This window comes from Argiope bruennichi, chromosome 4 (assembly GCF_947563725.1).
Source record: "Argiope bruennichi chromosome 4, qqArgBrue1.1, whole genome shotgun sequence".
In the NCBI taxonomy this organism is placed as follows: domain Eukaryota; kingdom Metazoa; phylum Arthropoda; class Arachnida; order Araneae; family Araneidae; genus Argiope; species Argiope bruennichi.
In genome coordinates this window covers 28,172,188-29,194,693 of record NC_079154.1, presented here as the reverse complement: position 1 = coordinate 29,194,693, position 1,022,506 = coordinate 28,172,188, and the positions used below count along the sequence as shown (strand labels likewise).

Here is a 1,022,506-nt window from a genome sequence, read left to right as displayed (position 1 = left end):
CTATTTTACTGTGCATTAGTACCTTTTTCCTTCTTATCAGTAATGTTTACGTCTCATAAAACCGCGCGTCTTCATTGTTAAATATAAACATCTCCTCCTTTCATCTTTCCTTTCACCCCTATTTTGACGAATTAAACCCATCCTAACGCATGCGTAAAAGCGCGGAGGGTTTTACAATCCGTTGCTGAACAGTAGAAAGTATAAAGATCTAAATAACAAAATTTGGTATACAAGTTTAGGATCTATAATGTATATCCGTATCAAATATGTAACTAAATTCTTTAAGGGTTTTTATTGTCTTGATTTGTACGTTATCATTCACGAAAACGCTGTAACTCAAAAACGTAATGAATTAAATAAATGAAAATAAAACTAGGTGTGATATTTTCTGATTATAACTATAGATCTGTATCAAATATGCCCAAAATTAGTCCAACGTAAGAAATAAAGATCGTTCAAAATACATATTTGAATTTCTTCTCTATATTAGAAGCATGCGAAAATGGAAATATGAGATCTTGTGGTATGTGGACCTTGCTCAATCTCCAAATTTTTATACGGAGTATCAATGGGATAAAACCTTCATTAGAGAATGCGAAAATGTTTCAGGGAGCGGAGAGATCACATTCGCTAAGTTTTCTCTTCGCCTTCAAATGTTTTGATATAATGCTTCTCCTATTAGCACAAAGTATTGTACGATATCTTCACGATGTTAGCCGATATTCTGAATGCAGGCCAACATCGCATAGATATCGTAACAATGCGGCTGAATTTTTTGTTAATAGGGTCCTATCGAAGAAAATTAGTGTATGTGATATCAGCCATACCATAAATCAAAATAAATGAAACTAGAAATTAAATAGAATTTCATTCGTAAGAAGAAGAAAAAAATGTATGTATGTAATGTTTTTTCTGTGAAAATTAATTCATTCTAAACATTGATTTTAAAAATTACATTTCAAATTATAAATCTTATAAAGAATGTGTACAAAAGATAGGAAGGAGAAATTTCTCTAATTGTTTGTCTCTTAAATTTTTTATTAGCTGAAAAGTGTTTTATGGGCATATGAAATACGATAAGACAGGCTTTGACAATGAGCCTTTGAACAAATAAATTTTTTGATGATTGAGTGCTCACTTATGAGTGACGGTGCATCCAGTTATGTATAGAGTGGTAATTGAGTTGATGAATATCAAATAAAATGTGTTATTTTATTTTTGTACTTTTTCTTATTACCATTGTGTTCAATCTTTTTTTTAACTTCGGAATAGTTTGATAATATTATATATTTGTAAAGCTTGTATGGATAATTATGTATAGTAAATGCAAATCTAGTTTAGAGCGATAGGTGAAGGTAATACATGTCATCATTTAGTTTTATCTGTCCGCTTACTCCGTAATAGAGATGCATAATCCCTGATTTTTTTGAATAACAAATAATATTGCTATTGTTATTTTTAAATATGCGTTCCAAATATCTGTTATTTCAATCATATTATTAATTAAAAATTATTACTTAATAGTAAATATAAAATTTATTAATTGTGATTAATACAATTTACTAATTTAAATAACGTGTGATTGAATTAATTTATATGTTTCAGCTTACTTCTTAAATTTTATTTTTTTTCTCAAAACTATTTATTTAATTTATTTATTAGAGTGAACCATTTTCTGGAAAAGGTGAGTTAAAAATATATGTTATTTCTTTAAAATGTTTACTTTAGTCCTATATTCTACCAATAGATGGCGTCAACAGTAAACAGAATACATGTAATCAAAATCAATCATGTCACGAGCAATTAAAAAATGATCTGTATGGAATAGTGCATCATCAAATACGAATATCGGTCACTCCCGTAAAGTGGAGCGGTGACTTCGCACTTTCCAGTGAAGCCTCGCACTTTCCGGTGAAATCACTGCTCCGATAAATTTCAGTGATATGCAATTCAATGATACGATACGATAATTCCAATAACCGGTCCGTTCACATTTCAATCCAATCACAGATTTCTTTCGAGAGCTTCCATTGGACAGATCGTATAGATTGTTACTTTCCAGTGAAGTCACCGCTCCTGCAAATTTCAGTGATATCGTATCGATTTTTACTTTCTATCGTGATCCAAAACCTGTAAGCGAAATATCACCAGTAAGATCGTATTAAGGATTTGAATCACACCCATCTTTGAAAAGTATTGATCAATTATATTTGTGACTTTTTGATATTGGTTACGTAATAACCGCTCTTAAAATATTCGTCATCGATACTCCGTAATGCAGAGGTTCTCAAAAAATAATATTGTGTACCATCCTAAATGAAGTGTTTATATTCAAAGAAGAAGAGACACTAATATATTTCTGCAAGAATGTGTCAGCGTGAAATATGGCTCCCTACTCCAAAAGCGAGGTCAAATTATTAAATAAGAAAATGCCTAGAGTCACCCACCTACCGTCCTACCACCAACTTTAGAAAGCCCCAAACAAGTGAGATTATTTAAAAAATTATTTAACTTGATGTTTTCATTTGATTGAAAAAAGCCGTGCAATCAAATTTATTCAAATTAATGACAAGTATTGTTAACGTTAATTTCGGAACTTTATTTTATGAAAAATCCTGATTAATTAGGAAATGCAAATTTTAAAAAAATGTGTTGTTTCATAATTTTAGTGATATTATCGATCCTATTACTAAATATCATTTAGATTATGTTAAGAAAAGTTTTGTTATTACTTTTATTATCCTATTTAAAATTATTATTGAATTTCCCTTTCTTATATTCTTTTATGCGTCATATTTGTAGTTAAAGGATTTGCTATTTTAGTTTGTCAAAATTTGCTACTTGAAATTACCTATATTCACAAAAAAAATTATTTTGAAAATTTAGAGGGGGAGAAAGAGGCCTAAGATTTACTTTGCCTACACGCCTTGAGGTGGCTTAAATCCGATTCCGTTCAAAAAAGCATGTCAAATCGAATTTCTTCCCTTGCATATTCTTCTTAATTTTAACTGTAACTTTAGTTGTATTATGACGCTTTTCTCTGTTATGAAGTGAAATGCATTAAATTTAAAATTTAATTGTCAAATCTTTCACATTTCTGATTAATTTTAATTTTTTATCACATTTATTTGTATATTGATAGAAAATTTGTAAATCTGAAATTTAGCATGCCATTTGTTTTGTCTGTGAATTAGTTATAAATTGTAATGAAGTTATCTTTATAGTTTGTTATGGCTTGTGAAGTGTGCCACAAATCATATGTTTTGAACAACGAAGGTGATCAGTTTGATTCGGATGCAAAACCGCATGTCTGTATCACTTGCGGGCAGAGTTTTTCTTTGAAAATTCAACTCAAACGCCATACTTTGCTGCATGCTAATGGTGCGCCTTATGTATGTATTAACTGTTCAAAAGACAACGAAAGTGATGAATCCAAAACATACAATCTTAGATTAGCAAAGAAAAATGATGGATATGTGTGTGATATGTGTAACGAATGTTTTAGTTCCAAAAGGTTGCTATTCAGACATACTGCAAAGGAACATTCTTTCTTGAAAACTTTCCCCTGTGATGACTGTCCAGAATGCTTTGAAAACTCCACAGAATTAAAAAAGCATGCGGCAACACACAAAGTAAAAAATACTAATAAAAGGAATGCTAATAAAATGGATATCTCTGTTGATGATTCTTCTGAGCAAAGTGTATCTAAAACTTTTTCATCTAAAAAGTTATCATGCCATATTTGTAACAAAAGTTTTGCTTATCAGGCTTGTTTGGACAAACATATAAAGAAATCCAATTGTAAAGCCACTTTTCCTTCATTATCAAAAACAATTAAAAAACCAAATCTTGAAGTTCAAGAGTCTGAAACTCATGATAAAAAACATGTTTGTAGTATTTGTGGTAAAAACTTTGCTCGTAAAAGTGCTTTAGAAGGACATGAAGCTATCCATTTAGCAGAATCTTATGACAGCCCATATGAAGAATTTTCTGATGATAATTCTTTTCATGAGGAAGAATGTGATGAATATATATCACAACCTAAAAAACCTCGCCTTTCAAAAATTAATATACAACAATCGTATACATGTGGCAATTGTAATTTTGTCTGTTTTTCAAAACAGACACTTACAAAGCATATGAAAAATCATAAAGATGAAGAAGGCTTGTCTGATAGAGGTGACGAAGATACCGAAAATGATGATGACAGTTTACAAAAATTTACTAAATGTGATGAGAAATTCTGTTCCTCAGAAGAATTGCAAGAACATAATATTGTTCATATGAAGAAAGAAAATGAAAAGAAACCTAAATTTGAGGTGGAAGAACCAGGAGAATACTCTTGTGAAATTTGTGACAAAATATTTCATTCTAAACGGCGCCTTAAGAAGCATCTATTATTCCATGTGGCTAGAAAAATCAATGATGATGATGATAGTGAAAAACTGGCTATTGGTGTTGAAAGAAAACAACGAAGTAAAGATTTTGCTTGTGAAATTTGTGGCAAGCGTTTTGCTGGTGAAACATGTTTAAAGAAGCATATTATGAAACATGAAAATGGAGAAATTACAGAAAAGAAATCAAAGCGATCTAAAAAGGAAAAAATTATCCAAACATTGATATGTGAATTTTGTAATGAAGAATTTACTGGTAGGCGAGGTGCTTATGTTAAGCATGTACATTCTCATACTCCAGAAGTATGTGGAATATGTGATGCAAGATTTGTTGATCGACAGGGATTGAGAGAGCACTGTAAAATTCATATAGGAACTGAGGAAGGGCGAATGTTTGTGGAATGTAGTCAAAAAGCCCTAGATGCCAAAAATGGACTCTTGCCACCAGAGCCTAAAGTTGAATATATATACTTGGTTTTACGTTGAATTACATTTTTAACCTTATGCAATAGTTCAAACAATTAGTTACTAATCAATATGGTTTTGCATTAAAAAGAAGTGTGAATGTTTTTATTCATTCAGTGCATTTTTAACAAGTAAAAGCACAAGATTCTCGGATTAGTTTCCTTGTACATTTGACAATGATCTTTTTATATGCTTGTTGTGCGTATATAAATTAGTATAGTTTGCTTTACATTTCACTGTTGAAAACATGATTTTTATTACTGTGGATTCAGCAGTATATATGATTATTGTTTGAGATTTTTTTTTAATAAGGAATTTCATTTAAACAAAATTTATTTCATTACTGTAGAAGCCAAGAAGAAGATTTAAATTTACTTTCTTTACATGAATAATATGTATAATCAATGAAGTCTTACTTATGACATTTTATTTTTAGAAAACAGTTCAAAAATAAGCTCATGATTGTTTGTTTGTGTGAGTGTATATTTCCCTTAATTTGATTTTTTTTTTTAATTTCAACATTAAGTTATTAAGAATTTGAATAATTTATGCTTTTGTTCAATCAACTATAAATTTTTATATAATTGAATTTAGAAATCTGCTTGTAATTAATAATAGTAATAATCAATCACTAAATTTAGTAAATATGTAGTTAGACCCCAAAATCATTCATTTATTCTAAGCCTAATTATTATGATAAAATAATTATTTTAACCTTTTATTCAACATTTTTGTCTTAATTTAAAAGCTGAGCTGCCACGTATTATAGAGAAGTAATAATTCTTCAGTGAAAAATAAAATGAGACTCAAATATTATTATCAAAAATAGATAATGTTTACCACATATATTTTTATTCTTATTGTTTTGTTTGTTCTCATTTTTATTCTATTTCAGAATATAAGTTACTTTTCTCTTTAGTTAATGACTCTTTTTGAGCTAACTGTGCAATTACACTACTTTATAGCTGTGACAATCCTTCCTATTTGAATAATGTATTTTTTTCTTCAATCATATTTATAGTTAATTTTAAAATGAGTTTCTTAAGGAGACTTTAATTTTTCTGTATTATTGGGATTCCATCACATAATTTTCTATGAAAATTATATTTAATATATATATATATATTTCCTTTCTATTTTAGCTATAAGATAAATAGCTATTTCAAATGTTCAGTATTGTTTTTTAAAAAAATTGGAGTAATTGGGTGCAAGGTAGGAAAACTAATTCACAAGTAAAATACAAGATGAGACGAAAGGATTCTTGTATTGACTATGATTGTTTAAACTTTAGAAAATTGTTTTGCTGTTATTAACAGAACAGTAAATACAAATACTGATGCTGTTTTGTAACAGAGCTGTCACAAAGTTGTGCAAGCTTTGTCAGCAACTCTGATAACAGAAGTATTCCAAATTTATAGATTATAATAATGACAACCTATAAAAACTTTTACCTTTAAAAAGAAAAATTTCAATTTAAACATTTCTTTCCTGATTAATTAATAATGTCAGTTACTTCTCTGTCACTTTAACTTTAGAAGCAAGTGTAAAATTCTGCTAATTTTGTGATGAGCAAACATATATATGTAAATAGGGAAACTATAAATCTTATAATTCATCTTGGAAATTTTGATATTAAAACTTCTTCAGATAGTTGATTATTTCAAATCACTCATCATAGTATATGCTATAATATTGTAAATAATATATATTTCTAGATTAATACTTGCATTGAATAATGATATTTTATGCAAAAATTTTATGATGACACTGATATCATTTCATATGTTCCTAAGCATTTATTGGGATTAAATTAAAGGGTATGATACTGTCACCAAACTGTAAATTTTTTATGGTTTTTAAATTGCCAAATATGGTAAACTAACTGTATTCTTTAATTAATGATAAGTTTTCTATTATTTGATATGTGTGGTGGTAAATTTGTACTGTGTTCTTTAATTTTACCATTTATTGGTTTTAAATTTTAAAATATTTATTTTATTGTCATATAATTAGGTTACTTTCAAATAAACACATTTTTTTTAAAATTGAACTTATTTTTCTGGTGCCTAAAATGCAATATTCTGAAACATGTTTATTAAATTTTTTTACTAGAACATATTTGGTCATAATAATCAAAAATGTATTATGATATTTATATTGTATATTGTTAAGAGTGTTGAAATTGTAAAATAGACTTTTCTTGTTTAATGTTATTAAAAATTGGAAAACAATGCTTTATCAATCAACTGAAACTAGTAAGTGGCTTATTTAAAAAAATGTTTTATATCTTAAATGTCTGCTTTTTAAAAAAATTTGTTTTTAAATGTTTTTTTTTAAAATTTTATTTTTATTTCTTGAATAAATCATAGAGAAACTGCCCTTAAAAGTCATATTTTGTTTTAAGTGTGGTTTATAGCTAAGAAACAATTTGTTGTTAATCAGTAACACTATCTTTAGTTGAATTAAAAGAAAAATTGTGAACAAGGTTGTGGATTTAAGTTACCTTAATTTTCAAGTAGCTAGTTTTAATTTTATACGGTATGGTATTCTTAATCATACAAACAAAACAAAATAGACTTGTAGTACCAAATGAAAATATCAATGTATTTTTTTATTAGCACTCATACTGTCATGAATAAGTTACAATTGATTTAATGACATTTTAAGTATGTGCCTTATTTACATCAAGAGACTAGAATTTCAATTCATTCTCGCAATATTTTAGAAGGCAAAAATCAGGTTTGCTGTTTAAAGGCAACACTAAGTATTTAAAAGTTCAATATGTAGTATACACCTTATTAAAAGAAGATAGATTTTGTAATATTTTGTTTTAAATAAATATATATTGAAAGCTGCGAAGGATCAAAATCTCTTCTCATTGTTATGAATGCCATTAATAATGCAAATTTAAAATTGTTTGTCAGAATTTTATTGACAGTTATTCATTTAGTATATTTTCTGCTCATACTTTTTTTTTTTTTTTTTTTTGTCTTGCTTACTTTTCATTTCTTTTTCTTTTTTTTTTTGTCTTATATTACTTTTTTTTTTTTTTGGAACAAAAAAATTACCATCTTATTTTCACAATAAATATCAATAATTTGAAACAATATCAAAATATCTTAAATTATTTATATATGTTTATCACTTACAGTGTTTTTTTTTTTTTTTTTTTTTTTTTGTAGCCCTCTTTTGTTTGTAGAAAAAAATTTTTCAAGACACTAAAATTAGAAAATAATCTAGAACAGGAATCCTTTATTAGTGATAAAACTTTTATAATTTTTAACCATTTTCTCAGCAAAATTTTTATGATTTTTAAATCAAAATTGTTTGAATTGTATTTGTTCATTAATATTGCAAATTGGGGAGGGGGGGAAAAACCCTTTATTGTTGAGGTATTTTAGTTCTCAGAAAACCTTATAATATACAATTTAAAAAACCCTATATTAATAAAATTGATTTTTTTTTTCTATTTAGCGTGTAGAAGTTAATTTTTCTAAATTTTTTTATAATGTATTTGTCATGCCCTTATCATAATTTTATCTTTCTATAAAAAATACTGTAAAGATTGAAAATTGCCAGATTATTTGATTATTATTGTTCAATATTAATATAATTCACCTCCCTGAAAGGGTTTTGCTTATCTATTCAGAAATTTTACTAAATTATTAATTGAATATGATTGTTTATTTGTTAATATTGAAATGCTTGCATTGGTTTGTAAACTCTAACCATAAATACTGGTAAAGAATATAATCTTTGCATTAGTGTGCCAGATGACAAATTGTTAAAAATATTATCATTTTGTTATAATAAAGTATCTTATATGGAATTTTTACCAGATTAGTTGTATTATCATCAAATTTTTGTGATATGATTTAATTATTGTAAAGTTGCTCTTTTTACTGTTTTTTATTAAGATTTATGTAATAATAATAAAAAAGTTTGAATTTAAAAAATTTTATAATTTTATAACATATTTGTAATAATGTATGATTAGTTTAGTGTAAGAAAAGAACATATTAGTTGAGGAAACTATCAATATGAAAATGATGTATCACAACAATGTTAAACACAAATTATTAATCGTGTTTTAATACACATGTTTAAAAAAAATTTTAAAGGTTAAGTTAAGATTATTTTTCATGTCTGTTTGATATCAGCTGTATGTTGTGCACAAAAATTACTTAGTTTATGTGTGATGTCTTGTTCTTGTATCTGTCTGTCTATTGAAAATTTTAAATAAAAGTTATTCGGGTTTTTTTTCCCCTTCCTTTATCCTGAAATTTTGTGTGTGTGAAAGACTGCATATAACATATTTTTTCTAATATTGAATAATTATGTTATAAAGAAAATCTGATAAACCAAGTAAATTTTATCTTCAAATAAAGCATATAAAATTAATATGAAGTTTATAATATGAACCTAATGTATGTATATCATAGCATTTTATATTGTTGCTTAATTAAAAGAGCAATAAAAACTTTTTATTGCAGCATCTTCAGTCGTACATTATTAGCAGAGCAAGCAAAAACATTGTTCTTTCATATTTATCATGTTTTGATGTACAATCAATGTCCTTAATGTATGACGGTAAACCATATCGGTTTTGCAGAAGGAAAAGTTTATTTCCTTTTGCATAGTTTAACCTAATATTGAAATAAAATTGTTTGTTTTTATTTGGACTCTTTTATTTTATTTTTAAATTTTGGTCTTCCGGTTGGCTGTTATCATTATCATCACTGCCATATGCCATTAAAGACCTGTCATTTAATTTAAACAGGGTCGTTAGACAACCAACAGAAAATCGGACAAAGTCAGAAAAATTTAATCTGAAACTAGAATTTCTTAAAAAAGAATCCTTGTCTTATTTTTTTGTCTTTTTTCACGAGTCATATGAAACAATTTAGGCAACCAATGAAAATCAGTCTTTTGCGGATATTCATTAACGAAGACCATCCGCATTTCTGCGCAAGCGTCAGTTAAAGACAGTTTACATTTAAAATTTTGAGGGACCGAAAGTTCTTTGACATAGGATCATCAGTGCCGTTTTTGAGAAGTTCTTTCGATTTTGAAATTTTATGTATCTAGTTTTCAATGCTTCACCTTGTGCTGGCTGTTTTAAATCAACTACACTTTTTATTAGTTATCTTTTATATTATATAGATTTACTTCTAAAAATAGAAAAAAAAATTACTTCCATCCATGAAAATTTACTTTTTCACCACAATTTCTTGCATGATTTATGATATTTCAGTCATATTATAATTTAGGTATTTAATTTATCGTTTTTATATCGGTTCTCGATTGAGATTCGGTTCAGCATTCGCGCTCTTAGAGGAAATAATTTAGAAACTGTGAAGTTTCTATGTGTTATATTAGCATTCAAAACAGCAGTGGAAAAATTATCACCATATCTAATTTATTGCGGACAAGCAGTATCCGGAAGTTAATGCCCATGACATGATAAATGTCACTGATATCAAAATGAAAACGACAAAAAAAAAATTATTATGACTTTACACGTCTTTTCCTTTCTCATCACGTACAAAGTATAGAGTAAGTATTGTAATCGTCAAAAAATTCGAACTCCAGATTTTGGTAAATCATGCTTAACTCTCCAGCTGCTTTTCCCGCGGATTGGCAATCAGTCCATTTTCTACTGCATCCCGCATTTTTCACAGTTTAAAGTGTTTATTTTTACGATTACAGATTTTTATTACATCTTATTATCGTGTAACATATAGTATAAGTTCACTTTATGTGAAAATATTTGAATTTATTTGCAAACAAGGCCTCTAAACAGTGATTTTAAAAATTTCGCAGCCAGAGGGTTAACACATCCCTGAATTCGAAAATGACATTTTTGGAAATGTCTGTCTGTCTGTCTATTTATGATAAAGATAACTCAAAAATTCTTTGAACTGATGTTGTCTATGATAACTGCTGAGCAATGAAATTTGTTTTACAGTCTTTACACCAAATTTATGGATTTCTGTAGATTTTTGTTCAAGCAAAGTGTGCTTGACCCGCTATTCCAATACAAGTTAACACGATAACTGCAAAACGAAGAGAGCTAGATATATAAAATTTGGTACAAAGTTTTAATATCTACGATGCAAACACCTAAAAAATTTTGCTGCAAATCAACATGGGGATAACCGTCTGTCAGTCGATGCTTTCAGAAACACTTAAACGCAATGACTTAAATATATCAAATTTACTATGGGATTTTGTGACTACATGGGCAGTTCTTCAATCAATTGGTAAAAACGTGTTTGAAATACAAATTCGATTTACCGATGCATAAAGTTCTCATACCTTTCACATACCAGGGAGTAATCGCCAAGGATCACACGATAAATTTAGTAGAGATGCTAAATTCACGCCAAAGTTTAATATTTCGTAACTATAGTGCGCCAATGCCATACAAGGCGTTTTCTAAGACAATACTTTTATTAGAGAATATACGAGAAAGTTGTGGGGAAAGCACTCCCACTGGTTGTGATAATGGTATCGTTTGGTGAAATATAAACTACAAAAAATAATAACGGAAAATGCAGACGCTTAAAAAAAAGTGAGACAATGAAATCGGAAAGTTTTGCTGCTCAGAGGCGGCTGCAGAGATTGGCCGACGGGGGGGGGGGAGCAAGCGCAATTTCTCTAATTTGGCTGCAAAATAACTCCTATAATTAATTTTACATCTAATTAAAGAAAATTAAGTACTATTGTGCTTCTTTTTCATTCAGATGTTGGCTTTTTCTTTCATTGTTAAAAATTTACAAAAGTATTTGTAAAAAAAAAAAAAAATCAGTTTTTTTACTGACCATCAGAAGCTTGTCAATATTTGAGTCTATTTTTTAATGAGATTGAATTTCTCTGGGTAGTGCGTACTGGGTAGTATGCTGGGCAAATGCGTACAACCATTTGCGTACAGATCATAAAAGGACAATAAATCATGCGTAGCTCTTTGAAAAAAAGGGGGTAGGGAGTGATTAGTCTAGGTTTCCTAAAACATATGTTTTCTGTTGGGAAAAGTATTTGGCGAAAAAATGTATTGATATTTTAACTACATTTTGATACTTAAAACACAAGGAAAAGACTTTTGTCTCTATGTCTGTATACTGGCTCTGTACACACCAGGTCGTCTGCCTATCAAATTTGGCAAATATATACTTTGGATGGTAGGAAAGTGATTTTTTGAATTTTTAATTAGAATTTTAATTAATCAAAAATTAAGAGAAATATTGACTTTTTTCCGTGATAACTTTCTAAAAATTTACAGTAAAAAATAGTTTTTACTTGCAAATCATATCAATTCTCTGCATTATTCATTCACAGTCAAAGTATGCTAAATATAGTTCTGAAATGAAAATCAATAAAGTTTAAAAGAAAATCTGAAACAGAAACACCTGAACTTAACTATTACCATAAAAAAAGATTCCAATTGTTTTAAGATAAGTGGATTATTTAAATGTACATTTCAGCTAATTAATAACACACAAGTCAATAAGAGAATTTAACAGTTGATAAATTTGCTACTATTTGAAATTAAATCTGTTCAAAGCTTTTGATAAATCTGGTAATCAAATAAGTAATTCATAAACACATGAAATAAATAACTTAAGAAGCCTGATATAGTTATAAAAATACATTTTATCTTATATTTAAAAATCTAGTATTCTTGTTTATATGAAAACTTTATCTTTTCATACGTAAATATAAACGGAAGATCTTGACTATAAAACATACATGCTATCTAAGATCTGTATTCTTTTTACAGAATAAAAATACGCAAGGACTGATAAACCAATAAAATGAATGTTGTTTTAAAAATTTTAAGTTAATTTACATTAGAGATAACATTATTTTTTGTATTAATATTTTTAAATACACTGAATTGCATATTTCTTTCTCCCAAATATACGTGTGTTAAATTTAGTATCTCTACATCCAATGGTTGATATTTTAAATAGATTGATAGACGCATATATATACATTCATTTTTATTCTTGGAAGAAAATCTAATTTTGTTAATTAAAACTTCTAGATTAAAGTCTGAATATTCCACACTTTAATTTTTGAATAATTTTAAACGAAAAATTTGGAAATACCTGTGAAATTTAAAGTATATGCTTCCGTGTTTAAAGTCAAATTTTTCCATTCCCTCCCCTCCCCCCTCCTTTGTGTGTGTGTGCGCGCGTATGTTATCAGGTATTTTGTTATTTAAGTTCCTAAATCAGTCCTTATTTTATTTTATGAATTAAAAATAAAATTCGGGATATTTTAATGGAACATTACAATTGAAAATGGAATAATAATACGTAAGAAAGCATTTTTTAAACTTTTCCCGAATTTACTATTTATTTGATTTTTATAATATCGCAATGTATTGAATATTATTTAAAAATATTCTTAGTGTGATTTCTTTTATCTTTTGTGACATTGTTAAAATTTAGATAATTTTGAAACGCTGTATTCTCTTATTTTTCCATTGACGATGTAAATTTTGAAAGTAGAATGCATAAGAGGCTTATAAAGAATACATATGATAAATATTAATCGCAAAATGCATATGCAGGTAAGTTAACATAATATTCTAATTGGATGAAGAAGTATTTAAATATGACGAGTCTGATTAAATGACAAATCTTAACAAAGAGAGATTAGTTAAAAAAAAGCAACAAAGAATACTACACTCAGCTCTTGATAATTTTTAGTAGTTGTAGAAAGGTATTTAGTTTTATACTTTCATTTATGACAGACGGCCCTGCAGTCAATTTATTCAAGTCATAATCAAGTATTTATTAAATTAATTTTCGAATTTTATTCTAGTAATACTCCTAATTACCATTTACAAGTTATTCGTTATGCTGTTTTATAATTCTAAAAAATTTGAGGCTTTACAGTTTAAAAAAATATATTTCCTCCTTTTACAATATTGTTTAGAGTGTTATAGAAAGTTGTCTTTTGTTTTCGATATTTTGCTTAAAATTAATTTTACGTTTTGACTGTGCACTTTTTTTATTTGTACAATATTGAAATGGACTTCTTAGAAAGGGACATAATATTGAGACTTCAGTTTTCAAAATTTATTACTTAAAATTGCTGAATAAAAATTAAATTAAAATCAATTAAAAAATTTGGAGAGAAAAAGAGCTTTGAGATTTGCATTATCTCAGGGCCCCTGGAAGGTTTAAAACGGCCATGAATTCTTCTGAAATAAGAAATAATTACATTGATTAAAATATGGAAAAAACGCATAGCTAATCAGTAAACATTTCAATTAAGGTGTAGATGTATATTGTTGAAGAGTGTATTACCACAACTTCATTCAAAACTATTTTTAATGATTTATTGTAAATATAAGAACGATCTTCAATAAAATTAAAGTTACTGAAGAACATATACTACATATATTAATGTAAAAATCAGTTTTCATAATTCTATTTTATTTTTTAACAGTAGATTTGGATTATGGTTTAATAAATAGTGCAACTAGAAGAAAATTAAATTTGAATTCAGCTAATATCTCCTACAAATGTTCGCAGATACAAATGATCAGTTAGCAAAATATTAATATACTTCTGATTTAGTAAGTTGCTTATTTTATGCACCGTATACTTACAATATTTCATATACAAAATGCCAAGTCATACAATGAACAAATAATTTATCTTTATCAGAGTACAGATTTAAAAAAAAAAAAATGTAACAATATTTAAATTATATCTACGATGACAAACAGAAAATTTTAAATTTGTAATGGCTTTCTACTCTGGAAACTGATTTTTTAAAAATTGATATAGCATGGAAACTTAACATCCGTAATTGGAAGCTTTTCTTACTACTTACGGAATTTCAAGAATTGCTTTTGCAAGTTTTCCCTCCTTACAAATCATTCCAATACCACTAACCTCATTTAATTGTACTTTAAATTTAAGAAACAACTTTTTTAAGTGCTTATATTTAAATAACATATTTTAATGTTCGAAAGTATTGAATTAAACAAACGAATGAAGAAGAAATAAATCAAATATTAATGAAACGCAAAGTCTTTCGTTTAATTCAAAACGTTATATTTATGTAAAGTAATGCATTTATATCTGAAATCTAGAAAAAATGATTATTATTTCGAAGTGGGTATACTATTTATATGAGCAGAAATATCATTCCTCAATGTTTTTATCTTACATTTTTAAATAAATACATTGAAAAGCAATCCATCTTTCATAAAAAGCAAAGTGGAAATTACTCCTATAGTATTAAAACGCATGAAATTATATTAATGAACGTATCGTTAAGTATTCGAAATTGTGTCAAACATCAGGCTAACTCTCGCCAAATATAACACTTTTAGATAACGTTTAAGATGTTGTAACCTCTTCTAGAACTGATTTTGATCAGTAACACAACCGCATTGTAAACGAGACAACTGATTGACAGTTTTATGATTCGTACGCAAAAGTCATACAATCTTTCTCTGATATCTAATTTTAGAAAAAGTAGGGTTATATTTCATTCTAGATTGAAGCATATAGATAGAAACACAGATTGCGCCAGAAGGACGTGTCATGCTAAATGAACATATGCATGCTCTCCTCATTTTATATCAGGAGCTATATAAAATGAAAGTTGGATCTAAATTCAAAGGGTTTTATAAAATACACTTCTAGATTGAATTCATTCTAGATTGAAGCATATAGATAGAAACACGGATTGCGCCAGAAGGACGTGTCATGCTAAATGAACATGTGCATGCTCTCCTCATTTTATATCAGGAGCTATATAAAATGAAAGTTGGATCTAAATTCAAAAGGTTTTATAAAATATACTTCTAGATTGAATTCATTCTAGATTGAAGCATATAGATAGAAACACAGATTGCGCCAGAAGGACGTGTCATGCTAAATGAACATGTGCATGCTCTCATCATTTTATATCAGGAGCTATATAAAATGAAAGTTGGATCTAAATTCAAAAGGTTTTATAAAATATACTTCTAGATTGAATTCATTCTAGATTGAAGCATATAGATAGAAACACAGATTGCGCCAGAAGGACGTGTCATGCTAAATGAACATATGCATGCTCTCATCATTTTATATCATGAGCTATATAAAATGAAAGTTGGATCTAAATTCAAAAGGTTTTATAAAATATACTTCTAGATTGAATTCATTCTTGATTGAAGCATATAGATAGAAACACAGATTGCGCCAGAAGGACGTGTCATGCTAAATGAACATGTGCATGCTCTCATCATTTTATATCAGGAGCTATATAAAATGAAAGTTGGGTCTAAATTCAAAAGGTTTTATAAAATATACTTCTAGATTGAATTCATTCTAGATTGAAGCATATAGATAGAAACACAGATTGCGCCAGAAGGACGTGTCATGCTAAATTAACATGTGCATGCTCTCATCATTTTATATCAGGAGCTATATAAAATGAAAGTTGGATCTAAATTCAAAAGGTTTTATAAAATATACTTCTAGATTGATTTCATTCTAGATTGAAGCATATAGATAGAAACACAGATTGCGCCAGAAGGACGTGTCATGCTAAATGAACATATGCATGCTCTCATCATTTTATATCATGAGCTATATAAAATGAAAGTTGGATCTAAATTCAAAAGGTTTTATAAAATATACTTCTAGATTGATTTCATTCTAGATTGAAGCATATAGATAGAAACACAGATTGCGCCAGAAGGACGTGTCATGCTAAATGAACATATGCATGCTCTCATCATTTTATATCATGAGCTATATAAAATGAAAGTTGGATCTAAATTCAAAAGGTTTTATAAAATATACTTTTTAGAAATCCAGAATAATAAATAAAAAAATATATATTCGATGTTCTCGGTAAAAATCGATTTTTTAGCTAATCTTCTACCTAAAATAATTTTTAAAATGTTTGAAGACGGTAAATTATTCACAAATATTCAAAAGGACTGTAATTTCTCTGTTTGTTTGATTTTCATACTTTCAAACCATAAACCTTGACGAGAACACAACGTCGTTATACACATCACTCTCGTTGTTGTAGATACGCTGTTGCAACAACGCTTGTCAACATAATGATAGAGACGGAATTCAGATGTAGTATATTATAATAAAAAAAATTGTTTTTAACCCATTGCATTCTTTTTTCCTACGCTATGGAAAGTTGTTCGTTTAATTTCGTTGTCTCTGTTAGATGAGAACTGTCATCGCTCACATCAACTAAGAAGTAAAGATAAATTATAAATTAGTTGGATTTTAATTGCCACAGAAGCAAGTACATATAAATTTCAATTTTAGTGCGAGTTACTTTTTTTAATTAAACCGTTATAATATTAAGATAGAAAATGTTAATAAGAATTATTTCGATAAAGAAAATAAGGAATCTGATTATTCTTCAATACGATTTATTGGTAGAAAACTCGACACTAAAAACGATTTTGTATTTATTCGTATTTGTCATCTGATGATCTGAAGAAAAAAAAAAAAAAACAAAGAAGAAGAAGAAGAAACTGAAAAAAATAATTCGATTGAACGAAAAAGAATCTGTAGTCCTGCTAAATGGGATCAAAATGTGTAAAAGCATAGAAGAACAAAAGGTTTAAGATACAGAAATAGAAGTGTATATTTAATACCTGAAAAAACATTTGTAGATTTGCCATGCTGATGTCACCTGAAGTGCAATAAAAAATTATTTCTGATGGAAGAAAAGCTGTCATAGAGGCATATAATCAGTTATAAACTCAACTTGTGACAAAAGAAAAGAAGAAAAATATGATGGACTTGTTGAAATTCATTTATCCTATTAAATATGATTATGATAAAACTTATTTTAAAGACAAATCGACATGACCAGAATTCAAATACAGCTAACGAAGAAGACATTATTTATATTATAAATGAATCAATTAAAAAAACAAATACTCGTAATATATGTAACAGTAACGGAGCAGTTATTATTCATTTTTGCTAAGATCTTTAATAAAATATATATTTATATAATGAAGTTTTTCCGTAGTAAAAAAATAATTCGAAGGCTAAACTTGAATTAATAATTTTCTTTCACTTCCCAAATCGATTTACTTCCTTAATCAAGCAAAAATTGTAGTAATAATTACAATTACTCCAAAGATATTCTATCTTATACTTTCTATAAGTCGCTAGATAAAAGATGCATCTACAGATAAGTCGTTAAATAAAGATGCAGTCTACATTGTATTTTTGAATTTATAATTTAAAAGGAATTTTAAAATGCAATAAATACTATTTTATCATTTTTCTCAATTTCTTGTTTTATGAAGTTAATCAGTTTGGCAAGTGAATCATTCATTTATTTTTTGTCATCAATTGCACTTCTTTACAGTAATAATTACAGCCTGATAAATTAGATTGAAAAAAAAACACACAGGTACTTTGCTATTAAATTTGTTTAATTTACAATTATACAATTTTTTTACACCAGGGATTTAATGAATTAATTTGGCTACAGCAAAGTAACACTACTTAGCATGCATATGCACAAGAGTGTCTAAAAATAGAGTGCCTTATTAAATTTAGTATAACCATTAACTAGATTTTAGTCAGACAATTCTAATTGTAATAAATTTACCACTTCGTTATCGAGGAAGTAACAATTAGATGAATAAGATGACGATTAATTTTTGAGCTTGAATTTGAGTGATAGGAAAAACAACTTTATCGCCCTTTTGATGTATAATGCAAGGTGGTCAAAATTAAAACACCCCTACTCTGAGCTCTTTATACAGCGAGCTACTCAGTGTAAGTAAAGGGTCCAAGATTATTGAGCATACTATTCAAGACATGGGGAGACGGACGAAAAAAAATAGTTCTAGAAATATCTATAGATGACTCTGCACAACAAAAAAAATATGTTGAAAAAACTTAAAATACATATTTGTAACACATATTTAAACGTATTAAGCATTCAGTCACAAGGACCTTATCGATGCCAGAGAAACTGCTCAATATGGTTCCCTTCTTCCAGATATAAATCTGCATTCTGTGGACAACTGTTCTATCGGTGTTTCTGGAACTAATTTTTTTTGTCGGGTAACCGGCTGCCAATGTCTTGAATAGTATGTTCAACAATTTTGGAACCTTTACACTAAGTAGTTCACTGTGTAGAGATCTCAGAGTAAAGATGTTTTAATTTTGGCCACCTTTTTCAAAAGCTTTAATTTCTCTTAGTGTGGCTGGTTATTCCACTGGCAAATAATCGGAGTACTAGATTAAAACATGTTTTCCCCCTCCATAACCTAAGATAACACTTTATCTGAATGACAAAAATTAGTCGATAAAAATGCAACCTCTTATTCACTTGCCATTTTATTGATTATTTTGCTAAATATAATACAAATTATAAGCTGAATGAACGACATTTAAATCAGATGACTGAAAATGTGCTGGTATCCATCGCATTGAATTCTTAGTCAACCGATCAAAATTTTTTTGGCAAAATGCGATATCTTAATCACATGTCACCTTGTCAATTACATTGTCAAAAGTAGTGCAAATTAAAAGCTTAATGAACGACATTTAATCAGATGTGTGGGAATCTGTGGATATTGTGTTCGGCATTCATCATATTCAGTTCTAAGTTGGCCGTCCAAAAATTGTCGGCAGAATGCGATATCTTGCCACATCGGATATATTGGATATATTGCCACAGTAGTGCAAATTATAACCTTGTTGAACGACATTTCAATGAAATGTCTGAAAATCTGTAGACTTAACATCTGCGGCACTCATAGTCAGCCGATCAAAAATTATCCATCAAGTGGGCATATCACCTTATCGATATCTTATTCATTTGTTACCTTGTCGATTATATTGCCAAAAGTAGTGCACATTATAAGCTGAATCAACGACATTTGAATCAGATGACTGAAAATCTACTAACTTAACGTCGACATCCGTCTTTGTCTGTCAAATATTGTTTGCAAAATACGGCATCTTATTGGCCTGACATCCTATCGATTATTTTACCGAATATAATCAAACCGCTTAGTCGTTATTTTTTTATTAACCGTTATTTATGGATATTTCGACAGTTTACAAAATATTAAGGTAGTTTTTAATAAACATGTCCGATAAAGCATAGTTCTCTGCAACCATCCTGAAGTGATGAAGACTTTTACCAACGAAACTCTCACTCTCTCGCCGACGGACAGGCAATTACCCCCTCCCCCCTACTACCGTCGCCTCTGTTTTTGCTAATGATACTATCTGTTTAAAATAAAAAGGAAAAACCAATGAATCCATTGCCCACCCATTTTCACCAATTCTTATTTCACATGAAAGCCAATGACCTCTAGATGTGTGATCAGGGGTCACCTGCTCTCCCTTCCTTTTTTGAGAGAAATCGAAAAGAAAAAGAACGTTGCTTAACTATACATTGTCTACAGAGAAATTCCACGACAGACTTCATCAATCTCAGACTCGGCCAATTTCGAAATCTAATTTCATATGAAATCTCATGACCTCGAGACATGTCACAATGATCAATGTTTAGGTGAGATGACCCTTGATAACATATCTAGGAATTACGACTTTCATATGAAATAAAAAGTAGCGCGATTTGTACAGTGGGTGAAGTTGAACGACTCTGTTGTGTGTTTTTTTCATGTAAATAATATACAACGAATATTTTTTTTGAGATTTTTTTTTTTTTTCAAAAATCGGGCTGATGGAGGGCAGATGACTTTGTATGCGTATTTTTGTGCCACAAACTTTCGAATGAAACAAAAGTTGGCGTAATTTATGCCGTGTTTATAGCTGGGGAACTGCTCTTTCGGTTTTACTAATTATTTTAAACATGTAGTTTCCGGAGGCTGCTAGTTACAATTTAAATCATATAAAAATTGCTAAAGATTTACACTCTTTATTTGCTAAGCTTCCAATTCCTTAGAATCTTGTGAAATTACTATGTGATACTATTACGCTTCGTTTGCTTTCATCATTTTAAAAGGAATCATTATTCTAAAAGGAAAGCAAAAGTGCATTAATTACTAAAAGTAAATATAAATTATTTGAAATTGTATAATTTGTTGTAATTTTTTTTTTTTGTCTATTATTAAAAACTACAACGTCTGTCATATGGCGCCATCTACATTTAAGTAAAGTACTAATAATACAATAGATATTATATTATTAGGATCATTTTGGTAAAAAAGAAAAGAAAACACGATAAATCTGCCCGATAGTTTTTTTTTAAAATTCAAATACAAGAATTTTGACTTATATATTTAATGTCCCTCGTGTTATGAAAATGAAAGTGTGAATTCTGCATAATTAATAATCAAAAACTAGATGTAAAATATCTAGTTTACAGATCCAGAATTGGTTTTTTGTATATAAATATTATACCAAAATTAATTTGTTTTTCTATTCCTTGAATATCTTTTGTTGAATTAGGAAATATCTGATATTGTTGCTAATAGTCTCTTTAAGAATTTTTTCTTTGTTTCTCTTATGTATACCCTTTCTTTCCTGAGCATTGAGAAACATGAATATGGATCTTATCTTTGCTAAATTGTGGAATCTACAAAGAATCAGATATATATATATACATTATTATAATTATTATTTTCTTTTAACATTTTTTTATTCTATGTATCTTCGAAATACTCCTTATGCTAAACAAAATGTACCTAATTTTTAAAAATATTTAACGCAATAAATTAATTTAAATTTGTTGATGCAATAGAAGTGTGTATTTCTTCTGTATTTTTTTTTTAAATGTGACATTTTTCTAATATATTTTTTATGTATATGAAATCGATTATCACAATTTAAAAATTTACAAAATTTATTCATGTCATTCTTTTTTTTTTTTTTTTTTTTTTTAAAAATCTCTTGTTTATTTATGTCATCTATCTCTCTTTTTTTAAAAAAGGCATTTTCCTTTTTATACAATAAAGAAAAGAAGTTGATGATAAAGACAAAATTTCCACTTTCCTTTATGCAATATAAATGGATTAAGCCTTCTGCTAATGTGCAAGTAATTTTTTACAGTGGTTGGCAGAATAAATATTAATGCAATTTTGCTGTCACGTTTTTTTAAAGCTTTTTTTTATTTTGGTACAATACTCCTTTTAGTTTAAAGGTGCATGACATTATTGCTAATATTTTCTTTCAGCTATTTTTCATTTTTTATTTGTAAATTATTTTTTTCCATTAGTGGAATTATTATTTAGATTTGATTTGGGTGTGAGTAAATAAAATGAATAGGAAAGGTTTTTTTAGAAACAATCAAATTACTTCATTCTTAAGTATTCTATCAAGTATATGAGATTTTGTACTGTATCTTTTGTAAATAAATCTGTGACAAACAGTTTTGAAATATCATTAACAAACTAGATGCTTGGTTAGATTTGCACACATCTTTTAGTATTGCATATTGTGTTTAGTATATTTGTCAACCCCCCCCCCCCTTTTTTTTTTTGTAATGAAGTTTATTTGAAACCTGTTAATTGAAAATAACTTTTTTTTTTCTGGGAATTGAATTTTGTTTATTATATAAAAATTTTACTTAAGAAGAGTAGAAAGTGAGATTATTTTAAAGATTTTAGACATGTCCTTAAAAAAGTTGAGGGAATTTTTTTTGAAAAATTAGGCAAAGTTGTGAAAAATCAAATAGCAGAAATGATGGCCACTCTGCTAAAGGGAATCAAGAATACTTATATTTACATAAAATTATATTTTAATGTGAGTTTTGAAGATAAAATTTTATTTAATAACTTTTTAGTATTTTAATTGTTCTTTTTTATCTCAAATTATCCAATTATTACACATGAAAAAAAAAACTTCCTTTTCAGTATTGGGAGTCCGTTTCAGAAAGAAATATGCTTGAATGTTAAACACATAAAATGGAATTTCCATTTATATTCTTAGGAGAAAAGATTGTAATTCGTTAAAATTTATCAATTATCAATAAAAAAAAAATTCAAATTTGAGCTAAGTTTTATTCACCATCTAAAGCACATTACATTTGAGAAAAATTTCTTTCTAATGGGATTTTTTTTTCTCAAATTTTTTTAAAAATTTAATTTTTTTAAAACAAATTTAAACTTAATAATTTGTCTTTTATTATCTTTACTGTTGATCAATTTTAGTCAAGACAATGATATAAAAAACTAATTCAGAACTCAAATATAGAAAAATAAACTTTTAGTATTTCTATATCTATTTCCACAAACCTATATAAATGCATATATTTTAGAAACTAAAACTAAAATAGAAACTAAACATAGATAAAAACTAAAAAAACATAGATATAAATAGAAACTAAAACTTTAAATTAATTTGAAAGCTTGCAGAAAATATCAATCCTTCACTACTCTTCTCTTAATTACTTAGCTAACATTCGAAAGACCACAAAACACTGATAATAATTGCTTGAAAAAAATAATAACTAATAAAAAAACTGAATATGTAAAACATGATGTTTTCCTAGCTTTTAATTAAAAATTTTAAAAAGCCCGATTTTTCTCCATTAAATCACTGAATATTTTTAAATTAAATTTTATAAAAGTATTTTTTTTACAGAGAGTTAGCTACATAAAAGTTGAATTTTTAAATTTTATATACTTCTAGTGCAAATATTTTCGTATATTGATTTAGAAAATTAGATTTAATTTGTCTTTTCCCTGTTTTTATTTTATATTCAGTTAAATGTCAAACATCTTTATTGATTCAGTTACAGTCTATAGTTCTGCAACAGAAACATAGATGGCGCCATAGATTTTTTGGGGGGTAGCTTCTCTTCTTTTTTTAATTTAGAGAAATTGAAAAAAACGCGGTGTAAAATACAATTTATAATCAAAATTTATTTATTTTCATTAAATTAATAAGGGAAAGAATACAAATTCATCATTAAAGGTGTTAGAAAAAAAAAAGCGCTTTAGGAATTATGTCACAAATGACGTTGAAACAGCCAACCAATGAGGAGCTTGGAAGCTTCTATGGTACGGATGAATGTAAGCATAGCTAATATACGCACGCCCGGTTGCAGACATCTGTCATCTGCCAGTGACCTTTAATTCTCAAAGGTCATGATGGAAATGGTTGACTTGAAATGACTCAAATGGAAATTGTTGATCCTGATGACTCTTATAAAGAAATTGGAATTTTTAAAAGTTCTTTTCCACTTAAAATACTACATGCTTACACGGAAAATTTTTGTGCATATTTAATAACAGTGGCGAAGCAAGTATTATTTTTGCCACAACAAAAAATAATATTTTAGAATTTACTACGTGTTTTTGAAGCTGAAATTCAAAAAATGAGACCGAAAAGGACGAGGTATATATCAAATATATTGAGCGTTATTTACCCTGGCTATAATATTATTTACGAAAAGAAACCCTGTGCAAAGGAAACTCAGTTTACAGGAACTTAAAATCAAAGACAAAAGTGGTTTTCCAAATAGGCAGTCGCTTAGGGTCGCAGGCAGGTTGATTAGAAAATGTCATTTCACAAGTTGTTAAATAAATAAGTTTGTAAAAATACTAATTCTACGAATCATAGAAAAAAAAAAAAAAAAGGAACCAGAATATGCTTTTACATTGGATTACTAGAAAATATATTATTAATAATAATATTTTGGGATTTTAATTATTTATTTAATTAGCTATGCTATTCTCCACATAGATCCTGTAAAATAACATTTTTAACACTATATTTTTTGAAGTTTATATATTCCTCTAATCTATCTTAATATTTACAAGCATTTATTTTAAATAAGATAATCGTTAACTGTAATTAATCAATTATATCTAATTAATGATTTATGCTAATACAAATGACTAATGCAAATGTACTAATGTAAATGATAACTAATAATTTTGGGTAATATTTCAAAAATTAAACTAAAATAAAGTTAAAAATGTCTTGAAATGTGAAACTAAATTTGACCAGAGGGGCCTCATACTGGGCACTTCCCAAATCAACAACTAATCAATGATAATTCAAGTTAAAAATATAGAAATATCCTTTTTAGTATATAATTATTATGGACATTTAATAATGTAAGTCATTTTAATTTAAGTTAAACTGGTTGATAAATTTGAATTGAATTTATTTGTTACCTCCTTTACCTATATTTTGGATAATGCAATTGTATTTCAGATCTTTTCTAAACCTTTTTAGCTTAAGATGATTTACAATACTGCTACGATTTTGTTTGGCATTCAGAATATTGACCAACATCGTTCAGATAACACACATTGAGTGCTAATAGTGTAGTACAAAAATATATGGAAATGTGCATTATGTCATTTACCGACACTGAGGTCTTTCGAAGCATGCTACTTACTATTGATTTCAGTTATCATTAGTATATCAAATTTGTATCTTAAATGCAGTAATATTGAAATCAAAGAGATGAAATTAGAATTGTTGAGCATATGAAAATAAATAACCTGGGAAACCTGTCCCTAAATTATGGGACAGTGAGTGCTCCCTTTTTAGCAACAAGAGTACTGTTGCAACTGTCTAAGGATGAAGAGAAGAACTTTCCCTTAGCTGCACCAATTCTTAGACAGAACTTCTACATGGATGACGTTCCTTTGCGGCGCATCTTCTTTAGAGGAAGTTAAGGAACTGAAGAGTCAACTTTCTGGTATATTGGCGAAAGGAGGAATGCAGCTTCATAAGTGGTCCAGCAGCCACTTAGAACTGGCTTCAAATATCGATGGAGGATATGACTTTGAAAATCTCATCGAGACAAAGACGTTAGGAGTGTCCTGGAAATCACTAGAGGACTGTTTTGTTTTCAGAGTTGCAGTCGATTTAAAGAATTCTTACAACAAGAGATGTGTTATTTCAACTATTGCTAGACTTTTCGACCCACTGGGACTACTTGGTCCAGTAGTCGCAAAAGCCAAAATCTTCATGCAGAGCCTTTGGAGTCTTAAAATTGACTGGATGGATGAGTTGCCACCTGAAAGAGCCAACGAATGGCACCAGTTCCTTGAAGATTTCAAGAGTATAAACAGTATCTGTATTGAAAGGTGTATTGTGCATCCGCATGCGACGAGGATTGAATTACACGGTTTTGCCGACGCTTCAGAAAAGTGTTACGGGGCAGTGATATACTGTCGTTCTTATTCGTCAAACGGCATACCAACGGTGAAACTTGTGACGAGCAAAAGCAGAGTTGCACCCGTGAAAAGTGTCACAATACCGCGGCTTGAGCTGTGTGCCGCCGTCCTCTTGTCAAAGCTGATGAAACGAGTTGTGATTGCTTTACAAGTTGATTCACCTCCAACGTACCTTTGGAGTGATTCAACAATCGTTTTAGCATGGATCCAAAAGGACCCTAACATGCTAAAGACCTTTGTGGGAAATCGAGTTTCCACCATTTAACAGCTGACCTCTGCAGAACTGTGGCATCATGTTCCCTCGTCTCAGAACCCGGCTGACCTCATTTCCAGAGGTCTCGACCCGTCAAGCCTGCATCATAGTTCATTATGGTGGACTGGACCTCCATTCTTGTCCACTGAGGACATGTCTTCCAGTGAGCCACCACCAGTGAGTTCCATTGAAGAGTTCCAATCCGAGTTTAAGACCAACCAGAGACTGATACAACATGAACTAGAAAGTTTTAAATTTAGTGACTCTAATAACTTTGTTTATCTTAATGCTAAAGTGAACAATTTTGTGCATGATATAATTGGTTTAAGTAATAATTATTGTCGTTTAATTAGGATATTTATATTTACAGATTCTTGAACAATTGTAGAGTTAATTTTCCTAAGGATTTTGGAATCTTAAAAGCTATTGAATTAAAGGAATCTGAAATGAGGCTCCTTAAAATTGTTCAAGAGGAAGACTTTCACAAAGAAATCAAGTCTCTCAAGGTATCGGGTTTTATCAATACTGACAGTCAGGTAAAAAATTTATTTCTCTTTTTGGATGAAAATGGCATTTTGAGAATTGGTGGAAGACTTACCCACAGTGATTTAGATTTTGATAGTAAATTTCCAATTCTTTTATCTAAAAATCATAGATTGTCTTATTTAATTGTAAAACATTTTCATCTAAAAAATTTGCATGCTTCACCACAATTATTGTTATATCTCATACGTCAAAAATATTGGATTATAAGTTGTCGTGATTTGTGTAAAAAAATTGTTCATTCATGTATTGTGTGTTTTAAGGCTAAACCTGTTACGTTAGACCAGATAATGGGAGATTCGCCGAGAGATCGAGTAACACCTAACTATCCATTCAATGTGAGTGGAGTTGATTTTTGTGGACCATTCTTCATAAAATATCGCAATCAGAGGAAAGATATTTTAAACAAAGTATATGTGTGTATTTTTATATGCTTTGTAACCAAAGCAATTCATCTAGAGATTGTGAGTGACTTAACGAGTGAAGCTTTTATTGCTACACTAAAAAGATTTTTTGCAAGGAGAGGCAAATCATCCAAAATTTATTCGGATAATGCTCAAACTTTTATTGGAGCGAATAGGGAAATTAAGAGATTACTTGAGATTGTAATTGATCAAGATAAAATTCTTGCTGAGTATTTACTCTCAGAAGGAGTTGAATGGAAATTCATTCCACCCCGTTCACCCAATTTTGGAGGCCTTTGGGAGGCTGGAGTGAAGTCCTTTAAGTACCATCTGAAACGGGTAGTAGGTAACGCTAGGTTAACTTATGAGGAATTTTTGACAGTCACAAATCAAATAGAAGGAATTCTAAATTCCAGACCATTATCACCATTGTCCTCAGATATAAATGATTTAAAGGTCTTGACCCCGGCACATTTTTTAATAGGCAGGCCTATCAATGCAATAATTGAACCAGATATTACGAGTATAGATACTAATAGGTTAAAATTGTGGCAAAGAGTAAAGAAAATTGTCCAACTTATTTGGAAACGTTGGCATATTATCTATTTAAGCCATTTACAAAATCGCACGAAATGGCAAATAATTAAAACCAATGTCAAGATAGGTGATTTGGTACTGTTGAAAGAGGAAAATTTACCGAGTACCAAATGGGTCATTGGTCGTATTTTGAATATTTACCTCGGTAAGGATGGTAACGTAAGAGTTTGTGATGTGAAAACACAAATTGGTGTTTTCAAAAGAGCTATTTCAAAATTGTGTAAATTACCTATGGATAATAGAATTTAATCAGTGTAATATTGTATAGTGATTTAATGTAATTTGTATTATATTATAATTATTTTTTTTTGTGTGTGTGATATATTTTGTATTGATGTTCATTGTTATTATTTTGAAATATAATATTTCAAGGCGGGCGGTATGTTGCGACGCCAACGCCAACGCCACCTTGTGAGTTTTTTGTAGCTATCGGCAGAGAGGGTGTTTAATAAACAGTGTATTGTGAGCGTTGAGTGAGAGAAAACAGACAATTCGGTTGAAATCAAAAATTTGGTTTAAGCCAAATTTCATTTGTGTAATTCAAAGCGTTTTTGGGTTATAATATTCACAAATGGACAAAGAGACAGACAGACGTAATTCCAAAAATGCGCTTTTTAGATGCAGAGAGGTTGGATACGAAGATTCGTCAAAACTTCTAGTTTGAATATTTTGCCGATTACTGTACTTTCTCTTTGTATATTTCGTGTATGAGAACGTAAAAAAAGTGAAATGATTATACAAAATACAACATATTAGAATTGGCTTTATTACAAAATATTAAGTCACATCTTTTTTTCGAGACATTATAAAGTAAGAGATAAGTGTGAAAACTATTGCTGCTCCTATGACGCTTCCTACTATTATTGGTATCATTGCTGTCCTTTCTGTAAATTGAAAAAGATATGTTAGTTTATTGCATGATAATGGAGAAAATATTTCTCTAGTAAGTACATATAAAAAATGCATGGAAATATATTTCTTGCATAATGGTACTCAAAATCTGAAATTACATTTCGATATTTGGTTAGTGATCTCAGTCAAATGACTTGTATACAAAGCGTATTCTTTGTTAAAAAAAATAATTTTATATAGTAAAGCAATTAGATTACGAAGAAGACATACCTTCTAACTTGCAGTTTCCATCAACTGGTATGTATTTCTCAGCGCATAAACAAGTTTGCTTAAAACACAATGCATTGTCATATCGGCACTGTTGGCTGAAAGTGCAGTTCTTCTCAGTCAGGTTCAAAGCTGAAAATGAATTGATAGCTGTAAATAATTGAGCTTCTACCATGGAATACAGAAGAAATACCAATGTTATTATTATTATTTGGTATTATAAGCAGTTACAAAATGGGTGGTATAAATTTTTTTTTAATGTCGGTGAAATCTAAGAATTGTACATTTACCACATCATGAAAATAGATATCAAATGACTCGCTTCTGACGACTGAATTGATGATATTTAGAGATACTTTAGATTAGATACTTTTAGATGAACAGTCTCATTCTGTCATTTGAAATGGGCTTAAAGACATTGAGTTTTAGCTATTTTGCGAGAGGAACAAGAACATCAAAAACTTCCATATTATACCAGCGAGAAGACATTTGGCATAAACGAATTTAAAGAATGACATCTAATACTTGGAATTTCTTGGGGTATAATTGGCTTGCCATACTTAGATATCGACCGACTTTAGCTAATTGTCTGTTTGACATCTGTAATGATAAAAGAATCCCTTTCAAGAAATCTAACTATTGATGATTTCGAAAATCTGCGCCATAACCTTCTGTATTTAGGAGATATTCATTTAAATATAACGACAATATATATGGATGGATATCTTGAATGAATTTTAGTTTCGAGACCAGGATTTTTTAGTTTTGATGTCGAGATTAGGCAACTGGTGATTCTTTGAACAGTTGTCGAGTTCTCGCATTCTTGTCAGGCGTATTTGGTGTTCTTGAAGAACTTATAAAAGAAATCTGTTTTTGAAGACTTCGAACTTAAAAATTATGCTCCTTGCCACTAAGCCTAATCTCATCTCATCTGAAAATTCTCCATAGCAATAGCAAATTTTTGCATTGTAATAGTCTACTGTAGTTCTAAATATACTATTGACAAGTTCTAATATTTATCGTAAGTTAATGCGAAGTTCCATTTTATTAATTCTAACTGGTGAGGTGCAAAAGTTACTTTTATCCGATATCTGTTACTGAAATTTTTCAGTGAATGTATGTTTTAAAAACCATTTGCGTATCACTAATTTTGCTTCCGATGAAACGAGATAGATTTGAGAGTATGCCGATTTTTCACCTGTGGCATCAAAGTTGAATTATCTGGACGTTTCAGTTATAGTGCTTTATCTTTCCCCGAGCTCGGTTGAAGAAATAAGCTTTTATTTTTTTTAAAAACTTGATCCAAAGAAACAAAAAAAGGACTAAAGATGGTACTCATGTCGCGTGTATTATTGAACGATTTCCACCATTTTTGAAAACAAGTATGCAGATATGGATAGTGCAATTCAATAATGCATTTTCTTTCAGTGGTAGCAGAAGGGACAGTATCAAATATCCTGCTCTTGTCGCCTACCTTCACGCTGAAATTCCTTCTTATATTCCGAATATATACTTAACAGAACATCCTGCCTCTCATGCACAAAATAGAACATATTATAATCTGTTTATCCGTGTGATTACTCCTAATAGCTACTCTAGATAAAACGCAATTTAAATATCTTCATTTTATAGAATTCCTGTGAGTTCACTTATTTGGATTCTTCTCTTTATTCAGTAATGCCAAAATTCTATGCCCAAATTCTACAATTAGAGTAATATTGGCACCACAAATGACAATACAAATGGCTCATAATAAATCAATTTTTCAAAAAATCATAATAAAGCGAATAAGATTCAATTTTTATCAGATAAAAAATTACACGTCGACCGTTTCAAATTAAGATTTGGATTGAACACATTTAATAAAGAAAGTCGAATGTACTTAACTGGTTAAAAGATATCTGATAGTATTATTAAATGAGTAAAATAACATTTTGTCTTCATTTTTAAAAAACTCCTTTAAATTTCAGTTTTGCATTTTGTGTGCCCGATATACTGAAACCAGTTTTTTTTTTTTTTTTTTTTTGATGATCTGCAATTAAGCATTTTGCTAATTCAGTTTATTTATATGCGCTATTTAAAACAACTTAAATAAAGATTAAATTAAAATAGATAAAAAAAAATTGGTTTTGAAATTTTGAAGGAGAAAAGGGGTTCCAAGATCTGCATTGCATTAAAGGCTTAAGGTTCTTAAAAGATAAATTCACCCCTGGCTTATATTTTGAATAATGTTATCTCCTGATACTATCTCTGATCACCAAGCATTGCGTGTATCATGCATGCGATAATTTACTTAATTTGACGATGATAATTTATTTAATTTTTATTTTAATTTAAACCAAATAAAAATATGTGTGCTGATGTGATTGTATAGTTTTCCTATTTAGAATAAATGAGGAAATAAATTTTTGATTTGAAGAAATTTAAGTGACCTTTAGAATTTTCATCTTAGAAACATATGTATTTCTGAATATTCACTTTTTTTTTATTTTTTAAAATTGTTAATATGGGTTTTGTTTTACTTATTTTGGCCGGAATGTTTAATATTTTGCCGAGAAAAAAAAAAGGGAGTTTTATGCTATTTGTTTAAACTCCTTCAATGTAAAAAAAAAAAAAAAAAAACCCTATTTATTAACATGTTTTAAGTATTGGATTGTGGAATAAACATTTGGGACAAAAGAACACTTTTGATTTAAAACTTGACTCACATTTCAATGTTGAATAGATTAATTGCCCCGTATATACACTGGATGCTTCAAAAAAGTGGTATAAGATTTTATTTTTCGGCATATTGCACCCAGACATATATTTTCAGTTACAAAATTTCATTAAATAAAGTGAACAATGGCATTAAAACATTTTGAGTTCAATGCATATTGATTATAAAAATTTAAAAATTAAATTTTGATATGTTTACCATAATGTAAATGTTTCAATTAATAAAATGTTTATCTTACATTCATTAATGTAAAGTTTCACATTTCATCAACAAAATTGCAAAAATATGCTTATTTTTAAATTTAGAGAAATAAATCACAAATTTACTCGAGGATAATTAAATGTTAGACATTGACATTTTACTTATTTTTCAAGTTAGCCTCATGCTAATGCATGAATAATCAGTGCAGAACTCAACATTCCAAAACATACAATATATTGAATATTTCAACGTAATAAATGAACATTTATATAGTACAAGTTAAAAAAACTACTTAAAAAACGATGTACTTAAAACTACAGTACACTCCCGATTATCCGCGGAATTGGGTGGCGCGGCCGCCGCGGATAACAAAAATCGCGGATAATCCGAAAAAAAGCTAAAAACGTGTATAGCAAAAGAGAAAACAAAAATTCCAACTTCGAAAAATCGTTTTATATACAATAAAACGTAAAATAAACAGCAGGAAATGTTTAACTAACGCTTAATATTTTAGTATATCACTCAAAACTAACCTAAAATGCATTTTGTTAATGAAAACAGAAAAGTGCTTTGTACTTACGACAGGCGTCAAGGATACACAGAAAAATTAATACATACGTACTTTTTTAATACTGTAATGTATTATGTAATTACAAAAGCATAACTGTAAAACTACACCTTCTTGAAGAAATCAGTCATTTGTGTTTGCTTCTTGCTTTGGGAGCATTTTCTCTTTGTTAGGAAACAAAAAAAAAAAAAAAAAATTACTTAGTGGGGTAGGCGCGGATAACCCGCCCGCGGATAATCGGGAGTCTACTGTATAAGCATATACAAAAAAATATATAACTAACATAAATACAATTTACTTACAAAAGCATGCAACTAACCTAAAAATAATTTAAAACATCCGTTGATAATGGTTGTCATGGCAACAATCAGAACACAATGCGCATGGGTGAATTTTGTTCGCCAGTTACGGTAAGGTAAATGCGTGAATTGTTCTACGCCAGTTGGGGTAACGCTATGCAGATTATACATTTTTAATTTCCTTTATTCTGTGTTATTTTAATTCAAAAGCACTTCAGAATGAATCTGAAACATGGATTAATTAACAATGTTTCATTTTAAATGCATAAAACATTAAGAAAATAAACAGAATCGTTTGAAATAATCCGCCGAAAAATGTTAACCCTAGCCTTATTACTGTTGGGGAAAAAAAAAAAAAAAACTGAAGTCTTACTCATTTGGCGGTTTTGGAAGATTCTTTTTGGCGGAAAAGTTGGCGGTGGGGAAAATGGAAGATTTTTTTGGCGGGAAAGTTAGTTTTTAACTAATAATTAAAATTCTAATTAAAATTTCAAAAAAAGGGACCCCAGGTGCACATTCCCGACCTCTAAGGTATACATGTACCAAATTTGGTAGCTGTATGTCAAATGACCTGGCCTGTAGAGCGCCAACACACACACACACACACACATTGAGCTTTCTTATAAGTATAGATAAGTGAAGTCGATGAACTGATAAAACAGTTTCATACGACTACACGATCGAAGACCAGATTTTATGATTGGGCGCTCCTTGGGTAAAATCGAATCGTCCTTTTCTGAAAAATATAATATGAACAGAAGAATATGGGTTTGATCGTGAAAGAAACATTCATCTTGCTTTGTTTAGTTAGTTATCGATTAAATTAGTTTTGATTGAGAACTAAGGGATTAATTGGCTTTGGTAGTATATGCTATACAGTTCTTTGTCAACAAATTCAAAAAGCTTATCTCCAAAAGTCTAATCGATGATTCCATACCCGTAAATATTGTTAAAAGAATGCACTTATACAAAGTGTCGAAAGTGCTAATTTTGAACAAGCCTTTAAACACTTTTAATTTATGTATTATCTTATCATTTTTTAAAAAACTGAATGAAAGTTAATAAATGCTTTAGTATGTTCTGACTCAGCTCTTTTAATAATCTTTCGCAATTAGGGTAAATCCCGAGCAATTATCCCTGAAAATTGCAGCGAACTTCTCCCTCAAACACTGATCAGAGGAACAGAAAAATTGTCTAAGTCAATAAATTAGCCTTTTAATATGTCAGCAAATTTTACATATAGAAGCAAGAAACTTTATATCCTTATAGATGAGTACAAGAAAAACATTTTACTCCTTGACTTTTAAACTTTACATGTATTTGATTGTATAAAATTTTTATTTATCTTACTTTTTCATTTCACTTTTAACAGAAACCAAATTGTTGTTATGAACTTAGGTATTAAATGAAACTTTGCAATTAATAACATGTGTCCGATTGCAACAGTTAAAGAAATAAACGACGCTGGTTTTTCTTTATACTCTACATACTTTTAAGATGTAAAAACTATTTTTGTACTGAAATTGCCGATCTAATAATAGAACACTCTGCATGGAGCAGTTAGAACCCATTTAGTGGAAGAAGGATTATGGTTTTAGATTAGTTTAGTTATATTAAAGTCCCGTTTAAAGCAACACTGGGGCTATTTTGGGACGGACCTCGTAATTTTGAACCGCGGTCAGATGACGAGGACGACACCTGAGCTGGCACCCCCCCCCTCTCCACACCACGCCACACCAGCGGAGGACGTTTGGTCATGACGAATTTAACGTGCAACAGACCCCCTTACACGACGGTTCTTCGGTGGAGTCGGGACACGAACCTGAAACCCTCCGGTTCCGAAGCCGAGACCTTACCACCAGGCCAGGCGCGGAAGGATTATGGAGAAACCATATTGTATAAATAGTGCGAAAAAAAATGGTATAAAAGTGATATAGAAGTTTGGAGCAAACAGTCGGTATAAATAGCACGAACAGTGAATATAATAATTTTCCTTTCGCCATTTTATCCTTTTTTGAGCACTATACATTAAAAAGTAACGAACGAAACATTGGATAATTTCTTGGTGCTCTCCTGCTACATGCTAAAAAAAAAAAAAAAAAGTAAAGTATATAATTTTATTATTCAACAAAAAAATTTGCGAAGCATAAAATTTAGGGGAAAAAAATGAATATAAATTAATTATTCATCAAAAAATTTGCTTAGAATAAATAATATTTTGAAGAAAAAAAAGTAATGAAATCTTTCAATTTAAAAAGTATTCTGCTTATATAAATAAAGATATCGATGTTTTCATATTGCCCAAAATAAAGACTTTGTGAAAGTATAATTGGTATTTCTTGTTCTTTACTGCATTATTTGGTCTTTCAAAGGAAAAGATCTTTTTATTTTCTTTCGTAGAAGCAATCAGTCTGGCCAAATTATCAAATAGACAAAATAAGCAACTGGCTAAGGGCCAAGAAACATTTGGGAAACCCAAAATTTCGGATGCATTTCTTTTTGCAATATTTTCAGAGTAAATACATATTATGCTCTCATTAAATTTACAAAGCCCAGAAAGTCGAGTTGATTCAAATTAAAATAAAGTATCGTTTAAATGTTAGAGATTTTTTATAATATTTATATCAATTATCTTTTAAAAATTTTATATTATGCTGTTTAAAAACTTTGAAAAAGATACATTGCCTGATATTTAAAAGAAATCTTCGATTCTAACATTTAATAGAAATTATATTGTGTACTTCCTTCAAAACTGTTTTTGAATTCAAACCAATTTTTTTATGTGAAATATTTAAAATCAGCTCTCTGGAAAGAAACCGCCAATTAAAAGTTTTGTCATTTTATTAAAATTTGCTACCCCAAACTGCTTTTATAAAGAATCTGGTGAAAGGAGTTAGAGAGGGGAGGATGGCAGCTCCAGAAACTTGCATCGAACTAAGTTCTCCTAGAAGTTTTAATCCTGCTCTGATTTAGAACTTCATTATCATTCTCCAATTGTCCTGCCCTCATTTAGAAATTCATTATCATTCTTTAATTGTTTTGCCCTGATTTCATTATCATTCTTTAATTATCTTGCCCTGATTTCATTATCATTCTCTAATTGTTCTGCCCTGATTTAGAACTTCATTATCATTCTCCAGTTGTCCTCCCCTCATTTAGAAATTCATTATCATTCTTTAATTGTTTTGCCCTGATTTCATTATCATTCTTTAATTATCTTGCCCTGATTTCATTATCATTCTCTAATTGTTCTGCCCTGATTTAGAACTTCATTATCATTCTCCAGTTGTCCTCCCCTCATTTAGAATTTCATTATCATTCTCTAATTGTCTTTCCCTGATTTCATAATCATTCTCTAATTGTTCTTTGATTTAGAACTTCATTATCATTCTCCAATAGTCCTGCCCTAATTTAGAACTTCATTATCATTCTCTAATTGTCTTGCCCTGATTTCATTATCATTCTCTAATTGTTCTTTGATTTAGAACTTCATTATCATTCTCCAATCGTCCTGCCCTAATTTAGAACTTCATTATCATTCTCCAATCGTCCTGCCCTAATTTAGAACTTCATTATCATTCTCCAATCGTCCTGCCCTAATTTAGAACTTCATTATCATTCTCTAATTGATAATCGATTCTAAATATTTTTAATTTAATCTGTCTTAAATCATATTCTACATTTTTATCTAAAAGAGAAACCAGTGGGATTGATCTCCCCGGAATTTTATCGCGCACTCTCTAAAAATGATTATCCGCCACCCTACTCCAGCATAAAATGGTCAAATTCATGAACTTCACGAATACTCTGATAGTAATTTTCACTCAAGAGAGTTGTGGGCTTCTAAGTTTAATAATAATAATAATAAACAGTACTTGTATATTAACTGCATGTCATTGGCAAACAATAGCTATGAAAGGTCGACTTTAGTGTGCAATCTTTGGCTGTTTCTTTGGGGATACCGTTATTATAAAAGCACCAGAAAATCGAATATGTGTTTTAAAATCTTTATCTCCCACGGACAGAAACTAAAATTTAACCAAGAATTATAATTGTAGTCTGAAGATCTCATACCAAATTTCATATATTTAAATCATAGTGTTTCTGAGGTAACTTTATCATGCGTGTATATGCATGAGAAAGTACAACTTGGCGAACCATCAACCAATGTCGGATTTGATTCAAAATTTGATATACATTTTCTCTTTAGAGGCCAAATTGGTGTGCCAAATTTGATCCAACTCTCCGTTTTGGTAGCTATTATGTTACTATTATGTTAGTCTATGTTCCAAATTTCATTCATCTATTTCAAAGTGTATTTATGTTATCGTATTTACAGACAGACAGAAATAATTCCAAAAATGTGCTTTTTCGGATTCATTGAAGTCTGAAATGTGAAGGTACATCAGAATTTCGAATTCAAATTTTTTAACGATTACAATACTTTTTCTTTATATGCTCCGTGAACGAGAAGATAAACAAGAGAAGAAAAGCTATATAAAAGTAAAATTGAATATTCGTAATCTGGTCACCTATTAATGGAATTCAAAAGAAAACATGTTTGGACATATTTTATTTTGCACACGAGCGCTCCTGTTTTCCTTCATTTTTCTGTATATTCTAAGATGCCATCTGCAAAGTTACATAATAGCCATTGGTAGATTATCCATGCTGCTAGCTTACTCGACGGTAAATGGGCCCCTTACCAGAGTCGGATTCTGAAATAAGCCAAATAAACAACTGCTTACGGGCTCCACAACAATAGGGGTCCTGAAATTTTGAGATAATCTTTTACTATATTTTCTGATTATTTTAATTTCATGCTTTCATTTAATCTACAAATAAACTCAAATACAACTACAAATGACTCAAAATAAAATCGAGTACCAAATAAATGTTAAAACGTTATTTTAATATTCTTAACTAATTATCTTTTACAAGTTTTATATTAAAGATTTTGAAAAATATATATTGCTTCATATTTGAAAAAAATGCCCGATTTTATTGTTAAATATTATTAAATCTTGAAGTATTAAATCTTAAAGTAATTGGTCTTTACACGATTTGTGTTATTATTATAATTAATTTTAATTTCCCGTTACATTTTCTATTATTTCCCGTGCAAACAAGAATAAGATAAATATAAACTTTAATGGTACCTCAGAACAATCAAAAAATTCAATTTGGGCTCGATGGCCATATTATAAAAGATAAGGCATGAAATACTTATGAAAATATAATCATTGAATAAATAAGCAACAAAGTTCTAACAATAATAATAATAAAAAAAAACTAACTATTTATTGAAACCGAAATATTTGGAAAGAAAATATAACAGAATTCAATGAAAATTAAAAGTGGTGAAATTTGGGCAATAATAAAATATCAATAATGCATTTTACTGTAAAAATTAACATAAAAGATACACATTTTTTGACATTAATTTTCAGTAACATCGTCGACAGATAGTTTATTGTTTATTTATTTAAAAATCTAGCAATTTTTTACCAATGTTTTCAATTTCTAAATTTGATCCCAACGATTTTCACTTACCCGTACGCGAAGCACAGAGAAAATATTGTAATCATCAAGAAAATCGAGCTCGAGATTTTGGCGGAGCTCTAAGTTTCAGAACTTTCCGAATTCGAAAAACACATTTTTTGCATTATGTCTGACTGTCTGACTGTCCGTCTTTCTATTTATGACAAAGATAACACAAAAACGCTTTGAGTAATGGTGTTAAAATTTCGTATATGGCCTTTACACCAAATTTATAGATTTCTATCGATTTTTTCAATGAAATCCATTTGAAGGAATAAAGAGAGCTAGATGGATAAAATTTGGTAAACTTATTCAATATCTAGTTAAGTAAGTGTACATACCTATCAGATTTAGAATCAAATCCATCAAGGGGTTGGCTTCCTATCAGTCTGCACTTTCATAAGCAAGCAAACGCAATAGCACAAAAATGTAGTGACTTAAATATATGAAATTTGCTATATGCTTTTGAGGCAACAAATGTAGTTTTATATTAATTTTTTTGTTTCAATCCGTCAAAAACAACTAGTATAAAGCATTAATTCCATTTTCGAGTACCGATTGTTAAATGACAGGTTCACAATTTAATACGAGTGGTACACCTTTACTTGAGAGCACGCGAGAAAATTTTGGGAGACTATTCTAACAGGCTAAAAATAAGTTTTTCATAAGGAGAAAATGGGGAAATGTTTTTCTTCCACTTTTATAAAAAAAAAAAAAGGGAGACCTATCCCGTTGTCATGGCAACCGTCTTCCCCGGTCAAAGGTCAATGCACGCAAGGGTTTCCCTATCGAAAATAAGATTTTTTTTTTTATAATCTATGCGATTAAAGTTAAAAGATGATTCAGAGGGAGATAATTTTTCAATTCCTACTTTTAGTTCACACTCTCCCTATATATATTTATATATCTTGTTCAAATTTTCAATCATTAATGAAATATTTTTTATTCATCCACTCAAGTTCAAATACATATTTTTAAACTTGTAGTGGATGACACTTGATATTAATACAGTTTTTTCAAATATTAATTCATTAATTATTAACATTAATTAATTTTTAAAATTTTAAATAGAGTTTTAGCAGTTTGCAATGAAAATTGAAATCAACAGGCAGTAGCTCAATCGGTAAAATGCAAGGATTTCTGTATTTTTCACGTGAAGGTGAAGAATGCGATTTTTTTTTCTTCTATTACTTGTTAAATGAAAGTTCATGTAATCTGTGATTGGTTCTATTGAAATTCGAAGGCGTGGCAAGGTTAAACGTTTTATAAATTTCATATTTACTACAGCGCTATACCAGATTTTATCGATTTAAAGGAGTTATTGATTGAAAGACCGCATCTAAAAATATTACTTTCGGGAAGCAATAGCGATCTACTCACGGAAGTATATTGATTTAAATTGCGCAGTTATGTATGTTGACGGTTATGAGTATTTTGCGGTTCTACGCAGTGAAGAAAATCAGACTTTTTTTTTTTTTTTTTTTTTTTTTAACATACTGGTTAGTTTAATGTTAACTATTTCAACGCATTTTTAAAATGTGAATATTTTATTTTATCAACTTTCTGAAAATGTATTCGTTTTTATTTACTATAATGATTCCAGGATGCACGAAATCCATATTCTTGTATACAAAAATATTGCAATAGATTTTGGGTGGTCATATATATTATAATAACAAAGTTAACATAATGTAACGTAAGAATATGGATGATCAATTATACAAGATAAAGGATTAATATTACTCTGATATTTTATAATTTATAGTTTTTAAATTTTTTTACAAACATTTCTTTGACAACTTGGAAAATAAAGTTCTTTTATTGGCCTGTTGCGGCTCTCTCTCTCTCAGCCTAATGCCCATAGGCAGTTGCCTACTCTGCCTAGTCGAATATTCATTGCTCATTATATTTGAATTGAAAATATAATTATATAAATAAAAGTGATACCTGCAAATAGTTTGCATGCTACAGAAAATGTGTTTTGCGAACTCAGAGTTCTGAAATATAAAGTTTCGACAAAATCTAGCCTTTATTTTTTTCGATTGCATTATTTTTTTTATATCTCGTATACGAAAAGGTAAAAATTAATATAGATTTTTAATAAAATAATTTTAATTTATTAAGAATAATAAAAAAAAATTAAATTGTATACTGCGAATAGCACTCCAGACAAATAAATAAAATGGTTTAAAGTGTCTATCATACCTTCAGTCAGCCAGAATATATCATGGAAGATAAATTAATCAGTTCAATGTATGAAAACATAGATTTAAATTAATAAAAAAACTATTCCATTAATTATATGGGAAACACTATTAAAATCTGTGACAAAGATTACTGAAAAGTGTTTTGATCTATAGTGATGAAATTTGGTAAAAAGTCTTTGTAACAAATTTGTAGATTTTTTTATCATTTTTTTAGATACATTCATAGAAAGACTGTCTGTCCGACTGTTCAACTATAAGCTAACCTGCAACTACAAAACTAACAGATATTTGTTGATAAAATTTAGTACACAGATTTAACATTTAAAGTGAAGATCCCATGAAATTTGAACCAAATAGATCAAGGGGTTGACTTTCTGTCGACCTGCAGTTTTACAAACATGTAAAAGCGATAATTCAAAAGAGCGATGCCCCTTGGTGACGTAGCAGTAAAGTCTCGGCTTCGGGGTCGGAGGTTTCAAAGTTCGGGACCCGATTCCACTAAAGATTCGTCATGTGCTTGGTCTGGTACATGTTAAATTTGACATCGTGAGCCAAATGTTCTTTCATAGAAGCAGTGTAGAAAACTGGAGAAGAGAGGGAGTGTCCGCTCAGGTATTGTCCTTGTTATCTAACCGGGGCTCAAATGTACGAGGTATTCCCAAAACAGCCCTCGTGTTGTTACCAAAAAGGACGATAAGATAAATAAACTAATTTATATATAAAAAAAAACCCGATGATTTAAATGTACGAAAGTTGGTATGTGATTACTGGTGGTTCTGCGTCAAATTTGGACTTCAATCGGTTAGAAACAGCGCGTCTGAAACACAAATTTCATTTTCGGATACCTATTGCTAAAGGCCAGGGATTCACACGATAAATTTAGTCAAAATACTAACTTCATGCCTAAGATCAATATTTTATAATTATCTTTGGTCAATGTCCTGCAAGACATTCGTGTACTTTCCCAAGCCTCACATTTTTATGCGGAAGAACTTTTATTAAATAGCCTGAGAGAAAATTTTGGGGAGACCATTTCCACGGTTGCAAATAATTTTTCATAAGGAAAAAATGAAGGAAAATGTTTTTGCTTTTTTTCGTTGTAATAAAAGAGATCTATTCTGCTGTCATGGCAACCATCTTCCTCATCCAGAGGTCAATGTACATACGTGCTTCCACATCAAAATAAGCATATTTTTATAAATTATTTATAATTCGTTTAATGTCAAAAAAATGATTGAGCAAGACAATTGAATGAAAGCATAGGTAATCTGTGATTGGTTCCACTGAGATTTAGGGGCGTGTCCAGCACCCACGTTTTATTAAATGTCATGTTTACGACGTAGTGGAATACCAGATTTTATCGATTTAATTTTTAGGTCATTATCGATTGCCGGCTGCATCTAAAAATATTACTTCTGGGAAGTAATAGCGCGCGATCAATTCTCGGAAAGATGGTACTTTAAATTTTGCAATAATATTTGGTGGCCGATGTAAATAATTTGCGGTTCTAAGCGGTGAAAACTATCGAGTGTTATTTTTAACTAACCGGTCAATTTAGTTTAACAATTACAACACATTTTTAAAGTGTTAATGTTTTATTTTATTAACTTTCTGAAAATATATTCGTTTCTATTTACTGTAAGGATTCCAGAGTGCACGGCAGCCATTTTCTTGTTTACAAAAATGTAGAAGTAGATTTTGAGCGTTCATAAATTTTCTAATAACATTACTAACATAATATAACTTAAGAATCTGATCAATTGTATTTGATGAAGGATTAATATTTCTCTGATATTTTAGAATTCAGAGATTTTGCATTTTTTATGAACATTTTTTTGGAAACTAGGAAAATAAAGTTCATTTATTGGCTGTTATTGCTTTCTCTCAGCCTAGCGGCCCCAGGCAATTGCCTCGTCTGCCTAGGCGGAATTCCATGAATTGATTATTTATGAATTGGAAATCTAAATATCTAAATAAAATAAAATTCGCAAATAGTTTGCATGCATATAGAAAGGTGTTAATAATTTTTTCTTAATAGTTAATAATATAATTTTTTATTAAGTAAAAATTATTTTTCATATTTTGAATTTTATTTTCCATGATGTATTTCGGATTATCAAAGGTATGGTAGATATTTTAAATTATTTTTTTAATTTCCCTGGGGTATACTACTCGTAGCGCTAAGTGTTGTATTATTGTAATTATTATTAATTAATTTTATTAACAAATTAAAATTATTTGTTTTTAAATTTTGAATTAATTTTTATTTTCTTATATACAAAGGATATTGGAAATATTATCATCGCCAAAAAATTTAAATTCGAAATTTTGAAGAAAAATAAATAAATAAAATAAAAATAATAAATAAATTTAAAAAATGGCGTTATATCTATTTGCCCATCTGTTTATCTGAGATAAAGATAATCAAAATCAGTTTGAGATAGATTGATGAAATTTTGCATATGATCTTTACATCAAATTTGTAGATTTTTAACAAATTTTGAGCGAAATTCTTTGGAAGGATGTCTGGCTGTCCGAATACGGGTAAGAAAATCATTACAAAACGGAGTGAGATCAATAAAATCTGGCAAAGAAATTAAACATTTAAAGTGTGACACCTGCCAAATTTGAAATCAAATACATAAGGGGGTTGATTTGCCGATCTGTGGTTTCACAAACCTGTAAAGGGAATAATTTAAAAACTCAATGAAAGAAATTTGGATTTTTAGATTTAGTGACATGAATGGTGGTTCTATATCAAATTTTCGAAAACAACGCCGTCTCAAACAGAAATTCGATTTGCGTATACCTGTTGCTGAATGCCCGGGTATAATCGCCAAGATGCAGTAAAACTGTTAAAATCGTGCCAAAAAATCAATATTTCGCAACTGTTGTTCGCCAATGCCGTGCAAGGCATTCGCGGCTTTACCCGAGGTCCATGATTTTTTGCTATGGGAAGAGGATGACGCATTTATTAGAAAGTATGCGAGTGGGTTTTAGGGGGACTACACTTGCCGGCTTAATTTTAATTTTGTATTATCCTTTTAATTTTTATTTTGTTTATTTCTCTTTTAGATTCAATTACTAGCTTATGGAAGAAATTTGTTTTCGATAGTTTTTGATAATTGATTGTTGCTGCTAGTAATTCTTCTTCAAATCGATGAGATTTAAGAGGGGCTTGATGCCAATAATGCGTATTTTTAATTAATACGATAAGAGGATTTTTTATAGTATAATTATAATTTTATTAAATTATTATTTTAATATGAAAAAAGTATTATATATGTCTTTTAAAAATACGTTTATTTACTCGTGAGTTTTCATTTCGATCGTTTGAATCGTTCGAAATGAATGCCTGAAGGTCAAACAATCTGGTCTACAAGCTTACGAGGAGGGAAATATGCAAAGCAAAGTTATTTTCTTTTTCAATTTTTAATTAGAATTTTAATTAATAAAAAATCAAGAGAAATTTTTGCGCTTTTCCATTGTAACTTCTACAGATATTACCGCACAAAAATGATTTTTAAGTAACCATCACTTAAAAAAAATATTTTTGTAAAGATATCAATATTTTAATCTGTAAGTTTTTCTATTTTTAATGAAGTAAAGAAACTTTTTTACCATAATTTTGAACAATTTATTTCGCACAAAATAAAAATAAAATTCAAGCTGCATAAGCACGTTAAACGTGCGTTTAAAAGATTAGCTTTTATCAATATGTTTCAATTATACTAACAAAAAGCTCAAATTAAAAGAATAAATTAACTTCTACCTGCTAATAAAAAGGAAATGAAATAAATGTGAAATATGATATTTTCTAAAAAATAAATGCAAAAAAAAGTTTTCTGTGATCTTTTAAATACATATATATTAATGCCATAATTTAGTCGTATTTAAGGTAAACATAGTTTACTATATGAAGGATAATCATTCCAAACAGGGCCCAACAGCTAATTTCTGAAACTTGATAATAAAAAATGTTTTAAATGAGGTAAATAATAATGCTTTATGTAATTTGAATGTCCTGAGGAATTACGGATTTAAAAATTTGTATAAAAATATTTTGTCCTGCGTCATATTTAATAAAATATTATTTAGGCACTAATATTTTAAATAAAAAAAAGTTCCACTATTTTGTGATTAAAACTGATTGAGTTATGAAAATTTAAATGTCTCTATTCTATAAAAACGCTCACTTTTAGACCTTTTGAATAAAATAAGCCAATTAACAAACCCGTAGTACCCCAAGGCTGATTGGCTTAAAATAATGAAATTATTTATTATCCTAACATAATGTTATTAAAAACATTTTAACTCGGTCAGATTTGACCGCAGGAGATTGAAACGTTAGATGGTCAAGATTATTTTAATGAATATGATTTATAGATTCGACGGACTGTATAAAATTTAGACTTCAAAATTGTTTTCAGCAGTACAGTATTGCTTTCGTAAAATATTAAGTAAAACTGAATTTTATGATGAATCAGAAAATTTTATTGAATAATTCTTTGAAATACTATATTATATAAAAAAATATTTTTTATATAAATTATATAAAAAATATTCTTTACAGTTATTACCCCAATGCTGATATATTCAATTTTCTGTTGTCACAATTTTTTTTAAAGCATGTTTAATTTCAATTTCTTTTCTTTTTTTTTTTTTTTTTTTTTGCATTTATTGACTTTTTATCCCTTCCGCTTCGATTTCAAATTCAAATTTTACGGCAAGTAGTGAGAAATTGGAGCGATGAAGAATGCCACAAATACAGTGTAGTAAAGCATAATATATAACTATCAAAATGTGACGCTTAAAAATATTTTGCTGAAGACTCCATTAAGTGATCAAGATACATAAATATTTACTTGAAAATTTTAGAAATCATTACTTCTGAAGAACCAGTTGGTCTCCGAAGGTGGTTAGTTGCTAATTATATTTTTATTTTTTCCACATAAGATATTTGCACTAGAACTCAGCCAGCAACAATTGATCTGATGTCATAACTGTATCCTTTGTAATGTTACAAATACTTAAATTTTTATTAGTGAACCAGCCGCTTTTAGCGACTAATTGGTTTACTGGAAACATTTGTTATGTTTAATTTCAATTTAATCTCTAATGCAATTGACTTCCTCAATAAATTATTCTTAAACATCAAGTTATGCCCCCACAATTAATTAATCAATTGTCCAATTGTTCGTATGGCGCCGAGTAACATGACATCATAATGTCTTAAAAATTAAGTGTCTTAGTAATTAATTGTTTAATTAATTAAGGCAATTAAAGGTGTGTTATTTTAATAGCCTTATATCTTATTTATTTATTTATTGTATGGATGAAGCTTCCTAATGGAGTCGAGCAACATGACATCATAGTGTTTTTAAAAACTTAAATGCCTGGTTGATGAACTTGTGAGTTGGTTGATAAAGTGGTTCTGGACTTAAGATGATGTCAAATTGCTTGTCATCTTTTGCAATATTATGAAAAAATAATATTGTTAAAACGTCATTTAAAATGTGGTGTAAAAATTAATTTTGTGCCTTAATATTTTTGAGTGTTATCGCAGGAAAATGACAAAATCTCGTTTAATATTTTATTAATTAATTTTTTTAATTCGCTTTGAGGAATACATTCTCAATTCTCTTAATAAATATTTATGTAAGTCAAATGTAGCAATTTTGGGTTAAAGAGTCCATCAGCTGTCTTTCAAGCACAACAAAAACATGCATCTTCTTTTATTATTAGTAGAAATAAAAAAAGACCAGAAAATATTTTTAAACTGAAAATTGTCAGGTGTATTTGCTAGTAAGTAATACAGCAAATAAGAATTATTATCAAAGTTATTGTAATCTATTCCTAAACTAAAAATCTTTATATATTAATGTTTACAGCATTCGCTCACTATATAGAAGAAAGAAATACTGAATACAATTTTTAGATGAAATCTTAAATAAGTCTATAGTTCACCGTATTTTGAGAAATTTGACAAAGTGAGATCTGTTTACGAGTCTCAATATTTTTGCTTTTTTATATACAAAGTAAGCAAACAGAAATTTCTACAAACGTCAAAAAATTTGAACACAAGATTTTGGTGAATTTCTACGTTTCAGATTTCCTGAATCTGAAAAATATATTTTTGGCATTATGTCTGTCTGTCTCTCTGTGAATATGATAATTAAAAAAAAAAAAAAAAACTTTTTAAGTTAGACGGATAAAATTAGGTGCATGGTCTTTACTCCAAATTTGTAGATTTCTATCAAATTTGAAAAGAAATCCATCCAGAAGAAGTCTTATCTGTGAGGGTGTTCAAATATAATTTAATATAACAACTACCAAACAAATAGAGCTAGATAGATAAAATTTGGAGCATAGATTTAACATTGAAAATTTAAATATCTACTAAATTTGATATAAAATACATCTAGAGGTTGTCCATCTGTCGATCTGTATTTTCACAAGCGGGTAAACACAATAATTCAAAAAAGCAACGACGTGAGTACTGTTATTTTGAATTTAGTATATGAGCATTTGATTACAATTGTAGTTCTATAGCAAATATTTTGGTTTAAATCACTCGGAAAAATGGTTCCAAAAATAAGTATTCGGTGGTTTTACGGGCCGCGGTGGCCTGGTGGTAAGGTCTCGGCTTCGGAACCGGAGGGTTTCAGGTTCGTGACCCGATTCCATCGAAGAACCGTCGTATAAGGGAGCATGTTGCACGTTAAATCCGTCATGACCAAACGTCCTCCCGCTGGTGTGGTGTGGAGAGGGAAGTGCCAGCTCAGGTGACCGCGGTTCAAAATTACGAAGTCCGTCCCAAAATAGCCCTAGTGTTGCTTCAAACGGGACGTTAATATAACTAACTAAACTCGGTGGTTTTACTTTTTCGTCGACATAGTATAGAGAAAGTATTATAATCGTCAAAAAATTCGAACTCGAGATTTTGACGAATCACCACGTCTTAGACCTCCCAGAGTTTGAGAAATACATTGTTGGAAAATGTCCATCCGTCTCTCTGAGGCAAAGACAACTCAAAAACGATTTGAGTTAGACAGATAAAATTTGGTATACGATCTTAATACCAAATTTGTAGATTTTCACCAAATTTTGAACGAAATCCGCGCAGAGGAAGTCTATCTGTCCATATATAAGTTAACAAGATAACTACAACACGAAGGGAGAAGAGGTAAAATTCGATACACAGATTTAACATCTACAGTGTATCTACATATCAAAGTTTGAGCCAGAATGATTGATCGTCTATCGATCTGTTCCTTCAGAAACATGTAAACGTAATAATTCAAAGTTGCAATGACTTAAATATAACAAATTCATTACGTGATTTTGTGACTACAAGTGCAGTATTGTGCCAAATGTTTCTGTCAATCGGTTGGGAAGTCAGCCATCTAACTCTCCGACCCGCCACGAAGGCACACGGATTCAAACCATAAAAATTGAATGACCGGACCGCCGCAACAGCAACATTGGCGGGAACTGTGGTTGAGTCCTAAGACCTGTCACCGGTCAGGGTACAATCCTCCCCGAAGGAAGTATGTCCGTCATCGATGAGAGGAGTCAGTTCCCCCACCTATTAGTGTACCCTCCAGGGTGGCGAGATCCAACCACCATGCCGGAAGCATCTGATCCTCATTTCGAGGTGCCCCGGGGGGATCAATCGGTTGGGAAGAATGCATCTAAAACATAAATTCGATGTTCAAATTTCGGATTTCGATTTTTCATGTTTAAAAAAACCACTTGCCGCTAAAAAAAATCGCCAAGGTTATGACATGATAGATTCAGTAAAAGTACTGCATTCGTGCCAAAGGTTAATATTTCGTAACTGTCATACGCCAATGCCATGCAGGGTGTTATCTGGGATAATATCTTTATTAGCATATGCCAGAAAGTTTTTGGGAGACTATATTATTGTATTTATCATAATCTATCATCCATATCCTAGCAATTAATCGCCAAATATTTCATTTTAATTGGCTCTTACAAATAATAATATACAAGTATTAAAGAATATGCGAGAAAGTTTCGAGGAAATCACTCTCGCTTGTTAAAGAATACTTTTCGCACAATATCAACAATTTAAAATTCCAGAAGTGCATTAAATGCAGTTTTCTACACAAAGGAGAATGCGATAAAAAATGTTGCATCATATGATATACGAAACTGCATAATATAGTATACAAACCACAAATCAACAACTACTGAATTGCATGAATTTAAATTTGATTGAAGCATATTTTAATATTTATGAGGGTAGATAAGCCCCCTTGAAGATTTTAATTTTGACTTGGTCCACTTCATTGCAAAATTAGTATTTAATAATTCTCCTTGGAAATTTTCATGTAAAAGGTTTAACCGCTGTTTTACATTTTCTTTCTTTCTTTTTTTTTTTTTTTTTTTTTTTTCAACGGCATAACCATGATTATCTGAATCAAACAAAAGGCTTGAGTATACGAGTTCCCCTTTTCACAATTATTTTTGCTTTACCAACCTTTGTTTTGACAGTCAAATTATATGAAATTTTCCCCTTTTGCAGTCCACAGTCTTGCACAGAGCTTTTGCGCCTGTCACATAAAACTCACTGCCATTTTGTTTATTTAGTTGAGAAAAAACACATGGGACTCACGCCACAAGTCTCCTGCTTTTCTTTCTTTCACATTCACATGTTGTGGCCATTATTATCTGACGCAAAGGGGGAGGGCCGGATTAAGCTCTCTAGTGGCCTTGGGGCGGTGGAAATCCTGCTCTCCCCCTAAAGGGGGAAAGGGGGATTTCCGCTTTCCCTCTTCCCTACTTCCAAAGGGAGATACGTTATTATTGATTTTAATTTCTATGCAAGCAGTTTTAAGTAGCAAATTTTATTAAATTGAAATAATAAAGGATTAAATTGAGGATCATTTTCAAGAGAATTGATTTTAGTGCCATTGCGTATTAAAAAAATGCAAAATTAAAATGTAAAAATAATTTTACAAAATAAAAGTGAATAAGAAAAGATTTTTTATTACAATCTAAACTCTATTTAACTATAGGATCAGTTATTTTTTTTAATTATAAAGACCTTTATTAGAATTGTTAAGTAACGTTTTAATAAAAAATTTACAAAAGACAATTAATCACAAATGATATTATAATAATGTTCCAAAATTTAGACGATACTCGATTTTAGTGTGAATAAGTACGAATGCAGGGCTTTTGTAAATGCAATTAATATATAAAATCTTATTTTTCTGAAAATACTGCTAAAAGTCTCCAGGCTTTAGGACTCGCCAAAGCTGCAGTTGCCTTTTTATTTTCTTGTATACGTAATATAGAGAAAGTATAATACTCGCCAAAAAATTTGAACTCGAGATTTTGACGAACTCCACGTTTTAAAATTCCCAGAGTTCAAAAAACATATTTTTGGAAAATGTCCGTTTGTCTGTCTATGACAAAACTAACTCAAAAATGCTTTCAACTAGACTGTTGAAATTCGGTATGCGGTCTTTAAACCAAATTTGCAGATTTTTGTCAAATTTTGAGTAAAATCTGTTCAGAGGAACTCCATCTGCCCGGCTGTTCAAATAAAAGCCTAATACGCTAATTATTGAACCAAAAGAGCTAGACAGGTAAAATTTGGTACATAGATTTAACATTTATAATGCATACAACTGTGAAACGTCTGTCGGTCCGTTCTTTCAGAAACATGTAAATACGATAATTCAAAAACTCAATGACGTAAATATATCAAATTTGGAATGGGATTTTATGACTACAAATGCAATTTTTTTCAAATTTTTGTTTGAATATGTTGAGAAAAACGTGACCTAAACACAAATTCGATTTTTGGATACTTTTAATGCATGTGAGGGATTAATTGATAAAAAAAAATTCTCCAAAGATGTCACGATAGATAGATTCAGTAAAATGTTGAATTCACGCCGAAAGCTAATATTTCGTAATTATTGTACGTCAATGGCTCGTAAAGTTATCTTTGGTATGATAAATTTATTAGAGAGAATGCGAGAATGTTTCGGTGAGAGAAAGATAATAGAATAGACAAACCACTCCCACTGGTTTGTCTATTTAATGACCCGCCTCTGGTTAAGATTTACCCAAACCATGTAATCCTAAATAACGTAATAATCTAACAAAAATCAAAGAACCAGTATTTATTCTTTCTTTAAAAAACGTAAATCTATAAAAATTGTAATCCGAAGATTACCTCTCTATGCAAACATAGTTGAAGTCCTAATACACTTTTTATATTGCAAATAAAATAGCATAATGCTTCGAGTCTAAAGTTTGACCAAATAATAAAGAATAATATAATAATATCTTAGTAATTTATGAAGTCTAAACATGCAGTTCATGTTATACACTTCACTTACAAGTACAAAGAGGGATTTCTTACTTTATTATATTTTTTAAAAATTTTATAGATTATATTTTTAATCTATTGTAGTAATGAATATAACTAGTTTAAGATTCAAACTTCAAAAATATCAATTTGTGGAAAATTTCTCGTAATTTATCTTCGCTTTGAGAGCAACTAAAATTCAGTTCATCATCGATATCTTTTTGAATTTTAATGCTATTCAAGAAGAATTCTCATATAAATTGTTCGAAACATTTGGTTTTAAAACTACAAAAGTAAATGCATATAATACATACTGGAACCAACACATGATTCTTTTATCTCTAAAATTATTCTTGCATTAAGAATTAAAATAAATAAATTATTTTAAAACAAGTGGATTAAAAAATCTATTTCTATTACACTTTAAATCACAAAATATAAAAGTTTGAGTTTGAAATGACTTTATTAACCATGCGAGAACTAAATTTGGATTACTCGATATTTCTCGGACTTATGGTAAATTGTCGACTTCAAGACAAGAGGGATTTAGGTTCGAAACCCTATTCCATGAAAGACCTTCAATTGCGCTAGCGAACATTAACTCTTAGATCAAACATCTTACAATTTTTGAGGAAATCTGAATTAGAAAGGATGGGTGTGAAGTCATTGTTCAAACACGATTCAAAGTTTCGAGGTGTTCTCCAAAATAACTTTTTTTATTACTTCATAGCGGCATCCACAGAATTTCAAGAGGCATTGAAACCTGACATCTTTTTTAAAAAAATAAACAAATCTATTTAATTGAAAGATTCTCCATATTTAAATCCAGTATTTCATGATGTGAAAGTGTTGTTATTTATTTTCACTATTTTACTTAACATTACTTTTAAAAAAATCGAAATTTAAATTTAATAGTCGAGATAATGAAACCAACTCGTTTGGAGTTTAATGTTCTGTTATATCATTTTGTCAAAATGTGCTAATTTAAATTACTTTTATGCAGAGATTAAAGTTAAAATAAATATTTTTTTTTAAGTAAATGAAGAGAAAAATATGAGAGCCTTCGTATCCCATATCTATATATTTCTACATGGTTTCATACAATAATGATTGTTCCACCTGACATTTCTTAAGATACACTGATGTCCAAAATTAAAGTCTCAAACACAAAAACTATAATAATTGAATAAATATTTGGTTTATCTCAATGAAATTTGTCAGAGAGATATAACACTATGGGGGTAAGCGCATAGCAACATAACAATATGGAAAAGAATTGATTGTTTGTTAAGGTACAGGCTGTATCAAAAATGGTGAAATCATGATGCTTCATATCTCGGGAAATGTCCATCTAATATGAAATGCGGGCACCGAGCACTATTATAGAAACTTCATATCTTTCTGTTAATGAGAGTATCGAGAAATGCATGCAATAATAAATCTTATTCCTATAAAGAAATAGAATTTAAAGCATGGAGGGTCCTGAGAAGGTAGGAGATGTCGCACAAAGGTTTTTCGCAGAGAATCCTAAACATGTTTTGTGGGATTGAGATCTAGGAATTTCGCAAACTGACAAATGCCTTCTTTAAAAAAAAAAAAAAAAGAAAAAGTCATCAGGCCAGCAATAGGGATTTTGTGTGACCTTGCATTTTTGTTCATAAAAAAAGAAAAATATCCGGGCTTGCAGTCCCCGAAAAATCTCACCCAGATTTCAAGAATATCATTCTTATAGCTGTGAGCAGCGACAACTATCCGCGCCAAAGATGTACAGCGGAGTGCGACTGCCCAAAATGATGCTGCTCCCAATAAGAATTCTTCTACCACTAAAATGATCGATTTTCCTCGCGTTAGAGGGATGACAGCGAGATCCACGTTCTCTCCAGATAAAGATTCTCGAGAATCATTTTGTATGCTGAATCTCGATTCATCAATGAAAAGCATACGCTTTATTCTTGGCGTGTTCAATTCCACAACAAATGAGCTTTATTGTGAGATGTGCTCAGAGGGAGGTATTGTACTGGATACCGGGTACAAAAAGTCCTCTTTGCTAAGTATCTGTTCACTATTTGTCTGGAAACTCTTTTTCCAGACTTAGAAGCAAGGTCACGAGAAAACTCCTAACCATTGTTTCTCTATAGTGCACTTAATGCCAAGTATCAATTCTGTGCTGATATCGTCGTCCTTGGACGGTCTTGGCTGGGCCTCCTAATAACAGTACCACTCGTTTGGAATTGATTCTACAATCTGAATACCAGCTTTGATGCCACTGAATACCATCAAATCGCCTCCACTTGAAACTGCCTGGTTTTCAGCCTGCGATGGCCCTTCATATTTTTGAAGAGATAAACTATTATGAGACTCATTCTCACTTGTGGAGTTTAACGCTGTATTCTCAATATTGCAATCAAAAAGATTGTCAAATTTCATGTTAGGCTACAAAACTTGTACTAAACACTATTTATTCAGAATTGGATGCTAAAATTTTAGCTACCCGTTCTTCAAGTCCCACGGAGGGGCACCTCGTAATTGAGGATGATAAACTTCCGGTATGGTGGTTGGTTCTCTGAAACCTTGTAAGCCAACCACGAAAAGATGGGGGTTGGCTAGCTCCCAACGATGATGGGACATACTTCCTTAGGGAAGGGTTGTATCGTGGCCGGTGATGGCCCCTAGGACTCACTCACAGTTCCCGCCAGTGTTGCTGTTGTGGCGATCCGGTCATTCAAGTTTTCCCATGTGCCTTCGGGTGGGGTATGGTGGGATATCCATTCTTCAAAATATATACAATATAAACTATTTCAGTTTTGCTGGTGTTAGTTTTTAATTATTATGAAAAAAGGGGTTTTGGGCTCCATAATAAGTTTTAATTTTGAGTTCTGTATTGTTACATTCATGTGCAAAATTTAACTCGCTGCTTCATAAAGCGTTTCTAATCAAAGCATGTGCAGGTAATGCCATATGTTCGCCAAAGTATCATCTTAATATTTATTATTTTTATATATCAATGAAAATAAATGAATGTTACCTGGCAAACAATAGCTGGCGTCAAATTTGGCTGTTGCATTCACAAAGACTGGCATGTCTTCCGGACAGTTGCAGTATCCATTTGTACATAATGAACCATTTATTCTTGATGTGCAATCTGTTATTGTGGTGCAGGTTATATTTACCAGTTCATCTGCAACTGAAAATATGCTTAAATATTATCTCATAAAATTGCAGGAAAACCAATCTATATTCATCTCTGCAGTGCACAGTTATATTTATTTTGGCTTTTCTTAAGAATAAAGTGTGTTCTCCAAAGTTGGATTTTTTTTTTTGGTGATTTCTCGTCATATATAACAATATAATAAATTTTATTACAACCCCCAAACTTAATAATTTCTTGGGACCAACTAAAATGACGGAACTTTGGCGAATTTTTGGACTGCACTGTTGGCGAGCGTAATTGTAGCATATTTTTATTTTATAAGTTTACCTTATTTAAATAATCATAAATTTTAATCTTAACATTCTCATTTAAACTATTATCAAGGTTTATATCTCATTCTTAACTTATGTAATTCACTCATATCTCAAACTAAAACTATGTTTGTTTTGATTATGTTGAAAAATTTAAAAAACACGTGGTTATTGGTGCTTTCTGTCTTCTTTAACTTTTTGAAAGGAATTTTTGTCTTAACTTGCGATTCTCATTTTCAAATTTAAAATTTTGCAGGAAACCTTTTTTTTAAAAAAATAAATAAATAAAAGATAATATGACTGGTTATGAGGAATCAGTTATTTTCCTATTTCACAGAGTTTGCAGTGGAAAAAAAAAAAAAAAAAAAAAAAAAAGGATGAAAAGACATAAATTTACGATTTTCATGAAGATATCTTATTTATTACGATTTGACTTAATTCAAATAAAAAAAAATTTCAAAAATCACAGATTTTCACAAACACTAACAAAAAATAAATCAAACTGTGAGAAAATGAAACCAGTTCCAAAAATTCATAAAAGAAGACTGAATAAAGATTTAAACAAAAATGTTTCTGAATTTTAAAAGAAAAACAGAACGCAGGCTCTACAGATATTTGTGATTTTATTTTTCTGCTTTCGATTATTTTTTTTTTAAGTTTATAAAGTATCGTTTATCGTGTGATTCATGAAAGAACACATATATTTTTAAGAAACTTATTCCCATATTATTGAAGAGCATTATAAACCCTATTAGGTTGAATAGCACATCAGATTTCTTCAATTCAGTTACTATAAGAATAAAAGGGTAAATTAACAGGATCAAAATAAGAATGGCTTAAAGCAAGTAAGATTTTCTCATTCACATGAAGGGTAATTGGTCTAATTCCGCTCGATCTATTGCCATCATTCTTTTTAGTTTTATTAGACCCCCCCCCCCCGACTTTTTTTTTTTTTTGATAAAATGCAAACTAACACTCAAATTGTCAAGTGGTCGTATTAGAAGTAATAGCCATCCTATTAGCCCAAAATGGCCAACATTGTTACGATATCTACACGATGTTGGCTGGCATTCAAAATGTCGACATCGTAGAGATATCGTGCAATATCTTGTACTAATAGGGATATTACCTCCAGATATCTTATATAAAAAATTGATATTAAAAATATTTTGAAATTGATACTAAAATTATACTTACTTTCACCAGGAACATTTTTCAGCTCAGTAAATCCAAAAAACACTGACCAACCTTGCCCTTCCACTTGGAGAAGTAAAATGAAGAGTATTGCAAGACAATTTATTCCATAAAAATTTATAATTTTCATTTTTCAAACCATTTGATGGATCTGAGGAAAGGAAATACATGATTTATCATTAACAACAATTTATTTGAAATGTAAATAATAGTTTATTAGAGCTTTGATAAGCTGATTGAAATTTTATGTGCTGAAAGTGGCCTTATTTTGGATGGCTGAAATGAAAAAGATCTCCTGGATAAGTCTCAGTAATCAGCAGCTTATTTTAAAAATAATGTCCGATCGCCAAAATTGAATTTTTTTGGTGATTTCTTGATAAATGTGGTAATTCTAACATTTTTCATACCAACCCTAAAAGGCATTTGTTATCATTTCTTGTAACCATTTAGGATGGCGTACTTTCGGCGAGTTTTTGGATGGTTGTAAGTCTTACCTAACCTGATCCAGGTAATAGGCAATGGAATCAAAGTTACAGTGTACCGCTGATTCAATAAGAATCTTAATCCGCTTTAGAAATTTTCCAATAAAATATTTTTTTCAAATTTCATTGGAAAAAAGAGAGCAATTTTCCAGGACTTTTTTGTGGGCAAAGGGTCAAAATAATTTTAAGCTTTAAATTCTGACAAACTTATATCTCATACAACTTTAGAAGCCTTTCACTGTTCTATTTATTATATTATGTATTTCCCTAATTTTCCGTTTATATCTTTAGATATCCAATTACATCACAGGAAACAATGGTAGTATTTAAAAATGCGCGTACTTAAAAAATTTCCCATCGTTGTTTGATACCGAAGTTGAATCTTAATTGTAAGTACAAAACAAAGTTTAAAGATAATTTTTTATGCATTGTATTATAACCTATTCAACATAGAAAAATAAATCGAATCTTCAGTTCTTGATCTTCAACCATGAAAAAAAAATTATGTTGAAATATTTGTAACAATAATAGAATGAGTTTCACTTCAATAATGAAATATATTGTTATAAAATGCACTTAAAAATTCGCTTACTTTTTAACTCATTCACTGCCATGCAAATTTAGAACGTCTTGCCTTGGTTGTCAAAGCCGATCTAAAATTGCAGCCCACACTACGGGATATCTCGTGGTCGGCAGTTTTGGTGCACACGCTTACTAAGAGATATCTCATAGTAATGAATGAAGTGAATGAGGTAAAGGAGTTAAATTCAGCGCAAGGATTTAAAATAAAATCGCTCAGAGGTACACAAAATATACGTATGTGCCAAATTTCATAGTTCGAAGTCAAAGAATCTGGTCTATTAAGCACCAATACACACAAAAATTTTCATTATTATCAGGAAAATATTTATTATAACTATGCGACATGTAAATTTTTAAACATTAATATTTAAGCAGGCGTTCGGTATTTTTAAATATATTGTAATAACTAAATGAAGGCACCTGAAGCATAAAAGAATTGAGTATTCATGCTTGACAAGATTTTAATACTCTACTATAAATCACAAATTTTCTTATTTTGACGAATTTATTTAGTTAGCATTCTTTTAATTTTTTTACATGCGTCTAATCCCCCCCCCTTGTAGCCCCATCATAGGCAATTTCCACGAGTGCCGAGAAAAAGTCGGAAGTCCTTTATTGATTTTTGGCCAGCCAATGGCGGATTTCACATTATAAAACATTTGATTCATTTCACCATGACAAGACATTTAATTGTAATTTTGTTAATACTGATAAAAGCAGACATTTGACTGCAATTTTTTAATGCTGATAAGATTAGACATTTGATTGTATTTTTATTAATATTGATAAAAGCAGACATTTGATTGTAATTTTGTTAATACTGATAAAAGCCGACATTTGATTGTATTTTTTTAATGCTGATAAAAGCAGACATTTGATTGTAATTGTGTTAATACTGCTAAAAGCAGACATTTGATTGTAATTTTTTTAAATGCTGATAAAAGCAGACAATTGATTGTAATTTTTAATGCTGATAAAAGCAGGCAATTAATCGTATTTTCAATATTAATTAAAACAGACATTTAATTCCAATTCTATTCTATGAATACTGATAATTGATTTCACGAATGCTAATAACAGATTTTATAAATAATTTTCAATTTTTTAGGGGAGAGAGAGGAAGGAACTTGAGGCAAATAATTGCAGAATTAATAGTATTAAATTACTATTAATTCTAATTTTAAATATTCAATTAATAGTTGAAATCATCTATATCTACAATCTTCAAAATAGTAGTTTCACACTGTGTATATCAAGCCACGTGTATAAAACAAGTGAAATATTCTCTTAAATTTTAGAAACTCTTATTTATCTTTTAGGCAGTTTAGAAAACGAGCACAAGATAAAATTTCAGCTAGATTTAAAAATATGAAACTCTACTTTATTCTATATAACTTTTTAAATTTGGAAATCTAACTACAAATTGAATTTGAAATAAAAATGGAGAACAAATTGAATTTGTAATCAAAGAATATTATTGAAATACTAACCGCCTTTGTTCTCTCCATATTATTGATTATAATGTTTATATGAAATGTTATTTTTTATTTAATAAGATTGAAAAACATGAATTTAATCAGCTTACAAATCAATGCGCAAATGCAAATAAAAATAAATTTTAAAAATTAAAATGAAATCTACGATCGCAAATTTCAAGTTATCATGTGAGAACATTATTATTTTTTAAGTCAATTTTTTGTCTTAATTAATTTAAGTCATTAGCCAGTTTAAACCGGTTTGAAACAATCACGGGACTTCCTATCGGTCTCTATTCCCCCCCCTCTCTCTATATATATAATTTTTTTAAATTTTCATTTTCAATTTTTCTAGCTGGCAAACAAAATTTTGGAGCCCGACTGATTTTGAGATGAAATAACAGCTATGATGTCATAGTTCTACGTTAACCTTTTAAAAACGCATCTGCTGTCAAAGAAGCATACGTAATAATAATGCAATACTGGTAAAAGCGGGTAAAAATGTATGCTATTAAAAGATGATGATGAAAATTGCCATTTTTCCTTCATTCATTACCTACTCGATTTCGAGTTTCAAAACCTCCTAATCAAAACAACATCATGTTCTCACATGATAAAAAATGTATACTGCATTAAAAGCAAGTGTAAAAGTAAATATTAAACACTTGTAATAATTACACCTAAATATATAAAACTTAGTGATTTTTTTAAAAAAAATTCTTTATCAGAATTTGAATTTAAAAAAATAAGCTACATTTTGAAGTTTCCGAAAATTATCATTTTGATAACTTTCGAAAATATTATAGCACAAAAATAAACGCTACACATTTTTGAATTTAATATATATATATATATATATATATATATATATATATATATATATATATATATATATATATATATATATATATATATATATATATATATATATATATATATATTCTGTGATGGCAGTTCAGTTGCTATAAAATTCTTTAATCTAGATTTAAATAATTTTTAATGTATTTTTAAATACGTTTTGTAATAATATTTTTATTATTGCGAATGAAATAATAAAATTAAAACGCTTTTTTACGTTCTTTTTACAAACGTTTTTAATAAAATTTTTGAATATTGTGTCATTTATAGTTAATGTTTAACTTCAGACGTAAGCAATGATAAAGTTTTAAATTAATTTGCACATTTTAAACATTAATTAAATACATTTAATATTCTTATTAATCATTATATATTTTATATTTAATATATTTTAACACATTTAGTATATTTTAATTAAACATCAGTTTGCACATTTAATATTTTTAGCCACTTATATTATTGCTCTTTTAGCTTGACGCTTTTTTAAAAATTGAAATATGCTGATTCATTTTTTTTATTGAATCCTAGAAATTTTATTGAATAACCCTATGTTACGTAAATCATAAAAAATATACAGTAATACGCACAAAATTTCAATGTTAAATGATTCTTCTTCCTGCTCTTGTATTTTTTACGACTTGCTTCGATTCAGCACGTATGTAATTGGATTAGTTGGAATTTAATCGCATTTCTTTCAAAACTAAATTTCAAATTTTATGTGAAATGAATAGGAAGTAGATAGAAGTATATGGCAATGGTCTGGGAAAGATATCTTAAATATTACGAATTCCATGCTGTTAAATTATTAAAACTTCTTTTTCAGAGAAAACTTTAATATTTTGCTACCTTCAAAAGATTCAACTGAAATTTTAAGTTAATCAATATTCTGGTAAATTAGCTGGTCGCCAAAAGCGATTAGGTATAAATAAAGGAGATCTGCAAAATTGACTGTTTTTATTATATTTATGTACGCATTAGAGATGTCAGAATTTTTCTGATATTCTTAAAGTATACGTTGGCTTCGAATTTTGAATTCCTTTTTTTTTTTTTTTTTTTTTTTCATATACGTAGAATAGAGAAAGTGTTCTAATCAACAAAAAATTCGAACTCGAGGTTTTGAGGAATTTTCATATTTTAGACCTCCCTGAAATCTAAAAATACATTTTTTAGAAAATGTCCATCTGTCTATCTGTGACAAAGATAACTCAAAACACTTTGATCTAAACGGATGAAATTTGGCATATGACTTTACAATAAATTTGTAAATTTCTGTCAAATTTTGAGCACAATCTGGTGAGTGGAAGTGGTCTGGCTGTTCGAATATATGTTAACACGATAAATACAAAATGACGAGAGCTAGATTGATGAAATTTGATACACAGATTTAACCCTTATAGCGTAGATACTTATCAAATTTTTGAGCTAAATACAATAAAGAGTTGATCGTTTGTCGGTCTGTACTTTCAGAAACGTGTAAATGCGATAACTTGAATCCGGAATGACTTAAATAAGTCAAATTTAGTTTGGAAATTTATGACTACAAGTGTAGTTTTGTGTTATTTTTTCTTTTGGTAAAAACGCCTTTAAAATATAGATTCGATTTTCAGATACTATTAACCACATGCCAGAGATTAATCGCCAAGGTTGGCACGATAGATTCAGTAAAAAGGCTAAATTTACACCAAAGGTTAATATGTTGTAACTATTGCATGCCAATGCCATGCGAGGCATTCTCTGAGATAACATCTTTATTAGAGAGTATGCGAGAAAGTTTGGGGAGACTACATTTGCTGATTTACCTGGCTAATATCTGAATTAGGTAAATTCCTACTTTCAAATTTACTTAAATTTTGAAAACTTATTTTTTTCTTTGAATAGGATCTTTTCGAAAATCATACATTTCAAAAGTTAATTTTTGGGAATTTTTTAATAAAAAACGGATGTTATAACTTAATTCGAAAATGGATTAACTAATAAGAGGGATAGTGCTTTATGGGATATGCTTCTGTGGAATAGAACAAATTCAAATTTTTATGCATATTCTTTAATGATCGATAATATTGTTGTTTACTTGAGGAAATGCGCATTTATCCCCGACAGAAATATCGATCGTATCAGACGAATTCATTTCCTGGATTTTCAACCAATCTACAGGTAGAAATTGTTTATCCCAACTTCTGAATCCTTCTTAACGGGAGCAAGGGAAACTATTTGAATAAACTAGATCCTTATGTGTATCACGGATGAATGAATTCCATACAAATATATATATATATTTTACTGTAGATGGATGAAACCAGAGAGAAAATATTTCTATTAGATTTTTTGATATATTTTAAATATATGTACCATAAGCATTCCAAAAATATGATAAAAGCGATCTGCAAGCGAACGTGTTCGTGTACATTGTACTCTGAAAGAGAAAGTGTTGGACTTTGCAGTTTCAAAAATTTTGGAGTAAACATATTTTAGAAAGTGACAACGCACACTTAGGAGAGATTCGTTAAAATATTTAATTAAAAATTAACCGAAATAAATTTTTAATTAAAAATTTGTCGGGATAATTTCGGAATATATTGCAGCACAGGAACAATTTTTGTGCCACCTTAAATTTCTGTAAATTATCATTCCAGTAATATGTGTTTGGATTTCGAGCGAAATTTCTCTAATTTTTAACAAATTTTATGATGACGATTTCTTTTTTTAATAATATTAACTATTTTCATAATTCAAACCAATTTCGTTGTTAAGTCAAATCATTCAAGCACATTTTTTTTATTACGAAAATTAGAAAAATTCCAAAATTTCACTATCGTTTTCAAAGAAAATGAGCAGTGTGCAAACGATATTACTGGTAAATAAGCTTATTATAAAAGGTGGCTAAAAATATTCTAAACAATTTTCACGATTCAAGGAAAGGTACAGTAGTGACCGAAATTGTAAAAACCTTTTTGAAAAAGTGCATTTTAAAGATTTGATGTTCCTATAGCAGCAATAGTATTTGCAGGAATAGCTTAAAGCTATATATCTTTTAAAAAGATTATTTAACCAAAAATATAATGCATTTAGTTATTTTCAATTACCATTACTTTTTAAAGTTAAAACTAAATAACCCAATAAAGAAGCACACCTTTCTTAGACTAATAATTCATAGCTTTTCTTTATTTAAATGTAGATAATGAACATGAGTTTTAAAAATCTGATAAAGTGACATTTTGCAATCAGTAGAAATCAGCAATTAGTGACATGCTTTGGAACTTTTCTTTTATTTTCGTCAGATAATAACCCCGAACTTGGAATCTCTAGGCTTCTCTTAATTAAATAGGTATACATGGAACGATTTATTAAGAAAAAAATAAGCATGTTTAAGTAATTTACATACAGTACACAAAATAACACTACAACAACTATACCAATACAATACAATTATGAAACCATGTTTTGGAACTGTCAGGCTGTAATCCTTTCATTTTGTGTGTGTATGTATTTGCTATCAAGTTGGTCAGTACCTTTTTGTTTTCATCTATTTTGTAAGTTGTCAAATTGTATAAAATAAAAGAAATTACACAGACAGTTGACTTGTCACCCTAAAAACGATGTAAAAGTTTTATATTGCATAAATAAGGCTTTAGTTATAAAGAAGTTAAGCGGAAAATTGGTTAAAATCAAACTAGATTTGGAATTTCTAAATTTTTGAAGAAGTTTTAAGGAATTCAGTCACTAGAAAACAAAACTGATAAAAGCAGGAAAAAGAACAAAACACCATGTGGAGACAGAATAATGAAAAGACTATGTGCCTTGAGATAGAAGAAGACAATCAACTGGGAGTCTACAAAGTCAAATGGCGCAATGCAATGTGATTTTAAATGATAGGACCATTAGATTCATTTTGCAGGAATCTGGTATAAATGCAAGAATTCTATGAAAAAAGCAATTTTTAAATCCAGAATAATAGTTGAAAAGATTAAATTGAAATTTTCCTGTTAAATGGGCAGCAGAACAATGAGACTATGAGAAATTAGAACGAAATTTACTATTTCATAACAATGGAAAAAGTAAGGAAAATATCGATAAAAAAAATCTTTCTGATTGCCTTATACCTATTTTATATACCCATTTAGTGTTATGAACAGTGGCTGCATGAAAGCAAATTCCTTGAGCAGAAGCAGCATGATTACTGGGAATATAAATACCCAAAATACGTAAATAAAAAACTCATTACTAAATTGCTGCCTTCCATACATGATCTTTTCCTAGAAATTGAAGAATTTACATTTCATCGGGGTTCAGCTTCGTGTCATATTGCACTCTATGCAAAAACCGGTTTTAAGTAACCACAGCTCACTACCAGAATAACCTTGACCTTAACTTCATCGAACATGTATTGAACAGACTAAAGAAACCTGCTACACAAAATCAGTCCAACAATAAAAATCCCTTTAAATGAAACAATAATTTAATCTTAGTATTGCATTGTAACAACTGAGGAATTAAAAGCATTGGGGAACTCCGTGGAATCAGATTGCAAGGCTGTAATTGATGCTAATTTATTTATATTTATATTGCAAATTTTTACATATACTATTATTTTTAAGTTTCTTTTTTCTCATTTACAATTGTTATTACAATGCAAATATCCATTATAAAAATTATTTTATTAAATTCGTATCAAGAAAATGATATATAAATTTATTGTCTCTAAGGTATGTAACTATGTTCGAGGTGAATTTTTTGAAAAACGTTCGAAAACTGTTATGTTTTTGAATATTTGTATAAAAAAAATTGAAAAAAAAATCAATGAAACCAAAACATATGAGTTAGGTCTAAAAATTTTTTAAAAATTCGAAAAAAAGGGTTTTTTTTTTTTTTTTTTTTTTTTTTTTTTTTTTTTGGCTAAAAGGAGGTATAAAGAAAAATCTTCAAGTTTAGAGATTTATCAAGTGATTTGTCTTAATTTCAGAAGATAGCTTAAGGAATATATTATCTAGTTCCTCAACTAAAAAAATAAGCTGTATTTTTATCTTATCTTTAAATACTTGTGTTCTACTGATAAATTACACGAAATTTTCAATTTTTTTTTTCATATTGCGAAACAGTAAAACAACCAAAAATATTTTTAATGAATAGATTACTTATTGTCTATTTAAGAAATTGCAGAACATATTGAGAAATACTCTATAATATTCTAAATTTGAGAAAATAGCATCCAAAGATCTAAAACAGCATTATAACGTATGTAATTGCAAATATAAAAATCAGGGAAACTCTCCCCCCCCCAAAAAAAAAATGGATTTTGAAAAAAAATTCTAACGGTTTTATAAAGAAACCTGTTCAAACATTAAGAATCTATACTTATAATAAAGCTCAATGTGTGTGTGTGTGTTGGCGCTCTACAGGCCAGGTCATTTGACATACAGCTATCAAATTTGGTACATGTATACCTTAGAGGTCGGGAATGTGCACCTGGGGTCCCTTTTTTTGAAATTTTAATTAGAATTTTAATTATTAATTAAAAACTAACTTTCCCGCCAAAAGAATCTTCCATTTTCCCCACCGCCAACTTTTCCGCCAAAAAAATCTTCCATTATCCCCAGCGCCAAACGAGAAAGGCTTCCGTTGTTTTTTTCTCCCAACAGTAATGAGGCTAGGGTTAAAATTTTTCGGCGGATTATTTCAATCGGTTCTGCTTATTTTCTTAATGTTTGATGCATTTAAAATTAAACATTGTTAATGAATCAATCTTTCAGATTCATTCTGAAGTACTTTTGAATTAAAATAAAACAGAATAAAGGAAATTAAAAATTTCTAATCCGCATAGCGTTACCCCAACTGGCGTAGAAAAAATCACGTATTTGCGTTACGTAACCGGCGAAGAAAATTCACGCATGCGCATTCTGTTCTGATTGTTGCCATGACAACATGTATATGCTTATAGTTTTAAGTACAACGTTTTTTAAGTAGTTTTTTTAAAACCTGTTTTCAACCGTTTATTTTAAACGATTCGTTTTATTTTCTTAGTGTTTGATGCATTTAAATTTAAACATTGTTAATGAATCGATCTGCTCATAATGAATCTAAGAAAATTTTGTTGACCAACTCTTGAGATATTACATAAATTTAAAAAAATATTCTTTAGTGCCCATAAAGTTTAAAACGCTGAGTGACTCTATTTTCAGTAATCAGATTATAAAAAATGCTTTGTTTCAGTAAAAAATATTATTATATTAATTGAAGATAAATTCTTTCCACTTTAATTTAAAGCATAAATTCTACGGGTGCTAACAGAAAATGAGAGAGATACATATTACGTTATGACTGAAGGCCTTTATAATATTATGAATGAATTATATGATAATCAAAATTTGAAGTTTTAAAATATTTTGATGAAGAAGCTATTAAAGTAGAAATTGCATAAAATATTTAATTATTAAAATTTTAACGAACATTAAGATTGGCGAACCGGCTGGTCGCCAAAGGCGGCTAGTATTAAATAAAATTCACAGTTTCAAAAAAAAAAAAAAAGACTTTTTAACGTAATTACTTGTTCCCATTATTTACAACTGATTGTTATAAGCCATCAAGCCAAGATAACTAAGCCAACTTATTATAAAATTGCTGTTATAAACTATAAAAAATTATCTTAAATAATTATCTTAAAAATGTACTTTTATTAAAGTTTTTCAGAATTTCGCCTAGCAGTTTTGTCTTAGAGAACAGAAGAAAAAGAACGGATATGAAATAATAGCACGTATATGCGGAAATAAATTAACATAAGAGTATTCGATTTTCTTTTTATCCATTTACTTGGATTGAAGATTTTAAAAGCCTACCTTTACTCAAATAATCTGATGCATTTGTAACAAGTGTTCCAATGGGTCATGTCTATTTAAAACAAAAATGACTTTCTCATTCTCCCCTTGTTTCTCTGTGTAATAAACGTAATGGTATTTTAATTATGAGCATATCCGTGTGGATATCCTGTTTTTATGCAACTAAATTTCCTTTTTAAAGGATGTTGAATTCATGTTATTTATTTTTGATAGTTTTAACAATGTTTTAAATTATTTATTTTTTAATATGCAATCTATATTCAACTGTGATTGGTCCAGTATTGCCAAGTATGGCCCTTGTCCCATAAAATAATTATAGACTTAGCTCAAACTATAGTAAAATAAAAACATTAAACATGATGTTAAATTATCATCTATAATTGGAATTTTTTAAAATCTAATTCGAAATATGATTGTTTCTGAATCGTTTTCATTAATTTAATTTCTCTGTCTCATAAAAAATATTTAATTCTTTTTGTCATGTATGCGATTTTTTCCCCCTCTTTTTTTACATCTCAACTCTAAAAGAAGAAAGTATCTTTTCCCCATCAGAATGCAAACGATTATTAAAAAAAGATGCAAAAGAATTCTAATAAAATTGCCGTTCAATTAAGAATTCCTTTTGTAGAAGTTAAGTTATTTGCGAAGTAAAAAAAAAAAAAAAAAAAACTAATTTTTTTAGCCAATAAAATTATTTTTTAAATAAACTATTCTGTTTTTTTTTTCATTCATATTCTGTCATTATTTATGTTTTTTTAATCGTTTATTCGAATTTCAATCTATCAAAAATTTTGATGTTATTTACGGCAACCATATTTTGAATGTTAGCTATAGAATATTTTCTAAAGCTCTTAATTTGTTCGAGGACTTTACTGAGAAACAAAGTTTTCTATTAAAAATGAAATAAAAGTAGTTTTACGCCTTAAAATGTTTTTGATTATATTACATTATATGTGATTTATAACGCTTAAAATTTTATTGTACAATTGTTGTATTGTACGTAGCTTGTTAATTAAAATAGCTTCTCGATTCGTTTTAAGATTGTAAAATATTTTAATTACAATTATTATTTATTGATTAAAATTAATTATTGTTTATTTAGTAATTATGCACTTTATTAAAAGTGTGACAGATAATTTTTTAATTAAGCTTTATTTTATCTTATAGACCTCATTTTTTTACCCTTTTTATCTTAAAGCAAGAATTAAGTTAGATTAATTTTTTTTTAAATTTTTATTCCATGAAATGTGAGCTAGTGAAGTTTCATTTATTTTATTCTATTATGTCATCTATGTTATAGTAAATTAAACTTCATAAAAACCGTTTTCAAAACCACATCTTTATTGGTAAAAGTACAGTTTCCCCCCATTTGGTTATTTTTGTGTTGTTTTTTAATCTTTAAATTATAATTTATTGTTATAAATGTTATAGTCTTATAAAGGTGTTTTAAATTAAAGCCTTATCGCAATATTTCTATGTAGAATTAAAATTTAATTAAATTATTCAATTAATTTATAACTGTGTTTTGAAATAGTTAAAATTGTGTATTGTTATAAAGAATACATTAGCGTTCGAAATTTCAAAATTCATGTACAACAGGTAAAAAGTGAAAAGATGATTGCAAAATTATAAACATTAAGCAAGTTAAATAAAAGTGAGTAAAAAAATACTATACTTCGGATGTTATTTGATTTGAAACGAAAAGAAAAATAAAAAATAAAATTCTACATCAGAATTTTTTAAAAAGCTTCACCCACGCCTAACCTATTTTTTTTTTTTTTTTTGAGTGTCAAAAATTCTCGTGACCCATTTCCACCATTGCTACTCCAAAATCAGAAATTAAATAAATAAATAAAATAAAAAAAGAACGCATCAATTCATCATCATTAAAAGAATCTTTTGGCGGAATGATACTCTAGCCTGATTTTTTGGAACTTCTGAATAAAATGGCGGACTGTATTAAATATGCCATTCTAGCAATACTAAATAGGATTTCATTTTAATTTAGGTTTAGATTTTTCGGGGGGTTGAGTTAAACGTGGATAATAGAATTGGTGACTTTTCAGTGATAATTCTAACGTTTTAATTGTTTCAAGGTCTTAATTATTTAAAGGTTTTAATTGTTTAATGGTTTAAAATGTTTATAATTTATAAGTTCCATAATTGCTTTGTATTGCATAGAAACTTAAATAGATATATATGTAGTTACTATTGAAACACCTATTCATAAGTTTATTGAATTGAAATCTCCTTGAGGACTGCATACATTAACTGAATTATTTGTTTAGAATTCCTATTATTAAAAATTATTTGTTTATTTTTAATGAAATAAAAAAAATTGTGCGTCAGTATGTATAGGGCTATAGGCTCTCTATAGGAACAACATTTCATTTAGAGTTATCAAATTTAGCACAAATATACTTTAGAGAATGGGAATGGGGATTTCAATTCAAGCAATTTTTAAAAATTTTAATTGCAATTATGGGTTGCAAAGTTGAAAAATTACGTTGACTCCAAATTGTTATTGAGTCCTTAAAATTGAGCTTCTTTAATAATTGCATAAAAAACACCTCCTTATGAGAAATTGCCTTTTCTCTCTTGGCAATAATTAAATTCTTTGTATATCTTTATGTTTGTAAAATTATTAGTTAAATTTAAATCCAATGTAAATGGACAGGTACAAAGTTTTTAATATCGAAGAGACTTCAGGAACTTCTAATCTTTTGTCTCAAATCATATTTTCACCGATCAAAAGCAATAAGAATAGGATAACCGAGCTTTTAATACCTAAACAATTAATTAACTTAAAATACTGTCTTCAAATTTTAATTATTGACAGCTTTGACTCATATTACTTGCAGGTTTTGCTTGCAATTTGCACAAAGCAATTCTGTTTTTTTATGTATTTATTTACATAATTTTTTAAATCTAACTTTAAACACTCAATAGATTTGCTTTGCGTCTTTCATGCATCGGTAGAGTGCTGTTAAATTTATATAACTAAAGTACGTAATTTATTACGTTCAAACTCGATTCATGCATATTAGAATTCATTTGGAAACTAAAAACACATCTTGTGTAATACTAACTCCCAAATAATTCAAAATAGTAATAAATTTCCCAAATAAGTGAAGTCTAATTAGATATTGTTTGTATCAGGTTCCCGAGATTAGCACTTTTCGATGCTGGCACATCGTTAAGGAGTGATACGCAGAGAGATGAGCGGTTATTACCCTTCCCAATTCCGCGCATAATCTTTCACTCTACTGCTAAATGTACACATCTCCCCCTTTTACCTTTCCTCACAATACTTTTTTGACGACATAAACTCTTCCTGATGCATGCGCAAAAACGTTGAGAGTTTCAGATTCCGAGAATGTTTTGCTTTACAACGGGACGTTTAGTTATATTAATGTCCCATTGTAAAGCAACACTAGGGCTATTTTGGGACGAACTTCGTAATTTTGAACCGCGGTCAAACGCCGAAGACGACACCTGAGCTGGCACTCCCTTCTCCACACCACACCAGCGGGAGAACGTTTGGCTCTGACGGATTTAACGTGCAACAGACCCCCTTACACGACGGTTCTTCGGTGGAATCGGGTCTCGAACATGAAATCCTACGGCTCACGAGCCGAGCCCTTACCATTAGGCCACCGCGACCCACAGTAATAGACAATAACAGATTTCCGATTAGGCTACGACCTAAGTAAGCTATGCTGAAGGGATTACAGCTGGTCGATTCAAAAAATATTAATAAGCCTACATTCCAAATAAATAAATTTGTAAAAATACAAATCTTATAAGTTATAAAATACTTGGATTATATCAACGCTTTGACAAGTATTCAAATATCTGTTTTATTACGTTCACTTAGTTATTACAGTATTTAAAATCCTTGGAAATTTGTTTAAACGATGTTGTGATAAATGCGCAATCTTGAATCGCAATTAAATCGGATTTCGAAATAGACAACTGCCTAGGTCAGAGAAGGAGCCACAAGTAGGTCGATTGAAAAGATATTTTTTCCTAGTTGCCTAATAAATAAATTTGTAAAAAAAACTGCAAATTATTAAAATGAATTAGCATTTTATCACGTATGATTCCTTAGATTCCCATACATCTCATTATATTCACTTAGTTATTAAAACATTAATAAGCACCACACACCTTCAATGATTTTGTATGCAAGCATGGATGACAGAAAGTCTACATTAATAAGGAATAAATGAAAACAAAGGCATTTTTACAAAATTAATAAAATGACTGAAAATAAATTATTAACATGTTAAAAATATCGAAATGTGTCCACTTCACTAAAACAGGTGGTCTCATAATGTACATTGTTGCAAAATATCTACATCCACCACTGATCATTGTTACTAATAATAAAGATGAATATGAGTGCCTGTATGTGTTAGCATTCAATAGGTCACACCGAGTACCTACCTACTACCAAATATGGCCCATATATATCTTGGAGGGAGGGAATGTGTACCTGAGAGAATTCTTTTAAAATTTTAACTAATTAAAAATGAGAGTGAATTTGGTGTTTTCGAAACAATCTCCGAAAATACTACTGCAAAATAAAAAATAAAAATTGTTTTTATATACCTTTTCAAAAATTTATTCCTTTGATATCAATTTAAGAAACGTGTATATTTTTCCTGATTTTTAGCATTTTTTTAAAAATATTTTGTGGCCTAATTTCTAATAATAGAAATTCACCGTTTGACCTAAAATTTAAACTGTCTTCATTGTTTCATTAAATATTTAATAGCGTTGTTTTCTTCCATCGTTGGAAGTGAATGAAGAAGAATTCTATTTATTATCGCTGTAGTTTAAAACGTGAATAAAAAAATTATAGTATCTCGAAATTTAAAACATAAATGAATCGGACGTTTACATTTCCAATTTTGCTATGATGTCATGAGACTGGTCTCCAATAGGAAAATGCCTGTCAGTTTGACAGAATCATGGGCATGAAGTTATATCTAAATAATTTAATTGAAAGTGAACATATCCAATACTTCCGGTGGGCTAACTAATCGCCAAAAGCAACTACAAAATATACAAAAACATATAAATTTTCACGAAGTTACAAGAAAAAGTAATCATCAACCTGTTTATTAAATTAAAAAGTGGTTGAAATGTGAAACATAATTGAATGGTTAATAAAAAAAATAGAGGTCTCATAATGTGTTCGATTTGCGACCACTAAATGTCCTCTGATATTAGAAAAAGATTCTCAATAAGAGACTCAATAAGTTTCTCAAATTGTATGTATATGAAAATATTTTTTCTTCCACTTCAATTATTTTTCGAGGATTACGCGCCCTTTTCCCCATCAATTATAGGTGCGGTTTGCCATATGACGGATTTAGGTTAAGTGACGTAGTTCCACTTCTGTTAAGCTGAGGCTGAAGTTGTCAGTTCCTTCTGCAACATCTACTTTGATTGCGGAATCGTTCTGCTAGAATGTGTGTATTTCCTACCAATTATTTAATCTTGGAGTTATATTTTAAAATAGAGCAACGACTATTTTGCTAAATAACATTAAAATTAAGAGATGAGTTGTCAGAGAATTTTATAAATGAAGTTTAGATTTATGTAAAAAAAAAAAAAAAAACATAATTTATATCTATAGTTGATAAATTAATGAATTCAAAGAAGTGTTCAATTTTTTTTCATTTTACTTTTGTTTTTAAAGTTTGTAAAAGTTGAGAATCATAATTTTCTTATTTATCAATGAGATAAAATTTTATTTAAAAATATTATATACAAATTTGCTGAAAACGATTTTTTTTTATTATAATGAACAAGTAATAAAACAAAAAATTATTAATTACCGTAGATATTTCAGAGCTTATTTGTCAATTTCTTTAAGTATACAATTCATAATTTAAATCTCAGTAAATTATAGAAAAGTCACTTTTTTTCAGTTTAAAATTTTGCTACTTTTCTTAGAAATATATTTATTAAAATATTAGATTTATTTGAAAAAAACTTCTAGCTTTCCACAGCAAAAATTTAAAAATATATATACATCTCATTTTCATTTTAATTTATCCTTTCCAGTAGAAAATGCTAATCGAAATAGTTGATTACACCTATTTTATTTCTGATATAAATAAAAAATATTTTTCTTTAAAAAATTAATTTAATTGGACAAGAATGAAAATATTTCAAGTCATTAATTTAAAAAATTGAATAATTCTTAAATTATTGTGAACTCGGAATGATTTTAAAAAAATTTTAGTTAATTAAAAATTTAGCGAAAACTTTCAGAAATATTACAGCACAAAAAGTTTAATATTATCTTAACATTTAAAAAATGATGTTTTCAGTGATGTTAATTTATTTGTTGTGCCGGTTTTTATCCATTTTTAGTTAATTAAAAAATTATTTTTAAGCTTATTTTATAAATTTTATTTTGAAGTAAAATTTATGTCGCTTTCATTGTTGGCTCTAGTTATTCATACGGATTTTTTTTTTTTTTATCATTGCTATTGATGAAAATATGAAAACTCGGCTCCTTTTTCGATGAAGAGTTGGTCACAGTACAAGCCATGTTGTTTATAAAAATTTAATTTCTTTTTTTCTTATAATTAAAATTTACTTCCAAAACCAAGGTATAATGAAAAAATTTTATAGTGCACCTATTTTTAAACACTGCTGTCTTTCTTGTGATATAATGGATTGTAGAAGAATATAAACAGAGAACTAGAGAAAAGCAAAGCACAAAGCATAAAACGATGTGAAGCTTCTAAAACAGTATGAGTTATATAGTATTAAGACGTAATTGCAAAAAAAGAAAAAGTTTTTAATTAAAAATATCCATCAGTCATTAATCTAGACAGACCAGTTGATCATTAAAAGCAGATAGTTTAAATTAAATGAAAAAAAAAATATATATAATAAAATGAAATCGACTATTGCAAATTTCAAGTTATCATGTGAGAACATTATTATTTTTTAAGTTATTATTTGTCTTAATTAATTTAAATCATTAACCAGTTTAAACCGGTTTGAAACAATCACGAGACTTTTCCATCGATCTCTATTCCTCTTTCTCTCTCTCTCTTTATATATATATATATATATATATATATATATATATATATATATAAATATAAGTTTTGAAGCTCGACCGAAAAAAAAACAAAAAAAAAAAAAAAAACATCGTTTTTCTAAATATCGACGAATACGTAGTCTGAGAGTCTGGTGGCAAACCGGTTTAAACTGGTTAATGAGTTAAATTAATTAAAACAATTCGTAAGAATTCAGAGAATGTATAATTTGGAAATCAAGTTGTAACTTTAGTTGGCGATAAATTGCCAAGTGTGACAACCTTCTGCATTATTTTCTAATAACCTTATTTTAATTAGTTGAAATTATCCCTGAACCAATAATCTTTATGATTAAACAAACAATATTTTAACTTGTTTGGTTTATTAAAAAAAAAAAAAAAACACTTTGCGCGAGTTAGGCAACAACACTGTGATTTCCAAGGAAAATACTACAACAGCAGACGATAGATAATGGAAAAACTATACTGTGACAGCCGACTCTAAAATAAAACTACATTAGCAGACGATAGATATTTCAAAAGCTATACTGTGAAAGCTGACTCCAAAATAAAAAGGGTATAATTTGTTGCCTACATATTTTGAGGCTTCAACAATTTGTTGCCATCAAATCGCTTCAAAAGCCTCAAGCCAAAACAACATCTTTATGTTTTATCATGTTCTCACATGATAAAAAGAAGTCATGAGAAGTTGTAAAATTTTTAAGTATTCATTTGCTTTTCAAATTAGAAAGATTACAAATAGCGAAAATAAAATAAATCTATGAAGTATTTTAAGAAGCATTTATATCAATAAATTTACAGGAAATTCGAGTCTAGTTCAACAAGGAATGATAATGTTTTAAATTTAATTCTTGGATCATTCTATCATTTTTAAATGCTTATCCGATTGATAACATACATACACATAAAAAAATTGTATTTCATTTGGCGCCAACGCACGTGTGTCTAAAAGCGATAACTAAACAATGAAAAATGCTACTGCAAGATATACTTTAAAAAAATTTTTTTTAATTTTAAATTATTGATAAAGCTGCTTGGAATAAAATTAAGCAAATTCTAAAGAGAAGTAAAAATTTTTTTGTTTCAATAATATGCTCCAAAACCAATAAGTTATAATGCTAAAACTCCGATTAATGTTTAATTGAAAATCTAATATAAATTTTTGAAAAGCTTTCTTAAAGCCAGTACCTATTACCCAAGAAGTAACGTCCAAATTTTATAGCTTTCTAAATTTTAACCAAATTTTATTTTATACCAAGAAGTACGTCCATAATTTTATAGCTTTAGATCTAATAGTCTGCCTAGTAGAGTGTTTTGAATTGTGTACCACTCATATCGTATGGCGTAACAGGCACTTTGCAAATGATATTCAGCCTATAGGCATCATCAAATTAAAATTTTTTAAAATTTATTCAAGGCAAATTTTTAAAATAAACTAAAATAAAGATATATATAATATATCTTATTGCAATTTTGCAAAGGAAAATCCTTATGCTATTGATTTGTAACGGGAAAAAAAACTAAATAGCTAAGAAACACAAAGTACTCATTTTTTGCTTGTCCAATCAATTCATTTAAAAAAAATAAAAACTTCCCAATAAAGAATTATATAACTTCTTTATTATATTAGATCGAAATACCAATTTTATTAAAATATTTGTACTATGTGAGAAAATGAATTATAAAGACATGTATTAAAACCTAAAAATTAGACAAAAAAGATAACTTTCAATTTAAAAAAAAAGTGATAAAAATTTCATTTCTGGGCAAATTTTTTTTGAATAATTATTTTAAAAAATATATCGCTTAATTACTTCATTCGATGTCAAATAATCTTAATTCGTATAGAAATCAAACAATAGTTCTGAAAACTTTTCTGTTTTAAGAATTTTAATTTCTCAATAATTTGTGCCATATGCATTAAATATGCTGTATGAAATATATTAACTGCTTAAGGTGAATAATATAGCCAACAACTATTAGAGAAATTTTTGATTGTTAAAGGAATATTGGCTTGGCTAGTTTTAATTTATTAATGTGGAATGCTTAATTATTTCAAAATTTCACGCTTGTTGCTTGATAAAGGAATGAAAATCGAAATTTATACAAAAAACAATTACTTCATTCTATGCTATTATAAGCGTTTGGGGTTAAATGTATGTGTATAACCAAACTGAACAGCAAAATTAACATATGAGAAAAATTGCAAAATATCTACGCCATTATACATATTAGGTGAAAGAATGAAGGAATAAAATGATTAGGAATAAAATGGAATTAGGAATAAATTATTAATAATTAATTAAAATTAGGAATAAAATGACAGCTTACAAATTAAAATAATTAAGAAAGGAACTAAGAAAATCAAATCAATTGAATAAACAAAGTATGAAGAAAAGTATTTAAAATGTGATTTAGAAAGAGCTAACTGTCATAATTTTCAAAATAAAAATTTTAAGGAAAAATTAAAGGTATTTATGTTTTCAGATTTGCGGAATCAAAATGTTCTAAAAGAAAAAAAAATTCGAGTTATAGTAATTACGAATTTAAAATGAAAGTAAAATTTTGCTATTTGAAATCAAAGCAAATGTTTATTATATAGAACGTCAATTTAAAGCTGATTTGAGAAAATATTGTAATAAAAAGCTTATCTAATGAAATTAAACAGTACTTTATTCTATGAATTGGAACTTATTTTAAGAGGTGTATAACATCAAACTAAGGGTAAATGAAAATTTGCTTTGAAGTTAATGTATTTAATATATAAAAAAAGTAAACTTAACAAAACATAAAATTATTAAAATATCGTTGAATACAAGAAAAAAAACTGCAACTGCAAATAATAAAACAACATTTTAAACATTTTCTTTTAAACTAGAAATAAACTATACAACAATAAAATTAATATTTATTGAAAAGATAATTTTTCGAATTTAAAAATGGTGTGAAAGAATCATTTTTTGCAAAATAATATTTTCGAATGATACAGTGGAAAAACGCCAACAAACTTTTTTATTAATTGAAAATTTAACTAACATTTGGGCTTTGAAAAGTTAACAGTGATTTTTATTTCGATTTTGAAATGACCACGTGCCGAATTTCATCAATATTGCACGAAAACTGTAGATTTACATATGAAGCACACACGTACACAGATACTCTGCTTTATATATATATTTATATATATACATACAGAGAGAGACACATGAAATACATCTTATATATGAAATAAAATATAATGAACTTCTAAAAAAAGGAATTAATCATGCATAACATTTTTTACCGTGAAGTTACTTGAAAGTCCGAGGTTTTTTCATGCATGCAAGTAAAAATGAATTTTTAAAATAACACATGAAATAACTAAGGAAAATGATAGACTATAAAATTACCGTTAAAACTCCATTGCTTGTACGTAATTCTGTTTATTCACCTTTATAAGAGCAATCATCAGTAGAGTCATACATATTTTTAATCTATCACTGAATGATGTTTTTCTCTAATCTCTAACCCGATAAGAAATGAAAAAAAAAATCAATACAAAATTCGATTGTTGTTTAGTGATCTGTTTCCATTTTGTGTGATAATGTAAAAGTTATATTTTTTTCACTTAAAGGCTTATCGTAGCAAAATCCAAAAGAACATTTTAGTACTCAAAGGCAATTATTCTATAAAGCAAAATCAAAGAATCGAATAAGTTAATACTGTCTTGTTCATGTCATTTTTTTATATCTTCTGCAAAAGATTTTTAATAACGGTAAAGTTGAGAAATCGTTTAGTTTTACCTACAGTTTAATATGTATTATATATACAATGGCTCAAAAAATTGAGAATACACCTTACTTTTACTTGATAAATGCGGCTTTCAATATAAATAACAAATTACCGGGAAGTGCAAACATGTTTTTATTTTTACACATAACAAATGGTTTAATTTAGTGTAAAAATAAAGAAAAATCAACGAAATTCTTCTAAGTTGAAAAGTTTCAGAAGCATTTTAAATAAACATAGGTAGAATTTTGCCTCAAAAAATTGAGAATACACCAATGAAATTTTTGCAATACCACGCATAAAAACAAAGTGTCACTATTATGTTGCATGTCTTTTCTCTTATAATGGTCTCTAAACGTCATGGTACCGATTCGACCCATTTTTGGTGTTATCTGAAGATATTTTGACCATTCTTCTTGCGCCACTTGTTTTAAATGGGTTTTGTTTCTAATTTTGTGTTTTTGAACCCCTTTTTCGAGTATAGCCTTCGAATATTCAATGACATTGAAGTCGGGGTACTGTGGTGGTGTGTGTAACTGCTGTTTACAACGAAAAAAACACCATATTTTGATATTACGTGCATTTTGTTTGAGGTCGTTGTCCTGCTGGAAAAAAAAATTTCCATCTAAATCCAAATTTTTAACACTTCTATTCAGTTTGCTGTGACCATATGGTTCATCCAACTTGTTGCAGAAGCTTTTCAAACCATAGACAGAAGTGTAAGTGCTGAAACTGTGCGAAATGCCATTAGACAAGCTGGATATAAAAGTCGCATTGTTAGAGAGAAACCGTTCATCAGCTTGCAAATTCAAAAAAACATTTGAAATTTGCAAAAACTCATCAAGTGAAGACCAATAACCTTTGGAAAAAAGCTATGTTTAATAATGAAAGAAAACTCAACATTTTTGGCAGTGACAGCCATCGTACTGTACGGATAAAGCCTAATACTGCTTTGGGTCCAAAAAATTTTCGTCCTACAGTTAAACATGATCCGTACATGTTACGTCCTACAGTTAAATCTGTAATGATTTGAGGTAACATGGTTTCATCCGGGGTAGGAAATTTAATTTTTATAGATGGCATTATAAACGATATGATTTACTTGGATATACTTCGCAGCAATCAAAAGGAAAGTGCTAAAAAATTAGGTTTAGATGGTAATTTCATTTTCCCGTAGCGCAATGACCCCAAACAGAATACACGTAACTTCAAAATACGGTGTCTTTTTCATTGTAAATAGCATTTACACACATCATCACAATACTCTGACATCAATATCATTGAATATCTGTGGACTACACTCGAAGCAGTGGTCCAAAAATACAAAATTAGAAACAAAACCCATTTAAAACAAGTGGTGCAAGAAGAATGGTCAAAATATCTTCAGATAACACCAAAAATGGGTCGAATCGGTGCCATGACGTTTAGAGACCGTTATAAGAGAAAAGACATGCAACATAATAGTGACACTTTATTTCTATGCCTGATATTGCAAAAATTTCATTGGTGTATTCTAAATTTTTTGAGGTAAATTTCTACCTATGTTTATTTAAAATGCTTCTGAAACTTTTCAATTTAGAAGAATTTCGTTGATTTTTCTTTTTTTTTTACTCTAAATTAAACCATTTGTTATGTGTAAAAATAAAAACATGTTTGTACTTCCCAATAATATGTTATTTATATTGAAAATCGGATTTATCAACTAAAAGTAAGGTGTACTCTCAATTTTTTGAGCCACTGTACCTGTATATGCTTGTATATGATTTAACCCTTTTATATGCTATAATGTGTATATTCATGCGTCGAATTACAGGGTTTTCATGGTAATTAAGTTAAATTAACAGCAATTTAAAACGAAAAAAAAAACCCACTTCGACTTACTTAAAAATCTCATATGTTAGATTTTATATTTTTATACGGATTGAAATAATAATAAGCGTCCCAAATCGGACTGGCCATCTAATTAGAGGATTAAATGTATTCATCGATCAGGACAGTATCATCGAATGAGGGTTCTTAAGTATCTGCCACTAGGAAAAATAATTTCATGTTTCGTGACACCAAGGAAGGAAAATTATTAAAAAAATGAAAGGACGAATGATATATAAAAGTTATTTTACCAATGAATTTTACTAAAATGCTTTCATGAAAAGATTATTCTTTAATCACTTTTTTTTTGGAAAGCTAATTAAAAATTTTGCTAGTCTTTATAATACATTTTTTATAAACTATGATAACGTCTTGTTTATATAAAGGTGTCCCAAAGTTTACGCAAGATTTGAATTTGCCACTATTCGTGCAGTAAAGTGTTGACAACCTTATTAAAAAAAACCATTTGACAGCTGATAGTTGCGGTTAGTAAAAATGGAGCGTTACACGATAGAATAAAAGGCTAACGCAAGATTTGAATCAAATTAAAAAAAACCCACAGTTTTTATTTTATATTTTTATTGGATCGTAAAGTATACAGGATAGGGCTATGTATGGAATAACACATAAGGCAAATGAGCTCCACGGCTTTGCTGGTATAAACGAACTCTTTTGTCGAAATATTCCACGACCATTTTGCCTAAATGTGATTGAATTTCGTTGCTAGTGCGTGTTGGCAGATACTTTTGACTTCAAATAAAACCATAAAAAGAAATCCAATGGTATTAAATCACATGATCTAGAAGACCAATTCTCAAATCTTCGAACTGTGGCTACCAGACTTTCATTATTTTTGAAATACTGTTCAACAATGAAAACACGCTGTTCTATCGCATAACGTTCCATTTTTACTACCCTAAACTATCAGCTGTCAAATGGAATTTTTAATAGGATTGCAAACTCTGTACTGCACAAACGGTGACAAATTCAAATCTTGTATTAATTTTGAGACGCCTTTTAGTATATAACTACCTTTGACGTTAGGCCTTTGCCAGGAATTGGTATTTCATTTCAACTAAATCGTTTATGCATAATTTGATGATCGTAATTCTTTCAACAATTTTTTTTAACTATCAAATTGGTCTAGAACATTAAAGCTATTTTACACCCATTTTGTTTATGTGTACATAACACTTTCTCACTCAGTCACTAACTCACTTCACACAGTCAAGCCTCATGACATCATATTTCCATTAAATTAAGGTGTCGTGGTTATTTATCTTCAAATTGCATGCTGTCTTTAATGCTGTTGTCACTTTCCTTTCTCACTCTTCATGTACAATGAGTACAAAAAGAAAAGAAAAAAGAATGTCTCTTCTTCAATTTTCAAAAGTGGGAGAAAATTATGTGATTAAATATTTGATGAAAACTACGAAAAGGCTCGAATGCCATTGCAATAATGAAATGTTAAGCAAAAAAAAAAAAAAAAAAATAGATTTAAAGAAAAATTTCATGACAGTTAAATTGATTTCATTAAAAGGATTTTTTCTTGAATCATAAAATCTTGCACAAATCAATTTTGGGAAATTATATTTTCGGAAGCTATTGCTGAAAAACTTAAAAGACCTCAATTTTAAATTATTAAAAATTATAGTTAAAATTAATTAGTTAAAAGTATAATAAAAATAGATGTGAGGTACTCTGAGCTATTTTTTATTGTAATTTTTCCATTCTCCAAAATATGTTTGTGCCAAATTTGCTAGCTCTCCATCAAACAATCTGCGCGCCATGTCTGTTTACACATTAATAAATTCAAACTGACACACTTTCACCTTTGTTATTATTAATAATATTAGACTGTTTTCTGCTACTGCTAAATGATATAGTTTCTAAATGATATAGTTTTTTTTTTTTTTTTGTTTAAAAAATTATGTCTCTAATTTTTATTAAATTGCTTGAAAGGGTCTAAATTATGCAAAAGCCATACTTTAAGAGTATTTTAGATATAATTTTAGAAGCACAGATTTAATATAGATGAATTAATTTACATAATTTTCAACAATGGATTTTATTGTTGCATTGGAATTGTAATCATTGTTCTTGCTTCATCAAATATTTAAGCGAGTGATTTTTTTCACTATTGAAAGCTAAAGAAAAAGCTTTCTGCTTAATTTCTGCGTAATTTACTAGATGAATAAACAGCAAGAGAGATTTCCCCAAAGCGTTCTCGCATATACTCTAATAAAAGTGCTATTTCCAAAGAATAGCACCTAATTGGCATACAATAATCACGGAATATTAACCTTTGGTGTGAATTTAACCTTTTTACTGAATCTTTCGTGCGATCCTTGTCGAATTTTTTATTGGTTAATCTCTGGGATGCTATTAATAGTATCCGAACATCGAATTTCTGAGTTAAAGGCATTTTGTCCAACCAATGAAAACAAAAATTTGCCACAAAGCTACAATTCTAGTCACAAAATCCCGTACCAAATTTAATATATTTAAGTTATTGCGTTTTTTAGTTATCACATTTGCATGTTTTTTGAAAGTACAGATCGATAGGCAATCAAACTCTTATTGGATTTGGCTCAAAAGTTGGCGGATGTTTACACTATAGATGCTAAATACGTGTACCAAATTTTATCTATCTAGCTCTCTTCATTTTGAAGTTATCTTGTTTACTTATATTCAGACAGCCGTGCAGACAGACTCCCACGGAACCGATAATATTCAAAATTTGATACAAACCTACAAATTTAATGTGTAAATCACTTACCAAATTTCCTCCATCTAACTCAAATAATTTTTGAGTTATCGTTGTCACAGACAGACGAACATTTTGAACTCAGGCAGGTTCTGAAACGTGGATGTTCATCAAAATCTCGAGTTCTAATTCTTTGACAATTACACTATAATACGTATACGAGAAAGTAAAAAAGTGAAGTCACAATATCTCGAAATTTGAAACAAATGAACCGGATGTTTGAGCTTTTTATAGTGTTATGATGTCATGGAACCAGTCTCCTTTAGGAAAATGTATGCACATATTGAATAGATCATATATAAGACTATTAAAATACATGGCTTAAATATCCAACAATTTTGTTGCAACGGAAAACGAACAAACTTGATTTTTTTCGTAGTTCCCTGTAATTCCTTTTTTTTTATTTGCTTTTATTTTTTTTATATGATGCATCTGTTCATTTCCGCTCTGGTGGCGCCAGAAGGGATCATTATTATTATTGTTTTTTTTTTTTTGGAATTTACTAGTTACCGGTTAGAACTCCTAAAGGAGTGCTTTTATTTTTAATAATCTGCATTAAAAATGTTAAAATGTTAAAGAAAACGTCCTCACTGCTATTGTCATGTGGTCAGTAGAGAAGTTATTGGATATTTTTAGTGTTGGCAAGCTCTATCCCGGACACTTTGGTTCGAACTTTATTCAGCAGAAAGGTATGTGGATTCTTTTTTGTTGATCAGTAGTAATTAAAGAACATCAAATCCGCAATAAATTTGATGCCAAAAATAAGTTATTGATGGAATAGTCGGCGTGGTCATGTTTAAGACCTTTAATTAAATTAATTATAACCAACATCCCTTTAAAATCAGTTGATCGCCAAAGGCGGCTAGAGAGAAATAAGAGAGTAAACTTATAGTTCTGAGACAGCCGCATAATAGAAGAGCAAGATAATTATGTTTCTAATAGCACTCTATAGCGTGGGAATTCACTCCATCGGGAAAGTTCATATACACAATACACAAAACAAATATAATTATTGGAAAACCCTTACAATTTGGTGAGTAAATTATAAGTGTTGAGAACATCATGAGCATGAAAATTATTCGTAAGAGATTTAATGGAATTTAAACACAGCCAACATTCCCCGTGGACCAACGGGTCGCCAAACGTGTAATTTATTTTTCAACTGATACGCAACAATGAATTTCTGTGAACTCATTTTAATTCCCATTTTACTGTTTTAAAGCTGATGTTTATTCTCTGTACTTGAACCAGCATTTTGAGGTACCCAGTGGGAACCGTTTCTCCGAAATCTATTCTAATAAAAGTATCATTCTCCTACGCTCCCCGTATAAAACTGTGGAGTTAGAGCAAGCCCAAGTGTTCAGAATTTTATTTTTACATCTGATAGTGCTTCTTCGTATAGTAAAGAAAACAGACACCTGGCATTTAATTGCATGCCATTAGCGATTGATCTTTGGCGCACAACTGTTGTTTTTACTGGCGAATCTAACGTGCGATGTTTCCCAGATTTTTTGTTACGATTCATCTCTGGCACAGGTAACAAAAAATCGAATAAGAATTTGAATCGGCTTCCCCCCCCCTCCCCCCGGAAGATTGAAATGTTGATCTTTAGCAGACGAATTTAGTATTTTTACTGAATCTATCGGGTCATTCTTGGCGATTAATCCCTGGCATTTAACAAAGGGTACCCAAAAATCGAATTTGTGTTTTAGAAGCTTCATTTATAAAAGATAGAAATGGAAATTTGATCCAAAACTGTAATTGTAGTCACAAGGTAATATACCAAATTTCATTTATTTAAATCGTCATTGCTTTATAAGTTATTACGCTTACATGATTGTGAAAGACAAAAAGTTCTAAATCTAAAGTTTAAATTGATTTACCCTTTGGATGCTAAAACTCTATATCAAGTTTATTTGGTTAATTTGATTTAATCAAGTTTATTTGTATCAAGTTTATTTGATTAATAATAGAAATCTACAAATTCGAAAAATCCCGAATAGAATTTTATTAGGCTAATTCAAATCGTTTTCGAGTTATGTTTGTCATGTTCCCTGACATTCCAAAATGTGTTTTTCGGACGAAAGGAGGTCTGAAACTTGAAGATGTATCAAAAGCTCGAGTTTGAATATTTTGATAATTAGAATACTTTCTCTTTATATACTTCGTATGGAGAAAATAACCACTGGCAGTGGTTTCCCCAAAACTTTCTCGCACACTCTCTAATAAAGATGTAATCGTAGTCAATGCCGGGTATGGCATTGGCATACAATGGTTACGAAATATTAATCTTTTGCGTGAATTTAGGATTTTTATTGAATCTATAGTGTGATCATTGATGAGTGTTTTGGTTACTAATCCCTGGTATGCATCAAAAGTGTCCAAAAATCGAATTTGACTTTCAAACTGTTCTTTTCAACCGACTGAAACAAAAATTTGACATTAAACTACCCTTAACCCTTTCTAGGGCCGTGAGAAGTATGCTTCCCACCAAATTTATCAATCTTTGTATGAATTGATGTAGGTTGGCATAAGTTCTGACAAATTTTTTTCAGTAAGTCAGAAACTTAGATGCTTTAGTTCTTTATTTTACACAAAATGATGCGTCTTGATTTGATAATTATTAATTAACCAAATTAATTAACTAATCAAATTAAATTTATCTAATAAGCTAAATGAATCCCTTTTCTTATTCTAATTCCAAGCCTAAAAATATTCTAACATAATATGACTAGAAAAAAATTGCCCTTTCAAGGGTTAAAGTTACAAAATGATGTACCAAATTTGATATATTTAAATCTTTACATTTTTTTGAGTTATCGCATTTATGTTTCTGAAAGTCTATACCAACAGATGATAAATACCTTGTTAATTTCGCTCCAACTTTGACAGGTGTCTACAGATATTAATACTATGTATTTAATTTTATACACTTAGCTCTTTTTGTTTTAAAGTTAACGTGCACATTTATATTCGAACAGTCGGGCAGACAGACTTCCTCAAAATTTTGCTCAAAAAATTGCAGGCAAAATTTTGCTCAAAATTTAATAGAATTCTTTAAATTTGGTTTGGTTTTAAGCCTGTATACCAAATTTTATCAGCCTGTCTCAAAGCGTTTTTCAGTTATCTTTGTCACAATTAGACAGACGGACATTTTCCAAACATGTATTTTTCGAACTCAGGGAGATCTAAAACGTGGAGATTCGTCAAAATCTGGAGTCCGAATTTTTTGATATTACTAGACTATATCTATACTTCCTATAGGAGTAATAATTACTATAGGAGTATAATTACTATACTTTATCTATACTTCCTATAGAAGAAAGTAACAACGGGTACGCCAAATCTATAAATTCAGTGTAAGGATCACTCATCAAATTTTATCCGTCTTGTTCAAATTGTTTTCGAGTTATGTTCGTCATGTTCACAGACATTCCAAAAAGAGTTTTTTTCGGACCAAAGGAAATCTGAAAATCGATGACGTATCAAAATCTTGAGTTTGAATATTTTGATAAGTACAGTACTTTCACTGTGTTTACTTCATATGGAGAAAATAAAAATGAATTTGAAACTCTCTAAAGGTAAGAAAGAGATTTTTTTAAATTAGATTTCCTCAATCGATGTAAGACATATTAAGATCTACTAGAACAAAAAATAAATAAATAAAAAATACAAGTTTTATGTTCAGCATCAAATACAAGCATAGTAATTGAATTGCACAAAAGTCACTTGAAACATAATTAAGATTAATAACAATACTCAAACTAATTATATATGAATGACCGCACTATCAAGAGTAAATAATGTTTTTGAGCTATTTATCAATTATTTTTATTCTTTGTCATATAATTCCTTCCATATTTGTTGGGGGGGGTAGTATGTATCCAGCATTCATTGAATTTCTGATGAACACACTATTTACAGATCCTTTTTGTAAACGAATACAGAGCAGAATTTTTTTAAAAAATTTACCACATTCGCTCTTTATTTGATCAAAATGGTCTATCAAAATGCATTTGAGTCAGTTCAGACTTGCAAGACATTGGATTTAAAAAATTTTATTTTCGGTATATGTATACATTACAAATTTGGATTTGATTGTAACATTTTTTAATATCGTCAAACTGTACGTAAAGAATTTAATTTTGGTCTCAATTATGGTTAATTTTTTATAAAATTTATCTGTATTTCCACTTATAAAAAAGACTAGTCGCCTTAGGCGACCAGTTGGTTGCTTCGTCGGGAATATTGGTTATATTTTCTTCAGATAAATCGTTTAGATATAACTTCATGCCTATGATTTCGCCAAATTATTTGATATTAAAGTCATGTTATTTTAATTGTCTTATTTATTCTGTGTATTGTGTGCATGAACTTTTCTAAAAGAGAAGTTCCATAATATCATAGCCCTGTTAAAAAACGTAAATGTGGGGTTAATCTATTTTCTAAATTTTGCGGTATTGTAACTTCATTTTTTTTTTTTTTTTAGTTATCTCGTAAACTACGTATTTATTAAGCAAAATACTTCTTTAGCTTACAATAATGGAAAAAAAATCACGAATCACGCAATCTGACACTTGCTGGAAATAATGAAAAATTTTTGAACTTCAAGGCAACAATGTAATCTACTATTGGAATTAGGTAAAACATAATTTTAAAAAGTGTCGAAATTCAACAAAAATTTCCACGACTATTCAGCTGGTTTCATTATATATATATTTAAATTTTGAAGCGCGGGGGAAGACTATAATATTTTCGAAAGTTACCGCGGAAATACGCCAAAAATCAACTTAATCAATAAGTAAATTATAATTATAATTTTAAAAAAATCGATCTGAGATGCTCATTAAAACTCTTCTAAGCATAATTGTACCAAATTTGGTAGTTTTGGTAGTTGTGCATGTTGGCGCACTACAGGTCAATCATGTGACCTGTAGTGCGCCAACATGCACACATTCGTCTTTATTATTAGTATTGATTAGTCGATGACTATGTGCGTTGGCGTTTTACAGGTCATACCATTTAATACAGAGCTAACAGATATAGTTTTGAAAATGGAAATGTTCTCCTGAGAGATTATTTTAAAATTTTAATTAGAATTCTATTTAAAAAATAAATTTTGATACCGAATGTTTTGAAATTTTGATGCTTTTTCGTGATAATTTCCGGAAATATTTCCAAGCAAAAATGATTTTAAAGTCCAGAAAAATTAAACTTTTCAATGATGCCAATTTAGTTCCTTTAAAAATTTTTTAGTATAGATTTAATTAGCTTTTAAACATATTGCATGAAGTTTTATCAAAACAATTGAACTGAAATGAAATATAATCACTATTTCTGGAGAACCAACTTGTCGCCAAAGGACACTAGTTTTTAATAATTTGCCTAAAAAAGTTTTGTGTTACTCTTTCAATAACGAAGTAAATATGATGAAATAAGTAGTTCCAAACACATAAACCTAAGACTACGTCTGATTAGTAAGTCCCTTTTATGACAGTCTTTACTCTTGATCGACAAATTAATAATTTTTTTACCTCCCCCCTTTTTTTATAAGAAAAACTATTTATTACAATAGTTTTCATGACATGACTTCAGGAAAATATTTGCAGATCTTTATTAATCATGTGTGTGTGCGTAAAATAGGCTGCCTCTCAGATTTTGAATTATATTTTGCGATATCTTTTTATTTTATATTTTTTTTTCTAAATAATTTTCCATGTGTTGCGTAATAAACATAATTTTTTTTTATTAAAATGCATTTTTTAAATGAACCTTGTTAATCCGGAGTGTTTGTTAATCTTTGCTCAGAATATGACGTCTGACATATTATTAAAAGTATACTGTGTTGAAAAAAGACAACTGTTGGAGCCTTAACATAAATAATCAAAAAAAAAAAATAAATAAATAAACTGATTATATATTCTCTTTTATACAACATATAAAGTTTTAATTCCACTATTAATTAAAAAAAGAAAAACGATAATATTTTTTTACCTCCCTGAATCGAAAAATCATCAGATAGATTCTTAATTTGCATCATGAAACATTATCCTCTAAATTTTATTGAAAGAAGAATAATTGCAAACAATAATTAATTTCTTCAAATATGTTTAAATTTCAGACGATTAATTCTTAATTCTTGTCGCTTAATACAAACCTAACCTTCATAAAACTTCAAAACTTTACAACAATATTCAGGTATTCAGGGGGGGGGCATATAATTAACGCATATAATTTTGGACACAATTATTTAAATTCAATAATTAATTGCCTATATGATACGAAATGAAAGTATTACTAATTTATTACTTTGCAAAATAACTGCCATTTTTATTAAAGCCTTTATCTTGTGCTAAATCTGTTTGAAACCTCCGGTTTCATAGAGCACTATTAGCCCACATGAAGTCAAATTTTTGACCACCTATGAACTTCTTTATGGGCCCAAGATATGAAAATAGGAAAATATTAAGGGCTTTATGACGGGTGTTCCAAAACATTCCAATTATATCTTTGCAGCTTTACTTCCTTTCGGAAAATTTTTTAAAAAAATCAAATATTCTATTAAAAAGTTTTTTTAATCATTTTTAATTATTTATTATTATATTTCATAGCTTTTCCTATATTTGTAATGAAATAATAAATTTTCAATAATCAAAAAGCGAACATTAGCCCAAACACAAACACTAAAAGATAAATGCTTTTCATGCGGTTTCCCGCCATTTTCTTACCCAAAGACAAAAATAAAAGTTTTGACCACCTAGGAACGTTTTCATGGGCCCAAATATATGAAAATATAAAAGGCTTTATGGCGGTTGTTCCAAAACATTCGAATCATATCATTGCAGCATTACTTCCTTTTGGGAAAAAAAATTTCAAAAATAAATAGATAAATCAAAAATTTCATTTTTTAAAAATGTTCAACTCATTTTTAATTATTTATTATTACGTTTCATAACTTTTCCCATATTTGTAATGAAATAGTAAATTATGAATAATCAAAAATAAACATTTGTTCAAACTCCAAAACTAAACGATAAATTCTTTTCAAGGGGTTTCCCGCCATTTTCTTACCCAAAGACAAAAATAAAACTTTTGAACATAGGAACGTCTTCATGGGCCCAAAGATATGAAAATGTAAAAGGCTTTATGGCGGTTGATCCAAAACATTCGAATCATATTCTTGTAGAGTTACTTCCTTTAAAAAAATATATATATTTTTAAAAAAAATTTTAAATAATTTTTAATTATTATGTTTCATAACTTTTCCCATATTTGTAATGAAATAGTAAATTATGAATAGTCAAAAATGAACATTCGATCAAACGCCAAATGATAAATGCTTTTCATGTAGTTTCCCGCCATTTTCTTTCTCAAATACAAGAAATAAAATACTCATGATTTCTTTCGCCACATCCCTTCAAAAACAGCTTTCTCTGAATTCTTTGAAATCGAAATAACAACTTTTTTTACCTCTCTCTAGCGCAGATAATCTTCCTTAGCAACTGTTGCTTTGAAAGCTTATTTTCGTTCGAAAAATCGATAATTGCGCAACGAAAGAGAGAGACACGCTCACAACTCCCGCCATTTTCTGATGTATTTTTAGAACAAGTCCTTGTTTGCAGCGTCGCACAGAGCTGTCTGAGCAGGATGAGTGGGAGAGCCAATGGCGATGCTTTTTCCAGGAATTCTCTTCACTCCGCAGCCGGGGCTGCAGAGGATCTCACAATTAGGGGATTTTCGAATATTCCGGCGATTTCTCAGGAATTCTCTTCACTCCGCAGCCCGGGGCTGCAGAGGATCTCATGACATTTAGGGGTTTTTCGAATGTTCCAGCGTCTCTTAATACTTTTTTCTTTGAAACAATATTATTATTTAATGTGCCAATTCGGTATATTTAATTGTCTCGTTTAATTTGTTAACAGAATAAAATACAGATTAAACATTCTATGAATTAATACTAATAAAATAAAGTTTAAAATTATTATTTTTTTCATTTAAGGATTTGAAGCAAACACTTTAGTTAAAGAAATTTCAGTTTAAAAAAATTAATATTTAAAAAAAATTTTCTGAATTCGAAATATGTGAAGAAAAAAATATTATAATCGTCAAAAAAAAATCGTTTGGTTGGTTGGTTGACTTTGCGCATGAGCCATTTTTGACATAACTGCGCCAAGCAAATGGTTTTATAGCGTGCCAAATTGAAAAATGAGTCATTATATAAAATAATAGCAAATAAATCGGATTAAAATGCATAAATGTTGCAGATAAAACAATTTAACCATAAAATTTATTGATTAAAACATTTTAAAATAAGAAAAGTCTTGAAACAAAAGTAAAACTCTGGGGATAATATAGTACTCTGTTATTGATGTTTTTAATCCAAATAAAAGGAAAACAATGTTCAAAATTGTTAAATTCTCTCTTAATGTTAAATGCAATTAAAAAGCCATTTTCTTTTAAAAACTTAAAAATATTTGGATAGCATTTCTTACCCAACAGTCACAAAATTTTCTTTCCTGATTTTGAAAAACATAATTTTGGAATTTTGTCAGCCTATGAACACAATAATTCAAAAACTCTTTAAGTTAAATGGATGAAATTTGGAACATAATTTCTACTTTCAAATCAAATTTTCTATCAAGTTTTGATAAATCCATAAGAAATTTGTCTTTCCGGCTATCTGAATATAAGTTAACACGATAATTAAAACAGGAAGAGAGCTATAAAGATAATATTTGGTACACATATTTAACGCCTTAAATGTCGCTATATTATATATTTGGAACTAATCTGACTAAAGATTGATCATCTATTGATCTATAGTTTGACAAACATGCAAGGACAATAACTCAAAAGCGCAATGGCATATATATGAATTTTGTACGGGATATTGTCACTATATCCAAAATCAGATCTTTTAATCTATCGGGAAAAAGACGAAACATTACACATTTGGTTTTCAGGTACTTTTACACTAACCAAATCCCAGTAATTGAGCGCAAAAAATAATGCATGCTAATAGGTTTTTTTTTTTTTTTTTTCTTTTTTTGTAATAATTACTTGTCATTGGCATGTGGTTACAAATACATTTAAAAAGTATGACAGAAAGTTTCAAGGAGACCACTCTTGCTTTTTTCTATTCAGAACATTTAGGTAATAGGTATGCAGCATTACCAAAAAAATTATACTCGAATGTGTTGTTACTGATCACATATGAATCGCAAAAAAGTTTATATATATTTTTGTATTATTCTACATTTTGTATAAATAATTTGAGTGATAAGAGCCTATACTTTAGATCCTAAAACTGTGAACTAATTTCAACTACCTAAGTTGTTAGGTTTTTGAATTATCACGTTTATATATATTCAAAAGTGCAGATTGACAGACGGTCAATCCTTCGATGGATTTGATACCAAATTCGATAGGATTTACTTGATCGATGTTAATTTTGTGTACTACATTTTATCTATCTAGCTCTTTACTTTTGTGGTATCGTGCTCACTTGCATTCGAATAATCAATCAGAGAGACTCCATTTGAATGGATCTCGTTCAAAATTTTAACAAGAATATATAAATTTGGTGCATAATCAAAGACGAGGTGAGCAAATAATTTCTTTTTGGGTTTTGTTTTGTTGGCTTATTTTCAGCCAAATTGCGCCAAGCATATGGTAAAAACATGCACTAGATTGACAAAAACTTAGGAATAAAAGTAGCAGCATGTAAGGTGAGATAAAATTGCATAACTTTCACGGATATAATGATAAAAGGATAAAATTTAAATATTATAGTTAATTTAGAAAACGAAAAAATTATTTTAAAATAGAAGTATTACTACAAAAACAATGATAAAATGTTGTTTTCGTAAAAATTTCACTCATATAGAAAACAAAATTGGAAAACATTAAATACAATTAAAAAAGTAAATAGCTTTTAAAATTTTTTTAAAAAAGTCTTAAGTTACCAAGTCTTATAATGTTAATGATAATGAATTGAGGGCGATGAGAATTAAAAATAGGGCTGCCGATTAAAAAGTGTTTTACATTAAAAAATGCATGTGAGGCACGCTGACACTCTTTCACCAAAAATAAGATGTCTATGTGTAAAACGTGTGTGTCCTGTAAGAAGACGAGTCAATTTGACTTCGAACTCTTGTTATAGGATGTATAGGACACAAAATAGTGGAAAGTTTGATATAACACAATTTATTAATAATCTACAGGTCCCATTTTTCTGCCAAGCTGAAAAAAGACAGGAGAGAATAGCTTTCTTGATATCATAATAAGGGATGCTTTGTAACAAACAAGGGAAGCATGTTTTGCAGCGGAATCTACTCCTTCATTTGCAGAAGTGCCCACATGACTCGGAACGTCCATTTCGCAGGAGGTACAAAGTGAATAAAATTCTGATAACAATTGGATGTATCTTCAGACAGTAAAGAGAAAGTACTTCTAAAGCACATCAAAAAAAGTTATCAGTCAAACAATAACATTTTATTGAGTAGAAGATGATATTCTCTGAAGGACATAGAAAATTGCCAGCAAATTAGAAGTAAATACTGACAACAGTTCAGAAAGAACTATGATACTAAGATGTATCATAGTGGAAGATACATCTGTGTATCGGATGAAATTATGATATCACAACCTACATGACTGCCCGGTTTTGAGCCGTTTGTGAAAATAGATGTAAAACTAGAATAATAATGGTAGAGAAAAAGTTATTCTAAAACCACAGGCTCTTATCGAATCCTAAAAGGGGTTAAAAAATGAAAATTCCAGGGTTTCCCAGGGCTCAAAGTAAAATAAATCAAAAGATTTTATACTAATATTGCCAAAATCCGAGTCATTCAGATGCATTTTAGCTCTCTCACTAAATGGGGAGAATCGAACATCCTACAATCTACGAAGAGTAGTTGTCACTGTCCTTTTAAATGTGGGATGCTTAGAGACAGACTTTATTCGAAAATGATATAGAGCAGACAATTTCTTACGCCTTAACCCAAGGATAGTTGATGCAAATAATATATTAATTCTCAACTGCAGAAGACAAAGTAAGAAGGTTCGATAACACCCCAAGATGTTCTGGAGAGATCCTTCAAATTGTTAAAAATTTCTCTCACTTCCTCTGCAAATGTAAGACGTAAGAAAGGACTCTTGATCGAATATTACTCCCAAAAACTGTATATCATTCACCATAGGAATATGAATATTTTTAATGTGAATATTATGATTCAGGTGAATATTTCTTTTGCATACAATGACTTACTTCTCTAGAGAAATGGTGTATCCATTGTTATTGCATCAAGTCACCAATTTATTTATTCCGTTTTGCAATTGCCGCTCTATTACTTTCATATTACTCCCTTAGCATGAGATCTATAAATCATTAATGTAAAGACTACTATGTACTAATGAAGACAAATGATCGAGAATTTGGCTCATATGGACAATAAAAATTGTGACACTGAGGGCTCTTTCTTATGGTATGCCTTCAAATTGGAAAAAAAAGGGGAAAAAAATGAAGAGAATAAAAATGGCCAACACGAACTCTAAAAGTGTTCTGTGATAAAAAGTGTTGTAAAAATATGAGCAAATTTCCCCTCAAACCAGAGTTAAAAAGTGTGAAAAGTATTCCATAACTTCAAATACGGTCATATGCTTTTCCTATTTTAAAAAAATACGGAGACTTCTTTTTAACAAACGCTTTGCACATCTGCTTTTCCAGTAGGACGAGGTTGTTAGATGTAGAGCTACATGAGAACTACTCAGCAACGGAAAGATGCCTCCTAATTTCTCTAATTCGTGCGTGCAATCGGCCTGTAATTCAGAGGGTTTTCAGGATCTTTATCAGGTTTTATGATTGAAATCACAATAGCTCCCATGCCATTATAAAGGATATTTCTGCTCAGTCCAGATTCTATTGAATAATAGTTAACAAATTGGAAAGGGAAGTGATATCCAAATGGTGAAACATGTTATACGTGATTCCATCAGCGCCGGAACTTGTATCATGTACTTGAGACAAAGCAGTTTCCATTCCCGGGATCTTATATTCATAATTGTTTGGGAAGGTATTTTGGGCTGTAAAATATAAAAGCAGCCGCTTCGTGCGATTCTTAATTGCCAAGAAATCAGGACTATAAGAATCAGTAGCGGAAATTTGTGCGAATGCTTGGAGAAGGATATTGGCTATATCTAATGGGGCAGAGTGCCTCTTATTTCCTATACTTAAAACAGGAAAGGAAGATTCAGTATAAATACCATTAGCGGCCTTTTGCACAGAGTTTTACCGGAAGTAAAGTATGTAATAGAGGAGAAAAAAGAGGAGTACTCCTTCTGACAGCGATGGCGAATGCCGCACGCAGGAGTTTTTGGTTTGTTTAAAAGCAACTTCTGTCGAGTACCTTCTAAGATTTTCTTCGGGTAGATTAAGACTGTGGAAGGTACGTGCGGATTCATGGAAGTACGTTTTCTCATCATTATTGAGGAGGCAAAGAGAGCTATTGGAAATAAACTATTCAATTTGTCATCCATTTTAATTTGAACTATCCTATTTCTTTGAGGGGGCAATTAAATAATTCACTTCAGGTTATAAGTATAATTTAAGAATGCATCCGAAATGATAAGAACAAGGATGGTAGACAAATATTTCAGTTTTTTCTATTTCTTGGACTTGCATTTTAGAATATATTTCAACAAGCAAATCACCAGAGCTCATTTTATCGATTGGAGTAAAAGTCAATGGTTGTTGTAAAAGTCTTCTGCACAAGAATAAGTGATGCAGAATTAAAAGTTTCATTTTTTCGGAGACACGTTTAACAACAACAACAAAACAAAAAAATCACGATTCGAGTTATTTTTACATCATTTAGTTAATTGTGATGCCCACTAAAGGAAGAATTTTTTTTTTTTTTTTTTTTTTTTTTTTTTTTTTTTACTCATATGACATGGAAAGCAGATTTAGGCTCGACGACACAGCTCACCATGGAGCCCAATAAGGAAAGGCAACCACTGGTTCTAGCCAATCCTTGCTTCGGCGCTCACCTTAGTGCTATCTAGAACTTATATTCTAAAAATCATCTCTTGAGGCAGTGACCACCCTTAAAACTAAGCACAAGAAACAGCCCCTTCGCTTGAACCTTAGAACATTAGCTCTTTGTATTAAATCTGTTTGTTGGTTGATTTGATTTGCTGAAGATTTGCTGTACAAGAGCCAGTATTGGTTGATCTGTGCGATGCATATGATTAAAGGAGGTAGTAATATTTAAAAGTTCTGGATAAGAGTGTAGTCATTAATATACTTAAAATCAATAAAAATGCGATACGAACGTCAAAATTATATTAAATCTGATTGTCAAATTTTTTGTATCTTTTGCTTGCCAGATATCTAATAGTTTTTGACGAGTCAAACATCATATAGAAAATGACATTTTTGGGTGTACCATTTTTCTGTCTTGTTTAATGAATAATAATCTTAAGTTTACCATCTAAGTACTTAAGGCATCATTATACTATTTTAAGTGTTGTAATGTATTCATTCATAATAAACCCTGAGGGAACATAAACTTTCATGACAAATTTAGTTAATTTTTTTCAGACTGCGGGGCTGAATCAAGTGGTGCAGTGCATGGAGAAAAAATTCGATTTACCATTATTAGCCATCATGTATGGGAAATGTTTCCAGAATTTCTCTTGCCAACTCTTGGGGGCAGTCGTCTGTTGATACAGCAGGATAAATATCTTAGAGGCACTTTTGGTCAGTTCTCAACTTATCTATTTATCGCTCCTCTACTATCTATTTCATTATATTCAAGTATTGAGTAAATCTTGAGAACTTCTTAAATAGTTTTATGCTGTAACATGAGATAATAGATATAAATAAAATAGATCCACAAGTTGGATCGTCAAGGGTAACCATAATTTTCTTAAATGGAAACTCGTGTATACGAAATGAACAAATCGATGCTCTTATTTGGAGGTTTTAAAGCATTTGCAAATAATGAAATCGATCCATTAGAAGCGCCAATATTTTTCGAAGTATTATCAAATCAAGAACCTTACTTTTTTTTCTCATCTTTTTGCAACTTTCTTTCGTAAATTTTATTACTGATGATGCTATGTCTTTCTGGAGCCACTTTCTGGAGTTACGTCTTCAAAATATGTTGAAACGTGTTCTTACACAAAATTTATATGTTCTTCTTGCTTCGTAATACTAATAGATTTACCGCTTACAATTTCATTACTAATTGTTTCGTCCTTTTGACAATTTGTATAGAATGCAAATATTTCTGAGGTATCAGTTGAAATAATATTTTGACAGTGTTACACCTTCGCGAAAAACATTCGATTTAAGTATTATCACTAACTGATATTTTTGGGATTATAACACTTAAATCTTGCAAAGGACCATTTTCAAGATGAGCTCTTACTATACTGGTCAAGAGCTCATGCCCAATGCCTAAAAATAAGGGTAGATTCCCAAGCAGTTATCTTCAAGATAATGGGGATGCGAGGTATCTTATAACTGAGTTACTTGGACCTCATTGACGGTAACTATGATGTATACATCAAAGTTTGATTTGTTATTTAGGGGCTTGCATGCAGTGATTTAGGAGAAGACATGCTACCTTCACTCTTTTGGTTCAGCAAAGTAGTCTAAAAAGCTAAAAAAAAAAAAAAAAAAATATGGATTAGATGTCTAAATTCCGATTTCTCGCGCATATTTTTCTGCTATTCACAACAAGATTTTGTTTTATGATCAATTTAAATTAATATTAAATAAAATGCAAGGTTAAATTTTAGATGAATTTATATAAGTGATGAAAACACAACAGCAATAAAAGAACAAACGTTATGTACAATATTTACATATATTTTATTTTTCCCATCATTTACAAATTAAGTTCGTTTGAACCCGAACTGTTCGCCACTTCTTGTCTCGCAAAATCTCTTAGGCGATTTAGCTGTTTGAAAACGGTGGTGTTAATGGCATAGGAGATCAATCTTAGGATAAACCTGACGATCCTATCATCTCATTTGGAAATGAGATAAGTGATAAGTCTTTTGGAAGATCTGGAAAATCTATGGTTGTGTCATCTAGGTCATAATGTCATTGACCAGAAGATGGTCAAAAATGGTTCTGTCGAAGGATATCTCTAGTAGTTTTCACCATGGTAAAGGAGTAGTGTACTTCGCTTTTATCCTCCGATAATATCTTTGGTCTGTTATCCAAACAACTTGTTCAGGTTTAAGTTCTTGCATATTGATTCTTTTGATTGGATCCATCTTTTAGTTATTGGATTCGTATTTTTCTGCCTTTAGAACTTTGAGCATTTTGTCATAGGTAGGTAGATTTTTAGTTTACTATCCAATCGGAATTCAACAGAAATGAATCCATTTTTTAAAGCTGCTATTCTCAAACCCCCCCATCCTTAGATAAGGATTTCCATCTAATGATTTTTTTAAATGATTCTTGTAATTTTTAACCCTGGATTCTTTGGAATTTGATGCTATAAGATATCAAAACTATACTTTTTCGAAAACAGTCTGTAATCTGTGTATCTGCCTCCGCAAAACTTCGGAAAAACTTACATCTGCAATAATTTCAAATTATTTCTAGGATGCCATGACAAAAAAATGAGGATCATGTAATTGATGACGGTTTGTGCTTTCTGATTTCCAAGCAGAGACACTTCAAAGAATCTTGAATAATTATCTGTAACTATGATATAATATTTGTTGCTACTATTATATTTCTACCCATTTTGTAATCTGACCAGCAGGAATTTAATATTCTTTGCCAGATTAAGAGAGCTACTTCTACTTGTTCTTCTGTTAATTTTTCTTGTTTTGTTCTTTTTTGTATAATTAAAATCTACCCTTGTTCTTGTTAAAAGCCATAACTATATTTTGAGCTCTGAATATTTAAGAGGAGGAATTAATTCATACTACCATAATAATCTGTGAGTATGATATATTATTTGCACTTTTGATTTCAACACATCTACACCTATTCTCTGCCTGAGTGTCCTGAAATTCGGACTTTATTATAGGTTCTTCGTAATAAACTCTGTGTTTTACTCTTTCTTCATAATAAACTTTGTGTTTTACTGTTTCTTCGTAATAAACACTGTGTGTTACTGCATGAATCAGAAAATACCATATTTTCAATTTCAGTAGAGACCAGAGCACCAAACATTTTCGTTCTTGTATGCCTTTTGGCTATACCTAGATGCAGGGTGGGGGTGGGGTGCGGCGATTCTATGCACCGATGCCTCAGTTTTGAGAGAGGTTTCAATATGATCAAGAACTAAAAGAATGTTCTGAATAATAATAGTGGGATGGAAAGAAAAGAGGAAAAATCGACTGGTTTGGAAATGATCTTTACAGATACATTATATTCTAGAGCAAGTGTGCATTAGAATGAAATATATCGATAGTCGATTATAAATATAAGGTAAGTAGATTTACCTTATCTCATAAGTTAGAATGTATATAATATCTTGAAAATTCATTCTATAAAATGTTTAGTATTGTTAGATCTAATTATGTTCATATCAAGGATATATCCTTCTGTGTTTTAAAAAAGAAAATTAGCCAGAAAGAGAAAAAAGAAAAACTAAGTTTCAAGAAGTCACAAATAGGTCTGTTTTCTTGTCTAAAATGTAATTCTGTTAATGAAATTGCTTCTAAACCAGAATTTAGAATTCAAGCTTTAACTGGAGAAGAAAGTTCCGCACAAATTGCATATCTTGCAATAAAAATGCAGAAAATGTAAAATTTGGTGAAGAACAATATGTTTTTTCAAATATGATAGAATCAGAAAATAACGACTAAAATGATATTAGCAAATATGATCAAGTGATTATAAGTAGTCCAGGTTTATGACCAGTATTATAACTGACAAGTTTAGAATGTTTTGTGTTAAATTTGGGCCTGTACAATACAAAGAAATTTTTGCTAAGAATACCGAAGTTAGATGTTTTTACACTATGTATTACGTTTTAAAAATTGTCAAATTGTGAAACCCAGCCTCGTAGCTGATCAATTTATTCAAATACGCAGGATTAGTTTTTTTTTATTATTATTATTATTTTTGCCATGTACTATTTTCCAAAAGAAAAGGAAATGAACAATCTAAACGATATATAGGTACTATAATAACTGGAAAAAGCTTTCAACTGTAATTCAAGATCATGAGCGTTCTATTTTCCACTTTAGTTCGTTTAATTAAAGTGGAAAAGAATTACTAAAATGAATAAATTTATAGTAGACTATTGATAAAACAAATTAAGCTACTATAAATAAGGAAACGGAAGAGTTTAAATTACTATTTCAAAGAATTATAGATCCGATTCTATTTTTAGCTTGCAATAATCTTCCACTTCGAGGAGCCTATGAAATTATAGGAGCGCCTAATAATGTTAATATTTTAAATTTAATCGAATTATTAAATAAATACGAATCTGTGCTAATGGATAATATAAATAGAATAAAAATTTCAAAAAATAGAATTGTGCATCATTTAGCGCACAGATCACAAGAAATTTTTTTTCTGCATTAGGAAATGTTCTTAACCAAATTAAAAATGATATAAAAGCAGCCATGTATTATAGTATCCAAATGGATTGTACTTTTGATATTTCCCATAAAAAACAAACTTCAAGGAAATTTTATAAATTTTTATACTCTATAAAAGGAAATTTTTGTTTTATCTTTATTTGATTTTGAGAGGGAAATAACTATAACATGTTTCCAGTTTTTGGGAAATACTGGTAATTTTCATTCATAATATATTGGATGCGATGTTTATGTCTGAAAGGGCCACTCCACCTTCTTTTGACCTATGTGTTGGAAATGGTTGGACCCTATGGAAAATGGAATTTCCAATTTTTGTTAACGAAATTATTGAGGAATTATAGATAGTTGAGAATAGGAGACTACTCTGTAGGAAGGGAATTTCTTTCATGTGTTAATTTTTAACTCCCTTTGAAAATTGACTGGATATTTGTAAGAAATAAAATATTCAGATCGAGTGTGTTTAATTTCAGGGAATTTTTGCCTAATCTTGTACCTTGGGAAACAGAATACAAGGACAGATGAATATTATCACTTTTCAAAACAATTAATTCCTTAATTGGAGAAAATTTTCTTCCCAAACCAAATTGTCTAAGAATGAATTTGATAGAAAGGGTAATGCCTCTTTCCTGTGAACAAGATTTCTCTGTTTCTGCTCATATGATAGAAATTGGGGTAAGGAACAGAGCGAACGAAACAAGTGAACAAAAAACTTTGAGACAACAACAGCAAAATTATGATGTATTTCTTCACGTTTCTTCCATAAGGATGCGGTTTGTGCATCATATTCAAGAATACTGCTAGCGCAAAAATTTGCTAATCGTGGCAGATGAATGGCATTTGCATCTTCTTTGGTACTCTCTGAAACACGGGCTTTCTTTTTTCTTATCTAAATTGTTTAAATGGTAGTTAAGTGATAAATTTGATGAAAAAATAGCCCTAAAATTTTAAGCTTAGTTTAGTTTTATTAACGTCCCGTTTTAAAGCAACACTATGGCTATTTTGGGACGAACCTTGTAATTTTGAGCCTCGGTCAGATGACGAGGACGTCATCTGAGCTGGAAGCCCCCTCTCCAAACTTCCACATCACACCAGCGGGAGGAGGTTTGACCTTTACGGATTTAACATGCACCAGACCCCATTTCACGATAGTTCTTCGGTGGAAATGGATCTCAAACCTGAAACCCTCCGGTTCCGAAGCCGAGACTTTACCACCAGGCCACCGCGGCCCTGGTAAATATCATGTTAAAATATCACCTGGTAAAATATCATGTTAATCCATATTTAATGGATTAACATGATATTTTTGGGGTTTAATCAAAAATACTTTTACATGCGGTTATTACAAGCACCCATACTTGTGTTAAAGTTATACCCTCAGGGGCACACCTTCTTCAGATGTGACGGCTTTCACGATTCCAAAGTCCTCGGTGTATAGGTTCCAGTTAACACTAAAGTATACTCCAGTTCTGGGAGTGACCAGAGCTGGTGGCTGCCTTCCCACGCTGGGCTCTGTGGTTGGTGGACAGTAGAAGCCCGAATCTCTTGCAATATCATATGAGGACCAAACCTAAATCTAACTTCAGTGGGCATCAAAAAGCTTTCACTTTTTCTAATTAATATAAGTTTGATTACTTTTTTGTAATCAAGAGAACTGAAAAAGATTTTAAAAAATTTTCACACTATTTTCACTTTTTTCGTACAGAAGGTCATCTCTGCAATTTTCATTTTTTTTTTCCGAATTACTCAAAAGATATTATTACGTGTGGCGAATTGTTCAATGTACTTCTAGAGAAATTTTCAAATGAATTGAAAAATCAAGAAGTGACACGCAAATAAAAATTCTGGAGGTGGGTTTGGAGCAAATTCTTTATAAAAAAGATTTATTTTACTTTATCTTCACCTTTCATTCCCCTAAACTGCCAGATTTTGTATATGCCGGCTATATTAAACAACCTATCAGAACTTACATCCGATTCCCTTAAGGTGATTCCAGCGTCAACGTTTTGGCCACTTCAAAGCTAATTGCCGCCGGGAGTAAGTAACATGCGCCCGCTGAGCTGAAAAAGGACTTGATAGAAATGCTCCGTACAAGAAAAGTGTGTCAATTGCGGTGATGAGCATACATCTTTTTCCCCATCATGCAAGCATTGAAAACTGAAGAAAAAATAATAACCGCACTTAAATTCAAAGAAGACATCCCTTATCCAGCAGTTAGACGTAAAGTTCTAGCTCAAACATCTACGCCTGGATTATGTTAAGCCTTCACTTTGCAAAAAATATTTCTACAAACACTTAATGATCAGATTGTATTAAAAATATGTATCAAACAAAACCACTTATAAAATTATCAGATTCCGATGCTGAACAAGCAACATCTAGTGCTCTTGAAACTTTCAAATCGGACTCGCTTAAGCCAAAACCTAAATCAAATACAGTACACTCCCGATTATCCGCGGAATTGGGTGGCGCGACCGCCGCGGATAACAAAAATCGCGGATAATCCGAAAAAAGCTAAAAACGGGTATAGCAAAAAAGAAAACAGTCATTCCAACTTTGAAAAATCGTTTTATGTACAATAAAACGTAAAATAAACAGCAGGAAATGTTTAACTAAAGCTTCATATTTTAGTATATCACTCAAAACTAACTTAAAATCCATTTTGTTAATGAAAACAGAAAAGTGCTTTGTATTTACGAGAGGCGTCAAGGATACACAGAAAAATTAATACATGTGTACTGTTTTAATACTGTAATGTATTACGTAATTACAAAAGCATAACTGTAAAACTGCACCCTTTTGAAAAAATCAGTCAAAAAAAAAAAAAATACTTTGTGCGGCAGGCGCGGATAACCCGCACCGCGGATAATCGGGAGTCTACTGTAGATCAGTTAAACTGAAACTTGCGAAACGTGACATTTCGCTTTATGACCTCCCATTAAAATTGAAAAAATGGACTTCAAAAAATTCCTTTGCTCTTGGGCTCAAAGCATATGCAACTTATCATTTTCAATGCTCATGATGCTTATATCTTTCCTGAAACGTAGTCTCTTTGAGTTCGTTCTTACAAATTATTCAGTTATCATAAGTGAGTTTTATTGAAAGATTTTAAGGAATTTTTATATTAATGGCTGATTGAATATATTTTTATATTTTTTCAGAGATCAATACTAGAAACATGGTAATGGATGTATTTTTTTTACATTGAAGTTATTCAAACAAGTTGCATTAAATTCAATTTCTCTGCAAAATAATAAGCATCTTCGTCAAAGCAAGAAAATAGTCATATTAATAATATTAAAAATGGGAAAGCTGTTTAATTCTCAAAAATTGTATATTTTTTTAACAAGAAAATATCAGAAATCACCGAAGTTTGTTCAAATCTGAAATACATTATTTCATTTTATTCCAAGTAGAAAAATAGTCCTTAAGCTATCATTCCAAGTAGTGACCTTCCTATCAAGCGAGTTGCAAAACATTCTATATCCTGAGAATGGCAATTTTATTTTTTACCATAACTGGTTATAATAATTTTATTCAAATGCAAATATTTTAAAAATAAGGCTAGATGAATAAATTGGATTTTATTGAAGATTTGTTTAACTCAAAACATTCTATGAATTTGATAACTAAATCAAAGGAATATTATCTCTCCCAAAAAGTAACTACAAAAACTAACAGTCCTTATAAATTGGAATCGAAACAAGTTAGAGCAAAAATAAACAATAAAGAGATATTAAATGCATCAAAATATTGGTTCGAATAGAACAAAAACTAAGACTGTATGTTTTTGTATCATACCACTTTATATCAACTTCAAAATCATTTTGCTTTATTGAGGTTAAAGAACTTAGTGCTACAATTTGAGGTAACATTTTCTTTGATCGAACTAATCACATAATTTTAATAAGCTGTTTTTCTACTTAAAAATGTATTTCTGAGAAAAATATTAAATTTTTAAAGATAAATAAACTATAAAAGATTTTACTGCTACTTCATTACTAAAGTAATTATTTTTACTCTAATTCATTGCATATTATTATTCTATTTCATTAAAAAATGCTTAGGTGAATATATAGGCAAATTTCTATTATTTCTGCTGTTTTAAAAATATACTTTTTAAATCCTGCATTTCTAAAACAACAAATTATTTTTCTTCTTAAGTATCTAGAACCCTTTTTAAGGTACAAAATTGTGCAAGAAACGAGGCCTTATTGAAAGTTAATTGTGTGGAATTAGTCAATTTATTTACTGATAATTAAGATATTTTTTATTAATTTATATGGTTGTATCAAAGAAATTAGTGTTTAAGGCCAGAACATATGTTCTGTCATAGCGCACAAATTCAGTATTCTATCTAATACTATTCAAATTTCATATGTAAAAAATGCCCTCTTTAGACATGTATTTTCTTTAATTATTTGCTGATTTTTTTTAATAAAATATACATTAGGAATCAGAAATAATAAGATATTTTTAGCGTAACAATACACTATTGATTACATAATTAGAATTCATAAGATTTAAACTATTTGTTAAAAAATATTCATCATAAGAATATAATAAAATAGACTTTTTGTCAAAGTAATGCATTGCTTAAAAAAGTGTTGAATCTTAAAAATATATTATTTAGCTGCCACAAATCTATATAACATCAATCATTCATGATTCTTCATAACATAAGAAATTTTATATTTGAAAAAAAAATAGTAATTGAGATTGTCCCTTACTATAATTATTACTATTTATTTAAATATCAAAATGCAACTTCCTATATAATTGAGGTACTGGTCTTTTTTTTCGAAGTAATAAATAAAATTTAATTTTTAATAATTTAAAAGTAAAGTTCAACAAAATCCAATTTTCGAAGAAATTCCCTTATGCATAATTTTTTTAAAAATCAATTCCGTTTACATTATTAGTCTTATTTAAACGAATGTTAATTAAGGCAATTTTATTTTGCTAAAATTATGGAAGCTATTAAGATTAACATTTTCGTACTATTATACTTATCACAATTATAAATATTTGTTATTTTAAAATTTAGTTTATCTACAGTTTTTAGTGCCTACATTTCAAAGATTATTTTACATTCTTTGTTTATTGTATTTCAATTAGTAAAGTAATTAAATAAAATTTTTTAAGACTGTATAAGTTACAGTCTTGCATAGTAAAATGTCCAAACAGACCAAGTACTGCTGAAGGAAAAGTTACTTTTCTGTCAGTGCAAATACATTGATAAAAATTTTACAATCTATTTTTTTATGTAATGACTAATTATTGAAGGCCAGCCTCTCATCCCTTCAGTGGGTCGATAAACTGAGGACTAAGCATGCTTGGGAACTAAACACTGGGGATTCCGCGTTAAGCCCCGTTCCAATGACCAGTCGCCTTACAAACGGGGCACGCATTCCCTCCTTGACCCTCTCGTGCAGTTTCCTGAGGTTCTTTGATGCCTGTCCAGTTTACCGACAATTGTTGGTAAACTGTACCCCGTCTGAAGAATCACGGGTCGTTGGAATACGGTTATAGGCTGACGACCTAACCGGGACATATGCCTTGCACCCCAGAGCCCTCAGTCAAGAAAGCAGATATAGGCACTGTAGACCTTGGCCCGCATGGGGCTGTCCTGCCACTGAGTTCAGTTTTTTTTTTAATTATAGAAGGTGTAATGCATATATAAATTAAAATTTCTAATGCATACTAGATAAAATTTCACATTTAACACATTTTTGAAATGTTGTCAATCATATATTTGTAATATTTGGGTGTTAACAGGAAAAACAAACCAGTCATCTATACATAGTATAAAATGAAATCTTCTGAAAGCGTCTGTATGTTTAAACCATAAAAACTCAAGCAACACTTAACTAATTTTGGAGATATTTGTACCATTTTGTAGGGCATTTATTGGGGAAGGTTTTAGTATATTGGAAGTCATATCAAAATAAAAAAAGGAGTTTTACAATTGCGATTTTAATTATTTTCCCACTACGATCCACTTCTTTCCGACTACAACCTTGATCGGTGCAGCAGTTTCTGTGCTTTGCACTTATCCGCGCGTGAGCGGAAATTTCAAATTTCGCATGTACAAATAGCAAGAGCTGTGGCATTTATTTATATGCGATACATTTCTTTGTTTACGGCTGATTTTAAACAGCGTTTCAAATCTCATTATCCCCAACAGAAGGAAATTCAACCTTGACCGGAGCATATTAAATGCCAAAACATTTCGTTTGTTGCGCGTAATGAAAATATAGAGGAAAGAAACGTTAGGTTAGTGAATATCAGAGAATGTACACATTTTCTTCAAAGGAGAGTTCTTCTGCTGAGCGAACTGTCTGCTGTCTAACTGTCTTTCTTTAAATCGCACTGTAATTGAATTACAGACAGAATGAATCTCGCCTGTCTGCTGACAAAGAAAGACATTTAAATTTGAGACACAGGAGAAGAAGTGAATGAACAAACGTTCCTGATATTTGGTCCGAAAAGGAGTACACCGATCTAAATTTCGATCCATGTGTGGAATACAGAAATGATGCCTCGGTTTCAGTAGGAACAATGTCTATAGTCTGCCCATATTGTTCAGCTTTAGGAGCAGCTTTGATATACAGTCATTTTCGCCAAAAAATAAGTTATCGCCACATTTTAGCGAAATGGCTGAATGTGGCGAGAACGGCAGAAATAGGGTAAAGGTAGTAAAAGTGACACCGAAAAATTGCCAACCTCGCAAGGCGCAAAATGACTGTATATCAAAGCTTAGCCCAGTTTTAAAATGGAAAGATGAATCAAAAGGCATGTGTTGTTTACAAGAGAAAATTGAAACCATTTTAATAATCTACATATGAAACAGCATTGATATACAGTCATTTTCACCCAAAAAGTTTATTCTTAAATTTTTGAGAAATGGCTTAATGTGGCGTGAACGGCAGCAATAGCGTTTCCAATCTTAAGGTTCCGAGGAACGCTGCAACAAATTAACGAAAATATAGAAAAAAAGTCAATAAATGCAGTAAAATGAAATGCATGCAAAAAAATTTAATCAAAAATAATGAAAGTTATCAGAAGAAGTATGTGCAGCAGGAAAAAAAATCAAGGGAAATGAACAGGAAAGATCGAAATACAGTAGCATATACTAACATAAACAAGTAATATATAAGACAAAAAATTTTTAAGTCATTTCCTACTTAGGTCAACAAATGTTTTTTATTTTAGTTACTTTTTTTTAAAAATAATTACAAATTTGGTGACAAACTGGCGACCATTTGGTGACATGGCGACGGATGTGGCGACTTTGGCGGCCAAATAGAAATTACTGGACAAATTTAATTAATTAATTAATATTTGAAAAAAACTGTATTAACATCAAGTGTCATCCACTACAAGTTTTAAAAAATGTATTTGAACTTGAGTGGACAAATAAAAAGTATTTTATTAACGATTGAAAATTTGAACAAGATATATATAGAGAGAGTGTGAGCTAATGGTAGGAATTGAAGAAAAAAATGGCGACCATGTAACCCCAAACAAAGCGCCACCGAAAAATTGCTCACCTCGCAAGGCGCCAAATGACTGTATATCAAAGCTTAGCCCTAAATATGTATGAATATGTGCTATAAAAATGGTTTTATAGTTATTTTTGATGATTTCTAAATATCTTTTTGATCCCGCATAACATTCCCATGTCATATCGGATGTTATCTAGACTTAAGTCTAAAGCTATTTTTTCCTCTTAGACGTTATTCCACGGGCAACGCTGTGCGAGTACTTCTAGTATATATATATATATATATATATATATATATATATATATATATATATATATATATATATATATATAACCAATCTAAAGTAAGAAAAAGTTTGAAAACGAAACTAAAATGAAAACGAAACAAAACAGTTTCGAAATCGCAACTAAAATTTATTACCTATTTAAATTAAAACCAAAAAGGAACTTCATAGTATTTAGAGAGCGCAATTGCAGCTACTTCTAAAACACAGATGAATTGATACAAAAGTATTAGAATCAAGTTAATAGGAAAAACAAAAATCAAATAAAAATTAAACCAAAAAAATTATTTAAAAAATATTAAAAAAGAATCCGGCCTGAAGACTTTTTCAAGGGTCACCCTCAGGCAGGGATTCAAATAAAGGGATTTTTTCTGTGAGGACATACAGACATAAATATATATATATATATATATATATATATATATATATTGTTCCGTTTTTCCCCCTTGAAGACAGTATTTTTCAAATTATAAAAATTGTTATGCAATTATTCAATCTACATTATGATTTATATATTGGAAGCATTTTCTGCGATTGAAATATTTATTGATTATCTCAAGATATATTAGAAAACATGAATGGTGTTCGAATTTATAATGTGCAACGATTCATATTTGTCGAAAATTCATATTCACTTTAAAAAAGAAGAGACATTTCCTCTTGATATATTCTTGAGATGGATTCATCAGGCTCATAAACATATTTTAATTTTTGCAACATGTTTCTTGACATCAGTCTTAGTTTCATCCGGCTTACAAAAAAAAGAATAATTTCGGAAAGAATACTGTTGTATCTTGTTTTCAAATGTTCTTTTCGCTTTTCAGATTTTTCGTTAAAACAGTGGCATCTGATTACATTCTTAAAACTATTACAATATTGTCGATATTGATTTTTATTATATATCTGATGATGGCTTTATTTTTGACGTTTCAAAAATTTTAATAGCTTTATTAATATAAAAAGTCACTACAAAACAACGGAGATAAAAAAAAAAAATGCAGACATATTGAACACCAAATCAAGAAAAAAAATTTATAGGATGTTTCTCGCGTCCTTAAAAGGGCTTAATCAGTTTTACTATGAGGAAAAGATGATTATTCCATGAAAAATAACCCATAACCATCAATCATCTCTTATCAAACCGAGAAATAGGCGTTCTTTATAATTACTCTTTATGCTCTCCAAGCTTTTCTGCCAAAGGTAATTAAGTTCCAGTAAACCTACAAAGTGAGCACAAACAGCACTAGTTAAAGAGTGAGCGTAAATGCGACTGAGCGCAAGTTCTACTATCCCACTCCAAAAATTCCTCCGAATCATTCTCCAATAAAACTACTCTTTTAATGGGTACCTTCCTTTCTGGGAATTTTAGCAGCATTCGGTCTAATATTTGAAATATAAAGACTATTTTTAATAAATTTCATCTTGCCTATTTCGGTGTTCAGGAAGCCTTTTTGACACCGAACATTCCCATTAAATAGCGCGGTTATAACTCTGTTCGGAAAGATGTAGTCACAGGATTTCACAGTTCTGGTGGTGTCTGTATCTTCACATCAAATATCTTTATTCGAGCACAACACTCCCTTTATATACTTCTCTGCAGTCTGTGGCTGTGAAAGATAATACACAAAGAATGGCCACAGTGTGTTGTATTTACTTACTGTCTCATGATGTCATTCGACAACAAGATTTGACTCATGATGTCATTTGATAACTTAAGGAACCAGCTTCCTAACCTTTTGTTATACTCGAAGATTCTAACGGACACAGTATCTTGTGGATCTTGGAATAATACAACTCCCGTGGATGACAGATCAAAAAGTTTATGTCAAATAACTATATCTTTCTGACCAGTAATGATGAAAAATACACGTCTATGAGCCCACAAGTAGCTTTCATAGTCTTGATTGGACCATATGTTTCCTTGACTTACTGCCTTTTCTACCTTTACCATTAGTGATAATCTGTATAATAGCGATCATTTTCCTATTATTATCTCATTCTGATAGCGGCTATGCGATTCATTGTCCTCCACGTATCCTATATTCCAAGGGGCAGATGTTTCCTCACAGTTGGCAGATAACACCGCGATTATGGTTAGTGCTTTCGACATCAAGGATGCAGTACAATATGTCATTAACAGAATAATAAGCACCTCAAAAGCAACCATCCCGAAGAAGCTTCTAAGAAAATTTTGTAGGCCATGGTAGATTGAAACATATTGCAACAGTTACAAGAACAACAACAAAAAAGACTTCCGAACATATTTAGAAGGTAGCCGACGATGGAAAACCTTGTTTCTTTTAAACGAGCCAAAACACTAGCTCGTAGCATTCCTCGTCTTACTCAGAGGAAACTCTTGATTAATTACGTATCATCCATCTCAGCTTCTACTTTCAGTAAAACTTTGTGGAAAAGGGTAAAATCAGCTAATGGGATTTATGGCAATTCTTACATTAGCATTTTAAAAATAGGAAATGGGATACATTTTACCCCATTAGATGCAGCCAATTATACTAGGCCAAGCATTCGCACAGGTTTCATTGCTTCTTATAGTTCTGAATTTCTGAAAATTAAGAATCATGCGGAAGGATTGCCTTCGCATTTTAATGAATGAAGTAATTTTCCATACAATTGCCGGTTTAGGATGTTTTAATTGTAAACATATTTGTCTCAAGCACACGATACTACTCCAGGATCATATTAAATCTCATTAACATGCTTCGACGTTTGAATACCACTTTCTTTTCTAATTTGTTAGAGTTATTCAACAATATAAGTACTCTTCACAATGGCAATTGCCCTGACGATCTGTTTATGAAAGAATTTAGAACGCATGGCTAGTGCCTGTCTCGTCTAAGAATTTTTTTAAAAAAATCACAAGATGTGTCTTCCTTTTGCAAAGTGGTTTATATAGAGGTCGTTCTACTTCTTATAACTTCACTTTATTGGAACCCAAATGTGCAATGCATTTGTAAGGAGATATCACCTTCTATCTATTTTCTTTGATATAGAAAAGGTATGTGACAGTGCATCCTACTATAGCATACTTTTGATATTTTTTAAACTTGATTTCAGAAAACATTTGCCCTTATTTTTAACTAACTTTTTGTTCTGTCGAACATTTTTAATTAGAATAGGCAATTCGTATTGAAATCGATTTATCCAAGCGCAGGAGATTCTTTTCACTGTCACCTTTTTTTAAAGTTCATTTGAGTCAAGTTTTATCTCTTTTACCATCATCTGTTCATGGAACTCTCTATGTTGATGATCTGAAAATCTCATGCTAAAGTAGCGATGGCATCATAGAGCAACAATTATAAAATGCAGCTAATAAGATGGTAGCTTGGTACAACAATAACTGGCACACAATCTCTCCTGAGAAGAGTAGGTGCATTCCCTTCTGCCGGAAGGAAAACATTCGCCTGGATTCGAATATTTATATTGAAATATATCTATTCCTATGGTGAGTGAAATATCTTTTTTGGGAGTAAATTTCGGTCGCAATCTGACTTTCCACCGTTATATTTTACACTTGCGGAAGAAGTATGTGAAAACATTAAATATGTTGAAGGTACTCTCGAGAACATCTTGGGATGCCGGTCGAACCTCCCTACTCCGTATTTATCAAGCAATCATTCTTTTCTGCTTTAATTATGGATGCATGGCTCTGCCGGCATTTATGTATTGCTTTTCGAATCTGTTCAGGTGCGTTTCGTACTTCTCCAATTGAGAGCTTCATTATCTGTCACTAACTACCCTTAATTCAGGTGCAAGAAATTATCCGCTTTGTATCATTTCCGAATAATGTCTGTGTCAAAGCACACTGTTCATCTAATTGCAGTGCCATTTGGTCTTCGCAGATTGTATGATGCCCATTCGTTTCATTCCTTCCATTTAATCAGTGTCAAAATGCTCTGGCATGACTGGGACCAGAAAAGGGCTCACGGTAAAGTCATTGAATTTTTTACTTTCCTCTCTGGGATATTCCGCTTTTTTATTTTTTGAATCCATTCACAGGATTCGATAAATCCTCAACTGCACCGGCTGTCTTCCAACAGCTGTTACTACATTGTAGCTGTCGGTATTCATAGTGCAACCATTTTTCATGGATGTCTCGAAATCAGATAGCCATATTGATCGGGGCATCACACTTCCATCCGATGCACTGACTCACGATCTTCACAATTGTTGTTTCGTATATGCATGTTCCCTATGCTGTTTATGTCAATTTTCTGACTCTTCAGGAAATTTCACCTTCTACTCAGCGTAAATTTATTATTTATACGGACAGCCAGAATGCGGTAGATTCAGCAGTAAAATTAGCAACTAATTTTTTGTCTCAAAGACGTCCTTATTGCGATGTTAAAAGGTTCTGACTAAACACATTTTTTTTCCTACTTAATAACTATGCGGGATCTGCAGACTTAAATAAACTGCATTCTATCAAGCCGACTATTGGATTGTGGTCATTATTCCTATACGTGAGGTTGACCTGAAATTGACTCGCCTCTTTATAGGGTATACTCGCTACACGCACAGGCGTCTCATTTTTGGCGAGGTTAAAATGTCCTACATATCTTATGAACTTTTACTGTGAATCATATTTTAATTGAAGGAATTGAATGCCCTTCTTTTATTTCTCATCGTGTTTGCTTTTTGCAATCATACAGTACTGTGCAAATTAATTGGGACAAACACAAAAATTTTCACAAATGTTGTTTAATTAGTATAGGTTAACTTACATGCACGGTATAACAATCTAATACAAAATAGGTCCTCCTCTAGCTTGAATGAGATCCTGTACATGGTTAGGCATGGATTCCACTAAATTAGAACATAAATTTTTGATCTCGTCATCACGAAACCAAACTTTTATAGCATTCTCAATCATTGTTTTCTTTGTTGAGCAGTCCATTTTACTCAGATGTCTCTTTACAATGCCCTACAAATTTTCGATAGGATTTACATCAGGAGAATTACCAAGCCAATCCAAAACCATTATTTTCTGTTTTTGAAAAAAATTCGTTGTTAGCTTAGAAGGATGGCATGGAGCAAGATCTTGTTGAAAGATACCAACACTACCAGCGAACCTTTGCATCATAGGCACAATTTTACTTTCTATTATAGAAATGTATTGTTTAGAATTCCTCATCCCTTCAACTAGTACTAAGCTGCCAGGTCTTTCAGAAGTAAAATAACCGTAAAACATCTGTTTCTGAGGGTGCTTAACTGTTTGAATAAGATGTTGTTCCCTGATGGCTTCTCCACCACTTCGCCTGACAAATCTTGGTCGAAACCCTTGCACAAGAAAATGTGTTTTGTCGCTGAATACAACCTTCTTCCAATCTTGTTCAGTCCAGGATTGATATTTCCTATCCCAACCCAAATGTTTTTTCTTCATTGCAGGTGTTAATAACTGTTTTTCTATAGGTTTTCTTGCAAATCTCCCAACTTCACTAAGCCTTCATCAAACTGTCGATGAATCCACGCTCACACCAGTAGCTAATAATTCTCTCTGAAGATCTCTACTTGTTTTGAAAGGATGCATTGTACTATTTCGTACAAGAAATTTGTCTGTTCGAAGTGTGGTCTTACGTTTGCGTCCACATTTACTGTTTCATTTTGGAGACACTGCCCCAAAATTCTTTTGCTGATTAATAATCCTAGAAACACTGAATTTTCATTCACACAAGCGACCACTTTTTACAGCAACTGAAGAGAAAAATTTTCCAACATGTCATGATCACGTGGTCAAACCGGTTTAGACTAGTCAAGGGCAGTCGCACGTTCTAAGAAAATGCGGTTGAAAACGGTTTGAGGCATAAAATCCCCGAGAAAGGAACAATTTTCTTAAAAAATCTGTTTGTCCCAATTAATTTGCACAGTACTGTAATTATACGACTTGTTGGGGAAATAATACCACCCAAATATTTTTAAATTTTCTAAAGCTATGAACTTTGATACTTACATTTAGTATGTTCAATAATTGTTTTATCTCTGGGGTCAATATTTTCTATAATTGATCTTGCATTTTTCAGTTATTTAACTTTTTTTAATGAAATTTTGAAATTTTATTGGTACAGTGTCGTATAAATTTTTATTTCTGTCAATTTACTTTTATATTTCATTATGTTTATTTATTATCTAAACTTGTACGTTATCACTACTCTTAAATTTTATCATTTGCAAATATGGTCACATAAGCTCAGAAAACACGCACTCTCTATAAGCGTCTCCGGAAATCCTTAAAAGATATTAACTGATCAGCTCTAAATGACGCATTTGAAAGTGGCCACCAAGAATAAGTAAGACCGAATTATCCTTCTTAGAGAAAGAACCATCGTTCCGTCACTGTATCCACTGGGTCAACTTTGAAAGAACAGTGGACGCAATTCTGGATTCTAAATATGATCTTCATATCAAAAATCTAGAATATATTAACGAACAGGAAAAAAGATAGCAACATTGGCACACAGAAACTATTTCAAAAAAATTATCCGTTTTGATGGACCTCAGAATGCAGTTTCATTCTGTGATAAAAAAGAAAATTTATTAGAATTGCCAAGCAATCTCATGAAATCAATTCTGGGACAAAACTAAAAATTTTGAAAGTTAAACATCCATTAAAAAGACCATAATAATAATTTGTTCTGCGTTAGAGCGGGTTCCTCAAAAAAGCTAACAAATCAGAGAAACAGTCCCAATCACAATTCTCATCAAATATTTGTACATCAGACTAATTTTTTCCTCCTCTTGTTCAAGGTAAAATATAGGAACAAAATATTAGGGCTATGTTGGGACGGTCCTAGTAATTTTTAACCACAGTCGAATGATGAAGACGACACTTGAGATGCCATCTTTTCTCCAAACTTCTGCAAGGAGCTGATGTAAGGACATTTGGACCATGTAATCATATTTAAGTTTCAACAGGCCCGCAAATATTATGGATTTTTAGTGGATTCACAGAAACTCTGAGTGATTGGAGAATACAAGATAACACGATAATTAACGAATTAAAAGAGTTCGATAAATAAAATTTTAAACACAAAATTAGAAACTAAAGTGTAATTCTTTATAAAATTTTGAATCAAATCTGTGAAATAGGAGTCGATGGATTTGGTTTGCAACAGGCCAATGGCAGGACAAGTGACCACTAGGAATTAGGCATGCATCAGACCCATTTACACGGCAATTTTCGGTGGAATCGGTTGTCGTACCTGAACCTGCGGTTCCAAAGCTGAGGGCTTACCATCAAGGCAACGCGGCTTTGGGATTTGGATAATCAAAGCATGTTTCGATTATACAGGAATGACTGCAGAATTTACAAAAATGATCTACAAATAGTCTACTTTGTACTTTGGATCATAAATATGACGATTGCTTTGGAGCTTGTTATAATGCTATGTGTTTGAATAAGTATAGTTGGAGAGCTTGTCTAGTGCATTAAAAACTAACTTGACATTAATGAAAAACTTGAATTAAACTCTTGAGTTACGAATTATGTAGTTAATTTTATTCCATTATTATCTATTTGCCTTTCTTTATATGGAATCTTAAACAACTGTGGTATTTTTTGTTTTATCCAGTCAGATTTTTCTTCTTTTTTTACGAAAATAAAATTTACGCTGTTGAAGATTGTGGAATAGACATATAGGTTTAATTTGGTAGAATCTAAACTGAGGTGCATTTAGAGATTATCTCAGTCATTTTTCCAGTGATTTGTCCAAGTGAAATTTGCTAATACGATTAATCATTCTATAATTTATATATATAATGTTAATTGTTTTTAAAATGCGTTTTGAGTTATCTAAGATGACCAGGTATTGATAATAGGGTTATGACCGCTTTCAAAGATCGACTCATATTATCAGGTAGAATGTTTGATTGAAAATGTCGGCTGAACAAAATTAAAAATGCATTGTGTTTTTATGGAAATACGTGTTGGGACACTAGATGAGCGAAATTTGAATTATGTAAGCAATTCACAAAAGTTATTACTTCATGTTGAAGAGAAGGCTGCTCCCCATAGAGGGTGGTGAAGATTAAAATCTCCGAAAATGAAGGTGGGGTAAGCTAGAAATTCTTGAACATATTTAGTTTGATTCAATATCAAATCCTTGAGGTGCATATAAGTTTGAAATAATGAGTTTGGTGTCCAAGTAATAAACCTCAATTGCCCAAAGTTCTATGACTAAATTAATGGGAATGATCCTATCTGACATGCTGAAGATTTACAAACTGAGAGTACATCCCCCTTGCGATACTACCTGTGGAATCGGAAAAAATTATTATAAAGAAAGAGGACTCGAGTCCGAAAAGAAAGTCTCTTCGAAATTCCAAAAAGGAGCCTTAAAAAAATAGAGGAACAATCAACCAATTTTTTCTTCTTTTTATCCTACTACAATTCAAAAGAAAAAATGGCAGAAAGATAAAAGCAAGCAATTATATTTTGGAGCTCACAAGAACTCAAAAGAGCGAAAAACTGTCAACCAATCAATGTCTGCCTCATTGCTACCACCAACATCCCATTGCACAAGAAACACAATAGTTTCAGGCGGCTCCAAAAATTATTGAGTGGTTATGGATTGAAGGGAATTTGGTTAATGAGCTTTCCAAACTTCTGGAAAAATGCTTCTATCACTTTTTAGAATAAGTTAGTCATTATTTGGACATGTTATTCCATTTTAAAACTGATTTTTCTACATTTTAACTTTTTAACCGGATTGAACGTAGAAAGTCGTCCTGAAGAATGACTTCTATAAAGACTCGAACGTAGAAAGTCGTACTTTTATTACTACTCGAAAATCGGCAGAAAAGTAATAAATCGTTTTCTAAAAATTATCCTAAGATCGTCTGCGATGTAAAAATTATTAGTGCTTTCTCCTTCTATGATAATGGCCATTTTATGAAGATTCAGATGCTGGGTATTTAACGGTCAATGGGTTAATCAAATTTTGTCCGAAATTTAGCTTCCAAATTACTAGAATTTGCATGATTTCTACAGCATTTATACATGCGAAATTTTCCATCTTTTGATAAATTTACCTTGCTTCATAGAAGGTTGATAATAGCGACTTGTCAATTTATGTATGAGTTTTTTTTTTCATTGTGAAGAGGATAATCGTTTGATATGATTGTGTGGATGCCTTGACAGTTCATGCATTTTTCCGGACTTTAAATTCACCCATCGACATTAGTTGAGGGGGGACCCAACACCATTTTGCTCTGTTCGTAACAGTCCTATGTCTGTTTTAACTATTCTTGGGGAGTGTTCACGATTTTATTTGAAGCGTCTTGAATATTTAATTTTCAGAAATCTCACCCTGATTTCGGCGAGTTGCTTTCCAAAACTCAGCAAGTAAATCTTTTAAGTTTTCGAAAAAAATATTGGTTTTTATAATAATTTATAAACATTAGCCGCGCTTTTTAGTACAGTATCATACCTTACATCATTGTTGCGCTTTTTCGTGATTCACATTTTTACGCTTTTAGACATTTGGATTTTGTAGACATTCCAGGTTTTGATTTTATTATAAGTTGATACAAATGCTTTATTTTCATGAATGTGGTGCAGCTTATCCAAAGATGGCTTTTGTGCCATAAAAATCAAACTCATCTCAACTCAACTCCGGTTCTTAACAAGGGCAATCGGGTATGATTCCACAAGGGCTGCACTGTTGCATTCTTCTCACAAACTCTAGTATTAGTTAGAAACTAATATACTTCCCATATTTCCCATGCGGATCTGTAAAATGGTAAATTTTTTGGTAGATAAATAACTTAAACAAATCCGGCAAGGATGTGTTGATAGTTGTAACTAAATGGCTACAATTTCTGCTTTTATTGTGGTCTAACGAAATGCCTCATCTAAACAATTTCTGTTTTGTTCTTTGCAAGTCCTGACAAGGAACTAATAATGGAATGTTGTCACGTAGATGAAGTTATTGTAGATAAACCGTGTGTTAACTAAAGTCAAACATAACACTCGCTAATATCAACTCGAGACTTTATTCAAGGAACGAAACATTACACCTGTTTTAATCCACAAGACGAAATGACTTGAATCTTAAAGATTTAGAAAAATACAGAAATTATAAGAACGTTCTAGAATAAACGAGAAATAACAGAAAATAAATCAATAACAAAACAATTTTTAGGCAAATTGCCTGCAGTCAGGTACAAACTTGTGAACTGTCGCTTCCTATTCATATCGAGGTTTCATTTATTTTTTCTAAACTCAGAATTTGACATGCATGCTCAGAGGTCATAAATATTATCTATCCTTTTCCAGTAAATTGAATATTAGAAATATTTTTATATCGATTAACATTTGTTTCATATAACTTCGCAGAACTATTGGGTTTAAACGCCGTAGTTTTAAATTTAGGCTTTATGGCTGACAGCAGAATTAATTTCTTCATATTGATTTTAATTCAAATGCAAGACAAGTTTATTTATTTGCTTATTAGTTTGTTAACAATTTTTTTTTCTTAGAAAAATGTGCTCATTAGTGAACTATTATAAGTCATACTAAGGCCATTATACACTTTTTTAACGATCACCTTGATGTGATTCAGTTCAACCCAAAGAATTAATGTACTATAATAAAGAGATCTTATAATAAATAACTCAAAAGAAAATATTATGAAGGGGGCTGGATAACCATTCGTAACACAAATTGCAAACCGACTGAATTCACCAAGCTTGAAATGCAAATTTAGCAAAAAAAAAAAAAAAAAAAATGAATACAAACCACACTTATTGGTTTCGGAAGTTTTTTTCTCAATATCCTTTTTAAATTATTTCCCCATACATATAATGAAAATACAAATACAAAGTCTGTGATCATGATACTTAATGTTGGCACATTATTTAAAAAAAAAAAAAAACGTTATGCATAATATTTATACATATACATATTTTGTAAAAAATTTCACAATAAATGAATTTTTTACATAATTCTGTTGCTGTAGAAGAAAGTGATGCTAACAAATTGTTGTTTTAAAGATTATACGAATAAAAAGAAATTGAAACCGGAAGTTGACGAATCTGGACTCGTTCTACTTACACAAACTGTAAACGTTTCAAAATGTATTCTTTGTAAAACTCGCATTTTTTTCATATTAATTACTTTAAGAAATTTTATAATAAAATAATTGCATTAGTTCAGTTTTATTTTTTGAATAAAAGTGTAATTAGTTTTAAATTTTTACAGCAGTTACTTCTTATCACAACACATCATTAGACTCGTACTATTTTGGATTTTCTTTCTTTTGTCATCGAACCCGTTCATACTCTCACAGCATACACGAACGAATTATTGTGATGGAGATGGACAACTAAGGATTGTTTAGTTACACTCTGGAGACGTTTATCAATTTTTTTTCCAAGATGAATTTTGGCGAAAACGTCAAGAATAACTTATGGGCTAAATACTTGGGAATAAATTCTGAAAATATAGATAGTAAGATATTTGTTTTTGATATTTATATTTTATGTAACATATGCAATATTCTGTGTCCTTTTTCTTAATGTTTCAGTATATACAACACAAAATGTAAACAAATTGTGCCTTTTTCAAAAATATGTGAATTACAGTTCTTTTAAAAAAAAGAGTTTATGAGGAAAATATTTTTCTGACATAACATTTAATTGAGTATAAAATGAAAATTACATTTTTAGAATCTGTTCAAGTTTATTATATGACCTTTCTAATACAGAAGAATCCTGTATTCAATTCTTTTTGCTGTTTATTTTAAATTTTGATGCCAGCAAACATTTTAAAATTTAATACTGTAGTTTTTAAATATATTTTCGGATACTAAGAATCTCGATATTGCGCAATACTAAGTGGTCCCTATGACATATATAATAATCATGACATCCGCGTTATTTCTTAAATATTAATTACTTATATGTATCTTTCAGAACTTTGTTGTTATTAATAATAGTTATCCTGTTTAAAACTATGTTTTAATTTTTTCTGCTGTTGTGATGTAGATCTGTTATTTCAAATTGAAAGTGACATAAATTATTTTCACAAATACATATATCCAATCTTCAAATTGCATTTTTAAAATGTTGTGATTTATATTTAATTAATTTTTAGTTTTTATGCTAAAAATAAGATTTTGTAATGGAAAAATGTTTAATTTTTCGTAAATAATATCTTAATAGCCATTGAATTTTGGTAATGTGAAGAAAGTAGGGCATTGAATTATTTATTCAGTTCTATAACTTGGTTTTCTTTTAATTTGCTTCTTTGATTAATATGTATTTACTCTTTTTTTCATTATTTGATAATTTTAAGGAAAATATATTTCTTGAAAAAATTTTTGAAATTTTGATGACATACATGCAATTATATTAACTTATGGATGCTTCTCTGTTATGAGTTAAGAAATATTATTATGCTGAAATTTTTAAAATTTTTATTAATAAAATTAATAAATAAGTTATTAATTAATTTTATTAAGAAGAAATTACATTTTAGTGTTCAACTTTTTTTTAAATATAAAAAAATTATGTTAATACATTTTTCTTTTTAATTTAAACATTTTTATCCACCGTTCTATAGTTTCAAAGTCTCACTTTATCATTTTCTTGTAAATTGTAGTGAATTTCAAAATATATTAAATATTTGAAGGTATAAATAACTATATTAACTTTAAACTTTGCTCATAAATGTTATTTTTAAGATTTTTTTTTTTTTTTTTTTTTTGATTTTTCAATCATTTAGACTGACTTTTATATTCTGTTTAAGATTTTTTGGCCCTTCCTGCAGAAATTGATCCAGAAGAAAAGAAAGACACAAAATTGCCTGTAGTTGGTATGTGCTTATACAAACAATTTTCATTGAACATTTATTATATCGTAAGCCTTTTGTTAAAGTTAGTTTTAAATCTTGGTTATCCTTTTCATACAAATATTAAAAGTGTAAAGTAATGTGATGATATTATAAGGAAGAAGTGCTGAATTAAATTATATTTGTTTGTATGCAAATATTATTTTAGAAATGTAATTTTTTTTTTCTAAATACGATCCAAAAGACATTTTTGGATTGTATTTAGGATCGTATATAATGCGGCTTTAATGAAATGTTGCTACTACATAAAGATTTTCATTAATATCAGTTTATGTATTTCTTTTTAGATATAGAACTCTATGGATCCTGTCCAAGATATGCGGAAATACACCTTGTTAGATGTAAAACATGTCATGCCATTTTACTTCCACCTGCTTTGTTAAAACATATTGGTATGCAAAAATATTTTGATTTTGAATTAAAAATTACAATTTAAAAGTACTAAATAATGTTTGAAATTTTAAGTTATAAAATGATTTTACGTATCATTTACTGATTAAAAAATATTACACAGGGGGAAAAAAAAGGATTCACCCTGATTTATTTTGAAATTGCTCATCCTACATGAAAACTAAAAGTAATAATGAATACTAAAAGATGCTGTGCCTAAATTTTTTTGGGGGGTTATCAATATATTTAAAATTATACAAGCTTTGAAATTTCCTATGGCAACACTTTTTTGATGTAATAAATAGATTTCACATGGAAAAAATATCCAGAGTACAAATCTTGATTTTTATATAATGATAACATCAAGAAGTATTGAAAATTTTCTGTTAAGGGGTTGTTTCCATATTTAAATTTGTAAGATTTGGATATTCTCTAGATAAAGTAATATTTTTTATCATGCTTTTAAAGTTTCAGTCCACATGGTCATTTGCAGTTTCATTCTTGACAAAATACTTGCAGCATAAATTTTAGGAGAATTTTGATTTTTTTTTCTGGAAAGAAATATTCAAGAGCATTGAAAGTTATGCTTAAATTGTGTCTAGGCCTGATTCTCTTATATGGTAGGGTGAAAGGAAGTTTCCAAAATTACAAACTAAACAAGGCAGACCTACCAAATAAAGATGGCAAGGAAAGATATAAGAAAACCGAACTGAGAACCACCAACCCAGATTCTCAACTTCATGTTTATCTGGAATAGAAGATATTATCTTAGCTAAGGAACCTAGAAGTTTTGATAGAACTTACAGAAATACTTACAGAATTTCCCAAACTTATAGAAGCAGGTAAACTAGTAAAGAAAACCAGTAACAAGGAAGAAAAGAAGCTAATAATCCTGAATGCTGTCGTGGGCTAAATCTAGTCTCTTTTCCTCTCCATTCACAGTAAATTTCCTCATCCCTGATTGGCTAACAACGAACAAAAGATAATCCAACATGTTCATCTGAAATTCCAGGAAAATGTTCCAGCCTCACCCACTCCTACTCCCCTGAGATCCTGTTCTGTGATTGGCTAATATATGTCTCCCTCACACTTTCACCCTGTCTCAAGCACTTCAACTAGCAGACTTCATTTCAGTCCAATTCTTTTCCATTCATCACGCATCCCACAGTTCATGCCACTGTATTAAGTCATGCTACTGCATCAGCACATTGTCATTAAGGAGATAGTCCTCTGTTCCGAGGTGCGGTGCTCCAATAATCATATTGTAAATTTAAATTTCTCCGGTATGCTGAAAACATCAATTTTTTTCTCGGTTAAAGAAATAAAATTAAATATATTACTTATTATTTAATTATAGTTACAATATTATTTAATTATGATCTAATTATTAATTATAATTACAAATTTACTGTTAAATATAATTATAATTTAGTTTAAATAATTATAATTATGGCAAATTAAACTTATGAAACTTGAGACTTGTTTTTTAAAGTGCACTACATTTCTTGCACATCAGTGCATTTAAACAAACACAAATGGCCCTTTTCTTATTAAAAAATATGGAGTTTGCTATCCATAAATTAAGAGAAATAATTTATCAGGATACTTGTAAAATTAAATAGTGTAATCCTATAATGTAATAATTACAAAATAAAATGTCCTTTTTCCTGGAATTAGATATATTCTATGAGTGACTTTTTATGAACTGATGAGTTAGAATTCTAGCTTATTACAAGTGCAGAAACTCTCTTTCACATGTAAAAGTAGTGACTCTTAATAAAATGATATGGCAATGGATTTTTTTTTTTTTTTTTTTTAAATTTTTGATATCATATTCTTTGCCACTGGCAAATTAAAAAAAAAAAATTGTTACAACAATGCTGAAAATATTTGTTTCAAGGAATGCATGATCAGCAGCATTTCAATACCAAATACAAAGCTGTAAATATTTTTAAATTTGTGAATGTGCCCCCAAATGCATCGCTTCAGTAGTAATACAGAAAATTTCTGAAGTAACGGGAATACTACTTTTAGGAATGAGCTGAAATTTTGCATGTTCCCATAAAATGTCCTTCAGTGAATGTCAAAATTGAAGTCTGTTGCAATTAAAAAAATGTTTAACTCTGTATCATTTTGGAATTTTTTTTTATATATTAAAATTTATTTTTTCATATTAAATATAAATACCAAATGTGTATATTTTATATTTTTATGAGATAAAGAATTTCGGTCAATTAATATAAGTTCTGAACTTATGAATAAAAGTTCAAAATTTAATTTCAACTTTAAAAAGTCAAAATTTTATTAGCTCATAATTTTAAAATAAATAGACGTAAACTAATAAAACTTGGTTTCCAGAAATAAATTTGGATGTAGTTTTTAAAATTTGATGAGAAAAATGAGTTTGTTATTGGAAATCTTATAATTTAACCTTATTTCAATATTTTGACAGAACCTCACAGAAATTTTTAATTCTAAAATCTTGAAGAATATGTTCAACTTTTTCATGACATCTTTTTTTAGGATTGTACAATGAATGATGTCAGTATAAATCTGGGTGGCTCCTTTTTTTTCCCTTTTTGTTACTGTAAATTTATATGTCTGGTGATTGGTGAACCAAGTTTTTCAGAATTTTATTTATTAGTCTTTTGAAGATTTAAAGTTAACTATTTATTTGTACTTTTGAAGAATAAACATTGACTTGTTTCCTTGTTGTTTTTGTTTTAATATCAAATTTTAGTTTGAGGTAAAATATATTTATTGATGTTTTATATTTTTTCCATGGAACTATTAAAATTGTCTGTTGAAAACATCCTGGTTTGATTTGTTATGATTTATAATCGCTTGTAATTTTCTACCTGAAAACAATATAGCTAAATCTAGAACATAAATTCCTGTTATCACTGAAATAATCTTTGGTATTTTATGATTATCAATCCACTATTCCAAATATTGGCCATCTGTATGTAAAAATATGTTTGTGTAGTTTAAAAATTTTTTTGTCTCTGAGCATCTCTTATTGCTCATCTATATCTATACTTATAATTGTGTGTGTGTGTGTTGGTGCTCTACAGGCCAGACCATTTGACTTACAGCTACCAAATTTGGTACATGTATACCTTGGTGGTCAGGAAGTGCAGCTGGGGTCCCTTTTTAAAAATTTTTAATTATTAATTAAAAACTAACTTTCCCGCTAAAACATCATCATTTCCCAATGCCAAATGAGTAAGGTTTCAGTTTTTTTAAGCCTAACCTAACCTTCAGTTTTTTTAAGCCTAAACATGTTAAGCCTAACCTAATGAGGTTAGGCTTAACATGTTTTTGACCGATTATTTCAAAAGATTCTGTTTATTTTTTTAATGTTTGATGCATTTAAAATTAAACATTGTTAATTAATTTCTTTTTTTTTTCAATTTATTCTGAAGTATTTATGAATTAAAACAGAATAAAGGAAATTAAAAATTTCTAATCTGCATAGCATTACCCCAACTCATTTACATTACCATAACTGACATAAAAAATTCATGCATTTGCATTACCATAACTGGCGTTGAAAATTCACGCATGCACATTGTGTTCTGATTATTGACAACTATTTTCAACGGATTCAGGCTTGGTTTAAAGTATTTTTAGGTTAGTTATGTGCTTTTGTAATTAAATTGTATGTATTTTAGATATATATTTATTATATGCTTATAGCTATAAGTACATCGTTTTTATAAGTAGTTTTTTTTAAACCTTTGGCCGATTATTTTAAACGATTGTGTATTTTCTTAGTGTTTGATGTATTTAAAATTAAACATTGTTAATTAATCGATCTGCTCATGATGAATCTGAGAAAATTTTGTAGGAAACTTCTTGAGGTATTACATAAATACCTCAAGAAGCTGAATAACTATTCTTTAGTGCCCATAAAGTTTTAATTCTCAGTGACTCTGTTTTCAATAATCATATTATAAAAGAAATGCTTTGTTTCAGTAAAAAATATTATCACATTAATTGCAGTTTAATCATTTCCACTTTAATTTAAAGCATAAATTCTATGGAGCTAACAGAAAATTAGAGTGATACATATTAAGTTATGGCTGAAGGTCTTTATAATATTATGAGTGAATAACATGACAATGAAAATTTGAAGTTTTAAAACATTTTGATGAAGAAGCTATTAAAATAGGAGTTACATAAAATATTTAATTATTAAAATTTTAATGAGCATTAAGATTGGCGAACTGGCAATAAAATTTAAAGAGAAAATGCCATTTGATTATGAAATATGTTCTCTTTAGAAATATTTAATTTGCGTAAGGGGCCTTCTTATTTATATATGTGTAATTTTTGCATTTTTCAGTTGCAACCCAATTTTTTTATCTTTTAAATGGGTATGCTCCAGATATAAAATTTCAGTCAAATTAATTCAAAATAAATGGAGATATACAAGAAGAAAAATATTTAGGGGCTGTTTCAAAGTATGCAAACATGGCAAATAGATGCTTATTTGCTTTCTTTCTTCTCCTTATTAATGTTTTCTAAAAAAAAAAAGATTACTTCTTTGTGTAGTTTATCTTGAATAATAATGAAATATGAATTAAAAATTGATACTTTTATTTACATATTTAATTGCAAAATGGTGGATTTTTGAAGCACTAAAATTGGCTAAAATTAAAACGTTTGGAGCTGCTGAAAAATAGACAATTTCTGAAAAATTTTTTATAATTAAAACATAAATGGCATAATGCTGTTGGTTTGTGTGCTCAAGTGTCTACAAATGATATTTTAAAGCATTTTGCAGAATTTTACATTATACACACGACAAATTACTTTTGCATTTTATTCAATAATGCTCTATTATTCATACACTAAACACTATATAATTTCATACTTCGTGCTAAATTTTATTTCTGTGCTTTTTTTTAATAAATTGACTCCTTCATTTCTCAAATAAGGACTTCCCACAAAAATGTAAAAAGAAAAAAAAATCTTAGATATATATCTCCCCCTCACCTTTATATTTTTTAAAAAGATTGTTTTAGTCTACAGCATCATTAAAAAAAGCATGCTTTGTTTCCCATTCCATTCTAATAGGTTTTATTATCTTTATTTTTGCTGGTGAATCCTTTTATAAGTTTGAGAGGAAAAAATCATTCTACTTTGAAAGTTTTATGTGTTACTGTTTATCTTAAAAACTATTTGGTAGGGTCAAATAAAATTTTTCTTTATCAAATTCTTTATAAAAAACAACTTACAAATTTAAAAAGTAATAAAATATTTGTTCATATTTTTAAAATTAGATCATATTAATATTGCTTATTGAGTATTAGAATGTTTAATAAAAATTATTGTTAAGGATTCGTTATATCTTGATTCAAAAATTTTAGTTATTTATAATTCTTTGAAATTACAAACTATTGCATGTCATCAAGCTATTTTAATTTTGATAACTTGAGTATATATTTGAAAAAATTGAGTTTGTGTAAATTTAAATATGGAGACAGCCCCTTTATATGAAAAATATTTCAGATATGTATATAGAATAAAATTTTACAGTAACAAGCATTTACATTTATACTGTGAAATAATTAATTTCTAAATAATGAGCAGCAACCTGATACTTTTTGAAGGACTGAACAACTAATTATATATGCTTTCAGTAATGTTTGAGGTTAATGAAATTTATAGTTCTATCAATCAATAGAACTGTCAGCTTAATTTGGTGTTCTCAGTTTAAAATTGTGACTCAATACCAATTCTATTCTAGTAAGTGGAACTAGCATGTAGTGTAATATTGACTTTTAAACTGCATTTTAATAAGACTTTTTGAATAGAATTTTTTTTTCCTTATAAGGTAGGGTAATTCTTTTTATACAGTATTTTATTTGTGTTGCATTTACTAGTGTACTAAATCTTTGTTAATTTATCAGGAATCTGAAATTTATCAACAGCTTTCATTAAAGTATTTTGTATAGAATTTGGCATTATCAAGAAGCTATATAAAAACACAACTTTGCAGAAATTTTGCACTGAAAGAATATTTGCATAATTCCAAGTAATAAGTGCACATATAAAATTGTTAATGTCTGAGAAATTTATGCTTATAAATTTATCTGATTTATTATACTTTTATTATAAATTCAGTATTATTCATTAGAAAGTATCTCGTCCTATCATTATTTTTAAGGCTTTATTGATTCGGAATTTTCATACTTTTGCTTGATTATAAAAAAAATTATTCCAGAACTGTGAATATTTTGAAAATTCTTTTCTGTAAAGGCAGATTGTTTTGTCATGTCCCCCCCCCCCGAGGTGTTTTTTTAAAATCCCCATTTGGATTTAATAGTAAACACTTCAAGCTGACCCTTACAGTTTTTTTTTTTTTTTTTTGATAATACAACCTTTTTTTATGATGTATTATTCATTTTCTGTGTGTCAATCTTGCTGTCATAAATTTTTCCATTTTTTTTATAGTTTTCTTTTGTTTTGATTAGTAAATAGTAGATATCTGACCCTGACAATATGTGTGTGTGTAAACATAATTTTTGAAGCAAAATCATGGCTGAAGACAGAGAAAATACTTTGAATTATTAACTTCATTTTATTCCATCCCGGGAGGCATGATTTATGTACAAGCATAAGCAACGAGCATGTCAACACAAAATGACACAATAGCAGAATGAGGAAAAGCTTAAAAAGGGAAGTAATTATTTTTCCCAGTGTTTCTTTACTATGAGATTCTGATAGGAATTTCTTTACATGTGTGGATTTAGATAAGGGAAACATAGGGATCTTTTTAAAAAGAATTTGCTTGGCTGATAATTTTTCATCCCTTCACTCGGTACAAACATGAATTGCAATAATCATTTTATAATGCTCCTCTTGAATTAATTAAATGGAAAAACTGGAATGAGATCAATAAGAGAATATTTTAGAATGAAGTTAATATGGGCTGAACTACGATAAAACTCCGGAAAACAATTAGAATTGAAATTAGACCCCCAAATATCATATATATATGTAATATAAACACACACACATGCACTGAGTGGCCAAATTATTATGGCCATGCCCTCAATACTACATTAAGCCACATTTTGCCCTTAATGCATAGATTCTTCTTTTCATGGACTCTGTGAGATGTTGGTAGGTGGTATGAAGAATTTGAAACCATATCTAATGAGCTGCACTTTCTGATTCCTTAAGATTTGATGGTACTGGATCCAACTGTTTGGTGTTCTGTTTGATCTTATCTTACAGATTCTCAGTTGGATTGACATTTGATGATTGTGCTGGCCAGCTCAGCCAGGTAAAGTCTTTCATGTTGTTAGAACCATTTGCAAACAATGCCAGCTTTATGATGGGGAACATTGACTTTGCTGGAAGCATCCATACTTGTTATGGCACACCATTAACATTTCAGGGTGTACTTGATATGTGATAAGTACTCTTTGGCATTTAGAAGTTCTTTCACGATAATTGAATGGTCCATACAATGCCAAGAAAACATCCCCCAAACCATTATATTAATTCCACCAGCTTGAAGTGTTGTAGAAATGGAGTTGGTTTCTTGCTTTTATGTTCTTTTCTCCATATTTAAGCCCTGCCATCTGCTTGATGTAGTTGAAAACAGGATTTATTGGACCACTACACCATTTGTTTGTGAACTGGAGATGTCTGCTCTGGTTCAAGGCAAACAGTAGAGGCTTTTGAATAGGTTATCGACTTACATAGCCTATGCAATATAATATGTGGTAAACAGTTCATTCAGAAACTTTCTAAGTTGCTTCATGATTAAGATTTCCTGCACTTTGATGTACTGTGTAGCTCTTCTGCTGGACTAGGTAACTCTTGTAAGTTCCTTTTCAGATCAAGCATTTAGTAGACTGTGATGACCACATATCTGATGTTGAGACTTGATTTTTTTGCTCAAAAATCCACTCTCTGTGAGCATTAATAACTGTTGCTGTCGATCACTTCACAATTGCAATTGTTTTGCTGATACTAATTTTGAGGCTACAAGTGCAATCATTTGACATTCAAACTAAGCCAAATCATTTTTCCCCATTTCTTTGCAAACAGTGCAGTGCAGTGCAGTTGATGTTTCACTTGTCTTGAATTTAGTTTTTTATACCTATTGTCCTTCCTAGCAACAGCAATGTGAACTTATGGTCAATTTGATTATACCTGTCAAGAGTTCATAATAATTTGGCTACTCAGTATATATATATATATATTTACATACACTCACACAGTGATTCTTCAAGAGTCTAAAGTTATTTAGTTTATTAGTTTATTCAAAAGATAAATGTGCTGTATGTATAAATGTTATAAAAAAAAGCTATTAACATCTGAAAATGCCTGTCATGTCTAAAACATTGCAGAGAAATTGGAAGTAAATGGATTATGTGATTACACAGATTTACCAGCTTATCACAACATAGAAAAATTGTGAAAACAAAATGTAAATTTATCTAACTGATGAATGTTATGAAAGAAAACCAAAGCATTAAGTAAAAGGCAATCTTTTTTCAACTTCTTAATTTTCATATCTTTTTGTTAGTTATTTTATTGAACTTATTTGAAATGGAAATGATTATTCGAATGCTTTTTCCATTTCTTTGTAACTCTTTTGGGATCAGCTCCTTTGTTTCTGCACTAGTATAAAATATACTACATATATCTCTTTGTTAAAATATATTGCTGTATAAATGCTTCAAAAGTTTAGGAAGTTTATCTCGAAACAGATGACAGAATATTGCTTGAAAAGTAGAATGGAAGTTTGGCGTATGAGAACTGAAGTTAGAGTAACATGGTGCTTTTTATTTGATTTATTTTTATCTTTTAAATTGAAATTCTTTGTTTATCTTTGCAAAGAGTGCTTAATAAAATATTAAATAATTCCCCTGAAAAAAAATCCTGAATTTTCTTTGATTGAAATTGTGTATCAAAAAAAGTGGGATGGAGGGTGCGATACTGCATTTTGTAAAAATTATATAAATTACAATCTACAAAATGATATATAATATATGGTCAAAAATATCTGTGTGCTTTCCTTACTTAGTTGTAATGCCCTTTTTAATTGATGTTTAGAATAATAACATATTTCATGAGACAATAGTTATAGAGAATGCCTGTTGAGGATCATCTGTATTGAATGCATTCTATCTAATTTGATCAGATAAGCGTAATAGAGCAGTTTTGCTTGGTCTGTATGACCTGAGTCTTTTCTCCCCTCTTTTGATGTAAGTATAGAGGTTTATGCTAGCCTTTTTAGACAATTCACTACAGGCTTCACAATCGCTATAGGTGTGCTTCGATCAATTCTTATTTCAATATCTTGTATTATGCCCACTCAATAGTTTTTATACAATATTGACTTATCCATTATGATTGATAATATAGCATCGATTCATTTTTTTGTTTTCATTTTTCTGTTCTTTTAATAGCAGCTAAACTAATTTTGTCATTTTTAATTTCAGTTGTGTTATGTATAAATGTAAATGAAACTGATTAATATATATTTCACTGATTATTTAAACTATCTGCAATATTCTTACATTATTGAAAGATATTCATTTTCAGATACTTTGGCATGCAAGGGAAGATTTTTTAAAATTTTGGATTCTAACTTTGAGTGGGATCATGTGCATGAATTTTGGGTGTTGGGAAAACATGTACATCTGAATCATTGAGTTTTTCATAAATATAAATAGCTAAAAAATTTTCAAAGTGTCATGTTGTTTTGAAACATCTAATTAAAATGTTATGAATTAAAGCATTTGATTATACTTCGTTATTTGCCATTGACTCTGGTTTATTCTCTTATTTCACTTTGCCACATGTATTTACATTTCAAATCGTGAAAATATTTTTGTTCATTGATAAATTCATAAAAAAAAATTTCACCTTTGAAATAGATCTGAAGGACCGAAAGTTAAGAAGATTTGAAGAAAATTATAAATCAATTTTACTTATTCTTAAGCAGTGTGTGGTATTGAATATCAATTGTCATTTTTATAATCTTTCTTTAGAGAAAAGACATGGAACCAAAGAAGAAATTACTTCTAAACCATCAAGCAGTTGTTCTAATGCTTCCTCTTCTCGTACTTGCTATGTTACTACTACCCCTTCCAGGAATAAAGAAACCACTTGGAAAATGAGCAAAGACACTTCTTGTGGTGCTGTTCTGCCATCCTCTGTGAATGTAAATACATCAGCAAACATAGTAAGAGTAAAATCTCAAAAACCAAATTTAAAGGTGGAGACTGCACCATACCATAAACATTCAAAGTCACGTTTATTGACTTTAAAGAAAAATAACATTGAACCAGAGCTTTCTGTAATGAAACTTCCAGCCGTGACTTCTAATATTCCGTCTGCATCTATTTTGCAACATACATCAAACAGTTCTCTGTGGAATGATTTTTCTCCATCTGTTGAAAATAAATTTGGTAAAGATTCTGTTCAATCTCCTCAATCTAATTCAACATCATCTATAACACCAGATTCACCAGATTCTCCATTGGCAGGAAAAGAGGCGCCCTTGATACAAAAACTGGTTTTAAGACGAGGTAATTTTAAATGCATATTTTTTTTAAGTTAGTCAATGCATGAAGAAAGGTAAGCACAAGTACTGAAATTGTTATTTTGAACAGCATGTTCATTGTTCAAAAGTCTTTTTTTTTCTTTTCATAATTTTAATAAATTATTGTATTTATTTTCATTAGATGTTTTTGTTGTCTGCATACTGAAAAGATTTTCTTCAAATCTGTGAATATAAGTTCGAGAATATTGAGTATCTGATGGTTTGTTGCAATATAGATTCAAAATCAAGGAACTGTATCTCTGATATTGGTTGCTGTTTGTTGGCCTTCAGTTAAATAGATTTGATGTGATTTGAATGCAGAATTTGAAAGGCAGCATGATTGCCAGGAAGATTCATGAATTTTCTTCTGACCTTGATAGACAAAATAAAATGGTTTGCTTTCTGCAGATTTATATATTTTGCTTCAAACAAATAGAAATTGAATAAATGGGGCCTGTTGACTGCAATGTTTAAATTTCATGTTCCATTCATCTAGTTTTGAAATATGACTACATTCTTATGGAGACTTATAATGTATTCTATAACTTGATCTTCTGTCTACATTGATTTGAAGAAGCTGATATGTTAATGATCTTTTATTAATATTATGGAACTGATATTTAATATCTGCAGTCTAATCATACCGGTTTGCAGACTAAAGATTGTCAAATAATTAGCATTAGGTCAATCTCATCAGTTGACTTTTCCTTATCAAGATAATTCAGGTAATATATTTAGATTAATTATCTTTTAATAAGTTTTTAATTTTGCATTTATTTTATTTCTAAATATGAGGTATCCTTTTAAATATAAAAAAATTATTATTCATAGCAAAAAGCTAGAGTAAAATTTATCTTTATAATATTTTATTTTGCAAACTTTTTTAAAAGTAAAACTACCTTTGCAGCGTTCTTAATCTAAGATAATTTTTTATAATTGGATTATGATAATTTAATTTAAAAAAATTATGTGGCAAAGTAATGAAAAATTGCATAAGCTAATTTTTTAATTTTTGTGCATTGTACTGTGTTTTCAAAATAGCTTATTTATCAAAATTTGCATATATACTTATTTTACTTCCTTTTCAAAATTGATTTTTTTTTTAAATTTGATTTTGCTTAAATTAAGAAAAAGTATCATGCTTTTCTGTTTTCAATGACAAGACGACATAGGCTGATATTAGTCTTTTCTTCAGAATTAGAACATCACAGATTCAGAGCTTACTTTCCTTGATGGTTTACTGCGCAGAAGTGTAATACATGTTAAATTTATTCAGTTTAAATATTCTCTTATTCGTCCATCAGTGTTTTAGATATTTGGAATGAGGGGAGCTTGAGTGTTGTAGATATTTGGAATGAGGGGAGCTTGATATTTGGAAGGAGGGGAGCTTGAGTGTTGTAGATATTTGGAACGAGGGGAGCTTGAGTGTTGTAGATATTTGGAACGAGGGGAGCTTGAGTGTTGTAGGTATTTGGAACAAAGAGAATTTGGGTGTAGTAGATGTTTGGAACAAGAAGACCTCAGGTGTTGTAGGTATTTGGAACAAAGAGAACTTGGGTGTTGTAGGTATTTGGAACAAAGAGAACTTGGGTGTTGTAGGTATTTGGAACAAAGAACTTGGATATTGTAGATATGTGGAACAAGGAGAGCTCAAGGGTTGTCCACATCTGATTGCATATAAAACTTATGAAATGTAATCCAAAATAGCCTTTGTTCAAATGAGGCATGATGAACTAAATAATAGAAAAGCCGTTTATTTTCTTGTGCTCTCAAAAGTTCTCAGTTTCAGAAAAATTTGATATTTTATTACCTAATTTTTCATTGCCTGGTTGGCAAAGCTAGTTTATCATCTAGTGATTCAGAGTTTTTTTTAAATTTATTAATTTTACAGTTAAAAAGTGGTTAATTATGAATCTGGAATTGAATTTGAAGTTCCCATAAATTATTTAGATTGCTTGATTTGCATTTGACATTATAACAGTAATTAGAACTACTGTTTGAATCATGCAAATATTAAAGGGTCGATCAAGTAATTAAAATATATCATTTTCAGGCTTCATATCAATGACATCTGAATAGTATGCTAAAATTTTAGATGCTACAAATTGTGATTGAAATGTCATTTGAATGTTTTCAAAAGTTGGAGTTTATATTTTGTTTCTCTGTATTAAGGATAATTCAAAATTCTAAATTTTTATATATTTCTTCCAGAATATTTTTTTTTTTTTTTTGTTTTTTTTTTTTTTTTTTTTTTTTTTGTTCTACATTTGTTTGTATAACTTTTAATAATGAGGTTTATACGTATTTTGTCAGGTAAGTTTACTGTGCTGTAGCACTTATATCATTTTTTTTTTTTTAAAGATATAGCAAGAAAAGAAAGGGGGGAAGGACAAGAAGACTATGTACAAGTGAGGGAAAAAATCTTTGAAACTAGATTTATCCTTTAGTTAGAAGCTTTAAGAGATAATGACTGCTAATTGCGTACTTCAAATGTAGTTTTTAAAATATTCCTTTAGAAATTGGGGATAATAAAATAACTGAGAGCCCCCATTTTTCATAAATTAGTTTAATCTGTCATCCTCTGGGAATTTTTTATGAGATAAATTTTATTCTTATTGTTATATGGATATTTTCATTTGAAATGCTTTTCATGTATTTCACTTGAAGATTTTCTGGAACTGTATTCTTCAGTTCTCTAGATCTCTGTATTCCTCAATCCTCTATATCTCGGTATTCCCTCCTCTTTTTAGTTTTTGTCTTTATTTCCAGTATATTCAATAAAATATTGTCTGAAATTATTTCTTTTGCTCAGTTGCTTCATTCCTAATATATTTTAATCTATTTGTATTTGTTTACTTCTTATTAATTCTATTAAATTGTTTTTTTGTGAGTTTTAGTCTTCAGTTTATACACTTTTGTAATTTTTCTGGTTATTTATATATTTATTTGTTGAGTAGCTTAAAATCGATCAATATCTCATAGAAATTTATCTCTATGAAGTTCATTTATTGTTTATTGTACAATTTCCATGAGAGTTTTAAGGTTTTATCAGCTTCTTGTTGCATTTTAATTCACAATGGAATACATAATTGATTTTATTGCCCATGGCATTTTAAACGTGTCTTTAATTAAACAGAAAATATTGAATTTTGAAGGAACTTGTGATATTGCATAATATGTCTATTGAACTTTTTTTCAGTGTAACCTTTTTCTATTTACTGTTGTATGAAATTTCAGATATTTAATTTTCTCATTTGATAGCAAATATTTTCTCGAAAGATTCCACTCTATCGGATGTATTTTTTAAATGCTATAGAAGTGATTAGATAAATATACATTGTGCATATGTATCTTGCATATTTATGTTTTGAGTTTTTATTGACAGAAATGACTTTAATGAAGTAAATTATGCTATCTCTTTAAGCTGTGATTTTTATTTCATTAATTTTTTAATATTAGAATGGTATAAACTGTAATGATGCTTACTTAAAAGGTAAGATTTTCATCACTTTTTTAAAAAATCGTGTGATGCAATTATATTTATCAAATATATATTTTAGAGCTATGTTTTGTTTTTAAAAGCTCTTTTTGCAACCACCATATAACCTTCTTATGTCAAATTGTGGTATATTTCAGTTATGCATGTTTATTAAACCTTATTTTGCATTTAAAATTTTTGTTCCATATTTTCCTGAAGTATTTATTTCTGTTATCTTTATTTTGAACCTCAAATTAGGTTTAATTTTTTTTCGTTTAATAGTTTTACAGACGAATGAGGATCCTGCAGTAAGAAGACAATCTGCAGAAGGTAATTTATTTTTTCTTGCGATATGTTTTGGGAACAAAACAGCACATCATTTCCTGCTTTCAGTGCTACATTTATTACCTCAAAATTAGATTTACATTAAATTAAAATTGAGCTAATTTAAAAGGCTCAACTCTCAAACTGGCATTTGTATATGAAAATAAAATCTTAAATCTGTAACATAACTCAAGTGATCGTTAAATGCAGTTACGTATTCATATTTATATTGCAATGAATGGTTAGAAGTTAATCGCTGTGAAAAATTATATTAAATCATTACATTATCTTTTTTTTAAAATTGATATGCATAATCATTTTAATGCATTAAAATTTACTTTGTCTTGTAGCTGGCATAATTGCAATGCTACATTTGCAATTTCTGAGAGTTCAAATAGTATGTTTCTTTTTTGTATTTTGATACGTTAAATTGAATGAATGTACTGATGAATTTTGTAACTGCTATGGACTACTTGTTAAATTAACTGAATTATTTTTATAGGACATAACAATAGATTATAGTTAAACATCTTCTATATATAAACAATTTTTTGCTGTAACTTTTATTGAAACAAGACTATTTTCAGTGTAATTAGCTTTGTAAAAATGTTAAGTTAAGGCATGATAAAAAATAGGTCCTTTTTTCAGTCATCACAAGCATGAATCATTAATTTTTTAAAAACTAAAACCTGTTTTTTAGCCTTATTTCTTTTTATTTATAATTTCCTTTTGTATTTATATGTTACCTTATTTATTCATTTCCCTGTTCTGTTATACTTCATCCCTGAAATATATTTTTTCCCATCTCCTCTACAAAAAAAAAAAAAAAAAAAAAAAAAAAAGTTTTAGATTTTGTTTGAATTGATGGATCTATCTTGGATAGAATTATAAAGAGAAATTTTCAGAAGAAGAAAAAGAGAGTGTCCTTCTTGGTTCTTATTTAAAAAGAAAAGAGAGAGAAAAAAGCCAAATCTGAATTGGTATTCCTTGTGAATTTTTAAATAACAATAGTTTGCAGTGCAAGAACTCTTCCATTTTCCTAAACAGTTTGTGCAGTTCTGTTGGAATTTGTTTATTAATTCATTTTGTATTCACATTTTTAGAACTGTCTTCATCCCTAAAATTAGTAATGATTCTGTATTTTGATTTCCTTTTCTGGTGTCTTTTGCTTCTCTTCAAATGTATTCCTATTTCTTATGTAGTTTTTGAGTTTCTTGTTATGGAATATTTCCACTTGTGGATTTTAACTTTTAAAAAATTTAGTTAACTTTTTAATTAAGGGAATAGTGGACTCAATACATATATATATATTGCAAATTAGTTAAATACATTATTATTAAAAGAAATTTTTACTTAATTGTTTTTATTATGAAATAATTTTTCTTATAAAAATGTTAGGGAAAAAGTGATTGAATGCTATGTAGACTGTTCTAAAAAGAATGATCATAAATTAATTAAAAAAAAATAGTTACTCATATTCATCCTCTAAATATTACATGCTGTGCACATGTTCAATCCCTATAAGCAATAATCACTATATAGATTTCTGGTGATAATTATTGTTAAAGCAAAACCATAATTTCAATGCCGTGAATTGTTGTTGCATAAATTTTTGGAATTGGTGAAAATGAAGCAGTGTGTACTTGGTCATCTGTCAAATCTATAACAATGATGTGATAATCACAAAACATGAGTAAATTTATTTTTCACTTAACCTGCTATGTATGTAATATTAAATTTTTCTTGAATTTTTATGATCTTTGAAAAATTCGATAATTTTTTTTATTGATGAACAACCCTTGAATTATGTAATTTAATTTAAATCATTTGTATTTTTCTGAATCAAATTTGATTCTTAATCCATTGAACTGAAGTGATGAGTCCAGTTTGTCATGAATTTTTTTTACATACTGACAATTATGAGCTAGCTGCATTTGCCAGAAATTTATTGAACATTGATGATTTTTATGAAAAATTTTATTTATGAAAAAATATTTTAATGAAGAAAAGTCCTGTAAATGTATATTTAAAAAAATAAAACAAAGAAAATTTAATTGTTCTCTTGAGCAATGCTGAAAATAAATGACAATCTAAAATGTTAATTATCTATTAGAAATTGAAACTTAAATGTATCTTTGATTTATTTTAATGTATAATAAGAATTCTTGCTGTTAATTTTTTTAAAAAAATTGTTTACTTTGAGCATTTTCAGTGTATTTGAATTTGAAAAAAAAAGTTTTTTGATAATCACTAAAAATATACTTACTCCCTTGAACCTATTATTTATTTTATTTAAGTATTCTTATTTAATGTTATTTTATTCACATATAAACATATATTTGTCAGATGAAAGTATAAATGAAATTTTAAGTTTTGGTCTTTTTGCTAGTATTAAAGTCCACCTTCCCCTTAATACTGTTTCTATATTTGAAGAATTTATATTACTTTAATTTGCATTATTATGTAGTAACAAATTGTTTTGTGAAATATGTATGAAAAACTTATATTACTTCAGTTTGTATTGCATTGTATCAAATTGTTTCGATTTTTTTTTTATAGGCACGAAAGGCATGGCTCGGAATAAAAAGGATGCAACCAAACAGCCGTATTTTATGGTGGTTAAAAATAAAGAACATTGCCAAAATCTAATGGCCACCCAACAAAATATGCGAATGCAACCTAGTGTGGGGCATCAGGAAACGTAAGTACTGTAGATATACAAAGTTCCCTGATGAAGTTGAGATTTTTTGTTCCATTCCTTCCCATGATCCTTGGTTCCATTTAATGCTCAAGATCCTTCTTGTGGTGCTATGTAAATAAATAATATAAATAAATTAAATTCTGTTAGATGTCAATAAATTTTTTTTTTAATAATGGGATTCTAAGCTGTGATTATTTTTGCTTTCTCATATTTTTCAAAGAGAAAATATTGTGATCATCAAAAAATTAAAACTCAAGATTTTGTTGAATCTCCATTTGTGAATTTGAAAATCACATTTTTAGAATAATGCCGTATAACTGAAAAGTGCTTTGAGCTAGATAGATGAAACTTGTTTTCTAGTTTGTTCCAGATTTGTATATTTCTGCCATATTTTGAATAAATTTCATTCCAAGGAAATGTCTGTCTGATTGTATAAATTTAAGTTTATTCGTTTACCATGAATCGGAGAGAGCTAGATGGTTAAAATTTGGTACACAGATTTAACATCTGAAAAGTAGATACTGTCAAATTTGGAACTAAATACATCTAGAAATTGACTGTGTTTCAGTCTGTACTTTCATATGCATGTAAATGCTATTATTTTTAATACATTACTTGACTTATGATTTTGTAATTACAATTGTAGTTCTGTGTCAAAATTTAGTTCCAATCGGTCAAAAAAAAAAAAAAAAAGGCATACGAAGTTACAATTTGATTTTCTGGTACTTGTAGCCATATCCTGGCATTTAATTTCCAAATATTCTCAATAATAGACTTTTTAGTAGTTATTGTTTGCCAATGGCATATGGTTAATAATACACAAATACATTTATTAGTGATTATGCAAGGAAATTTCAGGAAGATAACTTCTGCTGGTTATTTTAGGACAAATGTGTATGATGCATGAAAATTGCAAATGTTTGTATACAATGATTTATTTCTATTTTTCAACATAATAAATCATTATTTTATGGTTCAGCCATAATTTTTATTTTGAATTGTGCCTTTTAGAAACTTGATTCCAAAGTGGAATTTATTTCTCATAAATTATAAAAATTGTTTATTTTTGGTATTTATTTTCGCTGATATCCAGCAGTTATTATACAAATATTTAATTGGGATATTTTTTTCCCTTCACTTTTCTCATAGTCACTGCATAGAATTTAGTTTCAAGTTTGGATTTTATATCCTGAAATAAAGGACTTGTTAGAAATATTTAGATACATTTAAAGAAATTCACAAAAACTGAAATTTATGTGCATTCTTGATTTTTTGATATAATGAAAAGTCAAAATATTAGATAATAAGTTGGTTTAAATATTTTTAGTTCTGATAACAACTGATTTCATAGTATAATTAATTCAGTAAACAACTTAACTAACTTCAGTTCATTTTCAGTTTAGAAAAAAAAAAAAAAAATGCTTAAATTTACACAGCACTGAATATGCATCCTTTTTTTTATGTATATCTGTATGTTTAGTTTAAGAACTAATGCATATATTTTTTATTTTTTTTTCAATTTTTAATGTATCTATGGACAGCCCCTGTAAAGATAAATTTATTTTATTGAGAATGGCAAATATATTTACTAAACAGGCTAACATTATAATCATATTTCGCTACATAGTCTTATGCTATATTCATGACCTTGTAAAAAAACATTTAATTTAAAGAGCCAGTTCAATATTTTTCCTGTTTGCAACCATCTGAATTTTGGATGTAAAAGGAGGATCTTGTGCCTGCTAAATAGTCGTTTGCATAAAGAAAATAATCTTGAATTTAGTTGTTTTACTCATACAAAATTTATTGTTTTTGCAGCATCACATAACAGGCCTTTAAATATAATTGGTATGCTTTTTATCAAAAGTGCAAAATATTGTAGTTATGTGTGTGCTTGATGTGTGGCGTGTTTGCAATTATTCAAGATACTGCAACTTTGTCAGTGCACAATAACTTTGCCTTATCTATTTAAATATGTGCATATAAATCTAGCAGAATTCAACTTTTTTTGCATATTATTAATTAGTTCAATTTTTTTTTTTTTTTTTGGTAATTTGTTTTGAAAAGGACATACACATGCAAAAGGACATGATGCATCTTTTTCAACTGTAATTTCTTAACATAGTAAATCAAGACAATCAAAATGGCTAAAGCAGTAATATCTGTAGATCCATTAAATTGTATAGTGAATTAAAAGGTGAAAATTTTAATCAAGGCATTAAATCTTCGTAAAATTGCATCATTTTCTCAATATATAACACGGTAATATTGTCAGACATTTGCAAGTTATCAATTTTCCTTATATATTTCTACCATATCTTTAATGCAAAACTTTATCAACTTTTTGGTTGTTAGAAAATATGTATTTGAAAAAGCCCCCTCCTGCTGTTTTTGCTATTGAATTTACTTTGTCTGCATTCAAAATATTTGTTGTTTTTACTGATAGGATCAGGATTGATTAACTCCATATCCTGTTTCAATTTTAAATGATTTAATTTAGTATTCAAAGTAATTTTTTCCACATACTAAACACAATCAAATTGGGTTACTTTTCATTACTTATCCATGTAAAACCTGTCATCTTCTTAACCTTTCAATGGCAAATGGCTGAGGTCGTACTTTTACCTTGTTTTACTGGCAGACAAACACTCTGTATTGGAAATTGAAGGCATGGTATATGGATCATTAGTGCAACTTTTTGATGCATGGATTCAGAAGCATCATCTGTTGTTGGGGTTATCACCATTAATGTTATCTCTTCTTGCTCTGTTAATTTTCTGTTTCTTAACTACTCATCCCTTCTTAGAAGTAACATGAAAAGAATTGACAATATATGTTATATGTGTTAAACCAGCAGAAAATTTCTATGTTGCTATCTTTTTTTATTGAAAATTTTCTCTGCTTAATTTTACCCTTTTTATTATTTAAAAAAAAGAAAAGAAAGTAAATAAGGAATAAATGAATGAAAAGAAGAAATGAAACATAAGGGGAATAAGCTGTAATGGAAACCCAGAATAAAAATGATAAAAAAGCCAATATTATTAATTCAAAATGTTTTTTAAGCTAAAAATATAAAAAGGGCGGACAATCTTGTTTATCCAATGAAAGGGATAAATTTAATATAATTTAATTTTTACTAATTATATATTATATTAAATAATATTTTACTAATTATGACTATTAAGATCAGCATATTGTATGAAAAGGTAGTCTTATTAATTGTTTTAGCAAAAATTTTATCAAATCAAACAATATATATGTTACTACCAATGTAAGCTAGCATTCTATAAAATGCCAAAAATTGGCCAGCAATGTAGGAATCAGTTAAACATTTCTCATATTGCTTAGCCATTCTGTAGAATTCCAGATGTCAAATTAACAAAATACGAAATGCATTTCTGATATAAGCAGAAGAGCCTGTTTCAAAAAGCATGAGTGAAACTATTTTTGATGGTGGATTAAAGATCATGATGGCATGCTTAACAAAAGGATTTCCCCAGCTACTTGTCATATATGTTTAAAATAAATCATTGATTCACCTGCTTATAAAAAATCCTGTAAAAAGTTTCATATCTTTTTATGGCCATACTAATAAAGATCATGAAGTAAATATTTTGTATATATTGTCCCCCCCCCTTCATACTTTGCCTAAATAACATTTGCTGTTTTATAGAATGCCTAAGTATTGCATACCTTGGGAAAGTATATCTTAATTCTCATATTTCATACTTTGTCTAAAAGTGGCAGTATTTTATAAAATTAGATTTTTTATAGAATGCCAGTGTTTCAGGCATTGCGGATTACATATATAGATATATTTGTCATTTAGAGTATTTTTCTGTTTAAATGTATATACTTCCCTCTAAATGGTTTCGAAATCAATCGTGTTGCAGCTGAAATGAATTTATTGCATAATAGGTTCTAATAAAAATGATTATAAGATATCTGGACTTACTGCTCATTACACAAAATTCTGCACGTTTTTAATTTAATCAATATGATGGTATACTTTTAAAACAGAATATAAATAGGAGAGAAAACTCTATAATTAAATGATTATTCTCATGATATAAGATCATAAAATTTTGTTTTCATCAAGCTACTTATGAGAATTATTATCAATTAGAATGACAAGAAATTATCTAAGAGTTGAACACCATTTGCATATATTTATGCGATTTAAAGATGTAGCTTAAACACATTTTGCAATTTTTAAAAAAAATTTTTTTTTTTTCAATTGATGAAAAATGCTACCAAAAGTTTTAGTTTTAATTTGTTATATTTTTAGCATAGTAATATTTTTATAATTAAAAAATTTGTCTTGCAGAGTAAAATCTCATATAGAGTTAACATGTGACTAAAAATTACTGAGATATGCTTTCTTATTAAATTCAATGTAAAAGATGGTTTATAAAGTAGTTTTTTTCCCCCCTTATAAATTTAAGAAAAAGCATAATTATCTGAAAGGAATAGAAATAACAAATCATTATTCATTTTCAGTTTTAAAGAAAAAATTATGATGTATATGATCATCATAATAATGGTTTTAATCAAATTTAAGTACATTAAAGAATAGAAGAACTAAATTCTTTGGAACTGAATCTAATAAGAAAAGGCAAATAAGACAAACTATAGTCTAAATATCATTTTTTTTTGTCAATTTTTCAGTTTATTTGACTTAAAAGTAAAGCTGTTTTGAATCAAATAAGTTATCAGATGGTTTTGAATATGTCAACAATGTTCAATTTTTAAATGGCAGTTTTTTGATGATTTTTAATCAATGTAATAGTTATGTAACAAAATCTAAAACCTGATTTTATAATGGTAACAGTCTTATATAGCTGCATAAATGAAGATATGAGCTGATATTTTCTGTATTTTAGTGCTATGAGCTGTTTTTTTTTTTTTTTTTTTTTTTGCTTTATCTGTGGTAGTCGTAAAAGACATTAATTTGGACTGTTTGAGTTTTTTAATATTTTACACCTCTAAAGCATTATAGCTACATTAAAAATAGCATAACCAGCTATGTTTGTTTTAATTCTGTTTGTTTGTTTTTCTATTATTAAACAAATTTTAATAATAATCAAATAAGTATTAAACAAATTTTTAGATGAAAGAAATTATGAAGGGGAAAATAAGGTAGTGTTTTTAAACCCCCAACTCCCCGTTTAGTATGTAGAAATTTTTTTATTTATTAAACTAATTTTTTATTAAAATAAATCATCAGAGAAATAATTTTAAATACTGTGTTTTGTGAACCTCTGACTTCCGATACAAATGAGATGATTGAATTACTGTGCAATCTTGGTTTCTGAGGTTTAATGAAGATAAAAGTTGTCAGAGATTAAATTCTCTAATTATTAAAATTAGTTACTAATAAATTTTAATTATATAAGTCACTCCATAAAAATCTGTTGATATTTTAGTTATATAATTCAGGAGGAGGATGGAGATAAAGAAAAGAGAAAAATATAATGAAATAAAATATTTCAATATATTAGTGAAACTTTTTATTTATGTTATTGCCTAAACTTGGTGAAATAAAATGAGATAGTAAAAGTGATCATATGGATTGAATTAAATACTTGCATTTATTTAATGTTGTAACAAATGTATCTGGCTATATTTTTTGTGCTATATGTGCTTTTGGATTCACATGGGTTCTTCTATGACCCCCTTTCATTTAGCAGATTATGTCAAATTACCCCATATACATACGATAAATATTATGCATTCTTGCAAGGATCAAAAGTGAATAAAATAAAAATGTTTTTCTTATGTATTTCATAAGAGCAAATGGTCCACAACTATGTTGGCCTTGAAGATAATTAGCATATTTATTATAAAGTAGTTATAAGTACTTTTGAATTTAAGAGAACGATTTTAATTACTTGAAATATTGTATCAATTTTAAGAATTTTAATCTTATTTTAATAATAATGTAACACAATCCGTTTCTTTGTAGATGGTGTATAGCTTACAGAAACGGTTCGGATAATCATGCAACTGCCTAGAGACACCATAACTTTGGGAGGGGGGACCTCCAAGGATAAGAGTCTTTTTGCTTTATTTTTGGAGCAATTTAGTAAAATGTTTCATTTAATTTACAAGAGTTGTGGACTTGAAATTGCTCAACTGAATATCTGTCTGACTGAAACAAACTATCATTTATATTTCAAAGTAGTATTCTTAGGTTTTAATTTTTCAAATCTTCTTGCTGAAATTACTGTCGAATTTGTTTTGCAGTTACTTAATTGACTTGCGACTTTATCAAACTTTGTTTTAAAATGTTTGAATTGTATATTCAAAAGCTTCATTATTTTTCCATTTTCTTGAAATTATTTTTGAACATAGTTTGTTTTTACGCATGTAAAAAGTGACTCTCTTGAAATTTTTGTTTTGTAATTGCTTTATTTTATGATAATATTTTTTACTAAAAGTTTATACAGGAATTTAATTAGAAGCTGCAAAAAAATAATAAATAAATAAATAAAAAATTGATGTTTAGTTTCGAGAGGCACCTCCCCTTCCCTGAAGGTTGCTTTGCTTGTAGATCTTTACAGGGCATGATCCAGTCCTGTTCCAAAGACAAACATTGTGAATTGTTAATGATCAGTGTTTATTGAATTTTTAATAATAAATATAAATGTGAATTTTCCTGTTTTTATTCATATGAATATTTAGCAAAATAAATTATAAGAATTTATATTACACATTCCAAAAAGTTTGCTATACTTTTGAAGGAGAGCAGAGAAAGTGGCAAGGCATTAGTTAGTCATCTGGTTCTTTAATTTTTCTGTAATCTGAACTTGACATTTACATGTTTTGTATGCAAATGACTGACTAATAATTTTGAATATTTGATAGTGTCCTTGCTGTCTTTGAAATACTTCATTTGTGTTGTTTAGGCTAGAAATTGTTATTTTAGTGGTAGTTACTATCTGTAGTATAGTGAATAAAATTTCTGAAATACTGTAAATTCTTAAAATTTCCATTCAAGTAAATTATTTACAATCAGTATTTATTTCTTTGAAATGCAACTATGCAAAGAGAACATATTTTATTCTCTTTGCCGTTAGTACACTTTTACATACAGTTATGTAATAAACATATGCATAATAATACTGCATGCTATATTCTTATTGATATTTAAATATAAGAGATGCTGAAAATAATTTGCTGAAATATTTACACACTCTAATTTAACAAATTCAACTATGAAAATAAAGAAATGTAACAATATTTAAAATAAACTGTTAATTTGGCAATTATTGATATTTAAGTCAAAAGCTCTTGAATTTTGCAACTCTCTACTGAATTGGCAACCACCACTGATAACTGTCATAATTTATCTCTAATGCTGGGAATTAAATCTAATATTTTTTAACATTTCTAATATTTTTTTTAAGAGTATTGACATTTCAATGGTCTGAGTTTTATGTGTGAGAATTCTGATTCTTTTGTTTTCAAGTCGACAGTAATTTTTTACAGAGCATAGAGTGCATGTTAAAATCATTGTGAGGGCAAAAGCACTGTCAGCAAATTATAATAGAAACAATATCAACTACTTAAAGACAATATAAAAATGTTGTAATCAACATATTTAAACATTTAAAATTTTCTGTAAACTTTTGGAATAATTTCAGTTTTGTGTAGTAATTTATGTTTAAAAAAACGATTACAACCAAGAACTTTAATGTGAGCATGTAAAAAACTATAAAAGTTAATATTAACTTTATTAAAAGCATATTTAAAAAATGTAATATTAAATTTTACGATAAGTGCAGCCAGTTATGTTTTTTCTCAATCGAATATTTTATGAAAAATAAATTGATTATTCATAAAGGTTTAATATGCATATTAGCAAAAGTTGTGATATTAATTTTAAACCATTATGTACTTTAGTATATGTATAAATGTATGCAATTTCATATAACTATTAAATTAAAAATAACTAATTTGGAACATGGCATGTTTTGTTTTGTTTTCCCTTTCCTTCCTTAATTGACTTAAAGCATAGTGGTACGGTTTAAATATTTCACATCAAGTATGGGAATTTCCTGTAATTATATTTGTGAAAATAAATGTTTTCTATTCCATCACTGACCTTAATTTCGTATTTACAGTATTAAAATACATAATTTAAATGCTTATTTAGTGAATTATTTTACTTTTTGAAACTGAGAAATACAAAGCAACATTTAACCTAAATTGCATCCATTAAGTATATTGAGCTACCGTCAATAGTATGCATGGCATAAACTAAATGCTGGAATTCATTTGATAAACTGCAGTTTGATTTTTTCTTCTATTTTTTTGCTAACTACGACTGACATAATTTAGTACTCCTACTGTGCCATAATAATAATAGCAGTTAATAAATTAATTTTTCTAATAGAGGGAATGCAGCATTTGCTAACAAAATTAGATTGAATTAAATATTTTACTCCTAATTTTGAATTTGAATATTGAAATAGTTTATTAATTTCCACTTATTTCATTTCAAGATTTTAAATTTGTACTTAGGATCTCTTGGCTATGAAGCTTTGTTTTCTTATTCTTTTATGGCAGAAATAGTTGGTGCCTGAAATTCATTTTATTGAATTTCCTTTTTTTATTTCTAATAGAATTCAGAAATTTCAATGGCATGAGTTACTGATTTTATGATCCCTCCTTTACTAAAAGGAATACATCTTATGTTTTTTCTCTATAATATTTGCATTTACATCTCCATTTTATTTATTTTTTTCAAAGAATCAACATTAGCACAAAATTCACCTTGACAATTGTCTAAAGCTCATTTCCAAATTTTTTATATAGTTCTGTTACCTGTAACTTGTTTTGCACTTAGCATAATTGCACCTTTTCTACAACTATTCTTTTGATATGATAGCCCAAGAACTGGACAGTCATAACTTGATTTATACTTGATAGATTTCTCTCTCTTTCATCTTACTTTTACAATGGGCTGATATCCAAATGAAATAAAACAATTGATTTCGATCAGCTAATGAAATTAAAAAAGTATTTATAATTATATTAACTTAAAAATGGAATGATGTGTCAAAACTAATGACAGATGTCATGGAATATTTTGATTTGAAGGTTTTGCAATTTTGCACTACAATGATTCCGTTAAACCAATAATTTCCATTTAAATCTTCTTTTGCTAATATCATTCTTGGACAGATGGAGTCAGAAATAGCTTTCTGCAGTGTTTCTTGAGTAATTTATGTATAGAGCAAGATCATGTATGAAATAAAAATTCATCATTTTCTGTTGGGGAGATTTGTCTTCCTTAATATTATGTAATATTTTTTTAAGTCAGTGCACATATTTATTCAGTATTTATAAGGATTTTTTAATCCCCTGTTTAATGTTGGATTCTGTTTCTAAAAATATTTATTGACTGAAATTCTTCTATGTATGAGCAAACTTACTTGCTCAAGTTTAGTTAAATATGAAATATTTTGAAGTATACTTAAAAATACTTTTAAAATTTAATGATTAATATTAATAAGATTTATCTCCATTATTATGTAGTATTGCTCTATTTTCTGAATGAATACACATTATCAATACATATTTAACCCTCTGAGCACCCAATTGTTTTCATTTAACAGTTTTAAGAATTGATAATTAGCTGTTAAAGTGAAGTTATATTTTTATATTTAATCAAATATCTAAAATCTTGAATATTTTATTCCTGGAATTTTAAGAATATATGTGTGTAAATATGAATAGTCGACTTTTGAAATGAACATAGAAATCCAAAAAAAACTGGTTGTGCTCCTTAGAGGATTATTCATGTATTGTATAAAATATGTAAATGTTTGTAAATAAATGTTAAGTATATAGGACTGTATTGATTTTTAAGAAAAACACTTTATTTAAGAAAAATCGATTTTTTTAATATCAATTTTTGAATAAAGTCAACTAATGAAAATAAATCATGGCCCACAATCCAGTGAGTCAAGACGCACAATTAATTGTTATTTTTAAGGCTTAACAAGCATGTACTTAGAACTTATATCATTTCTACATTGGTTGGTACATATTCTGTCCATTGGATGCATAAAAGTTTTGTAAAATTTTGTCCATTTTATATCAAGCATTTAAACTGACATTTTTATGAATTTCATGTTTAATTTTAAATTTGTATTATTATTTCAGTCAATAAAATTTTTTTTTCTGATTATAGTATTTTTTATTCTATAGAAGTCCATGTAATATTTATTGTTCATTAAGGATATTTAATATGACATTTTATACATATAACTAATATACAACAAGTTTGAAACAGGTGAACAAATTTCATTTCTTTTGTTTTGGTATGTTATGTTTACATAAACTAAATTTTTTTCCTTTATTTTTAAAAAAAAATATTCATAATATTTAAATTTTAAAGCTCATATATAAAAGTATTTTATTTAAATCATCTTATTGCATCTGATAATTTTTATAATTGTATTAAGTAAACACTTATATTTTGACAAATCACCTTAATTTTTTTTTTTTTTTTTTTTTTTGAAAAAGTCCAAATTACCATGAAAAATTAATTGTTGGTTTACATGTAATGTTATGATGAATAATAAATTGAGAGCACTAATTATCAGTTTATAGGATAGTTTGATTTGAATGCCATGTTCCAATCTGATGCATTTAGTCATCAGTTAATAATTTATTATAAATAGTAAAATCATTATGGGAACAAAAATAGAAAAATATTATAAAGAAACAAAAGTCTAAAAATCAAAATTAAATAACAAATACTTAGAATAAAAGTTGTTAGTTTACCTGTCGTTTAATGAGTTTCTAAAGTTTGCTGCTTATCGAGCTTGATTGAATTTTCTGAAAACCATTGAGAATTAGTCCTGATTATGCCTTAAAATGTTTTTTCTTTATATGCTTTTGTGTAAAATGTGTTTTACATTTTCAAAAATCTAATTTTCTAAACTCTATATCATTAAAAAAATGCTTTAATTTAATTTCATATTTTAATTAACTTATTTTTAATCATAAAGATTTTTAGTAGTAGATAGTTCCGCTGATGCTTGAGAAGTATTTAAATTTTTATTCTATGATCAAACATTTGATGCTTATTGAACTTGATCATTCATTTGATGTTAAAAAAAAATCTTTTATCATCAACAAGAAACAGCCACAACAGTATATTCCAGTTGGATTTGGCCATAGTGCAATGGAATTTCTTCAGGGAGTGAAATATCAGTCTCGACAATATCTGCATATGTGAATTGCAATGCTGATGGGAATATATATCAGTGAAATGATAATGTTATTACTCAGATATATTTTATATTATATGATTGGAATATATGCTGTTCTTTTTTTTAAAACTCGCACAGTTTAATATTTTTTATTCATATCTTTTTTATTTTCAAATGTATAGTTTTTGGAATTGTTTAAAAAGTTTACCTAATTTAAACTCCTAAATACATTTTTTTTGTTGAATTATGTTGTTTTGGGATAGAATATTTTATTAGTAGTTTTTTATTCTGTAATTGTATTTTACATATTTGTTTCCAATAATTTTAATTTTTCGAATTTCTCAAAAAATTATTAATTTAAACTTTGCAATGTACTTAAATATTGAAAGCGTAATTGAAAATTTGATTAATGTTGAGAAACAAAACATTTTGTTTCATGTTGGTAATTCTTTCAACAAGTTTATATCGGTGATAATACGTAAAGGCAATTTTTCTTCCATTTAACCTTTTTATTAACTTAACTGTTTGAAAGTTAGAATACCTTTTTGAAGTTTATTATGTATTATTACTCTTGCATTAATGTCTGTTTACTTTGCAACTCTTGTTATTCATATTTTACACATTTTGAAATTGCTGTTTTTAATATCTTTTTCATCCCTGAAATTATAAATTACATTTAAGCTTTTTTAGTTGCAATAAATTAATTTACAATATAAGTTAAAATTCTGTTGTTCTGGCTTATCCCCACCGGTCGATGGTAACATCAATCCAGGTCCATGAGCTAAAACATGACATTATAGGGTTTTAAAAAGCAGCTTCAAGAGGTCAAGGATATAGAGGCAGCAAAGGCTGACTTTGCCTTATGCCTGCATTGCATTTAGCTGAGCATAATGGAATGGTCTTCACACCTTGGGTGACCCTACCAGGAGAATACTCTCCCAATATACTTTGCCCATTCCGCCCAGGAGCACTTCCTTGCCACGATGAGACAGCAATGCAGGACTTTAGGGGAGAGTTAAAATTCTAATTGCATAGTAAAATTAAATCATCCATTAATACATCTAAAATAGAAGGAAAAATTTAAAAAGAAATTTATTTTATTCATATAAGGAATAAAAGTGTTCATAACTTCAGACCTTAGATTTTGAATTAGGGACTTAAGGAACTAGTTAATTTTGGATGTGAAAAGCCTTAATATATTGTTTTTTAATCTTTTGTGAAAAATGAGAGAAGCTAATATTTTTGAAATCGGCAGTAAAGAATAACTTTTTAAAAATCGTTCCATTATTGAAGAAATAAAATGTTATGATGTGCTGACATTTCTTAAGCGAAATGCCACTGTAACATTATATCAAAGATTTTTATTATATAATATAGGCATGTAATTTTTTGAATATATATTTATTGTATATGAAGGGAGTTCGGCATTATAAACTGAAAATTATTTTTATTTTGAGGAGTTTTGATTGGTCAGTATGTTAAGAGAGGGTGTTTTTGATATATAATTCAAATGCATTTATAATGAAATTGTTGATATACCAAGAATTATTGATCTATCTTGGTTAACATATTTCAATAATGAAAATTATTTTTGCCTCGTACCGTACTCAAAATATAAACTGTACAAAAAAAAGTTATTGTAAATTTATTTTTGAAAAAGTTGTGAAATTATGATAAATTATTACTTATTATTATTTTTTTTTTATTTGTATTTGAGCAAAACTTTCTCTGAATTTCGTTGTAAAAGAAATATATATTACTAAGCAAATTTCATTGTTAGAATACTGCAGCATGAATAATGCTTAGGATATTGTAGCATTTTTCATGCTACAATATTCTTTTCTAATATCTCGATTATTAAAATTTTAAATGTTTCTTTTCCATATTTTTTAAAATGTTATTAGAAAAATTTTTAATCCTAAAAATTAAGAATTTTTTTTATTATTATTATACAGGTATTTCATGCACTTAATTTAGTTCATTTATTTTAATATGATTGTAAAGTTTATATTGAAATACATAAACTGTTGATTTTCCTTGAAATTTCATTACTGTACTTTTCTCTTCTTGAATTGTTGAATTTTTCATGGGTGGTTTTGTTAATGGTTTCAAGTGTAAAATATTATATAAAGATAAGTTCTTTTCATTCAAAAATAAATACTTTTAAAATCTTTTTCCATCATTCTACTTAATATTCGAAATTCAATTAGAATAAATTCTTATTTGAAATTATTCTGTTATTCAAAATTCTTTTCTTCATGATCTAAACTTATTAACCTTGTGTATTGTTTTAAATTCTAAAAATAATTTTTTAAACATCATATATGGTTATATAATGTTATTCTGCTCTCATTCTTTTCTTCATTTTTTTTTCTGATATAAACATTGGCAACAACCTGTTATATTTGGACTTTGGATTAGTCTTTAAACAACTACAAAGTAAAATATGCTCCAACTCCCTGAAAGTTAGAAATGTAGACTTTTTTTGTTCCATGAGAAGGCTATTTGTTTTAACAACGTTTAAGTGAAAATGTCTTTCTCTAACCATTGCCCTTGCTAATAAATATTTATCCCTAACCTTCTTTTAATAAAAAAAGTAGTAGGTAAATATTTTAAGGTTTTCCATTTAGCTGATTGATTGGATGAATGTGCGGGAATTTATTTGGCAAACTAAAATTTTCCAAATATTTGTATCCTGTGAGCTGTTATCTTCTCAAGTGTATGAATTCATAACATTAATTAATGTTGTCAAATAAGTAACATAATAGGATTCAAAATTATGAAAAATTTTATGTAATTTTGGCAGGATGAATGAAATGAAAGGAATTTTCTTAAATATTGAATGCCATCAAATTTCTTTAAACACATGAGGTAAACAATGCTTTTAAATTATTATAAAGAATTAGAAACTGGATTTATCTTATTTATTATTTATTTCAATTTTAGTATTAAAAATTATGTAAAGAGAGAGAAAGATATATAAAAAAGTAAGTTTTAATTATTAAATTGTTTTCAATTAGTTTTCTGTGTGTATTCAGTTTTAAAAAAATTGGTTAATGTTTTTTAATGCTCCATCAACTAATTTAACTTTAAATCATTTTTAAAATTAGTTCTGTTAAAGGATTACATATTTTAATGATAATGACAAACTTTGAAGCTAATAAATATTGTTAAATTTATTAATGGAATATCATATTTGTAATATTAGTTAAAAATTCAAGAGAATATATTGATTATAGAAAATAATAATGCATATTGAAAGTGCTTGCTAATTTAAAAACTTAAATTAAGGGAAAAATTAAAACATTGCATATTTTATGTTAAAGTTAATAACATTAAAAAATCAGAAATAAATTAAATTTTAATTTTGTTATAAATTTCCAATTTTATAAATTAAAATGGAATGTATTTATTTAATTGAATGCGAGAATTTGTTTAAAATATAATTTCATCTTCAACTGTAATAGAATCAGTAACATTGATTAGCTATACTTTTCAATCACAACTTCCTTAATGAGAGATTCTGAATTATTATTTCTTTTAGATATCACTATATTTGTTTAGAATTGAGTGGGAAAAATAGTTACAGAAAAAAAAATTAATGTTATTTTAATTATTCCTTAACTTTTTCCAATTTATACATCAAGAGAAGACTTTAAATCTGCCAATTAATTAATTGTTCCTTCTTTTATCCCTGTTTTTAATATGAAATTATGGATAATTAAATATAATCATATTTTTAGTCTTATTTTTCACAGTTATATTTGATTTAAAAATAATAATCTAACTATTATAATATCTTTATAGGACATTACATATCATCTCGTATTTAAATAATTCTGCTGGGGGGGGGGGGGAGGAATCAATTTCATAATTGTATTTTTTTTTTTTTTTTTTTTTTTTTTTTGCAAATTTATTTTCTATTTATGTTTATTTTATCTTTCTTTCTCCATATGTACTATGAAATTTGAGTTGTATTATGCTTCTTTAAACAAAAATGTTTGCTTTTTTAGGAATAAGGTCGAACAGAAAACGAGACATTTGGAAAATATAAGAGATAAATTGATAACAAAGCTTCTTCGGGAATTACAATATGTGAAACAAAAGCTAAATGAATCAAATTCTACAAACACAGAACTTCGAAAGGAAATTCTGGTTTGCAAGTAATATAATCATTATGTTTTCAAATGACAAAATTTTCTTAACATCATATGATATTTCACAGTAATATTAAATGCGAATAGTATTCAATCTAAAACTCGCCATAAAAAAAATTTTAATGACAAATTTTATTAAAAGCATTTTGATAGCTTTTAATGAAATTTTCTAATTTCTTAGAGAATTTGATGATTATAATATTTAACTATTTTAAAGACTTATGGACATTTGTTTGTGTGAGACTTTTCATGCATTATAAAAATATAAAACAAATAAGAATTTCATTGATCTCATACATTGTCCATGCAAGAGGAAGTGTACAATATATGTAGTATAATAATAATAATAAAAAATTAATGATTATATGTCTAACTTCTTTATCCATTGCAATTATAAATATTAGCAATTTGAATGGACTTTCTTTATATTTTATCAAATAATGTAAAAATAATTCTTTTCAAGCTTCTTGAAAATAGGAATAGTTTGTTCTGCCATAAACTTCAGATGAATCAAATATGAAAGTGTCTGAATAGAAGTTAGAACATTTTATTTCTGTATGTAAAACTAGACACCCTGTAGGGTTAATGGATATATTATCTTCCTTTTTTAAAAGAACTTTTCAATGATTTGAATTAGGTCATCAAATCTTCATTTGTAATTTGTTTTGAGAAATGTAATCTGATCAGTTCCTAGGTTGTACAAAAGAACTGCATTATGTGCTTTACTTTATTGGAACCATTTTAGGAATCGGGTGTGGGGGGTCTCTTAAAGGCAGCTAATTGAGTTATCATGTTTTCACCCCTGATAATGATGTGTGTGCTTAGCTGATCTTAGTTACTTCACTGAAGTTATATTATAAAGAGGAAGAAATGGAATTAATTATAATGATTATATTAATATTAGTTTATAATTTTAAAAGGCAGTAGAAATTTGAATTCCAGAGTAAAGAATGCATGCAGATCTTGAAATAAGTTTCTAATAATATGCTTTTAAAAAATGGCAGATTTTGGTGTCTTTTAATGTATAGAGTAGATTTTAAGATTTCTGTTGAAAATGAGGTAATTACATAGTGCTTAATATCAAAAATATTGCACTGAATAATATTCTCTTGCAGTATTTTTGCAGGAAGAAAAGAATGGCTAAGTTTTATGCTGCAAAAATATATATATATTTCATTTATTTATTAGAATAGATATTTATTCAAGATTATTTTCCTTATAACATTCCTTCCTTTTATTTTCCTTATCCATTCTTATTGTTATGCATTTTGAAATCTTAAATACAATATTTAATGCTCGATTTGTGGGGAAAAACTGAACATATTTTATAGAAGATTTAGTTATTGTCATTCTCATTTGCTTTTTGTAAGTATAATACAGAATTGCCTTTAATTGATTGTGAATAATGTATATTAAATTTTATTATATTCAAATTAATTAATTTTACTATACATCATCAGTCCTTTTTTCATTGTTTTTATCATTTTTAGAAATGTCTTTTAATTTAAAAAGTTATTAAAATTTTTATATTATATATATTAATGTGCTTAATATTTTTGATATCAATTCATTATCCCTTGAATATTCACTGTGAAGTAATTATAATAATATCTTCTAACTATACTTATTAGCATTTCAAATACTCAAATATATTTATAATCAAACTGAAGGTATAAAAATGATTTAATATTCTTTATGACTGGATGCAGGAATATTTTCCATGTATTTAAATTGTTGTCATCTTCTTTTTGTCATCATATATCAAAAATATAATTTGTAATTTTTTTTAGAAAATGATTTTACTTACTAATTACCATTAATTATTTGCATGCCTGGACTAATGTAAGTTTTAAATATTGTCTAAAAGAATTAATAATCAAACCTAGGTATATTAAAATGATGCTTTATCTTTGACTAAATATTTCAGAGAGAGAAATTTTAATATTGAAAATAATACCAATGATATAATAATAAATTATTATTAGTTATTTTATAAATTAATGTATCCATAATTTTCAAAAATTATTTTAAAACAAGTGTTTTCTAAACAGTGTTTAATTTTTACCACCTTTGCTATTCCAATTTTTTCTAAAATACTACATATAAAATTTCGAAAAGTATTTTTTGTAAGATAGTTTTTATATTGATTGTTAAAATATAAATATTGATATTATAAAAAGAAATAAAACATATTGTAAGTTGCCTAAAAATTGCATGAACAAATTTTTCCAATCATAATATTAATTGAGTGATAATATATTAATAATTAATGGGATAGATGAATGTATTGGTGACTATGTAAATTTTCTGAAATCATTTAATTTAGCCCATTTTATTTCTAGTTTGATTTTCACCTAACACTTAAATTTTTTGACAACTTTTAAAAATTATGATTAAATACCTGTAATAGACAAATTAAAAGTAATAATAAGTGAAAATAAGATTAAAGTTCTCTGAATTTTTAGTTCTCAGGAGTGTATATTTATCTTCTAACAATCAAAATTCATTTAATAGATTATGAATACTTATCTTACCTTTCACATAATTGCTTGTGTAACAGTAGAATTAGAACTGGCTACAAGCACTGAATGGCATTTTTTGCACAATGAGCCAGATCGACTTCTGAAAAATTGTTTTTGTGGCCCACCTAATGTACATATTAACAGTTGTAAGACATTTAAATTAATATAGCCTTAATGCTTTGAAAATTTGAAATTTAAAAATTCTCTGGGAAACCAAAGCAATAAATATCAATTATTACTTTTTTTTAAAAAGTTAAACATGATTATCATTCCTGACAAACTAATTGCTCTTCAAATACAACTAGTATTAAATTATACTTTAATTCCCATTACATGGCATTTTTATCAACTTATGCTTATGCTAACACAACATCAACAGATGATATGATAAGTGATATTATCTTTATTATTATTATTGCTTCAAATTTTTCTTAAAAATGCTGATATACGAGAAGGATTCAAGATAATTAAAGATATGTAAATACTTCATCCTTGGCAATGCCAAATATTATTAACGTATGACTTTTTTTTTTACATTTTTGCAGAGAACAGGCCGAAATAGGCAATTCAAAAGAAGAGGAAAATAAAAGACTGAAGTATGCATATAATATTCTGATATTCATATCTAATATTCTGTTTTGTATGTAATATATTCCTTACAATGTTTTAATTTTATGTTAATGACCATAATATTTTGAAGTATGAAATCTGAATTTTAGACAAGTATGTTAAGGATCATAATATTTTGACGTATGAAATCTGAATTTTAGACAAGAGGTGGAAGAATTAAAGATGACAGCAGAAGAGAATAAAATGCTTGCTGAACAAAATAAAAGATATATGGAAGAAATACAAAGACTGAAAGCACAAGTTGAATTTTTTACCAACAGTTTGTTAGAGCATGCCCAAATGTATTCAAACTACGCAAATCGTAGTTATGTAAGTACTTTCAGTATTTCAGTTCAGCTTATTTGTAATGTATTGCTAATAATTTATCTTGTAAATCTGAATGCAATAAATGTTTCAATCACTTATTGAAGTCTTATAAAATCTTTATGTTTTTGACTTGAAATGTCATTTTCTATCAATATGTATTAAATTAGGGTGAACGACATTATATGACTCTTCGCTTCTGTCATGCTTGATGAGCATATCTAATATATTTTTCGAAGAATTCTTATGGAGTATGCAAATGTATTGTACAACCAGCAAAATGAGACTATTTAAATTAATTACTCTCTAAAATATTTTCCATAACTGTGCCTAGTTTTTTTTTTAATACAGATTTATAATCAAATATTGAAATGCATATTTTCAATTTTGAATTAACTGCTTATTCTTTGTATTTGGCAATCAGCCCCCTCCCTCTTAATATTGAATAGATTTTATTTTGATTTGGAGTTTCTTAAATATGTGCACATCACTTAAAAAGTATGAATAAAAAACACGTAATCAAGTTGAAGCATAAAAAAAGAAAGTAAAAGTGAAAAATGGATTGTAATAATTATTGCTTAAGTATTATAATTTCTGTCTGATTCCCTTTCTAATCTTTTGCAATAAAAAAATAGCAAAATATCTCGTTCTTTTTTTAAAAAAATAAGAGATTGGTAAAATTAATATTAAATTGTAAATATCAGAAAAATTAAATTATCAGGGTTCATTATTTGCAAAGAGCTTGAAGAAATATCATAAACCACCAATAGGGTGTAAACAATTTTCAGAAATTCCTAACTAAATTTTTTGTTTTAGAACAATTGAAGTTGGTAAAAAATGAATGATTTTATTTCTCTCTAATATGCAATATAAAATCTGGTAGATATTTTGCAGAATAAAATATAAAAATGCAACAAATAAATACATATATATAATGTTTATTATTTAAAATTTTTATTATTTTCTCTGTTATTGTTACAAATGTTAAATAATTTCAGAATTCTGAAAAGCTTGTACAACAGTTGCAAATTGTTGAGGAACAAAAACTCCAATATCAGAGACGATTGGAAGAAATGGAAAACGAATTAAGGGAATTCAAAAATTCTGCACAGATTGAAAAGGAAACTGTGGATAATGTGAGAAACTTGTTAAAAAAATTTCCAAGAGTTTATTTGATGTTTAATTTTTGATATAAATTGCTGTATAAAATAGCATAGGAGTATTATAAACCAAAAGAGTGTTTTCCTTCTTGATATTAAATTAATTTTCATATTACACTTAATGTTATCATATTCAGTGCAGCACAGGATGGTAACTTAACCATAAATTGATATATATCTAATGCTTTTTTTTCTTTTTACTTAGCAATAAATACTTTTATTTGATAATCATTAATGATCCATCATTATTGTTCATCTGTTCAAATCTGCACTAATTATCATATTGTGAAAAAGAAAAAAAAAACATGCATGAGAAAAATATTGAAAATTTTTATCGTAAAAAAAAATATTTTTAAAGGATAAACTATTTTTTTTAAAAATCTTGTACAGTAATTGAATATTTTATTAAATCGAGAATATGTTATTATTTCTCAAATATTTTTTCTCAAGTATGAGAATATCTATTTTAAAAATGTAGATATGAATAAGAAGAATTTATTGAGGAGAAATTTAAATATAAATCAAATATAATAATATAAATTATTATATTTGATTAAAACTACCTTCCCTTAAATTGAATTCATTTAAATATTTTCCAAAAGAAAGAAAAGTGTTTTTGTTTGCTTCTATATACAATTAATTCATTTTGTATGCTATTCATACACTTTACACTAAAAAAATATATATAATATCTAAATACTCTAAAAGTAAATGTAATTAAAAAAGTTAAAATGCAAATGGCATTTTTGAAATAATATCACATCTAAAGAAATCTAATAGTGTAGATTCAAAATCCAATATCAGCAACAAATTTTCATTGATATCTATTGTAAATAGAAAATAATGTTTTATCTTTCTTTTTTTTTTTAATCCATGTCTTTGAAAATAAAATTACTTCAACTTTCACTATTCCAACTTTATTAGTTATTTCATTGAATATTGCAAGACCCATAAAAATACTGAATTGATTTACTATTAGTTATTAACTGTTAATTAAGGTGATTAAATTTTGAAAATAAATTATCTAATATATTTTCATTTTTCTTTTTCAGAAACTTCAAAAATTTGCTTTACTTTTTGCTGAAATGCAGGAAAAATTCAGATTAATTAAGGCACAAAATAAGAATTTGCATGTGCACAATAAGCTATTGGAGTAAATATGAGTTTTTTTTATATATATATTTGGATACAAACTTAAAAAAATAAGGCTTGTTTTCTCAAGTTATTATTTTATACTCACATTTAAATAAAATGAGCATTCAATCTCTTCACGCTTTATGTTTATTTAGAATTGTCAGTTTTTAATTTATCTATGTTTCAAGATCCATCAACCATTTGAGATCATATATATATTTATATCATACAGTTATTTTCAAATATAAATTTGAAAATAACTGTATCTATAATAAAAGGAAAAAAACAAAAAACTCTTTTTTTATTCAGGTTTTTGCTTTTACACGTTTAACTTTCTGTGTATGTTTTATCATATATCTATGTATAATTAATACTTATTTGAATCTGACGATTTGAAATAGTCTGTAGTTATATTTAGATTTTTTTAAAATTTAGTTATATTATTTTTTAGTCAAAAACAGGGGGGACGATGGTATGGTATTCTGTTCTTAATTGTGTATTTATTGGTGAAGAGCATTATAAAAATTGCTTATTTTTAATAATTTTTATATAATGGCCTTAAAAATGTTTTGGCGAGGTGCTTGTTTTTCTTTTTGAAGGTTATAGAAAGCTATCAATATATGTAATCATCAACTACTATCTGTAATGTTGTGTGCAGTTAAAGGTATATCTCGCTTTTGGTCTATGCAATTATCAGTAACAAAATCCTAATTTGGTTTTAATGTCTATAAACATGTATAGATTTTTTTTTAATGTTTAAATTTACTTATCAGTACTTGAATAAACCTAAGCGTTAACAAATAGCAAAGACCAATGTGCTGAGATCTGTAATTATTATTGTTTTATATTATTTTCCTTCATTATATTCTTCTTTTAAAACTAAATTAAAGATTATTGTTCATATTTCTTTTCAGCTTTATGTTTGGTATAACAATTTTTTCTGTTAGGGGATCACTAGTTGTTTTAGTTCAATTTTAGTAATTTATTAGATAAGATGCAATTACAAGGAAACAAAATTTCTAATGTTATATATTCACACCTAAAATGTACTACAGGTAAAAAAAAATTTAAAAAAAGTTCTTAAGCTTTCTATTAATATATGAGAGATTTCTATTATAACTTCTGTAAATGAAGCTGTAAAAATCTTATCTGAGAATAAAATTAGCACAATTTTTAAATTCTAGATTTTTTTTTCCCTTTTTTTTTTTTTTTTTTTCCTTCTTTTTCAAAAAAATTGATATGTTGATGAAAGGTCTATGTTTCCCCGTCCCCTCATAATAGAGTTATATGTTGTCTAATAAAATAATTTTAGATTTGCTCTTAAAAATGCTTATTTTTTAAGATAAAATTTGATTACTGACTCTTTTGTGGTAAATACAATATTCTTATTTTACTCATTTAAATTATTCCTTTTAAAATTAAGAAATTAAATTATCCTAGTTTGTTTATTGTAAAATTTTAATTTTGCTTATGCTTAATTGCCGTTAATCATTGAATTACTACTATTTCTACATTGAATTTCTACCATTTAAATCTATATTTTATTATTTTAGGATGTTTTTGACAAATTTTCCCCTCTTCAGAGATTTTAAACAATTCATTAAAAAAATTACTATAATTCAAGAATATGTTTGTTAATATTTTAAAAAAAAAATATTTCAGGAATCATCTTCCCCAAGAGGCTCTTTATGAAGTGGAAAGTCAGTATGCAGCATATTCTAGGCAGACAGAATTATATGAATTATATCCTGAGATGATAACAAATCCAACAGATATTGAAGAACCTTCAGTTCCAATTACTGAAAAATTGATTTCGGATATTCAAAATAACTATCTAAATTATCAACAACAGGTAATATGATTTCTTATAATGTACTCAGGTTTGGCAACAAATCTGTTTTGTTTTTTCCTTCTCTCTCTGTGTGTTTGTAATATAATTTTGCAGATGCTTGGTATAAAAGAAAAGTTTGGAATTTAATTTCAATTAATTATGAGAAAGCATGGGAAATTATAAAGCATGAGAAAAATGCCACTAATTTTTTTTAAATGCATGTTAGAAATAATTAAAGTAGGATTTGACTCTGACAGTAAAAGAAAAATTCTAATATAAAATGATATGGGTTAATTTAAGATAAAAATTGGAAAAAATAATTAGGATTTAAATTAAGATGTTTCATTACACACATATATAACACTGGAATTTTCCCAAATTAAAACTACAGATGTCTCAAGTTACATTATTAATAATTAATATTCTAATAATCTTAGATTTTAGTAAAAATGCATTTTATTTATATTTGAATTATTTAAAAAATATATATAAAACACAAAAATAATCTCTTGCAACCATTTTGGGAAAAAAAATTCTTATCTTGATAGTGAACAAATTCTTGTCTACAAAAGTTTAAAGGCTATTAAAATATTCATACTATTCTGTTTTTTGTGTGTGTTTTTATTAAATATTCTAAATTAGTAAAATTTATTCTAAATTAAAAAAAATATTGATAATTATGCAATATTACAGTACTTTATATGAATGTAATTAACAATAAAACTAACATTCTGTTCTAATAATTTTATTTGCAAGTTTAAGCATAAAAGTAATATAGTGTAGTAAACAGATATGGAAAAAAGTATTGTTTCAATTGGATGAACAATACCTGTTCAGTCATTGGAGTCTCTGCATCAAGGAAATAAAGATGAGGCAAAGAAATCTGAGGAATAGTTTGTACCTCATCCAGCCAGGACAGAAATGCCTCTTGAATGTCCGGGGGTAGTGGTTCATCCCATTTCAGCTCCCGTTCCCAGGCGTTCTGTAGTAACAACTTCATTCTAACAGTAAAAGGGGTTATCATCCCCAATGGATCAAACAGCATCCCACAGATGCTCAGAACCAATCGCTTTGAAAGATTACTGTCCTTCATCTTAGAAATTTGATGAATGTCTATGGTAAATTTATCGTTGATATTGTTCCAAATGAGTCCAATAATTTTTAATGGCACACCTAATTCTTCGGATGTTTCACGACGGTCAACATTAGCTTGTTTCCTAGCTTCATTTAGAAGTGGGGAGTTCGTAGCCCATCTTCGAAGATTCATGCTGGCCTGACTTAGAATGTAAATCATTTCTTTGCTCAATTTTATAGCTTCGGAAACGCTTGACGTGCCAGCTGCTAGGTCATCTACGTGCAAATAGCTCAACATTTTACATGCTTCATATTCACTTCCGAATTTTTCTAAATGCAGTTTAATAACTGCGGCAAGTAAGAATGGGCTGCATTTCACTCTAAAGGTGACTCTTTTATATTGGAATGTTTCAATATTGTGAGGGCTGAAACCGAGATTAGTTAAATCCCCTTTCATCCATAAGAATTTTATAAACTGCCTGTCTTCCTCGGCGATCCCTACTTCTAAAAAAGCGCGCTGAATATCTGCACTAAATGCAATTTTGTGTAACCTAAACTGTAACAAGATTTCAAGTAAATCGGGATTTAAGTTCGGCCCGCTCTCTAAACAATCGTTTAATGATAACGTGCCTTTTCCCTTTGATGATGCGTCAAAGACAATCCTAACCTTTGTACTATCCTTCCGTTCTCGCACTACAGCATGATGTGGAAGAAAATAACCTGTGTTTATATTTTGGTCTAAATTCAAATCTACTCGTTCTATAATATCTTCTCTTAGGTGTTCCTTATTGATGCCATCGTATTTAACAAATAATTCTTTGCTTTTATCTAATGTTTCATTTAAACCGAATAAACGACGTTTTGCAATTTCATAATTACAGCATAATGCCTTATTATCCTCCTTCCATAACAAATGAGTTTCGTATCTTTTGTCTTTATACTTCGTATTTTGTTGAAACGATTTTAAAGTTTCTTTATCTGAAAGAGACACTTCTTTATCCGCATTTATCCCAATCGTTTCCAATAACCACAAATCTTTTACCCTATCAAAGCTCGATTCCCTTCCCTTGACGATCAAATGGTTTGCAGATATCTCCTTACAGTCAATTCCCATCTCCTTTCCCAGTAGTAAATATCCGAAAATACTATCAGCTGCAATCAATCTTTTACTAATCCTTATATTCCTTTCCCCTAAAATCTCTGAAATATAATCTGAACCAATCAAGACATCAATCCTCAGAAGTACTAACATCTGCTAACTCAATTCCCTTTTCCAACGCTATGTTTCTAACAAACTGCGATGAAGTATGAATTTTCGCCGAGGTAATCGACTCGAAAACAACCGCTTGTATTTCAACACACCGAGTCGGGTGTTGTACATTCCTTAACGTAATCTCCACTATATCGTAAACACGACGCTCAGCGGTTTCACTTCCGAAAGTGTGAATAGTTAGAACTTCCCTGCCCACTGTTTTCAATCCCAATTCCTCGACCACCCCTCTCAAGATGAAGGATTTATTGGCCCCGCAATCCAACATGCAACGCAGGTGCCTCCTACTCCCCCTGCGTCCGTTCACCACAGCTGAGAATGTTTGTAATAAAACCGATCCAGGGACCCTATTTTTACTTTTATTTTGTTCGCTGTTGAAAGATATCATGGTAGAAGCGGTATTATTTTCTTTGGGGATAAAAGTCCCTTTTCCGACTGGAGGGGAGATATTCTTAGGTTCGGTATCGGGGTACGGTGTTTCGCAAATTAAGGAATTATGCGAAAAAGAACCACAGAGCTTACATTGATAGTTACTATTACAGAATTTTCTTATGTAATTCTGAAAACATATAAAGCATTTTGCCTTAGCCATTAACGATTTTTTCTTTTTATTAATATCAACTGAGCAATCATAGCTCATGTGTTTTTTCAGTACAAAAGATACATTTTTGATTACTCATTCTGTCATCGGAAGAAGGATAATAGTTTCTTTTTGGATTAAATTTACGATTCGATTCAGATTTATGGTGAAATGAATCAGCGTGTGTTGTTAAGGCATTCGTATGGGAAGAATATCTATTTTTGTAACCTTGATCAGGTTTGCTTCTAAATGAATACACCTTTAAATTAGAAATTTTAGGGTTTTCTAATAATAAAGAAGCTTCCCTGCACTCTACTTCTGTTCTTAAGAATCCTACTAAATTAGTGATATCAAATAATTCACCTGCCCTACGGTGACGATTATAGTTTAAATTTAATTCTTCAGGTAGCTTTTGTAATATTACAGGGCACAATAGGTTACTGTAAGTACCTGTAGCTACATTTAATGATTGCAACGATCTTATTTGAGTTTTTGTTGCATCATACATTTTTCTTAAGCCTGTTACATTTGAGCAAGTTTTTACTGGATCAATCAATAAAAGTTTATGTATGTGAGAAGTTATGATTATACCTGTTCGACCAAATCTTTCTTTTAATAACTGTATCGACGCATCATAATTTTGCTCAGTTAATGAAAATCCCGATACAGCATTTAAGGTTTAATAAGTAATTTTCTCAATTTTTGTTAATGAATCATTTTTATGAATTGCGACTTCAAAGGAATTCCAAAAATCTATAAATTGACTGCAATCGCCCTCAAAAGTTTGTATATTTAATTTCGGTAAATTAACACTTTGATTTCTTAAGGGTAACTACATTTTCCGCATTATTTGTTACTGGACTGTTCTCCTTACTTGTGGAATATCCCTCAAATTTTCTATTTCTCTTTCTAACTTAGATGTTACTTCGATTGCTCTGTCTTTGTAATCTTCGCATCGTTCAATTTCTCCTTCCATTTCGCTTAAATCTATAATTAATTGAATACTGTCATCCAAGCTAATTAAATCCTTCAATTTTTCCGTGAGCTGAGCATTTAAACTCACAAACTCATTAAGTTTTGTTTCTTTCATATATTCATAACTAATTTCTTTGCTTAAGGAATTTTTTATTTTTGTGAAGATAGTACGTAGTCCTTTCGTTTTTTCCTTTAATCTATTAATATCCATTTTAAACTAAATAATTCAAAAAGCTTAGAACAAATAATAAATGTGCCCACCTCTGGTTTCAGCTCCTCACTGCGCTTCCTCCAAATTGTCGTGCTTTCCAAAACAATTCCAAATTTTAACATATCACGTCCAGGGTACACCACATTCAGTCAGTGCATGACAATTCCATTAATGACGAAGGAGGAGTTGAAACTTCCATAGGTTTTATTTTCACACATGTATGGACACGAACATTTCTAAGCTACCACACAAACACATCACAACACAAAGATGAGAGAGAGAGAAAGAGTGTACATGTCACAACACAAAGACGAGAGAGAGAGAAAGAGTGTACATGTCACAACACAAAGACGAGAGAGAGAGAAAGAGTGTACATGCCGCCGTGTCGGGGTCTCGAATACATCTGGTTAGGGGAACAGAATTTCCCCTTTTCTCCACCGGAGGGAATCAAAACTCTAACAATACCTTTTACCTTTACATAGTTTTTTTTATGAAAGTGTAACTGTTATAATTTGCAGTTTTTTATGAAAATTTTCAAAAAATTAGTCATTATTTAATTATATTTTTTAAAAAAACTTTTTTATATATTTTGTTGTTTTTATAGTGCTTTTGAAGTAAGTTATTTCAAATTATTTGTATAAGAGTAGTAGTAGATAAACCTTGTTTCTAAAGATCTGGGATTAAGAATTTGATATTTTCCAAGAAATTTTAATTTGTGTGGATTTTTTCTTAGAAAGACAATTGACTGAAAATATACTGAGTTCATTATTCCTGATTATTTTTTTTTTAAATCCAGAAAACTAAAATTTTTAATTTACTTCTCAAATTAATGACTTTTTATTTTACATCTTCAAGACTATTTAGTTATCAATCATTTGTTCATTTAATGTTAAGCATGTCTTTTAAAATTTATTTAAGTTTTCTTATTTAGAAATGATCTGCTGCAAAATAATCTTTTGTAAATATTTGTAATTATTTTTTGTATAAATAAAAATATTTTGAGATATGTAAAATTTTAAAAATATTTTGTAAAATGATGCTTTTATTTTTATAGACCTATGTAGTATTATGAATTTATTACAATTGAAGTGTTGAAATTGATCCTGAAAGATAAGAAAGAAAGGATTTTTAGCAAAATATATGAAAAGTTTTGATATTCTGTGCTTTAATCTACTAGCTATTAATCTTATGCATTTCCTTGTACTAGAAAAAATAAACTTTTCATTTTAAATTGATTATTACTGACTTCCGTTGGCATTCACTGAAAAGTAATTTGTTCCCAAATATCAAGATATATGATATATTAATGCTGCATTTAGAGGTTCCTCTAGCAGCCGAATATTAGTCTGACTTTTTAAAATTGTTTCTTAAATAATTGATTATTATGTATGGGAATGGCTTTGCATAAGTCAATTAAAATAATACTCAGAATATTTTTTAAAGTTTTTTTTCCCTTTTTGTGATTTTTTTTCTCTTGAAACTGATTGCTCAATTTTTATTTTCAGTGATAAAAAAATGTATGGTTATTAAACTGAATATTTATTTTATAGGAAGAAGATGATAGCGATGAAATATTTCAACAAACAATGAATGAAGACATTTCTTGAGCAAAAATGACCATTCCCATGTGGATTTTGTTGAAGAGATATAAAAGGCAATAAGATTTGCATTAAAAATATTGGCTTCTTTTATATGTTGACAAATGTTTGGTTAAAAAAAATTCTGAAATTAATGTTTTATTTACAAAATTAGATCTCTTTATGAGATGCAAAACACTCCTCTTATTTATCAGGTGTAGAATTTCTTTATTGCTCTATTTATTAGTGATATTTGCTGTTGTGATATTGTTTGTGAATTGTGTGATTTTCTTTGTTACATAATTTATATTAATCATGACTATACATATTTAACCAACGTGATGAAAACACTCCAATGTTCAAATGGTTTAATTAAACTGCATTTGGGTTAATTCATATAACTATGTGTAAGGTCCTACTTATTGACAGTGGGAAAAATGTCTTAATATCTTCTTTTCTATGTGTTAAAACCTAAGAGGAATGAGAGTTGATTGCTCTAAATAGTTTGTGTTGTGGTTTTTAACTGAGAATTCTGTGCATCTGGGTTTGTGCACACATATTGCAATTTCTCAAGGAGATTAGTTGCAAGAAAGCACTTTTTAAATGTGCTTCAAAAAGAACAGTTTGTTGTCCTTTGATGATCTTTCTTACTTGGAAGTTCCTTGAAAGATAAGCAAAATGGCAGCTGTTCATTTATATTTGTGTCGACGATTAATCTCATTATTTGGATATCCTTTTCAGGAACCATGTAGATTATTTAGATTGCAAATTTACTTTGTAGGGATAGTTGTATATTTTAATTTTTTCTTTCTTTGGTACATAAGATTCACATTTTGTGTGTGAAAATTTTAAGTAATCATTTAGCCACTTTATGTTGATAATATATATATATTCGTAGATAGATGCAATGTGGTGTTTTTATTTTTAAATTTTTCTGATTGAGGCTATTTTTATATGTTTTTTTTTTTTTTTTTTTTTTTTTTTGTATGCTTAATAAAATAATAATAATGTGGTGTTAGCAATTGAAATGGTAAGATTCAGTGATCCAGTTATGTATAACACTGGCTCGTGCTGACTGAAAGCAAAATCATTATTTTATTCGTATATGCATTAATGTGACTTCTTATAATCCTGCTTTATATATGTGATGTTATATAAATATATATATATGTGTGTGTGTATTGTGAAGGCTATATATTACATGTATGTGTATGTACACATATATATGCACCCTTTTATATAGTTTTCATGTTTTCTTCCTGCTTGTAAACTCACCAATGAATAATTTGAATGCTTAATTGGATTTTTTAATACAAGTAGCCTCTAGTACTTTTTCTCTTACAAAAATTAAAAAGTTACTGCTAGGGTTTTTTTTTTTTTTTTTTTTTTTATCATTTAGCTTGTAAATATGCATATTTTGACATTCAGTGAAGATTGTGTAACTGTGTTTAATTCAATTAATATATATATCATTTGTAAAAAAAAATTATTAAAAATTGTTTTATCACGTCAGATTTGGTTTTTAAATATTTTAGTTTAATCATGAAGATAAATAATGGTGGCTTATCCATCTGAGCTGCTCTTGATCTTTGTACCTCATTTCTATTAAAACTGTTTATGAAAAAAGTTTATATTTAAATGGGGAAAAAAATTAAACTTTTTTAGAATATTTGAATTTTAAACCTGCAAATGTTGGTTGAATAATGTTGGCACTTGCCAGTGATAATGAAATGAAAATTGGCTATTTTCCATGTTTAAACATGTCTAAAAATTCTACTGAGTGACAATTTATTGAATTTTTCTGAATAGATGACAAAGTGTGATGAACTTTGGGTAGAACTTTAAACAAGAAAGACAGTCTTTTATGTCTACTAATCAACTGTGATTTATTTATATTATAGGAATGCAAATGAAAAATTTTATCCAGACTCAAAGCTAATTATATATAATTGTATTAAAATCGGTTTTGTTACATGAAAAGCTATGTTTATTGTAATTTTATTTTTATTTAGCATTAATATTTCTGGTTTTTATTTATTTGAAAAATTAGATAAAACAATGTTCAGAAGAATGTTTCTCTAAAAATTGTAAAACATTTTGATATCATATGAATTGCTGCTTGAGAGATAATACTTGACATCTGTGATTTGCCTAAATCTCCGTTACAAATCTAAAGAGATGAAGAAAGCAAAGTAAGGGTCTGCAATTATTGCACAATTCATGTTGAAAGGAGATATAATGTTATAGTCATCACAGTATGATAAGAAAATATATTTGAATTGTTGGGTTGAAGTTTTTAGTTCAGTTCCAAGTAATGGAGCTATAATTCAGAATTAATTTGCTGGTAGTTTGGTTGAAGTTCATTTTCAATTTTTTAAACAAATGTAAAATTTAAATTTCATTTTTTTTAAATTTGAAATATAGATTTTGAAAAAAAAATAATGTTCTTAATTCATGCAGTTAATTTAATACTCCATATAAAGAACAACATTTGATAATTTTGAATGTAGAAGAATATTGGAATTCCGAACTTATGTATTGATAAGGCTGAAATTAACATTGAATGGGCAGACTGGCCTGTCTCTGAAAGTTCTTAAATTAGTCAAAAAAAGAAATGTTCAGTGCCATTTCTAGCATATTTCCTTTAGTAGCACAGATTTGAAAAGTGTCTGCTATCTATTGAAATCTGATATTGCTATATATGAACATGCAATATCACAGTAACAATCTTGATTCTTTTTAGTATTTAAAGGGGTTGATTTTTTTTTTTCCTTCTCTTTTCTTCAAAAAGTTTAATCTTCATATTTTGATTTTTTTTTAATTTTTTTTTTTTTAAATTACTTCCTTGAAGATTTCTTTAAATGATGATTATCTATAATAATAGTAAAATTCTCTTCTCATAAATTACTTTTGAATCTTTAATAGTTTTAACAAAAACAATTATATATTTTATAAATGAAAATTTATTACCAAAGCAGTTTAAATTTTAAAAATAATTAAGTACTAAATAAATATCAAAGAGAGAGCGAAAGCTGTATTGCATGCATTTTTTTTTTTTCGATAATTTACTGACTTATTTGTGAAAGGCCAATTCTCTTTCCTTGATATCAGCCCCTTGTTGGATATAGGTTTTCTAGCCTGTAATATGAAGAGATGGACTATAAAATTCCAACCAATATATCAGAGAGAAAGCTTATTAAGAAGTGTGAATTATTTGATATCTTAGTCCTCCCCCTTCATTTATTGAAAAGTTTGAAAAATTCACTAAAGATCTTTTTAAAAAAATAAGAAGAGATGAAAGAAATTATTAGATTTTAAATCTTTTGGAGAATTGACATTCCAGCATTTTAAAATAAGTTATATAAATTATTTTTTTAATACATCTCTTAATTTGATTAAGTTTTTAATATAGAAGAGGGTACTGACAGTACACCAGTTCCTCTCTCATTGCTAAGATTTTTGCAGTAGTAAATCACTATAGCAACCATTTATTGACAATATCTTCATTGTACAAGTTGCTGCATACAGTGCATCTTGCATATCTATTATCCAGAAACTTTATCAAACTGCTTTTAAGCAAAAATCCCATGTATTGCAGCAAACTTTTGATTCAGGACTGAAAAAGATGAATCAAGGTTTCTTAGCAATGATCGTTTTATGCGTTATATCCTAGTGTTATTGTGGAAATCTGTATTTGCTAAGTTATTAATAAACGTTGCTTGTTGTATATTCAGAAGGAAATAAATCCTTCAAAACTTGTGTATTACATTCTAATATGTAAATGTGTCATGGAGTGTATTTCAAGCATAATTTACTTTATACATTTACACTGGGATGGATCACAAGTGACGATTCAAATTCCAGTGGTTTATACTAAATGTAGTTATAAATATATTAAAGGAGATATATGTGTATTCATATAAAATTAACCATTAAATTTATACTAAGCAAATCGATATGAATCTCAAATTTGCTATGAACCATTCTAATGAGTGTTCATATATTAAGGCAGTAGGTTGCCAAAGAATTGCTGCAATGAGCATTAATGCATTGGAAATATTCAGGAATACAATTTACTTTCTGGATAAATCTTGAAGCTTAAATATTTTTTTACCTATAAGTTCTCAGCCATTTTCAGAAATTGGAAATTTAAATTTTTATAGTCCAAAAAAACTGACAATTTTTTAATTTTTTATAGTATTTTAGTATAAAGTATCTTGATGAGCTGCTAATAAAGTAAGCTGCATGATTTGAAGATTTCAATTCTGAATGCTGAGTAATATTCTTAGTAGTATGCATATGAATTTTGTCCTACAAAGTTGGCACTCAATCTTAATGTGTAGTTGTTAATGTTATATCATTTTGACAGGACACATCTTAATGTATCCATTTATGTCATCACAACTTTTTTCTCCTTTTGACGAGTTACATAGTACATAGATTTTGCATTATCTATATTACATTGTATTTCTTTAAATTTGGTCATTTTGTTTATATAAATGCAGTTGTTTTTATTTTTATGAAAGAATCATGATTTTAGAATTTTCAAACTTAAATTGGCAAATAAAAAAAAATAAAAGTTCTTTGTTCTGTTGATTTTCATGATTCATGCATATTAAAATATTTATTAAATGCTTCTGGTAATTTCAATAAAAGTGATTTTTGATTTAAATCATATTTTCTCTTTATATTGCAAATTTTTTTTTGTAAATATATCAGTAAATAAATTTGTGTCCCTTTAAGCTGTGTTTGTTTTTTAATTGAATGGTTTATTGGTTTGAATAAAAGAATATTGAAGAATTCAATCATTTAAATTTCTGAATTTTTCACAGTATGAGAATGTCAACTTTGTCAGATTTAATATTTATCAAAAAGGCAAACTATTAATTTGATAATTGAAACTACTTTCCAAAATCTTAACTGTTCAGACCCGAGTTTTATTACAAATCTTTGCAGTTCTTTTTTAATAAAAGCATAGAAGATGTTGAGAAGAAAAGAAATTTAATTTTTTAAAGGGAAGGGGAACTTGTTTTATGAGATTAAATTTTTAATTAAATGAGTTTTAATTAACATGTCTAACTCCCTAATTGCGACCCAATAGCTAATTTCCAAATTTTTAGATAAGCATATAGTTACAATTAGAAAAATGCTTTAGAGTTACATTGTATGTTGCCTTAATCAATGGAATATGAAATCTAGGTTTTTATTCAGTCCTATTAGTCATATTTAATAAAATATTTGGCATACTAATATTAAAAAAAAAAAAAAAAAAAAAAAAAAAAAACTACTCTTTAGTAGTCAAAACCTACCAAATTACAAAGCTCTGAATATTGTAATTTTAAATGACTTTAATGGTTCTTCAAGTAAGATCATCTAATGGATTCCATTTCCTCAAAGAGACTGTTGATTGGTTTCAAATAATGAAATTTTAAACTTAAGCCCAGTCAGCTTTGATTGCAAGAGAAAAGAACTTTTTAGTTTAAGCCTTTAAAATCATATGTCTACTCTTGGCTATGATATAAATTCTTTGTATAGTTATTTGCTATTAAGTTGATGAATACAAAGAATTTGTAATAATATTTAAGTGTAGTAAGCTTCTTAAAATATTTGTTGAATAACGTTCCAATATGAAAGTTATGAAAAGGAGTTAACGTAAAATTGAAAGCAGCATTTACTTTTTGAACATTTACTTTGATATAGAGAAAGTGATAAAATGTTTTAAAATATTGATACTTTTAATTCTAATAGCAATAATTAGAAATTTTCAGCAAAAGTGAATAAAAAAAAATGGAAATCTATAAAATCAATCAACATAACACCTATGTATTAACTTAAGTGACTACAAAGAGATAACATTATTAGAGTGCAAAAAATATTTACTAAATATCATTAAAAGACTAGAAAAAATTATATATATATATATATATATATATATTTCAGAAATACAATTATTAAAGCATTATACCATCAGAAAATATAAATCTACAATAGTGGCCAAAATTTTGTAAATGTAATGGCTTATTACAGCAGTAGTAATTCCAGTAATACTGTAAAGTTATATTTTAATTTAACCAAGAATGTGATTCATAAATTTATATTTGCTTAGTAATATTTTTTAAAGTTAAAGCAAAATAATCAGAAGAAAGAAGTGTACCCTGTTTTAATTGATAAAAGATAGCTTTTCTTTATTTGAGTGTAGGCAAAGCATGATTAGACAGGCAATAAATAGTATTTTATTAGTAGAATTCAGTATTGTATTTTAAAGCATAAAGGAGGGATTTTTTTTTAATTCTTTTATTCTATGAGTTATCAAAATGTAAATAAAAATGGCACAGAAAATTGACTTATCAACAAAAAAATAGTATAATTTTACTATTGGATGAACAAATCATCAATTATAATAAAAGAAATTGATAGAAATTTAACTGAAGGTGATATTTTTAAAAGAGTGTAAGGAAACTCATTCATTTAAAAATCACAATAGTAAATGTTGATAGAATAATTAAGGCATATCTAGGTTGTAAAAGAAAATTATATACAAGCATACAAAATGAAATGGTGCAGTGCAATGTAAAGTTGAGTGCATGGACCATTCAACTTAAATTTTGAAAATTTGGTCTAAATGCAAAAATTTCATGAAAAAAGCCATTTTTAATCCCAAAGCAAGTGTAAAAAAGATTAAGCTGAGCTAAAAACCCAGTTTGCATATGTAGTCTCAAAATGATGCGACTGATTTGGAATGATGAAACCAAAATGGTAGTGATGGCATGAAATACATAAGAAGATTTCTATCTTGAATGCATTATACTTGCTGTTAAAATTAATATTATGATCTGGAAATTTATGGCAACAATAGGTGTGGGCAGCATTTGTGGATTAATAAAATTATAAATGGCCAGAAATATATTTAAAAAAATACATCATTACGAAACTGCCTTTACTTTATCCTTTCCCAGATAATGAAAAAAAAAAAATTACGTTGATAGTATTCTGCTCTATATCATTTTGTCATCGGATTACAAAGAATCATATTCCACTACTGGATTGGTCTGGGAACAGGGCAGATTTCACTTTAACTGAAAATCTATAGAGCAGGCTAAAGAAACAACAGGATGGAGAGCACAGAACCCAATCCAATACACAAGAGCAATTCAACTGAAGCAATAATCTAATCAGGATATCACACAATAACAGATAAGGAATTAGACATTGGTGAACTTCATGGAATGGTATTTCTAGGTGTAATTGATGTTAAAGGTTACTCGACTAAGTATTAACTGCCATAGGTGAGAATTTCTATGTTCATTATTTCTATGTTCTTCCTTATACCAGTGTTGGTTAAATTATTTTGTAAATCAGATATAATTTTATATATACACATAAATTAATAAAATCGTTCTTATGAGCCATCAAATCTCAAAAATACACAATTTTGGCCATTACTATATGTTTAACAGCTTAAAATTCGAATAGACACCCTGTATATATAATATGTAATTTATACTAAATGACAATGCAGGAATATAAAAAGTAACTGAACACAATTTAATCTTTGAATAGCTGCATTAGTATTTTGATATTATTATTAAAATAGTAATACAAACTTATGTTATTTTTTGCTTTATTAAGGCATTACTGCATTTACAAATTATTATTCAACTGAATAAAGTATAAAATTCGTTTTGATTTTTTTATTGAATAAAAATTGTGAATTTTGATTTCAGATTATATAAATGTTTTAGTAGGATAAGATAAGCATTTTGTTGTTAAAATCTAAACTAGAGTAATTTCTTAAATATATAAAGGTTCGTTTCTAATCAGCTTTATATATATAGTTTCAAAATATATCAATTCATAGAATTAAATAGTAAAAATTAGTTAATAGTCTAGTTACTGTTATGTAAAGTATGTAACTAGCAGTCTCATTAGGAATTCTATAGTATTTTAAATTAAGTATCAAAGATTTCTTCCCAGAAAGTTGTAATGTTATTTATTTTATCCATCTTCCCAAATGTGATATTATATTTGGGAAAATATTCAGAATAATTTCTTTCAATTCATTAAGGGAAACATTATTTTCAAATCAAGACATTAAAATAAATAATTTTATTATTAAAAATATATACAAATTATATAAAATTTATACATCTAAAATATATTAAAATTTTATAGAACATTGGCTATCTAAAAACTTTTCTTCTTCTCCACGAATGTTCAAAATCTCAGCATCTAATTTTGGGCCCTTTCTTGCCTGAATACAAACAAAGTAGAAAAATAAAAAAAAAATTAGCAATTTAATTAGAAAGGTTTAATATAAATAAAGTGGAGGGAAATAAAAGTAAACAATACTTACCTTCATCATAGAAGTACGTTCAAAACTGGATCCTTTGCATACTCTGGAAAAAGAAATGTATATAAACTTGTATCTCTATGTTTCATTTATTTAGGATAAATATTTCTAATAATTAATATAAGAGTGATTTATTTACCTGCAGACATGGGTAGGCAGCTTTGTGAAAGCGAACGTTCGATGTTTGCAATCTTTACAAGCAAAGAAACGTTTCACAGCTTTGTGGCATTTTAAAGGATGTTGTTCACTTTTACATTTCTCAGTTGCAGAATGAGCAGTATATTTGCACTAAAAGTTAACAATTAATTTATGAATTTTCAATTAACAAATAAAAAATAAGTATGCCATCAAGGTTCTTTTAAAATTATATACATTTAAGAGATGATCGCAAACTCATTTCAAAACTTGAAAAATTGTTTTATATAAATTTACATAATTTCAGTAAAATTAAAATGTATTTTTTAGCATATTTCACTATTTTCACTCACTGATTTCTTTCTTTTATCAAAACCCTTTTTTAATTAAGTTTTGTTTGCTTAGGGTGGTGGGAATTAAATTCTCAAAATTACTCCATATGTGCTTTATATATTATTATGCCGACAACTGAAAATTTTAAACTATCAAAAAGGCATTTTGATGTAGAATCCTAGATTTTTACTTACATCCTCAAATATTAGATTACAATGTGATATATATACATTGTGATGAAACCATTACTTAAAAATAGAACAAAAAAATATGAAAATAAATTTTTTAAAATTTATACTGCAGCTTTTTTATGAGGTCCCATTTTTATTTCCCTCAAAAGGACTATAGTCAGGTGAAATGTTCTTGCCACTCATTCATATCAATATAACAATTTTGATGTCTTTTATAAGTTTAGCAGCAAGGCAGAATTCCATGAACTTTCGGGGTGGGGAGAGAAGACGACAGTTTGGCCGAACAGATAATGAGTGTGTTTTTATAAATTTACACTAGAAGAAACATATATGTTTTAAAACACTCAATCATCATTCTTGCATGAAAGTAGTTAACTTGCTTTATTTCCTTCTTCTTATTTCGCATAAGAAGGAAAATCAACCAAATGTTTTTGAAACAAATTCTTGCAAGTAAGAATTGAAAGGGTTCTTCAGTTTGAATTCTTGTCAGAGAAGTAAGAGAAACCAATTGTCTTTAAAGCTTTTTTTTTTAATTTTTATTTTGAGATTTGTGAAGACTGAATTATTCTCAGCATAGGAAGAAAACTCGGTCAATCACCGTCGAACTTTGGAAAATAATCTTTGATGTAGATAGTTAAAAAGAATTTTGGTAAAGTTTTGAAAGTCATCATCCAGTCCTATGACAAAAAATAGTATTTTAACTCTACAAATCTGTAGTATTCTGTGGAGATGATTTTTTTCATTGTACATTTTGTAAATAAGTCATTACTATTCAAGATTTAAATTATTCTTATTTTTTTATTTTTATTTACATATGATTAGCTGTAAATAAATATTCAAAAAGAACAAAATTTCGTCCAAGCTCATTGAAAATTACTGTCACAAATCATGACCAACTTGATTATGACATTACAACATATTAATTGATGATGAATATTTTGTGGAATACTTAATGGATCATATTTTTTTTTTTTCTTGTTAAGCTCTCAATAAATAATTCATGATCATCGGCAATTCATTAACTTGAAAACTTAATCAGCATTAATGAAAATAAATTATATTTTATAATCTGCACATCTGATTATCAATGTCCTAATATATTCTATAATCTAAAATAATATTACAAAGATAAGTATAGTTTGAAAAATTAATTCAGGGAAGTAATTGCCAATACATTTAAATTAAATTCATACCCTTTGTCTCCTCATGCTTAGTTAAACTTACCTTTTACAAAAAATTATAATTTCATTTGATCAATGCACCAAATTTCATAAAGGAAATTTCGAAAAAAAAATCAATATACTGAAAAAGCAAAAGTTATTAAAATTATCTGTCATCTCTTATTTGTTTTTTTTTTTCTTTCCTTACTAAAAACATTTATTAAGCATTTGATTATTAATAAGAAAGAAAATTTGATTTAGCATAGAAATGCTTTCTATCTTAACAACTTATAGCAGTGTGGTAATTTTTTTTAACTTAAAAGAGATTCTTTTAATACTTTAGATAATAGCTAGTTTCCTTTGAGGAGGTAAGGGGAGGTTTGAAAAGGTAATTTCCTTTTGAGTATTAAAGCTATGACAAAATAATAAAGTAAATGAAGATACTTTTTTTAATGTTACTAGTGCACTATTTAAATATGAAATAACAAGACTTACTTTCCTACACGACACAACATCACAAACAATTTCTAAAGTCGATGCCATTTTTTCTTCCATTCGTTCCTTTTTCTCTAATGCATTAAAATAAGCAGCTTCTTTTTCCATCTCAGCCTGAAATATAAAGGAATTACTCAAAAAAATATGACAACAGTGATTATTTATGCTAAGTTAATTATATAAAAACTAATTATTAATCTTTTAATTAGTATGTGCAAAACTTCTTATGTTTTGCAATCCCATAGGTTACTAGAAAATATTTATTTAAAATTGAAGCATTTCAGTTTTATTGATTTATTCTCTTCCAACAGAATATGAACATTTGACAAGTGGCAGTTTGTCATCTCAGAAATTAACGGTGCTGCAAAAATATTTATCAAGAAATTATACTTTATTATAAGTAACCTAAATTTTCAAATTCAAAATGGACATAAATTTTATTATTACCAAGCATCGCTATATCTATTACATTCCTCAAATGTTTGTCAGAAATTCTGAGCTTTTTAATTTTCTAAATGATGACAAATCACTCGCTCGTCAACAGTCCATATACGATCTCTACCATAAATTATACTTGGGAAACAAAATAATGCATCTAAATATCCATGTTCAGAATAAATTTGGCATAAAATTTTCATTGACATTAGGCTTTCCTGAATGAAGACTTTTGAACAATATTTAAATTTTGAATAGATTGGCCTGTATTTTTTACATTCCGTAAATGTTGCAAAAATAAATTTATTGAAGATTTGCAACATTTATCATTTTCTTTAATTGTTCATTTGAGCCAATCTATCTGTCACTGTACTGATTTTATCATAATCAGTTTACAGACTCCAAAGCAGACTAAAGCCCCATAGGATAATAAGGTGTTTTCTAAAACATTGTAGTCCCATATCTGCAGAAAGAACTACATCCTAGTAACAGTTGACAAAAATAAAAAAAAATTTCTGAGTAATCCACTACTTGACCAATAATTCTCTTATTCATTTGCCGTTCAATGAACTTTTTCCCCCCCTTTTGCCATAGGAAAGTTAGAATCAATAAATATATATATATTTTTTAAGGAATACATTTATTGATTCAATAACATAAAACATAAGTCTTCCTGATATTTAAAGCTGCTTTCCATTGGAATTATATGACTATCTCTAGTGAATTGTAATTAGCTATTGGGACACAATAAGAGTGGATACCCTGTATAAATCTTTAATTCCACTGTTTGAAAATATTTGTTTATATAGATTAATATATTAACAAATATTTTCAAAACTGCTGTGCATTCTAATATAATGAATTATGATTTCAAGTTTTATATTGAAATATTACTGATCAATATAAAATTCATTTAAAAATCCATTAAAAAAATGTTTTTTTTTCATTGTAAACCTAATAATCTTCTATAGCACTTACCATTTCTACTTCATACATGTGGCTTGATTTACGATTTAAAATTTCTTTCACTTTTTCTGAATTCATATCTAAAGTTCCAAGTTGGGTTGTTACAACAGATGATTTTTCAGTTTTGGATTGATTACCATCTATAAATGTAAAATTAAATGTAAAATTATTAATAATTTAGCACTTTAAACAGTAAACAAGAAAGAAACATTTAAAGTAACTGTAATCAAAATTGGAAACAATAATAATATGTCGAAAACTTCAGTTCAGAGTTAAACAATAATAAAATATATTTAATGTAATATATTGTATGTATTTGACCATTGATTAAGCATTAAATTTGACAATAAAGCTGTAAAGAGCAAATTCAATTACATATCAGACTCAGAAATAAAAAATAACATTGAATATCATATTATTAAGGTGAGATCTGATTTTTGAAGTTTAGTAGTATATTTTAGGTTTGGCTTATATCAAGTAATTTTAGAAGGTTGGAGAATTTACAAATTTAACAACATATTGTCTAACGTTTTTGAGAATTTTGATGATAAAAAGAAAGAAAGAAAGAAAAAAGAAAATGGATCATGGCTTTTACTACTTGTAGATATAGCAGAAATAATTACATAATGAATAATATAGAACTATAATGAAATACCTGAAAATGCCAAGGATTTTGAAATGGAGATAATTGAACTTAAAATATTCAAAGTAAAAGTGTCCTTCTATTTAATCCAGTTATCGATCATTACAAACCATTCTTTTAATGCAATCAATCTTCAGTTATTTTTATCCTTTTTAACAAAAGTAATTTATATCCTTCTGTCGAAAAATTACATGCAAGGCGAAATTTAGAGAAAATAAATATGGATATAACAATTGTACAGTGTTTCTCCAAAAATCGGGCATAATTAAGTCAGCAGGAGTGATCTTGCTGAAACTTTCTTGCATACTCTCTAATAAAGGTTGTTTAGAGTTGTGAATACCGTGAGTATTCAGATTTTATTTGCACATTTCTCCCCATAAAAGATTTTTGTTTCATAATATAGAAATAATAATAATAATAAAAAAAAAAAAATCCATTTTCATTTTTTTTTTTTTTTTGATTAACTGAAACCGAAATTTTATACAGAATTATAATTTACTGACAAGATCACATATCAAATTTCATCCATTTACATTCTGTATTTTATTTATCATGCTTTTATGTATATGAAAACTCAGACTAACAGACGCTTGACCTTTCAGCAGAATTTGCTTAAAATCTGATAGGAATCTACTCTCTGAATGTTAAAACTATGTATAAAATTTCATCCACCAAGCTGTCTATATTTGGTAATTATCCTATCTATCTGTATTCAGATACTTACACAAATTTCCTATAAATAGATTTTATTCAACATTTGATAGAATTTTATAAATTTATTTTAAAAGCCACATGCCAAATTTCAAAAATCATTTAAAGCATTTTTTTTTTTTTTAAGTTATCATATTTACAGAGAGATAGATATAATTTCAAAAATTTGTTGTACAGACTCGAGCATAATTTTGAGTTTGAATTTTCGATAATCATAATACTTTGTCCTAGTCTACAAAGTATACAAGAAATTATAAATAAGCCTTAGCATGACTTTTCAGGAAATTATCGATAAAAATCCTAGTTAAGATCATCAGTTATATTCAACAACAAAATTTTTACAGGATGGTCAATCAAAGCAAATACAATACTATGCAAATTTGATGCATAATGAACATGACTATAGTTTTTATATTAAATAGATTCAAAGAAATAATATTCTAATTCTCAGAACAGGTGAGTGCAAAGTGAATCAAGCGATTACACTGAGTACAAGAAAGGATTTGCACAACTTGCAAAGTAAGAATTTTTTTCTATAAAGAGAGAATAAATTGAATCTTCAAAAGATTTGAAAATGGCCATCAATTAATTATAATGTCAGATGACATATTAGATGGGTAAAATGCTACTAAATATAAATGCATATTAGATCAATAATCATTATTTCATTAGTTGGAAGACATCATCTATAAGCAGAACAAAATGTTCAGTTGTTTGCATGGTTAATATTTAATAATTTGTCCTTGTAATAGCACCACTGTCAGACATATCACCAGAAGAATTCACATCATGACACTAAACAATGCCTTCTTCAGTGATATGAACTGTAATTCTTTTATGTAAATCTAGTTTTCAGTATTAATATAAACTATACATGAATAAATATGCACGTAAAGGAGATTAATATATATTTTCAGTAAAATATTTAACAAAATCAACATTAAGCTAAATTTTTGGAGAAACATAGTATCTGATTGTAATTTGTCACTCTAACTTTGACAATAGAAAAATATGCAGTTCATTAAATCACAACAGCAACATGGTTAAACTCCATATGAATTTTATACAAAGCTGCCATTGAAATTTACAAATATGACACCATCACAACAACCTTTATCAATAGGGTCCATCCCCCTTTTATTTTGAGATTTTCAATCCAACCGATAGAAAGTTGCTAAACATACTGTTATGAATCTGTAATACTGTTTTCTCTTCCAAGTTAGCGTCAAGGTTAGAAAAGATTTCAAAGGCATGCCAGGTCAATGACCTCTAATTTTGAAGATGTTTAGTGACAAAACAAAAATTGTAGGCTTGCAAGAAAACCTATTTAAACTCAAGATGCTGAAACAATTCAGTTAATTCTCTGTTTTGAGTAATGATCAATCACACCGTGAGACAGTTGTTATTCATGCAGCAATTTACTCACTGTTTGTGTGGTTATTTCTACAGGTGTTCTTTGTATTTATCTCAGCTATATTTCATTACATGAACCTTATTTTTCTAGTGGAATAAAGCATCGTTCTCTACTATCCAATAAGCTGGATTTCTGTCATCCACAAATAATTTTCGTAACACTGATATCAAAAGTGCATTTCTTCAATGTACAGTCTGTGATTTATTTGCCAAAGTCAGAGGTCATGACCTGGCATCCATTAAGAATCACTATAAATATCTTTCCAATCATGACATTAGTTTGGCAGGAGAACAATATTACATATTCATGACAAGTGTGCTATATATAAACACAACTTTTATGAGTAAAGAATATTTATAGCAGTTGATTAATAATCAACTGTATCAATGCTTAAAAAGAAAGTTAAATAAATTCAAATATAACATTAATTTACTATACCAAATTTTTCTTGCAAAATTTATCATGCTTTCGTTATTTTTTCTCTTCTAAAATAACAAATGTTTATTAACAAATCAATCGTATAATATCATCTGAATCTAATGATACTAACATTATATTGCACAACTGTCACAACTAAATATTATATATATATATATATTGAAAAATATTCACCTTTCTTTTCTTCAAGGCAACGATCAAGAACAACCTTAACTTTATCTGCAGATTCTTCAGAGACTTTCGTAGAATTGGGATCCTTATTTTTTAAAGGTCCTTTTTTTTTAATTAACTGAATAGCTTTCAACTAAAGAAATAGTAAAAATTGTGTTAAAATAAATTTTTCATTTCTAATTATAGTCATATAATGTTTTCATTTCTAATTATAGTCATATAATGTTTTCATTTCTAATTATAGTCATATAATGTTTTCATTTCTATTTTATTCTATATCCAGTGTTCTAATAATTTCTATTCCATAATATAGCCAGTGTATATTTTTAAACAGCTTCTAATCTGAATCATAAGTAAAAAAGGTTTGCTGTATTCACTTTAAAAACTTATTTTTCGGATTTTAAAACTATTAGATCATAATAATTAAGTTCTTAAAGGAGTGTTAAAAATATATTATTTAATACTGAAAACCAATTTTGAAAAAAAAAAAAAAAAAAAGAAAAAAAAAAAGAATGATAATTACAATTTTAAATAATGTTTAAAGAGTTTGATTTGAATTTTGAAAATTTCAAGAGCTGTTTCATCTAATAACAGAATAAATTCAGTATATCAATATAATACTAAATAAATTTCATTTAAAAATAATCATATTTATCCTGAAAGAAAATTGAATGTATCTAAACAATTTATCTCACTCTTTATGTTGTCAAATTATTTTAGAATAACATTCATAATACTTGACAACAATATCATTTTAAATGGGCAATAAAAATTTTAGAAATTCTCTGAAACTACGTTAATTAACAATTCTTTTTAGGAGATATTTTATCAAAATGTTGAAACTTTTTTTTCTAATATAATTTATAAACAACTCAGCCAAAATTTCAGATTTATAAGTCTATTAGAAATAAAAATATTGATCATTAGCAATAAGTCGTTCAATCACGGAGGCACTTTGTACTAAATATAATTTTTAATAAATTCACTCTTACTTTAGCAATATCTGAAGGACTGCTGCGTTTTGGCGATATAAAATCTAAAGTTACTTCTTGACCAGGATGCAAACCTCTTCCAATCTGGGGCATCAAATTTTTAAGAATTAATTGATCTTTCTGTTTATTTGGACCATTCACATTCATTCGACTTTGATATAATTTCAGTTGCTCTTTAGGAGTTATTACTTTCACAACTTGTTCTTCTAAAGGCAAAAGAAAAAATTTTGTTATGCATTTTAAAACAAAACACATGCACAGATGCTAAATTACTTTGGAGGAAAAATATAAAACTCCCAAATTAATGCCATAATCACTTTTTATTTATTCAATTATTACATAATAAGAAGATAAGTCTTGGAAACTAAAGATAGTAAGTTTATTCAATTTCAAATAAGGTCGATTTTTAAAATAAGAAGCAAGTTTAATTAGTTTACATAAAAAAGCAGAATATCAAAATCAATTATATATGATACAGTAAATGATCAAAATGAAACACATGAAGAAAAATTTCTCAAACAAGACAGAAAAAATATAGAATAATTGATTAATTCCACCATTTGTTTAAGTTTTCTTGATTATTAAGTCACTGATTAGTGTGTCTACTTTCATTACATTCATACTCTAATAAAGTCTGCAACAAATAAAAATATTGACAAAAATCTGCAGTTAAATTATCTTAAAAAATGTATTTTTAAATCAAAACATTTCAGAACCGTCTCTCCTTTTAAATAAAAAAAGATTTAGACAAGAGGGGGGTGGGGGTATATCATTTTAAAGGAAAGAATAACCTTACAATGTAGAGAACTGAACAAGGCTGATGTAAATTTTACACCAGAATTTAAGATGAAAATTGAAATAAAAAAAATTAAACAAAATAGTTATTAATATATTTTTAAGAATATATTAGTATTATAGGCAATGTTTAAGGTGGAAAGAAGTTTCCATTTCGACTAATCATAGTTTAAAAATCAGGCTCATACTAATTTGCTAATACTAATCAGGCAATTTTCAAGGTAGGTTAAGAATACTAAAATAAATATCAAGAAGAATAAAAAATGAAGATAGATATCTGTAATAAATAGTGTGTGTGCGCGTGCATGCATGCATGTGTATGTATGTCTCTACAGGCCAGATTACAGTACACGCCCGATTATCCGCGGAATTGGGTGACGCGGCCGCCGCGGATATCAAAAATCGCGGAAAATCCGAAAAAAGAAAAAAAAAAAAAAATGGGTATAGCAAAAGAGAAAAAAGTCATTCCAACTTTGAAAAATCGTTTTATGTACAATAAAACGTAAAATAAAGAGCAGTAAATGTTTAACTAATGCTTAATATTTTAGTATATCACTCAAAACTAACCTAAAATGCATTTTGTTAATGAAAACAGAAAAGTGCTTTGTACTTACGAGAGGCGTCAAGGATACACAGAAAAATTAATACATATGTACTGTTTTAATACTGTGATGTATTATGTAATTACAAAAGCATTACTGTAAAACTGCACCTTTTTAAAGAAATCAATCAAAAAAAAAACTTCGTGCGGCAGGCACGGATAATCGGGAGTCTACTGTATTTGATTCATATATACGAAATTTGGTGCATGCATATTTTGGAGGATAATAATAAGCAATCAGAAACTTCTGAAAATATTATTGCACAATAATACATTTTACACCATTCCAAAATTTAAAAAATTGTCTTTTTAATTATAACAATTTTAAAATGTTTACATTTCTCCTGAATTGCGGCAATTTTTTTAAAATAATTTTTTACCTCACTTCCAACAATAGATTACATTTCTATTCTGAAATTCAAATTGTTTTCATTGTATAAAATAAAATGTTTGATTGCATGATTTTCTTCCCTTGTCAAAAGCTAAAGATTCAATTTAATATTTGTGTAGCTTATAAGATGAAAAAGTGAAGCTACAATACTGTAAAATTTAGAAGATTGCTGAATGGAATATTTCATTTTTAAGAGCACTATGACGTTATAAAACTAGTCTCCATTAAAAAGTTTCATGTATACATTAATCAGAACTTAAATAAGACAATTAAAATAGAATGGCTTTAATGTCTATTCAGATTGGAAGAATTATGGACAAGAAATTATATCTAAATGATTTATATGAAATTAAATATAACTAATATTCCCAGTGAACTAGCTGGTTTTCTGAGAAGCTAGTAGTTCATAAAACATTAATAATGATTGATTAAACAATGTGTGCATAATGTCACTTATGTTTAAACTAGACAAGTAAGTGCTTAACAACAGTTATAAGATTCAGTTTCATAAATCTTAAGTACAAACAATACAGAGTGAAGCATGCATTCATTTAGAAGTATTTCATGATACAAACACTGGTACTGGCATGTTTGACTATTTCAGAATTTCTAAACAATTCCATCCATTTTCTATTACATCTTTGATCTTAATAATTGCACCATGATTCTCTTACTAACTTGAAGTCAAATACCTTTCCTAAAATGTATATGTTTTTCAGTATTATTATTTTATCATCATGTCAAATATTCCTTTTTTATTGCTATATGCAAATTGCTTATTAAACCTGCTTTGTAAACCATATCAGATTAATTTATACTTTTATTATTAACATTCAAATGATATCTCATATACAAAACTGACTTATTTTGATATTTCAATTCTTGTCTTACAATTTGTTAGAACCCATTAGAATCCTCTTATATATAAATGTAACAAAATCAAAATATTTCAAATTCCACAATTTAACTATATAGCAAAATATAAATTTTATTTGGATGTTATGTGAATTTTAACATTGTAAAAGAAAGGTAAAGATTATGGACCGATGTGCGAAATAGAGTTTTAAAAAGCACAGACCTTTCTTGGGTTTTTCTTTCATCAGATGGTGCAGAAGATTACGTGATCCTGCTGTTGGTATGGTGAGTTTTTCATTTCTAAAAAAAATGGGAAATTACATAACAATGCTTGAATAGCTTTAAAAAATAGTTTTAAAATAAATAGTTTTTAATTAAAAAAAAAGAAAAAAGAATTAATAAAAATGAAACCTACATAAACTCAGAATTTTTTTCAGCAACTTTTAAAATATCAGGGCCATATATATCTGAAAGTTTTTTTGCAGATTTTTCCTTTTCAACAGATTCAAGAGCTTCTGCTTTTCTTTTAAGATTAAGGCTTGACAATGTCAGCTTGTCTTTAGTCTTCAGCTTGTTTGATGACTTTCTAAAAAAGAGCAGAGTTTACATTAGAATTGAATTATTTCTACATTTATTTAACTTTTAAGATCTTTAAATTTGCTGAAATTTTTATGTATATATAAGATTTTAATTATATATCATATTAAAGAATAAAAAGATTTTAAAATTATTTTTAGATAATCCAACATATATTTTAAAATGGAACAGTCAAGGAACTATTATCATATTTTCTTCCAAAAAAGTTGATAGAAAATTTAAACCTTGATAATACACCAAACAGAATCGTTTGGAAAATATCTTGCATTTATCTTATCCATTAAATTAAAAAAAAAATTTTTTTTAATTTAAAGTAGTCTCATATTGCAATTATCATATGCAATTTCAATTACCACAAGTTTAAAAGTTCCATATACCAAATCTATTTTAATCAATTTGTAATACTAATACACTGAGAAAATTCAAGAGAAAAATTATTATTAAATGTAATAATTGAAAAAAAAAAAACGTAGACACTTCTATAAATGAGATTTCAAAAAAATTTGATAAAAATGGAAAAGTTTATTTCTATGCATAAATTAAAAGCATAAAAATAAATAAAAATTACGACTTACTTTTCAACAGCAGCAGTAAATGACTGCCCTCCATAAAATACATTCTGCCCTTTCAAAACTTTGTTTTTTAAACTGGGCTCTCTGCCAGAGAAGCTTTGAAAAGAAGAAAAAAAAAAAAGAGTGTAAAATAAAATATGATTGTAACAATAAAGAAATAAAATTTTAGTTTTTTTTTTAAATTATTATTATTAATATGCTTATTTTAAACTAATTGAACAATATGGTTTTAAAATAAAAATCAAATTTCTCTTTTTGTTAACTGACTCAAGATGTTGTTAGCTCTTTTCTCTTTGTTTACAGTGAAAACTAAATATTCTATACCATTTTTATGTGAAATTTTAAAATGTAACATGATATAAAAATTCTGAGACTAAATGCTTGCTTTAAAATCTGAAAATCTTAAATATTTTTCATAATATATAGATAAATTCATATAATACTATATTACAAATTATAAGTAGATAAATGATTTATTAATTAATTAAAATAAAATCTAATTTTGTGGTTACTAATTCTGAAAAAATAATCAAAATTTTCTGTTTTATCTTTCAGAGCTCTTGTTTAGTTAAATACTCCTTTTTTTTTTTCTTAGCAAATGTATTTAGTTTAGCATTCTAATTTTGAATAAATAAAAGGGCTATTTTGAGAGTTATCTTTCAGATGATTATCAACCTTGTTACATTTATTATATATATAAGTTTATGATTTTATACTTGAAATTTATTAAAATAAAATTTTCGTACAATGAATTAATGTGTTAAACTCTTCAACAAAATAAAAATGCAAAAATGAGTATATTTAAATAAAAATATATAACAGTTATTGACATGACTTTATCTTTATTATTTGGAATATCCATTACCTTATACCATAGAAATAATAAAGGCAATAAAAAAATTTTTGGCAAGAAATGGATTATTAAAATTTTTAATGTTATTAAATGCTTACGAAGATTGCAGCTCACTACGTTTGCTACTGAATTTCCTGTATTCTTTCTTGATATGAAATGTGCAGTACTCGCACTGAAACCTGAAAAAATAAAAAAATAGGACCATTTAAATTTTTTTCTTTAAAATAGAAATACCTGTATCAGCACACAGTTTTTGATGCTAATCAATATTTTATTTATGTACAAGAAAAATAAAAATATTAATGATATATATTAGTTTATTACCAGCTAATTATAAGTGAATGAACAAAAACAAACAGTATCTTTGTAAACTATATGAAATATTTCATCCATTTTAGCATGCCTTCTTCAATTGTAAAAGCATATTCAAGATTGATAATTTTTTTTTTTTTTAAGTAAAAATGTCCCAAAGAGATGTTTAGTATTTCACAATACAATATTTAAAAAAAAAAAAAAAAGTAGCCCACAATGCTTTGAAAATTATCAGAAAAAGAAAGAATAATGGTTTCAAGATGACCAAATTAGAACTTCACAAACTAATGCTTCATGGTTAATGTATTAAAACATAAAAACTTTCAAGGAGAAAGAAAAGAGAGAATGATTTTAAATTAAGAATACCATTAAAAAACTAGTCATAAACATTTTTTTAAAATTAAAAATAAGTATTTAGAAAGTAATACTCAAATCATAAGTAATTTTGCTGTATAAAAAAATTAGAGGAAATGATATTATATTTCATTAAAATATATTTTATAAAATTGGCAAAATGTATTGAATATGTGTTGGTAAAATAGATTTAATTTTTTTTACATATATCATGCAATAAATTTTTAATTGATAATATACAAAATAATAATGAAAAACAAATAAACAGTGAACACTTACATATTTACTGCTACATTGCAAGGGGTTCCATCTTTTCTTTTGCTTTTACAAAATCCTAGATCCTTAGATTTTCCCATCATCATACATTTACCTGGTTGATCGACAGCAAGACATAATTCATTATGGTTCTGAAATTTAAAATAATTCTCAAAGTCTTTCTTCAAACAGTAGGAAAAATAATTTTTATAACAATATTATGTTTTACAGTTTCAAACTAAAGATTTTTTTAAAAAATGAAATAAACTTCTATCCACATTTAAAGCGAAACAACTAACATACAGAATGAGAATAGATAGAATTTACATACATGGATAAAGTTTGCTAATGATGACAACAATATATTCATTATATATATATATATTGTTTATAAAAGATTTATTGTTGTAAACCTGTCAGAAATGTTTTTTTTTTTTTTTCATTATCATTCTTAAAGTTATAAATGCTTTCACAATAAATTCTTAAGTATCTGGAAAATGCTTTCATAATTAAAAGGTAGTGACATAGAAGAAAGCACACATTCCATGGATACACAATATCAATAAATGATTAAATTAAAAGTGCAATTCAAGCTTACATCTTTCTTTGGCATTATAGATGGGTTGAGAATTCCAATAACAGTTCCAACAGTTGTTTTCCAGAGTTCTGTATGTGCTGTTTTAAAAAGGAAGACACTGACAGGTTTTTCAACATCATGTAAATCTGACATTTTCCATATAGAATATGTTTTACCCTGAAACAAAGTTTTATTGACTCTGTAATTATAAGAATAGATTAAATAGCTACGTATCAAAAATGGTTAAAATAATAATAAATGTAAAAAGACATATATTAATACACCTATTTTTTTTTAAAACTATTATTCAGCATTTAGAAATCTTCTGAAAATACAAACATTATTACAGCATAGAATAATGTTACTGAAATAAATGAATAAAATCAAATTTGAAGTTTCCATTGGAGCCAATAAAGAATAATTTTTTAATGATTGTATGCAAAAGTATTACAAAAAAATTGCATCAAAATATACTTAAAAAAAATATTAAAAGTTTTAAAAAGTTTTAATAATAAAGTTAATCAGATTCAAAATTATAATTTATCAAGCAAAAAGATAATTTTATAATTTCTTTAACCTATAATTCCAAAACTAATCATTCTGATAATTTAAATCTCGAATTTGAATAATGCTTTTTCGAAATAAACAAGTCTATGTTTTATCAATCTATGCATTTTTTTTTATTATTTAGTCTATTAATAAAATAATAAAGTGCATGAATTAATATATAATAATTACTAATATATAATTATCTAATTACAAAATAAAAGAATATAATTTATGTGTTTAGTCTATAGTGAACAAGTCTGCATATTTTTCTATTATTTGGAAATACTATCCATTTTAAAATGAAATGCAAATAAATAAGTTAATTTCTACTACATTGAGCATGAAAAGAAAATGATTCTAGTTTGTCCAAATTGAGTTGAAAATCTTTCTAAAATCTAATATGAAATGAAACCAATGAAATAATTATACTTCAATTTAAGACAGACTTTCATTAAACATTTTATTAAAAATTGAGTTTTTAAAAATGATTTAGAATGAAATTTGTTGCTTACATTAGCTGATGTTTTAGGAGGAATTTTTTGGATAATAACACCCATTGTCACCCAATCTCCTTCAATATCACCATTTTTTATGAAATTATGGATGAAAGACATTTTAATCATCCTTCTACCATCCATTCTTTGTTGCAAAGTAGTAAAAGATACAAGAGGATTTCTAAAAATAAAGATTCCTTTTACATGTTAACATTTTATATACATATTATATATATATATATATATATATAAACTGAAAATAAATGCAAATTTAAAGAATTAAGAAAAGGTGCATATTTCTGAAACCATTTCCACTAAGAAAAATTAATTTTTTTTTTTTTTTTTTACACTGTAGAGGACAGACTTTTTAAACTAGAACAATCAATTTTGGCACAGATATAAACTATAAGTATGAATGCTCATCTTAGTGATTTTTTTAAAATTTTTAATTAGAATCTTAATTAAACATTAGCAAGAGTTTACCCTTTTTGCCTCATAATTTCTGAAAATATTACTGCACACAACTGATATACGCATCATTTTAAAACATTGTTTTTTTAATGATATTAATTTAAAATCATGAAAAATTTTCCTGAATTTCAGAAAATTTTAAACAAATGTGATTACAAATGCTTTCAAGCACAGAGGAAAAAGAAAGAGAAAAGCCTCCAAAATTGTCTTTTGGCATACCTTTGTAAAGATAATTGACATTTTCATATGAAAGAAAAAGTTCAAAAATATTTGCTCTTTGATTTCATATTTCACTTAACCAAAGAAAGACAGAAAAAAAAAAAATAGTTTTATAGGACCATATGTTAGATACGTAAACTAAACAATTATGTTTTGATTAATGATATAAAAAATAATTCTATTTAATATTATATTTATAAAAGCATTTTAAGAGTTTTAAAGGAATTTGAATGAGTACCACAGTTATATAGTTAAATGCAAAATGTGCGGTATTTTTAAATACTAAGTATAGTGTGGCGAATTGGGATGAAAAAGGATAGAACCTGGGACCTTGTGGTTTGCAGCCAAGTAACATGACCACAATACAAAAGCAATTGCTTGTACAGCATAGCTGTTAACTGGCTTATAAGCTTTCACTACAATAGCTACATGTTTTTAGAAATATATGTTGTCTGGTTTTAACTTTTAAGGGAGATAGATAAAAGAAGGTAAAAAGATTTATTATATTTAGACTAATATAAAATAATATTTTATTCAATCATCAAAGAGAAAACCAACAAAAAAAATATTTGTAAAGCAGATGGACTAGATAGAAATGACACTTTGAATTTTTAACTTCGTTTTATTCCATCCCAGGAGGCATGATTTATGTACAAGCAGCACGGACAAAACACACCCGTTCACAGAGCAATACAAGAGCAGATTAGCATAAAAGAGAGGGAAAATAATTTTTCCAGTGCTTATATACTGTGAGATTTTGATAGGGATTTCTTTACACCTGTTGATTTCGTTAGGGGAATTGAGGTATCTTTAAAAAAGAATGTGTTGGTGGACAGTTTTTTATCTCTTTACTCAGAATGTGGGAACTGCTGACCTAAGCATTTTTACAAAGCTTCAGTTGAATTAATTAAGTAGAAAAAGTGGAATGGGATCAGAAAATAAAAGAATATTTTAGAATGAAGTTAATATAGGCTAATTAAAAATAAAACTTTCCAAATTAATTAGAATTGAAATTAGAGTTTAAAATATCATTACATATATATACATATACTTACATGACTCTGATGCCAGAGTAGCTGTCTACAATAAATGAGTTATCCTTTGCTATGCTATTAGCATTATTTTTAGATTTATTTTTATCAGTCCCTGAAAATACAGAAACATATAAGAGCAAAATTTTTTTTTAAATAATTTTGCATTAAAAATTATTTATTGATTTTAGTTTTAGAAGATAAATTTTTAAGAAGCTTCAAGTTTGTATTTATGAGCCAGAAAATTATGTACATTTTCTTTAAGACAAAAGAAAGGGGGATGCAGTTTGGGGATGGAAAACTTAAAATGAATAAAATTCTTTAAAAGGAGAAGAAAAAATTAAAGTAATCAGCCTAACACTGTTACACTGTTTAAATACAAAAATATTGATTTTAACATCCTACTTTTATGAATAAATTAATACAAAAGGCAAAATAAAAATGGGCTTGTAGCCATCTCCAAAATAATTTTGTTTCATATGAGTTTGGAGAATTTCTAAAGACAGAAGAAATAGGCTCACTAAATATACAAATATATCACAAAATTGTCTTTGGATAAATGTACATAACTTTGATATTTTAATGGAACTTAATACAATGGAAACAAAGAGAAGTGAATTAAAGTCATAACTTACTGAACAAAATTGTCATCATGCAATTAGACATCTTGAATTTAGTTAATATATTTTAGTAATTGAACTTCATATATATAAAGAAAGAGGATCAAGAAACACATTAATTTTTAAGCTTATTTTTTAAAATAGTGATTTATTAGAAAGGCTTAATGTGCTTGAAACTACTATAAAGAAGTAAATTCATATACTACATTCAAAATCCATAAATGTTTTAAACAAATTTTTCAGATTACTTATACAAAATTTCATAATAAAGTAAACAATTTTGCGAATGATTTTTTTAATTCAATTCAAATGCTAAGGTAAAGTTAAACAAAAGAAAAAGTAAATTAGATATAAATTTCTAATGAAATGTATTTTTATTTTATTAATATGGCATATTTCATTACATATTCATAAACTTTGAGATATGCTATAATATAAAACTGTGGCCATAGATTTAAATCTATCTTGCAATATCTTCATTATTTATTATCATTTTTTTAATGATATTAGAATGAATTTAGAGTGAAAAAGTATATAACTTTATATTTTAGAACATTTCTGAGATTTTTTAAAAGAAAAATACAATCATCAAAATTGAAAAGCAAGCTTTAAAAAGTATACTGATTCCTCAAGTTCTGTAAAAGAAAGAATATCATCACTTTTGTCAATATATACTTTATTTCTATCAGTTTGTGTATAAACAAAATTAAAATATAAATTTTTGCATTTAAAGATTGAATTTCTGCAATTTAAACAGAAAATGATAAAATTCGAGTTCAAAAATTCTTGGATTATACAGTGAAATTACTCCCCAAAAGTAATATTGTTAAAAAATTACTCAGTAACCGTTTTTAATATATAATTAGCAGATATACAAGAAAAAATATGATTTGCAGTAAAGGTATTTTTTTTTTTAAGCTGCAGCCAAACAAGTGTAATTTTTTTCTTGGAATAATTTTTGCATTGAAATTTAAAGTTTCAATACAAAATGTATAAAAAATACATATTAACAAGTAAATAGATTGCATTATTTACTACCTCTAAGTAGACTGCAAATTAAAATCTGCAAATTTAAAAAAAATTATAACAAAAACATATGACAATAGATTTGTTCATGCAAATAATAGCTTACGTTTAAATATTGAGGGGGGGGAGGAGAGAAAAAAAGAGAAGGAAAATTGAGATAAAGAAAAACACCAAAAATATTACATTATAATAGATTCCACTGAACATCAGAATAATTATAAAAATATTATAGTTAATTCATAAATATGCATTTAACATAATTCTCAAAGCACAACATACATGTTGAAACTGAAAATGTTGTAGGTTTAGAATGCAGATCTGATAGACTTAATTTTTTTTCAATTGTTTTCTTTATGTTTTGTCCAGTTTTTGTCAAATATTCTTTACTTTCTTCATCGGAACTATCAGTTTCACCAGTATGAACAACACTATCTTTTAAAGGAAACATTTTCAATGAAGGCTTATTGAAACTTGTATCCTTTTTAGGATTTTCAATTATTTTTGGAGTAAGAAAGTCTTCCTGAAACATATCCTTCAATTTTAGTTGAGGCGGTTGAATGCCAATGTGTTTAGTAACTGCTGAATTATTTTCGGTTGTATTGGCAGTTACTTGTGGAACAGAAGTTCCTTCCTCAAATGTTTCATCATCATCCAGTAATTCCATAAGGGAATCAAGGTCCATTTCTAAAAGTATAAAAAATACACTTTTTAAAAAACATGCAATGTGAAATTTTATTTCTAAATTTATATAAAAGTTCAAATTTAATCATGAAAAAAGTATATTAAAAAGGAAAAATGATTAGAACCAAGCAGTAAATAGGTTTAAAATTTGCAATTTGAACCTATTATCATTATCAAATAATATTTTAGAATAACAACTTTTTAAACTAAAGATTGAAATACAATAATTTTGATGTATATTTTCAATACAATTTGACTGAATCAGATTCTTCAACATTTGCAACCAATAAATAATCAGAGGTACAAATACATTAAATTAAAAACTATTTATATTTCATTAAAATGTCTTTTGCTATTCTGTTCGCCAATACAATAAGGGTTTTGAAAACATTCTTTAAATGTAAGAATAAAATTATGCATCTTTTCAACACTGAAATGCCTTCATAAATAAGAAAAATATTAATATAGGTTATATCCAATCAAAATATTTTTTGCAGCAGAACTTTATGTATATACTACAAAACTTTAGTGGAATCGTTCAATCATAGTATAATTGAATTTGAAAATTCACCAATTAAAAATCATTTTCAGATTAGATATAAAATATATTGCGTTGATATTTACACATTTGTGGACAGCAGATAAAAAACAAACAAAGAAAGAAAAACAGAATAAACTTGTAGGCCATTATTTAAAGTAAACAGCATGTTTTTAAAAATTAAAACATTACCATGTATTTAATTATATAATTAAATAAATTATAATATGGTTTAAAAATTTAAATGTTACAACATTCATGTTATTCAGTATCAGAAATAAAAACAAATGCTTTCACATCCTAGAAAATGTTTCATTCCTTTGTTGTAGGATAATGGTTATATTAATAGAGTTTCCAAATTTCTTTTAGAATTTTTTTTTTTTTTTACAATGTACAATTTTATTTTTTAAAAATATCTAGGAACATACCAGCAAACTTATCCATAAATAGAGAAAATAGAACTAAGTAATGTTTTAAGAAGTATATGCTATTTTCTTATTAATCAAATCAAAGTAAAATGCCTTGATGATGCTTATATACATATATAAAATTCATGTAAGAAATATCATACCTTCTGAATTGTCCATTTCAAAAATATTTTATATAAAATGTTCAAGGAGCCTAGAAATAATACGGAATAAATAGAATCTCCTAGAATAAAGGAAGAAAATAATTCTTTACAATTTAGCTTACGTCAATAAGAAACAAAGAAAAAGATTCAAATATGGAAAAATTCATTAAAAATTATACATTACCGATTAGACTTTAAAAATTTATAATCTCGTGGCTTTATTTTCAAAAATAATATAATACACAATTTTTGAAGACAATAATATAATGTGCTGTTTAAGCAAATGTTTAAAAACATTTAGAATCATCACAAAAGTATTTTAAAGTTTTATTTTTTTATTGCATACTTTATATATATCAGGGGAAAAAATATATATTGAATTAAACACAGATGAAGCAAACGAAATATAGCGCTTTTTAATAAATTACATCGGAGATTTTCACGGCTTTATTTAACATTTATTCCAGAAATAAAATTTATAAATATTCATTTTTACCGTATGAAAAGATATTAATCTATAGGATCTTGCCTCCGTCTGCTACAATAAAATGCAGAAGAAACCCAAATAAGCGCGCCGCCAAATGTTGCTATTGCCATTATTTTTACAAAAAGCTATTAACAAGTTTTCAGTGTTACTCTCATAAAGATCTTAAATTCACTTTCATATATCGAGTAATTACTTCTTTGTAATGATAAAATTCAACTATAATAGAAAAGTCGATTATATCGCTATTTATGATTATTTGGAGTACATTTAGCACAAACTTAATTCTGAATTATTACTTCTCTATAGTTATAACTTTAGCCGTAACTGTATAAAACGTGTTTGTTTACCTTTTCGGCATTCTGAAATAAGTGAATTAGATCTAAGAAAATATTTTGTTTGTGGATTTGCATAGGAATTCTATTAAAAATATGTATTGCTGCATTATCCAGTCATAGAATTTTCAATACAAATTGGTATTTACGACTTCGAAACTATGACTTACAAATAAGAATAATTCGACCTAAATAATTTGACATTAAGAATTTCTGCATCGAATAATTTAAGAGTTTACTTAATTTGAATAAATATTTTTGATAATGACTTTTCCTGTTAGCCACAAAACCATATTTGTTTTGGATCATGGTCCAAATTTTCTTGGATCATGTTACCAAAATATGGAATTTGATATATTCACCAAAACAAGACAACCCGGTATTATACCTCTTGCTCCATTATCAAAATCACTCTGGACATGCTCGGTCGAAGCTGCTATTGAATATTGTAGAATTGTATGGGATATATTTCCAACTGAAAAGCTGGTAAATGTATAATTCTAATTATCTAAAACAAATGTAATGTATATAATATTGATGTACTATCTATAATTTGGTTTTAATTTTTTGGTGCAAACACTTTGACTAAACTGCTCCATGCATATGGTTAAATTCAAATAGTATGTGTTAAAAAGAAAAAATAGTTAGACTCCTAAAGAATTGATATATGTAAAAAAAGAAATAAAAATAAAATTGGTCAGTATGAACAGAAGAAAACATTGAATTCAAATTGGAAATGTCAAATGCAAATAAAAAAGCAAATAACCTTAAAAAATTATTTTGGTATTTCTCATTCACCAAGTCTTATTAGGTTGAAGTGATAAATGAAAATAATGACCATATAGATAATTTTTAAAAAAAAGATATTCAAGCAAAATGTGATTAGTAGTAAAATCAGTTCTTTCTTGTTATGCCTTTGAATGAAGCTAGTATTTCTTATATAGAGGTATATAAGTTTTGGCATCAGTCTCATAAAAAGTGTTATCTCATGTGTAAATGACTGAATCTAAACCAATTGTAGATTTAACAGATGCAAATTTTTTCTTATTTTACAGATCCCATATTTCTTAGTAAGTAGAATTAAGGAATAAATAAAAAATATTTTAAAACGAATATTTAGAAATTCATAGATAACAAAAGACAGTGCAAATTTTGAAGCTATGTCTACTGTTTCATTTTCAGAAATGACCTCATGATCTGAAACTCAGTAAAAAAATGACATTCTATCAATTATAATATAATATAGTTAATTTTTTATTCATTTATTGCAGATTCGTTTTATAGTTAGTGATTCTGAATCGCTAACTTTAAACACTTGGGCACAAGATCAACAAAATTTGAGTCATGTAAGTATTAGTTTTTATTTGGTTATTAAAAAATTTTAATTGTATATCTAAAGTTTTGTTGTAATATGATATTTATTTAAATAGATGTAACTCAAAATTGTGTAAGTTGAAAACTTCTGATATCTGGTTTTAATCATTTACAATTTTTCCTGCTGCTAAGAAATATTTTTTGCAATACCATATTTAGAGCAGATTATAATAATTAATAATATGTAATTTATTATTAGCATACTTTTTCAAATTTTGTGTTTCTAATATTTTTACAGTTAATGGGTGCTTTAGCTCAAGTTGGACCACCTGAAAATGCAGGAAATAAAGATTGTAATGTGATGCATGGTTTAAATGCTGCTATAGAAGCTTTATGTGAGTGCAGTGAAATTCAGCATGAAAAGCGAACATCAATGACTGAAAGTGCTGGAAAAGTTGTTAACAGAGGACGAGTTATTTGCTTTACTAATGTTAAGAGGTATAATATATAACTTTTTATTTCTTAGAAATAACCCTTGTTAATTGTTTGTTTTTAAAAATACTTTCAAAATTATGTTTCAGAAATAGTTTATTTCTTTTAAAAAAAGCTATAATTATTGAAAATTTTGCTTAAATTGACAAATTATGGTTTGGGGATTTCTCTCTCCCTCATTTTTCAAAGGCGAGAGAAAGAAATAGAATTTCTTTTGACATAGAATATTTATTTTTCTTACAATAAAATTGAGTATTTATTATTTGCTCTATTGCTAAATTATTTTAGGAAAATTAATTTTTAAGAAGCTTTAAAAAGTTTTGTACATATGCAAGGGTGTTTACTAAAATATGTTTGTACATTATGCTTCAATTCTGAATAATTCAAAATTATTATTGGAATAACTCCATTCTGGGTAAACTCTTATGTTGCAAGTTAATTTCTTGTATTTCTATATCCTTGTTCTTCTCTTTTTTTTTTTTTTTTTTTTTTTTTTTCCCCATATGAGAAAATGTCATTATCATGGTTTCATAAATATTACTCTTCAAAATGATTGTATAAGTTTTTTATAGATTTTAACTTATGAAAAAATGATTTAACTTTATGAAAAAGTTGCTTTAATATATTGGTTAAATTTTCATGCCATTTTCTTTCAATTATAATTTTAATGAAAAATTCATTCAAAATTTTTAAAAAATATACCAATTTAAACTTTTTGGAATTACTTAACATGAGGTATGAGTTATGATAAATATACTCTACTTAGATAATTGAATCTATCTTTCCCTTGCCCTTCCCTTCTCAAATGCTGAGTTTCTGTAAATCAAAGCAATAGAGTTGTGTCGTAATACTACTAATTATTTAAAATTTTCTATGATAAATTAGTTTAAAACACTTAAATATTACTTTACTTCAAACATTCTTTAAATTTGTATGATATAATAATCATCCTATTCTAATTTTTTCTTGCATCTAAATATATGTGTGTATATATTTATTATTTTCAAATTTTAGTACCATGCTTTTTTTTTTTTTTTTTTTTGTATATCAAATAATTCTTTCTATAGAAAACTATATATCCACAGTAGGTATATAATAAATATATAATTTAATTTATTTCAATCAAATGTAGAATTGCATTTTTATATAGGGTATAAAAAAACAGGTTATATGTTTGATTAAATTCTGAAGAAAAGAAAAAATATTTTTATCATAATATTTTCTTATGCATTTAAAAATTCTGCAACTTAACGGTAGTATTGTAGTCAATGGATGCTATATAAAATAGAAAGAAAAACTGTCACAATTATTAAAAGAAAATTATTTTCTCTATTGCAGTGATCTGGAAGTAAATTCTCTTGTAGAATGTTTTCAAAGTGCTTTAGTGGAACACAATAAACTTGCATCAAGTTCAGATAGGTATTGTGAGTTTAATTTTATTTATATTTCATATTTCTACATTTTTTTTTTCTGTCACATGCACATCTCAGAAACAAAGGTGAAAGTTTTTATTTAATTTTAACAAATAACAAAATGAAGAAGTAAATATTTATACCTTTCAGATTCTTTTAGCAGGGTGCGTAGCATCATAAAAAGTGTTTAAATTTGAGAATCATTTTAAAAGTGCTGAAATTTTAACAAAGGTCCTTAGAAAATGCTTAATTTTCTTGAAAAGTGCAAAGAAAACTTTTTGAGGAGTGCCAACACATATTAAAATAAAATTGAGTATCGTTTTCTTCCCACCCCCTCTTTCTTCAACAATGTTGATTGTTGTTTATTGAAATATTGGGAAGGTTATCTGAAGAGACAATAGAAAATGTGTACTGTGTCATACTTGTTGCGACTTTAAAAAATGTTCGACCTTCAGTAGAATTCAAAGACGGTAAAGTATTGCTTTAGTTAAGTCTGATAAACGTATGCTTAACTTTTTTATGTATTATTAAAGAAAAATACGCAGATTTGCCCATTAGACTAAAGATATGAATACAGCGAGATGAATTTGGTGCCCCAAAGAAATCTGAAAACACTTGCAATGAAGCTTCTTTAGTCCGTTACATATTTGATCATTGTTCTCATTAATATTTTGTTTTGGAGCAATGTACTGTACAACTTATTAAAGAATATACTATACAATGTATATTGAATTCTTACTCATTGTGTTAGTCGCTGCGTAAAATTCGAATATGATAGTATCTTAACTTGAAACCATAGATTTTCAATGATCATGATTTCTTTCATGGTGTTTTTTTTTTTTTTTTTTTTTTTTTTAATGTCCTCATCTATTTAAAAATTGTTATTTGTTGGACCATTCTTGACAAATTTTAGTTTTAGTATGTATACAAAAATCTAACTACATGTGTAGATTTTCAAAACTTTTATTCTTTAAGGCTCAGATTCTATTATATTTAACGATTTTTGCTTTTTCTCTTTTTGTAACTGTTACAGAAGTTTACATATATTGTTTTCAATTGAAATCTCTCCTCTTAGAGTTTTGTCCTAATTGATAAATCATTGAAGTTAGGAACTTGAAATGTGTCAGGAAGTTGTTTCTGGAATATTAAAATCTGACTAACATATTTTCAAAAGATGTATTTTTGAAATTTTAATTAGAAGTTTAATTAAAAAGCAGGATTTATTTCCGCCTTATCATCAAAGTATATTATTGAATAAAAAATATTTTTACACTGTTTTAAAGGTTTACAAAGGTTGTTTGAATACCAAGTTCGAATGAGTGAATGCTTTTTCTTCCTTCCTTTTTTTTAATTTCAATAATTTTTGGAGAAAATTAATCTTGAACTCAATTTATAACAATGATTCTTTTAAAATAAAATTCAAAATAATGTTATTTCTTCATTGAATTTTTTTAGTCACTTTAAGCATATTAATGTTATAATTTTTTTTAAGACTTTCTTTTCTTGCTTTTCAAATTCAATTCATAATTTTGAAACAAAATTAAAAACTTTAAAGCAATTCTTTGAATAAGATTCTTTACTTGATAAGTGTTGTGAAATTTTAAGGCAATGCAGTATTTAGTCTCACACTAGCTAAAAAATTACTATTTAAAAAAATGCATCAACTCCTTTTTTTTTTTTTTTTTTTTTTTTAAATTTTCATTTTATTTATAACTACAGAGCTGTTTTTTGTCTTCGCGAATTTGTTTCCATTATTTATGAAAAATAGGAATTGTGAAATCATTTTCATTTCTTCCTAAAATATATAAGACCATTTTTCTTACCTTTTTAAAATTAAAATAATAAAATTTTATCTATTTTTGCATGGAGGTTAAAAGTAGGTTTTTCTTAAATTTTCGAAATGCGAAACATTAGAAATAAGAAGTGATAAAACAATTTTTTATTATTATTTTGTATTTAAAAACTAGATCTGAAAAACTTAGTTAGAACATTACATTGTTCTATCATCAATTTCTGGCAGTTTTGCCAATCTTATGATGGAAGCCGTCCTGGTGTATTTTAGCTCTTAGCTTTATAGCAGCTTAGCTAAACTGCCAAATATAGTGAGTTAGAGCAGGAGGAAATTTTAATTTAGATCCCAGCCATGTCGAATTTCATTTGTTGCAGAATATATAAAAATCAAATACAAAATTTTTGGTCATGCTGTGCATTTTAATCAATGCCAATGTAAATTCACAAATGATGTATGCATCCAAATTAATTGGTAATTTTTTAATTAAAAAAATGTTGAAAAAGAAGCCAGATTTTTATTGTTAGCCTTATAAAAGAGTAAAAAAATTTAACTGATTGATTCAATCTTGATTTAATTTTTTGCTAAAGATAAAACTATGATAATTTTTGTTTTTGTCAAAACCAAATAAGTTTAACAATAGATGCTTCTGCAGTGTTGCAGAAATAAATATTAAAATTATTATGTTATTGCAGAAATAACTTAAAATTTCAAAAATACACATTTAAAATTAATTTAAAAAATTCAATAAAAATAAAACTTTATAAAACAGAAAACATCCTATACTTAGAAAATAAGCTGGCTCACATATGCATGAATGTAAAGGGTGCTTAATTTTTTTTGGGTAAGGTGCTTAAAAAGTACATAAAAGTGCTTAATTTTTGAAGCATTCTTTCACTATCCACTCTGTTTAAAAATTAGAATAATTTTCCAAAATAAAATAAATTCATGTGACATCTCAGTCACATGACGAAACTTATGTCATTTAAATATATAGTTAAATATTGCATTATACATGTGCCTTCCATCTCACATTCTATGCTCTGTATTATATTTTATACAAACTTTATGAATAGAAACATTGTATCATTTTTTTAGCATTTAGTTGCTTTAATGCAGCAGAGAAAGATGATTACTGTAGGAAAATATGTTTCAAAATTTTATTTTACAACCTTAAATTGTTAGAAGAATGGAAATTTTGAGGGAAATTTTTTTTAGTCTGTTTCATACTGTGTTCTTTTAAACATGAAGAATTTTGTATGTATTTATCAATAAACTTATAAATTATTAATCACCAGTATAATTTAGATTAAATTTATTCTAATACATGGCAAACTAATTCTAATACATGGACTTACTAACAAACATGATTGATATTAATGTAAACAAAAAATGATACAAAATAATTAAGCCAAAATTTAAGAATTATGGATATTTTTTAAATATATAATTGCAAATCTCTTATTATAAGTTAAAGCATTTCTTTTACATTTATATTATCATATGAGAACATGATATTGCTTTGGTATAGGGTTTTTGAAGCTTCAAAATGCATAGGCTGAAAAATAAAGAGTATAATTTGTTGTAATTCATAAATTGTAGGAATTTTTTTTTCTTATCAAAGACCATAAATATAAGAAAATATTTCAAATCTCGAATATTTCAGATTAGTTTCTGAATATATTAGCTTTATTAAAAATATCTTTGCAAAATGATCATGGTGTAAAGTTTTTTTTTTTTTTTTTTTCTTTTTTTTTCTTTTCTCTTTTTTTTTTTTTTTTTTTTTTTTCCCTCAAAAAGATTTTGATGCTTTAATTTATTAATGCATTTCGTGGAAGGAGCAATGATTTAAACTTTCAGTTATTTGCAACAGTAGATCTCAATTTTTTCGAAACTATAAATAAAGACATGTTATTTGTTTCAGAGTTTAAAATATTTAAACTATGATATACATATCAATTTGTGAAAAAAAAAAAAACCTTCTCTGCTTCCTAGTGGTTCATATAGTGTTTTCAAACTGAATGTTGCCATTCATTGTCAGATTTGGGCTCTGTTTTTATAGCAAAATAGATCTCATTTAGACACACATCATGTAAGGAACTTTCATATTACAGGGGGCCATTTCAAAACTAAACATTATTATTATTATTAATTATTTAAGTTTCGCTTTCTCTTATTTGCTAGTGTACTAGTATCAATAGGATTGGAAAGTTTTTTATTGATGTGGGTTGATAATACATTTTAGTATAATGATGGAATAATAAAGACTGTATGGACTATTGAATAGGTTCAGTTTTTGAGTTTAAGGAGTTTATATTTTCCTTGTGAATAGAGTAGGCCAAATAATTGGATAAAAAAAAATAGTTCATTGAATGTGTGTAAATAAGATTTGATAAGTTAATATATTAAAAATAACATGAATGCTTTTCTTTTATAGTTTAATGGCTGTTCAACATTGTGAATTAATTTTGATGCATGTCTATCCTGTGAATAAAGAAAGTTGTATAGCTTCTCAAAACAAAAAGGTGGTAAGTACATTAAAAAGTTAATTTATTATTACTTAATTATTAATACAATTATTACTGAATTGTTTGCCACACATAAATTTAATAAAGATATTTGGGTTTTCATTTGTTCATAGAATGATTGGGTTGTTATTCTGCTGATTTAGTTAATAAAGAATATAAAAAAGAAATTATAATATGATATTTTGATGCAATGCACTTTCATAGGTCTGTCAATATAAATATAATAGCGTGGTGTTGAATTTCAAAAATTTGAGTTATTGTAAAAATAATGTAATTTAATGTATATGTAACATCTTATATTGATAGTACAATCAATATTTAAGGAATAAAAGCCACGTTCAAGGTTTTTGTGACACCCTGTATACATGATTGTTTTTTAAATTCATCTCTAATATATAAGTTATCATTTTTTTAAGGCATGGATCTTAATTTATAATTTTTTTCAAATTGTTAATAATAGTTTCTCTCTGTATCTCAGAGATAAACTTTTTTAAATCCAATTTTGCTGGTTTTGATGTTTTTATTATGTTTGTGCTATCTCAGGAACATTTTCTTTTGAGTTAAATTTTGCGTCTAAATTGAAGGAGAGGAAGAAAAATAAACGGAATTTAGCAAGCAATACATATGCTTTAAAAATTCAGTTGCCTTTCCTGTAAAATATTAAAATTGTTTCTTAGGATAGTTTACCTCTGATATACAAAATTTTGCTTAGAAATAAAATTTATTTTAGATTCTTACTACAATAAAGTAAAAAGATGGTGTGATATTTGCAAAGAGATTACAAGTAACTGTATTTTGATTTTAGCAAAATGTTTTTTTGTTATTATTATTCTGACATTAGAATTAATTTAATTTAATGTGTTGATGAGCTTGAAAATTGATATACCTAAAGCTGAGAATTTCATCTGTATTTCTTGATTATTTTTAAATATACCTGGATTATTTTTATCATAGTTAATTTTGCTGCTGAATATGTTTGAAATTTTCTTTGGAATTGTATTGATGCATTTAAACACACTTAAAATTTTATTTATTTTAAATCTATTCAATGATTCAGATATTTAAATTTGAAATTATGTAATCAAAAGTTCAGTTTTTTAAAAATATTTGCTATGAAATATGGTAATATCTATTTAAATAATTTAAAATTTTCTTGATTTAATTAAATTATTGTTGTTATCTTTTTCTTTGTAATCCATAATTCCAACATACCAAAAATTCCATTAATCTATATATTTGAAAGACTCACCTTATGAAGAGTCCATGATAATTTTCAAGGATTAATGCAATTATAATTATAGTTAAATGTTTTAATATTCGTTTTTAAAGTTCATAATGTGAATGTATCTACAGAATTTAAATGGCAGAATTTGTTGATATGTATCTGCTTGTGCAGCCAAAGATATTCATTCATTTAGAAATTTCCATTTGCTTTATCAGTTTGAAAAATTAAATTTGTTTTCTGTAAAGTTTTAAAGAATGCAAGTACTGATATTTTTCTTGTTATTTCATCATATTTCAAGATTATGAAGTCTATCCAATGGATTGAACAGATTACTTACTAAATTGAATAGAAATAAATATTTGAAAAAGAATTTTAATTGCAAAGAGACTGACATTTCAAATTATAAGATGATGAGACAAATTGTGTTCAGTTGATACAAATGCTTTAAAAAAATAAAAACATTGGGCATAAACATTTATTAGAATATATGTTCAAGCTTCAGATTATATATATATATATATATGCATTTAAGATTTTTTCAATGATTTACTGATGATGTCATTTTCTTTATATTCATTTTAGATATCTCCTATTCTGAGTATAGAAATTCATAATGTCAAATCTGGTCGTAATTTAGCAGCAAAGCTTGGAATTTTAGTTCAACAGCACTACAACTTAGCATCAACAACAGTTACCGGCATACCAATGAAGGTATTGTCTGTTATTATGATTTTGTCACTTATATTTATATGATTTTTTTTTTTTTATTCTAACCATCTTTATTTTTATTAAAGGAAGAACAAAACGCCAGCTCATCTGCAAATTATGATGTAGAACTACTGCATCCTGTTGCTGCTCATGCAGAAGTTTTTAAGACAGGTATACAATTTATCAAAAGTTTTTAAGAGCTGATGAAAAAAATATATTCTTAATCAATTTTAAATCACATTTATATAATTATTTTATAGATTCCACTAACTTCTTGTAAATTTTTTAGTATTTGTGATTACAGTTTACCATATCTCCCAAGTTTTCAAAGCAAATTTTGTGCTTATCTCACTATTTTATTGTTTGAACGCAAAACATATTTTCTTTTCTTTTTTAAGACATGATTTTCATGCTAACTTCTATCTGCATTTAATTTTTTAAATGTTCTAAGATACTAATACAATAATGTAATTGTTTGTATATGAGAAAGAAAATCATTAAAAAGAGATAGTCAATTTATTATTTAAGGCATTAACACAATATGCTATATGCATACAATAATCTTTATATGTATTCTTTCCATTAGTCTTATATGAAAGTTTATAGAGAGGAATATCAGTGTAATTGTCGTCCAACAGCAATTCAAAATTATGTAACCCAAAATCTTCCTGTGTACTTCAAAATAATATTAATAAAATTATATGTGTTTATATTATTTTAGTTTTCTTCGAATTAAAAAATTTGATTATTTTTATAAAAATAGTGAGCATTTTTTTCGAATCTAATGGTGTTAAATTTAGTTTTTAATAATTTTCCTTTTAAATTTATATATTTTGTTACTAAATGAAGAATTTTATGTATGATAATCTAAAATATCTTATCCATGCATTACATAAAATATTTTATCCATACACTGCTGCCTTTGTCTTTGTAGATTTTCGAATGTCCTTCGATTCAAAATTTGATTGTAATGATCTTTGTAAAGTTATATAAACAATCAATGAAAATATTCGAAAGTATCTTACGAATTCAATATGCGACTTTTACTTTCATAGGTGTTGTTAATGCTGAAGGAGTCCATATCACTACTGTAAAAGAAGGACAATTATATGAAACCGTTACATTAAAGTGGTGTACTCCTCGTTCTAGTTCTGTTGGTAAGTTATTTTACACAATTAACTATATTTCTTTGCTAGAATTTTTTTTATATATATTGATAACTTTACTTCTGATTGTGTAACTTTTATTTAAAATATTATTTTCTTTCTGTTAACAGAACTACAGTATTGCACTTCTTCTTTTCGCATAACCCCTGTGGATGTGAATAACAGACCATCATCGTGTTTGACAAATTTCCTTTTGAATGGTAAGAATTTCTCAAAATAAAGGTTAGGGACCTTTCTTGATCATTCTGATAGAAAAGAAATTTCATACTATGTATCTGTCCAGTTGGGATCAAATAGCATAAATTGTTTGAAACATAAACTGTAACTTGCACATTTTTTTGTCAGTTCTGCTATATTAATGAAGAAGAAAAAAAGAGTTAGTGGAAGCATCCTTAATGAAGGCTGTTTAATTAAAATTTATCTAAAACTTCATTGTATCTATTTTTTTTTTTTTTTTTTTTTCATTACTAGAAGTTAGATCCATCTTGTCGAGTCTCATCTTGTTAACAATATCTCAGATCTGATTATCACGCATTAACTAACAAAATTTGCAATAGAAAATTTCATACAAATTAATAATTGTTGTAAGAAGTAAATATATATATATATATATATTACTTGTAATATATTTAGATGTAAATTTATAGTAACATTAAAGGTAAGCAATAAAGACCCATATTCTATGAACTAAAAAATTTCATTATAAGCAACATTCTACTTCTCTATCCATAATGCCCACTCACTTAAATCAAAACTATTCTCTAAAATTGAATTTAACAAATAGGACCACTAATAGAAAAAAATGCAATGCCAAATAAGAAAAAAATATTAATATATAACCTCTAGTTAGTCTGTGAAGTCAGAATGTAATGAATTGATATAAATATTTTTTTTAAAAAATTGCAGACCTCAGCTCATGCACTTTTGTTACAATCTATCATTAATAAATGATAATTAAATCTGAAGTTTTTGATTCCATAACTAATTTTGATCTGTACTTAGCTTTATTTGCAAACTGACGAATCAGCCAATTTAAACATTAAAAAAATTATTTGAGTTTTTTGACACTGAAATAGAAATTGGGATGTTCATATCTGATAATGATGCAAAACAAATAAGCATAAATATTTTCAACTCTATAATGAATGATCCAGCTGTGTCTGACAGCTGTCAGACACAGCTGGATCATTCATTATAGAAGTGGAATATCACTGGAGAAATATTCATATGCATGTATATTTTTTGATTTTCATTCACAGAAACTTTTTGAAACCAAAAGAGTTACAAACTGAAAAATCTAATGAAGCTTGTGATAATTTTATTAGCAGGTTTATTGCATAATTCATCGTTATCATTATATGTATGAGCTTACAATCACACTCTTTACTTTTATAAAAAAAACATGTATTATATTTCTTTATCATATTAGTATTTGTTACCTTGAAATATTTGAGTATGTTATATTTTGAGAATATATATTTTGAATAGTTTATTTTATATTCTATTTGCACTTTATAATATGTAAGTTTTTTATAATTAAATCATATTATTTTGATATAGTGTACCGAATTAATCCAGTGTTCATAAAAAAATTAAATAATAAATTATTATTGCTAAAGATAAAATTATTTTATAAATTTTCTATTTGAGAATATTTGATGTTTCAGTATTCTTAGGTACACTTGCAAATGTTCTCATAAGAGTTTTATTTTAGATTTGTTAATACCATTTAGTTAGAAATAATAAAAAGTGAATCTTTAAAAGGTCATTATAGTAGTGCCTTAATTAATTAAGTAGAAGAAAAATGTTAAGTATTAAAATCTTTCAGGATAATTGCTGTACGGATTTTCTAAATATTGTTGTATTTTTGGATTTACTAAAATTTATTTGAGGCATGTTTTGTATCAAGAGCTTATTTTAATGATCTAACTTAGACAAGTGAATAATATTTTCTTTGTGTATAGTTATAAATTTGTTATAGAAGCACTGAAAACCAAATCTTGATCTTAAATCTCACTTTTTTATATATAAATTCAAATTATGGCTTAAAATTGATCAAATATATGATCTCAAAATGAAAATTTTTTTGATTTTCCGTGGGAATAAAATTATCTTGGTTTGAAAAAAGAAAGAAGCATACAGATTATTTTATATCAAATTCTGTTTTTGCTTTGTAAACTTTTTGACTTATTAAAATGCATTTATTATAAATGGTTATTTTTTAAAAGAATTTTTTAATCATTATAGTTGTTTCTCATATATTATTCATTTTATAAAGGTTAACAAATAATAATAAAAAAAAATTCTTTCTTATTATGAATGATTAATTTTTAACTGATATATTCTCACATTTGTGTCTTTAACATGTTCTTTCATATAATGCATTCATTTAGGTCGAGCTGTGATGTTGGAAATGCCAAGAAAATCTGGTTCCAAGGTACTATCTCATATGTTGGCCAGTCATGGGGGAGAAATTTTTATACATACTTTAGGCACTGGAAGGTCTATTTTAGAAGATCCACCTTCTATTAGTGAAGGTTGTGGAGGCAGAGTAACTGATTACCGAATTAATGTAAGTTTTGCATATTTTTTAACTGCAGGCAATTTTTATCAATCATATTTAGTTATTTATTGAATTGTCAAAATTCTTCTATTTATCTTTGTTTAAATCCTTTATTATAAAAACTTACTTCTTTCCTTTGAAATTCTACATTTTTCAAAATGTTCCTAAATGTCAGCATTAATGATTTTTTTTTTTTTAAAGATCACAGCTAACTTTTCATCTATTTTGCTTTGTAAAGCTATTCTACAAATTGGTGTTGCTTTTCCACTAATTTATTACAGTATAATGCCAGAATTATTAAGCATTTTAAAAAAACCTTATTACTTCTAAATTATCAAAACTTTACTCAAACATTAATAGTTGTAGTAAGATAAAATTTATGGAATTCTTTGTAGGTATTTTAACCCAGTTATTGTTCTGTAATATTATTAACTGATATCAATGTTATTCTTTAAAATCAAAATATAAATTAATATATTGTACTTAATCTTCAAATTAAAGTCTGGTGTTGAGTTCAGTCAACTTTGCTTTGATTAGAATCATCTATTTCACATGACTGCATGCTGCTTAGTGATTTACTTATTTAAAAATTACATTTCAAAAATATTATTTTTAATTTTCTTACTTGATTATTTGTATTCTATTGACATTCTGTTTTCTTCTGGTTGTTTCAAAACTAAAACGGTTATATATATATATATATATATATATATATATATATATATATATATATGTAACAAATTCGAATCCTGTCGGCTTTTTAATATGTAATATTATTTGTTGTTAAGCATGATGCAGTTATGACCAGCAGTGAAGAGACTTTTTATCTTTTTAAATTTCTTTTTAATCCATCGGGAAAGCATAATTATTTACAAGCAGAGACGCGGACAAGACGTCCGCCACAGAGCAGTACAATAGCCGAAGTGGGGAAAAAGGCCGAAATAAATTATCCCTCGCCTTATATAACCTTAGATTTTGAAAGGGAAAATATTTCTTCATAGTATTAATATATTAATAAGATTCTTATAGGGATTTCTGACACATGTCAATCACATGTAAGGGAAACACAGGGATCTTTTAAGAAAGAATGTGCTTACTGAACATTTTTACCCCTTCACGCCGAGCGTGTGAAAGTATCGGCATTTAGCTGACTAAGCAATTTTATGAAGCTTCTCTTGAATTAATTAAGTAGAGAAAGTGGAATTGGATCATGAAATAAAAGAATATTTTAGAATGAAGTTACTATGGGCTAAATTAAGATAAAATCTTGGAAATTAATTAAATTGAAATTAAGAGTTTAAAATATCATTACATATATATATTATAGTAGGAAGTTTAGTATAATTTGCTATAGTATCATCTGTAGTTTTTTTTATTATTATTATTTCACAGAAATAAATTTTATTTTCTCTTTCTATGAAGGCAAAATATGCATATAATTTCTGTTGTAGGATTTTGGTGATTTCATGAAACAGAACAGATTAGTTCCACATTATCCCAAAAAAGAAAGAATTGAAATACCTATAGAAGCAGGTAAATATAATTTTATAATATAAAATAATTTAGTTTCTATTTCAGTCACATATGTCATAATTAAGCCTTTATTTCTTTCTTATACTATTTTCAGCCAAGAAGAAATTAACTAGATTAACCCAATACTGGCCTTTGGTTTTCAGTCATACTACTATCTTTAATAATGCATCAGTAAGTTTATCATACTTATATAAATTTTTTCAGTGTTTTGCCTCATGCATAATAATTATGTTATATCTATAATATAATTTTAACTGAATTGTTCTATTTTATAAAATGTATTATTTAACACTATTGATAAATAAAGTAAAATATTGCTGTGATACAATGTATTGGCACTTTCATATCTAAGCATACTTAATATTATAATTTATTATGATGCAAACCAACTAATACAATAACATTTAGTTGAAAAATTCCCTATTTGTTTGATAACCGTGATATTCTATGTTGGTGACTATTGACTTCAAATAAAATCAATGTATAAAATGAAGGCTTACAGGTTTTTTTGTTTGTTTAGCTTATCTTAAACATTTTTTTTATAAATATATGGTGTCTTTTGCTTTATGTATTATCTTATAATTCAAATTATTTTTTTTCATTTAGCAAATAGGGCCATTACTACAATTGATAACTAAAGAAACTTTAGATACAAATGATGTTACAGAGTGCAAGAAATCAATTTATAATTTAGTGAGTTCTGAGAATAAAGGTTTGCCTCTAAATGTTCCAACAACAAGTACAAGAGGGAAAGGTCCAAAGAGGTAATAAATCTTTAAAATTAATTTAGATAGTTATTTTGGTAATTTGTCTATATTTTATCATTACCGAACAGGGTTCGTTTTTCTTTCTATTAAGAAATCAACTTTGAAATGAAACTAATATGAGTTAGTTGTAAGTTTAAGGTTATTTTTTATTTATTTATTTTTATTTTATTTATTTATTTACTTCATATTTTTCTATATCTATGTTTAGTTAATAAATTATTTTTCATGGAAGAAATGAATAATTATGTAATTTTAAAACTGATTTTTTTCACTTGTTGGTAAAATAAAAATATTAAAACTTATTAATGCTAATTTTTGTAAATTCTTTCACAAGTTTAATATTTTAAATATATTATATTATCTCTGCCTGGCTGTATATATTCTAATTTATTTTGTGAAGAATTAAAGTCATCACTCTTTAAATAAGTAGATGATTTGAAGTTATTTTTATCTTATGAGGCCTTAAGAATATGTCATATGAAGGCCTTAAAAAATTCCTGTATTATTACAGAAACTTTAGCGAATTTATGTATGTACTTTTCCTTATACAAAGGAGTTATAATTAAAAAAAGAAAATGCTGAGGTAACTATAATAATAATTTTTAAAAAATGATGAAGAATATATTTAAAATATTTAGCTTGCTAAAACCTAAATCAATTTAAAATATGAATTTTAATGAAATCTCTTTTAAATCATGTTACAACTAATATGAAAGTAAAGTAAATCTTTATTCCTTAAAAAATTATTTTTTTAAAAAATAGGCGTAAAATCGATTTAAAAACCATTTTTAAATATAATAAAATATTGAGAAAATAAAGATTGCTTTCAATTTCTTGTTATTTCTCAAAAATAAATCAAAAAGATAAAATTAAATATTTCAAAATGATAATGCTTTTGCTACAGAATTTGGTTATTGGCTGGTTGGCTATTGGTATATACCAACTGAAACCATTTTAGAAATTAGATCCTTCATATTGACATGTTACACAACATAGCAAATTAGCAAGCTCTCAAATTAGGGTTATATGGTTTGTAATTGTGCATAACATGACCTTACCTTTGTTCAAGTTATTTGCCAAACAAGGTAATGCACGTTCTGTTTGGAATAAATGGCTCTTTTTATTTTAAAAATTTTTGTCATTTAGTTTCGCTGCATATTCTTCTATATGCTGTCCACTTTAATGCAAATTTAAATAAATTTACTAATATTATTCTGTTCTTTAGTTATGTTACAACTCCTATTTTGATCTCTCCACATTTTTTAAATATTTATCGATGGTCTTTATTAGACAAAACCAGAATAGTAAGTTTCTATTGATTTGACCATGGAAATGAAATTTAAATTGTTCTCAAATGAAAATATTGGCATCAATGAATCAAGTAAGGGAGATAAAAAAATGACCCTAATGTTATGACGAAAAGTATTATAACTAAAATTTATGTTCAGATGGAAAAGATGCCAACTAAGAATTTTTAAAAATGGTCTTATCACATATAATATTCTTTATAGCTAAAATTTAGAAACTCTTCTGTTGTAGACTATTTTACTTAACAGAAAGAATTTTAAGAGACCTGCTGCAAATATACTAGGCAAAAAATTATGGTTGAAGAAAAACTGGGACCAGGAAATGGATGTTGAAATATTTACTTATCTGAAAACCCATTACCAAGCAAGATGTTAATACCCTGAGCATCAGTCATATATATAGTATTGCAAGAAAAAAAAATATTATATATATATATATATATATATATATATATATATATATATTTGACGTCAACAAGATGACGAAGAATATACATATACACACTCACACAAAGATATACATGTATATTTGTGTAGTGTGTGTGTCCTAATAATTTGAACTCTGTCTTTACTTCAGAACTGCGCAAGTTTTTAGTTTCCTCACAGAATCAAAATGCTTGTAAATTCCTTCTAAAACTATATAAGATCGAAGTTCTTTTTCATGCTCTGTCTTTCATCATTTCTGCTTACCTTTTCAATTTGCTGTTCTTACTGTGGCTTAGATAAAGAAAACTTGATGAAGACTTAAAATTGAACTATATAATGATATTATAAAGGGGAGGGGAAAGCTTTAAAAAAACTACTGTTTCTTCAATCCAAATTTTATATATGTATAAAACTATATATATATACATAATATATACACTTATATATATACTTTTGATATTTAATTTTGATTTATTTCATCGCAAAACGTATAATTTGTAAAGTTAGAAATGATATTAAAAAGACATCTATTCACGTTGCACAACAAGAACAAAGTGTAACTTTATTATGAGATTCCGATAAGGATTTTGTTGACGTGTTGACATAGGAAGGAAAATCTGAAGTATCTTCGAAACACCTGCATAGGCTCCAGGGATTCTTATTCCTTTGCATGTGGGGGGGGAGAAATTTTTTTAGAGTATGTGTTAGCAGTAATTAAGTTAAAAAATGGGTTTTGGATTAGGAAATAAAATTTTAGAATAAATTAGTATTGATTAATTTAAAATAAATAAAATAGGAATTTATTTCAGAATTAAATTAAATTAAAGAGATATCATAATATTTATTTATATAAATTATACTGCACTATTGATCTTACTGTATATTTTATAATAAATAATTAGTTAAGTTCCATTATAACTGCATTCTTCAAAAATATTTTTGTCAACTTTATTTTTATTTTCCTAGAGAAGAGCATTATAGATTAGCATGGAATGAATTGGAAGCTTTTGTTCGCTGCCATTGTACTACTGCTGAACATCAGAGTGTCCTTGAATGTTTACTTGAGTGTCGAAAACCTAATACAGATGGCGAAGGAAGTACTTCCATTGCCAGTGTCAAAGTTCAACTTGGTGCTCAGAGTCCTTCTCATTCTCCTAGTAAAAGAAATGGGAAAGATGATAAGGAATTTTCTAAATCATTTGATTCTGATGATGGAAAAGATTCTGATAGGTAAAGTCTATGGTCTTGTAAATTATTAACAGTTGCATTTTGGTACTTAAAGTACACTTAAGTAAAGTACTTAAGAGAAATATGATTTGTACATATTGGATATTGCAGTATGACTCATTAAAAAACTATTATTATTGACTTAAATTGACAAAAATTAATTATTTGACTCATTAAAAAAAGAGTTGATTAAAATTAAACAAAAAGAATTGCTTTGGTGTACCTATTTTGGATTAGGAAAAAATTTCCATTTTGTTGCTCAAAAAAAATTAGAAAAAAAGATTAAACTGAAATATGAAATGCAGAAATTTTAGTTTTCATTCTTAAAATTTTTTGGAAAAACATTTTTTTTCCTTCAAAACTTAATAAATTATGTGAATTCAATGAGTGACATCAATTCTCATTAAAATAACAATAGTTTGTCCTGTTCAATAGTGCACTGAACTTTTTCTATTATAATTAGAAATAATGCTATGGTGAATAACATGATAAAACACCCAGAAGTTACAAAATAAAAAATTGTCTCCATTAAATTTTGAATTTCAGGCTTTGAGGTGCATTGTGGATTACTTAATGCCAAATCTCATGACTGTAGATGGGATTGATTTATCTGAACATTGCAGCCATGCAAGCATTTCTTATTATACATTCATATTCATAAATTAAGGATAAAGCAAGTTCAGGAAAAGAAAGAGTCAAAAGCAAAACAAATGTGACTTATTTGTAAAGCCTATTTTTAAACAAAAGATAAAGAGCAAAAAATATGTTATATGTTTGATATCATTAATAAAAATTGCGATTTTTTTGCTCCCTGGAGCAAATTACAAAAAAAAAAAAAAAAAAAAAAAAAAAAAATACCTATTTACAAAAATCAATGTTAAATGCTTGGTATGTTGGTTAATACATAGTATGTCTTCTAGAGGATGAAATACAGTCCGTACGATGCCTAGACATGCAGACTATCAAATTATCGATCTGATCTTGAAGAATATTACACAACTCATCAAGCAATGCTCTCCGGGCTGCAACTCATCGGCCAAGCATGTCCCACACATGCTCTACTGGATTCAAGTCTGATGAAAATGCTGGCCAGTTCATACAGGTGATATCCTTCGATCAAAGGCATTGTTTACGATGTTTGCACAGTAAGGACGGGCATTGTCATCCATAAACACGAATTCTTCGCCCATGACGACCTGAAACAAATGTACATGTTGTTCCAGAATGGCGTCCCGATGGATTTGGCCTGTCATGGTTCCAATTTGAACATGCAGATCAGTTCTGCAACCCAGAATAATTCCTCCTGAAACGAGCAATCCTGCACCACTTTAACGGTGTCATTCAATAATGTTCTCTTGGTGGTAACGAGTACCTGGCGCTCTCCATATGAATCAAACTCCAAGCTAAACCTAGACTCATCGGAAAACATCACACAAGCCCACTGTTGCAGTGCCCACAATGCATGCTCTCTACTCCAAGCTAACCACAGGCGACAGTGAGTTGCAGTAAGTGGAACACATCTGACAGGCCTATGAGCATATAGACCAATCTGCCCTAAGCGTCTGTACACAGTCTGCCTTGAAACTGTCGTACTAGTGGCTGAAAAGAGTTGATGAGACAGGTCTGGTGCTGTGCTCCGTCTGTTTCTTTTGACAGTAAATACTGGTCCTCATTCGGCTTTGTAGCTCAGGGGGTGACCTGTGCTGTAACGTCTACTCACATTACTATCATCCTGGAATATTTGCCAAAGCCTGGAGATGACACTCTGGGCGATTCCAAGTTCCTAGGATACTTCCACCTGGGTACGCCCACATTCCAGGCAACTGATAATTCTACCGCGTAAAAAAATCATCCAAATGCGTTCCTTTGTGTCATAAATATGCGATTATTGCACTGAAAGGCTTATTAAATGCTTGCGAACAATGTGACTTCTTTGCCTGTATTCCTTATACATCACTCTCGTCATTGTGACATGCTATTGGTGTCATCTGGTAGCTTCCTGCAATTTGCATATGATTTTTGAAGATGTGTGTAGTCATTTTACGGGTAATATATGTATTTTAGAGTTCGATTTCTGTGTGACTCTGAATTATCCTTAATTTATGGACATGAGTGTAGTTTAAGTATTTAATGTACATTATATTACATCTATTTTTTATGTATATATATATTTTTAATATTTATACCATTTTATTAGGAAGAGAAGCTTTGATGATTCTGGTGACTCATTTAATAAATTCCGTCCTGCCAAAAAGTTGAAACTGAGTGCAGATGCTATTAAATCATCTGGAAACAAATCGCTTTTATCTCTGTGGACTGACAGAATAACTTCTGAACATGAAAAACGATTTGTAGAATTTACTGGTAGAGTTAATGGAAATGGACCTGCAAAATTATATCCAAATTTGAAATCTGAAGCGTAAGTAAAATAATATATATAAGTGTAAGTTGTCTAGATTATTTTAATGCTTCCTTTTCCTCTCTAAATGTGAAGTTAAAATCTTCATTTTTTTTTTTTTAATACTCTAAATTTTTGATAAAAATTCGGATGATCGATTTCTTGATTTGAATTTCTTAACTTTTACTGCTTGTTTTAAAGCATTCATTTCTGAAATATATATATAAGTTAGTGAATTCTAAGATCTTTGCTAATTTGAATTTTTCCCTTGTAAAAGCTCTTTTTGAAATCATTCATATTTCTTTAAGCCTTGGAATTCCAATATTATGCAAGCAATTAGTTCTATCACAAGTTTTTGTTTTAAAGTTGAATAAAAAGAAAATTTTTAAATTTTTCCATTTTAAGGTTATTAATTGATTGTTAGATGTATGAGATTTTATACTTTATCCCAAAACTTTTATTTATAAATAGTTTATGGAAATAAAGAAGATTATCATTTTTTATAGAAAATCAAAACAAAAAAATCACACACATACAAAATATAAATTCTAATCATGTTAATAGCAAATTTCTAAACTGTTAGAAGTAGCCGTATATTTCCACTTTGAAAAAATGCTCTAAATAGTTTAAATAATTATATTGTATAATGTTTGAGTCAATAGGTTACTTAATGAAGAAATTATGGAAATTAAATTTTTACGCAGTCTACTGGTTCTGTTAATTGTATTTAATAAATTACTCTTGAAGTACTAGCATCTTAAACAAAACATTTCATCTTTAGCATCAAAACTGACTGAATTATGAAGCTTTGGACTTCAATATTGTAGACCAATCATTGACTGTCTGGAGAGAAGTATGATACATTAAATTAAACTTTCTATGAAGCTGCTTTTGAAGTGATCTAAAATCATATAAAATAGTGATATTCAAAGTTTCATTTCTAGGTCAGTTTTATTCACAAAAGTATGAAATATTTTTGGTTTATAATATTAGTTTGTCAAGAATATTTTTCTAAATGTGAAACCTACAGTAACTGCATGGACTTTTTTAATCTCGGATATGCTGTCATCCTAACCTTCTTTAAGATTGGTAATTCAAGACTAATCCGCAAATATTTCCTTTTCGGAGAGCCTCCACCAAACATGCAGTCATTGTAGAGACATTTTAACTATATGACATGTTTTAATAGAATGTTCAGGTGGGATTTTGTAATATTTTAAGCATTTTAACTTGGATATTTGTGATCTGCCATACCTAATTTGTCAAAAAGCACATATCAACATACATGATATTTCATTTTATTCTCTTATACTTTTTTTTACTTCCTTTCCTGATTTTAGTCCATCTTTATGGATTTTAAAAGATGCATTTATTGACTCAAACAATATAAAATACAATTCTTTACTTCATGTGAAGCTTTTTTTTTTTTTTTTTTTCCAATTGGAAATAAGTGCCTACATCTAAGAATTTAGTATACCAAGAATTTAGTAATTTGGCTCTGCACAAACAAGATATAAAATACTGGCTTTGTTAAATATGCTGTTTAGATTTCTGTGAATGTAGTAAATTATTGGTGGAAGGTGCACATTTTATTTATCTATTAACAGTTTCATTTATCCTCTTTTTCTTCCTTCCTTTCTTTTTTTTTTAGTGTAATACAGTTTTTTATTATTATTATTATCTTGTAAGGCTTCCTTTTAAATAAAGCCTTAGATTTTTTTCTTTCATGCACTTTGATTTTGTTTCCTTCTGTTTTTCAAAGATTAAAATGTGCTCTCCCATGAAAGTGCAGAAAATTTAACCCTTTATAGTCATATGTTTACTCATAACTCCCAAAACTTTTTTACTATTCCAGTTATAAATTTTGTCTCAAACACCACAGCTAAGAATTATATTGTTATTACAATACAATAAGTCACTAAGCTTTGGAGTTACTTAAAATGCAAAATAATATTATAAAATTGTTTGTGTAATTGTACATTTTCAATTCTTAAAATATTTTATTAAAATAATATTCATAAATGACAAAAACAAAGTTACCAAATGAAGTACAATGTAAAGTTGAAAGTAGCAATGAGGAATTTGTCATAAGATATAAAACTCTGATTTTGATATAAAATGTGATAATGTTTGTGATAATGTAAATGTGATAAAATTTTTATGCTAGTAATTCTGATAGTGATATATCTTTAATGAAGTTATATGTGATGAAATTAGAAATTCTTAATGATAGTGAAATAAGTGAAAATGTGAATTGTGAAAATCAATAAATCTATCCAGCATGGCACTTATATATAAACTTAATATGACTACAAAGGGTTAATTAGTATCTGATTTTAATGATCATTAGTTCTTACTTCATTTATTTTGCATCTCTGTCAATCTCTAAAATAGTTTCTCTTTCTTTCTTTCTCTCACTATTTTCTTGTATCACAGGAATGGTGATGGTTGATCTCATCTTGAAATAGAATTTGTTGGTAAGATGACATTAAACTAAGATTTTGTGTTGCATGGCTGTGTCATTCATAAAAACAATTGCAATCATATTTGCTTATTATTTAATGATTTTTTTTCTTTATTATAGAGGAAAATGAAAATCTTTGACTGTTTTGGTTCCAGAAATCATCATTAAATTGTTACTCATTTTTTATTGATGTGTCATTTGTTATTTAACTCACATCACCTCATTGTACAGAGTTTTATGTAATAAAATGTATTTTTGGAAAGAAAAAAAAAGAATCGACATCTTTTAGTTTTTCTATAATATGCTCTTTTTAAATTTGCTTAATGTTGAAGCTACAAATAAACTTCAGATTAGAACTTTTTCCTGCATTAAACATGATTTATTTAGCATAAAAAATTTAAATATTTAATATATAGTTTAACAATTGTTCAATCATTCTATTTAGGTTTGGGGAGATCTCACACCTGCAATTCTTCTAGATTATATTATGAAATAATTAATTTACTTATCCAAATTCAGATCATTCAAATTGCTTTCCATTGAATTTGTGACTTTTAAAGTTTCTATATCTGTAACCTGGGCTTCAATTTGTGGAATTTTTAATCATATAATCAGATAGTTAATTCGTCTATCTGAAATTCTTATGATTCAATGTTTTATTGGAATTTGTCAAAAGAATCTTGTAGTCATAAGCTGTGTTGGATATTGAAGATTTTTTTTTTATAAAGAAGTGTAAATTTGAAAGTATCTATGGCAAGCTGGCCATATATAGAGTCTCCTTATTGAATTTTGATGTATTATGTTAAAATCTGTTTTTAAAATATTAATTAAATTCCAAAAAAAAACAACTTTTCTTATATAAAACTTGTGAAAAGAAATAATGCTGTGTTATCAAAATCTGTACTGTTTTCAGTTTTAAAACTTTACTATCAAAAACACAGAAAATATAAAAATACTAAGTTTTTAAAAATATGAATTTAGAAATGTATTTTTGTTAAACAATGGTGCTTTCTTTAAATCATTATCCCAATCTTTTTTTGTCAGAAACTCATTGAAATAGTAATCAAAATAAATTTATTAGTTTACCCTAGAAAATTTTTATTTCTGATTTAATTTAGAATGTTTCTTTTATATAATGCATGTTTCTGTGATGGGACTTGCAAGAAATATAAAATATAAAAGTTCCGATTTTAAAATAACACACTTTAATTCAGGAAGAACAATTCAACGGAGCAGTTCACCAGATGTGAAAATCACAAAAATTTTATCCTCTATAATATACAGTGTAGCTTAAAATATCGTACCCAAACTTTACCTGTTAGTCATTCACTAAATAACATGTGTGTGTGTGTGTGTGTGTGTGTGTGTGTGTGTGTGTGTGTGTGTGTGTGTGTGTGTGTGTGTGTGTGTGTGTGTGTGTGTGTGTGTGTGTGTGTGTGTGTGTGTGTGTGTGTGTGTGTGTGTCTGTGTCTGTGTGTGTGTGTGTGTTGTTAAATGTTGCGATGGGAAACGCAATTACTGATAGTGTAAGCGATGTTGATATTTACTAACAGGTTCATGTTCTCAAATTATATAAGGTTTATATTGTATAAAACAAATTGATTAACAAATTTAAAATTCTTCGCTTTTTTACTATCTTTTAGGCAGAGGGGCTGACATATTTGAAATTTTCTAGAGCAAAACCACAGAATCGAATTATGAAATAGGCAAAGAGAGCATCTGCCCATCTGAAATTTCAATATATATGGGAGAGCTGCTAACAGATCTTATATCCTGTATGACGTCATGTTGCGTCATTAATCATATGATGCTTTCCCGCCATTATTTCAGACGAGAGTTGGACAGTGCGTCTGTAAGACGTGCAGCTCAATCTCATATATCTTTTTATGTTCTATGTTAGTAATGTTTTGTCCTTTAATCTTAATAAATATATTTCACATAATGCTGGTCGTGGCCTTTTTCCACATATATGTATATAATTTTAAGTATATTAATTTTAAGCTTCCGTTTAATTTGCAGGGGTCATATACTGAAACTGAACCAAATTAAAACCAAGTGTCATTTAAATGTTTGGGCATTATTCTATTGTTCTTAGTTAATAATATTTTACAAACTTTATATTATATTTAAAACAATGTGGAAAATTCAGATGTTTTATAATGGAAAAAAAAATGCTCGATTTCTTAGTTAATAATACCTCGTTTGTGTTCAAAAGTTTTTTTTCATTTCATTTAAAATTTCTTTTAATCTTGATTTTTTTTAATTCGAAATACTGAAACCAACTCTAACCAATGGGATCCATTATTAAATATTTTATCAATTTGCTACATAAAACTACTTTTATAAAGAAATAAATCTTGGAGACATATTTTGTGTTGAATATTATAGAGAGAATAAAGGGGACCTCCGAACCTTGCTTTAACTGAAAACCCATAGAGAGCTTAATTCAGTCCCAACCTAAAGAGATGCTCTGACTCTACCTTACTGAATGGTCGCGCCACCGTGATAAATAGCATCGCTCTATGTGATCAACGCATAATAGCATATGTATAATATAGTATATATAATATGTATAATAATATATTTATAATAGCATATGTACTAACCAGTCATCGGTAAAGGGCCCAGAGGGACCCAAAATTTTTGTACCCACTGGGGAAGCGAGTGTCAACCAAAACAAGCTTTTTATGGCCATATCTAAGGTATCCCAAGCTGAAACTTCTTACGATATAAATTAAATCTAATTAAGAATAAAATTAATTTTCCAAATAAGCATAAAGCACTTATTTTACAGTTTTTAATAACCAGAAAAAACTGTTAATCTGATCGACAAAGCTCAAAATCCCTAATTCGATCTTTTTACTCCTTTATTAACTCCAAAGAGTAACACTACTAATTAAACTTATATAGGATTTAAAAAACTATTTGAGGGAGGGGAGGATTTGGACCTTCCAATCAATAGGCTGGTTGTGCTTTTCTATATTTTATTTGGAAACTTATTTGAAAGAAATGTTTTAATTTGTCATGGCTTGGCGTAATATGTTCAAACATGACTGCTGTACCTTATTAATATCAAATTAACTTTTCTAAAAGATAAACCAATCCTAAATGTTGTTATTGGAAATCCATCCAGTGAGTATATAGTGAAAAATCCAATAGGCTCAACAACAACGCTATGTTTTACAAGATAACACAGTCAGAATGTAAACAAAAACTAATTGCAGAAATCATCAGCACATTATTAAGCAATCTAATAAAGAACCAAAAAATTACAAGAAGGGCACATTGTGGAGATCAGCTTTCCAAAATGAATTCGCAAAACTGCTATTTTGACTGAGCTCCTATTTCTCGGATTTTTATACTCTTCATGATAAGGCAAAATGCTTCTAAAAGGATGTAGTATCTTTGCTAATCGAGATATCGTCAAAATTCTACTAGTTTCGAATACTTTCGTTTTTGTCGCTAAATATATTGCAAATTAATATATCGCAGAACTTCTGGAATTCTACCTTTCAAGAGAATTAGTTACCATCAACTGGAGCTTCCATCATCACTCTTCTATTTACAATATGAAACATCTTAAGATATGAAAAGCCCAATATCGTTTTGTAGCAGGACGATTTTTTCCAAAATGGTCGATTAGTAGAATTTAGTTCCTTTTCCAGAAGAGGTCTAATAACTGAATTTTCCAACTGTTCTTTTTGGATTTGACTTGAAGATCAAGGATCCGCAGCTGTCATTGTTGAAATTTATACGGAAATATTCTTTTCTGTTCCAAACCTTTTCTCATCATTCGAGTAATGTTTACAAGATTTTTGAGAGAAGGCACCTGCATTTCTTGTACAAGGTCCCTGTGTTCTGGGTCTCGAAATAATATTCTTGAAATTTTGAGGTACAAGCAGTTATCTGGCCTTCAGACTTTTTAAAATTCAAGTCATCTCAAGATAGCATGTTCAGCTCGGAGAGAAAATTGTCGTCCATAAAAGTAATGGATGAAAATGGAAATACACTGTAGACTTAACAATGGCTAATAACTTTCGACATGTAAGACATAGCACGGTTTTATTTTCGATTATTACATATTAAACTATTCCTTCATTACTGACATCCATCTCTGAGATGAAGTCTTTGCCAGTCCAGGATGGATCCAAATAGGAGAAGTTTTCAAAGCCTCAAATTCAATATCAAGAATCACTGATATCACTTTTCAAAGTAGAGAGTAATTGCTCTTTTTTTTTAATGTTATTTAATTTCCTGTAGTCAACACAGAATCGAATCGATCCATCTTTTTTCTTATCAAGTGCAATATAGGAACCCCAAGGTTTTGACGATTCTCTGATTATTCCAGTATCCATATCTTTAACTAAATGATCAGTTTTTTTACAAGGGTCAAACGTATACAATATTGCTTGTTTGGCGGATGATTATCTGTTCAGTGGCGGATTTTGATAATATGAGGCCACAGGCTCTAAAATATGAGCCCCACCTCAGTGAATTCTTTTGATGACAAGAAAGTAGCATGGATAAACTCATTAAACCTATTCAACCTTATCTTCATCCTTGTTTTATGATATCATTATATAATTGATAATTAGTTCCTAGTGCATTTATACCTTTTATTTCTAATTTGTACAGAGAATGTGCCTTTTAACAGGACAATTTATATACTATGTCATTTTTTAAATATTTCTACACCAACGAATTTTGAATATATATATATATATGTATATACTTAAAAGCAACAGTCAAGGAGTTCTTTAATAGCTTTTATTCTTCATCATTTAAAATAAATAGTTCAATTTTTATGTCAAGATTATTTGTCCAAACCCTGGTGAGCACGTTGTAGCATTCGAATTTGAAGGCAGAAAATAAGAGTTCCGCAAGAAAAATAAGAATTTGTACAGCTGTGAAATTACAAATACTGTTGAGACTCTACCTGAATTTCATTTCATTCAGTCGTTTCTCCGCTAATAAGATTCAAAGATATGGGATCATAATGTGAAATAATCCACTCGTTATTAATCTGACTCCATTTTATTATCTCTCTAACTATAAACAATTCTATTTACATGCTATATATAATTTTAAAAATGCTTGCTTTTTTAGTTGCCATATACAAAAACATACATTGGTTTCGCGCGCAGTTAATTCTGATTTTAGAGTTGTAAAAGCAAGTTATAACTCTAGTATGATTAAAGTTAAAATTAGTTTTTTAGCCAAAGGCGCTCGTAACATCCTCCCACCTTTTGATTTTTAAATTAGGAGGTTACAAAATCAAAATTAACAAAATATTGCATTCAAAATATTTAGAAATCAAAACATGAAATGCACATATTTGAAAAGTACATAATAAAGTTCAAAAGTTAGTTAAAACGTGAAGGTTTAACCACTATTCTTCCACTTCTAGTTTTTGTTTCATAGTCGTTATTTTCCGAGCTCGGGATTTCGATTTCTTCATACGAAGCAACCGGTTCGTTTTTTCTCGCACCCACAGGATCGTCATGGTCTAATTCCAAGGGGTATAAACGTTGCACTGGACGCACAAGTTCCCCACTCGCTGTTTTTAGCTTCACTACTCGGATGCAGCCATCTTTCCCAGGAAACACTTCGATTACCAATCCCAAAGGCCAGTCTAGTCGCTTTTTGATATCACTTTCAATTATAACAATATCCCCCACTTGCACTTGTCTAGATTCCTTTCCTTTTGGCTTCTTCTGGATTAACAAGCTTAGATATTCTTTTCGAAATCTTTTCCTCAAGTCCTCTCGTAATTTTTGTTGATACTGATATCGTTTGGAGATATTTACTTTATCCAAAGTATCCAAATCGGGAACTCCTACCTTTGTAGTCTCTTGAATGAACATTGAGGGAGTCAGTGGAATTAAATCATTCGGATCTTCCGATAGATAATTCAGAGGTCTAGAATTGATGTTGGCTTCTACGTCACAAAGAATAGTGAACATTTCTTCGTAATGAAGCGGTGCCTTTCCTAAAACTCTTCTTAAAAGCTTCTTCACCATCTTAATCATGCTCTCAAAAACTCCGCCCCACCAAGCAGCTGTTGGGGGGTTAAATTTCCACTGAATTCTTAAGACGGAGGCGTCATTGACAATCTTGTCCCAATCAAGAGAACCCATCAAATTATTTGTTCCAGTAAAATTTGTTCCATTATCGCTGTATATAGTCCTAGGTCGCCCTCGTCTTGCGACGAATCTTCTAAAACCTAGAAGGAATCCATTAGTTGAAAGACTCTGTATTAATTCCAAATGAATGGCCCTATATACAGCGCAAGTAAAAAGCAAGATCCAGGCCTTTTTCCCATCCTTTAAATGAAGCGGCCCTGCTAAATCCACTCCAGTGACTTCGAATATCAAGGCTTCCCGTACACGATCTTCCGGTAGGGGCGCAGGAATTGATTCAATTTTCTTGCTCGTATATCTTTTGCATCTTATACACCTTGAGAGCACTTTCTGGACAGTTTTTCGGCCCTGCAGAATCCAAAATGTTTGACGGATATCTGTTAGGACAACTTGAACTCCAGCATGGGAAGAGATCAAATGATGTTCGAAAATCAATCTCTCCACTAATGGGTGCTTACAAGGCAATACTAGAGGGTATCTAAAATTTTCTTCATCATCTCGTCTAGTAATTTTAGTTTTCAATCTAATTAGTCCATCAGAATCATTAAACACACAGAGTGATTTAAGTTTTGATCTTGCATCTTCGTTATTAAAGGTTTCTTGTTGCACGATTTGTATCACCTTTCTTTCGGCGGCATCTAGTTCTGTAACAGTTAAAAGATCTTTCATCTTGTTAATTGGATTTCGGCAATTTTGTACAAATCGTAGCATCCATGCTATCATTCGCACAATTTTGGAATATCTTGAGAACTTGTACAAATACCAGGATTTATTCAGATCTGTAGAGTTGACCAGAGTTACGACCCTCTTTTTCCTTTCCCGGAAAACCTCTTCAAAATTGTATTCAGAGTCTGTCGCTGGCCATTCTTCTTCTGGAAGTTTCAACCACTGTGGACCCTCCCACCATCTCGATTTCAAAAATCCTTGGATTGAGCAACCACGGGAAGGGAGATCAGCAGGATTGCAAGTGCCTGGGAGATGCTTCCAAGCATCCTTTGAAGAAAGACTTCTTATTTCTTCTGCTCTGTTATTCACGAACGTACCCCAATGATCTTCTTTTCGAATCCAATAAAGAGCAACAGAAGAATCTGTCCAATAAAAAGTAGGTACGTCTCTCAAAGACATAGAATTTTTAATATCTGAAGTTAACCTAGCTCCAATGCAGCATGCTAGTAATTCTAGACGAGGTATTGTAATAACCTTTAAAGGTGCTACTCTACTTTTTGCCTCTATAAAATATATTTTGACTTCCTCTCCCAAGGTATTTCTCAAAAATACGACAGTACTGTATGCAACTTTGCTGGCATCACAAAAGGTATGAAGACTTAGTCCTTCTGTGCAGCCATTGATCTTTACACACCTAGGGATCTTAACTTCAGACAGCAATTTCAAATCAACAATCAAAGTTTTGAATTTTTTCTGAATGTCATCTGGTAGAATTTCATCCCACCCTAAGTTTCTTTTCCAAATATTTTGCACTAAGAGTTTTAAACATATTGTCACAGGACATAAAAATCCAAGTGGATCAAATATCTTTTGAGACGTTGACAGAATATTTCTTTTACTGCAAACATCAAAATTAAATTCTGTATTTTGTAAATCACAGAAAAGGAAATCTTCATTTGTATTCCATAACAGTCCAAGTACTGAGGTTGGAACAGTTGGCTCGTCCCGACTTAGGTCCCTTGTATATTCCCAACCTCGAAGATCAAAACAAGCCTTGGAAAGCAACAGCTTTGCTTCTTGAATGAATCGGGTAAGATCATCTTCATTGCGCACGGATGCTCACACAGTTATCTACATAAAAGGAATTCTTCAATATTTCGGAGGTTTCAGGAAAGCACTCTTTACTTTCCTCTAGATGATTCATCAAAACCGCTGCCAAGAGGAAAGGACTACAAGTGAGGCCAAAAACAAGACGGCGGTGACGAAGTATCTCAAATTTTCTTGTTTCGTAATCTTTCCACCAAAGAAATCGCAAAACATCTTGATCCTCTTTTGCAATTGAGATTTGAAGAAAGGCTTTTTTAATATCAGAAATTACCCCAATGTTATTTTGTCTGAATTTTCTTAAAATGGGTGGAATTTGCTCTATTAAATTTGGTCCCTTTTCCAGACAGTCATTTAAGGACGGAACTTTCTTAACTCGACAAGAAGCGTCAAACACTGGACGTACTTTGGTTGATGAGTTTTCCTTAAAAACACCTCGGTGCGGCAAATAATAACTTGGATTTCCTTCCTCTATTTTGGGCACTTTCTCTATTATATTTTCCTCAAGCCATTCTTCAAAAACAGCTTCATATTCTGCATATTTCTTTTCACCTTTTAACTTTTGTGAAGTACGGATACAACGTTGTTCAGCTGTGGATCTATTGTCTTGTAGAATTTCTTTTGCTTCTATCCAAGGTAGCTTAACTATGTATCTGCCATTTTCATCTCTATCCACTGTTTTCATAAAATGATCCATTGCGTTTCTTTTCATTTCTTCTTTAGATTTAGTTTCAACTGGATCCATAATACCTAAAGTTTCTAATTTCCAAAGATCAGCGATAGAGCTATTTTGTATTAGCATTGAAGTCACCAGTTGAGCGGAAGTATTTTCCTCTTTTCCTCCAAAAACTTTACCCATGATCAGCCAGCCTAATTTTGTTTCATATGCTACTAATCCACATTTCAGAGCATATATATTTCCTGAGAATAACTGTCCGCAAAAGTCAGCCCCTATCAGCAATTCAATGTCAGGACAATCATTGCCTTGATCAGAGAGTATTATATTCTTTTTCTTCAACTCCTTTTGCCAATTTCCTTTTTGGATCCGATGTATTTTTCCGCATATATTTGGTTGATCGAGGACTTGCATATCGTAAGTGAATCCCGTATTCAAATTCTGAAGGGTTATTTCATATAGTCCATGATCTTGTTTTTCTAACGTAGATCCACCAAATACCGAATGTATGATATTTTTAACTTCAATGGGCCTCAGATTCATTTCTTTAATTGTTTTCTTTAATAAATATGATCGCTGCGAACCACTGTCAATAAGAGCTCGTACTCTGCGTGTTTTGCCTTCTGCTTTAATATTAACTTGCAATGTTTGAAGGAGAACTTCTTCAGCAGAACACTGATTGGATAAATTGACATTTAGATTCTCTTCCACCTCAGGTGTTTTGACTTTTGGTTTGTTTGTTGGCAGTTCTGGACACATCAACGTCCAATGCCTCTTATTACAAAGCAGGCACTGTACATTTGACTTGCAAATTCTTGATCTATGGCCAGGCTTTAAACAAGTGAAGCAGCATTTTTTATTTTTCAAAATCTTTTGTTTCTTTTCAAAATCAAATTTTTTGGCATAGTAACATTCTTTGCTTTCATGAGGTTTTCCACAAAAAACGCAGATGGTAGTATGTTTTCTTTTTTCTGTACCTCCTGAAAACAAATCTGTAGCAGTAGCCACAGAATCAGAATTCCTCTCCTTACACACCTTAGGTGCAAATCCTGATTTCGCTAAGCGAATTCTTTCCTCACCTTCTATTTCTGTTTTCAGAAAGAGTAATAAGTTTTTCAGTTTTTCTGAATAAGCATTGCTTTCCGGGTCATGATTTGCTATTATAATTGGATTACGCAGCCATACCCTGAAAATATCTTCAGGTATGCAGGATTCCACCAGGGGGGAAAGCATTGCTGAATACTTGTCTGATGTTAAACCAATTGATTCTAGAGCTCTTAAGTAAGTTTCTAATTTATCATAAATTTGCGACGTGCTTAATTTCCTTTTAGCTTCTGAAGCATTTATTATAACTAATTTTAGTAGCTCACGAACGTAGTATTCAATAAGCAACTCATCCTTTCCGAAACGCGATTTTAAACTTTCTATTGCCTTGCAATAATTCGCATTTGTTGGAGGATAACTGTCTATAATTTCCCGAGCTCTAGTTCCTTCACTTACACATTGGATCAAATATTGAAATTTGTCTTCATTTTCTAATTTATCATCATCATGAATTCGCTTAAATTGACTCCAGAAAGCCAGCCAATTCTTAATTTCACCGTTAAATTTAACGAGTTCTATTTTAGGTAACTTAAGTTTTCGTTTAATTCTAGGAGAAACAGAACCAACGCTTTCCTTTTCAGCGTAAGAGAGTTTAGTCAAATATATGTCCACATTTACTTTCGCATCAATCATTTTTGTGCTGTATTCTTCGATTTTCATATACTCATCTTCATACTTTTCGGTATCCGAATTTTCCAGAAGAAAACTACATATTTCATTATCTAATTTGGCCAAATCCGAATAAATTCGTTCCAAATTGCCGAAAAGTGATTTAATTTCTTTTTCCTTAGGTTCATCGACCTTTAATCTTTCAATTAAAACATTATACGTTTTCGTAAAGTTAGATCTAATAGGTGATCGCTTCTTAACGGACATCTCCATTTTTATTTCACTACTTAATTCTTATTGCAAATAAAAACAGACGTACCGTATTTTTAGCAATCACGTCCGGGTTCACCACAATGTTGAGACTCTACCTGAATTTCATTTCATTCAGTCGTTTCTCCGCTAATAAGATTCAAAGATATGGGATCATAATGTGAAATAATCCACTCGTTATTAATCTGACTCCATTTTATTATCTCTCTAACTATAAACAATTCTATTTACATGCTATATATAATTTTAAAAATGCTTGCTTTTTTAGTTGCCATATACAAAAACATACATTGGTTTCGCACGCAGTTAATTCTGATTTTAGAGTTGTAAAAGCAAGTTATAACTCTAGTATGATTAAAGTGAAAATTAGTTTTTTAGCCAAAGGCGCTCGTAACAAATACAGTGAAATCAGAGCACGATCGAGTAAGAAATTATTAAATTATATATCTTCGCTCCGTTTCTTTATCTTGGATACATATGTATATAATCGAACATATAAAAATAAGATATAATTTTTTACTGCCCTTCATTTTTATTTTTTACGCTACAGTTTAAAAAATAAAGTAAAAGAATAAATTGACAGTGATTTCCTTTAATCGGATGGACATATAAATGTACAGGAACTCGAATTTTATATAAAATAAGAACAGAAATTTAAAAAATATTCTTAATAAATATATCTTTTTTTATTATTATTATTTATTTTTAAAAAAAATGGAAACATTCAATTTAGTAAACGAGAATGGTCTCCCGAAACTTTCTGAAAACTTTCATCACTGCAACAGGAAAGAATGAGTTATGGTACTAAATGTTAACACATTGTAAAACTATTTTAATTTTCGTGCTTATCTGCGAATACGTTATCTTCCAAATTATCAATTGCGTTTAGAAATTTAGCTCTTTTCCAATGAAAAAAACCCAAAGCTGCATTTAATGAATTCAGTTTTATTATAATATTTCTGAAACATTCTTGCTCCACTTTTAATATGATATTCATTTCATATATATATGTTAAATTAATTCAATTTAGCTAGGACAAACTTTAGCTTCTGTGATGGATTCTTTTCTTATTGATTATTGTTTATTCCGCATTCGTTTTTGATGCATTTTTTCTTAAAAGTCACATAAAACTACTCTTAGTTTTACTGTGACATTTATTCTCCTTTCCTAATTACGCATTTTTGTTATTCCTGTAGAAAAGGATAATAGCAACAAATTGGGTCTAATAGGTTTCTTCTTTTTCTTCTACTTCTTTTTTCTCTCCCTTCCCCCCCCCATATCATTGCTGTTTAACTATTTAATAATAGATGGCAGCACCATTTCTGATTTTGCTTGAAATTTTATCATACTATAACATGATTTCTTGAGTAATTTGTTTATTTTCAAAGAAATATTTCATTTCATTTTCTTTAGAATCTGAACCTACTAAAAATTCTTTGTTAGAAAATGTGAAATCAAACCTGAATATGCATTTCGTTCTACAATTGTCTTATAATTACAACAATAACAATGCACTTATTGGAAGCAATTGACCGCATCCGTAGCGGGGATAATCAAAACATGGAAACAGCTGTTCTGATTTGATCTGTTTTTCGGTAGGCAGAGATTTTGAAACCAATGTAGTTGATGAGTTGCTACAGTACGTTAAGAAATTTTGCTGCTGGTAGACCGTTGTACAAATAAGATGTTTTCGAGAAACTACTTAATTTTACACATTGTTTTAAGCGTTTTTGTTTGTAATATACTTTGTGCTGAAGAAGGCGGTGAAAAACTTTCTGAAACTCAAGATTGTGGTTGTGGAGCAACTTCACGAAACGCTGAACTTTCAAATAAAGAAGATTGTGCCAATAAACCTGATGGTGAAAAGCATAGTGATAGTAGCCCTGTTGAAAAATATTTAGAAAAGAATCAAAATCTTGGGGATGAGGAGGAAGTTCATGGAACAGAGAGTGTATTAATCAAAGGTGGTCAGTTTAAAATGGGAACGGATAAACCCGTTTTTGTTGCCGACGGTGAAGGGCCAGCTCGCAAGGTGTTTGTTGATGATTTTTATTTGGATGTTCATGAAGTAAGCAACAAAGATTTCGAAGATTTCGTGAAGATTACAGGATATGTTACTGAGGTAATTCCTTTTATTTTAAGTACTGTTAATTTTTATAGAAGATTGTCTTTTATCTAGTATTATTATTGTGTATTTTTATAGAATCTTTATTTAAAAATGTTAATTTAAATGAAAATCTAAATATAAAAGAGAAAAAGTTTATATGAACAAACAAACAAAAAAAAAAATGCAGAAAAATAGCATTATTCTTTAACATGAAGTAGTAAATCATTTCAAATTTGCTTTTTATTTTAAATCTATTAATTGCAAATATGTGGAATAAATAGACTTTTTTCCTTGTATTTATGAAATTCTTGTTTTTCAAAATAAAACAGATTCCTGATTTTTTTAAGAAAATAAAGCTACTTTATTTGCTTAGTCATTTATTGCAATCCTGTTGCCTTGCAAAAAATATCTGCCTCATTCATTTATTTTTGATGAGGATGACATGCATAAACATAAAAATGTTCAAAAGCTAAAAAATTTGTTTGCATCATAACTTAAATTTTCAAACTATAAAGAAATAAACTTGTAGACTATTTTATTATATTTCTTTTTTGAAAAAATATTTCATAGACTTCTATATATAATTATATGATTGGTTAAAACAGAATTTATATCTATTACATAATTTTAGCATTTTTATAATCTATTTGTAATGTCTTGTAAACTTCTATGTATAAATAGGAATATGAAGAAATTATATTTTTATCTTTAACACAGTTCTTTCTAAATAATACTTGATAAATTAAATTAGAATTTTTTTGAGTTTCAGTTATAAATTCTCTAAGTAGTACTTGAATATAAACTTAATATGAGTGATTTGTCTTTCCTTGTAAATTCAATTATTCTAATATAAAAGTTTTTTTAGGCTGAAAAATTTGGTGATTCATTTGTTTTGGATGTTCTTCTAAGTGAAAAAGTCAGAGAAACAATAACACAAGCAGTAAGTCTCAAAATTCTTATTTATGTTTTGTAGTTTATGATTAATTATCTGCTAAATGTAATAAATTAGAAATTTATATTTTAGGAATTATTATTGAGCTATATATTTAGATTCCATTTAATAGAATTTTGTTCTTTACTTTAAAATTCAAAACTTATTTTAAATTTAGAATATTTTTTACAACTTATTATTTTAATAAATTTTTATATTTACAACATATTTAATAATTAAAAATCATTAATTTCTAATGGGTTTTTTTCTGTTGCTTTCTAATATTCTTGTACACTCAATTTTTCTTTATTTAGCTATATATTTCGCTTTTTATCATTTTAGCACGATAAGGCTTGGAACATAAAAAGTTTACTGAGATTTTTATTACTTGATAATGTTTATGGAAATATGGATTCATTTATTTTATGATTACTGATAAGAAATATGTAGGTTGGTGTATGTGAATTCCATGAAATCTTAGTTTAATAATAGATATTTCTAAACATTTTTTTTTTTTTAATGTTTCTTGCAGGTAGCTGCTGCACCCTGGTGGTTGCCTGTGAAAGGAGCTGACTGGCGCCATCCAGAGGGTCCAGATTCAAGTATAACTGAACGGTAATTATAATGTCATTAAGTTTTGCACATGCTATTAAAAAAAATGTAAATACTGATATAAACTATTTTCAATCTATTTTCATGGAATGTAAATAGTTTATAGTTTTCCATAGAAATGTTATATTGTAATAAATATAAATAAATTATTCATTGCAATCTTTTATATTTTTATATTAAATTGCTCTATTTTATTTATTTAAGAAATTTAACTGCTTGAAATATTAAAAAAACTAAATATTTTAGTAAAACTATATAGATATTTAAAATATTTAGTAAAACTATTTGTAGGATTACAGAGAAATACCATCCATTTATTTATACTAATTCAACTGTATTTTGAATTTGTGATAAATTCAATATTTAATGTTTCATTCATAGCTCTTAGACATCTTTTTATCAGATACATATGTAGAGTTATCAAACTTTTTTATTTATAAACATAATTAAAGTGATTACTTATTCAAAAATATATATCAAATATTCTTAAGCATCTGATGTGTTCTGTCAATTCTTTATTGGAACAAAATTATTGCATGCTCCTGAAAATAGAAAATTATGTGTTAATAACATTATGATTATGTTTTATTGGATTAAATGAGACAAGAATTATTGTTTAAAAAAAATCTTTATATTTTATTCATAGCAATAACTTTTTTTTGTTTGATCTTATTTCAAATCAGTGTTTTATTTTAGTTGAGGCAAGTCATAATTGTAAATCCCAAATAAATAACAATAATAATAGAATAATTTAGAAAATGATATGAATCCTATTTTAGTAAAAGTAATTCATTATTTTTATTTTTAAAGAATGGACCATCCAGTTATTCATGTTTCATGGAATGATGCTGTTGCATACTGTAAATGGAAAGGAAAACGACTCCCAACTGAAGCTGAATGGGAATATGCATGTAGATCAGGTCTCCAAGATCGGTAAATTAGTAGTTTGTTGAAAATAGCTAGTTAAATTTTTAAGTTAACAGAAACATTCTAAAATTTAATGCTATTTATTTATACTAATTTATTTTGCTAGCTTAGCTTATATTATTGCACAAGAAATTTCTGCATTCTATCTTTTTTATTTGGTTGTTTATTAGCAAAGTTGCACCAAAATATACGCCAATCTTAATTATGTCTTAAAGTTGGCAATAATGATTTCCATGATATGAGGTTGCAGTACTTATCACTTTTGGTATATAATTTGGCTTCCTAATGAATTGATCAAAAAAGGTACTTAAATTGAAATATTATTTTTAAAAATGTTTAATATTTATTGACCATTCATTCATTAAATATTTGGATATTCATCAACAGATTTCCATCAAAATAAAATGCATTGATAGTCAAAGAATCTTATTTAAAAAACAGAAGATGAAGGTCTAGAATCAAATTAACAAGAATTTTTTTTATCGCATTCTGTGTTGTTTATGTAATAAATTGTGTTTCTTTTGTTAGTGTAAATAAAAAACTATTTTTTTGGTTATGCAAAACTGTGTAGTAGATCAGATTTTAAAACATATAATAGTATTCTTTTCATGGCTGGAGTAGGTTTCAATTACATTTCTTAAGATATATGAAAAGATTTTAATTTTTGTAGGGTTAAAAGTTAAAGGATATATCATTAGAAACTCATTTAAATGCATTGTTTTGCCATTTGTTGAATCAGTTTTTTAAAAATATCTAAATACTAATATTAACAAAGTTTAATGATATTCATTCAACAATTGATTTCTCAAAATATGAGTTTGCATTTCTGCATGCATTAAACATACTAAATTTATTAACTAAGAGATTATGAATTATCCCCCCCCACCCTATAAATTTAAGCTTGTATTTGGCATTACTTCCTGATAGAATTTCTAGAAAGACAATTTAAGAAGGTTATTAATTTTTTAATTAGCAGCTTTATAGCTATCATCTAAGAAATGGAATTTTGAATACTAATAATAATTTGGCCTAAAATGCTCTTAAATTTTAGAAGGTGATTTAAATAAGTTAGAAATTGTTGACTACTTGATGCACAAAATGCATCTTTCAGTCATTTATCTAAGAAAATTTCTGTGAATGTTAAACATTTTTCATTATAATTATTAGTTTAATCTAGATTAAGTTATTTCATTGTCTGGAGAATTTTGATGATGTTTATGTTAGTATAAACCAGTTGCTTTGATGAGCAGAAATTAGGCAAGTTTTTTCTCCCTAGACTTTCCTGCATTTAATTATACATCCCTTTTAATATGTTAAATTTTTGTTACCAGTCGAACATCTTCACATTAGTGTACATGGAAATCTACAGATTGGACTGCTTGCTTGAATGTATTCTGTTCATCATCTCATGTCATGGTTTAAAATTATTGAATGTATACAAAATTAACCTTTACTGGTTTAAAATGTAATGTTAATTAAACAAAAAATCTGGCCAGTGTTACTTTTTTTTTTTTTTGGTACTTAATGAAAATATCTTGTAGAATAATATCATATTTAGATATTATTTCAAAATTTTCTGAACCAAAAAAAAAAAAAAAACTGATTTTGATGATATGTGGTTATACATGGTTATGTTACACATGTATGTTGAAATCTGATATGCATGGTTGTGATACATATATTGTGATATGTGATATGCAGAAATAAGATAGACATTTTTTTGTATGATATAATTTTGTAAATATCTTATTCCTTTAATAAGTTGTATCAATTCAATTATTGTGAATTAATGGATTATATTCCACTCTACATTTTTTAACAAATTCAAATTTTTGTGATCAAAATCTAACCCATGATACTATTTCCCAATTTTATGTTTTGTGTATTTATGAATGTATAACAAGTTAATCATCTTTATCTAAATAGTAAGTAAAATTGTAGAGATTTTGAAAAATTATTAGAAAAATGAATAATAAACCATACTTAAGCTTTTTGAAATATAATATTACTGAGTCATTGAATATAAAATTATTTGAAATTTTTTTTATTATTATTAACATATTAACTTATTGTTTTAGTTACCCCATATCTTTATAGTTTGATATTAACTTTACAAAATCGTTTTAATTACTTCTGTTTTTCAGTTTATTCCCTTGGGGCAATAAGCAGATGCCACATGGTAAGCATTACATGAATATTTGGCAAGGTACGTTTCCTCAGAACAATACCAAGGAAGATGGGTACATTAGTACAGCTCCAGTAAGACTTTATCTTTTCTCTTAAATACATAATTTAAGTATATTGTTCGAAGAAAAATGAGTCTTAATGAGATTTTTTAAATTTCATTGGTAGGTAACTGAGTTTCCTGCCACAAGTTTTGGCTTGAAAAATATAGTTGGAAATGTTTGGGAATGGACTAGTGATTGGTGGACTACTAAACATTCTATTGAAGAACAACACAATCCAGTAAATATTTTCTGTAGTTATTAATTGAATTCAAATTGTCAAAATTATATGTATGCTATCTAGATTATAACAATAATAATTTTTTTTTCGTTCTCAGTTTAAAGTTTTATGTACAATTGATTCATTTGTATTTGTAATAATTGCAAGATTGAAATAATAATCCATGTGTTGAGATTTTCCAGTGTATATAAAATTTATAGATTTCCATTTTATCTGAAAGTCCATTTTTTTAAAAAGAAATGAGATATCACATAATCTTAGATTAATTTAGTGTAAACTTTTTATTTAAATCTATTTATAATATTTTACATCTTAAAAATGTTAAATGCTTTATTCAATTTAGAGTTGGCCAGTAAGAGAAATTGAGTAACAATTAATTATGAAATATTGAATAAGAAAAAAATGGACTTGCACTATTTTCAAAATAAACAACCCACTTTAGAGAAATAATCTTGAAAATTCAAAGCCCCTCCCAAATTTTGATTCTGCCATAATTGATGGCTTATGTGCTAATTTTATGAATATATAGTATTTTAAAGTAAGTTTTGTTCAGAAAAGTCAGATATTTGATTTGTGAATATATTAACCCATTATCTCTGTATAGTAATTTGATCAAGAGTACAAAGTTTATAGATTCTGTTGTTTGGTTCAGTTTTGAACTGGTAATATTCAAATAATTGAGACTAATGTATTGCGAAAATGTTAGTAGAAAGATGCTTCATATTTGGATTAATATATTTTTTTATGTTAATTGTAATGTCAAATGATGATGAATTCTCTTTATCTTGTTTTAGAAAGGTCCTAAGTCAGGCAGTGATAAAGTGAAAAAAGGTGGATCCTTCATGTGTCATAAAGTAAGTGCTGCTTATTAATTAGACATTATTACTGTCTATATGGTTCACTCAAATGATTGGTTGTGTTTAATTTTAATTAAATCTCATACATAAAAAAATATTTATGATCGCTCCAAAAAAATATTTTTAAGCATCAAATGGTAATATATATTTAAGTCATATTATTTTAATAGCCTTGTGCTGCTGTGTTTACTGTGTACATAAACTTCTTAATTGAATCATGCTTCATTATTATAAATTTGTTATGCCTGAAATTATTAACAAATTTGTTATTATAGTGCTATTACAAATGTAAATGCCTGAATAATTTATCTTCAAATTGCCTTCTGTGGTATTGTAACTTATTCCTGATGAAAATTACATACATATTAGATAGAATCATTCTTCCCCAGCTTACTACAATGGAAGAATGTTGAGTTTTTTTTTATTTGATGGAACAATAAAAATGATTTGAATTTCAAAGCAACAATGAAAAGTAAGGTTGGATATTGGTTGCAAAGTAATTAAAAATTTGCAAAGAATTCAGGAAAAATTAAATGAAAAATTCAAGAAAAAATTAACAACTAAAATTGGTATCAATAAAAATTAATTTTTTAAATAAAATAATTTTTTTTTGCAGTAATATTTTTAGAAACTTTCATGGAAAAATGCCAAGAACTCACTTAATTTTTTAAAAATTACAGTACTAACGAAACAATTTTTTTTAAAGAATCAAAAGAGCCCCTTCCATTCACCCCCAACATATATATCTGCTAAATTTCATAGCTTTTCATAGCTTTTTTTTTGAAATTTAAGCTGTGAAATAATAATAAAGGAGATATACATTCTTCTTTATTATTTGTAGTGATTATTTATTTGTTGTAATTCAGAATAAAGGAAAAGATTGATTTTTTTTTTTTAATTATCCAATAGAAACTAATTATTTTCCTGTTCATATCAAAGAACCATATTAAGAACTTAAAGGAGTAATGCCAATTGTAAAAATTTGTTATTTGAAAACTGAGAATAACAAATACAGATGCAGAATGTTTATTACATGTATCAAAGATTTATCTATTTATTTTTAGAACTAAATATGAATTGAATTTACATGGTTTACTATTCAGTTTTTAAATTTTGCTTGTATTAATGAATTCTTAAAAAGAAAAATCAGTCAGTTTCAATTTATTTTGTCACCCTGAAGTTTTATATTTTATGCATGAAATACCCTATATTTTTATACATGAAAGTAATTGTTATTTTTTATACCATTTAAGTAAGAATGATATTATTTTATCTAACCTTTTTTTAAAATCAGAATTAAAAATATTAATATGGTGGTGGATTTTGTGTATTTTTATGACATAACATGTTGAAAATTATCTTTTTAAATTCTATGCAATGAGGTTTTGCATATTGTACTATTCTTTATTTTTTAAAAAAAAAAATAGTTAACTGTTATTTTAAGTGACAAATATTTCAAAATTTTGTCTTACTATATATTAAATGTATGAAAGTTCATAAATTAATTATTTAAAAAGAAGTTAATAAATATTGTAACCTTGACTTGAAGAAAGGGGGGAAAGTGTTCCCCCTTTTCTTTTATACAGTTAAATTTATTTATTAATAGATAGATTCTTATCTACTGACAAACTATATTTACCATATTATGCAAAATTGAATTTTGGCTTCATAAAATGTTACTGAAGGCATTTGGAAATTGTTTTTTCAACACATGCAAATACTAACAGTGAATGTTAGTTTTAAGCATTAGTTTTAATCATTTTGAGAAATAAAATTTTAGATTTGTGGAATAGCCTTGATATGGGCAACTTTATGATTATGATTTTAGAATTATGATTCAGATTTATGAGTATTTACATAGGTAAAGAGTTGAGGCAATAGAATATTTGAAGCAAATAAGTAATTCTTGTTTAGATGATTTATAGGTCTCCAATGAATTCTCATCTCATAATATAATAATATAGAATTCCAAAATGAAGATTTTGTTCTTAATGTATCCTTTTATATAATGGTATGTTCTGTTATGCATAGTTGTGAAATAAACTATTATTACTGGTATTGATTATCTTCAATTAGATTACTTGTTAAATTTTTATATACTGTCAATTTTGCATTTATCACTAAGCAAAGTATGATCTTTCAGCAAGATAATGGTTGATAACATATTACATAAATGACTCAAGAGAAGTTACATTTTTTGAAGAAAGAAATGCTTTCTATTCCCATTATGCAGTTGGATATAGCCCTCTCACATTATAAATATTTTCTGAGCATTTCTAGATAGCAAGATGTAAAAGTTCCAATATTTAAAAAAAAACCCTGAAAAGTGTTTTAGAATGAGAGTTCAAAAGTTGCTTCAATACAGTGTAAATGTCGTACAAATTATTTTAAGCTAAATGAACGACTAATTTTGTGCTTTGTTTTTGCTATTAAAAATGATATTGCTTATTTCTTAATTTTTTTACTTAATTAAAATGTTTTGATATCAATTTTTTCCATAATATAAGGACATAAAGGCATTAGTAGTGTTTTTTTTTCACAAACTATTATTCCTATTTCTATTCAAATTGTGTCTTTGCATTTTTTTACTTTATGACAGTTAATTTGATGTAAAATATGTTTTTTTATATCAAACTTATATTTATTTTATTTTTCTTTCAGAGTTATTGTTACAGATTCCGTTGTGCAGCTAGAAGTGAAAATACTCCCGACACAACTGCTGGAAATTTAGGATTTCGATGTGCTGCAGCAAAATCTTAGCAATTCTTTACAAAGATTTTGATGTTTTACTGTTAATTTTGTATTTTTTACAGAAACTTAATAAATCTCTAGTAGCATAGCATGCACACTGGTTAATTATCACACATTTCATTTTTTTCGGTGTGGTGAAATATTTCTGTATCAGTGATAATATGTCTTCCTATAATTATTTAATCAAGAATTTGCTTTATTACTTACTGTTGTCTTTTATAATCATTTTATATGATAAAACTTTTTTTTTTTCGTTTAAGTTAAATGATTAGAAACGTTTTATATAAATTTCATGTTAAACTTTTTTTTAATATCTGTTCACTGATTATTTATGGTTTAGTTCCTTTCTTTAGTAAAACATTCATAAAATATTAAAAACTCCTTTTTTTATTTTATTTATTTTAGTATTTTTTCATTATGTAAAAATTTTATTTAAAAAATTACAGAGATTTTTTAAAAAATTAAATTTATTTGTAATTTAATTTGATGATGTTGCCTCTGAAGCCAAGAGAGTTCTTAGGGAATGCCATCAAGCTTTAGTGTATTTGTTACTTTTTAAAGCATATGATTAGAAACAAAAATGAAATCATATTCCCTCTCATGTTCTCGAAGCAAGAATGGCAAGATTGGTACAAATTACAGCTTATGGAAATGTATTCTGTTGAAATATTGTAAAGAGGAAGAGTTCTTTAGGTTATGTGATCATATATGGAGTTTGAATCTATATTATTTACATTAAATAACAACTTTTACTTGAGTATAATTTATCATATTTACTATTTATTTTAATTTTGAGTATTATTTTTACTATAGATTATCTTTGCTTCCAATCTGGATATTGTTCCAAATTGTGCATATTAATTTATTTTTGTAAAATGTTTCCATTTGAAGAATAACAGAAAATGGTATATAGAATTGGTATTCAAGTTTTTGGAAGTCAAGAGATATTTTTCAATTTTGTAATAACGTTTATGGTTATGTAATACCTTTTGTTTAGTATGTTATAAAATAGTATTAATTACTTGATTAATATTTTTAGGGTTTTTTTTATTGTACTTATTTTTTTTAAAAAATTTAAAAGTTTTGTTGTGATATTAACACTTCCTCTTCCTATTGCTCTTTATTTTCTTTTTCTATAAATAACCTTGAACAAAATGATGTTCCTATTTAATAAGAGGTATACTTACTCATGCATAATTGAAAATTACAGTAATTATTGCTTTATATAATGCCAATTAGGAATTGTGAACAACTTGCTTTTTTTTTCTCTCTATATCATTTAAGATGATTATTCATTTATTTTGAACATTTTAATTTGGGTATGAGTTGTTGTTTCAATTCAAATAAGAATTCATAGAGTTTTAGGGATGTTTGTGTCTTTGAATTAAACAATAGTATTTATGTTTGAATTAATTTTAATTTGTTTGATAATTTTATACATATATATTGCATGGGCATATTCTCTTAACAGTACAATTATGAATACAATTATATATTATTACAACAGTGCCAGTAACAATTGTGAATTTAATTCTTTTTAATGATCTAATTTATCCCTCAATTAATTCTTTATTGGTGGTTTAATCTCTTCTTTTTTTAACTCCCTGTGTATTAGATAAATTGGTTATTAAAAATAAAGGAAAGCACTGACTTCTTTTTCCAAATACTTGAAAAGGGGGAAAGTATTTTTCTATTTATTTGTCAACATCTCTCTTGTAAAAATACATATAATTTTCCTCTAACCCAGAGTTTCTTTTCATGCTACATGTAACACTAATAGTACATTACATTATTCTTTATGATACAGTTTTTAAACAAAACTTAAATGGAATATAAAATATTGTCTGTTTCAGTAATTTGTTTTATCTTTATAATTCAGATTAATTACCTAATTTTTATAGCACTATGTAATATGTTTCATATGGTGAAAAAAATTTATTTATGAATATTATTGCATAATATAAATTTATTTAATTTTAAACATTCCATTTAGAATGCATTGATTTTTTATAGAGAAAATGTCTTAATAATAGTGCACATATTTTTATTTATGTAGTAAAAATTCGAGAACCTCTGTTCTAATTACAAAAAGTGTGTAATTAGAAATACCTTATTGTTTTGTTTGGTTCTTATCAAGACTAAAAAATATTATATTTAATAAGAGGTAACAGTTTTGAGTTTATTAATCTCTATTTTATATATCTTAATTTTTCTGCCAAACTTTATAAAAAAAAATAAGAAGACTCTGAAAAAATATTAATTAAATTATTTCTGTAAAATAAAGGACCCAATGATTTATTATTGAGATATCCTTACTAAATAATAAAAATTCATTTCTTATAATAAATATATTCACTCCATCAATTACTTTTATTAATATTTGATTAACCAGCTTAAAAGTTGGATTTCACAATGAAATTTGAAATACTATATAAGGAGTTTTGCTAGTTAAAAAAATAAGTTGTAGACCACATTTTTAAAATACTTCCTAAATAACGTGATTGTAAAATTTTATTTTCTGAAAAATTTGCCTAAAGGTATCAATTTTACATTTGATTTATCTTATGATTAACAATTGATGTGAAATTTTAGAAAAACACTCGATTCTCAATCCATTTTTGATAAAAATTCATAATAGAACAATATATTTAGCCCACTCATAAATTACCTTTTTAAAAAATGATAATAATTGCATATTGATAATAAGAAACAGAATATTTTGATGTATTTATTTATAGTAAAACAAAATAAAAACTCATTTATATTTTTCAATATGTACATAATAGTTTTTTTATTATATTGAATCTTGAAATTTTTGTTATATTTTCATTTGATATGATATGGAAAAATTAAATATCAATCAGTAACAATAATATTTCTACCATTAAGATTTTTTAATAAGAATATCAGTTATCTTGGTCTATTTGTATATACTGAAAGTTTTCATTGTTACACAACTGCACAGTGTCTTTTGAAAATATCACTTTTTTATACTTCATAATGTTCATACTACTTGTTTACTTTTGTAAATGTTGATTTCTATTTTACATATATATTATAATAAAGTTTGTTGAATTTTTAGTATGTGCTTTATTTTGAAGTTATAAAACTTCTTATATGTATGATTGATTTTTTTTCCCTCATAAGGATATATTATATAGTTCTTTTTCATGGAATTCATAGTTATTTAAATCCTGTTGTGAGATTTCAATAAACAGAAGTACTTCAAATTTACTTATTTTAATATGTACACAAGTATAAATGAATTTAAATATGTGAAAGCAAAAAGTTGCTGTTAACTCCCTATGCATGAAATTTTTAATACATCTCGTAAATGTATCATAAATATTCACAAAATAGGATATCTGATACAGATGCCTCATGAATATGACTTTAAAATTGAGATTATCATCAAAAATATTGTACTTGTGTATTAGAATATAATATAAAAAGGTATGTTTTTCTATTTCTTAATACTGTATACTTTTCTAAAATTATCTTTAGTTTTGTAATGAAAAATATGATTATTTTTTTTACTTAAAAAAATGGCCTTTCTTATTTGGAAAACTACAGCACATTTATAGAATTTTATTCCCAGAGGGGTATTCATAAATAGGCAATGTTTTAGTTCATTTATGATAAAATATTTTGTGAATGCATTGTCATTGTTAACTATCTATTATTTCATTTAAAAATAAACTAATGTGCTAATAATTAACTTTAATGTCAGAATTAAAGTTAAAGGAAAGGAAATTAGTTATTAAAAGTATGTAATTAATATATTAAAATACTTTCAAAATAGACAAATTTTGCAAAGTGGTTGAGTTTTTATATGATTAAATCTGGAATGAAAGGTCTAATTACCTTATAGAATGTGTTAAAATTGAAGAGAAAATTAATTAAATAAGACTTTTTTTTTAGATACTTATGTAAAAAATGCCATATTTTAAATGTTATTTGAAAATGTCAAAACAAAATACAAGTTGAAGTATTATGTTCAAATTTATTGGCATCATCCCACAATTCAAAGGACAAAAAACAGTGGGTAGAGTAAAAAAATACTTTTCACTAATGGGCTGATTAACCAGAGTCACAACCCATTCCATGAAATAATAACAACCATCTTGTCTTTTCAGTAAGTGTATACATGCCACAAGTTGCTAAAAAACAATAACAAAAGTCAATAGCAAAAGAAATCATTTGTATAACATATCAAAGAACTTAATTATATTTAGAAGCTTTTGAAAAGGAATCAGTTATAATTAAAAGTTTTTTTCCCCTTTTTAATTCACTGAAGAGGACAGCTTCATAATAAGAATATGCCATAAAAATATTAATTCAAAGAAATACAATTTAGCTTTGTTCTTTACAAATTAAAATTCAACTGCATTATTATATGTAATTTTTTTTTATCTGATCCTTTTCAAAAAGTTTCTTTGATAGATTAATTCATGGTTTATTTTCTTTAGATATAAATTTTATTTGAAAATACAGAATATTGCACACAAAAATAAATGTTTAAAGAAATAATGAAAAATGTATAATGTTTTAAAAACTAAATCCAGTTGAATATTTTATGATTAACTAACACTTTGTATTTTATTTTACAGTGCAGAAAAAGTCTATTGCTTCTGCATTTTATTTGCTGCAAAGGTAAAATTAAATATTTACTTTTGATTTTTCTATTACTATTCATAATTTAAAATTTTGTGTTTATTAGTAAATATCACTACATTTGTTTGCTTCAGACATCTAATTTATTTTTCAATTTAAAAAAAAATTTTAAACAGGAAAAAATATGATAGTTTGTTACTATTAAAAGTATTTTTAAAATATTTGTGAAGTGAAATCAAACTTCAAAGCAAAATTAAAATTAATAATCCTTCTGACATGTCAACTTATAGGTTGTCCAGTGAAATTATGTAAACTTATTGCAGATTTTATATTTAATTTAAACTACGGTGATCACTGACTATATTTAACAAAAAAAAAAATAATTTTAATATTAGATATTTGAGTTAATATTTTGTTTAAAATATTAATTTAAAATCAGTTATGTGATAATGAATAAATTAAATAACTAATTTTATTGGATTAGATAAATCTTTAGTACCAGTATTTTCACTTCAGGATGAAAATATTCGTATATTTAATTTTTTTTAAAAAGTGACACATTTACACTTTTAAATTTTTAAATCTGCATTCTATATGTACAATAATTTACAATGAACAGAAGCACAAATCAAATTATCAAAGTGAAAAGCTATATTTTGTTATACGACCAAAATAAAACTTTCATGAGAAATCATAATTTGAAATTATTCACACATGTTACAGCCTCACATTTACATTTAAGGCATTTGGCAGGAAAATACAACATAAAGAGTTCCTAGAGATCTAAGATCAATAAAGTATCCAAAAAGAGCACTTTAACTTTATAGATTACTTCACTATTTCAACAGTAAACAATATACACACACATATTTAATTCACCTCTTTCTTTACAAATGCCTTCTCTTTGTTTAAGAGATGGATAAATTTTTCCATCTTCTGTTAAATTAAGTTAGAAGTAGGGTAGTAGTTATTGAACAACAATTTATATTTGATGAAGTTCACAATTATAAAGAAATAAACCATTTATATAGTGTTTTGTTTGAAAGTAGTAGTTGCATGTTATTGCATAACTTGTTCACAAAATGCAGGAAACATCTGGTGTTAGTTTAAGTAAGACATAGAAGACAATGAGTTTCACATATATTTATTCAAACAGTACATGCAGGTCTTATATGTCTATAAAATGTGAAATCAAATGCATAAAAGAAATGTGTTGTAATATTTGAAAAAAAAAAATCCCCTTCTTCAGCATTAAATATAGCTGTTTAATCTTTAAAATAGCAAAAATCTATAAATACTTTTTTTTTTCTCTCATTAGTCAATTTATATTCATTCTTTGTTTATTTCGATAAAATAATATTAATTCATAAAATAAATTTTCCAGTTTATAAGTATTTATACATTTCAGTACTCTTCTCATAAAAGTTGCCCATTCTTCTTACAAAGCTGATACTTTATTTTGTATATTTGTAATAAAACTGATATTTTTATTGCTTAATTTAGCTGCAAATTATCATACTCAACTAAAGAAAGTAATAAATAATACTGACATGAAATGTTATTAAATAGTACATAATTTTTATTACACTTTTTCTACAAATCATGCATAAACTTAAATGATGTACTTATCCATGTTTAATCAGTTGTGTATTCTTTGATGGCCAACTAAATAGTGCCTTACATGAGGAAAACGTTGCAAAAGTTAAGGAATCGTATTTTGAATGTCAAAATTATTCGAAAATGTTGATAAAAATTTTTTTAAATGATGGAACAGACTAGAGAGGAATCATCTCATAAATTAAGAAAAGAAAGGGATTCTACTTGTGTAAAAAATGTAAACTATCTTTAGACTAGAAAGTAGATAAGAAATTTTAATTCCCCAATATATTTTCATAAACTAGATGCAAACATTGATTTAATAAAGTTTTGCTAAACAGAATAAAAAAAAAAGCATCTTGGATTCTCTTAAAGATTTCAAATAATATGGAAAAAATATAAAAGAAAATAATTATGATACTACAATATAAATATGATTATATGAAGCTATTTGTCTTCAAAATATTTCAGCTTAGAAAGATAGATATATATATCTTTCTAAAACATTATATGTAATGTTATTGAATATTTTTTAATGTTAATAATTTGAAAAAAAATTTACTTATTTGTGTAATAATAAATGTATGCATGTGATAATAAATAGCATATTTATCTACTAAAGAATAACATGTGAATGCAATAACACAACCTCTTCATTCATTAAGTATCATTTAACATACTAAAAACCTATTGGCCCCAACAGTTAAAAAGTAACAATTCCATACTTTCTGTTTAATTGTAGAAGGAAAATGGCACACCTTTAAGATACACCAGAAAAATGCAAATATATTCCCAATAATGACAAGCAAACTGTGTATCATCTTATTAATGAAATTTTAGATTCCCCTTTACAGCTCGCAGGGGAGGAAAAGCAAGTAATATATTATTTCCAAAATTAAGTACATACGTATACATCTCATAAATTTCTTCTTGTGATGTCTTCTAAGATCCATTGTCCCCTGTCTTTGGAGACAGATCCATTTCTGCCAGAAACTGTTGTTTGAAGATTGCCAATTTTGAACATCTGATTATATCAAATGAATAAAAATTCCTACTCCCAAACACTGTACTAGTACAGAGGAGCCGAAATGTGCATATTATTGGCAAAGGTGGCACGGAGTTTTAAATAGAAAGTGTTTGATGAGTTCATAAGTAGGTCGGTCACTCAGAACAGTTTCTGGATAGTGTTCAAATTCTGTTCATGCAAAGTATACAAGTGCCTCAGAAAAGAGAACTCACGATGAAGAAGTTCAAACTTAGAAAACACAGTCTGAGGAGCAAAAAACTAGAGATATAATTTATATATATATTTATTTATGTTTATATGTACACACACACTTCATAGATCAACGTAAGTTTAGATTCACAATTAGTATACAAAATGGCTTGATCACAAAATGCAGGAGATGACTCAATGTTTTCTCCATAAAAATTTTCGCATAGGAAAATTGAAAAAGTATTCACACTACTGCAGTCCAAACGTATGATTGTACAGAAATGTACCACAGTGTGCACTTCATATAATGAAATGCAATGGAATGGAGAAGCACTTTTAATTTAAGATTCAATGTCTTCAGCACAATGATGCTTCACCACCACCTATCGTATATGCTACAGTCTCTAGTTTGCCTGCTAAATGCTGCGACTGACACCCAGGGTCTGTGTCCAAAGCTTCCAAAATCTGAAAAATAAAAGAGTATAATTACCACTTTGCCATGAAAATGTTGTGATAAAGATGTTTGTAAAACATTTCTAATTACTTAAAAAACATTATTTTATGATTTTCAAATTGTAAGAGATAAATAAATATAGATTCTCAACCTTGGATGGGCACAATAGTTCCAAAAATTGCACTTCTTTTGTATTTTATTTTGAAATGTACCAAATAACTATGGTTCATCTAATAGTTTTTCTCTTGCAATTAATTAATACCTCATTTGCTAATTAAATATTTGCAAATTGGTAAAATTATTTTTAATACATAAATTAGAATGCATAACTTCTGTATAATAGAAAAAAGCTCATATGTTGAAAAAGTTTAAGATGCTCAGTTGAATGCCTATTTTGAAAATTCCTGATAATATTCACCATCATAATCAAAAGTATAAATTAAACAGTTTTATTATTTCAATACATATAATATTTTCCTAAATTCTAAAAGTTATATCTTGCATATTCACAAAACAAATTTGAAGGAAATGTACACTAAAGTTTCTGGAATTTTTACTCTTCACTAGACGAAACTTGGGAATAGAGAGAATGCAATGCATAATTCTTAAATCTCAAAAAAAACTGCATACATTGAAAAAAAATATTAAAATAAAATTTTTAAAAAACATACTTGATTTCCATATCTTGAGACGTATATATACAATTCTTTTAAGGCATTTACGCTATCCACTTCTCCAGCATGAGCCTGAAATGATAACTTTCAAATGAGATCTCAAAATATTAAGCAAGTAAAAATAATTACATGCTATTAATATTATAATATAATAAAAGCTAATAATTATTTGCTCCTTCACCAACTTATTAAAAGGCAGTAATACCCACTTTGATATAACGTAAAGTTTAAATTGTAAGGAATATTAGATATATCAACAAAACCATACTAACAGTTATTGCTGCACTGTATTTATGCACTATTTATTAAAACTACCAATATAAAATAAAACCTTGATTCCATTTAAATATAATAAAATAAATAAGGCATTTTTTTGTGTCCCTTATAAATTTAAAATAATATGTAAAGCTTAAAATGTTACAAATAAAATTTATTTAATTAATATATATGCTTCATTTTATACTCTACAACATACTAAAACTCTTTTTATCCATTTGTGCTGGGAATTAGTAATTAATATATTCCCCAAGATATATATGGAATATTAAAAAAAAATGTATAAATTGAGTTACAAAAGTATTAGACATGGATATGTTATACTAACTAACATGAAATAAATTTGCACTTGACAAAATAAATATACTACAAATTAAATGATATCCAAGATATTAAGCTTTGGACACCTTATAATGTTAATTAGTTTAGTCATTACTATTTTTTAAAAATATGGAATCTATTCCCCTTTTTTTTTTTTAACTTTCCTAGCATTCATGATTTATAACTCACATTATCTCAAACTTTTTTCCTTACCATTGATAACATCTGCAGTGACACGCACATCTCCTGCTCAGTAACGGCAGGTAAGTTGGCAACATCTTGGTAAAACCTGTTCACCATTTTTCTGTAGGTAGGAATGTCTCTTGCAAAAAGAAGTTTGTTGGAGGGAGAATCCTATATTAAATATATAAAATATAGTATTTTTATATAGATCTAACAGAATATAGGCAAAAGACTCTGAAATAGAATGATTTAACTTTTTTACAAAACAAAAAGATTTCTAATAGATGATAGCTATACTAACCTTTCCCAGTCTATGTTCAGAAGTAGAACAAGAGTCCATAAAAGTTTGAGCAATTACAGACAAACAAGAGTCCACTATAGGGGTCTTTTCAATGTCAAACACAAAATCTGGATTCTTTACTAAATTTACCCAAAACCTAAGAGGCAAACTGAAAGGAAATAAAATATTTATGAGTAAGTAATCTTATAAATTGCAAAGCACAATAAACATTTCAAAAATTTGGTTAAATCCACAGAAATGCATTAATTCAAATTTCTTTACATACCTGTTACTTTTCCATGCATGTACTACTTCTGGGTCAGAAATTCCATATCTAGCAGCAGCTTCGTCAAAGAGATCAAATAACCACTTAACTGCAGGAGGCAAGGACTCTTTAGCAGATAAAATCGTGGTCAGAAAATCATCCACAAATTTTTGAATTGTTCCCTTTAAAAAATAAACAAAGTGTAATTAGATTTTACTAAAGAACATTAATTTTAGAGACATAATTAAAAATTGGCATTTTTTTTAAACTAAAGAATAAAGAAGTAAAATTGAGAACACTATTTGATTTTCACTTTTTCGTCTAAAATGATTCTATTCAATTATTATCTTTTTTTCTTTCATAAGTAATTTCATATGTAAAGAACTAAAATATAAAGAATTTATTTAAATATTTCTTTTTTTATTTTTATCAGAAGCAAGTATTTTGAAGACCTTCATGATACTGTTTTGACAAAATAAATGTTGACATATAAATAAAAAAATAATTCTAGCTATAATGATAAGTTCTTTAAGAGTTCTGAGAAATAAAATTATAAATGTATTTACATATTTTTTAGTTGTCATAATGTATAGAACATATTTATTTAACAAACTGGAAACTACCAATTTTTAAAACAATAGCTTACTTTTGTTGAAAGTAGCCGAGTTAAGAATATCTCAGGTATTGCCTTATGACTGTGATCTTTCTGAAAGTCATGATGGTCATCCATATTCTTGACTAGATGCCAATAGCGAAGCCTTGGTCCATCTTCTATGCAGTTCCCTAAATGAGGTGAACCAGAGATGAGAGGTCCATTAAATGTAGAACCTAGAATAATATAAATGATGATTTCTATTATGGGAACGCAGCTTAAATGTAACAATCTTATAACTTTAAACAAGTAATTCTTGTATGTATATAAATATAAATTTATTTTGTGTATTGGGAAATGGCTGTAATGATTTGGATCAAGTATTATATTTAGATAAGGTTTTGCTTTTTAAGTTTATCTATATAGGTGTCTTTCCTGGGGGGGGGGATGCAATTTTACACACACACATACAAAAAATAATTTTTTTATAGCTAACTATTAGAGCCTTTTTTTTTATTTGCTCTCATGCTGATATAACGCCATCTCGGACCCAATTTCACCATGGTAAAACTGAATGTAAGTTAAAAAATATTTAAATAACCAGTTCATATGTAGGAAAGATTAAAAAAGATTCATATGTAATCAGTATGTGATTCTTATCTAAATATTTTCTCTAAAAAAACACTATTTTACAAAAAATTGTGGAGCGAAGTTTGGTTTTCCAGATATTGAATATAAAAACAATTATTAAATTATTTAATTTTAACGCAAAAATCTTTATTTAATATTTCCAAGTTCTAATGAAAGAAGACTCAATCATACATTCAGTATTTTGTTTTGAATAATCTGTTGCACTCAGTCATATGATACAATTTATACTTCTTTATGAGAATTTCTTTGATTAAAGAAATGTAAAGGGATATTCAGGAATTTTTTTGCATATTTATAGAGGGACTTTTTCATAATCACAGGCATAGGAAGAAAACTGATACTCTCTATTAAAGTTCTATTGCATTATAGAAATGATAAAATTTCATTGTAGTCAATAATCAAGATTCAGTAAGAAGCATTGACTTACGAAGGCAGTTCATCATGTCTTTTCTTCTTGCTACTAAGCACATGACTGCAGATTCTCGAATTCCATAATGAGCTAATGTGTTGATTCTCTTCCAGCCATTGACTACTTTTGTGGTGAGATCCTCATCAGCTAAAATAAGGTGGCCTCCACGACCATGCCTCCATTCTAAAAAAAGAAAAAAAGGAATTTAATCTTATGATTCTAAACAGCAAATGAAGGTATTTCAGTACTTTGAAAAGCATGCTTACCAAGATCTACATCATATATGGATGGTCTTTGAGAAAATGGAGTGTTTTTGTAAAGGTAATCCAGAATTTTTGCTTTAACTTGGCTTATGGTATCACAGTCATTTACCTTACACTGTATCTTTTCATCTTGATCTTCATGTATTACTTGTATGGTCTGAAATATAATGTAATGATTATTCTAAAATACTGCAAATATTTATAGACAATCAAGAACGTTTTTTTTTTTGTTATTATATATAATTCTTAGCAATTTGTATATTAATACAATCAATGATTTTATTGTTCTAAAATGTAAGTAATATGATTATGTAGTACTGATTTATTCTTACCACTGAAGAATATTCTATTTGCTCCCTAAGTAATCTTTCTTCAGACAAAGAATATCTTGCATCATGTGTGATAGCATCTACAGGTCCTTTTTCTACTTGATGTTTAATTGCACTGAATAAAAGAAATAGGGATCCTCCAGCTTGATCCTTCAAAGAGAGGGACAGAAAATTAATAAAATCAAATATAACTTACTTAATTTATTCATATCCACAAAGAAAAATGATGATTAATTGTAATAACTTACAAAAAAAAAAGAATAAAACTTATACAATTCTTATTTAAAAATAGAATAAAGTTTATTATATATACCTTTATATAATTATACATGCATAGTGCCATCCAGTTTGTCAGCATTTTTTCAACTACTGATTCAGTTCTGAGCAAAATAAATGAATATATATAAGTAATAGTGAAAAAAGAATTAAATAAATACATTTTTAAAGGCATATTAATAATTTAAACACTAAGAATTCACTGACCTGCGAAGCATGAGTTGTGGATGCTTGGTACCCACATATTTGTCGATTAAACGCAGTAGTAGTTCTTTCAAAATGCTAAAAATGCACAAAACACAAAATAATTAGGAAAGATATTTTTAATAAGTAATTTTTTTAAACATCGTCATCATTAGATAGCATCAAATTTTTGGTAATATTGATTATTTCTATAGAACATGCAACAGCGATGAAAATTTATTAATTATATTTTATTATGAAGAGTTTTAAAGAGTGGCTCGACAAAATAAAACACAGCTGCACAAATTAACATATGTAATAAGATATAAACATTACCAATTACTAATAGCAAAAATAAATTATTAGATGAAAATTCTTTAATAAATTAACTAATATTTATAAAAGTTCAAAACCTTGTTAGAATGCAACTGAAATTACTTTAGAGATAATAAGAATACGTTTCAATCAAATTCTTACCTTGTGGCATATTCCATTTTTTCCAAGAATATTATCATCAATAAAGATGCAACGTTTACTCTAAAAAGAATTATAAAAACATTTTAGAACTGCATTTATTGCATTGATATTTTAAATAAGCCATTAAAAATTACATTTTATATTAATTATTTTATAGTTTTAAAATTGAACAAATACTTAAATACTTCCTTTTAAATACTCTGATATTTAAAATTTCTATGTCTTAACAATATGAACAATCTAGAACATTAATTTTTCAGAAGCTTTATTTTAGTACAACAGAAATCCAGGCTAATTTTGTTTTGAAGCTTTAATAAAGTTAAATATGCACAATGGATAGTTTTTAAGCTAAGGAAGTACTTACTTATCTCTAATGCTGAATGACTTTTGTTCTTCTAAAGTCTCGATGAATACAAGCAAAAAATTTCTGTTACACAGAAGTTGTTCAAATTGAGCCATCGCAATTTCATACATATTCTGTGGTCCATTTATTTGCTATGAATTTTTTAAAAAAGCACCAATTAATAATAGTTTTTTTTTAGATTTTATAAATTCAATCTAATATATAAAAAAAACATACTGCACAAGATAATAATAGTATATAGTTAGATAGGTCATAATTTGGTTAAATATTTCATTCAATACTAATCTACATACATATTTTTAGAATGCATGCAATAATTGTGTAAGCACTAAAAGTTTACATAATAGTAATAGTTGATATTGATTTAAAAAATTCCCTTGTTCAATATTAAATTTTTAACTTTTATTTAAAAAAATGTAATTATAATCTGAATAATTACTTTGCATTCTTCGATGACTGGATTATCTGTGACACCAGGGAAAAAGACTTTCATTACGAAAGTTCGATGATCTAGTGTTGGTACTCCTGTTGCTTGTATATCATTATTTAAATCTGACATATCTGTCTGAAGTTCAGCAAAGGCTATAAAATATAAAGATGCAATCAATGTTTATACAATTATGAAACGAGCTGTTGTATTAAACAACATATAAAGGATTATTGGAATAAGAATTTTAGTAAAGTGTTTACAAAAATCATGATTAATAAATTAAAGATTTAAAGATATATAAATTTTAAGTCATATGAATATAGAATTTTGTTTACTATTTAGAGTTTAAGTATAATCGCAAATTATCTTTTACCTTGTTTGCACTCTGAGCGTACACTGTTTTCTAAAGTATCCATTTGCAGTTGTATCCTTTTGTATTCTCGTTCTGCTTGAGAACTTTTATGCCTCAGAGCAGCCAAAATTATCAGACTCAATACGATTAGAATAGCTGCTGCAGCAGCAATGCCTCCAATAGCTTCAGGTGGAAACTCATAAGTTTTAGCCACTTCATAGCGCAAATAGCCAATCTGGTAGCGGAGGTTTGTTCCAGCACGTACCTACATCAAAATATATTTTCATGTAATAACATATAGAATATGATAAGGATGACAAGTGTTTAAATTATCTTTAAGTAATATATCCATATATGGTCTATAGATTACGATGCATACGTTTTAGGGGAATAAAAATTCAGTTAATAATGACATTATTTCCAATTCTGTTGTTCAATTCTAATTTTGAATTTATAGGTTTTCTGTAATATGACTTTAAATATTGAGCATAATTTTTGATAAAGTAAAAAGAATGTTAAAAAAAATTACTAATTTAACAAATTTATTCACAGAATGAATTTTTCCTAGTATTTTATATAATCCACAGAAAAGATTCATTTTAAGAGAAAAATATTTAAAATATTTCTATTGTAGAAATATGCAATATTTCTATTGCAGCTTTTCTCTGATAGAATTAAATTTTCTGAATATAATTTATAAATAAAATATAAAAAAATGGAGTATAAATTTATTAAAATCAAAAAATTTAGCAAAGTATTAAATTAAAGACAGAATTGATATTAAATTTTTAATTTAATGTCAACATCACAATATCAGAAAGAAAAATATTACAGAATTATCTTGATAGAATAATCAATTTTAACATGATAGTTCTCATAATGAATTTATAAATATACGCTTAATAGCTGATATATTGCAACAGTTCATAGACTATGTGTGTTTCACTTATAATTAGTTAACAAGAATAATATTGCAACAAATAGCTTACAAATTTTAAAGCAGTTGATTAATTCATATTCGCATAAAATAATATTTCTAATACTTACAACTACCAATGGTAGACTGTTCTCAGTTTTTCGGCCCATTTCATCAGTGCCTGGAGGTTGAACTTCAGGAGGCAAACATACTAACTGTGTCATGCTGAGAGATGTTAAATTGCAGGGACGAGTTCCAATGGTAACATTAATTTCTCCTTCAGTACTGGCAAGTCTCATGTTTTCACCCTTTAATAAGAACCATGTAATTTTAATAAACAATTTTAAAATAATAAGAGAATAATGAATAATAATTTTTCCAATTAATAAAAATTAAATTCTTTGCCAAGTATTTAGCAAAATAGCTTTAAACCAAATTCAGCTCTCAAAATCTTTCCTGTTATGAACATTCATGAAAGATTTCTTCACAAAATGTTTCATGTTTTTTTATGAAAAATGAACTTTTAAAAAAAATTATTGTAACTGGTTTCATAAAGTTAAAATTTTCATTCATGCCATTGACATTTATTGGCAAATTTAAAATTTATCATGTTTTTTTTATGAACACTGAACATTTTTTTAATTATTGTAGCTGGCTTCATAAAGTTAACATTTTCATTCATGCCACTGACATTTGTTGGCAGATTCTGCATAAAAATTTGTGTTTTAATCCTAATTCAAAGGCATGACAAATGTTATTTTTAAAAAAGACAGACATCAATTTTGATAAACTAATTATAATTCTTGATTTTAATTTTTCATTCTGGCTATTTACTTTTTGAAATGAGAAAAAAGGCAGTAAAAGAAGAACATATTGAATTGTAAGACAGTCTTTAAAACCATACCTATATAATTCTGCATGTATAAACAATAACATAATAGATATAATGAATGATAAATGGAAACTCACTTCAATGACTAAAGATTCTCCTTTATATAATTTTACTCCATCTTTACTGAGCACATAAAACTTAGGGTCAGGAACGTAAATTATTTCATTAGGCAATGTGGGAAAGTAGTTCTGCATTTCTCGGACAGGCTGAACATCATCCATGATAAATCCAATCTTCAAACGCATTTCATCATAGCTTCGCCAATGCTGACTGCGCAACTTCAGTGAATCAGGACGCACAGCAGGAGAAGGGCACAACATGGTTGATGCATTGGTAACATGGCATACCTAAGCAAAGCAAATTTAGAATTTACATTATGAAAACTGTGCAAAGTATATTTTTGATTTGGCAAAAAAGTCATGAAGTATGTTTGCTATATTACATTAAACAAAACATTAAAGTTGTGTTGGATTAAAAAGCTAATAGCACAATTTTGTGTTAATACATGTAAAATGAAATTCAGTAAAATTTGGGTATACTTAAATAAGAGAAAAAATTTCATGAAGTTGAAAATGAGAAAAAAATATATATGAAGTTGCTTCTCTAAATCATATGCTTAATGACAGGTGGTTGTTTTGGAGGAAAAAATTCAGACACCAGCCATTATAATTTGGACATTCCAATAGAATACAGTGAATTACCTTCAACAATTGGGCCAAGAAAATATTGGTATGTGAGAGAGTGAATAAACATCATATGTCTAAAATACAATGAATTTTCAATTGGTTAGAGAAAATTCATTACTAGCTTTATGATTCTACTAATAAGGTTTTACAATTTATTAACTTGATACTAGTATTTATTTCAATGGTTGTCCATTTTATAGGTTTGTTCACCTTCTTACAACCAATTATTCCAATATCAAAAAAATTCAACAGTAATATTTTAAAATTCAAAGGAATGAAGTGAATCAAAAATAATATATTTTGGAGGCCTGAAAAAAATCTTGCAAAATCTATGTAAATGATATACTTTTATTAATTTATAGCAGTGTTGTCAAGAACTGTTTTCGGAACGGAATGAAGAAGTGGAAAAGTGTTTGGAAAAACAATAGTAAAATATATGTGTATATATAAATAGAATAATATATCTATAGATGGAAATAAAATATGAATTGTATTTCTTTTGTCTCATTTGAATATTTTAATGGAAACACAATAAATGAAAATACAAATGACAGTTTTTTAAACATACCGTTTCATTAACCACATTATGTTCGTTGAAAACGACCATTCTAGGCTGTTGAACTGATGTCAGATTTGTGCCCATCACCTTTACATAACGACCACCACTAAAAAGAATGTAAAATTGCTCTGTTATTAATTATATTCAATGCCACAACAATATGAAAGATAACATGATTTTCTAAGCTAAAAAATGCATATAAGAAATAACAAATGTAATTTCGAAGAAAAATTGCAATAAGTATGATGGTTAAAATTCTAGAATACGGCCATTCATAGTTTTTAAATTACATAGAAACACATTAACATTACATTATTTTTAAGAAACATAATTTTTCTTAAAATAATGAATACAATTAAAAAAATAATAAAAATCAAATATTTGAATTTAATGAATTTAAGTTTTAATTACCTCATAAAACTCTTTAATGGGTGGATGTAGCGCAATGTAGGATCAGCAGTGTAGGTGAAAGGATTGGGATAAGTAATGTTAGCACCGTCTATTCTTAGAATAAGTTGAGACACCTCATAAGAAGGCACTGGAGATCGAGTTGTTCTACAACTAATTTGACTACTGCTTGCTAAGGACCTGAAATTGTTAAAAAAAAAATTTACTATAAGATATAATTTTAATATCAATTGCTGCTATAAATCATATATTTAAAAAAGGAAATGCTTTTTAAAAGATATTTTATTAAACAACTTTTAATATGTGAAATTTTACTTTAAATAAGGAACAAAAGATTAAATGATAAGCCAAACATACATTATAAAAATATAACAAATATCAGCCTTTATTTATCAGAAATTATGGAAATATTTTACAGTTATTCTGATTCTACTAATTTATTTCCGACTTCAATTATTCTATAAATATTTGGAATGAAGTTTCAAAATCAAATCAAATCAAATTTTTATCATCTAAAAAGATTATACCTCTCAACTCTACAAGGCAAATCATCCAGCATTATTTCAACGTGACTTCCAATATTCAGATTGGATCCCTTAAGATACAATCTAGTTCCTCCAGATTGTGGACCAACATTTGGATATACACCTGTTAATTCCACAGCCTGAAATATTCAGAAAAATAGAAATTAAAAAGACGATTCATTTTAAAAACACTTTTACTTGATAATAATTCATACAGCAAACAAAAATAAATGAAAAGTACCTTATAATGGAATTTTTCTTGAGCTCGTGTGACACCTGCTCTATTTCCAACAACAACTACAGCAGGCATAGGGCCACTCAAGTTTACACCAGTTCGACAAACGATTCTAAATTTTAAAAAAATATATTTATATATATTCTAACAGTACATACATAAAAAAATTATACATATAATAATTTTAATGTGAACTACAAAACACCGACATTTAATGAAACAATTTTTCAAAAATTGAAAATTTTTCTAACTTTAAATAAAATTCAATAGGCTTACCTAACCGAGATACTGTATTCTACTGGAATACATGGAATGCCACCAATAGTAACCTTATCCTGTATCTCTTCTTCACTAGACCCCAAGTTGCTGCCTTCAATTGTTACAAGAGTTCCACCTTCCAAGGGACCACTCAGGGGATGTATCTGAAATACATATGAATAAAAATATTGGATTCCATAAGAATTTTAAAAAATGGTTTTAAAATTATTTTTATGAATAAATTTGAAAACAAAAATGATAGTTTCTAAGTTGCTATCAAACGAACAAAAATTCTTTGTCACTGAAAATCCAAATGCAAAATTATTTCAAAAGTTTGATTTACCAAGTTAGGAATGATGATTTGGGAGGGGGGAAAATAAAAGGGACAATGATAATACTGCAGGCTAAGATTAGCCTACTTTTATTTTTTTTTTAAATATGTTCTTAGTTATAGCAATTATGATAACATGTAAACAAATAAATGTATATAATATTGTTGCAACATTTGTAGGTATAAAATTATTCAAGTAATAAGAAAAATTATGAATGCAACTAAAATAATGAAAAATAAAATTGCAAAATATACTTTAAAATATTTTGAAAATTTTATAAAAATAGAGAACACGCTGTTTAAAGTAATAAAACTGGTATGAATGAATAACTTACTTTAAAGTGTAAAAATAGTTTCTGTGTAATGTGTCCCAAAATTATTGAAAAAAAAAATGTTATGATTTATTCATTTTTAATTAATAATCTATTACAAATTTTAAACAATAAATAATCTCATAAAACAATTACTGAAAAAGTAACTACATGTTAATTTGTTAATGTAAAATTTAATCAACAGTACTATAAAGCATTTTGAATGATTTTTTGTATCCTGCAGGCCTTATGAAGTAATCAAACAATTACGAAATAGTATCACATTAACATTTGACAGTTTGAAGTATTTAATATTGTTGAAAAAATTACCCAGTCAATATGAGGAGGTGGGCAGGATGTGGCTACTGGATCAATACAACTCTCACTGTAGCTGCAAGATGTGCCACACCAAGCACACTGATACTTCCGTTCTCTTGTCATGCAGAGAGAACAATCTGCTCTGCCCCCATGGCTTCCCAATAGGTGACATTTATACAAGGTCACTAAAAAATAATAAATAAAATTAATGATTACCCAATACATGTATAAAAAAACATATTGAATCAAGAAGCTACATGCAAAAAGCTAAATATCATAAAAATTATTTTTATAGAGAAAATGAATATAGTAGAGTTCTCAAGTGATTATATGTTAATGTATAAAATGCATTTGGTAAACTATTTTTTAAAGTTACTTCATAAAATATAATAATGATATATTACTAGAAAGCAAAATTGTATCGAAACTATTATAATTTTTCTTATATTTTCAATTCAGTTATTACAGCTTCTCAAAAATATATCCTAACTTTCCATTAACCTAAATTTTGTTGAACAGAAAATTAATCTTGCAGTGAATTATAACTAATAAACAGAATCAAGCATTTAAACAGTTCAGCATTTCTGATACAGATTAATATATATTATATATATATATATATTACCATTTGTTTTATCAATGAAAGTATCCCCATTCCACAAAACAGTTAAAGATGCTTGCACTTGTCCAATTTCAGCTTCATAAGTATACTATGGAAGAAAAAAAATCATTAAAGAAAAAATCCTTATTTTTATCTCAATTATAAGAAAGAATTACTATTTAACAACAATGAAATTTAGTATAAAAAAAGTACTATCATTATATTATGCATTAGAACATACCATATTTTCTGCACATATTACAGTGTTGTCTCTAACACGAGCAAAAACTCTTTCTTTAGCTCCTTCAATTTCAACAACGCATTGAAATCCTTCCTATAATATAAATGAAAAGAACTTGTAACATGAATATTGGAAGGGTTGAAATTCATTCGTACAAAATTTAAATCCACAATTATGAGATATTTTGATAAAGTATAGAAAGTCAAATTTACATTTCATTCCAAATAAACTGTAGAATGATACACAAATACATACCAAGGGTGTTAATAAATTCTTGACACCTATGGATATTTCTTTGCGTACACCATTAGGTAGTAAAATTTCATCATCTATGTTGAAACTGGGACAATGCTGTCTTCCTTTGATTAATGAATTCTGAGGATTCTGAAAACAAAAATAGAATTAATAAAGTTTGTATTCCAAAACTGATACAAAATGTATCATATAATCTAAAAATTTTGTAATTTTGATTTTTAAAAAAATTTAAAATATAATTTTCTAAAAGTAACAAGGTTCCTTCCCCACCCCCAGTATTATAAAAAAAATATGTGAATTCCACTCATAATATCCAAATCAAAATGTCGCAAATTATTAATGATGATCAAAAGATTTACTTCTTTTCAATGTTTTAACTTTGTCATACATGAACTCTACTGTTTTAAATAGCTAGTGTTATAATTTATAATTGTTCACTCCAAAAACGTATATTTAAATATAAAATACATTTACATATAAAAATAATAAGTATTCAATACATTTTTAAACAGTAATTGTATTGTCCAACAATTGTTGTTCAGTCACTATAATTACACCTTTATTTTAAATATAATTTCACAAGAATACGAAAAATGCACTATTTAAAATCTAAGTTGTAATAAATTTGTTTGTTATAGTAAAAAGTACCAAATTTTGTTAACTTACACTTTCTCCAACAATAACTCTTCGAGAACATGTTGTTGCATTACTTGTACAAGTATTTTCATGTACACACCAACTGCAAGCCCAAGTACTTGTCACACAAGCCTTACACCTGCATTAAAATAACAATGATAAATATGTCAAATAAATATTATATATATTAATTCAAACTAATAATAAACTTATAATGAAATTAAAAAAACTTACGTTTTATGTACTTCACAATCGTAAAATACAAATGGCCGATGAATAAAATCTGTTTCAGTTTCACTGGATCGAACTGCTAAGTTAACAATTACATGATCTAAAAAAAATATATTAAAATATTAAAAAATGGTTCTAAAATAACTTATTAGAATACATCCTTTAGAAGCAAATGAAACAATTACAGTTTAAATTAAATAGTGAAAGAAGCTTCTTACCATCATTTGGTAAAATAGGTGGTCGAGCTGTTACAAGAGGTGTCATACAAGCTAACCCACTATGTGTTACTCTAGCTTGAATAGGTGCACTTTCACCAAAAACACATAAGTAATGAGCACCATAAGGTAACTGTGGCAACTGATGAATCACTAGCTCTACCTGAAAAATTAAAAATGAAACATAAGTTCCATAAATAAATCTGAAATATGATAGAAAAATTTTGATTCCAACATGAATTGGAATTTAATCACTTTGTCAGTTACTACTATTATTATTGACACACAAAATTAAAAGAAGTAATTACATAAATCAATATGTGTGAAATTCAAGCACAGCAGATGGAAAACATTGTGACTTGGCTCATTTTTTTAAAAACAATTACTTGACTGTGGTACTCAGAACACATTTTAATTGAAATTCAAATAAAATAGGATTAGAATATGGAGAAAAAATCAAACTTACTACAGACATGCTGTTATAAGGCAGCTGATCAGGTCTTACAGCCTGAAAATCTATACATTGTTTAGTTTCCAAGGACAGCCATCGTGGGGAACTACGATCACTAAAGGACCAAGTAGCATTCTGGCAGGCAGCTTTGATTGTACACCTATGATGAGAAATTCAATTAAAATTGTAAACTAGCAACAACAGAGGAATGAATAGTTTATATTTATGAAGAAAATATTCATAATCCTTGTCTAAAGCAATTATGGGATTTATTGATGCATAAGCTAAAAGTTAACAATCATTTTAAATAAAACCACCATACCTTCTTTCTAGAGAGCACCATCCACAATAAGGATTTCTTGCTTGAAGACATTTATCACAGGTATTATATTGTTGACAGGCCTCTATACGTATTTTGCTAATCTGAAATTAATATTGGAAATTAATATTCAATTTATCATGCAAATCTAATATATTTCAATTTTACATAGTAGAATTTCAATTAGCCATACTGATTGGAACTTTAATCACATCGGGTAATAGAAAACATGATAAACAAAGAGTTCTTTTGTTTATATAAAGTTTTCATAAATGGTTTATTTGAAATTATAAAAAGGAATCCACAAGTACAATCACAAATTAGCATTTTAACAAACTCTTTTATTCATTATTAATAAAAGAGTTTAAGAGGATTCGCGATGTTGCTGTGTTATTTACTATTATTTTTCAGGTGACTTTTAAGGAATGCTCCCTTTCTAAAAAAACTCCCCTCCTTCGTTTAACTTTGACACACTTAAAGATCTATCCCCCCCGAAAATGCCTAGAACTGGATCACAGCACTGTTAAAATATTTAAGAATGGAAATGTGCTTTTTTAAAAAATTCTTTTTAAATAACTTCGTGATTTATAAAAGATCATTTATTTTTAATGTTCTTTAAAAAGACTTTCCGTCTTCAAAATCTGTCCCAATGCCAATTTTGATATTCTTTCTGAAAGATTCGTTGACTTTATAAAGGAATGAAAAACATATTACGATTTTCAACCAATCACCTCGATTGATAGAAGCCCGGGTAATCGAGGCTCTACAATATCAATTATTTTTTAGATATGTACGTAAGTGAAATATAAAAACATGTAAATTCAACATAAAATATTATAAACTCTAGACTCATATTATTTCATCAGTTAATTAAAGTTCAGATACATTAGGGCAATTAACAACAGTTTCAAAAAAACATTAATGCGACAAAATATGGTCGTGATGTGTTGATTAAAAAATTTTAAGTTAATTATGACAAGGAAGAGGAAAAAATTATATGCATTTGGCACTATACACTTAATATATCAATATCATTTAAAAACATACAATTTTTTTTATAAACTTTTTTTTTAGAGATAGCTGAATAATTTTCACCAACCTTATATGGCGAAGCAGCATATACATATTGTTGAGTGGGATCTAACGCAACATCAGCTATTATTGGATTCCCAGAGTCCACCACCACTTCTTCAAATTCTTCTGCCTCCATACTATTTGTTATGAGTAGCTGAAAATTTAAGGAATGCAAATTGAGATTTTTGAAATATTTGAACAAAAGGAATCTTTATGCCACAATGTCAAAACAATTATCATTTATTTGCCTTACAAATCTATTTGTACAGAAACTTATGCTATATAATATATCGAAACATATGGGAACTAATGTTAATAAAAAATGTCTAAATTGAATATTTTTAAAATTATAAGTATTTATGCATAGTTACATATTTTTTGATGAAATGTTATAGTTTGATATTAATTAATCTTTAAAGAGAAAGATGTATAAATATGTTTTCCATCCTCGAAATGCAACAATAAGAACAATCAAATAGTACGTAATGCAGGAATATAATACGAATGTATAGTTGTTTCTATCGTTAGAATCCGAAATTTTCTAGGAAGTACAATAAAAATAACTCTCCTTAAAACTTAGATTTTTATAGTTCTAATAGTTAAAAAGAGCGAAGGAGGAAATTGTTTTATCCTTAAACATATTTATATAATAATACCATAATTTTTTTGATAAAATTTCATTTATATAATGGATAATAATTTGCAAAAACATTGACAACGATACATGGAGAGAGAATGCTATTTGCATTTATTTTCAACTCTCTTTCCGAAATTGCGCAGATATAAAACACTTTGTAAAAAACAATTTTTTACTGAAATACATATATCACTTCCTTTATTTAAATTTTAAATTCGATTTTTTTTTTAATATAGGCATTATTTCCTTATAACCCCGTAATTTAATAAAAGAAACGAATTCTCAATAAAACTCATTCTTTTTAATAGCGCTTGGAAAATAAATAAAGTTTAGATTTAAAATAAAATAAGAACAAAGTTGAAAAAAAAAAAACAATATGATTTTAACTTTCAAATATGCGCAAACATAATCCTTAAAAAAAAAAAAAAAAAAAAGAGCAAATAAAAGTTTTTATTTTTTTGGGAACAAAGTTAACGGAACATGAAACAAACGATTTTCATATATCTAAAAATTTCTATCGCATTTCATACAATCATACTATTTATTGATTAAAAATTAAACCCATGGTCACAGTCTGATTCAGGATGGCGAAATAATGGATTGCACCAAGCCTCTTCTCCAAACTGTATGATAAATAACTTTGAGGAAGGAGTCCAGTTCAGAGAATAACGGATTAAAATTAAAATACCATCCTAAGATATCCTAGCTGTGTCTTCAAAATAGAATGACAATTCAAATGTGTTAAGCCAACTAATGATCAATTTAATGTAAAAGTTAAGGAAAATGATAGAACATGATAAACATTTTGTTCTGAAACAAGTAACAATGAAATATGTCACATATATCAAAATCGAATTTTAACTATTAAATTAATTGCATATCGAGGAGATGGAATCGCAGTTTAACTACGCACATTATGGCAACCACAAGCTTCGCAGACGATGCAACTATAAAAAAAATATTCTACATAATTTGGAACTGAACATTGACCTCCATTTATTAGATATGATATATAGAGAGATTTTTCTTATTAGAAATTCTGTGTATATAAAAAAAGATTTATTTAGAATGTTAGTCAATTAAATACAGATATTCATAAATATAAAATCTTTAATGCAAAAAAGAGAAATAATAGTTACAAATGATATAGTGAAATAGATTTTTTTTTTTTTTAAAAAAAAAGCACTTTACCTTTTTCAATGCACCATCACCAGTTCCAGAAAAAGCAACAGTATGCTGCCCTGTAACAGCCAGAGCAACGCCGGTCAAAGTGGTATTAGAATACACAATAGCAGCCATAGAAGATATTGGAACTGAACCATTCAACTTGACGGTTTCATTGCAAAAGTTCAGTATATTTCCGGCTTTCTGTGAAACAAATAAAAAAACCTATCAGAATGGGAGAAAAATAAAATAATGAAATCAAAAATAAATAAACAAAAACATAAATAAATAAATAATAAAATAAAATAAATATTCAAAATAAATCAATAAATAAATGATGAAATAAAAATAAACAGTAAAATAAATGAATGAATAAATGATAAAATAAAATAAATTGCAAAGATTTTTATAAAAAAGTAAATTTTTTCGCATTTCAAAATGGCTCAAATCTATAGGTCTGTTATATTATTCTAATAAATTATGTCTAAATCTAATATTTAAATATCCTTTTTTAAAAAGAAATTTTTCTTTGGTATGCAATACGCTTAGAACATTAATGTTTAGAATGTCTTAATGGTAATCATTCGGTACGAAACTATTTTGTAGCTTATGAGTAATTAGCGCTAGATAGTTAATATAAATTAAACTCTGATCAATTTCCTTCAGATAAACACCAAACATCTTTATTTTCCTACCAACAACTTTGTAAGATATTATTGGCCAGAAATGGAAATGCTAAATGATGGAAATTTAAGCAACTTGCATCCGATTATATGTATATATTTTTCCTTCGGTATGTGTGTCGAAATGCATTTTAAAGCGTAGATTCATCATTTTAAGAAACACACAATATGCTAAATAACAAATTTTCATTAATAATGTAGTTATTATAGGATAAACATTCATCATTTTAATAAATATACGGGAACAATTGTAACTATTGAAACTTATATTTTATAGCAATAAAATACCATTTTAACTATCACGCGTGTGAAATCAATTGAGTAATTGTTTGCAAGAAATAAAAATTGTTTTATAAGGCGGTATCACATAAAAGATTACTCTTACTTAACAAATTACATTCTCTTTAAAAATGCATCTTTAAACGAAGCGAATCATTAAATAAAATGTTATTTACATAAAATGCTGTTGTATTAATGTTCCATTATTTAATTCATTAAATAGGATAAGACTATTAAAACATTCAGATGGATGACTTTCTTGCTCTATTCGTGTAACATTTGGGGGGGGGGGAGATTATTGGACGTCTCCCATATCTAATGCATTTTTTTACTATACGATCCAAATAAAACAACATATTAAGATAAAATTACGTATATACGTATATTAAGACGAAATTACGTATAAATATAACTTGAGATGCAATAAAATGGTAAAAGGCAAATCTCGATATTTCCAAATTGAGACCTATTTATTTAAATAATAAATTCTAGGTATAAGTCGCGCTGGCAATATTACTATTGTGAAAATCTTTTGTTCAATTTAACCATTTCAGTACAATCATCATTGTAGAATAAAGATCCTAGACTCCAATAATAGGGATAGCAATTCAGGAAATATAGAAGAAAAATAATCAATTTAAGCCAGGTCAGCTTTATCGAGATTTATCACAGTTATCCATCACAGTAAAACAATTTCCATCCATTTGCCATGGAGCGCCGTCTGCCGAAGAATAGGCAGATGAATTTCTACCATTGAAACTAGCACTCGTCATTATGATTCAGTTTCCGGTGCAGCAGCGCTGCCCACCCCAACGATCCTAATCACCTTTACAATAAATACCTTTATTACATTATGCGTAATATTTCTGTCGTTCCTCGTGCATCTAACAAGGGATGAGTAAACCCGGTTCTTATCCATTCCAAGAGAAAAGGCCTTTTGGTCCAGGAACAAAGACAGAGAGACGAGGCAAACTTCCGTGGAAGACAAAGGACCGATTTAATAAACGATGGAAAGTTGACTCGCGTTGAACAAAAATGGATGTTTGTTTGCAAGATACGATTGTTTTTGAAAACAATTTACTCCTTTGTCACAAAGCCATCGGCAGTTGGATGGAAAAAAACATTCCTGTTTAACTAAGCAGAATAATTTGTTCCATAACTCATTTCGGAATTTTGAACTTCGATGCAGCTATTTTCTTGAATTATGCCCTTTTGTGTAAATTCTCCAGTGCTTTTGGTAAATGCTTATTTAAAGATCCATACATTCTGTCTGCAGGCCATGTAAAGTATTATTTAACTGTAATTTTAGTTGTCTTTGTATACATTTACGCTATATTCTGAAAATGAATGTTGTTTCGGAAATGCGTTCTTAACGATTTACAATACTCTTAAAAATATAAGCGACTGCAAATTTTAATAAAATAAGAATTTTTATTTCTAACACGAACACAGAATTTTTACTTAAGTCTTTCGTTAGAGAAAATTTCATATAATAAATCACATACTGAAATGTAAATACGCTTGGATTTCAATGGCATTTCATTTAAAACAAAGTAACTGATAAAATAAAGATTATCAATCAATTTTTTAAAAAAAAAAATTGCTTACTTACAGAAACATGATTTTACAAATTACAAAATAAAAATCATCCAACTGTCATTTAAAATAATAATAGCAAATAAATAAATAGTAAATATAAATAAAAAATAAAATTAATCTGGTAATTTTCTTAAAAATTGGTACAATTAATAAATATTTCAGATTTCCTTCTGACAGAATCAAATTTGCATTAAAACCTGGCATATAATAGATATATTACAAAAAAGGATTAAGGAGATAATCGAAATCCTTTTTTTCGGCTTTGTCGATTTAATTATTCTGACTATTAACTAATAACTACTTTGACTATTCTTCGCAGAATAATTCTGTAACAGTTCCCTGAAAGCTCTTACAGTGCTATTCTGTTGCAAAACGATAAATTTAAAAGAGAAGAAATCCACAGAAATGTTGCATATACACTATAAAATATATTATAAAATGCTGTGACTTCCTATTTCACAAAAGCAATAATTTGTTACATGGATTTTAAAGAATTATTATGTGAAATAAACAATGAGATGTAACAAAATCTCCATAAATTTCAAGAGAAATTGATAAAGCAAATGATATTAGTACGACAGCCAGCGGAATACTGTTTACTATTCTGCAGTTACAAATTAATCCTATTCTCAAAATTCGTTTTCCGCATACAATAGTTTAAAACATCGATATTTTAGAGTACGAATACTATAATCTTGAAAACAAAAAGAGCTTTAATTCTCATAGGCGAAAAGCAGCTGGGAATAACAAATAAATATTTATTCCGCTACAAAAAACAATCTGGTTAAAATAATTTTATTGAAATTCAATAAAATGTTGTAGTATTATTTACTCTTTTTAGTTTCAAACATCTGATATCAGGCACATTAATAATCAGGAGTCATAAAAATATCGGAACAAATTTCAATACTTATTATTTTAAATATTTTGCTATTCCTTTTATAATGTTAATTTTTTTTCATAAATTTTTGACAGTTACAAATTTTGTTCAACGTAATTAGCTTCAAAAATATTAAATAATAACCACGATTGTTCATAAATATTATCTTTAAATAATAAGTTAAGTTTATATGCTAAATCTTACATCGATTTGTATTAATCAATTTTCCAAAAATAATTTCTAAGATGTGTTTATTAATATAAGATATTTAATTACGGAAGACTTATGAAATGATAGAAACTAACTGGACTTTATTTACATTCAATTCAAGGTGCAGCATATGTCATTCTGGGTTTGATATAAAGCTTCCGAATAAAATGTAGGTCCATTTTATACGTTATATTTGTTTATTTTATATAAATATCTGTTGATAAAGTTATATAAAATACATAAAGGGTTTAAAGGAGAAAATAGTATTTTGTGCATTATAATTTTCAAATCCCTTCAGTATACTTTATGTTAGTGCGATTTCATCTGCAAAATCTGTCTTACAGACAGATAAAAAATAATACGGGAATCATTTCGATTATATAAAATTTTTATATTTTAATAATTTTTATATATTTTTATATTTTATAGGTATTAATAATTACCTCAGAAGTTCTCAATTTTAAATTAATATTCATACTAAAAAAATACTAAGCTTTGTGTCAATAAGACAGATAACAGTATATCAATGACAGATCATACAATATTTGTGGATAAATACTACTTCTATTGCTGTTGTTATTATTAATAATAATAATCTGTGAAAAATGAAGACAGAATTTTTTCTCACTCAAATGAAATGTAATTTACAATCCATTATCCCCCTAATTAAATAAGTATAATAACATAATTAAATAAAAATTATTAAACTTCTTGCACATATGCAAGAAATAGAAGAAAAAAAATAATGTGACACTTCATCCGTCAAAATAATGGAAATTAATATTTAATCATCTTACCAATATTTATTATGTAACTTCAAGCAGTTACGGTTAATTTTGACTTTAAAAAATATACTGAATGTCGAATGTATACATTTTGAAATAACAAATATCGATAAAGTACTATCAAAAAATACACTAAGTCTTAAAATTCAGAAAGATCTATATTAAAAAGTGCAGAAAGCTATTAGTCAAAACTATTAGAAATTTGCTGTTTCTATTCTATCTGAAAGACATATGCTGATTGTAAAGCAGTTCGTTAATTTGATATTTATTAAAAAACTGGCAATATACTACCAATTAGAAAAAAAATAATCTAACATCAAATAGGAATGAAATTAGATTTTTTTTAATGTTAAATGAGTAGACAATTTCCATTAAGTCAATGAGTATCATAGAGATCAGCTAGCTCTATGATGAGAATAATCCTACAATACTAACAAATGAAATAGAATTTTTGTTTGAAACATGAACATCATGAAAAACAGCAAATTTATAAGATCATTTGCTATCATTAGGATTAGCCAATTTTAGCTTAAAAGAATTCTTAAAACATCACTATCATAAACACAATATATCTACATCATAAAACATTCTGCATATATTTTAAGAAATTATGAAATCGATTTATTACGGCATTTATTAATATTGGATTAAATTAATACGGGTGGGGGTGATGGGGGGGGAGAAGGGGGAAAAGAAATCGTTTGAAATAAACCATTTAAAAAAAAAAAAAGGATTATATGAAAATTGTTTGGCAATATACTGTTCTGAGTTGTAATAAATGAATTCTTTTAAAAAATCAAAAGATAAATTCTAAAATGGAAAAGTAATCCAGAAAATTCAGTAAATGAAATTTATGGCGAACACAATAAATACTATTTTCTGTAGAATCGAGAGGTCAGTTACATTTCAATTTCTTCACAAAAGAAATTGAAATAAAATATAAAATTACTGAAAAGTGATCAACAACTGTTAATTAAAATATGTTAATTACACTGACAATAATCCAACTAAATAATTTATATATTTCTTCGTCAATTCTGTCTATAAAAAATACCAATCCACTTCTAAGATTGGTCACGAGCTCAAGCCTATCTAAAGAAATAAATTATATAAAACTAAAATTCACACGGTATTCTTTAAATTTGGTGCATATCATTTCCAAAATAGTCTTTATATTTCTTACAACAAGAATCACCTATTAAATCAATTGATATTTCTAATAAAATCATTTACATTTATTTTCTATAAGCAATTCACTTTCATTATTAACCTGATATTCCAATAAACTTTTTCCTCAAAGAAAATACATAAAATAAAATCATTGTCTTGCAATTTCAGCAGAAACGGTTCGCGAGTGACGCCATTGTTGAAGTGTTAACTAAATGTCGTAACTGATTATGACATTTAATGATAGGGACGCTGCGTAAATGAACGAGGAAGAATGAGGGTGATTCACTTCCTGGGAGATGGTGAAATTGTTACATGGATGATTAAGAAAACGATGAAGGATCGGAAGATGAGGAGGTAGAAAGCGCTGGAAACGTTCCGCTTCGGGCACAGAACAGAAATGCAACCAGTTAGAATGAATTCTGCCATATTTCGATTTAAAACAGATACGAGTAGCATGAAGAAACAAATCATAGAGACAATTTAACAAATACAACTTATGTTTATTTAAATGGAAGAATAATTTAAGTGTATGCTGTCTGGATATATGGAATTAATCAATCTGAGCTTTGAAGTATAATTCTTCCTGATTAACGAATTCTCTTTTATTGTTTCGTATCGATACGTGCATGCATTTGATTGTAATTTTCCTGTTTTTCTTTTTTGTTAAAAATGAACTGCCTCATTGAAAGAAAGAAATTGATCGACTCTCAGCTTAGCGAAATAATCGGTGAAGAGGCGAATATTCATCAAAAATCAATATTCAGGTTGTTGTTTTTTAACCTTTTAAAACGCCATATAATGTTAAAATATTTTTAGGCGTGAAATTAGAATAAGAAAAAGGATTCATTTAGCTTATTAGATAAATTTAATTTGATTAATTCATTAATTTGGTTAATTAATAATTAAGTAACAAATCAAGACACATCATTTTGTGTGAGATAAAGAACTGAAGCATCTAAGTTTTTGACTTACTAAAAAAAATCTGTCAGAACTTATGCCAACCTACATAATTTCATACAAAGATTGATAAATTTGGTGGGAAGCATACTTCCCACGGCCCTAGAAAGGATTAAAGCAACTTGATAAGTATGAAAAGAAAATCTTGAAAATTCAACATTTTGATTTTTATATTTATTTTTCAGCTTTAAGTTTAAAATTTAGTTTAAGCGTAAGATAAGCATTAATTATCCTAATACGATAATATATCTAAATAGGATAAAATATCTTAATAGGATAATATATCCTAATAGGGTAATATATCCTAATAGGACAATATATCCTAACAGAATTTTATTCCAATATCCATTCACATAGTATACTTTTCTTCATCTTTTAATAATTCAAATAATTCCTTGAAACTTCGCTTTAAATTTTACATCTAATAATTTTGAGAATGCTTATAAAAGTAAAGAACATTTTTTAGAAAATTTACAAAACAACTGATAGATGTACACACCTTGCATAAAAATTTCAAGATAGCGCTTACATTTTTTTTTATATATATATATACAGAGAAATAAGTTCAAATAATGATACTTCGTAATTACATTACGTACACAATTCAAAAGGAGATTTCGGAATAATATTAAAAGTTTGTTTCTTTTAAAATTCTTTAAGAAGAGAAAAAATTGAAATTCGGATCCCACACTCAGTTAAGCTAAACAGTCTTTCTTCTGGTGATTATAACAACTGAAGAAATGCTAATATCAAAATAAAACAGAAATTAATTGTATGAAGTGTAAATTAATCATCAATAATTCTCAAGCACTCTACATCTCCTTACTTACATTTTTGCGAAGATCTCCATTAATCCTAATAATCGGATCAAATAAAATGAGTATACTCTTTAAAAAAAAAAAAAAAAAAAAAAAAGGGAACAGCGAAGGAGATGGCTTTTTTACACATTAAAAAAAGTATGTTTGATGCGGGGTGATTCTTTCCAACAGCGAAAAAAGTACAAGCAAATGGATTTGTTGTTCAGTAATAAAAACACGAAGCAGTCACAGATTCAATTTCGAGTATGTTTTTCGATTACAGCATTTTTCTCAGTCAGCCAGCGTGGAGGAAAGAACGAGTGGCAAAAAAATGAGGGAATAAAAAAGAACAACGGCTGCAGAACTTTCTCAGTAGAGATAATGAAGACGAAGCAGATATATCATCAAAATCAGCTTTATCATGATGATCTCGCTTTACAGCTGGTAAAGTAACGAACGACAGAGCAGTCAGTATATGCTAAGTACTAACGCATCTACCTTTTCCTCTTCATTATCATAATAGTCTAATCGAAAAGAAGAAGTTAAAAATGAGGAGAGACATTCTCCATGCCATAACGGTGAGAATCTTTGAACCAAATCTTTTCCAGAAGTGCAAATGCACGCATGCGTAGAAATAAAAATAAGTAAACGAAAGAAAAAGAACAAATATCACAGGAAACGTTCTTTTCTCAACACACACATAACGTGTGTACGGTAAAAATCCGATCACATTAGCTTTTCAAATGAGATTCAAAATATCTGAGGTATATATAATACGTGCAGAGAAAACAAAACGCGTAACAGCTGCTCTACGCATTTCATCCGTTTTAAACTGCAGAACCACCAAACAGATTGCCTTAAAAACGATATATTCTGACGGAAGAAGGGGGGAGGAATCTTATATTTACCTGTTATAATAATGCATACTAGAAGGGCGGGGAGGGAGGCATGCATGTGGACTAAATTAAATAAAAAGGTCTCCCGTTTCGTTTTTATCCGAGATGCGTTTTTAAAATGAAATTCTAAGCAATTGTTGTTTCAGGTGTATAAACATTTTAGGAACTAAGTTTCTTTAAACGTTCTTCACAACGAATACTGCGCCGCAAATTTCTTTTCTTTAGTCATTTTGCTAAACGCTCTTTAGAAAAAAAAATTTATTTTAAGTTTAAGAACTGGTATTGCGCATTACAAATTATGGTAAAAATCATTATAGTTTTATTAAAACGAATTAGCTGAGAAATCATCGTATCATTTAAATGTTTCACTAGCTTAAGTTTTTTTTTTTTTTTTCAGAATATTTTTAACAAAATTTTTGACTGCCAACTTTCAACTACAAGAAAAAGAAATTCAGTGAATTAACGAAAAATTTAGCAAGAAGTAATTTAAAAACTTTAATATTGCTAAAAGCAACAGTAATGACGGCATTACCTTAGAAATAGCATTTCTGTTTAAGTTTCTTTAGTAAAATAATACTATCTTTCAGTATTTGAAATGTCTCAATTTTTAGCATGCAATTATTTAAAACGAGTATTAGAAGAAACTTGGTAGTTTTACAAGATATCAATTTTATCGCACAGTAGTTATTAAAATTGTTAAGTGTCTTGGCTCATCATATAAATCAGCTACTTTTTAAGGATGGACTTAAAAATGATTAAATGTTCAGATTGGTATTTATGCCTGAAATGTTTAATAGGTATTAATTACACCAGATTAAGTCAAGCAACATATATGTGTATTTTATATTGAATTTATTCAATTCATTTTATCAATTATTAGTTAACACTATGTCGACCGCATGTCTGATCGGAATTGTTTTGTTTGGCGCCGATAGGATTTCTGCCGCTGGCAGTTTTTAGTCATTTTCGGGAAATTTCGTAGAATAAATAATTAAGTAAATAAAATAATAATAATTTTCATGATATAAATAAAAATTAAAAAAAAACTCGAAAATAAATAAAAATTTGCGTACCACCAATGTGGTGTCATCGGCATTTGCTCGATAATTTTAGCAAGATATGAACGTGGTTTCATAGTGTTAATATTAGAAGTTTTCCAAGAGAAATTACAATTTTTACAGTACAAGAAAATTGCAGTTTTTCAAATTAGTTCTACAATTACTACCTGATAGAATTTAATACAAATATTCGCGTTTTTTAAGAAATAAAATTTTAAATTAACAAACTTATGGAAGAAATTGTATTGAAAAGAATAAATCCATGTTAACTTACCCCAGGTTCTGGACACTGATTAATACTCCCAGCAATGTAATCCATGTCTCTGGTCAAAACACTTCCATTGTAGCACATGTGAATATTTTCAGTGAATCTTTGTTCAATCTCTGCCAGAGAATAAACACATACAGCAGAATGGGCTGAAGGTCGGGTCGTGTGATCTTTACTTGCTGCAAATACTCCAATCAGGACGTCAGATCCTGGGTCAATGTGTAAATCGGCTGCCAAATCTCCCCCCGCCCTTATCACACTGGCATCCTGTAAAAGATTGAAATCCGTACCATCTTCACCCAAGCACTGCAACGTCACTTCCGTGTAAGTGTCGTATCCCACATCGGATACACATACCCGGGAGAGTCTTGTTATGTAGCCCCACTCTTCCAGAGCTCGAAGATGAGATTTACGCTGCACAGTTGCATAGTACACGTAATCTCCAGAATGGAATCCGTAAATATAGTTCACCAGATAGTAGTCCCGTAAGTGGAAGCTGACATCAACGCGCGCAATGGACGAGAAGGAGCGTTCGATGATGGTAAATAGCTTGTTGGGTTCAAGACTCCGACTGCATATTGCCGGAACGACATCTCTGTAAGGCCCCAGCCGACTGTTTGTAGTAGCCACGTACAAAACCCGGGAGGGCAACAATCCCGAGTACCGCGCGGGACCGATGAAGGCATAAGTTGAAGAGTTTTCATCGTTGGCTGCTACGGGAACAGGAAGTAATTGCTCGTAGTTGCCAATGTCTTGAAGAGAGTGCCTCCTGCATGCTCCTTGGTGCACGCTCCCGCATGCAATGAGCATGCCAGCTTCATGGTCTATGACTAGCACTTTATTGACATTATTTGCAGTGGACAGCTGCTGGTCAGAGCAACCGGTGGGAAAGCATTGAATGCTGTCCTCAACGGGTCCAGTTCTGACGTTGGATTCAACGTCTAGGCTAGAATTAAACTGGTAGAGCCAATTTGTGGCCCCTACATACACTCGTCCAGTTTGATAGTCCACAACAACATGGGTAAAGTTGATAGAGTCATTATAGGTCCGATAGGATGCCACGACAGATCCTTCATGTTGGGCATGGCAGATGCTAGTTGCCCATGCTGCCAGCAGCACGGTGTGAAAGACATTGATGAAGAAAGGTTGACCACTGGTTTTGACTGTTCTCCTCTTTCTTTTCTTCCTCTCATCTGAAGAGCAGGGGCATTCCTGCACCAGTCCGTCGTCCTCCTCCTCGGACGGGAAGTAAGTAATCGAAGACATCTCAGACTGGATCCTCTTAGGATCTCAGTTTCCTCCAATGTTTAAGATCTCTTCCCATTTCCTGAATTGCACCACATATTTAGCTCATACCTGAAAGAATAAAATCTGAAGGTTAATAACATAAATCATTATTGTGAAAATGAAAATAACGATAGATAATTTATTTGTATAAAATACCACTTGTTTGTGTTTTTAGATAAATGTCTTTTCATGTGAAATTGTACAGATATTTGAACATCATATGTTATCATTACTTCAAAAGAAAACATGTATGTAGTTACACTCATCAGTTAAAAGAATTACAATTTTTATTTCATACTTCGCATAGTGATTAAAAATTTGGAGAAACTGAACAACTACTAAAGAATAATTTGATTTATATTTGTCACATACACACACACACACAAAAGTAAATAATTTACTGCATTCGATACTGAGAATACCCCTTCCCCCCCCCCAAGTTTTTTAACTATCAGTCTATTAAAAATGGAAGCGGTATATTTGTATACAAATTAGAATAAATTCTTTCGTAGTTTCAGTATAAAATACAGAAAAATATATATTTATTAATATATCTATATATTTATTAATAAATATATATATATATATATTTATTTATTAACGTAATGAAATGAAACCATTAACGCGTGTTTCAAAAAATTTATACTCAGAACGAAATTTTAATTACATGTCACATAAACAAAATTATTTAAGTTACTTTAAGCTTATGAAGTTTTATGATAGACACGAAATTATTCACACAATTATTACTTTAAAATGCTCGGTCTTTTGAAGTGTCGCGTCTGAAAGATGAGCAACATTTTTGAAACAACATTTTCGGCTATTTTAAAGTGGCAAAAATGTAATAAGTGAAATGTCTTTTGATCTCTGTCTAATTTTTACATTAAAACATCAAACGTATTTTGTTTTAATTAGAGAAGATGGATATTATAGAAAATAATTTAGCGCTCTTCATAATATTAGTTTTAAAAACAAAATCACCATTATTAACATTCCATCAACAAAACAATACTGAATAAATGAATCTTAAAAAATAAACGGACAGAAAAAGAATAATAATGTTCTATGAAATGGAAGATAAAAGAACTCGCTGTTAATGCGAGACGAAACTTTTATTCACTTAATATTTTTTTTTCTAAGAATGTGATACTAAATACACAAAGCAAAAGAAAATTTTTAGTTCATATGTATATATATCCCAGTGAAAAATCTTACTTGACTTTATTAAATATATTCCCTGTGTGAAAATTAGAAAAATCTAATAATCAACCCAATACATTCCACGCAGAATTGATTTGACAACAGAAGGACAATACTCTCTAATTACATGCATAATCTCATTAGAAAGCGCATTTAGTCGTAGTGTATCCGAGATCGTTTGTTAATACCACAAAGATAAATAATTGCATTTTCACGATTAAGATAAAGCGTTTTGGCATCAGTTCAATTTCTCCATTATCGTCTGCAAACCAGTTGTAATACACGGTTTCTCTGGAATTAAGTTTCTCGTCTGTTGTTGCATTAATAACATCAAGAAGTGAAGCGATTATTGTGGCTGCATAACAGGAGCCTCCGTCAGCCTACATTGCGAGGGTTTTTAAATTGACCCGAACAACCCGTTCTGCGCTTTTAATTAAACGGATGTAAACACAAAAGTTAATTGCGATGCGCGCTTGCTAAAAGCTCCATTATGCAGATAATGAGGGTAGTGACGGATTACGCGTAGTAGACATGGTTTGAAAACGCATCCGCTTGCATATCTAGAATGCCTTCTCTATCAATTAATCACTCAGAAGTAATTAAACGAACTTGAAAGTTTTCACACCTCAACAGATCTGTTGTGCTTTTGTCATAACATCTGTTCAGAGCAAACATGGTTCTAAATGGAAAAAGTTACAAAAGGGTTACGTTGAATTCATTTCGAAGTCTGGGAGAGTAAGACACGACCTTTTCTCGCAACAAAACAAATAAGTGAAGTCATGTATAAAAAGTAGAAATATACAGGGCATTCGGAGCATCACATTCAGAAAATTTTCATATTATATATATATATATATATATATATATATATATATATATATATATATATATATATATATATATATATATATATATATATATATATATATATATATATATATATATATATAATTTAAATCTTAATTAATTTCCAAATTTTTTAATCTTAATTTAGTTCATATTAACTTCATTCTAAAATTTTTCTTATTTCCTGAGCAATTCCACCTTTTTATTTAATTAATTCTACACGCGCTCTAGAAAACTGATGGTCTCAGGATTTTCTCACTCTCCGAGTGAAGGGATAAAAATCCCTAATACTTAAAACATTGGCAAGAGGAGGCCAATTTTTAAAGATACTTAAATTTCCCTTTCCTAAGAAATCCCAATCAAAATTTCATAGTAAAACCACTGAAAATTTTGCACTTGTATAGCGATGTAAACGGACATCAGTTTTATCATCTCTTCTTAAACATAATATACATCCTGTGTTGAAATAAATCGAAGTTTTAAAATTTCAAAAGTTTCTACTATTCAGCTACTCAGCTGCTAAAATATGTTTACATATAAATATATATTACATGTTAATTTTAAACTAATTAAAGAGCAAAAAAAAAAATTCTAATATTTATTAAAATTAAAAAAATGCACCGAGTAGATTTGAAATATATTCATATCAGTATACGGTAAAACTAGTAATATGTAAAAAAAATCACTAAAAATCAAATCACCGAGCTACCGTTCCAGAATATCTCCAATGCTGCTACAATTTCATAACATATCATTAATTTTCATAACATATCAACTCTGCCTAGCTCTAGGCCATTGGTGCATTTGAATGACAAATAACCGAGAATAGTAAATGGAATATAAATGTAAGTTACAAAATAGTCACCATTGGCCTAAGCACCAATTCTTCCTGTCGAAGGTTATCGCCTATTAATGATATGTAGTTCAATACTCCTACATCATCAGTGTTTATAACTTCCGGGGAACCGAAAAACTGCTAACTTAACCGCTTAACTTCTCATCCACGTACTCGTGGTCCTTCCCATCTCCACAAAAACATACATGCTAATATAATAAACTCCAAAAAGTTTTGTATTTCATCGTTAGGTCTAAGCTATTTCGGCCTTATGTTTCCATACGGGCTAAGGGTTTATAATATTTTTCATTGAGTTTTTAATAGTACATGATAAATGTATACCTAACTATTTTTTCCTTAGAAATTCATATTGAACAAACAATTATATTGAAGGAAATATTGTTTTTAATCATAACGAAAGAATTATTTAAATGTATTAATAATTACTACTCAGTGAAAAATTAAAGGCGATGGGAACAGTATATCAAGGCTTAAAGAAATTTTACATAAGAAAATAATTTTTTTAACAAACGTTTTTTGCAAAAACAAACATGAATGAAAACTTGATGTTATCAACATTTGACTATCTTACGAGACTTCATGAAATGCAAGAACAAATATGCTTACCAAACACTTGAAGTAACTCTGACTCGAATTTTATTTCTAGATATCGTTTCATAAATGTACATTTTAATAAATGTATATGTATGTAGTTTAATAAATGTATGGCAGTACATTTGTATTGTACTGCCATGCTATATTTACATATTACATATTTTGAAACTAAAAGATTCTTAAATAATGCCAGAAAAAAAAACGAATAGAAAATTTAATAGCTCAGAGAGTTGAAAATTGATTGCGAAAGATTGTCGAAGTTAGAACTCAGTGTAAGAAATATAATAAAAGTTTAAACTGCTGGTGCATAAAGAATTGATTAAAATTACAGATATTTCACTAAAACGACGAGTAAAATTTTTGCCTTAAAGAATCATAGTAAAATGTCGACTAAAAGACTCTAAATCGAATATAATCTAGTTTTACAATAAACAATAGATAATTATTAAAAAAATTACTATAATAAGCACTTATAAAAAGCACTATAATGGAATAATACATAACAGAAATGCATATTAATGATTAAAATATAGATCTCCATTTGTTAATGGCAAATTCCCAATGAGGCAGACTGTGTAGCTCGTTAGGGCTACAAACAGGTCCAATTCCAATGTGTTTCATTATGTTCACTTAGATATTGGAATATTCATAAAACCGAACATTTGCTCTAATAATATAAGGTGCAAATGCAGATGCCAAACATTCCGAAATTATAAAAAAAAAAAAAAAATATATTCACAAAATTAATATAATAAAAAAATTTAAAGAATCACTAACATTTTTTAGAAAAATGTGCTGAAATATTTTTTTAAAAAAACTTCACTGTTTTAAAAAAATGGAGTATACCGCCATTCATACGATTCTAATAAAAGAAAGGGGAATGTGAGGCATGAACAACTCATGTCGACAAATAGAAATTATTGTTCGATCAAATGTTACAGCATGCGTGACTGATAACAAGGCGCGAATGTTCGATGTCGCGCGAAATGAAAACACACGCACACATAATAAAAATAATAATATGAATTACTTCGTCTGTTCAGACCAGCAACTAGACGGTGTGACAGCGATAGTTTTTGTCTTCCGAATCGCGACAATAAGTCAGTTAGAAAATGATACAATAGATAGCTCCAGACAGACCTTATGAAAGAAATAAGGGAATAGAAGTGAACCTTTTGACAGATGGACACCCCATTCACGGGCATAGGGGCAGCAAACGATAATACTAATAATAAATAAAACAGGACGAGAGGGGAAAAGAAAACCACCTTGTGCAAAAAAAAGGAAGAGAGGGGGATAGCAAAATATGCAGCTGTTGTTAGGGATGACCCAAGCGTAGTGCATCCTTCAAACTATTAAAGTCAAACCGAAATGGTAGGCTGCGCAGTCACACAATATAATAATCGCTTTGTGATCCTCGTGTTTTTGTTTCGGAGACGTCGAATGAAGGCACCGCTCTTTTCACGTGTTGCGGGGGGAGAGCAAAAAATAAATAATGCGAGAGCTGAAAAGTGATGGTAAGGAATATAATGAAACAGATACCAGTTCTTTTCGGCCAAATGTGAATGGCTGTTGGAATCATTGCAGCTGGATGAGAAGAGAGCAAAATGGCGAAGTTAACGAACTGCAGGCTAAGTCAGGAAAAAGGACGGAAGATCCTTTTATTTTCTTCCACTTTTTTCTTTTTTTTCTTTACTTTTAAAGATACGTTGCCGACCGAGCCCACAGCAAGTACCATTTGAAGAAGACGGTGGCGAAAGGAATTGCCGAGGTGCTGTTGTCCCTTAATGACTGCCCATGAACAAAGCGAAGACAAGATCCCTGCACAAAAGGTGCAAGCTAAAAGTCGTGACAGCTGTGGAAAATGGCGATTAAAATTCTTGTTCGAACAGGATGCTGTGGTTGGCATTAGAAGCGGTGAAAAAAAAAAGGACCCAGAGACATGTGAGAAAAATAATAATCACAAGAAGTAATAAAACGGCGGTGATGGTTACGGAACATGGTAAAAATGATGGTCATATTCATTAACTTCTTTCGTTCCCTGAACCGGTAATTGTTCCGGTATTGATTGTTGATGTACTATCAATCTCACTTTGTTAAAAGAGTGTCAGAATTTTTAAGCTATTTCTAATATATTTATTTGCTGAGAAGCAATTTTACCGTTACAGTGTTTTGTATACTGATCGCAGTAAAATGCTTTGTAAAGATCAATTTCAAATGATTAAGACAGTTTGGCGATTTTACAACTGCTCATAGCTGTAGCATCATATTAAACAGGCAAAAACCACATTCTTTTTTTTTTAATGGCCTTTCCTAAGCTTTCTTCCATGCTCTTTAATGAAAGGTGCTGTATTCGCTCCCCACACCCGCATAAAAATATGGATTTTGAACATAGCCCTTAACACCATGAGTGCTCAAATTTTCAGTTTCAGAGTATGATGCATGAGAGTTTCGAGCTTCATAGAAAAGAAAACCGAATGTAATTTTGAATTCATTTTTTTTTCTTCGGTCGATTGAAATGAAAATTTGACATAGAACCACAATTTCAATCACAAGGTCGCATCTTTTTTTTTTTTTTTTTTTTTTTCATTCATTTAAATCATTTCGTTTTTTAGTTATCGATTTTTATATGTATACGAAAGTACAGTCCGAAGACGGTCAATTCTTTAACAAACTTAATTCAAAATTTGATAAGGATCTTTAAATCAGAGAACTAAATTTTATTCATCTAGCTCTTTACGTTTCGGAATTATCTTGTTCACCTGTCCTCGGCCTGACAGACAAGGCCACATACCAAATTTCATCCATTAAGTTCAAATCATTTTTGAAGTATCGCTATCATAGAAAACTGACATCATTTTTTTTTTTTAAAAATGTGTTTTTCGGACTTGGTAAGATTTAGAAATTTGTCAAAATCTCGAGTCATCTTTTTTTTTTCTATGGCGATTGCAATACTTTCTCTCAATATACAAAGAAAGTAAGAAATAAAATTACAAAAAAGAATAATAATTCATTCATATTTCAGAGTATTATATTTATTTAATGTCTCAAGCGAGATCAACTTTTCGTGACGCACAACTTACTTTTATCTCCGGCCAACCATAGCACGAAGTTGATACAATCAATATAGGTTTGAAGCACGAGCCCCAAAAGAAGATCAAGGTAAACGTGAAGGCCAAAGAGTAAAAAAAGAAATTTACGACTTTTGTTGAATGGATTCATTTTTATGAGTCTAAATTAGAATGCATGAAAGAAAAAGTGGCTTACTATAAAAGAAGAACAGTGATTCATACATGTGTTAGCATGTTAATACAAACAGTACTTTAACCAATATTAACATAGATATTATTGTCTCGGACAAATGTATGAATTAATTCAGAAAATAGGACAGAATAACTGTTCTTTGTATCGAACAGAGTGTAACTAATTTTATAAGTGAAGGTAACGTAATAAAGTTATCAAAAGAAAATCAAAGAAGAATTGTCTTTTGAGTTCTTGTAAAATGAATTTAGAAAAATATTTTTTGAACTTTATAAGTGCTTCTTTCATTTGTTTAGCAGAGATTGGCTATTTATTTTTATTGCCGAAATATTGTATTCATATTTATTTATTCCCTAAAAAGTTATAAAAAATACTTCATTCATTGTAATCATATCGAAATTTGGTATGAAGAAAGTAATGCAAATACGTGTACTTGAGAGAAAATCTTTACGATGATTAACAAATTTCAGAATAATATGAAACTCATTATTCTTGCACCGACAGATTTAAAGCTGTTTCTTTATTTAAAAAAAGAAGAGAGACAGAGATTACTCAATTAGGCAAATTATTATCGATTTCCAATGAAACTTTAAATTTTGCAAGTAATTAACAAATTAATAATATTAAGATTAATAACATTAATAGACAAATAGTCTATACTTATTCGAATTAAAACTGATTTAATTTCAATAAGAAATAATTTTACTAAAATACAATACTAGAGATGTGATCAAGGTTTTGATATAACAAATGGAGAGTATGCAATTCTGTAGCGTTTCCAAATACGAAATTTCAAAAAAATTTCTCAATTAAAAAAAATGTATAAAACCCTTGGTGACAAGCGCTTTATTTTGTGTTTATGAGCATAGGTTCCAAAAGCACGAAGTATACGACAAAACTAAGTACTTTCCAAGAAATCTTTAGGAATCATTTGTCGGTAAGAATAAAAAAATAATAATAAACAACTAAATAAAATCACATAACAACGAGCGCTTTCACAGCATTCTACATTTTTTTTCTTTAGCATTCGTCTTTTGTCAGCTCTATCCAATTCACCAGACTTCATAATGGAATAATCAAAATGGATGAATGGATAGATATGACTCCAGGCTCTCTCTTTCTTTCTCTTTTTTTTTCTTCTTTCGACTCTTTTTTTTTCCGAATAGGATGGTCATTTTAAGCGTAAATGAGTACAGTGAACACATATGGAATGAAAGCACTTGAGTAGGCGATCCTTGCAAGACCTGGTGTTAGCCTAGCACAAATGTGCTGTTCCATTCGAATGCATAATGGTGGTTGCAACAGAGAAAGTTCTAAAAGAAAGTTTGGAAACTTTTTTTTAAAGATGTCAAATGTTTCATGTGATTTCAAAAAAGCGTCTGAAGGGTTTCATTATAATGATACTGATCTTGAATTAACCGGATAAAAAATGATCAAGTATTGGAATGTCAAACTTTATAATCAATAAAAACACACTTTTAGTGTAAATTAAAAAAAGGATTCTTTTATTTTAACTATATTCTATTCTCTAGATTGTAATTTAGAATTCATATGATAAATACTTAATTAAAATTTTCACAAATAAATGAAAATATTTTTTTTCACAAATTCTTCATCAGATGGCGTCACTCGTACGGAATTAAAATTTAATGAAATTAATCAATTAACAGATAACTAAGTTGTAATGTATTGTCATCAAAATCAAAAAGGGGGCAAAATTTTAAAATTTTAGCATAACAGGAATAAATGGAATATATATTACATAATTCAAATATAAGTCAAATTAAATAAAAATGTGTACAAAAATTTATCTTAAATATCATTTTTTAATAAAACACAAGCGCAGATCTTTTAGGCCCTATTATTATTAAAATTAAATTCTTATGTACACTGAGGAATAAGAATTTTAGTAATTAATAATTTAGAAACATCCTACTGATCAGTACGAAGTGTTTTAGTTTATGCATTTACAATATACCCGATATTCCATTTTAGATAGGGTATATATATCTTTCGTTTTGAGTAGAACCGGTGGCATCAACAAAATTGTGTGAGTAACAAATAAAGAACTATCATATATTTCTTCTAACTACCTGCCTTAAAACATCATCACATGGAAAAAAAGAAATAGAAAAAAAAAGCTTTCTATAATTTTAAATATTTTTATAAATTATAGAAATACATGCAGTAATAAAATGAAGAATCGGAAATTTATTTTCAATTAATCGCACTTGAGCTTTTAAAAATTCACATAGGTTACTGACAATCTTGTTAATTTGTTGCACGCAGTGGTGCAAAGGCATATCATATTACATGACAATATCATATTCATGTTAATATTGAAAAATTTCTTAAAATTAAAGAGAAAAGTGCCTGCAATTAAAATTAATACCATTGGAAAGTTTATTTTCTTTAGATTTTAAAATGTATTAAAAAATCTGAGCGATAATTTGTCCTGAAGCTACAGAGGTAAATGCTAAATATTTCTATTAATTTTTGATAAAATAAAAATTAAATATTGAAAAAATTTGTTTAGTGAATACCTTTTACTTAGAAAGTTAATTCATTTGAGAACTTCATTGATGAGAAATGCATTTAATAAAAAAGCAATAAAAATGTATCACTTTTTAAAATCTTCGCATATAATAAATGTAAAGTGGTTTATATTTTGAAGTTCTACCAGACACTTGTATTCATACTCTTCATTAAATTTATCAACCTATATGTTGAAATTATTCTGTAAACTAAATTTTTTCTTCCCCATTCAGAACATTCCCCCTTCCTGCCATTTTTCAGCATAAACCTTCTAGCTTTCTATTGCTTCGTTTCATTTTTTTACTCAGTTTTTCTTCATTCGAGTTGATAGTTTCAAATGAATCAATGTCCATAAATATAAAAATAATAATAATGATTTCATTTTGACAGATTCTTTTAATTATAAGTGGTTAATCACATTTAGATACATTTTTCACACTTGAAAATACTGAATAGTTAAAAAAAAATTTGATAATGGTTATAAAAGATATCTTGGGGAGACTAATTTCGGTTCGGTGACCTGCATTCAGTGGTAGATTTCCTTTTCCTTTCATTAAATGATCACAACATTGAATGAATTTTTAAAATGATCACAACATTTCAAAATATGGCTATCGAATTCATACCCAAACTCAATTTCCCAAAAATATTCAATATTCAAGATAACACTTGATAAGCTAGGATTTGTTTATACAAATTTCTAAAAAATGGATTTTTATTCATTTTATGTATTATTAATAAACTGCGGAATCAACTTATGGCGCAGTTTTGTACACAGATTAAAAGTGCGGTAGGATCCCTAATAGCACACAAATGCTGCACAACATTGTATGACATTAATCAATATTCGCAATATTGTATAATGTTGTGGAATATTGATTAATATCATATAATATCGCACAATATTGTACAATATTGCACAACAGACTGTGCTACCTGGAAAATGACTTAAGAAAACAAACTGAAAGAAAAAAACTGTGACTCGCATAATGAATATATTCATTCCCAAATAATGCCATCTTAAATGACACGATATTTTTTTTTTTTTTTTTTTTGCTTTAACACCTCCAAAATTAAAACTTCATTCAAATAAAATAAAATAAAAACACAGACGCACTTTTTGAAAGTCACAGCTTCTTGCATATCAAGATGTAATTGCACAGAACTGGCATTCGTTCACTATCTTCAGCTACACGCCCTATTCCTGGCAGTTCTTCCATTTTTTTTTGTCTACAATTCGTTTTTTCTTCTTTCATTTTTAGGTCTATCATAATGATTGCTTTTTCTAGGTAAACTTGGAAATCAGAGCACAGTGAACAGAGACAGAAGTTGTGGGCCTACCAGAGGGCGGATTAATGGTCGCTCTAAGTTTCCGAACAATAACGAACAAAAGAAGCTATTCTGATATAATCATAGGTTGAGAGTGAAAGAAAGGGACCATTAGGGTCTCTTGTGGGGTGTCAAACGGAATTCTGTGGTTCCACCACAAAAATTCTTTTTTCGGTTTCTCTTTCCAAAACTCACCTCAAAAATGAATCAAAGGAAATTATCTGCAGACAAAGAAGGCTTTGTTTTTCTTTCGTTGACTTTGAGAACAATCAAAAATGGAGATAGAAGGATATATGGGAATTCCCCATAAGTTTCAATAATCATAAGCAGAGAATACTGGATGATAGCTGGCAGAGAGAGATATCACAATTCTAAGTTTAAATTTATACGTAAAGGAATTTGGATTTCATTGCTTTAAAAAAGTGAATCAATTTTGCGTTTTATTCAGATGTAGGGGCCATTTCCCAAGTACCATTTTGACATGTAATTGCTTTTGTCAAACATTGAAAAAAAATTAATTTTTTAAATTTACAATAAATTAACCAGTTAACTGTTTTTGACGAGTATATTCGTCATGGAAAAAAAAGCATTCTGCGTTATGACGAGTTTATTCAATGACAACTATTATATTTATAAAATATATATATATATATATATATATATATATATATATATATATATATATATATATATGTTTATGAAAATTTAAATGCGCATTTTCCGAAGAGGTCGAAATAGTTCAACTGGTTAATAGAATGAAAATCAGAAGCAAAATATAAAAAAAGGCAAAATAATATATTTTACCATTACTTTTGATGTTTCATTTTCATACTGATTCATTGGTCATAATAAAGTGACCATCAATATTACATTTGGAAAGGATAACTCTTTCAAAGATCAATTCATTTTTAAATTGTATCTAATCAACCTTCTTTTTTAATATTAATCATACATTGATGCAAGAGAGCGGAACAATCGGGAACATGTAATCCAAATTTGGAACACTTTTTTCTTCAAGGATAAGAGGGAAAAAATCTGGGCAGTCTAATTGCCTTAATTGAATTAAAAACGCACATTCTGCAAGTAGCTACTGTAGAAGCCGAACGTATCAAGGATAACTAGATTCGAAAACGTTCGAAAGACTAGTCTTAAGAAAGATTTGTGATTTCTTTTCCAATTGAAGATGGTATTTTAACATAATTATGTTCATGGAAAAGCATACTATCTGCATCTTATGACATGTGTTTCTCGAAAATCATTCAAAACACTCTACGGATAGATTGTTTGATCTAGAGTTATTTTAATGGACAATAGTTACTTATTAAAAATAATTTTATAAAAAGAATTTTAAAATTTTAACTATATATTTAATTAATTAAGAAATATTAACATTTTTTTTTCAGGAACTTCGGAATATATTCAGCGGCGGATTTCAGTATTCTAAGGTTCGTGACAATGCGCATCATGAAACCATTTTTTTAAAAACCAATGTAATTTATTTTTGGATAATCTTTTATTTTACTAATTTAACTTTGTAAAAATGTATACGTTATTGTTTATTTATGTATGTATTTATTACAATTCACGAATATGAGGAATCTACATTTGTCTGAAATCAGTTTTAAGCAGAAGTTCAATATATAGGTTCAGTAATAGCAAAATAAACGTAGCGAAACAGAATTAGCTGATTAATTATGCTTGATTAGGGGAACCTGATTAATTACGCTTCACAAAATGCCAGTATCATCTTAATATTTCCTAATTCATAGAATTTGAATCGATTGCAAATTAATTTATTAGCAATAAGCTGATAACTTCTTTTTAAATCAGTTTTGCAAATCCCTTTAAGTGCAGCTGTTTTAGGCATTTGCCTATTTGGAATTCCGCAAATAAAAATATTATTGCACAAAAAAATAATTTTATACCATTCTGAAATTTAAAAAGATTTTTTTTTTCAATTATACCAATTTTAATTCCGCATATATTTTCTTTAAAATGTGAATAGTTTTTTTTTAAATATTTGTTTTAATCGAAATTTTGTAGAATACCTTTTTCTTTATACAACCACCTGCAACAAAATTGCAAGTTCTGAATAATCCAAATAAATATTTTAATATCTTTCGTGCGATCAAGCCACACAAAATAATAGATTTTTAATTTTTTACTAATATTTTAAATTTCAAAATATCAATTTTTTTTTCAACATGATAACATTTTCTGAGTAGCATTCTTTCTGTTAACGAAGTTAACATTTGATGCGTAACAACCGTTACCATAAAATGCAACGACTGATCCAATCAATCCTAAAATAATATCGTATTGCGCTGTTAGGAACTGAAAGCTCGATATTTCTTCCCCCGCCTTCCCAGGAATGTGTTTAACGGAAAGCGATTATCATTCCATAGTAGACAACATGGATCCATTGCTTTGGCATTTTGAAGGGAACGCGCATTTCTGATGGAATGATGTATATTGCAAGTCAGAATAGAGTGGCAGTCACTTCATATACATCCCAATCTTGAGGGGGGAGGGTCGGGCACTGTCACGCTTATGGGTGTCCTGTCATTAAGTACCTGTCGGAGCAGCACTTTTCTTCCAGGGATATTAATAACCAACTGCTTTACTTGCGGGAGTCTTGCCCTAAATGAATACGCTTCGCGAAACAGAAATAAACATGTTTCGAGCGCCGAGTCCATTAATCAAAAATTATTGATCCGAGCAAGATTATGGAATGCTGGCTGCCGAGAGGAAATATATGCACTCGTGAACGGGAAATAAAGACGAGAGGCAAACGCAAGACCTTCGAATGCTCGGGCTGCGCATGCTGTCATGATGGATGAACTGCTGCAGAAGATGTATGGAAAGAATTGTGCGACTGAATCTTTCATCCCCGTCTGGCCAGCCGGAGAAAATAATAAAATAAAGGGGAGGGGGGAGAGTAAATAAGAAGAGAAAAAATCGTGATGCGTGAGTATTTAAGTATTTCAATAATCGTTGTGTTGCATTAAGGTCGTTTATAAACAAAGAGTTCGGCTGTGAGCGTCGTGGTGAGAAAGAAAAAGCTTTCGTTCCGGAGCAAAAGAATGCAGTTTGTGTGGACATCAGAGAAGAACCTCTTATGAAAAAAAACTGAAATGGAACAAATGGGTTTCTTTTTTGCTGCGCTTATTTTTCGTAAGATAGAAATCTGATCTTGACATTTCAGTGTTTCAATTCTCATTCCCCTTCCCACATTCCCACTTCTGTCGCATATCCCGTTTAAATACTTCATCCGCGTTCAGAGACAGATTGCTGATTTTGAACCCCTGCTATCAAATTTGTTAACTGAGCAGCAGTTAATGCAAGAAAACTATTGCAAAAAGTTTGACACAGAGAAAATGGCAGATAATATATCTCAAGCAGTTATAACGCAATTTAATCCAGATAAATGGCTTTTTTTTCCCTCTCTGTCACGCAGAGTGTAGAAAAGCTGTAAGGAGGAATACATACCACAATTAAAATTAATCTCGTTTTAAATGATCTACAAAGTAATTAAATAAATTCTTCGGATCTTCTTCATGTATGCTTTCACGAATCTAAAAAAATGCCTAATGAGTAATTTTTAAATAGGCATTTCGGATGAAGAAATTTGCGGATTTTGAAAGCTAAATGCTATTTCTTTTTTTCAGTTCTTGTGTATACATAGCGTAATAAGTTTTAAAAAAAATGAGTAAAATTAAAAAATAAGAATAATAATTTACTTTTTGTTTCAACTAACAGAACTTTTACATTTTATGTTAAAAAAGGCAGCTAATACAAAATGTTGAGGAACTTAATATATAAAAATATACATCAGATACATTACATTCTCAAGTATCCGGGTCACGTTTATCCGGATTCCGTACTGGCAGGAAGGCAGGCGTTGCATTGGCAACATTGGCAATTCATTGGAAGTGAGCGTCTGCTACGATCCTCCTACATGTCGTGTGCAAAATACAAATTGTGACAGGAACAGAGCAGTGTCTTGCTCGTTGTTCATTATTTCGTCAGTGTGTAATGGGCCACAATTGTTGCCGCTGTTCCTCACTATAACAAAGACTATGGAGGAAAAATTACGCGTTATAAAGCGACTAAACTCTGGTGTAACAGCAAAAACCGCAACTGCTTCTACGATTCACCGAGCCGCGTTCACATTCTACTTGGCTTGAGTAAATGGAGGACTTAGCACTCATTAAGAAGCCAGTACTTATAAGCTGTATTGTAACAGTGAGTTTTGGTATAAAAATTCTGTCTTCTGGTATTGGTGGGCAAAGAAATGAGCTCATAAAACTCCGGCCTATCCGGCTTTTTTTTTTATCCGGCTTACCCTTCCGCCACATTAGGCCAAATATTCGGGAGTGTACTGTAATTAAAAAGTAGATATTCAATTCCAGCGCACTTTTTCAGTTATGGAAAAACTCTGAGAAAATAAAACAATAACTAGTAATTGATTTTTCTTTATTAATTTTTACATAGTTCTAAAGAGGCACAAAGAAAGATAGCAAGGAATATATTCCATTGTTGGGACAGTTAATGGTATTCTAAAATATACACCGCACCCGCATTTAATTCTATGACAACGTTCCCATCTGCTTACCCAGATCTTTTCTATCAATAGGTCCATCTTCAAGACTGGGCGTACACATGTGAATATTTTCCAAGATTTTCAACAACACAAACCATATTGACAATTTTTCAAAACATTCGAATAATACTGCTTTTTCCCATCGCTTGCTGGATGCATGTTAGGTGTGGTGCAAAAATCTTCCCCTGTGTTTTCTTTTTTTTCCAAGGCTCCCATTGTTGTTAATACGGCTAGCCATCCAGTGCTGGTTTATAAAAGGTTCACAGATATTTTTTTCCTCTTCCATTCCATAGATCGTATTTATTTTTTCCCCTCCGCGCGGCTTAACAGTCCAACATTCAAAAGCGACACTTTTAAGGCGTTTTAAGAGATTCTGTCAAAGAGATTCGAGAATTCTGAAGAAGCTTTGTGGGCTTATATTTCACGCTTCGAATCTAAGTGAGGGTCTTCTTCCCTCTTTAAGCCTATTATTTATTATTATTCACTTCGAGGCACATGTTTTTCCTCTGAACTCGCGCGCGGATAAGATAAACAAAAAAATAGTTATAAAAAAATCATCTGAATGAAAAAATGTAGTTTGAAAAGAGATGTAAAGAAAAGCTAGTTATTCCAACCAATTGGAAAATGTAAATGGATTTTTCATTTTTCTTTCACTTATAAAATGGAAAGATTAGGTTGAAATGTGGTGCGAAAAAAAAAAAAATATTTTGCTATAGCGAATTAGAATTTGTTTTGAAAGACATCAAAGGATTCTATTTGGGGTTTGAAGTAGCGGCAGGAGTAAGATAAATATCACGCAGGAAATGCTTATCAAATAAACCATAACTTAAAATATTCCAAAAAGAAATATTAAAAATTGAATGCATGCAAATGAAATTCAATGTACTTGGTGGCAGAATTGGAGAAAAATGATTCCATAACGTTTATGTTTATAATAATATTTTATAATAACTCCATTAAATATACAAATATAAATGCATTTAATATTTAATAATATATTTTATCTAAAACTGTTTTCTTTTTCATTCTTGAAAACAAAAATTTAACTCTGTTTATTAAAAAAAAAAAGAAGAAAAAAAAGGAACGATTTTTATATTTATTATGGGCACTCGTCATTCCTAAATTTAAAAAAATAATCTTTACAATATTTTGTAATTCGATTCTTAATTGTTTTTGACATAAAGATTTTTATATCTTTCATGGCAATATCAAATCAATTAATAAAAAAGATTTTAAAAAGAAAGAACAATGATCGCGATATGACAAAACTTCATTCCTAATATAAAATGTCGGATTAAAAAATTTAGAAATTTTTAATGTCGTAATTAAGCTAAATCATGGGAAATACAAATTACTCTTTCTCAAACACTAAATCCATTTTTAAGCAAACAAGTATTTAAATAGAATTAAACTTTTTTTGAAATCTATTTCAAACGTATTGACTATTTTACTCCGATTTCAGTCTTCAATTCAAATTGTAAGGATTTCAATTTCTATAATGAAAAATTTAAAAGTTTTTTTTAAAAAAATTGAAAGTTTGGTTCACGTAATCTGTTACAAAATCCATTCCATTTCATTTTAAGCGACTTGAAAATTGTCGTAAACCACGCAATTTATTTCGGTTCTAAGCGAAATTGCTTCACGCAATAAATTCATTTCAGTTTGTGCTCTAAAATATGAATACCATAAAAGTGTTTAGCAGTTTCTAAACAAATTTAATTTACAAAGTCTGGAAGTAAAGTCATTAATTGAATTTGTAACAGAAAAATAAGGGTAGCATGAAAGCATACGGTAAAATTTATGATTAGAAAGTACGGCAAAAGACAGAATCTAAAATGGAATTCAAAAGTAGAAAAGACAGGCGGGGGAGGGGGCGACTTGAAATCAAATATCATGTACTTTCCCAATCCATATTTATAAAAAGAAGTGTCTATGTATCTGCCGCGTTCAGACGAATATACTTCACTAATAATTAAGAAATTTGGCCCACAAGTGATCACAATGGTGAATGAATGTCCCTCGAAATTCAAATTTTAAAATAAAACAGAAAAATTTCTGTCTCCGTTATTTTGTAAGAATTTTCGTATTTATTTGCAAAATTGATTTTTACTTTTTTGATGGGGGGGGGGATTTAATGTATCGCTGCGCAGAACAAACAACTGTCGTTCAAATAAAATTTCTTTTAATATCTGTTGTTGTTTCTTATGGCACTTGCTATAGAGAAGCCTGATGACGAAGTCAGCGATTTTAAGCCGAGAGAGCGTCTCTTGTTTCAGTAGCGCTATCTAGGGCCAAGAGTACGTCTTAGTTACTCACACACACACGTTCGCTTGTACAACCCCTTTTTACAGGGGGGTTCTTTCACATACTTCACAGATAGAACACAGGGAAGAGAACAACCATACTCCAACCAGGACTCGAACACAGGACGCCCAGATCACGGGAAAGAAGCGACCCCTAGACCAAGTCGCCGGCTCTTTTAATATCTAATGTAATTTATTGAATTTTGAGAAATTATCAACATATAAGTAGTTTTTGAAAAACTTTAAAATTAAATTAATTACTTGAAAAATTTTAAAGAATTAAAACTAAAAATCCTCTATCTGAAATTTTGATTTCGGTTTTCTTTTATTTATTTTTTTTAGTTAATAACTGAAGTATTTTTGCTTAATTTAAACTATGAACGGTGAAAATGTACATTTTTTACTTTATTATTTTCCTGATAAGATCTAAGATTTTCTTTACAGGTCTACAGTAACAATAAATAAATAAATAAAGTAGCGGAAGTTCGCTGGACTTTAACTGAATTAACTTATCTACTGCCTTTATAATTTTTATATGGTTAAGAACCAAATGAGAATTAATGCTCTAGGAATCATCGTAAGAACAACTCCGTGCGGACGCTACTAGTTTATTAGATCCAAATAGGCATCCACACAAATAAAAAATAAAAAAATCTGATTCCTCCACACACACACACACATAAAAACGCATGAAACACAATGGTTGATTTGAGAATTTTGCGGTACTAGACAACGCGTGCACTCCTTTTTTAATAAGATGGTTAGTTTCGTTTCCCGTTTTAGCATAATTTTTACATGCTAATGAATTATTTTAGGTTAATATATATTTTATTTTATTAACTATATGGATACGTATTAGCCTTTATTTATCTTATATGACACCAGATATCCACGCACCCATATTTTGTACACAATATTATCGAAGCAAATACGTGGTTTTATAAATATTCTAATAACTACATGAATTTGATGAAATATGTAAAAGCCTGTTTACTTATACTTCATAGAATATTAAAATTATTCTAATATTTCTACCACTCATAGAATCTGTATTTTTTTTACTGCCCTATTTGTCAACTCGGAAAATAAAAGCTTTTGAATCAACCTGCTAACGGTCCTTTTTCGGTCTAATGGCGCAAGATGGCCGTCGAATTTTCCTAGCAGAAAATCACTCAACTGACAAAGTAGGACTACAATATTAAAAATTCTAGAAAATTATAAAAACTGTTTTTTCAGTTAAAGCGTTTTTAAATTTGGTATCAGTTAAAGCGTTTTTAAATTTGGTATCAGTTAAAGCGTTTTTAAATTTGGTATCAGTTAAAGCGTTTTTAAATTTTATCTAGGTATCGGATGACGTCGGTCGATTATGTAAACAGAAATCGCAATAATAATGATTATTTCGAAACAAAAATTTAAGAAGTTGTAATTACTAAATGAAATTAACGTAGTAGGTAAACTACGTAAAATTAACTAATTATGTCTTCCAAAATATTTTTCAAGAGAAACTATTGCTAAAACAGGAGAATAATTTTTAAATAGTGAATTCCTTCGGATTGCAGAATTTTTTTTTTTTTTTTCTAAGGTGAATACTCTGTCCATCAATATCAATTTTATAGATACTTTTAATTTAATGCATATTTTATCAAAAATTTGAAAATATTTCTTCCCGAAAGAATCAAATTCTTTTCCTGAATCTTATCCCTATAGGCCAATGCAGTCAGAAACAATTCCAAATTAATAGTGACCAAATCGCTCGTGAATATGTTTCTACGTGTCTTGTGATTTATTTTGAACTAGTCGCCTCGGCTGACCAACAAGCTCGCAGGCAATATTGAAAATATTTAGCATCAAATATATATTTTAGATATAACTTCATGTCCATGAATCTGCCAAATCATCAGATTTTAAAGTCATGTTATTTTTATTGTTTTACTTTTTTGTTTTTTATTGTGTGTATGGACCTATCCAGTGGAGAACTGTCCATAACATCATAGTGCTATTGAAAATGTAAAATCCGATTCATTTACCTTCTGAATTTCTTGATATTGTTACTCCAGTCTTTTTATTCGTGCAATAAACTGCAGATATATTAAACAGAATCTTTCTTCTTTAGCTTTCAACAACGGAAGAGAGTCACGCGATTTGAACAAACAATGAAAACGGATAAAATGTCAAGACAAAAAAATGTAATTCATTGTTCAAAATTGGGCAAAAAATATTTTTTTTAAAAATTGCCAAAAGTTAGGAAAAATTTGCACGGCTATTAAATTGGTATCATGACAAAGACGATTTTTGTATTTTTAAACGACGTAAAATTCATTTTGTATAATCATATTTTTGGAAGGTATAGTGGAAAAACACTAAAATTCAGCTTAATTTTTAATTAATAAAAATTTTTAAAAATCGCTCTGCGATGCACATTTCCATCCTCAAAGTATATATATAATAATTTGGTAGCTGTAGATCAAATGATCTGGCATATAGTGTGTCAATACAAACACACAAATTCGTTTTTGTTAATAGAAATACAGAATGAGGATGCAGATTACATAGAAAGCCTATAATTGATTTTAATACAAAACTTCGTTGAAATGCAGTATTACTTCACTTTTAATTTTTTGAAGGAAGCAACGAATAGTAGTTGTAAATCGTGGACCATTGAAAATCACTTAAATTTAATACGAGGAGGCCGACAAAAAGTACAATAAATTTAATGTACTGTAAACTTAAATACAGGATTATACTGTATAATACTTACATTAAAATATGCTAGATTCCTATTCCTTTATGCCTATTTCAATAAATTGTGGTTTTATGCCTATGCGAGAATTATGTGGAGCAAAGAAGTTGTGTATGTGTAAAGAAGGTGGTTTTAAGCCTTTGTGCCCATTTCAATAGGCATAAAGGCACACCACATAACCTTCCCCTCGCTGCAATTGATTGTTTTTAGCTCAATGGAGCCGATGGATTTTGTCATCTAAATTTGTAAAAAAAACAATTCTATATTTGTTAAATTAAATCTATTCTTATAAATTAAAAAGGTACAATAAAAAATTATATGAACTGTATTTCAAACCATAATTTACAGTGACGACAATGAAAATTTTATTACAAAATGTGATTTCAAGCAGTTAATATTAATATTAACAAAAATTGTCATATTAAATTAAAATTTCAAGAAAACAAAAATTTTCGCTATTTTTGCAATGCGTTACACTCCTGCCGTTTCCGAACAAAATTCTGTATTGATTTTAACACACGAGATAAACAATTCTCAAAGGAATATTTCATTCAAAACACTGTGGGAAAAAAAACAGAAAGGAAAATAATAAAATATATACATTTAAGGAAAAATACCTATAAGCATTTTGTAACACAAGAATTTTATTTCCACGCTGATGCACCAATCGCATAGAAATTCACGAAAGACAAGAAAAGAGAAGACATTAAGCTAACATAAGTTAGAAGAAATTTCTTGCCGATGTGGCGAAAATTCTCTTCGAACAATTTCTAATAAAAAATAAAATATAAATATAAAAAAACAGAAAAGGGATGAAGAAGCGATCGTATTTAATTCCCCAGAAGAATTTTATTTACATTTCTCGCTGCAAATAATACGGAAAAGTTTCAGGCTATGGAAAAAGCTCAGTTCACCATAATGTTTGTTTTCTTCACAAAATGAAACAATGTCATAAGAAACCGTCAGTTAACTTCGCACGCCCCATTCCATTCTGTTGCAGCAATGATCTTCGACTCCAGTTTTAACTTTTTCGGTCGGCTGTGATTTTAACAAAAAAATAGAATAAAAGCAAAATAAATTTGATCCCCTTATTTTTTTTTCCTATCTTTTCTTTCTTTTGTTTTGTTTTCCATACCCAAGAGAGAGAAAAAGAGAGCGCGCATGTGTGCATGCATGGACATTCGAATCCATCATTTGGCGAAGTTTCAGCCAACATCCACCTATCAGAGGTAGAAAACGCCGAAGGAAAAATAAAATAAAATAAAAAAACTTTAAAAGTTGTATTACTTTTTTTATTATTTTTATTTTGGCTTCAAAAGGAAGATAACCGAATTACCATCTGCTTTGAAATGCATGGAGAAAAAAAAAAAAAAAAGAATTCGGAGGAATCTCTGAGCAGTAGTATGGGGAATGGAGGTAGAGTTGAAAATAAAAGTTTTTAGAAGACTGAAATTTTCTCTCTCTCTCTCCCTTTCTCTTAAAAAAAAATTGTCATCAGATTAAAATATAAAGCTTGCAGAAAACGGCGCAGGACGGACTGATTGATTGATTACAGCTGGACCCAAATAATTTTTTTTAAAATAATTTCTTTCCCCAAAATTTTATTCCGTTTTTCTCTTTTAACTTCAGAAGATCTTGATAAAGCGATTTGGTTAAGTGAATATGTAAAGAGGGCGCCTGCTCAACGCAAGAAAAAGTTCCAAAAACCGTTGATAAAAGAATACATTAAATGCAGGATATCATGAACTCGCATTAAAGATGTAACACGATAATGATAAAGATTTGATTAGAATATTTAACTCTTCTTTCTATGCAAACGAAACTAGTCAAGCAAGGGGGAAAATAGCTCTTCAAGAAAAGGCGGTAAGTTAGCGTCTTCCGAGAAGGCTGCCTTTTATTGATCATTCAAAAGGAAAGGAAAGTTGCTTTCAATGCAAAGTGCAAAGAGTTTTTTCCCGATTTAAATTATTGATGAACCAACGGTGTTGCACTGGTAAGGAGACTCTAGACATATACTGTTTCAAAATCGAATAAATTATTTATCGTGATGCTATAAATTAAATTATCCTAGTTTTAACTACATTGCTACGCAGAGCTCTCATCGCTTAGAAGAATTCTTCTCTTAGTTACTTTTTTGTCTTTGTTTTCCCTGGGATTACTGCAATGTAAGGAAAAAAATATATGTTGAAATTTTATGTCGTTCCATAAATTTAAAATAATACTAAATACCATGATATAATTTTAGGACAAATTTCTGAAAAAATTAATTATGAATAACTCTCCTTCTTTTATCAGGAATAATTTATATTTATGAATATTCTCATTCTAATTGAATAATTATTATATACTTATGTTCTAGCTATTTTGTTACAACGTTTATAATCACACTTATATCCAGTGCAACATCTTGGAAATATAGATGCTTAAAGTTACCCCAGTCAATGACTAAATGGGGTTTATGTACATCGGTTATTTGTAATATTTTGATAATGCATTTTATATACACTTAGTTATTGACTAAGGATATTAACCAGTCAACTATTTCGAGCTCTTCGAAAAATGCATATCTAAAATGTGTCGCAAAAATCTAGCGATGACGAGTATAGTCGTCAAACACAAGAGTATGTGTAATATGAAATTATATTGTAATGAAATGACTTTTATTTTTTTTTATTTCAGTAATCACATTTATTTATTTATTTAAACTAAAATACATATTTTTGCATATGAAAGAAAAGAAACATTAAAAAAAACTGGATGACTAATACAACACAGCGATACATTTAAGAAAACCATTCATATTATATGAGGAAATTTTTTATAATAGTTATTAATAATCTTTTATTTGTTCTTTTGATTTCGACTTTCGATAAAATATTTTAAATATCTTGAAATTTACGAACATGTTTGAGTTTTTACTATAATTGTAATTCAAACTGCAAATTGTCACTATTTAATTTTCCTGACGAATAAAATCGTCATAACGTAAAATGTTGTACTTTTTCCATGACGAGTATATTCGTTCAAACAGTTAATTGGTTAAATAAATTATCATTATAATTCTCGACACCCTTCTTCCTCGGTAGCGGCTAGGGGTCTGCCGTTCTCCTTCAACCCGTTTCCTTTCGTCCACTCCCCACATTCCTTCACCCCTTGTTCTACACTAAAAAGTCTGACACTGGGGATGGTGAAAGTTCTTTGAACTCAGCTGCTGTTGAGGTTCTTCACACCAGCAATAAAAAAAAGCATGTTTTATCTTTTTTAAGAACTAAATTTATGAAAAATCTCCATAGATCCGTTATTTATTTTATACTTGTCAATCGTCTTAAAGTGCGGATAGTTATTACAAAATATTCCAAAGTTTAAGAACATGTTCTTTATGTTCTTTTCAAAGTAAAACATATTATAAATGCACACATTTCTTTATTTTTTTAAAGCAAATGGTCAAGGGAAAAGCAAAGCTACCTCAAACTCTTTTAGATGAATGATAACGGAAATACCTGATAAATAATCCTAGACATTACCACAAAACAGTCTGAAAATTCACAATACCCTCAAGACAGCCTACTAGGAATTTTAAAAGACCTGCACTCATCCCGATAGGTCCTTTGACACTACATTACAATAACCGAATCAGCTTCTTAGATCTCGAACATAGTGCACTCCAACCAAATTATCCTATTATAGAATTCTCTTTAAAAGCGTTCTGACGAAATTAGGGCATTATTCACGACAAGTGAACCCCGTCCATCGAACTAGGAGTATTTCTTTATGTACGTCTTCACCTTTCATCATTTATTTACAAACTACACTTTAAATTTTCGTCTCCCTCCACCCCCCGTCCCTTTAAATGGATTCTAAACGGTGCTTCACACTATGCACTCGACAAGGCAGCTTCCACATTAGGAAAAGGGGGGTTATGTTAGTCCCTTAAATCTCAGCCTCCGACCCATTCATCCTTTCATTGTGTGTAAAACGCTTTCAAGCTCCTTTGTGCCGACCCGTGACAGGACAGCGCCGCTTCACAATGAGAAAAGAAGCCTATAGATTTATGCCGGTTGAAGCTTTGGAGGCTTCATTGATTAGGTTTCCCTTATAGCAGCTGGGACCTATAGGCCTCTAATGGGTCCCACGGATGATATTGTTTCACCGTTAGCAATGAAAAATATATCAGAGTTGATAGGGTTACATTGCAAATTACGTTTAAACATGTCGGCTAGCAACAATGAGTAAATAAATATGATAATCCATGCACAGATAAGGAAATATATACAAAACAGAGCTCGATTACTTTGACGTTGGTATAGAATAACATATATCGGCAGCGTCTCACCCGAGAAAGTTCCCCAGATTTAGATCGTCAATTATTTTAAAATACAAGAACTTATTAGAGATTTTGATACAAATGTAAGCAGAAGTGATGGAAACTCCATTGCTTTCACGACCTCAACGTCATTACTATGGGTTTCGATCAGATCAGTAAACTAATTCTTCGGGTCTCAAATGATACCAGAAAATACTCTAATTTTAATAAATGCATACAAGACTATAATTTCAAACAAAGACCCTTTAAATACATTTTTATTTTATTTTAATATAATACTGTATTTGATACGCCCTTTTCTTTTAATATTAGCAGTACAAGGAGGCGAACTCAAATCAAACAATCAGTCCAACACATAACGGTATAGATATATATAAATGTATAAATCAAGCATTATATACATTATTTTTTCAACGCTGTTATTGCAATAAAGTCAGTACAATAATAATAATAATAATAAAAGGTGTACATGCTGCGAATTTCATTAAAAATATTTCCAGTTCTAATTTTGATACGGAAAATTTCATCCAGGCTTTGAGTATTTTGTATGGCCCTTCTTCTAGTTCATTTTCATTAACATTTCGTCCATTTGAAATACAGGGATATTTTTTGCTCGTGTCATTGTCGGCGAATCTCACGCAATTCTTTAAAAAAAAAAAAAACAAATATTGACAAATTTGCAATCAATTGATTGAGCTGTAAAGACGAGATTTGTATTGAAAGATTAAATTCTAGATATCCAGTGATTCGGATGGGATTAACAATTTAGGAATTTTTAAATTTTTAAAACAAAATTTAAGATAGAAAAGAAACGCAAGAATAGTGTTTTTTAAATTTAGAAAGTATTAAAAAGGTTTCCGCGACCTAAAACTATTTAAGTTTTGCAAAAAGTTTTAATAACCAAATTTCAAAACTGAAATATAAAATATATCATAAAACTAATCATAATACTTTTTTGTATTTCTTTCAGAATACATTAAAAATATTTTACAATTGAACAAAATAGAATATAACTTTTTTAACATTAAAAATATATTAGTTACGTCCAATTCATCGTGAATTTGTTGTATCAAAATAAGAGCTCTCTTTAATTAAATTTAAAATGCATAAATTGTTTAGATAAAAGAAAAATACTATTTTCATCCGTTTTTATCGCAATGAAATTTACGCTATGAACTATCGTATTTAAATAAATAATATATAAATATAAATAATAAATTATATAACACCTCTTTAGATATATACTTTAGATTATACCATGAGAATTAATACAAAAATGTTTTCAGATAAAAACTGGAAAGAAAAATGCTTAAAAATATTAATGGCAACATTCCGAGGAGGCAGTGACCTAAGATACCAGGATCGAAAAGGTCCACAGTTACGTCAATCACGAAAAGGTATTAATTAGCCTAGTTGCCAAATAAATAATTTCTAAAAAAAAAAAAAGATTATACGAATTATAAAACATTTGGATGCTATAAACGCTTCAAGTATAACAGGTGATTCTGTTGTCAGCAGTTTTACAGCGCTGATTTAGCTATTGCAGTATTCGTAAACGCTAAAAGTCAGTTTAAATAATATTATGTACAAAAGCAAAATGCCCCAATCAACATTATAAATAAATAAAAATCTATACATTTTCAGAAAGTTACGAAAATAAAAATTGAACTAAAATCATTGGAATGTGTATTAAGCTAAAAATATGCTGAAACGAGAAACTAAATTGACCAATTTAATAAGAGAAAGCATTATGTGCACTGCTGCAAAATGCCCAAATTCGCTATATAAGAGTATGAAGATGAAGCATCTACTAAGACATAATAAGTTTATTGAGAAAACATTGTTAGCTAGTTATATGCATTGTTTTTTTTGTTTTGTTTTTAAATTGCTGCGGTTTCCCCCCCCCCCGCCACTTTTTGCCGGAAAAATAGTTTTGATGTTAGTCGGTAAATATCCGAACTCGATGATAAACAAATTTAGAATTTTCACTCCCAGATTACACCTAGGTGGTTTATTTTCGCCAAAGGAATTTCGGGGACAAAATAAATTTACTTACCGGGATTATATAAAACACATTCGGAAGCATCTTAGACAAACCATTCACTATACACACCATAGATAGACCACGGTATTACAATCCTTACAAGTGTTCAATAAAAAGAATAATACTCAAACGAAAACAGATACAAGCCCTTTTTCAAAAAGATAATTGTGTTCAAAATTCTTGGGGTATTTTTTAAGCTCTATAGAAATTGCACTGGTAAGACCACGACATGCTAAAAATTATGATAGACCTGCAGAATGGGAGGGACCATATAACACTTATCACCCTAAGCAGATGCAGGAACTAAAAAAAACGGCCTTCCTGTTGTTCCAGTGAAGCTCCCTGCCATTAGCACAGCACAAGATAAAAGGAAAGAGTGGGGGATGCCACTGATTAGAGCCCCAAGATCGTGACATGACGGTTATGGATGACCTTTCTCAGTGTGTGGGCCGCTCCCCTAGACCCACGGGGGATACTAGGGGTAGTCCTGACAAAGAATTCCAGATGCTCGCAGACGACTAAACGGCGTGACCCTCGGTTAATAAGGTAAAAAGAAAGGGGAAGGGGCTAGACACTTAGACCCCGAGGCTCCTGAATGGACATGAAATATACCACTTAGTGGTAAATGAGCATTTTTACTGCCCATATTTCGGTGGTGATGGTCAATGACAATGACAGGAGTGGTTTAGGACAGATAATGAAATAACATGAGAAGGGAGTGTAAATTTTCCGATGGTTTCAAACTTGGTCAGTAATTTACTGTCAGCTGTTGATTGTGGGAATATGATGCGTTATATCTAGTTTCAACTGTTAACCGGCAGAGTTGTTATTTTAGTTTTTTTGTCTAAATAAAGAAAGGATACACAGATTATTTCCGTTCAAGATAATTAGGTTTACAGGAAATTATTGCAATATGATTACCTATAATATTGTAAATGCATATTTTAATCACTGTCGTTCTATCTTCACTCTCTTGATAAAACAGTCAAATTTTACAACTGTCATTCTACTAGTTAAACAATATATGTTATAATTTTCAATATACTGTTTATGTCTCTTTTATGTTTCAGTATGATAGTATCCAAACTTTTTTCTATCAAACAATGAAATTTTGTCATTATATTTTTATTTTATATTTTGTCATTATATCATTATTTTAACTAATCTAAATCAACAAAAACATATTAAAAATCAAACTCTTAACTTAGCACCGACTTTCTTTTTAGCAATAATAATGATAGGAGTTAATGTTAATTTTGTAAACTTTGTTTAAATCCAATATCTTTTCCTTTTGAAACACTACCCTATTTTGGAATGATATTCATAATTTTGAGTTTTAGTCACACATTCAGGACGAAAAAAATTTCCAAACTTCCATCAACAAACGCAGCCGTACAAATTTAATGCAACTAGATTTGAATATTCGGTGACTATTTCTGAAATAAATTTTTTAATAAAATCTCGTTTAGCAAAATATTTTTTTCTATATTAAAGTCGTTTTTTTCTGAAATCAAAGTTTATTTTTCACTTTCCAGCGTCTCACTTCGAATAAAAAAAATATCTGTGATCACATGTTAAAAAACAAATTTAAAAAGTTAGCATAAATGGAATGCTAAATTTTAAAAAAAAATCAACCACGTTAACTAAAATTTTTAATAAAATATTCAAATAAAAATCCATTTTTCAATTATTTTTGCTTCTAAGTATCGAAGAATTTAATGCACGAAATATTACTGTTCCTCTCTTTCTCTATAAGACAATCCATGTCCCTTTTTCATAAATCTAAAAATAATATCTAAACAAAATAATATATTCTTTTTAAGACAAAAAAAAAAAATTCAACTATATTTTTCTCTGAAATGCAATTATGATTTTTATATAACAAAATATATTTTGTCTAGAGAATCGAGTATAAAATTTTTCTCACACCTTGCATTTCTTTACAAATTATATCGAATGGTTAGAAAAATAAGCAATACTCGACATTACAATTCGCGACATTTTACAATAGTCGCGACACTACTAGACAAGGACAGAAACTGTTTTATTTGTTAGTGAAAGTAGAACCAGACGGATTTCGCAGGATAGGAATACCGAGGAACTTGCACACGTGATGCGCTTCGGCTATTTTATAACTGGTAAGCTGCTTAACTCGCCGTGAAAATCCGTTGTCCCCTCTGCTAAGACAATAAACATAAGCTTCCGATACTACGTTTCAAACATCACGAATCATGTCCAGAAGTGAGGGAAAAATAAAAATAATATTTATAACCGTGTATCCGGTTTAGGTTCAGGGGGGGGATAGGATACCTGACTCAAATGCTAAGAAAAACAAAGGCATGTTTAGTCTATAATGCGATTTTAAAATAAACTGAATAAACCTTGAATTTTATAAATAAAAAAGAAACAAAACATTGGATTATTCAGAATATACGAAAGGAAATGCGAATTTAATTTCCATTTTATAGGAAGATTATTATTATTTTTTTTACAAACTTACGTATCATTTTTATTATTGAATCGTTCATGATAAACAATAATAATACAGCATATTTTTTATGTTATTATATTCCAAAGCCCTCACCATTTATCCCTCTTCTTTTTAAAACATATTAAATTTAATATTCAAGTAAGTGTACAAGAAAGACGAAACTAAATGATACTATTTACAGAACTTTCTAATTGATAACTAATCATACATGAACAGTCTTATTTTCGATCAGGTAACTGTCCAGAATTACTGGACTAAAGGCATCTCGACATTATTGGCTTCGTTGATAAATAAATTGGTAAAATCCAAATTTCTATTCATTAAAAATATTAAACGCATGCCTTTATATAGCATCAAAAAAATCAATTTAATAATAAATTTAAATTAATTATTAACGCATTGTTCAATTAACAATGCCTAGGATCTGAAAATACCTCAATTTGCCAATGTTAATAAAAAGTTAGAAATGTTTCTAATGTATATATAATATGCAAATATTATATTTAACTGAATATACAATTATTAAAATGGTCTGACAATCAAAAATGTTGAAAACATCATATTTCTAAGGAGTTCCTCTGTTAATAACAGTTTTATTATTATTATTTATAATGAGGAATGGATACAAATTTATTCACATAACGCTTTCTTCAAAGGATGGATCGTGATTCCAGGTGAGATCTTGAAAACTTTCATACCCCGTTCTTCATTAAGTTTCTTTGGTAAACAAAAACAGTTTTTAAAAATCATATAGATATAATACATTTCCCCAAAATTCAATAAATAATTGAAATTAAATTTAATATCATTATATAATACTTTACTTTGTTATTTATTAACCAGCTTTAGGTCACGAAGAATTTTTCACACACACACACATAGAGAAAAAGAGAGACAAAAAAAAAAAAAATCTAAGAAGAATAATCTTACATCAAGGTCTAACGATGGATGACTTTCACAAGTGGATGCCCACCATTTCATTATCTATCGGTATCTACTAACTACATTATTCACTGCAAATGTGAAACAAAAGCACCTTTTTATTTCTGCATGGTGAAACACTTCATATAAATACATGATTATAAGGGGAAATTATTGTCCAGATCCGTAGTGGCCTCTCTATTTTAGCTTAGTTTCGTTTAATTAATGTTATGATATGAAGCAAGAAGAGACTGTTACACAAGAACTATCTAACTCAAACTACTTTGATTCATGATTAAATGTCTAAAGAAATAACTATATCAGCAAACTGCAGGTTCGCCATACACACAAATCAATCTTCCGATAAAATAGCGGTATTAACAATGGTTTTCCTGCACTAAAAATATTCAGTTTGAAAATAAATCAAGCGAATACTAGAGATCATAAGTCCTGAACCTGCTAAAAAGATCTTGCTACACAGTTCTTTCAATGAGTCATAACACCTGAATTCTAAGATGCCCCTGGCTGAGAAGCACAATCGTACCGGCAGAATCAGAACTTAAGAGGAAGAAGGTTAATCCATCTCATTCGGAATGTTTTATCGTAGAAAAGAGAAACAAGTGCAAAAGCGGGACTTCAAGCCGCTGACTTGACTGGTAACTAGCAAGAAAACGAAAATGAATATCAATATGAAAAGATTAGTATTTGTTAAACCTCCTTTGGTGCCATTTATAGGTATGAGATCGTAACGATATGCTAGACATTTACAGTGGAAAAACAAATTTCTGCTTTGTCAAATACATTGTATACGTTATTGCCAAGATATAAATAAAATATTGCTTACATCAGCAATACATCGACTGCCTGCTAATGAAAATTGCAGAATATTGATAATGCAAATTTAGTAAGATTTCCCAGCTGCATATTTGCGAAAAATCAAATAAGATAATCGGAAAAAAAAAACATTAACTAATACAATGACATAATTCATATCCACACAATATCATGAAGAAGTATCCTCTGCATTCCAATAAAGTGTATACTTACGAATAACCAGAAGTAGATTTAGGCATTTTGTGGTCTGAAGAAGTGCGAATTATAAGGTCCCTCTTCTAATAAACTGATCCCATTCAGTTTCACATTTCAACGCATTTTTAAATTAATCAATAAGATGTATTTTATGTCATTCTTTTATTCTAGTAGCTTTGTGAAAATGTGAAATATTTTTATTTATCATTACTGACCAACAGCCAAGTTTGTATAATATTATTTAAACAGTGGCCCAATGTACCAAACACCAAAGTCAACCTAATAAAACAAATGACCAATTATACTTAATAACATGTTAATCATTATATTACTTCATAATTCCTAGAATGTCATTTTTACATATTGATCTAATAAAGCTTATTAATAATATTTTAATCGACCCGTCTCTGGAAATCTTCAACATCTTCGACATAAATAGGTGCTTAGATTGATTAATTAAAAATCCGCCACTGCATATAACTACTTAAAATTAAATGAGCATGGCTGCAGAAAAACAATTGTACCAATGAATTGTACTATGAAATCTCAGTAGACCACAGACAATTATAAAAATCATTGAAAAATGTAAAATGCATACTATAATATTATAATTCATGTTATATATTACTTTTTTCTTCTTCAGAATATGTCGTTGATCTTCCAAACAAGAAGTTGATTTTAATTCCCTTTCAATAACTAATAATACAGAATTTTTAATTGAAAACCATTACTTCAATCATTTATTCTGTTGTTGCAGAATTTGCTTAGTGAATTTAAAATAAATCGAATGTTCAGATGTATTAATTATTTTATAAGAAATTTATTACTTTTAATTAGAGATGGGCTTTTCTATCTTCGTGGCCATCTCTCCTCTTTTATAATTCTTACAGACAGTAAAATTTAATTTAAACAATGATTAAGTTATCACTTTTTCAGCAGTATTATTGCGCACGATGCCACGCTATTATTAATACGCACAGAGAAATAAATTTCAGACGTGGAAGATAGTCCATCTATAGTCCATCTATAAATATAGTTGAGCTCCAATCACATCGCAATTCATACGTTAGACACAAAGAATTTACATATGTACAAACAATGTATGTATGTATTTACATATGTTATTTTTTTTATGTCTAAAACAGAAAGAATTTGATGTCGAAAAATTTTGGTTTCGAAATTGATATGTCTTAACTTCCGTTGCACAGCAATGAAACAGAGATAATACAATTATTACTGAGTATAAAGATTCTTTTTTAAAAAAAATTTAGAACATACACAACATATCACGTAAAAGTACATATGTTATGAATTAATTAATTTGTAAAATGTTTTATATATCACTTCCTTCTTCACTAATTATTCCAAAAGCAAACGACAATTACGGTTTCTGTAATTGCATTTTAAATAGATTTACAAGGAATTTACGGTGTATATCAACCTAATAATAATAACCTTATTTTTTTTCTCTCTTTTTCATTTTGAATATTTTTAAAAATTATTTTCTATAATTCGTAATTTTATTTCTTAATAAAAAAAATATAAATGTATCGCTACTCGATATTCAAGTTTTTGGCAATATCTGAATCACTCACTACAACTCCAGGATTCCTATCTTCACACATCTGCAGTTCCAAAATTCTTACAGCAATTTACTGAAATTAAGTTAATGGAACCCACGTTTGTTCTTTGACCCCTTACAATCCATCCTGCCGGGGCATAGTAACCAGTCATGCTTTCCTCTAATTCTACTGTGGTTCCTGTTCGCAATCGCCGCATCTCAAGTCGCCTTCTTAGTTTTTACTTTAAGAATATCATAGTTTATATCAGATAATAACATAATCTTCCCTTTCTTGACGTGAAAAAATAATTTGTTGCTTAGAATCATAGAAATAAAATTACGTACTTCGGGCAATACCCTAGTTATGGGACTTTTCTATAAAAGTTCAAATTAAACATGATCATTCTGTTGGATTAAGAATTTTGTAATTCTTATTTTAATTTTCTATGTAACTATGCGTCAGTATTTTGTTTGATTTATATCAACTTATCACCCAATATTCTATTGACGAGTAAAAATATCAAGCGGTAGTTTATTGAAAAATCAAAGGCTCACCAAAAAACAATCCGCCGCTTAGTCCTATTTTTTAGATGGAAATAGATTTTTTTTTTCCTTATTGACATTTTAAAATAACCTACTACTTAAAAAAGGCAGAAGAAAAACGATGAAAAATAGACCAAAAAAATTATAATAGAAATCTCAAATCTCGAAAACTTATTCTCCAAAATATATTGAAGCGACATATAAAACCGGAAATCACAAAAATAAACTGAAATTCAAATCTAGCAAACTGAGATAACTGAATGATTAATGAAAATTAATAATCGGACGTAGTGATGAATTTTAAAACTGTCAAATTGTTAATACTATGATTTGGAAGAGAAACGCCCTGAATTTTTGAAAGCTTAACATATGTGTACATCATTTCTTTGATTAATTTTATATAATAGAAAACTCAATTTAAATATATATATATATCTTTCATAAATAATATATAAACAATAAATTCACTGATTATTTCCAATAATTAAAGACATGTAATAAAAATAATAAATGATAGTTTCTATATATTTAGTGATTCTGTATAGCTAGTTATGAGAGATATCTTTACTGGAAATAATTTACTAGTTTATAAACTGAATTTAAGAAATAGATTTAAAAGTAGAAAATGTTCGGTCAACAATGCAAATTTTAGTATTAAAAGAACAATAATCATTTAATGTACCTTTTGGATAAATATTTACAGTTTTATAATGTTATATATTTTTTTAAAAAAAATTCTCAACACTCAACAGCGTTACCCATTGCACCTTAGAATTATATATATATAAAAAAAACCTTACTATCTTAAGAGATAGCTCAGTAATATAATATTTAATGTAAAAGCAAAACAAAATACTTAACATCTGCGACACGTGTTTAGAAAGGAGAGAATTGTGATTCCGAAAATTACAAGCTTTATTGATCTGTTAACTATACGATGTGTCTCCATCTAAGGCCAACATGCTGGTGTTTCTCTTTTCTAAACAGTGACGAAGAATTTTAGCATCATATAATTAAATAATAGTGAACCTCTCCCGTTTTCCATAATGAGTTCCATTTCGTTTCCATCTCGTATGCTAATGCGAGTAACTATAATTTGTCTCTCGACCAGTATATTATTAAACGTTCGTTTACATCAGTGGTGTTTTATGCACATGCATTAAATCTTCGCTGCTCGTCGTGACTCAATAGTAGATGCATGGTTTCATTTTTTTCCCCTGAAGCAAGCGAAACTCCATTCCAGAACAAAGCAAATCAGTAAATTATTAGTTAACTCACTGTTGAAAATGTGAGCAGAAAATAGCGATACAATGTTTAAGAAACAATGCAATTGGAACAATTTATCTAACCATTCGACAAGTGGATTTCTTTGTATCTTTATTACATGTAATTCTTTTTCAAGAACTAAGTAAATTTATACAATAGACTAATATTTAATTACAAAACAACTATTTTGAATTCCAATTATTGATGCTTTCTAAAATAGTTATTCCACGTACACGCATCATTGAATTTTAGATAAGACCGTCAGCAAACTTGTTTATCAACATCTGCTTTTAGAAAGTCAGAATTTATTTTATTTTCAAACATTTATAATAGCAGTTAATTTAGATTATTTAGATAACCGGAAGAATGTCTTCCAATTATTTTCGTCGTTTATAATACATGCTTTTATGTACGAATTATATTCAATGATGACAGTTCGTGTAATTTTTCTGAAATCTTGTTTACAGTTTCAGTTCAAGCTAAATCAAGCTAAATATCCTTTATTATTATAACAAAACAAAAAAATATTTCAAGTTTGTAATTTGAAATTTCATCTATTTATTTAATAGAATATATTGATGATAATTTTCAAAAGCATTAACACTACAGCCAGATATACAAAACAGCGAAAAGGTCACATTTTATAACATCAAAAAGGGAAAATAGAGAAATTGTTATATTTTCCTGTCTGTATTAATCACTTATTAAAACAATATTTGTTTAGGTGGAAATAAAAATAACGCATATTTAAATGCAGGGGGAAACTCAACTACTCATTTGTCACGTGTCAACAAAATGTACAAAATTATGAGATTTCTTCATGTTCTTAACTAATTCAGTAAAGAAAAATGCAAAGAAATATGTCATTAGATGTGAAAATTATATTATACATAATCTCAAACATTTTAATAAAATTTTAAAAATTTAATAATAAACATCCACTTTAAATCGCAATTTTAAAAAATAAATACTGCTGATTCAATAGTTTGTCTAAACTTTTAGCTGTGAATAATTTATACTCATAGACTGCAATTCGACATATAAAAAACATTCTTTTCAGAACATTTACTGTGAATATGTATCCAAACATAAGTAATAAATGTTCAGCAAAAGCTCTTACTAAATAGTATGAAAAAAAATAATGTCAAAGAATGTTTCCATTGTATAAAATATTTATTACAAAAAAAACTTGTGCATTAAGATTACAATGAATTAACTACATGACTAATTTTTAATATGCTAACATAATTAAGTACTGTTAAAAACTATGTAAATTAAATGATAGTTTTGACATGAAATGTTATAGAATATTACTAAATATAGATTGAATCTGTTAACACGACAGTTTACAAGTTTTTCGTAAATTGTATTATGTTGTTTATACGCAAAATATTTATAATGACTACAGAGACAATTGTAAATTTTGATACATCGTTTCTGTCAATTTTTCAAATTATGATACAATGACAAAAAGTGAACTTTTCACAAGATATAAATCTTTCGTTATACCAGAAAATATGGGAAGATCATGAGCTTGTATTTTATAATGACGAACTTATCCCTAATTCTCACTGAAAATTGTTAAAATTAAATTCCACGGTATTATATACTATGTTTATAAGTCGCTAGTGTATTTTTTTATAATTATTTTTGTAAATTTTATTACAATGGCACTTAGTAATAGAAGATACAATCAAAAACAGGCGGAACATTTTCAACGGAAACAAATAAATTGGTGGTTAATTTTTATGTCAGATTCGTCTAAAACAGAAATTAAAAAAAAAAAAATAATAATAATAAAATTGTAGTAGATACAAATTTCGAAGAATTTATAAAAATTTCGATAAACAATAATTAAAATTTGACCTCATATCAACTAAAACTTATTTTACAAATTCTTTATAATAATCTTCAGAAATTATTAACCATAAAAATATGAGCAGCGTTTCCGATAAGCAGCAACAATAACAACAAAAAAGAGCGAACACATCGCAGAGCAAACAAAAACAAATAGTGAAGTTTACTCACCCACAGGTTTGCCGGTCCGCGAACCGAAATATAAGGACGGAACCAATACGATGGGAGAAACGATTTGGCACACGAGATAAATATAAACACGCTTTAAATCCACAACATGAAATCACGCCGTTTTGATTTTTATAAATAAGAATATTTAATTATTGCAGAGGAGCCGTGAGCGCGATCGTAAAAGCAGAGAACGCATCCATCAAAAACACTACAAACAGAGAGAACGAAAGAACAAATTCCAAGGCACAAGTTTTCATTCGGGCATCCACACACGTTCGCGAACCAAGCAACAACTGGTGATATCCCCGACCCTGCGGCTTCTTTCCGACTTTGCGCGAGGGGGAAGGGTAATTTGCACCCCCCACCCCGCCAGTGCATTTGCGCCACCTCTTCGCCCCCCACACTAGACACCCCATCAAAAGAAGTTCCACTCGCTTTTCTCCCCCCTCTTCTTGTGTGCTGGCTGCTTACTTTTCCACTCGCCTCTCTATTCTCCGTCGTCTACTACCCCCCCCCACGAGTCTCTTGTTTCTGAATGGTTGAAAAACCTTCATCCATGTGACGTATTCGCGAACAATGGGACGGGCCAATCATAATGGCTCAAGCGATCAACTTGCTGAAATGATAATAATAATAAACAAAACCAAAATGAATGAAAAAAAAAAAAAAAAGAGGAAGAGAGGTGCGGGACGAAACTGAAGAAATGAAATAAATAAACAAGAGCGGAAGAAGAGTTCCTTTTCTGTTGTAGAAATATTTCTACGTCTGTAGCTGGCTCGGACACAATCAAACAAGTTTTTAGGAAAGGTAATTATTATAGAATTGTGAATAGCAAGAGAGGGCAGCCAACATATTCCCCCTCCCCAATTTCCAACAAACCTTTTATATTCTTTGCTACCAAGCCTTGGAAGTGAAGCTAATGGATTCTTTTTTTTATTTATTATTCTTTAATTTTTTTATGTGTGACTTTCTTCTCCGATTTCTTTCTATTCCTATTTTGTTTTCGTTACTGAATTTGAAGAGTGACTGAAGTCGCATTGTAAACGATTTTAACAGAATGTACGAACAGAGCGGGGGTAGGAGGGGTGCAAAAGATTTCTTAACTAAATGCATCAGAGAGCCTGGTGCAAATGAGGGGAAGAACCTCTCGGGACTACCCACCCGCCCTCCTTATTTTTTTTCGCCTTGCTCGGCATTTCTTTATTGCTACTTTTTTTTATTCTTTCGCCTTACGTCCGTATATGTGAAGGGATTTAGATGTTAAAAGCTATTTAAGTGGCGGCCCTATTTTATTTTTTATTTTTTTAATCGCAGCAGCTTCGACCAGAAAGTGGTTAAGGCGCAGAGTGCCAGCGATTAAGACAGATTGACAGCACTGATTAATCACCGTTTACAAACCGAATATAAAGAACATTTCTACTGCGAAAAATGGGAATGAGGAGACAAGGAGGTGTAATGAAAAGAGAATCTAACTGCTGCTTCAGTGCTTATTTTTATTCTCTCTATGTATTCCATCCGTACTGTGGCGTCAATTATGTTGGAGAATGACGGGTTCTGTGTCACTTGTTGCTTAAGAAGAGCAGCACATCAAGCGTTGTGAAGTGACAGGAACATAGGAGGGGAATTAAGCAAGCTTTCGAGTTTGCGGCCACGTTTTCCCATTCGGTATTAAATGGGATGTTTGGTGCTGATTGACAGTTAGAGGGGTGGAAAGCTTACCTCGGATACCTTCTTATTTTCGCGGAATAATCCCCCTTGATGGAGATTTTTGACGATTCCCGTTTAATCCCTTAATTAATAAGGGGTACAAGGACACACAACCAAAAAAATGGTGCATTTCATTTCTAATTGCGACAGATGTGAATATGAATGGGAGAAAAAGAAGAAAAAAAATCTTGGTAAAATTTTCCTCAATTAATGTCAAAGTTTACTTTCAAATGACTAATCCTCGTTTTTCTTTCGGAAACGGATGCGTTTGTCAAATATGGAATTACCGATAAGACCATGAGGTGATGCACTTGATCACGTGGGACAAAACGACGTTTGTAAGCTTATTAACCGCAGATTACTCACCGAAATACTTCAATTATTTATTCAGCGATGGTGCCTTTGTTTATTGATTCAAATAACGGATCTTGCTTATGTATAGAGATTCTGTGAACTTAACAACGAGGTCAAGCAATACTTTCAAAGCAATCAAGATTTAAAAAAAAAAATTGATAGAATAAAATGAACATCCTTTATATAAACTGCGCAAAATAAAGTTTTTTGTTTTACAGTAAAAAGTAAATGAATGGATTATAAATTAAAACACATCCTTCGATTAGAAAAAATGAAATAGTGCATTATTATTGTCATGATAAACATTGACAAAAGAAATGATCGTATAGCAATCCATTATACTGATATTCATTTTTAACCAGTTAATTATTTCTATCTCTTCGGAAAATACGTATCTAAATTGTTATGTATATCATGTCATGTATAAATATATATCATATAAATATAATAATTAATTAATTATAAATAAAATAATTAAACAATTGTTATATAAATTTAATAATTGCCATAGAATAAACTCGTCATAACGCAAAATGTTGTACTTTTTCCATGACGAGTATACTCGTCAAAAACAGTTAATTGGTTAACTTAGATACGTTTGAAACATTTTCTTCAGAAGAAATATTGGTAGTTTCAACTTTTATGGATACAGTATCATTCATTAATTTTACATTCAGTTTAATTTACCGTACAGTTTTTTTCAATACTGTTTAATTTACCGTGAAACAATTTTTTGGAATCGATTTATTTTTTTTAATATTGAAGAATCTTTAGAAATTAAAATTTCCTATCTGGCTTTTTACTGAAATTTTCATTTGGACTTGTTGAGTTTTATCAATTTATCTTATCCCATAGGAATGAATCCTGTAATTTCAGATGGCAAATATGACAACCGAGTAAAAAAATTCCAAATTTCCATGCCACCAACAGTTTCAAAATATCGACAGACACAACGAATCTATCTCTAACACCAGATCTTGATATTGTGAACTTAATCACCAACTGACTATGCCTTTCAGTTAACTATGGATTCTAAAATTTTTGTACATGAATTATTTATTAATGCAGGGCTTTAATTATGCGTTCCATTTCATGATACCTGTTTCGCTTTAACTAAAATTACAGAAAGAAAAAATGGAAAGTTTGTGATAGTTTAATGTATACATAATTAAGCAAAAAGGACAGCATAATGTATCAGGAATTTGAAGTTTTGATTGCTTGATGGCAGAATTCAAAATTTAGTGGCCCATGCATGAAAAATCTGATTTTGCATCCTAAAAAGTCCAACGTCAAAAAACGATTAAATAAATTAGATTTGGACATATCTGAAGCCAGTTTTGATGGTTTGGTATGGAAAATCAATGACAGAAAGCTAATTTCACATTTAATTCTAAAAACCAAAATCGTAAAGTCTGTTCTCACAAGTTCACTGTACATAATGTGAAAATAATATTACACATTAAATCAATATAGCATTCATAATTATAGACTTTGATTGAGTTAAGTTCACAGTATCGAAAAAGTTACGTGATGCCATTCGGGTTTTCATATAAAAAATTCTGCGAAATGAAACTTTAATAACAGTAATGACGTAGCAAGTAACCCCGCTCAGAATATGGTGCTGTTTTTTTCACCCTTCCCCCTAAATGTTTGATTTTAAAAATTAACTAAAATTAAAGTTTTTTCTTCATTGCACATCTGTACTCCCCATTACGCCACAGAGTATTATCCCGCTTTCAAATTCCCGTCGTTTACATTTTTTTGGGATCCACATAGGTTAAGTTTAAGTGGCAATTATTCTAATTACATCTCATTGTTTACATTTTCCCTAGTTAAAGCTATTATTTCTTCTAGACGTGTCTTGAAAAATGTGGGAGAATCATTCTATCATAAATAAACCAGCAGATGTAGACACCCCCAAAACTTTCTCGCATACTCTTCTAATAATTTTGTCATCCAGAGAACGTCTAGCATGGCATTGGCGTACAATAGTTACGAAATAGGAACTTTTGGCACGAATTTAGCATTTTTACTGAATTTATCATGTCATCCTTAGCAGTTTTTTTTTTTTTTTTTTTGGCGATTAATACCTGACATGCAGCCAATCGTATCCAAAAATCGAATTTATGCTTTAGACACGGTTTTCTAAATCAATTAGAATGAAAGATTTGACACAGAATTGCATTAGGTAGTCACAAAATCTCATGGCGAATTTGATATATTTAAGTCATTCTGTTTTTGAATTATGGTCTTTAAGTATTTCTGAAAGTAAAGACCGACAGACAATCAACCCGTAATTAGATTTGGCGAAACATTTGATAGATATCTACAGATTTTTATCCATCTAGCTCTCTTCGTTTTGTAGTTATCGTGTTGAATTATATTAGAACAGCTGGACAGACGAACTTCTTCTGAACATATTTCACTCAAAATTTGATAAAAATCTCGAAATCTTCAACCGTTTAAGCTCAAAGCGTTTTTTAGTAATCTTTGTAGCAGACAAACAGACGGACATTTTCCAAAAATGTGTTTTCCGAGCTCATGTAAGTCTAAAACACGGAAATTCGTCAAAATTCCGATTTCGAATTTTTTGACGATTACTCTACTTTCTCTATACTATGTTTACGAGAAAATAAAAATCTAGGTTATTTAATTTCCTAGAATTCCTGCTTTAAGACGCGTAGGAGCACATCAGTTATTCGACTACATGTAGTTTTTTTTTCGAAGTGTCAATTTGAATTGCCATTGGCAATAAGTTGATTTGCTTGTTTATATTTTATGAACTTGCAATATATTTTGATATTCAGGACCATTTTATTAAAAAATCCTGATCTAAAAAAATGAAAGAATAAGGTTCTTATTTTTATCCTCATACTTTGCGAGAAGTGAAATGATTAATTTTACTCTTAATATTTTTTCTATATATTTAAGTTGGGGAATAGAAAGTCAATTCCCATTTTGTTAATCATATCTTTCTTTTCTTTTCTTTCTCTTACTTTCCCATTTGGGTACTACAAATTCAGAAAATATAGTAATTGTACCAAAATTCGACATCGAAATTTTCATGAATCTTCTAGGATATCCATTTCCCAAACATTTTAATAAAAGAAATATTTTTTGGAATTATCTGTTATTATAATTCGGACTTATTATTTTATACCGATTTAATCACTAGAATTATTGATATAGATCACATTTTGGCATAAATTTATAATCGGACTGAGAGTCTGCCGGAATGTATTATTGTGTACGTGAGCATAATGACTCAAAATTACAAAAAGCTTGATGCATGAATTTTAATATGAGATCTTTAAATTAAAACTGATTAACAGGGAAATCGGTAGAAGGGAGGAGAGGTATTGTTTCAAAATGCGTGTTTGTATCACTCGCTATACTGGCGTTCTCGGATTCGAAAACCTTCGCGCTTTTGCGTGTGCCTCAAAGTGCGTTTATTTAATCAAAATAGGGGTGAGAGGAAAGATGAAAGGAGGAGATGTTTACATTTAACAAAAACATCAACCCTTTTCGGGTAGGCGGGTCGTTGTGGAGCAGATCAAGACCAATAAGATGAAATCGGATTATACACGAAAAAAGCATAAAAACTGCGTATAGCTCGTAATATTGTCGGGAAAAAAATTATAATTTATAATAAAAAATTTGGAACAATTTATCAATATGCAAGTTTGATCTAAAATAAAATAGTACGATCAAAAACAACATAATATTCACATATACGTGGGAAAAAAAAGCTGAACAAAAAAGTATCTAATGGGGCAGAATAGAGATCAAAGAATGACAAAAAAAAAAAAAAAAATGAAATATGCGCATTTTTTAACTCTCACCCCTTAACGAGACAAAATCTTCGAAAAGTGATAGTCTCGGGATACTGAACGAATAGTAGGTACGTTGAAACTAAACTTAAAACACGCCTTTAAAACACATTATAATTTATGAGACATTCGAGGAAAAACAATTCTGCTAGTTAATATCCTGTTCCATGAGAAATATTTTGAATTATGCCTCTTCAAATTTTGATTCATGTTGCTTGTGTCCAAATCTAGCACAAGGAAGGAAGTTTTTTCCAAAAATGTTTGAATTAATGTTAAGTTCTTAAGGAATATTTCAAATACATAAGGATGGACATTTTATTTGGTAGTATAAAGAAAATCTGACAACAAAATTTTTCAATGGGCTCACTCTTGAAATGACTTTATAGCGAGTAAACTGAAAATCACAGAAAATCCAATTGTTTGAAAAAGTCGATAATCCTTACAAAACAGAAAAAAAGAAAAACTTCTGCTGATTAATATCCTGTTTCATGAGAAATATTTTGAATTAAGCCTCTTCAAATTTCGATTCATACTGCTTGCGTCCAAATCTAGCAGAAGAAAGCAAGTTTTTTTCAAAACTTTTCGATTTAAGGTTAAGATCCGTATGAATATTTCAAACACATAAGGATGGATGTTTCTATTGGTAGAGTAAAGAAAACCTGTCAGTAATACTTTTCAATGCACTCAGTCTTTAAGTGATTTTATAGCGGATAAACTGGAAACCACAGAAAATCCAATCGTTTGAAAAAGTCGATAATTCTTACAAAAAGGGGGAGGGGAGAATCATGATTATAAAAGTCGAAAAACATCTGTGGACATTGTGTCTGGTGACTTCTGCTTGTGTGGGCCGGCTTTGGTTCAAGAAAATTGAATTGATGCATATCCATTTATTTAAGTTTTCTTACCTAAACACTCTTGTCCTGATGTCCATCCTTTCAGAAGACGCTCTTTTTCCCAAAGGCAGGAGGTGAGGTGATGGATGTGCCCCATCCAAAGTGAATGGTGGATGATTCCGTAATGGAGTTTTCGTTGCAGGGAAGGTTTTTTTTTCTGCTTTGTTTTGCTTCTGCAGTTCTGACCGTGAGACCGAAGTTCTTGTTTTGGTGACAAAAGGGAGATCATTAGGTGGTTTCAATCCTGATGGATTCCCAAGAAAGTGAGCCCCGGAATTCCATCAATTGAAACGTTCCCAGGTAACTTACTGGCATTGATGGATGGCGGATGTTTCAGATCTATGTTTGGAACTGGTATTGATTGTGTAAAACTTGTAGCAATGGACCATGTCTTGCATCCACAACAAGAATGCTCAGCCAGAGAGTCCCAAACTAATTGGATTTGAAGCTTCACTGACTATGGGACTGTTTATTCTTTCGACTGAATTGTTTAAACTGTATGCTTATTTAAGAAAGTACAATATTGAATCAGCATCCACAAATTAACGTTACTAATTGTGCGTGTATCCGTAAATTATTTGTTCCTTCGCTAATGTCTTTTAAATAACGTAGTTTGGCAACTAACCCTTTCAAATGATTATTTGGTTTACATTCTTATATTACTAACATTAAGCATTATTTACTTATGATTAGTGAATCAATCACACTTATACACTCACATCTTTATTTCGTAATCACTTTATTTGAACATCCACCTTTTTACTACTTTTTCATATTGTAGAGAAAGTATAATAACCGTCAAAAATTTCGAACTCGTGATTTTGACGAATCTCCACATTTTAGACCTCTTCTTCCACATTTTAGAAAACATATTTTTGGAAAATGTCCGTCTATCTGCATGGCTGTGACAAAGATAACTTAAAAACGCTTTGATATAGGTGATTGAAATTTACTATACAGCCTTAATATTAAATTAGTAGATTTCTATCACATTTTGAGCAAATTCCGAGCAGAGATAGTATGTCTGTCCGGTTGTTCGAATATAAGTTAACACTATAACTTCAAAACTGAGGGAGCTATATAGATAAAATTCGATACATAGAATTAACATCTATAGTGTAGACCTTTCAAATTTTGTGCCGAATCCAACAAAGGATTGACCGTCTGTTAGAAAGCATGTAAATGTGTCATTTCAGAAATATGTAAACGTGATATTTCAAAGACGCTCTGACTTAAAATATATCGAATTTGGTATGGGATTTTGTGACAGCAATTGTCATTTTATATTATGTATAGTTTTGTGTCAAAATTTTGTTTCAATCGGTTGGGAAGAAGACGTCTAAAACGGGTTCGATTTTCGGATTCTAATAACCGCATGCTAGGGATTACACGATAGTCAAATTGTCAAAAAACTCGCCAACGATGACAGATAGATTCAGTAAAAATACTATATCCATCTCAAAGGTTAATATTTCGTAACTATTGTCAGCCAATGCCATGCAAGGCGCTGTCTGGCATGACAAGTTTATTAGAAAGTATGCGAGAAAGCGTTGGAACCATGCCCATTATCTTTTCATAAATTTTCTTTAAATAAATAGAAATTAAAGTTATTAATAAGTTATTGTTTCTTCATGCTGCATATAGAATTAATTCGCTTTTTTTAAAAGTAAAAATAACTTGCAAATATAATTATTAGTTCATTTCTACTAACCTGAAGATATGATAGGTCGAAATAACCGAAAGCAACTTTGGCGAGTAGATATTTTCAGAATGTCCATAAATGTCGTAATAAAAGATGGCTAGAATTTGATACGAACCAGTGACGGTTCTTATCAATTTTTTTCTCTTTTCTACGCTTCTTTTTTCTCTCTCTCTCTATCTCTATTAGTCCAAATTTGTGTGGGAAAATATTTATAAAGACCAAATTTTAATCGCACATGATAATATCTATGAAACAAAAAAAAAACATTAAATAATGATGCTATAAAATTAAATCACAATTATAAATTTGATATTCAATAAAGCAAATAACACTGACATTTACCAGCGCTGCTTAACCTTTATTTCACTTTTCGTAACTGATAAAAGGTATCAAAAAGAACTGCCCAAGAAAAGTATTTATGGGGATTAAATATATATATATATATATTATTTTCTCGTATACGAAATGTACAAAGAGAAAGTATTGCAAAGTAAATTTTAAAAAAATTAAAAATTTTAACAAATCTCTACGTTGCAGATTTTCCAGAGTCTGAAAAACACATTTTCAAAATGATGCCTGTCTATGAGCAACGCTTTGAGCTAAATTGCTTATTAGATATATTTCTATCAAATCTTGCTTGAATTCTGACGAAGTTTGTTCCTGCGACTACCGAATACGAATGAATACAATAATTACACAACGAAAAAGAGCCAGATGAATAAAATTTTATCGAAAGATTATAATCAAAATTATAGATCGGCGTTAAATTTGGAAACAAATCCGTCATGGGATTGACCGTCTGTCACTCTGTATTTTTTACATGCATGTAAATGTGATAACTTAAAAATGCAGTGACTTAGATAAATCAAATTTGGTATGTGGTTTATAGATCTATGTCAAATTTTTATTCCAGTCATTTGGAAAAAGTCATCGAATAAGTATTCGATTATCTGGCATCTTTGTCAACGATTAATCGCTAAAGATATCATGTAAGATTCAGCAAAAACATTGGATATCGTCAAAGATCGATTTTTTTATAGTTATTGCTCGCCAAGGGCATGCAATTAATAAACAAATACGGGCTTTCTTCAGTGTACTATGAAGAACACAACTCTTGCGTGTGCAAAAAAAAAAAAACTTTAAAAAAAATGGTGCTTACTACCTTACCCAAGATTCCTAATTTTATGCGGAGGAAGAAATTATTACAAAGTATGCGAGAAAATTTCGGGGGGACTGTATCCGCTGCTTTGTTATCTGTTTACAGTGATTCTATGTATTTTATAAAGTTACAAATAGCCATATGAAGCAATGATGCCCAAAAACTGCTATAATGGTCAATCTTTGCAAGCATGATCAGGTAGGGAACGCTTTCTATGAAAATGAACCACAGTTGCAACTGAATAGGTTAACTTAAGGCGACAGTCTTTTCGTTCAAGAATTTATACTTTTCACAAATAAAAAGAAACCAAGGATGTGTTGGGAATGGGACAAGGTGATAAAAATTATTAACGCTTTTGTAGAAAGACGGCGACAGTCAGAAATGTCTTACAGGCCTTTGCTGATAGCATTAGGTTTGATATTCTCCCTCTGATTCTACAAAAGTACTAATGTTCAGAGCATCGAGATGCATTTAATTAGATGGAATTATACTTCTAACTCTGCATTATTGTTATAATTAAGATTGCTTTCTGGATTTGTATTGTAATCAAGTCAATCGCCTAAATATTTAGTGTATTTAGAAATATTTGATTAATAACAATTAACAAGTAATCTTGCCCCATTTTAATGAATTAATTTACAATAAAATCATTTTGGCATTCTGTGTTGTAATATAATATTAAAGAATTTAATATACGCAAGTATAATGAAACTTTCTGAGAAAAAAAAACTTTTTCTGATTTATAAATTTAAAGAATATATATCTTTTTAAATATATGCTTCGAAAAGTACATTTTCTTCTTTCTTAAAATAGGCATGTGAATTCTTCAGTTAGATTGAAATAAATGTTATTTTAACAAACGATTTAAACAAACAAAAGGACCAATCGATGTGTATATTTCGCACGCAAATACTACTACTGCTATTAATATATAATAAAGTGTGTCCTAAAATTAACTCAAGACTTGGTCACCATTCATGCAGTAAAGTGTTAGCAACCCTATTAAAAAATATTTCACAGCTGATAGTTTAAGGTTAGTAAAAATGGAGAGGTACACGATAGAACAACATGCTTTTCCAGTTGAACAATATTTCAAAAATAATGAAAGTCTGACAATCATTGTCCAAAAATTTGAGAATTGGCCTCCTAGATCGTATGATGTAGCACCATTGGATTTCTTTTTATGGGGTTATTTGAAGTCAAAAGTCTATGTCAACAAGCCCAAAGGCACGTGTGCATTGAAGGAGGAAATTTAACGCTGCAGCAACGAAATTCAGCCAAATTATGTATAATGTTGAAGGAAAATTTCGATAAAAAGAGTGCGTATATGCCAGCCGTGGAGGCCATTTGCCCCATGTTTTATTCTATACATAATCTTATTCTGTGTACCTTACGATTCAATAAAAATATAACAATTTAAAGAAAATGTTGTTTTTTTTTAAATTTTAATTCACATCTTGTGTTAACACGTTGTTCTATCGTGTAATCTCCATTTTTACTAAGCCTACAACACATCAGCTGTCAAATGGTTTTTTTTAGAATAAGGTTGGCAACACTTCACTGCACGAATGGTGGCAAATTCAAATCTAGCGTTAATTTTAGGACACCCTTTAATAATATATTTTTAGCATCAAATCATTGCGATTATGATGGAGTTTATTTAAATATCTCATAATACTTTTCTCATTAAAATACCATGCAGAATTTTAAATTATATAAATATGGAAGTAATAAAAAAAAAGCCGAATGCAAAAGAAAAGCGTAAATAAGTATAATGTCGGAAATTTTTAGATTAAAATTTATATTATGCATTTTCTTTTCTATTAAATTCGCGAAATTGATGAGCTTCATTTAATGAAACTGTGGCAAGTAAATGAAATCAAATCAATGAATAATAAGCGCAAACGATTTCAAAACCAATTTTCTTTCATTAAGTAAATTCATTAACTTTTGTAAGGTTACAGTGGTGGCGGAGGCTGAGTCAGCAGATGAAATTTCACCTGCTCATTGCCAGAAAACGATTACTTGTCTGAAATCGTTTAAGCGCGGCATTTTAAATTATTTACTTCCGCAATAGAAGTAAGTGGAATGAAGGAAAAACTTCAAAAAACGCCAAATTCTACATTAAAGTCCCAAAAAATCACGACTCTCGTAAATAACAAACTACGCGTCACCAACATTTCCGATTTGATATTTCCTCTCCCCCTCCTTCAATCCCCCCCCCCCTTTCCCGTCTCATTTCAAATTCCCCAGACTCGAGTCTCTTCGGAAAACAAGTTGAAAGGCCAGGCGGAAATTACGATAATACACCGAACCTTGCCGTAAGATGTGCAGAAGAAAAAGTGGAAAAATAAAATAAAACCCCAGCTGACTAAATGTAGTTTTTACCAAACCATAGGAGCCCCGCTGCACATTAGAAGGTCGTGACCCGAAGAGGGGGGTAGGGAGGGGTCAAGAAAAATCACGGGCACTTAAAAGGCCAGAGTCACGTGAAAACGACCCAGCTTGCACATCGCGTTGCCATTTTCAGAGTATCAATAAACGTCGTAATAAAAGATGGCCAAGCTTTTGATATGGTACAACGCTCGACGTCGCAGCAGATGAAGCGAGCTTCGGATAGGTTTTAGAGAAATCTTCCTTTTTTTTCAATCACAGCTGAATGCGTTTCGTTCTTTCGTGTTTATCGAAGGCAGATTTTTTTCCCAATCTCTTAAAAGGTTTCCAATTGTCAGATTACGTAAGCTTCATTCTTTCGTGATCTTTTCGGCAGATTTCCATAAAACGGCTGGAATACATTCTTTTTTTTTTTTTTTTTTTTTTCGTAGTTGGATTTTCTTTTTATCCTAACCTTCTGAAACAAAAGCATACCGTGGGAAATCAAACAGGCGTCTGCTTATCTCATAGTTTGTAGCGGCTCTAAATAAGTAAAGAAACTGAATCGCTTTTGATTAGGTTTTGTTCTTTTCTTGGAGAGCTGTGGTGCCAGTGAAACAAATTGAACTCATCCATTTGGATGCACTAAGCGCAGATAAAGAAGTATTTATCGAATTATCAGGGACAAAGGAAGTTCGCAGGCCCCATTGGAATAGTCTCCTTGGTTGGACTTCAGCAATATACACCTTTTATTCTTTAGTTCATTAAAGGTAGAATAGAGATATGAGGGCGGTTTTGAGACACTTTTTTGCAGTTATATTTATAATAATGACAATAAAAACAGCAAAGAAGCTAGTAATATTCGAACTGATGGAGCAAGATATACAACATAGATTCGAACAGTAAAACTTATTATCCAAGTTTTTATTAAACAAGATCTCTATTATCTAAATATAAAGACTAGAGCAAAGTTTTATCGTTTTTTAATTAAATCGGCTAATTTTCCAAAAAGGGTCTCAAAGTTGGCTTGGCTTCTAGGTCGTTATTGAGAGATGGTCTTTTATAACTTCAGAAGTTTCTTAGAAAAAAAAAACAGTTAAATTCTTAGCATTTCAGTAATAAAGCGAGCAAATGACATTCAATTTCACACACACACACAAATAGCACCTTAATTTTGTCGAAAATTTTATTAACTTTCGAGAGGGGGAATATTCTTAAAGAACACCTGGGAAAATGTAGAAGAAATAAGAAAAAATAGAAACCTAACATGACTTCGGAATTTGCAAAAATTTTAATGCATGAGAGAATTTGTGAACTTATTTTAATAATTTCAAAGAAACAAATTTGGGAAAATCTAATCAACGGAAAAGAAATTACGTTTTTCGATACAGACTCGTTAACTGTATTTTCGATTATCCGTCATGATTATGTTCCCAAACAGATTGGATAATCGCGATGCTAATGTAATTGAAGCACTTTTGAAATTATCCTTTTTGCAATATAATTAATTTTCAAATTGTATCTTCTCAGTATTGCTTTTTTATTATTTCAATTTCTTGTATATTCACGAGAGAATTTGTAAAAAATTGCGTATATATCATGGAATTAATAAACAAATTTTTTTAATATAAAATCTGACAAGATCAATTTCTGAGGCTTGGACTAGAAGGAAAAAGTAACACTAATTCGGGTCAGATTTGTATTGCTTGTCTCAGTACATAGAAGTAATGAAAAAAAAAAAAAAAATGTATAAATTGCAATTATGAATAGAAAATTTTGTCTTTTTAAAATTGTTCTTACATTCAGACACTTTCCGAATAACATGAAATTTTTTTTTAATTCATGTTAATATTCTGCCATTAACTTTTAATTAATGTCAGAATATTAATTTCTGAATAACCGTAAACGGTTATTCAGGAGATATCCGTTGGTTCGTACGGAAGATTTACATGTTTAATATGGGAATTGTAAACATGCTGTCATACACAGATTTCTGGGTAAAATTGAAATAAATTAATTGATATAGATTTTTAAGAAATGATTAAAGAATTTCTAAGAAAATGTGAATATATTATACATATCTACTTAGTATATATACTCAAAAATATTTACTATAATTTTAAACCAATTGTCAATTAAAAGTTTAATTAGTTCCAATAATGACCAAAACATTAAAAAGCTTCTTAGCCGGGTTTTAGAGAATAAAACTCAAACTGAGCTCTTTTCATATCTTTCTAATAAATTTGATAATGATGAAATCTAACATCTTTTCTAAAATATTTAGATGATAATCCACTTATAGACTGCGAAATGATCCAATCAACGGTACAGGACGAAGATTTAATCCAAACAAAGAGCATGTGAGGTACAAACATGTAATAAAAACTTAAAATATATGAATTTTTAATATCTATAAGTAAAAAAAAAAACAAATTCAAAAATTTTAATTAGAAACGCGCTTTACAAATGCGCATCAGCCTTCATTATAAAACTGGTATAGGAATGGAAAGAATAGTTGCGCGAAAAGGGAGTGAACTATGAAGACAGTTTAAGGAAAAAATAAGAATGTAGATGAAAATGCAAATTTATCAATTAATTTCTTAAATTAACAGAATTATAGCAATAATTAACTGTTTTGATATGATATTTTCAATAAATATTTTTGTTTTTCAGACGACAAAACCCCAAAATATAAATAATCTCACTATTCTTCACTATATTCTCATCTGGAACAGTGATAATCGAAATAAAAAATTCACCTCTTCTGAAGCGCTAAAAATGCTTAACAAATGGATATATGTACCAACGCGTTTCTTACGTATGATCATCAGAATCCTAGGATGACATCATCACTCGACGAATCTCAAGAAATCGTAAATGTAAACCAACACTTGAAGTATAAGAATTCTACGAATTTTTACCACCAGTCATTGCAGGGGTGCACGACCCAAAGCCACAATAGCGAGACTGCTTGATCCTTGGTTCTTTCCGAGATGACTGACTGTCTTGGATCACTGTAATGCCAGTCCACGATGAGCTTGAACAAGTGCGAGCGCATTTTAAATGCCTTGCACAAAAAATAAAGTAACATATTTTTTTTCTCTCTCTCCCTGATGGAAGAAGAAACCTGTTCTTTTTTCCGTCTTACACATCACTCAGCTATTCCTTCTTTTCAATGTCTATCAGGTAAAAGAAAGTGGGGGTTGAATATTTTTCAGAGAGTTCCGTTTCTTTTCTTCCCTTTCTTCTCGACTGAGAAAAGAGATTAGGCATCCGACGGGGGGGGGGGGAGAAGGGGCAAAATCCAAGAGGGGGGCAGAAAGCCCCTCAGGTAGACACCGCGAAACAGATAGGGGCTGGTGATCGGAGGCATAATGACTGCCTCCAGGTAATTCGAGAAAAGCCTTAAACGTGCCTTTGGGACAGATCCTTCAAAACAGATAAGGAAAAAAAAAAAAAAAAAAAGAGAGAGAGAGAAAAAATTCCTCAACAAAAAGAGGAGGGGGGTTGAGGAAATGTCCCTCCCCAAACGGATGCGTAATGTCGGTTCTAAGACGTAACTATAATGACAAGAAAAATATCAATACCATAGTTAATAGCTTACTGAGTAGACAAGTGTTTGGTGATTGCGCTTATCTGATAAATACATACATCCAGAATTTGAAGTAATGCAGGTACTAATTCGCCAGCTTCTGTTTTACTGCGACTGGTAAGAAAGTATCTCATAATTGAGTGCGGTTCTTTGTGATGTAATAGATCCATACCTGCAATTCCTAGTTGCGAAAAATGAGTAACAACAACTAACAACAAATTTTTCAGTAACTTAATCGATTTTGTGCCTTTTTTACCTTGAAGCAAATAACTTGCATTGTTTTTCTGCATTTATGAAGCTTTTTATTTTTTATTTTTGATCGTTATTTTACCATTATACAAATATTATGCTATGTTTGCTCCAAATCAATGAATTATCTTAATCACTGATAAGGTATTCAAATGACCAATTTTAAAATTTAATTTTATTGTTGCTTTAACTTCTCTATGAGGATTTTGCTCAAACATTTGCCAAGGTAACACCATATGCACTCAAAATTTTTAGGAAGTAATCCTGAAAAATAAATGACAAAACCAGCATGCATAAAAATAGTATACAAAGAATACACAAATACAAAAGCAAAATTTCAGCAATATGCTAAATTTTAGATTTAAAAATTCACAGAGACTCAGTTATTAGAGAAAAAATTTCTTCGAAAATCATCAATGCAAAACAAAAAGTATTCAAAATGAGTGATGTAATTTATTGACTAGTAACTATTGATCCCGGAATAGAATAGCTGCTATTTCGATAAAATGCGATAATTCCAAGAATATGATAAATGTACAGAAAGAATCACCATTGTGTCGGCTATGACAACATCTACTCAATTGCTTAAAATTTCTGAATCATCATATTTCATTTCCGTTCCTGCGATACAACAAACAACTGTTAATTACCAAAATCAACTTCAAGCAAATTTTGTCTCTTCCATTAGGCACTTTTTTATCGCACCGTGTCACGCAAGTACTCTGGCGATTATCATAAAAAAGCAATTTCACTTACTTCCAAACCTTCCATACTGTCAAATATGCCATATATATATCGTGGGACACATGCATGTAAATAGGATACTAGATACTGTGAAAAAAGTTTCATATAAATTAGATCAAGTGTCGCTACTTTTAGTTAGAAGGTAAGGCACAGTGCCTAAAAAAAAGTGCATAGTTTCCTTCTTGGGGAGGGGAAGTGGAGTTCAAAGGTGATGCCATATTCTGAAGATTTCATAGGAGGACCTGGGAGCTCACAAAGGGAAGACGGGACTATTAGACTGAGACAAGCTTAAAGGCCTTACTATACTTTTTATTTGTATTTTCACCTGAAGTCGAGGATGGCCAAAAGAGAGAAAGACGCTGCCTGAAAGATAAAAGTAAGAGATAAAGGCTCTGGGAACATCTGTCCGAAGCTGGAGATAAGATCCTCTTCTCTTTTTATTACGGTGCTTTCTTTTTTTTATTCTATTTGTGTATGCCTTCCTTCCCCAGTCACACAGGTAATAGAAGCCGGAAAACCCCTTTTGCTCTTGGGACAATAGGAAGGTGAGGTGAAGACGATTCACACTCTGTAGGGTGGTGTGGTAGGACGCACCCACCTGCGACTCGAGGATCCAACCCCCTTTCATGCCCCCCTTTTTTTTTCATTCTTTCGAAAATCGCATAACCAACCGTCCATACAACGCAATGTCTTCTTGCGCACAAATGAGCAATGTTGGCAGATGTTTGTGTGAGAAACTGCAGGAGGATGAAGGGGGAGTCATTGCTAGCCTTTTCTGCAAGGTACGGAATGGTGTTCTTTGTGCAAAGGGAATGTGATATATCTTGTGGTTTGCCATAGAGGTATAGTTTTTAGTTTGTTGAGTTGTGAGAATCTGTGTTCGGCTGAAGAGATATGTAATTTGTATTTTTAAATTATACAGTAAACAAAAAATACTATGAATAGACGAGTTCAGTTTTTTCAACAAGTATTTTGTTGGTGAGCGCTGTTTTATTATATACATGGACAATTGATAAAGCCTTTAGCTGCCAGTTATAAAATTCTATTGCAATAACATTGATAACTGAAATAAAAAAAAATGCACATTTTAAATTTTTACATGAAGTTTAAAATGTGCTATTTATTATATGCACCTTTGATTTTCAATAAATGAAAGATAAAGGTGGTTGATTGACTAGTTTGATATTTCAATAACTGACAGCAATTAATTTTTCAATAACTACAGAAAATCAAAATAAGGAAAACATTGTGCCAAAATTTTAAAGAAGAAAATAGGAATAGTTAAATAATCTTCATCATATTCAACATTAAATATATTATAAATATAATTTTACTTCATTAAAAAGCAATGAGTTAAAAAAGAATTCCTTTATAATAAACATGTCGCACATATATGGAATATACGCACAATATATGTATTTTATATAAACTTATAAAAACATTTATATAAATTAGCAATTTCGATTTTTCAAAAAATATCAGCAAAGAATTTTTTTTAACGATAGCAGAAAATCGGAATAAGAATAACAATTTTTGGAAGAAATTTTTTATAAGGAAAAAAATATCAGTTATTTTTTTTTTTATCATAACGGTAAATGCGTTATAAACATAATTCCACTTCAATAAAAAGCAACAAATAATTAAATTAAAAGAACATTTTTATAGTCGATATCTCATTCAGTAAAATGTACAATTAACAAAAAATTGTAGTATGTAGTTATGCTTCTCTTCATAAATTGAATGGATATAATAAATAACATAATTAAGATTTATAATCTTAATGATTTAGATTATTTTTGATAATTGTTGATTCATTCCAGAATTAAAACCTCCATTATAATCCATTTTACAATTTTAAAATTAAAAAAAACATCATATTTCATTTTCTGTATAACCAATATTTTTTCAATAATTTTACAGCCGCACGTTGGACAAATCATAACATTAACTTTCCAATAACATCTCATTTTGATTCATCTCGATTAAAATGTGTCTATTTTTAGAAGATATTTTTCCTCATCAAAACCTTTTTCCCTCACTTCCGTCAATATTAAAAATCGTGAAGGGACTCAAAAAGGATGAAATAAAGAGTGAGAGAGAGAGAGACAGAAAAAAAAAACTAAGACAAACTTCTTATTCATTAAATTCGTCGAAACGGAAACGGGGTAAGAAAAGCACTTTTTGCTAGTGGGAAGAGAGAGGGAGATAAGAGACCGAGAAAGAAAAAAAAAAGATATGATTAAATATTTTTAAATGACGTCTAATTTCTTTCTCGTACTGGGGTGCAAGCGTATAAACACTGTTAATATAAAAAAAAAGCGAAAAAATATATGTATAAAAAAAAGAGAGAAAGAGAGAATCTTTGTGCAAAGCAAATAAATTTCTTCACAAAAAAAAAAAAAAAAAAAAAAAATTAAAAAAAAAAAAAGCACTGCAAGCATTTTGAATGAATTGCATTCGGGGGAATTCCTAAGCAAATGTTGAAATAATTCCCCCCCCCCTCGCGCACAGCTCTACGGAGTAGCGCCCTCATAAGAGTATGAGTTACATTAACAATTTCAGCTTTGGTGTAGAAAGTTTGGAATACATCACGACAAACAAACAGAGCCAGCCGTATTATATATGAAGGAATTATGCACGCTGTCATCTCGGTTCCATGTTTATTTGGGAAAACTCTTATCAGAAGATATTTGGACAGGAAGAAATAAAACTGTGGTAACAGATACGCTGTAATAGGTATACTTAGTTCTCATCACATCGTCTAGATAAGATTCTCTTTAATGTAAACTAATAAAAGACGCGAATGTAAACATCTTTCCGCAATGTAACTCCGCACGAGAGATAGATGTGCTATAAAAAATATTCCGTGTGTGTATTTTTAGCGTGACTAAACAAATCTGGATAAATATGTTGGCTATTTGTCAGCCGGCATGATATTTATTTCAATGATGGATGAAAATGTATGACGGTGTAAATGACAAAAATGTATACATTTAAGAGAATGTTATTCATACTTTGTTATTGTTTGTAAGATTTATCAGAAATGCGATATTAAAGATGAATTCATAGAATATAAATGATAGATGATTAGTAAAATTGTGTACAAGGCACAACTGTTTGACTAACAGCAACAATTTTGAGTACAAATTTATATTGGAAGATAGCAATGGGCACCTTGGTGGGAGACTTTTAAAATATGAATAAATTAAAAAGATTTTTTTGTGCTTTTCACATTATGGTTTAAAAAAACATAATAGCACAAAAATAATTTTTACACCATTTTAAAATTTTAAAAATATTTTTTTATTGATGTAATTTCGTTGCGTACTTTTCTCCCCCCCCCCTCAAACTTGACAATTTCAAACGAATTTCATTATTTTATCAAATATTTAACAATGTGATTTTGCATCATTGCTGAAAACTGGAAGAGAAAGGCCCAGTTTATCATCTGCGTTGTTTATATGAGAAAAATAGGAAAGTGAAGTTTCAGTGCCTCCAAATAAAATGTGTGTTTAAAGATAGACTTACGGGACAATTATATTATCATTGGCACGGTAGTACTAAGGGAATCGACTCCAATAAGAATGTTCATGTACACAATACACAGTAAGTTTATCAAAATCACATGGCTTTAATGATTATCCCAATTTAGTACTTAAAAATTAAAAATATGTTGTTGTGGTAATCATGAACGTCAAGTTATGCATGGAGAAGTTTATATGAAATGAAATGCAATGAATATTCTCGGTGAACTAGCTAGTGAGTTAAGTGATTAGGATTGATATCGATAAATCATTATGACTTATAAGTTGGTCTATCTAGCTGGTTGCCAAAGACGGCAAGTAATTTTAATGAAATTTGGTTTAGTTGTAATAAGGTCTCATTTTGAAGCAACACTAGAGCCCGGACAAACCTCAGAATTCTGAATTGTAGTTGATGACAATGAAAGACGACATCCAAACTAACTACCCTTACAAAACTTTCATGCCACACCAGCAGGAAGATCTTCGACTCTCGGCGGATTAAATGTACTCCAGACACTATGAACACGTGCCGCAAAATTTCTAAAGCCGCCAGCACTGACTGTCTCTCAAGGTGTTTGTGAATGCGATAGCTCCACAATGCATCGAATCAATGGGGAAAATTTGGTGCGTCGCTTTAATCACAATTGGAGTGACTATATGTGCACTTTGACCCCAAATTGACAAATTTTGATCGGTCGAAGTGACTGCATGTTCATATGAACATTATAAATTAAAAAAAAATAAAAAAAAAAAACAAACGAGATCAGTAAAATTTAGGATGGATTGATTCCAGAATTCTGAATATATACTTAATTTTGAACCTAATTAGACTAAGGAAAGTGGTAATTCCATACTGCACATTTAATCGTCTTCAATATGGTAAAGAACTAAAAACAAAAAGAAGGCATATTCGAGTTATATAGAGGAAAGAGCACTCTCCTTGATTTTCTAAGCAAATAACACGATAAAAAAATAAAAGCAAGCCTAACCTAAAAATATTAATGATATCATAGTACTTTTTGTCCATGTTTACATTCGATATAACTTCCTTCCAAGGATTCTAATGCATGTTTCTCTCCTCCCCCCCAATTAATAGATGAGGATTTCCAACAAGGCTGCAAGCTACTTAGGGGCGCTAGTTTGATAGCGGACCGCAAGCAGACGATAAAAAACTTTATTTTTCTTGCTGCTAAATGAGCAAGTTTGTAAAGAAATGCAAATTTTAGGAATGATAAAATATTAGGATTATATTAACTCTTTATCAAGTATAAATGACCAGATTCCGTTATGTTTTCATTGTATTCACGTATTTATTAAAATAATTATAAATAACGAACTTCTACTTTAACAATATTGTGTATGAATATGGAAGCAATTTGGAATCATAATAGACAGATAGAAACAAATATATTTTCACAATCAATAAACTAAAAAAAATCAACCTAAAATATATCATTAACAAATTGAAAATGCTTGGGAAAAGAAGCTAAATTGATTACCTTCTTAAAAGAGGGGCCTTATGATATGCACTGCCTAGGGCCGCAAAATAACTAGATACTCCGCTATTCCTTACAATATTCATTTTCTTTGCTATTCTCAATGAAACAATTTCTTGCTCTTCATTTTCCTCAAGGCAACAAAAACTAATGTAAATACTGATTAAAAATGTCAGATAAACCCTTCACCAAATTACATCATGCCATGTACTGAATCTCAAACTTTCGCAGACAGCCTTATGCAAAGATTATTCGACATTTCAACCCATTGTCTCTCAACAGATCTTAAATGTTTCATCTTGCGCGTGTCTCGTTAACTCCAACAACGATAGGCAACTTTTGATAACTGTGGCTCCTAAAAATCTGCGATAACATTCAATAAAAAATTTTTTATTTTGTTTTCTTCTCTTTTTCGCATAACACGAGGGCAGAATTCGTAAACAAATCCAGCAGGCCTGGGTTGTTAGACTACGCAACGGAGTGACAGATGGTTAATAACCGAGAGTTCTTTTTCGGGGTAGTATTGTAGAGGGAGGCAGACGTGGACACATGTCAGGATCAATTCATTTTATTTGATATGAGTGATGGATGGGATAGTTGGATCACTTATGCTTCACTCGCAATGATTTTTCAGGATGGTTTATTTGAAATGAGGCCGAAATGAAAGCATAAATCAGCGGCATTCAGCCTTTTAGCATTTAGGACTTCACCATTACACGTCAACCGCAACCGTGTCTCCATTTCAATGAGTTTTGGTATTTTAAATAATATCAAACTGAGTGCAGTGCTGCGTTACTAATATGTATCCATGTATTTTAAATTCTAGGATTTTATTAATATGATCATGTTTTTAAACTGCTATAATCTAGATATATAAAATGCTAATGTACGTGGCACAGAAAGCGCTCTTATTACTTATTGCTAAATGGTAATAGTGAAATATGAATAATTCACTAATTGAATGTTTCAGATAATTTCATTGAATGTTTTTATATTTGATTTTGGTTCAATATTTTGCTAATGGAGCTGCAAAATAGAACTAGAAATACTTAGGAGAAAGCTGGTCTTCCATTAAATCAAGAGAAATCAAAATATTAAAGAAATAGGTAATAAGGAAATTTAACAAGCACTAAAATAAGCGTAACAGTCATTAAACGGGTAATCAGAATTTAGATTAATATTCCATATTAATCGTTGAAAAAGTCAGTCAATAAGATGATCACCAAAGGAGGATAGTATTTTTTAAATTGCATAATGTGTAATGAAAAAAAAAAAAAATCGCGCAATCTGCTTTACAGAGCAGATTATGATACCTAAAATTACCAAAGTCAGCAATATTTACTTTCAGATAGTATGCGCTCACTTAGAAAGGGTTTTCTAAATTTTGTTTAGATTTTTGATTAATTAAAAATTAACTGAAATATTAAAGTTTTCCGGAATAATTTCAGAACATATAATCACACAAAACATTTTAAGACTACTTTAAATTTTAAAATATTAGCTTTTTATTGATTAAAGTTTTATTTCTTTCAGATTTCTCTCTACTTAGTAAAAAAGAAAAAAGTATATTTTACAAAGACACTTTACATTGTTTAAATATTGCATTTATAAGCACGCGTTATTTAGTATATTTTCTTATAAGAACAATATATGTGCACTGATTAAAAGTAAATTTTTAAAAATAATATTAGCACACGAACCAAGCCAAAAATTATATCATGGTACGATATATTGGCCAGTGATTCGAATAACTTTTTCTTTTCATTATTCAAAATGTTGCATTTATTTATTATTAGATTTATTAATTTTTAAATTGAAAATTCTTTAATTATAATTACTTTGCATTATGAGAATTTACATTTTTACTTTCTTTGTAAACAGAGAATTCAAAGAGGAAGAGCCCTAATAATCAAAAATATTCTATCCCCCCACGATAATTTGATGGAATCGCTCCGTTTTATTCCTCTTTAAGTTAGGGAAGTCATCCATCTGACTCTCCGACCCGCCACGAAGGCACACGGATTTAAACCATAAAACTGAATGACCGGACCGTCGCAACAGCAACACTGGCGGAAACTGTGGTTGAGTTCTAACCGATACGGTACAACCCTCCCCGGAGGAAGTGCGTCCCGTCATCGATGGGAGGAGTCAGATCCACCACCTATTTGTGCACCCTCCAGGGTGGAGAGATCCAACCACCATGCCGGAAGCATCTCATCCTCATTTCGAGGTGCCCCCGGGGATTCCTTAAGTTAGGGAAGAAAAAAATTATCTTAAATTTGTTCCTTTGTCTAATTGTAATGATTACAGAAATAGACATATGAACCAGCTCTCTGCTTGCGAACGCAATAAGTTAAAAAAGGAAAACACATTTTGATGTGAAATACGGGTATTATGCAGAAAAAAAAAATGTCGAACAAAATCTGTCAATGAGAAGTCTGTCTGATTATATCTTCTTGTATATATCATGATTACTTCGACCCATCCTGAGGCACACGGATAACTGTGAATGACCAACCCGCCGAGACAGCATTGGCGGGAACTGAGGTTAAAACTTAAGGGACATCATCGGCCACGATACAATCCCCCCCCGTAGGAAATGTGTTCTGTCACTGGTAGGAGGTAATCAATCCCACACCATTTCTGTACCCATCCCCATCTCATCCTCATTTCGAGGTGCCCCCGGGGATTCCTTAAGTTAGGGAAGAAAAAAATTATCTTAAATTTGTTCCTTTGTCTAATTGTAATGATTACAGAAATAGACATATGAACCAGCTCTCTGCTTGCGAACGCAATAAGTTAAAAAAGGAAAACACATTTTGATGTGAAATACGGGTATTATGCAGAAAAAAAAAATGTCGAACAAAATCTGTCAATGAGAAGTCTGTCTGATTATACCTTCTTGTATATATCATGATTACTTCGACCCATCCTGAGGCACAAGGATAACTGTGAATGACCAACCCGCCGAGACAGCATTGGCGGGAACTGAGGTTAAAACTTAAGGGACATCATCGGCCACGATACAATCCCCCCCCCGTAGGAAATGTGTTCTGTCACTGGTAGGAGGTAATCAATCCCACACCATTTCTGTACCCATCCGCAAACCAACCCCCCAACCTGAAGCTTCTCATACTCATATCTTAGGTGGCCCCCGATGGGTCATGCTTGTTCGTATGAACACACTAAATCAAAAACATAATAGGCTATATAAAAAGTTCAATTTAAGTATAAAATTACATCGATGTTATTTTATCAATACAATGCTACTAAATATCAAAACATGCAAATTCGAGTTTTGCCGACATTTATATAAATTTTAAATTTTATTCATCATAAATGGAGGTTAAAGCGATATATATTTTAAATTTTTTTTTTAAACAAAACTTTTTTAAAACTTTTTCACTGATAATTACTTTTAACACTGTTAATTTTTCGTGATTTATTTTTATTTCCGAAAGTCTTTACAATCGTCTCAAATTTGAAAATATTCAAGGTAAAGAAATTCATGAAAATCAATGCCAAATAAAATTAAACTTCAAATTATTTTTTAATAATGCTGATTTTTTTCACTGTTTATAAATATTTAAAAAATATATACAAAATCTGAAATGAAGATTTAAATATTGTTCCACCAAACTGACCAAAACTCTTCACCAGGATTCTAGTTACGGTCAAAATTCAACTTAAGAGTATACGATTTAAATTATATTTATAATGAGCATTTTATTTGTTTCAAGCAAAATTGAATCAAAACATGTTGATCGTTTATTAGAATTAAGTTTATATTCTTTAAAATCGAAGTCCTTGAAATAAATGATATTTTAAAATCCATTTTATAAATTTGATTTCGGAGTGTTTTTATAATATAAATTTTCTTTAAAGAAAGTTGTAGATTGCTGTTTTGAAATTAACAAAATCACTTAGGTAATGAAAAATCTAATCTTTTTCCAGTCGAATAATTTTGTATCTGTAATGAAAAGAAAATTTTGTGCCTAAAAACTACGGTTTATTTATGACGTTTAATTTAAAATTTAATCGATTGCAGTCTCGTATATTGAATAAAGGTGTTTTGCTTATTTTAGTAGATGCGAAATATGCTACTCTCTCACTTCCAATTAATATTCAGACGGAGTTCAACGGGAAAATTACAATGATGTTTTGTCTACCACATTTCAAACGCAAAGGCTTTAATAGCTGTGGTTTTGAAAAACTGGATTTTTATAATGGGAATTATGTTTAAGTTGTTGGAATAATTGCATATGAAAGCATGCAATAACATTCAGGATTCAAAATTGGGGAAACTTTTTTGCACCTTGTCTCAGTATTTAAAAACTCCCATAAACTTAGCATCTGTTATTTATTTTTGATATAAAATTGTATATTAAAGCATCGAATTTAAAGGTTCCGAGTACTTTAAAAACATTTAAAATGTGAGAAACAATTCTGTTTAGAAAATATTTTTGCGTTTGGAAAATCGGAGAAAAAATCCCCCCCTCCTTCCCCCCACTCACCAAACCGAAATGGTGCAATGAATCTATAATTAAGGAAAGTAAACTTTATTTGGATAAACATTTATTTAAACCTTTATTTATTATGCTGGTAGAAATTTAAATTACTTGTAATAAACAACTTCAAAGAATTCCAAAAATAAAAACTATTCGGGCTGTTATATATTTTGTAATAATAACAATAAAATAAAAATAACGGAAAGTGTAGTAGTTTCAATCAACAAAGCCACGATTTTAAGAAAACGTAATCAAACCGTGGCGGGATAACAAAATTGCAATTTTTTTAAAAACGACGTGAGGAAAGTACAGCTAAATATTTCATATCCAGCATCCAATCAATCGACAATTTAAAAATAGTGATACTTTTAAAGGTATAAAATTAAATCTAAAATTTAGGTATATGAAGAAAAAAATGTGCAATTTGTTATTTAGATAGAAGGCACAGCCTTGCGTAAATGCAGAAAACTCTGTTCCTGTTTCTTCTCTCCTCTTAATGACATTGAAATAATTGAGCATACATAAGAAAAGAAGAAAGATAATGGTGAAGAAGGTAAAGATGAAGATGAGTGGACACGTAGAAGAAAATTATATGAAAGGAAATACGTGAAAAAATGCAATAACAACGTATATTGGTCACCGTTTGGAGTCTACTGATGTATAATGGATCCGTTAAGTTTTGACCTGGGCTTCGACCTGGCATCGGGAAAGTCAGGTTCTAAATGCAATTCCATCAAAAATTCATCGTATATGGGAGTCTGGTGTAATATGACATCAATGATCAAATGTCTTTCTCCTGGAGCGGGATGGCAATTTGCAGAAGGGAATACTGGATCCAAGTATCGTCCTTATCATCTGAACAAGGTTTAAAATGAAAAGATTCGCCTCCAAGCAGCCGCCGTGTTGGGACACAGGATGTTGATAAAAAAAAACAGTCACACCAAACCAGATCTGATTGTTACTTTTGCGCTAAAACATGCTTGAAAGAACACAGACAAGAACTCAAAATCAGAAGTATTCTGGGCAGATCTGATGTTCTTTAGAAAGCTATGTTCCTTATGAGCTCTTCAGAGAAAAATTTCGCAGCAAACTAAAATCTCATGCTGGATGAATCTCTGAGCATCGCCGCGGGATATCAGACTAGTACAAGAGAGATCATGACTCATACAACAGAGGTACCCAATTTTTATGACCTCCTACCGTACCTAGCATTATTTCACTTAAAAGCTATTACCCTCCTACATCGGCCCCCTAAGCATGCACAAAACAAGGCAAATGCGTCTAGAAAACAACTCCCTCGTCTCATAAAGATTAGATGCCCGACCAAGATAAACACCAGGACCCGACTTCCAATATATCGATTGCCACCTGCCCAAACGCAAATCTCGCGACAATAAAACTAAAACCTCCGCTTGATTCGGGAGTCGCAAATTACAATCGGCACAATTACGAGTGCGTGTAATGACGATTCCCTGACGCTGGGAAGGGATTCCAGTTTTCATTTTCAAGCGTCAGGGGCTGAGAGAGGGGGGGATGTTAAAGTTCGTTATCGCTGACATTGGTGAGGCTTAATTGTTCAGAAAATGCAAATCAGATTTAAACTTATCGTAGAAAGGGGATATAGGGAAGGGGTGTGCATAAATGAGGGGGATGGTGTAAACTGTCTCGGAAAGTTACCGTCCCTCTACCTTCCCACCTGCTAAACTGGAGGAATTTTTCCGATTAACTTACCTTTACTATTTGTTCGGAGGACGAAGAGTTTGAAGCATGTTTGGTTAAGACAAAAGGAACAGAGCTGAGGGTTTTGCTTTTGTTCTGAATAGAAAATGGAGATTTAATCGAAGTAATATTCGGGTAACTTCAAAGTAGTTCTTATTTCTTTGCTTTATTTCAGTATCTTTTATTTTTTAATTAACGGTTTAGAGGAAATAAAAAGCTGCGGTATTTGGAATCCCTTGTAATCAGTTTTAATCATCGAAATGAGTATTTAATAATACATCTCTGACATTTTTGATACCTCTTTGTCAATTTTTTTTAAACAGTTTTTTTTTTATTTCGATTCGGAAATGAAAACAATTAAAGTGAAAGTAACTCTGGAAAATGTAACACTGACTAGTTTCTGATTTGCAATAATTAAGCAATAATAATTATTGCGATTCCATATCCAAAATTTCTGAAAATAAATATCCGACATATTGTCGAATAATTCAGAAATGCGCGCATATATGCATGGACATTTAAAAAAAATCATTAATACGACAAAAAAAAAATGAAATGCTAACAAATACTTTATTAATGAGCAAATTTTTAATTATTTGTGATGATCATATTTTCAAACAATTTCACTCAGCAACAAATAAATATAAAGAGTGCGGTTTTGAAAATAATTATTCACTATATCATTTCATAATATTATTACTCAGCATTTTATTTGCTCGATTTTTAAAAAAAAATAATTGCTTAATTTAGACTACGTTTTAGGAGGTGTAGGGGTGCCAGCAATTCTGGGGACGACGACGGCTGAGGGACGAAATTTTTCTTAACTAATAAAATTTCAGTTTAATAAAGACAATGGCTTTTCACTTAACTCTTCCAGCATTCTGTTTGAATCTTAATATATAGTCTCAACAGGCATTGGACAGGAGCTGAAAACAGGTAGATAAAAATTCATGGTAGGTAAAGAATTTTGATAAAATATCATGAATGAAAGATTCAAGAAATTTTCGACAAAATCTTGATCAGTGAAGTTTTATAGATTTTTCTGACCCCCAAACTTCACTGATATTTTTGTTCAAAGTAATTAAATAATATTTTATAGTCTGCGCAGCATACACTTACAAAAGTGCTCAACAGTTATCATAATATTACTCAAATAATTAAATGGGCTTGCAAAAATGGGTCCATGAAAAAAAGTAAAACGAATTTAACCTAGTATGGTCAAGAATAGGTTATTCAATTTTGCTTTTTGTTTTAGTTTGAATACTTCAACTGCATTATTGCTTCATCATATACAGCAAGATTCAAATTATTAACGATGATATTTCTTCGGATATAACTTTTTCAGCATGCAATAAGTGTATTTAATACATGCTTTTTTGGGCAATGATTTTTTTCCCTAATAAAATGATCTTCCCAAAATTCCTTATAAATTTATTAAAAATATTCATCCTAAATATATTTATCCTAATAAATTTGATAAATAAGTAAATTATGTGAAAGGCGATTCTTGAAATTCGAACATAAATCTTCAAAATTAAATTAAATACAGCATGTAATCAGTTCATTTATTGCTAAATGAGTAATGTTCATTTTTAATTAAATGTTAATGTTAAATGAACTGATTACATGCTGAAATGTAAGATTATCAGGAAGAATAACTATTTGTTTATAGAATTGTTGCTCATGGTTCGTGAAACATTTGCCAAACGCCCGCCAACTTTGATAGAAAAAAATGAACTGAAATTTGCTGAAAAAAAATAATAATTTTCGCTTTTTTAGGGCTGAGATACAAATTTTTCACTTTGGCAACTTATCACTTGAAACAAATTCAAATTTGTCGATCATAATGAACTTTTACGAATACTCAGTCAAAATTCAAAAAAGTTAGAGAATCTCAGTTAAAAGAACCTGGAAATTTAGAATTTTGAAAGATAAAAAGCTCAGAATTCCGGATAATTCCGAAACACAGTCACTCCTGTTAGAGTTTTCTTTTAGATGAAGAGAATCAAAAAGCAAAAACACAACAATCACTTTTTAATTCATTTTATTCCTTTCAATTATTTTCACTTCAAATTATGTCAGTTTTTTTAAGGTGGATCGACAATTAAAGTGAGAGAAGAACATCACTATGAAAATTATCTCAAACGCACCAACAATTTTACAAGGAATTTCATAACCACATCGAATCTTCATTTCAAAACAAACTGCATGCTTTTATATAGTATATTTTTCTTTTCGTAGCAACATTTAAAATTCATTCATGCGAACGACTAATTTTATGTACATATCATTAAATATGTATACAATGCATAATTTCAAAAGATGATGATTATTAATAAAAAACATTTATAATAATTTAATGAATTTGTTTATGAATAAATCAAACTATCAGCTTACAGATTTAACTCCAATGCGCTAAGATTTTTCACAGAAATTTTAAAATCAATGCAAATAGAAGTGATTGAGTTGAAGGTTTAGTGAGAATTTAACAGTAAATATTTAAATATTTTCAACTATAAAATCCCTCCAATAATATGTGTAAGCTGGATCATTTATTAAACTAACCCACCGCGCATTTATTGGCAGTTTGTGAATTATTGAGACAGAAATAGTTTATCACTTTCTCTTCGAAAAACATCTCTAATGACTTAGACCATTTAATTTCCTTGACTTCTATTAAAACATTTATTTCGAACGGGAGTGAATAATTCTTCTATTAGGAAAGCTCAATTACTGGAATGACTTCATTTAGGAATTTGCGTGAGTTTAAGTATTTTGCATAGCTCCAAGCTTTGGCGTTCGGTAAATAATTGAGTGGTCGCCAGGAATGAAATGGTTTGTAAAAATATGCTCAAAGCCTGTCAGGTTGGCAGCTATTTTCATTCCGAAAGGTATTATTTATCGCACTAGAGGTAAATGGTATTATTAGATTTTTAAAGAAACGTGTCTTCTGGTGTCGTGCAGACTCAATCGAAAAGTTGCAACCGTCACTAGGGACACTTAAAAAACAAAAGGAGCAATATGTTGCGAAATTCTAAATGAACCTTAGAAAATGCATGATATTTGGCAATTATATCAATAAATATGTTTTATTCATTTTCTGTAAATTAGAAAAAACTTTACTCATGATTTCATTCTTATTTCTAAAAGTTAGCAATCCCTGATAAATAGACAATAAAATCCTTCCGTTAATTTAAGTAGATTTTTAAAAAAAGCTTATTAAGGTTATACTTTTGATAGGATATCGCAATCGGAAAGCGCAAAAGTTCGTCAACCAAAATTATCTTTTTAACCTCCCCCTTATATTATTTGTAAGCGTGGCCTTTTGTGATTTTCACTTGGTGGCAAAATGCCTCATATCATCACCTAATCCAATGAAAAATACAATCATATGTCGAAATGCTCTATGGTTCTGTAGTTGATTGCTGTAAGTGAAAATAGTCTTACATTAGGCTTAGACAAACAACCTTTTGCACTTTGAGTGACGATATATACAATGAATAATGGTTGCATATTACAACTAAATAATCACAATGAAGCGAAATATGCATAAGCGATGAAAAAAACACTATTAAACTAATTTAATAATTTACTGCAATATGATAATTTATTAAGGAATATTTTGAACTTAAATCTCATAAATGACTGGTTCCTGAGAAATCATTTAAATTTTTCACAAATAGCTGATTTACAGACTATCGAAATCATATAAAAGCATTCATTTAATTTTCTCTAGGAACAAATGATTTATGGACACCTGTTTTAATATTCATTTCAAGATATTATAATACAGGGCAACCTAATTTTATGTAAAATCAAAAACTCGTAACAAACAATACCTATAATAATAAGACAACCATATTCAGAAGAAATTTGTTTATAATTCTGAATTTTCAGAATCGATTGGAAGTTTTCCATATGCTCAGTTTATCAGCAAAAAGAAAGATAAATAATACTACTTCACTGTATTGCAAAACATGAATACAATACAAAAGTCGAGAAGAATCAATCTCATAAAAGGTTTTCAGCATTCGATTCGAAATTATGAGACATGCAAGAAGAATGTTTTTACATCTAATTGCTGGAAATGTAAATTTTGTATGAATAGCTTCAATAATAACATGAGTTAAGCATGATTACTGGAACCTATTTCTAAATAAAACATATCCATAAAGTGCATAAACTGGCATGTTATAATAGTATGAAAACTGGTTTGCTGTTTGTTATTTTCTAGTATAAGCGGGCCTTTCATGTATATACCATGAGTTTATTTTGATAATCTTTTTTTAACAAGACACTGTCGTGAACAATTTATTTGAAAAAAAAATTATTTGCAGTAGATCCTTTTACGGCGGAAGTAACACATGGGAACCTAAGCATATACATACGAAACAACAAAACGGAAAGAAATACGATCAATCTATTCAAAGCTCCATGCATGACACGTGGCTCAAAAAGGAAGTAAAAAAAAAAAAAAATCCAATTATGACAAGCAGTGTTATTCTTTTACTACTGAACAAGAAAGGGACCATTTTCCATCCCCTCAAGATCCACCGAAGGAAGATTTCCCCTCATTCTGGATGCCAGCACGAACATGCCTCGCTGAACAAGACGTCAGATTAAAACAATACATCAACCACTGCTCTCCAAAAATAAATTAATTTCTCAGTCCAGTGGCCCAAAAGTCAACAAGCATTTCCCACTCTTCTGCATCCCCAACTCACACGCACACTCCACTTTTTCACCAAACCCTTCGCAACACATCCGTCCCCCCACCCCTCTGGGGCTGAGAACTGAAGTGAATGCTGCCTACAGGAAGCAATTGGCATCTCATTATTTGGGCACTCCCCGCACGAACTGTGTCTTACCCCCTTTTATTCATTCAATCTATCTATATACGTATAAATATACAGTGGGGGCCCCACCAAGACTGCCAGATCTGCTTCCATTGTGGAAGCCCCGGTCAGCACAGAGGCCAAATATTGTGATATTCAGTAGCCCCCGAGGAGGGGCGAATGGAGGTATCGTCTGTTTTGACTTGTGTGTGAGGGGGGAAACTTATTACAGGGTGATAGATGATATAAGGGAAGATATGCAGAGAAGTGCCAAGCGATAAAAATGCCGCCAAAAAGTTATGTGTATTTGGATGGTAGAAACGTGCTTCTCCCACCGGTCGTCACGGTTATGTCCCAAGAGTTGTTGAGATTGCGACCACAAATCAATTCGGAAAAGAACAGGAGTGCTGAAAGTTGCTCAGATTTAACCAAGGGAATTTGAGGCTCAGATCAGGAAACTAGATAGAGTAAAGTGTGGAATAAAAAAAGAGATCATATTTAAGATGAAGTTTCTTTTTTTTCTTTTCTTTATTTTTTTTCAGTAGAAATGTTGGAAATGTTCTTTTTTTTTTAATTATTATCTTTAACAACTTATATTTGAACAAGATATGACTTTGAACGATCTACTCAGAACGTTAGTTAAAATTGTAAATAGAAAATATCAAGATTTTCGGAGTAGGAGAGAATTACTTTATTTTTTATTCGTATTTTCTACTTTGTTAAATAGGAGCCAGAAATATTACTTGAATAAAAAAGCAAAGTCATAGCTTTAACTTTACATGAAATATTATCTCTTTTGGTTCATTTGATATCCAAAGGATGGGAATTTGAAATGAAAATAAGAAATAATTTTCAAATACATGCATTCAACATGGAACATAAAATTTTCCTCAGAATAAATTGCTTAAACTTATTTCAGTGTTGTTAATGTCCTATTTTTTAGTTAATTGGACCTCGTAATTCTGACCGTGGATCAGACGAGAAGAATGATACTTGAGTCGGTACCTCGCTTTCCAAGATTTCACATTACATTAACTTAAGGGCTATGACAAAATTAAGGTGCACGTTCTAGCCCACCAAATGGCTAATTTTTTCGACGGAATTGTGCCCTTACCTCATAGTCTTTTGATTCTGAAGTTGATATTTAATCATTTGGACAATGCAATCTTTTGGAATCGGAATTAGAAAACGAAAATACCAAAAATTTATACAGAAATTAGGAACGATTTATAAAAAAATTTAAAATTTTGTATATTATTTAATAATTAATTGTTGCATGTTTTTCTGATTCAGTAATAGTTATTGATTCTTTAATGGTTATTTATAATTTTATAATATATATATATATATATATATATATATATATATATATATATATATATGAATAATAACGCCAAATTGTTCCAATTTTAACTGACTGATACATTTTAAAAATGAAATCACTTGATTAAACTTAAATTTATTCTAAAAATAAATTAATTATATCATATTTAAAACCATTAATTACTAGAAATTAGACCATTCAGAAGTTTTCGCTTCTTAATTTCACTAATTTGAATGCTCAAGAATATTTTTTTAATGATTAAAAGAGTTAAACACAGCGCAACTACAAAGCATGTTCTGAAAATGAATAGAACTAAAAGATGACATTTATAATACATTTTATATGCATTAGAATTTCATACTGAACCAGATTTTGTCATTCTAAGCATCTAATTTCTCGAAACAAAAATTTACAAATAGAATTGAATAATTAAAAAATAAATAAATAAACTTCCTATAACAGGATTCTGTGCTTTTCTTGTTTTCTAGTAAATAAGCATGCAAAAAGTATGACATTAAATCAATTATTTTCCTATCAAAACTGGTCAATATTTCTGAATGAAATAAACAATTAATGAAATAAACTAAAAAATATTTTATGAGCTTACTGGTCACTATACTGTAAACTAAAAATGTGTACTATAGTGGTTACATAACTCTACTACCTGCTCTTTTGATACAACATATGGTGTTACATTTTTAATATCAAGGTATATTTCCCATGATTCTTCTTGGGAGTAATTATTAGATTGTATTCTAAGTGAGCGTCCTGTATTTTCTTGTTCGTGTTTGTTTTGTCTTGTGAAATGTGGAACTTAGAAAATAATTAAATAACTGTTCCTGAAACTCGTCTATTATTTTCATCTACTCATAAGGAAGTTATAAAGAGTCTCGCCCTTCTACAGTATCTGTTTTTTTTTCTCTTCTTTTGTTAATCATTTCATAAATCAATAAACTCGCTTATGTATTTTGAATCAATAAGAAAAACAGATCCTAATGATAATAGTAATTTTCCCTTAGAAGATATATTTTTATGAAAACATTTTTGGCAAACAGAAAACTTTATAAACAGTACTAATTAGTTCGGATTTGAAACACGAGCCTAGTTATAGTATGAAACCTAACTAAATAAACTTTAAAGGAAACTACACAAAAATATAACATCCGTGTTCATTCACGCAATTCTTCCCCAAAATCGCTGAAAAGTCACAAACTATTTAGTTTTTTTGTCCAGCTTTCCAATTTGTCCGTAAGTACCGGGGACATTCCTCCATCCAAAGAAAAGAAGGACCGCCGTCTTCTTTTCTGTTTACGTCTGAGCATGGTGCGGTGCGGGAGGACTATTTCAACAGCAATGGTGGGAAGGTGAAAATTCCATACATAACAAACGCTGCCCTTGTTGTCGAGAGAGCTGCTCTTCTACCCTCCCACTATTCCATAACCAGAATTCGATGATCGAATCGCCCCCTCCTAGCAGTTTTCCCTCGTGATTGCCATGGGTGCTAGCTGTCTGAAGGGGGAACCCCTCGTTTCATAAAATACTGCATCCCCACCCCCATTGCTCATCGGATCCAGAGGAAAGGCACCACGCGGACGTCAAAAGACCAAGATTGAGAGGCGATTCAAGAAAGGGCAGAACAGTGGAATGAGTCTCTGCATCGAAGGCACAGAATGAGGGATGGGAACATCAAGCCAGGAGCTGAATGCAGAATAATAGGCAATAAGATTTCAGATGGTCAAAGTATCATTCACTGTCTGTCTGTCTTCCCAACCAGTAGGGCGGAGAAATGAATGGTGGAGTAGTAGCTAAATATGATTTGTAAAGAATGGCAAGGTTCTAATATTGATCACTTTTCTAATCCTTTGTTTTTAGGAAGAACAGATTAACTGATTCGAGATAATTTGTTCCCAGTCTTTTTTTTATATAATTATAATTTGTATCTTATTGACTATTGTGTTATTATTTCCAGAAAACATCTGCATTGCTGCTTATTTTACACTTTTGTTATTGAGTTTATTGTTGTTTTCTTTAGATTGATATCCATCTCATTCACGATTTTACCTAGATTTTCCCATTGCTTTTTGTTTTCTAATCAATATTGATAAACGAATGAACACCATTACCTCAAATTCAGTTCATTCACTTCATTTTAACTGTTGGATAATATCACTATATTGAATGTACTTTGTTTGAAGTGGCTGATAAACGAAAAATATTTTATTAATTATATAAAATAGATGTGAGAAAAAAGAAAATAAAAAATATTCATCAATTTAGTTTCTAATTAAAAAAACAAAACAAGGATATTATTTAGTTTACAAATGTTTATAAGATCAAAATAAAATGTACCACATTATACTAAAGCAGAAGCGAAAAATGGAGGAGAGAGCCACATTATAATTTCTTATGTTAAGCAAGATAACTATAAAATGTTCTATTTTAAGTTCAGGCCACAAAAAATAAATAAATATTCTAGTCAGTAACAATATTAGATAAATAAATCTGAATTTCATTCTAAAATTTGTGGTGCCATATTTCATTTCCCTATTTCTTTCTTTTATTGAATTTTAACATTAGAAGAAAAAAATTGGCAACAAAAGTTGCAATAAAAAGACGTTTATTGTCAACATTGTATCTTAAATATTGTGAAAAAAATCATGGGTTATCATAATTAATTTTTGTGTAATTTTGTTCATTCGACTTTCATTCCCTTTGAAAGTAATATATATATATATATCGGTATAAATTATTCTTTTGTCGAATATTTCAGAATGGAAATAAAACATTTGAAAATAAACAGAGGCTAACAAGGATAGAGTACCCGAGGTCCGAAGATAAAAGTGGAGATTTACTTAAGTAACCTAAATGAAAAACCACTGATATTTAAAAATATGTGCAATGAAGTGAAACAGAGGAAACAATTCACTTTCACGTATGCCTGCACAACACTACTTCAATTTTGGTATCTTAAGCATATTTTGTAGGAGGAGGAAAAAATGTTAAAAAATAGCTAATAATAAGATTTAAATAAGCCTTTTAAAGCATAAATTCAATTAACATGCTAAGCAGCGACGATGGCATGCTTTTATTTTTGAAGGAAAAAAAATCTATAATATCGGTATAACTTATTATTTCATTGAATTTGATATACTTTACAGCGGAAACAAAATCTTTAGAAATAAACAGAGTCTGGAAAAAGAATAGAGTATCCGAAGTCCGAAGATGGAAGGGATTTACTTAAATAACAAATGGAAAATCCCAAGTATTTAAAAATATGTGCAATTATGTGAAGCAGTGGAAACAATTCATACGCATGTATGCATTCAAGTCAAATTCACAGCACTATTTCAATTTTAGTACCTTAAACATATCTTGCAGAATGTAAAAAAATAGCTAATAATATTTTAACAATAACCTGTCACATAAAATGAATTATTGCCTTTAAAATTGCTATCATTTACTCTATTACCGAAATCTTGAATTTGAATCTTGATATTGATTTGCTATAAATTCAATCATCTAAAAACTGAATTCCTTTTAAAGTTAAAATATAGTAAATAAAATTTAATTGCCATAAATAAACTTTGGTAGAGAATGGCCTAAAAGTTTTTGTAAATAATATAAATGATAAATCAAAGAGAGTAGTGAATTATGAACTAGGAAGTCAGTCTTCAGTTAATTTTAAATTTTAATAACATTATTCAAAAAAAGTTACGACATCTTTGACACACATTAATCAGCGCATAAATAACGTAGAGCTAATAAAGTGTTATTTTAATTATTTTTTGCTTAATGAAGGACAACAGATGCTTAACAACAGATTTGTGAAATGCCCTGAACTCTAAACGACAAGATTGTTTTTCAATGTTCAAAATGATGCCAGTATTTAATGACAACATTAAAAATTAATCTTTGATTTGAAAAATTGTTGATTTCTTCTAAATTGCTTTTACGAACAGCAAGAAATAAGATAGTAAAAAAAAAATTGTAAATTCTTTCATTCAATATAAAAATATGCACAAAAAAATAATAATTTCTGCTATTATTTTCTACACCAATAAGCAAAACTAAAATATTTACCAATAATTGGACAAGCAAAATAATAATAACAATGAAAAACTTTTTTCAGCATTCACATAAATGTATTTTTAAAATATGAGGAAAGGGAAGTGGTAATACAAGTTTTAAACAATAGTTTAAGATGAAAACATAGTTCATTGCAAAAGAAAGAGCAATATATTCAAAGACATCAAAATGGATTACATGATTATATTATAAACAATATATTTTTTCTGTATACCTATCATTATTTTGAGTTTTGTTTTCATTAAACAGAGATAATTGTAAAAATATTTTCATTTTTTTTCATATAAAATAATATATATATAATGCATCAAGTACAAAAAAAAAAAATACTTTAAAAAAGAAAGCAATCATAACTAGCAAGTGAATCTTAAAGTTAACAATATTATTGCATCGTGCTTCACAAATCAAAACACCCCATTTAAAATAAATAAATACATTAATTTAATGGCGCAAACAACTTCACACGCACATCAGTTTCAATCTTGTAATTATGCATTCTACCACAGATGATGAAAGTTATTATTTTATGAAATAACAACTGCTCCCATTTCAGTTACAACTTTAAAATACGCCATCAATAGTTCAATAGAACCATTTCGTCAATTATTATTACATTTCATTGTGCAAGATTATTTGTTGTGACAGTAAAGATGTGTTCTCCACGGCTAGTATTTTACGAAATGATTTAATGACTATTTCTGAATCCTTTTATTATTGACTTCCGTGATACCAATGGGGTTAGCAGATATGCTCTTTGCCCACAGATCCAAATGCATGGTCACGAAATACTACGAATAGTAGATAGGTAGGTATGTAAAGGATCTTCAGCGTGAGCGAAAGCGATGTTGTAAATTCATAATATGATATATATCTCTGATGGTTTTTCGAGATGCTATAAATATACTTCATTTTATCAAACTAAAATAACGTGAGCACAGAAGATGGTAGAACTCTCGTTAAAAGGCTGGCATCAATCATATGTTTAGTATTTCGATATCCTATGAAAAAGTTTGATTTTTATACAGAAAGATTACGATTTAATATAGAACAAGAAGTTATAGAAAAATGTCAATAAATTGGATGTCAATATTTCGAATGATGAAAACTACAACCAGCTAGGATTATTGTAAGCACGTAATTTGCAATCAGCTAGGATTACTGAAAAAAAAATAATAGAAAATTTGTTACGAAATTGAAAAGCAAGACATTTTCATCTCTTTCTCATGTATAAAATATAAATAAAATAACATACTGTAATTGAGTTTCGTGAATATGATGAATTTTGACGTTTCAGAACTTGAAAGAAAAAATTTTTGGAATTAAATTCCCTCATTTGTTTGCGTGTATATTAACATAAGAACTTAAAAAATGCTTCGAATGAAATGAATGAAATTTGGTATGGAAATCTGGTATTGACTTTTTAAAAATGTACATTCATTAACGTTCTGAAAAAAAAAAATTTAGCTAAAAAAAAAGTGGAGGTCAGAACAAATCACAGAAATGTAAGTAAGCTAAAAGAAATATTCTAATTATATTGTAATTTTAATCACATGATAATTTAATTTTTGATAAATATTCAGAAATGATTTTTCTTATAGTTTGATTGTGCATTGACTTCATATCGTAATGTTTCCGGCCAAATTGATCAAGAAAATTTTGAAAAAAAAATGGCATTTAATCCACGTTATTAAAATACATTTTCCATAGAAACACAACTTCGATTAAAAGAAGCTTTATTTTTAATACTTACTATATTTGATAGTTAATAATATTGATAGTTAATAAAAGATCTCATAATTCTCATCAGTATAATTATGAGATCAGCTTTTATTCTTCTTTCAAGTTCACTTCTCTACGGTGTGAGTAAAAATTAAATTAAAATCAATACAATTAAATGAGAATTAAATCCTGAAAGCTTTAAAATATGACATTGTCATTGAAATGATTGCAAAACTGAATTTTCGTAACCTTTTCCTATAGAACACAATAACAAAGATGAAAGACGCAGAGTTAAATAAAAGCATGTGAAAAGGATAATGCATAAAAGATTCCCAATCAAATACAAAACAATGGCAAAGAAAAAAACCCCGCAAAACAGTGGTAGAGATAATATGACGTGACAAGTGTAAAACTTACATCACTTTTCACCCAAAAAACTTCTCATTGCTCTTCCTCCCCTTGTTCCAGACTTCCCTGGAGTGCCCTGAAACCACCCAACCTATGTCTGCAGAAACTCCTATCTAGCCCAGGCATGGACCTACGGGTCATTGGTCAAGCTGGTGTTTTACCACCCCCTGGGTTTGATCGTAATTTCCTAATGATAAATGGTTCGATATCGCGTCCCACATTCACCTTTAATGAAAAGTGAATGGGGACGTTTTCATTCTCATCTCCCTTTTTTTTTTTTTTTTTCGTCTCCAGAAGTCAATCGAGTTGAGTCATAATGAAGTCTTTGGCACCCGCATGCGGAGAATGAGGTCTCCGCATTTCGATTATATATATATATATATATATATATATATATATATATAAAGCGGAAAAAAGCATTTTTTTTTTTTAATGTTGGGTGTATGTACTTCGCAGTACGGATCGGAATGATATCTTTGTTATTGGAAAAATTAAGCTATACACGATATCAATACACTCGAAAAAATACCAAATAAATGTTTTCAGTTTAAAAAAACAACAATAATACGGAGAACTTTTTCATATATTTTCTTTAATACATGCTTCCTGCCTTTTGTAGTTTGGGATCGGACTTTACATATAAGTTGATCAAGTTCCACACCATGCCCTTTTCCAATAACTTTAGCTTTTCATGCCTGATTTTCGAATTTTTAATATTTTAAATAAAAATGTCACTTGTATATATATATGTGTGTGTGTGTGTGTGTGTAACAGAATATATTTCTCTGTGCGTAAGCATAATTTTGCAGATGTATGGTCGTAAAGAAGAAACTTTCGAAAATTTAACTTCGATTTATTTTACCACGGGAATCATAATTTATACAAAAGAGAAGCAATGTTAAATTCAATTTTGTTTACATCGCGTTACAAGAGCAAAGTGATAGAAATTTTCCCCTTCAGGAATTTTACTATGAGATTCTGATAGAGTTTCTTTGCCACGTGTCGATGTTGGTAAGGGAATCTTGGGTATCTCTAAAAGATATGTGCAAGTGTTAGGGACTTTTATCCCTTCGCTCGGAGCGCGAGGAAATGCATAAGTCAGATATTTTTTAGAGTCCGTGTTAAAAATAATTAAGGAAACAATAGAACATTTTAGAATGAATATAATATGAGCTAAATCAAGATAAAAATTTGGATATTAATTTAGATTTAAATTAGATTCGAAAATATCATTATACACACCCGCGAGCACAATATAAGCAGCGAAACAAGTGATATAACGAAATTCCCATCAATCTTAGCTGAACTTTTTAGCGACGAAACTTGTGCTTTCGAAATTTTTCTGAGATATAAAAAGAAATTCTTATTTGTTCGGTATTAGCGAATATGCTGTGTCAAAAATTATAAGCATAAATTTTTAATAGCTAGTATTTGTCTTAGTTCTAACAATCAAAATTTTAAATTTCTTGTCTTTACATTTTCATATTTTCGCGCTTCCTTTTTTTTTTTTTTTTTTTTTCTGTTTAATGTCCAGAGATAGAGAATTATTGTCCTATTTTCCAGTAAGAGCATGTACCACAGCTCAGTTCTGTGGTAAATGGGTAACTGGCTATAATTAAAGCAAAATAATAAAAGTGCATGCACCCTGATTCCTTTTAATATGGACTATTCAGTAGTCACAAATGACTAGTAAAATATTTCAAAAGAAATCCACCATTTTCCATAGTATTCTTACAATGTACGAAAGTATTTGACTTTATCTTGTAGTATTACCAAATCTTACCTTATCTTCATTAAAAAATAAGATCGTTTTAAATTTTAAAAGTTGAATTTCCACACGTAAAAATGACCCACTAAGATTCTCCAAACCCTTTACGGCACAAAACAGTCGAGACTTTTTAAAACATCAACAAACTTTTCCATAATTGAGGTTCTGAGAAATTTATGCTCCTCTTTCGGCACAAAGTCAGAAGAACTCTTACACCTACCCAATCATTAAAAAAAGTTATTCATATGGTGAGCATTATTTTAAGACATTTTCGAATAACTGTTATGACGTGAATACTCTGAAAAGCTTTTGTGTCAACAGAATAATAACTCTCCCCCCCCCGAAAAAAAGGGTGGAAAGTCATTGTAAGCAAGAATTATATCTAAAAGCAAATTTACTTACCCGATATGGCACTCCAAGTAAAGTACGATACACTCCTAATAAACAACACCTCTGAACCCTGGAAAGAGAAAGAAAGCAAATATAATTATTTTCTGAAACTCAAACGCCATTGCTTCAAATTATCGTAGAAATTACCATAATTTAACTAAACATTCAAAACATTACCCAAGGCAATTACTCCTCCGCTAATAAAAATGCCCACCAAATTCATTTTTTTCTCCCATCTTTTCTCATTCCAAAGAACAGAAAGAGAAAGAGAGAGAGAGAGTACTGTGAAATTTATTTTTAACCCCTCGAAGCTTTCACAACTTTAAAAGCAACATAATGAAAGGAAGAAAAAGAAGCGTTTTGGTGAATGAAATGTACAAGAATAAACACGAAAACGAAAAGAGATGAAGACGTTTTGTGAGGGTGACTTTTCCCGAAGAGGTCGTCGTTTCGCACGACCCGATTCTGTACTTTGGCTTACTCACTAATTACCTTTGAAATGGCTCTAATTTTTGGAAAACATTTTGCGCTTTTGTGAAGGTAGACTGCATCTGAGCTTAAAAAATAATAATAATATACATATTTTTTTTCAAAAAATCTGCGACGATGTGCCGCCGCGGGGGATACAAACAAGTCGGGCCTGTTATTAGGGACCAAGATCTTCCAGACAACGAAATATGTCGGCGATTATTATTTTTTTGAAAAAAGGAGTTTCGTGAAAGTGGTTTCTCAGAGAGCTTTATTCAAATAAGCGTGGGTGCTCACACTGTTTGAAGTTTAAATAGCTGAAAGTTGTGGAATGGATTTCGGACATCGGTACTGTTAGAAGATCGTGACTGCTGTGTTTTCATAAGTTCTATTTGCTTTATGCTGTATTTTTATTTGCTTGAATAAATAATGACACATTATTATTATTATTATTATTTTTCATTTACGGCTTTTAAGTTTCTGCCAAGAATTTTTTCATACCTAAGATATCATCATTGAGTTTGAGTCAATACATCTGATGCTGTAAAAAATTACTATATTGCTGTATAATACTTAATTGCTGTATAAACTTACATATTATAAGCTCATATGATATTCTTCTTTTATTAATCTCACTTATAACGTGAATATTAAACAAATATACATTTTCAGCAAATTTGGACACAAATTTTATGCGTCTTTGCTATTAAGAGATTGTAAAATCAAAACAATGCTGCGTATTTGAGGAAAGCATGCATTACTTATCGAAGTATGGGATATATTTATTGAAAGATTATAAAAGAAAAAAATTGATAAAAAAGTTTTATCTTCACAAAAATATTAATCAAAATTCTTATTATTGCATCTAGCAAAAAAAAAAAAAAAAAGTCTTAATTTAATTTTATTTTTGTGCGAGAAATTAATCAGTTAATTATTTAATTAAGATTTGAGTAAAACAGAATATAACAGCATTCTAAGCCAGTTAAAAAAATTTAAAGCAATATTTGATTAAAATAATTAACAAGCTGTGATCAAATTATTCATCCTCCAGAATATTATATATATATATATTGCGAAATCGATTACAAATTAACGGAATAAAGTGTGAAATGATAGAATCGCTTTTTTTTTTGGTGTTTTCAACTTCAAGTTCGCAATTGCAAATATATGTAAATACATTACAAGAAATCCAATTTAATCGTGTCCCAGTAGCTCATTTCTAAGCCATTAGAGAAAGGCATATTAATTCCAATAGGAAAAATGCTTTAAACATCAACAAAAAAAAAAAAAAAAAATTATATTTCATGTGATTTTGGCAAAAAACCCACTGCCGAATTTTTTTTTAAAGCAGTCTTCCAGCTCTTTTAATCGTATCAAGCAAAGAATTCTCGGCACATTAATATTAAAGCGTTAAACTTTATTATTTTAGACGACTGAATAATTGCCTCGGTCGTTGATTGGAAGATCTTCCTTAAAGCAGTCAATGAAATGATCTAAAATCGTCAATATTCCTTGTAAAATTGAGAATTATGGTTCAAATAAAAAGAAACTACAAATAAATATTTATCAAATGTAATTTATATTAAAAGTAAAAATAATACATAAAACATCAAAAACTACCAACACTTTATGTAAGGTTCCCCAAAACGTTAGTTAATTTAAACTCCCAATTAAGTTTATATTTCAATATATTTAATAAAAGTTTGTAAAAAATTGCTTTTCAACTATATTGCACCTTCAACTCTCCAGAAAAATTTTATTGCATTGTTTTCGATCAAGCAATTTGACGTTGTCTACGACTCTCTAATTTCTGATGAGACTCACCATTAAGTGATTTAACACCAATAACCACAATTCATACGGCTGAAATAATTTTTAATCAAAAGTTCATCCACTTTATTAAAGTCAATGTTATAAACGAAAATAATAAAATTATTAATAATAACGTAATAATGTACTTACTACCATATTATCATAATCGATAATGGCTACCAAACTACATCTTATGATATGAGCAAAGATTCTAACAATCGATTCGCTTTGTCTCAATAATTGATATTTCATCCGTGGAAATTTTCTTTTAATCGATAATAGCTGCCAAACTGTATCACATAATATGAACACAGAATCCAACAATCGACGCGCACCATCTCAATAATTGATATTTCATCGCTAAAATTTCACTAAAAAATGGCAATGGTCATAATTGAGCCAGGTGTTCTTTAGTCTTGTTCTAGATAGTGTGGTTAAAGGTGGGACATGTAAAAGGCCACAAAGTATCTGTCGGCAACTAATGTCCATAAAATTGAATCTTAAACCAGTATTTACGGGACGTTTCTGATACAAAACTGGTCGTAAATCTCTGGACTCTGCACTCGGACGCAGCAGATGGAATTTCACCTGTCGGTTTATTGTAATGGGACTGGAAAACCTTCCATAAAAGTAAAAATCAGTTAACGACAGAGCGGCGGACAGGTTTGGGCGAGAACAACCAGATGTTTGTCACGTAACGTAGCGTCCTTCTTGGCCTTTAAATATCTTGAGAACATTTTACAACTGCGTGGTCTAACGTTAGGACGCTCTCTAAAACTCAGGGACAGATGGCTGATTAGATTTTATGCAAGTTTTATTGAACAAATAACTTCACGGATGCATCCTGTTTGAAGGAACAGCTTCAAAGATGAAATACGTGCAGAAGGTTTGAATGATATTGCTAGAAATGCACAGTGATTTCGCAGCAACTGAAAAAAAAAAAAAAAATGCAGATATTGGTTGCATTACATTCATCCTTTCTATCTTTGAAGAGTTTTAATAAGCTTATTCAAACTATTTGCAGATGCACATTTTTATTGATTGAACGAAGCATTTATGTAGGGTACACAAAAACATTGAAAGTTGGTGCTAGCAAATAGGCCATAGTACAAAATGCGATAACACCATTTTTCAGCGAATTCTTTCATATATATATAATTACCGCGATAATTTTCGCAGAACTGATGAATAGTATTTGTGTGTATATATAAAAAATTAGCATGTGTTTGCTTTCAAATTTTAAAAGATCTTACATTTGTATGAACTTGTAAATAAATATATAGTATTTGCAGCAGGTACAGATCTACGAAGTGATAGAAACGTCCGACTGACGAAGCTTTGTCGGCTTTAAAATATAAGTACGTATTTGAAAGATGATTCTTCATGTAAATCCGGCTTCAATGTGATTAAGTTTATCGTAATCTCCTATCACGCTAAATCCAACGTCTAGCATTTTAAATCAAACATCTAAATCACACACCATTTATTCTTTTCAAAATTCTTCGGAGAAGTCTCATTGTTATAGAAATTAATAAAATATGAAAAACTATTTGCTTTTTTAAAAACGAAACTGAATCTAAGAATATTGAATGGTAAATAATATAAAATAAGATAAACTAAATCCGGATGTTGGATTAGCCTGGTAAAGAGATACCACATACTTCATGGTATTAAAGATTTAAATAAAGCACATCTTTCATGTATTGAGATAAAAAGAATTCCAATGTCTATGTGAATCTTTTATAAAAGATTGCGATAAGATAAGTTGATACTCTCGATTGATATTTTTGACGTCAGATTGTTTGCTAAGCGAGTGCGATAAATTTGTTGGGATAGAGATTTCAACGGAAGAGCATCTTTCATATATTTAGATAAAAGATTTCAAGGAATACTGGTTAATCTTATCTCTTTGAAATACTTATAGCATTTGCAGGTATAAAAAGCGAAATATAGATCAAACTAATGGAAAATTCCGAGTCTATACTCTGCACTTGACCATTGAACTTGAATCACCTCTGATGACCAATGGTCAATCCATTCCGATCCCTCCCAAATAGCCAAAGAATGTCCTTTATAGAAGGAAAAGGGAGGGTTGCTTATAATGAAAGTTGGGGGGGGGGGTGACTGAGAAACCCAGAAAGGGCAATCTCTCAGTCAGGGCAGCTGTTGACGATAGGACTTAGCTTAGCCGCTTCCCTCTTTGCCAACCCCTCTATGTGTTTGTGTTTGCGCTTTTGTGGGATTTTTGGGCCCTCCTCTCTTTAGGCTCGGATCACTACTCAAAGCAGACAGCTGTGAATATCGCCTTCAATGGGTTGGTTAGCCTTTTTCACTACATCCTCCCCTTCCTTAAAGGAAAAGCGTAACGGATTATATCTATGTCGCAACGTCCCTCCGACCGCCTACGATGGGATAAATAACAAATACAAATCCATAGAAATTATGACAGCAGGGCGGAGGTGTTGAGATCGCAACCATTGTTGGACAGCCTCTTATTAACTTGAAAGGCGAGGTTGGTTATAGCCAAAACCTTCCCATCCATCCAAGAGTATTTATTATGATGGGTTTAAACCATAATTTTTCATCCGTGTGCCATTTGTCGCTTTTCTTGTGGCCCGCAGATAAATAGTCCACATTTAGCAAGATACTTTGTAAGCAAAACGATTACAAGCAAGGAAAGAACCGAGTCTTTTAGAGTAGTTGAGTTAATTAACTCTGGGTACAAATACCGAGTTCTTCCCAATCCAGCCTACGCATCTGTAAATAAGCTACATATATATCGGACAATGGTTGTTTAAAAAATACTACTAGCTGTAGTGAAATTTAATGGTTAAATATACTTTTCTAATGAATAACTATAAGTTTAAATGAATTTTCATAATTTGGAAATGTATCCAATGGGGAAAAAAATCACCTCATGCATAAGAAAATAATCATATACGTTTATAGCAAAAACTGGCATTTGTTTTTTTTTTTTTTTTTTTTTTTGTTTTTTGAGTACATCAGGTCAATTTAAAAGCACCAGGATGTTTATAAGATAAGAAAAATTTCATATGCTTTGTCCATATTAATTATGGACAAAGCATATGAAATTCACTGACACTAATTCAATGTCAAAGCATTGAATGACACCGTCTAACAGCATGCATATTTTGATATATGAGTGAAATAAATTTCCTTAAAATACGCTTAAAAACAATTCTTAGCAATTAGTAAATAATTTCAAAACCATTTTTAATAATTTGGTAATTAAAAATAAAGATGACAATTATAGTTATTATAAAAATAGTGAAAACTGTGAAAATGCCTAGTTTAAAATCCAACAATTGATATATTGATTATGAAGGATTTTACCGCCCCCCCCACCTGCCGAAGCAGTCAAAGAAATTTAAATGACTGTCATCGCAGTGGGAACGGAAATTAAAAAGAATCCTAATGCCATCACTCTTCTTGTATATATATATATATATATATACTACAAAAGTACTCTTCTCGTTAGACATATATTCTGTCATTGTAATGTATGTAAATGGACTCTACATCATTGTTAGATCCAGCAGGGAAACGAGAATCAACTATTAAACTTGCTTCTCATCTTCATATCTAGGATGCCGCCAGATGGGCTGATTAATATGTTAAATGCAAAAATTCAATGACAAAAACATTGCTTGATGCATCGGGTCTCCGCGATATGTCATAAAATTTCCAGTAAAATTCAAAAATTGCCATTTCGCTGCAACACTATTATAATATTGGAACACAAAACAGGTAAAATTATAACAATGCGAACAGGCTATTAACCAGTTAACTGCGGAATTTATTTTTTAAAGTTTCCACAAATCCTCCTTTTTAGAGTCAAACCGTGACGTACATGGCTGTCGTATGCAATACAAATGGTTGCATAATAAATTTAAAAAATCCTACTAAAGCGAATACGATTTTATTTTATTTTTATTTTTATTAGATAAAAATGAAACCGCTTCAAAACGAAGATTTGGATTGACATGTCGAACGAAATTAAATGGTGAAGTACGCAGAAGCGCTACATTAGTTAGTTCACTTTTAAAAGAAAAGTCGAGTTAGGAAATAAATATATAGATAAAGACTAAGAAATAAGTAAATGGAAGACTTGTTATATAAAAAAAATACTGATTTTTGTACCAAATTCAATTCAAAAAGAAGAGGCAGAGGTATTGAATGCATACAGAAAATAAATAAATAAATACTTTTGCTATAAAATATTTCCGTTTTCAATTATATTTCCAATCAGTTTGAGTTTTGCACTTCGTTTTAAAGCTAAATATATGATATTAAAATTACGTTTCCCTGAACGCATCAGACGTCTATCCCTTTCTGAATCAATAATAACCCATGCATTTAGCGTACAAAATTTGGAATGAATGTACAACGAAACATGAATAATCTCCTATTCATAAAATAAAAGATTATACGATACGAATAACTTTTTTTATACATCCTCTTTTAAAAACTTTAACAGCAACAACAACAACAAAAAAAAAAAAAAAGTAAAAAAAAAAAAAAAAGTCCTCCCTTTCAGTTTTAAAAGCAAAAATTTGCAGCATTTCCTCTTCCAATAAATTCGAACAGAAACGAAATATAGAAATCCAAACATGTGTCAGGCAACTATAAAAACAATACTGAAAAAAGAAAAAAAAAAAAAAAATCGGAAATGAAAAAAAGGAGAACAGAACAATTCGAACTTCGAATGCACAGTTGGACGCGCACACTTATTCTAATCGCTGGTTTACCAAGGCGGGAAGGAACAAAGTGGAAAAATTCTATAACGCGTCGCCGAAGCGGATCTCTGCGATTGGTTAAACCGTGTTTAATGCGAGGAGAACAAAGGAAATAAAAAGCAACGGCGCGAAAAAAAAAAGTATGCTGGAATAACTAACTATCGGGTGTAAGAAACGCAGATGTCAGAGAAATCGGAGATTTACTAAGACAGAGATATAACCAACAAACAAGATTTTTTGGCGTTAGACACAACGGAAAAGAGGGAGGGGTGGGAATCAGACATGGTTTGGTGCAGGAACGATTAGAGATGCAGTTCGAGATCGTCTGCTACTTCTACTGTTTTGTTTTGCTCATATCTTTTTCCGTGCAATAAAAAAATACGAGACTGACTGAAAAAAAAAAAAGAAATTTAGAGTACTCACTGAATCGGAAAGAAACAGTATTGATTTTTCTTACCCGGGTTCTTTTCATTCTTTGTTATTTCGTTTCATATTTTCTTTTCGTTAAATGTACATTTTATTTTTTCTTTCCTGATTTTCTATTCTGTTTTATCTGAGTTTAGGAAAAATAAAAAAATAGGTGATGGTGGATTTTTTTTTGCGGTTGTTTCAACAAGATATGCCGCTATTTCAGCAGAGATTTATTGGTCTCAAGCAATAACAATTTGCGCCGGTTCCTAAAAAGATTTCGATATAAGTTCCAAAAACAAAATTTGTCAGCCAGAACTATAACTTTTAATAGCTATGAAGCAAATGAATATATTTACTTTCTCGTATATATAGTATAGAAAAAGAAAGTATAGTAATCGTCAAATTATTCGAACCCGAGGTTCTGATGAATCTCCACGTTCTCCCTGAAGTGAAAAAATACATTTTTTGAAAAATGGCCGTTTGTCGGTCAGATTGTGACAAAGATAATTCAAAAATGATTTGATCTACATGGATGAAATTTCGTAGATGGTATTTATATCAAATTTCTATATTTTTTTTCATTTTGAGTAAAGTTCTCTCAGAGGAAGTTTGTCTATCCGGCTGTTCGAATATGATTTAACGCGATAACTACAAAACGAAAAGAGCTAGATAGATAAAATACGATACTCAAAATCAACATCTATAGCCTAAACACTTTTCAAATTTCCAATAAGAGATTAACCGTTTGTCTGACTGTACTTTTAGAAACATGTAAATATGACAACTCAAAGACGCATTGACTTAAATACATCAAATTAAATACGGGATTTTGTGACTACAATTGCAGTTCTGCGTCAAATTTTTATTTCACTCAGTTGAGTAAAACGCAATCGGCTGGGTCTAAAATACAAACTCACTTTTTTGGATACTATTAACCGTATGCCAGGGATTAATCGCCAACTAACTCGTGAAGGATTGCACGACAGATTCAGTAAAAATACTAAATTCATCCAAAGGTTAATATTTTGTAACAATTGTACGCCAATGCCATGCAAGGCGTTCTCTGGGATAACACCTTTATTAGAATAGCGAGAAAGTTTTGGGGAAACTACTACTGCTGGTTTTCCGATATTTTTTATTTTACGGAATGAGAAAATTATGAATGAATTTGTTTTATAGGAAAACTATGAATAATGGTTGTCCTAGTAAATTGATTAAAATAGGTGATAAAAAAACATTGAATCTAAAATACAGTACTTGGGGTGTGTAAAAATACTTGCAGCCGATTGCATGTGCCGAGTATTCTTCAGTGGATAAGGATAAAAGATTCAGATATTTGCATGGATTTGAAGACACATTAAAAATTTTTTTAACTAACTTTTAGATGTAGCACCATACAATGATTTATTAACCTTTTTTGTTTGATATTTTGATAATTATATGTAATAATTTCATTTCCAGTTATTAAGACATATACAAATAGAGAGAGTTTTAAGAATTTCTATTAAATTAAAGAATTAAAATCAACTTTTATAAGAAATATATTATTCGACTAATGGCAAGAATACAACATCCATTAACATTACGATTGCTAAGGGGGAAAAAAAAGCCCATCAGCAACAAACGTCACTCTCATTTCATTTAGAACAAAATCCCTTCTCTTCTCAAACGACAACACCGAATGTAGCCCCATCCCGTTGAAATAGGCCACCCATTACGTTTCACTCCAAACATCTTCGGAACATGCTTCCTTTGAACGTCGGAAGCGAGATAACGGGCCAGAAATCTCGCTGATTCCTGCAAAAGATTCAGAAAACCGGAATCGTCAAAACCGTTTTAAAACCCCACGAGGAGAAGGACTGACAGAGAAGAGAGAGAGTGAGAGAGAAAGAGAACGAATCACCGAAATAGAACCATCCCAACCATTCTTTTGTCGATCGGCGTGTCATTAGCGCGTAATCTGATATGTCGAATTCCTCTTTTCCTACTAATGCGGCATTAAGCAGTAAAGGAACTTAAGCCGAAGGTCTTAATGCCCTAATGACAATGAATTGCTCAGTTTTACTCGGATTACTTTGGCTCGTCAGTGTTTAAAGGTACTCCACCCACAAGCGAAGGCTTAATGGAATCGACTGAAGCCACCCTCCCGATGATTCCCGAATCTGATTCAAAGGGGGTTAGGGTGGGAAAGCAGCCGAATTTTGTTACTAGTTTGGTTTTCTTGATGAATAGGCAGGAAATAGACTCTTGATAAAGGTAGAGATCAGCCATTCTCATGTAAACAGACGAGAAGAACGGAAAAATCGTTTTCTATTACGTAACAAAAGATCCGATGATGAATGGGACCGGGTACAATGATATCGAAATTACTAGATCTAATTCATTGATAATAAGGCCTGGATTTCTTTCTTTCATTATCTGAGTAGATATAGGAAGATGGATAATGATCAGGAGAAAACAAGCTCCGATTCGGGATTAAGTATTTTTGATGTATTATTACATAAAGTATACTTAATGTAATACATAAAGTATACATGATGCTATATATTACATAATTTAAGTAATACATAAAGAAAAGAGGAGGATTACTTATTTATTTCTTTTCATTCTCTCTAAATTAACTAGATTAGATTATTTGTACAAGAGCATTTACAAACATTTGAAAAAGAAGCTAGGAATTTGCATCTATTTATAAGTAATGTTTTCAATTGATGGGGAAAAAAAATGTCTTTCTTAGTTTTACATATCACAAAAAAAAAAAAAAAAAAAAAAAAAAGGAGCCGAAAATAATATTTAAGAAATAGCTTTTCATGCATCCAACTTGACTTACAACCTCACAACCTCAAAGCTTTAAAGCAGTTTTTTTTTTCAAACACATTTGTTTTTACAAAGTGAATTAAAAGAGTTTAAAAGAACTAGTCGCTTTTGGCGATCAGCTTGTTCGTCCAGATTATTGACTTCTTAGCAATGAAACGATTAATATGAAATATATTAAAAAATTAACCATGTTATTGGATATGATTGAAAGACGAAATTATTTGATATTTGATACAAAAGAAATAGCAGGAACGAGTACATATAAAAAAATGTATATACTATGAAATAAAAGTGGAAAAGAAAGGATTAGTTAGATGATAATTTCCAAAGAAGACACATTTTAATAATAAAGATAATAGTTTGGGAAAATATGAACACTTCCCATAAGCGAGTCATTGCCATTTTTCAACTGGCGAGGATTAGACCTAAGCTCGATTAAACTTTAAGACTTATTTAAAAGACTATTTCTATCCTCTTCTTTTACATATTCTGACTGAATAGAATTTTTGGTAACACAGCAAGCCTACCTTCGAGAAATTCTAATAAAATTTTGCATTAATTATTGAAGAGAAGTGTTGAACTAAGTGCTGTTTTATAACGTTCAATGAAGTAGTATGAGACATTTGTATGACGCTTTGTTTACATTTACTATTGCCATTCGACAATAAATAAAAAGAACGATTTCTGTGCTATATACATTAGCGTTTTATATATAGCGTTGTTGTGAAAGTATTATTATTATGTACAATGAATGTATTTCAACATGCTACCTGCAGCATATTTTCAATAATGCATAAACAAATAATATTTTCTGTAATGTTTCAGTAAATGTTTCCCAAAAAGATAAAAGCATATGTGAATTTTTTTTTTCACCCTTAATCAATGCTCATCATTTTTTTTTCGTTGACATCAAAGAATTACCAGAAACATTTGTCTTACGAAAAAATAAATGAAATAAGAAACTGATTAGCGATATATATATATAAAGTTTAACGCAATAAACGAGTCAAGATTGACATTTTATTTCACGGTCAGTCCGACTGACTGGCTGCGAGAAAAGCTATTAAGGGCAAACATGACAAGCAATTTCCTCGGTACTTGTTGTACCCAGGTTTTTGCAGGGAAGAGGCAAAGCCAGGCAGCGAAAGTAGATTTTTACTGCAGTTTCTTCTAGTTCCTCTTTTATGAGCGTCATTTTGTTACTTCCGATGAGAATCCCTCCGCCTTATTGCCGGGCTCTTTTAACGGAAATCATTACTAGAAAACAATTTGTCTCGAATCAGTCGAAATCCGAAACACGGCGAGACTGAGAGCTAAGTAGCAGAAACAAATCGCCCAAACTAAGGTTCGAGTTGCAGAAAATCACACGTCCCGCATCTGACCGTGATAAATTGGGGAAAGGTTTCGATTGTTTAGGGAGAGTTCGAATTTCACGTAATGAAGTCTTGAAAAAGGGGGTGGACGTTATAATGGAAGGCACGACAAATAGGTTTTGGAAGTAGGGGCTTCATAAGAGGTGAAAGCGATGTCACTTAGTATTTAGGAAAAGTCACTCGTAAATTACTTATATTCTTAATTTATTCTCTAGAATGAGGAATAACTATTTTGAAACAGGAATCCAAGATATTTTGATTTCCACTACTAGGCTGTCCTTATTTACATAAATCTCAATATTACTTTTATGCCAAAAGTATTAAATTACATCGTGTTGCTATTTAATCATGGCGTATAACTATGAATTCATACATTAAAAGAATTTTAATTTCACACAGATTGATCGGAATTAGGGAATTTCTTTTCAGATATTGTATTTCTATTCAGATTCACTATATGTATACGCAAAAATAATAGCTACAGAAGCCCCAAATCTCGAGGTAAACATTCTAGAACTTACAGAAACAAATGCTGCAATAATAATAATAATCTAAAAATGAATTATAAGAGAATATAAGCAAGAATTGCCTAGAGTAAATACAATTCACTCTTCATTAAATAATAAATTATTCTTTGCATATTAATAACGAATTTTCTGCGTCTTAGCCTCAGATATTAGCAATTGAACACTTAGATGTCATTTAAATTAATGCACATAAAATAAAGAGATTCTAGGTAAAAACTGTAATTTTTATCAGTTTTTTTTGTGTGTCATTTTTTTACAATCACTAAGAAATCGAGCAATGTCTTGATCAGTGTTTTCTTTTTTTAGCAATTTCTGAACTGTGGTACCACAATTCCAAAATCTTATACTAAAAAATAATATAATATTCCGAGAAACTAATAATAATATATTAATATTAATAATATTAAAAAAACTAAAAAAACCTACTTTTTAATCTAGAGCTTATTTGTTCCTGAAACTCATTATCAGGAGAAAAATGTATTTTAATTAAATTTTTTATGATAATTAAGTTTTTAAAATATTAAAACAATGCACTGTCATCGAGAGCACACAGGCATACAACATTTCGAAACTCTAGTATCAAGAAATGAGTCAAAATTTGATTTCATGACTCCATTCTTACAAGCATGAAACTAATCAAAACGAATAATAATAATAATAATGAAAAGCACAGTGTGATCGGTTGATGAACATAAATAAACTAAAAATGATGCTCTTTGCCTACATTATTATCCAACTAATTATAGATTTAACTTTGGCATTATAATAAGCTGTAATAGTGTAATCACTAAGTGGTTAATTCGTTCTGGTGATTCAAAAATAAATAAATAAATATTAAAAAATACAAAATTTCTTTAGTTTCTTTCTTTTTTCCTAACAATTTCCAAATCTTAACTATAGCTCTTGGTGATATTGTTCCTACTTCACGTAACCCTCTGAAATATTGTTCTCGTCTAATAGTTTATCTTTTTTAACAATGGTGCAAACAGATGGTGCTAAAGACACAAATTTTCAAATTTTATATATTAGTTCTTTTCATATTTTTATTTTCTATGGTATTTATCTACATATACGTTCTTATCCTGAACATTCAAATTTCTATAAAAGTATTCATTATTGGATTTGTTTCCAATTGGAATTCTTCAATTAAACGTATTATATTGTTCTTGTTACTTATCTACGTATTATATCAAATTAACTTCAAATATGTTGATAGATAGAAGGCAGTAGAATTAAGAACAGCGATCTTATGTTTTGTGAAAATTATTAGTTAATGATATTGAGACAGCGAAATCTCTTAAAAATGTCGCTTTCTAGTATTTTTTTGGGGGGAGGGGGCAAGATGGTGATTTATAAATATTTATTTCAATGTTTGAAATAATTCTTCATAATATGGCAGATATTGGATAGTGCGCAATCGACGACTATAAAAGAAAATTTAAAAAAATATATATTTAACTTCGCAATTATTTAACTAGAATCCAAAATACATCAGAGCACTCACAATTAATAATATTTTTTATAACAAAATTATAATTTGAACATTCGTTTTCTAACTTCTTTAAAAAAATGAATGATTAAGAAGATATGTCAATAAAGATAATCATTTAAATTTTCACCAACTGCTATAAATTATCTAAAACTACTCAATTGATGAGAATTATATTTTATTTTATGTTTTGTGATTGTAATAAAAGTAAGGAAATTTAAATAAATCGTGTATAATGTATATTATTTATTTATTAAAAAAACTTGAAATATTTAAAATTTTAAAATATAATAAATTCCACTAAATATTGTTTACGTTTATCAAAGTAATAATAATTTACAATGATAATGATTTCAAACAAAAAAAAATTCAATAATACATTGTTTTTGTAGAGTTTCTCAGAATGCATGCTAAAACTTTTACTATAATAAACTATTACTAAAAAAACTGAAATCAGCAAAAATTAATGACAGCAACGACGTGCTTTATATAATTTCAACTAAGACGAATGAAATGATTCTAATTTAGCCTCATGCAATGCGCAAATGATTTCATCTAAGCAAGATTTTCAATCAGTAGGCTCTACTTTTTTTAAAGTATTAGTAAACTCATTTTTGAATTACATTTCACAAGCGCAATATAGTTCATTCTGTTCAGACACTAGATAATTAAAAAATTTCATGATAAACCAACTGGTTTAACAAAAACATGAAGTATTCTTTCTGGCACGTTATCATTAATTGTGCTTAGAAATTAATTACCGTGTCCCAAATTGATTTTTATCATTTATTTCTTTATATTCTGACAGACTGCATTTCGCTCACTGCAAACATTTTTAATTAGAAAAATTCTATCTTTTTTTTTTTCTTTTCTTTTCGTTCTAGAGTTTTCAAATTAAATTTCTCTGTCTGAGATTAAAAGTAATCTAGGTAATCTATATTTTTGTTTTGAAACGTGGTCTTCATTAAGCCAGGTAAATCCATGTAGGTATTTTTCGTTTTATAACAAAAGTTTTTCTTTTGAGGTTTTTAGATTCGATATTAACTTGTTTTTCGAACTGGAAAGGCTTGGACAGAATTTTCTACAAACACAAAAATGTGCTTTTTAAATTATTTCTAGTTAAGTGAATCAGCGCTTTTATTTATTCATTCAAACTAGATTTTGCCTGCGGCCTCTAACAAACTTTATTTTCATTAAATAGCACGCAATTTTCTTCAGAAAAAAAATAAAGTACTAAACAAAAATGGAATAGAGTATTTCATGTCCAGGGTTAATAATTTGGGTAGCTCTATTTATTCGGTTATGGTGAATTCTTTTGATCAAAGTTTCGTTTAATACTGGAAATCGGAGAATGATTCAATTCTAAAAAATATTTTTATTTGATTGGACAAGATTATTTCTTCAAACAATTTGGCTTAAATCTGCCGTAGGGATTATGAATAATAACCAAATAAAATAAAGCACAATCTTTAAGGTAGAAGGCATTTGAATTCAATAATAAACGTATTTGATAAATGCAAAGTATTGTAATGCAAAGTATAATGCAAAGATAAATGCAAAGTATTTCAAAATGCATTTTGGATGTATGCAACGCTGAAATTTGAATAATCAATGAATAACTGGTAAAAAAAAGCAACAATAAATTATAGAATAGAGGCAAACTTCATAAAAGATTGAAAGTAATCCTTTCTCGGCTTCCTATGTATGTTCTTTCACGATATGGTTCGTTTTGGGTTTCCTTTCATAGCATTTTAAAATGAAACGCACGTGTCTTATGGATCTTAAATATTAATCAGATGTGCAGTTTAGGCGTCAACATTGCATATCGAATGTTATTTATCATATCGTTTTTCAGTTATTTTGTTCGCATACACATTAACATAAAACGAAATTCTTATTGGTAAGCCAGAAGCCTATTCTATTTATTAGGAGATATAAGGACTCCTCACGCCATTTTCGATATTTCTTTTTATAATTTCATGAATGTTGAGACTACGAGAATGAAAAAAAAAATGCAATTGATGTGTGTTTTCCAATATTATGTCACACATTTAAGTTATAAAACGGTCAAAGTTTAATAGAAAACGGATTCGATAAAAAAAAATAGCCCTAAACTGCAATTATAAAGCTATAAAAAACCCTTTTAGTTCAAAGTTTTTTTTTCTTTATGAAGAAATGGCAATTAGTCCAAATGGAATTATCTTTCTATTTTCAACAGCAAGGGAGTCATGGAAAAATGAAAATTTACCCTTCCATTGCCAATTTTCTGAGATGAATAGTCCCTATACGAACTCTGCCGAGATCTTCAACCTCCTACAACATAATCATCACCGCTTCAAATCCGATCAAAAGTACTCAACCTTATTCACAAATATTACATGAGTAAAGCATTATACGTTATATAAATAGTATATATATTATAAATTAAAGAGATGTAAAAATAAACAGCAGAGCGATGCAGTCAACGCATTGATTGTATCACCAGAGAATGAAATCACAGTAGGCGACTTCAAAAAATATCTAACTTTAGAACGAAAGCTGGATTAGGGTCTTAGGGACGATCGGTGTAGATCTGCAGAAATGATCTAAAGTCATATTATACGAACCCTTGCAAAAGGGAATATATCTTTGAGGAATTTACCGAACAAACAATCTTCTCATTGACGAGAATGGTTTAAAACTTAGCAAATGTCTATAATTCTAGTGATGAGGCCAAAGTGCCCAATTTCTTCTATCTAGTTCATTCTGAGATATCGCTTTCACATATACACGGACAGGGAAATCGATAGATTTCCTTTTCACGGATTTCGTTGAAAATCAGATTTACAAATTGCATTCGTCTAGCTCATTCCAGTTTTCAGTTATCATGTTCACAAGCGAACATAATTCTAAAAATGTCTTTTTTTTTAATCAAAAAGGTTTAAAACTTGGAAATACATTAAATAATTCATGTTGAGTATTTTAACATGTACTATATTCTCGAGTATTGTAATCATCTACGAATAAGAGAAAGTTTAAAAACTATATTATAATTATACTTTCATATCATTTATTATCAGAAATACTATCATTACTTTATAACAAAGACTTATTAATACCTAATTATTAATGTTGTCATTTTTAATTATAAGCACATTTTGTTATGCCTCTATAGTTATAAAGAAAAAAAAAAAAGAAATATTTACTTAAAATATTCATAAATGATCCATTCTTTAAACCTTTGACTGGGCAATTTGCATACACAGTTTTTCTATAAAAAAAATATGATAAATGTTCTGTCTTTCCAGTCAATTTTACTTTAATAAATCTGATATCATCTATCCACTAAAAATATATCAGTTTACAACTATAAACCCTAATATATCAAACGCATGCCTAAAATTAGTAATGGGATACGAATACCACCTCTGGATCTATGCAGGAAACTTCATTTTTTTTTTAGTCCCAGAGCTGTCACAACTAAAGCGTTAAATACAAAAAGACGAAATATGTAATATAAATAAATGCAAGCAGCGCGCAGAATGCAGAGTTGTCAAAGAACCCCAGAAAAATTCCTTGCGGATGACAGACGGGCCAGACAGACAGACAAGCGCGAAGGAGGGCAAAATGTGCGAGGATGTGTGTGACATCCTCTGTCAGACTGTCGGAACCGGCCCAGTTCCGCACCGTTGATCAATCCAATATAATGAGGAAAGAAGAAGGTGCCCCCGTATGCGGTGGTGGTTCGATTTTTGATTCCACCTCCTCCCCTGTGGAGGGAGATGCGATCGTTTAGTTATGTAGTAATATTTGAGCGCTGGAGAGAGAAAAAGTACTTCGATGATTCAGATCATCAATTCATTCCTTTCATTAGTTTTTTTTTTCTTTTTCTTCTCCCGTTTGAAGTAAGTATTTCGATTGATTCTGGTGTCTGTCTGTAACCAGGATCATCAAGGAAAAAAAGATTTGGTCCTTCAATCGTGATATGAGGAACGTTCAGAACAAAATCGATTTATTTATTGTAGGGAAACTGTCACATATCCGCTATATGAAGCGAATAAATTCTGTTTTTTTTTTTTAAATGTCATCATAATTATCCATTGGTATTAAGTAAATTTAATTTTAAACAGAGTATACATCACGATACGATTATATTTACTAAATTAACATCATATTTTGGTGAGATTCAAATGTTAATTAATGTTCCTTTTAAAGTAACGCTAGAGCTATTTCGGAACGATCGAAGTCAGATGACGAGGATGACAGATGAGTTAGCACACATATCCCTTTTCGCAGCAACCCGGAGGGAACAATGGCATATTTAGGTATTTTGTGATTCTAAGCAGTTCACATGATGAAACCTTTCTTTTAATAAAATATCTCATTAATTTTCAAGTTTAGTACATTTTTAACATATTAATGATTTATTTTAGGTTAATATTTTTATTTGATCAATTTTGTCAAAATATATCGGTTCTTATCTATTAAGACTCCAGACTGCCCAACAACCACGATTATACGCTATGTTTATTCAAACTTATGTTTGATTTCACAAATATTCTAAATGAACATAATGAAACAAATAGGAATCTGATAGATTACGTTTGATAAAGAGCCAATATTATAATAACGTTTTATCATTTATAGATTTTTTTTTTTTTTTTTTTTTTGCAAAAACAAACAATTTACAAATCGTGGTTCTCTCTCAGCTTAGTGATCCTAGGCAGCTGTCTTATCTGCGTAGTTCGAAATCTGTCACTAAGCAGAAGGTCATTTGCCCTTATAGATTCAGCATACATCCAATTCGCTTACGCGGCGGTTCTTCAGTGGAATCGGGTTTGGAACCCTACAGCCCTGATACCAACACCTTATCAACATACCATCACGGCCTACAAAGTGATTGTTTGGTTAGTTAACAATAAATGTCGCAATTTTGAACAAAGGTAGATGAATCGAGGGACATCTGAATGACCACTCATTTTCCAAACTTTCACACCACAGCAACCAGTTTGTTGTTTGATATATGATAGACTTAATATGTTATAAACGATGAGTCTACGATGGAATCGGATCTCAGATCCACGTACCTTCAGTTATGAAGTCAAAATCTTGTTACAGGTTACAGCAGCTTCGAGATTGTATGATGTAATATGATAATAGGTATTATTTTCTTTGCTTCCTTACGATGTAAATAACTGTGTAATAAGATCTTGATTTCCGAGTTCAAAACCCGATTCCACCAAAGATCTGACATACATACATGATTGGAGCATGTTAATTCGGTTATGAGGATCAAATATCTGCCCACTGGTGTGATATCGAAATGTCAGATGAATGGGAATGTGTACGCCCCACTCTGGGGGAGTCCTTATCATCTGACCATTGCTCAAAATGATGAGGTTCTTCCCAAATCAGATTTAGTGCGCTTTCAAAAAGCAATGATAATAAAAATGAGCGAAGAATATCGAAGTGAAATTAATATAACAGAGCGAAGCTTCAAACTTTTTTTTTTTTATTTTAAAAATAATCAATCACATTTATTTGGTATTAGTGATAAGTTTTAAAATCAAAGTGAAAGATTATACAAATTAGAAGAAATAAGTTTTTAATTTAGATGCTTGCTAGCAACGATGTTGAATAGAAATTTTTTTTTAAAATTCAATTTGGGGAAATAAAAAAAAAATCTACCTATAAAATATATTTTGGAGATAAGTATTAAAAATATACATAAGATTATTATTGTTAAAAAGTTATTTTTAAAAAGTTTGAATTTTCTTGTATTAAATTTCTGATATTAATTTCAAATTCTGGCGTCATTTAAATTAATTTGCGTAGTATAACTACTACAAAAGTTACATTAAAAAATAATTGCAAACATTTTTATTTCCTGCTTCATTGATTCGATTATAGATGTTTGCTATTTCCATGGATCACAGCGTAATTTAATTTTGATCTGGAATGAAATTTACAAAAATCATTTTCAAATAGTAAGTGAATTTTTGTTTGGAAAAAGACATTTAATATGCCATTGACCTGAAATCTAATACTAGATAAAGTGTTAGGTAGACATTACAACTGCAAAAAAATTGTTTGCAGTTTATGAATTACATCAGTGAATTTTTAATTTGATTATCCCTTTTTATGAACAAATAAATTGTTTGAAATTTTTAGTTAGAAAATAATTCCCATTTCAAGCTCTTTCGTTGCCGACTTATAATTAATTTAAGAAATATTCTTAAAATATTATAGTTTTAACAAAATTTTTATTTCTAAATAATAAAATACTTCTCAAATGTTTTAAAAATAGTATAGATAAAAGGTTTTTTCCATTTACATTATGGTTAATTAAATTTTGTAACATATTGTAGATGCACAATTCTTACACAGATACAAAAAATAAATAAATAACAGATATGAACAGGAAATACAAATTTCTCATAGACAACCTTTTCAAGTTTTTTCGTTGCCGACCTATAGCTAATTAAAAAAAAAAAAAAATTCTTAAAATATTATAGTTTTAACAAAATTTTTAGATTTAAAAATAATTTTTATTTGTGCATTACAAAATGCCTTTCACAAATGTTTTAAAAATAGTAAAGGAAAAAAGATTTTTGCATTTGCATTTTGTTTAATTAAATTTTTGAACATAGATGCACAATTCTTACACAGACGAAAATTTTTTTAATATACATAAACAGGGAATGCAAACCTTTCATAAATAATTTAATCATACCAGACATCTTGAAATAAAGATAAGAAAAATTACAAGTAAATGCTGTTAAAGAGTGAATCAACTGATGTTCTGTAAAACTGTTTATAGCATAAAGCATTTGTTAGGCAGAGAAAACTATTTTATGACAACCTCTGTATCAGCATTTTGTGAAATATCTCACATCTATAAGCAACAGGTAACACAACGAAAAACTAGATAAGTTCTTGCACAGTCACTGAATCATAAAATATTTTTCAACTCTCAGTGGGATTTAACGCAGGCAAGGTGATAGAAAAATTCATTCTGCGCAGCATTGTTATACATAGTGAATATATGTCCAGACATTATGAATATATGTCCAGACAATGTCAATATATGTCCAGGCATTGTGAATACATATGTCCAGACAATGTGAATATATGTCCAGACATTCTGAATATATGTCCAGAATATTGGTGCTTCCGATATAATATCGTTTTCAAATATACTAAAAATAAAAAAATAAAAAGCACTATTGAAAAATGGAAGTTTTTAAATGATTAAAAAATTAGAATAGTAGAAAAGAATTTTTAAAAAACACTAATTTCTAAATTGTTTGAAAAAAAAAAGAATGAATTTAAATAATAAGTATTCCATGAAATAAAAACAGCAGTTTAATTCTACTATTTTAACCACAATTAATTTTAACTATTTAATTAATTATTCAACACAGATATAATGAACATCACTTACAAACAAAAAAAAGCTTGCAAATTAATTGATTGTACGCGAAGGCTTTAATATATCAATTACACAGAAGATTTTAATATACAAACTAGTTATTTTAATAATTAACTGAACAATTTTTCTTTTTACATTTTGAAACTTTTCCCAAACATATTTCCCTAGAATTCTTCAGCCTTTCTGATGAATCGTATTTACACTGACATATGAAAAAAAATATAATTTAGATCAAATTCTTTTTAATACGTCCCATTACCATCGAGCCAACATATAATATTAAAAAAATAATCATAAGGGCTCCATGGCACGAAACAGAAATATAGGAGGAGAAAAAAGAAGGACTTCCACTAAAATTATTAACATATGAATTAAAATGGCTCTCCTAACTATTCTTTTGTCTGCATCTTTAATTATCAAGTTCTCGAAGCTAAAAATACGGCAAGTTGCGAGAGGCTGCAAAACTTACAGTGCCAAGGGCATGCCTCGGTTAATTAGAGAGCCACGGGAAAGGATAAAAAAATTCAAAGGAGGAAAAAGACAAAAAAAAAAAAAAAAAAAAAAAAATTAATGTTTTCCTTATTTTTATTACATCATTTTTTTTCTTAGTTGCCACTGTGCTACAATTTAGCGCAACACGAGCTTGAAAAAAATTAATCACTCGATTTACACGCGAGGAATAAAATAACGAAGACGACGACACCGTTAGCTGCTTTAACTAGTTGAACTTGTGCAACGCAACTGCTTCATTTCTTTTCTAATAATTAATGAAAGGAAAGCTCGTGTATCACTTCCAAAGAGATTTTATTTGAGATACCATGAAGACTTTTACTGGCACTTGTTCTTGAAATTCTGTTGAAACAGACCATTTAGATAGGTGTGACATTAAAATTTTTTATTTTAACCAGGGAGGATGCGCATCGGGCCTCTCAGACTGAAAGGCTAACAAAACAAATATAGCATAGATAAAAAGGCTCTCAGCGGAAAAATTCCTGCATTAGGGACCTTTAGTGATTGATCACAGGTATTTTAAAGATCTCCTTCCTTTTTTAATTTAGAAATCACATGTTTAGGTCTTTGAAGTACTCGCGTTTTTATGACGGGTTGCAGATGATACTGATTATCATTCTCATACATAAAAAGACCTTATAGTAACTTTAGGGTGAGTTTCGATTAAAAAGCTAAACTACAATGCATATTAAAGAAATCTGCAAAATAACTATTGCTTCACATGCTAATGTTTAAATGACGCCCTATTTAATATACCTTTTATATTTACGGGTCATTTGTAGGAAAAAAAATATTGCTGGTCACAAAAAAAATAAAATAAAAATAAAAAAAAAATAAAAAAAAAAATTTAAAATTTTCAATTATTATTTATTTATTTATTTTTTGCTGAAAATCTATATGTCGAATTTTTTCTGAAATCTCCAAGTTCGTGAAATTAGGGTTTGGCTGCATCTGACATTAGATAAATTTAATGAAGTAACAGCTCTCTAATATACAACAAACTTCTGGAAAAATCGGTGTCTAATCTGAGATTTGTTTCACCATATCACTATGGTTCATGATCATAGACAGAAAAGCTTATTAATTATTAATGCTCAAACATTGTTTTCCATAAATGTGAAAAGCATTTTTGAATATACCAACTGATGAAAAAAATTAAGAAATTATTTCATCATATTCCAAGAACAAATTTGAAAATATTCAGTAATCAAAGAGCTACAAGTTCTGTGCTTTTCGCTACTTTATAAATTAAATAAATATTTGCAACCCTTTAGATTTTTAAATTAAGTAAACTGGACACAAAAATGGATCAACTCTTTCAACTCAGTGTATGCATTATAAGCGTGCAAATATGGAAGTTTAAAATTCATACACCATGTTGAAAACTCCAAGATTCTTTTAATCACAAAACAAGAAGTTTTCAGTTAAAGTTCCAGTTATATAATAATAAGTATAAATGAAGTACTGCTTATACTACATTATTCAAGCGATCGTGGATACCAGGATGCTGAAATAAATATAAGACACTTACGTTTAAAGGTATGAAATTTAACAAGCGTAATTTAATTAGAAAGTTTCATAGAATTACTTAGCTTTTATTGTCAGAAGCATATAAAAAAAATTCCAAGCTTTTAAGAATTCATAATTAAGTGTTTAAGTTTAAATTAATTCATATGATTTTTTTTTATTCTATTCGTATGGATCCAGTTACCAAAGAATCGTTTGATGAATGAATTGTGTAAAGTTTGTTTGACAATTTAAAAATGCACGTCATTATTCAAGTTCCTTGTGAAAGGCTTCTTTAACTGTGAAAACTTTAGTTTACCAAGAATTGAATAAAAATGATGATTTTTGAAAAATTTATTCAATTAGGTATAAGATTTATTCAAAAGATTTAGCCGTCTTATTGGCGAACTGCATTTTAAATGCACTCTAGTTTCGTTCCACATTATTTAATAAGAGCACAATACGCTGTTCAATTAATGCAATATTCAGTTGATAATAATAACTCAATTAGATTCGAGAAAAAGGTAATGGAACTAAGTACCAGAACAATTTAATGAAATATATTTTCCCAAGTGTTGAAACATTTCAAAGGAAAGCCAAGAGAATCCAAATGGCAGCAAAAGTAGGACACTTTTTAAATATTAAAGGGCCATTGGATAATTAAGTATTCAGTGGGCTCTGGCTGAAAATATATCTCAGTTAAAGAAATGTTAATTTCTGCGGTTATACAAGAATCCAATTAAGAAAGGATGTAAAATTTCACTAAATATTTAACTGCTTTTTTAATATTTAAAACTTAAAATAAACAGAGAATTCCGAGAAACTTAGTTTCCTTTGAAGTAATCACAAATGATACGATCATATTTCGATATGGTTATCGAAGAGGATAAAAATGTTATGCATCTATAATTATCCTTCACTTTGAACAGCAACGCCTCTGCGATTTTAATTATTGTTTTCGGCCTCGTTATGATCACGCATTTTCAATCACAGGAAATTTGTTTTTGTAAGCCAAATAAGATATTTAATTAAATCTCAACATAATTGCAATAAGAAGCATATGATCCTCTTTTCCAGAATTCCGTCTCCTTGAAATAAAGCTAACATTAAGCACAAAATAACAAATTATTAGTATGACGATGTAGCGATGTAGTATTGAGCTCTTCATAAATTCATTGGATCTGACTTCGATGCTTCATATTCTCCTTTTCATTATGTTAATATTTCTAAGCCAATTATCAATTATCAACGAGTTGAGAGCATGCGATGAAAATAAATATGTTCTAAACGCCCACTGCCAGTCTTAGCACCATTTGTAATACTGTCAAACGGATTTATCAGCAGTATCTGGGTGATAAGAGTCAACAATTAGAATAATTCAAATACTTCTACATTTGTATAAATTAATTTAAATTATTACATTTTGATGCATGTCGTTATTTATGTAACAGCAATTCAAAACCCAGTTCTGTGACGTATACAATAAGAAGAAGAAAAAGGGGGAGGGAATGAGAATATATCCGCCCAATTGCCAACTGGTAATCTTTGCACCGTTTGTAATACTATCTATCTATCTTATTACCAACACCTGGACAAAAACGGTCAACATTTTGAACGTCTCTGAATGAATGAAAGAATGGAAAAAATTCTTCAGCTGCATGAACTAATTTCAGTTAATAATTCTACAGTGCATCGTATAGGCATGTGGCTACACGTTTTTTATTTCCGTTATATAAGATTCATATGACTATTCTAAAAGGCGACAATGAGTGTTTAGAAATCCTTTTTTAAATTCTTTTTCATAAACATTAGTAGAGAAGTAATATATATAGTAATATATAGTAATAATGGAACTAGAATTAGATTTAAACTGGAAGCTTAGAAAAATATCAAAATGTCTGTTGTATGAATAGTTCTATCATTAAAAATACTATTAAAATATTATTTGAATCGTAAAAAATATACTGGTGAAAAGGAACTTTAATTTGTTTATTTATGTTGCAGAATTGTTATAAAATGACTTGTATCAAGGAGATATTGTTTAACTCATAATACAGCCATTGATACATTTCAATTTTTTAAAAAAACTGACAAAAAAGTGATAATTTTTTTTAAATTGATTTTTTTTGTATTATATGTAACTATTCATAACACATGTATTTTTTTGTAAAAACATAAACAGTTATGCATTCTAGGGTTAAGCTTTGATATGTGCTCTTATTTGTTTATATAATATTATTCAAAGTATGTTACTATTTCAGTGACATTCTATATACAATGGAAAAGAAGGGGAACTATAAAAGTATCAGTTTCAACTTGCCAAAATCCTCTTCTGTTTAGAACCAAATAGCTTACTCGACTAGCCAGTTTCTTACTAATTTCCAGGCCCGCCGATTCGCTACTAGAGATGACACGAAGACGGAAGAGATAAGAGCTCGAAGCTCTTCTTCCCATGGGGATGGATCTATTTATTTACACAGACTCAAGAAATGTTTTGTGGGGGCAATCGGAGAAGATGAAGGGAGCTTGATTTGTTGCAGATCACACATTCGTCTGTCATTTGTGAGTGGGGTGGTCCGCATCGAACGTGATGGCGGATAAGTCGACGAAGAGATGTAGGCTTCGTTTGAAGCAGACATATGGGACACCACTTACATATTTGTAGATATGTGTGAAATGTGCCGTCACGGGCTCTACATCTGGCGTGGATTGCGAGAGGGAGAGAGAACATTATTTACAGTTGCACATTTTTTTTCTTTTCTTTTGGGATTCGTGATAGTTGCCAAATGTAATGCTACTGGGGACTTTTAAAAATATATTTTGGTTACTGAAATTTTAAGAATGATTTTTTTTCCTATGAGAAACAGTCAAAACTTAAATATGTTTGAAACAAATAATCAAAGTTTCTTCAGGATTTGGAAATGAAAAACAATACTGTTATACATCTTGACCATATATATTTTTTTAAAAAACCTTGTTATTGGGAAAATAACATATTTTTTTTATTATTATTCGTTTTACTATAAGAAAATTAAGCAACTACTATTGCATATTTTCTTTTTCTTTTCTTTTGGTATTTGTGATAGTTGCCAAATGTAATACTACTGGGGATATTTAAAAATTTATTTTGGTTACTGGAATTTTAAAAATGATTTGTTTTTTTTTAAATGAAAAACAGTCCAAGATTAAATATTTTGAAACAAATAATCAAACTTTCTTTAGGATTTGGAATTTAAAAACAATATTGTTATACATCTTGACCATATATTTAAAAAATTAACTTATAACTGGATAAATAACACATTTAAAAAAATTATTATGCACCTTACTATAACCAAATTATACAATTACGTAATAAAATGATAAAATTTTAGGCACATGTTTAATGAAATCGATTTGAATATCGTTTAATTATATTAAAATCTCGTCTTCAAGCAATATGTGCACTGTTTTGGGAAGGACCACATAATTTTAAGCTGTATTCAGATGTCGAGGACACTTGAATATGCACTTTTCTACTACATTACGCCAATGAGAGAATGATGATTCATATGGCAATTTAATTTGAATTTAACCTACATAGATCATGGATTTTCTTCGAAATAAGGCTTTGAAAATATGGGACTGATCTGATTCAAAAATTATCATGTGACTGGGGCATTTCGATCCAGAAATTTTCAGAAGACGATGAAAAACTTTATTTATTTCTAAAGCATTAGAGATTGGATTTTAAAAATCTGAGAAATGTAAAAGCTAGGCTTAAAAAAATCTGCCATGGATAAAAACAATATTCTCTATCATAAACATACTCTAATAAAGCTAAAAAATGTTTCGAAACATTTATCTATACAAAACCTGTTATGTACTTTCGAATGAAATAATCGATATAATTAAATAATGACTTTTTACACCCTTTTTTATAATAAAGTTTTGACTTTCCGAAAAATACTTCAGGGAAAGGATTGATGATTAAAATTCTTGTATCATCTTTCGATAAATTAAATGCATTGAAAGAGTTATTATTAGAGAAGAGGATGACAAAATGAGTTATCTCTTTCAAGACCTTATTCCTACTCAATGCGTGGGTTGTCTTAAGTATTGATCGATTCCAAAACTTTATTGCAATAATTATACAGCTCTAGCAATTTACCCGGGATTTCCATCGGGTATTAAACCTCCTTATATTTTCCAGGTACTTAAACTGCTACTTTCTACGATCTCGAAATAATTCATGGGGCTTCAAAAATTACGATGATTATGTATTAAGCACAGTGAATATATTAAATAATTATTCACACGTTAACTATCATAAATCAGTTTTAACAGCATCCCGTAAATTATGGTGGATGCAGTGATACGGAATGAAGATAACTACAGAAATGATAGTAGTAAATATTTAAAATTTAGAATGAATTATTAGGATAAATGGGATTTGAACGAAAGCTAATATAAATAAATATAAGAATAAAAAATATCATAGTAATAATAATATTCTATGCCAATTGTCCAAATATTTTACTTACGATCACATCACATTAATAGCAAATAATCTCCCTATAAATTCACTGCAAGTGAGATGACAAAATAGTATCGTTAGAAGTTAAACGCAATTAATTTTTTAAATAATTAAAGTCACTTAGATAAAATACAAAACATTCGTAACTTTATAAAAAACATTCGTCAAAATCTGTTTAATTAGTAAAAATTGTTCTTGTTTAGTTTCAATGTTCATAAAATATGCTAACTTTTTAAAAATAAACTATGGGTCCGGTGTCAGATTAATTTCATATTTCCCGAGAAGGATATAGCTTTGACAATTCCGTTCCAAAATTAAAAATTTGGAAGATTTACTGTTTAAATTAGCTAATTTCCTCTTAAGTTTCAATAGTTGAGGATGGTTAAATACTGGCAGTTTAAATAGAGTTGTAGAGGGACTACACTCTTTATAACTTCATTATGAGGTACATGAAAATAATAGACGAGTTATTTAATTGTTTTCTAAGATCCACATATCACAAGACAAAACAAGCACGGATACGAAAACACAAGATATTCATTTGGAATACAACCTAATAATGACTCCCCAAGAAGGATCGTGGGAAATATACCTTAATGTTAATAAGGTAACGCCATCTGTTGTATCAAAAGAGAAGGTAGTAGAGTTATGTAACCGCTACAAAGTAAAAGAAATAATATATTGCTTAAAGAGAGCAAAGTATATTTGAATCATAACTTTTATCTGCAGAAGAATGCAGTTTGACGTTAAATTGGATTTAAAAAAATGTTGAGGTGATATCTAAAACTAGAGTTAGAGATATCACTTCATATTCAAATATTTCATTTTGGAAATAAAGAAAGATTTTCACACCGTTGATCACTAGATTGCAAATAATAAACACATCGATAACTTAAAAGCGAATAACTCGACAACAAAAGATTACAAGCATACGGCTGGCTCATAATTTAAAATTAAACGTCGATGTTAGTTCTCCTCAGAACGAGCCACTGCGCACCTGAGCCCATTAGGCCAATATAATGCGGCGGCAAATTAATAACGGCCTATTTTCTATTGAAAGTTTCTCTCCACAAAATCTCTTGTCTTGTCGCTAATTAATATCGAGACGCGTAATTGCCCGCCTTCAAAATTAAAAACTGTTTAATAAGTTTGTGCAACCTATGCTTGTGTGTCGCTAAAACAAACTCCCATTTAATTAAGTAACGTATTCGAGATACAACGCGATCCTCGGGTCATAGGTGGTCTAAGTCTGTTGAAGGTTCTTTTTGTTTACCCAAAATATGAAATTTCTTTCACAGCGTTAGAGATTGCTCTCTTTGATTCAATCTTCATTTGGTTTTCACGTTCGCATTACTACGTTGATGAAATTAATTTGTTTATTCTGTTTCGTTTTCGAGTTTTAAAATGATGTAATAACGGCAATAAGAAGACTTGCGTCACTAGTGAAAACAATATTTTTAGCGGAGAAATTTCAAAGGCTCCGTATCAAAGTTAAAGCAATTTTGAAAGAAGAAAATAAAGCTTTATTTAAAAGACTATTATCGTTATTAAACAATTAAAAACGGGCGTTGTCGTCTTTTGTAGTTCTAGGGCAGAAAATTGCGCACTGCCTGGTATTGTTCACACGACAGATACACATATTTTTGTCACGCCTTTGCTTACTACTAAACGCTCAGTAATTTAATACAAATAAATCAGGCAAACATTCATTTTAAAGCTTATTAAAATCTCAAAAATGAGATGCAGCTTTTGAGAACTTTATTTGAGGCCAATTTTCTTCAAAAAATCTTTCATTACAAGAAGTTTTTGAAGGAAATAACAGTTACAATCTTATGTTATGTAAGCAAATCTTGTATGAATTCCCTATAGCAATGAATTCCCTATATGCCTCTTACAAAAGTGTTTTAATATATTTGTATTAAGCCAGCGATTCACGGATTTTTTCAAAATCCTTTTCGATTCAGCTTTTCATATCAATGTATCACATATGCAATCAATAACTTTCGTCTTTTTTTTTTTAAAATTTCTGTTTTTCTCACACATACAAAAAATCATCATAAAAATACTTTCTCCACTATATATATGCATTTATCTGCTTTTTTAAGAGTAAATTTTTATTAATAGATAACATCCTTATTTGTTTTGGTTTCAATAATTATTCTTTTGGAATATTTTGTGTATTGTCTTATATTATTTCTTTCTTTTCGACATCGTACCTTTACAGGTAAAATATAACAAGAAACGCACCCTTGGCTTTAAATCACTGACTTCTAAAATCAGTGGGCTTGTCTATGACAAGCGCCATTAGAAACAACAACACAACAATAACAGGTAAATCTATTCAACATGTACCTCAAAAGGCAATATTATCAAAGGTAGTGACTGTCATCCGAGAATTTTGACAACGGCATAGAAAAACAAAACTTTTTCATAATATTATGTTGCAAGTTGTTTTAAAATGCAAATATGGCTTAAATGTTTTGTATCCAATTTTATACTACCTATATACATGAATTATGTGACATTTTTATCCTTGTTTTTCTATTTATATCAATCATCTTTTGATATACATCACATACCAAGAAGAACGAAAACAACTTTCGATTTCAAATCAGAGTATTCCCACGGGAGAGGAATAAACAAACCATAACGCTACTTAGTAAACCACATTCTCAACTAGGAACTCCCAGTCTAATCAATTTTCAAAATCTGTCACCACAAAACAGAAACCCAATATTCGTCCCAAATATCGCCCACCAAGAACCTTTTAGGCAACGCAATTCTATACCAAGTCACCGAACCAAGACAGACAAGAGGACAAGACAACCAAACAGTCTTCCTTGGACAGAAAAGTAACCTGAAACGAGAGAAACGAATGAGGTGGCGTTTGGGGGGGGGGGTTCCGCAGCTTCGGCAAACGATAAGGGAGGGGGGCAAAGGTCGTCGCCCACCCACAGAGATGAGGGCGTAGGGTCGGGTGCCTTTTTTCTCGTTTTGGGCGTATTTCCCCAAGTGTTTTTCGGAAGCCACGTGTGTGCGCTTTGTTATTAATAAGGAGAGAAGAGGTATTCCTTGCCCCCTCTTGGTATTGGGCCTTACACTTTTTAAGGTTTGGAAAAGTGAAAAATGAATTTTTGGGAGACAGCGTTTTACTCGTTCTGAAGAGATTCGCCTTGTGCGGCGCTACCGAAAGTTTCAGACCACGCCTCAAACCTGACAGTTGGTAAAAGATGGGTGTCAAAGGCACGCTCTTCCGCTATCTTTCACTTACATAAGTAAGTAGCTGAATTATCTCAAACTGTTTCATACTTCAAAGATGCAAGCGCTTGATTTGAATTTCAATTAGTTCCAAGTCTCAAACCATAAATATCAGCATCAAATTAAAGAATTCGTAGGAGCAGACACAATTTTAAACTATTGGGTTGCTTTTTCATGCAGTTTATAGCTATATAACTTCAATGAAGAATCAAGGAGCGAGGCAAATGCAATGAATTAAGTACTGTATTAAGCATTTTAGCTTTTTCTTGATACAATTTTCAACTTCTTGAAGCATTTATAACGTGAACTTGTTGCTTTGCTCGCATTATTAACAACATTCCATTTCAATCGGTATTTTGCTTTTGAATATCTAGGGACAATCTTTTGTCTTTGTTTTTAAAATGAAGACAGGCTGAATTTTGACCTTCTGTGATTTCAGAAATAAATATCCAATTTCATCAAAATTACTTTACCATTTGGATCAACTGACTTGAAATGACATTTGGTTCATTTCGATGTTATATATATATAAAAAAAAAAAAAAATGAGAAAAATTAAGTGACCCACATGTGATTGTTCATTTCATGTCTTCACAACGTAAAATGTTTGGCTTTTAGTTTTCGTTTATCACTAAGAGAATAGTATACTTTGAAATAGTATCGATTTCCGTTGACTGATTTGATCCAAAATTTGTTCCACCTCTACTGATTTAATGTAAAAACAACATGTTAAATCTTTCATTTGTCTAGATCGTTGTGTTTTAAAACTATTGTGTATACATACAGAGGTTTTTTTTTTTTTTTCCATTGAAGCATTGCGTATTAAATGTGATGCAAATATAAAATTTAGATGTGAAGATTATATATCAATGTTCAATGGAACCATTTCTTTCCATTTTTTGAGTATTCCTGTTCAAATGCAGAGAGCCAGACATAATTTTAAAATAAAATTGGATACTTGGAACTTAAGATACATCAACATTTCAAATATGAGAAATGTTGATGAACGATTTCGTAATAACGAAATAACAATTTCGTAAATAACGATTTCGTATATGAGAAAGTAAAAATATTTAATGTAATTTTCCGCAACAACCATATATATATATATATATATATATATATATATATATATATATATATATATATATATATATATATATATATATATATATATATATATATATATATATATATATATATATATATACACTCATGCATAGATGGCAGAATAATCATTAAAAACCAATATGGTCAAAAGAAATAATGGGGTGGATGGTAAATCGAATCTTCAGATATTTTAGTTCAAAATCGTGCAAGTTCAAACCAGTTGATTTGAAATAGGAAATTGATTTGAATGCGGAAATGATATCATCATTTCACTGTTCAATCCATCATTTACCGCCAGTATGGATTTACTGAATTGTTTGTAAAAGTCTGGATATTTAGATTATAGATGGTTCGGCCGAGAATGCTTTTAAAAACAAGAAATCTAATTCTATTGTTTTCCAATGCAAATCGTTTCGTACATCTAACCGGAATTGACACAAATATCAGTTGGTTTTAGTAAATTATATATTTCTTTAAGAAAATTCTCTAATCAAAGAATCAAAAATCAACCATGGTATAAACACACATTTTAAATTTGATAAAGAGAAGACAGCTACTCATGAGAAGAAATAAATTAAAAACAAAGGAGGGCACGAGCATAAGTTATCAGGTAAAACCATCAAAATGTCAATCGGATTCATACTTTGAAGTATCGATCGGGAGATTTCGTGAATATAATTTAAAACTAATAATTATTTAAATTCAAAAGTTCAATGACCGTTCACTTTTGCTACAGATTTCATGATATATATATAAAAAAAGCAGTTATAAATGTGAAACGGAAGTGATATGATTTGAATTAAATTGGTGCAAAAATAAATGCGTTTTTTTTTTCTCACAGTGAATTAAAGCAGAAATATTTAAACAAGGAATGAACTTTAATCAATGATATATTTTTCATTTTGTTATGTAACAATTTGTCATTTGCAACTTCTTTATTCCAAATTCATTGAATTTCTGGTCATAATCAGCAAAAAACTGAAGCTATCTATAGCATCTTTGTCATTGTTAATTTTACCAATCAAAGTGATTTCCGAAAAAAAAAAAATCATAAAACAAAATTCGACTTTTTAGAGTTTGGGCATCTTGATGTAACATCACTTTATTCAATAACTTTTTACGAGTAACTAAAAATGAGTATAATTTTCCATTCTCAGAATGAAATATGATTTCTAAAAGATTTGTTAAATTATGATAATTTTCTATGATTTCCTTACCTAATTTCTTTAGATTTTTAACAGCAAGCCTTGGAATCCATTGAAAATACCCAATAATTTAGTAAATATACCAAATGAATGGCATAATGTATCTTGAAAGATACATTAATTTATGCTTTTCAACATTAATTTATGCTGCCTCATAATGATTTCACCAGAATCACAAAACTGACATTTATAATCTGGCATACAAATTATTTTTTATTGCCTTTTATCATTTGATTTAAAAGTGGTTCACTATCTATATATTAGAGATGCAAACCTCAAACTTCATATGCTGTGTTCATAGAAATTGTTTAAACTCAAATATCGATTTTTTTTAAAAAAAATCTCGGCTTTTACGAATGTATGTTGATGGTTAAGATATGAAATGAAATTTCTCTAATGCCATATACTGAAATATGGGATCCAAATCGGTGGTATGCCGAAGTATAACGATCTAAATTATGGTAACCATTTTTTCATAATCCACTTCAGTTGGCCAACCGAAACCCCGTCACCTTTAAGTGAAAATCAAAATTAAGATAATTGGTAAATTAGTTGTAATATGTCAATTTATAATCATTAATGCCATAAACTTCAACTAAATCTTTGGATTCATTGATAGTTTTCTTTTTTGAGTGTATGAAAAAAAAAAATGTTGAAAATTTTATTTTTCTTATATTATGTTAAAATGAAGTAAGACTAAAGTGAAGAATAACTTCTGTTAAAAGTAAGGCTAAAGTACTTGACAATTAAAATCAAATGAACGACAAATAAAAATTATTCTAAAAGAAATTCTTAAAGATTCTCTCAAGATAAAGAAAGATAAAGAAATTCTTAATTATTCTAAAAGAATGTGAAAGCTGGAACAGTTTTTACACCAACCTAATACATATAAGAATAATTTGATAATAATATTAAACTATCTATCTAAACTAATATATCTATAGTACCATTTTCAAAAAAAAAAAAAAATGCTATTGTTGAGTTACTTTTAGAGAAACACATTTATTAAAATTTATACCTTATATTTATTAAATTTTACAGCTTATTTATTTTAAAAGTTCATTTTAAATTCTAGAGTTATTTTTACATATACTTTTCTATTTTTATCCTGATGTCCTTTAACAAACAAGTCAAAATTTAATCTGAGATGTTGTTTTAATTCAATTTGATGTTTTGAAACATCAAATAATTCCTTAGAGGCAAGAAAATGCATTTATTTTTCCTCCTTTAAAAAAATTACAAACAGATTATTATTTGAGCTTTTTAAAATTAGTTAATAAAAAAATTTCAATATAATGAAAAATGCTCTTAATATTAAACTACGTATATTTGAAAATATAGTGAAAAAATATTTTAACTAAAAAGGATTTTCTCCTTTGATGGCAGGTAGAATTTTTTTATGAGATATAAAAACAGAAAAAGCTATATAACATCATTTTTTAGTTTAAAATATTTGCTTTTAATAAGCAACTTATGTTCTGTTACATTATATCGTATCTCTTCTTATATTATAAGAATTGAAAAAGTTGGTTATTTCAATGCATATATTTCATTGGAAGATCACCGTTTCCCATATAGCTGTTTCTCTTTAAAATATATATTGTTCTTTTGAAGATCTTGAGAGTGATCTTTTTAATGATTGTACGCCATTAAGGGTACGAAGGCCCTACGAAGAAAGATGTGGTGTTATTTCTCCTCCTAATTCCGCAAATAATCTGAGTCATCCTATTGGTAAAAGAGAACCGCGGTGTCCTGAAGGTCTCGGCTACGGAATCGTAGGATACCAGGTTCCAGACCCGAATCGTGTAAGAGGGTTTGGTGCACGTTAAGTCCATCGGGGCCAAATATCCTCCCATTGGTGTGGTGCGGAAGTTTGCTCAGATGTCGTCCTCGGCATCTGACCGTGGTTCAAAATCCAACGAGGTCCGTCCCCAAATAGCCCTACCGTTGCTTTAAAATGGGATGTTAATATAACTAAACCAAACCTAAACCCTACTATTAAAAGTAAACATCTCTTCTTTGCCTTTTTTCTCTAATCCCTTTTTTTTTTTGATAAAATAAACGTTTCCTGACGTATGCGCAAAAGCGGAGAGGGCTTAAGAATCCACAAATGAACAAAATTATATAATTCTATACGAAAATAAGAAATAAAATATATAAAATAAAAATGGCATTTAGAATGATATTAAAATATTAAAGATTGATAAAATATTAACGAAAAAAAAAAACAATAAATTTTGAAACTTACGACTCTGTAAATTTTTCTAAATGGGCAGGCAACTGACGTGAATAAAAGCTGAAAATATCACAATCCAGCATTTAAAAAAAAAAGTCATTACATCTATCCCATCTACCTTCAACGATTTCGTAAAATAATGAGTATGCCACAAGAAAAAAGAAATTGGATATTGCCTAATGTTTGAAATGAATTACAAAAGTACGATGCCCAAAATAAAAGGTAAAGGGAAAAAAAAAAAAAAAAAAAAAAGAGAGAGAGAGAGAGAGAAAGAAAAGATTTAGTTTGAAGGCAAAGAACTTTTTGCGAAGGATATGGTTCGAAAAAAGAATGAAGTACAGAGAGAAAAGAAAATGAAAGAAGAGAAGAGAGCGAGAGAGAGAGAGAAAAAAAAAATAGAGCTCTTGTCACAACACAGCTTATTCGAGGTCGCAGAATCGACCGCGTTAGTAATTCTCACATTTTCAATTGACTTTCTTCGTCCCAGCGGGACATTTCAGGAAAACGCCCCGTGAAAAATCACAGCATTAGAGCTATCCGAATCATTTTTCACTCACTTTATTTTTCTCCGCGCAGCATGGACTTTCCGGAAGTTACAAGAATTTATCCATTGCCTGCCTGTGGACGGTCTCATCGATTCGCCGCGTGGGATTGCAATGAAAGTTCCAGCTTTCGAAGAACCCCCTGTGCGACGCAGCTCATTTTTATTATGGAGTTGCATAATCGCAAATACGTACTCGATCAACAGAGATGTGCAGGAAAGCATGAACACAGAGATTGGTCTCAATGACATATGCCAATTTGATGACCACACATAAATAGCTGGCATGCCAATTTAATCACCACATAAAATACTAAGTGAATGGAAAGATAGGATTGAAATATTGTGCTTGTTTTGTTCATTATATTTGTTCATTATACATAATGCAAGACAGGAATTCGAAACTTCTAGTTCAAAACATTATAACATTTTTATGTTTTACGCATAATTCCTTTTATCTCTGCCATTTTGATTGCACAAATCGTTGCATGTAGTGCGAAATAATTTTTACATTGCTGATTTGCATAGTAGATTATTTTGCTGTATCAAACAAAGAAAAATTGTTGTTATAAAGAATGTCTCTAAAGGCATTATCGTGTTAAAAAATCACGTGTTCTGAAATGATATAAAACATTACTTAATTATAAATTTAAAAATCTAAAATTTACTTTTACGTTTTTCTTTTGAGAGCAATTCTTATTCCCTTTGATTATTCATAATCTTGCTATTTTGCTGCAGTTATTTTTTTAAAGAAAAAAACTTTGTTTCAAATTTGTACATTAGATTTTTAAAAAATATATAAAAATGGGTTTTCTTCGATAATATGCTTCGAAATTAGAAGAGAAAAACTTAAAAATTTCAATAAATTTTTAATCAATTAAAATTTATTTAAAATTTTGGCAAGACTTTTTTTTAGTTAGCACGTACTACCTAAAAATATCTACATACCACATTTGGTCCAAAGTTTCGTCCAATAGAAAATTTTGAAACTTTTTTTTATCATAAAATTTACATATAGTATTTCAGATAATAAACATTATTATGTTCAAAGCTTGATAGTTTTCTTGTGTATCTTAAGAAAGCTATGAGATCTTAGAAGTTTCATACGATTTGAGATAAAATCAATATCTTATACATAAAGTCCTCCAGGCGAAATCTTTATATAGTCGCCTGAAACAGCAATACCTTTCTTTTCGTAGAAAGCAGGACATACTGAAACTTTTGGTGCTTTACTAGTTATATTAATTTTTATTTTATTATATTTTAGTAATAAATATAATAACATTTTATTTAGTGATATCCCATTTTGAAGCCATACAAAGACTAGTTTTGAAGTGGTCCTCTTAAACCTGAGCCAAGATCAGATAACGAAAATTGCATTTTAAACTATAATTCCATCTTCAAATTTCACCTTCGGACGTAAGTAAGGACTTTAACCTTCGAGGTATTTAACCTGCCAGTATGTTAGAAGGACATTTTGCGAAATCTAGCATCGAATCCACGAAACTACAATTCTGAAACCAAGATACTAGTGATTATGATCCTTTGGAATGAGAAAGGTAATATACAGGTTGATCAGGAAAGTCCTTTGAAATCCTTTAAATTCACAATGGAGCTTCGTATAGCCAGAAAAGTAACGCGTACCTATAGTAAAGTGACTATATTGAATTAACTGAGACAGTTTACAGCACTCCTACTAGCGAAATATGGAAGTTACAAAAAATAACTTGAAAAATAAAAGGAATCGGCCAAGTTATCCGGTTATAAAAATGCACGCTATACCATAATTAAAACACATGGGAAAGTTTCATGGAGTTATCTGTAAAATTGGCGGAGATATTTGCGTTATATATGAAACATTCCTGTGACCTGAAAAAGTGTTCATCCTAAAATTAAAAAATGTATCCCCCGGTATTATACAAATTTTCTGAATCAAGCGACGACAAAGTAAAATTTAAGCACTCAAGAAAAAAAAAGACTAAAATTAAGCACTTTCTCATTTGTAATCAAGAAAGAAAGAAAAAAAAATAATAATGATAATAACGAAAGATTCTGAAAATGCATTTGCAGGAGGGGGTGGGGAGGTGGTATCTGAGAATACATTTTTAATTTTAGTCATTTCAGCAAAAGAAAAGTAACTCAAGGTACATGTTACTTTCCTGGATATATTAGACGCCATTCTCAATTTAAAAGATGAAATCACCAATTAAAATACCAATCACCAATCAGATATCAGAATAATATTTACAAATCATATATCAGAATAAATATTTGTATTTTTGACGTCTTTTGAACTTTCAACATACAGAGAAATGCGATATTGCATTCAATATATTCAGCATTTGGAAATCTAGATTAAATAAATTAATATTTGTGTATTTTTACAAATGTCGAATTCAAAGAGGGATGGTTTATTTATTAATATTTTCAGCTTTAAATGAAGATAAAAGATTGCTTTAATGTTCAGTTTTAATTAATTACTGTTTAAAATGGATTTGGAAAAGGAATTCTTTGAAAACAGTTCTTCGGAAATGTTAGAGTCATATGCGTAATAGATTAAATAAATATACAGAAAAAAGAGATAACTATTAGTCAACAAATCAAAGATATTCAACAAGCTCTTACATTTTCTCGTATTTCATGGGATATAATCAGTAAATCGTTTATATTTAATATGTCATTCGTTAAGATACAGCTAACATATTTTATTATCCCTATCTTTTGTTTCAGAAAAAAGTTATATATATATATATATATATATATATATTGTAACTGAAATTTTGGAGTTTAACATATAGTCTTCAGTATCAGTTTTTTACTGCTTTAAAATATGAATAATTTAGTATAAATATGTAATGCAAAATGAAGGGTACGTTGAATGTGAGATTGCAATGTAAAAAATGAAAACTATTTAATTTTAAATATTTGTAGTTGCTCGATTCTCAAAATTCATTTCTCCAGGGAATAATACACATTATCTCGCATTCTTATCACGTAAATTGTTCAGAAGTTTCTTTATTCTTTAAGGCATGATGCCGTAGAAAACTATCATATCTAATTATTCATTTTTAAACATCAACAAAATCAAGCATGAATTACAAGTAGAACATACCACATATCTCCTACTAATAATAACTTGCTTTTAATAACTTCCGATTTCTACGCTAAAGAAGTGTACCTTAACACGCATCGCTCTTTAACTAACCTGCCGCCAGCATTTTATTTCTCGAGCCATAAGGGATTTCTTCTTTCCTCTGTTCTTTTTTTTCTTTTTCTAAATCTCTTTTTATTAAGAAATAAGAAGACGGTGCTGTACAAGGACCAGATAAAATGAAAACTTTTCTGCTACGTCGCAATAACTGGCGATACATATTTTTCCTTTGTTCAACTTGGTGCTTTATAGATATCTAGATATTTTCTTTCGGTGCACTGGTAAACGTTCCACAATATATGACTTTATAGAAATTGAAACTTCCCTGCCCTCCCACCACATTTTTTTATTATTATTATTTAGTTCCTTTTCCACTGTGTTCTCTCCCGTTGCACCCCGTGTCTGTTTATTTTAACCCAAGGCATGAGATTTAATGAAACTTTTTTAGCGCAGGTTTACGAAATGAACTGTATAACGGTGAGGTATATTAGAAAAGGCATTCTGGGGCTTCAAAAAAAGATGAGAAGAAAAACTATGATGCGTCGTTCTTGTGCTTAAACTTTCAAAAATGTCACGCGGGAGAAAAACAAATTTCCAGTTCACTCACCTTCGAGGTATTGAAAGAGCGCGAAGGGGTAATATCAACTCTTTAAAAAGTCTAGGACGTATTATTTTCCCCAGAAAAAAAAAAAAAAAAAAAAAAATTGGCACGGAAGGATAATATCGACACCGGCGGATTTAAAATAGCCATTTTTCATAAAGTGGTAAAATAAAAAAAAAAAAAATAATAATAAAAAATGGTAGAAAGCAAGGTGTCAAATTCTAGATAACAGAAAACAGTCAGTTTTTGTTAACGTTATATACATTAAACTAACGTTTAACTTAGTACCCTTCAAATTATTCTTAAAATAATTTTAGAAAATTTAGTTTGAACTAATTGAATAAATAATTAAGTTATCATTCCTAAATAATTTTATCACAAATCCAACAAATCTAAAAAATTATTTAAAAAAAACATTCGATAAAGACAATTGATATTACATTTTTTATTAGAATTTCAACAACCCAGAAAAAAAATCTTTGAAGTACTGGTTGAAATTAAAATAACTATGTATATAAATTAAAACTTAAGAAAAAAGTCCTAGATTATCCTAGTTAAAGTCAGAATTACTAGTTTGTACTTTGGTGTTAGTGAAAATATATATTCAAGGATATTAAGAGACAAATATAAAATGAGTAACTTCTGTAAATAGTTATGTATATTTCATAAAGATGTTTCATAAGCTATAGAATTATTTATAATTTTATCTTTTCACTTAAACTAATATGATATGATTTACAGTGATATGTTTGAACACGAAATTCTATATAACTTAGGTCAACAACATTATTAAGGAAAAATTCATACGATGGGCGGATGCTAAAAATAGCAGAAAACAATGCTTTATTCTATATGAAAATATGAAATATATGAATCAAAATACAGAGAAAGAGTAAACAGACCACTTGCAGAAACCCATATTACACAAGCAACAAATCATTATTAAATAACTACAACAGCTTAAAGCATCAGAAAGAACTCGCTAGAGATCAACACTTTTGAGAGATTTCATTCGACTACTACTTGGGGTCTGCCTCTCGATTTATATAATATGTGATAAAGCAAAGTGGCTTCTAGTAAGATATCGTATCTTCGCTTCTAATCGATATATCGTCTAAATTTCTCTACTTTCAGGAACTTTCATTTTTGTCGACAAATTCATCAAAGAATGGTCGCTAAGTTTATCGTCAAAGCTGCGAGGACCGTAGATCTAGTATCCCTTTATAAACCATTAAAATACCTGCAAAACTTTCTTCCGCGCCTTGAAGCTAACAGAGCAAGAAAGTAATATTACGAATTATATTCCCTTTTGAAACTATCGGATGAGTAATATGGATATATCTCCTAATTTCAAATTTTGAAAAGAAAACAAAAACCATATCCGAGACGTTACACTTTCTTCAAGCTTACAATCCACACCAGCGGAGGATATTGACTATCGAGAGATTTAACAAGCATGAGGCCGATATGTACGGTGAATTTTTCTTGAAATCGAGTATGGAACCAAAACTATTCCTCAAGATTATTATGGAAAACCTGAAGTTCATAAAATCGTTGCTCAAATTGTCAATAACAACAAATGTTGAAAGTATGGCTAAAGCTATTTGAAAAATCCTTATTTCTAAAAATGTTTTCACTATGATTCCAATGTAAAATGCAAACATTTTTTTTATCGAATTTCTGTGCGTCGAACTTTCTTTTTAGCACTCAGATTTTCAAAGGAAAAACAGTTTTTTTGTACATAAAATAAAATTTCCATATACCAAACAAATCTTTTCACATAAAAAGTTGTGTATAAGCATTGAAGTGAAAATACGACTATGAATTTTATTCATAATAAAGAAGAATATAAATTAAATATGAAAAATAAAAGAAAAATGTTCGAAATGATTCTTTTTGAAATAGAAAATTCTTAGTAGACTGAACGGCAATTTAGAGAAAGGCGATATATATATATATACTCAAAAGTGAATTCATAATGCTGTTCAAGGCTTCTGGTCTATTAATTCCTTCTATAATTTGAACGTTTTTTTTTCTGTAAATTTTTGTTATAATAAAAATGGTTTTGAAATGGAAATTTCTACATCTAAAACTGAATTCAGCTTCATAAAAATGGGATGAATATTAATTAGAATTTTTTTAAAAAATGATGTTATTGGTATGTTTTTTATAATAAATTTAAAAATTAACAGCACAATTATTTTTCATAAGAAATTATGTAATAATTTTTTTTCTTATGGGCATTTTTTTATATCAAGCATTTTATATCAATTATTTGACATCGGAACTTCGATATATTAAATAAGATCGACAGTATTTAAAAGTGATAACTTAAAACTGAATTAAATTTTAGAAAGCAATGAATATTTTGAGTAATGAAGTTTGTATTTAAAAACAGAGTTGTTTAATATCACAGAAAAGCTAAGAAAGTAATTCACATTATTCGCAGGGAATGTGGTCGTTCATCGCTTTCTTCTGGTATCAAATTGAGTTATCACTGAAAATAGTTATGCACTTAAATTAAAACTTAACAGGTTTATGCAATAAAATCTAACCTGCCTCCTTAAATAAAACTTTATTTGACGTCTAATGTAAGGTTAGGTTCAAACTTTATTTACTTTTTTTCAACTTGCACAAACGAACATGTCAGATTAGACCCTTCACGAACGGCATTGTTCGCCGAATTTTATTAATCGCACGGTACTAAATAGTCATTAAAACAAAACAGTTCCATATATTTCAATTATGAATTCGGGGCAGAGATAATTCGTGTTCGTACAACTCGCATTAAACAAACGGCGGATCGATAAAAGTGGAAGAGAGTTAACGATTGCACCCACCCCCTAATCTTTATTCAGGTTCAAAAGACTTAACGCTCGACTAAGCTATTCCGGCTAATTAATTGAGGTAGAAATACACAATCCATTCCTATTCAAAGGCATTAAAGCGATTTCCAAGTTAATTAAAGAGTTGGGGAACTCGAATAAATATTAGTTCCGAGTTTAAATTCAGCCTTTTATTAAACGTCGTGAACAGAGGTCATAAATTACAGTCTGCTCACAATGTGGTCACCGATTGAAAAAGATTTTGACGCATTTCTGCGGAAACTTGCCTTTCATTAATGAGACGGTGATGACTTGGTGTTTTATTTTTAATTTTTTTCCTTTCACTTTCTCCTGTGTAAATGGAAATTTTAATATAGCGCGAGGGATTATTCCAAAGTACCAGTCTTTCAAACTACTCACAAAGATTTTCCACTCTTTAATTGTTATTTCTAAATAGTCAAGTGATGATGGATGGAGTAAGAGCATGAATGATGCGTAACAAGTAGAAAAAAACTGTCTTAGCATGATGAATTTTAAATACAGTATCCGAAATAAGATGCAGCATTCAAAAGTAAAAGATTTGAACAGAACTGTATCTAGTTCAAATGACGGTAGCATTTAAAAAGGGCAATTCAATGCGAGCAATCTTTAATGGCTCTGGAAATGTGTACTTGTAATTGATCTCTTCGTAGATCTTTTAATAACATATCAGATGTAATTAAAATTGCTGAAAAGACGCGCTGTTTTAAATACAGTACACTCCCGAGTATTCGGCTTAATGTGGTGGAAGGACAGATCGGAAAACAAAAATGCCATATAAGCTGGAGTTCTATGAACTCATTTATTTGCTCACCAATACAAGAAGACAAAGTTTTTACACCAAAACTCATTGTTATAGAACGTATTTTTTCACTTCTTACCGAGTTATAAGATCTCCATTTATCTCAAGCCAAGTAAAATGTGAACGTAGGCGCTGCCCTGTGAATCATAGAAGCGTGTCGAGTTAAAATAGAAGGCTCTATACTGGTAGCTTATATACGTTTATATACTGCACTGCAAGAATTTATTAGAGAAAAAGTATGTTAAAGAATATAAACTGTTCACATTTTAACATGAATTCTGAACACTTCACTATAGTATAATTTTAAAAAATTAAGCTTACCTCAAGAACAATTTACGAATCCTGTACGTACTGTACAGTTATAATCAGGAACAGCGGTAACAACTGAGGTCCGTAGCACGCTGACGAAACAATGAACAAGAGCAGAACGCTGCTCTTCTGTCACAATTTGTAATTCGTACACGACTCGTAAGAGGATCATAGCAGACGGCCACTTCCAATGCCTTGGTAATGTTACCAATAAAATGCCTTGCCTCCCTCAATTAATTGCGATAAAGAAAACTAGGCCGGATAGTACGGAAGTCGCGAATCGGATATTCGGGAGTGTACTGTAATCCAAAAAGATACGAGAGTATTTTTAAGATACGATCTATATTATCTTAGAGATCGTTTTGATATCATTTTGTGTCATGTTAATATTACACAGTTATGATTTCATTTTTTTTTCTCCTAAAAATGCAATACTTGTAAAATAGATTTATCATATCTTATCATTTATCATAGATTTATCATGTAAAATAGATTTATCATGTCAGATATATTTCAATATCATGTATAAGTATTATATCATCGTTATCCTAAAAAATATATTCTTAAAGCTAAATCCAGGAAACAGTATTCGGAAGTTAAATATTTAAAGAGAAAACATTTCTGATATGTAATATATTTTCAAGAAAGCTACACCAATCTCCCCCTTTTTTTCTGTCTATTTTGTCCATACATTCAGATATTTTATGCCCCAAATACCAGGAACCGACAATTACGTCAGGAGGGCGTCCTACTTGTCGGAAACTTTCATCGCGTGGAGCCGAAGAACAACTCGGAAAAAGTCGGAAGTCAAACACGAAGTAATGCATCTTGCCTCAAATTCACCAAACAAATCGCTTTTGCCCCCTCTTATCCTTTCTCTCCAAAAAGAACCCAGGGAAATAATATCAATAATAATAAAAATAGCGAAAAGGTCGCCAAGAGAAAGAACTGGATCCAGAAATTTATGTTTCCTCCTTTCTCCTTTAAACTTCTGGACTTTTCCGAGGGACCTCCCAGAGAAACACGGCAATATATTTTCCGATTTCAGTTCAACGGATTTTGGAATATATACACTCCTCCCGAGGAACAAGGGATAAAAAATAATGCAGCACACACACACACACAGATGGAAAAAAAGGGAAAAAAAATCCATACGAAATAAGTAAATAAATATACATACACGGTCGCTCCACGGTAAAGGAGAAGTTGAAAGAACACTAATAATAATAATAAAAAAAAAGACAGCACAACAAATGAATAAATAAATAAATAAAAAAAAATACAGGACGTATCAGGTTCAGAGTTTGAAGTTTTGAAATCATTTGAAAACAGGAATTTATTATTATTTATTTATTGTTCGTGCTTTTATGTATATGTGTATATATTTTTTTTTCTTCTCCTTTTTCTCGTTTTCGTCGAAACCCTTTGGGGATGCCCATAAAATATGCAACATCCGGAACTGAAATAAAACTCTTCTGTGTGTAGGGTTTTCATTTTGTTCTTTTGTAAAGAAAACTCCTCGCCCTCCCCTCTCTCCCTTCCTATCCCCCGCTGCTCTTTCAATCACGATTTGATAAACATGAACTTTTCTTGTGTTGTGAAAGCCGTCGGGACACACAGGGAAATTTGTATTCAATTCTTTTATTTTAATGCTTATTTTGTGTGATTTCATAAAAGCAGCCTAAAGGAATAAATAATATCGCAGTGCATTGAAAAAAAAAATTGAAGTCACTTTTAAAATTTGTAGAGTTTAATAGAAATAAAGCAATATCATTTTTTCGAATTAAAAGTCAATTCGGAAGAAGTTGCGTTAAATGACTTCCTTATTGCATCTGTAAAAAGTTGTAAACTACTCAGATAACAGTAATAAGTTATTTTCTATGTATTAAAGAAACAATTTGAGATGGTGAGATGCATTTTATGGAACGATTCATTTAGAAGCTTTAGTTTGTAAAGATATCACATATTAATTTTCAATATCTAGATGGATATCTAGGAAATATATCCATCTTTTCTTTACTTACAAGAAAGTAATAAATAATCCACAGTTAGTTTAGTGTAATAAAAAAAATACGTTACTTTGAATTTTATAAATCAATGATTTAATGTACATATGTTATACATCTATTTAAGGCCATTTATCAATCATGATCTGATATATATTGGTACTGGTTTAAATGATATTGAGAGCAAATATTTTATGTCAACGACACAAAAATCAGGACTTATGATATGCCCATGGTTAATTGCAATTTTCATGGGCCAAATTTGTTTCAAGTTACAAACAAGATGCTAAAAATATAATTATATTTTTAATATACAATGTGTGTTTTACTGGGATTTCGACATAATGTTTGCAATAATTCTGTTGAATGATAAATGCCGTTTACGCACTTCCGTTCAAAATCCGTAAACGAAAAGAGAACGGGAAAACAGCAAAATACAAAATAATTTTATAAAAATGAGATTCGGACTATTAGATCGAACCAAGACTAAAGTTTTATCATGAAAATCGCAACTTGCAGATGTTTTAGTTATGATTCCTCTGCCTTAGTTGCATACTGAACAATTTATAAATTATCAAGCAATTAATAACTTTTAGAATATTAGCCTAAAACTTAAACTGTTAAAAAATCCAATGTTTTGAAATATATTAAAGTACTTTTTAGTAATAAAATGAAAGCCATGATATTTATTTTTGTTCGAGGAGTTATTATAACATTCACTTTGTTTATTCACAATCTTACTATTTTACTGCACATGATTATATATATAAGAAATGTTACAAAATGAAGCTTAAAACTAATTAAAAAGATTTATTAAAATTAAAGGAAAAAAATTGAACTAAAAATAGATATTTCTGAAAAATTACTTTTTTGGATGTCAAGGATGTGTAAGAATTGTCTCTTTACTATAATATTCTCCGAAGCAAATGAGGAAAAATGTTATGATTTCAATAAAGCGTTAATTAATTAAAACCCTCATTAAAATCAAAGGATCAACCTATACTAAACATACCTATACTAAAAGTCTTATTATAATTACAATTAAAAGGATTCTTGTACAGATTTTGGGTAAATAAAAAATAAAATACATGTAACTGAAAATAGAAGAAGCAATATAAGGCAGGTAATTACGTTGCAAAGTAGATTTTTTTTTTCAAAAACATGAAATAATTTTTTTATTAATGCTTTTACATTTTACAGGATATTTTTAATTTTACAATATGTTTGCAATGGTACAGAATATTATAAAAAATTATTATATTATCAATTTTATAACAATTTTGCTCCCCATTTTCATAGACGATATATCACTAAACTGAGATGAATTTTTTAGAAAAAATCTTTTATACTTTATCGACAACCATTTTTTATATTGTAAGAATGTTCAAGAAATACAAATGAGAAATTTCAAATTATGGTTTACTTTTAGTTTGAACATACACTCAATATCTAAATTTATTCCTAAAATATATTAAATTAAATTTTGGAATCCGAGAATTTTAGCTCCTTCTTCTTTATTCTACAGCTTATTTTTTCCCTCCTGCAGAAGCTACTGGAGAAAAAATGAAAAAGGTCAAAGCACAGCTTAAGGTGACGTGTTAATGAAGTGATATTTAATTGACGTTTGTCATGTGATTCTAACGCCATATCAATCGATCTATCAATTCGGTTTCGTATACATACTTTCTCAACACTAACATTAAGAAATAATTGGTTGGTTATTCGAGTTTTCTTCCATAAAAAGCGATCTATCAATTCGCTTTCATATCCATACTTTCTCAACACTAAGATTAAGAAACTAGTTGTTTGTTTATTCGAGTTTTCTAACACAAAAGACATTTTTGTTTAAACTGCATTACATAGACATAAGAATAATAAGAAAGAACTGGTCGCACTTTTAAATAACTTAATATACTTCTACTTATAAATGAACTTGAATTAAAACATGCATGACAAGAGTTTATTAAAAGTGTGAAGCTGAGGGTAAAGTTATGCAATAATGCGCGCATTTATACGAACTTTACAACAGCCCTGTCGAGTTTTTGCAGCAAAATACCACCAACACAGTTAAAGCCATTTTTTTTATGTAAATCTACTTAAATTAGAAAAGCCCATAAAAATGCAGAGAAATAGCATATAAAATGTTCCATCTTCATATAATTTACCCCCCAAAGAAGCATTGAAAAATGCCTCAAAAACTTCACTAGCGTTAAAGTTGTCAAGTTTCGTTATGATTCGAGGCTCATCCCGAAAACGGACCCGTACTTCATTTATAAATGAACCAGCTCATTCTTCCCAGGAAAAATAATAATAATAATAACAGGAAGAAAAAAAAATAGACAACACAGACATACAAAGAGAGTAAGTATTAAAAATGCAATTCCGCCTTCACTTTAATACGCTTTCTACTTTCCAGCAAAACTTTCCAAGAGGAACTAACTTGAAAGCTTTCCCCCTTGAAGCCGACTTTCTCGCAACACAAAACATCTCCATTTTCGCATCAATTTTTAGGCCTGGAACAGACTTTTTTTTTATATAACTAGAGCGACGTCATTCTAAGTTAAGAAGAAAACTCGCAAGAATATAAATGACCCGTTTTAAGCGCGGAACAAAAGAGGGAAAGCACATCATCTTGCTAGCAGGAGGAAAAACAAAACTTCGCGTGCAGGGTTTTGGTATTTATTAGAGTGGCTTTTGTGGCACACCACTTAAAGATAAACTCTGCTGTGAAAGGAATGGTTCTGTGGTGGTCTTCGTGGTAGATTAGACACAAGTGCGTTGACATGAGTTTATAACGCCACGGCGAGAAACCTTGTCGCAGTAACTGGAGATGCAACAACTTTGCTCTAATAAACAGTTCCACGTGATGATACGGTTATGTTTCTTTGTATGAAGAAAATTATCTCTAGTAGTGAGTGGTGAAAATTTGTTACATGAATTAAGTCAGTTTAAGTTAAAGTAGAAAACTTAATAAAACGTTTTCTTTGAGCTTTTTAGCATTTTATGTAACTATTACGTTTCGCTAGTTTAAGCAAAAGAAAATAATGTATGAAAGCAGTTAACTATAATATTTTCATTGCAAGAGTTTTAAAATGTTTAGTTCTAAATTCCTTCGCTTAGGAGAAATGTTTGATCATCTACTGCTTTAATCTACAGACAGATTTTTTTTTCATCTAAAAATATAATTCAGCATCATGCTGGCAACATCCTGTAACTGGGTATTCTGATGGTATCGCGACAGCTAGAGAATAACACGGTAATCTGACAGTATAGCGCTCATATAAAATGGATTTAAAAACTTGAATTTGGTACAATTTTTTCTACAGCGTGACTAAACAGGCCAGTTAAAGAGTTTTAACATAATTTAAAACAAATGATGATGAATATAGAAGCTCTCGCAAAATTATGTTTCCATTCAAAAACAATTTCCTATTAGAAGCAAACATGAAAACGAAAGTTCTTTGAGAAAACGAAAACATTGTACAAATTAGTTTCATATAAGCAAAAATATTCTTTCCTTGGTAGGTGATTGTTCGATAAACACGAATATCAAATAAGGTCCAAATTTTAACTTATTCAGCTTCAAATAACCCAAATTCGTAATATATAATTTGAACCAAAACATTATTGCAAATTTAAGTTAAACGTTAACAAAATATTAAATGTCCTTCATTTCGTAATAAAAGGGTATCACTCATTTGAATTTATATTAAAAAAATCATATTGGAGTTGTATTGCAAAAATCATTAGTTAATTTTTTTATACTTCTGTTTTAATGATACTATTTCGCAATTCCATTAGCATCTATATTTCAGCATTTTTTTTTCGGCTCTCAACTCTAAATACTAGTTTAAGGGGGGGGGGGGAGATTTGGCGCCGTTAGTTGATTGGAACGCAAATGGAAGTCACAGTAGTGGAAAAGCAGTCATTTTGGCTTTCTGAACTAGCACGGATAGCCTTAATCAAAATTGTAGAGCCAATATTGAAAACCAAAAACATCATTTACTACTTGATTAGGTTTAGCCCACAAAGCTGCAGTTAAATGTATTGGCACCGGTCTCTAATTTCGAATTTCAAAAATGAAAACTGCGAAATATGGTATACTTTACCACAACACCATAACAATTTGCAGACGTCTGACTTCAAATTGTCGAATTATCTCATTATTATTCGTAGAAAATTTAGAAATCGACGAATAATAATTGTGCAAAATTAAACACATTAAACATATATTTATCAGAGACGAATATAGTCTTTAGTATCCATTTTCAATTTATTACAATACATCATTAATAAAATTAAATAGGTCTCAATATGTGCGACTAAATACTGTCTGCTAACTAATTGCTTACAAGATATTTTTTATGAACTATTCTGCGTTAGAGGGAAAAGTCCTCTTAATTAAGAAGCTTAGATGCTTAAGTTAATCTATTTAGTACTTTAAAACTTGCAAGTAATTAGAGTGTTATCTCTTTAATAGTTGTGCATCACAATTCTTTTATACAATTACGGGCAAGTTAAATGATTTAATCGCAGGACTAAATCTCGTTTGTTGCATCATAATTGTTACTTAATAGTTGTGTTTAATGCCGTGGTAGTAACCAAAGTAATTTGAATTTTTAGGAGTCTATTTCATGCGAAAAGCAAATTACTTAACTGAATAGATTTTCTCTGCTCTCAACTAAATGTTTTACTAGAATTTTAGCAACATTTACTTAATCTTTTCATTACAGAGACTGCATTCAGTGCAAAAATGAGAAATTTAAGTAATTATTTAATGTAAATTCTCGAAACCCATAAGAATTTCAGTCTATTTAAATAGTTAGAATTTCGAAAATTTAGTTAAAATTCAGCAAATACACGATGCCACAAACATATTGGAATTTAACCCCGAAAGTTATATAATTGCAAATCTTGCAATATGTTTTGAGAAATGTCTTTTTCTCTTGTGCTACGTAATGTAATTGATTAAAATGTATTAAATTGAATTTAAATTTTGAAATACAATCAAATCATGAGGATGATATCTGAGTCATCACTATCTCCCTGGGTTTTAGTTCAGTGGAAAGACGTTTGACAATCGGCTTTTAATTTTACGTGATCTAGGCTCACTTACACAGTTGACTTTTAGTGGAATCGGATTTCAAACCTGGGACTCTCCATTCAAATCCCGAATCCAATTAGGTAAAATAGACAACTGTGTAGAAACCCAGAAACTTTTGGAGCCAAATTGTCCTCATTTTTTTTTTGTATATAATTCTGAAAATTATATTGTTTCATAATTTATAGAATGCCCAATCCTATTATTAAATAATATTTAGAATGCGTTGAAATAGTTTAATTTAATATTAGTTTTAAATTTGAATTTCGATTTTCTTAGGAAGGTGGGGGGGTGGGGGACGTCTGATACCTTAAAACCAATTTTTTTGAAAGTGACCTGCCATTAAATACTTTGTCAAATCAATTTGCCAAAATTTGTTTCTTAAAACTATTTATAAAAAGATTAAATTAAAGTTCATAAAAACATATTTTGGTTTGCATGATGGGGAAAAATTGGAGACCTCAAAATTACACTGCATTGGAACTTCTAGTGGGATTAATACAGGCAAGTTTTCAGTCCATAAATTTAAACCTTAATATTGACTTTGTGGTAATTGACTTTTAATCGACTTTGTGGTCTATTTGAAGAGGGAAAATTTTACTTTTTCCAACTTTTTACTTTATTTATTAAGTACTTTTTTCCAGTTGGCAAGTTAGTTGATTTCACATGCATTAAATAATTGGGTAAATATATTATTGCAAACCAAGGAATGAAAAGAATGGCATAAGTATTTTAGAGTAAAACAAATTACATTTCTTTAATCTAGCAGTAAGGAAAAAAAATGAACAACTGTTTTGACATTTATTATGAACTAATGCCTTAAATCAAACCAAACTAGTATTTTTTTCGAAAACAGAATAAACCAGAGGAAGAATATGTTATATAAACCAATATTAAACGCTGCTATAATAAATTGAAATGATGAAAGAGAATAGTGACTGTTAATAGATAAAAACAGCGAAGATTCTTGTCCGGAAGACTGGGAAGTATGTTCCCCTGCACTAACTCGCCACGTCCAACATTTTTTCGCCTTCATTACATGGCCAACACAAACGAGAAAAGTTTGACCAAGATTTGCGACACAACCACGAAGTAACGTAACTAACATCCCTACTAAAAAAAAAGAGAGGGAAGAATGCTTCGATAAAAGAGCAACCGATAACAGCGCCAACTGGTGTCGTTTATTGGTTGTTTCTCCACAACATGTATCACAACAACTAGCTTTCATTTTTTTACCCCTCCCTCTCTTGCTGTCCCTTTTTCTAAGATAGCTACCAACCAACCTATACCTAAGAAGGGAGGACCAAGCAAAAATTTCGCATCCTCCAAGCTAAAAATGGGTCAATCAATTTTTTGGTTTCCGTTTTGTTTTCGCCCTCCCTACTCCCGTTTTCTTTTCGGGTTCCAGCGGTATTGTGAGCCGATGTAGCGAAAGTAATTAGTATTGATCGAAACCAGCGAGGCCGGCTCGCGTAAATCATTAATTAACGGCATGCGGATAGGGAGGGAAGAGGTGTTCGCTGGTGAAATTCCAAATAGGCGCCATGTTTGGGTCTTTTCCCGAATTGACCAGTTCATTTTACAATAAAATCACTCAATATATAGATGGTGCAAAGATAATAATTTGAATAACAATAGAAGCAATGCAGCAGAATTTTTGTTAAAATTTTTCTATATTTTATTTGGATTAAAAGTCGGCGATTTCGATGCAGCAAGTCTGTTTCTTTTTGCGAAGTTCAAGAAGCTTGTGATGATTTTCTACTTAATGAATTCTTAATGTGAGTATTTTTTAAAGATATAAACAAATATGCATTCTACATCTTGTGATTTTAAAACTTCACTTTATTCCATCCCGGGAGGCATAATTTATGTACAAGAAGCGATGACGAACTGGCGTCCGTTCACAAACGATACAAGAGCATAAGAGAGCAAAAAAGGGCAGAAATATTTATCCCTATGATTATAAACTGTGAAATTCTGATAGGGATTTTTTTTACACGTGTCGATTTAGGTAAGGGGAAATAGGTATCTTTTAAAAAGAATGTGCTTCGCTTGACAAATTTTTATCCCATTATTCGGAGCCTGTGAAAGTGCAGATTTAAGCATTTTTACAGAGCTTCTGTTGAATTAATTAAATAAAAAAAAGGTCAGGCAATAAGAGAACATTTTAGAATGAAGTTAATATTGGTTAAATTAAGATAAAAATTAGGAAATGAATTAAGTTTAAATTATATATATATATATATATATATATATATATATATATATATATATATAGAGAGAGAGAGAGAGAGAGAGAGAGAGCACTAATAGGTAGTTGATAGATGATTTTTGTAAAATTCAACAAATATAAGAAACTTTTCCACAACATGATTAATTTTCTATTGTTAATACATTTTTACATTGAATATTTTTCTGCGAATGGAGAACACATACAATGTGAGCAAACAATATGTTAAGGTTCAATTGATGCGATGAATTAAAGAAACGCAAACTTTTGGTAATGGAATATTTTACTTTTAAAAAAAGAAAAGAAAAGAATAGGAGGCAAAAACAGAACAAGAAACTAGATATATTTTAAAAAAACAGTGCCAGAAAAGTAGACTAAAATAACTAATGTAATAAATGTAATAATAAATAAAATGTAATAAATAAATAAAAATGAATGTTATGAAAATAGATATCTTAAAAACAGAAATAACGCTGTAAGACGAATATGCAAGACCAAGGAGAAGAAAAAACAAGGTGCAAGGATTATAAGGATGAAGATAAAGATGAAGAAAGAGAATTTTTAAGCGATGATAAGAAATACGAGCTTTTAAATACCAAACATTGGTAAGTAAATAAATTCTTATCGAATTCATAAGCCTCATCATATACAAAACAGAAAATTCTTATAAACACTTCAGATATAAGCATATAAACTGCAGGTAAGTCCTAACATCAATGAAGCCATTACTGCTTATAAATATTTTCTTCATAAAAAAAGGCATCAATTTTGAACAGAACATATTTCTTTACTTGAAATAATCAGTTTGTTTAACAAAAAGGGTAAATATATTGCACATACATAACCTATTTTCATATAAACACATATGTTGGTTCAGAAGGTATATTTAAACGAATTGTAAAACAATATTACAATAAACGGGAAAATAACATTTTAAATTGTTTCTTATTTATCTCTTGTTTCAGCTTTCTAACCGTATAAACCTGTGATTAAATACAGTTCCCTGTTTTATAAAATGAATCTGACACAGATGAACCTCATATCACATATATTATATTTCATGAATCACGTATTTTTTTATACCCATGATAGAATGATAAGTTATTTTCGCAGAATGCGGTTACTTTCAGAAATATTAGAATCGTGGTTAAAAGATATAAGGGGTCTGAGCATCATAAAGAAATTCAATGAATGCCATTCGCAAGACAAGATCAGAGAAGAGGAAAATATTGAACACTTCTTGTGATTAGAGGGAACTTAACAATTAGAGGTATTTACTCAAAGATAGAATTTATTTTAATGCCCTTGAATTATTTCTGCTTTTATTTCCCAATGGTACTTTATATAATGTTAGAAAAAATTTACATTATTTGTTTGACTGATTTTTATTTTAAGAAGAAAATAATCTTTTATTTACCGAATTATTTTATAATTAATTTTTTAATTTTAGTTTTGCATTATTAAATGCATTATAGTGCAGAATAATCTTATGAAAGAAGAATTTTTTTTAATTAATTAAAAACGATTTATAAATTAAGATTTTTAATTTCTGTTTTTAACTGATATCTACTACTTACTGTTAAGCTCATTATATCTTTTTTTGAATATCATTAAAAAAGTGGTAATATTACGAAGATATCAGAAGGATTTAAACGATATTTTTCAGTGCCATTAGAGTATAAAGGATTAAACTGCATATCATTTAACTTTTATGAAACAATTATTGTATAGTTCAAAATTTGATTTGAAATTTCACTCAATATGTGATTAAACTATTAAAGTGTGAAGCCAGAAATTCCGAATAGTTCTGGAAACCAGATCTGAGATACCATTTCAATTACGAGATGGAATTATAATAAAGGGATATTTAACTAATTCTATATATAGATTGATAAGTTAGATTAACATTTCGGTCTGAAGCAATATGAGGCCTTTCAGGAACTAACCTTATAATTTCAAATCATTGTCAGATATTATATTTCTCAACAGATTTACGTATTATGATGGCATCTAACAACCGATAAAAATTTTATATACGTCAGGTGCACATAAATATTAAATTATTGACAGAATAGAGATAGGTATATATCCTCCAACTACAAAAGTACTGCATATAAAGAGTGCATAAGTAGGTTTTGTGCAATTGAATAGAGAATTGGTTCTTGTGTCAATGATTTTTCATTAGAATGATATGGATTGATAAAGGAAATAAACAGTAACATATTTAAAATCTCAGAGAAAAAAAATTAGAATTAAATCTATACAGATCATTAACCGTAATGAATTCTAAATAATGAAAAAATCCACTTAAGGAAAGAGAGAAACAAAGAAAATATTTTCTACAAATTGCACAAATATTGCAAACTACTAAATCAATCAAAATTCCACTATTGGTAATTTTTTAAAAAAAATGTTGGTATAAGAAACTTCATTCAAAATCAGCTACAAAGACAAAACTATACTTTGTGGCGCAGGGAGGAGATACCCTGAGTTTCAAAAGATACGCGTTGAAAAAGCCATGAGAAAACATCGGAACAGACGAGCCAAAGGGAAGATATAAAATAAGGCTTTACAATTCTGGAATTCAAATGGCGGAACATTTACCACTGGGTCCCAGTTCGCATCTCTTTTTACTATTCCTATCATTTGGGTGCTATCTGAAAAATCTTATTTTGGAAGCTGTGGGTCGTTGAGAGGCAATCAATTTTTTTCCCTCTCCCCCCTTTTCCACTTGAGAACACTCTTCGGACGCTAGGAAAGCGAAAAATCTAATCATGACAAGGGGGAGGAGGGTTGTGTGTCTGTCTCAGGGGAAGATGGGGATTGGAATGGGGACTTCTCTTTACAGGATCGGAGCTGGGGACACATACACAGACGTGGCGGAATGTTGCCGGCCTCGATAACTGAACAATTTTTTTTTGAGAAGTTAATTAGTGTACAGGCATACACAGGTCAGTCGTCAACATCTCAGCACTCAAGGGAAGCATCGATGATACCTTTGGAATGATGAATCAGTGCAATCACTATCCATTCTCAACAGTTATTAGCACTGATGATGTAGTTGGAAGTATCAGATAATGGTTCTATTGAAAAATATTTTCCTAGCTTTTCCATATCAATAAATGAAAGCAAGAATGTGCTGCATATATTATTTCTTTTCTATTTCTTTTTTTATATATATAAAGGCCACATCCGTTGTGAAAAGTTTCGCCGTTGGAGATTTTATTATTATTATTATTTATTTATTTATTTATTTTTCATTGTTTTAACGATGCAAAAGTTAACGATGCAACAAATCAAAATTTATCTAATATATTATAAATCATCGATAAAACAAATTGTATGTTTAATGTTTTTAAACATAACAAATTTATAAGTTTAATTTGATATATTCTTATCAGCAATAGAATATAAATAGTATATTATTTTGTATTAAATTAAACAATATTAGTTGAATTGATCAATGAATTTCCATTTTCTGTTGTGTTAGCTGTCTAGTGAAATTTTCATGAAAATACTATGTAGATTTCCAGAAGAAAAATAATTTTAATTTCAAAAAATATAATTTATTTTTAAATGTTGATAAAGTTTTTAAATTACAGCTTTTTAAAATGCTTTTCAAAAATTTAACAATAATTAAAAGCAATTAGTTTTGATATTAATTTTGTAACACTCATTAAAACAAATACTAAAATAGAAATAGCAATGGCTAAAAACTCAAACCATAATGCAAAACTCAACCATGAAACCTGCTTTATATTTCATTCACTATTAAACTTCAGACATAATACATTAAATAAATAACAATAAAACAGATTTATATTTCAAAAAATATTAACTTAAAAAATAATGAATTAAATTGTAAAGTTCAAATGAATTTTAGAATTTAATAACTAACCCAATGCTTTTCATGCTTTGGCAAATATTGTTGCAAGATTCTCTTTCCCAAAAATAACAAAAGACTAACTAACAGTTCAAAGCATATTACGTAAAACAGCAAATCAACAACTATAGACACCGAAATATTTTCATTGCTTTTATTAATTTGGAAAGGTAAAGATTTTGTTATCTATTGTTCTTAAACAAGAACAAATATATGAGGAAATGTACGATATTCCATATTTTTTTTCTTCTGAATTTCGCATAAATAAAACTTTAAAAAAATGAACAATTTACTATATATAAGAGTATTTTGTAATAAATATATTAAACGATATAATTACTCCGGCTGAACAAAAGGTATTTATCAATAAATAGCAAGCAATTCTTATTTGCATAATTATACTTTAAAATGGTTGATATTAAGGCTAAGAATAGGAAACCTATTCTCTTAAATTTCCTGGCTTTTTGGAAAAATGGAAACAAACTTCTTAGACGTTTTTCCTTCCGTATGGGGGCATTAAATTTCCACCAATTACTACTGAAATCCTTTTTCCTTGTTGGCTATATCTCAAATTTTATGTTGCAACACAGTACACAGTCCGAAATTTTATACGACCGTAGGAGGTAGGTCTAGACAAATCATGCCTGCACACACCTAAACTAACCCTCAAGTCTCTCTGGTTTCCAATAGTGCAGCTAGGAGATCATTAAAAATCACAAATGAGCCGCGGAAGGTCAGGAGGTTCCAATAACAGAAAAAATTTCCCCCGGTTTTCTTTCTTCCATACATCCGTTGTTGAACAGGAAAAGACCCTTTGAGCAAAGAACAGCAAAGAGAACTAACTCTGTAACGCTCAAAAATGATGAAGTGGGTGCTTACAAAAAGTGTAATAATTGTGATGGATGGCGGAAAATGGGATATATTTCAGTTTACCACACAGAACTTGACACTACGTTTTTTGGGGGGTGATGTATGAGAAGTATGAATGGTGGATTCCTCACGGCCTTTGATAAATCAACCGCGGAGCTGAATCACACTCGGGTATGACAAATACGACTGCCTTCATTTCGTATGCTTTGGGAAACGTGTTAATGGGATGTCACTGGCATAATAAATTAAATTACTGGACTGTAGATGATTGCCAAACAACAAAACAAAGATTTTAAATGCATAAATTTTTTTTGTTATTTAAAGATATTCAAAGAAATCATTTTAAATGTATGGTTTGAATGTCAAGAAATTAACGTCATCAATCTGGTTTAGGTTAGTTTTACGAAATAAATCTCTGCCATATTATTTTCACTATAATTAAAGTACAAGATTGAAAATGAAAGAGTAGCAATAAACATATATATCTTAAAATTTAGCATTAAATTCTTGGAAAGCTTTTTAAATTATGATTGAGGTTAATAAATAAGAATTTCCATCAACAAATAATTATATCTGTCAGATTCTTCATCATATTAACCACAAATAATTCGGAAAAAAAGATTATGATTAAAAACATTTAACTAAAATTCTCAGTGTTAATATAAATGAACAAATACCTGTTTTGTTTTACTGCTTACATAAGCTTTTTGGGTGATAGAAATGTTTTTTCTTTGAAATTCATTTGTGGTTAAAATGTTTGAAAAGCATTAATCTGTAAGTAACACATTCTAGTACAAAAAAATATTAAATTTTGATCATCATTTAGGTTTTTTTTGGGAAAGAAAAGGGATTCTAAATTATAAAGAATTTAAGATTAGTAAGATAGAAAAGATAGATTGGTTATAGATAAATATAACGTAATAAATACCACAAGTAAATTCAGAATTTTATATATATTAAGAATGATAGGATTTTTCAATTTCCATCGTAGTTTATATAGATGTTTTTACAAATGCAAAATAAATAAATAAAATTTTCCTTTTCAAATAACTATTTTTATAACTGCAGGTAGATTTAATTTAAAATATTATGTACTAATTCTATCTGCATTTGCATATTTGCAAAATCTAAAAAAATATATTAGTTTTAGGGAGAATTGCATTAGACTGAGAAAAAGCATTTAATAAAAAATGAAATGACCATCGCTTCTTGATCACATTCTTAAACTTATTTTCCAAGCAATAAATTTAATCATTAAATTCTGAAGGAAAACAGAGCAAACTTATACAATTAAAAATTAATGCAAAATCAAATGTACCGCAAATGTAGCAAGAAATAATAATATTAAAGCTCTGACATAAGGATACAAGGTGCATGTAACAAGCATATATCTCATAGAAGGAAGAAAAAAATTATTTCATAAATATATAAAGTTACTTTATCTTTTTAGAAAATTTCTCAAAAGAATTTGCAAGATGGCTCCGAATTTTTCACTACTCAACGAAATAACAGTTTTTTTTTATAAAATAGAAGCACGCAAAAACACATCTTTTGCAAGTTAACACATTGATACAGGTCACGTAAGAAAAGAATTTCATTTTGGGAACTTTTAGGCAATATTTTAACAATTTTTATAAAAGTTTTTAATAGCCTCGTTTGCAAAATAGAAACTTCCTGAACTATTCATATTTCTAAATATAATTTTTTATTTCAGTTCCTGAAAAATGCAATTGATTATAAAAGCATTATTAAAATGTATAGTATTAATGTGACTTTAATATACTAGAAAGACAAGCAGAAGACATAAGGAAGAAAAGATGCAAACAGAAAATTATTTTGAATCATATAACTGTATTTTAGTGATGGTAATTATTTTAGAACCAGTAATTGTATTTTATATATGAATAAATGTTTATTAATATTGTAAATTCAATACTTGTTATCAATATTTAAATATTTTGCAAGGGGAATGAATATTTATTACTTTTTAGGTAATTCCATATGCCTATTATGAAAGGGAATCAAATTGAAAGTATATATTATAGAATACTTTAACTCTTCGCCTAATCAGTGGATAATTAGAAACGCAAAAAATTAATTAAAGTGCAAATTAATTAAAGTAATAGCAATTAATTTACAATGGATATTTGAGGTAAACATAAGGTACTCGTAAGAATAATAAAAGAATTGTAACATTAAGAATTTGTATAGAAATATTAAAAATTTGTATCAGTAAAATGTTTAAATTTATTTTTATGAGAATTCTTAATAGTGATTTACTGTTTTCCGCTAATTCCACAACTATTCCTCCAGCCCATTAAAAAAAGGCAATGGCATTTTCAAGTAGATAAAATAATTAAAAAAATTGATAAGATTCCACCGGAGAAAGCACGCAAAAGTTTCTGATTTTTTTAAATAATAAATTCAATAAAAACAGTTTTTTAAAAGACATCTTTTATTGTAAATAAACATTGTTTACTCTCCTTCTTTTCCTCATTTAATATTCAACCAATCCCAAGCAATTGTGATATGATGTCATACGATACTTCATTGTGTGACGTCCTATGTTTCCCATCATAGAGAACCATTAAGATGTGATCTATATACTTCTAACTAAGTACATGTAACTATCTTCATGCGTGTGCATTATAATTGTCTTAGGTTTTTTGTGTGTGTCCAAAATTAACGTTGATTACTTCAAGATCTTCCTCATCTCTGCATACTACATTCTACTGACTTCCCTTCATTTTTATTAGTTCATTAAAAAGTAGAAATTATTTTTATCTAATAAAAATATTCAACTTTTTTAAATAATTAATTTACTTTCCTGATAAATATTATAGAATTAAGAAATTATATCCACCACCAGGTGGCGCTCCTAGAATGTTGACAAAAATTATATAAATAACTCGACTCGAAAATATTAAATAGAGTAAAAAAAGTGCTCAAAATTTCAAAACTTTAACACATTAAGAAATGAGTAAGAAATCAAATATCATCTTTGCAATTAAGAAACAAGACAAGTTAAATAAAAATACACACATACACACACAAAAAAAAAAGAAAAAAAAAGAATAGAGACTTTGTTGTTATAACTCATAAAAACACCCTTACAAAGCCTCAGTTCAAGTACAACTCAGCATAATGTTTTGAACTGCTCTAGTTTAATACAGACGCCATGCAATTCAAAAGAACTAAACCTGATCACCACTGAATGAAGATTAAGAGCCATGCAGGTCAAGATTACCATTTTCAAGTTCTCTGCCATTCACCGAGTGAATGGAGGTTGTTTCTACCACAGAACTCAACGAGATTCTACTCGAGTTGCCTAACATCTAGCTGACAAATGATTCAAACGGAATACCATTTCCTACTCTACGGTCTGACGTTTCTCAAATCAACCCACCCTAGTGGTCATCAGCACATGAAACACCCCGACAAAAGGGAGTGAGAATTGTGGGAGGAGGCATATCGCTAGGAATTCTCGGTGGTAATTTGGTGGCCTGAGGCCATCGACTTTTTTTTCTTTTATCAATTCGGCGAGAGGAGAATTGGTAAGAGATCCTTTATCTGGCTCATGTGGACGGAATCAGTTTATATATGTGTGTGTTTTGTATGGAAGGCAGCGGGGATGGGTTTAGAGAGGAATAATATTTGCGCTGTGTGAGTCAGTGGGCACCCACCCGCTAAACAAACACTTAAATTGTCTTGGCATGCGCTGCGTGATATTTTACGCCAAGTTGCAAGCCATTGCCATCAAGTGGGTAGAATTGACTAGTGAAATAAGAGAAATCCGTGTTTAAATAATGGGACAAAAATCCAATTTAGTTTTGCCATTTATGGTTGATTTAATAAATAATTTTTAATCTTTAAGTCAAAGAAAGTAATAAAGCCACAAATTCTTATATAGAAATGAGGAATTTTATAAAATAATAGGATGGGACTATGAGAATCAAAATAATGAGATGACTCTATAAAAATTCATTTAGTTTTGGCATTTATGAATGATTTAATAAATAATTTTTAATCTTTAATTCAAAGAGGCAAATAAATTCAGAAATTCTTGCATAGAAGCGAGGAATTTTTCAAAATAATATGATTTGACTATGAGAATCAAAATAATGAGATGGCTCTATAAAAATTAATTCAATTTTGGTGTTTATGTTTAATTGAATAAGTTTTTTTTAATCGTTTAATTCAAAGAAAGTAATAAATCCAGAAATTTCTGTATAAAAGAGAGAAATTTTTCAAAATAATATGATGGGACTATGAGGTAAGAGCAAAATTTAAGAATTTGTGAGTGATTCTAATTTTACTTATAAATATTTCTTGAAATCATTAAAAATATAAATTATAAAATAATAAAAAAATGATGACAGAAATATAAATTATATTCCTATATGAAAGATATAAAAAAATTATATATTTTTTATTAATAAAATAATTATAATATACTTATTTCTAGTGCAAACATTGATTGATTATTATTGTCTGAAGACATGGTATCTCACCGAATCTTCATTCATGGAAGAGCTGATAATCATCAGAATGAATTTTAAAATAAACCAGTTATATGATATAGAATTGTTATAAATGTAATCTTTAATTTTTTTTTTTTTTTTTGGAAAGGGGCCTCCCTTTTTATTTGATTCTAAATCAGTTTATTTGGTTCTAAATCGATGCTCTTGTGATCTGTCTTATGGCATGCGTAACAGTTTAAATTTCAGTCGATAAGGGTAATAAATACGGCATTAGTCTGTCAAAGTGAATACAACCTTATTTGGAAAAACACAGGAAGTTGAAGCTAAGTTAGGAACGCAAGAGGCAAACAGTTTTGATGTGGCTATTGAAATGGAACAGGAGACAGAATAAAATTCTATGGATGTAAAAGAACTATAAAGCAGCGATTGTCCTGATCAGAGAATTCAAAATAGAGTTTTTACACATAAGCATCATCGATATCATATTGTTAGAATGGTTGTAATTATTATATTGATATTGTATTGAAAACATTCAGACACATTTTTTTTTTTAAAAAAAGCAAGTTATATTTATCAAGAGTAATAGAAACAAGCAACTGGAAATAAGTGTTTTGATATCTTTCATATAGGACTTTCAAAAGACTGCCGATCTAAGTATCGTTTGGAGATTTGAGGCTATATTTAACATTGAAAATTATAATTTTACAACTATTTAATTCAAAGATTCTCAAACTTTTAACATTATGACAAACTTATCGAAAATTGAATCTGACAACCCACTTCATTTTCAGCACATTGTATCTTTTCAGAAACGAACTATTCTACAGTTTCTCAACGAAAATGATTTTAAATGCCAAAAAAGAACTTTGGTGAAGAAAAAAGACCCATTAATTATTAAATATAATTTTAAATCGCATTTTTTGCAGATTTTCAAAAGATACAAGTATTTTCAAAATCTTAGTATTATTCATCAAAAAATGACTTTCTGATTTGTGTCGCGACCAAAATTTGATATCCGTGATCTAAAGGCTTTATAATCCTCGAATTTACATTTATTAAAATTAATTAATTGCAATATATTTTTGTTAATTCTCACATTAAAATTAATTTCATCGAGCTACAAGTATCATGTTGGAAATAAAATTCAGTTATATGAAAAAGGGAAACATCTGTATATAATCAAATTATATCAATAATTCAAACTAATTCAGATTAATCACTTTAATATTAAAGGACAAACCGCATAATACTAAATTGTTAAGTTGACGATGTCATCCTCAGATTCAAATCGAGACACAGTTTAAACCAAACCAAAGGATCGTCAGCATACTGCCAGAGAGTTAAGAAGGCCGGCTTAGTTAAATAAAATTCCAATTTTGCAGCTACGGAATGACTATTTTGGGAAGGACTCATCATTTGAATCTGAGGACGACACCGTTTAAACTTTCTCTTCACACTAGTGTGGGATCATTATTAACTCTAGATCTTCTGCGAAATCGTACATTGAACCCGTTATCCTCTGATGTCGAAACCAAAACTCTGTCATGAGATCGCACGACCGGCCTAAAAAGTCCTTTTTTCCGAGCGAGAAAAAAGCAGACAGAATTTGGAGTTATTTTCAATTTAACGAATTATGCAGATTTATGTTTTATACATGTGGAGTAAATGGCTAAATGAATAATCAATTATGCAGCGGAGATACAAGAATAATTAAAACTGGAATGCCAAAAAATATATGTTAATAGGTAGACGATGTAAAATGAACTTAAGAAAATTTCTCGTCAACTAATTAAAGCCTCTCCAAAGAACCGTAAAAAATGCGGTGCTTAAAAAGCGTGTTAAATTTTATTACTCCCGAATAATCATTAGCATGATGTAATATGAATACTCTTTAAGGATCTCATGTAAAATGATACCAGTCATAGAATCCTTCTGATCTCATCGGAACATTAAAAAATGTGACATTTCAAGTTTTTTTTATGTTTTGTTTCAGAACAGAAGAGAAAAAAAGAATATGTAGTTATCTTTACCATCTTTTTGCTAAATAAATTAACAAACACAATAAAGGAGAGAGAAAAAAAACTGCAAACATCAAAAAAAGTCGCAGTCTCACTACAATCAAGAGGACATTTAACGTTGAGAATGAAAAAAAAGAAAAGAAAAAGATGCTAAGAATTTTAATTCAGTATGTCGCCTTTGCCAAAGCAAGTGCTCCCAATCGGGAACGGCGGAAGGGTGGGAGATGGAGGAGGGCACAAAAGAATATGCCGCGCACATTCATTAACTTGTTTTTACGCTAAATAAAAAGTAATTTATAAAAATGCCAAGGGGAAAAAATATAAAAAAAAATTTACAAGACGAAGGAATGAAAAAACTATATATCACCCACTTTGCATGAAAAAAAAAAGGTTGAAAAGAAAGAAACAGAAAAAAAAAATGTAGTAAGAAAAATAAATAAAATCAACCGTAACTTTATACACGAAGAAAACGAAAAGAAATTATTTGTTCGTACGAAAAGAATTTCCTTTTTTTTTCTTTCCCGTAACTATCTCCCCCGTTACCTTTAAAGTTATCCGCCTTAAAAATGTATACATCACTGAATGGAAATTCCAACTTGAATTTTTTTCTCCAGTTCCTGCAGAACTAAGAAAACGCGTAAATGCTACTTTTTGACCCTTACTCCTCATCACAAAAGGACTTAGTCGGCATTAAATTAACTTAGTTTCGTAATTAACAATTAGGAAGGTAGTAATAATGAAAAAAAAGATGAAAAAAAAAAGGAATAAAAGAAGTTCTTTCTAGAGAAGTGGAGTTAGGAGTAAAACTCCTGGCTTAAAAAGTTAAATTCCGATCAATGGAATTTTCATTACAGATACTTCTTTTTAATTGAAATAAATGAAATTTGGCCATCTTTTGGAGAGATATATCTCGGTATTTCAAGTCTAGGGGATAAGGTTTTGGTGAAAGCGGTGAATTGGTTGGTTGCATTCGAAATTAAATTACTTTGAAAGAATGCTTCGAGCTCTAAATAACTGATGAAAAATAAAAGGAGAATTTTTGCATAAGAAATGGAATGTTGGTAAATATTTTTTAAAAAAGAATCTTAAGCTCTTCAATGTTGCTTTAAAATGCAAATCTTTATGCAGCTATTTTTTAATTTTTTTTAATTATTTTTTTTATACAAAACTAAATAGTTATTTGCTTGCATTATTGTAATGTTATGATTTAGAAATGATCTCAAAAGTATTTCTTCAAGTTCTTTTTTCTATTTTTGATAATTACACATAAGTATATATAGTTTGGGATTAAAAAGAAACAGTACATGCAAAGGATCCGTAAAACTGAGATTTCTGTCTCCAAAATTGATATAGATTATATTGTACTTCACATTTTTAAAAATTAAGTCGAAGAATTTTTGAGACATATAGTATTTCCTTTAATTCAAATTTTATAAAAGATATTTATTGGAAAATGACTTTTCCATAATTTAAGAAATTACTTCAAGAGAGAAAAATTTAAAAACATAAATCCATTTTTAAGCACTTTATAAATAATGCATAAAAATATATAGATAGGAGGAAGCAATTATTGCAAAAATGCAAAGGAACCAGAAAATTTCAGAAGCATGTGCGAAACTTCTAACCTATTTAATTTTTCAGATTTTTTAAGATTTTAAAACATGATTATACGTGTGGACTTATTTGCATAATTTCAAATGAGGAATTGCGGAAAATTTTTATGATATCTGAGCTGATTCTAGTCCTTAATTACAATGACATTAAATAAAAGCATCTTTCAAATTAAAATAAAGTTGATAATTATTAAGCTTTTTTTTCATTCATAATTACTAAAAACACAGTTTATTCTTAGAAAGCACATTTTTAACGGACTTCCACAGCAGAAAATTTCAAAGTTTTGTCTTAAATGTAGAATATTCATTTGTTCCTTGGTAATTGAAAGATTATATTTCTTCCAATGTTTCAAATCACCATTATTTAATTTATAGTCCAAAAATATTTATACGGCATCACAAAGAAAAATGGAACAATTCATGCAGAGAAGACAGTTTCAACAACATAAACTGAAATAAGCTTTGAATTGTTTCTATTCAGTTTTTAAAAAAATGCAACAACAACAAAAAAAAGATGGCATCTTTTATCTCAAGAAATAATATATTTATAAAAAGCAGGATTAAAGAAAAAAGGAACTACTCCCTGCTTGCAATAAATAATGCGGAAAGAATACACGCAAGAAAAGTGTATAAAACGGAGAGCATAAAAATGAATATATTGCGTATCCCAGCGTTCGAAAGCAAACGATATTACGTTTTCCTTCGGAATTATAAATAGAATTATAGCCGTGCATTTTTATATGAATCGAAAGCTCAGGCGTTCATCCATACCTAAACCAGTATTTCTTTTCACTTGAATTAACAAATATTTTTATAAGACAACACGCCTAATAAATTCCTGGAATTTCTAGAGAGCTCCTTTTCTCCATGAAGGAATTCGTTCACTTCATTCTTTTATATTTTACTCTGTGGCAGCTGAAGTAAGATGCCCCCTTCCCCTTTCTTTACCTTTTTGCTTCTTTTTTTCAGAAAAGCGGCTTTTGCAGGTTTTCGTTTCCAGCACTTTTGGCGGATTTTCACCTTCACCGCCAGCGGATTAGCGGTTATGCGGTGACAGAGCGGAAGAATATAGTTCCAGTAAAAAAAAGGTCTAAGGGTTTTCGGTGGTAAATATTGGGTCCTAACGCACTTGACAGTTTTCTTAAGCGTTCACTTTTTTTTGTGTGTGTGTGTGCTTTTACATGATGTGGGAAAGGGCGGAGGGGGGGGGATTGACCCATCTGTGTGATTTATTTTTATTTTTTTTTCCAAAAATTTTTATATTTTATCCATTCTTTAAGATTGTTTATATTATAAAATATAATAGTAAAACCCTTGGTCCAATATATTTTGAATTAATCATGCGATTATTTATTATCTTAATATAGTTACAGATACCATTTTTTCTCAGGTGATGCAAGTCATGTGAGCTGTGTTATGTTTGGAAATTATCTCGGATCTTGCAAATAGAATAAGTACGTGGTTACAATTCAGTATGAGAAGACAGATGGCATGTCCGATATGTAACCGTGATAGTTGACAAGGCAGATAAGGCAATTATTTAGGTCCAGTGGTCTGAGAAGGATCACAAGCAAATCGTTTAAATAATATTAGCTTTCCTACCTTTTATAACTTTCAAATTTTATGAATTATAAAATATTTATATAAAATTTACATTTAATTTAAGTAACTCGAGTGAAACAATATTAGAGCAAAACGAACCCTTAGCGAAATATTATTGTCCAGGTACTTATTATTTCATTATTTTACTTATTTATTACAATTTTCATAAGCGCCAAGAGCCTGCTTAAATATAATTGTGCTATAAATAGGAATATCGCGCAGTCATGAGTCACAATTAATAAATGAATCAAAACTATACATTTTCATAAATTTACTTAAATAAATATTTTCAATCTAAAATGTATCATCAACATGTAAATTAATTGTAGATGTAACAACATGTAAATTTAAAAAAAAAAGAATTGAAGTGAGAAACTAAATTGACCAGTTTGTCAAAAGAGGGGCTTCATAATATGCACTACTAAGTGTCGTAAAATGCCTTAATCTGTCCCTGATCTATAACGTCACAAGAACTGATTCTAGAATTCTTTTCCCAGAACTCGCAAGGATTCCCGTATTCAAATCTGCTCTGCCCTTCATTTCCACCTTAAAACGCTTGAGCTAAACAACAATTATTGGTTCTTTCCTACCTATTTTTTAAGGAATTATTTGGGTTTACGCAATGTGAGAGCATTTGCGCACACAGTTCAATTATATTATCCGTGTATTTTAATTACATGTTTTTAGATGTAATTCTAATAAAACACGCCATATAAATAAAACTACTAAAGACGGAAACACCAGAACACACTATGTTTTAAGCAACATATATTTAACATACGTTTCATATTAAATTATGCTAAAACAGAGTAGTTAAGAGCAAGCAAGATTTAATAAACGCAAAAGAAATCATTAATTAGAACCATATAATTATTGCAATTGCCTCTCGTTATATTTATCAAATATTTTAAAGACTTGTTTAGAAGAAAGGACTGCCACTTCGTATTAAATTAAAATTTCTTAAAATTCATGTTTTCTTTAAATTTAAATATTACTTTGAATCGGTGTAAAAAAATTAGAAGATAACTGCTCAAAGCAACAATTAATACTGAAAAAAATGATCAATGTAAATGATTAAAAATGGTAATAAAATGGGTGAGATATTCTGTTTAGCTTTTAGAATAGAAAGTTTCAATACAAATATGCTATTTCCAAGATAGTTTTTATATGATATTATCATTCTTCTTATCAAGAAATCTTTTAATTACGATTAATTCAAAAGAAAGTATAAAAAAAAACTTTTTGTCAATCGACAATGTGCTTATTATTTTCCAATTTTTTTAAATACTATTCGGTCAAAACTGAATAAATCACCAAATTTCACCGCATAGTAATAATCTTTTGCTATGACATCTTAACAATAACCTTTCTATGAAGTCTTAACCAATAATAACAATATGTTTATTTCATATTCAAGAGGTTATGTTAATGCTTCGTGCAACATTTTAACTCTTGAACTGTTTTATTTTTTCTTGCTATTTAATCATATGACTTCATCTGTTTAGAAAATTGCTGTAGCATTGATTATACTGAAAGCCTGAAATATTGATATTGTTATTGAAAAATCCGAATCTGTCCATGGGTTATACCATGAAAAATGGAGCAGGCTCAGTAAAGAATGATGATGTTTTATTCTACAAGAAATAACAAAACACAGATGGATGCACAAAACAGTATTTAAAGAAATTAACAACACACATGCAACAACTCATTAATTAAAAACCTCAACTACACAAAGCGTACAGAAAGAACTCTATAGAGATCTACACTCCAAACGGCTCAACTCAACGGTCTTGCTCAACAAATTCGAGTTCACTCCGACTGATTGAATAGATTACTCGACTTTTTATAGTTCCCGCAACAAGGCATCGAATGTTCTACAGCAAACATGGTATTTCAAGTCCAAATGGAGCTATAGTCAACATTCTCGAATACTCTAGGTTCTTCAACTTTATTACCAAAATCGGGAAATTTATCGCCAAGTTGACAAATGGTCGGTCAATTTGTTGCCAGACGGGAGTTATTCACCGAGCATCTATTAGCAGTCTTTACCATATATGTAAAATTATCTTCCTTACCAAGTGACTTACTGCACCGGGAAGCAATACTAGAAGTTTGTAACAATATGCAGGATGAGTTAAGACTTAATCTGCCAAATGAAGGATGGCGATAGAAGAACCCATTGGATCATGCAAACGCTATGGCAACGTTGTTTTTTTTACCAATTGCGAACTGTAACAGATAAAATAATTGCACAACCAATCGAAAAAAAATTCTAATCTAGTAAAAGTTTCTGACATACTTAAACGTAAAATAAGTACATAGTTTAAAAGAGTAGGAAAAAATCCTGTAAGATTACACTATTTTCATCACGATACCAAGATTTAAAGCCAAACTACAACGCCGAAATATATTAGTAGAACTAGAATATATTCAAAAATACTATAATGTGACACCCATAAATGGGCATGGCTTTTAAATTTGCAGAAAAAAATCACAATAAAAATTAATGATTCATTAATATAAATTGAAGCTAACATGAAACATATACCCAAATGAAGTCTCATTGCAACATATTTCTATTCAGCATGAGATTACTCGAAATGAATGCTTTAATTCGATTCGTTGGAATTCAATCATGAAAAAGATCTATGTTCCTTTAAGATGGCATAAATAAATGGCTGATGTAATTGAAATCCATACTGCCCAATTAATCATTTACAGAACGGAAAATGTATCAAATGTGAAATGAATGTGGTTCACTCAAAACACCTTGTAACGATTCATCATAGAATATAACTGCGTTATCTAAGATTACCATTTTCTTTGCAAACAGATCTTACAAAATAAAGATTTATTTTCAGTATCCATTCTTCTTCGAAATTCAAGCGCCAGAGTTCATTTTAACGCCAGCTACAATCAATTCAGTTCTATTGTGTAACGGAAATACTTTAAGTTTTCACAAGGAAAAAAAACTTGTGGGCTTTCATTTTCATGCGCTGGCGGATCCAGACAAAGGTTATTGAAGAACTACACAGGATGTGTTCGGTTCTCTGCCGATTAGAAACCTGAGACACGTAAATGACACACATTCGCATCCGAATCACAGACGGGTAATAAGGCATTAAGAGCTTAGAACCCCATATCATTTCACACCCATTTGGATAAACGCTAGTGGTCATGATTCTAAGCGCGTAGCAGGGATTTAATTCTAGAGCTGAAATTAAATCAGCGAATTTGGCTCGAGTGCCATCAATCTTGCCAAATAAGCTGGATTTGGGAATTAAAAGGACACATTTAGGCATGATTTGATATTGGCGACAGAGTTCATATAGATATGGAAAATGACTTCTTTGTTTTTGAATATCCCTTTTATACCAAAATTCGACTGGTGATTAATTAAGCAGTGCCATTGTTAGCGTACACATATAATCAATAGATGGGCAATTAAATAATAATTAAGATTAGTAGAGCTCAGTGACACTATTCTATAGAAAGCTACACAATATCAGTATATAAAAGAACATAAATCATTTCTGGTTTCATTATTCCTTAAACTAATGTGATATAGTTCATTAGTGAAAGGTAAGGTTAAAGTAACGTAAAATTTAGAAATTAATAAAATTATTTTGTATAAGAATATTTGGGTTTTAATAATATTAATTTATTTGAAATTAAATCCATAGGATGACTTGTTCAGCTTTAATTTTATCAATACGATGTTTGAAGTAGTAATACGAGCCAATTATAGAATGGCATTCTTAATTTTAACAAACAGAATTCTTATCTTTGCTATTGTTACGTCATAAGGACGTCATTTGAGCCAGTAAACCCATCTCTGTACTCCTATATCATACCTGTGAGAGAATGTTTGACCTCGAACACAAATTAAAACCTTAAAATCAGTATACATCCGGAATCTTCCATTGAATCATGTTTGAACCTGGAATCCTTCAAATAAAATTCCAAAAAAGATTACCACCATATCAACTCAACCTCTTCATACATAGTGAATGAAGTTATAACATATACATTATAGCGATTGTCACAAAATTTTTTAGTATTTTGAATGCAGTCATAAAACTGACAAATTTGAATGTTAACATCTATATAAGAAATTTTACGTAGCACAAATAGCAACAAGCAAATACAATTTGAAACAGATTTTTTTTTAAATATACAATACTCAAAGGCACTTTTTGTTTTTGCTCAAGTGGCAGGAAAAAAAAAATAGCAAAGCAAGAAAATAGAAAAAATAATAATAAAAAAAAATACGGGAAAAAACAAGCAACATTAATAACAACAAAACACAAACGTAATCTAGACTGTAATTTTATTTTTAATCACTTTGTCTACAATTTCATGGCTAACTCATGTATCTAATTACATACTTAAACCAGTAATATATTAGGTTAATATATTTAAATCTTTAATTAAGTCAAAATATCAATTTATTTAAAACACAAAATTATTCTGAGGATGAATTTATTATCTCAGATATCTTTAACTTTCTTAAATAGATTGAATGGCAATAAATCTCAAAATAGGACTGGTATCTCACTAAAATATTAAATAAATTCTTTATCAAAGCTAGTATTCTGATATTAAAATTATTTAAAATGTTAAAGTTTATTCAATTAATTCAGAATGTATATCGTATTTAATATTATTAAATAATATTCTTTAGTTTTGTCTATTAGAAGAATAGTAACATTACTTATAGTTGAATATTAAAAATAATCAGTTCAAATAAAAAAAAACATTCTTTAAAAACCTAGCATTATTAAAAAAAAGTTGTGGATAATTTTTTTTCTACTTGTCTTTGGCACGAATCAATTCCATTTCATCAGCGAAAAGACATTAGCAAGGTAATCATGAGTTTAAAAAAAAATGCATGTTTTTTTAAGCCTTTTTCATTGTAGCAGTTCAGCACTTTTTTGAACATCATCAGCAAGACCAAGTGATTAAATGGAAACCTCTCAAAGCACTACTCAAAAGAATCAGCTCATTTTTGCACGTTTCTCTGTCATCAGAAAAGCATTCGTCTCTCGCTTACCTAACCCTTTCTGTCAAGAGGCCAATTCCTCGAGATTCATTATAACAATGCCCTGGAGGAAAGGGAATTACTTCACAATGAAACATAATCTAACTAGAAAGCATACAATTGCAACTCTCTCTCTCGACATAAAAAAAAAACAAAAAACTAAAGCTTACAATATTTCTTATAATTAGAATTGTAGAAAAAATTTATAAAAATAAATGAACAAGTCAAACAATGAGTTCGAAAATGCTATTTTGATTAACTCGCTTTTGTTAAAATCGCATTGCTTGTTACAATATTATTATATTAAAATGGCATCATCTATTATTGCCTTTGATATGACTAAACAAATGAGCAGTGCATACGGCAGAACTGGGGAATGATTTTCATATTAAAAACTATTAACTGTATTGTTTATAGAAGATTATCGTTTAGTCATATTATTCATGAAAGTAATTTTACAAATCTAGGTACAACAATTAACTGCATTTATGAAATCGAAAACCAATTATAATTTTATAGTGTTTTTTAATGAAATTCTTTTTTGAAAAATATATTCCCTATGATAATTTGTAACTGAAAATTGAAACAACTGGAATACACTATACAACAGACAAATTATAAAATTTTAATTAATTTGGAAATATGTAACATCAGAATTTTTTTAGATTATATTTTGCAAAAATTACTATATTTCAAAATGGGTAATTTGAAATTAATTCAGTAACTGCATCTAAATGAAATTTCATGATTTACGTTCAGAATTCTTAATGAACTAAAAGGATTTAATTTCTGTCATAAAGTAATAAATATGAGTTTTTCTGTTAACTCATTTTGTTAGTAATGTAATTTAACAAGTAAGTTAACAGTAAGTAGCAAGTAAATTAACTGAATGTTTTTTTTAGCTACTACATAATTTAAAATAGCGATAGCTCGTTTAAAATAATGCAAGCTGACAATGAACTTGTTACAAATTATTTGTGTCTAAAGTTTAGTTGCTCTGATTGAAGGAAAGCATAGCCAAAGAGCTGACTCAAAATTCCAGTGAGAAATGAAAATTGATCCTATCTGGGCACGGATGGCTATAATGGTAATCTAAACGCATGAAGGCAACTATTCTTATTGCTTAGGACACAAATATTTTGGTGTAGCTTTGATTATGATTCAAATGTAATATAGCAATAATTGATCAACATTTTATTTCAATTTCACTGAAAGATACAGAAAAAGAACGTATATTATTTATTAAATAAGCCATTCTTTAACGAAGTTGATAATTTATAAGATAGTATAGTTCGAAGACTGCTAATATCTATAACGTAATTATGGCAGTACAGACCAATAAAAGTAGCAATAGTTGCATTTCGTTTATATTTTGTAGTTAATATACAAAAAAAAAAAAAAATCAATATTTTGAGCTGAGACAAAAGACGTTTAAAATTAAAATTCACGATTATTGACTGATAGGATCTTATTTAATTCCATAGTTGGTCTAGTGTGTTAATCTTCTCCATGTTGCTTATATTTTAAAAAAAGGATATATACAGAGAGATATAGAGAGAATTCATAGATTATTTAAGCGTTATTCCAGCAGGAAAACATGAGTAACGTACTTTTACTGTTGTTCTTTGCATTATAAGATCTAATCCGCTGTTGATTATCCCTTCATATTTCGGCATTGTGTATTCCCACCTTCAAACTTTTTTTTTTGAGAAAAACTGAGTGAGAAGTGTCAGAAATTGTTCCCTTTTCGAAATAGTAAAAGGTTACGAATCTCTAGTCACCCATTCGCACTACATGTTGCTTCTGGTGCACGCGGCCACAGGTAAGTATAGGTGAAATACAGCACCCAGGAGGATCTCTTATCTAGGGCACAGAGCATCCGATAATTTCACGTAAGCCCTTCCATACTCATAAATCTGTCCCATAAAAAGCACTAAGAGTACAAGCGCGTGTCCGTAGAGGTTCCAATACATAAATCCGAGTTTCGATAGAAATAAAAGCTGTGATTGCTTTCCAATAGTTCTTTCCGGTCAAAACGAAGAGTTGAACCCCCAGGGTAAAATTCTGTAGACCTACGTTTCAAAAGCAGAAACCTATTTATTAAAGTCTGATGTTTTCCATTGATGGGAAGCGTTTTTTCTGTCAAATCGTCTCTTTTGTTTTATGAAGAGTAATAATAATAAAAAATAGTCGGAGAGTTATTACATTTCCTTAGAATACAACTCGCACAATCTTTCTATTCCATTAGGGAATTCCAAAGGGAACAGTTTTCATGGCTTTTTATAATGCATTTAGCCTCGTATTTTAAATTAAAATTTCCAATTTTTTATTACTACATTTAAAAGTGATTAAAATATATTTGTAAAATTTTAATGAGTTAAAAATAGTTCTTCTTTAATAAATTTCAAAAACAAACAAACAAACAACTATAGTCTTATAAGTAACCTATGATAAGATTCAATTTCCTGTATTGGAAAAAGGCAGACAATTTTTATAGTTAGGTTTAGTCAAATCCTTTCATACAGAAGGAGAATAATATAATTTTTTTTATTGTATTTGAATATTCGACTGTTATTTTAAACTTTCAGTTGCTTTTCAGGGAATAGCTATTTTCAAAAAGATGTATAACTAATTGATCATGTATCGTTATCTTATTGAGAGTCTATGATATAGTTGGGTTACTTTTACAATAAAACGACTCAAATGTTTGCAGTTTGTTTTAGTTTAGTCCCAAAGAATGCTGTATAAAAGTTTTCTAAGACAATTGCACAAAGATTGTTTGTGCAAAACAGAGTTGAATATTCTCCAACGTTTTCACTTCTAAGATAACATGAAAATGCACTTTTTTTTTTCTTTTTTTTTTTGAGTTTCAGTAAGAAATCTCTATTTTTTTCCTTCAAAAAACAAACGTACTTTTCTTGCTTACGTAAGAACAAAGATAAGTTACTCATCCCACGAGAGTTTTCGCTTTAAAAGTTAATGAAATGCAAACAAAACAGCTGCTTAGATTTTTTTTTCTTCTTTTTTTTTTTTACAAATCAAACTCAAAACTGATGTCGTCAGGGATTCATTTCCCTTTCTCTTGCACTTATACACACAATTTTTTGTTTTAGAAAGAAACTTTTATTCTTCCTATGCATGAGCAAAACAAAACAAAGGGGAAAAAGGGGGGGGAAGGGGGATAATAAATAAAGGTCCTAACTGTAACGCTTTTCTCATGTCCTGAAAACACATCCTTTCTTTTATTTTCCCCTCTTGGCATTAGGGCTGTGCATGGAAAAAAATAAGCAAGCGGAATATCCCATTTTTGGGGAAGTATTTCACAGCGGCCCAACTGAAATTCGTCGAACCGTTATCCGCCCAGAGGACTTGAGGAGAAAGAACGGAACCAAATTTATATACCCATTCGATTTTGTTTGGTGTATATAAAGATATAAATTCCGTGGTCTTTCAGGAAAGGGAGGTAAAAAGCCGATTTTGATGCTGGACAATTCCAAGGCGGAAATGGGTTAGAAAATTGTTTGCGGATAGTCTCTTTATTCTATATAGAAATAGTCCTTTAGATATATAGAAGTTAAAAGAATGAAATATAATGACTTTTAGTTTACAGATTGTGTCGATTATTAATTTGAATTGATATTATTATTATATTACAAAATATTATATTGTTCAGTAAGACTAAAATTAAAATAAATGGTGACATTTTATTAATTGCAGTTCTGTTTGCATTGGATTGAAGTATCTTTATTGTAATAAAGAGAAAATAAAATATGCAAATTTATAATTCTTTCTTTAATTCAAGAAAGTGATATTCTTCGAATGTAAACTTGAATTTTTTTTAATTGTCTGTTACATATCCTACTGTCATTAAATCCTAAACTATATGCAATTACTACAAAAATATTTGTCATCTGCAATGTAGCAAGATCGGGAGTAAAATTATTTGCCAAATCATTTCGAAAATCATTTTTGTACTTGAAAAAAATGAGTTCATTTCGTATTTCATTGAAAAATTTGATGCTAAAAGGACATTTAATAAGTTCTATAAGATGGTGATGAAGATATGGGAGTTCTGTATTGCAATAGTTTGTGAATTGATAATCATCTATATTTCCTTGAGAGATATTCTATAGACTGAAATCTGAAATAAATTTTAATGAAATTATTCTAAATAACAACAACATATGTGGAATTGCAAATATCTTGTTTATAAAATCTAGATTTCATATTTAATAACTTTGTTTGGTGCCTTTATTTTCTTGATTAAGAATGAGTACAAGTTTCATAATTCTAATTTTGGGAAATCGAAATTTTTAAAGAACGATAAATTTGTTTAATATTATAACTATTTTGAACAATGTCTCTAATGCATAGATTTGAAAATGATATATTATTAATTTAATGGATATACCATTCGATTTAAAATGTCTTTCTTTGGAGAATATTTCATATTTATCAGACAAAGTCACATGAACAATACGAAAGTATTTCTAGAAGAATCTCTAATTAAAGTTATTTCGTGCAAATGAGCTAACAGAGTGTTTCTTGGTACGTTACATAATGAAAATTAGTTTCCTAACATTGAGAATTTCTGTTTAAGAATTTTATAGCTAAAATTATTCAGAAAATTAACACAAAATAAAAACGATTAAACATAGCTTAAAATATGCTGTCTTCCTCTCTATTTAAAGTACCACATACTGCGTTGCAAATTCATGAAATGTGACGCACCAGACCCAAAACTCATAAAATGCACCCAAGGAAAGCACGAAGGCAAAAACAACTGCAGCAGTAGCGACTTCTTGAAGGCAGCAAGCGAAGCCGTTCTGTGATAAAACTGGCTAAAAGCCTACTTGTAGAGCTCGAAATGTGATCGTTACGGCAGCGGAGAAAAGGATGAGAACGAAAGCATTTCTACACCGCAATTGCCGATTTAAATGGTCGGATAAATGTGACGCATGAATGCCGCTAAAAAGTCCCCCCTTTATATATATAGCCCATTGCCTCAACCGAAATGAAGCGTTTTAGATAGATAGATAGCGGTTGAGAACTGTCTAAAGAGTCCTTTTATTGACCCTTTCTACCAAGAAGAGAGGCCCCTTTTCTTCCTTTTAATACCAAACGATACGATCGTAAATGCCGTTCATACCGAAATAAAAGTAAACTGAGCAATTTTATTATTATTATTTCTCTTCCTTACCCTTGAATGGCGAATAAAACAATAACGAAAGCGATGGCAGCTAGATTGAGGTGCATTTCTCTGGCACCCGTGAAGTTCAGCACAAAACGGGCCAGAATTAGAAACAGATTGGGCGTGGAAATGGGTTTTTATTAAAATTTGAAGCCCTTTACAGTAATTGACAGTTATGATTTCGATTCATCAGTGGCGTTTATTTATTTTTTTCATATTATCGAATATATTTTCTTCCTTTCAAGTCCATTTGCCTTAGATTTCACGAGTTAAAAATAATCTTATGGACACATATTAGTTTCGTAAATTTTTGAAGGAAATAATTCATAAAGTTTCTAACACTTTCACTTTTTCAGGTAAGTTTTGAAAATTATTAGATATTAGTGGGAATATGATTCAATGGCGAAAATAAAACTAGACTATTTTTAATAAAAAGGAGAGTTCTCAGTTTTAGTTTTTTAGGATATTTGCGCAATAGCGAAGTAGCCAGTGTCTAGTTTCATAGTATAAAGAAAAGAATCAAGTAAAGGTTTGGACTCTTCTCATTAACGGACTACTTCCAAATATATCTACAATTTTAGTAGCTAAAGCATCTACCAAATTTTAATTTTATTGCTTATAATGTTTATGATTAACAGATGTGGACAAACAAAAATAAATAAATAAAAAAGCAGACATATTATGATTTAATTTCATAATATGTCCACACTCAACACATTGAGAAATTTACATACACATTTAATCTATAATCTACAATATAGATATAAAAATCATGAATTAAAATTAATTTATATAGCTTGATACGTTTTTATGATGCAGTGCTCAAATACGCTTGAATATACAGATAGACAGAGAGATTGACCGATTTAATGTAATCTATAATAATCTATAATTTGAAATAAATCTGAAACTTTAGTGTTTAGACAGTATAAGATCTTTAACCTGCCCTGCTCGGACTGTTTTGAATTATTGGTTGATAAACAAACCAAAAGACAAGCAGATATTTCTAAAAATGAACTTTGTGGACTGAAATTGGTCTCAAATGTGGAGTTCCATCAAAATTTCGAGGCCATATTTAATAAAATAGAATGATTTTAAATACTTAATACTAAACACTTTATTCTATTATTGATATTAAAAAAAGGCGATTTTAACAATGTCAGAACAATAGTCTAATCAAAATAATAATAAGTAGAATAAAAATATATTAATAATAATGAGAAAGTTCTTAGCTTTGAAGAATGATGACAATTAAAATCATCAAAAGAAAAAATAATAACCAGACATTTAACCATCCAGTCATGCGAAAGAATTTCATGGTCTACTAAGCGCATATACAAATTAACTTTTATTTTTTCTTTAAACTAGTAAGTAATCATGTGCATGAAGCATTAAATACATAGAAGACAGTTCACGTTAATCTGAGACGTTTCAACAGTTTAGTTGAACATCGAAAGGTAAGAGTTTAATAGAATTATAAGGATAATTATAGCTACAAAATAGAATGGTGATAGTAGTGGTATATATTTTAATATTTAACTGGTTCAGTAAAAATCTATTCCTTTATGGCATGATTCACAACCAAAAGATAATAGAATCAGAAGGCGAACTGAAAAGTCCAACATTTTTTTAGTCGGTCACACAAATGTGAATTTATATACATAGATGAGATAAATATTAAATTGTTTGATCACGCAACAAATAACCAGATTATTCACAACGTGATTTCAAGTCATGTTTTTCCCTCACGTGCTACGTCAATTTAAAAAAAGTCAGCTGATAAAAAAAGGGGGTACGAAAAGAAGAGAAAATAATCGTATACAAAAGATATGGTTTGAAAATTGTTACAAAATCGCCGTGCTCTTCATAATTTGGGTTATCAAGGAACAAGATAATAATAATTTTAATACTGATGTACATAATATTACAGAAAATAGTATTATCATTACACATACTAGAAATGAATGTTTTTTCAATACTCAGAAATATTTTTGAAAGTAGAAAATATTTTTGAAAGAAAAAAAAATATTTTTTAGTAGAAAATATTTTTGAAAGTATTATATTAAAGAATAAAATAATAATAATTTTAATATTGATGGTTATAACATTATAGAAAACAATATTATCATTACACATACTAGATATGAATGCCTTTTAGTATGCAGAAATATTATTTTTTTGCAGAAAATATTTTTCAAAGTATTATTTATAATGACAGTTCAAATAATATCTCAAAAATTACATTTTGTTACATAAAGTATTTCTTAAGTGTTTGAAGTAACATTATGAAATGCTTGAAGTAAGCTGGTGGGTAACAAGTCTCTGTGAATGCACATAAATAATAAATAAACTATTTATTCTAAAAAAATTTTTTGTTCTGAAAGTTCCCTTTTAAATGAAACTAAAAGGAGGGTAAGCACTAAACGAAAGGAAGGAAGGTATGATGGGGGACTAATTGTCTTTTATGACTCAGTCTATTTCATAAGTTTTGAAAAATAAAAACTTTAATAAGGAATGATATTTTTATTCCCAAACAAACATTTGTATGTCCACCAAATAATAGTAAAAAGTCATGCTTTTTTTAAGATACTGTTTTATCACTGGCATTATGAAATGCGCTTATGTTTCAAATGAATGCTCCCAAATAAAACTAATGATAATGCAGATGTTTATAGATCAAAATCACTTTCCAACCAATCACATTTGATAAGTATTTCGCAAATACTTATACTAAAATAATATTATCATGCAATGCAATCATCCAGTCAATAAATCTTCTAAAAGTCAATGCAGCACTCTTCCGTAATTTCATTTAGATTAACCAAGTATAACGAATATTTTTCGATTATCGGAGTCTTAAATAACACTGTTTCCAATAATTAAATATAAAATGCTCGAGAAACAACAAATATAAATTTCATTATCACTGCTCTGCTCCATAAAATGCACTCTTTAAATCTAAAAGCCTGACAACTTCAACCGCTATTAGTTACGCTCTCCAAACCAAGGTAAACCACACGAAACGCTCCTTTAAGCCCTTCTTCCTTCCAACATAAAATGAATATGATCAAAACTCACCCACCCAGATACAAGTTTGAAGGCAGTTAGAAAATTAACCCTTTATCTAGCCCCCAGGCTCATAAAAGGCAGACCCAGTTTCAATCAACACAGACCCTAAGTGCCTTAAGGACTCTATGATGTGCTAACCTGCGAAGATTAACTTCGCTCTGGGAAGAAGAAACAAAGGTGGGGGTGGGAATGGATCGCTCCCCCACACAATATGTGAAAAGTTGCAAGGGTTTATATAAGGCAGTGCCGATATATATTTTGTTGGCGTCGTAAATGACGAGCAGTTTACGATGTCTGGCGATAAAGTTAGGTGTAAAAGGAGCCTGTTATGACGGTTCTTATGTCCAGGAACAGTGGGCTGAATACGTTTGGCGCTGGATATGAGCTAATAGAACACGGTAGCTGGTGTATAAACTCGATATGACCCCTGCTTTTATTCTCGACTTAAGTTTAGTGTGAAATGCACAAAGTGAAAACTTGCTGTGGTTTTTATATGGACTGCTTTGAGAAAAACAAACAAACAAACTCCCAGTTTTATATTAAAGCTGCTTTTCAAATTATATCATAATTTATCAAATTTTCTGAGGAGAAAAACTAAGATAATATAAAAATCCCAAAACGCAAAGGTCTAATAAACTTAATTGGTACAGCTTCCATTCCACACAACACTAAAAGAATATAATAATTTTTTTTTCGTCAATAAAAAATTTATATGAAAATTCTATATGCATAAAATGTTTAAAATGCAGGACAGTCGATTTAAGTCATACACTTTATTTCAACATATGCACCCACTTTTATATAAATTTATTTTGCTATTTATCTCAAATTTTTATATTACGCTTATTTTGATAAAAATATAAATATTGTTTTTAAATGCACTGTTTTTACATCATAAATATGTAATTGTATGAAAGTATAAATAAAAAAACAAAATACCTTATATAATTCTTAAAAAAGAATTTTTTTTTTACATAAATATAAATCATGAAGATTGCAGTGAAATGTCTTAGAAATAATATTGATATTTAGAAAATATATTTATTTGTATTACTCACAGAAAATAAATGCGTTCTGAAAATAAGGCAATCGTACTAAGATAACATTGATTCTTTATGTAGAATAAAGACGCAGAACCCTAGCAAGAACAATTTTAAATTTTTCAATGCAGTTCCCCCTGAATATCAACAAACAAACAAAGGAATATGCCGATTACTTTATACTAAACAAGCCAGCTAACATATAAACAGTTTTATGTAAACAACCAGAAGACCAACTTTCAAAAAATGACTTGTTCCAGTGTTCTTCGGTGGCTCCATTTCGGCTCTTTATTGAAGGAGGCTTTTGGGCATTAACCTTCATAACCAAAGAGCTGATAAATGAGCAAGGAGCTAGTAACTTAATGCTCCCTTCAATGATTGGTAATAAAGTTTTCCAATCCGTTTGTTTTGCGGCATCTTGCGAAGAAATCCACAAAATACCTCATTTCCTAAGTAATCATGCAAACGTGAAGGCATTCGGGATATTCTAATTTTGCAAAGGCTATACGGTTTTTTTTTTTTTTTTTCCTTTCCCTTTTTATGTAAGTGTTTTCTGTCCTGGCACAATATAAAGCAACGTTTCTTTGTATTAACTGGGGAAAAATAACTAGATGCCTTGCTATATACTTGAGTATATTATCCTTTTTCTGAAATACTTAACCATTTCTGAGTAAGCTTAAAATTTTATATAAAATAAATTTTTATTAAAAGTTGAATGTAAGTATACCTTATAACCTGACCCCGAACCGATCAGAAGGGAAGAATGTTATTTCCCACTGAGTATGGCTTTAAATATATTATTTAATTTACATTTTAATTTTGCTACCAGCAAATGACTAAAATATATACTAATTCAGTTCGAAGCAGTTAATTTGAGAATACGCGTGAAAATTTGAAAATAATCAGACATTGTGACCGAAAAAGAATGATTTTTAATTAAAAAATTATATAAATTTGCTAGAAACGTTGAAGTTTTATTCCGAATATTGCTTTACCGGTAAGATATTTTTTTATAACGTTGTCATATGCTTCTATGATACACTCAGAACACATGCATTTGATAGAGATCAATAATCCAGAGATTCCGAATTCAAACTTCACCCTTTTTTCTTTCTTTTTTTTTTCTTCTTTAACACCGCCTTATTTATCAATTTATACAGTCAATAATGAATTTAGTCCAGATAAATTCAGCGTGTTTTTATTACAATCTATAATATGAAATACCCCCCCCCCCCAAAAAAAAAGAAACAAATAAGCGAACAAAAACGGAGAGAGAAAATAAAGAAACGAAAAATCAGAATAGTAACTTACTGAATGCTCAATGAACAGTAGATTTCAAATTTGTAAATTGGGTTCTAGAGTTCACTTTTTTAAAGTTAAGTATCTTATTTTTTCTTTAAAATAATTAATTTTATTAATTTCTAAAGATGTTTAAGGAAGCAAGGAAAAATATGACAAATTATTTTGGAAGAGAATCATTGACACTGTTACTTAATTACTTATGACCTGAACAACAAGGAATTAAAAATTATTATAGACAATCAAATCTTAATTAAATTTGTAATAATATGATTCGTAAAATTAATTACAGTGTACCAAAAATGAATTGAAATCTATTCCTGGGAAGTCAAATCATAAAGCATATACTTCATTTTTTAAAAATTTTCTTACAAATTAATGAAATAAAAACAAAATCTAAAATTTTTGCTCTTTGAAGTCATGTCTTACTAATGTTTAAATTATGTTTTATTTAAAAAAAAAAAAAAGCGTAATACTTCACGTTTCTGTAAATTTCAATCTCATAAGAAAGAATCCATCAGTCATTAAATGCAGAGGAATTCCTCATTCTTAACGTATACATTTGTCACTCCCTTTGGAACTCATTAAGTTTAAAAGTCTAAAAGAAGATAAAATTCTTTTTCTTTTTACTCATAAAGAAAATTTGCTTGGGTGATCCTTAAACAAGCATGCAAAGCTAATAAATTCGCATGCATGTTTGAAACAGAATATTTATTCATGACCAAGCTTCTTAAAGAAAACCAGGCCCAAGTAATCCTATAATCTTCGGGAAAGTTACCCTCCTTTTATTTTAAAAGGAAAACATTACTATTGCATTCACCCCAATAGAAATTCCTTCAAAGGCTCATAACTTCATTGCACAATTTGAAGCAAAATGGAAATCGGGAATGAAGTATTTTCTTACAGGGTATATATTTGGGGATTAGCCAAAGATTTCTCTTCCCCTTTTCGAGCAAGTAAGGTCAAAGATATGCAAAAGCGTGACTTAAAAGAAAAGGGCACCTCAGATAATTTTTAAGTTATGACTTGTATGCTTCTTTCTTTCTCTGACAAAGAAACATTCTTTACAATTTTCTAGTCTCCACCAGAAAGAAAAACCTACTGTGAAAACCATTCGCCACGTTATGGAAGCAGCAGATGGAAAAACAATAAAAGCCAGGTGCCAATAAGACCAGGGTTGAACCTCCTGAAAATCTGGCCATTACTCATTTCCGAAAGTACGCCATTTTCTCAAGCGAAAATCATTAGTACCTATTTGGTATCATAAACACCAGGATTAGGCTTAGTAAATGACAGACAACTCACACAATAATCTGAGACAAGGAAAGGGGGGCGGGCAAGCCTCTTTTTTCTTGTGTGTGTGTTCTCTTTCCATTATGTGACGGACACAAAAAAATATATTGACTCGTGCTTTATATACGTATATATATATAATCAGGTATTCTCAACACGGTCTTGTTTGCGCTATTTAACACTATTTCAACCCGGTACGCGGAGGGGTTTTTTCATTTTTCTTGTGTAAAGTCTTAACGTTTTACTTGTAATAATAGGAATGATCACTGGCCACGCAAGCTTCAAGAAAGAACTTCATTTCCATATTTTGTTACTTAGCCTTCGGGTTCTTGGGCTATAATTTAACCACCACTGGGATCATAAATAATGGATATTATCCAATTTCTAGCCTTTCTTTTTAAGCCGGCGGGGACCGGTTTTAAGGTGAATATGAATGCAACACGCGTATCGGTTGGACAAGACCCCAAAAGCGCACGAAGAATTTTCTTCTGTTATAATAATTTGCTGCGGAACCTGTTATTGGAACTCAATGATATCCCCACCTCCAGACGTTTAAGGGTAATCTTCATATTGCCTGGTGGTTATCAAATGCAACAAGCTAGCTTAGGTGGCCTACTTTTGTGTGTACTCTGATAATAAGGGTACGAAAGCCCGTAGGCGGAGATTCATAAAGGGTGTTTATGAGGGGTTGAATGCACTGTTAATTTTTTTATTAGCTACTTCACCCTGGGTTTATTAAGATGCTTTTGTGTACTTACATAGTGGTCAAAAGCTTTTCAAAAATGTAGGTCTTGAGGTATCTAAAACGGTTAAAGCAAAGAGGACAACGAAAATAATAATAATAATAAAAATAAATTGACTAATTTGTATCCTAAATTCAAAGAATACTTGCTAACAGAAGGCGACTTTTAAAATAGAAATTTCATTCTATAAAATATTCTATTGTAGATTTTATTGATAATAAGTACACAAGAAAAATCAAAGTTATGAAAACTAATCTATGAAAAACAGCAATTTAACTACGTGTCAATTATGTTTTATTTATAACTATTTTCAATATTACTGTTGCAAAATAGCTTTATTGCTTTTAAATACAAATTGCTATTTCCTACTGAATATACCGCTCACGAATGCAATTCTTTTTCATTTCAGTTTAATTTTTTAGAGTAGGTGGGTTAAAAATTATACCACCTGTTGCTTACTTTTTATGCATTGTGGGATGTAATTTAATTCACCTCGAAAAGTTGAACTTACTCATAGTCATAAAATACTATACTTTATTTAAAGTTTTTCATTTTGTTAGTAATGTTGTGAACCAATGATAAATGCATATAATAAATAAGTGAAAATAAATATTTAAGGAAGTTGAATCGCTTTATTTAGTTGTTGATACTGCTGCGATTAAGGTTGGCTAATTATGGGGTGGAATGAATTTTGTCTTTCATAACGGTATAGTATAGAGGTATAATGTTTCTTTTCTTAAAATTTATTATAAGCGAATAAATTATTTATAATGAAATAAAACATATTATTTGATGTATCATATTAATTTTGAAGCTGGATTGTATGTATCCTACCATGAAATTTTTAAATATATACTATTTTAATTAATTTTTTAAATTAAAAAATACATTATTTACTGTTTATATAAAGATTTGTGTCCCTTAGATTCAGCATACAAAACATAAAGAGGCGAACATTGCAATTTAAAAATTATATTGAATCTTTGTTATGAATTGAAAGAGAATTAAAGATTTTTAATTGAAATGTTATAATGTTTTTCTTTTTCTTTTTTCTAATTTCAAGCAATATTTTAAGCTAAATAATTAAAATAAAGAAGTTTTCAATTATATTATTCTAAAAAATTCTGAGAAAATTGAGTTTTAATTTCTCTACAATCATGAACCTCTAAGAGAAATTGGTAAGAAATAATTAAAATTATTTAGCAGAATTTTTTCTGCATTAAAATAAAATTTAATCGAAATCTTAACGTATTTAATAAGAATGGGCTTATTTTATTTTTCCTTTCAATAGAAATTAAAGCATTTTAGAGCCATTATTTTCATTTCATAACCATATAATATTTTAATAGAGAAAATAAATTCAGAATCAGCATCAATGGATAGGATTATTTGATTTTCCTCGCATATAGTTTGAAATAAAATATTATAAATTTTATCTTATTTTTCAGAAGTCTCCATCTTTTGTATTTTTATTTCTTGAACGAATGAACAGATTTTTCAAATAGTTTTCAGAAAAACAATGAAAAACATTGAGCTTCAAGTACCCATTTAAAACAACCCTTTATTTCACACCTTTGTGGACACCACTATTTAAAACGAACTTTTTTCAAATTTGCATTCATTCTCTGAAAGTATTAATTTTGCCCTTCGGAAACGAAAACATAACTCTCAAAATGGAAGAAAATATTTTTCCAAGAAGAATAGAAAACGAAAATTCCCCATTGATGGAATTAATTGAATATGAATTCCTTCCCTACTTGAGAAACAATGATGTATTCCGATTCTCCGACTGGGAAATCCAATTCCTTTCAAGTGGACCTTTTCCATTAGAACCCATACGCCTAATTAGGTTCACAACGAAATTAGAGCTTGTTAACGACCCCTAATTAAATCAAATTAGGCGCGATTTACTGCTGTCCGAGAGCCGCTGCTCTTCATTGTATAAATTCTGCACGTCTCGGCCGGAAGCAAAAAGAGCGGGAAAAGAACAAAGAAATCAAGTTTCTTTGTTCTAACTTTAGGATACCATATTGTATTCCTTTTATTCTTCTTGAATACGAATAGTCCGCTGTGGAATAATATTTAGTTCGTTGAAGTACATAACGTATTTTTATTGAAGAAAATAACTGAAACGAATTAGGAGGACGAACGTCGAGTTTTTGGTTTTCAGTAAGAACAATTTTCCGATTTGTTCTTTTATTTTGTTATGATGCATTAAAATAAGAAAACTGTACATGAATAAATAGCATAAATTTATTGTTATATGATACGCGTAAAATGGGGTATGCTAAATTAATCATGGAATCCAATGCAAATCTTGTTAGAGGATTGATTGATTGTGCTGAAATGGTACAACGTCGAATTTGACTAAGTTGCAGTAAATAAATAATGTAACCAGCTTGACTACATTACGTTGACATCATGAAATGATACCGTTGGAGTAAATATGTCATTAATTCCTTTATTTTGTGTGAATGAATATTCGAGACATATACACAAAAAGCCACCTAACTGCAGTGAAGACAAGAAAATTTTTTTATGAACGACTTTTCATTATTCGTATTCAGAATTTTAATGTAAATAGAAAGCAAAAGGGTACTTAATGAACATTTGATTGTTATACAATTTATCGCTGAAACATAATGTCAGTTACCAGCAAATGAGAAAAAAGCTAAACTAAATAAAAATTGTAAATTTTTTTCAACTAGAATTTCTTTTCCGCAATTCATATATAATTTTAAAGATAATTTCAAAACCAAACGACATACTCAACAGCATTGTATTTCAAGAAATACTCTCTATAATTTTTATGAGTTGGGCAATTTGTTTTGTAAGCCCACCAAGAAGTAAAAACTAGCTATTGGAAACGATATATGAATTATAAACTACGCTTATATGACGTGAATGAAAAAACGCTATTAGGTCATAATAACGTTTTTATCATACAAATTAACGTACATCAGGCGATCCAACATGGATATTTAATGGACCTCGGATGGTTTGTACTTTTAAAAAAATTGTTTTTCAATTTTAATTTTATAAAATATAGAACAGTAATTTTTTCAGTGTAAAATGTAAACACACACATATATATAATGTGTATAAACACAAATTCAAAAACTAAAAATAATCACAAAATTCATAAACTAAATTTTTAAACATGTAATTAATAGAAATCCTGACGATAAAAAGATACAATTTTCACCGCCTTCTAAACTTTTTTTTCTTCATTTTTCAATAGGCATAGATAAAATTCTTTCAATTACTATGAAATAAATCTTATACAAGATTATTTGCAAAAATTAAAATTATTATAATGTTTTTAATTAGCTAAATTCATTTTTAGCCTTTTCTACATAGGAGTATATTTTTAAGAAAAATAATACAAAATAATAACGAAAATAATTTTTTATAATAAAAAGTGCCATATTTTTCTTTTATTATTTATTGTTTTTCCTTTTGAATTTTTTTAGATGTTCAAGTTACATGATATTCAGTATTTTTTCAAATTTTTATTCTACGAGTAATAAAATGAAAATAAGCTCACTGTAATTATTAAACTTAAGTTCACATATTTTGTTGATTATTTGGAGTGATTTTATTCAGAATTCTTTTTACTGAGCGTACAGATTTACGGTCAAGAACACGATCACAATACATATTCGATTTTCAATAAGATAACAAATACCTGGTGAAATAAATATTTTATGCAGTTTTATAGTGAAGAAAACTAATTTTCATCATGTAAAAGATTTAGCTGGGGGGGGGGGAGCTTTTACTTACAGCTCAAATTTCTATGATTTTCGTTCCCATGAACGTCTCAGTTCCCTTAAACAAGCGATTATCTGTTTTGAAGTCCATGGATAGTTACCCTATAACGAACTTCATATTTTCTTTGCACTTAAGCTTTTATTTGGTTTTATTTTTTAAAATAAGATAAAAAGTAAGCAAGAAAAAAAAAACACTCCGTATAAGACATCAAAGATAATGTGAGTATGGCATTCCTTAAGACTAGAGCTAACTCTATTACTTTATATCTCAATGCATCTATGTCACTTATCTATTAAATCTGAGGCAAAAGATACCAAATAACATTTTATCTTTCTAAATTGCAAGACATTTTTATTTAACTGAAAAGTGAGCCATTCCACAATAGAAGAGGCTTGTTTCTTTATTGAGTCATACGTTAATAAATTACGTTTAATCGACTTTATCTTCACGTAACTGCGGCTCGTTACGTCATTCCCCATTGTTGCCACCTCTCCCCCCAAATTCCCTTCACGTGATTTACTTTCTCGTTCCGAAAAAATTATGGCACCTTGGGGATTTCACTAGATGGCGCTTTAGTCTGTCCATTCACAAACTGATGTTACTCGGACACCTGTATTTGATATATGTCAGGCTTCGTTGAAAATGTGGTCAAGTAGTCGTATTTGCAATTGTAATCAAAAGGTGAATTTGGCATATGCCTTAATTCATCTTAAGAATTGATTCCCAAAAATGTTTTTGTAAAGGCAATGTCTTTAAAAGAAGTGAAGTTGACTTCATTAAAAAAACAATTAAAAAGAGAACTAAAAATTATTAATTGATGCTTATTTAATTTAAGTTTTGGTTCAGATATACATAAAAATTTAGAATTCAATAATAAAAGTTTAAAATTAAGTTTTCATTATATATATTTATAAACAATGTTTTTGTATATTTTCAGAATACCATCTTTTGCATATTCACGCACAGTTTCTTCATTTTATAAAATACTAGCCGCCTTTGGCGACCAGCCGGCTCGCCAATCTTAATGTTCGTTAAAATTTTAATAATTAAATATTTTATGCAATTTCTACTTTAATAGCTTCTTCATCAAAATATTTTAAAACTTCAAGTTTTGATTATCATATAATTCATTCATAATATTATAAAGGCCTTCAGTCATAACGTAATATGTATCTCTCTCATTTTCTGTTAGCACCCGTAGAATTTATGCTTTAAATTAAAGTGGAAAGAATTAATCTTCAATTAATATAATAATATTTTTTACTGAAAAAAAGCATTTTTTTATAATCTGATTACTGAAAATAGAGTCACTCAGCGTTTAAACTTTATGGGCACTAAAGAATATCTTTTTTAATTTATGTAATATCTCAAGAGTTGGTCAACAAAATTTTCTTAGATTCATTATGAGCAGATCGATTCATTAACAATGTTTAAATTTAAATGCATCAAACACTAAGAAAATAAAACGAATCGTTTAAAATAAACAGTTGAAAACAGGTTTTAAAAAAACTACTTAAAAAACGATGTACTTAAAACTATAAGCATATACAAAAAATATATAAATAACATAAATACAATTTACTTACAAAAGCATGCAACTAACCCAAAAATAATTTAAATCCTCCATTGATAACGTTGTCATGGCAACAATCAGAACAGAATGCGCATGCGTGAATTTTTTTCGCCGGTTACGTAACGCAAATACGTTATTTTTTCTACGCCAGTTGGGGTAACGCTATGCGGATTAGAAATTTTTGATTTCCTTTATTCTGTTTTATTTTAATTCAAAAGTACTTCAGAATGAATCTGAAAGATCGATTCATTAACAATGTTTAATTTTAAATGCATCAAACATTAAGAAAATAAACAGAACCGATTGTAATAATCCGCCGAAAAATTTTAACCCTAGCCTCATTACTGTTGGGAGAAAAAAAAAGTGAAGCCTTTCTCGTTTGGCGGTGGGGAAAATGGAAGATTTTTTTGGCGGAAAAGTTGGCGGTGGGGAAAATGGAAGATTTTTTTGGCGGGAAAGTTAGTTTTTAATTAATAATTAAAATTCTAATTAAAAATTCGAAAAAAGGAACTCCAGGTGCACATTCCCAACCTCCAAGGTATACATGTACCAAATTTGGTAGCTGTATGTCAAACGGTCTGGCCTGTAGAGCGCCAACACACACACACACACACACATTGAGCTTTATTATAAGTATAGATGATTATTTCAGTTGGATTAATAATAAATTTCTATTCCGAAAAAGTTTATTTACATTTTGTTTATTTATAATTCTATTATTACATTCAAACCATAACTCATATATTTTTCAATGAATGCATGAATTAATGATGTACATCATATATAAGTACTAAATAGATCATATACGTACAATGCCAATGAAGATTTATTGATGCAAATATTGTTGTAATAATATTTCTTTCATATATTGATTTTTTTATTAAATTTTATTTATAAGTACTTGTAAATTTCAGTGGTATTATTATTATTATTAATGATAGCTTATAAAGTTGCGAAGGTTAAAAAATATGGAGAATAAATAAAAATGATACTTAAATCACTATTTTATTTTAAAAACATTAGAAACTTTTACAGACAAAATTCTAATTCACGAACACTAGGCGAATTCTAATAAAAAAATTGGGTTTTGAAATGCTATAATATTAGTTTATATACGATTTTTTTTTTCTGGATTTGCTATTCAATTCAAATAACGAAAAGGTATGTATTGTAAGTTTATTTTATCTCTTCTGCCAAAGATATAAGTTAATAAAAAGTTATTGCAGGAAAACAACTACAAAAAGATCTTGTATAAGAAAATATATTAATCCTTTTTAAAGTTTTTGATGTCATTTAAATTTTAAAAATACTATAGATGATTTTTCTAAAATATTCAAGAAGAAATATTTCGCGGATGTTTATAATATATAATATAAGGTGAAAATCAATGTTAAAATAATTTTAATACATTTGCCATACACGTATAATATATGTTGTAAAACCTATTTTGATTTCAGCACGTTTTTTAACTAAAGCCTATTTCATTTTTCATTTCAAATTTGTTTCTATAACGAAATAAAACGACTTATATATAAATCAGAAGGAAATTTTGCAAAACGTTTTCTATTCAAATGTCTTCGCAGAATTAATAAGCAAATGCATGAATTCAAGAAACAACCTTATTTTCTCTTATTTCAAATTTCAATATTTGATAAAGATTTCAAAACTGAACATCGTACGTTACACCGATAACTATTTCATAAAATTTCCAAGTGAAATTTTCACGAAATCCACTTGCTTTGGTCACAGGATGAAACTGCATCTTTGAGCATTATATTTTGCGAACAGGAAGCAATCTCATTTGAAACTATCACAGTGATTATTGGATTTTATTCTGCAGCGATACAGTGAAAATTGACTATATAAGCTAGTAAAATAACGGGAACTTCTTTTAGAGGTGGAAAGCGAAATATAAATAACTAAATTGAAAAATTTTGCAGTATTTCATAAATACATGGCATGTTTTGTGAAGAGGGAAAAAAAAAAAAGAATCAAATATTTTTCAGCATTCCCAAGACGTATCAATTCTCTAAAAATAGGAATAAAGTTGTGAAAAGGATAAGAAAATGTATCAAAATGATGGAATATATCAATCTAACGTTGAAATATCATCTAAATGTTGCATTGAAAATCAAATATGGAAAAGGTGGCTCTTGAGAAAAATCGTGAATTCAATTTGATGAGTAGAGTAGAATGGAATTACTTACACTAGGCATAAAGGGCTTGAATTTTCTTCGAAAATGTCTGAAAAGAAAAGAAATGTAATATTAGTTACGACTGCATGAAGAAAAACGAATGAATAAAGATATAAAAAATTTCAATTCTTTTTAGTATAGAGTTGCTTATTGCTAAGAATACAATTTCTACAACTCTCCGGATATTTCTTTAACTAAAAATACTCTTTTCATATGCTTATTAAGAAAGAAATTAAAAAAACAACAACTAATCAATAAAATGAATTTACTAAATTCAAATAACAGAAAGTGAGTAAAATATTTTCTTGTATTTTTGTGAAATAAAGTACAAAATCATTATAATTATTTTGTTAAAAAAGAATATGTTGAATAAAACGAAGAAAAACACTTAAAAAATTTTGTTGAAAAAAATGCCTTGTTATTGTAAAATTATTCGTTTTGAAATTACTTAAGATAATCTTCAAAGAAAGAAAATGCAAGAGAAAGCTTCTTTGAATAAAAAAGAGAATTTTTTTTTTCAGAATGTAATTAATATAATAATAAGAATGTATTTTGCAAAAAGAAGCGATTACAAATTCACAAAGAACAATATTAATTCAACAACAAAAACTAACTCTTAAAATCGAACGTTCTTTCCGCAACTTCTTTATTAAAGGAGAATATTTATAAACTATATCACAACAAATATGTAGTAATAAATAATGGGCGCGTTCCTAAATAAATTTATATTAATCTGAAAAATGTGTTTAATAAGTTAGTTTAAAAAATATTACAAATTAAATAAATATATTTTATTGAATTAGAATGTTTTTGCGGTATATTATTCTATAGATATGACCTTTTAAACGATAGTTAAATTCACGATATTTTGTTTGTAACAGAACAATCTAAAAGACACAGAACATATCATAGAACATAGGAATAAAATAGTAAAAAGAATAATAGGATATTTTACCTTTAAACGATCTAGGTAAATATTAGTAATATCATATTATTCAGAAATATAAAATAAATTGTTCAAACTTACCGAAACTAAATTTTAAATAAAAATCTCAAATCAGCTAAAAATGCATCCGAACGAAATTTTTTTTAGAATACTTAAATATATTTCCTAAACAACTTAATCCGCATGAAACAAGAAAACGAATTTTAAATTAAATCTGAACAAGCATTTAGAGTTGCCAACTCGTTTTTTATAACAGAAATAGTTTAAAAAAATCTATGCATAAGCAAACAAACAGACGATAATGCCAGAAACAGATATCTTTTAATCGTCCTATTTTTAATTCCACAAAGTAATTATACACATTACATTAATATTCTAAAATTTTGTTCATTCCGAAAAATATAAAATGATAAATTAAAAAAATAATAAAAAAGAAACAAAAGCAATAAATTTTTTTAAAGAACTAATATACTTTATATAATAAAAACTTTCATATTTTATTGGTCGAAAAAAACTTTCATCGGAATTCATCTTTGTTTTATAATAAGATCAATAAAATGTTTTTGATAAAAAGCGAAGCCATATATATATATATATAGAATAAAGAAACATTGTCTGTGACCGTAACTTCAACACTCGAGATAATTAAAACTATCAAGTATCCAAGGCAACTAATTTAAACTAAGTCAGAACGAGAAAATTCTTAATGATCTCCCAACAGAAAATGCACTTCTTTCTTGAAGCAATCCATTCTCGGGATACCATTTATACTTCTAGCAACTTCAACAAAAGTTGCAAAGTTCAAATCTCAGTAATCCCGCACTGTACCACTCCGGTACACACAGTTTGTATTATTCGTTAGACAAAAATAAGGGCGGGGGAGAGCGAGCACAAAACAACAACAAACAAAAAACAACAACAGAATCAAAAGAGCCACGGGGCGGTATTTCCCTTCTTTTCCTCCAACTAAAACTGAAGTCGCGAATGCAGTTTTAGTTCTGAATAATTTATAACATCTTTTAAAGGAACGAAACTCCTTCTGAATGATTAATGCGCGCGCGTATCGTTTGGTCCTGTTTTTATTTATTTATTTTTTTCGTATTTATTCATTTATTTATTTACTAGCTTGCTTATTTTTATATTTTTATTTATTATTACGTTCTTTTTGGTTTGGTTCCAAATCTAGCCAAAACCAGAGAAGACGGATTACGTTCGTTGTTTCGCAGACGCAGACTGCTTAATTATATAAGTTTTCTCCCGAAAATTAAGTATTTACGGGTGGCAGCAGGGAAAGCCGAGTCTCGGGAGGAAAAGAAACGACATGAAAAATGTATCCTAAAACGGCGATAATGTAAATATGAGCGTGCATGATGTTTTCTTCTTGCAGATGAGTAATTCGTATTGAGGGACATCCAGTCAACTGAATTTTGAGTGACCTTTTCTGGCACGAGACAACTTGGGAGCACGTACATTCGTGCCGATCGATTTTGTGGAAGAGTTTACCTCTGAAGAAGCTCTAGATATTTTATAAGAGTCATAATACAAACAACGTAAGCTATATACACAATTTGCTGAAATATAATGTTGCCAGTTAACCAGAATAAGTTAAGATTCTTGGTTGCAGTTTGATATTTTAGGTAAAATTAAATTTGGGAAGTAAACAAAATAAATGTATTAGAATTCACTATTTCTATTTGAAACAGGAGAATCTTACTTTAACATCTAGATATTCTCGGTTTTTTTAAACAAATTCATATTATTTCTCCATAAATTTAAAACCACAGGAGTAAATTTAATAATTGCGCTACAAAATTGTACTAAATGAGCCAACAGAAGAAATTCATATGATCATTAATTCGAACTTTTTTTGATACACAAAAACAGTGACATTTAAGCACAAAATTTGTGAATCTACCTAAACTGCCATGTTTTCTTTTTCTTTTTATTTCTGAATTTCAAACTTTTGTTTAGATCACTCACGATTTTTTATCCAAATCTATTTCTCAATTTATATTAAATACTTTTAACACTTAACCTAAAAAAATAATTGTTTCTTCTTTTTAATTACAAAAAATATATATATACTCAATGTATAATAACAGATAAAGAGTGAAAAATGAATTGAATGTAACAACTCAGTCATTAATTTATATTTTTATTTAAAAAAACCATTTTAGCTAATATGTTATTTCATAATAAAATAAAAAAAAAACTGCTTTAACAAAATCTGATTCAAATGCTTTATTCAGTTAATAGTAGCTGAATTCTTTAACTAAAATTATCAGACTGCCTGGATTCATAAGGGATGGTCCCAATTTTCGATTCTTACTTATGGGTCAAAAAAGATCCCTAAATTTTGAATTGAATGCAAGGAATTGTACACATTTCCACTTTTCAATAAATAGGTAATAAAGAAATTAGTTAAACTAAATTATAAATAATCCTTCAGAGAAATGGCAAATGGTCAGGCAATGAGCTACGACATTTGGTACATAGTTACTTCTTACGTAGTACAAGATCAAAAAGAAAAATTTATCCAAAGTCTTGATTAGGTTTTTAATTAAAAATTAATCAAAATAATAATATTTTTTCTTCAGTAACTTCTTTGCATATTATTGAACAAAAAACATTTTTAGATAGCTTAAAAATTCAAAAGATAACTTTATGATTATCCCAATTTTTTCTCTACTTTTAATAAATTTAAAAAAATCATTTTTAGAAAAATTTACAATACTTTTAAATTGTCTTAGTTATTAGATTTATACTGACGGAATGATATATATATATCTTTTTTGTGCCGATGTTACCAATGCTGTATAAATAAGAACAAATTTTAAGAATAAAATAAAAACAGATGAATCAAGTCTAAAATATTATCATGTTTAAATGATATATATCGCATATGATGTTTCGAATATCCTTTGAATTTTTTTAAAGATAATTAATTTTTTTTCATTGTTTCTGTTTTTTAAATTATTTTTACTTTTGCCTAAATCATCCACATAAAAGTTCAGAAAATCTGGTCACTTGAGTTCAAATTAATAAAAATATTAAAAATAAATAAATAAATAAAAGAACTGAAATCTATTTTTCACAATAACATGAAATGAACAAAACAATTAATGGCAAAATAATGCTAAAAGTGACTTATCAATAATTTTCTTTCCTCAGCAGAAATGCATTGAAGAAAAATATTTGTTGTTTAAAACTTTAAGAGTTTTATTTATCTACAAACCAAATGGTTCTCCCATCGTTAGGGAAGTTCACTTGAATCTAATTTATTCCTATGGTTATCACCGGATAAAACCATTTAAAACGAATCCCCGCAATTCACTCGCAGTGGAAAACAAAGAACCACTTTAATTTACAGCCTTGAACGCGAACGTTAGCACGGAAAAAATTCGAGCGATAGATGCGACTCAGACAATACTCACGGCGGCCATTTTAACCCGGCAATAATTTTAAATGACAAAGTGGCAACAGGCTGTTAAATAAAGGATCGCGAGTCAGAACAAATGTTTATTTAGCCCTAATGTTATAAAGTGTTATTACAGTCTGTGTAATAAATTTTGAAAGGGTTTGATGGCAGAACAAAGAAATAAAACTGCTAAACGAGAAGTTATTTCTCATGCAAATGAAGCATATTTTTATTTCATGTAGAACTACACAGCCATTTAAAGTACACTGAAGGCTCATCTTTTAGCGTGCAGCAAAAATTTTGAAACAACCCGTGCTAAGAGCGATAAAAATGAATATTCTCACAGCAATAAAAAAAAAAAATCTTTAAAATATATAAAATTTATTTTTATTTTCAGAGAAAACTAATTTTTGAAATTCGAAGACGTATGTGTTAGCTTATTTTATATTTTAGTCTGAATAGTTGATCTATAGTTATGTATGCACAGTTATAATTTGAGAGGTTTTGTCAATGGTGCGGAAAAAAAAATCTATTTAACATTTAACTTAAGAGATGTTTATTCGCAATAAACGCATTATAATCGTCTGAAATTATATTTATTCCATTTAAAGAAAAAAAAGAAAAATTGTCATCAATTAATCTTTATCAACGCGTATTTCGATACAGGAAATCATTTCATAAAATATATTCATTTGTTAAATCTTATTAAAAATTTTGTTTTTCATAAAAAATAGAAAAATAAAATAAAAATTTTTAAGAACACAATTTTATATGAGTTCTAAATTAAAGCACAATTTTTTTAATTAAAAAAAAATGCTGTAAAAGCACGAGGAACTCATGAAAATGCTTCAAACAAAATAAAGTTTAACCAACTTAATTATATATTTTAGCTTTTAATGAATGCTTAAGATTTTTTTTCTATTAATATTCGCTGAAATTGAATTTCTTTATGCATTTATTATATTCAGCTTTTTATAGTTTTGTTCTTCAAAAAATTTTACCTTTTTTTATAATTTTTGTAATTTACCAATAAAAACTTATTTCGTTTAAAAACCTTTCGTTTTTATTGCTAAATATTTTTATTGACTTAAATATATTTCATAGTTCATAATTGCCATATCACGTAATATAAATATCGTTTTTTCTAGAATTCTCTACCTGCTCGAGGCATTTAAGTATATGAAATTTTATTTAAAATCAATTAATCAAATGATGACGAAATTCTGAAAACATTACAATATTGTACTGTCATTAGAACACACAATGGCTCAAAATTCAAGTTTCTTGTACAAAAAGAATCGAGTGAAAAACTTGTTACAACATTCCATTTTCACAAACACAAAATAAGTCACTTAAATAAAATCATGTAAAAATGGAAACGCATTACATTGCGCACATCGTATTACAACGCACATTGCTCCATAAACTGTATATATATTTATATATATTATATAAATATATTTTTATACATTATATATAAATACATATATAAACACATATAATTTATTATAATTAATTTCTCACAAGAGAAGCTTTTTTAATTGTGTGTCGTGAAAACTTTCACAACTCTTTTTTTTTTATATTCCATTGATCAATACTTGTTGCCACAAAATAATTTTCAAAAAAATGGATTCCCCGAGGCATTTTTTTTTCGTGGTAATTCAGTAAACTGAGCTTCTTTTGTGATTTTTTAATTAAGCGCTGCAATTTGTTATCTACTTTCAACAATAAAGTTGCAGAACAATTTTTTTGGATAAAAATGAAGTCAGGTGTCAAAGAAAGAGACCTCGTAAAAAAAAAAAAAATGTTTAACCCTGATTAAGATGAATTTCGCCCTAATACGGCAAAACAAAGACAGAAATAAAATTGCCTAAATATTCATTACAGAGCACTGGTAAGATTTCAGCACATAGTAATTAGTAATTTAGATCCCAAAATTTAAACATATGAATAAATAAAGGACAAACGATATTTTAAAGTATTTTATTAAAATAGTACCACAATAAATTGCTTATCTTCGTTGTAATAATAATTTTTTTCTTTCTTTTTTGAGAAGTTTGTAGGTATATGCAGAAAAATATGTAGAAATTTTAATTTTATTTCGAAGAAAAAATTGTATGTCGATTGACATGACTTTCGATTTTGGATTACTAATTAAATTATTGTGAAATAAACTGCATTCCAAATTAATGATGTCATTTGAGAATATCGGAGTAACTTGTTTGAAACAATCAGCAGTTGTCACTTCATTTCCTCCCCTCCCGTCCAATTTATATTTTCAAAATTGCAGAGAAATAAAAAATGTGTACTTGGGAAAAAAATAAGGCCGACTGAAAATATCCTGTGATATTCGTTTTAATAATTTTTAAAAAATAAAGCCAAGTTTTTTATTGCTTTATTTTTAGTGTAATCTATTTATATAGAATTTTTAATTTTTCTTTTATCAATAGGGAAATAAATTTGAATAAAAAAAAAAAAGAAGATCTATGCTGAAACCAGAATCAGATAGTAGTAATAATAATAATAATAAAATAACCTGCCTGTATAGATTTTTAGATTTGGTTGGAATATTTTTTAGACTTTAGGTTTAAAAAAAAAACAAAAAACCCTAGCTTTATTCAATTCTTTGCGAGGGTCAGAGACTTTTGTAATGGTCCCCAGGCCGCATGTGTTGCCTGTCTGACCATCTGTACGCCACTGTACAGAATCAGGAATAAAGTTTCCGACCTCGGGTCCTTTAGATGCGGTATTCAGTCGGTCCGGTCTGGTAAAGGTGGTACAGTTTGGAACACACACACATACACAGATGACTTTTAAAAATATCCCATACACTAAGTTTCGAATTCATAAGTTTGTAAAATATGCAAGTCAAAGACTTAAAATAATGCTTTTATTTTAATTTTTTTTTTTTTTTTTTGAGACCGTCTGGAACATTTTCAGAAAAAAGATTTTGGTGCCAGGCCTCCATCTGAAGTGCCAAATTTAAACAAGGAATGAAAATTGACACATAGTGCACCCCATTTATAGAAAGGAACCACTTCTTTGTTATCTTTACACAAGTGTGGTGTGTTCGATGCTCCCCACATCTGCTTTGTTTATCGACAACAACGAAGGTAAAGTGGGTTGATAAACCAAACCACATGGTCTTCTTCAAACAAAGGGGGCACTTAAATAAACTTGCTTCGACATTCTGCCAGCAGAAAGATTGACAGGACGTCCAAGACAGATCCCAATCTTTTAAACAAAATAGGCAGTAATATGGATCTTAATTAATTTTATCAAATGCAAAATAGTAGGAAAATATGCTTAGAAAAATAAAAAGATGACAATATTATTTTCTTTAAAAGTCTTGGATAAAAACAAAACAAGATCGTCAACTATTTATACCATAGAAGACTGTTTCTATTTATTTTTGGAGAAGTCAGCAATTTGATTGTTTGCATTTTCTCTGTTCTGGATTTGTTCCTGTGTGCATGTATTATGGAAGAAAAAAAAAACAACATTAGTCAATTTTTTTTAATATTTATAATTAATGCTTAAAAAGGTCTTTAACATGTACAAGATAGCATCTCATTATTTGAATGATAGTTTGACGACTGCCGTATCACTATCCACTATGTAATCTGGTCGGCAAGAATTTAATATTTCGTTTCTAATTCGAAAGCACTACTTCTACTTGTTCTGTTAATTTTTCCTGTTCTGTTCTTTTTTGTATAAAATAATTCTACCCTTGTTCTTGTTAAAATTCCGTAGCGAAACTTGAAGCTCTGAACATTTTAAGCGAAAGAATCAATAGTGAATATTTATGAAATATAGTGAGCTAAAAAAAAAAAAAAAAAAAAAAAAAATGTCCTTTACTTAAAAACGATTTTTGCCTTGACAACAAACATTCAGTCGTACAATATTATTAAAGATATTATTTTTAAGTTTATCTACAAATTAAAATATAGTGCCCTGATAAGAATACTTCGAAAATAAAATTTTAATCTGGGTTTAGCAATTTTCTGAAAAATATTCGATTTATGTTTTATTTAGGAAACCGCTTAGCATAACTGTTAGTGTGACATTTAAATTGTTCTACAACAGTTGGTAGAGAATTTGAAAGAAAATAGATTTCATGATGCGGTATTTATAATAATAAAAGATTGAAAAGTAGATAATAATTGGACAAATTTCTAATTTTTTGATTATTTATAAAAATATGCTATTAAAATATGACTTCAACAAATTTATTTATTTAATAACTCCAATAACTGGTTAGAAACAGCATTTTTATACTTTCAATAATATTACACACTTTACATTTAAAACAAATCACAAATGCATATAATTCTCTGACAGCCAAACCTATTATGTTTTTATTAATTCTACATTAATAATGAACTGCCATTACACATCGGCAATTAGTAAAATTATAAGATGCAAAAAATTCGAATTAAATAATAATTCAGAAGAAACTGGATGACCAAAAAAAATCAAATCTGTACGAATATTGTTTATAAGATTACAAAAAGAAGAGGTTCTTTTCGTATATCAAACATTTCAAATAAGAATGAACCGCAAAAATCCTTCTTATTGCATTTCTATATTATTCAACAGTTTCACACCAGTTTTTTTAGATATCAAGTACATCTAGCCACAAAAGCAAATTTACCGACAAAAATGTCTCTGCTGCTCCAAAGTGACGAAACACAATGACGCTTTTTATTAGTATTATAAAATACATTTTTAAAGCAGCAAGCCAGCACCTGACAGAAAAGAATGAACAAACAAAAAACGACTAACGCAAACGATAAATAAAAGTATAACTCCTCTAAACAGGACTACAGCAAAATCGCGTGATGACATTCTCTGTTGATTGATTGGATGGAAGGCCCGATATATTGGAGGGGGAGGGGGGAGAATAGCGGGCCGCGAGAGGTATGGTCCTGGAGCAATGAAAACGACAAGGAGGATAGGGAGGACGTAGAACATGTCATAGCTGAAATTTCTTGAGGAAAATTTCGTCAGTGAGCGATGAGTTAACTTTTATCACCTGCGAAAAGTGTCATAATCCCCCTGCCACCCCTCCCCTACGTCTTAAAGTGAGAGAGATCTCGAAGTTGTCAGTGACGTCGCACCAAGTGGGCTGAGATGGAGAAGGCTGCTGCTGTAAGAATACGAAATTAAAAAGCGGTGATGGGAAGGACGAAATTAACATACAAGAAACAAAGTAGAGATTCTGAATGACATATCGATATTTTTTTTTTTTTTTTGCAAGCTTGTAACTTAATTAATCAGCAACCTTTTTGTGAATTTGCGTGTTTACAAAATGGAATGATGGCATCTCGTTTAAAATCTTAAGATCGTATATCTGTAATTTCTCAACTCGCATATCAAATTCATTAAAATAAAGAACAAAAGTCATTTTTTTAAAATGTTGATATCAAAGCTTAGATGAAATCACATTAATTGTGATTTTATAAAAAAAATTAATGGAACTGACTTATGTGGAAGATTTAAATTTATTCTAATAATAAAGATGAATGTGTATCTACATGTGTGGGGGTTGGAGCTCTACAAACTAGATCATTTGACCTAAAACTACAAAATTTGGCATAGATATAATTTGGTAAGTAAAAATATGCAACTCTGTACGATTTTTTGAAATTTTAATTAATTAAAAATTAAGAGAATATTAATGTTTTTCCACGATATTATTTCAAATTTTCCACAAATTAATTTTTTGGCCATTTCAAACTAATTTTTACACCATTAAAAATTTTTTAAATGTATTTTTAATTATTATAATTTACATTTATGGTATTTACGCCACTTTTTAAAAAGAAATATCATGCAGGAGCAGAAAAATAATGTCTTACCCCGGGTGCTACTGATATTCGTTACGACGACGCCCTCTCCCTAATATTGCCCGAGTGAGCAAATGATATGCATACTAAATGCACAACTTAAATACACTTATAAAGGGCCTCATATTTCAAATAGTTTAAGACCCATCAAGTCTAAATTCCGTACTGGAATGCAGCAGTGCTTAAATGATATTCGCTGCATAGATTTCAAATATTTTTACTTTATCGTATGCGTAGTCTAGAGAGAGCATTCTAATCATCAAAAAATTCGAACATGAGATTTTGACGAATTTCGACGCTTTAGAAATTCCTAAGTTCGAAAAACACATTTCGGGGAAATGTCTGTCTGTCTGTTTGTGACAAATATAACTCAAAAATGCTTTGAACTACACAGTTGAAATTCAGTATACGGTATTTACACAAAATTTGCAGATTTCTATCAATTTTGAGTAAAATCTGATCAGAGGAAGTCCCTTTGTTCAAATGTAAGTTAACACGATAATTACAAAACAAAGGTACACATATTTAACATCTATAGTATAGAAATTCATCAAATTTTGAGTCAAATACACAAAGGAATCGACCATCTGTTGTTCTGTATGTTCAGAAACATTAAAAAGCCATAAATCAAATATACAATGACTTAAGTATATTAGATTTTCTATGGGATTTTGTCACAACAAATGCAGTTTTATGTGAAATTTTGGCTTCAATTGGTTGAGAAAAACGTGTCAAAAACACAAATTTGGTTTTGGGGTGCTATTAAGCGCATGTAAAGAATTAAAAGATAAAAATACCGCCAAGAATGGCACGAAAAATTCAATTAAAAAGCTAAATTCATGTGAAAAATTAATATTTTTTGACTATTGTACGCCAATACCATGTAAGGCGTTATCAGGGATGACACCTTTAGGAGCGAATATGCGAGAAAGTTTTAGGGAGACTACTCGGCTAGTTTTACATCAGAATAAATCACAAACATCATTTATTGTTCAGAGTTATAATGAAGATTATTGTCGTAACGGGAGTAGCATTGTTTTCCATCTCTCTTCACATATGACTTTACAAATATGAAATAAACATAATAATATTTTGTATTCCTCAGCACCCCCTTCCTTCTTCTAACAGTGGCCACAGGATGTCTATCCCTCCCCTTCAATTTCCTTCTACCAATTTGTAATGCCACTCATAATGCACATGAACATTCTAATTTTTCTGTAAGTCGCAACCTCACAAAAGTTGTTGGCATTCAAAACATGTTTTTCAAACGAACTTCTGCACGCATGCTATTTACCTAATTTTGCCTGATTATCATAAAATGATTCAAAATGGAAAAGAGAAAGAATTATTAAACTTAAAAGTATAACATAATTTTTCAGAAATACATGACGTCGTGTTGCCATTTGAATATTTTCAAATTCAGAGAGGAATATAATTTTATGAAAGTAATTTATAATGTTCAAATAGTCTCTTGTCTGTTTTTCGAAACATTAATATTAACCATTATAAATCATGGCAATCATATCGTAAGGACAAAGTAGTTATCAAACATTAATAGTAATTGTCAAAAATATGGTAAATTTTTAAAAAATAATATTTTTTGTTTATTAGTTAAGAAAACAATTGAAATAAGTGAACACAAAATAAATTATTATTCAATCATAGATTATCCTTCGAAGCGCTCATTTTGTTGATTTTTCTCGAAAAAATTGGAAAAATTTATTATCAAATAATGTCAGTATTGAATCAATAACACTGTAGCACGTTATAATCAAAATTGATTTCCAGAAGAACAATATACAACTTGATAATAAAATAAGTGCATTTTATGTAAATCATACTTGTAAGATTTTGATAATAAAGATATTTTAATGGAATCTCTCCGAATGTCACGATGAAGTCACATAGCAAATATAATTACACATGCTATCTAATGTTAACTACGCATTGTCTTATTTTGCACTGTAACTTATGCCCTGCTTTTTCCTCCCACCACATGCGCATTGAATACGATAATTAAAATGGCATCTCTATTTTGATATTTTTTATACTATATTTATATAACGTTAGTCGTCTTTGGCGGGAATATTGGCTGCGTTTAATTTAAACCAAACTTCTTACGCATAGCTTGATACCCATGATCCCTTTAAGAAACTATTTTTAAGCATCCTGTTGTGATTGACTTTAAAACTGTGTTATTTTAAAAGTCTTCCTCATCTTCTGTTCAATGCTTTGATGAATTTTTCTAAACCAATGATGGCGTGAATATAGAGGAGGGGGTGTCTTGGGAAGCGCCTAGACTCAAGGTCTTTGATCTTCCACTTGGATCAGTGACATGATATATGACTTGAGCCTACGTTAATTATGGTACAATTGTTAAATTATGGTAAAAGTTTTATACTTATTTTGAATTTCATCATTACATTGTGATAGTATAAATAAAGTAAAGAGAGAAGAAGTAGAAAAATAATTATTTAAACTTATTTATTCTAATGATAATCTTAATTGTTTCCATCGGCCATTCAGTCTTTCTTCACTGTTAGTCATATTGCCGTGTCCAAGGGGGTACAGGGATCAGATATTGATTACCTAATAAAAAGGATGCATAGCCTTCTGCTTCTGTTACTATGTGAGACGTAAACTGATATTTCTCATACCGAAATAATAATGCTTACATTCACTTTTTGATAGAATTTGTTGCCAATTTTAGATGAAATTTCTAAATTGTGTTTAATTTTAGATACTTTAAGATGTTTTGATTCCTTATATACCATAGCATCCTATTGATATCACCTGCGATTTTGATCTGGATGAATCTTTTTAAAGTAATAAAACCTATGATGTTACAACGTCTTTAAAAACACAGTAATCTAGGATATTTATCTTCTAATTACCCGTTGTCTTTTGCAGAACTGTAACTTTATTACGTTATCCCTCAATTTAACTATCAAATAACTAACTGAATTTTTCTTTCTTTCTATTTTTTTTATCTTTCAACAATTAAGAAAAATTATGATTAAGACTTGATGAAATAATGAAAACAAGTTGAATTTCTTTGTTACAATAAAAATATAGTTAAAAATTGTAAAAAAAAAAAAAAAAATTCTTTTTTGAAAATTGTTAAAATGTAGATTGTAGTAAGATATAGATTGCTTGTTAACAAAAAATGGCATTATTAAAATGAAGGTAATTTTAAAGTAAAGGTAATTTTTAAAAAATTAGCGATATTAATACATAATATAATTTAACATAATGTTATAGATATCATATTAGTATATATATATATATATATATATATATATATATATATATATAAGCATTATTTTATATGAAGCAGAATGTAGGTGTGACAAGCAGTAAAGAGACTTTGCATTTTTAAGTTCGTTTTATTCTCTTTCGGGAGGCAGGCATGATTATTTACAAAAAGGCGTGGACAAGGCACGTCCGCCATAGCGCGTTGCAAAAGCAGAAGTCGGGAAGAAAAGCGAAATAAATTATCCTTCGTCTTATTTAACATGAGATATGGATAGGGAAAATATTTTTTTTACAGTGCTAATATATTATTAAGATTCTGATAGGGATTTCTGACGCATGTCAATCACAAGTAAGGGAAACACAGGGATCTTTTAAAAAGAATGTGCTTACTGGACATTTTTCTAGCCCTTCGCGCGGAGCGTGAGAATGTGTCGGCGTTTAGCCGATTCAGGGATTTTATAAAGCTTCTGTTGAATTAATTAAGAAGAAAGAGAAAGTGGAATTGGATCAAGAAATAAGAGAATGAACTTACTATGGGTAAAATTAAAATAAAACTTTGTAAATTAATTAGAAATGAAATCAGAGTTTAAAATATCATTATATATAATATTAAGATAATGTTAATTATCATTTGCATTATTTTAATTATTTATTTTTAGAACTTAAAGAAGTAAAACGACAAAACTTTTAATAATTTTTCTTAATTAAAATTTTATTTAAAATTTCAAAAACAGAAAAAAAAAATGCTCCAATGTGCACATTTCTGACTCCAAAATTTATTTGCATTAGATTCAGCAGCTTTGTGTCAAATAGTCTGGTCTGCAGTATGTCAACAGACTGACATATTTTCCTTTTTTATTAACAGAGATTTTTGTCGGTCATAAAGTTTATCACAATACACAGTATTACGAAAGAAAACAATTCGATAAAATGTATCCTCGGTGCACAGCTTTTCCTACAAAAATATTGGCTTCAAAAAACTTTTTAACACGCCAATCCCTTATCTCTTTATCGTTCTGTCTTATATTTTATTTTCTGCACAGACAGTGTTAGCACTAACCTGAGTTGATGCAGCGGAAAGCAGTCGACGCGAAAGGGTATCATGCTACAGACGGGAGGGCAGAGCGGCCGACCCTGGGGCACTAATGGAACGTTTTCCAGCGCGAGGAGAGAAATCTGTGGTCGTGTCTGCTTGAACTTTCCTAACTCTAACCGACACTGACAGATGGGGGCACCCGGATTATTATCTTGCGTCGGCGCATCATAATCAGCGGTGTTGAGGAATTTTCGAACGCTGTCATTTAGAACCTAAGGCGTTCGTTCGAACTCAGCTCCCCCCCCCCCTTTCGACCGTGGTATGCCTCGTAATCTTACTAAACGGACGGACATGACTTGGAGTATAAACTAAAAAACTAAAATGATGGAATATCGGTTTCAACAGGCTGTCATACTTTTCGGATTATATATATATATATATATATATATATATATATATATATATATATATATATATATATATATATATATATATATATATATATATATATATAAATCTCGATATTTATCTAAAACATCGTATTGAAAAAAATAAATATATGCAGCAAGGTGGTTGTTACGTTATTTACAGAAATGATGTTTAATGAAACGCTAAATGAAAACTAGATTGAAGAAATTAAATTGAATAAAAGAAAGCATGTGTAATAAATCGATACATTTATTTTTGATGGTGGTAAGATATCTTTGTGTAATTGAATATTTATCAAATTTAAATACTCACATTCCTACTCAATGGATATATCGCCTATCAAGAATATTCATCGAGATATTATTAATATGATAATGATTATAAGAGTGCATACATCTGTAAACTACAAAATGCACGATGAAAGTGACATTCAAAATACTCTACAGATAGACCCATTATGTCAAGAACTAAAAAAATAAGTATAAGTCAGGTATTTACATTTTAGATAATATTCATTAATTAAGAAAGGGGTTTTCAAATTTTAATAAGATTATTTAATTTAAACCCAATCGAACTTTTTTAATGCTTTCCTTAACGAAATTTTTTTTAATATTTTCCTTCTAGAACTTTAGAGCATATTATCACAAAATAAATAAATAATCATTTATAAAAGAAGCTAAAACAAGTAAAGATTGCCCCAACCATTATTTCCCTTTTCAATTTTATTAGAAAATAATTTGATTTGTTTTAAAAAGTTTAAATAAAAACTAAATTTTCCATAAAAAAATTAAAGCACATTTTATAACAATGGTTTTATTGTTTGGTTTATTATGTCTTTACTCTTACATACTGCGATTTAGTTAATATATTTTTATTCACACGAATAAGTTCAGTTTAGTTTAGTTATATTTATGTCCTGTTTTAAGGCAATACTAGGGCTATTTTGAGACGGACCTCGTAAATTTGAACCACGATCAGATAACGAGGACTACACCTGAGCTGACATCCCCTCCCCAAACTTCTACACCACATCAGTGCGAGGACGCTTGACCAAGACGGTTTTAATCGAATAAAATTTTGAAAATAATAATATAATGTTATATATAAAGCAGTTTTGTAAATAATAATAGGACAACACCTGAGTTGTCACCCCCTCTCCGAACTTTTAAACCACACCAGCGGGGGGACTTTTGGCCCAAACGGATTTACACGAATAAAATTTTGCAAATAGTAATGTGATATTATGTATAAAGCAATCCGTATTAAAAGAAAATTTATTTCTCCATAAATATCACGTTTAAAAATCCATGAAATATATATAAAATATATTAATATACCACAAAGAAATATCCGAAATAAACTATGAAGAAATTGCCAAGTCTAAATAATATATCTACCTACTTATAAAACAGTTTTTAGGTAAGAATTTCAGTAAAAACATTCTATTTTAAGAAGAATACTATTTGGAAATATAGAAGCGATGAATTTTCGAGTTTTTCCGAGACACTGGCAGCAAAAATACTTTTTATCTAACTCCAGAACTACTAGACAGAATAATTGTGTGAAGAATGTGGCTTTCATCTTTTTTTATTTCATTCTTAATATACTTTAATGCTCAGAAAATCTTTCGGGAACAAACAATAATATTTACAACAAGCTGCTATTTTCTCTCAAATGCACGAGCAGTGCTACTAAGTGAAAATGGTAGACAAATAAAAAGTAACAGCACACTTTCAAAAAAAAAAAAAAAAAAAAAAGTAAATTCTGAAGCTAAGCTTCGAGCTGAGGCAAACTAAAAAGTTTAGATATAGGGAAAGTATTCATGAAACTTGTTATTTTACAGTTTTTGAGAGAAATCTGGAACAAAAACACTTCCAAAACTATTTCCAAGAAATAAAAACATCGAAAATAAAAACGCTGAAAATAACTCATCGGAAAAAAAAAAGCTAGGAGACGAAAATCCTCAACCATGCTCGCACGATTGCTTTTAAAAATACTCTCTTAGCTTTTTTTTTTTTTTTTTCCTTGGCTTTATTCGAGACATAGTCTGCGAAAACAATTTACATATCACTGGCCAAAAACATTCAAGATAAAATAATTTTTTTTTTCAGAATATAAAGGTGAAAAGCAGAGGTTATTCCATGCAGTTTAGATATTTTAAAATGCATAAAATGCAGGTTTCGATATACATTCAGAGGAAGATTAGATTTCATGTACATATACGTAAAGAAATAACATTTCAGTTCTGATATATATTATTACGTTTATTTGTATATTATTTCAACTTCGGATTCAAAACGAAATTCAATGTGGCGTTATATAAGGCAAGATTATGCATATAATTTTAGAATAATTTAGAGAAATATTCGATTTTTAATGCTAATAATTTGAATGCCTAATTCCCGTCGTGTCAGATAGTGTTGTACAAAATAATTTGTTTTCTGACAGTCAAAAAGATTTTTTTTTTTTTTGCGCTATATTTTATGTGCAGAAAATTCATGCGTAATAAATAAATGATAAAAATATAACGATAATTGATAAAACATTAGATTAGTTAAAAGCTTATAAAAGAATGATTATGAATATAATTTTCGAAATATTTTTTAAAAATATTCAATTTTTTATGCTAACAATTTAAATGCTTAGTTCTCGTCGTGTCAAATATTGTTGTACAAAATAATTTGTTTTCTGATAGTCAAAAAGATTTTTTTTTTTTGCGCTATATTTTATGTGCAGAAAATTTATGTGTAATAAATAAATGATAAAAATATAACGATAATTGATAAAATATTAGATTAGTTAAAAGCTTACAAAAGAATGATTATGAATATAATTTTCGAAATATTTTTTAAAAATATTCAATTTTTTATGCTAACAATTTAAATGCTTAGTTCTCGTCGTGTCAAATATTGTTGTACAAAATAAATATTTTTTCTGACAGTCGAAAAGATTTATTTTGTTGCGCTATATTTTATGTGCAGAAAATTCATGTGTAATAAATAAATGATAAAAATATCACGATAATTGAAAAAATATTAGATTAGTTAAAAGTTTATAAAAGAATTATTATGAATATAATTTTCGAAATAATTTTAAAAAATATTCAATTTTTAATGCTAGCAATTTAAATGCTTAGTTCTCGTCCTGTCAGATATTGTTGTACAAAATAAATTTTTTTCTGACAGTTCAAAAAGATTTATTTTGTTGCGCTATATTTTATGTGCAGAAAATTCATGTGTAATAAATAAATCATACAAATATAGCGATAATTGATAATAAGACAAAATAAGAATAAAAGAATAATAAAAGAAAGAATAAAAGAAAGAATAAAAGAATAATATAAGAAAATAAGAATAAGAATAAAAGACAAAACTTTTGTAAGTTTGGAGATAAAAAAAAAAAAAAAAAAAAAAAAAAAAACCTGTCGGTTATCAGAAGGCGAAGATAGATTCCGCTTTTCTCCAGATAAAAAGAAAAAAATTGCCCCTTCCACCCTTTCCTATTTTATTAGAAAATAATTTGGTTTATTTTAAAAGGCTAAATAGAAACAAAAACAAATGAGTTCACACTCTCGCTTCCATGATAAAGATAATAACAAAATATACATTGAAAAGATTTAAAGCATGCACAGCTATGCACACGATTTTCGAATTGCATGGTTAATAGATTAAATGCATAGATTTATTGATAATTTTTGCTTACGTTATCAAAACAATAAAACTTTCTGCTCTTTTATTTTAATTTAATTAGTTTTCTTCAAGCTATTAAATTTTAGTCCACATGCGATTATATAATTCAAAGCAAGAAAAGGAAGTGCGCGTATAATTTTTTATTATTATTATTTATTTAATGTAGCAATATAAATCATGTTGAAGTTAGAAGTTGAGAATTTAATTTCAGCTCTATCTTCCAAGTAACTGCAGCTATAAAAAATTTTCAGTATAAAAGTTGTTCGAAGTAATGAAACGTTAGTACATTTCACCTAATACATTTATTTTTATATCTTCAGTCATAAGGAAGTATGGGGAAATGATAATCTCTTTCCTCTTTGTGCTGATCGGTCCATCTACTAATTCTTTTAAGATTTTAACATAACTTAAAATAAAAAGTTACTTAAATTATCGTTTCTACAAGATTTTTCCGAAGTTGTGGCATGAGAGCTATTTCAATTGCTAATCTTCTTATCTGGAATCTGCCAAAAATCTAAAATTTTCAATCTTGTCTGTCTCACACATTTCTGCTGAGGTATACCACTAGTTATGTGTGATCAAAATCAATTTTGTAAATGTATTTTGTACCTATGTCGGCTAGTACAAAAATATCTTGAGAAAATAAACAAAATCCATTTTTTTTCACACTATTTCTTTTAGATGCTTATGACTGATATCTTTGAGATCTTATCCAAAGACAACTTAAAAAAAATATATTTTAAAGTAAAATATATATATATATATATATGCACTTATGCATTTGCGCCATTATTTTTCGTTATTGATTATTTCTAAATATAACTAATTTTGATTTTAAACAACAACAACAAATACACCAAAAAAAAACCAGAATATTCAAGCACATAAAATTTATCAGAAATTTCAATAAACATATTATCAAATACATTCTTTTACAGGGTAAATTTTCTTATGTTTCTTTTTTTTTTTTTTCAAAGTTTTTTCTACAGTTTGATTTCTTACATGAACAAAAAAAAAAAAAAAAGAATTAGTCGAAAGAACAAATTCAGAGCCTTAAAAGAAATTCGGTTGTAAAGCCATAAATATAACTGCATGTTTTGAAAAATATATGTGGCAGCGGACGAGGTGGAATCTAAACATTCTGTCTTTATTTTTTGCGTCCTTGGGAGAAATATATTCATTTATACGGCGCTTTGTAGGCGACATTGAAGTTGGCCAATGACAGCTGTCAGAACAAGTCATATTTCTCTCCCGTTCGACCCGAATTGGTCACGAATTTCGTTATTCTGTAACTCGGCGAAACGAGCTGCGCGTGCACTTCTTTTCTTCCGATTTACTTGCATTTTGTTAGGATGCTACCGTTTCACTTCACTTACAGGATTTCCTTATCGTTTTCATCTTTCCTTTCCTTTTCTTTTTTCTTTCTTTCTTTTTCTTTTCTTTTCTTTTTTTTCTTTTCTCTTCTTTCTTTTTTTGAAGGGAAAAATAGCTAAGTATAAATATTGTGCACTTTTTATGTGAAACTTTGATGATTGTAGTTTTGAAGAATGTCACTAACGTTAAAAGTTGAATAAAATTTAGTTCATGAGATTTTTTTTCTATAACAGACATATCTTGTATTAACCAAAGACTTGTAATATTCTTTCTTTTCTTTTCGTGCGTTCTTTTCTTTCCCCCTTCTTTTTTGAAGGGAGGGGGGGGGGGCTTAGCAAAAATATTGTGATTTTTTTTTATGTGAAGTTTTGACGATCGTAGTTCTGAAGATTGCCATTAACTTTAAGAACAGAATAAAATTTAGTTTATGATATTTTTTTTTTCTATAACAGACATATCTTGTATTAACCAAAGACTCATATTATTCTTTCTTTTTTTTTTTTGAAGAGAGGGAGAACTTAGCATAAATATTGTGCACTTTTTATGTGAAGTTTTGACAATCGTAGTTTTGAAAATTGTCATTAACGTTAAAAATAAAATAAAATTTATTTTCAGAATTTTTTTTTAATAATAGATATCTTGTATTAGCCAAGCAGTTGCATTATTATTGCTTTTATTTTTTTCTTCCTTTTTTGAAGAGGGGGGGGGACTTAGCACAAATATTGTACACTTTTTATGTAAAGTTTTGATGCTCATAGTTTTGAAAATTGTTATTAAACTTAAAAATAAAATAAAATTTAGCTTACGAGATTTTTTTTCTATAATAGAATATCTTGTATTAATCGGAGACTTGTACTATGCTTTCTTTCTTTGAAAGTACGCACCAACAAACGATCTTGATGAATTTGGTTCTAAATTTGATACAGATCAATATAACAAATTTTATTCGTTCAAGATCTTTTCGTTTCGTAGTTATCGTGTTAACTTGTATTCGGACAACAGACAATTCTCTGAATGAATTTCGTTCAAAATTTGATAGAAACCTACAAATTTGAAGTAAAGGTCATAAATGTCAAATTTCATTCGTCTAAATCAAAGTGTTTCTTCAGCTATCATATTCAGAGACAGATGGATATAGTTCCAAAAAATATGTTTTCAAAATCTCGAGTTCCAATTATTTGGCGTTTGTAATACTTTTTCTTTGTATAAGAAAGAAAGAAAAAAAAAAAAAGATACCATGTTTTACTTGAAGTCGCACTAGAGCTGCTGATGTTTCAAACCGATCTGATCAACCGCTTTTCCAACAATTTATGATTAGAATCCCAATTTTCCAAAAATATTTATTAAAGAACATAAACGTTTTTCATGGTTCGCTTGACGAGAAAAGCATCCAGCCATCTTTTCACGGAGTCATAAAATGTAATTGTGAAATATAGATACAATACAATCTTTTATTCCGTTTGTGACCGAAAAAGATGTGAAAAATATCCTCACCGCAATAAAACCATCCCATGCTTTTATTACCCATTTTTGTTTCATACAACAATTGCTCATATCTGCATTCGCTGAAAACGGTAGCTTTATTAACAGATAACCGAATACATATTCAAGACATAACAGAAAACAATTGCAATCATTTCTGAGATGAATACTTCGTTTACGACACACGCTTTGTAGATTTTATATAATCTTTATAACGATAACAATATCCCACTGCATAAAAATGCTTTATCTTTATATAATAAAAGATAATATAGTTCTCAGATAGTTAAAGTTTATGAGTACATCATTGTCAAAAGAAAATAGTCACTTCGTTGTAATTGTGGGAAGTATCAATGAAATTGTGGTGTTGTTCTGATTTAATAATATATACATATAACATCCCAAAGAAAAGAAACATATCCAGAATAGTAAAATTGCAAAATTTCGATATTTAATTTTTCTTTTTAAAACTCACACCATCTTCTGCTTCATGCAAGCAATAAAATTAAAGAGAAATATAAGATATGAAGGACTATATTAGAAACTGGATGACTATATTTGCAGTTTTTAGTACTTTATCCAAATTTTCTTATTCCTCTTTACATGTCAAGAGTACTAAGATAAGGCATAAATAAGTCTGGGTTTATTGTCATTGAGATTGATTCTAACTCATGTTGCATAAAGAGTAATTGGTTGAACTTCAAGCAGCGAAAAAACAAAGAAATCAGTTTCGTTTTAGAGACTTCCTACCTTTCCCAACTAAGACACAGGTGATCATTTTTTTTTAACAAATTATTCATTGGGATCTATCTGAGTACTTGGGAGTTTCCTGGTTTTCCTCCAAGTGTTCAACTTTCGCTTTTTCTAAGTCTTGCTGGAAGACAGACTAATTCCATATTTTTACGGAAGAATTTAAAATTCCATTCATGGGTTATACGGTCAACATTTCAGCAGGCTCAATGACGAATAAAAATGGCTTATTCTACATGAAAACGCATTAAAAAAACACAGTCGAAATGTGCATAAGAACAGTACTTATAATAAACAGCAGCATATACCTACTAAGCAATCATAACAGCACAAGGCACTCAGAGAGAACTCACTCTACTATTCAGCTCAATAACTCTCTCCACTACAGATTAATTTCAGCTGTATCTTTTTTTATAGTTTCTATGACATGACAAGGAAGTTTCTAGATGGATGTCGGATCTTCGCTCGTAACCGAGATATCACCAGAATTCTCGAATATTCTAGATCCTTCATTTATGTCGCCAAGTCCCAAATGTTCACCAGGCTTGACGCCATGGTTAAATGCCCGGCATCCATTTGAGCTATCTGTAAAAGTTTCTTTCTTACCATGAAAGTGCCCGCGTAGGGAAGCAATACTACAAATTAATGACAATACATTAGAACTGAGTTGAACTTCTTTGTGAAGTGATCTAAAATAAGGTTAAAAGTAGATATCAGGATATTCCTAATAGAAGATATCAGGCTTTTCCAAACAGAAGATATGACGAGTTTTTGAATCATTAATTGGCTGGATCGAATAGGATTAAACCCAAACATCGATACCCAAAAAAATGTACCATTAGGCTATTGTGATCTCACTCTGGTATTACTTTTCAGTTTTCCATTCACTTTGCCCCAATTTTACTCCTCTTTCCTATTTTAAGACCCTGTAGTTACAGGGGGAAAAGGCAAAAATGGGCAAAATGGGGCAGGTGGTAACACTCAAAGAGGACAATAAGTCTTATCATTTAATCGAATGTTTTTAAAGAAAGAAAAACTAACTTGTTTCTTCCTCTATATTTCTGTTCCCTTCACCACAATTTCAAAGTTAAAATATATGGACAATAGTAAGGATTTGGATATATTTGTATTATAATCAAAATAGAAAAAAAAATTAATCCTAATGTGAAATTTATAAACAAAGTTCAGAAAATTTCTGCCTTAACAAAATCTGAAAACCATTAACACCTGGATTCCAAGAAATACGTCCGAATTCAGCCCACACGTGCAACAATTCTCCATCCCAAGCTGGGGCCGAAGAAATCGAAGAATAAAGCATCAGATATATTCCCGGTATAAAAATGTAACGTTAACTCTCGCCGAACGGTTTGTATCAAACCTCGCTATATGCCACAGGAAATGAATACCCCGTACCCCATCTTCCGACAAAAGTTGTTGAAGGCCTTCACAGAAAATGAAAAGCGCAGGAATTTGAAAAGAAATTTCTCTCTCGGAAAAGGAATAAGCATCTCCGGAGAGAGAAGATATTATATATATATAGATATATATACCGGAACAGGAAATGTGACCTCTACATATTTGATGGCATTCATAAATATAGCACTTGCCACGGAATTGAGCTAGGATTTCACGTGCAAAAAGGACTTTAAAAGAAAAAAAGGGAGAAAATGTATATGTTTCCATCGAAGAAGCCATAAGAAAAAGCACTCCTTCCCCACCAGAATGTGTTTTTATGTGCATAAGGGTATCTCTTCTTGTGTGCGTTTCTTGAAAGGCGGGGAATGTGAGAAAATAAATGTGCAAAAGGAATGGTCAAAATTTCTTGCATACTGGCTTTATTTTCTTTGGCTTTAAATTCAGGGATGGATTCAGCCACGTAAGAGTTCTGAAGCAGTACAAGTTCTCAGAAATCAGATATTTGTTTATACATTTTTAGTTTAATATTGATGTGAGTAATTTTTACCCAACAAACAAATTAAATTTATTTGCAGGCCACTTTGAAGATGGTACCACACATACAAAAATATTTACATCTAAAAATAATTTTAAACAAAATGTAAAAAATTACAGAGCTCTTGAACGCAATCTAAATACTTTAATGCAAAATTTTTCACTTGTGGAATAATCACCAATCAGAAAAATAATGGATCACAATCTGACAAATGAAAATGAATTTTTGTTTGTTCTTATTTTATGCACCACCGTACCTTTCATCTGATTGCGACAAAACTTTGCCGACTTATTGCTTGCACTTATGCGAAGGCTGTAGGCTTAGTATAATTATTATATCTAACATATAAAAATGAATGTTTCTTCGTATTTTATGCGGTACCGTACCGTATTAAGTAACATAAGACAGTACACCGCCAGTTGTATGTTGAATGCTCACGAGTCGGACAGTCAAGAAACTTATTTGTTTTTGTCGAAGAGGGAAAAAGAAAAAATATTGTCTACCCTAAAGCCGTTGAATAACAAATTTAAAAAAAAAGAATAAGTATTATTTATACTTCACTTTTATATAACATTCAATTTCAATGAATGTATTCATTGTCGACAAGAGCATAAACATCACTCTCTCTATCATTCCTAATTAAACAAAATAGCTATTTCAAAATTTCCAACGATATATACAAAATTATTTCTTCTGCGGCAGAAATGCACCGGGTACAGCTAACGATCTATAAAATTAGAATGAAAGCAGTTAAAAAAAATCCTAAAATTAATATTTTGAAAGTTAAATAATTTTGATTAGTTTTCTTGATTTGAAAAGTTCAAGCACACGACGCTTGTAAATGACCATTGGGGACATAATAGAGAGTTGTCACCTCAAAACTTTCTCGCATACTCTCTAATAAACTTATCAATGCAGAAAACGCCTTAAATGGCACTGGCGTACAATAGTTACGAAATATTTACTTTTGGCGTGAATTTAACATTTTTATCGAATCTACCGCACTATCCTTGGCGAGTTTTTGGTGGTTAAGTTACGAAATATTTACTTTTGGCGTGAATTTAACATTTTTATCGAATCTACCGCACTATCCTTGGCGAGTTTTTGGCGGTTAATCTCTGGCATGCTGTTGATACTATCCGAAAATCTAATTTGTATTTTGGACGTGTTTTTCCCTATCGATTGAAATAAAAATACAGGAAAGAAAAATGAAAGCACGATATTAGATTGCCCAATAATATCGCAAAAATGAAATAAAAATATTTTTCATTATTCAAGTCTCTAAGGCAATTTTCTACATTGCTTAGTTCATAATACGGTTCTATTATAATCTAATACAAATAAATTCATAATTCTTTAAAGTGGAAAGAAACTCAAGTAAGGATCAGCAAAATTTTAGCTGTGAAAATCAGAACTTCATGTATACTTTCATTCATGATTTTACAGAGAGGAAAAGAAACTTTCTTGGCTTTATTTTGATCAGCAGTTTTTCTACAGCGATCGGCAGTTAGGAAATAATTAAGGAAATAAAGCATTATTTAATGATATATAAAAGAAAAATTCAATGAAATGCAAATAACTGGAAACTTTTAAGAAAATTGAGCTATTTTTGAACTCATAAATTATAAAGATTGAAAGTAAAATGGCTTATTAAAAATTCTATAATTTTCCATTACGCTTGATATACGCATTACAGAAGCAATGACTGAAAAAAGTTATTTAATGCATATCCAATCAGAATACTGATCTTAAACAATTTTCATATACGAGTTTTTCAGAATCTATATCGCTGTCAAAAGAAAAAATTTTCTAGAAATATGTATTTCCTTATTTGTCGACTTTTTTTGTTCTCGCTTATATGATGTTATCTAAACAGAAGAATATTATAATCATCAAAAACTTCGATTTCGAGATTTTGACGAATTCACTATATTATGGACTTTCCCGAATTGGAAATGGAAAGGAAAAATATGGAATTAGGTTTGTCTGCCTAGATTTGTAAATTACTCAAAAAACGGTAAGAGACAAATGAAACTTTGTGTGTCGTCCTGATATCCAAATTCTTGATTTGCACAGTAATTTGGACGAAATCTGATAATGGATAGTCAATCTGTCCATCCGTTTACATACGCCTGAGCACGATAGAAACGCAAGGATCTAAGTGGATAAATTGTTTTATTGTCTTATCATCAAATTTGCAGATCTGGTTCAAATATTTTTTTAGATCAAATTTCTTACCTAATTGACTATTGGAACTATTGACTATCTATCTATTTATCACCTGACTATCTATTGGAACTATTGACTACCTATTGACTATCTATCTATTTATCACCTGACTATCTATTGGAACTATTGACTATCTATCTATTTATCCCCTGACTATCTATTGGAACTATTGACTACCTATTGACTATCTATCTATTTATAACCTGACTATCTATTGGAACTATTGATTACCTATTGACTATCTATCTATTTATCACCTGACTATCTATTGGAACTATTGACTATCTATTTATCCCCTGACTATCTATTGGAACTATTGACTACCTATTCACTATCTATCTATTTATCACCTGACTATCTATTGGAACTATTGACTACCTATTGACTATCTATCTATTTATCACCTGACTATCTATTGGAACTATTGACTATCTATCTATTTATCCCCTGACTATCTATTGGAACTATTGACTATCTATTCACTATCTATTTATCACCTGACTGTCTATTGGAACTATTGACTACCTATTGACTATCTATCTATTTATCGCCTGATTATCTATTGGTCCATTAATTCACGTTCATTAAAAAGAGGAGATTCAAAAACATAACAAATAAAATTTGAAGCATGATCTTGACCACAAAGTTGTAATTGTACAACCAAATTTTGAATTCAGTCAGATAAAAAAAAAGATGTCCAAAATAGATTTTAAGAAGCTTAACTTGAAATCCGTCATATTCTTCAAATGTACAAAACAATGTAAAGAAGAACACTTCCATTGGTTTGTATTTATAATAGAATCTTTCTATATTGAACAAAAATCTTTCTATACTGATTCTTGGGGAAGACATGAATTGATATTTAGAAATTTCGAAATGTAGAAACTCGTATCAAAATTCTACATATCAAATCTCTCTCTACATACGTAGCGATTTTCAGTTTATGAAAGTTCGATATATGAGGGTTCAATTCCAATAGCGAACATCATAAATAAAACATAACTGTAGCATCTACAGAACTCCTTGCACGACTCCAATCTCTTATTATTCTCCATCCAGTCGGTTTACGATGTAACAATGTATCTCGTGAGTGTCATAAATTAAGAAGGGAAACACTATATAGCAGTTCATAATTCTTTCACGGTTACGGTTATGTTTCGACGAAATACAAAAGAAATTTTCATCGGAAGGAAACAGATGCGACGTCTGAGAAATCGTCACGTTTCATCGCGATATTTAATTGCTTCTAGTTTTATTACACGATCATTCTTCTAGCAGCTTCCCATATCATTTTTTTTAATGCGTATAACTGCAGATCTCAAAAAAAAAGGAAGAAATGGGTCCCGAATAATTAAAAAAATCTATTTGATCTTCATTAAAAAAAGTATACAGTTGTTTTTTTTCTTTTCAAGATATTAAAAAATGAAAAAAAAAAAGGAAAGAAAAGAGGATAGTTAATAAACAATATTTTGACAGTCGCATCTGAGTCTTGTTAATTAATTTTTTTTTTCAGATTCCAATTAAGAATAATGTACTTTTTGTGTAAAGTATTTGTTTTGTTTAAGTTATTTCTTTCCCTCCTACACCCCTCTTTCGAAAGCTCTCAGAGAAGTAGATAATAAAAAGTTTTTAACACTGGAAAAGGATTACGTTTTTCTGGAGCCCAGGATTTGGAAACCAGTTAAGTAGCTCATTCTTTAAATGGGTATATATATGAAATAATAAAAATTAAGTGGACTTGGAAAACAAAGAGTTACCTTTTTTTCTGACGGATAATTACCTGCTATTAAGAAGGGTGATAAAAGTTGCTCTCTTTAATAAAAATGCGTCTGAAAGGGAACCTGAGTTGAGATGAGAAAAATATTTATTGTGCAAACAAAACATTACAATGAAATATTATATTCTTTTTTTTTTCCTACGGTTTTTTTTTGCTATAATTATAAACGTAGATAAGTAGAAATGCCACACTGAGAAAGCTAGAAACGCAATAGCATTCAACAAAGTATAGGTAATATTCAACGATGATTTTTTTTTTGTAATTGAAACTGGATATTAAATATAGAGAAATTGCAGAAAATTAAAATTATTGTAGAATTATTGTAGCGTTTATAATGTATATTGTAGCTATTGTAGCGTTTATAATGATTTCCGAAACATATTTTTTTTATAAATTCTTTACCCATAACGTGAAGTGAAAAAACCATGCTAAGAAAACAAAAGTACAATGTTTTTCATGGAGGCAAAATTACAATTGATGGACTATTTTTTATAATTCTGTTGTTGTTTCTAATGGTACTTGTCATAGACAAGCCCACTGACTTTAAGGGGTCATTAGTGGTTTTAAGCCAAGGGTACGTCTCTTGTTTTTTCAGTAGCGCCATCTAGGGCCAAGAATAGAACTTTACTACATACACGTCAAAACCCTTTTTACAGGGGGGGGGAGGAATCATTCATGCATTTCATTCACTCATTTTAATTTAGACCTGAATCAGAGAACGATCACCCCTGATCCAGTACCCCCAGTGGTATTACACTAGTACTATTATTTTGAACCCCAGTGGTATTACCAGTAGTAAATTTAGATAATTTTCATATTGCTAAGAAAGATTTATTACGATTTCCGTAGGGATTTAAAATTATCAACCATGATTAATCCAGTTTAAAGAACAATCTATCACAGAGAAATAACTTGTTATTAACTATAACTAAGAATCTATTACAGAGAACTATTAAATTAACATTCCCTCTCATTCAGATATTTAAAATTATTATTTTTAATTCGATAATTCAATCTTTTAAACATTTCTAACAACACAAATAAGTAATACTAATAAAATACTCTGCACGAGTAACATACAAAACAATTTATTAGAATAAGATTCATCAAGTTTTGTTTTATTATGAACAAAAATTCAATCAATTATTCAATTTCAATTCAATTCAATTTAACGTTACAAGTGCTTATAATAAATTGATAGTATATAGACGAAAATAAAAATTTCTTTACTGAAGTAGAATCATTCATTTAAGAGATAGATACTTTTTATTAAGCGAACATTTAAATAAATACTTTTTAACGAACATTTTCATTTATGCTTTTTTAAAACAATATAAAAACAAAATGAATATACAGGGTGTTTATAAAGTCCCGGACCCATTTTGATGTTTAATAACTCATAAAATAATAAAGATAGATTTAAATTAATAACATAAATGGTTAAATAGACTCAAAAAGTTTCATGACCCTTGTCAATGAACTTCCACGTGTGCCCACTTCGTCGCACGGAGAATATCAAGTCGATAGTCAATTTCACGCCAGGTAGCGACAAGCATGTCGGCATCCACAGAGCCATTTGCGCACATTATGGCGATTAACAATGCCAGAAACATGAAAGGATGCTTCATCGGAGAACATTATGCTCTTCAGAAAATCAGCAGCATCTTCTATCCTCCTTAGCATATCTGTTGCAAAGGCCATCCTCCAAGGCCTATCGTTCGGTTCCAAAACTTGAACAATTTGAACTTTGTATGCATGCAATTAATGCATGTCTTAATTTTTTCTTAATAACCTTGTACACCGTCAAAATTGGCATATCCAATTCTGTTGCCGCTGATCTCACAGATATTCTAGGATTGTGTAAAAATGTCTCTCTGACACGCTCAACATCAAAATCACTTGTGCAAGGACGTCTGGAACGTTTCTTATCTGCGATACTTCCAATTTCTAGAAAATTCTTTTTCCACCGCAAGATGCTGTTTTTGGATGGAGGATCTTTTTGGTAGATTCGTCTGAAATGTCTCTGTGCTTGCACTATCGATTTCATTTCTATGAACCACCATAAAATCTGTGCTTTCTCTTGTGGTGTATGCATTCTCCTTAATATCCGCTCGAATAAAACATCACATACAAAAGTACTACATAGAACAAACACATCAAAAGTAAACATAATATTGCAATAGTTGCCAAAAACAAAAGAGAGAAAAATGCAATTAATAAGCAGACAATATTTAGAAAAGTACAGATATTTAGACTGGAAAATGAAATTATCTGAAATTAACCACATGTACAGACGATATTTACAAAAGTAAAAATGTTCAAACCTGAAAAGGAAAATATATGAGTTATTCCATCAATAAATGCCATAAGTTTGTTTATATCTTTATTATTTTACGAGTTATTAAACATCAAAATGGGTCCGGGACTTTATAAACACCCTGTATAATATTGCAATAACATGTCGTTTCGAAGATATCTGAAGATATTGGGGGTAAACGTCGTTTTGAATCTTACACTAGCGATGAAAATGACACTCGAAATCATGGATTTTCATGCCTCTACAAATCGAAGATACTTCAGGTTTCCGAAGTCACTCAATCAAGTTTTGAAGAATCTTCTGCCTTCGAAGTAAAGATTGTAAATAGGCCAGAGCGATTCCAGAACAGAAGCACATTAATAATTCTTAGAGAAAAACGAAAAAAAAAAAAAATCAAATAAAAGACTAGATTTTATTTATTAGGAATTGATTTCACATGCACTTCTATGCAATATGCTTTCTTTTCGATTAGCTAAGATTTATGACAGTGTACAAACATTTTTACTATCGATTTGCAAATTATCTAGCTTTGGAATTGAAAGATCGCCAGTTGTTTCTTATGAGAAAAATTTGTGACTTATGCTATTATAGCACTTCTAAAATATTAGAAAAATTTATTGGTCACAATTTTTACAGTTAGTTTATCTTTTTTAAGTTTTGTTGAACATTCGATTTGAAAAAAAATGTCACATTGCAAATAATCCGTAATGATAGTTTTTTAATTTAAATTTTGATTCAAGTCGAAATATTCAAGCACCAAGTAAAGCTGAGACATAAATATGAAATTTAACATTTTTAACAAAAGGAGTAACCGAATAAAACAATTAATAAAATAAATTAGCCTAAAAAATTCTGGAAAATAAGTGCCAAGACGATTTCATTAGATATGTATAAGACATTAGTTCAAATAAATCAATAATTTAAATAAAAACAAACAGCAACAATGACAACAAAAAAACTGAATCAATCTGATTAACAGCTTCAAGATAATTTAAAGGAAAAAAAAAAACAATTACTGTGTACTACTAAAAAAATTTCATTACAAAAATTTCAGATTTTTTTTTTGATAACTGCATTGAAATACTACTTATATGTAGTTGGTAAAAAAAAAATTTCAAATAAGAAATTGCTTTTTTTTTTTTTTTTTTTACATTTGCATTGAAATACTACTTACATGTACATTCTTTGGGACTTTAAAATCTAATAATTACTAATCTCCTTGTTAGTAGAATAGTTTAGAGGATAAAGTCAATTAATAATACTTTGGTGCGTGGTTTAACACGCATTGCCAAATTTACAGTGAATCACTCGTATCCGTTGGAGAGCAAAGTTCATCTCCAAAGGTATGATTGATGCTTATCGCCAGTTGGCGAAACAAACAGTCATTTATCGCCTGTTTGGCCGCTGCAATACCTATGAAAAATATCTACTTAATATAAAATAATTAACGAATATAAAGTAGGAATGCATATAATATGATATTAGGATCTCTGTTAATGAAATAATTTTCTTAAAAAATGTCTATGCAAATAATCTCACAGAAAAATTCAGCCCAATCTACAAGAGAAGCATTAAAATTACTAAAAAAAAAAAAAAAAAAAAAAAAGTGGTGTAACCAAGCAATAACAGCTCATGGTTGGAAAAACAACAGAAATTGAAGGAATAGTCTCCAGTGCGAAAAATGGATCCAAACAAATCCATCCATTCATTACCATTTACACGCGCATAAACAGAAGCAACAGTGCAAAGTGTATTAAAAGAAAATGTTATTTCAATGCTTTTAAGCTATCCCGGAGAAAAAAAAAATAACATGAACGCCGTCCGTAACTCTATAGAGTATTTTGGTAGATTCACTCATTGTTGGAGGCAGTTATTTTAATAGACGGGCTATGGAACCCGCAGCAAAAGAATCTTAGAAGCAAGCAGGGCGGGAGATTTTTCCATGAATATGTTTATGGTAATTGAAGAGAACTTTGGAACGGGAAGGGACTGCGTGCCCTGGTGCGCAAGAGGAGGAAGTTCGCTCTCTTCTGTTGGTTTTGGGGATTGAAATTTAAATGAAGGTGCGTCGAGTGTAAAAAGGGTTTTGTTTCAAAATAATTCCTCCGGTAAGCCGAGGGAGAATATTCAAGATATACATTCATATGTTTGTCTTAAGGGCGGTAGGCGTTTTTCCTCGCCTCGCTCATTTGCATTGAAAAGTGGGAAAGAGCAAACATTCGGCTTTCCATTTGTGTGGACCTTTTTCTTTCTTCTTCGTCATAATGTTATCTTTCTGATTTCTTAAGATTCATAAGGTAAACAAGGTTGTGGCCTTATAAAGTAGTTAAAGTGAATGGTCTTGATTTCCGAATGGTTTTGCCTTCCCTCTAGAGATGGAAGTTATCTATCAGGATTTTATTATAAAAGTGCGGAAATTTAAATAGCTCCAAAAGAGAAATAACTCCTTTTCATGAATCTATAATTGTGCAACTTTAAAATGAAAAATAGGATTGAATGACGCTCTTAGAAACGGAGTAAAAAAAAAAATAAGGATTTCTAAAAGACTCATGAAAGAGGATCGATTTTCAGAAAATGGAAGGTATGGATATATAATGCACGAAAGAAAAAAGTTTGCGCAGTTCAAAGGAGCGTATAAAGTTCAAGATGTGAAGTTTGAACCGAAATTAAAGTAGACAGAATTACATATGGCTCTTCAGAATTCTTTGAGACGGAATCAAAACACAAAACAAAAAAGAAATTTAACGAATATTGATTTTCATTTGGCGATTCTTTTTCTTAAAAGAAATACGATGCGTCAGTGAGATAATACGTTTAATGGCAGTACATTAAATAATGTTTTATAACCACGAAATGCTTTTAAAAGAATGTATTTAAGAAACGACTAAATAACAGCGGAAAAGAAACTGATAAATAAAAGAAGGTATATTATGTGACGCAATTTTTATTTGAAGTTAAATAACTAATAGATTATTTACTGTTGGTAGAAGGTCTCAAGAGGCAAATACTCAGCTATCTGCAAGTAACTAAATTTTCGCCAGAAAATTTTTTATGACTCAAAATTCATTGAAAATGGCGTTGTTAGTTTTAATGAAAAGATTTTTATGTTCTAATATATAATATTTCATTTTATTTCACCTCCCCCCCCCCAATTTTCAGACTCATAAAATTTGTATTTTCCTTAATTTTCTTTAATTAATAAAAATTTGATTCAGTGAAAAGCGTTTTTCCCCTCCGAATTTGTTATTTTGAATTGTTAAATTTGTTTCATAATTTTAAATATGCAAAGCGTTTCAGTCATTAGTTTTTTCAGTCAATTTCGTTACAAAGGAACTATTGCAAACAAGTCTTTATTCATCAGCGAATTGCAAATAAGATCTCAAGGAATCTCTCTCAAAATATGGTATCTTGAACATGAATTATGTATGGCTCATTCAATTCTTGTATTTCTGAACAAAAGAATACAGTAAATAATGCTACTTTTTAAATATGAAAAGTTTTTTTTTTTTGTCAATTTTGAAAATAAAATTCCAAAATTTGTTATCTTGGACATGAATTATGTATGGTTAATTGAATTCTTGTATTTTTAAACAAAAGAGTATAATAAATAACACGACCTATTAAATATGCAAAGCTTTAATCTTTCAGTCAATTTCATTGCAAAAGAGCTATTCCAAATAAGTCTTATTTAGACGTGAACTGCAAATAAAATCTCAATAACATGGGTTATGTATGGTTCATTCAGTTTTTGTAATTTTTTTAATAAAAGAGTACAATAACACAAATAACACGGCCTTTAAAGTATACGTTTTTTTAATGTACAAATAATAATAAAATGTACAAATAACACGACCTTTTAAACTTGCAACGCTTTAATTTTTCAGTCAAATTCATCGCAAAGGAACTTTTCCAAACAAGTTTTATTTACCAGCGAACTGAAAATAAGATCTCAAAATTTGATATCTTGAACATGGATTACATATGGATCATTCAGTTTTTGTAATTTTTTTAACAAAGGAGTACAGTAAATAACACAGCCTTTTAAATATGCAAAACTTTAATTTTTCGCTCAATTTTGTTTCAAAGGAGCTATTCAAAACAAATGTTATTTACCAGTGAATTGCAAATAAAATCTCAAAATTTGAAATCTTGAACATAAATTATGTATGGTTCATTCAGTTCTTGTATTTTTTTTTTAATATAAGAGTATCGTAAATAAGATGACCTTCAATTTTCTTTGACCTACCAGTTTTTCTTCAAGAGAACTTTATGAGTCACGCATTAGAAATTAGTTAGATAAAACACAGTACTATCATTTAGTTTCTAAATAAATAAAAATTTTAACAAAATAAATAAATAAATAAAATTCGAATGGAGGAGTTGATTGAAAAAAAAAGTTTTATAAAAAGGAATATAGTTTTCGTATATATCGATACAAAATAGTAATATTAAATAAAAGCGTCGTACGAAACGAAATTATTTTGATAAAGATGAATTTTTCAAATATATACTTCTATTTCTGAAAAAAAAAATGGAAATCTTGGTAACAAACTAATACAATTTATTTATTTTTTGCCTTGTAGTCAGAATATTAAATTAAAACATATGTAGAAAAAAAGTTGTTTACTTTCATTCCGAAAAAAAAAATGGTGATAGTATTTTCAGAACTAACAGCAGCAAAAAGATAAAAACAGCACAGAATGAAACGAAATTGAATTATGCTGCCTAAATTTTAACCTAACTTAATTTTTCGCAGTAGGATATTCAACGACTTAGCCATTAAGGTGACAGATAAATTTCTCAAAATGACAAACCCTTAAATAGGACTTTCGGTAATGACCAAAGATGAGACGAAGGTTTAGAAAAATTCACTTTAATGAGCAAAATTTGACTGCATTCTTCATTTAATACTTACTGTCATCCGAGGAATGAAAGGATGGCTAGTTATATCCAAGGCTCACACCATTTGCATAAAACTTTCCAAGCTTCATCTAGGATGCTTCCCATGCTAACGTCAGGTCTCTGACCGGGTCACGAGGTTTTAACTTTTCCTCGTTTCTTCGCATACAAATCCAACCACCCATAAGAGAGATTAAAGATGGGGGGGGGGGGCTTTGTGGGTTTTTGCATTTTCACTTTTAAGAGATCAGTAGGGGTGGAGTAGGAGGGATGGAATCAATTTTTTGGGGCTTAATCCGTAATTATCCTCGACTTGCCAGCCATCAGCCCTGACCCCCCATTATGGTGGAGTGTTCTTTTCGCTTCTACCCTTCAGAAGCTTCAGCGTGTCAAATCCTGTTTTTTAAAGGCTTTGGGGTCGGGATGTTTATCTTTAAGCTTTTGGGAAGGGAGAATCTTTCTTCCAAAGTGTTTTCTTTTTAGTACTTTTTTTTCTTCTTCTCTTCCTTATTTAACGATTCAATTTTTTTATGTCCTCTCTTTAACTCCTGGATAGGTTAGCTGAGGCAGTAAGGATGGATCTTCTTTTTTATTATTTTTTAAGTTTTTTTTCTTTTGTTTCTTAACTTTAGATTTCTTGCGGCCACCCCCTCCCTTTCCTTCCCCCCCACCCCATAATCCCCAGAAGAATTTTTTCCTAAGCTGAAAAACCACTAATGAACCAGCCGAAGCAGGTACCTGTCAGGTTTTTTATTCGCGACATTGTGACCTATAAGAAGAGAAGAATGGGAAGACTTAGAAGATAAAAAAATAATAATAATAAAAAATGCATGAGGTGGAGGAGAAGTTAGCAACAGATAAAAAGTTTACCTTTAATTATTTTAACATCCTGGGATTCACAGGTAAATGATTCGATCTGACGTGAAGAGGTGTTGCTCTGTCTTGATATAATTCGTTAAAGTCAACATGGATTTAAGAAATATACGTGCTTGATTTTAGACGAAAGGGAAGATATAGCTGATTTGAATTGTTTGACTAAAGCTCCATTTTAGAGAAACGTACGGGTTGTTGAATTTAATATATTTTGGAGCATTGATCATATAATCCAACAGATCCAACCCTCAATTTTCCGATACCTTTTCCAATAAATATACAGTCATAATATTGTGTTCCCTGTTTGAAGGCATTTGCACCTTAAAATAATGAACGGAATAAAACCTAATTTCATTTGCACATTGTGGAAGGTGTGAAGGCATTTGCACCTTAAAATGATGAACGGAATGAAACCAAATTTATTTCATTTGCTCATTCTTAAGGTGTGAAGGCATTTGCACCTTAAAATAATGGACGGAATGAAACCAAATTTCATTTGCACATTGTGAAAGCTGTGAAGACATTTGTACCTTAAAATAACGAACGGAATGAAATCTCATTCACATTGTGGAAGGTTTGATGACATTTGTACCTTAAAATAATGAACGGAATGAAACCAAATTTCATTTGCACACTGTAGAAGGTGTGAAGACATTTGTACCTTAAAAACGAACGGAATGAAACTAAATTTCATTTGCACATTGTTTAAGGTGTGAAGGCATTTGCACCTTAAAATAATGGACGGAATGAAACCAAATTTCATTCACACATTGTGGAAGGTGTGAAGGCATTTGCACCTTAAAATAATGAGCGGAATGAAACCAAATTTCATTTGCACATTGTGGAAGTCATGAAAAAAATGAATTCTACACACACATATACACAAAATTGCCAATAGAAGAAAGAGATTTTTGGCGCTGAAAACGGATCATAATGAATGCACGGAAAATGGAAAGTGTAAAGTTTTATAAATCTTCGATACATAAAAAATTTATTCTTAGAAATGAATTCCATGCAGTATGAAATTCACACATACACACAACCCATCTATTAATTAGCATTAGGAACCATAGGTCCGCGTACAATATCCACTTACCTTTTCCATGCAACCACAAGTTCCAGAATAATTTCAAAATTTTCTGTTGAACTCACCATCATGAATTTGGTATAATTTAATTCGTTAGCTTCAGCGGCTGATGCCTTCAAATTGAGAAGGTTATTCCATGGCCATCCAGTACAAATACGAAGGTTTCATAAATGTTTTCTATAAGTTGCATTAAACTAAAATCATTAGAAAGCAAAGCAAAGCAGATGTGGATGATGGATTGATTAAATACAGGCTGATTTCTAATGCATTAAACAGAAAACATCAGAAAGTAAATACATTAAATTGTAGATGATGGATTGATATACCACGCATAAACAGATTATTCATTATATTTATATGCTGAAAATAATTGTGGATGCTGCAAATTCTCATGCTTAAACAGGATCCGCCTTTGCATCTGAGTCAGCATTAATAATTTATTAAAAAATATTGATTTAAATATGCAAACCATCTTTGGCGACCACCCTGTACGCCCAAATTATTAACATTTTAAGCAGCAAAATATTATCGATTAATCTTTTTTTATTTCTATGCATCCATATGGAATTTTGATGGAGAGTGAAAAAGTTCAGGACACTCCAGACTGGAGCTACTGCCTCATTTTTTTAAAGATTTTTTAAAAAATGGATTTTCTATATTTTAAGAATTACCATCCTCTTTTTAACTATGTAAAATTTACTGATATTTTTTAACATAATTTCATACAAAATCCATTTATTGATATCTTATAACGCATACGAGAAAAGAGTAGTGAGTGCTATTATAATATTTACTTAAAAGTGCTTTTAAAAACATTTAAATGAAAACATTGTATAGAAATAAAATTAATAGCTTAAAGTAGGAAAAGTTTATTTTTTGTATTTTTAATTTGAAAAATACCTTTTATGCCGCAAAGTTACTAAAAAAATAATTACATAAATTTTTAATTAAAAATGCAACTAAAATTTTGAAAGTTTATTTACATGGTAGATCCACATCTGCAGTCTTGCCTATAGAGCATTTTACACTTTTTTTAATCATGCATGTCACGCCTTACATGTCGCAATTTACTATTAGTATGTTGGCTTACAAACATTAGAATCAAAAGTGCAAATATCATTTCAGAAAGAAAAATTATTCAGATTTTTTACAAAACAAAATTTGGTGAAAATTTCAATGTCTCCGCCACAGAGTTACAAGAAAATACATATACTTATATTATATATATATAATCCTTAGAATTTTTTTTTTATCCTTTCAGTTTTTGCCAAAATACGTAATGGGATTTTCTCATGTGTTATATTAGGAATAGATTTCACAAGAGGGCTTTTTAATTCTTCAAATTGATTTACTTGACAACTGACGGGGAAACAAAGTGTCCCTTGCCCGGTGATTAATCAGAGCCCAAACGGGACACGCATGAACCAGGGTGGAACAGAAAATTAGGACATCAGGCCCATGTTTTCAAAATGCCCAGTCGTCCGAAAATCAAATCACACCACCCATTTGGCTGATTGCGTTTTATTTTATTCTCGCTGACCCTATCAACTGCAGGAGGGGGCTAAAAGACGTAGTTCCGAGGGCGGGACATTCCCTGTGGGGTGGGGTCCCAATCTCTGCAACTGCAGCAAGTCAACCCTCCTGGAAGTCGCCCCTTGAGCAAGATGGATGGTCCGTTGCAAAGTACGCGGGTGCAAGCTCCACTGTCGAATTAAAATCTAGTTAAGAGCTTCTAATGAGAGACCTTTCACATTCCCTCCACCCCCTTTGAGTAGAGAGCAGAGGTTGCCGCCCCCTTATGTTATCATCCCTCACCCACCCGGCGTCACTCCCTTGGTGGATGGGAACTTCTGGAGAGCACTCTCTGAAGTAGGTTAAGGGTTTCATTTTTTTGTGAAGGAGATTTGAAATGGCGTAAAGTTTTTATTGGAAATGACGCTTTGATTCTGAAAATTTGTAAATGAAACAATCGACAAGAGGTTATTAATTTAAAAGAATAATGTTAGTTTCTTGTTTGAATCCATCAAATCAATTTTTGCAACTGTTGACAGAAAATGCGAATTGTCGTCTTTTGTTATTCGACTAATTATGATGAATTCTCGTCTTTTGACAGTTTACACGGCGATTTGTAAAAATAATAAATAATAAAATCAGATATTTGTTTTGAATTTGAAATAGTTATGATAACTAAATTTATTATACATGTTAATAGAAACTATTATTATTATTATATTTATTTAGAGTAATTATTGCAGAAAACCAAGGTATTTAAGAGATACAATGGATTGACCTCAATTGCATTGGGACGATATTATTTAATTCATCATTATTATTCTTTAAGAGCAAATAATGGCCGTTGAAGTTAACATAGCCAACACAAACATAGCCGAAAGTAATCCCACCAATGGATATTTTTCTTCCTCTTATGTTTTAGGAAAAAATCCATGAAATTAAAGAACTTTTTCTTTACATATTAAATCTTATTACATTAAATACCGATATCAGGAGTTAAAAACTATATTTAAAAATCTTCGCTGATAAGCATTCAGGCATGTAGTTTACTGAAATTATTAAAAGCAACAATAAAAAAATTATTTGTATCATATTAAGAACTATTTAACAGAGCATTAAGAATGTGTTTTCGTCCTCGCCATCAATTTGGGTTGCCTTTAAAAAGAATCAAAAGAAACACCTAGAAATGTCTGATTTAATATAATGTAGAAATGTACGAAAAAATTGAAATATCTTATTTATTGCCTTTTTTTTAAATGTTATTTCTCAAAACTAAACTCTTGCTTTTGCTATAAATTTGATGCCCTTAATCTTTAATAAATTTCCATGTGAGGATTTTATGAAAAATTGCAGCAATGCGCGAATTCTTCACTGCAAGGTTGAAGTCTTTGTAAGAAAACAACATTTACAGAATTATCATTAAACATAAGCTTCTTTTATTGATGGCAAGCGCTACTTTGACCAAAAATAACAAATTTCTATCCTGTTCAGTGTCAAAATCAAGATCTCGACATTTCGAGATTCAGTTCTTATCTGTAACTACAGAAAAGTTTTATATCCCCCCCCCCCCCCTGAAGATTCTAGTTCTTTTACAGAACCTCAAAATAAGTTGTTTCCTCACAAGTGGTCCAACTTCACCTTTGAAAGAAGCGGAGGGGGTTGAGGGGGGGGGAGTCAATATCGACGATTCACGGTGCAAGCGATAATGCCCCTTTGCTTTATATATATATATATTTATTTATATACGTTTTATGTGTGCCTTCTTCACATTTTGTTCTGATGTCCATTTTATATGGATAGGACTCGAGAAATGTATTTTTAAAAAGAATATTTTTTTTAATGAAGTCTATAATTTCTGTATTTTATGCGCTTCTGTACCAACTAAATTTTATTTTACAATTATAGGGTAGCGAAAATCTTTTCCTCTAGGAAAATAATTTAAAGGAAGAATTGTTGAAAAAGTTCTGTGATAAGCAGGTTGAATCTCAACACAATATTTACATCTGCCTCTTACTTTTCATGCTTCACTTTTTAAGGATGGACAGTTTCAACAATACTCAAGACAAGATTTCTATTTCTTTCCCCTTTAAATATTTTAAACAGTTTTCGGAATCGAATTCTTAGTATAGCAGATTTAATTAATTTAATCTGTTACTCTCAAGAAAGTGCAAAGAAAGAATTTTTTTTTAAATTCAAAAAAAAAAAAAAAAAAAAAAATCTTAGCTCAACACAAAATTAAAACTGAATTCGGGAATTAAATCGACTACACTAGGAAAGTTGAAAAAAAAAAATCTTCAAAATAATAGATTAAGTAATATTTTATTTATTTTAAAATTTATTATATTTTATTTGTAATTCTAAGAATATTTTGTCTCTTACTAATTGGTATAATACTGACTCATAAATTGAGCCAGTGGCCAGGATTTCCAGATTGCCCCGAATTTCACTAACGAGTAAATAATTGACACAAAAAAGAATTGGGTTAGATTTAGTTTTTTTTAAAATTAGGTTTCGCAAAATTCCCTTTTTTTTTTTTTTAATATATATATTTTACGGTTATTCTTTCATGAAATACAGGTTGTCAAAAAAATAGCATTATCTATTATGAGGTACCAGTAGTTAAAAATAATTAGAGGAACAAGACCAAATTTCAACTATAGAATGTCATGAGAAAATGAATTCTGTAACATGCATTTAGTAACAAAAGTTACCGATACCAGATATTTTGGCGCAACCCGATTGAATGGCTAACCCGATTTGAATAAATCGGGTTAGTAATTACAATGAAGGCATTTAAAATTGATAATGCAAAATTTCATGATCGTTTGAATAGTAAAAACTGCACTTACAAAAATGAGTGGTAAATACTATAAAACTTGCAAAAAAAAAAAAAAAAAAATAATTTTTTAATAATCCGCCATTAAGAACACCTGGTCTACCTGCAACATTTTTAGTTCTATTAAATCAGACGCTCTTGTTTTATTTCATTTCTAGTTCATTCATCTTTCCATGTCTTCCAATATCTGCAACGAAATTTGGTTTTATTCCGTTCATAAATTTTAGTAGCAAATGTCTTTAATGAAAAAAAAAAAAAAAAAAAAAAAAAAAACTATTTATAGCCACCCTGCATTTGAATGCACCAGAAAGAAGAAAAAGTTAGTGATAGAGTATAATATATATAATTTATCTTCTGTATCTTTGTTTGTAAAAAATATATATAAAGTTATTAATTACTAGACACTGTAACATTCCCCGTTTCCCAGTACTGATAAGACATTTACAGCCAGCAGTGTCGTCGTTGTTACTTACTAAACTCCTCGAGATAGCCAGATGGTGGTTCTTTTCACCTGGGTGGTCCCGCATCTGTTCATTAGCTACTACAATGAAAGACCACATGTGGAATTCCTCGTCCAAGAGGCATTGATAGTACCTTCAAAGAGAAAGGAGTGTCCAAACATCTGGAGGCTAGATGTTTCTCTTTGTGAAAGGACCTTCCCACGACCCACTGGCGCCGCTGAGAGCATATTGCTGAACCCCGATTGGCCGAAAGAGAGCTCAAATGACCAATATAAATTAAGAGGTGGAGATTGTCGCCGAAATAAAATACGGTGATTTTTTTTTAAGGGAGAGAAGAAACGAATTGCAGGAGACTGTTGGACTACGCCCACGAGATCAGAGTCCGAGAACCAACTGAGTTTCAAGAAAGCCTTCGACTTTGACTGTTGTATCTCTTACTACAGGTGTAAATAACTATTTATTTAACCAAGATTAGAACAAGTTGTTCTTTTGTATATATAGGGCTGTAAAATAAAGAATTGTTTGGAAATTCTGCTTCGTTATTTGATCAGTCTAGATCACCTTTGGCGATCTGTTTGTTCTCTCTAATTACTGGCTTTTCCCACGCTGCCAAGTTATTAATGTGGTATCCACTTATCTAAAATCTCATCTTGTTATTTCAAAATATTGAAAAATAAGAATTTCATGAAATGAATTTCCTGCAAATCACTGCGCATGCAATTTAAAAAGTGTATATGTTACGGTAAATAGGATGAATTCGTCGATTATGTATAATTACTGGTGATTATTCAAAAATTGATAATAAATTTCACTGGTGATTTTAAATAATCATCGGTAATTATATATAATAACCAGTTTATTATATTTACCATAACATATATGTTATGAATTAAAAGCGGAAAATAAAATCCCCCTTTTTAGGTATTATTGTCCAAAGAGAGCAATTTTTTATCTGAATTTTAACGTTGGTGGAAGAGACCACCGTTGAATGGTTTCAGGATATATAAAAATTATTTGAGTTTCACTACAACAATAAAAACATTGCTACAGATTGTGTATCAAATTAAATTTAAAAAAAATTTAAATAATGAAAAATAATACGGAAATGAAATTGGTAGTATTGAAACATTTTTTTTAGTTGTAAAATAAAGTGGAAAATATTTTTGGAAAAATGTAGTTGAAAAATGCTAAAACCTGCTTAATTTTTAATTACATATTTTAATTATTTTTTAGATATTTTTTAGTCTTTTGTATTTCAGAGCACATGGGCCTAATTTCATCGTTCAAACAAAAACTGTAGAAATATATTTAAAAAAAAAAAACTTTAAAATATTTTTTCAACTTATTTAAATTTTGTCGCTCGGGAATTTATTCTATTTTATAACTTTTCAATTAATTTTTTTCCCATTTTGTCTAGTATCCTCCTTTGTCTTCTTAACTAGGTCTGGTATCGTGGTACCTTTTGCAAAACTAGACAAAAAAGAAGAAATGACCATTTCTACACACTTATCTCAAAACAACATGAACATTACACCACTCTGTAAAACCCACGCATTCAACAGTTGATTCATTTTGGCCCGACAAATGCCGATCCACGTGAAAGCAACATCCAAATTTTGCCATCCAATTCCAGAGAGCACTGAACGATAGAAATATACCTTCCTTTAATTCCAGCAGCGGCAAACACGCTATATTTCACTCATTTTTATGAGCACCGATCCGGCTGACAAACGGTTCCCGGACACGAATTTCGCGTGCGAGGGGGCCATAACGTGCGCCTAACACTCATCGATTCTGCCGGATACTATCAGATGCTGCTAAGTGATTTCGCAGTCACAGCCTGCGCTTTTAACTGCTCGTTTAACAGATCGCAGGATGGATAGCTTTTTTTTTGTTTTGTTTTTGTTGCTGAAACCTGCGTTATCGGACGCCATGGGCTTCAGGAAGAATAGAAACGCGAGATATAGCGTCATAATTTAGCGGTTTGTTTGGAGAAAGGGAGGGAAAACTTGGGATTGATAATTAATTTGGATTTGGAACGGCGGTGGACGCTTTTGTGTGGTTCGAGAATCGTTCATTCGATTGGACAGAAGGGTTGAAAGGTTTCCGGATTTAACCGTTTGGTTTTCATTGCTAGAATAGTTATTTACAGCGTGTTTCTCCATTTAGATAAGCAGCGATACAGTTTGAGGTGAAGGAAAGTAATTGAAAAAGAAGGATGAGATGGAAAAAGACGATGCCTTTTGTATTTTGGAATTGTTTAAGAGTATACGTAATGGCATTCTGTAAAGGTATACTTTGATTAGGTCAGGGACTCCCAAACTCTTAAACATTTTGAGGTGAAAAAAAATAATGCCTTTTATTTATTTTATTTGAAATTCTGTCTAGGCCAGGTATTTTCAAACTCTTGAACAATGTGAAGTGGAAAAGGTGATACCGTTTATTAATTTATTGAAATTCCTACGTATATATATACTGTCTGAACCAGGAGTTCCCCCAATTTTTGCGATCTCACAAGATTGCGAGGTTAAAAAGAAAGATGATGTCTTATTTTTTTAGAATTCTCGATAGATATATTCTGCCCAGGCAAGGACTCCCAAACTCTTAAACATTGTGAAGTGAAAAAGGTGATGCCTTTTATTTTCTTGGAATTCCCTATGGATATATTTTGTCTAGGCCAGGGATTCCCAAATTCTTCAACACTGCAAGGTGAAAAAAGATGCTGCCTTTAATTTCTTTGGAACTGTCGATAGATATATTTTGTCTAGGCCAGGGATACCTAAACTCTTAAACACTGAGAGGGGGAAAAGATGAGACCTTTTATTTTTTAGGAATTCTGCATGGATATATTCTGTTTAGGTGTAGGGGGTCCCAAATTTTTAAATATTGAGAGTAGAAAAAAAGTAATTCTTTTTATTTTTTGGAATTCTTTATGAGTCATGCAATGGAATTCTTTGCTGATATATTATATCTAGGCCAGAGATTGCAAAACGTTTCAACATTACGACCCACTTCCTCCTCAAAGAGTTTAATTTCATGAGAAACGAACAGTATACGCACTTATTTTATGGACTAAAAAAAAAAAACTTTTATTTTGAAAAAAAAAAAAAACTTCGCTATTAAATATGAGTTAAGACAATTCGAATACAGAAATAACAATGAACTGCTTTAGAATTAACAAGTACCAAACTGAATGAAGCATTCATAGCGAAAGGGAGTTTCTGATTAGGCTTACGAGGTCGGAAAATAAAATATGAAAATGTAACCTTAAGAAAAGCATAGTTTGAAGTAACAGACGACACGTTAAATGTATCGTGTGCAAAAGACCACTTCTTTATATACGTCATCCGCTCTTTGAAAAGATACTTGTTTTGTATTGTTACGAAATTTCCGGGTTCGTTTGGATAGTGGGAGTTATAAGGTGTGGAGAACGCTCAATCACTAGGCAGCAGTAGAAAATAAAACAACGACGTTTATTGACACGAAGACACACAGGACAGCACAAAGACGACAACTATATACAGCACAGAAGACGATGATCTTCAGCCGAGACGTGCAGCATGCAACAATATACACAGCAGCATACAACAGTATACACAGCAGCTCTACTCCGTCGCTGCTCCGCTAGTCCCTGTAAGACGAGTTCTTCTCCGTCGCTTCCGACTACTCTTCGACTCCACTGGTCCACGACTCAATTCTCCACTGGTTTGCAACTCAATTCACCGTCAGTTCACAACTACGACTCCGATCTGGTTCACCACGACGACTACTCTTTTGCTTCCGACTACTCTTTGACTCCACTGGTTCGCAACCCAATTCACCACTGCCCGGCAGCTGCGGGTGCTTCCTTTTATAGGTCTCAGGAGGCGGGGATAGAAGCCTCTCAACCAATCAGGAACGTTCGAGGCATATCTCCATTCCTACTGGACGGATCGGGAAAAATTCTCGATGTTTCGGGTATAATCTATTTTGGTGCCAAAGCCGCCAAGTTTGTCGCCAAGCTCTGGGATCTCCTATGGAACCCACTATGCTGGAAAGCCGCATCGCAGGTTCGTAACAGTATCTTCATCTATCATTATTCGACAGGAATTGTCCGTGCACTGCACTATTTTGTCTTGTTGCTGCTACATGGCTTGATGAAGATTTTAAACCCACATCACATTTTCGAAAATTATCGAAAAATGCATCTTTCCTATAACCCATAGTATAAGGACGCCCTGGTCTATGTAACTGCTTAAGATTGCTAAGGTTTAAAAGGCATGCAAGAAATTCGATAAAAATATTTTACTAGCCAAGCTGCCAAACAAATAAATTTAAATCAGGTTCTCCTATTTATTTTACTATGTTTTTTAATTACTGCAGTACATATATGTACCGAATGTACCCTTAAATATAATTATGTGTGAATATGGGTTCCGCGCTGTCACGAGCCATAATACATAAATGAAAAACACATGCATTTCCCAAAGTTACTAAAAAGGAATTAATATAAAATAAATCATTGACATTTTGTTACGTTTAAATATTTAGAAATTTGAAAACAAAATCGACCAGTTAATTAAGAAAAGGAGTCTTTTATACACTGCCTAGGATCACAAAATCTTAAACATGCGAGAAACTTATTTCTTGGAAATTACAATCCGTTTCGAATTTTATTTGATGCAAACTTTTACATCAACATAGTTTTCCAACATGTGAAAAACACGCGGGCTTTTTTTCTCCAAGCAACGATGGGTTATTAAAAAACCCAAGAATAGTGAACAAAATGAATTTATGTATAAAAGTTATGTGCAAATATGGTTATTTTTTGACATAATGTGATATTTGTTATATTGATGAACCGATTAGGCATTTGTTATTCCTCATATTGGAGGTTTCGGATCTCATCGAAGAACATTGCCGCCATTTCAAAGATCAGATTGCTGCTGGGGACTTCAGTATCCTTCATTATTTCGAATCATTTGATCAAATTGGAGAAAAAGATCTTCTCTTGCAATAGAGTTGTGTCCTATGTCCCTTCATCTAGAGCGAATCTTGAAGCCGTGTGGTTTTCATCACTTCCTTGACTTGAAGAACTGGTTGGTGGGAAGCCAAAGCGTCCATACTAATAAGGAACTTCAAAGAAGGTTAGGACACATATCATATCACTGGTGACAACATTCTTCGAAGAGGGAATCAGAAACCTGTCATATTCCCTGATATGACAAATGCGTGAATAGTCGCGGCGATTATGTCAAAAATAACCATGCCTGCACATAACTTTTGGAGATAAATTCAATTTGTTCTCCACTCTTGTCTTTTTTTTATAGATCATAGGAGGGTTTTTTAGCGGCTCTTATATCACAGAGCTGATAATGATAGTAAGATTAAGCTAATTTGAATAGAGCGAAAGGTCTCTGAATCGCAGCTGACTCTTACCATCGTTTTTTTAAACGGCCTTTGAATCACAAAACTGATAATGATAGTGTGATTAAACTAATTTGATTGGAGCAGAAATGACTCTGAATCAGAGCTGACTCTGACCATCGGAGGGTTTTTTAAAACTGCTTTTGTATCACCGAACTGATAATGATAGTGTAATAAAGCTAATTTGAATAGAACGAAAGGTCTCTGAATCGGAGCTGACTCTGACCATCATTTTTTTAAACAGCCCTTGAATCCCAAAACTGATAATAATAGTGTGATTAAACTAATTTGACTGGAGCAGAAAGGACTGTGAATCAGAGCTGACTCTGAACATCGGAGGTTTTTTTAATTGCTTTTGTATTAAAGAACTGATAATGATGGTGTAATTAAGTACTTTGAATAAAACGAAAGGTCTCTGAATCGGAGCTGACTCTGACCATCATTTTTTTAAACAGCCCTTGAATCCCAAAACTGATATTGATAATATGATTAAACTAATTTGACTGGAACTGAAAGGATTCTGAATCGGAGCTGACACTGACCATCGGAGGTTTTTTTTAAAACTATTTTTGTATCACAGAACTGATAATAATAGTGTAATAAAGCTAATTTGAATGGAGCAGAAAGGACTATGAATTCTGTCCCAGAATAATTAATTCCTTATTATTCTTACCATCTGACAATTTTTCAAAGTACCAGGTCCGTCTCAAAATATTATTCAGTGAATTACTCGTCATTATAAATCAATTAATTGTATTATCAATTTCAATACAATTTCAATACAATTAATTAATGTGTGGAAAACTTTGTGTGTTTTTATTTTTCCGCTTCTTCTATCTTTTCTGGCGAGGATAGAAAAAGGACTTTCATTTGAAATACTTCATCACAAATTTGGAGAATATTATTTAAAATCGAATTTTATTTCAGTTATTTTTATTTAAAATCATACTTTCCTAGATTTCTTCCCCCTCATTCTGTTCCCCGAACGTCTTTTGGGTCTCAAGGGGAACATTTAAGAACGCTGCTCCTAAGGGAAACACTTATGCATAGTGAATGGGTGAAGCACCCCTTCGATCGTACCGAAAATATCAAACCCTATACTCCCAGGTTAATCTTTGCCGCACGAAATAGACATGGCACTTTCCTTTTTCCTATTCCTACCAGCAATTCAACTTCAGCTGGATTGAAAACTGCTTCCCATAAACACAGTCTTCCACTGCATTCCCCCCTCCACCCCAACAACTGCTACACTGTTTAAGCCTTTCTGCTCGCCAGCGTATGGCCCCGAAAACCGTTTTTCCGTGTCGACAATTTCCATACGTTTTTATCCCAGCCCACGGAAAAAGATGAGAAGTGGAAATTGCGTTGCAAGCCCCCTCGGGCCGGGAGGGAATCTGCAATGCAAATTGCGGAGAGTCGCGGGTGGTAACGTGTCAGGCCACTTCATGGCTGGCCGACCCCCGCACGTACTTGTAAGTCACTCTCGTGCGGAAAATTTTATTGATGTCATAAACTAGACACTTGTGGACAAGCGGAGTGGCACTGACCTTATAAAGGAACGTCAAGGCGCGAGAAGTGGCGAGGGAGAGAAAAGGATGCAGCTGCACAAGGAAGAAGAGAACGCAACAGGAAGCAAAAGTCGGCTCTTCGAAATAAGCTGATGAGGGGTTGTAATGTCTGATGTTGTGGGTGAAGTTCGTAGAAAACATCAAGGGCAATAAAGGTGACAAAAAGGGGCGAAATCCTGTAAAACTTATTTACTTCCTCGTGTCGGTAGTTCAGAGAAAGTATAATAATCGCCAAAAAGATTTTGACGAATTTTTGATTCGAGATTTTGACGAATCTCCACTTTTTAGATCTCTCTGAGTTCGAAAAACGCATATTTGGAAAACGTCCCGTCTGTCTGTCTATGACAATGACAGTTCAAAAACGCTGTGAGCTGGACAGCTGAAATTCGGTATACGGTCCTTAGACCAAATTTGTAGATTTATATATAAAACTTCGTCTAAATCCTGTCCAGAGGAATTCCGTCGGTCTTGCTGTTCGAAAATATGTTAACACGATAATTACAAATCGTAGAGAGCAATATAGATAAGATTCTGTACACAGATTTAACATCTATAATCTAGACATTTGACAAATTTTGTAACCTAACCCAACAATGGTATTATCAATCGGTCTTTACTTTCAGAAACATGTAAATATAATTCAAAGGCTCAACTATTTAAATACATCAAATTTGGTATAGTATTTTGTACCAAAAATAGTTTTGTGTCAAATTTTTGTTTCAATCGGTTGAGAAAAACGCATCTATAAACACAAATTCGATTTTCTGACACTATGAACCGTATGTTGGGGATTGTTCGGCATATAACTCGCCAAGAATAATACGATAGATGCAATAAAAATGCCAAATTCACGCCAAAACAATATTTCTTGACTACTGTACACCAATGCCATGTAAGACGTTCTCTGGCATGACAAGCTTTTAGAGAGTGTGCGAGAAAGTTTTCGAAAAATCACTCCAGTGGTGTTTTTTTTTTTTTCGGATTTATTTCCATAGCACATTTTGTTATATAATAAAGCAGTTGAAAACTTTCAATCTTTTGCTCAAACAAAATTAAGGAAGCTACACCAGCATTTTTCTCCGCTTTTATCGTTTCTAGATGGATTTATTCCTTTGTTCCATTTTAGAAGGCTATAGTGGAGCCATGGCATTTAGTATCTGGTTACAGGTCATTAAGACTGGAACCACTTATTATGTAATCTCATTGCTAAACCATTACTCTATTCACTTATTATGTCCGGCGGTTAAGAACCTTGTGTTCAATCACTCCATGACACTCCCCTCAAATTGACAAATTAAGACTGACCTTGGTATCAAAGCTTTGGATTCGAGACTGGAGGGCCATGGATTCAAAATGCGATTCCATGATAGATTTGCCACCTATGCGAACTTGGTAAATATTAAATCTATCGAGGTTCAAACGTTTTAATGTTGATGTGGTGTGAAAATTTGGAGAGCAATTAGTTTAAATTATATCCCATTTTAATTAGTTTTAGCAATTAGTTAATTTATATCCCATTTCAAAAATACAAATGATTTGTATTTTTGATGGATCTCGGAATTCCAAACCGTGGTTGAATAACATCTGAGTCAGTACTACTCTCTTTACACTTTAATGCCACACTACAAGAGGACATTTGGCTTCAATGGTTTTAACGTGCATTAGATCCATTTATACAACAGTTCTTTGGTGGAATAGATTAGCGAAATGCAATCCTATAAAACAGGAGCCTTATCACTAGGCCATCATAGCAAAAATGGCGAGACTCCTGGCTTGTGTGTAATCTTTGTCTTCAAAACAAAGTTTAAAATTACAAGGTCTATTTCAAAATCATCCTTAGAAAATAGAAGCCTTAAGTTTTAAGGATGAGATATTAAGTTTAAAATATTAAATTCAGGTCTAGATAGTCTCAAGTTCCATATTCAATCACAAACAAAAACAATTAACATGGTTTGCTGATCATTTGTCCACTGAATGAATCTTCCTTTATATTGCTGCTTATGGAAGTCTGAAAAAGAAGGGGGGGGGGTGACGGATTCCAGCTCAAGGGTCTTTCTTATCATCTGATTATGATTAAAGAAGACAAAATCTATCCCAAACTGGCAGATTTGTAGCTCTTAAACGGTACAATAATACTAACTAAACTAAAGTAAACTAAAATAAAATTTCCGATGTATTATCCGACCTTAAATTGATAGGAGTGTTTTTGTAGAGAACCGAATTCAAGATTGAAATGACCAACGAACGTCCGAAATGTGACACGGATTCTTTCCAATAATTTGCTAAACAGAGAAAATCTTCAGCTTTTCTTTTTAGAGATCTTTGTATAAGCAACATATTTAAAATGTTAACATTATTCTGCTAAAGAAAATCAATAAGCAGAGCATTAAATCACCTTTTTTTTTCCATTGGTGAGATGAATTGAAATGTTAAAGAATTTTCATTTTCAGAGCTTTAAAAATAAAATAAATGAAAGCGGCGCGACATTTTTTTTTTTTTCAGTTTTAGTTTTCGAAAATAGAGCGAGCACACACGTCCATAGCCGAAAAAGGATTAAATTTAACTTGTATTGGAAATAAGCAAACGTGACGTAACCGAGGAAACAGAAATTCGAAGATACGGTATTTGGTAAATATTTTTTTTTTAATTTTAATTTATATAAAAAGAAATACAATTTTTGTAGCTAGTTAATACTAAAAAATACAAAAAAGATATTTAAGCCGGAAGCTTAATATTACCAAACATTAAATAAAACTGGTATTAAAAACTTTAAAAAATTCTTTCGAGCGCATGCAGCGCAAAAGATCTTATTAATAGAACGCCCGTAGGAGTATATAATTAGTACATACTCCTACAAATATAGTACGATTATATACTCCTAGCCCGTATTAATATTGTTACGAATCTGTGATACGGCTTTCCAGCATAGTTGGTTCCATAAGAGGTCCAGAGCTTGGCGACCATTTGGTGAATTGGCGACGAATTTGGCGACTTCGGCGCCAAAATAGATCATACCCGAAACATCGAAAATTTTCCCGATCCGTGCAGTAGGAACGGAGATACGCCTCGAACATTCCTGATTGGTTGAGAGGCTTCTAGCCCCGCCTCCTGAGACCTATAAAAGGAAGCAGCCGCAGCTGCCGGGCAGTCGCAAACCAGAGCGGTGAATTAAGGAGAAGTCGGAAGCGACATAGCGGAGCAGAGTAGAGTGAACCAGAGTCGTCGTTGTGAATTGAGTCGTGGACCAGTAAAGTCGAAGAGTAGTCGGAAGCGACGGTGAAGAACTCGTCTTCCATGGACTAGCGGAGCAGCGACGGAGTAGAGCTGCTGTGTATACTGTTGTATGCTGCACGTCTCGGCTGAAGATAATCGCCTTCTGTGCTGTATATAGTTGTCGTCTTTCTGCTGTCCTGTGTGTCTTCGTGTAAATAAACGTCTTTGTTTTATTTTCTACTGCCGCCTGGTGATTGAGCGTTTTTCACACCATATAAACCCCACTATCCAAACGAACCCCGGGAAATTCTGTAACAATATTTATATACGGCAACTAGTAGGACTGCGAAGTCTGCTGAGAACGGTTTGGTCCATAATTTATTTAGGAATTTTAATATTCGGGATTGGGGGTGTTCTCTTTTCAACTTTTTCGTGTTCTAACATAAGACACCTATTGTGATTCATAGCATAGAGAAGGGGAGGGGGGGGGTGAAGAGTAAGCAATTTAGGCGCCTTCCTTTTTCGGAGTATTCGTACGAAAATTTCATAAAAACTAAAATTTTTGTGACAAGACAGCATATCAAATTTTATTTATCTAGCTCATGAAGTTTTAAAATTTGCTTACCCATGCATAAAAGGATAGGCAGATAATCAATCTTTGGTTAGACTTATTTCAATGTATAATACAGATTTTTCTTTAGAATGATAAAACTATATACTAATTAATATGCTAATAAACTATATGCCAATTTGTTTTTATTTATTTATTTCAGATTATCACGTCACATGCGAATTGAAAGGTTGATTTTCCGTAAATGAATTTCAGCCAAAATTTGGCAGAAATCCACAACTTTGATATGGCAACTTAATAAATTTTATTATCTAACTTTACCCCTGTAAAAAGGCGCCGAGGGCACGTGTCCTGCCCGCCTTACCATAATTATTCCAATATCGAGAATGGATTATGTGCCGGTGCAGGGCAAATTAGGTCACGTACACAAACCACAAAAGAGCATTTAACGAATAATTAAAAACAGAAATGAACTAAGTATTTGGTGAAAAATATAAACTGTTTAGCTATCTTATTGTGAAAAGATAATTAATTATTCTATTCCATAAATGCTTTTTCATTCAAATTCTACAAAACTGACCCATATTTAAATAATCATATATATATAAATGCGTACTATCCCAAATGAATAAACAAATTTAATAGAACAAAAATGTAGGTTCTCAAAAGTTGTATTAGAAATAAATAAATCATTGTTCTTAAGATACGCACAAAAGTATATGAGGGTATACAATATAAAAAGTGAAAATACATACCTTTGGACGATATAAAAACGATGTTTTAGTTCATAATATTGGTTTCACTCGCAATTGATGTAAGATACACAAAGCAGATGGATTTTACTAATCTTGCTGAAAGAAGAAAAAAAATAAATGAATAAATAAAAATCAAAGGAATAAAAAATAAATGAATAAATAAAAATAAAAAAAAATGGAAAGTGATCGAGCTTCTAGTCAGAATTATCTTAGCATGATAATATATTAGGCTTGATTCGTCTGTCTTTATAATATTTTTAAAAATTTACTCTTAACTCATTGTGTACGAACATTGTACTGTACATTATGTGGCAGCGATAACATGCACACGAAATTGATATTTAATATTGTCACAAAGCATGTGCGTATATAAATTCAATAACTAAAAAAAAAGTATTGCTGTACTACAGACTTAAAATATTTCTTTAAAAATTTAATAAAAATTTGAGAAAAAATTATAGTGAAATTAAACTGAAATCACTAAAAGGCTTCTTTGTTTTAATGTTAAGGCGGCGTAAAAATAACTCTGTACAATGATATGCTTTAAGGTCATTGAGAAAAAATTTCTATGACTAATTTTAAAATAAAATTCTAACAAAAAGTTTGAAAAACCTCTTGAACATTTGGTCCTTAAAGTCATGTTTAATCTGAAACAATACTATACATACGGTGGTACTTTTAGTGAATTCGAGATTCATTTTTAGAACCTTCCTTCCATAAAAGTGAGCCATTTCCATTAACACTTATTTTGCTAAGTGACCCTGGTATAGTGAGGATATGTGGCGCCTGGAGCGAACATTTTTTCATCGCCTTGTCGTCATAACGGCTTAGCAAATGCTAGAGTATTCTCTAGATTTGATTTTAAGAACTTTCATAAACGCAGCAATGTTTTGTCTCTACAACATTCCCTTTCTGCACCACTGTAAATCTAATAATATAAATTCAATGATAATATAAATGCAGTGGTGTAAGAAAGGTAATTAGCAGATGGAACTAACTTTTCATCGTCCATACAATTCTTGTCCAGACGCAAATAAATATGATATCTCTTAAATATTCTTGATCGATTAGTTTAGTTTAGTTATATTAATGTCCCTTGTAGAGCAACACTAGAGGACAACACATGACCCGGCACCTCCCTCTAAACACCACACCACACCAGTGGGAGGACGTTTGGCCCTGACGGATTTAACGTCCAACAGACCCCCTTACAAGACGGTACTGGAATCGCGTCTCGGACCTGAAACCCTATGGCTCACGAGCCGAGACCTTACCATCCCCCCCCCCCTATTTTTGATCGAAATAGGCTCGAATAATTTATTTTTTACAAAGTTTTAAATAATTTATTTTCACAATACCTAATTTGTACCTGAAACTAGTTACTTAATAGCCTGGGAAAAGGAGAGATAAAAAAAGTATAGGGAATCGGGGATATGTGGGGCATGACGCATGTTACCCCAATGGCATTTTTGAAAATTTTTCTCGTTTTTTTTCTTTCCTTTTCTTTTTTGTTTCTTTCTGAGCCAAGTATAATGAGAAGGAAAAAATAATATCTTCACCCGCTTTCCATTTATCTCTATTATATCATTACTCGAAAAAAAAAATCATGTAATTCCGTAACCCGCCACTTGTATTATCGCCACTGCCCGAATTCCTTCTTATTTCACTAGATAAATGCAACTAGCTTTAAAAAGGCAATTATGCGATAAAAAAAAAAGAGCAAAAGTTTCAATTTCTTTCTAATAAACAGAACCAACAGAATCACTTTCTACTTAATCAATAAAAACCCACTTCCTGCAACAATCATTTAGGCTAGTAGAAGGAAGTGAACATCTCCCGGATTTAAATGGAGGTAGCACCGATTGGGCATTCCCCCACCCCTACCACCAATCCTTTAAAAGCGCAGCAGCACTTTCAAATTCAACATCAGTATTAAACGTAAACTCACTTATATATTTTTTTATTATTCACCCCCCTTCCCCTTCTTTATAGCTTCCCATTAGCGTAACGGAGTTGTAAGCGAGTGAGTGATGAAAGCGCCATCTGTGGGAACACTTTGAAAATTGAAGTGACGCAGACCGTAAAAAAAAATGGTATTCCCGAGATTCACCGTAGTCCTTATTTTGGTAAATCCAGATTTCTAACACATTTTCATACAAGGACTGACTAAAGCTGGCGTGAAGAAATAAAAAGCTCGCCAAAAGCCAAGTAGTCGAAAATGTGATATTAGCGCCGTTATGGGCTTCATGTTTATTTAGTTTATGTGGTTAAGTGAGCGGAATCTTTTCCTCTTCGATATATTTATTCTCTCTGTACAGATTTTTTCCTTCCGAACTGCTCAGAAATCGCTTTACTTCTTTAAGCTTGATATAAAAAAATCGTACATGCGCGTAATCATTCTTGGATAAACATGTCAAAGAGATTAAAATGGCAGAATCATTATGTTAAAGAAACTGGAGCATTTTTTAAATTGCTTCATAGAAACTAAGTTCATATAAAACTAAAATTTTAAAGTACGAGTTTGTTAATAAGTAACTGACAGCTGTCAGTCTCCAAAGAGCAAAAAGCAGTAAAAACATACTAAAAAGTTGAGTAAATGCACATAATGCTTCAATGTTCTTGTATAATTTCAAATTATTTTCTCCTTTATGATTAGCGTCGTTCAGTAGAATACAGAAGAGATTTATTAACTTTTTTTAAGTGTTTGGGTTTAACATTTGAAACAGACGTGCATTTTTCATGTCCTGATTGCTTTTAATTTTTTAAAAAGTTCCCATTACGTTATTTGAGTAAATGAATGTATTACTCAAAAGTTAACCATTTTATAGAATCGAATCAAAAATTGATATACGGGAACAATTTGATACTGTAAATACATGCCATATTACATTAATATAGATCCTTATGTTTTTAAGTTATAGCTTTCACAAACAAATGAATGCAGAGCAGAGATAGAACAGCCCAATATTTTACGTCAAATTTAAAATCCCAATGACAAAATGATATTTCAAGCTAATTCATTGCGTTTTTAATTTATTTCCTTCATATTCAATTGGACAAAGAGATAAACTTCCCCCTATAAATTTTGTCAACAACTTGATACAGATTTATATGTTGGTTCGTGTACCATATGTCATTTATCTAATCGTTGCTACGTTTTTCTATTTTTCCGATAGACAGACAGACGCAATTCCAGAAAATAGACATATTTGGATTAATAGATAGGGCCATCAACAATTGGATTCCATGGTAAACTGCTAATATATGGGATTTTCCACTCACGCACACATTACAATCTCTCTCTCTCTCTCTCTCTCTATATATATATATATATATATATATATATAAGTAACAAAAAATAACTCACAAAATAAAAGGGATTGGCTAAAAATTCCAATTAAAAAAAAACATATGATATATCTGTATAAAAACACAGGAAACACTTTCATGGAGTTATCTGTAAAAATGGCAAGGTTTGTTTGGTTTAGTTATATTAACGTCCCGTTTCAAGCAACACTTGGTCTATTTTGGGACAGACCTCGTAAATTTGAACAGTGGTCAGATGACGAGGACGACACCTGAGCTGGCACCCCTTCTCCACACCACAACACACCAGCGGGAGAAAGTTTGGTCAGGACGGATTTAACGTGCAACAGACCCCCTTACACGATGGTTTTTCGGTGGAATTCGGTCTCGAATCTGAAACCCTCCGGTTCCGAAGCCGGGACCTTACCACCAGGCCACCGCGGCCCCCGTAAAAATGGCAAGGATATTTCTGATTAAAATTATGAATTTCCCGGTTTTACGGTTGCGGTGGCTTGGTAGCAGAATCTTATCGACCGAGCAGAAGCATTTTGGATTCAAAATTAAATTCCGGAGTAGATTTGTTGTCTATACGGACAAGGCATTAATCGAATTTGTTTGATTTGCTATTAAACACGTTCGGTTTCAATAGAATTTTTCATCAATCCTTAAGTTGATGTGATGGGGATATATGATGAGGAGAATGCAGCGCGAAGGTTGTTCTCATCCCCTGACTAGGACTCGAAATTATTTTCCTCCATTAACAATAGATCTAACACGATCCGTTAATCTTCCGTTTGCGTAATCTCTGTATTAATGCTTTAGGTTTACTGCTGCTAGTGCCTGTTGTTATTATAGAGTAAAATTACTAATATTACAGCATTGCATATACATAACAGTTTGCATCGTTGAAAAGATTGTGGGCTTATTTTTAAACGCAGCTACCAAACAGAGATTTTTTTTAAATTCATACTGAAAGTGAATAGTTATAATTAAAGTGAATAATTAAGAACAAATGTAACATAAATAATAGATTTTAACCCTTTCTAGGGCCGTGGGAAGTATGCTTCCCACCAAATTTATCAATCTTTGTATGAAATTATGTAGGTTGGCATAAGTTCTGACAAATTTTTTTAGAAAGACAGAAACTTAGATGCTTCAATTCTTTATCTCACACAAAATGATGTGTCTTAATTTGTTACTTAATTATTAATTAACCAAATTAATTAATTAATCAAATTAAATTTATCTAATAAGCTAAATGAATCCCTTTCCTTATTCTAATTTCAAGTCTAAAAATATTTTAACATAATATGACTAGAAAAAAATGGCCCTTTAAAGGATTAACTCGTTATGTATCAAGAGTTTATTTGTATAAATGAAACACAATGTACAAGAAAACAGAAATTAACCTAGTCTCCCTCCGAAACAGATGATACTAAGCACGAGTTAACTCGTCATCCGTTCTCAGTATTTCATATATATTCCGAATTCAAAGATAAAAGGTTAGATGTTGCTTGTCCTTCCCTACTCCAGTGAACTTGCTGCTGATTCCTTAATCGATCAGCAATATGTTAGAGTTACAAAGCCATCTAGTCTTTTTTTCTTCTACAAGTTTTTTTTTGACAGTGATATTATATTTGTTCAAATTGAAAGAAAATTTACGCATATTTTGATATCAGTACTTGCGGAACAACATTACTGCTTCATAGAGGGTATCTCTTCCTATTTTATGGTAGTTTAAATTCTAAGAACCAATTTTCAACATAAAGATTTAAATAGGGTAATGTACTTCAAAATGTTCATCTTCCGATTCTATTCAACAAATAGAAGCATCATATAACGATGCAAATGATCCAAATAAAAGATCTTATGTATTCAGGATCTAATGAGTTCATTTTCTTAACGAAAGTTGGAATGATTTTTTCCGATCATAAATCCCGAACCCCCACATACACACACAAAAAAATTTAGTCAGCAAAATATGGAAGCGGAAGCAATTTTTGGTAAAGCGAAACAGCAACTTCCTCCTGGAAATGCTGAGTAGATTTTTACGCAGAAACCATAAGATTTCAGAAGGGTAAAAAAATGGGAAACCGATTACTGCATTTAGCATTTTCTATACATGAATTCAAATTTTATTCAAATATTCAGAGCGAATGTTTCGCTATAACTTTTATCCCATTTAGTGTTTTTTTCTTTCTTGTGGGCTTCGGGGTAGAGGGGACACAACTGGATCGTAAACGGTAAAAGAGTACTCCAAGGAAAGTTCCCGCCGAAAAATTCGAATTAACCCCATTCTTTGCCACCCTTGAGGCCATTTCGAGGCAGTGACACAGTCCTCGAAAAAAGGGTCCTCTTCTCAAATTAGAGTTCTTAATAGGTCCAATAATTCATGCGCAGTTTTCGCAGCAGAGCATTTGCTCGCCTCGTCAGCTTTAACGGTCATATTTTTGGCGCAGAAACGAGTTTCTTGGCGGAACTTTTCACCAATTAAGAGTCGGAGAATGGTCGTAGCGTCAACTCGAATGCCACCATAGAAGACACAGTTAACATCAAGCAGTAAGGATGGGAAGAGATAAACGAGAAGGGCAATGGAAAGGGTTCCAAATTTATGTTAGTGGAATGGCAACGGTGGATATAAAAATGACGCGAGTAATTTCCCCTTTGAAAATGCCTGCATTCTTTCGGCTTTTCAATAAAGAAATCTTTAAATAGACCGTGTTGATGAAACTATAAAGGTCTGGGCCACTTTCTTTATGGTGCTTAATAACAGATTACAAATTGACTTTCTTTTTTTTAAATTGAATCTGATAAATAAGTGAAAAAATAACGAAAAATGGCAGACGCTCCATTATATAGGCGGATTGTGCAAGGCAGGACATAATCAAGCTTCAAATCTGATTTTCGATTCCCTTAGATTATTCTTATTTTTAATATTTTAATACAATTTTACTCTTTTTCTACACTTTTCAAGAGACCAGAAGAATAATGGCGCAAGCCAGAAGAAATTATAATTCCAAAGAGCTACTTACATTCATTAGCCCTTAAATTTAATTTGAGGATATCTACAGAAGTTTCTTAAACGATAGGAAAATGTTAAAAATTGTTAAATATTTGCGGAGTTATATTGCTTCCTTAGAATAAAAGAATTACAAAATGTTAAAAATTCTGTCAACAATTCGGTATTTCATTTTAGGAACATCAACATGTTCAGAGGAATAAAAATATTATCATCCTGCTGTAACGGGATATAATACGATATTAGGTCGACCAATCTGCGTTTATATATCAAAGCTTCAAGCAAAGTTAACGTTTCACAATAATTTGGTTCATCGTTCGCAGTGCAAAAGGTCGTCGTTTGGTTGATATTCCTCAATCAGTAAATTAATGTGAACAATTTTGAAAAAAAAATTAAAAGAAAAAAAAAAAAGAATTTAATCAAGACAGAACTCTGACCTACACCTTAAACCCCGTTCCGACGGCCCCTGTGCGCATCTTGAGACAGGCACATTTTCCTCTCTTTCTCGTGGTTTTCTGGGTTCTTTGGTGTTTGTTCATTTTAAAGACAATTTGCGGAAAGCTCCCGATCGACGTCCACCGGCGAGGGTGGTCATACAATGAGTCACACGGCAGAATTACAATTATACCCGTAAAAGACAGCAGGCTGTCGGACCAGGGTTTTACAAAGAAATCACCTTGACAACCACTTGGGTTGCGAAACTTAAAGATAAGGTACTAATATAAGCTATGCCAAAAGTTTGAAATATATTTTCTAGGATTTGGCTGGTTATTGTACTTTTAATATTTTAATGAATTAACATTCTAAAGGTATATTACTCCCATTATACTTAATCAAATCACAAAACCTATTTTTTCAACCCTTTCCCTTCTCTTATGAGTATACTGAAAAGTCGAAAGGAAAATCCTTTTCCTGTTATTGTTTATGATATTTGAAAACATTACCAGGGAAACGATTTCAAAAAATCATGAGTTTAAATTATTAAAAAATAAGTCTAAAGTGGGTGTATTTCCAGGTATGGCTTATTTTCCTCTAATACTTTCCAAAAGTTGACTTAAAAATTCCATTTGATTCAAACGATTTTCTCTATATACAAACAAATTATAATTTTTTCCGAAACATATCATTCTCCTCAAATCTAAATCGACTTTTATTTATCGTTTTCCGAAATGCTAACATCGTTTGCACGATTAGTTCTTCCAAAACGCAAATAAAACAAATAAAATAAAAGTTCATAAAAATGTTTCGTACAAAAGAGCAAAACATAATATAATTTGGGAAGTGTATTATAGCATATTTTATTCGCTTAAAATTTATCGATCACGCATGCGTGACTAATAAATAGCATGTATCATTCCTTAACTGTAACCTTGAATTTTATGAAAGTCGATTTCCTCTAGCAACTGCCGGTAATAACGATGTGTTTACTGCCCTAATGATATGATACTCAGTAATTTTTTTTCAGAATACAACAATAATTTTATAACTTTTTCAGACCAATTTTTAAAGAATTCTTTAACTTATAAGCGATAACGTGTATTCGCACACCCGGTAGTTTCTTTTGTTGTATTTGAAACAGAAACAAAAAGATCAGATATGTCGTATAATGGATAGTTTCAAAATAAGAGTTTTAGAACGTTTGCCATCTGACTTATGACGTCATATGATTAGAGCGTAGTTCTGCGTTGGAGCCGAATCACTAGAGTTCAAAGAGTAATAATGAATTAAATATAAAGAAAACTTTTGATTTAAAAGAAATGGAACCATCTCAGCACCATAATGATGCTAGAGTTTTTCTTTATTACATATTTCAATAAAAGTGCGAGGATTTAACAATGAAGTTGTTTCTAAACTACACATGAAGTCATGTAAGATTTGTTAATCTATATCTATACTTATAATAAAGCTCAATGTGTGTGTGTGTGTGTGTGTGTGTTGGCGCTCTACAGGCCAGACCGTTTGACATACAGCTACCAAATTTGGTACATGTATACCTTGGAGGTTGGGAATGTGCACCTGGGGTTTCTTTTTTCGAATTTTTAATTAGAATTTTAATTATTAATTAAAAACTGACTTTCCCGCCAAAAAAATCTTCCATTTTCCCCACCGCCAACTTTTCCGCCAAAAAAATCTTCCATTATCCCCAGCGCCAAACGAGAAAGGCTTCAGTTTTTTTTTCTCCCAACAGTAATGAGGCTAGGGTTAAAATTTTGCGGCGGATTATTTCAATCGGTTCTGTTTATTTTCTTAATGTTTGATGCATTTAAAATTAAACATTGTTAATGAATCAATCTTTCAGATTCATTCTGAAGTACTTTTGAATTAAAATAAAACAGAATAAAGGAAATTAAAAATTTCTAATCCGCATAGCGTTACCCCAACTGGCGTAGAAAAAATCACGCATTTGCGTTACGTAACCGGCGAAGAAAATTCACGCATGCGCATTCTGTTCTGATTGTTGCCATGACAACGTTATCAATGGATGATTTAAATTATTTTTGGGTTAGTTGCATGCTTTTGTAAGTAAATTGTATTTATGTTAGTTATATATTTTTTGTATATGCTTATAGTTTTAAGTACATCGTTTTTTAAGTAGTTTTTTTAAAACCTGTTTTCAACCGTTTATTTTAAACGATTCGTTTTATTTTCTTAGTGTTTGATGCATTTAAATTTAAACATTGTTAATTAATCGATCTGCTCATAATGAATCTAAGAAAATTTTGTTGACGAACTCTTGGGATATTACATAAATTTAAAAAGATATTCTTTAGTGCCCATAAAGTTTAAACGCTGAGTGACTCTATTTTCAGTAATCAGATGATAAAAAAATGCTTTGTTTCAGTAAAAAATATTATTATATTAATTGAAGATAAATTCTTTCCACTTTAATTTAAAGCATAAATTCTACGGGTGCTAACAGAAAATGAGAGAGATACATATTACGTTATGACTGAAGGCCTTTATAATATTATGAATGAATTATATGATAATCAAAATTTGAAGTTTTAAAATATTTTGATGAAGAAGCTATTAAAGTAGAAATTGCATAAAATATTTAATTATTAAAATTTTAACGAACATTAAGATTGGCGAACCGGCTGGTCGCCAAAGGCGGCTAGTCATTTATAAAACAATTTCGAAACGATTGTGACATTAATACAGACGCCACTGAAACCGCCACCAAAAGATTTTACAATCTCGTATATGAAATATTCATTGCAGAATATTGTCATTATCGAAATATTCGATCTCCGAGATTAAAAAAAAAAAATCTAAGATTTAAAATTTATTTGCCAATTAGACTCGTTCTTAATTCCCGCGCCTTCAAAAAAAATCTGTTTGTAAGAGACCATGATAATGCAAAAGCTAAATGATGAATTTTAATTTATAATTTTACAACTATGAATATATAATCTGCGTCTAATATTAGATTATACAATCTACGGTTACCTAATCAGTATGTTCATTTGTTTCTGTGCATGCGTGAACAGAATAACTAAAAAATAAAATTAATTTAATAAAAAAAATTGAAATTTTATTTTTTTTAAATCATGTGGACAGATAACAGACATAATCGACAGAAAAACATCATGTTCTCTCATGACTCATATTTCGCAATCACCAACATTTAGAAAAGCGATGGTTTTTTATCATCTCAAAAAACAATCGAGTTCTGAATTATTATTATTTTCCCCCTCGAGACCAGAATTTTTTTTTCTTTTTCTTTTTTGTGATAAACCAGTTTTAAACAACCACGTGATTATCAGATTAATCATGCGTCGATATTAAGAAAAAAGATGTTTGTTTTTCCCATCTCAAAATCGTTCGAGCTTCAAAACTTTTTTTGCCAACTAGAAAAACTAAAAAATAAAAAAATATACATATTATATTATATAGATAAATATAACTTTCCATACTTCATCTCGCTGTTTCGCGTTCAATTTCATTTTCTTCTCTGTGCTTCTTCGGACAATAACTTCTTACAACCCTGTCCTTTATTGGCCAAACAGGAGAATCGGGCGAATGGTGGGCATTCGCTCCAAGTTGCAACTTTTTTTAAGCGATAAGCCGCCACATATGACTATTATCATTTTCTAATAACCCTAAAAGTGAACAATTGATGCCTCAAATGCGATAAATCGCCAATTTATCTGCCCGTACATTTTGAGGCTTTAAAAACCCCCAAACAAAAACAGCATCATGTTCTCGTAGGATAACTTGATAAAAGAAATTTCACCTGAGTTCCTGACACAAAATCACATATAAAATATAAAATGTTCGCTCCGATCGGTCAAGGAAATGGTGGACAAATTGTATATTCGATTATACCCATTAATGGTATAATGAAAGCTTAATGTAAAATGCGCAGTATTGCCCAACTATATATTGGTGAATGCTCCATATGAAATAATTCTGAATTGTAGTAAAGTCTGGTTTATTAACTGGTGAATTATTTGCTTTGAGGATTATACTCTGTTCTTAATTCCAATATAAGGTTTAAAAAATTCATTCATTAATTAGAATGTTTAATAAGTCATAACTGCGTATGCCGGTTTCTTACTGAAAATAAAACTCTTCAAAAGTTTTTTTTTTGTGTTGATTTCAGTTCATTTTTTATTTTCGGTCATTTTGATTACTAACCGTTATTATCACAGATAATCGAGATGTATTTTTGTCCGGATTTTTATAATGAGAAAAGCACAATAAACAAAATACATCTCCCTAATTAAAGTCATCAAAACAAACACCCATAGCACCATATAACGACATACGAACCTAAAAAAGCACCAAATTAAGTATATTTAATTTGCCACTGCTTTGTCTCGGCTACATTAGTAGTTTGAAAAACAATAATACATCCAGCTAATAGCAGAAACAAATCTCACTCAACGGCAGAAGGGGACGATACATTCCCTAAAAGGATCAAAACCTTCCTCTCGAATTTCTGAGGAGGAAAAAAAGTAACATTTACAAGATTTGGCTAATAATATCTTTAAAATATTTTTTAAAGACTTCGCCTTAATGAATGTATCTCCCCCTTTTCCCCAGTATGACGAAAATTCAAATATCATAATACCTCACCAGCATGTTTTACTCCTCCTCCACCCCCACTCCCCTTAAACTTGCTCGTTAAGTATCGCTGCACCTCTCCCCCCCCCTCCAGTCCAACTTTCTTTAAAGCGTTCGCACTGCCATCTGTTGTTGTGCCGAAACGTCAATTAAGGACTTATATCCAATTAGCGGTCTAAGAAGGTGGGGTGGGTGCTACCTCTCCCCTATTATCATCTTCAATAAGTAGCAGGTTGTACCTCCGTCGACTATCAACGTTGCAGGAAAAGGAAGGCAGAAAAGAAATGGTGAAGTAATTAAATTGGAAGCTAAATATTGTCATTAAATTGTCGTTGGAAGATTTTCATGATAGTCAAACACATTCTCTTGTTAGGTTGCGTCTTCTTTTTTTTTTCTTTCCAGACGTTGTTGGATTTTTATGTCCATACTTCCCCAAGTGTCTTAGATGTTTCCTAATGTGTTTGGGGGTAATGTGAGGACGGTTATTAGGGTATATTTTCCATGTTCTGATCGCAAAATATTTCACCGCTGCTTTATTATTTTTGTTAATGTGATTATTATTGATACAAGTGCCAGTAATGGGAGAGGTGCAATACCATTAACTTCTTTTATTTGGTAGTTAGTTATTAGGAGGATTACTGGCCTCATTGGTTTAATTATTTGATTTCATTGAATGATAGTAATTACAGATGCACAAAAACATTTATTAGTAAAGAAAGTGAATAAGTTGCAACAACGACTGCGAAAATCAATTTACACTTCTGATATTCATATTGGATGTTTTATTAGGGATCGAGTAATAATTTAAAAATGCTCCCTTCTGATTTATTATTTTGAAGAAACTGATAAAAGTTAAAAAAAAATATATGAATAATATATTAATTCTGCAAATTGGGAATAAATATTTAAAGAAAAATGAAGAAAATGAGGAATCCAGCCTGAAGACTTCATCAAGAGGTTACCCTCAGGTAGGGGAATTCAAATCAGGGATGTTTTTCTGTTGGGGTCTGAATTTTGTCCAAAATTATTAACCCCTCTTGACCCGAAATTCCCAAGTAACGCTTGATAAAGTCCTCAGGACGAATTCATCATATTTTCTTCATTTTTAAAAAAATTTGTAACTTAATATTTACTTCCAATTTGGTTAAGTTTATTTGTGTTTTAGATGTAATAGCATTGGTGTCTCTGAATATAATGTATCTTATTTTTGATAGTTTTTGACTCACAAAATATTTACTTTGTAAGTTAGTTTCTTAAATATTGTTTTAATTTTATAGTTTGTAGTTTCTCATATTAAACATGCAGAGTTTCTCTTTCGCAAAGTGAAATATTTCAGATACGAATTTAGACGCAATCCATTAAAAATAAATACAGTACACTTCCGAATATCCGGTTCGCGACTATCCGCCTTCCGTACTATCCGGCCTAGTTTTTCAAAAACTAAAAACTGTATATTTTGACTCTTATCTTAAGGTTACCTTTTCATATCTGTGTATCATTTACTAGAGTAAAATAAAATCTGTGCGAGTTAATATTCATTCTTAAGAATTAGGCTTACGATTTGCGTTAATGCCTCGTTTGTTTCCTGTATTAAGGTAGGCATTACAGAATATATGTTAAAATGGGAACAGTCTATATGCTTTGACTTACTTTTTCTCTAATAAAAGTCTTGAAATATACAATGCAGTACATAAACATATATAAACTATCATTTCCGATCCTTCTATTTTAACACGACACGTTACCGGCAACTGCTTCTATGTTTCACCGGGCGGCGGTCACGTTCATATTGCACGTGGCTGAGATAAATGGAGGGCTTAGTACTCAATAAGAAGTGAGAAAATACGTAATATAACAGTGAGTTTTGGATAAAAACTCTTTGTCTTCTTGTATTGGTGGGCAAAGAAATGAATTCATAGAACTCCAGCCTATCCGGTTTTTTGTTATTCGGCCTACCTTTCCTCCACATTAGGCCGGATACTCGGGAATGTATTGTACTTAACATGTTATTTAGTAAAAATAAAGAAAGCTACTGGATGATTGTACTAAGTATAAAATAAATAATGATTATATAATTTTTAAGCGAAACTTTTCTTTGAAATAGTTATTTTTATAATCGGATGCTTGATGTATTTAAAAAGAAATTGAAATTTGACCAGCAATATAAGCATACCAATAGAATATAAAAAAAACCAAGGAAGTAAAAGTTAACCCTTAAAGATAATTTCTGTTGAAAAGACTATAGATAGTCCTTGGCGAAGTCTTCTTATGATTTTGATTGTTGCTATTTCTTTCATATACTGTGTTTATAAATATGGATACATATATAGCCAGAAAATTTAACTGCAGAGGCCTCGGAAGAAATGGTCACATATTTGAAATCCAATTTCGCAAATGACCAGCAGTGTACTGTAAATTCAAGTTGATATCACTTCCCTAACCCACTCATTCAGTGAGATTATGAAAACTGATCGACATGTAACATGAGGTTTGTCACCGAGATTCATGTAAAATGGATCTCATAAAACCTCCACATGCAGTGGGTACAGCCATTCACACAGTAGGTTATACATCATTTGTTAGAAATAACATGGTCAAAATTTGCTCTAGTGTTAGAATCCAAGTAATTTGATTTGCTGATTTGAGTGAAGTATCGCGGAGTGCTTGAACTCGAGGCTCTTAATCTCCGGACATAAAAGGTAAATACAGCACTGGCATGGCAATGAGAAATTTGTCAGAATACTAATCATCCCATAGGCTTAGAAAGGGTAAATATACTCGTGATCGTCCCCATTTAGAAATGAATTAATTTAATTAAGTTTTTCTGCAACAGCTGAATTATAAGAGAGAGAGAGAGAGAGAGAGAGAGAGAGTAATCTATTACAGAAAACGATAAACGATACGAGAAAAGTAATTCATAAACAATATAAAGCAATTTATTAATGTAAAAGGATGTTAACGTTAATCACTTAATACAAAAATAATATAAGCACACTTCAAATATGTATCAACAATAGAATTCAACAACTAACCAGTGATGGCTTTAATTTGGCATCTCCTATTTCTACAATGTCAATTTATATAATTAGATAAGCGCCAAAACTCCAACGGAAACTTTCTTTTTAAACAGAATACCGATCGAGGCGAGTGGCCATTGAATTTTTCATTTCTGCCACTTCTGAAACCCAACAACAACAACTACCGAGAGAAACCGAGTCAAATAAACTCGAAGATGGTCCAAGTCTCTCTATTCCGAGATAAGAGACATCGAATCGAGTTTCAGTCATGAATGGGGGATAAAAAAAGAAGCCAAGTCGGCAGTCACTTAATCAAAAGAGACGCTTCAGCACCGATTGGAAGAGGATGAAGCGAAATAAAAAAAAAATATAAAAAGTCGCCAGTGACACAGCCAAAGCGAGGGAGAGCGTTGTGTTCTTGTTTACAGAAGTAGCTGTTGCGGTGACCGGCAAATAGTCGCCCACGCGACTGCCCCTGACGTGAGACGTGAGAGGCCTAGACGACGACCAGCGCTCTCTGGAAGCTGGAGAAAGCATTCGGCAGTTCATGGTCGGTTAGGCACAGCCGTGAGATACTTATCGGGTGCCGTTTTTGCCTGTGGATTGGATTACGATGTCTGACTGTAAATAATGAGAAGAAACTTGGTTGGTTTAAATATTACAATTGTAAGAATAGGTGGTTAAATATTGATGATTCTAGCAAATGATATTTGAGTTAAAGGCAGTGGTGTACCAACAACCGAAAAGAAGGAAACGGGAGCATTGATGGACAAGGCGGTAGTCTTGGGAAGGCGCTTAAGACCGCTTCTTTCAAAACAAACATGATTAGAATGTGAAATTGAAGAAGGCAAAGGGGGCTTCCGTGGCCAAGGTGGTAATCTAGGGAAAGGCTCTTCTATTTTCGTATAATTCATAATTAAGTACAGCTTTTTTTACTGCACAAATATTTACTCAAAAATTATCAAGATCAGATCAGACTATACAGAGGAATTCCGTCTGACCAGCTGTTCGAATTTAAGTTAATACGATAATTACAAAACAAAGAAAGCTAGACAGATAAGATTTGGTACACAGATTTAACATCTATACTATAGACACTTGTCAAATTTTAAGCCAAAACCAACAAAGTGTTGACTGCCGATCAGTCCGTATTTTCAGAAACAAATAAACGCGATACCTAAATATATCAAATTTGATATGAGGTTTTGTGGTGTTTTGCAAAGTGCAGTTTTGTATCTTGTTTCAATCGGTTGGGAAAAACGTGTCTAAAACACAAATTCGAATTCGGATACTATTAATTCACGCCAGAGATTAATCGCCAAATAACTCGCCAAGAATGATACAATAGATTCAGTAAAAATGCTAAATTAAAGCCAAAAGTTAATATTCGTAATTATTGTACGCGTTCTCTGGCCTGACAAGTTTATTTGAGGATATGTGAGAAAGTCTTGGAGAAACCACTCCCTCTGTCTTTCTGCATAATGCGAGGTATTTTTTATTACTACTTACTATTTTTATTATAAGTATTGTGGCGGTTTGTTAGGAGTGAGGATAAAACCTGGGACCTTGTGGTTCGCAACCCAGTAACATGACCACGATACAAAAGCAATTGCTCTGGTGCGTAGCTTATAACTGGCTTATAAGCTTTCGCCACAGACTCTCCCTTAAGTGAGTCGGAGGTGAGACGAACGATATGGCTGTTGAGTGGTGATGTATTAGCTGTTGATTCTAATACGCCTGTACCCAGTTGAGTAGCGTCAAGCGTTATGGCGAGCGTGTGTGGGTGAGTGGTTGCTGTTGCTGCGTCAAGTGAGTCTGACGACTGTGGGTTGCTGCAGCCTTTTCGTGTTGCTGCGTCAAGTGAATCTGACGACTTTGGGTTGCGGATAGATGGCGCCACAACAGCTGTACGAAGGTTGAAGGTTCATCGTCCGAGGTCACCAATGTAACGGATTGCGACGAGCGAGGATAGAACCTGGGACCTTGTGGTTCGCAGCCCAGTAACATGACCGCGATACAAAATCAATTGCTCTGGTGCGTAGCTGTTAACTGGCTTATAAGCTTTCACCACAGTATCTTAACATTTGAAACTTAGGTATCTTATTAGTTTTTTAATTAGTTATTTTTCTAATTATTTAATCAGAAAAAAAAACTTCATAGCCAGATGGCAGCATCACTGATAGCATGTATAATAATAATGAAGAAATAAAATGTTTTCTATGAAATTTGAAGACACTTTATTTCAATTTCTCCGCACTTTTTAAAAAGTGATCGCAAGTATTATATCAACTCGCTGAATGCATCAATAACTCTATCAGATTATGAGCACATTCATCGCTTCCATTCTTCGCAATAGTAAACATACATTTATAGCTACGATTTCGTTCATACCAATTTATTTTTGGAATTCTTGTAGTCAGTGCTGTTATTGAAAGCTGCTCCGTAAAAGATTAAGTGGAATTATTCATTCTAAATATATTCAGCTCTTTCACGTTTCGACTGCATTAAGAATGCCAAAAGGAACTAAAAATAAAAATACCTCTCTTAACATTTACAGACGTCCTATTAATCCCAAACGATTTTTAAAGAATATATTCATTTATCAGTTATCTGATCGCATAGAACCGATTGCACTTTTGCATAATTTTTCATTAAGTTAACAGTGAAGCATTAAGAATTAAGATTAACCCCTTACCTGCCGAGGATAACTTGCGAGATTCGGTCCCCCAGTGCCACGTATATATATACGTATATATTTGCGAGACGTATATATACGCCAGGGGCAGTTAACACATTGACTTAGGGAGACGTATACATACGCCCGCGGCAGGCAAGGGGTTAACTGTAAAGTTATTTTTTCAATTACACCATCGAATCAGCGTGAATGGTTTCCCCAAAGCTTTCTCGCATACTCTCTAACAAGTGTGTTACCCCATAGAATATCTTGCATGGCATTAGCGTACAATAGTTACGAAATGTCATGAATTTCGCATTTTTACTGAATCAATCGCATAATTCTTGGCGAGTTTTTTGGCGATTAATTCCTGGCATGCGGTCAGAAGTATCCAAAAGTCAAATTTATGTTTTAAGCTCGTTTTCCCCAACCGATTAAAACAAACATTTTTCACAAATCTACATTTGTACTCACAAAATCTCATAACAAATTTGATATATTTAAATCATTTTTATCGTGTGTCCATGGTTTCTCAAAATAGAGACCGGCAGATGGCCAATCTCTTGTTGAATTTGGCTTAACATTTGATATATGTCTATACGATAGATCTTAAATTTGTGGACCGAATTTTATCTATCTAGCTCTCTTCGCTTTGTAGCTGCCGTGTTAAGGAATATTTGGACAGACAGACAGACAGATTTCCTCTAAACGGATTTTATTCAAAATTTGATTGATATCTACTAATTTTTTGTAAATACCGTATACCAAATTTCATTCGTCTAACTCAAAGTGTTTTTGAAGTATCTCTGTCAGAGACAAACAGACGGGCATTTTCCTAAAATAAGATTTTGAACTCAGGGAGGTTTAAAATGTGGAGGTTTGCTAAAATCTCGAGTTCGAATTTTTTTCACGATTACTATACTTTCTCTATATTTCGTATACTTGAAAGTGAAAAGTCTTTGTCACATACAAATAGACGGACATTTTACTAAATTGCGTTTTTCGAACTCAGGGTGGTCTAAAAAGTGGAGATACATTAAAATCTCGAATTCGAATATTTTGAAGATTACAACATTTTCTTTATACTTCGTGTACTTTATACTATCGGGCACATATTTATAAAAAATGAGCGTCAGTGTAATGACAGCAAGTTAAACTGAATTAAATAGAAGTTTATTGATTTTTTAGGAATTTACTTTTTCTCTATGGATTGCTATGTTCTTTACTCTGAGAATTGATACATTCTTTGTTCTAAAATGATTTTGAAGCTACACGTGAAATATTTTGGAACGAATCTCGTTCATTTGATGATGATAAAGAAGATGATATTTGAAGGAGCACACTGATCTCCAAATTTCTGCCCCCCAAGGTAATGACTATGTTCCACTATCATCTTTAGATTTAACTTCACCAATATATAAGGTATATGACAAAAGGGAGAAGTCCTGATCTCAGGACTTTAACGGTCTCCAATTACTATTACAGTACTGCACTCTAACAACTATCAAATTCGTCGTCTTAGTCAAGAACAATCAAATGGGGGGGGGGAGACCAAATTAATATATTTCCAACAACATCGTTTCTGTCAGTACCAAACTAGATTAAGCTATATGTCCTAAAAACATACTACAAATGACAGAACCAAAATGGATTCATCGACACAAATTTGGTTGCAGTCAATAAGGAGCCTGTAATTGTTATCATTTAATGTAACAAATTAGATTAAAGAAATAATGATACGGTTAAATCTTATGTGAAATGTTGGATCCTTAATGCTAAAAGACTCAGAACTAACTTAAAGTATAATAAAAATTTACCTTCTGTAAGAAGGCGGTGTTAAAATTTAGTAAAGACATCCTTCTTACTAAAAAAGAAAAATAATATGCATTTCACTTTAGAAAACCCTCGACAGTTTTACTGAAAACGAGGTGCATTTCTGGGAGAAAATACCTTCTTTTCCACCATTAAGACGACATTAAAATCCATCCACACAGTTCACGATTCCGCACACACGCACGCACCACAAGAGCCCCTTTGGAAATAACTGTTTGAATGGGAACCCAGAACTCACACACAGAAAAAAAGCAAGAGCGAGTGAGAGAGAGAGACATACATAAATAAAGTGAATGAATGTGCAGTTATCCTGAGGGCACAAAAGGAGCAGCGAAAAGACAGGGATCTCGAGGGGTGCACCGAGCAAGAAAATCGTCTGCGGCAAGTTCGAGCAGAGGCGGCAACAGCAGGTACGTGCCAGTGATGCTCATGCACTGAGAAATCATTCCTGCAGTATTACGAGACCCAGTGGGCACATTCTGGCTGTACTTTTCTTCGATAAACATAAATCATAATACCCCGGAAGCTATTTTAATGGATGATATTGTTCCCGGAAGGATGAAATGCTGTTTCCATGAATCATCAAAAGAAGTTGGACAGTTCTCTCTCTGTCCTAGAGTACTGCAGGGCGAAAAAAAAATGCCCGAAAGGAGTGCCAAGGGATTGGTGTCGAAGATAAGGCATCGTTAATTAGTATTTTTGAGAGAATTGAATCGTTATCCGTGGGCTGATCCCGTTAATTGCTTAATCGATATGAGAACTTTTTTTTTTAAATGAAGGCGAAAGATTTGGGTTATTTCCCACCGCACCCATTATTTTCTTTTAGAGATAATGGTAAGGTATGGATAATCTTAAATGTATATGTGATGTCTATATAAATGGAAGTTTAAGATGCCAGACGGCGTGTGTGTGAGATCACACCAGTGCCAAATTTATCGCCAATGTTTATTTAGGTGATATCCTTAGATTTTTTGGGTATCTACCTTTTAAATAAAATAACAATATTTTAAAACTTCAAAGGGCAAAAACAGGCATAAGCTATTAAGACGTCTAGAATTTTAAAGTAAACTGGAACACAACTAAAAAAATAATAATTTACATTTTTTCTTCCTTGAACATATCAAGAACATTTATTTTATAAAAATGTCGTTTGCAATTACAATCAAACAGAAACAACCATTAATGTAATAACCTATTAATAGCTAAAGATTCATCAAACAGGTATATAAAAAACATATCTGTTGGTCATTGGCATGCCTTGTCTAGCTATTATCCATGTCATTGTCCCGTTTGCTATCATGCGTGCTATTTGCTATCAAGTAATCCTAAGTGGTATCAAAGGACTAGTCTGACATTCTCTTATGTTCTACACCATGCCAGTAGAGTACTACACTTTACATTGTTTCATCCTCCATTTATGTTCTCTCCATGCCATCTTAATTCCAAGCCCCTCAGGATCTTCCAAGCATAGAATATATCACACATTTTCCCATATTCTTTACACACTGAAGCTTCTTCTATCCATCCGTTAACACCGATAGGTTAATCCAAATGGCACTATGAGAATGGACTGATTGATATTTAAAAGAGTTAGTTATTTATAGCACGCCAATTCTGATATGTTTTCTCATTGATAATCAATTTTGGAATGTCACCACTCCAATGGCATGGCTTGAAGTGATCGCGAATGTCCGGCATTAAACACAGATTTTTAAATGAAATTTAATAAATCATTTCCTAAATTTTATTTTAATTGCTAAAAGGTTAATGTAAATTAATCTCAGTAGTTCTGAATTTATTTAGTGAATGATATCGGTATTAAAGCTGATTTGAATAATGTTAATGAATTACTAAAAGTGATGAGAACGAAGCTAAGGCTAACGTAAACACTCCTAGTACTAAAATTAACGTAAACAATGCTAATATTAAAATTAATGTAAACTTTGCTATTGTTAAAGCTAATTCAAACTATGCTAATACTAAAGCTAATGTAAATGACGTTGATACTAAATCTAATGAGAATAATACTAATACCAAGGCTAATTATCATAAATGCTGCTAATGTCATAGCTAATATGAACTAGGAGATGAATAATGTATGTATTTAGGGTATTAACATTTTCTATTAAAAGTTTCGTAGCAATACTGTGATTTAATGCAAAATTAAATAATAATATACTTAAAGAATATTATACCTACACAAAAAACATAGTAGAAGCAACATGGCAAAATTTTTATTTCTTTAAAGATTTGATAGCCAATATTAAAGAAGCCATACACAGGAGGGTCGATCACAGTTGAACAAACTTTCATAAAAAGTACCTACGGAGACGAAAGTGCTAAAAATGAAGGGAAATAAAAACTTCCTCGATGCATTCCCTCCAGTCTCGCCAAGTATTCGAGATAAAATTCGGCGAATCGTGAAAAGTCTTAATCCCAGTTTCTTACACTTCACTCAGACACATCGATAAGCTCTTTTCTATTTTACTCCAAGGGGAAAAAGAGAAGAAGGAGGGGAAAAAAGGGGGAAAGTGGCGGCATGCTATTGGACGTGTTACTACAAAATATCTAACACCAACTAAACTATTCATTCAAGCAAGACTCATGGTCACTTGAAGACTCCATTTAAGTTTATAAGATGCTGACTCCATTTTAGGATATAAGATGCTGAAGCCTTTTTCTACCCATCCGCTCGCACTGATCAGTTAATAGGTGCACGAACCAATTGATATTTAAAAGAGTTAATTATCCATACAACGCCACTTCTGACATGTTTTCTCAATGATAATCAACTTTGGAATGTCATTACTCCACTGGTTTAGCTTGAAGTGATCTTGACTGCCCGATAGCCGGAACATCAGGTAAACTATTCGTTCAAGCAAGACTCATGATCACTTGAAGATTCCATTTTATGTTACAGGAAGCTGTGGTCAAATTCCTAGAATTCTGATAGAACGAACTGTAACCGATTAAATTTGCTTTTGATCTTTAAGAAAACATTCTGTCTTTACTAATAACAAGCAAGAATGGTTTCCACGAAGTTTGTACAATCTACTAAATGAATTAGTGTATTATTAACCGAATATCATTAGTGAAAAATAGTTATGAAAGAGTTTGCGCGCTATCTTAGTCGATTAACAAATGGTTATTACACAAGTACTACAAAACTGAATATGCTTTTTCCCCAACCATGCCTTTTGGATATCTCTTTTCCAATCAATTGAAACTAAAATTTGATTTAAAAAAATGCAATTGTAGTCACAAAATAATATATCAAATTTCATATATTTAAATTATAAAGTTTTTGAGTTATCGAGTTTAAATATTTGTGAAAGTACAGACTGATAACCGATCAATCCCTTTACGGATTTGGTACCAAATCTGATAGATACCTACACATTAGATAATAAAAATCTATTGCCAAACGATAGACTTCTTGTGAATAAATTTCATTCAAAAATTTATAGAAATCTACCACGGAGCGACTTTTTAGAAATATTAATTAAAAATTAAGTGAAAATTTTGGCATTTTTTGGCGTTAGGTTTCAAATATCTGATTTTATATCCAAACTTGTAATTATCTTAATCGATAAAATTGAAATAAAAATGGAAAAATATTTTAATTTCATTTATTAGAAGGATAATCTTTATTAATCAAATATAATGATTAAGATTCCGGATAAGGTTAGTAAAACACACATTTAATAAACTGCAACATTAAGGCTGAAAACAGTTCTATGAACCACAGTTTAATTTTAAAATACTGAGCCAGTAATGCAAATTACAAGTGTGTAAAATTATGAATATACTATATAAAAAATTATTCTAGCTATCTAACTTCGAAATCTCTTCAAATATCAGTCCCAGAAAAATAAAAGAAAGTGAAGCATTTAGTTATGATCCAAAAATGATAGTAATATTAAAAAATAAAATGAATCTATAGCTTCAACCAAAATTAAAACGTTCTGTAAAGGAAATGTTATCTACACATATATATTATAAATATGTGTAGATAACGTTCTTTAAAGTACATGGCAAATAACCACAAAGTATGGCGAAGCGGCAGTTAAAATACAACCACAGTAGGATAGTTCTATACAAAACGTGACATACTACTTTTCTGGAAAGGAAGTTAATTCAATATGACAATGCAGCCGGGAATACATTTTGTCTGGCACTTGGCCATTTGTCAAGCTTCTAGATAGGGCTGTTATACTTCTTATTTCGTTGACCCGCTGCGAAAAAAAAAAAAAAAGAATAATAAGGGTGTAAGGCAAAGAAAAAAAAATCTTCTTACTAAAAATTACGTCAATAAATTTGAAACCAAGCACTTCGGCTTCGTTCTTCGTCTATGGCAAGATATCTTTCGCCACGTGTCAGTTTGTGTTGTTATCTCGGATTTTTTTTTTTCAGTCTTGTGGTATATTGTTTTGTTCTTTTTCCTCAGTAGAATATGATCTGAAATGCAAGAGCAGTACATCTATTCTGGATCATTTCGTTTTTGTAGCTTGCTTCTCCTAATTTGTTACCATTGCTCAGCGGGAAAAGAAAGAAAATGGTCGAATTGTTCTGAAGAACAAAAATGGCTTTCTTTGTCTGGTATTCGCCCAGGTGGAATAAATCTTGGGAAAAACCTTGTATGTCTGCGTATCATGTCTATCCGAGATCGAATTATGGCAAAGAAAAGCTCAAGTTCATTGGTTACTTTCGTTACGTAATGAAGATGACGGCAATAATGTTGCCATTTTTGTAGAAATAGCAATAAAATAAAAAGGAAAATGGCAGAGCTGAGAAGAATAAAAATTCTGAAGATTTTCGACCAAAATAACACCGGTTTCATGTTAAAAGCGCAGGAATCATTTTTATACGTTGAACGTAATTCCAATTCCTTCTCAAACCTAGAAGTAGTATAAAATAGTTTCAAAAATCTCTAAATGAAACAATCTCATATATTAAGAACTGAAGCTTCATTTCATTGTTTTTAAATATTACTATTGATATCTATCCGGTTAAAAAAAATCATTCGTTAAAAAATTCGTCTGCAACATAAAATCGGATTAAAAAATCGTCTGCGACACTAAATCGGATAAAAAAAATCGTCTGCAATGCAAAAGTGAATATAAACAATAATTTGTTCTCTCAAAATTTTTATTCGTCTTTTTTTCCTTGTTCATGTTACGTTTAATGTTTGTTTAGAATTTTAGAATTATCAAAGAACAAGAGTTTACAATTGTTAATAGAATCACACTTCCTTTATAATATTTGCCTTTGTACGCTTTTTCGTATTTACATGTTTGTTCCAATCACAGACAAAAATAAAAATGGCAGTTGACTACGAAGAAAGAGCTGTTAACTGTCCGCTTGATGTTTTTAAAGTTTTTCGTTATTGTAAATAGTATTCACTGGCGTTACAGCGGCGATTTAAGATACGAGTTTATATTTAAAACTACTTCCATTAACATAAATATTGGTAGACATTTGCTAGAGCATATAACCTTTTGAACCTCAAAAGACCAACAATTTATTGTGTCTGCTTTAATAATTATTCATGATTTCTTAATGAAATTAGTTATTTCAATTATTTTTCCAAAACCGAAAATCAACTGTTTGTTGAAATAAATATGCTGTCAGCAACTTTTTAAAAATAATAATTTTTTTTATATTAACATTAAAATAAGTAAGAATTTATTATTGGTAAATTATTAAAAAATTTTAATTTGGGGGATATACACATGTTCCTGAATCGTGTTTCAGCTCATTTCTCTCAGTTTATACCGCATGATGGCGCTTTTCTTCCTACTGGTGTGTGTAAGCTTGTCCTTGATGTGGAGAGTGTTTTTTTGTTATATAACTTCAAAAAGTCATTTATAAATTACGGCAAAAATTCGTGACCGATGCTTTTTTAGATTTTCAAAAAATACAACTGACCGTTTATTCAAAATAATTAATGCTTGAGTAAACATTGATTAATTCTCCAGTCTATTCTTAAAACTTGTTTATAACATCATTCATTTTCACGATATTTCGTTTTGTTATTATGTTTTTAAAAGTTTGCATTTTTTTTTATCAATAGGATTAACAAATAACTGAAAATTCTTTTTTTCGTTTATTAAATATTTTGTAAATTATTTTATTGAATGTTCTTATTGAATTTCCGACTGATAAAAAAAGTTGATATAAGTAGCTGTAAACAATTTATATGAATGTTCTTATTGAAATTCTGATTGATATAAATAATTGATATAAGTAGCTAAAAAAAATTAGATTTTTTAAAGTAAAAAAACACTAAAGTGTAGTGAGTGATATTAGTGTAAATGAAAAAGCATAAACACGCCTTTTTATAAAAAAGAATTGCATTTCTATTCTAAACCGAATTTTGATAGAAGTTAAAAAAGGTTTTTGATTCATTAAAAAAAATCTTTCATTTTTTTAGGAATGTTTACTTATAACAACTGTTAAGAATTTTTGAAAAAATTAACAGTTTCTTTTTAGCACTTGGAATCAGATGCTAAAATTCGCGACAACTGAATACTAACGAAACTTAACTGTAGTTAGGAAAAAAAAAAAAAATTCTTGCCTTAAAAAGTGAACTTTCTGAGAAAGAAAAGACAGCCTGTGTGCTGGTATCTAATCGTTTCAGGAAAAAAAAAGTTAACACGAAATCCATGAAGGATAATTATAGCTCAGAAAAATGGTCCTAAGTGAGATGTCATTTATTCAGATGTAGGTATTTCCATAAATTTCTCTGAATTCATGAATTGCAAAAGATAACTTTTGAAGACTCAATTAAGGTCTAGTTTTCTCTATTTTTGGTATTAAATTTTTTTTAAAGCAGATTATCCATGAATTAATAATCACAGGATAAATAATGCTTTCACGAAAAATGTGGAACCAATGATAAGATAAAAACTAGATTTTATTCAACAGTTCCAAAAATATTATATGTAATAAAGTACAGTACGTATTTGTTCATTGTACACTGTTATAATAGTCATTAATTCTCGATCAGTATCGCAATATGAATTTAAATTACTGAATATTTTTATTTGCATGTGAGCAATTTTTTTTTCTGTTTGTGTATATTCTTGTTTCCCCCCCCTTTTGATTTGCATTTGCTCCTATATCTTTTCTATTTGAATTTTATTTTTACTATCGATGGGTATTGGTTTACGTTTGTAAGCTTTGTGTTTTTGACACAAAAGGAATTTATACCAAGAACTTCAAAAAAAAAAAAAAAAAAAAAAAAACATCGCACCACTTTTTTTTTCCCATTCAGTTCCTTATTAAAGAACCAAGCAAAAATTTTGCTATTATCACGGAAAGGAATAAGATTTTTCGAATTTATGAATTTATCGATATAAATCATTCACACACATTTTTTTAAAAAAATTATGTTTTTAATGAATTTTTGAACCCCAGTGATTCATTGGAGAATCTCTTATGTAATCAAATTCTAAATAATTTTGAATCCGTTTACTAATATGTAGTTTCGAGGGAAAATATTTTTTTATTCCAATAATTATTTTTATATTCTTTTTGTCTGCTCTTTGAATGATTACTTATTAAAAAAAACAAAAAAACTTATGAATAGTTATCCAATAATGTGAATTTTTGTAGACTTTTATTATTTCATTATCTTTTAATTATTACATTTTTTTTAAAAAAAAACTTATGAATATTTATCCAGTAATGTGAATTTTTGTAGACTTTTATTATTTCATTATTTTTTAATTATTACATTTTTTTTAAAAAAAACTTATGAATAGTTACCCAATAATGTGAATTTTTGTAGACTTTCATTATTTCACTATCTTTTAATTATTACATTTTTTTAAAAAAACTTATGAATAGTTACCCAATAACGGAAATTTTTGTAGACTTTCATTATTTCACTATCTTTTAATTATTACTTAAAAAAAAAAACTTAAGAATGTTACCCAATAATGATTTTTGGAGACTTTCATTATTTTTATAGTATTACTTTTTAAAAAATAATTATGAATTGTTATCCAATAATATGAATTTTTGTAAACTTTCATTATTTCATTATCTTTGTAGTATTACTTTTAAAAAAACCTTTGAATAATTACCCAATAATGTGAATTTTTGTAGACTTTTATTATCTTTGCAGTATTACTTTTTTAAAAATAATTATGAATTGTTACCTAATAATGTGGATTTTTGTATACTCTCATTATGTATGTGAATTAATTTTAAATAAGTAATAAAAGAATATTAAAACAGCCTATACTGATATTGTTTTACAATAAAGCTGATTTCCAATATGAAGAACCAAACATACTAGAATATTTAAATAAAAGTAAACATTTTCTATTTAAGCTAAGAGATAAATAAATTTGTATGTAGACTTTACTAAAGAGAACATTAATAATACTTAGTAACTGCATCCATTGGATTTCTAATTTCAAATAATTTAAATGGAATGAATGGCATGAAAAGACGGAAAATAAATAAACAGACAAAACAAACTTCGGAATGAAGGAAAATACTGAAAAATTGTCTTAGTAAGAAGCACTTAGAATCTCGAGGTTTCCGATTTGCTTGAAAACAAATTTTCGTCCGGCGCTTACGGAATAATTAACGTACAAAAACTCAGAAACGGAATTTAAATATCGTCAAACGATATATCGATTTTAGCATCGCGTCGACGAAAAGAAACGGTTTTTATTCATTCATTTTCTTAAGCGGTTATTTTACCAATATGCCTTGCATCACACGGTACTCTGATTCTCCAAAGTCCATTTTTTAACCACCCATCTTTCTAATTCCTCGGCTCTCATTACCAATATTAGTTAAACAGATAATTAGGATAAAAGTCTCTGCCTGCCTTTTGCCTTTATTTATTTTTTTAATTATATTTTCAATCGCATTTTTCGGTTAAAGGGGGATGGCGCCTGCCCTAAAAGAAACAAATTCTGCTGCAGCAAAAGTTGTATTTTTGAGACGCAAATTAATAGGCAATTAAGAAAAGAGCCGGGAAGTTCCTCCGGGTTTTAACCACTGCCGCGCAATTAGACAGGAATTTTAAGGGGTTTTCGCGCTGCGATGTCAGAAGTAGTGCCGTAACTTCTTGTTGTTTTTGAAATGGCGCACTTTCCCACCGACGGGTATGAAGACAAATTATTTCACGGACGGATTTTCAGTTTCGGGGTGTTGTAGATACCGGCACGGGAGCGTCAAGAATGACATCAAAAAGCCATCTTGGGAGATTTCTGCCGCCCTGTGGTAGTGGGATAAGTTCCCAGATTTCTTATTAGGAATTGCAGGGTTGCGATATATGGAAGGCAAGAAGAACTGACGGATTTATGGAAGATGTAGCCAAGAATTTAGGTTTATAAAAATTACAAGAATAAAACTAAGAATTAATTCCTTGGGGGAGGGGAATTCAAAATTTAAAATCATGATGACTACCTTCAGTATCTCAGCATTCAAGCAGTTCTTGTGGTTGTGTTATAAAGAAAGGAAAGACTATGATATTTGTGGGATTGATACAGTATTATAAGTTCCAACCCCTTATCTAGTTTTTAATATCTCGTATACGTAGTATTGAGTAAATATAGTAATCGTTAGAAAATCCGAACTGGAGATTTTGGCGAATCTAAACATTTTGGACGTCTCTATTCGAAAAGCACGTCTCTATTGGAAAAATGTTCGTCTATCTGTCTATCTACGAAAAAGATAACTCAAAAACACGTTCAGCTAGACGGTTGAAATTTGGTATACGGTCTTTACATCAAATTTGCAGATTTCCATCAAATTTTGAGTAAAATTTGTTCTAAGAAATTCCGTCTATCTGGCTGTTCGAATATAATACGATAACTACGAAACCAAGAGAGCCTAGATAAATAAAATCGGTACACAGATTTAACATCTACAGTGTAGACAGTCTATGTTTGAATGAAATCCAACAAGGGGTTGACCGTCTGTCAATCTGTACTTTCAGAAACATATAAAAGCGATAATTCAAAAACGCAATGGTATAAATATATCAGATTTGGTACGGGATTTTGAGGCTACCAGTGCAGTTTTGTACCAAATTTTTGTTTCAATCGGTTGAGAAAAACGTGTCTAAAGCACAAATTTCGGATACTAGAAACCACATATTAATCACCAAAATTCTCGCCAAGGATGACACGACAAATTCAGCAAAGACGTTAAATTCGCCCTGAAGGTTTATATTTCATAATTATTTTGTGCCAATGTCATGAGAGATGTTCTTTGCGATAATATCTTTATTAGAGAGAATGCGAGAAAGTTTTGGGGAAACCACTTCCACAGTTTTTTTTTTTTAAATATTTTAATAAAGCTATCGATGTGATAGTCCTTACGAATAAATATTTTGTTCATTACCTTCAAGTATGCCATTGTTTGAGCCATTGAGTAAATCTACATTGTTTATCACTTTAAACATTTGCGGTGGAAAGACGTATCATGCACGTCGATATGTTTTTGTCGCCAAAGGCGTGAATCGCCAAAGGACAGGACAGAATCGCCAAAGGCGTGCTACTCACGTCATCGGGCATTGTCACAGAAGTAAAAATGGTGTTCGCGACCCGCCGGTTGAGATTGATTACCGGAGCACAGTTTACAAATGAGCAATCTTAGGTTGAATTTAATTCATTTAGAAGACATAATTCTTTGCTTGATTTTTATAAAGTATCAGATGCTGTTGTTGTGTTGTGACTTATGGCACTTTACAACCCCACCGACAAATCTGTCAGCGATTTAGGCCGAGTGAGCGTCTCTTGTTTTTTCAGTAGCGTCAATTAGGGCTAAGAGGACAACTTAGTTACTTCATGGATCACATTCACTTGCACAACCCCTTTTTACAGGTGGCCACAATCACACACCTCACATATACAACACAGAAGAGGAACAACCATGCCCGAAACGAGGTTCGAACCCGGGACACCCAGATCATTGGGAAAGACGCGCTACCCCTATGTCAGGACGCCGGTAAGTATCAGATACTTTATATGGTCATACTGCAAGTTACAGAGGACTGCTTTGGCAAGCGCATTTGTGAATTTCTTGCCACTACAAGTGGTTAAGATACCTTAAATGGTTAAGACCTAGTACACTTTATTCCTAATAATGATGATAGCTCATTAAGAAAATAAAAGAGGGGTGGGTGGAGAGCGGGTAGAGAACCTTAATGAAAGTTCTGCTTCACTTATAAAAATTATTCAAAAAAGGCATAACATCTTTCCAAGAAAAAGTCACGATGTCTTCCGAATAGAATTTTGTCATTCTTCAGATCGAATAATGTTTCCTTTATGTAATAATTACTATGAATATTTTTTAGCATCTTTTTGTATATGTTCATCCATTTTATAGTTAAATGAATCGTATTTGTTTACTTTCTGGTGTTCCAATATTAACAAAAATCGACATTTTCAATGTAAAGGCTATATACCAAATTCCGATTATGTCATAATACCATACCTACATATCAGTAAATACAGTTTTTTTTTTTTTTTTTTTTTTGAATAAAGGATGTTTAGGAAGCTGAGATTTATTAAAATCTCGTGGGTGATGATTTCAATACTTTTGGTTTTATGCAAGAAAATAACAATCAGTTTACGAAGCAGTTTCCTATTGTCAAAAACAGCTGAAGAATATGGAGTGACCTCATCAATAGTTATGACTTCATACGATTGTCTGTGCATTATATTAGAAAGATAGCTGCACAGTGAAATAAATCTCGTTATAAGGCTTTAATACATCGTATTACCAATTAATATTGTATGAGACAGTATTAGGTGGTAGATTGCTATGCTAAAAGCTATAAATATCTTTTATTTCTTTTGTAACATACCCCCCTATCCACATTAAAGATAGGAATGTGTGCAGCTAGTTTAGTTTAGTTATATTAACGTCCCGTTGTAAAGCAACACTAGGGCTATTTTGGGACGGACCTCGTCATTTTGAACCGCGGTCAGATGGCGAGGACGACACCTGAGCTGGCACACTCCTCTCCATGCCACACCACACCAGCGGGAGGACGTATGGCATGACGGATTTAACGTGCAACAGGCCCCCTTACACGACGGTTCTTCGGTGGAATCGGGTCTCGAACCTGAAATCCTACGGCTCACAAGCCGAGACCTTACCACCAGGCCACCGCGGCCCAGGAATATGTGCAACACAAGAACGAACAGCGTCACAGCGTGGCGTAAACTTTAATGAGAGAGTCTGAGCTGTGAAACGAACATGTACCTAAATTTCGAATATTAAAAACTGATAATCGGACTATTTACCTGTTTTAAGTGTTCTGTGTTTGTAAATGTCTAGTATTAATGTATCATTATTTTACAAGAGCTAACGGGTGTTATATTAGTCTTCTTTTTAAACAGATTCTATTCGGAATACAACTCATTTCGTAGTTCTCAACTTCACAGAAAAATAATCGAAAAGTCTTTGTAACTCTCCTAACTCGCTACTTAATGCAAATACAATTATTACAAATTCCTAGTTCCTAAATGAGATAAAATTACTTTAAAGCCACTTAGTGATAATGAAACCGATGATTAAATTAATAAAACTCCTTAAACCAAAATCTTTTCTCCATTACAATCGCAAACATTTAAGGATGAAAGGAAAGTTGATTGTCTGAATTAACTAGAGGAAAGGATCGATGACAATTATTTCAAACAAAAGGAGATGGGAAAAAAAAAAAGGTTAAATAATACGAAAATCTAGCAGGGCTTTCAAAAGAAATGTGAATTTGCTTTTATTTCTTTCGATTGATAGTTGTATACTAATGATTTTCAACTAAAAAGCAACACATTATATATTTTTGACATAAAATAATTCTCAATAATAATAATAATGATTATTCCCAAACTCGAAATCTTGAAATGATATATTTTCTGTCTGGAACTGGTAAAATTTTTTTGATTTGAAATGTAAACAAGAAAATATATTCGGCAAATTATATTAAAAAATTATTTCGTCACCATTTTTTCTTTGTTCCAACTTCTAGATGGAAACATATTTTACTTTCACGTGTATATACTATAGAGAAAGTATAGAAACCGTTAAAAAATTCGAACTCCAGATTTTGACGAATTTTCACGTTTTAGATTTCCCTGATAAATCAAAAATACTCTGAGCTAGACGGTTGAAATTTGGTATACGGTATTTATATCAAATTTTCAGATTTCTATCAAATTTTAAGTAAAATCTGTTCAGAAGAAGTACGGCTATCTGATTTTGCAACCTTGACAATGAATAAATGAATAACAACACCATCTAACTGGTTTGAAGTTTCCAGCAACATTCATCTTGATGATTATCCGGGCACTTGATTTTGCAGATTTGACGTAGCTAAACAAAATAACAACCAGTGAAAATTAATCTGATACTGGTAGTACTTCTAAATTTATGATTTTTAATTATTTCGAGACAAATGTCAAGTCAAATGAAATATGGGATAACTAAGGCTGTTAATTTTCTATAAAAAAAATCCAGTTTAATTCCAGAAACCAGTTCAAATGCATCTTTAGATCAATAGAATTTTGAAATGATTTAATTTCCAAATGTGGATATTCTTCTTATAGTTAAATATGTCATTGGATATCAATGTAAATGCTACTTTAAAGTCTTACTTATTGTCTGATTACTCACAGTGTTTCATTCTGTGTCTAAAAAATAGATATTTTGCAGTCGTGCCCAATGTCTTATTGCTTTCTCTCTGTTAAGTAACTCTCTGAAATTAGTAATGAAATACTGATAATTTCATTACTGATATCTGCTCTTCAGTAATACCTGTATCAAATACTAGGATCATTCTAATATTCTCACAAAATATCAGTCCAGAAACCAGCCGAATTACAACTTCTCTCGCATGTATTTCGAAATTTTCTTCTGATGCAGGTGCTCTGTTCAGATGTTGAATAGCCAAATATGTCACTGGAGCCCAATGTGATGACCTTTTTAATTACATTGCTCATTGTATTCCAATTTTTGTGCAAAAACGAGACATCTTTTTGACGTGTCCAACATTTGTTTGGTTGGTCTTTGCTAAAATACAACCTTTCTAAGAAATATCGATTTCAATTCTGATATCTGCTCGACTGTAAAACTGTATCGAATAACTAAGAACATACTAACTTTCTCAGATAATGTTAGTTTAATTCCAGAAACTAGCTCTAATGCAACTAATGTAGAGTGAATTTGAAATATTTCTCTGATACAGGTACGTACTTCATTTATATGTTGAATTATTAAAATATGTCACTGATATCCCATACAATAGCCTGTCCAACTGTATTCAGCATGCCCTTTTGTGTCCAATGACCAGGCATTTTGCTGTCGTGTCCAACGTTTGATTGGTTATCCTATGCTAAAATACAGCCTTTCTAAGAAATGTCGATTTCAGTTCTGATATCTGTTCGATTGTACTCACTGTAAAATACTGCTGGAGGATCCCCCTCCCAGTGGAGTTGGATTCGGAATAATTATTCCTCAGCCGAGGGGATAATTCGGGGTATAATAATTACCGGGGTTCGTGTGAATGCCTGTAGACGGATGTATTAGCCAGAAATCGATTACCAGTTATTATCGGAATGGATGAATGTCTCTAGTCTGCCTATGACGTGAATAATATTAATCTATTTACTTCGCTACGAAAATCAATACTTTGATTGTTAATTAGTAGCATTTTTGCTCCCACCAGTATACAGGGGTGGAGGAGCAAATGTCTCTCTTTGCGAGCAGTATTATTAATCTCGATTAATTTTTCGCCATTTTTACCGATCTGAAGGAAGGAAATTTTGCTTTGGAGCGAGTGTTTGGTTTGAGGTGAGAGTGGCATGAGTCTGGTCACGACTTACAAGGAGAAGATAATTTGCTTTTAATAATCATGTTATACGTGCAAAAAAGAAGGAGAGTGGTCATTGCCAGGTGGATGAAAGCATCAGTGTCAGCAAGAAATTAATGAAGCTATGCCACTTTGCCACTGTCTAAAACCTGCTTTTAGACTTCAATTATTGTTATGAATGATGCTGTTTATTATTTTTTTTCTCGTGGTTAACTATTATGTCTAAAAATACAGCAGACAAAGATTAATGCCTCTGAAGCTGCAAACTACTTTAAAATTGAAAATGAATGGATGATAGGTTTTCTTTATTCGAAAAAAGTAATAAAAACATTTTAATTCATTAATTTATTTGTGAATGCGCACAGTTAACCCAAAATGTTATATGAAGCTAATATTTGACAACGAATTCTGAAACCATCTGCGCTTTTGCGCATGCGTTAGGATGGGTTTAATTCGTCAAAATAGGGGTGAATGGGAAGATGAAAGGAGGAGATGTTTACATTTAACAATAAAGTAAACTCGGATTAATTATCTAATGGAGGAAATTTAAAGTCAAAGGTGAACCTTCCGCGTCTCACTCATTAATGAGAAGGAATCGTCAAAAACAGGTAATCTCAGAATATTGAAACGAGCTGTATTCATATCTATTATTTGTTCCAATGAATTTTTAATAGAAGGACCGAAGATTCCCTTTAAAAAAATCGATGAATAGCAACACAATCGGAAAACTTGAGTTAGTTCTAATTCCATTAGTAAGGGTGGTGTTTACATTTTATGTCTGATGATATTTAAATTAAATTCCGCAGGTAAGCAAAGTATTGAAGTTTGAAGAAGTCCATTAAAATTTCATTTTAAGTCAGCTAGTCAATATAATGAAGTTTTGTTTTTAATTATTAGACGCGTTAAACTTGACATTACGTCCCGAAGAACTTGGAAACTACCTCATTACCACATTTTAAGTTAAACTTTATAGATAATTAAACCGTGGTTAAATAAAGATTGACTAACAAACTTCCAAACATTTTCTTCAACATAAATACGAATAGTAATTTAAAACAAACCATTTTATAAAAGGAGTTGTTTTGAACTTTTTTTTTAGCAATTGTATTTAAAATGAAAATTATTTAGTATGCTTAGTTGGCTGACGATTTTAAGGCTTTCAAACTTTTGTAAAAATCACTGAAAAATAAATGTTTGGAATTCAAAATTAAATATGCATAGATATATATCAGTGCAATAGTTAATTTGCTTTATCAGCTTCTTTTTTTCAGCTAAATCATTATGGAAATTTGATTAGTATTGAACTATACAGTTCGCTTTAACTTGACCTTTATGATGGTAAAGTCCAATTTTTATCTACTTAGCGCTTATTAGTGGAAAAACCTCGTTAATTTTAACCGTGGGCAGTTGCTGAGAAAGGTAAGTTGGTATCCTATACTCAAATGTTAACCAGCTGGAGTAGAATTCCCAAAACTTTCTTGTGTACGCTCTAATAAACTTGCCATGACAGAGAACGCCTTATATCTCATTAGCGTATAAGAATTACGAAATATAAGTTTTTGGCATCAATTTAGCATTCTTACAGAATATATCGTGTCATCCTTGACGAGTTATTTTGTGACTAATTCCTGATAGGCGTTAATAGTATCCAAAAATCGAATTTGTATTTATAAATTTCTGACTCAACCAATTGAAACAAAAAAATGACACAAGCCTACACTTGTAGTCATAAAATTCCATACCAAATTTGATATATTTAACTCATTGCGTCTTTCAGTTACCGCGCTAGCAAGTTTCAGAAAGTACAGATGGACAGACGGTCAGCCCCTGTTGGATTTAGATCAAAATTTGAGAAGTGTCTACACTATAGATGTTGAAACTGTGTACCGAACTTTATATCTCTCTCTTAGTTTTTTAATTATCGTGTTAACTTATATTCGAACATGACAGACGGACTTCCTCAGAACAGATTTTGCTCGAAATTTGATAGAGCTCGAAGTATGTGTTTTTTCGAAATCATGGAAGAGGTCTGAAAAGTGGAGTTTCGTCGAAATCTCGAGTTCGAATTTTTTGACGATCCCTATATTTTCTTTGTACTACTTATACACGAAAGTAAAAAAGAGAAAATTTAACCTGTGATCCAAATAATATGGGAGAAGTGAATAATTGCAACAGATTGTAGAGAGAATGGGAAAAGTCGAGGATTGAATTAACAGAACAGAAATAGAGCCCGAAAGACCGATTCCTTATTTAAATCATCTCATTCATTTGTCCAACCTTGAATTTTTCAAAGTTTCAAGACTTTTTTTTCCAACATGAAGTACTTTTTTGTCCACCAAAAGAACTGTCTTTTGAAATCTAAACGACGTTCTACCACCGACAAAGCCTTATGGCACTTCCCATCATCAATTGTCTGCAGATAATAGATAATGAATATGAAAATGGTATTTATTACCATCATTGCCTAATAAATCAACTCAATTCAAATCGAATGCTTCAACTCTAAACAAGCTTCATATTTTTCAGCATGAAATTCCACAGTTGTAATGATGACAGTATCCAAAAGAGTGAATCATGAGTATATTGATCTCTTCGCATAACAACAAAGGGGTGGTTGAACAATCTCACCATTCAAAAAGATACGCACCATTGCCTCTGAATATAAGTTCATATTTACACTTAATCTATCCAATTGCAAGCTTCTATATTTTCAAATGGAATCTTTTTATTTTTTATTTTCCAATCTCAGTTTGGCAACAGCATGACTTCACATTCGAATCCGAAGGCCGTGCGTGAGGTCCACCACCAAATGATTCGACGAAAAGCAATAATTTATACGCTCTCATCACCTTCGGGAGGAAGGTAAAAACGAATCAGAATGAATCTCGCCCATAAATTTGGAGGCTATTGTTTCAGAAATAATGACAGGTGGGCAGGCGGACAACTGTGAAAGGAGACACGAGAAGAGAAGGGAGGGACGCCGACACGGAAATAGGCGGTTCACAGGTGCTCAAATCACACCTACGAAGATTCGGGAAAATTAAGAATTAAGAAATGGGAAGGTTTCACTCACTCCAGTAGGAAGGAAGTCGCGTCATTAAGTCAGTATGATGATACAACTTGAAGCGCAGATGACGATTTGAGATAAATTCTGAAGGGAATAGCACTATAATAGAACAATGTTCAGGTTTCATATACCATTCTGAATCGAAGCATTGTGGTTTAATATTTCTAGTGTGCAAATTGAAGATATGAAACCATAAAAATTCAATGTCACGTTGAAGTACACAAAGGAATTTGTATTCTTTTTCTTTTTTTGTTTATTATCAACTGAATGTGATGTCTTTAGCGCATTATATTTTAAATTAATCAAACGCAATTCGGAAAAATACATAATAATACTCAGCTTTCAAAGTTTTCAAGAATCCAGAGATATAGTAATGTAAATAGCGGGAAGAAATTTATCTAGATAAACCAGCGGAAGTGGTCTCCGCAAAACATTCTCATACACTCATAATAAACTTGTCACGTCAGAAAACGCTTTGCATGGCAGTGGCGTGCAATAGCTACGAAATATTAACCTTTGGTGTGGATATAATACTTTTGCTGAATCTAACATGTGATCCTTGGCGAGATATTTGGCGATGAATTCCCTGGCATGCGGTTAATGGTATTTGAAAATCGAATTTGTGCTTTAGATACGTTTCTCTCAACCGATTGAAACAAACATTTGACACAAAACTGCATTTGTAGTCACAAATATCAAATTTGAGGTATTTAAGTCACTGCATTATTTAAATTATAGAGTTTACATGTTTCTGAAAGTACAGACCGACAGACGCCCATAGTTGGATTTGGCTGAAAATTTGGTAGATGTCTACACTATAAATATTAAATCTGTGTACCAAATTTTATCTATCTAATTCATTTCGTTTTGTAGTTATAGTGTTAACTTATATTCGGACAGACAGACTTCCTCAGCACAGATTTTGCTCAAAATTTGATAGAAACCTGCAACTTTGTCGCTAAGAACATATAACAAATTTCAACCGTCCAACGCAAAGTGTTTTTGAGTTATCTTTGTCACAGACAGACAGACAGACGGACATTATTCAAAAATATGTTAAAAATGTGATTCATCAAAATTACTCTTTAGTACTTATGCGAGGAAGTAAAAATAGTGTAAATGATTTCCCCGCATCTTTCTTGCATACTCTCCCAATATACATCTTATTTCCCTTTCTTCGCATAAAATTGGGAACCGTGGGTAAGACATTGTCTAAAAATGGTGAACAATAGTTACGAAATATAAATCTTTAGAGTGAAGCCATCATTCTTAATGAGCTTTTCGAGAGAATATGTATTTTGGAATTACAATGCATTATTACTAGTTTATTTAACTTATTAATTTTCTTAAATTTTTATCCACTATGCACCACATGGTAAAGGATAAGAAAAAAACAATTTCGGTATTTTATAATATTTATAAAAATGAGTTCTAAATTAAAGAATAAGAAATGAAATAAGCGTATTTGCAACTCAATGCAACTTTCTTGCATACTTCAAGAAATGTCTTACTCCCCTTCCAGCAAGTAAAATAATAAAGTTTTGGTAAGAGCAACGAACACATTGCATAGCATTGGTCAACAATAGTTACGAAATATAGATCATTAGCTTGAATCAAGCAGTTTTACTGAATGTGTCGAGAGAGTATTATTTTAGATGCCTTTTCGTCTTTGGACAATATTCCAAAGTTTGTCTTTAGATGCCGTCCAATTGACACCAAAATCTGATTCGAAACAACAGTTATAGTCACCAGATAACATACCAGATTTTATTGATTTAAGTCATCATGCTTATGAATTATTGCGTTTACATGTAAAAGTGCAGTCCGACAGACATTCAACCCTTTGACGTATTTGAAATTTGAAAAGTATTTCTATGTTAGTTATTAAACCTGCATTTGCCTACTTATCGAATTCGCTTGTACTCGAACAACTAAATAGACTCAGAACGAGTTTTTTTTTCAAAATCTGATAAAAATCTATACATTTGAGCGTAATTCCATATACCAAATTTCAACCATCTAGATGAAATCAGTCTTTAGTTACCGCATTCACAGACAGAGAAAGAGACAAACTTCCGTTGAATAGATTTTGTCCTTAGTTTGATAGGAACCTACAAATTTAGTCGGTATTCCGTATAGCAAAACCATCCAGCCGAAAACATTTTTAGTTTAGCTTTCTCACAGACTGACAAACAGAAAGAATTCCAAAAGTTTGTTTTTCGAATTCAGAGAGGCCTAAAATGTGACGATTCCTCAAAACCTCGATTTATAATTTTGACGAATATAATAATTTCTGGTACTTTTCCGTTAGACGGGCACAAGCGAAAAATCGCCAAATAATGTAGAATTCCGCCACATTTCTTACGCCAAATTTGCGTTTGGTTCACAATTGCCGACATTTTGCGCCCGGCTAACGAGAAAGTACCTAATTTCTCTACATTTCGTATATGAAAAAGTAAAAAAGGAGAAATTTTTCATAAAAGAATCTATTATTAGAGTATTTAGCTTTTTTTCGATTATATAATGCTTCCTATGTCAATTGAGTTAATTTACCTATAAAAATCAAAAGAACGTTAATACATATATAAAATAAAGAAGTGTTTTCGAGGTAATTTAATGATCATTCTGATTAATATAGACAATTTTAGCATATTTAATCTGAAAATAAATGTTTTAAGAAAGTAATGACAGGATGTCGCAGACATATTGCTTAACTGTGCATGTCATCTAACCTCTAAATGGCCATTTTTTAATTCTGTTCCGTGACATACACTGTCAGCTCCTGTCAAATACATAAAAGATTCCAAAATAAAATTGGTGTATCAAATCGAAATCCAACCCCATGGGCATGAATTGAATCCTGTTATGTCGTTCCTTCATTTTTAATTTTATGCTAAAATGAATCATATTATAACAACTTCATTTTGATTGCGAGTGGTCTAGTGTTTCAAATCATGTTATGGTTGAATAACAAATCGGAAATGGAGGAATATGGGTTCTGTCATCTATTTGTGTTTTTATACAGCACTATGCAAATGCAAGCAAACTAATTTGATCTTTAGCAATAAACTGCTCATTAAGACCAAACTGGCTTCTGGAGGCTTATTTTTAACTGAAACACTAACTTTTCCACTGAAAAGCGTCTAGGAGGGAACTCTACTTCCCCGTCCAATCCTCCCATCGGAGAGTCCACGAGTACGTGGATAAGAAGTTGCCTTATTAGTAAGGAAGTAATCGCTTACCTTGTGGGTATTATGATTTCGATAGTGGAAAGTACTTCCTACGGGAAAGGTTGAAACATGAGCAGTGATTGCCAGTAGGACTCAACCATCAGCTTCCGCTTTTACTATCGCGATGACAATCCTGTTGATTTTTTTTTCAGCTATGACGAAACATATATCCTACGGGAGAGATAGGACCATGGTTGGTGTAGATCGTTACAACGCCACTCACAGGTTTTGCCACGCTGTTACGATAGCAGCCCTTCCGATTTCTTTGGTTACTGAGAGGGGAGGGACAACTTCAATTTGTTTATCTATCTATACTGAAGTAAAGTCAGACATCGGCCCCAAGTGTTCTAGATGGTTTTAAAAACATAAGTTACTGAGCCTTTAGCTATAGAGAACCATAATGGAATCAGCTAGATCAAATGGGATCAAAATCGCCACAATCTGATTAATTATTTTAAGAAGATTTTCGATTATGTTCATTTGATAAGCATAGATTTAAAACATGTTAAATCTGTACATTTTTGGAGAGTGAAACTCTTGGACCTTTGATTGATGTATCGTCTTATTGAACAGACATACTTATTGAACAGACTACTACAGAATATTTAGAAAAACAAAATACCCTATCAACAGCCTTCAAATGCCTCAGGAATGGGATAAAATTCTAAGAAGTCACTCACAATTGCCACTCAAAACGGCTGGAGTCAATATCTTTCAAATAAAGACAAAACTAACAATCGTTGCTAAGGTTGAGCTATTCAATTGTATCTGAATGTAATTTTATTCACTTTAATATCCGAACCACAGCACGTTTTCAGTTTACTCCCATTGAAAATTCACACGACCCCTCTTCCCCCGCCCTTCGAAGAACAGTCTTTAATTATGAATCCAATTCTTTCTTGTGGCGTACGACAATTGTCTGTGGCTAGACTCGATGAGTCATGTAAAAAGCGCACTGAAACGCCACAAAATTGTTTTTAATTCGTTCCGTGGCAGTAACAGTCACTACACCCTCAAATTACCACACACCCTCTGAGGAAGGACGTTCAATAGGTTTGGTAAAAAGAAAGAGAAAAAAAAGTCTATCCCCACGACACTAGAAAACCAATCAATGCCAGGGTAAAGGATGGCAGGGGTGGCCCAGACTCAGAGTGTGAGATTGGAATGCAATTTATTCCGAAGGGTGAGAAGACGAGAGAGGTCTCCACCTCGTAACCTGGTCACGTAATTTTTAGGTGCTCGCCCCTTTCCGAGCACAACACCCCCTTAGACTTTTTCCTTCTTTTATTTTTGCCACTTTCCGACGTCGTTCGAAAATTGAGATGTCACCACGACGCACGAACGCTTTCGTGACACAGCGCACACACGCGCGCGTGCATGTCAGGACGTGAAAGTCATGAAGACGGAAAGAAAAGTGGGGGGGGGAGGACAGCGGTGTTGGGGGGGGGGCTTATGCAGAAAATCTGTATTTATTAAACATACCCTTCTTCCCTCCCCCCTTTTACCATCCGAAGAAAAAAGTAGGCGGGCCGCCACGTTCTGAAAGGAAGTAAGGTACCTGCCGGATGTGTGCAGCTAGCAGTTAATGCATCGTATGGATACATTTATACATAACCATCGGTTTCTGAGTGACCTACCATGCAGATTAGTTCGAGGCATAAAATATGCACGAAATGTGGCGAAAAGAGAGGGTGAAGTTGCGTTTGGAAGAAAGCTACTGAAACCGAAGATTAAATTATAAAAGGAAGTCAGTTTGAATGAAAAAATAATGGAAAATAACACATTTCTCTGTAAGAGCGATGGTTTGTCTGAAGAGAATAATTCGTTCTCTTCTCGTTTTCTTTATTAGCTAAATTCTATTAATTACATTTGTTACCATATAAAAAAAATCTGTCTGGTTGGTATAGATTCAGTTTCGAGATTCGAAAATACCTGGTTGGATAATAGACTTAATCGAAGAATCATTAGATATTAGTGAAATATGCCTTCAAGGTTCCAAATGTTATCTAATAGGTGTGATAAGAGAGAGTAGAGTACCAAAAAAAAGCATTATTTTCTTCCAATGATCATGGTTAAAAAGTTGCTCCAACGATCCACTCATATAACTTCAAGTTGTAATCAAATAAAAACTGAAGGCACAGATTATTCTAAATTTCCACTTTTGAGATGAAGGAATACTTATCATTATCATTTGATTCAGCACTGTGATCTGTCAAATGCGAGTCGTGGTTCCATGATGAGGAAGATTTCGGATTTTTAGAAATGATTCCGGTCACACGTTGGGTATGACAAAGTCTTCATATGAAGTGGAATAGAACCTGCTGTTCTCTATTTGTGGTGTTTATTATAAGCTTATTATAGTCTAACATTCTAGTTATATTATAAACTAATTACTCAACTCTAATAAAGGTCAAAGAGTTTGAATAAGGCCCAATCTTAATACCCAGACACTGTAACGAAAACAAATGCTACCTATAACTTCCAAGGGGGAAATATAATATGTTAACCATTCTGTGAGGAAACAATTTTTGCTTTGTCCATTTTGCAAAATGATAAAGGCAATTGAGAAAATTTGCTTCTGCAATGCAATTTCCGCTGTAAATATATTTGAAATATTATTAAAATCTTTTTAAGACAACTGTTTAGCAAAACGGTATATAAAGGACGTACAGAACTATGTACAGATAAATCGAGCTATAATAGAGCATCTATTCCGCTTAGTCATCAATATTTCAATCACATATTGATAATGGTATGGTATGGTATTTAATAATTGGCGTTTAACAATTAGAGACATTATAGGACAAAGTTCTTTATCTTACAACTTTAATTGCGGCAATAAATCATGTGTTACGCACAATTTTAATGTTGCATCCGGCATTTCCATTATTGCTTGTGAATTTTTGAGAAAAGGAATCAACAGATTTATAAGCTCCATATTCACCAGACATGGCACCATTCGACTTTTATTTCCACGGTTGAAAGTACTTCTCCTTAATCTCCGTTTTGAGTTTATGGATGCCATAAAAGTGAATTTGCTTAGAACCGTCAAGAGTTTTCACGAAAACAATTTAAAACATATTTTAATGAGAGGAAAAATGTTATCAGAAATGAACTGCAATTGGCGGCAAGATTCTTTTGAAAGATATATAATAAATATCGAACAATAAATTGAGAACTTTGGTTTTCTGTCACCATTCCCCATAAACAATATCAATCAGAGAAGTATATATGTTACTATTTTTATGACTAATCGGTTGTCACAATAATCATAGTATATATATTTATTATTATTATTATTACTAGTATTTAAAAAAAATAAAATGAACTTACCAGTCTGAAGATTCTCTATTATTTTCCTAAAATAAAGAGAGAAAAAAAGATTATTAGTAAAGTAGATTTAAATAATTTTTATATGACATATTATTTTTAAAGTTGAAAGTCAGAAGAAAAACATTAGTTTTTTTTACGCAGTGTGGAGTATTAAATATATAATATATTTCATTTATTTCGTTAATAATGGTAAATGCATTATTTTGCCTCTACAGGTTATATAAGGCACATTACTCAAAAAATCCAGCCCAGTGAAGCAGCTCCATATTATTCAATGTGACATCGATTTTATTTAGCTAATATTTTATGCTGCGATTAGCTTTTTTTCGTTTTCAATAGATTCGCTTCTATTAATTTAACTCACACTAACTTTAAAAAAAAAAGCTCATGCAATTTTATCAAGATGAAAGAAAAAAGGTCATATTGATTTGAAACGAATTTACGAATTTTAAAATAGCGAAAAATTCCTCGATAATGATTTTTAAAATTTTAATTTGAAAAGTTCAAGTATTATATTTATCAAACGAAATGAATGCATAGAATTAAATTAATCTGACAATAATGTAAAAAATATTGAGATCCTCGAGGCCCATGTGGTTACGAATTATTAAACGCTTACGTTGTCTTAAATAGACAAATGCAGTCCCAAAGCCAGAGTAAGCTTATAACTGAACGGAGTTATATAATGGCAAACCAAGCACCATTTTATGGATTTTGGGTTCACAGTTGAAAATTTCTTTTGTAAAGTTTGCCGTGCAGATTAAAACGAACTGCAATTTGTTGAACCGCAGCCAAATTAAAATGAAATTATTAAGTAATTAATTATTGCATTATACGGATTTTTTTGTGTGTGTTTGTGTGTGTGTGTGTGTGTCCTGCGTAGCAAAAACAGCTGTATCTTAAAAAGAGGAATATAAAGTTATTTCTCTATTGCATTAATTTTGTGAAAATTAATTATTGCATTATATATTTTTTTCCCTGAACTGCCCTGCAAAAGCAACCATATCCTAAAAAGAGAAATACAAATAATGATATCCTATTGCCTTAATTTTGTGAAAATTAATTATTGCATTACATACTTTTTCCCTGAACTGCCCTGAAAAAGCAACTATATCCTAAAAAGAGAGATACAAAAAACGGTACCTATTGCCTTAATTTTGGGGAAATTAATTATTGCATTACATATTTTTTCCCTGAACTGCCCTGAAAAAGCAACCATATCCTAAAAAGAGAGATACAAAAAACGGTACCTATTGCCTTAATTTTGGGGAAATTAATTATTGCATTACATATTTTTTCCCTGAACTGCCCTGAAAAAGCAACCATATCCTAAAAAGAGAGATACAAAAAACGGTACCTATTGCCTTAATTTTGGGGAAATTAATTATTGCATTACATATTTTTTCCCTGAACTGCCCTGAAAAAGCAACCATATCCTAAAAAGAGAGATACAAAAAATGGTACCTATTGCCTTAATTTTGGGGAAATTAATTATTGCATTACATATTTTTTCCCTGAACTGCCCTGAAAAAGCAACCATATCCTAAAAAGAGAGATACAAAAAACGGTACCTATTGCCTTAATTTTGGGGAAATTAATTATTGCATTACATATTTTTTCCCTGAACTGCCCTGAAAAAGCAACCATATCCTAAAAAGAGAGATACAAAAAACGGTACCTATTGCCTTAATTTTGGGGAAATTAATTATTGCATTACATATTTTTTCCCTGAACTGCCCTGAAAAAGCAACCATATCCTAAAAAGAGAGATACAAAAAACGGTACCTATTGCCTTAATTTTGGGGAAATTAATTATTGCATTACATATTTTTTCCCTGAACTGCCCTGAAAAAGCAACCATATCCTAAAAAGAGAGATACAAAAAACGGTACCTATTGCCTTAATTTTGGGGAAATTAATTATTGCATTACATATTTTTTCCCTGAACTGCCCTGAAAAAGCAACCATATCCTAAAAAGAGAGATACAAAAAACGGTACCTATTGCCTTAATTTTGGGGAAATTAATTATTGCATTACATATTTTTTCCCTGAACTGCCCTGAAAAAGCAACCATATCCTAAAAAGAGAGATACAAAAAACGGTACCTATTGCCTTAATTTTGGGGAAATTAATTATTGCATTACATATTTTTTCCCTGAACTGCCCTGAAAAAGCAACCATATCCTAAAAAGAGAGATACAAAAAACGGTACCTATTGCCTTAATTTTGGGGAAATTAATTATTGCATTACATATTTTTCCCCTGAACTGCCCTGAAAAAGCAACCATATCCTAAAAAGAGAGATACAAAAAACGGTACCTATTGCCTTAATTTTGGGGAAATTAATTATTGCATTACATATTTTTTCCCTGAACTGCCCTGAAAAAGCAACCATATCCTAAAAAGAGAGATACAAAAAACGGTACCTATTGCCTTAATTTTGGGGAAATTAATTATTGCATTTTATGTTTCTTTCCGTGAACTGCGCTGCAAAAGCAACCATATCTTAAGAAGAGAAATACAAAATTGATGCACTATTGCAGTAATTTTGGGAAAATTCATTATAGCATTACATATTTTTTCTATATTAATCAGAAACAACAGTTGCAAATCAGAATTTAGGGATTTGTTCCCAAGTGAATAAGCTTTGATAAAATTCTGTATTAACTTTGAATGAGACAATTATATATATATATATATATATATATATATATATATATATATATATATATATATATATATATATATATATACTACCAGCTTCAGATAATGGATTAGAAATGAAAATAATCTATAAAGATATCATTTAAAAACAACTTTGGGGAGGAAGTTTTGAAATAGCAAATACATCGAGTCTATAATCTAAAACAGAGAACAAGGGAAATGATAATAAAATATAATTATAAATAGGAAGAATATAATCAATAATTTCAATGACAGCAAACTCATTTTGGTTATTATGTGCATTCACGGATGATTATTTACCAAATAATTTTCCCAGAAATGAATACTTCATAGCGTGCTTCAGATGATAATATAATAAAAGAAACAGGAAAACAATCAGTTTACTGTGAATGGACAGAAAACATGGCATCATTTTCCTGGTTTGTATTAAGAATTTAAATTGATAAACTTTTATCCAAATAATATATGACTCTCAATATTTTTAATAAAAGCACAGATCACGAACCCCAAACATAGTAATTGTGAAGATAGAATTTCAAAAGACCTAAAATGATTTCCGAAAAATACACCCGATAATGATAAGCATGGAAGATATGTAATTATTTACACGCATGTGCATTATAAAATAATCAGATAATAGCACTCATATTCAATTCATGTAAAAAGTTCCAAAAAGAATTCTCCGTTTTATCATAATACAACAGATTCTCTAAATGATCTCCAGTATCGATTTATACACATTCTATAATCGGAATCGATCTTCGATTGCTATGCTTTAATATTTATTCCTTTGTGATAGCTTTGAAGCAATCGCACGCGAGGAATATTTCGCCAAAATTTTCTATCATCAACGAATTACGAAAATTCAAGTCGATCCCATTCAGATTTGCATTTATCAAGGTAATGGATTTCCAAATAATCAAAAATCAAGAATGAACGTGAGGTATTATTACAAAAAGACGTGATAAGCTGTCCTCGGATAATGTTTACACTACCAGGTTATCAATTCTGGGGATCTTCCCACAACAAAAGCACCAAACTACACGGAATGTTTTTGGAATTGGCGCAAATTCAACAACGGAGTTTTTTCTTGCGCATTGTACCAATAAGTTCGGATGATAAATTGGCATAATTTTTGAATCTCCCGCAGGTCCTCGTGAATGCAAATAGAATAATGAAAAACGAAACCACAGAGGAAAAAGTTCCAAAAAAGGAGATGATAGATTAAAGATAGCGAGATTTCCATATTTCAAAGTTTCTGCCTTTTTTTCTTTCTTTCTTTTTGTTTAATGATAAAGAGTCGCTGCTTGCATGTTTTAAACAGTAATTCTAAAGAGAAGATATTGCTTAGAACATTTGAATATGGGTTCAACAAAAAGAGAATAAGAAATTCATGAAAATAAATCTTGTAACTGATTAAAAATGCTAATCAAGTCAATTCATTTAGTAAAATTTAATCTACTTAAAAAGTATTTTATTACAATAAAATACTAAAAGCGTTTATTTTTAACCATTTTTAACTAAAATAATAAAGATTCTTATTTGGTAAAATTATCTATGAATTAATTTAACATCAATTAATTATAATATTTTGTTATCTAAGAGAATCTAATTAGAATGACGAACAATTCTGATTTCAAGCATTTTTTAAAAGAAAATAAGTAGCAAAAATTGGCAAAGCATATTTTTACCACAATTTCTAATTAAAATACCTGATTGAAAAGTCATTTGATTATCATGGTTAACGAAAACATTACAAATTCATTCTTTTTTTAAAAAATTATCATTGAATTAATTCAATAGCAATTAATTATAGTGTATTTTATGCAGAAGACATTAACTTAGAATTATGAATGATATAAATTTCAAACTATTTTTTAAATAATAAGCAATAAAAATTCCAAAGCCAATTTTATTACACATTTTCATCAAAATAATTAATTGAAAAAGCGTTTGATCTTTTTAAAAAGATATTTAGCCCGTCGTTCTGATTAAGTTAATTATTAATCTAATTAATAAATATTACATTCTGATACCTCATATACTATCAATTAAGCTCTTTTTGGTTGTGTTTTATCCAAAGAAAATGAGTTTAATATTTGCCTTTTTTTTGCTTATATTTTCGCCTTTTAAAATTTATTTGGAACATAGAAACTTGAAATATGTGAAAGTTGACTTTGGTATGACATTTCAACATTAATTAATTAAGATGCTTTTAGTTGTCTTTTTACTTTCTCATATGCGTAATATACAGAAGGTACAGTATAGTAAATATAAAAATTCGAACTCGAGATTTTGACGAATCTCCGCTCTGACGTTTTAAACCTTCCTAAGTCCAAAAAACACATTTTGGGAAAATCTCCATCCGTCTGTGACAAAAATAATTAAAAAACGCTTTGATCTTGGCAGATGAACTTTGGTATATTATCTTGATATCAAATTTGTGCAAAATCCACTCAGAGGAAGTCTGTCTGTCCGGCTGTTCGAATATAATTTAACACGATGACTACAAAACAAAGAGAGCTAGATAGATAAAATATGATACACAGAATTAACATCTATAGTCTAGACACCTTTCAAATTTTGAACAAAATTCAACAAATGATTGACCGTCTGTCGGTCTATTCTTTCAGAAGCATGTCAACTCGATAATTTAAAGACATAATGACTTAAATATAGTAACTCAAGGACGTAATGAAATATATCGAACTTAGTATGAGATTTTGTGATTACAAGTATGATTCTAACTTTTATTTCAATCGATTTTGAAAAACGCGTCTAAAAATTCATCATAAATTCAATTTTCGAATACTATTAACAGCAAGCCAGGAATTAATCGCCAAAATAATTCGCCAAAGATGACACAATAGATTCAGTAAACATGATATATTCACGCAAAAGTTTAATATTTAGGAGGTTGACTGTCTGTACTTTGAGAATCATGTGAACGCGATAATGCAATGACTTAAATATATCAAATTTGGCGTGGGATTTGGTGACGACAAATGTAATTTTGCGTCAAATCTTTGTTTCAATCGGTTGAGAGAAACGTGTCTAAAGCACACATTCGATTTTCTGATGCTATTAATCGCATGCCAGGAATTACTCGCCAAATATCTCGCCAAGGATCACGCGTTAGATTCAGTAAAAGTACTATATTTAAGCCAAAAGTTAATATCTAGCAACTATTGTACGCCAATGCCAAATATGTAAGGCTTTCTTTGAGGTAGCATCGTTATTAGTGAAATTAGGGAAGACCACGCCCACTGGTTTGCTTTTATAATAATTGTAATGAATAAATATTATTTTCTAATCATTTTTTTTCCGTCCTTGATTAAGGAGGGACAAAAATGAATATGGTAGTACATATTTAAGAATAATTCATGCAGAACTATAAAAACATTTTAATTATATTCGGATCCTTTATAAATAAGTTAATTCCATTAAAAAAACTTGAAAATCTTTGCATTCTGCTTTCACACTCACCCCCCCCCCTCCCCGTCTCCTTTGCAAAGAAGCAACTCATTTCTCAGTTATATATGAGAGAAGCACTACCTCCAAAAAGACGAACTTCCACCAATCCGCCAAAACGCATCTATTTGTTCATCAGAATCTCATAAACTTTCATCAGAAACTTGATAATGGAAAGCTGCACCTGAATGAAACTTCTTTCAAAGGAAACCCCCGAGGTACGGTAAATGATTAATAGGCTTAATTTATAACAACACAATACCCCCAACTTCCAGCCCTCTGGTGAACACGGGATCTCCCCCTCAGATAAATGGATTTGCTCAGGTGAAAGAACAAAAAAAAAAAAAAAAAAAAAAAAAGGCATCAACAAATTACTATCAATACGCGTGCCTTCTTCATCTGCGTTATCGTTAGCAAGGATTATAAATAAAATTTGGAAGTGGAATATTTTTCTTTCTCGTAAGGGAAACATAGATCTACGGCGCAGTATTTCAAAAGTCCGGATCCGTCTTGGCACCCGCCTTCCGGTTAGCTATAAATTCCTCAAAAATATCCCCCCCCCCCAAGTTAGGTTTGGGTGTGGTGTTTAGATAAAAAGAACGCGTAATTGCATTTCTCTGTTGGCAGAAAGTGAACCTCAAAGGAAAGCAAAGAATTGAGCAAGAAGAGCCGAAACGGTGACTGAAAGCAGAACACATTGCAATATAGTTGTTAAAGCTGTCAAATATAGCCTGGGATATTTGAAGTTTTGTATATATATTTAAGAGGAGGGTGGGGATTCGAACCTTTTCCTCGAAATGTATTATGCTTAATTTGTCTATCTATTTTTAATTTTTAAAATTTACTCATAATCACAAAAGAATTAATGAGCATACAAAATTACTTTAATAACAAGGTTTAATTCAGCCTATCTTTATTTTATTTTTAAAATTTACTCTTAATTGCAAAGCAATTAATGAGCATACAAAATTACTTTAATAACAAGGCTTAGTTTGTCTATCTTTGGTTTTAAAATTTACTCGTAATTAACTGCAAAAGAATTAACGAACATACAAAATTAATTTAATAACAAGGCTTAATTTGTCTATCTTTATTTTATTTTTAAAATTTACTCTTAATTACAAAAGAATTAATCAGCATACAAAATCAAAATTAATTTAATAACAAGGCTTAATTTGCCTATGTTTACTTTATTTTTAAAATTTACTTGTAATTACAAAAGAATTAATGAGAATACAAAACTTAATAACAAGGCTTCATTTGTCTGTATTTTATTTTTCAAATTTACTCGTAATTAGAAAAGAATTAATGCGTATACAAAATTAATTTAATAACAGGGTTATTTTGTTTATCTTTATTTTATTTTTTAAAATTTACACGTAATTACAAAAGAATTAATGAACAGATAAAGTTAATTTAATAACAAGGGTTAATTTGTCTATCTTTATTTAAAATTTACTCTTAATTACAAAAGAATTAATGAGCATACAAAATTACTTTAATAATAAGGCGTAATTCGTCTATCTTTTAAAATTTACTCGTAATTAATTGCAAAAGAATTGATGAACATATAAAATTAATTTAATAATAAGGCCTAATTTTTCTGTTTTATTTACTCATAATTACAGAAGAAATAATGAGCATACAAAATTAATTTAATAACAAGGCTTAATTTGTCTATCTTTATTTCATTTTTAAAATTTACTCGTAATTACAAAAGAATTCATGAGCATACAAATTTAATTTAATAACGTCGCAACGTGGGTGAACATAAATCTAGTGATTAAAAGAATGAAAAGTGTTGCTGCAATATTTATTAAAATATTTTTAATAATTTATTTTAAAAACGCAAGAATTTATTTTAAAGAAGTAAAAATAATTGGCATCACCAAGGAAAAGTTTTTTTTCCCCAGTTTTAAAGTTGTGTAAAAAAGGGTTTTGTGTAAAAGTGTTTTTTAAAGAGGGGAAAAAACAAACAATACTAAACTTTTAAATTAACTATTTAATTAAAATTCTGTAAACTCTTTTCTTAACGAGAAATAATTGAAGAAGAAGAACCGAGAAGTAACCCAAGAAGTAACTACAGGCCGAATTTGATCTCTCTAGCTTCAACTTCAACGATTTGTCAGATACAACATTTTTCATCACTCGTGTTGGCTTGGAAACATTATCAAGTCAATTATTTTGAGCGGATTGAAACGAAATCAATTTTTAGGAATTTCAATTAATTACTTAATGTAAATAGTTACTCATTGTATCTTGATTCACATAGACTTTATTTATCAATTTTAATCATGATTCTCTTGCAGATAATAGATCAATTTTTATTGAATTGTTTAAATTTACGCCAACCCTCGGATATTTAAATAAACTTAATATAAATAAAAGGCATTATGGCTATGTTTGATCAAACATTTTCTCTTAACAACTGAGAAAACTTCAAACAAATTTTACACACTTATTATGTCTGAGAAAAAATACTGTCAGAGTTTCAAAAAATAAAAATTAATTAAATATTCCATTAAGTAGAAATTAACAAAAAATGTGTCTTTTCATGAGCTACTCTGCTACTGTTTTTTAAAACATCTCTTTTATTTTAATATATCTTTTGACAATGGTTTTATTGCTCTTAAAGTAATTATTAAACTACGTATAAAACTAACTTTAAGTTATTCGCTCAAAGAGAGACAATCTTTCTTAAACTACAACATTCTTTGACAAAATTTGCAGATATAATATAATAAATATTAATAACTTAGGGGGAAAATCAGCTGTGGAGTTTTTTTTAAACACCATCTGGTTCAACTATATTCTAATTTTAACTAGAAGCGGACAATAGAAGGATTTTGTACATGGTTATATTTTATACAAAGGACAAACTTTAATTTAAAAAATATTTTATATGAAAGAATTTTAATCCCTAGCAACACCAGGTTTATCAACAAGTTAATAATGAAACATCTTTTCATTATAATATATTCACTATATTGTAGGGTGTCAATTTATTTAATAGAAGACATATTTTCTTATTTATATACTTGCTTTTGCTTTTAATGCAAGTCACCATCTCTCACTCTCTCTCTTTTTTTCTCAATCTATATTTCAGCAGTCGAAAATGATCGGTTTAAACTAAAATTCACGAATCAGATTACGATAAAAAATCCTGCATTATATGAAATTAATAATAAATACAAACACAAATATAAAAAAAAATCAATAATACACATAAAAATTGTGTAGCACTTCTTTGGAATTCCAAAATAAATAAATGAATAACAGGAAGGATGGCGATAACGTTTGTGTATTTTATTCTGGGACATATTTTATCATTCTGAATAGTGATCAAATGACGAAAGAGACAACTGATCCAGTACCTCCTCCCCCCCCCTCATCTCCAAACATTCATATCATGCTAACAGTAAGTCGTTTAATTCTTCACATATATATGCAGCAGATCTTTCTTAGAATTTGATCTAAATTAGTGAAATTTATCACGAAGCTGATTTTCTCCCGCTAGTTTACCACCCTTATTCAAATGTGAGATGATAAATCGACAAAAGATTTTATATATCTATTGTTACTGTTTAACGCAAACAGCAACAATAGATAGAGAAATCTTCTATGACTGAATTAGCTAGTCTCAAGCCCATGTTTAACTCAGATCTTTTATCGGACTCCAACGTTTGTGTTCAATTCTTTTACACCATTTCGTCAATAATATATATATATAAAAAAATCACTTGGACAAGTACAAGTATCTTAATTATCCCTTGTGGCTTTATAGAGATAAAAATGAAATAGAGCGTTTAATCTCTATAGATATTAAAGTAAATCGCATATTAATATATTATCCACATTTAAATTCCTTAGAAATCTATGGAGTCATCAAAAATATTCAAATTGTATTCATTTTTAAATAGGCTGACATTTCATTTAAAAGAACCCTATTTTTTCATGTTCAGTTAGATTAACGTCGTGAAAGAAGCATCTACTTTTAATGGCTTAAACCCAAAATACATTCACTTGAAAAACAGCAAATGCTATTACTACGTACCACCAAAGCCATGAGAAAAGCCTATGAGAATCTCACCAAAGTGTGGGGTTCTTTCTCAGATTTACGGCGAGCAATTTCCCAATTAGGTTTTCCGAAGGCCCAACCTGGCAAAGATAGGCAGAACCATCCACCTCTCCTGCTTTCTTAATGTGCTGCGACTGAAATTTGATTAATGGCCTTAATTTATACCATCGCTGTTCAACTCTTCTTATTTGCGGAACTCGATATGTTTCGATAGATAATGCATTCAATGCCAGATGGAAGACAAAAGGCAAATTACAAGCAACATTAAGCAGAGGCTAGGAGGTCTACAGCTCCATCTTGTTATCGCTGGCGGGTCTTATAAATAAGCCAGGGCCAGAAAGATTCGTTTCGATTATTTTTTTCACTCACTCTCTTCTTATTTATTCGGGAACGGCAAGTAAAAATCTTTTGAATTAAGTTGCCCGTCGGGAGTTTGAGAGGGAATTGTTCTTCTTATCTACCGTCGAAGTTTCTTTTCTTTTAGTGTTCCATTTTTCTTCTTTTTTTTTTGGTGAGTCGTAGAGGTGAGGGTGGGAGAAGGTTTTGGGCAATCTGCTCGAGTTTTTCTCTCTCTTCTTTCTTTTTCTTTCATACTTGGCCCTCTTTTTTCTTTTATTTGGCTTCTTCTTTCGGACCAACTCCTGAAGGATCAAGGTTTGTAATTTGGTGACCAATTAGGTGATATGGAATCGAGTGTAGCAAGATTGAGGAGTGAGTGGCTGAGGAGAAAATTCAACTTGCAGCGGGATTGAAAAGCACAATCAATTTTTTTTCTCTCTTCTCCCCCTTTTTTTTTTTTGTTCTGGTTTTCTTTTTTTCGGATTGTAAGATGGAAGAAGTTTCGACTGCAGTTCACTTTATTTGCCAGTAGACATAAAACATTCACTTACAGTGTCGGGTAATCGAGTGATACAGGATCTCTTCCGAGTAATTGCCATATTCTCTTCTATTCTACGCCTTGGATCGGATTTACCGAGTGGTCGGAATTACAGAGTCACAACTCGTAGGGATGAAAAATAAAACAAGATAGGCATAGATATGGTATAGGTATATGTATAGGCATCGGTTCGTGGCATAGGTATTATTTAGATTTAGTGTGATGCTCGTGAATTATGAATGGTATGGAAGAAAAAGAATGCAAAAATAAGTGGCGTATAAAACTACAATGCTTTTATTCAACATTCAACTTAATCGAATCACTTTTAAAAAATCATATAGAGTCTGCTGATCGACTGACGTAGAATCTGTTCCAAGTAATTGCCATATTCCCTTCTATTTTTCGGATTTACCGAGTAGTCAGAAATAAAGTGTCCTAACTCGTAAGGATGAAAAATAAAGCAATCTGGACCAAATGTTCCTGGCATAGGTATTATTTAGACTTAATGCGAGGCTCATGAATTATGGTAGGTATTAGTATTATATGAATTATGGTAAGTATATTCGCTTCTATTCTACACGTTGCTTCGGAATTACTGAATGACTGAAGTATTTCATTTCATACCATTGTGGAGACAAAAATAATTATAAAAAAACCTGTATCCTGAAAAGATGAATTTTTAGACAGTAATTCTCAAAAATGGCTAATATATTTAACGGCTGGTGTGGTCTTCCAGAAACATTCTAACACACTCTTCAATAAAGGTCTCATATCCTTTCCTCCACGTAAAATTGTCGATCTTGAGTAGCCTCGTTGATCAGGAGCTTTTGTTAATCCGGATGTCCTACATTCTGATGTCTACCCCAATATTGAGAGAGAGATTATGTATTTAGCATCTTAAATCCTTAATTAAAGTATGTTAAAAAAATGATGGTATATTCCCTTTTATTCCAATAAATAATTATTATTTAAATATTCAAAAGTGCAAACAGGTAAGATCTTAATTCCAATATAAATAAAAAAAGAACAGACGATATTTTTTCCTAACATAATTGAAAAAACAAGCGATAAATTCTTAATTTATATCATAAAACGTTATCCTTTATATTTAATTTAAAGAAGAATAATTTCAAACGATAATTGTTCAAATATGTTTAAAACACAAACTATAGATTTTTAGTTCTTGCCACTCATACAATTTTTTTTAGCATTTGTTTGAAAACTCAAAATTTTTTAATAACATATTTTAAACTTTTATTTTAAAGTGTTACCTAATATTAAACCACTTGTTACCTAATATTAAAGTAAATTGCATAATTCAGTATTTATTTCACAATAAATATTGAATTATGTGATGTCTATAAAGTTTATCCATTGTTGCTTCAATATAAAATTATTCTGTGGTTTTTAGCTAAGGATAAGGGATTTTAAAAATTAATTTAAATGATAATGAATTAACCTTTGCCTTTTATCTTGCCAAAGGGAATTTTTTAAAATTTTCTTCTTTTTTCCCATGGATACATTTCCCTATACATGTTATGAAATAACGGAAGGTAGCCAAATCAGGCACGTTTTTACCCGCTTATATAAATAATCAAATAATCCAGCAATTCTGACGTCATAACCGCCAGCTCGTCAGAGCCAGTCTATTAAGATATTTTCATTTATTAAACATTGTTGGTAACTACATGTGATAACTGACAAAATATAGAATTATATATACGTAATATAGAAACATAAATATAGAAATATAAATTAAATAGAAACTAGAATAATATAGAAACATAAGAAGGGACTTTTAAAACAGTTACCTCCAGAATGATAATTTTTCAGAAAATCAGCTCTGAGAGGGATGCAAAGTAAAGAATTCATTATTAACTAGGTGTTGCCCAAGAGGAATTTTACATTTCGTTCGTGGGGAGGGAGGCATTTCTGCAGAAGATATTGAAAAAGGAAAAAAAAGCGTGATAAAAAATTCTAGAGATATGGACAAAACCGTGTGAATTCCACAACAGAAGAAAATAAGAAAGAGTCAGAATATAACATAGAAGCACGCTCTTCAAATGAAAATTTTTCTTCGGCGCGTTTGTAAAAGGAGAGGGTTACATTTTTTTCCCCACCTTTTCTGCCCCGTGTTCTCTCTCTGCCTTCCAGCTCATAATGCAAAGCATACCGTGAATATACAAATATTGCGTCGCTGCAGTCCCCCGTGCTAACGGCAATTGGTCATACACAGAAGCACCACTGCAACTCAACTCAACAATATAAGGAGGTTGTTTACAGAAACGTTATTCAAACACATATAGCAACGCAACCGGAAAGAATGAAGTCTTTGCTGCAAGGAAAAAAAAAAGAAGTAGCTCATATTTTTAGGAATAAATTCCGCACATTCTACAAGCACTTTGAAAAATGTATACACATATATACTCTGCAAAAAAGAAAAAAAAAAGTATATACATGTATTCGCACAAAAGGAAAGCAAGAAAAGAAACGGATGAAATAAAATGCATGCGCTGAAGTTCCAGATGAAATAAAGAAGAAAATAAAATAAAAATTCTATGTCATATATATTTAGGTGGAAGGTAGGGTGGCGGGTAGGTCCAAAGTCCGTTTCGTCTTCTCTGTGAAGAACTGATCCATAAAATCTTCTTTAAAAAAAAACCCGGAAAAGAAACGGAAATTTTCTTCTTCTCTAAGGGACTCCTTACACAGATATTCTCGAAGCATGAAGTAACTGAAATTATTGATTGTGTCTTTATCAAGAAAAATAGGAAAGGAATTTTTAGAACCGATACGAATGCATGAATATATATTTCTTCCTCTTTGGAGTGTAAGCGGCATTTATCATGAAAAAGAACACGCGATTTTTGTTTCGCTTACGACAGCAGAAGACAGGAATTCGATGTGTAAACATGAAAGAACTCTCATTATTTTTTGGGGTCTTCCAACATTCTTCTTGTTTATTTGTGTGTTTATTTTTTTTTTCTCTCTTTCAAATGTTTGCTTTCGTTTTTGATTTTCTGAGCAGCGTTTTAAAACACATTGCGCAAATAAAATGCGAACTTTTATCGAACAGAGAAAAAACTCGATGATCTTCGGAAAAAATTTTAAAAAATAGAGATAGCAATTAAAATGCACTTAATAACATCATAAAAAATGCCACAAATCTATTTTAATTGCTCAAGTGTGTATCCAATAGTACAACGAAAAACAATGGCGGATTTTGACATTTTTGCGTCCATGAAAATGGAGTTGATAAAGTTCCTCGTATAGCAAACTCGGGTAATTTTTTTTAGGTAGATTCCTATAGGAAGACTACCTATTGCAATGGTTCTCATGACAAGACTTCAGGAAAATTTCTTCAGTTCTTCACCGATCATGGTCCCCAGAATCCAATCTTGTAAACAGGGTACCAAGAGTAATTTTGCTTGGATTTTAACTGGCTTGGAATATATTGTTAGAAATGTAAAAATCTTGGACGAGTTCGTAAGATAAAAAAGCAAATCCAATTAATCAAATTAGCGCCTCATTAAGACGAACAACTTTTTTATTGAAAGCTTTTCTATAACTGCAATATCTTGGAAGTTAGGGACTGGAAAGTGATTTTCACGCTCTAATTTTGACTGTTTCTAACATCAACAATTTATGTTCTAGGTAGCAACTCAAATTTAAAGGAATCTATTTTTGCCTTCCAGCTTGCCAATAGGAATTTTTTAAAATTATATTTTAATAACTTTGTTAGACTGTGTCTGCTAATTTTTGTGTCTTAAAACTCATGATTTTTATTGTTCAGCTACGGTGTTATGGCAGGATCTTAAATGTTTTGTATCAGTATTTGTACAATAATGTTGAAAGCATAGGCAGAAAGAATAATCAAACTACCATTTAAAAAATATTTTTTTCTATGCGTCATGTGTTCTTAAGAACAGATTCATTTCATGATTTTTGAAAGAAATCATTAAGAAAAACAGTATCGATTTCTTCATAAAAATATTTTTATGAGTAAAAAAAGAATGAGATTCTTTGTTTTAACGAAAACAACAAACGATACTTTAAAAAATATGCTATTTCCTGTTCTAGTTTCTCTGGTGTTGCTTAGTTCAGAACTGGCTGGTTTTTTTCTAAAGATATTTAATCAAATAAGATGAAAACAGATGTAAAAAATATTACCGTAATTTTATTGGAAAAAAGTTTATAAATTTTAAAACCGGTAATATACTTAAATTATACTTCTAATCATAATCCTTATATTAATAAAAATTCTTCTGATCTTCTGGATCTTAGTAAATTTGTTCTTCACTATTTTAATGTTACTGACTAGCTAATTTTTCTTTATTACCGAGCAGTAATATAAACTAAAAGGTTTCTTTATAATACTCTCTCTCTCTCACACACACACACACACACACACACACACACAAAAAAAAATCAAAAACACAAGACGATTCGAATTAAATGAAACAAAAAAAAATCATAGTGCAAAATTCTGTAATTGATTTATTTAGCCGAAACAAACTTATTCTGAAATCGCAATCACATGAATTTCTTTCTGGCAACAGAGAAAATTGTTTCAGTATAGAATTTGCCATTAAAGATCATTAGGAAAAAGCATTTGTCATCGTCAATATTAAAATGGCGTCATCCATGCAGGAAAAAATCATTCTATGTTTGGGAATATGACAAAATATTTTCGTTTATCGTCGTTTAAAGGCATTTCCGCACGACATCTTTTAAAGAACCACAGAATCTTCACAACATATAACGGTGAGTGAAGTAGTTTCAAGAATTGACTGCTTATGTAAGAAAACCAGAATACGCAGATTCAAATGACATGCCATTACTTTCTTGGCCGCTGAGATCTGATTTAAACACTTCAGATTTTTTTTCTATGGGCTTTTGCTAAAGGCCAAGTTTTCTTGCCACTACGTTCCAGGACTTAAGCAGATGAAGTAGCGGATAACTGACTTATAAACAGTATGGCGAGTATTGCAAGAACTGGAACATCGAATTGACATTTGCCGGAGAGGTACACATAGAACAGCTATAGACGCTTGAATAACTTTTGTTGCACGGGGAATTTGATTTACCAAAATAAATTAACTATAACATTCACAGGTATGCTTTACTTTTTGTTCCATTCTATTTGAATCGAGCAGTATAAATGACAAAAAAAAAAATGAGGAAACAGTAACATCTAGAGTAATTTGTATCAACAGGAACAACTGTAAAGGCAAAACAATACGTCTATCACCCTCGCAAGAAATAGTGGTAATTAAAAATTTCGCTAGTTATTTGTTACGCAAGCTACGAAATACAACAAAATTACGCCATTCTAAGGTTCAAAATCGTTCCAGCAATTGTTTGGTTGGAGAAACAAGGAATCTCTAATTTTGCTCCGATACATTTTATCTTCCTAAAAATTGAATAGAGGGTCCATTACCTAGGCCAAAGTTTTTTCAAAGGATAGGAACTATTTTAACATCCTTAGGAATTTGACTTAAAATCCTTTGCTTTTTTTTCCAAATGTAGCTGGTCGAAATCTTAGAGAAGCCTTGAGTCCACTGGGCCATGAATATACACATAAATCCAGCGAGGTAAAAATGAACACTGCTGCAGCACACACCCACACACTCTTTCTCTTTCACATACACGCACACATCGTATTCAGGTGGGCATGTGTGTGTGTTGAAGGGGCGAGTATAGAATGGTGGAAAGTTATTTGCTAAAAATAACCGCTCAGTATTTTTTTGTACCCTTCCCCCTCCCTCCCCCTCTTTGCTTTCGCCCTCGCTTTTTCTGTAAGGTTATGCAAGCTGAGCTTTAAGAAGTTTCTCTTTCTAAATTTTTTTTTCCTTCTTCTGGTCCTGCTTGGTCTTTGCATTTCCTCTCCAATTCGGGTTGGGTAAAAAAAAAAAAAAAAAAAAAAAAAGCCTTTTTTTTTCTTTTCTTTTGCTCTCTTCTCTCTTTCTCTCCAGTATTTGTTTCTTTTTTGTTCTTTATTTTTATCATTTTCTCGGTTGCTTCCCTCTCTGTCTTTGCAGCATCATCAATCGACTTTTAGAAAACCTCTTTTCTATAGATTGCAGATAATGCATGGTAGCCTCGGCCCTCTGATCGGCCATTCATCACTGTCACCGAGGCCCCGCCTACTCGAATAAGGTGCCCCTGCCGCAGTGGGGTGGAGAGGAAAATGGAACATGGCGGCTGCTGCACGCGCGCACATGCATCCCCATTTCGACGGGCTCTTCTCTGTATTGTGATTTTCAGTGTTCGCGACAAACGATTAGTCCAATAAAAAAGAATGTGCCCGTGTAAGGATGAATTTGTATGGTTGCATTAAAGACCAGCATCCCATTATCTAGATGATCCTCCTATTCAATTAGGGTAATGTAAAATGGCAAGAGAAGAAGAATCGGAGACTTATTCATCAAGCCTAAGTCATTGTATCTTATGTACTACAATTTAAATGGCGGCATAGCTTTCTGATGAAATTCAACGTATTCAACTCTTCCAAAGTTCTGGCCATTACCAAACGACTTTTTAACAGGACAAGATTTATTTTCAAGACACCCTCGAGCAGTCACAACAATGTTGCACTTGTCCCGTGTAAATTGGTAGGATGTTTGGGAAAAAAATTATTTATCGTCCCAAACACACTACAATTTAAATGAATGTGTAGATTTCTGCTGATTTTCAGAACACCCTCGAGCAGTCACAACAATGTTTCACATGTCCCGTGTAAATTGGTAGAATGTTTGGGAAAAAAATTATTTATCGTCCCAAACACACTACAATTTAAATGAATGTGTAGATTTCTGCTGATTTTCAGAACACCCTCGAGCAGTCACAACAATGTTTCACATGTCCCGTGTAAATTGGTAGAATGTTTGGGAAAAAAATTATTTATCGTCCCAAACACACTACAATTTAAATGAATGTGTAGATTTCTGCTGATTTTCAGAACACCCTCGAGCAGTCACAACAATGTTTCACTTGTCCCGTGTAAATTGGTGGGATGTTTGGGAAAAAAAATTATATATCGTCCCAAACACACTACAATTTAAATGAATGTGTAGATTTCTGCTGATTTTCAGAACACCCTCGAGCAGTCACAACAATGTTTCACTTGTCCCGTGTAAATTGGTAGAATGTTTGGGAAAAAAATTATTTATCGTCCCAAACACACTACAATTTAAATGAATGTGTAGATTTCTGCTGATTTTCAGAGAATTCAAATTCACCTCTTCTAATCACTATTAAACAACTTTACAATAAGGTTACTTTTACTTTTAGAGTATCCAAAGCATTCGCCACAACAATGAGGTACCTGCTCAGGAAGTGCTTCATTTGCTTAGGGAACTTTCCTTCTTTATAATAACCTTTGATTTGCAACATCTGTTTGGCCTTGTCTGTAAAAGTATTATTAAATATGTGAACGAATTAATGATACTTAAATTGTGAATTAATGAATATTATTGGAACTATTTTTTTTTCTTTCTCAAAATTTAAATATTCCGTTTAATTAGAAAAATAATATTTGTCTATGTTACGCTTCGTTATACATGTGAATATGTAAGCACTTATTGATAAGAGGCATCTAAGCTTTTTTTAGCCCAGAGGTGTCAGATACTGCCACCAGTTCCGCGTAATAGAAAAATTATATTTAAGGAAGAATTATCATTAATCCCGAATAAATATAATATAATAATAAAATATAATATAAAATATATATAATATAAAATATATATAATATAAAATAAAATATAATATAATTCCCTCTCTTAAAGAATAGTGTTTATGCCTCAGATGATATTACTTTTTAATAAAGATAATGTCAAATGCCAGATTATTAGACTTTAAAAAATGAATCGTTGTGTGTTTCAGATCAAAGGTGTTATATTTTAAATATTTAAATTTTAATGGCAACGTTGTATTTCTAACAATAAAAATAAGGAAATTTACCTCTTCCACAATTCAGACAACAACTAAATGTCTAAATAAAATATTTTATTATCACTTTAACAAAGGAACCTATAAAATAATAATTTATGTATCTATTATAAGAATTCAGAATTTATTTATGAAATTCTGTGTTTATTGCCAAGATTATTCAATTAAGTTACCCCCCCCCCATCCCTGAAATAAGAAATACATTGACAGACAGTCAAAGTTGTTATGTATACAATAATTTACATGGCGCCATTTTTTTCGAACTAGATTTATGGAATTTATCCTTTTTATACACATTGCATAGACATTTCTATAAACATTACAAAAATAAAGCTTTTCGATATAAGAATTTTGAACATATTAGTTCGATTAAAATGTACGTATTTCGTTTAAAATGTCCATTAAAATGGACCTTATTCGATAAAAAAAAACTTATGTTTCAAATAGAATATCAGAAGGCCAAAATAAATTTTAATTTCTACAGCAGCAAACGTAAAATAACGCAGATAAAAAAATTATTCTAAAAGCTTAAAAAAAAAAATCATTATTATCTTAGTTGAAAGATAATTTAATAATTTTTAACGTGGCGTTTTTAGTCAGATTGAATATATAAGCTTAATGAATTAAATGCAAACGATTTGTAAGTTATACTTTTAATAAGAAGTAACTTATATAAGTCAAAACTTACATGCAACTAATATAAGAATCCAAAATAATATAAACATGTTCAAAAATATTATTCGCCATATTCAAATTAAATATATGATGCAAAATTGTTATGTGTTGAATATTTATATAAGAATTGTTTAAAGTTTTCAAAATTCTGTGGCGAAAAAATATCACAGACGAGTTATAATGCGCAAAACTTTATTAAAAATAACTGCTATGTTAAATAAATGTTAAAGACGCTTAAATCATGATTGCTAATCGAATAACATTATCAACAATATGAAATATCTTCTTTATAATGAACTTCAAAAAATGATAGATATTATCAATATTTGTTCTATTATTTCATTAAAATTTGTTTAATAAATTAGAGAGCAGCAAATCAAAATTAGAAAAATGCATTTGAAAAATTAAATTCATGTATTTATATAAAAAAATATTTCAAAACTTCATGTGTATTATTTGTATGTTTAACTAAATGATTTAATAAAGAAAAAAAAATATATGTTTTAGGAAACCAGTTAAAAGTAATGAGCTATGATTTTGATAGTACAAGTTAAACTTCGATACAGAACATATTATTACTTTCTCTTGTGTTAGTTTTTGTTACAATTTTTATTTTAAATTATTTATCAAAACTCTATTACAGCCTACCTTTTCTTATATAAACCTACATATTATTTAGAATGAAGAAATGGTAAGTGCTATCATATTTAAAAGCGGAGAAAAAAGGGTTAAACCTAATGGGATTTTAAGAGAACGTTTTAAAAGCATTTTCTGTCCAGACATCAGCGCTAAATGACAAGATTATCGAAATGACTTAATGAATGCAAATAAATAAACATGTATCGTCATTATAATATAAACAAAACAAGCTTGCTAAGCCTAATGGGATTTTGGAAAGAACATTTTAAAAGCATTTCAAATGTATGACGTGGGCCAGAAATGACAAGATTAACGGAGCGACAATATTCGTAGCTCTTTTGTGGTAATACGGGGATCATCATAATATGTGCTTGCATTGGATCAAAATTCCCACTTCTTCTACAATATCTGGGAATAAAACAAAATAAAATAAGTTCCATTCGAGACTGTAATAAAAGATAACAAGGCAGTGAAAGTAGTATTCGCGGAATAAGTAGCTTATCTCCGAACTACTTTCAGCGTTTCATTTTTGTTGTTCGTTTCGCAAAACCGCTTTGAGATAGATGAATGAAGTGGTAAAATTCAAAATTTCTTTTCCTTGTTTAATGTAGATGACCAGTTACAGTGAACATGGAGATTTAGTTCCTTTTTTTTTTCCCCTCTTCATATATTCTTTTTTTTTTTTTTTTTTGCCTCAGATAAGTGTATTAAAAATCGTTTGCTTTTTTTTTTATATTTTCGCGCGCTTTTTCTTTTCACTGTAATTCCCTCATTTCGTCTCGTGCAGAGATTTGATCGCAAACGATTTTTTTTAAACTTTTTTTTCTTTTTCCATTTTAAGAGTTGAAAGACTCGTTAGCCATAGGAATGGGGAAAAAAAAAAAGCCGAAGAAAAATCAACGCCAATAAATCAAACGTGTTCTCATCTGTTTGCCTTAGCGATTGCGACGGAGACACTGACTTTTTTGGCCGCTTTCCCAATGAGCAGGATAGGATGCCAGCGAAAAATTGCAATTGGGGGGTAATTGTGATAAGCGAAACGGAATGACAAAAATCTCGGATAGTTTAATTTTCTTCCCTCCCCTATGTAAGTCCATAAAAAAAAAGATTTTATTTCTTTTTCTTCTTTTAATTCGTGGACTTCTTCGCTTTACTAGGCATTTGGTAATTAATTAAGCAGAGTCCGCTAAAAATGCTAACTCATTCCGCTTTTTATATGCCGAAACATGATGATTATTTCAAAGTAGATTTACTCTAAGGCATTTTTTTTAGAGATTTGGAATGAAAAATAACGTATTAAAAATATTCATAATTTTTAAAGCATTGCTTTTTGCGATTTACACTTTTTATTGAAAGGGGAAAAACTGTTAAAGATTTTTTTTAAAATGATTCTGTCCACGTGACTTCAGGATTACATGCTGATTTAACTGCGCATGTCATCTAAGATACAAGGATATGCTGTCTTACTTTTCGCAGTGACGTAATGCCCCGTTCCTTTCTGCAATACTCAAATGCTCAATATATTCTAAGACTAAACCGATTCAGTGTATTCAACATATATCACTTATTGTAGCTAAAAATTCTATTACATAACTCAATATTTAAATTTATTTTTATTTTATTGGTAAGACAATAATAAAAATATGAGTTTTGACATGAAAGGCATTTATTTGAATTCCAGAGTACCACAGATGAACACACAGAATTGTAGTAATGAGAAGTCAATACCTAACGGCAACTCATTTTTTTAGCAATATTTCATATTATGTGCATATACTAACATTATATGTAAACATCCAATTTCGAAACTGTTTATAACTCTTATTATTCAGAGTTATATATGCTTGTAATGTTTATGCATGGATCGTGCTTTCTTATATTACAGAAATCATCATTACAGAAATCATGTATTACAGAAATATTTACAGAAATCATGGATATTTTTGTAAAGATATCAGTTGTCGGGTATCTCGAAGATTAGGGTTTAATAATACACTTTTAGAAGAAAATTTTGGCCGAATATCAATTCCCATTATAGCGCCCTCTACCTCATCCATATGGTATTTCTAGTAATATTTTCTTATGTAATTTTGACTTGGTATTCTATTCTCTGCTTACCCAAAAACTCTGTATGTTGAATTTTAAATCTGTACAAAGTAATATCTAGAATTTATACCATAGATGAGATTCATGAAAAGCGCTCAGGTCGAGTTTAATTTTTCAGATAAATGAGGGCCAGAGCACACTATAAAACTAAAATATGATTCTACAGATGGCGCTGTCAAAATATCACTTGCGCATAGGGAAAAGCAAGATTGTTTCTTGATGGAAAAGAACAAAAAAAAAAAAAAAAAAAAAAAAAATGGAGGAAACGATGGTTTGTTAGCGTGGCATCAGAATTTTGATTACAAAGGACTGAAATGAAACCGATTTTTGTTCAATTATGATAAACGCCGTATATGTTCGATTTTCTTTTTAGATTTGAATTTTTTTAATGCTAATTTGTGCATTTGTATAAATATCTTGTTTTTTTTTTCGCTTTTTTTTTTTTTTTTTTTGAAAACATTACGAGACGCAAGATACAGGAAAAAAAATTCATTTGTAAGAAAAGACTGTAATAAACAATAATGTAATAAAAATACTACGACTCGTTAAAAAACAGTATATATCAATATAAAAGTGTTATACAAACTGGGGTTACTGCAAAATCGTGTCTTCACGAAATTTAACAAATTCGTTTGACGATTCAATGTTTTTTTTTTTTAATCACATAAAATTTCTTCAATGCAATTGAAATTTTGTTTAATTCCTTTTCTCGTAATTACAAAATATTTCACACCAGAACCTATTATATTTAAAATATTTAGCTTTTTCTCAGTAGAGCGGCGACCTTTCGTCGAATTTGGAATTATCATTTTATTTTTCAAGTGAATCTGGGTCTGAGGTGTTAATTTCTAAAGAAGCGATTCATTATGTAAGCTCATCGAAATTCAGTTCTTTACTAAACGAATCTGACATTTCATTGACGTCATTGCAACAATGTTTGAAATATAAATGGCTCTCGCGATTGGCGAGATTGATAAATTCTTTCAAAGAGAAATTAGATCAGTTTCTGGCGCCGTTTCCAGGTTATTTTTGAAAAAGAATGGACAAATCATTCGTTAATTTTTGAATTTTACATTTGAATTATATTCTAAATTGGAAAATACTCGAAGCGGGGAGAAAAAATAAAGGTTTGTCATACTCTGTTGTCATAGAAGTTGAAGTATTATTAAATAACCATTTATGAATGATTGTATGTCTATACAAACTGACTTTTTTTTTTATCTCGTTTTAATGAAATGTAGTACATGGAGTTAGCAAGAAGAAAGAAAAGTTATTGTCGAATTTTCAGTGCCTAAAAATTAATTAAAATTTCTGTTAATTAAAAATTAAGCAACTTCTTGATATATATCATATGCATCTATTGGAAACAGAATCTCACTAAACTGATTTTTTTACACTCTTAAAACTAGAAAAAAATGTCTTAATTGATACCAAATTCATTGCTAAACAGTTTTTATTGTTATCATGCAATCCAGATTAACTTCATTGTTCAACAAACCATTTAATCGTATGCTTTTATTAATATTAAGATACGAATTTTCTATATTTTATTTCCGTTTTTATTTCGTAGTATATATGGTATCATTAAAGTATATAATTCATGGAATTCCTAGTTATTTCATAAATTAATTGTTCTTTGATCTAATATCTATTTAATTCATGAAATAATTGATCATATTCTAGGAAATAGCTAATTTCAGCTATAATATATGCTCATTTTAGTTGGCATTTGCTCTAAACTGATTCCCTTAAATCCATCTTTTAAATTAATGCATCTCATATTAATAATTTAATAGCCCAGAAAGCAACATTTCAGCGAATAAACTGGTAGCCAAAGGCATGCCATTTCTGTGGTTAGTTATTTTTTACACATTGCGTATGGGGCACGAGATTTCTGGTTTTCAGCAGGTTGAAAATTAGGACCGGTTCAAGTGATATCTCGTTTTCATGTTTTTTCGTCTAAATCGATGCATAACCAACCAGAGGCAAATATTTAACACATTAAGGACCGCAAAGAAATCTGTAAGACATACGACTGGGACAGCACGTTTTTGGGAAAACTTGTATGATCTAAAATGACCATAACTTTGTTTCTTATGAAACAGCAACAGAACACGAGAAAACTCGTGAACGGTCCGTAACAGATTGGACGCGAAATATAAAAAAATTCGTGAGCAGTCCTTAATGTCTTAAAACAAGATACTGCTACAAATAGTTTTTACAATAGAAAGATAGAAAAATAGATACTACAATAGAAATTTTTTTGATTATGTCCTTTTATTGATCTGAATGAATGGACAAAACTGACTATATTTATTCCGACATCAGAAATCGACAGGAAGACTGGGAAATACTTTTAAACACAGATCAGGAAACAAGAATGATATTTTCGAACCCAATTTGGGGTTTTTTAAAAGAAAACAAATGGCCAAACCGCGGTGGCTCATAATTTCATGATGTCCCATAAATACGGAAGGAAAGTCTCATGAAAGAGATAATGGATTGCAAAAGGGTCGTAAAAGTTTATAGATATTTTCGATTCGCTTCCATATCCATAATGTCATAATGACTGCCCAACAATATGGCGGCCTCCATAAACTCCAAGACGTTAAAATTTAACTGCAGTAGCTTAAATCACAACAGAGTAGCTGCTCTTCACCAGACCCAAGAGACTTGGTCAGAGACCCTCTAGGAGGACTTTTTATGGAAGGTCCTTTTTTGATAAAAAGCAGTCTAAAAATATCTTTGAATTCTAGACAAATAAAAGATGCACCGTTGTATATACATAAATTCGTTTGGTATCTGTCCAAATTTCTGATAAGAGACTACTTTTGTCAGCATGGATGCTAACATGATTTTTATTTGTTGCCACCAGATGTTTCTAAACTTTTCTTGATATTCGTTACAGTTCGTTTTTTGATTGATGCTAATGGTTGAGGGAATTGATATATGTCATAAACAGTGCAAACGACTTAGCGAAAAGAATTTATTAAGTACTGTACAAGTAAAGTACAAGGAAAAAATAAAGAAAGTCTTCTAAGTATAAAAGACGATGATTCGATGAGGCTTGCAAAATTTCGATAAAAATATCAGAATCTAGTTATCGTAACTTATGTTAACTCTATAGATCACAGAGTATAATGGAATTGAATCATACGAGTTCACACTTAAATGTCATATTCCAGTGTCATTATTTTAATATATACATAGGTGATCACATGACTTCTTAACATTGTTATGACTCGGCCTTTATATTTTGTTTGCAAACGTTCTTTGAGGAGACAAATTGTGCTATCGTGGTTTTTTTTTTTTGCTTATAAAATAAAAATGTTTTTCAAACTTCCATTTGGAGAAATGTTCTAAATGCTGTAAAGAGTTATATTTTATGTTATTTCAACTAATAAATATATTGTAGAAAAAAATTACAAAATCTAAATTGATATAGTCCACTCCAATTAAGCAAAAGAAGTTTCAATTGCTTTCTAAACAAAAAAAAAGTAGTATTTTAACCCATTCGCTGCCATTTACGAGATATCTCGTAGGAAACTGCAGTAAAAGTAAGCGTCTGTAAATTTCTCTGGCAGTGAATGGGTTCAGCAAAAGGTCTCTTCTTTAACCGAATCGTAAAGTCTCGAATATAATTATTTTAAGCGATTTATGAACATTTCAATTGTCACCAAGAGTAAGATCCTTCCATCATGCTGATTGACTCAAAATAATTACATTCAAAACTTCGTAAAATGGTCAGATTTAAATTGCAGAAGAACAGAGCTTTTTAGTTAATATGTTGCAATATCAAGAATATTTTATAAAATATAACTAATACAATCAGCAATAGGATATAACTATATAAAAATCAGATTTCTTAATTTATTCAGCAGGTACATTTATTGATTCAAACAACATAAAATGCAATTCTTGATATTATTTGATATATTTTTCAAACTGGAACACGATGATTTAAAATTAATTATTGAGAAATGATTAGAATGAATACATTGCATATTTATTAATCAAACAAGAAACAAATTATTCAATAAATAATTTTAATATAATGAAATAAATTATAAATTGAAAAAATGTCAATACAATTTTGATTACAATTCCCTAATTACGAAAACGTGCACGCTATTGTCAATAAAAAACAACGTTAAACGTATCCAACACATTTTGAGTATCAATAAAAAAACTTTAATTAGAGTTCTAGAATTATGTTATTAAATCATCTATAAAGCAGAGAATAAACAATTAATGTAAATAACAAACTAATTGTTCTAAACGTATCGAGCAATGGCTGTATGTTGCTCAGATGTATTTCAAATTTAAATTGGAGTAGATTATTAAACATTTGTTTTGCGAACATGACTACATTAAAAATAACAATAGAATGTACATATAACTGCAATAAAACTACGTTAGCTTATTAAGAGAAATATAATAGTTAAGACAAATAGAATAGTTACTAGAGAGAATGAATTATTTGATTTTATTATTCTAATTAAAATTCTCCCAAATCGTTCTTCCAAGAATATTCAGACATTATTCTCTTTTAATTACATTTTCAAAATAATAAAATACGAGAAAGTTACGCCATCTTGCACTTTTTAATTTAATAGTTTTATTTGTTTTTTTTTTCTTCGCACAGGTAATTTCCATATTCCTTAATGACACAAGCGGAAGCATCCGGGAATTCACGTAGGGGATATTAAAACTATTGAATATATTTTTCTCTTCTTTTTTCTTTTAAAGAAATCTTGAAGAAAATTAATAAAAAAAAAGTTGGATCAAAAGAAGGAACTTTATTTGTGCTTCAACTTTAAAAGAAAAAAAAAATACTGAGTCTTGAATGTTTTCTTTTGTTATTTAAACAGCAAGTTAAAAAAAAACTATATTCATCCGCTCATGACAGTGACGAAACTGATAATAATAATATTAATAATAATATTCGAATTCAGAAGCAACGAAAGTAAAATAAAAAGATACGAGGCCAAACATTTTTTTTATGTCCAAAAAATGGGATTTTTGTCTTTACGCCTACAAATGCCGCTGGCGATAGGAAAAAAGACAACAGTAAAAGAAAAAAAAATTAATAACCGTTTGGAAGAATAGAAAAATCGAGCTTGAGTAGCAACAGAAAAAAAAATGGCGAAAAAGAGAATTAATAAAATAAGGAAAGGTATAGAAGATATAAGGAAAGAGAGGTGTAAAACAAAAAAGTAAAAGTTTTCCATCTTCTTTAGTTTTTCAAGGTTGAAAATATGTATAACAAACGAAAAGAGATAAAAAAAAAAAAATGGGTGAGTTGAGGGAGTTGGAAAGGATGGGGAAAGGGGGAACTGAACTGTCAAAAATGATTGATATCCATCCAATTTTCACCCGTTTTTTTTGTTTTTTTTGTTTTTTTTTCACCTGCTTCATTCGTTACAATTTATCCGAAAAATTACAATAATGAAAAAGAACGAAAACGAAAACGTTATGATGTGTTTGCAGATGTTAAAATAATAATCTCTAGGTTCTGTAACGTAGCTTAAAATATGAATACATTTTCGAATGAATTGTTCTGTTCTCCCTCAAATCGTGTAATGATCGAATATAACTATAAGTTTTGTTTCTGCGCCATGTGATAGTAATATTTCAAAAGTCTTTCCTATAAGTATCAATCATATTCCGAAATAATTCATTTTATTTCAAAAAGAAAGTTCTTTTCAATTCGTTGGGTTATTTTTTTGCCAAATAAACCATGGCAAAGAACAAGAACAATGAATTCATTTCATGTTGTTTACGATTTCCGATTCGATCCATCATTTTATCGTTTTCAAATAGAACGTACTTGTTTCAGTTCTTTTGTTATATGCTTTATAGTGCTGAAGTTTGTTATGATATTGTAATCCAGTTTTATGTCCAATGTCTAGATTTAAAAGTTCGTTCACAATTACTTTTATTTGTGTTATTTTTTTTATACGCACGCATTAAATGAATTCGTATAATATATTTCGTTCTTCATATGTAGTAAGGAATTAAAAACAACAATAATATTTTAAAAAGAATAAAGTTTAATAAACGACATTTTTATGGATTGAAAATATACTTTTAGAACACATTTTTTTTTGTATTATTGAAATCGCACTGAAATTCATTATTTGCTTGCGCAACACAATTACTTCGGTTACGATTTCAATTATTAAATTGATTAGATTTTGCCAAATATTATTACATTCTGTATAGTTATAAAACAGTAATTCTTCTTTTTCTAATACAATTTCAAACAAAGAAAAAAAAACGTTCGTCCGCCATCTTGAACTGCGAACCATGCAAAATTTTAATGAAACGTGGAAAAAAACCTCCATAAAAGCTTAATCTGTGTCATAATTTGCACTAAACTAAAATCAAAACTCAAACAAACATAAAATGTAAAGCATCAACTTTCATTTTTCGAACGCATTTTTAGGCTTAATCTATACCCAAAAATTGTAACCAACTTTCTTTACTTACTAGATTGCGAACAAAAAACGATGAAATATTTTATAAATATAAATGAAATAAATTTAAAAAAAAGAAAATATAAAAAAAAAAGAATTGGAGTAAAATTTATTGGTTTATATTAAAAAAAAAAATAGTTGCCAAATATTTAAAATGCAATCCTTCATAAAAAAAATCTTCGATCCTTTTCTTCCATACTTATGAACTCTCAAATGTTTATATTTATGACAGAGAATCTGCTGCTTATGGCATAATCAAAGAGTTCCAAAATTTAGGTCTCTGTAATGGCAATGTTTCCTTTCAATATTCCATTAGAGCGTTAAAGTAGATAGAAGTTTTTATAAAATGGGTTTGAGATCGAGTCAGTTTACTCATTTTTATAAAAATGATAGCATTCGGGCGTCTCATTGTCTTGGCTAATACGCTTCTGTCTCGTCATTTTTTTACGGCATATCGATTTTTTTTGTTTGTTTTTTGTTTAACGAACTGGCATGGAACATTTTTTGAACGACTTTAGTCGAACGAATCAGCAGAAAAGTATTTTCGAATCAAATGCTTTCCTGAATATTTTATTTTTTTCAAAAGTAAATGTATATGTACATGTCTGTGTGGTTAAACTTCTAATACTTTAAAATAAAAATTATGTTTATTTATAAGAAAAGCATATTAATTACGATAAAATAAGATTTCCTTTAAATATTTTTTTTAAAAAATATTTTTTTTAAATATATCCTATTATGATATTTTCTTGTAGTTCTTTTTCACAGACTAGATGCAATTAAGATTATTTTACAAATTGATCTTTAGCTCTAATATACTAAAAATTAATATTATTACTTGGCACTGATAAGATTTACGGTTAAAGAACACTTTCTAGATATAAATCAAAATTCCAAAATGGAAAGGGGAAAATAGAAATATAATAAAACTGTTTGCAATATATTTTTTTCTCATTTTTTTATGGTATATCGAATTTTTTTTATAAAACGAACTCGTATGAACTCGTTTTTTTGAACAAATTTAGTCAAATGAATCAGTAGAAAAGTTTTTTTTTTATTAAATGGTTTCTTGTATGGCTTTTTTAAAAAAAAATAAATATGTATGCGTATGTTTGCTTGCTTAAATACCGTAAAATTACATTTATATTTATTTTGAAAAAAAACGTATTAATCGTTATAATATAAGATTTTTTTTAAATTTTTTAAGCAATAATATTTTTAAAAGCGTATACTATTGTGATTTTCTCGTAGTTCTTTTTCACAGTCTGGATTGAGTGTATGCAATTAAGACTATTTAATCTGTATCTCCGAATATATAAAAAATTATTATTATCACTAACGTAGAACTGATAGGATTTACGGATATACAACATTTTCTCAATGTAAATCTGAACTTCAAAACGGAAAGAGGTGGGATAATTAGCAAAAATTATAATAAAACAGTCTGTAATAAAAAATTTAATTCTAATTAATATAATTAAAGCAACTTATTTTTAGTGAATGTTAATATCTCGGTTTCGTTCATGTACTCATAAGGTTTCAGATATTTGTTGTAGTATATACTATACACATGATGAACGAAAGCAAGATATGGTCATTGATTAAAGATGATTTTAATCGTTTTCTCTGCGATTAAGACATTCGTCGCGAACTATTTAAGAATATTTTGTGTCGGATTTCATTATGAACAACGTCAACAACAAAATATTCTTTTAAACATCGACTATGAGCGATTCCATGAACAATTTTTCACTCTTAAATAGTATCAGGAAAGATTAAACAATGATTTTAATGATCATACATACTTAAGGAATAATATGAGAAGAAAAAAAAAAATCCCAAAGACTGTAAAACATTTTGTTGAAATATAATATTCATCAGAAATATTCTCTGGCCATTAAGACATTCGTCGCGAAATGTTTAAGAATATTTTTATTCAGATTTCATTTTTATGAACATCGTCTATAATAACATATTCTTTTAAATATCGACCACTAATAATTTTTCACGCATAAATGAACTAGGAAGTATTAAGCAATGATTTAACGCTCATACATATTTAAGGAACGGAAAGAGATTTAAAAAATTTCACAATGACTATAAAACGTTCTGTTGAAATATAATATTCATTAGAAATATTCTCTGGCCATAAAGACATTCGTCGCGAAATGTTTAAGAATATTTTGTGTCGGAATTCCTTCTTGCGAACATCGTCAACAATAATACATTCTTTTAAAAGTTGACCATGAACGATTCCATGAACAATTTTTCATGCTCAAATAGTACCACGAGAAATTAATCAATGATTTAACGATCATACATACTAACGGACCCGAATGAAATAAAAGAAATTCACACTTTATGTTGAAATATTCATCAGAAATGTTCTCTGACCATTAAGACATTCGTCCTGAAATGTTTAAGAATATTTTGAGTCGGATTTCATTCTTACGAATTATCAACAGCAAAATTTTCTTTTAAACGTCTACCATGAATGATTCCATGATCAATTTTCCACGCTTAAATAGTACCAGGAAAGATTAATCAACGATTTAGCGATCATATATATTTAAGGACCAAAATGAGATGAAAAAAAAAAAAAAAATTCACGACGGCTTTAAACGGTCTTTTGAAATATAGTATTCCTCAGAAATACCTTTCATTTTTATTTATCTTCAGCCATTCTAAATACATCGGGCATAACCACTTTCCAACAGAACAATAAATCCTCACCTTTCCAACTTTTCTTCGAAATCTCTTATTTCAAAATTACTCAGGTATATAATTGCTTCTTTTAAGGAACCGACATAATTAATTGAATCACGCAAATATCTATTTAAAAGCATCTCAATTCAAATGAAGAAAAGAAAATTAATCAAAGCCTTGTCAAAAAGCTGTTCTTCCTTTTTCTCACCTTCTATTATATTTATCGAAACACCACATCAATAAAATTAACGGATGAACAGTTTTTAAGAACAAAGATTGATATTTATTATTTTTTTTTTCTAACACCCCACCAACACTTCTTCCTTGTTGGGAGTCTCCCGATTGCTTCCTAAGAGGCTTTGATCGATTTTTATTATGATTTTTTTTTCTTTCTCTATAACAAAGGGGCTGTTGACAGCGCCGTCGACATGATTCGAATTAGGAAAAAATGAAACCTCTCCCCCCTCAAAAAAAGGTTCGAAGCGGAGGGGTGAGTCACTTTTGCGTCGTTACCACTTCGGACGGATTTTTAATGTTACTAACCCGTTAGTGCACTTGAAAAGTAACGCGCACTGGGTAATGATGCAATCATTCAAGCCGGCAGGATTGTGGGTTGGAGAATCATTAAGTTTTATGCGCTATTACTTTTCGGAAAAAGACTGTTATGAAGGAGGGGGTTAGTAATGGATGCCGGAGACGCGTGAGTCGACACCTTCCAGAATGCATTATTTTATTCCCTCTTTTTTTTCTTTTTTAAATATTTTTTCAAACCCACCCTCGACAGTTTTACTTCATTAAAAAATAAGAAATGTGAGATGGGGGAAAAGGATATTCCATTATTGTACATGATCATATTTCATTACAGTGCTTGTTTTATAAATTTGCGCCTTCCCACTGAGAAAATAAAGTGCTTATCGAAGCGAAAAAAGTTCGAGCGACCCATTTTAAGACAGGTGTTACCCGATCTTCGCGTCGCTTTCAGGACAAAAAATTTTTCAGTTCTAATTTTTGAAATCAAAATAAACCCTTAATGAATTTAAACGTGTTTCGAACTCACCCTTCCGGAGTGGTTTTATATTCCTCATGATGTTTATAGCCAATCTAGTTCTACCCCACCTCTCAAAAAATTGTTTTTTCCCCTATCTTTTAAATTAAGTGATTGTCATATGATACATCTGGCAACAGCCTGCTGTTATAGTAGAGTTAGAATTTGATAAAGTTAATCTTTCTCAACTTTAAATGGAATCACAGTAAGATGTTGATGATCAAGAATAAGATAGCAAAGAAGGTTTGGCCTTAAAATCCAATTTATCAAGCTGTTTTAAAATATCCATAAAGGAGTACTAGAGGCAAAAGCTATAAATCTAAATAAATGCAAAATGCCGGAATAATATTCTCTTTTTAATATTTCGAATTTTCTAAGATATGCTTTATGCCCCACCAGTCTCTTGTACAATGTAGAGATTAAGAGAATCTGGTCTTACATACTTTGTGATAGTAATAAATGTGCCTCTAGAGCATTTAACGATCAAATTTCTTGCAGTAAGTTTCATTTCTGAGTTCTCTTTCGAGTAATGCGCTTAACATTTATTCATCTGAATTAAATTTACTTTATTAAAAAGTAAACCCTCCGGGAGGCACTTTGAAATGAGGATGAGATGCTTCCGGCATGGTGGTTGGATCTCGCCACCCTGGAGGGCACACTAATAGGTGGGGGATCTGACTCCTCCCATCGATGACGGGACGTACTTCCTTCGGGGAGGGTTGTACCGTGGCCGGTGACGGCCCTTAGGACTCAACACAGTTCCCGCCAATGTTGCTGTTGCGGCGGTCCGGTCATTCAATTTTTATGGTTTAAATCCGTGTGCCTTCGTGGCGGGTCGGAGAGTTAGACGGCTGACTTATTAAAAAGGAATCCCACAGGAAAAGGCGCCCCGTAACTGAAGATGAGAAGTTTCCGGCATGGTGGTTGGTTCTTGCCACTCCTGTGGGCACACGAAAAGGTGCGGGTTTGGCATCTCCCATCGATGACGGAAGGGTTGTACAGTGGCCGGTGAAAGCCTTTAGGACTCAACAACAATGCCCGCCAGTGTTGCTGTTGCGGCGGTCTGGTCATTAAAATTTTTCCGTGTGCCTTCCGGCGAGTCGGAGTAGTCAATTTGTGGTTTATAGTTATTAAAAAGAAAGCAATCAAAAGTATACACCAATCCAGGTTAAAAAGTGATTACATTTTCTCCTTTATTTATACACTCTTGTGTTTTATGATCAAAGCAAACTGCACTGAATCATTTTTATGAGTACAGCACAACTGAAACATAAAAACATTCTTTTCATGAAGCAAATTTAAAAATTAACAAATATACAGCGAAAAGATACTATCGAAACAGGTCTGTACCATTTTCAGCCAAATTTATTTGCACCGAAAACCGCATATTTTGAAAATGCAATGAAATCAAGTTGCGAGACGCAATTGCAAATTTATTTTGTCTAATGCTGTGCTATAAAGTGCCCTTTTTCTTTTCCGGCCTGTATGATGTGTAATGGTTTTCAAAATTAAAAAAGGCACGACATTTCTTGATGTGTGTCACGTGGCTGTGAACTTATTCCATTTAGGGAGGGGGAACCAAATTTACTAATACAATTCAAGAGCATAACCCTTTTAAAATTACAACGAGACTAATTTGGTTAGGGCGTAGTTTAATATTTAAGCTTTTCGCTAGTTGACACCATTGATTTGACCTGATTAGAAACGATATTACTTTTTTACGCCCCTTGAATATATTTTGCATTAATTTTTGAGTAAATTCTAACAGTTTTTTTTATGAATGGTTCTCTCTAAATTAGATGGCTGGGGGTCTTACACCCTTCTTTCTCATTACTATATCACCAGTTTGGCAGAATATTAAGTGAATTTATATATATCGAAATTTCATGTACTGTGTCACAAGAAAAGCAATTTTTTTTATAGTAAACATTTTCAACTTATGATTTTAATATATATAATAATTTCAGATAAAATACTTTCATTTTGTGAATAACTGACATATTATCTGATGGTATGTTTATTTAATAAAAAAGCGTTATGGATTTTTTTTTCCTGCCGAACGATAAAATTTTAAAAAGACATTCAATTTATTGTTTTATGCAAATATCACATAGATTAATGAATTTTATGATAATATATTCCATCTAGTGCATAATTTTTCAAAATCGTATGAAATTTTTTTGTAACAGGAATTTAGCATTATTTCTATAGTGCATTCAAACCCTTTTAAAAAGTTTTTTTTTTTTTGTAACCTTAACTTGTTAATTAAATGCCTGAAAATAGATATTTACTGATCGTAATTAAAATTCATCAAAAACTGCTTTCCACTTAAAAAAATAATGAACTTTTTCAATTATAATAAACTTTGACAGGACAGAAAAATTACAGCATCTGAAATAAATACAAAAAAAAAAAAAAAAAAAAAAAAAAACCCCGCAGAATGTAATATCTTATTTGAGTGAATTACAATCTTTTAATAAAATTAATTAAAATCTAAAAATGGTAGGGAGAACTTTAGAAAAACACTAAGTGGATGAAAAATATGGCTGCCCCCCAAAAAAAAGTTTGCAGCGAAAATTTTATAATCAGTGATTTAATTGCATAACGTTCGCGCTTTTTAATAGCCTCTATTTCTTATCAAGGGAAAAAAAAGGAAAGAAAGAACAGAAACAGGAACATTGCACGTAATGAAGTTAAAAATGATGACTATATAAATTAAACTCTAAAGCTCGAAGTTCGTAATTAGGTAAAAAGGCTCTAATGAAACCAACCCTGTTCCTTCCTCTTCATAATAACAGGGTAGAAATGCAGCAAGAAAAAAAAAATCAATGTGTATATATTATTCCACGGGTAGAATCGTCTGCGCAAAATAATAAAAATGGGCACGCGCGAAGATGAATCATCACCCAAAAAATTGCAAACGATAATAAAAGAAGAAAAGAAGTTATAGAAGTTATTAATAAACAGCTCACGATTTGAACAGCGACATCTTTCTTGTAAAAGGGCAGTCATTGTTGGCCGGGCATCATCGATTACTGTTAAGTCTATCGATTACATTATATCAGAGTATTCAGTTAGAGCCTGCATAATTCAACACTCGAACACTGCACCTCAATTTGTTATACCCCGCACAATTTTTGAAAGATTCATAAAAAAAAAAAAAATGACCACCCCTCTGATCCCCCTGATTTTTCGTTGATTTAGTGACGGTATAGCAGCAGAATCATGTAACAAGACCAAATGAGCTACACCTGTCGTTTCCAGTCCATTGACTGCGACAAAGGCCGAGGCACGCAATGTATCGATTTATGGCCAAGCATTCCTACAGTTATCATAATTCTACCACTAACTGTGACTGCAACCTCTTGAAGGAGTGTTCTTCCCAATAACTAACCTCCATTGACACTGAAGGATGTTTTCACGCATATTAATACAGAGAGAACATATTTAATAACAGTAGAATAAATGTTCTAGGGTTGTTCTTGAAACTGAACCTGTGTTTAAATCGCCTTGGCTTATTCATGAGAGAAAAAAAAGAATCGACAAAGATATCGGTAAAGAACTATTATTTATCGTTATTGAAGTATCAAAATAGGAGTCAATAGCTATTGTTACTAGTTTCCAACAAAGACATATCTAGAAAAGAATTGTTGTAATTTCAGAGAGATATATTCGTAAAAACAACGATATTGGTTTTCGAAGTATGGTAAACTGTTACAACTTCATACAATAATAGTCTGAAGCTTCGATATTCCAGATATTTTTATTCATATTTTGGATAAAATGAGACATAGTTGCCAAAACAAAATTAAAAAAAATGAATAAATCCAGTTATTTTCTTCTATTTTTTTAAAAAAATTATCTGCAATATATTCAATTATAAGATAATGTTTAGGTTGTTTCATATGTGTTTTTCAATGAAATAAACGTAAGATATGCTGACTTATTTCCAAAGGTTCAATGCCGAATCCGAAAATATTTAAACTTTTGATTCTACGGTATTTACCAAAATCATACCAACAAACTGAATACTGTATTTCCTTTGAATGAACTATTCCGTGTCAAACAAAAATGTCATAAGTCGTATTTTATTTACAATTGCCAGTTTAAAGAGACTAAAAACTAAATCATTTGTTTGTTGCCATCTATTGTGAAAGAACTGATCAATGTTGGAATAAAGCTGTCAAATGGCATATTTGATCTGCAGTTGCAAACATTCATTTTAATAAAATAATATTCAGGAAAAATGAAATAGAACATTTTAATTTTTATACTTCTAACAACAGAAAGAAAATTCTCAGGGTGTAAAGATGGAATACCGCATGTATTTTATTTATCAGTTATTTAAACACATATAATACATATAAAAATACATATAATACATATAAAAAACAAACAAGATTATTTTTCCCGGTATTATATATAATATGGCAAAAAACAGAAATTTGCTTTTATTTCTGTTAACAGATAAAATAATATGATCTAGCGAAAACGAATATCGTGATATTTGGTTGAGAAACTGATACTGTTAATGATGAAATGCATAGAAATCATTTCTTTAAAATATCTTAAGTTGCTGAATTAAACCGTTTTTGTGTTATTTATTACTCAATTTTTAGGGCAGAAATGTTTTTGTATATATTAATGTATGGACACAGTGGCGAATTTCCAAATAATCAGCTGCATAGAGCCGCTAAGCTTTTGACTGGGCCCGCAGTCAGATCGATTAAAAATATGCCATTAGTTAAGTAGTCAAATAAATATGCTTCTAAAAATTAAAATTTATAAGAATTATAAAATATTAGGATAACAATTACACTTGGTTAAATATGACTGGCCAAGTTCCAATTTATTTCTTTGCCTTGATTGGGTTAATATAATATTTATAATCCCTGAGAGTCTATTTTCACTCTTGTGTAAAAATGCAATGTTGCCGAGTTGTCTTAAGCCATAATAAATAGATAAAAACACAAAATGAGTAATATAAAGTTAATCTAAAATAAATCATTAACATGGTATTAAGTTAAAAAGGTTCTGAAATGTGAAATTAAAGGGACAGTTCTTTAAAAGAGAGACTTTATAATATACACTGCTAGAATCATAAAATATATGCATCCGCCGCTATATGAACACCTCTTAATGTCTCAGTAAAATTAAAGATTAGTCTAAGAGAGCATTAATCTAAACTTATACTCACGAAAAACAAAAAGAAGTGATACCGTGGAAGAATTACTGAAGGCAGTCAAACAATTGAGAACGCATGCTTAAATTGAGGGACACAGACCATTTATTAAGTTCATGAAATCAAATTTTTTTATCTAGGAATTAATTTAAGGATACTATGAAACTTCTAGGAAAAAAGGACAGATTTGATTACTTGATCTTGGATTACTGATCTTGGATTAGACTCATTAAAGCTGAAGAAATGGTAACCCCAACTGAAGAATTACCACGGATAGCAAAGTATCCGAGAATACACGATCAAAATTTAGAGTTTCTAATCCTAATGTTTAATGATTAAACTATGAACATCCTAAAACTGTATAAACGACAATTGCATGGAAAAATTACTGAGCAACAAAACAATTCTGAGTGTATGATCAAAGTTTAGGGATAACAACAAAATATTTAACAAGCAACTAATCTATGGAATACTCAGAGGTTCCTCATTAAAAATAAGGCATAACTATTCATATGTGTGGGCTTTTTGTTTATTTATTTTAGATAAGATTTACCGAAATAGTACAAAGAGTAATCCAATGAGGAATTACCAATGCATCTAAACTATTAGTACCACATGAATAAAACGTCGCCTTCATGATGTTTAGGCAAAATACAATAATTGAAAACATTTATCTGATGATTTAATTTTATTCCTACATTAACATTCTTAAACAAAACACTGACGACTAATCGTTCTAGAAGTTTTACTTGTTTACTAGTTTTAAATTAGGCTTTCTAAAATTGCAGAAATAGTAACTTCACAGGAAACATTACCGATGGCAACAAAACTATTGGGACGACATGACAAATTTAAGATATATTAAAGTAATATTTACCCGATAATTAATCTGCAGTTTACCCTGTAATTTATCAGTAAAAAGACAAGCTTTGCTACTCATATTAGTAATCTGCTTGTTTAATTAACGTGGATTAGAGCTCACCGAAACAGTAGAAATGGAAGTCCCATGGGAGAATTACGCAGGTAGCTAAACAATTAAGAGCGCATGATCAACAATCAAAGGCAATGACCTTCACGAAGTTCAGGCCAGATAAAGCAATTAACATCGGTGGTTTTCATAACTGCAAATATAAATTACCTTGAAATATTCGCGGGACTTTGAGAAATGAAAAGCAGGGATCCCAAAGCCTATTCACGTGTCGTCGCTTTTGTTCACATTAATGGAACGTTCAGATCGGGCTATATTAATCCGGGGCCCGCCATGTGTCTCCTGGTTAGCAGTTTAATCAGCTCTATTAAATTAATTGCGCACTTTAATAAGTGAATCGTGAGATCTTCAAAGCCAGGAGGAGGAAAATGAATTGCCTCTCCTCACGCTACTGTTGAAAGAATTATTCCTGCGGGTAATTTCTAGAAAAAATACCTGGGTAATTTCAATAAAGTTTTCAATAATCTTTTTTTTTTGTTTTATTTGGGGAGGGATTTCCTTTATTCGGATTAAATTATGCTAAACCATGGATGCTAAGAAATAACTAAAAGATAAATAAGGTAATGAAAACATGCATGTAATTATTTTTTAGGGAAAAAAATCAACCCCTCAATTGCGAAATGGCAGCTGTGACGATAGAATGCCTGCATATCTAAACATGCAGACTTAAAACACTTCCGTAAAGATATAATTTTGGCGGTTAAAAGTGCTCGTTTTGTGTTTCAGAGATCATGATTCTGGTAAATAAATATACAGGGTGGTCATTAAGTTTCTCCCTGATTAGAGAAGGTTATTACAAAAGAATCATTGAATATAGTACTGTAAAAAACGTTTTGCTATGGTGGTCATGTTTGTAATTTTTTGCAGTTCAACTAATGCAGAAGTAATGATTTTACATTCGATTGTTATCAAAATAGCACCAATGATGAAAAAAGTTCAACGTGTTCTATCTAAACATGCAGACTTAAAACACTTCCGTAAAGATGTAAATTTGGCGGTTAATAAAGCTCGTTTTCTATTTGAAGGATGATGATTCTGGTAAATATACAGAATGATCATTATGTCTTTAATCTGGGTAGAGAAGGTTATTTCAAAAGAGTCATTAAATATAATAATGTAGAAAGCGTTTTGACAGAGTGGTCGTGTTTTTAATTTTATGCAATGCAACAGACAGTTCAACTAATGCCGAAATAGGGATTTTACATTGGATTGTTATCAAAATAGCACCAATGATGGAAAAAGTTCAACGTGTTCTATCTAAACATGCAGACTTAAAACACTTCCGTAAAGATGTAATTTTGGCGGTTAAAAAAGCTCGTTTTCTATTTGAAGGATGATGATTCTGGTAAATATACAGAATGATCATTATGTCTTTAATCTGGGTAGAGAAGGTTATTTCAAAAGAGTCATTAAATATAATAATGTAGAAAGCGTTTTGACAGAGTGGTCGTGTTTTTAATTTTATGCAATGCAACAGACAGTTCAACTAATGCAGAAATAGGGATTTTACATTGGATTGTTATCAAAATAGCACCAATGATGGAAAAAGTTCAACGTGTTCTATCTAAACATGCAGACTTAAAACACTTCCGTAAAGATGTAATTTTGGCGGTTAAAAAAGCTCGTTTTCTATTTGAAGGATGATGATTCTGGTAAATATACAGAATGATCATTATGTCTTTAATCTGGGTAGAGAAGGTTATTTCAAAAGAGTCATTAAATATAATAATGTAGAAAGCGTTTTGACAGAGTGGTCGTGTTTTTAATTTTATGCAATGCAACAGACAGTTCAACTAATGCAGAAATAGGGATTTTACATTGGATTGTTATCAAAATAGCACCAATGATGGAAAAAGTTCAACGTGTTCTATCTAAACATGCAGACTTAAAACACTTCCGTAAAGATGTAATTTTGGCGGTTAAAAAAGCTCGTTTTCTATTTGAAGGATGATGATTCTGGTAAATATACAGAATGATCATTATGTCTTTAATCTGGGTAGAGAAGGTTATTTCAAAAGAGTCATTAAATATAATAATGTAGAAAGCGTTTTGACAGAGTGGTCGTGTTTTTAATTTTATGCAATGCAACAGACAGTTCAACTAATGCAGAAATAGGGATTTTACATTGGATTGTTATCAAAATAGCACCAATGATGGAAAAAGTTCAACGTGTTCTATCTAAACATGCAGACTTAAAACACTTCCGTAAAGATGTAATTTTGGCGGTTAAAAAAGCTCGTTTTCTATTTGAAGGATGATGATTCTGGTAAATATACAGAATGATCATTATGTCTTTAATCTGGGTAGAGAAGGTTATTTCAAAAGAGTCATTAAATATAATAATGTAGAAAGCGTTTTGACAGAGTGGTCGTGTTTTTAATTTTATGCAATGCAACAGACAGTTCAACTAATGCAGAAATAGGGATTTTACATTGGATTGTTATCAAAATAGCACCAATGATGAAAAAAGTTCAACGTGTTCTATCTAAACATGCAGACTTAAATCACTTCCGTAAAGATGTAATTTTGGCGGTTAAAAAAGCTCGTTTTCTATTTGAAGGATGATGATTCTGGTAAATATACAGAATGATCATTATGTCTTTAATCTGGGTAGAGAAGGTTATTTCAAAAGAGTCATTAAATATAATAATGTAGAAAGCGTTTTGACAGAGTGGTCATGTTTTTAATTTTATGCAGTGCAACAGACAGTTCAACTAATGCAGAAATAGGGATTTTACAATCGATTGTTATCAAAATAGCACCAAAGAAGGAAAAAGTACAGTGTGTTCGTTGTTTCTATAAATTGAAATTGGTCATTATAGTTTAATATCAATTTTGAAGTGGCATAAATGTCAGAGTGTTTTTCAACGCCGCTTGAAAATATTGATAAACTTGAAGTTTGGACAGCAATTTCTGTATCTAGCGTGCCAGCAGAAATGTATGGCGAGAACTGGAATACCACTTTGGCATTCTTCGAGATATCAAAAGTGTTCAATGTTGAGATTTACCGATGTAAGTGTTAAAAAATTTTATAAATGTCTTTAGAATATATCGAAGCAACAATATGCCAAAATATAATAGTTTTTTTTTACAACTTTGTAGACTCTGTACCAATTTCTGTTACTTGCACAGGCCATGATTTAATATTTTCTCAAATAAATGAACATTAAAAATTCCAAATAGGATGTATTTTAGACTTCATAGTACATGTACAGCATGGATTTTAAGCCGATACTTTGAAGGCTTGTACAGGAGAATGGTTTTGTACAGATCGTGTACGCAATGACTTTCGAATAGGTTATTTATGTACACGGCAATATGAAAATATTACTAATGTTGTTTTTCTAATTATGAAATAACTTTTTCAGATAGTTCCAATGCAATATGCTTTCAGAGAATCATTTCAAAAACCGACTAACATTGGTAACTCGAAAGAGGAGGCCATGTTGTTTTAAATGAATTCGTAAACTTTTAAGAAACAAACAAACACAGTAAGATATTTAAAAAAATGAATATGGCTTACAATGTTTCTTCAATAGCTAACATCACAATACGCATTAGATTACTCGTAACTAGGGTTATTGCAAGAAAGAGTCAGTGAAAATCAGTTATCTTGTTCTTGTTGTAGAATGCTACAATAAGAATTAAATTCCATGTCCAATGATATCAGTCATTAAATAAAGAAATGTAATAGCAATATATCTTCCATATGCACTTCGCACTGTCTTTCATATTGCATTAACTTCATATTGTTTATATGAATTTATATTACTTTACATTAATCTTATATTTATGCATTAACTTTATATTGTTTGCCTTTTTATTGCTTAAATAAACAGGGCGACTTACAAACATTTTTTCTTCCTAGGCTAACAACAATGGAAGAAAATCATGTGATTAAATATTTGATGAAGCAATCGAAAATTGTTTGGCTTTTATTACAGCAATGAAAGTATCGTAGAAAATTATATAACAGAAAAAAATTGGAAATTCAGGAAAAGAACCACTTAATATCTAAATTAATATCATTAAAAAATAATTTTTTTTAAATTTTAAATTGATATGAAAATTAATTTTAAGTAATAATATTTTTAGAGATTAGTGAGAAAAATACCAAAATTTCAAATAATATTTTTAATTATTTAAGATTTCTGTCAATTTGGTCTCGTGTGCAGGAACGCGCACGCGCGCGCACACACACACACACACACACACACATACACCATTGTTATTAATAGAATATATAGGGAATATATTCACAAAAAGCATATGCACACACACACACATACACCATTGTTATTAATAGAATATATAGGGAATATATTCACAAAAAGCATATGCACACACACATACACCATTGTTATTAATAGAATATATAGGGAATATATTCACAAAAAGCATATGTGCACACAAACACACACACACACACATACACCATTGTTATTAATAGAATATATAGGGAATATATTCACAAAAAGCATATGTGCACACACACACACACACACATACACCATTGTTATTAATAGAATATATAAGGAATATGTTCACAAAAAGCATATGTGCACACATACACATACACCATTGTTATTAATAGAATATATAGGGAATATATTCACAAAAAGCATATGCGCGCGCGCACACACACACACACACACACACACACACACACACACACACACACACACACACACACACACACACAATCTTTATTATTAATAGAATATATATGGAAATATATTCACAAAGAAGCACATGTACATATATATACACATTATCCTTTATTATTAGTAACGATTATATGGAAATATATTCACAAAGAAGCACATGTACATATATATACACATTATCCTTTATTATTAGTAACGATTATATGGAAATACGCTTAGGGAGGGTTTGAGAGCACGAAAAATACGACCTTTGCGGTTCGTCAAAATGTCAGAAATCTTCAAAACTTTAAAATTCTAACCCACTAAAACCCTCACATATTTATACTTTCAAAACAACCCTGCCTTTCTCGTTGTTCTTGTGTGGGTGTAAATTTAGCGCATATTTCATCTTCTTCAGCAAGAAATCCCACGTCTTTTCCCTCCCCTTCCTCCATGACAAGTGATTTGTTGGAAACACCGAGAAACCTCTCGAGTTTCCAGCACAAGTTTCCCTTTCCTCCAAGAATAAACAAAGCAACGGGGACAGGTAGCTAACTAACTATCTAACTATCTACTTTCTGTCCCTTCGCAAAACAAAATTTTCTAGTTTCTAATTTCCCTTCTCCCCGTGTAAGAGATTCCACGAGCCAAATATTTTCTGTTTCGGATTACATCGCTCGTGTGTGTGTGTGTGTGTTGGCGATCCTCGAAACTCACTCTTTATTAAGTACCCTACACGAATAATTAAAGGGAGAGGGACAGGAATAACAGCGCTACATTAATGGGAAATTTCGTATGCCATTAAAAATTAATCCTCCTCCATTCATAACGCCGTTAATGAGGTAGCAGACAAACAAAGATATTTTTCAAAGACCTAATGATAAAATGACGAGTGATTGTGAGAAATTGGAAAAGCTCATTACTACATTGTCACTAAGAGCCCTCCTTTTTTTTTCTCATTTATTTATTAGCTTTGTGTGTATAGTTCGTTAGTTAGTTAGTCGAGAAGGGGAAGGTTAAAACAACAAGGCTTTGTGGGAGATATGATGTCTCAGATTATAAAATAGCTGTGTGTGATATCCACAAATGGAGTTACGTTTTAAGGGAATGAATGATCTTCGAAATTGAAATTTTAATTATAGACGGAAACTCTTATGTAGCTACTTATCTCGAATTATGTAAATTAATCGACCCTTTCTGTTCCGATAACTAATTAACTGAGAGTGAAAATGTAGTAGCAATGTTATTTTTTGGTATATTTCTGTCATGAAAATGTCTTTGATTACAATCGAGTAGGCGACAGCGAACTATTCCAATGCCCAGGAGTTGATAAATTTAAAAAGATTTCAGCGGAGTTAATTCATGTAATGTCACACCCACCAAATTGCATGTTTCGTCGAAGACATTGTGGTAAGAATAAGTAACAGAATACGTCATTTTCTAAAGAATGAGACAGTTGAAGTCAGTGCATTTTGAAACACTGCCCTGCTTGCAAGTGAACTTGGTGATTTGCTTTGTTTTACATGATTTTGGCCAGGAGAGCGTTATAATTTCTTCTTCTTTTTTTATTAATTCAAAGTCCAACTTCTTAATAAAATTTGTTTTTTCTTTGCAAAATGAGATATAAGCTCAATATCTTGAGCTTAAGATTGATGATGATTGATGCGATTTGACATATGGGATTATTATATAGATGGAAATGATTAAACAGAGCGGGTAATTTTCTGATTAGTCTAGATAAAATAATATCTAGACTGAATAGTCTAGATATTATTAGTATTAGTCTAAATATTATTAGTCTAGATATTATATCTAGACTGATTAGTCTAGATATTATTTTATCTAGACTAATCAGAAAATTACCCGCTCTGTTCAATCATTTCCATCTATATAATAATCCCATATGTCAAATCGCATCAATCATCATCAATCTTAAGCTCAAGATATTGAGCTTATTATTTTAATTTAAAGGAATGTATTGAAATTTCGGAGTTAAGAAAAAATCTGAAAATTATAAATAATGACTTAAGTACAGTACTGATGGTACCAGGTAATCTGAAAACTCTGAAGGACATGATGTCAAAAATTGTCAGTTTTTTACCAACTGTTTGAGAGTTTGTAGATAAGGCAGAAGGACAATAATTGACCACTTTGTGGCCAATTACCTAGAGGAGAATGTCAGTTTGACAAATCGGTCAATGAAAGGATGGACAATACTCAAGATAGCAGTCGGCCACAACAAATCCTGTCGATACTGCTACGTTCAGTGGTGGCGGGGTGGTCGGCTGTACGCAAGAAGAAGAAGCTTATTATTTTAGTCTAGATATTATTAGATTAGTCTAGATATTATTATAGATATTATTAGATTAGTCTAGATATTATTATAGATATTATTAGATTAGTCTAGATATTATTAGATTAGTCTAGATGTTATTAGTCTAGATATTATTAGATTAGTCTAGATATTATTTTATCTAGATAATTAATTATAGACAAAAAAAACTATTTATTCTTGACAATAAAAAACTTTTATAGACTAATTGTCTAGACTGATTAATCTCGACAATTTTAACATCTTCCTTCTGATTTTTGACCTGAATGATATTACATCAATGCATGGAATGCAGTCTAAGAAGCAGCGGTATTTACTATTTCGAACATTATTTCTTGTGATTTGTTAAAAAAGTTCTGAAATAATGTCTTCCAGAAAGACTAATTGAACGGAAGAAATATTTTTTTCTAACACTCAAAGCGATTCACTAGTTCATTGTAAGCGATACAACCATTTGTTGTATCGCTTGTTTTTCCATTATGTTGAGCTATGATATCAAGTTCTTTTTTATGACTTAAGATTCGCAATGGATTACAAAAATTAATTGCAGCGGGCATTTGAATCGTATGATGCAAGCATGAGTTTAATTTAATTCGATTAAAATCCTGTTTCAAAGCAACGAGAGGGTGTTTTCAAGACGAACCTCATAGTTTCGATCTGAAATTAGGTGACGAAGACTACAACTGACGCGGCATGTTTTTCTTCAAGTTCCAAACTCTGAACTGGAGGATATATGATCTATATAGATTTAATGTGCTTCCGTCAGCATACATGAAGTTTTTAATGGAATCTGATAGAGGAATCTCTACTATCGATTATTTAGCCTTTCAGTCAAGATATAAGACAAGAAACATTTTTTTTTTTTTTACTAAATCCAGTGCCAGCAGCCAGCATTTAACTGAATGAATCAATTACTCCCATTTAGGACCTTTGTTTAAAGTTTGGTTTGATGTTTATTGACGCAGCAGCCATATTTATCAATACTACACTAAGCATAATAAGGGCTTATGTGCCATAATGCAGTCTACTCTAGGCTTTGTTCAGTGGCGTAATTAGAATCTAGCAGGGACACCATTACCATCACTACCAATATTTAGGAAAACATAGTATTTGACTTTTCTATCAGCAACAAATGCAGCACTCTTTCTGAATTCCACTTTATTGGTAAATGCAGTCTACTCTAGGCTTTGTTCAGTGGCGTAATTAGAATCTAGCAGGGACACCATTACCATCACTACCAATATTTAGGAAAACATAGTATTTGACTTTTCTATCAGCAACAAATGCAGCACTCTTTCTGAATTCCACTTTATTGGTAAATGCAGTCTACTCTAGGCTTTGTTCAGTGGCGTAATTAGAATCTAGCAGGGACACCATTACCATCACTACCAATATTTAGGAAAACATAGTATTTGACTTTTCTATCAGCAACAAATGCAGCACTCTTTCTGAATTCCACTTTATTGGTAAATGCAGTCTACTCTAGGCTTTGTTCAGTGGCGTAATTAGAATCTAGCAGGGACACCATTACCATCACTACCAATATTTAGGAAAACATAGTATTTGACTTTTCTATCAGCAACAAATGCAGCACTCTTTCTGAATTCCACTTTATTGGTAAAGCTCAGAAAGAGGAAAAGTTGATTTCACATTTTTGTTAAAATTATCCTGATATGCATTTTCAAAATTCTCTCCAGCAGTACACTCCATTTCTGAATTTTCTTTTTTCAAAACAAAAATAAATACATTAAAAAACATTTCGTTAAGACGAATGGTATAGTGCATATATATTTCTCAGAGGTTGTAAAGTTTCCAACTTGTAGGCTGACATATTCGCAATTTTATATTAAAATGTTAAACTATTTGTCTGCTTCTAAATTCGTTTTAAGTGCACATTTTGATTGATTTCAATTCTACCACAATACTACAAAGTCTACTAAAGGTTAATTTACGTTTTTTAACTTTGATGACGTTGTTGTTGACTTTTGTTGAAGTTCTCAATTAACCGGAAATGTGTAAAATCGTTTCCAACTGGGTTCAGTGCTTCTTACAGGCCAGCGTTGTCTAGATATCACAATTATGCTGTTGTCTAAGATTCCACTATAAGAAATCTGACGACTCCCTATAATGCACTTTTGGAGGAGATTTAGACGTCAGGGACAAGAAGCCAAGATCAAACGATTTCCCGAACACTACTTATCTAAACAGGCACGCACGCAGAACTGTCAGGGAGCCCACAAGGCGCGGTCCAACCTCGCTTCAAAGCGAAACCACCACTAATTCGTAGAAGTCAGCTGCAGAGATGCAATAGGGCTATCACGCTCGCAATTAAAGCTCATTTCCAGTCCACTGTAGGGGGGGGGGTAGAGGAAGGACATAGAGGCTGTCAGACTGCAGACATGGTCAGAAGAAGAAGAAAAAAAAAAAAAAAAAAAAAAAAAGACCATAGGTTTATATATTTATATACTTTTTTTCTGGAAAAAAATGGTACGAGGAGGGGTGGAGTTGCTCGGTGGATGGTATCTTCCCGATCAATCAGAGAAAGAAGCCACACCCTGGACAGATTCGAGACCGATTTGTAAAGGGTGTTATGTCGTTGGCAGTTTTAACCCCGGAGGTTTCGTATTACTTGGATTATCAAGCGGCTTGTTTTGGGGAACGTTTAGGCTTACACAGAAAGTAGCGGAGGACGTAGGCATCGTGGGCCACTCGGTCATTAGTCTTCCGAGTGAAAAAACAAAGTTACAAAGGAAGGCTTAGCAGCTAAATGGATGGGGTAGAAGATAGATGTCCACTTTAAATGAATGAAATCATGTATAATTTGTTAAGTTTCAATTTCGTGTAACAGTTCTTTATTTCTTTGTATCCAACAGATGTGTATCATTACATCTCCTCAGGTGAAAGCGCAGACACAAAAACAGCTTTTAAAAATGAAAGTGCTAGCATATTTAATAGTCTGCAAACGTATTCAGTTTACTCTCTCTCTCTCTCTATATATATATATATATTAAGGCGTAAATAGTAAAAAGATAAAAACTAAAAGAAATGTGAAAGGTCATAAAAATATGATTAATAATGAAAACAGATCATCCGTAAACACATGGAACACATGGATTTACATTATTTCAATGAAACAAAAAAGAGGGAATACATTTACAGATAATTTATGTGCTAAATAGCATGATTGCAGTAAATACGCGTGATTATCAATTTCTATTGTCTTTTATATATTACTAATTGGTACCCGGCGCGTTGCTGCCGTAGAGGAAATAATTTTGGAAATATCATTTGAAATTTAAAATACCTATCTTGTTTAATTAGGAATGATAGAAAGAATGATATTTATCTTCTTGTTGACAATGAATACATTCATTAAAATTGAATTATATATAAAGGAGAAATATGTATTACTTCAGCTATAAAAATTGTACTCTGTCTATAACTTTCGTGCAAGTGCAAGTAATAAGTTGGCAAAGTTTCATAGGAATCGAATGAACGTTTTCGACAGCGCATAAAATACGAATAAATAAACATTCATTTTTATATATTAGGTAGTTTAAAGAAAAAGTATTTGACATTAACCCTTATCGTGGCAAAATTGCTTTTTTAAAGAAAAGCAAAAAAAAAAAAAAAAAATGTATATAGGTAGTTTTTTTAGGCTATAAAAAACATCAAAAAAAATAAATAAAAAAAATCGTGTAATAAAAATCGTTTAATAAAACTAAGTTAAAAATTATTTTATAGTGGTAGTATATTTTTATAAAGTTGTATGTATGGTATACTATACAAAATGAACATAAGGGTTAAAGATAGAGCAGAAAACGAATGAAACTGACTTTACATAAGCTCGCATAATGTTCAGAATTTGAAAGGCAACGTTTTATAGATTTGAAAATTTCTTCGAAAAAAAAAGGCAACTTCACATTAAAAAACAATTAGTGAAGTTATCCTGAAAAATAAACAAATAACGAAAAAAGCTTTTGCTATAAAAGACCAGTGAAAGTTTTATAACAAAAATAAAAATACAATTGTTCTTGAGTGGAAAAAAATAATTTATTTCAGCTTAATATAGAATTCAAAGCAAACTTTTGAGATTGACGACGATGTTTAAAAACAATATTTTTCTAATTTTAAACAAGTTAAAGCAATTTTGAAAATATATCCCTCCTATCTCTTTTTAGCGTTATGCTTTTAACCCTTTCCAAGCGAATGGTTATATCCATTAGATAAAATGCATAACATAAGACAAAATAAATTATAATGCGATAGCGATATCATTTCCATTAGCAACATTTTAATGACGATTAACCACTAAAATTTTTATTTCATATAATTTGTATAAACCCTTTTTTAAATGCAACTTACATAAAACAGCTTATTTTTTTTCTAAAAGCTTTAACAATATTTCCAAAAACCTGTACAATATTAGGCTTAACAATTATTTTTATTACATCATTATTCTTAATAGGTATTCCCATATAATTTTTCTCTCAATTAAACTTTGCATCCTAATTAAACAACATAGAAACAGCAATACATTTTATATAGCTAACAAAATTAAGTCACGATTCGATTCTACCGCGATAGAGAAAAAATGGTTCTGCTAATACTATATATATATATATATATATATATATATATATATATATATATATATATAATTATAGGATTAAGAATAATTTACGAAGGCTAAATATGAGAAAACATACTTTGTTTATTGGAAAAGAAACAATTTTTTTTTCTTTGCTAGATTCGCTTCATTCATAATGTGTCAACAAGTGCCTGGTACTGATAGAGTTGATTTCCTACTGTTCGCTAAAAGCTTCAAAATAGAGCTTAATAAGGCTCGCAAAAGGCTATTTAGCTCTCAATAATGATGTTTTGATAGACAAGCCATAGAATGATCGTTAGTGTATGGCGGTCTTAGCTAAATCCTCTAACAGCTAATGTGCTGAATTACCATTGGTTAATAGAAATCACAAATGGCACTCAAGCATCGGAAAGCCATTCCGAATCATTCGTAACGAAAGGAATCGGAAATATTAGAAATTTCTATAATGATTCAATTTTTATAACATAAAAATGCTTTTAAAACGGTTCTTTTTTATAACGTTTCAAAATTTCTTAATAATATTTGTTTTTGTGAAAATTCTTTTTTTTTAATCGTGATTTCATTTCGAATTATTTTTAATGAAAGGAATAAAAAGCATTCAAAATTTCTAAACAATTGAAACATTAAAAATAATAATAATAATTCTAAGCAAGTTGTTATTAAATATTACCATGCAGAGAATAGCCTTATTTGTGCAGACTTTCAAATAGACATCATAAAACATGAGGCACTACACTTATATGTATATATTATGCAAATTAGCATTTTAATAAAAAATAATATATATTTAATATAATCAATAAATAATGATATGGAGGATATTTTACAAAAAATATTTTACGAAAGTCAAATAAATAAATAAAAATAAATAATTGCTCACTATATTCAGTACTAGTGAACTTTGACAATTTTGAGCTGGTCAACTTCGCCGTTAATATTGGTTATATTTAATTTTAGTTCAAATAATTAGATATAACCTCATGTCTATGATTCAAACAAATTGTCAGATTTTAAAGTCATGTTATTTTAATTGACTTCTTAAATATGTTCCCATTAATGTGTACATGAGCCTTATCAATGATCCCTTGACATCAAAATACTATTCAAAACGTAAATGTCCTGTCCTTTTTTTCAGGCTTTTTTTTATTTAGCATATAACCAACAGGACCTTTCTTTTCAAGTTTTCAACAATAAGAAGAAAATCATCTGATCACATATTTCATAAAGAAATGAAAACGGGTTTAATTTCAGGGCAACAATGTGATCTGTTATCCAAAATACAGTAGAGGAATATTTTTAAATAATTACGAAATTTCAGAAAAACATTTTTCATGACTATTACATTATTATCATAAAATAGACTATTTTTTAAAGTTTGAAATGATGTGAAATTCCTTTTTCTGTTACAGCATTTTCAGAAATTACCACTGAAAAACGTCCAAATTCAGTTTATTTTCAATTCATGAAAATTTTTAAAAAGTCTCTCTAAGGTGTACATTCTCACCCTTCAAGAAATATATGTGCCAATTCAGTAGCTGTAGATTAAACAGTCTTAAAACTGTAACTGTACTTTAAACTGTAGAGTGTCAACACACACACGCGCACACACACACGCGCGCGCACACACACACACACACACACACACGCACACACACACACACGCACACACACACACACACACACACACACACACACACACACACACACACACACACACACACACACACCAGCGCGTGCGTTCTTATATTTCATTATTAAAATTATTCTATGGAATTTTGAATTCGATTCTTCTCAAATTCATCATTGTAACTTTCATACTTTCATATTCGAAAAAAACCTATATAAAACCAAACATTTATTGAAGTTCTAAAAATATAAAAATATTTCATAGCCATAGCACACAGCAGATCAAAATATAAAGGAAAAAATCCACCACAAAAGTTCATCCTCACAAATCTGAAACATCATTTTAAATAAAGGCATGTAAAATAATATTTTCAAAAGCTGAAATATAAGAATAGACAAAATACACAAGTAAAATAGTAAGTAGGGTAATAGAAAAGCGCTTTTATATAAAACTTTACTACTTCTTCAGAATTACTTAGCATGAAAGAGCAAGTAAAGCCCTTTATTTTAGTTGTCTTTATTGATGACGTGTTTATACGAAAATGTAAAAATAAAATTTCCGTTGTCGTCTCCGGCCATTACACTTTCCGCTGTCATATTTTCATCCCCATCTTTTAGAATACTTTTCTAAAATCAGAAAATGGAGAGCTGTTGCTCTTTATAGTTACAAAGTTTCTTTCATAACTAGAAGCAATATTTGTGGTCAAACAATCAATATTCATTGATTAAGGCACGACGCGTTTCATCAAAACATGCTATAAATAGACAAATTTAAATATATTGACGTCATAGATCTTAATTTTTTAAAAATCTAAATATTTTTCGCTATTTTTTTTTGAAATGGGACAGTATTAGAGATTCTTTAAATAATTTATATATACTTAGATTTTAGCTCTCGGATTTTGTAAATACGTCATAATGTATCAGCAACTTGAAATAATGAAGAAAATAGTGTAGGTATTTTGGTATTTTTTGATTAATTTAATCTTTATTTAGGTATTTTTAAGTAAAATATTTTGAGCAAATATAAAGAGAAAAACATTGAAATGAGAATCACTTCAAAAAATTACTTTCTGTATATGTTGCGTATTAAAATATACGTAAATAAAATTCAATAATTACGTTTAAACAAAATTGTAAATATATAACTTTCTTTTAACACAACCTAGATAATGTTTAAAAACTGGACCGGATTTTTAAAAAAAAATTACATATATATATATGTATTTGAATTAGAAAATATACCAAATTTAATACAAACTTGCAAACGATAATTATTTAGGAATATCATTAAGATGATGCTCCAGAATTTAAACAATGCCTAATTTTAATTTAAATAATTATGACAAGATTTTTATAATTACGAAATTTTTATTGTTACATTTAAAATATATAAAATATATTATTTAATTTAATAAATTTAAAATATGCTAAAATTACATTGTTATATTACGGTTTTATAAGAAATTATACAAAAAAAAATGAAATAACTTAGAAAAAAAAGATTCATTCTTGAATTATTACTTTCACAAACATACGAATAAGCAAATCAACAGACAAACAACATGTAAACAGATTCGTTTAAAAATTTTAAACATCTTAAAATTCTGGTGATAAAAACCAAGCTTCAAATTCATGCACCAAGTTTGTTGTGTTTTTAAATTGTTACTTATTATTTCATTAATACTTGAAAGTGCAATTTTGGTGTTAAGCCCACATACCAAATTTACTTCTCTAGCTCATTTTGTTTTCAAATTCATTATCATGTTCACAAACAAAGAAATAGATATAACTCCAAACATATTTCTTGGAAGCATGGGAATTGAAACATGGAGATTTATTAAACTACAGAGATGAAATTTGTTTGAGAATTTAAATAATTTCTCCCTCTATACTATATACTACTCTCTTCATACACTATAAAATAAAAATATGATGAATTTTAAATATTGTAATGAAAAATTTTTAACTGGAAAATTGCTGTAAACATATTGTTTTTCTAAAGAAATATTGAACCAAAAATAGAAATTGCAACATTTTTTTAAAAAAAATATTATTAAGTGGCACCGTCAAATTTTTTACAATCACTTTATCTTAAAATTTTTTTCTTTAACTTATTAAAAAAAAATAGTGAAAAATCTTTTGCTTTTTTTATGCTAAAAAGGATGCCTTTAAAACCACAACCAGTTTTGATGCAGATAATCAATATCCATTGACTGAAGGAAAAAAAAGAAAAAAAAAGAAGAAGCATTAGATCAGGAATTACTATTTTTAAATGACTTTAAAGTCATGACGTTGTTAACCTTTCAGGGGAAGGAGGAAAAATTGTAATCCTTAAGAATTTAAATACGAACCTTTTAAATCAATCAATAATTTGCTTAAAATATTCGACAGAAATAGATTGTTAACTATTTGAGATATTCATATTGATTGACTTTACATAGTATTAACATTTTTTTTTTCATATTTTCCGAAATTACACTTGATTTCCCGATTTAAATTGCTAAACACGGATGTTATAGAATAACCAATCACTTCGTGCCATCAACAATCTATTCATATTGCATCCATTATGTTAAGTTTAACATTTATGAGCTTTACTCCATGACATGTAGTAATTTTCATTTGGCCGATTAATATTATCACTATAATCAACTCTGGATCAACTCAACTCTCTTCTCTAATCAAATGTAAATAAGAATTTAATCTTTGAATAAAATACAGATGCGGTAGGTAAGAACAGAAATCTTCTTAAGAATATTTATTGAAAAACTTACAAAATACTCTTTATAACCCATTCTCGATGGATTTTGTTTGGTAGATTCTTCATAAGAAAATTATTTGCGGCAGTGGTAACCATGACACGACTTCAGGAAAATTTATGCAGATTTTTATCTACCACGCTCCCTAGACCTCCAACCATTCCTCTTTATACATATATATTATATATAGCCCTTTTGTCCATAATTAAAAGACTCTAATTCAAATTAATCTACAGGAGAAACCAAGCATCCGAATTTTGCTAAATTGTGTGGAGAACTGCATGAAGGGATGCAAATTTGTTTCAGCGGGGAAAAAAACAAAACAGTATGTCACCACCAGATGGCGTTGTAACAAAAATACATGTAGGAAGTATGTGAATGTATTTGAAGTCGTACAATAATTGTTATAAAACTGAAAAACATTCGCGAAGATCTAGTTTTCCATGTACTTGATGTCTACACAATTCCCAGACCTCAATTCATACCATGTTCGGCTGTGGGTGCATTTGGAACGTCTGCTAAATAGTAACAACCTGAAAGCTTTACCAGATCTTATAAGGAGCATTTCATGCCATAGATTGAACATTTCTATGCTCGTACTTTGGACATTTGTAAAACATGCTATCTTTGGATTCCAATGGTATCTAAAAATGATGAATATAATGTGGAACATGCTGTGCTGTAACTTAATTTTATTTCCTTGTTTGTTGCAAAACAGGTTTTGTAACAGTAAAAATTGACAAAATTGTATACAAGTGGGTAAAATTCGTAATTATTAAGAAACTGTAGACAGTGTAAAAGTGTTTAAAATAGTACAATAGTACAAGTGGGTAAAATTCGTAATTATTAAGAAACTGTAGACAGTGTAAAAGTGTTTAAAATAGTACAATAGTACAAGTGTTTCCAATTCGTAATCAATATAAAAGGGTTTAAGATTCTTATAAATAGTCAACGTTTGCCGATCATTTCTTGATAAAAATCTCTTGTGGCTCCAGGTGTTATTTCCTCATATATACGGACAGGTCTCAAACGAGGAGATTTATTAAAATCTCGAGTTTGAATTTTCTGACGATTCTAACACTTCTTCTATACTTCGTCTTAGAGAAAAGGAACAATGATTCAAATAAAAAAAATATTCTACTTTTAATATTTTAATAGAAGTGTATTTTAAGCTTACTTTTATTAAATTCATTAACTTATCGGAGCATCGCAGGATTCAAAATGCCAAATTGTATGTTTTTGATATTTTAATATATATATATATATATATATATATATATATATATTTGTACCTGACTAAAAAATAAAATTGTGAAATAAAAAAATTTCCTAAATGGTATAAACATTTAATAAAAAAGGATAATAAAATATTAATCATTGCATTTTAATGCCCAATTATATGAAAAGAAGTCTAAGCAATAAAAATTTCCTTACTTTAAATATAATGACAGACATTGATCATCCGTTTATTTAAAGTAAAAGGTCATGGTACATATTTTCAGCAAGGAACACAAAATATTATGAAAAGCGCATCATTAAATAAATAAAATTTAAATAAATCTCTATTCTAATGTTTTTTTTTATTATTTATTCGAAATTTGGGGCTTACGGTATATTCCAAAGAAAGTAAAAAAAAAAGTTTATTTTTATTTATTAATTTTTTTTTTTGAGAAAGTCCTTTGAAAATCATTGCAGCGAAAACAACCCATTTGTTTAGCTTCATTCTGGATTCTTTTTTAAATTTAAAAAGAAATCAAAAACAGATAAAATATGCCAAATTTTAATAAATAATGAGTTTTTATTTAATCTGACAATACTTTACTAATCGCTTGTCTAAAAGTTACCGAGAATTAGTACTATTCATTTTACTAATACGACCTGGATTTTTTTAAAAATATTTTTCAAAAATAAATGAATAACATCCTTTCCTGCTGAGAAATTGCAGAATATCACGTGACACACAAGTCAGATGGATGTTTCATCTCATCCCAAAACGCACATGCGCGTAACTCGTGATTACAAGCATTCAAAATTTCCGTCGCGGTTAAAAGACGTTGATTTTTCTTGATTGTAAAGGGCTGTACAAAGGATATTTTTGAGCATTATCGCTCAATCGTTAAAAAAGAATATATTAATGGCCCTTTAAGTATTCGTATGATTTGGTAAAACAAGTAAACAGACTTTTGGAAGAGTAAATATCATCCTACATCCCAGTATACATCAGCTTGAAAGTTTATGCTGGTATCAAAAACCGATAACAAACTTGAAGCATTATATCACTTTCAAGAATTTCAACAAACAATTTACTTTTCTGATCTTATTTTCAAGAGATCTTTTTTGCATATGAAGTATTTACTAACAGGCTAATGATTCTTAAATTCTGAAAAAGTGCAGCGAGAATGCAAAGAATGCATTAGAGGAAGTGATGGGAAACAAGCGGAAGTGGTCTCCCTAAAGCTTTCTCGCATACTCTCTTATAAAGATATTACCCCAGTATACGCCTTGATAGCACTGCTAGTTACAAAATATTAATCTTTGGCGTGAATTTTACATATTGAGTGAATCTATCGCACGATCATTGGCGAAAATTTTGGCGATTAGCTCCTGGCGGCAATCTGTAAAAAAATTATCTAAAAATCGAATTTGGGCTTAATAAAAAACATTATTATTCAGATTCCAGTTTTTAGAGACTAAAAATGAGGTCGAAAGTGAAAAAATTATTGAAAGGAAATACATAATCTAATTTTCAAAGAACATCAATGAAAGTGAGTTTTTGCGAAACATTAAAAAAGGAAAAATCAAAATTCTGTTTTCATGGCTTTTTTATTATTACTTATCATCTCGTAATCTCTCTCTCTCTCTCTCTCTATATATATATATATATATATATATATATACATACATACATACAAGGAGGATATATATATATATATATATATATATATATATACAGAGAAGATGGTGAGACGAAATTAAAGAAAAAACATCATTTTACATTTAATTACAAACATTATCAAACATTTAAAAAATATAAATCATACGAATGAGGGAAAAAGTAAAATTGTGTTGCAAGGAAATAGACAAAAGGCAGGAGAAGCGAAACCTATTTTTTGCGAATGTCAGAGAAGGCCTGTTTCCACAAGTCATTAATAAAATCATTTTGATCATGATTTTTTTTTATTGCATGACTTCTCGAGCTAATTTAATCAAAAATCAAAAAAAAAAAATATATAAGCGTCGACAAAAGTGAAGTGTTAACAGAAAAAAAAGGAACTTACAATTCATATTTACATTTTTAGAAATATTAAATAAGATTGAAAGTGAAAATTTTCCGAAAGGAAATACTCAAATGTAGAAGTGAAACCAATTTTTCCCGAATGTCAAAGAAGATCTGTTTCAACAAGTCATTAATAAACAATCAAAAGTCATTTTGGTCACGCTTTTTTTTTATTGCGTGACTTTTCGAACTAATTTAATCAAAATTAAAAATATATATATTATAAGTGTCGAAAAAAGTGAAGTTGTCGTAATAACAAAAAAATCTTACTTTTTATATTCAAAAACATAGAAATATAAGAATTTGAAATAAGAATCGAAAGTGAAAATTTACGGAAAGGAAATATACAAAGGCAGGAGAAGTGCCAATGTCAAAGAAGGTCTATTTCAACAAGTCATTAATAAACAATCAAAAGTCATTTTGGTCACGATTTTTTTCTTGCGTGACTTCTCGAGCTAATTTAATCAAAAGTCGAAAAAATTTATAAGCGTAGAAAAAAATGAAGAGGTCACTGTAAAATAAAAAAGAAGTATAAAATTATTAAGTATAAAATTAAGTTTATACTTAATTTTTTAGAAATATAAAATAAGGTCGAAAGTGAAAATTTACTGAAAGGAAATTACAAAGGTAGAAGAAGCGAAACTGATTTTTCGCGAATGTCATAGAAGGTCTATTTCAACAAGTCATTAATAAACAATCCAAAATCATTTTGGTCACGATTTTTTTTTATTGCTTGACTTCTCGAGCTAATTTCATCAAAAAGCAAAAAGTGAAGTGACAAGGTAAAAAAAAAAAAATCTTTCAATTCATATTTAAATTTTCAAAAATATAAAATTTACGAACGAGGTCGAAAGTGGTAGTGAAAAAGGTAGAAGAAGCGAAACCGATTTTAAAGCAAATCAAATTATTCTTCGAATTCTTCATTCAAATAATTATTCTAATCGGATACTGAAGAATCGAATACAGAAGGTAAGAACTATCGAATTTATTCCTCGAATACGGTCACAGAGAAGAGAGATAAAACACTCATTTTCTAAAAACAAACCGGGCGTACATTTGGCGCGCAAAAGAATTATCTGACTTCGAAATGAACTGTTTCTTAATTAAATTAAGTCAACTTTCCCTTCAACAGTTATTTTTTTTTAGAGAACTGAAATAAAATTTTATTCGAGAATAAATGCTTTTAATGTCTTATTTTCTGCTGAAAATTTTTCTCATAATTAAATTTAACCGAGAGGATGAGTCAATTTTCTGCAAATGTCAAGTTTCTGCAAGTGTGTGCCAGTTTCCAAAATTATTTTCTTATCTTAACTAACAAATTGTAATTAATTTTTTTTATATATCTTCGCAAGTATGAATAAGTTGAGCTCCTCCAATGCATTTCATTATATTTTTATTCTGCTTTAATTTGATTAGTCAGACTTCATTAACACCTTGGAAGTATTTTTATTTCAATTTTCCACCGTCTTCACTTAGTAAACAAATGTTAATTAAAATGAAAACAAAAAAAAGGAAAAAAAAAAAATTCTAATCAGAATATGAATTCTTTTCTTTTCTTTTTCGAAATTAATTTTATGAATAAATTTTGGCTTGAAAAAAGTTTTTTTTTCGAACACTCATGATTTTTCCTTACAATGAATTTAATAAATTTTCATAGAATTAATAAATATTTTCGAAGTGGAATTGCATAAATAAATGAATTATGAAACACCCCTAAACTATAGCTTTCCATCTTTACAAAAAAAGAAACCCTCATTACTTATGAAATACAATTATTCCAGTCGATGTCTTAGATGTATTCTGTGTTAGAATTTCAAAATCATTGCATAAGTGAAAAATTATTTCACATCTTTGATGCGAAAAAATAAAGAGAATAATTATAATTTCGAGGGCCGTGTAAGAAATTGAACTGTTTAAATGATTTTGAGAATTAAATGTTTACATATCTGAGTGAAATTATAAATCATAAAAATTATAATTCATAAAAATAATAAAATTAATCACAACACAGAGTGTGAATTCTCTAATATCTTTAATGTGATATTTATAAGCTGGTGTGTTATTTGTAAAAAATGCGATAAGTGTGATCCATAAATCTTAAAGAAAAGTGACTACGTTAAAACAGTCTGTTTCTCTCTTTACATATATTGTGAATATATAAAATACCGGCTGTTCAAATACGAGTTCATACTTTTCAAATTCGGAACCAAATATACCAAGGCGTTGATCGTGGGTATATCTGCACTTTCATAAGACTGTTAATACGGGATAGTACAGAAGTTCAAATATATGAAATTTAGTATGTGATTTTGTGGTTATAGTTAGAATTTTTTTTGTGAAATTATGCTTTTAGTTGGTATGAAACAAGGCATCCAAAATGTAAATCCAATTTTTTTGCACCTGTGTATTAATCGTATGCCAAGATCGCCCCAAAATCACTCGATGAATTCATTAAAAATGGTAGATTCGCGCCAAAGATACATGTTTCTTAACTATTGCTTGCAAAGCATTCGCATATTACTGTAGGACCATTTTTTGATCGGGGTGGGGGGGAAGAGAGTGGGTGAGGGGTTAGAGTGTATCCGAGAAAATTTTGAGGGGACCGCACTCTCTGGTTTTAAATGAAGCAATTATAATCATATAAACAATTTATGCAAAGCCGAATAAATAAAAATCAAATGAAAGATTTTTTTAATGTTCCTTTTTCAGTTCGTGGAAATTTCTTCTTTTCTTCTTTATCTTTTGATAAATGATAGAATAGAGCATTTTCTTTAACCTTCATAATGGAAAATATTTATAAAATTATTTTGACAGAAATTGAAACTCTAGGATAGTTTTTCTTCTTAAAAAAAAATTCTTCGATTTCAAACTACAGTATCAGAAATGCGTACGCATTTTCAAATTTCAAAAATTATTAACTGATCTATTTGAAAAACAATTTATTGCTGTGGAAGGCAAGAAAATCGAATTCAGTTATAACATTTTTAATCTCTCTTATTTAGCCCGATTTAATACCACATTTCATTCATTCTAGTATTCCATTTTTCTTTTTAGCATCATATCAAATCAGCAAAGATAGAATCTTCTTTGAAGAAAGGAAAATCAAAAGAAAAAAAAATAAACAGAGAAAGCGAGAGCATCTGAAGGAAAACAGAGACAAAATACTTTTTTTCAAATTCCATCGCCCCCTCCTTTTTTTTCACCCTTTTTCTTCCGCCATGTGTGCTTGCTGACTACTGTTTCCGCACAAACACCGCGCATGAATTCAAACCATCCATGGCTCTCCTTTCTTATAAAGAAAGCCAGGGCCGAACGTCCGGCCTTTATAGTGACCACTCCATCATAGAAGAAATGCTGAACAGAAAAAAAAAGGGAAATAGCAGGACTTCTAAGAGCAGCAGGCGCCTCCAAGTCGGTGCGGAAAAGAGGAACAAGAGCCATTATCCGGCCAAAAGAAGTTGGCCATTTTTCTAGGGTATGAAGTCTTCCTCTCCATCCCACCCCATAATCATCCCCAAGCCTAAAAAGGAAGCGACGAATGTACCAACCAGGGAAAATTGTGAGCAGAAGGTTATTCCGTAGCGATTACAAGATCATTATTTGGAGAGACGCTATCGACTTCTCATACAAGCCAATTCGTTTGATACAGCCATCTTTTCAATTGGGACATATGAAATTACTATATGCGAGTTGAATACTCTTAGAACTATTATCACTAACAATGAGTTCAAAAACGATCAATGCTGCAATAAATATTTATCGAGAAAATGCAATTGAAATGGACAGGGCGGTTATAATTAAAGTTCCACTTTGAAATGGCCATAAATGGGAAACTACAGGACCAAATGTTATCAAATTTGGTAATAATTTAAAGGAGGTCATGGAAATTTTTTTACCGCCAAAAAAAGAGTTCAAAAACTTACCACCAAGGGGAAAATGGCATTGTATGCCATATTGCTAAGCACAATAGGACATGAAGACATTAGTTTAAAATGTGTTTAATCGTTTCTAAAATGTGTTAAAAAGCATGTTCAATGTGGCGTCCAGCATTTTCTGAAAGGAAATTAAATCGCATTACTGCATTCTCAACAACAGCTCTTAGCATATAAAGAGAATGTTACGCACATGTCGATGTAACGCATCTTTCAGTTCCGCCAAATTGTTTAGATTACCACCATAAACAGTGCTTTTGAGATGACACACATTGAATATGCTTTGTAACATGTTTCAGAAACGATTAAACACATTTTAAACCGACGTCTTCCTGTCTTATTTTGCTTAACAATATTGATACAGCACCATTTCTCCTCTGGTGGTGAGTTTTTGAACTTTTTTTTGACAGAAAAGAAATTCCCACGACCTTTTTTAAACTATACCAAATTTGATAACATCTGGTTCAGTAGTTTTCATTTTATGACTATTTCAAAATGGAGTTTTTAAAAGCACCCTGTACTTTAAAAATTAATTTTCTCCAAATAGATGAAATTTTCAATTATGACTACCTGAATCATATTTTAAACTTTAAAAACTGTCTTCTCTTAGTCAAAAAGTATCTCGTAAAGAAAGACAACGTATATATATTATTAGGTGCTTGCATTTTTTTAAATCAGCGATATCTACTGGTGAACATACAGAGTATCTATATAAACGACAATGGTTTTGGGTTTTAATAATCACTTTATTGTTATTATTTTGAAAGTTTCCCATTTAGTATTATTGAGTTATTCAGTGTATAAAGACTCCATTCATGGAACGTTCCAATTTGCCTTTTCGACATTCATTGCTTTTTTGTGTGTGATTTGAAGAAATCTGCTGCCGAAGCCTTATGGTGAAACTCATGGTGATGCTGCTCCGTTATATTAAAATTGTCGGCTTCGATGTCAATAACAAAGAACGGCTTGGAGGACAAAAAAAATTCAAAGACAATTAATTGCACGATTTATTGGTCAAGAATGAGAAAAAGTTGTAGAAAATGATGGAAAACATTTTAATTGATATATATTGTATCAATTTTTCTCAATTGTTTCAAATTGTTTCGTAAGAAGGAACCTGGGATCTTATGGTTCGCTGTCCAGTAACATGACCACGATATAAAAGCAATTGCTCGGGTAGCGTAGTTGTTAACTGGCTTATAATCTATTCACTATAGAATAGATTGTTCCATAATGATGAACCTATTTGTGCTATTATATTGATAGAATCAATGTTGATATTTTCTTATATGCATTTCAATGAGCAATTTTAAATCAGTTCTCAGAATCATTAAGATAAACTGGAGGGAATGGTCACTCAAAAACTTTCTCGCATATTCTCTAATAAACTTGTCGGGCCAAAGTCGACTTACATGCCTATGGCGTACAACATATACGAAATACTTTTTGGCGAGAATTTAGCCTTTTTACAGACTGAATCGCGTGATCCTTGGCGAGCTTTTTTGGCGATTAATCCCTGACATGTGCTAATAGTATCCGAAAATCATATTTGTGTTTGCCTCTTTAAAGTGAAAAAAATGATCAAAGTACATGCAAGCACCTAATAAATAATAGATTTTTCGGTCAGGATGGTTAATATAAACGGTCTAACGACTACTGTTTTTAAATAGTCCACCAACCTTGACCATTCCACTGACCTTGGATCCACAAGCTTGGGCATACTAGGCCAGTACCATAGTTCTTAATACTTTCAGGGCCGGAACTCCCATTATTATTAATAATAAATAGTAGTACAGTTTTAAAAACTACAAATGAATTCTTCGAATATATTATACATTCAAGTATTAATTTACTAGACACGGCGCCTACAGTCCATTATGTCCTACGCAGTGATATTGCCAATAAATTACTGCTAACAACAAATGACTACTTATTGCCTAAAAAAAGGATATTTTACCCTATGTGTATCAAACAGATAAAATGCCATTAATGTAAAAAAAGGCGACTTTATCGTGGTAAAAATGGAATAAAACAGTAAGCATTAGTTAATGAATGTCATCTGCTAACAATAGAATAGTATTGTAATAGTATGGTATATTTGCCATATTACGTGTGCCGACTGTAAATACAAGTGGACACCACCATTACCCGATTGGAGAAATCGATGAGATGGGCATTGACAAGGCTTGACAAAAGTAATTTGGAAAGTATGGCAGAGCAAAAGATAAGTTCGAATTGCTTCGATACAAGCGATCGAATTAATCGCAGGCACTTCTTTCCTTCTTTTACTTTTTTCACCAAATGATGCGCCAAAGTTTCGAGTGTGGCATACGATATAAGTGGTCTGGCGTAGATAAGCACCCCGGTCGTCATTAAGGGTAATCAAAACCCTGCGGACAACGTCCATTAGGCGATGACCGAGTGATCAGCAGTGGTCTCCTTCATCACTAGTGGAGTATTTAGTTGGGGTGCGCGCTTTGCAATCCTACCACTTCTTGCTGGCGCGTGGGATATTTACTGCAATTAGGACAAGGGAGAGCTGATGGGCGTCAGATGCCATCAGGTGGGAATGGGATGTTTCTTTGATGGAAGTTGCGGAAAGCAGATTTCGGCGAAGTAAATTAATTAGAGTTGCGCATATCCATTTCTAAGTAGTGGATTAAGTTTATTCCAGAAAATGAGCACCACCCTGATGAAGTATCCATATAAATAATTATTTTATGTGGCTCCTAAAAAGATGCATTATTTAGCTTTAAGATTTGGCAACACCTACAGATTTCATATCGTGATTTCTCGTTAGAAACATATACACATTCGAATTTTGGTTTCAGCGCTATTTTTAACGATTGTTTAATGTTATTTTTTAATATGTATTTTAGCCGTGCTGTAAAGTTTTATCAGAACCATGAAAGAAGCCGAATTCAACGGGCAAATGAATCAATTGCAAAAAGTTTTGAAAATTGTTTCGTAAGAAGGAACCTGGGACCTTATGGTTCGCAGTCCAGTAACATGACCACGATACAAAAGCAATTGCTCGGGTAGCGTAGTTGTTACTGGCTTATAAACTATTCACTATAGAATAGATTGTTCCATAATGATGAACCTATTTGTGCTATTATATTGATAGAATCAATGTTGATATTTTCTTATATGCATTTCAATGAGCAATTTTAAATCAGTTCTCAGAATCATTAAGATAAACTGGAGGGAATGGTCACTCAAAAACTTTCTCGCATATTCTCTAATAAACTTGTCGGGCCAAAGTCGACTTACATGCCTATGGCGTACAACATATACGAAATACTAACTTTTGGCGAGAATTTAGCCTTTTTACAGACTGAATCGCGTGATCCTTAGCGAGCTTTTTTGGCGATTAATCCCTGACATGTGCTAATAGTATCCGAAAATCATATTTGTGTTTTAGATATGTATTTCTCAATCGATTGGAACAAATAATTGAAAAAAACTTGTAATCAAAAATTTTCTAACCAAATTAGATAAATATAGGACATTGCGTTTTTGAATTATCGCTTTTACATATTTCTGAAAGTACAGACTGACAGACAGTCAACCCGTAGTTTGATTTAGCTCACAATTTGGCGGGTGTCTATACTGAACCTTATCTATATAGCTCTCTTTGATTTGTAATTATCGTGTTAACTTATATTCTAACAGCCGGAGGGGACGAACTACCTCTGAACAGAATTTACTCAAATTTCGATAGAAATCTGAAAATTTGGTATAAAGACTCAACGATCTACTTCAGAGCGTTTTTATCACAAACGGGAAATTTTCCAAAATCTCAGGGAGGTCTAAAACTTGGAAATTCTACAAAATCTCGAATTCAAATTTTTTGACGATAACTGTACTTTCTCTATACTACGTTAACAAGAAAGCAAAAATGCTAGAAAAATTTCATTTCATCTATGAAATAAAAAACGCCTTGCCTTCAGATTCTCATCAAAAATTATTCCATGTTATTAATATAGCTATGCGTACCATTTAACAACTAAAGGCAAACTGTCTTATGCACGTGCCTGGTCTATGGATTCAAAATTAAGATAAGATTGAGATAACTACTAAGTCACGGGAGTAAGAATTGACTACATCAGAAAAATTAGACCACATGAAATGACAGCTGAAAGATTAAAAATGCACTTGTACCTTTCCATTTTGTTTATAAAGCAGGAATAAAAAGAAATACTAAATTTAATCCAAAATTTATTAAAAATGTGAAACGCATTTAACTTATTTTTAATCTAAAGCAAATGAGAAATTCAGAATTAATTATACTTCGAATATTTTGAGTCAAATTTTTATAATTATTAATCAAATTTCAATACTTATTTTTAAAAGCATCCGGTAGTGATATTAAATGAACTCCCTGAACCATTCCAAAATTAGATTTTCGAAAAATAGATAAGATAAATTTTGTTCATTCATACCTATTTCTGCTTTCAAATTATTTTTTGAATTTGATTTCTGCTTTCCTTTTATTATTATTATTATTACAAAAATATAATCACCAATACGGAATACATTTCCGTAAATGAAATTGTTTACGGTATCATATTTTCCCAATACAATATCAATGGAAACTGCATTAAATAGACTGGAAAATGGCAATAATCCAAACATATTGCTGCACCAGGTTTAAAAAAAAAAGTACAAAATAAAGTATCACAGAAGAATTAATGATTTTTCCCGACAGCGTATTAATATCAAACTTTTACGCAATCCATTTTAATGTAAGCGTTCGCAAACGACAAATATAAAGGAAGAATGGAGATGAGAAAAAAAAAAAAAAAAAACAGCATTCTTAATCCCCAAGCCCAGCGTTTTAAAATTATATTGGTAGCAGCAGAGAATTAAACAAAAGGCAAAAATATGATAGGGAGTTGTCTGACGGAAAGAGGGGGGTGGGGGTGGGGGAGGAAATAAAAATAAACACGCACAGCTGTCGAATTACACGCGTAGAAATTGCATCGCAGTAAAAGCATCAAAGAAAATTTAGCACAGTATTCGTCTGCTTAATAAGATTTAACGTAATTAAAGTGAACAGGATCATGTGTTAAAAGTAATCGAGCTTTTTCTGCGCCATTTCCGCATTTAAGTGAGAGAAGGCAGCGTACATTTTGATTTAAAATAACAAACCCTGGAGTATTGATGATGAAAGTTGTACGACGCTCAATTAAAAAAAATGTTATTATTAAGATTTCTGTATTCTATCAATACCCTGGTGTAGTATGAATCGAGAATTTCCAATTACTATATCCACACACAAAAAAACACAAGTTCGTAATTTAATGTGAATTAAATTGAAAGATATCAGTTGGTAACTTTTTAAATTCTCCTAGTAGGATAAAATTAAAACGGAGGTGTCGCTTTCAAAAGTTAATTCTGTAATTCTCCTTATTGTTATTATTTCGATTTAAAAATGGGAGACCATTATAATTTGATTTATTTCGCATCTGGGTGCGAATGTATCAAATTCATAAATAAATGATAGGACAAAATACTTTTCCCTACTGGTGTTTTCTCCTGGAATAAAAATTTAAATGGAATGACTAAAACAAAAATGTTCTCGCCAAGGCGCTGGAATTGAATATTTCCAGCCAAGTTTGTTTTAAAATGAAAGAAAGAAAGCAGAAATAAAATGGTTCACGGTATTCTGGCCAAAATGGGATTTAGACTATATAATCTCCATCGTAGGTAGTTTAGAACTTTAATGCAAAAAAAAAAAAAAAAGAATAAAATATTCGTTTCTCCCCCCCTTTTTTTTTTCGCTCTCTTTCTCCTGTTTTCAAAGTTTTAAGCTATTTCTAATTTAATTTGTTATTTTCAAAAGGATTCAAAAATACAAATGACTGTTGTTTCATTCTTTTCAGGAAGACTAATCTTTTAGATGTAATATATATATATATATATATTTAAAAAACAAAGCGAAACTATTATACATTTTAATTTAGTTGCGAGTTCTGTATAACGCATTTAACGCTGCGTTAAGCACTCATATACTCCAAAAAATTCTTAATTTCTCAACATTTAACGGTAGTGAGTTTTACATTAAGAAAATGCCTTCAAATTAAAAACAGTGCAGCATGAAAATAAATATTATTTAAAAAAACAATTTGAAGCTCCACATACTGTTACACTACTCTAAACCATCAACATTACCGCTTTTAGAACCATGTGACTGTCTTTCTATTTGAGTGGAAGAAAATGAATATTATTTTTTTTAATTAAAAGATATAACACAGAGATAAAAAACAATTATGAAAAAAAAAAAAAAAACGTACTCACAACCAGCACGAATTCAAAAATAACACAAAGACAAAATTCAGAAAAAAAAATCTAATTCGAACTTTTAATTTAAAACTCATTGCATGAGAATATTTGAACGTGATTCATTTATCCTCGAAATATTTTTTAAACGTGCATTTAATTATATGACAGGGATTAAGTGCACGAAATATGTATTAAATACCTTCGAAATGCACGTGAATTTAAACACAATAACTAAAGCTAAGAAAAGAATTGTGAAATACATTTTGAAATCTTTTAAAAACTTATTAAAATTTCAAAAACAAAATAATGCACTAAAATAAGATTAGTTTCACTGAAAAATTTGCTGTATAAATTTACAAGTAATGCATTTTTTTTTTTTTTGAAATCATATACTATAAAGTTGTTGGGAGAAAATGTTAAAATTTTGATTAATTTTTAACTATGCAAACTCTTTCTTAGCAAGTATACTTGTCTCTATTATTATAGATGAAGGCATGTATGTATGCTTCACTGTGTGATTGTATGTGTCTATCTGCGTGTGCGTACATGTTGGAGCTCAGCAGGTTAAACCGTTTGACATAAAGCTATCAGTCTTGGAGCAAATATACGTTTTAGGGTGGAAATGTGCACTTCATACTGATTTTTCGAGATTTTAATTAGAACTTCTGTTAATTAAAATTTTAAAAAATGTGACGTATTTTTATTATAACTTCAGAGAATAATATATTAGCCCAAAATTAATTTTTACGTCATATTAAAGTTTAGAAACTGCTTTTCAATAATATTAATTTAATATTTGTGTAAATGTTTCCAGAATTTCGGTAGTTTAAAAAAAAAATACTTTTTTTCCTAATTGACAACAATGGATTATATTTTTGCTCTGAGATTCAAGGCCGTTCCTACGGCTTCATCAAATATTAAATTAAGTTAAATTAATTATATTAATAATTTGATTTTCGTCTATTTTTAAAAAAGCTAAAGATGAAGGATTTTTATTAAAGTGATTATTAAAGTGAAATTAGAATATAGCGAAAGTTGCAAGATAGATGAACCAGACATTTATGTTTCTAATGGCGCTATGATGTCATGGGACTGGTCTCCTTTATAAAAGTTCATGTGCACATTGATGGGAACATGTGTAAAACGAATGAAATAACACAACTTCAATGTCTGACAATGTATTTAAAATCATGCGCATGATATTATATCTAAACGATTTAACTGAAATTAAATATTATATCCCCTGCAAGTCAGCTTATCTTAAAAGTCGTCTAATTACTCATAAAGTAACTATGTGTCATATTTAGTAGCTCTAGGTTCAATGTCTTGACCTTCAGAGCATTTTAAACGATTTTTTTCATCATACATATCGCCAGCCTTAAAAATTATTATACTGAACCTCAAAATAATTAGAATATATTTCCAATCAGTTTGCACCTTACTTTTATTGGACGCTTGGTTGAATTATACAGTTTTTATACATGAGAAAATTTGAATGACCAAAATGCTGTTAAAGCAGTAGCGAGAACTACGGTTTAGTCCTTAAGGCCATCATCGGCCACGACACAATCTCTCCATTAGGAGGTACATCTCGTCACTGGTAGGGTGTAGCCAACACCGCACTATTTCTTTACTCTCCAGGAGGGCAAGGACCAGCTACTTGATGATTTTCAACCTTATTTTCGAGCTGCGTCCTCTGAGGGAGGGGGGGGGGGTGTCGAATGTGTTGATATTTAAAATGTGGGTATCCTATCAAAATTTGGCATTTGGCATTGGTATTGCGCATTGAAGAGCAGGTTTCTTAAAAAACAAATGCCTATGCATGAATTGAGAGAGGCAGATTCTTAAACGTGTAAAAACAGTAGAAAGCTTCCTGTTAGGTAAACTGCTCCAACAGTCCTGCAATTACAGGTTCTAATATATCTTTAAATAAATGAAAATTAATGAATAAAACTAGCTGGAGTGATCTCTCCAACTTTCCCGCATACTAACTTGTCATGCCAGAGAACGTCTTACATTGCATTGGAGTACAATAGTCTCGAAATATTAACTTTTGGCGTGGATTTAGCATTTTTACTGAATCTATCATGTCATTCTTGGCGAGTCATTTGGCGATTAATCCCTGGCATGCCATTAGTAGTAACTGAAAATCGAATTAGTATTTTTGACACTTTTTTCTCTACCGATCAAAACAAAAATTTGACACAAAAATGCACTTGTAGTCACAAAATTTCATTCCAAATTTGATATACTTACGTCATTGCGTCTTCGAATTATCACGTTTACAATGATCGTTTGTTTCTGAAAGCATAGACCGACAGACAGTCAACCCGTAGTTGGATTTGGCTTAGAACTTGACAGGTGTGTCTACACTATAGATGTTAAATCTGTGTACGGAATCTTACCAATATAGCGCCCTTCATGTTTTAGTTATCGTGTTAAATTATATTCGAACAGCGGACTTCTGCTGAACAGATTTTAGTCAAAATTTGATAGAAATCTGCAAATTTGGTGTAAAGACCTATACCAAATTTCGACAGCTAAACTCAAAACGTTTTCAAGTTATCTTTCTCGCAGACAGACGGACATTTTCCAAAAATGCATTTTTCAAACTGGAGGTATGTCTAAAACGTGTAGATTCGTCTAAATTTCTAATTCGAATTCTTTGACGATTACCATACTTTCTCTATACTATAGTCTGTGTAATTTCTGCAGGCGTTTCAAGGATATTCGTTTTACCTACGTTTCACTCTTTCTCCTTCTCCGTTGCCATGGTTTAGACAAAGCTTGTTTTTTTCCCACGCCAGTACGTTTCGGGAATATCTTACCTTCGGAATAACTTAACAACTGTGTAAAAACTTAACTTAACAGCTGTGTGACAGTGTTATCTGCCTCAGCGTTGCTATTCAGACTACCAGTAACGACGTAGAAAATGTGACCTTGAACCGCCTACAGAAAATACACAGACTATAGTATATGAAAAAGTAAAAACAAATTATTTTTATTGAAACGCAAACAGTTAAAATCATTATATTTGAGTTAGTTGGACCATTATTCAGCTTAGAAGCAAATTTTCAGTTATTTGGTCCTTCTAAAATATTTTTTTTTTATAAACATTACCAAAAGAAATGATCATCTGTTGTCTCTAAACGTGCCATTTCTACCATTATTATTAGAAACCAGAAAAGTTCGAAGAAGCGTATTTTCTCACCGCTTCGATATCGATTCTGAGAATTTCAATCAAACCCCGAAAAATTTCTTTCCCTAATCCGACAATCGGGGAAAAGGAAACAGACGCAGAATAAGTATTAAAAAAATCATTCTTTTAACTTTTCCTTTTATTTTCTAAAATTTCTACGAACTCCGAAGAGATCACATCAAACATTTTCCAGTAAGTTTATTGATCAGTGTTTCAAGAAACACAGAATTCCTTTTTTTTATAGACTTTTTGGATGAAAGCATTTTTTAAGCAGGTTTTAATGGCGATTTATATATACGAAAAGATTGTTGCTGACGAGTTATATATGCATTCTAACATATTGTTACGAATCTGTAATATTGTTTCCCAGCACAGTTAATTCCATCGTTTTACGATCATCACTATTTATGTATATCGTTTGCTATTGTATGCTGATCGGATGCCGGATAAATGATCCCCGGGATAGGCGGCAAATTTATGACTAATTTGGCGACAAAAGAGATGATACTAGAATTTTCATGAATTTTGGCGATAGGACCAATAGGAGGCGAGTCATGCTTGATTCGCGTGGAGCCTTCACTGTCCTGCTCTGGAAGGTAGGAAAGATAGTCTAAGCCGAAGTGAGTCGCATATAGTCGTATAGTGAATCAACAACGAATTAGTTGCATCAGTCCAGCGAAGCGCAAGAGCTGAATGGAACTCAAACAATTAATGGATTGAGAATTGGTAGTGTGCGCCGAGTTTTGGAGACGAGTATTGAAGCAGCATCGAGTCGTCAATGGAGTAGCCAATCGTATAGGAGCGATTCGGCATTTGGATATAGCTAAAACGAGGAGATAGTGGAAAATAAGCGTTTGGAGAGATCTTAGTGAGTAGTTACGTAGATTCCCTCCTCCTGCTAATTGTGTCTGGCCTCTTTGTGCGTTCTGGTTGTTGTTTACTACCGGTTATTACTTGTGGACTCCTGTTTGTTCTATGTGTGATGCTGTTTATTGCTTGTGTACGTCTCGATTATGTTTTGTCGTCTGTGTATTCGTATCTTTGTTTTAATAAAAGTCGTTACTTATTATTGAGGTTTATTGACTGTGCTACACCCTAATCCACTACAGGTGAACCAGTCGGAGTTTAGAGGAATTAATTTTTCGTAACCATATAAATATTATCATGGAAGGTTCAGAGAATTTGATAGTTTGGAATAGAGAATTGAAAGATAAGGGATTCGATACTGGATTCCTCCTAAAGTCAAAAACCTGTGCAGAAATGAAATGTTTTCATGTTAAAGTAGTGTGGAATGTTGGAGAGCAATATACCAGTTAAGTTTCCAGTGACGTAGCAAGAAGAATGTCATCCAGAACACACACACGCACGCACATGAACCCACTGTACAAGTTGTATCGGTGATAAACAAACGCCACCTGTTACATATGTGGCCCAATGGCTCATGAAATTTAAGTTGCTATTTCAATCGTTTATTCTTAAAAGTTACTTAAAATTATATACATTAATTACAGTAATTTTGCTTTAGGAGTAAATGATTAGGCTATTCCGGCACCATTCATCCGAACATTCTGTTATCTACCCCACCAGAGAGGAAGGCTTACATCAATTATAAGACGACGTTCAACAGCGCCATCTGAAGGAACAGAAATCTGTAACAACAGCTGTTTCACAGAATAATTTTTTTTACGTGCTCTCATCATATTTAGTTTACAAAATTTAGTGAAAATATATTCAAATATTGTTTCCGTTTAAGGTACTGTTCGTTTCAGTATCCTGTGACGACCTCTTTTCGACGATTCTATCTCATTAAGGGGTGAGACGCGAAAGGATGTGTGCATATCCAGAATTAACTTTATTGCTAAAGGTAAAGATCTCTTTTCATCTTTCCTTTCGCCCCTATTGTGCCGAATTAAACTCATCCTAAAGCATGCACAAAAGCGGGGAGAGTTTTAGAATCAGTTGGCAAACATATTTTGGACATCAATTGGCGATATTTACCAAACATTTAATGAAGATGCAAATATGAATCAAATGTATTTGATGTTTTTATTGGAAATAATCAAAAAGCCTTTTTCTATATGGAATAATCTACATGCCTAAGAGCTAAATATGATATGATTAATATCTACAGATAAACAAAGCTGCAGATTTTTAAATGGATAGAAATCAACATATTAAATAATCTCATAACACCCTTATGTTGAGAAACACTTCCAATGAAAAAAAATGCGTCACTGTTTGTCCCTACAAAAGGAATATTTAATCGCCAAGTACCGCAAATATTTAATATTTATGCCAACAGCCCTCACCCCCAACACAATGCAATTTGAAAAATACCCTATTAATCGCAAACATCATCCCTTTCCTCGCCAAGTACTTTTGCATTCATGGAGAGGAAAATCATTCCCATAAATATAATCGAATTTCGATCGGTCCATCTAATTTTCCTTTCAACTAACCTTCCACTGGATCCCCCTTTATCTATCGCTAGCATCTCATTATTTCTTGCACACTCACTCAATCCAGTTCAATCAGAGGGAAGCCGCCTAAACACGATTATACCGACACCGCAGAATGGATAGAAAGTGGGTGGCAGGCGCAGTCGGTCGGTTCTTGCCCGTAATAATCGTTCCTCACCTCTTCTATTCTTTACTTATTCCAACACTGTGTTGAAAACCAATTATTCCCACCGCCGCCATGCATGGTAATAAAATAATCTCGATCCCCCCCCCCTCGTTGTCCATCGTCCGATGCCATCAAACTTATCTAAAAAAATAAGTAAATAAATAAAAAGAAGTGGGGAAAAGAATAATAAGGGAATAAATAAAATAAAAGGAATTGGATTTGGGGGCTGATTAAAGAATGGTAAATTGCTGAAGCGACCCACCACAGGATGCTATTTTCGGTTTGAGAATTATAAGGATGTGTCACCAAGTTTTTGGCTTAGCTGCTTTTCCCAGCACTGAGGTTTTGCTATTATTTATTTTCGCGAAGATGGCTTTCAGCACCGGTGGCAACGGTGGTAGGGGGAGAACGTCATTAGAGTAAAAATGCTGGCAGATTAGCAGAGAGATTAGAAGGGTTTTTAGGGGATTGGGGGAATTGTTCATCGGGAGGCAGGAACCGATGCTCAAGAAAGGGAATTACAGAATCTCTAGCGATAATGAGAGGATTGAAATATTCGCGAATCTCTGATTCACACCTTTGATTATTTTTTGGAATGCTGCGCCTTTTATAGTATTGGATAGAATAGATGTAGAATAAATAGATAGATGTAGAAACAGCTTTTCTAAACGGTAGTGTAGTAACATTTTATTGCCTATATAGATCTTCTACAATAATAAACAGCAACATAAGTTCCGTTTTTAATCCTTTGCAGTTATTTAGAATAATAATTTCCCATCATAAACGCAAAAAATGTTCAAAGGGATAAATGTGTTCCATTTCTGTAATTTAATCCAAAATCATCAGAGATGAAATTCGAAATTTTTATTGCTTTTAGTGTAGAAACAGCTTTACTAAATGGTTGCGTAGCAACATTTTATTGTTTTGGTACTAGATCTTCTACGACAAACAGCAGCGTAATTTTTAGTTTCAACCCTTTGTAGTTTCTTGAAATAATAATTTCTCACCATAGATTTAAAGAATATTAAAAGGGATAAATGTGTTCCCTCTTCGTAATTTAATCTAGAATCGCTAGTTGTAAGATTGCATGAAAATAACCAAAGCATTAAAATCTTTATAATTTATTCTAGAATCACTAATTGTAAGCTTTCATAAAAATAACCAAAGCATTAAAATCTTTATAATTTATTCTAGAATCACTAATTGTAAGCTTTCATAAAAATAATCAAATCATTAAAATCTTCATAATTTAATCTAGAATCACTATTTGCAAGGTTACATGAAAATAACCAAATCATTAAACTTTTCGTAATTTAATCTAGAATCACTATTTGCAAGGTTACATGAAAATAATCAAATCATTAAAATTTTCGTAATTTAATCTAGACTCACTAGTTGTAAGATTGCAAGAAAATATCGAAATCAGTAAATCTTCGTAATTTAATCTAGAATTGCTAGTTGTAAACTTGCATGACAATAACTACATCATTAAAATACCTGTATATTCGTCAACTGAGATAAATGAAATATGGTATGTGATCTTATTACTAAAATTATTTCTGTAACAAATTTTGGTTTTAGTCATCTTGCAAGTATCCAAAACGCACACTCAGTTTTCTACATTACACTACGAAGAAGAAAAGGCTCATATGCAGAACGCTGCCACTCTACGGGAGGGTCGGAAGGAGGGACACTCTACTGAAGCTGTCACACTTTCGCCTTGATTTCTTCGAGGTCCGATTTCTTTGTAAAAAAGTATGAGCAATCGTGAACGTTCTGGGTGCTGCTTAAATGTTTATCCCCCCCCCCCGCGGAAGGAGGGGAGGAATCAGAATTACTCAGGATAATGCAATTAAATTTCGGAGAGACTACTTTCCTTGGTTTAGTTTAAGAAGCTGCCCGTAAGTTCTGAAATATTCATAATAGGGCAATTTGCCTAAGTTCTTTAAATCAATAATTTCTCAAACCACTTCACATCTTCCACAAAAACGTTTATCCCTTTAAGATTTTTTTTTTCATGGCAAAATTTCAGAAAGTAAAAATTTTTTAAAAGATTTAATTCCAGGTTCAAAAATAAATTTTAAATATTATATTAATGCTAAAGATCATGGCAACGTCAAGAAAATAAGAGGAGGGGAAAAAAAAGAAGGTAAAAACCTTTTACTTAGTAAAAGAAGCAAGAACATGATTCTCCTTTCTTTCATTAACATTATCATTTTTTACCTCATTAAAGCTCAAGCTAAACACAAGATGGCACTTTAAATTATCTTCCTTTTTATTCAATTATACTATAAAAATAAGTTAAGAGTTTTACTTACTACACAAAACCTTCACCGCCTCTAGAAGAACTTTCCTCTTTATTCCGTCAGTTTTGCAGCGAGAAATTTTCCTCCTGGAAAAGAAAAATTTCACTTCGTTTAAATTTAAGGAGAAGATAATAGTTTTTTTTAAAGCACTCATTTTTCCATATTTTTCAAAAAAAATGGATGGAAAAGAGTTTTAAAAAAAAATCACGTACAAATATGATGAGCTTTATTATGTCAAACACAGGTATTTTTTGATTTGCAAAAAATTAAATTTGAAATTAAGTTCATTAAAAAAAATTGCTGTTTTTATGATGAAAGGAATACCACAAATATTTAAGTCATTTATTATTTCATAAGGATGGTTTTTATATCCACGAAAAACTGCATTAAAGAAATTTAATTCACCGTAAAACATATTTCTTAAAAGAGGGGCTTAAGAATACTCAGTCTTAACTAAAGATGAAATTTGCTTAAGAGCGTGGTTTAAAGGAAGAAAAAACGTCTTTTAAAATGTAAGTGAAATGAATTTTGTAGATAATATGAAAGCAATAACAGGAATAGGAATTATATTTCCATCAAAAATTGAGGCTGCTAAGATTTCTGCCTCTATAAACCTCAGTTTATTTTAGATTTTAGGATTTTTATTATGGGGAAATACAAACATGAAGAAAAAAAAAACATACTAGTCGCCATTGGCGATCAGCCATTCGTCTAAAATAAATAGCGTCATGTTAATTAATTTCTATGAACCACATTTTATCTCTCCAAATGAAATACTATTTTAAATTATATAATAATCATAGAGTATCCTGATTGGTTACTAAGCATGGAAAGTGGCAAAATCGGTCCAACTGTATCAATGGAAGCGAAGTTAATTAATTTACCGCTATGCACGCAGAGTGGTGAGTATTGTGTACGACCAACCAAACCATCACCACTGAACGAAGCAATATCAACAGTATTTTTATTAAGTGGCGAACATTTTTGGCGAAATCGGACCAATTGTTTATGTTGGAAGCGGGTTATAGCAAGATTTATTTTACACCTCTCGAAAATGTAGAGCAGAACTGGGCAGACGATTATTGAAGCCCTTTTTTTAACTATTTTTAACTTTCCAGTTTTTTAAAAACATTTTATTAAGTAAGAAAGAGATGCATGACAAATTTTAAAATAAAAACCCATATTTAAATATATCTGAAATAGATACACAAATACTTAAGTTTTCGGTGATTTCCATTGTATTTCTGATTGGAATTACTATTACTACAGAACGTAATATAAAATATTTATATAATGAAATTTTGGGATAATTCTTCAATTATAGGAATTATACTGAGTAGAGAATGATATTAAGTTTAGCCAGATGAAACCAAGTAATAAAATTCGTATTTAAATAATCATTTCATTTCCTCTATTTTGCGGTGTGGTTTTCTGTTGTATACTATTATTAAAAACATTCTTCATTAATATAAAGTAAAACGTTTGATGTTCAACAAGCCAAACCATTTGACTTAGAACCACCAAATTTGATAAAATTATACTTTGGAGGGGAGGAATGTGTATTTCAGTGCGATTTATTTTTGGAAATCTTAATTAAAAATTAAGCGAGATTTTCCCTTCTTTCAAAGCTCTAAATTAAAAAAGAGTGAAATTTTAAATAAATAAAACAACATATAAAATAATATATTATATAATATTACTAGGGGGCTTCTCTTTCGCTCACAAACCCCGATGTTGCCCTGGAATCGTAGATTTCCTGAGGGATTCATTTATTCCCTCCAGGCAACAAAACTAAATGGAAACAAACTATTTAAAAATTGTTATGAACAATTCGAATTGCTCAATTCGAAATAAAATAAAAGAGAAATATTTCAGCATTAGTAAAAATCCAGAAAAAAATCACTTCATAATTTTAATATTTATGGCAGGAATAAAGAATTAAAACATGAAACTAAAATAAATAAATAAACAAATTAAATAAAAATTTTCTTAAAACAGTTGGTTTTCTTTGCATTTTTTTTCTTCATGTGATATCGCTGGACGTTCCATTAATATTAAAAAAAAAAAAAACAATGCTGAGTTAACATGTATATTGCTTGGGTATTCAGACGATTACTAGCCGAGAGACGAAAAATTTCTATTACTCAAAAACGTGAAAGAAACAAGAAAACTATTCATTAGCGTTGCCACAAACGGTGCATCTAAAAGTACAATTAATAAATAATATTATTTTAAGCTAATTTACTGTTAATTAAAGCTTTACTTTTCCTTCTTTGCCACTATTTGACTGTCAAGTGATATACAAATAATTATTACGATGTAATAAAAATTTTCTCTAAATATTTCGAACAATTCTGGTAAAACAAACCTCAACTGCCATCGGTCAGGTGACTCGTTATCCACCAATCACAAAGCGAATAAAACGCAATATTTGCATACATTTTTTTATGTAATAGATAGATATAACTTAAAAATTAAAATGCGATTAAAGTGTTTTGCTTTGAACAGAAGTTTGTTATTAGAATGAAATAAGAAAAAAGTTGATGAATGAAATATATTTAAATTATTGGTTCACAAAATGAATTATTATCCAGCGAATCGCAATAAAATAAATTTATTGGATGACCTCTAAAAGCATGAAACAGAAAGGTACAAAAATCATGAAATCCATAATTTATTACTGCAGCAGATACATGAAATCTACTCCGCATTTAAAAAAAATCTGAAATAAGAATTAAATATTGACTTTGTTGATGGAATGCATAATTATGTTATAAACTCTAAGTCAGAATGAATTTCGTAGCCACTGAGCACCTGTATTATTATGAGCCTATCATTAAGTGTGGCGTAGACTATGGAAAACATTTGCGCTTGGCACGTTTTGACAGCTGTGATTTTGGCAAACGTAGCTTAGAATATCTAATCATATTAGTGCGCAGAATAATTGTTGAATCATGCAGATTATTATATAAATCACAGATTGCCATTTATTAACTTGTCTAGTAAGGTTAGGAAATTTTTGTTTACTAGAACATGTGCCCGTCTAGATGGTTTCTATACTATTAACAATATTTCGGAGAAAGATGTAGTGCAAAATATCATGCACATTGGCAGAATGCTTAAAAAATAATAAAAAATATATATTATTTACATTTTAGATATAAAAATATAATAACATTAAAATTTTTGTTTCCTTGTTGTTGGATCGTCTTTATTCATAATGTCCACAATCATTCAAACCAAAACTAAAAGCCGAAATCGGCTTGAAACAAATAGAGATTCACTCACAGAAAGAAATGCAATGGCAAATATAAAGTAATATCCAACTGAAATGAGGAGATTAGGAATCATCGTAGTATAAAACAATAAAAATTGCAAAACTCAGCTCATAGAACTTGAGAAAAAATCATCATAAGAAAATGCAGATAAAACGTCAAGTTTACGATTTTATAACTAACTTTTATTCATGTTTAGTTTTATTTGCTCGCATAAAAAAATCTGTCTGAGTTGTAGGACTTCAAAACAGATTTCGCATTAGTGAAAATGTTTTCAAACTCTGCCTAGCATTGTAGAGAGCTCTGAGAAAATGTATATACTGATTCTTGTTATACTGATTGTTAAAATACTTAAATCATTTATAATTTCATATAAATAATTTTGGTAAACCTTGTCGAAAGAAAAAAAAAGTAACGATTTAAATTTAGTCTCTATAAAACGAATTTTCGATTTTTTTGAGATCATACCTTTCCAATCAACTCATAAAAATATAGATCCTACAATGCAAGAATAGTAAAATATATATATAAAAAAAAGGAGCTTAGAAATTTCTGCCTAGATAATGTTATCACCGTTTTTATAGCCACCTGAACGTCTTATCTAGAAACTGGTAACGCCACTACTGACTTTTACAGGCCAAAAAACACTTAAAAGTAACTTTAAGCTGATAACCTTACAGATAATATGGAGCGATCAGATCTGACCCCACAAAAATGCAAAGGGACTTTTTTACCCTCTTGGGAGAAAAAATGTAGAGGCGACCCCCCCCCCCCCACACCGAAGGACAGTTGTAGTCACGGTTACAGTCAGGGAAGGACAGAGTTACGTGCTATAATTCAAGAGGCAGAAATGGCGTGGACAGCGCTTTTTCTGCCTCTTGCCTGCACGACCTATTGAATACGTCTTCCCCCTGGAAAGCAAGGGGATTTACGACGCCACTGCAACAAGGGAGACGGATGATGTCAGCATATTTTGCCTCTTGGAGGGGTGGTTGTGGCTTTTTTTTTCTTTTTCTTTTTATCATCTTTTTCCAAGTCATTGTTCTGGTAGGGTTTGTTTCTACTTTGAAAAAAAAGAACAAGAGAAGTAAGAAACTGAACAGATACTTAGAGGATCGATATCGATGTGTAATAGGGCATTTCATCGATTTTATTCCGCTCGAAGGCTTAATTTAGTGGTTTCTGAAAGTCACCCTTGGGTACCAGAGGGAAGGGTGGGATGATTTTGCTTTTACTCTTTTTTTTTTCTGTCTCTACTTTTTTTTACAGCCCATCCCTTCTTCTTCATTGTCTAATGAACAAAGAAGAATGTTGATGTTCTAAAAAAGGGGGGAGTCGGTCGTTAGATAATGATGTAGTAACAGTATTGCAGAATATCGTTTTAAAGAGCTACACAGATGATAAGTTTCATTTCTGTACCTTAAATCTAAGCCAGTTTAGAGAACTTAAACTTTCTCAACATATAAAGCACAAAAAGTAAGTTTATAATTGCAAAAAAGTATCTATTTTTATCGTAGTTTTTGGGCGCAGCATGATGTACAGCCTTAGGATCTGATTCTACTCAAAATATAAACTTTTTATAAAAATGAATAGTAGCACATATGTACTATATTTTCTTTCTGTTATGAATTTTTTGGACGATCCAAGAGCATATGCAGAAAATTAAATCTGAATGGCTTGAAAGTTGACCACAGATAATAAAGGATATCCATAGGTACATAAAGGGTGTCCCAAAATTAACGAAGGATTTGAATTTCCCACCATTCGTACAGTAAATTGTTGACAACCCTATTAAAAAAAACATTGGACAACCGATAGCTTAGGGTTAGTAAACATGGAGCGTTACTCGATAGAACAACGTGTTAACGCAAGATTTGTATTAAATAAAAAGCAGTTTTTTTTTCTTTAAATTGTTATATTTTTAAGAAATCGTAAACTAGACAGGATAGGGTTGTGTATGGAATAACATATAAAGCAAATGGCCTCCACGACTTTGCTGGTATTTAGCATTCTTTCGGAATTTTCCATGCCTAAATGTGACTGAATTTCGTTGATGCAGCGGCAGCGTTGAATTTCCTCCTTCATTGCAGGCATGCTTGTGGGCTTGTTAGCATTGACCTTTGACATCAAATAATCCCATAAAAAGAAATACAATGGTGTTAAATCACACGATATAGGGTGCCAATTCTCAAACTTTATTGAACTGTGGTCTACAAACTTCATTACTTTTGAAATATTGTTCAACAATGAAAACACGTTGTTCTATCGTGTAACGGCCCATTTTTACTAATTTTAAGCTATCAGTTGTCAAACGATTTTTTTATAGGGTTGCCAACACTTTGCTGCACGAACAGTGGCAAATACAAATCTTGCTTTAATTTTGGGACAACCTTTATAAGCACAAATGCCACATGGAAATCAATTACAAACAGTTATTAAAGCCACATAATTATGCATTGATAACAGTATATTTTGTCATGTATGATTTAGAATATAAAATAATTCATCCTTCATCAATGCTTATTAATTTTGGAATTGTCGAAAGGGTTGGTTTGAAACTTATGTCACTTACTTTGCTCGATAAGTTTGACGTAGAGGACCTTTTATAAACAATAATGGCATTGTCTTTCGAAGACAGTTAGAAACTAGTTTTGCTATCACAGACAGATAAAAGGAAATTCTTCTTCGTGAAATGGATAATATTTGAGATAATTATAATATTAGAAATCGTAAAATATTTTCAAACGGCAAATCAAAATTTCCTGCAAAGCCTTTAATGTTTGTTATAAAAGATTTCAACCTGTTAGACATTGATTCATCGCTTTCCAATTGTTGGAAGAGAAGACAAGGAGAATCCAACTTAGAAAAATATTAATTGACATTAGTGATATATCAATGTATGGTATAAATTTAAATATAAGTCGTCATTTTTACTTTCCTGTAAAAGAAGTATAAAAAAAGAACTGCAATCGTCAAAAAAAAAAAAAAAAAAAAAAAAAAAAAAAAAACTTGAGATTTTGACGAATCTTCATGTTTCAGACCTCTCCGAGTTCGAAAAACACATTTTTAGAAAATGTCTGTCCGTCTGTTTGTGACAAAGATGGCTCAAAAACACTTTCAGCTAAAGGGATGAAATTTAATATACGATCTTTATATCAAATTTTGAATAAAATATGTTCAGAAGTCTGCCAGTTCGCATGTACAAACATAAGTTCGAACAATATCTATAAAACGAAGAGAGCTAGATAGGTAAAATTCGGTGCACAGATTTAACACCTATAGTATAGACACCTACCAAATTTTGACAGAAATCCAATAAGGGGTTGACTGTCTGTTAATCTGTACTTTTAGAAACATGCAAGCGCGATAACTCAAAAACACAATGACTTAAATATATCAAATTTTGTAAGTGATTTTACGACTTTAAGTGTAGTTTTATTTCAAATATTTGCTTCAATAAGGCTGGGAAGAATGCACTTGAAATCGAAATTCGATTTTTGGATACTTTTGACCACATTCCAGGGATTAATCACCAAAATACTCGCCAAGGGTCACACAATAAATTCAGTAAAAATGTCGCCAAGGGTCACATAATAAATTCAGTAAAAATGTCGCCAAGGGTCACATAATAAATTCAGTAAAAATGTCGCCAAGGGTCACATAATAAATTCAGTAAAAATGTCGCCAAGGGTCACATAATAAATTCAGTAAAAATGTCGCCAAGGATCACATAATAAATTCAGTAAAAATGTCGCCAAGGGTCACACAATAAATTCAGTAAAAACGTCGCCAAGGGTCAGACCAGAGGTTAATATTTCGTAAATATTGTATGTCAATGCTATGCAAGACGTTAGAAGACAAGACATAACATCTTTATGCAAGACATAATATCTTTATTAAATTTATACGGAAAGTTTTGGAGGGACCACTCCAGCTGTTAATCACACAAAAAAGTATTGTTCCAAATGATGGTATCAGTTATTGAATAAGAAGGAATGAAATATAAAACATAAAATACAATAAAAATTAATTCCTAAACTATTGATAACGACATCATAATGAATACGCTGATGAGTAAATAAAAAACCTTAGAGATCTTGAAAAATACAACCAAAACTGCATGTAACCCTTCAATACTAGATTTAAATTAAGAAGAATTGTTCATGCTAAGAATTCTCTTTGTAAGTATAACAGACTTTCCCAATCTTCACCATGTCTAATGACAATAATAAGCATAGTAATTAAAGCATTCTTCATAACGGTCTTTAGATGGATGATCGATTGTTTCCACACGATTCAAGATTCCGATTAAATAATCGATTCTATTCACGATTCCTGCACCCAAATTTTTTCCCCTTGCATTTACTTCCTGACTACCTCTGCTAACTTTTCAATATTCTGCAGTTGCCATCCGAAAAGTAACAAAAGCCGTAGTATTATTCTGCGGCAAAAATCGTAATTGTTGCTAATTATGAGATGGCAACAGCTGATAAATACAGCCGATTCTTACATCAGAACCTCACCCAAAATATTTCTAGGCAGAAAGTGAGCTAAGAAGGATGCTTTATTATAATAGTAGGTTTGTCATTCTTTGGACAGTGCTGCTCTCTAGATGAATCTAATATGTATGCAATTAGAGTAAATTATATTATTTTATGTTCTTGAAATCTTTGGTCCTTAAGTAGTATCAGTAAATAATAGCAACAAGATGATGATAATGTAATCATTGTCGATAATGCAGTAAGAATCAATAAAGACTGGTACTGAAAAAGTTTAATTAAAAAAAATAAAATAAAGTGATACACCTACATCTTGCCAGCGTATCATCGCCTTCCTCAAGATTTTCGAGCAGGACATTTATAGTCTTTTTCATAGTACTGAAAATAACTGATAAACTAATTTTTATTAAGGAAGAATTGTACTTCAAAATATAAATCAAATAAAATCTTCGAATCTTGTTACTTTGAACGGAAAAAATTGAAAAATCAGAAGAAAATAAATAATTATAGCTTTATTTTTATTTTTTTACTATGTACAATCCAGAATTGCAAATCGCCTCTTCAAAATTATTCGAAACCAACCCACCTAATCAAATTTTGGATTTTAATATTTGCAAAAATGATCATTTAAAACTTTGAAATTTGAATGCTTACTTTAAAGTTCTGTTCATTTAGATAAATGAACTTAATGGTGCTAATACTAGTGATGAAATAGTCGCATAATAAAGTTACCATGCGGACCATATTACATGAAGCTTGTTTTCATGGTGTTTTCCATTGTGCTGATGCATCAAACCTTTTTCTTCGCAAAAGATGCTTGGCAAATCCAAATTCAGTTTCATTAAGCACCTGGCTATCGCTTGATCATGGATTTACCCCATTATTTTAATAAATCATCTATTTTATCTCATGTTAATAACTTTTTATGAGTCATATTTCATCAATAACTATTTCATCTGGCAATGAATTAAAATTAAAAAATTTGCACTTTCTATGCAAAAACTCGTTGTGCTTTAAAAATACTCCTGTATTGCACAACGTACGCACATACTAGTAATATATTTATTTCATATAAATGGGTCACTATATTTCGATACATAATTTCTGCCTTTATATTATTTGATGTAATATATAACACATTATTAAGCCGATATCATACTTTTTATGATAATTTTTCTTTGAGTGTGTTGCATCTCTATACATAATATTATCTTTTTTTCATTAAAGAAAATTAAACACCAATCGGAATCAATTTGGAAAAGTCAAGAAATTTTACAAAATATTTTTATCTTTATTTATAATTAGATTTTAATGTGGCAGACGATTTCAGTAAAAACTGCAGCATCTCTTTGTATATAATTCAAACTGTTCCAATAAAATTTAACTTCCAAAGAATGGCATTAAAAATATATATTAAAAATATATATTATTAAATTATACTATTATATTATTAAAAATATTATTAAATTAATATATATTAGGTTATTAAAAATATATATTAGGAAGCGAAAATTTTGAATGGCATTTTTAATGAATTAAATTTTATTCCCTCAAATGAACTAACCTAATGATCTGATTTAGTTTTGGAAAAACAAAAAGCAAACAACAAAAACAGTAACAAATTTATAAAATATTTTACTTAAAAAAAAGTCATCTGCAATTGATGTTGCCTTAAATTTATTGAAAACAAAGATAATAATAAGTATAGAAATAAACAAATACCACGCAACATAATCTCCGTCGTATTTCAATTTTTGAATATTCATAATTTTAATTTTCTTTTCCCAAACATTTAAGAAAATACGATGAAAAATTGGTCGTTTAGGTTAATTAATTCGATAATTCTTAAGGTGTAAATCAGAAAACCATATACAAAAAAAATTAAACGCCCAATTGCGTGTTAAAACGTTAATTTGTCAAAGAAATGTGATCTTTAACAAATGGTAGCCGAATAAGAAAAACTCTTCCACTCACCTAAAAAGTTCGAGAACGGTGGAAGAAAAAAAAGGAGCAAATAACAACAAAAATTAACGGCCACAAAAAACCCATGACAACGAACAATGTTTAAGAGCGGTAGGTGCAACTAGGAGAACATCGATTACTTTTATTGTAATCGTAATTTAAACGCCTCAAAGAAACCCGAAGAAGCACTCGAAGAAATTACATTCAATTTTAAAAGGCGGCTTAGGTCAGGGGGTGCTTCCAATTATGAAAAGAGAAACATAATTTACGAGCCAACTTTTAACTATGGCGCTACTTAGTTTGGCGCACTTGCGTTAATGAGGGCCGACTTGTGACAGATAAATGCTGTCATTCTGCTTCCAGGCGAACGCCAAAAGTGCGCCTTTTTATTTTACCCGGTGCTTTATTTTTTCCCGGTACACTTCAGCGAGGTGGAGTAAGATGGGGAAAAAAATTAAATAAATAAAAGGAGTGAAGATCCTCTTTTAACTCGGCTAACAACGAACTCATCACCATAATTTTTATTTTTATTCGCGCCCTTTTTTTTTAGTGGCACGCTTTATCCGAGCTCTGCCGCCCGTAAACGCGCATATAAACAGTCATCTGTCTGATGAATGTGCGACAGTTTGTTGCTAAAGAAGCGACTACACAGAAAGGAGTTTTTCTTTTGGAAGAGTGGCATCGGCGATATCATGTGTAGCAGTTCTTGTTTTTCCTTGGCTCAGGAGCAGGGGAAATGAAGCAGGTTTAGGGCGTTCTTGGCTACTGAAATGTCTTTTTAAATTACTCGGCTAATTTAATGTCAGTTCAATCTCAATAATTTAATGTCAGCCGCCTTTGGCGATCAAATGTTCGGCCATCATATTAACAGTTTTAATTTAGTAATGCCAACCAATTTTAATGAATTACATCTTATCAAAATAAATAGGAGTTTTATTTTGACTGTTTATCGACGTTCCCAAAATGCACAAAATTAATTGTAGAAGAAAATTGACAACATTGGTCCAATTGTTGAAGTTGGAGTTTTTACTTTCTCATATATGTAATATAGAGAAAGTGCAGTAAAAAACTTGAGAAATCATTTTTAAAGAAAAGTGGAAATTCTTTGAAAAGAAAACGCACTATTATTACTTTCTCATAATACGAAGTAATGGTAATTGTCAAAAAAATTCAAACTCGTGATTTTGGCGAATTTCTATGTTTTATACTTTCCCGAGTTCGACATACACTTTTTTCTGGAAAATGTCCGTCTGTTCGTTTGCGACAAAGATAACTCAAAAACACTTTGATCTAGATTGATGAAATTTGGTATACGGTCTTTGTACCAAATTTGTAGATTTTTGTCAAATTTTGAGTAAAATTCGCTCAGAAAAAGTCTACCTGTCCGGCTGTTCGAATATAAATTAACACGATAACTACATAACGAAGAGAGCTAGATAGATAGATAACATTCGGTGCACAGATTTAACATCTAAAGTCTAGACACCTATCAAATTTTGAGTCAACTCCAACAAAGGGTTGACTGTCTGTCTGTCTGTACTTTTAGAAACATGTAAACTCGATAACTTAAAGACGTAATGACTTAAATATAACAAATTTACGACTTTAAGTATATGTAATTTTGTGACTACAAGTGCAATTTTGTGTCAAATTTTTATTTCAATCGGGTGGGGAAAACGCATCTAAAACACAAATCCGATTTTCGGATACCATTAATCGCGTGCTAGGAATTAATCGCCAAATAACTCGCCAAGGATGACACGATAGATTCAACAAAAATGCTAAATTTACGCCAAAAGTTAATATTTCATAATAAATGCTATGTAAGGTATTCCCTACGATGACGCCTTTATTAGAAATTATGCGAGAAATTTTTAGAGAGACCACTACAGCTGGTTTACTTTATTTTCTAACTGAAAATTTTGTGACACGATTTCTTTTTTATTTTACTTTCTACCTGAAGTTTTTTGTTAAACGCTATGGAAAGTAATGAAAAACAGGCACATCTAGGAATCATACGCTTTCAAATGAATTAACCCTTTCTAGGGCCGTGGGAAGTATGCTTCCCACCAAATTTATCAATCTTTGTATGAAATTATATAGGTTGGCATAGGTTCTGATAAATTTTTTAGCAAGTCAGAAACTTAGATGCTTGTTCTTTATCTCACACAAAATGATGTGTCTTGATTTGTTACTTAATTGTTAATTAAACAAATTAAGTAATTAATCAAATTAAATTTGTCTAATAAGCTAAATGAATCCCTTTTTTTATTCTAATTTCAAGCCTAAAAATATTTTAACATAATATGACTAGAAAAAAATGGCCCTTTAAAGGGTTAAAAATAGTGAAACCATTGGTACGTTGGTTGGGGTATTTTGTCAAGTTGATCCCATTACAGATAACGTACAGTGGTTTTGAGCTTTCTTTTAAAAATTAGGATAGGCAGTGACAAACGACCACTGATGACATATCTATCGGTCATGAGCTTTCTTGTAAAATAAAAACTGATGAAATACGATTATTGGTTGGCACTGGTTGACTAATTCTATCAATTATTTTAATATGTTTATGGCAATTGTCGCCAGTAATTTTACGCCTTTGTAAATGGGAATAAACATTTTACTCAATAGATAAATACTCTTGATTAATCCCGTGTCGTATTGAATGACTCTGGTTTACAGAAATCCTGATGAAGGACATACTGCTCCTCTATGATGGGTGGGGTCACTGAATTGGATGTTTAGCTGCATTGACTGTTTTGTAAGAGATGTAATGTTCAATATTGTGATGAATAGCTTCAGAATTTACTGAATGAGAAAAGTTTATAATTGATATTTCTGTTATGGTTTCTGCTGATCTCCACTTTTGTTATTCAATACAATATTATAAATAAAATAAAAAGCAAGACTTTGTCTCTCCATTTTGAACGGTTTTTTTAGTAATTTTAGATTGGAACAGTTAAATGCGAGTGAATTAAAAATGCTTTATTGGTAGGCATATATAGTATAAATTATAATGCATTTTATGAGCTAATTTTATAAGTCATACTCTCTATTTAATACTTTTTCAAGTAACATAAAGACATTAAAATTCGAGTTCAAATTAAATGATTTTTTTATTCTATAACGCAGAATGGGAATTAATTAGAAAGAAAAAAAATGTTGAAAAAATGTTTATCATGAAATAAATAGCTTACTTCAAATAAAATTTTAAAAAATACATCGTTTCGGCAATTCATTTGGGTTATGTAAATCAATGTCTCTCAGTTTTTTTTAAATTATTTTTTTCATGCTTTGCTATCTACTATAGATGCATTTGTTGTTTGCGCATATATATATATATATATATATATATATCCTATCATATGTAGATAAGTTAGTTACAATTATAATAAAATCAGTTATTCAAAATTTTGAAAAGAAAACCAAACGATTATATCAATTGTTATTACCTTTATTTTCCACAGTAACATTAAAAAAATATTTTCGTTGTGAAATGCAAAAGGATTTATTTATGTATCTGGCAATGATAGCTTTATTAACTTATTTATATTGATTAAGAAAATAAGTCACTACAAATTGAAATCAGTTTAAATGTTACCACGGTATCATGTAACATGCCAAAAGAATACCAAAATTAAATTAATACGAAACATTTTATATGCGATTCCATTCTTTCCTCTTTTTCGCAATTTTGTTGTGAATTGGGCATTAAAATAGCTACATTTTAACAAAATCAACTTTCTCGACTCACAAAATTCATTTATATTTACAATTTATGATTATTTTTTTGTTTAATACTTAGATTAAATGATTTTTCTCAGCTCACATGATTTGTTTATATTTGCATTTTATGATTTTTTTTATTAAATTCTTATTTTTTTTCTAAAGTGGGCAATCAATAGGGGATTTTAAGAACGAAATAACATTTATCTAAATAATATCACTTAATACATAATATCGAAAAAAAATACAAATAAATAAAACAACATAAATTCCAGATTAAGAAATAGAATTTTTTAGTTAACAAAAAATTAATAACAAAAACTTTAATATAATCACTTACCCGCATCTTTTACGTTCTTTTAAACTCAGAAGCATCTTTCACATTCTTTTAAAGTGAGAAAATATTTAAACTCCCAAAGACACAAACTACAATTTTTTTAATATTTAATTACGTCAACAACTCTTCTCAAGAGGTGAAATAAAGTGCTCCACACTATGGGGGCTGACTGCTTAATGTAACAAACATATTCGTTTTACTCTCATTTCAAACGAAGAACACTCGTTCACGATACGGTAGTCGTGTAGTTTCTATTATTACAACCAACTTAGCAGGTGGGAGGCAAAGCAAAAAGGAAAGGGTGGGGGAAGTATCGGAGGGGAGTTGCCACGGCCTTGCCTTAATTGCTACTTCGTTTTCCAGTAGCTAACCAATTTTTTTTACACGATGTTATTTATTACGCGCGGTTTTTACAACCTTAAGTTAAAAAAAAATTATAATTTTTTTTTTCATTCTTTTCCATCCCTTGAACAGCCTTCTACTCACGCCGAGATACATATCTCTCAGGAAAGAGGAGACCGAGAGAAGGAGGCTCAGCTACAAAATTAAACACAGGTCGCGGGTTACAAGGAATGAGAAAAATATGCCGCCCACAGAGCTAAGAAAACAATTTTCAGTTGTTTTTTTATTGCGAATTCTTCCTTCCCGTGAATGTTGACATATGTCGGTAACGAGATTCTTTTCTAAATTAATTATTTTTCCATTGCGTCTTTAGTCGTAGACTTTGAAATTAGAACGGATGTCTCAAGTCAAGTATATTAATATCTTCTCTCAGCAACAAAAACAACAAAAAAAATCTTCAATAATTTTAGCTGAGTTTGGTTTAGTTATATTAACGTCCCGTTTTAAAGAAACATTAGGGCTATTTTGGGACGGATCTCCCAATTTTGAATCGAGGTCAGGTGACGAGGATGGTACTTGAGCTGGTACCCTTTCTTCACATTTCCACACCCCACCAGGAGGACGTCTGACCCCGACCGATTTAACCTGCACCAGACCCCTTTACACGACGGTTCCTCCGTGGAATCGTGGCTAGAACCAGAAAGCCTCCGGTTCCGAAGCTGAGATCCATACTACCAGGCCACCGCGCCGAATCTTCAACAATATATATTTTTAAAGACAGATACATCCTAGAGGTGCAGTGATTATTAATAAATTTACCTGGTACCTGGGATATTGATAAACCCTTCCACATGATGCCAAGTCAGAAGTACTATTTTTTTCGACTAAAGACATCTGGTAGTACTTCGACTAAAGACGCCTGGATGCACTTTTCTTTCAGATATAAACAATTACACAAGGACGCAGAAATATTTATAAAAACATTGGCTACTCCTAGGCACATTGATAAATCTAACTGACCGGATCGCCACAGCAATACAGGTCGGAACTATGGTTGAGTGCTAAGAACCATCACCGGCTACGGTACAACTCTTCCCATGGGAAGCATGTCTCGTCACCTATAGGAGGAAGTCAATCACCACGATTTCGGCACCCATCACGGTGGCGACAACCATCCACCATACCGGAAACTTCTCATCCTCATTCTTGAGGTACCTCCCCCCCCTTCCCTTTAGATGCAGGAACATTCATAAACTCAATAGTATTTTGCTTTCATGTACTCCTTCCCTTAAGGAAGAGTCAAAACTTTGATTTTTTCCTTTCCCAGCTACACCATAGCCAATGCCATGCTTAAATGTTTTCCGAAGCGCATGGTTTCTTAAACAATCAATTACTCCTTTCTTAACACAAACCGAAAGTTACCAATAAATAAGAAAATCCGTTCATACCAAAATATAATCTGACATTTAATTTTTGTGCATTCCAGTGCATGAATCTTGTATGAAGACATAGAATTGGACCTCACAACATTTCGCCACACATCGTCCAGTTATATGTTATTATTTTATAAGCAGAAACACATATATTTTGTACACAGAAAAATTTGAGTAACTTAAACACAAAAAGATCTTTACTTTTTTGAAAGAAAGAACTTGCTTAGATATCCAGTTGAAACTTTTTTTACTTTCTCGTAAATGTAGTATAGAAAAAGTATAATAATCGTCAAAAAATTCGAACTCGAGATTTGGACGAATCTACACGTTTTCGAACCCCCCTTCTTGAACCATCCTGAACCCCCCTTTTAGTAAATGTCCGTCCGTCTATCTATGACAAAGATGAATAAAAATCGCTTTGAGCAAGACGGTTGAAATTTGGTATGCAGGTTTAAAACCAAATTTGTAGATTTTTATTAAATTTTAAGCAAAATCTGTTCAGGGAAGGCTGTCTGTCTGTCTATCCGGCTGTTCGAATATAAGTTGGCACAATCGCTACACGAAGAGAGCTCGAAACATAAAAATCGGTACTCGAGTTTAACATCTTTATTATAGATGCGAACAAAATTTTGAACGAAATCGAACAAGGAGTTGACCGTCTGTCGGTCTGTAATTTCTAAAACAAGTATACTCGATAAACCAAAAACGTAATGACTTAAATGTATCAAATTTTGCACATGATTTTACGATTTTAAGTATAGTTTTTTTTGTGTGTGTCAAATTTTTGTTTCAATCGGTTGGGAAAAACCTGTTCTGTAGACCAAATTCGACTTATGGATACTTTTCACCGCATGCCAAGGATTAATCACAAAAAAACTGGCCAAGGATGACACGACAGGTTCAATAAAAATGCTAAATTCACCTCAAAGCTTAATATTTCGAAACTATTGCATGCTAATGCCATGTAAGACGCTCTTTGGGATAGCATAATTATTAGAGAGTATGCGAGACAGTTTTGGAGAGACCTCTTCAGCTGGTTGCACATAGGGATGGTCTTAAATGAAAATGTAATCTTTGCAATGATTTTACATATTTAGTATTTCGTAACTATTGTACGCCATTACCATGTAAGGCGTTCATTAGGATAACACAATTATTAGAGTGTATGCGAGAAAGCTTTGGGGAGATAACACCACTAGATGAATATGGGGATGGTCTTAAATCAGAATCTAATTTTTGCATGTAATTTGTATATTTTGTATCCGAATATTACACATTCCGAACATCTATCATGCAACGCAAGCAAATATTGATATATATATATATATATAAATAAATCCCCCTAAGATAAATCAATAATTACATGGCAGGAACATTACAGCTATTAGTGTAAAAACAACCCAACAGTTTTTTCCCCCCTTGAAAATGAGACGAAAACATGCCAAAAATAAACCCCACCCTCTCAGCTGTCGGCTAAACGACAACTCCACTCCTCTCCCTCTATTTTAGACCTCATCTAAACTCAGTGAAAGCGAAAAGATCTATTAAAATAAATAAAATCTTTTCAGCTGCTTTGAACGATGCGGGGGAAAAAAAACAAGCAGTACAGAGAAAACTGTTTAGGTAAATCCGAGCGATGTTTGAATGCTTGTACTTTGAATATGTGTGGGGGAAAAAAGCGCCAAGCACGTAAATTTTAATTAAAGGGTTTATTTTGTGAAAGAACAGTTGCTTATATTCCAGCTCTTTTTATAATGATTTTTTTTTCCTGCTTTGCTCCGTCTTGCGCAACGAAGTGGAATATTTTTTTCCCTCCTTTTTATCGTGATCGTAAGCCTTTTGAAATTACGATCTCTTAAATCTGAAAAAGTCACATTGCAGGATTAAGTTAGCTACTTGCTGATCGTTTTCTGTGCGAATAGATTTGGAGCAGAAGTAGATTTATTTACTTTTGAATCTCAGATTTTAAAGGGATCATTTTATTCATGCAACATGCTTGTTTTTTTTTCCCTACCATTTCTGATTAATTTATTTCTATCTATATCTTGAGATTTCTCAAATTACCTCCAACAGACGCAGCTGTATTCAACATTTTAAACGTATTTATTTAATTTATATTACGCTTGCAAAGATGGAATTTTGAAAACGATTTTTCACGTACTTATTGAAACACTCGAATTCTGAAATTTTGTGCACTTCTACTTTTTTCGATAACAAAACTGCAGTTCAAAAGATTCAGAAAAGAAAAGTCTGATTTCATATAAGGGATACCATCTGGTTATGAATTTAGGAAAATACTGAATATAAGATTTCATAATATTTATAATAATAAATTATAAATATATTAAATAAAAATAAAAATATTGCTTTTATCAAAAATATAGACATCAAATCAAAGCTAGTAAATCATGAAGCGCTGAAAAATGTACCATATGAAAACTAAATTTTAATTATAGTATAAAAAGGAAAATTTTAAGCAGACTTTAAAAATTAATAATATGTATTGCAAATATGATCAAAATTTAAATTTACCAGACAGTATTTCTTTCAGGGTTTTGCGATTTTGTGTTGGCTTCCAAATCCTGAATTTACAATTATATTCCGTTAATATATTATTATTTTTAATTGCATTATATATTAATATATTCATAATAATTATAATAATAATATAATATATAATAATAATATAATATTCATAATTTTCATAAAAAATATTTTAAATATTTCTATTATTTAAAATGGTACATTCAGTAGCTAAGAAATGCAAAATCCCACTTTAGCAAATCTAATCTTTTCGTGGATTCATATTAAGTATTCTGATTCTAGATAATACAGTAATGAAAAATAATTCTTGTACACATTCAGAAAATATTATGTGATATACAGTGGCTCCCAAAAGTGTTCGTACACTAAAGAAATTTGCAGAAATTGTGTTCTATACTTCTTAATAAAGCATTTTATTAGTTGGTTTTTTTTAATTAGCATCTTTAAAAAGTTCTTAATAAAACTGAACAAATATTTTTATAAAAAATCAAGTAGTATTGTTCTAAAAAATAAATAAATAAAAAATGTCACAAAATTAGAACACAAAAGTCTTCGTACATCCAAACATTATTTATTTAAATTCATCATAAAAATATCTTTTGCGGCTTATTTTTCTTCTAATTGAAAAATACACTAAAATCGTTTGATTTCAGTATTTAATATCACAATTATTTATTCTATTTACTTTATTCTTAGATATGACGCGCATTCGTAAAGAAACGAGTTTAGACGTACGAAAATTAATTATATTTCATTTTAAAGCTGGAAAATCAATTAGAGGCATTGCAACTATAACTAATATACCTCATTCAACGGTGCAAAGCATAATAAAACGTTACAGAGAGGGAAAAAGGATTGCAAACAAGCCTCGTACTGTTCGCCCTCAAATTCTGTCAGCTAGAAGTCAAAGAAATATTGTGAGTAAATTTCTAAAAAATCCACGTCTGAGTGCAATAAAGTCTACTTCACAATATAATGAATCAAATGGAACTTCTATTTCCTGTGAAACTGTTCGTAGAATTCTTTGGAATGCTGGTATACATGGCCACTCTGCACGAAGAAAATTCTTTGTAAGTCAGAAGAACAGAATTGCTAGGCTTAAATTTGCCAAATCTTTGATAAACCAGCCAGAGAGCTATTGGAATCGTGTCTTATTTGCAGATGAAAGCAAGTTTAACATCTTTGGGTCGGATGGGAGAATCATTGTATGGAGAAAAAAACAACGAAGAACTTAATCCCAAGAATTTAGTTGGAGCAGTAAAACATGGCGGTGGAGGTGTCATGGTTTTGGGGTGTATGTCAGCGGCTGGAGTAGGCAATTTAGTATTCATTGATGGTCTAATGGATCATAAAGTTTATATAAATATTCTCAATAATAATATAAAAGTGTCAGCACAAAAATTGGGCATTTTAAACAACTTTGTGTATTACCAAGACAATGATCCTAAGCACACGGCCATGAATGTTCATCTTTTTTGTCTCTATCATTGCCCTCAAACCCTTAAAACACCAGCTCAATCACCGGATTTAAACCCTATAGAGCATATTTGGAAAGAATTAGAGGTGCGAATAAGAAGTCACGACATTAAATCGAAAATTCAACTGAAAGCAGTAATGATCGAAGAATGGAACAAGATCGGTGCAGAAGTAACCGACCGTTTAGTTAAATCTATGCCCAAACGTTTAAAAGCTGTTATAAAGAATAAAGGATATCCTACTAAATATTAAACATTTATAAAAATTTAGAAAATTTCATATTTAGTGATGTTTTTTTAAAGTGTATGATCACTTTTGTGTCCTATTTTTGTGCAATTTTATTTATTGTCATTTTTAAAAAAATAATTTGCATCGTGATTAAAATTTATTCTTCACTGCTTTATTAAGAATTGTAAAAATATGCTATGAAAAAATTTTCATGTAAAAATAAGAATATATAATGGTAAAAAATGAGGTTTTTAATTGATTCTTGTTGGTGTACGAACACTTTTGGGAGCCACTGTATGTTTATCAACATAACAATATTAATCGTAATAAGTAACTCTTGTTTAATAAATAGAACAATTTTTATATAAATATTCAAATTAACTATTAATTTGAATTAAATGAATAAACATTAAAGGTAATTTTATCTTAGAAAATTAGTAAAAAGAAAATTTCTGAAGAGAAAATGTGGAAGAATTTATAATTTTTATTATAATAAAAACATGGTAATTTGGTCTGTTATGATAAACAATTAAATCAATTTAGAATATACAAAGAGATTTTTATTCTTTTATTAAAAAAATGAAACGGTGTTTAGAATTTGTTTAACAATATAGTATTTAAATATTTTTATGGGAAAAGAATATGAGACGTTCATTGTTATTTATTTTATAACAGCATTTTCTTTTCAAACAAAATTTTTAATACGAAAAGTAAATAAAAATAATTCCTCACGATTAAGATGTAAAAAAAGTATTTCAGGCATTATCTCATTAAATTATAATTGCTTGAATGTCGTCTGCTAATTTTTTCCACTAAATACTGAGGTAAAGAATATGGCATCAATGTTTTTAAAACATCAGTCAGATTCTTTATATATTATCCTATGCATTATTATATTGGTATTAGATATTTCACTAGGAATTTTTTTGGTTGATTTTATTATACTATTTTTGTGTTTTATTTAATGTAATATATTCTGTCTAGTATATTCTTAAAAAAAAGACAACAGAAGGAAGCAAATAAAAATGTAAATTTATTTTAGTCTTGTATTTTATCATTTATTTGTTTGTTAAGTTCATAACTTGCGTGGTAACTTTATTTTTTGCGTTTTACTTTATTTTTATTTTGTATGTTACTTTAACTGATTACATCTCATTAATATGCAAATTCTGTTTATTTATTTTCGACTTCTGAAAACTGCAATGAGGATTTTTTTGCTATTTAAAATTTTCTTTTTCTGCGATTCTTTTTTATATAATCTTTTCTTTCTTGGAAAAATTTTTTTTCAAATAAATCCATAATAATGCATCATTACAGAATTTTTTTGAAAATGGTCCTAAGACAGTTTATTGACTTTTACGATATAAAATGTTTTTTTTGCTTAGTTTAATAGTTTCTGAGTATGATCAAAGCCTGATTAAACTATTGGGACCTCCTTAGGCAATGCATATCTCTGGAACCCTTACCTCTTCAAATCTTTTTTAATAGTTTAATTTGAAGTAATTTAAATTTTGCCAAACCGAAATAGAAAAACTCTAAATTAAAGGCCATTTTCTAAAAAGTGTTTCCAGTATATAGCATATAAAAAATTACTCAAATGATATCTAAAAATAATTTTTAAAATAGTAATCAACTAATAATAAAACTTTTTTAACACAATCTAAATAATATTTAATATTAGATCAGAACATTTATAAAAATTATAAAACAACACATTTCTTTCAGATTTATAAAATGACTGAAAACTAAACTTGCAAATGGTTTTTAACTAGGGATATTTCTAGAATACTTTTCAAAAGTTAATTTTAACAATCTCTCTTATAAACGTCGGAAACAACCTTATTTTCTTGAGAAGCAATCGATCTAAAATAATTTTGAACGTAGCATGTTTTTTCTATATACGTTTTCCACCAAATTAATCCTAGCTTAAGAAGATTTTTTCACTTTATTTAAAAAATCATCGACTTTTAAACATTGAAACTTAAATGTCTAGACAGCTGGAAACAATAGCACAAAAAGTCTCTCCCCACTTTTTTTCCTATGTAACCAGAGAATACAATGAACCCCTAACCAAAATCAGGCCACAAACTTTCTATTCCCGGATTCGGAAACCCACCGTGCTTTTGCACATGCGTAAAGAGAACTTTTTTTTTAAAACGAAAATATGATAACAGAAAAATATCAGATCCCTGTCCCGACTAGTGATTTTGCAACCAAATATAAGATTTATAATTTCACAAAAAAAAGCTTCTTATATTTAAAATAACAACAAAATATTCTTTGGCAAAGATTCTGTCTTATTCTCCCATATCCAAGTCGGAAACAACCTTATTTCTTTAAAAACAACAACAAAAAACTACCAGCCTCTAAAGTAATTTTAAACATAACTTTTTATTCCTGTTTTTTATGTACATTTTCCAATAACTTTACCCACACTTCAGGAGATTGTCTCATATTATAATGAAAATTTTGAAACTTTTAAGCATTGAAACCCACATGTCTAGACTACTGGACAAAAAATAGCAAAGAGGGGTGTCGTGGTTTGATGTATTATATTTTACATGGAAAGGGAGAGTGCAATGAACCCCTAATCAAAAGCAAAACCATATAACTTCAGATTCGCATTAAGTATATTAATTACTCGCACAGAAAAATCCATGAGTTAATTAAAATATTTTGCAGGGCCTTGCCTTCTCACTCCATTTTTGAAAAGCGTTTCGAAATCCTTCGTATGAAACAAATTATGAACGGTCGATCATTAAGAACTTAATAAATGCCGTGGGGTGCCCCAAGTTGCGAACACACACGAAGAAGTTATGGAAGCAACACAACAAAAGCGGGGGAATAGCACAGAATACGGCATGTTGCCAGGCCAATTAAGAGGGGGAGGGAGAGACGCATGTCAGAAATTTAAAGGGTTAGGGGAGGTCGAGAAAAAAAAAGGGTGGTGTTTTGATTCGTCCGGAATAAGATGCGAAGAGAAGGGCAAATAAAAATTTATTCTTGGCTTAATAGGTTTATATTGTCTTGGAGTACAAAGAAAATTGAAAATTTAGTGTGAAATCTTTGACACTTCTTTTGACTAAATCAATTTAGAAAGAAAACAATAGCCGCAATAGTTTTTGTGTGGCACTCTGCACGATATAAAATTCCATTCAATGTAAAATTTGTTACAGTATTCTTGCATCCAATAAAATTAAAGTGATGCTTTATAAATATCTCATAATCTTTTTTTGACCCAATCTATTTTAGTTATGCCTCATATGAAACTATTTTGAAAAGGATTGCATGTTTGATTATCGGTTAGATTATTTAAACAACACCCGGGAGGTATTCAACTATTGGGACTTACATTGCAGTACAGTAGACTCCCGATTATCCGCGGGCGGGTTATCCGCGGTGCGGATTATCCGCGCCTGCCGCACAAAGTTTTTTTTTTTTTTTTTTTTTTTTTACTGATTTTTTCAAAAAGGTGCAGTTTTACTGTTATGCTTTTGTAATTACATAATACTTTACAGTATTAAAACAGTACACATGTTAATTTTTCTGTGTATCCTTGACGCCTCTCGTAAATACAAAGCACTTTTCTGTTTTCATTAACAAAATGCAATTTAGGTTAGTTTTGAGTGATATACTAAAATATTAAGCGTTAGTTAAACATCCTGCTGTTTATTTTACGTTTTATTGTACATAAAACGATTTTTTCAAAGTTGGAATAACTGTTTTCTTTTTTGCTATACCCGTTTTTAGCTTTTTTCGGATTATCCGCGATTTTTGTTATCCGCGGCGGCCGCGCCACCCAATTCCGCGGATAATCGGGAGTGTACTGTATTAAAAAGATGTTCATGGTAGATTCTACGGAGACGACTTGGAAAACGCTTTTTGGAGATGAGATTTGTAACTTGGAACATGTTATTTTTATATCGAACTTAGGCATTGCAGTTATTATTGTAATAATTGGATGACAAACCTCTAATAAGTAGGTGAAGAGGCAGACCCAAAATGAGATGGATGGAGTCAGTGGAAACAGACTTCCTGGCTACAAGTGTCAACAATAGAATACAGTGGAACAGAATTCAGAGGAAGGCATTGGCCCACCCTGGGCTGTCTAGCCAAATATGATGATGATTAAAAGGACGATCTTCGACTCTCAATATCCGATTTAAACATAAGAAAAATCACACAATTTTTCAAATATTAAACTCATTTAAAATTTAAAATTATGTAATATAATGTATGATTACATGTTGATTACTAAGATTAAGATATTGTATTTCTTATAGACCTTTGTGAAATTGAAATATAAGAAAAAATAAGTAATTAGAAAGCAAATGTAAAAGAGAATGCCTATTAACACGGTTTAAGGCGTCATTTTAAGCCAGTGAAAGATAATATTTCACCAATTGAATCATTTGATGAAGAAAAAGGAATTTATAAATTATCAGTTAAAATCAATTTCACACATTCACAACTCCAAGTTAAAAAGATTTAGTTATTACTAACATACAACACATTTTCTTGAAACATATTTTAATTGTTTATCAGTATAAACTATTTGTTTGCATTAAAGAGGGACCCCCCCCCACACACACTCACAAATACAAATTGATTGATAGAACAAAATATTTTTCGAATTTTAAGAAAGTGAAAAATTTATTTTCACTTGATAATGAATTTGAAATTGCTTAAATTTTGAAATATTCTAAGAATAAATCTTTAAAAAAAATGTACATCAAGAAATAAATTTTTACCTTTAAATAATATCATTGCCAGATTTGGTAGCTCTAATGGTCTGTCCATAACAACGTCAAAGACATACACATAACTTATTTCATTATTTCGAGAACAAATTTCGAGAAATAATTTTAGAAAAATGACTGTCGCACTGACGCTAGGTTCCCTAAATGCCACTGGAACGAATGAGAATTTGGTTGTAGTAAAAGCGTTACGAAAATCGTTGCCGCAATGGGGCTGTCTTTAATTTATCACCAAGATTCGACTCGACACCTTCAAGGGGAAAAAAAAAATAATCCTTCAAAACGATTTTCTAAAATAATTGTCTCAGGGAGTGGATAAAAAATGGCATCACTTTGAAGTGTGGAATTTCAGTCTTGGGGACGCGACACTGTCAAACCGAAGGGGCGGTTAAGATTTCTTCCTTCGCGGAATCCAATCGGTCAGAGATGAAGAACCTTCTCCGCCCCCCGTCCTATTTAGCGGGGCGCAGGGGGCGATTTGTTACCTGCAATTCCGCTGACAGCTTTATGGTGGGGATACCGAAACGGTTTGCTATAAATTCTTTACTCGCAACAGATAAAAGAGCGCTCATCCTCGCCAAATAGAGGCTGGAAGGGGAGGGGGAGGGACGGATTTTATTTCACTTCACTTTATACACCCCCTATACATATCCATTCCTTAATAGCCACCCCACCCGAGAAAGGAAAAAACAATATCACTACGGGTTATTAAATAAAAAGTAACTGTACCCATAACTCTAATCCCGTTTTCCCATATATGGAACTTCCGTAATGAAACGCGGTTATTTGTCTTCGTTAAATCGCAATAAACAAAAGAAACGCTTGGTGAGAGAGAGAGGGGGAGAGAGAAAGTGGAAGAAAAAAATTGGTGGAAATGGTTTAATGGGCATAACAATTCCATTCCCATTCTGAAGGTAAGGGGGGGGGGGTGCTTGTGTGTTTTGTGTGTAATGACTTGACCTTTTCTAACGGGGTATCTATCGATTTGAGGAGCGAATAAAAATGAAAATAAACTTTCGATGTATTTTTGTGCCTTTGATGGTGATGCTATCGGAAAAGGAGTTAGGGATGGAAGGTGAGGACACTGCCGCTTTTTGTTGTTGTTGTTGTTAATAAATAATCTCGGGTATTTCTCTCAGATGCTGCGGCATTACATTTAATAACGCATAAAAGCCAAAAAGGTTATCCGATATATTGGTCTCGCTTTTATGGCACTGCCGTATCATATGCGTTTCTTCATGTGAGCGTGAGTTGATGGGGAAATATGGGAATTCCTAAGTCAAAGAACCAATTTCTTAATTCCAATTGCCTACTTTTATGTGCAGCATTTTTTTTTTTAACATGGTTAAGTTTATAGCTGACTACAATCTGCCAATTGTGTCATGGGATATGATTGATGGCTACACATGATGGAAAATTCATCCAAAATGCTTTAATGGACAGATTACTAAATCTACAGTTACTAATTACTGCTTATAATTACTTCTCATACAGAAGTAACTATAGAAATCTTATTAACAAGGGAAGAGCAAGAACCACGTGAGATATTGAATTAAGGATATGATTTAGTGCAATGTTTGTATTAAGAGAGTAAATATTTGTTTTTGCATAAAAAAATGGAAAACATAAATTAAAATTATTTGCAAATTCTTAAATGAATAATTTTGAAAAAAATTAAAAGAAAACTGACTTACCAAGGACCCGATTCTATCTTCCCCATTAAGAAGTGAATACCTTAACGATTGCGCTGCTGGAATGCTGAGTGCAGATATAGATAAATTGTTTATAAGCTATACCAAAAGTTTGAAGGCTATTTTCTTTGAATTGACTGGTTATCGTGTTTCAATATTTTAATGAATGAGCATCCTAAAGGTATACTAAAGTGTGTATTTTCTGTAGGCGGTTCAAGGTCACATTTTCTACCGCGTGACTGGTACCAGACAACCAATAACGAGGTAGAAAATATGACCTTGAACCGCCTACAGAAAATACACATATTATAACATCATCCAAGAAATCAGTTTCCTTCTTTCTCAGTTCTTGTCTTCCCCTTGTGAGATCGAATTGTTTAACATTTTAACATTTTTCTTTAATAACTTCAAATCATATTTCAGCCACAAGATAACATTTTCTTTAATAACTTCAAATCATATTGCAGCACAAGATAACATTTTTCTTTAGTAACTTCATTTCATATTGCAGCACAAGAAACTATTTTGCAAAATTTTAAAATAAAATTTAAAAAATTTTTTAAAGTAATATCAATTTTATTTCCGTACAATTTTTCTCTAATTTGAATAAATTGAAAATAATTTTAGGTATATCCTACAACTATACTTTTCACTGTTTAATTGCTTGCCAAGTCGCGACAGATAAGGTAATTCCAGATATTATAATAAACATTTGTACTAATACAAGACTTATGGTTATGTTGACATTTAAAAAAACATTATTTTATTATGGTAAAACATTGCAAGAAATCTATAAGAACTCAAGGATTTATAATATTTTAGATTCTTTAAGCAATTTCTGAAACGATTAAATATCAGTAAAAAAGAAATATCAATGAAAAGCAAAAGAGAATTGATAAATAAGTAAGAAGTTTTATCCAATTCTTTTTATTCAGAAAAAACTCTAATCAATGGTATAATGGATTAAAGGAAAGGTGAGGGATGCCTGACCAATATAAATTTGAGGAAGACGGTTATAAGTTTTTTTTATGAAATTTTGCTTTTAACCAGCATTATTGATAAACAACTAGATCAAACTTGCATCGGCAATATTTGCTATTGCACAAAAGCAAACTCGTTTTATTTTCCTTCTAAAAATTCTTTAGCAAATTCTAATATCTTAATGGAAATATTAGAATTTCTAACGCAGTTGATACCTGTCCTAATACTTTGATCAATCGCTTGATCTAATCATTTTCAGCAACAGTAGTCTTCACATTTACCATTTATCATGGATTTTTGGGCTGTATGGATACATTGATCTGACTAGTCATGATAGATAATGCAACAATAATAACAATGCAACAATAACAACAATAAATGATAACTAGTGAAATAGGTCAATCGAAAAATTTTATCATGAATTATCAAATCCAAGGAAAAAAAATGGAATAAAATGTTCCAACCATTCCATTTATTCCTGGATTTATTTGGAACAAATAAATCCAGAAATAAAATGGAATTTCTACAATATAGAACTTTCTGTGAACTATAGTTAATAGATTTTATTCTCAGTTTTTTAAAAAAAATAAACCATTCACGATATAGCAGTAAATTACTTGAAACTTAAAATTCATTTTTGATATTTTATGACCTTAACAAAATTTATTTTATAATAACTTTAAAAGATTCGATAAATTATTAAGAGAAAATATATTTCTTCATTAACGTCGGTTACTTAATTCCAACCCTGCAATATATTATTCAAAAGCCTCCGGAAAAAAAAAATTAAAAAATACTTTTTCAAGGAATACATTACGTTTATTGCTATTTAACGATTTCATTTTCTCTAACCTCATAAATTTTTCACCATTCCATTTCACATCCAAATCAGAATCCATTTATATATTTTTCTAAAAACAACGCCAACAAATTCATAATAATGAAAAAAAAAAAGAAATTCACTCTTCCTTTTTAACCCTAAATACTCTTTGGGGTATATATAAATATATCTCCAAGTAAAAACAGCCATCCGTCCTTAATTATTTGTGGGGTGCAAAGAGGCCCTGGTTAAAGCTGGTTTAACCCCCCGTTAAAGGAGGTTTCTCCTAAATAAATTCAATTACTCCACTGAAGAGAGGAAGACTTTTCGGAAATAAGGCAATGCCTCAGGGGAGTTTTCTAATTAAGGCCTTTTAAATGACCGCAGTGATTCTATTAGCTGCAGACTCATTATTTAATTTTCTCGTCGTAATGTTATATGCCTGGGTTAATGATGCCCGGGTAAATAGGGCGGGCTTATCGATAAGAGATAAGAAACCTGGATTTTATTCAAAGCAGTCCCAGATGATCGCCGGGTTTTATGGGATGCATGCATTGATGGCAGGTTAAAGTTTTTAATCCCAAGGCTTTCGGCGATGAAAAAATATTTCCAGTAGCACTTTTTTTTTTTCCGGTTCGTTAATTTTTTTTCTCCTCGTTTGTTTTGGAGTTTCAATTGAGCATTTGTGTGACCTTCAGATAAACAGTGTGTATTATTTTCAGATATATAATATGTATTATTTTCAATTTTGTATTTTCGTGACCTTCAGATAAATATTGCTTATTATTTTCAATTGAACATTTGTGTGACCTTTAGATAAATATTGTTTATTATTTTCAATTGAACATTTGTGTGATCTTTAGATAAATATTGCTTATTATTTTCAATTGAACATTTGTGTGACCTTCAGATAAATATTGCTTATTATTTTCAATTGAACATTTGTGTGACCTTTAGATAAACAGTGTGCATTATTTTCAATTTACATTTTATTATTAGTGTGGCTTTCAGATAAATAGTGTGAATTATTTTCAATTTACATTTTATTATTTGTGTGGTTTTCAGATATATAGTGTGTATTATTTTCAATTGAACATTTGAGTGATCTTCAAATAAATAAGTGTGCATTAGTTTTCATTTGAATTCGTCGTGATTAATTAATTTCCACAATGATATGAATTCAATTTTGAAATTTACGAATTACTTATATAGTATTGTTTATTTTTTAAAATAATTTTTTTATTCTTCTAAATAAAATTTGCACGTAAATTAAGAATTGATATCATTTGAATACAAACTAGCATTGCAACTGATTCATAGAATGTCACATGCAAATAATCTGTAATTTCTTCAGAAAATCTGGAATTATTCAAAAAAATCTTAGATTTTTTTTTTTATCCCTTTAGAATTTAGGAATATCAATACTTTCTTCAGAATTTCGAACTACATAGATTTTATAAGGTTTCATTCAGTTATATAAGGTTACATTTACCACTAATGGCATATATTATACAAGCATGGCATATGGAACATATTATGTAATTAATTAAACATCATTTTGCGGATGCTTAGTCGAAAAAAAGAAACTTTTGAAATTTTAACTTCGATTTATCTCACCAAGGGAGTCATAATTTGTATAAGAGAGAACGGGTGATAAAATGACGTCTGTTTACATCAAGATATAAGAGCAAAATATCCGAAATTTTTCTCTTCAGTGATTTTAGTATGAAACTCTGATAGGGAATTATTTGCCCACGTGTCGATTTAGAAAAGGGAATCTTAAAGTATCTTTTCTTTAAAAAAAAATGGGCAAGTGTTAAGGATTTCTATCTCTTCCTTCTTGGCGTGGGAACGACGGAGTCAGCAATTTTGTTTAGCATGTGTTAGAAATAATCAAATAAAAAAGTGGGATTTGAATCAAGGAATAAGAGAACATTTTAGAATGGCGTTAACATGGGCTAATTTAAGATAAAAACTAGGAAATTGATTTAAATTAAAAGGTATTATTATAAACATATATATATATATATATTCGTTTTTTAAAGCACTATTTCTTCTTCACTTTATTTGTTGTTATATTTTTATTTATTTCGTATCTACACTCGCGCGCACGCACTCACAAGTTTTAATGAATTGCGAAGACTTCAGCCGTAGTTTTGGATCAAATACATTTTTAGAATCAACTTCAAAACTTTGTATCGGATATTTCCAATAGCGTGAAATTTTATTTGAACATTGTCACTATAATATCAAAATTTAAGATTTTTTTTCGATCGAATTATGTATTTTCACAATGAATAATTATTAATTTTTATCATATTCTAATTTCAAATTTTATCAATATGGATTTTATTTGTTAGAACTTGTATGAATATTAATATAAAAAACGAATAAAATGTAAAATCAGAAATAATCTTATAAATGCCATTAAGTTTGACTTTCAATCTGCTCGTATTTTATTAAGGTTGATTCTTAAATCAAAATGAGTTCTTATTAATGAAACTTCCTCTGCACGAAGTGATAGTTACGGCGGGGAAGGTATAAAGATTGGGGGGGGGGAGGGACATTGAACCATATGAAAGACTAATCAAAGAGTACAGGTGGAAATAAAGGTTGGAATTAAATACAATTTATTATTATTTTTCATAAGTCTGGAGTTATTATGGCGGAATATGTTTTAATTCTTAAAAGGAAAATCTGTTTTAACAAGAAAGCAACGAAAGGCAGTTAAGATAATAACTAAATGCGATTATCATTTTGCATGAAATTATTTTATTATTTAGCTCCAGCTATAATGAGATATAAAACAAGCCCACACAATTTTTCTAATGTATTTCATATATTTGCTGCACCCATTCGAAAACAGTTGATTATCAGTACTTTTTACAGAAAATGCCATTATTGAGATTGCCTGGTGATTAAAACATGGAGTATTAAAATTAATTTGCACATATTTTTCGGTAATTACAATTTATTATTTGTAGGATTTGGCAGTTGGAAAAAATATTTATTACGTAGGCGAGTAAATTAAGAAGTGAATAATGCGTTTAATTGACGTCAATCATATTAAAAGAATCATTTAAAGCTATAAATAGGCAGGCACCATTTCCTTTACTCGAGCTGAAATTAAAAATGCATTTTAAATAAATGCTGAAAATAAATATTTAGTTTATTTCGGGCAATTCATTAAAGAAAACGATTTCAGAATAAACTTGCAATATATTTCCTATTTCTGTATATTGAAAGAGAAATAAAGAAAGAAAAGAAATAGCTGAATATCAGTGGATAATTTATGTAATAATTTTTAAAAATAAAAAAAAAATAGATTTTTACCGATGCATTAATAATTTAATGTTTGAGATTTTAGTCATATTTAATTATTTAGGAAAATTATCGTTCTCATTATCGGAATGATTACGCTGATGGATGGATATTTCATTTTCAATTTCAGTTCCAAATAAAATTTAATAAATACATTAAAATTCAATAAAATATCAAAGCATTTCGCAATGTACAGATAAATATTTTTCCAACCCATAAAACATTCGTAACAGGGAAAAAAAATGAAGAAGTAATATATAGATGAAAAATGTATAATTTTGCAAATGGAAATACATCTTTCTATTAATAGTTTTTAAATAAACAGTCATTGACACTTAATAGTTACTAAACATATATCTAATAAAAATAATTATTTAAATTTAAAACTGCTTTAAAAGTTACTGAGTAGGCTTTTAATGGAAATAAAAATTAATTAATTAAATTTTAAATATTAGAAGATTTTTTCTATTGATTGAAATGGGATATCCCACCGGGGGGACTTCAGAAATGAGGATGAGCACTTTCCGGTATGGCGGTTGGTTCTCGCCACCCTGGTGGGTTCAGAAATGGTGGGGTTGGCTATCTCCCATCGATGACAAGACGTGCTTCCTGCGGGAAAGGTTGTATCGTGGCCGGTGATGGCCCTTAGGATTCAACCATAGTTCCCGCCAGTGTTGCTGTGCGGTTAATTAGATTTATCAGTATGCCTTCGGGCGATTCGGTGTTCAGTGTGGTTATAAATGTTTCTGCGTCCCTGGTGGGTACAGAAATGATGGGGGTAGGCTATCTCCTATCGATAACGGAACGTGCTTCCAACGGGAAAGGTCCTACCGTGGCCGGTGATGGCCCTTAGCATTCAATCACAATTCCCGTCAGATTTAATGCCCCGACGGTCAGATTTAATCAGAATTTTCTTAATTAGGCGGGATCAGTGTGGTTATTCAATTGTGATAAAATTCAATTTATAAAAACAATTTAGTTTACTTTAGAAATATTTATCATCATTTTTTAAATAAGCAGTTACTTCTAACTTAATAAAATAAAGAATAAAGTACTTTTAAACAAAGAAAAATTAATATTTTTACAGTTAACGATACAATTTCAAACCATCGCTTTAAACTTTACACCTGCTGGTCAACAGGTTTCAAATATGTAATCACTGAAATGTTAATGTATTCAAATATATGCAGTCTTTGAAAAAAGAAAAAAAAGGAAAAAAAAAAAGAACAAGGAAAGGAAGGGAGCTATTATTTGATCTACCCAAATCGCAAGATTCTATCTTCCATTTTCTGGAGCGAAAGGAAAAGAATTCAGAGAATCTATTCGGTTTGAGTTCAATGATGATCCCACCCTTTAACACCAGACCAACACGAGTCATCGCTCAATGCTGAAAAGGAAATTTTAATAGGAGGGGGAAGAAAACTTGTAATTGCAGATAACGCTTTTACGGATTCGACGGAAGGGGAGAGGAGAGTTCCAACCTCATCCCTTCCAATTATGAAACGTGTCAGATTCGAACGTTCCTTTCACCGATCCCTAACACTTCTATCACCTTTTCCGCCCTTTCCTTACTAAGAGCTAATCTAGGCACGGCCTTCGAAAGTGGTCTAAGTCTTCAGTATTCCCTTTTCTAAACAAGTGGAAAGATTCTCTGGAAGTCTGTTTGCGATTAATTTAGAAAACTAAAATAAAATGCTTTATATCTGCTTATCAGAGATTTGAATCTTTCAGAATTTTCATCAAAACGAATATTTTATCATAGAACTTAGTTTATTATATGTGCAATCGCCTTCAGCGACCAGCATTTCACCCATTATATTAATAATTTTGATTTATTTATGTAAACCACTTTGATGAGATATGCAATTATAATAAAAAAAAGTATTATTTTAAATTATACTTGCACAGTAAATATAGAGTGTTCTTATTATTTTGTAATATCCATAAATTGGCGAAATCAATGCATTTGTTAAGGGTGGGTATTGGTCAAACTTTTTTTTTGCGATACCTCTAGAAGCTCTAAGATGGTGGGAGGTGCAGGTGGCAATTGATGACATATCTAAGTGCTGAGAGCTTTCAAATGAAAGATAAATTTGCAAAACCTACACAGTGGTTTCGGCTGAAGGACACGATCAAGAGCCTTCGCCAATTATATTGTAAAGGAGTATTTTCTTGAAGATATCTCTCGAAAATGGATTACTGCTGTTGACAAGACATGTTTAACACACACACACACACACACACACACACACACACACACACACACACACAGAGAGAGAGAGAGAGAGACACACACACACACACACACACACATACACAGAGAGAGAGAGAGAGAGACACACACACACACACACACACACACACACACACACACACACACACACACACACACACACACACACACACACACACACACACACACACACACACACACACAAGGCGTATTTCGTTGTTACATTTATTCTGCAGCTGTGACATGTCATGAATTGATTTCATTCCAAATGATATCTTAAACACATTTTTATATTTTAAGAAGAGATTCGGAGCAAAGAAAAAAAAGTATATTTTAAAGCAAGAGTTAAAATTATGTGTTTGAATATCTCAAACGTGATTTGAAAGCATGGCCGGTCTACAGTAGTTCAAAAATGGTTAAATAAATTATGGTTTTTTAATTAAGTAATAAATATTGTATTTGATATATACATGTATTTGATATATACATGTATTTGATATATTTGTTATGCTATAAAAACTAAAAACTGTTCTTGTAACAAGAAGCTAAGCAGCAAAAATAAATAAATCTGACAAAAAAATTCAGTAAATAATTTTCTTTCTTTTCCTTAACGACTTTCAAAAATTATTATCAAAATTTAAATTTAAATTATTTTCTTTTTCTTCTTTATTTAGAAATAAATGCTAAAAAAATGTTGTTCGCTATTTTTTAAAATTATTTTTTTCACAAAAAAAGAAAAAAAAACCCCTTTTAATTTAAATTTTAATAATAATTTTCAGAAGCTACCGAAATTATTTAATGACCTTTTGTCTGGTATAATATTTATGATATATATACGTTATATTCTTTATGATTATTTCTTTTATGCTCTTAATTATTACATTCTTTATGATATATATAACGTATATTCTTTATGATTATTTCTTTTATGCTCTTAATTATTACATTCTATATGATATATATAAAGTATATTCTTTATGATTATTTCTTTTATGCTCTTAATTATTACATTCTTTATGATATATATTACGTATATTCTTTATGATTATTTCTTTTATACTCTTTATTATTACATTCTTTATGATATATATAACGTATATTCTTTATTATTATTTCTTTTATGCTCTTTATTATTACAAAATTATTTATTTTTTATAGATGAAATATATATATGAATTTTTTACGAAATATTTATAATTATATATCAAAAATATTCAGCAGTAAATTGCAATAGAGAAAATGTTTTACGATGCTTTCTTTTTTGTAAAACTGCATTAAGTTGAAAGTGATCATGAAAAAAATATCCACAGCGTAAAAAAAAAAAAAAAGAATATGAATGTAATAAACAAAATATATAAATTCTATAACATTAACATCGCAGTTGTAAAAATTCCAGCAATCAAAAAATTAAAAACGAAATGATATTCTGACAATTGCGCACATTCAACACAGAGAACAAAATTATTTAATGAATGAAACGAACGAAATTATTTAAATCCATTCACGATAAACAGCGCCACACTGCGGTGGGATCTGTATCCAGTCTATCTGAAATGAGAGATGAGCCAGTCAGAATGTGTCTAAACTTCTAAGAAAAAATTTTTGTTAAAGATTAATTGGTAATCTAAATATTTGCTTGTTTTAAATATTCTGTGTTTATGTTAACCTAAAGTAAATATAAAATTTCGTTTACCTAAAGTAAATAAATGAATAAAATTATTATTTTAATAGAAATTGGTGTTATCATTGGTGGTACGCATTCACTCTGATGTGATTATTTTTAGTAAAAATTCAAAAGTTTTGTGCAAGTATAACAAAAGTTATTGCAATCAAATGATTATACGACTTCCGAAATTTGATAATATACAAATCAAAAATTATATCCCCAAATTATCCAAAAATTATAGACTAAAAATTATATAAAAATATAATTATATTTTATAAATATTATTTATTTATTTTATTATTCAATAAAGAAATAAATAAAAAAAATTAAATTAAACCTACGATTCAAATTTCAGGTTATCATGAGAGAACATTATTATTTTTTTAAGTCATTATTTGTCTTAATTAATTTAAGTCATTAATAAGTTTAAACCAGTTTGAAACAATCACGGCACTTCTCTATCAGTCTCTCTCTCTCTCTCTCTATATATATATATATATAATATAATTTTTTGAAACTTTAATTTTCAATTTTTCTAACTGGCAAACAAAATTTTGGAGCTCGACCGATTGTGAGATGAAATAACAGCTACGATGTCATAGTTCTACGTCAACCTTTTAAAAACGCATCTGCTGTCAAAGAAGCATGAGTAATAATAATGCAATACTGGTAAAAGCAGGTCAACCTTTTAAAAACGCATCTGCTGTCAAAGAAGCATGAGTAATAATAATGCAATACTGGTAAAAGCAGGTCAACCTTTTAAAAACGGATCTGCTGTCAAAGAAGCATGAGTAATAATAAAGCAATACTGGTAAAAGCAGGTCAACCTTTTAAAAACGGATCTGCTGTCAAAGAAGCATGAGTAATAATAAAGCAATACTGGTAAAAGCAGGTCAACCTTTTAAAAACGCATCTGCTGTCAAAGAAGCATGAGTAATAATAAAGCAATACTGGTAAAAGCAGGTCAACCTTTTAAAAACGGATCTGCTGTCAAAGAAGCATGAGTAATAATAAAGCAATACTGGTAAAAGCAGGTCAACCTTTTAAAAACGGATCTGCTGTCAAAGAAGTATGAGTAATAATAATGCAATACTGGTAAAAGCGGGTAAAAAAAAATATATGCGATTAAAAGTTGATGTTGAAAATTACCATTTTTGCTTTATTCATTGCCTACGCAATTTCGAGCTTCAAACCCCCTTTATCAAAGCAACAACATGTTCTCGCATGATAATAATAATTATTTTAAAAGAAGTTGATGGTATCATCGCTGATAGGCATTCACTATGATGTGATTATTCCCAATAAAAATATAACAAAATATATGTGCAAATATAGTAAAATTTATTGCAATCAAACGATTACCATACGACATCCGAATTTTTATAAAACACCGACCATCCCCCACTCCAATCTGAGAAAACAACTGCTGCACTAGACAGATATAACAATGTCCTGACTCACACCACTATCCCACACTTTCCCGCCTGTCTTTCCTCTGAGCTCAGAGCTGTTACAGAGCACACCAGTACGTCATAACTTGATATATCCAGTAATTATTCTCCAGCGCGAGAAGAATTCGTTTCTTCGCGAATGTCGAATGCTAATTAAGGATGCTCCACCCCTCCCCCTTTTGACGCAAAGGTGAAATCGAGAGGAAACGTGTCGAAAAATTCGGAGGAAGGGGTCGACGACGACAAGGGGATTCGGAATTCTGCAGTGCAATTAACTGCGTATTAAGCATCCTTCGAGGAACCGCTTAATAAGAATATGAACCGGCGCCCGAAGGAAGGGGTTGGTGTTCCAGCCATCCCCCGGTGCCACAAGAGAGATACAGAGAGGAATACGAAAGGGATATTTTATGCATGATTCACCTATGATGTGATGGTTGGTGTAGAATTCTGGAATGACCTTTCCAACTGATTGATTTTAATTTTATTTTAGATATATTTATGCCCTCTTTAGAACTAACAAAATGGTTGTTTTGGGAGGACCTAAAAATTCTGAGCCAAGGTCAGATGACTAGAATGACATCTGAGATGGCACCCTCTTTTGAAATTTCTGCGCCTCATCAAACAATGAATTCTAGCTCTGATTGATTAATCGTGCACCATTACCATGTCCACTACGATGATATCGGGTTTTGAACCTGGACTAGATTTTAAAAGACCAAGGCTTAAGCTTCAGATTATCTGAATCTTAGGCCTAAGCACCAGGACATGGCGATTAACTGACAGGCTGATTTCTGTGTTTGATTTCCATGGAGTTCATTAAGCTATAAAAGATTGAAATACAAATTAAAAACCAGTAAATTTTGTTTTGTTTTGAATTATTAGATGATGTCCTATCCCACGAGCGTCTTGAGACCCCCTCAACTTTGCCCTTTTTCGCCTCTCTTGTGGTTTTCTGAGGTTTCTTTGATATCTATTCATTTTACTGACAATTTCCGGGAAGCTCCCGATCGACATCCATAGGCGGGAGTGGTCCTACAACGGCTCAGATGGCATATTTACGACTTTATCCGTAAAGGCAACAGGCCGTCGGAACGGGGCTGGGGACGTTAGGTGAGAAGGCTGGTAGGAGGCAAATTTGAATGGTAATTATATATTAAATTCCATACCTAATTTGTTTATGGGAAATCAGAGATAGAGTTGGATTCTAAGTCAACTTTTGCCTGATGTACAAAAATACCCACAACAACAAATCACACCATCTATATCAAGTGAACTCTCTGCACAAAACGAACCATGATAATGCTCATTTTACAGAGTGACTTATCTTATGTGTGTTGCATGCAGGATGTTTTTCATACTTTACTGATGATTTATTATTACGAGTATCATTATATTCAAATATAACCTTTCGTCTTATTAATAATATTCAAGCCACACCGGTAACAAAATGTTTAAGATGCAGGCAGAATGAAAAAAAGAGATTATAAACACGAAATTTCAGATGAAATACGAAAAAAAAAAAAAAAAAAAATAAGATCCTTGTAGCATTGGATTCAGATATTTTGCGGTTCTATCTTTTCTAGTAATAAATTAATCATTTTGTAGCTCTTCTACTAAATTTTAAATATTCAGAAATTTCTCATTCACTATATCTTAAGAATTTTTTTTCTTGTCTTTCGACATTTTTGTTTTTATTTTTCTTCGTAATATGCATAATAAAATTTCTGGCAAATGACCAGAAGTTTTTTTGTTTTTTTTTTAAACATCAAAGCTTTCTTCTTTTTTTTTTTCATAATTAAGTAAACGCTTCTTTTTATAATTTTTTAGGTTTTTTAAAAAAAAAATTAAATCCATGCTTAGGGAATGATACATTCAGTATAGCAAGGCAGAAAAATTGAAAAAGTGGCTGGCGATGGCCCTTCAGACTTAAACATGAATAAAAGCTGATGAATTGAGAAAAATAAAATCTCTTTATTCGGAAGAATGCAATTCTCTGATTTTTAAGGCTCTTTTTCTGATTTGGACATTACTTCCTCACTGCGACTACTTGTAGCGAGGGTTCAATAATGATGCATACTGGATGGGTTGCCACCACATTGTTGTTGCGGCATCCAGATCATTCAATATAATCCGTATATCGTTCGGCAAGGGGGGGTAATTCCGTGGTTATATTTCTTGCATATATATCAGTTCCATTATAAAGAAACCTAACCCGTGACTGGAGACGGGAGTCAAAATGATTCCGCTTTGTTCATTAGCTCTGATTATCACGTGGTATTTTGTCCTTGAATACAATCATCTCCTCAGTACCTTAAAGTTGTTCTTTTAGCAGTATGTTGGCAAAAGTCTGAAGTTTGAACAAGTGAGCTGTGGTGAAAGCTAATAAGCCGATTAACAACTACGCTGCACGGGCAATTGCTTTTGTATCATGGTCATGTTACTGGGCTGCGAACCACAAGGTGCCAGGTTCCATCCTCGCTCATCGCAAATCCGCCACAGAGCATAACCGAATTATTCCTTCTCAAAGTTTTCGTCGTTATTTATGTAGTCATTGCTTCCACGTCCCAGAAAATGTGATTGAAAAAATATATAACGTACCAGTTAATTTCTACGTATTTCGCATTGCAGTCCGCTTCCTTTGTTTAGAATAACATATTGTTGTTTAAAAATAAATGGATAATACTGGTAAAGGAGAGGAAAAAGTACAAGCAGAGAGAAGTGGAAAATTACCTACTAGAAAATATTGTTAGGAATCTGTGATGCGGATTCCCAGCATAGTTGGTTCCATAGGAGGTCCCAGAGCTTGGCGACAAACTTGGCGACCATTTGGTGACTTGGCGTCGAATTTGACGACTTTGGCGCCAAAATAGATTATACCCGAAACATCGAGAATTTTCCCGATCCGTCCAGCAGGAACCGAGATACGCCTCGAACGTTACTGATTGGTTGAGAGGCTTATAGCCCCACCTCCTGAGACCTATAAAAGGAAGCAGTCCTGCCGCTGCCGAGTCGTGAATTGGGTCGTGAACCAGTGGAGTGCGAGAATAGTCGGAAGCGACAGAGTAGTCGGGATCGACGTTAAAGAACTCGCCTTCCAGAGATAAGCGGAGCAGCGACGGAGTGAAGCTAGTGCTGAACTAAGCTGTGCGCTACTGTCTACAGTGGAGACTTGTTGTATTCTGCTGTTTATGCTGTTTTGTATGCTGCACGTCTCGGCTGAAGATAATTGTCTTTTGTGCTGTATATAGTTGTTGTCTTTGTGCTGTCCTGTGTGTCTTCGTGTAAATAAACGTCGTTGTTTTATTTTCTACTGCCACCTGCTGATTGAGCGTTCTCAACACCATATAACTCCCACTATCCAAACGAACCCCCGGAAATTTCGTAACAATATTGTACCACTTACACCCCCCCCTCCCAAAAATTAAGGGGATCTACTCTATACCATTCTTGTAAACATCCAGTATTTGGACAATGTTCCATAGCCGTAAGCCCCAGTTGCATTTGCATGATATAAAAAGTAAAGAAAAATAAAGAAATGTTCTTATAATAATATTTTAAAATATTGTATTCTTCATTTTTGTTTGCTAAATTCTAACAGTTATTATTTTTAGTGTCATCACATAATATATAAAAGAAGTAAGTACTCATTAAAATGTTGGTTATATTTTTCTCTTATAACACCTTTCCAACAATTAATACAATAACATTTAACAATTTAATATTGATATTTTTAATATATTTGGTAATAATTATATGATTTCCAGAATATATTGCGCTTCCAAAATGAATTCCAATGCTGTTTACAAAAGACAAATAAATAACAATGGAGTCATTTTGACTTCATGTCTCTGACCACGTAAGGAAATTCATGTCTCCAGTTATGGGTTAATATAATGAGAAGCTAATACAGAATATATTCTCAATTTCATCAATAATAGACAGTTTTTCGATTTCTTAATATACAAACGACAATGAAAAGAAGCAATTCTAAAAGTACATCCAATTCAAATTACCCTGAGTTCAAAAGACAGCAAGCAAACAGTATGTTCATCGAAGAAGAAAGTGTATGAACCAAAGCTGCTATCCAGAATAAGTAAACTCTTTGAGGATTCTTACATATATATTAGTTCCATGATAAGGAACTTAATATAATGAGAGGTTAATACGGAATACAATCTCAATTCCATGAACAATAGACAGTCTTTCGATTTCTTAATGAGCACACGACAATGAAAAGAAACAATTCTAAAAATACACCCCATGCAAATTACCCTGAGTTCAGAAGACAGAAAGCAAACAGTATGTTCATCGAAGAAGAAAGCGTATGAACCAAAGCTGCTAGCCAGAATAAGTAAACTCTTTAAGGATTTTTATCTGGTCCCTTGTCGGATTTGATCAAATCTTACATCGCAATTCCACTCTCGAAGCGGCCGAGGGAAAAAAAAAGGGAGGGAACATCCGTCTGAACAACAGCTCTCTGGATCTGGACTTATTTTAAATATTAACTAAATTTCTGATGCGTCTTGCTTCCTTTTTTTTCTTTTCTTCTCCAGAACGAATGAGGGAGGGGTGGCGGGAATCCATGTCGTGTTCTCTCAACCCCGAAATCCCCTAGTAATTTCCTCCCTCGTATCTCCGGCGGAGAAAAACTGGAGTCGCTGTTAAACTAACGGAATTTCAAGAAGTGGGCACGACAGTTCCGGGAGGCTTATCTCTGGGAGACCATTTTATGGTGGACTTTCAGGGGTGATTTTTGTTTCCGGGCAGACATAAATGGCGACGTGTGATATAAACGTACAAGATGGAAAACCGCTGGGGGAAAGGATAAGATGCTGTTCTTCTTGAGTCGTGAGAGGGCTTTGGACTGGCTCAAAAAGAATGGGATCTTATGGCTTGAAACATTAGGTGCCCGAATTCCTTTGTATGTACAACTTTAATTAGAAATGGATATTCGTTAAATTGAGTCGGACTAGCCACAAACGCAAATACTTTATCGTATAAATTAGAAATGGATATTCATTATTAAATTGAATCGGACTAGTCACAAACGCAAACACTTTATCGTATAAATTAGAAATGGTCATTCATTATTAAATTGAATCGGACAAGTCACAAACGCAAATACTTTATCGTATAAATTAGAAATGGGTATTCATTATTAAATTGAATCGGACTAGTCACAAACGCAAACACTTTATCGTATAAATGAGAAATATATATTCACTAATAAATTGGATCGACTAGTTATAAATGCGAATACTTTAGAGATAAATTAGAAATGGATATTCATTATTAAATTGGATCGACTAGTTATAAATGCGAATACTTTATAGATAAATTAGAAATGGATATTCATTATTAAATTGGATCGACTAGTTATAAATGCGAATACTTTATAGATAAATTAGAAATGGATATTCATTATTAAATTGGATCATCTAGTTATAAATGCGAATACTTTATAGATAAATTAGAAATGGATATTCATTAAATTGCATCGGACTAATCAAAAACACAAATATTTTCTCGTGTAGGACGTAAATGAAAAAGAAAATTAATATTTGACAGAATCCTAATCTGCAGCCCCTTAGATTTTGACAAAGCCAGAGGTTTGTCGAAATATTAACTTTGCTCTCAAAAGCATTAAAGCTCGGTTTTTTCAATAAATATATTCCTTTGCATTCTTATTAAATAATTTTTATCTCTTTTAGAATTGTGAAACACGGAATAACCAGTGCTAATTAAGTTGAGTTTGCGTTCAACCTGTAATGACCTTCAAACTAGTAAGATCATGTACGCGTTGAAACAGTACAGCAGCAAGTACTTATTAAGCAGCTTTAACACAAGACCAATATTATGCGTAATAAAAGACAATCTGAGAAAGATCACGTGACTACAATGTATCAATGGCAAATAGTTGTCATTAGGCCTTCTATTACGCCCAATAGTTGTCCTCATGTGAACGCTGCTTTATTGCTCGCTCTTTTAGCTCAAGTGCAATTTTATTTCTGCGCATGCGCGATCTTATTGTTTTTATACACATGGATGATCTTATAACTAGCTAAATGTAAATTCACCTTTAACATGCGCAGCAAGGATAGATATATAAGTATCACTAGCAAGAACAATGCCGTCTTGAAGGTACAAGTAACTCAAACTACATAAATTAAAACTTTATGTGGGATTAACTGATAATTTAAATTTCAAACCTTCTAAACGTTCTAGTTCGTGCTATGCGCTTCTACATTCATTTAAAGAATTTACTTATTTTTAAAAAATACAATTGAACTTTTGTACTTTGGTAATTAAATACTCGATAATCAACGATGAATGTTGTCCTCAATACAAACTACACAAATAAGAAACAAATAGAAAATAAAGTCAGGTAAAAAAAATTGGACTTACAAATTTGAGCAGTACTTTATAGATCATAATTAATACAAAAATATGAATAAATTAACCGTTTCTAGGGCCGTGGGAAGTATGCTTTCCAGCAAATTTATCAATCTTTATATGAATTTCTGTGGGTTGCAATAAGTTCTAACAAATTTTTTTTAGAAAGACAGAAACTCAATTAAACTCAAATTCAATTTTTCTTATTCAAATAAATCAGTTTATGATAGAATTTTGTTTAGCCCTTTCTAGGGCAGTGGGAAGTTTGCTTCCCACCAAATTTACCAATCTTTGTATGAAATTATGTTGGTTGGCATCAGTTCTGACAAATTTTTTTAGAAAGACAGAAACTTAGATGCTTTAGTTCTTTATTTTACATAAAGTGATGTGCCTTGATTTGATACTTAATTATTAATGAACCAAATTAATTAATTAATCAAATTAAATTGATCTAATAAGCTAAATGAATCCCTTTTCTTATTCTAATTTCAAGCCTCAAAATATTTTAACATAATATGACTGGAAAAAAATGGCCCTTTAAAGGGTTAAAAGACATTAATTTAGTTTTCTATATTGAAGTTTATTTGAAGAAATGATTATTTAAATAAATGCACCTGCTGACAGAATTTTTTTTTAACTAGGCAGCATTTAAATTTCACAAAAAAATTAAAAAGACAAGTAATCATTTGGTAGCTTTAACTAATTTATTTAAACAATTTGATAACTGTGGGGACTATACGACACCAACCCTTTAAGAGACGCAATTCAAAACTAGACGAAGCTATTTTTTATAAATTTTACGCACATATATACAAATTTATTATATACATTTTATAATTATAAATTTGTGCTAAGCATTTATTTATAGCCAAGAATCCACCCAAGGAAAAAAAAAATGAAGTGCCTTACTTCCACTGTAAAAAAACCCCTACAATCTGATTTTAAACAAAGGGTTTATAAAAGTAAAACTTCAAAGGCGCGCCAAATTGGCGCACTTTCACCAACGCCAAGATGAGCAGTAACACAACTGGAAATCATAACATTTAAATATAAAAAATTATATAAACAGCATTTTTTAAAAATAATAATTACGAATATCTACAAATGGGATGCCGTCAACCATTTACACACTCATCCTATTCTTCTGAATTAGAGGTTGATAATTCTCATTCCATTCAATAAATCAATGAAGTATAAGGACCCAAGGATGGGGATTTATGCTTGTTCACAATTAATGATGCGATATATCTATGATCCCATTTCCGCCGGAATGAAATATTTCTATGAAATGATTATGAGAAATATATATTATCAATAGAGCAGACACTACAATGCCTTTAAAATTATAATTGCAATGAATAACATGGGCCAGTGATTGTTATTCATGGCTTTGTTTCACCATATAGGCAATTCCTCTCCATTTTCGGTCATCGAATTGAAGATGTTTCATTATAATCACGTTCTACCCTTTAGTAATAAATATCCAAACCCTAATATCATATTGTTTCGAATCCATTTATTAAAGATGCTGTACTTCGAATCGGAAACTGGATTTGATTCAGATGTAAATTTGGGGGCTCGTATCAAGAGACGATCGGAATTTTTCAAAAGGAGAACGATACGAGTTATTGTGAAGATATTATGTTAAGAAATTGTTAGAATTGCTTGTTAAGAAGTTGTTAAATTGCATTGAGAAATTTGCGTTTGGTAATATTATGTTATAAATATTTTTAAAGGAATTTTAAATTATTTAATATGTTTTACATAAAAAAAAATCAAATTATTTTCTTCTGAAAATTTTATAATTGGAAAAATAAGATTTTAAAAATTTTAAATTGAAATTAATTCGAAATATTTTACTTTTTTGATTTTTATGAAACAACAGACGAAACGTTACCAAACTAAATTGTGAAATTTATATAAACATGACAAAATTTAAAAGCTTAAAAAATATAAATGTTTAAGAAGTTGAAATTCAGATATATAAAAAATAATGAAGAGACGGTGACAGTTCTTTAATTTATATCGCTGGGAACTTCTTCGTTACAATATTTAGGATTTGCATGTCTTCTCTAACGAGTATTGAAGAAAATGAGTAAGTTTACAAATATTTATCATATATGTTTTATTTAGTTATATTAACGTATTATTTCGAATCAACTCTAAGGCTAATTTCGGAAGGATTTTGGAATTTTGAACCTCAATCAGATGACGAGGACAACATGTGAACTGACAACTATCTTTTCCAAATTTCTGCAGCATACTAGCGGGAGGACCATAGTTTAGTTCTGACTGATTTAATGTGTACCAAACCCGATTTCACGGAGTTTTTTTGGTGGAATCGGGTATCGGACATGAAACCTTTTGGTTCGGAGCCAAGATCTTGCCACCGTAGCCCGTCATATATGTTGAAAGGGGGCATGATAGATTGGTGACTTTTTAGATGGTACGAAGATGGAAAATGTTAAATGATTTTGAATGACAACATTTTAGCTCCTGATATTTACAACGTTTACCATTTTCAAATCCTCAAATCAAAGCAGATTTTAAAAATGTAAAATAAAATAAAATTTATATTAAAAATAACATAAACTGTAATTATTCCTAATCACTAAATTAAAGCTTTAAAGAACAAAATAAATTGTTTAAAACCACATTTACTGTAAAATGGATTCGGTTGCACGCCAAATTCTTGTTTCACTACACACTTAATGCAGATATAATTAATTTAGTGTTTGCAAAACTGGAAGAGTGCTAGCTTCTTAATTTTTATTCAGATTATTTATGGCACTAAAATTTGATTTATTATTTTTTTAACGCATGAGAACGAACGATATCTACTGTTATTAACTGCCCCTAATCAATAATATTTTACTGATAGTAAAGGATAGTTCGCTGCAAATCACAATTTCAGTAAAACCGATAAAATATTATCGCAAAAGAATCTAAATTTCTATCTGTTTTCCCAAGATTTCCGAATGCAAAAGAAGATGGATCAAAAGATTTTCGTTTCCCAGGCGACGGATATATTCTTTGGGAATATCCAGCATAACCGCCCGAGGATTATAGTTCGAAGGCATTTATTTACGCACTCCCTCGCCCCTCAGTGGTCCACCCCCTTTTTTTCTTCAGTCAGGTTGTCGCCAAGCCAAAGTGCATTTCATCCTATTCCCCCTTTTTTTAACTGTTCGTGCATTCTTCTTTGCTGTCAGGTTTATGGCGGATATCGTCCCAGGCATCGTCTGAGCATGCGCAGTGTAAGCGCACATAACGCATAAATAACAGCCTTTCGCGGATACATAGATTGCTGGGGACGATGACATGTCCCCGGACACTTTCAGGGAACAAGTGATGTAAGTCCTTGTCCTTCTACAATAAGCATTCGGAATGTTATAACATAGATTACCATGAATTTCTATGTTCAATAAAACTTCACAGTTTAGTTCGATAATATTAATAATTTCTGACTATAAATATTTTCGAATTTTACAGTTTTCTTGAAAGCATTAGAAATTCAGAAGATAAAATGCTAGTTTCACTTATGTATATGAGTGTAGTTAAAAAAAAATTACATTATTTTTGCAGAATAGCTAGAAATTTTTTTGTTAGAATCCAAGTATCAGATGCTACAGTTTGTTAGAGTCCAAGTATTAGCTGTTAAAGTTCGTTAGAATCCAGGATACTAACCAAGTATCTTGGACTCATAAGTAATGACAATTTACTTGTATTCAAATAAATTTTTATGGAACTAACTACATAGTAATCATGAAATTTTTTCAAATATTTCCAAGCATAAACCGAAAATTATAGTCTTTTTCTATTTAACTTAATTTTTATTTTCATATAACTGAATACTTTCTCAAAAGAATTTATCTAAAATCGATGCAATTAAGTTGAAAACTAAGTTGTATGAGATTTCAAAGCCTATATTGGTAACTAATTAATTACTAATCATCACTAACAGTATCATTTCAGATTAATAGCTTAAATAAAATTTATTGATGGATTAACCACTCATTGCCATCTTTTAATAATTATTAAGAATCCTGGAACAACTTACGCTTGTTTAAACAAAGAATTTATTAAGAAATTTGTATCTACATCTATATTGCGTATCTATGCATAAATAATATTACAACTCTTCGGCAGATGACATTTAAATACAAATTCTTCACAGCTGGAAATTAAGTGGATAAAATAATGAATTTCAACTATCCAGCTTTAATCATATAAATCGAATAAAGAATTCAACTTGCAAGAATTCTACTTAATTTTGTATAATAATAAAATAAATATTAGAAACCAAAACTTCACGTTCTAATAAGTAAGGGAACATTTCAAATCATAACATTTTAGCGTACTTAAAAATAAACTAAATACAAACGAATAAATTCCAGATATTGAGACACGAATTTAAAAATCTTTCATTTATTAACGGAAACCAACGTACTTATCCATTAAAAATGTAAATTTATTAATTGTAATGAATGGAAAACAGAAAATTCTTGCGTTTGGGGCATTTATTAGAACTTCAAAAATTGAACGGTTAAAATGACAAAATTAAACAGCTGATGAATTCTCAAGCGAAAAGTTATTACAACTTTAGGAATGCACCCGAGTAAAATAAAACCAGATATATTCATTCTGAGACATGGAATTGTTAATTCGAATTTAGAAGGAAATATTTAAGCAATGTGAAGAAGAACTTCAAATTAAAATTGTAAGAAATCAAGCATTATTGATGTTTTTGAAAAGAACGATGATTTCAGAAGTTTCGAGAAGTTTCTCTCCTTCTCTCACAATTCCCATTTTGCCACTTCATTATTCTCAATAAAACTCATCAAAGCATAAATAATGATGAAAATTATTTAACATTCATTTAAAGCTCATTTTCCTCAGCTTTCATTTATCTTTATTATAAATGAAGGTTCGTCTTAGCGTTAGTAGGATATGAACATTTGCTGAAATTGTAATTAAAATATAAAATAATTCAATCAATGCGTTTTAATTTGTATTCAGCTTGTTATTTGTCACATTTTCTGATGAAAGATAAAAGGAGCATTCAAGATTTTCATTTTGAGATGCTAATTTTACTCAAGCATCTATTTTCTAAAAAAAAAAAGTTAGCATATAATACAATATTGTAGCGAAAATTCGTCAGGTGGAATGTGTGGTCCAGTGGAAGCAACCCAATAATGTTATAATGGGAAGCAGCGTTTTATTCTACAAGAAAAAATGAAGCGCATATTGGAAAACAAAGCTGAGGTACGCTCGCGTATACACACACACACACACACACACACAGAGAGAGAGAGAGAGAGAGAGTTTAGTTTAGTTTAGTTATATTAACGTCCCGTTTAAAGCAACACTAGGGCTATTTTGGTAAGGACCTCGTAATTTTGAACCGCGGTCAGATGACGAGGATGACACCTGATCTGGCATCCCCCTCTCCACACCACACCACACCAACTGGAGGACGTTTGGCCCTGACGGATGTAGCGTGCAACAGACCCCCTTCACGGCGTTTCTTCGGTGGAATGGGGTCTCGAACCTGAAATCCTACGGCTCACAAGCCGAGACCTTACCACCAGGCCACCACGGCCCACACAAACACACACTGAGAGAGAGAGAGGTTAGTCAACTCTTTCCACAATAAATATTCCAAAGAGAGTTTGCTTCTCCTATGATTGCTTCGCCTTTTATAGTTTCCCCAACAAGTTATGTGATTTTCTAGAAGGATCCCCGAAACTCGGATTCTAATTGTGATATTTCCAAAATTCTAGTATTTTCCAAGACCTTTTGTTGCCATTTCTTTCAACAAGATGCCAAGGCAGGGGTATTAATGAGGCAGCCATTCAACTTTTTACTAAAATTAATTATAAATTTCACATCTTCTTTATGAGACTAATTGCATAACTGATTCGTAAAAATATTAAAACTAAGCATCCGCTTCTCCTTTATTTAGTTTAATTAAATTAATACCTTGCTTTGAAGTCACTTAACATTCAACTCAGGTCAAATAACAGACGAATCCGTTCCACAAACTTTTACATCACACCACTTAGAAGATGTTTTTTCTAAAAGTATTTCGCGTATACATGATTGATTTTAATGGTATATGGTTTCGAATTCGTAACCCTCTGACCATATTGACAAGATTTCAGCTGATAACTAATGCTGCTGAATTACCTTACAAAATACAGAGTAATTTTTTTTTGTTATGAATAATTTTAAATCTGAAAAATACAGACTAATCGTATTCAGACATAAAAATTTATTATAGTTTAAGAATGAAATGATCTAAAAAATAAATCTGTTTTCAATAAATACTTGATTGATTTTTCAGTGGAAATCATTTAAAAGATTTTATAATAACGACTCGAGCAAAAAATATTGAATTAGTACCTTTAAATTAAAATTAATTAAATATACACATTCGCATCTTTAAAATAATTATTCATCGCATTATTAGGATACGAAATGAAAGAAATGAAATAATCTATTAAATTTCAGAATTAAATCAGTTCATTTTTGCAAAAATAAATTATCGTGCATCAGATTACAGGTAAAAATTGAATTTATCTTTTCTCGAAGAGAAAGTTTTATATTTTATTCTGATTTCAATTTTTATGTTTCATATGTTGCAATTCCTTGATCAGATTTAATCTGCAGTGTGGCATAAATGGATATAAAAATTAAAATGATACATTTCTCAGCGGTATTATAAATATTCTAAACTATAACGTAAAATTATTTCGTAAACTATTATATTTGCGTTATTGTAGAGTTTAGGAAAACAAATGATAAATTTTTCCATCGAAGGCGATTTAGAAAAAAAATTAAATCCTCGAATATTATAAAACATTAGGCAACACAAGAGTAAAATTTTTGATTTTGAAGTGTTTGGAGAATCAGAAGTTGCAATTCGATTTTATTATTTTCTTCTAGAAAGAAAATATGTGTTTGTTTTTTTATCTTCAGAAAGTTTTAAAACAGCATTATAAATAATTCAAATATAGTTAAAGTTATAAAGATAACATATATATATATTTATAATTTTAACTATATTAACTATGTTGCTTTTTCCAACAATATAAAAGGAAAACAACGATAAAATTTTGGTAAACCAAGAATTATAATATGTTATGAATTTTCAGAATTATGAAACTATTTAATCCATTGGAACATGTAATTTAGAGGGAAATAATAATAAAAAATGCATAGTGAAGATTTATAAATGTTACGTTACATTTTGGATAAAAAGCTTATGAAATATACTAAATGCCAAATGTCAGCATATCCTGCTATAAATATTTATGGTAGAATTAATAAATTCATAACAAAAAAAAAATAAGCAGCATTTCAACTTCATTGTTTAATAAGAAGTAGCGAGTCTAGATGTCGATTAACAGAAATTATGAAAATTATTATAAACATAATAAAATAAATGTCAGAATACTTACTCCTAAACAAAGCATGTGATATGATTATTTGCATGTTTCAATGACGGCAGTGTTGCCATTCACAATTAAAAAATAGCGCAAATACTGAAAGATAATTTTAAAAGAATACTTGTAATAATTTTTTCTCAATTTCTATGAAAAATTGATATTAATATCTGTTAAAATATTATAAAATTTTTTTTAAAAAAATAATTTTTTCTAAATGTTTCAAATGATCGTGTTGCCACTCACGAGAAAAAAAAGATTTAATAGTAATAATTCTTTCAATTTTAATTCTGAAAACGATTCTAAAATTTGCTGAAAAACAGTGAGAACTATTCAAACCACAATAAGCCACTTTTCCTCAAAATTCAAAGAGAATTTTTTTTCTCATCATGCAAACGATATTTTCCTACGACGCTGACCAACGTGAATGAACTGCAGTCGAACCAATCAAATAGAGAGAGCTTTCATGTTTTTCATCCACATGAAAGGCCATGGACACGTATTGATTTCATATTTCGCTTCAAAATTCACGAGAGAAGAAGTCGTTGGATGGCCAGTGTCCATCTAGGAATTCTTTCTTTCATCTTATTCGAAACCTAAAAGGTATGTGATGGAAAAGAGGATGGAGTTTCGCAATATTTTTCATGTTTATCTCCAGGAAAAAGGCCCCCTTTTCGTTTCGTCTGTGCCTTGATATCAAATATCGAATCGAAAATTTATTGCATGCAGCCGCTTGTGTTGAGGGAATGGATTTGGAATTTTTTTTGTATATTTTATGGAAGCATAAATGTGGACGCAAAGAAATTTATTTCGAATATGTGGTTTTTTTACTTCTCCTCTAATTATGATAATGTAGAATTTCTAAAATGTCATATATTTGCTTCTGTATAAAACTCTTTTCTTAAAACTCCATCAAAATGAAATTAGTATTGAATGTATGTATATGTATGCATGTCTGTGTTGGTACTCTGCAGGTTAGAAAAGTTTGATCTACAACTTTCAAATTTGGTATATATATATACCTTTGAGTGTATTATTACCTAATATTTCTTTTTTCCAGTTGTATTACTAGTATTTCTTTTTCATATCTATTAATAATAAAGATGAATGTATGTATGTGTGTCTGTGTTGGTACTCTGTACGATAGAACCGTTTGACTTACAACTACCACATTTGGTACAAATGTACCTTTGTGTATTATTACCTAATATTTCTTCTTCCTAGATGTATTATTAGTATTTCTCCTTCATCTTTATTAATAATAAAGATGAATTTATGTATGTATGTCTGTATATGTATTGGTACTCTGCAGGTTAGAATCGTTTTACCTATAGCTACCAAATTTTATACAAATATACCTTTGAGTGTATTATTACCTAATAATTCTTCTTTCTAGTAGTATTACAAGCATTTCTCCTTTATCTCTGTTAATAATAAAGATGAATGTATGTATGTGTGTCTGTGTTGGTACTCTGTACGATAGAACCATTTGACTTACAACTACCACATTTGGTACAAATGTACCTTTGTGTATTATTACCTAATATTTCTTCTTCCTAGATGTATTATTAGTATTTCTCCTTCATCTTTATTAATAATAAAGATGAATTTATGTATGTGTGTGTATGTATGTATATGTATTGGTACTCTGCAGGCTAGAAAAGTTTGATCTACAACTATCAAATTTGGTATATATATATATATATATATATATATATATATATATATATATATATATATATACCTTTGAGTGTATTATTACCTAATATTTCTTTTTTCCAGTTGTATTACTAGTATTTCTTTTTCATATCTATTAATAATAAAGATGAATGTATGTATGTGTGTCTGTGTTGGTACTCTGTACGATAGCACCGTTTGACTTACAACTACCACATTTGGTACAAATGTACCTTTTTGTATTATACCTAATATTTCTTCTTCTCTCCTATTATTAGTATTTCTCCTTCATCTTTATTAATAATAAAGATGAATTTATGTATGTATGTCTGTATATGTATTGGTACTCTGCAGGTTAGAATCGTTTTACCTACAGCTACCAAATTTTGTACAAATATACCTTTGAGTGTATTATTACCTAATAACTCTTCTTTCTAGTAGTATTACAAGCATTTCTCCTTTATCTCTATTAATAATAAAGATGAATGTATGTATGTGTGTCTGTGTTGGTACTCTGTACGATAGAACCGTTTGACTTACCACTACCACATTTGGTACAAATGTACGTTTGTGTATTATTACCTAATAATTCTTCTTTCTAGTAGTATTACAAGCATTTCTCCTTTATCTCTATTAATAATAAAGATGAATGTATGTATATGTATTTATATTAGTACTTTGAAGACTAGAACCTGTATGCCAAATTTCATTTATACAGCTTTTTCATTTTGTAGTTGTCGAGTTCATATGTATTTGAACAAACGAATAATTGAACTTCCTCTGAATAGAAATCTACCTATTTGATTGCAATTTCATGTACCAAATATGAGCCGTTTAGCTAAAAACGCTTTAGAGTACTCGTGATAACGAACGGGCACACAAACAGACATGTTACCAAATGTGTTTTGTGGTCTAAATGAATTCTGTATATCATCTGTATTGTTGTATTATATTTTGTAGTATTGTCCTAGGGAGAGGCAAGATTAGTCCATTAGAGATTTGAGCGGTCAATCATATATATATATATTCAACCGGTCATTTCTTATTTGAAAAGTTGTAGAATGCTAAGATTGATTTTTATAATTATCATAATAATCAAAATTTTAATTAACCGCCATTTCACGATTTCTAAATATTTTTGCGTAAAATAATTTTTTGAAAAATAATTTCAGTATTAAACATGATATATTTCAAGAAATATAAATGGTTATATAAATTTTTTATACCTATCAAAAGTAATTATAACAAACAGTGTGGTGCTTTAATTAAATAAAGTGTTGTAAAGAATGTATTTAGTCTAAAGGTTCAAAATTTTACAAAACATTTATAGAAAATGTTATTTTATTTTTTTTTGAAAAAAATGCACTATAATTGTATTAAATTTGAACTGATTTGATAGTTTTTGTAATATATCTTAAAATAAAAAAATAATTTAAACCAAATGCTTCTTTAAAATATGCTCAGAATTATTGGAACAGCATTAAAATTATTTAAGAAGCACACAAAAAAATTACATTTTTAATTTCAATTTATTCGTTTTCATTCAAAATAAATTAATTATAACTAATTTAGACCGTATCAAGTTCTCTGAATTAATAACGCATTTATAATTCTTCAAATGATTGACTTTCGGTTTTTTAAAAAATAATTTTGAATAATTAATTAATTAATTAAATAACGCACAAATTTCATTTTCACTTGAATCAAGAATCATTGCAATAAAAAATTAATTGTACAATTATAATTTTCTATACATTAAGACAAATCAGGATATCAAAAATAATTGTTTTAAACTGAAATCTTAAACTTTTTAATATTAATAATTAATATTAAAAGCTTCAATTACTAAATTTTTATTAAAAATGTTCTGTTGATTATTAAATTATTATGTATTATTAAATATTTATAATTCTGATATTACATTATTATTTATTATAAATTAAAAAAGATCTTAAAGGTACAGAAATTAATAATTAATTCTATTTTTAATTAAATATTGAAGCTTTAAAATATTTTATTTTCTAATTTCTTATATATTTATTTATAGGGATTTATTCAAAATGCAATTGAAAGTTATAAGAAATGGAATAGTGCAAAGTTAAAAAACTTCTGAATAAATATTTCGGCAAGGTAAAAATCGTATACATCCTCCCCCACGATGAAAATATTAAATTAAGTTTCTAAATTTTACTTTTATTGATCATTTGAAACTTGAAAAAAAGTAAAAAAAAAAAAAAAAAAAATGCTTTTAAATAAGGTACTTACGAAATTCCTACAGCAGCAAAATTATTAGTTTTTTTTTAATTCAAAAATGTTATCTTTCAAATATATTTAGAAAATTTATGTAGTGAGCGAAAAGATTAAAGCATCCAATTCGAAACCTTGTATAAATATGTTTGCTTTACGTGCTCGGAATTATGTTTCAGAAGTTAAAAAATATACTTGCACGCCAACTTCTGCACGATAAACGATTTTATATCATTTTTCTAATCTTTCAGATAACCAAAGATTTGAATGGATATTTCATTTATTCTTAAATATTCTGGAAAGGTCAAAGTTCCTCAAATGCTAAAAATAGAAAAATGGACACCATATTCTTATATTGCATCCTATTTCTATTTATTGTTTTAATTCTAGATATAGAGCAACATAAACTATGGCAAAATCTATTACAAATCTAAACAGCATCAAAAAGTAAGTGATTTCGAAAGTTAAACATTTAAAACTTTCAACGCTACCCGACGAGATATCTCGTCTTTCAGATACTTCCAATTACAGGTTTCTGTGGGCTTAAATTTGTCTCTTATGCCAGTTTGAAAAAAATAAAGGTATTCTTCAGATATGTATTAGAAAAGTCAACACTATCTAAATTGGTGTAAGAGACAAATTTTAACCCACAGAAACCTGTAAGTTTCTGAAAGACGAGATATCTCGTCGGTAGCGTTGAAAGTGTTAAGTCTTTGCATTTCTTCTAGAAATTAGGTGTGTAATCGAATTTATGCCATTATAATAATCAAATTCGAGATATTTTGTTTGTAAATGTTATGATAAAATGTGCATACACAAAAAAATTTACAAATACAATATGAATTTTATTTTTATTTATAATGGAAAATTAGAAAATGAATTTGTATGCACCGCATTGCACAACATTTTAATACAAGAATCAGTTAATAATTATAAGAGTGAGATATTCTGTATAAGAAGGATATAATAGTACTCCAGGGCCGGCTTTATCTATAGGAGAACATAAACCGGGATACCACAATAATGGGCCATTGTCCCTCAAATGATGTTATTTTTAATTCGTCAAACTACAAACTCTTGCTTTGAGAAAAAAAAATATTTTTCCATATTTTAGAGAAAATTCACTATAGTCCAATTAAATTTTAACTTTCATGAAATCAAAATTTGTTTCATTGCTAGAAGTATTACACCATAAATTATTTCTCTTTGTAAAACTGCTGACAGCTTTTTCCAAGAGAAACCTAAAATTTTATAGCAATAAATCTGTAGATACATAAACCAAGAAATGGAGTATACTTTTTTTTTTGAAGAATTGCTGAAATATTAAAGGAAGAAAGAAAAAGAAAGCGGGGAGTTTTTATCCTTTTTCTTCTTGCAGGAGCTGAAGTACAAAGAACAATGGACAGTTGATTACCGAAATGTAATTTAAAAAGTTGCCAAAAAAGCCATAGGACAAATAAATTGAAGATGGCAAAAAATGACTCAAAAGGATTCTTATTGAATTTCAGAAAAGTGGTTTAACTCATTGTTAGCTGATTTAATTTCGAGAAATACGTTTGCTATTTTATCATATTTTTTTAAAGGAAAAAAAAATTCGGTCACCATCTTGTTTTTTAACTTGTTTAAATTTTAATATTTCTTTAAATTTGACACACAAAAAATATTTTTTATTAAATCTTAAAATACTTTTTCTTATTCTTTATATCCCACTTTATAAATAATAACAAAAAGAACAACGATAACTAATTCTCATTATAAACGAATCATTTATAAAGAGAATCATTTACGAATAAAACAATTCATAAATTATTCTCGTTACAAACGATTATTTATATATTGAATATTCGTTATAAATAATTTGAAAAACGTTTCAAATCACTTATAGCAAATAATACTCTTTACTTTTGTTATCCTCTTTTTAAAAGTTCAGTTCAATTCAAAGTATATAATTGTATGATGTAATTTTAAAAGCTGTGAGAAAATAATTGGGAGTCAATGGAAATGGACTCATCAACATTTTCTCGCATACTTTCAAATAAACTTGGCATGATAGAGAACGCCTTACATGTCATTGGCATACATTGGTTACGAAATATCACCTTAGGTCAACCTTGGCGAGTAAGTTGGCGATTAATCCTTGGCATGCAGTTAATAGTATCCCAAAGTGGAATTTGTGTTTAAAAAAAAATTCTCAATTAATTCACACAAAACTGTGCTTGTAGTCGCAAAATCCTATATCAAATTTGATATATTTAAATCATTGCGTTTTTTTACTTATCTTGCATGTTTCTGAAAGTACAGATTGACAGACAGTCAACCCATAGTGAAATTTAGCTCCATGTCTGACAAGTGTCTTTACTACAGATGTTAAATGTGTGCACTGAATTTCGTCTATGTAGCTTTCTTCGTTTTATAATTACAGTATTAACTTATTATCGGACAGACGGACTTCCTCTGAACAGATTTTACACAAAATTTGATAGAAATTTATAAATTTGGTGTAAAGACCATACCAAATTTCAACTGTCTAGTTCATGGCGTTTTTGAGTTATCTGTATCACAGACAGTCAGACGGACATTTTCCAAAAATGTGTTTTTCGAACTCAGTTAGGTCTGAAAAATGGAGATTCGTTAAAATATCGAGTTCAAAATTTTGACGATTACTGTACTTTTTTTATACTAAGTGCACGAGAAAGTAAAAAAAAAAAAAATCTTATTATAAGACATAGTTGTTTATTCACACATATCTATAAATGGAGACCCACTTTACTTATGCTTCAAAATTTTGAGTTCAAAATTTTCGACGATTACTGTACTTTTTTTATACTAAGTGCACGAGAAAGTAAAAAAAAAAAATCTTATTATAAGACATAGTTGTTTATTCACACATATCTATAAATGGAGACCCACTTTACTTATGCTTCAAAATATTGAGTTCAAAATTTTCGACGATTACTGTACTTTTTTTATACTAAGTGCACGAGAAAGTAAAAAAAAAAAAATCTTATTATAAGACATAGTTGTTTATTCACACATATCTATAAATGGAGACCCACTTTACTTATGCTTCAAAATATTGAGTTCAAAATTTTCGACGATTACTGTACTTTTTTTATACTAAGTGCACGAGAAAGTAAAAAAAAAAAAATCTTATTATAAGACATAGTTGTTTATTCACACATATCTATAAATGGAGACCCACTTTACTTATGCTTCAAAATATTGAGTTCAAAATTTTGACGATTACTGTACTTTTTTTATACTAAGTGCACGAGAAAGTAAAAAAAAAAAAAAATCTTATTATAAGACATAGTTGTTTATTCACACATATCTATAAATGGAGACCGACTTTACTTATGCTTCAAAATATTGAGTTCAAAATTTTCGACGATTACTGTACTTTTTTTATACTAAGTGCACGAGAAAGTAAAAAAAAAAATCTTATTATAAGACATAGTTGTTTATTTACACATATCTATAAATGGAGACCCACTTTACTTATGCTTCAAAATATCGAGTTCAAAATTTTGACGATTACTGTACTTTTTTTATACTAAGTGCACGAGAAAGTAAAAAAAAAAAAATCTTATTATAAGACATAGTTGTTTATTCACACATATCTATAAATGGAGACCCACTTTACTTATGCTTCAAAATATTGAGTTCAAAATTTTGACGATTACTGTACTTTTTTTATACTAAGTGCACGAGAAAGTAAAAAAAAAAATCTTATTATAAGACATAGTTGTTTATTCACACATATCTATAAATGGAGACCCACTTTACTTATGCTTCAAAATATCGAGTTCAAAATTTTGACGATTACTGTACTTTTTTTATACTAAGTGCACGAGAAAGTAAAAAAAAAAAATCTTATTATAAGACATAGTTGTTTATTCACACATATCTATAAATGGAGACCCACTTTACTTATGCTTCAAAATATCGAGTTCAAAATTTTCGACGATTACTGTACTTTTTTTATACTAAGTGCACGAGAAAGTAAAAAAAAAAAAAAATCTTATTATAAGACATAGTTGTTTATTCACACATATCTATAAATGGAGACCCACTTTACTTATGCTTCAAAATATTGAGTTCAAAATTTTGACGATTACTGTACTTTTTTTATACTAAGTGCACGAGAAAGTAAAAAAAAAAAAAAATCTTATTATAAGACATAGTTGTTTATTCACACATATCTATAAATGGAGACCCACTTTACTTATGCTTCAAAATATTGAGTTCAAAATTTTGACGATTACTGTACTTTTTTTATACTAAGTGCACGAGAAAGTAAAAAAAAAAAATCTTATTATAAGACATAGTTGTTTATTCACACATATCTATAAATGGAGACCCACTTTACTTATGCTTCAAAATATTGAGTTCAAAATTTTCGACGATTACTGTACTTTTTTTATACTAAGTGCACGAGAAAGTAAAAAAAAAAAAAATCTTATTATAAGACATAGTTGTTTATTCACACATATCTATAAATGGAGACCCACTTTACTTATGCTTCAAAATATTGAGTTCAAAATTTTCGACGATTACTGTACTTTTTTTATACTAAGTGCACGAGAAAGTAAAAAAAAAAAATCTTATTATAAGACATAGTTGTTTATTCACACATATCTATAAATGGAGACCCACTTTACTTATGCTTCAAAATATTGAGTTCAAAATTTTGACGATTACTGTACTTTTTTTATACTAAGTGCACGAGAAAGTAAAAAAAAAAAAAAATCTTATTATAAGACATAGTTGTTTATTCACACATATCTATAAATGGAGACCCACTTTACTTATGCTTCAAAATATCGAGTTCAAAATTTTCGACGATTACTGTACTTTTTTTATACTAAGTGCACGAGAAAGTAAAAAAAAAAAAAAATCTTATTATAAGACATAGTTGTTTATTCACACATATCTATAAATGGAGACCCACTTTACTTATGCTTCAAAATATTGAGTTCAAAATTTTGACGATTACTGTACTTTTTTTATACTAAGTGCACGAGAAAGTAAAAAAAAAAAAAAATCTTATTATAAGACATAGTTGTTTATTCACACATATCTATAAATGGAGACCCACTTTACTTATGCTTCAAAATATTGAGTTCAAAATTTTGACGATTACTGTACTTTTTTTATACTAAGTGCACGAGAAAGTAAAAAAAAAAAATCTTATTATAAGACATAGTTGTTTATTCACACATATCTATAAATGGAGACCCACTTTACTTATGCTTCAAAATATTGAGTTCAAAATTTTCGACGATTACTGTACTTTTTTTATACTAAGTGCACGAGAAAGTAAAAAAAAAAAAAATCTTATTATAAGACATAGTTGTTTATTCACACATATCTATAAATGGAGACCCACTTTACTTATGCTTCAAAATATTGAGTTCAAAATTTTCGACGATTACTGTACTTTTTTTATACTAAGTGCACGAGAAAGTAAAAAAAAAAAATCTTATTATAAGACATAGTTGTTTATTCACACATATCTATAAATGGAGACCCACTTTACTTATGCTTCAAAATATTGAGTTCAAAATTTTGACGATTACTGTACTTTTTTTATACTAAGTGCACGAGAAAGTAAAAAAAAAAAATCTTATTATAAGACATAGTTGTTTATTCACACATATCTATAAATGGAGACCCACTTTACTTATGCTTCAAAATATCGAGTTCAAAATTTTGACGATTACTGTACTTTTTTTATACTAAGTGCACGAGAAAGTAAAAAAAAAAAAATCTTATTATAAGACATAGTTGTTTATTCACACATATCTATAAATGGAGACCCACTTTACTTATGCTTCAAAATATCGAGTTCAAAATTTTCGACGATTACTGTACTTTTTTTATACTAAGTGCACGAGAAAGTAAAAAAAAAAATCTTATTATAAGACATAGTTGTTTATTCACACATATCTATAAATGGAGACCCACTTTACTTATGCTTCAAAATATTGAGTTCAAAATTTTGACGATTACTGTACTTTTTTTATACTAAGTGCACGAGAAAGTAAAAAAAAAAAAAAATCTTATTATAAGACATAGTTGTTTATTCACACATATCTATAAATGGAGACCCACTTTACTTATGCTTCAAAATATCGAGTTCAAAATTTTCGACGATTACTGTACTTTTTTTATACTAAGTGCACGAGAAAGTAAAAAAAAAAAAATCTTATTATAAGACATAGTTGTTTATTCACACATATCTATAAATGGAGACCCACTTTACTTATGCTTCAAAATATTGAGTTCAAAATTTTCGACGATTACTGTACTTTTTTTATACTAAGTGCACGAGAAAGTAAAAAAAAAAAAAAATCTTATTATAAGACATAGTTGTTTATTCACACATATCTATAAATGGAGACCCACTTTACTTATGCTTCAAAATATTGAGTTCAAAATTTTCGACGATTACTGTACTTTTTTTATACTAAGTGCACGAGAAAGTAAAAAAAAAAAAATCTTATTATAAGACATAGTTGTTTATTCACACATATCTATAAATGGAGACCCACTTTACTTATGCTTCAAAATATCGAGTTCAAAATTTTGAAGATTACTGTACTTTTTTTATACTAAGTGCACGAGAAAGTAAAAAAAAAAAAATCTTATTATAAGACATAGTTGTTTATTCACACATATCTATAAATGGAGACCCACTTTACTTATGCTTCAAAATATTGAGTTCAAAATTTTCGACGATTACTGTACTTTTTTTATACTAAGTGCACGAGAAAGTAAAAAAAAAAATCTTATTATAAGACATAGTTGTTTATTCACACATATCTATAAATGGAGACCCACTTTACTTATGCTTCAAAATATTGAGTTCAAAATTTTGACGATTACTGTACTTTTTTTATACTAAGTGCACGAGAAAGTAAAAAAAAAAAAAAATCTTATTATAAGACATAGTTGTTTATTCACACATATCTATAAATGGAGACCCACTTTACTTATGCTTCAAAATATTGAGTTCAAAATTTTGACGATTACTGTACTTTTTTAATACTAAGTGCACGAGAAAGTAAAAAAAAAAAAAATCTTATTATAAGACATAGTTGTTTATTCACACATATCTATAAATGGAGACCCACTTTACTTATGCTTCAAAATATTGAGTTCAAAATTTTGACGATTACTGTACTTTTTTTATACTAAGTGCACGAGAAAGTAAAAAAAAAAAAAATCTTATTATAAGACATAGTTGTTTATTCACACATATCTATAAATGGAGACCCACTTTACTTATGCTTCAAAATATTGAGTTCAAAATTTTCGACGATTACTGTACTTTTTTTATACTAAGTGCACGAGAAAGTAAAAAAAAAAAATCTTATTATAAGACATAGTTGTTTATTCACACATATCTATAAATGGAGACCCACTTTACTTATGCTTCAAAATATTGAGTTCAAAATTTTCGACGATTACTGTACTTTTTTTATACTAAGTGCACGAGAAAGTAAAAAAAAAAAAAATCTTATTATAAGACATAGTTGTTTATTCACACATATCTATAAATGGAGACCCACTTTACTTATGCTTCAAAATATTGAGTTCAAAATTTTCGACGATTACTGTACTTTTTTTATACTAAGTGCACGAGAAAGTAAAAAAAAAAAAATCTTATTATAAGACATAGTTGTTTATTCACACATATCTATAAATGGAGACCCACTTTACTTATGCTTCAAAATATTGAGTTCAAAATTTTGACGATTACTGTACTTTTTTTATACTAAGTGCACGAGAAAGTAAAAAAAAAAAATCTTATTATAAGACATAGTTGTTTATTCACACATATCTATAAATGGAGACCCACTTTACTTATGCTTCAAAATATTGAGTTCAAAATTTTCGACGATTACTGTACTTTTTTTATACTAAGTGCACGAGAAAGTAAAAAAAAAAAAATCTTATTATAAGACATAGTTGTTTATTCACACATATCTATAAATGGAGACCCACTTTACTTATGCTTCAAAATATTGAGTTCAAAATTTTCGACGATTACTGTACTTTTTTTATACTAAGTGCACGAGAAAGTAAAAAAAAAATCTTATTATAAGACATAGTTGTTTATTCACACATATCTATAAATGGAGACCCACTTTACTTATGCTTCAAAATATTGAGTTCAAAATTTTGACGATTACTGTACTTTTTTTATACTAAGTGCACGAGAAAGTAAAAAAAAAAAAATCTTATTATAAGACATAGTTGTTTATTCACACATATCTATAAATGGAGACCCACTTTACTTATGCTTCAAAATATCGAGTTCAAAATTTTGACGATTACTGTACTTTTTTTATACTAAGTGCACGAGAAAGTAAAAAAAAAAAAATCTTATTATAAGACATAGTTGTTTATTCACACATATCTATAAATGGAGACCCACTTTACTTATGCTTCAAAATATCGAGTTCAAAATTTTCGACGATTACTGTACTTTTTTTATACTAAGTGCACGAGAAAGTAAAAAAAAAAAAATCTTATTATAAGACATAGTTGTTTATTCACACATATCTATAAATGGAGACCCACTTTACTTATGCTTCAAAATATTGAGTTCAAAATTTTCGACGATTACTGTACTTTTTTTATACTAAGTGCACGAGAAAGTAAAAAAAAAAAAATCTTATTATAAGACATAGTTGTTTATTCACACATATCTATAAATGGAGACCCACTTTACTTATGCTTCAAAATATTGAGTTCAAAATTTTGGACGATTACTGTACTTTTTTTATACTAAGTGCACGAGAAAGTAAAAAAAAAAAAATCTTATTATAAGACATAGTTGTTTATTCACACATATCTATAAATGGAGACCCACTTTACTTATGCTTCAAAATATTGAGTTCAAAATTTTGACGATTACTGTACTTTTTTTATACTAAGTGCACGAGAAAGTAAAAAAAAAAAAATCTTATTATAAGACATAGTTGTTTATTCACACATATCTATAAATGGAGACCCACTTTACTTATGCTTCAAAATATCGAGTTCAAAATTTTGACGATTACTGTACTTTTTTTATACTAAGTGCACGAGAAAGTAAAAAAAAAAAAATCTTATTATAAGACATAGTTGTTTATTCACACATATCTATAAATGGAGACCCACTTTACTTATGCTTCAAAATATCGAGTTCAAAATTTTCGACGATTACTGTACTTTTTTTATACTAAGTGCACGAGAAAGTAAAAAAAAAAAATCTTATTATAAGACATAGTTGTTTATTCACACATATCTATAAATGGAGACCCACTTTACTTATGCTTCAAAATATTGAGTTCAAAATTTTGACGATTACTGTACTTTTTTTATACTAAGTGCACGAGAAAGTAAAAAAAAAAAAATCTTATTATAAGACATAGTTGTTTATTCACACATATCTATAAATGGAGACCCACTTTACTTATGCTTCAAAATATCGAGTTCAAAATTTTGACGATTACTGTACTTTTTTTATACTAAGTGCACGAGAAAGTAAAAAAAAAAAAAATCTTATTATAAGACATAGTTGTTTATTCACACATATCTATAAATGGAGACCCACTTTACTTATGCTTCAAAATATTGAGTTCAAAATTTTCGACGATTACTGTACTTTTTTTATACTAAGTGCACGAGAAAGTAAAAAAAAAAATCTTATTATAAGACATAGTTGTTTATTCACACATATCTATAAATGGAGACCCACTTTACTTATGCTTCAAAATATTGAGTTCAAAATTTTGGACGATTACTGTACTTTTTTTATACTAAGTGCACGAGAAAGTAAAAAAAAAAAAATCTTATTATAAGACATAGTTGTTTATTCACACATATCTATAAATGGAGACCCACTTTACTTATGCTTCAAAATATTGAGTTCAAAATTTTGACGATTACTGTACTTTTTTTATACTAAGTGCACGAGAAAGTAAAAAAAAAAAAATCTTATTATAAGACATAGTTGTTTATTCACACATATCTATAAATGGAGACCCACTTTACTTATGCTTCAAAATATCGAGTTCAAAATTTTGACGATTACTGTACTTTTTTTATACTAAGTGCACGAGAAAGTAAAAAAAAAAAAAATCTTATTATAAGACATAGTTGTTTATTCACACATATCTATAAATGGAGACCCACTTTACTTATGCTTCAAAATATCGAGTTCAAAATTTTCGACGATTACTGTACTTTTTTTATACTAAGTGCACGAGAAAGTAAAAAAAAAAAATCTTATTATAAGACATAGTTGTTTATTCACACATATCTATAAATGGAGACCCACTTTACTTATGCTTCAAAATATTGAGTTCAAAATTTTGACGATTACTGTACTTTTTTTATACTAAGTGCACGAGAAAGTAAAAAAAAAAAAATCTTATTATAAGACATAGTTGTTTATTCACACATATCTATAAATGGAGACCCACTTTACTTATGCTTCAAAATATCGAGTTCAAAATTTTGACGATTACTGTACTTTTTTTATACTAAGTGCACGAGAAAGTAAAAAAAAAAAATCTTATTATAAGACATAGTTGTTTATTCACACATATCTATAAATGGAGACCCACTTTACTTATGCTTCAAAATATCGAGTTCAAAATTTTCGACGATTACTGTACTTTTTTTATACTAAGTGCACGAGAAAGTAAAAAAAAAAAAAATCTTATTATAAGACATAGTTGTTTATTCACACATATCTATAAATGGAGACCCACTTTACTTATGCTTCAAAATATTGAGTTCAAAATTTTGACGATTACTGTACTTTTTTTATACTAAGTGCACGAGAAAGTAAAAAAAAAAAATCTTATTATAAGACATAGTTGTTTATTCACACATATCTATAAATGGAGACCCACTTTACTTATGCTTCAAAATATTGAGTTCAAAATTTTGACGATTACTGTACTTTTTTTATACTAAGTGCACGAGAAAGTAAAAAAAAAAAAATCTTATTATAAGACATAGTTGTTTATTCACACATATCTATAAATGGAGACCCACTTTACTTATGCTTCAAAATATTGAGTTCAAAATTTTCGACGATTACTGTACTTTTTTTATACTAAGTGCACGAGAAAGTAAAAAAAAAAAATCTTATTATAAGACATAGTTGTTTATTCACACATATCTATAAATGGAGACCCACTTTACTTATGCTTCAAAATATTGAGTTCAAAATTTTGACGATTACTGTACTTTTTTTATACTAAGTGCACGAGAAAGTAAAAAAAAAAAATCTTATTATAAGACATAGTTGTTTATTCACACATATCTATAAATGGAGACCCACTTTACTTATGCTTCAAAATATTGAGTTCAAAATTTTCGACGATTACTGTACTTTTTTTATACTAAGTGCACGAGAAAGTAAAAAAAAAAAAATCTTATTATAAGACATAGTTGTTTATTCACACATATCTATAAATGGAGACCCACTTTACTTATGCTTCAAAATATTGAGTTCAAAATTTTCGACGATTACTGTACTTTTTTTATACTAAGTGCACGAGAAAGTAAAAAAAAAAAAAATCTTATTATAAGACATAGTTGTTTATTCACACATATCTATAAATGGAGACCCACTTTACTTATGCTTCAAAATATTGAGTTCAAAATTTTGACGATTACTGTACTTTTTTTATACTAAGTGCACGAGAAAGTAAAAAAAAAAAAAATCTTATTATAAGACATAGTTGTTTATTCACACATATCTATAAATGGAGACCCACTTTACTTATGCTTCAAAATATCGAGTTCAAAATTTTCGACGATTACTGTACTTTTTTTATACTAAGTGCACGAGAAAGTAAAAAAAAAAATCTTATTATAAGACATAGTTGTTTATTCACACATATCTATAAATGGAGACCCACTTTACTTATGCTTCAAAATATTGAGTTCAAAATTTTCGACGATTACTGTACTTTTTTTATACTAAGTGCACGAGAAAGTAAAAAAAAAAAATCTTATTATAAGACATAGTTGTTTATTCACACATATCTATAAATGGAGACCCACTTTACTTATGCTTCAAAATATTGAGTTCAAAATTTTCGACGATTACTGTACTTTTTTTATACTAAGTGCACGAGAAAGTAAAAAAAAAAAAAAATCTTATTATAAGACATAGTTGTTTATTCACACATATCTATAAATGGAGACCCACTTTACTTATGCTTCAAAATATCGAGTTCAAAATTTTGACGATTACTGTACTTTTTTTATACTAAGTGCACGAGAAAGTAAAAAAAAAAAAAAAATCTTATTATAAGACATAGTTGTTTATTCACACATATCTATAAATGGAGACCCACTTTACTTATGCTTCAAAATATTGAGTTCAAAATTTTCGACGATTACTGTACTTTTTTTATACTAAGTGCACGAGAAAGTAAAAAAAAAAAAATCTTATTATAAGACATAGTTGTTTATTCACACATATCTATAAATGGAGACCCACTTTACTTATGCTTCAAAATATTGAGTTCAAAATTTTGACGATTACTGTACTTTTTTTATACTAAGTGCACGAGAAAGTAAAAAAAAAAAAAATCTTATTATAAGACATAGTTGTTTATTCACACATATCTATAAATGGAGACCCACTTTACTTATGCTTCAAAATATTGAGTTCAAAATTTTGACGATTACTGTACTTTTTTTATACTAAGTGCACGAGAAAGTAAAAAAAAAAAAAATCTTATTATAAGAGATAGTTGTTTATTCACACATATCTATAAATGGAGACCCACTTTACTTATGCTTCAAAATATTGAGTTCAAAATTTTCGACGATTACTGTACTTTTTTTATACTAAGTGCACGAGAAAGTAAAAAAAAAAAAAAATCTTATTATAAGACATAGTTGTTTATTTACACATATCTATAAATGGAGACCCACTTTACTTATGCTTCAAAATATCGAGTTCAAAATTTTGACGATTACTGTACTTTTTTTATACTAAGTGCACGAGAAAGTAAAAAAAAAAAATCTTATTATAAGACATAGTTGTTTATTCACACATATCTATAAATGGAGACCCACTTTACTTATGCTTCAAAATATCGAGTTCAAAATTTTCGACGATTACTGTACTTTTTTTATACTAAGTGCACGAGAAAGTAAAAAAAAAAAAAATCTTATTATAAGACATAGTTGTTTATTCACACATATCTATAAATGGAGACCCACTTTACTTATGCTTCAAAATATTGAGTTCAAAATTTTGACGATTACTGTACTTTTTTTATACTAAGTGCACGAGAAAGTAAAAAAAAAAAATCTTATTATAAGACATAGTTGTTTATTCACACATATCTATAAATGGAGACCCACTTTACTTATGCTTCAAAATATTGAGTTCAAAATTTTGACGATTACTGTACTTTTTTTATACTAAGTGCACGAGAAAGTAAAAAAAAAAAAATCTTATTATAAGACATAGTTGTTTATTCACACATATCTATAAATGGAGACCCACTTTACTTATGCTTCAAAATATTGAGTTCAAAATTTTCGACGATTACTGTACTTTTTTTATACTAAGTGCACGAGAAAGTAAAAAAAAAAAATCTTATTATAAGACATAGTTGTTTATTCACACATATCTATAAATGGAGACCCACTTTACTTATGCTTCAAAATATTGAGTTCAAAATTTTGACGATTACTGTACTTTTTTTATACTAAGTGCACGAGAAAGTAAAAAAAAAAAAATCTTATTATAAGACATAGTTGTTTATTCACACATATCTATAAATGGAGACCCACTTTACTTATGCTTCAAAATATTGAGTTCAAAATTTTCGACGATTACTGTACTTTTTTTATACTAAGTGCACGAGAAAGTAAAAAAAAAAAAATCTTATTATAAGACATAGTTGTTTATTCACACATATCTATAAATGGAGACCCACTTTACTTATGCTTCAAAATATTGAGTTCAAAATTTTCGACGATTACTGTACTTTTTTTATACTAAGTGCACGAGAAAGTAAAAAAAAAAAAAATCTTATTATAAGACATAGTTGTTTATTCACACATATCTATAAATGGAGACCCACTTTACTTATGCTTCAAAATATTGAGTTCAAAATTTTGACGATTACTGTACTTTTTTTATACTAAGTGCACGAGAAAGTAAAAAAAAAAAAATCTTATTATAAGACATAGTTGTTTATTCACACATATCTATAAATGGAGACCCACTTTACTTATGCTTCAAAATATCGAGTTCAAAATTTTGACGATTACTGTACTTTTTTTATACTAAGTGCACGAGAAAGTAAAAAAAAAAAAAATCTTATTATAAGACATAGTTGTTTATTCACACATATCTATAAATGGAGACCCACTTTACTTATGCTTCAAAATATCGAGTTCAAAATTTTCGACGATTACTGTACTTTTTTTATACTAAGTGCACGAGAAAGTAAAAAAAAAAAAATCTTATTATAAGACATAGTTATTTATTCACACATATCTATAAATGGAGACCCACTTTACTTATGCTTCAAAATATTGAGTTCAAAATTTTGACGATTACTGTACTTTTTTTATACTAAGTGCACGAGAAAGTAAAAAAAAAAAAATCTTATTATAAGACATAGTTGTTTATTCACACATATCTATAAATGGAGACCCACTTTACTTATGCTTCAAAATATCGAGTTCAAAATTTTCGACGATTACTGTACTTTTTTTATACTAAGTGCACGAGAAAGTAAAAAAAAAAAATCTTATTATAAGACATAGTTGTTTATTCACACATATCTATAAATGGAGACCCACTTTACTTATGCTTCAAAATATTGAGTTCAAAATTTTCGACGATTACTGTACTTTTTTTATACTAAGTGCACGAGAAAGTAAAAAAAAAAAAATCTTATTATAAGACATAGTTGTTTATTCACACATATCTATAAATGGAGACCCACTTTACTTATGCTTCAAAATATTGAGTTCAAAATTTTCGACGATTACTGTACTTTTTTTATACTAAGTGCACGAGAAAGTAAAAAAAAAAAAATCTTATTATAAGACATAGTTGTTTATTCACACATATCTATAAATGGAGACCCACTTTACTTATGCTTCAAAATATCGAGTTCAAAATTTTGACGATTACTGTACTTTTTTTATACTAAGTGCACGAGAAAGTAAAAAAAAAAAAAAATCTTATTATAAGACATAGTTGTTTATTCACACATATCTATAAATGGAGACCCACTTTACTTATGCTTCAAAATATTGAGTTCAAAATTTTCGACGATTACTGTACTTTTTTTATACTAAGTGCACGAGAAAGTAAAAAAAAAAAAATCTTATTATAAGACATAGTTGTTTATTCACACATATCTATAAATGGAGACCCACTTTACTTATGCTTCAAAATATTGAGTTCAAAATTTTGACGATTACTGTACTTTTTTTATACTAAGTGCACGAGAAAGTAAAAAAAAAAAAAATCTTATTATAAGACATAGTTGTTTATTCACACATATCTATAAATGGAGACCCACTTTACTTATGCTTCAAAATATTGAGTTCAAAATTTTGACGATTACTGTACTTTTTTTATACTAAGTGCACGAGAAAGTAAAAAAAAAAAAAATCTTATTATAAGAGATAGTTGTTTATTCACACATATCTATAAATGGAGACCCACTTTACTTATGCTTCAAAATATTGAGTTCAAAATTTTCGACGATTACTGTACTTTTTTTATACTAAGTGCACGAGAAAGTAAAAAAAAAAAAAATCTTATTATAAGACATAGTTGTTTATTCACACATATCTATAAATGGAGACCCACTTTACTTATGCTTCAAAATATTGAGTTCAAAATTTTGACGATTACTGTACTTTTTTTATACTAAGTGCACGAGAAAGTAAAAAAAAAAAAATCTTATTATAAGACATAGTTGTTTATTCACACATATCTATAAATGGAGACCCACTTTACTTATGCTTCAAAATATTGAGTTCAAAATTTTGACGATTACTGTACTTTTTTTATACTAAGTGCACGAGAAAGTAAAAAAAAAAAAATCTTATTATAAGACATAGTTGTTTATTCACACATATCTATAAATGGAGACCCACTTTACTTATGCTTCAAAATATCGAGTTCAAAATTTTGACGATTACTGTACTTTTTTTATACTAAGTGCACGAGAAAGTAAAAAAAAAAAAATCTTATTATAAGACATAGTTGTTTATTCACACATATCTATAAATGGAGACCCACTTTACTTATGCTTCAAAATATCGAGTTCAAAATTTTCGACGATTACTGTACTTTTTTTATACTAAGTGCACGAGAAAGTAAAAAAAAAAAAATCTTATTATAAGACATAGTTGTTTATTCACACATATCTATAAATGGAGACCCACTTTACTTATGCTTCAAAATATCGAGTTCAAAATTTTGACGATTACTGTACTTTTTTTATACTAAGTGCACGAGAAAGTAAAAAAAAAAAAAAAATCTTATTATAAGACATAGTTGTTTATTCACACATATCTATAAATGGAGACCCACTTTACTTATGCTTCAAAATATCGAGTTCAAAATTTTCGACGATTACTGTACTTTTTTTATACTAAGTGCACGAGAAAGTAAAAAAAAAAAAAATCTTATTATAAGACATAGTTGTTTATTCACACATATCTATAAATGGAGACCCACTTTACTTATGCTTCAAAATATTGAGTTCAAAATTTTGACGATTACTGTACTTTTTTTATACTAAGTGCACGAGAAAGTAAAAAAAAAAAAATCTTATTATAAGACATAGTTGTTTATTCACACATATCTATAAATGGAGACCCACTTTACTTATGCTTCAAAATATTGAGTTCAAAATTTTCGACGATTACTGTACTTTTTTTATACTAAGTGCACGAGAAAGTAAAAAAAAAAAAATCTTATTATAAGACATAGTTGTTTATTCACACATATCTATAAATGGAGACTCACTTTACTTATGCTTTTTTTCTGTCTTAATAACCTTACATTCTAAAACCACAGTCTTCAAAACTTTTAACCACACAATAACTATTATTCCATTTTACAGTCAATCTCTTTTCACTGTAACAAATGAACAGATCACTCAAATGAATGCAGAGCCCGCTCGTTGCCAAAACCAAACAAGTAAATCTAATGATCAATAAACAAGAAAGTTTTAAGGCAGGGAAGAGGATCGTTAGAGACCACAAAAGAGAGCTGGAATGATCTGAAAATCGGCCTTCAATTGCGGCAAGCAGCACGTTTTTGAGCTATTAATCACAGCAAACAATTTGTTTCCGAATAGAAATGTTTCGGTAGCAACATCGAACATCGGTTCGAGAACCCGAATTGGTCTCGTGAGGGCGATGTTCGAAAGTGAGGTAATCAATTCGATGCGAGATTCCTTTAGAATAGTTATTTCTAGCCAGAGAAAGTAGTAAGAATAAATTCTCTAATGGGTTTCTCACCAAAAAGGGTTAAAGGGATTTGGAAACAGAAGAGACCCCCACATTAAGGAAAAACTATTTTTATTGCGATCCGTTCCGCGGCTATTAGCAGAGGAGAAATTCGTTTAAAGGTGGTACCTGTTGATTTTCAGAAACTATTTTAAAATATGTATTCTAACGCGATGCAAAAGAATTGGATCTATAAAAGCTTCTAATAGAATGGGTATTGGATAAGTTTTTAGAGTTTTGAAGTAGCATTTCTCAATACTTCTTTGAAAACATTTATATTTTCAATAAGGGTGGCATCAACTGTTATGGTCTGAAATAATCTTTAAGAGTTTATTTAAGAAATAAATTACTGTTACTTAACCCTATTATTAGAGTGGATACTACAAATAACAGTTTAAGATGCTTAATGCAATTAATCGATTATTGAGCTTCAGATGCTTAATGGAATGAATCGATTATTGAACATAACACCTTTAAATACTTATCAATGTCGAAAAATTAAAGCATAGTATAATTTAGGAATAAAAACCAGAGAAAGATTACTTACTCTATCTTTTTGTCGAAGATTATTTGTAAATAAATAGAATGTTATGCATTTTTTCAATGAATTGCTCTTTGCTATTGAATAAGTTGCTGGAGTCCTATTTCCTTCCGAGTGAAACAAAAAATAGGACTAGTTTCCCCTAAAAGTTTCTCCAGGGAAACAACATATACTTACATATAGGAGAGTTAATTTAGTAGCTCAGATGCAACTAGTAAATTCTTAGCGTCGTTTAGCGATATAAACAATGCCCTATTTTCAGTTTTATAGTAAATCCATGGCTAAAGCATTTCATTACATATACTATACTATACTAAGTAATATAAGAATCATCACCATATCATTGCAGAAAGAAAAATTAATGGGATTTGAATTTGATTTTATTATTTACAGAAAAGGAATCATAAACATATTAGAGTTTTATAAATGCATTTTTAAAACCGAAGATAAAAAAAAATTGATAAAATTTTGGTGCACAGATTTAATATCTTAAGTATTGATATGCATCAAATTTTGAACCAAATATTATTATTCACAGAAACGCACTATGATGCAATAACTCAAAAACGCTATGGCATAAATAGATGAAATGTAAAGTGATTCGTGGGGACAATTGTAATTCTGTGTCAAATTTTTGTTTCAATCCAGAAATTAAACTCCAATCGCATGTTAACAGGCTCTTTCGTATATATTGCTCGCCAATTCCATGCAGTTAATAATACACAAGTACATTTATTAAAGAGTAAATGAGAAAGTTTAAGAGAGACTACTCTTGTTAGTTTCAATTATTATTATTACTGGTGGCAACAAAAAGTTTCGATTTTGAGGGGAAACAGGGATGCAGAGTTCTTACTGCTTTGCTCCGCTTTGGAGATATTTTCTTTATTATTTTATCCCAATGACAGCAGCTGAAATAATATGTAAAAAAACTGATGCTAATGATTCAGAAGATTCAGAATCTAATATATATTTCTGATCGTCAATCATTCTCTTAGTATGAATATATTTTTAACACTGCGATTGAAACAGACCTAAATTGCAGAATAATATCTGAAAATGCTATAGCAACCTGCGAAGTTTTAGAATATTTGTTTAGATTCACAAGATTAACGCTTATATTTGTAGATACATAAAGTTTTACAGGAATCGACTTCGTCATTCTGAAAAGTGGCCAGATGACTTCAAAACTTGAGCTAGCCTTCTACCTTAAAAATTTACTCTTTAAAGCAACATGAAGGTGTTATATTTATGATAATATTCAACGACCATCGAATACATTATTGCTTCAGTTCACCCAGAGAATAAATAACCTCTTGAGTACCAACATTAAAACCAAACAACTCCATTAAGTGGCAAGAAAATTGATAACCTAAGCATTCTTCGCAAGATATTCGTTCGTTCGGCAATTGAATCATTGGAAATATATGATTTAATGAAGATAAACTTTTATTTTGAATAGTCATTAAGACAAAATAAAAAATTTCAGATATTTTTCAAAATTGAAAAGGCTAGCCACATCAATCTAGATACACTGGAATTATAGAGTCTCAGACTCGAAGTACAATTCTTCTGAATATAAATCGTGCATAAGGAACTGAGTATTTTATATCTTTTGGAGATCAAATGTACTCCCGCTGGTGTGGTTCGAAAATTTAGAAAAACGGATGATGGCTAGGATGTAAACGTCATATTTTGACCAGGATTTAAAATTATCGTGTCATTTCATAAATTTTAACTAAAATAAGACCAACAATTGAAGAAGCTATTAATTCAGATATTTATCTGTTCATTAACTTTTAATTAATCTAACTTTAAAACCTATGTATGTTTTCCTAACCAAATCACATTTTGAACCCTTTTATTAAAGAAATTAAGTGAAAATTTATTAAAGAAAAGCTAATTTTGGAATAAACATTTCCAGTTAAATTATTTTACCCAAACTGATTGAAGTAACAAGTCTTATAGAAAAATTAATTAAATTTGAGGCCCCCTACTTAAACTATTTAAAAATTCATCAATGGAAGTTTATTGAATGACTTTTGGATAATACCGCTAAATGCTTTAAAGTATTCATTTTGGAAAACTCCTAACGTAAGCACTCTCAGACTCATCAGCGGCATTAAAAAGGAAAGATAAGAGAAACACATTAAAGGGTCCGAAATTAAAACGACGACAAACTTCAAGAACTAAAAGAATCAATTAAAAAGTCTTCAAAGAATGGAATCGATAAATCGACCAATTTTACGACCGATATTCCACGGAATTCCTCGACCAGATACTCCACTCTTTTTATTTTTATTTTTTCTTTCTTTATTTCATTAAAAACATTCTCTTCTGAAACTGGAAGCCACTTTAAATTCTCTGCGTTTAGATAAAAGGGAGAATTTTCTTTTAAAAACCGGAAAAGATGACATGGAAGGGTTCAATATCTCGTGTAACAGCTATACTAGAAGTAATTAATGGAAGAGAATCGATCGTTTTGCCGCCATTTTTCTTCATCAAAGATCTCTTCTTTGTTTCTAATCAATGTGAGGTGTTATCTGATGCCAGGAAATGAATCCTTTTCGTAAATACTCGAAGAAAAAAAGTCGTCTGCTATTCTGCAGAACTTTTATTCCTGCTCCAGGAACTTTGGATGGCTTTTAATTAATTCAGACGAAGCTCATTTTGGGCAGAGAACGATTAGCAATATTATATATCCGATGTGAATTTCTGGAATACTTTATCTTATTTACAGAAAATTATTTATATAGAGTTCTTAGAATTTCGTAAGCTGCATGGAAAATTTTCGATGGGTAATATTTTGCTGTTATTTAAAATTATACCGGAGAAAGTCTTTTAAAACTCAATGCTGTAATTTTCTAAATGCCGCTAATTATTAAGAAATAACAATATTATGTTTCCGATATGAATTTCTAGAATACTTTACCTTATTTACAGAAAATTATTTATATAGAATTCTTAAAATTTCGTTAGCTATATAGAACATTTTCGATGGGTAATATTTGCCTTTTATTTAAAATTATACTGGGGAAAGTCGTTTAAAACTCAATACAAAATTTTTCTAAATGACTTTAATTATTAAAAATTAATATAACTAAAAAATGTTCTTAAGACAATTTCCAGAATGGCACTTTAATTTAGATAAGTTTGTCTATTTTTGATATAATATATCTATAAAAAAAAACTCCTCTAAATATCTATAAAATGCTGAAACATTAGAACCGTTTTAAAGCATTAAAACCAAAGATGTTTGTATTTAATCAATCCGAAGTACTTATTTGATTCCAGAAATAAATTCTTGGAATAAATATTATTCGAAAAAAGTCGTCTGCATCTAAGAAGTTTTATTTATTTTTGTAGATATTCAGATATTTTTAAAAATTAATTCTGGAGAAGTTTATTTTCGTATCAATACTACAAGAAATATTATACATCAGAGTAGAGGTATTTTAGAAGAATAAAATATTCTTTAAATTTTCTTATGGTAAAATAAGGGAATTTAAATAAAAAGTAACCAAACCAACCTAATATGAAAAATATTAAATAATTACACACGATTGGAAACAATGTTTTAACTAATTGAAAATCACGGGGAAAAATCACTAAATGCACCATAGTATTATGTATTTGCCAAAATATAAGTAAATATCCATAAAAAAATTTTATACATAAAAAATCATTTTTTTCCATTCAAAATTATTTCTTAGAAATATATAGATGAAAATAATGATCCAATTAAAGTGACTTCATAAATAACAGAGAAATAATATTTCTAACGCACATTTACAATAAAAATGCTTGGATTATAGTGTTTTTTTTATTTCAATCGCTCTTGAATAAGCTCTTCTAAATATGCTTTAGTTCAATTCTTTCAATGTCGTTAGTTCAATTCTTTCAATGTCTTTAGTTCAATTCTTTCAATGTCTTTAGCTCAATTCTTTCAATGTCTTTAGTTCAATTCTTTCAATGTCTTTAGCTCAATTCTTTCAATGTCTTTAGTTCAATTTGTTTGTAGCACTCATTTCCAAATTTCTTTCCTTTTTTTAAACAACTTTATTTAATTTTACTTGCTTAACGTATGTAAATATTAAATTTGAGGATTACAACAATAATTTATTACATACAATAACATACAATAATACATACAATAATTTATATTTTTAGAACTGAATTAAAAAATAATTACTTAATTTTATCTAGTCTTGATTTAATAGAGAAATATATTTTATAATGAATTTGAGAAAAAAATTGATAACAATATTCAAGAGTAATTAAGTTGAGAAATTATAAAACACAATAAAGTTGAAAAATAAGGAATAGTAAAAATTAAAAATGTTCTTTCATATGTTTCATTCAGTTTTTATTAGTGCATTAAAATACAGGAAAAAAATATCGTTTTCATTAAAAATTAGGAAATAAAAACTGAAATTATAAAAACTTGAAGCATTGAAAACAATACGATAAAGAAAGTAAGCTTCAAAATACATTTTTTAAATAAATAAAACATTGCGTGAAATAAAAATCACGAGTTACTTTAAATATTTGTATTCATTCTCAATTCTTCATGCTTTTATGATTTTGATCAACAGATTTTTCACAAATATATTCTACATTTTAAATTAATATTACTTTTTTTCAACTTTTTAAAATTTTTACTAGGTTCAGAATCTTTTCAAATACAGAAAATAAAAAAAAAGTATCCATACATTTTAAAAGCATGTGGAGTTATTTAAAATTAAATCCCTACCGTGTGTTCATATAAATGCCCTCTTATTTTGACTGTTAAGTATTAGGATGAATTTCAACTAAAGAACATATACATAAAAAACTTTGCATATACCTTTTTTCCGGATACTTTTTTTATGATCCGATGTTTTAAATGGATCTGATCTAAATAAGAAAACATGTAAAGACTTTTTGTCCCAATACTCTTGAGATTACAGTTTTAAGTCTCTATTTTTTTTTCACCTTTTTTTTTTTTATAAAAAGAGCAAAGAACTGTGAAGAAACGTGACTTAAAAGGCTTTTCAAAGCTTAAATAAAATCTCGGAACAGTAAACCTAAGCTAATACGACACTCAATTAATAGCACTTGATAACAGAAGGGGCAGAGAACATAATTAATTCTTTTCAAATTCTGCCATGATGAAGAAGCGCCATTAGTTATTCACTAAATTGGGTTTTTATTAAAGGGCATTAAAAATGGGTTTTTAGATACGCCATTTACACCGAAGACATTCGTTACATTAATTAAAATAAGTCACCTTGAAGTAATGATATAGTTATCCAAATATTCCAAAAACTTCCATTCCGTTACATTTTTTTACATTTAGCTCGAGATGATAACATGATTTTTTTAAATAAAAAATTAATTATATTAATAACAAGTTTTAAAATTGAAATGAAACTTTCAAGATAAATAGAAAAGGACAAGATATTTTTTTTAGCTTCTCATTTTTTTTGTTTTGGTTTGAATATTAATAGGCTGAGCTCCATTTTTTAAAGGTTAAAACATCAATAAAATTGGGCTTTAATTAAAGGATTCTTATGTGAAAAAATATTTAGTTAAAAGCTTTTCATGATTTAAACTCAGCATCATAGACTCAAATGTGGCAAAGATTTTTTTAGAAAATCGATTATTAAAAAAACAAAACAGAATTGATTAATTATGTAAATCAACAGCCACTTTATGGTCATATAGTTTAATTATTGGATCAGGTAGTTCTATATATGTAATGATATTTTAAACTCTTAATTTAATCCAAATTAATTTCCAAAACTTTATCTGAATTTAGCCCATAGTAATTTCATTCTCTTATTTCGTGATCTAATTCCACTTTCGGTTTAATTAATTCCTTTGTAAAAATAATGCGCCATCAGTAATACGTATCAAGAGAATTTTTTTCGGTTGCCCTTGAAAAGGACACCACGTGTATTGAATTGGCACGTGGCCAGAAATCCTATCTTATATAAGACTAGTGATCATTTGTTTCGGTCTTTTTTGTTTCTTTCTTACTTCTGCTTTTGTGTCGCACTATAATTTTGCTGAAGAAAGATATAATTCTCAGGATATTATCTGTTTGTAAATTCAATCAGCATTTCATATAAAATAAAAATTTTCATAGTGCATATAACAAGTATGCATAGAAATGTCTTTAATATAACTACACAAGGAATAATTACATCTGTATTTATATACATTTCAAATAATTACATTAAAAAATACATCCGTGTCTTATATATAAAAATAAAACGAAACAAGCTGGAATAATAAGCTTAATATTTACATCAATCTTATGTAGTTAATTTTTCACAGAAGTGATTTATTTATAAGAGAAATCAAATGAACGATTTTAACAAAAGTCTACTTCATTTTTCCTCAGCGTTTCAACTAAAAAAACAAAATCAAAAACATCTTTCATAATTCGCAAAAACGATGAGTAAGCCATAACCACCACACAGGAACAAAAACAAAAGAAAACCATAACAAAACTGAAAGCCCACGTAGTGTTTACAAAAAATTTCCTCGAGTATTTCTATATCTGTTACATTAGCCAAGGAGCAATCGCCGGGATTTCGAATGAAAATATCGGTTTTACGTTTCGACAGGAATAAATTGTTCCATTTCTTTGTTTTTATATCCGTTTGAGTGAAAAGAAATAACCAATCCGCAGACGACATTTCTATTTCATCGAACGCAAAGACCAGAAATCAAATCGCGATAACCCGTGGATAGAATTTTTGAGAAAGCAATCTTATTTTCCATTAAAAAAACAAACAAATTTTCGAACAAACATACATTGAAACCTCGCTATTTTATATGCGAAGAACGTTTTCCTCCATCTAAAAGTACAGGTTTCGAATTTTCTTTGAGGAATAATAGCATTCCTTTTTATGTGCGTACAAAACCACACAACTATATATAAATATGTTTTTAAGAACCTTCTAGATAAAATCATTCTTCTGCTCCACGACTTGGCTTTTATTCTCTTCAGTACGTAACACGTGCATATTTTCCCTTCCACTAATTTTTTTCCCCATCATTCGGGAAAAAAAGAAATTTTGCCAAGTATTCTGTTTCGGAGAGTATTTTGTTTCAAGATTTTTAAAGACATAAAAAACATTCTTTTCACAGCCAAAAAAAAGCAGCTCAGGTAAAGAACCCGATGAAAGAAGTAGAAAGAAAAAATTATTTTTAAAAGTGCCAAGTAGTGAAACTGCAAAGAAATATCCACTTTAGGAACTTTATAGTAAATCCGATTTGTTGTTTGGGAAGGGGGGAAAAATACTTTGCCATTGCGGTGAAAAGACTTTCATCGTCCGCTTTTAAACTTTTGAAAATCAAATGTTGAAAACAAAATCCTTTAGTCATTGTAAAAAGACTATCAATTCGTGGGAGAAAAGTTGCCTGTACAGTACAGTCTCGAGTATCCGGTTCGCGATTATCCGACTTCTGTACTAGTTTTTTTTTATCGTAATTAAATGAGGAAGGCAAGGCTTGCATTGGCAACATTTCCAAGGCATTGGAAGCGGGCTTTTTCTATGATCATCCTATGTACATTGTGTAAAATACAAGTTGTGATAGGAAAAGAGCAGCGTTCTGCTCGTTGTTCATTGCTTCATCAGTGTGTAGCGAACCTCAATTGTTGACGCTGTTTCTGATTATAACTGCACAGTATACGTACAGGATTCTTAAATTTTTTTTTGGAGGTATGCTTAAAGTTTCTTTAAGTTTACCACAGTGAAAATTTCAAAGTGGGTGATAAAAAAACAAACAAACAAACAAAAATGTTGATGCGACTTTGGAGGAAAAATTACGCTCCTATACAGCGACTAAACTCTGGTGTAACAGCAAAAACCGGCAATTGCTTCTATGAATCAATGGGCCGCGTTCACATTCTAAGTACCTTGTGATAAATGGAGGGTTTAGCATTCAATAAGTGAGAAAATACTTACTATAACATTGAATTTTTAAGAGGAAGTTAACTTTGTCTTCTGATATTGGTGGGCAAAAGAAATGATTTCATTTAACGCCTGCATATCCGGCTTTTTTGTATTCCGGCCTACCCTTCCGCAATATTAGGCCGGATACTCTGAAGTGTACTGTACTTGAATCAGCCTTTCAGCAACATCCGTCAATGTGCTTGTATCAAAATGACATTCAGTGGCAGACACAAAACAAGAAGAAATAAACTTCTTTCAGTCCGATTCCAAATTATTGAAATAAAAAACTGAAAGAAAATAATACTTGAAAAATAAGTGAAAGAATTCAAAAAAAAAAAAATACCCTGTAATTTTTACTCCGAGATGTTAAGCTCATAAAAACGTTTAAAGCAGGCGTTTATCAGGTAGCAAACGTTTATCAGGTAGGCTGGTTAACTCTGCCGATGGCGTAAGCTTCAATCTAAACTTTTGTTAAGATTAAATATTGTTTTACTTTTTCATATACGTAGTATAGAGAAAGTTTAGTAATCCTAAAAAAAATTCGAACGTGAGATTTTGACGAATCCCCGCGTTTTTAGATCTCCCCGAGATCGGAAAACAGACATTTTTGGAAAATGCCTGTGACAAAGGTAAATCAAAAACGCTCTGAGCTATACGGTAACAATTCATTTATGGTCTTTTCACCGATTTCTATCAAATTTTGAGTAAAATATTTTCAGAGGAAATCCTTCTATCCAGCTATTCGAATATAAATTAATATGACAACTGCAAAACGAAGAGAGTAAGATATAAACACACTTCACACTTATAAATAGACTTTTATTATTAGCTAATCTATAGATAATTAAACTAACTATACACAACATTTGATTCTGTCACTCATCATTTGTTCCAGATGAAAAGGAGGTAAAAGCCTTATCTCCTCCTCCTTGGCACTTTCAAAGACCTTTTACATACAATATTCATATTTGGAATTAATTAAAAAATTATCTTTATTTTTTGTCTATTCTTTGTTATTTCTTAAAAATAGGTAATACGCGTTAATAAATATATTTATCTTTATATTCTAACTGGAATGCCATGTAGTCTGTAGTGAATAGCTTATAAGCCAGTTAACAACTACGCTATCCGAGCAATTGCTTTTGTATCATGGTCATGTTACTGGACTGCGAACCACAAGGTTCCAGGTTCTACCCTCGCGCATCACATATCGCCACGTTTGTGACCTCGGACGATGAACCTTCAACCTTCGTACAGCTGTTGTGACGCCATCTACCCACAACCAAAGTCGTCAGACTCACTTGACGCAACAACAGCCACTCACCCACACACGCTCGCCGCTACTCAAATGGGTACAGGCGCATTAGAATCAACAGCCATATAGTTCGTCTCACCTCCGACTTACTGGAGGGAGAATCTATAGTGAATAGCTTATAAGCCAGTTAACAACTACGCTACCCGAGCAATTGCTTATGTATCATGGTCATGTTACTGGACTGCGAATCACAAGGTTCCCGGTTCTATCCTCGCTCATTCCAATTCGCCACAAGTGTACAAGTTACCACAAGTTACAAGTCCATGTCACATTACTTTTAAAGAATATTAACAAAAATATCTGCAGATAAAAAAAAACTGCAGGTACCTACAAGAAAAGTGGTGCATTTAATTTTATGGGATTGCATGTAAAATCACGTTATTTTCTAAATGATTCATTGGAACATTCTATCGTATTTATTTGCCAGAATGGTTTCTAGCTTTACGGAATACTTTAATTCTTCTTCAAAAAGCCCCATCTTATCTATTAATTCGCATTTAAGTTTTACATAACACATCTAATCTTAACTTGATACAGTTTTACATAATGCAAAAGCAGAGAAAATTTAACTGCGATGATTCTTCATTCGATTGTTATAAAGGTTGTTTAATTCTCGTTTATCGATGACAAACTTAAGAAACCAAATCAAATAGGCCTTAAAATTGGAATTGCAAAATAGTGCCAGCACAGATTAAACACAACTGGAACACGACCTTTCTGAGTTGTTTACAGATAGAAGAGCATTTAGATGATTTAAATTCAATAGTCATTAAAGAGCTACTAAATCAGCATAAATTCTATTTATTCAGAGCAAACGAATGTCATTTCCTCTAATTTACGATCTTTCCCTAACAAATTAATCACTTCTTTTTATAAAATCTGGAGAAAAAGACTTTAAAAAAACATAAAATATCCCCTATTTATTTTTTAACATCCGATTTCTAGTCCTTTGATTAGTTTTTCATTTAGATTTCCTTTAATGAACGTCCATTTTTTTCCCTCTTCATCCTTTAAATAAAAGTTATGTTTTTTTTTTTTCATCATCATTAAGAATTTAAAATAATGTTTCCCACGTTAATTCATTTCCTTTCATTCATTAATACACGATCTGGAATATATATATTCAAGATCTGAAGATACAGAATCCTCATTATTTTTCTACCAGCACGAGTCCTCTTTCAGAAAAAAGAAGAAACGAGTGGCTGCTGATGCCACCGGGAGGAAAAACAATTAAAATAATCGCTTGCAGAATTTTTTTTTCCGCTTCTGTTCGATGATTTATGAAGAATTAATTGAAAGACGCCGCCTGTCATCCATTTCGAGATCAAAGCACCAATCGCTTTTCTTTTCCAAAAAGGAAAACGTTACAGGACAGCCAGCCAGCCAGCCAGTCTCTAAATGTGATTAACCAGGACCATTTGCGTACAGAAGCAGAGGCAGCAGCCTAATTGGGGAGCGAACACGCTGAAGCAAGCTGTTATCCGATTACCAGCAGTAATTCGCTTTTGCCACCTGAATTCGACTTGTATCGCCTTTAACGATTGGTTGCTTCGAGTAATGATGCAAACGTAATGACATCATTGACGAATGGATGCGTGATGGTTAATTTATTAGAGTTAATTGGGCTGTATGTGTGTGATATTCGATTCTGACACTTTTTTTCACCCGTGGGAGAAAAGAATAAAAAAGACTCTCAAAAGGGAAAAAAAAAAATAGAAAAGGAAAAGAAGTTTTTTTTAAAAAGGAATATTCTTATATAAATATACAAAATGACATTAATAAAGGAATAAATCGAATAAATTCTGATGAAAGCAATATTTTTTATTTTTAGAACTATTACAGATTTTTTTTTTCTGTAGTAGTTAATACATTGCGGTAATGTTTTTAAAAAAACCCATCGGGAGTGGTTCCTCCAAAACGTTCTCGGATATTCTCAACTAAGCTTGCTTTGCCAGAGAATGCTTTACATGACATTGGAGAACAATCCTTATGAAATATTAACTTTTGGCTTGAATTTAGCATTTTTTACTGAATATATAGTGTGATCCTTGGCGAGTGTTTTGGTGAATAATCCCTAGCATGCGTTAATAGCATCCAAAAATCAATTCATGCATGTTTTTCTCAATCGATTGAAACAAAAATTTGACACAAAACTACACTTATTATCACAAAATCCCATGCCAAATTTCATATATTTAAGTCATTGCGTTTTTGAATAATCGCGTTTTACATATTTCAAAATTTACAGACCAACAGACAGTCAATCTGTAGTTGGATTTGGCTCGAAATTCGACAGGTGTCTACGCTATAGTTATTAAATCTATGTGCTGAATTTTATCTATCCAACTCTCTTCGTTTTGTAGTCATCGAGTAAACTTATATTCGAACAGCAGGACGGATGAACTTCTTCTGAACAGATTTTACACAAAATTTAAGAGAAATCTGCAAATTTAGTGTAAAGACCGTATACCAAATTTCATCCATCTAGTTCAAAGCGTTTTTGAGTGATTTTTGTCACAAGCAGACAGACGAACATTTTCCAAAATTTTGTTTCGCAAACTCAGGGAGGTTTAAAACGTGGAGAGTCGTCAAAATCGCGATTTAGAATTTTTTGACGATTTCTATACTATGTATATAAGAAAGTAGTAATAATGAATTTTCTTTTTAATTTCCATCTCTCTTTAAAATGACCTCTCCTTTCTTTTTTAGGCCTTACAGATGAAAAATTTGGAAGTATTGTGCTCTCAACTCGTTGTGTTTAGCTTCATAGTATTGTGAAGTGTTTGGGGATGATAACCTTGAACAGATTATTATCCCAAACAGATCAAATTTCTGTAAAATTACATACAGGCCTACAAATCACGATGGTTTACAGATCCCATACAGAAGTTTACTAGTTTACCATACCGTACAGAAATAATTCTTTGAATGGTGAATCCAGGGGTGTTTAAAACGTGGAAATTCCTTAAAATCTCAAATATTTTCGACGATTACAAAGTTATCTCTTTGCATCCATATAATACAAACAAATAAAAGCCTTTAAAAGGACCAAGTCGTTCAACAGCAGATTTCCTTCAGTTCGGTTCTGTAACTGGCAATCCAAAGTCGTTCTATTCATTCAATTCAATGATATTTTACATTCCTTCTCTCTTCTCGCATCTGGCAATATAAAATAAAATCAACTGCATACCACTATTTTATCTTTGGGGTATTCAATGACATTTAATACCCCCCCCCAACCTCCTTTTCCCTCTGTTGTTACACACACCCTTATTCGTACTCAATGCCCGATGCAACCAGAACAAAATCTCACCCACCATCCAAGACAAAACCAACCACCACAATCTTCGAGGACTTAACAGAGTCCCACATTTGCATTCATATTAACGCACTCGCCACCTCCTAAGAGATCTAAAACTCTTAATCCTTCCATTCCGCGACGACCCCTCAACGCGCGCAGCATCACAATAAAATGCAGGCACAGGCAGACAAAGCAAAAGATGCTGCCGCTGCCTAGGCAGGGACGAGGGCATTTTCTTCAGTGCCTATTATCAGGATGCGCACCCCTAAATGAGATGCGGAGCCGATCACCACGCAGAGATAAGCTTTATTTATCCTTTCTTCTCACCGTTAGTTAATTCGAGGGTAGGTTGCAAGCCTGGATACAGGTTTCTGGATGCACTGGCAGATGGGGTGGAGATAGGAAAAGATAGGGCTTAGCGTCCCTACAGTATTTCTGGTTAACTATTGTTGTTTAGTGTGAGGGAAATGGTTCGAGGAATTGTTTGTGTCTTAATTTAGTATGGTACGTTCCGGAGAAGGGGGTGTTTTAGGTGAAAAGGGCAAAATAGTTGAGTCGGTGAATTTATAGAATACTGATTGGATTGGGGCAGTGAAATCTCGCCAAGGCATTTATGTATTTTGTGATTTATCAAATGTACGACCCTTTTTCATTCAGATGTAAAGAAAAAGACAATGCCTTTTGTGGAAAATAGTTGAATATGACGCTAAATAAGTTGAACTTAGCATACTTAGATTACAGAATTTTTTCAAAAAGAAAGTAGAGAAAACCCGTACATTCAAAATAATTATAAAAATTTATGAATTACAGCAGGATTTACGTTTAACTCTTTGGCGCAATTTTGACATATCACCAATTTTTCTGGTAATCCTCCAGTGGCAAATTTTTTTAAATAAGTAATTCATGGAAATCATTTTAAGGAATTGGCAATTGTAAATTGTCCTCGTATCACACATAACCAACTATTCTGCCCTTTTTATGCTCCTTGTAGATGATATATTCCATCTATAGCAATGCTATACCTGCAATATTATTTGGTGAATTTTATTGTCATAAACTCAAATAAATTAGTGTTATTTTAGTGAACACCTCGAAATATATGGAAACCAATGTAGAAGCAAAATAAAGTTACCAGGTGAAATAATTAAATATAATTAAATGTTTATAGTGCGTCAATTTCACCTGCTCTCGATTTCTTTCAATCTTTAAAAAATATTTATAACCTCTCAGATATTTGATTGCCATCGCTAAACACCATAGGAGAAAAGTTTTTAAGTATAGAATATTAGTTTACAATGATTCAATTAAATCCTAAAAGTAGAAATATTGCAATAAAAGAAAATCATTTTATTCTCTTACTATGAAATGGTAAAAAATATAACAATTTGTCCAATGAGGAGAATTGCATTTCATTTAACGTTTTGTGAATCCTATCTGGGGCATCTCAGAAATAAGGGCGAGAAGTTTCCGGTATGGTGATTGGTTCCGGCCATTCTGGTGTACAAAAATGGTGGGGGTCAGCTACCTCCTATCGATGACGGGACGTTTTTACCATGGGAAGAGGTCATACCTTGGCCGTTGATGACCCTTGAGGACTCAACCTTAGTTTCCGCCAGAGTTGCTGTCATGGCGGTACGGTCAATCACATTTAATTCCTTTAATTATGGGAGGGGAGGGGTGGAGTAGCCAGTGTGGTCAACGTTTTGTGTCAACATATATATTATGATTATTGTTGGATTTATCATTACGTATTGTTCAATATTTTAAGATAGTGAAATTTTAAAGATATTCTAAATTAAATAAATACTACATATTAAATTATATTTTTATTAATAGCAGAATGATATGTATTATGTTATGTGTAAAATTATTATGAAATCTCGTTAAAGCTAAAGGAAATAGTTTATCGCTTTTTGAACCAATTCGCTCGTACGCTGATGTTGTTGCTAAATTATTTCCGAATGTCCGTGGAACGATCAAAGAGATTTTACCGTAATATATCAAGATGTGAATAAAAGAGAAACATCAATCTTTTTTGCGACAATAAATTCTCAAAAGCCGTTTCTGAGTGCACCACTTCCGTCACCAATGGTACTCTTCAATTCTGATGTAGACTGGCTGCTGTTCCAAAATTCTCCTCTGTGACAGTCGCACAATCATGCCTAACTGCCATCCCTTGTTGAGAAATGAGAGAGAAAAAAATCCAGAGGGGGGGGGGGATGCATAATCACGCTAAGTGATGTTCACGTGACAAGAGTAATTGGACTATTCAGGGCATCATTCCTGCGTTGGAGTTATTTATTCTCAGCGGACTTCAGACAAGACCGAAGGCAGGCGACGCCACGGCTCTGTAGACAGCAATAGATCGTTCCAATGTAGGCGTAAAAGCTGCCCAAGAGCTGTGATTATAGACTGCATGCTTGCCTTCAACAGCAACTAATGAAAGCAATGTAGCAACAAAACGAAAGTTGTTCGTCTATTCATTACGCAACGCCATCCTGTTGCTAAAAGAGCAAAAACAACATGGGCTTAAGTGTGCTGTTGCGGCATTTTCAATTGTAATTGCAAGCCATTCAATTTAAGTATACAGTTGTACCAGAATACAGATCTGCGACATTTTATTTTGTTATAACTCACGTATAATTGTTCAGTTGTAAAAGAGTTATCATTGTAACGCCACGTGCAAAGCATTTTATAAGAAAATGGTAAGGTCTGATTGAAAAAACAAAGCAATATTATTATATCAAATAGGGGATGAGTTTAGTTTGGTTTGGTTTAGTTATATTAATGTCCCGTTTTTTAAGCAACATTAGGACTATTATGGGAAGGACCTTGTAATTTTGAACCACGGTCAGATAACGAGGACGAACTTGAGTTGCAAATAATGAATTGTGTCTTTTCATGTTGTGGTTGTAAAATAATTTTTTTTTTCACGAAATACCTTATTCATTTCTGTTTATAGTTCATTTTTATCTTTAATTACTTGTTACTTGTTCTTTTGTGGTTTCTGAGCTTCAAGTGGCATAATTTACTCTGCGCCAAATTACTCTTGATGTTGCAGAGCTAATGTAAGGCAGACAGGGCACTTGCCCTCGGCGCCTTTCTATATTTGTAAAGTTAAATGGTAAAATTTAATAAGTAGTCATAGCATCAAAATTGTAGATTTTTACCAAATTCTGGTTAAATTCATTTACGAGATATCTAATTTTCACTTCGCATGTGGAATGATAAGAAATAAAATGAGTGAATTAAGATGCGTATATTTGATTAGCATATAATTAATTAGCATTTCAGTTTAGATTAGTTACATTAATGTCTCGCTTTTAAAGCTACACAAAGGCTATTTTGGTTTTAAAGCTAAACGAATGCTATTTTGAGACGAACCTCTATTTTTGAGTCACAGTCAGATGACGTGGACGACACCTAAGCTAGAAATACCCTTTCCAAACTTCCGCACCAGACCAGCAGGAAGACGCTTGGCCCCGACGGATTTCACCTTGCACCAGACCCATTTACACGACGGTTCTTCCGTAGAATTGAGTCTCGAATCTGAAACCCTCCTGTTCCGAAGTCGAGACCATACCACCAGGCCACCGCGGCGTTCAAAAAAGGGAATGAAAATATTTTGATGATAATTGGAAGTTATACCCAAAGAGGGAATAGCATTGCAAAAATTAAATCAATCTTGCATGCATACATGCGAACAGACAGACTGATAGAGTGTGATCCTTATAACGAATTTTATTGAAATTTTGTTAAGGATCTGCATTCAAAATGCTAATATTGTGCTCCCAAATTTTATCTATCTAACTCTGTACGTTTTGTAGTTATGAAGTTCATGAACAGACAGATTCCTATGGATGAAATGTGAAAGAAATCTACAAATTTGGTGTTAAGACCACACACCAAATTCCATCTATCTAGCTAAAATATTTTTGACTTATCGTATTCACAGACAGACATAAGTACAAAAATGTATTTTTCCGATTCAATAAAGAGGAATTTTTTTTTGACAGTTACAATATTTTCTTTTTGAATACCTCATATACAATTTACAAGTATACATGATAATAAAAAAAGTTAATAAGCGTTACTTTAAATATTTCATACATAGTAGTTAAAAAGAGTTAATAACTGTTCAATACTTCATATACAGTAGTTAAAAAATTAATAACAGTTCAATACTTCATATACAGTAGTTAAAAAAGTTAATAACAGTTCAATACTTCATATACAGTAGTTAAAAAAGTTAATAACAGTTCAATACTTCATATACAGTAGTTAAAAAGTTAATAACAGTTCAATACTTCATATACAATAGTTAAAAAAGTTAAAAACAGTTCAATACTTCATATACAGTAGTTAAAAAAGTTAATAACAGTTCAATACTTCATATACAGTAGTTAAAAAATTAATAACAGTTCAATACTTCATATACAGTAGATAAAAAAGTTAATAACAGTTCAATATTTCATATACAATTGACAAAAAAAGACATATATACATGAAAATAAAAAAAAGTAAATAACCATTATTTATTACATGGCTGCCTCATTTGGAACGTAATAAATTACTAAAAGAAAATAAATAATCACCTTGCGATTTCAAAACCATAAAGATCAAAGAAACTAGAATTTTAGCATCACATCTTTTCTAAATAAATGACAATTTTTTTTATATAGATGAACTGGATATATTTTATGAATAGGAAAAAAAATGTTTTCCATACAATTTGATTTTACTTGTACCCAAGCACACCACTTATCTTTCAAAACCAGAAAATTCAAAACACTTCCTAGCAATAAAATTTCGGCCTCCATAAAAGAAACATCGCGTAAAATCCAGACATATAAAATAAATCGCGCGGATTATTCGCAGAGGCTCTGATAATACTACTTGTTTTGAAAAAGAAATTCGAAAAATTGTATACTTCGCTAAGAAGGTGTTAAACGAAAGTCTTAAGATGATGTAGCAAGACGATAACACACACACAAAAAAAGAAAGCAGTGTAAAAAAATGTAAAAAGTGCTAATAAAGATAGATGGCTTCAAACCATGCATTAGATTTAATAAATAGAAAAAAATTCAGAAAAGGTTAAAAAGTATAAAAACTAAGTAAAAATGAAGCTAGAATCTTGCTATTTAATAGCTATGTTTTATGTGAGAAGTCTGTGATTTTTCCGTCTATACATATTTTATCATGTTTTCACAACAAGATTTGAAATAAAAAAAAAAGACTCCAAAATTCATTAAAAAATCACCTAGGGAAAAGGAACGTTAATTAAATGATGATGAAAAAAAGTTCAATGTAAATTCTCCAGCATATGTATGAAAGTGAGTTTGCTTGCTCTAAGTTGATTGTTTTTAATAGTGATGTTGTTAAAAAACTGTTTTTAATGAAAATAAGATCAAGGCACTATCGTAAGTAATAAAATGATTTTTTAAGAGGATCACTAAAATAAATATACATTTTTTTTAAAAGAATTTTTGACGTTAATTAAAAGTATTCAAAAGTTTTGTTTTCTAGTATTTGTTGTGTAACAAGTAGCAACATTTATATTAAAAATTTACAAAAGAGTGTACTTTTTTTTTTTTTTGAAAATTTCTTTCAAAAAGTGTTAAGATACAAGCAAATACAGGAATTTAGAAAAAGAGTTATATATTTTATAAAAATAAAAAACAAATATCCGAGTTATTTTTAATTTGCAGTTATAATTTTTTTAAAAAAATATTTATCAATCCTAGCTTTCTAATTTTACTCACAATTTACTTTGCTTGCCTTCTATATTTTTAAAAATTTCAGAGAAGAATTGTGTTAAACAGAAACAAACTTTTTAAGTAGAATTTTCTTTGTAGATTTCACGGTAATAATTAATGAAATAAACACAAAAAAGTCTTGAACATTATTTCTTTTGTAGAAACAGCACTTCCACGTCAAATTCAATTTTTCTTATTCAAATAAATCAGTTTATGATAGAATTTTGTTTAGCCCTTTCTAGGGCAGTGGGAAGTATGCTTCCCACCAAATGTACCAATCTTTATATGAAATTATGTTGGTTGGCATACATTCTGACAATTTTTTTTAGAAAGACAGAAACGTAGATGTTTTAGTTCTTTATCTTACACAAAATGACGTGTCTTGATTTGTTACTTAATTATTAATTAACCAAATTAATTAATTAATCAAATTAAATTTATCTAATAAGCTAAATGAATCCCTTTTATTATTCTAATTTCGTCTAAAAATATTTTAACATAACATGACTAGAAAAAAATGGCCCTTTAAAGGGTTAAACTATAAAAATCCATCTTATTATTATTATTTTGTGTTTTTTATTATTGTTATTTTGTGTTGCATTATTTTGTGTTTTTACTTATGAAATATTGATATAATTATATATTTAAGTAAGCAATGGATTTATTTTCTGTAAAGATTGCTTGCAATGAAAAATTCAAGTTTATTTCAGTGCAGTTATTCTTTTCTCCCTTAAATTTACATTGCATTTTCAAGTTACACTAGCGGGATGGGTCGCCCCTAAAGTTTCTCGCAGACTCTCTAATAAAGGCGTCCCCACTTCCTGCTAAAATTGGGGATCTTGGAAAAGGTTGCGAATTTCGTACATGAAATTGGCGACTAATACATACGAATTATAGATCTTTACATGAATCTAACATTTTTACTGAATCTATGATTAGAATATGCATTTTTGACATCTTTTTGCCACAGATTGACACAAAAAAATTACACGGAATTACAATTAAAAACTCAAAATGACATGCCGAATTTCATTGATTCAAGTCATTGTTTTAGGAGTTATTGTATTTACATTCATGCCATGTTATAGACTAACAGATGGTCAAGATATGGTTGATAAGAGTCAACATTATATTGGCTAGCGTATCAAACTTAATCTGTCAACTTATTAGGCTTTGTAATTATCGGTTTCTTGCACTTGAATAGCTGGATAAACTTTTACTCAATGTATTTAGTTCAAAATTTCATAGGAATCTTCAAATTGATCTTAAGTTTATATCTGAACCGTCTAGCTTAAAGCATTGTTAAGCTATTGCGTTCGCAGACAGGCGGCTGAATCGACATACAGACATAATGCCAAAAATGTGTTTTGGGAATTCAAAGAAGTCTCTTTGACGTAGAGATTCGTCAAAAACTTGAGTTTGATTTTTTTTAACGATTACAATGCTTCTTTATACTTCTTATAAGAAAAAGTAACAAGAAATGCTTATGAATAAATTTGGCGATTTTTCGTCATGTTTGGAGGCCAACAGCTAACCACTCACCAAATACTCTACATGATACAATGCTGACATTAGGACATTTCACTCCTAATGACAATTTAACGATTCCCGGTTTCAAATATATGATGCTATAATAAGATGTAGATCTTTATTGGAATAAAATCTCGATCCGATGATCCTTCAAAATGTAGTAAGTGGAACGCATCTACCAGATCAACGAGGGTCATGTCATATACAAGAATAGACAGACTGACTGACAACCAAACAGTTAAAGAATTTGGTACAAAATTTGATTCTGGTAATTAAATATTCCACATTTCTTCAGTTTCCTATTTCGGTTTTGAGTAATCATGTTCGTATGCACATCGGACGGACGTACTGTTTTCTACTAGCAGCTTCTTTCAAAACTTATACAAATCTATAGTTTTTGTGTAAAGACTGCATACAGAAGGTGGTTCGTTTAGTTACCCTAGTACAAAATACTTCAAAATTACGCCGAAATTAGTACCGTTTTTGAGTTACAGTCTATTAGACCAACAGAAAAAATATCAAAAAATGATTCTCGAATTCTCGGAGATTTAATAAAATCTCGTAGATCGAATGAGATAACGATTACTACATTTTTTTCTTTGCATATTTTATTCCTAGAAAGTAACCAGTGAATAAATTTACGATTGGATCTTTTTTTGGCTGCCACCAAGAAAGAGAAACATAAATATGTTCAAGAATTTGGAATTAATTCCAACTGCAACCGTTAGAAGCGTTCCAGATGTGTCCACCGAACCATACATGCAATTCGATTACAGAAAATTCACATTTACGATGCAGAGAAGCGGGTAAAAAAAACCAACAAGAAATAGCATCCTTAAGTATGATTAATGTGCGTCTGGCGGGAGAATTCGAGATTCCAAAAAAGAAAACGAAAAAAAAACAACATATATGCAAACATTGCCAAATGAATGGACTGGAAGATGCTTTCGATTAACTTTTCAAAACTTCCAATGGCAACATTTCGTTTTTCGTTTTCAAAAGGAAGATGTTTTTGGGAATCATTTCATAAAGCAAGCGTGATCGGGATAATACAGCAGCAACAAAAGGAAGGGGGGGGGTGATGTTGTTCAATGGGTATATAAGAAAAAAAAAGCTTTTAAATTAATGAATGTGGAAAAATTATGGAAACAGAACTGTCGAAACATTTTTGAAGGAGAAAGCGAAAAGAGGCCGAACAAAAACTCCCCTCTAACTCAGTACAAGCTTCTACAGGATCCACGTGAAACCCAATTTAAATGCTAATGCCCTTAAGATCTTAAATGCCCCTAAATCGTTTTAAGTCGCACCCATCACCTATGTGTGACTCTGGTATACTTCTTTGTCTTTCGCTCCAGAAAGAGAATAGCACATTCCAAGAAAAGGGGAAGATATTTAAGAGCACTAAGAAGGATGAAATGTTATTTGAATATTGGTGAATAACTTTGGCCTCCGCAGATACCATTCTTCTCAGACTTTATATTTGTTTCTTCGGCGACGGCTCTATACTTTTAAGAGGAGGCTTGGGTGGTTAAATAATTATCGAAATTGAAAGGGCGAGGCTCGTAGGCATTTGGACTAATTATTTCGGAACTAATGTGAATAAGTAATTTATTTAGAAATATATACAAATGGGCTTCGGAAAAGTTTTGGGGAACTAATTATCTAAGTGCAAATTATGTTTTCTGTTTCGATAAGTTCGTTTGGAGAGTTCGACTGGGCAACTTCAGAGGTGAGTCGAGAACTTTTGAGAGCTACTTCAGAAAATTGGATTTCTCGACAGAAAAGTGTATTTTAATCTAAATGTTACTAATAAGTATCCACGCACCATCTTCAAAAACGTGGCTCTAGAAATTAATTACAGGATTATTACGAAAATTAAAAGTTGAAACTATACTTCATACCAATGAATTAAGCTATTATATTCTGTAATTCCTTACAGGACACGGGATTTTCAGAACTAAACAAACGAATTTATTTGATGAAGACGACAGATGTCAATATAGAAAGAAGTTGGAAATAGTTGATCACCTTATTAAGAAATGCGAGCTTTGCCAAAGCAGGGGGAAAAACAGCCAATGAAGCACCAAAAACAAACAATTATTTATTGAAGCATATGATTATCATCGACACTTCGATTGTCTCTTTAATTAAAGAGATCTTTTCATCTTCTTGGAAACTGATATATTACTTTATTGGATAAAAAACTTTAAATGATTGACATAATTTATGGCAGTCTCTCTCGGATGGCGAAATAATAAATTGTGTCTATTTTCATTCATTATCTATTCTAAGAATGAAGTTTAAAAGAATTGTTATCCTTCACCTAGGAAAATGTTTACATTTTTTTTCATATCAGAAGCAATAAATAAATTAAGAATAGATTGTAAAAATTTTAAAGGGAATTCAGCCCTGCTGCCTTAAACATGATAATGCTACAAGGCTTTATTGGTCTATTATTATTTCATTTTTAGAATTTACTTTTAATTAAACAGCAGTAACAACGTGCACACATAAAATATATTTAAAATCGTCGTAATGCGCATGGTTATGAATATAGCAAATAAAAAAACCCAAAATTATGTCATAAATATACTTAAAAGTATATTTATACATTTTTTAAAAATTAGACAAAAAAACCCGTATAGAAATAAAATTGGTATTAATAAATAATTAATTTTTACTTTCTCGTATATGAAGTATACAGGAAGTATTATAATCGTCAAAATCTCTAGCTCAAAATTTTTGAAGAAGTATACAGGAAGTATTGAAGTATTGTATATGAAGTATACAGGAAGTATTGAAGTATTGTATATGAAGTATACAGGAAGTATTGAAGTGTTATATATGAAGTATACAGGAAGTATTGAAGTATTGTATATGAAGTATACAGAAAGTATTGTAATCGTCAAAAAATTTGAGCTAGAGATTTTGACGAATCTCTACGTTTTAGAATTTTCTGAATTCGTAAAACACATTTTTGAAAAATTTCTGTCTATCTGTCTGCCTGTGATAAGAATACTTCAAAACTGCACTGAGCTAGACGGATAAAATTCGGTAAACGGTCTTTACCCCAAATTTGTAGATTTCTATCAAAAGTTGTGCAAATTCCATCTAGAGGCAGTTTGTCTGTCCGGTTATTCGAATATAAAACTACAAAACAGAGGTAGGGAGATAAAATTCAATGCATAGATTTAATACATATAGATGGGCATGTATAAAATCCAACAACGGATTGATCATCTGTCGGTCTTACTTACAGAAACATGTAAACGCGATAGTTCAAAAATGCAATGTTTTTAATAAAGAAAATATGGTATGCAATTTTTTGACTTCGAGTATAAGATTTGTGCCAAACTTATGTTTCAATCGGTAGAGGAAAACTTTTCTAAAACACAAATCCGAATTTCGGATACTAGTAACCGCATGCCAGGGATTCATCGCCAAAAAATTAGCCAAGGATGGTACGATAGATTGAGATAAAAATGCCAAATTCCTGTCTAAAGGTTTGTATTTGGTAACTGATGTTAAATTGTTATCCCATGTAATCATGGGATAACAATTTTAATAGAGAATACGTTGAAAATTTTGCGGAGATCCCTCTTTAATTTCAGTATGGTAAAAAAAATTATATTCTTTGAAGTTATTGCGCATGACGTTTCAATTAAAATTTTGCAAAATATTGTGATGGCCATGAGAGGGCGTATTCTTCAATCAGAACTCAAATGAAGTGACGCACTTGGTTCAACAATATAAGCTCTCTCATCTCCAAAGTTTTTTCAGTACCAGTTTCTGTTTCTCATAGTTCTTTCTCACAATTTCTCTTAGAGAATCAGAGTTATAAGTTGCAGTTCCAATTGTTCCAAAACGAACGAAATTTTAAATCAGAATATTACAACCTACTATATATTATTCTCATCTCAAAGCTGTTCTCGAACTGTTTTTTTCTGCTTTTCCAATTGTTTGTTCTTTTTAATTGTTTATTTACATTTTCACTATGAGTGTTTTTTATTAAAAAAAAATCTCTTATTACTTATTCTGTAGCATTTCACGTACAATAATTTTATTAAAGATTCGGAACTGTATGCGGCCCAATTCACCCAAAAATTTATTTCAATAATCACTCATAATCCAGGTAGTAACTATGTACTCCATTTGATAGCTTTAAGTCCAACAATCAGCCATGGAGAACATTTTGAACAGTTTTTTTCGCCAAGTATATTTCATCACGTAATTTTTTTGGAAATGGCATGCAATCCTAAAACCATTACACGGATATAAATACTATGATCATATTGTAATATCTTTACATGCAATGTACACACACATTAAACTAACAAATATCTACACAATAAAATTTTCAGTACGGAAAAAAATTTCTTAGAGAATACCAAAAATAAAAAATGTTATTTTGTGGATACAATTTGCTGCTCTTAATTCAACCGTAATATAAAAAAGCCTTTAGAAACATTAAGTCAATGTAACCAACCCGTGCATATCCAAGATCCGGAAATGTCGAAACGGAGGATAAAATATACGACAAAAGAATGAAAATAAAGATACAAGTACATAAAATTCCCCTCACAGAACTCGGGAACTCGTCTCTTTGATATAGACGGTGGCTTTGCCAAGGATTCAAAATAATGGATTATTTGTTGGAGCACATGTCATGATCATGAAATGGAAGAATAGAAATATGTTCCGGAAAAGAAAAGCAAAAGGGAAATGTTCGAAAATATCAAACGAATAAATAGGGTTTATAGACAAAATTAGTTGATAAAATATTGAAATCAAGGGTGTCCCAAAATTAACGCAAGATTTGAATTTGCCACCACCATTCGTGCAATGAAGGGATTGCAGCGCTATAAAAAACTATTTGACAGCTGATAGTTTAGGATTAGTAAAAATACTATAGAACAACGCATTAACGCAAAATGCGAATTAAATAAATAAACGCAGTTTTTTTTCTTTAAATTGTTTTATTTTTATTCATTCGTGGATAGAGTTATGTATGGAATAACATATAGGGCAAATGTTCACGGCTTGGCTGGCACACACGCACTCTTTAGTCGGAAATTTTTCTTGACCATTTTGTATAAAGGTGGCTGAATTTCGTTGTTGCAGCGCTGAATTTCCTCCTTCAATGCACACGTGCTTGTGGATTTGTTGGCATAGTCCTTTGACTTCGAATAACCCCATAAAAAACTCTAGTAGTGTTAAATCACAAGATCTAGGAGGCCAATTCTTAAATTTTCCAACTATGGCAGCCAGACTTTCATTATTTTTTAAATATTGTTCAACAATGAAAACACGCTGTTTTCCAACGTGTGATGATTCATTTTTAGTAACCCTAAACTATCAGCTGTAATTTTTTTTTTCCAATAAGGTTGCCAACCTTTACTGCATGAATGGTGGCAAATCTTTCTTTAGTTTTGGGACACCCCTTATAACATAATTTTATAATTGTTGAGGTAAATAAAATAGTTTGTATGATTTGATTACTTACCAAAGATGAAAAGTTAACTGCTTCGTCAGATCCTCTCTTCAAATTGAAGTTGAACGTCAGGAGATGTCTGGAATAAAGAAAAAAAACATTATTTACTTGCGATTTCATAAAAATTATTACTTATGTAAATACTTAAAAAGTTAAAAAAAAACTGTTTATTAAATATGTACTAGATTCTGTAACAAAAAGAGATTAATAGCAAGACAGCATTAAAACAATAAAATAAGCAAAGTTCTCAATATTTTAGATTTCAAAATTAATTACAATCAGTCCTTATATAACACGGTTTTCTAACATCAAGAACTGTGACAGTGCTACTGTAATACAATTTTCTAACAATGTAGTTTTCACATAAAATGATGAACTTGAACAACAGTGCTTTGATTGCTCAAAAAATGTTATGCAAATTTCAATGAAATTTGTACAAGAGAACATTATTTACTTGCGATTTCATAAAAATTATTTCTTACGCAAATTATTGCTTATGTAAATAATTAAAAAGAAATAATTTGTTAAATAAATACTAAATTCTGTAATTAAAAGAGATAAATAACAAGACAGCATAAAAACAATAAAGAAAGCAAGGTTCTTAATACTTTAACCTTCAAAATTAACCGTAATCAGCTTTCAAATAACACGGTTTTCCTACAGCAAAAATTGTAATAATGCTTATGTAACATGATTTTCTGACAATGTAGTTTTCATATAGAACGATGACCTTGGGGGACGGTTTTTTAATTCTCCAAGAGTGTTACACTAATTTATTTGAAGTTTGTGCATAAAAAAAATTAAACATAACGAAAAACGAAACTTCGGCACATAAGAGCTAAACTTAAATTGTTTTTATAAAATTTTGTTTTCATATCGTCAACTTAATTCGTATTTGTTTTTATATGTATATTGCAAATGAAGACACATTCGGTGCCATGTAATCGGCTAAAACAGAAATAATAATTCATCTTATAAAAACAATAATTTTTAGGACAATATAAATCACATTTTCTGAAATTCATTTCCTCGCTTATATGAATAATTTTAACAATTTCTTGAACAAGGCTTAGGTGATAGACATCATTATGTGGAAAATATAATTAATAAAGTTTAAACAAACAAAAAAATCTGAATCTTTTCGATCTAGAATATACACCAAAAATTCTTATAATTCCTCTTCGATAAAAATGAATTTGGAATTATTGTAATTTGTACATTCTCAAAAAATTGGAAGCTTCAGAATAAATTAAAATCAACATTAAGATAAAAGGAATGAACATACGATTTTTTTAAAGGAATTTTGTGAAAAGTAATGGATTAAATTTAAATTTTCATTGAAATTTTAACTTATTTATTGCATTAATGTATTACATCTCGTTATTTTATAATCAATTTTTCTGTCCTTCAATCAGAGATTTAATATGCAGCTTTAAGATCTTATGCAATTTTAAGATCAGCTTAAGAACTTTTAAGATCTAATTTTCTTTCAAACATTCTCTAACTAAAATTAGGATTCTGGAACCATTTTGGGATCAAAAATTCACTAAGACGCCATTTTCTTTCGTATCGAGACTACAGTTTAAAGGTAATAACACACTTTATTAACTGAAAAATCAAAGCAATATTAAAACAATATCATACATATTTTTATAATGTGCAAAATTATTCTTTTTTTGTTAGTCCAAGATAATAATAAGTCGATTCTTAAGAAGTAAAAACCAATGAAATTCATTCACGTGACGTCACAATCTCATGATAGAAAATGTATTGAGTGTTATGCAACACATTGTAGTATTCTATCTTTTGATATTTTGTGAAATTATTTTAAAAGTAGTAAACACAAAATGCACCGTAAATTTTATATATAAATTAGAGCGACGTATTTGCTGGACATCTCGTAAATATGAATAGACCACCTGAAAAACTTTTCGAAAAAATAATTGAAAACTATTTTGTCAAATATTACAAAGCAAGAAAAATAAAATTATGCTATTCAAATTCCTTGCGCAGTATATTATTTCAGATACTATAAATTCACTTCAACAAATAGAAACCCGATGAAGTTTATTTGTAGAAATATTTTATATTTCAACCTGTAATGCTTAAAAACTTAAAAAAGATAATTGAACAGTTCAAAGAATGACCAAACATCAATAATCACAAATGGATTAATTTTTTCCATTCCATTTTTTTTTCAAATTTTTACCAAATGTTGCAAAATTCTAATTAAACTCACTATCATCAAAACAAATCACATTAACGATTTCCTGCGTTTGAAAAACGGCAAATAAAAATAATAATTTTTAATTTCCGTTGGAGGCAGCGGCAGCATCCAATCAAATTACGTCGCTTTGTGCTGCTCACAACTGCAAATAATAAAACACGAAGAAAAATCTCGTAATTTTTCCGAGGACAAGTTTGATTGATGAAGTGGGACTTCGGAGGATTTCTATGAGGTTTGGACATTATTACTTGAAGAATTAAAGAGTTTCTACCGTATTTTTTCGACAGTAGTTAATGAGAAAAGGACAGAAGTTGTATTGAAAACATTAATTTGATTGTGTTCGTCGAAATAATCAAACAAACCGGAATTAGGAATTAAACAAGACCAGTAGATGAATGTCAGTTTTCAGTATTTATTGTTTTTGTTTTAAACATCGTTAACACGAAATTTATTTCTGGTGCATGCTGTTATGTGTATGTTATTATTTTTCTACGTATTTAAAGTAATTTTAATGAATAATTGCATATAGTTTTGTTATTCAAAGAATTGCATACACTATTTGAGAAACAATATTACCAAATATATCATGCTTTTTCATTCAATTTCTTTCTCTAATTTTATTTATAAATGATCGTTCTGCTGTCAAATTATAATTTGTTGAGTTTTCCACTTCATGATTTAAAAAAAAAATTAAACTATTACTCCTGATTTCTTGTTATACATGATTTTCTTTAAAACGGAATATAAATTGAAATAAAATGTAATAAATTAATTTTAAAAACAATCGTTCAAACATTACAATAATATTTAATAGATATTTTAAATATTATATCAAATTATTCTTTTAAAAAAATTAGAAATAAATTATAATCATCAATTAAAATTATTCTTTGTACAAAGATTAAAAATAAATTATAATCATCAATTAAAATTATTCTTTGTAAAAAATTAGAAAGAAATAATAATCATCAATTAAAATCATTCTTTGTAAAAAAGTTAGAAAGAAATAATCATAATCAAATAAAATTATTCTTTGTAAAAAATTAGAAAGAAATAATAATCATCAATTAAAATCATTCTTTGTAAAAAAGTTAGAAAGAAATAATCATAATCAAATAAAATTATTCTTTGTAAAAAATTAGAAAGAAATAATAATCATCAATTAAAATCATTCTTTGTAAAAAAGTTAGAAAGAAATAATCATAATCAAATAAAATTATTTTTCGTAAAAAATTAGAGAGAAATAATACTCTTCAATTTTCAAAATAAAGTCTATCATAATTTTTTTAAATTTTAAAATATTAGTCCTCATTTCTCATTATACATAATTCCCTTTAAAGCGCAATCAACATTACGATAAAATGTAATAAATTAATTAAAACACAATGCGACTTTGCAATAATATTAAAATAATATATAAAATTATTCTTTGAAAAGAAAATAAGAAAGAAATAATAATAGTAATCAATTTTCAAAATGAGGTTTTCTATCATAATTAAAAAAATTAAAATACTATTTCTCATTTCTTTTAATACATAATTATCTTTACAACAGAATCAATATTACAATAAAATGTAATAAATTAATTTAAAAAAACCAGTGAGACATTAGAATAATAATTAATAAGTCTTTTAAATAACATATAAATTATTCTTTGTAAAAAATTAGAAAGAAATTCAGAGACGTGACATTATGAAAGTTTATTGTGCAAACGATCTTTGAAAACTCATGAATTTTCAATTCAGATGACGTCACAATTACATGACAAAACTAATTGCACAGATTATTTTTAACCAATAATGCTTAGAAGTCCTCCTAATGCTCCTAATGGTAATGCAATAATGCTTAGAACCAATAATGCTTAGTTCTCCTAAGTCGATAGGAGAAAATTTTTTAAAGAAATTACTTTATTTATATCCCTATTCTTACAATACTAATTTTTGTTATTTTTGTAACATCTTTTTTTTTCTCTATAATTTTGCAAAGAAGTGGATGATGTGCGCATTTTCTGAAACTAAGATATAAATTTGGTCTTCATAAAAACAAGTAAAAAAATCCATAGACTGAATATGAAATTTGTTTTAGAGATTTATATTCATAATAAATGTATTTTCTTCATTTTATTCTAATTTTTTGACAGCATCTTTATTTTCAAAAATGTATGTTCCTTAACAAATTTTAAAAAAAAGAAACCTAAAATCAAACTAAAAAAAAAAAATATTTCACACTTCGTCGTTGCATGGTACAAAAACTCAACAAAACTGCGCTGCATATTTGAATATCCGAAAGCACGAAATCTACCGTGAAAGTTCTGAGTTGAGAGCAGAGTAAACTTCGGTGCTATACTTCAAGAGATAGCGAGTTCGAGGCAACGTTAACTTAGGTTTTGGTCAGTGCAGGGTCTAGGAATATTCTGCAAACTTCCAATATAGATGGTTGCTTCTTTTTTTCAGGCATTTCTCAGAATTTTTCAGTAGGATAAGGAAATGTGGATTGTGTTAAAAATGAAATATTTTTATGGGAATCCGATTCAAATGAAATGCAACATGATGTTTTTAGAAGACAAGATATATCTTGAAATTTAGTGGTATCAACAAGTAAAAAATTAATTTCTTATATCTATCTATCAGAAAATTATACGCTATCTAATAATTTAGCCAAAAATTTGTCAATAAATAAATAATAATTAAGTTGAGAATATTGTAGTTAAAATGTATAATCCATTTTGTTAAGAGTATTATTTCATGTGGACTTTTCATTAATAGAAAATTGTCAATAATCAAGCATGTCAATGATAAACTATTCAGAAATCAGTTGTCCATGCGTAATGAATGAATATTTTCAATTCCATTAATTTCGATTTCATTTCTTCACCTTCATTTAGTAACTGCAGTACATCGAAAATGAGATTTCAATTCTCTTGTTCTTCACCTTCATTTAGTGACTGCAGTACATCGAAAATGAGACTTCAATCCTCTTGTTCTTCACCTTCATTGAGTGAATGCAATACAACGAAAATGAGACTTCAATTATTTTGTTCTTCACCTTCATTGAGTGAATGCAATACAACGAAAATGAGACTTCAATTATTTTGTTCTTCATCTTCATTGAGAGAATGCAATACAACGAAAATGAGACTTCAATTATTTTGTTCTTCATCTTCATTGAGTGAATGCAATACAACGAAAATGAGACTTCAATTATTTTGTTCTTCATCTTCATTGAGAGAATGCAATACATCGAAAATGAGATTTCATTTCTCTTGTTCTTCACCTTCATTTAGTGGATGCAGTACAACGAAAATGAGACTTCAATCCTCTTGTTCTTCACCTTCATTGAGTGAATGCAATACAACGAAAATGAGACTTCAATCCTCTTGTTCTTCACCTTCATTGAGTGAATGCAATACAACGGAAATGAGACTTCAATTATTTTGTTCTTCACCTTCATTGAGTGAATGCAGTACATCGAAAATGAGATTTCAATTCTCTTGTTCTTCACCTTCATTTAGTGAATGCAGTACAACGAAAATGAGACTTCAATCCTCTTGTTCTTCACCTTCATTTAGTGGATGCAGTACAACGAAAATGAGACTTCAATTATTTTGTTCTTCATCTTCATTGAGAGGATGCAATACAACGAAAATGAGACTTCAATTATTTTGTTCTTCATCTTCATTGAGTGAATGCAATACAACGAAAATGAGACTTCAATTATTTTGTTCTTCATCTTCATTGAGAGAATGCAATACAACGAAAATGAGACTTCAATTATTCTGTTCTTCACCTTCATTTAGTGAATGCAATACAACGAAAATTAGACTTCGATTATTTTGTTCTTCACCTTCATTGAGAGAATGCAATACAACGAAAATGAGACTTCAATTATTTTGTTCTTCATCTTCATTGAGAGAATGCAGTACACAGAAAATGAGACTTCAATTATTCTGTTCTTCACCTTCATTTAGTGAATGCAATACAACGAAAATTAGACTTCGATTATTTTGTTCTTCACCTTCATTGAGTGAATGCAATACAACGAAAATGAGACTTCAATTATTTTGTTCTTCATCTTCATTGAGAGAATGCAGTACACAGAAAATGAGACTTCAATTATTCTGTTCTTCACCTTCATTTAGTGAATGCAATACAACGAAAATGAGACTTCAATTATTTTGTTCTTCACCTTCATTGAGTGAATGCAATACAACGAAAATGAGACTTCAATTATTTTGTTCTTCATCTTCATTGAGAGGATGCAATACAACGAAAATGAGACTTCAATTATTTTGTTCTTCATCTTCATTGAGTGAATGCAATACAACGAAAATGAGACTTCAATTATTTTGTTCTTCATCTTCATTGAGAGAATGCAATACATCGAAAATGAGATTTCATTTCTCTTGTTCTTCACCTTCATTTAGTGGATGCAGTACAACGAAAATGAGACTTCAATCCTCTTGTTCTTCACCTTCATTGAGTGAATGCAATACAACGAAAATGAGACTTCAATCCTCTTGTTCTTCACCTTCATTGAGTGAATGCAATACAACGGAAATGAGACTTCAATTATTTTGTTCTTCACCTTCATTGAGTGAATGCAGTACATCGAAAATGAGATTTCAATTCTCTTGTTCTTCACCTTCATTTAGTGAATGCAGTACAACGAAAATGAGACTTCAATCCTCTTGTTCTTCACCTTCATTTAGTGGATGCAGTACAACGAAAATGAGACTTCAATTATTTTGTTCTTCATCTTCATTGAGAGGATGCAATACAACGAAAATGAGACTTCAATTATTTTGTTCTTCATCTTCATTGAGTGAATGCAATACAACGAAAATGAGACTTCAATTATTTTGTTCTTCATCTTCATTGAGAGAATGCAATACAACGAAAATGAGACTTCAATTATTCTGTTCTTCACCTTCATTTAGTGAATGCAATACAACGAAAATTAGACTTCGATTATTTTGTTCTTCACCTTCATTGAGAGAATGCAATACAACGAAAATGAGACTTCAATTATTTTGTTCTTCATCTTCATTGAGAGAATGCAGTACACAGAAAATGAGACTTCAATTATTCTGTTCTTCACCTTCATTTAGTGAATGCAATACAACGAAAATTAGACTTCGATTATTTTGTTCTTCACCTTCATTGAGTGAATGCAATACAACGGAAATGAGATTTCAATTATTTTGTTCTTCACCTTCATTGAGTGAATGCAATACATTGAAAATGAGATTTCAATCCTCTTGTTCTTCACCTTCATTGAGTGAATACAGTACAACGAAAATGAGATTTCAATCCTCTTGTTTTTCACCTTCATTGAGTGAATGCAATACAACGAAAATGAGACTTCAATTATTTTGTTCTTCACCTTCATTGAGTGAATGCAATACATTGAAAATGAGATTTCAATCCTCTTGTTCTTCACCTTCATTGAGTGAATACAGTACAACGAAAATGAGATTTCAATCCTCTTGTTTTTCACCTTCATTAAGTGAATGCAATACAACGAAAATGAGACTTCAATTATTTTGTTCTTCACCTTCATTGAGTGAATGCAGTACATCGGAAATGAGATATCAATTCTCTTGTTCTTCACCTTCATTGAGTGAATGCAGTACATCGAAAATGAGATTTCAATTCTCTTGTTCTTCACCTTCATTTAGTGAATGCAGTACATTGACAATGAGATTTCATTTCAACAACTTGATATTTTATCTAACCTCTCAACAAATATATTTAATACCAACCAGCCACTTTCTCTACTCCATATTCTTGCCGTGATTCTTTCAAAACAATAAGATTAAGAGGAAGGATTTACATTCAACAAATAAGTAACTATAACTGATGGAAAAACTCCATGTTTCAATAAAAGAAATAATAAATATTGATTAGAACACTAAATATAATTTTGAAAATTTATTTATAAGTTTTTGCAAGCAAACTATTTTATGAAAAATATTCATCTGTTTTTAAGAAACAAAGGATCTCTTTTCAGTAAGTTTAGCAATTCAATTATCTATTTTTCTAAAAAAAATATTGTATATAAAATCGATTTTTTTAGATCTCAACCATCTTGCCCATGTGCCATATACATATTGAATCAATTCGTTTAAAATAACCATTTTTCTAAAAATTATTGTAAACAATAATAAAAATAAAAATAATTGTAAACAATAATATTTCTGACTTAAATCCTCTGAAACAATGAGACTAATAAGACAAATGCTGGCTCCAAATAACACGTTTTAAATTCCCATGTGTTGGTTAAAATGAGCAATATTATCTTAAAATCGATTTGTAAGTTGTTATAAGCAAAAAAATATTTATATAGGAAAGTATGTCTATTATTAGATGTTTACATGTATTTTGTTGGGAAAAAGACGTACAATATACATCAAACAAAATATTTTTCATCATTTTCGGCAAGTTTTTCCCACTTTCATCCAATAAGTTCTGCAACTGATTGTCTTCGAATTGTTTTGGTTTGGTTCCACCATGCCATTCTTTGTCACTGACATCGAAATAACCACTCCTAAATCGTTGAAACCAAAACCGACAATTGGGATATGACGGAACAGCAATACCATAAGTTTCTAAAAGTGTCTGATGGGCTTCGGCAGCAGATTTCTTCAAATCAATCAAAAAAAAAAGCAATGAATGTCGAAAATGCAATTTGGAGTGTTCCATGATTGGGCCCTATATACACTGAATAACTAGATAATATTAAATGGAAAACTTTCAAAATGATAACAACAAAGTCATAGTAAAACCATTGTAATAGTAAAACATTGTTAAAACCCAAAACCATTGCCGCTTATATAGATACTTCGAATGTTTACCAACAGATGTCGCTGATTAAAATACATTCAAGCATCTAATACTAATCAAATACCTAAATTCAATGTATCTAGTAATAATACAATCTGATTTCTTAAAGAAAAATAGAATACAATTTAGAAGATTGAAAACGAAGAAATTTTAAGGAAAACAGCATTCTTACGAAGATATTCGACTTTTGAGAGATTATTTTCCGATTCGTTGAAACAGAATTATTTCAAAAGACAGGATCATCTTTACGGCACATAAATATTTTCAATATGACGTTGATTATGCGTCGTATTGCAAACAAATAATGCGTCATAAACAAATTAATTTCTTTTATTTTCACATTCATTTAGCGAATTCAGTACACCGAAAATGAGCTTTCATTTCAACAACCTAACATTTCACCTAACCAGTCGACTAAGATATCGGATACTAGCCTCTCCCTACTCAGAATTCCTGGCATCACCCCTCCAGAACAATCAGACTAAGAGGATGGATGCTAGCTCTAAACAATTACCTTCGACAAATAAACAACCAACAAACCTTCGGAATCATCTCTCGCTCTCTCTGGTTCTAGAAGAGTTAAACAAATTCAAACGATAGAGATTTGAAGAGTGGCCTCGAAACAACTCGGCCCGGCTCCTCCAGCCACATATTTATTAAGTCCAATTTACACAAGTAACCGGGGGGTAGGGGGAGATCCACCAAGAGTCATTGGAATCGGTCCAAGAAGCTTATGCATAAAAGATGTTTGTCTTAACACTCGGGCGGCGTTGAGGAGTCGGTTTCGAGATCTTTGCAGAACTTTCGTATTTGTATTTGGAATTGGCGAGGAATTTAAAACGCCACCCAGATTATGCGTGTGTCTTTTCGCCGCTTGCTGCTGCTGCGTCCTCTGAATATTCTGATATTTCACGGAAGATTTAAATCAGGCGATTGTTCTTTTTCGAACTGCTGCCTCTGTTCTACTCCTCTTTGTTTTTTAATACGTTATGAAAGCCTCGTTCTTTTTATCTTCTTCTTCTCTCTCTCTCTCTTATTTTGGAAGGTTTTTTGTCCTTTTTTCATTGCATTGCATTATCTGTCTAAAGCAATGAAGAGGTTTCTTTTTTGTCTGCGCCAATCATTTCCCCCTTTCTTTTCAAAAGATGTTTTCTTGCAGACATAAAGGTTGAAGAAAAGCGATATTTTATGAATAAAAGATGAGTCAGTTTAATTGCTAATTGCTTTAGTGTGAATTTAATTTAAAAGTTTTTGAAATAAGACTGGAAGTCAGAGAATAAATCGGAATTTTATAAAATGCGAAATAAGTAGAAAACTTTCTGAAAATAAGCATTTCTTAAATTTAAGTTTGAATTGAAAACATTAGTTGAAGCTACGTTGAAGTTGAAGTTATTGGAGCTACGTTGAAAAGTCAATTCTTTCCGAAGCTAAGACTCTTTTTAACTTAATATTCTTAATGTACGAACAGGTTTCTTTATAAGAAATTAGAATTTTTCTCCTAAATCTATTTTTGGGAAGTTGCAATGACACTTGCCTCTATATACACTTTAACGCTATTAGATGCTATTTTCTCAAATATAGAATATGACAGAATTTTCTTACGAAAAACTTCATTAAGGTGTATGTACACACTTGAAACTTCGAAAATCTTTCAAAATATTTAATATTTTTTTATTGCTTAATAATGTTCTCTGATCCTTTAGCTTTCAAACGATACCAAGATGTTGTCAATATTCGAAATATGTCTCAAGTTATAATTATTTTTCTTGAGGTGCTTTCATTAAAAACTCTAGTTACGGTGTTTTTAAAACTCATTTTATGAAGAATGCTATTTTTCCACTATGTTGCTTCATTCAAACAATCATAACTCAACAAGAAATTAACCAAATACTGTTATTTATATATCAAAATTATTTGTATTAAATAGCGGATGTTTTGTGCCTCAATCAAAGTTATATTTATAGAAATAAATTTTTAATAGCTGTTTAAAAGTTAGAATGACAGAAAAAATCTCGCTTTTTCTATTCATCGTTGATGAAAAAATTGTTAAAAAAAAACTATACATTTTTATAACTTGTTTGAGGCAGACAACATGAAGACTAATATTAGGCATCATTTCCAACTAGAATTGTATGTCTGTACAAATTAGAATTTAAGATATCATGTTTTAAAAAACATGCTAATTAGCTCATTAAATATTATTTAATTAATTAATAATTAGTGTAATATGGTTTTTTCTCACTGAAATAAGTTTAAACATATATTAATAACCTTCTGTGAAAAAACTGGATTTTTAAAGTTAAAATTTAAAAAAAAAATCTTCAAGTGTGTACGTACACCTTAATTAAAATCTAGTGTATATATATATATATTTTCAAATGCGGTATAATAATTGATTAATATGTTCTGTAGTTCTTGAGCTACAGAATAAGTAATCTATTCGTTTAGAAATACATTATGGTTGCTTTAGTGCTTCACAATGTTAAATAAATTGAAAATTTCGAGTTACTAATATTTAAAAAATAGATACAAATACGGTTTACTTTTTAGTTCAGAAACTAGATAATATATTCCTTAAACTATCAGCAAAATTTTAAGAAAATCAATTGATAAAACTTTAAACTAGAAGACTTTTATTTTATATTCTTTTTTAGCCAAAAAATTTCCTTTTTTTCCCAATTTTTCAAAAATATTTTGCCACTTAACTGGTATATTTTGGTTTCATAGATGCTTTATTAATATTTTTAATAAAATATTAAAAATATAACAGTTTTCGAGAATTTTTCAAAGAATTCACTCTGAACGTAGTCACATAATGGCTCATAATGCTGTTCGTTTTTAAAGAAATACCATGAAATTGCACCTGAATAGGAAGATAATACAATCAAGAATCTATTGAAAGATATATTGATTTAATTATCCACATTCAAACAAATGCTATAATGAAATAACTGAGAAAAAGAAGCTTAACTTGATGAAATCGTAAAGCATACGAAATGATGATGAAAGCAAACGAAAAAGATTTTCTCTCTTTTCTCTAAATCGTTTGGTTTTCTGAAATAATTCTTATAAATAAAGGTTGGGTTAGAGAATAATTAATAAGACAGCATATTAGCAGAAAGATAATTTCATCAAAAATGCAATGAAACAAACTTAGATTAATTAACTGCATTCTATTAAATGCTAAGAATTAAATGTAACTGAAAAACAGAAAGCATAACTTGCTTCGAATTTGATATAAAGAAGGTTACCTCCAGTTTCTTTTAAATCTTTGGATACCGGTTTATTTGAAATTTTATTGCGAATAAAACAGATTTGATTTCTTAGTTCATGGCAATACGTAATTGGTTGTTATCTAAAAGCAGTAGATTTTGTATAAGAATTCACTATTTTGGAATTATATTTTAAAAAATCAGGTAATTAGAAACGAAAAATAAACATAAATAGAAGGAAAAAATGAACTGAAAATATAATTAAAAAAATCGAATAAATATTAAGGACAGTATTAATGCGAAAGTGGACTTTGAAATAAGAAAAAAATAGACGAAAACGTGCAATTTTAATTTATTTTTATCCTTTCATTACCAAAGTATTTTATATTCAACTAAAATAGCGTTATAAAATGCATTTTTCAGAAAAAATAAATATTTGATTTAGAAGGAAAAAAGATCATCTTAATGTTTTGTTTCAAAATGCTATTGTAATTAGGTTTAAATATCTTTGAAATGTTCCAGGTGTCTTAATTTTTGAAGAAATTAAATAGAATTGATAATAAGGATTTTGGTCAAACATAAGAAGAAACTGTGGTATCCATTTTATATTTCGAGTTTTTTTTTACAGTTAAAAGTCAATTTTGATTCGGGAAAACATAAAATTCCATTGAAAATTTAGTAAGTGCGCATAACAATATTTATAAAAAAATTAACTTCAATTCGATTTGCAAATTCATACACAGTTTTATTCAAAATAAATTTACATTGGGTAATAAGAAAAACATAACAGAAACAATTAAAAATTAAGTCGCCAGGAATGTTTTGAAATTAAATATATATATATATATATATATATATATATATATATATATATATATATCGTTTAAATAATTAAAATATAATATATTTCATTTTAAAATCATTTTTAAGAAATTTGACGTATTTATATTTTAATACATATGCTTACAAAATTTTATAACCCTAAGTGAATAATTCGCAAACTAACCCATAGAATCCACTGCCCCCTTAAAAAAAATTCTAAAAATATTATATTTTTCAAAATTTTCTCTAGTTCTTGTATAATTCTTCACCAGTATATGCGAGTGCTTTTTGTAAACAGAATACAAAAACCATTGATATTTTTTTAATCAGCATAAATGTTCATATTTGTTGGTACAAAATAAAAGAGATTAAAAGATGAAAATGAAAAAAAAAAAAGCTTCACAAAGAAAAATGATTAATTTAATTTTCAAAGTAAGCATCAAACGTGCGTTTTTACTTTTAATTAAAAAAAATAATAAACTGAGAAAAATCGGTTAAGCGGAAAAATTTTTCACGCTAATGCTCTAACGTGATACATCCATCAAATTTAGCACGCAATTTTAACAATTTTACAAGGTCTGTCGCATAGGAGTTTCGCGTTACACAAAAAGGAAGATTCATGAATAAATAAAATAATTAATTGCATATATGGTTCAGTAATATTGGCTTGAAAAAATAATCATGTGGTTTTTGTAAGTTCATAGCTCATTAGTTTGTATCATTATTGAAAAAAAAAACTCTACATTTTATAAAAAAAATTAGAGATATAAATATATCTCATATAAGACTATACAAAAAAACCCTTTTAAGAATATGTTACTTCATAGACATTACATTTCAGGTATAATGAAGAAACATATTCTTCATAGACATTACACTTCAAGTATTATGAAGTTACATATTCTTCATAGAGATTACAATTCAAGTATAATGAAGTAACATTTTCTTCATAGACATTACACTTCAGGTATAATGAAGAAACATTTTCTTCATAGACATTACACTTCAGATATAATGAAGAAACATTTTCTTCATAGACATTACATTTCAGGTATAATGAAGAAGCATTTTCTTCATAGACATTACACTTCAGGTATAATGAAGTAACATTCTTCATAGACATTACACTTCAGGTATAATGAAGTAACATTCTTCATAGACATTACACTTCAGGTATAATGAAGAAGCATTTTCTTCATAGACATTACACTTCAGGTATAATGAAGTGACATATTCTTCATAGGCATTACACTTCAGGTATAATGAAGAAGCATTTTCTTCATAGACATTACACTTCAGGTATAATGAAGTAACATTCTTCATAGACATTATCTATTCTAACATACTATTAAACGGTGTGGTAAAGTTCATAAACAATGTAGAGATAAGTGACGGGTCCGAAATCGGAATTGACTTTTATTATAATAAATGTAGGGCTTGGTCCACAAGTAATGTAAAAAAAGTATTATTATCTTCAAGAAACACGAAGGCGATTTTTGATCAATCTCTACAATTTAGATTTCTATAAATCCATATTATATATGGTTTGTGTTTTATTTTTTCATTTTCAAACCCAGACTTCATCCTAATTTTCATTTTATGATTCACCATGATTTTAAATTATTTTCCCTTCGCCGACTTTAACTCCCGCAGAACTTAAAACGCTGCTTCAGCAAATTTCTTTCTAAAATTATATAAGTTCAACTTTCTTTCAAGCGGTCTCTTGTAACAAAGAGCTTTTCAATCGCATCTTAATAACCATTCCTTAATCATGATCCAAAAGAATAAAAATATGAGCATAATCAAATCCCCTTATCCAAAAAAAGTCATCTTTTTATATATATTTTTGGGAAATATGTTCATATGTATATGGGCACAATTAATGCAAAAACGTGAGGAACGAAAATAAAGAAATTTTGGCATAAATATTGACACCAAAATTCCGACAACTTTTGTAATTAATCCGATGGAAAGCAGAATGCATGCCTGGTTCTTATATGAAAGTATTCGAAAAAGCTGGGAAGGGAAACACTTTCAATTTTCTTATGCATTCATTTACACATATGATCTTTATAGAAATCTGTTTATGGCGTACATCACTTCACTTTTGCCGCGATTTTTGGTGAACCTAAATTTTCCTTATTCGAATTTCAAAGTAATAAGAGAAGAATGGGAAGAATGATGGAAAGAAAAAAACTTAAAACAGAGAACCGATTTCATGATTTTGTTTTTCATTTTGTTACCAAGTGTGTGTGTGTGTGTGTGTGTGTGTGTGTGTGTGAGTGTGAGAGAGAGAGAGAGAGAGAGAGAGAGAGAGCTTATTTTGGTTGAAGCAGAATGCAGGTTCGAAGACACTGAAAAGACAATTTACATTTTTAAATTATTTTTAATATCCATTCCAGGAAAGCAGTTTATTTACAAGCAGAGACGCGGACAAGGCACGTCCGCTACAACGCGACACAAAAGTAGAAGTAAGAAAAGGCACAAAACAAATGATCACTAGTCTTATATAACATGGGATTTCTAGCCACGTGTCAATTCAATACACGTGTTGACCTTTTCAAGGGCAACTGACGGCGCAGTAATTTTTACACAGCTTCAGTTGAATTAAAAGTGGAATGAGATCAGGAAAGAAGATAATATTTTAGAATGACTCTGACATGGGCTGAATTAGGCAAACATTTAGGAAATTTGGATTAAATTATATATTAAAATATCATTTCATATTATATTTATATATATACCAGCTTCATAATAAAATATGTTTTATATGTGTTGATTATTATCTAAACACATAAAAGAATAAATATCATTTTTTAATCGCCACATTTTGAAACATTAAAAATATTTACCAGTGAATGTAAAATATAAAAATAATTTCTGCATTTAATTTACTCATTTACTAGTTCCGAATTTATTTGCTCTTTTAAAAAAAAAATCGAATTTCAGTTTCATGTCACAGTGAACTTCTTTGGGAGACATCATATTCTAAAACTCAACCTGCTCCAGTTCACTTCAGTTGAAAGGAAATTTTTTCCTTCTTCTTCTCAGGCATATTTTTGTCTTATTATTATTTTTTTTCTTAAAGCGTGGAGATCAATCTTCAATAGAATCGTCTGCCTTTCAGCCCATCCAATTTAAGATTCATCTCAACTCGGATAGAAAACATCGCATGGAACAACACGAACATCCATCAATTTCGTATTGGCATCGAGGCTGTATGAATAAGCCTTTCCTCTAAGCATCGTTTAGAATTTTCTTAACATCGTTAATGAGAAAATGCTTTTTTTTCCCGCTCTTTTTTTATTGCTGGTAGAATCTTTTCAGTAGAGGCAAATGGATCTCTTCCAGATTTCTATCAGAAAATGTTTGGCGAGGAATGCTATTTGTGTATTTGCTCAGGTTATTTGGTTCTTCGTAAAAGAAACGCCATAGTAACGAGAGATGTAATTCTGATCCGAATATTTGTTAGGAATAAATATTTTTTTCCTTCCTTTATATGGTGACGAATTTTTTGTTGTTTTATTTGATGAATCTAAGATACCATTTTTTTTTTTTTTTTTACGTTCCAAGAATTCTTTTGATGAATGTTCTATATTTGGTTATCACTGTTATTCATCGTATTATGATCAACCTTTCACCAAAATCTTATTATGATTGCATTCTGTTAAAAAACAAAAGAAGAACATCGCATCTTGATATCTCTTTGAAGATCAATTGAAAAGCCTGCGACGTCTCTTAAGAGCAAATAATAGTCAACAACCTTTTAGTGCAATATGTTTTAATAAGTAATTAATTGCACATATCACAGGTACACATATATAAAAGATATAAAGTTATTTCAGCATTAAATGGGCCGTTTGTTAACAGTTTTTTGAGGCCATATTCCACGAAACACATCACACATACATCGTCTTACCATATAACACCCCTCATCCTCACGTCACTTCATCACAGCTTCTCTCGTTCTGATCTTTTTTTCTTTTTCAGTTTGTACATAGTGGGCGCTAGTCAGTACAACCCGAATTTGTTTCTAAGATGTTGAATAGATGAAAGTGACATCCATGAATCATCAAGACAAATAAGAGATACACAGCAAGGCGAATAATTTATGAAAATAACCAGCGGGATTGGCTTCTCCAAAAATTTCTCGCATACTCTACAATAAACTTGTCATACCAGAGAAAGTCTTATATTGCACTGGCGTACAATAGTTACGAAATATTAACTTTTGACATGATTGTAGCATTTTTACTGAATCCATCATATCATCCTTGGCGAGTTATTTGGCGATTAATTCCTGGCACGTGGCTAATAGTAACTAAAAGTCGAATTTGTGTTTTAGACACAGTTTTCTCTGCCGACTGAAACAAGACATAAAAAAAAATAATAATTTGACATAAAACTGCACTTGTAGTCACAAATGCCTATACCAAATGTGTTGCATTTAAGTCATTACGTTTTTTTTTTGAATTATTGCTTAAACATGTTTCTGAAAGTACAGACAGATAGACGGTTCATTCGTAGTTCTATTTGGCTCCCCATTTGACAGGTAACTACAATATACATCTTACATCCGTGAACTGAATTCTAACTAGCTCTCTTCGTTTTGTAGCTATCCTATTAATTCATATTGAAACAGCCGGACAGACAGACTTCCCTTGAGCGGATTTAATTCAAAATTTGATAAAAATTTACAAATTTGGTGTAAAGATGGTACAGCAAATTTCAACCGTCTCGCTCAAATCGTTTCTGAGTTATCTTTGTCACAGACAGACGGACGGACGGATATTTCACAAAAATTTGTTTTTCTAACTCAGGAAAGTCTAATTTTCACATTTTAGTGGAATTAGTTCGAGTTTAAACTAACACTCGAGTTCGAATATTTTGGCGATTACTATATTTTCTCTGTATATGTATACCAGAAGGTGAAAAAGCGTAGGTTTCACATATTGCTGTTGCTATTGTTGCTGTTTCTAATGGCACTTGCTATGGTTAAGCCAAGTGAGCGTCTCTTGTTTTAGTAGCGCCAACTAGTGCCAAGAGTACGTCTTAGATACTCACGCATCACATTCGCTTGCACAACCCCTTTTTACAGGGGAGCACATTCACACATCTCACAGATAGAACAGATGAAGAACAACCATGCTCGAACCGGGACTCGAACCCAGGTCACCCAGATCACGGGGAAGACGCGCTACCCCTATGCCAGGACGCCGGCTGGTTTCACATATTATTAACGTTAATTAATGAGTCATGCTTTTAAATTATAAATAAATATATCTCATAATATCAGGTCATGGTCATGTGATATACGCCACACGCAAAGCAACAACTTGGAATCCACAGCGAATATACAAAAGTCTGTGATGTTAAAATTAAGCATAAGATTACGTAAAGTTATGTTAGATATCTAGTTTGCACAGCTATCTTTATTATATGAATTAACTTTCTTAATTTGAGTCGATATTATTTATCAAAGAACTGCATTTATTTCTATTGTTTTAATATTATTTATCAATTTATTTTTTTAAAACAATTTCAGGACAAAAATGATATAAACTATACTTAATGTTTATTTTCATACTTGTTATTTTATTAAACAAATCATTGAAAAAAAAATTATTCATAATAATTAATTGTACGAAATCGTTTAGAACTATTATATATATATTTCAAATCTTTTGTATTTAAATTTATAAATTTCAATCCACAGTACCAACAGGAAAAATTGCTTTGCTTGAATGCATAAGTTAGAGTGGCGGATTTAGATATTTTGCGGCCCTAGATAATGCACATAATGAGAATGGAAACTGATGTAGGAAAAATTGTATTATTTGAAATTCTTATATTCGAAGGTTTTTTAATTCATTTTTTTATATTGTAAACTTCTTTCATTTTACATTTTCCATTTCAAATATAATTCTTCTATAGTTACCGTAATCCTATGTGTATTTTTTGCATCTTTTTTTCCCTATGCATTTTGAGCACACTTTCCTTCTTTGTCCCGGTTGGTATATATATATATATATATATATATATATATATATACAAAAGTATTAGAATCAAGTTAATAGGTAAAACAAAAACCAAATAAAAATTAAACCAAAAAAATTATTAAAAAATATTAAAAAAGAATCCGGCCTGAAGACTTTTTCAAGGGTCACCCTCAGGCAGGGATTCAAATAAAGGGATTTTTTCTGTGAGGACATACAGACATTAAGTCTAATAATGATTCCTCGTGACCCGAAAATATATATATATATATATATAATGTGTGTGTGTGTGTGTGTAATGATATCTCTAAATCTAAATTAAAAACTAATTAATTTCCAAAGTTTTATCTTAATTCAGCTCATATTAACTTCATTCTAAAATGATCTCTTACTTCCTGATCCAATTCCACTTTTAGTTTACTTACTTTTGACGCGAGCTCCATAAAACTGCAAATCGCAGCATTTTTCCACTCCCCGAGTGAAGAGATAAAAGTTCTTAATTCTTAGCACATTCTTTTATAGACACCCACATTTTCCTTTCCTAAGACTACATGTCAAAGAAATCTCTATCAGAATCTCATAGAAAAAAAATCACTGAAGGAAAAATTTAGGTCTCTTTTGTTCTTTTGCACTAGCACATAAAATGCTTCCGTAGTGAAAAAAAATATGTTTAAAATTTCAAAAGTTTCTTCTATCTGCTAAAATATGTTTTATATTGTCACGGAACTTCAATTCCACTAGGTCCATAAATTTTCGGAATTCGCTTATAGTGGGTATAGGGTGTGAAAACAATCAGCAGGCCTCAATAACGAACGACGACTTTTATTAAAAGCGAAGGAACTTATAAACACTAAGGATTTTATATATTAGAAGTGAGTAGAATAAAAAGTGAAATGGGCTTCATGAAACTGATAGCTTTGAAATATGAGAAATTTTCTCTTTAAAATCAAGAATCCAGTGTTTTTGCATCATAAACCGAATTCTACCATGACAGATTTTATTCTTAACAGACTGTTATTAGATTTTTGGTTCAAAAATATTCAGTGACTCTCGAAGAAAAAGATTGAAAATTAAGGACTTCATTTCTTTTTGAACTATGAAACGAAACAGAAAATGTAAGAAATGTATTTGAAAATAAACTACAGGAAATTAAAATTTGGATTTCACCTCCAAACTTCTTATTCGTCAGCAAAAATATATATAAAAAAATATCTACAGAGAGAAAGAGCGCGTGTGAAAAAAGATTTAATTCTTTTAAAAACATAAACGGAATATATATTACATTTCCCCCTTAAAATATACGAAAGTGTATTTTCCTTGAAAGGCTTACAGGGGCACTTAAAAATATTCCATAAAACTACACTTTCCAAAAATGAATTCTCGAAATGTGTTTGAGCTATTAAATGGATCAAAGGCTTGTTACAATTTTTCGTTCACCAAGGAAAAAAAAAATGCTCTTAAAATATTCCTGATATTAAATCCTCGCTTGAAGCAAATGAAGCAAAAACATGTACGTTCAAACTGTTTTTATAACTAGCAATATGTTTGTGGATGCTGTTATTCTTTGCCTCGCTTCTGTTGTGGGAGGGGGGGGGAGTACTGTTTGGAATATATCGTTCGAATAGTTCCTCCTTCGTTGTCGTAAACGTAAAACAATCTAATAACACCCGTTTCGAAGACTGATTAATGTCAGTACGGAAACCGATCGTAAAAAATCTTCGCGCGTTTAATAGTGGTTTGGAAAGTAAAACAATGTGTTTCCCGCTTTAAAACTCCCCTCCCCCCCCCCCCTGGAATAAATGTAGTAAGGAAAAAAGCAGGGTGGTTATAATCGTAACGTTCTGCTTCAGGGGAGGAATTCTAACACATCACAGGAATTTTAAGTAAATTACGATTGATCGTGAAGTATAAGAGCTTTTCCGATTAAAAAAATGTGTCAGAATTCGTCTCGAAAAATTACTTAAAATCTTAATTAACTTATTTGAAATGCTTCAGGGTTAAAGACATTTGTTAAGTACGAATAATTATTACCACGATCGAGATTTTTAAAAAAATGCGTAACTTCTTGCATTTTTAGAAAATTGATTATTATGTTTTTTTATTTATAAGAGCTTTGGAAAGGATCGTAAGAGTATATTTCATATGTTGCCTTCTCTGCGATACTTTTAATTAAAAAAAAATGACTAAATTTTTCACCGAATTAAATGCTATCTCAAATAAATAAACTCACACTTTATTAAGGTCAATTTATATATGTTATATTAATATATGTACTGTGCTTTTAACATTTTATTTGTTAAAAGATAATTATCACAATTAAGATTAATGAATGTTTAACTACCTATATTTTTAGGAAATTAATTATGGTGCTTTTTTCTTAATGAGAATCACCGTTATGGCTGTATATTTTATATGTTGCCATTTCTCATATATTTAATAATTTTAAAAGAAGTGTTTACAGATCTAAACTAAATCCATTTACGGGATGACCGTCTGTCGGTCTGTACAACTGCAGGCATACAGAGGCAATAACTCAAAAATGAAATCATTAAGATAAATAAATAAAATCTGGTATATGATCTTCTTACTTTAAATAAGCAAGAAGTTGCCGCAAAAACGCATTACTCTGTTTTCTTTTCTAAATTAGGAAGCACAAATCGCTCATATGTTGGAGTCTGAAAATAAAAACTTGAGCACTGTTGGTGTTCACGATATGCCTCAGGTTTACAATGCTTATGCGTGATGGGAATGAAACCTATACGAAAGAATATGCTAAAAAATTTCAATTAGTTAAAAAAATAATTATTTCTATTTTAAATTTAAAGCCTTTATATCGCCACGTGTTACACATTTTGTTTAATTTAAAACATTTTAAAAGCAATTTTTTCCTTGTAATAATTATTACTTAAACTTTATTAAGACATTAAATTTCGCTCGTCATACATCGTATTGTTTAATCAGTAATATGAACTCACAATGAATAAAAAGAAAAAGAAAAAGCAAAATAATTAAATCAGCTCTTGTATTGTTCCTAGTTTATGCTGTACATAAGACAGGAAATAGTATCAATATTTCGTAGATGACGTATATCCAAAAGCATTCTAAATGATACAGAAATTGACCAATAGCTCAACTAAGCTTATACATTACAATGTAAAAAAAAGAAAGAGAATATCTATCTTTTCGACTTCCCGAAGGGCTAAAAAAGAGTTAATTTCTTGTATTTCTCTTACTTTACATTGCACATAAGACAGGAAATAGTATCAATATTTCGTAGATGACGTATATCCAAAAGCATTCTAAATGATACAGAAATTGACCAATAGCTCAACTAAGCTTATACGGTACAATGTAAAAAAAAGAAAGAGAATATCTATCTTTTCGACTTCCCGAAGGGCTCCAAAGGAGTTAATTTCTTGTATTTCTCTTACTTTACATTGCACATAAGACAGGAAATAGTATCAATATTTCGTAGATGACGTATATCCAGAAGCATTCTAAATGATACAGAAATTGACCAATAGCTCAACTAAGCTTATACGTTACAATGTAAAAAAAAGAAAGAGAATATCTATCTTTTCGACTTCCCGAAGGGCTCCAAAGGAGTTAATTTCTTGTATTTCTCTTACTTTACATTGCACATAAGACAGGAAATAGTATCAATATTTCGTAGATGACGTATATCCAAAAGCATTCTAAATGATACAGAAATTGACCAATAGCTCAACTAAGCTTATACGGTACAATGTAAAAAAAAGAAAGAGAATATCTATCTTTTCGACTTCCCGAAGGGCTCCAAAGGAGTTAATTTCTTGTATTTCTCTTACTTTACATTGCACATAAGACAGGAAATAGTATCAATATTTCGTAGATGACGTATATCCAAAAGCATTCTAAATGATACAGAAATTGACCAATAGCTCAACTAAGCTTATACGGTACAATGTAAAAAAAAGAAAGAGAATATCTATCTTTTCGACTTCCCGAAGGGCTCCAAAAGAGTTAATTTCTTGTATTTCTCTTACTTTACATTGCACATAAGACAGGAAATAGTATCAATATTTCGTAGATGACGTATATCCAAAAGCATTCTAAATGATACAGAAATTGACCAATAGCTCAACTAAGCTTATACGTTACAATGTAAAAAAAAGAAAGAGAATATCTATCTTTTCGACTTCCCGAAGGGCTAAAAAAGAGTTAATTTCTTGTATTTCTCTTACTTTACATTGCACATAAGACAGGAAATAGTATCAATATTTCGTAGATGACGTATACCCAGAAGCATTCTAAATGATACAGAAATTGACCAATAGCTCAACTAAGCTTATACGTTACAATGTAAAAAAAAGAAAGAGAATATCTATCTTTTCGACTTCCCGAAGGGCTCCAAAGGAGTTAATTTCTTGTATTTCTCTTACTTTACATTGCACATAAGACAGGAAATAGTATCAATATTTCGTAGATGACGTATATCCAAAAGCATTCTAAATGATACAGAAATTGACCAATAGCTCAACTAAGCTTATACGGTACAATGTAAAAAAAAGAAAGAGAATATCTATCTTTTCGACTTCCCGAAGGGCTCCAAAGGAGTTAATTTCTTGTATTTCTCTTACTTTACATTGCACATAAGACAGGAAATAGTATCAATATTTCGTAGATGACGTATATCCAAAAGCATTCTAAATGATACAGAAATTGACCAATAGCTCAACTAAGCTTATACGTTACAATGTAAAAAAAAGAAAGAGAATATCTATCTTTTCGACTTCCCGAAGGGCTCCAAAAGAGTTAATTTCTTGTATTTCTCTTACTTTACATTGCACATAAGACAGGAAATAGTATCAATATTTCGTAGATGACGTATATCCAAAAGCATTCTAAATGATACAGAAATTGACCAATAGCTCAACTAAGCTTATACGGTACAATGTAAAAAAAAGAAAGAGAATATCTATCTTTTCGACTTCCCGAAGGGCTCCAAAGGAGTTAATTTCTGGTATTTCTCTTACTTTACATTGCACATAAGACAGGAAATAGTATCAATATTTCGTAGATGACGTATATCCAAAAGCATTCTAAATGATACAGAAATTGACCAATAGCTCAACTAAGCTTATACGGTACAATGTAAAAAAAAGAAAGAGAATATCTATCTTTTCGACTTCCCGAAGGGCTCCAAAGGAGTTAATTTCTGGTATTTCTCTTACTTTACATTGCACATAAGACAGGAAATAGTATCAATATTTCGTAGATGACGTATATCCAAAAGCATTCTAAATGATACAGAAATTGACCAATAGCTCAACTAAGCTTATACGGTACAATGTAAAAAAAAGAAAGAGAATATCTATCTTTTCGACTTCCCGAAGGGCTCCAAAGGAGTTAATTTCTGGTATTTCTCTTACTTTACATTGCACATAAGACAGGAAATAGTATCAATATTTCGTAGATGACGTATATCCAAAAGCATTCTAAATGATACAGAAATTGACCAATAGCTCAACTAAGCTTATACATTACATAGTAAAAAAAAAAAAGAAAGAGCATATTTATCTTTCCGACTTCCCGAAGACCTCCAAAAGAGTTAATTTCAGGATCCAGTAGCGGAAGATTAATCGATTGACAAAAGGAAACGTCTCGAAAATTTCAGATTAAATGACTTAATCCGTTTTTCACCTCTTCCCCGCAGAAAAGCACTTATTTCTCTCCCAGAACTAATAACAATAATAATAAAAAAAATAGAAAACACAAAATAAAAAGAGTAAATAACCTAAAACTAAAGAATATAAGTCTCAAAGACGGGAAATTCTATCCGCTGGTCCGCAACGGGTGGAAACGCTCGCAGCGCCATCTATCATTCTTGACAGATGCTTCGGTGGGAGGGGCTTGGGGAAAAAGTATGCAGCTCAGACTTAACTCTTACCCTCTTTTATTTATTTTTTTTAAACTAAGTTTTTTTTCATCTATTTATTTATTTCGGAGGTAAAGGGGGGAGACTCAGGGGCCGATGCCGTGCGACCGACTTTTATTTATTTTAGTTACACAGCGCTTATTTATTTAGTCTCTCTTTTTCCCTTCCTACTCCCTATTCCAATCTCCAAAGTATTATTATCCCCCTTTCTCTCTCCCCCCCCTTACGTGCAGTTTTTGGAGATCCGCTGCAGTTGCAGTTACTAGTTAACAACGGTTGTTTCGAATTTTGTGTGTCTGCTTCTTCTGCAGCAGGTAATGCGATGGAACTAGGCTGTAGTTGTTTGGAAAAGCGTATGTTTCCGAACTTTTTATTTATATATTTTTTATTTTATCCATAAGCGTATTCTATCTACTAGGAAGCAATCGTATGTAACGCATTAGTGGAAACTAAGAGAACGGACAGGTGGTTTAGTGAAAAAGAATGGGGAAAAAATTTCGAAATATCGGAAAGCATGTTTTTTTTCTTCTTTTGTTTGTTTGTTTTATTCATAGAATGAATTATGAGACATTCAGTAAACAAATTCAGTAAATAATCGTAAATACTTCTTGCTGAACTTTCATTGGATTCGTTTTCGGTATACGATATCCAGAAAGATTCTATCCTATATTATTGTTTTGGCTTGGATTTGTACCTTTGTTAAGTTTAGTTTCAAGTTTTAAGCACCGCATGCATCAAAATTTTATTTTTATTGTTCCATAACCAGTTCAAAGAATCATTTAAAAAGAAAACCCGAACATGCCAGCTGTTGCTATTTTTTGATACAAGCTGAGTCTTTTCTAACTACAAAATACAAGAAATGTTACATTAATGCAGGAAGAATGCCATAAAGCAGTTGCCTGAAGCATTTAATATTTTGTATTCAATCATTCCCTGAAAAAAAAAGTTGTTCAAGAGGATGAACATTACTTTAATGCATAATGTTATATGCAAACTAAACGATAAGATACTATTGCAATACTTTTGTTTTTAGAAGAATAAAGATTTGAAATAAATCATTCGAAAGGAAATGGACGTTTAATTAATTAATTTGATCAAAACAATGACTGAGCATTAAGTTAGTTAAATTCCTTTGATAAGCTCACTATCCGGTGAAGAAAAATCTAACGTATTATTTTAAGTTATTTAATATGTTTACAAAAATAGGATCGCTCCGTTTTCCAATGGCTATGAAGTAAATTATAGGAAGATTTGTAAGTAATAACTATCTAATTAATGAAGCATCACAGATTAAAATACATTATATTTCTTATATTTGCTAGATTTTCTTATATTTGCAAGTATATTGAATAATTATATTTAGTGTTCACTCTAATCGTATCCAACAGCTAATTTCCGAGCGGTTCAAAAATATTTAAATAATTGTTCCTGAAACTCATCTATTATTTTCAACTACCTCATAATGAAGTTATAAAGAGTCTCGCCCTTCTACAAAGTAGTGTAATGTCTTGATCTAGACTGAACAAATAACGAAACAGAATTTTCAGACAATTCTTTATTTTACAGCCCTATACATACAAAGAACAACTTGTCCTAATCTTGGTTAAATAAATAGTTATTTACACCTGTAGAAGGAGATACAACAGTCGAAGTCGAAGGTTTTTCTTGAAACTCAGTTCTCCATCAATACGGAGAAACAACACCATTGGGAACTAACATGTTGTTAGTCAACACAACCACTCCAGGGGTAGTTCTCGGACTCCGAACTCATGGGCGTAGCCCAACAGTCTGCCTGCAATTCGTTTCTTCTCCTCCTCCCCCCCCCCCAATATCCGCACTTTATTTTGGCGAAAATCTCCTCCTCTTAATTTACATTGGTCATTTGAGCTCTCTTTCGGCCAATCGGGGTTCAGCAATATGCTCCCTCAGAGGCGCCAGTCAGTCGTGGGAAGGTCCTTTTAGTGATGCACCTTTCATAACTGACTATTCTGGAACACGGAGTTATCATAGTCCTTTCACAATGAGAAACATTTAGCATCCAGATGTTTGGACACCCCTTTCTCTTTGAAGGTACTATCAATATCTTTTGGACGAGGAATTCCTACATGTGGTCTTTCACTGCAGTCGTTAATGAACAGATGTGGAACCACCCAGCTGGAAAGATCCATCATCTGCCTATCTCGAGGAGTTTAATAATTAACAGCGACGACACAGCTGGCTGTAAATGTCTTATCAGTACTGGGAAACGGGAAATGTTATTTCAGTAATCCTTAGACAAAGTGGACAGGAAATTCAGTAGTATGCACCACTATTGCGAAACGGATTGAAATAAAAAAGATCTTTGTATTATATTATTATTCTATCTGTATGTAGATGTTGGTAATTATACATGGTGGGGAGGGGGGTGAGATACACGAAAAATGATGATAAATCAAGAGTTAATTAACTATACTAAATGCCATTTTGAAGTAACGCTGGAGCTACTTTGAAATGGATCATTTTTAAATCGCGATCAGATGACGCGAACGACACTTGAGCTGTCAAACCCCTCTTCAGTCTTTTTTACCACATCAGTTGGAATTCTCCATTGATGATGATGTCATCAGTCCGCCTTACCACGGAAAGCGGGTGCAGTAGCTTCTGAGGGTAAAGACCCTTGAGAACCCGAGGGCAGAAGTCTGACTTCTAGCTCATATGAAGATGAAACTCACACATTCACTTGAACAACCCCTTTTTACGGGGGGGGGCACATTCACACACCTCACAGATAGAACACAGATGAAGAACCACCATGCCCGAACCGGGATTCGATGCCCGGACGGGGAAGATGCGCTATTCCTATGCAAAGACGCCGGCGAATTCTCCATTCTCGGTGTAGTTAAAGAAATTTCGCAAGTAAAAGGAAAAAAAAAAAAAAGATTGAGAAGAGATGAATTGGGTTTTATGACTGATGAAAGTTGTGTAGAGGAATTCTACACAACTTTCATGTATTTATTTATTTATTGAATTTTGTAATCGATTTCTTGCTCTTTTCCTGATGTCCCAACGTTTCGAAATATTTATATTTATGTATTCTCAAAAATAATGTTTGATATCTTCAAAATTTAATTATCAGTTCATAAATTATTTTAACAACAGTTTCATTCTTTGAGAGTAGCGTTATCTAATTAGGAATGTGAGAAAAATTAATGACAATTTTCATAATAAATAATGAATAATAAAAGCAAAAAGTTATAAAATTATTAAAATTTTAAAAAAAAATTATTTTTTTCATACACTAAAAAAAAGTAAGGTTTCAAAAAACTATTTTTACTAAATTTATTTTTATGAGTCATTTTTGGTTCCAATTACTCGCTCGTTTCGCATCTATCGTAACAAAATTATTCAAAAATTTTCTTTTAATTTCAGAAAATACGAACTCCTAACCATGATTTTTATTATTATCAAAATCCATCTCCGCAAAACTATATTATTCATTACTTTTTCTAAGGACAAAAAAGCAAATAAAAGGAAAAATCTTCGGATCTGCAATACACAAACTTTAAAAAACACGAAAGGAAATTAAAAAACAAAAAAAATCACAAAAACTAGCGACGAAACTTAAAGAAAAGTTTCTTTTTCCTCCTAAACACCCTCCAATTTATCACAATTATTGTCCCCCCCCCGGTCTCGTATTACTACACCAAGTCACGCTATGCTCTATCCATTCCGAACTATTCGGTTGCATAAGTAGCAGGAAAGCTTCAATTAAAAAGAGAGGTAAACACTCAAAAGGTTGGTTGACATCGCGTTGTGCCACAATTCGGCTCCAATCCCGACTCAAAATAACTTAATTTAGGCTATTAGCCTCCTTTGCAGTATACGCGCTTTTAATAATCCTATTTTGCTTAAAAGAAAGCCGACACAGTTGGAATTCACACGAAAATGTATGTTCTAATGGCGGTGAAAAACTGCGAGGCAGTATTTTTTTTTTTTTGTAACCCTCCCCCCTCAGGAAAAAATGTTTGGCTTTAAAGAAGCCGATGGATAAAGTTTAAAAGTCGCCGTTTTCAGGAATTTATCTTTTTTTTAAGTGCTAAGCCATTAAAAATCTAAAAGAAACCTTTAATCTTTTCTTTACCTCGAAATCTTTGTAAATACAATAATTATGCAAGATTTTCAACTAAGCATAGTACTTTGAATGTGTTTCGAATGCCTCCGTTGTTTTTTAATTAAATTAATTTGTGGAAGTAAATTGTTTTATTTATATATTTTAATTTTTTGCATATCTATATTAAGAGACAAAAATAACTAGGCATTTTCTTTGGTGAGTTTACTTTGATTGAAGTCCCGTTTTAAAGCAACATTAGAGCTATTTTGGAACGGACCTCGTAATTTTGAACCGAGGTCAGATGACGAGGACGACACTTAAACTGGACCTCCCTCTCTCCAAACTTGCACACCACATCAGCAGGAGGACGTTTGGCCCCGTCGTTTATACATCATCCGTCTAGCAATGCATTTTTTAGTTTCTAGATAAGTATATAGATAAGAAGGCATACTAAATTTCAAAAATGGATCCAGGGAAGTCAAAAAAAAAAAAAAAAGAGAGAGAGAGAGAGAGATTCATCAAAATCCGAAATTTTTCTACGAATGCACTCCTTTTATTTGTTTATTTCGTATAGAAGAAAAAAAAATTCCAAAAGTGAAAAAAAGAACCACTTTAATATAAAAGAAAGGATTTATAGTAGTTTTAAATCCACTTTTTTATTTATTGGTTATACATAAAGTTTAATTAAATTGTTTTAAAATATTGTAGACATGCAAAAAATAACAAATTTATTAAAAGACTTCTTACGGTATAGCTCAAGTAGCTGATGTTTGACAAATTAATTATATTTCCTTTGCTAATTTAACAGACATTACAAGATTTTTCCAAATATGTATTAAGTAACACTACAATTTATTATTATTTTATAATATTAGGTGCTTGCATGTATTTTAATCAGCAATAACTATTATTAAACATGCGAAATATCTATATAAATGACTGGGTTTTACCGATTTACTATGATTTTATTGTTATCATATTGAAAGTTTTCCATTTAATAATATTGAGTTATTCATTGTATAAAGACCCCAATCGTGGAACGCTCCAAATTGCATTGTCGACCTTCATTGCTTTTTTTGTTTGTTTCATTTGAAGAATTCTGCTGCTGAAGTCCATCAGACACTTTTAGAAACTTATGGTGATGCTGCTACGTCATATATCTATTGTCGGTTTTGGTATCAACGATTTAAGAGTGGTGATGTCAATCAATGTCAATGACAAAGAACGGCCTGGAGGACCAAAAAATTCGAAGACAATCAATAGCAAGACTTATTGGATGAAATATGGGGAAAAGGTATAGAATATTATGAAGGAAAATATTTTGATTACACTTATTTTTCTCAATAAATGCCTTCTTAAAGTGAAAAATTTATCAAAATACAGGCAAGTAGAAAAAATATTAATGATTTCTTAACATTTCAATATGGATATACAGTATGAATGTAGCCCCCCTTGACTTGGCATTAAAAATATTCCACAAAGTCAAATCCCTAGTCACTTTTAAACGCAGATGATTACTTTTGAACATACATAAGCTGAATCAAACTTCATCAAACTGAAACAAATTGTTAATTGTTCCAATCTTACTGCAATCAAGCGATCTCTTGTAACTCTGCGATAATAAAGAACTTTATGAATAATAACAGGCATTAAAAATATTCGACAAAGTCAAATCCCTAGTCACTTAAACGCTGATAATTACTTTTGAACATACACAAGCTGAACCAAACTTCATCAAACTGAAACAAATTGTTAATTGTTTCAATCTTACTGCAATCAAGCGATCTCTTGTAACTCTGCGATAATAAAGAACTTTATGAATAATAACAGGCATTAAAAATATTCGACAAAGTCAAATCCCTAATCACTTAAACGCTGATAATTACTTTTGAACATACACAAGCTGAACCAAACTTCATCAAACTGAAACAAATTGTTAATTGTTTCAATCTTACTGCAATCAAGCGATCTCTTGTAACTCTGCGATAATAAAGAACTTTATGAATAATAACAGGCATTAAAAATATTCGACAAAGTCAAATCCCTAATCACTTAAACGCTGATAATTACTTTTGAACATACACAAGCTGAATCAAACTTCATCAAACTGAAACAAATTGTTCATTGTTTCAATCTCACTGCAAGCAAGTGATCTCTTGTAACTCTGCGATAATAAAGAACTTTATGAATAATAACAGGCATTAAAAATATTCGACAAAGTCAAATCCCTAATCACTTAAACGCTAATAATTACTTTTGAACATACACAAGCTGAATCAAATTTCATCAAACTGAAACAAATTGTTAATTGTTTCAATCTCACTGCAATCAAGCGATCTCTTGTAACCAACTCTGCGATAATAAAGAACTTCCATAAAATTTCAAATACCAGAATACAATAATAATTTAAAAGTCCCTCTAAGATATGCAGTTGATGCATGGCGCTTGAGGGAATACTGACAGCTTACGAATGGTTCGATTTGTGAAAGAGAGCGGAATTTCTCACAGAATTATTCACCCAACTGGGGTGGAGGAATTCCTCCATGCTAAAGGTCAGCCCATGATCAAGTGGGTAGAACGGTGGTTGAGCCACAGACCAATTATATCCCAGGCCCGGAAACATGCGCCCGTTTCTCTCCTCTCAAAATTGGGAGCTACCACGTGCGGAAACCTTTTAATGTTCTCAGCCGGGAAAGGGATAAAACGGGAAATTAAGCACAGCACTTCTCCCCCGTTTAAGAATCTAACCAGTACTTCATTCGAGGAAATTAATATTTGTTAGAATGTAAAATGTGGTTAAGCATTTTGTGCGTAACAAAAGACGTAATATGCTGGTTTGAATAAAGTGACCAGTTAAGCGCTATCCCCTGAGTTTTGTTAGATTTTGTTTTGTTATTTGCGGTTGCAAATAAGGATTCGAGTTGATATAAATAATATGCAAGTAACATTATATATATATATATGTAAAACATATTTTGGAATCAGTTTCGTGGGCGAAAAGAAAGAGAGAGGACACTTTGAATTTTTAAAACTTCGCTTTTATTCATCCTGGAAGGCATACTTTATGTACAAGAAGCAAGGACGAAATGACATCCGTTCACAAGCGATACATTAGTAGAAGAGCGAAAAGAAACAGAAATATTTATCCCCATTGATTATATACTATGAAATTCTGATAAGGATTTCGTTACATGTGTCGTTTTAGGTAAGACCACTAATACGAACTTTTCTACGGAGAGCCTGGGCGATCTGCCTTTAATCTCCGATCCATAAGGCAAGCTGCAAGAAAGTGACTTAACAACTTGGACTAAAGCAATTTTACAGAGCTCGTGTAGTATTAATAAAAAAAGGTGGAATTGGATCAGGAAGTAAGAGAACATTTTAGAATTAAGTGAATATGGGTTATATTAAAAATTAGAAAATTAATTAGGATTTAAATTAGATTTTAAACTATCATTACACACATTATATATATATGATATTTCTTAATTTCCTAATTCTTATCTTAAATTATCCTACGCTTTCATTCTAAAATGTTCTCTTATTCCTGATTCAATTACGACTTTTTTATTTGATTATTTAAAACACGCGCTTAACAAAATTGCTGACATCGTAGTTCCCACACAAGGAGCGAAGAGATAAAAATTCTTAACACTCACATAAATCCAGACACCTAAGATTCCCTTTCCTAAGTTGATAAATAGCAAAGAAATCCCTATCGGAATCTCATAGTAAAATCACTGAAGGGACAAATTTCCGTCTCTTTTGCTGCTGTGTCACGATGTAGACCGACACATCGATTATCGCTTTTTCTCTGTACAAATTATGACTCCCAAGGTGAAATAAATCGAAATTAAAATTTCAAACGTTTCTTCTTTTCGGCCACAAGTCTGCAAAATTATGTTTATATGTATATAATTTTAATTTTAATTAATTTTCTAATTTTTATCTTAAATTAACCCATGTTACTTTATCCTATTTTTTTTCCTTATTTACTGATCCAAACCCCACATTTTTATATAATTATTTCTAATACGCGCTCTAAAAAATTGCTGAGTTTTGATTACCCACAATACGAGCGAAGAGATAAAAAATCTCTAAAACCTATACATTCTTTCAAAGATACCCAAGAATCCCTTTCCTAAATCGACACGTGTCAAAGAAATCAATGAAAAAATCACTTATTAAAAATCCCGAAGGGAAATATTTCTCTCACTTTGTTCTTGTGTTCTGTACCAATGAACTCTTATGTATAAACCTTACCCTCCCGTGGAAAAATAAAGTTTATTTCAAAAATGTCATGTTCGTCTTCGCATCGGTTAAAACTCTGCTATATATTTCTTGTATGCTATTATATCTATTTATATATGTATGCATGCATTTTTTTGGTTTAAGGAAAAACAGATGTATAATTATATAACAATATATTTTATAATTTGTACGATTACGGAAAAGTTAATTTTTTTAAAAACTAAAATTTCTTAATGAGAACCACGATCAATAGGAAGGTAGTTAGCAAGAAGAAGAGCCATCGAGGGAACTTACTTATATACCTTTCAAAGGGAATTTCCCCTGAATTCTTGCAGAATCAGCATTTATTTTATACGCATGCAGATTGAAATGCATGGAAAACCAAATCCGGAGCAATTCAGATAGTAAACTGAAACCCGATTTCGAGTGATTAAAAAATATTCTAAGAAAACGAATACATTTAAAATAATTGCAATTAATTATTATATATACAATAGAAATTTCAATTAATTTTTGTGGTGAATATACCAAAAATTAAAAATAAAGGCTTTCTAAAAACTTCAGTAACACTAATTCACTTCTCTAATAAGTATTAGAGTGTAATTTGACTTTCATTAACCTACATAGTTCGAAAAGTATTGTGAATTTTCAAAATTTTAGTTTAAAAAAAACGATTGACAATATCTATGATGAATAAGGAAATGTGTTCTGCAGAAAGCAACCGTACTGTTTTTAAAAGAAAAAAAAAGCTTTGAAATTTTTTATGCTTATCACTTTCCAATTAACTAAAAGAAATTGTTTATATACTTAAATCTCCGAACGACTATATAAACAAAAACAAAACAGATTTCCAATCTAACTATCACCTTCGAAACTGAAATAACACACATTAAGAAAAATCAGAATATTTTTCATCCTTTCCCTTTAATTCTTCACATCAAGCTTCTTTATTTAAGCAGCAAACGACATTACTCCGTTTGAAGTAGATAGTGAATCTGGCAGAGACATTAAAGTAAAATTCCACACCGTTCTCGCAAAAAATATTCTTTTAATCCAGTTTTCCTATTTTCGGAAAAGAGAGAAAGAGCGAAAATAATTCTCCAACAAAAAAAACTCAAACCCCCTCATTACACCACAACTTTGCGTCAGGTAAAATTTATAGCAGGTGCTTTATAAGCCAAAGAGCTAAAGCCATCTCAATTACTTGACCAAAGCTGTAAAAATAAAGGTTGTAATAATGAATGCGTTTTAGTTACTTATGTGGATATAACGACGCGTTTCTATACGACCGCCAAGTATAACTTAATTAGAGACGCACTTAACTATACATGGCTTTTCAATTACGGTAAAAAGAATTTTTTGGTGTGTTTTTCTTTTCTGGTTTATTTGTTTTATACACTTATTTATTTTTCTAGCCGAGCGAGCGAAATCAAGTCATCGCGTCATTGAAGTGAAGAAAATAAGGCTAGAGAATGAATAAATTATGAAACTTGCTATGGATCAAACGATAATGATGACATCGCCAAACGATTCAAGTGATTAAGACTCTTTTTATTTATTTATTTATTTACTCTTCTCTTAGAAAAAAAAAGATTTCTTTTTCGTTTATTAGTTCCTGTATATTTGGTTACAGTTTTTTTTTCAAGTGCCTGAGCGATTTTTTTTAAGCGGGAATTTTTAATCAATCTTTTAAACACGCAAATAACGACTGAATTGAAATTCTAATGGTTGTTTTAATTAATTAGGATTATTATATGTGTGTCACATTGGGTCCAAATGAAACAAAATAGCCTTTTGGGAACAGTAAGAAAAAAAAAAAATCGTTAAAACTAGGAAATTGTGAAAAGCAATTATGGATAAAAGAGTAAAGAAACCTGAATAGTTTTAATTACTGTCAACAGATTCGTGATTTTTATGGTTTCTTGTTCGTAAACACTTTTTTAAAGGGTTTTCAGAAGATATTTTGTTTTAGTACTCAACTAAAGAGATTGTTAAAAATTTTGCTTAAATTAAAAATATACAACGAAACTAATAAAAAAAAACCCTGATAAGTTTATTTTTAGTCTTTTATAAAGTACATAAAAACATATTCTCAAACTGAAATTACATTATTAAATAGCTTTAAATAGCTTAAATAATCATTTAGATTAAGAAATATTTATTAATAAAATGTGGAACTGAATATTTGCTACTTAAGTCATGCAATCCGATACATGGATATTCATTAACAAAGCAGCTAAATATATGAATCAATATTTATTAATAATACAATATTACAAACATATTAATAAGTAGAAAACAGCTGTATTTAAATGTTATCCTTTTCAAGGATTTTATGTTATTTATATTAATTTTTTTTAAATTCAGAAAGGATCTTATATCTACAGATATATATTATTTCAAGAACTATAGCTGATTTTAAACACTGGGGCAAAGCATGCTTATTATCATTAAGAGCAGCGCCATCATGCGGTGTGAGCTTAAAGTGGTTAGCTTTAGCTGCGACAAGAGCCAAAGAATATATTATTGAAATCTCCAAGCTAAAACTTAGTAGAAGATAAATAAATAATTTAATTGTTGTATTAAGTTTTCCTGTTTTTGCTATATGAGCGTCTAACGTTGTAATATATTTAATAACAGCAGCTAAATAAACATTGCTATGTTAAAAAAAATAGATAATAGTCAAATAACTAGATAAAACCAATATTTACAACTACATTCTGCTTGCTAACAATCGAAGTCATTAAAAAGTATAATTTCTATTTTATGACTTTAACATTAAATTATTTTATTTGCAACCGCAATATGTATTGAGAAATGTTTAAAGTTTTGGAACAAAATTTTTTTCTCTTGAATAAATAATAACAACAATGATTTAAAAATATTAGAACCATCAAAAAAAAAACCCACAGATGGGAAAAATAGTATTTCAATTCATATAGTTTTATAAATAACAATGTTTAAGAACAATGCTCGAGCAATGATAGCGAAACAGCTCAATCTTTTTCGCTCAAATTACTATAATTAATCGTTTGTATTATTTACTTTTAGCCGGACTGGAGTATCTCGAGTTTTACAAACATATCATATATGGATAACATTGTGGAAAATCGATCGATAAATGATTTTTGAAATGTTTTGAAACAGGCCGAGGTAAAACTATGTTTTATTTTAAGGGTACAATGGAAATTGAAACCAAAATTTCTTATTTTCTGTGATATTGTTTTGAAATTTTCATGGTAATTTTATTATCTCAGTTTAATACTGTAAAAAATGTTCATCAAAATATACTGATAACTTTGATTTTTTTTGGTAAAAAAAAAAATGAAATAAATGTATTAAAATAGTATAAAAATTTAAAATGTTCTATGCGCATTAAAATAGTCATAAATTTATTTTTTCAGAGTTTTTAGATAGACATTTTAATTCTGCACAATATTTTGCATGCTTAACTTCACTGAAAATTCAATTTTTACTTCAATATTTGAATTATTTAATATTTTTTAAATTTTTTAAAAGATTATTGCAGTGGTATTGCTTGAGGTCTTCAATAATAAAATCTAAAATTCATAAATGATTAATGCATAAATATATCATTATATGTTTATACAACAAAACAGAAAAGTTTCAAAGTTATAACTAAAAATATTAAGCTCTTGGAGTATTTTAAAACTCCATGCGTTTAACTTGAAGGAAACGTGAACTTGAAGGAAAATAAAACCGTGCCATATTGCAGCTGTTTAAATGTAAACAATTAGGAGTGCCATCAATAAAAAAACTTTAATGTTGAGCATATGTATAAAACATATTAAAATGATTCTTTTTGCAAACGATTACTCGCAATCTAAATATTCCTAAAAGATTTAAACAAATTTAAAAATTGCAGTTTTAATCGATTTATTACATTTTCATCACCCATTATACCCTTAACAATTCAAAAACAAATATTACTAAAATAATAACATTAAATTCCTTATAATTTAATATACTATTCATCCGCTGATACAAAGGTTTAACTTCACACTTCGCAGAATTTTTAATTCTTACTTTCTGTTGGCGAAAATCACGTAGAGTTAGAAATAAACGTTTAATCTTATGACAGAAGGAATAATCGGAATTCGCTGAAAGTAAATTTCTAAGCTCTGCTATTCAGGATCTACGTTGTGGATTATACATTGGACAAAATTTAGCCACACAATCAAAGAGGAATTCAATATCAAAATACTAATTGATTAGAAGTGTTAATAATCGGTTCTAATAAAGACAATTTGCCAATATCGAATACATACGAATATACAAATATATACGAAAAAGACACTTTTTAAATCAATAAGCCATTCTCAGAAACAGAACCACTATCCTGTTTTTCTCCTCCGCCCCTTCCATCTCCGGTGTTCGTCCAAACAAAATGGAAATGACAGAAGCCACGGATCATCCGTGAATTTCACGATGTATATCTTAACTCCAAACCCTCTCGCATTCCCTTTCCCATGGAAGGGATCCACGGTAAAAAAAAATAATAACTTAAAAAAAGCATAAAATGTATGGCAGCAACCTAACTTTAAAATGGGGGGGGGCATGTCGCTGAAAAAGTGGAAAAAAGTTTTGAGCTTATATTACCATCATCAGGTGGGATTTTCTTAATGATCAGTGGTGTGAGGAGACGCGGCGAAGCGTAGTCTTACGCCATTTTTCTTTATTACATTTTTGTATTCGAACCACCCCCTTAGCCTTCATCTAACACACCTGGCAAGCGTAATAAAACGGAGCCAGCTTCCTTGATGATTTTGTCTGGAAGAACGTTATGTAGTGTAGTTTCCTTTATAAAAAGAATATGTTTTTCGGATACTTTTTGCCGACATTTTCATGTACACTCCCCCTCTCCCCCTGAAGGTCATGACCTTAATGATGATGATTGCTTGTGATTACACGATCGCAACTTCTTCCATAAAGAAAACAGCAGAGTGTTACACTCTATGCTTATTTCTTTTAATATTTTTTAAGGGGTAACCTGGAGTGATAGCGTTATTATTTTCATACTTACTGGGAATGTGCAAGAATTTGTAGGTAAGGGTAAAATATAAAAATGAATTCTCTCTCTTCTTCAAAAGCCCTCCCCGTTTCCTGGTGCGCTGTTATGGATGTTATTTGAATGGGAAATGACGCGTGAGTTGGAAATTGACGTGGTTTTATGGGAGGAAAAGAAAAAGGCCTTTTTTGGTGTTGACTTTGAGACATGTGCTTTTATTTTTTTCATGATATTTGCGTAAATAAGGAATGAATTTTTATTTGAATTGCCTTTAACGTTTAATTTTCCTTTTTATAATCCATAATCGCTCTATTTGCAAGATTAAAAAATATCAAAAAGATTTGTTTATGTTTAATGAAACAATAAAGAAAATTATTTTCCGTCTTTAAATCACTCATCTCTAAAATTCATAGTTGAAATATAGCAGCTCCTGAACTGTTTTAGCATGTCAATAAAATATTTTTAGTGATTTATAGGATTTATTATTAGGCAGAGTCAGGAGGGGATTATCATATAGGCAAAGTCGGCAACTGCCTAATTCAGTGGTATATTGACAGGAAGGGATATATGCTTTGAGAGTCAATCTTCCAAGGTGCCATGAAAACAAAATTTTTGTACATTTATGTCAATTTAAAAAAAAATTATTATAAAAGGACGAAAAATTATATCTTGCTTGAGGCCGTTTACACTTGCACTGCCATTCAAGATGATAAGGGTCGAAAAAATTATATTCAGCCCTGGACGTCTCCCCTTTAACTTGTTACATCACTGGTCTAAAAGTCCTGCAACTATAGAGAGCACCGATTTTTTTTAAAAATATTTAAATTTTATTTTCAAAGTAATTTGACTTACAAGAGCCGAATAAGAAAAAATTATTAATAATTATGAGTTAAAATGCAGAATATTATTTTTCAGATTTTTTTTTTCATGCTTTGCAAATTGTCTTGCAGATCAGTATGTTATAATTTGTTTTATTGTTATTAAGAAATCTGTCACACAAGTTAATACCTCCTGTACATTTCTTATCAAAGAATGTGCTAAAAGTTGTAAAATATTTTTATACTCTTTATTTTTAATTAACAATATTTAAAAAAACAGAGATACCCCTTGAAGATAACCCATTATTAAAAGTTTCATTCTTTCAATTTGTCATAGTATTTGTTCCTTGAAAACAGCTTATAAACATAACAAATTAAATATATATGATTTTCAAAATTAGGAAAAGAAGAAAAATATTTTAAATTAATTTTTTTCTAAATTTTTGTTAAAAAAATTTCAGATTTTTGTTTTTTACATTTTATTACTCTCTGAAGTAAATAGAATTCTCTATTTGCAAAAAAAAAAAAAAAAAAAAATACCAGGAAGAAGAAATATCAAGATTATTATTCCTGGACGCACACAAACTCAGTCTTATCCTCAAAACGAAACGGCCACATGTCAGACCCTTGGCCATTTTCCAGTTTCGGCGAATTCACGCTCAGAGGAGCCTCTCTTTACCCCATCACACTCGCTCTACTTCCAAAACACTCGCTAAATTCACAGAACACTCCACCCCGGGTTCCGGTGCTCCTCTAGAATTCCTTCTCCAGAAGAATCTCTGCTGCACCCCTTGGCACCCCTCCCCCGTCCTTGGTGTCATATCGAATCTTAACGGCACTGGGCCCAAACTATTGCTCCCATATTCATTCAAACACACATATATCTATATAAAATTCATTTCCCTCCGATTTTATTTTACTTTTTTTTAATATTTTTTATTTTTTTATTTTCTACAAGTTGGAAAAGTCGGTTCAGCGAACCAAGTGGAAGTGACCCCGACAAGCGAAAGTATTTTCGGAACTGGTCGTTACCATGGCAACTTTTTGGAAGGAGAAGGTGGAAGAGGAGGGCTGGTGGATGAAAGATTTTTCACTGGAATCAGGACTCTTTTCCTTGAAAAATCGGTTTTAAGAAAACGAAGAAAAATCGTTCTCTCTCTCAGCGTGTGTGTGTGCGAGTAGCGTTTTAAAGTAACTAAATCATCCCGGAGAGCTAATTATCGGCGAGAAATAGCGCCGCTTTTATCTATTGGAGGAAAACGGGCAAGGAAAAAAAAATAATCGGCCGAAATGAAATTGCAATTAAAGATGTACTTAGTGATTAAACCATAGAAAGAGATTCTTGGAATATTTGCGTGGCCGGAGAATGCACGAGTGATGTTGTAGATGGAATTTTAGATCGATGTTCGTTTAAATGAGATTCATTAATAAAATATATTCCTGCCAAGTTTATTTCTGTTGGTGCACATTTGTTTTAATTATTACGATATATCATTATGAATTTAACTGGTCTTTTCCATTTTCATTATGCGTGAAAATGAAGCCGTGTAATTATTTTGAGATATGAGAATCATGCAGCTGTTTTTCAATATTTTTGTAGTGAAATAAGTTTTATTTCCTGATTTATCAAAATGAACATAGCCAAGAAAGTATTGGGAAGACCTTGTTTTCTTAAAGTATGGCAACTGAAAGCATAGTACACTCCCGAGTATCCAGTTTGTGTCTATGCGGCTTCCGTACAATTCGGCTTAGTTCCCTTTTAACGTAATTACATGAGGAAGGCAAGGTAGAAGCAGTCATCTATTAGAACTGTTTCAAAAACTAAAAACTGCAAGTTTGGCTTACCTCACGCTTATCTTTTCATATATGTGTGTGTTCCCCACCCCCGGGGTAACCTCGAAATGAGGATGAGATGCTTCCAGCATAGTGGTTAGATCTTGTCACCTTGGAGGATACACGAAAAGGTGGTGTCTGACTCATACTATCGATGATGGGGCATACTTCCTTTGGGAAGAGTTATGCCGTGATCGGTGATGACCCTTAGGACTCAACCACAGTTCCCGCCAGTGTTGCTGTTGCGGCAATCCGGTCATTCAGTATTTTTTATCTGTGTGCCTTCGGCAGGATCGGAGAGTGAGTGATATGACTTTTCATATGTGTGTAATCATTTATCAGTAAAAAATAAAATAAGTTTTATCAATTTTTCTTAAGAATTAGACCAATAGTGTACGTTCATTATTTTGTTTATGTTTCCTGTGTTTAAGTTAGGCATTATAAAATTTATGTTAAAATGTGAACAGTTTTTACTCTTTGACATACTTTTTCTCTAATAAATGCTTGAAACGTATATAAATTACCTGTACAGAGTCTTCTATTTTAACTCGACACGTTACCGGCAACTGCTTCTACGATTCACCAGGTCGTGGCCGTGGTCACATTCTACATGGCTTGAGATAAATCAAGCGCTTAGTATTCAATAAGTGAGAAAATACGTATTGTAACAGTGAGTTTTGATATAAAAGAAACTTTGTCTTCTGGTATTGGCGAGCAAAGAAATGAGTTCATGAACTCCGGCAGATCTGGCTTTATTGTTATCCGACCTGCCCTCCACCATATTAGGCCGGATACTCGGTAGCGTAATGTATCTGAAATGTAATATTTTGAGTATTCTAACCCTCATGCACCCCAAGTTAAAGTATCCCCTTTATTTATATAATATCAATAGATAGCTTTAACACAACAATTTAATCTTGCCTAACATCTCTTTCAAAATAACCGAAATGTTTAGGCACATCATTTCTTTATTAAAGTTTAAGGCAAATGTTAAATAAGAAAACACTCTCCAATGCCAGATTCCCTCTCCCAAACGGCAAACATATTGCAAATTTGTGTCACTTCCTCCTCCAGCCTGTAGCCAATTTCGATATAAACTCGAATACGATGATGGTACTCTAGTTTATGCAGCAGAGTCGTCGCATTACGACTTTTGCAAACTTCCACTCATAATTCTCTCATTTAGCGCCGCGCGTCTTCATGCATATGGACGATTCGAACGGCGCGCTTCCGGACACCTTGCAAAAGGGAAACAAATGGGCCGGAAACTCCTGCCATCCGGTTCGATCCGGCACATATTACTGCTCCAACTCGATGTTAGCATCCAGGGTAGGTGAGCTGTTCGAAGGAACACTGCATTCGATATAAAGAAAGCAATTAGATTCTAATCAGTTCTTTAATAAAACGATATATCTATTTTGGTGAAATGGAATAAAATCTTGGTTTTATTTTAAAGTGTTCATCAAGGGTTAATTTTATGTTACTTCAAAATATTCGGATCAAATAATACTATGGATTGTTACTGAGAGAATCGTTGAATAGTGATTAGATATGTGAATTATAAACAGTATTGTAAGCGCATAAGTGGAATTTTGCTAATTTTACAATATGAGATACGATTTGTTAATTAATATGTGATATATCAGCAATATTTTATCTATTTTAAGTGCAACTTGATTAATTCGGATTGGATATGAGAGACACAAACAATATTATAAGCTTATATAATAGGACTTTGTTAATCCGGATTAGATATGAGAATATATAAACAAAAATTGTAAGCGTATAGAGTGGAATTTAGTTAATTTATATTGATATGAGATATATAACCAATGTTTTTTGTATTTTAAGTGCAATTTGGTTAATTCGGATTGGATATGATAGATATAAGCACTATTATTAACCTATAGATAGTTAAGTCGATTTGAATGTGAGAGATATAGACACTATTATAATCTTATATAGTAATATTTAGTTAATCCGGATTAGATATGAGATATATAAACAATATTATAATAAACAACAAACAAGTTTATAAGTGGGACTTTGTTAATTTATATTGATATGAAACATATAAACAATATTATTAGTTTATAGAGTGGAACTTTGTTAATTTATATTGATATGAGATATATAAGCAATTTTTTTTTTGTATTTTAAATGCAATTTGGTTAATTCGGATTGGATATGAGAGATATAAGCAATATTATTAACATATAGAGAGTAAATTCGAACTGAATATGAGAGACACAAACACTATTATAATCTTATATAGTAGGACTTAGTTAATCCGCATCAGATATGAGATACATAAACAATATTGTGAGCTTATAAAGTGGAATTTGGTTCATTTGAATCTGATAAACATATAACATGAATTAGACTTGTCGAAAAATATGAATGAAGGATAATTTGGTGTTAAAATAAATATAGAGACAGAAAATGATAGCTTTTACGTTTAAAATAGCATTTAAGGATTATCATTTAGTTAATATTTAACAGTTTTATTATGATTTAAAAATAACTATGTATTATTTTAAAATAAATAAATAGTTAGGGACTTAGAAAATAAAGATATATTTATAATATATTTTTTCAAAAATTAATAATTTTAATAGATATTTGAATTAAATAAATCTAAGGAAACACTGACAAAAAAAAAAGCTTCAAAACAAGCAGCAAAATTAACATTCAACTAATTCAAATTTTTTTTAAAAATACGAGAAAATTTGTATTGTTTCAATCGAATAAATATGTTGCTAATCAAAATAAAAGACTATGAACTTAAGGAAAAGTTGTATTTAACAGAAACAATAAAAACAAATTTTTACGATAATTGATTCTGATTTCGAATTCATCAAAGTAAATTCTAACAGTAAGCATTCTAATATGTTAATAATAAAAACTCCAAGGACCAAAGTACAACTTAAAAAACCCATCGAATTTAAATTAATGTACTAATTAGTCAAGTTTTAAGGCATTTTCTATTTTTCCTTAACTCTTCTTTAAGCCGAAAAGGTATTAAAATATTAGATGCTTGCATGAATTGCGATCATTTTTTCACTTTGAAAAGGCGTTTATTGAGAAAAATTAATACAATATGCATTAATCAAAATATTTTCCATCATATTCCACAACTTTTTCCCCTTTTCGTCTAATAAGTCTTGCAATTACATTGTTTTCGAATTTTTTTTTTGGTCCTCTAGGCCGTTGTTTGTCACTGACATCGAAATCACCACTCTCAAATCGTTGAAACCAAAACCGACAATTGAGATATGACGAAGCAGCATCACCATTAAGTTTCTGTTGTTGTTTCTAATGGCACTTGTCATAGACAAGACCACTGACTTTAAGGGGTCATTTGTGGTTTTAAGCGAAGGGTACGTTTCTTGTTTTTTCAGTTGCGCCATCTAGGGCCAAGAGTATGACTTAGCTACACACACGTCACAACCTTTTTTACGGGGTGGACTTCATTCATGAATTTCATTCACTCATCCATAGATCGTAATTTAGATCTGAATCACAGAACGATCACTCCTGATCCAGTACCCTCAGTGGTATTACTCTCGACATGGAGGACTTGTGACCACGACAGATTTATACGCTCGCCAGTCACCAAACACGCTGCGAGTCTTCGGGCGGCGGGGTTCGAACTCGCAACCCAAGGGACGCGAATCCAACGCCCTTCCAACCAGGCTATCCCGGCCTTCCATGAGTTTCTAAATATGTCTGATGGGCTTCGGCAGCAGATTTCTTCAAATCACACACAAAAAAGCAATGAACGTCGAAAATAATATTCGGAGCGTTCTGTAATTGGGGTCTTTATACACTAAATAACTCAATAATACTAAATAGAAACTTTCAAAATGATAATAAAGTAATAGTAAATTGGTAAAACTCAAAACCATTGTCGCTTATATAGATACTTCGCATGTTTGCCAATAGATGTCGCTGATTAAAATACATGCAATCACCTAATATTTAACGCTTCCTTTCTATTGAATTAATAAGAATAATATAAAATTCATACATATATCCCTAAGAGAATTTCATCTTTCACGCTTCCTGACATTTATGCATTTCCTTCCAAATCCGGCAGGCACCCCCTATTAAACAAATAAACAAGCAGGACTCATCTATAAGAAAAGAAAAGTGTGCGAATGCATGGGGCGCATGTCCTCATCCATCTCCATCAAACGTCCGGGAAAAGACCTGACATCCCTGTTAAGCCCCGGCTGACCTGACGGGGCGTGGTTCAATCAAAATCACGGCGACCGCCCCGTGGAACTGTGCCAGATTGTGAAATACAAATAGTACAAAAATATCCGGTCGAATGTCCGGCCTGTCGGAACAGAGCATTAGCAAAATAAGCCGGACTTTTTTGGCCTCCCGGAACACATTCCCCTTCGGATATGATGGACGGCCACCAGAAATGTGACCTAACAGCAATGAAATGTACGTTTGGATACTGCTATGTCTTATTTTCAACGCGCCTGTCAAGTATTTCTTGGATGTATTTATTCTGCCTGAATGGCGATGTGATGTTAAAGTATGCAGGAATTGATGATACAGCTACATTAAAGGAAATACCTAGGCAGTGGATGATTTAGGATTTATGCGACACTAGGCAATGTATACCACGAGGCCCCTCTTTTGATAAATAGTTAATTTAGCTTCACAGTTTCGACACCTTTTTAAGTTACTCATCATATTAATCATTTTTTTTTATTTATTTTTAGTAATTTTTGAAAATGCAATGTCTTTAGCACTTAATGTTTTTATTTATTTATTTTGAAATTATTCATTTAAAAATAAAAAGAAATGAAATTCTTGAAAAATTAATCATAATTATTAGTTTATTTAAACCACCAAACATAAATATTTAATTACTATGAAAGATTGTAAACAAATAAATTTCAAACAAATGTTATTACTTTGCAAAACCTGTCAAAAAAAAAAAAGTAACATAATCAATTAAGGAAAAAATAATATTCCAATATTTTTGAAAGTAATTACTTTACTTTATTTAATAATGGTTTAAACAATTCAGCGTAAGCACGCATAGTAATACTATATTTTATAATCCATATAGTGCACGAATTTTATAAATTTAATTACGTACAATCTAGGCTACAATTTATTTTAATTGGTCCATCCGTGATTCCAGTGACCCTAGGCAGCTGCTTAATGTACAAAGCAGACCTGTAGAGCTTTTTAACAATTAGAACAAGAGCACTTTAAAAATTTCATCTAATTTTAATACTTAGACCTAGAACAGCCAAATTTGGCATACAGTTCTACAGATGCTTCTTGTATAGTAAGTATTTATTAAGAAATAATTTTCCAAAATTATAATTAGATTTTTAATTAAAAATCAAATAAAGCTTTTACATTTTCTATAACATCTTAGGATCATCTAATAATACAAAAACCATTTTTACAGAAATTTAAAACTAAGGAAAAAAAAAATATACCAATGATTTAAATTTTAATTCTGCTTACTTTTTAAAAACATTTTAATAAATTTTTCAAAGCTTTTTAAAATATTTTATAACAATACATTTTAATGTTTTATATATTGGATTTTTATTCGAGCCCACTGCAACAATACTAACCCATTCACTGCCATTTACGAGATATCTCGTCGGAAACTGTTGTAAAATTAAGCGTCTATAAATTTCTCTGGCAGTGAATAGGTTAAATACTTTTCTGCACACCTGTTGCACTGCTATATAATTAAGAGTGCATATTTTAAATAAATATGGATAAATTCAGTTTAAAACATTATGACACAACGATGTTTCAAGTTTTATGGTCAAATCATAAATATTTCACAACATTTAAATTTATATCATCATTTTTTCCACCAAGTACAAAAATTTTATAAAAATATTTTAAAGTATATTTTATAATAAATGTTTATTCCATCATTTACATTTTAATTCATTCACATTGTGACGATAGTATATATTGTTTGCTAATAGATTCTAAAACCCTTCAAGCTTTTGCGCATGCGTTAGCATGGGTTTAATTCGTCAAAATAGGGATGAGAGGAAAGATGATAGGAGGAGATGTTTATAGTTAACAATAAAGTAACCTCGATTTACTTGTGGAAATAAAATAATTAAATTTTGTGTTAAAGTAAAATAATACGATCAAAAATGACACGATATTCATATATACGTGAAAAAAAGAAAACTAAAAAGTATCTAACAGGGCTGAAATCAAGATCAAAGAATGACTTAGAATTCTGGAAATATGCTTATCATTCTGGGTCTCACCCCTTTGCGAGATAGAATCGTCGAACAGTGGGGGTTTCAGGATTCTAAAACGAACAGTACGAATAAACATTTCTATGCATTTTCACTGCTACAGTTGAGAATAAGTTTTTGAAAATAAATTTAAAAAAGATTAATCAAATCTAAGACATTATCACACAGCAATATTAGAACTGGATGTTCAAATATCCTTTGAATCTTTGAGAAATTAGCCTAGATCGTCTTCCCAGACAGTTTAAAATTTTGCGAAAGGTTTTACAAGCGATATATTTTCACGCAGTTTACGGATTAGCCTAATTTTTAATGAATGCCCATAAACACGAATAGAAGCGCAAGTTAATATAACATCACGACACATGCTGCCATTAACTAAGACAGCAGTCATGAATTGTTTAGCTGCAACATGCTTTTACGTACTCTCAACCGAGCGATGGAAACCTTGTAACTTTGGGTAAACAGATGACCTTTGAAGCAGACAGTTACACTTTCCAGTGATGTTAATGATTCAAACACGCTTCGGTTGCAACGTGACAGAATTTCATAATCCAAAGAAGGTACGTTGCGTGTGGTTTTAAAAGCGTCGGATGCGTTTCGATCTTCGGATGATATGTTACGCCTTTTTTTTCTTTTCTTTTCCAAATATCATCCGTCGCTGTCTTTAGTAGCCGTTTGAACAAATTTATCTCGAGGAGTGTAAGACAATGGTAATAAATTATGGATTATGTTTGAGGGAATGAAAGCTGCCGGCCGGAGGCTACGGAATGAAATGGTATTGATGTTGGCACGGGTTCCACCAGGCAGACGGAGAAATAAAATATCCTCCAGACATTTCAGAAAAGAAAATGGTCCGAGCTACTTGCTTTTCCTTGAGAGATTGACTTCTGTGGAAGACAGCGGAATGTGATACGAGAACTAGAGGGGGGGGGGGGGGTGGACAAAATTGAGAAAGAAAATTCATTCGTTTTTCTGGAGATATCAATTTCTTAATACACTGGATATTTAGAATTAACGCATCGCTATGCAGAAATGATTATGAATATTTCATTTATAAATCCGTTAAGTCATTTGACATAATCGATACAAATTCTGTACGTGGTACAGAAATCGAGCTTATTACTAATTATGGAATGGCAACAGTTAAATATAAACAAAACATCATACGAATTTCAGACTTCTTATTCTAAATTAAACGCTTCGCTTGGTTAATTAATGGAGCTGCAAAATATTATTAGAAATATTCTGGAGATAGTTAGCTATGTCACCAAAGAGGACATTCAGTCAGGGGAAAGAAGACATGAAAGAAATCAAGAAATAGACTTCAAACAAAAAATCCAATCTAGCGAAAAGGAGGTTTAACCGTTGTCAAATAAGTAATCGTAGTAAGACTTAAGATTAATGTACGGTGTCTCGCCAAGCACATCAAAATCGCGCCAATCATCCAAAAACTCTTTGAAAGTCAGCAATCCTGGGTGTATATCAGAAATTCTAACAAACAGCTTTAAAAGTTGCAATCAAAAATTGTCACGATTACATCTGGCGAGAAATCGTTCAAAAATATTTCGATTTTGGTGCCCGAATATTAATCTAATCGCTATTCGCTATGATTTGCCTTCGAAAATTGATATTCATATCTTCCGAAACAATTATCTTACAAAATGTGCTTTTTGTTTTATCTTAAAGACTAAAAAAAAAAAAAAAATCTTTTTAATGACATAAATTTTATTTTCATATAATTTTTCATTTAACTTTAATAATATTTTTAATTCCATCTGATACAATATTTTTAAGGGATTAAAACTCTCCATCAAAACATTCAAGAACAAGCTTTTTGACAACCAAAGAATCCTTAATAGGATTTTCATTTTTGCTTTTATTTCGAATGTATCCACTTTGTAAATTGCAGTAAACTATTTCAATTGAATTCATGCGTTTTGGTCGCATTAAATAACTAGGTGAAATGTTTTTTTTAAAAATTCATCTCATATTAATAATTTAACAGCCTAATAAATAAACAACTGGGCGAACAAACTGGTCGCCAAAGGCGGCTAATTACTTTAAAGCCAACTCATAAAAAGCACCATTAGTTTTTTTCCCCATTTTTTTTAGTGTTTACTAGAAAATAAGTTTGAAATTATATTTATTTTCGTTGTTGAGTATATATAATCGCATATTTTATTTTGGTGGGGGCTTTCCCGGATCGATTTGTTCGAAAATTTGGTATATGTCTACAAATTTATTTTGAAGACGACATCCAAAATGTCTTTAATTTAAGTTGTTGTGTTTTATATATATATAACACAATGGAATTTTTAAATCAATTTTTTTTATTCATTTCCTCATAATCTAACAATTTGAAATTTTGTTCACGAATGTTCTCCATTGAATTTCATTTTTTTTAATAAAATTTCTAGTTAAGAGATCAATTTAATTACATTTTTATTCCCTACAAGTGGTTACACCTAATATTGAATTTGTGGAAAATTTAATTTTAAGATATTATAGTATTTACTTAATAATTATTAATTATTAATGATTAATTTAATAATTATAATTTAATTATTAAATTATAATTAAATTAATTAATTATTATTAGTATTAATTTAATAATTATAAAGACTAAAAAGTAGAAATTAATGAAAACATTTTTTAATATGCTAATAATAAAAGTAAGCTTCCAAATGTGAATTTATGAAATTTATTAAATTATCATTTCTCATGTATATAAACAACAAAATAGTTTGACAGTCGATAGATTTAGCCCATTAATTGTGACTATATACAGACTGACAGACATAATTTCAAGAGTGGTTTCTTCAGATTTTTGCGGTTTATAACAAAAATTCATCAAAATCTCGAAATCTAGTTTTTTGACAATTACATTACTTTTTCTTTACATGTTCCGTAAACTAGAAATTAAAAAAAAAAAATGCATCACAGTATGTTACACTTTGAATGCCCAACAAAATGAAAACACCACATCTGCTTCCAAGCTTTTGGTACTTTATACAAAGTCATGCCTCCCAAGTAGACACAAAACTTCAATATTTATCCTTGCATTAAAGCCAAACATCGACGACAGATTTCAAAACTCTAAAAAGGTACTGAAACACCGGTTCTATTAACCAAACCATTTCAAGGAAATGAAAGAGAACCAAACCCTCCACGCACACACTTCATAGGGGGAGAGAGTTACATGCCATGCAGAGGTTTTCATTTCCAGATTGAAATTATCTGGGCGAGCGCTGCCAACACTACAAGGTAAATAAATACGCCGTTGCCACACACCACGGAGGGAAATCAATTCCATTGGTGTTGACAATTCGCGGCGTATCTATTCTGCCAGAATGGGCAATCTGAATATTACTTTTGAAGTGTGGATTCCCGCTGAAATTTGGACACGGCAGTGCCTCGAAAAGGATCCAATTATCTGTGAACGGTACATTATAAGTCATCTTTCAGCAGCTTTAGTATCGAATGGAAATGGGAAAAGCACACAAATTACTTTCTGTGGAGAGTGAAAATTGTTTGAAATCACTGGAGAGAGATGCTTGAATCCTCCAGGAAGCTTCTGAGTTTGATGCAGTTCGAGATGGTTAAGTTAACTGGGGGAGGGGGTGAGAGATTATAATTTCAAGGCTTTCCATTTTAAATTCAGAAAGCAGTAAAGCCTTTTAATTAAGGGTACTCAATTTATTAAGTGCAATAGGTACACCACACGATAACAAACACCATGCAATTTATTTCAGAAAGTCACGGTTAAAATAAACGTGAAGAGCTCGTGAAATTATTAAAATTTTTAATTATTAAATTGATTCATTTTATCTATATATGAATTTAAAATGTGATGACTTAACATTTTTTAATTATTGATGTAATACATATAAGAAATAGCAGATGTTTAACATAGCTGACTTCACGTATTGACAGGAATCTGAGAATCAGCTTTATTAGAGAAGTTAATTCATATTGCCTTTCTTAGGTAGATGTCTCAGGTTGATAATGTTGAATCTGATAGATAAAGTTGTTTGATGAACAGATAAGATTGGCGCAACAAAATCAGAACTGCTTTTTTGCTCCATTAAACTGAAAGAAGCAACTGATAGAGGTCATTTCACTGCCATACGGATGCTATTACATTAGTATGATTTGTGGATTGGTGTTGAAATTTATATGCCCATGAACTATTTTTGGCTATGCTGCGCCAAGCATTCTGCATGTCTGGAAAGTTCATATCAATGAACGCTTTTGCCAAAAAGATTAAATTTCGTGAATTTTTAGCATTAACTGTTATTTTACAAAATTGAAATTTTAATATGTTTAAGAGGTCATTTCACTGCCATACGGATGTCCAAACATCAGTATGATATGTGGATTGTTGTTGAAGTTTATTGGTGTATAAGCTTTTATTGGCTATGTTGCTCCAAGCGTTCTCATGCCTGGAATGTTGATATCAATGTTCAATTATTCCAAAATGATTAAATTTGGTAAATTTTTAGCATTAACTGTTACTTTGAAAAATTAAAATGTTAATATGTTTAAGAAGGCACTTGACTCCCATACGGATGCTCATATTTTTGGGTTGGTGTTGAAGTTTATTGGTGCATAAACTATATTTGGCTATGCTGCACCATGCATTCTGTTTGTCTGGAAAATTGATATCAATGTTCTATTATTCAAAAATGTTGAATTTTGGCGATATTTTGCCAATTCTGATTATGTTTGGCTTTATTATCTTATGTATGATTATCTTGCTTATTTTTTACGACGGAGCGTGACTTTTCTGCTCTCCAGTACGTTTTGTTAACTTTTGTTGATAAGTAGCGAGAATGTAACGTTCCAATATTTTAAGAAACTTTTTGATAATAAATACTTAATCCAAATGTCTGAACTCTTTTTTTTTTCGCCACAGAATATTCCCGAACTTGGAATCTCTAGGATTCCTGTCAGTTGAATGAATATACGTGGAAAGATGATGCCTAAACACAAGTGTATCTTTACTTTCATTTGAAATGTTACAAAAATTTATCACAAATTAAATCTTGTGCAATTTTAGCATTAACTGTTATTTTGCAAAATTAAAATTTTAATACATTAAACATTTATTTCTTCAGAAAAATTAAAATAACGAAGCAAGGCAACATGAAGAGCTAGTGCACTCTAGATTTCCCCTCCCAATATTACTAAAACGAATCAATCCCAAACATATAAAACAAAACATACAGCTAACTATTCAACAAAGAGTGTGCCAATAATGATTTTGACATTCTCTCTCAGGTTCGACAATATTCAAATGTCCTCATCACCCCCCCAATCCAAAGAACGACGCATCTTTCCCTTCATAATAGACGGTCGGTAAATTAAACATTAAGCATTTAAAAGAGGGTAAGACTTCTAAAAATTATTCATTACTCGTCTGTCCACCGAGACAGCTGAATCCATCCCCCCAATCCTAAAGACTAAGAATTGTGAGTTATCGTCCGATTATGATTACTACACCAGTTTTCACTAAGAACCAGCTGTCGGCATGATTTAAAATTAATACTCCCTCTTTAAGCATTGTGCGATGGCATCGCCATGAATAGTAATGGACCCCAAACAACGCGGAATAATAATTTTTCCTACTCCCTTTGATGAGAAAGCGAAGAGGAGGATTGTAAGATAATTCGGTTCCATTGTAACTCCCCCCTGTCTTTCATTTCAGATCCATGAGCTCCGCAGTCCAAGTGTTTAGATCCCTTTGTCAATCTGTTCCAGAGATCGATACTCGGCCTCTTTTGTGGAAGAACTAAGGGGGTGGATGTCTTAATAAAACCCACAGAGATAAGACCAGTAGAGAGAAGAGGACTTTATTTTGTAACTCTTTGGTTTTGGAAAGAAATATTCTTGATTGGAAAATGTATGGATAGGAGGTTATAATAAGAAATAAATAATTTTGAAAGTGGAACCTTAACTCTTTGAAGCTTAACTATTATAACTATTATATGCGAGCATTCTATAGCAATTTTTTTTACCATCACTTAAATAAGAATGGAATTGAAAAGTTGAGCCTTTTGAAGTCAGATGTTTAGTATTTTACACCACCGCCATTCTATTTACACCATTCTATAAATGGCATTTTTTTTTGCCATATTAAAAAAAAAAAAGAATGAAATTGTAGTGATTGGAAATGGGTCTCTTAATAAAACTCACAGAAATTAGACCAGTAAAGAGAAGAGGACGCTATTTTGTAACTCGTTAGTTTTGGAAAGAAAATGGAGTTGTTGATTGGGAAGTGTATGGAGAGAAAGTTATAAAAAGATACAAATTATTTTGAAAACGGAGTTTTAACAATTTGAAGCCTAATGGTAACTATTATATAGAGCATTCTATTTATAACAGTTACTATATGGCATTTTTTTTTTTTTGGCTTTACTTAAAAAAGAATGAATTCGAAGAGATGAACACTTAAGTCAGATGTTACTATATAAAACCGCCATTCTATTTATGCCATATTCTAATAAGTATATTTTTTGTTATATTAAAAAAAGAATGAAATTGTAATGATAGGAAAGGAGTACCTTAATAAAACTCGCAGAAATGAGCTAAGTAGAGGGACGCGGATGACGTTTTGTAACTTCTAATTTGTCATTCTGTAGTAATTTCTACTTTGCAACTTTTGAAAAGTAATAGCATTAATGGAAATAGTAGGGATTGGAAGCTGGATTGTGAAACAAATTATTTCAGAAGTGACTATCTTAATTGTCTAAAGTCTGATGGTAAGTATTGTGTAACGCCATTTCATTTGTTTCATTTTCTTGATAGTATTTTTTTGCCACATTTTAAATAGTGGAGAAAGGAGTTTGAATACGAAATAGATTATCTTAGAAGTTTCCAGAACTTAATTCTTTATGATGCCATAGTAAGTATAGTGCATCAGTATACTATTTATGCCATTTAGAAATTGGTATATTTTTATATCATCAATTTAAGTAACAAAATTAAATACTTGTGAATAAGTCTCGTATTTTTTACACCTTTTGGATACTGAATTGAAATCACTAATTATTATTTATATATTGTCTATTTGAGATTCTAAGATTTTTTTAAAAATATAATGCATTTGAAACAATTCAGCCTTATTCTGAAATCACAGTAGTTAATACAATAAAGGAATAATTAGCTTCCTTTCACTCTTTTGTTAAGCAGATTTTTCAGCGAGTGCTTTCAGAGTAAGAGTATCAAGTTAAATCGTTAAAAATATATTTTTTTCTCAAGGATGGTTTTAGAAGTAAAAATTTGCTTAAGAGCAAAATTACTTTTAAAGCGATTAACTATAAATAGAAAGATTTTTATTAAAATTAAATTCAATTTAAAATTTGTTAGTTTTCACAAACATATCCTGAGATCTTGTCATGTATTTAAGGACAACTGATGCACTTATCATGCTATAACATAAGCAAACCAAAGATTTTTATAGCAAAATTTCCAAGAAACTGCCAAGAAGCCACTGATTTAATTGTATGTAATTAATAATAAATTTCTAAATTCTAATTGTATCAAAATTATGCTTTAACCAATAATTTGCACGCAATATAAATTACTGAAACTAATACTGATGCTAATTACTGAAACAGCATTTTATTAGCGAATAATTATTGTACGTTAAAGAAGTACATCTTTAAAATAAAACACGAAAAAACTCAACGAAATTTAACCAATCAGTACATTCTGAAAAATCATGGCAGTCGGACAGATTAAGATGATAATAGAAAGGAATTAACGTACTCGAGTTAGAATCAAATACTATTTCTTAATGCGTCATACGGTATACAGCATTTTATTTTAGATTTTTGTTATTGGATGGCTATTAGATATCTATCAACAAATAAATATAGTGCTGAGTATAATATGGGAACCTATTAACTCTTTAAAGGGCTATTTTTTTCCAGTCATATTATGTTAAAATATTTTTAGGCTTGAAATTAGAATAAGAAAAGGGATTCATTTTACTTATTAGATAAATTTAATTTGCTTAATTAATTTGGTTAATTAATAATTAAGTGACAAATCAAGACACATCATTTTGATTGAGATAAAGAACTGAAGCATCTAAATTTCTGTCTTTCTAAAAAAATTTGTCAAAACTTGTGCCAATCTACATAATTTCATAAAAGATTGATAAATTTGGTGGGAGGCATACTTCCCACGGCCCTATAAAGGATTAATCTATTTAGTTATTGGTCAGCTTAGATTTTATGTATCAATTACTTGAAGTACAGCTTGACTTTACTGAAGTTCCATTATTATACAAATTAGTCCTTACACAACCGAACTAAATTATATTGACCGTAATAAATCAATAAAAGCAAAGAATTTACCTTAATCAGCTCCTCATCGAATAATTTAAAACCCTCGAATCCTTAGGAAAGAGGAGATCGCACCTCGTAATAATCTCCAAGGATCCTTCATTAATAATTTCCCAGTCGATGCCCTGGAAATTGAGCCCGACAATTAATGCCCCGTCCCTGGAAACCTTAAATCGAGGTAAACGGAAAAGGAATAGATCTCTCCTTATACACTCAATCCATCCTTTAGCCTGGCGAACCAGTAGGCTGTGGAATATGGGAAAATCCTTTCTTCCCTCCACCCCTCCCTAGACACGAGTTGCGATGCACCTGGGTCCCCAGAATTTTTTCCGGTTTTGTGTTAAATCTACCTTCGGATCTCACCTATTCTCTTGCTAGCCTCATGTTGTGATTGGATTACTTCTTAGGCGCTCTAGGTGCAGGGAAAGGAGGAAAAAAAAAAAAAAAAAAAAAGCAACTTCCATCCACCGTGTTCCAGTTTTTTTCCCAGAAGTGTCCGGAGAAGAGTGGTTTACTTTGACAGGTTTCTGAAAGATGTAAATGTGACAGTTTGTCACAAACGATTATTTATCACACATAAAATTTATCATAATCTGGAAATGAGGGCCCATGAAAAAACCATCTTTCTTATATTAGAATGAATGATGCGAGCCACGGAAGCCTACATAATATCACAAAAAGGCAGATCAGCAATAGTTTAGTGGGTAAAGCATAATTACATGGTTGAGGAATAAGATTCTGATAAAGAGGGTATCAGATTCTATCTTCTTAACTAGCGTTTTTCAAAAACTTATTTACCATTGCATTCTTTAGCAACAAAATTTCGCAACGATTGCGTTGATTAGAAATCCTTGTTCTATTGCAGGCAGAATACTAATTTGGTTTGGTTCATCCTAAAACTTTCCATGAAGAGAAATTTCATTGATAATCCTCATACTTTTGGAGCTAAATCAAATCTCGTATTCAATATGTTACAAATAGACACACTTTCCTTTCATCTTCTTTGACTCATAGATTTGACTAGATATATTAAGCCAGAGTTAAAACTAGACCAGAGTCTCAGGTTCAACCTAATTGTTTCAAGATTGCTTTGAATATTAGAACACGAGTCTTTAATTCATAGACATGCTGGAACAATAACAAAACTGGGAATATTAGTCTTCATATAAGAATTAAAGTCTCTCAGCTTCGAGAACCATTTCCATTAGAATTTCGCCATGTAATCGGGTTTATGGCAAATCCGTTGGGATAAAATTTCCTCTTGTTGGGATAGTGCCACTATCCTTCATAATTTTAATTATTCTTTCTTAAATGACCATGTAATATAGTCCAAGTGATGACATCAATCAAACGAAAAAAATGCATAACGCTATTTAGTCAATTAACCGACAATAATGAGTGACATTATCCGGTCAATGGAAAGAAAATACTTGATGCTATACAATACAATGAAAAAAATATGGAAGGTGTTATTATGTTAATCAGTCAATTAAATGAAGAAAACGTGAGACGCTATTCAGTCAATCAAACGAAGGAAATACATGATACTATCCAGTCAATCAAACGAAAAAAAATGCATAATGCTAAACCGTCAACCAAACGAAGAAAATGAATGATGCTATCCAGTCAATCAGTCTATCAAATGAAAAAAAATGCATAATTTTATCCAGTCAACTAATCAATCAAACGAAGAAAATGAATGATGTTATCCAGTCAATCAGTTTATCAAGCGAAAAAAAATACATGGTGCTATCCAGTCAGCTAGTCAATCAAATGAAGAAAATGAATGATACTATCCAGTCAATCAGTCAATTAATAGAAAAAAAATGCATGATGCTATCGAGTCAACTAACCAATGAAACGAAAAAAAATGCGTGATGCTATCCAGTCAATCAAACGAAAAAAATGCGTGATCCAACGAAAAAATGCATGATGTTATCCAGTCAACTAGTCAATCAAACGAAGAAAATGAATGATGTTATATTGTTTTTTCTTGAAGTAGTTCGTGAAGTCATAAATTTAATGGTTATAATGTAGCTTTGCAGTTTGTGACTAAACAATTAAAAAGACTTTGAATGTATTTAATTGACAACTTCTACAATAAATTAAAAAAAAAAAAAAAAAGATACATTTTTATTCATCTTGGAAAAAAATTCTGAAAATATTAAATCGTGAAAAAATAAGGATAATTTCAAAACATAATTTTCATATTAATGTTATGGAAATCTTAACAAGAAAGAAAAAAAAATATTTTAAACTGTTTATTTTACTCAGAAATACGCATTCATTGTTCTTCAACAAATAATTTTTTTTGTAAGCAACGTTGTTATTTGTTATGTATAATTCAACAATTTGATATTATTCATGAAATGCTAATAAACAGCAATGCTGAAATTTTTCTAAACATTTTCATAGAATTGTTTTTTCAAGATTAAAAGATTTTATTCAGATGTAGAGTAAATCGTGTTTTCTGATTTTTTTAACGATTCCCAGTAAAAAAACATTCGAAACACTTCAAAAATTCGCTTTTATCCAATTATATTTTGGTATGGCCTTTTTAAAAACGATATGTTTTAAAATAAGTTCTTAGAAATCTAAACAACACCTCATATATAATTTTAATGTGCTGACCTTGGGGAAATTCGATTACAGATAGCAAAAAAGTCCTGCGTGCTTCCAAGAACCTCTTTTGGTATTCAAATTTGAAGGGCAAACTAAGAGCATCGTGTTTTGAAATCTAACTCTTTACATATCATATGCAAATCAAAAATTTTCATCAAAAAATAAGAAATGCTTTTGGTCTATGTGATAAACAGCTGCTAAATTGGCCCTTCTCAATATCTATTTGTTACATCCAAGACAAAATTCTAAGGAAGATGATAAAAAATAATAATAAACCAGAAAAATGTAGAATTTCGTTATATTAAAATTCCCCTTTGACGGAGAACTCAATAACCCAATTATAAGAAATTCTGATTGCGCGCCAATGCCGATGATATTTGGTGATAATTGATAAGTTTATACTCAAATGATATCATACTAAAGACTTATGGTGAGGCAAAGCTGATATTGCTAACGCAGCTACTCTGACTTTTCATGCACCTAATCAGCAATTATTTGTCCTGGTCGATGTTTCTGACTTAGATATTGGAACTTCACATTATTACATCCGATAGCCCAAAACCACTTGCATTTTATTCACGAAAACTTTCGCCTTCAGAACGAAAATATAGTACGTATGATATGGCGTTTATACGTTTTTTGGCGATATATGCAACCACAATAAATTACCGATACTTGTTGGAAGATCAAAATTTCATAATATTTACTTACCTTCGTCCTCTAATTCCAGTGTCAGAAGAAAAGGGGGAGTACTATGGTGATCCCGCTTTCATCAAGATGACATCGCAGTTTAAGCTGCTTGCTCGTGCCAATGGTTTAATCATGCGATGCACGAGCCAACTGTATTTCTTTCTGTGTTCTCGAGATTTACATATATTTAGTATATATTCTATTAACTAGCAACATTTTCTTAATGTTTATTATTTTAAATAAAAATTCTATTTTTATGTCGTTGTTGAATTGAATACGTGGACAACCATCCATAGGTTGTTGACTGACAGTCATTGAGCAGTGGCAATCAATGAATAAATATGCCTATATGGTTGTACAGACGACTCAAAGATTTTAAATAAAAAGTTAGCTCCCAAGTAATTCTACCCAATAAAAAAAAATTCGACAACTTCAACTGTAACTCGTTAATCATTACCGATTCCACTATCAAGGGCAGCAATAAAGACATTCTTAATCAAAAAGAAACTAATTAATTAAACCAAAATAATAGAAGATATTTTTTGTTTGCAATACACAAAGAACAAAGAGTTATATTTAAAGATTGCAAATATGTGCTAGTAACATTAAAGATATATTTATATATTAATTTAAATACCCAAATTCAGCTGAAAAGCTGGAAGCATTAAAGAAATGAAAAAATGTGGCATGGTAAATTCGTTCCGAAATATCGCAATAACGAAAATCCTTCCTTATTGCCAATGTTAATAGTAGATTAATGAAAAACTAGCATCATCTTGAATATTTACTGGATACAGTTAAGCCAGGAAAAAATAACATAATAATGGAAAATAGAAATATACATCTCAAACTGTAAATGTCTGTACAGTAATCAATCATTAAATGATATTTTTCTTTTTTACATTTAACTCTTTGCAGATCGTAAACAAGCTGAAAATTTTTCCTTCAGAAATTTTTTTTATTCCTCCAAGATTTAAGTGTAGCAAATTTGATCTATTTTTTCTCGAGTCAACAGAGAAACTTCAGAACAGAGACAAAATTAAATAACTTCAGAACAAAATAAAGTAAGTCAGACCAGGGCAAGAACAAAGGTAAAATTAAGTAACAATTCAGAACAACTTCAGAACAGAGTCAAAATTAGATAACAGTTTCAGGACAAAATTAAATAACAATTCAGAAAAACTTCAGAACAGAAGCAAAATTAAAAAACTAATTATTGAAAACCAAGAAAAAAAAAATGTTGCATTTTGTCAAATTAAATAATTAATGTTTTTCAAGTAGGAACAGACATATAAGCGAAGGAGGCGTTTTAAGATTCGTTATTTAAAATTCCTAAATTCATTTGAAGGGCCTTGATTTGGTTTGGAAAATTAATGGCGTAAGAAGTAGTCTATTACTTGCACTTCCCCAAACAAGATTTAATTTCGCTTTTAAAGGCAATTGATAATATTCAAAATCTAAGGCAATTGAAGTAACAGCAAAATAAATTCATAAAAATATTATCTGGCAAAGCGATAGTAAAATTAAAATTCCAATGATTCATCTATGAATTAAAAAAAAATATCCATATGTGTCTTCACAAAGTCATAAAGAAACATAATTGCAGTTTTCTTTTATTTTTTTGAAGTAACGCAATCATTGGCCATTAAAATATGGACCTCGCACGAACAGAGGATAGATAAACTGCTATGCCACAATCACAATGTAGATAAACAATTCAACATTTATTCTCCAAATGAAAAATACTGATGCTAAAACTCATATGTGTTTGAAAGCGAGCATGCTTTAACAAACGTCACTGAAAAAAGAATAAGAATAAAATTTTTATGGGGAAATTGGTTTGAAATGTAGGTAGCGAACAGTTTCCGCAGTACTAAACAAATATTGAAACAGAACTATCCTGAATAGCTACTGACTACTATTAAGCCAAGACAAAATGAAGCTGGCTGCACAAAATGGCAAGCAGGAACATTAGAAAGCAAAAAGAAGAAGAAAATTTTTTTTCAAGGATAAGTGAATTGTAACCGTCACCTCCAATTGGAAACGTTCGCGACATTTATTAAAGTCATTGAGTGGTTTCTTTTAACGTAACTTTTTAATGCCACGGACTCTTTCCTAAGAAAAACTATTTCGCAGAACGATTTCCAAGGCACTTTGAAGGATGGAAAAGAGAAAAAGTGTTCCGAAGCGGGTACTGAAAGGGGGAAGGTTCAAATGGAGTGATTTTCTCAAGCTTCCGTTGGCGCTTTAAATGGAACCTCCCCAGTGGTCATCATCCGAACGCCAATCAAGGCGGGCAAACGGACAGAGAAAGAAGGGGTTCTAAACCTCAATGAAATAGAGGAGGAATGAAATAAATTTAAAGCTCGGGCACCAGATGGTTCTTCGGCTCCTTTTATTTTTCATTATTTCATTTCGTCTCTTCCCGGCAGCAACGTATCTTTATTTATCTTCGGAGATTTCTTCGGGCTGCACCAAAACGAACCAAAAGGGATTTGAGATATAAAGCTTTGGTGTTTACACGATTTTTTTTTTTTTTTTTTTTGAATTTCTTCTTCAGTGCAATTGTTTAGTGAATTCTACACCCATTTCATCGTTTTGATTCAGTTTGCTGAAATAAGTGATTATTGAAAATGGCTATATGATTGTTGATCTTTGATAATGTTTTGTATAGGCACGCCATGGATTCTTAATACCGTCATACCATGGACTTTTAATTAGGCATGCAAAGAGCTTTTATTATAGGCGTGGTGCCATAGATTCTTAATAGAGGCATACTATGGACTTTTAGTTAGGCATGCTATGAGCTTTAGTATAGGCATGCCACAGATTTTATTATAGGTATACACTGGTCTTTCAGTATGGGCGTATCATGGACTTTTTCTTATGTTGTGCAAGTGCTCAGTGAATTCTACACCCATTTCATCGTTTTGATTCAGTTGGTTGAAATAAGTGAATATCGAAAATGGTCAAATGATTGTTGATCTTTGATAATATTTTGTATAGGCACGATGGATACTTAATACAAACATACTATAGGTTTTTAATTAGGCATGCCATGAGCCTTTAGTTTAAGTACGCAAGAGCTTTTAGTACAAGCATGTCAACAGCTTTTAGTACAAGCATGCCTAGAGCTTTCAGTATAGGCAAGCCAAGGATTCTTAATACAGGCATACAATGGACTTTTAGTTAGGCATGCTAAGAGCTTTTAATATAGGCATGCCATGGATTCTTAATACAGTTATACCATAAACTTTTAATATAGGCATGACATGGTTTCCCAATACATGCCTGCCATGGTTTCTTAATACAGGCATGCCGTGGTTTCTTATACAGGCATGCCGTGGTTTCTTAATACAGGCATGCCGTGGTTTCTTAATACAGGCATGCCGTGGTTTCTTAATACAGGCATGCCGTGGTTTCTTAATACAGGCATACCATGGACTTTTAATTAGGCATGCTATGAGCTTTTGGTACAGGCATGCTATATATTTTAACGTGGATACATCATGGAGTTTTAGCATGGGCATATCATGGATTTTTTATAGGCATGCCATGGATTGTGAGGGCTGAATTCTTACCATATATCGCTGACACAGAATAATTCAGAGATTACAAAGTAAATTTCTTTCGCCTAGTACAACGCTTTTTTTGAATTGTATTCAAGTGCACATGGACAGAGAAAGAAAATCTACAAATATCATGGATTCAAATCAAAAACTGACACACACCTATGACTGAATTCTAGAAACTGTATATATTGTCAACGCATTTAGCCTTTGATGGATTTGATCCAAAATTTAATATAGATTTTCAATCTTGGTGATAAAGTCATATATCTAATTTAATTCCATTTAGATAATTGAACATTTGTACATCATGTTCATATACTTCCCTGCTTTACATTTCACTTTAAGTTACCAGTTAGTAATCGTGAGAAAAAGAGCAATGAAAACGTTCTTTTTTTCATTTATTTAGCATAATTACATAATGTGATTTTTTTTAGCTTCATAGTATAAAACTGATAATTATGATATCAAAACCACATACAAAATTTCATTTATCTAACTTTTTTTGCTTTTGAATACCTTTCGAATAGGTATTCGGGCATACAAATAAGTAGACAGGCTTGGGCGGATTTGGTCAGTAATACAGGTTTAGAATTTTGATTTTTCTAATTTCTCATTTTTTAATTATCGTGAAAAATCATGGATCCATTTTTGAATTATCATGAAAGATCATGGATCCATTTTTGAATTATCATGAAATATCATCGATACATTTTTGAATTATCATGAAATATCATCAATCCATTTTTGAATTATCATGAAAGATCATCGATCCATTTTAGAAGTATAATGACAGATCATTGATCCATTTTAGAAGTATAATGACAGATCATTGATCCATTTTAGAAGTATAATGACAATTCATTAATCCATTTTTAAATTATCGAAACAGATCTTTGATTCATTTTTAAATTATCGAAATAGATCGTTGATCCATTTTTGAATTATCGTGATAATTCATTAATCTGTTTTTGAATTATCGCGATAATTCATTAATCCGTTTTTACATTATCATGATAATTCATTAATCCATTTTTGAATTATCATGAAAGATCATTGATCCATTTTTGAATTATCATGAAAGATCATTGATCCATTTTTGAATTATCATGAAAGATCATGGATACATTTTTGAATTATCATGAAAGATCATGGATCCATTTTTGAATTATCATGAAAGATCATGGATCCATTTTTGAATTATCATGAAAGATCATTGATCCATTTTTGAATTATCATGAAAGATCATGGATACATTTTTGAATTATCATGAAAGATCATGGATCCATTTTAGAAGTATAATGACAATTCATTAATCCATTTTTAAATTATCGAAACAGATCTTTGATCCATTTTGAAATTATCGAATCAGATCCTTGATCCATTTTGAAATTATCGAAACAGGTCTTTGATCCCTTTTTAAATTATTGAAACAGATCTTTGATTCATTTTTAAATTATCGAAACAGATCTTTGATTCATTTTTAAATTATCGAAACAGATCGTTGATCCATTTTTGAATTTTCATGATAATTCATTAATCTATTTTTGAATTATCGTGATCATTAATCTATTTTTGAATTATCGTGATAATTCATTAATCTATTTTTGAATTATCAAAACAGATCATTGATCCATTTTTGAATTATCGTAACAATTCATTAATACATTTCTGGATTATCATTTTTATATCGAATATAATTCCAAGCATTTTTTGAGTCCAAGAAGGTGTAAAACAATAAGATCACCAGAATTTTGAGGTTGATTTCAATTTTTTTTCTCTCTATACTTTTGAAAACAAAAACGAAATAACAGTATATACAAAAAAAAAAAAAAAAAAAAAAAAACTATTCGGCTAAGAAACTTACGCCTCCCCCTGCCTTGTTGTCGAAATAATTTAAGAAAGAGCTACCTTTTAAACCCATCCCAAATATCTCTGCATTATTACTTCTTACCCAAGTACCATGTTGACTTTATTTAAACAACCACAGAATCCTAAACATCCTTTGTGTGTTTTCCAAAACTAACAGCATTCTCCGGAATCGTTAAAGCATCCCCTTTAAACCCCTTTTGTTTCAAAACAAATTGTAATAAACTTTCTTTTCGAAACTATTATCGCTCAGAACTACATTCCTGGGCATAAATAATCCCGAGGAGAGAGAAAGACAGAGAGAAAATGTTTACAAATTGGCCGCTCTCGGAATAAAACCAGCTTCTCGTTTCCATGCCCGTGGTTTAAGTGCTTCTGAAGCTCAGGACCCGAGGCATGTTATCCTGAACACGCCATTTAATCGAGTTTCATTTCCAAGGGAAAGTACAATTACAGTCGCTCCGATTTGTTTTTAGTCGGGATTTGTTAGGGAAGTTTTGCCTGTTTTAATAAATTTAAATTTATCAGCAACGGTAATGGAAATTTCATGGGGATGATTGCGGTTGGGAATGTGTTATCGGCGTGAGATTTGGAATTTTATCTATCGGATGGTTGGAGATTTTCTGGTGGTTCGTACGTAGTCTTCGAGTTGTATTGTATTGCGAAATTCAGAAGCTATATGAAGTGGCTTGCGTTTTTACTTCCTCGTCAACATAGAATCGGAGGTAGTATCGTAGTCTTTAGTTAAATCTCGAGATTATGATAAATTTATACGTTTTAAGGCTTTTTCATTCAGTAAAACCTATTTACTTGCTCATATACGAGATATTGAGAAAATAAAAATAATTATTATAACAAACTTTGCAATCACCAAAAACTTCGAATTCGACTCGATATTATCAGGGATTTTCAAATTTTAAAGAGGGGCCGCGGCGGCCTGGTGGTAAGGTCTCGGCTTCGGAACCGGAGGGTTTCAGGTTCGTGACCCGATTCCACCGAAGAACCGTCGTGTAAGGGGGTCTGTTGCACGTTAAATCCGTCAAGCCCAAACGTCCTCCCGTTGGTGTGGTGTGGAGAGGGGGGGTGCCAGCTCAGGTGTCGTCCTCGTCATCTGACAGCGGTTCAAAATTAGGAGGTCCGTCCCAAAATAGCCTTAGTATTGCTTCAAACAGGACGTTAATATAACCAAACCAAACCATATTTTAAAGCTCTTTCATTTTGAAAACCTATTTACTATTTATTTATTACTACTTATTTATACAAAATATAGAGAAAATAAAAATAATAAATGTAATAATAAATTATAACTTTGCAACTGACAAAACTTCGAATTTGAGGTTTTGATGAATCTCCACGTTTCAGGCCTTCCTTAATTCGAAAAACATCTTCAGCATTATCTTTGTCTATCTGTGAACACGTACCTCAAAACCACTTTGAGCTTGATGGATGAAATTTCGTATATGGATGTACTTCGTATAGATAAAATTTGTAGATTTCTGTCAAATTTTGCGTTTTCCCTAACTGATGCCATTTTGACTAAACACTAATTCTGCATTAGTTGTGTTATCTGTTGGACTAAAATAAATTTAAGAACACGACAATTTCATTGTAAATTATTATAGTAAATTATTTCATTGTAATTATAAATTTATTCAGTGTTTTTTTTTTGTAAGCAGGAAAATTTTTTATGACCACCTTATATAATTTTTTGTATTATTTAAAGTATTTTTCTAATTTAAACTATAAGTATATATAAATTAACTTTTGGATCATGATTAGATCCGACACTCTGTACAGTAAATAATATACAGTAAGTTCTTGATTTTTCCATTTTATAAATATATAATTTTCAATGCAATGTAAGAATTTAAATAAAATTTAAAAATTCTGTTTAAAGAGAACACGCGCAATAATATGAGCAACAGAGGCGGAACAATTAAGAAACATTATTTTGAATCAAATATTTCCCAAGACTTCAGCAAAACTGTTTCACTATTTGCATTCAAAACACGATAATGGCATTCATGTAACACTTTTATTTCGCCAAATATGCATTCTGACACCCATTTGGCGCATTAATTAAAATGTTACAAACTATTTAGTCCGTCATTTATATTAATGAGCTATTAAATAAATAATTAATCATGTAAAATTTTAATATTTTCCAGACATTATTACCTCCGTCGAATATCTTATCTTTCCGAATTTCCAACGAAAGAATTGAAACAATGTAGAAACATCTAAGATATTCTTTTCAAATCTGGAAAATATCTAAGACATTAATTTATTATTTTAATAAAATAAAAAAGTGTCTAAAAACACACCTATGCATTAATTTGACGTTTTATATAATACCGACAGTGATTAATGAGAAAAATTATTATTTTTTTAGCAGACGATAAAAAAAGAAAACATTGTCGTTGCCAAAAAAGTTAATAAAAAGGCTTCCATAATTGTCTTAAGCCACATTATTCAAGGATTGAAAAATTAAATGGCATTTTAACAAAAAAAGTTCTTTTTAATTTCTTTTTGAGAAAACATTTAATAATGGAAACTTCTAGAAGGATTTCTGACCCTGCAATAAAGAATAAACATTCTCGAATGCTCGCTTTGCATTACAATGGAGTTTGACAACCTGTCTTATCCATTTTGCCAAATACTGGCTGATGAAAAATTAATTTAAAAAACCTTTTTCATTAGTTCTGTTTCGGTATAAAGATGTAAAAAATGTCTATTGTTTACTTTGACAATGGTTTGAATCAATAATGATTTTTAGAAAATATTTTTTTATCGGCATAAAGAATATTTAAAATAATATGGCGACGGCTGTGAGCAAGATATACTCCCTACTGTTTTAATATCAGGAGAAAGGAAATTCCCATTTGCTTGGTAAAAGAGACCACTACTGATTTTAATCTGAGTAAGAGACTAAATCTGTGACTGTCGTGAGCACGTTTTAAAATATTTAAGAAAATAGACTCAAATATTTATGTTGCAGCAAGTAACATACTAAAGCTTAAAATAATAAAAATAAAAAAAAAAATTTAAAAAGATAGTGAACGATTTTGAGAATTCAAATGAAAGTTTGGTCTAATCATCCTAATATTATGAGAGCACGTATTTTTTTTTTTAATTTAAAAAAAAAATAAAGCACACATTTGAAAAAAAATATGATAGTTTTTTATGGTGAATTTATATGGGTGAGAATTTAATTAATTTAAAAAATTCTTTTGGCAAGCTGAAAGGCGATGGTTTATTTCTTTACATCTAAGTTACTATCTGGCAACATAAATTGTTGATGTAAGAAATAGTCAAAATTAGGACTTGAAAATCACTTTTCATTCCCTAACTTCTAAGATATTGAAGCTATCAAAATTTTTAAATACAAAGATTTTCGTCTTAATGAGGATATAGTTTGGCTCATTAGATTTTTTTTGTCTTCAATATTAAGAAAGTTATGGAGAAATTAAAATTTTACTCCCTCCCACCACCATTTCCACCCCCTTCTAGCTAGGTGGCAATTTACTGACTAGTCCGAGATTTTTACATTTCTAACATATTCCAGACCAATTAAAATCCAAAAATGTTTCCGAAATCTTGTCATGAGAATAATTGCAATAGGTAGTCTTCCTATAGGAATTTACCTAAAATTTATACAATAATGCTGCTAGGTACACTGCTTTTTTCACTAATGCTGTATGCAAACCTTCATGTTGTGACATGTTGGTATTTATCAGATAACCATGGTATTTTCTAATATGCCTAAAAATAGATACACTCTATTACTAGTGGCTAAGTGGATTAAGACATGGCATAGCTGAGTAGCATTAATGAGAAGAATAAAGTTTATGAGTTCTATTCTTTGTTTATAATTTTAACTAAAATATTCAAAAACTAGTAGGCTGTTTTCTGTTTAGTGCTTATAGAAAAAATTGCTTGCTTCGATCGGGCTGACTGTTAGAAGTTTTCTTCTGGATTAAACACAAATGCGGGCCATTTTATCACTGAAAGCCCTTCAAGAAGACAGGCCATCTCATACACAATGTATCCCAAAAATCATGTACATACTTTAAGGATAGATTAGTCAGAGAGAAATAGATCTTTAATTCAGTGGAACACACGATAAGATACGACAAAAGTAGCTGCTAAAGGGGACATTTTGGCTATGAATTAAGTCAAAATTTGCTCTATACTTCATCCGGTGTATGCTAGTTCTTTAATGGAATACAAATTCACAATAAACCAACAGTATGACTGCAGAAATAAGAGCATAAAAAGTGTGTATTTAGCATGAGAGATATAATGGTTAATGGAACACAATATTAATAACAATCCTTTCGAGTACTTAAAAATGATAAGTTTTCAAAGAAATTGTCATTCGAAGTCATAGGCGCTTCCCTAGTTGCTTTTCATGCATCTGTGTGATTGTGGCGTTATAAACTTGTATTCCAATGAACTTCTATCCACTGATAAAGTGTTCTCTTTTGGATCTCCCTTTGTGTTTACGATTCCCTATTCTATTGAAGGATTTTTTTTTGTTCCTGATCTACCCTTAAGTTTGTAGATGACTTTTGCAGCTCTCTCTATATTGAAACTAAGACATTCTCCAAGAGGGGAGGGGGCTTCAGTTATGGAGATGATAGAATTCCGGTATGCTGGTTGTTTTTTACTTTGCGAAAATTAATTGTTTGTTCTAATTACCTACATTTCATAATGAGACGTGCCTTTTAGAGAAGGGGCTGTCATTTCAGTTTAATAAATTTAGCTTAAATTTGATTTATGCAATGAATGAATCAGTATTTATAAAAGGAAGTGTATCTGTTGTCTATAGGAAGTGTTAGTGTATCTGTGGTCTATAGGACAGATAATTAGATTTGGAGCTACCAAATTCGACATAAATATATTTTAGAAAACGATAATATGCCACTGTAATCGATTTTTTAAAAAAAAATTTAATTAATTAAACATTAAACAATATTTCGATATTTTCTACAATAAATTTAAAACCTATTATTATTGTAGAAAAATGACTTTACACTACTTTAAAATGCAAAAAAGTTATCTTTTTAATGATACCGATTTAGTTGTAATGTAGCTTGTTTTCTAAATTTTGATAATTTCTTTTTCAAGAAATTTTTTTCACGCTTTTTTAACTATAGTTACCATTGTTGGAGTCAAATTCAAATAGATTTCATTAAATATTAATCAAGTAATTTTCTTCCGTTATTGAAGTAAAGGAAGAGAAATCATGTTGATTTTCAGCGTAATCTGCATGAGGAATAGGAAAGTGAAGTTAGAAAAACGCGAAAGAGAACGTGCAATTAGAAAAATAGATTGTCTGCAAAGTTATGATTTTAATGGAAAACACTATAATGTCATCTGCAGCTTTGGCGGAATTTGGAGGGTAAATTTACAAAATAAACATAACAGATGTAAGACTATAAAAATAACAAAAGCTTTAGGTCAATACTGATACAGTCTGTTAATGCCCAAAAATAATTTATTGAGGGAATGTTATGCTTAAGAAATTTAATTGAAATGAAGCATTACTAATACTTTTGCTGAACCATCTAATCGCCAAGGGCGGCTAATATCCTCTACACACAAAATATGTATGATAACAGCATCCAAATCGACCTAATCACTTTCATACGTGTTAATTTATTATTCTTCAAGTTGCCCATAAAATTTTGCAAATTAATTTAATAAGTTTCCCCGTGGAAATTTGAAGCATCTCTTACGAGGACTACGGGATGTGTCAACAGGAGCTTTATTAAACTTCCAAGGGACGCAACTTTTACAGGGTTCGTGTGGAATAGAAGACGAGTTAAGCATCTGGCGCAGGGAAGGGGATGTAATTGCGCAGCGCAACAATGATCAGGGACAGGTCTCAGCTCAAGGCGCAAGCTCCCGTGGGAAATTGAAGCTGGGGCAGAGGAGACTGTTTAATAAATGAGACGCTGCGTTTTAAAACGGAACTTTAGGGATCGCAGCTGACTTGAGTGGGTTCAATATCGTATCATGTAATGTCTCTGAGTCCAACAGTTTCATTAAGATAAACGTTCTGTGTGGTATAAAAGTATTTTTCTTTACATTCTGTTATAGAATTCCGAGAGACATTTTACAAAGGGTTTCTAAAATCATGAGATAAAGTTGGAGTCAAGTTGGAAGAAAATTAATGGAAAATAAAGTTTCTAATCCCAAAAATGATGCGTGATAATCTTTTAAGAATAATTCATCTATGCTGCATTATTTTTTTTAATTCATTTCTAATTATAGCAAGGATATAGCACATTTATTCAAAAAAAGTTTTAATAACGTGTCAACGCACATTTGTATAAATGCCCACAAAAACGATCTTATATAATGAAAATGCTCAAATGAAATACTTAAATAATAAAAACAGTTGTTGTAAAACATAAAAAAATCATTGTGAAAAATTTATTAAAATCAAAAGAAACTAGTACTATAAAAGGTGATATCGATAAAAGATTTTTAAAATTTTAAATTAGAGTAAAATTTGATTTTGAGCCATAATATACTCTGACGTTATTGAAGAGAAAGGCTAAAATTTAGATTAATGCTTAATTAAAAGCTAATTATAATTTGGGAAATCCTTTTCTTACTAAGTATTTAATACCTAAGAAGTAATTCCATGGAAAATTCAGCTTGATGTCCAATTAATTAACTCACACGGAATAATTTTTTAAATCTGCTTACTGCAGTTTACAAACTGTGAGATATTCTATAAATATTGCTACGGTAAAAAACAAATTACGGTAACACATTCAAATAGTAAACAAATATTCCTGTTACAGAACAATCGGTCGCTAATAGAATTGACCACTATAGCAAGTGGTTGTTTGGCAATAAATTAATTTTTCTTTCGAAAAGTTTTGATATAAGCTTTAAGCAATGAAGAATTTTATTTTTAAAATATAGTTTCAGAGATTACAACATTACCAGCTTAAAAGCATTACTTGCACAATATTTTGTAAAAAAGACCAATAAAAATGAATTTTGTAGACAAAAAATATTATTTTATACATTTATTATAAAAGATTTCATTATATCTTATTTTTACTGGCAATGTGAAAACATGATTTGTTGCTTTATATTCTAGTAATTGCGGAAAAAAAATTGATATATCTAAAATTCAAAGCAAATTTTTATGGCTTTTATTAGTATTTTAAATGCATTATTTATTTGTTTATAAAAAAACATCTTATAAAGTTTTTCTTGAGACTGGAATTATAAAATAACCTCGAACTCTTGTTAACAATAACATATTAACATGATAATACACAACTGCACTTATAATAAGTAAAATTTTCTTCGAGGTAATTATAAATAAAAATAGTAAAAAAATTAAAACACACGCACTGATAGAAAATTCATAATTACTTATTTAAATATTATATTGCGGAACCATCATTAGTGCGCATTTAATTAAAACAAGAAACTAAATATTAATATTAATGAGGTTTTTTTAGCCGTCTATCTTTTTCTTGCATTTAATTTATTAATTAAAAAATACTCAAAAACTTTTTTATATTGCTTGTTGGAACTGTTTGCTATGATGCAACTAACAATTTACTAGGTGCAATTAGTCTTCAATTATTTATTATTACTTCTTGTCAGAAATTATTTTGAGAAATCTTACATTCTTTTTCTCGCTTCATTAAGTATTTTTTTTCGAAATTTTTGAATCGAGTGTTAGAGCTTATTTTTCTTTATTTTTACTTATTTTTTTGCAATTTGTCTAAGTCATTTAATTAAATTCGAAAGCAAGTGTAATAAGGCTTGTGTTTGAACTAATAATAATCAGCATTAAAAAATCAGTAATAAAAGGTGTGTTTGATATATAGTAGGCTTTTCATTCAACGAATTTCTATTTAACGAAATTGTTTACAGAATCTTGACTTTAAACAACATCTGAATATTATTTATTCTTCATTAATTTCTAATTATATAACAAAGTTTTTCTGATTTTTTTCTTTCTTTCTTTTCTCGTCTCTCTCTCTCTCATATTATATATATGTCTGTGTGTATGTGTTTCTCATTTTTATTATTTATACACACACACACACACACACACATATATATATATATATATATATATATATATATTGAAAATTCAATTTAAAATTCATACGTTTTTGCATTGCAGATTTTAATAAAAGTAGAGTAATCGTTTTATATTAAATAATTATAAAAATTTAATCATTGTATTTTAGTTAACTATTCATAGTAAATTCATAATTTTTGAAGATGTGAAAATAATATTTTCATTTTTATTATGAAAATAACATTAAGGAAAAAAACTATAATTTTTTAAAAATAATATAATATTTCATGAAATATAATTTCCAAAAAAAAAGGGGGGGGAAGAATATTTATAATAATTTCAAAGGGAATATATTATTTATAGATAATTTCAGGAGCATAAAATATATATAAATAATTTCAAGGGGGGGATACATTCTTTATTACCAAATTTCTGAAATAATATATTCTTTATGATATTATTTCAGTAACAATATAATCTTTCTGTGCAATTTTGGGATACAATATATTCTTTATTATATAATTTGCAGTGACAACGTATTCTTTCTATGCAATTTCGGAATACAATATATTCTTTCTATGCAATTTCGGAATACAATATATTCTTTTTATGCAGTTTTGGAATACAATATATTCTTTCTATGCATTTTTGGGATACAATATATTCTTTCTATGCCTTTTTGGGATACAATATATTCTTTCTATGCCTTTTTGGGATACAATATATTCTTTCTATGCAATCTTGGGATATAATATATTCTTTCTATGTAATTCGCAGTGGCAACGTATTCTTTCTATGCAATTTCGGGGTACAATATATTCTTTCTACGTGATTTCAAGAGGAATATGTTCTTTACATGTAATTTTAGAGATATTTGTATATCTTCATACACGTATTCATAAGGTGATACACAATATTCATAAGGAAAAATGGCAACTATATAAGTTTTTTTTTCCTAATGAATTTTGAAGAATATGAAAGCATCAAAAATTTCTATTCTTTGTTTAACACAGAAATATAGAAAATGTGGTGTCTTTAAGGGATTCAGTAAAAAGTCCGAATTAGTGTAAACAGTTATTTATTTACATGTTAAAATTCTAAAAATTTACATGCAAAATTTTAGAATAATTTTAAGATATACATATAAGAGCATAGATCAAAACATGTAGCACATGCCATCGCCTGACCTGAAATGAGTCATAGCGCTACAAGCATCAGAGGGCGCTGTCTCTGACGTGATCATGGTCAGTTATGGTTTGTGTTACAAGAGCGCTACAAAATGATTTTCATTCAAAAATAATTTCAGAGAAGGCTAATACCTTTATTAAGGGTTTACTATAAAAGACTGTGTTTCCATATTTAAATTTTCTGCAGCCAGAGAACTTATGTGATATTCAACTCGTAACATGTAAGCAATTTTAAGCAATAACATATAAACTATATTAAAATCCAAATTCATAAATCAAACATTCAAATCATTTCTGACACTAACATGTTTGAACCGACACCAATACCATTATAAAGTATATTATTTTTATCCCCCCCCCTTTTTCCCCAGAAAAAAAAGGAATACGAACCATCACCGCCATCACTAAACTGGAAACTTTCCAAATACATTAGCAGCCCATATTACTGCTACCAAACCAAAAGAAAACTAATCCATTATATAGTTAAACCTCAGCCGCAAAACACAATGCTAAACACTTTTATCCTAATGAGGCAAAAATACGATCAAATCCCCCAATATTAACTCGACCACAGCAAACAGCATCAAATGAAACAAAGAGGGGAGAAAAAAAGAAGAAGAAAAAAGAAAAGAAACAATCTAAAAGGTACGCTCGCGTTCCAATTGTAATGATAGAGCAACGTCATAGAAGAGCACACTTCATATTATAATAAGCACCTGGGATTTAAGTTCGTATCATTAACGCACCTACGGAGAAATGGATTCTAGGTTACACCCGTAGCGGGGAAAGAGAAGCCGTAGCTGGTTGCTGCCTGCGAATTTCTTCCATTCCTTCTCCCACCCCACCCACCCCTTCTTAATTTGAATGCCTGCCCCTCTTCCCTCAACCCCTCTTTAATTCGTGCTGAGCTTTCATTAAGAATGGGCTGGAACAGTTTATAGTTGATTGGGAAAGTTTCTGTCTGGAAAACATAAGGAGATGGTGGTTTTTAAAAAGGATGAAATTATTTCGCAAGTTTCCTAGGAAGAGGTTCGGGTTTCGAGGAATGAGAAGACTCGGGTTTCCCTATTTTTTTTTTTTTATTAGGGTATCCCATAAGTTTCTTTCCTATTTCTAACATTAAATGAATACACAATATTTACTGTTTAAAATATTGCTTATTTTATTATATGAGAACCCTTTTGCTCCATTACCTTCTTCCATCTCTCAGGAAGCCACATTTTGCCTTCTTCGCTGTTAGTTTTTATTAATGCAATATAAGTAATAGTGATTTGAAATGATTTTATTTCTAAAATGAAATAATAATATTTCCTTTTTACTTTCACGTTATACGTAGTATAGAGAAAATATAGTAATCGTCAAAAAATTCGAACTCGGGATTTTGACGAACCTCCACGTTTTAGACCTTCCTGAACTCGAAAAACATACTTGTGGAAGATGCCCGTCTGTCTGTGGTAAAGATAACTCAAAAGCGCTTTGACCTAGACAGATGAAATTTGGTATATTATCTTTATGACAAATTTGCAAATGTCTATCATTTTTTGATAAAAATACGCTCAGAAGAATTCTGTCTGTCTGGATGTTCGAATATAATTTAAAACGATAACTACAAAATGAAGAGAGGCAGACAGATAAAATTCGATTCACAGAATTAACGGTAAAATCCTAGATTGGCGACTTATTTGAAATCTCGCCAAGTTGACTACTAATTGAATATTTGTTATTATTATTTTTTTCAATTAAAAAACGATACTTGAAGGCCAGAAATAATAATAAATATAATTAATAAATAAATAAAAATAAAAAATAAATAATTAAAACAAAATAAATATAATAAAAAATAAAATAAATAAATAAAAATAAATAAATAAATAATTAAAATAAAATAAATATAATAAAAAATAAAATAAATAAATAAAAATAAAAAATAAATAATTAAAATAAAATAAATATAATAAAAAATAAAATAAATATAAAAAATAAAATAAAATAAAATATAAAAAATAAAATAAAATAAAATATAAAAAATAAAATAAAATATAAAAAATAAAATAAAATATAAAAAATAAAATAAAATAAAATAAAATAAACAAAATAAAAAATAAATTTAAAAAAAAATCCGTCTAGGTTGCCACATTGGCTACGTTATCGCCACTCGTTTGGCGGGAATTCAAAAAAGACGCCAAGAGGTGGGCTGTGCTAGGATCCACCCGAATTAACATTTATAATATAGACACATTTCAAATTTTGAGCCGTATCTAACAAGGGATTGATCGTCCGTTGGTCTGTACTTTCAGAAACACGTAAAAGCAATAACTGATAAACGCAATGACTTAAATTTTTGGGTTAAAAAAAGTTTCAAAGCACTGAAAAACCTTTAAAACAATGCATGGAACTTTCAATTACTTAATGTAAAAAATTCATCTAATTAATTGTAGTTAATTTATTTTTAAGATAAAAATAATGGTGAAATATAAATTGAAGGGTAAATTAAATATATCATATTTCTTTTTAAAAATAACAAGATAAAATCTATTTTGTTTACTTTCAGTTAAATTGAATCAAAAAAATTTCTTGGTATATTTGTTTATGAACAGAAATATTAAATAAAATACGAAGCATAATATATTTGACAAATAATAACTTACGTAAGAGGATAAATATATATGTAAAGAAAGAAACATATTCCTTAACTGAAAAAAGTTAACATAAAAAGTTCTGGTAAAATTGCATTTGCTAGTTAAAATAACACATTGAACTATAATTTGTTTCGAGCAAACATTTCTTTTTAAGAGAGTCAGTTAATATACGGAAATAAAAAACTGATATCTCTGTATATACTTGAATATTTTTTCATATGAATAATAATCGAAGAATAAAAAAAATTCTTTCAACATTAAAATTGTTTTCAAAATGTCAAGATTTCGAAATGCAAAGCAAGTTTGTTTTTATTCATAAAAACAAATTTGTTCTTGCGTCCGCTGTTTAGTCTAATAACTGAAAAACAAATCTTGTGTAAGCAACCGAAGTTCCAGAATCATAAAAGGAAATTATATTTCTTATACAAGTTTGCCCTTTTGTTTTGTTGAACTAAAGACGTGGTATTCAACCACTGAACCACTGAAACCACAACTGCTACAACCACTGAAATACCTAAAATACTTTTTGTTTAATGTCTTTTCTGAAATTTCATAAAGGATATAAAAATAGAGTACTCTCGCATATTCCACCGATCATCAACTATACGAAACTTTTACATCCTCATCATCAAAGGCATTGAGAAAATAGACTACTACTTTTCTTTAAACTGATCTATGCGTCATATTCTATGAAAATCAAAATTGAATTACTAGTCAAGCATTGTTATCTAGTATAGGCTAGCTAAAATGTTTAATCCATTTTTGTTCGTTAGTAAACGTTTCTTATCATTAAACTTTGATGTCGAGGTCATTTCAGAAAAAAATGTTAGCTTGTTTACTTAACTGGCAGAGAAATATTAAAGACGAAGAGATGAAACTGATAAGAATTTAAATATATCTTGTGACTACCTCCATCGTGGGCACCTTCCTCAGATATAGAGGTAAAAAGCACGGTGGTTGGTACTCACCATCCCTGAAGGCATACTAACGATGCGGGATCGAGGACCCCCCTCCAACCCCATTGATGACAGGGGAAGTCACCTATGGGAGGGTTTGTACAGTGGCCGCTGATGACTCTTAGGATCTCATTGCTATCACAGTATTCATACATTCACAAAAATCTCTATGTTTTCGAGCAGAGTGGAGTAGCTCTTGTCTTGGTAGGGTTTGTACCGTGGCCGCTGATGACTCTTAGGATCTCATTGCTATCACAGTATTCATACATTCACAAAAATCTCTATGCTTTCGAGCAGAGTGGAGTAGCTCTTGTCTTGGTAGGGTTTGTACCGTGGCCGCTGATGACTCTTAGTATCTCATTGCTATCACAGTATTCATACATTCACAAAAATCTCTATGCTTTCGAGCAGAGTGGAGTAGCTCTTGTCTTGGTAAGGTTTGTACCGTGGCCGCTGATGAATCTTAGGATCTCATTGCTATCACAGTATTCATACATTCACAAAAATCTCTATGTTTTCGAGCAGCGTGGGAGTAGTTCTTGTCTTGGGTGGGTGTAGTAGTTATCTTGTGGCAACTCGACAGACATTCTAATATATTATTAATAATTTAGGCTGGCATATAAATGTTAAAAACGAGAAGATGAGCCTGATAAATATCCTGGGGAACAGACTGACGACACGGGATCGAGATATGCCCCCCCCCCTTACACACACACAGCCATTGATGATAGAAGAAAAACACCTACGGGGTGATTTTTACCATGGCCAGTGATGGATCTTAAGATCTCATTGCTATTACAGTGCCCAGATCATTCACAGAAACCACTATGCTTTCGGGCAAACTTGGGTGTTGTAGTTATCTTGTGACAACTCAACAAACATTCTAATTTATCATTAATAAATTAAGTGCGCACAGAAATGTTAAAGATGGAGATATGAACCTGATAAAAATTTTAATTTATCTTGTGACTACCTTCATCGTGGCTCCTTCCCCAGGCATGGAAATGAAAAGCATCTGGTACTTCGGTTAGTTCTCACCATTTTGGAGGGCATAATAATGGCGCGGGATCAAGTCACCCCTATTGATGACGAGGGAAGTTTCCTACGGGTGGGATTGTACCATGATCGGTGATGTTTTTGAGGATTTCACTGCTATCAATGTCCATATATTCATAAAAACCTCTATTTTATCTTGTAACTACTTCTATAGTGAGCACCTTTCTCAAGTATAGAGATAAGAAGCCTCTGGCATGGTGATTGGTTCTCACCACCCAGGAGAGCATACTAAGGGAACAGGTATTCTCCATTGGTGAAAGGAGAAGTCCCCTACGGGAAGGATTATACCGTGGCCGGTGATGACTTATAACCTCATTTCTATCACAGTATCCATGTATTCAAGAAATTCTCCATGCCTTTTGGCAGTGGGGGTGTAGGTCTATTGTAGTTATCCAGTGAAAACTCGGCAGACATTCTAATTTATTATTAACAAAGATTCAGATTTCCCAAAGGAAAAAAAATCTACAGAAAACAAAAGAAAAATAATTGAATAATTTCTTAAATTTAATAACCGATAAGATGTTACGAGGTGGGGGGAATTAAAACTAAAATATGCAAATGAATTTTAAATACTGAAAGAAAAAAACATGTCTAGCAAAGGCATATTTAACATCCTCTTTCAGCAGGAAATCCCTCACGCACGAGGAGTTCTTAAAAAAGGCCTCGGATTTAAAAGAGGAGACCTTTTGAATGAGTGGAACTAAAGTCTCAAGAACAAACTTCTCAAAAGCCACCTTTCTTCTCCTACCACTGTAAGAAAACTGTGCGGGAGGGTAAAAAAACATTAAAATAAATATCGACTCATTAACCAAATTAAATGCTACACGAGTCAATCCGGATATTAACAATTAATCCTCCCTCCGTGGAAGTCCTAACCAAAACTTTCAAAAGCAATTCTCCGAGTGCTCAATTTTTGCCATCTTAAGAAAGCATTCTCACTCTCTGGACTAACTTCGTTCCCTTCAAAACCCTTAATTACCGAGCAAGGGGGGGGAGAAGGTAAGCATTTATTACTAAGCTATATACGTGACGGGGAAAATAGCTACAAGGGTACATTTTTACTCGAGTATGAATTATTAATGAAGGCCATAAATTTTTTCCTCGCCTGCCCTCCCCCCCTCTCCTCAAGAAATCTTATCAGGGGCAAAAAGAAGTAATATAAATTTGTTTTGCTCGCAAAAGGGGTGGAAGGAAAATGGCAAGGGAAAAAATATATTCCCGGATGGTTTCTAATTTTTGTATTAATACTCAGTCATTTCGCCTCCCGTCTGTAAATTAAATGAGTTGGACTACATGGGGTAGATTCTATTAAATGCGCCCGAAGATGAAGAGGCTCTGTCTGAGAATATGACAGGACCCTTCAATTGGCGAGTGTCTTTCCGCTGTTGAGTTAATGGAGGGAGCATGTTGCTGAATAATGAAGATTTGAATACCAGTTGTGTTTTTCACTCAAAAAGTAAGAAGGGGGGGGGTGAGGTAATTTTCCCGTGCTCTTGGGCATTCTTCTGGGACTATTCGCATTCTGATTGCCTTTTGACAATCAGCCATTGATAAACTGACGTCTATTGGGGGTAAAAAAAATGCGGCACGGCGTATAGGGTAGAATGGTTTATATGGAATATAGGTACATTTTTAAAAATTTAGTTCAATACCTTTGAGAAATCAGAGGGAGTCGTCTCACTAAGTCTTTCTCGAGTATTCTCTAAGAAATAAGTTATCCTTTCCCTTTTTCGGATACAATTCTGAACCTGGGCAATACCATTAATGTATTTGGATGCTCAGATATTTATTTTCATAGACCCGCATATGAGAGTTTTGTGTGCTCCGTAATATATCAAAGAAAACCAGTGACGTTTCACAATATACAAGCATGAGAAAATCGAATATGTTGTTTTGACGCCATTTTTCCTAATTAGCTGTATTCTCAGTATTCAACATTCTGTGTTAAGTGGTTGTGCAGCTTCAACGTAATATATCTATCTGTACTACATAAAACTAAACCAAATTGATTCTTTTTAGAAATAAATTAGTATTCCGATTTCTCAACAAATTTAACTTTGATTCACATTTTTACGAACCCATTTGGTGGTTGTTGTTGTTGTTTCTTATGCACTTTCCATTGACAAGCCAGCTGTTACGAAGACAGCGATTTTAAGCTGGTGGGGGAGCGTCTCTTGTTTTTATAATATCGCCAATTAGGACCAAGAGCACGACTTTGCTACTCGCGCATCACTCATTCGCTTGCACAACCCCTTTTTACAAGAGGGCACATTCACACATCTCACAGATAGAACAACCATGCCCAAACCGGGACTCGAACCCAGGACTCCCAGATCAAGGATATGATGTGCTACCCCTATGCCAAGACGTCGGCTACCCATTTGGCGGATACTTTCATTGGAAAGGCCTATCAGACAGGACTTGAAAAAATCCTGCAATTGTAATCACAAGATCTCATGCCAGATTTAATTTATTTTAGTAGTTGGATTTTGAGTTATTTTGTTAATGTACCTGCAAAAAGTACAGAGAACATACATGCAAATCATGCATCATTAACATACATGAAGAAATCTCGATTGATTTCGCTGCAACTTTGATACATATCGACAATTTAAATCTAAAATATAGCCCTGTATTAAATAGATCTATATTCAGTCTATCTGGTTCTTCTCATTTTGTACTCTTCGTGTGAACTTGCATACGGATACTTGTATTCGGAACTTGTACATAGCTCAAAGCATATGTAAGCTATCACGCTCACAGAGAGATATACATAATGCCAAAAATGTGTTTCTTGAATTCAGAAGAATATGGGGGGGGCGACTGAAAAGTGGAGATTCTTCAAAGTCTCGATTGCTTTTCAGATGATTAAAATACCTTCTCTGTACTTCATAAAAAACTGAGAGAAAATTTCTTTTCAAACCTCCAGGGTTCGGACGGCCTTATGTTTAAGTTTCAAGTTCGGGGCCTGATAATGGTAAGCTCGTGATTCCACGATTTATCCACCATATAAACAGACCCGGTGCATGTTGAATCTATCGACAGTCAAACATTGGTGTCGTCCTCGTTATCTGGTCGTGATTCAAAATTACGATGTCAATTCAAAAATAATCCTCATGTGGATTCAAAATGCCAAGTTAAAATAAAATAGAATTTTCGCATTCAGGACTAAGATTTCTATGTGAGTTTTACTTTCACTTGCATATCATTCTGTTCGAAGCTAAGAACTTTCCACTCGATAAACGTTTGAAATTTCAATTTTCATGCAAGTCCCGACATGACTGGGTTGAATATTTTCTACTCCGAAATCACAGAGGCACAAGATCGAGACCTGATTCCAATAATTTTAGGAATGTACTAAGATCTATATTACGTTAAATTCGGTGAGTTTACCACCCTCCCCCTGGCAAAGTGTGGAAGTTTCGGAAAAAAGGGACACTGATTCAAATATTGCTCTCGTTATCCGACCAGAATTCAAAAATACAATATCTCTCAACTAGCCCCTCCAGAAGCACACATATTTTTAATGCAATATCGTATAATGTTGTACAATATTGAGCAATATTTTGTCTGGGTTGTGCCGATTCATCGTAATCTATCTGGACTAAATAGAACTAAACCAAATTAAACAGTATTAAACAGTATTCTCAATATTGTACAATATTGAGAAATAGGGAATAATGCAATATCGTATAATGTTGTACAATATTGAGCAATTTTTTGTCTGGGTTGTGCCGATTCATCAATCAATCTGGTTCAATCTATCTGGACTAAATAGAACTAAACCAAATTAAACAGTATTCTCAATATTGTACAATATTGAGAAATAGGGAATAATGCAATATCGTATAATGTTGTACAATATTGAGCAATTTTTTGTCTGGGTTGTGCCGATTCATCAATCAATCTGGTTCAATCTATCTGGACTAAATAGAACTAAACCAAATTAAACAGTATTCTCAATATTGTACAATATTGAGAAATAGGGAATAATGCAATATCGTATAATGTTGTACAATATTGAGCAATTTTTTGTCTGGGTTGTGCCGATTCATCAATCAATCTGGTTCAATCTATCTGGACTAAATAGAACTAAACCAAATTAAACAGTATTAAACAGTATTCTCAATATTGTACAATATTAAGGAATAGGGAATAATGCAATATCGTATAATGTTGTACAATATTGTACAATATTCTGTCTGGGTTGTGCCGATTCATCGTAATCTATCTGGACTCAATAGAGCTAAACCAAATTAATTTTTTTAGAAATTAATTGATTTTTCGATTTCTAAACAAATTTAACTTTTATTCACATTTCTGCATAAAACTTAGTTGATATTTTTATCATAGCATGTGAAAATGGGCAAAAAAAAATCTAACAATGCATTTCGTATAATTATCTTGATCATTGCCCTTCCATACCCGTACAGTTCTTATTTATTTAAAAAATTTAATATTCTTTGATGGTATTAAATCTTTATAAATTATTCATAGATCTACCTTACTGACAGAACATTTCACTTTTATTGCCATTTAATCAGACTTGAAATTCATTCCTCATTCTTATTTTTATCGTATTAAATCGTAGGAAAATATTCAACAATTGTTCGCATTCTTTTATGTAGTATTGCTGTATATGCACAATAATCATCAAGTTCCATAACCTAATATAACGCAATATGATTCGCAAATTATCTCCCGTTATTATGGATAACACGAGCTCTCATCACATACATCATAACATGATTTTATGAATGAGATTATGGTTGAATTGCATATACATGATTCCTCTGCATTGCGAGATATATAGAATCATTGCATCCTATACCATACATAACATCGCTATATATCAGAACACTACGACAGGCAGGATATCTAGCATTGTCTGAAAACAGTTCATGATCTAGCACTAGGGATACAAACGATAAACTAATTTATAAATAATATGGATAAAGTTATAGAAAAAAAGGTAAAACCTTATTTTAGGAATGGATCCTTTTGATAAACAAATGGATATCCTTTTTTGATAAGGATGGTTATGTGCTTTATTTCAAACGGATGATTCTAGTGCCCTCATAATAAGAAATTAGATTCATTTTTGTACAAATCGATGCATTTACCACTTTCTAAGAGAGAATTAAAGGACTGCAATGATCTTGTAGCAAAATCGAGTGTTCGATTTCGATGGATTCCAGGTTCCATATTGTATTTCACTTTAGTTTCTCAGTGTATATGATCTATTTCACGTTAAATAGTTGTCGAGGGCAAAACGTGTTACCACCAGCGAGAAGTGGAACTATGGAGAAAGAGAAGACTGCTAAGATGTCATTTGCCCACAATGAATGCAAACTAAACAGAAACTTAAGCATGACAGCTCGTTGAAATTGTTATGAAATCAAAGGGAGTGGTCTCTTCAAAATTTTCTCGCATACTCTCTAAAAATGTGTTATTCCAGAGAATTCTAACAGTGGTATTGGCGTATAACAGTTATTATTAAATATGATTCTTTGACGTGAATTCGGCATTTTTAGTATTCTTGGCGAGTTTTTTGGCGATTAATCCCTGGCATGTGATTAACAACATCCGAAAATCGAATTCATGTTTTAGACGCGTTTTTCCCAACCGACTGATACAAAAATTTAAGTTACACTTGTAATCATAAAATTAGATATCAAATTTTATATGTTTAATTCATTGCTTTTTGAGTTACCGTGTTTACGTGTTTCTGAAAGTATAGGAAGACGAAAGGTCAATCACTTGTTGGATTAGGGTCAAAATTTGATAAATTTCTACACTATTGATGTTAAATTTGTGTATAGATTTTTATCTATCTTGCTGTCTCTGTTTTGTAGTTATTACGCTAATTTATATTCGAATAGAAAGACAGATTTTCTCTGGATGAATTTTGCTCACATTTCGAATTTTGCTCACCGATAATTTCGGTGTATGGACTATATACCAAATTTCATTCTTCAGCAATCAGAAATAGTCACACGAATTTTCCAGTCCTAAAAGAGACCGAGAGTGAAAAAAAAGGAACAAATGATACTCTAATCGAAATTTAACTCCCACTTCACTATCAAATAGCTTCCAAGACCTAAGCTTCATATTAGCATTTAGAATTTTTTTTTCTACCACCAAAGATATTTTGTGGCAGAAAAGTGGAAATGCAGGGGCGTTCTTCGAAGAAGCCCCAATCGATCCAAGCCGACGGGCGCCCATCAATCTTCGCGGACCCTCCGCTGGGGCACCGCTGTCTTATCTGGGGAAGGGCTGCCACCGATATCTCTCCCGTGACGTCCTAGTTTCGCCTTCTCGGCTTTTGATGCGGTCACTCCAAAGGTCGAGGCTTGCAATTATACAGGGGGAGACGTTAGAGGCAGCAGGAGAGGGTGGACAGGTAGAACAAGGCAAGGGTACCTGTCACGGGGCAAATGAGCTGCAATTTATTGGAGCAGTCCAACTCCTCCATTGTTTTCCGCGAAAGGAATGCACATTCGCCTTCGTCTTTATCAAAGACCAGGATAAAAATATAGTTTATGCCTTTAAAAATATGGGCTTATTGTTATGGTTCTTCCCGCACATATTATACTTTTATAACACCCATTAATAAGGCAATACCTCATACCAAATGACAATTGCACTAAATATTCTTACAGTTTTACAAAATTCGATAACTGTCATGGAAGTGATACCAATAAAAAAACATTCTTTATCTGGCTATAAAAACTATTACTTAAGGATTTTATTGCTTATAATATCCTTTTAAAATACCCATAATGAAAACCATTTTCTTTGTGATTGTAAAAACTATTACTTAAGGCTTTTATTGCTTAAATTATCCCTTTATAATATCCTTAATGAAACCGAACAAAACCATTCCGTTTCTTTTTATAAAAACTATCACTTAGTTATTGCTTATATTATCTCTTTATAATAATACCCTTAATGAAACCGAACAAAATCATTCTCTTCCTAGTTATAAAAACTATTATTTCTGTTATTAGTTATATTATCCTTTTATAATATCCTTAATGCAATTGAACAAAACCATTCTCTTTCTGGTTATAAAAATCATTACTTAAGGCTGTTATTAGTTACATTATCCCTTTATAATGCTCTTAATGAAACCGAACTACATATCAAAGGATAGCTGGATTAGATAATTTTACAATTATCAAAACTCGATTATTATTAAGAGGTATAGATTATGTATAGTCATTCACTTTATGGTTATAAAAACGTTACTTAATACCATATTATAATTTTTTATGTCTTTAAAATAGCTCTTAAGAAGATAGTACATTCAACTACGTGGCTTTAATTTTCCAATATGTCGTAGATCTCAAAAATTATTTAAGAAATGTATATCTTAGTTTAACTAAGAAGATTTGGTCAGAGGATACATAATTATGAAATCTCAGGAACTGATTTTTTTTCTTAAAAAGTGAGTTTTCACTAATTTTGAAAGTTTATGAGGCAATCATGAGAAATAAATTCCTTTCACGACTTAAAGATTCGAATTTCTTATTGAGAAGCCAAAACGATAACATAAAACTATCGAAAATTCTCCAGATATTCCAGGGCAACTTAATCTGCTATTTTTTAAAAATACTTTAAAGACTACTGGCCAATATAAAGTGTATTAAATGACAATTTAAAAGGTAGGAAAGCATTTAATATTCGAATAAGGAATATTGACTCAATACCATTGCTGGATTAAGACTTTTTGAGATCCTAAACCATCTGAGATATGGCGCCCTTTATAAATCCATTTAAGTTATACATTTAGTATATATAAAAGTTTCTCACTCGTTCGATTTTGAAAGGCCCTCTCTCCTTCAGGAGGGTCTAATGCTGTGGTTTATGTTTCTTATATATAAAGTCGGCACTGCTTTAAACAACTAGCCAGCCCCTGTTCCAATGCTTGCAATTGCCATCTTCGGAAGAAATTCAAAATTTTATGTCCTTTACTGAAAGTATAAAGATATTTTTAAAGAGACGCGTTAATCTATTTTAGTTGTACGAATAATGATCGACATTATGGCATATAATCTCTGGTCATTTCAAATATGGCAGTTTTGTGAATATTATGTTAGAGTTTAAAGCCTTATTTCATGCCACATGGCTTTCGACCTACATAATTGTATATAATATAGTTAAAAATTGTTAATGTAACTGAAACAATCAATTTAGTGAATTTTTATGTATAAATTCAGCACTGATTTTGATACCTAATTAGTTCCTGTTCAAATGCTTACAATTTTAAAAATAGCATGGTCATAGTAACGTATGAAATATTATTACTTCTTTTTTTTTTACTTTATTCTTTATAAACATTTTTTTAAAAATATATAAAAAACTCGTCGTTTTTTGAATTTTAATTTTTTATCTTTAAAGAAAATCCAAATTAAAAATTTATTTGATAAGTATGACTTTCACATTTATAAATAATTTAGTATGGTTTTCAATTGAAATTCGCAAGTTCTTAGCTTAAAAATATGGATATTTATAAAAAATGAAAATTTTCTAAATTTATTAAAAGTCGCTGAAATATTTTCAAAAAAAATCAGCGTTCTTATTTTCAGCTTTTTGTTTTGTTTTGTTTTGTTTTGTTTTGTTTTAATACTGCTAATTTTTTCAATTCATTTAATATAATTATAAAGGTATTCTACTAGAGAAATATGGATACTTTTCCGTCAGCCGGACGCAATGTCACCAATTGTGAACCAAACGCAAATTTGGCGTAAGAAATTTGGCGGAATTCTACGTTATTTGGCGATTTTTCGCTTGCGCCCAGCTAACGGAAAAGTAACAAAATATGTTTTCTCTTAAGGGACAAATAATTCAGATTTTATTAACAGTAAAAGAATACATTAAAGAGAGAAACATGACGTTAGGATTACGTGATTTTTTAAAAAAAATCATTTTAAAATAAATTTAGAAATACATGGCTTCTCAATCTACATCGAAGAGCATTAAAAGATGTCGAACAAAATATTTGAAAATTCGAATAACAACTATGTGAACCTCAAAGTATAATAAGGAGCGATATTAATAAAATACTATTTATAGAAATTTCACATTAGCGAGCAATCCTCTCTTCATGATATATTTTCTTATTTTTAGATTCAAATGAAAAAAAAATATTATTCGTTTGAAGACGAAAAATTGGAAAGAAAATTCAAGAACAAATTCAAATAAATATAAAAACAAATGAAAATATCTGAAAATATTTGCTGAAATGGAACAAATAAAGCAAATAATTAATATAGAAACAGAATGTCATTCCAAAACTTACAAAATAGAAAAATTTTCATTTAAAAAATACCTAGGTTATTACGGAAAAAGAAATATAAGAATATTCTTCATATAAGGAAAATGATTGCAAAAGTTTTTATTTTTTATTTTGAATGGTGGGTGTTATTCATATAAAAGTTATATATTTTTTTTCTTTGATTCCACTAAGTTAATGAAATTTTCTTCGGCATTTTTGTTTTGTTTTGTTTTTCCTGTTTATCATTTTGATTCAATCCAGGCTTGAAATGCTTTGAAGTAGCGAGTTTAAAACGAAACATCGATATTTAATAAGCAAAGATATAAAATTGATAAAAAAATATACAGAAATGAGTTTTCCATAATTTTTTTTTAAAGTTTTGCAATTTCTAAGACAAATTTCATTCGAAAGTTTTATACAAATGATAAATTAATAACAAATTGAATTGCTATTTTATATTCAGAGATAAAATGTATAAATACTATTACTTGCCGCCTTAAGTTCCTTTTTAATTTTCTGTTTTTAGAAAAGAAAAGGGTGTCCATATTCTTTTTTTATTGCAAAATATTTTATAAATGAAATATATATTTATAACATATATGAAATATATAAATATAATGAAGAAAAGGAAGATATTTGTGAAAGACAGACTTTTGAATACTAATTATGAAAACTTACAGCTATTGCGAATGAAAATAGATATTAGCATACAAGGATTCTTTTTCTGGAAACTATCAATATATTCCTAAAAAAAGGAACACATGTTCGTAAATTAAAATTTCATTTTAAAAAATAATAAATTTATACTTTTATTATTTATAAAGCTTGTACTATATTTAAGCAAAAGTTGTTTCGTAGCACGTTTACTTTATATTAGACCCAATAGAAGAGTTAGTTACATTAGAATTAACTACAATGCTTAAAATGTACAATGGAAATAGCTTACAGAAATTTTCGAATTAATACGCCTCAAACTATTTCAAAACATGTTCATTTAGTATTAGTCCCACCAGGGTCATTACAACTGGACCTAACTACAATTCGATAATGGCAGCAATATTTAAAACGTACATCGAAACTAACTTTTAGAAATTTGAAAACTAATGATACAAACTACTTAATCGATTTCATAGATTAATTTCCTGTATCGGAGCAACTTTCAATTTGAATGTATGTGGGAGGAAGGGGGGATATATTTAACGTGTAAAGACTATAAGCCAACTCCATGCACGTAATACAACTCAACCCGATCCAGTCAATTGCGAAATCCACCAGTCACGTGGATTAGATCTCGAACTGTGCAAATACGAAATGACGTCACGTAAAATCGGAAACCATCTCCACCCCTCCCTTCCAATGACCCCCCAATATGAATGCTACAGTTCCATAGGTGCGAATACGGCTCGCGATCTCAAATTCTGTCACGAGCAGAGATGGAAAGCGGATCGGGGTTGGTGTAGAATGAATCTGAAACACATGGCAGTTCTCTCTCCCGCCTTGCCTGCCTACCCCTTTTCCAAATCGCCAAGCTCTGGAGGCAATCATGTAACCGCTAGGGCTACCACGTACAATTAAGCACCCTTGTGTAACGAGCTGCTATTGGTCTGATGTCAGTGGCATCTGGAATTCGCCTAACTCTCCCCCCTCCCCTCTTGCCTTATTTCCATCACATATTTCCTCTTCCCTCCCCTTTAAATGTTTCATTCCAACCACCACTCCGTTTTCGAACTAATAACTCAGCTTTGCAGATAGGGCATTCGCCATCAGCAATTGGAGACGGGGCTTGGCTTAGTCAATTGATGTAGACATTGAATATGGTAGGAGCCAGGGATGAGCCTCGCGGGGCGCAAGTCTGATAAGCCCCAGAGTTTGGGGAAAAGCCGTCTATGAATCGGAAATTTCGGTTTAGAGATTCTACGGCGTCCAATAAGGGCCAAATAATAGTTGCAAGTCATAAGTGGAGATTAGGAACTAGTCTTTTATACAATGCCGTTTTACTCTGGCGATATCAGCAGTTTAGTAAGCAGCTCCATCCCAAATTGTTTAGGCGGAATTTTATAGAACTCACGAGAGCGTAAAATTGCTGTCAACGATATGCGAAATAGAGAACAGGATAATGTTTCTCAATATTTGAAAACATTAATATCGGTTTTGATTTCCAATATATGAAACATTTGAAGACAAAACATTGTAAACATCAAACAAACTTCAAGACTGATCAATATATACGTTTCAAATCTCAGTTTAAAAGAATGGAATTATTTCTATTTGTCTGAAACATCTAGGAGAGTGAAATTTGGTAGGGAGTCTTTAAGCTACAATAGAATAAAAAAAAATTTCAATGGAAGTTTCTTTATCTTATCATTTTTGCTCTTCGATTCTTGAAAACTGAAAAACTCAAAGAATCGGATAAACGAAATACGGTATGCAGTTATATCACTAATATTATAGATTTCAACAAAATGTCGAATTACATACAGTCCAGTAATGGACTATACTTCAGTAAATCAATTCAAACTCACAAATGAATAAAATTGAACAAGAACTTGAATAGAAATTTCGCATGAAGTCTTACTGCAATTTACAAATCTATAAAAATTTTTGGATTAATCAGCCAATAAAACATTTGAAATGAACATTTCATCTTCATGAACATATTATATCAACACCAAAATATGTTATATTGTGACAGTAAATTAAAATGCATATGAAAAAATTGGGAGGAACAAAATTCCGCTGACTTGATTTTAAATTTAAAAAAAACATTAAACTTCTAGAAGGTAAAAGAATTTCATGTAATTTTTTACGTCATTCTACTAATCAGAACGATATAAACTCGTTAGTATATTAATTTTTGCAAACTTAATGTACATTATAGATTCAATTACATTTCTAGATTCAATCGTTTAAACAATTGTTTATACTAAATTATTACTTACAATATCTCAAAATAAAATAATAGATGTTTAAGGTTACTTTATGATGAATTTCTAAAGATATTTCAGATAATATACATTCTTTTACATAACCAGCATTTCAAGTATACCTTAGTTACCAAAATGAGTTAAAAGAAATCGACATAAATTAAGTTCACGAATAAGTTTCATTTCAAGCAATATTCTACAACTTCATTAAAAAGTTAACAACAGGAACTTAAAAATCTATGAAAATCACGATTAATTTATAACTGGAAAAGCAGTGTGCATCAAAGTAGAGATACAGAGAAATGATAAAACAGAATTCGAAAAACGAATTATTTATCTTAAACGAAATGATATTAAAGAATGAAAATTGAAAGGAAATTTAATTAACTTTCGGTTCAGTAATTAACATGCTTAAGAATTTTGAGAAAAGGAACGTCTTTAGTTTTCTTAGAAAATAGTTTAATTACTAAGTGTACAAAAGGGATACCTGAAAGGCATCAGTTTAAAAATATTTTAAGTGAAAGGAATGAGATGAATTATAGAATATGCAGAAATTTTAAAGATGCACCAGGAAATAATTTCTACTCCAATTTTATGTTTGGCAGATTCATTGTGGCCTAAATTGCTTAGTTATTCGAAGTTATTATTAGCTAATTTATTTATGAGGGGATAATTTTCTAAAAATATCGATAAAAGAGTCAGAAAATAATCTTTAATTCAATTGATATCATATTAGATCGAAAATATAAAATAACTGCAATTAAAAAATATTTAAAACATATATTTTTTTTTATGTACTTAATAGAAGAAATTTTATTTTCTTCTTTTTAATTTTCAGATTATAATTTTTCAAACAACCAGATGGCGCCTCATGTGCGCAAACAAAATTAATTTAATTAATAAGTAAGTTCTGAAATATTTAAATAGTGCTGTCATCAAGAAATAGTCACAAGTGCACAAAATTTCAATCTTTTAATACACCGATAATTAGTCATAAGTGTTTAAAATTAATATAAAAAAAGAAGTGTATAATACATTAAGAAGTGATTACAAAACTATCTATACAAGAATGCAATAAATGAAGTTAAATAAAAGTGTGTAACAAATTTTTTTCATTTTTTTAAAATTGAAATTGTTTTATGGCCACGGAATATAAAAAAAATGGGAAGCTAACTTAATTATTTATAATGATAACAAGATTAGAAAACTTGCAATATGTTTCTATAGGAAAAAGAATACCAATTATAATATGCATAATAGAATTGATGTAGATTTTAGACTATATCGATCACAAACAGTAATGCTGTGGAATCCCATGACCAGTCTGGAATAAATAGCATTTTTTCATTGTGCTAAACAAAATTGTCTAGAATAAATAGCATTTTTTCATTGTGCTAAACAAAATTGTCTAGAATAAATAGCTTTTTTTCATTGTGCTAAACAAAATTGTCTAGAATAAATAGCATTTTTTCATTGTGCTAAACAAAATTGTCTAGAATAAATAGCATTTTTTCATTGTGCTAAACAAAATTGTCTAGAATAAAAAGCATTTTTTCATTGTGCTAAACAAAATTGTCTAGAATAAATAGCATTTTTTCATTGTGCTAAAAAAATTGAATAAAAAATGTCGAAGAGAGAATGCCCTCGCTAATTTTCTATTTCATGTTTGTGCTATATATGCATATATGTAATGAATTTCGTCGAATCCTGTCGACTAAATGATAAGTAACATATTTTGATTGAAGTAGAATGCAGGTTCGAAACAGTGAAGAGACTTGGTATTTTTAATTTCGTTTTATTCTATTCCGAGTGGCAGGCATGGTTATATACAAGAAAACGCAGCGCGGCACACACAGAAGTAAGAAAAGGGAAAAAAGGGACGAACAGATGATGACTTGCCTTATATAACATAGGATTTCCGGTCACGCGCCGAGGGAATGAACTTTGACACCTGTTCAAGGGTACCGAAGTATCACTCTCGTTTGAAACGTAGTTCTTGATGGCGCATTATTTTTACAAAGGGATTCATTAAACTGAAAGTGGAATCGGATCACGGAATAAGAGAATATTTTAGAATGAAGTTAGGAAGGGCTAAATTAAGGTAAAGTTTTGGAAATTAATTTGGATTAAAAATTAAGAGTTTAAAATGTCATTACATGTTTGTGTGTGTGAATACATATATTCGTACTTTAAATAAACAATTGAAATTCAAAGCTTCATAACTTATTCAGTTTTGTCATTAAACAGAGAATTTATTTATTTATGTTTGTTTACATTGTTTGTATGCCAAGAATATTTTTTTTTTCAAATATGATAAAAAAAACATTAGCACAAAATGCTCAATAATATTATTAAGATTTTTTTCCGCTATTATACGTCATTCAAAATATCGTACAATATCGCAGGGATATCGTACAATATCACAGAGATAACGTACAATATTGCAGAGATAACGTACAATATCGCGTTGTAATAGGGAATGTAAATATGATCATTAAGGCCGTTACAGTTTAAAACTTTAAATTGTGCAAATTTCTATTATCAACATGTTTGTCGAATCAATTAAGATAAAATATAATTCTTTACATAACATTTAAAGCATTTTTCCAACTGGAAGTATGTGCTTATCTTTAATAATTAGCTACTGAGTGACCACCCAATATAAAATTAAAAAAAAAAAAGAATCTTATGTCAAATTTTAAAATTCCTGAAGGGGGAGAAATACAACAAATTCCAAATGCTGCCATAATATGAGAACCACTGCTCTACTTGATTCAGCCATTGGGGGGGGGGTATCCATCTAGTCTCTCCTGAAAGATACCTCAGATGACCTTCTGACTAATGAACACCATAAATTTATGCCCAACTCACTTGGTCGTAATTTCACAGGAATACGACATTACGTTGCCAAATACATTCCGCAAAACATTCCTGGTATTGCTCTGCGACGAGGGATTATGGGCTCGGACTTCCCAAACAACTCAGCACGGCGGGGAGTTGGCGAGAAGAGAGATATATAGTCCGAAGCCAAGAAGAGGGTAGTTCATGGTTTTTTGATGAGAAGTCTTGTTGAAGCCGAGGCTCTTGGGGGATGGCTGTGATTTTTCTATCTTGGCGATAAAGTAATAAATAGTTGGTTGTTCAACGTCGAGGGCAGGTAACGGATCTTCAGGATTGTATTGTTGCATGTCCCTTTGGGTGATTTTTGTTACGCTGTTAAAAAGACGAATATAAATCTAATATTTTATTGGTTGGAGAGATTGTTAGATATGTCAGTCAACAATGTTTGGGTCGAGTAAATAAAAGAAGCACGAGCTGCCGAGAAAAAAAAAAAAGAAAGACAAGACCATTCATGGATTTTGACCCAGTCTTTCTCTTTGATTGGTACATATTTTTCTTTCTTCTTTGTATAGCAAATCTAAAGATTTATAATATCAATTAAAACAACTTATAAATCATGATCTGACTAAAACTTCTGCAATATCTGTACAGACATTTTTAGCACATTAACATCGAGAAATACTACACACTATCGTGAGTTACATTTAACAGATAATAATATGCTAATCTTGCGAATGAATTGAAAAGTGTGAAGAAGCGAATTACTATTTATATGCATATTAAGCTTTATGGAGACAGGGACACACAATTTTTATGGTTCCGGATATAGAAAGAACCAAAGAAAAAATCATTATTAATATATTTCAGGATTTTTTTTAAATATATAGAATTATTGCTTTATCTTTTACTTTTTCATTTATGTAGTATCGAGAAAGTATAGTAATCGTCAAAAATTTCGAACTCGAGATTTTGATAAATCCTCACGTTTTATACTTTCCTGAGATCAAAAAACTCATTTTTAGAAACTGTCTGTTTGTGACAAAGACAGAAACGATTTGAGCTGTAAGAATGAAATTTTCTATACGATTTTTACACCAAATTTACATATTTCTGTCAAATTTTGTGCAAACTTCATTCAGAGGAAATCTGCCTGCCCTGCGGTTCGAAAAAAAGTTAACACAATAATTACAAAACTAAGAGAGCTCGATAGATAAAATTTGGTACACAGATTTAACATCCATAGTGTAGGTATCTGTCAAATGATGAGCTAAATCCAACAAAGGGTTGACTGTCTGTCGGTAGGCATTTTCAGAAACATGTAAACGAGATAATTAAAAAACCCAATGATTTAAATATATCATATTTGGTATGGGATTTTGTGAAAAGAGCAATTTATAAGAGCAATTTTCTATCAAATTTTTGTTTGAATCGGCTGGGAAATATACATCAAAAGTACAAGTTCGATTTTTGGATACTATTAATCGCATGCCATGGATTAATCGCCAAAAAACTCGCCAAGGATCACATGATAGATTCAGTAAAAATGCTAAATTCACGATGAAAGTTAATATTTCTTAACTATTGTACGTCAATACAATATAAGGCGTTCTCTGGCACGAAAAGTTTATTAGGGAGTATGCGAGACAGTTTCGGGAAGACTTCTCCCGCTGGTTTATTAACTAAAATATTGAAGATTTATTTTATTGTCATATGTGATTCGACAAGTAATGTACTAAAACAAACTTATACATAGTGAAAATAAATGTCACGAACGGTTCAAGACAAAGAATCTATGCAGTCGAAAAATGTTTCTCTACATTTCGCCGATATTTGTCAAGAATTGAAGTTGGCGCCTGCGGCATATGAAAAGATTCAGGAGTGAATCTTACAGAGCGCTATAAAGACAAAATATTTGTGCATTTATCTGACTTTTTTAAGGTCAAATATGACTGTAAAAGTCAATGTGACGCAAATGTGACAAGAGTGTAAATTGAAGGAAACAAATATGATGCACACAGGACAATATTATATTTCATTCGAAATTGTCATGAAAATACGAAATAAAGATCATGATGCCATTTAAATTTAAATCACATACGCTCTTTTGTATATAATGATATTTTAAACTCTTAATTTAAACCAAATTAATTTCCAAAGCTTTATCTTAATTTAGCCCACAGTAATTTCATTCTCTTATTGCCTGATCTCATTCCACTTTTAATTCAATTGAAGCTGTGTAAAAATTACTAAACCATCAATTAACCTTGCCAAAGTGAACACGGGTATTAACTCCCATGTTATATAACACTAGTGATCATTTGTTTTCCCCTTTTCTTACTTCTGCTTTTGTGCCGCTCTATGGCGGAAGTGCCTTGTCCGCGTCTCTGCTTGTAAATAATTATGCTTTCCCGGAATGGATATTAAAGAGAATTAAAAAATCCAAAGCGTCTTCTATGTCTTCAAACCTGCCTTCTACTTTTCAGAAATATGCTAACATATACATATATTATAAAAGCAATTTAAAGACTCAAAGAAATGTAAGATAATTATACATTATCCTAAACACATAAAGTAGTCAAAACTAGCGTATTAAGAAATCTGTGTTATAAAACACATCTGATAATTTTCTGACCACAAGATTTTCATATACTTGAGAACTACTGTGTACACAAGTATATTAAAATGTTTTGAACTTGAGATTTATTCTTGTGTTCTTTATTTAATACTTTGTATATACTGTGAATTTTAGATTTAATTTTCTATTATGGTTGACAAAGAAATACGTTTCATTTATTTAAATACTCGAAACTGATATGTTATCTGGAAACTTGACCGTATAATTTATTTGAAAATTTATATATAATTTATCTGAAAATATAAATTTCACCAAATTTATATTTTACTAGCCGCCTTTGGCGACCAGCTGGTTCACCAATCTTAATGCACGTTAAAATTTTAATAATTAAATATTTTATGGAACTCCCATTTTAATTGCTTCTTCATTAAAATATTTTAAAACTTCAAATTTTAATAGTCATATAATTCACTCATATTATTATAAAGGCCTTCAGCCATAACGTAATATGTATCTCTCTAATTTTCTGTTAGCTCCCGCAGAATTTATGCTTTAAATTAAAGTGGAAATGATTAAACTGCAATAAATATAATAATATTTTTTTTACTGAAACAAAGCATTTTTTTTTTAAATATGAGTACTGAAAACAGAGTCGCTGAGTATTTAAACCTTATGGCCAATAAAGAATATTTTTCTTAATTTATATAATATCTCAAGAAGTTTTCAACAAAATTTTCTCAGATTCATCATAAACAGATCGTTTAATTAACAATGTTTAGTTTCAAATGCATCAAACACTAAAAAAAATAAACAGAATCGTTTGAAATAATCTGTCGGAAACATATTAAACCATCAAAACCAAATCCGCATTCGTTGAAAATATTTGTCAACAATAAGAAAACAATGCGCATGCGTGAATTTTCAACGCCAATTATGCTAAAGCAAATGCGCGAATTTTCTACTCCAGTTTGGGTAACGTTATGCAGATTAGAAATTTTTAATTTTCTTTATTTTATTTCATTTTAATTCGAAAGTACTTCAGAATGAATCTGAAAGATCGATTCATTAACAATGTTTAATTTTAAATGCATCAAACATTAAGAAAATAAATAGAATCGTTTCAAATAATCAGCCGAAAAATCTTAAGCCTAGCTTCATGACTGTTGGGAAAAAAAAAACTGAAGCCGTACTCATTTGGCGATGGGAAGAATGAAAACATTTTTTTGGCGGGAAAGTTAGTTTTTAATTAATAATTAAAATTCTAATTAAAAATTCAAAAAAGGGCTATCCTATCTTTTAAGTTAGATCAAACTGCACACGGTGTGCAAATTTGATTAAAATCGGTTAAGTAGTTTAGGAGTCCATCGCGGACAAACAACGTGACACGTAATTTATATATATTAAGATTATTGCTGTTGATATTTTTGAATGCAATTTTGTTGACGCTTTTTCAGATAGACTCTAAAGTAAACAAAAAAACTATGCCTAAGATATTTATTTTTGAAAGAGAATGTTTTATTTTGTAAGCGAAAATGCCACAGCCTGATAAATAAATTTAAAAAAAATAAACTTGTGCATTAAGAAAAACGATAAAAATAGTTTACATAATATAACATTCTCTAGCAACTTTTTTTTCAATATGAGCTGCTGAATAAGTATTAAAAATTAGATTTTTAAAGATACTACTGATTAAATTGAAATCTGTTGTTTCAAATTATTTTCTCTTCTGTTTATAATTGAAGATAAAACTATAAAAATTGTTAGTATATGCACTATTCAGACTAGATTCGATTGAAATTTAATTATTTGAAAGAAACAAAACCCAATAACATAGAAAATGAGATAAAAACATATATTTACTCCCAGAACATATTTATTATTCGAAAATATAATCACAAGCTTTTGTAGACCAAACAATTAAAGTTTTATACAACTTTCAGCAAGTTTTTATTCCAGCAAAATTCAATTCAATCACAAAATAGAGATGAAAAAAAAAAAATCCAATTTCCAAATTGTCTTTGATTTACGAGTCTTCTTAAGATGACTCAAAAACATTTAAGGGGGGAAAAAATGAAAAATTCCACATTCTCATACTAACTATCCTCCCCCTAAATTTAATTTTCAATTAACCTACCTACCTACCTACACACTATGGACAAAAATCTACCGTTCGATGGAATGTTGCCACTACGGAATACAAAAAAGCAGTAAAAAAGAAAGAGAGAGAGGCCCATTTGGTTGTTCACCAGCGGGGGGAGGACTCCTGCCCTTAAAAAGAATTAAAGTGAACGGTTACGGAGAAGAGAGTAAAAAAAAAAATGACAAAGCGAACTAATTTTAAAATTAGCTCACGTTTTTACCCAGGGTCGTTGGCTTTGTCACATGGAAAGTTTTATGTTCCAAAAAGAAGAAATTGGGGGAATATTTGCTACATGCAGCTTAAATTATAAAACAGACAGAGTTGATGTTGGTACAAGCGCTGTTGGACGGGATGGGCCGTGTATTTCTTGATGAAGCTTGACTGAAGTTGGGGCGGGTTGAAACTTTTTATTCCTAGGGGGTTGGCTAGGTTGGCTATTGGGAGTGGTTGTTGCACTAAGGTATAAATTTATTAGTGCGTTCAATGAAAATTATTTCTATTATGAATTATGGGTGGTTTTCTCAAATTCAGTGGATTTTAATAACATGTTAATGATTGGGTAATACTTATGATATAGTAATAAATTTTTCAAAATAAAAAATTAAATAAAATAAGATCCTCCTTCAGGGAAATGATTAGAACTTCGCAACGAAGATTATCGGAACTGATATTGAAGCATCATATTTATTAAAGGAAAATATCCATCTTCTTAGACGCATTATTCAAAAATTCTAGTAATTTTTTAAAGATTTTTTTTTAGTTGGACAACGAGGATACGCATGCTGGGAATAAGTAATTGGATTCTAGCAGAAAATTGACCCATGTTTAAATTATATATGAGTACTTTCGGGAGGCATTTTATGAAAAAATGCTCTAAAATAGTCATTTTTAAAAAAAAAAATTCCAAAAGAAGAAATTGAAAAAGCACGGATGAAACCAAAATATACATTTAAATCACTAAAATTTAAAATTAAAAAAAAGGGGTTTGGGGCTAAAGGGCTAAAAAAAGTTAAGTTTATCATATGATTTGATTAAAATATAGTGGATAGCTTAAAAAATATATTATGTAGTTCTTGAAATAAAAAATAAACGTAGATAAGATAATAGTAACTAATTATTAATAAAATAATAATAACTAATAACCTGAATTAAATAATAAACGTGGATAAAAAAATAGAGAAATATATAGTGGATAGAAATACATTTCTATTCATCTTTAAATATTGTGGTTCGACTGATAAATAGCATGAAAATTTCCATTTTTTTTTTCTCATCGTGAAGCATTAAAGCAACTAGAGAATATTTCTAAATGAACTAATTGCTTATTTTCCAGTTCAGGTTGAAAATTATATCAAATCTAAGCAAAAAATATATATTACATTTTAATTCATGATACTTTTCTGAAGAAAACTCTGCCAGAATTTAGAATTTGAGAAAATACCATTTAAAGATGTAAAATAGCATTTAAAATGCATATAAATTAAATATAAAAATCACTGTAACATCCCTCCCTCCCCCCCCCCTCAAAAAAATGGAGTCAGAATTATAATTCAAACGATTTTATAAAGAAAGCTGTTAAAACATTAAGAATATTAAACAAAGTTACAGTGAGTTTTATAATAACTGTAATCAAAATGTTCTTTGGTTAAAATTACAACAATGAAAACTATTATTGTAAAATAATTACAAAAATTGTATCTATAGAGAGAGTAATTTTATGAAAATCACTCATCTTTGTACCATTTTTGAATAATATTGATTAAAAATACATCCAGATAATAGAGATAAATAATTTTATCCCCTCGCATTAAGTCCCTTAGCCATGTCATGCATATGAAGTGACTATGCTATTATGCCATCAACATTCAAAAGAAAGGTTTAGGTGTAACATATCATTACATTCTTAAAATACTTTAGTTGAAACTTTTGAATTTCGACGAATTCCAACCAAAAGATCAAATTTTAATTAATTATAAACAATATTAAAATATGATACATAAAAAACCTGTTCTTTCAAATAAATCAACGTCTTTCTAGCTCGTGCTGCGACTGAAATATAACCATACTTCAAATATATTTTGGCCCCCCCAAAAAAAGATTTTTCACTACTATGAGGACAGTACACAGTTCTCGCGAGACACAAATACTACACTACTTGTTTGAAATACAAAGAAATCCGAAACTGCCGGATCCTTGCTCGTCGGCGAACTAAAGGATCCTTAGAGAAGTGCTTGCGTCAAAAGTTAAATATTGAAATTCTACAAAAAGGAAAAAAAGACGAGACTGAAAAAAATAAAAAAAGAATGGAGATGGGAGGGGATAAAAAAAAGGGAGACAGAACAATAGATTCAGTTGTTTCTAGTTCTGAATGGATCGTTTTGTTTAAAGTCGATTCAGACTTGTGAGAAAAATTAGTCGAGAATTCCGGATCATTTTTTTCGAAACTTAAGTCTTTTCACTCAAGAGATGTTAACAAGGTGATAAAGAATAGGGGATTTTTTTGGAACCCGGATTCCGTGCTTTCTAACAGTAAAATATGGTGAAGAATTTCTTTTAAGACAATGTCCATTCTTTTAACATTTTTGAGTTTTCTTTACTGTTATATATAGTTTCGAAAGTGAGTTATATTCTTGAGTAAAAGTATAAGCATTCCTTTTCCTTTATTAAATTTAATTATGTATTTGTCTCTAGCCCAATAAATGGAGTAAACTGTATTCGATTTTTATATAGTTTTTTGCAAAACTCTACATTAATCAAATCTTGATTTTATATAAACTAAATTATTAAAGGTATTATACAATTGCATTATTAAATCACGCTTAATAGCAGGTAAATACGGACAACAATCTTATAAAAGGGGTTTTCATCTCATGTTTAGTAGAGGAAAATCCCCCCCCCCCATAGTTCAGCTCGCACTCAAAGTCTGAATTGGAGGGTTTACTCGTTCAACCCCTCCCCTAGTTTGACTGTCGCTGAAAATGAACTTAAATTGTATTAAACCCCCTTTTTTATTATTATGTTCGATTTTCTACTCTTGTAAATTTTTTTATAGTTATTTATACTACGCTTGTTTATTTTTTTTATAGTGTAAATTTTTTTTTATAGTTTATCACAGCAAAAATTAGCAGTGCAGAAAAAACATTCATAAAAACATCTAAATTAAAATAAAAAAACCCTGATTTAAGTATTTTAAATATTTAAGTTTGAAAAGCAGTTATAAGTCTGTTGTATTTCAAGCATACTAAATAATCAATATACGTTATGAATTCTTTCTAGTTTCTTTTGTAAAGTGTTAAGATATGTCTTTTCCATTAGGCCAATATGAAAACTCGCCGGAAATCAAAATCTTAGAAACAAGAAAAAGTGAATAAAAACAAATTAGTAAAACCCCAAGCGAACCATGGGGTTAACCAGAGGCGGGTTATTAAATAAGTAAAGTAGACAATAGTCTAGAAATGCTACAACTTAGAATCCTTACGTTTTATCCTCGAGTCTTTAGTATTTTGAGAGTTATTTTTTTATTTTAATTTAATTTGCAATAAATAATATAAGCAATTATTTAAATTAAAACTTAATTTTTAACTTAATTTAAATTTATTTTTAAGCATTATTCCTAATGAAACTTTAAATAATTACCAACAGCAAGTTTTCTATTATTATTATTACTATTTTGCTTAAAAGTGCTTTTAAATTTTAGCCATGCATTTTTTTTATACGCCATATACTGAAACCATTTTTTTAGAAAGTGATCTGCAATTAAGCGCTTTGTATTAATTACTAAAATATTAATTAAGCTAAAAATTATATATGTTCGACATTATCCAGTGTTTATTTTATTATAATATTCGATAAAAAATATACATAAGCAAAATTAGAGATGCATATGATACTATTTACTTACGTATAAATCATGGTCATTCAAATAATTAATTTTAAAAATTAAAATAGCCAAACAATCGCAACTCTTTTCCCAAATATTTGCTTTAAGTTTTTGAGAAGAACTTTTTAAATATTTATCAAGAAATTTATATTTCTGAATTAATTGAATTTGCCAATAGATATTTTTTTTTGATTAAGTGATTTTATGTGATTTGATTATTTTTTACGAAATAATTTTAAAAACACATAAAAATTTATTATTGAGTAATCTATGATTGATTATCTAATTATTGAGTAATCTATGTATTTAATTATGTAAATTAAAATACTGTTATTTATTTTTATTTCATTTTGAAAATTCATTTAAAACCTCAAATGTAAATAATTTTAAAATGTAAAAAACTGGGAAAATAACAATAGTAAATTTCCTGCTTGATGAAATTAACAGTTTAATTGAACATTAAAGAATAAACTGCAAATTAAAAATATATTAGAAACGCTTGAATTTTTTTATACTATGATAAATTAATCAGTCTTTTAAATTGAAATTATTTTTAGGAGAAAATTGTTTGTTCTCTTTAAATTCATTAATAATAATTTTGAAAAAAACATATGAATTATTTCAATTTAATTTTCAAGATATTTGCACTTTTCTTAAATCTAAAAAATGCTCTAAACATTTGAGGTACACTTAAAAGTTGAATCTGTTTAAGCAATTAAGGAAAATTATTTCTGCAGTATTTGAAAGATATTCAGTTTTATTCCAACAATAATAAATTAATTAAATTATACGAATTGATAATTTTAATGTTTTTTAATTCATCAGGGAAAAAACTCCAAACATCAAAGCTTCGATTTGAATAGAATAATTGTTTTAATTTCTTGCCAGCACAGTTTAATTTGATTAATTCGAATGTTTTAAAATCGAATTTGTAAATAATAAGAAATCTTTTTCTTTGATAATTTGAGTTCCTCATTAAAATAATTTTCTATCAGTTTATCATTCAATTTTTTTAAAAAAAATTGTTTGAGATTCCAATTATGTTTGTTCCGAATTATTTTCGAAATTTAAATACGTTCCATCGTATGAATATCCATTTATTAAGCAACTTTTTTCAGTCAAAAAGTTTTCTTCGGTACAAGATAAATAAATCAAAAACATGATGAAAAAATTTCATTTTTAAAAAGTTTTTAAAAATTCCTTAAACATATTAGAGTAAATCTTACCATTTATTTAAAAGTTTCATTCAACAATTGTTATATTTAAAACATTATAAGCGGCTGACCAATCAAAATTATTTCTTTATTCAAACCATTATTTAGATTGAAATAAAATGTTACCAGAAACTATTATTAAACCAATTAAAATTACAACTTATTAATTATACAAGCTATTAAAGTTATTTATTATTAATTTTTTACTTCATTACGTATTATTCATATCGCTAAATATTAAAAATGAATTTTTGCTAGCATTTTAGATACCAAAACTGTTGATATCTTTTGCTAAAAGCGAAATGTAAACACAGTTTTTTTTAAATTCTGAATTGAGCATTATTGTGGCATCTTAGAATAAAATTAAATTTGTTCCTTAGTACTAATGTAATTTAATCAAATTACATTAGTAATTAACCAAAGAATCTAATTTCATCTTTCCAAAAAAATTAAGAAAAAAAAAGAATATAATTCAAAGAATGTAATTTTTCCAAAAATCAAAAAATACTAAAGAATATTATTTAAAGAATGTAATTTTTCCAAGAAATCTAAAAGTACTAGGAACAAATAATAATAATATCCAAAGACTGTAATTTAATTTTTCCAAAAAATCTACAAATATTAAGAAGAAAAAAAGAATATTATTCAAAGAATGTAATAAATAATTTTCCTGTAAACGCTTAGAAATTTTGCTACTTATTAATTCAGTTAGAACTTAAATTTCCATGATTTCGCACTCTTTAGCTTATGAAACTCTCAAGAAATTAAATATTTTTATCGCGTAATAAAAGCTATGATCTATAATTTTATTCTCAAGTAATTTCTTCAAGAGATTAATAAACTGTGTAGGCATTTAATACCCGGATGTTTGCAGAAACTGTCCCAACTAATATAAACAACAATGAATTCCGAGAAACAATAAACAAGCACTTGATACACGAATGCTATAAACAAAGGCAACAGATTAATTGTGCAGCGAGTTTTCTATTTGCTTAATCTACATCATATCGAAGAGCAAAAGCACACAAAAGAATAATGCACTTTGAGCAAAATTAATGCACAAAAGCGCTTATGAAAACTACTTACCGAAATTGCTGCTTCTGTTTCGTTTAATGCCGGATCTAGAAATAAATAAATAAAACGAAATTAATTGGAAGCATTTTTTTTTTCATCGTTTAAACACTCAATAAAATTAATTAATCTCAGTTTATTCAGAGTAAATGAATGCTTTAATAACATCTAAATAATCAGAATTAAATGAGGCAAAAGTATTAATATATCGACAAAATGAGAAAATACCATGTTATTATGTTTGGCGAATGAGGATTATCTATCTCAAAAGATGTACTGAATCTTTATTGAATTTCATCAAAGAAAAATGTATCGGGAAAATTAGAGAATTTACTTTTAAGTTGAAATTGATGCCAAGGTGTATCGATTTTTCACTAAACAAGTTATTCTTAAAAAATGCTGGCAATTAAAGGATTTTAATTTAATATTGCAGGATTTTCTCAGGAATTATCAATGAGAAATTGAATTTCAAACTGATGAGAAATAATAATCCTCGATCCATCAGTATTCATTTAAATTGCTTGGTTTTTATTGAAATTGTAATACAGGCCCAGTTGTTTTAATTTTTGTTGATGGATTTCCTCTGGACTTATCAATGAGAAACTGAATTTCAAACTGATGAGAAATAATTGTCCTCGTTTCATCCATAATCATTTAAATCGTTGTTTTTTTTAATTGAAATTGCAATACAAGCTCAATTGTTTTAATTTTTGTTGAAGGATTTTCTCTGGAATTATCAATGAGAAACTGAATTTCAAACTGATGAGAAATAATTGTCCTCGATCCATCTGTAATCACTGAAATTACCTTTTTTTTCAATTGAAATTTTAATACTAGTTCGATTGTTTTAATTTTTGTTGAATGATTTTCGCTAAATTAAACAATTAGAAACATTTTTAAATTGATGAAAAATAAATGTCCTCTTTCCATCGGTAATAATCTGAATCGATTATTTTTAATTGAAATTGTAATACAAGCCTGATTGCTTTAATTTTTAAATGCGTTAGAAATAAAAAACGAATCAATAAGTAAAAAATTAATCTTTTTATAGGAATAAACTAATCAGTGAATAAATACATGGAAGCAATCTGTATATTATTAATGAATTCATATAAAAATGCGTTTACGCTTAGTTTTCAAAAAGTTAATTAATTTCTGAAACTTTTTATAATCTTGGCGTTCATTCTAATAGTGATTAAATTATTAATTTCTAAATCATTAGTTATAGGCTTAAACTTCCATATGAAAAATTCATTAAAATATATGTATTACATATATGTATATGTATTACATATACATATATATGTAAAACATGTATTTACATACACATATACATATATATGTAAAACATGTATTTTATGATGTTTCATTCAATAAATGCATGACTGAAAAAAATAACGAAATCGAAATTGTTTTGTAGAGTTTTCCCATCATATTAATCAAATTTAAATATATATTACTTGATACACTAATAATTCAATAGAAAAATCCATTCATCTGCAAACAAAATTGATCAATTTATACTATCTTAATTGTTACTATTATACACGATTAAGATCATCTCAATGGCCTCCTTGAGGAAATATACAGTACACTCCCTTATACGGTTCGCGACTATCCGGCCTAGTTTTCTTTTATCGCAATTAAATTAGAAAGGCAAGATGTTCCACTGGTAACATTGCCAAGGCATTGGGAGCGGGTATCTGCAACGATCCTTCTGTGTGCAAAACACAAGTTATGAAAAGAGTAGCGTTCTGCTCGTTGTTCATTGTTTGTTTAGTGTGTAAAGAAACTCAGTTGTTATCGCTATTCCTGTTTATAGATGCACAGTAAGTACAGCATTCGTAAATTCGTAAGAAACGAGTAGCCATTTTGGCTTGCAGCAATACAACCCGTAATCACAAGCTTAGGTTGCTTCTATGATTTAACGGGCGGCTGCCACGTTCACATTTTACGTGGCTTGAGATAAATGGAGGACTTAGTACTCAATAAGAAGTGAGAGAATACGTATTATAACAATGAGTTTTGGTATACAAGCTTTGTCTCTTGGTATTGGTGGGCAAAGAAAGGAGTTCATCCTGCTTTTTATTTATCCGGCCTGCTCTTCCGCCACATTAGCCGGATACTCGGAAGTGTACTATATTCAATTAACGAGCGGTGCTTAATCGAAGCTGCGTTTAATGAATTAAAAAATTCAAATTTTATGAAATTGAAGAAGGTTCAAATTTAATGAATTGCATTTAATGAAATCCAAAGGTTCATAGCTCAGTTATATCTACATTGTATCAGATTGGAATTCATTTTGATTAAAATTCAAAGCATCAAGAATGTTTTACTAAATGCAACTGATATGTAAAACATTTGGGCAACAAAAATAAATTACAATTTAGTTATTCCAAAATATAACGCTATTGTAAAGGACACAATTCAAATTAATATTAATAAGCTGGATCATAAATTTCTAAGAAGTTGAGTGATTATATTGAGAGTTGACTTTGATTAATACACCTTTTTAATTCGATAGTTCTTTTGGAAGGGGTCTAGCCATTTCGAATAGCAGTCAAATGACGGGGATGACTCTAGGAAAGTGACTTTTATTCAAATTTTCACACCACATTATTGAAAAAATGTGAGAAACTTGACTTATTTAATACACAACATATATAATATCACTGATGACCTTCTATGGAATCGAATTTTACTGATCTGTCATTTTTCAGTCACAAAAATTGAGATTTTCCTACTGGGAGAGTCACCTTGACCCTTTAAGGAGAAGAGTATCTTTATAATAGAAAATCTATTAATCGATTGTTAAAAGTTACATTCTGACTAATGATATACATCCACAATTTTCAGAACTGCAAACGACAGAACTCGAAAACTTCTTGTTTTCCGATCTCAAATAAGAATGTTATGAAAAGAAAAAAAATAATAATAATTGCTCTTTAAAGAAACAGTAAAAAAAACATCATTGACAGAAACAAGTTCTTATCTTTTTTTCCTTAAAACAAACCATGAACACGGTTAATTTGACTAATTCAATTGCATTATTTCGAAAACTTATGCAGTACTAAAAAGAAAAAAAAAACTTCACAAACTGCTTAAAAGGAGAGTTTAAAGGGCAAGGGGATTAAAATAAATACATAATAATAAAAAGCATATTTTTTAAAACTATCTCTTCACCCAAGAGAATGATTTTTTTCTTTGTCTGCAAAGGCTCGCCGCCTTTAATTCTAAGCATCTCTGAAACTCAAAAAGCGTAAGCTCTAGACGACGACGACGTGCAGTGTTTTTGTTTTGTCTTCAGTTTTTTTTTTCATATCATTTTCAGTGACTCAAAAGGCCAATAAAAACAGAAAATAATAGTTTATTCCACTTAAGAAAGCTTCTTCTAACACACACAGATGAAAAAGACTAATACAAATTATAAAAAAAAGAATCTCATGTTTTAAAAAGTTAACGCGCATTAAAAAATGAGGGGAAAAAATAATAAAAAAGGTTAACAAAAAATTAAGCCTTTTCTGCGAGTTAAGCCTTTCTTTATAAGTTGATAAATAAAAATAAAGTGTTTGTAATGATAAGATATCTTTGAAAAGTTCTAATATTAAGGATTATTACAACACGTTTCTTTAGTAAGGTGTCTTGTATCAACTGTTTGGTGTTTTTTTTTTATTGAAAAGTGGATTTTTAGCTTTAATCTTAATACAGTATTCGTAAAAAATTATGCCTGCTAGAAACTGGAGCGATCAACTAGTGGCAATTATACGAATTTATAAATTCTAGGGAGTACCGTGGCAAAAAATAAAATTCAGTTCTAATAAAAATGATAAAAGATATTAATACTCTTTATTAAACTATCCAGTATTATCATGTATCTTAATGAATGACAATTTTCAGATTTAGTTTTAAATATAACATTCATTCAAATATTGCTTCAGTATATCAGATATGGCATTGGCAATGAGGATTTCTGTTATAATTCTATAGAGCAACTAGATCAGATTTAAAATTATGTTTAAATTTAACCACCATTCCCCATTCATAGAGGGCATTCAAGATGTATTCTTTAGAATCAGTTATTTATATATAGAGAATGATTCAATGCAGTGAAAGATATCATTCATTGAAAATAAATTCCACACTGGCATTATTCTTCCTGTAAAATTTTTTTTTAAAATTCCATTTTGTATTTCGAACATTTATCAAATGAATCTTTGCAAAATGTTTCATATTTCACTGAAAAAGCATTTTATTACTTTCTATAATATCTGGAAATTCAATACAATGTTTTAAAAAACAAGTAAAAATTTAAAACAAACGATGGCTGTTTCATACTTTGTCTAGATATGTTCGAGTGTTATACATTTATGGTAGCAAACAGTATATCATTTTGGTATTGAAAATGATTTTCAAGGACAAACTGAAAAAAAAATAAAGTGCGACTAGAAAATACATTACATGGGCAGTTAGGCCTCACGTATTATGATGTCATAGGTCTTAACACCATAAAAAATCATATATATATACCATAAATACAAAAAGGATGTAAAATTATTAAAATAACAAGGATTTAACATGTGTCCTAATTTGATAAAGCAACATTGTTTAGGAAGCCACGAACATTAAATTATATCTAATTACACATTATAATTTAATTTAAATAGTGTTAATATTTCAAAGAAACTGGCTGGTTTCCAAACGCGGCTAAGTAAAAATAAATGCTATTTATAATTAAAGTAAAGAAATAAAGATGAGGTATTTAAATCTCACTAAACTCTTGAAACATTGCGATACCAGAAAAATTGATAACTTACAAGATTTTTTTTTAAACTTTGGTATAATATATTTATATGAAACACATTTAAAAAATTCTATTTTACTTTATAAATCGTCTGTCAAAATTTGCAATAAATTTATATTAATCTAATATTTCAAATTTAATATCTTTAAACACTCTTTTATTTCATTATTATTAATAAAAAATATGTAGAATAAAAACTTAGCATTGTATATGATAAATTAATATATTCTTATTTAAAATTTTAAGAGAATTAATAAAAACTATTAATAAAATAAATATGTAGAGTAAAAAATGTTAGCACTGTATATGATAAATTTATACATTTTTTATTAACAGTATTAAGTGAATTAATAAAATAAATATTAATATAATAAATATGTATAATAAAACTGTTAGCCTTGTATATGATAAATTAATTTATTTTTATTAACAGTGTTAAGAGAATTCAGCAAATTTATTAATAAATTCAAGAAAACTTTTGCCTCAAAAATAAAATTCACAAAATTAAATACAGGTTTCCAAAAAACTGAGTTATTTCAATAATTCATAGAAATGAAAAACCTTCTGATATAGTGAAAAAATTATTTCTTTTCTGTATAAAATAAATCAGTTTATAATTTCAACATAAAGAAGAAATTTCAAAAGTTCGAAAATTATATTATCTAATCTCTCCAAGAAAATTTTACAGCATGAAATTGGATATGACGGATTTATTTTGAAAGAATGTTCCAGGTATGAAACAGAAAATTATTAGACTGTAAGAAGGAAATCTTTAACAAATAAAGCATTATTTCTCTACAATATTTTAAAGCTTCAGAAAAATACGCATTTCTCTAAGGTATTAATATACTTTATAAAATTATGGCAACTATTTCAAATGTAGTCTGGAAAAGTTAATAAAATGTATTCAATTGTATCCAATACAATTTCTTCGAGCAATATTATTTTTTCTGAAAAGGGTTAAGATAGTTTAAGTAGTTAAAATTAATTTGTTTAGAGATGAATTTCTTTTAAGTGAACAAAATAATAATAATAACAATTCCATTTAAATATTCTCTGTTAGTTTTATAACAGACAGGAAGACTTGACTGTTCTTCTGTTGAATTTTTTTTTCCCCAATAGCAATAACTTGGAACAATGAAATAGGGACATACCAAACCCAAACTGAAGCATGATAACATCAAAAGCGAACATGCGGCGTTGTCAATACAATGAAGTAAATTATTGGTGTAAACTAAGTGTTTGTAAGCATTTTCTTTTCTCTTTTAGATCTTCACCTCCCCCCCCCAGTTTTCCCTTCCTAAATTCAAAGTAAATAAACGCAGATTTCTTAATATTTAACTGCTCGGCAATTCTGTTTAATAATTTATTAGGCGGATTTAAAATACTATTCAAGTGTAAAAGGTTAGATTATGTTACGAGTTTGATTTAGATAGGCACTTTTTAAAAACAAGTTTAATGCATTATACCATAAAATTTTGATGTTTTTATGCAAAAACTTTTTAATAGTGAACAAAAACGCCTGCATTGTAAATTAGAATCAACCACAAATATTTAATCTAAAATTTGATTCAGTTAATTTCAATTGCAAATTTTAATGTTAGTTATAAAATTTTTAAAAAATGTTTCAAAAATAATCGCTTTAATTATTTGACGTTAATATAGTAATCAAATTTTATATGTTACTTTATGTAGTTAGTAGTTACAGTTATTTTGTAAGTTACGTATTATATATTTTATAAGTTATTTTGTAAGTTAACATATTTTATAAGTTAACTTATAAAATAACTTAAAAATAACTTCATCAAGTCTATGTATTATATAGTTTATAAGTTATTTTGTAAGTTACATATTATATAGTTGATAATTTATTTTGTAAGTTACATATTATATAGTTGATAAGTTACTTTGTAAGTTACATATTATATAGTTGATAAGTTACTTTGTAAGTTACATATTATATAGTTGATAAGTTACTTTGTAAGTTACATATTATATAGTTGATAAGTTACTTTGTAAGTTACATATTATATAGTTGATAAGTTACTTTGTAAGTTACATATTATATAGTTGATAAGTTACTTTGTAAGTTACATATTATATAGTTTATAAGTTACTTTATATAGTTAGTAATTATAACTTCTTTGTAAGTTATATATTATGTTGTTTATAAGTTACTTTACATAGTAATTGTAGATACTTTGTAAGTTATATATTATATAGTTTATAAATTAACGTCCCTTATTTTTTTTAATATGAACAAATGTTTGAAAATAATCTGTTTACAATAAAACGGCATTTTTCACTAGAATATCATCAAACAAACCATCAGCAACAACATTCCTAATATTAAAAAACGCAATTTTCTTTTTTTTTTTTATTTTCAACCATAAGACGTGAGACTGTTTAGAAAAAGCAAGTTAAAGAGCAAAAACCTAGCATTAGTTTTTATGGTTGTGTCCGGTTTTTTCCATTGTTTACGCTTTCTGAACTTTTTCAGCAAGTTACAGCAATATTATTTATCTATGCTTTTATTTCTTCCCTCGAAGTGGCAACGAGAAATATACACTTGTGAAACATGTTCCGCCTTGTGTTCCGAAAATGTTATTTACGCTTTACGAACTCGAAAGTGAAACAATAGAAAATGGGTACGATTTTTTTCAAAGCCATACTCGATGAAATACATAAATATATAAGAAAAGGAGAAAAAAGAACTAGTCGGAAAAAAAAATTAAAAATAGAAAAAGAAGAAAAAAAAATCAGCAGCAGCTTGCCACAATTATCGATTGCATTCTACGTCTTCCAAAAAAAGCAAAGGAAAAAAAATAACTTCAAATCTGTACACTGACGACACGTTTTTGTTTAGTTGTATTTTTTCTAGTTTTTTGAAAAAAGAAAAATATTTATTTTAAGCCTGGGTTACTGTATGATAAGAAAAATTATTTAGGACATCCAAATTCGCAAAACTCATGATCTGAAGAACCTTTATTTTTTATTTTCCTTTCATTCTTTTTTACTACATCGCTGACTTAGCAAGCTGATCGTTTTTGCTACTATTTTGGGCTTCAAAATAACAAAATTTAAAATTTTGTAAATCTCAATATCGATATGAAGACATCGTTTCATAAGATCCCATTCAACTTCTTTTTACTTTATCTGATTTCTAAAAATATACATTTCATCCTAATGGAAAAAAAGCACTTTTATCGAATTACTATACAAAAGTAAATTGATATTGCTTATTTAAAGAAAAAGAGTGCTTCTAAAAGAGTGCTAAAGAAAAGGAGTGCTTCTAGATTTGTATTTATTATTAAAAGGAATAAAATCTAGGATTTAAAATAGTTCGGTGAGATGGCAGTTCCTCAATTTGTTCTTTACGAGAATACATTTTGCAATTTTTTTTAACCTATGGTAGGTTTTTTTAAAGTATAACTTTCTGGTGTAATTTTAAAGGGAAAAAAGAAATTTTTGGCTTTTAACAGATATATCGTATCAATTAATACTCAAAAAATAAATGCAAAAATTTAGGTATTCGATATTAGTATTTCCAAGATAAGTTGTTTCATTTAATACTCAAAAAATAAATGCGAAAAATTAGATATCTAATATTACTATTTAATCTTATTTCCAGATAAAATGTTTGACTTTTAAGTTTACAGCACTTCTGAAAACGCCGGATAACAAGAAGACTGGATAACTGATAGTCTTATGGATGGATGAAATGCCGGATAACTGAGAGTCTCATGAATGGATGAAATGCCGGATAACTGAGAGTGAAGAGAAATCAAGATCTTTGGATCTTTTTTCACAGACCAACTAGATTCAAAATTTGCAACATAATTAAAATTTAGATCTGAATACCACAAACCAAATCTTATTTCTTTAGCTTCTTTTATGTTTGGGTTATTGTGTTCACTACTCTTAGACAGACAAACCGAAAATCTTTTTTAAGAATGAATTTTATTCAAAATCTGATACAATTAATGCATTCAAATACGGTTTTAAAATCAAGTTGAAAAACATTTTTGAAAACTAAGTCAGTATGTCTGTCCAAACGCCACTTCATTCTGTTCTGGAGTTACTACAATCAGACAGACGGACGAACATAATTCGAAACATGTATTTTATAGACTCTGGAAAAAATCTACAAAACCACGACATTGAATTCTTTTATAGGTTACAATACTTTTTTTTATGTATATTAACTGAATATGAAAATGTAAGAATTATTTCATTTCTTTTGTGAATTTTTATCTGCCAATTTCATAGAATTGCGGAGTTATCGACTTTACACAGATGGACAGACAGACTTAATTTTAAAAAAATATGTTTTTCAGACCCTGAGGGGGTAAAAGTTTAAATTAAGGTGACCCCTGAATATTTCATGATACAATTTTTAAAAAAGTTTATAATACTTTTTTTTAATATATATTAATACCAAACGAGGTGGTAAAAATTATTTAATTTCTCTTATTCTTATTTCAAGATAAGACTTTTAAAAGTGAAACAGGAAAAGCAGTTTTAATGAGTCCCATCCCTGATCACCCTGCCGTTTTTAATGAATTCCATTCCACCCTCCCTCAGAGTAGTCCAAGGCGAAAGTGTGCAATAAAAAATGATCACACACAAAAAAAATCTGCAGTTCAGAGTTATAAAATATATCTCTCTAAGAGGCCGGAAACGTTTCAAAAGCAGGCAGTCGTACATTTATCCACAGGGTCTCCATTTAAGCGTTCTCAAATTAGGGATATCTTTCATGGGGTCCCGCATGAGGTGTTTCCTAGAGAGGGCTCGTTAGTATCTCACTAACGAACGGATTTCCGAACCAAAAAACAAATCCTTCAGCCTCTCCTTTGAATAAAGAGTAGAAATAAGCGACTAACGAGGCCCAATTGAGAGTAATCGGCAAAAGTAATGGTTTCAATAAGTTTTCTTCCCCTTGTATTATTCGGAGGCGCTTACTTTTTTTTTTTTATAAAAGGAATCAATTTCGTCTGCATTGAGATGTTTTTTTCGATTGCCCAACTCTATTTTTAAGGCACCGATGACGTGGGTGTTTGCTCCGATTAGTTATAAATATAGTATTGAATATTATTAATAGTAAGATGCCATAAAGTGTTCATAAAGTCGACATTAAAGCAGTCAGTTATGGTTCAAGCTATCGAGAAAGGTTAGGTGGTGTATTGTTACTCTCAGAACGAATTTTAAAAGAAAGTATTTTAATTTTATAAAGCTCTAAAATGCGTAAAAACATAAGGCATCAATGAAGTGGATATTTGCTCCGATAAGTTATAAATATAGTATTGAATTTATTAATAGTAAACTTAAGATACCTTAGAGTGTTCATAAAATCGACATTAAAGCAATCAGTTAAGATTCAAACTTTCAAGAAAGGCTAGGTGATGGATGTATTATTACCCTCAAAATGAATTTTAAAAGAAAGTATTTTAATTTCATGAAGTTCTAAGATGCACAGAAATATGTAATATATCCTTTATTGGTGATGCGGTCCCTCTCAACTTGAATCGTGCTCTAGACTTGATTTGTCATTGGTAGAAATCCTGTTTCTTGAAATGATATCCTATCTTCTTCACAATATAAATATTTTACAAAGAATTACTATAATTTAGAAGGCAAAAGAGGTAAAATTTCTTTCTTTATTATTTAAAAAATGAAAGAAATGTAATAATATAGCAAAAAGGTATTACAAGTTGACATTAATAAAAAAAATTTCAAAGATACGTGACGTCACAGATACAGAAGAATCGTAATTCAACACATAATTTCACATCTAACAGTGTGTTGTTTTTACAGAATTCTATGAAATCATCTTCTTTTTTCTTTCAACAAAAGGCATAATGGATACCAAAATGGCACTGGATTGAAGTATTTGGGAAATTTTACTGACTTTGAATCCGTTTCATCAATATGCATCACTTTTATTCTGAATTATAAAAATCGTCTTAGTATACATATAAAAAAAATTTTTTAAATGACCTTCGTTACTGTTTTTGAGAATTACTAAATAATATTTAAAATTATTATTTTAATGAATAAATTTAATTTAAATTAATTTAAAACATAAATGAGTTCTATGTTTTCTAATATGGAAATTTTCTATAAAATCTATTTTTGATAAATATTTTGAGGATTAGAAAAATAAACACAGTTGTTTATAATTATATAGCAAAACAAGTGTGAGTAATTCAGTGGAGTAAAAATGGCGTTCTAAAATATTACAAATTAAAATAGTAAGTTCAGTTTTTTTTTCTTCCTTTTTTTGCGTGGAAAAAAAAGAATTTTATCAGTAAGTTGGAAAGATATTGAAATATGGAGAAAAAAAAACATTCATTCAGTGGAATTATAAAATTCCGTCATAAATACTTTTTTAAAAAAAATCAAGCGATGATTTTGAAATCTTAATTGATCCAGCAAATGATGAAATTAATGATGGACATGATGAAAACGATAAAATTATGGATAAAACAATTTTGTATTAGAAAATGTTGAGAATCAGCATAAATTTTAATAGAAATTCATTTAGAAAGCAAAAAATAATTCTTCTTGAATTAATTTCGAACATTTAAATTAATAAACAATGCAAATGCATAAGACGATCCTTTTAAATTATGCATTTGGCTAGCGTATGATTAAAAAATTCAGAATTAATTTTCCAGAATCTTCTTCAAACATTCGAAAATAAAAGTAATAAAATTAAAAGAACCTCAAACCATATCTAAATATTCATAAAAAGCAATCACTTTCCCAGAAGAATGCATAAAACATGAAATCTAAAAACCATTATCGATCTTTTTGCAAATCGTTCCCTGCGGCTTCGTTATTAAATTGTCCAAATGATTACATAGAACAAGTGATAACAGCGGTATCACAATTCTATATTTACAACAAACTCGTATAAATATCCTAGATAAATCTGTATGTACTGTAATAAAAATTCAGGCTTTAAGTATATATGAATTTATATTTTAACTATTATAAATTAAAATATGGATAGAATTATGTTCTTGCTCGGAATTTGAAAATAAAATTATCGTCTACAAAAATAAATAAATAATCGTTTTATATTTTTACATGGAAGCCAGGTGATTTAAGGAAAATTTAAACGAAAATTGCATCTATTAAACGATAATTTACATCTAATAAACTAAATATTTGTTCGTGCAGACATAAAAACAAAATTCCCGAAGAAAAATTAAACACATTTTTTATATATATAAAAGAAAACTGCATTCTTCATGCAAACGATTTTCTGTTGCTTGGTAAATATAAATTCTAACGTCATTATCTTATGTTTATATTTAAAAAAAAAATTCTAGTTGTTTTTATACTTTAAAATGAATAAAAAAATGCAGATAAGCAGAATTTTTTCGAATGGACATTTAAACTATAATCAATTAGATTAGATAAATTTTATTGTTCCAGTTATCAGTTCTTCTAGAGGAAGCTTATCTAATAAAGTTTCATTATTAATTAAATATTAAGACTATAAATGCTTCCCGGCAAGCAATAAATTGTAATTTCTTTTTTGTAACTTCTTATGGAATTCTACAAATAATCACGATACCAGTGAATATTGGAATATGTATTTCTATGAGCTTCAGGTGTATAAAAAGAACTCCATCAAGTTAAGCTAGTTTATTGTTATAAATAAGTTTTATAGTACTGAAAATCAATTAATATTAATAAAAAATAGATAAAGAAAATTTAGAACAAGCGTCAGTTTTCACACACTTTAAAATATTACATAAAAACCACAGTCACTTTCCTTATTTTAATTACCTATTTTAGGAGAGTTCTTGATGAATTGTAAAACAGTATACCTGCTGGCAGAAAAGATAATATATTCTTTTCTCAAAGTCTTTTCAAAGAACAAATATTGGAGATTGAAAACAATAAACAAACTTAGGAATTAAAAACTGGATGTTATTTGCTTTAAAAAAATCAATTGATGAAACCTGGAATTTTTTAAAGTGTCGATATGATTTTATATTTTAAAATACTACCTTTAAAAAAATAACCCTTGTGCCAGTAATGCTAATGCAATATTCCATGCATTTGATTATTTGTTTAATAACTATTAATACTATCAATAAGAACCTGCATTTTCCTATAATAAGTGTTTGCATTTCCGAAACTTTATAATTACAGATTTCTTGCCTATATCACCATAAATGCAAAATTTCAAATACCTAATGCACATTTATCGTGGAACTGTTTAAAGCACATTCCAGCAGAACCATGACAACCACATAATTATACTTATCCTTTTATTGCACTCGACTAATTGTCTTTGCCAAACGTGGATATTCATCAGAATGATAAACTAGCAAATTTAACTTCAACGTGCCAGCCCTCTAGAAGGTTGGATTAAAAATGAATGAAATGCTTTGAAATTTACGTCATGTTTGTGGCAACACAAAGAAAAAAAAGCAACGCAAGAGAGGAAGAAATAAAAAGTTCTTTGCTATCCGAAGCGACATATTTAAGACTTGGTGTTGAAGAATTCTTACTCTTAAGCCTATTCAAAAAGGCAAGAGATATCTTTCCGCAGAAGAGGTGTATATTTTACCATCATCAGCATACTTATCCACGCGCTCTGGGCTCGGCCGGTACATCTTTTTATCATTTTAAGGTCTGTAAAATGCAAATGACTACCGCGAAGAAAGGGAACTTTGTTCTTGTTTTGCATCCAAAAGAGCCTGGAAGATTTTTACGGGGCTCTCTTACCGGATGGTGGTTGCTCAACAAAGCGCTCTCTGTTAGGTACGTCGTAAAACTTTCTTTATTAAAAACGTAAACGTGGACAAGAGAAAGCAGTCTTTTCCTTTTTTTTTTTTTTTTTGTTGCTCAGATGGTTTTTGGGGTCTTAAACCTGAAACTTTGATGTTGGACATTCGCACAAGCTGAGTGATTATGTTGCTCCAATAAAATACACCACAGACTTCGAGGTATCGTCTACGGAGTAGTTGAAAGTTATTATGGATACTCTGCGTTAAAGTCGATCCTATTCATACTGCATTTAGCTTTTATATGGTTTTAGAATTACAGATAGGTTATTGCTTCGTATTATTCCCTTCCGGAATGTAGTTTTTACATTTCGTTCTAATGTAGCGGTGTGGTTGGCTGAAAATTCAGTTAGGGACACAATCCAAATAGTAAAGAAGCCAAGTACACTTACAAATGAATTTAATTACACAAATATTACATAGAATAATTATAACAAAACAAAATTAATTAAAAATGAAAAAAAAAAAGAATTTTCTCAGGGAAAGGTGGAAAAGTCGAGAGTTGTTCTCAATATATCAACTGTCGTTGTCCATTAGAGTGATATTGTAAATGTTAGAAGTTGTTTTCAGAGTTTGGTTACAATAACAATAAGATGCTCCAAATACAAGAGGTTTTCTGTCTTTTGGTTAAAATAACAATAAGATGCTCCAAATACAAGAGGTTTTCTGTCTTTTAGTTAAAATAACAATAAGATGCTCCAAATACAAGAGGTTTTCTGTCTTTTGGTTAAAATAACAATAAGATGCTCCAAATAGAAAAAAGCATTTGGTTACAATGAGATGCTCCAAATAATAAAAAAAGTTAGGTAAACTTACAAATGAATTACACACAAATACTGCATAAAATAATTACATCACAATAAAACGTATTAAAAAAAAGAATCGACTTGGAGAAAGGAGGAAACGTTATTCGCGCCCATCGAAAAACCGAACTAAGGGTTGAGTTGTTCTCAATATATTGGCTGGTGTTGTATAAAAAAAGGGGCTCTGGAGATGGAGGTTGTTTTCCAGCATTTGGTTAAAATAACAATTAGACGCAGTGAATTCTTGCCAAATGCAGGGATTACTTCACTATGTGCAAGGTAAATCTGTATTCAGCAAATTTAAGTTTATTAGGTATTTGATAAATTTAAAATTTAATTTTTTTTAAAATTTAAACAAAAATATTTTATAATTAAACGAAAAAGTTGAAAGTTTTTTTTTTACTACTTAAAAAGTGGTAGGTTGGTAATACAATCATATTTTTTTAATGCTGGTAATTTATTGCTGATACCATAACTAAAGTATTTGTGCATGAGTTGTAAGGTAAGGATCACTGAGTGCTTTCAATGGCTGTGTTTAAATGCCCTTTTCTTTCTTCATTTAGGATAATTTACATTATGAAATCAAATAATACTTCTTTAATCAATTTGTTAGACTTCTAAGTTAAAAATGCTTTATTTTCTTGCTTATTATTTCTACTATAAATGCCAATTGCTAAACTAGATTCTTCTTCCGTACCTTAAATGCCATCTCCACCAACTGTTTTTGCAATTTATTTTAATTCTTGAATTTTACTTTAAAAATGGAAACACGGTTGAAGTTTTGCAGTGTAAAATGGCTGAATGAAATTCTAATGATAATTATTTCCAATTAATTTACCCAAGTTAAATGGAAATAATTAGGATAACGCATACGTACAAAATCGTACCTTGTAAATAAGTGCTGTATAAAGTCTTAATCCGTTTAGGGAATTAAATGCATGAGAAAAATATAGAGCTTTATGTTATTTACGTAATCAGGATTCTATTTTATTAATTGCAATGCAGACTTATTGTTATACAGATTTGAATGAATAACTCACGAAGATTAAAATTCGATATATTTTTTACAGACGTGTCTAATCTAAATGGTAATTTTTCTTGATTTTAATTTTTTTATTTGGTAAAATTGATGTTTAAAATTATAAGGAGGTAAATAACATCTGATAAAAAAATTTTTCATTCCGAGGATTAATGATTGTAAATTCAAAAAAATTTGTAGTTCAAGGAAATCATATATTTTATATTACTAATTGTCAACTTCTTGTTTTGGATATTGTAATATATATAATTACGTAATTTTTAACAACATTAACTTAAATAATTAACGTTATTAAAATAGAAGAAGATTTTAGAATAATCTTGTAATTTTATTCTACCTTGAATACAAGAATAAAATTTTTAGTATTTCTTTGCATAAATATTTCATATATGGTTAAAGAAAGAATTTTAGCTTTTAAATATCTGCACAAATAAAAAGTATTAAAGAATATTAGCACAAGTATAAAATATTTGCATAAATAAAAAGAATGTTTTTAAATAATAAAAAATGGCCTTCCTTGTACAAGCAAAACGCGAACAATTTATTTTTCAAATATTAAAACTGTCATAAAAATTTATTGTCTTTTGATAACCTTAAAACCGATTGTTAATTGATTATTTAACTGATGATAGCAATTTTAAAAAGAGTATAATCAGCAAAATGGTCTGCGATAAAGTATTTCGTTTTGAAACATTTCAGATGCATAACAAAGAGGTACCTAGGGAAAAGCATTATCTTCTCGCCTGTTTTCTATTTGGGTTTAAAAAAGGAAAACAAATACTTTTTATAAACTCCAATACCCCTACGTAAGACTGGTGCATGAAGAAAGAGATAAATATAAACATCCTCCAATCCGCCTTCGCTACGCCACTGAAAAATCCTGCAAAGTTGAAAAAATTTATACAATGACCAGGTATTGGAGTATTATTTATTCATTGTTCATAAAGAAATGATTGTCCAACTTGTTTTCTGTAGTCAAACAGAAAAAAAAAAAAAAAAAAAAAAAAAAATACAATCGAATACACAAATCAACATTTTTATCCTAAATTGATTTTATTATTTAACTGTCTTTTAGCAAATAAAAAAGAAAGAGCTATTTGATTTATTTTATCTTCCATGATTCATCAAGTAAACACTTCTGCTCAACAACAAGAACAAAAAAACACCCATTCCAGTCCAGCACAGTTACATTATAAGTCATCCAACACACCCATTTTTATATACGACCCCCAGCAACTACTGTCATCGTAACCCATAAATTCTGGAAAGGAGTGGTACAGCTCTCTACAACAAAGGGACGAAAATAAAAAATATGAATGCCAAAGAAGGGGGGAAAAATGATTCCAAATTGCAGACAATTTGGTTAAGTGATTCAGGAACGGTATCCATTTCAGACACAACCTTCGATGGCAGTAAAACTTCTTAGAAGAAGATCTTTGGGATGGTATATCGCGGTGATCAAAGGTCAAAAGACGGTTAAAGGTTGAGCTTGCTCTATAAATTTCCCCGCTTGCAGTAAAAATGTCTATACGTCATTAAGGAGTTCATGAAAACACCTGTTGCATGGAAACGAGTGACTGGAAAGATGTACTGCAAGAAGATTGCTGTTGCACGCTATGTCGATGAAGCATTGGATATAGGACTATTATTTATTCATTGTTGGTTTAGAGTTTCAAAACATTCATTTATCAAACCAGACTATGAAGAAACATTTTTTATTCATTTCGAACTGAGTCAGCACATGCATACGTGACAGAATAAGAGTGATAGGGTAGCATTTCCAATGAAGGTGCAGGTAACTTTAATATTACAGCATTTTTATTTTCCAATAAATAATATGCTGTGCAATTCTAAGTTACATGAAACAAAAATCTAATACAAAAAGAGTTGTGTTGCCAGAAATTAAATTAAAAAAGTATTGTAGAATTATTTAAAACAATTGTATGTATTACTAGTGGCTATAATTTCTTTATAAACAACATTACGAAGACTAATTTTTACACGAATATAAAAAAAGACTTAAAAGTTTTGTTTCGTACGTAATAAATGTCTTATGTAACCTTTCTTTTCGTCACAAGGGCAATATTTACTTTGTTGTTCATAAGGTGAGGCATTTTTTATGTTCACAGTAGTACAAGATATTGTACAATATCTACACGTTATTATTGGATTTTCTGAATATCATGAAGATACCGTAATAATATTATTTAAAATTTTGTTTAAGTAGGAATGCATATTCAATTCGTTCATTGCTGCATGAAAAAGATGTGTCAGGACTGAATAAACGACGCATCCCAATCAAATGGATATAAGAAACAAATTGAGAAGATTTAGATAGCAGAAATATGTGTTTGGCTATGGAAAATAAGCAGATCTTTCACATGTCTACTTGACACGTATCAATGGTAGTAAAGTTGTAACGTACACAGTGCTTGCGTGAAATGGAGAACTGCAGTGTCATTATCCCAATGACCAAAATTAAGAATATGTGCAATCACTACGTATAAAACATTTATTAAAATGTCCTTCTGAACCATACTAAAGTTTTATTTTCCTGTCGTTGACTACCAAAGAATCTAGAGCAATTTGTGATTGTTGCAGGTGTTTTGAATAATTCTCTATGCTAAGTTATTTAAAAACCTCATGTGTCCTGCCCGCTTAAAATTTTCTTTTTGTTTTCTTACAGAATTTAGGTGGCAGTTCAATTGTATTCTTATTCGTGTTTTTTTCTTAGTCTTCGTATATTGTGTGTGTGTGTTAAACAATTTTCGTATATCACCCATTAGCCAGATATTTTTAGTGAAATGTCGTCTTTTTTAATGCTTGCAACATTATCACCTCAATGTTGTATCATCTTAATATGTATAATTGTAACAATTGTATGTATCATCTCAATGTTGAAATAAATAAAAGATTGCGCTTTATGAATGAGCGAGTTTTGTTATCTGAACCGATCAAAAAATTATCAATTATTTGAGGAACATCAAGGAATGCAAAATTCTTCAGTGTTATTATTGATGATGATGTCGTCGTGTCCGCGTTACCACGGAAAAGGGGTGCAGTAGCTTCTGAGGGTAAAGATCCCTGAGCACCCGAGGGCAGAAGTCTGATTTCTAGCTCATATGAAGATGAAACTCGCACTTTCGCTTGCACAACCCCTTTTTACAGGGGGGCACATTCACACACCTCACAGATAGAACACAGAAGAACAACCCTGCCCAAACTGGGATTCGAACCCAGGACGCCCAGATCACGGGGAAGATGCGCTACCCCCATGCAAGGACGCCGGCAGTGTGATTATTAAAGCAATTAATTAAGTGATGCATTAATACACTCTTAACAGTAAGATAATGTGTAACTATAAGATACATAAATGCGCTCTTAGCAAAGTTTTACTTTATCTCTAATAAACACCATTCATTAATAAAGGGATTTTTTTTTCCTAGCAATATTTCTACATCTCATGAACTTCATTTAGCAAATTCTTGGTCCCTAGTTTTACGTTTCTTGTAAATTAAATTGAAATTAATTTACGGATATCCTTTTACATGCCGTAATATAGCTAAATATGAGTAAGGTTCCTTCTAAAACTTAATTCTTCTTTCAGTAAAAGGATATTTTCGAGTTACCTCTTATTTATGAAGTTCCCAAATCTTGAAACGTGCAAAAGCAAAGAAGTGTTTTGAAATGCCTTATTATAAGAAGCTTTTTCCTCTTTCACTGAACAGCTTTTGAGCGAAATGGAGCTTTAGGAATGGAATTTTTGAAGTCATGTTCAATGATGATATTTTTGCTCCACTGAAGCAAAGCTGGAATAAAACTGTAGTTATGGAAGTGCTATGTTGCATTACAACTGTGCTTTTTACTATCTGAAAAACAAATTATGCCGTGCTAGTTATGGTTAAATGATTATTATTCTCAGATTCGATTTGACAAATTGTATTTTTATAATTATCTTCAACAGGTTTCTGAATCTCAACTTATCCCATATAAAAAAATCTCATATTAACTTTTCATTTTATTAAAATAAGGTTGTAGTCGCCCATGAAACGCTAACGATAATCGACTATGATATGTCAGAGAGAGCGCCGTCTGATGCCTTCTGCCGCTATGACTCAGTTCAGATCTAGTGATGACATGTTCTGCATGCTTCCATCCCTGCTCTTGTATGTATATCTTAAAATTATTCTAAACTTATGTTTATGTGTATAATTTAACCTGTAAATAAATAACTGTTACATTAATTCGGACATATTACTGAGTCCGTTAACAGCTCCACAATGTTGCTTTAATTTATATTTCCAATTTAATATTAAAAAAGTGTTTAAAAAAACGAAAGAAATTCGGTTTCCCAACGAAGAAAAAAAGGGGGGAGGGTAATTATCTATTCTTGACGGGTTTTACAAAACAGAAAGTTTCTATTTTTCATTAAATCCATTTCCATAATAAAAAAGCAAAGACTATTTTACACAGAACGAAATTTAAAATTTAATGGTGTACAGTGACCGGAACGCCAACATTAGACAAACATTTCTACTGGAATATATCATTAAACAAAATCGCAAACGTACGAAAGCAAGCCACGGCGGAATATTCAACTGATGAACATAAAACTGAATACATTTATAAAAACAACAGCTTAAAAAGCCGCGTGAAAGCCGAAGAAAATTATAAAGTTGAAAACAAAGGCTTTGTTGTCGGTATCAACAGATTTTCACAGAAGACAAAGGATTCTTCGTGTGACTAAAATCTCAAATAATTACTCTGAATCAAACTATTAAGAAAATGGTATGTTTAGTCACGTGTTCAAAACCAACTATTTTCACTGGCAAACTCTCCAGAAATAATTTCAACCAGTACACTCTCGTCGCACGCTATTCATCAGTGGCAAGAAGAACAGCAAAACATAGATATTAGCTATTCTTCAGGAGAGAGCAGCTCGGCACAACACCTTTTGTTTCACACCTTAGCGTGGGAAAGACAGCAACCATTAAGATTAAAAATAGCATTAAAATATCAAAATGGGCGGGATCAGATTTCCACCCATGTAAAATGAATGCTGCAGCAATGATAAAAATAAGAGACAATGTAAAGACAAAGGGATACAAGTTATTTTCGCACGTAGTGCTAACAGCGTTCAAAAACGGAAGGTCACTTTATACTCGACACGATTGCTTATCTACATGACGTCACGCATCAGCTTCTGATTGAATGCGTTATAAAGTAATAAGCACCGCCCATTTATCTCAAGATGACATTTTATTGGTCAGATGCCTTTAAAGTGGGATTTACAATTTCGCCATTTTTATAGCTTTGCTTTGTTCTGCGTTTAAGGTTCGTGATTGTTCCTCAAGAATACTTTCTGTTGTTGCCAGTTATTATCAGTGTTATTATTCTTTTCATTACGTACGACTTGTAGGTGCGTGTCATGTGAAGGTGAAGTAATGATGAGTTTGAGATAGTGCAGCAATTTTGCGGTAAGGTAATTTTGGTTTTAGAAGGACACGAAACGTATGCAGTATAACTATTTTTTATGTATATTTTACTTCTGACAGTAATTTGAAACGGCTTTTAAACTAAGCTGATTTCCATTGTGTAATTCAGGGAGGGTTTTTCGTCATGTTTTTAGCTACTGTTCGTGCAGTTTTAAATGAATTAAGTATTATTTAAGTATCATGTTTTCACTGACCTTGGTTGATAAAATCGGCGAGGGTTTGTTACACTTGTGGTTTCTTGTCGTTATTTTAAAGGAACTATTCGGGAATGTTCAGCAATGAATTAAAAAATATATATATTCTATTCGAAGAGAATAAGAATGAATTCGGATTCAGTCCTTGAATTCTTACTTATCTACATGAGTATGAAATTAATAAGAAATAACGAGCATTACAATAGAAAAACAAAAGTTTTTTTACGAAATAGATGGAAAACTGCATGGCAGTTGTAACAGAATTTTTATGCTATTAAAATATTTTTTTTCTGTTAATTGACCTTGGTTGATAAGATCGGTGAGGGTTTGTTACATTTGTAGTTATTTTAAAGAACTATTCAAGAATGTTCTAGAATGGGGGGGGGGAACTTATTCTAGTCGAAGAGAATAAGAATGAATCCTGATTCATTCCTTGAGTTTAGTTTAGTTGTATTAATGTCCCGTTGTAAAGCAACACTTGGGCTATTTTGGGACGGACTTCGTAATTTTGAACCGTGGTCAGTTGACGAGGACGACACCTGAGCTGGCACTCCCCTCTCCAAGCCACACCACACTAGCGGGAGGATGTTTGGCATGACGAATTTAACGTACAACAGTCCCCTTATACGATGGTTCTACGGTGGAATCGGGTCTCGAACCTGAAACCCTACGGCTCACAAGCCGGGACCTTACCACCAGAACACCGTGGCCCCTCGATTCATTCCTTGAATTCTTATCTATATAAGTTGAAATAAATAAGAGATGGCAAGCTGGTAACGGAATTATTAATGGGTAAAAATTTTACGAAATAGATGGAAACCTGCATGGTTGTTGTAACAAACTTTTCATGCTATTAAAAGATTTTTTTAAAAAAATTTTCTGTTAATCGGTCTTTAATAACTATTAAACACAAATGCAAATGTTTGAACTAAATTATTATATGCAGAGGATATATGTGCATTTAAAATCTTAAAAAAATGACAAATAAAAGAAATGTTATACAAAATGAACACAAAATTTTTTGAATAACTCTAAGAATTCATGTCTTTTTCCTAAAATAATCGATTTAATAATTTTTTTTTTAACATTTGGGAAATTTATTTAGTTTTCTTTACATTTGAGTCTTTATATATTTTTTATTTTGAATTAATAAATTTTGAGTCCTTATATATATTTTTTGCATCAATTTTTATTTAAATAAAAGGAAATGATTTTAAACATCAATACTTCAAATCTGCTAAAATACCTGATATATATTTTCCATTTCCTGAATTAAATTACTATACGCATAGGATATATGTGCGTTTAAAAGAAAAAAAATGATTAAAAGAACTATTATACCTAGTGAACCAATTAATTTGAATAATTCTAAAAATTCATGGCGTTTTTTCTAAAATAATCCATTATATAAGTGTTTTAAACATGAATGTGAAATTTGTTAAAAAGTTTTCTTACATTTGAGTCCCTACATGTTTTTTATTTTGAGTTGATTCATTTTGAGTCTTTATATTTGTTTTCGTATCAATTTTCATTTAAATAAAAGGAAATGATTTTAAATATCAATACTTCAAATCTACTAAAATGCCTAATAAAAAATTTCAATTCTTATGTCAGTAAGTTCGAAAGTATGTAATCATTTTTAAATTAGAAATCAGACGCAGTAACTGAAAAAGAGAGAAAGAGAAAAGAAAGTAATGGTTGAGAAACCACTCGTTTTGAATCTTTTTTTCTATACAAATCACTCTTTTCATGTTAAAAGCTGTCAGAAGCGTTCACCCGCATTTCTTTTAAATTGAATCAAATCCTGTCTGGGTTTATAAGTCCCGTCTAAACGATATTGGAAACTGAAACGTGTTGACGGGTTCCAAGAAGAAAAGGAAACTTAGTATCGCCCATCCCCATTCCCTTTTTCAACTCCTTCACCGCCTCTTCAGTTCACTTCCCTCCCCTCTCAGAGAAGTTATCGGTTAAAACATATATACAAAATATTTGAATAATGAAAGTGTAAGGCAGCAAAAAACAACAAAAAAACAAAAACTGGAAAATCATTTTCGAAAAGCGAAACGACTCCGTGTCAAATTCCTCATTTATCATATTTTCTTCGCAAGAAACGTGGCGGCGGCGGCAAGGGTAAGAAAAAGAGGGAAAAAAATCTGGGAAACTGAGAAAAAAAATGGTAATAAATTCATAGCCTATAACGTCATTTATCATCGCGCCATCATAGAAAACCGGAGCAAAAAGGAAAAAGGAAGAGAATAATAATAATAAAAAAAATCCAGGATTTTTTTCAGGAATTAAAAAGAAAAATACAGAGAGAGAGAGAGAGAAATAATATGAGGGGCAGGCATGAAAAAAAAAATGGCGAAAGCCTTCGAATAGAAAGCGATCAAAATAGGAATATACGATCGACCTAAATCTCGGCTTTAATTTCGGCTCCTTTTTAGTTCGAGCTCCAGATCAGCGCTGTGATTAGGTTTTTTTTTCCCCCGCAAAAGAGTGAAGAAGTGGTTGAAATGAAAGGAATGAAAAGGCCATAACTGATCCATTTATTTGCATAAAGCGAGTGAAAAACATATTTGCAATTTTTTTTTTTTTTTTCCCGTTCACACAGAAAAACAGATAAAATTATTTTCAAAAGAATGAAATGAGTATTCTTGTAATAACAGTTTAACTATCTAGCGCCTATAATTAGATGAAGGTTATATTTAATTATGAGCACTATTTGATGTGTTACTATTAATACCATAATTTTATAGATATCAAAATAAATAAATAAAATAAACAATAATAAATATTAATAAACAAGAGCAGCTTCAGCCAAATGTAAATGAACGGAAAAGTTGCGATTTCTTATTTTCATAGAATTAAAACATGGGATGAAGCCAAGAATTTTATCAGATTATCATGTGCGATCAACTGTCATTATCTGTATGAATAATAAAAGGAATATGTGTGTGTGTTGTTTTACAGGTCTTTTGACCTACAATTACCAGATTTGGCACATACATTCTCTGGAAGGAAGAAATGTACACTTCGGAGAGATTTTTTTTGAAATTTCCATTAATTAAATATTAAGTGAATTAATTAAGTTTTTTGAAATTTTTATTGCATAAAAATGAATTTTACTATATTTCAAAGTTTTAAACATGGTATTTTTAATGATATCGATTTAACAGTTTTGTAAATTTTTTCTATAATTATCGATTTTTTAAAAACATTTTTACTTAATTTATATTGCCTTATAGAAAATAATGATGCCAATTTTTTTGAATGTATGTGTATTGAATTCAGAGTTGTATTCATTTTTTATGTGGTAATTTGGAATGGTCGGACTACAAGCACAATAAACGCACGACTTGTAATATACCTTGTATGCATTATTGAGTAAAAGACAATTATAAATCTAACCGAAATTATTTAAAATTAGGAAGTTCTGATATTATTTTTAAATTTGTAGATAAGACATTTGGTTAGTTTAATATATTTTTTAATAGACTGAATTATAATATTTAATAATTATAATATCTTCACATTTTTTTTTAAACGTAGCAAACATTTTTCAATACAAACTTTAAAGACAGATGTTTTAGGAATTAATAAAACTACAAGCTATCATTTATTCTTTCAACTTAACATTTTATTTATACATTTTAGATATTTTTTTCTTGTTTAGTTAAATCTATATAAGAAACAAAGGTTAATAATAATAAAGTTAACAAAGGTTAATAATAAAAAAAAGAATGCAATTATGCATGGTTCAGAGGCTTTGCTCTCTGACAAAGATCATTATTTCTACTGCTGAAAGTAATGGTTTTCACGTTGCAATTTGAAGGCAAAAATTATATTGTGCGTGGTTTGGGACACCTGCCTCTTCAAAGAAGAAAAAGAATGCAGAAAAATGCAAACTTCTAATCGTATGGAAGACGGACAGATGTTAAGCAGCGAATAAAAATTACAAGCAAACGATTTCTTGTTAACCAATTAGAATCATCATTGGAACACGAATTCAGCAAATGTTGATTCTGGGTATACGTTCCAGCCCTTCACTAATGCTATAATATTAAAGAGTTATTAGGACTATATTTAAGCCCTAACAAGCAAAAAGTAATGTTTTTTTTTTCTTTTCTTCCAAAAACAAAAAGAAAAATGCAAACGATTTTTTTTTCATAATTTGGAATAAACTATCGGACTTTTTTTTTAAAATTTATAGTGAATGTGAGTTACAGCTGATTTGTGATGTTTACACATTTCAAAATTATAATGAAAAAATAAATTTCTTACCAATAATAAAAGATTAAAAACAATACAAGCAAAACTGGTTTTTTAACATATGCGAAATATTTGAAAAAATAAAATAAATCATGATTTTGAGAGTAACATTTCAGTGGAACAACTCATAATTGATATTACAATATCCTCAATCAGTTATCTGTTTTTAATGAGTATATTCGTCATGGAAAAGGCGCAATCTTTTACGTTATGACGAGTTTATTCGTCAGGAGTAATAAGTAGTGGCAATGTGCAGTTTAAATTAAAATCTTAGGAAAAACTCAAACATATACGTAAATTTCAAGATAGTTAAAATATTTCGAGATCAGGTCAAAGAAGCGAATGAAAGATTATTATACTTATTACCATTCTTTGCTCAATACCATTCTCCAACAGAATATTAAAATAATAAATTAATTATTTAAAATTAATTATTAGAAAATTTCTTTTTGTTCATATACAGAAAATATATGTTAGTTTAAGTAAATAAAGGATTACTGCAATAAAACAAAATAAAAGTCCTTTCATTACAACACATTACACATACTCTGTGTTTGACGAGTATACTCGTCATCGCTAAATTTTTGCGACACAATTTAGATACACATTTACCGAAGAGGTCGAAACAGTTTAAGTGGTTAATTATAATGGATAAATTAATTATTTAAATTAAAGGCAAAACTTAAAAACGGTAGCATTTATGTTTTGAAAAATATCAAAAATCTTTTATATCTTTGTTATTATCAAAAATATCAAATGTAAAATGTTGTGCGCCCGATTTCACCGCATTCTAACATTTATTTTTGAATATTATAACGTATCTCAAAGCTATGAAGTGAATGTTAAATTTTAATGAATGATTAATGATTTCTGTCATGAAATGCGATGATCGAAAGGTTATTTTGATAGCATTCTATTTTTAAGAAATATAAGAGTCAGGCTTTACCTAAGAATATCCATGGATCTTCAAATAATACAACCCAAACACTCATTAATGAAGACTAGCAAAGACTCCATTTTAATAAATGTCTGATGATTTACCATGATATTCAAGAATCGTGTTTTATAAAACAAATACAATTTTAATATCTCTATGAATTTTACAGCTATGCAATGTGATAACAGGAATTTTATCAAACATTGCAAGGAATAAAGTTTTCTAGAACGATTTAAAACTAGATTCTCAATTTTAAAATCATAGAATATACTTTACTTCGGATTTTACAGTCTTTGTTTTGAAGTCTTCATACATGCTTCTTTTCTAGGACAGATGCTTCAGTATTTGGTTCCTAAACTTCGATTTTACTTTCGCTACAAATTTTTTTTTCTTTCCACCTATGTTATGAAGACCGGTGAAATTGAAATCATTAAAAATATCGCTATTTTTCAAATTTTCCTGATGATAATGGTCAATATATTGTACTAAATAATTCTATGAAAGATTCAAGATTCTGCAAGAAACCAGCAGAATATTCGAATTTTTCACTTTTACCATTTCCAATTTGAAATTATAGATTCGACTGCACAACATAAACTACATATTATTGGTAATTTAGATTAATCATTCATAACATCGATTCACAGAGCTTCGTTTTAATTCTCCGATTTCACAATCCCCCTCCCCTATATTTCTAACATCACATTGTGTTTAATCAAATTTTAGATTTTTATTTATTTAGATTTTTTTTTTCTTTAGACGAATTCATACCACAAGTAATTCAGAGACAACTTAAATTATTAATAACAATCAGAGCGGTGCAACTACGAAGAACTTATACTGATAAAAACTGAAAAGAAATTATTGACTGATATGTTTAAAAAATAGAAAACAACGAATGATATCAAACAGTTATTTCTGAATAATCAAAAATAATTTATTCATTTATTCTGAAATCCTTTGGCATACAGAGATAAAAACTAAAATATTGCTGAAATACAATAATTTTAGGTAAAAAAAGAATGTTTACCAATTTTTTTTCCTACGAATTTATATGTAATTACAATTTAGAGATGTTATACAATTCAGAGATAAATAATTAATTACAATCAGACAGGTGCAACTACGAAAAACTCCTGCTGATAAAAACTGAAATGAAACTATGTTTAAAAAATAAAAATCAACAAATGATATGAAACAGTTATTTCTGAATCATCAAAAAATAATTCATTCATTTATTCTGATATCCTTCGGCTTACTGAGAGAAAAACTAAAATATTTTTGAAATACAATAATTTTAGATAAAAGAAGACAATGTTTACCAAAAAAGAAAAAAGACCTCAATGATGTTACGGCGCACTTAAGAGGTTTCAGAACTCTGGGAAAGCGTCGTAAATCGATAATTTAAAACGTTAAAATACATTTCGATGACTTGAACCAAAAGTAGCTGGAAGCCATTCTCTTTTTACGAACAACAAACACTGACTTATTGTTCCAGAAAGTTTTTTTTTCCCAGCCCATCTTTAAACGGGAAAATGTTGTCATTTTAATTCAAAGAAACCTGTAGACTGAAGATGATAGAGGCGCTTTCTAACCTGTTTACGTAGCAGTTTTTGGCCTTTGACTGATGCAAACACTAGGCACACAAAGCCGATTCCGCCGGAATTCTCAAATCAAATCTAACACACACAAACGCACACAAAAGAAGAAAGGAAGCGAACAAGAAGTAAGGAGAGTCGATCTTTTATTTATACAACGCTTTATTTTCTGACGTTTAAATGTTTTATCCCGGCACAGGCAGAAGGAGAGGTTGGATTGTCGAATTCCATTTTACCTTCTGCTTGGAAAGAAAACCGTTTCAGCTGCTCAAAAACAAAGACAGAAAGAAAGAAAGAAAAATAAATAAGCAGAGAACAGAAATAAAGCGGGTTTTTAAACTTTTATATGCGCCGGCTTTCCAGATTATCAAGTTAAAAGGATATGTGTGTGTGGAGGAAACACACATGACGTCGGCTTGCCCACTAAAGTCTTAAATTTGGCGGCACGGTGCAGCGAGAAGAACACAAGAACGGGATGGATTTCTTGTTTTTAATTCTATTTTTCAAACACTTTTTCCCCCTCTCTCTATCTTATTTCGGTAAAATAGTTTAGTCCTTCTGACAGTAAAAAGAACCTTACTTTTATTTCTATCAGTACGGGATCTGAAGTGGAAGAAACTTGGGGGACGATTCTCGTGGGACTTAGGGGAGGAGGACTGGAAATTCTGTCACTCAGTCCTTCCACTTTTTGAAAGCGCAGCAATGAAATGGATTGGAAGGCAGCAATTAGAGAAAGCGTCGAACCAAAAAAATAAAAAGGGCTTTATTTACTTTTAGAAGGGGTTGTTCTTTTCTATCTTTCTTTTTTTTTCTTTTTCGAAACGTTTTGATTGCTAAGTTTCTTATTTTTCACACATTCACTTGGTGGAAGAAGTTTTTAAGAGCAGTTATAAAAGATATAGAAGAAACATAAAAAGCACAATTCAAAAATAGCTAATACAAAAAGGAAAAAGTGCATTTTTGTTATTGCAAAAAGTGAAATTCTGAGTCATTCAAGGCAGTACAAGATTGAATGTAAAAGGATTCCTAACGTGTGTTTCTAAGAAATATTGACTTTTATAACTTTATTTACTCTCCATTGCTTTTTAAACCAGCAAGCGTAGTCTTCCCAAAATTTTCTCGCATACTTTGTAATAAATTAGTCGTGCCAGCGAACGCCTTACAAAGCATTTTCGCACAATAGTTACAAAATATTAACTTTTGGTGTGAATTTAGCACTTTTATTGAATCATTCTTGGCGAAATTATTTGGCGATTAATCCCTGGATGCTTTATTAGTAATAAAACGAATTTGTGTTTTAGACACATTTTTCACAACTTATTGACACAAAACCGCGTTTGTAGTCACAAATTCCCGTCCAAATTTGATATATTTAAGTTGTCACGTTTCTGTATTATCGGGTTTACGTCTATCTGAAAGTGAAGACCGAAAGGACCCAATTTCTACATTGCATTTTGAATCGCTAAAACACTGTGAAACATTAGAAACTATGTTAAATGTTTAAATAAAAATAAATATTAATTTCAAATGAAGAGACTGAATTTATTTTAATGACCTAAAAATATTTCGGAGAAAATAGTTTTTCCTGGCTAAAAAACAAATGATTATATAATCAATAAAACTGAATTCCTTTTAATTACGAAATATTTTTAACCCTCTTAGTCTCCTAAGGATTATTAATTCCAAGAATCGAAAATCAGATTAAAATTCAAGCTCTTAATTCTTACGTGGAAGCCCCCCTTATCTTAATTAAAATGTAACTTTTAGGAACGTCTCCGGAGCTTTCTAATTTTTGTTGAATTAATGCATGATTAGGAAATCACTGATGCTGCATTTATAATCAAGATTTTTATATCAGAATCTCGATTTTCCTGCCCATTAATTTATGAAATATTAAATTCGCTATTATGCAAAGACAATTAGCAAAGCACGGTAACAACACAAAGTAGTGAAGACTAATATTGCGCAATGCATATTTCGAGAAATAATTAGGAAATAAAATAGAAAAATATTTTGCTAAAAATATTTAAATTAAATTAACTTGAAAGAGTAATTTTTAATTTAAGTCCCGTTTCTCAAAATTCATCTTCCTTTAAATTAGCAAGCCAGCTCCGATTTGCATTCTGTTATAACTACTCATTAGTAATTTCGAAAAAAAAAAAATCAATGAATGTGTTTTTTGTTATATAACTAATAGAAATACAAAATACGGTACTTGAATTTTTGTTTAGCTTCGTAGCACGAGAATAGCGTATCCTTTGATCATCAGCGTATTCTTTGATCAGCTTAGCGTATCTCAATCACAAATCTATCGCGTGCAATTACAAACGTCCGCATACAAGTGAAGTAATATTATGACACACAGTTTTTTTTATTTAATTACTCAGTAAATATGTATACGTTTTCTTTTATTTATTTATTTGTATTGATATATGAAAGCGCAGCGTCTACTTTTGTAAGCAATTATATTTAAGATGACACCTGTTGTATATCTAATAACTTTAAACGGGCAATTCTGTTGTTGTTGTTTCAAATGGCACTTGTCATAGACAAGCCCACTGACTTTATAAGTCAGTGATTTGAAGCCAATGGTGCGTCTCTTGTTTTTTCAGTAGCGCTATCTAGGGCTAAGAGTACGACTTAGCTACACACACACATCACAACCCTTTTTTACGGGGTGGACTTCATTCATACATTTCATTCACTTATCCACAGACCGAAATTTAGACCTGAATCAGAGAATTACTCTCGCCATGGAGGACTTTGTGACCACGACAGATTTATACATGCGCCAGCCACCACACACTCGGAGAGTCTTCGGCCGGCGGGGTTTGAACTCGCAACCCAAGGGACGCGAATCCAACGTCCTACCAACCAGGCTGAAGCCAATTCTTGTATGTATATAAATTTATTTGTTGCATCTCGGACACGGGCCTAACGATTTGGATGTAATTTTATATATAGATAAGATTTTGCTTTTTATGTTTATCTATATAGGTGCCTTTCCTGAAGAAACGCGATTTTACACACACACACACAATTATAAGTAAATATTGACATGTGGCTATATACGAGCTACATAAACGTATCGGAGATGGAGCAGTGGTTAGGGCTTCGGACTTCCATACATTTTTGTCATGTTTGACCCCGCGTTTGCAATTCAATTAGATTTTGTTTATAAGTTCAAACGAGCCATAGGATAGGATTTCATCTACAATTTTACAAAAAAAAACAAAAAATAGCGAAGTTTGGTTTCCCAGATATAATTAAAGTATGAAATCTGTTACTTCATAGAAAAAAAATAACCAATTCATGAAATAATTTATCGTGATTTGTCAATTATTGGATAGAATAATTAACTACTTCGTGAAATAAATGCATTATCTCCTTAATTATTCTATTGAATATAGAACCTCATAATTTAATTATAACATATTAAAATAATAAAGTGAATGTAATGGAATAGACAGGAACATGACAAAGAAAATTATCAAAAATGTAAAGTATTTTATAATTCAAAGGATTTGCACTTTTTTAAAGATTTATTTGGTATCTAGGGTAGAAAACATTTTTTATTCGGATTGTCTGCGTCCCCCTCCCTTAACCATAGGCAGCTGCCTTGCCATTGTATATTTCCATTTCTATAGAACTCTAGAAACTAAAATATACATGTATAAATTATGTGCTCATAATGAATATCTATGCGTCTGGTATGCAATAATAATAAAATACGAATTATATAGCTATCGCCGCGCAAATGAATCGGATTCCATATGAAGTGAGACAAAACAACAACAAACACTCCAATATCGCTTTCGGAACAACATTCCAGATATAAATGGGCGTAGCAAACCGAACCTCGTTATTATAACAGAAAACGAAGGGAAAGAAAAAATATATATTGTCGCGGCATAAGGCACCATGGGAATATTAGCTCCTCTTGCGAAACAGCTACATATCGCACTGTGCACAGATATAGCTATAGATAAAGAGAGACTGGGGGGGGGGGCGGATGAACGAGATGACAAGGGATAGAGGGGGGAGGGGTAAGCAGCAGCAGCAGCTGAAACCGACAGGTCAGAAATTCTGTTTCTTTTTATATTTCTGCGTGTCTTTTGTCTTCAGTCCTGTTGTGTTTCCTCCTTCGCAGTTGCCTGTTTCAGTGGAATCGGTCAGGCTCAAAATTGGAGGGACGGCCGAGCGGATTTTTCTGGATTTAGACGTCCCTTTCCTTCCCCCCTCTCTCTACCCCCTTCCCCTACACGTCATTTTTTTTTGTTGTTAGTTGTCGTGTTTTTCGAAGCCTCTCCAGATGAGAAGTGTATGTGTGTTTTTCTATGTTTTATAGGAAGCGATATACGTTTTCTAGTGGGTGATCTTGATAGGGAATGGATCCGTCTGCACGTGGCGTCGCTGCACCCCCTCCCCCTTCTTTTTTTATTCTTTCATTATTGCTTGTTCATGTTCTTGGTGTAGTGTAGTTTTATTTATCTTTTTTAATATCGCCACCCCCCCCCCTCAGCTTGTTTGTAGGATATAAAAATGTTATTTCTGTCCTTTTCCTTTTTTTCTTTCTTTACTCTCTCGTTTTCTGTCTGTATTTTCGTCTTCGGAGATAAAAGCGGCGCTTCGAGGTTTTAGTCGTTGAATCCAAAGGCGTAGACCAAATAATACAGTTCGAAATATTTCATTTCCTTTTTGCGGTAGCGCTTTGGAAGTCCTAACGCTTTATAAGAATAGAAGGAAAAAATAATAACGCCCTGCCTTTATTCATATATTCAAATTTTTCAGTCATAAAAACACGATGTTTAAAACAAAAAATCTTTCTGAGAATGACACCTTGGTTGCTAAATCAATTACGCAGAAGTAATGACATAAACTGATCATTATAATTAAAATATAATTTCACATAAACACATAAATATTCAAGTTAGATTTATATGAGAAACCTGGAGATCATTTTCTTAACTACTGCTGTAAAGGTATTTGGCCTTTAATAAAAACAAATTTTTACTTTTTAAATAACCCTCAGAAATCTCTCTAGTGTGGAAAGTCCTAATAATAGGTTCAGTTCTCGGTATTTTAATTCCTCTCCCACAGACATTTTTTTGAAACTGAAATATTCCATGTTGTTTGTATGGAATTCTATTTTATTTTCACATCTTGATATTCTAGAATTCTGAAATTTTATACAGCCGTTTATTTCTATTGCAACGGGAAACGAACAAACTTGATTTTTTTTTTCGTAGTTTCCTGTAATTCCTTTTTTTTATTTGCTTTTTTTATATATATGATGCATCTGTTCATTTCCGGTCTGGTGGCGCCAGAAGGGATTATTATTTATATTGGTTTTTTTGTAATTTACTAGTGGTCGGTTAGAACTCCTAAAGCAGTGCTTGTATTTTAATAATGGGCATTAAAATTGTTAAAATGTTAAAGAAAACGTCCTCACTGCTTTTGTCATGTGGTCAGTAGAGAAGTTATTGGATATTTTTAGTGTAGGCAAGATCTATCCCGGACACTTTGGTTCGAACTTTGTTCAGCAGAAAGGTATGTGGATTCTTTTTTGTTGATCAGTAGTAATTAAAGAACATCAAATCCGCAATAATTTCAGTTACAATTTTTTAAACATATTTTTCAGAGCTTGATTATAAATTAATAAATAAATTCGGATTACGACGCAATCTGGGAGTAAGGTAGGAAAAAAAAAAGTGACTATCAGAATCAATATCATAATAAACTATAAAAAAGCAAAATTGTAAACCCCCCCCCCTCCCCCAGATACACAAGCTTTTATCATTGTATAAAAATGAGAAAAAAAGTGTTTACCATATATACAGAGGTTAAAATAAAATAAAAACATAACCGGAAAAAAATTGTAAAGAAATTAAACTAAAAGGTAACATTATATGAAAACAAAAATTTAAATATCATTAAAAATAAGATTAAAATTTCAGTTTAATAGGATAATTTCTATTAGCGCTTCAGGCTTTTAGGATTTTGATTCTGAATTTCATATATATATTTTTTTTTCAAATAAAAAGTACTTTTCACTTCTTCAATATGCTAATCAAAGCATGTTTTTCAAGATATTTTTTATTTGTTACTTTTATATATAGCCAGATATTTATGAAATTAATCCAGAAATTGTAAGTCATTTAAGCACTGAAAACGTGGGCACATTACTACTCAGCACATTAAAGAAAGAGTATCCAAATACTTCATCAAAGAAACACAAGAAAAGTCATTACTTTCTGAAGTGTTTTAGAAAATTTTCTCGGCTACCGAATGAATGGGAGTAGCCTTCAGGAAACAAAATTATCTTCCTTTTCACAAATGGAAATAATAAAGGAATTCCTTTTCAAGAGGCAAAGAACCGCCCGCCCCGTTACCGAGAGGAAGGCTCTTTCCTAAACGAGATTCTCATTAGTCATTTCTTCCAGGTATTTATTTGAGTAGCCAATGAAGAAACTTCTTGTTTATTCGCCATTCGTTACGGGGCTACTTGAAGCCGCGCGCTAACGAGCTCTTCATTGCCCAGATCCTAATCAGCTGGATAGATAGATCCTTCGCTTCGGCCCGAGACACAGGATGCAAATATTGGAGAGAGAAAAGGGAGATCTGGTAATTACTTCAAATCCATGAGCAGATGGTTTGTAGAGCGTCTAGGTTTTGGAGATAAATCTGCTTTATTTCGGGTGAGATGTGATGATAAAGTAGATAAAAATATTTATTGACGAATTTGAGATATCCCTATTAATAATAAAAAAGAATATATCCTGAATGTTGGCGCCTTACACACTGACAATTTGACCCAGCATTGCCAAATTTGGCACAGGCTTATTTCGGTGGACGACAATTTTTTAACATTAATCTAGATTTTGTAGCTTCCCCCCCCCCATGATTATCCCTTAAAATATTGTTAGACAATATTGATTTTTTCAACATTTTAAAATTTGTTTTTTTTTTAACCAGATTAATTGATATGCATATATTCTTTGAATGTGGCGCCTTACACACCGACAATTTGACCTAGTTTCAGATATGGTACAGATCTACTTTGGAGGGCGGCATTTCTTTTAGATATTAAACTAGATTTTGCATTTTTTTTTCCTTGTGACGATACCCTAATATATTGTTATAAAGAATTGGTTTTTACAACATTTAAAAATTGAAAAAATTGTTTTAAAATCATATTAGAATAATTGATATGCATATATCCTCTGAATGTTGGCGCCTCACACACTGCCAATTTAATCAAGAGTTGCCAAATTTCGCACAGATTCACTTTGGATAGAGGATTTATTTATTTATTTTTTTACATATTAGGCTACATTTTTCAGTTTTTTTTCTGTGATAATTCCTTAAAATATTGTTAAACGAAATTAATTTTTACAACATTTTAAAATTAAAAATTCTGTTTTTTAATCACATTAATTGATATGCTTATATCATCTGTTGGCACCTTACACACCGCCAATTTGACCTAGCATTGCCAAATTTGGCTCAGATCTGTTTTGGAGGACGGCAATTTTTTAACATTAAGCTAGATTTTGTAGGTTTTTTTCCCGTGATGATTCCCTAAAATATTGTTATACAAAATTGATTTTTACAACATTTGCGAATCGGAAATTTTTAAAAAAACCATATTAGGTTAATTGATATGTATACATCCTTATTGGCGCCTTACACACACACTGTCAGTTTGACCTAGCTATCATATTTGGATATGATTGGAGGCTGGAAATTTTTTACATATTAAGCTAGATTTTGTAGATTTATTCCTGTGATTATTCTTTAAAATATTGTTAGGCAAAATTGATTTGTTCAACATTTTAAAACTGAAAATTTTGTTTTTCAATCATTTTAGATTAATTGATATAAGAACGAATGTTGGCGTTTAACACACAATTTGATCCAGCATTGCCAAATCTAGCACAGATCCACTTTTAAGGGTGGCAAATTTTTTAACATTAAATTATATTTTATATGTTTTTTCCCGTGATAATTCTCTAAAATATTGCTAGACAAAATTTTAGAATTTTACAACATTTTAAAACTGAAAAATTTGTTTTTTTTAAAAATCATATTACATTAACTGATATCCATCTATTTTCTGAATTTTCGTTTAATATTTCTATTTGTATAAATTTCAACAATCGATTTCGTTATTACAGTGAAATTCAAACTGTTTTCTTGTTACATCAAATATTTAATGGCATAATTTTTTGTCACTGTCCCTAGCTAAAAGAGAACATTTTTTAAATATAAATGTAATATGCATCTCTATAATAAAGGGAATGTATTGTATGTATATGTGCATGTGTGTTTTAGCGCTCTACAGGCCAGGCCGTTTGACTTACAGCTATCTATTTTAACCCTTTCTAGGGCCGTGGGAAGTATGCTTCCCACCAAATTTATTAATCTTCGTATGAAATTATGTAGGTTGGCATAAGTTCTGACACATTGTTTTAGTAAGTCAGAAACTTAGATGCTTCAGCTCTTTATCTCAGACAAAATGATGTGCCTTGATTTGTTACTTAATTATTAACCAAATTAATTAATTAATCGAATTAAATTTATCTAATAAGCTAAATGAATCCCTTTTCTTATTCTAATTTCAAGCCTAAAAATATTTTAACATAATATGACTAGGAAAAAATGGCCCTTTAAAGGGTTAACACATGAACTTTGGAGGGTGAGAATGTTACTTCGGAAGGATTTTTTTTAAAAAAAATATTTCATCAAAATGTTAACTTTTTGAATTTTGTTGTTTTTTCGCTAAAACTTCCTGAAATATTACAGCATAGAAATAAATTTTACATTTTTTCAAAATGCAAAAACGTGTTTTTAATAATACAAATTTAATAATCGGGCAAAATTTTTCTAAGTGAAAAAAATAATTTTTTAGCCTAATTATCAACAACATAATCGATTGCTGCTCTGAAATTCAAAGCATTTTCATCAAATATTTAAATGTTTGATTCTTTTTTTCTCTTCTGTATAAAACTAAATACGAAGGATTATGTTTAATATACGAGTAGTTCACAAAACGAATACAAAAGCGAATTTCAGTACCGAGAAAGTTAAAGAACAGATCAATCAGACATTTACATTTTTAATAGTGCTGTGATGCCATGAGTCTGGTCTCATTACAAATATTCATAACAATAAAGAGTACCTAAGTAAGGCTATTAAAATATAACGGCTTTAATATCAGACAATTTGGTGGAATAATGGAAACGAAGTTAAATCTGGACAATTTATCTGAAATTAAATATAATCAATATCCCAGCCGAAGCAATTGGTTGCCAAAGAATAAGAAAGCAAAGTTACAAACCTAGAAAGATAGAAAATAGATACATAAATGGTTGCGTTTTTAATAGCGCTATGATGTCATGGGATTTGACTCTATTCAGAAGGTTCATATGCACAATGAATAGAATATATGTAAGATATTAAAATAACACCATATTTATTTATTTTATTTAATGCTTAAAAACTTTTTCCTGGGAAACTTATGGTCATTAAGCTTTGCATAGTTATATTCAATTTCATCCATCTCGATCATTTTGAATTATAATAGTTCATACTATAACATTCCCCGTTTAGCAGTACTGATAAGACCTTTACAGCCAGTTGTGTCGTCGCTGTTACTTACTAAACTCCTCGAGGCTGCCTGATGGTGGATCTTTTCACCTGGGTGGTCTCGCATATGTTCATTAGCAACTACAGTGAAAGACCACATGTGGAATTCCTCGTTCAAGAGGTATTGATAGTACCTTCAAAAAGAAAGGGGTGTCCAAACATCTGGATGCTAGATGTTTCTCTTTGTGAAAGACTTTTCCACAACCCATTGGCGCCGCTGAGAGAGCATATTGCTGAACTCTGATTGGCCGCAAGAGAGCTCAAATGACCAATGTAAATTAAGAAGCGGAAATTGTCGCCGAAAAAAAGTGCGGAGATTTTTTTTAGGAGGAGAGAAGAAACGAATTGCAGGAGACTGTTAGACTACGCCCACGAGTTCGGAGTCCGTGAACCAACTGAGTTTCAAGAAACTCTTCGACTTCGACTGTTGTATCCCCTACTGCAGGTGTAAATAACTATTTATTTAACCAAGATTAGAACAAATTGTTCTTTTGTATATATAGGGCTGTAAAATAAAGAATTGCCTGGAAATTCTGCTTCGTTATTTGATCAGTCTAGCAAATCCATCAAAATGTGTAAGTCTTTTTTTTTCCTGCAATTACAATGCTTTCTTTAAATATGCTTTAATTATAAAAAAGGAAAAAAAGTGCCGCAGTTAATACTACGTTTAACGTAATAAAGAATGAATAATTTCATCGTTTATATGCTTTTAGCATAATTAAGAATGAACAATGTTACTCTTAATATCACTTTTTATGTCTTAAAAATAAACAAAGTTACTCTTAATGTTACTTTTTATATCTTAAAGAATGAACGATGTTGCAAGAAGGTCATTCGCATAATATTTTTATTTATGCAATACACTTCCTATATTTAATTATATAACACAATTTTCGATGAAAAAATACTCCGAGTTTAATTTTCGAATTCCCAGAGGTATTCTGCTTACTATTACTGTAGTAATTGCATTCACCAAGAATGAGACCCTAGAAGCACATAATTTTTTCCTAACATTCCTTAAAGTCAATGTGCAAAACACGTTTAAAGATGACTAAATTAAAATATGCGCAGTACATTTTTACCAAGAAGTATACATTATCTAAAGGTAAGGGAGACAAACAAAGTTAAAAAAATATATCGGAAAACACGAACCATTTTCGTTCAACTACGCAAAAACAAATGTTTTCTCTAAAAGAAAGAAAGAAAAAAAAAATCTGTTTTCATCAAAAATTCTTTGCGAAATTAAAGAATTCCATCGCAGAGAAAAATAAGACTTTAATTATTCTAGCAACAAACATGCATGCTTTTTTTTTGTTGCTGTTCTTTGAGATGGCATTTATTTTGCACCATTGTGTTGTGTGCTTCCATAGATTTGCAATTCTGCACAAAATTATCGTAACAATACGTCTCAATTCATTGGATTTAAAACGGTACGTAACAATTTGTTGTTTTGTCTGCGGCTTAATTATTCTTTAAACGGCATTTCCTTTTACCTCATTAATCATATTTTTGGTACAGCAATTTTTCAAAACGCTATAAAAGTTAAAGCTGTAATAAATATGAATATGAAAACAATGTACTTCTTTTCTTTTGTTAGGATCCAGGCTTTGCAAATAACAAAAGACGCATCTGTTCGGTAGATTACCTTACTGGATTTTGCCATAAAAAATAAAAATAAAACCCATTCCATAATGCGAATGTTTTTGTTATCCAAATTTCTTATTTTAAATGCAACATTTTAGAACAATTGAAATGTCACATTCCATGCTTTCTAACGTATAATTGCCAATATAAAAGAAATGAGAGAAAAAATTAGTACTTTAAATTTACACTGAACAAAAGTACATTCGTAAGATAACTCATTAAATTATCGGTATCCAGTTAGTAATGTGGTAATTAAACATGCACAATATTAAAGTCTTGTTATTTTGATGTTTGGAATGATGGTTACAAGTTAATTAAAAATTAAAAATCCTTTTTGAAAATAAAATTTACACTCGAAATTAGAAACGCTATATAATAAAGCTGCATTTAAAATAGCGTTAGAAAGTGATTTCAAAGAATGAAAAAATACTAAAAACATAAATACATTTTTTTGTGTGTGTGGTTTCTATTGTGAATTAAATTTCTTAAAACTACGGTCGAAGAATACCCTCATAGAAGCCTGTATTTTGAAATAAAATAAAATTGAATATTCCTAAAAATTTATCTCTGAAAGAAAATCTGTAACACAGGAAAATTCGAATTTTATTAGTTATATATAAAAAGAGGTTCTTTTAAAATTAAATGGAACTAAAAGAATTTCTGGCATTTTTTAGAGGGGGTATTTTCTTTTAATTGGCAATCTGTAATAAACACAGCATACTTTTAATAAAATAAAAATTAAGTCTGAAATATCATTGCATGTTAATATATCGTCTGCTTTCATATTATTTTTTAAACATTTTCTTTTAATTATAGCAAGAATAAGGTGCAAAAACTATATTTCATTTCAGTGCGTGCAATAAGCAATGAATAAGTCTATGAAATTTATTCATGAAAAGTCTACGTAAAAATTAAATTTAATAAATCGGTTAATAACTAGCCATCTTTGGCGACCAGCCGTATTAATGCTCATTAAAATGTTCAATTAATATTATATGTAACTTGTTCTGATAATAGGCTTTTCAGCAAAATGTATTCTGAGCTTCAAATTTTGATAGTCGTTATTCACTTATACTCTTATGTAGGCCTTAAGGCGTTCTGTTCATTGTATTACGCGGCTCTCGCTAATTTTCTATAATGTTCGTTAAATTAAGGTGGAAATAATGAAACTACAATTAATATAAAGATGTATTTTAGTAAATCCCAGCATGTCTTTAAAAACATGAGAAACAGACACATACATACACTGCGATTTATTATAAGTATAGACGGAAAAAAATTATTTGGAAATAAATTGGTATCACTTTAAAGACGTTTTGAGTTTTAAAGTAGTACAAAAACTGTTTATGTCTAATAAGATGCATTGAAAATATTGGGGGAAATCTTTGACTTTTTTGATTAATTTTTATTTGAAATTCTAATTAAATTTTTTTAAAGTCCTTTGTCAACGAAATATATATGCAACAAATTTAGCAACAGTAGGGCCGATGGTCTTATAAGTCTTTGGAAGCATAATCTAAAAAATTTTTCGAAGTCATATTATAAGAACTATAGTAATAAATAGTATTATTACAAGGAACCAACCTAAATGGTATGAAAAGATGATACTATACACTGCCGATAAATGTCTAGTTTTAATGCTCTTAAAATGCACGAAATTAATGCCTAAATTTCTCTGATAAAAAACCCACATGCAAAATACCTGTTACTTTATACCTGTTCATTTTGATGCCACTAACTAAAACAAAGCAAAAACAAACATGAAAGACGAAGTCAATATATACTTTTTTTTAAATTCCGCACCAAATCCTTTTTATTATAAGTTAAATGGAATCCCGAGTCAATATTTGTTCAATCATGGCATCGGATCCCGCCTCCCACTTGACTGCTGCCGAGTGTTGTTCGAAAGAACCCGAGAAGTAGTTTCACTTAAAGTCATCAAGAAGCATGCTTGGCACAGCTGCCTAGCTGAGAATTCCCATAAATCGTACATCAAAAGGTAAGACAAGGTGGCTTCCACACAAATTTAAAGACTGGAGGAAAATAAATAATAAAAAAAAAATTAGAAGCGAGGCAGTTTTAGAACATAATTACGCAGGAAAGGCTAAAGGAAGGAAATCAGCGTGTGCTTGGTGCCTTGTTTTCTGAGCTGAAAACCCGATTAATTAGATGAAGGCACGGTTTCGAGTAAACACTGTAATTTTTTTTAATCGTTTGCTAGGGGATGGAGAAGGGAAGAATTAATTAGAAATCCGCTCTCTCTCCCTCTCTCAAACGACAACTTGAAGATGGCGTATAGCCGTGATGAAAAGGGTTGAGTACGGAAGCCCCGATAATAGTTAGTTTGGGGTGAAAAATCATCTTTGTTGCAAGCGACGACGTCTTTAAAGGTAAACAGAGGGGCATATAACGGGATTAGGGGCCGCTGATGTGCGCCCCTTTTGTTGGATGCTTTTCAGACTTTAAGTGCTACCGAGATAGATAACTGCATGGAAAATTCATCGCAAAGGTGTGACTTGAATATAAAGAGCCTGTCTCCTTGTGTCTGACAAGTGATGGGAGTTTAATTCGCTTTCACAGGTACAGTGTTTATGTTTTTCGCCGACTAAAGGGTTTTCTGGGCATATATCAAACGGTGGCGGCATGTCGCAAAGTGATATTTTTTTGGTCCATGTTAATTAGTTTCTGTTTCAAAGTAATTATGTTTGTTCAGCTTGCTTACCTACTTACGTGATCCTGGATGAATGATGGAGTGCACGACAGAAAAATACATGCTTCATAGCTTCGATATTGAGCGAAGACCCTCCATGTTACTTGTTACATTGTTGCTACCTTTCCTGCCATGAAAGTCGAAGCTTAAGTCATTATTGGATAGCTGATACCAACTAGATACTCAAGGTGTTCTTTAGTGCCTTGAGTTACTAGCTCTTAAAATTTTGGTATTTTCGTATCAGCTTTGTTGATTTAAGAGTGTCAAATTTCAATAAATTACGGAATTTTCAAAAATTGATATCAAGGTGCATGCAATATATATTTATATATATATATTATATATATATATATATATATATAACATGCAACTAAATGCATATAACTATTAGCAACTCGATAATAAGATATTGTAGGCTTCTCTTTTGATTTCATTTTGTAGGCTTCTTTCCAATCAGCCTTTTTGTATTTATAATCCATTTGTTTTGTTTTGTTTTAATCAAGCCAAATTCCAATAAACTTCAGAATTTTCAAAAATTAATATCACAATACCTTTTGTTTCTTATAGGCACGTAATAAATCATTTTCTAACAGCGTTAAAGAAGAATTTATTTAAAGTTAACAGCAGTGAAAACGGTAAAGAAAGGCTGCTAGTACAGAAACAAGGCTTTTTTTTCAGAATTAAACTACAGTAAATTTTATCATTTTAATTTCATATTTTTCTCTCATTAAGCTTCGGAAACATTTTCTAAATATTTAGTCAGTGATTTCTTATCACTTCCATGCCATATTAAGAACACTTCCATGCCATATTAAGAACACTTCCATGCCATATTAAGAACACTTCCATGTCTCAAATTTAAAGATATATATAGCTAATTCATCAGCTTGTCACCTTCTTTCTGCGATTGTACGCAGTTTATCTTACAAAAGAATCTTATGCCATAATAATATCCACGTTTTATCTTACTACAATTTGACACTCGCACACCTGAAACAGAGCTTAAAGCCCAATACTCCTAAGCTGACTGAAAATAATTCACTTTCATTTAAAAATCTTAATCCTATAAATTGCCGAGTTCATATATCGCACTAAATTATATTAGATATTTAATGGTAATGATTGATCGAGCTTTTCATCGAAAAGTTCAATGTCAAAACCATTTCATATTCAAAACGGAAATGTATAGGATTCCAGATTTTATCTTTTAGGAAATTCTTTCATTAAACAGCTTTTATTGTTGGAAATTTAACCAAAGTCTAAATAAATCATCATGTGGTTAATCAATTTTTAATCGTACCGATCGTATTGAAGGGCCATTCGCATTTCTTCCAGAAAAGAAATGGAAAGGACCAATTAATGCCTCAAAGCGATCATTCAGCTAGAGAACAAACACCAACAATTATTTATGAGTTTCGAAATTATAAAAGATTTCATTTCGAATTCACAACTTCAACTAATATTGCATTGTGAGTCTACAAAAAGAATAAAAAACATTGTATAAACTATTGAAACAAAAAGAATGATTACTTGTTAAAAATAATTTATCGCATATAACTGGATACATTTTAGTGAGGAATTTTATTTTTGTATTCAGAGAACGTTTTTTTTTGGTTCATTAATTAGAGCTATTTTTTTAATTTTATTAAATCTTTTTTTGGCGATTATAGGATAAAATATGCCAATTGTTGCAAAATTTTAGAGGTAATGAAACTTTTAACATCGATCAAAGAAATACATTCTTTAAATAGTCGATGCAAGTATTAAATAGCCGATATTAGTAATTAAATCCTGTTTTCTAATAACAGGATTTAATAACTAATAGTATTAAATACTATATTTCATTTCTCCATTTCATAAATATAAACTGATGAATTATTCGTTATTTAATTCAAAAATTTCTAACATATAAATGCAAACATTAAAAATTCCGGGTCTGCTCTTATGGCACCATTTGCAATAGGAAGAATGCAGAACTTAATGGCCCTAATCTCCCAAATCTAAAAAAACTAAAGTTTTTGGCGCTTAAAACTAAAAATAAAAAAAAAATCTTTATGTTTCGAAAAGAAACTCCTCATATTAAGACGGCATTCTATTACTTTCATTTCAAATCCAATTGAATGATCTGCCCACAAATGTACTGCGGCAACCTATATTTGTTTCAAAGAAAACGCGAACACATTCAAGAAATTACAATTTCAATTGCTCTCGTTTTTTTAAAATCACACGCATTTAATCTGTAACAAAAATGTTTAAAAGCTGAAACTCTTTTAAAAGAGAAACCGATCTACCTTTCAAGGCAATTTCCAAAGAAATTTACAGTAGTAAATAAAGAAACAATTTCGCTGAGATTACAGCGGACAGAAAGAAACAGAAAATTTAATTTGCCCTTTCACATACGGATTAGAAGCGAACCCTATCCGTTTGCACTAGATTGGCACCCCGGCATGTCTTAACACGTCGAAGCATAGCTCACACCATCCGATTCATAATTACATTTCCCGTCTTCCTCAAAGTGCAGCGCGTTAAACGAAATGGTTTTCGGTGCAGAAACACCCTAAACCTCCGCATTATCCGCATCCGATTCCGTGTTGACATTATCCGCACTTTAAACGGTTCCAACATTTCGGCTACAGAGCGCCTTTTGTTGGACGTCATTCGGTAAATGATGCCCGTACTTTAACTTTATGGGATTCGGAGGCAGTTAAATCAGTTTGAGGAAAATCCTCCATCGTAAAGGCTACTTTTCCCGTTTCCAGGAGTTTTGTTTCCCATAAACTTAATGTTACTTTGATCCCTTTCCTGGAACCGACTTACGCTTTTGCCCGGATATCAGGCCGGATGAATATTTTAGCGTATTCTTTTCTTCCTCGGATCCCGAGTTTTTCATTTGTAAGATGTGAAGGGCGGGGATTAAAGAACCTGTTGTGAGGTGGAACGATTTCTATTTTTCCGAAATTCGATACCTTAATCTCCCCGCCCACCCTCATCGGATATCTAAATCCATCGCACTTACAGCGAATATCGCCGGAGCTATAAAACTTTATTTTTGCTGTGCCGCCATGAATAATGCGTTTCATTTTGAACAGCCTTTTTTTTTTTTTTTCTTTATTATTATTTTTCTTCTTCCTCTTTGGAATAACAGAGAAATAAATGTTATATACGAGCCATTGAAAGAACTGGAATTGAATCAGCATTTTTCAATGACTTTTGTTTCGAAATTTCTTTTTACTTTATTTTGTCTTAATGAGAGTCTATAGCCAGTTGATTTATTCGTCTGCAAGCCCATTCCATTACATTGCCTCTTCCGCAAACTGCTGCCATGTATTTGGAGCTCTTGGAATAAATTTTAAGCCGTGTCTTAAGGTTTCAAGAAGTCATCTTACAGGATATATCTGCTTTAAAATCTCAAGGACTTCCATTTGCAATAAGCAGCTAAAGATTATTGACAATTGATATCGAAGATATCGAGATTTCATCATTGAAATAATGGAATTTACGCTACAGTTGAATGAAATCATTATCTATCTTTCTAATATTAAATACAAAGAAACACAAAACATTCTTTCTCCTTTTCAATCTAAAACTTGTCCTTTCTTCTGACAGCTATTTATCTTGTCTTATTGTTGTCTCTTTCAATTAACAAGAAATTTAATTATCATATAAAGTAGGAAAACAATTTGATAGAGAAGTAAAATTATCACTAGAGCAGTTAACACGTTGATTGCCAACCAATATGTTGATTAGTAACTCGTGATTATTCCAATATTTCAACATAATAAAGCTAACTTGGGTATTTTGGAACCAAATTTTAATGCTTTCGTGTTATGGTTCACCCATTCCGGTTCGCATTATGGCATGGAAAAAGTATCCTGAAACGGGACATTAACTATAAGAGATAAAATTTAGAGCAATGAAGAAAGATTCGTTCATTCCAAAAATCAAGAATAAACCATCCTTTCTTTAGTACTTTTTAAAAATTCTGAGCATTTATGTAATTAATCATGCAAAAATATGTTTTCAACTACCTAAACGCCATACTGAAAGATAGAGGTATATATCTTACAAATGAATTTCAATTATTCAATTAAACAATATGAAAAATAAAAATGATTTTAAGTATCTAAAAAGGAACACCGTGAATCTTTCAGCTTGGTAACGAATCTTTGCTGGTTTAAGTACTTTACAAATCATGCCGAAGTTTTAAGTAAGACATGCGAGATAATGAAATCTCCTTAAACCCATTATTGTCAGCTATAAAATCCTTTACAATTCGATTCATGGCTAATCAATAATTTTTTCCCCTCATCAAAATGTTCTTTTTATCTAAGCATGCAATTTAATCTACCAAGTGTCCCATAAACCAGTTCCGATCTCTCCAGAAGGTAGGCATCTCTACAGGATACAAACTAACCATGCCCCAGCCAGGATAGACACATCAAAGCCATTCTCTTCCTAATAAAAAGAACTAGGCAAACACCCATACAAGCAATAAAAAGGCTAAAGTCTTGTGACAGATAAGATATCTCGCCCCGACGTCTGCTAACCACAGAGAAAATGAAGTAATAAAAAAATCATTGGCTGGACATGTGAGTCGGCGTGGGCCGAGACATCATCCTTCACGGTATCTCTTCTAACTATCGCTCTTCGGCTGTGGATTTGGGGACTTTTTCCTGCGGCTGCAGGAGGAAGTTGACGTTTCGACTTGACTGAAGCGGTTTGTCACATTTGAAGCTCCCCGGGATCTATTTTCTTTGCACAGCCCCGATCCGACCCGACTTTTTTTCCGACACATCATACGTCGTCTCCTGATGAGAGAGCCTTAGCTGTGACTTTTTCTTTCGCGTCGGTCTGCCTTTACCAAGCAGGTCTAGGAGTTGACTGAAATGAGGAACCACACTGGTAACCATGTTTGACCATCTAGTTTGAAATAAGCTTAAGCATTAAAGCTGCCGTTCTGTTTAAATGAATGATAACTCGAATAAGCTGGTAAAGCCCTCAATTTCTGATGGCTTATTCTAGCTTAAAAAATTCCTCCAAATTCGTTCCTATTTTTAACAGAATAGCCTGATTTTCATTTAGAAAAGCTTGATTTTACTTCGCATATTAAAAATTTGCATCGCTTCTGTAGGTCCATAAGCTGATTCAAATAATAATAATAATAATAAACACTTTTTTTTTTGCCATTTAACGCAGATAAGGTTCAATTTTAATGAAGTGTTCCTGATAAGAAGAGGCAGTCACTAATTTATGATCACTTTTTACAGCTTAAAAGTATCTCGAATTTTTCCGGTTTTGTGGTTAAGTCCTAAGGGCCATCACCGGTTCCGGTGCAACCCTTCCCTAAGGAAATACGTCACGTCATCGATGGGAGGTAGCCACCATACTCTTTCATATACTCCCAAGGGTAGCTTAGATTTTACTTATAAAGAAACAGTCATATTTTTATAAAAAATTAGCATTCTATTTGAAAAAAAAAAATTCTTTTTTTATAGAATGATTCGTGTTAAATTTTACTATAGATATAATTTAATCATTCAGATAAATATGGCATCATAGACTGACTATTCCAACCTGCCCGAAAGCACACGGAAAAAATTGAATGACCGGACCGCCGCAACAGTGACACTGGCGGGAATTGTGGTTGAATCCTAAGGACCATCACCGGTCACGGTGCAACCCCTTCCTAAGGAAGTACGCCACGTCATCGATGGGAGGTAGCCACCTCCACTCTTTCATATATTCCCAAGGGTAACGAGACCCAACCACCATGCCGGAAGCTTCTCATAATTACGAGATGCAATTGTAGGCAAATCGACTTTCAAACACAGAAATCAAATTCATATTAATATAGTAAATATTATTATTTATCTCTTCATACTTTTTTAGCAATATTTTATAATCTTTTTTCTTATGTTTTATAATTTTTTTATTAATAACTTTTTTCACTTTACATATGCATTATTTTATTATAATTTTGTGCAACTTCAAATTCTACTCATCACAATTCCCAACCAAGGCCTCGGGGCGTGCCCATAGGTAAATGAAGTAGTAAATTTAATAACGAAACTTGATATTATAGTCAAACATACGGATGAAGTTTGACAACAGGATGAATCCATCCTCTAAGATTTGTCCTTTATTTTCTACATTCCTTATTCGTAATTCAGAATTCTCTTACTATTTAAAATATAATTTCCTCTATTGAATTGCAAAGTATGATAAGGTGCAATATAGTTTTATAACTATTTATTTGAATATACTTTGAACAATTCATATTTCTATACTCTTCTTAACACTAATAACCAAATCAGTAAGACTGAATTATGATTAGTATTGCAAAGTGATTAAACACAAAGATTTGGAAGGGAGCTTCCAGAGTTTTCAATCTGAAAAACAGTTAAACTCTCACAGAAGACTAAAGAAGTTTCATTATATAAAATCAATATCCAATTTAATCACTTTGGGCACGAGAAGTTCAAATGCGAAATTAATGCATTGCTCATTCATATTTGATTATTCGCTCTGGACTTGATCACCGTTTTAATCCTTTCTAATGTTCCGGAGCATTCTTTCGGGCTTGCTGACTTTGCAATGCCTTTGCAATGCAATTCAAATGACAGCCGAACGAATTCTCCGTACACGTTTAATAATCCAATAGATCGCGGTCATTATATAACTGAAAATTTCGAGAATCCAATAGTTCCAGAAAACTTTCCCGAGAAGTTGCCATCTTTTCAAAGCTCATAAATGTCGGTAATTAAAAATGTAGTTCCTTTGCATTCTTAAGCAAGGAATAAAGGTACTTATTTTGTTAGAAGAATGCAGGAAATAAAATGGTATTCGCCGAGTAAAGATCAAGTATGAATTCAAATGCTTCTTTGACTCAACACAAACATTAAAAAAATTAATATTTATATAGTCATTATTTATTTAAAAAATTAATATTGATAGTAATTAAAAATTAATATTTATAGCCATCTTGGTTTTTAAATTGGCATGATTAATTGTGAAATGAATCATATTTTCATTACTATCATAATTATTGATTATTTATTCAATGTATAGCATTATAGACTTTACATTCTGCATTACATTTTTTACAATGTATTTACTATAACTTGACTATGTATTACTACATTTTGACGATGTATAATTATTGATTATTTAAATACAGCATTATATTATAGATAATTTATATGCCGTATTATATTGCCGATTAAATTTTATTGTTTCATATAAATAATTATTGCTTACATTTTATTATTTATTTATTAGTTGATATAATTAGAGTTGTTAGGGAAAATTAATTTTCATATCTTATTGTTTTAGCTTAAGAAAATAATATAATACACAAAATTCTCATATAGCCAAAATTTTTTACAAAATAAGAATATTAATTGAACTATTGATTTTTAAAAACCGTAGAAAACTAATTATCTTCATTTATTATTAATTATTTTTTGAAGAGTTATATAAAATTAACACACACACTGTTAATAAGTTGACGTAAATTATATAATTAAACATAGTAAATGGAAATTCGAAAGTAAATAAATAAAACGATTTAAATAATCTACAGTCTTTTAATCAAATGACAATATTAAAAAAATTAATTATATTATAAATATTTATTATTGTCAATATTTCCTATTCCTAGCATTTGGTGAAATTTTGAAAAAAAAAATATTTTCATTAATTTCCCCTCAATTCAATTTAAATAATTGTATTACATGAGTTTAAAACCGATAATAGAGGGCTCTATTATGCTTATGAGCAAAGCAAACTTAATTTTTCAATAATAGAAATTTAAATCCTAAAGCAATTGCCACGAAATGTTCAATAAACTTCCTAATACTTTTTAATATTTACAAATAAAATTTGACAAAAAAAAAATCTATTTAGTAATTTGAAATTCTATAGAAGTACAAACAATTTAAGGAAACATTATAAAGTTAAAATTTTATATATAGAGAAATTACGTTTTATCTTTGTAAAATAGATATTTTATAAAAAGATAAGATTTTTAATTAACGCCCAAAGTTTGAATTTAAAAATTATAATTAAAAATAAATTAAGAATTGGCCTTTAAAAATGTTTCCGTGCATTTACTCTCCCTTATAAATTCAACAGGAAAAGGAAAATTTTGCATTATTTTCATTGAAAAATTAAAAAAAAAATCTTCGTACTTTAAGTTAATTTGAATTTAATATCATTTTTTGAAACTTTACAGTATATCAAAGTATCATACAGTATTTACATTCCTTGTGTAAAATGTTTGAGTTTTAAATTCTATAAAAATAATCAATTATGGATTTTTTATTTTTTTTTAAATAAGGGTACTCAGAAAGCTACCAAATATTTCTTGGACCGTCTGTGACTATCGGCACTTTTTATTGTGGAAATAAAGTTCCTAAAGGAAAACCATAAATTGTCAAAATATAAAAACTTCAAAATAAAATTAGTCATTTTTTTGTTAATAATTCTTATAATATTTATTTTCCTTGTCAATATTTTTCTCATTTTAACCCTTTATTTACCGATGGTCTTTTAAAGTATCGTTTAAATCTGGCTGATATCAACACAATATGGCTATTTTTTTTAACAGTATTTGAAAGAACACGAAGAATGTTTTTCCAATAGAAAGCAGTTAATATCACCTAAAAAAACCATTAAAAATCTTTTACACTCAATTTAACTAGTTTAAATAATTAAAAAAATTTTTCTCCTTCCTGTGTTTATACTGTACCAAAACTTAACTAATGGTTCAAAAATAAATTTGAAAAATTGATGGTATTTCCATAATTAAGGATTAAAGTCCAAAATAACAAATTCGTAGTTATTTTAAACAGAATACTATTATATAATTCAAGCTAATTATCACGGGTTATTTTAAATAAACTGAACTAACATTTATAACATATATTCACAAACTTCTTAAAATCTGTCTCAAACTAACTAAAAATATATTATGTTTCTAAATGTTGGAAGGGGTGAGGTATCTAATTTAAATGAATATTGTAAATGATTAAGTCGGATGTTCCAATGGATATATTAATGAAATTTTAATTACAATAATGCAGCGTAAAGCATTTCTGCCTCTCTGAATTAATCTAGATCGCGGATTACGAAGTCTAATAATATTTCAGTGCCAAATTTTAATCAACTTGTGCAAATTAATCAGCATAAATTTAAGCAGAATAAATGGTATATGCAGAATTTGACTCCTGAAATAGCTTCATATCATCACTGACGCCCTGGATTTGCGTTTCATAATAACTAGGGTTTCACTTCATTGTCTACTTATTTTCAACAAGCCAGAATAATTTGAGAGTTACTTCAAAACGAATGAATTATTCGAACATTATGAAAATGTATGGATTAAAGGTTTGGGGAAATGTTGAACTTTTAATAAAGTGGCCATGGGTTAGAGATTGGTAGTGGCAATCTCGGCTTTTGAATCCTTCCCCCCTTTCCGGGATAAAAAAAAGTGCATTTCTTTTGAATAAAATATAACACATTGTCTCTTTCTTTAACTCATACATAATATTAAAATAAATAAAAAATAAATAAATGAAATTAATAAATAAAAGGATAACAGTAATAAATAAATAATAAAATAACAATATTGAATAAGTATTAATATTAATAAATAAAATGATAACAGTAATAAATAAATAATAAAATAACAATATTGAATAAATAATAATATTAATAAATAAAATGATAACAGTAATAAGTAAATAATAAAATAACAATATTGAATAAATAATAATATTAATAAATAAAATGATAACAGTAATAAGTAAATAATAAAATAACAATATTGAATAAATAATATTAATAAATAAAATGATATTAGTAATAAATAATAAAATAACAATATTGAATAAATAATATTAATAAATAAAATGATAAAATAACAATATTGAATAAGTATTAATATTAATAAATAAAATGATAACAGTAATAAATAAATAATAAAATAACAATATTGAATAAATAATAATATTAATAAATAAAATGATAACAGTAATAAATAAATAAATTATAAAATAACAATATTTAATAAATATTAATATTAATAAATAAAATGATAACAGTAATAAATAAATAAATAAATAATAAAATAACAATATTAAATAATTTATAATATTAATATAAATATAAAACTAGTTTTATTTTTATTTTTCCTTCACTCCTAATTCGTAAAGGATAAATAAACACTAATGCAATAATATAAATAAACCAAATATGAAAAAGTAACTTAATTTCTTTTTTCTTTTCTTTTTTTTTAACAATCACTTTTATTTCTGTTCCTAATAAATATTCGTTTTTGATATATTATGAATTATTTTTCAGAGGGTTTTTCTCAAATTTCTCATATTAGATGCCAAATTAATATTTCGGACTAAAGTTGACATATTCTGATCTTTCAACTTTATCGTATTTCTGGAAAAAAAAAACATTAAATGGAATCGGCCGATATTGATTATTTGCATACATTACATCACGAATTTTAAAAATATCTTTCAATAAATTTTGTTTGCAAAGATAAAATTCATTTATTTTTAACAACTAAATCAAAAGACAATGTCTTCATTTTTAAGTTTCACATTCATTTATAAACCGCCTTTCTTGACTGATCGTTACTAAGATTTTAATCGTAATATTATTGCCTACAAGTGCATGATCATAATAGATCGAATGAAAGCACAAAATTAGATAATCCTGGAAAATACCAAGTAATGTGCATCCTGCTCTGCTTACTTGATAATCGAGCCCTTATTAGACAATATGCTCATTTTTAAGATTCATATTCATTTACTAGCCGACTTTCTTGACTAGTTGGTTTGATGGGATTAATGGTTGTTAAAATTTTAGTTTTAACATGATTGCTTTCAATTACCTGACTATAAAAGACTAAATAAAAACATAGAATTGGATAATCCTGGAAAAATACGAGGACACAATCTAGAGGCCCTCCAAATGCATGTGCACCCAGTTTAATCTACTTGATCCCTGATTACGCCTCTGAAAATACAATCTCAGTTGTTTGATATGTTGCATCCCTTTTACGATATACTATTTAATATTTGGTGTCCAAACATGGTGGGATAGGTCCCAATCCAGCATTACAGGCCACGGGGTCTGGCTGAAGTGCTCCTTTTTTGCGGCCTCCCCTGGCTTGCAGCCAGCAAGGATGGCAAGAGCGTGTCTCGAACCGTTTGAAGTTGACGTGCGCGTCACTTTGGAACGTTTTTCGAGGCATTGGAGTGATTAAGCAGAAACATAAACATGGATGACACGAATTCCTGTCTCAGTATTATTTACAGAGGTGGGTCGATGCTTTTTTTTTCTATCCCCCCCCCTTTCGTATTTTTGACTTCTCGCTCCCTCTGTGTGGCTGTCCCAGAGGTTATCTCAGTAAACGCTCATCTGCTTTCAACGCCGATAAAGATTAAGCCTGGTTTACCACCGGCTTGCGCTTAAATTTATGCTCTGGTTCGCGCGTCAGGTTTGTTTGCGTAAAAGAAAAAACAAACATAGCAAACAAAAGATTACTGTTTGGTTTTTGAGGGAAAACGGGGAAAAGATATACACGCTGGCAGAGTCTTTAGTTCATGTTTATTTTTGTATTTTGATTGTCGAGGACTCGTATGAATTTGCCTTTTGGACGCTGATTCATTGTTTTGATTGCAAGGATTATATTTAGACCTAGGACACTGAATTTGCACAACTATATTGTGAAGTTACTATGTGGTAAGAAAAGAGGGAAAAAATAAAGCGGGATGTCAGAGAGTGATAGGTTAATAAAAACGATGATTCGTTCAATGTTCAAAAGAATAAATAAATAATTAAATAATTTTTTATTATATCATAGAAATAAAAATTTTAACAGTAACAAAAAAAATGAAGTTTCTTTTTTAACGCTTTATTAGAAAAATATATAATATGCAACTACTTTTAGACTTAAATATCTTTAAAATGTTCCAAGCATCTTAATTTTTCAGGAAATAATATAATATTTGTAATAAATAGATCAAATAAAATTTTCTTTGAAGTTATATTTCTATAACATGAATGTAGGTCTATAAAATGCAAACCAATATTTCTATGACAAAATAAATTTGCATTTTTTATTTCGAGTTCTCTTAGACAATTAAAAATCAATTTTAGGTTTGAAGTATACAAAATTCTTATGAAAATTCATTGAGTGCACGTAAAAATATTTATAAAATATAAACTTTAAAATAAAATTACAAAATAATACCTATATTTACTCTATATATTTTTATATTATAATATTATTAAAAAGAAAAAAAAATTAAAAATGATTTTTATTAAAATATTTTAATTCTTCAAAAAATAAGATTTAAAATTTAAAAAAAATAATATGTTTGCTTTCAAGAGTTTCTTTAAGATATTTGAGTATTCCTATTCTAATAACTATGCATTACTTTTTTTTCGCAATTAAAGCGAATAATTTCCAAAAATGTCTAATAGAATGCATTGCCCGCGGTGATCAAAGGGCAAGAAAGATATACACGCCTCGAGCACCAGTTTCAGCATAGAGGCAAAACTTTAGTGCGATTAGGTCAGTTTATATGGTTAAATACTATGAAAAGCGAAACAATAATTAAATGCTCCGTGCACCATTTATTTTTGCTACGTCACTAATCACTGTCTCCATAATTTATGTATAATAATAATAATAATAATAATATATAATCGTTTTTGGTTTTATGGTGAGATATTTTTGACATTAAACTTCTTTTCAGCCCCCATAGTATAATCAGCTTTTATTTAAATAAAAATTTCTGTAGAAAATTTATCTATATTCATCTATTTTTTTGTCAAGTCAATTCATTTCAAAAAAGAATATGTCACGAATAAAATCATAGAAAGGAAGTCAAACGTATAATCTTTATAAAAAAATATTTATAAAATATTTATTTAATTAAAATAACGTTATAATTAATAACGTTATTTTAATTAAATATTTATTAAATTATTAATATTTATTAACGTTAATATTTATTTAATTATTAACGTTATTTATTTAATAAATAACGTTTCCTTTCCTGAAAATAAATCATTATTTCAGGTCAAAAATAAAGGAAAGTCAAAAGGAAATATTCCATTAATTGATTATTAAATTATTCAAAATTAATTTTGGTAAAACATAATTATGATACAAATATATATTATTATACACTGCAAAATTAATTAAAATTTATGTTAAGTAGCTGCTAAGTGATTTATTATTTCATAAACGAAAAATAATAACAAATTGAGATATGATTTGTCATAACATTTGAGATATTGTATCAGAAACCAAAACAAATACAAGTCAATATAATTAACGAAGTAGAAAAACTGTCCTAGTATTTCAAATACGAATATATTTGAATACTAGATGCATTATTTGCCCTCATTTCTGAGCTGAATTTGAACATCTAAAAGTTTATTTAAACTTAACAGAAAACAACACTTACATTTTCTTTGTAAAGCGTTATACAGCTAACAGGAAACACAATAAACAATAATGGACTTACCTAGAAAAGAAAAAAAGAGTGTGTATTAGAAAAAAGTAATGCCACGAAATTTTCGAAAACTGTATTTGATAAACATAAAAATTAATCTAAACAATCGTTAAGCGAAATAAATACATTAAACTAAATGCAAGAACATTTCATTAAACAACAATGAATGACGTTTAGTAATACACTAATTCAAAACGCAGATTACTGCATACTAGATTAAAAAAATAGTGCGCTGTGAAAGATCTTTTTATTTAGACTTCAGTATTTGTTTGAAAAAGACGAAACTGTTTTATTTTCTTTATAATGAATATTTGCAAAATAAATCACACTAAGAATATCATAATATAGAAATTCCGAATTATTTATAATTATTTATTAAAATATCTTATTATTGTGATTAAAATCTCAATGGATTTAATGATATTCTATATGAACACTTCAAACTTTTATTTTATCTTCATATTTTTTGACAGCACTTTTTTTTACGGTTTTCTTTGAGCGATTATTTTTAAATACCTATCTTTTTATCACATTTATTGATATCAATTTTATCAAATTCTTGTAATTAAATAGAGCAATTCAAATAATATGCATAATAACAGGCCCATATGAATTTTCATATTCTAGTAATGAAATTGAACAGTTCAAACAGTATGCACGATAATATGCTCATATGAGCTTGATTACATTCTAACAACGAAATTGAACAGTTCAAACAATATGCACGATAATATGCTCATATGAGCTTGATTACATTCTAACAACGAAATTGAACAGTTCAAACAATATGCACGATAATATTCTCATATGAACTTGATCACTTCTAACAACGAAATTGAACAGTTCAAACAATATGCACGATAATATGCTCATATGAACTTGATCACTTCTAACAACGAAATTGAACAGTTCAAACAATATGCAAGATAACATGTCCAACAGTCGCTCTTCCGCTCAGTATCTAAGTAAAAAGATAATTTCCCCCGACAGATTGGCACATTAACGTTGCATTTAACACAACAGAAGGTAATCGACCTTCACTCCAGTTATAATAGTCCATTAGAAACCAACAATATATTTCCAATCCATTACATCCTCAACATTTGATCCCTAGTCCCTTATGCCCTAGTCCCTATCCGACAGCAAGATAGGATCAGAAGTGCTCGACAACACGTCACAACCACTTCAACCAAAAATAGTCATTTGAATTTTCGCTATTCACAACACAGCACACCCCACTCCTCCAGCCCCCTAAAAAGTCTCTTCAGCCGCGCGTAATCTTCCTCCAATAAAGCCGGTGAATAAAGGCTTAAGAGAGGACACCTTACAAAAAGGACACAAAAAAATGTCCTGTGTCCTGGTTTCTGAATGAATGGTAAAACTTGTCAGTGATCATGAGCGGCATAAATCACAGGGATCCTCCAGGGACGATAGACACTGCCATCCCTAGGGGATGGAGGGGGTAAGCAGCTAAAGGGGTAGGGAGATGGGATGCTGCAGATTCTTTTTTTTTTTTTCACCCACCTAAAAGAAAAAAAAGTATATACTGTTACTAGGGGACATCTGTGCTTTGCCTTTATGGGATGTTGAGAGTCAACTTTTTTTTTCGTCCTGACCGCTTATCTACTGTTGGCGGATGATTTTTCTCCTCGGTAAGTCTCTGCCGACGGAAGAGGTACAGCAGATTACTGATGAAAAATACTGATAACGAGAGAGCGTACCAGAAGATAAAAAAATAAAAAGAGAATCCAGTCGTCTCTCTTTTTTTCTATCTCGTAATGAGTTTACAATAATTAGATGCGTTAGAGAGGGGACTTGCAGTCGTTATCCCCGCTGGGCTCCCGAATCGGGAGATAAGTTGTTCCGCCCCTTCTTTTTTTTTCTTCCTCTTCACAGGGTTATTTGAATTAAATTTTGAAAAAGTAGTTATTATATATTCAGATATTTCATTCAGATTCCGTGGTATAGATAACTTTCTGTGAAAGAAGGTAATTAGTGAAATGTATTGGCCTTGACTCGATAAATATCGCCAGTTTAGGCGCGAATAAAAAGTTTTTTTTTTTTTTTTTTTTTTTTTTTTTAACAGAAGGGTGACGAAAGCAAAGTAATTGAAAATGCGAAATAGCTATCAATAAGAGACCGCATTGCAGAGACAAATGAGCTTCAGCCAGAAAACTGTTTATTATATTTCTGCAATTGAAACTAGGTTAGGTTTGAAACCATAACAACGCAAATCTGTTAAAAATCTTTCTTTTATAATTTACTAAGTTGGTTAGAATATAAATATTAACGGGAAAAGATTTCTTGTTCAGATTTTATAATTCCGTGATAGAACTGGAGTAATGGAACTTGAATTTGTTTGATTCTAAGGTATAGCATTGCCTCCTATTTTTAGAAGTCATTTTAGCCATGCAGAGGTGATCATGGTAAAATGATATGTTCATTTAAATTTAATATGAGCAGTACGGCAAATTTTATTTAGTAAAAAAAAAAATGAATTAGCTTTTCAGAATTACTGTTAAAATTTATATTTTAGCTAATTCATGAAATAATGGAAATGTGTGATAAATAAATATATTCATGGACTAGTTATTACGTTAAATTAGTCGATATGTAATATAAATATAACAAAGACATACTAAAATTTTTTTAAAGAATTCTGCGGCAGCAATAATTGCATAACACAAAATAATTAACAACAATAATTATAATTACAGAAAGCCTATTTATTAGTTATGATTTAGTCCTATCCTTCATTATTTGTTTCTTCATTCAGATCATTTTAAATAACGCAGCAATAAATCAAATGGATCAATAATACTCAAATTAATTTAATAGCTGGAATATTTTGCATTCTGATGTAAGAAATTTCATTAATTTAATGTAATCAATGAAAATTACTACAGTTTAAACTAACCTACCATGAATATTTACAAGATATATTAACATCCTCTTTCGAAGTAATGTAATGGCTATTTTTAGCCGGCTTCTGCAATTCTCACCTCCAAATTTCCGCGTCATACCAGCGGGAGGACGTGTTTCTGATTTAACTGGTACTAGACCAGTTTACAAAGCGATTCTCGGTGGAATCATGTTCTTAAACAAGAATCCACCTGTCCCGAGTCCATCACTATCTTATCATCAGACTACCATGGCGGCCAATAATTATCAAAAGAAAGCGATACATCGAAAGTTACTTTATTGATAATACAACAGGAAGAAACTCATTAATCTATGAAAAAAAATTAAACCCTTGAGTCGTACACCCAACAATTAAATGAAGCCATACTTATCCATTTTAATAATTTTTGGGAACTCGAATCTAGTTTTACGTTCTTATCTCGTTTTATTAAACATATATTTAACAAACCCATTAGTGAAGGACTCATGGTGAAAAGTAAGCGAGACATTCTGAGTTGGTTAGACTGCTCCGCAATATTTGAGTTTAAACTCTGATTTTAGCTTTTATGTATGAGATGAGGTCACTTTTCAGTGGAAACTGTTCCACATTGGTGTATCACGTATAGAAAAATAAGGAAAGTCAGCAATCCCCCGCCCTACCAGTAAGCAATTTATTGCCAATGTATACACTTATTTTTAAATTTTTGAATAATGCTGAACAATAGCTCTGTCAAAGATCTGAACCAAATCCTTCATCATCCAATTCATGTTTCTTAGCCATGCTGTTTTTTTAAACCAATTGACGGGATTATTTGTCTTAAAAGGCTGGAAAAGAAGCCTATATTGTTTCATCTATACAACATGCCTTAGAACGTGGGTTTGCAAACTCGTTAATTAATAGTTTAATGTTCCCTTTTAAAGCAACACTAGGGCTATTTTGGGACGGACCTCTCGCTTTTGATCCACGGTCAGATGATGAGGATGACAACTAAACTGCATCCACTCTCCAAACTTTCATACCACACCAGCGGGAGGACGTTTGGCCCCGAATGATTTAGTGTGCGCCAGACCCGCTTACAGGAAGGTAAATCTGCGAAAGCCGATCTCGAACCTGAAACCAACCTGTTCCGAAGCCACCAAGCCATCGCGGTCATCATTAATTAACAGTACCAGTTATCAACAATTCAACAACTGAAATCTCTTTTGAGAGCCATTTTTTTTAAACTTAAATTATATAAATAGGTATAATGCTATTCATTTAATTAGGTTCTCTTAAGCTACCTTTTACTAAGAATGTCCTCAATCTGACCCATGACACCTTGTGAGACACGGTTTGATGAACACTGCCTTAAGCCACGTTCCAACGACCTGTGCGCGTCTGGAAACAGGCACACTTCCCCTCTCTTGTGGTTTTTCCAGGGATCTTTGATGTCTGTTCATTTTACCGATATTTTGCGGGAAGCTCCCGATCGCGCACAGGCGGGATGGTCCAACAATGGGTCAGTTGGCAATTGACCCTATCTGTAAAGGCCACAGGTCGTAGGAACGCCGCTTTAGAAGCATTACCTTAATCTTATTGTATGAAATAAAATATTTTACTATATATTAAGTTTTATATTTAAACGGTAAGTAAATTATATAAAATAAAATTTCACTAAATCGAATGAATTTATTTATATTTTATTTTTACTATTGAAAAAAAAAGAATAGTAAACAAAAGGGATAAAAAGGAGAAACAAATTATTTTCCTTCTTGCTTTCTTTTTCTACAAATGCTTTTTCTTCCGAAAACTGGGCACTCCTGCGTCGGAATCTAGTGCTGAGTCAACACGAAAATGCACTTTCGCAAGTGGGAAAAACCCGCGTGGAAAAACGGGAATATATAAAAATCAGAGGTGGCGAAAAAATGTTGTTTCATCCGTCTGGAAAAAAATACAAAAAAAAAAAAATACCCTTTCACACTTGTCTCCATCCCACCCCCGCGTACTATTCGCAGCCACGTGTAACAGACGCGCGCGCATGGGAAAAAATAAGAATAAATAAAATAAACTCACGGAAGGAGAAAATTTTATCCTTCCCACTTTTCCCACTCTCCTCTATCTCCCTTGTATTTTTCACAAAAAAGGCGCTCTTGGGTATCGAGTAACATGAAATGGCGCGCAAGACCTGAATCTGAGTACAGACTTGGGTGCATATCCACTTAAAAAATAAATTCACGCGGCGGGGAAAAAGACAGGCGACGATGGTGGGTTCCATTCGGAGAAAAAACCCGAGGGAGCTATCTGTAGATGTGCCTTGCCTTTACTCGGAGAAGGGGACGGGTTTTATTCTTTTAGGGGTTTTCTTTTTCTTCAGAAAACCCTCATGGTTATGGTCACTGAAACACGATGCCGGACGCTCGGAAGAAAGTGGAGATACTGGCGAGTGCACTTTGGGCAGAGGCGAGTTATGGTTACTGACCATCTCTGCTTCTGAAAGCAGGGTTTTAGAATTTATGAGCGGGAAGAGGTGTGTCATATCAGGAAAAGGAAGAAGCAGAGATGGAATACAGAAAAGGAGGAAGCAGAGATGGTAGTTTTTGAACATTTAGCTGTCAGTTTTTAAATTCTGTTGCATGGCGATCTGTGGGCTTTCTGCGCAAATGTTTTATATTATTATATATATATAAACCCGATGTTCGTCAGTTCCATTTAGCAGGTTTTTAAACTTCACTGCCCATTCATTAAATGCTGGGCGCTTAATCTTCCCATGATGATAGGATATATTCGTTGATTGGCCTAATTCCAATTCAAGACTCAAAGTCCCACAACATTCTTCGTTCATATCGCCAATCTATAAATATGGTTCCAATTTTTCAAGTTTTGTCGCCAATGTATCAGCTTTTCCATTCAGATTGGCAGATTCTCGCTCGGTCTTTCTCCGCATTTTTTCATCTGATATAGCTGGACACCCCATTACTATTTAAAGAAGACAATGCAAGGGGTATTTTTTAGGTATTCAGACGATTGCTAGCCGAGAAACGAAAACAGATCAGAAGGATATTCATTATTAAGACACAAACGGTGCGTCTAAAAGTAGAATTAATAATTAATATTGTTTTTAAACTGATTTTCTGCTATTTTGTTGTTAATTAAAGCTTTACTTTTTTTGTCATCATTTCATCGTCAAGTGCAATATAAATGTTTATTAGGAAATAATAAGAACTTTCATTAAATATTTAAAGTAATACTGGCACCTCAAATATTACAGGTCAGATGACTCGGTATCTACCAATCACAAAATAAATAAAGCCCAATGTTTACATTAAAATTTATTATATAAGTACAGTAACAATGAAAAGCTTTTAAGCTTTTAGTTTACACCATAGCCGTTTTTTATTTTTTTTCACTGTATTTTAAATTTCATCATTATACATTATTGAGATGAAAACCCAGTATCCTTATGGTGCAGTGACATAATAACGATAAACGATATCATGAGCATAGCATTTTAGCTACACGTCCTATTTTGCTTAAAAAAATACATTAAGTAGTTTAATCTTTTGTCTCCTTTGCGCTCCTTGCCACTGGCTCTCGGAGCATTTTTACAACCTTACTTTTCCTCTTTACGAAACCCCCTCCCGGAGGTCACCTCGAAATGAGGATGAGATGCTTCCGGCATGGTGGTTGGATCTCGCCACCTTGGAGATTACCCAAATAGGTGGGGGATCTGACTTCTCCCATCGATGATTGGGACGTACTTCATTCTGGGAGGGTTGTACCTTGGCCGGTGATGGCCCTTAGGACTCAACCACAGTTCCCGCCAGTATTGCTTTTGTGGCGGTCCGGTCATTCAGCCTTATGGTTTAAATCAGTGTGCCTTCGTGGCGAGTCGGAGAGTCAGTTAGTTGACTTTCCTCTTTACGACAATATACATGACTTATAGAGTCCCCTATTAGCAAAGATATAGTACTCTAACTCCACGAAGTTGTCCGATATTCTGAATGCCGGCCAACATCGTGTAGATATTGTAACAAAGTTCTTAGCCATTTTGTGCCAATAGGGCACCGCCTTCAAGTTTTGAAGACAGTGCATCCGAGACTTGATTTCGCTGAAAGTCAACAGTGTATGTGAATTTATTGTGAGTTGAGTCTTAGGAGACAAGCGGCATAGAGAAGGTCCAGGGAATGGCATTTGTTTTAGGTTTCTCATGATATCACTCTTAAAAAAATGATATAAAAGCATGCTATGTGTTATCAATAATGTCAACCCCTTGTCCCTCCCTGATATGGATGGATATTTGTAAAATGCTCGACTCTTCGCTACACCACTGATCAAACATCCGTTTATATGGGGTGCTGATTTAGATACTGTCAGCGGTTCCTTTGACAAGGGTTCAAAAGGATAATACCATAAGGGGATGATTACCGTTTTACAGCCTTGGGGGGGGCACATAGTCAACATCCGTTTTGCACACAGGCTCAGAAATATTCTGATATTACTTCTTTGGAGGCGTACCATTTATATCTCATAGGAAAATGATCAAGTGGCGATTAATGGGACAGGTATGCATTATATATGGTCAGCTAATAAAAGGTAAAGGATATACTATATATGTGGATAACCTCACGTGGACTATTGTAAAAGCAGCTATTAAGTGACTTGCTATGAAGACTTGGTAGACAATATATGCGCAGAATCAGACAACTTAATAACATGCAAGAGATGAGATAAAAGCAATTCTCAAATAGCCAATGAGTTCAATAAACGAGTAGAGATTCCAATTAATTGGGATACTCGAATTTTCTGAATTCGAGGCGACTCAGTCTTGGGATATTTACTCAATTCAGTGAAACTCGTTGTTGCTGAATCATATGATTTTAACTTTAGATAAAACGGGCCCCAAAATAGCAATTGCATAATATTTCGATATACGTAACGTAAATAATTGATTACAGATTTAAAAATTACGAATATTTGTCCAAACGAAACTTTGCTTTCATTGCTTCACAGGTACAATTAATTTCTAAACAAACTTCTTTAACTTCGAAACAGAATACCATGGAAATAATAATAATAAAGTTTTTTTCTGTCTCGCTGGCTAACAATGGAAAGGTCTTGCAATCACAAGTTGAATCGACTTGGACTACTTAGATGTAAATTCATTAGTTATTCAAAGAAATGAATAAAAATATCATAGCTCCCTCCACGTCATACTTTCATCTCATTGGCAACCTAGAGGCAAATTCAAATCAAAATTCAAATGGACAAAGAGCACGATACGCTTCATGGCACATATTAAATTTACGAAATGAAAACACCATTACTTTATGTAACCAAAGGGTTGCCTAGAGCAATTTAAGCAAAGACAGCACCAGATTTGTACGAAAATAATTAAAACCAGCTTCCCAAATCAAATTGCAATTTTTTTTTCAAGCTCACAATGGGCGTCACGGTCAACGGAGTCTCGATTGGGATTTCCGTCCGGACAAGGCCTGCCCAGAATATTAATTAAAGATGTTTTAATTAAATTAGGAGCTGTAAGACGATATCAACAGAATTGAATGAAACTCCTCCCCTTAAGTCTACTGATCTTTTGCGGTATGAGGCGTCGATATCAATAAAGGGTCCGGCTGACATTGGGGTTGATCATTTATCATTTCAATCATTTTTCATCAAACGATTCTTCCATATTTATTAAATTCGTCAAATGATGAGAACAGGATTAATTAGGCTATTTATCATTATTGTAATTAAATAATTGTCATATGTGAATATCTATTAGTTGGTAAGTGTCCAGCAGGTGGTGAACCAAATTATCGAATCCTCTATGTAGATGGAGTTTAGATTATTTTCATATTTCTTGGGGAAAAAAAATCTGAATTAATCAGCAGTTATCTGATTTTTAATAGATTAGATTCCGGTTCCGGAATCAGAATTAATTCACGACTTGTTAATTAAAACAGAACTAATTAAAAAAACTAAGCGACAAAAAGCATAATAGCAATTTTTACTATTTTTCACTATATTATTAAAACTTTAAATATTTTGCAGTTTTTAAAAATGGTACATATTAAAATTTATTTTTTGTTAATATAAATACATATATGTATCTTTAAGAATGTGACATCAAATTTCCAAATAAATGTTTTTAGACGTCTACATTTTACATACGCATAATGCATTTTTTTTTACATTCCTTTATAAAATTTATTTAATGTTTTCAAGCATGAAATTTTCATTGTTTTTCATTAACTTCTTAATGTACTAGAGTGTTTAAATTTCTTACGTATTGTGCAATTTTAATATTTGATATATTTTCTCGGAATCCAATTATTAATTAATAGATAGACTGATTAATATTTTTCATTAATTTTGATTCCATGCGACAGACATCGTACGAAAGTAAATGAGAGAAAAACTTAAATGAAGATTTCGAAATATTTATAATAGTGAATAACTAAAAACTTTAAAGTCTTGAAAGCATTTTTATTAGCGCCCAAAATATATATTCATAATATTTTTTTAAAACATCTCTAATTTTCTTCTAATGTATTAAATATTTTTCTAATACATTACTTTCTAATTTCTTTATCAAAAATATGCAGGTAAAAAAATCAAAACCTTGAACCACCGAAAATAATAAAATAAAGAAAGTTACAATGACAAACGTAAGAAAGGGAATTTCTAATTTTTGATTAAAAACATGTAATAAATACTACGCAAATTTGAATATTACAAGTTTTCTCCCATTTTTATCACTTTGCTTTAATTTCACATTTTTATTTAAAAAATAATTCCTTCATTGCCATATAACGTGATTGTCTTTTAATGCATGGTACATAGATGATATATTAAACTCGATACAAATCGCAGAAGCCCCGATAACTAAATTTTATTTTATTTAAAATAGCATTTAATTCAGAAGGCAAAAATAACTTGGGTAAGTATTTTTTATATTCTTCTAAAACTAGAAATAGCAATAAATGCCCTTAAATAAAACTTGACATATAATTAAGAGTTTAAATAAAGTCGTAACTCAGGGAATAAAATAATTTATGAAATAGGGAGTAAGTGTATTCTAATCTTATTTGCTTGGAGTACAGTATTAAATTTTCCGAAATATAATTTGATCAAAATGGCTTAAGAATAAATGATGCAGATTAAAAGTTTTTCACTTAGGTTTTTGCTTTAGTCAGAGACCTATCGTGTTAGAAGGCGTTATACCCTGCCACGTCCTGTTAAATTTGTGGAGATCAAAACATTTTTACTTCGTAATGGTGAGCTCCGTATAAAGTTTGGAAAGTTGAGTATAGTGTAATACGTCACTTCTGATATTATGTAGAAAATCCCTATAGGCTTTCTGGTATCTCTGGGATGGAAATTGATATAATAAATCAATATGTAAATTTTGAATTCAAATAATGTATTTAATACTCCTCTCACGAAAAGGTTTCATTTTCTATTAATAAAAAAAAATCAAAACAATCTTAGTAGCTGCTTTTTTACTTTGTCGTATACGTCGTATAGATAAAGTTACTGTAAATCGTCAAAAAATTCGAATTCGAGATTTTTTGAGAAATCTCACGTTTCAGTCTTCCCTGAGTTTGAAAAACACATTTTAGGAAAATGTCCGTCTGTCTATCTGTGGCAAAGATAACTCAAAGACGCTTTCAGCTAGGTTGAAATTTGGAATACTGTTTTTAAACCAAATTTAGAGATTTCTATTAACTTTTGATTAAAATCTGTTGAGATGAAGTCCTTCTTCCCGGCTGTTCGACATAAGTTAACCCTGTCTAAGGCCGTGGGAAGTATGCTTCCCACCAAATTTATCAATCTTTGTATGGAATTATGTAGGTTGGCATAAGTTCTAATAAATTTTTTTAGAAAGACAGAAACTTTGATGCTTCAGTTCTTTACCTCACACAAAATGATGTGTCTTGGTTTGTCACTTAATTATTAATTAACCAAATTAATTAAATTGAATTAATCTAATAAGCTAAATGAATCCCTTTTCTTATTCTAATTTCAAGACTAAAAATATTTTAACATAATATGACTAGAAAAAAATGGCCCTTTAAAGGGTTAACATGATAACTACAAAATAAAGGGATCTAGATAGATAAAATTTGGAACGCAGAATTAACATCTATAATCTAGAAAACTATCGAATTCAGAGCCAAATCCAATAAGGGAATGATTATCTGTCAGTTTGCACTTATAAAGGCAAAAATATTCAAATGCATCAAATTCGGTATTTTGTGACTACAAATTAAGTTTTCGGTCCAATTTTTGTTTCAAACGGTTCAGAAAAATCCATTTAAAACGCAAATAAGATATTTGACTACTATTAACCATATTCTCAATAGTCAAATAACTCTCGAAGGATGACACGATAAATTCTGTAAAAAATGAAGCCAAAAGTTCATAACCACTATACGCTAATGTCACGTAAGATGTTCTCTAGCATAACACTTTTATTGCGAGAAAGTGTTGGTGAGACCACTACTGTTGGTTTATTTAAGAATAATTCCGCAGACACAGGCGCGAGCTAACGGCGTGTCAATATCACCAGGAATAATGGTATTTCTCATGGCACATTTTAAACTGCCATTCCAACCCCATTAAAGATTTACAATTAAGCACCAAGGGAGGGTGAATACACTCCACCGAGAAAAGAAAATAGAATGATAAATCATTTCCGATCGAACACAAACACACTTATTTATCAACACCCCACCCCATCAAGAGTAAATACAGCAAGGTCCTTTCTCCCCGGGAGAAAGAAGAAGTCCGGGAATTAATCGCAGATGAAATCTCTATCCCTTTCCGAAATAGAGCACCTCCCCCCTCCACCAGCCTATAAATTTTACGCAAGAAACCCAAAACTCAACGTCGTAAATCATAAAAAAATATTGCCCTTTACGGAAATATAGTTTTCGGGGACCCGATACTTCAGGAGGAAAAGCGGCGGCCAGAGTTGCCTTCGTCCTGAAAAGAGGAAAGATTTCTTGAGCTAGAAAAGCTAGTCCGGCCGTTCCAGACGCCATCGCCTGGATAAATCATCCGGCATTGTTTCCCGAAACGTCCGGGAATGGCCCTCCCAGCAATAAAAATAACGACCCTCACGTATCGATAGCAACAATAACGGAAAGCATTTGGCCAGGATGGAAAAGTGGTTTAAGTGGTGCAACGAGTTGTTGTTGTTATCCGATACTAACTTTGGCGAAGTTTTTCCATCTCAAGGTTAAATAATGATTTAGAGATTTCGGATAAGTTCTGGCGTAAATTTAGTCCGATGTCACATAAAATGTAGTTTAATGACAAGATTAAAAAAACTTTAGCAAAATAAGAAATGAATCATTATAGAGAATGCGCTGTGGCGTAGGGAAGATAAAATGCGCTCCAGACACAAACTTTTTTCGCTCCATGCATCATTGACTTTCCTATTAACACAAGATGTTGTACGATATATTCACGATGTTATTCGATATTCTGAATATCGGCCAATATTCTGAAGACATCTTATAAATTTGTTGAGATTTTACTTCAGCAAGGTTTGCAAGAGTAAATGGTCCCCAGGATAAAGTTATTATTTTACTTTCATTTACTATTTAACTTCAGAAAGTGACAGAATCACACTATTGTTTTATCAACATTGTTGTCCCACCAATACTAGAAACTTGGTATTTATAATTTCTCTTGCCTCTGGTTGCCAAGCTACTGAGAATTTAGGCTGGATTTTAATGATACGAGAACCAAATTTGGCTTGAAAACGCCAAAAATGTATTTAATTTTCTGGTCTATAGTTTCAAATTAGAATATATTTAGTGGATTCAGCAACAGATTTGAATGTTTAATAAGATTTCTGATGTCGTTAAAAGCTCATTGAAGTACTCATAATCAAGAAGGAAAATGGAAATTAATTTTTAATGAGCAAGATGTATCTGAAACACAGAAATTCAAATTTTGAATTCTATACATTACCATTTGTTTTCAAATAAATAACAATTCATTGGCATTATCTACAATATGGTCTTATTGATCTCAATATTTCAACCACACCTTATTCAAATATGGACAAATATTTCCGAAAAAATATTATTCTTCACATTACTTATGAGTTCTATGAACTGAGCATTGAACAATAGATAAAGTTGGACCGTACAAAAACAATTATTCATGTATTAATATTTAATGCCATTGTAATCGCTATTCATGGATCTCTAATCTTAAACCATCAAGTTTGTTAAGAATTGTTAAGATCATAAGATTTATTGAATTACTAGCCGCCTTTGGCGACCAGTCGGTTCGCCAATCTTAATGCTCGTTAAAATTTTAATAATTAACTATTTTATGTAATTCCTACTTTAATAGCTTCTTCATTAAAATATTTTAAAACTTTACATTTTAATTCACTCGGAATATTATAAAGGCCTTCAGTCATAACGTAATTTGTATCTCTCCAATTTTGTTAGTTCCCGTAGAATTTATGCTTTAAACTAAAGTGAAAATGATCAATCTGCAATTAATATAATAATATTTTTTACTGAAACAAAGCATTTTTTTTTTTTTTTTGTAATATGATTACTGAAAACAGAGTCACTGAGCATTTAAACCTTATAGACACTAAAGAATATCTTAATTTATGTAATATCTCAAGAATTTGTCAACGAAATTTTTTCAGATTCATCTTGAGCAGGTATATTAATTAACAATGTTTAATTTTAAATGCATCAAACACTAAGAAAATAAACAGAATCGTTTAAAATAATCGGTCGAAAACAGGTTAAAAAATTACTTAAAAAACGATGAACTTAAACTAACAGAAATACAATTTAATTACAAAAGCATAAAACTAACCTAAAACTAATTTAAATCGAGTCCGCTATCCGTTGAAAGTAAACAATCAGAATACAATGCGCATGCGCGAATTTTCAACTCCAGTTACGGTAACGCAAATGCGTGAATTTTTCTACGCCAGTTGGGGTAACGCTATGTAGATTAGAAATTTTTAATTTCCTTTAATCTGTTTTATTTTAATTCAAAAGTACTTCAGAATGAATCTGAAAGATCGATTCATTAACAATGTTTAATTTTAAATGTATAAAACCTTAAGAAAATAAACAGAATCGTTTGAAATAATCGGTCGAAAAATGTTAGCCCTAGCCTCATTGCTGTGTAAAAAACTGAAGCCTTACTCATTTGGCGGTGGGGAAAATGAAAGGATTTTTTTTGGCGGAAAAGTTAGTTTTTGATTAATAATTAAAATTTCAAAAAAAGGGACCCCAGGTGCACATTCCCGACCTCCAAGTACCTACCAGCTACCAAATTTGGTACCTACGTACCAAATTTGGTAGCTGTAGGTCAAATGGTCTTTTCTGTAGAGCGCCAACACACACACACACACACACACTGAGCTTTATATATAAGTATAATCATTTTTAATTGAAAATTCAATGATGTGATATTTAATGAAAAAATATACATTCTTTCTTGTACCAGATTAACGCATATTGAGGAAATTGGTTCATTTCAGTGCGAATATACAATTATTTAAGTATTTATTTTCATGATAAGCAAAAGAAGTAATAAATATGCGATTTTATGTTAATGATTAATGGCTCTTTTTTTTCGTGAGCTACAAGACAGCATTCCTTCAGAACATAAATCTTCCCTTACAATTTTCCGAGTGTCATATGGCATCACATTAATACTCAACATAGATTAATCTCAACCATTCCGCATCGCCACTGCATCTTCCTAACAGTGCATTACAAAAGATTACTCACAGTTCGAAATAACTCAAATGCATTTTCAGAGAGAGTGAGAAAAAAAAAACCTCATCTCACAATAAAAGCCTCGAACACATCCGTACTGAAAAGAGGGATCGAAAATTTTCGACATCGTTTCTTACAACAGTCACAACCAATGCTGTCACAACCCTTATCACAGGCCTCCATCCTTTTCAGAAATTATTCTACTTAAATAGGTCTGTCTTCATTTGCATATCAAGGAGCCGTACCCCTTCGTCTATTCACGATAATTCTCCGAATTTCTTCCTTCAGAAAACGCCTCTAAGAATCCTTTTCCACCCCCACCCCAAACTCCACCCCTCTTCAGTGTTCAGTCGTTAAAGATAAATCTTGGCAGAATGGGTGGAACGTGCATTAGACTTAGAAAGCATCGTGCAGGCTGTAGTTATTTTTGCTGGCATTAATACGAACTGGGGACGCTTGATGAAGATTCGTCAGGATTTTGAATTTACCAAAGAATTCCCGGTCACAGTTATGAATATCTCCCACTTCCGATGAGCCCGGGGAATAGATTCACTCCGGGATTATGGCATCGCCAAAGCCTGTCATTGGAGGAAAAGGACGCTTTAGTCTTTTGCTGTGTATATTCGGCTTATGCGACATTTGGTGGAAAGATGTCAAAAGCAATATTGACAATCTGGCGATCGTAAAGCGGAGGAAAGTGTTGAATAGTTGGAATTGGGAGGCGTGGGCGCGCCAAATCACAATGGCTATTATGCCAAGTTTGGATACGAGATACCAAATAATGTAGGAATGTTGTTTCATACTTTTACGACTGTTCAGAATAGCAGTCGAATCTTTGTAAATCATAATAATAATTAATAAAAGAATGTCATAAAAATTTATCAATAGATTTGCAGTAACTATTCAATGGTGAATCTTAAAGATGCTAATAGTTATGAAGCTGTTTATCACATTGAACATATTCGATGAACGATTTTAAAAATCTACGATACTATGGAAATTTGATCAAAAGGTAACAAACAAAAGTATGGGAGTGGTATCCGAAATTTATTCATTTATCAGATTAAGTTAAAACTTCCGAACGAAATCTGCTTTTACCAAATTCTTTTATGTTTCTGAATTGAATAGTGTATCCGAATATAACTGAATGGTCTTAACTGTAACTGAATCTGTAATATAACTAAATAGTAGTAACTGAAGAATTCGAGTTCCGTAAAGAAAGGCAAAAGTTTTCCTGTTTCAAAATAAATCTATTTACAGTCGTGAAAAATATTTCTTTGTCATTATGTTAATTCTTAGAGCTTTATTCTGATAAGGAAAAGAAATGTATACTGGAAATCTTCATCATAGAGATACAGATTAAAAGATCAACAAACACTGAGAAATATAAAAGTAAAGATTCTAAAATGCAGGATATTCAATCTATTCGTGGCTTAATAGCTAATTTCTAAGCCTTTGCAGATATGAATATATTTCTAATTAGAAAACAAATGCTGTAAAGAATTGCATTTTATGTTATGTTTTTATGCTTTTAGTAAATAAATTCACTGGTAAAAATTATAAAGGTAAAACTTTCATATAATTTAATGATCCTATTAGCCATATAGAATAAAATAGTTTTGACGCATTAACACGTTAAACAAAATTTCCACTCTTCTTCCATTAAAACTGACCGAGTTCTGAAGTTTTGAATGCTACTTTAAAAAAAAAAAAACTATTTTAGATAATTTAAATAAATAAGATAACGAATGAATTCGTAGCTATAGCTTGAGATCTCTGCTGACAGATTTTAAATAATGAAATTCAAAGTTTCATAATTCGATTTTAAATACGTCATATGGGGGTCAGAAAAATATATAAAAATTTAGATGTCGTACTTTTTTTTTTCAGAAATACATTTATTGACTCAATCAACATAAAATAATTATTTATGAGAAATAAATTATTTTCCCATTTGTTAGTTTATGCCTACATCTAACGGTTTAAAAATTAGTTCTTGGGCACTTTGCATGTAAATAAAAATTAGCGTTCCTATATACGTAGCGAGAATTTATTCAATTACAGCTTATCTTATTTCTGTGCGTCTGCAATTAAAAATAATAAAAACTTAGCTAAAAACACTAAATTGATTAACATTATAAACTAACATAAACATATAACAAAAATATCTTAGTAAAATTAGAGAAATACGTGAAGTATTATATTAACATCGAAATAAAACAAAGTCTTATGCAAGGAAACAAAAGAACGGAACTAAATTAGATATAAATAAGGAAAAGGAGGGATTAAGGCAAGATAGATTAATCCTTTACATTGCTCCTACAATATGTACCAAGGTCATTCAGTAAAAACTGTTTTGTTGAAACAACGTTCAATAAATGAGCTATATAAAATACATTTAAGACTAATTAGATGGCATTATTTATAGATTTTTGAAAAAAAAAATAAAGAAAATAAAAGGAGGAATTAAAAAGAGACGAGACAAATACCAAAGTTTTTCTTAGGTAAATTATCTGTAGCCTTATAAGTTAACTAAAATTTCGTAACTTATTTCACTACAGTTAATTACAGTTTTATACCATCTTAAATGTTTTTTGTTTGATTATATCCGTTTTCGAAGTATCGCAAAAGTTTTCTAGGGCATATACAAATGTATAGTTCCGAGAATGAGACCTCAGCAAAAATTCTTTCCTTACTTCTAAATCATACAAAAGCATACGCAGGTGTGGTGCGGAATTTTGAAGAAGCGAGAGTGCCATTTCAGTTGTCGTCCTCGTCATCTGACCGCTGATCAAAATTATGAGGTTCGTCCCAAAATAGCCTTAGCTATGCTTTAAAACGGGACATTAATAGAACTAAACTAAATTAAACATACCACTGGCAACGAATTTGACTTTCCACGGATTTCACGAGCATGACTATCATCGTTACAATTAGCAAATATTCAGTTTCAAAACCACTAGGAGGTTCAGTCAACCAATAATACAAAGCAGAGATGCGAGGGAAAACGGCAACCAATTCAATATACGCAACAACTAAAGATAAAGACTCTCCAACTGAAGAGTTAAAAATCATTATTTTACCAGTGGAAGTGGTTTCCTAAAAACTTTCTCGCATACTCTCTATAGGTGTTATCCCAGAGAACGCCATGCATGGTATTGCCATATAATAGTCCCGAAATATTAACATTTGGCGGGAATATAGCATTTTTAATGAATCGATCATGTAATCCTTGGCGAGTTATTTGGTGATTGATCACTGGTATGTGATTAAAAGTATCCGAAAATCGAATTTGTGTTTTCTATACGCTTTCCTCTACCGATTTAAACAAAAATTTGATACACAATTATATTGTAGTTACAAAATTCCATACCAAATTTGATATATTTAAATCATTGGATCTTCAATCATCATGTTTATATGTTTCTGAAATACAGACCGACAAACTGTCAATACCTAGTTGGAATTGGCTCAAAATTTGCAAGGTGTCTAGACTATAGATGTTGATTCTCTAAATCGAATGTTATCTAACTCGCTATTTTCGTTTTATAATTATCTTGTTGAATTATATTCGAAAAACTGGACACAGAATTTATATGAGCGGAATTTGTTCAAAATTTTATAGAAGTGTACGAATTTAATGCAAAAACTACATATCAAAACCAAATTTCAAGGGCCAGGATAGCCTGGTTGGTAGAGCGTTGGATTCGCGGCCCTTAGGTTGCGAGTTCGAACCCCGCCGCTTGGTGGCTGACGCGCGTAAATCTGTCGTGGTGTAACTAAGTTGTTCCCTTGGCCCTAGATGACGTTGCTATAAAAAACAAGAGACGCTCCCCTCCGGCTTAAAATCCCTGTCTTCGTAACAGCGGGCTTGTCCATGGCAAGTGCCATAAGAAACAACACCAAATTTCATCTATCTGGATCAATGCGTTTTAGACTTACCTTTGTCACCGACAGACAGATGGACATTTTCCAAGAATGTGTTTTTCGAACTCAAGGAGGGTTAGTTTTAGTTATATTAACGTCCCGTTGTAAAGCAACACTAGGGCTATTTTGGGAAGGGCGTCGTAATTTTGAACCGCGGTCAGATGACGAGGACGACACCTGAGCTGGCACCCCCCTCTACACACCACACCAGCGGGAGCGAACTCAAGGAGGTCTGAAATCTAAAAATTCATGAAAACCTAGAGTTAGAATTTTTTTTTTTTTTTTTTTTTTTTTTGATGATTACCATATTTATATTACGCATACGAGAAAGTAAAAATTATTTTGAATTAACTAAGAGAAGTATATGTTGAAATGCAGAATAACAACGAGAAAGCAATGTACTATAAAATACATCCTATTTCTTTACGGGTGTATATTATCCTAAGCTAGGGATAGGAAATGTACTAAACCGAGAAAAGGCACCTCTGTGAATACATAAAACAAGTTTCGAGTAAAAAAGAAATCCCTCTGCCTCGGCACCCCATAAAATATGCATTTCAACAGCTGAGAAAAAGGCATGAGCAACGGTGCAGTCCTTAACGCGCTTTAAAATAAATCGCGCGGAAAAATGGATAGCCCTCCTTCCACGTCGAAACTCTCAATTAAAGCGAGTGTGGTTTCCGTACGGATTATGTAAATTAACCGGCGGTAGGAGGATTGCATATCGCAAATCAATTGAATCACGCATATCTGGGAGACGTAAATCAGGGCAAATGAAGCTGTTGGTCCGGAATTTCTTAGAAAATCTGACATATTTATGCTCCAGATACTTCGAATGGAATCCACCGAACATGTTCCTCCCCCAAGTTTGATAGAGATAAACAGAATTTTTCAGTTCAGGTTGGGAACCAGATTTCATCGAGAGATGGTGCTGTGAAAAATGCTTCTTCATATCATCTGGCATCGATTTTTCCGTGTCGCGACAATTCTATATCTGCACACATTCGCAACAGCTCGAGAAGGCAGCATTTTCCTACTGGAATATGAATGTTTAAAAGCGCCCTCCCGTGTATTTTTCGCTGAATCAATTTGCATAAGAATGAATTTTTCCACAGAGAACGAACGGGGTCTTCCAGTCTTTTAAAAGCAGCAGGCCGCTCCGGTGACGGATCTTCGCTTCGCATTGTGCTTGTGTTCCAGCACAGCACTGCACCAAACGTTTCGGAGGAGTGCTTAAAGACCGAACAAATCAAATAGCTAGGGATGGGGGATTTAGAGAAAAGTCTGGTCGAGAGCCTGGCTGTTGACGGCATTGTTGTCTGTTTGCATAATCGCCGATTGTTTGGTCTTGAAACGTTTTGAAAAGTTTGACGTTCATGCGAGTTAGGGCTGTCTCGCTGCAAGGCAAATATTGATGGCAAAATAGAATGTCAGATCAGAGGATCCCCTCCAGACAAAGAAATATGCAAACAACTCATTTAGGGCGCCTCGCTTAGAAACGTCGCTCACAGTTTTGAGGACTGAGAGTTGGGCAATTTTTCTTGAAATTTCTGAACTATACATCACGGAAAGCGTTTACCAGTAAATATATTTTCTTGCCTTTTAGTTGAGCTGCAAACATTTCTCTGGATAATACTAGTTTTCAGAACTATTATTCAATTTAAGCGAATTTATAGTACCTCCACTTCAATGAAAGAAGACTTCATTTCATAAGACAATTTTTCTGGGAATTTCTGATTCCTATCGTGCAATTTAACAAGCCTTTGTGAAGAATTCTGTTTTGTTCCTTTTTATTTTAACAATAGTACAGTCTTAATATCTAACTATCAAGTCAAGATGGAAATTTTAATTTCACATTTCAGGTTCTGGTGCTTAATTACTTGCCAGGATTTCTAAGAATTCCTAATTTAGTTGAGATAACTATTTCCCATGACATTTTTGACAATTGCTTTGGGAAGAACTATAATTCAGTTAAATTAAGGTTATAGCAAGCCTATATTTATTATATACGATGAAAAAAGACCTAAATATGCGTATCAGTTGAATTATTTAAATATGGATTTTAAGGAATATCTGGCGAATACGCATTTAATCCCAATACAAGACAAAATTATTATCGTCGTGATTTCATACAACTCAATGCATTGTTTTTACGAAACAATGGGTATACAACAGGTAGATAATAACAGCACTGATTCATAAATGTTTGACAACCATCTAAATTGTTCACAAATTTTAAGAACAAGAACAGTTAAAACTATCCGATTTAAGTAAAGATCAGCAATTAAACGCAATTACTCTATAAGGAAATCATCTACATTATACAACAGAAAAGCAAAGCAAAATAAATTCATAGTAATGCCGTCATTTCGATTCTGCTTGGACTGTGAATTTCGAGTGATTGGTGAATTTTTTTTTTTAAAAATTACTTATCCATTCAGACGTTTAATCAGTTAATGACATGATGACTAAAATGTAAGTTTTTCATGTAAAATTTGGAGTTATTTGATGTGAAATTTTTATATAAGGATCATATGATCTCGGAAAGAACATGAAATCCTTATACTGTAAAAATGTTCAGATTTGCTTATTATTCTTTGGTTTTTCTCTTTCGCATGCATTACTTTTATTAGTTGAGTTTACTAAAATAAAAAATGTTTATAGTGAACAGATTACCTATTTATTTCTACTTGACAATGTAATATTAAACTTTTATATAAAATATATCAACCAAGATTTAAAAGAAAACTATTGAGTTTAGAATTAGTGACAAAATTAAATTTATATAAGTTCGAAACAAATTCTCCAAATGCCATTAATTACTGATCTTTTAAAAAATAAAATTCTGAAATAAAGTTTAAAAAAAATTCATACATTGCCTGGCGCCAAATACTTAAATGGAAATTTTCATTCTGAATATAAAGCATTAAAAAATGAAGAACAATCAGAAAAATATTTGTTGTTTAAGACAATTAAAAGTAGAGATTCGGTCATTCAGCTATTTTAAATACCTTCATTTCATAATTTTTTTTTCTGGTTTTAATCAACAGCAGATGATGAAAAGAAATAAAAGACAGCTCAGAAATTCACCGATAATTTTATTTGTTTTACTTATTGTCTGATTCCAGAAGAAAAATATGATGTCTTAAGACAATAACCCATTCGCCATCCATACCTTACGGATGAAAAAGCGATGACATTTTTCCAATTTAAAAACACGTCAAACCATTGCGAAAGCTCCTTACCATCGAATCGAATTTCTTTACCTTGAGTAAGGAACAAAACAGAAGACAACACAAACTTAAACAAGCAAGGAAGGGAAGAGACAGCAGATGATAAAAAATAACACTCTGATTATGACAGATTTCACTTTTCCACCCCGATACACTCTCGCTGTCATGGTACGCGTTTATTTCAAGGAATAATGTGACATGCCCCGGTAATTTCGGGTAATTAATGATTCCCTTTCTGCTACCCCTTCCCCCTCAACTTCCCTTATTTCACTTCTCTGGAGTAGAATGCTCCGTCCGAAGTTGATGAATACCGTCTGAATCCCGATCGAGTCCTAAATCACTACTGGATACTTGAGAAAAGCTCTCCTCTGAATGGGTGGGAGTCGTGCGAGTTCTAGACACTCAATGGAGATGCGTTTTCCTGAAAGTTTGGATGGCAGCATTTTGCGTGGGATAAACTTTCAGAGTGATTTCGAGAAAAAGGTATGGACTTAGATTAGATTTTGATACATGACTAGACCGATAGGGTTTGGAAAGCAATAGCTACAGAAAAATAAGAATGAAGGAAATAAATAAAGTAGACAGTTGTTTACGAATACATTTTGATGAGCTAAATATTTCAATTAATGTTTGAATATTCTTAACATAAATAAATTCAATGTAGTCACTCCTACAAATATGTATGTATGTTCTATAGCTCCTAAACAATTGGTCAGATTCCAATCAAACTTTTCAGCATAAAAGAAAAAGAAAGAATACCATCAACTTTTGAAAGTGCAAAAGTTAATTATATAGTCAATTAATTGGAGATTAATTGAAATTTAGCTGTTTTTCTGCATTTTTCTGCTGTGCAATCTGCACAGTTTTTTTTTTTTTTTTTGCAAAAATGTCCTAATTTTATCTAAAAATTCGAAAGTTTACCTTTTTTTATTCATATTAAGATCTTTTCTGCGCATTTTTTTCTTCGATTTTTCTGAATTTTTTTTAAAAAATTAAACGCAGTTGAATTTGAAATACTTTAATCAGTGACCTAATCTGATTTCTTTTTTTTTTTTTTTTTTTTTTGAAATTTCTGTTTCGCATCTCTCAGAATTTTTTTATGGATTTAAAACAGTTGTTTAACGGTGTCTGAAAGAACTGAAAATAGAGCCGATATATTTTTTATACAATATATATATAATTTAACAACATAGCATTTATGTTTACAAACGAAGAAAAATGGTAAAATAAATGGACAAAATGTAAACAAACATGAAATGAGATGAGATAAAGAATTTGTAAATTAACGATACAAATATTTTAAATTTTGATAATATTAAAACAGCTCTTAAGATAAAAAGATCTTTGGCCATTACAACAGTTAAATTTAGTATTAAAATAAATAAATAGATAAAAAATAATAAAAATAAAAAAATAATTTATAAATGAAATAATTAAAAATATTGCTTTTTTAATTATGGTAAAAATAAGGCATTTTTTTCAGAAGAAAAAAAACTTTTCATTAATGAAATATTTGTCAAAACTGTGTAAAAAAAAAGTAAATTTACAATTTTTGTTATTGTAATTTACTCAAAACTAATCAATTAAATTAACAAGCAAGTTCAAACGAATTAAGAAAATTCCGAACCACATCATTCAAACAGATGTTTCTTTGATATTGATTTTGAGTATCAAAAACGATATGAAATCTAATTTCAAATATATGGTTTCTAATCAACGAAATATAAGGAATAGATTTTCCTAACTATGCTTCATGTTTGAATTAAAAGTTTCTTATTTTTATAACATGGCATTTATATATTTTCTTACTGATTTTGTTTTGTTTTGTGTAAAAGAACAAACAAGTGTCATGTATACAAGTTAACAAATACTTCATAAACTTAACTGAAGTGTTAAAAATTATTAATAACTATGAAAATATGAATATATGAAGTAAAAAAATAGGTCTTGAAATATACAGAAGTCATGACGACAACAAATGATTAAGGAATAGCATTTGAAATCGAAGCATAAGCTAAGAGCGAACTTTATTGAGTCGATTCAATTTTGAAATATTCGGCAGCTTCTATTCGTATTCGGCATTTTCATTTTAAAATAAAACTCACTAGTCACTGATATATGATTGTAAATTAAGTACCACGCAGAACTCTCGAAACCATTTCCAGCATCCACCTCTTCCAACGCAAACTTATTTCTCATTTCTTAGATTAAAGTTTCTAGTTTTGTCACGCAAATTAATCACATGACCAGGTAAACAACCAACTCATTAGTGGCAACAAAATACCGGGCTCAAGACAGACACGAATGCAAATTCTCCGGCAGCCCCAGCGTCTGAGCTGACTACTGAAGGAAAACAACTTGACGACTAAATCTGCCCTGAACCAACTGTGCCAAGATAAGATCTCTGGCACAGGAAGAAACAAGGCACTTTGAAAACTTCTTGATATACTGAACTTTCCCCCGAGTTTGGTTAACATAATTTGTCAACTCATACAAACAAATGAGTCGTCAAAACTGAGGAGATTCTTCCTCGGATTAATTATAAGATGTGATCATCTAGGATTAGTACTAGATATTTGCTAAGAGAAATTGATTGAATTCCTTGGAAAAGTCTCCGCCTTATTTTTCTATGGAAGGGGAAACTGAGGGAAAGGATATCCAGAAGATAAACTCAAATAAACGTAAAACGAGTACTTACGTGAAACAATTTTTTTCAACAAAAGGTTACAGTTATATTAGCTATGAATTGAGTATCATTTCTTAGCCAATGTCCTTCAATGAATTCCAAACAACTTGTAGTGTGTGATATACACTCATTTCTCTTCATTATATTTTTATTTATACAATGGCAATGAATATTAAGATCTGTTTGAAAAATCAAATAACGTAGAGGGACGAGGTTCTTTATAACTTCTTTATGAGGTAGATGAAAATAATGCACTAGTTTCGGGAACAGTTATTCGATTATTTTCCGAGTTCCACATTTCACAAGACAAACACGAACACGAAAATTCCCTACACTCATTTAGAATATAATCTAATAATGATCCCCAAGATGGATAATGGGAAATATACCTTGGTATTAATAAGGTAACGCCATTGTTGTATCAAAAGAGAACGTAGTATAGTTAAGTAACCGCTATACAATAATATTAATGAAGACGAAAGTTTGCCTATCAACGATCTACAAAACCGGTACATGAAAATAGAGCTAGAAGTTTTGCCATAGATATACTTAAGAAGATAGGAATGTGCACTCAGGAGCTTTTACCTTCAAATTTCAATTTTTTAAAAAATTAAATTTTTCAGTATTTTCTGCTATTTTTTCACCAATAACATCCGGCAAAATTATTGCACCAAATGTGTTTTGCACCATTTTAAAATTGCCAAAATTTATCTTTTCTATGGTGTTAGTTTACGTATTGTACAGTCTTTGGTTTAATTTTTAGAATTCTTTAAGCTATCGTGATTACCAGTTAAAACTATGCCTCATATCTATATCTTCATGTTTGTTCAATGTAAAGTAAGCCTCATAGGTACGTCTTCATGTTGGTTCAAGGTAAACTATGCCTCATACGTATGTCTTCATGTTGGTTCAAGGTAAACTATGCCTCATACGTATGTCTTCATGTTGGTTCAAGGTAAACTATGCCTCATACGTATATCTTCATGTTGGTTCAAGGTAAACTATGCCTCATTCGTATGTCTTCATGTTGGTTCAAGGTAAACTATGCCTCATATCTCTTGATGGGATTAAAGTAAGGAAGAATGATACCAATTGTGATACTATATAACATTGGTCAGAACATTTTCCTGGAATAGAAATTTCGTAAATGACGAAATTCCTTCACAAAGTTTAATAAATTATATTAATTAAATTATAAATTAAAAATTTTTAAAATTATGTTCGTGTACTTTAATCACATTTAGAATTTAAAGAGTTTTTCCCATGCATTCAAAAAAGACAGGAAGCAGTTTTTACCTTCAGATAACACTATGGACTTTTCTGTGAGATTTTATTCGATTTTTAATTCTTACTTAAAATATATAGCGGATCAATATTTCAACAAACTCAATTAGAATTCCACAAATAGAACATAAGAGATAACTAAAAAACAATTAAATATAAAAAGACGTAAAGAAATTGAACCCTTCATAATTTGCTAAAAAAGTGACACGAGCCGAATAATAATTTGCTGATATAGTGACCCCTCCCACTTAGGGTGGCACCGGAGACAACTACTGTTGTCTTAATCACCCTATCATTATGCCACTGAATGTAAAAGTAATTTATTGTTGATTGTAAGACAGATGATGAAAGAGCTCCAAAATTATGTTTAAGTGTAAGACAAAATAGAGCATTCTTCTTACATTAAGACAGTGAAGAACTGAAAAATGTTTTTAATTCTTCATAAACGTATTTATTATTATAATATATCATTTAATATAATAAGTATCAGGAAGACGAAGCTTAGCTCAGCAGATGCGAATCACATACTGATTATATGTGAATATTTTTTCAATCTTACCTGTATATAAACTAGTATTTAAATAAAAAAAATCATGAATGCAGTTAGTTTAACATGTTATTCGAAACAATCTGCTATATTACAGTATTCATTTTACAGTTTATCTATCATTAATTATACTTTTGAACTTACACTCAGTTTCACTATAGTGAAATCGGGCCCTAGATGGAGCTATGTGAAATTGTCAGCATGAGAGCAGATAGAAAAAATTCTCTCATAATTAATGTTCGATGTTAAATCTGTGCATCGAAATTTATCTATCTAGTTCTCTTCATTTTATAATTATTGCATTAACTTTTATTCCAACAACTAGACAGAAAGACATCTTAACGGAATTAATAAATAATTAAGTTTTAAAACTGTATTTCAAACATCTAGTTTAAACTGATTTTGGGCTATCATGTTCCTAAATAAATATTTATTTATTTAATTAATTAATTTATTTATTTACTCTCTCTCTCTCTCTCTCTCTCTGTCTGTCTGTCTGTCTGTCTCTCTGTCTGTAAAATCGCATTTTTTTTCAAGAAAGATACCTATATAGATAAACTTAAAAAGTAAAACCTAACCTAAATATAAAATGTGATCCAAATCGTTAGAGCCGTTTCAGAGATTCAAGAAATATTATGTATACAAGAATTGCTCATTTAAAGATATAAGATTAACCTAAAAAGATTTTTTATATCTTGAAGTAGCAATCGTAAATAAGAAAATTTACACCAAACTTCTCCCTGACCTGCCTTTGCCATTTTAAAATATCATCCAATTATATTATCCACGAAATTTGAGTTATTTTGAAATGCGTGTATTATTTTGAGTTACTTATGCTGGCAATGTAGTCATATTTATCATTTCCTTAAATTATTCTGATTTTGCCAATTAAATTTATCACATCATCAGATATCAGATTTTTGCAATGGATAATTAGTAAAGAATTAACTAATTATCCATTACAAAACATCAAACACAAGATCAGATTTTTGTTATGGATAATTAGTAAAGAATCAACTAATTCTCTTACAAAACATCAAACCCAAGACCAGATTTTTGTAATGGATAATTAGTAACGAATCAACTAATTATCTATTATAAACCATCAAACCCAAAAACAGATTTTTGTAATAGATAATTAGTAAAGAATCAACTAATTCCCTTACAAAACATCAAACCTAAGACCAGATTTTTGTAACGGGTAATTAGTAAAGAATCAACTAATTCTCTTACAAAGCATCAAGCCCAAGAACAGATTTTTGTAATGGATAATTAGTAAAGAATCAACTAATTTTCTTACAAAACATCAAACACAAGATCAGATTTTTGTAACGGATAATTAGTAAGAATCAACTAATTATCCATTACTTAACTTCAAGTACAAAATAAAATTAATCTATACCAAGAAACTTTATGTACAGAAAACGCCAAATAAATCTAAAACAAATATGCCACGATAAAATCTCTCTAACAAGGAGAAAGAAGACACTGGACTGAAAACTCTTAAAATACTGCATTTTCCCGAAGTCTGTTTTAATTGACAAATATCAGATTTTTGTAATGGATAATTAGCTCAACTAATTATCCATTTCAAAACAAACACAAGATAAAATTTATCTAGAACAAAAAACTTTATAGAGGACAGTAAACGTCGAATAAAGCAATTCTAAACCAAATGTACCGCGATAAAATCTTTCGAACAAGAAGAAACAAGACACCGACTGAAAACTCGAACATACATTTTCCCAGAGTTTATCTTACTTGACAAATTATGTTACCAAATAAATGAATCGTCAAAACTGAAGCATTTTGTGAAGATTCCCCCTTCGGATTAATTACAAGATGTGATCATGGAGGATTAGTATTGAATCGTCCCGAAGAGAAATTAATTGAATTCTTTGGAAGTCTTTCCACTTTATTTTGTTATGGGAAGAGGAAAACTCTTGGAAGCATTTCTTCAGGAGAAACTTTAATTGAAGCCTTTCAGCGAAGTCATGAAGACGTCATCAAGAAGAAATTAACTGGAGTACACCAGCTTCGAATGCGTTCAGAGACAAGAGCGTGCCAGCAATTAAAATTTTAAACAATCGGAGAACTCTGCTGTTCAGAGAGTCAAAGAATGTGGAAATATGGCTCCAAGTGCAGTATAATGAATTTGTTTAGCTATAATTACAAATTTTGCATCGAAACAAGAACATTCATTCGTACAAATTGCTGCTAGTCAAGTTTTAAGTAAATAATGATCGATCGTACTAATGAAATGAGACGCATTAAAATTTGGATGATCAAGAAACACTGAATGACTGTGTTTTAAGCTTCTTGTCTAGGTTTTCGGAAAAATAATTAGTTTATTGATTAAGTTGTTAATGTACAACTCAATCCAAACTGCAGAGCCGAATGTCTTGTTAAATTACAAATATCTTGCTAAATGACACGTGTATAAGCAATATTGGGAGATATTCGCACATGCGAGTACAGTTAGCTTATTTTTGTTTCGATAACGTACTTTTTGAAGTCTATTAATAGAAAGATTTACACTTTCCTAAAAGTACTGTCCTTATTAAAACAGACATTATCATAACTCTAAACAAACTACCATGCATAGATAAAGTACCATAATATTTTAAAGAGGAAGAAGTTTATTTCTTGATTAATGTTTATTTTCTATTTAGAAAAGTATTTAAGTACTTGTTTATCACAAAAGGCAGCTATTTCTACTGCTCATATACCTTTAATGCCATAGAAAAAGCAAATAATAAGTTGCTCGTAAATGCAGAAGACGGGCACATGTGTATATATGAACTGATTCATTTAAACTAAATGTTTATATGAACAATATCTAGCCTTGTTGAAAAATCTATATGAAATTAATGGCTGGTTGATGTCAACTTACAGTATTTTCAATCGGTAAATTTAGAGAAATTCGCTATATAACGGTGCAATTTTTCTCTTATTGGAAAAAATATTCCTCGTAGAGGGTTAGTAAGTACATAGATTATTATTATTTTATTAATAACTTCCAATTTCTAGAAAAATATAACTTTGTTTTGAAAGATGTGAAAACAGCAATTCTGAATTGAAAAATTATATTATATAATATATATTATTACCAATTAAAATATTTTTTTTGTTGAAATTGTTACAGATGTACGATGATATGGAAGAAGATAGATATTTCAAAACTTCAAAGAATTTTATATGGCAAAACTTTAATTTTTCTCAGATGCTAATTAAGAAGTTTAATAAATAACAAAATAGGTTCATAACTTTTGTGAAACATGTGCAGGGGTGTTTGTGCTCCGGGGAAACCCCGGAATTCCGGGGATTTTGAACTTCGATACCCGGAAATTCCGGGGATCGTCGTTCAAAAGGAAGTAGGAATAATAATGAATTATTTATTTTGATCTGGGTAATTTTGTTTGCTTTGAAAGCAGAAAACGCAAGGTCAGTGTGTGTGGTGAAAACTTTTCCTTTCTTTCTCCAAAGGCAGTGATAATGCGTGAAAAGGGGAAAAAAACTTCTTTTTTGTTCTTTCCTTATTGCGAGTTATGACTCATTCCCCCGGTTCTCGGACATTCTCTTCTGGATTCTTTTCGGCAAGTAGGCGCGGCAGAAAAAAAAGGGAGAGACTTCGTTCGACCAGATGTGGGATCACGTGACCTGGGTTCAAAGGTCTTAATTTTGCAAAATTAATGGTTATTAATTTTGCAAAAAAAGTAATTCATTGAACTTTTATAATTAGGTCATTCAATACTTCATAATCGTAATTTTTCATTTCTCCCCCCCCCCCCCTTCTCGAAACTCCAAAATGTCGGTAGTAAGTCCGTAAAAGTTTCAGGGGATTTTTTGGGGTCCCACAAACACCCCTGCATATGTTCAAAGACAATGTTCATAAGAAATACAATTACGTCTTATTGTTTTATTTTCATTCCATTAGTTGTTCAGTGTCTACATCAACAGATTGATTACAAAATCCAAGAAGAGATTCTTTTAAATTGCACAACAGTTTTAGCTGCTTAAAGACAGTATATTCGAGTTCTGAAATACCCTCTGAATAATACTGAATCTTAAAAGCTTTCATCCAAAATTAGAGTCTGTGATAAATTATCATATATATCACTCGAAATAGTTGAACTGGAATTGGAGGACAAGAATAATTCGTTGCCCACCAAATCTGGTTCCACGCAAATAGATTAATTATCATTTAACTAATTCACAGATATCACTTCCAGAAATCGTAATCCATTAAGAAAGGATTTATCTGTCCTATTCGAATGATTAATATCATCCCCCAGTCACACTGGCTCACCAACTACCATCACTCAACGCCAACAAAACCATCAAGGATTCCATTTTTCGCCAACTACCTTCTCCACCAAAAATCCCTCTGAATATCACACCCTTCCACTTCCAGCAGGATCTACATCGAGATGGCATGAGTGTGATTAATTAGAATCTGCCACTCACTCCCCCTCCCCCTGGTCGAACCCTCACCCACACCTCTGCCTTCCCCCTTCTGGTAATTTAGCTTGGAAGGATAATTAAGTTGCTTGCTTCAAACGTGGTCGCCATCACGCCATGCCTGGTAGTCGACTGGGCTTTTAGGAATATAATGTCTTTATTACCATCGCCAAGCTACGAAGACGACATATCGGAAAAGACCGATGTACAGGTAGTTGGGGAAAATCTTTCCTCCCTAATGCCTTTTGAGTCGTTGCCGATTTTGCGGGTGGGTGGGGGAGTACTTTGTATGTCTAGGACAGAGTCGTCGGCAAGCGATTCTAATTTGGTAAATGCCCCGGAATCGTTTGATTCCTGAAAGTGGAAAAGCAGTTGGGGAAAACGAATGGTTTTGGCGAGAAAGTAATGAATTCGTCACCATTTTCGAAAAGGATTTATCGAACAGAATGTCGTACTGAAAGAAAATTCATTTCTCTGTTTCTTAGAGAATGATACATTTGGTGAGATAATTTAGTAGTGATGCAATTGGGTTCGCATTTTTTTTCCTTGGCAGATTTTGAACACATGAACGATTCTACTTTTTTTTTTTTTATCTAAAACTTTTCCATACTTTTAATTAAGAAAAATAAACCACATTTTAGAAATTTTTCAGGATTTAATGAGAGCTTTCAAGAAAAGTATGCATTTCATATGGATTATAATTATTGGAATATTTTGAAAAACTATCTACAAAATATAGCTATTTTCAGTGGTTTTCTCTTATTATTGATTATTATTTTAAATCTAAGTTTGCATCATTCTTTGAAAATAATTTTTAAAAGCCCATTTTTCCATCATTTCCAGTTTGTGCAAAAATAATATTTTTCAATTTCATTACTTCAACAAAATTCGCTAAAATTAATACATTATTGATTTGCAATTTGCCGCAGGAGCTATTTTGTGTCGTCGGTTGTTTTAGCAATTGAATATTAAAATGAAACTTGAGAAAATTTGATTAAATGAGAGCTTCAAAACATGAGTGAACTTGTGTTAAAAAAGATATCTGCAAATTGAAATAATCAAGACCTCAAACAATGTAGCATTTCAAATAAATTTTGCTAAAAGAAACAATTTAAGCAAATATATGAGAATTTATTTGTAAACAAGATCTTCAATTACGGGATACAAAAGTTTTGATGCTAAATACTTTTGAAAATTTCTTATTGGTATAGTACAAGAATTAGTGACAAGAGTTTTATTAATTTAAAGCTTTTCAAATATATTTAATAAATAACTTCATGAAACTTCATTCTATTTAAATTTTTTTGTCGTCGTTATGTTAGTTTATAAATTTCTGTTAAGAAAAATATTAGGTGTGAAAACACGGTCCAAATATTCTATTGGCGTAAAAAAAAAGGCTCGAATGACGAAATCTTAAAAAAATCACAGTTAAATAATTTCATTTAATTTATTTCCATATCAGTATTGTTTCGTTTCGTTATATTAGCGTCCCGTTTGAAAGCCACACTAGGGCTATTTTGGGACGGACCGCGTAATTCTGAACCACAGTCAGATGACGAGGACGGGTGCCTGAGATGGCAACCCGTCTCCAAACTTCCACGCCATACTAACGGGAAGATTTAGCGTGCATAAAACCCGCTTACACGACGGTTCTTCGGTGGAATCGGGTTTAGAGCCTGAAACCCTATGGTTCCGAAGCCGAGACCTAGCAACCAGGCCACCGAGGCCCATATCAGAACCAATTAATAAATAACTCATTATATGGACCATTAAAAATCACATACATATTTTTCGTTATAATTCAAAGATTTAAAATATTTTATTACTGCCCATCATTAACTACACGTAGAAATACACGTTTCAAATTAAATAAACGACGCTATAGAAAGAAAGTGGGAAAATGGGGCACTTCAATTTAAAACAAATTCACACAAATCGGCAATAGATTAATTGGTAGATCTTATTGCTCTTTATATAAAATGAAGTTAGTTAAATAATCGATATATACTGTTAAAAAAGAAAGCAACATTATGCAAGTTTAAAATTTTCTATATGTAATAAAATTTATTCTATTTGAATAACATGGAACCGTCACTGTTATTATTTCCGTTGTTTAATAAAGTTCAACAAAAGAATAACTCAAATCTATGAAAATCAATCGAAGCTAAGCCAAATAACGAAATATCCTGCCTTATGAAGCAATAAATAAGTGCAGTTATTTCAGAAATTTCTCAAATAATCTGCTTAGAAGCATCATACAATTTTAACAGAAATCTTGCAAAATCTATTTGCGTAGCCAAATTCGGCTCTTGTACGATTAAAATTAATAACTAACTAATCGAGTACGGTAGCTGACTTTTTAGATTTTATCCGAGATAAAAATCGCCTCAAACTGCAATAAAGATAAGTTTTAGATATACAAAATAATAATCTCTGATTTAAGGCCATTTCATTTCATTATTTCTATTATTGTCTTAAATATATAGATAATTTCCTTTTAGTTCATCAATGTTTATTAAATTTCTGCTATATAATGAATATAAAGTACAATAAAGATAAGTTTAGATACACAAGACGATCTGATCTAAAGCCATTGTATTTCATTATTAACCAATTAAAGGAAACGTCATGTCATTAGGGACCATAAACAAGTAATTCTCAGTTAATGCATATTTAAAGTATAAAGTATATAATTCATTTAGGAGTATGCTTTACCATTAGTAAGAATTTTCTATTATTAGATTAAATATTAAGACTGTTTTCCTTTAGTTCATCTAAGTTCTGGTAAATAATGAATATAAAGCTATGGACGGTAATTGAAGTTTAATCAAACCACCCAATATCCTGACATTAAAGGTGAGAAACTAATGCACCGACAGTAAATGAAAAATTCTATCCTCTTTGAACAATACCAGGACGCCACTGAAAGTTCCCTTCCATTTGTGATCCCTATTTCTTATTCTCTTAAATAGATAGACATCCTCTCCATAGTTCAGCAAAGTTCAGCTCAGTTCTATGAAGTAATGGAAAAGACGGCGGACCCGGAGTTATGAAAAGGTGGGCCCGGCGAGAAAGAATTCCTTCCAGAAAACACTTCACCCCATCCATTACGGGGCATTAACGACTTCCATTAAGTACAACAGCCCTCTTCTCCTGAATTCTTGAGAGCGATTATTACGAGGTAAATTCGTTCTATGGTTTAATCTTCCTAGTCAAATTCCAACTATCCTCTCGACGGCCACGCATCCATCTACCTCGATGCGGGGGAAGGACACATTATAAACTGCTCCCTTTTCATAAGACTATGATGTCATATTCATCCGGGGGTTTGTCCTCATCCATCACGAGGCCGAAACCACCCTCCCTTGTTCTGAAAAGACCCCTTCCTTTCTTTGCGTTATTGCTCCTCTATCCCTTTTCCATAATACAACACAGTATAAAGTCAAGGTTTTCCTTTAAAGGCAAAGGCAATTTTAATGCGATTACGCTCGCCCTGGAAAATCTTTCTCTCTCTCGCTCGCTCAGACCCCCCCCCCCCCCCAAAGTTTCTCAGTCCCTAATGGAATATGCAAGGATGGGGGGATGGCAGAAAAGGAAGGAGAGAGAGAGCATTCCGAAAGCCCAGTCAATCTTAAAATAGTGATTAATTTGAAATCGGATTACAGCTAAGTGTGTGTATAGCTGTAAACAGGGCTTCACCGAGGGGTGGAAGGGGTTGGGAAAGTTTGGACTCGGCGGAATACACCTCATTAGAGCTTGCACCAGGTAAGGGGGTAAGGTGGTCTTGCGCTTTCTGGCGTGCAGCCGCTCCTCTGAGCTTGTTAACTCACAACAAAGTTAAGATATTAAAGAAGGATGAGACGGGGAATGCGATTAAAAATAAATTGATGGAGAAATGGAGGGGTGGGGAAGTTCAGTCGCGGCTTTTAGTGGAGTTTTGTAAATTATATCGCGACGATTTTTGTGGAGTAGCTTTTGCTGTTGTCATTATGAGTGAAGTGAGCGAGGGGGGGGGGGTGAGTGCTAAAAGAAGAAACCATTTATGAATGTGGTTCTTTTGTTTTCATTTAATCCAGTTCATAAAATGGAAAAGTGGTAGCTTATACATCATGAAATGATAGAAATGTAATTTATTATCATTTTAATTTTACAAACAGGGGTATTTAGTTTAGTTTTTTAACATCCCGTTTTAAAGCAACACTAGTGTTATTTTACGACGGATCCCGTAATTTTGAAGCACAGTCAAATGACGAGGACGACACTTGAGCTGGCACCACCTCTCCAAACTTCCGCACCACACCATCGGGAAAGATGGCTCCGACGGATTTAACGTGCACCAGATCCACTGACACGACATTCTACGGTGGAATCGTGTCTCGAACCTGAAACTCTCCGGTACCGAAGCCGATATCTTACCACTAGGCCACCGCGGCCCCAACGCAAACAAGGGGGAAAAGATTATCCTCTAAGCATACATGTAAACATGAAAATACTAAAAAAAACATGTAAAAAATTTTAGACTAATAGATGCAAATAGGTTATTAATATTAGTGTTCTGGCTTTTACAAGACGTGCTTTTTTTCCACAGAGATTAGCCAGATATACGAGTAGGCTATTTTGCATTGAGTAAAACCACAGGTTACAAACGGAAAATAAATTTTAAGTTTCTAAAAGTGATACAAAAATATTTACATTTTTCAAAATATAAATACTTATAGGATTCACGGTTATCTGATAAAACTATAAAAAAAGTAATAATAATAAAGTAATAATAATCATCAAATTTATGCTTCCGAGTTCATGCATTCAACAAGGGTAATTTTCATTTATTTATTTACTTACTTACTTTTTCCTTATAAAACTGCAAGCTGTTTTAAACTGATATTTATATGTGCACCAAACACCTTTCTTTGACGATTGTACCACTAGTGAAACTACCTTCAAATCCTTTCAATACTGCTGCGTTCAGTGGTGGAGAGGTGGTTGGCTGTACAAAAGAAGAAGTCAAACTACGCTGACCACTGACTGTACCTCTGACGAAATAGCTACTACTGTGCCACTAGTCAAACTGCATGAAATAATTGCGATTTGATTTTACGAGACACTTAACATTTAAATGCAAAGCGATGTAGATCTGCATTGTATGTTTAAAACCTCTCTTTAAGTAGGAACTTTTACATGATGTTTTTTTTTGTTTTAATTTTACCAAATTTATTTTATCGTTTCCGAATGCAACTAAAATCATTAACAGTTTATTTCTTTATATGTGACAATTTCCATTGTTAGCACGCTATCAGAGTACAATTTCATTTCGGTGTGTGTTACGAATTACGATTACTTATATAAAAAGCAATAAAAAGAAACAGGAAAAATAGTTTTCAGTTAGAAACAAGGTAAGAGCAACATATAATATTCATATTTCTGCATACACTAATAAATTTATGCAAGAAAAAATGTATTCCGATGTATTCTGATGATGATTAAGTGTGTGCCAAAAGTGGCGTTACACTGGTAAAAAGCTCATAATTAAAATAAAAAAAATAGAATTTAAATAGCTATCAAGGGGCTAGCTATTCAAAAAAAAAAATGTAGCTTTTTTGTGGTGTAACAATACATCATTAAGCAAAATCGGTTCTACATAAATTCATCAAACTTCGTGGGTCATCTCATTCTTTGCCATCTATGGATGTACAAATGAGACTTCTGTGATTGGCCTATATTTTCAAACAAATGAAGGTGTAAAGTTCCAATATGTAAGAGAACACATTGGTCACACACACTACACAGTGGTACTGCACAGTGGTCATCTAGCAATGTTTCTTTATGTTTAAATGCAAAAAAATAATTGTTTCCTGAATTTTCAATGCGATGTAATGATAAGTATTATTTATGTTTGAAATATTATATTATTGTACGTAGTGGATTTGTAGGGGGTGATTGTTCAAGGGGTGGTTGTTCATGATGATATGGAAACACAGTAATGTTTTTTTTTTAATTAAAAAATTCTTATGGGATTTTTTTTCCCATTAACTATATCCATTTCGAGATCGATTTCAAATTTTATTGATTTAAAATAAAAATACATGTATTTAAGGGTTAAAGGATTTCAAACAAATTATTCTAGCAGTTTGATCAGGTATACGATATCTTTAGCTGTTCAGAATACGAAAATAGAAATATTTTTTGCAGGCAACCACCTCTTGAGCACCCATCCGTTAGAGGGCATCCCAAACAAACTGCTTATTCCCCACTATTCTCCCGATAGTTCCAGCGAGGCATATCTCTACCCTCTCCAGATCCGTGGCAAAAGTAATTCGGCCAAAAGAAAACTCAATCAGACTGATACTCGCTTCTTTCCCGGGAGTTCGGCGGACGCCAAGAATTGAATTAAGATCGAGACACAATGGACTGAGTAATTGGGGCCTGTCTGCAGGGACTTCCGTTGTGGGGAGAAGGGCCTAGGCCCCTGGAGCCCTGGGACTGTTTCCATCGGCACGCATCTGTGCCCGGTTGGCAATGGTGCAAGTTCTGGCTGTCGGATTCACGCTCACGGTGGAAGACAAATTGGCGGAGGACTCGGATTGAGAACGATGCACACGGAAGAACTTTTAAAGTAGTTCTTCGAACTGCGCTGCTGATTCACTTAGTTTGGAAGATGCAGACATAGATCTGAGTGCAGAATCGATTTTTACTAATGGTTCATTTTAGTTCATTACAATGTCTTATAGGTATTCTGTTTTGATTCAGATTCAAACTATGCATGCATACCCGCCAATATTGGTGACCCAGTCATGAGTATAACTTTCTACCAATATGTTACATATATATAACGCAGTATCAACAAATTATTGAAGAATAGAAATTTCTTTAAAATTAAACTAATTAAAATTTTTAAGTTAGTTAATATTAAAACAAATACTTAGACAAATTAATATTAAAACAAATACTTAGACAAATTAATATTAAAACAAATATTTATTTAATTTTAAAACAAATATTTATTTAATTTTAAAACAAATATTTATTTAATTTTAAAACAAATATTTATTTAATTTTAAAACAAATATTTCTAAATATCATTCAAAAGTGTTTAACAGGTATTTATTATTAACTAATTATATATGTTAAATCATTTTTGTAAAAAAATATTACACAATGTGATATTGTTGATCAAACAAATTAACACTAATTATTAAACATTTACAATTTTGTTTCATTTATTAGCAATTACTTAATTTTTTTTTTATCACTGCTCAATTTAGCATTATAATTAATTCCTATATTCGTTTTTATTATGAGGTGCGACTCCAGTGATGTTGCATTCATTCTAGAGAAGGAGTCTTTTTTTTCCTAACCATTCTTAAAATATCTTCACAATCTTCATTGCTGTGAACGAATATTCGTTTAAAAGGCCTTATCGGCATTTTTTGTAATTTATTGTAGTCTTTTGTTATAAATCCATAATTATGTAATTTTCCCCAAATTTCCGTAATAACTACGGAAATTTCGAAGCTTTTGGAGGGTATGTAAGCATATTAGAGCATTCACTTTCAAACTAGAATCTTTCTTAAAATCCTTTTAAATCACAACCCCTCCTTTGGAAAAAAAAAAATTGTTTCCGATTCCACCTATGAATGTAAGCCTCTTTGCTTTTCCATATGCATAATAACTAGATTAAAAAAAACCCAATGAAAGTACTTTGCAACTATTTTTAAAATAAAAAAGGTTACTTTCGGCTTTTCACTCAATTTAATCAAATCGAACAACTTTGATGTAGTACATACTGTGATGATGTACATCATATCATACAAAATGGAAGTACTATGTAAAATAATACTAGCACAATAAATGTACAGTCTTCTGACGGGTTACCCATACAAAAAATGGCGAAATCGGTCCATAAGCGGATATCATGGACTGATTTTGCCATAATAAGCTATGCCATGGTATTTCACAGTATTCTTCAAAAATAGAACTCGGAGAGTGGCAGGTGACTGTTGATGGCGTTTGTAAACATTATGGAGGTTACAAATGGAATAAAAACGGAATATGCAGAAGTTGGGGAAAGAACTGAATCATTAGACATTCAGAAGTCTTACCATCAGACAGTAACCCTCGGGGGGGGGGGGCACCTCGGATTGAGGATGAGATGCTTCCGGCATGGTGGTTGGATCTCGCCACCCTGGAGGGTACACTAATAGGTGGGGGATCTGGCTCCTCCCATCGATGACGGGACGTACTTCCTTCGGGGAGGGTTGTACCGTGGCCGGTGGCGGCCCTTAGGACTCAACCACAGTTCCCGCCAATTGCTGTTGCGGCGGTCCGGTCATTCAGTTTTATGGTTTAAATCCGTGTGCCTTAGGGCGGGTCGGAGAGTTAGATGGTTGACTTACCATCAGACAGTTCATTTACAAATGAATATGATTACTTCAAAACAAAAAGAGATAGATAAAATTTAATACACAAGTTTAGCATCTAAAATGTAGAACCATATCAAATTTTGAACCAAATCTGTCCGCTTTTACTTTTGCCATGTAGGAAAACGCAATAATTCAAAAATGTAATAAGCTAAATAAATGAAATTTTGTTCATAGTTTTCGCATCTGAAGTATAGATTGTAATCGAATTCTGAATCAAATACGTCAAATGATTGATTTGTATGCCAATCTGTATTTTCGCATGCGCAATAATCTGAAAGCACAAAGACAGTCTATCTATAAATGAAATTTAGCACGTGAGATTGTAACTACAATTGTAATTCATATTGTCAAATAATGATTTCCATCAGTAGAAAGAATGGCACTCAAAATACATACTCTAACTTGGTATCATTTCTGGTGTTTGTATTTTACTTATCTGTCAGTGATTAATCGCCAGGAGAAAAAAAATACAAATAAGCGTTCTCTATATTCGGTGAAAACGCTAGATTCACGTTAAATATCTATATTCTGTAATTATTTTTTGGCATTATCGTTAAGTTAAGGCACGCTATCATTAAATTAAGCTGCAACTTCTTTGCTATTCCATGAAGTACATAGCACTTATCTCTGGGATTTTGAAAATAAAAATCTGAACACTCGTGGCATTCAAGGACTTTCCTAAGGTCTGCAATTTTAGGAGGAGGATAATACATTTATTAGAAAGTATGCACGCAAGTTCTGAAGAAACAACCCGGCAGTTTTTTTTTTCTCCTCACTAATAATCTAGATTCTTCTTTTCGCCAAGAGAAAGTTTTCAGCTGTAAATTTCATCAATTCGTTTCTCTTCTAGTGGTTGAATAATACTAATAACCCAGGTTTGGAATCTTTTTAGAAAAAAAAAAATCTTACAAAATTAATAAAAGCATGTAATGAAACACCGAACTGTCACCAAAATATGTTGCCTGGGGAAAAATTTTACACTCAAATCAACAGAAAAAAAAATCACTACGCCATTAACACAGCCAGACTCAATTTGAATGCCCAACCACAAATGTGGTTCTATTTTTTATTCAATGGTATCAAGCATCGTACACCTCCCGTCACTACATCTCACAGCTTATGGCCCAAACTTCCCCCTTCCGTGAACATAAACAGTTAATGTCAACAGCAGGCAGCCAAAGCCTCACACCCACAAACAATTACGCCATTTTACCGTACCATTGCAGAATGGAGTAGAAAACCCCGTCTCAGTAGTAACACCGTTACTGCACCCATGTGGAAATTTACACAAGGTAACACCCACAAGTTCGTGCAGCACCATTTACCTCACAATCGATAGAAATGGGAGCGGGAGAGATGGCGGGAGGAAAGAAAAAAAAACTTGCTGCACACCCGACAAATGGATTGTCCAAATGACTAGGGGGACTCCAGCACGAGAAAATGTTGGAATCACTTACTTCTACGGCGCCGTGTGTGAACTGACCGACCTTAATTATCACTAATACATATGCACTAATGGTTCGGATACTGTGGGTGTGTGTGAAAGGGGTCGCTCGGTACTGTTGAGGCTGAATGGGTGTGAGGGATCTACGGAAGCGTTCGATCAAGTGCTGGTGTGTGTTACAGGGCAGTTCAAGTGGGAGTGGTGTTAATGAAATACAATTGCATAGAAATATCAGTTTTTATCATTGGAAAAATATGGCTAAGTTTCTGAAATGAGATGTATATAATTAGCTGGAAGTGCAGCATATGGAAGTTCAAATAGAAGCCCATTTTCAATTTAGTTCATAATTGCAAAAAATCCTCGACAGGGAATTAATCATTCCTTCTTTCTTCCAAACATTTTGAAGTCATTTAAAAGTTTTAAGAATTGAATTTGATATTTAAATTGTATAATAATTTGATTGTAAGATACTCTAAGTTACACTATTACTAGTTGTATTTTAATATTAATATAACTAACAGAATATACATTAATATTAGTTACTATATTAGTTATATTAATCTTAGTTATAATCGGAATACAGATATTACTAATGGCGGCGTCCTTGCCTAGGGAGTAACGCGTCTTCCCCGTGATCCGGGCGTCCCGGGTTCGAGTCCTGGTTCGGGCATGGTTGTTTCTCCCTCTGTTCTATTCGAGTTGTGTGAAAGAGCCCCCCCCCCCCCATGTAAAACGGGGTTGTGCAAGCAAGTGTGTGAATGTCATCTTCATATAAGCTAGAAGTCAGACTTCTGCCCTCGAGTAGTCAGGAGTCTTTACCCTCAGAAGATACTGCACCCCTTTTCTGTTGTAATGCGGTCATCGACATCATCAGATATTACTAATGACTATTAGGTAAAATTTGAAGAAAATATTCTCTTAATTAGTTATAGGTGGGGGCATATATATTGTCTATATCAAATATAAAGGTCTCGTGTTAAAAGTTTGCTTAAAACTCTTATCATGCGTCATGAATAACATACTTATATAATCTAAGAAAAAACATTTGTATAGACTTTAAAACAAGTAAAAACAACATTCAAATCAATTTTTGATCCAGATAGTATTCAATTTCTAATTTCCCTTTGATCGATTTTCTGACTCGGATAATACAGACCTCGAATGATCGAGACTCAGATCATTGAGGTTCAACCACATTCGCAAGTGTTGAATCTAAATAGCGATAAACATTTAAATGTGTGAAGGATTAAAAGAAGAATCACAGTACCGCAACTACATAATCATATTACCATAATTAAATATTGCCCTTAATGAAATTTTAAAATCCAGAAGAAGCCACTGTCAGCAACTATCGAAGTCTCTTCCAATCGCTTGAGGGTCACCTCATTAAGAGAAGACAGTTTACTCCAACTTTTATTTACCCCTGTGCAATTATTGGCACCCTACCCACTTTTATAGATCCCACGGGTACAATAGAGGCAACTGGCGGAATATCCTGATCTATAACTTAAGCTCGCTCCTTATTCACTGCCCTTATCATAAATAGTCGATAACAAAAGGGATGGGAGAGAAAGGATACCGCAGCAAAAGAGAAGCCGCCAGGATCATAATGAGGATAAAAATATAGAACGTTATTACGAGTGGATGATGAAATGATGTAAGGACAGAAATATTTCGTGTCTATGACCGATCATGTAGATAGATATATAAAAGCATTGGCTGATAAGAGTTTGGTATAGTATAGTTTGTTGGAACTGTGGCATAGCAGCAGTAAGAAGGATGCTAATGAGGATAAAGAATATAAAATATTATTATTGGGAAATCGTGAAATAATGTAAGGACAGATGAATTTCATTTTTATGGTCGATCAGGTAAATGAATTAGAATAATTGAGAATAAAAATTTGGTATAGCTTTTCAGAGAATTGTAGTAAGCGAAATGACACTAAAGATAAAATATAAAGTATATTTAAACTATAAACTCAGTGCCTCGACAGCCCATGTAGGCCAAGGCCTAAAGTGCCCATATCTACTTTCTTGACCGAGAGCCCTGGGGTGTAAGGCATCAACCAAATGCGGAACCCCCAGTGTTTAGCTCCCAAGCATGCTTGGTCCTCCGTTTATCGACCCACTGAAGAGATGAAAAGCTGAGTCGACTTTGCCCAGCCTGAGGATCGAACCTCGGACCTGAGCGTTGAGAGCGCAAAGTGCTACCACTACGCCATCGGGCATAAAGCATATTTAGTGGCTAATAATATGACGCAAGGATAAGTAGATTTCCTTTCTATGGTAGATTTAGATATAAACATTACTTTGGACAACTAATATGTGATGAAAGTTCAGTTCACGGTTTCAGGACTTTTGAAACACGAGACCAATTGAGTTGGTTATCTTTATTATTCTCTGGTATGATGTTCGAGAGAAAAATAAATGTGAATGCTAGAGTTAAAATTTTCAATGTCACTAAACAAAATCAATGCATAAAACTGTCTTACTTGTCGCATTTCTTTAAAATTATCATATTACTTTAAATTAAGGCATATGAACACATTTTAATGCTCATATAGTCATTTTTAACGCACATTTACATTTTTTTGACATATGGTGTTTGAAAATAAATTTTTTACCGAAATCAATTGCGAACAGTAATAATTTGAGAAGTCCTAATTAGTTAAATGTATCATTCTTGATGTTACTCGAAATCCATAAAAGAACAGCCCTTCGGAATTCTGAATGGTGGGCATAACTAAGACGAACATCTAAACCGGCATTGCACATGATACATCAAGTAACGAACACCAAGTTCACAAATTAAGTCCTAGAACTTAGTAATTGGTACTTCAAATAGCTCCAAGATAAGTCTTCGATGCGATAATTCTCATACCTGAGACACTATCTACCATAGGCTACCCCAATCGGGATAATAATAATAATAATCATTCGAGAGCAAAAAATATATTTTTTTGCTCGGCTGTAATCGGTTTAAATTTGGTAGGCTAACTAGCTTACGATTGATGAACGTAAATTTTTTTTTCGAACTACTTGGCTAAAGAAATGAACTCTTTGACTTTGACTCTTTGGGGCCTTCTTTGCAAGCATTTAATTTACCTGCCTCTCCAAAAAAATATTTAATAAATTTAATAAAAAAATGAATTTTTATTAGACAATATTGCGTTTTACCATCATTAAAGCCCACACCGGAAGGCACTTCAGAAACGAGGAAATGAGAAGCTTCCGATATGGCGGTTGGTTCTCGCCACCAGGGTGGGCACAGAAATGATGGGAGCCAGGCTACCTCCTATCGATGATGGAACATGCTTTCCAAGGGAAGGGTTGTACCATGGCCGGTGAAGGTCTTTAATTCCCACCAGTGCAGCTTTTGTGGCGGTCTTATCAATCAGTTTTATCTGTATGCCTTAGTAGTGGGCCGGAGTGGGGCGTTTACGGTTACCAACATTAAAAATAATCTTAATCTTGTAGTGTAAAAATGTTTACTTATTAAAGTAGCTTGTATTGATTTAGGCCGATTAATATAAAGAATATTAAAAAATTACTTTAAAAAAATTAATTTTAAATACTTAATTTTTAACTAAGAAATTATTTATAAAGCATTTTAAACACTTAGATAGATATTTTCTTTACTGAAAATTCTTTTCTAAATAAAGAAATGAAATTCATTGACAAATATCTAGAGCATTAACGAAGCAAATATGAAACACTGCCTGTTCACAAATAAAAAATCAGATACAAGTTCGTATTCAAAAACTGTAAAAGCCATCCTCTTTGTCCTATTTATAGAATGATGTAATTACATGTTGAATTTTTTTTTAAAGAAATATGTTTAGTGCAAGTCAAAAATTTACTAATAGTTCCAACTTTCATCATTCTGCTATAAGAAACGGGAAAAAATAAGAGTTACACAAAATAAAAAGACAAATAATTTGCAAAAGAAAATATGCCACTATAAATTTTAACCACAGATGAAAAAAGTAAACTTTTTCTCCAAGATTGTACAAAGAGATTAGATGCCAACTTCACAGGCAAGTGAAAAATTCAATAAAATAAAGTTATAACAGCATGATTTATAATTTAAACGAAGTGATCCATTAGAGGCGCGTGTCTGTATGCAGTTTTCTATGCCATCCAGGAAGGAAATCACTTTCGGATGGCATGTGGCCTTCTCGTGGAAGTAAGCGGTTTATTACTTAACAAATGGCCACACAAACCATTTAAATACAAATCGGAAATCAGAGAGGGACATAAAAAATATCAGTGGGAAAATGTATTTTTATTCCTATTTCAACGGAAACAAATGACTTTCAATATTTCTTTGCTTTTCTTTCATATTTTAAAACGGCTGTTATATTTTTCTTCAGATTTTAGTCACTGTTATGATAACTAGAAAATTTTAAATTTAATTTTAAATTTATTTCATTTTTTGCCCAAACCCTTTAACAACGAATTTTAATTCTTGCAAATATGGTAGTAATGTATACGATTTTGTGAAGTGCAGAATAAAATATAAAATAATATTTTCAGCTTTTAGGTTTCAAAAAAAATTAAATTATGAATCCTATAATGCAAACAAGGCCATACAAAAGTTTCAGAAATTCATTTGGAAATTCGCATATTCTTTCATATCAGTATAATCAATAATAAAAAATTATGATTAAGACACTTATATTTCATTGAAATAAGAATGCCCATAATTAAAGCTGACGTTTTCGAGATGTCTATAGCAAATATTATGCAGCAGAATTTCATGAAAATCGGGTAACGACATATGAAATGATTGGAAATTTATCTAGGAAAAAAAAGTTTCAAAATCTGCCACTAGATACCTTATTATAGCTGAATAGAAAACATGACAAGAATTAACAAAATCTAACAATTTCTTGTTTACAAAACATGCTTGATATGATGCCCATTATTGCGTGTTTTGTTATCTTTTAGTTCGGAGACAGATGTAATGGAGACTATGTTTTATTTTATTTATTTTTATTATTTTTCTAGATAAATTTCCCATCATTTCATTACGCCATTATCGAATTTTCATGAACGCCCTGTATGTTAAACAATTAAATAATTATTCACCAAAAATGAATTTATCGTTTCATTTGCAATCATAGAAATCAAGTGTGTGAAATTGAGGGAATTTGCAATCCCGCAATATTAAATGTGTGATATTGTGGGAATTTGCAATCACAAATTAAATGTGTGAGAATGTGGGAATTTGCAATCACAAATTAAATGTGTGAGAATGTGGGAATTTGCAATCGCAAATTAAATGTGTGAGAAAGTGGGAATTTACGAATTTCTGCCAAAGTAGAAGCCATGAAAAAATAACCATTTACAGTGAACTGGAGCTACTTACAGAGTCCTGACTTGGAAATTACGATAACGGATTTGCTATAGATCTATAACGCATTAATAATGGTTTGAATGGTATGGAAATTATTGAAAAAGAGTGAACACACACACACGATTCAATTGAACAAGCTAATAAAGCTTTAAACGAAGGTTGTTTAAAGCTATTAAAATGGAAGTTGTTTAGTCGCAAAGATTATATCTAAAGCTCTTAAAGGGGTAATAACATATATTCGTAATTATGCGCTGAACCATTTGTAGCTTACTTTGAGTTTGAGCTTCAATTTGAGTTGTTACTGGTTGTAATGGGCAACAACATGCAATAAGTTTCGAATCCTTATTTGATTTGTATCCATCACAGACAAACAAGTACTTAATAGATAATGCAAAATTTAATAAACAAATCAACTCAATTCGATTACTCGAGAATTTTCTTAATTCATAAAAAAAGTACCCGAAACAGAATCGCATCTTAATAAATTTAAGCACTTGAAGTGGCAAGAGTGCCACGCACGTCGAAATGTTTTTGTCACAGAATCGCCATTGGCGTGCTACATCCTCAGCAGGCAATTGTCAGAGAAGTAAAAATGATTTTCGTTGATACAGATTGTTTAATGGAATACATTTTACAACAGCACAATCTTACGTTGAAAACTAATTCATTTAGAAGATACAGTACAATCCTGCCTAATGTGGCACAAGGGTAGGTCGGATAACAAAAAGGCCAGATAGACCAGAGCTCTATAAACTCATTTCTTTGCCCTCTAATACTAGAGGATAAGGTTTTATACCAAAGCTCACTGTTATAATATGTTTTCTCACTTCCTATTCAGTACTAAGTCCTTCATTTATCTCAAACCACTTAGAATGGGAATTTGCGAACATTGACGAAAAAATGAACAACGAGCAGAACATTGCTTTTTTCCTGTCAGAACTTGAATTTTCCAGATGACACGTAGAACGATCGTGGCAGGCCCCTGCTTCCAATGCCTTGGCAATGATGCCAATGTAAAGTCGTACCTTCCTCATATAAGATTACTAGGCCGGATAGAAATGAAACCACATAGTTGCGATCCGGATACTTGGAAGTGTACTGTATAATCTGTTTCCGATTTCTAAAAATATTGGATGCTTTGTGTGGCTTCGCTGCGAGTAGATACTGTTTTGGGACACGCACCTGTGAAATTTTTTTTATCACTGCACTAAAATTTACCTTCCTTAACAGCTTTTTAAAGAGAAAAATACAACAATATCAAAACAGAACACATAAATACATGATATCTTAATTATGGCTAATACTTCCGAGTCTTACATGCAAGACCCCAATGAAATTTATCTTAACACGAAGAAGGTACTTAAAGAAAAAAGCTCCAAAACTCGGTAAAATAGATTTACCTAAAGTTCGAAAACCGTCAGACAAACCTAAAATTCAACTCCAATAATGCTTTATCGACGGAACAGGGCGAACATCCAAGTCCAATAATCCTTGCACTAGATCTTTGGAAGACATATCTTCGTTTACCCCATTTTCCCGAGTTAATGGACCTGGAATGCAAATGAGAGAAGGAGAGGCTCGTTTAAAGTGAAGGAAGCTTTACCAAAAAATCTTTATGCCCAATAGAATGAATTGGTCATTCCCCTTTTCCGAAGCCGAAACCAATCGAATTTCCAGCAGCAGTTGAATCCTTTCCCGAATCTGGACGAGTCAGGGAATTTAATTGCTGTGAACAAATAGATCGCCCAACTCGAGCTCGGCCGCTCAATCTAATTAAAAGACCCTCTGTGTGGTTTTCGCGGGGCATTTAGCTCGATGAATTGGTGACTCAGTTGCTGAACATCCTCCCTGGCCTCTTTCATACAAATACCTCCCCCACCCTCCACCTTCTTGCGTGAAACCCTTTCCAAACTAGCTTAAGACGGTGAATAATTCACCCTTCCGAGGATCGAGGTATTTACAAGAACAAGGATTTTAGACTAAGAGCACAATGATTTACATTCAACTATCAAACATTTAAGCCGGGGTTCATTCTGAAACTATGAATCAAGTTGAGGATGTGGACTTAGTCCGCAAGTCAGATGCAAATCTCCAAATTCTGAAACTTCTTAATAATTTTCGTATTCTGGGAAGATTACCATCCTTGACTCAGATAGGTGCAATTTAATTCCTAGTTGCGGCGAGCTTAAAAGATTTTATATTGTATAACATTAGTAAAATACAGACACAGCAATGTTTTAATAATGCGGTGGGTTGTAAATGAGAGGAATTTTACATAAAGCCCTGAGCTGTGGTCAAGTAATCGCAATCTACTGAATGAATTAGGGATAAGATTTTGTAGATTTGTTTGATTTATGACGTTCGACTCTTAACAACATCCAGTAGCTTAGATCAAATGTAATATTATAAGATTAAAAATGAGAATTATGAAGCTCTGGTACATGGATAGAGAAACCGGCAGTTGTAGTATTTTCAGCAAGTGCAAGGCATACAACAAAGGCGGGGAACAGTTTTGGTTCATTGGTCCGAGGTATTTACAATAAAGGGAATTTTAGACACATAATGATCCATTTGCATTCATCTACTAGACATTTAAGAAAGGGTTGATACTTAAAATATGAAATAAGTAGATGGTGTGGACTTAATTTAAAAATTAGAAATGTCAACATCTTTTAAGTCAATATATTCAATCTAGATATGGATTAAGTCCTGTTCTATGAATATTGCCATATATGGCAAAGTTTCGCATAGTTTAATTCTCCTTTGGAATATAAACTGACTTTAGAATCTGCAATATCTTAAATATTTACGAAGCATTAACATACAGACTGTAGATTGTGAAAGATTAGAATTTTACAATGTGAATATGTCATCAGTTGTGTTTTAATCATGAAATAGTGATCTAGTTAATAAAATAAGGTAAATGACATTTTCCATAAAATAAAGTGGGTTGTTTTTGGTCCTTTTTTTTTAGAATCAGGGTTTCAAAAATTAAATTTTATGCAATATCTGCAATCATACTTCTGATCCATTTAAATATGGGATTTTTTAAAATTCTTTATATCAAAGATAAATTCTTATGCAGTCACAATGCAGCAGTAATTAAAATAAAGAATATCTTCTTATTTTAAAAATTTACGAATCCGACACTGGACTTCCAAATAACACTTCTTTTCTGCTTCTACTTTTTGAAGTACTCTTTAATTTATCGTGTAAGAAATATAAAAGAGGGAGTGTTGTAATCGTCAAAATCCATTTCCCTGAACCATTAAAACACACTTTTGAAATTATATCTGTGAATCTGTAAACATAACTTATAAAGGCTTTGACCTAGAATCATAAAAAAACTTGCTATGGGGTCTTTAAACCGAATTTGTAGATTTCTATCGAATTTTGAAAGAACATTTAGAGGAAGTTTGTGTTTTCGAATGTCAGTGTACAATGAACCACTGTACAGTGTCAGTGTACTGTGTGAATGTCACAAAGTACAAAAATCAAAGAGCTAGAGAGATGGAAGAAAGTTTCAGCCAGTTTTATAATCTAAGGAGTAGATTCATATTAAATTTTGTACTAAATCCGTCAAAGGATCGTCTGCCTGCTGTTTAGTACATTCGCATGAATGTAAGCACGATAGCTCAAAAATGCAATGACTTGCATACATGAAATATGACTTGGATATGACTTATTTTTAAAGTTGTAGTTCTGTCTCAGCAGCCAGAAAAGAAATATTCGATTTTATTTTATTATATCATAAAATATACAATAATTGTGCGCAGAATTCTTTAAATAACTCGAGACGTTTATGTTCTTATACAAGCACCACAATTTTTATAGTGGGAATGGGATAACAGCTTTATGAAGGAATACGGGAGAAAATTTCAGGGAGACCACACCTGCTGGCTCCTTTAAAAATGTAACTGTAGAGAATAGCTTACTTATATGTTTTATAATGACATTTAACGCAATATTATATGATTAAAAATGACTTATCGAGTATAGCAAATTCCCCTGAGGAAATGGTTCATCTTTTTCGAGCATCTTTCATAACACTTATTCATAATATTATGACTTAAATATTGTTATACTTACAAAAAGTGCGATCTCAGTTAAAGGCAAATTATTTCAAAGATTCGTTGAGAAAAATTTCACACTTTAGAAAGATGTTAAGCTTAATAAAGGATTTCTGACTAGTAACTGCCTAGGGCTGCTGGAGTCTGAACTAGTTGCCAAACAAATAAGCATATAAAAATGAAATTTCTATGAATTATAATATTGAGAATTAATCAAGAATAATTGGTCAAGTTCCAATCTCTTTCTTTACATTCTCTTCTTTAACACAATATTTATAAATGCTGAGCATCTGCTAAAATGATAGTATGTACAAATGTGTTTATAGCACAGTCATACGTCACATGTAATAAATAAATAAACACTTATCCATTTTCACAAAATAAGTTAATAACCTAAAATAAATCATTAACATTAAATTAACAAATATGTTGAAATACAAAACTCAATTGATTGGTTTTATGAAGCAAGAACATATAATAAGGCACTGCTAAATAACTAAACAGATCCCTCATGAGACATCCACACTTGCTATTTCGTAAACACAGTTGTTATCAGCATTACTTTAAATTTATTTACCGACTTCTACACAGTGATCGCTGGAACTACAAGCATTCCTAGTTGAGATTATTTAAAATCAGGGTAGGTTTCAAAAAATGGAATAAATGTATTCCAAGTTGAGGTTATTTAAAATTAGAATAGATTTCAAAAGTTGAATACATGTTGCCATATGGAATTAAATATACATTAACCATGAACCCTGAAAATATGAAGCCTTGGAAAAAAAAACTACTTTGCCTAATCATGCCTTTCGGAGTAGAATTCATTATATGAACTAAAAGAAGAAGAAAAAAAAAAAAAAAAAAAAAACATAACGACCCCGCCCATTTTACATCGGACGTAAAATCCTTTATCACATCCTCCCCACATTGTAGTCTAAAAGCGGAATGTAACTTTAGTCGCGAAAAGTTTTGTTAATTCATTTGTACCTCCATGGCTCATTCCTTTTTTTTTCATCGTCTTTTCCATACCCTTCATTCCAGTTCGATTAATTCGTACACGTTCTGGTCTGTCATTAGTCGCCGGCGGTCTGTCTGTCCGTCCGCTTCCGTGCACACCCTAAAAAGGGACACACGAAAGGGTTAAAAATTTTGTTAAAGCGGATTTCGAAAGCTTGGAGCAGAAAGGGTTGCGACTCGGATTTATGAAAGGGGTGAGGGAGATTAGAGGAATATCCCCCTTCCCTCTTACCCTCCTTTGAGTAATCATCGTTATGCTCGCAAAGGGCAATGGCATTAAAGTAATATACGCAGTTCAGCATACGGTCGGGGGGCAAATGAGGACCCGATTAGATTGCCGCCCGGCTGCGTCGGTAAGATTCGGGGCTGCATCGAAATCATCTACATTTGGTTGCAGGCCATGGTTTTTGGTGATGCAGAGATGAAGTGGAATTACGTGTGTGAGAGCAGCTCATTTAGAAAGTCATAAACGTCAAGGGACTGAGGTGAACAGTATCAAGACATTCATCGGCGAATGCAGGATGGTCCTCTAAAGATGCAATCTGGAACATACGTCGGAGATATAATAGAAAGGGCAGTAATATTTCTTGCAAAATGACAGTAAGTTGTGTAGATTAATAGCGCAAGACTAGAATTGCCATATTTAAGGTAAGCAGATTTATAAATTAAACGCAAACCAAATGTTTTACGTTGGAATTCAAATAAAAATAAATTTGAGAGTTGTGGTGGAATGTACATCATTATGATCCATGCAGTGGAAGCAATAAGTTTTCGGGAACATTCTTTAATGATCATATTTCCCACAAAATGTGTAACACTAACACACGAAAGACACCACATTAAAGCGCGCACACTTTAAAAGAACAGCATCTCATCTCATTGTAATTCCAATCGCAGTGCACTCTGGGGATGCGTACCTGATCAGGCATCGCCGTCTATTATCCAAAAGAGAAAAATAGAGTAATGAAACTGCTACAGAGTTTAATTATGCATTTGAAACAAGTCACAAATACTTCTGGGTTTTTTTGACGAAACACCTTCGGATGGTGCATAATTGTGAATCATTTAAAAGAAGAAAGAAAATCTATTCATTTAAGAAGCAGAAAATTTAAGTTTACTTGATTATAAACCTGTTATTTCAATCAAAACAGACAACTGGATTTAACTGTTTGTACTCGGAAAAGCAATTCGATGCATATTTATTTATTCACTTAAGACAAGAATTTGTTCATTGTTGTGAAAAATATACATATAATTGTTTTAATTTATATTTTAACGAATTATTTTCCTCATCATCTTACCATTTTGTAGATCTTTTTAACAATTAAAAAAAACAACGTTAAAATGATGTCCCGTCATGAATGGAGACTGAGAAGCAACATCCTTGTGCAAATGGTTAATATTTACCTTATACGAGGCATTTTTTATGATTATAAAAAGTAATGATACAATTTGAAAAGAAAAGCAATATAATGAGAAAGTATCAACCACCGACAGTGATTGTTCAGATTAAAATTTATTATTGCATTTTTTCTCAAATGCGTTGAAAACATTAAAAAAAAAAGAAATGAAAATCATGCAGTTAAAATTAAAATTAAAATTATTCTTTCTAGACCCAAAATATAATCATGAAGTTTAAGAACTTAATTTATAATGAAATATACTTGATCCCTCTTCAAGAGAACCTTGACAAATGAAAGAAAAATTTATTTTATCACGTAAGTTAGTCATTTCATATTAACAAAACGATATTATGAGGATGTTGTTTTTAATGACATATTAAAAACATTCATCGTCACCGAGTTTTCATTAAATAGTTCATGTTTTAAAAATAAGACAACATAATGTATACACAAATGATGACATAATTTTCATAAGTCCAATTTTAGAAAGTTAAATATCCTTTGCTAATGGGAATTGCACATGATTGAAATCACAATCACGAAACGTTCAGTTCCACCAACGCAAACACAAATTCCACTACCGACACTAAGAGTAATGAGTGCCATAAAGTTATACCAATATCATTTGACATGTCGCACTCCAAGCGTTAGCCCCCCCCCCCTTTCCTCTTCCATCCTCAAATACACCCCTACTGTCAAGGCAGCAATAGACAGCTTCTGACAACCTGTATTTACATAAATATCCCGTTTGTGGTATGAAGCAGGAACAGAGGCTTGTTGACACCCCGCTGGGTCGAAGGGAATCGAACGGACAACCTGACACAACCTTCCTCCCTTGGGGGGTTAAAGCGCCGAAGAACCCCCCATTTTCCGGATAAATATCGTTATTTACTTAAAACTCCCGTGGTTACAGTGTCTATTTAGATAAAACAGTGGTGGAACCCCAGCGTTGATTAGGCTGGACCCTGAAAGAACGTGAGAGGAGTTGTTAAAAGATGGTAGATGAGGTCACTCAGTGTTCCGAAGAGGGGGGGGTGATGGAGCTACTACAAGACTGTGTCCTTCCCCGAAGATAATTGAACTGTTCGTAATAACGAGGTATTAACTGGTCGAAATCGTTCGGTGCCTTAGGGATATACGGGGCCTGGAAATGTGGCTACAAGGAAAGCGTGACTTTTCAAAAACGTGGAAGTATTTGCCGGCCAGCTGCATTGGAAGGAATCGAAAAATATGGAGGCACCTCTTAATTAAAGCGTCTAAAGTCTTAACATGGCTCCAGTTTAAAACGAATTCGTTTGCAAATTAGTGATTTCGGCAGCTGCCAGACTGACATGAAGAATGATTTCGTTCACTAAGAAATTAGAGTTTATGAGCTCATGCTCGGTAAACCATACTTTGGCCAACATGTTAACAGTAAATGTGCGTAAATTTATGGTTTAATTATCTGTTCTGAATATGTAATGTTATAGGCATGGGAAAAGTCTAGCAATGATTGTTTTGCCTTTGCTGACTTGATCACTTTTTACATTTTGTTTTTGCCGATATTATGAATACATGCCTACCTAGTTTAAAGTTGATAAATATCTATACTACGAGAGAATATATGCATGTACTTTGCTACCTATATATTTTCGTATATGTATCAGTATTAATTTGAAATCCTGCAATAAATAATTCATGCGATAATATAGATCGGGGGGGGGGGGCAGATTTTTCCAAGGTAAGATCAAATTTTTTCAAGGTGTTATGGTCTACCTAGTGATGCAGATGTGACGAGCTAAAACAAAAAGTCTACAATATTTATTGTAACTTAATAATAAACACGGAATATGTACTTACCTACATAACTAAAAACATAATAAGAATAGCAGGATACATAATATTAATAGACATCATAAATATGTTTCTTTTAGTATGCGCGTCTTAGGTCTTGGTAAAAGCGGTTACCCCAAAATGTCTTGTTGGTCCATCGGTCGATCGCTATGCCCACCTCTGATCTAGATAGCCTAACATCGGCTTACTTCATTGGCACAAAGATATAAAGGGCAATCATTATAAAATGTTTTATTATAATTCCTTAATTTAATTGAGTTTATATCCTCAAATTGCACTATTATATTAGGGTGTCCCAAAAGTTTCTTTCTATCGTGCACTGCCATAGCAAAAAATACGACCAGAAATAATTGAACCGACGGGGATGTTGTTTCTCATCATGGCAACGCGAGACCAATTTGCATTAATCATAAGAATTGTGTAATAAAATTACTCTCCAGTAATAAATACCTAATTAGTGTATAACATTTTTTATTAGGGTGTTCCATAAGTTTTTTTTTTCCCTATTTCTAATATGAAATGAATACACAATATTTACTGTTTAAGATATTATTTGTTTTGTTATATAAGAACCCTTTTGCTCCCTTTTTCTCCTCTTAAAAGCTTAGCTCTTACAGTTTGATTGAGATGTTTTATGGCATCCTGCATAATCTCCAGATGTCGCTCCATCTGATTATTACTCCTTTTTGTCCTTAAAAAATTCTCTTCGCGATAAGTGCTTTAAATCCATCAGCGAAATAAAAGCGCACCTCGAAGATTATTTCTTGACCAAAACACAACAATTTTGGAAAGAAGGCATAACGAGGCTTTTTGAGAGATGGAAGAAGGTAATAAAGCAAAAAGGTTCTTATATAACAAAACAAATAATATCTTAAATAGTAAATATTGTGCATTCATTTCATATTAGAAATAGGAAAAAAAAAAACTTATGGAACACTTTAATAAAAATGTTATACACTAATTAGGTATTTATTACAGGAGAGTAATTTTATTACACGATACACCAAAGAAAACTTTTCTCCTTTTGCTCAGTTGTATACTGAATAATAAAAATGTTTAAAATACTCAGGTCCTAAGAAATGCACAACACTATGAGAAGCTTTGAAAGAAGTTGTTCTTGAATAATATACCAATTTGCGAGGGAAAAAAAAAAAAAAAAAGAAAACAGCAAAGCATCCTGGAGAAACATTCCTATTTTTATCACACAAAGAGATTCCTTTTCTTTCATTTTATCTTACATGCATGCAAATTTATACTTCATTCGAAAATAAATTCAACCCAAATGGGTTTGTGCATCTGCAAAATACAAATAAGATCACCACTGCGAAAAGATAGAATCCAACACCTTCTCTCCACACCAGCATGAAATACAAAATAAGCAAGAAAAACACTTAAAATCGCTCTCTTTTGAAGATTCTCTCTCTTGCTTGTTGTTTATTTAAAAATGAGGAAGTGGAATTTTCTTCACGAGGAAGCTTGGCGAGGAATAAAAATTGCCAGACCACGACTTCAAAAGATCGCTCTGAAGAGGACGAGCAGTGATTGAAAAATATTTGATGTTTTAAGCCTGATAAAAATCTCAAATATACATATCTTTTTATACACACACAAAAAAAATACTCCCTTCTTTAAGGCTCTCCGTTTGAACGCGTTATCAAAAAGGTGGAAATAGCATTATAGGAATCGTTTACTCACTTTTCGGAGAATGTATTACTCGGATTTTTTTTTTCTTTCAAAAAACATTCTTTTTCATTTTTGAATGGGGGGATTGGGGGGGGGAAGAAAATGTATACAAAACCAATTTACCTATCGGCGAAAAGCATAGAATGTATCGATTTCTCTACCTACTTTTTTGCCAATATTATTTATTTTTTCCGCTTCTCCTCTAAGCATGGTTTTTATTCCGCGGCAATCAATTGTGACTGTTTTGCTCCGGCCTTGGGGGATTCGAAAGAAAAAAAATATATATACATGGGGGCGCGGAGAATCGGTTTTTAAAGGAAATCGAAAGTAAAATCTTTCACAATCATCCGGAGTATTCTTTTTTTTATTTTTTACTATCCCTCCTCTTCTATTTCTTTATAACCTGGGCGGTAAAAATGTTGCTGTTTAGATCGATGACCCAAGGTAAACCCTACTACGGTATTCTAGTCATTTTTTGTTTTTAATATACCAGCGTCTGGAAAAATGAGTTGCAGATTGCTTCAGCTACAGTCTTGCAGCAGGTGTTGGGGTTCATGAAAAATAAATACGATGGATCACTTCATAACGATTTCTCAGAAATAACTTCTTTGAAACAAAAATTACGTAGTTGCCGAAAGAAATGTGTGATTTAAACAGACCAAATGAAAAAACGATATGAAATGTTATCTCTTGAGTATGTATTACATTCCAGACGATTATTGACAGGACATGGCATTTTCGGAGAATTTTTTCTTAAATACTGTGTTCTTACATTGTAATTTTCATGTGACACAGACATTCAGACTTGCATCACGTGGTTTTAAAATGTAAACTGCAGCAAAATCAGCGAGGAAACGTCCAGAAACTGGTTCAATCGAGAGATTAAAGAGCTAGTTTATAGGCCTATCCAATAAATGCGTGCTGCGTTTTATTCGAGACTTACTCATCTTCTTAACGCAGTTTGGGTGAGTGGTTGATGTTGAGTGTGGTGTGATGGCGTTAAGACCCCCGAATTCATGAATGTACCCAAGAGTCTTGGCGTGAAATAATTTTTGTAATTCTGGTCATGTTGCGCTTATGCCTCTCAACTAGGTGGGGCTGTATTTCGCTACTTTAGACTCAAAGTGCGTTTGTATAAGGCCAACTTCTCCTTGTGTACAGCCGACCACCCCACCATCACTGAACGAGGCAGTATCGACAGGATTTGTTGTGGCTACTGTTGTCCTTATCATATCCCGTTCATAACACAAGCCAATTCATCGAACAGACATCCTCTTCGAGGCGGTTAGCCCCCTACATAAGATCAACTATTGGGCGCAATAGTTGTCTCTCTGCCGTTGTCCTGGTATTGTCTTATAGTGAACAGTTGAAGCAACGTGATCAGGACAATGGTAAATAGTTATCCTGATGAGACAACTATCTGTCATTGTATCATTGGGGTCACGTGATCTTGAGGTAAGCGTGGCCTTCTATTACGCCACAATAATTTGCCTTGTGTAAACGCTGCTTTAATCCTTGCGGCTTCAGCTAGGAGGGGACTATGCTATGCTGTTAAATTACAGCCAATGATAATTCTCGGAGGGAGCATCGAGAAAACTACACAATATATCATGACGTCCAGTTAAATATAATATTGAAATATTTGAAATCAATTTTTATGTATTCAAAAAGCGTTCAATTTTAAATACTGATAGTGCATGTTTTAGCAAAATAATTTCTACATGTCGCCTTCGGCGCTCACTTGTTCAACTACAATATTAATAGCAATAATTTAGGAATATCAACCAATTTTATATATAACATTAAATGAGATTATTTTGCATCGCATTTCACAATAAACGTAAAATAATTTACATAACAAATGCAATGTAGTAAAAAGAATTTATGAAAGCCCGGTTGACAAAGTTGGAAAGTGTACCAAAGTTGAAGTTTGGTACACCTTTGGTACAAAGTTTCATTTGAAACAAAAATTAAAGAAATCGAACTAATTGTGGGACGGGATCACTGGTTTTTGGCTTATTATTTTAAACATAAGTTAGCACCCATTACGCTGGTATAAGTTTAAGGTATAACTTCGCCAACTACACAATCATCTGGTGGTTTAAAATGCAAACAGTTAAATTAATAAATTCTGATTTCGTGCCAAAATTATCCCCAGCATTTGTAGAACTATCTGGTTTTTTAAATGTTAACAATAATACAAATAAATTCTTGTTCCTTGATTTAAAAAAATATCTTCTATGCCGATCCTCAGTTGGTAGAAACGGAGATAGGATACAGATTCCTGCATATCAATCTTCGTCAACGCCAAGGTGACAAAACTTTAGAATATTTATGTCATATTTTAAAGTGTACTGTAATAAAGTTGTGGAAAAATAAATTCTGAATGAAATTTACCGTTTTCAACTCGCTGATGATGACCGAGAGTCAATTATCCTCGATCTTGCCTTATGGCACTATCAGACTTTTCCTTGAAAATGGCGCAAAATCGTTTACTAAGTAAGAATTTTTCAAAAACAGTTTCGAATTCCTGAATAACTTCAAATTATTAAAAAACGTAGCAATAAAAAATATAAACATATCTGTAGCACATTCTCAAGAATTTCTTACATTTGCAACAATTCTGCTCCTGCAAACAGACCAATTGTTATACTAAAACAGCTTCAGGATAAAATTTCTGTAAGAATGTAACATACTTCGATGAATCACGCCATTTCAGTGGTTCTTAGGGACACGCAGCCAACTTGAAAAATGATGTTTTATTTTCAATTCCCAATGACAACATTCAACATGTCACAGATCCGTGTCGCCTTTCCGAGCTTCTAATGTTTTTTCAAGGGCCACTCCAACCCAAGATTATTTGACATGTTTTCGCTTCCACACTTGAGAAGCATTTTCATTTTTTTTTCCTTCCTCATTTCTTTTTCATCTCTGTAGTGCATAAAGAGCATTTGTATCCTTAAAGGATGAAGTTCCAGTAGCAGAACGTGGGCGAAGTGACTGGCCAGAGGAAGAATTTCTTTGCTTTTTTGGTCTATTAATAAATGAAAGTTTCTGGATTATGGTATGGGCAAAGTGTTAAATGATTGTTACTCGACCTTTTTAGGACTCTTGAAATGCGAGATACTTAACGAAAATATTCCAGACGCCGATGTATGAGGTGTAAACAAGAAAAATGAGAAATTTTCTGTTAAAGAAAGCGTCAAGAAGTGGATTCGTATTTTGACGAGTTTCACAAGATGGTTCATCTAAAAGTTGTCAACATAAAGGGATTTTTATATCAAATGCATGGGCCTGTTCTTTATTTTGTTTTTTCTCAAAGAAAAAACAAAATAAAGGACTTTGCAATAACTATTTAACTTTGCAACATTTCATTTAAATGTTGCAAAGTTAAATAGACTTGTTTTAATCTAGAGCTATAATTTTTGTAGGTTGGCATACCGCCAGTAGATTAGGTCAAGCGACAATAGGAGCGAAACAAAAAACTCTTTCAAAATCTTTAACAGAACATATATTGAAACTAGAGCTACCATATTTGGTAAATAGATACTTCTTGAGTAATGTGCGATGTTTAAGAAATAATTTTTCAGAATTTTAATAAGATTTTGAATTAAAAATTAAGAAAAATTTTAAAGTTTTTCTCAGTAATATCAGAACGTATCGATGCAACATAGGCTTGGGAAAAAAAAGCTTAACTATTTCATGCGCATTCTTTATGGAAGAAAAGCCATTACAAAGTGCACCAATTATAACACTGGATTATATTTTGTCCATTTTTTCCACATGAAATCTTATAATTCCTAGATCAGTCATCAATGGTCATCTGACCCTATCATCTACAATTTTTCAATATTTCATTACGATTTTTCAATTATTTTCAATATTTTTCATATTTACTATAGGAAAAATATCATGACAAAGTTCCCCAGTCCGTACCGCTGCATCAATTTCGCCTTCATTTAATTTGATAAGCTCATAACGTTTAGATACATAACCAATGATATCTTTCCTACTTCCATTTGTCAATTTCATGAGATATCGCAAAATAAAACCTCTACGCAGCTCCTGATCCTCAACAATTAAACCGATTCTGTCAATTAAATACATTATTATGCATTCATAGCTAACCAAAAATAACTATGTTTATTGGGCAAACAATTTAAAACAGTAGTTATAATAGTTAAATATAATAAAAATAATCAGTATTATCTGGTGTGATAAAAAATAGTTCATTATAGTTGACTGACATTATTACTAAATTAATATTATTTAAATAATGTACGATTAGTTGGTCGCCAAGAAGGCTAGTTTAGAATAAAAACTTAAATTAGATTTCAACATCAGTTTTGGAATATAACTAAATGTTAAATATATTACTGTATTTATAACACACACACACACACTAAACTATTTAAAATATACAATCTGATCTCAAATTTTCCCAACAAACTATATTTAAGCACCAAAAGATATCACCAGCAGCTGGACAACCACCCCTTCTCACCTTCCCCATACCACCACCCGTATACTAGAACCGATTCAATTAAAAGATTCTCTGGCTACTTGCTAAAAAATAAAAACCAGGAATCTAGAGCGGAAGAGAATATAGGAAGGCGCAATTCCGCCCTAACTTGCTCATCCAACGCGTAAACACCGCTAACCCTAATCCCTCGTAATCCTAACGTGTTGTTACGGAAGCCGTGGCCGGCGGCGCTATAAATTTCGGGTTCGATACGCAGCCTTAGTACCTAATAACGGCCGGACCATACCTCTCGGGAGCTATAGCCGGATGTCCCGGTTCTTAAAACTAGAAGGCGCTTATTTATAGATCCCCGTTTAGTTGTCGGTCGTGATCCCTTTAACAGGCCATCAAAATAAATGGGATCTCTTTAAGGCCGATATTGGATAGCCCCCCTACACCCACTGGGTGGTTGCCCTCAGGGTTGGTTGGTTGGAGTTGGGGGTATGCGAAGATTTTTATTAGAAAGATTCCAACAAGTTGAAAATGTCGAACTCTATGGCCTCCTGATGTCTTCAAAGTATTAAATAGTAAGAAGTGATGACGTTAGTGAGTCTTTCTCCAGTTGGAAATGGATAGGAAAACATGAATTCTGGTTTACTGGATTTTGAACTGATTAAATTGGTTTTTCATTTATTAAAACTGGAATTTTCGTAAGTTAGAAACTGGTAAAGGAACATGAGCTCTGGTTTACTGGATTTTGAAACTGATTAATTTGGATTTAAACTGGAACCACCAGGAGTTGAAAACTGATAGAGGAATTTGAGCTTCGGTTTAATGAATTTTGAATGGATTAAATCGGCATTTAATTCATTTAAACTGGAAGTGAGGCACTGCAAAGAAAATTCCCGCAGCGCTAATTTGTTAATTGGTAGTCCACAATAATAAACAGAGTTTTAACGAAATGAAGTTGATGAATACGATTCTCAGTATCTATTATGTTATCATATGTTAGCAACAGTTAGTAAATGAAATGTGCACAAATCAGTAAACGCTATAGTAATTAAATAATATTATTCGAAAAATGAAACCAGATTTTGGTAGATGTCAAAGATAATTCCTGTAGTGAATTTCACATAATATAATTTTAACCCAGATCAAATGTAATATGAACCTGTAACAATGGGGATATTCACAAATAATGAGTTAATCCTATTCCGGAACATCACTGGATATCTGTTTACTTAATATGTTTGTTACCACTCATAACGATACATATATTCCGGTAGAAAGGAAACAAAAGCGAAATGGGGGGCTTTAACATAAATAACCAGTTAACTGCTTTTGACGAGTATACGCGTCATGGAGAAAGTACATTTTGCGTTATGACGACTTTATAATAAATAGTGACAATTTTCAGCTTGAATTACAATTTTGTAAAAACTCAAACATAGTAGTAAATTTCAAGATGTTTAAAATATTTCGAAGGCCAAGTCGAAATCAAAGGAACAAATAAAATATTATGCATTGTAACATGCTGGGCTTATTACCATTCTCTAACAGCAAATTAATACAAATTAATTTTTTTATGCTTCTTTTCGTTCATATGCTAAATGTATGTCAATTTAAGTAGATAAATGTGATTATTGAAATAAAAAAAATAAAATCCATTTCATTACAATATAATTTGTGTTGGACGAGTAAATTCGTCATCGCTAAATTTTTGCGACAAAATTTAGATACGCATTTCCCGAAGAGGTCGAAGCAGTCAAATGGTTAATATATCTTCTATATAATTTGTAATAAATGAACCAACTTTATGAAGGCTTCTATTTACGATCACGCATAACAGAGGTTGCAGAATAAATAAAGGTAAAGATAAAAGTTTTTTTTTTTTTTTTTTTTTTTTTTTTTTTTTTTTTTAATTCTGTAGTCTTAATATTGCAGCAAGTTGAAATCTTTAAATAACTTTTTAAGCGCAGTTTTAGTCAGAGAAGAAAAAACTTCTAATATTTAAATCCTAAAATTATTAGAAGATAAGATTTATAATTCTTTTTGGTTGCCATTTTTGTCTCGACTCGTTAGCTTCCGTCATGATGGGTATGATAATCCCAGGGACGGTAAAACTATTAAAAATGTAATAAATGGAAAGATTTCAACGGCGAATGTATCCCTAACCGCCAAAAGGTACGAAATCTGTAGCAGATCATATGTATAGCGAAAATTTTTATCGATTTCAACTTTGCACCCACCTGAAGGATACGAGCAAGAACAAGATTTTAAGTTTTTATAAAAACTTAATATCTTGCCTTTATAAGCCTTAAGGCTAAAGTCAAAATGTAACTATAAATGTAGCTATATCGAAGCAAAAGTTATATACATTATTATTATTGCATTAATATTAAAACTGTAAACCATTATTGTTAAAATACGCAAACATTTGGACTTCAAACCAGGAAATTAGTAAGAGGAAAGAGGCTTTGAAAAAAACACACAAATAAACTAGTTAATTGTAAAATGTTTGGAAAAGGAAATAATAGCAACAACAACAACAACAAAAAAAGCTAAAAAAAACACCTTTTTTTTTTTACAGTTAGTGGATTTGACTCAATCATATTAAGAAGATCCTATTAAATGAATAGTAAAAATTTAAAATTCTACAGGCAGTAATGCTGTTAAAAAAGTGAATCTAGTTAATCTTTATTTTTAATATAAACTATCAAACACAAAAATATGGAATATTCAATTCAAATTCTCGACTAAGTTTCAAGAAGTGATAAATAATCAAAAATTGGGCCCCTTCCGTCTTCACCAAGGTTATTTGGTAATCTAGCATGCAAAATGAAAGTTAGAAAGTAATCCCTTTGTTTTACTATCATTTAAAATTATTTGCACTAACTTTTTAAATAACCATGTTCAATCTTTTTTTAATATGAATTATTTATTTATAAAAAAAGAAAACAAACTCTAGGATAATTGAATGGCATTCAAGACAAATCCAGGTCTTTTTAACCTTAGTCACAGAAAGCCGAAACTCGGGATTTTCAGACCAATCAGACGTTTTGTCAGCTAAATTAACCCTTTTCTTATTTGCTTAGCCTTAAAATTTCAACATTGATCTAATGCATAACCATTTACTTTAACACAGAATAGTCCTTTCTGACTCTTACAAGTCCCATAATAATCCAACCTTAAGAAAAAGAGATAAATAGTAAAAATCAATCCAAAAGGATTTTGTTAGTTCTGCGAAATGCAAAATCTCCAGAAATTCGACTAGACAAAGTTAAAACAATTCAGAAGAACCCTCCAGTTGCAATTACGACTGTAATGATACGAACGTGTAACAACCTGATAGGAATTTATTAATTTTTAAATCTTTTCATTAATGCAATTGGAACGAATCCTTTATTAATGAACTTCTTTGTCGAAAAACAAAAGAGCGCTTGAGTTCAGAACTGAACACACACATTACTTTTCTGCAAATAAAGTCTTCCCCTTCTCTCCCTTACCATTGTAAGGCGCGCCATCACAAAAGGATAATCTCAGTTGATTAGGTACTATTTTCTATTCCGTCGTGAAGATCATTAATTCCAATCCAAAGTTTCTTAATTTTGAGCATCCGGAATTGGTTAAAAACACCCGTCTCCTATTCTTCGAAGTTTGGCGTCGAATTAATTCTCATAAATGAAACGCTGTCTGTACCAATGATTGCTTTTACAAGTTGAATTCTTTAATCTAGGATTTTTTGTTGTTGGTGTTATTTTACTTTCGTTCTTTTGAGCGAAAGTAACGATTGGATTTTTAGAAGGAAAACGATAGTCAGTGAAACCAGTCATGAATAACATTTCAACGAGAGTTAAACAATTTCATTTATTTTGTACACACTCAGCAGACAATTGACCAGCTTTGATTTCTTAGGCCTAAGTCTCCTGTTTAAGCTTTTAACCTCATGAATGGTAGCAAAGGTAATTCTTTCTCCTTTACACACAGTATCATTTGTACCATTCCATATGTATGGTGATGTTGCAAATTCTTTTGATGAAGCCTAAATAGTCTGACTCATGAACCAAAGATTCATGATAAGAAGGATTGTGGCATCTGTTTGCCGTCATTGTTCTGTTGATTAAAGTGACTTTGAAAAATTTACACATGGCTTAATATAGATATATGAACTAACTTTAATTTATAAGTGTTGGTTGCCTTCTTACAGATCTTTAACAGAAATTAGTCCATATTTGTGTTTCGTTAGGGGGAAAAATAATAAAAACTTCCAGTATCGCCCCGACAGTAAAAGGAACACATATAGATCCAACAGCTTTTTGGACAATTCTGGTTAAGAGCACAGCCAAAAGATTTAATCCACAACTTTCCCCCTCTGTTTTATGCTTCTTGACCATGCAATAGTGGTCACGTCTCATTGGCGGGCTTTGCCAGAAGTTTCAGGGACTATAGTGACTTAGCCTAATGATTAATGCCACTTAAAAAGGCAGCCAGGGTATAAAATTCATGACTTTCTTCCTCCGATTCATGCTTCTCGACCATATAATGTCTTACTTTATAATGCCACTAGTGGACTTTGCAAGAAGTTATAAAGGTCACCGTAGACTAGACTAATGATTAATGGAACTCAAGAGCACTGCTAGAGAATAAAATACAGAACTTCCTCCAATTCATGCTTCTCGACTATGCAATAACTATACCATTGGTGGGCTTTTCCAGAAGTTACATGGACCACCATGGCCTAATCTAATGTGCAATGCAGCTTAAGAGCACAACCAAAGTATAAAATCAAAGTTTTCTTTATCCATTTCATATCTTTTGACTATGCAATGCTTTAATACGATGTACCACTAGTAGTTTTAATCAGAACTTATAGGTACACCATGGCCTAGTATAATGAATAATGCAATAAGAATACCGGGCATCATAATCCACAATAATCTTTCTTCAATTCATGTTTCTAAGTCATGCCTTAATCCAATATGCCATATGATAAACTCTACAATACTTGCCACCAGGAGGAATTTTTAAAGAATAATGCATTAAGAACATAGCGCATAATACTAGCTCACATTTCTCGGACATGCAATGCCTTAATATACTATGAACTAGTGGGGGCTTTGCCAGAAGCTATCAAGGTTATATGATCCAGTATAATAATTAATGCAGGTTAGGTCAAAGGATAGAGTACATAGTTTTTTCCGTCTTATTCTTGTTTTAGGTCATGTCTTAATTCATAATGCCATTAGCGAGTTCATCAGAGGCTATAGTAAGCATTGTGGCAAAGTGAAACTTGCGAGTTTTAGAATTTGAATTTATTGAATAGTTATTTTTTAAAAGATTATTACATTAAAAAATTCAAGTACTATCTAAATATTATTTGTGCACTATTTATTAAAAGCCTTTTTTTAGAATAATATGTTAATAAATTTTTACTATCAGTTTTAGTTTAAAAATTGTCTTTTTCTCTTCCTAAGCTAACCTTTTGCACTTTTTTTTAATCATCCAGTTTTAGATCATTCAAATTTTGAATACAATCCTTTTATGCAATGCTTCAATAATAACCCATTTTATTATTACAACGGAATCGGCAAATTCCAAAATAATAATATTAAGCTGAACAATATTATTCTCATGAATTTTTTTTTCAGACAAACACAGACATTCGCCAAAACTTCATCTCAAAAATTGACTTTCTATTCACACGTTTTTACATCCATAAAAAAAATTGCTATTTATCATAATTATGCATTTCACAGGAAAGTCACACGATTCGCTTATTATACCTGAATAAATAAAAGAAAAATAAGGTATTCTTTTTTTTTTTGTATATTTCATATAAATAAGTCATTTCACCCCATTTATCATTATCCAGTCGCGTAACAATGCATGTACATGCTTGGCAATATTATTAAACCCGTTTTAATTTTTGTCACTAAGGTTCGCCAGAAACAATCCTGCCTATCATTAGCATTCAAAAATTAGTGGCGACGTTCCAAAATCGGCGCATAAAGGTAACGTTACAGAAAGGTAAAAATAGAGACATCGGACCGCGTGCGGATATTAAAACGCACCAGAGCATCCGACTTATCCGCCTTCCCTATATCCGCTGCAATCATCGATTTTTGATATCCGCATTTAGAACGCAATATCTGATGGGTGGCCTAATGAAAAGGTGATTGTCGCCAGGTAGACCTTTGCCCAAAGCTATAGGTGGGTATTTTTTGGCGTGAAATGGGCAATATGGCGCCAAAAATGGCAATTTTTTTGCAGAGACATGCCGAAATACTACAGGGTTATGCTGCCTAGATAGATGATGGTCTTTTAATGATGTGAACCATCCTTCATTTTATTTGATTTTATTATGAGAACCCCAACCATTTTAGCCAATGAAGCTACGTGATGAATTTTTAGTGTTTCAGATCATACATCGTTTAGATATTCTGTAGCAAATATATCTTGTTAGTTTTTGTGCCCCTTTTTCCGTTTTCTTGTTACTCCAAATAGTTTTTGTGTACGTTAAATCTCCACTAACAATAAAAATGAATGCGTGTGTGTATGTGTTGGCACTCTACAGGTCGGACTGTTTGACCTATAGTTAAAAAAAACAGGGCAAATCTTGGACAGTGAAAACGTGCAATGTTTTAAATATTTTAATTAATAAAAATTTAAATGGATTTCGGAGTTTGCGACGAAAATTTCTAAAAATTTACTGCAGATAAATGATTTTATATCATTTTAAAATTGTAAAAATTATCTTTTCAATAATATCAATTTCAGAATGGTTCAAATTTTTTCTCAAATTTTTGGATTTAAAAAAAAAATATTTATTACATGATGAAATATTTTATCAAATATTAATCATCTTTGCCATTGTTGTAGCAACCGAAAAATGAGTTTGTGTTTTAAACAAATTCCTCCACGAAAATTAGATGATTGAAACAAAATTGCATGCGGAATTACACTTGTAATCTCAAAATCACATTTAATTTCATATTTTAATCCATTGCATTTTTGAAACAGTGTACCATATTAATATACCAACAACCAATGTACCATTTTTTCATCATTTTTATTTCATTTGGAAGCTTATGATTCCTAGATACGTCATCAATATTCGTCCTTTTCTCATTACTTTACATATCGGTTAGGAAAAACTTTCAGGTAGAAAGTAAAATAAAGAAAAAAACCATACAACAAAAGTTTCAGTTTGAAAGTAAAATAAAACAACGGGAGTGATTTCCTCCAAACTTTACCACATTCTCTTTAACAAAGATGTTATCATAGAGAATGCCTGCATAGCATTGGTGTACTATAGTCACGAAATATTAACCTTTGCTGTGAGTTTAGACTTTTTTTTCTGAATTTATCGTGTTATTCTTGACCAGTTATTAGGCGATTAATTCCTAACATGCGGTTAATAGTATTCGGAAATCCGATTTGTGTTTTAATGCATTTATCGCAATAGATTGAAATAAAAATTTGACAAAAAAAGCACTACATTTGTAGAAAACAAAATCACATCACTTGTAATCGCAAATTTGATAAGTCATTGCGTCTGAATAATCGCGTTTACATGTTTCTGAATGCATAAACCGACAGACGATCAACTCTGCATTGGATTTGGCTTAAAATTTGAAAGATATCTTACACTATAGATGTTACATCTATATAATAAATTTTGTCTATTTAATTCTCTTCGTTGTATAATTATCAAGTTTTATTTGGGCAACCGGATAGACATACTTCCTCGAGTGAATTTTGAACAAAATTTGATAGACATCTACGTATTTTATCTCAAGACCGTATATCAAATTTAATCCAACTAGCACAAAATTTGATAGATGGCTATACTATATATATTAAATCTATGTAATAAACTTTCTCTAGCTTTCTTCATTTGGTAGTTGTGTCAACTTTTATTCCAATTGCCGGACAGACTTCCTCGAGAAGGATTTTGCTCAAAATTTATTATAAAACTAGAAATTTGGTATAAATACCCTATACCAAGTATCAACCATCTAGCTCAAAGCGTTGTTGAACTATGTGTGTCAGACAGACGGACTTTTCTTCAAAAACATGTTTTCGAAAGGTATAAAACGTGGAGATTCGTCAAAAATCTCGAGTTCGATTTTTTTGACGATTAATATACTTCTTCTATACTTTGAATATGAAAAAGTAAAAATTGACATAATCACACTAATGTTTTTTTTCTCATGTTGCCCTGTAAGACTGGCGCCTATCCACACTGGTCGCTACGGTACTGACATTGTATGTCGTAGTTATACGATATGAACAAAAATCTTTGTAAATTATATCCGACATCATTGATAAAAACCTTTAATACGTGTTATAGTGAAAAAAAAGATCGCATTCAATCGTAAGTCATAGACCGCCGCCTATTTTCGATTTCACTTTCAACAAGAACGAACCCACTCCTTAATGAGAGAGATTTATTACAAAAAGCAAGCAAGCCATTCCAGCAATAAAACTCCGGTACATCTCACTCCACAGTGCCAGAAGAGCATTAATCAAGGGCCCCCCATAACAACACCCCATAAAACCATAACGACCTTGTAAAAATGAGTGATCGGGCCGGCTCCTTCGATGACGATTAAAGTGCAAAGTCAACAGCTCGGAACAGCCGATAAATTCGCATTCGGCCGCCTATAAATCCAAGAGAGAAACGTCGCCGGCTAATTGAAGCTAGCCAGAATGGAAATCCACTCTGTGAATGGGATTTAAGTGCCTTTCGAGCCGTGACCGACCAATCGGAATTGTTGGTGAAGGGGGTTGGTTGTCCGAGAGAGAGAGCGAATCCCGTCTCTGTAATGTGACAAATGATATGTTTATGTAAAGACATGGGCAAATAATCGCCGGCGAGGAGAAGCATTGTGTTTGCCTTCGAAGAGCGTTACTTCGATTAATCGATACCGAGGCGATAAATCGAATCGGTGCCTGCTGTCGGATTTTGGACAGAGAGAACGAAAACACAAAGGAATGAATCAAGGAGGAAGGTAAAAGTTTTACGGATAAATCTTTTCGATTTTTAAGGAAGGAAATCACTGAGGATACATTCTGATTTTGAAAGAACAGATTTGAAAGAGTTTAATGATATAATTTTAAACGAAAAATAAAATTTTACATTTCATGCGTATGCAATTTTATAAATCTCATGCCAGCAACTGCAGACATTTTCGTCGGGTTACGGTATGGCATATTAATTTAACCTCATAAAAGTACATACAAATAATAATGTATGCATATATATAACACATTTTTTAATTGTTAATTAAGTATTCTGTCCAATTAGTTTATCAAAACCGGAGGACTTAAATGACCTAACAGCGGTAAAATATTTTTAGATTGCTTCTTACAAACAATGTTTGCAGAGAGATACAAATACTTTAATATAAAGTGATTAAAAATGCAATTTACTATTAAATACTTCAGAACAATAAATAAATGCACTAATCCGCGAAAATAGCGAGATGCGGCATTTTTTTTCTTCTTCTATCCGCTTACATCATAGTCACGAAGCTGAGTTGAAACACAAATTGCAAGCAATGAAAATAACTGTTTATATCGGTTCCCTATTAAATTATTCATATGGATAATTATTTGCAATTTGTAATATTACATAAATTGTCTTATTAAAAATTATAGAGAAAAAATATGTTTAATTGAATTAAATGAACAATAACAAAAAAAAAATCGTACAGTTACATAGACAAGTGGGAATTTTCTCCTGTTAATAAATATTTAACGATATGCAAGATTGTTATTCATTTTACTTCAGCAAACTTGGTTCATTTTATCACACACTTTTATACAGTGCTATTATAGCTTATTTTATCAGCTTAATTAAAGTATTATTTAATCAGCTTAGTTTACAGTGTTATTTAATTTTATCAGCTTACATTAATATGTCATAATGTAACCCAACAAAAATGTCTGAAGTTGCAGGCATGCAGATTTGTAAGTTCGTCGGCATGTGAAATTTAATATTATTTTACGTTTAAAATGATATAATTAAAATACTTCGAATTTGATTTCTTTCATGTCTATAAATATGGAATCTTGTCATCGAATTTTCATTAATTTCTTAACGTACAAGAATATATAAAATGTTGAACAATTCTACGTTTTTGACATCAATACATTTTAATATTTTCTGATCTGAATTATCAGTTAAACTGAATAATTTTAAGGTAGCCTTGATTCCATACACTGGTGCTTCGTGGTTTTGAAAAAATGACTTCTACTGCTGCGATTTTATTCTGTTCTATAGAGAAACAGGAGCAGAGTATTCTGGATCTCACAGATTAATAATGAATACAAATTCCGACACTTAATTTTCAAATATTTAAATCACAAAACTAAAATTTCGTTACCAGGTGCTGAAATAACTCTTGATTAAAAATTAAACAATTTATGAAATCAGTAGCAACATTATGCTGTTATTTATGATAAGAAACTTTCATTTTTAATACTTCGCAATCTGTTTAGTTAATCGTTTTAAAGCAACACTAGGGTTATTTTGGGACCTCGTAATTTTGAACCACGGTCAGATGACGAGGACGACACCTGAGCTGGCACCCCCCTCTCCACACCAGGGGGAGGAGGTTTGGCCCGGACGGATTTAACGTGCACCGACCTGTTTACACCACGGTTATTCGGTGGAATCGAGTCTCGAACCTTAAACTCTCCGGTTCCGAAGCCGGGACCTTAGCACCAGGCCACCGCGGCCCACTTCGCAATCTGTATTCGTGCATTGAACAGTCAATTTTCCATAAAATTACGTAAGAAAAGTTTGAAAGTTTTTTCCATTTCTTCGAAATGCATCGAAACCGGTTTGCAAAAGTAAGATATTTTAATAATTAATATAAATTTAGCCTCCTAATTTATGTGATTTGTTTCATAAAAATTTTTGAGAAGCTTCTGTCATGAAATTCAATTTAGGAAATTTATTTTTTAAATATGATGCACTTAATATTTAAAAATAATACATAATTACACCCTTTTTTCCCTTTCTATCAAGTATATGAAATGTAAAGAGAGAAATAATTGTAATTGAGAAAAAAATTCGAACTCGAGATTTTGACGAATCTTCACGTTTCGGACCTCCCTTAATCAGAAAAATGCATTTTTGGTATAATGACTGTATTTTGATCTGTCTGTGAATGAACACGAAAACTTGAAAACATTTTAAGGCAGAGGCATGAAACATGGTTCTTTACCCCAAATTTGCAGATTTTCAGCACATTTTGAACGAAATACGTTCAGAGGAATTTTGTCAATTTGTCCGAGTGAAAGTGACCAAAATTTCAAAACGCAAAATGCATTTAGAAGTAAAATCAAAATATTCTTTTAGCATTTAAAGTATAGATACAATCATCGTCATTATATCAAATATTAAACCAAACCCGTCAAAAGTTTTACCGTTTATCAATCTGCGCATGCATGAAACGAGATAATTCGGAAATGCAAAGGTGAGATAAATAATACGAAATCTTACAAACATTAAAGCCCTGGATCCCAAGTTTGATTTCAGTTTATCGACAAAACAATATCAAAAAATGCATGGTCAGTTTCATTAACTATTTAACACCCTTTCTGTTAACTACTATTATGTGCCAATTTCGTAAACACAACCATTCTCTCTAAACAAATCAAAATCACAAAATTTTATCGCCAAGAATGATAAATTTACATTTTTAAAGGAATTTTCAACGATCTAGTTTAATAACTAAACATTCTTTTAGACCCCTGTATATCAAACTAAAATTCAAGGAGTTATCAAGGATTTTTCAAGGCCGGAAGGAACCATGTACTAGCATATAATAAATCATTTCTTGAATATTATTATTAATAATTATTCGAAACATCACTGAAACTGTAAAGTGCTTCCAGTTTATCCTAACTAGAAAATTTAACATCATAAGATTTCAGAAATTCTTACTACATTTCAAGTCAAAATCAAATTGAAATGCTCAAGTTACTCGAAATGTGAGAGAATTGCATGCATTAGAAAGCCAAAAGGGAAAATAAAAATAACCCATCACGGAATCCAATGCCTCGAATTCCAAGATGGTTTGTCAAGATTCATTAGGAGCTCACGCCGAATCAATGGAGTAGAAATAAAAACCTCTGACAAACCTGCCAAACACAGCAAATAGATCACGGTCAGCTTCACGCGGCGAGGATCAAACTTCATGGTTGGCGGTACTTCGGTAGCTAACCATCACTAAGTAGTGGTTACCGGTTTTAGATAACGCTCAACAAATTTTATTTGCACTACATTGAAACGAGATTACTTTTCCCACACAGAAAGCGATCTTGCATAGCATAAACATCGAATTACGGCCAAAGCCATTTGTTACTTTTTTTTACTTGAAAATGTCACGCCCTAACGATTTTGAGATGGAGCATAATGCATTTGTGTGGTGATTCATATTACTTATTCGTGCTTGAATAGATTTGCTCAGCAATGAAATCAGATTTTTTTTTTATGAAAGTAATTTGACTAAATAACGGTTTGAAGATGGTGGATGGTTACGGTTTCAGTCGTAAGTCACTTTGGCTTTTTGTAAACTAGTTAACCCATTCGTTGCCGGAGCGAGTCAAAATACTTTACTACTTTTATACTAGAGAGTCTTTACTTTTACTTTCTTTCTTTATTTTTAAATAACTTTTTACTTTCTCGTATAGGAAGTATAAAAAGAGAAAGTATTATACTCGCCGAAAAAAATAATTGGAGAAGATTATGACGAATTTCTGCGTTTCATTCTAAGTTCCACAAACACATTTCTGTATTAAGGTGTTTTTTTTTGTTTGTTTCTCTGTGAACGCGGTAACTCAAAACTGCTTCGAGCAAGAAGTATGGAATTTGGTATGAGGCTTTTACTTCAAATTTCTAATTTCAATCAAATTTTGAGAACTCCCTTCATCAAGTCTGCTTGTCCAGTTGCCCAAGTACAATTCGATAACTATAAAATGTAAAAAAAACTATTTAGATAATTTGGTACATGCCTTTAGCATCTATAAATGTCGATTCTTATCAAATTTTGGAAGAAATCCTGTCAAAGAATTGATCGTATTATTGACCGAATTTTAGTCAATACTTTCGCAGGCATGTTTAAGTAATAACTCAAAAACGTAATGATTTAAATAAATTCAATTTGGTTACGTTATCTTACGATTATAATTATAGATCAAATCTTGGCTTCAATCGATCAGAGAAAAGGAGTCCAAAATACACATTCAATTTTCGGTTATTTGTGCATTCATTTCATGCCAGGGATTAATCGTCAAAAAAATCTCTTAAGATCTAGCCTGTCGCATATTTGAATAATCCCATGCCAAATTAATATTGGAAGACAAGTGTTCTGTTATAAATTATTTTTTAAAGTCCGAGTGGAAGGCTTAATTTCCTATTTTCGGATTTTAAAATCAAATAAACAGAAACAACAATCGCCGAAAAAAATGATCTAGTTTATAGTTTAGGGTTTATGCTCTCGTACTTTTTCAATTGCCCAATTATAACACTAAAGAATTTATTACATTTAGTATGCTATTTTTACATTAAAATTGATAAAATAGGCAACAAGAATAAGAATGTAAAATGAATCATTCGAATTTTTTTTGTTCCAAAATTCAAAATAATTAACTTAAAATTGTTTAATCCGCAATCATTTATTCAATTTTAGAGCAAATAATACTATTAATGTGGAATTAATGTAGATTTAAATAATGCAGAAGTCTACAAAATGTAGAGAAGCAGAATGTAGAATTAAATAATGCAGAAGAAAGTCTACAAAATGTAGAGAAGCAGAGCGTAGAATTAAATAATGCAGAAGTCTACAAAATGTAGAGAAGCAGAACGTAGAATTAAATAATGCAGAAGAAAGTCTACAAAATGTAGAGAAGCAGAGCGTAGAATTAAATAATGCAGAAGTCTACAAAAAGGCAGTTAATAAAATTCCAAATTCGGACAATTAGTAGGAATTTAATTTATATACACTTATTTATAAAACTAGCGGCTTCGCGTCGAGGGTACAAGAGGAATAGATATTCCGAGCGTGATGTCTTGAGGAATACAATGAAGACGGAAAGTTGTATAATTAAGTATAATTAATTTTATTATATTAATAGAAATTCATATAAGGCAACTCCACTGGCATTAAGCAATGCAGGAGCTTATAAAAAGAACCATCTAATAAAATATTAAAACCAGAGAAAATAAATTAATGATATGAAATTCATACCTAAAACTAAATTTGCATTTTATCACATAGCAATAAGACATTACGCCCATTTTTCATTCCGTAAGCACATTTATTATTTCCGAACAAAGATATGCTCCACGTAACGCATCAAAAATATCCTCAAGATACTTGCCCTTTCAATGGTTATATCTCTTGGAAAATAAAACAGCCTTTCGAAGACCGCAGTACAAAAACAATCATAACTCTTGACTGGAAAACATTGTCAAAAAGAAATGAAGTATCTATTTCTCTTTATAATTGACGCAACCGGGCAGCGTTTTGTGGAGGAACAGATCCACAAACAAAAGCAAGAAGAAATTCATTCAGTAAATGTCGACCGTCTCGCTGCTAGGCAAGCACGTTGCTTCAGTATGAGGTCTATATATCATTCCTGACAAGGATGTAAGAATCGGTGGAAAAAAAGAATCGTGAAATGAAGAAAAGATATAAGCAGGTGGTCGAGGTTTGATCAATGCTTTTAGTGGAAAAAGGTCTCCAAATTTCGTTAATGACATGGGATGTATAGAGATGGAAAATTTTCTTCACAAGTAATTTGTCAAGGCAACACGGAATTCTGTTACGCCTTTTGACTATACAAGAACGTGGGTGACGATACATCATGTTCAGGTATTAATTTCGCAGTACCATTCCCGAAGGAAGAACTGCAGAGGTAGAAAAAGGGTTTTAAATTATAATTTAAAGAAGTTGTATACCTTCAGGTGATGCAGACATGGAGGATGCATGATTTGAATGTGACACTCACATTTCCTTTTCAATTTTTTAAAGCTATAGTTCTGACTGTATTAAATAGAATTGCATTAAAAAGCTGGTAATATATCATCTGGGAATGATATTTGATAAAGTAGAAATGCATAAATAGCGTGTTAGTGAAATGAATATTTTCTTACACGGCTCGCACAGAACCGCTTTATGTAGAATTTAAGTTTAAAGAACTTTATAAAATTAATAATTTTATAAACCTTTGAAAGCGTGCCATCTAGCATTTACCGTATATGAAGAAGATAGAGAAAGAATTATAAATGTCAAGTAATTTAATCTGGAGGTTGATGAATTTACATATTTCAGACATTCATTCATAAGTCTGAAATATAATTTTTTAGAATAATATCTATCGATTTGTTTCTGTTAAAACACAAGATAAATGTAAATTTATAGAGCTCGACAATTAATTTATTATGCTATTTTTACATCAAAATTTACTACTTTTTTTTCTATAATGGATATCATCTACTTATGGAAATTAGCCCATGCAAATTTTAATACGACATATCAAATAATACGAGCAACATACATAAAATCACTAAAGAATTTATTAAAATTACAGATATACAACAAAACTTAGGACTGAATCAGTCAAAGAATTGACTGTATGCCGATCTGTCCGTATGCTCGCATAAGAATTTGACATCCAAAACATACAGCGAACTCGAAGCCAGGATTTCACCTGAATTGACTATGCATTTTTCTATTTTGTTTTGATTCATCGTTTAGAATACGATGATTTAAAACTAGCAAACAAAATTAAATATTAGGGGATCGTTCAGTGCCAGATTTAGTCTTGATGATGTCCTGATTTAGTCCTTTGAGGTATGGGGTCCTTTAAGAGTTCATTAAAGTAATATATTTATTATATAAAACACCTGCTCAATAGGAATTTTTGGGGGGGAAGGTGGCTTCTAAGTAAATAGGCTCTTGAGTTACTGCTTGTGTAGCTAGTGCGTAAATTCAGCGCTTGTACTAACATTAAAATTGCAGATCGGAATTTGAATCTAAACGATCGATGCAAAGAACCCCAAAATACATTCAGAATTGTACTCGCAGTACAACGAATCTGCACACAAAACAATGTATTTTACAACAATATGAGAAAACATTCCAGATGCTTTAGAGAAAATTCAATACTAAAAGAAGTAGACTTAATACTAAAGTAGAAATAGATTCAATATTAAAGATTTAACAGAATATCAGAAAACTGTCAGAATTGTGTAGTTAATCCGTAATACATCTACAGGATATTTCAACTCGTACAGCTTTACCACTTTTAATACATTGTTTTGCGACTTATTTACTTTTATAATTCCGCTACAGGATATTACTAGTGCAGTTGTTGCTTAAATTCAGCACTGGTATTGTCATTAACCATTTGCTCTCGGTAAAGTAATCGATGCATAATTATTCACTTAACCCTTTCTAGGGCCGTGGAAAGTATGCTTCCCACCAAATTTATCAATCTTCGTATGAATTTATGTAGGTTGGCATAAGTTCTAATAAATTTTTTTAGAAAGACAGAAACTTAGATGCTTTAATTCTTTATTTTACACAAAATGACCCGTCTTGATTTGATACTTTATTAATGAACCAAATTAATTATTCAAATTAAATTTATCTAATAAGCTAAATGAATTCCTTTTCTTATTCTAATTTCAAGCCTAACAATATTTTAACATAGTATGACTAGAAAAAAACGACCCATTAAAGGGTTAATACAAAGACTTGTTCATTGCTCCGAAAAATAAATATATATATAATTATTTTAAGTTGAATTTTAAAGTCTCCTTACTACCCTGAAGGTATTTTTAACAATCAAAATTAAATAAATAAAACTCCAAAATGTTGCACCGTCTTCAATGGAGAGTGAGAGGCATCATCCGTGTGCAAAGAGTTAAAATTGTAGATCATTATCTGAATTTAAATGGTCGATAGAAAGAAGTCCAAAATGCATATTGAATGGCACTCACAATACAACGAAACTGCAGATAAAATATAATACATCATGCAAATATACGAGAAAGTAGAGAGAACATTCTAGTTGTTTTAGAGCTGCTTCAGATAATTTATACTATATACAGCAAGTAGAGAAATGAAAATAAATAAAAATCTTGTTGACAAAAATAACCATAACAATATGAAATCTCTAATTTTCATGTTTGTGTACCAATAATTAAATTAATTTAGTCAGAGAACTGCTATAACACACTTTGACACTACCAGACACAAATAAAATCTAATTGACAAGCACAGCATCAAACACACGAGCGTCTATCACTTTATATTTTTACAGAAATCGCCTTAACTTCCGCTAAGTGGACGCAGACGTCAAAAACCAAAATGTCCCTCACAGTAAAGTAGGCACGTCCTGAGGAGTTTTATGCGACGAAAAGTATTTAAGAATCTGGAATTAACCGAATACTTCGCGCTTAAAAGGCTACTGATGTAATTACTCTTCGCCAAAATAAAATAAGCATGTACAAAAATATGTTAATGGAATGATGTCGGCTCAAAACCTGTTTGAGTCCCAAAGAGGCACGTCTGAGGATTTCAAAATGTTTCCATGAAAATCCCTTTCACAGGAGTTAAACTAATCAACACTTAAATATGATTGGAAGAAGCAGTTTAGGAAAACTGTTTATGTGTGGCACAACCTTTCCAAAAGCAAGAGAAGATGAAAATTACTACCGTAAATGTATCCTCACTTAGGCAAATTTTCTTGGAAACTTCAAAACTTCGTTTTTAAGAAAGCGTTTTAACTTCTAAGAATTATGAATAGAATTCTACGTGAGTCGATGAATTTTGGAAATAGTTAAATGCATACATAGCTAGTTTGATTTTCTAGTTTGACTTTTGAATTTTTTTTTTCAGCGAACTTATACATGAGCGGAAACTTTTAAAAAATAGTGTCAATAAATAACGGCAAAGGAGAAAAATCATGAAAATTTGAGGATATTTCAAAGTTATTCATTAAATATGAAAGAGTTTGAAAATTTCAGTCTTCATAAAAGAGAAACAAACACGTAAATGAAGCAAGTTAGTTTAGTCAAAGTTAACATTCTATTTATATGTAATATGAGAGTTCTTTGAGAATGAATTCTAAATTTTCAAACAATGTTCAGATGAGGGGAGCAATAATAGAGCTGGAATCTCGCTATCCAAACTACATTTACCATTAATGAAGAAATATTTGACTCTTGACAGTGTCATATTTAATGTATACTAAGTCTACATATAAAGTTATTTATAAAAGAAGTGGGTTCTAAAATCAGAATCCTTTAATAATAAAAATGAGATTATCATCACAACGTCATTTTTTCAGTAATAATGATAAATAATAATAAATAAAACTTAATGCTTTTAATATTTATTGTTATTTTTTTCACATTTGATTAACAGTATCTTTTAAAGAAATCAATCAGATACGGAATAAATATGTAATAAATTCAAGGATATGATTTGATACACACACACACAAAAAAAAAAAAAAAAAAAAAAAGAAAAGATTCGAATTTTCAGTCTGTAATCGTAGTATAATAATGTTTCAAGTTCGGTTCATGCGTCTTTATTTTACTTTTTAAATTTAATCTTAATTATTTATTACTTTATCAATTTATCTTAATTATTTTTAATCTTAATTATTTATTTATTAGTCTTTATTTAAATCTTAATCGTATATAATATGCAAAAAAGAAATTTAACATCTTCATAACGTGCAAGGATATAATTTTAGAATTTAAAACTATGAAAAGTTTTGTTGCAAATATGCTTAAAAATATTTCAAAAAATTTTACCAAAAATATTTTTAAAATTAGAGAAAAATTATTCCGAAATAAAGCTAAAAAGTTAATTTTTAAATTTTAAAATAGTGAGAATAGTTTTATTTAGGTATATATTCTTAAGTCACAGGGGAAAAAAATGTTAAATATTTGACTGGTTAATTAAACATTTATCAAAAATTTTGTAAAGTTCTTAAAAAAAACTTGTAGAAATAAGTTCTTTCAAACTTATTACACAAGAAATAATCATGCGCCAATATTTGGTGGCTGTTGGCCCAAATATGTAACTTATGGAGCGTTTTAAACGGGTTTTTCTACGAAGCAATAGCGCATCCTTTATATTACATGATTGAATTTTCTGTGTCAGCCTCTATATATGAATATTATCAAGGTAAAATTTCAACTTATTTTTTTTCTTTATGCTACTCTTCTTTAAATCTTGTTGAAATATTTTTTCATTGGTATTTGACTTTTTAAATGAAAAAAATTTCAAGATTTATGTCCATCATGAATGAAATTAAAAAAAAGCAGCTTTGGTCAAATGTAACGTTACCAGAGTGTATTATTATGCAAAAAAATAGAATATATACCGAAATATATCACAGCACAATAAAATAAGTTTTCAATCTCAATATCAAGGGTTGAAAATTTATGTTTTATAAGGAAACTACATAACAAATATACGAGTATATACTTAAATTTTCTAAACTTTAATGTAGAGGAAAAGTTACCTTGTGGAAGGTTGGGCGTGACATCGAATGATCATGGGTTTAACACCCGATTTCATTTAAACTCCGCCATATATATGAATTAAGATGACATTAAATTCGACATAGAGCGGCAAGCATCCTCATGTTTGAGTCCTTGAAATTTAATTCAAGTTCAGTTCACGGTTACAAAGTTTATCTTAATTTAATTAACGTCTCGCTCCAGGCTACTAATGTCTAGGGCAATTTTCGGACAAATCTCATCATTCTGAATCTTCGTTCAGAGGACCAAAATAACACCTTACGCAGCAAGCTCTTTCCACACTGCAATTTCATACCACCGGAAGGACGTCTGACCCCTTCGAAAGTAATCCGCAGCAAGACCGTGTGCAGGGCAAATCCGTAGAACTCAGGTAGAGATGACCAAATACATTACAAAACCGCTAAATATTAAAATAAATAAAAAAGCATAGCTTCTAAATGGAAGGTTAATCTAATCAGTCCAGCAAATATTCACAGTATACCTGGTATAATCAATAGCTTTCCATGTGACGTAAGTTACGCAACAAACAATATACTGAATGAATGTCATCTAGCATTGAACTGAATTACACATAGACTTCCCTTCTATTTTTTTTCCTTTCATATGATGCGTAAAAGATACTCAAATTAATATGCAGTTCCGCATATGATGTATATCACGTGGATATGAATCACGCTAGAAATGAACGCCAATCTAGAAAAAAATTCTTACCCGAACAATACTGAATTCCTTAAATCGTAATTTGATTGATTACAAATAATTCCGTATACTTTCTAAGATGAATCAAGTTGTTATTGATATTTCAGGCTTAAATAAGACAACGTAAATAAAGTTATAATAGGGAGATTAAACCCTCCCATTTGGCAGAAATCGCGAGATTCAACCAGAAAAAAAAATTTTTGAGTTGTAAATGTAAATCAACATTATAATAGGGAGATATGAGCCTCCAATGTAATAGAAATCGCGAGATCCAGCCAGAAAATAAATATTTAGTGTTGTAATTGCCGTAAATGTAAATCAATGTTGTAGCACTGAGATATGAGACTCCAATTTCACGGAAATCGAGAGATGCAGCCAAAAAATAAATTTTAACCGTTGTAATTACTGTGAATGTGAATCAACATTATTATATGAGCCTCCAATCTCGCAGAAACCGCGAGATGCAGCAGAAAATAAATTTTTAGTGTTGTAATTGTAAATCAACGTTATAATAGGGAGATTTGAACCTTAAATCTCTGAGAAATCACGAGATACAGCCAGAAAATAAGTTTCCAGCGTGCTGAACTCCAGGATTAATCTAAGATGGAACTACACGAATGCTGCTAATAAGTTGGCAGCTGGATAATTTGTAGCACTCTAGCGAAATTTAGATATGCTAGCTTCCAATGTTTGAGGACATTTGAGTTGGTAGATTTTCTGGAGTTTATCAGTCTTTTCTACTTGAGTGAAAGAAAGTCTTGAATATTCGCAGTAAGCAATTTATGAATGTAGGCATACGATTACATTACTTGAGGTGCTGCTTTGTAGCCATTAAATACGTAAATAATCACTTTTTGTAAATAAATTGGAACAAAAGAATGCCATTACAATAGTAACAGCAATGACACCTTCTAACAGCGCATCCTCAAACTTTGAATCAAGTTTAATCGGATCAAGCATTCGCCACACCACGCATCAAAAACATTTATCTCAGCAACGGACGAATCATTCAATGAAATCTTCGATCAAAGTTTGAATCAAGGTTCGACATAGGACAAGGTGGTGTTTGTCGCCGTTAATTATATAAATAATTACTTTTTATATTTCATTTTTTAATAAACAAATTGGAACAAAAGAATGCCATTACAATAGCAGCAATAATTGCAACTTCTAGTGCATCCTTAAACTTTGAATCGAGTTTAATTGGATCAAGCATTCGCTATACCGTGCAGCAAAAACATTTATCTCTGCAATTGACGCATTATTCAATGTAAACCTTGAATCAAAATTTGAATCAATATTCGAAACATCAGGTATTGCTAGTTTAACCAATTTAACAAATACTCACACTAGGTTTTAATGGATTTTATTGAAAAGACATCACATTCACATAAAACCCTTCACTGTTTATAATTTTAACATTCAATTGTACGTTGTCTTAATAAATGCTATTATGTCGCCAAGTATTTTTCCTCTCACAATATGAACAATAAATTTTAAAAGGAAATTACAATAGGTCGATTGGCAGAAGCATGAATTGACCTCAAATTTCAACAACATCATTAAAATACCATATCTAAAATTTAAATTTTATTATTAATCCCTCTCTTTATTACATTTATCCCTGTATTTATTACATATCAATGAATAGGAAAGCAGAAATTAATATAGATGCATATTGCAGCTGTAGTTGAGATTATGATTCGAAAATTTCTCATCAAATTTAAATCCTTTCACTTTCATTGGCTGTTGAAAAAAAATTCTTTGCACCAACAGCAAGTTGCGTAAAATTCAATCTTATAAATGGGTGAAGGGGGGAAATATAGCGCAAAGGAATGGAATATGGATTCTTTTTTTTTTTTTACCCCGCTTTTGCGAGTTCTTTTATGAATGAAAAAGCCCAGAAGAGGCAGGCTGGGGAATTACCATATGGGGTACCAGGATTTCACAAAGGCTAAGTTACAATAAAGCAACGTACTACCGTTGCCTTTGAAGCCTTGTTTGCTCAAAAGATAAGTGCGCAGTTATGTCCGGGGAAAATTTATTTTTTGAGTGGCAATTATTTAGGGATTAATTGTGACGTCAGAGAGATAGGCTGCTATACAATCCATTACTTTAAAGCCTTTTTTTCCCCCATGAATGAATCATGCAGATTTTTAATGCCAAAGATTCGATAATAAGTATTTAAGAGATTGAATGCTGATCCGAGAATATCTATAAGTAACATACAGGAGTAAATGCAAATTCATTTCCCATTCAAGTGATAAATAAAGTTCCTTCTAAAATTGGTTATCTCAAAGTATAATTATGTGAATCTATGCAAATTAAATTTCTCCTAACATTAGTTATCTCAAAGTATAATTATGTGAATCTATGCAAGTTAATTTCCTTCTAAAATTGGTTATCTCAAAGCATAATTATGTGAATCTATGCAAGTTAATTTCCTTCTAAAATTGGTTATCTCAAAGCATAATTATGTGAATCTATGCAAATTAAATTTTTTCTAATATTAGTTATTACAAAGTATAATTATGTGAATCTATGCAACCAATGTGAATTTATGTAAGTTAACTTCCTTCAAAAATTAATTATCTCAAAGATAATTATGTGAATCTATGCAAATTAAATTTAATTTTTTCTAATATTAGTTATTTCAAAGTATAATTATGTAAATCTATGCAATCAATGTGAATTTATGCAAGTTAACTTCCTTCTAAAATTGATTATCCCGATGTATAATTGTGTGAATCTATACAAACAATGTAATATAATTTTAAATAAATGTAAATTGATTTCGAGCATATTTTAATAAAAAAGAACATTTATGAACAGAAATGTTTTCATTCATAGTTATTATTCTATTTATTTAACTTTTTAAAGAAAAGAAATTCATTTGGTTAAAAACATAATAACTTAAATTTAAATTTTTCATCGAAAAGAAATATCTTCAGTTATTGATATTATTATATCTATATAAATAAATGTTTACAAATTTTTATTTTTATTCTTTGGTATTCTTTGAAGCATCAATTAATGTGCATCCCCACGTTGTAATCACGATACTGGGTGTTGGTATGAGAAACTTGGATTTATGGGACAAAAGACGTAAGACGTAAAAACTAACTCCCATTTATGCATTGCACGAACGGTGCACGTTTATTGTGCAATTGCTTAAGTGTAAATTTGGAAAAAAAATTACTGATGAACTTAAGATCTGCAGGTTGTTACATAAATGTGAATTGGCTTAATTTGCATTGGACATATACGGTTTTATTTAAGAGGTAATTTCAGAAATTTTAAGTTTCTATAGAAATAAATCATAGGGAATTCGAAATTTTAACTAAATTATTCATTTTAAGCGCAAAAAGGAAGTTTGTAAGAAAATTTATGAGCTCGTTCTCACAGTGTTACCAACACGTTTCCCGTAACAGTCCAAATAGCGTTAATACTAGACAGAATTATGAATACTATTTGGATGGTTAATAAATGACACTAATTTTAAATTAAATAATTAAACGAAGTTACTAACAGTAAATTAAAATGAAAAATTCTGCATACTATAGCAAATTGACAAAACTCAATGGTTTAATCGGTGAAATAAAGAGTTTGACGGAAGAAATTAACAATATTAATCAAATGTTTAGATTTTATTTATATACATTCGACATCCTAATAATTCTTTGCTTGTAGCATCAAAATCGGAAATGTAATCTTATACATAACCTATAACACGATTATTCATTCTAAGTAGTATCGAAACCGAAACTCTCAATCTTCCCATAAGGCGGTTCATTCATTCCTACATTATTTAACATACTTTATTTGACTTGACGATGAAAAAAAAATTTTTTTTAATCGTTATCGTTCTTTACAGGAATGTATTTTATTTCAACCATGTAATGAGAAATTCATGCGTAAAATATTTGAACTTCGTAATTTAGTTTTCTTTGCAATTTCTGCCTTCAATAAATTTTTTCTTTTAATGAAATCGTTTGCGCGTAAATATTTTACAGAGCACAGAGTGATCTAAAATAATTAATCTAACTGTAAGTACTTCTTGTAACTGCAACTTTCTTTGATCCGTAATTTAAGAAATTCCACTAAATAATGCCAGATATTTTTAACAAAAAAGGGAATCGAACTATAAAGCTATGTTGCTTTGGTTTATGTTTTATTTTAATTTTTCTGAAATTTCTTAGCTGGTTACAAGGAACAGTTCTTCTACTTGCATTTTCTGTTTTCTGCAATGAATAAAGTCTGTTTTTTTAAATCTCTAATAATAATAAAGGAGAATGTGCATGTGTGTGTGTTGAGCACTACATTCTAGACCGTTGGACCAAATTTGACATAGAAGTACACTAAAAGGTGGGAATTTGCACTTCAGAAAGATTTTTTTTGAAATTTTAATTAATTAAAAATGGAGCATGATTGTGATGTCTTTCAATGATAGCTTCTGGAAATTATATAACAAAAAACGGATTTTCACACCATTATAAGACTTAAAAAATTGTCTTTCTCAATTCCTACTATTAGCTCACACTCTCTCTATATATATCTTGTTCAAATTTTCAATCGTTAATAAAATACTTTTTATTCATCCACTCAAGTTCAAATACATTTTTTAAACTTGTAGTGGATGACACTTGATGTTAATACAGTTTTTTCAAATATTAATTCATTAGTTATTACATTTCATTCATTTTCAATATTTTAAATATATTTTTAGCAATTTGTAAAAAAACGTTGAAATCAACAGGCAGTAGCTCAATCGGTAAACTGCAAGGATTTCAGTATTTTTCACGTGAAGGTAAAGAATGCGAGTTCAATTCTTGGGAAAGTAGGAATTGAAATTTTTTTTTATATTACTTGTTTATTTTATAATATCGAAGTCGTGTTGCAAAACAGAAATTCAGAATGTCGTGTCTTATTCCCACAAATTACTGCATTTGCTTTGTACTGTGTTTTATAGAAATCGTACAATCAGAAAAGGTGTAACAACGGAGTACGATTTATCAATAATATCCATTAAAAATACTCGAAATTTTGGAATAAGAAACATTGAAAGCAATGTAAGCTTTACTATCCTTTGTAGTCGCGCATACATGGAAATCTGTGCTACAGTATTGCAAAAGCTGTAATCATATGTTGAAATGTAAATATTCTTTAGTTATGTATGTACTTCGATATAGGGATATCATGCATATACTTCTAAACAATACATGCACTTCTATGTATATTTATTCTAAACATATTTATATGTGTAGAATTTTCAGATGTCTTAACTTTTCATGCATACAGTTCTCATTGACAAAATACTGAAAGATATGAAAAAAAGATCGATTCAAATGATAAACTAAGAAATGAAACAAAGCAGACAGTGCAAAGAAAAGAATATTCGTCTTGAGGTCCCAAAAGTCGTCTGTATAAAAAAAAAATTACGATATAAGTTATTATATCTATTTCCCTAGGCATTTGTCTAAATTCAAAAACTGATTTTTTTTAATAAGTAAATAAAAAAGATTCTATATATATAAAAGGTACGATCCGAAATGTCAAAAGTAAACAGACGTCTTCACGATCAAAAGAATATTATGTGATTGTTTGCAAAATTAGACAGCTGTGATTTAATCTAAAAAAAATTGTTACTTGTATTTAATTTATAATTGAATACAGAGAAAAAAATCAATTCCAAAATGCTTATTATGAGATAGAACAAAAAATCTAATACAGTTTTTTAATAAAATTATTTAATAGGTCATAATTGACCTTGCTCGTAATCGTCTGTGAATAATTTAGATTTTTTTTTCATAGGAAACTATTTATAAATGTAGTGAATCCCAAATTTATTAAATGGTAATTGATTATCGTCTGCGTACCTGTGATATGCATCGTACCGAAAGTAAATAATTTGTAGGTATTTCTAAATTTAATTCAATTATTAAATCAATTCGTTAATTAAATTAGAAAAACTGTATTTTGTTAAAGGAGCTTAAATCATTACTATATGACTGAACTTCTTTGTAACTAAATACACCAAATTTAGCAAATTTTTCCAAAAATTATAGAAATGTGTAGAAAAGATTTGTTTTTTTACTGTTAGTTAGAAAAATGTAAATTTCAGAATTTTAATTTGTAAAACTGCAACGAAATTTTTCAAATATCCATAATTAATTTGCTATTTAATATAGATATTAAATAACAGAAAATAATCATTGAATATAACAAATATAACAGTATTTACAACTCAATACGATCTACTGCAGTTTCTTAACAATAATATGGGTAGCAAAGCGAAATAACTCCATTTAATATGGAATTTATTTGTAATCACGTGATACACATAAAATGCACCAAACCAATTTAATTATTTCAGTCTTAACCGCGTAACTTCCTGGAAAAAAATGAGGCAGCGTATTGGGTAACAGTTAGATTGATAGAAGACAAAAATAAGTAATTTAAGACTTTTATAAAACTGCAATATTGCTCAAAAGATCACATTAAAATTTACCAAATAATCTTACGATTATCCATTTATTTTATTAGTCAAATAATATAAATTATAATATGAAATTCGCTATTAATACGAAAATGATAAAGATATTTGTTTAAATGGAAACATATCAAAATTTATAAATCTTTTTTATTTGAAAAATATGATTCGGATTCTTTAACTACGCTAGCGCGTTAACTGTGGATAAAATACTACTAGGTTATATGGCAAAATCATGTAATCCAACCAATCACATATTAGATCCTTCTGAATTTAAAATTTTTTATTATAAAAATGATATTATTCATTTATTGCAAATTTAAGCCAATAGCATACTTGTAAACTCCAGTGAGAATGGTCTTCCAGAAACTTTCTCGCATGCTCTCCAATTAAGGCCACGAACGCTTTGCATGATATGGTGCACGATAATTATGAAATATAGAGTTTTGGCTTGAATCTAGCAATTTATTGAATCTTTCGCGAGGTTATGTACTTTGGACGTCTTTTTGTTAACCTATTGATATCAAAATCTGACATAAAATCGCGAGTTCGCAAATTGTACAGACTAAGTCTATGACAAAGGATACCGATGTGCTCTGATTGGTTTAAGCCTTGGCATCTTTTTGGCAATGTTTTGCAAAAGATGCCATACCAAAATATACTTTTATAAAAATAAATAAAATATGTGAATTTATCCCCCCCCCTATTTTTTACAGTTTACATGTAATATTAATCTGGAACACATATACAGCAGAAAAAGATCAAATCCTGAAACCTAAATTCAGGAAATATAAAAATTACAATTTATTAAAAATATTTTTATGTGTGTTTCTTCTTAATATTATTTTGATAAAAAAATTAGCTACGAAATCACATATTCCGTTAAAGCTTACACATTTATACGTTTTGGGCATTAAGTAATCATCTCCTCATATGTAGTTGATGTGAAAGTAACAAACGTTCAGCAACAAGTTTTAATGACTGCATAAATTATCTAATAAAGGCACGAAAATCATAGAAAAATAAAAAAAAATATTTAATTGCTGTATCATATGTTGAGTAATTACTTTCATTTAGTTTTTATACTTCTGTGCATAAACAACATTAGTTACTTGTATTACGGGTATTATTAGTAATATTTATTATTATGATTATTAATTAGTACTAGTAGTATTACTAGAAATATTTAGAGAAAACAATTATATTAATAAAAATTAGATCGTGTTGATATTCACTCGTATCTTCCATAAAACTAATGAAAGGTACAAGGTTTGAGCCAAATAAGCGAAAACTACACTGTTATGAGTGCAAAAAGATGCCAAGGCTCAAACCAATCAGAGCACGTCGGTATCCTTTGCCATAGACTTGTACAGTCTGTACAATTTGAGAACTCGCCATAAAATCACAATTATAATGAGAAAATAACATACCAAATTTCATTGATTTAAGTCATTACGTTTACATGCATGTGAAAATATAGACGGAGAGACGGTCAAAAGTTTGACGGATTCGTTTCAAAAATTTAAAACATATCTATAAGATATCTGTGCTGTGCATGTTTACCTACCGATAAACTTGTGTAAAATTTTATCTACGTAGCGTTTTGGGTTTTATATTAATCGAGTTCGCTTCTACTCAAACTACCTGACAGACAGACTTTCCTGTGAATGGATTTCGATCAAAAATTTATTATCAGTCTACAAATTTAGTCGTAATTCCGTATACCAAATTTCAGCCATCGATTTCAAAACATTATCTAGTTATAGTGCTTGCAGACAGACAGACATAATGATAAATAAATGCTTTTTATTTTATTCAGGAAGATCTGAAACATGTAGATTCGTAAAATCTCGAGTTCCAAATTTTTGACAATAATTTATCTATTCTTCGCATATAAGAAAGTAAAAATGCAGAAAAACATCAAAACAAAAATAGTAATCAAAATCTCAAAACACCACAAAAAATGAAATATAATCATAAACAACTGCGCATAATTTTAAAAACACGAACATAAAACAAACAAAACAAGAACAGTTCCTTTACAAAGATATAATCACATATAAATCCTACTTAATACAATTTTTCTTACGATAACCAAACAAATACAGAAGATTCTTTTTTGGAATACCGAAAATTCACGAAAGTTAAGAAATTCTGTGAATACCTAAGCGCCTATGAATTCGTAATTTCTAAGATAAAGAAAAAAAAACCCTCACAAATGAGTTTTGCGATAAAAACGTGTAAATAAAAACGTAAAGAACCGTTTTGAAAACGAAATGGGTTGTAAGACAAGCCGCACTGCTACACTTCATTTATAATTTCACATGATACCAGGTCTTTTGTGGCCTGGTTGTTTTGTTCTTCAAAAAAAAAATGGAGACGTATTATAATAAATATTCATGAAGGATTAAATCAAACAGCTGCGACATGGCAAGAGGATTTGCGAAATATTCGCAAATATAAATAGATATCTGAATTTTTCATCCAACGATTGTTACGTTTTCTTGTAGAAAAATGATTTTTAGTTATTTACAAGATCGGAAGAATGTGTCAAAAAGAAATAAATTTTTAAAAAAATCTTACGTTATGTAAATATTATATTGAAAAGGTATTAATGAATAACTCTTTTGGTAGGTTATAATTCCGCTGTGGCTTGACAATATTAAAATAGTTTATTCTGTTGCTCACAAGACCAAAAGAATAAAAATTTAGAGCTTTTTCCAGTTAGCAATTTCGAAGCACAGTGGTCTGAAAGCTTTATTCATTTGAACTTCTTTTTATACAGAGTCAAATGATATACTATATATTACTTTTTCGTATACGTTGTAAAGTAGAGTAATCATCAAAAAAAGTATAGCAATCATCAATAAATATAAAAGTATAGTAATCATCAATAAATATAAAAGTATAGTAATCATCAATAAATATAAAAGTATAGTAATCATCAATAAATATAAAAGTATAGTAATCATCAATCATAATAAAAAAGTATAGTAATCATCAAAAAATTCGAACGCGATATTTTCACTTTACGTTTTAAACCTACCTGAGTTCGAAAAACAAATTTTTGGAAAATGTCAGTCTGTTTGTCTGTGACAAAGATAACTCAAAAACGCTTTGAGCTAGATAGATAAAATTTGGTATACGGTCTTCACATGAAATTTGCTGATTGTTATCAAATTCTGAGTAGAATCTGTTCAACAGAAATCCATTTGTTCGGCTGTTCGAATGCAAGTTAACACGATAATTGCAAAATGAAGAAAGCTAGATAAATAAAATTCGGTACATAGATTAAACATCTATACTAAAGAGATCTATCCAATTTTGACCCAAATACAAACACAGGTTGACTGTCTGTTGGTCTGTTCTTTCAGAAACATGTAAATGCGATAAATCAAAAATACATTGACTTAAATACATCACATTTGGTATGGGATTTTGTACAGTTTTGTGTCAAATTTTTGTTTCAATCGGTAGCGTGTTTAAAACACAAATTCGATTTTCGGATGCCATGTACTGCATGCCAGGGATTAACAGCCAAATAACTCGCCAAGGATCGCACGATAGAGTTAGTAAAAAAGTTAACCCCCCCCCCCCCCAAAGTTAATATTTCGTAACTTTTGTACTACAATAAATTTTATTTGGCTTGACAAGGAAGTTTTGGGATACCACTCGAGCTGATTTATTTAACCCCTTACCCGCCGAGGTTAACTTGCGAGATTCGGTCCCCAGTGCCATGTATATATACGTATATAGTTGCGAGACGTATATATACGCCAGGGCCAGTTAACACATTGACTTACGGAGACGTATATATACGCCCGCGGCAGGCAAGGCGTTAATGATGAGAAAAGAGTATAACTTCGAAAAGCGCGTTTAGTGTCCGTTTTTAGAGTTTACAGTACTGCGTAATGGAGATAACTCGTTTGAATAATGTTTGATGCATAACAAAATAACGAATAATTTTTTTAATATTAAAAAAGAAAGTAATTAAAAAATTATTCATTTCAAATTCGCTGATTGATTTGAAAAGCTGAGATTTTTGAAATAAAATAAATTTGAAAGATATTTTATGCATAAAGAAATAACGAATAAATTTTTTTATTATTAATGCTAAAAAACAAGATTAAAAAAAATGCGTATCGAATGTAAACTCATAAAATATCGCGTATACTTTGAACGAATACTAAGGAATTCATTACCTGCGTGTAATGACACGGTAACATCATAATTTTGAGCAACATTTAACGGTAACGAAATAACGGATACATGTTTTATATTAATTCTAAAAAGAAATATAAATGAAAAAGCGTGTATTAAACATAATGTATAGAATTACACACAACGTTCATGAATACTGAGATATTGACATAATTCGGTGAAATAATTCCTTTGAATGATATACTATGCATAGCGAAATAACGGACACACATTTTGCATTAATGTTATAAAAGTAAATAACACAAAACATGTACTGAATGTAACGTAAAGAAATAACAATCGGCATACGATTTCTCATAAAGCACCACGAAGTTAATAAATTGCAAATATATAATTTATTTGAACAGCATTTAGGCATAGAAAAATAATGGTTATACGTTTTTTATTAATATTAAAAAAGTACATAATTAGGAAAAGCGCATATAGAAAGTAGCATAAAGAAATAGCGTATGTTTTTTCCGCAAAGTACAGTGCAGATGACATGATTTGTTAACATAATTCATCTATGCATTTGATGCGTAGTGAAATAACGGCTATTTTTTTATCAATATTTAAAAAAAAAAACATAATTTACAGAAAGCTTATATCAAACGTAGCGTACAGAAATCGTGTACAGCATACATTTTCTGCAAAAGTGCGTAGGTGTTGAGATGATTCGACAATATAATATATTTGAACAACAGTTTATGCTTAGCAAAATAAAGAGTACATATTTCGTATCAATGCTAAAAAGGCATAATTGCCCAAAGAACTTATAAAGCATAAAAATTATGCGTATAGTCAATAGAAAGTAGTGAAAAGCAAACACATACAGCCAATTTTTTCTAAGTATTGAATAGCTGAGGTGGTCTGTAATATACTATATTTGAATGACATATTGTGTATATCGAAACATGGGTACAAAAAGTGCGTATAACATGTTCATTCTTTTAATATTTTATACACTTTTGAAATTCTTTTTAATATTTCATACAATTTTGAAAATTCTTTTAAAACATAATATACTTTTATTGAAACTCCTGACTCATTGCAAATTCGTGGTAAAATCTTGGCTATGATATCAGGAAATTACGAATATGATACATGATTTGACAGTGACTCACGATACATGTAAATATGCAATAATTTTGAAAATTTTGTTTTGACTTGTTTAACATTTTCCCGTTAACATGACATCTAAAATTCAAAGAGCAAAATACTGCCTTTTTTACTCGCTTAGTTATGTTTCTACGCGTCTTAAATTTATCAAAAGTTTTTTTTATGAAATGGAACAACTTCTATTTCATGTCTAGAGCATTTTTCCATATAACATTGATAGTTTAAATATATCAAATTCATGTTCAGGGATATTTAACGAGCACGCCGATTAACGCGTAATATATCACCGATAACTTTCCGCCCTATCAATATAAACTTGAATAAATTAAAATCTCAACTTTAATCCCACAAATAAAGTCAATCAAACCTCAATAGCGTAAAATTTAATTGAAAATAAAATTATTTTTCTTTAATCGTATTCCGAACCACTAAACATTAAAATGAAAGATTTGAATGTTTTAACAAAAAAGATAATGATGCTCATGCTAAAATATTTATCATTATTAAAAAAAAATTCGAAAAATTGAAAATAATCGAGTTTTTAGCAAACACTTTCAATAGAGATTTCCGTTTTCTGTTACACCATCACGAATTTTAATCAAGTTTTTTTATTTTTTGTTTTTTTATTTTCAAAATTGATTTTTTATATTGATGATTATTTTGAAAGCATCTGATCAATTTGTTTATTGGACGCAAAAAGTCATGCATGATAAATATTAAAAGAGATTTTCTATGTTAGAAAAAGTGATCTAAAATAGCAAAAGGACATTTTTACATATTTAGAAGAATATGTTTGGTTTTGATAGAAAAATCTTTAGTAAACTTTTTTCAAAAGTTTGAAAAACTTGTTTATTTTTTTTCTTTTTCGAACGTATTGAAAAAAATACTGTTCCTTCATCACATTTCTATTAAGGGATTTTTTTTACACAAAAGCCTTAATATAAAAGTGCAATAATTCATATTTAGTTGAAAAGGAAGTTAAATTATTGCATACCAAGAAATGTTTTACAGTCAGCGGTTTCGCTTTAATAAGGCATGCAAAAACATAAATCAGAAATTTATATCAATATAATAGAAAGGAATAATTGGTGAAAAAATGTTAGATAATTCATAAAAAAATGTTGAAAGTGTATATTATTTTAAGAAGAAATTTACTTTTATCCGCGAAAATTTTTTCTCCTTGATGTTATCATGCACTCCCGAATAAAACGTCTTTCAAATAACAAAGACTTTCAAAGAACGGTGAATGTATTATAACTTATTCTAACTATAAAAAAATAAAAAGTACGCTTTAAAAAATATTTTAGGTCTTTATAATTGCAACTGACATTATACTTAGTAGACTGAGGTAGAGAACTGAGAACGTTGTATAATAGAGAGCGCAGAGAGGTTAAAATAATAAAAAGACAAATCTTTCTTTATAAAACAAGAACAAAGAATAAATATCCATTTCCTTATTTAAATTCGAAACTTTTGATGGTATAAATCTAACTATATTTGCACTATAATAAAATTAATATATTATAAAGAGAGCGAGATGCCCGATACATAAATAAACATAATAGTTAAAATTGTGCACAACATTTTCCGTGGAATGAATACAACATGCATATGAACACTTGAAGTGGTTAAAAAAGAATTAAATATTTTTATTTAATGTGATTGGTAACAGTGTCATTAAAAATATCTCTACAAATAGTTTTATAATTTCTATCATTTTGCAGCATTGCGATGCTGCGTTGAAAATGCAATATTTATTTAGGAGAATTATATATTGTATTTGATGTATTTGAACAAAATTTGATATATTTATATTAGATTGTTGTAAGAATAAGAGATTAAATTGCAGTCATCTAATTCGCTAAGGTCTAAAAGTATTGCGCTCACATACCTAAGAAAACATAAACATAATGGCAAAATTAAAATTAAAAAAAAAAATATTTCTAGTATATAGAGTTAGGGATTTTGTTATACAAATGTTCAATGATTTTATCATACATTGCTTAGATATGAAAAAAAAAAAAAAGAAAATTCTTAATGCGAGTATATGCACTACGAAATTCACTATCAGTCAGTGAACAGAACAATACTTAAAATATCATTTATAAGGATAGACAAAAACTTTACGCAGACATTCGCAATTGGTACATCAGTTCTACTTTTCTATAATATAATATTTAAATTCCAATTTTTCACTACAATAAAATAAAAAAAGGCTTAATATATGCATGACAACATAAAAAGAAATACAGTTGTAGTTATTAAAAATAAAATATAGCATACACATCAATTTATAGCTAGACAATAGAAATATAAGATTGAAAATGGCATTTCGAAAATAAAAATCTCGATTCAAATTTTCTTTAAAATTTTTTTAAAAAATAAACGAGTGGGTGACAGAAATTTCTTCTAAAGTAGTAATTTATGATAATATCTAATTTATAATAAATACAGATTGGAATAGCAAAAGAGAAAATAAGTTGACATGTAAAATTCAGTGCAACACAATAACGATATCATCAAAATATATTAAGTAAAATCATGGTAAAAAGATCATGGTCGTAAATACTTAGTCCGATTCAAGATACAACGAAATACAATCTACTCAAAAGCATAGTATCTTGGAAAAGTGTACTGTTTCATACTGAGAAATATTATAAGAAAAAGAAACTTCAGTAGAACAAAGAAAAAATTCGAACAAAACGAAAAGTATCAGATTCTCCATATATAAAAAAAAGAAAAATTTAAATACACGACTAGTTTTACATTGCAAGAATGCAGAAAAACTTTCAAACTGAAAATATTTTCAAAAGAAAGCTTAAAGAAAATTTAGAAAAAAAAAATGCCATAAAATGAATTTTATCACTAAAAAACACGACTTAAAATAAAACAACAGCAAATTTTTTCACATATACATTAGATATCTCAGAAATTATAACTACGAAAGTTATTTAATCAATATCTATATACCTCGAACCGGAATTATGAAGAAAAGGAAGATAATATTGCCTAAACAGAAATCAAAGAATTTTGGAATATTGGTTCAGAACATGAAATTAAACTTTAAAAAAATTTAGTAGATAATAAATAAATGAATAAGACATCAATAGCACAATAGGCTAAAAAAACATTTATTTAAAAGAAACAATTGAAATAAATGTACTTTTTTTAAATGTAAACTTACGATAACTTAAGTTTAAATCGAAGCTTTATACAAATTTAACATAAAGAAATATTCAAACTTTATTATCCATTGGGAAATACCGAATCCCATACTTCAGTTCTTAACGGACATTTGCTATTTAGTGCATTTCGAGGATTAACAGAAGCCAAATAATTTAAAATGTATTTAGAATCCGCTGTTTTGCAACAAAAACACTTGCTATATTTCTTCAGAATTTACTTTTAAATCTAATATTTTTATGGATTATATAATAAAATGACCATTAAAATTAAATTTGTTCTTGAAAAAAAATCCTATAAATTATGTCATTTCGCATTCATAAGATATTTTAAACTCAAATGCTTCAATTCAGTAAGATATATTTAATTACATAAGAAAAGAATAGCCAACATTTATTAAAGAATGATCAAAATGTTATTCACAATTTTTTAAATCAAAAGCAATTCATGAAACAAATTATCTTTCGTCATATTTTTATGAATATTTATCAAAGAAATCACAATTAAAAAGATACATTTTCTTTTGAAAACAACAATAACAATGATTTATACAATAATGCTTTAGAAAGGATTTTATAGCTATATTAAATTGCAGAAATTAAATTAAATACAAAAACAATTTTATTAAAAATGAAATAAATCATTACTAACAATTGCTCCATAAGAAATAAAATATTTGCAACGAATTACGAGGAATTCCAATTAATTTAACTCATTGATATGTTTTATGTTCTAAAAATCTTAATTTTATAAATACAAGTAAGAAGCAATTAATAAAAGCTATTAATAAAAAGAATGATACGAATTAAAATTAAAATAAAGATTATATTTCAATAAAAGCACAAAATAATAAAATGAAATTAAAGAAATTTCAATAAATGCAAGAGAAACGAATAAATATATAATGCATAAAAAAAGGAAAAATGCATGGAAAAATAATTTAAAGTATTAGGATTACTTATCCGAATTCCATTACAGATTGTAATATTATCGACTCACAAATTAATCATTTGAAAAACGTTGTTACGAGAAAGGGGATATTTTTTATTAATGAAAGATACTCAAAAAATAAAGTATTATACATTAATTTCTTGTTATTTTTCTCGATTAAAGAGTATTAAATAAGACAATTGAAATGGGAAAAGGAATTAAATTTATATACGGAAATAAATGGGTTCTATAATTAGTATTCAAAAATAAACGCTTTAAAATTTTAAAGTATATATCGTACAATTTAAACGATAGGATATGTTAAAGTTTAAAATACATTTTAAAGGAATGATTATGGTAGTTTTTTTATTACAGTTTTGAATATATTTGAGAAATTATTTTTTAAATCAGTGATTTATTAAAATTCCATAAATAGACAAGTCTTATTAAGAATAGCATTTATGCCATTAATAATTCATAAGAATAATCAAATAAGTTAAAATCTCAATTTATAATTCTTTCTACAATAGTAGAAAAAAATTGAAAATCAGTAACCTAATAAAATATTAACGGAATACTTATATTAAACATTATTAATTTTAATATGCAACAATATAACTTTTTAAGAATAAAATAATACTTTTTTAGGAATTTATTATAACTGTTTAAGAATAAAAGAAATTTTTTTTTAAGAATTTATTACAACTTTTTAAGAAGCAACATTGGAATTGAAATCTGAAACAGCAATGAGAAAAAAAATATTTTAAACGATTTTAATTAATTCAAATTCAAAAAATATTAATTAGTTATATGATTTCTAAAGGAAGTAACATTACTCTGAAATTTACAGTATTCTCTTTAAATATACTGTAAAAGTAGCCTATGATTATAAACCTTTGTATACTACACAGTCAGTTATTTCTCAGATAGGCATCTGAGCGAAATATATTAGTTTTCCGAAATATATTAAGACTTGATCGATAGTCTTGGAATATATTAGTTCATGAAAGGGTTTCTTAAAAATAAAAGATTGACGCTAATTTTATAGTATGGCTTTTGCCATATTGTTAGACACATTTGCAAAGTAATTAATATAAAGGACAAAGCTACGTTTGAGTACCGGCCGGCGAAATAACAAACGTATTAATCAACCAGATACAGTTGCAAGAATTCAGCACGTGCAAAAATCTATTCTATGCCATCCGATTTTATCTGAAAAAGTGACATTGACTTTTAAAAGCATTTACTATTTAAAATCTCAGACTGCTGCCAAAATGCATTCTAAAATTTTTGAGCTAACTCAACCTCTTGTAGTTTCGCTTGAATTGAATAATGACAAATTTTTGTCGGATATTTATATAAGCTTTTAAAAATATGTAACAAATTTTAAATACAGATTTCTAATATAGGAAATAGAGCAGTATAATAAAAAAATTATATTATTATTACGATAATAAATTATGCTATTATTGTAATTAGAATAAATATATTATGAATATATTAAATTTTCCCTAACTGCATCCTATGGTTTTTGACCACATAATATTAAATAAAATTCTTTCGAAAATATTGATATATGATTATATAAAATTCTTTCGAAAATATTGATATATGATTATATAAAATTCTTTCGAAAATATATAAGCTATGAAAGAAAGTACGGTTTTCAATGAAAAGCTTAAAAGATAAAAAATATTATGAATTGACGGTATATTGCGCTTAACTAATACAATAACATCAAAAACAAGTTTTAATTATAAAATATGTTTGAAGTTTACAAATTAAATTTCACCTAGCTGCAAATCTTACGCAAATTATGTTAAATCCATGATTTTTTTTAATTATTATAATACAAAGCACCGGGAGTTGTTAGTGTCATTTCTATCGAAAACTGTAATAATAGCAGGAAATGATTAGATTATTAATTCTAAAATAACTATATTCCAAATATTTCCACATTTATTTAAATTAATTTGATAAAATGGAACTTTTGTTTAAGTTAAATTAAGATTGCAGAAGCAGACAAATGGAAAAAAAAAATTCTGAAATTAAGAGAAAAAACATCCGAATACATCAAATAAGTTTCCAAGTTTTTATATAATGCTAATTTACATTTGTAAAATTTATTTTGAAAATATATTGAATAATTTAAGCGAAACTTACTTAAAATACGATTTTAGAACAAGCGAAAAACAGAACTTGAAAAAAGAGAGTAAAATTAGTAACGAAGCTATGCAACAAAAAATGATTCCATGCACCTGAAATATAAGAAACTAAAAACTCAATGCCGCAAATCATTTGCGGAAAAATATTCAAAACAGAAAACTGTAACCGTTTTTGGGATATAAATCAATGACTCGTGGTACATGCTACGCCTTCTGTTTCAAATGCGGAAAACGATTTATTATTAATTAATTATTCTCTTATCACCTCATCTTCTGGAAGGAAAATAAACTAAAATTTACAACTGTAATTCAAAGATGAAGCCTCTACCGAAAAATAAAAAAAATTCAGATAGAACAGCGCTGACAGGGAATGCACCCGCAAAACCAAAAAATTACTGCTAATAAAAACGTGCATCACATAATTAAAAGCTAAAAAAAGGAAGCATAAATCAAACTCCTTACCGTTGCAAAATCCGTCATTAACAAGAAAAAGAGATAGAAGGAAAAGTTTCAGCAGATGATAATCGGAATCACCGGTGTTGTTTGCAAAAACATTTGTCATCAAGGAAAAATAACTTTTTCCTTTTTGATTATCGTCTGCGGCGTTTTTTATCCGCGTTCTTTTCTTTTTTGTTTATATTTGTGATATTTTTTGAGTCACAAATTATCCGCAGTTAATTTTCTGCAGCAATTATTTTATCAATCACAAAAGCATATAATAACTGCAACCGTGGTTATGCCATGTTGGCTACGGAGCATGAAGTGAGAGATGAAGCATTTCTGAGTTCGAAGCAGAAGAGCTGGTCGTTCCGCGATCCGCTATCGTTCGTATCCGGAGACCGACTGTGGGAGAAACGAGCTAGTGAAGCCATTCTAAGGAATGATTTTGGGTGCCGTGAAGATATCTCTCGGTTGCGAATTTGTCGCCAAGTTCGCTCTTTCATGGGTTGCTGGAAAGATACTCCATGGTGGGATTTGGACGAACGATGCAATGAAGGCAGCAAAATGTAAAGTTTATCGCCTCTTTTGGCAATTTTTAGAAATATCGGGAAAATGTTTCGTTTACTTTCGGTTTTGGTTTCAAGTATTTCTATTAAAAAGTGGAAAACGTGTCAGTTAGTTTCGAAAAAAAAATTACATTGAATTGTTCGCTTCAAATGGATGCCAGTTTCAAAAACAGTTAAAAATCACAGATTTTATGATAGACAATTTTGTTTTTGTTTTTCATTCAAGAAATGTAGACTAGACAATGGTTGAAAAAAAAACTTAACTTGCAAAAACAACGCGCTCTTTACTACTCTTTTCATGCTGTTTTTTCAAACATGATTAGTTTTTTTTTTTTTTTTTTTACTTTTTAAAAAACTGTTTTTCCCCACTTATTTGGGTTCGGTTCAGTTTAGCTATATTAAAGCCACAATTTAAAGCAACACTAGTGCTATTTACTGTGAACGACGTAATTCTGAGTTGCAATCAGATAACGAGGATACACTTGATCTGGTTTCTCCATCTCCAAATTTCTACACTACACCAGCGTTTTTTTTTTTTTCTGAAACTCATAGCAACTTAAAAACATGAACAAATTTTATTCATCCGTTTCACTTTAAAGTTTATTTTAAGAATTCTGTCATATAGGGAAATATCATACAAATTTTAGAAAGAGTGCTACAAAGGAAAAAAAAATAGTTGATATAGAAATTTAAAATTTTTTTATTAACCTTAAGATTTGTCTAAAAGCCAGAGCACTTTTCTTAACCTGAGTACTTGGTGAATACCTTGGAAATGTAGCTGAAGAGTATTTTAAGTTTGAGCATAGAAGTTGTTTAGAATAAAATTTAAGAACGCATTCGCAAATATGTATATGTACGCATTCGCAAATGTAATCTTTAATTTTATCAGTTTCTCTGACTTTCACCAATGATTTTATTTCTCACGTATCAAGAAGCATTTCTCATGAGAAAATGGATTTTTCTCAAAAAATTTGAATTTATTTCTTTTTTGTGATTTTTTTTTGTTGAAAGTCTACAGATGTGGGCAACGATTAAAAAAAAAGGTTTAATTTTGTTTCTAATCAGTTTTTCCTTCGGAATTTCAATATAAATGTATATCTGGAAATATTTAACATAAATTAATCACAAAGGGGAATATAAAAATAAAATTTGAATATATGTTCGACTTTAAAACGATATTTGTTCTTAATAAAAAAAATGATAAGTCCATGATATAGAATAAGTAAATAGTAAAAAAAAAATGATAAGTAAAATAGGGAAGTACAAAACTGGATATTCAGAGGAGTAACGAATGTAATATTGTTTAGTTCTTTGAACAAAGAGATTATTAATAAGTGTCATGCTTTTTCATATATTTTTTATTTTAAGTGAAAAATTTTGTGCATACAACGTTTTCTTACTGTAAACCATTGTAAGACATTTTCGCTGCCAGGTTCATGAGTCCTCTGTCAAGCGCGTTTTACAGATTTTTTTTTTTTTTTTTTTTTTCAAAAACCAAGGGATGCTTTATATTTCGATGGCAAACAAAATGAAGTAAAAGATTTCTATGCATACATTTAATAAGTTCACATTTTAAAAATTACTTATTTTCTAATAATTTAAAATTAAATTTCACTTTATTTCGAAGTTGCTCGGGGTTTGGGGTTTCAAATGCTTTCCAGTCTAATTTCTGAAACTTTAAATGTAGATGGCCCGTTAAACAGCAGTTTAAATAAATGATTGCACTTTTTTAAAAATTCTCATCTAGATGATATATAATCTTTACATACTTTCTCTGGGTCTCTTTTATTTCTTTTTGTTTTTGAAGCTGTGTTATTGACCATGGATTTCATCAAAAGCTTTTAAAAGCTTCTGAAAATGCACTTTTTTTTTAATAATGAAAAGAGAAGAATATAACTATGATTTCAAGTTAACTCTTTTTCTGCTCATTTACCGAAGATTCAAAACATATATGAAATTAATTTAAAGCTTAAACTGTCAAAGAAGATTGAGGTCACTAAGCTTCTCTGTCTCAAAGCGTTGGTAAGCTCCTATGAGCTTCTTAAGCCTCATCAAACTGTTTAATGTGGTTATTTCTTATTTACTATATTCGAAATTGAATCTATTACACATTTCGATACATAAAAATACTTACTTGACCACCATATTTTATATGATGTGGCATTCACCGTTGTACTTCGATCTTCGCTCCCAGGACTTCAAAATGGCCACGGAAAATGGAATAATTTTATATTTCATCTAAAAATATTGATTTATTGCTTTTAATATTTTAAATAAAATCTTTAAATTTTTCTTTGATCTCACAAACGTTTAACTGCCTTGTTTTCTCTATTACACAGTGAGATGACACCTTTCCATTTACGAAAGTGCTATCACTGATTCAATCCCTAGGAATTCGTAATTTTGAAGTTTTTGTGATTCATGTATCAGCTTTCTAGATGAACAAGTTGGTCGCCAAAGGCGATTAGCAATAAAAATAATCTTGAAGTTTTGTCCCGAGTTTCATTTGAAAAGTAAAAGCCCAAAGATCTACTCTGGAAATTAGGGGGGGGGGGATAGAATTAATAAAATAAAAGATACAATAATTAATTGTGAATTGTTCAAATGCTGATTATTTAAGAAAGTACTGGATGATAAAAAGAACCTGAACAAAAAGTTCTAACGCATATACTAAAACGTCGAGGAACGTCTGTCTGTCTGCTTTTGGGAATTTCGCAAGGTGAAAAAATCGTAAAGGTGATATTATATTTTTTTTGTCGTGTGACTATTTTTAAGCCAAATTTTGCGCAGTAGCCTCTGAGGGTAAAGACCCCTGAGCACCCGAGGGCAGAAGTTTGACTTTTAGCTCAATGAAGATAGCACACATACATTCGCTTGCACAGCCCCTTTTTACAGGGGGGGTTCATTCACGCACCTCACAGAGAGCACATAAGGAAGAGAACAACCATGCCCGAACCAGGACCCGAACCCGGAACGTCTAGATCATGGGGAAAATGGTGATATTATTTAGCGGCTGCATATAAATGGATATAAAGTATCATTTTGTTCACTTTTGTAAAATAATTAAATTAAAGATCTTCCGAAGATAATGGAGATGATTAATATTGTTAATTTGCCAAGGGGAAACAAATATGACGAGGGTTATGGTTATATAATAATTAATACAAAGGAATTGGCACTGTCCATATCGTGAAAAATAATGAAACGAATAATGTCTTCTTTAATCTAAAGGAATCTAATGTCCTTTTTCATTCAAAATCTTCATTATATTGATTATCCATCATCTGAAACGATCCATCTTAGAATGATTATTTTTAACATCACTTAAGCAAACAACACTCAACAAAAAATGACGTATGTAAATTGGCTTGATTTAATGATTTGTTGGTTACTTTCTTTGCCCAAGGTTTAGAAAAGCACCTTTTAGCTGGCACAACCTTCATCGTATACTTCCACGAGCACACACACAGAGAATCCATGATTAAAAAGAATCAGTCCAGCACATAATGCAGATGTTTGGTCGAATTACAATATAAGCAAATTACACTCTGAGTAACAATAATCTATCATCACGTTAACGCATCTGAAAAAAACAATAAGAGTCATTAGCCAGGGAGTGGCCACGTTGAACACTGAGTCACCAAATATCTCTGATTCATCTGTTTCGAAGATTTCATTGCCAGAATATCAATTATCGGCTAATGTTCTATTATTTGTATATATTATAATCGAAATGATCTAACATTTGTTTTCGCATTTGAGGAATACTCAGGTTCCTTCGTGAGACACTTTACAGCATCATAAATTCATACTTTTTACTTTTCATACTTTCATACTTTTATACAACGTAGTATGCTCTTTATTGCATTTTATAAAATTCACTGTCTTTTCGCCCCATTCTCCCATCTCTAATTATTTTTCCTTTTAGATAGTTAGTTATTATTTGATTCTGGTTTTGTTTTCATTATATTAGCTGAAACTTATATGCTTTAATATGGGTTTATTTCTTTTTATTACAAATCGCTCATCAGAAACTCACTGGCTTTAATATGCATTGATTTCTTTTTTATTATAAGTCTCTCATCCGAAACCCATATGTTTTAATATACATCTTTAATATACATTTGTTTTCTCACATTAGAAGTCATTCACCAAAAAGAAAAAAAAAATGGATATTTCATTAAAATACATGATTAGAATAAATGAACGTATATTAAACATTTATATTTTCAAAACCATTACACATAATATAATCAGTGTGCATGAAAATAAAAAAAAAGCCTTTTCAATTTTTATTTTCTGTAACAAATGTTTGATGTGCGTACCTTTCGCAACACGACAAACATCGAATCTATAGCCGAGTTCATCCACGCTTTTTGAAATTTCGCACTGTTAATGTTGCACATTGCGTTATCTCACTGTTTCTTGCAATGAAAAGCTGTAAATAAGGTCTTTAAAATAATCCCTTAAATAGAATTCGCATTAGGTAAGATCCCGGTATCTTGATGGTCATGCAACGAAAAGTAAATCAATGTTAACTACACATCCGATCCAGCGTTGAAGGCTACGAACAACCAATCCTTAATGGGATGAGTCCCCATTTTGTTGTCATATAAATTCGTACAGACATCACATAATTGTATAAAAACCATGTTTCAGACATGTCCAGACAATCGAAACCTGCTGAGCGATGTTAAAAATAAAACTTTTTTTTTTCTTTTTTTTATATTACTTATACATTACGTGTTATAATTTTGAAAATATAAAATTTTTAGACCGATTTATTCCACCATACAAAGCTGCACATTTGGGCTATTTAATTTAGAGACAAGGCTGTTTTCCAAGAGCTGCATTTTAATTGTATTCTTTTGTGAATTATTTTTATGGTACTGTTTGTTTCTTGATTAACGAGCAAGTAAGACGAACGCGTAATTTGTAAATTTCTTTCGAAATTTGGACGAAATTCATAGGAAAGATGTTATCCATAAATATATGAACTCAAAAACACAATGATTTATAAATGGAATTTAGACTAAGATTTATTACCAAAATTGTCGGTGTGAACAGAAATTTGATCAAAATCTGTCAAAAGGAGGACCATGTGACTTCCTGTTTGTTCGTATGTATGTAAAAGTTTTAACTCAAAAAATGCAATGGTTCAGATGAATAAAATTTCAAATTAGGAGAAGAATTGTTGATCCATATCGAATTTAGGATTTATTGAGTTGAAATAAAACTGTACAAAATATTACTAAGCAGAAACCACACCATACTGAATCACAACACACAAAAAGTCGAGGAGTAGATAAATTTCCAAGCAATGCAGCCTGTTGCATAATATCGTATAATATTTTGCGATATTATATTATTCAATATTCAACAATATTATACGATATTGCGAATGCTAGTTAATATTGTACAATATTGTGAACATAAATGCTTCTAGGGGACGGTCATACTTGCAAATATATTTAGTCACTACTCACAAAAGTCGTGGGGGTCGATAGATCTCAAGAAACATTACCTGTTGAACAATATTGTACGATATTGTACCATTCGATATTCAACAATATTATACGATATTGCGAATGCTAGTTAATATTGTACAATATTGTGAACATGAATGCTTCTAGGGGACGGTCATACTTGCAAATATATTGAGTCACTACACACAAAAGTCAAGGGGGTCGATAGATCTCAAGAAACATTACCTATTGAACAATATTGTACGATATTGTACCATTCGATATTCAACAATATTATACGATATTGCGAATGCTAGTTAATATTGTACAATATTGTGAACATGAATGCTTCTAGGGGACGGTCATACTTGCAAATATATTGAGTCACTACACACAAAAGTCGTGGGGGTCGATAGATCTCAAGAAACATTACTTGTTGAACAACATTGTACGATATTATACCATTCGATATTCAACAATATTATACGATATTGCGAATGCTAGTTAATATTGTACAATATTGTGAACATGAATGCTTCTAGGGGACGGTCATACTTGCAAATATATTGAGTCACTACACACAAAAGTCGTGGGGGTCGATAAATCTCAAGAAACATTACTTGTTGAACAATATTGTACGATATTATACCATTCGATATTCAACAATATTATACGATATTGCGAATGCTAGTTAATATCGTACAATATTGTGAACATAAATGCTTCTAGGGGGACGGTGATACTGGCAAATATTCGAATGTTTGTTGTATCCTTTCTTACACTACACATATTCGCTATACATTTAGGGAAAATATAGAAAAGTAGAAGCAAAGAAAATGAGAAGATCAAAAAATATGTGGTAATTGTTCTAATTATTTGTAAAAGTTGATGGCAGATTATTACTATCGGTTTAAAAATCAAGTTGCTAATCTTGGACAAAACAGAATGACAAATCGGATATTCCACATTAGATGCAAAAGTATTTCATAAGTGTGTTTGAACTGTCCAGTTATACGCAAATCAGATGTCAAGTTATTATTTATTTGCATCAGAAACGCTTTAAAAAAGTTTTTTTTATTAGCTGTAAAGCGATCGTTAATAAACACTGGATGATTATCATATTTTTCTTTAGCATAGTACGAAAACAAAGATTTTCCGTCTGCATATATAATAGTTTAAGTGGCACTTGCGTAATCGAAAATGAAGTGTTATCTGGCTTCCATGTCAGATTTGAAGACGCGAAAAAGACAAATTAGTAATACAGGGGCGAGTTGTTTGTCGCAAAATTTGTCCTTGAAGATAGCTTAACAACTGGGGAGAGGCATCGATCAAATGCCGTCTCCAATCATTGTTTTCAATTTGTTGATTTCATAGTAATCAATAGGTGTTTGGAATGCAGACGTCTCAATGTGATTCCTGTTTTTTTCTATCTTTTTTTTTTTTTTCAATTCTTTCGATTTTTTCTGGAAACCGAGGGTATATTTTTGCAATTTTTCATTGTTAAGTTACAAGTTCTAAGATATAAAAAAAATTTAATTTGATTTTAATTAAAATAATGCAATAAAAATTCCTGGATTTCCGTTAAACGGAACATGATATTTTAATCAAACTAGAACCAAACAAAGACCAGACGAAAATATAAAGATAGCTATATAAAAAAGAATCGGCTCCAGTTGCAGCTGTTTTTTCAAAACAACATAAAATGAGAAAAACCTTTTAATTCTACATATTCTCAAAAATTAATTATTTTAAAATTAAATCGGTTTTATGTAGAAAGTTTTTCCCCTTGCCGTTGGTTGGGTTTTGAATTACAAATTATAATTTTTTCGTGTTGTTTTGATAGGGAATCCAAAATCGATTAAATGGCGATTGGTTCCAAATTGCTTAACTTTGACATCATAAAAAAGCTTTTTTTTTCAATGCCAAAAAAATGCAATAAAAAAATAAGACTTTAAAAATTTATACCAATTTGTTAACGAAAAAAAAAAAAGATACAAATGACAAAAATTGAAAAATTTACAAAAAGTTATATGAGATTTCGATTTCAAATTTTTGGTTTAAACTGTTGAAACCGTTATTTAAATGATTGATTAAATGAAGTCTTATTAATGTACCCTTTATTTAAATTAAAAATGAAAATACTTTTTATGGAATATTTTTTAAAATACCATTTTCTTCACCCATTGTTATTACCATTTTTTTAGCATGATAATAATAATAGACTGACATACTACCTATAAATTGTATCAATTGCACATCTGTGACGTAGTATGCATGATGTAGGAATTGTTTAACCCTTTCTCGGGCCGTGGGTTGCCAGAAGTTCTAACAAATTTTTTTAGAAAGACAGAAACTTAGATGCTTTAGTTCCTCCTTATCTCACACAAAATGATGTGTCTTGATTTGATACTTAATTATAAATTAACCAAATTAATTAATTAATCAAATTAAATTTATCTAATAAACTAAATGAATCCCTTTTCTTATTCTAATTTCAAGCCTAAAAATATTTTAACATAATATGACTAGAAAAAAATGTCCCTTTAAAGGGTTAAAATGCTTCATGAAACAAACCGGTAAAGCGGGAGTTATTTATTTCATCAAGCATTTTGTTATTTCTTGAATAATTGGTGAAATGCAAAAAAAAAAAAAAAAAAAAAAAAAAAAAGTTTTTGAATTAAAAAAAAAGATTTTTAAAAGGAAAAATGAATCAAAACTTTATCTTTTTTTTCCTCAATAATATCAGAGAATATTATTGCAAAAATATCTATTTTACACTCTTTTAAAATTCCAAAAGATTAGAAAAAATTTCATTTTTTGCAATTATTTTTCATACATACCCAATAATGACACTAAAACACTAATAAGTTGAATAACATCAATTTCTAAGAAAAATATGAGGAATACTTGGTCATTGCATATAAGCACTTTTGTGTATAAAATTATTTTATTTTTTAATTTACATAACCGTAGAAATGAACTTCTAAAAGAAGTGTTCGCCAAAAGACTCCTAAGAATAGAAATTAGCTGATATTGTAGAATGAACTTGCTTAATTCATTCGCAGACAATAGTAAAGTTTAATTATTCACAAAAATATTCTTAGGAATTTGTAATATACTAACTAGTTTCATGATAATGAAGAAGTCTTTATAGATATATCTCTGATGATTGCCGGACCTCTTCGCCTTAGCGACAATTTGGAGATTTTGGTGACAAAAATAGAAGGAACACGATTATTCTAGAAACATGGCCATGAAGACTGGAATTCCGTCGTATGTTCTAGGACATTCGAGATCTTGTAACTGTAAAAAGCGTAGGCGTATAGACAAACATGAATCGACTCTAGCAGTTAAATCTAGAGAAAATGAATCATCGACTGAATTCTTTCTTTGGAGTTTTGATTTCCAGTGAGTTTCCCCCGGACGCTTTATGCTGTTGTAATTATTTAATAAATATTTATGGCTTCTGTTCTGTGTATTTTAATAAGTGCTTTACGCTTAGTATGTCAAGCTGTAGACATTATAAAAAATACTCAAATTATATTAAAAAAATACTTAGAAATCTAAAATTATTTTTATCTTACTTAATTCAAGAGTGATTTCATAAAGAATCAACTAAATCTAATCAGAAAGCTAGCTCATCAAAGACAAAATATATTTTTTAAAATTGTACCTATTTTGTAGCAATTTTTAAAAATATTGTATATTACGGTTAAATTATTCTTAGGAAGCAAAAATTTCCCCTCCTTTCAAAACTTCACTTTCAATTTGTTTGCTTCATGAATTGTGATTAATATTTTATTCAATCATTTTTGGCAGATTTCCGAGATGGGCGGCTGAGCTTCAATAAGGATGAAGAATTTTATAAAACTCGTGCAATAATTATGTATTTTCAGAAAATCAATGTGAAATAATAATCCTTGTTTAATAAATATTAATGGAGGTGAAAGAAATGCAGCTACTTCTTTATACTGTATTGATTCTAAAATAAAGCAACAAACTTCCGGGTATGTTCAGGAATCCAGAAACAAGTTATTTTTATTTTCTCGCATACAAAGTATACAAAAAGAAAGTACCGTAATCTCAAAAAAAAAAAAAAAAAAAAAAAAAAAATCGACGAACCTATAACGTTTCAGACTTTTAAGAATCCAAGCACACATTTTTGGAACTCTGTCTGTCTGATTATCTTTGAGCAAAATAACTCAAAAACGTTTTGAACTAGAACGATGAAATCTGGTATATGGCATTTACACTAAATTTTTAGATTTCATTGAAATTATAAATGAAATCCGATCAGAAGAAGTCTGTCTGGCTGCTTGTTCAGATATAAGTTGACATGATAGTTTCAGAACAAAGAGAGCTAAATGGCTAGAATTAAGTACATAGATTTAACATATAAAATGCTGACATGTGTAAAAGTTATAACCAAATTTGTCAAGAGATTGACCACTTGTCGGTCTTTCATAAACATACGCGGTAACTCAAAAATGGAATAGATGTATGTAATTTGGTATGTGATTTTGTGACTACTGTTTTAATTCAATCCCAAATTTCTGTTCTAATCGGTAGGAAAAAAAGGCGCACAAAATACACATTGGGTTTCCCATTACTTGTGAATTAACTGCAGCCGAGCGGTTAACTGTCGAAAACCCACCAAAAATCTCATGTTAACCAAACGATCTTTCAATTCTCTAATTTCTTATATAACTATTCTATTTCTTATACTAATATTTGTTGCGGAAGTTAATTTCTTCACTAATACTAAAGTATAAAAAAAGTTTTTAACGAAAATTTTGAAACAATTTATTAAAAAGTTAAATTCTCATTAATGGAAGCACAGAATAAACCAAATAATATTTGTTCCTGATATGAATTGTCAACCGTCAACTTCAAAAAAATTTATTAACGTTCTTCCAGCAGTTTTCTTATGTAATACAGCAACATTTCTTTGTATATATATATATATATATATATATATATATATATTCTTGGAGTATCTCTAAATTTCTCTATTTCAAAATCGTCTGCATTTATAACCTTTTAAATATTGAAAAACAATAAAAAGAAGAAGAAAAAGAGCATAGTTGAAGAAAACGTATCACCGGAATCAAATTGTGACCGTTGAAAAGGCAAAAGTTTGAATTTTGAGATGGTGTGAAAATCTTGCTTGTTTCATTATTCGCACCGAAATCTGCTAATGTGTTCAAGAAACATTTCTTTGTATGTATTCTTGGAGAACGTGTTACCGTTTAAAAAGCAAAATTTTGAATTTTAAAATGGTATGAATACCTTTCTTGTGGAATTATTTGCTGAAAAATTACTACTGAAAAATTGCCAAATTTCAGTTAATTTTTAATTAATTAAATATTTCATAAACTTAGCATTTTGAAAAATCTACAATATTCTGTTTCATATCTTAAAGAATAGGTCTAAAAAACTGGTTGAATCGGTCCTATTGTTTAGCAGGATTAAAAGAAAATACACACATATTACTTTTATTATATTAGCCACACTGACTTTTATTGTATTTGTCACAATGACTTTAATTTATCTTTAGCTATTTCACAACAGTTAATTTAAATTTCATCAATTGCAAAGACCTGTGTGCCTAAACATATCGTCTATTTACTCCGTACGAAGACAGACACTAGACACTTTAAAATTATTTTCTCTACATTCAGAGCAATTTAATGAAACGCTTAATGGCATCATAGCAGACGTATTCTATAGAATAAAGAACAGATTTAAAAAAATACTGAACACGCCAAGAGAGAGATCTTTATTTCCTTTTAAATGCTTTACAAATAATGAAAAAAAAATCTGTTATTGCGAATATTGAAGTTTGAGGATTTAATTCCCCTAGAGAGATCCAAATAGACGTTTTCAGTAGATTACAAATATTTTTATATTGTATTTGAAATATCAGAGAAATTTATTTTTCACATGAAATGATTTTAGTCGTAATATTTACAGAAATTATTTAGGCAAGATTATTTCGGTTTATCATCAATGTGGTATTTGAAAAATGTTTTATTTCCGTTTTGCTTTAAAATAAATAAAAGTGAAAAGTTGATATTTTGTATATAAAAATAATACTTTTGTATTATATTTCGAGAACTATTAGACAGATTATTTCATTTTAAAAATTTGTTATTTACAACTGTATGATACACTTTTGTTTACTGAACGTACTAAATATATTTACTAGTATATAAATTATATTGGCCATAGTTAGAAATAAACTTAAGGGAATATTCTATTTTTTATTTACAGAATTTTTTTATATTTCCAGAATAAGAAGCATTTTGTATTGCATCTGTTGAATCCAATTTCACTCATTTTAATTTTAATTAAGTGAAATTCTGACGCATCACGTCGAAACACGCATGCACGCTCTCTCTGTATTGTAAATTTGGCATTGTGTTTGTCCATCCGTCTGTCTGTGGCAAAGATAACTCAAAAACACTCTGAGCAAGACGGATGAAATTTTGGTCTTTCCAGTGAATTTGTATATTTCTCTCAAATTTAAAGCAAACCCTATTCATAGGAAGTCTGTCCATCCGGCTATTCGAATATAAATCAGTACGATGACTACAAAACGAAGAGACCTAGATAGATAGAAATCGATATACAAATTTAATATCTATTTGGTACTTTTCCGTTAGCCAGGCACAAATGTCGTCAATTTTGAATCAATTCAAATTTGGTGGAATTCTGCATTATTTGGCGATTTTTTGCCTGCCCCCGGCTAACGGATTATAATCCAAACGCGAATTTGGCGTAATAAATTTGGCGGAATTCAACATTATTTGGCCATTTTTCGCTTGCGCCAGGCTAACGGAAATGTACCATCTATTTTGTAGATGCCTATCGAATTTTGAGCCAAATCCTACAAGAGGTTAACCGTATGTCGATCTGTACTTTTAGAAATATGTAAACGCGATAACTCAAAAACGTAATGACTTAAATATATGAAATTTAGCATGTGATTTTGTGATTGCAAATGTAATTTTGTGTCAAATTTTTGTTTCAATCGGTCGGGAAAAACGCATCTAAAACACAAATTCGATTTTCGGATACTATTAACCGCAAAGATTAATCGCTCCAAAACCCGCCGAGGATAACACGATAGATTCAATAAAATCGTTAAATTTACGCCAAAACTTAATATTGCGTAACTATTGTACGCCAGTATCATGCAGGGTGCACTATGAGATAACACTTTTTAATACAGAATATACGAGAAAGTTTCAAGGAAACCACTCTCACATATTATTTTATTACTTTAGATATGTCATCAATGATCAGCCCTCCTCCTTCCTTCCTTCCATTCAATTTCGTAAAATGTCACAAAATGAAACTTAGACCCCGCCACAATAATATGAGCGGTTTACTCAATTTTACACATTGATTAATTTCGCCAAGATGCAAACATATTAAATCAGCCAGAATGCCCTATAAATATCGGGCAATTTCTATTAACAATAAAAATAGCAGTATGTGTGTTGTGTTGGCACTTAGCTGGCCAGGCCATTTGATCTAGAGTTATAAGATAAGGCACAAATATACTTTGGGGAATTGCAATGCGTAGTTCGTACACTATTATTTCATACTGGCTTTTCTTCGTTCCGTTGTTTTGATAAAGAAGCGTAGATTCGGCTTTTTTGACATGTTAAGTGTGTTTCCATATATGACATGCTTTTAATAAGGGTTTTTTTTTGGTATTTTGTTGTACATAAAATTAAGTTCACAATGAAGAAACTCTAAGACAATATATTTTTAAAGTACATCTATTTTTAAACATTGCTTCTCGTATATGTGATATAAGTGATTGTATTAAAATGTAAACAGAAAATAAAGGAAATGCAAAGTGCAGTCAGTGAACAGAGTAGTATACAGATTCTAAAATAGAATGAATTTATACATCCATCAAAATTTGAACTTCAAAAATATTTTGCTGATGAAACAATTGAAAGTTTTAGCAACCGTTAATCTAGGCAAACTAATTCATCGTCAAAGGCGGCTAGTTCAAAATAAAACTTCCCTTTGCTGTGATAAGCCGTGCCTTAATTCATCACAGTTTATTGACATTATTAAATTAATAATGCGCTGTACTGACAATCGATAGTTAACGGTGGCTAGCAAGAGATTAAAACGAAAACTTCTCCCAAGTTTCCAATGTTAAAATAACAAAATATCTAAAGCCTTTCTTAAATACAAACCTTATACAAAGGCGTGCTTGTTTTAAATGCTTGCAACATATCTTATAATATATATATATATATATATATATATATATATATATATATATATATATATATATATATATATATATATATATATATATATATATATATATATATATATATATATATATATATATATATATATATATATATATATATATAAGCTTGATGCAGTTCCAGACATGAGATAATATCTGTATTCATTCGAACATAATTTTAGAAAAGTTATCTCCATTAGATAAGCTTAAATATCGCATTAAATTGGCCTTTCGATTGAATAATTTATCATCATTATTAGTAATAGTTAGATCTCATTCTTATTGGGAGATTATTTAACAGCTCCTTTCATTTATTAGAACTTGAAACTAGATGTAATATTAATGAAGTCGGATGTATATTATACAAATGATATTAAATTAATTCGAACTGTTTGATTAAAGCTAATTTAAGACCTTAAGATATTATCTACTACTAATGAAGAAGAATGTGTTTACGTGCCCCTGTGTAAACCCTTGGCCCTTTACAAGGCAGACAGTCTGATCTAAAGCTACAAAATGTGATACAAATGCACATTGGAAGGTGAGAATGTGCACATTTTAATATTTCTCGTGCAATTTTAAATAAAATGGGTGAATTTTAACTGCACTTAGAATTTATAATTACTAATAACATTTAAATAAATCCACGAGTCGTATTCGGAAAGTTAAGTACCGTTCCGCGCATGTGTACTAGTCTTCCTTGTTCAATAACTCTTAACTGACGTCATTTTGGTTGTTCTATTCTATGTTTTTTGTTTATTGTACACATTTAAAATGTTTACGACAATTACTGATCCCGCCGACTGTGAAATGCGAGCTGTAATTCGTTTTTTAAACGCAAGGAATGTGAAACCGGCTGAAATCTATCGTGAAGTTAAAGATGTTTATAGAGAAGACACTATGAGTGATGGAATGGTGAGAAAGTGGGTTAGAATGAATAATGAAGGTGGATCAACTGATGAGGCTAGGAGTGGTCGGCCTTCTGTTGTCAACAATGATCTGGTAAGGAAATTTGATGAAAAAATCTTTGAGAATTGACATTTCGCAATGAGACGCTTTCAGACGAATTTCCGCAGACTTCATGTACTGTAACGAAATTGTTACAGACCGCTTAAGTTATCACAAGGAATTATGTGTTCCCGATGGATTCCATTGGAAAGGCGGGAAATTTCGATGAAGAAGGTATTCAAAAGTTGGCGGAAAAATAGTTTAAGTTAATCTCTCTCATGTAAAAATAAAATTGGCTTGAAAGAAAACTCTTTATCAGTTTTCTTTTTCAAAACGGTACTTACTTCCGAATAACCTCGTACATGACTCATTTAAATATTAACTCCTCCTTTTTGCCCTCAACCAACTTTTTAAGCATTATCATTGTCATTGAATTGTTAAGATACACCATATTTCATTTATTACTAAACCCAAAATATCTGAACAGTCACCACTTGTTATTGTTATCAACAGCAAGGTAACTGTTTAAATGCTCAACAAAGTTACAAATGCAAACAATCTAACAGAACAATGAATACCTGCTCTGTTGCTTTTTGTTAAAATTCATTTACTGTTTTGCAACCGAACGTTGTGCGACTGAGCAATAATGCTTAGTGCGATTTTCGAGAATTTCGATGAGGCTTCAGCCATCGTTATCTTAATGATGATTTGGGAAATATTAGAATATATCCTTTTCCCCAATTTGCCATTTCTTTGGGATGTGGGTTCAGATCTAGATTTGGATCGTGATACGGATGTACCATCTCATCCGCTTGTTCCACGAGTTGCTGTTGTGTGCTCGTTTACAAGATATTCCAGACTTTGGAGTTACCTGCTGAACTGACGCCTATTAAAGTTCAGAGGATAGATGTTCCGATTGTACAATCTCTAACGATTTACAAAATCTGCTGCACCTTGAAATTGCCGGTACGACTGGTTCCTATAGGAATCCCAGTTGTGGAGTCCTATGCTGTCTACTAATTTTGCATGGCCCTGGACTTGCCAGCTGAGAACCGACAACGGCAGAATGCAGTGTAACATCAAAACTGTCTTCAACTGCCTACTAATTTTTAAAACTGTCTTCTTTGATTGCCAGATGCTGCATCAAAAACTGTCATCGGTATATAGACGCGATTTCAAAGACTGTCATTTATTGCAAAATGATCTTTCAAATACTATCATGAGTTAAAAGATGCTGTCTTGATGGAATTAAGAGAGCCATCAGATACAGCGATGAAGGGAAGGTTGGTGGGTGGGGAACGAGAGCAGCACGCCTCCACGTGGTGTTCCCTGGGCAGCAGGGCAGTTCTCTGGAAACGCAAGGGCTAAGAGTCTACTCAAAAATAAATTTAAATAAAGAATGTTTATTTAATATGGCAAATATGTGTACTTATTTTTTTTATCTTGAAGATATACATTTATAATTTCCATGTTACAAAGATTCACTTCTTTCATTAAATAATGCAACACAAATTGCAATTATTTATGGCGCAATATCTATTGAATTTGAAAGCGCATGTAATTTACTAATATCTTGCATCGCATTTGCTTTGAAGAAAAGTGACTTGCCCGAGTAGAATGTATGTGCAATTTAAGGGATTTCAGTCCTGCATATTTAAAACATAGACTCCATGATCTTTGTAGCATCAATAAAAACATCTAATAAACAAATTCGGTGTCAAACTGATTATTTTCATTATCAAAAATAATACAAAATCACAATTTTTTCCCGTGTGTTTTATTTATACTTGTTCTAAAGTCTAAATGCGTTTGTCGAAAATTTAGAAGTGTTTTTTTTAAGATTTAATTTTATTAAAGTCTCGTTTGAAAGCTACACTAGCACTATTTTGGGACGTACCTCGTAAGTGTGAACCGTTTTCAGATAATGAGGACGACACCAGAGTTGGCAACATCTTTTCTAATTTCCCCACCACACCAGCGGTAGACGTTTGGTCCCAACAGATTTAACATGTATCAGACCCGCTTACATGACGTTTCCTCGAGGAAATCGGGTCTCGAACCTAAAACCTTCCGGTTCAGAAACCAAGACCTTCTCTCCAGGCCACCGCGGCCTAATTTTTAGAGGAAGGGAAACTACAGAAATTGAAATTTTTGCCACAGACCATGCAATCGGAATAGTTTGTTTGGTTATATTAAGGCACCGCTTTAAACCAACACTAGCGATATTTTGGGACGGACCTCGTAATTTTAAACCGCGGTCAGAAGAGGAGAACGACACCTGTGTTGGTAGCCCTCTCTTCGGGTCTCTTCAAAATTGCACACCACACCAGGGGAAGACGTTTGGCCCTAACGGATTTAGAGTGCACCACACCCGCTTACATGACGGTTCTTAGGTGGAATCGGGTCTCGAACTTGAAACCTGCCGGTTCTGAAGCCGAGAACTTGCCATTAGGCCACCGGAGTCCAACATTTAGAGGAAGGGAAACTACAGAAATTGAACCACGGAATCGGAACAGAAAAAGACAACAAACGGATATTTAACATTCAGTTAAGAAATTGAAATGCAATAGCACAATAAGCATATTAAATTTTTTTAAAAAAATAGGAATTTTTATTAATTAGAAATGAGGCAAAATTATGAATTTTTTTTTATAATAACTTTAGGAAATAGTTGTGAATAAAATTAATTTTTATATAATTTTAAAATGTAAAAGAAAAAAATCTTTATAATTATGCCAATTTAGACGACCTGTAAGTTTTTCCTGATTGTTTGGCAATTTTTTCATGCGCATGTATGATAATAGATTTTATTGTTGCAATGAAATTCAAAATGTTTTAACTGTTTCATGATATAGTACCGATTCCCCATTATCCTCGAATGGTAATTGGCATTCCGGTCAGATGAAACATCACCCATTTCCCAAACATAGTTAAGTGCCTACGGACCGCCAGATGTGATCCTTTTTACTAATACTGTCATTCTGTGTGGTCATTTTTTTCTTTTTATTCAAATGAAAATCCACAGACGTCGTTTCAAAGTAGATCCATCATGTCTTCAAGAAAACGAACATCCTGATGCTAAATTTTTTTCCCTTATGAAGGGACTCCTCAAATCTTCAAGAAGTGATCAATCATCAGCAACCGTTGCTATTAAGTGTCGAAGTCAGGTGGACTTTGCCCTGTGTTAGCCGTAAATGGATTATAATTTACATATATTCGGGAAGCCACAAAGATGAATCCTGAACAGACATTCCGATGATCGACTGGAGACCATTGAGGAAGCATTACTGAGCAGCTATTGGGTGATAGGGAACTCAAATTGACCAATGAGAAATCCTGAGGCGGAGATCTGACGGAATTAAAAACCGATATTTTTGTTTTTGTAAGGAGAAGAGAGGAGAGCAATGAGAGGCGTCGAAGGAGAATTCGGAGAGACGCCGGTGTTCGAAGAAGTTGTTTCCGATTTTGTGAGAAGCTTCGTGTGATCGGGTTTCTGTGTTAGGATCCATCCGATAAAGATAGGTGGGTTTCTGGTGCGGCTCCTGGAATAGACGTTTTGAGCTAACAGCCTATTTGCATCTTTTTGGGGTCTGTTCGCTGATTTGATAGAGGCACTGTTTCATAATTAAACTTTCAACTATTGTGTCAATTTTGTAAATGATATTAACCTAGATGAGAACATTTTTTTTGTAAATACATATAAGGTTATAAATAAAGGAATTGTTTTGTTACGTTTGTTGTTGTTTGTTTTGTTTACTCTTATTTGATCGGTCAGGATCAAGATATTACAATATATTTAATCGTATGATTCTCTTCCGTTGCAGAAAGATTAGAAGGAAAAAGTTTGTTTAAAATTTGCTCTGTTAGTGCAAAAATAGAAAGAATATGAATAAATAGAATAGTCAGAAAGTGATATGAAAATCATGAGAAAATTAATGAGAAATTTCAAAGATATTATCTAGAAATAAATATTAAATAACGCTATTTAGACACGGGATTTTATTCCTTTTAGGAGGTTCTTAGGAGGTTCATGCATACAGAAAATGGAAGAAGTGTTAGGCTAATAAAATAATAGGACTTTGAGGATTTTCATAATTTGTTATTTAAAAATGTTTGGTGGATAGAATATTATGTATAAGATATTAAATTGAAATTAAGGAAACCAATATTCTGTAGAAGTCAATTGGACATCAAAGGCATCTAGATTTTAATAAAATTTTCATTTACTTGAGAAATTATAGATATATTTGAAAAAAAAAAACGTTCATCAAGATTATGGAAGGAAAAAAAAATTTGTTTGCAAATTGCTATTAAAATTCGTTTAAATGGATTTTGCCATTTGGTATTATGTATTTTTTTAATTAAAAATACGTTAATCAAGACTATGGAAGGAAAAAACTTGTTTACGAATCGCTATTAGAAATCGTTTACACGAATTTATGCGTTTTTTTTACTGAATGCATTATAAAGAGGAAGGCATTCAGTTGAATATGCTTAAAATTTCTGATGACGTCATTACCTCCCTGACTTAAACAAGTTTGTCGCATGTGATAAAAAGCATGTTTAAAATGGCATAAAAAAGTATCAAAGCGGTAAAATTCCAGAATAAATCTATGTCATTATGTAATTGTGTACCTATATTACAGTAAAATATGCTCCATTAAACTTGTTAAATGTGCATACAATGTAAAGTATTTGTATCTTTTTCACATAGTGATAAACTTTATAGAGAAAGCAATATATCTTCATATACACGTAAAATTTCATTCAATTTGGAGCTTAGCAACCACCACCAGACAGTAAAATTGAATTTTCTTTTGAATTTTAACTTGGTTTTTATATGCATAGCTAAGTGCATTGGAGAAGAGAAATTGTTCTTGCACTAAAAACATGAAAAACATACGGGAGAAATTTCGCCGTAGAAACTAAATTTTAATAATATATTTTCTAAAGGAACTGTAGATTTATTTCTATGGAAAAATGAATATTTCTTACAGAATGATGCGTTAAAGAAGCATCAAAATTCAGTAAATTTATTAATACTACAAAATGCTCCAATATTTATATTATTTATTTGATTAAAAAAAACCTTTTCGATTCAAATTATTAATTTTTTCATGGAGAATTATTTTCACAAAATTTCTCGGACACTATTTAATAAGGTGTTATCCCCCCTCCCCCTGAAACTCCCATAAAAATTGTGACCCTGGGTTGAATCTTGATTGTAAAGAGTGCTCAAATTTTTATTTTCAGAGTTTCCGCTTTTGATTCGTAGTATAAGAAAATCAAATGTGTATCGTGGAATTCTTTTTTACAGTCGATTGAGTTCTACGGTGAGCGGGGGGGGGGGGTACCTCGTAATTTAGTATGAGAAATTTCCGGCATGGTTGTTGGTTCTCGCAATCTCTGTGGGTATATGAAAAGGTGGGAGTCTCTTTCTTCCCATCGATGATGGGACGTACTTCTTTAGGGAAGGGGTTGTACCGTGGTAGGTGAAGGTCTTAAGGACTAAACCACAGTTCCCGTCAGAGTTTCTGTCGCGGCGGTCTGGTCATTCAAGTTTTTCCGTGTGCCATCTGGCGGGTCGAGTAGTCAATTGGTGATTGTGATTACAGCCAATTGAAATAAAAATTTGATACAGAAATACAATCTTAATAACAAGATCACATACCAAATTTCATTTATCTAAGTTGTTGAGGTATTACATTGTCGCTTTTGCATGCAAACGAATCTGATAGACGGTCAACTTTTTGACGAATTTAATTTCAAAACAATTATTCTTTTTTTTAAATAAAACATTAGTAAGCAATTGTGATACTTCTCATGTGTAATAAAAATTCTCAAATTTTAAGTAAATCATCAATTTTTCTTGCACATCCACTCACTAAGGAATCTCATTACCATGCCATTGCTCTATTTAACTGTTATGTCCGGAGGTTAAGAACCTTGAGTTGAAGCCCTCCGTGACACTCCTGTAGCATTTCCCCTTTTTTCCTCACATGATGATTGGCAAAATGTAACGTCACCCATTTCCCACACATAGTTAAATGCATACGGACCGCCAGATGTGGTCCTTTTCATTAGTAGAGTCATTTTGACTGGTCATTTGTTATATTCAGGTGAGGGAACACAATTGTGTGTGTTTAAATAGGTCCATCATGTCTTCAAGGGAAAAAGAACGTCAAGACATACAGATGCTAAACCTTTTTTTTTTTCTTATGAAAGGTCTCCTCAAATCACCACGAAACGATCAATCACCAGCAACCGTTGTCATTAAATGTCGAACCCAGGTGGGCTTCAGTCGGTATTAGTTGTGAATTGATTATAATCAACATGCGTTCGAGAGCTGTCAGCTACAAATATGGATACTTAACAGACACTCCCACGGTCGAGTGAAGACCATTGAGGAATCATTGCTGAGCAACTATTGGATGTTGGTACTCAAGTTCACTAATGACAAAGTCGGAGGCGGATATCTGACAAAAATAAAATTTGGAATTGTTGTTTGTTTTTGGAAAGAGAGGAGAGCAGTGGCAGGCTTGGAATTGGAATTCAGAGATATGTCGGTTCTTCCTGATTTTTTTTAGAAGCTCCGCGTGATTCGGGTTTCTGTGTCAGGAACCACCGATAAAGGATCTCTGGAGTAGCCGTTTAGAGCTAATAACTATTAAGGTTCTTTTTTGGTAACTTATTCTTCGATTTGATCGAGGAACTATTTCATGATTGAACTTTCAACTGTTATATAACTTTTGTAAATAATTTTGACCTAGATGTGAACAAGATATTTTTTTGTACATACACAAGGCTGTCAATAAAAGAATTGTGCTACTCTTTTATTTGATCTGTCTGTATCAAGATATTATACTCCTTTAAAATCGGCAGATATGATACTATGTGGAAAAGGGAGTTTGTTTCGATAACTTAATCTCAATTCTATCAAATATTTGGCTTATAAAAATAGGTAACTTCTGTTGCAACAATGCAAATATGGTTTGAGGGATTATTTTTTTTTCAGAGAAAGCTCTACCTCACAGAGAAAAAGTGTTGATGGTTAAATATTTCAACAAGGGTTTAAGAATTTTTTCGTTGATTTAAATAAGAAGTGTTGTTGTTTCTTATGGGACTTGCCATGGACAAGCCCGCTGTTACGATGACAGCAATTTTAAGCCGGTGGAGGAACATCTCTTGTTTTTATAGTGGCTCCATCTAGGGCCAAGAGAACGACTTAGCTACACACACGTCACAACCCTTTTTACGGGGTGGACTTCATTCACATATTTCATTCACTCATCTACAGATTGCAAGTTAGACCTGAATCAGAGAACGATCACCCCTGATCCAGTACCCCCAGTGGTATTACTCTCGATATGGAGGCGTTTGTGACCACGACAGATTTATACGCGCGTCAGCTACGAAGCACACGGGGAATCTTCGGCCGACAGAGTTCGAGCTCGCAACCTAAGGGACGCGAATTCGACGCTCTACCAACCAGGCTATCCCGTCCCAAATAAGAATTAAATTATGTTTTCATACTATAGGTCATAGGATTTGCATAATAATTTTATTAAGATGGTTTAAAGATAATGTCACGTAATTTCTGCTGTTGTTATTCAAGTTCAGAAGACAAACAACAACCCGAATTGAGCTGGTCAAATTAAGTGATTATTATCTCAGAGTAGAACACTGGTGCAGAAAACCGACTAAGTGTTATTAATTAACTAAACTGAGTGCTATTTATCTTCAGCTACAAGAGGTACAGAAAAAAATACAATAGAAGGTGATTAAAGAAATCAAATGTAGGTTTAAAAAGAGTAAAATATTAGACAAAAGGATTTGCATTGATTGTGAGGAAACAAAGGAAGAAATGATACAGTGTATAAAAGGCCATATTTGGATTCTTTTTTTTATGTTGTGAATTTTAGATGCAAAAATTACTTTTGTATTATTGGATTTAAAGAAACCGGTGATCTGGGCTGGGCTGCCAGTTTTTTTAATATAAATATCATACGCTTTTAATAAGCTATTTTTTTTGTTTTACATTAAAGTGTATTGATTAAAAAGTTAATTACTTTATTTTAAAGGCAAAAAATTGGAGAAACAATTTTGTTATTTTCATTTTTCAAAAAGTCTTTCTGTCTTCCTACGTCACAAAATTATTTGTGTAAAAAAGGCAGCAATCCATCCTATTTTTTATGTTAATTTTTGTCAAAATGCGCTTTAATAGTATTTAAATATGTGCTTCAATGGTATTGTTCTCTGGTAAATATTAATTTTATAAATGAAAATATCCCATTGCGCGGGTTTTATATAGTATTTTGGGGATCCCAGTTATAAAAAAAAATAGATATTCGAATCCATTTAGTCTAAAACATTGTAGTATTGTAATATTTCAAACCCGCTCCTTTTATTTTTATTTAATTTTTAAAATTAAGTTTCACAGAGCGCGTGGGTACACACTTAGTAATTGAAAGAATTGGAAAATTGTTCCGAAATACATAAAAAATATTTTTTAATTATTAAAATTAGGGAATGAAAAATAAAAAAGAAATAAATTGGTATTACTGAAAAACTTTCTTATAAAATTAAAAGTGGTCCAATATATATATATATATATATATATATATATATATATATATTCGGGAGTGAAAGAGGAAAATATCCTTTTGATTAATTACTTCCTTTCATACAATTATTATGAATTTTGTAATGTTTCTCCTCAGTGTAGTAAGTCTCTTGGTAAGGGATGGAGTCTGATAGACGCTGAATGGACTCATTCTGGTGAACATTTAGCGATTTGGCTACAAAATCGGCTACAAAGAGCAAAACCCTTGGCAATAGATCCATTAGTAAGGAGTTACGATGATTTTTCTGGATCCTTCTTCTCCTTATCACGGAAACCATAAGAAGCGGGGAGATTTGAAGTCTGTATTCAGTCGAACATTGGGTAGGTTGAGATTCGACTATAATTTGATCCAAATGATTTGCCATTGGAAAGTAGCAGATGTTCTAAAGGCTTTAATAGTTGAGTGAAGTCTCTCTCCTGTGGTTTGTGATCTTAAAGATGAATAATACCGATTTGCTGCTGCTTATTGTCTTGTTGTGGAATCTTTGTCTGTGTTTTGTTGTCTGTGTATTTGCGGTTTCGTGTAAAATAAAGAATCGTTGTTAATTATTTAGCTTGTTAAACTGCATCAAACCTTGATTTTTTTCTTAACAGTATTTTATTCGTCAAAAAATTCAAACTCGAGATTTTGATGAATCTTCTCGTTTCAAATCTATCTGTTTTCGAGATTCACATTTTTGGAATTATGTCTTCTGTTGCTGTATCAATGTGTTTGTGAATACTTTGACTCAAAACTGCTTTGAATTAGACAAATGGAATTAGGTACATTATACTTTTCATCAAGATATCTTTCAAATTTTGAGGGAAATTTATTCGGAGAACATGATAACTAGAAAATTTCAAGAGCTATATGAATGAAAGTTGATAATTGAGGATAAGCATATAAAATATAGATCTATATTAAGTCTGAAACCAAATCCGTGGAGAGGTCTGTTTCTCTGTACTTTTACATCAATGTAAAAGCAATAATGAAAAAAATTCCGTGATTTAAATAAGTGAAATTTAATATGTGATTTTCGGAATATAATTGTAACTCAATGTCAAAATTGGGTTTAAATCGATCTAAAAAAGATGTCCTAGATACGTGTTTGACTTTCTAGTGCTTGTGTATTAATCGCATGCCAGCGATTAATCGTCGAAACAATTGCCACACATCGCTAGTTAAATCCATGCATGAGATCGAAATTTATTTATGTTATAAATTATTTTTGTTATAACCGTGTATTTAATACAAAAGTATCGGTTTTTATCCCTGTACTGTGGAGCACTCAACCCTCATGTATGGCACTCTGAGAATAAAAATCTACGCATTGGTGGCATACACGGCTATTTCAAGTTTATGCGGAAGGAAAGGGAAGAAAATTTTTAAGAAACCACACCCGTTGGTTTTTTTGGGGGGGGGGGCTAGGAATTTAACCAAATTTTTAGTAAACTTTGTTTAGTGAGTATTTATTATTTCAGAAGTAATTACGTGAGCTATTTTGTAGCTTTAGGTTCAATTCGCTGCTTTGTAGGACAAGTCTTCACCATTCTTGTAAAAGCTTTAGGATGTTTGCAGCCAATTAACATTATTTTTCTAAACATGAGAACAAGAATTGAAAAAGAGCTCCTCAAAATTCTACATCCTAATCTCTTATTCTCCCAACAACAACAAAAAAGAAGGATTCTGAATTGTTGTTGTTGTTGTTTGCATATTTTTGTGTTAAATTCTGATAAGACTCAAGAATGTATAATACTTTCATCAGATGTTTCGAACAAGTCGAAGAAAAATAAACCTTTTCCGAACGAAAAGAAGAAGAAGAAAAAAAAAAAAAAGATCTTTAATATATTCTCTTCCAATTGATCCGCCACACGCATTCTGAAATAAAAATGAGTTTCTTCAGTTTCCAAAAATTTCATTCTACATCTCATTTGCAAGTAAAATTGCCAATGATTAAAAGAGGCGAAAGAAAAAAAAATCCAACGATTTTTTTTTTCTTTTTAAGATAGACCCAGCTTCGGACCAATACGCCTTTGCGATGTTACAGTTTCTTAACTGTAACCTTTCTAATCGCATTAAAGCGAATGTTATAACGGATTTGCATTTTTGCGCGTAAGTAACAAGTACGGAAACATTATTAAGAAAAGCCGTAAGCCGTTCTGCATCATCAAATTTAAATATTTTCTGATATTTTTTTTTTATTTGTTATTATTTTTTCGCCTATGATGAGAGCTGAGACATTGCATTGATTATAACCTGATGATTTCTGGTTATGAAATTTTTCCAGTTGCTAAAAATAGAAATAAAAGCGAAGCAACTAATTCGTCGGCGCACGTACTTGCTTGCTAGATGTTGAGAAGAATTTTAAAAAGGGAGGTAACTTATTTGCTGATTCAGGAAGAATTTAATGAGTAATTTTCATAATGACATTGATTTTTTTTATTTCTATTTTTACTAACAACGTAAGCATGCCGTGAAAGAAATTAAAATCGAAGTTATTGAAATTTTTATATAAGGAATTTCGATTTCGAACATATTTGAAACTTTTAAAGTGAATTTTATAATCTTTTTATGAGTGAATAAATAGCAATCAATGCTTTCACATTCAAAAAGTTTTAAATTATTCTTATGTAAAGAATTTAAATTTCGATTATGAAGTTTGAAACAGACTGAAATTGTTAATCGCTTACAAGTGAATAAACGTCAATTCATGCTGATATTTCTACAATATAATTTGTAAATTATGATTATGGTATTTGGTTCAAAAAGTTTTGAAACCAACGGAATTCTTATATAAAGCTCTTTAATTGCGAAAACTATTTACTCGTAAAAGATAAAAGTGAATTCTTAAATCCCATATGAGTAAATAAATGGCAATTGATACTCATAATATGGGCAATAATATAATCTGTAAAATTTATATCCTTCTTTCAAAAAGTTTTGAAATTTTTTTTATATAACGAATCTTAATTTCCAACAGGAATTTTGAAACTCTTAGAGTGAATTCTTGAATCATATATGAATGAATAAAAGTCAAATATTTCTGAATTGTGACTAATAATATAGGAAATGATATGTGCAATTCTAAATTAAGAGTAGTTTCCTAAAAATTGTAAATTAAGAGTACTTTCCTAAAAATTGTAAATTAAGAATACTTTCCTGAAAATTTTTAAATTAAGAGTACTTTCCTAAAAATTGTAAATTAAGAGTACTTTCCTAAAAATTGTAAATTAAGAGTACTTTCCTAAAAATTGTAAATTAAGAGTACTTTCCACTATTTATTCGTAAAAGATAAAAGTGAATTCATAAATCCCATATGAGTAAATAAATGGCAATTGATACTCATAATATGGGTAATAATATAATCTGTAAAATCTATATCCTTCTTTCAAAAAGTTTTGAAATCTTTTTTATAAATAAAGAATTTTAATCTCCAACAGGAATTTTGAAACTCTTAGAGTGAATTCTTGAATCATATATGAGTGAATAAAGGTCAAATATTTCTGAATTGTGACTAATAACATGGGAAATGATATGTGCAATTGTAAATTAAGAGTACTTTCCTAAATTCAAAGTGCTCTGGAAGATATTTTATTGTGAAAGAATATATATAAATATAACCAGTTTATTTGATGTTTCTTTCGAAATAGCTCCTATGTGTAATTATACATTTTTTTTGTACATATAAACATGTCAAAGCAGATTTTAATATTCCTTTTGCAACCTCCTTTTGTAGAATAGGATGTTGCACTTCTTCAGAACTTGAAAATCGTTGTCTTCTAAGCAAAATCTTTATACATAGAAAATGTCACTGAGAGAAAGATCAGAGAGACAAGGTGATTGTTAAAGCAGTAAAATGTGTGTTTTGATAAGTAATTTGATGTCAGAAGAGCCCATAATCTTGTGCCTTATCATGGTAGAGTTCCTATGACTTGATCTTTACCAAGACGAAAGTTTTGATTATCTGTTATCACCTGAGATAGATGTTAGATTTAGCTTTATCATGAAGAGGTGGTTTGTCATTTGGAATATATTCAGGGAAAACTATGCCACACTTTTTACCACTCGATAATAGCGAGCTAATTGCTAAACATTGCTAAATTAGACATCAGATTTTTAATATTACTTTATCTAGAGAGAAGAGCTCACAGTTTTTTTAGGATTCATGACTTAATCCAGTAGGTTGAGAATCGGTTGGCGAAATTCCATGTCTTCCTGTTGAAATTTTCGGACATCCGTTTTTCGAACATGCTATGTTTAATAACCTTTTTATTAACCTTGTATTGTTCGTTTCAGTAGTCTGAGTCGACCACTTTTCGACGATTCTATCTCATTAAGGGAAGAGACGCGGAAAAATGAGCTCATTTATGGCATTCTTCGTTATTCTTTGACCCTGATTTTCGCCCTATTAGATACTTTTTTGTTCAATTTTTTTCACGTGTATCTGAGTATCATGTTTCTGACCGTATTATTTTAATTCAGTCCGCGAGTAATGTAAGTGTATTTTATTGTTAAATGTAAACATCCCCTTCTTTTATCTGTCCTCTCACCCCTATTTTGACGAATTAAACCCATCCTAGAGCATGCGCCAAATCGCGGCGGGTTTTAGAATCCGTTGTCAAACAATAACGCTTTGTTTACTATAAAACATAAATTTCAGTTAAATTGCTTTAAAAATTGCAAGGCAAGATAAAAGCGAAATAATATGGCATAATTTGTTTAAAATGTTTTTGTTAAATATATATACTAAAAGATTTATAATTTATAGTAAATTGTAGTAATATTAGGATAACTACTTTAGAATAGCTATTAATTATTTTGAAAATAAATCAAAAGAAAAAAAAATCAAAATGACATCATTGTGTTTTCAAAATTTGACTAATGATTGGCATAAGTTCCCTGAAATTTTCTTAAAAGTTTAGGACTACATATCGACTTGTTAGACAAAGAAATGACACAACGGAATGCGATCAATTTAGTCAGGAAAATGAAATATAGTTATTCTAAAATGAGGGCCCTGCGTGTAATTGGGTTAAAACCTTTAAAACCTAGGTGCAACTATCCGTAAGTATTGTAAATCTGATAAGTTCTCTTCATTATATTTAGGATTGAATCTGCCCTTTTTGAATGTTTTAAAAAGCATGACTCCAAGAATAAATTCCCCACCACACCAGTAATAAACTCCCGCCGGATAGAATATAGAATGTATCTTCTCATAAAAAACGGAGTTTTGGTATATTGGGGTTTAGGCATCAAATCGTATTCTTGTTTAGTTTCATTTAGTTATATTAACGTCCCGTTTTAAAGCAACACTAGGGCTATTTTTGGACGGACGTCGTAATTCTGAACCACGGTCAGATGACGAGGACGACACCTGAGTTGACACCACGGCGGGACTAAGTTTGGCCTCTTCGAACTTAGAATATACCAAGCCCGCTTACATGAAGGGTCTTCCATGGAATCGAGTCTCAAACCTATAAACCACCGGTTCCGAAGCCGAGACCTTACCACCAGCCCACCACGGCCCCTGTCATATCCTGCATCTGATGCAAGAATAAATGGAAATTTTTATATAACTACTGTTCTAATCCGGTTCAAAATGTGCAATGAAATATGGAGATCAATAAAAAAAAATCAAGCCACTATGATCTAAGTAAATAATAATAATCTGAATTTAAAAACACACTAAAACGTTATTTTGTTAAAAACGCGGCTCTTCGGAGTACAATAACATTGAAAGAAAACATTTCCAAGATCGCGAAACATTTCATCCGCATATTCTTCCTTTTCCAGCCCAAGAACTTCCTCCTTTTGACAACTTAATGCAAAAATTCGATAGGCCATGCTTTTCCCTCCAATAACCGAATCAATTTCGCCCCTCCACCGCAAAAAGTCGCCAATATGGATCGCCAAAGGCTGCGATCAACGCTCCAAAGTGGCACTCAAAAAGAAAGCGCTTGGCGTGGGATTTTCGGCAGAGAGTTGTGAGGATGCGACCATTCATCCCATGGGGGTAGAAGAGTGGACTAAAGAGGGGGAGGGAAGCGAGAAAATAGGTTTCGTGTGATCAATATCTGAGCTGGCGGAGTCGTTAGTAAAGGGGGGAGAGGGAGAGGATGGAAAAGTTTTCGGGGTGGGATTTCAATTTGACTCACGAAATGTTGACCAAAGAATTCGATTCACGCTTTTCTTACCATAGCGATATCTTTTGCAAAAATAAAATTTTAATTTTCCTCTCAGAAAAATGAATGGACAAACGTGAACAGAAATTTTGAAAGGGCCAACACACGAGCCAACTGAGCGTTTGAAGAACAATGACTTGAATGAGAGAGATGCGTAGATTTATTTTTTGGAGAGCCATATACGTTTTTTTTCTCATAGATTTACATGTCATTTTTTTAAAAAAAAATTACGAAATTTGTTTATCTATTTTCGTTCTTTTTTTCAGAATAGAAGAAAACAACAACATTTGATTTGTGTTTTTGTATATCTCCAGTAATAATAAAAAAGAAAGAGTATGTGTGCCTGTGTACCTCTTTCACTTTATGTGCGTTTGTCCTCTACAGCCAAATCGTTTAACTTGCAGCTGCCGAATTTGGCACATATATACTTTGGAGGGTGAGAACATGCATTTCGGAGTGATTTTTAAATTTTAATGAATAAAAAAATAAACTAAATTTCGGCATTTTTCTGCGATAACTTCCGCAAATATTATTACACTGTTTCAAAATTTATAAAATGGTAGCAATTTAATAGGCTTAACATTTTTTCCTGAATGTTTTTAATATATTATTTTGCTTAATTGTCACTAATATATTGTTCACCAGCCATTAAAACTGCTAGTAAAACTGACCCCTGTTGTATGTCCAAAATCAAAACATTCCTTTGTATAATTTTGCATGTTCTATAAAATGTGTTCTATCGGGTTTTTACTGGACCATCATGCATTGAAGTCCCAATATAATTGAAATTTATGAAATCTACAAACAGAACTTAATTTTAATTACCAGGTCGAATCTATAACACTTTAAAGCTAAAATAGAATTATATGGTCTTTTTTGTTGCTTGCTTCGTCTCCTACTACTTTTACTACTATTACTACTACTATCACTTTTAACTTTATTTAAAATTATGACAATTTAATAGATTCATGAAAAAAGCTGAAAATATATAAATACATAACTTACCTAGCCCAATCTAATCGCAATATGAAAAAGGAATTATTGAATCATAATTTTGCACTGAACGGGAAACAACATAATTGTAATAAAAAATTTATAATAATAATAATTGTTTGAAATTCACATTCGTTTTCTTTGAATTTAATATTAATAAACAATACTTTTGTTTACTTATTTATTAATTTTAGGAAGTTTAAATAAATTTATCACGCAAATATTTGGTCACAGAAAATTTTCTAATTTTTTTAAATTGAAAAAATTAACTGGAATTTTAATTTGAAATAATTTGAAAATTTAATTAAAAAAATTAAATTGAAATTTATTGCATACATTGCAATTTTGGATTTCGATATATGTTTTAAATTTCATTTCTCTAATTTATTACCAGACTTATACATACAGAAAGCATACAGACAAATGGAATTTTGAAATATATTTTTAGATCTTAGGGAAAATTAAAATTTAAAAATTCTACAAAATCGTGTACTAAATTTTGTTTTATTCCAATACTAGTCTATTTTGACGACTAGTTGGTTCCCCGGGCATATTAGTTTGTTTTATTTAATTAAATCGTTTTGATATAACTTCATTATAAATTATCAGGTAATAAAACCGTGCTATTTTAATTGCCTTAAATATGTTGTATACATGAACCTTTCTAATGGAGACCAATCCCATGACGTCATAGCGCAAAAACGTAAATGGCCTGTTCATTTATCTTTTAAACTTCCGGTATTGTAACTCGGTTCCTTTATTCATCTTCCCGCATGTTATACAAAATTCTTTTTCTTTACCTTTTTAAATATGAAAAGAAATAATGCGATTAAATATTTGACGAGACAATCAAAATTGTTTGAATCTCAGGTTAGCAAATGAAAATTTCACAAAAATAAATTATTTAAAAAATTGTCCAAATTCAGAAAAAATTTCACCTTTTTTCAAATCAGTATCCTTAAAAATAATTTTTTTTTAAAGATTTTTTCAAACGTTGAGAAATTTATTTTTGTACAATACTTTTTTTATTTGAAAGTATAGAGAAAAATAGCAAAATTCAGTTTGATTTTTACTTAATTAATATTTTAATAAATATTTTGAAAGATTAGATGCACATTCTTCCCTTACAAAGTTATATATGTGCCAATTTAGTAGCTCAAAGTCAAATAATCTGTTGATATTGCACGCGCATACACACACACACACACCTTTATTATTAATATAATATAATATTTTATATGCTTATGGCTTATGCGAAGAAAAAAGCCATGACATGAATTTCGAATGCATTTTATAAATTTGGTAGAAAAAACATATTTGCTTGAAATTTTACTCCTGTCAAAAAATTCAGGACAGAAAGTTTATGAATCCACAAAACCGAAATCTTTTGATATACAATTTAAGCTAAACATATATCAGGGAAAATACTCATAATTTCTCAATAACAGTCATTTACTAGCAGCATAAGACATTTTGGAAAACAAAATTCGTAAAATATTGACCATTAAAAGATATGTGGAAAAATCTTGAGAAAACATGAGATTTAACACGTTTGAAAACTTTTAGTGAAATGGATATTTTTCAGAGACTATGAATGTCTGAACAAGTAGAAACACGACATTTAAAAATAGAAAATCGACAGTATCTTGGAGCACATTTTAAAAACAGATTCACAAGCAAATTTGAGACGATATCTTTTCAAAATAGAATAGTAGTCATTAGTTTCGAAATGGAAATGAATCGATAAAGATATTTTAATCATAAAATAGATACTTCTAGATTTTCATGTCGTTTATGTCTGAGAAATCTGAGAAGTTCTTTAAAAGGCGCGTGGCAAGTTACTTGGAACTCTTGCAAGATTTAGCTTGATATTTAGAATCTGCAATAGAGCTCACATTCAAAATATTATTTTTAGATCTATGATTAAGAAAAATATAAATAACAGTATGCATTTATTTAAAGTACCTATGTTTTCTGAGTTTCAGTTCGGGACTTTTTAAAAAGCATAAGTAAATACGGTAGACAATAGTCTGCTGAAAAAGTTATATTTAAATATAAATATAAATAGATCAAAAGATTTTGAAAAAGCAAACTGTTTAAGCTTTCAACAAGATGTATTAAAAAGAGGAAACATTACTTCTATGCAGGGTAATTACATATAGTTAATGGAATTTGAAATTAAATAAGGTCAAACGATATTTTTGAAATGTTTATTGACAGATGTTTATAAACAGATGATCAGATTCCATTTTAATGGCTTCATTTTTTTAAAACTTGAGTTGTCTGATGGTATTCAAGGAAAAAAGGAAGTAATGAATATTTGTTTCATTTTTAGAATGTTATGCTGCTATTTTATTTTAATTAGTAAAAGAAGATGAATTGATTTTTTTCCCTGACATTGCATATACCAAAATGGCGATTGGTGAGCAGACGTACTTCCGTGTTTTAGAATATGAGAAATTTTCATTTGTTTCAGCGTAGCCAGCGTTCCACAAAAAGATATCAAACATGTAAACATAAACTTCGAAACAATTTTAATTCAAGGATGAGGATTGTTTGTTAAAAAGAAGCAGACCAAGTTATTTACAGGAAGTAGTAAATAAAATTGGCGTTTTTTTTTTTTTTTTTTTTTCTTTTTTCTTTTTTGCATGCAATCCATAGAAATCAACATATCAACCCTATCGTGAATTGATTACCCAAAATGCTTTATCGTTTAGAAGTTTTTAAATCACTGATTATTTGAAACCAGTAAACGAAAGCAGGGGTTAGAACAGAAAGATACCTGCTATTCAATTCATGGAAGAATTGGACTGTGGTTACAGCAGATGTGTGTTGCTTACCGATAATAGGACATACAGAAAATTCAAATATTACTGTTTTTTATAAGTTATTTACTCTTTTCAAAAATTAATAATTTTTGAAATATAATAATTTTAAATTAATTGATTATATTATTACCCTATAAATATCTAATATTAATATCATTTCCACAAAAATATATGATTTGTCGTTTTATGAATTTGATTCAAAATTTGCAACAGATCTGTAATATAATGGATAAACATTTGTTCCAAATTTCATCCATTTAGTTATCAACATTTTTGTGTTACCCCCCTTTCACTTACAAACGAACGGAAAATTGAAAAAAAATCAAGTACGATTGGGTCTAAAACTTATTATAGACCAACAGTTTTTTTTGTAAAGAATTAGATGGAATCGGATTGTTAAATCTATAGAAGAATCTACAATTTTACTGCGATGGCCCAGATGGCTAGTGATGTCTCATAAATCATTTTCATCAAATATGCAATGTCTCTCCTAACAACTTCTGATGACTTCAAATCAGTAGAATTAATTTACCTAAATAAACCAAATCGATTGGATTCGCCCAGACATCTTTAAATTCTAAAATCATAAATTCGTTAAAATTGAAATTAAAAACACATTATGCGAAATTGAAGGAAAATTGTAATCTAAGTAATGGACAAAGGATTTAATTAAATATTAGAAAAGGAAGAAACTAATCGATTAAAGCGTTCCTAGGATGATGCCTGCATGCATCATTTTTTAGTTGCTGTAACAGCGGATTCTTTATCTATTCTCTTGACTATTAATTATTAAGGGTACAAAATAATTCAAATTTGAATGAAGTGGGAGTTCCCCAACTGAATACCACATGTATATGACTTATAAGTTTTAACATGATGGTTCTCATAGACTAGCATATCATATGTAAATTGAAACATGTAAGATACGACAGGCGTAGATAAAACATTGTTCAAAATTCATTACAGGGCTTTTTAAATCTAATGCTTCCCAATTAGGCATGAAATGAGTTCTTGAACAATACATGCTCAATAAATTAAAGTTTTTAAAATTTTATTTAGATTTTTAATTAAAAGCTAATAAAAAAGTTAACGTATTTTCTCAGTAATTTCGGAGAATACTATTTCACAAAATAACTTTCACATCATCTTAAACTCCAAAAATAAGCCTTTCAGTGATAACCAATGTAAGATGCGACAGGCGTAGATAAAACATTGTTCAAAATTCTTTACAGGGCTTTTTAAATCTAATGCTTCCCAATTAGGCATGAAATGAGTTCTTGAACAATACATGCTCAATAAATTAAAGTTTTCAAAATTTTATTTAGATTTTTAATTAAAAACTAATAAAAAATTCAACGTATTTCCTCAGTAATTTCGGAGGATACTATTTTACAAAATTACTTTTACACCATCTTAAACTCCAAAAATAAGCGCTTCAGGGATACCAATGTCATTTTGGCATAACTCTTTACGGTACAATTCGGTTTTAATGGCGACCAAAAAGAGTCAAGAAAAAATTTCCCCAAATTATAAAAATATTCTCAAGTATCAAGTTATATAACCACGTGCTATATAGTTTGACGATTGAAATCGCCAAACTGGCGAAAATTTTTCTTGGCGCTTTTTGGTCGCCGTTACAACCGACAATTATCTTTTTTTCTTTAATTTTAATAAAATTTTATTAATGATTAAAATATATTTTATAACAATAATTCTCATTTCTACAGTTAATTCCTAAAAGTTTCAATGGCATTAAATTTATTTTTAATATGTGCAATCTATTGTTGCCATATAATTAAAAGTAATTTAAAAAAAAAAAATTTTACAAATCAAACTTAAATTATAAGAAAGTCATAATGTCTCAGAATAGGATTTGAATCTATAATTATTTTACTAAATTAAGTTTTTACAATCTCTTAATATTTCTTGCTCCTGTTTTACTATTTCGTATTCTTAATGTAAATTTTATTCATTGCTTGAATTAATTTGTCTGATATTAATAGATTATTCGATAATGTTATTTACATTTAGAACAAATTGCTTGAAAATTCTATTGAACTTTTAGGAATAAGAAACAAGCAGACATCTTTAGAGTAGATATAAAAAAAAATACACGTTACATAAGAATAAAATAAATATTTGCCAATATGACATCCTCGGTTATCATTTCATTTTATATCTAGGAAAGCTTTTATTCGAAATAAATATTCCACCAGGATTTTGAATATTTATAAGAACGATAAAAAAAAACACCAGCCCAGAATTGAATTTATTCAAATATCTTTTCGTACTCGAAATCCAAGGCACATTAACTTGTTTGCTATTTATTTGTATTTCCAAAACCCCTTTTCAAGTATCTTTTGAACGAACTTTTTTTTGGTTGTTATTCAATCAAACGAATCCTTATAATGAATTCTTTTAAAACATTTAAGCGAGCTGGATTCAATAGAAGCACTGAGCATCGCTTTTCTTATGATTATTCAATCCAAAGAAATATTCTGTGAATGCAAGCGCGAAATGATATCTCTAATATAATGAATTATGCACGCGCATTAATTAATATCAGAGTATAAAAATCGGCGATTCCTTCGTAGAAAAATGAATCTAAGATTTATTAAGTAAAACTTTATATGTGTATTTATCTGCATTTAATATCGGAGTATTTTAATACTTATTTGTAATTAAAATTTAAAACGTTAATACATTTTTTTTTATTTTGTGATTCAGACATGCTTCTTTTATTTTATTTTAAGAACTGAATCCATTTATTTGAACAGTGAATTAACAGGTACTTCGTTTTCATTTATAAAATTGAGAGTTTTTAGAAATAAAATACTCTTTATAGAATTAATTTTTTTTTTGTGATATACACAGGATGGTTACAACTTCGGCGTACAAACAAATTTTAATGAAAAGCAAAAAATATAATTTAGAATAAAACAGGAATGAAAAATGAAATGAAATGGATTTCTTGAGATAATCCTTCTTGCCATTTTGCTTCAAATACTTGTTACAGAACTGAAAAAAAATATTAGCTTTTTTGGCAACCAGCTGTTCCTCCATGATGCTGCTAATATTTATTTAGTACTGCGAAATCTGCATGTTGAACTATATCTTACTGCAACACATGTAAAATTTTAAATTATATTTGCAAAATAAGCATTCTGAATGTCTAGTTCTGAAAGTAAATGGAAAAATTGATTGGCAAAATTGGTTCTGTTATTGAGGCTGGGTGCTTTGCCAAAATTTTATTTTGAGATATCTCTCAAAATTTTAGGGTGGTGGAGGGCACGTGACCATTTCTGACATAGTCAGAAGTCAGAAGCTTCCATAAGAAATTTTTTTTTAAGAATTGGCAAAGTGGAGCTAACTGGAGTACTTTTCAAAGTTTTTCGCCGTAAAGAATGAACGGAGAAATGATATTTTTGAAACTTTTTTTCAAAAATGAAAAACGGAGGAGGAAAAGCGAGCGTTAATGAAATGTCAAGAAATCATGAACTTTCATGAGAAAAAAAATGTCGAAACCGGACCCTTGGTTAAAGCTGGGGACAGGTTCTTCTATTTTACAGATTATTTAAATAAGCTTAAGCAACTGCCCAGAACGAGTATAAAATTTTTTGTTTGTTTATTTTTTATTGGAGGCATTTTGCTATGATGTTGATTCTCCGGGAAATGATTCACTTGGATTAATTTATAAACATATAGTTTACTGCTCTATCTATTTCTATTAATTTTTTTCAATTATGAAAAATTATTTCCTTATGCTCTACCATGGTGGTATACGACTGCAATGTATTCATTACTACTCTATTACAGAGATTTTTAAACTGATAGACTACTCCATCCGAAGCATTATCAGAACTGTTGATATTTCAATAATTCTCTGATTTCCATATCATTGGAAAGTAGCAGACTACAGAACCCTGCAACATATCATTACAAATCTGTAATGTTGCTTCCCAGCACGATTAGTTCAATCACTGGAAAGACCGTTTTACGATCAGCTCTGTTGGATTCTGATCGAATGCCGAATCAGTGGTCTCAGGGCTTGGGGAAAAACTTGATGACCGTTTGGCAACTTTGGAGACAAAATAGATAATACTGAAATCTTCTGGAATTTTGGCAATAAAACCAATAGGAACCGGAATATGGCTGATTGTTCCATAACCTTCTCTGGCCTGCTCCGGGAACTGTAAAAATCCCAGCAGTCTAATCTGAAGAAAAAGTGTTGTAGAAAGAGTGGCAGGAAGGTTTAGAGTCAACGGCGAAGGTTTCGAGTCATATCGAGTCAACGGCGAATAGTTGTATTAGTCCAGCGAAGCATAAACGTTGTGTGGAGTTCAAGCGTTTGCTGAAATGAGCTGTATGCCAAGTCCTGGTGTTTATTACAGAAGCAGCATCGAGTCGCGTGAGGAGTAGTCAGTCGTGTGGTAGTGAGTCGGCATTTGGATACAGCTAAGGCAAGGAGATAATAGAAAATTGCACGCGTTTGAAGAAACCGTAGAGTGAAGCTACATAGATTCCCTCCTTCTGCTGAATTCTGTCTGACCGCTTTGTGTGCTGTATTTGTTATTACTACCGATTACTACTTGTGAGCTGCGGCTTGTTGTTTGTTTCTGCTGTGTGTTGCTTGTGTACGTCTCAACTATGCATTTGTTGCCTACGTATTTTTATCTTCGTGTTAACAAAAGTCGTCGTTTGTGTACTGAGGCCTATTGGTTGTGTTTCTTCATCGATTAACAAATCGAAAGAACTCCGAATTCATACCAATATCAAAAATGATCAAAGATGCTTGAAGCTTGTACGCCTTTTGGTGCCTTTTAATCATATGATTTTGATTATTAAAATGTACATGTTCTCATGATGCAGTTAGTACTTTGAATGAGATTCAACCCCGTCGTTGGTGGTAGGATTCTACATGTTTACGTTTTCGGTCATATTCTCCTTATCTCTTTGATTTTGCATTTCCTGTTTGCCTTAGCAATTTGTATGCCGAACTTTCAAAAACCTTTTTTTAAAAAATTTCCTTAGGTAATTGCAAGAGGCCGCAGTGGCCTGGTGGTTTGGTCTCCCCTTCAGAAACGGAGGGTTTCAGGTTCGAGACCCGATTCCCTGAAGAACCAGCGTGTAAGAGGCTCTGGTGCACTCTAAATCCATCGGGGCCAAACATCCTCTCGCTGGTGTGGTGTGGAAGCGTTTAGAGAGGGTGCCATCTGAGGTGTCGTCTCGTCCTCTTATTGCGGTTCAAAATTACGAGGTCCGTCCCAAGATAGCCCTAGTGTTCCTTTAAAAACGGGACGTTAATATAACTAAACTAATGTATCATTATAAGTAACCCTATTTCGTCATTTCAATATCTGATGTCAAGTGTGTACTTAAAATTTTATTTAGGGTTAAAATTTCATTCAAAGTTCTTTTAATTTTCAATTTTTTTATTTTTTTTTTATTTTCGCTAAAAAAAGTTTTTTTTGTTTTTTTTTCCTAATTCACCGCAGCTGAAATCATCGATATATTTAAAAACTAAAATAAACAACTAGATGATTCCTTAATTAATTTCTATTAAGTATTGTGGTATTATATTATATTAGTAAATTTGATTTATAAAAAATCCAATACATTTTAAATCTAACCAAAAGAATGACGTCTTGCACTTTAGATTATGAGTAAAAGAGAAACAAATAAATAATAAGTTTTAGCTGCAATAAAAAAAATTCAGAGAAACTTACAAAATAAAAACTTTGCTCTAAATCTTAGAGGAAAAACATGTTTAATGTTTAACTAACACATGACATTTGGCATTTAATACTTTAATAGTTCTAGACGTGATATAAGCAAACATCACGTATCACATTTTACAGTGACTAACTTTGCATAAATTATGCAATGATAAAAAAAAATCGCATGTTTAATGTAAAAAAAATATTATCATTTTAAAAACTCTTCATCAAATATAAATTTCTCGAGACTGCATACTTTAATCATTTAGTCAACATGACATGTTTGTTGAAGAAATTTAAATTCCAAAGGACAGGTCTGCTCAGATAATATATGGGTATTAATTTTATATTATAAATATGTTACTTATAGTTACATGCATCATGTGAGATTTATGAAAAATGGACTGAATTTTTTAATGCTTATTTTCTAGAATAAATGAAAATTAATAGATGGAAATTTTGGTGACATTAACTTGACATTGCTTTAATTAGCTATTATTTTCATAATCTGGAGTCTAGTTTAATAATCCTAGAATCTAGTTTGAGTAGGCTAGAATAAAATGTATTTTGTACATAAGAACTCTCTAATGGCACAACTAATAATAAAGATGTGTGTGTGTGTGTGTGTGTGTGTGTGTGTGTGTGTGTGTGTGTGTGTGTGTGTTTTCATTGTACTAATTTTTATGCCATGTGAATTGATTCCTTTGTGAAGTATATTAATAAATTTGTTATAGCCCACCAGTTTCTACTGTTTTTAGACATGCCACAGCTAAGGAACATAAATCGAACTAAGAATTTTATGGACTATGTTGTTTAGCTGTGCCCTTTAACAACGTTCTTCAAAAACAAGGAGCCAGAAGTAAGGAACTAATCGATGTAGTCTCAAATTCCTCCGAAGAAGTAACAGACTATTACCAGTAAAAGTTAAGACAGACTTTTATTTGCCTCCATACTCTTTAAATCAGTAAATGTTATAATTTTTCTTATTGTATGTCCTAGTTATTAGCTTGACTAGATATGCTGGTTGACATTTGCATGTGAGAAATCAGATTTCATATACTCAGAATTTCGCTTCAAGAATATACATAGATATCATATATTGCTTTTGAATACATTAGCTGCCATGATTGATGTCTCTGTTTCGGAACGTTATATAATAAGATTCTAACTTATTTGTTTTCTTTTAATTATAGTATAGAACATAATATCATGTATGAATCACAAGCAATTCACGTGCTAAGCAACGTGTTAAAGCAAGGAGATATAAAATAAAAATAGATCATACTCGAATGAAATTTCTGCATTGACTGAGAAGTTCTGTTGTCACATAAGTGTGAGTGACACGGCAGTCAATGTGTTTAAAACGCAATGATGCGTATTCATTCATTGAGTTGTTTTATCCATTATTAGAAAGATCAATATTGCTGAAAATGATAAAGAAATGCAAGCGGAAAGAAATGTTTATTCCGTTGAACGTATTTTTTTCTCAAATTAATTATTTAAACAAATTATCTAAAAAATGTTGTAATTAGGATGAAATAATTCTAAAATACGTTATTTTTTTTTAAAATTTTCCTTAGTTAATAAATGGACTCCAATTTTGAAATTTAATGAAACATAAAATGAATATCGAGATGTAATTCGTTATGTGAATTCAACTTGCGAACAATAAAAGAAGAATATGAGATTTATAAGAATCGTTTGTAATTTGTTTAATCATTGCAGTTTATGCTCTTTCTTAAAAATTTATTGTGCATAAACTTTTAATTATAGATTATTCATAACAATACATTTTGGTAAAGAAAGTGAAAAAAAACTTTTTAGGAAAATTGAAAACAATTGATTTCATAAGGCAATGCTGATATTTTTTTCCATTCTCTCTCTTTCTCTCTTTGTGAATAGGAAGCTAATTTCAAAGTATATAACAAATCTTGTTCTAGCATATTTAAAGAAATTGTAGAGGACTGAGATTGGACAAGATATACGATTTCATCCCAAAAAGGATCGATAAAATTAAAATCCGGTATTGAAGTGATAATTCCATCATCACCCCCCCCCAAGTTGTGGTTTTCTTAATGCCATCCTTCAATTTCACTTAATATTTTACAAATGCCTTTTAACATAAAGAGCAATATTTTAGAAGCTTTGCCATACTCTGAAATTGCTATGTTATTTTTAACAAATAAAGAACATTATCTATGCAGATTATTTGATTATTTAAAAGGCAAAATTTGCAGTCTGTACTGTTGTTTAATGGTAGCCATTAAATTATAAAATATTTTTTCAACTTAAATGACGATTCCAGTTGATGAAAAAAAAATCACAAAAATCAAATTTTTCTCATAAAATATGTTGTATAGCATGCTTAAAAATCATGTTTTTAACATGTACCTCGCGACACTGGTAAAATAAACAAAGTTTATCGTTATGGCCAGCTAATCGGAATTGAGGACAGTATTTAGCAGCTTTTACATGAGTCTGAATGGATTCCATTGTACTTTTCAGCCATACAGGACTGGAAATCTATATACTTATAATAAAGCTCAGTGTGTGTGTGTGTGTGTTTTGGCGCTCTACAGGCCAGGTCATTTGACATACAGCTATCAAATTTGGTATATGTATACCTTAGAGGTCGGGAATGTGCACCTGGGGTCCCTTTTTTTGAAATTTTATTTAGAATTTTAATTATTAATTAAAAACTAACTTTCCTGCCAAAAAAAATCTTCCATTTTTCCCACCGCCAAATGAGTAAGGCTTCAGATTTTTTTTCTTCCAACAGTCATGAGGTTAGGGTTAACATTTTTCGGCGGATTTTTTCAAACGATTCTGTTTGATGAAATTTTGTCTTTTTTTTGCCTAATTTGCAACAATACTTTCTGCCCTGAAATTAAAACAGCTTTCATTGTTTTATAAAAAAATTTCATCACGTGACTTTTTTTATATTGTTAAAATATTTTTAAAAAAAACGGATTCCATTTAATATGGAAGACAGATGAGTCATATGTTTTGTTTTTAAGGTGGACAGTGGACTTCGAAATAAACTAAAAAAAATGACAAAAACATAAATGTCATTTTTATTGCTTTATCACCAAAATATACACTTATATTCAACAAACATAGCATTATAAAATGTATTATTCAATAAAATGAATATTTAGAGAACTTAGAGAAATAATTTAATTTTAATAGCTTTTTCTCAAAATAATGTTTTTATTAGATTTAAATAACTTTTAAATGTTCCAAGTGTCTTAATTCTTGAGAGAGTATTGTCAATAAAGTTGATAAGGTATATTCCGATTAAATTTTAAAATGATACATGCATTTTATGTTCTGAAATGTTTTAGATATATAAAAGTCAATTTTAGTTCAGGGAAACAAAAATCGTTATGAAAATTTAGCGTGTATGCATAAATATATTTCTAAAAATCAAATTTTAATTGGAATTATAAAATCAGGGTTTCATATTTTCATTTAGCACAGTTTTGATCCAAATAAATTAATAAGGAAGGAATAATAGAAACAATTAAAAATTCAGTTACCTGATTAGGTTAGTTATATTAACGTTATATTTTTAAAACAACACTAGGGCTATATTGGGACGGATCTCGTAATTTTGAACCGTAGTCAGATGACGAGGAGGTCACCTGACCTGGCACCCCACTCCAAATTTCCACACCACACCAGCGGAAGGACGTTTGGCCCCGACGGATTAAACATGCACCAGACCCGCTTACACGACGATTCTTTTTAAACAGATTTTTTAAATATATTTGACATATTTATATTTTAAAACATACACATTTATTAATAATACGTTTTTTTAATCATTCTCTGTTAATCTGACATACTGCTGCCAGATATGAAAAGTATTTTTAGTCAACATTTATTTGTTAATTCGACTTTTTGCTGCCTTAATATCTGTCGGATAACTGATGGTTTGCGAGTAAAAAACGCTTGTTTAATTAACTTTTGTTAATCCGGCATTCGTCTGTCCAAATATCACCCAGATTACAAAGGATTTATTCGTAAAAGGCATTTTTTAATCAACTTTTGTTAATTAGGCATTTCGCTAGTCTGATACTGAGAGCCTTCATAGCTTTCTCATTATATGTTTCATACATGACGGAAAAAGGATATACTTTTTCCTCTTTGTGCGGAACGTTTTCCCCTTTTAAAATCTTTTATCGCTCATTCAATAGATTTTTTTCCCCGCTAGTGTAACGCGGTTTCATTTATATTATGATTTCGACGGGTTATTTTAGCACCGACAAAGTATTAATATAATATTGAACATATTTTTTCGAATAATGTGTTCAATTCGAGCCTGAATGACGTAGGCGTGTAAACCTGCATTGTCTACCTCAAAATGAATTCTCTAAAAAAAGTATGTTTCCCACCACTTAGCTTGAACTTCAAGAGCAGAGGGAAAGACCCACTGGTGGGAATTTCGATACGTTAAAGGGTTGTTTTGGAAAAAGACCGCACTAGGCATCGAGCCGGTGACCTATATTTCGTTCACCACCCCTCTTAATACAATCACACAGTGCCCCATTTATGTGGCAGGTAAAGTACTTGATAGACTGTGAGTATCAAACATGCCCCATTTATGTGTATGACAAGCACTTGTATTGAAGTGGAAGCGTTTGGTGAATAATCAAGGTTATGGTACAGCGGAAGTAATATGTACAGTAAGAGAGAAATTTAGTGATTCAAATGAATGGATTCATTACTTTGAAGTAATATTACTGAGTTCTCCCTCTCTCTGTGAATATATATATATATATATATATATATATATATATATATATATATATATATATATATATATATATATATATATCTTAATAT

At 30.1% G+C, this 1,022,506-nt stretch overlaps 8 protein-coding genes across 20 annotated transcripts; 5 read left to right on the top strand and 3 right to left on the bottom strand.

Moving 5' to 3' along the window:
- The first annotated feature begins 3,065 nt into the window (after positions 1–3,065).
- LOC129966166 (zinc finger protein Xfin-like) lies at positions 3,066–5,050 on the top strand. Its single transcript, XM_056080561.1, has one exon. The coding sequence runs from the start codon at positions 3,231–3,233 to the stop codon at positions 4,878–4,880; it is 1,650 nt and encodes a 549-aa protein (XP_055936536.1). The 5' UTR covers positions 3,066–3,230; the 3' UTR covers positions 4,881–5,050.
- A 20,397-nt stretch (positions 5,051–25,447) lies between these two features.
- LOC129966210 (uncharacterized) lies at positions 25,448–26,257 on the top strand. Its single transcript, XM_056080624.1, has one exon. The coding sequence runs from the start codon at positions 25,448–25,450 to the stop codon at positions 26,255–26,257; it is 810 nt and encodes a 269-aa protein (XP_055936599.1).
- Positions 26,258–28,535: 2,278 nt separating this feature from the next.
- On the bottom strand, positions 28,536–76,264 carry LOC129966547 (uncharacterized). 3 transcript variants are annotated; one of them, XM_056080989.1, is made up of 5 exons: positions 76,157–76,264; positions 55,454–55,601; positions 53,820–53,978; positions 28,912–29,040; positions 28,536–28,673 (listed from the first exon to the last, which is right to left on the bottom strand). In XM_056080989.1, exons 2-5 carry the CDS (start codon positions 55,578–55,580, stop codon positions 28,567–28,569), a joined length of 522 nt encoding a protein of 173 aa, XP_055936964.1. In that variant the 5' UTR covers positions 55,581–55,601; positions 76,157–76,264; the 3' UTR covers positions 28,536–28,566. The 3 variants fall into 3 exon arrangements, with proteins under 3 accessions (XP_055936964.1, XP_055936965.1, XP_055936966.1); XM_056080990.1 differs by having other exon boundaries at positions 76,051–76,175; XM_056080991.1 differs by lacking the exon at positions 76,157–76,264 and adding an exon at positions 65,678–65,791.
- Positions 76,265–117,747: 41,483 nt separating this feature from the next.
- LOC129965528 (kinesin-II 95 kDa subunit-like) lies at positions 117,748–166,911 on the top strand. 3 transcript variants are annotated; one of them, XM_056079501.1, is made up of 13 exons: positions 117,751–118,006; positions 119,306–119,371; positions 119,695–119,799; positions 129,820–130,359; positions 134,134–134,181; positions 136,735–136,876; positions 152,118–152,267; positions 155,329–155,379; positions 155,554–155,722; positions 156,715–156,852; positions 157,929–158,029; positions 159,673–159,862; positions 165,502–166,911. In XM_056079501.1, exons 1-13 carry the CDS (start codon positions 117,934–117,936, stop codon positions 165,556–165,558), a joined length of 1,830 nt encoding a protein of 609 aa, XP_055935476.1. In that variant the 5' UTR covers positions 117,751–117,933; the 3' UTR covers positions 165,559–166,911. The 3 variants fall into 3 exon arrangements, with proteins under 3 accessions (XP_055935478.1, XP_055935476.1, XP_055935477.1); XM_056079503.1 differs by lacking the exon at positions 129,820–130,359 and having other exon boundaries at positions 117,748–118,006; XM_056079502.1 differs by lacking the exon at positions 152,118–152,267 and having other exon boundaries at positions 117,754–118,006; positions 165,502–166,910.
- Positions 166,912–173,686: 6,775 nt separating this feature from the next.
- LOC129966209 (protein MCM10 homolog) lies at positions 173,687–194,901 on the bottom strand. The gene is made up of 18 exons (XM_056080622.1): positions 194,821–194,901; positions 194,325–194,404; positions 192,814–193,218; positions 190,913–191,003; positions 189,186–189,348; positions 188,146–188,301; positions 187,572–187,699; positions 186,725–186,805; positions 185,777–185,869; positions 185,020–185,190; positions 184,828–184,904; positions 181,963–182,168; positions 180,974–181,103; positions 177,606–177,733; positions 176,193–176,306; positions 174,018–174,166; positions 173,882–173,924; positions 173,687–173,779 (listed from the first exon to the last, which is right to left on the bottom strand). Exons 2-18 carry the CDS (start codon positions 194,338–194,340, stop codon positions 173,687–173,689), a joined length of 2,244 nt encoding a protein of 747 aa, XP_055936597.1. The 5' UTR covers positions 194,341–194,404; positions 194,821–194,901.
- Positions 194,902–195,157: 256 nt separating this feature from the next.
- LOC129966983 (integrator complex subunit 13-like) lies at positions 195,158–220,288 on the top strand. Of its 4 annotated transcripts, XM_056081605.1 has the most exons (17): positions 195,158–195,629; positions 196,415–196,489; positions 196,756–196,955; positions 198,288–198,368; positions 202,588–202,678; positions 204,486–204,614; positions 204,698–204,782; positions 205,667–205,768; positions 205,888–205,977; positions 208,171–208,349; positions 209,792–209,873; positions 209,968–210,044; positions 210,480–210,637; positions 213,340–213,603; positions 215,798–216,019; positions 218,435–218,475; positions 218,583–218,822. In XM_056081605.1, exons 1-16 carry the CDS (start codon positions 195,408–195,410, stop codon positions 218,448–218,450), a joined length of 2,073 nt encoding a protein of 690 aa, XP_055937580.1. In that variant the 5' UTR covers positions 195,158–195,407; the 3' UTR covers positions 218,451–218,475; positions 218,583–218,822. The 4 variants fall into 4 exon arrangements, with proteins under 4 accessions (XP_055937580.1, XP_055937582.1, XP_055937583.1 ...); XM_056081607.1 differs by lacking the exons at positions 218,435–218,475; positions 218,583–218,822 and adding an exon at positions 220,106–220,288; XM_056081608.1 differs by lacking the exon at positions 218,435–218,475.
- Positions 220,289–230,581: 10,293 nt separating this feature from the next.
- On the top strand, positions 230,582–242,582 carry LOC129966872 (formylglycine-generating enzyme-like). Its single transcript, XM_056081476.1, has 8 exons — positions 230,582–231,153; positions 232,004–232,078; positions 232,602–232,684; positions 233,492–233,614; positions 235,753–235,867; positions 235,961–236,074; positions 236,869–236,928; positions 239,593–242,582. The coding sequence occupies exons 1-8, from the start codon at positions 230,716–230,718 to the stop codon at positions 239,689–239,691; spliced, it is 1,107 nt and encodes a 368-aa protein (XP_055937451.1). The 5' UTR covers positions 230,582–230,715; the 3' UTR covers positions 239,692–242,582.
- A 1,083-nt stretch (positions 242,583–243,665) lies between these two features.
- LOC129965492 (plexin-B-like) lies at positions 243,666–978,461 on the bottom strand. Of its 6 annotated transcripts, none has more exons than XM_056079424.1 (42): positions 978,094–978,461; positions 823,298–823,332; positions 719,054–719,120; positions 621,144–621,217; positions 544,645–544,670; positions 501,251–501,346; positions 447,580–447,616; positions 354,885–354,942; positions 274,738–276,087; positions 265,177–265,374; positions 263,374–263,502; positions 262,278–262,378; positions 261,971–262,115; positions 261,508–261,667; positions 261,293–261,389; positions 261,089–261,197; positions 260,423–260,551; positions 260,168–260,260; positions 259,951–260,035; positions 259,338–259,510; positions 258,384–258,529; positions 258,114–258,219; positions 257,876–258,012; positions 257,352–257,528; positions 256,950–257,046; positions 255,773–256,042; positions 254,935–255,111; positions 253,909–254,152; positions 253,545–253,687; positions 253,106–253,236; positions 252,742–252,801; positions 252,289–252,363; positions 252,119–252,185; positions 251,809–251,955; positions 251,480–251,633; positions 251,232–251,396; positions 250,208–250,389; positions 249,583–249,743; positions 249,318–249,465; positions 249,047–249,187; positions 248,234–248,308; positions 243,666–247,573 (listed from the first exon to the last, which is right to left on the bottom strand). In XM_056079424.1, exons 9-42 carry the CDS (start codon positions 275,995–275,997, stop codon positions 247,466–247,468), a joined length of 5,790 nt encoding a protein of 1,929 aa, XP_055935399.1. In that variant the 5' UTR covers positions 275,998–276,087; positions 354,885–354,942; positions 447,580–447,616; positions 501,251–501,346; positions 544,645–544,670; positions 621,144–621,217; positions 719,054–719,120; positions 823,298–823,332; positions 978,094–978,461; the 3' UTR covers positions 243,666–247,465. The 6 variants fall into 6 exon arrangements, with proteins under 6 accessions (XP_055935399.1, XP_055935405.1, XP_055935404.1 ...); XM_056079430.1 differs by having other exon boundaries at positions 250,208–250,344; XM_056079429.1 differs by having other exon boundaries at positions 265,177–265,353.
- Positions 978,462–1,022,506: the final 44,045 nt, after the last annotated feature.

Coding starts and splice junctions, on each gene's coding strand:
- LOC129966166 (XM_056080561.1), top strand. CDS start 3,231: ATGGCTTGTGAAGTGTGCCACAAATCATATGTTTTGAACAACGAAGGT.
- LOC129966210 (XM_056080624.1), top strand. CDS start 25,448: ATGACGTTCCTTTGCGGCGCATCTTCTTTAGAGGAAGTTAAGGAACTG.
- LOC129966547 (XM_056080989.1), bottom strand. CDS start 55,580: ATGAAAATTATAAATTTTTATGGAATAAATTGTCTTGCAATACTCTTC. Junction 29,041..53,819: donor CGCCAGCTATTGTTTGCCAG/GTAACATTCATT, acceptor ATTCATTTTCAG/CTTTGAACCTGACTGAGAAG. Junction 28,674..28,911: donor TGGAAACTGCAAGTTAGAAG/GTATGTCTTCTT, acceptor TTCAATTTACAG/AAAGGACAGCAATGATACCA.
- LOC129965528 (XM_056079501.1), top strand. CDS start 117,934: ATGAATTTTGGCGAAAACGTCAAGAATAACTTATGGGCTAAATACTTG. Junction 119,372..119,694: donor CACAAAATTGCCTGTAGTTG/GTATGTGCTTAT, acceptor ATTTCTTTTTAG/ATATAGAACTCTATGGATCC. Junction 134,182..136,734: donor AAGAAGACAATCTGCAGAAG/GTAATTTATTTT, acceptor TTTTTTTTATAG/GCACGAAAGGCATGGCTCGG.
- LOC129966209 (XM_056080622.1), bottom strand. Junction 184,905..185,019: donor GAAAAAAATTCTGAGTTTAT/GTAGGTTTCATT, acceptor CATTTTTTTTAG/AAATGAAAAACTCACCATAC. Junction 182,169..184,827: donor GAAAGAAAAACCCAAGAAAG/GTCTGTGCTTTT, acceptor TTTTGCCTTTAG/AAGAACAAGTTGTGAAAGTA.
- LOC129966983 (XM_056081605.1), top strand. CDS start 195,408: ATGACTTTTCCTGTTAGCCACAAAACCATATTTGTTTTGGATCATGGT. Junction 202,679..204,485: donor CTTCTCAAAACAAAAAGGTG/GTAAGTACATTA, acceptor TATTCATTTTAG/ATATCTCCTATTCTGAGTAT. Junction 205,769..205,887: donor TCCTCGTTCTAGTTCTGTTG/GTAAGTTATTTT, acceptor TTCTGTTAACAG/AACTACAGTATTGCACTTCT.
- LOC129966872 (XM_056081476.1), top strand. CDS start 230,716: ATGTTTTCGAGAAACTACTTAATTTTACACATTGTTTTAAGCGTTTTT. Junction 231,154..232,003: donor TTACAGGATATGTTACTGAG/GTAATTCCTTTT, acceptor AAGTTTTTTTAG/GCTGAAAAATTTGGTGATTC. Junction 233,615..235,752: donor AGATCAGGTCTCCAAGATCG/GTAAATTAGTAG, acceptor TCTGTTTTTCAG/TTTATTCCCTTGGGGCAATA.
- LOC129965492 (XM_056079424.1), bottom strand. CDS start 275,997: ATGTCTTCGATTACTTACTTCCCGTCCGAGGAGGAGGACGACGGACTG. Junction 265,375..274,737: donor ATCAGTGTCCAGAACCTGGG/GTAAGTTAACAT, acceptor CCATTCTGATAG/GTTTTTTTATTTGTTTCACA. Junction 260,036..260,167: donor TAATATGTGCAGAAAATATG/GTATGTTCTAAT, acceptor TTTCTTCCATAG/TATACTTATGAAGCTGAAAT.